Source organism: Ischnura elegans, chromosome 7, assembly GCF_921293095.1.
Source record: "Ischnura elegans chromosome 7, ioIscEleg1.1, whole genome shotgun sequence".
In the NCBI taxonomy this organism is placed as follows: domain Eukaryota; kingdom Metazoa; phylum Arthropoda; class Insecta; order Odonata; family Coenagrionidae; genus Ischnura; species Ischnura elegans.
Window position 1 is genome coordinate 108,879,872 of NC_060252.1, and position 1,153,433 is coordinate 110,033,304.

A 1,153,433-nucleotide genomic window follows, 5' to 3' on the forward strand; every position below is an offset into this window, starting at 1 on the left:
TATTCCTCCTTGCTTTTCCAACAGCATAAACCAAACGATCATTTTTATGAATGCATGGGATTTCATTTTTTCATTATTCATGGAACAGAATAATTTGTGCTCTATCCTTGGGGAACAGCAAAATAGATACTTCAAGTAATGATTTTGCCTCCAATAAAATGCATATTTTCGTCTACTCATGAAAAGGCGTGGTCGGAGACCTAGCCGCGATTGACAAAGGATTCGCTCAAATAGTAGACACAACAAAGCGTTTCAAATTATGCATCCGTTTTCTCTCATAAAACCATTTTCATCCATAAAAGGCGTTTTTGGGGCGTTGCCGCTGTTTTTATGAATACTTTGGTGGATGCACTCGTTGTGTCCATTTAAAATTTTGTTTCCTCTAGTTTCAACTAGTCCATTTTAAGAATATATATATAATTTGGCAGAAAAAATATCTTAGCTCGCGTTTCTCCTAACAAAAAATACCAGTGTCTTCTATTCGTGCAATATAAGCATGTTTCCAGTCGAGACCAAAATTATGGAAGCAAGTGAAATCGATGCGTGAATTACTAAATAATACTGTAAATGGTCATGAGAGGTAAATTAAAAAGGAAACACTAGCATGACAATGGAGCAACTTGATCATTTCAACGATGAGTTTACTATGCAATTCCTGAAGGATTTCGTTGTGCATGCAGTTCGCGAAGGAGGAAGGACGCCATATATTGATTAGAAAATGACTTCATTGAGTAATTTATGTGGAGATAGTGTGTGAAAAGTGCAGGTGTTGGGCAATTTTCATTTGAAACTGAGATTAAGTCGGCATGTACCGTAAAAAACCCAATTTAGCATCTAAAATAGGAAAGAACATGGTTGATTATCAGAGACTTTTTATGCCGATTCATCAAAAATATGCTAAAAAATATACAAAATTCAATATCTCTAGGAAAAAAGGCTTATAAATTTGGCAGTATAAAAATTTCAGCTCTTTCCAGACTCGTTGACCAATTTAGATTTATTTATTTATTTTTAGTAATAACGAAGTACTGGCATTTTTCCGGATTAAACAAGTTATTGGAGGTGCAAAATGGAAAAATTTGAAGCTCTATTATTTGAAAGGCTGCCTCATTTTTCCGTATTTCTTCTAAGCGTATAGCAGTTGTGAATCGAAAAAATGCCTTTGATAAAGCACACCAAAATATTTTATTAAGACTCAATTCTCATAAAATCGACATTTTTTGAAATTTCAGGGAAATACTATAAAAACTTTGATTATTATTGTTTTTCCTTTACGGTTATGCTCTGAGCCACAGAGTTCGTCCATAGGGAGGCAAATGGTGAGTCAGCCTCTAGATATATAGATCAGCTGTGGTATAAGATAGTAACTTGTTACATAAGCAGCTTTGGACAAAAAGTGTCGGCATTCCGCGGTGGCATGAGTCTATCCCTGGGTAAGATGGGTCATCAATATTATACATTAAGCCTGTGAAGATGCCATGACTTGACGATATAGGAAGCCGCCAACAATAGGGTGGTTTCCTATTATTTTGTATTGCCTAAATCACAAGATTAATACTCCTGGAGAACGTATTTCACGCTTTTAGATTTTTTAATGACGATATCTATTTTCACGATTAAATGAAAAGTGAAAATTTTCAAGTGCGCGAAAACGCGACGGCTAAGTATGAATGCTGGGAAAAGCCCGAGTAACGTAATTCTGGTTCCCGCTGTCGCCGTGTGAGGTGACCTTGGGGCGAGGCTTTGAGCGCTGATACGATGCAGGCTGCTAGCAGGTAGCAGAGTGCTCTGGTAGCAGGTAGCGCTTGGCCTAAATAAGGATTATTAATACCCTATCAAACGAAGAAAACTTTCCGACCTGAGGTATTTTTAATGTGTGATTATGAAGACATGTTTCCCTGAGCTCTGTGCCTCGTGCATGCGTTGGTAATCTCAGACGATGTAAAACTCCTATCTACTCGTATAGAAACTAGGTCCCTGTGCCGTCACGTAGAGTGGTATCGCATGGGCTTCAATCTGGCCTTTTTCAAATGCGCTTAAAATTGACCATTGACATGCGTCTAAACCGGGATTTCTCAAAACAAATAATTTGTATATTGTGAATACACTACTGGTGGGTAAGGAATCGCAATCAATGCCTTTCATTTTCTTTGATGAAGGAAACTACCCTATTAAGCTTCCCATCGCCCGGGGGAGAGGGTAGCAGGTCTTCTTCATATTTGCCAGGTTGGAGTGCACATTGTTCAGTACACCAACACTCATTTCGCTGCAGTCGTGGTAACAATGACTTTAGCGGCAGTAGTACTGCGATATGGAAGGCAAGGGTTTACAACTTTATTATACCAAGTAGTCGTAGCTACTCCAATTTTATACATGAGACATGATGGAACCCTTCAGGAAAAATATTACGGAGGTAAACTAGTTCTCCATTGTCTGGGCCGGGACTACCCGAGAGGGTACATCGGTCAACTGTGATAAAATTATGAGCACTGGGACAAGGAACGTGAAACCGCTTATGACTCCACGGTAAGCTAGAAAATCTTAATGCGGAAATGCAAAGATTGAACCCCGACATGCCAGGAATCAGTGTAACGAAGTGGCCTGAAGAGGGAGTCTTTTGGAGTGGAATGCCACCTGAAGTTCAAGAAAATATAGAAATCAGTAAAAAAAACTCCTAGCAGTCAGAGTAACAGAAGGAGCCAAAAAATCATCATGCATATCAAGTAGTAGTATATATTAAGATCTAAGACTGAGAGAACAGTGGAGAATATCTGGACAGATATCAAAAGTGGGCTTCAGGAGGTGGCTGCCAGAGAAATTTTAGAAGGAAGAAAATTTAATAAGAAAGAGCCAAGGATCGCGTATGAAGTCCTTGAACTCATTAAAAAACAGAGAGAGTAAAAAAATGTGAATCAATGAATGTAAAATGAATGAATGTAAAATGAATGAATGAATCTAAAAACTGAGATAGGGCATGGTTGCTACAACATGATAGAGAGCAAGATTTTTTTCAAAGCGAGGAAAACTAGAGAAGCGTAGAACAACATATGCGAGGATGCGCAAAAACAACTCGTACAAGGAAAAAGCGTACAGAATAGTGAGGAGCAATTTCAAGCAAGGAACGGAGTAAAAGATGCAATACCGTAAGGGACAAGTATGGAAATGTTTGGATTGAAAACGAAGACAAAGTGAGGTGATAAGGAGGTCCCCCGAAAAGTTTTACGACGGAATAAAACTAAGCGCAAAACTTTGAGAAGAACATAATCATTGCAATTAAAAGTGGAGGGCAGAAAAAAAAAGATTTTAAGACTATAAGCCTGACGGCACTGGCGTCAAAGATTCTGAAGAGATTCATGAGAGAGAAAGACCATGCAATCAGTCAATCAGTCAAAACACCATCAGTCAATTTGGAGTTCACATGGAACGAAATGCAATGCTTTTTTAAATAAATTGGAGTGTTTTATAATGGTCGTAGAACTATGCAGAGTTGAATTGAAAACCAAGTAGCTGTGATTAAGTTTGTACCCAAAAATGCAGATTCAAGATATAAAAAGGAGTGAGTCAAGTTTTTTACCTGTTGTCGTATTTTTTTCTATGGTTGTAATTTTAATAGATTTGGCGAAACAGATCATTATCTGAAGATGACTTGGAAAAATATGGATATTTTTATGGCCAGATATCAGTTGAATGTAAGTCACGTTATAAAGCATTATGGCCTGATGAAAACAATCTTAGAAGAAGACAGGTGGAAGGGTAGAAGGGCAAAGGAAAGCAACGAATGAGTTACACAGGACAGATTACAAAAGGTGCGTCACTATCAATATGTTAGAAGATAGGAAAGCGGAATGGAGATATGCGTCAAACCAGTTTTAGGATAGTTGACTAATGTTGATGATATTCGGATATTGTGTCCATAAAACTGGAAAATGAGTGATAATTTATACTCACTATTGGAAGTTTTGCTCAATATGCTTTTTATGAAGCCATCTTACTCCTACTATCATTAATTTGTACAAATAACTACCATTCAACATGCTATTTTCGTAATGTATAACTTTTCAAATATTTGGCTGTTATTAAGAAACATTAAGGGTGAAATGACAGTTCCCTGAACAACCTTTTCCATTTCTTTGTAAAGGAAAATTCCGCTCTCGAATTTACAAGGAGATAATTTTTGTTAATTCAAGATACCGTGAGTGCACGTGAACTACAATTAATTTTTTAGCATTTTTCACAGTTTTACTTAGCATTTATGATGAAAGTGTAGGCTTTAAAAAGGGTATGTGTTCTGAATGTGTCAAGGTTGTCACATGCTTCAAAGGAAAAATGCGTCACTAGCAAAGATATTCATCATGGTCAGATCGCAACGTCAGACACTCATTCGCCTTTTTCTCTGAAGTCTTTTGCTTTTCCTCACGGTATGCACCTTAAAAAATGCACCTCCGACCGCGAAAATAAAGGAATTAGTTTTGATCGATTTTCATAATTTTCAGCACCTAATTTATGCCCCACGAGATAAATCGATGCAGATAAAAGTTCGCCTTACATTTCGTAACAATTTAGAATTTACGATTTAGATTCTCTCACGATAATTAACGCGCCGATTGAACGTTTAAAATTAGCTGTAACGGTGAGCAAAACACCCCAACTAGTCACATAACAAAGACATTTCAAAATTGCCACGTATTTTTTTCGTTTTCAGTCTAATGCGATGTTTGTGTGAAAAAGGAAACTTAAAAATTAATATTTAAAAAAAATAAATGACATGAAATGATTGCAGAAATTGCAAAATAATGAATAGATCAAAATAGAATTGGGTAATTTTAATGATTTGGCAATAAAATTTGGATTTTGTTTCATTTTTGTTTGGTTTTCGTAATAATTTGAATCGCAGAATTTTTTGACGGACTCGATGGCGGCGGAGTTGCCAATCCAGAAGTCGCAGATTTGAGTCCCACCTGGGTATTTTTCCCCTGTCCAGAGCATGGTTTTTCATTAACGTTTGCTTGATAAATTTTTAAATATGTATATATCCCGATATAAAGTGGCCAATATGAGCTGTATTCGGTGGTTTGAGAATAAAATGTTTTAAAATTTTATTCTCAAACCACCGAATACACAAAAAATGTCCTTTTTTGTGAATTAGTCGTAAAAAAAGTTTTTAAATGCTGCATAGTAATGCTATTGATGTATAAATATATAATACAAGCGAGGTGCGCCCGCTCCCAGCGGACTTCCCCCGCTCTTTTCAATGCAGGTCCACAGAGGGATAGGCGCGTTTCTAATTTTAAAATGTAGAAAAAAAGGCAGGGTCTTATGTACAAATTTCATTGGAATGTTCATGCACAAATTGAGGTCAGAGGACCTCTTTAAACACAACATTGGAAGTAATTACACTATCCTCTGTTAATACTTGTTTAGCGTTTTCCTTAATATTAACAAAAATATTTTGAAAAGATCTTACCCTAGAGAATGCTACATAAAGTTGGCCATGAAAGAAAACAGGGTCAGGCAGGAATAAGCCAGCTCTTTGCAAAGTCTGACCCTGAGCCTTGTTTATAGTCATCGCATAGGAAACCTTAATGGGAAATTGTCTGCGAGTCAAATTAAAAGGCATGGTGGGATACGACGGCGTTAACTGCATTCTTGGGATGAGGACAATCTTGCCGGAATCGATTATTATTTTTTTTTAATCGATTATTTTTTTAACCAATTTTAGGAAACAATAGCAATATTTAGGAAGTTAGATATGCCGTTGCATGTTCTCTGATAAATTCTGTGCATTTTGGTACCTCATTTGTAGAGTTTGGTTGCGTATAAGTTGAGAAAAAGGTTTCTTTACAGTAGAAATAATATAGAGGATGATTACGCATGATAGGATGAAGGTCAGGCGTCATAATGGCTGCATCACAGCAGTGCACAGAGCCGTTTTCAATCGTGATTTTTCAAGTGACCTCCCGGGGCGCATCTCGTGATTTATCCGTCCTCGAACTTGGCCCGCTAAGCTTTCATTCGACCTTCGCAACCCTTCCGGCGATCCCTCACGCAGCTCCCCTCCACCCACGCTCCGAGTCTGCGCCCTCATGACTCTCCCCTCCGTGCCCTCCGACGGGCAAGGCCGCCTCCGCCGTGCCGCGAAATCTCACCAGTCCGCGAAGTCCGACGCTCCGCTCCGCTCGCAACGCCACCTGCACGCGCTCCTCACCGAGGAACGACACAAGACGTCGCCGGACTCCGCCGCCAGACTTCAACTACCCGTCTTTACTTCCGTGTGTGTGTGTGTGTGTTATCCCCTACAGCACAACCTTACATGCGCACATTTTCGAGGGTACGTTCCGTCACCGGTTCTCGTGGTGTTTGTGTAAACCAATGTAAACTATTTGGTCTACTTATTCACAACAACTAGGAGAAAAAACAGCATTGAACACAATTAAAGTGCATGCATGCGTTTGATAAATTATAATGTTTGGAAACAGTATTTTTCGCCGAAAAACGAGGAGTGATGACGAAAGAAGAATGGTTAGCGAGGCTTTAATCTTGTGCCATGGCAAGTTTGGAAGTGTCAATCGTTTAAAAACTTGTGTATAGTGCATCGCTTGGGATTGTTTCCCAAATTCGCCAACAGCTACATATTATCTGCAAGAATATCCACAAATGAATGATATATGCGAAAAAAGGCCGTTCCATTAAAAGTTATGAAAAAACCCTCCAAAGTTATGGAATGAAATAATTTTAAAGTGGTAGACTTCGTCCATTTTAGACAAACGTAAAATATTGAAAAATCATAGCCTTTTTCAACATATTATGAAGAAATTGAAGTTCTATATCTTTAACATTCAATCAAAATGATACAAGAAGGAAATCAAAAACTTAAAGTACGAGTCACTTAGTAAGGAGAAGGATTATCTTGCACGGAGCAGAAAATAATTACATCAGATCGCTGGATGCTCAATGGAGCTAATAGCCACGAATAATTAAAAAATATTATTCAACATTGGGGAAGACAATTGACCACGTTAACTCCGTCATCATTCGAATATACTGTAGAAAACTTTCACACCAAGAACGGGAAGCAGTATATTACAACGACACAGCTTATACTTGAAACGCGAACGAAAGGGCAGTAAATTGTGTTAGTGTTGCTCCGCATGACAATGCAATACTCATATTCAAATAATGTCACATCCAAAATACTGCCAATTATTAAAAAAAAGCTCTATTTAAACTAATCTTTCCTTAAAACGTGGAAATAGTAGGTTCTTCAACCGTTAAGTGAGATCGTTACACCTCCGTGAATTCCATGTGGCTGCTATGTGTACGTAATACGAGCGTTTAAAGTATTCTTATTGATGTTTTCAAGCATTGAAAGTTTATTTTAATATTATATTCCAATTACGGCATTATAATGGTTTAGTATCCCACAGATTTTCTAAAAATTAATTTCTTTCGACAACGTTCGAAATATCTGCGCGTTTACCAGAGAGACTTAAAACGCACATAGATGCCCTGCATGAATATAGTTGCAACATTGGATTTACGTAAAGTTAAACTTTTTAGCATCAACATGGAGCTTAAAAACAGGCATTATCAGCATTTCGTTACCAAAATATTTCTTGCAATGCTCTGAGGCGCATAGCAACGCTACAATTTTCAAGGCAAGGCAGAGTTACGTTAATTTTAACACTACCTCATCTCAAGTAAATTTAATCAACAAAAATTATTTAGACGAGGGTGTCATTCACTTCGATTCATGATAAATTTAAACATAATAGTAAGCACAAAAATGAAATTTTAATAATGAGCATGTGGTTACTGTGGTAGTCTGCTTAAGGAAAATGGCGCCCAAGGATGAAAGGAAGTGATTGTATGTGATCATGGGACCTGATATCCAAAATGTTTCACAGACGCAATCCCCCTTATTGTGAAAATATATGTAATGGGGATTTAAGGATTAATTTACCTTAAAGTGCTACCAAGGTTTTAAAATTATTTATTGATCAATACTCGAAAGTCATCAGCATATATGACAGAGATCTTTCGACGAACAACGACTTAAAAAATATATTGAAAATATTTTTTAAAAATACGAAAGCTCAAGTAGTGCGAAGAAAGTTTTTCATGAAGAATAAAAAACCCATTTGAAAAAATTAATTTCACAGAAAAACTGAGGAAAATAACAGAAACTAGCATAAAGCTAATAAAATATATTTCGAAATCACTTAAAGATTTACGTAAGATATGCGAATAAGGCACCTCAGCCAATTTAAAATTAAATGAACTAATTTAATAAATTGTATCCCATGTAATATATTGAATTCTTCTTGTGCTCCTCCGAGATGAGAGCGTTAATGAACCTCATGCACAAAGTAATGACCGAACAATAGAGATAAAAGTGACGTTGGAGCATAAGTTTCGCTTTTTCATCAAAGAATTTTCCAAAGAAAGTGAAGGAATCAAAATGAGCATCGTTAGTCACGATTCCGTGAAACTGGAGAACAGGACTTCCGATCTCAACAGGTTGTTCAGAAAAATCGGCAAGGAATCACAGACCAAGTGGGCGATGACAAAAGGCTTTCAAGGACGAAGAGAAGACGTAAACGAGGAGAGAGATAAAGCAACCGATCACGAAATCAACTCGACATCGTGGTCGTCCCCGTACAACCCAGCGATCGACCAGGGAGATGACCTGATCGAAATAGGAACGCGGATCGAAGATTCCAAATTCCCTTTCCTTCAGTACACGGCAGAGGTGACCTACAACGATAGCCTAGGGGTCACGGACTCCCCCTTCCCCTTCTCCACCAGCGCCTTTGACCTCAACCACACGGTGCCCACCCTACTAAACGCGACCGTGACCCCTGCCGTGGTCCAGGCCCCCGCTTCCGGCTACGACATCCTCCGCTGGGTGCACATCCCGGCTTACGCCGTCATCCTATGCCTGGCGGTGGTGGGCAATGTGCTGGTCATCGGAACGCTGGCGCCCCGGCTTCTCCCCCGCTTCCCCGCCAGACTCATGTGGAAGGCGTCTAGGGGCATGGACGGCCCGTCGTCAGGGGTGTCGGTCGCCGGGTCCTGGAGGGTGAGGTCCCTCACCAACGTCTTCCTGCTCAACCTGGCCGTGGCAGATCTTCTCCTTGGACTGCTGTGCGTGCCGTTCACGCTGGTGGGAGCCATTCTGAGGGACTTCGTCTTCGGGGGCGCCATGTGCAAGCTGATCCCCTACTTGCAAGGTAGGACACAATGAAAATCTTTTTCTTTTTCCTTGGACGCCTCTTCTGAGATGCTTTGATGTCCGTTCCTCACCACATTGTGCCGTTTTGTAACATGTGGTAGTGATTCAGATAGTTATAAAACGGAGAAAAAAAATAAAAAAAAAACGTTCCACAGATCTCAAGTGATGCCGACCTAGGCTAGACAATACTCTTCCAAGATAAGGTTCTCGATCATGAATGAAGTTCAGTGGACAGCTGAGGCTTTACCATATTAACATACCATCTAAGTTGAGCGCTAATAAAATTATTGATATATCTTTAACCCTTCTCGGAGATGCATTTTTCATCGACAATATATTAGCGTCATATCATTAATTCAGGAATCACTCTTAACAGTTGGCATTAGCATTAACTCTAGTTATAAGAGTCTTTTTATCCCTCCCACTATTTTGGTTGCATAAATAGGCATCTCAGCGAGTCAGTAGGTGACTCAAATGTGACCAAGCTTTAGCACATTGTATAGCAATGGTTTCCATGCGGTAAGCAGTCAAACATCCCTAAGCCTTGCATTTCGATTATTATTTTCGTCATAAATGTGTGTCCCTGTCGACGCATAATGATGAATTGTAAAGCCAACCATTTATTGCCAACACAAGCCATCTACAAAAGTAGTTTGGAGACATATCGTACTTCCATGACTTCCAAGAATTTTAAAGAAGATTATTTTAATAATTTTTGCACACTAATGCATTCATAAGTACTAAAATTACTCGGTCAGATATTTGCATATTGACTACCTTTTTAAGTAATAGATTTAATATTTGGCACATCTGTTTTATTGTGATAGAGACAGAAAGTAGAGCATAACAGGGTTTATTATAAATTCAACCACAGCATATACTTAATGTCTCCAGGTATCTAGAAACAGATCCGAGCCGCTGCAATCGGAAAACTGTCGATATCTCAAGAGTGTGAAGTGCTCACTGAGTATTTTAATTTTTTTCACATTAGTAGATATTTACGTATTTTAGATTCTTAGATGCAATTTTATTCACTTTTTATATAATTTGGGTAAAAGAGATATGGCTTCAACTTTCAGGTAAAAATGGGGAAATTTGCAGGAGCGAAAGATGATTTCGAAGTATCCAACGTTATATTTTCACGCTAAAACGAAGGTCACCTTTCACACAATGTGAAACATGGCGCCCAAGGCATCTATTGAGATTGCTAGATGATACCTTTAATAAATAATTTATGTATAGTATTGGAGCTATCTTTCAAGGCTGTCAGCTCCTATAGGTTCTAATGGAATTACAAAAATGGTAGGAAAACCTGCCTAAAAAGGTTGACATTGAAATTTGGAGGTGACACCTTCATTATTTATGCACGGATCCAATGCTCGCCCATCAAATCATTTAAGTTTTTCAGATATGTCACTTAAGCTGGACCTATGATATGGAAAGGTCTATGTGAATGGCGACGATGAAGCCAGATTCGACATTGACACGCTCAAATGAAGTAACGGTGATGAAGATGGACAGCAAGAAATGTAGAATATTGTATGACGTTCGAAAACTTCATATCTACAGTTTCATTGATTGTATCCTTCCATGCATCGCCCATCATATGCTTGTCTGTTATTTTATACTTCATCAATACCGCTGGCGATAAAAATGATATAAAATTGCTGAAAACAAATATTTGATAGTAAATATCACATAAAATTTTGTGATCCACCATTCTTATGAGAATATCCGGTCAAGGGTAAGTCTCAAAGACGATATAACTTGTGTATATTTAGAATTTAATTATTGGCAAACAGAAGAAGCTTCCTCTTTGCTCCTATTTTCATTGATGATGCAATAAAGTCAAAAAAGAAGCAAATAGATAACAATTACAACTGATTTCCAAGTAGTATATCAAAGGCCACTTCCACATGTCATTTTGGCAAACATTTCTTCCCTGGTTCCTCTAAGTACTTCCCTGCTCGTTTAAGAAAAGATAGAAAATTGCGATGCAATCTGCAAAACGCACGACTGATTTTTTTATGTGCATATTTTGCTAACATTGGGATTGTCATGATCATAATGTAAATAAGAGGTACTGAGGAGTAACTCAAGAAGAGCTACAGTGACCGTATGCTAGGATGTTGTAGGCTTGCCCCTCCTTGGAATACGGGGGCTGTATACGCTTATCGATTAATGCAATTCTACCCCATGGGGCTGAAGCCAAATACTGCCAATTTTTCTTTGGCAGTATTTTTACAATAAGTCATGAATATGTTGGCAAGGAAAGATTCCACTTTGTTGTTCCGAAATCCTGCTTGTAGTATATTCCTTGGTATGTGAAATAATTCTGACCCATGACCAAATGTGTTAACTTGACGTATTCATGACATTTTTCATCCACTCTTTCTTCGCGGTCGTAAATGCCTCATTGCAGGAAGCATGATTTCAACTCTTCCTACCTCAGCTCGTATAATATGGCTGGGACAGAGAGGGACTTGGGAGATTTGTACGATATATGATTAATTAAGTTAACCACAATGACAGTTTTTAAAAACCCAAATGCCACATACTCGAATTTGTCGCATTTCCTAATACTATATATATTTATGAATAGTAGCCGGACACGCTTGAAGATGGAGGATTCCGAGTCAAGAAATATTGAACCCTGGCCGTCAAGAAAAATTGACCCTCCACCGAGCAAACCTTTTATTTTTGAGTCCCTTCCGTACGAGTGGGTCCTCCGCTTCCCTAAAATAAAGATTAAAAAAAAAAAGGTAGAAAATAGCGATTCATGGTGAAAAACGGACGACTGATTTTTTATGTGCATACTTTGCTCACATTGGGATTGTCATTATCATTATTTAGGTAAGAGATACTGAGGAGTGACTCATTAACAGCTACAGTGACCGTATGCTAGGATGTTGTAGGCATGCACCTGCTTGGATTACGGGCTCTATGTACATGCTTAATGGTTAATACAATTCTGCCCCATGGGACTGAAGCCAAAACGGGTCGTATAATGAAAGTAATCCTATGGGATTCCAGCGATTTCATAGGTAACGGTGGTGACATATTGGCTTAAATGTGATTAATATCACCTGACTGAGAGTGAGACGCAAGAAAGAGAATGTTAAATGCTATCGACGATAATGTATTGATTGGATGGTTAACCTCTGATATGCGATATATATTATCACTGCTAAAACCGGAAGTTGTAGACTGTGGAAGACATAAACCACGTTAGATGGTGTTGATCGCAGTAATTGCAGAGTTCATAGTAACATGAATAGGAAACAAAAATTCTACCTCGGAAATGAGTGGGTACATAGCTGGAAAAGAAAATGACCGGGGCTAATCGGAAAATTTTTAATTTTTACGAAGAAAGCTCTTGGTTTTTGCGAAAATAAGTGCATAAAAGTTATTACTAGAGTTTAGAGGCAGAACGTTAAGCAGAAGGATCCATGTGCATGTAGAATCCATGTCTTCAAATATTGTTTCAAATATTCTACAAAATTTCTTCAAATCATAAAAACATAGGTTCCTTTAGACTTTCTTGTTCTTCGGTTAAAGGACTGTGTACATCCTGAGTAATCTATATATTTGAAAATGTGTTGTTTGTAAATTTAATAGAATAAGTTTATGCAAGAGCGCCCTTAGTCGCTTACTCAGCGTGAATTATATATAATTGAGTCATCATGTTGAGCATATTTCATCAAACACCGGGAAAAGAGACAGGAAAATTGTGGGGATTATTTATGATATTATTATCATCTGATAGTGCATCGAAAGAGCTATTTTTTGAGCTACATGTCGTTAGTAAAGTAATATCTTGCACAAAGTAAAGGTATGTACATTATCGGTAAACACATCGATTAATTAGGAAAGCGTATATTTTGGTATTTGAATAATGCATAAATTGGACTGAACAACGCCAAATGAAAAGCAGTTCCATCATAGACTTAACAGGATTGGATAGAAGTAAATAATTTTAGCCTTAGTGAATTTACTCACGGATGACATTCGGTATGAGAAATCATTTGGTTTGGCCGTGATACGAATCCGGATCCCGATTGTGGGTCAGATATTCCACCAGTGACACCACCAAGCAATCTTCTTCCAAGACAAATGTTTTGTTGAAATTTTGAGTGTCGAATGTCATCCTCCTCCTTGGTGTAATTTTTCACCTGTGCGCTTGACTGCGTACAAAGTCACTTATTCTAGGTAAGGAATTACTACCTACAGGCCTCTATACCGATTAAACTCTTTCGAATACTTATGGTAACACGTAGTTTGGAATTATTAAATCACCGTGAAGAAAAAACAGAATTCGATGCAATAGGTGGAAGCATCACTTATGCATCGATGACTTTGATTTCAATTACAAGAATAAATCCTGGATTCAAAATCTTTGCCGCCGGTTCCATAAAACCGCGAACTAATGATTGTTTGCTGGGATTACGACATAAGCCTCCGCAGTCCACTGAGATTTCCCTACCTCGAAATCCATTCCCAAAGCTCCGTTAATCCTCTAGATCCCTTTGCCTTCCTTAAAGACCTTCGTTTTCGGAATCGAGGCGCGAATGCTCCCACGGTATCAACGCTAAAAGCTGCTCAAGACGAAAGCTCGCTCACACTGGAGACATCCTTGTCAACATCTGCTCGATTTCTACACCATTATCCTTCTCAAACATCTGGATGTCTCAGAAACCTTTTCGCGGGAAGGTAGAGTTCGACACAGGATTTTTTCATACCATGGATGCAGTAGGCATGGCCTATTTTGTGTCAAGATACCGGGTTCTATCACATTTTTCTAGGAAAACATTTCAATACAAGGCCACTTGCTAGCTCAATTTCTAGTGATGAATTTTTTAAATCGAAAATCTTACATACATAAAATATATCTTCTACCAGAATGTTGCCCTTAACGTACGGTATTTCGAGTGCGACATAAACAGTTTTGTATTTTTACAGCCAGAGTGTCAAATTTTTTAGGGGAACTGGGGCCACATTTGCAATGCATATAGAAGTAAAAACTCAATGAGTAAGTTCTAGGCCTATTTTCAATCGATTTATTAGCATATCAATCTGCCCTGCAAAGTTATCATAAAATTTGTTAGTCCTCAGCACCTCTCAACACATACACACATTCTTCCCTATTGTAGTTTGAATAACTCAACAAAAGCCGTTTTCAATTCGACAAGGCTCACTTTGACTTTTTCTCAATTTAGAATAAGCATGCTCGGCGATAATAAACCTTCATATTAATGCGATTATTATATTGGTGTATGCTTATGAAGGGACCCATTGATGAGAAGGAAGCTGACAATATTGTCTTTTCATCTCCTTCCAGGGAACTTCCAATCAAAGCAATTACAATTATTACCCTCGATTTTTCACGGGGCATATTTCTTTGTTGACTATAACAGAATTGTTCAATAAGAAAGCAGGTGCGAAAGCTTTTGGTGGCCAACATTGTAAATTATATGTAAATTCAAAAAAAGGTACTGATGATAAATTAGAGACCGAAAATTCTCTGACGATACTTTTAGGTAGGTTTCAGAACTGAATGAGTACTTTTGTAATGATTAATGATTATTGTCTGTATAAAAGCGAAAGGATTGCTGACAATTGATTTTCTGGCGTTGGCTATGCAGGAGTTCACTGACGTTACATTGTTTTTCAATGAATGAGTCCTCCCTTGTAATACTCTTTTAAAACTCACCTTATGCTCAAAATATCCCAGTTGTAATTCCATGCAATTTGAAGAATGTGCAACGCAGGCATTCGTCTTACCTGTAAAGAGCAAAAAAAAAACGAAGAATTAATAACTGCTTTCAGTTTGCATCGAATATGATTTTTATCTGAAATGCAAAACATTGTAATGAATATAGTGCTAAATACTTAGTAGAAATACTGCCATTTTGAAAATATACATCTTTCACTTCATTGTCTTACTTAATTTTATTAGCAATATTAAATAATTTGTTAACTTTTATTTCACAGATGCATATTGCGTTGTGCAAAGTGCTAGTTCTCTTTTGAGAAACTGTAAACGATGTTTAATGTCGTAAGTTCTAAGCCAACGTTGAAACAAAAGCCAATTCTCTTACCTGAATAGGGTAGTTTCCTTCATGATGAAAACGAAAGGCATTGATTGCGATTCGTTACCCACCATTAGTGTATTCATAATATACAAATTATTTGGTTTTAGAAATCCCAGTTTAGACGAATCTTAATGGTCAATTTTATCCTCATTTGAAAAAGGCAAGATTGACGCCAATGAGATGCCACTCCGAGTGACGTCACAGGGACCTAGTTTCTATACGAGTAGATAGGAGTTTTACATCGTCTGAGATTACGAATGCATGCATGAGGCACAGAGCTCAGGGAAACATCTCTTAATAATCACTTATTAAAACTGGCTAAGGTAGGAAAGTTTTCTTCGTTTGATAAGGTATTAATAATCCTTATTTTAGATAAACACTACCAGCTAGCAGGGTATTCTGCTACCTGCTAGAATCCTGCGTTGTATCAGCACTCAAAGCCTTGCCCCAAGGTCACCTCACTTGCGGTATCGGGAACAAGAATGACGTCACCCGGGGTTTACCCAGCATTTATACTTAGCCGTCGTGTTTTCGCACGCTTGAAAATTTTCACTTTTAATTTAATCGTGAAAAATAGATAGGTATCGTCATTTAAAAATCTGAAAGCGTAAAATACGTACTCCAGGATTAATAATCTTACGATTTAGGCAATAAAAAATAATAGAAAACAACTCGACTTCAATACTTCCCATTCAGAATTTGTCACTGTTTGGGACAAACACTGTTACTGAGATAAAAATCCTAAGGAGTCAACGATACTGCACAAACTGAGGTAATCTTGCTTCCACTGTTGGGCACTCTATGCAAACCCTTTGGGTACAGAAGAACTACAGTAAATACCTAAAAATGCACAACAGCAGCTTATTCAGGCGGACACTACTCTTATTTTAAGGTTGAATTTAATCCTTTTGTCGTTAGAAAAAGAGAAAAGCAAAGGATTACTGTTTATCGGTGGGGAAAATTTAACCTCATCATCCTTTCCTGCATTCTCGAGTAAATATTGACCGCAGTGCAGTTTTCACACCATATGCATTACATATGGTGTGTAAACGTCACAGCAAAACATCGTGACATTATTTAACTTAACAACCCATAAATATAAGATGAATAGCTATGGCAATAGAATTGATTTTGTAGCACTTAAGTCAAGCGTGAATTGCAGCATTGAGTCAAAACTCTTAGCCATGTTCCACTTTCTCCCATATTTTTCTAAACGTGTATTCTTCTTCTAACACGTAATCCCCTGCCATCCCTATAGATATAGCATCTCCAAATAACATTAACCCTTAACTAGTGACGTGCAATTCTTGTTACACTATCCGTGACGTGCGGTCTGGGAGACCGCAGTAAAACAAAAATTCATAAAACGTAGCAAAGTCATTTTTAATGCTTAGTTTAGTGTTTCTTTGACTTCTCAGCTATTGTAAAACTTATATTTAATATTATGCATTCCAAATACGAACCAACTTTTTCAGTAAAAATTGTTATTTGAAAGAGGATCAAAAAACTGATATCAAAAACACTTATTATTATTATTTTATTATTATTTATTATGGTACTTTTTTAATTAAGTAATTAATTATCCACGTTATGCAACAAAAATGCGTCCTTATAGATTATTTATTATTTTTAATGTTATTCTTGAAAAATTACCAGAAATTGTTTTTAACAACTTTTTGATTCATTTCCACCAGCATTACGTCCATTGATTTTTCCAATTTGGTGACGTGTGGTCTCACAGACGGCTACTAAAATTCAGTTTCAAATTTTCAGAAATAAATAATAAGAACGTTAGATTTTAAGTGTGCTATATCCTTCTTATAAAAAATTAAGAAGCTCACGAATATTATAGATATTTCGAAATTGCAATTTTGAAAATATTCACAATTTTATAAACGCAGCGGTCTCTCAGACCGCACATCACCGGTTAAGGGTTAAAACCGATTCGAGGGTACTTCCTGTAACTTCCTTATAACTTTAGCATAAGACACAATATTTTGATGTGACTGTTACATCTCTTATGTTTTACAGGGTCTGCGCATTAGATGAGATAGATGGATACCTCATTTCGGAACGCTTATTTTCGCACGGCGTCTCACAGATACCATTTAGCAATGGTTAAAGAAAATTCATGCAAAAGGAAATGCATAGTTTTAAGTATACCGGGACTAGCCACGGTGATAAATTACCCGGGAGTCACCTGCAATGCACAATCTTGCGAAAGATCCACAGAGAAAAAATCATCGTCCTTGACCGGTATTTGGAATTCGAATTCGAATGGAATCCTTCGATTCGAATCCTGGTCAAGGCGGATGATTTTTTCTCTGTGGATCTTTCCCACGGTTGTGCATTGCGGCTGACTCCCGTATAATTTATCACCGTGGCTAGTCCCGGTATACTTTAAACTTGCGTCTACTTATTTAACCCGAAAGTTGGTTTGGATAGGCAAGGGTAGATCTAACCACGGACTAAGACATGGACACAGTGAACATCAAATATTCAGGGTAGGGGGTGGTTCCTTTCCCTATGCCACTTCTTACTTTACCCAGATAAATTGACCAGGAATCCTAAGACAACGCATTGCGCCCGATAGTGTTTTGTCTCCTCTCAAATTACGTGTTTTTTCGAGACCAACTTCTAACTTAAAACTTGCGTTTACTTGCGAAAGATCCATAGAGAAAAAAATCATCCGCCTTGACCGGGATTCGAACCTGGATCCCCCAATTTTCAGTCAAGTGCTTTAGCCAGTTAAGCAACCGATGCGTCATTCTTCCCTGTGGATATTTTTGGACACTACCGAACAAGGTTTTGCTGGACTGCTGAGCATATGATGCCACAAACAGTCCAAATCGTGCGCACAGCGCCATAGCCGGAGAGCAGGCCCGGACATAGAACACATATAGGCGTTCGCTCTTGACTAGTTTAAAGTATACCGGGACCAGCTACGGTGATGACTTATGCGGGAGTCGCCCGCAATGCACAATCGTGCAAAAGATCCGGTCCTCGTCCGGTAGTGTCTAACAATTGGCCTACTTCATGGAACCCCGTGAGCTCCAATGATACATACCGGATAAAGGATTTATTTCTTTTTTTAAATTACAGCTAACGCACGCAACGTAATACTTAGCAAACAACAATGATGGTGAAATACTACATCAAACTTTTTTCGCCAGTTTCTTTGAGTATTTTGGTTCCTTTAGTATCATTCATCATTTACTCTTCAAGGATGACGTTTGAAGGTAACATTACAATATTCTGAAGAAAATACAAGAAATATTAAGTTACAATTAGGTTTAAAGAAAAAATACACGGTGTAGAAGATCTTCAAATTGATGTTGAAAATATGAAGACTGATTGATGTGTGACCCATTCTTCATAAGACTGGTCGCAAGCGACTAGCTAGGCGATGAAAATATGCATGTCTTAGAGAACGCACTGGATCTAAAAATTTTCAAATTCAAATGTAAAGATCCCCTGGGGATAAAAGTTCAGAAGTGAAGCAGAGTAATCGTTTTATATACAAATCCGATCCTCTTTGTTGGGTACATAGTCATTAAAAACAATTTTCGATGGGTCATCGTTTTGAAAATTGATCCATCGAAATTTTGAAGAAATAAGCAATAAATAAGACAGGCCAACCAAAGAATTTTGCATGAAAACTTTCTTTATTTTAATAGCTGATCTTAATAGATTTTTATGTGCCGAATCCAAACCTGGCCTTCAATATGTATTAATAAGCAATATGTATTTTAATATTTAGTCTAATACCCCTATAAGGTATATAGGGAAATAAATGAAACACTGTGTAACATCATAAAATTGTTTGTATTTACTGTTAAATAACTTACAATAATAACGTAGCGTGGTAATACAGGGTTCACTTGTCAACTGGAATAGGTTTACATTTTCTTTCCCTATTTCCCTTGAAGCTTCTTGTGTAGCTTTTTCAGCGATGAATCGCTTGCTGAACTTCTCGGTGAAGTACCAACAGTAATCCCCCATTATCTTCGTTCATTAGTCCTACTATTTCAATTTTATTTTAACTATATTAAAGCTGTTAAATTCTAAATATATTGCTTGATTTCATAAATTTAACTGTGAAATGTGAATAAATGGTAGATGATACAACTTTTTAAGCATCACATTTGGAATCAGAAACTTAAAAAACATACGAATAAGGTATTTTCAGTAAAAAAGTTTTTTCATCGTTGGCCTGTGTTATCCATCATGGGAAATGGATAGCACACGAAAAAGGTTTTAAAAATGGGTGATCTTAGAATAGAGTCGAATTCACTGAAATAAAAAAAGAAATATATGGACATGATCTATAAATCGGGGTGGGGATGAATTATTTTAATTCATAACAGGATTGATGAATACTGTTGAGCATTCGTAGAGTGCTCTAAAATTTCCTAAAGACCTGAAAAATGCATCATTTCGCTGATTCGCTTTTTATGTCACTATATATAAAGAATGAATAATCTGCAAACAAGTTTTATGAAACTATTTTTTGATGTGGTGAAAAAATACTCGCTCACTGTGATTTATATTCTTAGAATGCCTCTCCTTTTTTTCTCGATTATAAATTGCAGTGGGACATCCAAAGTAGAAACGTATTCCACCAGTGGGAGCCCAAAATCAACTAAAGCAGCCTCTTTGGTCAAAGTACCTTCTGTTACGAAAGAAATTGTATCTTGAAAGTATGGCATATATATTCAGAGTATTTAGTTCTAAAGGTGTTGGTTAAAGATCATAAATGTCCTTATTTACATTTAATAAAAAGATAATTAATCAACAACAATTCTCGGAATTTTGTTTCCCTTAGCGCAGGAAAAGTGCATAAAAATTTGTTGAGGTATTTTATAATTATTTTAATGCAATAGGCGCAGTAATAAGACTGTCAAATACCTTCAATTATCCCCAGTTAAATCCTGAGTACACCATAAACCTTATTTACACTGTGACCGCCAAAGCAGGAGTCTTAGAAATCAAGCGAGTACCCTTGCTGTTCCAAGAACCATACCGGTAATATATGAATCCGTCCCTATTGCCTGAATCACAGGAAAAATGGGCAACTTTGATTTGGTTTGTTGCTATGTTACCATTAAAAAAACTTTGCTTTTTGCAGTGCATTTCACAAAAGTCTGTGCAAACATATAAATATCACAATACAAAAGCTATGATGGTAAAATTGATTGTTCGACCACTACCGGGTCCCAATGGGAGTATGGATGAAAGTAGGACTGCGCCACAGAGCAGAACAAGTATTCCGCCTCAGATGTTAGCGATGGTGCGGGATTTCCAACATGCTAGACAGGCTTGCGGGCGTGCAAGTTCCGTTAGATCCAGACTTATACGAAAACCACGAGAAGCCAAGGAACCGCTTTAAATGAAGAAAGCATCCGCCGAACAAAGTGACTGTCCCTTACAAATATTTTTCAACTTTTCCTTCTTTCAAACTTATAGTTTTGTGTTCCCCGTGGATTTTTTTTGAGCATTTTTGGCTTTCTTATATAACGGACACTTCTATTTTCGCATATGATATTTCTTTCTAAGTTACTAGCCAGTTAGCAGGTCCAATTGAAGTCAACATTCGTCATAAAAACGAAATTAGCACTACCAACTCGAAAACCATGCACTATTATCGAAATTAGCACTACCAAAAAAAACATGGATTATTACAGTAAAAATTAACTTTGATGATGTCAAATGATAAGCAAGGAAGATAATTTCTTTTCAGAAACAGGAATTCAGGTAACGTTGCCGCAAAGTATTTATTTTGCACATCGTATGCGCGGCGGTCTATGCCATTTCTTCAAGGAATTTTGCAGTCCTGCGGCCCAGACTCAAGACTATTGAAATCTGTCAAGGTTTTCCTTCATTTTTAGACTTAAGTAAATGTCGACCACTACCTTTCATGCTCTGTAACTCTTCCCGCGAGTCCTGCATCCACAATCACCTTTCGCCGACGCACTAGCTTACTCCATCAATACGAACACATTCGTTTACGTGAAGCGATCGATGTTTGCCTGTAAGCCGGTATTTGCAGATAAACATCGCCCAATAAACCGAATCCAAGCCTTTGTCTCACGGATCATAGGTGTTTTCCTTGATGAACGGTGTGATTCCATCACGGCCTCCTCCCATGCAGAAATCATACGTTGCTCCAAACACGTTCCTTTCACTAATCCGGATTAGATATCACACTCACTCTCCTGATCCCGTATCGAAGCTCGGGCGCGGCTATCATCCCAGTAGAGTATATTCCGAATAACGGCCGCCAGCATTTGACTGATGAATTGCTCCCCCTAAAGTGCGGCCTGTGCAAGAAGGGTAGAGGTGGTGAAAGTAACGTCAGCGAGTTTGTTCAATCACGGATGAGCAACACTGCCCTTGGCGGTGGAAATCACTGAGTAGACGAAATCTTTTGGTACCTGCAGAGTTAGCATTTTGCTGAGTGGTCTCTGAATATATTCCTCTCTTTGCTGCAATTACTTGTCATGTACATGGCGCATAAACCCTAATGCAAGTTTTGATTGGTTGACAGTTGAGAATATAGCTCACCCCGGTCAGTGGCGGCTTTACCATAAGGACTCTCGGACGCCGCCCCTCCCAAAGATTTGAAAAAGGAAAAAGTTAATAAATACACATTCAAGTGTAATTATACATCTATTAACGAAGGTGTTTTTTTTCAATCGCATGCATCGAAAATGTAGGAAAAACACGAAAAAATAGTGCGAGAAGTTCGCATTTGTAGCCGCGGGGCGCTGGCCAGAACGTCCCAATCCATCGCCATGCAGTTATATGAAGAGTGGTAGTGGTGGGGGCTGCTGGTGCTATGACGCCTCTAAGCTTGTGCCTTATGGAAGTCTTGGGACGCCGCCCGAGCATGCGCAGAGCGACGTATCTAACGAGTTGACATCGCCGCGCCGGCTGGCGGCCATATAATCTTGGTGTTGCAGTGATACAGAAAACCTCATTTTCATGACCTGAAATTTTGAAGAAATAAGCAATAAATAAGACAGGCCAACCAAAGAATTTTGCATGAAAACTTTCTTTATTTTAATAGCTGATCTTAATAGATTTTTATGTGCCGAATCCAAACCTGGCCTTCAATATGTATTAATAAGCAATATGTATTTTAATATTTAGTCTAATACCCCTATAAGGTATATAGGGAAATAAATGAAACACTGTGTAACATCATAAAATTGTTTGCAGTTATATGAAGAGTGGTAGTGGTGGGGGCTGCTGGTGCTATGACGCCTCTAAGCTTGTGCCTTATGGAAGTCTTGGGACGCCGCCCGAGCATGCGCAGAGCGACGTATCTAACGAGTTGACATCGCCGCGCCGGCTGGCGGCCATATAATCTTGGTGTTGCAGTGATACAGAAAACCTCATTTTCATGACCTGTTGACTGACCTGAGATGTGTAAATTGTTTTAATGTAAATAGGCCTAGTTGTAGTTGTGTCAAACGAGTTAGTTATTGTTAGTGATTGTTTTGTGTATTAGTGGTCTATAGATTGCCTGAAAAACTCACTAAAATACACAAAATATTCAAACATTTTGACCCCCCGGTGGAGTGTGCCCCTCCCAGCATTTGACTCACCAGCCGCCACTGACCCCGGTATAAGTCAAAGTCGAGTTGAATTCCCACGTTCACGGCGAGGGGTACCACCTTTCCTCAATCTACCACATGTAGAGAGGATATTTTAGATGGCGTTAGCTTTGGCCAGGATTTTTCAAGGAACCCTTAGGTTATCAGACGAACAATATCCACGTGGCTAATATGCTATCCCGCAATTCATAGTATAATTAACAGTAGATAAGTCAGTATTTATCTGCGAAGGCATGAAAAAAATTTAAAAATACTGCAATACATGTTTTTTCCTCTACTCTCAAGTATTTTGCAAACTGCATCATATCAAGCAGGTAAACATGAATTTTAAAGTGGAATGTACAGAATCTTTTAGCTGAGGCCACTGAGCCGATTTGAGAGCATTGGATTCACTTTATGCTAACCATTAAAGCCTTATAAATATATCGATTCTTTTCAAGCACCGCTTGATTCTTTTCTTTTCAAGTTCCTACAATGAATGGAGAGATAGCTATTGCAATGATCCATGATGAGCCTTGTAGCAAAACTCATTTCCATTATGTAAGCTTTTCTTCAAATAAAACATGAACACAGTCAACAAAATGTAGTATACATTGAGAACCTGTTGATTTTACGTGGTAAATAATGTTTAAGCTATTTAATATTGACATATTTGTGTAAATGTCACTATATCGACGGGATGAATAGAACTTAAAAAAAATTACCATTTCACGTTTGTTTCAATAGAAAAATTGAAGAAGGAATTCCTATACAATTATTTATAAATAAAGCCTAGGATTCAAAACTCATTATCGTGAATTCTGTAGGGTATTACCTTAAAATCTTAACCCTTAACCAGTGACGTGAAATATTTGTTGCGCTACCAGTGGCGTGCGGTCTGGGAGACCGCTATATATCAAATATTCATGAAATGTTGCGATGGAATTTTTATTGCTTAGCTTTATGCTTATTTATCACTTAAACTATTCCAAACTTTATCTTTTATGCATTGCCAAAACGAATAAAATTTTCGGTTAAAATAAGGTAATTTTAACCAGGATCCAAAAACTGATGTAAAAAACACCTAAGTTATCATTATCATTTTTAAGTGTCAATATCTCGCCATAATTAAAAATAAGACCTTAAATGTTAAAGAAAGATGGCTAAATAATAGGAAACATTCTTTAATACACTCTTCAATATTTCTCGTTTTTTTCCTTTTCTTGATGCATTCTGCAGGAGTGACGTCAGATCTCTCAGAACGCTAATCGAATTAATTTGTAAATTTACTGAATTTAATAATAAAAACGTTTGATTGTAATAGTCTTATATCCTTATTATACAAAAATTTGAAGCTAACGATGATTTAATATATTTAAAAACAGACAATTTAAAAATATTCATAATTTTAAAAACGCAGAGGTTTCTCAGACCGCACGTCACCGGTTAAGGGTTAATAAATGTTTGCTTCAAATCTATAATGTAAGGTTTCATTTCCCACCAAGAAAGAAAAACTTACGTAAATAAACTTACAAGCAAAGGATCGATCGTCATGCAAAGCTCACATGACGTATTTACTTACAATCAGTAAACGCTGTTTACAATAGAATGGTAGAGAAACTTGTAGAAGTAAAAACTTATTTGTTAAAATATTTCTTGGAGTGTTAAAATATTTCGTGGAGTGCACCTTAACTTTGTACATATTTATTGATATTATGTTACTAAGGATACTCCAAGAAATATTTTAACATATATTAAACGAGGTGAAGGTAAGGAGAAAAAAATAATTATTTTAATCTTATTGGGCCATTGCAGTGCATTTGATTAAAAAAGAGCCATTGACTCTTTGAAATTGCCACCATCCTATACACCCACTTCTTTCTTATTTGATCTAGCAGCAGACAGTGGGAAAACGCATCGTCGAACAGGGGCGTCCTCTCACTTCGTCCAAATACCCCTTGAGCCCTCTCTCTGACCACAGCCATCCCCTGACCCTCTTCCTCGAAGATACCACCCCACCTATAATCCACCCCTTCAACTGCTCCCCGTTCTCTCGTCCGTCCGTCCTATCTGAGCCTGTCCATCTCTTCTCAATTTCCCCGCTCGGTCTCCTCGGGGTCGTCCCCGAGAACAGTTAATGCGAAAACACTTCGGCGCGGCTACCGTCGAGGAAATCATCCAATATAAGGGAAAATATTCCCATCTGGAAGTTTTACCTCCGGATCGACCGCAGCAACACGTCCTTCCCTCGCCAACTCTCAAGACGTTTCACCCCGAAGGGAATAAGTTTCGAAGCCCCACTCAGCTGCTTTTATGTGACCCATGTTCCCTCTATCCAAGTGGCCTTTAAAGTGTTTCAGCGGATACAAAGAGATGATGAGAATGTGGCACCTACTCAGTTGCTTTTCTCTTCTCATTGCGGTCGTGAGAGAATTGAAAGCTAAATTAAACAAACAACAGATACCTTAAACTAATTTCCATCACACGAGTGTCACAACAACAGCTTATTAAAACCACTTGTCTGTTTCCAAAGACTTTTGTTTTCACCGACTATGGTTTCGGCAACTTGTGCCAATATCAAGGCCTTGATAATCGCACAAGTTGCCGAAACCATGGCCGGTGTAAATAAAAGTGTGTGGAAACAGACAAGTGGTTTTAGTAAGCTGAATATCAAATATTTCCACCGTTTCACGCCGGACACTGTATCTTTTAGTCACAACAACATGCAAGAATGGATAATGGTTTATAATAACGTTATAAAAGCCCTTTCTCGCGTCATTTACGAGTGAAGAGAAACGTGATTCCATTTTCCATTATCTTATGCACAGGAAAGGCGTAAAATTAGCGCGTTGAACGCATTAATCGGCAAAGATTTCTTGTTTTGCGATTAGTAATAGAAAAAAGTCCAAATAATTACTCGTTCTAAGAACAATAATAAAAGATGATTTTCTTTGACTTTTCACTCGAATTTTCATCAGACCATCCGAAGTGCTCGGCGAAGGCGAACTATCATAATGGTTTTGGCGAACACTTTGGGTGTCGGCATGGAAACCACGTCAATTTTCTTCAGCATTCCCAGAAATAGCATTCAGATTGAGCCGTATCACTCCACTATAGTGTATGTTCTCATTGTGTGCAATCGCATCAAAGTCTTGCCACGTGACTCAAACTCACTCTTACTTTCGCTCGGGAGCCAGCGAAGTTGAATTTTTAAGTCGTGAATCAACCGAGTCTGCCGGTAATTGACCGCCAACTCGCCCTGACTCATTCATCTGGAATGAGCTATCGGAAAACAATTTGAGGGCCCGCCATGTCTAGTTATAGTCACTAACCGCACCAAGCTCCTAGCGCTTCCATTGTTTTTAGTTTTTTTTTTTAAGCTGGACGTCAGATGGGAGCAATCCAATGCCACTGTGATTGTTGTATTGCATGTCGGCTTATTGAAGATATTTCTAGTTGGCAGATGAATCTAGTAATATCTTTGTGATAATGAGTAAAAGGTCTTTTTTGTCCCTGGATGCTCTACGGGCAATGGCGCAGTAAAGAAATAGCACCATCTTTCCGGATTGAAGGGTTTACGTTTGTTCGAGGCTAATGCAAGTGCGGTGTGTTATTCCTCGCTAACCCCATGGTAACACATTATCTTTTTCGGTAAACTGCTTATGCATAAATTGTTTAAATTACATAAATCGAGACGTAATTTTGCAGTTACTATCTATATGACGTGTATGTCAGTGATTTTAACCAGTTAATGTGAGTATGGCGCATTTTAACTCTCGCAAGATTAACATTATTGTCCATCTGAAAACACCATTATTTATATCTTTGCTGGCCGTATTTATCACATGTTGAAACTCCGCTATTTCAAATATTGAACAGCCTCAAATGGGCTGGTGCCGCCGCTTCAAGATGAATTCTGAGGGCAGTCATCCTTTAATTTTTTTGTATTCATGGTGGAGACTCATTTCGCGTACCTTCTGCACAACTCTACGGAGTTCTTTGGCATCACTTCATACATGAGGCAGGTTAAGCCTCACCCTGTTCTTCAACTTAAAGAGACATGTTCATGGCACCACAATCTAAATCAAACTCTTCACCCGTTTGTCGTTCAAAAATCTTATGACTTCGTAAACGGAGTCCGTCCATCGTAAAAAACAAAGAAATGGGTAACAAAATGTGAGTAATTGAATCCTCACATTTTTATGTAACCACTTTATGAAGATCTACGAACCGAGTGCATCACCCTTTTCATGAAACGAACGTGGTTTGACTTAAAAATACAGCGTTCATTCTTCCTACCTCAGAACGATAAAAATTTAGCAAAACACTTAGCGTATACTCAACAACCACTTCTCAACACACAGATACGTACCTATATAATAAGTTTTCCACAGATAATAAGTTTTCCAGAGTCTAAAGGAAATAATGTTAAATTCAAAGAAAAGCCTACGTTTCGGCCTCATTATTTGCCTTCATCCAGGGCTTGCAATTGATAAAATAATGAAGTTCCCGTTAATAAGCAAATATAAAATAAAACAAAAATAACAATTTAAGAAATTAAATAATTTCATATTCATCCTTTACCGTGAACGAAGAATTAATTTCTTGAGCGAAATTGCAGAAAGACTTAATAGTTTATAAGTATTCTCAGGATTATTTCGAAGAATAATTCACGATATTAACATTAAAGGAATGCGCATAATGAAAACATAAATTCAGCGTTTATTTTTTCGGAAACAGTTTAGGTTAATGATAAATTCAATTCCCCTACCGTTTGGAGAAATTATCATTCTTTTGTGTTACGATCCATTCAGTTTCTCCGCATACAGTTGAGGAACTCATCAACTTTTCTAAGCTGCCTTCATCATTGAGGCCCCAAGGAACTTATTTCCCTGATATCTTTTTCTTTTTATCTCAATGGCGTAACAGCTTCAGTTTCCAATTCGAAACCTATTCGCAATGAAAATACAGAAGAGGAAAATACACTCAATTTTGCAGTGAAGTGAATCGCTGACAAAGCCTCACGGACCGTTTCCATTTACGGCCTCAAGAATTCCAGTCGGCCCCTTCCCCATTGGCAATTGCCTTCGCTGAGTCTTCAAATGGAAACTTTAAAAGTGAATGGAGGAGAATGATGAGTGGTATTCATCACCACTGGACCGTATTCTACGGCCTGAGGAACTTCCTACACTATGGATCAAACTATACCCCTCCTATGAGGAAATATAGGCAGAAATATTTTTCGGATCCAATTAGTGTGTTTCCTCACGGTCAAATAGTAATGTTGTGTCATTTAGAAAGAATAAATGATTGACTGTGAGATCAATTCAGAAGGCAAAGCACAATTATGCTTCAATTTTTCAAATATTTGTTCTTGGCTTGGGGAAACACGTAACGGATGCAAATGACAATGTATTTAATAATTCGTATTCTTAAATCCCAAAAAAAAAATCAAATATGTTTTTCAAAAATCTACTGATATTGCTGAGATGATATACAAAGGATATTTTAATCAATCACTTTCCCTAATTGCGAGAACTCAAAGAATACTAAGCGAGTACCAAATACTTAAGGAGTATTCTGGCAGTTTCCCTTCACTTCATGGACCTCCTCGTTCCAATTAAAAATAAGGCCTACCCCCTTTCATTCTATCTCTCACTTTCTCATGTTTTCATTCTTGAAGTTTATTACGCTACGCATTTTAATTGTAACTTTTGAAATAAATGATTAATACTTCGACGGACCATTGATTACAAATGAACTTCTTCTTGGGCTGACGCCACCTCACTAGAAGAAGGAACCATGGGAAACACATCACACTTCTTAGATTCTTTTTTCAGGGATTTAGAGGCTCCACGAAGAATTTATACGGAAGCTTCTTCGCTTAGGAGCAAAACCAACTTGAATACCACGATCTCTTTATAGGATATATAAGATAAAATGGTCAGAGAAAGTGAAACACCTTTCTTACAAATAATGCATTATCTATTTGAATTCAGCCCTAAAAGTATTTAAAATTAGTTAAGTGAAATAAGGGCCTCTTTCCTGTGTATAGTTAGGGAAGAGAAGTGGATACGTGTATTTCTACAGCATTGAGTTTTTGTGAAGGATAAAAAAAGAGTTTATATTAGGGCTAATAAGAAAAATAAAAGGCAACGAGCGAAATATCATCGATTATCCAAAATGAAGACTATTTATACTTCTTGTGATAAATGTGCCGAGGCATACGAACGTTTAGGTTTGTGCTCGGAAAAATTATGGGAATATATTTAGAATATCAAACTAATTGAATTTGTATCCGTAGAGTAAGGGAAATCATTAAAAAGTGGCTGCCCTAGCCCTCCTTCTTCATTTTATGATTAAATTTCAGCAAAGGTATTGAAGTTGCATATATTAATAATAAATTTTGAAATTGGGAAAACCTTGTAATAAGTCATTACCAACTATTCAGTTATGTAAATGTGTTTTCTAGCAAGATAAATTTGTGTATCCATAAAATATTCGAAATATAAAAAACCGTATTACTTAGTACCGTTTCCATTAAATTTCCATTTCAAAACCATATGGGCGATATATTTTAAGTGAAAGACATTAATTACCCCATTCGATCATATTCAATCATCTCACCCCTTACTCACGTAGTTGAAGCGTAATTCAAATTAGCGATAAACCTTATGGCAATTTTATTTCCTTTAAGTGTGCTATTCCATAAAATTATTTGAGAAAATAAAAGATGTAGAGCGGTGTTCAAGAGTTGCAGCAAAATCTCGGTTTTTATTGGATGGGATGGCATCTAATGGGATGGCATTAATATTCTATTCCTAGCTTAAATATTTAAAAAATAGAAGTGTTAGTTATAGAAACGACCATATCCACGGAATATTCATTAGCTAATTTCTCAATCACAAGAAACTTAACAATTTATTCGTTAATTCTTGATTTGAGGCAAAACACTTGATTCAAACATTGTTTTTACCAAAAAAAAAGAGTAGAAGTGAAACCTCAATGTGGATCCTTGCAGTGCTAGCAGCGTATGGCATCAGTCTCTAGGTGAAATTGAGTACAGAGATGAGTTTCCGCAGGTCGCACGGGGTTTAATTACAGTGCTGAGTGACTGAGTGTTAATCTGATTGGTAACTCACCGAAACCCAAACCGCAGCCAGATAAATCAAGGCCAAAACCTAGCCCCAAGCGGTCTACATCAGACGCTATCCGATTACCCCTTGCACCAGAGAACCTTGGAGAAGCCTTGGCCAGAGAATAGGTATTATCTTGGAGCGCCTATTCGAGAACGGAACATCATTGAAAAGTAGTCCCCACAGAGTTGTTCCGCTTAGGTATATCACCTTTCGGTCTAGTAATGTACATTAAAGTAAATTTAAAGTAGCGCCAATCTAAGTATAGTTATAAAAGAAAGTCGAAAATCGTGGTAGTTAGAACTCTTATAACTCAAACGGCTTATTCAATTTCAATGATATTAGAATCTGTGGATTCCTCTCAGCCCGGATAACATATAGAACATTAAAAAATAGGAAAAGTTTACAAAAAATCATCTTTTTTTAGGGATACATTTTTAAGAGTTGGTAACACTACAACAATTGATAAGTCGGTCAAAACTCAAATTAAATTATTTGTTTTGTTTTTACCAATTTAATGACGGAACGTCGTGACAATATAACATTTTAACGGCTAAATATACTCAAAATATTGATATTTTATTTAAAAAATTTAATTCAACCTAACTGTAAGCCCAGCTCGAGTTGACACATCAATACCGTGTCTGTAAACAAATCTCCAAGCAATTGTTGACAATCGGTAATGCCCTTGTTCCTGTCAACGAATCGAGAAGTTTGATTTCACTTTCCCGGAATGTTTTCAAGGTAGTTTCATCGGAAGGTGAGCTCATCAAAAAAGTGTTCCCGAATATGATTGATCACCACAAAAATCACGGATGGTTGATTGCGTGAGCAATTTTGACGACCTGGAACGAAGATGTTGATAACTCAAACTAGGTAAATCAGGATCAAATAGTTGGTACTCAGCATGAATTCAAATCTTTCAACTATGTAACAAACGAAGACAAAGTCACCAACTATCTGTCTGAATATTTAAAGTCCTTGGACGTACCTGGATGTACCACAGCACGATTTACAGCTAAAAATAGGCTCTGTGTTCATGATCTTTCGAAACCTAAACCAACCAATACTATCCAACGGAACGCGTTTGTTGGTTAAAAAAACTTATAATGAAAGTGATTCACGCGATTATACTCAAAGGAAAATCCAGAGATGAGGAAGTTCTCATTCCGAAGATTCCGTGATCCCAACTTATATGCCCTTTTGACCTTAAACGAATTCCAGTTCCTGTTGCATTCGTGATGATGATTAACAAATCAAAAGTTCTATCTTTCAGTGTTTTTGCTCGTATGCTCATGAAAACCCCAAGATTTCATATGTAGTAAATTCACGAGACAGGTAAACCATCCACTTAATCTCTTTCTTCGCTTCACTACATTTATTTCTATTCATCAACTTTATCTTGCGCCTGATAAAAAAAAAAAACCTGTCATATACCATAAGGTGCTTAGCTCAAGAGATTAAACCCGAATGTGTGGGTGCCGTGGTATGTTTACGCAGTGCACTACCCCGAACCGAGTTATAAGTAACGCGCCACGAGTATATGATGTATTAATGCTGCTCCTTAGGGGCTGTATTCACGAGAATTTGAGCGCAGGTCAATTATCGGTCTATCGTGGCGTAAACTTGCCCCAAGAATGGGTTTTACTTTATTCATTGCTTTATAAGACCACAGTGCATCAAATTTCCTGAGTTAAAACATGAAAATTAGAAAATCCATTGAAAAAATCCGCATGTTAATGCCTTGGTCTACTTCTCCGGTGTAGTTTGAATAAAGAAAATATATTTCTAAATAGCCATTTTGATGCTTATTTATGTTTTTTTTTTAATTTTAATTATTTTATTACCGTAAGCTAAATATTATTAAAATCAGTACAGCCGCTCTTTATAAATAAATGGTGCAACGAAACTACTCAGTGATTAACAGGCGGTACGAAGTTCACCGGGTCAGCTAGTAGATTAATAACTAAAATTCAACGGTAAAATAAATAAATGTTTACTTCCACAACATTTGCGTTGAAGAGTCTTGATAAAAACTTATACCATTAAAATAGTACTTAAAAAATGTAGGTCAAATCACGCTTCCAAATACTAAATCATCCATCGAGAATAATAATTATGATTTGTGTCTATAATTTATCTCTGACATAATTTTTCTGTTCAAGGGAATCATGAAACATAAGTTCTGTAATAAATTGTTTGAGAAAACCTGTCCTACAACTGCCGTTCAAGTTCCTCCTTGAATTACCATACAAATTAGGGTCGCCTCACAGCAGGAAAAGATTTCATGTTTGACAGGGTAGCACTTCTTTACAATCTCACGGTATCAAGGGCTAAGTCTTCTGGGAACAATGCCTGATAGTGGGCAATTCCCTTGGTAAATATAAAGCCTGGAGATAACTTACAATCGAACCTTAAGTGCAAAACTGTGGACAAAAATTATATCTAAAAAATAAAATGTTCATGTAGAAATCCGCTAACAGCTTTATTGCCTCGTTATAGTATAAAGGGTTTTTGCCATTTTGATGATCGCTTATCTTCGATACAGGTGATTTCTACGAGGTGGCTCGCACGGGGTTTTCCACAAATGCTTCTTCCCAATTGATTGAAAAACATTCCATTCACGATTTTACCGAACAAATTAGTCAACTTTTACTATTAAGTGTCAAAGGATCTCAGTGCTTGTGCTACGGAAGCGAGGAAGCAAGGTCTATTTTCCCTAGAGCGTGAGATTTCAGCATTGAGGACGAACCACCACTACTGGAGGATATCTCGCAACGATAAAAAGGTTCCTATGTTTTCCAAGATAAATATCTCTCAGATTTCGTGTGTTCTATTATGCAGGGTATTAAACTCTAATTTCGATTCTCATCTTTGATGATTCAGATTGTTGATATTTCGGATAAGAAAAATTGAGCGAATGAAAGTAACACGAAAAGAAATACATTACGTTATTGTTAATGGAAGTGAAAATTCGTTGTCCTCAAAACGTAAATTTGCCGTTCAATATCTTCTCAATACGTTTAACTGGGAGCAGGAAGTGAAGACGAAGGAAGTAATGCAGAATGTCATGAACAAATACTTTTTCAATACGTATTTCCAGAAATGGGACGAATGCAAGAGAACCAGCGACAGGTTTGAAAAGAACGTCGATGTTGGTTAGAGAAGGGCATAACCACCTGACATGCATAATAATCTCCTTAAGACTCCTTGCACAGTTTGTAACCTATTATTGTTTAACGTATTCGTATTGGCTTTACTTCTCTCCTAGGCGATTTAATATCACTATTTCTATCTAAGTCCTGGTTTTTCTGGGTAAAGCAGCAAAGAATGGCCTAAAAAAGACTTAAAGAGGTCGAGTGATAGGTCTAACAATAACAGCAAAAAAGTGACTGGTTTGAGAAAGCAACAGTAGCTGAGCTATCGCCAGCCACATCTGTGACACTGCGCTCGCAAGGGAATGATGCGGCAGCGAAGATAACCACGGAAATGACCACGACCACCCCCACCCGAGGGAAACGGATATTACAGAAACGGAGGAAAATACCTAGAACTCAAAAGGAACTGACGCCAGAAGAAGCTATTTCGCTGATTGTTGATGGCAATTTAACAAAATTTCTTTCCAAAATTATTCATAAGACTGCCAAGATCTGTGGCTATCAGCTTTATCCTAATAGCTATGAAACGGCTAGACGAAAAAAAATCTTCATACCCGGAGAGGACATCAGTGGAAGAAAAAAAATTAAAGTGGACCTACAAGGGCTTCTGAACCACACAGCCTCGCGCATCATAGCATCAATGCCAAGATTCAGTGATGATCGTGGGGTCAATTTTTCCCTTAAAAGAAAACTAGTTGTGGAGCTGGTGATCTTATTCTTGATGTTTTCTTATAATTTGAATAATTTTGTTAATTTATGATGGTTCATATATAATTTCATGTTTTCCATTGCATTTTCAAAACATAAAATGCTTGCGAGGTGATTTCTGATGAGTGTTATATCAGAAAAAATGATGACACAAAGTTCAACTATTAATTAAGTACTACTTTTGCCTTGAAATGCAGGTTTTGGTTCTCCCACAGAATTTTTTTCATTATGTGCTGTTTTATCGCATCTTTTCATCGGTGTTAATAAAAAAATATTTCTAGCTGAAACTTAAGTAACCATTGCTTTTCGCATCCAAGTGTGATTTTCAAGCAAGCTAGCTGACATATATTGTTACATTTTATTAATAATTAATTATGTTAGCTGAATATATTTCACGTAAGTATATATCAAATGAGAAACCCCTCCATTTATCGTTTGCCACCCGTTTTTCCCTTCCGTTTCGAAAACTGCGAGCGATGATATCTTCATTACGTAAAAAGACTACATTCCGTTAAAATAACATCATAAACCACAATTCAATGCTGAAATTTTAATTTTTTCTAAATTTTGTTTTATTCCCAAACCACCGAATACAGCTCTGATTAAGCCATTTCATATTTAGTATTCATAAAATTTGACAATTTATTGCACGAACAACCAAGCCTTAAATAGGGGAAACCTACTCAGGCGGGACTCGAACCCGCGATTTCTTGTATGGCAGGCGAGGACATTACCCAGGCGCCACCGAGGTCGGCGGCGTTATATTGACGAAATGCCTGTTTACATAATGAAGATATCATCGCCAACAATTTCGGAAAAGGTGTAAACTCATAAGGGCCTTCGCATTCACAGGCCTATCTTTTCAGCGCATGAGAGAGGAATCAGAAGTTGGCTTCTACTATTTTTAATTGGCTCGCCGCCATTTAGGTGTCACATATCAACTCCTACTGCGACCCCTGTTCCAGCGACCCGTATCAAATTTATCCCGAGTATCAAATTTCTCCTCGGAGTCGTCGCGGGTGAAGTTGGGAGGAGAGTTGCCTTCCCCCCCCCCTTCTCTCCCTCGCGGCGCTTCGGCTTCCGTCTCCATATCCCGGCGCTGCGGCTAGAGGCCTTCGTGAGCCATTCAATTGGTAGATTCAAACGCTAGGGCGCCCCCTTAAGAATGGGTGATATTGCTGAATAAAATATGGGTCACAAAGATCTTATGATGACATCGAATTAATAGGAATGACAGATGTGGTTCCAAAACCCTACAAGCCAGTGGAAAAATGTGCAAACCAGTCAAATTGAGAAAATGGTATATATTTTGAAACATTGAAAGCTGCTGCAAAAATGCAATCAGAAATTTACAAAAAAAAACAAAACAGGAGCTATATTTATTCCCAAAATAATGAATTGAATTGATAAAAATTCACTATTGAATAATCTAAATAGGTATTTCATCATTCATTCGAATAATTTTTAAGAAGAATATGCTACCAGGAATAATAAGGAGCTCATTAACTATCGACCAAGGTCAAAATGATGATCTATTTGTGTTTCGGCAAATAAAACTATGGGTAAGTAAAACTATTTCACGTTTTTTACTTTAAACGGATTATAATTATAGCTGTGCATTATAGTCATCAAAAGTTATTATTTTTCATAATATATCATGTCTAGAGCAAATAATGGCTTTCGCCAGGCCTTTTAAATAATTCACGTCTTAACTTTTCGTCTACACTTGGGAGAAATGGGATTTAATTTGCTAGAGTATTGAGAATATATATTTAATTGTTTTATGAACCTTAACAAGAAGCGTGGTTAAAATTACACTGAAAATAAAATTGAACATTTAGTCAGTGTAGGTAACTATTTCAGAAAACTAAAATTGAACTTCTCAATGTATTTTCACTGATAAGTTTTTTTTTTAGCAGAAGACTTAGGTAATTGCGACCGGTTTTTCACCAACAGCCTCATTCCCCAATTAATTCATTTCATGAATTTTATTCGTATTCACATCAGATAAGCAAACTAGATTATTTTTTATGAGGCACTTGATATTCAAGTATTGAGTCCAGAATTTGGCGGTAGGGAAACACCCATATTAAAACTGATGTTATATAATAACAATACATACTAAGACCCTATACCACCCCGAATCAATACTTGAAAACAGCACATTTAAATTATACTACGATTTGCTTATCCAAACAGATAAAACTATAGTTTATAATAGACCAGATATAATGTTGATTGACTAGAAATATAGAACTTGTTACGTAGCTGATATTGCTGTGCCACTGTCGCATAACATCGAAAAGACAATAGCCGGAAAAATAAATAAGTACCAAGAATTGGAAATAGAAATAAAAATAATATTAAACAGGTTTATATATAGCTCCAATTGTCATCTTAGCTACCGGTATCATCCCAAAACATATGCAAAAAAGTTTCAAAATACTCAACCCTTATCTAAATACATACATATAATTTCAAAAGGCTGTAATAATTTCAACGTGTCACATCACGAGAAAATTTCTCAACGCAATTCAACTGTTCAGAGTTACCTTGATGAGAACCCGTGGTCTTTACACTAAAACAAACTCAGTGATAACTGAAGAAATTTTAAAGGAAAAAATAAATAACAACAATAACAATACTAGTAATAATAATGACAATGGTGTTCATCTATTTATCGAGTGTTAAAATAGTGCGAAAAATTAAAACGATATTTGAAATATTTTATGTAATTGACAAATGAAGTGTAGAACGTAGGTTTCCACGGCGATTGCTTGATCTCTGCATTTCTTCAGGATTTTCTTTCGCAACAGATTCGCAGGCTATCCTGCCAGCGTCTTCAGGTCGAAGACTTCGGTTGTTGGCGTATAGAGAGTGAGGTTGTTGGCCATAGAGAGAGCCAAACAGAGGGAAGCTCCCAGTCAGACAGCCGATCACAGTGCCGCTCCCATCCAGCCTTAGGTATATAAGCGAGTTAGAAACCAACAGCCGACACCTTCGACATGAAGACGCTGGCAGGATAGCCAGCGAAACTGTTGTCTGCAAACAAGCTGACGCGGAAGAAAACTCTGAAAAAATGCCGAAACCATATAAAGTGTATTTTGAAATGATATGATAAATGTAAATGCCAGAAAAAAACACATTAAAAACTGAATGGCATTGACACATATATGCATTACTTTGCTGTATCGTGGAGGTTAACACCAGCAGCTGTTGGAGGAGAAGGGATAAGTGTTTACATGTGTTTATGCATGCATGTTAAGTTTTGAATTGAATGCATTATGACGTGACTCCCATTCGATAGTATCCTGTTCAATACGCGGCTTTGCGAAACTGGAATTGCGAGAGCTGTCTGCATTCCCCTGAAATAGCCACGTTGACACATCCCCGCGGGATATTCGATTATGAATCTGCAAACAGGGTGGGGGAATGTCACACTCCAACGCGCATGACTCCACTCTGAAGCATCTGGGGCCATCACTACACACGATGATCCACACGGCATTCCAAGCATACTTTTATAAAAAAAAAATCATCGCTGCCGTAAACAGCCCTTCACATTCCTTACAAGCGACCAAATGTGTCGTTCACACCCGCGTCATATAAATACCCCCATCTTTTTATCATTCCATTACTCGGTACCAATTAATAGGCTAAACCATAAATTGATACACAAACTGCAATGAATAGAGCAGCTCATTCTCAGCAACGATGGAAACATGGAAATAGACCGACATTACGCACGCATGAAATAATTTTAATACGATTAATATTTATTTATTGCTTTGATACAACCTTTGGCCTATGAACTTAGCAATATCGTATCCTAAATGATGACAGATAACCACAGAAAACCATACTCTTCAAGTGGAAAAAAAATACTCGGTGCTTGTCGGTATTCACCATCATATTGGAGGAGGACGTGTACATTTATAGATAAGTTATTATCGTTCAAGCTACAGAAACAGAAAAAAAGTTGAATTGAATTAGTAGACACATTATCAAAAAATATATACGTTGAGGACCGATAGTCTCTCAGCGTATGTCTTCTCAAAATCAATTGCCTCTTGAAAATCGAAAAATGCAAGAACTCCAAAACCATGACTCCAACCCTGAACTAACTTTAACTCATCATGATGATCAAAATGTCAACAATCTGGAGTAGAAACCAATTTTGTCGATGACAGACTGAAACTAAAGCCACAAAAAAATTTAATGCAGGAAAAATTGCCGAAATTATAAGCCCATTGACGTGAAAATGGTTCCCACCACCTACATTTTAATTTCATCATACCAATGGAACTACTTTCGTTAAAAAAAATATTGTGTGCGTGCATTTTCATTTTGTGGAGTCCAAAACTGAAGGGTCCACTGATGTACCTCCTGTTATAAAGATGCACTTTCACTAAAGAAATCATTCTAAAAGATGAAAAACCAAACTTAAAATAAATATTAACACCATGGAAATGGCTCTCGTGATATCTACGCCCGGTTCATTCATTTCCATCGAATCTGATGTTAAAATTACAAGAGTTATCTACGATAGAACTCACAGATTTGGATGTATAGGAAAAAAATTACTTACAAACAATTCACTACACCTTTAACACTAGAACCGCGGACGGGACTTTTTTGTCCCATCGCCCTTTGCAAATGTTTGCCATTCATGTATGTACTAGTGGTTTGATCCCTTTGAAATTAACTGACTTTTACTCATTTTTTATGCTTTTTCGAATGGACATATTGAAAATATTGTACGATGTTTGCTTCGCAAGAAAAACGACGATTTACCTAGAACCGCGGGATGGGACTTTTTTTCCCACATGGGGAAAACATACAATATCAGTTTTTTTTGTACACTTATTTTGTATTTAGCATAGTAACAGTTTATTACGAAGGAGATAGATGCACAGATACCGTTATTCTGCCAGTTAGAAGCGCAGAAGGGAATAATCTGTGCACTGCGCCGGCCGCGTCACCTCTGCCCGACACGTCTGCAGGTCTGAGCTTGTTCTTGTTATAAGTTTTCTGTATTCCTAGCTATACTTAATGAAACGTTTTAAACATTACCTAAACACGTGTTTTGTTCACACAAACTAAAAATAACCGTCAATTATACTTAAACATGACAGGATCAACGTATTTTGTCAATGGGACAAAAAGGTCCCATGCCGCGGTTTTGGTGGGGTTGGAAAGTTCAGCGGTTCTAGTGTTAAAAAGTTTGCTGATTCCAATTGGCAGAAACGAGGAGAAAGCTTAGTTCCGAGTTAGGAAATGGGTCATTCAAAATATTTCTTTTTAATTTGGAACTGAGGCACCAGATGTGTCATAAGAAATGAGTTCTGGAGTCAAAATACATTCTGAAAGAATCCAATCCAAAAGAAAGAAATATTAATATCATCGCTCCGAGGATTGAAGTGAACACTCAGGAAAAGGTGGGCTTTTTCTTAGAAAAAAAATGTTCCAAGCGCTTTTAAAAGAGAAAAAAGCGATAAAAATAGCTTTAGAGGGAGGAAAACTTCCAAGAAATTGAAAAATGTTTTAATTCTATCCAACAATATCCTGTTTCCACCCTCACCAGTCTTTCTAATAAATTGGTGGTTATGCCGTCACCTAGAAGAAGATAGATCACCAATCTATAGGAAGGTTAACAGTATCCAATAACAATATGGTGTCCAATATGCATAATAAAATTCTTTCTGGGATTCTCTGATTCTGTTTCAATTAAACACGATTCACTTTTATTTCGCAAAAAGAAGAAGCATCGGTGAAAATTCAAAAATTTGTACGTATTTTCTTCTTTTAGTATTATAAAATATGTAGAGATACGTGAAAATCGCACTTTCATTTTTATTTTATCGCACTTTCAATAACAGTTTATCGCATTTTGTAGCGTCTACTTTTTATTTCCATAATGAGGTAGATGACGATAAAATGTAGTGAAACACAGTGATATGATAAAATACAGAATATTTTAAATAATTATGTTGTAGAAGAATTGTAAATTAAGCAATAAGACATATAGTGGCGGAGGTGTAGCTTTCCCGTGCCCACTTGTAGTTCGCGGCCACGTAGAGTCCCACCCAACTAGCAACTGGCCAGTCGCTCACATGCTTTAAGCGGTGAGTGTCGGCGGAGCATTTAAACTGCGCTAGGCACAAAATGTACGAATTTTGCCGTCGAAAAGACAAATTCGCGTAAAAATATCATAAAAGTCCAGTCATCGCATCTATGACGCATTTATTTACGCACATCGCATCTATATCGCTTTTGCGATTTTCACGCATCTCTAACAATTAGGCATTTTCCCATTTAGCTTTTTGCAATTCCTATGCGGCTGTTTGTGTATTCAAATAGTTGTGTCTCAATTTTATTTATGTTCCAAATTTAGATACACAAGAAATTACAAATATTTTATGAAACCTAAAGCATTTGACATACCTACCGACTGAGTAATGCAGGTTGCGCAGAGAAATAATGTATTTAATTTCTACAATGACAATGATGATGGGAAATCTAATCCACCATGGTCGCTATGTCAAATATGGTGCAGTTATACGTTTGGGATAATTGTTTATTGAATATGCAGTGTTATTCTGGCCTTGAATTGACCCACAACATTTTTCCATAAATTGCTTCTCATTGCATGTGGTGAGTAAACTATAAACTGACAGATGTATGAGTGACCACACAGCATCACGTACTTCCTTTGGGAAAATAGCTTCGTTCTTATTAAATTAGTACATACACTGCGACGTTAGTTTATGTGATACTTTTAGCCAAAAGAAGTGGAAATAGAAAAGAACGATCATAAGTTGATAAAACTAGCAGTACCTACGACACGAGACTTTTCATTCGATGGAAAATGATGGACCGCATACTCATACAAGGTCGTTTTTCACAAGTCCAAACCATTACTTTTTTTCAAAGGTAGTTATTTACTCTTTTATCTTACACACTACGTGTGGAATTTCCAGTGCTCGCTTCTGCAATAGAGAACTTTTCCAAGGAGGCAGCTTGAATAATGTCCCACACACTCGCCCAATGCACGACGAACTCTTGCGGTTTTTGGTTCTATTTTATAGCTTTTTTATAATGCCCTAGATTCGGTGGAAATTCAGATATCACGTACAAGAGGAAAACCCGAGTTGGGGGACATACAAACACATCATTCACGGAAATAACCGCTCAGCGACGCGCGGCACGGCTCCATAAAGTAGGGAAAAGAGAGAGATAAGGCAAAGGAAGATCTTTACCGCCCCACAATGGTCTCAGCAACCACTTTTAAATAAGATTACGTGATATCCAACATCATCTATCCATTAATTCACCGTTCCGGATCGATAAAAATTATTTGTTCACGATCATTACATTCCGATCATAAAATGCAACATCAAATATGGTTAGGTATGGCTCGATATTGGCCGTGAATGAAAATTCTTGGAAATAAAAACTATAGATATTTACTTAAATATTACAGAAAGATCATTAAGGAAGCAACTTCCCAATTTATAATAATTTATTTGAACTCGTTACAACTATGGATACTAATACTCGAAAATGAACGTAAATCTAGATTTTAAGTCCGTTTTTTTAAGAAAATTTTCATTTATATTACAAGATATAAATTAAGATCCAAAAACAAAGTTCAAAAAACTCTAATGTAGCAGCATTTTCAGGTTAATATTGGTAAATTAGTAGCCATAACTCCAAATAATTGGAAGCCCATTATGTAATTTTTTGAAAAAGAAAAACTTTTTAATGCATCCTCAAAGCTATCACATCAATGTTTTCAATTTTATTTCATCGATTTTATAAGATATCCCAAGAAATATACATTTGTTGGAAAATGTAAGCCTCGGATCTAATAACCTCAAAGATTTATATAGAAATATTTTACCCAAAATTTCTGCTAAGATTGCCCTATGCCATGGAACCGTTGATTTTTGCAATGAATTGAAATGAATATTTCATACTTAAAGATCAAATTTCACAAGACAATGTAGCTATGCATAAAAAGAAACATAATAAAAGAAACAAATAATATAGCAAAGAGTATCATAGGAGATATATCCTATCCATAATACTCGAACCTTCAAAAATTAACATAAACCTAAAATGCTCATTGAAAACAATTTCTTTGGACGCGATGTTTCTCATGATTCTGAATTCCTTCCAGAGAAAAGCTGCGAATCAACCGGATGGGAGAATTTGGAACGAAATGGAATGAGTTTACGATAGAAAAAGGGAAATTTTAGCCCGATAAGCGTTCGCTCATGAGCAGGCACTCAACGACACATCCACGACATTTTACAAACAGCTCAAATCCGGAGCTCACGAGACAAAATATATATATATATGGAGTACCTGCAAACTTGTCGGTCCAAAAAAAAGTTTGTTCAAGCGTTAGTGACACGGCAAACGGAGAGAGGGCAAAGCGCCGCAGTACAAAAGATGCAAAATGAATAGTTCCACGGTAAAAATCAGTGCCGGGAGTGGAACCAGTGGTTTTTCACACGAGTTGAGCTCTCGGTGCCTTGAAAGGCATTCCGCTCATTCATCGCGAGCAGAGAAGTGGAAGTTACGCAAAGCGTTTTTCCCATTCATCTCCTCTTCAAAAGCGATATGGTCCACGCTGAATACAAGACGAAATGATTGAAAAACAGGTGGGGACTGATATTCTCTGAGTCTCCAAAACTTTCCACTTCTAGGTCCAAACACATGGAGAAGACACAATTATTAAATTATATCATAATTTATTTTGTGAACAAAATGCTGCAATAATAACCAAACCATCCTATAAAACCAAACAGGGCACATGCCATAATTGTAGCCTAGAAATGCATCGCATGACTTATCCACTTTTAAACAAATATACCACATAAAATTTCAATGCGAACTGTCATATGAATGAATTTTGATTAAATAATTTAAAAATCATAAAATTTAAATGTAATTTAAATAATTTTAAGGACCAAAGACATTAATTAATCATGCTAGATGTGAGCTGCAGTATATTACTTACAATTATTACCATGGTGCCTTTAGACATGCACACTGGAGCGTAGGCTATCAGATATTTCTAGGCTTGCACGATCTCAGAACCCTTTATAACGTTCGTGTATATTATGAAATAAATGAAAGTAATCATTATTATAAACCTATAATTTCCAAAATATGTTTTTCTCGCCAAACAATAGGGGACTATCGTAAAAATGAAAGTTTGCCAGATGTTACAAAACGGTATCCAAAAGTTTCTTTTCCTGTTGCCGGAGAGGGGTCATTAGGAAACGAAGGAAAACTTTCTGCCTGGATGTTTTTGGGGAAGTTTTCGGGTCGCCTCAAATAATGAATGAACTTATCTCCATTTCACCGATTGCACACTTGTATCAATTAAATGACGAGATATTTTTTAATGAATCACAAAACAAAAAACAAAGCAATTACTAAAATATACCTCAAAAGCACAGTTGAATGAAGGATTTTCGATAAATTGCCTTCCTTATATCAATTTTAAATTGACAGTAACTTTTGAAATAAAATGACAGTTTTGTAGTTACCCTCGGAGACGGATATACACACTAAACTTAAAGACCTCCCACAGCCAATATAAAAAACGTAAACAATAATTTCAGTAAAAAATTATATCAGAATAATTTTAGTTATATTACTTGGTGTTTAGATAGTTACGCTTGCGGTTATAATTTTTCTATACGAAAAATGCTCTCATATATGCCAGAGAAAAGAAGCGAGTTGATAATCAGATGTCTGACTTAATTTCATCAATATTGATATCCTTAAATTCTGCAGGCTTATTAACCCATTTACGGCCAAAGGTGCGAAAACGCACCATTTTTTAATTAGTTCGTGAAAAAATATTTACACCGTTATTTAATAGTTTTTCCATGGTAAATTATGCTTTAGATGGTAAACTTATTTTGAAAAAACCATTTTCTTTAATAATTTTGACGTGATTATTTAGTTATAATTTTTCAAGTGTACTAAATTTCTAGCTCATCGAGGGCTATCTACTTAATATTTTTTTACGAGTGCACTAGGAATATTTATGAATCCTAATACTAGTATTATAAGTGTACTAATAATGCTTAATTACTCAGATTTTTTAAAACCAAACAATATATTTAGAGATGTACAATTTTGACACTTGTATATAATGGTGCGTTTTCGCACCTTTGGCGTTTGGGGGTATGGCGGATTAGGACTGAGGCACCGTACCGAGAGACAAATGTAGCAAACCTTGGTCACTAATATTGTACGCCGCCCTGTAATTATTCGGTGAATCAATTTGATCCCTGTTGGGTTGTAAATATCATAAAAATGTACTTTCTTATCTTATTGGTCCCACAGCTGTCGTCTTCTAAAATGTGGCTTCTTTTAGCCATTGTGTACTAATGAGCAGCTCGATTCCCCGCCACAAGACCTATCGATTTTCAACTGTGTGTAAAGTACTGTTTCTCAAACAGCGCTGGTCATCAAAAACGGATCACTGCTATGCATAGTTCAATGGATCTTACCTTCAAAAACTAGAAGAAAGCTTCAAGAAGTTAGTCTCATTGGTCTATTCGCATTCGTTAGGTATGACGGGTGTAAATGGGTGATTCTACATCTTCAATATCAACGTTTCAGGCGACGTAGGAGTGAAAAAAATTATCTTTTTCGTTTCATCAAATTTTCCGAGACTACTGTAGGTGGATAATTAAAGAAGGTGTATGTCCACCCAATATATCTTGACCACTTTAGAGGAAACCCTGGATTCCGTGAATGACGCCACGGATGTTGTCTAAATACCGCCAGACGTTAAGAACTTGACTGATGAAGAAGACGTCGATGATAACATTTGAACTGCGAAGCCGATTAACAATGACATCGCGGTAACATTGCAAATGCATCGAGGCGATGGCATAGTGGAGCACCGGCTGAGTGCGCAAGAAGAAGAAGGAAAGCCATCAGAGTACCAAAAAAGATATCCAGTCGTCTGATAAAAGGCACTAATTTTCCAAAATGGAAAAAGGATATTGATGCTAAGTTTTGTGTCGTCCAATATCAAAAGAGAAGGAATATGACGAAAAAATAAGACGTGACTTTGGAGGTATGTCTCCATCTGACATTTTCCTCCGATGTCTTGATGACGAGGTTTGGGAGGGAATGGTATATTTTTCAAAAAAAGTAATATATGTTACTTATAGCAGTAGGTATCAGCTACAATTAGTATTGTAGACTTGAGAAGTGTCTTGATATTTTGATTCTCTCTAGGTATCATGTGCTCCTGCAGCAGGACTTGTCTAAAGATATTATGAAGATAAATGGGTTGAATTAGTTCGTCAAACTATGGGTAGAAAGAGATAAAGGAAAATATCCACCTTTTCTCTCGACAAAACGGACAAATGTGCAAAGCTGAGACCAATATTTACTATGCTGAATGCTAATTTTTTGCAGTTTGGAATTTTTTCTCATAACCCTCCTATGGATGAGCAAATGGTTCCGTATTTTGGACGCCACTCAGCGAAAATGCTGATACAAAATAAACCGGTTTGATTAGGGTTCAAATTATGGTGCCTTTGCTCTTTACCTCATCCAATTTGTCTTCGTATGCAGGGGCTAAATCAATATAACTCTAATGGAGTGAAGGTAGGATTAGGAGCTATCGTTGTTTTACATCTCTTGAAAATAATTCCCGATATTACTCAGCATCGGTTGTAACCGATGCTGAGTAATAATAATTATTTATTGAAAACTTCTCTTATACATGTTCCTTGTTCAAACACTGAAGGAAAGGCGATCCTTTGCAACTTGAACCACTCGGGTAACTGGAAAGTGCCCTCTTGAAGACTCTAAAGCTTTTGGAAAAAACCTCTGAAAATTGATCATGCTTTTGACGAGGAATCTGAATTGTTCGCGGTCAAATGGAATGAATCCTCTGTTGCAATTGTGGCCAGCAACAAATAGCCAATTTACCATTTGAAAGAAAAGGCATAACTATTCCCCAGCTTCTGCCATTCCAATAATCCCACTGGTGGATTATACATCACGATAATGCAAACGCGAATTATAGAATCAAAATCAGAGGGAAAAAGTGGTGGTGGACATTGTTTACCAATTTACTGGAAAGTGTGTTAACCAATTCATTAAAATTCTATAGGAGGGCCAGTTGGCTTAAAATGTCTCCAATTGATTTCTCAAAGGTCATATGACGCGCTAACGTCAATCAAAGGTGACCGATTCAGTTATGGCAATCACTAAGAAATACATGCAGAAGGACCATCAAATCCGAAAAAAGACAAACCTGCTCGTAATTCCTTACTAGCAGACACTAAAGAAGTTAATGCAGGTCATATTATCGAGAAAAAGGTAACAAGGAAAGGTGTACGTAATGTTATAGGCACAATGTATATTTTTGGGTAAATGTAATGTGCCCTTAAATTCAAATAATTTTCATTAATAAAAGGGATTTGTTAGAGTATGAACGGTTACTTAATGAATTTAAATACTAAATTATGCGTTTATATGTGTTTATAAATTAAAAAGGTGGAAAAGAAAAAGATTTTAGTATTTTTAAGGTATGTTAACCGAAGTACCCACATTCCGCCAAAGGTGCGAAAACGCACCATTATTTTTTAGTTATAAATAAATTTTTTAGAGCCTCAAATTTTTCAAAATTTCTTTTCTAGTATCTATTAAGACTAAATATGATGATAAATTCAAATATTTCTACCGAATATTAGCCTTGGCCGTTAATGGGTTAACGTGGCCATCTTGACTTTCCTTTTAAATTGTGAGAATGTACCACGGGAGATAAAACACCGTCAAATAAGCAAAATTACTCAAGTTCAGCCAAGATTGTAAATGATTAAGTAAATAATTGGACACCAGAAGGGAAAATGTCATACAAATTTATAAGACCGTTCGTTATCATTTATTCGTTAGATTTTACACCGGTTTAATCAAGAGTTAAAATGACTACATTGAATATCTATAGCAATGATGAAAAGTGAGCAAAATCAGTGACGTAAAATACTTTGATTTACACGAAAAACATAACTAAGTATATAAAATTGCATATTTTGTGAACATGCACAAGTAAAAATCTACCCAATCTGCTTCGTAATCAAATTTGTCATTCACGTTCTATAGATAGGTATTTACAAGTTTAAAAAAACTTGAAAGTGATTTACAAAAATACTCACAGAAATAAATAAGCAAATAGAGAGTTCTTGAACTGTCTATCGTAAAAACTTATCATTCAAAATCATGCTGATTCATAGATTAACTTGACAAAACACCAATAATGCTCTACTCATGAATTTAATGAATTTCTTTTCCATTTTGGATATAAGCCGTAAGAATCCGCAAAATACGTTTCCCAATTTCCCTAAAACTGAAAATCCAAGCCTAACATAAAAGTGGATACCAGACATCACGTGGAAGAAGAGATTCTATAATTTGAGTCTTTACTTCATCGATTTCATGCATCTTAAACCAAGTAAGCGTTCGGTGAGAAGACACTGATTTCTAATAAGAGAGTAAACATAATGCTGCTCATATAAAAAACAGTCATTGCAACAAGTTCAACAACGAAGTTTTTCATTAATTAATGCCTTTCAATATTCAATAATCATTAATCAATCATTCTTTTCCAAATTTTCACCATTGCGTTTCATATTTCTGGGATGCATGCTATTCGTACAACATTCAACTTTTGTACATTTTCGGAGAAAAACTTGAGACAAACAAAATGCTGCTGAATAACACAGGCCAACAAAAAAATTTTGTTTGAAAACTTTTTTTATTTTAATAGCTGATCTTTATAGATTTTTATGTGCCGAATCCAAACCTGGCCTTAGTTTTTTTGTATCACCCATAGTTTCCAAGCAATATATATTTAATATTTAGTCTAAGTCCCCTATACGGTGTATAGGGAAATCAATGAAACACTGTTGTACATCATAAAATTGTTTGCATTTACTGTTCACTACATCGTGATAAAATTGTTTATATTTACTACAGCGTGATAATACAGGGTTCACTTGTCAACTGGAATTGGTCTACATTTTCTTTCCTTTTTTTCCTTGAAGCCTCTTGTGTAGCTTTTTCTGCGACGAATCGCTTGCTGAACTTCTCGGTGAAGTACCAACAGTAATCCCCCATATCTTCGTTCATTAGACCTACTTTTTCAATTTATTATCACAATAAAAAAAGCTGTTAAATTATAAAAATATTGCTTGATTTCATATATTTAACTGTAAAATGGTGGGTGATACAACTTTAAAACCATCATATTTGGATTCAGCAACTTTAAAAACATAAGAATAAGGTATTTTCAGTAAAAGAGTTTTTTCATTGCTGGCCTGTGTAATTTAAGGTAATTTCATTATTTAACTTTGCTCTCAATGAATATTGAAGCCTCGCAAAAAATGGGAAACTATAAGAAAAAAAAAGGTTGGAGAGGCAGTCTTTTGGGTCCATTCCATCGATCCCACCTTCCCAAAGCCTAGAGTTTAAGTTAAGAGCAGACTGTCTCCCCTTCTTGACACCCCGTCATCCTCGATGGGATTTTTTCTTGAGTCCCTGGGCCTCGCTCACATTTCCCTACGAGATTGGCCCGAACGGCAACTGATTAAATTTCATCGTTTATCCCACGAAACAGTATAGAAGATCGCTCACGATATTCAACCGACGATTTTGTGGCCCACCCATGGTTGCCTTTTGCCCTGCCAGATCCATGAAACGATAGGGAAATTCCCCCAAGCCATCACTCATAACCACAATAGGCAAACGGTATTTGCGCGTGCGATATTAAATATTTGCATAAAATAACACTGTATAAAGATTATTATTCGATGATCATCAGTGGTAAATAATAGCTGTTTATATCTGATGAATACCGTATCTACGATTAGTTATCCAAGGATATTTTTGCTAAAGACTTGGGTCAGGCTAAGTACTGCAAGCATAGCACAAATGCAGAAGGGTGATTACTCACTAAGATATTGGTGGACCCGAAAATATTTTATCGTGTCTACTAAATTTTTAGGCTACATTGAAATAAAAAATTAAAGGTAAATGTTGTGGCTTCAATGAATACTTCATCCAGGAGTTATAGTATACACACGATGCCACGCACTTCGTTTTGAACATTTTCAAAAGCAATATTATTATATCGTGACTTTTTTCGTAAAATAAAAAAACATTGCATGCATAGAGGTGTTATGCTTAGCGGGCAAATAATTTTAGCTTACATGCTGATTATATTACACGCATTTTCATTATTCTTTTGATGGAAGATAGGATATAAAATAGTGCCGCCACGGGAGTCATAAATTCTTGGCCATAAATATATAATAATCACAATATTGAATTTAGTGTTCCTCTCATATGCAATAATTAATCAGTGATTTACTCAAGCGCCCTGATGAAATTATGCATTTCCCAAAGGAAATTCAAAAAGTTTATCAACTACGAATCGGGGGTGCACATTATATATAAAACATCGCAATTACGATTGGTGATAAAATACTAAAAACGTAATGCTGGTGGAAATGAATCAAAAAGTTGTCAAAAACAATTCCTAGTGATTTTTCAAGAATAATAATTACTATATTATAAATTTGTAAGGGAACATTTTTAGTTGCATAACGTGGATAATTAAGTAGTTAATTAAAAAAAAGTATCATAGTAAAAATAATGACTCAAGTATTTTTGATATCAGTTTTTCGATAGTTTCAAATAACAATTTTTACTGAAAAAGGTGGTTCGTATTTTGAATGCATAATGTTGAAAGAAGTTTTATAATATTTGAGAAGTCTAAGAAACATTAAACTAAGCAATTAAAATGACTCTAGAACGTTTTATGAATTTTTGCTTTATTGCGGTCTCCCAGAGCGCACATCACTGGTAGTGTAACAAGAATTGCACGTCACTGGTTAAGGGTCAATAATTAGACCTGAATTTGCAATTTAACCAACCCCTCATTAAGCTATGAGCAAGCCGATGCGAAAAATTGACGGTGTGACAAGAAAAATAGAGTAATTACGAAAGAAATTTTTCATCGTGTACTTTCCTGGGTTATGGAGAGCCTGAATATGGCGGTAGATATAGCCTGAAAAACTGACAGCGACAGACGTGTAACCGAAAAACAACAGAATCACTGGGAAGCACGTCACTCTTGCCCTAATTACAGATATAAGATATTCTAGATAACATCGTGAGACTACTTATAATGATAAGTAGTCTCACGATGGGTGCACCTGAGGTAACTAAAAGCTCCGGTTAAGCCCCACCAAGTTTCACTATAATTTCTGCCCTTATCTCAAATGCAGCCTAACAGAACAAGTACACAGCAGGAATTTTTATTTTTTCGGAAAAGTTTCCAAAACTTCCGTTTATATAGCAATTTACCCCGACATTATATGAGAGTGATTTTTACGACCTTAAACGCTCACATTTTCTTCCACTCCGAATCCCGCACCGAGCAATGCCTAACAAGAACTTAGTACTTGGCCACGGCGGATAACATTCTTTTGCCAGCTAATAGCTCCAATCTTACACTTCGGCACAGTTATGATTATGGCATTGGATTTATTCCATTGCCGTGCAATTCCTAAAATATCTTTTTTCTTTCATAATGTTCATATAACCCGGTATTTACAAAATAGCACACAATACATGTACTGAACACTATTTGAACAGGAATTAAAAGGCGTCACATGGCAGACACCATCTCTTGCTTGAAAATAAAAGAGTCAAGTATGATGGAATCAAATAATTATTGTTTTGAAGGGGGCCAGTAGTTTTGTAACATGGATATATTCTATCAAGCTATCTTGCTACTACCAGAATAACTTTATCAATATATGCTGATGACAGATGGCAGGTAAGTGTATTTTTTTTAAACTTACATTTGACGGATTTGTTACCCACCAAGAAATAAAAATTGCTAAATTAATTTTATTCCAGTACTGTGCTAAAAAAGAAAACCATATGTTTTCCTCCAAATATTGAAAGTTATGCACTTGCAACTTTGAAAAGTACTGAATTTACTGAGTATAATGTCAAGAGCATCTGAAAGACATAGCAAAATAAATTAAGTGATCCTAATACCAAGCAATACTAAAAGCAAAGTCAGCCACAGTTTATACTTTTCATCGTAGAGTCGTTTGAAAAAGAAATAATTACGTAGTATCAATGAAGCGTGCAAACGAACTGATTCCACAACTGCCAACTGAGATTGAAACTCGGTATCAATCTAGCAATTTAAGGTGCAAATCACAAGTCGTTTCAGACCGCAAAAGCATAGGTCGTGTTAATAAGGACGTTTCTGAGTGTTGAGTCTGCACTGAAGAAGCGAAAACACGGCTAGTTATAATGGGGCTTAGTGGATAGGTGTAGCAATAAACATGTTCATGGAAAAACCTTCAAAGCTGATGATGTTTTCATCAAAACTTGTCTTGGCAAGAGTCACTCTGTACAACTATGAAAAGTGGCACATAATACGTAATATTATAGATTATAATATTATGATATTATATGTAAGTATGTTTAAGTCTCCTACCTAACCCTGAGGAAGGTGGTAATGTGTCATTGAAAATTTAGTACTGTGAGTGTTTTTTATCTTTTTTTGTGTCCTGTGATTCTGCTCAACCTGGGGTATTTTTATGTTATAATATTATATGTAACATACATAGAGTTTCATATACACATATTAATACAGATTCTATCAACCACTAAATATAAATATTCTCTAAGCACATTACTGACATTGAAGTTAATGTAAAAAATGCGAAAATAGTCGTAGCATAAGGCTTATTAACCAGACAAATAAAAGAAATCAAAACTAGAAGAAACTTTCTTGTTGCAAATAAAGCCTTATTCTATTCGTGGAATGAAATGTAAGCGAATTTCCCAGGTATTGAAATAAGTGTTGGTATGCAAAGGCATAAGAATACATAGACTAAGCTTTACATAGGCAAAAAATGTCATTTCATCGTGGAAAAAATATGAAAGCAAACGGTTCGCCGAAATAGGGAAACATTCCATAGCCAATTTCGTGCTTTCTGGATACAATTTCTCCACGGTGGCTTAGTTTCCCTCCATAAAAAATATTACGATAAGTAGGGATTAATTACAAATTATTAAAAGTTCGTCCGAAACAGGAAAACATTTCACAGCGTTCCACAATTTTTTTAGAGAGCTGAGGAGGAAAAAGCTTACATTTCTTGTGAACAACGACAGGGGAGAATTCGGCTTGACTTTTTGTTCGGCAGCAGCGTCAGCTGGATGCGCGCAAGAAACCGTGATTGTTTAGCGGAATAGCATCGCGTTCTCGCGTCCCCCTTTGATGACGCCATACACGTGAAAATTCCTGCGCGCTACCCGCAATGGCAAAGCCAGCAGCGGCGGAAACAATTGACGTACTCATTCCGCTGGCTTCCGTCGCTACATACAGTACGCCAGACTCGCGTGTACTCGTTAGCGGGCGGAGAAAGTTGAGGGCTACAGAGCTCATCATCGAGTTAATAGCTAATCCATTGCCGACATATTTGCTCCAAACCTCCAGGAAATCCACCTTCTCCTCTCCAGTTCCCCATATACTCATCCGGCAAAACACACTGGCAGACAAAAACATCTCCCTGCACAAGGAAGTTGGATGGATGGATTTTTATTCAGGATAGGACCGAGGTTTCTAGAACAGCCGATACCATTACGGCGATTTTTTTCTTATGCATATTTGCCTTTAGATGGCGGTATTATTCTCCACGTTCTACTGAAAGAAGATGCGTATGGAAAATGTGTCGATACTTTTACATTCGTAAAAAAAGTACAAAAACATTGCATGTGCAATCTCTAGGTATTTTAATTGAGAAGTAAGAATTGCACATTTCATAACATTATTTCTTGTCCATCGTCCGTTCCTGCAACATTTCTGTCCTTGTATGCATAAAATGAGATTGATTTGAGGTGTTTTATATACCACTGTAGAAGGGAACAGCCGTAATAGTGACGCCATGAGCAATATAAAATATTTATTGCACCCAGTTTAGCCTTAATTAAAAAAAATTACGTCACCAAATGAGCTCAATGTACTACCGTATATGAAGAATAAAACTTCTAAACTACCTATTGATCTTATGTTTAAAAATGACTAGGAATACATGAACCACCTATTATAAGAATGTTTTTAAAATATGGATTAAATCTTTTGACGTTTCTGAGATGTAGGAGGTGTACAATATATTCTTGATGTTTTCGTGTGAATTTAACCATTGAGTAAAATAGTAGGGTGCCTCATTTTGCCACTTTTTTTTAGGAGCGAATCATTATATATACCTGGCAAAAGTTGCGTACTTGGATCGATATTAAAAATACAAATTTTTTTCCCAATCGCTTGATAAATGTTACGCCTTAAACTTTAGATGTTTTAAATGAAAAATGTTTAAATAATTCAAATTAAGTTTTAGCAAGCTCTCATTTTGGACTGTAATTGATATTTTAAACCCAATACGTCAGCAATATTTCTTTTAATTATCTATGACCTTTTATAGTGCCCCCGAAAGCATTTTCTGTAGAGCAGGCAACCCGGAAGACGCTAAATTATTTTACGCTATGCATGCGATAAATGACGCAAAATAGATATTTTTCAGCCTAAAACGCGGGCATCATGTATGAAAATATCAAGGATAGTCACTTACTATTAGCAAAAAAAGCATGATAAAGTAGTTTTTTTTCAAATAGAAGTATCCATATTTTGTGCATAAAAAGAAGTTCCCCATCTTTGAGCGCTTGGTATTCCCGTTATTTTCATTCCAATAGCTTGGAATTTTGATATAAGAAATTCAAATCTATTATTGACAATTTTCTGAAAGCGAATTGTTTCTACCACAAAAATTGATGGATTTGTTGCAAGCAACGCAATTCTTTGCTAACTTCGAAATCAATGGATGAATTGAAAATTGATTGGCACCGATGTGTTCAGGAAGTACTATGGGGCGGAAATTTTTTTGAAGTAGATGATCCGATGCAGAAATAAATTCTCTTTCGTGAGATTTTTGTTTCATTGAAAATTATTACCTCGTTTAGACGATGGAGCTCCTCAAACTCGGTTGTCTTGTTTTTTTTTTTACAGACAGTAGATGGAAGCACGCTCATTTATGTCTTAGACGACTTTCTTGACTTTATTTTCGTATAAGAAGATATCACTGATATTCCTTTCAAGGTATGTGCCACTTGGAAAAAAAGCGTATGCTCCACCTATTTGGCAGACCAGAGTAATTCAACTCATCTCATGCTGCATGATGAATACGAAAGGGCAAAGAAAATCCCGGAGATTGAAATGGTAGTTCAGAAAACATAGGATACCTTGTTGAAGTTTTTTACTGAGGAGGCAACGAGACTAGATCATATAACATTCTGCAAATGTGCTAGCTTTCCCGAATATGTCTGCTCCAAGAAAAAAATGTTCCTGTTATGGAACACCAGTTTTAAGTGGATCGGAGAGTTCCAAGAATTGGCCGAATCGTAACTGTTGACATCCGTAGGTCAAAAAAAATGCAAAAAAGGGCTGAACGTAATCTAAATATCATAAATGATAAGAGGGCTAAACTAAAATCATCTGAATCATAAGTCTCCCCATTTTCGTTTTTGAATGGCAGTCAAGACTTTAAGGATAACCAAGGTAATGAGGATAATTATAACGAGTGTTGCGCTAAATATGTGGCATTCACCAAACCAAGAGGAAGAACGTCTAAAGTCAAATTAGTCTTCACTAAGTATGCCATAATTTCCCAGAGATATATCGTAGGTGAGAGTGCTGCTTCACACATTACATCCACTGTGATGCACGCATCTTTAAAAGATGAAATCATATCTCTAGAGCAATCTTGTAATACAACGTCTGCATTGGCTATAGACAAGAGAAAAATTCGGTGAGCCAATTTTAAAAGTGTAGTTTCAAATGTAGATCATAACATTTAAAAAGTAATTGGCATTTTTTGAATAGAAACTACTTTTGAAAAAAGTTCTTGAGCCCTAATGAATGCTCTTTGGTAAGGCCATGACAATGTAATCTATATATATAAAAGAAAGTCAAAAATCGTGTTAGTTAGAACACTTATAACTCGAGAACGGCTGCACCGATTTCAATGAGATTTGGTTCTTTGGATTCGTCTCAGGCGGGGTTAACATATAGGCTATTAAAAAAAGGATAATTTCACAAAAAAAATTCATCTCTTTCCTATGGACATGCTTTTAGGAGTTATAGTAACACAACAATTGATAAGTCGGTCAAAACTACAAATTAAATAATTTGTTTTGTTTTTACCACTTTAATAACTGAATTTAGTAACAATATAACATTTTAATTTCTAAATATATTCAAAATATTAATTAAATTGAAATTGCATTTAAAAAATTTTATTCGAGCTAATTGTAAGCCCAGCCGTGGCCCAGCTCGAGTTGACACTTCACTACCGTGTTTGTAAACAAATCTCCAAGCAATTGTTGACAAACGGTAATGTCCGTGTTCCTGTCGAGGAATCGAGTAGTTTTAACTCTATTCCTTGGAATGATCCAGAAGAGTTCCAGAATATGATTGATCACCAAAAGAATCAAAGATAGTTGATTTAGCGAGCAAGAACGAAGATGTGGGTGACTAAAACGAGGTAAATTCAAAAGTTCGTACTCTGCATGAATTCGAATCTTTTAAATGTGTAACAAACGAAGACGAAATCACCAACTATCTATCTGAATACTTGAACGTACCTGGCTTACCAAGGCACGATTTACAGAAAAATGTAGTTTCTGTGTTCATGATCTTTCGAAGCCTAAACCAACCATAACTATCCAACGGAACGTGCTTGGTGATTAAAATAATTGGTAATGACTATGATTCACGCAACTTTACTCAAAGGAAAATTCAAAGGTTAGGAAGTCCTTATTCCGTAGATTCCATGATCTCAACTCATGTGTCCTTTTGAGCTTAAAGGTATTCAATTTCCAATTCGTGTTGCATTCGTGATAACGATTAAAAAATCGTATGGTCAGTCTTTCAGTTTTTGTGTTGTTTGTGCTGATGTGCTAATGAAAACCCATGATTTTCTCATGGTCAATTTAACGTGCTATGTTCACAAGTCGATAAACCATCCTCTGTATTTCTTCCTTCACTTCAAGTGCGTAGCTAGGATAGGGGGTTTTGGGCGCAGCTAATAGCACGGGTCTGTAGGGTATAGAAAACTCGCTAAGGTGAGCGGGAAGTGTGGGGGCACTTCCACCAGACATTTTTTAAGATAAATGGTTCAAAATAGTGGGTTGTGCGGCTGTGTGAATAGATAAATATGTTTTGTTTGTTAGTCATCCGTCCCCCCAATATTAATAACAAAATCTTTCATAAAAAAATTCTCTAAGCTCTTGGGGGGGGGGGTTTATCCCCCAAAACCTCCCCTCGCTGCGTCACTGCTTTGCTTCACTATATTTATTTAGCTTCATCCGCTTCATCTTGCGCCTGATAACAAAACAAAAACTGTTGTTTATCAGAAGGTGCTTGACGCAAGACATTAAACCCGAATGAGTAGGGCTCACCGTGGTGCGTTTACGCATGCAGTACGTTTACGCAGTGCATTTTTTCCAAACAGAGATACTAAAACTGGCGCGCCCTAAGTCATTTAATGCGAATGCTGCCTCATAGGGGCTTTTCTTGCACGATTTTGAGCATCAGTCAAGCGTCGGTCTGGGGTTGTGTCAACCTCCCCCCTGAATGGACCAAGTGTATGCAACAGACCCAAAACATTTTTTTACAGCTAATAACGCAAATAGCCAATGAGTATAATGAATGCGTATAATTTTTATTTCATGAACTGCTTTATTAAACCACAATGCCCAAAATTTCTTAAGCTAAAACGTAAGAAAATTTGTTGAAAAAAATCCGCGTAAACGTGCTCCGATCCACCTTATGTAGATTCAATAAAGAAAATGTCTTTCTGACAAGCAATTTTGGTACTCATTTACGTAGTTTATTGAATTTGTATCCTTATTTTATTATAACAAATTAAACATGATTAAAAACGATACAGCCGCTCTTGATTAATAAATGGTGGAAGTAAACTGTAAGGTCATTGATTGTTAGGCGGTACGAAGTTCGCCGGGTCAGCTAGTTAACAATATTTGCTAGTCACCTCATGTAACTTACAAATTATATGCCGGCCTTAGGTGGCTTAGGGGTAAAGTCCTCGCCTGCCTAACAGGTGATCGCGGGTTTGAGACCCGCCTGAGTAGTAAGTTACCCCTGGCTGGTAAGTTACCCCTATCCAGGGAATGGTTGTTTGTATGTTAATAACATGTTAATAACCCCGATTTAAAAGGCCGTATATACCCGTTTTCTTTGGTATGAAAATAAATAAATAATCTAGAAAAATTTATTGAATTACGGTTGCGAGCAATGCATAGGAATCTTTTGAATCCCCTTAGTCTGGCAAAGATTATGTATATAAGAGAAGCACAGTGACTAATAAACGATGCCTAGAGTCGATGTATTCATTTTATATAAACAATGACCGATGATAAATGCTCTAATTTAAAAGTTAATATATAATAAAATATAATACATTTAAAGTTTTCCTCACAATTCGTAACGGTTATGCTAAAATACGGAGGATAAGAGAAGTCCATTGAATGTAAATATAAAAAGTCAATTTTCTTAAATTTAATTTCCCTATTAGAAGAGAAAATGTCAGGCAACAATGGAGGACGGAAAATTTGAAAATTATAACATACAACACACAGCTATGAATAAACACGATTTGCATTCATAAAAACGCCGATTATTAGAAAATTACCACGGATACGCGTTCAGGTTGCATTACAATCACATAGTCTGGTGGGTTTGCTTTGACTGATTATTTGCGGGAAAATTATTCCATTGAACTCTGAATAAGGCCATATAATTTTGGGGTTAAATATCAAAAGCATCTCGAAGGCACCAATTAAGGAAAAGGTAGGATGATCATTGAAAAATGCACGATCTATGAGTAATTTCCGCGAGATATTAACCTATTGCGGTAATGCGAGAAAACATTAATTTATTTTTCATGAAAAACCGTCTCGAGATAGCCACCTGGTGAGACTAATGAAGTGAGACGTTTCTGCGAGAAACTCTCAGAACGCCATATGTACTGAGAAATCCCACATGATAATGATGGAGATCCTCACACGGTTGAATACCCGAAAATATCGGATATTAAGATTTAAGTAATAAAATAAAGACTTTGGTGAAACATGATTTAAAATTTCACATCTCTTCGCAACAATATTTTACTTACAATTTGTGAATTGGACTCCATTAAACTACACAGCTAACCTCTCGGAGTCACAAAAAAGTTAAGTAATTTTACATATTTACTTAGCAATTATCATAATTATTGAGTTATAAACTTTCATTTAAAATAAAAATATGACAGAGCTTCAATTCGCGATGACATAAGAAATTTATCATTAATAGGTTCCAATGGAAAAAGTATTTTTCTTGGGGTAAAAATAACAATTGCATGCCAAATACACAAAATAAAAACCCTTTTAGAATAATCGGCATTTGCCAAAATGGAATTGTAAAAAAAAACAATTTCTTGAGCAGAGTTTCAGAAGTCTTTTGTGTAAGATGAAAGGAAAATCCAATTAAGCATTAAGTATCCTTAGCGTACCCCAAATGATACCATCCTCCAATATCTTGGAGCGAAACAGTAGGAACAAAGAAATTGCCTGGCCTCAAATGACACTTTTTGAAGTACATTAAAAAAAACGGGAAGAAAAGACTATCTTTCAAATCCAGTCCATTTTGGTTGTGGATTGACAGCCCGTACACCCAGGAATGATTCTTTTTAGGATTTTGTTGTGAATGTCGGAACTAAATTGACGTAGTAGGAGAGTGGTTGCGAACGTCGCCTTTACATCGTAGACAAGAATTCAGTTTTCTGAGAGCATTCATGAAAAAAGCAAATGGGAGAAAGCTCTAACCATATTTTTACAAGGTACTATGGATAGCTAGTCGTAGTGATGGAGAGAAATGAAACAAGGAAGTTAAACGATTAAAACATAGAATAATGCAAACTATTATGAATATTTTAAAAATAAAGGTTAAAAGAAATTCTAAAACTCTTTTTTGATTAATTAATAACTTCAAAACATTCGCGAAAACGTCATAAAATATACACTTTATTAAACGTGTATCCCAATACACAAACGAATATCGATGGCTATTTCGAATTAGCTGACAAATAGAAACCAATATAGACAAAGAATATAAATGGGAAATAAAATTTCTGAATGAAACGCATTGGCACATATATATCCATATACAATATATACACATATAATTTCTTCTTGCATTTATCTCCCCTTGGTAGTCAATGACACCAAATATTTCATAACGCACTAAAAATAATTCACTAACTCTTGTTTTACTTTGTTGTATTCCATTACAAGTTTTCCTGGATATCAGACACTTACTTATATCACGTATTTTTCATATCAGAGCACGACCTGGGTTTCAATGAATTATCATGAAATTATGATCTACGCCTGAAGATGATGATAATTCGTTGAAACCCTGGTCGCGCTCTGATATAACAAATACAGGCTATAAGTAATTGTCTGGTATCCTGGAAAACCTAAAAATAATTGACAAAACAATGGTAAGTCTAAGACCTTTGACTTCACAAGGCTCGATTTTAAATTTATAATTATGAGATACCTCTGAGGCGAAGAGAGAAAGGAAAGAGAATGAATTCCAAATCTTAATTATGAGAAATGGTGAAGAATATAAGGAGTGAAAGCGTCTTAATGAATCAAATGAGGAAGACAATGTCAACGTAGAGTCAGGGCAAATGAATGGAAACGAAGACGAGTCCCACTAATAGCTAATGTTGCAAAAGTAAATTAGAAATCCGAGGTCAAAATAAAATAAAAATATTTTGAACAGGAAGCAATCCTCATTAATGGTTGGGATCATTGGTTTAAAATTAACTTATAGGGTCTTTTCTTCGAATATGCCACTCATTTATAAATAGTGAAAGTTCTCAAAAATTGCATCTTTCAGATCACAACACACGGAGAAAGTAAATTGAAGGAGAATTTTGCGTCTTAATTCCTTGAAAAAACAAGAACAAACAAGAAAGAAGAAGAAGAGCAAGCATTTCTTTCATAGAAACGGTAGGAAAGACAGTGAATGGATTTTCTTTCAGGGTAATCTAACGGGCTGTGTTCTCATAATGGACGTTCTTGCAAATCTAAATATTATTATTATCAATATTTTCCTTTTTTTTGCTCTGTCCATTAAAGGAATAAAATGCGTGAGAGCGCTCAAAGAACCAACTTACTCCAAGTCAGGTCGCGGGATCCTTGCTCACAAGATACGACTTTCAGTTATTTTTCATTAAAATAAGGAAGTGCGACTCTTACATTAGCATTCATTCAGTTAACCCGTAAACGCCTAGCGGTACCATATGGTACCAGCTGGTGGTGCAATATTAAACGAACCTTTTTTGTTATTTATTGTAATTCGTTCGGGATTTTGAGTTTTAAACTGATAATCATATTTATAATCAAAACGTTTTTCAGAAAAGCTAACTTTTTTAAGCAAGATTTGACATTTTTCAGTAATGTTGGATGAAGATGAATCTTTATTTTTGCGAAAAATAGAAAATATTTATCATTTTTGGCATTAAAATGTAAAATTCGAAATATTTCATTTCGATTTTTGGACCCCTTAGGGGGCCTAGTGGTACCACACGGTGCCAGTCTATATCTTCAAGACAATATTTGTGCTAATTGACTTTAACCCGTCAGCGACCAAAGTTTTTTTTTTAACCACACATCTTTCACTTTTATAAAATATGATACATACAAACTCAACGCAATGAGCACAATTCAAACTGACTGAATAATAGAGGAAACCTTCTACTAAGTATGCGCACCAAAATGTACGCTAAAATTCACATGTTGTATGCATTGCAGGAGTATTGGCTCGGCACTGTGTGAAGCTTTATCTTGGTTAACTGTAATTCTACATGCTAAAGTTCAGGCTACTCTATGAGGTCATTCAGTGACAAATATTAGGCTGATATTTGACTGTGAGCTTTTTCTAAACGTTACCTTTGTCGGAAGGAAGATATTAGTTCTTGATAACTTCAAGGCTGTTAATCGGCCAATCGATGTTCAACCCCATGTTGTGCGTGGAGACCTCGCGACGCATAATTACTCCTTGCATTTCACTTTTCTCAACTTTCAATTGAATATTACGAAAAATATCGAATTAAATTTTTTATTCAGGCGTTACCCGGTTAATATAGTTGTAAAGACGGATTGGAGAACCGACTTCAGCCAATCGCAGCCCATCCGTCAACACCTTTCAACCAATGAGAAGAGAAAAAACTACTTTCCACAAATGTTGTGCACTAGCCATGCAGCTCACGTAGAAGAATGCGCGTAATGCACGTTAAGGGCTTGTCTTAAGAGTTCCCTCGGCGTGGGAGAGGAAGAGACGGAGGAATAGGAGAGGAGATAAGTGAAATGCGACAGTGGACGGAATCGCGACTCCCTCCGCCTCTAATGACTTGAGACGGCTTTAAGGAGCGGCGCGAGAGAGTGGGATCTTCAGCAGACCCAACGGCGCTTTTCCTCGAAATTAATGGCAACGGGAGGGAGGGGCGAATCTTCTCGCTTCCGAGACCCCATCTCTTTCCAGAAGATTTACCAAAGATCCTCCTCCTCATCCCACACGAAAGTACGCCTAAGGCGTTCCAACTTCACCCCGCGGTTGACAGAGAAACATGGACGAATGGGAAGTTATTGATACTCTGTCGAATAGACACCTCCGCCAAATTTCATCACATTCGAGCATATAACTTTAGGATTATTCTCACCAGGTCGCATTTTTACCCTCTGATTTCTGGCTTTTTTCCGTCTACCACAGCACCTTTGTTGTCCTCGCCCTTTTCCTATTACATGTTCCTATCCCTTTCCTTCCTTACCTTTGAATTTATTTGTATGTTTTCGCTTAAGGCGCCGTGTGAATGCGTGAAGTAGTATATATATACTTCGAAATGTTCCTCGACGAGGTAAATAACATAAGAATACCCCAGGTTGGGCAGAAGCACAGGACACAAAAAGATAAAAAAAACACTCACAGAACTAAATTTTCGGTGGTATACATCCACCTTCCTCAGAGTTAGACTCATATATATTCTCATTCAACAGGCTGATGCAATTTGCGTCATAAAATTCGTTTTAGCAATCGGATAAATGGAGAGAAAACCTAAGATTTTCACTTTTATTACTGATAATGCTAAAAAGCATCTCATTATCTTAATTAACATCCCCAATTAATATCCAAAAACTGTACTTTTAACTTTCTACAAAAGAATCTGGCCTCCTACGTACCTTAAGTTTAGGCGGTAGCGATGAAATTTTCTGACATAAAAGCTACGGTAACATCGAGACTGTTACGTCCCTCGAAAAAAATTAACGACAGAACCGCTTATTTTTCCCTTGTTGGAAATATTTTAAGGCCCATGCTAGAACTCGCAAAGTCCAACGATTCGTCACAATGCCATGCCCTGCTCTACAAATATTTCCGGCATGGGAGACTCACCAGCCCCAGTCCTTAAACCAAAAACCGAAATTAAAAACTACGTAACAACGTTATGGAAAAACGCATTAAAAAAATTTTGTTTCCTCTTAGAAAAAAATAGGACTCTGCGTTCAAATAAGGTATTTTATTCTTATTTTTTATTTAAAAACTACACATTATGGATAGATATTCATTTAATTGATGAAAGATAGGTCAAATGAGTGACTAATAAAACGAACTGAGTGAACAACTGAGGCAAAAACACGTTGGATGAATTAAAATAAATAAGTTTTTACAAATTATCACGATACCCACAAAACAGCAGTTGTAGTACCCATAGATTCACACATTTCTATTTAATTTAAATTGAATTTCAAACCTAATGGGATCGTAAATGATTCATCATTACGCCAGCCAAGTTTTTAAAGGGTCATTAAATAGTGAATATAAATTCTCGCTAATTACATGGAAAGAGATACTTCAATTACGTGGATTCCCTCGCTGTACATGATCAATGCTCAAAATTGCACCTCGATAAAATGATCCAATGGAATGACACGTTAGCTACACAGGAGGCTACTCTTTTTCAGACTGCTGTTAATCACTATCGTACACTGAAAGAAAAAATTGGTTGTTGTATCCAATAGTTGGATCCCACATCCAATGTAAATGGTTGCTATGGCCCCATCCAGTTAGTTGGTTGAGGGAGCCATTTTAAATGGCTGGGTGAGAAATGGTTGTGACAACCAACTCGTTGGATACCACAGCCAGCGTCGTTGGGTCTTACGTCCATCTATATTGGATGCCACAACCTTGCGAAATTATTGCCGTAGCGTTTAATGAATGGGTAATATTTCAACGGATATTATTATTGATAGTGTCACCATTTGAAAGTAACATTATAATATCCTTTCGTCGTACTATTTCCACCACTTACGACGGACATTAGAGTTAGAAAATGCATTTTTTTAATAAAATGTTTATTTACCGTAAATTTTGGGGTTCATCATTTTCACTGCAACTTGTTACCTTGAAGACTTACTCACCTCGGATCACTATCATGTGGAATTGGATGCCATAAATAATGCAAATAGGTTAAATGATATCAGAAAGTAGTAATCTTTTATAAAACTTATTAAAATTATTATTAAAAAATGAAGCAACTTTTTAAAAAGAAACAAACTTTCAGTTGAAAAATTTTGTTACACAATGTCTGAAGGCTGCATACAATTTTGCTGCTATAGTCCGGCATTCTCACTAAATTACAGGCTGAAAAGATATTAAGTTTTCAACATTGATGTAGTTTACTATGCTGGTTTCAAGAACTTCGTAATCATCAAAAATTTGTCGAAATCCAATGTTTACTGAGCTTTGTAGACGAAACACTCAGTCATTTTCGTTGGAAATTATTCTGTCCACTTTTCCAAATTCAGGAAGGCTGAAATCGTCGAAACCAACTGCAACACATTTTCCACTTCGGTAACGAGTGAACTTCCTCTTCACCCAAGGCACCTCAAGGCAAGCTGACACGAACTCACGGGGAATTTTCCTATAAGTTCACAGTGTCCATCAACACCTCACAATCTTCCACTAAGGAACTGGAATAAATATATAAAAAATATACATAATTAAACTTGCCTTTATGATTATTCGTTATACTCTTTTGCAATTAGTTACCAACGTTTTGCATGAAAAGGAAGCTACTTCCTACTCATAACTTAAGCTATTTATACAGTACATAAATCAGCCGTAACTTCTTGTCATGTAAACATCAAGAATAGCTAGATCAGGAGAAAAATGATTTTTTAAATTCTGTGGTATGTTACACCTTGCAATATGGATACCATAGTATATAGGTCTATATATCCTCGATTTGAGTTATAAATTTCGTGATACACAGCTCTATATTGCAGTTCATACGCATTGTAACGTTTGATATAATGTTTATGTTTTGATTTCTATTATTTATTTGATGTTTATGTTTGTATTGTTGCCAATGAGTTGTTGAAAAGAGAGAGGGAATTGTTGAGAGGGAAGCCATTTAAATAGGAGCTGGAAGGAAGGAGAGGAGAAAAAGAGATTGTGATATGAAATGAATAAAGAGGTCTCTGGAAGAAGCTAGTGTCTGATACTACACTTTTATATTATATAAATTCAGGGTAGAGTCCTTCGCATAATTAGTGCATAAGTGTCTGTATTTCTACTTGTACAGTGGAACTCAGGTTATCCGGTGTGCAGAAATTGCAATCCAATCCAATTGTAATTGAAATCTAATGGAAAACTACTTGAAACTTTTCATCAATGGATTAAATGAGAATACAAACATTTCATTCAGTAAAAGTGATATTGTAATACACATGTATTAAGTTAAAATGCATTTATCTATTTAGTAACGAAATGTATAATTCATATGGTAGTCGTCAAAATTGACCGGAAGTACTTTCGAGAAAACGTATGGGTTGAAAAATACAATATCCAACCTAGGGATAATATCAATACACAAGAGTTATGAATAATAACGAAACACAATAGGCAAGCTTACCGGTAAATTTTTCCTCGAGAAGGTTCAGGCCCAAAGCATCAAGAAAATCCTTAGCCCGGTCATCTTCTCGTATTAAAGTGCTCTAAGAGATAAAAAAAGTATTAAAATTGGCATTTGAATGGCAATATTTTCTCACTAGCAAGAGCAAACTTAAAAGCTATTTACTTACCACAAAGCACGCCAAACATGCTCACTTACGAGTTGTTTATTATAAGAACTGTTTGGGAGTCCGTCGCTATAGTGATGACTGACGCAGAAGCGATAATAGTCGCCTTATCCATCGAGTTGGCTGTGGGATCCAACTATTGGATGAGGGATATGTTCGAGATTGGTGTGGGGACCAACACTTGGACACTACAACCAAGTTACGATTGTCCAATTTAATTAGATATGCCACCAAAACGCGTTGGTTGCCGTGTCTGTTACAGTGGATACTGCATCCAACTTTCACTTATCCAATTAAAACTGGATGTCTCATCCAATCCTTTTTTTAGCAACGCCATTAGTATAATTGTAAGATCTGAAAGCGTTCAAATTATGGTGTAGCTATCGTGCGCATGGATTGTAATCTTCCTCTCAGAAAATACAAAACATTCACTTCAAGCCCGTGTTAATTACCTCCATCATGGTAATTAGTAGAGTGCAACAGATTCATAAACCAATGATCAATAATTTTCACGATGATTAAAATTTGCGGCCAGAAATAATACGTTCAATATGGTGACCAAAACATTGTTTATACTAATTATTTAGAATTTCTAAATGTTATTGTTTCATAAAAAAATTATTTTTCCTTGTAGTCTTGAATCTCATCGGTTGTATAAATTCATGGATTCGTTCAAATATTCCGTGTTTATAAACCCCTACACATAAAAAAAAAAACTAAAAAAGGAAAAAGAGGAGCGATCATTCTGAAGTAATAGAAATTTAGAGTATCAGGTGACCAAATTAGTAGATATTCTTTCAACAGAACTCCAAAACATTTGGTAGACAAGACGTTAATGAATTGAGCAATTCATGGGTCTAACAAATATTCTGATTACCATTACAATACAAATGATTTCAAAGTTTGACATTGAAAAATTTAAAATGTTCAATATTATTTAATAAATTCTCATTTGAATTAAATAAACACTTATAAATGCGCATTGATAACATATCTTGATCGAAGAATTTTGTCAATTTTTTAAATACTCAAAAAGACATTGAAATTGTGTCTTAGATATTAAATAAAACCAAACTTTAACTCATGAGCTCTATAAAATTTAACATTTATTCGATGGCTTAAGCTTATACTTACCTAATTATATGAAGCTGTTTTCAGTTTAAAGAGCCATTTTGTAAACATAAATTGAGGACATCTGTCAATTTCATTAGGATGGGAGCAAGGCTGGATTGAAAACATTTAGCCGCATTGTCAAGCTAGTCGTTGGAAGTCAATGACGCGCTTGGAAACAGGTTATACAGCATTTAATGATGGAATTTCATGACAACTATCTTCTCCTATTCGTGATACACATTACCTAACGTACCGCTTTAACTTCAAGAATATACAGAGCTAAAAAATATAATATCAAGAATAGCGTAAATATAACTTCAAGAATATAGCTAAAATTCTGTAAAAAAGCACGTAATAGCATAGCCTTAACAGATTAAAAATGATTCAACTACGCTATAGAAACTGAGAATACATTATTACAAACAGCCACATTCTATAAACTTAATAATTCATCAAAATTTCATAGTTGTGAAAAATTAGGTTAACGATGATAGGTATAAAAGGCTACCTCAACTACTGTCAGGTTGGTCAGCTTTCGCAGAACCGCTTTCGAATAAATATTCATGTAAAAACTAAATAATTAGCCAAAAAAGGTAGGTAGGTACTAATTAGAATTCCCTCGTATGATGTTCAGAGCCCATGTCCAACGCATTTGATTTTAAAGGAATATATATATATATGAAAGGTAAGCATAATCAAATGATATTTATGAAAACCTAGCCTTATTATGTACGAATTTTTTATGCCTATGGAATCCAAAACATTTCCTAGCAGGAACTATGCAGACATGCAGGTTGTTGCGTTGACGTTAAGTTGAAGTTAAAATAAGGTTCCCACAATTCGGGTGTACCGCATCCGAAGTGAAAATAACTTTTCGGTATATTTTGCAACGAAAACGTAAGATATATATGACTACAAAGTAGGAACGTACGGAAAATAAGAAAGATTAAGACTTCACATCATTCCTTTTCCATGATGCAGCATAAAAATATACCAGTAAATGAGATTCGGGTATGCTATGCAGCGGTGTGGTATTCTCCCGTAAGTTTCACCTTTTTTATTTTTTGACAGCATTTTTCCGACTTTTCTTTCCCGCAAAAATATATCTTCACTTGAGAGTTTTCGCGGAATGATGTACGGCGTAAAACAGAAAGAACTCGTTCCGCGCAAAACGCGCCACAGTTTGAACGATGCTTACGTGACAGAGGAGGAGGACACGATGACAAGGCGGGCAAATACATGGGTGAGGGTCTTGAGATGCAGTGCTTTTGAAAGGATATAAAACATGCAGAGGAGAGAGCGAAGAGCCATGGCCATATTACGGCTTTATCTTCAGTGCGTCGCGTGGTGTAAAAATGTATCGATACACGATAATCTAATATAATTTTTTAACAATTTTATATATTTAAACTTTTGCATGTCAAATAAATTGGTCAACATTTAATTTATAAATATTGTGGCTAAGCACTGTTTTTTTTCAAGTTCTTTTCTTAATAATTCTATCGAAAAATTGTAAATTTTTGCCAAAAGATATGAAAAATAAAGCGGTTTTTACATGAAATTAGCACTTTCAACTGCCAGAACCCTAAGAGGCAAACGCCACAGAGAAAAACATCACATTGGCATTAAAATTCATATCTGATGCAGAGTGTTCTTTGAATCAAGTGGACAAATATCTAATAACACAAGTAAAAATTTTATTTTCTCCAATGTCATGATTGCTAAAAATATTACTGCAGAAAAATATGTTTAAATAATAGCGTTATTTCTAATAATATCTATTCAAAAGCTCGTTAGCCCCTCATTATATAAACCCCTGAACCAATTAAGATAAGTTGATTCTCTACGTTAATTTTTTCATGACAACTTAATAAACTAACTATAAAATATAAAAAATGGGAGTCTGTCCTTTCACCCAACTACATAATCGCTAAAACGTCTGCGGACTGAGTCTTTGGCCACAAATAGCTGAGGCAGCTTGAACATGTGTAACCACAATCAATACCTTTTACAGAAGCAATTGGTAACACGCTGGTTGCACTTTTAAAACAATTTGACGGTTTAAAAATATGTTTTAAACGCTGCTAGAGTTACATTTCTTTTTATATGAGATCCACGTAGCAAGCGAGACTTTGCTCCACTTTATTTAAATAAGAGATTAAATCTGATTGGATTCCCTCAATCAACGATTTCATTAATCACCTTGTTAAAAACTTTAAATCCAGGCTCGGGGCTACTAAAAATACACTCCTTACAGACATTTGGAATTACGATCCAGAAATTCCCACCACATTTATACTGCCTCTGCAAATTACTCTTCTATGAGTCTGTCTTTGGTCTTTCCTTCTTCAAGAATTAGTTGTTCATTTCTTTATTATAATTCAAATGTAATTGTGTCCATCAATATTGTTTAATGGAAAAAATATTCTGAAAAAAATAATAAAAAAATAACGAAAAAAGGGAAAACAAAACAATGCAAAAATAAATAATAATAAATTGAAAAAAATTAATACTAAAAAAATAATAAAATATTATCAAAATAATTTTTAGAAATATATCTATATATATTTTCAATGGAAAAAATTTAGGTTGTTTTCTGTGGACATTTTCTAAATATTCAAAAACTGTTTCGTATGTAAGTTTCTGCTAACACAAACACCACACTACCCAAAGCAACACAAAGAAATGCGCAAAGGTAAATTGTTATGTAAGCTGGCTGGTTGTGGTAAACATGGTTTACCGGTACGGCGTAAACGCGCCTTCGGCGCGACATTCAATGCGAGTCCGATTCCGAGAATATTGTTTATAATATTATCAGCTTGCATGCCAAGGAAATTTCATTGTAAGTAAAACTACTGGCTTTAAGGGGTCCCTTTACTCATCGATATCACTAGTACCTACATCTTAGTCACGATACACGTCATCGCAATCCCTTGCGCCTCCCACTCGTATCGATGTCAAATCTTTCGCCCGCCCACAGGGGGATTGTGGTCTGGACGAAGCGTCTTGGAGTGGAGCAAAAAATATGTACTTTCGAAGAGGAGACACCCCTTGAGGATATTCGTTGAGCCTTCCGTGAAAGGATTCATCCTTGGTCTTTCCCGCAGACGGTTCTGCTCTAAATAAGAGGAACAACAAGAGAGGAAGACCCAGGCCAGAGAGGGAAGGACTTTCACTTGTGGATGTCCTTGCTTTTGGGGTAGACCCCGAAACACTTGAAAGGGAACGACGGAGATGAAGGCGAAGGTGGCGCCGCGGTGGGAGGGCGTTGCAGACGGGAAAGATGAAGACGCGCAATGTTATGCCTTGAGAGAGGATACAATTGAGGGCGTAGTGGGAGGTGTCTCCAAAAAACAAGGGAGAAGGAGAACCCCTTCGCTTCACCTGCAATTTAAATGTAAATGAACCCGCGGTGTAACGATGCGAAAACCGCAATATATTTCCCTCGAAGGGTGCGAAATCCATAGGAGAGCATGATTTCCGCTCCAGGGACCGTGAAATCAGGGACAAAGAAGAACCGCGTTCCATGCTCAGCCAAAATTGAAGATAAGCTACAATATTATTCTCAATCGCTTTTTGCAGAGTCGGCGGAAAAACTGAATAAACTGCAGTGTTAAAACTACATTTTATTTTGCGAAAGATCCACAGAGAAAAAAATCATCTGCCTTGACCGGGATTCGAACCCGGATCCCCCGATTTCCGGTGGAGTGCTTTAGCCAGTTAAGCTACCGAGGCGCCATTCTTTCATGTCGATATTTTTTATCCACAGGTAATAATGACGCCTCATTTCTTATCAGTGGATCTTTCGCACGACTGAATTGTGGGTGACTCCCGTGTAAGTTATCACCGTGGCTAGTCCCGGTATACTGTAAACTGCATTTTATTTCTTTAGTATCGAGAGGTAGCTGTTGAAATTCAAAGGACAATGAATGAGTAAGCTGTCCCTGTAGAATGATTATTGCTCTGGTCCAGTGTTTTCAGAAGTGTATTCATAAGAAGAATTATCCCACCATTTGTATTCTACCTACATTGATTGCATGACTAAATTCCTCACATTATTTATCAAGGAATGTGTGCTGACTAACTTACTCAAACATATTAATTCTCTTCGCTTCCTTCTATCTCATATAACCTCTCTAATAGCATGAATTTTGTAAATCCCTAACTCTTGATGCCACTGCAATAATCTTCTCTATCAGATAATTCTTCCATTACAAGCCGTTACTTGAACTTCGCCTTTCAGATTTTTCTCCATTTACCCTAATTACATCATAAGTGTTATTTGCACACTCGGAATAAATAGTTTTATTTAAGATTTTGCTGCAGACTATTTCGCTTGGAATGCTTCTCTAAAATTTTAGTGCAAAAAATGCATATAAGATCAGTTAATTACATGAGATCTAAGATTCAGTAATTAGCAACGCCTTCAACATCGTACGAGCGCCTTTCTAAGTGTCCTATGACGGACTGAGAAGTCTTGCACTGACGCTCATTGCGGTTGTCTAGAAAATATGCAGAGAGATTATCAGTAAAAATACAATGACGGCAGAAGGCTTTAAAAGCTACATTAGTCAAATCCGATTATGAGCAACACAGTTTATTATGTTTATTAATAACCTAATCATGAATAATCATCCGCAGAAAAGTAACAGAAGTTTTCTACAACCACTTTCTGATTACGGCCTCCAACTTCACACTTCTTCACTGGCACACTTCTTACATAAATTATTCACGAAACTGATAAAAGATTAAACAAACGAACCGATGAAATCATGAACAGTTTTAATAATGGGTATCGGATAGTTCAGTATCCATAAAATAATATTCTATTGTTAGCATCGCAACAAAAAGGAACATTATTTGCACATTTTGACTTCTTTAAGTGTTAAGTGATTTTTCCGTTACCTATTTCATAATGAAGAATTCATTAAAAATCTTCATGAGCTGCATGCAGCTAAGCTAGATTGTTCTCCATTTTTTCATGGAAATCTAGCGTTGTATTTTTATTGAAATTGATTTTTCCCACAGAATATGTCATTACCATTAAACTAAATGCCTAAAAGTTTTTAAAGACATTTCCATGTTGTTCGTTTAAATTCTACGGTAAAATCTTCCCTAAATTCCGCAAAATGAATATTCGGCTCTAACATCGAATTTCTCTGACTTTATCAGTTCATTCCGCAAACTTTAAAAATATGAATTAAAATACTATTCTTCACGTTTATTTATTTTAGCCTCCAAGTATGCACTGTGTACAATCATTTTCCTTTTGTTCGCTTAAAAGCGCCTTTCTGAAAGCTAAGGCAAAGAAAACGAGAGGCATTTCATTCTTACAGTGGTTCGAACACGAATAGACCTGATTCATTTAATTTTTTCTCATATAAATTAAATATGAATAGCATAGATATTTTTATATATATTTCAACTTGGTTCAAGTGGTTTAAAAAAGGAAGCAATTTACTGAATAATAACATCCATTCATCGCTGAATAACCTTTAAATAAAATATCTTTCGCTTTTGTTTCGTTTGCAGTTTTTATACAAATTATTTTCCATGAATGAAGCAATAGAGGGCGCTAAATGCGTACCTGCACGTTCCACGAGAAGTGAAGAGACAGACTTGAGCGTCTCTTAAACCTCTCTCTCCCTCTCTCTGGCTGCCACAAAGGAAGTGAGAGAGACATGCACACGCGAAAGATCAGAGGGAAATTTGCCCAATTAGCACTCACTCAAAAGGCATATTTCATCTATGCAAAAAGGGTAGCCGAGCCACCTCATTTAAAGCCATGCTTTTGTTCGTCACTTCAAAAATTTAAAACTCTGAACGAATCGCACGTTGCGCTTACTTTATTTCTTGCAACTCCGAGGAAAATACTTGTCACACTTCCTCTCAAAAACAAAACGATGCCACTAAATTAATTGATAAAGAAAGAATAAAAAACTGCCGCAGAGCAACTAAGTTATCTCCCTTATCCCTTCCGTATGGTCCATGTGAAAACACATGAATCCGACCGGTTCGCCGTTTCATTCAATGGCTTTGTGCGCGAGTGCTCAGAAGGCAAAGGGGCTCTGATTTATGCGCGTGGAGAGTCAAAGGATATTCCACGCGAACACTTGGACTTTTTTGTACTTCATTCGATCCTGAATCAAAAGGAAAGCGAGTGGAAAAGACCCAAACGAGACGCATGACACATGCATCACAGAACTCATGGCTTCAATAGACACGTAAAGAAAGCTATGAAACTTTTTACACTTTCTCTGATTTTTTCATAACAATAAAACACCCTTTCTTCCTCCACATTCTACTCTCACACCCACTCACTTTAATGTGCAATACATTTCTTTCCACATCAAAGCCTTTCCTTTGCCATCTCTATGTCCATTTACATAGGCAGATAAGGAAAAGCCACACATTTCTTCCCCCTTCCTATAGGTTTGGAGTGAACCGACACCCATTTTGAACATGGGAACTGTCGCTTGACCCTGGATCAAGAGACATTTTTAACTTGGAAATCGCTTAACTTTTCTCTTCTTTTCTACGTGTTTCCTATAAATAGATGAAAGTATAGGAGCAGAGACGAGTATGCCTAAATTAAACATATTAAAAACTATTTTGAAAACGGATGCATAGTACATAGTGACCTGTGATTTGGCTGCATTGTTATTGTTTGAAATGAATGCAATGCATTTACAGGAAATTATCCCATTCTTTGACCAAAATGTCAGACTGTTGACAGAAGAAGAGAGTAGCCATCTCCTCCAATTTTATAAGTTAAGATATATATAATTTATGCCATCTTTTTCAGAGAAGAAAATATTTCCTCATTTCATTAAAATACAAAAAAATCCCCTAATTGTGTGGCCAGCCAAACTCTAACCACTTTAGGAAATGAGAAATGCCATAATAAATTGCGTTTATGCGAATGCATTCTACCTCATTCTTCCTAGATTAGTTCAAAAAGTTCTGGAGTACCTGGAGCTCTATTTATTATTAGGAAGTGTGGAGCTTACAGCAGTATTCACATTTTCCCTGTGACTATTTTATGTTATCCTGTAAAACTATACACCTGATAATATTCTGACGGTCTTTTAGATCTTCTTCGTGTGATTTTTATGCTCCATTTAAAAGGGTACGCGAAAACCGCATCAAGAGTAAGAGAAGCTTTTCCGCAGACGCCATGAAACAGCAAAAGGAGAGCATGGAAAAGTACGCATGGTGAAAATAGAGTCAGGCAGCAAAAAAAAGGCGAATAAATTGGTTGTCCTAATTCGTAATTGTGAAATAACTATGCTTTCGTTATTTTGATACAGTCCTGGATTCAGTATTTCTAATTTTTACCACATGTGCTTTGATTCTTCTCCTTTCGCCCGGGTCTTCCCTTCGCCAAGAATACTCTAAGCGAAGCGAAAATTTTCTCCGCGATTATTCTCGTTATTTTCGCCCCGCCTATCGCTTCAGTTAGAGTAACTTCGTTCTCTTGGTGAAAGGTTCTGACGTAAGCAACGATGGATTACCCATAACTCAATGGGCATAAGATAGTTTCAGCATTCAACACACTACCTCGCCCTCTGAAACAATGGAACAGCGCGAGGCACTTTGGTAAGTTCAAATCATATTTCTAAAATATATTATGCCGTGTTTTGCTTATTGCGTGAGACCATCAAATTACTACATTAAGCATTGTTGTACAATATTGCTATTTCTTTAGCCGTTTTCCATAGTTGAACATAAACCGTTCTCTTTGTTTTTCATCTTTTTTTTTGTAGAATTTGAGAATTAGAAGTTAGGTCCAAAAGTCACTCCCATTAAACGGAACAAAATTTTTCCTGTAAATATAAAATACCATGATAACTTCAAGAGACTTGCTAGTGAAGACGAAAAACATAGTATGCCAACCTTTTTCTTGTGGTGGTGAGAAAAAAAATGTTGCCATGGGAGGAATCGACCTTACGACATTATGATTAACAGAAACCTACGCTATGCAAGTACACTACGTCAAGTACCAAACAAAACGCTTTTATATGGCTAAAGTCCCGTCAATCTCTTTCTAATTTTATCCGCTGAAACGTTCACGAGCATACGAAACTAAACAACATGATTAATCAATTAATCCAACACATTTACATGCTCAGAACTCCCACGATTGCACAATATGCTTATCAAACAAAAGCTTCGCGGTTCATTGAAATGCAAACTCACTTTTTATCCCATTTATTTAATTAAGTAGGACGAAATGACGAGTAAACAACACACAGGTTTTATGCCAAACATCTTAATCATCTTGAACTCATTGAGATCAAAAGTGCAAAATAATAATGATATAAAGCGGTAGTAAAATCACGAGCCTGTCTTTCGTCAATTCTGTCGCTAAGCCGCTAGAGCGATTTCTTTGTTGTCGGTTACAAAATTCCCTCTTGGGAAATGTTTACGTTCGCTATTTGACCGCCAGACTGAACGAGAATAACTTTTTCGCTGCCAGAGGGGCGAAGCGAAGCATTTCCGGCGAAAGATCTAGCGAATGAAAATGACAATACGAATGCATACACCGTTCGCCAATCCTTTCGATAAATCGCCCTGGCTTTAGCCAGAAAGAACCAGAATCAGGCCTGTGGTCATGTATTTAATTCCTCTACCTCCTAATATTTTCTACTTTACCTATATTCCATGCAAAGACTTTGTTAGCCTAGCATTATTTATGCTGACAATATTTTCACATTTAAATCATATGAAAAAGTGACGATGAAAATACAGTAACGGACACAAAAATCATGCCACCGAGTAGCAAGAAGTCCCGAATAGATTGGGTTCCTATTATTTTTTATAGCCTAAATCGAAAGATTATTACTCCTGGAGTATGTATTTCACGCTCTTACATTTTTGAATGACAATACTTATTTTTCGCGATTAAACGAAAAATGAAAATTTTCAAGCGCGCGAAAACGGGACGGCTATGTAGGAATGCCGGGAAAAGTCCGTGTGGCGTATTTCTGGTTCCAGCTGCCGCCGTGTGAGATGACATTGGGGCGAGGCTTTGAGCGCTGATACGATGCAGGTTGCTAGCAGGTAGCAGAGTACCCTGATAGGAGGTAGCACTTTGCTAACATAAGGATTATTATTACCCTATCAAACGAAGGAAACTTTCCGACCATAGGCAGTTTTAATAGGTGATTATGAAGACACGTTTCCCTGAGCTCTGTGCCTCATGCATGCATTGGTAATCTCAGACGATATAAAACTGCTATCTACTCGTATAGATACTAGGTCCCTGTGACGTCACGTGGAGTACAATTGCATGGTCGCCAATCTGGCCTTTTTCAAATGAGGTTAATATTGACCATTGCCATTCGTCTAAAGCGGTATTTCTAAAACCAAATAATTAGCATATTATGAATACACTAATGGTGGGTAAGGAATCGCAATCAATGTCTTTCGTTTTCTTTGATGAAGGAAACTACCCTATTGGCAATGCCGCTGAAGCACGGCGCGCCACCACTATACTATGGACAAGAAACCCGCTGAGTTGGGACCATAGGCCTCTCTTCGGCGAGGTCGGAAAGGAGTATGTACCAATCGAGGAAAGGGATATAACCAGCAAAGAGAGTTTTATGACTGGGTGCGGACGAGCCTTGTCTTTCAAGCGATCGTGAATTTTTTCGCGGAGTTTAGTTACGAAGTGTTATGTAGCCGTCACTTACATAGCAGAAATCTTAGTGCGTATTTATGCGTTAGACATGTAAGAATTCAATGAAACTTCATTTTGTGGCAACCATTATACATGTAGTATTAAATACCAGAAGAATAATATTAAATACTAGAATATACCAATGTTATGCCCCACTGGAAAAAACGAGTGCTTGCTAAAATCATATTAAAATTATTTAAATTGTTAACGTTTTTCGTTAAAAGTTTCCAAATTTTAAGACAAAATGGCGAACAGACGAAATTAACCGATTTTGAAAAAAAGTCTTATCTGTAATACCAACCCGGGTACGCAATTTTTGCCGGGTATTACGATTCGCTCCTAAATAAAAGAGGCAAAAACGAGGCACCGTAGGTACCCTCGGTATGACAACCCGAAGCGTGTTGCTCCGGAGATAGGTTCTCTCCTCCGCCACGGGCGTCGCCTGCGTCACACATCGTCCTCTACGTCTCTCCGCTGTTTGCTTCCGGCGTCCCTCGACCGGAAAATCCCCCGATTTCCTTTTCTCGCAAACTGCGCCCTCTCCCGCCGAACTGACTGACCCCATCGCCCACTCGTTTCGTCCTATTCTCATTGCGCACCTCCCATCTCAGCCCGGAATCAAGTATCGTAGATTGGAGAGGGAGGCCTTGAGGGAAAGGACCCCTTGGCAGTTGGAACGCCAAGGATAATTCACTCAAGGGTGATCCTCCGTTTGCAATCCAAGATAAGAAAAGCGCTGAGACAAGGCCTCTCCCATTCACTGCGATACTATCCGTAGAAAAATGAAACTTCGTTTGCCGTTTCCGATGTAACTGCCGTGAAATAATGCCTTAGTAAGCTAAGCAAAAACTAAAGAGCTCTCGAGTCTACGAAGTTCTTCATTGAGCGTTGGCCTTCGCGATGTAAAATTTTGCTTAAATTATAAACTTGTTATTTTGTCAATTTATTATTAAATTTTTAGGGGGCTTAAGGATCAATTATTTTGCTTATTTTTCTCTCGATCTGTAACATCGGGTAAAACATGTACTTTTAATTGGTTAAATTTATTATTTCATTCATAGGGAATCCCAAAAATGAAGTGATAATTATAAATTTAAATCGCAACAAGCCATTTACATTTCACACAAAATAGGAAAATATAATGGATTATAGTAACGAGTAAATATTAAAATTAAACTCCGCAACGAACGATTTTCACACATATTTTATCATTCTCGTGCAACGGTATAATTACATAAATTTTCGAATAAAATCAACTGATTTGGGCGTTACTTGATGGAACGATAAAATGTTCATGGTGAAACAAAACCCAGTACTCTTCCACAAACTTTTTATTATTAGCTGTCAACTAGTTTCGACGTTTATACCGTCATTATCAAGACTAACTTAGGTTAGACGGTACCTAGTTAGTTAGATAATGACGGTATAGTCGTCAAAACTAGTTGACATCTAATAATAAAAATTTTTTGGAACAGAGCTGGGTTTTGTTTCACCATGTACATATATTTGAGGAGCCAAGAATAAAATTAATTTTCAGTTGTTAAATACAATGTTCAGCCCGGGGGGTCCGGACCCCCTCGAAATATAAAAATACCATCATTTTTCCTCATAAAAGAAAACAAGATATTGAAAAATCATGACTTTAAAAATATTTCTATAACAAATGAAGTTTTTTCGATTATGAATAGTATTAAAATTAGTTTAAAACCCATTTCTTAGTACCCTGTTTTTCAAAAATTTCCCCCCCTGGTTTTGGACCCCCACTTGAACGAAATTCCTGGCTGCGCCACTTAATGTAGACGTCGGTTTTCAAAATCTATACAGGTCGTACACGGATGTGTCACAATATCACAGCTGTAAGACTAAGTCTTTCCTTTCTCTTGGACTATCACTACTTACACAGAATATGAACATTTCTAACCTCTATAAGAATAAATCTGGTACATTCTCTCGCGGAACTGTAAGATATCTATAAAACATTAAGAGAAACGTGATCTATTTGTTCTACTCTTTAGGATACATGTCGTTGGAACATATTCAGTACTAAAGACAGTGGACTATCAATCATCCTCAAAGGAACCATTATTTGAAGGATTTGGAAGAAAATATAAAGGATGATGATCTCACAGATAAAGTGAAATAGATGGCTATAAGAGAAGAAAACTCTACAAAAGCCCGATAAGCCCAAAAGGAAACAGGGGAAAGGATCCTATTTTACGACTCATATTCACTCATGTGTAATGATCCAGATATTTTTTTCCTAATAAATCCGCTCATATTGAATAAAAGCAATGAATATAAAAGGTAAAGACTACACATTGGAGTAAATGTTTTAAAAGAGAAAGAGAAAAAATGAAAATCATTGAGTTGATGTTCGCCGATCACAGTCGTCCAGTTAGTGATAAATGAATAATAAAAAAACTGGCAAGTATGTGAAGAAATAACGAAGGCATCATAATGGTCAAATGCATAAAATCTAATGAAAGACATTAATAATACTACGAAGAAACCTCTTTTACCCACATTGGGTTAGGTAAAAAATACAAAGTGTGTTTATAAGTGGCATATTTGGCAAGTACGATTAAAAACCACTCAATCAAAAATAATTTAAACAAAATATAAATATTGAGGTAAGTTGATTGCTACCCAGACAAATATAATAATAAATTTTCATTACAATAAATGATCACATTATTCCGATTTGAACTAACGATAAAAATAAAATTACCGAGCTCCACGCTGCTGAGTGAGATGAAGAAGAGAGATTATGGTTAAAAACTAATTTCTATTTTTCAGTGTGTTAATGAAGGGGTGACGCCAGTTATTTGCCTGTACTGGACTGAAACATAATGAAAACTACATTCATGTAACCAGTGACCTGTATGAACACAATGTGTGAGGCCCTCAGCGTAAAATTTGGACTTTCAAACGGCCAAGCAGTTTTAAATTTTAAGCCAATAATTTCTGCAAGGAAATCGTAGATGTGATCGTGAATACTCGAGATAAGCTATAGAGCGCAATAAGTTGAAGAATCTAGGACGTCATCCTGGAGTTGAATAATCGTTTCAAAAATTGAAAAATGCATTTCAGATTGCGAATAAAGAATAAATTTAACATTTAACATCAGCAGGAGGGTTATATTTAAAAGAATTTATTTTCGTATGGAAACTGAGAAAGTCATGAGAGATAAGGGTGAAAGGAAGGACTTTTTGCAATTAATTTGAAAAAGTCTGAGTCGCTTCCAGGGGATTCTGCTTAGGAAGTCCAACAATGACACGCTTAAACCAAGGGGAAAGAGGCAAGAATACCCCACCGGGAAAGAATCTGGGTCATTTAAAGCGAAGAACTCAAATCAAGATAAAAGTAATCCTTAAAAAAACGCTCACCTTTGTTTCATTCTAGGAAAGGTTTTCAAAGAATACCACCGATTGTGAAAAGGGTACGTAGTCATTTTACCTCTTCCCTTAGCTCAAGATTTGTTGAACAGTATTGAATAATCTTACTGACGAAAAATGAACGGCAAGAAAATACGTATTTTATGGCACTTTTTTTAGACTTGGTGGGCTAATATGTTTTTCATTTATTTCCCAGCGCTTCTAATGGCATCGGAACTCCATTACTGCTCTATTTCTATGGTAACGTCGAAAGAGACAAAAAACGTTGTGCATTTTTAGATTCGTTCTCTCAAGAGATAAAGGAACTTATATGCCTCATAACAGCATAAGGAACCTTTTTACATGATTGACTTACGTAGCAAAATATTGTTTCTAGCGCAAGTGAAAATATATGAATAGTTATTAAATCGTACGAATTCACTGTATAAAACAGATTAAAACTGCTGAAACATATTAGAATTTTGTAGGTGTTTTATAAAAGTTATAGATATTTACTTAATTTTTGTCATGAATACAGACTAGCTTAAATCCTTTTGATCAACATCTTTACTAGACTCGTAGTGCCTTGACTGCTGAAGCACCAAATAAATTGAATAAAATTAAATATGCCATAAAAATAAATATTTTTGAACTATTACTTCACCATTGCATCGAACAGCTTACAGTGGTGTGGGATTGAAGAACTTTCTTAACCCTTAACCAGTGACGTGCGATTCTTGTTACACTACCAGTGACGTGCGGTCTGGGAAACCGCAATAAAACAAAAATTCGTAAAACGTTGAAAAGTCATTTTTATTGTTTAGTTTACAGTTTCTTTGACTTCTCAACTATTATAAAACTTATATTTAATATTATGCATTCCCAATACGAACCAACTTTTTCAGTAAAAATTATTATTTGAGACAGGATAAAAAAACTGATATCAAAAACACTTATCATTATCGTACTTTTTTAAATTATGTACTTAATTATCCACGATATGCAAATAAAAATGCTCCCTTACAAATTATTAATTATTATTATTCTTGAAAAATCACTAGCAATTGTTTTTAACACCTCTTTGAGTTATTTCCACCTGCATTACGTTTATTAGTTTTTCCAATTTTGTGATGTGAGGTCTCACAGACCGCCACTAAAATTCATTTTCTAATTTTAAGAAATAAATAATAAGAACGTTGAATTTTAAGAGTACTGTGTCCTTAATATAGAAAATTAAGACGCTCTCGAGGATTATAGATATTTTGAAATAGCAATTTTGAAAATATTCATAAATTTGAAATCGCAGCGGTCTCTCAGACCGCACGTCACTGGTTGAGGGTTAAAATAACTATGGATATGAAAGGAACGGAGGTATGAAAGGTATTCAAATGGAGGAAAACGGAGGGTTTGGGACGCTAAGACATTTGAAGCCGAAGAGAGGGGGAGGATTAAAGACACATGAAACTTGGTTCGCCCAAGTGACGCTCAAAGGGTTCGTTTCGCATGGCACCGCTTCTCCTTCTCTTGCTTTTTAAGCGCGTCCTTGTTGAAGACACCGCTACGGGCGGGAAAATTTCTTTTTTTTTAGTCCTCCAGAGGCATTGCGCAATGGACAGGTACTCTCATCCTTCACTCTTCAGATGCAAGGGGCGGTGGTGTCATATCCAGCCGGCCCTTGAGAGCAAACCCTCTCCTCTATAGGCACCAAACACTTCTCAACGTCGCGTCCCTTTTTGGGACCAGGATAGTCGTCGGGACGACCCTTTCATTCGCGAGCTGTGCGCCGAGCTCGCTTCTTGAGGCCACAAGCCATTGAAGGTGACATTGCGGATGTAGGGCCTACGCTGCTGGCCTCTTCTCCTCGAGACAGAAACTAGGGAGACGAAGAAATGACAGATCTGAGGCGGCATTGTGACCTATGTACCTTGAATATGCAGTGAGCGCATGGGATCCGGTACAGAAACAATTAATCCGCGGACTGAATAAAATACAAAGGAAGGCTGCGCGTTTCGTCAAAAACTGCTACGGGCGTACAGACAGCGCAACGCAGGTGTTAAGTGAATTAGGCTGGGAGCCGCTGGAGACTGGGAGGCTGAGCGCTAGGCTTAGATTGCTTGAACAATTGAGAAAGGATGTCTTTAAGAACGACACGGAGAACATAATATTAAAGCCACACTATATTTCCAGGTACGAAAGAAGCGATAAATTAAGAGATATATTTTGCCGAACGGATAGATATGGGAATTCGTTTTCCCCCCGAACCATAAAGGACTTTAATAAATGGTAGTCCCAACTTCGTAGAGCACTTCATTTTTTATGCGTAGACGGCTGGTGTCCTAACACCCCCTGCCACACGCCTTTTAGGCGGCTTTCTGGGAATTAGGTAAATGTAATAACTCCTTTGATCCATTCCACTGCAAGGAACACTCTAACAAACGTCATTTGAGTGAGGAAAGTTTTTATCTTTCAAAAATATTCACAGAAATCACAGAAACAAGCCGGGTAGGATTATAGCCCACAAAATTTAGCTCTATTAACAATTGAGATTAGATTGCTATGGTTTATCTCACAAACACGTCGATCACAGCCTTTGAATTAAGGAGTGTTTTGAAATTGCTGGAGCTCCATAACGGGTCTATTCCGTTGAAAAAAACGTATACCCAATAATATGCTGACGTCTTCCATCAAAATTTATGGGTTATAATTTTCGTAGAGGTTGAAATGGGTTAGGATCCAATGCCTGCGCTAAGTAAATACGTTGGTCATCGTTTGAATTTTAAGATTTCGAGAACGAGCCTTATCTCACAAGAAAAATTGTCAACACTTCTGCGTGGAAGGTCTAAAGGGCATAAATACTTGTAATAAATAAGGAAATGTTGGTAAAATTTTGTTTGCTAATTGGATAATCTGCGTAAGTACGTATGTCCATGACCTCAATATCCACCCCACACAAGTAATTAGCATGAAAAATATTTTGCTAAGTGAGGAGATTAAGAGTGGTTGATTCGAGTACAAAAAGTAACCCACAGCGTAGCAGTCTTTATAAAATTACCTTAATTTATTACAAAGGGAGATCATGTACATATATGGCATGAGTTTACATAACCAATATTGTCTGGAGCAAACCAATTCAGAGAGAGGATATTAATTCACTCATTCAATCACCAACATGAGGTAAATAGATGAAAGAAAGTGCCAAGAATAGATGAAGATGATTTATTCTAATTTCCATGAGGTGAAGTGATTACATGAATTTTATTTTAGTACACCCATTGCACGTATGGTCAAAGGCTCTATTTTAGCTCGCAACGCTGGCTTGAATGAAGAATTCCATGAACTTGGAAAAAAATAATGTAATTCTAAACATCTATTTTCATGAGTCAAAGAGAAAATTCCAACGACGACAAGCGACGCGAACCATTTAGTACCTCGAGTAATATAGCGGCCATCTCATACGAATGACGAGCTTGAAAGCGGTGTACAGGGGCATTCCGTGGAAAAGCGGCAAAGTGCGTGGTTCTCAAAGTTGCCTCGCCGTTCACATCTCGTTTCCCGCTAATTGCATGGCAACGAAATCATCTCACAACACTCATTGCGACAAAGAACCACAGTAAAAGACCATTTACTATGTAAAATTCTGTGCATTATCTATGCAGAAATGCAATGAGTTTAATTTTTTTAAGTCTAAAATAAACACTTATTAACCGATTGTACACAAAGAACGGATTTAAAGGAAAAGACAAATAGCAACAAAAAAATCCTTGCAATGAAAAAAATTGGCAATAATTGTAGCTTCAGCTCCATTTTCGGAGTATTGATTTTGTTACATATATTTTTTGTATATTTTAAATTTACTATTAAAATAATGCTGGTCAAAATTTGAATAGCAGCTCAGTACCGTTTTGTGAGAATTGAAAACCTGTATAATTTGACGGATACTGGTACCAACTTATTTGCCACGAGAATGGTTAAATGTTATAACAATACTATGTTACTAAGGAAAAAACGTATTCCGAGGAACGAAATTTCATCACCATATAAAGGCGAAATTCAAGGGTTACTTCTCCTTTTTTGATGCAAAAATAATACCATCTCCCACACATAATAACTAGCAACCTATGTTTGAAAATTGTGAACTCTGTTCCTCCTGGATACCTTTAGAGAGAATTCTAAGTATATTAAAAAAAAACTTGAATTGATGTTAATGAGTTTCAATAGGATATTGTTAATAATGAGTTTTGGACCGCTGAAATTAGTTTATTTGACGAGAATGTAGAATCAAGGGCTGTGAAATCTCTGCTTCTCTCCTTGCCTCTCAACTCGAGTTGAAAGGAGATCAAAGAGTTTGTGTGGAATCAAAAAATTAAAATAAAGCAAATATTTTATCTCCGAAAGCACAAAGGTAAACACCAGCACAACAATTGAAAGAACAAATATGATGGCATTAATAACAGGTGCAATAGTAAAAGGCTACATTAACCATGATTTAAGCATAACATTGCTCATATTTAATTTCTCAAACAATTACTATTTTCCATGAAAGAGACTTATAATAGGACATAAAAATAGAGAGAAATATGTAGTTAAACAGTGATTTTTTCATGCGAATAATTTTTTCTTCCATTACAAACGCCAGACCCTCTTCTCTCAAACGTATGACTTGGAAATTTCTCACACGACGCCTGATCCTCCATGATTTATTTTCGCTAGGGATTCATATCCTTCTCAACCTTCGAACTCCGTTCATCAGTCCCCTCTCCTGTCCCACCCGACCAACCACGTCGTTTGTCTTCTGTTACACACTCCTGCCATCTATCTCCAGATTCCATATTTCCAAAGGCGTCTGTGAATAATCCGGGAACCTTCTCAACTGGGTCCATCAGCCCACAGTCTTCCCTTTGCATTTTACATGACTTTACCCTTAGCTATCTCTTCCATCGGTGGATATTTTAGTCACGCGATTTTTTCCATAGAGCAGAAAGTAATCTACTGGACCAAATAAATCCGTTGAATCCACTCTTGAATGAGTATCACGTTTTAAATAGAATCTTGTAATAACCGAACTCGGTGAACCAGAGCATAAAATTTCAATCCATTACGGCCTCAGCTCTCAAAGGAACTGTACCTCCAATCCTAAAACATGTTCTTAATTTACTGGTCCCGATACATACGAATTTTTTTTTTTAAATAATCATCTCTTTCCGGATAGGGAGAAGTAAAAGGTGTGATCTCCTTCAATGAGACTAATTTTGAGTACTCGCAAAACATCTGTTAATAAATCATATATATTTTTAGACAAGACTCATTTGATTCTTCCTCGCTTATACTGACAAACCTGAATATTTTAAGGATACTTTTATTCTAGTCGTGATTATGTATTTCTACAATATTATGTACCTATTTTAGTGGTGTGGAACCAAATATGTATGGCAGAAACGAGTGTTCACCACGAAATAAGTTAATCAAAGAAATTATCCATCATTTATTACACTCCTTAATATTTTTTATTGCAAGCTCCTTTCACATATTTAATGTCTTAAAAAGCTCTTGTACACCAAACTGAATTCATAAATAAGTGTTAATTATAGATTGTAATTATATTATGAAGAGGAATTATATTGTGAGTATTGACCAACAACAAAGAACTTTTGCTATCATTTTTCAGAAAATAACTCACACAACTTCCTTTCTGCAGGGTAAATTGTTCATATTTCATCCATTTTTAAATCGTTTTCATTGTTCACCTCTTATGAAGTTTTTAGTGCATAATTTCTCATCCACCATCTTGTATGATGTTGGGCACGATAGAATGGAAGTTCTTAATATCATTAAAATAAGACATTGCAATATTTCCACTTAGTTTTATTAATACACAACGCGTTTCGTCGTTACAAACAACATTATCAAGTGTAAAAAAAAGTCTTAGAGAGTTTCTCCTAACATATATATCATGGTGCTTGTATACCAAGATATATATGTAAGAAAGAACTCTTTAAGACTTTTTCACACTTGATAATGTTGTTTGTAACGACGAAACGCGTTGTGTAATAATAAACCTAAGTGGAAATATTGCAATGTCTTATTTTAATAATCTCATTCACCAATTTTCATTTTTTTCGGTTGCTACTAATGTAGGCAAACGTTCTCTCTGATCGAATATATGAATTGGACCTCTAATAACGTCACCAACTCATGGCAAGTGGGGATAAATGTCACGTGTTCTTCATTTGAATTGACAATAGAATGGTCTCTTTCACTTCCATCGACAGCATTCGTTCAGAGGATTACAATCTCGGGCCAGAGTGAAGGACCTCCTTTCGACGACAAAACCTCTTCAAATACATTTCGATAATGACGCGCCGTCCCGACATCTGAAAAAAAGTAGTTTGCTTAACCGATTTCGGAGATTCCATTTTTTTAAACAGGTATTCGACACACGTTTTGCCGTAGTAATTAATATGTTAATGCTGGTATATTCAGTAACAAAAATTAAAAAAAATTGCTGTTAGTTTAAAAATGAATACGTGCATTTTAGAGCAGCTGACGTCATAAAGGAATGTGTTAATAAAAAAAATGCTCCACAAGACTGAATGCGGAAAGACAGGGAGAAAGAAGTAATGCAGGAGTACGGAACCGATTCAAAGACTAGACCACACGTTATAAGTGTGTTTTTCAGCAATCCTGATTAATAAAATCCCGAATGCTTGCATTAATGAATGGCGAGTTTCCAATCACTCGTTGAGAAACATTTTATTTCTCACGAAATGAACGAATTTATATGCACAAATATATATATATTCATAAAATCAGATCCATTATACCAATCGCTCTGCTTTACAAATATAAATATTTAAAAACTCAGTAATCTTCGCAAATCATGGCTTCTGCCGTTGACTATCAGTCCAGAATGTGAAAGAGTACATAAAGTAAAACGGAAGCAGTGAAAGGAGATGGACAAGGAGATTAGGGACTGGGTGAACTTTCTCTGCGTGGAAAAAATGAAATAAGAAGGAAAACAGGGCTCAATGAAGGACCGGAAAAAGAGGGGAAAGTGCCATAGAGAGTGAGCTGTATGGGCCGAGAGATTTTTCCTGGAGGAGCCCTGGACCTCAACAAAAAGGATTATTGGGAAGACTTCCCGGAGAACGTCAAAATCGTATCCCACGCTATTCAACTGGAAACCCCAAAAGGCCGCTTTCATAGAATTCTGCCTCAGCGTTGCCTTCGCTTACATGATTTTCCTCGACCAAAAATAATAGTAATAATAAGGGCACATCTTCCTTCTTAATGGGAATGCTAAAAGAACATTGTGTAATAATAATATTTGACTCACGGCATTTAATACAAAAACTGAATAGCATGGCTCTTTATAAAATCAGGAAATACTTACTTTTCGATAATGTTACTGTAAATAAAATCATAACTTAGTAGTTTCTATTAAAAAAATCCCCTCATTAATTTAATACGAGATAAAATAAATGTTTTGCGTTTCATTTAATGTGTTTTTGTGTTCAAATAATTTTTAAGTCACGGAACTGCGCTTAATTAGACCAAAGTTATATTTTTTTAAATGAAAATTCAAATACCTTGTTTCATCTAACGTATTTATGAAAAGGTTAAAAGGTATACGTTATACACAGGTGAGACAAGTTCCAGCTATGCTCATTCATGCTAATACTGATGCATTTCACATTTATATGTAAAAAGTCTTTTATTCGATATGTAATATAATTAAAAATTATTTCACGTTCATCAAAACTGTAGATGACTGTTTATTATACGAAATCAGCAAAATAGATGAATTTTCTAAAAAATATATTGCTTTGATAATGTCGGACTCTATCTCCGCATGTTTCGATTTTCAAAATGATTGCCTAATTAATTTTTGATAATATGTAAGTAAATAAATATCATGTAAAATAATGACACCTCAACTAGCGTTGACATTCAAATTCCGAGCCTCAGTATTTTTTCGCCTGTAAGTTTGTATTTCTGAGGTTTTTAGGTTTTATTATTTGGGAAAATCGAAGAGGCTGTACAATTCTAATTGATTATTGTGTTTTTAGCGTTTTTTGTTTCACCAATTTTTTAATATTTTCAACAGTATAAAATAATTTTTCCCATAGCTTTAAAACTTTATGAATTATTAAAACATGTCTCCAATAAGTAAAAAAACAAATGGAAACCCCAAATGTTGTAGGTACTTATCTCACTTGAGCTTCACTACTTCGCTACTTAGCTTACTTGAGCTAATGAGAGCTTATCTCACTTTATGCCTCTGGTTAAATTTGAAATTGTATAAATTAAAAACAAATTACTCAGAATATTTGCGAATACATTTGCGAGATTCGAATTGGATAGAGAGCAGTTTTAATCCCTTCTTTTTACCAATCAATTTGGAATCGAAGTTAATAAAAAGCAATCATTTTGACTCCGTAATTGAGATAAGCTGTAGTCATTAATTAGGACGCATTAAGGAATGAGTTCAAATTATCCGTGCCTGATTTATCCGTAGGTAGATCGTGTGAGTTCGGTAAATTCAAATTCTCCGTTCAAAATCGAGAGAAATGGTTTCTAGCAGGTGAAGCTGAAAGGATGAGATAAGGGTGGATTTGATTCCCCCCAGGTATCACGTTTTTTTCTTGGACGTAAATTAATTTGCAGACCTCTCCTCATAATTAGAGCCCTGTAATCAGGTGAACTCCCAATCAAATGTGATTACGAGTAGGAGCGTGTAAATACAGATCTTATGGGCTATACAATAAGTAAAAATAAACAAAAACTTGGCGCTCGCATTTTTAACATGAATGGCCATAAACTTCAAAATGTTTTTGTTTGAATGAGAGAGAAATATGTCGTCTAATAAAGGTTCAATGCTAAAAAATAATTCAAAATTTTAAAATAGTGCTGATCTGAGTCCTCCTATCAGGTAAATATGTATCAGACATGCCCATTCTATTATGAATATTGGCCATTTTATCTTGCGATCCAAAAAACTTGTTTGATATCTAACTTCACGAAGTAATAATAATAGTTTCCTTTATTTTCGCGAGCACTGAGGCCCATGAGGAATAAATGTACAAGTTTTTTATATTTTCAGCTTTGGTACATTCATAGAAGAAAATAAATAAATAAGTAAATAAATAGAATTTCAGACAAATGCATCCTGTGCAGATTGCCAATAGCATGAGAGCATTTCAGAAAAACAAAATGTTCGGTGAAAGAAAAAATCAAACTTTGATATAACAGACTAATTACAAAATCTAAGGTGATTATTCATCATGACAGTAGTGTCAAACAAACAAATTTTTTTCCAAAAGGATAAAAAAAACATTAAGATAACACAGGGATTTAACACAATTCTAAACTCATTTACTTAGCCATTTATTCACATGTGTATCAATAAAATTAATAATAATAATTAGGCTATACATGAACGCAAACAAGAGGAATTTAAATTGAAATTAATGAGGCATTTTTCAGAAACCCATAAGTGCTATGTTTAAATGTATTGATGTTTGTTATACCTCTTAATTGGGCTGGAAGAGAGTCACGTCACAGGGACCTAGTTTCTATACGAGTAGATAGGAGTTTTACATTGTCTGAGATTACTAATGCATGCATGAGGCACAGAGATCAGGTTAACATCTCATAATAATCACCTATTAAAACTGCCTATGGTCGAAAGGTTTCCTTCGTTTGATAAAGTATTAATAATCCTTATTTAAGCGAAGCGCTACCTGCTAGCAGGGTACTCAGCTATCTGCTAGCAGCCTGCATCGTAGCTGCGCTCATAGCCTCGCACCAGGGTGGCCTCACACGGCGGCAGCCGGAACCAGAACGACGTCACGCGGACTTTTCTCAGCAGTTCTACTTTGCCGTCGCATTTTCGCGCACTTAAAAATTTTCACTTTTCGTTTAATAGCGAAAAATAGATATCGTCATTGGAAAATATAAAAGTGTGAGATGCATACTCCAGGATTAATAATCTTTCGATTTAGGCAATAAAAATAATAGGAAACCACCCTATTACTAATTGATTTAACAATAGTGTCATTTGATGAAGTTTTAAATGAAGACTATTACAGAAGCAAGTGAACGGTGTATGGAATGAATGCACTCAAATAAACAAAAAAAATGTTTGATCCTCTGCAGAGTAAGGGAGTTAGAGTCATTCAGTTAAAAAAATCAAAGGGTCATTTTACAAGCAGATAAAGGTGAAAGATAAAGCAGTATAGCCATGCTGTGTCCTAGATTCTGGGCGCAGATGATCGTACCACAGGGGATTTCTAAATGGATTTGGAGTTGCCCATGAGCTCTAAAATTATGCGAAAAGCAACGTTTTAAAATTACCGCGAGGCCATTTCAGGTAAATATGTTCCTTAATAAATCGTCGTTTCTTCGAAATAGCCGTGAAGGCACATCTTTGTAAAATATATCGTCTCTTCATTAGGGCATCATTTACAGTGCACCATGATTTCTTTCGGGTGAATCATTATATTGCCTGCATTATCCAGCCCCGTATCCGAAACATTTTGACTGGGTCATGAAATATCATATAAATTTGGAAATGTAGAAAATTAGAGTTTAGCTTCAAAACTTCTTGCTGAGAAAATATTTATGCTGTATAGAGACTGAAGTAAACCGAATGCCTCCCGATTTTAAATTTTTCTGATCTATTTTTCTGATCTTAAGTTCAACCGTTATTTGAACTCATGGCACATTCCAAAGTTATATCACAATTAATATATTTAATTGGCAGGAATAGGTAAAATAATGATGGAGCTCGTGAAAATTTTTTTTTCAGCATCCGTGTCCCATTCTTTTACTTGTGATGATATGCTATAACTATACATGGAAATGATTATTGGTTGAAAATTATTATTGTTTCTAAAATGCAAAATACATGAAGTGAAAAAAATCGACTTCATTAGGTTTCCGATGATATATTAAAATTATAAAAGATAAGGGAGATCATGTGAACTAACTGCATTCTATCGCTCTTACTAGGTCAATGATGATGTCATAAATAGTATTCTTTGTCATCGATCACTGAATTCATTTTATAGCAATGCATAACAATAATTCGTCAACAGTTATTCCTTTTTACAAATCCGACGCATTGCTCAGATTCAAATTTTGGTTTGCCCTAAACTTTTCACATTATTTCACAGAGTTTTGGCTTTTTTTGTAGCTTCATTAAGCGTCTACTTTAGCCTGTAAAACGATTTCCGTAAATTTTCCGAGAAAATAAAAAATGAATCAATGCCAGTCTCCGATAGGAAAATTCAAGACTAAACGTAAAGTAAAAAGAATTTGGCTTTCCTGTCAATAATTACGGGTGACATATCCTATTGTGACTTGGAATATCGAATTAGTACGGATAGTTTTAACCAACTTTTAATTTTTAATGAGTCAAATTTTACGGCTATGGATCGCAATGTTAAACTGGCAAATATAATTTTTGCCAACCTGACTCCAACTGTCCAAGCTAAAATATTAAATATATGCGCTCCTAAATTCATATCCAAATTAGAAACAATAACAGGGTTTTGTTCGAATCAAATTGTTTGTCCACACCAACCCATCGGTCAAAATTTTGCTCCTGATAATAATTCATAATGATACTTAAACTTGTAAAAAAAGGCAACATTAACTGGGGAATGAAACACTCCAATGGCCGTAACAGGGCGTAACACGTTTTTCCCCTGTTACGGCCACTGGAGATTCCCCAGTTGACCTTGAGGCCGTAGAGCTCACCTTTTTATCTGAGACAACATTAATATCAGCTTAAGGTTGTCATATCATTTCATGTCAAGTAATTAATCCTAGATTTATGATACTTCTTATCGGATGAAATCAGATGCGGGATTCGGAATCAATTATCATATACCGCTCACGTTGAAAAATGTGATTATTTGACGTAGAAATGAGGCAAAAGAAAAATTACCACCAAAACAATCAATTTATACGGGGGAGGGAGATTGCAATTTTTACAGTTTTTGTCGTGATGTTTCATTGGTGGATCACCTTCTATTAGCTCTTTTTCGTTGGACATGAATGAGGAGTGTATGCATCTTTGTAAAACGTTTTAATAAAATGTTTCACAAAAAGCACCCACATGCCTAATTTCTCGGTATTCGTCAGTCTACCACCTAGTTCTTACATTGCTTTAAAAAAAATTGCAATGCATCCCGCGTGGCAATTCAACCAAAACTATCTCGGAATTGTTTAACCCTTAACCAGTGACGTGAAATATTTGTTACACTACCAGTGGCCTGCGGTCTGGGTCACCGCAATAAATCAAATATTCAATGTTGCGACGGCATTTTTATTGCTTAGGCTAGTGTTTCTTTATCTGCTAAACCATTCTAAACGCTTTATTTTATGCGTTACCAATACGCGTCAATTTTTCGTTAAAAAAGTAATTTAAAACAGGATCCAATAACTGCGTCAAAATATTTGAGTTATTACTATCGATTTTAAGTGACCATTCCGCCATATCAAAAAAGGTCTTAAATGTTTTAAAGTGGGATGTCTAAATAATTAGAAACATTTGAATTTATCTCGTTTATTCCTTTTCTTGATGAATCCTGCAGGCGTTATGTGAGGTCTTTTAGACCACTAATCGAATAAATTTGTAAATTTACAGAATTAGGTAATAATAATTTCATTTAGTGGTATATCCTTATTTTACAAAAATATGAAGCTAACGATGGTTATAGGTATTTAAAAACTGTCATTTTTAAAATCTTCATAATTTCAAAAACGCAGCGGTCTCTCAGACCGACATCATCGGTTAACGGTTAAACAGAGAGTAGTTTACTCAGAGGTAGGTGAGCCAATTGAAGCCATTTCTCAATTCTCTCAAGACAGCCTTATTTCGAAAGGAGCTTAAGTCATTGTGTTAACACGAGGCAAATGTAAGCGCTGGGATCAGTTCGGTCACCAGGAAGTTACGTGAATACGCATCTACAACCGGCGAGTTTCATGAAAATCGGCTCTACATTCCACCTTCGCATTAAATCATAGCTTTGCTTTAGGGTTAAGCAAATACGCGTGTATCAGGAAACATTTAATGATATGTTGTAAGGAAAACTATCAAATACTTTCAATGGTATCCGGCTCAACTCCGTGTAATTTGAGGTTCACAAATGACAAAACGACTTTTCGTTTTCTTCCACGGATATGTTTTTGGTACAACATGTTTCAGTCTATAGAGGTACATAAAAATAACAATAATATTTATTCTGGTGAGGTTGAGACTAAGAAGTCCCCTCTTCCACCTAACCCCTCGATAGCTTCAATGCAAACATATTAAAAATGGTAGATAAACCTTTAAAATACAAAAGATATACAATACACACAATTTGTGAAATTTCAAAAAAGATAAACAAGTATGTGTGAAAAATTTTGTGCAAAAAAGATTACTGTTTGTGGGAAAAAAAGATGAGGATAAGGGTGCAATATCCTTCAGCGAAAAAAAACACTGCAGGAAAACGCCCACACAAGAAACATGGGGGGCATGAAAAACCTGCGAAAACCTACTGCTAGTTTTTCTACCTAGATAAGCTACCTAGTGCAAGAGAATTACTTGAAAATGACCTCTTGAGGTTGAAATACGCTTTACCAAATATATATATATCAGTGGAAGATAAAAAAGTCGTTTCATCATTTGTGAAAACTACCAAATTAAATTGAAGCCCACGGAGCACAAAATAATAGTGGCAGTTCTTATCCATGATCATCGATCGCCGGAAAATAGTGAGGCGATGAAACTGCAAAACGAAAGGATATGTTTAACAAAAATAACTAAACGAGAATCTCTGGTGACCCAATCATTAGAGCATCTTCAACTTGAGCTCTTTTCCTTATAGTTCTCATATAACAGCGTACCACGAACAAAAGTTCAAGTTGCCAATGCGTGCTCATATTGCAGAAGATATTTTCACGGAATACTCTAGGGCAGTGGCTGCCTGTAAGTGGATCGCCAGTTACGAGCGAAATTACTTTAAAAAAAAAAGATCGGTAGAATGTTGGGAAAGATAATTTTGACAAAAACACTCTTCGTCACTGAGACATTCTCTCGTAAGCTTAAAGTTCAAGGAATGTGATAAGTGCGAAATTTCCATGAGTTGGGCGCAAGAGTTTCGTTCCATTAACACGTCTGGGAGGACCACAAACAGAGAGAGAGAAATGCTCGCAGTTGTGTAAATAACCACGAACTACGTCAGACAGGTGTACGAAAGGGAAGGAGAGCGAAGAAACAGTGGCCTACTTGGCTTGAGTTCAAGACGTCATTAACTTTTCTCCAAAAGACTTACGGCCGTCCATTTTCAACCGCAAATTTTGTCGAAGAATAGAAAAGGATTCAGAAACGGTAAAATATATCTCTCTTTCTGTTTAATAATCTATCATTATCCATATTTTCATAAATTGGAGAATCAGAAATAATTACGGCGGAGCCCGCGAATAATCAACTGAGCAGACAAAGCTTCCGGCCGTGTAAATGTCTTAATGAAACATAATAAGCAACTGAGGAGAGTAAAAATTCACTATTGGGATAAATGTGTCTGTGATTCAAAACCCCATAGCTCAAAAAACAAAATATCCCAAGAGGGTAGAAATTCATTTCCTTGAATAGTTGCAGAAAAACTGCTTATAAATGGAGAATGGAATCATTTTATAAGGGTATCTCAGTGAGAAAGAGGTTATGATGGAGATATTAACGAGTTCTGGGGAGAGAATGATGAGGGGTAAAGTCCCAAAGGGAAAATGTGTGGTTTGATATCAGAAATGAAACGTATAAAAACTTGAACGTAAGTTGAAAGAGGACATTTGGGAGGAAAAACATGAATTGAGGAGAATAGCATTAACAGAAAAAACTTTCAGTTCTCTTAATTTTCTTTTCAGTTTCTTATTACCAGCCATAGAATATATCTGACTATAGACTTTAATATCTCCACTAATGCACAAAAAGGGACATGACATGATGATACGGTGGTTTTCGCCGAGGAAACAGAGTTATTGCAGATATTGGTAACACTGCTGGAGGAAGGAATGGAAACATATGGAATGAAAATAAACGTTAAGAAGACTAAAGTGATAAAAGTGAGAAATGTAGATGGTATGAGGGTGAAGACAAAAGAAGGTGAAACACGGAATGTGAGAAGCTACAGCTACTTGGGAACTTTGTTAACTGAAGACTGGAAAAGTATAGGAGAAATATAAAGAAGTATGAAGTGTGTTTATGCATGCATGTGAGACTTGGACGATGAGGAAGATGGAATGGTTCGATGGTTCTTCATGATTCATTGGCTAATTATTGGTGAGTACTTCTACCCACCAGCTCGTTGAGAGCACTGCATTTAATTCGTTAGAAAAGTGAAAAAGAGTAAGGACATCAATTATTTTAAAAGCGTTTAATCATTATTAGAGATGCGTGAAAATCGCAAATGTGATTAATGCGACACAGATGCGATGTGCGCAAATAAATGCGACATAGTTGCAATGACTGGACTTTTATGATATTTTTACGCAAATTTGCCTTTTCGTCGGAAAAATTCGTACATTTTGTTTCGAGCACAGTTCAAATGCTCCCCCGACACTCACCGCTTAAAGCATGTGAGCTACTGGCCAGCTGCTAGTTGGCTGGGACTCTACGTGGCCGCGAACTACAAGTGGGCGCGGGCAAGCTACACCTCCGCCACTATATGTCTTATTCCTTAATTTATTATTTTTCTACAGCATAATTATTAAAAATATTCTGTATCTTGTCATATAACTGTGTTTCACTACGTTTTATCTACCTCATTATGAAAATAAAAAAATAGACGCTAAAAATGCGGTGAACTGTTATTGAAAATGCGATAGAATAAAAATGAAAGTGCGATTTTCACGTATCTCTAATCATTGTTGTCGCATATATTACTGATTAACTCTGAAAATTAAGAATTTTAAATACGTCTCCTTGAAATAAGGTGCTTCTCATTCCTAATCTTCTCTTTGCCCTAGGAGCGCAAGCAGAAAATTAAATTACTTTCACGTTTCATTCTCCTCAAAGACCATAAATGTAACAGTTTAACTTAAACGTCCTCTGACCTTTGACATTCTTCAGGTCCAGAATCTCCAATTATTCTCCTCTTGTATAACCCGAGGCCATTTTTTCCAATGCTCGACTTCTTTACGCAATGCAAAACTTCAAAAGTTTCCGCTAATATAATGCACGAGAGGCTACGTCCATGTATCTTTAAAAGAAGCTAATAACCGAAGCGCGAATGCAAAACTTGATTCTTCACGTTTCAAGAAGGTTGCAGTTATTGCTGTTTCACATAGAATTTGTAAGATCCGCTTACGTAAACCACGTAATGGAAGTTAGTTTTTTGAAAAGAGACGAAATCTATACACCAAAAGAAAGTTATAATCAATGAGTATAAAAAAATGAGTACCACAATAAATGAATTTATTTTAAATTGAAAAGGCTTCTGTATTTTGCACCCTTTTTATTTCATAATAAATACGCCTAAATAAATATCAAGCTCTACAAAAGTTTGTAAGTATAGACTGTGAGTACATTTTAATGGATATTGACTTTGAATTCATGCACATTCTAATTAGCTATTGCATTAACGCCTTATCTTGTACACCATACAAATAAGCGAAAATGTAAAAAATTTAATTTAGAAACTTAAGAATGGGAGATTAAAAATGGTATCTCTCACTCCATTAATGCATTTAAATTACGACTAACAACTTAGCTCATTAAGTATCTCATCGCAATTTCCAATCACCTAGCCATATTTTTTTGATCAAGTTCTTAAAGTTTGTGTTAAAATAGAATAAAAAACACTTGAAATCGAATCCCACCGACGACGTTAGCCAAAGCACGAGGTTCATCAAAACACGATAATGTGTTTCTTGTATGCGTGAATGGCATTTCTAGAGTAGCAAAGCCAAAAACAAGGTAAAAAATAGGTGAAGTGAAACTATATTTTTACAATTTCTTGTAAAACCTAATGAGAACCGCAAAAGCATATTTTCCGCCCAATATAAAATTGATTTTATGACAAGAAAGCGTGGAGCAGGGGTGGTCCAAAGCCATAAAGGAAAATAAAATAAGGATGAACAGCAAAGTTTCACGATTCTGTTTAGAAGCTTCCACTGCGAACGCGAAAAGTTGAAAGTTTCATTATTAGACCGAACGTAACAAAAAAAAAACTATGGCGAGGCGCAAATACGATTTAAAATGAAAAAATATCTCTCTCCGTAGTCTGCGGTCTTTATGCCCATCTCATTCTCATATTAAGCGAGCCAAACGCTTTCAGCACAAACTTCCTTTTTCGTTATCATTGGAATTGGGGTTATGACTCTTTCTCACCTGAAATGAAAGTGACATAAAGTTCAAGATATTAAAAAAGAATACTTAATATTAAATCAAATTTCGTCTTTAAATGTATCCATAGCATTTCCAAATTTTCCGCTTTTTATGGTGCTCGCGTTTTGTTCCAAGACCTATAGAGCGTGAGTTTGCCTTCAGGCTCTGTTTCCATGAAACGTTAAGGTTCAACACAATGGCAATAAGAAAATCTACTTTATTTATCGGTATACCATATATGCAGGAAACAATATTTATATCTTGTCATTCATAGTCATTGAGAACCATAATATCGCATGGCAGTTTTTCCTATTCCCCATCATGCATAATATGACGGAAATTCTTTTACTATTGGTAGAGAAACAAAAATAACTTTTAATTTCAGAATTGGCAATGCAATATTAAATGCATAAAAGGGCCTTCAATAACGGCAAGTTTGCGTAACTTTTGCTTTTAATATGATCTTATTTACGGTGGGAAAAGTAAGGATTTTGGAGCACTCGTAAAAACTATTGCCACTCTCTTCATTTAATCAACTTTGCGTACATGGACGAGTCATAGAAAGTTAACATATTTCTATCGACGGCGTGATAAAATGAATATAATCGCCTCTTCCCAGTTAGGTTGTTGCTTGCTGACTATCCCGTGCAAAAACAATTTAAGCAGTCTACTTAGAAAAAGAAATAACAAGGTAAATTGAATATTAAAAGAAAAGAAAGATTTTGACCGCAGGGAATTCCAATTATTTCTTTCCAAACTTTTTCTCTGACTGTTCGCAGATTGAATTGAAAGTATGGAAGAAAAATGAAGATGCTGGAAATGGACCAGGAAGCCCTGAGATTGAAGACGTAAAGCATCCGGGTGAGAATTCACCAGCGAGAAAAAGGATTTAAAGGAGACGTATGCATTGGAGAGAGCTTTTAATAAGAACCCCTATGAAACGAGACCAGCGTGAGCAAATGCGGCGATGTAAATTATATAATTACGAAAAATATCGTTTTCTAGGGGTTGGATTAAGTATTTATAACATTATAATGAATTGAAAAACACAAGAAATTGCATAAGTTAAATCTTCACTGTTTCTTAAATCGATACTTAAAACTTGGAGTTCATCAATTCTATGCCTGATAAGGTCAGAAATATGAAATACTTCCACTATCGTTGAACTAACTGTAGATTTCCTTAACATAAGCCACTCTGAATTCATTCAGTAGTTTATTCTCCCACGGTATTCGCCAGACTTACCCACATTCCAAAAAAGCTGTAGCGAGACAGGAATTATTTTAACAATTATTTCTTAGAAATAACTTTTATTTCTTCCTGTTTACCCTGCATGAATTTATGCTGTTCATCTTTTTTTAGGCCCGTGATACATATGAAGTACATTCTATATCCCAGAAGAAGACCATATATGTTCCGCAATACGGTTACCGATTAACAATCTACCTCCGCATATGGAAGAAAACCTGAATTCGCACATAAAACTGGTTAAAAGATATATCTAAAGTTCCCATGCTGCAAGACAATCTTTTGTTACTGATATAAATAGGAATACAAATTTTACGCAAACAGAGATATGTACCTTCCTTTTCATCTTATCAAATAGCGAGAAAAGTATGATGGTATCATTTGTCCGTGCGTCGGGTCCAAGATACAAGATAGGGGGCCTTGCAGGCGAGCCTCGACGGCATAAACTTTTCTTCAAGTATGAAGTCGTAATAGCGTGGTTTCCTATTATTTTTTTATTGCCTAAATCGAAAGATTATTACTCCTGGAGTACGCATTTCACGCTTTTAGATTTTTAACTGATGTTATCTATTTTTTGCGATTTAATGAAAAGGAAAACTTTCAAGCGCGCGAAAATGCGACGGCTATGTATGAATGCTGGTAAAACTCCGTGTGACGTCGTTTTGGTTCCCGCTGACGCAAGTGAGGTGATGCACTTCGCACGTTCCTTGTCTCGAGTTTTTTCTAGTTCATAATGAGCGGGCACGGCATTAGACAAGCGGCCTTACTCTCAACTACACTACGGTTTCGCATATCATTTGTGCCACGTGAACGACGGCATAAAACGGGCCCGGCTCAACACGTCGGGGGATGTGTTGGTGGAAGGTGCAAGGAGGCAGGCAGTCCCATAAACGCCGTAGCCTGGCAAGAGAATGTCAGCAGCGCACCGGGGAGCGAGAGGGGGAGAAAAGAGGTCAAAGGTGCAGTGTCTAGTCGTGTAACGCCAATAGGGCAGTTTCCTTCATCAAAGAAAACGAAAGGCATTGATTGCGATTCGTTACCCACCATTAGTGTATCCATAATGTACAAATTATTTGGTTTTAGAAATATCATTTTAGACGAATGGCAATGGTCAATTTTATCCTCATTTGAAAAAGGTCTGATTGGCGCCCATGCGATGCCACTCCACGTGACGTCACGGGACCTAGTTTCTATACGAGTATATAGGAGTTTTACATCGCCTGAGATTACCAATACATGAATGAGGCACAGAGCTCAGGGAAACGTCTCTTAATAATCACCTATTAAAACTGGCTAAGGTCGGAAATATTTCTTCGTTTGATGAGGTATTAATAACCGTTATTTAAGCCACGCGCTACCAGCTAGCAGAGTACTCTCTTACCTGCTAGCATCCTGCGTCGTATCAGCGCTCAAAGCCTCGCCCCAAGGTCACCTCACTTGCGGCAGCGGGAACCAGAACGACGTCACACGGAGTTTTCCCGGCATTCATACTTAGACGTCGAGTTTTCGCGCGCTTGAAAATGTTCACTTTTCATTTAATCACGAAAAATAGATATCGTCATTTAAAAATCTAAAAGCGTGAAATACGTACTCCAGGAGTAATAATCTTACGATTTCGGCAATAAAAAAATAATAGGAAACCACCCTATACGCCGATCATCCCGTAAAACTCAGACAACCAAAAGCCTGTGGATTGATGACGCGCCCAGCAGTGATTTCGACGTGGAGCCACATCTCGAAACATAAATACTCCACAAATCCCCTACTCCCTGGATAGTGAACTATCCACTCTTCCTTGCTCCAACAAGCATTTCTTCTTCTCTATATATGTAACTACTTCATTCAATCACTCAGTGCCTTAAGTGCAAACATACAAATAAATTCAGAGGTAAGGAAAGAAAGGCTTAGGAACATATAATGGAATATGGACGAGGACAACGGCTCTGTGATAGATGGAAAAAGCCAAAAATCAGAGGGAAAAAATGCGGCCTGACTGGGACTCGAACCCAAAACCTCCTGGTTGCCGGTGAGGTGCTCTACCAGTTGCGCTACCAGGACACTTAGCCTTACCACGATTTCGGGTTTATGCACAGAAAATTCACATTGGTTTGGCCCACAAGAGTAACCAATAGATGGCACTGGGGCAGCTCACCACCGCCTACGAACAGAAGAAATGGACGAGGACACAAGAATGAAATGAAAGATACACACTCACATGATAGCAAGAAAAAGACATCGTCCTTTTTCCATTATATGTTCCTTTGCCTTTCTTTCCTTACCTCTGAATTTATTATACATAGAAGGCTTAACATTAATGCAGATGAGAAAGCGACAGAAAATCATTTAAAATTAACGAATATAAAAAGAATAATACAGTACGATGCATAAGTCCTAAGATATTGATAGATATTATAGCAAAGTAGTGATGTAAAAGTTTTAACCCTTAACCGGTGACATGCGGTCTGAGAGACCGCTGCGTTTCTAAAATTATGAAACTTTTCAAAATTAATAATTCAAAATATCTTTAATCCTAGGGAGCGTCTTAATTTGTATATTAAAGACATAGTACTTTTAAAATTTAATGTACTTATTATTTATTTCTGAAAATTATTTATTTCTGTATTAGTAGTAGTAGCGGTCTGTGAGGCCTTACGCCACTAAATTGGAAAAACCGATAAACATAATGCTGGTGGAAAATATTCAAAAAGTTATTAAAACAATTCCTAGTGATTTTTCAAGAACAATAATAATGATTAATGATTTATAAGGAAGCATTTCTAGTTGCATAACGTGGATAATTAAGTAGGAACTTAATTTTAAAAAGTACAGTAATAAAAATAGTAACTCAAGTATTTTGATATCAGTTTTTGACCCTGTTTCAAGTTACAATTTTTACTGAAAAAATTGGCTCGTAATGGGAATGCATAATATTAAATATAATTTATATAATAGTTGAGAAGTCAAAGAAACATTAAAATAAGCAATAAAAATTACTTTGCACCGTTTCACGAATTTTTGTTTTATTGCGGTCTCCCAGACCGCGCGTCACTGGTAGTGTAACAAGAATTGCACGTCACTGGTTGAGGGCTAAAATAAAACAATATCATGGAAAAAGAATCATTTTTAAATGACCATAAAGGCGGAAAATAAGGGACAAGAGACGAGAATTTTCGTAAGACGCGATTTTTTCGGGCGCAACACGTGATCACTTGACAAACAAAGTATTCTCCTTTCTATAGCCCCTCCATTTTATAGCATCCATACGCCATTCATAATTTATCTGCCGTACCTAAAGATGGATGCGAAGACGCCGATCAGGAGAGGCGCACTTTCAGGTGTCGTAAAAAGTTTCCCAACACTTCTCTCCGGTGGAGGAAGAAAGAGGACCGTATTTTTAATGTTTTTTATATTATTTTCACGAAGATGGGAACCGGAACGAAGGAAAAAAAGATCAATGCGAAGGCATAGGAAGTTTGTGGTGAGGAAAATTGAAAGTGCCACGAAAGATGTTCCACCTGGGCGAGAATGTCTCCTGGGGCTGGCTGTGGGAGGAACACGGCTCCACAGGCGAGGAAGGGGGAGGCTGCCATTATGTAGGATTAGGCATTTTCACGAGACATGAGCCAGCCATGTCATGATACAGAACCGGAGATAGTTGCACACTAGTGACGAGACGAGCTGATGGCTGTCTGAAGTAAAATAATTCTACTTTCTTGCAATTCGTGAGAGGGTTATCGTTGAACCTCTTACGCCGCCTCTCGAATGGATAACTATTGCGTTCATGGTAATACCTAAGAAGATCCTCAGATTTTTATTGCCATATTAAATCAGTCTTTATCATGCTCTTTTGAGTTCCAGAAATTTCTTTGTTTTTATTCTTATATAAATATCACTAACCCTATTAGTCATGGTAGGTATATAATTACTTTCATATAATTATGCGGAACACGTTCTCTTATCCTATGCAATTTTGACAAAAATTTTAAAGTTTAAACTGCTGCACCTCAATCACAGGTGAAAGCTTGGAACAATATCAAAAGTTTTGAAAAAAAATCAATGAATGCCACTCAGCTTCAAAGATAGCTCTTGCATAAAACGTACAGTTTGCGGCGCAATTTGGCGGAAGTATTTGATGTCTAATATAATGCAAGTCCTCTTCTATTTCCTCACTTATTTTTATTACTTTCGACCGGATATCATCTCTTTCTCCAAGTCATGCACATAATGCCCTTGAAAACGGAATTTTATGCCGAAACCTGGGTCGATTTAAATAAGTGGGTCGGAAGTAAATAAGTTTGGTAATAGACAAGGGCTTTCATGATGTTATAAAACTCTTATATCTTAAAATTTCGGATAAGTTGGGACCCTTACCGAACACACATGTATAAGGTATACATATGCACCTGGACTGGAAGTGTAAACGAAGCGCATTTGATCACTACCCGAAAATGAGTTCCATTAAACCAAACCTCAGATATATTGATTTTAATACTTGTTCATTCTATAATTAACTGCCTTACCAGACTGATTTATTTATAAAATATAATTCAACGGGGTGACCATGGCCAGTAAGTAACTTTGTTACATCCTCAAATATGCTTCGATAACATGCATAATAATAATGCCTCCCAAACATTTTATGCCATTCTAAACGATTAAGCTTGCTGTTAATACCGTTGCTCATTAACTGGCCATCCGTTAAACCTCTACACGCGGTGGAACTGTAAAACAAACAAACCATTAGGCTTTTTAATTAATACTTCTTCAGTTACAATCATTTTCACCAGAAAATGGATTGAGCTTGGGGAAAATGATTATTTCTAAAACAAATACGTTTGTGAGCACCTTGTTAATATAAGTATAGAAATTTCACCTAAAGGCATACAGAAGCCTTGTCGAAGTGATCACTTCGACCTGAAGACGCCTGGTGAAATTCTGGCGAAATCGTCGTCACCTCTGGCAACATAAACGCGTCGAAAACCCGGGAAATGGAGAGATCCACGAATCATTATAATACGTTTTTGTCCATGTGATCTCCTCATATCATTTAACCTTACGAATTCGTATACATCATTTCACTGCACATTTTTCCAGATACGAGCAAACTTTTTAACTATTTTACCTTTGTTCAGCATTATTATACCACCGATTTCCATATTTCATTTAAACAAACACAAGTGAAACATCTAATTCCCTTGATCCGCTTGTTGCGGCAAAAATAATTCCCTTGTTTTAGTTCGGGATTTGTGAGCCGCAGTTATGAAAAAAAATCCTCCCTTTTGAAATTGAATTCCGAAATGTTAACTCCGTTTCGTCAAAATGTATGCAGTGTCCTACGCGCCCTCATGCGATTGATTATACATTCATTGAAACGTGGTATGCGTTGTAACTCTAAAACAAATTGATTTGACATAAGCATTAATTATTTCCTGGAATGAAATATTTGTAAACATAACATGGCGTGCATTCCACTTATTTGTTAAATATAGTTTTATTGGGATATGCAAGGAGTGCTTTTTTATCTCGAGTCGAGTATCGAGTCGATTATAGAGCAAATAATCGAGTCGAGTATCGAATCGAGTATGGAGTAGAGTATTAAGTCGAGTATCGAGTCGAGTATCGGGTCGAGTATCGAGTCGAGTATATAGCCGATTATCGAGTCGAGTATCGAGTTGAGTTGAAAACTACTCGCGAGTGTCGAGTCGAGTTTGGTACTTTCTTGATCTGGCAATATGACAATGTATGCATCAACTTATCCCCCTTTTTCCTATCCCCTTGCGAGTTTTCTATTCTGAATGCTTAGCCTAATTTAAAAAGGAAAAGGTAATGGTAATTTTGATGGTAATTGTGTCAGAATAGGGTAGTTTCCTATATCAAAGAAAACGAAAGGCACTGATTGCGATTCGTTACCCAAAATTAGTGTAGTCATAATATACAAATTATTTGGTTTTAGAAATACCGGTTTAGACGAATGGCAACGGTCAATTTAAACCTCATTTGAAAAAGGCCAGATTGGAGCCCATGTGATTCCACTCCGTGTGACGTCACAGGGACCTAGTTTCTATACGAGTAGAAAGGAGTTTTACATCGTCTGAGATTACCAATGCATGCATGAGGGACAGAGCTCAGGGAAACGTCTCTTAATAATCACCTATTAAAATTACCTAAGTTCCGAAAGTTTCCTTCGTTTGATAGGGGAAAAATAATCCTTATTTAAGCTAAGCGCTACCAGCTAGTGGGGTACTCAGCTACCTGCTAGCAGCCTGCGTCGTATCAGCGCTCAAGCCTCGCCTCAAGGTCACCTCTCAGGGCGGCACCGGGAACCAGAAATACGTCACACGGACTTTTCCCATCATTCCTACTAGCCGTCGCCTTTTCCCGCGCTTGAAATTTTTCACTTTTCCTTTAATAGAGAAAAATAGATATCGTCGTTTAAAAATCTAAGAGCGTGAAATGCGTACTCCAGAAGTAATTATCTTTCGATTTAGGCAATAAAAAATTTTCTTAAATTCTCACTTAGTTTACCTTAGCAACTCTTGTTTTGTTTGTTCAAGAAGGAATCAAAACGCAGTAAAGGAATGTATAAAAATTAACATCAGACGTAAGTAAAATTCAAAAAGACAAAAGGATGGTACCTATACGTGACGTCAAACAGGGAAAAATCGGCATTGTCCGCTAAAGCCAAAAAGTTAAATGTTTATTCCTATAAATTAGGGATGGTTGGATCAGATACCTTGGATCAAAATATCCTTGGATATTACCCTTCATCGGATCCAAAGTCGCGGAAGACAACGGATCTGGATCCGAAATTTTAAATAATAGCTTCAGTGAATTACACCCTTTAGTAAAAAATTTAGTAATTTAGTGAAAACTAAGGAAATACGCCCGAAAAGTATCGGACGTCTTTTCTTAGTTTCATAGTTAGTTCCCATTACGCCACCAGAGTGAAAAATTGCAGCTGCGTCATCATACGTCATGTCAGAGAACTTGACAGCAGAATCACCCCCACCACTTATGGAGGGTCGACTGAGAAACGCATGTAGGGGCATTTTGTTGTGTAGGGACGGATATGTAGGGTCGACTAAGAATACGACCTTAAGTCTTTCTGCACCGGATCCCATACGCTCACTGCATATTCAAGGTGCAGACGGACGAAATAGCACCTTTCTTTTAATTTCACAGTCAGAGTGATCACTAATGTCATGATAGATGACAGCGTTATCAGAAAAATAAACGTAATTTATTGCTAATTCGGGAGTGGAAAGAGGTAATTGATATTTTACATAAAGGAATTGAAATACGAAACAAGTAGTTGATGGTTTCAGACGTTACTTTATGGAAGTTGCTCATGTACAACAAAGTACAATTTTCATTCATCACTAAACAAGTAAACCAACAACATACTTATCTAGCTCATCATGTGTTTTTATGACGAAGTGGGTCATTTTAAAACTGTATATTAATAATACATTTGCATTGCATTGATGTAATTAAATAACGTGCATTACTACTAAATTCTTGATTCATGAAAAATGTTTACTAATATGTTTTATATATTCTGTGCGTTACAATATTATCGTAGCTGTCTGCATGCGATTATTCATCTGCACAATATTATTTTATTTATACCAAATAACTTTATTGCATTTGAGTCATTCATTGCAAAAAAAAGAACATAGGCAAAATTATGGAGGTAAATGCGTTATCTCAAGTATTTTAAAAATAATAATGGAGATAATATCGTGAAAATGAGACTGACGTATGAGAATTAAGTACTCGTTAAAATATGGATTTATATATTAAAACAAATGCACTCTTTGATATTCTCAACTCTAAAGTCGTTTGAAACGTTTCATAAAATATCTAGTATATTTTATTTATTTATGTTCCGAAAATATTTTCTGAATCTCGGTCTACATCCTGAGAACCATTTTCGCGTCAAAAATCGTCGTCTTGCTTGAGTGCATTGAGTTGGGGCGATTTTCTTCTGTTTGGTTTATTTTAAGTAAGAGGAGCAATAAAACATTTCCTTACATGAAAAGTTAAGAAATATTTTTTACAGATAGATTATGCAACGGCGGATATTCATTTTTTACCCATCCCTCGGAAATTGAAATCTGCCTTTCGGCCATTTAAAAAAAATCAAGGAATGGGTGAAAATTAAAAATTTTAGAATTTTAAAAAGCCTTTTGTGATTTGAAGATGTCGTTCTATCTACAAAAAATACAATCGAGTTCACCAATCAAATATTTTTCCCGTTACGAGATGAAGAAGACGATCGCTTCACCGTTTTCATAGTTTTTCGTGTGATTTCCTTCACTCTTTCGACCGTAGAAACTAAACGTTTACGTGTAAACAATATTCAATGATTTATTGTCATAGTTGAATAAACAATGATTAAAGCGATATATGGCATGACCCTATGGAGCTTCGGCAGTATTTTGTACAAACCCTTAAGTTCAGCGTTAGTCTACCTTTTTTGAGCCGATAGTAGGCAATTGAATCTCAGTTGTTTTTAAGTGGTTCTTTCCTTGAGCCACAACGCGCACTTAGTGGATTCTTAGTTGCAAGGGCTCAAAGAGTTTAGCTAGGATTGGAGCTATGGATTCTCCGGGCAGTAGCCTGGAACTCTACCCTCTAAGCTCATCCATTTTCTGTGAGAATAGGGTGGTTTCCTATTATTTTTTTATTGCCTAAATCGAAAGATTATTACTCCTGGAGTACGTGTTTCACGCTTTTAGATTTTTAAATGACGTTATCTATTTTTCGTGATTAAATGAAAAGTGAAAATTTTCAAGCGCGCGAAAACGCGATGGCTAAGTATGAATGCTGGGAAAACTCCGTGTGACGTCGTTCTGGTTCCCGCTGCCGCAAGTGAGGTGAACTTGGGGCGGGGCTTTGAGCGCTGATACGACGCTGGCTGTTAGCAGGTAGCGCTTGGCTTAAATATGGATTATTACTACCTTATCAAGCGAAGGAAACTTTCCGACCTTGGACAATTTTAATAAGTGATTATTAAGAGATGTTTCCCTGAGCTCTGTGACTCATGCATGCATTAGTAATCTCAGGCGATGTAAAACTTTTATCCTCTCGTGTAGAAACTAGGTCCCTGTGTCGTTACGTGGAGTGGAATCGCATGGGCGCCTATCTGGCCCTTTTCAAATGCGGTTAAAATTGACCATTGCCATTCGTCTAAACTGGGATTTCTAAAACCAAATAATTTGTATATTATGAATATACTAATAGCGGGTAACGAATCGCAATCAATGCCTTCCGTTTTCTTTGATGAAGGAAACTACCCTATTACTACACCACGCTTACAAAAAATAGGGAGTGTAATTAAAAAAGCGCTGAAGTCGGCTTGCAATTCTTCTATGAAAAGGAACATTCATTCCAATTTACGAGATGGCCTTGCAGAATAATATGCATTGATGTTATAGGAGAACAAGGGGCCTACAGTAGAAGTGTATAACGTAAAATTTAAAACGAGCACCCGTTTTGTATCACGTTGCAATTGTGGATCCTGCACTAAACACTGGGAATAGGAGGAAGTTCGTGGGGATGCGCTAAATGAAAAGGCAGCAGCAGCACAAGAGGCAGCACATACACAAGATTAACGGCACCAAATTAAATCCAAAGGGCCCACTCTGCGTTAAAGCGATCGTAATTCACGGCAACGTTGAGTTACGACCAGCACCAAAAATAAACGCACGCAGCAGCCAGGTTCAGGGGCATCCGAGAGATAGAATGAAAGAGCAAAGGGAATGTCACTTTGAAATCATTCACCATTAGACGTGGGACGGTAGCAGAAAAACAGAAGGAAGGATGCCTGGAAAATGGGGGTCTAATATTCGCCAAAGCCAGCAAGATATTTTTACAACAGCATCATATGCAAGTTACTTTCAACAGTTTAAGTGACCGAATTACCTATTCTGAGGAAATCCATGTTAGAAAACATTCATTCCTTACCTTCTTGCGGAATTTATTCTCAAGGTACCCGTATTTTCAAATGCGAACGTGGTTCTAATTAATTGACCAATGATACTGCAAAATCATTTTTTTCCACGAATCTGGCCTTTTTCAAATGAGTTTAAAATTGACCATTGCCATTCGTCTAAACTGGGATTTATAAAACAAAATAATTTGTATATTATGAATAAACTACTGGTGGGTAACGAATCGCAATCATTGCCTCCCGTTTTCTTTTATGAAGGAAACTACCCTATTATTACACCACGCTCACCAAAATCAGGGAGTGTAATTAAAAAATCGCTGAATTCGGCTTGCAATTTTTCTATAAAAAGGAACATAAATTAAAGGCATTAATTATGAGAATTTCTCCGACGGGAAACATAATTAGCTAATCAACAGCAAAGGCATATTCTAGGTAGATTTATTACGTGAGATATTAATGCAGTTTTAATAAACAATTGGAATTCAAATAAAGAGTCCATAACTTTATAGAACCAGAACCTTATAGAATTTAGCAGAGAGTACATAGTTTGATCATCACCAAGTTGTGAAGCGTAGTTTCTCTTCGCTCTGTGAAAATATTTATCCATTTGTTTACGGAATGAGAAATGAATAGACTATTCGGCCAAATGATTATATATTCCTTTCCATAAATAAGTATCTCGCATAGAGAAAATGTTTAGCTCTATAACGTACCTTAAACACACATAATGTATTGAAATTTTACTAGCTGGTCCAAAACTATCGGACTAGGCATGACTGCTATTGAATGCTCAGTTTTTGGCTCTCCTGCGTTCCTTTTATGCATTACTTTTGTTGTAATTTGCTATTCATCCCCCTTATATTTTCTGAATGTAAATAAACATTTTTCATACTCCATGCAGATGGAGAAGAGGAATCATGGAGAAATGCGAAAACAGCGTTACATACTAACATAAATACAACACCAGAAATGAGAAGAAGCATATCCCGAAGTCTATGAGTTTCATCTTCAATGAAATTTGGTATCTAAATTTTCAGATATAACTGAGTTAGTAAAAGAGTGATACTGCACTTAAAATATTCTTCAGAAATTTCTCAAAAACAACACGAGAAACTTATATTATGCAATTTATTTAACATGCTCTTTATGAATGAAGCTAAAACATACGATTTATTATATAGATATTTTATATTCTACGTTTTTTCCTCATTTAAAATGCATAAATAAAATGGTTGACTGAAAATACAGCGGTAAAGGATTAGTTAAGGAATTATCATCTAACCTTTATATCCCATCACTCATTCAGGAAATTTATTCTCTTATTATTTTATTCTCGTGCATCGCGTTTAATAATAACGAATATGTACGAATGTTTAAAGCTTTAATACGCCCAGAGTCTTCACTGTATGTATCAATGCATGAAAATTGGCTCACGTATTATGCATAAAGAGCTTTAATATCAGTTACCCTTTTATAAAAATATATTTCACATTAGCCGAATAAATATTCAAAACAACTGGTGCATATATATATGATTTTACACTTTCCCGGCGAACGACTTTAGAAAACTCTTCCCGGGATAGTTCAGTAGCCGTGAGAATGGGTAGCGAGTCGGTACCCGAAACGTCGGCGCTCTTAAATAATCTAACCCGCGCGGTATCCCGAGAAGATTTTTCTAATGGTGCATATATCTTTCTACAAATCATCTTTATACATTTGAAAATTTAAAATTTGGAAGTTGAAAATCAACCAATCAATCCGATCATTAAAAAATGATTGTTTGCATCGCAATCGTGCCTATCAAGCAATCAAGTACGTCTTTGAACGGTGTTTGTGCGATGAAAAATGACGATGTTATTACCTTTGCTAAAAACGTGTCTGCGGACCACCGGAAAATGGCCTTTTTAGCAAAGTTAACAAAATAGTTATTTCTCATGGTAAGCTCCAGAAAACAATGAAGTAAAATGATTTCCGATGGCACCCTCAGAAAGAATGAAGTACTTTTCTAGTGTTAATCAATTAATCATTTATTATGGATGCGTATAAGAATTATAACTAAGATAATTACTCGAGTCAATTGTAACCGTGGTTGTTATTTAATACAGACAGTAGAGATCTACAAAGTATATCTTATATTTGCGTCGTTCCGGAATAGTGTTTGTTTGCCACTTGTCCACCTTGTGATTGAAAACAGGTTCCTTAAGCCTCCTGAAGTTGGCAAAGGATAGAGAGACTCATCCCGTCTCATCAATTATTACTGGAATATCTTAAATTCTTGGGCGAGGGCTGTCATCCCTAGGCAATGTAGGGATTCACCCTTTTAGTAGAAAGATTGACGGCTAAGTTTCCAAATTAGCACTTTCTCGGGCACCGCTTCTCCTAATCCCAAAATTCCTTGACGACCAGAGGGTCTTCTTTTCTTAAAAGGAATATCGCCGAGTTTGAGAGTCAGAAAAAATATCCGTCACTCAAACCTCTCGATGGACTCCGGCTGTTTATTTGATTCCATCCTTCGGGACTGATCTGCCTGTCTCATTTCTCTCGTAATGGACGCCTTGAAAAGACGGTTGATACGGAGTGCGAACTGAAGGTGCAGTGGTGGGAAGAGGGGGAAAGGCAGGGGTGTGTCGGAGGATTTTAGGGTGAAAGGGTTGGCGAAGGACGTGCGGGTAAATTAATGAGATACTCCCCCATGCGACGACTAAGTGACACGGAGCAGGAGGATCTAATTGAAACCCAGAGACGGGGAGAACCATTCTCTTTCTTTGCTCTTCAGTGCAGCATTGAAATTTCAGCCATGGCACAAACAAAGCCCACTTGAAGAACTACAGCCTTTTTTTTAACCTTGAGAGAAACTATTTTTGGACGAGATAAGATGAGCGAGGAAAAAATAAGTTGGTACTTCATGAATATTCTCTGGTAACTTAATTATTTAAGGAAAACATTTAGCTAAATGCTGATGGAAATGAAAAAGTACAGAATCTGACGAAATCATAAAATTATGCGTCCGGAAACTAAACAATAGTTACTTTTTTCATTTCGTAATCACATGCGGGGTTTAGTTTTTCAGGGAAATCTTGTAAATTTTGTAGAATTCATATTACACTGTGGCACTTACATGCCCCACTTGGAAGCACACAGGTTTTGCTGAACTTTCGGGGTGAGATATTCAAACAGATAAGGGTAAAAAGTTGGCCTTGACAAAGTTTCATGATTACCCTCGTAATTATATTGAGAACAGTTTGATTGAAAAAAAAATTGGGGAAATACTTTTGTGGTTACAAATGATACCAAATGGAGAAGAGCTCTTTCATCGATTTCGTAGAGAGAGATATTATCACTCAAGTATGAATTGGTCTCGGCATTTCAGGGGGACATGAGCGCTAGACAAACTAAAATTAAAAATGTTTAAGTAGATACAAGCCACACATTTCTCTGCCTTATTTTATGCAGCAGATTTTTAAAATCAGCCTTGACGTTTAGAAAAATTTACAATCCACTTGTATGATGCATGTTCTTTTATAGCAACAAGACTTTTATAGCGACAAGTTGTGAGACCCAGTTACTAGGGTTATCGCAAGACATTGCTGAAGTCCTGGATCAAGGCATTGAAATTGATGCAGTGGTCATTGATTTCAAAAAAGCTTTTGATACAGAGCCACACGTTCTATTGATAGAGAAAATACGTAAGCTACAGATATATGATAGGATTAAAGTATGGATCAGGGAACTTTTGAAAGGTAGGTCTCAGACGGTAAGAGTAGGTGAAGGAAATTCTAAGGATATAGCGGTAACATCAGGGGTCCCGCAAGGAAGCGTATTAGGTCTGCTATTGTTTTTAATATATATTTATGACATCCATGTGGGAGTTGACTCCAAAAAACGCCTTTTCGCGAATGATTGCATAATCTACCGAAGGATCGAAAGCAGTGAAGACCGGTGTATCCTTCAAAATGACTTGAATAAATTACCTTCATGGATAATATCCAACAAAGTGGATGTGAATACGGGAAAATGCAAGCAAATTACATTCACGAGAAGGAGAAACAAGGGCAATCGGTCATAAAGCTTGCTCTGGGAAAATATTTCCAAAGTTAGCGACTTAAAATACTTGGGGGTAAATTTCACATCTAATCTTGATTGGGGATTGCATATTGTTCAGGTGGTAGGGAAGTGATTTAAAACTCCGCATTTGGTCATGCGAAATATAAAAGAGAGCAAAGAGGAAACCAAAGAAATAGCCTACATGACCATGGTTCGAACTGTACTTGAATATGCAACTTCGGTGTGGGACCCCTACAGCAAAAATGAATCTTCAAATATTAAAAGAGGTCAGTGAAAGGCAGCCAAGTATACTCTAGGGAAACATAGAAAGGGGGAAAGTGTATAGCTATGCTAGGCAGCTTAGGATGGAAACCCCTAAAAGTGAGAAGAACCATAAATAGGCTATGCGGGGTGTACAAAGCCTTTGCAAATGAGTGGGGTTGGAAAGAAATAGGCCTGAAGCTGGACTCACCCTGCTACATGGGAAGGAAAGATCATGAATTCAAAATTTAGTTAAAAAATAGAGAACAGACATTTTGAAAAAAATCCTTCCTACGTAGAGGAATAAAAGAGTGGAACCTACATGAAGTTATTTTTAAGATCTTCCCTGCAGATGCGAACATTTTTAGGAAGAAGTGCTCATCATTCATTGGTTAATTGGATAGTGGTTTAAAAGCGAGAGTGTGAAATTGGGTTAATTGGGTCAATTTTCATTTGTTAGTTGCATTATATTAGAATTAATGTATTTAATGGATTGTTTGAAATTGGTTTATTGGGACAATGTTAAATTCTTAGTAGTATGACATTAGAATTAGTGTATTATTTTTTACCATAGGTGTCTTTTCTGTTTCTAAACTTTGTAGTAGATAGGTGCATTTGTTATTCATATGTATACATCAAATGCTGCCACCAGGCAATAGTCTACTTATAGCAATGTGTAAAATACATAAATAAAACATAATTGGAGAACGGACTTGTCTTATATCAAATGTTTGGCGTTCTACTATGGAAACAGTATATAAAGGGAAAATGTTATCCGAGAGTTTCTAGTTGTCCCCACAACTCGACTATTGGTAAAAGCCAATGACAGCTCCCCCCCACCTATACCGCTCGTCGCTCAGTAGGTGTTATAGCAGACACCTTAGTCTCCGTGTGATATATTATTTGTGTGTTCGTTTGTGTATATTACGTGCTGTGGCATTTGAATCGATATAGTTGACTTTCGACATCCTGAGTCAGTGGAGATATTGTTCAAGATGAGTTCATCAAACGCACGCATAACGATGACTGCATTAAATGAGGGATTATTTACTTTGTAAGACGATGTTGAACAACACTAGTGTGATATTTACTGCGAAGTGTCAAGCAATGACGAAATGACGATGGTCATGAAAGATATTCGGCAAGCAAACATAACTCTTTTTGCGAAAAATCCACAGAGGAAAAATCATTCGCCTTGATGGGGATTCGAACCCGGATCCCTTGATTTCCGGCCGAGTGCTTTAGCCAGTTAAGCTGCCGAGGCGTCATTCTACCCTGTGGAAATTTGCGGCCGGAAATCGAGGGATCCGGGTTCGAATCCCGGTCAAGGCGAATGATTTTTCCTCCTTGGATTTTTCGCACAATTTGTGCATTGCGGGTGACTCCGTAAAAGTTATCACCGTGGCTAGTCCCGGAATACTTAAATAACTATTTTTGCGTAAAATTAAACGTTACATACTGCTTAAGAATATACTAGCGAGAATATTAGTTTCAACTAGTTTCAATTAGTTTCAACTGAGACATGAAAATATCTTCTCTTTCGATGCACAGCATATGAGTCTAAATGCATCAGGATGAGATTTTTCTTTGTGCTTGAATATCTTGAATTTGACCCTGATGTCACAGAATCCCAAAAAAACTGGAGGTTCAGCTTCCGACCTTTGGAATAGGATTGGTCCAATGGGAGAGAAAACTCAGGGAGAAAGTTCTTCCCCAGAATTGGTTTAAATTCTTAACCTCACCTAAAAATTTAAGTCAACACGAGACAGTGGTGAGAGCCGTTTTCTGTCCCCTCGGAAGAGGCAAGACTGTTTGCGGGGCCATATTGTCTCACTCTACTGGTATGCTGGCTGCGTGGCGCATAATGAAATCAACAACAACCACGTCCCCCATGAACATGCAAAAAAAACTCTGTAAATATAAGATTCAACTCTGTTTTTAGAACTCGGTGTCGCAAAAAAATAAAACCGTTCGTTTCCATAAATTAGAAATGGAAAGAGTCTGTGCCTGAATAGAAGGCCTCATTTACGGTGTTCTGAAGGAATTAAGGTCCGGCTGCCCACAGTCTCTTAGTAAATGTCTGCGTGAAGAGTAAAATTTCATTCAGTTTACGAATGATTTTAACTGCTCGGAATTTTAATCGCTGCAGCAGTTGATACTTATATCGCATGTAGTTTGTTTCACATCCTTTGATGTTAATAATTAACTTTTTTAATGCAACTCTCGCAAGACATAACCTTGGTCAGTCATTTAAATTACATACATTATTGCTAGTGCATATTGTCTTCATTGAAAATGCCAGTCATTCTGTTTTTAACACGCAATCGGGACGGAATTAAGGTAAAATTTAACGCTTACATAGCAACTTCTCTCAGTACTTTAATAACAATCGATTTAACGATATCGCACACCGTATACGATACGCTTGCTGCTTGAATGACTCACCTCTATTATTTGATTATTTTGTGTACATTTTGAATAGGAGCAGCATTTAAAAACTTTTCTGGTGCAAAATACGCGAATAATATCAGACCCTTACTTATAATTACTAAGATAAGCTGCACAAGCCAAATTATACCACACTAAGCTTTTATTTACTCTAAACGTCCGATAAACAGTATTTTCTGCCTTAATGAATGAATGAATGAATGAATGCTTTATTGATGCTCTGGGAAACCCATAAGAGCAAAAAACCTAAATACAATTAAACATTCTGCTCAAAAATACAATAATTATGAAATATCACAACATAAGCAACATAAGCAAAATTAATCAACACAATGATTTGTACAACTCAAAACAATACATTTACTGTTTTAAATATTCATACAGTTTACTCTTGAAAGATTCCGGGGTGGAGGAGCGTTTTATTAGGGGGGGTAATGAGTTCCAAAACTTAGAAGCAGTGATCCGGAAGGAATTTAGGTATAGGTTGGTACGGGCTTGGGGTATATGGAGAAGGTTAAGGTCTGACCGGGTTCTTCGGAGGGAAACACTAGTCCTGTAAGTAAATAAGTTATACAGGTATTCAGGCGTTTGAGTACGAAATAGGGAGAACAGAAGAGACCCCAGGAAGTACTTCCTTCGGGAGCCAGTAGGCAGCCATTTCAAGGCAGCAAAGTGCTCAGAAACATGATCGTCTCTGCGAAGGTCGAATATAAATCTAATGCAGCTATTAATTAGTCGCTGGACACGTATTTCAAGAACATTTGTTAAATCACAATACACTAGTATACGATAATCCATAATTGGAAAAATCAAAGAGGTTACAAGTGCTATTCTCGTGTGGACAGGTAAATTTTTCTTTTGAAGTTTCAATACATAGAGAATTTTATTTCCCTTATTGCACATTTCCAATACATGCTGATCCCAATTTAAAGTAGTGGAAAGAGTGATTCCAAGGTATCGAACAGTTTTTTTGAATTTAACAATGCTCGTGTGAACACGAATAGGTGGAAGACTATCATGATGGATGCTATTTAAAAGTCTTGAATTTCCGAAAATGATTGCTTGAGTTTTTAAGGGGTTTAATTGTAGGCAGTTGGTATTGGCCCAAGAGATGATGGAGCTAATATCACTGTTAATAGTTTCGATAAAAACGGAAGTTCGTCACGAGAGCAGTGAATATAGATTTGCAGATCATCAGCATAGAGCATATAGTTGGCGTGACTAATGGACTTAGCCAGGTCCAGGGTGTACAAAGTAAAGAGGAGAGGTCCAAGGACGGATCCTTGAGGTACGCCGCATGAAATCTGGAGCCATGGGGATAACTCGTCACCTGAGCCCTTGACAGCTTGACTTCTGCCCGTCAAGTAGGAGTTAAACCAGTTTAGGGCAGAGCTGGAAAAATCGAGGGACTTTAATTTGCGTAAGAGAACTACGTGATTGACTCGATCAAAGGCCTTACTAAAATCGAATAGAACCATAATGGTTACCAATTTCTTGTCGGTGGCGAGACGAATATCGTTAGTGACTTTAAGCAGGGCAGTCTGTGTGCTAAAACCCTTGCGGAAGCCAGATTGGTAAGGGTCTAGTTTACCAGATGATGTTAGAAATTCCATGACTTGAGAGTGCACAATCCTCTCCAGTGTTTTAGAGAGGGCACAAAGAATAGAAATGGGCCTGAAATCAGATGGGTTTTCGGGCTTGTTGACCTTTCTGACGGGCGTGATAAGTCCTTTTTTCCAGGCAGCTGGAAATCGTGCGTAGGATAAGGAATAATTAAAGATTTCAAGGATAAATGGAAGTAGGAACTGTGTGGCTTTATGAACAAACATAATAGAAATATTATCATGACCTGGGGAATTAGATTTCGTCTTCTTTAGGTGCTTCAGGGCAACATCCGGAGTGATGTGTTGAAAAAAGAAATTATTGGCATCAAACGGAACATGAAGGTCGTCAATGGTCGGTGCATCTGTTGCAGTGTCGCTGGTACTACTCGACAGAGAGGTAAAAAATTGATTTATTTGATCAATGTCAATATGACCTGGCAGGGCATTGGAACGCTGACGTACTAATCCGAGGTTCCTCAATTCACGCCATATGGACTTTTGGTCACCGAGTTTCGAGAGTTTTGATGTATAGTAATGGTGTTTGACTTCCGTTATGCGGGCTTTGACCATATTGCGATAATCCTTAAATGATTGGAAGTCTGCAGGCTTTCTGGTGCGAATATATGTTCTACGAAGATGATTACGTTCGCTTATTAGATTACGGATTTCTTCATTAAACCACGGAGCGTGAACGCGCTTAGGATAGCACGTCACTAGAGGTGCCAGAGCATTGATACATTTCAGTAAATGAGAATTAAAGCAATCGACCTTAAGGTCAATACAGTCGGACTTAAAGATATCGCTCCAATCCAAAGCCGCAAGTTCATTCTGGAAAATACATTCGTCAAAGTTTTTAAGTTTACGGAATTTAAAAGGCTTTGGGGGTGTGGTATAGAGTTTAAATCGATAGGAAATGTGAATGAGATCATGAGCTGACAAAAAGGGGACAGGCATTTGAGAGTATGAGATCACCTTATCAGGGTCATCAACAATAAACAGATCGAGTAAAGTATGACTGGTTGCTGTATGATGAGTAGCAGTAAACGGAACTAAATGAAGATTGTTACACAAGGTAAAATTCCTAATATACTGACTATCAGATTTGACTTGGAGGAGATCAGAGTTAAAATCTCCAGTTATCACAACGTTGTTGTAGGTGGGAAGAAAACGAAGAAGGTCGTTTTCGAAAACACTCATGAACCCAATTTTGGGAGGACGATAAACAACACATAATAATAGCTTTAAAGTATTTGGGCTGATGATGTCGACAAAAAGATACTCCGGTCGGGAACAGTAAGTTGAGGGAGAAGAGGCAACGACTGAGACCTGAAGATCCTGGCGAATAAATAGTCCAACACCACCTCCCACTTTACCAAGACGATCATGCCTCAGAAGATTGAAGTTGGGCAAAGACACTAGGACATCAGGGATGTCGGGTTTAAGCCAAGTTTCAGTGAGGCATATGATATCAAAAGAACATTGGGAAAAGTAAAGTCTGAATTCGTCAATATGGGCGTGCAAAGATTGGCAATTAACACAACATATCTTAATGCAGTTAGATTGAAAAACTCTTTGAACCAGATGGCAGCCCTTGGGTTGACAAGTTGGTTGCTAATCCACCAATGAAGAAAGTTTATCAGTATCCTCCGTCGAAGAAATGGTGAGGCGCTCGGAACCGTCTTCTTTGCGAACGTAAATCCTTCCATTGCGCACCCAAACATACTTGATTTTGCCATTTTTCTTCAAGTCGCGAACCACTGAGTACAGTTTACGATTGAAAGGCGTAAGGGATTCATTTACGTACACTGGGGCCGCAGGAGAGAGGCTGAAGCCTATATCTTTGGTAGTGAAATTTCTCTTCCCACTACGGGCGGCGACAACCTTAGAGGCGAGTGAATGCCGAAGAAAACGGACTATCACTGGGTTAGGTGAATCAGACCCTTTGCCATGCAATTTAAGGCGATAGCAATAATCAAGGTCAGACACACTGATGTCCACACCAAGCGCTTGCCCTACGTTACAGACGATAGAGTCAAGGGTTTCACCATCGACGAAGGGAACACCACGAAATTCAACAACATTTCGTAGCCACTCTTGCTCAGCCCTATTGAACTGAACTTGAAGACTCGAAACACGATTTGAAATTTGGATGTTGTCTTCAGATAGGTTGTCAAGGCGTTGGTTAAGGCTAGTGAGAGAAGCCGAAATACCTTTGAGGGCATCCGCATGATCAGTGATGCACTTTTGGATGTCGGAGAGAGACGATTTTATGTCCGAGTAACCCTCTTGAAGTTGCTTTACTCTATCAAGTAGCTCCTTAACCAGGTCAGCAAGAGGCTCTTCGGAAGACTTCCCTATGCCAGGTTTTAAGGGCGTGGAGTCAGAGCGAGAAGCACGTTGCCGAGATGTACAGGAATCACACACCCAGGTTTTCTGCAGGTCATCCAGAACTTGCAGGTCCCCATCGGACATAGCTACACAAAAGACGGATGGAAAAATGACTTGCACTCGCCACAGTTTAGGCCCTTTTGACCACGTCGAGAGCCTTGATTACACACACTACAGGTAGGCATAGCGAAAGCAAAGCAGGAGCTCTGAGGAGACAACCTTTCAGCTCGAGAGCAGAACTGGAACTGACCCTGACTGTTCGCCGTGAACAGATATTTTGAACTGTTCTTTTTACTGAACAGGTTCAAAGTGAACTGTTCATCAACGTAAACAGTTTAACATAAGGTCCTTAAAATATACTTTAAGAACATTGAGTTTAACCCACCTCTATATATCAGGCGTAGATGAGTCCCAAACAATAGCAACAATAAGATATTTCGAGGGGCGTCAGGGCCGTTTGGACCATGTGAATTCAGTTTCCACGGCAACAGCGTACCAAAGAGATTTTTTTTGGCAGTTTGAGGTAATATTGAGAAAGAAAAACATGATTGAGGAGGATTCAACCGCTATTTTTGGATTTCAAACGATCTCAATGAGCGAAATTCTTTCCTAATGCAGTTTTTATTGCTCAAAATTACGTATAGGTGCTGAATTGTTTCCCTAAAGCTCGTAAACAGGCAGCAACAGATAGGAGCGCCGCGGGAAAAAGATTTCCCACAACATTTAGAAGGATCGGCAGAAACTCAAGTAAACAGCATTGTGTTGTTTAAACTGGCGTCTTTGAAAGGTGGACTAAATCAAAGTTTTGCTATTCGTGCCTTGGAGATGCATTATGCGAAATATAACACCGTTTTTATTCCGAGTCCGCTTTTCTGTTCCTTCTCCGATCCCCAACGGCGACAACGTAACGTAAACAACGACCGTATTGCATGGGGATTTAGTACATCAGAGGGCGCCCTAAGCATGTTCTCAAATCAAGCATTCAATAAGGATATGTGTTTGATCAAGTGACATTGCTCTCATTCTATTCAACGTTTCGCTATGATTTATTCCTCTCGGGTTTGGCACCGAGTAAGGCTGTATAAATAGGGTGGTTTCCTATTATTTTTTATTGCTTAAATCGAAATATTATTACTCCTGGAGTACACATTTCACGCTTTTATATTTTTAAATGATGATATCTATTTTTCGCGATTAAATGAAAAGTGAAAATTTTCAAGCACGCGAAAACGTGACGGCTAGGTATGAATGCCGGGAAAACTCCGTGTGCCGTCGTTCTGGTTCCCGCTGCCGTAAGTGAGGTGACCTTGGGGCGAGGCTTTGAGCGCTGATACAACGCAGGATTGTAGCAGGTAGCAGAATACCCTGCTAGCTGGTAGTGTTTATCTAAAATAAGGATTATTAATACCTTATCAAACGAAGAAAACTTTCCTACCTTAGCCAGTTTTAATAAGTGATTATTAAGAGATGTTTCCCTGAGCTCTGTGCCTCATGCATGCATTCGTAATCTCAGACGATGTAAAACTCCTATCTACTCGTATAGAAACTAGGTCCCTGTGACGTCACGTGGAGTGGCATCGCATGGGCGCCAATCAGGCCTTTTTCAAATGCGGGTAAAATTGACCATTGCCTTTCGTCTGAACTGTGATTTCTAAAACCAAACAATTTGTGTATTGTGAATACGCTAATGGTGGGTAACGAGTCGAAATCAATGCCTTTCGCTTTCTTTGATGAAGGAGACTAACGTATTGATGCGGTTACTTCGGGGCGCGTGCTCCTAAGACTGGATAATTTCGAGAATATAAGTGGGAATCCATACCCTTTTTGGTTAACGGGCACATTTACAATCATTCAGATATAAATACTTTCATATGAAAATTCAAAATTTTAAGATACTTTGATTAGATCTCCGGATTAACTAAGAAGGTACTATAAGACATACTACGTGACAAAGCATCGCATTTATTTTTGAACTTTACATTATATATTTCATTAAATACTTCAAAAATAAGCGTTGAAGTCTATTTTGCCAGCAAAATAGCCTAAATTTTTAAGCGAATCAATTTGGATCGTCTGCAAATTCTAAGTTCAAATATTTAAAAAAATAAAAATATAAACATAATTTTGATGAATAATAAACAATATTATTTTTACTATAAAACGTGTCTCACTATATCCGTCGAGCACACCTAAATCTCAGAAAGAAGATGAATTAACGCTGGGCACCTGAAATGAACTGAGAAATTTCCAAGTCCATGTATTCCGCAAAAGTACGACCTTTCTCGTTATCATTGCGCAGAGGATGTGAGGACCAGAAAGGAACACATGATAACATTTTAGCATTGCTTTCTGGTAAAAATATTCAAAATCGACGACGAAAAAAGTTAAAAGACAAAGAACAGAGACCCCAGCACGTAGTTCACAATGCTGCCAAAGCTTCGGAGTTCCCACAAAGATTTAATGTGGACCTCTAACCACCCCTGATTTGGCCACGCGGTTCATGCACGAGCGCTTATCTCCAAACATTAGCCTGTTTCGACGGCAAAGAGGAGAATTCACGTATAAACCCTTCGTTGGACCTATCTTGGCAGAGTTTGTGATCCTCATCTATCTGAAAGGGGAAATCAAACAGCGGAAAAATTTCAGCGCTGAGCTGCAATATTTGTAATCAGAAATTTTAAAAGGAAGACCCCAGCCCGTAGCTCACAATGCTGCCAAAGCTTCATAGTTACCATAAAGATTAAATGTGGACCTCTAACCACCCCTGGGAGGTTAAAATACTGGGAGGTAGAAGTACCAGAGAGGTTAAAATTAGAGTCGAGGAGGAGAAAAGCATGAATTAAGGGTATCAGTTAAGCGAAATTTGGCGAGAATGGATCATAATTGTAAGATTAAAGCCTCCGAGGTAGATCTCAAAGACGTTAACATATTCCCTCCTAAATGTGGGGATAGAGAATTGGAATGGTTTACCCGTTGTAATATTGGAATTTCGGATACAGTGAAACCTCGGTTAGCGAACGCCTCTAATAACGAACAATTCGGATAAGGACAAAAAATTTCGCTAAAAATTTCGTTTAGCGAACAGATGTGTAGCGGCCATTTTTGTGTTCGGTGCTGTGCGATCCCAAATGGATACAAAGTAATACAATGTCTACAATAAAAAGTATACAAGTAATACAATGTAAAGGAATACCTATATAGTCTGTAACTTTCACATAATGGCGAGTCAATAGGAGCTAGGAACCAATAATTCCTATTTCCTTTATATCTACATCTACATAATACCCCGCGAGCCGCCTAAAAGGCGTGTGGCAGGGGGTGTTAGGACACCAGCCGTTTACACCTAAAAAAATGAAGTGCTCTAACGAAGTTGGGACTAGTGTTTATTAAAGCCCTTTATGGTTCGGGGGAAAAACGAATTCCCATATCTATCCGTTCGGCAAAACATCTCTCTTAATTTATCGCTTCTACCGGACCTGGAAATATAGTGTGGCTCTAATACTATATTCTCAGTGTCGCAGTTTTTGACGAAAAGCGCAGCCTTCCTTTGTATTTTATTCAGTTCGCGGATTAAGTCTTTCTGCACCGGATCCCATACGCTCGCTGCATATTCAAGGTGCGGCCGGACGAGTGCGAAATAGCACCTTTCGTTTACTTTCTCATTCGAAAATCTTCCCTCAATACGCTTGACGAATCATAATTTCTTCAAGGCTATGCCGCAAATATTCTTTTTATGTGTTCACCACGTGAAGTTCGAGTTTATCATAACTCCCAGGTACTTCACTTCGTCTGTTGCCTTTATGTTAATACCATCCACTGCATAAACATGGTTATAGTTGGACGAATTCCGCAAGAAATGTACCGCCATGCATTTGCTTAGATTAAGTTCGAGTCCCTACTCTTGGCTCCACAAATGAACGCTGATACGAACACAAATAAACATCTTATGGGGAAATTGTTGCGGATAGCGACCATTTCGGATAACGACCAGCTTTCTGGAACGGGTTGTGGTCGTTAACTGAGTTTTTACTGTATTGAAACATTTCGGGTAGGCGTCCCTCTGGCTGTACCACGCTGTCAGCTCTCTCCGCGTCCGTGTCTTCCTCGCCCATTTCACCTATTCCAATGCTGCGAACAATCTCGATTTCTTAGTTATTTTTACGTAATTTGTAAAAAAAGTTTAGTTTAAAGAAACTCTAATTAAAAAGAATAATTAGCTCCACTTTTCGGAACTGCAGAGAAAGTCTTAAAAAGAGGCTATAATTCCATGCACACATTCCGAATAAATAAAAGTAAAAGTAACTGGTTCCAATCTATATAAATGCTGCTCCTGATTTTGACAATTTCATATTGTAATTTTGAATGACCGGACGGTCGAAACGCGCTCTACGTTTTTAAAATAATTTTGAGGAATAAATGCCATCTCTCTTTTTCGCTAAATGGGGATATCATTCCACCTACATCTCGCCTGCTTCAGTTACTTTTGTGAAAACATTTATTCTGTAGGCCTATTTGATATTTATATTTAGCCTTTTGTATTTTGGGCTTTACACATTTTTGTGCTTTCTTATCAAACCCCACCAAAGGTTCGATTTGTACATTGCCGAGATGTTTAATTAAAAATAATAATAATAATATTAATAAATTCGGTCATTCGGTCCCAAATGACAGGGAAAAACATGCTCCATAAAAACTCGAATACAGAGAGGAGCACGTTGCCCAGAAAATTTTGTGGAAGGGGACATCAAGAATCAGCACAACTCACAACTTTCTCAGTTACGGAAATATTTTTTCAGCAAGAAATCTACCTCGGATCTCCTGAGAACTATCTGTGACGCAGACAATAAATAGGTACACACCATTAAACCTATCTGATGAAAGTGTGCAAATTAGTGAAACCACTGTTACTATAGACAGTAAAATGTCAATGTGGAAAGCTAAATCCCTTCACGGAAGACACCCTTATGCCCTGGAGGCCCCTGTAATCGATTAAGATGCATCACACACATGGCTCAGGTATGGGCGACTCTTCCCAGAAACAGAAGGATTTATGATCGCAATGCAAGACCAGGTGGTGAAAAAAATGAAAAATATACATTTAAAAACCAATATTTATTGGATGACAGATGCAGAAAATGTGATAATGCCTCTGAGACAATACAGCACATTACAAGTGGATGGACTAACTTATCCCAAAAAGACTCTCTGCCACCCGAAATTAGCTCTAAAGTATAGAAACTCATAGAAAATGGAGTTGCTTATTATAAGTACACACCTAAAACTATCCTTGAAAACGATCACTGTAAGATTTATTAAGACCGATCAATTATTACCGATAAAAATATACATAGCAATAGACCTGATCTAGTAGTGCAAGATAAATCTTACAATGAAACGTACTTGATAGACATTGCCGTACCTAATTTGCATAATATAACTACAGCCTACACCAACAAAATGGAAAAGTATGTAGAACTTAAAAATAAAATTAAGAGATTTTGGAAATCAGATACAGTACATATAATACCAATCATTATCTCTGCCACAGGAGTAGTGCCTCATTCAATCCATCAAGGACTAAAAACTATTGGACTGCCGAAAAACTTGTTTATTACAATACAAAAAGCAGCAATTTTAAATACTTGCCGGATTGTCAGAAAATTTTTCAACACAGAGTAAAAAGACGAGAGTACTTGGTGATACCCTTACCTCGCCTACAACCAGCAAAAATGCTGTGAAAATATATTTTTTTAAATATATATTTATTATTATTATTTCTCATCTTGACCTCGTTTAATTCATGTTAAAATAGTTCTTGGAGTGTATGTCAACGTATGTTATGCAAAAATGTTATAGCCAACGTTTCTGTTTATTTTAAACTATCATCAGGGCTATGAAATGCACAAAACATTTTTACATAGCTAAACAACTTTGTACATATATATTGATATTATGTTACTAAAGTATTACCACACCTAGATACCATTAGTTTTGATTGATTAAATAAAAATAAATTTTACTGAGGTTTTCAATGCCTGTTTTTTTATTACAACTGTTTTTTGTTTTTCATATGTAAACCATTTCTTTGAAAAGTCTTTTTTTCAAAATAACCTCATGATCTAAAATTTCGGCGTTGTCAAAATCATAAACATGGCCATTGCTTATGCTGTGGCTAGCAAGAGCACACAGTGTTATATACGCACGTTGACCTGCACTCCAAGAACTATTTTAACATAAATAATAATAATAATAATATCATCGCTCTCACCCGCGCTGATTTCGCCACTTCTCTGGCTGTTTTAAATGCATCGGATGCATAAATATTTGATGAGCGAATTTGCGGTTGGAGCGGGAGTGAGACCTCCCACACCGAAAGAGCAGATCGGCCGAGGGTGGAACGTGACTGTGGGCGGACTGCATTAGTTGCTACAGTAGGCGGGGAAAATACTACGCCCACCGGGATGATGGCTCTTACTATTTGCTATGAAAAGAAAAAAAAGAGGATGTTGGACGATCTTGTAGAGTTTTTCGATATTTATCGAAAGCCCAAGGGCTCAAATGCAATTAAATCCTTTTGGTACCCACAATATTTACCATATTCATCAATGACGTGTCGCAATAAATCCGTATTCTCAAATGAATTCGTGAAATTTAGTGAAAAATATAGTTTTTTAATTGCTTGCATATAAGAGCCTTTTCTCTCCATTTACTGTCACACTCAGTCTTTTGAACAGAAAGTCATCATGATGAGTCATCGTCATGAGAGAAAGTCATCATGTTGGTCAAAGCTCGGATTAAATTACCGAATAGGCTTAGGACATTCAGATCGAGTGATAGTTTTGCTAGAAATGTTAGCATTAAAACGGTTTTTCCTGAGGGTCCAACTACACAAAAGAATTTCATTTTATTTGATTCCAAAACTCTTTGAAAAGTAGCCAAACATTATTTGCAAATGGTCTCAATACTAGTTTTTTTCCAAATTAAATGTAAATCATTTGAACTATAAATAGGTACTTAAATCCCATAAGTTTGAGTTTACGCCTGAAACAGGGATCGAACGACCCTTTCATATCCGAGGCTCACATTTGCTAAATGATATACATCTGCAGGCCGTACCTTTCGAATTGACCAATGTATATGGGCGAAAAATGTAAGTATCATTTGTTGACCCATAAGTTAAATTCTTTCTTTTTCTTCGGCGAAAGTAAAATTTACATCTTGCTCGGTAAGCTTATTTGCCATTGTTTTTCTTACATTTAATTTGGAACGAAAAAACATTGCTCAAGTATTCTACGAAATCTCCTTACAATGAAATCATTCACCGTTTACTATGAAAAATATATAATTATTCAAATAAACTTATACACTATAATACGTGATTTTTATATAAATATATATAAGTTTCGTAAAAACATAGCCTCTTTGGAAATAGGAATTCATCTTTCTATGCATAGAAATTTCTCTTTTTACACAAACAACATGATATAAAATGAGGGACTGGATATTTGAGTTCTGCGCCTGGCGGTAGAAATCTGAACTACACGCCGCTGCATTCGGCGTGGGCGCCGCGCAGTTTTCACAGCTCAGTCGCGTCGGAAAGTGACTGTCATTATTCTTTCATATGACAGCGGGAGCCACCGATTTTTGGCTTCGTTCCATGACATTCTATCTGAATAATGTGCAACACGGTTCAATAAAAGATACGGAATGAATAATCAAACGCTCAAATCCGAATCAACATAAAAATATCATGAGTCTCTTCTCCAAAACACCGCCTACTTTGTTTACCCTTAAATACTTAACGAAAATAAAAAAACACTAGAAACATTTAAATAACGACATGAGACAATGTTTTCATTGCTTTTATTATTCCTTTTCAATGTCATAAAGCACATAAGAGATTTATTAAACTTAAGGCATGTAAAATTTAATAAAATAAATGCTTTCATTTACTAGATCCAACTCGAGACCTTATTTATTATAATTAATAGATTTTAAATGAATCTGAATTTATGGGTTGTAATTGGACTGTTTAATAGGGCAAATGACGTCTCATGTAGCAGGATCTTAACTTCAATTCACGGGAGGAAAAGAACACGGCCTTATTCTCGTTAATGGGGAAGTTTTTTACTCTAAAAATCTGAAGATTCAAGCGCGATGGAGAGGAATTCTTCCACATAGAAATAAATACTTGCAATTTTCCACGATTATAGCGATTCCTGTCATGGAAAATTGCAAGCGTTTACATCCCTACATTTAACTTTTTTGGGACGTTCAGTTTGAATATTTTAAATGAGTGGCTAGAATTAATGTGATCGCATCAAATATTATTTTGCAAAGTTAATTACACCAAAGGATGAACAAATATTTGACTTACAATTAGCCGGGATTCGAGCCCGGATCACCCGATTACCGGTCAGGCGTGTTAACCAGTTCCACCACCAAGACATTTTCTTAGAGCGAACTTCCGGATGGGTTTTACCGAACAAGATGTTGACGTCACAAGTCCACACTGTGGCACATGTGGCGAGGGTCGTGCTTACTAATATAAAATCAAGCAAATATTCAAAAGCAAGAAAAAAATATTTTTTCATGGAGAACTTCATCCTTTGGTGTACAATCTTTATTTTTTATCAATCTTAATTTCTTTAACTTTGCACCCGTGCGCGTGACTGCGTACAAAGTCATTCCCGCAGTGATTTTTATTATTCTGCAACCTCACAGACTAAAAACCAAAGTAAATACTAAAAGGCAATCAGCAACTCTCGCATTTCATACTCAGATACACTGCGCAGCAATAGTATCAATCATGTTAAATTCCACAACCATCGAGGAAAAGTTACGAATAGCTCCGAGGGGTCTATTACCACACAGTGAGATACCTTGTGTCCCATGCAAGTCGCCGGTCTTTTGTTTACTTTTTATTACATTTAGGATCCCATTGCACTCCATCGCTATTTCACAACGATTGTCCTTCCCAGAGGTTTGTATTGCTCTCCAATTTGGTCCATGTCAGCCCCGACTAACCTAAAATCCCTTGATTGCATCCCCCAACTCTTTGCCAAAATAGTTAGTCATAGAGTCCCTCATTTGCGCAATATGTCCTCTGATGCTGTATTGTCTTCTCTTTCCTTGACTAATCTGCAGAATCTCAAACTTAAAACGGACTTCAACTTTCTACATAATATCTTAAACTCGACTTTTGACTGCCCTGAACTCCTCTCCCTCCTGAATTTTAGAATACCGACTCGTTCCACCCGCTCGCTCTCTCCCTACTCCACCTTCCTATTCCCAGAATCTCCCTGACCAAGCGCTCACCGTTATATCACCTATCCTCCCTTCTAAATTCACTCCCTCCTTCCATAGATCCTCTACCTGTCAGGCAAAAAATTCACCGCACAAGCTCTGACCCATATGGCTGCCAATTGAATGTTATAATTTCCCAACTGGTTAATTCTTTGTGTGTTTTTATGTTGTTTTGTATTGTGTCTAATTCATGTCATTGTTAAAAATTTTACTGTAAATTGGCGTCACGGCTGTATGCGAAAATTTCTTAAATAAATAATCATAGCTAGAATATCAACGGAAGCACTGGTCCGGTCAATTTTTCTAGGGTCGAGGTTGTTTTACAAACGGATAAAAGGCACCAGGTGTATTTTTGCCGCCGCAAGAATCCCGGGCGTCCGATTGCTCGATCAGTTGGCCTAAGATATTAATGGAGAAAATTAATTGCAAGCTCAGAGGCACGCTCAGCCGTACTCTCACGCAGCTGTTTAATTTTTCACTTCACCCGATATAAAGAAAATTATTAATCTTCCAATGGTCGCTGCTGAAGAATTCCATTAAATGCACTTCCTTCATCAATAATGCGAGAAATCATTTCAAGGAAAGGAGGGAAGTAAACATGATCAAAATAAGTTGTCTCATTTCTTAGGAGGTAATAGCCATGTTGCCTCATCAATAATGTAACCAGATTGTAATGCGCACGGAGATTTCTTCAAATAATGTGATAAAGGTTGAGCACCTGTTATGATAATACGGCAGCCATAGGCTCTATTGTTTTGAACTATAAATATTTTATGAAGTAGCTATCGGTGCGTCACACAGTACACTTATTACCACATCAATAATAAAACCAGGTTGTAATACATTGTACCAATCTATATTATTACACAAAAATTGAGTATTGCCTGCTTATCTGTCACTAAATCATTCAAACATTAAACCGATCCAAACGGATTTTAAAGAGAAGATGCTTGGTATGTCTAGTTTACATATAGGATACTTAAAAACGGCCCGTAAGGCCCAGTAGGGACCTTAAGAGGGCCCTATCACTGCAAACACAAGATGGTCCGAGAAGTGAATGCGGGGTCTAGCGGAGGTTCCTTTATTCCATATTTTAATTGCTTAAAATTGATATTCAGGGTTATAATATTCACTGTCCGATTTTACATGTGTACATACATCGCACAATTTTCCCTTTACCTCCCTGAATCATTATTCATTCATTTAAAATTCTACATAGCGTCCAAAAAGTATATAAAATGCATACACCCAATCTCATTTCCAACCTGTTTGAAAAAAATAATGCATGCATAAAAAAAATATTTCCATCCTTATTTAAATTAATGATTATTTATTTTACTGATTATTCATTCCAGAGCTACCGTTCATGCTAATCAAAAAACAATTAAGCTACCAAAGCTCAATTTTTTTGGAATTTTTTTTGGAAGCATTTTGGAATATATGAAGAAAATAAAGCTTGTAATTATTTCACCACTCATATATCTGCCACTTAAATCATAGTCTCATGATTTATGGATTTCAATTTAAGGATTTTAATAACGAGTACATTTTATCACAAACTATATTTAACTGAGTATTTTACTATTATAAAATCTATATTTATCTCAGTCCTAACGATTAAAATAAGAATATTCATTAATGATGATTTTTGTTCTCCAAGAAAAAAATATTTTACCCGCCATGCAATTCCATTTTTTATGCTTTTTTAATTGGAAAATATCTGTTAGGAATTTAATTTAAAATATCGAAAATCACCTTGGAGGTACTTCCCCACTGCCGTTTATTATACTACGGAAGGATTTCAATGCAAGGGTGGCTATCTTGCTGAAAGAGTGCTCGCAAATTTCAAGAAGTGACTCTGCGTTCATTGAATATTCACATGAGATACGCACACGGAAGCTCTTCACGGCCGAATTCCATTTTTTGTGCATTCATACGGGGAAAACTTCTCGTCCTGAAATAAAAATATAACTTTACCTCACTACTCGAGGCAGGCACGAGCCATTTATTTTCCTCAGCTTTTTTAGAATAAGGTTTTTAATCAAAAATTAATTAAAGATATACGACCTTATTCCTTAATTAGGAGATAATTTAAAAGCAAGGTAAGTAGGAATTTCATGGCATAGAATTCTTGCCATAGATCACAAGCTCAGTTATTAGATAAAGGGCATGGAAAAAACATTTCCTAGCCTTAGAATAAAAAAAATCAAAGAAAATATTTACGTATCTTCTCAAATATTCCCGCGTGATCGCGACCAGAAATTCTTAAAAGGTTGCGTCTACCGGGGAATGGCTCCATTTCTAACGTTTCAGTAGCTTCTTCTGCCTATTGTCTTCGGTAGAGAGTATTTCTACATCCCCGGGGACAATTGCAGAGTGAGTTGCCGAAACGTCGGAAACGGAGACATTCATCCGCTGGACAACCTGAGAAGAATTTCTAAAATACCATTTTCCAGGAAGCACGTCATTGATTTTATCTGTTTTTTTTATATTTTTATCTGTTTATTCATTCATCGTGGGTATATGTGTATTGAGCATTTTAAATGGACATCTATCACGTCTTGAGGTACGTGTAGGTAAATATTACAGTTTTTAGCTAGATTTGCTCTAGCAAGAGCAGTCTATCGGAAAAGTCTACAATGCGAACATCTCTGAGAGCACTTTAGCTAGTGCGACTCGTAGTTGTGGAGCTGCTCTCACGCTATAGTGCCATTATAAACAGGAAGGTAGAGTTTCTTGCTAGACTGCTCTATCAAGGTTGGCAGGCAGAGTATTTTCTCTCTCAAAAGGAAATCAATTTCTCTGATTCAATTCAAGTTTGATAGGTATGCAGGGGAATAATCTGGTACTTTCCGGGCGTCTCAGTAGAACGAGACGCTCTCAAATCGCTTTCACCACGTGAGTTGCCTAATTACTGTAGACGTTTCGACCAGCGACTCGTTGGTCGTCATCAGGAATACTGCCAGTCGCTCGTCGAAACGTCTATAGCAGGGGTCTCCAATTTACTAGGCCACGAGGGCCAAATTTCAAGTTCCGAATCGCCTTGGAGGCCGGATAGCAAATTTGCTGATGACTCAAGTATTCGATACTAACGTCTACTGAAGTATCCGGTGGCGTATTTCTTATTTACGAACAGTTGAAGGCGACTTTGACGTGCCATAGATCTTGAATACAGTACAGCGCTGCAATGCTCCTAGCGGCGTCTCACAGAGTTAAACGAGCGAGAATCGCGCGCTACTTGAAACGAGTGCGCAGGCCGGATCCGGCCCGCGGGCGTATTTTGGAGACCCCTGCTCTATAGTGTAAAAGAAACTCACCCGGTGGAAGATCCGAGCGCATTTCATTCGGTTACCCAGAACCGTGCGATACCGCGAGTAAGTAAGTTCGGAATAGGCACAAAAAAGCGAAATAATTTGAAGGGGATGGAATAAAATTTGAAAATGGAGGATAGAGGAGGACGTCGATAGCACTCTCGCGAGAGTAAATTTCGTGCGTGTGTGTGTACAGTCTCTAGACTAATGGCTCGTTTACATTACGATTGTCCGAGCGATCGTCCAAACGATAGTTGGCCGAAATAGCCGTGTGAATGCATGTCCTGACAATAGTTGACGTAGTTCCGTACGTTGCCACTTTACACGTTGAACACAGTAATATGTTGTCCCTGCATACCTCAACAGCTTTGTAAATCGTCAATTTCCCGTTCACTTTAGATGTCACCACTCGAGGGCAGCACAGGTTTTCACAATCGTCGTGTCAATGTACGATAGTTCCGACAATCGCTGGAACAATCGTAATGTGAATGAGGCACAAGTCTCGCTAGAGCTTCCCTACAACCCCTCGAGAGTGTTTTGGTTTTAAGTTTTCCGAAGCGGTTAGATGCACTATTATATTTTATTTCTCGGGTGTATGTCTGCGTGCTTAATATTCAACTCGTCGTTTCGTTCCTCCTGCTCGGAACGTGAGGTCGAGTTAAATATTAAGTACGCAGACGTACACCCGAAAAATAGAATGCAATAGTCCCTCGAGAGAGTCTCGCTGGAGTAAAATCTCTCACTACCGTGTACAGACTCAAGATTAAGTCTTGCTAGAGCAGTCGAACTCTAGAGAGATTTTTCTCTACAGTGTATACGTACCTTTACTCATCTGTGAGAGAAGCTGTATCACACTAGCGACTGCGACCGCCGCAGCGACCGCGATTTCGGCTGCGGCTGCGACTGCACCCCATCACACATTGCGGCCGACACCACGATCGCGCATGTGCACGTATGAACGTTTCTGCTTGTGGCATGTTTGTTTACGAAAGCCCAAAGAATAGATAGAAAGCAGCAATTGTTGAAAATGTTCCTAAAATATGTTAAAACGTACTTCATTTTCATTCACCTGTGTACTCGGGTGCAATATCCAATATACTGGGCTTCCATCTTCACTTTAAATATCCGAAATTATCTCAGCGTTATCTTATAACCTTCTTGAATTTCCCTCGCTACGGTAACCAAAACAAACAAACACGTCTGCCGCAAGCGCGCGAGATTGAAATGGAGCTCTCTGATTGGCTGCGACTGCGACTCAGAAGAAGAGCCGGTCGGCTATTCTTCGGAGTCGCAGTCGCAGCGTCGACTGCCTCGCTCTGATTGGTCGACGGGCCAGTCGCAGTCGCGGTCGCAGCCGCAGCGCCGACCGCAGTCGCTAGTGTGATACGGCCTTTACTCTTCAAAATTTTTACCGTAAACGTATTGCTATTTAGGCAATTGTGTCTTCGGAGAAACTGAATCAACAGTTATTGACTTAAAAACAAAATTCACTAACTCTTGATTTACTTTGTGGTATTCCATTTTAAGTTTCCTGTACATCAAACAATTACTTATACCACTTATTTTTTATCAGAGCACGACCGGGGTTTCAATGAATTATCATCATCTTCAGGCGCAAATTAGAATTGGGGGAAAAATCTTGCGTCCGTTTTAAAATTCATCAAGTGACTAGGTCACAATAATAAGATAAACAAATCATGCGCCTGAAGATGATGATAATTCATTGAAACCCGGGTCGTGCTCTGATAAAAAATAAGTGGTATAAGTAATTGTGTATATCCAGGAAAACTTAGTTATTGACTTAACCTAAGAGCATGACTGTTGTTAATTCAGCAAGGGTTCTCTTTAGATTCTGGATGAAGCTGTGAGCACAACATTTTGCATAGAAAACGGATGCAAGTCATCAGTTATTGATGGGGAAACGCCGTTTGCGCTGTAGTTTAAAATAAAAGAACAGTTGGATGATGAGTTGTGTCGTGAGGAGGCTTTTGGCAGCGATGCAAGGGCTTGCTAAGAGAATACCAAGGCAGACAATTGAAAGAAAATGAATTCCCCAAGGCCGTACTCTTTGGTGGGCAAAGTGGGAGGTGAGAACTTACAAGGCTGACAGGGGGTGTAATACACGGAAAACAAGCTAAAACACTATGAAACAAAACAATCGCGCAGCTCACTCACGCACCTCGTGGATTTGCTTTAAGGAAAAAATGTCCGCGTGGGACACACGCACCCACTCACACAGATTTGTGAAGCTCTCGCATACGACAGTGACCCACTCACACACAAGAAATAGACAAAATTATAAAATGAAGAAGGTAGGTGCATGAGTGAGCTGCGCGATTGTTTTGCTTCATATTGTGTCAGCTTGTTTTCCGTGTATTACACCCCCTCTCAGCCTTGTAAGTTCTCACCCCCCACTTTGCCCACCAAAGAGTACGGCCTTGGGGAATTCATTTTCTTTCAACTGATCAACGGCCATAGTTCGTTGAATCACATATAACAAGACAGACAAATTTGAGCGAAGGCTAAAGGATAGTATCATGCTGGGGCATCTAGAAGCTAGGTGAGAGTAAGTAATGTGGTTAAGAAAAACAAGTTTGTTGTTTCATCTAGGAACATCACATTTGAGGGAAATCTATTTCCAAAGGAAGACGAAAATAAGAATAAAATTGGTGAAATCGTATAAAATAGTGCCCAAATTTGTAACTGTGAGTAGTGTTACCAGTGATAATCTTTCAGGAAATGACGGGGAGGACAGTGATTTCAGTTTAGATAATGGAGTTGTAGAGCAAGTATATGTTTTAGCTTAATGCCGCAGATCTGGTATAAAAAAGAATATAAACGAAGTGTTTTTGGAGTGATTAGCTATAGCTTATGTTTGCTCAGGTTTGGATGTTCCAAAAATACCAAAGACGCATTTTCAGGAATTAATGGTGAAAATTCGAAAAATGCACTGTTAAATTATTCCATTGTACAATTTGTGAATGGATATTAGGAGGAAATAAAATTAGAACTAGATAGGTTTTTATAATTAAGGAAGTATTTATTAATGACTGCCTTCATATATTTTGTTGACTTGGTTAGTTCCTAAGCGCAGATTATGATGAAACGAATACTACTGTGATCAAGAGAAAAACAAGAAGTGTCTTCCATGCTATCGTGCATTAAACAATATAAGGTAAACGCTGCACATTGAAAGAGTCCCAGAGAGGAAAAGGTTTATGGTTCACCTTTAAGCAAGGCAAAAATGTTAATATTTGCGGTGAAAGCAGTAAAGTTGTTTTTTTTTCTGTTTTACTGTTAAACAAACTGTAGTTTATAAACGGTTGTAGAAACATTAAAACGGTTGTTAAAACACAAATTTATTTTATTAGATAAATGGTTTTTCTTATTTATGATATCTCTTAATTTTGTATTTCATTTTTTTAAGATTTAGGGTCAGTCTAGTTTTCTGTGGTTCAGCAAATTTGAAACAGTAAATCCCCATTTAACTGAATATTTTTGTTCGTATAAGTACAAAGCTAAACCTAATGTTTATAAAAAATCTTTCTCAACATGATCCTGTTTGGTTCTGAATTGTGTGTTAGCCTTTCTAACTTTCACCTTTCCGTGGAAAATTCAGTTCATTATATAAATTGGTTTTTCTGACTTTTAAGAATTTTCTAAATACAATTCCATATGACCTGCCCTCGAGATGAATAAAAAAGTGATTTCCTCTCCTTTATTTGGTGAATCAGCCTCAGATACACTGGTGAATGTTTTTCATGATTAAAAAATGAGGATACATATTTTTTAATGCTACAGGGAAGAGATTGCAATTTTGAAACAAATAGTACAATGTATAAATTAATGGAAAAAATTAAAAACAAAAAACATTGTGAGTTTTCTTGCGGAAAAATGAATGAAACTTATTTTGGTAAACAGATGTATCGCAATATTTCGGTACTATGATCTACTCTAACCTATGAAACTCATAAATGTAATCAAAACGTTCATTCTACTAAAAAAACGTTCACTACAAAACGTTCATTCGGCACTAAAAAAATTGTGCCGAAATTAAAATAAAAATGATTTTCATCATAGTTTGGGCGCTTAATCAAAACATGGATTCAGTTTTTTTTTCGCTTAGATCAAATTTTGTAGACATAGCAGCAGTAGAAATAGCAACATCATCTCTCATTAATTTTCATTCTGTAGACATTTATGGATTGACCGCGTAGATTAGATGCCCACTCGCATACTATAATCACATTTTTTATGAATGGTTCCCTGCTTACTATACTTTTGAATCTAGTAAATTTTAGCCAGATAAACATTGAACGGTGAGTGATATTTTTATAATCCAAATTTAAATAAGTGCACCAAGTATTAAGTTTTCATGTATGGCCTGCCAGCATTACCTACTTCATGCATGTTCTATATCTGTTGACTGCACCGCTGCGCATTACTTAGGAACGAATAGTCTGAGTCTTTTTATTTATTTAATCCAAAAACAGCACGAGGCCAATTACAGAGGACTACAATAACAGGAGAAACAATTTCATAATATTAGGCAACGTAACCAACAATAACAAAAAATATCCAACAGTATTTACAAATAAATAACAAAGAATAGTCGTCGAGTGGTGCGAGGAATAGGGGGAAAATTACGATAGTGATGGTGCAAGATGGATGAGGGATGAAAAAAGGATAAAAATTTGGAACACATTTGGCATAGGAGTTAATGGAAGAAGGAAGTCTGAATAGAAAAGAACGTTTAGAAACAGAAAGGCGGGGGGTGTAACAATGAAATAGGTCACTCGACCTCGTCGTGCGCGAAGGAACACGAAGTGGAAAAAAAGAAAGAATTTCCTGTATTTACAGATGTCCCTGAAAGATGATCTGTATTTACAAATAATGATATTTAAGAAGAGTCTCCGGTCATTGAGGATACGGCGATCAGCATAAGTAGCAATGCCAAGAGAGGATCTAATCTTATTGAGGGAGAAGTTACGAAAATGTCTATAGTTCAAACCAGGTAAGTTAATCTTCCACATTTTGCGATGCCGTGCTTTGCGTAATTTCTTCGATCGTGGGACCAAGACTCGTGGAAGCAGCCATCAACGCGTGGTTCGACGCTACGGAATGAGAGTGGAATTAAATTGTTGCCCCAACTTTCTCACTATAATGATTTTCCAGATACACGAATTGAAAATACTTTGCATGTTTTATACTTTGTATAAACCTCGATAAATTTACATGTATTATTGTGGAGTAGAGTCTAGAACAGTGGTTCCCAAAGTGGGCGCTACCGCCCTCTGGGGGGCGTTGCTGTAGTCTATGGGGGCGAAAAGTGCCAAGGGGGCGGCAGGGGGGCGCCGGAGGGTCCTGACAATGTGACAAATGCGAAGGTTCCGTAACATTCCTTTTGTCTTCCTTCTTAAGCTTCGCTTCTAAAGTTTACTTTGTTTCCCGCATCTGGAAGATGATGCTGAAAAGCGAAACCGTTAGTAATAATGAATTTAAAAATTGCCGAAATTGCTCCTGCTTTTTCATTTCCATTATCTGGGAGTATTTTAAACCATGTCTTTTCTTACATTTTAAAGTAAGAACTGTTGACAAATATTTCCAAGCCTTTCTTGCACAAGAAAAACGCTTGAAGGGGTTTAGTTTCATTTGGTCTATCGTTGGTACAACTTCGCGACACAGAGAGCTTCATTATTTATTAGTCATGTTATTAATTTCATTATTACAATATTCCTCATTTGGTTAATTAGTATATTATTCTGATTATTATTTTAAAGATACCGACTAGGGGGGCGTTGAGTATAGGTTTATGGATCCAAGCTCGAAATGGTGGCTCAAAAAATTTGGGAAACACTGGTCTAGAAGGTACTTAAATACAGCTCTTTCTGGATGTATCGCGGGAATTTCTTCTGTAACCTATTTACAGACCTTCGGGCCAAAATAAAGAATTTTCACTGAACATATTGCACGCCACACGATATTAAGTTATTTTTTCAGAGGCTTGCAGCACACGGCTGGAGTCCCACGGTGTCAACTGCTTCGCTCAACACAATGGGATACAGATGTGGTGTATGTATGGGGATTGAGAGAGGTTTTATAGCACCACGGCGTCCTTGTCTCCGTAAATTTCCGTTTCATTTGAGATAATGCTTACTATTCTCTAAACAAATGCTGAATCATTCCGTCTCGTTTCTGTAGTACCGAAAATGATTTTCTTTTCATTTGTGCTTATGCCAGAATTGGGTCTACCTCAACCGTCGGCATGCTCACTAGACCGCAGAATCTTTCGGAGCGTTTGAATAGACCAGGAAATACAAAAAAAAATATCATAACGTTTTGAATAGTTTTTTTCAGCCCCTAAAGACACTGCATATGACAATGTTTAAACAATTAAATTATAACTCCAATTTTTATATCCTTAAAGCCCATACGAAAAAACTCAAGGAATCATTTTGCGTTTTAGTTACGCCAATGGAAAACTTGATAGATTGAATACTTGCCGGAAGTAAACATTGCTAAAATATCGGCCCATGAGTGGTTCTCGTACATGCGAAATCGAAGCTAAATTCCCTCCAGATTCGGAAACAGCTTTACCATAAAATTGGATCCGAGGGGGCGATTCGATTTTCAAACGTATTGTTGACGGAGAGGACTCTAAAATTGGCTGAATGATTATACGATGGAAAATCGGAGTTAGCCAAAGGGATTTTACATTGGATTAGGAAGGGGGACGAAGATATCGGCGAAGTCTTATTACGGCCCACTGATTGCATCAAGACGGAAGTGAATTCAAAGGCACTTCCAACACGAGAAAGTTGATTAATTAAGCAGCAAATCGAGTTAGCTCAGATTTAATTATGGATCGAGAGTTGGGCTACCACTTTCACCATTAATTTCGACGGAAAAACTAAAGGCAAATCTTTAGAGGGATTTCAGGAGGATCCGTTTGAATCCAATAAGAAACCATTGAAAGTAGGTAGGATGGAGTAATCAATTTATAGAACAAGCTTATAAAAAAGATGGAATTTAATAATTTTGTAGTACTTGATACCTTTTAATATATTTTGAATGGTATCTAAGTTTCATCAATTCTTTTAAAGCAAAAGCATTTTAGATCCATGATAAGATAAAGTAAGTTTAACCAGCGTGAGAGGGTTCAAAATGCATCAGAATTATTTGGTAGCGGTGGCGAAAGCTCAATGAATTCAATGACTGAATTCAATGACGGATAAGTTTTAAATGACAATGAATGAATTAATTTGACAAAAAACTGTAATGTGTTTTAGAAATACATTTGTGCTTAACTAATATAATAGATGAGCGAGCCCCTTAGGTGGGTGATAATAAGACTGAAAAGAGTTTCTTCTTACGAACATGGTTCATTGATTTAGCTAACTATCTGCTCCCGCTATCTCCTCGTTGATACCGCCTTTATGACGCCACGGTGAGTACGAGAACCGACAGTCCAATTTTCATCTACCTTCCACTCTTGCCGTGCAATCTGATGGAATTGGAAGACACCGAAATTGCTCGCTAAGTGGTATCCGAGAGGAAATTAGCTAATCAAATTGAATAAATTTTATGGGGCATGCCTATGAACGCTGGGTTCTGAAAATAGCTAAGAAAATTAATATAACAAAAGCAACGTAGGTAATGCTTACGATGGTCTTCAATGGTAAACATTCATATTTCCGCTCCATGTTTTCTGTGCGCATTAGGCCTGCATAATTTCAATAGCAAATAAAGATATACATATTAAGAAATACATATTATCTTCACATGCACATTAATACATATCACTCTTTTACCGCAAATTTCATAAAATTATCAGCTTTGTTGGGTAATAGGAGGAATGCATTCCATAATTATTTTCACTCACGATACTTGGTAATCAATTTCAACGAAGAAGATTGGCAATCAGACAACATTGGCGCATCAAAGAACCACCACCGAAAACGACGGAAAGTACAAAAGACGGCAAAAAACTTCAGTATACATTTTCAGGCCTGAATAGGCGTGCTGACAGGCTAGCAAAACTCCCCATAATATTTGGCCAACGCGGAGAAAACCACAACCAATAGTCTGTTAATCTTAAACAGAATAAAAAACAGATACACAAAAATAAAACATTCTGAATGGATAAGAAAATAATTTTCAGAATTTGGTTACAATAATCAGGCTGCGAAAGTGATAAAAATGCTTGATAACCTAGAGCTCACTAATCGTTCGAAGAAAATTAGAGCTATAGTCAGTTATGCAGTCCAAAGAACCTCACATTTTTTCCCAAAATTATCCTTCGTATCCCAACTAAAGGTTTGGGTATATTTATTTGCATGAAAGGTAGCAGTGAAAATTAGAGCACATGAAAAAAAGATGCGCAGTCCGTACATAAGGATAATGAGAGAAATATGCGTGGCAAAACGGCCGACGTCCATTCATTCTATTCGAGCGTCAGGTACTTCGTATTTGGCCCTAGATGATATGCCTCTTTCCTAACGTAGGTACTATGACTGAGTTTTACTCCCTTTCTTCGCCCCTGGAACTAGGCTCTCGGATTCCAGAGCAGTGTATGGATTCGAGGAAAATTGAGCTGGAATTTTGAGGCCGGATTTCAACCTGTTCTTATGCCGAGGCACCGAAGATTCCGAGAGCCGTCGCTTGTATATAGGATTTCCTTCCGAGTTTCCATAAAATTTTATGCTTAAATTACCCTTTGGATATGATTAATGCATTCCATTCGCATCGGTACGGAACTAGTAGGTTGGTAATTATCGGCTCAATGGAAGTTATTTTTTACTTAAGGAGAAATGATATCTTCAATAGGGGTCTCCTTCAAAATTTCACAATTCATCAAATGTCTCTTTTTTATTAGCTGACCAAGCAAAATTTTTGCCATCAAAATTGCAGTGCAGAAATATCTTGTACATTTTTCATAAAGAATGTGGATTTAATGAAACTGTGGCTGACAAAGATATCGCCAACATTTTGGTAGTATCGTATTTCGAAGGATATCACAAAAAGCGATATATGTCACCATACATTAATTCATACAAATATTGCATCCGAAACAAGTAATAGTGTATTCGAACGCAGCATATTTGGTTGATGAAACATTTCCAATGATGCAATATGTTCACTATTAATTATGAAGACATTAATTAGCCATTCAAATTAACATTAATTAGCCATTTGTTAGATTAGATGAATAGCCAGCCTAAAGTCATACTAAATTTTATGTATTCTTAAATTTCCATTTGTATTACATGAATAACTATCAAAGGATTCCAAAATTTAAATAAATCAAAATCTATCACATCGCCAAGTTGTAAGAACAATATTTGAAACTCGCTTTATACTTGGTTTGTCGCGTATGGAAACAGTGGCGATTTTTAATTCTAATCTGGAATTCTCCAGTATTCGTTCACGTATACTTTTAACTCTGATTTGATCAATCCTTCCTTCCATACAGCAGCTCAAATATCGTGAATTACTAGGCTTCAATTGCTTGAGTAATTAAGGATAGATTTCTGATACTGTATCGTATGGCATTTGCTGAAGGCGACCGAGAACTTAGTTAGCTTGCGACGTCAAGGAAAAGTAGGAGCGAAGGGTTGAGAGGAGCCCGGCTTACGTGTTTTATACTGAAACTGATTATTATATTTGAGATAGAAACACTTATTAAATACTATTTTATAAATACCTTTCCTAGGGATACGCAAATCATATGCAGATGACTGGAAACTTGCTGGCAAAAGATAAAGCACTCTTTTCTATGACCGTGTCTCTGTAGTTCATCTAAGGAAAGGTTTAAACACGTCTGAGTCCTTCTCAATTTGCGTTAAAAGGAGACTGCGTGGGTGACGTGACAGAAAGAAGCTCGCTGGCCTGGAATAAAAGTATATGGACGCGCGGGGATGAGAATGGAAGAAGGAAGCCCTTCGAGGAAGACCTCGCCTTTAATCCCCTTCTTAACCCATTTCAGTCCACGGGACACCCTCCAGGGGATTTCCTCAGAGGGCACGGTGGGGAAGAGGGGTGAGAGCACACGACACACACACTGGGTTTATCGAAAGGGGGAAGCCGCACGTAGGAAGCTCTAACTGGCGGAGAGAAAGAGCTCATCGAAGGGACGTCGCGTCGCAATAGCGGCGGAGACCCCGACTGGCAGTTGATTTCCTAGTCGCGGCCAAGTAGGGCGTACATTCCCGTCACGTTTCAGTTTCTTAGCTGGCTGAGTGTGTGAGAACCGATAGAAATCGCAGAGTATCCAGTTCCTGCACTCTTCGGGCAAGACGGCTAAGACGGTGGTGCATGATATGAAGAAGAAGACGGCAAATATCAAGCCCAGACCGAAGCCAGGCGGGGACACTAAAGACGACGGAGCGGACACAGAGGATGAGGGCATCGTGGGATGGATGAAGACGTCCTCGGGGATGGAGTACATGACTATGTTCGTCATCCTCAACTCGCTCGTCGTCTTCCTCACGATGAGCTGGCCTCAGATGAAGCAGGCTTGGGGAACGATTGAGAACTACTTCTCTAACTCGGAATCTCCCGCTCCCACTCCATAGAAAGGAAACAAAACTGACTCGATTCGCAAGGACTCTGATATCTTCCCACTGACGCCGACAGAGAAGGACGTATCAAGATTGTGTATCCCCGTTTTCAACTACCCAGCAGAGCGTGGCACTTTGATTTCCCATAATATCCATTTCGCTTTCACTAAAATTAAAAACGCGTGTCCTTATTAATGCTTTTGAAGCTGGAAAACGCAGATTTTCCTTCCATTTCACTGATATCCTCAACCGTTCAAATCCTCACTGTATTACCACACCTTTCAAAGCTTCATTTATTCCGAAGTTTATTTTCCTTCCATTTCACTGATATCCTCAACCGTTCAAATCCTCACTGTATTACCACACCTTTCAAAGCTTCATTTATTCCGAAGTTTCATAGAAAGTAACTTGAACCGACCAACATTTATTTCCCAAAATTGGAAAAGGGAGAGAGAAAGATAACTGTTAATCAATTAAATCCAGAAAGATGATCGGTGTGGGGCTTTTACGGGGAGTTTTCCTTGGGGGAATTATGATGTGGTATTCGTTGTCCGTTTGGAAGACGGTGGATCAATATTTCCGCGATCAGTTCCAGGAATACCTGGTGAAGGAGTACGAGGAGAATTCAGCGATGAAACAAGACGTTCTGATCGAGAAAGAGAAATTGGCAACGCGCAAGATGCTGTTGGATAGGCTGAAAAGGATGGAGGCCAGGGAGAAAGCAGGGTTAGGCCCGGAGATCGGCGCTTACGAGGACATAGGTGCGAGAATGGATCATGACGGATTGCGGGAGGCTGGGATGGAGACCAACCCAGGAGAGGGAGAATGGCCGGGCTACGAGGAACACGGAGTGTATTCTGCGGAGGAAGTATACAGTGGACAGGGTCCGGATGGTGATGAGGAAAGTGCGATGGGGTTGGATAGTTATCAAGTGATCGAAGAAGAGGTGACGCCAGACGAAGATGGGGGAATGGGGGAGTGTTTGGTGGAAGACTGTGGTGCTCATGACGACCAAGTGTCCACCAAGTGGAGAAATGTGTTCGATGAAGACGGTGAAGTCTGCCGCTTTGACGAGCACCTCAGTGCCGAGAGTTCTTGCTCACAGCCGGGAGAGGCGTGGGAGACAAGCGAAGTGTTTGATGAAAACAAGTGAAGTTCCAAATCGAGGATCAATCATTATTTTTGAAAAGTTTCAAAGTACACAGTAGTAAAAAATTGATACAGCCTTATTCTTAATCACTTAACTAGTCATTACTTGGCATATTATGGATCGCAAAAATGGTTGAAGTAATCCAAAATAAGATAATAAGGCAGAGATTTTAAAATTTAATTAACCAAGAGAACCTTTTGATTCCTCGCTTACTATTGGCTAAAAATTCAGTGAAAGACAAACTCAGAGAATATCTAGGACTGGGTGAGTAATTCCACTCAAAGTAATAATTAACTCGTAAGCGGTGTCTCAAGTTCTTTATCACAAAGAAATGCCAAGTTACTTCGAGTAAATTAATTTTGGATAAGGTTGAAGTTTTCATTTTAAGGTTAAAATTATTTTATATTATAGAAGAAAAATAGTGACATTAGTGAAAGATTGTCGATGCTGATTGTTCTTGGTAATATTAAGTTCAGTAACAACTAGCTTAACTATGAGTCTAAAGTATAGGATTGCAAGCAATATTTTGAAAATAATGTTTTAAAAATGAGAACTTTTTCAATGTTCAATATTCTTATAACTGGTGAGTGACAGTGACAATAAAAACATAGGAAATTGTGTACACACTTAATCATTTTATTTGCTCGTCATAATCCTTTGAAGGTAAGGTAAGCAAGACATTTTTCTCGAAAATGATCGTTCTCTTAACTTCCGTCACATTTACTGTCCCCATAAGGTGAAATGTATGAGTGCTTAGTTTTTAAAAATATATCCAAGCTAAGGGACTTATGCCTTAAGTTAACGCATACTATAAAAATTATTACTGCATGACTTCCCCGCTACTCTAAGGAGATCTTAATTTTATTGATACATGGTACTACCTAAGAGTTAATAGTAGATTCATTTGGAAAATTATGCGCCACAAAATAAGATGAATTTCATCTATCCAAAATCGCCGCTTCATACTGCGTGCACTGAAAAATGAGTGCATTTAGATAACGACGTATATCTCCTCCAGAGCAGAAGTTTATGGATAAGTCATTCTCCAAAAAAATATAATTTTATCGACTCATAACCGTGAATTCAATTAGTTAAATTATTAACTGAGCGCTACGATCTAGAATCAAGTTAGTGTAAATAATCATATTATTCAATGAGATTAACATAAACAACGAAGGGCTCACTATAGTTCGAAGCGAAAATATTCTGATTGAAAAATTGAGTTATGACTACAATAGTATCGTATTTAGTGGTTAAGAATATTGTAAACTTGATTTTTGCAGGATCCATAACAAATTATCTTCATGTACCTTCACTGATCATTCCATGTATCAGCGAAGGATTGTGTAAAACTCGGTGACAGTTCATTGATTCTATTTGAAGGGTTTACGGAAATGCAAAACACTACATAGTTTGAAATATCCACCAAATTTCGCACCTGTGCCAACATTTCCTGCACGCGAGCGTTGTCTAGCTCTATTTAGAAAGTCCTTTGAAAACTTCTTTTCATTATTAAACTGGACTCACCAAAGGCTCATCGCATGAACTCCCGATGATGCACTCTCCAGATGAATCCATAGCAAAGAAGACATTTTCTGAAAAAGGAAAAAGAAAGAGGGGATTAAAATAAAAACTTGAGCTGATAAGTTACGTTTTCTTTCCAGTAAACAAAATTAAATTGTTTTTTAACACAAAGTATTAAGAATTATGAATGCATCTTCTAGCGTGAATAAATTATTTTAAATTTTGGGTCCGCATTCTTAGTCTGCTGTTGCTACTGTTGTTAAAAACTATATTAATGCATAAAAATAGGAAAGAGACGATTATGAGCATTTAATATAATGATTAACAATGCTTATTTGATTTAAAAGCACTACTTAAGACTTAATTTTCAATCACCTGTTCTGGTTTGCTTGAAATTCGAAAAGTACAATGAAATTACGTAGATCAATTATATTAAGATAATTGAATATGTTCAAGAGCAGGGTACGAAGGAAGGAATAACGAAGGAAGTAAAGTATCTTTTCAAATTTGAAATAAAGCAGTAATGCTTGTCACTTTCGAAACGCACTAAATAAGAGTGAGGAAGGTATGTTTTTTCAGGTATGCAGGAGATTCAGTCACTTGGGGTTTCTCTCCTCAGATCAATAACTTACGTAACCTTCGTCGAAGCCCGTAGAAGTAGCTTTCAATTTGATTAACTGTAAGTGTATAGTATTATGCACAAGAGGCATAAGGTTTCATAGGAAAAATGACGGCTTACTAAGAAAAAACGGCTCTCAAAGTTGCATGTTATATTTCTCATGGGAGTATCCACGCTAGTATCAAAGGCAGAACTAAATTGAACAATATAACTACATTAGCGAGTGCACCAAAATATAGTTTTGCAAATTCCGTGTTAATTAACAAAATATGAATTTTTCTGAGTGTTTAGTTAAAAAAAGAAGAGCCATCTTTTATGCTAGAAAAGAATCAAGATTTTGCGCAGCATCGCACTCACAGAAAATGCATTGAAATGAAGCAACCCCTCAGAACACAAAATATAAGATTCAATGCAGAATTAATATATAAATTTTTAACATGTATAATTATTTAGCTCAGAATCCACTGTGTTTTAGAAAATCTCTGTTAATAATATCAATAAAGCACACAGAGACTGAATTTCAGACGCAAAGGGCCCATGGGCATTAACAAAAACATTCCCTTTCAAATAACGCAGCTTCATTGATTGCTAAGTCACGGCATGGCGGCAATGTGTGTTCCATATATTGGAAGGTAAAAATACTTCCTTAGAAAATAGTATTTTCAATATGACACAGATGTTACTTGTCGTAAACAGTTATTGGTTTTCCATTCGGGTAAGATCCTCCATTTTCATTCAAAGGTGAAAGGCCATTCACTGGGAGAAAGTTAAATCATTCACAGATATTTATTATTCTTTTAACTGATAAGCCTCCCTCTCCCACTGCCAAGAAAACGATGAGTGTAATATTTCAAACCCTGCCTCGTGAATATTCATGAACTGCTACGGGAATAAATTCCCCTGGAACGGGAATCGAACCACGGGCCTTTGGATTTCCGGGCCAATGCGTAGAACAATACGCTATCCAGATTCCCTAATTCGGATTGATCAATCAATTAAGTTCGATTTCCGGCCCAGCAGATTTGTTCCCAAGGCAATTCATGAATATTTCACCGCCGTTCACGCGGCAGGATTTGAAATATCACACATACCGTTTTGCGCGGCTTTAGTGCAGGCTTGAAGCTCTCAACCGGTTGTGGCTTCATGGAAGTCCTTTCTCCCTCGTGTTGTCATCCTTGATGGACCACGAGGGCCCAATATCTAGTACCATGAACCTCAGTACAATTGCCATGGGAATTAAAGGACCTGGATAGCATAGTGGTCTGCGTAAAACAAAGACTGCCTGCGTGAGTCGCAGAGCCCTGTTGGTTAACCCTTAACCCTGTTGGTTGGTTGGTTGGTCTATTTCTTGTTACACTACAAGTGACGTGCGGTCTGGGAGGCCGCAATAATACAAAAATTCTTAAAACGTTGCAGAGTCATTTTTATTGCTATGTTTAATGTTTCTTAGACTTCTCAACTATTATAAAACTTCTTTCAACATTATGCACTCCAAATACGGACCAACCTTTTCAGTATTGAATTGTTATTTGAAACAGTATCAAAAAACTGATATAAAAATCGCTTGAGTTGTTATTATGAACGTAGTTTTTTTAATTAAGTCCTTAATTATCCACGTTATACAACTAAAATACTTCATTACAAATTATTAATTATTATTATTATTATACTTGGAAATAACTTGGAATTGTTTTTAACAATTTTTTGAATTATTTCCACCTGCATTACGTTTATTGGTTTTTCCAATTTAGTTACGGGTGCCGGGATTAAGGTCTCAATTCCTAAAAATACTCTACGGCTACTAAAATTCATTTGCAAATTAGACCGCTAAATTTTAAGAGTGCTATGTCCTTATTATGCAAAATAATGACGCTCACGAAATTTTTGATAATTTGAAATAGCAATTTTGAAAATATTCATAATTTAAGAAACCCAGTGGTTTCTCAGACTGTGTGTCACCGGCTATGGGTGGAGTTAACACTTCAACAGGGCAACCAATATCTTCCATGAGACAGTTTCAAAAACAACCAGCAGGTGTGTTCACCTCAAGGTGTGAAATTGCGCAGAAGGGCGAGGGAACGTCGTGGATGGAAGGGAAAAGGAAACGTTAAAGGAGAGCGCTACTTCAGAAAGGTCGCCCGATATCGCTGATATTGGAGAGAGGTGATGAGTTTTCGGCCACGGATCAGTTACTCTGCGGCAGGATTCCCATGGATAGTCAAGAACCTCGTCGACGATCTGATAAATGCATGATGAAGAAGAGAATGGGAGTGGAAATGGATTTCAACGGAGGAACGCATGAAAAAAATATAATTTTACACACGAAGGCTATTCATGATTTGTTAGTTGACGAGAGAGTATATCAAAATCATTGACTTTCCCTTTTTTACACCAGAAATAAATAACCACAAAGGAGGAAATGGGATTAAAAGTGGTTTCAAAAATATATTAAGTATGTTCAACCGATTTTAGGAGGTAATATCATAGAGTAAGTACCTACCCTCTTACTAAATACTTACTCTAAGGTAATATGTAAGATTGAAATTGGATTTGATTTTTGAATCCTGACAGCTTTTACGAAACTGCACCTTAAGTCCTTCAGGTAAACATTGTGCCATAACAATCCTCGATACTCTTCATGTAGTTTATGAACATTGTGTAAATTGCAATATAAAATATAATTATATTAGGTTTGATTAATTATAATTATAAAAGGTTTTGATACTCAGAATTAAAACAAAATAAGTTCTAATGCAGAAATTGTAGTTTTTAGAAAAAGCATTTAAAACATTTGAAACCTCGGGAGTGTACAGCGTCCCGTGTGAGTGCGGTCACGTTTACATTAGGGAAACTGGCCGCTCAATCGAATAACGTGTGACGGAGAATGAAAGATGCATACGCCTGTTTTATCCGCTAAAGACGGCAGTAGCGGAGCATTGCTTGGACGTCAGTCATAGGATGGACTTCAAAAATACGAAGATTTTACGCCGCACTAATAACGATAGAATTGTAAAGGAGGCAATTGCTCTTAGCCTTGAGGAGAAGAACTTAAACAAAGATAAAGGCTTCCAACTGAGCAGTGCCTGGAATGCCATAATTAATCGATACATCCGAACACAACAATAACGGCAACCAGGGATATGAATAAATAAATAAATAAGTACCGTAAAAAGTACCATTAAGAGTAAACCCCTGAAGACGATGGCAGACTCAGCCATTGAAACGGGAGAATTAACCCAATACCACACCCTAAAATTTTACAAAATTACCCAAGTTACACGCGTAGTGTAAACATAAAAGTAAACTCTAGGAAATCGTTCACCCAAGCATGAGTAGAGGACCCACCAGCGAAGCAAACCGTAATTCTGAAAAATTTTCGATTGAGTTTTGAAAAAAATCACTTCATACATTTAGAGGGTGGATATCAGCCGAGAATTACACAATAAGTTTATGTCTCTACCGATATAAACGGTGAGTTCACTAGCAATATTTATGTTCGCTGTTTTAGACTTCTGGCGCTTGAGCTAAAATAAATTAGAACAAAGGATTCAAAAATGCAGTAGGACTTCACCAAGCTATATACAGGGTGTCCCATTCATCTTGACCACCCAAAATAACTTTTGTCCAGATGTAAATTCAAAAATGTGTCAAGCAAATGTCCATTAGCCGTCAGGGGGAAATTAATTAGCACGATTTCCTTGTAGCTTTGTTATTTACAAAGATATGAGCAGCGGTATTTCTTTTTTAAATGGCACTATTTATTTTTTGTTCGGCAATTCATTTCCTCCATTTAAAAAAGACATACCGCTGTTCATATCTTTGTAAATAACAAAGCTACAAGGAAGCCAGTCGTGCTGATTAATGTTCCCCTGACGACTAATGAACATTTTCTTGACACAAATTTTTGAATTTGCATCTGGACATAAAGTTACTTCGGGTGGTCAAGATAAATGGGACACCCTGTATTTGCCATCAACTGCGGCATACCACTACGAAACTTTCGCCAAACTGCGAACTGCGTCTAATTCAGCTTATGATCTTTATGATAAATGACAAATAGTACTTCCTAGTTTTTCTTAGAGAATTTTATTTCCTGTACAAACTTCTGAATGGAACCATATGATTTTTAGAAAAATTTTAAGTTACTACACATGCTGAATAAACTTTTATCTGTTCATGAGGTTACATTCTGATGCTTAAAATAAAATGGTACAAATTGAATTAAAAATGATATCTTCCACAATTTATAAATTGATAGTAGGGGGTTACCTACTCTGCTAGGCCGGTCATAATAACGGATCAATTTCAGGAGCTACCAACCAACCAACCAGCTGCTTTTGAACTTTGAACTACATTTCAAACTATGTCTCGAGTAAACAACGATTGGGCCGTATCTTGATTGATCCAAAAAGTTAAATATGCATTTATCCGCTCACTATTCACTTATTTACCATCCATAAAGTGTTCTATTATCACTGTGACTCAATTTAATCAACGTCCTTGTAACAATAAATGAGAGAATACCTGAAACAAATACATCATAATGAATTTCCATGATTCCATCCGGCGACTAGTGTTGATCTGTTATTCATGGAGATCCCTAACGTTTCTGAGCAGGAGATAGCTCGATTTACATTTGAAGTGAAAAGGTCCCTTAGGAAACGGTGTGGTTGGAATGTCTCCTGACGAGAAAAATGCAATATTCTGCTGGCTTATGCAATGTCATTTCTCAAAATGACAGTTACGTGGGTATAACATCATCACATCTGCTAAGCATTGCGTAAATATGAGGATTAATTGGATGACGTATAGAGCATCGTTTGATAAGAAAAGTATTCCTCGATACCTTCCGCAAGAAATGGCATTGCGAAAATTTTATGAAGGAAACTGACGCGGAAATGCAATTTCTGATAAAAGGCACATTCCCTTGATTTGAAATTAATTGACACCCAAAAGTATCTTGAAAAATGTAAGTAAATGAAGAAATAATATTCTATGAATCGTAAAAATAATATTCCATGAATCGTAAATTAGAACGGCTTCACGTATCCATGAAGAAAATAATGTTTCTTCATAGCTATTTAGTAACTGCTGCCGATTGAATAGACGCATCGGGTAACGATTTAGAAAAAATAACTGAAAATAGCACCAGGGAGGATTATAACTATTTTAATCAGATTCAGGAAAGAATTTTATGCAGAGATTTCCTGTTTTCTGTTCAAACGATTTCATAATTTGCCAAACATGGTCAATGTCGTGGTCATGGTGATCCGAGAGACTAACACCTGATCGAGTTTGGTTGGAATGACCCGTATATTACCCAACGAATTTCAAACGATTTTTTTGTTTTGTTTCAAGCAGGTTCAGATTCATCATACGAAGTATCCACGACAATTTTTCTTGCTGGCCCTGAGGCTCTGGGGACGAATACATCTTTCCGTTAGGTTGTTTCAACATTTACCTTATTTATTTAGAACCTTATATTTGGAATTCTAGGGAAGAGGTTAAAGAGAAACATGGTTGTTGGGGTAAGTAATATCAACACAGCTTGTTTTGTTTGCTTAAAATTCTCTCGCATACATCCCCAGGGTCGCTTTCATAAGGCCGCTTTCTTCTCTCGCTCTTGTTACCAAGCAACCCCGGGCCCAGCGACAATCCAATCCCCGATCCCCTTTTCTTGAGGATCATCTGCAAGATCATCTCGCGTGCCCGTCCTTCGGTAAAACTGGTGCCAAGAGTACGTGCTCGGATGCTGACGTTTTGGCAGTGAAAACGCTGAAAACATTATTCATAAAGTATATGAAAGTGATATCATCCGAGCGTGAAAGGTGATGTTATCGATAATCAATGATTCGGTCGGCGACTCTTTCTGCAGGATTCACCGAGCAGGCCAAACTCCCAATTTATATGAGGAGGAGAGGGAGAGGAGGAATATATTTAAGAGTCTTGCTTCAATCTCCGCCTTGAATTGAAAGCTGGAATTGTTTTCTTTTCCCGGTGAATCAGAAATCTTTCCCTTTATTTTTCTTGATCCCAACCAAACATCTGCATTCATAATTTACAGGTTCCAAAAAATATAGTCCAGATATACAAATTCCTGCATCAAAAAAGCAAAAAAACGTTTTCTCTTCTATTTAGAAGTATTTTCAGTAACTTCTTTCGCAAAATGCAATTTTATGGTAAATAAGGTTATGTAGTGTGGCAATGAGGTAATAAGTTTTTTATGTCAAATTCGGTTAAGAAAAGCGATTATAAACCTTTATCTTCAAATAGATGTATTTTGTCACGCAGCTATAATTTGATGAAAATTCGGAAAGTAAGAAAGCTTAGAAACGTATGGTGCTTACGTATTGTTTGATTATGTATGGGTATATTATAGCATGTCATAAAATTATTATGTTAAATAGACTTGCGTATTCAATATCCAATTAGAAATTATTTCACATTACACACATCACGCCTCGCCGTGTTAAACTTGACACATTTGAAATCCTTTCAATGAAATTTTTAAAAACAAACTGAACCGTCAAAGATAAAACAAAGCTTGACTGATTGGAAAATTTGAAAAAAATTACAAGTGATCATAGGTTTGCTTGAAAAAAAAGCATTCTATGGAACTTAACTCAAATAAGTTAGAAATAAGGTAGTTTCCTTCATCAAAGAAAACGAAAGGCATTGATGTCAATTCGTTACCCACCATAAGTGTATTCATAATATACAAATTATTTAGTTTTAGAAATACCGGTTTAAACGAATGGGAATGGTCAATTTTAATTTCATTTGAAAAAGGCCAGATTGGCGCCCATGCAATGCCACTCCACGTAACGTCACAGGGACCTAGTTTCCACATGAGTAGATAGAAGTTTTACATCGTCTGAGATTACCAATACATGCATGAGGCACAGACTTCAGGAAAAAATCTCTTAATAATCACCTATTAAAACTGCATATGATCGGAAAGTTTCTTTCGTTTGATAAGGTATTAATAATCCTTATTTAAGCCAAGCGCAACCTTCTAGCAGGGTACTCAGCTTCCTGCTAGCAGTCAGCATCCCAGCGGCGCACAATATCCTCGCCCCAAGGTCACCTCACACGGTGAAAACGGAATCCAGAATGTCGTCACACGGGCCTTTCCCAGCATTCATACTTAACCGTCGCGTTTTCGCGCGCTTGAAAATCTTCACTTTTCAATTAAATGCGAAAAATAGATATCGTCATTTAAAAATCTAAAAGCGTGAAATGTGTACTCCACGAGCAATAATCTTTCGATTTAGACAGTAAAAAAATAATAGGAAACCACCCTATTCAGCTGAAATGAACGCTTTGTTCTGTTGCGGACACAAACGGAGAGGAAACGACGGAAACCCGTGGATGTTTCTATTTAAGAACCATTGAATCACAAACAGCCCTATACGGCCCTCGTCAATGGATCCTGGGAAAATAGAAACTAAAAATAGACGCCAGTGGATGGGATTGATAAAAACAAAAAAAAGTAAAATAAGTATGGCGCATAGATATCTCCTCTTACATCGCACACTCAAACTTTTTCCTTCTCAGTACTTCGACTACTACAAGTCGAAGTCTGTACACCCAAGAGCGGTCATGGAGCAGGCATATATGTATGGGTATGTTTAATCTGTAATAAACTAATTATGTTAAATAGGCATGCGTATTCAATGTGAAATTAGATGTTTTTCATATCACACACATCCAGTGGCGCAGCGAGGGGGCTTTGGGGGATAAAACCCCCCCAGAGCTCAGATAAGTTTTAAGTTAAATCTATTTTACATAATTGGATTAATATTGCTTGTAGCATTGTGCGAGTTTTAACAAAATATCCCTCAGAAGGCCGTAACACTCAACATTTTGAACCATTTATCTTAACTTTTTTCTTGCGGAGGGCCCCCGCACCTACCGCTTACCCGGGAGGGTATACCACACCTCAGGCACCCCAGTATTACTTGCGCCTTAAACCCCCCCTAGCCTTAAATCCTAGCTGCGCCCCAGCACACATCACGCATCGCTATGATAAGCTGGAAATATCTGAAAGCCTTCCTATGAAAGTTTAAAAACTAACTGAACCGTTAAAGAAAATGTTTGACTGACTAACACACTTGAAAAATATGACATGTAATTATAAGTTTGCTTGAAAAAAACATTTAATGGAACTTTTCTCAAATAAGTCAGAAATCCAACTAAATTTCTCACTTCGTTCTAATGCGGACACAAGTGGAAAGGAAACGAGGGGAAGCCGTGGGTGTTTCTATTAAAAAAAAACCCTTGAATGATGAACAGTCCTGTCTCACGGCTACAGTCCAGCCCTATCCTCGTCAACGGATCCTGAGGTAATAAAAACTAAAAATTGATGCCAGTGGATACGATGGAACAAAAAAAAATAAAAATAAAATATGGCGCATTGATTTCTCCTCGTACTGCGCATATTCAAACTTTATCCATTTCAATACTTTGACATACTACTACAAGTCTAAGTCTGTACACCCGAGTGTGGTCATGTAGCCGAGTTTAACACCCATCACTTGTTTTAAACAACCTTTTGAGGATTCTTCATTCAACTCGCGGGTTTCGTGACTCAAAAACTCAATAAATTCCTACATTAGTCTCAGCGAGTGAGATGGGAGTAACACCGTTTGAAATTTTGCATGTCAGAGGCCTGAGATCAAAGCCCAAGAGGATTCAATCAAATAAGCTATTTCGTGAAAATGGTGAAGGTAGTTTTTAGAAGGTAAGTTTCGGTGACTGATCAAGGCATCTGATGACTTGAGATACATTATCGTTGATTTAACGGGTAATCCTTTTAACTTTGCAGTGAAAGATCTATCCTCCGACCCAACTCATTACAAATTTTATCAAATGCCGGTATTTTCCCTCCAAATATAATTCACAAAAGTCACTTCCTACATTCAATTAAACACAAATTAGAAAAACGGGTGGGTGAAATGTAAATTAGTTTTTATAATTCACCGTTTAAGTACCTCCGCACAATACCAAACATGAAGGAAAAGGCATAAACTGAAAAAGGATGATCTATGAGGATGAGCATCTAGAAAGGATTTATAAAAGAAGTTGGAGAAAATTACCGAAGGATAGCAAAATTACAATAGTTAATAACTTACTTTTGTTGACTAATTATACTAGAGAAGAGTTCAAATGTTCAACACAGACTTTGAGTTTCAAACAAGGCTTGGCGAAATAGAAATTGTGACAAAATGACATAAACAGTAGTCGCGTATGGATTAATATCTTTTGCTTCTCCGAGTAATAGCATATCTGACGGTATGAGGACAAGGCGATGCATGCATGCACTTAGATAACCTGATTCTGAGGCTCACGTCCTGAGGGCAATGGACGACTTGGCCATCGAAGCGACGGATTCAACGTACCCGTGAACACGGCGGAAGGCAGGTGTGGGCGGTGCCTCTATTTAGGGTCTAGTTTCGCTGCGGACCTCCTATAATATAAGGCCAGATCGGCGGTAATTTCATTTATGACTAAACCCTCAAAAAGAAGCAATTATGTTAGGTAATACATGATTGCTGCAAACAAAGAATGATTACGAGAGTATTTGGAAATTTTATTTTTTAGATAAATTATTATTTTTTATTTTAAATTATTTGAATTTATTTTTTATCAATTTTTTCCGTTTCGAATACCGATGAAATCTTTTGATCCATTCTTTCTCAGTTGCATAATTTTACTTTAAATTGCATGCAAAAATAAGTGACGTCAACTTCCTTTCCTTCAATCACTCATATCGAACGACTGTGCAGTCGTTCGAGACGCTATTCTCACGTAGTTAGGACTTCTCTTAAGGAGGATGTTTAAAGAGACCAAAAAAGTACGCTATTTAAACAAAATTTAAGGTATTTTTTTGTACCTCACCCATTGAAACCTACAGAAAAATAGCCTCTCCACACTATTTTCTGGAAATGGCATTTGAGAATTATTGATCTAATGCAAAAATGGAGAAAAACACCAGAGTTATGACTTTGGGAAAAATATTGATACAATGCTGGTTTAGCCACGTAGACCATGTAATCGGACTACTTTTTCAATAAAAAGTCAATTTTTACTTAAGTTGAACATCAGTCACGTCAGTGATATGAAAATAGCACTCTGGTAGTCTCAAATAGCTATAAACTTTAAACTTATTCTTAACTATTCTGCATGTCCATATGTTTCTTTATGACCTCAGACGCCATACAAATTGTGGCAAGTGTTTTTTAATAATAAGACCAAATGTATTTAATTTGAATCGCACAGACATTTTTCTTTAGCAAAAGGAATTTATTTTTAGCAACTAGCTAGAAAACAACTTACTCCACGCAGACATGCACACACATATATATTATCCCGATCCCAAGAGAGTTCACTGAAAGCTTTCTATCCTCGACTCAATCACGAATTGTTCGCAACAGCAAAAAAGGGTAAATGAACAGCGGAGCGAAGATGCGGGCTCAGGTTGAAGTTAATGGCGGCAGGGCGGAAGGAGGAAAGGAGAGTGAATGTCACTGTGAGTGGTGAAAGCCGGGAGCAGACGAAGAACAGCACAAGGCAGAGAGAGAGAGAGCGGAGTAATTAATTGGCGAAACAGAAAATGAAAAGAAGAAGAGAAAGAACGGTTTCGGTTTAGAAGATAAGGGGAGACTTAAAAGCTCCGCGGTAAGAGGTAAGTTAAGAGGGACACGAGATACGCAGATTGCAAGGGAAGGGATTTTCCTTGATGTTTTCGACGCCGGGAGTAATGACTCGAGGGGTTAAAAGCGATATGAACACGGAATAGTCTGCTTTATGTTGAATTATAGTTGTTCCTTCGTTGAGGAACACCCCTAGGTGAGAAAAAGTGAAAAAGTGTGCATTAGCTAAGCATGAGCTCAATTATTAATTTTTTATTTTATACTGTTATGATAATTTTGGATACATTTAAAACTTATCGCATTTAAAACTGTCAAGCTTTCGTTAAGCAGTCAATTCAAAAACTGAAGCTATTTTTTTGCCAAATAGCAGTACAAGCAATATCGTTTCAATAAACCTGTATTTCCGCTGTAAAATTTTGGCTCATTAGTATTGGTATGTAACGAGAGTGTAAAATTTTTCCTGATGCGCAATTACTGGTTAGCAAATTGTATTTCCCTAAATAGGGAAGATACATTTTCATTGATTTCAAATAGTTAACTATATTTGTCACTATCCCTCTCAGGTATGCTTAACAAAACAAGAAACTTGCACTGGTCGGTTTTTCATTCTGACATGATAACAATAATTTTAAAACCTTTCAATGTATGAAAAAAAGAGTACTGCTTACGGTAATTCCGAATGTATTCCTCAAAACAGCATATATATCGGTCAAATCTGGTGGAAATAGCTGTGTGGATTTGCTTTAGGCACTAGAGCATTACAATCCAGATATCAGCCTATATACCCAGAAATATGATGGCAAGAATTACTGCAAAACCCATATAAAATGATGAACATGAAAGACTGCTGACAAAGCAAGCTTTATCAGTTTATTTCTTCATAAATGTCATATTTTCCAGCTGGCAGCGACTGCCATTAACTCTCATGTTTTGATGCCATTCTTCGCCCAAATTTTGCATCTTGCGAGCCGTTAAATCACTCCAGTATGTCTCAAGTGATCACAAAAATCTCAAAGGATTCCTCTTCAGTGCCCCAGAGAAGGTGCTTGAGCAAGGAGGATGGAATTAGTGTAAGAAAGGAAGTGAGGAAGAGTGAAAAGTTTCTCAGCGACAAAGGACGGCTTAAGGAAAATGAGTCTGAAAATGAGATCGGATCCTCTCCCAGCGATAATGACATGGGAAATGGAAGAAGATGTATTCAAATGGGATTGAATGGGCGGAAAGAGGAGGAGGAGTGGAGGACGAAACGATTATATGCCGAACGCAGATTGACAAGAGAGGACAGCGAAGAACTCGTGGAAACGTACTATGAAGGAATTTATGCGAAAAATGGCATCGGTAGTTACAAAAAGTAACTGAAGGAAACCGCATCTCCTTATATATTTCTACTGTACAGATACCTTTTTCTCAACTTATACGCAACCAAACTCTACAAATGAGGTACCAAAATGCACAGAATTTATTAGAGAACATGCGACGGCATATCTTACTTCCTAAATATTGCTATTGTTTCCTAAAATTGGTTTTAAAAAATGGCCCTTGATATTTCTCTTAGGGGATGAGGCGATCTGCCATTTTGACGTCACGCACTTGCTCCATAGTGCAGAGCAAACCTTTATTTCAGGATATTTAATTGATACCAATTTAGTATACATATTATTATATTTTTTGCAATATAACGCGCTTTCAACATACAAGTATTAACAGAGAATAGTATAATTACTTCCAATTTTGTGTTTGAAGAGGTCCTCTGACCTCAATTTGTACATGAAAATTCCAATTAAATTTGTGCATAAGACCCTGCCATTTTTTCTACATTTTAAAATTATAAAAGCGCCTATCCCTCTGTGGACCTGCATTGAAAAGAGCGGGGGAAGCCCGCTGGGAGCGGGCGTATCACGCTCGTTACCTATTTAATAAGAAAAGCCTTTTCCAAAAAGACAGACTGGTACCATCTCTGTGGACAAATTTTTGATTCAAGAGTGAGCAGTATTGAACGACAATAATAGCTGAAATTGGCACAGGACAAGGCATAGATTTTGAGAAATATATTTCAGAGAAATTTATTCGAAGTGATACGGCTTGACAGTTTGTCAAAAATTACTGAGGAAATCAATATTAATGAGAAAATTCCTCACAAAGGATGTAAAAAGTAAGTAGTATGTCGCATAAGAGGTATTTGAATCAAATTAACTTCCCGCATTATTTTTTCCCTTGTGAAAAGGTAGTTGGGGTGAAAGGTGAGATAATTCTCAAACAAGTCGTATCATTATAATAATTTTTCCTGGAAAAGAAAAATTACAAAATTACTATGCTTTGTATTCAGATTTAAATAATGGAAAAGTCCCACCACAAGACCTATCCGAGATGCCTGCCGCATGAATATTGCCAACCCATCTACCAGTTTTAAAATAGAGCTATTGTACTGCATGGAACAAGATCCGTCACCATTAATGGATAATACGCTAGTTCAGTGAAAAAATTAAGGTGACAAACCAAAGAAAATGAAAAATCTAGCCAATTTATACTAATACTTGGATTTGAGAATAAAGAGTCATATGTGACCCACCTCATGGAGTCAGAGAAATTGGTAAAGATTTTTCGTATTTGTTAAATGAATATGTATTCCCTTCGCCGCCGAACAGTGGGATGAAATCGAAAAAAGCCGGACAAAACGTCAGTAACGTGGTTAAGAGTTCTCGGGATCGCCACCGGGTCAGGAACTCCATATCTGCCAACGTTTCGATGTCCGACTCGGTCATCGTCCTCAGGGCTGCGGTCATTCACAGCCCTGAGGACGATGACCGAGTCGGACATCGAAACGTTGGCAGATATGGAGTTCCTGACGCGGTGGCGATCCCGAGAACTCTTTACCAAGTCCATTCGCCGGGAAAGCACGAAATCTTTCTTCACGTCAGTAACGGCTTTTTCGAGTGCAGTATTCGAAACTTTGCACAGTTACTGTCAACACAATAGTAGGTATAATGAGCCAAACCGTTTCTCATAGGTTTTTAAAGAATTACATGGCCTCAAAGTTAAACAAATTTCGCAGGAATTACCCATTGATTTTTTTTCAAAACTTAGCATGTTCACATTCGTTCCACACCCTTTGTAGTAATTCATTATCAAAAAATATAAAAATATTATTAAATGGTTTATTATTGTTAATTTTCATTAATTTTTAAAACTTAATATTGTATTTGTGGCCGATACGATTCGAAACAGCGGGCCCTATTTTTCGTCGAAACTTTGTGTTCATGTACGATTAAAGAATCAACGAGTTACTATGTGATATTTACATCAGATAAACAACATAGCCTGTAGAGGGTGATACTTAAAGGAGAATTGCGACTACCCGCGACGCCAAATTGAGATCGACTTTTCGAACGTGCGGCACAGTCTGGAGCTTGCTGCTTGCCACGAGGAATACCGTGTTCAATGGGCGTTCGAAAGTGGATCATTTAAAGCAAGTGAACCCTATATTAGCTATAATACATTAGTGGACACTATTTTTTTGCTTCCCTAGTTTAATGTTAGTCTTGACAAAACTGATAGAGCAAAAACTGATAGAGGTGGATGAATTCTGTTATTAGGGAAGCAAGATAACTAGTGACGGGAGAAGTAAGAAAGAAATTATCAGCAGAATAGCCCAGGCGAAGAGAGCATTCCACCAAAAGAGAGACCTGCTTACAGCGGGAAACTTAAATATGGAAGTAAAGAAACAATTTATAAGAACCTACATTTGGAGTATGCTCCGATACGGAAGTGAGGCATGGACAATGACCGCAGCGGAGAAAGCAAGGATAGAGGCCTTCGAAATGTGGTGATACAGAAGAATGATGAAAATCAAATGGATCGACCGAGTTAGTAACGATGAAGTCCTAGGAAGAGTAGGAGAGAAGAGAAGCCTCATGAAAACCTTAACAAGAAGACGGAACAACCTTAAAGACCACATCTTGAGGCATTATTGTCTGATGAAGACAGTCGTCGAGGGACAAGTGGAAGGCAAGAACGGAAAAGGAAGACCTCGAGCAAAATATAAGGAACAAGTAAAGAAAGATGTGAAAGAGAAGAAATACGTAGGTGTGAAAAGATTAGCTGATAGGAGAGCTGAGTGGAGAGCTGCGTCAAACCAATCCTATGATTGTTGACCGGTGATGATGATGATGATGATGATAGCCTAATTTATTCACCGTCCTGCGTCATTTATCGTAGATGCAACACAAATTGGTGGACTCCGTTTTTCGTCGAAATTTTGTATTTATGTGAGATTATAATAAAAGGATCACCCAGTTACCTCGAGATATTTACATTTAAATTACATCAAACGTTTTTGAGTGTCCATCCAAAGGAATAAATCACGATCATTAGCATCAAGCGCAATGAAATCGATGTCTTTACATCGCCGTGAAATCCGCGGCTACTCCTTGAGGATATAATTTGCCGTGACGCGACTTTAGTTACAATTTGCAATGGTTAGCCGTGTAGTCTTTTTTGCGTATATATCTTTATTCTTATTGTTTACTTAATGGCATACACGTATTTTTGCCTTTATTCTCACTCTCTCCATTTCACTGAAGGATTCACACTAGATATCTGTAGGACATACCACACACTCCATAGCTCCACTACAAGACCCGATACGGTAGACGTACTGCCCAAGTTCAACAAATCCAGTCTTCAGTTGGTGGAAAGGAAGGAAGACATATTTAAGTAGTAAAAGTTCGAAGCACTTTTTCACAAAATACCGGGTATTCATAACTGAATATCGGGGTTTTAACGCTTTATAATATTTATTACATTACACTTACAGTTATACATTATATGGCAAATGAAAGAGCAACTCAAACAGTTTTGTTTTTTAGCAAAAATGTACAATATTCATGTGCGTGAAATGTTTCCGCCGCGATCCGCTAGGAAGCGGTAGTAGCAATGATGGCGACTAGCGAGCAGAAAGCATTAAATTCAGTGGTGAACCTCCAAGTGACAATAACATCTGTAGATGGTATCATCAGTTTGAAGATACAGGCTGTCTTTGTAAAGGGAAGATCACGGGACGACCAAGAGTCAGATCTTATTACAGGCTCTAAAGTCTACCATTCACGGATCACCTGCCAACTTCACCATGCAAATGTTGTTTCATGACGATGATGATTTATTGGATCATGTTGTTTTCAGTGATGAATCGACCTTCACCTCAGTGGACATGTAAACACTCATAATGTGCGTATCTTTAGTTACTGTGCAACACACGTTTGCTACTACCGCTTTCTAGCGGATCGCGGCTTTTATCATTTAGAAAAAGAAGTACTGTCCGTTTCACATCCATGCTGCAGAATTTCCAGCAAATCTTACGATAAGAAGAGTTCATTCATCAATCCAATCGTCTTGCCTCGGGATTTGTTTGTATTTAACGATGCGGTGTTAGACAGTAATGGATCCTACGTTAATAGGAGCCGGCGAAATAGGTCCTCATTGGTTGATAATCTCGAGTGCTTTCTCCTGAAGCTTCCCATTTCATTTGCAACCGAATCAAAAAATAGGAGATATAACTGATACCCTCGGTATCTTAAATTTTACTTTGAGCGCGAAATGTTTCGTCGGATAAATCATTAAATAATCCTATCTTTAGGCAAATGATTATTATTCGGATTCAACTATTTTTCATAATGCATTGGGCGGGAAACCTCAAGGAAAGGCACTGTAAAGATTTCTCCAAATCCTTTTTTTTCATATCAACTCTGGTTCCATTCCAGGTGAACAAGTAACCAAAAACACGAAATACACGTGCAAATTGAAGATAGGGTTAAATTTCAGAGGCGTCCATGTACTTAAAAAAAAAGAAGTTTACAAGCTACACCCTTGTATAAAAAGAAAAATATTAAGAACTCCAAATTAAATTCTCTTACCAGGTTGGGCGATATATATCTGGTGAATGACTGATTCCACAAAGGCAGCTAAAGTAGAAAACCGATCCGATTCCCGGGAGTTCTGAATAACAAAAGGCGCGTATCCGGGTACAAAAAAATCACCTTAGCAAACCTTACCTCTTTTACTGAATGTTCGAAATTAAATTCAAACATGCATTTGTTTTGGAAGCGAAATTTTTTTAAACAGTTTAAAGGGACCGCGTGGTCATGAAAAGCACCATCTCGCGACAACCGTAGCTGGGTGCACGGGCAAATACCCACTAGAAGTAGACTGTCCAGCAAGTTGTAAAAGCGATTGCACATTTGAGGTTAAAAGTAGCCTAAAAAGAAATGTTACCCATACCAAAGGGTAAAATGTGTACACGGAATTTTCATCTTTTCATTTAAAGTAGTTTACATGCGGGAAATGATGGAAAAATGGCTACAAGTCCGTAACTATGGGATGAGAAGGACATTCATTACCGTATAGAAACATCAATCTCATTTGAAATAAAATGGTCACGGATAATTCAGGATAAAGATATAAGCTACAAAAAGACTATAAGATAATGCATAGCAACTAGTAATGCCAGCCGCCTCACAGCATTTCTTATGGAGCTCAGGGATCAGACGTGGACTTCGCGACGCGGTAAAAATATAGTTTTTATTGTCGGTGTGAGATAACTTCCAGGTAAACAGCTGAAACTTGTTTTAATCCGTTTGAAAGCCTCCGATTCTTAAACTTAGCCATTTTACTCATGGTGATAATGAGCAGATAGGAAAATTAAATTAAACGCTCTTGATGAATGCCCTTAATGACATGTTTCCTGCTGCTTCTTTGGAGTGTAATCAGTAATATCGAAAATTTTCTTGTATATTTAAGTCTCTACATTTTTTGCGAGAAATTCTTTGTTTCATGACATTAAATTCATTTTTCCATTGAATACGTTCATGCCTTGTCGTCATCGAAGATCTTGGGCTCTTGGGCTGGGTTGTGTTTCTTAAGTTCCTATTCAGTATGCATAGGGAGTGGACCCTAATTTCATTTTTATTTCTTTTTCCTTTTTTTTCAATACAATCCCGTTTCTTAATTACACATTTATAGATTTATTACTAGGTATTATGAAATTTTGGAGTTCATACTGACTAACAACAGGGTGGTTTCCTATTATTTTTTTAATGCCAAAATCGAAAGATAATTACTTTTGGAGTACGTATTTCACGCTTTTAGATTTTTAAATTACCATATCTATTTTTCGCGATTAAATTAAAAGTGAAAATTTTCAAGCGCGTGAAAACGCCACGGCTAAGTATGAATGCTGGGAAAACCCCGCATGACGTCATTTCGGTTCCCGCTGCAGCTAAGTGAGGTGACCTTGGGGCAAGGATGTGTGCGCTGATACGATGCAGGCTGCTAGCAGGTAGCAGAGTACCCTGCTAACAGGGAGCGCTTGGCTTAAATAAGGATTATTAATACCTTATCAAACGAGGGAACTTTCCGACTTTAGGCAGTTTTAAGAGGTTTTTTAGTTTTTATATTAAGACATGTTTCCCTGAGCTCTGTGCCTCATGCATGCATTGACTTTCTCAGACGCTGTAAAACTCCTATCTACTCGTCTAGAAACTAGGTCCTTGTGACGTCACGTGGAGTGGCATGGCATCGGCGCCAATCTGGCCTTTTTCAAATGCAGTTAAAATTGACTATTAGCATTCTTCTCAACTGGGATTTCTAAAACCGAATAATTTGTATATTATGAATACACTAATAGTGGGTAACGAATCGCAATCAATGCCTTTCATTTTCTTTGATGAAGGAAACTACCCTATTGGCGTTACACTACTTGACGGATCTCCTTGACACTGCACCTTTGACCTCTATTCTCCCCCTCTCGCTCCCCGTCCCGCTGCTGACCTTCTCTTGCCAGGCTACGGCGTTTATGGGACTGCCTCCTTGCACCTTCCACCAACACATCCCCCCGACGGCTTTTTCAAATGTGGTTACAATTGATCATTAACATTCGTCTAGACTGGGATTTGTATATTATGAATACACTAATGGTGGGTAACGAATCGCAATCAACGTCTTTCGTTTTCTTTAATGAAGTAAACTACCCTATTGCGGAAAAATACTAGACACATACTACTTAGATAGGAGGGAAAAAAGAACCAGGCCATTTCTCCATTAAGCCAAGATCACGGGGGAGTAAAAATAGACGTAGAGAATTCAGTATGCATAGGAATATAAGTCCAACGGGGGGAACTCCATTACAAAGATTAAGGGTAACCCTCTTATAGCAGGAGGACACCATAACTCACGGCGGCGAAGGACGTGCTTGTAGCTACCAAATAGAACGAGCTGGACATTGACTAGGGGTAGGATGAATCTAAGAAAATGGAGAGGACTGTTCTATTGCTAGATAGGGATGTTCTATACTTAATATGCGTCTTCAAATCGACTTGTCCAAGGGTGGTAACTTTAATGAAATGAAAAGCGCGTAAAGATACTTAGTGGACTTCATTAACTACTAGAAATGGTTCACATTACAGAATAGATGCTTCTCGGCTGATGTCACGCCGAACACTGCCCCTTGCCTCTGTCTCTGAGCGTGCAGCCCTCGCACTAAGTCATGTCACCCCAGGGCCTCCACCCCCGACCCCACCGAAGGCCCCTAACCCATTCCTTCACTCATAGATCCATCATTGCCACCTCCACTCACCCCAACCCTAAGGTCCGAACAAGGGAGTCATTTTTTCATTCTAGATCAGTGTTTCCCAAACTTTTTCGAGCCACCGCCCCATAATCTTGGATCCATAAACCTATACTCAACGCCCCCCCAAATCGGTATCTTTAAAATAATAATCAGAATCATATACTAATCAACCAAATGAGGAACATTGTAATAATTAAATTAAAAACAATGACTAATTAAATGACTGATAAATAATTAAGTTCTCTGTGTCGTGAAGTTGTACCAACGATAGACCAAATGAAATTAAACACCTGAACAGTTCTTACTTTAAAATGTAAGAAAACATATGGTTTAAATTACTTCCATAAGCGGGAAACAAAGTTAACTTTAGAAGCGAAGCTAGAAAACGAAGATAAAAGGAAGATTACGGAACCTTCGCCTTTTTCACATTGTCAGGACCCTTCGGCGCCCCCCTGCCGCCCCCCTGGCACTTTTCGCCCCCATAGACTACAGCAACACCCCCAAATAGGGCGGTAGCGCCCACTGTTCTAGATCCTTTCTCTCTTTTGAACTCATACTGTGGCCAGAACACTCCCATTCAAATAAGGTGGCTAAAATAACTCTAGAGCTGATCGCACTTAAAGGCGGAATCTTCACATCTTTTCGTGACAGGTAGTCGCTCAGTCACCTACACTAAGCATCGAACACTGGTCGGCCAATGGGATCTAGTCCCGCCCCTGCGGACTATCTCTTGCCATTTCGGGCGAGGAACGGATTCCCAAGCAAAGAGTCATCAGCTGCATTAATAACAGCTATACCAGACTTTTTAAAGCAAGTTATCGTTCAATTGATTTAGTTGGAAGTTGCTCGACTATCCACATTATTTATTGGCGTTTCGTCGCACTCTGAGATATTAGCAAAAGCCTTGTAGTTCGCTACGAAACGCGTCTTCCGCCATTAAAATAAATTGAACTTTTTTTCTTTCTCTCACTAAATAAATTTCATGAATTACTACCACATTGATACACCACTCATGTATACTACTCGGCAGTTTATATAAATTTTTGTACAGATAACACCACTTACTTCATTAAAGCTATATTTATCGATACCTTAAAGCATAAAGAGCAAATAAATTGATCTATACTATCGAAAATTCTTCCAATAGTAAATGCTAATGTGACTAAAACGCAATTGCATAAAAAACTCTAAAATAACTTCCGAAGTAAAAATTTAAATTTCATTAGTACCAGCTATAACATGAACATCCTTGCAAAGCCAAAGAAAGTTAAAGTAAATTTAAGACGTGAGCGTAAGATATATTTGAAGATTGACTGGAGAAACAAAAAACGTGACCTAAGATGTTTGTTCACAGAATAGAAACGAATATATTTCGCTCGGCACCACCTGGACTTTAGGTAGGTACCTAAAGACATGCCCAGACCACCAAGAGTGGGGGTGGGCGGGGTGCTGTTGTGTGGCTCCGTTGCCAGGCAACAGCGCGGCGTCAGCAGGCCGCAACAGCTCGTAGCCACCGGCCACTTAAATGAAGTGATTAATGAATGCGAAGGAAATTACGTCATTTTCACTCTCAACCGGTGAGAATTAAAGCCAATGATTAAATTCGCAGTTTTCGCTGTTGCATGCGACTACACTCCCTGCTGTCTTCTCTTCATTGCCTGTACGGCTATGCAGAGAGTACGTTCAGGTGAGTAATTAGAGGATTATCCTAGTTTGTCATTAACACGCAAAAGTAACTTTTATACACTACAGTAGCATTTAATTCAGAAAACATATATCAATCATTATAAGTAAATATGTAGTATATGAGTCACAAAGGTACATGGTATAGAGGAAAGGCACACTATAGGGAATGATTACATGAATAATCTGGATTATAAGAATTTATGGCTTTCTCATAACTTAAAAAGTCACATACTTGCTCTAATCTTTGCTAAAATCGATGAACATAGCAAATTCGTAACTTAAAAACTACCTCAACAGGGTATTAAGACGACAGTTGATAATACTAATCAGCTGAAATTGAACTTCAAAACTAATCTTCAATAACGTCTCAATGCCACAGTCCAATGTAATAAAATTTCAATCATTCTTTATGATTAGATCTCTGTTTTATATATAAAGGAGTTGCTTGAGCATGGAAAAATAATTTTGCGTATTTAAGAACACTTCGGAGGTTTTTGTCACTCAGTAAAATAAATGAAGAGACGATGATGGCAGATGAATGTAGCACATTATATATCCATTTTGTTTTCAACCAATCTGTCCAGAATTCATTTGAACCTATAGATTTTTCTCAAATTATGGAACAATTCAATGTGTTTCCAGCATTCATTAAACAGAAAACGAGTTATACTCCTTTGATCCCAAGCTTTTCCACAAATATTAATTATAGAAAGTTCAACCGTGAAAATAACCAATAATATTGTTCTTATTGAAACTAGAAATTTAAAACCCATTATTCAAACAAATACATAAATATATAATATGTTTTCATTTCATTGGTATCGTTCTGACGAATGTAAGGGATAATTCATGCATTCTAATTCAGCCGTTTGATTTCTCAATGAATAAATGCCACGCCGTTAGACAGCAGCTGCAATAGCAATTTCCACAGTTGGTAGTCGTAATTATTCTAAACAAAAGTCTCTAATAAGTGGAGTAAAAATTATTTAATCAAATGAAGCCTGTAGATTTGACAAACATATTAGATTTTATTAACCCTGGATAATTAAATCTAGAAATACGAATATTAAATTGCTGTTCTCTGTTTCAAAATGAATGAGAATGCGGTTATAATGCTTGTTTTTTTCAATAGAATTTTACGTTAACATGCCTAAATAAAAATAAAATAGTTTCAATCGACCGTGATGTTCTTAAAAGTTTAAAAAATCTCAATATTGGCTTGGATATTTAATTTTAGGGAAATGGTTTAATTTGTCAATGTAAAGGCGCTTGAGAGCTATCCAAAAGAGTTACTCAACAGCGCTAATTATTTCTCCAGTCACTTTCCTACCAAAAAGGCACATCATTGGACCATCATGAACTATTAACAACTCTTATTTTCAATTCTGTTCTGATTAATTTTCAAGAGAAAATATTTGGAAGCTTAACCATCCCGTAATAAAAAATTCGATTATATTTTGTTGGCTTCGGCGGTCCTCGTCAACCAAGAAAGAAGTCGTGCGTTCACGTCCCACCTGGGCAGATTCCACTATCCAGAGCATGGTTGTTCGTGTTCGTATAATTGTTAAATTTGTTGAATACCCCGGTATAAAATAGCTAATATGAGCTGTAATCGGTGGTTTAGGAATAAAATTAATAATAAAATAAATGCGTGAAAAGTTATTATTTAATTCTCTTAGTAGAAGATATTTCAATTCCTGAGATATATTTTTAAAGTTTTGAGATCACAATTATGGATAGAAAAAGAATGATTATGACGCCAGTGTATAAAATTATTCGCTTTGGACATTATGAGAGTGAAAATGATAAAAACTGAGTCATTTGAAAATTTTCATGGTTCAAAAAAGAAGACATATAAATACGTGTGGGCCACGCGATGACATGCCATACCGGAGATGAGGGGAACAAGGAATGCGATGTCGGAAGAATTATGACGACACAAGACACGATGGCACACGGAGCCACTTTGATGAGGCTTGAGTGGGAGAAAGGTCGTTTTTTCCCCGAGGAAAAACAGCGGTGGTGCTTTGATAAAGGGGTGCTGGTATTTGCAAGCTGATTAAGTGGAATAGACACGATGCTGACAGTGTTAAGAGGGTGCCTTATCGCTGTGGTTACTGGATGTCTTTCCTTGGTCAACGGCTCCAAAAAGTTCAGAAAATAGATAAGGATGAAATGACACTTCAAGGGCATTGAGAGAGGTTTTTTGTTATTTTAGTATGCGTTCGTAGAAGCTACGTCTGCAGCAAATATCATTGAAGATTTATTCGTTAAAACAGAAAATTAACTCATTCATCATCATTAGTCAACAATCCTAAGATTGGTTTGACGCAGCTCTCCATTTCCCTCTCCTATCCGCTAATCTCTTTATAGCTACATATTTATTCATTAAGATACAAAAAACCCATATTTACGTCCTCCGAAGCAATGCGAAGCATTATTGCTCTCTCATTTCCGAGAATCAAGTCTCAGTGCTGATGAATGTTTAGATTGTCATGAATTCATAATCCTCTAGCTGGGATTAAGCTCTTAATACCGTCATATTTTACCGTAAACATCACAGGGATCACCAGTAAAAAATAATGCATTAAACCTTAGTCATCTTTTCCAAAAAAAAGTCTGTTTAGTATTTTCTGCATTGTACACTTAATAACTAAAATATAAATTCGGTAACCGCATTAACGCGGTGAGTAAATAAATTTTCTCACCGCGTTAATGCTATTATCTTTCATTTTGTTTTCACATTGGGAATCGACATTTTCCGCGTAAATTTCATGTGGTAAAATTCTTATTTTCAATTTCACGAGCTTGACCGTGTGTTGCAGCATGGAAATATAACTGATTCACGAATATTATTAATGATCGGAGTCAGTAAATATCTACTGATGTTTCTCTTTCAGCAGAATATTAGAAAATAGGTGAAACAAGATATTTCCATGGTTTAGAAAAAGACAGGTCTCCTATTTCTCTATCAAATCAATAAAAGTACAAATAAGAATAATAAATACCCCAGTACACTGCAGCACACACTAACAAAATTTCAACATGTTAGCATGAATACTTTATTGCCATGTGGGAGAAAGGTCGTTTTTTTTCCGAGGAAAAACAGCGGCGGTGCTTTGATAAAGGGGTGCTGGCATTTTCAAGCTTAATGATTGAAATAGACAAGATGCTGACAGTGCTAAGAGGATGCCTTATCGGTGTGGTTACTGCATCTCTTTCCTTGGTCAACGGCTCCAAAAAGCTCAGAAAATAGATAAGGATGAAATGACACTTCAAGGGCATTGAGAGAGCATTACTTGACGGACTGCTTGAGCATGGTAAACCCAGAGAGGTATCGATAAATAAAGTGCAACTACTATTTTGTTTCTAAGGTTGTAGCGACGGGAGAGACCACGATTCATGTCAGTGATAACTGGAAAATCTTAAATTTTTAAATCCATTTTCAAGTTCGCAATCAATTTCTCCGTGCCTCATTTAAATATAGATATTTACTTACCAATTAATGCACGGTCGTTCAATCAAACTGCAAACATAAAATAATAGCTCTCTCAATGCTATCACTGCCAGAAAAATTTGAGTTAGATCTTTCTATCTTGAACGCAGGTATATAAAATGTACCCAATATTTTAAATATTGCTCTTTCAATATTGATGTTACCATGCAGAGATAGCAATTATTATATTCTCAACTACTAATATTCAAAGTCCACTCAATCCATGCATAGCATGCAGAATATTTAATTGAGTATTTTAATAATTTTTCACCATTAGGGCATTTGGAGTCATCCAACATGTTCATTATGAATACGCTATTATTTTTCAATGACTCGAACGTAAATATTATTTTTTACTTTAACACGATTCACATTGCGAAACATTTAATAACTTTTTTCGGAAAAGAATACTTAAACCGCGTATTAATATCAATTTTTCCATCAAAATTTATGAATCCCCGTGAGACCGCGTAAAACATTTCGGACTCTCATGCATAATAAACCGTTAACATAGAGCAAATAAGAAAATAAGAAAGAATTAGATATTATTTTTCCTCTTATTTTGACCTCCTATATTTAATCATAAAATTATTCTTGGAGTATAGGTCATACATAAAATGCAAAAATGTTGTTACCCAGCGTTTCAGTTTATTAGAAACCTTCATAAGGGCTATGAATGAAAAATGGGAATACAATAAAATACAATAATATACAATATTATATAAAAAAATGTTACAAAAGTTTTTTTGCAATAACATAATTTTAAAAAATTAAGAAGAGAATACAAAAAAATGGACACACCTTAGTTTTGCCCAAGTTACGAAGTTATTCAATAAAGTAAATTATAAAATTGCACACAAAAATCATAACACACTAAACAAGCTTCTATAGACAAAAAAATCAGACACCCCTTAAAATCTGAAAAGTAATATAATATATAAAATTTCATGCCTCGATTGTAACACTTGCTATAAAAGACAAACATCACAATGTTTAAAAAATAGGATTTAACAACAAAAGTCATCAGTAAAACGTGATATAGCACTACGTGCTCTTGCTAGCCATAGCATAAACAATGGCCATGTTTTTAATTTTGACAACGCCGTAATTTTAGATCACGAGGTTAATTTGAGAAAAAGACTTTTCAAAGAAATTGTCCACATATCTAAATCAATTAATAGCTATAATTTAAAAAAACTGCCATTGAAAACCTTTGCCAAAATAATTTTTATTTAATTAATAAAAAAAATGGTAACTAGGTTTGCTAATGTATGTCAAAATTTTTGTGTGTTTTCTTCTTATTATTTGAAATTATATTATTATAAAGAAAACCCTTTGCAACATATATTTATGTAACAATATTGCATATCATTTTATTTTATTGTGTTCTCATGTTTTCATTCATTCATTCCTGATAAAGGTTTTAAATAAACTGACACATTGGCTAACAACTTTTTTGCATTATACATATGACCTATTCTCCAGGAATCATTTTATCAAAAATTAGGAACTATGCAATGTGAGATAGTGCCCTTAAAATGGATTACACATCGCTCTGGGGAGGTGTCTTCAAAACTATACCTAGATCCACCCTCATCATGAGAATGATTGACCATAAAAAATGACTTCTAACTTTCAAAAACGAATGCCAATTAGTGATTCTTCGCAGTCATTCGCAGAGGTCCAGGATAAGGAGATTCTAGCTAAGTTTGCGGCTTGCATTCTTGACCCCGGAGTCACTTCTGCTTGAAGAAATAATGGTTTCCAGGAAGTGGCCGCAGAGCAGACGTCTTGTAGGTTTCGGGTCATTTGCAACGGTGGGGAAGCAGCCCTAATGGGAAGACGGATGGCGCGATCGGGAGAGGAATGAGAAAATACTGGGAAAATGGTCGAGGGAGAGAATGGAGTCACTGTGTAAACGGCGTCATGGAGTCGGGTTTAATGGAGGATTCTGCGACAAGAAAAAGCATCGTCACAGAATAAGGTATCACGAGCGTGATGCGCCCGCTCCCAGCGGGCTTCCCCCGCTTTTTTCAATGTAGGTTCATAGAGGAATAGGCGCGTTTCTAATTTTAAAATGCAGAAAAAAAGGCAGGGTCTTATGTACAAATTTAATTGGAATGTTCATGTAAAAACTGAGGTCATAGGACCTCTTTAAACACAACATTGGAAGTAATTACACTATCCTCTGTTAAACGCACATGATGACTCATACTTACCTATCAACAGGAGACTTGAATGTGGAATCAGCCGCATTTTGACAAAAGTTTTTTGAAGAATGCGAGATATTGTTGCAAATGAACAAATGTATCAGTTTGTGCGCTATTAAGGTCAGGAATATTTACCGTTTTTTTATTATTTAAAAAACAATTTTAGGAAAAAATAGCAATATTTTGGGATTAAGATATGCCGTCACATGTTTTCTGATAAATTCTGTGCATTTTGGTACCTCATTTGTAGAGTTTGGTTGCGTATAAGTCGAGAAAAAGGTATCTAAACAGTAGAAATAATGTAGAAGATTGACGGGTAAATTGAGCTAGTGAAACGGACGTAACAAAATATTCAGCCTACGTTTTTATACGCCTAAAAACTACATAGATCGCTGAACATTAAAAATATCTTTGTTGCATGCACCCCCACATGGCCCTGCTTCTGGTCGTGCCTGCCTTTGGCGGTGGGTTCTGTTATCAACATCATGATGAAGAGCAGAGCCTTTTGGCCTTTTGGGGGGCAAGTCGAGAGTGGGGGGAGGTGCGATTGGGACACAATCTACGCAAGAGGAGGATGTGTCGCCAGTTCTCTCCAGAGAGAGGAAGCGGCCGGGCTGGATCTCTCCGGCGTCTCGACGAGCTGGAGTAATTAGAGGGGACTTGTATTTTCTCTCAATAAATACCCTCACTAGTATCCAGCGGGAATTTTATTCATTTTCCCCGATTCTCGACCACACCCGCGAGTCAGGAGGCAGCCACTCGACTCTTGCGACTCGCGATTGTCGTTACGTCCCGGCGAAGGCGTCGGGAGTTTTAATGTCGCATCCCGACGCCTTCGCCAGGACGTAATGACAATCGCGAGTCGCAAGAGTCGAGTGGCTGCCTCCTGACTCGCGGGTGTGGTTGAGAATCGGGGAAAATGAATAAAATTCCCGCTGGATACTAGTGAGGTTATTTATTGAAAGTAAAATACAAGTCCCCTCTAATTAGTCCAGCTCGTCGAGACGCCGGAAAACCCAGCCCAGCCGCTTCCTCTCTCTGGAGAGGACTGGCGACACATCCTCCTCTTGCGTAGATTGTGTCCCAATCGCACCTCCCCCCACTCTCGACTTGCCCCCCAAAAGGCCAAAAGGCTCTGCTCTTCATCATGATGTTGATAACAGAACCCACCGCCAAAGGCAGGCACGACCAGAAGCAGGGCCATGTGGGGGTGCATGCAACACCTCCCCCCTTTACCAGAGAGAATCTTCCACACGATTCTCTCGACAAACTGCACACATGCCAAGCAGATATACATACATGTTACACACAAAAAAAACATGAATGCTGGAGTCACTGATACAAAAGTGAAAAAAAATACACACAGTTAAAGCACTAACGTTTTCCCGATTGTGGCGTATTGCTACCGCCCGTTCTCGATACTAATTGCTGGCTTGAACCCGGAAGGGGTACCAGCGGTAGATTTACCGTATCAGATGGTGGACTTTGATGCATTTGTTCTGTAGATGTATGCACCTTACTAACAATTTTTGGCTTAAAAATTATACATAAATCTTTACATTCACGGCGTCCCCTGTCATCTGAATACGGGATCAACCTTTTTAAACAACATTTACAACAACAACAATAAATCATTACAAGTAATATGAGAATCAAAGATACATAAGTAAATGTAGAAAGTTTCTTGTGCTCATAGATATGAGCTTGGTCCCAACTCTCTTTTTCAATTAATTGCTCCACCTCCGAGACCTTTACACTAGCATATTTTAAGTCATCCAAATGCCGAATCAAAGGCGAAAACGGCAAGTTTAATTTTAATCTCGCAAAAGATACTAAATCCTCCTCCGATAAACAGCAATCAAAGGTCAATGAAAGAGGAGGTATTACATCATCCTTGGAATTATTATATTTAGGGTTTATATCACCCTGGAGAATAGCACCAGTGCTATAACCTTTGCAATAGTCATTAAACATTAATTTTCCTGTGCCACTTATGGTAACGTCGTAAGGGTCATCACTCTTACATAGCACGGTGACCTTTTCAGGTCCTGGAGATACAAATAACCACTCCCTCGATCCTAAACGAGTCCAGAATGTTTTTTCTAACGACACAATTCTTCGATCACAATTTAATGGTATTGAGGAAGCTGATAGAAGCAACTGAGTTTCACAATCATCAAGCACGTGCACAAGTCTTAGTGGGCATGTTTGCTTACACAATCGTGCATTTGCACTCACCAATTTACAATCAGCAAAATCTTCTCTGGAAAGTTTTGTTACATATCTCCCACTTTTATCTAGCAGCAGATACTCTCTCTCTGGCTGGATAAAAATAAACTTCATTGACGTGCCGTTAATCTTAATAGGTAATGGTATTACATGGTACACATTAAATCTTACTAAGTTACTCAAAGGAATTGAAATAACATATCCCAATACGTGATTAGATAGAAATACATCCAGCTCTAGCATTTTGAGAAGTTTACTTCGGTAAGCCACGCTTTGAGGGAAAGGTAGGGTTAGGTCTTTAGGAATGTCTGCCTTGTGCTTGTCAAACATAGTCATTATTTCTTCTGGGCTAATAATTTGTGGCTGCAGCACTCCCTTTTGCGCGTTTATTAGTGAGTCTATCACAGCATTATACTGATAGGAGAGTTCTCCGATGGCTTGACTTAACTGTTGGACATGTTCGTTCCCTGATAAGACCAAAATAATATACTTTGTATGATCAATCAGCTCTCCCGTTGTTTTATCAATATAATTTTCTAACCTTCTCAATCCTTCAGAAAGTATTTTCTCATTTCCCTCGACGTCTATTAATGACTGATTGACAGCTGAAATAGTGGATTTCATGAGAGTTACTTGTTTCTTCACAATAGTTAGAAGGTCCTTATTTTCAGCTTCCAGGTTACCTATTTGCCCTGTATAGTACAATGCATCTGCGTCATCCAGGGTCCCAAAAAGAACTTTGCTTACTTCCCCTATAAAATTAAAAAGGCCTCTTCTTCGCCCATCAGGAGATCTCGAACGGGAAGTTAACTGCTCCATTATGTCCTTTAGTTTATAAATTCTATTCAAATCATTTCTCAGTCCATGAAACGTAGTTCGGCACCCAGTCAGATGAATCCACGAAGCATTCTGATATTTCCTGCAGAAGTCTTCAGTTAACGAAGCATAAGTATTTACTACGGCCAAGTTTCCTTCCAGTTGAGTGACATTTACGTAGGTGACTAATTTCCATTCACTACTATACATGTCCGCCTCTCCTTATGAATCGTAATACAGCCCAGGGGGGTTACCATGTAAATTCGAGACCGTCTTCGGATTCGCCTTCGGCACGGAATTCGACTTCGAGTCCGCTTCCGAAGGCTTGCCGAAGACGAAACCGAAGGTGCTTCGGCGCGACCACGTAACAACCTTCGACTCGTCGGCTTCGAATTCGAAAAGCTTTTCGAAGAGACCAGCCCCATGACACTTCCTATCCCACTCCATTGGGAAACCATGGTCTTTTATTGAAGTCGTTTCCTCAACCTGCCGCACGTTTGCCGGGGCGGCGCCACGTATTCTGGAGGGCAAGAATTAGCGGGTAAGTTAATTTCCGTATTGTTGAGCGCATACTACAGGTGAGTGGAAATAGTCATTTTTGTAATTAATTAAGATTTAGTTTTCATTTATTTTCGAATTTTAGTCTTCTGCATTATTTCCTTATTGTTCTACATTAATATTTCGTGGATATATATCGCGGATTTACTGAAAAAAGGAAAATGCCGTGGACGTGTGTGGTACCGCGTTGCACCACTGGTTATGGCCACAAGACTTCGGGGATTTCGCTTTTTAGAGTCCCCAAGGACCCTGAGAAGCGATGAAATAGCTGTACGATTCCTTTTCTTGGTGTGCTAAAGCTCCAAAATTTATACATATTTTAAATTACAGGTTCTGCTGTTCCAGTGGTCAATGTCATTCACAGTGGAGGAATGAAGTAACACTGAGAAAATGCAAGATGTGCGACGGCTTTCATCAACTATTTATCATTCTCTCCGACTAAATTGAATCACTTAGAATGATTAGTAATTAGAAATAGAAATTAGTAATAGAAAGAATTAATAGAAATGTTAAATTGTGAGTACTCAAAATTTATTTTTCATGACATTACCTTGCATTGATTGTATAAATAATCTCAGTTTCAATAGCATTGTGTAATCATTCTGGAAATGTAGATTTGATGTGTGTGTACATTATATAAGTTGGAAAAATGTGAATCGTTTTCATTCTTAATACCTCTTTCAATGATTTCTTTTAATGCAGCTGTTATCGATGGTGCGTGCAACTCTCATGAAAAGTACATTTACCGCGTATTAGCAGTATTAGCCTGTGGTTTTGTCGTACTAATCATCTTATTTTTGGGCGAGGGATAATATTTCAGATTTGCCAGCACCTGAAAGTGATCAGACATCCGCAAATCCCTCGGATTATATCCATTGCACTGTTTTCGTGGAAGTTTATTCGGAAATTATTTGCAAAATCCCTTTCGTTCTTATCTTTCATATGGTATTTTACTTCCTTAAATCTCAAATTATTCCTTTGGTGAGTAGGCAAGCATCGTTATAAAATTGCCTTTAACGGTAATAATGGTACTTCCAGAAATTATTCACCCTGTTCAACGATTAAATATGCCTATTCTATACCCGCAAAACGTCCCTAGGATAGAATCATTTTTTTAGGTTTGCTCTGCCCTGCCATTATTATTATCACTTGATCGAGACTCAGGAGATTAAAAACATTAACATACGTCACTTCATAAGAAGTATTTCACTTCGGCCTTGGTAAGAAGCCGTTTGCGTTTCTGATATTATTTTAGTTATTACTGTTTGAAAGCAAGGAATAACATCTACATTCTTATAAGGCCGTGGAAACATGCCGATGAGCTCAGAGGCAATGGTGCGTACGTAGCTTCTATGACAACTTATATTAACGTTTACCACAAGATAGCTATAAATAATTATTTCCTTAAAAATACCTTTCCTCACTACATAAGGTTTTAACTGCTAACAATCTTTCGTTATGGCTGTAACTGATTTTACAAAGGTATGGAAGCAGACGAAGCTGAAATCCAACGCCTTCCATTTGATTAATACTCACGTATGAGAACGATTTCTACGTATTTTTCGCTATAAGATGTTAAGTGCATATGAACTTGTTAACTAGTAACCACTGTCGATGTGTTTATATTCATTTTTGCCATAAATTAGTTCATAATTACTGAAGTATCGTATACAGATACGTAGGAAACTTGCCCTTCAGGATAGGTGGCGCCCCTACCGGCCTCAACGGGAAACGGCTTCATTAAATGACCATGCCTGAACGGAGAGTGTCCAGACCTTCTCATATTCTAAGACCGTGGAAGAGACGCAATAACTGACGGATGAAACAATGACGTAATCATTTGCAGCCAATGAAGAACGTGTGCCGCATTGGGTGTGTCTGCTTCCGTCTGCTTCACAAACACAGAATAAGAGGTAAGTATTTCCATATGAGGTAAGTAACTCGGATAATTGCTCGTATTGTAAATATCCTTCATTACTTTCAAGGTGCAAGAAGTTGTTTTTATTGTATAAACTTATTTACTTCGATTACGGTAAATAATGAAATGCTGATGATTGATAATGAATAAACAAGTCAACGAAATCGAGGCCAACGATGTCGGAATGCCAAACAGCAGCTGTTTCAACATTCTGAGGCTTTTATTTTCGTCCCAACAATAGATAAACAACCTATTAAATTGTCAAACAAAGTATTTATCCCATAATACGTGATGCGTATTTCAACAAAGCAAACGTTACATGCCGCCTAATTCGTTCGTTCATCCACTGTTGGGACTCCTGAATTTAATCAATGTGAAATCAAGCGACAATTAAATTAAGGTATCAAGAAATAACTCAATAGCCGAATATATCACCTGACCATAGCATTGATTCTTTAATATTCATTCATTCATCAGACACCGTTGCGGCTTCATCTATTCACCAGTTTTGGTTGCAATTCTCTCTGCACAAATTATACTAATACTGGTATTTTATTTTAGATTTTGCATTTAGAAAGTGAAGAAGACTGGAGCCATGGAAGGACAACATCATAAAGGTGAACGACGATGTTTGTTAAGCTACTCCTTTTGAGGTAACACATACTTGATCATTTTTCAATTTCTGTAACAACTGTGAGCATACCCTGAATACTGACGGGATAACCGAGAAGGCAAGTGGTATAAACCTAAAGGTATGACATAATCATTTGGCGCATTTTATGATTTAAGTGCTCTATATCACTGACATGGTATGTTTCGCAATCACTGCATGTCTTCCTTTACCAACGAAATGGAAGTCTTATCCCGGAGAGGTAATTTGTTTGTTTATTTATTGTGTATACGGTGGTGGGAATATTTATTTATATGATGGGAATGTGAGGAAATATAATAAGCTGTAAATGAATTTGCATTATGTTTTTGTGCATACGAAAGGCGTGCTTGATACCATGAGGAAGGTATTTACCAGAAAATTAATATTTAATGGATGATAGTTACTTTGGCTGTAATGATACTTGCATTGAATTGAAATAGTTGGTAAAAATGCCTCTAATTCTGTAGTAAAAGCATAGACAGTGACACAAATGGTTGCAATCCTCCTGAAAGATGAATTATGTACATCTTTAGTTTGAGTGTTAGTGTCATTGATGCCATTCCATGATTAGATGGCATGATTCCTGTGAGGCTCTTTTTTACTGTGTTACCCAACCTGGGTTATATTTGTGGTAAATACCTCATCGTGGAATATCAAGAAGTATATATATTAATTGAATGCCTTTCTACTTAGTTTATAAAGTATGCTGTATTTTAATTAGATCATAAAGCTACTGTCAGTACATGCAGATGTTCCGCAGTAACAAATGTCATATATTTTTACAATAATGGAAGTTATATTTGTATGCCTGAGAGGTAAGATGTTTTTGCAGTATGTAATCATGTTATTTCTATTGCTTTATTATGTTTTCTACTCAATGCTTATGTTTCTTTACCAGCAAAGATTACATGCTGTTGTTTGTTACATGAATGGAAGGCGTGCTCATACTCAAAAGGAAAAATTGAAACCTTAAAATGCTTTTTAAAAACAGTTTTACCTAACAAATACATCTTTAAGATAATATTTTTTCCCTCAGCATTCATAAGTCGTCTAATCTATTATGATATTTCTAAACGATACCTTTATTGATTATATTTTGTTTACAAATTGTTTTGGCTAGTTAAATGAATGTGAATTATTATAATTGAAGGAGATAATTGTTTTATTGTGATTGATTATTCACAATTCATCTTTGCAGAGTACTTCAATTTACAATTTCAGAACATGATGCAGGCAAAGGAGCCAATTTCAGGGTCTCTGTAGAGCAGCGAGCCATAATGCTGCAATTTATGGAGGAGCACCCTGCATTTGCTCGTGACCAATTATGTTGCCCAAAAGGAGCTGCCTCCTGCCTCATCTCATGTACCTTCTACTTCACATGACCCCTCCCCAGTTCCACACCCAAACCAGCAGAGCGATGAAGGCTCTCAGGGAAAGGGGACAAAGGAAGAGGGAAAAAAGTGGTGAGTTTTCTGGCTATCTAGGGATAAATGAATGTCAATTACTGTGCTAGAAATGAAGTGATCTCTCGAAACATAGTGATTGAAAGTATGGCTCAATAAATACGAAATGCATAAGTAAGGGATGTTCAAATAGTGATATGTTTTCTCATAATAATATTCTATTCTTCACTCTTTTAATTTATTTTGTTAAAAAGTATAGATATATCCGGAGTGTATTTGGGTTACCTTTGTCTCCAATCCAGCCAGCACTAAAATACCATTAATACGGATGACATCCGTAGAAGCTTTTTTCCCAAATAGCAATATGTTTATGGTTGTTAAAAACTTTTATCTTTGAATGGAATGAGATTAATACTAAACATTATTTGTAACGAAGCCTCAATTAAGATCATTCATGTGTAATTTCCTCTGTCATAACAAACATTTTGATGTTCATGACTTAGTGAGTATCTAGTTCAATTAGATTCAGCCAGTTCATTCCTTTGAGAATCTTAGAGAAATTCTCACCTTAATTTGGATAGCCAATACATTTTCAGTATTCCATTGCAGTGTTGCTATGTCAGGGTATTTATATCTGAGCCGTAATTTTCTATATTAATATTTGTTTCACAAAAATACATTAATTTAAATTTTTTGAGAAGTCTAATGCGTTGTGAATAAATTTATTTCAGACGATAACTCCACATTGCTCGATGAACGCATGGTCAAGGCAGCTGATGTGAGAAGAACTGCTGTGGCCCAAATGGCGGAGACCTTCCAGGCTGTTGCGAATGAGTAAGTTAAATTGGAGAAAGGGAAAGGTATCCATACATCTTTCAACATTTCGAGAGATTAGAGATGTCTCCAAGTTAAAAAAATGCTTTATTATTTCATGCTAACATTTTCCACTGGCCACTGCCTACATTGGCATAACATTGAATTAAGTCTGCAAAAAGTCAAATTTCCAAATTTCACAATCTAAGAACATACAAACATTATATAGAGATAATTGAAATTTCATTAGTCGTTCTTAGAAATAATTCAGTCCTAACGGTGAACTATTTTTTGAATTGGATTTATTTGAAAAATACCATGTCAGTAGATTTCCACTAACTATCATAACATTGATGGGATGAAATGATTTTCTATTTAAAAATAAGTTTTCCTGCTCTTTTGGTGCTTTGATGACTAAATAAGTTCCATCAACATAGCCTATTGTGCCAGGTATTTGTGTGACTAGGTAATTCCTGGGTGAAAAGAAAGTATATGTTATTATTATTAATTCTTGATTTCTCTCTTTTATAGATTCATCGAGTACCTGAGAAGGCATTAACTTTGAAATTTTTAATGGTAGTATTTCATGTAAACCAAATTGATTTTTTTATTAAAAGTAAATTTATATTTTAATTTATTAAATGTATTGATAACTTTGTAATGTTATGGATAAATAAATCAAGAATTAAAATATAATGTATCCATGCTTGCGAATGACCCTGCTCATTTCCTCTCTCCTCAATGGTAAGTGGATCTATTTAGCAAGGATTTCGTTTGAGTTGAGAGCTTCTGTTAATTCCTCAATGGAATTGGACACGCTACTTTGGCAGAGTCAGAGATTACTATCGGTTCCGGTGCTTTTTTGGTAGCTTCCCTGACCATAAAAGTGAAGTGCATAGAGGACCTACGTAAGTAATTGGAATAAGTCAGTAGCGTATAAGTCACATGCAGAGATCATTTTCTTAGCCTTGATTTATTTTAACTAACTTTTGACTTAATGGGTATGGCCATGCTCCTCCGTGCTACTGCCATGTGTGGTCTCAAACCTGCCACAAGTTCACGCACCATATCTTTTGTCAGGCGGTAGAGCCCCTTGAAGACGAGATCGTCCACAGCAAAAGGGTCTGAGGAATCTGATTCCACGCAACCTAGTGCGATTGTGTGCAACATTTTTGAGCTCTCTCTCTCCCCCTTTGCCTTCTTCTCAAAAAATTGAGTCCCCATATCTCATCCATAGCTTTAGTTCAGAGTTTCATCATGCATCACAGATCAATCAAAGATAAGATTTTTATGTTAAAAGAAATAACATGGAGATTAAAATATCAAAATTATTCTAAATGGCAATGTCCACAAATCCTTTTCACCATTCGAATTGTAGCTCCCATTATGTTATATTAGCCTAAAATATGAAAGTTCGCGAATCATCACTACTGCCACAGCCAAAATTGCAATATTTCGGAAATTAATTAATGAATTCATCGAAAATGTTTAGTGTCATCATGTTTTCGTGACAGTAATATTCCAACCTAACTTCATCAATGTGAATTGATTGTCCATATTGGACTTTTATTGAGATAATTGATTGGATATGGCATTATGGAAACGTTATTAATGACGATGATTACTTACCGATGCAGCTTAAAAACTCCATATTTAATTAATCGTGAAGATTCCGGCCCAAACAAAGCGAATGTATTAGTTGCATTCCAACTTTCATGAAGTAAATTCGAACGATAACATAACTTGGGCATTTTAATTTGAAAACTTGACTATTTCATTACTTCAAAGGAAGCTTCAGGATATTAGATATATTCAATTTCTTACTCATACCTCAACGTAACTGTAATCAACATAATACGATAAACGGAGTCATCATCTTGGCCAAAACACACAACCGGGAATTGATTCAAATATCTACAATTCGAAGCCTGTAAATGGATTATGTTATCGTGCCATGTTTAAAATTGATTAAATTAAATAGTAGCATCATATAAGCAGCGTGGTTAACCTCAGAGGACACAAAAATTACGATATACGAAAGCTCGTCAAACCTTGAACCGAGAATCCGTGTTCGGCACTGAGTATTCGAAGCCTCAAACCCCTTCGAATTCGCATGCCGAAGTTCGATTCGAAGGTCGTGCCGAAATTCGGAATGAAATGCTTACGTGGTCGCAACAATCGGGAACCGCTTCGAGTGTGACGTAACTTCGGCTCAGCTTGCCGAAGTCGAAGTCGAAAGTTCGAATTCGGCGTTTACGTGGTAACCCCCCAGGTGATTGTTTGTACTCTTCTATTCTGTGGTCTTCCCCCTTTCCGATGGTCGCGAGACTCAAACAAAGGAAGATGCAGGCTCCCATCTCCATTTTTTTTAGGATCCTGCGGAAGATTAGAAGAATATCTTTAGCCGGTTGGCATGGACTTTCACCTCCGACCCCCTTCTCCTCCTTATCGTAACATTAACTCCGTCCACCCCTGTGACATCATACGGACCGATCCACTGAGAAGATAATTTCTTTGAACGCCCCCTTCTAACGGCTTCGTCATGCAACAGGACCCTATCGCCCACTTTAAATATCTCCAAGTGAGTAGTCCTGTCGTAAATTTCCTTACTTCTTTGTTTTGCTTTTAGTAAGACTTCTCGGGCCCTCATGTGACTACTTTGCATCCTATCCCGCAATTCCTTCACGTAGTCGTCATACGTGTACGAGGGAACTGAGGGGTCCTTTTGCAATATTCCTGGGAGGTTAGCCTTTCTCCCGAACATCAACTCATGCGGAGAGAATCCCGTTGCGCAATGCGGTGTAGTGTTATACACAAAAATGGCGTACTTCACCCACTCTGTCCAATTTGTCTGGTCATCCGAGATGAAATGACGTAAAAACTCTATCAGAGTTCTGTGACTTCGCTCTAGGGCTCCGTTCGATTCTGGATGATACGCTGAGGTCTTCAACTTTTTTATTCCTAGTAATCGGCATGTATTACTGAATATTTCACTTAGAAAATTAGTGCCTTGGTCAGTTAAAATTGTTTGAGGAACACCGTACTTCAAGATGATATTATCCACAAACGCTCTTGCCACTGTGGTTGCATCCTGTTCTTTTACTGGGATTGCTTCCGTAAACTTTGACAGCTCGTCTTGAAAAGTGAGCAAATACCTACTTCCGTCATCTGTAACGGGTAGGGGTCCCACGATGTCGAGGCTACATTTTTCAAACACGCATTCAGGCGTAGTGGTTATCTCCAACGGCATCTTAGTTTTCCTCCTAGTGATTTTATTTTTTTGGCAACTCTCGCATCTTTGAATGTATTCTTCTATGTCCTTTTTCATTCCTTTCCAAGCATGATACTGCTTGATTCGTTTGTACGTCTTATTCATTCCTGTGTGTCCCCCAAGAGGTGAGTCATGATATTGCTTCAATATTTCTCTTTTTCTTTCCTCGCATGGATTGGCAACACCATCCGTCTTCTCTTCAGCATCCAAAGAGTAAATTCTACTTAACGCGTCAGCATTAGCATTCTCCGATCCCTTCTTGTATACCACATCGAAATCGTATTCCGCCAATTTGATTCTCCATTTCATCAACCGAGAGCTCGGGTCCTTTACATTGAATACCCAAGTCAGCGGCTTATGATCTGTGACTACGGTGAATCTTTTGCCGTAAAGATAAGGACGGAAGTACTTAACTCCCCATACGATGGCTAGCATTTCCTTCTCCGTCGCGGAGTAATTTACCTCAGCTTTACCGAGCGTACGGCTTGCATAAGCCACGGGCGGATCCTGCCCAATGATGCCTTGAGATAATATCGCCCCCAACGCGTAATTGCTCGCGTCGGTCGTGAGAATGAATGGGCGTGAAAAATCTGGGTATTGAAGAACTGGCTCCGTAATCAAAAGATTTTTCAGTTTTTTAAAAGCATCTTCTTGCTCGTCCTTCCATTCATACTCTGCATCCTTTTTCAATAAATCATGTAGAGGTTTAGCTATCAGTCCAAACCCCGGTATGAAGCGGCGATAATACCCCGCCAATCCGAGAAATTCCTTCAGCCTTTTTACTTTATCCGGCCTGGGGAAATTTTTCACCTTCTCCACAGTCGAGGGATTTGGTTTGACCCCCGTCTCTGAAATCACATGCCCCAAGTAGTTCACTTCCTTGCGAAGAAATTCACATTTTTCCGGCTGCAATTTCAAGTTGTGTTCCCTTAGCCTTTGGAACACTTCTCTCAAGCGCTGATTGTGCGTAACTAGGCTATCTCCATGCACAACTATATCATCAAGGTAAACATAACAGTGTAACCCTTGTAAACCACTCAATACCGTATTCATAAGGCGCTGAAAAGTAGAAGGAGCTCCTTTAAGACCCATCGGCACTCTTTGAAACTCATAGTGAGCTCCTAAGGCACTAAACGCCGTTTTAAATTGGTCCTTCCGATCCAACGGGATTTGGTAGAACCCACTTGCCAAATCTAATGTGCTAAAATATCGTGCCTTTCCCAATTGATCCAAAATGTCTGTAATATTTGGCAATGGATAGGCATCGCCCACCGATTCTTCATTTAATTTTCTGAAATCCACCACTATTCTCCACTTTTTATCTCCCGTAACGTCAGCTTTCTTCGGTATAACGAGTATTGGGGAGTTCCATGCACTTTTACTGGGAACAATTATCCCCTCTTCTAGCATTTTCTCCATCTGCCTTTTTACCTCTTCCTTTTGAGATTCAGGGAGTCGGTAGGGTCGAGTATTAATGGCTCCTCTTAAATTGGGAGTGGGAATCTCGTGACTCAGCGTCTTAGTGTGCGATAACTTGTCTCCAGGCAAATAAAACAATTCTGCGAATTCTTCGCACAATTCAGTGATCACTCTCTTTTCTAGATCACACAGATGCTCTTGCCTTAAGCAACTCCGTAAAACTTCTTTCCTTGACAAATTATTTTCAACATTGCATTGAATTTCTTTCATATCAGTATCCACAGATTCCAACTCATCAGGAACATTGCATTGAATTTCTTTCATATCAGTATCCACAGATTCCAACTCAACAGGGGAAATCTCTACCTCTTGTTCCTCATCGCTGATATTCAAAATGCTTCCAATGCACTCTCCCATCTTCCCCTCCGTCAAAGCTGATGCTAAGAAGACACCCTCTTTTATCTCTTTCTTGTTTATCACTCCCACCCCCGTGGATGCAGTAGGAATTTTTACTCGCACTTCACTTCGGGAGGGTATAGATATTTTTCTAATCTCCTTAGTTACGTCTTCCATGGATTCTTTTGAGTCAAAGTCCATGAGTAGGCCTCTCATGTAGACCCTTTTTTGTGTACAATAAATCACTGCGCCAAGATCATTCAGGAAGTCCCTACCGAGAATTCCATCTACTTCAAGACGAACATCGGCTCCCTCTATCAAATGAAAACCATGTTGCATCTCCTTCCCTTTCGCCTCCAATAATATAGCCGCTTTCCCTTTTGTCTTGATGGGCTTATCAGTAATGCCTCTTAATAGCAAGTAGTCCTCCGGCCAACACCTGGTTTCCCCCTTCAAGGACTCCATTTTAATAATACTCACATCTGCTCCGGTATCAATTAGAAGACGCAAGATGCCTCGTTTGCTCTCTCGACTCTGGAAGGTTATCGTATCGGCTACGTCACAGCGACTCGGCCCTTTCGACAATTTTCTTACTTCCGACAGACGAAAGCTCTTATCTCCTTTCCCATTCAGCGACCGCGAGTTATCATCCATAATTTGACGCGGCTGTGGCGATCCATTTTCGGAGGATTTGGCTCTTGGTCTGCGACAGTCTCTTGAAAAATGGCCTAATCGCCCGCAGTTAAAACATTTCACACTTTCTACCTTTTTTATCTCCTTCTCTTTCATGTTTACCTTCCCTTTAAGGTAGCATTTTTGCGCTGAATGCCCAGGCTTGCCGCAATTTTCACATTTAAAATATCCTTTCATATTCCCTCTTTCTTTCAGTGACAATATGGCACTCTCCTCTTCTAGGGCGACTTCTACCGCAGCAGGCAATAGTATAACTTCTCCCTTACTCCTCACAATTGTTTGTATGCGCTCATTAGCCAGCCCTTAAACAAAGCAAGCTTTCGCGAGATGGTTAACTAAGGCTAAAGCGCCGGCGATCTCTTCCTCTTGAGATACTCGTCTGGCCGCTTCCCTCAATTCCGTTTGCATAGAATCTATGCGATTACCCCAACTTGCAATGCTCTCCGTCGGACCTTGCTTGGAGTTAAACATTGCGCATGCGTTATAGTCTAGGGTACGTCTTGTAGCATAGTTTTCTTCTAAAATAGCTCTCACTTGGGGCCACGTGTGAGCGTGATCTCTGACGAGAATTTTTGAACGAGCATCCCCCGTTATCCGAGCCTTCACGAACTTTAATAATTTGTCATGATCGATCGGATTTACTAACTCGAACACAACGTCCACGTTTTCTAAAAACTCCCGGAGTTCTTTCTTGTTCCCGTCGAATGGCTTATTAACAATCTTTATGGCTTCCGAAATACTGCAGAACGTTCCGCGGCTATCAAGGCCTTCTGAGCTAGTCATCGTTGTGACGGACATTATGACAATTAGCAGACAAACTTAGTAAGGGCGATACAAAGGGCAGAGGAAAGGAATCAGGGTGGCTTACTTACAGTAAAGCCGACTTCTCCTTTGTACTCTCTCTCAGCGCAGCTTCCTCTCTAGACGAACCGCTGCGATGAGGTGATGCCGAAATCTCAGGGGTGGCGGCGACTAGTCGGTAGAGCCTCCCCTCTCAGCGCCTGATGTCCTCTGCTTCTCAGTGAGGCTCTTCGGTGGCCTTCTCAGGTCTCCCTCAGCGCCTGATGTCCTCTGCTTCTCAGTGAGGCTCTTCGGTGGCCTTCTCAGGTCTCCACACTGCGGCCACGACGACGATTCTCGAAATACCCCACACACCTAACACCAGTTTTAATGTCGCATCCCGACGCCTTCGCCAGGACGTAATGACAATCGCGAGTCGCAAGAGTCGAGTGGCTGCCTCCTGACTCGCGGGTGTGGTTGAGAATCGGGGAAAATGAATAAAATTCCCGCTGGATACTAGTGAGGTTATTTATTGAAAGTAAAATACAAGTCCCCTCTAATTAGTCCAGCTCGTCGAGACGCCGGAAAACTCAGCCCAGCCGCTTCCTCTCTCTGGAGAGGACTGGCGACACATCCTCCTCTTGCGTAGATTGTGTCCCAATCGCACCTCCCCCCACTCTCGACTTGCCCCCCAAAAGGCCAAAAGGCTCTGCTCTTCATCATGATGTTGATAACAGAACCCACCGCCAAAGGCAGGCACGACCAGAAGCAGGGCCATGTGGGGGTGCATGCAACATCTTATTATTCCCAAACCACGTTAAGTTTCATTTCCATATGAATAAGGCTTACGTTCACTTGATACACATAATGCAACAGTTACGGACTGTGGGAAAGTGTCAGAAAAGAAATTGAGTGTTTCGTGCCAGCCCTATTCGCGATTCCAATCAATGTCACCCGAGGTGAACTATAAAATGGCTTTCTACATTTAGAAAACCTTATTTTAAATGGAAAACAAATTTTAGAAAGTTTTCATTGAAATTACCGAGCACTAACCTGCACGGTAATAGCAAATAATTATTTAGGAAAATAATGGTGGTGGTCAGGTAATCCGAAATTTACTAAAAGAGCAGAAGAGAGATGCTGATATCAAATAAGTAAGCCTTGCGTATGTTTCCGTGAACGAGAAAATCCATAATACAAGAAGTGTCAAACACGACACCATAAACTATACCGATGGACTATAACGAGTATTCAAAAGGTTCGAATAGCACAATGAGACTTAGGTTGGCAATTCATTACCGAGAAAGGAGGCAATTTGCTTCTTCCCGAGTCAAGACGTATTTCCACGGAATGACTTGGTTTAGATGCGATGGTGCTGCCTTCCCGTAACAACAACAAGAGTCAAGTCGCGCCGGAAGGCCGGTCGAGGATGCCAGGAAGGGACAATGAATGGACAAATGATCAGGGAAATTCGGATTAGAGCAAGGGGTTTTAGTGAGGGCGTGTGACGGGAATTGGGGAAGACAGGAGGCGGAATCAGGCAAGAGACTAATGGATTGTCTAGATCTCGTCTCCGGCCGACCAGGCTCTTCCAAACAGGGCAGTGGGAAATTTAGCACATGAGGAAGGAATGAGCAAACTACGGCTGTATACAACGCAGAATTGTGTAAGCATCAAGCAACTACAATACGACTCCGTTAGAAATAAAATAACGCTTGAGTATGAATTGGAGATGTTATATATTTATAAATAAAATATCATGCCCCTTATACGTACCATTTTTCGATTATGCAGTAATAAAGTTTAGTATTGTGTTTCATTTGATTTAGGTGTGCCTGTCAATTGGCTTGTGATAAATATTAAATAGAAAGGAATAATTGAGCAAGTTAATTCAAATAGGAATTACGCAATTCAGCACTGGACCTTTACTTTTATCTGCAGTGGCAAAATGTACGAATTCTCTCTTAAATACTGGAAATAATTCGCAAAAATGTATCAGGAGATTTTATTTCCAATTTTAATTGAGAATTCGATTATAGTTTAAAAATATTTTTCCTTCCCTATTAAGTAATTCAAAGTACAACAAAGGTAATTGTTTTTCAATACTCTGGCATCAGCTTTTAAAATATATATTTTTAAATATCTACTATATTTTAATATCTAGGATTACCATATGAGATAACTAAAAATAACCTCCCTAAAAGATAGTCTTTTTTTCAATTTTCATTTGATTTACATACATGAATAACAAATGTACTAATCTAGTAACTAAGTAAGAAACAGAAAAGATCTAGGTATTGTAAAAGGATAATGCATTAATTCTTATCATACAACTAAAAATTGAACTATGACCCCAAATAACCCAATTCTAAACACTCCATGTTTTATAATTTATTTCTATTATCGTACAACTAACAAATGAACATTGACCCAATTAACCCCATTTCACATCCTCCCTGATAAACCACTATGTAATTTACCAATAAGTGATGAACGCTTATTCCTAAAAAATTTTTCATTTGCGGGGAAGATCTTAAAAATAGCTTCAGGTAGGTACTTTATTCCTCTATGTAGGAAGGATTTTTTTTTAAATATCTGTTTCCTGTTTTTTTAAACTTATTTTTGAAATTATTATCTTTCCTTCCTTTGTATTAGGGCGAGTCCAACTTTGGACCGATTTCTTTCCAACCCCATTCTTTAGTAAAGGCTTTGTACACCTCGCATAACCTAGTCATAGTTCTCCTAACTTTTAGAGGTTTCCATCTTTAAACACCTCAGCATAGATTTTACACTTTCCCTACTTCTATGTTTCCCTAGAGTGTACCTAGCTGCTTTTCACTGAACTTTTTCAAGCTTTAACCTTTAATGAGTGACGCGAAATATTTAATATACTACCAGTGACGTGCGGTCTGGGTGACCGCAATAAAACAAAAATGTGTAAAACGTTGCAAAGTCATTGCTTAGTTTACTGTTTCTTTGACTTCACAACTATTATATAACTTATTTTTAATAGGACCTATTATGCATTCCAAATACGAACCAACTTTTTCAGTAAAAATTGATATTTGAAACAGGATTAAAAACTGATATCAAAACACTAGAGTTATTATTTTTATTATAGGACATTTTTTTTAAATAAGTACCTACTTAATTATCCACGTTATGCAACTATAAATGCTTCCTTATAAATTATTAATTATTATTATTATTATTGAAAAATCACTAGGAATTGTTTTTAACAACTTTTTGATTCATTTCCACCAGCATTACGTTTATTGGATTTCCAATTTAGTGGCGCGAGGTCTCAAAGACCGCTACTAAAATTCAGTTACGAATTTTCAGAAATAAATAATAAGAACGTTAAATTTTAAGAGTGCTATGACCTTATTATACGAAATTATGACGCTCACGAGGATTATAGATACTTTGAAATACCAATTTTGAAAATGTTCATAATTTTATAAACGCAGCGGTCTCTCAGACGTCTCACACGTCACCGGTTAAGGGTAAAAGATTCATTTTTGCAATGGGGATATATATCAGGCAACCCGCACTGCACACTTTAACACTGGATGAACTGCCGTGGGGTCGCCTTGGTTACGACCGCCTCCCGACTCTTAGCAACTATAGGGGCACTCTACTGGCCTTTACTGAGGTGAAAACGGCCTTAAAGCAGCTCTTTTGATTTAAAAAGAGAACCTTATTGATGGGTGTTTATCCGAAAGCCAAAAAGTTATCACACACTTAGAAATTACGGCGATTCTATCATGTTTTTTATGTGTTCTAAGAACTCGGCTGTAATGCCAACAGTTTTAATAAGGTCACGCTTCACTCCAAGGAAGTTATTTATGTTAACATTTTTATATTCTTACTTTTTTTACTTAACTTAACCAACCATAAACATCAATTTCTGATCTAAATGTTAATACTTAAACTTAAGTTTTTTTTGGCAAAGTACGAGTGCATAATTATGAATCTGGTGAATACATTACAACTTGAAAGAGATCATTACCGTTTACGCGTAGTATTCGAATGGATAGTGCTTGGTTATAGTGCTTCTGATCTTGGAGTCCTGGCTTCAAATCCTGAGTGAGACCTTGGGCCACTCCAATGTCAACAGGTAACAGGAGACATCACGTGGTTTTATTTTCCGTTAAGGACATTACAACGACAAAGTACAAATGAAACCATTCATAAAACTTCACGAAGGTAAACCACGGGAGTGTAAAACTCACACATTCCGTGTATGGACGCCCGCTATATAGTTAGGCATGCTGTTAGTTGGAACGTAATCCATGCAGCCTTGTTACCCAGCAAATATGTTTGATTACAATATAAATTATGCCTATTACTCTGGTCCATACAACCCATCTGATTTAAATACTGTACGGCATGTATAAATAAAAGGCACACAAAAAATACGTTTCTGACGTCACATTATATTTACTTTGTATAATCCATTCGAGATTTAATTTACGACCCTAATATAGAATCCATAATCTCTGTTGAAAATTGGAAATTGAGAAATTGAAATTGAAAGGCAAACAAGATTAGAACGACTTCAGGTGACGGAAGAAATTCTGAGAGAAGGAGAGCTAAGGATTTTAACTGTTAAGGACAAATGAAGGGCAAAAGATGATGTGAAAGAATAATGAGGGTGGATACTAGGGTGCCTCGTTTTGCCACTTTTTTTTAGGAGCGAATCGCAATACCCGGCAAACATTGGGTACCCAGTTGGGTATTACGGATATGATTTTTTTTCAAAATCGGTTAATACCTTCTTTTCGCTATTTTGTCTCGAAATTTTTTACGAAAAACGTTAAAAATGTAAATAATATAAATTTGGTTTTAGCAGGCACTGATGTTTTCCAATGATGTATAACATTAGTATTTTCTTGATATTTTAGACCAAATAGGTCAGCTCTATTCCTTTTTATTATCGATATCGATGACCTTCTATCGTGTCCCCATAAAGCAGTTTTTGTGGGTAGGCAACCTGCAACACACACTCTCATTTTACGCCATGCATGCGATAAATGACGCGAAATAGAAATGTTTTTCTGTCAAAGACGTGTAAGTCATGTCTGAAGTTATCAAGAGTAGTCACTAAGATGAGCGTATGCTCTTTTATGCCATCGCCGAATATATTGGCCATATTTTCGCGGAAGAAGATATCACTGAAGTTACTGTCGAGGTATGTGCCGTTTCGAAAAAAAGCGCCTACTTTAGTAGTTACGTAAACCAGAGTACTTCAACTCATCTCACGCTACATGATGAAAACAATATGGCAAATTAAATAGTATAGTGTAAAACGGTATTTCAGAAAACATAAGATGACTTATTAAAGTCTTTTAATAAGTATATTTAATGTATCCTATTGGCGTATTTTTTATTCCTTTTATTAGCTCTGACGTAATTAGGCATTCCGTTAAAACATATTTTCTCATTTTACCACTAGATGTTAGTCTACTTAGCCTGATAGTATGCATTAAGTAAATTAATGGATTAATGAAACACTTGGTCTTCGTGCACAATTTATAGAGCGGGATGGTAATAAATCAATAAATCCAAATCGTTGCCATTATGAGAAATAAGTTTGAAATCGAAATAACAAGGATACTGCTTAAAGGAGTCCCTACTCTGTCCCATAGAAGACTGATTTTTGTGTCCACTCCAGTCAGTCGCATTTAATCGGCTTCCACAAACGTGCGTGGCGTGGTGATGATTGCAATGCGATCCACTTTTAATCAATATTTTGCAATATTATGCTTGTATTTGTGAGGAATAGCATGAAAGAGTTATTAAATTGAAGAATCTAAAAATTTTGAAAGTATACAGTGGAACTTGGATATAACAGCATCGGCTGTAACGTCAACTCGGATTTAACGTCACATTTTATACAGACCAGCCAAAATTGAACATTTTATGTTGTACGCAAACCCGTTTATATCGTCAACAAATATTGCAACGCTCGGGTAAAGCGTCAAACATTTTGCGATTCATGAGATGCAAAAGTGATAGTGTGATAGTATTACGTCTCAAAGTTCATAGAAACCATGTGTAGAAACATCAAAAGCAAAAACAGGTCACAAGCTGGACGTTGAGCTGGTGACGGGATGCAACTCTTTTAATTGGTGTTTGGACGGAGCGGGGGCTGTCCCGCATACCTGGGTCTTATCCCTTCCCACCCCTCACTGACACAGGTACACTGTATTGTATTGTATTCACTCAGATTTAAGGCTGCTTTTTTATAACGTCACTCGGACATAACGTTAAAAATCTTCTGGTCCCTTTGAGGACGTTATAATCAAGTTCCACTGTATATTGGTTGACAGCCCTATTTATACCTTATTTTCCACTGATATTCGGATGACTTTGTCTGTTAGTGACGCGAGTGGCGACTTCTGTAAATCCCATTAAAATATGCGGTGGTTGAGGACACATTTAGAGACCGACTGGAAATTTCCCTTTCAGTAAAATTCGCGGGAAATGACTTCCGTAGGGATGACGAGAAGTGCTTACGCGTTAGTACAATTCCATTTTCGTGGACTTCATCGATTTTCGATATAATCAAGGACGGGTATGAGAATCACATGAGCGTAGGTATATTCTACCTCCGTGGTTTCTGCTACAGCGAGAAAGGACGCAATCAATGATATAACGTCAGCATAATTTATACTCTGGCTATTTTATTTCCCGAAAAAGACAAATGAAGCTGAAAGGGAAGTCGTAAACCTGCTGCGGGACATGAAAGAAAACCATGGCCAGACAGCCTCCACTCAGGCACCAAAAGCTAACCTCCAGCTACCGATGTCGAGGGAGCAATAAGTAACGCGACCTCAGAGAAAGAGAAGGTTAGAAGGGTACCTAGTCATGTGGAATGTTGAGGAAGGATATAAGGTTGAAAGCAACTCCAAATCCGTTTTACATAACTCCTTTCGAAGGCATAGAACGAAAGTAAATGCGATCACCATGGAACCTATGAGCAAACATTATCCATCTCCGTAATATCCTACATTCATCAATGAAAGTATTCAACTTTATCCAGCAGTCTAATCTTTCTAGTTGAGAAGCTCAACACGTATTGGTGAAGAATGGGTTAGCAATGGGAACTTCAACTTAAAATACAGGATATGAGATCATTAATAACAGTGATAGGGTGGTTTCCTATTATTTTTTCATTGCCTAAATCGAAAAATAATTACGCCTGAAGTGCGTGTTTCACGCTTTCAGATTTTTTAATGACGATATCTATAGGGAAGTGCACTAATTTTTTTTATTGCTGAATTTGAAAGTTTAGCCTAAAAAAGAAACATTAGTATAGTCACTTTTATTTTCTGCATCTGGGGTATGCACTTTAAAACGTTTTGAAAGTCGGAAAATTTCATGTTGCGCTGAAACACAGTGCCTCCATCTTGATTGAGATGTGACGTCACAAGGCAGTAGTCACCAGTGGAGTATCGCTGAATTCCGTCGCCTTCTTTAGCGCGGCGAGAGTTTCCGGGAATCGGTGGAGTTTGCTTCCTAAAAATGTCGTCTAGTACCGAAAACATGAATTCAAAATAGAATTATAAATGATTTTTTGTTCCAAATTTCATCTCGACGTCGAAACAAAAGCCTGGAGAAGATATTCATTCCCGTGCCTTAAGCACAGGCTATACGGAATAAATGGTTGAAGGCTGCTCCTGACTCTTACCTATCGATGATATTCTGTTTTGAAGATCATTTGAAGGTATTATAAGATCAAATTGATATTTATATTATAATAATTTACTTAATAGGTACCTCAGTCACATCAGAAAGTCTGTTGAGTCAAAATATAGCATCTTCCGCGTAGACCTACGTAATTTATAAACTGAAAGTAGTTTGGTTAAAGAATTATGGCGCGACTGTTTTTTTACACGACCGGGCAAAATGCGTACTTTGCCCATGATATGTGCATATATGATAACAAACTATTTTTGTTAAAGTTAATCTTTATTTGTTGAAATTAGTACATTTATAGGTGATACAGATATAAAGGTAGACGGCAGGTCGCGCGGCGTAATTTGTACTCCACTGGTGACGGGTTCATCTTGCTGATCCAAAAAATTAGCTACAATACCTCGAACTTTGAAAACTCGCAATATAGGCAGTCAAAGTACATTGTAAGAATACACGAGACCATTATAGCCCAGAATGTACGTACAATGTCGAAATCCTTGTTTTTCAAAGATTGACGTATTTTATACGCCAGCGCGCCCGGTCCAGGGTTATCAACTTTTATTTCATCCTATTTGTTAGTTGAAATTATATTTCAGAATGGTTCTTTTAGCACTGCTACTGAGGTAAACTGGTAGGTACTGAGGTATGTACTGAGTAAGTAAACTCCCTTTGGAGTAATGTGAATTACAAGTGTTCGAGATATATGGCATTTTATATTCGCTTTGTGTTCTTATTAATTATGCCTGTACGCATATTGTTGCTTGCCGCGAGCCTGCTCTTGCAAGAGTGGTTTTCATTTTTAATGTGGAAGTTGGTCAGTATAAGCAAAGAAAAAATTTACATTTTAGCGCACACCAACCCTTGTAGTCATCGTATCTCTGCCTTTGTAATGACACTGCTAAAATACCTAAACGCCATAATGATGATAAAAAAATTGTCTCATGTCAATGATTGCTGCAATTATAATTAATGATAAACTTGATGCCGTATGATCACAATGAAGACAACAAAAAATTATGCCATGACGCAGACTTGAACCACGATCCTTCGGGTGAGATCAATCTTTTGAATCGTGCACGCTACCACTACCCCAACCGACCAATTAGGAAGTAATGGACATTTTGGATTTATATATATAACTTGTAAAAAGTAACGCATGAAAATTAATTAATTACAGCCTAACTAACGCCCTAATTGAAAAAGATGCAGCAAGGTACGCGGTCTCCCCTTGTTAGCCTTAACGTCTCGCATTTCTATGGAGCGTTGAACCTGTCCTCCTTATTCAGTAACCATAAATACATCAAAGTTTGGTATACCATTTATAATTCGTTGGAATTTTCCTTCTCCCAACCAAGATTATCTTTTCTTGAACCCATCCTGGACAGCGAACCATTGCAACAACCAGCCAGCTCGGAAATAAGGCTAACATCCCATGATTCTAGTTGCGAAGGGCGAACGTTCCGGCCGGCGTGAATACATACGCAACGAATAAGTCTTGCAGCAAACGTCTGAAATAGGTTTATTAGTTTGACTCGGTTCTTACAAAAAAAGTTTTGGCATGATAAACGTCATTGTGCCAAAATATACCCAGCGAAAAATAAATGCCATCATGCATTTATTAAAGATTCAATGTGCTATTCGTACTACTCTTTCCAAACTTGAAGTTGACACGTAAATGAATATTAATATATTACGCAATGATAAAGTCGTTTACTCAAAAGAGAAGCAGCCACATATATATTCTGAAGATATTTTATGACAGCCAAAAACGGATACCCTCAAATTCTGTAATTTTTCTATGCAATAGACAATGCATTGTGGTAGAATTAAACGGTGTAGAAGCTGCCTTCTGCTACTGCCTTGTGACGTCACGGCCAATATTCAACATGGACACCCGTTTTCGCGGCCTTTGAATTTTTCCATATTTCAGACGGTCATCTCGAATAAAGTATTCACTTTTAGGATTTAAACTGTGGTTTTACGACATTATGTTATTCTGAAATCTAATTTAAAAAATGTGTTTGGTGCATTTGAAACACTAGTGCACTTCCCTATTTTTCGCGATTAATTGAAAAGTGAAAATTTTCAAGCGCGCGAAAACGCGACGGCTAAGTATGAATGCTGTAAAAACTCCGTGTGACGTCATTCTCGTTCCCGCTGCCGCGCCGCCAAGTGAGGTGGCCTTGGGGCGAGGCTTAGAGCGCTGATACGATGCAGGCTGCTAGCAGGTAGCAGAGTACCCTACTAGCAAGTAGCTTAGTACCCTGCTAGCAGGTAGCTCTTGGCTTAAATAAGGATTATTAATACCTTATCAAACGAAGGAAACTTTCCGACCTTAGGCAGTTTTGATAGGTGATTATTAAGACCTGTTTCCCTGAGCTCAATGCCTCATGCATGCATTGGTAATCTCAGACGATGTAAAATTCCTATCTACTCGCATAGAAACTAGGTCCCTGTGACGTCACGTGGAGTGGCATCGCATGGGCGTCAATCTGGACTTTTTCAAATGCGGTTAAAATTGACCATTGCCATTCGTTTAAACTTGGGTTTCTAAAACCAAATAATTTGTATATAATGAATGCTCTAATGGTGGTTAACGAATCGTAATCAATGCCTTTCGTTTTCTTTGATGAAGGATACTACCCTATTCCCTGCACATATGCAAAATCGGATTTTATGGAAAAACTGCATCGCACGTACCTTATAACCTTAGCTTGGATGTTTATTTAGTTCAATTAAGTCGAATAATTATCTATTACCTCAACGGAAATAATTTGAACTATAGAAAAAGCCTTAATATTTTGAATCCGGCCAAAATTTGCAAAAAGATTCCAGCTATTAAAACAATAATGATAGTTGAAGCAGCAGTATTATTTTTCCACGCTTTTTTAATCTTCTTCGACCGGTTTCAATGCTTAGGCATAATTATCAAGAGCTGTCTCTTGATAATGATGCGTAAGCATTGAAGTCGGTCGAGAAATAAAAAAAAATGGAAAAATATTACTGCTGTTTCAATTATGACTATCCATGGACTTACAAAAAGTGAAATCGTCAAAAATCAGTTTTATTTAAACAATTTGCGATGCATAGAACATATACTTACAACAGCATAAACTTACCATAAGACAAATAAAACTTAATTTGGCATTAAGTCTAAATTTGGCGAAGACAATGATGGAGTAAATTGCCAAAATCTTTTATTCTTTTAAACGTCGAAAATGTTCCGAAGTCATCGCACTGCGTGACTTGAAGAGTAGATGGCGATATTTCGTGAAACCTGGTGATAGATTACACGGTCGTAGGAAAGCAGAGAAATTTGCCAATTTTTTTTCAATTTGAGGCACAATAAAAAAAGTTATATTGAAAGGAATGAAGTTAAGAATCCCAAGTTCAATAAATTATGGTTTTATGGGGTAAACAAAGCCGTCTCCTCCTGAGGTTAAAGACAAAAACGTTTTTTTTTCGGAAGAGACTCAAGAAAACTCAACAAATATGAAAGTTAAGGACATTTTGAGTGAAATTAGGTACCAAAGTGGTAATTAAACACTATATTAAATTAAATGGATATTATGGTTCCAACTAAATTTCTACACTGCTTACCACTGTTCTACAATATCAAAAATATTGCCAAATATATGGCAAGCATATTGTAAAAATAGACATTGCGTACCCGATTCCTAATTTATTTTGGTTACATTGGATCAGTCGAGTTACCATTCATTAAAACTGTTATCATGTGTAATTACTTGTCATGTATTCGTCCGTTCCTAGTGCGTTTTTTAATTAAGAGGCCACTTTACCACTGTTAACATTTTGAACACAAATTCAATGTCCTCTGTCCTTTAAATAAAAATTGTAATGGCGTTCCTACCAATCCGATTGAAATCAAATCGAGCATATTTACACTTGGGATATTATTGTTATACAATCAAGGTTCCATAGGTTTCACTTATCTACCGCTAATTCACCTCTCGTGGGGAACACATATAAGGAATATCTGTGGCATGGCCCTGAAGAAATTAGGATTCGTCAAGCGTATTGTGGGAAGATTTTCGGATGAGAAAGTAAAGGTTTTCCGGCCGAGTGCTTTAGCCAGTTAAGCTACCGAGGCGTCATTATACACTGTGGAAATTTGTGGACTGTTCCGGACAAGGTGATATGGACTGCTGAGCATATTATGCGACTAGCAGTCCAGGTCGTGCGCATGGCGCCACAGCCGGAGAGCAAAGCCCGAACGTTGAACACGAGAGGTGTTCGCTCTAGACTTATTTAAGTATACCGGGACTAGCCACGGTGATAACTTTTACGGAGTCACCCGCAATGAACAAATTGTGCGAAAAATAAACAGAGGAAAAATCATTCGCCTCATCCCGGTCAAGGCGAATGATTTTTCCTCTGTGGATTTTTCGCACAATTTGTTCATTGCGGGTGACTCCGTAAAATTTATCACTGTGGCTAGTCCCGGCATACTTAAATATGAAAGAAAGGTCCCTCACTTCGCCCTCGTCCGTCCGCAACTTGGATATGCAGCGAGCGTATGGGATGCGGTGCAGAAATACTTAATCCGCGAACTGAAATTAAAATACAAAAGGCTGCGCGTTTCGTTAAAAACTGCTACGGGCGTACAGACTGCGTTACCTAAATAGGCTAGAACTAGGCTGGGAGCCGCTTGAGACTCGGAGGCTGCGTACTAGGCTTAGATTGCTTGAACAATTGAGAATGGATATCTTTAAGAGCGACACAGAGAACATAATATTAGAGCTACACTATATTTCCAGGTCCGATAGAAGCGATACATTAAGAGAGATGTTTTTCCGACCGAATAGATATGGGAATTCGTTTTCCCCCCGAACCATAAAGGACTTTAATATATACTAGTCCCAAATTAGTAGAGCACTTCATTTTTTATGCGTAGACGGCTACACCCCCTGCCACACGTCTTTTAGGTGGCTTTCGGGGTATTATGTGGATTTAGATGTAGATGAAATAAAAAAGTGCTCAACAAAGTCCCAACTTTGTTGAGCACTTCATTTTTTATGCTTAGACGGCTGGTGTCCTAACACCCCCCTACCACGCGCCTTTTAGGCTGCTTGCGGGATATTATGTAGGTGTAGATGTAGATGTAATTGTAAATCAAGTAATTATAAGGAGCACGCAAAGGAAATGATACCGTAATAAAAAGAATAAGTACTTATTTTTCGTGGTCATTTAACTAGCCACAGTCTTCTAAAAGTGTATGAAATACAATTAACAACTGAAGAAGACATACTGCGAGACCTTCCGTCAACCTCAGAGAAAGAACTGTGCAAAATATGTTATTTAAATAAGACATTGCAATATTTCCTCTGAGTTTTATTATTACACAACGCGTTTCGCCGTTACAAACAACATTATCAAGTGTGACGATGCTATAATATTGTTTGACGAAACGCGTTGTGTAATAATAAAACTCAGTGGAAATATTGCAATGTCTTATTTAAATAATATTAAGAACTTCCACCATATCGTGCCCAACATCATACAAGATACGTGCAAAATATATGCTGTGTGGAGGACTAGAGGAGAAACGCTTGAAATGGAAGAGAGACTAGGAATGGGAAATGGATTGACTTGGACCCTTTTCGATTGCCTCGACAGATATGGGATCTCTTTTCTATCGGCAGGCGCATCGGTTTCCGAACGGATATGGCTTTCCCTTCGGAGAACTATTCCTCTCCAAACGCACATCTATTTCTTTTTTATCTCATACGCAGTGACGCTTGCGTTCCTCTCGGAACTGTCACTTTCCGTCGAGGGCAAAATTCAAGCACTGGGAATGGCTGGGAATAGCCACAATGCTCCATCAAAAGGACGGGCCGAATTCAAAGGAAAATGTGGAAACTTATCGAGGCTGCTCCTATCTCTTTGACTGATGAAAATCAGATGCATGATGTTCCATGAAAGTGAAATATTACGGGGAGCAATTTAAGTCAAATATCAGCCTTCGTGATTGACAATAGATATCCTTTTACGAGTAACCGCACTTTTAGGAATCCATAAGATAATATCTACGGCGAGGTAATATTCAGTAATTGCATAGCGTAGAAATTGAAAACGATAGGAAATTCGGAAAAATCTGCATTAAGAAAAGAAAGCATACATTTTTCCTAAGTGCCGAATGTCAAAGTGACCTATGATGACGAAAATAGGGGCAGTAAAAAAAATTCTGGTCTTACCGAGTGATCACGTAGATGAAATTTGCAGTTTTCTGCGTATAAAATAACAATCATTAATATTAATACAATAATAAACACTAAGAAACGCCTTGCTTCAATTTAAATATCCATCGATAAAGTTCACTTCACTCCGACGCTAAACTGAAAAACGCGAAACCATCGAGCAACTTCGGGGAAAGAATAAGCGATAAGAGGATAATATCATTAATTCTTTGCGCTCAGGATATAGTTTTTATTGTGAACAACTTAAATGAAAAACTCGTTCAATTTTAGAAAGAGTCTCAGCTTGAAATAAAAAAATACCCACGAATAACCTACCTTTATTCTTTTATGACTAGAACCTTATCGTCACCACGACAGGGAAAACCTTCCCATAAAATAACATTGGCTTAACAGAATATGGGCAACCGAGTTGAAATATTCTCATTAATTTTTCCAAATGGCCGATGAGCGCTTCCCCCTATTACACCTTTTAAATGATAAAAAAAAACCCGCGTCGGGTCTGCCGCTACATAAATCAGGCACCTAAGTGACGGGTTATCCTTTGGGAAAGGGAACTACAGGAGCAGATGAGGAGAAGGGACCCTTTACACGTCAACCTTCATTAAGCCACGCGGCGAGCGAAGAGGTAATCCACCAGGCTCCTTGCGCGAGAGACGGAATTCCCATTCCACAACGAGTGAACGCGTTTGGTGGAGTCACACCGCAGAAAAAGAATGGGGGCAAATGGTGTCGCTTTTGATCTAAATTCAAAATTCTCTAAAATTCTCCTCTTGAGTTGCCTTTTTACTGAAATTTAAATCTATTCAATGGATAAAAAAGCTCATGATCTACACAGGGTGTCCCATTTATCTTGACCACCCGAGATAACTTTAGTGGAGATGCAAATTCAAAAATGTGTCAAGTAAATGTTCATTAGCCGTCAGGGGAACATTAATCAGCATTATTGCCTCTTCAGTCAATTTATATCTGAGCATCACGCAAATACCAGCCTTAATTCCTACTTTCGAACGCCTAATTTACAGAATCGAAATGGATCGTAAAATAAAGTAGAAAATTGAGAAAATATCTTTGAAATGAGGTGAGCTGGTTATTTATTCACTCAAATATTAAATGCTAATTTCCCTATTAGATTGCAATTTCCAGTAGCAAACTCCTACTAAAATTGACACCTAATGCTTTTTGAATTAACACTTTTTTATCAAAATTAAAAATCAGAACTCCATGAATCCGTTACTCAATTACTCGTAACGCGGACGAGGAAGAATTTCTTTTCAATTAACCGAAAACAAATTGGTTTGAGTGGGGAATTTACCCAGGAAACATGGAAACATTAAAAAAGACGAATATGGAGGTATAGCGAGTGATCAGACTGAACTTAAGAATATCGCAATACAGACGCCTCAATACCACAATAGCGTGTACCGTCATCGTGTACGAAATACATTGTTCATATTATCTGCCAATGCCGTGAAATTGACAACACCAGGTGAGTTTTCAAAGTAGATATACAAAGGGCTATGTCTTTCATCCCCATTCATCTACATCTACATCTCAAATTACATAATGCCCTGCGAGCCACCTCTAGGGTGTTTGGCAGGGGGTGATAAATCACCAACATGCAGCATGCAAGAGAACCGCCACATGCACACCTCAAGGTCATAGAAATATTATTATTATTATTATTAGAGTATTCTACCGATTAAGGTAGGTTTCCATTGAGTACTAAAGAAGTGATCTGGGAGCCTCCGTTTCCTTCCAGCGCTACCTTTTTCAATTCACTGAAAGGCCTACTCCCTTTCAATCTATCTTAAAATCCTATTCTTTTCCTTCTTCTCCCTCGTTTCCCTAGCATTCTACCTTCTAAAACTATTTTCAACATCCCCTCCCCGCTAAGCACTAACTCCATCCATACATTCTGTCTCCTCCGTACCTCATCTAAAAGCTGCCTCTCCTCGCCACCCACCATATCCAGCACTTCGTCGTTCCTTTTCCTTTCCGTCCATTTCACCTTCTCCATTCTTCTCTATACCCACATCTCGAATGCCTCCAACCTTCTCTCGTCTTCTTTCCTCAATATACACTGTACATTGTACAGGTTTCCGCACCGTAGATGTAGAAATATTACGCACACTAGAAAAATATACATGCTCATTCACAAAAAAATTTCTAATGGTTAGCAATTAGTAATTACATTGACCGAGATCATTTCCGACGACTAGTTTGTCACTCTCTGCTTACATTGATTAACATTCAGCCAGCACCGAGAAATCGGACATATCGGCAACCATGAGCAATTGGAGCTATAACACTATTTCAATTCTTAACGGCCTCGTTTCCCTCGATACAAGGTCCATCATGAGACTTGCGATGTTAAGCAGATTATTAATTAAAACCCATACCACCTGTCACGTTTCCATCGCTACGTCTGCGCCCAGCTGATCGAAAATTTTAGTTCCTCATCGGGAAATTAGTTTCCCTTTTCAAAAATGTTTATTATTTTGATGATGTTTAAAAAAAGTTAGAAAAATTAAATCGTATAAAATCTCAAAGCATGCATTCATACTGATAGGATATGAACCTACCAAAAAAAAGGAAAAGCAATCAAAATCATTCTTTCACCTTCGTTCACAAAACAGATGTGTAACCTATTTTTAAAATACATAGCTGTTAATAGATTATTACGTGAAAAAAATCGAAAAAAATATCAAAAATGTTCAAGCAGGTAAATGATATATTATTCTTTGATATATTTTATATTTGCTCGTGTCAATGTCTATCACTTGAATTCGCATACGTCATGAGTTTAACCTGGAACGTTTCATCGGCTTCAGTTACAATATAGGACATTAATAAGGTGTTTTATCATTTTACGCCATGTATTTTTTCACCGGCAGTATTCTAAAAAAAGTTAGAAAAATTAAATCGTATAATATATTAAAGCATGCATTCATACCGATATAAAAGGTACCCAAATAAAGGTAAAATACATAGCTGTTAATAGAAAACGTGAACACACTATGATATGACATGAGTTTATCCTGGTACTTTTCAACGGCTTCAGTTAAAAAATGGAGCATTAATAAGGCATTTTATCATTTCACGCCATGCATTTTTTTTACCGGCTGTATTCTAAGGTGCTTCCACATACGAGCGGACGACCGCGCGCTGCTATCAAGTCTCGGAGTGTTAAGCTCTCCGCAGCGGAATGTGCTCCTTTAACCGAACGGCGACTTATGGAGCGTGTAGAGAGAGTGGCGAGCCCGCGAAGTGGCTCGAAGCCACAGCTGCCGCATTTTGGTGCCAGTCGAATGGGTCTGCGTGTCCTTGGTTAAATGCAGCGCAGGCATACGCGGCGGAATTGTCTAGACGTCGCGCCGCTCGCAGCGATCCTCCCGTAATTTTCCACGATAAGTGTGCAGTAAACATTATCCTCGGTTAGGCTCTATTCAATAAAGGCCATCCCTACATTTCGAACACCATAGATGCATCCACCAAGTAGTATTTTATATGTATTTTATTGGAAACCGTATTATTACTGCTTGTATCGCGAGACATGCCAAGACATGAATAGTGAATTTAAGTATACCTCTCATTGGAAAATGTAGAATAAACCTTTGGAAGATTCACTGATATATTTAAAAATCACCACCCGCGTTTCATAACATGATTATCTCTTCAGGTGACCATGGCATACTTTTTTAAAATTTGTTGTTTAACCTTACAGATTTTATTCTTTCATTTTTCACAATGGAAAATTTTCACAAAGTAAAGCCTGAAATCATCAGTTATATCTGCCTTTAATTGGAATTCCCAAAATATCACTTTAAGGAATTAGGTAATTAAAAAAAAAAATTATCCGAAAGAAGCCTGTCACACGGCTATCACTCAATCAAAATCTCAAAAAAAAAAATTTCAAAAATGTTCAAGCAGGTAAATGATGTATTTTTTTTAACAGATGAGAATAGTCATTCATAATCACTGCATTATACATAGCTAGTGATACGTGAAAATCGCATACGCAATAAATGCGATATTGATGCGATACACTTGAGTAAATGCGACGTAGGCGCGATGACTGGACTTTTATGATATTTAAACACCATATTTACTTTTTCGATGGCAAATTTCCTAAATTTAGTGCCGAGTCCGACCCTCGCTACGCCCCTGGACGATGGGCCTTACTGCTTCGTGAATGGTCACATGTATTTTCATCGCCAGGTACTAGAGAGGTTGAGTGAGAACCCTGGTAGCTTCTGCGATGTTAAGAAAATGTATCGTGCCATCTGCCTAGAAAAAAATGAGTTTGGTAATGCTGCACTCCACAAAATCTGGGCACCAGCTCGTAGCGAGGATGGAGAGAGGTTTTCAGCCAGTACAATCTAGTTGTGACTGACAGACGCAACTAGTTGAAGGAAGAAAAAGTGTTGAAACTTGTTCAATGTTGATTTTCAACTAGCATAAACGATATTCAGGCTAATAACATTATTTTTAATTGTTTACTTCAAATCATAATCCTTTATTTATTAGTGCTATACCCCATAATCATTTAACTGTTCCTTATTTTTTTCAAATAACTGTGTTTCATCGCACTTTGTCGTCACTACTAGTGATACATTATGAAAAAAATGCTGCAAAATGCTGTAAACTGTAATTGAAAGTGCGATGAAATTAAAATTAAAGTGCTATTTCTACGCACCTCTATACATAGCATACCATTTTTAGTATTTTACTGCGCCTTCTTACGTAGAAAACAAAATTTTGCTCTTGTCTTTATCTATCCCTTAATTTCGCATCAATGCGGTTGAAATATCATCTGGGCACTCCAGTGATTCTGCATTACAAATACCTATCTCTCGACTGCTCTTTTTTATGACCAATTACTCTCTTCAAACTGAAACTATCATGTTTAAATTCCGGAGCACGCACAAAATATCACTTTTAATATTTTCCTACGCCTAAAAATTTGGAAAAATACACCTCAGTACTCTCTTAGATGATACATTTATTTTTGAGAAAATGGCAAATAATGGCAAAGGTCTACTGTAACTTTTCCTTGATATCAGACAGTCACTTTTACCACTTATTTTTTATCAGAGGGCGACCCGGGTTTCAATGAATTATCATCATCTTCAGGCGCAAATTATGATTTATTTATCTTATTATTGTTACCTAGTTACTTGATGAATTTTAAAACGGACGCCAGAATAGGGTAAGAGGATGGGTAGAGATATTCATTTATAAGAGTACTGTCCTGAGTTTCAATAATTTTTAAAAATTTCTGCTGCTCCTGCTCCCAAGAGTCCAGTTAACATATTACGATGAAGATGAGGAAGTAATTGTCTGATATCCAGGAAAACTTATAATGGAATACCATAAAGTAAATCAAGAGTTAGTGAAAGGTCTACTGTGTATTTTTCGTAAGTTTTAGAATGATAGTGCAAGTTTTGAAGGTGCAACTAGTCTCCCGCATGACTCGTAGGTCCGCTGAAAGGTTAAACAATAAGATACACGTTATTACATGAGTTGTAAAGTATGTAGTTAAACAAATTTATGGCCTCAGTCCATGAAACTGACTGGTTTAACGATGTTGATTTTTGCGATGATTATAGAGACCCCAGAACATGCATGCATCACTACTGGAAGGATATTGAATGGTATGCGTGGTGCGTATACCATATGATGCATCAATATTACAGACATGCATAAACAGGAGTGTCCGTCGTCAAAGGCCCTCACGCTGTTTGACATCCGCGGATCGTGGAGGACGGCGGCGTCGGAGGTCGGAGAAGGGCTGACCGAGTTTATTTGAGCGACCGAGTCGCACTGTTTGTCAGCTCGACCGATCCTCCACGAGACATTCCTCTGCCAAGGAATACGAAGCGTGGTGTAGCATGAATTCAAAAATACACAACCTTGGTAACTTTTCACTGAAAAATTATTTATGAAAAGTTACCAAGGTTGAGTATTTTCAATTCAACATGGATTTTCACGAAGTAAAAGCCGAATCAATTGAATATAAAATTCGAGGAATCAAGCGAGATGGAGTGGAATGGATTCACAATTAGAGATGACTTGCAATTTTCCACAAAAATAAATTTAATCCGTCCCGAGTATCGATGTTACTATATCATTTTCAAGGTACAAATGGTGGTAAGTGCAGTTAATTTATGCATATTTAGGAGGCGGGAGTGGGAGAACTGAGGGAAGAGAGAGGAGAAATGGAATGGAAAATCCTCAAGGAGGTGGCTACAATGGGTAGAAGTGGAAAGCGTGGGGGGGGGGGGGGGAGGGGAGAGGTGTTGCTTGGAAAAACCGGAGGAGGTAAAAAGGGTGGAAATTAAAGGTTTTTTTTCGAATCCGAAATTAAAGGGTTTTTTCCGAATAAATTGAATTCGTGTTGTAGTAAATGGAACGCGAAGTAGCATATTGAAGCCCAAATAAAGACCCCTGCTTACTGTACGCCCCACAGTTCCGCACAGCTACAGTTCAGAAATCATTTGCTGTTGTTGCCTCAAAGCCGTGGAACGATTTGCCGAAACAGGTAAAACCCAGTGCATCACAGGAAATATTAAAAAAAAGACTGCCACCCACCTACTTTCTTGTTACCCATGAACACTGATCATGTAATTTAATAATCATTTATCTCCTCATTGATGTGATTAATACCCATTGTTATGTTAGAAGTAGTAATCTAGTTCTTTTTTCATTTGTTAAGCTAAATTTATTTTTTTAAGGTTGTGTTACTTATTTCTTGGTATGTTTAATGTTCGTTTTTCTGTTAGAAAAAGAAATTATTCTTTTCCAATTTTACTCTGTTAATTCCAATTCACTATGTTACTTGTACTGGTTTTGGGGTTTTCCACAAATGCTTCTTCTCAATTGATTGAAAAACATTCCTTTCACGATTTTACCGAGCAAATTAGTCAACTTTTACTGGTAAGTGTCAAAGGATCTCAGTGCTTGTGCTACGGAAGCGAGGAACCAAGGTCTATTTTCCCTAGTGCGTGAGATTTCAGTATTGAGGACGAACTACCAATACCGGCGGATATCTCGCAACGATAAAAAGGTTCCTATGTTTTCCAAGAAAAATATCTCTTTTATTTCGTGTGTTATATTATGCAGGGTATTATACTCTAATTTCGATTTTCATCTTTGATGATTCAGATTGTTGATATTTCGGATAAGAAAAATTGAGCGAATGAAAGTAAAACAAAATGAAATACATGACGTTATTGTTAATGGAAGTGGAAATTCGTTGTACTGAAAACGTAAATTTGCCGTTCAATATCTTCTCAATAAGTTTAACTGGAAGCAGGAAGTGAAGACGAAGGAGGTAACGCAGAATGTCATGAACAAATACTTTTTCAATACGTATTTCCAGAAATGGGACGAATGCAAGAGAACCAGCGACAGGTTTGAAAAAAAACGCCAATGCTGGTTAGAGAAGGGCATAACCACCTGACATGCATAATAATCTCCTTGAGACTCCTTGCACAGTTTGTAACCTATTATTGTTTAACTTATTCGTATTGGCTTTACTTTCCTCCCAGGCGATTTTGTATCACTATTTCTATCTAATTCCTGTTTTTTTTCTGGGTAAAGCAGCAAAGAAAGGCATAAGAAAGACTTCAAGAGGTCTAGTGATACGTCTAACAATACGAGCAGAAAAGTGACTGGTTTGAGAAAGCAACAGCAGCTGAGCTATCGCTAGCCACATCTGTGACACTGCGCTCGCAAGGGAATGATGCGGCAGTGAAGATAATCACGGAAATGACCACGACCACCCCCACCCGAGGGAAACGGATATTACAGAAATGGAGGAAAATACCTAGAACTCAAAAGGAACTGACGCCAGAAGAAGCTATTTCACTGAATGTTGATGGCAATTTAACAAAATTTCTATCCAAAATTATTCGTAAGACTGCCAAGATCTGTGGCTATCAGCTTTATCCTAGTTATGGAAGGGCTAGACGAAAAAAAAATCTTCATACCCGGAGGGGACATCAGTGGAAGGATAAAATTTAAAGCGGACCTTCAAGGGCTTCTGAACCACACAGCCTCGCGCATCATAGCATCAATGCCAAGATTCAGTGATGATCACGGGGACAACTTTTCCCTTGAATGCAAATGAAAACTAGTTGTCGAGCTGGTGAATTTATTCTCTATGTTTTCTTATGATTTAAATAATTTTGTTAATTTATAATGGTTCATATATAATTTAATGTTTTCCATTGCATTTTCAAAATATAAAATTCCTGCGAGGTGATTTCTGATGAGTGTTATAACAGAAAAAAATGATGACACGAAGTTCAAAGAATATATTTCACGTAAGTATATATCAAATGAGAAACCACTCTCCATTTTTCGTTTGCCACCCGTTTTTCCCTTCCGTTTCGAAAACTGCGAGCGTTGATATACTCATTAAGTACGTAAAAAATCTCTGCATTCCGTTAAAATATCATCATTAACCACAATTCAATGCTGAAATTTTATTTTTTTTATTTTGTTTTATTCCCAAACCACCGAATACAGCTCAAATTGAGCCATTTTATATTGAGTATTCCAAAAGTTTAACAATTATTTACACGAACAACCAAGCCCTGGATAGTGGAAACCTACTCAGGCGGGACTCGAACCCGCGATTTCTTGCATAGCAGGCGAGGACATTACCCAGCCGCCTCCGAGGTCGGCGGCGTGACGTTGACGAAATGCCTGTTTACATATTTAAGATATCATCGCCAAGAATTTCGAAAAAGGCGTTAACTCAAAAGGACCTTTGCATTCACAGGCCTATTTTTTCAGGGCATGAGGGAGGAACCAGAAGTTGGCTTTAATACTATTATAAAAATAGTAATACTTTTAATTGGCTCGCCGCCATTTAGGTGTCACATATCACCTCCGACTGCGACCCCTGTTCCAGCGAGCCGTATCAAATTTATCCTGAGTATCAAATTTCTCCTCGGAGTCGTCGCGGGTGAAGTTGGGAGGGAAGTTGCCTTCCTCCCCCCCTTTCTCTCCCTCGCGGCGCTTCGGCCTCCGTCTCCATATCCCGGTGCTGCGGCTAGAGCGATACATCCACTGCAAAAACGCTCATCAGCAACCGCCAACCGAATCAAATCCGCTCATATAGTAGCCCAACAATACGAATCCACTCAGCTGGCAGTGTCCAGAGCATAAACGCTCATCTCCTTTTCTCCAAGTTTGGAGGTGAGCGTTTACGCTCCGGACACTGCCAGATGAGTTGATTCGTATTGTTGGGCTACTATATGAGCGGATTTGATTCGGTGGGCGATGGTTGAGCGTTTTCGCAGTGGAGGTATCGAGAGGCCTTCGTGAGCCGTTGAATTGGGAAATTCAAACGCTAAGATGTCCCCTTAAATAAAGACTGGATATTTATACCTGGGTCACCAATCATTTTACTTTTTCCGATAGCTTTTTTTTTAAGTTTTAAAAAATCCATCATCATCACGTTTGTAGCATCCAATATTCCACTCCACGCCATGCATTGACGTCTATAGCCAATTAAATAATCTGGTAAAGCGATAAAAAAATAGATTAAAAAATTAAATTCCTCCGATATTGGCTACCACATGCCCAAACATCAAAAAAATATTAAAAGTTTATGAACCCTATGTTTATGAATGCCACTTAAATCATTCCGCGACGAAGTCTTATGTTAATCAAGAAATCATGAAGTAGTAAATTATGCGTCATTCATCACGCTCTGCGTCTCAAGGGTAAAAAGACAGAGTGGAAGAAACTCTCTCTGAGGAAACTTAATTACTTATAGCATGATGAAAAAGGCATGCAGTTTAAACAACGCCATTAAAGTTTCTCTCTGTAACAGATGAATTCAATGGTCAACATAGGTATGCCTATGTATAACTATCCGGTCTTTATTTAATAATAATAATTATAATAATATTAGCTAACTCATTTATTGCTCCAGGAGTTTTAACTCCTTTGGAACATAGAAATTCTTAAAGTTGTGAGCAGTACAATTAACTATCAAATATCTTTGTATTTTATATTTTTATTATGTTTTTTCTTTCATAGCCCTGATGATGGTTTTAAATAAACAGAAACGTTGGCTATAACTTGTTTGCATAACATACGTTGACCTAAATTCCAGGAAATATTTTAACATGTGAAAATATTAAATACAACTGTTGGTGTTACATAGCAATTAATATGAAAATTCGGCGCCACATAATATCATCGAAACGATCACAGACATTTTAAATCGTACAAGAAAATACAATTATTCCCTAAATTTAATAACACGACTAAACGAAAACCATAACTGATGCGCGGCATTACAACAAAGACATTATATCAGTACGGAGTAACTCAGTCAAGAAAAATCAAGAGAAAATACAAATCGCAATGTACTGTTAAAGTGCCGGCGATGTGCAAGTGAAACCATGGTTTAGCCAGGAGCGATTTCAAAATAAGTGAAAATATATCCAAATCATATTTTTTCATAAAGTTGCTTCAATTTGTAATGTTGCACGGCTACCAAAACAGGATGCAGTCACTGTGCACAAATTTATAAATGAAATGATTGAAGGGAGAGAGAAGTTTAGAATTATGAAAATATGTACATAAATAGTGGTTCGGAGAAGTAGAATTTCTCAAAGACATCCCTGATTAACATAGGCTTTTATCGATCGGATTACAGAATTTGGATGAATACAAAATTGAAAATGATTTATAAGGATTTTCGCCCGTCATGAATCACTACCAAAAGGGTGGTTTCCCATTATTTTTTTATTTCCGAAATCGAAAGATTATTATTCCTGTATTATAAATTTTACACATTTAGATTTTCAAATGACTATATCTATTTTTCACGATTAAACGAAAAGTGAAATTTTTCAAGCGCGCGAAAACGCGATGGCTGAGTATAAATGATGGGCAAAGCCCGTATGACGTCATTCTGGTTCCCGCTGCCTCAAAGTGACTTGACCTTAGGGAGAGGATGGGTGCGCTGATACGACGCAGGATTATAGCAGGAAGCAGAGTACCCTGCTAACAGGTAGCGCTTGGCTTAAATAAGGATTGTTATTACCCTACCAAACGAAGGAAACTTTCCGAACTTAGGTATTTTTAATGTGTGATTATTAAGAGATGTTTCCCTGAGCTCTGTGCCTCATGCATGCATTGGTAATCTCAGAAAATGTAAAACTCTTATCTACTCGTATAGAAACTAGGTCCCTGTGACGTCACGTGGAGTGGCATCGCATGGGCGCCAATCTGGCCTTTTTCAAATGAGGTTAAAATTGACCATTGGCATTCGTCTAAACCGGTATTTCTAAAACCAAATAATTTGTATATTTTGAATACACTATTGGTGGGTAACGAATCGCAATCAATGCCTTTCGTTTTCTTTGATGAAGGAAACCACCCTATTGGGTCCGCAAATAAGGAAGGACTCTATCCTACTACCAATATCAATGATTAAATTCTATTCCTTAAGAATAGATTCATTATTGCTCGTGTGTCATGTATAAAACCTGACATGTGTTTAAAATCTCCCAAACCTCGAGATGCCATTATGGGCATTATTTGAGCGTGTAATTTCAATCGGAGCGAAAAAGGACAAGATGCGAAAATAAGGCGTGAATTCATTTTTATTGGCATTTAATCGAGGCGCCTCATTTTAAATTTCTAAATATTGCAGGAAAAATTTTAAGAGGGGACATGTACACAAGCTGTTATGTTTAATTAGTAGCTTCTCGGAAAACCATTATTTTTATTGCTTTCATAGTAGCTAGCAAGATGAAAAATTTGGTATTGTAATAAGTGTTGAACCTCTCTCCAAAGCAAGGACCTGGCTTGCTCTCTCCCATTCTTGCAAAGAGGCGCTATTATTCACTACTGTAGGATAGAGGCAATGAAATGAGCACACTGAATATTTCAATTTTAATACATTTTATACCGCATTCTCAAGATTCTCCTAATTGATTATTGTTCCAATATCCAACTCAAACGGTGTTACAAACTTTAATTAATTTTAGGCGCTGCTTCAAGTATTAGTGTCACCGTAATAAACAAGAAATTACATTATCAACCGAAAAACTGTTGACCTCGATTATTTAACTAAAGGGAAACTAGTCATATCGTTAAATAATGTTTTAACAAAAGATTTTCCGAGCTTTATAAAAAATAGGAGTTATTAAATGAATAAAAATAGAATTTTCTACATTTTTGAGTTATACGAGCATCCCTTTGAAGTCCTCATCACATACGATAAGGGGATTCTTTCGCAAAGATTCGCAAGTGAGTCATAATTAAAATCCGAACTAAAGAAAAAATAAGCTAAGAGGATCATGAATAAGTTAATAAGTCTCAAACATCGTGAGCAAAGTATTTTGTTTCTTTCGAGTGCTTCATCGCGACGCACTCTGGCCTTTGATTTAAGGGTCGCCAAAATCCAACGCCAGACTCAGCTTACGACGAAATCCAGAGAGAAGAATGCTTTCCGTTTCTCATCTTTGCTTTCCCTTTCAGTTCACTCCACCCGAAGGAAAAAAAAGAAAGCCTGGCGTCGACGAAATCCAGGGGCAGCTGCCCAGCAGCAGACTAATATCTTCCGAAGTGAATGTCGTATTTTCTCCCTCTAAAGCCTGTAGCCAGCCATCTCTCTTCCGCACTGTGTTCTCTCATCGTTCAAGGACGCTTTTGCAGACATCAAGTAGGAAACAAGGGAAGGAGTGATACTGTGGACAACTCACTTCACACGAAAAATACGCATGCTCCCTCCTGTATGTCGTCACTCTCCAACAAATATCCTCACATAAGTTTTGATGGCTGATGCAACAATTCGATTCGGCTTAAATTTTCCCAAAGAGAGAAAAATTCCCTAATATATTCATTGAAAATAGCTAATGGCATAAACCCAAGTGTCACAATCATCATGCTGGTATGTAATTCGCAAAAATGAGGAAATATTTCAGCAAATATTTCGTGGGCAACGGTAGTCTACCTAGTACCCAAGTTATGCAAGCACATACATAGGAATAGTATTTTATTTCTCACTTACATCTTGCCTTAATGAAAACGTTCTTTTCCGCAGTACTCAAAGTACGTTTGAGCAATACTTTCGTCTTGCGCGGATATTCCTTAAATGAGATGCATTCCATAGACATTTACACCGCAAAGAACACAGAGGACATACTAAGCCGTACACGAGCTCATTTGAAACGGCGCAATACTTGGCAGAGACTCCTACACTAACCCTTTCACTGCTGTGAGCTTTTTCTTCCTCCCTGACATGCACTTTCGCCGAAGCACTTCGAAGGGTTCCTAATCCGGGACCCTTTCCTCGGCGAGTTCACCCTCGCTGGCCCCTCTCTTCGACCCTCCAAGCGGGGGGCCGCCCTCCCCAAAAGTTACCGCTCTGACTGCATTTTGAAAATCTATCAATCAATGCGATCATCAAAAAATGATTATTTGCATCGCACTCCTGCCAATAAAGAAATCAAGTACGTCTTTGAACCGTGTTCCTCCGATGAGAAATAACAATTTTTTTAACTTTGCTGAAATGGCCAATTTCCGATGGTCCGCAGCCACGTTTTTAGCAAAGTTAATAAAATCGCTATTTTTTATCGCAGAAACATGGTTCGAAAACTTACTTGATTGCTCGATTGGCAGGAGTACGGTGAAAACAATCAGTTTTTGATGATCGGATTGATTGATTGATAGTTTTTCAAAATGCAGTCAGTGCGGTCACTTTTGGGAAGGGAGCCCCCCCGCTTGGAGGGCCGAAGAGAGGGGCCAGCGAGGGTGAGCTCGTCGAGGAAAGGGTCCCGGGTTAGCGGCCCCACGGAGGGTGTACCACGCTCATCCTAGAAGTACCTGTTCCATGGCCCAATGAAACGCATTTTTACCTTTTCGCCGCATGTGAGGAGAAGGTTTTCGGAGAGTAAACAGCAGTGAAAGGGCTAAACAACTAATATACTTAACTAATCTCAAACACTTTTGCAGAAAGTGAGGTTGAACGAAGAGATGAATTAAGATTTGAAAAAATCATCTCGCTTATTAAGAAGAGTAGTGGGGTGTCTGTCTTAGAGACCTTCCTCGTGAACCCGTGGCAGAAGAAGAGAAGGCACACGTGTTACTTAAGAATATAAAGGATAATTCAACCTCGGGTAATCTCTTAGGCTAGAGAAAATGAGTGGCATCACTGAAACAGCTGTCAAGGATGTGTGTTCTTACCTGTCTCATCATATCACTCACTCCGCCGTCTTTTATCATGCAAGAGAATTAAAACCTGCAAAAAGTACGAATCTTGCCGTACTCAAAATCTTTCGCCAAAGTGGCATCACGCGAAAATGAATGCAGAGTAATGTGCGAAATTTTGCACTTAACTGTGCTGCACTCATTCCAGAATAGAGAAGGAACAGCTTTGGACTTCAAGTTTGCTTCTTATAGCAACATTTATCTTCTGCATTATTTTTTCCTATTATTTTTACGCTACTCTTATCTCTCCTGTTTATGTTCTCATTGAGCTATCCTTCGGAAACATTTAAACATTATATGATAAAATATTTCTAACCGTGCGGCAACGGTACCTACACAATTATGTTTTCTGTTGATTAAGGTAAAAATGGGTTGATTATATATCGTTAGGTGCTACTGCCAATCACACTATTGGTTTGGTCACTAGACCACCACCTGATATATTTTTTCGATATGTGAGGGTGGAGCTAGACCCCACCTGAATTCTCGCTTGGATGTTCACTGTGCATATTATACAGTAAGGGTTGGGAATATCCATCACAGGAACGCTTAGTTTTTCCACCAAATATGATTATTTTCAGCATCAAAGGCCTTCATCCGTATTTGATCTTGGTGATGGCATAGCCGTGCTAGGTACACTAGAAATCCAATATTTGAAATTGATTGATTGTTGCCGAGTTCACATTGCGCAAATTTATTTTAATAAGATACCAATGGCTCTAGTAATTTTCGACTCTATGTTAAATACTGAGCAAATTAACTACAGCTATTTGCATGATAAACCAATGTTTCATCAAAAAGTCTAAAGAGAACGAGGGGTGAATTCCACATTTACAGAGGAAATAATCCTTTCATAATTATTTTGCTATTCTACAAGACATTTTCAAGCAAATAAATTTCCCTTTTCATCACCTAGTTCTTTGGAGTTCGACCTTATTAGCTATATAGGTTTTGCATGAATAGGAACCGCGTAAAGTCCACATAAACCGTGTTTATGAGCGTGGAATGGTCGGAAAAGGATTAGGGAGAACATAGTTCACCAACATTAAATCGAAAAAAATACTCAGCATTCCTGGTGCGCGGGCTTTGAATCCCAAAAATATTGGAAGATTTGATCGCACGCAAAAGAAATGAACAGTGTGAGGCCAAATGTGATGTAAAATGAATTACGCAAAGAATTTAGTATTCGTCCACCTTAATGTTCACTCGTACAACTAGTTTCGACGCATTCATGCGTCATTTTCGGGGGTACAGAATTGTGATTTCTCGGAAATATAAGGAGATATTTTGAGAAATTAAACCGTTAGAAAAACTATCAGCGAAAAGGCAAATACACGGAGATATCGTAATCACGACGAAGTTTATGAGGCTATTGAGGCACAAGGCGATGGAAATGATGTATGTAAAATATTATAGTGTCACAATTATACGCATGGAAACAAAGCTGAAGTAAACAACTTGACTAAAAAAGGAAATATTGACGTATGAGAAAACACGAAAAATGGTACCCATGAGAATGCAAAAATTCAAAGAGTCGAGGAATTTCGTAGAATTGATTTTGATTCAATGAAAAGGCGACATTAAAAAGATGCGATATGAAAGATAAAACACGGATAAACGTTCTTACGATGTTTTATTCCCTCTCTCCCAAACTTGCAGAATAGAATGTAAAAGGACAGCCCAAAGACTATTTCGGAAGTAATAATTGCTGGATCCCTTTTCATTTTTTAATGGCACAACTAATCGAAAGCAATAATAACTTTTAAGAAACGCAAATTATGTCTTAAAAACTTAATACCAAAAGTAAATTTTATTTATCGGCTCAAATATCATTAAAGATGCTGATTAAGAGAGAAGTATACAAAGAGGAATGAACCATTAAAATGAACGAGATATGTAAGTTTTTGTGGTATTATTTTGTAGAATTGCCTTATTTTTTTTAAAGAATACTGAACTTCTTACATACTGAACCATGTCGAAAATCTTGGCGGAAAATAGCATTGGATGAATAGAGTAAAAGCCCGGCTTCCAAGTCCATTTGCGCTAATCTGAATTAACGCAGGAGTATCTTCCCTAATTCTCTCGGGTCCTCTCCGCTAGAATTAGCCCCATACGTTGATATGCTTGCAATAGTGCGACATTATTAGCATAAAGTACCTCCAACTACCTCTCTAATTTCGAGATGCTGATCATTTCCTTCTATCTCCGCTTGAATTTTTACCAAAGCACAACTTTTTCCTATTACAGCTTCTACTCTCCTCTTTATTCTCCATACAGCGCATTTCCTTGATGGTAAAAATATCATTTTAAGATAGCTATGGATTCTCTCTCCCCCCCGAAGGTAGTGAAAGAATTCTAAAGAGCAGAATGCGTCCCATTTTTGCGGAGAGAGATGCCTACGTTTTGCACTCGTTTCAAAAAAAGATAAGGGAATGGTGTTTCTGGTATTACGCATTTTTAAAAAATGAACTCGAAATTGTACTTTAGACTACTTTATTTCCAGCAGTAACAGCAGTTAGACATTTAATTAGGAGAATATTCTATAATTACTACTTGCCTAGTATCTTTAAATAGACATGCTACTTCCACGCGGAAAGAATTGCATTCGAAAAAAAGATCACATTTGTAATTGAATAATAATTTAGGTGACTGGTAAAGGAACCTTTGCGGAAAATGGGGGCAGCTAAGAGATTTATTCCAATTACCTAATTCCACCGAGAAGGCAGCTCATTTAAAAGCTGCTGAAGCCAAAGGCAGCCGGCAAAACCCCTTCCGCATGGCCTCATCAAAATTCTCTCTTATGTCAAAAATTCATCGAAAGGCTTGTTCAAGGGTACAAAAAGATATTTCTTAATAATCTCATTTCGCTAAATACAATTTATTAGGGAATGAAATTCACAAATGTACTAGCTCTGTGAAGACACTCAACGTATTAAAGAAGATTTATTCAATTCTGAAATACATCTATTCGCATTTCTTTGAACAAATAAGAGTTCTGAACTTAAGTGGTCCAATTATTGATTGCCGACAGCGAGGGAAACAACAAAGGAAATGGAATCACATCAGTAAAATATATTCAATTAATTCTGTATTAATAATTACATTATGGAAAAATTATTTTCACTATTTGACTATTCATTAATCCATAAAATTAGTAAAGATTAGAAATAAATATTTTGTAATGATGTTACCTAAGTAGATAAAATCAAGTCAGACAAGATTCCCTTAAAATAAATGCTATGTTTAAAAAAATTAAAATTATTTATTATGAATAATTCGCAATACGAAGGAAATGGTTTACTTTTTCCACTAAAAAAAATATCGTATACGTAGCCTCAATATCTAAGTCAACATTGGTGGTTAACATTTCTTAATTCACTGTGCGAATTCCGGTATAAGGCGCTATGAAAATGCCTTTTTCTCTACCATCTAAACCAAATGTAGGAATGTGCGATTTCATAGATTCAATCAGTTTTAATATTTAATTCTGTAAGTAATGACATGAAATTTGAAAAACTACAAATCATAATTGAATTGGAAATAAAATATATCTTCATGCAATAATTTTAATCGATAATATTTTTACACAGCCTTGGAAAACTCTGAGAACAAGATCTTGCTGAGCAGACAGATAAAGTTGAATTTTCGGCATTTTGAGGTTTTACTTAAAAGACGGCTTATTTATTCTAATGGAATCCAAAATTACATCCAAATCATAGCTTGTGAAAGTCTCTGTTTCCTCTTCTTTTGAGAGGCAGGTTAATAAGAAATTGCTTGAGAATTGATGAAAATCATCTGGTCTATGACAAATTTTGAATTCAAAGATATTTGCATTAAGCACATTTAATAAATCATCGATCGTTTTAGTACAGTGATTTCCCTCCATTCCTCGACGAATATATTGCCAAGTAAAAAATAATTGTTTTTATAATATTTAGAGCAGTTTCACCAAATGCCACAAACATGGTTAAGGATGAAAGTAGTTCAAAAGACAATTAGAAGGGAATCGAAAGAATAAATACTAATTTTGCACATTACTGAGAACATATCCAGGAGACGATTTCAATAGTTCAATTCCTCAAATAATCATAAATTCAAGGTATTTGCTTAACACATTCACTGCTGGGCTAAATTTCTTTAGCCTCCCCGATGGCTGAAATGTTTTATTTCTTAAATATTCTCTTTTTGACATAGAGAAACTATATCTAAATACTTTTTTGCATTTTGTACATTGTTTATAAAATAAAACGACTTGCGACACAGTGTCGACTGCCGCCGTGCAAAAGCCCCTAGAATAGGGTGTGCTTATGCAGTCCCGCAATACACGGGAATTCCTGCTTGTTGACATTCGCTATGACATACTGTATTTGTGGCAGGTTTTGTATTTATCCAGTTTCCTAAGAATTTGTATACGGGCTCAATAATTATAGATTATTTTAGTGCTAGTCATTTTTATGCTTGCGCAACCATTCGAGAGTGGCGAACGATTATGTGTGCGTAGATCACCGCCAAAAGCGCGTAGATTTTTGGGCACATGCAAAATATATCTCATATAACAACAGGAATACACCAGTGTATCGCTTTAAAATAGTTAATCTAGGTTACTCGCACACACACAACCAAATAAAAATTTGCACTTGAAATATAAATTATTGAAAAAGCGTAAAATGTAAAAAACCCATTTCCTCGGTTGGATTTTCCAAATAATGTTACTTTGTCAGATTCTCTCTTTATTCATGTCAGATCAAAAAGTTATGTTTATTGTAAACTAAAGATATATAGTTAAGATCCAAATCAATTTTACAGTAACATTACACATTTTTACCATCCATTACTTTTGGACATTGAAACCAAGTATACTTTCCCGAAACATAAATATTTATTTCACCATCCTTATGAACACATTCTTACAAGAGACAAATGTATAATTATAAATTTCAAATCGGTAAGATGTTTTTTACAAAGAGGAATATGTTAAAATATCAGTACAGTCAAATAGCCATGAAATCGTGCAAAACAGCTTTCAAGACATAATCCTGGTTTGCCTGGACATAGATCGCAGTAATAGCTCGACTCTATCCGCATATTTACATTTTTACAGATGATACATCTTTCTTATTTTTCTTTTTTTTCATTCCGGGGAACTTCTTTCGACATATGGATGTTTTTTGACTTGGGATCTTCTGCCCATGATTCTGGAGGTGGACGATGTTGATAAATCAGTGATTGAATCACACTATCCCGAAATTGCAAGAGAGTCAGTTTTTCATTATTGCTGAAAATATTATACAGTATAAAGGCATTGTTAAGTATAACATGGAATATGTGAACGCCAACTTTGGCATACCAGCGAAGAGTTTTTCTTTCACAGGGGTAGTATGCTAGTAATTGGTCACATCTGTCGACCCCTCCCATACACTCGTTATATTTTAGGACAGCCTCAGGTTTTTGAGTAACCTTACCAGAGCGGGATTTGTGTTCAGACATACGGGCGCCAACCTATGAGGACACAATTAGAACGTCACATTTGTCTCGCCATTTGAGAACACAGATGCCATTATTAGAGTAAGCTGCTTTTACATTACCAGGCTTCAACTTTTTTTTGCACTAAATCTGATGGGTTACCTTTCCGGTTTGCCTTCAAAGTTCCTGTTGCGTATGTTTTACGATAAAGACAGTAAGCTGTTAAACCAACCCCAAAATAATAGTTATCCATATATATTGCATGGCCTACATCTATGTGATCTTTTATAAGGTGTTTCACGACCTTTTCAACACGGCCCGATCCACCTACTACCTTATCAGCCGAACCACAATATATTCTAAATTTCAATAAGAGACCATTAGGCTGTGTCAACATGTATAGTTTGATGCCATATTTGTGCCTCTTATTCCGGATATACTGCCTGAAGAAAAGGCATACCCGCCATAACAATATTGACTCATCTATGCTCAACTCTGTAGAGGGGTAATAAAGGTCTGACATTCTTTGATGAAATAACTCTACCAATGGGTTGATTTTGAAAAGTGGGTCTGACGGTTTAGGCTCACCTTGCTGAGGATTTCTCGCAAAGTGAAGAGTTCTAAGAATAAGTAAAAATTTGTCGCGCTCCATGGCATTTCGGAAAATAGGAAAGTTATATACCGAATTTTTCATCCAATAATGTGCAAAACTGGGTACATGAATATGATCAGAAAGATAAAGCAAACCCAGGAAAACCTCAAAATCATAACGGCTGATGTCTTTCTATCCATTTATCTTGTGCTATAGGTGAAACATTCTTAGATGGCAAATTTTTTGCCTGCAAATTTGTCTGCTGCAATATTAAATCGAATATTTGATCAGAAAATAACAAATAAAAATAATCTAGAGGTTTATTTCCTTGAGGAATTATTTTCAACCCAGAATTTCCTGAAAAACGAATTTGTGCGGAAGGATGCGCGTTTTGACACCAAGTGGATATTAAGGGTTGCCCTGCTGCAGCTGGTGGTACATTTACAACAGCTGCACCGTGATTTTGGGACACTTGACTCCTAGGAGATGGTATGGCTGGTGGGCTAGCTGACATCACGGTTGTTACGGTAATAGGTGGAGTTGCATTTGGAAAAAAATCAACATCACCTGCCTCTTCTTCATGATCATCATCATCCTCATCTTCATCGGTGTATTCCACTGGGCTGGATTCCGAATCAGAATTGAGATCCTCCTCCCTGTCAGAATTCTGCAACGCATCGAGTAGCTTCTCGTCTGTCCACTGCTTTTTGACCAGCCCAAGGGATTTTTTTTCTTGGGTGAAGGTAGATCAGAACAGTGGGCCACTTGATGAGGGTCCAGGCGACGTCAGTGCAGAGGAAGTGCCACGAACAACGGGAGATGGATCGTCATAAAAGTTCAAGGAATTAAATAAATGCCGTTTGACGCCATTTTTTGGTTGATCCATGTCTAAAAAAATCATTGAAAAATAATCCAATGTAATGAATCCTTAATTCAATGAGTTCAAATATACAGAATAATACTTCATTATTACTCGTTGCAAAAAGATATCATGTTATCCTATATAAGTTTATCAAATCACACCAAATATTTATAAGAAAAGAAGGAGAACTTACCGTTGAAAAAGTGGACTGAGCAGGAAAGAAAAAAAACAAGACGACTACCGCCGGTAATATCCTTTGGTCTTGACGGGATCAGAGCAAACACTGAACTTAATTTTTCTCCTTGGCAAAAAAGGTCGGGCCTTTTAAGGTCGGGTACACCACATTGACACATTTTGTATCGATGTCCAAAAAACACCTCCACGAAAAATATTGTAAACATTAAGCGCAAAGACGTTATAAGATACGAAAATGATACACGATACGGGCAAAAAGGATGAAATTAAATACAAATTAATGTCCACCAAGTGAAATGTATCTAAATAGAATATATGCGGTAATAAAATCCGAAAAAAAATTCAGGAGCCAATTAACCCACCTTACAAAATGAGTATCTTGGCCGGCAACAAAAAACTCTAAACTCACAACGGAAACCACCGGGACTATCTGTCGACCTTTCTGAGGGCTGAGAATGCATCGGAAATAAATTCGCTGCAAGCGAAACCAATACGGGCACTAAAAAAGTAAAGCAGTCAACAGCGACGCACTGTCGACGCCCGCCGGGAGAAACAAACTTGCCACGCGACACTGTGTCGCACGCCGCAGTGAACGTGTTAATCAAAGGTGATGAAAAGAAGAAAGGGTAGCTACCATGTCCCACGCTTGGATATCAAAGTGCAAAGAGGAGGAATAATTTCAATGCGTAGGTAGAGGAAATATTGTGGGCGTATCAAAAATTCATTAACCATGCCTGGCTTTGAATCCTTTTGACCTGCATTTTTGCTTTTGTGATTGCCCTAATAGATCAAAACAATGCAAGCAGGGGCCCAAAAGCTGGTGAGTATCTGTACAATAGACTTCTTATTTAGTGGAAATAATTGTTGGCTATGGATGAAAATTCCCTCCATGTTTTCACGATGTAAATAGCATCAGAAGTGAAGCTACGCGACCTCTATTGGTAGCCCACCCTTTCATTGCCATTCACCAACATTCCACACCAACATCCGAAGATTGTGCACATATTCCAATGGCATTGAGGCGCAGAACAACATTTCTGAAAAATTTTCATGCATAAAAAATATTATTCAGTACTTGTCCGTGTCCACAACAAATTATGTCAAAGAAGACATTTTATATACATGACAAATGCTTGAGATTCTCTTGAATTTAAATCAAGAGACCCGCTGAATAGTGACCTTTTGCATTTCCTGATTTTCTGGAAGGCTACCTCACGCATTTAAGCTGAGGACACAATAAGGAGGTGTACATAAAGTTAGATTCATATATAAATTTAAATTCAAGCTAAAATAAATATAGACCTCTTAATTCAATATCTTATCTATAATTATTATTATTTAAACAAAGTTACCTATTCTTGGGACCGAAAATTTACTGTGAGTTACCAAAATACATAACTGACGGCATGATTGTATACAGATATTGCAAAAGGGTAAAGATTTGGTTGTTTGCTCATAATGATGTTTCACATTTGCTTAGGTGTAAGAGGTATTGTGATGAATGGAATGAGATTCTATTATTGTTTTATGTTAGTTAGTGGTTTCTTATTCTATATGTCTATGTATATATATCATGGTTGCATATTATATGTATATGTTTCACATGCTAGGGAGCTTATTATTTCTCAATACGAATGATCCAGCAAGGTAACATTTTTTGTGTAATATGTACAAAAGCACTCTAACTGAAGAACGAGTCGCTATGTTCCTGTAGCCATGTATTTCTTAAAATTTATATTTGTGTGGAACAATAAACCTTAATATTATTACTATAGTTAAGTTACTTAAAAATCTTAAATACAAGTTATTTGCTCCACTAAAAGTGGCGAAAAAGAAGGAAGGGTAACCCTCATGTCGCAAGCCTTGATGTCACAGTTTGCGGAGGAATAGGAAAGCGCTGTAGGCGACCGGAAAGTTCATTAACGAAGCCCTGCTTTGAATCGTTTCGACCCAATGTCTCCACACATTGAAAGTCACAAAAATATTCTCAACTTCATACTGGATTACGATAGTAACGAACGGTGATAAAGCATACAGATCTATGAACTGAAAAACCGACTTTGGCACCTTTTGAAGAGTATGGTTTGACACGCTGGTTGTCATGATGGCCCGACATTTAACTCTATGAGCTTTGACCCCCATTGTGACCCTCGGAGGTGAATTAGTGAATAATAAGGTTATTTGGAGAATACCAATGACTTGGGCACCCTATAAATCCCATGGATCGACACCTTTGCTGATATCCTATTCTTTTGGCCACCCTTATGACCTTAATGGTGACCTTACAGGGTCAACGGTTGAATTTTCGTAAATAAAAGTATTTTTTCGGGTTTCTCGTGTCCGAAAACCTAAGAATTGACATCTTGGTCAATGAAATTCAGTCTTTTTTCTATCTCGATTTTTTTTAACGTTGAAACACCATAAGGCAAATTCAAATTTTTCGTTTAAACCCACATTGTGAGTTCAAACGGTCAAAATTGTGAATTTAGCTTGCACTAAAAAAATTAGGAGCTTTCCCCATAAGTGTGCCAAATTTCATGAACATTGCTCCATGGAAAGTTACTAAAATTACAGGTCAAAAATGACACACGACCCTTGGGACAATGGGACAGTCTGTATATTGCCAGAAAGTACACACTAAAAGAAAAGAATGGTTCCTTAGAATGCGCTTGTATTTATGAATCTACTTATTTCTACTTAATCATCGATTTCTCGTTAAACCGAGCGTCATTTAGTCGCGAAGATACAAAGAGATAGGATGGAACGTCTTCCTAATCTGGACCAAACACTTATTTAACACTGTATTTCAAAGAAAAATTTGATACAGCGGGCAAAACTGTTACATAAAGTGCGAAAATTCAATTGTAGGAAAGTCATTTTCTCTTACGAGCATTCGAAGCCGGACCTATCGGATTTTGGAACTGGAGACGTCTTGATTCTAATGCTGAGCGAGAATATTTACAATTCATAATATAAAATAGTAATTTAAAGCTACAATTTGGGAAGAGAATGAAAGGAATTCACGAAGAGAAATAAGTTTCACAAAAGGGATTTCAATATGAGGATAAAAATAAATAAATGCTTAAGGACATCAAATTGCAATCTGTAAGATGAAAGCAACCATCATTTGATCAATTTAGACAATAAATTAAGTGTCAATCTCAATGGGGTTGTTGATACAGGCCCAATTTTGGAGTGCAACACTCAAGGTGAAACTTGCTATGAAAAATATTTTGTCTTTGCCGGGTTTCGAAACCAGATCTCCCGATTAAATTCATTGAGGGGTAAAAGCAAGTGGAGACTGCAAATTAAAATAAAACCATTAAGGAAAACATCAAAGTTGCACCCACCACAGATTTTTTGGTGAAGTCACAAAAGATCAGCCTAATTTTCATAAATTCACTGAGGGAAGTAATCACGGCCTATGCATAAAGCCAAGCAGTGGCGAAGAAACACGTTTGGCATAAAGTCGTGACGAAATCAACTTATCTGCAAATGTCTCAAGGTCGTCAACCGTAAATCTCGAATAGCTTGAAAGGTGGGTCAAGGATATAAAAACGTATAAATACCTTTTGTTTTTAACTCAATCATATTCCACAGAAAAATGAATTTGGTGGATAAGCCCATAATTGATTGTATGGGAGAAACAAATTTTTTATGCTACAATCTAAGTGTCATTGTTACTATGTAATGCTAAAGGTGATATCATTGAATTGGAACCTATGTCGTAGTAAATTTTATGACCGTGGAAAATATATTTATTTAGAAAGTATTTCTAGGGTGAAAGTATTTCTTGGAAAAATTTCACCCCATTACGCCTGAATCTTCGGATTTTTCACTCATTTTTGATTGCGGTGAACGTTTACTGTAACAGCATGCTGGCCAATTATTTGGTAAAGATCGAGTCTGGCGGTTCATTAATACTCTAGAAGCGTTGGATTCTACGCGTTAGGGAAATAGATCTTTAGGCAAAGGGGTCATCAACCCCCAAAAGACACGCCCCCTTCGCCGGCAACCCCAGACCGCAAAACCGCCGCCGATGTTGTGGAGATGGGCGAAAGGGAACGAGTGAATTGAGGAGGTGGGGGTCGTTGTTGGGGGCAACATGGCGCCCTCCAAGGCCGGCGATAAGGAAGGTGCACGGATAAGTTTGAGCCTGAGTTAAGCCGCGCTCAAACTAATCCGGAGCATACGGAGGCGGCGAGATTCACTCCACCGATTTATACGCAGTTAGAATTCCTACGATACATACTAGAGTCAGAGTTGACTAGATTGAAATCTTAATTGAATTTTAATTTCTTATTATTCTCATACGGGGATTGACTTCAATCACGTTTCATAAAATATATCATAAAACCCATTGATTCCAATTTAATGATAACTTCGACCTAACTTATCATCATTTTCTTTCCTTTTCTTCAAAAAAATATCTTTGACGTAATTCAACTACTATGAAATATATTTTTAGAGTTAGATGTAGCACATTATAATTCTTCTTCAAAATATATTTATTAGTATGTAAGTAAGCACTATATGGAATACAATGTTTTGCATTTCAGATAAAATCATATTCGATGCAAACTGAAAGCAGTTATTAATTCTTCGTTTTTTTCAATTTACAGGTAAGACGAATGCCTGCGTTGCACATTCTTCAAATTCCATGAAATAACAAGTGGGATATTTTGAGCATAAGGTGAGTTTTAAAGGAGTGTTACATGGAATAACTCATTCATTAAAAAACGATGTAACCTCAGTGAACTCCTGCATAGGCAACGCCAGAAAATCAATTGCCAGCAATCCTCTAGCTTTTATACAGAAAATAATCATGTATTCGTCACAAAAGTACTCATTCACTTCTGAAACTTACCTAAAAATATCGTCAGAGAATTTTCAGTCTTTAATTTATCATCAGCACCTTTTTTGAATCTACATATAATTTACAATGTTGGCCACCAAAAGCTTTCGTACCTGCTTTCTAATTGAACAATTCTGTTATTGTCAACAAAGAAATATGCCCCGCGAAAATCGAGAGTAATAATTGTAATTGCTTTGATTGGAAGTTCCCGGGAAGGATATGAAAAGACAATATCGTCAACTTCCTTCTCATCAATGCGTCCCTTCATAAGCATACACCAATAGCTAATGAAGCATCGATCAAAACGATGTCTCACTGAAATTTCACCAATAAGCGGTGTATAAAGTTTAGCCCAAGCGCTAAGCTTTCGGTATGACCTCTACCAGTATCTACCTCCAATAAAATCTCCGCAAATATGAACTGCCAACCATTCGCCTCAGATAATTTCTCATTCTGTAATCTTTGGATGGTGCTAAGCGCTGACATTTCTCTTATTCAAGCAATTATAACGCGTCATCCTTCGGAATTTTAGCGAAGGCAACCAACCGGTTTTAGCTTATTGAGTAATTTTTGAAATGGAGGAATTTTTCTAACTCATTTCTTGAGTTTATACTAATTTCATTACATAATTGAAGGCGTGAGAAGGCAGCGAGTACAAGTGATTTTTTCAACAGAGTAAGGTGCAGAAAGTGATAAATTCACAAAAACTCGGTGGACAAGGGATGCGAGTGAGTCTTCGTCAGGCGCTGATATCGAGTGGAAAATCAAATGCATTACTAATTATCTAGTGGATAACTTTGCTTTATTCACCTAGTTTCTGTACCTGACTCTGTTTAGAAAAGAAAATCACCTCCACGCCTTGGCTTCTCAACCCCTCATATAACAGTAGTAAATTTTAAATTACCACCCTTAGTAAAAAGTTGGATTCTTATATACATTTCACCGAGTGCCCTTAAAACTCCTGCCGACTCGTTTTTAACACTTTAGGTACCATGGGCGTATAATTACGTCTTGCTAATCCTTGTGAGGATTGCCATGGACGTAATGTTACGTCTATCTATTTTATTGACTTCGTTTGCGTGAAGCTGTAATATTTCACCCATGGTACTTTTCCAGTCCACTGCTTAGTGGTTCTGTTATTTCAAAATTCAACTGCTCGATGGAAAAAGAGTTCTTTTAATGTCTTGAGGACAAAAAGTCCTCCGTAGCTACCGGCACCCTTATCTCAGCCTACTTTGTGCGAAAATTCTTCGGAGGAAAGAACCGTTCGCTGAAGGGGCAGTGACCCTTTTTGTCATCCAGGATTTTGAATGATTTGCTTGGAACCATGCTTTGTATGATTTCAATGGTTTAAATAGTTCAAACTGAGCGTAATAAAAAAAATTATGCATTTTATGTCGGTACATCATTCGTTGCAACTTTTTTATTTAAAAAACAATGTTTTCATTACTAAAATATATATTTAAATGTTAGCAATAAATGTTTTTCAACTCATTCGTAAAGAAGAGCGAAGTCCATTTTTATTTTAATATGCATCGATATAAATATATTTTTGATGCTAATGTTTTAAAAAATTTGCGAATTTAGTGAAAATGGCTGAATTTTTCAGTAGGGCTTTAAAAGTAGCGGGCGGCACTCAAAGTGTTAATTCACTCATTTTTCAATGATCAACAAATGAATTCCATCCATCAATATTAGAAATCCTTATCGCATTTCTTCGGATTGGAAATTCCTCAGGAAAAGAAGGAATGGCTTTAATATTAGTAGCTTAGTTCTCAAAGAGAGAGAGGTTTACTGCGAGGATTAAAGCGATCACTGGCAAGGGATGGACCGAAATGCGTTCGACATGATTAGGGCGTTGGGATGATGAGAAAGCAGAGGGTGGAGAATGCCTCCCCGTCGAAGTTTCCAGGATATAGGATCGAGATTGGGTTAGTTTACAGGCCGAAGGGAGTGAGGCTAGAAGCGTCCATGCGTGTGATATGCTCCAAGCCAATCGGATTGCATTATCCACAGCCTATGCGGAGTCTTCAAAAACTGTTCTTTTCACTTTACTTTATTAAAAAAATCCTTTAAAGACTAAACGTTTTAGTTGCACTTAGTATATCAAACCAGACCGAAATTTTTATAATATTTTTTATGACTTAAAACACTAAGAGACATATCGGTTACTAAAAACATTCGCTACTGGACTATGTATCGAGTTTAGTTACATTAATGGAACTTATTTTACGACTCTAGCTTTGATATAAAAAGTTTTTTGTTCGGAAAATAAAAATAACTAAATTAAATTATAAATATCCTTCCCGACGTTACTGTTGATATTTTAGTACATCATCATATATATATTAAAGGGAATGTCATGAATGAAAGCTCATTTTGAAATTTGATTTATGAAAAGTAAGTAGATATCATTGACGGTAAGTGGCTGAATAAATCTCTCCGATATTATTCAGTTTCAATACCAATACAGATTATATTTATCTCTGAAGCTCCCTTAACTTTTCTGATATGGGATAAATTAAAGAAATAACGCAGTCTTGGTTATATACGAAAGGGAAATAAAGTCATGACTACAGAAATATTTTGCAAAAAGAATCCTCAAAATATTGACATCCATCTTTCATGATGAATGAAAGGGAAGATTCGCTCGATGATTCAACTACCTATATGTACTGACTCGTGTTGTAAATGAATGAATATTTCTTATCATTTCAATTATTATGTTTATTACTCAAATAGTTAAATGGAAGAAATTCGCTTCTATCTAAGATTTCATCAATGATGTAACTCACTTTTGAACATGAACACACGATGTACTAGTACATAGAGAAGGAAAGCAATACAAAAGCATCATATTTAAACATTGACGAAATAGGCCGTTGTCGCTGAATTTCCGTAACGAGTTTTCTTGGTTTGAGTTGAAATAAATCTTTCTAAATATTTAAACATGTTTCCTTTCACCACAGATTAAACTTAAGTTACGCGAACAAGAATGCTGAATATTTCCCATCCATGTGAAAAAGTTAACTGACAAAAATGTTTACATCTAAATCCGCTATTGTCTTTCGTGCGTCTGACAATTTAGAATTCTTCAACGAACGAGCAGAATGTCATCCAATAACACGAGAAATTACCTATAAAAGACGTTTCTTTAAAATAACACTATTGCGTTAAAAAATTTATATTCATTATCATTTTTGGGCATGGGTAACATATTGATGCGTTTACTATTCACGTAAAATTTTGGGGAAACAAAGGCAAAGAATACCTCCAAAGCAAGAGTAGGCAAGGAAGAGAAATACGAAGGATCTAAAGTACGGTTCGATTTCCTCCGGAAAGTAGATAGTGAGCGTGGGTGGAATATATTTCACCGCTGACGGAGAGAACGGCGGGGGATAAACTTGGGGTACGTCGCTGGCAGGCATCAGCCGGCAGTGGATTGTAAGCATATGAGGCGATACGACTCCACTGGGTTGGAAGCAAAGGTGAATGGAATGCTTTATATCTTCGAAAATGTAGAGAATATATAAGGCTTGGGTTCATTTATACGACTGCACTGGTCAAATCGGGAATGAACATGAGGTTTATGGAACGTTCTAAATTTCATACCTACAATGAGAGCTACTGCCTATGATTTTGTAATGCTTTCCTTCTCTATCCCTTAGCACATCGTGTATTAATGTGCAAAAGTGAGTTACATCATTGATGAAATTTTAGATGGAAGCGAATTTCTTCCATTTAACTATTTGAATAATAAATATAAATAATAATTAAAATAATAACAAATATTCATTCATTTACCACTCGAGTCAGTACATATTGGTAATTGAATCATCGAGCGAATCTTCCCTTTCATTTAACATGAAATATAGATGTCAATATTTCGAGGATTCTTTTTGCAAAATATTTCTGTAATCATAACTTTATTTCCCTTACGTATATAACCAAGACTGCGTTGTTTCTTTAATTTATCCCATATCAGAAAATTTAAGGGAGCTTCAGAGATTAATTTAATCGGTATTAGTATTGAACATTATTAATATCAGAGAGATTTGTTCATCCACTTACCGTCAATGATATCTACTTACTATTTATAAATCAAATTTCAAAAGGTGCTTAGATTAATGATATTCCGTATAATACTACAATATCAACAGTGACGTCGTGAAGGATATTTATGAGTTAATTGAGTTATTTTTAATTTCCGAACAAAATAATCTTTATATCAAAGCTAGAGTCTTAAAATACGCTCCATTAATGCAATTCAACTTGATACATAGTCCAGTAGCGAATTTTTTTAGTAACCGATAAGTCTCTTAGTGTTTTTAGTCATGAGAAAGATTTATAAAAATTTCGGTCTGGTTTCATATACTTAGTGAAACTAAAGCGTTAAGTCTTTAAAGGATATTTTTAATGGAGTAAAGTGAAAAGTACAGTTTTTGAAGTCAGCCGAATTAAGAAATTCCAGGCAAATAATCAATTATTTCCAGTACTGAAACCAGGTTACTGGTTTACCTAATTAGATATACTGATACAAAGGTGATACGAAGTTCACCGGGTCATCTAGTGCATAATAAAATCAGGATGTAAGATATGACCAATAAAATAAATACTATTTCATTACGCATTAAGCATGAAGTCTTTTATTCAATCTTCGAACAATAGGACCCTGAAATTGCTCGATATGCCTTTAATACTATGCTGGTGACCAGGTATGTTCGTTCTATTCTTCATTAATTCAAATGGAGAGGAGGAGTAACACAAACATCACTGTTGTATTGAATAATTCGACAAAATAAAGAAGCAAATTCCGTACGACCTAAAACATTCACTTTATTTCAATCCCAGAGTAACAAGGGAATGAGCATCTTCCACGACATGGAATCATTTAATGTAACCATGGAAAACTTTGTCATCAGCTATTCTGATGGAGACAGGTTTCTAACGAATTATTAGTACCTAACTCTTAGGCTAAATGACGATTGTAATTCTTCAGGATCAAGATTAGTAAAATTCAAACCTAATTCTATGGGTTTCATTGATATTCGTAGCTCGTTTACCTTACGACCGAGAAAAAACTTTGAAACACACCATTCAATTCTGATACACACGGGTTCTTTCTTGAAGAATTACGGCATTACCAAGGGAAACACGCTACATTTCGTACGCTCCATTGTATCAAGTGGTCAAGTTTACTCTGACGATGATCTGATGCTGTGGTCTTAAGGCCGTATCACACTAGCGACTGCGGCCGGCGCTGCGGCTGCGACCGCGACTGCGACTGGCCCGTCGACCAATCAGAGCGAGGCAGTCGACGCTGCGACTGCGACTCCGAAGAATAGCCGACCGGCTATTCTTCAGAGTCGCAGTCGCAGTCGCAGCCAATCAGAGAGCTCCATTTCAATCTCGCGCGCTGGCGGCAGACGTGTTTGTTTGTTTTGGTTACCGTAGCGAGGGAAGTTCAAGAAGGTTATAAGATAACGCTGAGATAATTTCGGATTTTTAAAGTGAAGATGGAAGCTCAGTATATTGGATATTGCACCCGAGTACACAGGTGAATGAAAATCAAGTACGTTTTAACATATTTTAGGAACATTTTCAACAATTGCTGCTCTCTATCTATTCTTTGGGCTTTCGTAAACAAACAAGCCACAAGCAGAAACGTTCATACGTGCGCATGCGCGATCGTGGCGTCGGCCGCAATGTGTGATGGGGTGCAGTCGCAGCCGCAGCCGCAGTCGCGGTCGCAGCGGCGGTCGCAGTCGCTAGTGTGATACGGCCTTTACACAGTTCCCAAGTGATTTTCAGTCTCGCGCACAAGTAGCCTCCACTTCTGCCATCTCCGGATCCGCTCCTAATGGTCCTCCTTATATCCCTCTTCACAAGGTCACTCCATCCGAGCCTTTGGCCGTTTTCCAATCCACGTAGTATGCACTCATTCCCTTCTTCCCTATCTCCCTTGCACCCTACTCCCTTACAAATGCTCTACTGGCGCCATAAAGTGTGAACGGAAATAATGCGAACTATTGACAGGAACGACATGTAAAAGGAAGGGTAGTGTTAGGACATCTGGTGGTTGGTTAAAGAATCAATTTCACTTGTGGAAGGTTACATGGGATTTCCACCGGGTCAGGTTCTCCAACTTCATCTCGGCCGGTGGACCTCCCGGTGAACCGGTGAATCTGACTCGGTGGTAATCCCGTGTAACCTTCCACAATTCTATGCGTCGGGAAAGCCTACGGTCAATCAATTTCACCTTTATACTTATATTTTTGCAGGTGAAGAGCAAGAATTCACAATGCCGGTATAATATAGCGTAAAAGAGCTCACATAATAAACAAAAAATTACTTAAAACTTCAGTTCAAGATTTCTGAGTTTTCCATTGCCGCCATTTTCACGTCCACTTCATACGAGGGCACGTTAACGAGGGAGCATCCGCGTTCCCTTGATCAATTAATTACCCTTCGTTCCCTTGCGCCCTCGCCAATTGGATCCACCCTTGCTGTCGTCACATCCTTAAGTTGACGATTGAAAAGTGCACGAAGGGTGGATAATTGCGAATTGGAAAACGGCCTTTGTCTTTCCCGTCGTCTCCTCCCTGCTGGTTATCCCGTCAACACTTTCTTCACAAACTGGCCCTTACCTCTCTTTTGCACTTGTCCCAGTCATATCAATCTTTAGCTTTCAACCAGTGCTACTATGCCAGGATCGAAATATAGCGCCTTAAATTTCCCATTCTTCGTTTTTCCTCACTCATCGTTTTCTCCAGCTGGTTTGAGCACCCTACGTAATAGCTCACTACGTTGAAAAGTCATTTTATTGCTTAGTTTACTTTTTCTTTGATTTCTCAACTATTATAAAACTTGCATTTAATATTATGCATTCCCAATACGAACCGACTTTTTCAGTAAAAATTGTTATTTGAAGCAGGATAAAAAAAACTGATATAAAAAACACTTGAGTTGTTATAATTATCGTACTTTTTTAAATTGAGTACTTAATTATCCACCTTATGCAACTAAAAATGCTTCCTTACAAATAATAAATTTGTATTTTTCTTTAAAAATCACTAACATTTGTTTTTAACAACTTTTTGAATTATTTCTACCGGCATTACGTTTATTGGTTTTTCCACTTTAGTGGCGTGAGGTCTTACAGACCGCTACCAAATTTTATTTGCGAATTTTCAGAAATAAATAAAAGAACGTTGAATTTTAAGAGTGCTATGCCCTTAATATACAAAATTAAGATGCTCCCGAGGATTATAGATATTTTGAAATAGCAATTTTGAAAATATTCATAATTTTAGAAACGCAGCGGTTTCTCAGACGTCTCGCAGGTCACCGGTTAAGGGTTAAGGAAGATTATACACAGTGTGTATGCGTCAAACAAGAGAAAGTTGCAAAAATAATCAATTACGAAACGACGTGGATACATGTTTCTGATCGTATCACTCTGAATGTGACATTGAGACAAAGAGCATACAAAATGCTTCAAGCCAATCCATAAAAATTTCTCACTAATTGGTAATAAGTATCGCCTACGACTTTTTCATAACTCCATACATATTGAATCTCCCAAAGTTATAAAGTAAATAAGACAATTGCTGATACGTTGAAATAAATTATCCATAGCATTGAAAATTATCGACTGGGTCCAAGGGACCCAGTCCGTCTACTATGCAACCTTGTATTATAATAAAAATTGTAATTAGCCCATTCTCGTTTTTTCTTGATATGTTAAAGAGGACATACATATAGGAAAAGTTATGGCGTCAAAATCAATTTCGTGCCTTTTTGACATAATTATTAACTTTCAAAACTACCAACCGGGTCCATTGGACCCAATCCCTCGTTCTAGGGTTAAGGAAGTTTAAATGATTTCACTTATAAATCTGTTTAACGATACTCCTTCTTCGAAATTAATTTTTCCTGACGTAAAATAAGGGACATGGAAGAGTGCAATTGGTCCATAATGTGCATTAATTTATTGAAATCTTATTTGAGAATCCTCTTAAGTTTCTGTTTTCTCCATGCCTTGCTACAAATGGTAATAGACTGATGACAATTTATTTTCAAAATAAATTTGAGCCACAAATTAAAAAAAAATACTTTTCTTCTATTTATGAACTACAGTTTAAAGGTGGAGGCGTAAGTTTAAAATGTGAAAAGTGGCATGAAATCAGGCTGCTTATGAGGAAATGAGATGAAACTCAAAGAAGCCATTGCGAACATAATTCACCCAGAAAATTCAAACTCGTTCTGCTTTTTTAAACCGTTGTCAAGAACTAACAGTAAGACGAGTATTTATTCCAATGCACGCTTATTTACTATGATTTACATGATCCTTCAAAGTAAAAAAAACTATTCCACATTTCATCCTCGAGAAATTATTTCTTGAAATTCGTATGGTACATACATGCCTTTGTATCAACTAGATCAGAATACTTCAAGAGCAGAAACGGTGACCTTTTATTACGCAAGCTTTTGCGGAAATTACACGACGCATCATCCGGCTATTAATTACGCTTCGTGGCATTCCGTGACAAAAGGTCAGGAGAAAAACTCCTCCGCACAGTTAGTTCCCAGAAGATCTTAATCAGATTTCCCTCTCCGCAAGAACTACTGGCTGCCTTTTCCTGGATATAGACGAAAAGTCTCATTTCCTCGCTTTTAAAGTTTTAGCCTATTTAGGCAACAATTGTGAATTTGACAACGCCATACACCAGGGAGCGCTTTATCATTTTTTAATCATTGGTATCTCGATTGTTTTGATTTTCAAATGACATAAACTTATGAAGAAGGTTTGCGGAGGTTACAGAAACAAAAATTGAGATAGGCCGAGTTAAATTGACTACCATGCTGTCACATAAGCAGAAAAGTACTTGATAACCATTTTTTTCAAATGGAAATATTATGTCATCATTAAATTGTCATATCAAATATTAAGTACCAGATTTTATTAACAAGGGTACACTGCATATAACGTGAATTTTTAAAGTTATTATCGAGAGCTTTAAGGATGTTGAATTCTGGGAAGCAAATAGTCGATACACAAAGTCGAGGCGGATCGAGTTGATGTGGTGCATTGAGTGCTGCCTTCCCACCCTGCGGGTCCGGGTTCAAATCGCGGCGGTGACAGATTTTTCCCATACCGCCCCGATTCCCGCTTGAATACATAGCGGAAGGTACTTGAAGTACGGCACCGCGCCAGTCGGATGGGAAGTAGAGCTGCGATTACCTTTCGCTAAGAGCAGGCTTATGCCGACACCAGATTTCTCATCACCTTTCCTTCTCTAATGACGCAATAGGGTGGTTTCGTATTATTTTTTTATTACCTAAATCGAAAGATTATTACTCTTGGAGTACGTATTTCACGCTATTAGATTTTTAAATGACGATATCTATTTTTCGCGACTAAACGAAAAGTGAAAACTTGCAAGCGCGCGAAAACGCGACAGCTAAGTAGGAATGATGAGAAAAGTCCGTGTGACGTATTTCTGGTTCCAGCTGTCGGAGTGTGAGGTGACCTTGGGGCGAGGCTTGAGCGCCGATACGTCGCAGGCTGCTAGCAGGTAGCAAAGTACCCTGCTAGCTGGTAGCGCTTGGCTTAAATAAGGATTATTACTACCTTATCAAACGAAGGAAACTTTCCGACCTTAGACAATTTTAACAGGTGATTATTAAGACATGTTACATCTGCATAATACCCTGCGAGCTACCTCTAGGGTGTTTGGCAGGGGGAAACCCTGAGCTCTGTGCCTCATGCATGCATTGGTAACCTCGGACGATGTAAAACTCGTATCTACTCGTATAGAAACTAGGTCCCTGTGACATCACGTGGAGTGGCATCGTATGGGCGCCAATCTGTCCTTTTTCAAATGAGGATAAAATTTACCATTGCCATTCGTCTTAACCGGTATTTCTAAAACCAAATAATTTGTCTATTATGAATACACTAATGGTGGGGAACGAATCGCAATCAATACCTTTCGTTTTCTTTGACGAAGGAAACTACCCTAATGTCCTCGGCTGCTAGTCGCCACCTCCAAACGCCACACCCAAAAACGGTGGGTTTTTCCAGTCCTAGTAAACGCGGTGGCATATCTACAATCGGAAAGCTTGTCAGGGCAGTGTCATGGGACATCGAAAGGAGAGGGGGCCCCAAGTTACTAAAATATGAAATTAAAAGAGTGTTTTCCACTTGATTAAACAGTGAAGATCCATAAGGTGTTTCGGTGCACACTCAAAATGCTAGGATTCAAAAAGGTTGGTTCATATGCGAAGAGAGGGCGCCATTTTCAATCTGCCACGTCGCCCCCGGTTGTCAAGTTTCTAGCCGTCTGAGAGCCCGAGGTGCATAGCGGCAGAAGTTGTCAAGAATTTAATCTCTTTGAGAACATTTTTCACACTTTTGGAGCAAAGAGATTAGAGCAACAACGGGTAAGAATTTAATTACCTCATGATTGCGACTGAAAATCTCAACTGCATATAAGTTTAATCCACCCCTATAAGAGATTTTATCAATAGCACAAACTTATTCTTTTCAAACCAGAAAATGTATTGAAAGAATTAAGAAGCAATTTTTTTAACAACTAAAATACTAACTTATTAACATGAAGTTTGTTCACGAAAACTATAACCAGGGTAAAAATCATCAAGAGCAGGCTGTATGAAGGAAATTTGGCATCCCTACACATTCTATGAATTCTGATAATATTTCATGAACTTAATTTAGTTTAATCAAGAAAAACATGCGTCTCCTGGCATTTTAAAGCACTGCATTGCTTCACATCTAATTCTGAATGGGGATTGCATATTGATCAGGTTGTAGGGAAATCATTTAAAACTCTGCAATGGGTCATGCGAAAAATAAAAGAGAGCAAAAAAGAAACCAAAAAAATGGCCTACATGAGCATGGTTCGACCTGTACTTAAATATGCAACTTCGGTGTGGGATCCATACTGTAAAAATGAATCTTCAAAGATTGAAAAAGGTCAGCAAAAGGCAGCCAAGTATACTCTAGGGAAACATAGAAGGGGGGAAGTCATTTTTAAGATCGTCCCTGCAAATTCGAACATTTTTAGGAAGATGTGCTCATCACTAATTTGTTAATTACATAGTGGTGTAAAAGGGAGAGTGTGAAATTGGGTTAGTTGGGGCAATGTTCATTTGTAAGTTGCATTATATTAGAATTAATGTATTTAATGGAATGTTTGAAATTGGTTTATTGGGCAAATGTTAAATTCTTAGTAGCATGACATTAGAATGAATGTATTATTTTTTACCATGGGTGTCTTTTCTGTTTCTAAACTTAGTATTAGATAGGTAAATTTGTTATTCATGTGTATACATCAAATACTGCCACCAGGCAATAGTCTACTTGCAGCAATGTGTAATAATAATAATAATAATATATTTGAAAATATGAGGATGTTTGAAATACTTAAAACTCTCCAAACGCGGTCACTGCGGATGCTCTGGTAATATCGATGAGGAAGTAGATGCATGAGCATGTCGTTCGAATGGGCACGTGCAAATGAGCAAGAGAAATACTGAGGATATCTGAGGTATTGCCTTTTCTGCACGATTAATTTAAGCCGGCCTAGATTCGCAACGCGCAGCCCATGTGTTGACGGAGGAATACATCCGATATTTGAACAAAGAAAGGCCTAGTTCGCTCGCCGTGCTGGAGCTCACTGCTCTTGAGGGAGACAAATTCCCTCCTAGCCGCGGCGTTTGGGAACCCCGGAGCCGAGACGGCAGACCCAACTTGTTGAAATTTTCAAGCCTAGAGATAGCAATGATTTCATAGCATGAATCCTTGAAACCAAGGTCATAATGCATTCATGTTGTCTTAAAATACTACCGTTCACACAAGGCAATCAATTGTATACCTCGGAAATCCGCTGATGCGATTTTTTCGTTTCAGTTTAATTTACTCTCTACTATTGACCAGGGGCGGATCCAGGATTTCTTTCAGGGGGGGGCACAAGCAAGGCCGCATCCAGGATTTTGTTCTGGTGGGGGCACAAGGATACCTCGTAATACAAAATGAACGCAATGATAATGGGACCGTATTAAAAATCTTGCATATTTTTTAAGGGCCTGGGAGTCGCGCGAATACTCTTTTGAGAAATAGGCAAATAAGTCCAAGACTTATGTTTTCCAACCTCAGGTGACCCCTTATTTAAAAAGAGAAATTCCTGAAAAAATAACTAATTTCAAATATTTCAATGGAGATTCCGCGCCTAAATTTATTCATCATCATCATCACTGGTCAACAATCCTAGGATTGGTTTGACGCAACTCTCCACTCAGTTCTCCTATCAGCTAATCTTTTCACACCTACGTATTTCTTCTCTTTCGCATCCTTCTTTACTTTTTCCATATATTTTGTTTGGGGTCTTCCTTTTCCATTCTTGCCTTCCACTTGTCCTTCGACGATTGTTTTCATCAGGCCACCATGTCTCAAGATGTGGCCTATAAAGTTGTTCCGTCTTCTTATTAAGGTTTTCATGAGGCTTCTCTTCTCTCCTACCCTTCTTAGGACTTCCTCGTTACTAACTCGGTCGATCCATTTGATTTTCATCATTCTTCTGTAGCACCACATTTCAAAGGCCTCTATCCTTGCTTTCTCCGCTGCGGTCATTGTCCATGCCTCACTTCCGTATAGGAGCACACTCCAAATGTAGGTTCTAAAAAATTGTTTCTTTACTTCCATATTTAAGTTTCCCGCTGCAAGCAGGTCTCTCTTTTGGTGGAATGCTCTCTTCGCCTGGGCTATTCTGCTGATAATTTCTTTCTTGCTTCTCGCGTCACTAGTTATCTTGCTTCCCAAATAACAGAATTCATCCACCTCTATCAGTTTTTGCCTCCCTATTTTAATGTTGGTCTTGACTTCTTCTCTTCTGCTGAATACTAACATCTTGGTTTTCTTCGTGCTTATTTTCAGTTGATATCTACTACCCTACCCATATTAACCAGAATATTTTTCAAATCCTTCTCTGTTTCTGCTATATCGGCTATGTCATCGGCAAATCTTAGCATGCTAATTTTTTCTCCATGGATATTCACTCCCAATTCCTTTTCTTTGATTTCATTAATAATGGCTTTTTCAATGTAAACGTTGAAAATTACGGGTGACGATGTACAGCCTTGTCGCACTCCTTTCTTAATTCTTGCTTCTTCACAGCTGGGCCCTGATTTTATCACGGCTACTTTGTTTTTTTATAAACTGTGGATGATTCTTCTGTCATTATAAAGAACCCCAATTTCCTTTAGAATTCCAAGCATTGTGCTCCAATACACGTTGTCAAATGCTTTCTCTAAGTCCACAAACGCAACAAATGTTGGCTTGTTCTTTTCCATTCTCTTCTCTATGAGCAGTCTTAGGGCCAATATTGCTTCTCTTGTGCCTTTGTTTTTTCTGAATCCAAATTGGTCCTCATCCAAGTACTCCTCTGCTTTTCGTTCTATTCTTCTATAGATGATCCTTGTCAGTATCATTGATGCATGTGTAGTAAGGCTTATGGTCCTAAAATCTTCGCACTTCTCCGCTCTTTTCTTCTTAGGAATAGGGATTATAATGTTCCTCTCGAAATCCTTTGGTATCTCACCTGTCGTATACATTTCACTAATGATTTTGTATAGCTGGTTCAACGTCTTCTCTCCTGAATTTTTAATTAGTTCTGCAGGAATGTCATCAATGCCAGACGCTTTATTTATCCTGAGGTCTCTTACAGCCGCATCAAATTCCGATCTTAAAATTGGGGCTCCCATGTCATCGGCATCCACTTCCCTTTCGTTTGTGATAGCATTCGTTCTGAGGCGACTTCCTTTGTACAAATCTTCCAGATATTCCTTCCATCTCTTCCCTTTTTCTTCGTTTTCAATCAATAGTTATTACTTCAGATAAATAATGAGACTGAATTATCTAACATGTATTTTACCTAAACATTATATCTACAATCATGATTTTCCACTGCGAATTTAATAGATATCTTCATTGAAAAATCTAAAATCGTGACTGCAATTCGTTACCCATCATTAGTGTATTCATAATATACAAATTATTTGGTTTTATAAATCCCAGTTTAGACGAATGGCTATGGTCAATTTTAACCTCAATTGAAAAAGGCCAGATTGGTGCCCATGCGATGCCACTCCACGTGACGTCACAGGGGCCTAGATGCAATACGAGTAGATAGGAGTTTTACATGGTCAGAGATTACCAATGTATGCATTAGGCACAGAGCTCAGGGAAACATCTCTTAAGAATCACCTATTAAATCGAGAGAATCTAAAATCGTGAAATACGTACTCCAGGAGTAATAATCCTTCTACTTAGGCAATAAAAAATAAAAGAAGACCACGCTTTTGCTAATCATTTACGTGAAGTTTATGGGAAAATAGGAACATTTTTAATCAAATATTTATAATGCTGAAAAAATCTATTAAAAAGTTTTCTAATACTTGAATCTACTGCTGGTTTCTGTCACGTAATCTCCAAAGCAATGAAAAGCAGTTTAAGTGAACTTCGAAGCATCTCAATTCATACGCTCGAGCTGGACTGCATTTCGTCATAACGTGCTGAGGAAAAAGAGTGAAATACTTCGCGAATGAGTTCCGGCGTAAGCTAAGAAGGGTCTGTCTTATTCTAAGGGTGCAACCCACCCTAGCATAGCAACAACAGAAGTCACGGGTAGAAGAGAACAAGGAAATCACCGCTCACGTTTCACACCCAGATATCTAAGATGCAGTTCCACCAAATACTATAGTGCCATTTTTAAGTGTATTTCAATAGGGTAGATTTCTTCATCAAAGAAAACGAAATGCATTGATTGCGATTCCTTACCCACCATTAGTGTATTCATAATATACAAATTATTTGGTTTTAGAAATCCCAGTTTAGTCGAATAGCAACGGTCAATTTTAACCTCATTTGAAAAAGGCCAGATTGGCGCCCATGCAATTACACTCCACGTGACGTCACAGGGACCTAGTTTAGATACCTGACCTGACGAGTAGATAGGAGTTTTACCTCCTATGAGATTACCAATGCATGCGTGAGGCACAGAGCTCAGGGAAACATCTCTTAATAATCACCCATTATAATTACCTAAGTTCGGAAAGTTTCCTTCGTTTGATAGGGGGAATAATAATCCTTATTTAAGCCAAGCGCTGCCAGTTAGCAGGGTACTCTGCTACCTTCTAATATCCTGCCTCATATCAGTGATCAAAGCCTTGCCCCAAGGTCACCTCACTTGCGGCAGCGGGAACCAAAACGACGTTGCACGGGGTTTTCCCAGCATTTATACTTAGCCGTCGCGTTTTCGCGCGCTTGAAAATTTTCACTTTTCATTGAATCGCGAAAAATAGATATCGTCGTTTAAAAATCGAAAAGCCTGAAATACGTACTTCAGGAGTAAAAAATCTTTCAATTTAGGCAATAAAAAATAATAGGAAACCACCCTATTAAAACACGAAGACAAATATTAACACTGCAGCCTTGAATTAGATCTAAACTAATCACTGAAGAGTTGAAGTGAATTTTATGCGACAGGAGCGAAAGTTTGTGGTGGTCAGAATGGGAGCAGTAAATGGTCTAGGTCGGCGTTGAGACTGGCGTCGAGGGACAAGGGATGTTGGTACGTGGGAAGTGAAGGCGGTGAACGGGGGGCGGGGGAATAGAGGAGGCCGGAAATTAGCCAAGGAAGAGAGAGACTGAGGACCGTTGAAAAGATCGAGGATGGCTGGGAATGCCGACCTCCAACGAGGTGGAAAGAAATGATGGGAGGGGAAGGTGGACTAGGGTGGGCGAACAAGGATAATTAAATGGAAGAAATGAAAAAGAGAGCCTCGTGAGATAAAAATGTGTGGTATTAATAATTTCAACATCTATGTACGGAGATGATAAGTTTATGATTTAATTAATATATTTACTAATGCTGATAATGAAACAAGGGTACTCTCAAAATTGATAGAGGTAATTGCGAAAAAAAAATTGATCAAAATCTGAGCAATACTGGGGTAATTTCATTATGACCAAGGTTTTATCAGAATGCAAAATTTAAAGAACTAAAGCTGATTACGAGTTACATCACAAAACCTGGCATTAATTCCATCCCTGGAGAAGTATTTCACAAATAACAATTTTACCAACAATATTATAAATATTTTATCAAAAAATTCCCATGGTCACCGGCGGGCGACTCAGGTAGACGACGGGAGCAAAATGGATGAAACAAGAACAGCGTTAATGGTCCATAAAAAGGTGTACATTTTGCAATTATTTTATTCCTTTTCAATGTACACAATTGAACATTCGTCTCTAAAGTTTTCAATTTATCAAAACGAAAATATAATCCATAGCGAAAGAATTAAATTGGCAGTAAGCTGACATTTTTTCTGAAATAAAATGTATAAACAAAGCATACCAGGCCGGCAATCGGTGATTGTGGGTTCTAATTCATCCAAATGATATTTTCATGGTGAATTTTATCCTTGTTGCATTTAATTTCCAAATACTTTCACCAATTATAACCGACTTTATCCTTGCATTATCAGTACTATGGAGCTTAATTTGCGCAAGTGTAAATACGAAGTATTCTTAGTTAACTTTTGAGAAGTGACTAATAAATCAATACGTAGAGGTTTATCAAAAATAAACGGCAATTATTTGTTGTCGCGGATGAAAACAAATGATGGACTACTATCCCGCTCACCGTACAACTTCTTTTTAGAAATCATTCCATGTTGTAGGATCCAATCTCTGGAATAAGCTACCAGATTAAGTAAAACGTATTCGGTTTCGAAATCGTTTAAGGCAAAAATTTTTAGCTTATTACTGGCTCCCTCATTATAACTAACTCGTGAGCTAAAGAAAAAAGTACATCTTCTATATTTTATGTTTGTTGTATGTTTGGTAGCTTGTTGATTTCATCATGTAGCTTAATGCTGTTACTGAAAAACATCTTCATCATCGGTTCTGCTCTCTGTTATTCATTGTTGGGTAATTAATGGGCTGTAATGTTAAAAGTAATTACAATAATGGGACCTTTTTTTCTTCTTTCCTTGAGCAATTATCATATGATGACCTTAGATTCTTGGAGTTTACGCCAAATAATTCAAAAGTGATTTGCGTACATTTCGGTTTATTTCAGACCATCCTCAGGGATTTAAATGAAAAAATGATTTTGCAATATTGATACATAAATAGAAGGTTACAAGTAATATAAAGTTTACGATAATATAATAAAAAATAAAAAGAGAGAGAAGAGACAAGAATTTTGACATACCTTATTTTCACAGGATATATTACTTTTAGTAACTAACTTATTCCGTAACTTAGTTACCATCAATTTCCATTCATTAAAAAGAAATACATTTTACTTAAATTCTCGATGACTCATCTTTTATTTACTTTACAGCTGTTATTGAATTTACATATATGAACCATTTGTTTGAATAATCTTCTATTCAAATTAATTTCATAATCTAAAATTTTGGTGTTGTCAAAATAGAAAGTGTGGCTATTGTTGATGCTATGGTTAGCAAGCGCACATGATGTTAAACTATTTTTTATTGATGATATATTTTGGGAAATCCTGTTTTTTTTAATACTGTGAGTTTTTTTTCAAGTTCTACAATCGAGGCAAGAAATGTTATATATTATATTACCATTCAGATTTCTAGGGGTTTCTGATTCTACTTTTGTGTATAGAAGCTTGTTTTGAGCGTTATGATGTGTAAAATCTTATAATTTATTTTATTAAATACCTTCGTAATTTGCTCAGATAATTTATAATTATAGATTATCCCACGGTATGGGGATGTTGTTGCATTTGATGAATCAATTTCACTTAGTGAATTTTGAGTATGTGAATACATAGCGTTGTTTGTGTGAAGCATTGAATGTTTTATGGAAATTGATTTTTTTCAGAAAATCCTCAATTAATTTAAGGTTTTTGTCGTGAAAAAAATTATCGACAGAAACGTGGGCAAATCAGTTTTTAGTTATTTGGTCTAAACTCCGAGAATTTCAGATCATTATAATGGCACTAATTATAATCTTCTGGAACATTTTGCATGGTATGGTTTTCTTTTTTTAACTTTGTATGATGGAGCTCTTTTATTGTATTGTCCTGCTGGTTTATCGCTTACAATGAGTAAGTGAGTTGATTTCATGAAAATATGTTTCAATTTATTCTACTTTCATATTTAGCCTATGCCTTTTGAACTGTAAATTGTTTTTGTTATTAGAGGAAATATATCCCAGAGCAAAACATATCTTTCTTAATCTAAAAATTTATAAATATATCAGTTCAGCTAATCCCTCCTCACCAACTCTTTAATTACACTCTTAGCTCATCACAATTTAAGTGAAATAATGTCAACAGCTAAGAAGGTAAGAGTATGAAATAGGGATTGCTTGGTAGTGAGATATAGAAACGTTTTCTATTTCTAAAGGATCAGGAGTGCATTAAATATTTTTTTAAATCATTATTTTCACAATATTGAGGTGGGATTACGGCCAAATGGTGTTTAGAGTTTTCCCCGCGAGGTAGACGGTGGCTCTGAGAATAATGGCGGAGGCGTAAAATTGGAAGGCGAGTCCCTCCTTCATCACGGTTGGCGGGAGCGTCGAAAGATACGAGCTGAGATGGATGATAAGGGGATAAATAAGTTACGAGGCAAAACGGATAAGAAATCCGCAGGGGCATTGAGAGGCGCCGACGACCAACACGCCTTGGCAGCCGAGGGCCAAATAAAGAGAAGGTGTATTCTCTCGAAAGGCCCTCTCGTCAATGGAGGATTCCACGGAGATACGATCTCCTCGGGATTGCTGTCAGATTACTCTGGAAGCACAAAATCCGGAATTATTTAAAGAACTGAAACATATAAGATTTCCCATCACCATCACTATTGTCCATAAAATTGGATTCACACACATTGTTTCGGCGAGTACAACAAAGGTTACACAACAGGCGTTCTTTCGTGCTGGTCCCCAAACGCCTCAGCGTAAAATTTTCCATGGCATTAAAACTGTCGGTTATGATCCCATTATAGGAAAATCTCAACGAGTTAAGCGAAAGTCATTACTTAAAAAAAGGCAGTGTTTTTTCAAGATCGGTGACATTTCGGATTGCTGTAGAGATGAAAAAAAGTCCAATAAGAACAGAATTTAAAAAAAGAATAAAGAGTTTTATTCACTTTATCTCGAATCCAATGAAATTTTTCCGTACGAGTTTCGGGAAAGTGATATGTGTTCCGCGACGTGAATTTACTGCCAGTTGTAAAACAACATACCTCCTCAAAAATCCTTTCAAATAAAAGCAAATGAGCTATACCTTTCCCTAGTTTTATCCGCATAAATAAACGTTTCTTCTTTTCTTTTTCAATAGACTACCTGTAGGAAATTTGAGTTTTTTTCATTTAATTACTGACAGTAGCACCAATTTTATGATAGAATTATTTTTGCAGTTTACTTATGAATAAAATCCGAACAACATATGAATGGGGAGGTTTCTATGAATCATTCCAATTTTTAAAGCCATTTAGAATACCAAATTTAAAAAGTCAGCTGTGAACTGGGATATAATTTGTTCTACTAGTTGAAAAACTGGACAGACATCCAATTTATGCTCTACAGTAATGGTAATAGTGAATCTTGAATGTTTCATTTCTTCAAATAATTCACTTGCTTTTCCTTCGGAATAATCTGATATTAATCCTGTAAAAAACGTTTCTCCGCAGAATCATACATTGACAAGAGGTTCTTGCAAGAAAGAGGGTATTTCGATAAATTAAAGGAATTGGTGAACTGATATTAAATGTAATTTTCTGCAATTGAGGAGTTTTAACAGGATTTTTAGCTATAAGGGATTCATTCCTTGCAATCCGTAACTGCTCAGAAATATTTTTTCAGTATTGCTTATTATTAAAATGCAAACTCAATTTGGCTTATTTTTATCTCTGAACCTAGATCAAAATTCAATGAATCGATAGAAATACATAATTTTTCATTGTTAAATGTAGCGGTAGTTAGGTACGATGCACATATTATAAGTACGATGTACCTACGTGCCCAGGAAAACCAAAAATTTCCTTTGCTCCAGTTCTACCTCTGGTCTCTCTGAAACACTCGTGAATGTTTCATAACATTTACTTTAAATGCAATTCAAGTCCTCTAAATGTTACAAAAAACGAAAATATTTTTCAAAAACCTTTTATTTGACCCTTTTTTCACCAAGGAGTGGTCAACATCATTTGCTATTAAAACGTTAAGCACATAGGTGACATGTTATGTGTGAACATTATTACCGTTGAAGTTCAAAGAATGGCTAAGGCAGAGAATAGTATCATGAAAACCATAAAAGCAAGTAATATAGAGGTTCATAACTATGAATTTTATCCTAAGTTGTCGCACAGGACGTCATATTCATTTGCCATTTACTTGATAAATAAGGGATCTTCTGAGGGGTCGCAAAGCATGTAACAACTTCCGCCCAGAATCCATCTTCGCAAACATGGGAGCAATTTCCGTGCAGGTCGTACTCATAGAGCGCAAAGAGACTTCATTTATTGATGACGGCCTGTTTACAAAGCGGAGGCGAGTCTGTCTGGCCTTTGCAGGGAGAGAGATAAACGTGCAGTGCCTAGGTATGAGCGCGTGACACTCCGTGAAAAGGGCGGATTCCGGCAGATTTACGGATAACGAAGTACCAATATGAAAGACCGTTATGGTCAAGCAGCGATTCATCCATTATGGCTCATAAGCAGCTTAAGAAAGAGCCTGAGACGCGATGAATGCCTCCCGTAAAAATAAAAATACCGAAGGAGAACGTGGAGACCATATCTTACGGTTACTTGGAAACCTGTCGTTATAAACATTCTCAGGCAAGAATTTTAAAGGGTCAGGAATATATTAATTTCAACCTCCATATTTTTCACGATGAATTCCTCCTGCAAAAATAAAAATACGTATTCATAGAATCGTCACGCGTCTCAGTGACACGTTCAATTTTTACTAACACAAGAAATGCATAAAAAAGCGTGGGGGCAAAGAAAAATAACGTGGTACATGAGAGATTATGTTCATCATTCTTTTCCATTTTATTCCAGCACGCCCTTGACAATCAACGTTGACTTTTATTCCTATCGTCTTTACTGTCTCGTTAATTCGTGAGAGGGCTGATAATAATAACAGAATAAATTCTTATAAAATCAAAATGTTTTAGCATAAGTAGCCCTATACATAAAAGTATACTAAATTTTAATTTGGAAACATGCCACTAATATAAAAACCATGTAGCAATCATTCTTAACCTCACTTTTAGAAAGAATTTGAATATTTTTATATAGGCACGGAAATTGCATAAAAATCATTCAAATTTTTGTCAAAAATTCTTACAACTGAGAGTGACGCCTTAAGTACATTATCACCTCTTACTAAATAACTACTTTAATATAATTCCCAAAATTATAATTTTTTGGTAATTTAAACTTTTCCTTGAAACGGTAATGAACTGAAACGAGAAACTCTAGTCGGAAATTATAATGGAGATTTACTCAAATCAACGTAAACCAATTCGTTTTTGCATGCATCCTAAGAGATGCATCGATAGCAACCACTGATCGCTCTGACCTGGACTCGAACCAAGCACCTCCGAATTCCAGTCCAATAGAGGGTCACTTCATCCAAACGGCTGCGGTCGTCTCTTAAGGAAAATTAGGATAGTGTATCACTATTATTTTCCAATATTTTCAAATTTATCTCCACCGCTAAAACATACATTACAAAAGCATTTTTTTCCATTATAACACCTGTAAATATTTCCTTGATCGTAAATTTGAATTAATATTCAAGCAGCATTTCATTCTCGATTATTTAGCTAATCCTGAGTTTTCAAAATCAATATACAGCAGCACTCCGTTTTTCTTTGAACTCCACTTAAAATGGGTACAAAGAATGGCATGATCTAATGTAGCGCGCGATCACAAGAATTTTTCTATTTCTCCGATTTGGTTTCAACTCGAACCCTAAGTTTCCTATAATGTATTCTAATAATACGCGGCTCAATTTATACGCAGCATTTTTTAACTGTACCCATTTTTAACATAGGCAAATTTAAACTTAGTTATATTCCTTAAACTGACTCCTCAGTCGGATATAATGCCGATTTAACCTACGATGCAATTCACTTTACGATGCGTCCAAAGGAACGGAATAATATCGTAAAGCAAAGGCTTTCTATCTAACGATGTGGAAAAAATTATTTAATTTATTTTTAACCAATGCACCAAAGTGCTAGAAAAATAAATGCTTTTTTAGAGCAATACATTTATTCAGTGATAAAAATGACCAAATTTCAGCTTCAAATGCAAGCGGAGAATTGACATTTCGGCGTTCCTAAAACTCTCCCTTTAAAATGGTCCAATGGGACAGTGGGCGTTCATCCACCTTGAAGCCGTGCGTGTTTCCTTGGCGCTGCACTCTGTGGATCCCCTTGGAAACGCACTGTCAGCGGCGCTGAACATGGGAACGACAGGTGAGAGTCAATTATTCATTTGGCGCTAATGGATGAAACACCGTGAAGCTCATGATGGGTCTAAAAGTGATGGACCCACGACCCTGTCATTGACATCGCGACATTATCTGCACTTGATTTTTGCATTCAATCCACCTTTCAATCGGTATCGTCTCTTCAACGGCTCACTATCTACAGGTTGAAAAAGTAAGCTTTGCTAAGAAAGCTACACCCGTTATAACTATTTATTCTCCTTCGGCACTTAAGCCAGTTAGTAGTAGAATGGGGTTGGATCGTAAAGCATTAACTACGATTATAATCTGATGAAGCAACTAACGTTCAAACTTGAATACTTTTCACGGATAAATCAGGAGTACCTACATACTAAATTACCATCAGCGGTTTCTGAAGTGATTCTATGTGTCCCGTGATGAAGTTTATCATGTATTATGAGCCACGCTGGCGCTGTTTCGGATAAATAAATAATATGTGAATAATAAAATTACCGTTGGCAATTATGTCAAACCCGCCCGGTCACCCAAGATATCGTGCCTAAGACTTCGCAGTTTCTCAAAACGTTCCCACTAGTTGAATACTTTGCTCGTTCTTCTTGATACCCTAGGTTGTATTTTTCCTCGCCAACTAACTCTCTCCAATTTTTCCGATTTTTTGTATCCTCCTCGCTTCTGATAACATTCTACTCATATAACCTCATCCTTTTATATTTTCTTTGGTCGTCGCGGAGGTCGTCTTCCACCAGGGCCTTCTCTCCTCACTTGTTTTAGAAAGCCTCTTGTTCTCGTCTCATGTTATTCTCGGCGGATATAAAAGAGATCAACTTTAGTCAAAGCGTGAGCTGTGTCGGTACACAACTGTACACTCCAATATCAATTTCGAGCAAAATACATCTTCTGGAGTATGGCATGCATAAATACAGGTAATACCCTACATCCCTACTGTCACATTTCTAGATCTCACGTTTGGTGAAACATACGGTTATGAACATTAGTTAATACGTAAATAAAGTCAATCATTTAATTTCTTCAAGCAGTAATGCGTATATTTATCAACAAAGTCACTGATGAAATATTTTTATGACAACAGCAACATTGTTGAACCCAAACGTCCCTCACAATGTGTATTAACTACGCAGCAAAAATTACGTAGCGTAAATTCACTCATAGTAATTTAAAATCTTGCTCACAGTCATGTCACCTTCGGGATTAAAGAAAAACTTAAGAAATAATAAGGACGAAATGCACTTCTTGAGAATTATAAATCAATAAACACTTTCTTTAATGTGACCATAGCAGAAAGGACAGGGGTTGTGCAGGTATAAAAAATATCGCGAAAGTTTTTTGCTCAAATTTATTTTTTAGACACAAAAATTAAAATCGGTATCCAAAAAATTTTATAGTTCAGAAAAATATCAGGTATCTTTCCATGAAAATTTGAAGCATATTAACTGAGCGAATAGATTGCAATTAACGGTACATTAATCGCACAATGAATTGAGGTATTAACAAATTTTTTCAACAAGGATATAACAACATACGTTCTATTTGATGAAATCTTCTCCGGTCTGGCTCAGGGTAAGGCTGTTAAAGGCGTCAGACAACCCTACCCGAGAAAATTTCATCGATAGTATTCACCGGGAAATGTTACGCTCTTTCATACGTTCTATTTGATCCCATAGGTAGGCCATCAGCATAGGAAACAGCAGTAAGTAGCAGCAGATAAGCAGTAAATTTCGTTGCCGTGCTAATACAGATACATATATTTCAAACTTATAAGTTAGGAAACGTAAGGGAAAAATCACAAGCGTGGTTCACCAATGTTAAATATTTATACATTTTAACACTAGTATGCCTGACCATTACTTACACCCTATTATGCCCGAGTGGGTCAATTTGATCCAATGTGACAAGGTTTGCATATTTTACTTAAAATACTTCATTTATTCCCAGTCTTTTATTAATATTGTTTATAAAGAGTTTAGGAAGGCTGCAGAAAATTTAATTAGACGAAAAAAAAATAAATTTTTAGTTGTTCGACAATTTCTATGGTGCTATGGGAAACTAGTTCCCACAAATTTGTGAATACATATCGCTTTTCCTCTAATGGTTTTGGGAGGTACAATGAATTTCAATAGTAGCAGGTTCAAAAAAATTACAATAACTTTTTGACAAAATATTCAGTATAAATCACACCGTTACATTCAATACAAAGGCACAGTAGAAAGGCTTCAAATGGATTTAATGCTCTGGGTCAAAATGACGGGCATGGCAGGGGTAAGTGATGAGAAAAAAATTGAAAATATAATAATATAAGGCCTAACTTTTGCACAGTGGTGAACAAAACTAAATAATTAAAATTCAAGAAATAGGGGGCTAAAATTTTTCTTCGTTTCAAAATAATCAACACGAACAATCTCTATCGGTCAATTTGACACAGCCGGGCATTCTAGTGTTAACAGTTCTTAAACTCATGATTTCTTTAATAAATCAAAAATACAACTTCATGCAGTTCCACCTGGAGAGAATTCATAGTGTTGCCAAATGAACAAGCGCATGGCACAACTCCATGCGTTTCATGAAATGAAAACAAAAAAAAAGCCAGTTCAGCGCATCCCCAGAACTGTGAGATCGTCGCTACTCCCAATTACGCCGTGCTCATTTTTCACGCGGAGTTCCAAGAAACGATTTTTCCTGCCGTGCAACGCAACTCGAGGAAGTAGGAGTCATTTTTCCCCAATGCTCGTTATAGTAAAAAAGAAATTTCTCACGCCGGAATGCATTCGCGAAATGTTTCACTCTTTTTCCTCAGCACGTTATGACGAAATGCAGTCCAGCACGATCGTATCAAATGAGATGCATTGAAGTTCAGTTTAACTACTGTCCATTGTTTCGGAGATTACGTGACAGAAACCAGCAGTAAATTCAAGCATTAGGAAACTTTTTAAAAGACAATTTCAGCATTATAAATACTTGATAAAAAAATGTACCGACGTGCCCATAAACTCCACGCGAATGATTAGCAATAGGGTGGTTTACATTTATTTTTTTATTGCCTAAATCGAAGGATTATTACTCCTGAAGTACGTAATTCACGATTTTAAATTTTTCGATTGAGATATCAATTTTCGCGATTAAATGAAAAGTGAAAATTTTCAAGCGCGCGAAAACGCGACGGCTAAGTATTAATGCTGGGAAAAGCCCGTGTGACGTCTGGCTGCTGTTGTGTGAGGCCACCTTGGTGCGAGGCTATGAAGGCCAATACGTTGCAGGCTGCATGCTGCCGAGCATGACGGTAGCGTAGAGTACCCTGCTAGCTGGTAGCGCTTGGCATATATAAGGATTACTAATACCGTATCAATCGAAGGAAGCTTTCCGACCATAGTCAGTTTTAATAGGTGATTATTAAGACATGTTTCCCTGAGCTCTGTGCCTCATGCATGCATTGGTAATCTCAGACGATGTGAAACTCCTATCTACTCCTATAGAAACTAGGTCCCTGTGACGTCACGTGGAGGGGCATCGCATGGGCTCCAATCTGGCCTTTTTCAAATGAGGTTAAAATTGACCATTGCCATTCGTCTGAACTGGGATTTATAAAACCAAATAATTTGTATATTATGAATACACTAATGGTGGGTAACGAATTGCAGTCACTGCCTATCGTTTTCTTTGATGAAGGAAACTACCCTATTGTCACATTAAGTGGAATTCCTAAGGCCAGAATTATAATTCCTCTTTATAGCTCATTGTGCGAAGAGAAATTATAACTATAATGCCAAATGGTAACTTATTAATTCAAAGTTTATGTTTATAGACACATAAAGGCATTTGAAAACAGAATGGTGACTAGGTGAAAATAACATTTCAAATAGGACATTTGGGACTTGCTTTGTCCTTTAAACGAATATTCCGAAATATTAACCATCCGAACAATAGTAAATTCGGCCTTTAACTGCTCCAGCAAGCATTGAAGAAGTTACGCATGGGTTGAAAATAGTCTAGAATATATGGTAGAGCAATTTGAATCCCAAGGCTGTGGAACTAGAATACGCAATCTATTTTTCTCAAACATTAAAAGGCACATTCTAGCATCGTCGCTAAATTTTCGGATTGGTGGCTGTGAGCGTCGAAACCGCAGAGAGAAAGGATTTCGTTCGTATCTCCAATATAAACACGTGTTTCATTTGTGTAGGACCATTAATTCTGTGTTTGGACATTATGTTTAAGAAAGTGATTAAAATATCTGTAGCAGGTACGGTAAAGTTGTTCAAACAGTTTTAATGCCTCAATACACTGGTTTGCATAGGCACCATTCGTTGATCTTTGTTGATAATCGTAGGATTTTTATTTGGAATGTGAAACGATAAAAATGCATCCCATTTTCTATGTGTTATATTCGGTGCTGCAGAAGAAGAATAAGTGTTAGTGAGAATTATTCGAGCGCATCAGAAAGTGTATCGGCAAGCGCAAAGCACTAAGCCTTACATCGCTCAAGGGAGGCGCGATTCCTCGAAGTGAGTTCAGTTGGGGGTTCGAATAGCAAGGGTGGATAGAGTTAGAGACGTGAATTTGCTGCAGTTCAGGCGAAGCGGACGAGTGAATCAACGAGGCGCGCTTGGGAGGTCCGTGGCAGCGGGCAGCACCCTGAAGCCGACCTGCGTATCCCAGGCACACTGAAAGCCGCTTCGCTCTATTTGCCACGACTGCAGGGGTGGCGAAGGAGCAAGTGGCACTTGATGGCATAAGGCGCTAGGGCCGGGCGGCGCGTGACTTCGGTAGTAGGGTAAAAAAAGCTAGACTCCCAGTCCAGTTACGCCCCAAATCCAACGGGAGAAAGAGTGCATTTGCCACTTAAACTTCATTAATGGCTTCACGTTAGAGTGATGGTGAAAAGAGATATTACTCATTTTGAAAGCAAGCAGGTATAATACGTACCTATGCATACCGTGATGCTGTGATTCCAAAAAAAACTGGAGGCACCACGATTTCGCGAATACGATGACAAGATGATGCAGTGAAGAGAATAGGGTGGTTTCCTATTATTTTTTTATTGCCTAAATTGAAAGATTATTACTCTTGGAGTAGGAATTTCACGCATATAGATTATATTAAGTGGCGTTATCTATCTTTTGCAATTAAATGAAAAGTGAAAATTTTCAAGCGCGCGAAAACGCGACGGCTAAGTAGGAATGCTGGGAAAACTACGTGTGACGTCGTTCTGATTCCCGCTGCCGCAAGTGAGGTGACCTTGGGGCGAGGCTTTGAGCGCTGATACTTTTTGGTGGATCCGAGTAACTTGTAACATGGTGACAGAAAAACGTTATTAAATGGTCCACAGATTTTCTTTCATTTTACCGTCTTATGACAAAATATGTCATTTTCAAGGTAAACCTCTTTCGCATTGAAAATTACATTGTTTGAAACCTGGGTTTAAATTAAAGTCTGTGAAGCATAAAAACTTTTTTATCTATTGTGTTACTGGGTTCAGTACTTAGGATTGATGACTATTTATAAGAAGACCTATTATGGAACCAGACCGGAGCTGCAAAGATCGGAACAATTAGGTCACCCCCGGTGGGACACCCGAACAGCTGATTTTAAGTCCTTTCCCTGAAGGAGGGACTCGAATTGAGTGCTGAAACGTATAAACTATAAGATCATTACGCTAGCGTGAGGTCCGATAGACTTCTATGACCTCGTGCAGAGATCGTGTGTGTCACAGATACCCTTACCTGAATGATCGGATTTTCTTTTCAATCGCAAATCCGATCCTATTTCTGCCTATCGATTTTTTCTGCCTTCATACAGCGGATGGATGGGTAGAAAGATATAAGGGCGCCTGACACGCTATCAGGCGCCACTGAGGCGCCTCTTTCAATGGAACTTGGCGCCCAGAAATAATGACATCTCCGACACGAATGGTCTAGCGGAGGAAGGGAGTAGATGGGAAAAAGAGTCCTGGCGTGTGAAAGAGATGGAGGGTGTGGACTTTACTGCTTGCAGGGAGTCTTGAATAAGGGTTATATCTGAAAAAGGAGGAGGAAAAAGTATGGCTCACGAAACGGGGACTTAGACGTCCAGATGGTCTGGGAAAGTCTACGACTCACGGCCGGAGAAATTTGCGACACGGCAGTCGTTTCCAGCATACGGGCTCAGCACTTCGGGTTCACGGCCCCTTTCAGTTAGATTCTACGCCTAGAAGTTGTTCTGCGTTTTATAATGGATAGTCGCGAGAACTACCCTCCATTGGATGTAGGAAAAAACTCTAAACTTTGAAGAAGTAGTCTTCTTCCGAGCACTTGGTTACTTCAAATTCGCAGGCATTCCTTCTGTAGCATAATTATAAATTTTGGTTTTCACTGATAAAATTAACAAGAAAAAAAAGCAATTTGTAATGAATAGTCGCGAGAACTACCCGTCATTGGATGTAGGAAAAAACTCTAAAGTTTGAAGAAATACACTTTTTCCGAGCACTTGGTTCCTTCAAATTCGCAAATGCAGAGGAATTACTTCTGTAGCAAGGTTGTAAATTTTGTTTTTCGCTGATAAGATTCACAAGAAAAAAAGCAATTGTGCAGTTTAAATTAAAATGCAAAGGGCAAAAATTTGTTATTACGAATAATTTTATAGGGAAATATATGGATCTATAATTTTAAAATTAATTTCTATATTGACCTGTGATATGTGTTATTAACTTTTGGCACCTTGCACCTATTTGAAATCATGGCCATTTAACCGCGAGATATTTAGTATAGACAATATATGAGAACCTTGGTCATTCTTTTAAATACTTAGTGATGGATCGACGAGTTACATTATTGGCATGAATCGCGTAAGTTATTTTGATCTGTTTTATGGCCAAAACTAGTGCCAAATCGTTAATTGTAGGAGTAATACGTAGCTTTTAATTATAGCCAAATTGTGTCGAGCAATTTATCGGCTAATTTTTTTTACTATACATTTTATGCCGGTGCGAAAAATCTGATAATATAATAATGTGGTCATTTAAGAAATTAAAAACAGAAATACGATGGTTTTCACAACAATTTTAAGGAACTGACTACCGAAAAAATTTCATGGCCAGTATAAAATAAAAAAGGAAACTTAATAAAATCACAAAATAACGAATTAGGTCTCATTTCGTATATTTATAATTTAAAGGTGAAATCCATTTTTTCTTACGTCGCTAAGATACCAATTGATATTTGTATTAGGAATTAATTGCAAGATGTGCAAAACTTTGAAAATTATTTCATAACTGTTCCAGTGAGACATTAAATGTACGAGTAAATCCATTACTAATGAGATGCGTACTTACCTGTAACGAGGACTAATGCACGTGTAGCTAAAGTCGGCAAGAAGCAGAATGACAGTGATATTGAAGAAAGAGGCAGAATGACAGTGATATTGAAAGAAAACGAGCAGTGCACAGTCAGGCAACCGGAGATGATAAGGCCTCGTGGAATTCGTGGAACAGAAATACGAGACATTCTGGCGGAAGGAGTGCAAAGTGGGTCCCAAACGAGAAAGAGGAAGAGGGCGAGAATGTCTTCATATTTTCGCGGAAGTCAAGGTCTCTGAAAATATTTTCTAAAGAAAAGGGAAAATGGGTCCAGACGTTATATCACGCGCAGAGATTTTTCGTACGCCGCACCCCGAGGAATAGCGTAGAGACGGGAACAATGGAAGTCAAGTGACTGTGACGCAAATTGAACTCGAGTTGCGAAGTGAGTCGGAATGAGAAGTCGGAATGGTCTCAACTGGTAGCTGTTGAAATGATTCTCAACTCTGCCGACGCCGACGCTAATTTTTAGTTCTGCTCAGCGTTGTGGCAACATGCTCTGACATTGACTCGACTTCCCTCAGCGTAAACTGTGTCACACGATGCATTTCTCTGCACGCGAATCAGGTTCGCTTCCGTGAACTTGTGTGTGGACTTACGTCTGACGTTTGCGCCGGTAGTTTTAAGAAAGAAAAAAGGGTTTGCAAGTTATTACGCGTAAAATTTTTATCAAAACATTGCTTAATGTTTGGAAATTGTCACACGATGCATTTGCCTGCATACAATTCAGGTTCGCTTCCGTGAACTTGTGTGTGGACTTACGTCTGACGTTTGCGACGGTAGTTTTACGAAAGAAAAAAGGGTTTGCAAGTTATTACGCGTAAAATTTGTATCAAAGCATCAGTGTTTGCTTAATGTTTGGAAATTTCAGCAAAAGCAAGCACTTTGCAGGCTTTTGAGCAAATCTCCACCGTGTTTGCTTAAAATTTCATCAACATCTAGCTTTAAACTAGTATTTTTATTTGCCCGTGACACATGAAACGATTATAAGTAGAGAACAGTGGGCTTAGTATTGCTTTCTCTTGCAGCAAAGAAAAATGAGGGTTGATTGCAGCAATTCCTAACCTATTAACGAGATAAAGGTTAGTTTCAATGTTATTTTTACTCTTCTCGGTAAATTTCAGAATACGATGGGTAAAATGAACATTCCACTCAATTGGATGTATTAGAGCGTATTTTATGCACAACGAATTAGTAGCGAGAAATGTAAGCTATTTATTCCTCCCAATATGAGAAACGTTAACTCCTTCCTCCTCAGTGTTAAAATGAAATACCAAGCCCTAAATTCAAAGATGCCCGAACAGAAATTAGGGGTGTCTCAAATGGTATCAAATGTTAAATATTATAATTATTGTTACTGTGTAGAAGTAAGGAAACAATTCATCAGATGCTACATATGGAGTATGTTTATCTATGGAAGCGAGGCTTGGACGTTGACAGCAGCAGAGAAGTCAAGAGTGGAAGCATTCGAAATGTGGTGCTACCGAAGAATGATGAAGATAAAATGGATTGACCGTGTGAGTAACGAGGAAGTGCTAAGAAGAGTGGGAGAAAAGAGAAACCTCCTAAAAACCTTATGCAGAAGAAGGGACAACTTAGTTGGCCACATTTTGAGGCACGATGGTCTGATGAAGACAATCGTTGAAGGACTAGTGGAAGGGAAAAAGGGCAAGGGACGGCCCCGAATGAGTTATATAGGACAGGTTATAAAGGATGTAAAAGAGAAGAAATATGTAGCTATGAAAAGATTAGCGGATAGGAGAGAGAAATGGAGAGCTGCGTCAAACCAATCTTAGGATTGTTGACTAATGATGATGATTGTTACTGAAGTATAAATTTTGCCACGGCAATAGAAAATAAAAATAATTGTAACTGATAACTTCAGGCTTGACTTTATGCACTTGCACTTTGAATTGCGCGATACGAATACTGGAATTTATATTTTATTTAAAGATACATGGAGTTAAATGCCTCACACTTTCATAAGGCCTCAATAAATTAATTTTTCCATGAATGAAGCGTCCCTGGCAGGTTCCACGTCAAATTTTCATTCGCAATAAGACGTGTAGACACGACGCGAGGTCATACCCTTGAAAATGGAGCGATGATCGGAACGCTTGGTGTCTATATAATGATTTCAAGTTTAAACTGCAAAGCATATGCCGTTCCTGATTTAACAGTCCAACTACATAAAGCCTGAAACAACCAGTATAAATTAATAAATGTGTTTATGCGGTTTTGTAAAGCATCACGAACGAGGAATGTGAGACTCAAGATTAAGGTGGGTGGTGAAAAACTTGAGCAGGTTGAGCAGTGCAACTATTTTGGCAGTACGTTAGAGGAAAACGGATACAGTAGTAAGGACATCAGGAAGAGAATTGCATTAGCGAAGGAGGCGTTCATGAACAGGAAGGAGCTTCTGAGAGGATCGCTATGTAAGAGTTTAAAGAAAAGGTTAGTGAAGAGTTTGATCTGGAGTGTAGCTCTCTGCGGTGCGGAAACGTGGACACCGAGGAAAGAAGACGAGAGAAGATTGGAGGCATTCGAGATGTGGGTATGGAGAAGAATGGAGAGGGTGAAATGGACGGAGAGGAAAAGGAACGACGAAGTGCTGGATATGGTTGGCGAGGATAGGCAGCTTTTAGATAAGATACGGAGGAGACAGAATGTATGGATGGAGCGAATACTTAGCGGGGAAGGAATGTTGAAAATGGTGTTAGAGGGTAGAATGTTAGGGAAACGAGGGAGGGGAAGGAAAAGAATAGGATTTTAGATAGATTGAAAGGGATTAGGCTTTACAGTGAATTAAAGAAGGCAGTGCTGGAAGGAAAGGGAGGCTCCCGGATCACTTCTTTAGTACTCCATGGAAACCTACCTTAATCGGTGGAATACTGTAATAATAATATGTTCCGAAGAGTTATAGCCGTCGGTATAGAACTTCCTCCTCAAAAATCGGAACTCTGCTCCTAACTTGGGGCGCTTTCTGTTTTGCGAAGCAGGATGCGAGAGGGGACGCATCTTTCCGAGTGGAAACAGGGGGAGGGCGTAGTGCAGCGCGCGGTTTACGGCCGGAATTGGACGCGAGGAAGGGTTTGAAGTTGGAAAAGAGATTGGAGGCGAGAGAATGATTGTTCCGCTGCTGAGATCGGAGGCGTGTGGAACGCGCTAAGGAGGGTTTACCCGGATGACGGGCTGCTGACGCGCGAACGAACGGGGAAATATGAATGGGGCGAATGAGCTTAAAGAGGAACACGCAGACTCTTAACCCTTTTGCGATGGGGCATAGCTGAGCTATAATGAAACATTTAACCTTGATCACTTCCGAACGCGAACTTTTTATGCTTTAAGCGGATTGTTATGATTTCGAACTATAATATAGGGTGGTTTCCTATTATTTTTTTATTGCCTTAATCGAAATATTATTACTCCTGGTGTACGTATTTCACGCTTTTCGAATTTTAGCGCGCGAAAACGCGACGGCTAAGTATGAATGCCGGGAAAACTCCGTGTGACGTCGTTCTGGTTCCCGCTGCCGCAGGTGAGGTGACCTTGGGGCAAAGCTTTGAGCGCTGATACGACGCAGGATGCTAGCAGGTAGCAGAGTACCGTGCTAGCTGGTAGCAGTGGGCTTAAATAAGGATTATTAATACCTTATCAAACGAAGAAAACTTTCCGACCATTGGCAGTTTTAATAGTTGATTACACTTGCAAAAAAATAGTTCAAAAAATGCTTGGCTACAATTTAGGGTGTTTCTTGCTAATTTTGGGTCGCTGAATCAGAAAATGACCTCTGTTTTTTTTTCTATCACTCTCCATTTTTACGAGCAGCCCCTAAATTGGGGAAAACAACCCCTTATCTAAACTTATCGCTTTTCAAGGGACTTTTACTTATGTTATCTGCTTCTGATTGAAAAAAACTGACGTTTTAAGGCTAACAGGGTGAAGAGAGAGACAATCTTCACTGGGGTGGAAAAGATTTAGGGGGTGAAAATAGAAAACAATACTTAAAAAAACATTAAAATAACTATTTTTCTTCGTTTTTTATGACATATGAAATGGTAACTAATGAAAAAGTTTTTAAGGGATGAATACACTGTTCACTCCCCTATTTTGTAAAGGATCAATATAACATAAAATATAAAAGGTGAAGGGGGGCAGCTTTCATAACTAACACCGGCAATTGGAGTAAAAGTGTTCATAATATCAAGACTTGTTTTACATTACAAATGGTCTTCTAATATCGGAAATACTGCGTTGTGTATCTTTGTAACACAGTAGTTATGAGAATTCATTCATCATGAATTGTCCATTTTATATTTCACGCATTGTTTCCACGTGGCCGAGTGGAGTCTTTTAGAGCGCAGGAGTTTAAAATAAAATAAAATAATTATGTTAAGTTAGAGAGTTGTCCCCGATTCCTATTGCGCAAAAGGAAATCTAAGAGGACATAATTCGTGCTCGTACTGGATTATTTTATTTAATAGCACATTGCAAATTGGCCAATGTCCAGGTGGCAAGTAATTAGCAGCTAAAATGACTATAATTAGATTGCTAGGTGAACAAAAAGGAAAACAAAATGAATAATAGACCCAGCGAGATGCGCAACTTAATCGAGATATAACTACTAATTTTTTATTTAGGTGTACAACCGCATCATGCCCACTGCAGTTCAAAGTAAACGAGTTTTCTTGTGTGGAATTTTCGCGTTCTCCGGAATTTATGTATCTTTTGGCCGATAGACCATATTTTTTTCGCGACGCACTTATGAAATTGCAGTCATATCGACGTGATCAGAATATTCTTTCCGTTCCCGGGTGCGATTGCTCTGCAATTTATCTTTTCTTCTCACCACAAGGTCCCCCGGGTCCCATTCCCTACACTTCCCACGTGCTGCGTCAAATGCCTCTTCCCCCCCAATCTCCCTTTGACTTGCCCGCATTCTACATTCCCGTCACACCCACACACTCAAACTCCCCAACGCACCAAGGCGCCATTTCTCATGCATTCCCCCTCGAAGCCACAAAGCGGACCCATCTAACCCATCCACGGTGCCCTATCGGCTATAATAAGTCCCGAAACTTTTCCCGGTTTTTCGGAGAGAATATCCAATTTTTCCTGGGGTAGTCACCTAGGCAACACATTTTGCAACATTATCCTCTGAGTGAATTATATTATTCCACCAATTTGTATTTATTTTTGATTATGTGATTTTATTTATTTTATTTCTACCTTTAAGTCTTTCTGCAACTCCCATTGAAAACATTTGTTTCTTAAAATGATTTCCTGCTTGGATGGCAATTAGCAAATTGAAAAGCGGTTATTTAATTCCAAAATCAATAATTTTGAAAGTACCGAATAATGATTAACATAAAACGAATCAAGTTTGAGATATAATTTGCTGATGGAAAAAGAAATTTTATAATATGTATACCTAAATTAAAATTCCAAAACACGTATTCTCCGTACATTTAATTAATTAAGGGGTGAATTTTCGAAATCGATCGATGTCTTCTGTAAGAACTTTTTGGCTCCTGGGCTCAACATGATAACTGTATACTCAGTCTCATAGAGTATACAGATTGCCCCACAAGGACATGATTTGAATGAGGTCCTCGTAACGCTCATTCCGACATTTTCTCTTTATGCAGTAAATTATGCTTCCAAGAAAGTTTTTCATTTCAAGGTCGTAAATTTTACGGCAAAAATCGTGGATATTATTTCAATTACATATTATTAAACTTAGCATCTCATATTCGCCCGCAAAGACACAATAAATGAAATATTTACAGGTGAAAGCAAATGATTTATTCATTGTAGAATTTTTGTACTTTCAGAAATTTTTCATTTCCTTTGTGGCCAGTATATTTTCTTGCCAAACACTAAGGTAATAAAAACCATATCATCATGAAATTATTCTTTCTATTAGCCAGATGAAGCCTTGGGTCACCATCAAACCAAAATCCTAAGAAAAAGGAGGTGGTCCAGGGAAAGAAACTAGTCCCCATATCCTGAATATGCGGTATTCACACGCATAAGTCTTTGTCTGGGATGAGCTCTAGCCTTATCTATTCAAAAAACAAAGTTTTGAGTTGAGTCACTAAATTATTCTCTAATTCCACGTTAGTTCCCTGTTATGCCTAAATTCCGAATTTTAGGAAAGACCTCACTTAAGGGGGAGACGAGTTGCGAAAGTCCATCCTACAGATGGCAGCACAATTTCCAATCATACTGTCCGGCAAAAATGCACGATGCCATGAGTACACCCTGAAATTCAACTGCAATGCATGCTGCTGCAAATTTGGATGATAGTGCCAACCAGAATTATATTGTCGCTCTAGCCATTTTGAACTGGCCGTATTGTGATGCTAGTAATATTTAGGTATAACCTATGTCTCTAATCATTTTAGTCAGTGTAATTTCTGGGCGACTCTACAGCAGTGTGCATGGCGGGCAGCACAACTTTAGGGTAAGCAGTAGGGTATATAGAATATACGACTACCTAGTTTTAAGGACAGGGTTAATGTATAAGAATATCTAAGAATTTCTCGGTACACAACACGAAGAAATTGCCGAATTTTACCCATAATTCCCGATTATGGATTCTTCATGGTAAGCGTCAGGTTTTTCCCCTTATTGCAACGGCATTCAAGCTCAGGGGCCGCACAATACGCTATCTCATTGTTTAATGGCACCTAAATCTGGGAAATGGGGTAGATTTTCTTCATCAAGGAAAACGAAATGCATTGCTTGCGATTCGTTACCCACCATTAGTGTATTCATAATATACAAATTATATGGTTTTAGAAATACCGGTTTAGACGAATGGCAGTGGTCAATTTTATCCTCATTTGAAAAATGCCAGATTGGCGCCCATGCGATGCCACAGGAACCTAGTTTCTATACGAGTAGATAGGAGTTTTACATCATCTGAGATTACCAATGCATGCATGAGGCACAGAGCTCAGGGAAACATCTCTAAATAATCACCCCATTAAAATTACCTAAGTTCGTAGAGTTTCCTTCGTTTGATAGGGGGAATAATAATCCTTATTTAAGCCAAGCGCTACCAGTTAGCAGGGTACTCTGCTACCTTCTGGTAACCTGCCTCATATCATTGATCAAAGCCTCGCCCCAAGGTCACCTCACTTGCGGCAGCGGGAACCAAAACGACGTTACACGGGGTTTTCCCAGTATTCCTACTTACCCGTCGCGTTTTCGAGCGCTTGAAAACTTTCACTTTTCGTTTGATCATGAAAAATAGATATCGTCATTTGAAAATCTACGAGCGTGAAATGCGTACTCCAGTAGTAATAATCTTTCGATTTAGGTAATTAAAAATAATAGGAAACCACCCTATTCCCGAAATTATCCTGATTTCCAGATGGCCTGATGTTTGAAGTCTGTGCTTGGATGTAGTACACATTTTGATGTACCTACAAGATCTAACTATTAGCATGTAAACAGGGTTCCTACTCAGCCGTGGAAACCTTAAAACCGTGAATAAGCCGTGAATTTCGTATACCGTGAAAAAAAACCTGGAAATAGCCGTGAAATTCGTCGTTAAACCTTAAAAACCTCTCAAACTTGATTTTAGAGTCTACGATTGACGGATCAAAAGAAAAATAGGTCGGTCACTCGTAGATACCAACTGTCCACGCATTCATCTGCACACGTATATTCGAAGCGCAAATATTGGTCCGTGTGTCACGGCGACACACAGACCTTAAGACTGTGATTCGACGACCTTTCACCAAAGTGGGCATTAACCCCGGCGAGAAATCAGACTCCTCTTCACTTCCCTGTCACCCTCCATTTTCTCACTCAAACCTTTAGCCGGCCCTAAATTTTGCTAAGGGTAGGCGACGTCATAAGAGCACTTTTATTGCTGCGTTTTGCATTCCCGGCGTTTATCGCGTTTGCTATATTTTTAGTTAACGTGCGGCCAGTGATTTTTATGTGACCAATATTTCTCCTTAAAATGGCATATCAACAGACCGTGAATTTGACGAAATTTAGACCGGGAAAACCTGGAAAAAACCGTGAATTTTATAATTTAGCTAGAGTGGGAACCCTGATTATGGAAGTTCAACATTACCAAACTTAAGGATATTTCAGTTACTAACCAAGAGTTTCCGAGTAGGCCATAAGGTTGGTAGCTCTTCTTCTATCCACTGCCGCTTGGACTTTTTCATTTTTGCTGCGTCTCCCATCTCCATCATTCTCCGCCCCCCCTGATCGCGCCCCCCTTCCATCTTTCCCGAAATATCAACCCCATAAGTTTCCCTTCAAATCGTTTTCGAGCGACTTCCCATGCGACCCGTTAAAGGCCCGAGAAATACGCCGGAGGAAAGGGTGAATGCCGAGGAAGGGCGCGCGGAGGCAAAATGGAAATGAATCGGGCCCAGCACGGAGCTGTGAGGCACTCCCGCAGGGCCGGGGGCGAAAAGTCTCTCCTCGTGGTACATGCGTGCACAGAAGGATCAGGGTCAGATTGAATTGGTGCACGGGGTCGCCGTGTGGGAAGCCTTGCGCAGAACGCCGAGCTCTTGCCAGAGGGGAAAAACTGGGGCTCGAAATAATTTGCGGAAGTATTGCACGTGAAATGCTTGCAAACGGCATGAATCCAAAATTGTATTCAAACGTTGCGACTTTGAGCGATTTATTCCGGGAGTTTTCCGGAATGAAAACCAACATTTTCCGCTTGTGAGATTGAGTTTGGACCTAAAAGAATGCATTTTTTAGTCATACACTCTCTAAACTGTTCCATGGCTCTCCAGCTCAGAAGTGAATGCATTTTCAGAGATGCCTAGACGAGAGCAAACGGAAGAAGCAGGAACGCTGAAGGCTCATTAGGCATCCTCATTACACCTCCACGTCCATCGAGAGAGTGGCTAGTTTCATATCTCAGGTATTTAGCATTCACAACGCCAACTGAGAGAAAATGTATCTTGCTTCAGGGCAATTAAGGGCAGACTTCTGCTTTTCTAAGAAAAGCTTTCAATCAGATTCATTTACCAAATTTTAGGAAGTAGTTATATCATGCCCATATCGACTTTCTGTGCAGAAAATTAAATATTTAACTTCCAAGGCAATTAAAGATCCCAATTAGCAAACCCCTAATCAGTGAATGCTACAACATGCGACTGATTCATTAATGAGTCATTCATTCATGGAATATTTCTGAATAATGAATTAGCATCAAAGAAAATTATATAAAATTTATCATTAATATAGTTTTAACTGAAGCTAAACGCAGTTAAAAATGAGAATAAAAAAATACAGTTTTGGAAAAATCTTTTCCACCGATCTAATATGTGTCCAAAAAACCATTATAACTTTTCAGATATTGCATTTACACTCTAATGTGCAGGGTGATCAATTTTTATTTCACTATATATAAACAATTTGCAGTTAGTGTTATATTCTATGCGCCAAATATGATGAAAGTTTTTTTTCCAAGGTAATATTTATCAATTGTATTATAGCACTTCGCGTGCTATGTAAGATACCTATTTAAAATCAAAACTTAGGTACCATTAAAATAACAAAAAAATTATCTAGTTTGATAAGAATTTCTGGAAAATACCTTGTTAAAGTGCTACAAAAAATATTAACTGAACGAATTGCAGTCATTCAATATTGGTTAAATAAGTGATATATTATTTGTATTACTTTTCCACCAATAAGGACGTTACCAAATATTGATGCACAATGCTATTTTTCGACATAATTTCCTATCGTATTTTCCATCATTAAATTTTCATATTCCAATTGATATTTAAATGATAACATTTTATTAACACCTAAGTGGAGTCATCTTAAAATTTATTATATTGATAACGTAAAACCGATATGTTTTTTGTTTAAAAATGGGATGTGATGCTGCTTTTAATATTACGCTTCATTTTATATTCTAGCCAGAATCATCGGAATGACTTTGGGGGTAAACTTGACTCATAGATCTCTGCAAATTATTCGGGGTATCTACTGCTCTGAAAACAATCTTTGAACTAGGAAATGTGAATTTGCCAGCCAATTAAATTTTCGACACACGCTGCAACGTAATAATTCATGTATTTTACGAGGCTTGCCTCAAGAGCAAATTCGCATGAAACGTCCGTTTAACGGACTCATTGCCTTCGATTTAATTCTATCGTGAAATAAAACCCGCGATGAGTTTTCTCACTTCCTTGCATTTAAAAGACCTTCCCGAATTTCCCTTGTCCTCATATTCCTCTCTATTCTCTCTCTTACACTTGAGTAGCCGAGTCAAACGTTCAAATAACCTGCTTGATGGATCCAAGTTACGAACTTCCTCGATGAATTTTTTTTCATACTTTCCGTCTTTAAGATATATATCTATATAGCTGTCTATAGCCTACAATCAATCTTTATAAGTCTCAGTAATTACTCAACCAAACATTTTAATTGAATTATATGAAAGCTTGTATTCACCTGAGCTTTATACATTTCTCCAGTCTTATAATTTGTGCAAAATTACCCCATTTTCAGTTTTGGGAGAGAGATTAATTACGAAGGGCAAAACCTTCAAAAACTAATTGGCTAAATATTAAATTATTGGAAATCCATCAAAATAATGTTCTCTTTCATTTAATAAAATACATATTCCATTAAATACGCTCAGTACATGTAACTCATCCATCAATATGGATGATAAATATAAATTTAGATATAAATGGTGGATCTATCGAGCTATAAAATACATTTTTCATATTAAGATCCTATACTTAAGCAATCATTGAAGTAGAGAATACTTCAGTATCCAAAAACCTGTATAAAATGTTTAGAGTAGTCACTAAAACTATTCCTTTAGTCATCACTGCGAAGAATTAGTGATGAAAGCTATATACTTACGGTTTGGAGTTCCCTCAAGGGAAGACATCAGGTGAAAATGTAGATCATCGTGGGATAAGTGTATGACAAGAACTGAAAGGAAGACCTCGAACAAAATATATGGAACATATAAAGAAATATGTGAAAGAGAAGAAATACGCAGGTGTGAAAAGATTAGCTGAGAGAACAATTGAGTGGAGAGAAAAGTCAAACCAATCTTAGGATTGTTATGGACCAGTGATGATGATAATGGATCAAATACTACGTATGATATGAAATTATTAACACTATCGGCCGTATTCATAGTTTCCTTAGTAAGCTACTAACGCCCAAGTAGCGTTCTAAGTAGTAGCATACTAGCAAAATGGTATTCATAGATCGTTAGTAAGGGCTACTAAGCTTAGTATGCTACTATCTTAGTAGCCGGTTCTTAGTCGCCCTCCGGCCTTGTTTAAGGGAGCTACTAAATATGGCGGACCGTTGTGGATGATCGAACTCCGGTTTTATTTGTATACTGTTATAGAGTTTTTATGCATTTGTGCCAAAATGGATTACGAGAATCCATTCTTCAAGTAAGGCAGGCAACGTATGTAGTGTAATTGTTGACAGGAATTGAAAGTTTTTCGTAGCTGCGAGGAAGCTACGACTTGCAGTGAACTTGTGCCTCTAGTGTAAGTGAACACAATATGTACATTCAATGCGCCCCTAAGTGAATTGATTGCATATAGACGATGAAGTAAAGAGTGAAGCGACAAGTGAAGTGATTTGTGAGTTTATGATCTTCGACAAAATTATTTATTTCTTTCATACTGGTTTAACCATTTCGATCAAAGGTATCTACTAGCTGTTGCGAAGGGGATATGTTCCATATTTGAAGCAGTTGTTCTTTAGGGATACAGCAAACGCTTATAAATTTTCATTCGTTTGTACGCTTATAATTTGTGTTTGATTATATTACTTATTCTAGTCACTTTATCGTGAGCTTTCGGCAGTGTTTACATTTCGCGTATTTCGTTGCGCTGTTGTTTTTGTTTTGGTTACGGTACGAGTGATAGTGGAGAGTGAGATTGGAAGTTAGTTGATGTTACAATTTCTGGTTTAAAAATTTCTTTCAGCCTATTTATTTCATTGTCTACGTAATGGTAATGTGAAATAACATCAACTGATTCTAAATCATTAGTGATGAGTGGAAAGTGAGATGTGAAGAATTCTTTCGAACGTCAACGAGTTCAAATTCTTTTGGTGTGTGCAGAGTGATTGGAAAACTGATTATCATTGTTTACTAGAGTTACGTTATAGTGTTTTAAATTAAGTGTGAGTCAAGCTTTTCATTGAACCAGTTGATTCAGAATGTACGGATTATAAGTGTCATAAAGACAGCTCGTGAAATGTGAAGTGAAATGTTGTGTGCGTTGTAGTGCTATTTGTGATATGATCAGCAATAAATAAGTAAAAGAAGTTACGTTAATTATGCTTTGTTTTTTACATTAACCACCTCTAGTAAAGTATATGCCGTATATTTCCGCACGCTGTCAATATTTGAAATATTTAAATGTAGCGAAGCAGATTGTTGTTTCCTTGACTAACATTTTAGGAGTTGCAAACATATGTTACTAATTGCTCGCACGTAGGTGTTTGTAACGTAATAAATGTGTATCATTCACACATTTATCTCAACGTTATTTTCTTAACGTTTCATTTCTGCATTGCAAAAGTTTTCGTTTCTACTCCGACATTGAGGTGTATTTCTGCTTTCCGAATAATACTACGTGTATAATACTGACGTTGCTAGTTATGTTTTTCCATACTAATCACGCATACACTAATGGAAACAAATATCGGAAGTGCCGACAATACGCAATGTATATGATCAATAAATATACGGCCGTTTGTAAAGCAATAACTGCATCTCAAACATACAAATGCTTCGGTATTACTCATAAATCTACCCTTTCCCAAAGGTATTGCATAATTTTTGTGTACAGCAATCAAAAAATCTGTCTGAGATGCGATATCACATCGAATTATCCATTATGAAGAAAAAATTTCAATGCATTTTGCTGATTCAATTTCTTTTGTTTGATAGTGTTACGAATTTTCCGCGCCGCGGAGGAGTCAGATGCAGTGTTGTCAAGCGTAGCCTAGCGGGTTGAACCCAAATCGCTACCGAGTATCGGCTGCCGAGCTGGCTAGTAGCATACTAAGTTAGTAGCTCTTAGTAGCTCACGTAATACAATCCATGAATACCATATCTTAGTAGGCGACTAAAAGGTCTTAGTAGCCGACTAAGTTAGTCACCCTACTAGCGTGTTTTAGCGGAAATCTATGAATACGGCCGTATGAGTTTACTTGAGAATGACAATTGACTTGTCGAAACCTAGGCCTGTTTAATAAAGGCAATACATTTTTTTAGACAACTTGTATGAGTTTTTTTACCATAGAATTTTTGTGTTGCATTCAACATGCTACATTTCCTCAAATTATTGCCGGCCATATTAAAAACTGCGGAAGGAAAAAATGAAAAATAGCTTGTTATCTTTTTTAACCCACTCGTCAGATCAATCTATTCTCTTTCAATCTCGCCGATGTCGGAAAAGTGCGTACCGTGTATTTAGCGACGAGCGGCTAAATTTTATCTCTCCCACTTCCCACCACCCTTATGCATCACTCCTCACACGACAAACGCAATTGCAATGCAAAGCACATTTCCCAATAAAAGAGCAGTCCGTAATCCAGCTGGAGTTCCCCAACAAATAGGTTAATCCTTCAATACCGCATTACTTCCATTATCATGCCACACAAATGATTGCAAACTGGGTCAATGAACAAATATGATTGCACCAGCCTCCCGACCGACACCAAATAATCCTGGAATTGAATTATTTTTTTTCAATGAGATCAGAGAAGGAGTGCATAAAATCAGGAGAACTGGAAAATTAACGTTCTGCGTTTGGCTATTGCTCGCATCTGAAGTAAACTGAGAAATGTTTCAGCGTAAGTACGAAAAGGTATTGGAATAAGTCATACCCTTATCTTACTTAATGGAAAAAAAGATTGATATATGATTCCTAAATACACGCAGAAGAGCACTAAGGTGCAAAATAAAATTGATACAAAACCGTGACTTTTGATCCACGGATAGAATCCAGAGAACTGCTATTCGAAGATAAGAACTGCAGGTAATAAGCATGGGCCAATACCCCATTGTAGCCTGTTCAGCACTGTATTTACTTTGAAAATGATGATTTTTAAGGCATATGCAACTCTACCCTTTTTGTACCCGCATCGCTTTTCAATTAAAATTCGATGTAGGCTAAGTCATTCAAATCAAAACCTACTAAGTTAATTTTGTCAAAGAATATTAAGAGGTGCTTTTATTGGCATCAAGGCGAAAAATTAAATGGAACGCTCCATATCATAAAAATGTTCCTTGTGGTTAAAATTTTAGATTTTCCTTGCGCTTTATTATTACGAGCTACTGGATAAATTATCTGAGTGATATTTGGTAGAGGGTCCCCCCCTGGTATGGTAATTTATCACTTGAAAGACTCAACGGAAGTATTTCAATCTCAAAGAAACTATATCAAACTATTTTGATACTAAAATCTGACAAGGCAAATAGCTGAAAATAAGCCTGTCTCTGGTACCATTTGAGTACACTTTCATACTGAATAAAATAAAACGATATTCGCCTAGAATGAGCGGTTAAGAACCGAGTTTACTTTTAAAAATTAAGTTTGTTCCTCGCCTGATAAAATCAGCTATGCACAGCAGCCTTCAGCTTTTTTTTGCTCTTATACTCCGGGAAAAATAGGAGACCACCTTTTTATTCCTCGCTCATTAATGTATGTAAAGTAAAACATGACTATTGCCCATTTATTTGTTCATCTGTTTTCACGCACAAGTAATCTCAATCTATTTAAGAGGATTATAGGGCTACTACCATTTCACATACTGCTCCTTCCCATTTTTCCATACTAGTAATTCAAAATAAAACATCGCTGTCTAATTGCATAACCATACTGGCTCACGGTAGCTGTGGAGCTAAAACTGTTTATTGTGAAAAAGATTAATTTATTCTTATTACAATTTCTATTTCATCTGCGAAAAGAATTGTTCAAAATATTTAGATCGCATATGAGTTTTTAGAGGATGAGTTATGTATTTAAAATAAAATTTCTGAAGCCTTCCACGTGAGATATCTAATATTCCCTAACCGTAGTCGAGGAAATACGAATGGAGGCACATATTTAGAAATTTAAGCGAGAACGACGGTTTCTTTGTCACTCAGTGGAAATTTGTGTTTTTATTTAAAGCTTTAAGCGGATATGTGTCCCAGATGATTAACTTTTGCACCTTCTCTTTAAACTACTGCTCAGGATGTCACGTGCAGAATATGGCCCAAGGGGCCTTATATTCAACAGACGCCGCTCATAAATCCGGGCTTTATGACATTTCTATACTCATTCATGTCTTCATTTCCCACAGGCAATAATCAAGCGTTAAAAAGACAGCAACGATGCAGACATTTAGCGAATGTATGGTAAACAATGCTTCATTTCTACGTCATTGTATGGTGTATGCAATCCATATTCATGGTGCAAACTCTATTCCATAGGACTCTCGTAATGATTAAGCCCAGAAGCCTTGGCCTGTACACGTGCTTGAAATAATTTCCATGAGAAAAAAATGAAGCATCCAATCAAATTTATGCATTTTGGCCGCATGTCGTCGTTCGAACTTGAAAGAAAAAAAATCTCGCGCAATGAATCGTCCTCTCGCGTAAACATCGCATTGAGAGCGGAAGTAGTCTGTCTTTTCATAAATAACGAACCCCAACTTTACAACCAACACACACGAGAGAAACTAGACGCGCATCACATTTCAAATACGCGGAATATGGTCTAATGCAAGCTTTCATTGGGCGGGAATTTTCGAAAACCTTTCTGGATGATGATTTGCAGGTTGGATTTCGTCATAATCCTACGCAGAGATGATCGAAAATATATGCACGGCGTTTGATTGCGTAGCAGCTGATGCTTTGCCTGTGAAAAAGGAGAGGCCTTTAATCATGATTGAACCAAATTCTAATGACTCCTGTTTTGAACGTATTTTCCATCATGTTAAATATAGGAGTTGACGATTAAATGGTGATTACTCATATCATGAGAATCTTGCTAAGAACTGTGAAGAAAAATATGGGAATACTTCAGTCAGTTTATTCAGGAAAATTCTGAAGATTTGCTTTTCCCTCAATAACCTTTTTTAAGGAGACTGATCGTGGTACCTAATGCACCACCACTAGTGATAGAAAATAGGACTAAAAATTAGAGTAAATCTTGGTGGTAAACTGTATCAGGCAAATGTCTACTTAAATAATAATTCGAGTAAGAAATACCTAAGCATGAGTTTTAACGTAATTGAAAATACCCCAAGATTTCGGCATAAATATTTTTCAATGACCACTTCATGAGAATTTCTCCATTGATTCCCTGTATTCCAACCATAAAATTATCAAATCAATATATTTTTCTCTGTTGACTGAATTTCTATCTGCCTGAAAATATTAATATATACCGAACGCCACTTAAAAAAACAGCTATCACTTAGTATCTCACATTTTGCAAAGACCCTAGAATTCAATTGAGAAAAAGCCAATTGCATTAAACAAGATAGATACCAAACTTTCCCGATTCGCAACAAGAATCACGATGGAGCGACCTTGGTTCAAATCGAAGTAAATCATTATTTAATTGCAATAACTACTCGTAGTAACCAGTAAAAGCGGGGTTTATAAGCAGTCTAATGTTATAAGGTGAATTAAGATGCGTTGTAATTTGTATTTGCCATTAAGTATACTGATTTTAGTGAAAAGAAGTTAGTTGTTCACACGTGACTATGTACTTTTGTTACCATGGTGCCACTTCATGAGGTAGGGGGTCCATGGAACGGGAGGTGACAAAAGTACATAGTCCACGGTAACAAAACTACATAGTCACGAAAGTTTAACGCTGTTCATGATGAAATTTCTCTGCCTACTGGTTCCATGGACCCCCTTCCTCATGAAGTGGCACCGCGGACATTTGGAGCTGTTTATTAGATTCATATAATAATTATTCGAACATAAAATTGACTGCAACGGCGTCAAATAGTTACAGGAAAAATGCGAAATGCATATCATAATTTTGCCTAGTATCAACATTCCTCCTTACACATTGCTGGTTCAAGTATACTAAAATTGTTTAAGCAGCAAAGTGAATAAAAACTGAAATACATAAATTCCACTGACAAACTGCTAAATGATGTATAAAAAGGAATTTCTAGATATTGGCTCACCCAAAGAGTAGAAAAGGAATATTTTAAGCTGAACACTGACCTATATATTTTCCAATACTTTCAATGACAGGCATTAAAAAGGTCATATAATCAATATAGAAGGCATTACAAGGGCATTTCAATTTCGTGACAACACAAAAGAAACTAGATGAAAGTAACGTTTACAGAATGGAAAATTAAGTGAAATTCTGAATTATGGATCCAAAGCTAACTTAGGAGGTCTGTCAGTCAGCGACAAACCGTCGACAGCTCTCTCAAAGGAGCCAGACTTCGACGTCAAAGCGGAAGCAGTGTAAAAGGGAATACTTATACTAGGGTACGTGACAGGAGAGAAGGTTAAAGGCAAGATGGAACACTCCTCTCAAATACTATTTAATGCAAGCGCTCCACTTTCTAGTAAAAAAAAAGAATCTTCGCCCAGCGACACTCAACGCGCCATCAGAAAGTGAGTTGATTCACTGCATCAAAGCGACAGAATGCAATGTAGCTCACGGAGTTCGCCATTTTACTTTAAACGCGAATTTCAGGAACGGTTTAGACAAAAATGCGAGATATCGCAGGAAAAAATACTTCTCGACACAAATCCGCTTTTCTATTTATACCGCGCTCCAACATCAGAGAAACTAGTAGATTCGGTCGCAAAAAAATGAAGGCATCCGATTTTTTCCCAACAGTGAGCCATCTGTGTATTTTATAACATTCACCGTGAAATTTCGCCTTTCCCTATTCTCTCTGGGAAACGTACCGACGGCTTTGACATGAAGTATTGCATCGATCAAGCCAGAGCTCGAACAACACGTTCACCATGTCACCCACAAATAAGAAATATACAGTACGAAATGAGAGCATTGGATTGTCTATGATGTCTTGTGTCTAGGATAGCGAAATAAAATGGAGAGGTTCTTTTTTACTGCTGCGGGTGTAATCAGTTGGGAAGAATTTACTCAATTTCAAAGTGGGCATGAAAAATGAACGCTGAAGTCTATGGATAGGCAGCGTCTTTGAATCTGTGAAACGTAATTGATCGACTTTTTTCTGTGGAAAACGGCTACAAATTAATTGTAACATGATATGGTAGGGGCACTCAACGTTCACAAGTTATGATAGTACACGAAAAAAAACTTAAGTTAGAACTATCGATTTCTGATGAAATTTATCAAACTTTTGGGTTCATATGGCACATTGAAAAATTCAGTAATAATTACCAAACCAGTTTCATAAATTCTATCAAACTGATTTGGTAATTGCTACCGAAATGGCCACAGCAGTTCCATAAAAACTATCAAAATCGAAAGGATAATAAAACCGATATAGCGTGCACGTGTGATAGATTTTCAACCCAGAAAATACTATTCTGATTGAAAATCATAATATAAGGAGTTTTACTTAAATTTCCGCAAAAGAAATACAAAAAAAGTGGAAAAATAGTAAGCCTGCATGAAGCATTGAACGTGGGTCCCCCGCGTGGTAGCAACGGACGCTAAAAACTAGTCTAAATTGGTTGCCATAATAATTATCCACTCAAATGGCTTAATATATTATTAAAGTAAGTAATAAACCTTTGTTTTGAAATGTGAATAAGGTATGACGACAGCTTCCTTTTATAAGCTTAAGAGGAATACTTGATGCACACAATTGCATTACGTAGTTACTCCATATGAATATGTAGTGCAGATGCGCAAGTAAACTTTATTTGCAGGCTTTTTACATCGACAAAGAGATGAATTTAACATGCTGGGTGGCATGGGTTGGGTCTAGTATGTCGACTTTTATCACATGTTATTAAACATGATCGCGAATGATTATACCTCAGAAATACCCCTAATTAAAGTTTTAATATGTCGAAATACACAAACATTTCCTTGCAGCTCTAATATCCATGATAATACGCAATTCAATCATTGTCTTTGATGCACCAGCTTACGGACAAAATTGCAATTTAAAGCAGGAACAAACAGAAAAATGAACGTAAACAAAATTAAAACGTTAACGCCATCACAAATAATGAAAACAAAATCATTTCTACCAACCTAACTTTTATGTAAGACCTGTTTAAGAATCTTTCAACTGCAAATGTGCATTGGTATAAACAAAAGAGGAACTACAGACCGTTTGATAGATTACGAAAAGCTTAGTAAATTCTATGAAACCAAATTTGCATAACAATGTAGAGTTTGATAATTTTTACCAAAAAAGCTATCACCTTCGTAAAATTAATCATAACTTCGATGAAAGTTAGTAAACTCAGAATCGTATTACATTAATTTAGTTATTTTTAACAAAGTCTTTCGTACAATTGACCAAATTATGTAATATAAAAATGTTTGATGAAATATATAAAGACCGTTTGGTAAAATAATCAAGTGCTTAGAAATTTACATCAAATTTTAAGTATATTTAACGAAAATACTCCCTATCACACCAGTTTCATAGTTTCAATCAAATCTTTTTTTTCCGTGTAGGCTGAGCGCAGTCCGAGAATTTCCATATCCATAGTTATAACCATATGAACGAACAAAGTACCTATATTTTGCATTAATTCCACAGACTTTAAGGTATGTAGATATTTTTTGACGTTCTACATAGTCTGTCGTGTGACATTTTTAAAATATCTTTTTAAAATTATGCAAAGTAAAAAAGTTAATTGAAAAATGTACTTAAACTTGAGTGCTCTTCATCGCGACTGCCAAAATTTGGCACATCCTATTACAGATGTTCATTGTCTCATCTTGAGAGCAATTTTGAAAATTATTAGTCCTCTGTGAGACTGATAACTTCAACTTAAATCCTCACAAATTAAGGCGGTTAAGGGAAAAGAACCGACAAGCTCTATCCTGAATGAGTGACATAGGAACGCCTCTGCCTCAGTCCTAAGTGGGCTTCGGGTCGAATCAATGTGTCAGTCATAATAAATGGCTCCGTAATCCCAGAATGTCTACACTTCACGCAACAACAGCTAAGATCCACCCTTCTATACTATTTAACTAATCTTCGGATGATTAGAGACCAATTAATTACTCCATAAATCACGTTAAACCAGCTAAAATAAAATATTCACCACCCCATAGCTAAGCGCCTTTGCTGCCACTCAGCCCTTTATTAGGGTCAGCCATAAAAGGGTGGAAAACGGATACAGGAAAACGGATACAGTAGCAAGGACATCAGGAAGAGAATTGCATTAGCAAAGGAGGCGTTCATGAACAGGAAGAGCTTCTGAGAGGATCGTTACGTAGGAGTTCAAAGAAAAGGTTAGTGAAGAGTCTGATTTGGAGTGTAGCTCTCTACGGTGCGGAAACGTGGACACTGAGGAAAGAAGACGAGAGAAGATTGGAGGCATTCGAGATGTGGGTATGGAGAAGAATGAAGAGGGTGAAATGGACGGACAGGAATAGGAACGACGAAGTGCTGGATATGGTTGGCGAGGAGAGGCAGCTTTTAGATAAGGTACGGAGGAGACAGAAGGCATGGATGGAGCGAGTACTTAGCGGGGAGGGGATGTTGAAAATGGCGTTAGAGGGTAGAATGTTAGGGAAACAATTTAGGGGAAGGAAAAGAATAGGAATTTTAGATAGATTGAAAGAGAGTAAGCCTAACAGTGAATTAAAGAAGGCAGTGCTGGAAGGAAAGGGAGGCTCCCAGATTACTTCTTTAATACTCCATGGAAACCTACCTTGATTGGTAGAATACTATAATAATAATATGGGGGTGGAGGGGGCAATGATACAATGAATACTTGAGTCTGGCATCACTTACCTAGCGATTCACCGTTTGCCGCCATCGTATGCGTGTGTAAACGCACCCTTTGATAACAGATAATTAGCAATGACGCGAGATACACGCGCATTCATCAAGCGCATTGCATTTCACAAACTTTTGTCTAGCACTCAGTGCAACTCTTTCTCTCTAAAGTAGCGCGTAGATGACGCATAGGCTGGCTGAAAAGGTAAGTTGGCTCTTGAAAATAACGTTTCTCCCATTGAGATATCTAGCAGTCTTTGGACCTGAAAATAAACAAGTCTCATAGCGAAGTTCTCCAAGATTCTATATCATTTTCTGTATTTTTGGTAGCACCTCGATCGCGATTCATAATTTTACCCGATGAATTCAGATGGCCTTCAAATTGAAATCCATTCCTTAATAGTCGAAACAGCAAATAGCAGCGATCTATTTAATCAAGACCTCAAAGTAATCACAAAATGAGTGGGCCCGAATTCCTTTATAATAATAATTATTATAAAACGTCTTTATTGGGCGAGATTGGGACTGGAGAGTCCCATCTTCCATCTAGCCCTGAACAATTCAAAGGCAAAAATCATGTCTTCATTAATTTTTTTTACATTCATGAATGAATTCATGAATCTCTTCGTTCATGTGTAAAATAGGTTTATAATTAAAGATGAGGTGTCTATGTTTCGCAGTACATAATCAGACTAGGTTGGATAAATCTTAGTAACCGAAGGAAATATTTACTTGGAGCTCTTCTCTCTCAGATATTCATAAAGATTATTTTACATTTCCTCCATGAAATTTTCAATAATAGGTCAGAAATCACTTAGACAACATCTCATCCAAAGGACTATTATTTACGTTACACAATTCCATGAACAATAATAATGTCTCGTTACGGCGAATAAATTTTGGAATTCTCTCCCTGAAAGCTTAAAACAGAGGGGCTCTATTTGTGCATTCATAAATTAATTCTACATGGCTCTACCCAATACACAGCAAAATTAAAATTACTGTGATAAATAAATTACAGCTGGCGTACAAAGTACAGATTTTTTTCATTTAAATCCAATTTTTATGATGTTATTATTTATGTACTATACAGCTATACTCATATCTATTTCGTCACTGCTATGTCTATTTTTTGTATAAGATTCTATTTCTGTTTCATTTTTCATATATCTAATGAGCTTTTGGGTGATCCGATTGTTGTTAATTGTGTTTTGCTCCAAGGGTGATATGGAGAACATTATAAACATGTATTCTATTCCATGAAACTTCCATCTTCATTCTGGCTCCTGGCTTAACTCCTTAAAAAGAGTAATATGCTCTCCAGCAAATACCTCCTGTCATCAAAATTAATCTGAGAATCGGCTTCAAAAGTATTTCGAATGTACATTAGCATTTAAAATCGAGTGTACCGCTAAAAATGTCATTCTTTGAGGTGAATGCCGCTGGCCTTTCATTTGATATCAGAGTTTTTCGTGCGATTTGAGGACATTAATTTGGCAAAACTACGATAAATATTTCTATTCAAATCAAGAATGGAGTTAAGCTTTCTAATCAGCAAATTTTTAGTATCAAGGGTCACTCGGAAAAAAAAGATATTGAAAAAAATCATCAATGGTGTATAAATCGCTATCAAAATCCAAATTAAAGCCAATTTCAAATCGGAATGGGGTATAACAAAACACATAAGCTGGCGAAACGGATAAAAATATGAAGAGAAGTAATTCAAACTCTAGAATTTCCTATTTTCTGCACAAGAGAGCGGGTATTTAACGGTTAGTTCGTGACATATTATGACTGATACCCAATGACAAATACCCAAATATCATTCATTCCTGAAAAGTAGCATTCAAGTGTTACATACGGAATTGATTCCAATGCAAACTTCAATTGAAATATGCCATGGACTGCATGAAAAGTAGTAATATCATTCTGCATCTATGAAAAAGAATTAGCATTATGACGGGCGGAAATAAAAAAAATAGGCATTTATGTCCTTCAATAAAACAATTCGTTCGATAATTGATACTTCAAGCACTTCATTGATAAGATAATCAATTACGAAGTCATCATTTAAATTCACGTTCGGCAAGATTTCAGAGCACATCCCATTGGAAATAAAAGGGGATTATCCATCAATTCTTTTATTGAACACCTGATTAGATGTCTTTTGAATTTTTTGCAACGAAATATGAAATTACGTAATTTATATTAATCACTGTTACTTTTTGTTATCAGTGAAAATTATCAATGTGAGTAGTAACTGCTTTCTTCGTCACACAAAGATTCCTCAAGAACTCGGGCCAACTAGCAAGTTCATCCAATTGAAACATAGAACGGAGGAAAATTATAATTTTCACGTCAATCCTGCCCAATAGCTCATTCATCACACTAACAACCAAACATTTTTGAAAAAAAAAGAGCATCATGAGGTCAGCTACGGAGAAAATTAACATGTAAAAACCCCACGGGATGATGTTTGGGAATCTGAGTGATGTTTAACAGAGCTGTGTCAAGAACTGGGAAAGGAACGAACAATCACGTGTTTATCCCTCTCCTTACTGCTGAGAATATGCCTTTCTTCTCGGAATTTCCGGAGAAGACTTTTGATGAGCATGCATTCTAAGCCTGAGGTTACATCGTAGTTACAGGAAAAAAAAGCAACTGAAGTTACTTTGCTCGCAAATGCTCTACACTCGATTAAGAAAAACGCTAGAATGCTTCTGACTGTGAAAGGTTAAAGCCACAGTGCTATGTTGATGTTGAATATTTTACAGTGTAGTTTAACACAAAAAACTACATTTATACCGCAAACGGGAGCAGCTGTATCTACAATAAGACGAAAATAGGCTTGCAAGGAGATTCATGGATTGGATCATGCTTTCTTAGTTTCAAATTTGCTGAACATTATTAAGAAACCTAAGATTAATTAGCATGAAAGCATGGGTGTTTTTTTTACTTTTTGAATATGCAAATTCGAAACAAAATTTAAATCTTTTTAACTCACTGGCACACAACGAACGGGTCATAAAATATTTTTAAATGAACTTTCGCATTCCCCATGTGGTAAATGATTTTTACGTTAAAAAAATAACGATAAGTGCATTGATAAGAGAGCTATGACAAAATTTCACGGTACGCCGAAGTAGCGATTGACTGACATCTTTGGAATGATTTGGACTCAATGCAGAGCAAAATGAAACTCATTGCGCTTAGTAATTCACGGCCGCCCTACAAACTAGGAATGCTGTAGAATGTACATCCTTGTTTTTTGTCATCCTGTATTATTTTTGTCTCACACAGCAAAATGTATTCCATTACTGATGTGTCTTTTTCTTGTAACAATAGCTAGTCCTGTTATATAGGTGCACCTAATGAGCTTTTTCGTGAGGCAATTATTGCTCATTGTGTTTTGCTCCAGAACAATACAGAGAACACTACCTGTATCAATATACAGGGTGTCCCATTTATCTTGACCACTCGAAATAACTTTTTGTCCAGATGCAAATTCAAAAATGTGTCAAGCAAATGTCTATTAGCCGTCAGGGGGACATTAATTAGCATGATTGCCTTCCTTGTAACTTTGTCATTTACAAAGATATGAACAGCGGTATGTCCTTTTTTTAATGGCACCGCAGACGTGGACGCGGTTGTGGCCCCAGGCTCAAAGTGAATTCTGCGTTATGTTTTGACTTGCTTGTCATTTGTTTACCGCTAACTCCAGTAATTGGACGAGTTTCTTATGTTTTCACAACGTTCTGTTTATGTTAATGATCCACTGTGCAACATTTTTGAATAAGGAGAGGAAATGAATTTCCGAATAAAAAATATAGGGTGCCATTTAAAAAAGACACACCGCTGTTCATATCTTTGTAAATAACAAAGCTAGAAGGAAGGCAATCATGCTGATTAATGTCCCCCTGATGGCTAATGGGCATTTGCTTGACACATTTTTGAATTTGCATCTGGACAAAAAGTTATTTCGAGAGGTCAAGATAAATGGGACACCCTGTATATTCAATTGTATGAAGCTTTCTTCGTTATCCTGGCTTTACTCCTCTCAAATTTATTTGACTATACCCTGATAATGGTATAATATCGAATGCAGAGGAGGCGATGGAGGTCTTTGTGCCATGAGAGGAAGGTAGGGAAGTGAGTAATTAGAGAGACCCGGCTTCCGTATTAGCCTGCTCAAAACAAAATGTGGCTAGGGAAACACGGCTTTACGTCCCATTCGACGGACGTAGGGATGTACTTTGAATTCCCTCAAAAATGCACTCAATCGGGGATAGGGTAGCCTCCAAAACGGCCAGCTCCAGGATTCGAACCCGAGGCCAAAGGGTGTGACGTCAACAATGTAACCAGAATAGTACCAATCATGTGGTAAGGTTTTCGACCATGCCAGGCTGATGATAATTTGCACTAGACCATATTCCGCGCATTGGGAACGCCATTCGTGTCTAATTTCTCTCATGTTTAGGTACTTGAAGTACAGTTGTGAGTTTCGGGAATTATGAGAGGGTAGACAACTTCCCCTCTCCAATGTGTTGCGGTTAATCCAGAGGTTTGCTTCATATTAGCCTTACCCACTATTCCTACTGATCAGTGGATATTGAAAGAGCTTCATTTAAATCTACATAATACACAATACCATAATACTAAATAATAGTTTTATTTTACAACACAGCGTAGTTCAGTTGTAACTCTTTGTAAACTGGAAATCTCTATGCAATAATGTAACTGAGTTTGAAACTAGTAATTTGTCTCGAAATAAGGCACGGTGTGACCGGTCTAAATGGGATGGTGCGCCTTCTTCATTTTACATGTATATGAATTTTTAAGTACTTCACTTCTAAAATATGATTTATGGAAAAATGCTAATCTAGCAATGAATATTCTTTGGAATGCGTTCGATTTATAAAAGGCTATTCATTGTTCTTTCATACGATGCCCGGTTTATATGTGCTATCGATACATAATTATCAACAATTCAAAAATGAACTAACTCGAAGAAGGTTCAATAACTTTATCGGCATCCTTTACGTATGCATACCATTTTCTTTGAAAAATAGACTAATTTTTAGATAACCCATTTTTAGATCAACCCTCGATTACGTATTTCCATCAACTTTGATCTCGCTGCTTGATTTTCGACTATTCCCAGGAATATAGGCTGCCATAAATTCCTTTTTCTGAAATAAAATATTTCGTATTTATTTCACTTATTCTACGACGACAATGTAATTCAATAATCCTGAGACGAGAAAATACTCACGATAAGAATACATCCAAAATTGTGGCGGATATTTGGATTCAGCTGAGTGTACCTACTAGCTACCACGACAAACACAGGAGTCTTCGGTCCCCCTGTTCCAAGTATCGAAGAAAAATATCAGGGAATTACCTACTTGAGTAGTCGGAACTATCTGTGAGTGTTGGGGGACCTTCTTTGAAAACTCAAACACCAACCAAACTCAAACCCACTTCCTGTGATCGGATACATTTGACACGCTGCTACTCCACTATTTCCTCTCTTATTATGAGGTCAGCTACAGAGAAAATTAACATGGGAAAATCCCACGGGATGATTTTTGGGAATCTGAGTGATGTTTAACAGAGCTGTGTCAAGAATTGGGGAAGGAACGAACAATCACGTGTTTATCCCTCTCCTTATTGCTGAGAATATGCCTTTCTTCTCGGAATTCCCGGAGAAGACTTTTGATGAGCATGCATTCTAAGCCTGAGGTTACATCGCAATTACAGGGGAAAACAGCAACTGAAGTTAATTTGCTCGCAAATGCTCTATACTCGATTAAGAAAAACGCTAGAGTGCTTCAGACTGTGAAATGTTAAAGTCACAGTGCTATGTTGATGTTGAATATTTTACAGTGTAGTTTAACACAAAAAACTACATTTATACCGCAAACGGGAGCAGCTGTATCTACAATAAGACGAAAATAGGCTTGCAAGGAGATTCATGGATTGGATTATGCTTTCTTAGTTTCAAATTTGCTGAACATTATTAAGAAACCTTAGATTAATTAGAATGAAAGCATGGGTGTTTTTTTTTACTTTTTGAATATGCAAATTTGAAACAAAATCGAAATCCCTTTAATTATTTTATTATTGAAAAAAAGAAAGCTAAAAGTCGACCATTTGGTCGGCTGGTAACATAGATTGGTTTGTGAAAATGATAAAAACATATGCATTATGAAACACATACAATATTAACCGTAAACATACAAAAATGATAAATATCCTTATAATCAAACATTATTAAACCTTCTAATGAATGTCTTTAGGGAATGCGGGAACATTCCAAAAACAATTTCTTGACTGTTTCTATCCCCCGATGAAGGAAAGAATATTTCACAGAATTGGAAAGCTGTTTCGGAGGGTCCATTTTATGCTTGTAATCTTTTCTTGACGTATATTGCGGATCTTAAAAATCAAAACTATGTAAACAAGTGGATGGATAATTTATTTTGTTTAGAATTTGTCAAATAGTGAAGGTCTGCAGCGCCATGCGCCTTTCAGTAACTATTCATGCTCTATCGGGTGTGGTTTATCCATACTTTTTCTCATATTTTTGTGTTTTGATGCTTAAATGTTATAATAGGAGAGGAATCTATGTATTACCTCACCTACGCATGAAACTCACTCAATTGTATAAATTTGCCGTCGCATTCAATGTTAGAATTCACGGTTTAGAAACAGCTTCAGATCAGAATTGACCTGAAGACGCCAGAAGAATGGCTGAAGAAACTGTCGTCGCCTTTAGGCAACACTACGCGGAGGAATCTCCGAAAGCCGTTACTAATGTGGAGAAACGCCGCAAAAACCTCCGAGCCATTTAGAGTCAATGATATTGAAACTTCAATTTAAGAAAAAAGTTTACGGAAGTTACACTGAAAAACTATCTCGGTGTCATATTTAATACATAAATGACTCATTCGCTAGTTTTCGCAGAGACTACTACTGACGCTAATTACATTCACCAGTTGGTTTTATGGATAACACATTTTCGCATCCAGTAAAGTCTTGAGCAGTAGTTAGAATTTAAGTTATTTTTCTACAAAAGGGCCTCAGAAGAACAAGATGCCAAATAAAATGAAGCAAGTAAATGAAAATATTTTTGAAACTTTTCCAAATGTCCTTCCACGTGAACTATGGAGAGTATATTATCAGAGGAATGCAAAAGCGAAAAGGGAGTTTTAACTAAAAATTCAAAATTAATCTTCTTTTCTCTAAATTACAAGCCATGCATAAAATATTAACAAAATTCATAAAAAATATCCCTTAAAAAGAGACACCGGTGGGTCTGAATTGTATTTTAATAACATTGAAGGGAGGAAAAAAATTTAAATGAAATTCCCAAATTGACGTTCTAGGCTACTTATGGAATATTATACGAAAGAATACCATGATGAAAGGTAGTATTACAGCGTGTATCACGATATTCATATTCATGTCTTCAACTGTATCACAGATTTATATCCGGTGAGAATTAAGCAGCATGAGTACAGGATTTGTTATCACAAAGCAATCCGAAATAGCGACAGACAAAACAACTAAGTTAGTGTAAGCATTGATTCATTGGCCGGTGACCACAGTATTGTGCCCATCGCGATTATTAGCAATTTTCCATCGGCGCACTTGGTCACCATCGACTCAAAAGTAATCATCCAAATTGCGCAAATGAACGGCACTCGATTATTTGGTCGGCCCAATGAATTGGCTCTCAGCTCAACCGCGCTCTCATTCACAACTGCTTTCGAGGGATAAAGGACGCTTGAGCGAAAGACAATAAAGCAATCGACGAAGGAAAATTGGATGGATTTGTGTGACCTACTTTTTAAAAGCTTCAATGGACAGAAAGAAGGAAAACGAAACGGTGCAACGTAATTGGGACCCTCTGTAAGAGTTAAAGTCCTGCGGAAAAATGAAAGGAAAACATAGACACACTGAAATAGAGAAACGAGCTTTTCTATTCGTGTTTTTTGGACCGCCGATCCAAAACTGTGGTCTTGATCACTCATCTATCGCATACTTTATCTCGTAAAAACTACGCACATTCTCAATTTCTTCTAAATATTACATCCTGCGGAAAAATGAAAATTGAAACGAAAAGATGAATGCCATTTGGACCAGAAATTACGCGTTCCAAACTTATATTTACTCCAGAGCGTGATGAACCGTAAGTAAAATCAAAATTATTGCATTTAATAAAGCCAAAATACACGCTTTCCAATAAAATTGACGACACACAAGGATGAAATAAACTGATAAAGTGTAGCCATTAATTGATGATTCATGAGTAAAATAATGCACTACTTAGTGGTATATTTCATTACCAAATCTAGACATGTCACTTAGGAATTCATATTTATGATGCACCTTTCAAGAATGCATAAAATAAATATTCGAAAAGTGATGACAGGGACGCATATTTTTATTAGCCTTCCAATGACGCAAGGGCCTCTTGAAGGCTTTAATGGGGTGGAAGATGGGCAAAGGGCTCTTGTTGGTAAGCGACAGAGAAATGTGGCGCGCGGGGGAAAAATCGAAAGGGAAATATTGATAGCGGAAAAGGGAGGGTGAGAGAGGATAAGGAGTGCGGTCAGGCGAGAATCGAAAGTTCTGAAAGAGGCGAGAGAGGGAGGTGGGACTAAAAATACGAATCTGGTCTGCAGCAGCGCAGGTGAGGCGAGGAGTTCTCAAAGGAAGAGCTCTTTCCTTGGCCGCATTTCCATCACTTCCATATTTTTGCATCGAATACTGAGTGGAGTGGGAGGGGGGTATAAGAGGGGAGGTGGGCTACTTCCCCCCTTCACCGCAATTGCTCTCCGAAGCCCGCCCATTTATTCCTCGGTGGGAGAGGGGGAGGAGGAAGTTTTCAGGAGTGCCCTTCAGATCCGCTTCCCTCCTTCTTAGATGACCCTGTCTTCTCCTCCCCTCCCTCCTTTGGTTCTCCCCTTATGGTTGGCATAAAAACAGATCCCGGGCATTTCCAGGGTTCGCGCATAAATTTTCTTCCCAAGGCGGTTGTAAAATATCCTGGAGCTCTGCTCAACGCATGTGTGCCCTGGCGAAGCAGCAGGGAAGATCGAAATGACGGCATTGTCGACGTGAACAAAGGAAAATAAATACCAAATATTGTATTTCAGAAAAAGGATTTGTGCCAGCCTATAATTCTGAGAATAGTCGAAAATCAAGCAGCGAGATCAAAGTTGATGGAAATACGTAATCGAGGGTTGATCTAAAAATGCGGTCGCTTAAACTTAGTTTATTTTTCAAAGAAAATGGTATGCATACGTAAAGGATGCCGATAAAGTTATTGAACCTTCTTCGAGTTACTTCATTTTTGAATTTTTGATAATAGGGTGGTTTCCTATTATTTTTTATTGCTTTAATCGAAAGATTATTACTCCTGGAGTACGTATTAAATGACAACATCTATTTTTCGCGATTAAATGAAAAGTGAAAATTTTCAAGCGCGCGAAAACGCGACGCTTAAGTATGAATGCCGGGAAATATCTCCGTACGTCGTATTTGTGGTTCCCCCTCCCGCCCGGTGAGGTGACCTTGAGGCGAGGCTTAGCGCTGATACGTCGCAGGATGCTAGCGGATAGCTGAGTACCTTGCTGGATGGTAGCGCTTGGCTTAAAAAAGGTTTATTAATACCTTATCAAACGAAGAAAACTTTCCGAACTTAGCCAGTTTTAATAGGTGATTATTAAGACATGTTTCCCTGAGCTCTGTGCCTCATGCATGCATTGGTAACCTCAGACGATGTATAACTCCTATCCTCTCGTGTAGAAACTAGGTCCCTGTGACGTCATGCGGAGTGGAACCGCATGGGCGCCAATCTGGCCTTTTTCAAATGAGGATAAAATTTGACCCTTGCCATTCGTCTAAACCGGTATTTCAAAAGCCAAATAATTTGTGTATTATGAATACACTAATGGTGGGTAACGAATCGCAATCAATGCCTATCGTTTTCTTTGATGAAGGATACTACTCTATTATGTATCGATAGCACATATAAACCAGACATCGTATGAAAGAACAATGAATAGCCTTTTATAAAGCGAACGCATTCCAAAGTATATGCATTGCTATATAGATTAGCATTTTTCCATAAATCATATTTGAAATGTGAGGTATTGAAAAATACATATGCATGTAAAATGAAGAAGGCGCACCATCCTATTTAGACCGGTCGCAATGTGCCTTATTTCGAGGCGAATTACAAGCTTAAAACTCAGTTACATTATCGCATAGAGATTTCCAGTTTACAAAGAGTAACAATATGTCTACATTTCTCCTAAGTTGTCCTTTGAGGAATTACTGACCATAAGGGAAATGTTTCAAATTAAGATGCAAGCAAATATTGAAAAGGCACTACTGAATACACTGCAATTTTCTTGATCATAGTGGTACTTTAATCAACAAGCAATTTGTCACAAGAAAATAATGTCTTCGTTGGAGGGTTACATCGTCTTATTAAAAAAACTAATAGTTTAACGTTCATATTTATGATGAAGGAGACGCTGGTTTTTCCCCCAACTCTTCCTTACACGCTCTCTTCAATTGATCTGATTACCTTGAATGTCAAAATACTCTTCCGAATAAAAATTCTAACTCGACTGGACATCGAAAAAGCGGGAGTCTACCGCTTACATTAATTTCGATTTCCCCTTTACTCAAAACACACATCCTATCTGGATGGAAATTTAAGCTCCCCCTAAGAGGATCGAAAGTGTGGAAGTGTGATGCCTAGTTGAGACGCAACCAAGAGCGCCTTTCAGTATGTCTTCTTCCGAATAAGATTGAATTATTAAAGACAAGCCTATAAGCACACACTGACCCCAAGCTATTCAGATCACCCAAAAAAGAATTTCAATAGCTCCATCACGAAAACATTTCGAAATGGTAAAATCATTATATACATCGGAGCAATTTCGGTGAATAAGTAATAGTCAAGCGTTTTACATAAGAAGAGACTGGTTGCCTATTAATTTTTTATTGCCTAAATCGAAAAATTATTACTCCTGGAGTATGTATTTCACGCTCTTAGATTTTTGAATGACGATATCTATTTTTCGCGATTAAATGAAAAGTGAAAATTTTCAAGCGCGCGAAAACGCGACGGCTAAGTATGAATGCTGGGAAAACCCCATGTGAAGTCATTCTGGTTCCCGATGTCGCCGTGTGAGGTGACCTTGGAATGTGAGGATGTGTACGCTGATACGACACAGGATGCTAGCAAGTATAAGAGTGCCCTGCTAGCAGGTAGCGCTTGGCGTAAATAAGGATTATTAATACCCTATCAAACGAAGGAAACTTTCCGAACTAAGGTAATTTTAATGGGTGATTATTAAGAGATGTTTCCCTGAGCTCTGTTCCTCATGCAAGCATTGGTAATCTCAGAAGATGTAAAACTCCTATCTACTCATACAGAATCTAGGTCCCTGTGACGTCACGTGGAGTGACATCGCATGGGCGCCAATTTGGCCTTTTTCAAATCCGGTAAAAACTGACCATAAACAAGCGTCTAAACTGGGATTTCTAAAACCAAATAATTTTTATATTATGAATACACTAATGTGGGTAAGGAATCGCAATCAATGCCTTTCGTTTTCTTTGATGAAGGAAAATACCCTATTGGTCAAAAATTGGTCAAAATCTGCAGTTTGCATCTGAAGTTTCATAACCATAAATAAATATTATACCAATGTTCACTGTATTTGTAAGAGGGTAAAAGACGAATTCTGCCGTTACATGATATCTATCTTTTTGTTCTCCAGAAAGGTCATAAATTGTGAAAAAATATATAAAAATTGTTTTCCGCATGTTTTCCCAAGTATCAGCACAACGACAACCAATGGCTCAAAATTACACTATGGATACGTCCATTTATAATAAAACAGAAAGAATTAGGAGTATCCAAGAGACGTCAGCATTGGCGAAGAGGTTTTGTAATGGTTGGCGGCGACGCTCTCCACAAAAGAAGCGACACTTCCGCTTCAGGGCGGATCTCTCCCGCTCTTCTGACCAAAATCTCTTCACTCGTCACGTATTACTGACTTACGGCTACACCTCTCTGGCTGAAGCTTCCATAACCTAATGGAATAGGCCTTAGTCCTATTTTGCCTCTATCTCAAATATCTAGCACGTGAGAAAAACTCGCATATAATTTTCAAATTTATACTGAACGGAAATCATGAAAAGATACCACAGCATGTGCTCTGAAAATTTAAAGATTAAAGCCAAAAAGCTTAAATCGAACAATATGTCGCTAACATCAGGAAGACTCGTCGAGCGGGAATGAGACTTCTTCTTAATGGTGATAGATGCATGTGACCTTATTGTCATGATTAAATGAATTGAATATTTTTATTACGCTCTAGGTAAAACCTATGAGAGCAAAAAATAGAAAATACAGAAAATGTTCTACTCTTGATAAAAGGCGTTTTGACAAAAATAAGGCACTATGGAGATTATTGCTAGGCTAACAAGTAGTAGATATTTATACAAAAAATGTAAAATATTCAATACTAATAACACAAAAATATAAGTTTTAACTTAGACAGTAATGAACACACACATACATATACACATTTATGAAGAGAGTTTTGATAACATCACAACTTTAAGATGATAACTCAAATGAGTTGAGGAGACTGAATTAAGAACCAGACTTCAAATAGGAGTACTGCCTTCTTTTAAACGGCTGAAGTGATTGTGACGTCTTTGATGATGCCCTCGTCACTAAAATTGATGATGTAGTAGATCTCCCCGTAAATGTTCTATCAAAAGCTTCGCTGCCTTTCCACTTCCACTCGCTATTCTTCCAAACGAAATGCATTTCAGATGAGAGGTTTGAAAGCCCTCTACTTCCTGCTTTTCCCCTTTTGTCCACCCCACTTCCTCCCTTAGTTCCCGCATAGCACTCTCTCGTGCTGTCGGCAAGAAGCGACCTCAATTCCCTCGGTCCCTTTTGTCGCATGCGATGCAGACTGAACGCCGCCTCCGGCGATACTAGACACCTAACCGTGAGTGTTCGTTCAGAGCCTCGCGCACGGCAATCTCGACACTAGCGCGTGCTCGCTTGCGAAAGGAATACTTGAGAGGGAGGGATCTTTCCTTTTGCTAGTTCATTCATTCATTTCCAACGGGTAACACAATTTTAACATATTGATCAATTAATGAAAGCATCAAGACGACTAAAACAATAAACAAAAACTAATTATAGAAGCATAAAAAAAGGGGCACTCATAAAATATTTTTCACAGACGTTTCGGAGGGGTGATCCACCAAGCTCAATGAGTGCGAAAGGACTGACACTCCTGGTGAGAACCGGTGAACTTCGTATCACCGTCGAACTAATCGAAATCAAATCACACAATATTATGGCCGCACTTATCTGTAAATAGTGTGTCAAACTACATAAAGAAATGTCTGTCTTAACATAAACAATAAACGGTTAATAACGAAATTAGCCTAATATTAGTGAAAAATATCTAAAGTGTGAATAGATAATGACATATGAACTTTTAAACGGCTATCAAAAAAGATTTATTCTGTGAATAAACTTAGAAAGAGATGCCAAACTGCATTAACAATACTGACGGTCGTCGAGAGGATGGTAGCCGAAAACGCTAAAATTTCAGCATTTTTATGAATGCTTTGTCAAATTTCACTTTAAATCACGTGTACAACGGAAATAGATTGCAAGGATAAGAATAAATATTTATTTTTCTTCCCAGTGATATATGTTTCAACCATATGTGACCATTATCATTAATTTAAATGTGCAAAAGAAAGAAGGTCTGCAGGCATCAATAATGTAATTTACATGTATTTCTTATGCAAATGAGTCAGGGCCCATTCCAGGGCCTCGTGAGCCCTGCGGAATAATATTGTCACCGTTTTAACCTTTCCAGAACTTTCACAAATATTTTGAAACCAAAATTAGCCAAATCGGTTAAGCCGTTCTCGAGTTTTAGCGAAACTAAGGCAGAGCAATTCATTTTTATAGCACAGAAAATATATAAGTACAACATACCGTTGCATACATATACAATTTCGTCTTCGATTCATAATAAGGCCTACTCCCCTTGATTCTAATAGATAGCTCGAGATAAAAAACATTTTGCTTCCCGTGTTCACTCTGTCATGTGTACCCAAAAAGTTAGCCGTAAAATAAAGTCATAAGACGGAGGAAAAAAGTGAAGTTATAACCATCACATTTATCCCGGTCGAAACCCTCCTGGGTAGAATTACGTGAATCATGATTAAAATTACCAGAATCCTCGTTAGTCTAACGACACCCAGTTATGATAATTATGAACCAGAATTTGGGTTACGGCTGACTGGCTAAATTTTGTAGGCAACCACTAAAGGGCCATCCGAGCACTACCTAAAGCTAAAGCCCAAAAGTCGATGTTTCCGTAAATTCGTTCCCTAAAAAATCATTTGCCAGATAGTGCAGTCGATCTTACCAGTTAGCTTTCAACTACACGTATGGTATTCGGAGGAGACGACCGACAGCTGAGGTCATTTGCACCATGAGAGAAGGGTAGGTAAGGAAGGGTGGAAGGAAACCTGGCGTCGCCATTAGCCTGCTCATAGCGAAAGGCACCAAGGGGACCACGGCTTAACGTCCCATCCTACGGACGGAGTGTTGCGCTTGAAATGTCCTCCACATAGCACTCAAGCAGGGATCGGGCAGTCTATGAAAATTCTTCGCCACCGCCGGGATTTGAACCTGGGCCTACCGGGTGGGAAGCCAACAATCTAGCCACCACACCAACCCGATCCCCTTGAACTACACGATGTAATAATTGTAGCAATGAATCTAGTTGGTACTTATTTTAATAAAGTCTAGCATAATAAATAGTTGCAAACTACACTGTGTTGTAAAATAAAACTATTATTTAGTATTATGGTATTGTGTCTTATGTAGATGTAAATGAAGTTCTTTCAATGTCCACTGATCAGTAGGAATAGTGGGTAAGGTAACAATGTAAGGGCGGACAGCACGCTGAAATAATGGTATCGAACAGTCGTACCACCTAAATCAGCCAAGTAATGCATGCGACTCGTGAACAAGTTCAAATGCAAGGGTACCAAAGGGGCCTAAGTGTTCGCGATGGAAGTTTTCACTCGCCCTGAAAGCATGCAATCACACATCTATGGCTTAAACTTGGTTGAGCTCTTTCATTGCTTATCCTAAACGGCCTTTTTGCGGAAAGCAACTGCTCCCTCCGTGATATTACGGGCCTGTGGCTTACGTGGTCATCTTGAGCGAACCCTACCCTCACCTACACAAACCAATCCTCGGATGGAATCACAGAGGAATACAAAGCGGATCTCATATCGATCCAATTCACTGCAAATGTTAACAAATTAGTATTTTACACTCGCGAAGAATACCAATAAAAAGTAATAAGTTTGATATAATATTAATGTTGGCTAATAGCTCTAACCATCGGTAATTTACCAATAATATTCGGATAGCTCTACCTTCAGCAAAGCGTGTGGCGACTTTTGTTAACCCACATTATTGCGCGACTCATCTTCAGAAGATACCTCTTTTGTAAGATCAGGAGCAGGAGCAGGGAATTGAGCAGGAGATCTCGCTGATCTCCTGCTCAATTCCCAAGGGACACTCACGAGTGAATTCTCGTCAAGCCACGAATTCCAAAACATTTCTTTGAAATTTCATTACCAATCAATAATCGAATGATATTATAATCACATTCACAGTATTGGAAATAATTTTTTAAATATCTGGGGCTCGCATCACATTTTTTTTAAAGCTCCATTCCCATTTTTTTTTAATAATTAACTACACGCTCTTTCGATATTGACTCCCTTTGTGCGAAAGAAATATTGCTCACTCCTACACTATAAAATTGCTTTAACAAGAACATTTATGAGCCAAAATAAATAAAATCTATCACTTGAAGCCATTACTTAAAGAGTCACGATAAAAATAAAATGTTGAAAATCATACCCAGAAATTTGACTGCTCCTGTCACCAATCGCATCACTTTCATTCTGTTAATATGCGAGCTTAAAATACTATTCAATGGCAGAATTATTGCATTACGAATGATAACGTAACGATTTGCCATTCCGCGAAATTAGAAGTGTGAGTTAATACTTAGTTTTCCTATTATGTAGGTTAAGTTTATTATGGGAAACGCAGTTTCTAGCATAAAGTATAAATAAAAATAAAATATATAATTAAATGTGGTATAAAAAGGAATATGAAGGAAAATATCATGATTACTGAGCATTTGAGAGATGCAGAAGTATCTGGACAAAGCTTTTATGAAAATGCCCAAAAACTCAAATCCTCATAAGAGGCCGTTGCGTTTGTGGACACTAAGGTTCAGTCATTCTGTTGCATTCTATTCTTGTTAAACAGATTAATTTGCTGATTCCACTAATTTTGCGTCAGTAAAATTTATTCCAATTTTCGCTAACCTACCTTTCTCAATCTTACTGAAATATCAATATTTACATCCAAATTTCAAATGAAATGTTCTTTTTTATAAGGAAAATTGTAATTTAAATTGAAGATTTCTGTGTAAAAGGGGAAGTTTGGAATTAAATTATTTGGAATTCGTTGCTCTTTCGTGTGATCTAACCTTGTGAATGCTACAAGTGGCACATGTATTATTTACTCAACTGTAATAAGAGTTTGCATTAATTTCACCAGCTCACGATATACTGGATGAAATGAACAAATCCTGAAAACGAACCTTGCAACTTTCTACAAATTTATTACAAGTACAGACTTCCGAATATCTTGTTTCATACGTAAACGATAAAGATTAAATTGCCAAAAGAAATCTAGGGGAGAGACCACGGATTTCAATTGTGATTGTTTTGGTCAAATTAGCTTTGTCAATAGGGTAGTTTCCTTCATCAAAGAAAACGATAGGCATCGATTGCGATTCGTTACCCGACATTAGTGTATTCATAATATACAAACAATTTTTTTAGTAATCCCAGTTTAGACGAATGTTAATGTTCAATTTTAACCTCATTTGAAAAAGGCACCACATTGGCGCCCATGCGATTCCACACGACGTGGCGTCACAGGGGCCTAGTTTCTATACGAGTAGATAGGAGTTTTACATCGACTGAGATTATCAATGCATGCATGAGGCACAGAGTTCAGGGAAACATGTCTTAATAATCACCCACTAAAATTGCCTATTGTTGGAAAGTTTCTATCGTTTGATAGGGTATTAATAATCCTTATTTAAGCCAAGCGCTACCTGCTAGCAGGGTACTCAGCTACCTACTAGCAGCCTGCGTCGTATCAGCGCTCAAAGCCTCGCCCCAAGGTCACCTCACTTACGGCAGCGGGAACCAGAACGACGTCATACGGGATTTTCCCAGCATACTTACTTAGCCCTAGCGTTTTCGCGCGCTTGAAAATTTTCACTTTTCATTTAATCGCGAAAAATAGATATCGTCATATAAAAATCTAAAAGCGTGAAATACGTCCTCCAGGAGTAATAATCTTTCGATTTATGCGATTAAAAATAATAGGAAACCTCCCTATTCCTAAATATCACCCAAAAAAACAATCATCTGACAAATTATATCGATTCCTATTAAATTATTGAATACTAAAAATTAGAAAGTTACATCTATGGATTTCATTCAGTAAAGAGCGACTCATAGGATCTATTTATGCTTTATCTCAAAACTGGTAAGTGTTTTTCACCTGAAAAAGCTAATAACTGAGGTGCATGTACTAGCTCATAAAGGTAGCAGATCTCTAATCTCACATCCTAAACTAGACTCTGCCCACTTTCTGAAAATTTGAAATTAGCTACACAAAATAATGGTAAATATTTCTTGTATTAATGATACGTACAAGTACATTTCTCAAGGTTATGATAATTCTTAAGGCATCCTTGCATTTAAATTCCGAACATAAGTTCAAATTAAATCAAATTCCAATTTAACATATTATGGGAAATGATACTTCAATCTCTTTGTGATTACATCAAAAGCAATCGGAATGCAAAAAAACTCATCGCTTTAGTCCATCCCTAAATATGCAATAGAAATTGAGATAAAAATAAAGACTTATTCCACTTTTTAAGGAATAAACATCCCTTGAAAAGGGCAATTTATTATACAAAAGGGGATAACATCCTTGAAATTGATACCAGTTACCTATTTCCAGGTGAAGCTTAGATGTGTATTTAAATTATGATTACATTAGAGAAAAAGAAGGAGATATTTTTCCTTTGTGCAGGCCCGGCTTCGTTTCTGGCCAACTCAGGTAGCTACTCATCAGCTCAACGAGAATAAAAGAGGGCAAGAGGCCCTTAGGAAGTTTACGACATCAAAGAAATTCCTTCGCCTGGCGATCTTTTGCCCCGGGAAAATAATAAATGATAAAATCCTTTTCCGCTCATTCGAGTCTTTTCGAGGATATATCAAGCCTTAGCCCTTCCTTCACGAATAGCTTAAAATAAAAGAATAACAATGAGCGCTTCTTTTCTAAGTTTCCAGCCCTACGGAAAACTGGTCCCCAATTAAAGCAGTGCCTCCAAGTTCCTTCGGACTTAGTGCGTACACTTCCGGAAAGAAGAAAGAGTTGGTTTCGATTTAAGGGCAAAACAAGAGGAAAGGAGAAGAAGAAAAAGGATGCAGCTGCGATAGCAGAGTCATCTGTTGGTCGTCGGAGGAAAATCGTCGCTGAGGATACGAAAAGAAAAGTCTGCCCAAACTCAACGGTGGGGAAAATGAAAATTAAATGGTGGATGGAGAGGGGGAAAAAAAAACTTTTGCAATTTCACCCTTGGAGTTTTTACAGAATGGCATTAGCCCTTTAATACGGAAATGTAAGAGAATTCTTAATTGTACCCTCTACGGTCAGATCAGAAGTTGAGAGAGCTGCAATCATTTCCAAACTCGAATTACTTCCGAACATTGTTTTCGTTTAAAATAAAGTTTGTCCAAGAACCTTGCATATTTCCAGATAATGTTTGAGGGAAAACTGAATACTTGCGCAGTGTCGTACCAAACGAAGTATCGCTGGACGAAAACTATACCGATATAATGCGTCCTCGATGTGATAAATCGAAAAAAAATTCCCTGGACCGAAAAATCGCGAAACATTGGCGTTCTGGAAATCTACTCCAGTTCCTTGACTATAACATCAACTTAACATTAAACAAAGGTCTTAGGTCCAGTTCCCTGTGTGGGGGAAATTTTTCCCGTGGCAAGCATCACACATGCCATTGCCGTCCGAGCCACAGGAGTAAAATACGCTAAAAAGTAATCGTCCTTCTATTTTAAGTTAGTGTTACCGTTTATAAATATTATTCTCATAGTGAAAACGACTTGAAATCATTGGTTGAATCATATGAGAAGCATTGCGAAATTCAACGTTAAGATTTCACGTATAGGCTTTAAAATGATGGGACCTCCGCAATTTCAAGATAACAAAAGTCCTCGAATATTTTCCTATTCTATTGGGATAAGTCTCATCTCATAAAGAATAGAGACCTTTTCATGTGGAAAGATTCAAGGGCGCGTGCGTCTCCTACTCTTCCATAGAGCGAGGATACAAAATCCCTTTTGAAATGCAGGCATTGAGGAAGTCAAAAACAGCCGTCGGGAAAGTACCTCAGGGAAAAATAATGAGAATGAGGTGAGCCACCCTCTCTTAAGGAGAGATGGGAAAAAATAGTGGATTGAACTCATAATGTAGGGGTTGCAAAAGACCCTAACGTAAAAAAAAATTATGCTTTTCACAAGTAAAACAATTTACTGTGCTTTAATTGTTTCAATAAATAAACTTGATAAATTAACATACTCCGTACGAGTATTTGCTGAAACAAGTGTTTCCTCAAGTATGATTGATGGGCTGGCCACTATATTGTGAAAATTGGATAAATACGCAACATCACCAAAGGTTCAAACTCTGCAAATAATAATTTACTTTCCTCAGTTCATTGAAAATCTTACTGGTAAAATTTACATCATGAATGTAGAAGGAGCATTGCTTGGATTTAAAATAGGAAAACGTATTTTCAACTACTCATGGTTTTCATGCAAGATGATACGTGGCCAAGGATTCATACTCAGTATACACAGATGAAGTATAAACAATAAGGATTTGCAAACACACTAAAGTTGCGAAATTAGCGAATTTTAATGCGAAAATTTTATTGCAACCTCAATTTTGTGGAGGCAAGAGGAATTATCCTCCCTATATTTACGTATTCACTGCCATATATTTATGATACGTCGAAATAAAACTGTAAAATAAACAACCAGTTTGGAAGACAAGGATACGGGTGAGAAGTTCAACTGAAAATTCCCATATGGTGAATAGTAAAGTAAATACGCAAAATTAATACATGCCTAAATATAAATTCAAGATAATTTTGCACTGACGCCGCTTCCTCAGGAAAGTTTAATGGAAATAAATAAAGAAGTAATACCACAAATTTTTAAAATTATCTATCTCATTAAATTGACTCTTGAAAGCAGTATATACGGAGTGAGTATGGTAAGCTTCTTGTTAGAACTGATATAACCTAACATACCGGAGTACATAAGATGCATTTAATTGGAATTAATTTTTATCAAACTACCATAAAGGTAATCCATTTTTACGTCTTATTCAATCTTTATTATGGAGCAAAACGTAACGTGAGTTGGCATTAGAAAACATTAATTCGAGCAACACCGAGTAATTATTAACTATCAGAAAAAGCAAAGCTGAACTGCATTTCCATTCTATTTATTGGGAAAATGCTACAATTATTTTCATGAAACAACATGTAATAATATAGAGATTTAATCTACTTTATGCTGACTATAAAGGAAATGTACCCCAGTACATGAGAACGAATAAGAATGTGTTGCATACGAATAAATCTATGAGAAACATTTTCAGGGCAATCCAAGGTACAATTTCTAGAAACGACACCATACAATGAGGGAAAACATTGATCGCAAATAAACGCACAACTTTTCTCTTTTGCACGGCAATTTCATCAAAGGACGCAAAGCCATGAAACAGGCATCAAAAGAAAGTTTGAGGATCGTGAACCGTTTTCAATGCAATATGCAAGGTAATTAAGAGAGCATTGCATTGAAGCCTATGTGGGCATCCAATTCGTTCCGGGAAATGGCAACGTAAAGAATTAGACAAGCTAATGAGATTCCACAGTACCGACTGAAAAAAATGTTGCAGAGTCTTTAAAGAAGAATTCACTTTATAGCGGGGATTTTGATTGAAAAAATATCTCATGGAATATTTTTACGGGATGAAATTCCAAAAATTACGAAATCTCTGACTCAGTATATCTATCTTCCTTGTGCAAAACTTCGTTACACATGTTCAACACTTCATTCTATAGAATACTCTATCTGATTAACATTTATGAAATTTATTATAATCATTATTATTATTATTTTTACTATGTTTACACTCCTTTAATCTCCTTCCACCGTCGTATGCATGTACGATATAACAAAGCTACCGAAAAAACGTTTACATTTCAAACGTTTCAACATTTACATTGAGAAAGCCATCAATGAAATCAAAGAAAAGGCATTGGGAGAGAATATCCATGTAGAAAAAATTAGCATGCTAAGATTTTCCGATTACATAGCCGTTATGGCAGAAACAGAGAAGGATTTGAAAAATATTCTGTTTAATATGGGTAGGGTAATGGGTAAATATCAATTAAAAATAAGCATGAAGAAAACTAAGATATAAGTATGCAGCAGAAGAGAAAAAGTCAAGACTAGCATAAAAATGGGGAAGCAAAAACTGATGGAGGTGGATGAATTCGGTTATTTGAGAAGAAAGATAACTTGTGACGGGAGAAGCAAGAAAGAAATTATCAGCAGAATAGCCCAAGCGAAGAGAGCATTCCACAAAAAGAAAGACCTGCTCACAGAGGGAAACTTAAGTATGGAAGTAAAGAAAAAAATTATAAGAAACTACATTTGAAGTGTGCTCCTTTACGAGAGGGAGGCATCGACAATGACCGCAGTGGAGAAAGCAAGAATAGAGGCCTTCGAAATGTGGTGCTACAGAAGAATGAGGAAGTTCAAATGGATCGACCGAGTTAGTAACGAGAAAGTGCTAAGAAGAGTAGGAGAGAAGAGAAGCCTCATGAAAACCCCTTAACCAGAAGATCGAACAACCTTAGAGGCCACATCTTGAGAAATGATGGCCTGATGAAGACAATCGTCGAAGGACAAGTGGAAGGCAAGAATGGAAAAGGAAGACCTCGAACAAAATATATGGAACAAGTGAAGAAGGATGTGAAAGAGAAGAAATACGTAGGTGTGAAAAGATTAGCTGATAGGAGAATAGAGTGGAGAGCTGCGTCAAACCAATCCTAGGATTGTTGACCAGTGATGATGAAAAAGGAATTGCTAGTATGTTGCATTACACAAGGCATATTAAATAATATGCTCCTTTATTCCAAAAATTATGTGTTGCTTGAATGCAAATGGAATGCTTTTAAGCTTATTCAATCCCAATGCATATGGGGAATGATTGAAAACGTTAATACCCAAACCTTAATACCAAAAATTTATAAGCCTAAAGGTTATAGAGAAAAATTCCCTCCCTTAAAAGCATTAGTTAAAAAATAAATGGGATCGTAAATTAATGTCAAACGAACAGGGTGGCGTGAAACATACATATTCCTAAAAGCGAGCTTAATGCTTCAAATCTCAAGATAGCAGGCAAGGGAGGATGAAAATTATGGCATAAATTTTACACCTCCACTCCGTTAATGCACTGGATATTGCCTTTTCATTACGTCCCCTCATTCCTGAATTGTCTTTACAGGGATCAGAGTGTTCATACGCCAAGCGTACCAAGGCAAAAAATGTTGACGCACTAACTATGTATCAAAATATTTAGATTTTAAGCATCAAATTAGCATAGGTATGAATAGCATAGCATAGAATAGCATAGCATATGAGGTAGCATAGCATGAAAAAATAAGGAGTAATCGATTTCAATATATTTATTTCCCTTGAATTGTAATTCTTAGGAAAGTATCAAAAATTAAAGCATACTTTGAAATAGCACTGAAAATAGTCTTCGGTATGTTATCGCTTTTGCGTGATTATACTCGAGAAAAGGCGTTCATTATGAGCCCAGGTTAACAAAATAATCTAAAGAAATTTAAAATCTCAACTTTTATTGAATAATGAGTCGCAGATCTTAAAACAAACAAAATAGTATTCACTCTTCGCACGAAATTATGCAGGCATGGATATTACTCGAGGCGTCGTTCCAGGTATTCTTTAAAGAAACACTCGAAAATTATGTAGATTAGCTCAGAAAATCAGTCATAAATGCATATTATTTTCCGACATCAGTGACATTTTATTGCCTCGAAAATTTAAAGGGCGTTCACTGTACCCATAGCTCATTTTTGGGTTAGTCAAGAACAGATATTTAACTTAAAGAAAAATTACATTATGCAAACTCTTGTTGTCCTTGGAATTATCTCGGTTATTTTTAGCAGGCTTCGGCAAGATAACTGTTTTTTTTCTCATTTGGAATTTTATAGTTTCAGCCTCCATAAAATTTGGGTATAATGCGAAAAAATACATTATACAGATTGTGAAGGACGAAAAATTAAGTAAGAGGATTATAAAATGTATATCTCTCTAAAACAATACTGTTACACTCTGATACAACACGATTTAATAACAAGCTTAACAATGGCGTCGTTTATCATGTAATTTCATCTTCGGGTTAAAGTTCCTCATTGAACGCGACTATTATGCAAATGAAATTACGTCTTCGACGCAGGAGTTTAACGGTAATGTATTTGGCGTGTTAAAAGGGGAAGATGAAACACATTAATCACAGCAATTTGTATGAGTTGAACCTCCTGAAACTCTGATTTGAAAATATTTTGTTTAAGACTAGCGACTGTACACTTTGGAATTCTCAAGACAGAGAAAGAAAAACGGAGCACGTTTAAAAAATCGCTTGCAATTTGCTGCTAAACAGTGAACTGTCAACGATTTAATTGATCACAACTCAAATATCTTTCGTGTATCGTTATGTACGCATGGTAGGAAATACTTAATGACTTGATCAATTGATTTAAATGCCATTCTTAATTAAGTTGACTTAATTTCGAATAGCACTTAATTTTTCCAAGGAGCAAAATTGGTATCAATAATAAGTTAACGCTAAAAGCACGAAAAACATTTTCCTGACATTTTTACGGCCATCTCAAATGGTTCTTAGCAATACCTAAAAAAAACACAGGGAGAAAACTATCATAATCCCTCTTTTTATCTATTCTAACTATTTAATTTTCGCAGTAAATATTTTATTGAAGCCAATCAAAAATTACAAATGAGAAACTATTGTAGTTATCAAATTAAACCTTATTTCAATTTTTGGTCAAATAAACTCCGATATGCCCTTTAAACTACCTAATATCTATATTTTTCTTTAAAATCCACATCGTCACTATAATGGTCTAGTTTCCTTCTATAACTGGTAATAATCGATTGTAAAACGGTTACATAAAATTGTATTCAATTGAAAAAATTTCCTGACAGCATTCGGTATTTCTAACAGTTGTCAATAATTCAAAAAATGAAATCAAAATATGCAAACGAAAGATGACTCGAATGAATTATTAAATATACAAATTTGGTGCTTTGATAAAACGAGATTTATGGATGACGATTGATTGTATTATGAAATATCCAAAATTTTGTTAAATTAATTCATCAGTGTCTTGCTAGCATATGCCGATAAAAATTATCCGACATTTGGACGCTAAATAAATTGGAGAAATCCTAAAAAAAGTATGGACAGGCGTAGTCTCTTTTCTTTCCCCTGAAAGATTTGTCGTTATAGTTACCTAAATATGCTAGCAATTATTCTCTTACTCTTCCTCACTATCAAGTGCCGTCCATCGATAATTTACATCAAACAACTTCAATTATTATTTTAAGAGTCGCCTCGAGGACTACAAACAATGTTTCTAATTCAAGTCAAGCAAGATTAACCAACAAATAAACTAAGTAATCGACATTGTCCAATAGTTTTCACTCTACAATAGTGGTCAAACAAAATTAGGATTGCACATACATGTTTATCCGATTACTTAACTTCCAAGGGATATCCGATGGCGAACATCTCTCCTCCAATAAAATCTGCCATGCTTTTCCACAATACCTCCTCTGATTAACCACTCTGATTTAATTTGCTTACGGCGTGGGTACTATCTACCCTAATTCATCTTTCCTCATGTACGATTTTCATTTGCGTGCAGTAATGTGGTCATTTTGTGGTAATTCCATAACTTTACGAACCCACTATTGCATATCCTGTTTTCCGCCTCACGCGGAAAATTCATTTCGCAATTCAGTGCTCGTGATGCCAATAATTGTATTTTCATGCATTAGCTCCATTGTCTTCTATTGCGACCATCAAATAATCACTGTCTTTTTTTTTTGCTTTGTGTAAATCGGTACAATTAGTCCAAGTTAGGAATTTTACATTACAGATTTATTTATGATTCACAAAATATATCATGTGACATGTATTCCAATGATTTCAAAACCATTAGCACATTTTTTCGCCGATAGGGACGCAAAGTCGGACTAACTACCAATTTAACACTTCGTTTTTATTTTTAGAAAGGATAACTGTGCACACAATACGAATCAATCGTTTTCTATGTATCTTATACAAAACGGCAGTGAACATCATCGTACATATATGTATCTACTTCAACAGCCTCGGAATTTAATTCATAAGTTTAATCATCACTTGACATGCACAGGCTTAAATGCTTCTGAATCAAACGGTTACTATTAAGAGTAGAATGTTGAAAAAAGAAAAAAAATAGTGAATGTGACACACTAAACCATATTAATCATAAAATAATCATAGTGTAAGCAAAGAATAAAAAACTTCGTTTCAACGTAGACTTTACCATGAAAATTACAGCCATGAATCTCAATATTAAATGATTTCAAAAAGGGAATAAAGACCCCTTTGCAATTTGAGTGCATTGGAAACAGACAAATGCATACAGACCCTTCAATTTCTATTTGTAGATATGATATTTTAGCACGCTATGCGGCCTCAGGTAAAAAAAATCCAACGGTGCATAACATAAAATATATATATTTTATTCCTAGCTAATCGATGCAATTAACGTACACGTAATTCCTCGAATTTCCATTTATTTACATTCCCTTCTAATTCTAAAAGAAAACAGCCCTAAATGTTCTTACGACTATATCCTTGTAGAAACATTGCTTTCAACTATGTGAATGATTAAAGCCATTAATGAGTAAAAACAAGGAAACGGATTGACTGCAACAAAATAAAGCTTTATTCATCCGTTGCTAAGAACATTTATAAACGCTTACCGATAAAATGTCTCTATTAAAATCTCTTGATAAATTAACTTTTGGAAGAAACGCCAGGGAACGTATCAATTTGGACTAATTGGGACAAATATTTGGCAAACACACTTTGGTTTCAGACGCTTTGAGAATATATATGTATCTTGAATGGGAATTTCCAATCCAAATATTGAGCTGAAATCGACTTTTTCTTGAGTCAGCGATTCACGTGAACGAAAAGTAGGTCTATTAAAACCTCTAGAGCTGGCTTTTCAAATCTCAAGCACCAATATCCTTCACCCCTGCCTTGTTGACCTCTCTCTCTGCATTGGATATGCTATTCCAGCATTCACATTGGTCCTCTCCGAGGAATTCAAGGGTATTTCATCCACACACGCCTAGTATCATACCTACACACGATTCAGTACCTTACTCTTTATGCTTCACCGAACCCTACCGACTCCTGCTAAAAATGATTTACAATGTGGTCCAACGCTAAGTGAACTGAAATTCAAATTTTGAGGTACTAACCAACACTGATAGGTAGGTGCTATTAGATGAAATTCTCGGGTATTTTGAGGGCATAAATCTCCCTAACGCTTCAGGCATAAAAATAAAATCCATGTTGGAATATTGTTGAGCAAAGCAAATTGGAATGCCTATCTGCGACTGGCGGTTTTGACGTATCGCGCATTGATAACAAATTTTGCTTGAATTTGTATCAGTACTCAGGATACGTGAAGAAACGTTTGCTAAGAAATGGATAATATTGATATACACCACACTTTATGAGAATACAAATGCCTTTTTTTCTTTCATAATTTTCCCAAGGAATTTCGAAAAATGAAACCTTATCTTCTGTAACCCCACCAAGAGTATGAATAAAAAAAGAAGTATATCTTGTATGATGTTGGGCACGATATGGTGGAAGTCCTTAATATTATTAAGATGAGACATTGCAGTGTTTTCACTGAGTTTCCACTGAATTGAACTGAGTTGAAAAGGTTGCAATGTCTCATCTGAATAATAAAAAAGCAGCATCGCCTAGCGCCGTCAAACAATTCGATGTGCTGAAGAATTCTATTAAATCTGGATGACCAATGAAAATGAGTAAATCGTTCACTTTAATACGAAACTCTAAAGGTCATCCTCCAAACTTGCTGATACATATAAATAAAATAACTGAAATTGAAGGCGCGCGACGATGCCTTCAGGGAAAGGATGGGAATGTAAGGAGGGGGCTGGGAAAAACCTTCGCCGCCATGATGACGACGAGGTCCACTTCTAGCGAAACCATGACTTAATTTGCCAACGAAATTCGGTATTTCTAACAGCTGTCAATAATTAAAAAAATGAAATCAAAATATGCAAACCAAAGATGACTCGTATGAATAATTAAATATACAAATTTGGTGCTCTTATAAAACGAAATTTATGGATGGCGATTGATTGTATCACAAAATATCCAATATTTTGTGAAATTAATTCATCAGTGCCTTGCTTGCATATGCCGGTAAAAACTATCAGACATTTGAACGCTAAATAAATTGGAGAAATTCTAAAAAAAAAAGCAAAGGGATTTATGTACAGGCATAGTCACCTTTCTTTCCCCTTAAAGATCTGTGGTTGTAGTTTAAAATTAAAAAATAAAACATTATTAGAGTTTTTCGTCCGTCTTTACATTACTGAATTAATACTAATGATGAGTTGGGACCAAGAGATACATAAACGTAAATTTTCGCTGCAATTTTCATTCCTACAAAAATTGGCTGGTGTCAACGCCCGGCTCTGCGTGGGACGCAACTGATTCGACGTTCGGGATTTTCCTCCCCGGTTCACTTCGGGAGTGGTGTAAGGGCATGGACACCTACCACTACAATCACGGCCTCGCTCTTTCCGCTCGACAAATCCGGACCCCTTTCACCCCCCCCCCCCCCCCCCCCCCGTTAGGATCCCAAAGTCGTGTAACCATCCATCCCTCCCACCTTTCGAATTCTCAAAAAGCGAAGTTTGTTGCAAGGGAACGAGATGGAACGGATGTCCTCGGGCCTTGTCGTCGTCAAGAGGGAAGAGAGAGAGTCTCCAAAGAAATTGGTTCGCGGCGGAAGGGGGGGGGGGTCGAAGGAGTGGTGGTCGCGGTGAATGAGAAGAACCGTTCGGAAGGAGGGTAGCAACCATTAGGGTCCAACAGGAAGGGACGCACAAAGTCACTGCTGCTGAAGAAAAGGGGGCCGGACAGAAATTCGGCAGACGGGGATGTTACTCACAGATATCCCACACTCTGAAGTGGTTCGAGGATTCTGAGCGGAAAGATTCCCTGGTCCATTCTCCAGCCGAAAAACTCTCAGCTAAGAAGTTTATGGTGGAGCGACACGGCATTCTAGTACTCTGATATCGGCGAGTGGCAAAAGAGTCTATTCAAAGTAAAGATTTGATTTGAAGTTTCTTTGCCAATGTCAATTTAATTTAATACGGGATGAATTTGTACTAATGACATTTAACCATTAATGTTTTTTTCGAACAAGTTCTATCCACATAGAAGTTAGACTTCAATTCTTAATATTGGAATACTTAAAAGTCCAACCAATAAAAATTTATCAAGGGAACCACAATTGCAAACGTAATTATTGTATGAAGATTTAGTCCTTCCTGTATTTCAAATTGAGCGGATATTATATTTGACTCTAAGAACTTCTCCCATTTGTTATAAAAAAACAGTCGAGAAAGTGGTGAATAACAACGAAGTTTCATTATTCGGTTCTTTGAATAATATATTTCTTTTTTTAATGATTGATATATATTTTTTTATTATATATTTTTTGGGTTGATTTAATTTTTTTGTCATTATTTCTTTTTTTCACTTATTTTAAGTATTTTTTTCCATGTTTTCCTTTCATTTTAAAAATTTTTCTTTTTCATCATTTTTTTTACAATAATATTAGGAAATAAACATTTGTAATACCTTCTTACATTGAGATATTTATAATACCTTTTAGTGATTATGACTATAACCTCAAGAAAGAAAGACATAGGATAGACTCATAGACGAGTGATTTGCTGAGGCAGTTTGTATTTGGTGGGGGTTGTTGAATCGTAATCCTATATGTCTGTAAGTAGTGTGTTTTGGGTTACCCCGAGCCTGGACTTGAAGTTGTGTTGGAACCGAGATATATATAATGCGAGTAAAAATTAAATATTCAAAATAAAGCCTTCATTACTTTATTCCAAAAGAGCCTTAGCACGAAATATAATGAAAAGTGATTCTCCCGAAACAATGTGAGAGAGAGATAATACAGGTACATGATGTTGACGTGGCATACACCCTGATTAACCTCCGACATTTGGACACAGGTGATTGCATTATTACGATAAAAGTTAATGCGGTCATTTGTACAATCCGGAAGGCTTACTACCTAGAATTTAGGACCGAATAACAAGCGAAAGGAGGAAAAAGGACAGCGACAAACAAACGCAGATGGAAAAGCAGCATTAAATTGGAACCCGCAAATATTTCATGCCGTTAATAACAATTTAATTACATTACCAACGCAATTATGAGTCCCCCCGAATATTTTTCTAATAGTATGTAATATAATTTGATTCAGAAACAATAATATGAACGAACCATTACAATCAGGAACATAGATTAGAATAACTTATTTTGTTGATATTCTAATATTTTATTTTTCAATAAGCGTTTATATATATATAAGCTTTTGCATTTTTTTAATCGTGCAAGTTGAAATCGTGCTTTTCACTCGAATGAGAAGTCATCTGGAAAAAATTTCACCATTTTTACAATAAGAATGATGCATTATTTTATAGCGCACAATCAGAGCGTGTATGGCGTGAAAAACCACCATTTACTTGTCAAAAAGAAGAAATTTCGACGCTGCGTCGTCGAAACGAGTCATACCTTAAGTTGAAGGAACACAACAAAGTTTTTCATTTCATTAAGGCTCATTTGTTAATTCAAAATTAATTAAACCCCAAAATTTCATAACCAAAAAAATTTTGTTGCCCATTGATGGAAAGTACATTTGCATAGTTCAGCTTAGTTAAAGAAAAATTTTATAAAATAACTGTAAAACATAGGAAGTCATTAGATAGGCAGAGGCTGGGGACAGACCAACTTTCATTAAGTATTTTTAGTTTCTTCAGATTTTAGGACTAATTTTAATACAATCAAACAGGCTCCTCGTCACTTCAGATTATTTAAAAAATTCTCTGCAATAAGTTTTGCGGAATTCATAAGATACCGCCTTTAATGGGTAATTTTTTGTGGGAATAGAGAGAAGGTGAAAACATTACTGAATGGCGTATCTTACGTTTGAAATTAAGATGTAGTTCTTGAAAACTAGTTATATGATTGACTATTTGGGATATTATCAATAACATCCTTTATAACAGATGGTTATTGACTCTACTGCTTGTCATAACTGATGTCTTAACCTATCCATCGTAAGCATATGGTCGGTCTTTCCGAAGTAAAAATATGACCGTAATGCCACATGCCTAGATATCCAATATTTTAGGCATAAATTACGATAGAAAGTCTTTCAAAAAAATGATGTCACATCAGTATGATTGATGTGGATAGTACTGAACTTTTTCTGGGTTACACAATGCGCTACGGTAAAAAATGAAAAAGTATGGCGCCATACCGTCCATCCTTTTCTTAAGAAAATGACGCCCAAAAAGCGCTCGCAGTTCGTGAAATTTGCATGTTCCATGGGAGTGGAAAAAGTGACGATCAAAACGCGTCTGCTTCTCTTCTCGGCCCGGTATTGGGTGAAGTAATTTTTTTTCTCTCCACTGCACAAATGGATGTATCGCACCTGTCTAAATGACACATCGTGCATCAGTGACTCAGCATGGAGCGAGGGCACGAGGGATATCGCAAAGAGCGAGACAAAAAGCACGGGGAAATAATGGATGCATAAGCAATCGGGCGGACAGCGAGTGGGCTGCTTCGAATGCAAAGTGCTCGCAGACAGGGCACACGAAACAGACACTCCTCCAATGCCTTATTTTCTAGAATTCGCTCTGACAATCATCCAGGAGAGGCCGAAATTGCTTTGGGTGGATGGTGTGACGAGCAAAATGTTCTTGATGACCAAGATATATAACATTGTACCTGGACCAAAAGATCGTATCCCGCAGGCACTATGCGAAGGCGTGTACACAGTGCCATGCCCCTGCGGAAAATCATATGTTGGTAAAACATGCCGAGGAATGGCGACAAGGATGAAGGAGCATGTGAGAGCCACTAATAAAAAACAACTGCACTTGTCAGCCATTGCAGAGCATGTTTGGAGTGAGGCGGGCCATAAAATTGATTTCGAAAAAGGAAGATAGTGGCAAAAGAGAGTCGCTACTACCCAAGGCAAATCAGGGAAGCAATTGAAATTCACAAAACACAAAATATCAACAGGGACAACGGCTACCCAATCAGCAACGTGTGGAAGAGAGTTCTGACCAATCAGCGCACAGGGGGAGATCGGCTAGTGCTCTATAAGACGGCAAAAAAATCAAAACTTCTTCTTCAAAAACAAAAATTCAAAAATCACCTTCGACCTGAAGACGAAAGCAGGATGGCTTTCGAAACTGTTGTCAACCATAAACGACAGACGCGGCTGGAGAACCCGAAAATTAGCAGTCATCGTGAGCAACGCCGCGGAAACCTACGCACGAACATGTTCTTGATTTGAAGCATCTATCGCTAGTCATTCCCATGTTTAATGGGTTTCCCAAAGAAATAATGGACACCTAAATACGTAAAAAAAACGATAAGTGAAGGAAAATAATGAATTTCATGAAAGCATTCTACCGATTAAGGTAGGCTTCCATAAAGTATTCTTGCACTCTCCCCTCACTTCATGGACTTCCCTCGTTAATTTACAATTATAATAATAATTAATAATTAACTCATTTATTGCTCTAGGAATTTTAACTCCTTTGGTACATAGAAATTGTTAAAGTGGTGAGCAGTACAATTAACATAGTAAACTGGAATTAACATAGTAAAACTGGAAAAGAATAATTTCTTTTTCTAACAGAAAAAGGAACATTAAACATACCAAGAAATAAATAGCACAACCTTAAAAAAGGAAATTTAGCGTAACAAATGAAACAAGAACTAGATTACTACTTCTAACACAACAATAGTTATTAATCACATCAATGAGGAGATAAATGATTATTAAATTACATGATCAGTGTTCATGGGTAGCAAGAAAGTAGGTGGGGGACAATACTTTTCTTAAATATTTCCTGTGATGCACTGTCTTTTACATGTTTTGGCAAATCCCTTAGATATTATGTAAGGCCTAGTCCCTTACATAATATCTACAAAATTCTATTCCCTTCCTTCATCTCCCTTCTTTACCTAACAATCTACCATCTAACATTGCCTTCAACATCCCCTTCCCGCTAAGTACTTGCTCTATCCATACTTACAGTCTCCTCCGTATCTCGTCCAGAAGCTGCGTCTCCTCACCCACCATTTTCAGCACTTCGTCGTTCTAAAGCATGAATATTAATCGAATTTTAGCTACACAAACAAGATATTTATCAAGAATAAAAATTTAAAAGAAACGATTTTCTTTTAAAGAAAGCTATGATTATTTAAGGGGCCTTAAATAAATTGTGGTACACTAAAAGTTAGATGATAAATTCATTTAAATTCAATCTGCAATATCAATTTATATCTTTAATTTTTACGAACCTGTAACAATATGTTTTCTCAAATGAATAAAATGCTTCATGATACAGTAAGTACGATTCCGGCCCGTAAGTAGAAAAGTAGCGAGTAGATAATCCCCTCAGGAACCCATACAAGATGATACAGAACACATCTCGTCTTCTCCATTCCCTCTGGTATTAGGGCTAGCGATGGCCGATTTTATCCATTACTTTGTAATACAGATGTCTCACATTACATTGATGCCTTTACTGCGGAACTAGATATTGCGGGATATAATTCTACAACATTTGTTTACAATACGTAATATATTGCTGATAAATGCCCTAAAAATTTCTGCGAAAATTCTTCAATGCCAAAAAATGCCAAAATCACTTCTTTATGCCTACATTTTAGCCTATCATTTTTTAGAAAATCGATTCATAAACGTTAACCTATAAATGATTACAATACCTACAGCCTAGCAATCCAATATTTAGATACGGCTGATACCAGTATTAAAAATTCGCCAATCCAGCATGTGATTCATTATACGTGGGAAGTAATTTTCGCTAAATAATTCTCCTTCAAATTCATTGCCCAAGGAATCGCCAACTGCATGGATCTTAAACCAGAATTTGCTAAATATTTCCGTAGCTTCTATAAACATGAGTGCATATAACATTTATATTCACAAAAGATAAGGAGAATTTTCAGTTGATGGAATCTTCATTTCTCGAGGATAGGAGGCTGATGAATGGCAACGGAAAATTGAAAATAATTCTTCGTCAGAAACTGGGACGGTATAAATAACAGCAGCTTTCCTAATTTGAATCGAAATGCAGAATGCCATTCCATTCATTCGCATTAAGAATGGAATCCTTGCGTTTACATTTCTGGGGCACCTTAGTGTGAAGATAGGTAGGTAATAGAGTGGTTTCCTATCATTTTTTTACAGCCTAAATCGTAAGATTATTACTCCTGGAGTACGTATTTCACGCTTTTAGATTTTTAAATGACGATATCTATAATACAGAGCAGTTTAACTATTTGGGCAGCACATTAGAGGAAAACGGATACAGTAGCAAGGACATTAGGAAGAGAATTGCATTAGCAAAGGAGGCGTCCATGAGCAGGAAGGAGCTTCTGAGAGGATCATTATGTAAGAGTTTTAAGAAAAGGTTAGTGAAGAGTTTGATTTGGAGTGTAGCTCCCTACGGTGCGGAAACGTGGATACTGAGGAAAAAAGACGAGATAAGATTGGAGGGATTCGAAATGTGGGCATGGAGAAGAATGGAGAGGGTGAAATGGACGGAGAGGAAAAGGAACGACGAAGTTCTGGACATGGTGGGTGAGGAGAGGCAGCTTTTAGATGAGATACGGAGGAGACAGAAGGTATGGATGGAGTTAGTGCTTAGCGGGGAGGGGATGTTGAAAATGGTGTTAGAGAGTAGAATGTTAGGGAAACGAGGGAGGGGAAGGAAAAGAATAGGATTCTTAGATAGATTGAAAGAGAGTAGGCCTTACAGTGAATTAAAGAAGGCAGTGCTGGAAGGAAAGGGAGGCATGGAAACCTACCTTAATCGGTAGAATACTATAGTAATAATCTATAATACCTCCTCTTGCACAAGCGACGCGTCGAGAGAAAAGGCAGAATGCGAACCTTGGAGCAGGAATCATAAGAGAAGACCCGCGTGGTGAGGGTCTCTCACAATCATTGTTTGTTTGTGCTGGCGACATCCCTCGTCTTCGCTCCCTCAGACTCGAATGTATTCGGCGGAGCACCTGCTGTGCGGGTGCCAATCCGAAGAAATGGGATTCCCTCGTCTCGCAGGACGGACGGCAGGAGGCTTTGGGGCCGAAGCAGACATGCGCCCGCAGGGGGAGTAGCCGAGGCCAAGCAGCAGGAGGACGTTGGAGTAAGGAGCCGTGTTTGACCGAGAGAACGGGGTCTCTTGCCACGACAACACGCTACCATCCACCCTCCTTTCCCGTGTCACTTTAACTTATCAGACCCTCATTTCCTCCTGTGCCTTTTCGTACTCTCTGGCTTTTGCATCGGTTCTACTTCCTCCTCTGTTGGAAAAACTCTCTAGCCTCTTTCGCATCAGCATAGCTTGGTGTAACTATGGACTCAACAGGAGCTTCAGCGGTTTTACAGCAACTGAATTAGGGTTGCCATGAGTGGAGAAAATATCATATTTCTCTTGGAATCCGCCAGTAGCCAGGATGATATTTTTTTCTATGGAGAAACATAAACAGTATCGTTATACCTCTGAAATCGATTTCAGGATTGATACGTGGTTTGCGCTGTGATTGAAGGAATATTTAATGTGATTTTTTTGGTCAAGTTACGCCTCGTTAAGTCGTTGTGAACGAGCCACCACCTCTCAGGATGGGTTACGATTCGAAGATGAAGGAACTCACGAAGGCAGGAATTACGTTAACTTTTCGTCTTTGTGTCAGAAACTCATCAATGCAAAAGGAAAACGAAAAATAGGGCTGGTTTATAGTTTGTTACCATTGAATATGAACAGTATGGCGAAACTTTCCTCATTTACTGAAAAAGAGATACCCCAGGCGAAACGGAAGTGTTGAGGAAGTGTTGGGGAAGCGTCGGACGGAGTGTTCGGGAAGTGGCGGGCAAGTGTTGGGGTAGCGTTGAGGAGGTGTCGCGGAAGTGTTCGGGAAGCAGATTATGGCCCACTTGGAACGCTTCCGCGGAAGTGTTTCGGAAGCGTTCGGGGAGTGTCGACAACGGTCGCGGTCGAGTGTCGGGGAAACGTCCAGCGAGCGTCGAGGAAGTGTTTCCCACGCTTCGGAAGCGTTCCGGGAGTGTCGGAGAAACGTCCGGGAAGTGTTTCAACCACGAAGTGGCGAGGAAGTGTTCGGCAAGCGAAGGGTCGACAGTCAGGTAGTGTTGAGGAAGTGTTCGGGAAGCTGCCGGGAAGCGTTCACGTACCGTTAAACGCTTCCTGAACACTCCCGCAACACTACCCGGACACTTCCCCGAACGCTTCCTTTTCGACAGGGACGGCAAGGATGAATTTATGAAAAGGGGTCTTTCCGGGCATGAGTTTTTTGTAAACACATTAGTTACTTATTGTGTTAGTATTTTTGGAATTTGAATGATATTGACAGCAGAGATTTTTCATAGAAAAACGTTCATTGATAATGAAATCCTAGAGAAGCCCCAAGCGAGTATTGCATTGCTGTGAGGAACGTATTTAAGAAATTAAGTCATGAAATGTGTGTTATTTTGTAAAATTAGTTGAAAACAATTATTATCTCAGCAAATGCATTTCAATGCAGGAACTGTGTTTGCCGAGGGCGTACCTACGTGGAATCAAAGCGCATTTCATCATCACATAGTCATGCATTCCAATCGGAATGTTACCTTGTTGTTTTATTTTTCCTTTAATACGATTAAATTTAATAATTACTAATTAATTATAATAAGAACGGTATTAATAATAACAAGGCCATAATTTGGTATATTGCACTTGTCTAATTGATATAAGTTTTAATTGTTTAGTTATCTAAACAAGAAATTGCAACACTTTCTTTGTTTTATTTTGTAAAAACAATATTGTTTATAATAATTTTGTCACCAGGGCAATGAGGTTTATGTGACTAAAGCTGACATTTTTTATGACTCTTTTGACTCATTCAAGCGAAATATCTTAACATATTGGCTGTCAATACACTACCTATCGACTTAATGTAACTTTTGTATGATATGCTACTTTTATTGCACTATAATTGTAACTGTAAATGTATTAATTTTCTTGTAATCTCCCTTACAGGCAATACTTGTAAATTGGGTTCACTCCCGTAAAATAAATATTATTATTATTATTAGTAATAGCTGAAAACGCTCAGATAAGCACACTGAATGCATTAAAGAGTCAAAAATTTCTTATTATTCAATAGATTCAAAGTTAGTGAAACAAGTGTTTTCACAAAATATATTGATCACGCGACCATTCAAATGGGAATGGCTTGTGCTTTGGAAAGGCTGAGCTAAAGGTACTACGGAGTCACGTGGTCCCCGGGAAAAGGGGTGAAAAAGGTTGGGATAAGGAAGAGCGCATTAAAAAATTAAATATTGTTTGAAAATGTTTCCGATTGTTCTACCCAAAGTTCGTGTTCGTTTGGACCCCGATTAATGTTCAAGTTACCAACGATTCTTGCCTCACCCTCGGACCCAGGGTAAATGCACATCTACATCGACATAATATCCTGCGAGCCACCTCTGGGGTGTTTGGCAGGGGGTTACAAATCACCAACTTGCAGCATGCAAGAGGACCGCAACATGCACACCGCACGGTCATAGAAATATTACGCATGCTAGCAAAATATACATGCTAATTCATAAAAAAATTGGTAATGCTTAGTAATTCCTACAGCAAATACATGCAAGGTTAGAACTATGAAAAAACATGCAATGAGCGATCCTAGCGAGCGACGCCATTAATCCTATCAATTGAGACAACGTTGCTATCCTTAATAGTACGAGGTAAGAATGACATTTTAAATCTCTCTGTTTTGCGGTCTATTTCTTTTATTTTATTCTCATGATCACGTCTTATATAGTACGGTGGTAAACGAAGGATATAATTCACGTCATCTGAGAAAATATCTTCTTCGAATTTCCTAACTGTTAGGCCTACACTTCGATCTACGCTCCTGTAAAGATTCCCATCCTAAATCATGTAAATGTAGAGGCCATTAACAGGAAATCCGTACGAACGATATTTGTCCCGTCAAATTTCGTATATTGACAGACGATACAACTGCATGAAGAATTGATTTGGCCTCTTGCACTGGTAAAAGTCCCTCAGTCCAAAATTTGATCCTCTTGAATAGGGTAGTTTCCTTCATCAAAGAAAACGAAAGGCATTGGTTGCGATTCGTTACCCACAATTAGTGTATTCATAATATACAAATTGTTTGGTTGTAGAAATACCACAACAGAAACATGACTTAATAATCACCTATTAAAATTGTCTAAGGTCGGAAAGTTTTCTTCGCTTGATAGGGTATTAATAATCATTATCTAAGCCAAGCGCTACTTGCTAGCAGGGTACTCTGCCACCTGCTAGCAGCCTGCGTCGTATCAGCGCTCAAAGCCTCGCCCCAAGGTCACCTCACAATGCGGCAGCGGGAACCAGTATGACGTCAAACGGCGTTTTCCCAGCATTCATACTTAGCCGTCGTGTTTTCGTGCGCTTGAAAATTTTCACTTTTCATTTAATCGCCGTCCAAAGTTTACCTCCACATGCGGACGGATGACGGATTCATACGTCGTTTGACCCCGTCATCTTGAAACCAATTGAGGTACACATATTTTGTTAGCAGGGGAAGGGTTAAGCATGTTCCAAAGAGGAAATATGACTAATAAATAGAAGCTAGAAACTCATTGACAGTTGAAATAAAAGGCGAGCCGAAAGTACCTGATGTCGTATATGCGTGACTCATATCCTTCGTTATCATATCTTTCGATATTCGTGAATCATATCCTTCGTTTACCATCGTACTATAGGAAACGCGATCATGAGAATATAATAAAAGAAATAGACTGCAAAACAGAGAGATTTAAAATGTCATTCTTCCCTCGTAATATTAAGGATAGCAACGTTGTCTCAATTGGTAGCATTAAAGGCGTCGAATGCTAGGATCACTCATTGCATGTTTTTTCATAGTTCAAACCTTGCATGTATTTGCTCTAGGAATTACTAACCATTAGAATTTTTTTTAATGAATAAGCATGTATATTTTGCTAGTGTGCGTAATATTTCTATGACCGTGCGGTGTGCATGTGGCGGTCCTCTTGCATGCTGCATGTTGGTGATTTGTCACCCCCTGCCAAACACCCTAAAGGTGGCTCGCTGGGTATCATGTAGATGTAGATGTATGCTATCCCATTTACGCAAGAATAAGGAATCTAACAGCATCCTTTATTCGTCCAAGGTAAAGGGATATTGCTTTCATATCGTCGTGGGTAATCAACGAACTAAATAATTCATAAAGAGAAATAGGCCGGAGATTCTTCGAGTTGGGAACCAAATTCTGCAAAACTCTTTCGTGGATACACACAAATTTCTCCTTGCTCCAAACATACATTCAGGCCATTAGGTAAGGTTAATTTCCTGTGCTCACTTCGGGCAGTCGTATTTCCTTGAACGCTGTTTCTCAGAACGAGTACTTGAATTTACGCTGTTTTTAACTCGATACCTTACTATACTCGGCATAATACTAACTTACGGTTCCTCCGGGAGACATTCTGCGAATTTGGGTGAAGGAGCATAAGTGGATGAAGAACATCGCAGCTACTGCTTCCTCTAACGTACTGATTACGGTAATATCGCGGCGAATCGTAACAACCGATTTCAGGGGAAAACGACAATTTTCTTGAAAATCTAGTGCCGTTTGCGAAGTAGCATGTTGTAGTGAAATCGAACCATCGATCAAAAATCGAAGCAAAATATTAAATGAATTGCGTGGCTCAGAGCATGAGTTCTACAAATAAGCGATGAAAAATGGATTAAAAGTTTATTATAATGAACTATGTATACTACCTGTGGTTAAAACTGATGATTTTTTTCATAACATGTACCTCGTGAAAAATAATTACACGAGTAAAAATGGCCGTTTTCAAGTTCTCTAAAATAGCAATGAGCCAATATTCGACAATTTTTTGAGAAACAATAATATTCACCCCCACTCTCTTCAGATTTTTCCATCACTCACCTGTGACAAAGAAATTATAGATTTTACCAATATTGAATATTTAATCATCAGAATACAGCTATTGATTAGGTAAATTTGCTGTTGCGCAGTAAAGCAACATTATTACGTTTTCCGTAGGCTTTTTGGGAATTTTAAAGAATCCGAAACAACGCAATGAAATGAAAATAATTTTCATATACATTACTGAATAAATAAGATTTGATCATCAATGTATAAAGCAGCTAATATCTCAAGCTCGTTTCGCTCACTAGTCGACAGGGATGTTGGTGATTTGTCACCCCCTGCCAAACACCCCAAAGGTGGCTCGTAAGGTATTATGTAGATGTAGAGTCTGGAGAGAGAAGAATGAAATGAACTTTAAGTACATAAAATTGTTATTTCGAGCAAAAGAAAAAATATGAATATTAGTCGACGCTATTGTCTCGTCGCTTTGAAGAACGCCGAAAACTTTAGAAAGTATAATCCAGGGCTCGTGGTAGTAAGCCTTTTATGAAAAACATGGTGTTTACTATGCTCCAAATGAAATGCCACCGACCTAATATCGCATCCAGTTTGATACGCGACCCGTAAACATAAATGAACTCTCTTCTCTCCAACGTATTTTACTACTCACTTCGAAGGGAAAAGAATAAAGATCCATCTCCTGTATCTCGTAATCACCGCTGAACGAATGGCAAAGGGAAATGCAAGGATATCCTCCCCTCAAAAGGGGTCTGCCCTCTTGAACACACAACATTGGCACAACACCAAACAGAGCCCCCAAACAAATCTTTCCCCAAGGCCATGCAGGCAAGTTGGAGGGGAGGGAGGGGAAAAGGAGGAGAGGGGAAGTAAAGGTCGGACCAGCGCCAGATCTCCTTCTCTGCTACGTAACCCCAAATACTAATGCCTCGTTCGCATTACGATTGTCCGAGCCAAGGGGACTGCACAGAGGATGGCCAATTCCACCCCATTGAGGGCTGATTCCTGTTGCCACTTTGGTCGCATTTAAATCGGCTTTCAGAAATTATGGCTTACGGAAGAGTTTATAATGTATGACCTATACTCCAGGAATTATTTTATCAAAAAGTTTTCAAGAGAAACACATCCATTCATGGTATTTTATGCTTGAAGAAAATTGAAAGAAGTAAAATACGATGGTTCCTGGATATTGTTCAGAATTGCTACGATAGCCCTAACCGTATTTCTGGGGGTGACCGTACTCCTTGAGAACCCTTTACATAAGGAACACAACCAATAAGCAGTTTTTATCAACGAAAATTAAGGTGAATGAAACGTGAGACGAATTCTGCGCTGCAAGCGGAAAAGTCTTTCACATGCGTCTCAAAAAAAAAGGTCACAAGATTTTTTTCAGAGACGCATGAAGTTCAAATTCAAGCACGATTAATAGGCAATTTCTTTCATTTACATAATCATACTTACTAGAGAAATCATTACCATCACAGCTCCTTTGTCAAAATACCAATACCCTAAAGAGCTTACGAACGTATCAAAAAAGGGATATGAAGTTCACATCTCGCTTGGTGACATACTAATGGCTGCTCAGTTTGAAGCTCAGATGCTAATCACTAGGACGCAATGAATGACAGGGTGAGGGGAAACTAGGGAGTGGTAATGGAGTCGGGAAGTCTATCACGGTATTCGGAAGCGACTCTGGAATCGCACAGCAAATCCCGATTATCTATAATCCAACAATATTGAAGCCCCGGCTGTAAACAGGAGGCACATTTGAAAAAATAAAATAGATTTGGGTAGTTTAAAGTAGACTATAAAGGGTACACTCTAGTTACTTCCAAATTCGTGGCTAACCCTGCAACATTTTTTAAAATTCAAAAGCTGCATCGCGCCATTGGTACAGCTGGATTTGTATCGGAATCAGCGCGCGTTCATTTTTAGTATTACGAGTCGATATTTCTAAAATATGAAATTCAGGAGGATGATGTAATCCGATTAGGAAAAACCCGTATTTAGAATGGCATCGTAAAATATGGACGAATACATTGTAACAAGAAAAATAAAATAAATTATTATTCTAGCTGGATGCAATGTGAACGAATAATAACTAAAAAAAACGGCTGATGGGAGACTCTCCGGTCCACGTATCAACGTATATGGTGCTTCCAAGGGAGCTTCTTTTCTCTCTCTCTCTCGGAGTTAGCTTTATTCCCTGGAAAACTAAGCCAATACGTGCTACCTGGTTTCCAAATGAGACATTTGATCTTTTCTAACAAATAAATAAGTAAAATTTCTCCTACTATCCTACCCAAAGTATCAAAACTCGATAAAACACCAAGTCAAAAATTTTAAACGTTTTCATCCCACTTTTATTTTAGACAGAGGAGCAGAAGATAGAAAGACATCGAGAATAATGACATTCGCTATTGGCACTCGATGTGTCAGTTGCATGTCCTAATTTAATTAACTTCAATTCTCTATAGAGAAATTTTTGCAAAAGATTATTCAATTTTCTGGATTACTAATTTCAATTCGCTCACAAAAACTGAGGAATTGTAGTCTCACAAATCAATACTTTGAGCAGGTAAGCATATTCAAGGGACTAAACTGTAATTTTAATGGCTAACAAGGTGTAAGTACCTACATCATCACTAAAAATCCGTTATCAATTTATTTCCAGCCAGGGACTTTTCCAGTCTAATTCCTTCACTTTAAATTTAGAAATTATTGGAGCTAAAAATGTGGGACATGACATAGTGCAAATATTTGTCAATGATAGTAGGGTATTTCAAAATTACCTATTTTTTAACGTAGTTTTTTAATGAATGTGTGCCAAATTTATGCTTGTGTCGCCGTCAATTTTTTTATTAATAGCAATAAGTGGAAAGATTATATTTTGCTGGTAAACACACCGCCCACTCAGTTAAGTTTGCAGAATTGAATGCGAGGAATTCTTTGCCAAGAGGAGTGTAATCGCAATCGGACGTGCGTCTTAGGATTTTATAGGAAATTCGGAAAGCAGACTTCTCTCGCGGGCGTCAATACGGTATAAGCACACGAAGGAACTCAGGCGTGGGAGTAAACGGCATTTTGAAGGGTAAATAAGGGGCACGGATCTCATAAAAGAATGTCTCTATCGGAATTTTTTCTCCAGGTATGGGACACTTCCAGGCTCAATTCAATTCCGTCCACTTTTTATTTGCAAATAGTTTTATGAGAACTTCACGGCAGTGTAAGAAACTCTGTAGACTTGTCGTTTCGTGGCCCATTTAACGGCGCCATGAAAAAAATATGCACATTTTTCCGAGTGCTTCTGGTTGAATTCTGCATGAGCAGCTGAATCAGCAGGAGCAGGTCTATGAAATGACGCACGCCGTATTACTAGGTATCGATCCAACTCTTGCTGGAAGAGATGAGTTTTGCGAAAACAGCTGTTCAATGCTGACGCACATGATGCCTTATTTTCAAGGTACAAACCCGTTGAGTGAATGAATTCCTATAATGGTGAGAGGATTTTGCCTGAAGCAATAGAGCTGAGACTTCCCCGCATGTCCATTACAATCCAATCGAGACCTCTTACGTTAACTGAATGGCACTCTAACTTATTGGCTCAGCCACTATCTTTGATCACTAATTTCATAATTAGTTAAGATAAATTTACTACTGCAATTAGACGGAATTCATACACCTTCTCTTCAAAATTTTCTCAAATTCCTTGTATATTCTATTATTTTCTACTAAACGATTTGGCGACCAGAAAATTTTCGCGGAAAAAAATTCTTTTGCAAATCGCATTTTTTCATTTAATTTATCCATGTCAACGCATTTTTTTTTTTAAGAAAACTTACCGCAACACTTGGTTGTATTCACCAACAATAGGAGAATAATATATCACCAGGCATTGAATTGGGACCATCTCAATAGTTAAAAACAATGATGTTTGCTGACGATCAGGTTATAATACAAGATAACGAGGACAAACTCCAAATGGCAGTACACAGACTACACCAGTTGGGCAAACTATATAACCTGAGAATTTCAAGAATCAAAACAAAGACTATGGCATTTTTAGGAAGCAACCAGATACGAACAAAAATTGTTATTGAGGATCAAGTCCTGGAGCAAGTGTCGAACTTCCAGTTCTTAGGATGCGATATAGCATTTGACGAGGAAAAGGATATTATAAATAAGGTCAACACTTTCCAGAGAATGTGGCACAATCAGATGAACTCTAAAAAACAAAACAAGAAAAGAAACACAAATAAAAGTTTACAAAATGATGGCAGTCCCTACTGTACTCCACGGATCAGAATGTTGGGTACCAAAAAAGAATGAATTAAGGCAGATAGAATCATCGGAAATGAAATTATTAAGATCAGTAAAAGGCTGCACAAGATTGGATAAAATAAGAAACACTCAAATAAGAGATGAACTTGGTGTCCAGGCAGTCACTGACAAACTACAAGACCACAAACATAGATGGAAGGAACATTTACTTCGAATTCCAAATGAAAGAATTTCAAAACAAGCAACGGGATGTCAACCATTTGGCAAGAGAAGTATTGGAATACCTCTAAAAAGATGGTGATTTGGAGCCGGAACAGGCTTAGTAGCCTAATCCTGGAAGGAAGAAGAAGACGATTTCATCAAATTTTCTGAGACTACTTTTAAATACATAATAAAAGAAGGTGTATAATAATCTTGGCTAATTTAGAGGAAACCCTTAATTCTGTGCATGAAGCCACAGATGTTGTCTATATACCACCAGACATTAACAACTTTACTGATGAAGAGGACTTCGATGATAACATTTGAACTGTGAGGCCAATTAGCAATAACATTGCGGGAACATTTGAAACGCATTGAGGCGATGTAATAGTGGAGCACCGGCTGAGAGCGCAAGAAGAAGAAAGGAAACATCAGTGAACCTAAAAAAGGTATCTAATCATTTGATAAAAGGGAAAAATTTTCCAAAATGGAAAAAATATATTGATGCTAATTTCTTATGTCGTCCAATATTTACAGGAGAGGAATGTTACGGTAAAATAAAACGTGAATTTGGAGGTATGTCTCCATTTTATATTTTCCTCCTGTTTCTTAATGATGACATTTTGAAAGAAATAGTTCATTTTTTTTCAAAAAAGTATGTTACTAAAGGTAGTAAGCATGAGTTAAAAATTAGTATTGCACACTTGAAAAGTTTCTTGAGATTTTATATCTTGAGAGAGTATCTTGTGCTCCCACAGTAAGATAGGTATGTACTTGTCTAAAGATGAGGATAAATAGGTTGAATTAGTTGGTCAAACTGTGAGTAGAAAGAGATATAGGAGCATAAAGGAAAAATACCTACATTTTTTATCCACAAAACGGACAATTTTCAAAGCTAAGACCAATTTATACTGTGTTCAATGGTAAGTTTTTGCAATTTGGAATTTTTTCTTATAACTTATATATCTATCTATGGATGAGCAAATGATTCCGTATTTTGGATGGTACACAGTTAAAATGTTTAAAAAAAAATAAACCGGTTCGATTTGGTTTCAAATTATGGTGCCCTTGCTCTTAAAATGATTACCTCATCTATTTTTTTCCAAATGGAGGGGCTTAATCAAGCAAATCCCCAAGGAGTGAAGGTAGGATTAGCTGCTTTTGTTGTTTCAGATTTCCTGAAAATATTTCCCAATACTACTCAGCATCCTTAATTTTTTACAGCTTCTTTTCTTCCTGTTCCTTGTTCCAAACACTAAAAGAAAGGCGATCCTTTGCAACTGGAATTACTCCGGAAAAGAGAACTGGATAATGCGCGCTTAAAGACCTTCAAGAAATTCTTTACCAGCAGACATTAAAAAAGATAATGAAATTCATATTTCCGAGAAAAAGGTATCGAGGAAAAGGTGCAGACGACGTATTAGGCACACAGGTATATTTTTGTGTTAAAATGTAATGAGCCCTTATATTTTTAAAAAATTATAATTTCCATAAAAAAAATTTTATTATTGTATGAATGGTTATTTAATGACTTTAACTACTAATTAATGCGTTTATATGTGGTTATAAATGAAACAGTGGGAAAGAAAAAGATTTTAGTTTTTCACAGTATGTTAACCGAAGTACCCACGTTACGCCAAAGGCGTGAAAACGCACCATTATTTTTCTGGTAAAAATAAATTTTTAGGGCTTCGAATTTTCCGAAATTTCTTTTCCAGTACCTATTAAGACAAAATATGATTAAAATTTTAATTTAGCGTTGGCCGTTAATGGGAGACAAGCAAATTGTTAATACCAGGCATTGACTGTTCCCAGTAGAGGAAAAATATGGTAATAACAGTGCGCTTAAGAAAGTAAGACAATCCTTTTAAAGTTTCAAGACGCTAAGCAATATAAAGCTAAAAACCTTACGAAATGAAACGGAGAACACAACTTTCTCAGGTAACCCACCGCATCACTTGTTCCAACCTATCATTAAAATAAGTCCGATCAAACAAGAGTGAAACAGCCGAGTAAGGTACGTACTTTCCACTATTCACTCATGTGTTGCTCGAGGTAATGATTGGAATGACAACATTCATCAATGTAAAATCGTAACAATCGAATACGCGCACGTCTGTGTTACTAAGCCAATTTATGCTCTTATCAGCATTAAAAAGTTGCAAATAATCCCAATTTGCTCTCCATATTGACAAAGATTAAAACAGGTAGCCATCACCGACTGTTTTTCTGCCCACTGGTAGGCCCAGCACACCAATGCTGTCTCTATCTCCTACTGTCCTTTGTCTACTCCTTGGTTTTCTTATACCTTCTACTAATCTTCATTTCGTCTGTCATCTTCACCCTTTTTCTCTTTTCTGTTTCCAATGTTCCCTAGATTGCTGTATTTAAAATACCCTCCGCTCTTAAAATATGGCCGATCCAATTCCCCTTTCTCTTCATAATACTTCTCAATGCTATTTCAATAATGTTTTTTTCATGTTGAAAGTTTTTCAGTTGGAAGTAAAGAAGGAAACGCTTGCATATTTAAATTTAACCTTAAGCATGATCCACCGCGGAAAAAACTCTTTTCAATATGTCCAAACCAATTTCCCTTTCTCTTTAGAATACTTCTCAATGCTATTTCAATAATGTTCTTTTCTTGTTGAATGTTATTCAGTTGGAAGTAATAGAAGGAAACGCTTGCATATTTAAATGTAACCTATAGCATGATCCACCGCGGAAAAAATTCTTATCAAACAAGTAACATTGGAGCACAATCAGAATATCCACGGAATGGAGTTCAATAGGCTTTGCGTGTGTACCTCCTCAGAAGAAAGAACTTGCGAAAGGAAAAGATCCGCCGCAAACTTTCTCGAGTCAGCCGAGGAGAAGAGACGGGATGGGTGGAACGAGGTAGCCGGGGAAGGTGTTCCGAAGAGGGCGCTGTTAGACGCGGGGCCGGTCGATGCGTGGAGTGGAGTGGGGTTTGGGAGAGGATGGCGGTAGACGTGGAAACCATCGGATTGTTAAGCGGTTCATCGCGATGGATAGACTGTTAGAGCAAAAGGGAGCTGGTATTTTTAGACCGCCCGTCCGCAAAATATCGCTCTCACAAAATCGATAGCCACATTTTTCCACGTTAAAGAAGCCATTAAAAGGGACATTAGGAACGTGGGATCCACGTGATTAATCATGCAAAAGATAAAAATCTTGTGGGTTGAATAATTCCAATTCCATGAGGTTCATCTGCCATTAATTCTAATTTGTCGATACCAGGAATGTAATAGTGATCGCAATAAAAATAAATTGCAAAAAATTAAAAAGTCTAAAATGTTAGATTTTTCATCGGGACAGTCTAAATGAATTGTCTGCAGCTAAGTTTTAAATCCGAATCATTGCAAACACAAGGTTATATTGACGACGTTTAAAGATTATCTAAAGAATTTCATGCTCTTACGACGAGTGAGAATGATCAACAAAAATTGAGAATATGCATTCCGCGTGCCGCCCAAAGTGTCCGACTGGGGTGGCGCGCGCTCACTCTCTATGCGATATCTCGGGAGCCGAAGGCCAAAAATGAAAGAAATTTGAGGTGATACTCTGCAAATGTCTAACATGTCGTCTTAAAAGACAAAAAAGTGATAGAATAGTCCGAGAGTGACATAATCTTCACTTATGTCCGAAAAATACCCAAAAATATAAAACATTCAAAACTTTAAGTGCGATGCGGCACGTTTTCCCGGTATCCGATTGCAATAATATTTCTCATAATTTATTTTCCCACCAAATGGAACAAAACTGGGGGTAGTCCTAAAAGTAATTCGAAAACTTTAAAAATAAGGACCACCATAATGTACCACGCATTATGCTTTCGTTTCGTGGTCAATATTATCTGCGGAAACCGTTTAATAGGATTTACTATAAGTGCAAAAAGTATTCCGACCGTATTTGTTTCCAGCCTTTATTACTATTTTGACTTTCACACGTTCTTCTGATTCGACATGAATGTAGTATTATCATTTACTCCTCCGTTAAGTGTTACATATTGAAAGAACGAGAATTTGATACTACTTTGCTAATAATTGAGTCCAATTGACGAGTATGAAAAAGTATAAAGTAATCGGACCCCCGGTGTACGTCCATCTACACGCGTTTTTCGGAGTCCACCGGTGTCATTGCTGCACAGCTGTGGGTGCGTATACTTCCCCTTGGCTTTGGCGAGTTGAAACGAACCTTTGACCGAACAGCGACCTGAAGTGCTAACAGGCATGGGACGAAAGGCAACTGAGACGACTGAAGCTGAGCAAAAGCTCATTTATAGACACTATAAACAATGTAAGTCACTGAATCAAATTTCTGATCTTGTCGGACGACCTAGGTCAACAGTCAGTGGCACCGACTCCATGGGGCCTGAGGGGGCCCGAGCCCCCTCAAAAATTCGTTATGGGTGTGAGGAAAAAAAATGTCAGGCTTGTCGATTTTCTCCGAAGTGTCCAGATATCGAGATTCGAGTTATCAGGTTTCTAATGTTGATCATATGACTCTTCTAAAATGCTTAAAAAACTTAAAGTTCATTACTTATAAAATTTCCCGGGGCAAGATCCCCGGTTTGGGCCCCCCCAATATTTTTTGTAAGTCTGCATCCTTGTCAACAGTGTAAGACATAGTAAATCGGTTCGGGAAGACCAAGACTGTTCTGAACGATCATCTTGTACCTTCAATGATCCTTTGCTCAGCATCATCTACTATCAATTTTAATAATGTGTAGTCATGCACCTGTTCCGTTTTGGGAATAGGACAGGCCGATAAAAAATTGGAAATAGGGAAGCAAAGGTTGATGGAAGTGGATGAATTCGGTTATTTGGGAAGCAATATAACTAGTGACGAGAGAAGTAAGAAAGAAATTATCAGCAAAATAGCCCAGGCGAAGAGAGCATTCCACCAAAAGAGAGACCTGCTTACAGCGGGAAACTTAAATATGGAAGTAAAGAAACAATTTATAAGAACCTACATCTGGAGTATGCTCCTATACGGAAGTGAGGCATGGACAATGACCGCAGCGGAGAAAGCAAGGATAGAGGCCTTCGAAATGTGGTGCCACAGAAGAAGGAAGAAGATCAAATGGATCGATAGTAACGAGGAAGTCCTAAGAAGAGTAGGTGAGAAGAGAAGCCTCATGAAAACCTTAGCAAGAAGACGTAACAACCTTATAGGCCACATCTAGAGACATTATGGCCTGATGAGACAATCGTGGAGGGACAGGTGGAAGGCAAGTACGGAAAAGGAAGACCTCGAACAAAATATATGGAACAAGTAAAGGAGGATGTGAAAGAGAAGAAATACATAGGTGTGAAGATATTAGCTGATAGGAGAACTGAGTGGAGAGCTGCGTCAAACAAATCCTAGGATTGTTGACCAGTGATGATGATGAGGCACACGGGGCAAGCTACGTCCTTTGCTTTCACGCCACCAAGAACTGACCTGGGGGAGGGAGGATACGACCAAACCAGCGAAATGGGAGTCAAACTCCTGCGGGGGGCAAATGCCCTCAAGGTTTTAATGCATCGAGGGAACTCACGTCCGCGCACACGTTGGGCCGTTGGATTGTTTTCTTTCGAGCTCTGGGGTGAGATTTTTCTTCCCTTTAGTTTAGAAGTGGGAATTTCGGTTCATTTGGTGGATTCGGTTCATAAAATTGTTGTTCATAATATACATTAATGATCTCTGCTCCCGCATTAGTAGTAAAATACGTTTATTTGCTGACGACGCTGTCATCTATCGCGAAATTAGTGATCACTCTATGAAATTCTATTATTGGACTCAAACAACGTTCATTTGTAGAGCCAAGAGTGGGGACTCGAACAGAATCTGATCAAATGCATAACAATACATTTCTTCTGGAGTTCGTCCAACTCTAACCATGTTTATGCAGTGGGTGGTATTAACATTAAGGCAACAAAAGAAGTGAAGTAGCTGGGAGTTACCTCGAACCTCACGTGGGGAACACATATAAAGAATATTTGCGGCATAGCCCTGAAGAAATTAGGATTCGTCAAGCGTATTGTGGGAAGATTCTTGGATGAGAAAGTAAAAGAAAGTTGCTATTTCGCACTCGTCCGACCACACCTTGAATATGCAGCGAGCGTATGGGATCCGGTGCAGAAGAACTTAAGCCGCGAACTGAATAAAATACAATGGAAGGCTGCGCGTTTCGTCAAAAACCGCTACGGGCGTATATACAGTGTTACCCAGATGTTAAGCGAATTAGGCAGAGAGCCGCTGGAGACTCGGAGGCTGCGCGCTAGGCTTAGATTGTTAGAACAATTGAGAATGGATATCTTTAAGAGCGACACTGAGAACATAATATTAGAGCCACACTATATTTCCAGGTCCAATAGCAGCGATAAATTAAGAGAGATGTTTTGCCGAACGGATAGATATGGGAATTCGTTTTTCCCCCGAACCATTAAGGACTTTAATAAATGCTACTCCCAACTTCGTTAGAGCACTTCATTTTTTTAGCTGTAAACGGCTGGTGTCCTAACACCTCCTGCCACAAGCCTTTTAGGTGGCTTGGGGGGTATTACGTAGATGTAGACGTAGAAGATTTGATTCGTGGCAATGATTTGGTTCTTTAAATCGTTCATATTGAACTGAATGTACCGCGGGAATATCGATTCCATCTGAATCTCGAATCTGTGTGAATTTTGAATCCAGGGAAAATAAATTATGCGTGCGTAATCAGAAGCGGATATTTTTTGAAGGGGGTAAAAATTACTTTGGTAATTTTCTATTTATTTTGATATGAAAGCTATAAAAATAAAACCAAATGATCGAGTCTCCGTAATACACAAAATAAAACGAAGGTAATGATAACCGTCTTAAATATCTTGTCTATTTTTTAAGCGTTTTGGGAGGGGCACTAGTGGCAGTGATAACTAGTGCAACAATTGACACAGTAGCCACTAGAGCTAAATTTAATAATTAAAGTTGAAAGGCCCTTCCGAAATTTATGGGTGAGATATGATTTTATAGGACTCATTCCTTAGGGAGGGAAATGACGTATGCAATGAAACGTGACAATGAGGGATTTGACGGTAATCTTTGTGCCATTTCATGACGCTTGTAGCTTTAATTTCTTATTTAAGAGCGATTACATGCTTTAATCTCACTGATATAGGATCCCAGTGTATTATGCATAGGCATTACAACTGTAGTAATTCTTTCAGTACCGAACTAATTATTGCCCAGCTAATTTTATTTACCACAGTTCAATAATATATTTTTTTCATTTCATGAACGCATTTCAAAATATCGGGTCTCTTCTTGCATGAAACTCGTACATCGACGAAATCCATGTCCTGCGCAATGACAACGTCGTCCCAGGAAGGATACGATTCCAAGTTTCCTGGATATCAGACAATTACTTATACCACTTATTTTTTATCAGAGCGCGACCCGGGATACAATGAATTACCATCATCTTCAGGCGCTAATTATGATTTGTATATCTTATTATTGTTACCTAGTTACTTGATGAATTTTAAAACGGACGCCAGAATAGGGGAAACATATTAATAGGGAATGAAATATAAAATATAGGGACCATAATTCTTTTTTCTTCCTATTCTGGCGTCCATTTTAAAATTCATCAAGTAACTAGGTTACAATAATAAGATAAACAAATCATAATTTACGGCTGAAGGTGATGATAATTCATTGAGACCCGGGTCGCGCTGTGACAAAAATAAGTGGTTTAAGTAATTGCCTGATAACCAGGAAACTTATAATAAAATACCACAAAGTGAAACAAAAGCTAGTTAATTTTGGATACGATTCCACCTGCAAAGGAGAGTATTTTGGTTGCAAGGAGAGGATACTATCGTTGACAAGACCAAAAATAGGAATACCTTCGAAACGATTCGATCCCGAGGAACACCCTTGGCATTCCACAGAGCTACCATTCACGATAACTCAAATTAGAATAAGTGGAGGTAAGGATAGCGAAACAAACTTCAAATGCAAAAGCAAGTAGTAGCTATACACGAGAGAGGGAGTAGTTACGAAATACACGCTGACTGTGTGCATAAAAGGATTCTCGCTGGCTAGGAGGTAATGTAACGGGGAAACTTGAATGAAGATTTATGCCCATTTACTCATTAGAACTTTGTCTTGGGTCTAACGGGTTCAAGGTGAGGGTGTCAGCAAGAGAGCAGACCGGTAGAATGGAACAGAGAGAAGTGGGTTCGATGGCGAACAGAGTGAAGCCAAGGGTCATCGGATGACGAGCCTCACGTGACGGTTGCTCAGAGAGTTTCACGGGCGTCGTCTAATGATGTTTAACCCTTAACCGGTGACGTGCGGTCTGAGAGACCGCGGCGTTTCTAAAATCATGAATATTTTCAAAATTGTTATTTCAAAATATCTATAATCCTCGTGAGCGTCTTAATTTTGTATATTGTGGACATAGCACTCCTAAAATTAAACGTTCTTATTATTTATTTCTGAAGATTTTCAACTGAATTTGAGTAGCGGTCTGTGAGACATCACGTCACTAAATAGGGAAATCCAATAAACGTAATTCTGGTGGAAATAATTCAAAAAGTTGTTAAAAAGTTGTGTTCCTAGTGATTTTTCAAGAATTATAATAATTAATACTTTGTAAGGAAGCATTTTTAGTTGCTTAGCGGGGATAATAAAGTACTTAATTTAAAAAGCACGATAATAATAACAACTCAAGTGTTTTTGATATCGGTTTTTTATCCTGTTTCAAATAAAATTTTTACTGAAAAAGTTGGTTCGTATTGGGAATGCATAATATTAAATATAAGTTTTATAATATTTGAGAAGTCAATGAAACATTAAAGTAAGCAATAAAAATGATTTTGCAACGTTTTATGTATTTTTGTTTAATTGCGGTCTCCCAGACCGCGCGTCCATGGTAGTGTAACAAGAATTGCAGGTCACTGGTTAAAGGTTAAAACGGAAAGCGAAGGATAATGAATTTTCTTAAAAACATCAATACCTAGATGTCCTGTTTGAATTTGAACTGAAACAACTTTTACGGATTGCAATCGACTACCGAACAAAAAATTTATGCCGGCTAGGCTTCATTTCTTTTAAAATTAAATTACCGCTGACGAATGTCTGAAGACTCGTACATATATCGTCTCTAACTTTAAGAGGCCTAATAATGCAAATATATTGTTAATATCAGAATAACTTTGGTGGTACCTTCGTACCATAGATGGCACCAAGAATTCTCTCACCCCCTACCTCCTTGGTTGTTGGTTATTTGATAACGCAGTATTTTAAATGAACGATTCGCTTTTCGTCTTTTGATACGAATAAAAACTAAACTTACTTTTATAACACTTGAGAATTTGTAACCATGATGTTTTTCCTAGCATTATGCCTTAAAATCGAATTAATACGACGTCCAAACTTAGTATTATTCAAAATAATTCATCACAACATTTATTTAATATCGCACTGATACGAGTTAACATGTTCTTATCCCGTTTACACGCTGCCAAATACACGGAAATATTTCTGGAATTGAATTTTCATGGAAGCTACTGATGTGGAGAGCATCAAAATCAAAGTAAAAGGATATCATTTTTGCCTGAACTTATATTGACACCCTTAGCATAATGAAGTGTTGGTAAAACCAAAAAAAAATGGTGTTCGAGGGTATTTCAATAAATAACTGGCATGAAAGATACAGTTTCCGGTGTAATTAGGAGGAAATCTTTTAGGGCTTTCCAAATTAGGGTAGGTTGGAGTAATAAGTGTGGTAATAGGCAAGTACTTTCAGCATGTTCAATAACTCGCAGTTGCAATTGCAGATATATCACTCTAATGTCTGGGTACACTCACCACTCTTAGCTCCCAGCTAATTAAATCTCATTAGAAAATAACTCCAGGGGCCCACATTTTGATAAAAGTGAGACCTCGTATGAGAGTCGTATTCTTAAAAGACCTTTACTTCCAGCCATCAAGGATTCCTAAAGAGATTTTTCCCGTGTATGAATTTACCGAAAGAGTGAAGAAAAGTGAATTGAATATCATGAGGTGACATCAATTACCATCCTCTAACCACTTTAACCATCATGGTCTAGGTACTTTACAAACATGCGTCGGTACTGAATGAATTACGACAGTTTTAATGCCTATGCATTGCATAATACACTGGAATCCTATATCAGTGAGATTGAAGCATGTAATCGCTCTTAATTAAGAAATTAAAGCTACCAGCGTCATGAAATGGCACAAAGATTACCGTCAAATCCCTCATTGTCACGTTTCATTGCATACGTCATTTCCCTCCCTAAGGAATGAGTCCTATAAAATCATATCTCACCCATAAATTTCGGAAGGGCCTTTCAAGTTTAATGTCTCAGCGTTACAGCTCAGTTTTCATGGTATCATTTACGAAAATGACAAAAATAGACGTGCGTGCCACACAGATGCCCTCACTACGATAAAATGTAGAGGATATTATCAATATAAAAGACTCATGAAAGACGAATGTCCATTAAAGGTGATGATTAACGCTTAACGCATAAGGAATGACTGAAAAAAAATAAATGGAATAATTCCAGGTGTCAGCCGAAAATACGTGTGAACAACACTGTAATATGATAAAAATTATTGGTAATGAGAACAACGTGTTATCCTCCACTAATTTAAACAATTCTTAAGTTACATAAAGATCGAGATAAAAAATTTATTAGTTGCCGATATTTGCCCCGGACATATTAATAACATTTAAAGATACTACAGAGGTCATGAAATAGAAATCGTGCTAAGATAAAGAAGAATTCTCCCTGAAAATAAAAACGGTATGAAAAATATGGTTAAATTATATACTTTTTACCCGTCCTGAGGGGAAACAATTCTTTGTTTTCTATAATAATTCATTATATTTCCATAGATAATATTCAAATCTGTTAGTTGCTCCGTACGAACCCAGTGATGATGTCAAACCTATTAATTTAAATAAAGAAATAATCCTTTGAAAAGTAAGAAGTTCTCCCATTAAGTCGCATAACTCACCGATTCAGCAGGGTTGCAAGCCAAAAGCATCCGTGAAGCACGCATTCGGGAAAGCATCACACGTAGTATCCGAATCAAAAGCCAGCGCGCAGAAGTGCAATGGTCTGGAACAGGGAGCATCAATGTAATCCGAAACGAGACACTGCGGGCACTTTCAATGTGCGTATGTGCGTTAGGCGCTCGTGAACTCTCCAATGAAATGTCAAAATACTGGCTCAGCACCCGAAAACTCCAGCAGAGAATTTTTGTAAACTGATTGCAAAAAAAATTAGCTATTTGGCTCTCTGGTTCACAGAACGTTATGGATTTTACCACGTAATTATTTGCAGCACACATCGCTTTTGAAGATAAATGCACAGCCTTCAGTGGATTTCTCTTGGGTTTAATACAGCGCATGCTCTTGTGTCTGGAGTTCTGGGACACGCGGTTTCGTACCACCATAGAAAGATTCGGAAGTACGCGGATAAGGATAAATCTAGCGTATGTTTAAATACGGCTGAATCGAGTACTACGTCAAGAATCAAAAATAAATATTTCATGGCTAAAAGTTCGACGAAAAAGAAATGCAAAACATTTGTCACACCCGCAAGGTCTCCAAGTTCCGTCACATTGCTCAACGAAACTGGAGTTCAATTTCAGGAGATGACCACTGCAGAGCCATCAGTTAACGTATTAACTTAGAGTTCGGTATCAATGTAAAGTTGTTGAACGTAGCACACCAAAAAAATCACAATAACGATGAACACATATGGGCACCGAGTTCGCAAAAATTATCCCAGCGAAGGCACAGAAAAACCACATAGATGAAAACAACACCGCTTTTCGACGAACACAATCCAAGTATTTTAATATTTTTAACACAATCCCACGACGGCTGAATCGAAACTTTCCACTCATCCACACGCAAATATACTTCGAAAACGTAACAGGCAGATTTACAAGCATAATACGCTACGCTTAGCAAGAAGACACCCTGCCCTTTCAGTGGGACAGACATTCTCGCAAGCCTGCCTGCCCAGCACTGACAGACAGCACGAACCGTCATCGACGCCGCGCTCACCTGACGCTATTTTGGAGGAGTGTTGCGCCGTGACCTTGCAAGTCCACCCGAAAACAATGAACGTCTTCCAAGTCCCGCGGCAACCCAACGCAAGGAGGAAGACGACCGAAATTGAGTGGATGCGTCGTAAACAAAACCGAACGCACATCCGTGGCGGGGCGTGCATTAGAACAGTTGTTCAAAGTGGCAGGGCGGACCCGGAGCGCAGCTAGTAATTTAGGCTGGGGGGGGGGGGGGTTAAGGTGCAACTAATACCGGGGCGTGTGGGGGTATGGAATACCCAACAGGATAAGCGGTAGGTGCGAGATTATAAAATTGCGGAATTTTAAGATAAATGGCGCAAATGGTCAGTTTTACGGCTTTCTGAGGGATATTTTATCAATCCTTACACTATTCTATTAGGAATATCAATCCAATTGAGTACATGGATTAAACTAAAAAATTTCTCTGAGCTCTGGGAGGGGGGGGGTTTATCCCCCAAACCCCTCCCCTCGCTGCGCCACTGGGGCTGACTATAACACCCCTACTACAAGGTAGCGAGCGTCGAAAGATCGGGTGGGCTGGAAGCGAGACATTTAAACGGACTTGGAGATGGACAAGTACATCTACATCTACATATACATAATACTCTGCGAGCCACCTCTAGGGTGTTTGGCAGGGGGTGACCAATCACCAACATGCAGCATGCAAGACGACCGCCACATGCACACCGCACGGTCATAGAAATATTAAGCACGCTAAAAAAATATACATGCTTATTCATAAAAAAATTGCTAATGGTTAGTAATTCCTAGAGCAAATACATGCAAGGTTAGAATTATGAAAAAACAAGCAATGAGTGATCCTAGCAAGCGACGCCATTAATCCTATCAATTGAGACAACGTTGCTATCCTTAAAAGTGCGAGGGAAGAATGACATTTTAAATGTTTCTGTTTTGCTGTCTATTTCTTTTATTTTATTCTCATGATCGCGTCTACTATAGTACGATGGTAAACGAAGGAAATGATTCACGTGGTCTGAGAAAATATCTTCTTCGAATTTCCCAAGTAAGTTAAGCCTATACTTCGATCTACGCTCCTGTAAAGATTCCCATCCTAACTCGTGTAACATACTGGAAACGCCGCACTTTTGTCGTAACAACTCTTCACAATACTGGCCGCCCTGCGCTGTAGTCGATTGATTTAATCTATTAGTCCTACCTCGTAAGGGTCCCACACGCTAGCAGCATAAATAGTATAGTGGAGCAGCATAGCTAGTAAAGTGGAGACGTCTCACGATCAGATCGCGAGCCACCCATTTCTTTTTCCAAACATACCTTCTCGTGAGGATCGGGTTGGTGTGGTGGCTAGAGTGTTGGATTCCCACCCCGTGGGCTCGGGTTCAAATCCCGCCGGTGGCAGAGAATATTCGGAGACTGCCCGATCCCTGCTTGAATGTTATGTGGAGAACATTTTAAGCGCAACACTCCGTCCGTCGGATGGGACATTCAGCCGTGGTCCCCTTGGCGCCTTTCGTTAAGAGCAGGGTAATTCCGACGCCGGGTTTCTCTCCACCCTTCCTTACCTACCGTTCCCCCATGGCGCAAATGACCTCTGCTGTAGGTCGCCTCCTCCATATACCTTATCAAACCTTACCATATTACGGAGATGGATAATGGTTGCTCATAGGTTCCAAGGTGATCGCATTTACTTTCGTTCTATGCCTTCGAAAGGAGTTATGTTGAACGGATTTAGTTTTGCTTCCAACCTCATATTCTTCCTCAAAATTCCACATGACTATCCTTCTAACCTTCTCTTTCTCTGAGGTCGCGTTACTTATTGCTCCCTCGACATCGGTTGCTGCTGTTCAATCTCCGAAAACCTACTCCTCACATGCGGCGAAAAGGTTAAAATGTATTTCGTGGGCCCATGGAGCAGGTATTTCCAAGATGGTTGTGGTACACCCTCCGAAGGGTCGCTAATCCGCGACTCTATCCTCGACGAGCTCATCTACGCAGCTCGAGCTCATCTCCTCGACCCTACCAACAGGGGGCCTCCCTCCCAAAAAGTGACCGCTCCTACTGCAATTTGAAAATCAATCAATCAATCCGATCATCAAAAAATGATTGTTTTCATCGCACTCCTGCAAATCAAGCAATCAAGTACGTTTTTGATCCGTGTTTTTGCGATGAAAAATAACGATTTAGTTAACTTTGCTAAAAACGTGGCTGCGGACAACCGGAAAATGGCCATTTTAGCAAAGTTAAATACATTGTTATAAATCGTGTGAAATTTTTCCCATCTCGCGTGAAAATTTCTCAAAAATGCAGTTACCGGAAAAAGTGACATAGGGTGTAAAGTTAATTACTTCTTTATTGGACCTCTTATTAATTAGAGCTCTGGTGCACCATGGTTTTCGGGTCCGCTGCGTCGAAGTTTTTACTTCGACTTAAGAATACAGTGGGAACCTCGGATAACGACCACAATCCGTTCAAGAAAGCTGGTCGCTATCCGAAACAATTTTCCACATAAGAAATAAAGGAAATAGGAATAATGTGTTCCTAGCTCTTACTGACTCGCTATTATATGAAATTTACAGGCTATATAGGTATTGTATCACCTGTAGACTTACTATTGCAGACATTGTGGCACTTTGTATCCATTTGGGATCGCACAGCACCGAACACAAACATATCTGCTACACATCTGTTCGCTAACCAAAATTTTGCTCGCTATCCGTGCCAAATATTTAGCGAAAATTTTGGTCGTTATCCGAATTGTTCGTTATCAGAGGCGTTCGCTAACCGGGGCTACACTGTATCTGTGAAATATATGCTTGAGTCTTTCGCAGCGCTGAGTAGTAGATCATTCCTAGGTTTTCGGGTTAACTGCTTCAAAAGTTTTCACTTCGACAACAACAACAACGTATAACCCTATAAGCATGGAATGAATTACAATCCAATGTTGCGAAAGTCTCTAGCACATAATTATTTAATAATATCATACTTTTAGGTAAAAGAGGATATTTTATCTAGGTCAATTTGAAGGGTACACAGGTCTTCAAAAGTAGCGAAGACCTGTGTACCCTTCCAATTGATATAGATAAAGTATCCTCATCGATAATAACCAATAAAATGTATGTTTTTACGAGAAGATGAAAACAAATTACTTCCACGAGAATGAGAAACGAGGATATGAATGCGCTTCAGCGACCCTGCATTAAGGAAACGGATGGCATTGCGATCAAAGACATCTCACTACTTGTTTTTCTTAAAGTACATTTACGAAAAAGGCTATTCGGGCTTCCAACCGGGTAGCCTCTTTCCGAAACGTCGGCAGAGAGGAGAGAGGCCACCCGGTTGAAAGCCCGAATAGTCTTTTTCGAATGCATTTGCCGGGAAAGTATCAGATCTTGTATTGTAATGTAAATGGTGGTGTAAATGTGTAAGATTTCTAACCCTGCCGCGTGAACGGCGGTGAAATATACAAGAATAACCATGAGAAAAAAATTCCGCTGGACCGGGAATCGAACCACGGACCTTTAGCTTTCGGGGCCAATGCGGAGACCACCACACTAACCTAGTTATTACATTCTCATGGCAATTATACCTAGGCTCATGGTACTAGGTGTTAGGCCCTCTCGGTCCATCAAGGATGGCAACGCGAAGGAGAAAGGACTTCCAAGAAGCCACTACCGGTGGAGAGCCTCACACCTGCACTAAAGTCGTGCAAAGCGGTATGTGTAATATTTCTAACCCCTAATACCATCAGCCTTGGTGTAATTGACAAGAAAATTAAAGGACCTGGATATCGTTGTGGTCTGCGCATCGGCTGGGAAAGCCAAAAGTCCGTGGTTCGAATCCCGGTCCAGAGGAATTTTTTTCTCATGGCAATTCTTGTATATCAGATCTTACTTAACATTTACGAGGCTTCACGTTTTTATCTTAAAAATTTAATCAGATAAATGTTTGACTTTTTTCGATTTCAGCCCACTAGAAGCCGGTAAAATGTAGTATCTCGATCAGTTGAAATTTCAAAATACTCTATTTAAAAAAATAAGGTTAAAAGCATGGGAAATTCTTGATTTGATGGTCGTATGGTTTCGAATTAATGGAGCTCAGCTTCATGCTGATGCAAGAAAATGTTGAATAACATAGTTTGCTGGAAAACTAGTTTCTGTGCGAACGATACGAGAAAAAAGAAATACTTATTGGTTGATTAAGTATACTGGGACTAGCCACGGTGATAACTTTCACGGAATCATCTGCAATGTGGAATCGTGCTAAAAATCCACGGAAGAAAAATCATTCGCCTTGACCGAGATTTAAAGTAGAACTCCCTAGTGAGCTAGAAATTGATTTTTAACCTAGAACTATATCAAATTACGCCATATAAAGCAAAATTCGACGGGAATGCAAGTGAAGTAGGCTCCACCGTGAAATGTATATGTATATCCAGGACAAGGCGAATGATTTTTCCTCTGTGATTTTTCGCACACTTATTGATTGAATGGGCTTGGTTCATTTGTCAGATAAAAGTTTGCAAAATGTTCTGCGCTTAAATTCCCACCCTTTTTGCGCCCTGTCCTGGCTCTATCTTTCATCCGACATTATCTGGAAAAATGATGAAATATATCACGCTGATTACGAGACAAGACTGCCTATTAATGATGGCAGGAGAATTAGGACTAATAGTAACGTTTTAAACGTAATAAATGAGGTGATGTTATCAAGATGAGTGTTTAAAATTGAAGAAGAACTCCCTAGTAGGCAAGAAATTGATTTTTTACCTAGAACTATATCGAATTACGCCATACCAAGCGAAAAATCAACGTGAATTCATGAGAAGTAGGCTCCACGGTGAAATATATATATTGCCAGCAACGTTCTCGGAGTGAGAAATCCACCATGGAATTTTGCTTTGCGCCTCAATGACAAGTCTCTAAGGTCAGGAATTCAATATCCAGCATTTAAATATTTTTCCCATTCGTATCGTCAATGGTAATAGGTACTGGGTATTCGCTTGTAGTGAGCGGATCGAATAGATTTGAATAGCTCCACTATTACACTCCATTGATCGCTATTGAATGTCCCCAAGTCCAAATGCCTATCTCAAGTGCTCCCAAATGTAAGATATCGGAGCGGAAAGCTTAGTGGAATACTTCTGCATCGAAAATGATGTCAGAGACGGCGAAAAAATCGAGGGTACACAACCTTGGCATTTAAATATCCTCGGCAATGACCAGTCTCCATCCACTACTTCGCTAACCTTCTATTCTAACTCTCTAATATGAAGTAAACCGTATATAAAGCAAAAAAAAAGTTTCTTTAGAGAGAAGAATTAACATATACCTGTAAGCGCACACTTTAAAGTACACTGAAGTATATAATATTGAAAATTTTTGATAGTGCCGTGAAATAGAAAGAATAACAGAAAAATATTAGAATAAATAAAAATAATAATTTAGTAACCTACGTTTTTATTTAAACTATAGAAAATAAAATATGCCACCACCCTGTCTTGGATCCACATTTGAATTTTACAGGGAAAATACAAAATACTAACAACGAAAATCGTGGTTCACATCAATTTCATCACCTCGAATCAAATTATTTCTCCATAAACGTTCTGCGTCGTCTGCGGCAACGTCCTTCGCCTAGTACTGAGCCACTTTAATGCTTTGAAAATGCCCAGCGAATGAGCGACCTTCAAGGTGCAGTGCCCATCCATTCAACAGTCCTCTCTACTGGCCTTGAGCTCTTGAAATAAGACCATTGGGTCCTCGTGAATGAGCCATTTAATGAGTTGAGCAGCACCACACCACTGCCATTGCCTCCCCACTGATTCAGCACTTTCCCGAGGATGGAATACTCCCCGAAATACCTCATTTTAGTTGACCTGAAGTCAAACCCGAGTGTCGTAATATCTTGGCTCGATACATCTATCAAAGGCAAGTTCAGACATCGCAAGTCCTAAATCTTTCTCTGCTGGCTTAAATAATTTGAACAGGTATCCCAAATTTGGTTTAAATAAGTTTGTGTTGCGTAGGTCTTCACATGAAGTTGACACAGGGCTTTGATTCAGTAGCGATGAGTGAAATTTTAATTTATTCGAAGTTTAAATCATGCCATTTGGGCTGTGATTTTACTTTCCAAGTTGTAATTAACCAGTAATAACATTGTAGAATGACTTTGTATTTCATAATAGATATATAGCAAAGCAACCTAAAAATAAAAAGACCTGGGCCATGGAGTTATTCTAATTATTACAAAATTATAAGTAAATTCTCTGACGTCCTACCCGTGGTAATAGAACAAGTAGCAATGATCTTAGCGCAAGGAATTATATTGAAAATCGTTTACATGATGAACGTTTTTACATTCCATATGAATGTAGTTTAGATACGAACATTTCGGTTAAATTTCACTCCGTATAGTACTTCTTTCCATACGAACAAAGATTTGTTTACATCAAAGCGTATTCAAACGAAAAGATAAGAAGTTTAAGATATGAAATTACTTATTATTTGGATAAGTTATATTCTGTAAGCATATATTTCGGTGATATCGAAATCGCAAGTGTGGCTGTTATTAATTCCATAGTTAAAAAGTGCACATAATGCCACTTTTTAAAGATGATTCGTGCAGTTAGCTGTAGTTTCTGTCTTGCTGCCGATACACGATTGCAGTAGAAATATTTCTAAACAAACCTTCCAAAAAAGATAGGTAGGTAAAAATGATTTTATTTTCATTGTTTGTGATGGCGAGAACGTTTTATTTTTGTTTACGTTCTTTTTTCCCTTAATATCCGTTTTAATGTGCAATGTTATCCGTAAGCTGGTGCATCAAAGGCAGTGAATAATAGAATATAGAGTATAAGTCCATTTATAGTATTTCTTATTCAATTATTTGTCTTACGAAAATCAAGTTTCATTGAGTGATTGAGTTATTAAACTGTTAACATTATCGAAATCATGACATTTATAAAGTATTTTTCATCAAACGTTGTCATCTGCTATTCACCAGATGATTTTATTGCGCATTAATAAAGCTACTATGAGATATTTTTGTATCCCAACTCATTAAAGCTCCAATGAGAGTTATTTCTGATGTGGTATCATTCGCGATCATGATAAATAACCTTTCGATAAAATTCGTCACACCATCCCCAATTCATGCGAAGGATCTCCACTTTTCGCATTTGCACTAGGTATTGATATTCAGTTTTTACGTAATTCTATTGTGCGTATCATACCTACGCTCTCAAGCTTACGAAGGGAAACTGCTGTCACACCTTATTCATGGGGGCCCGTGTTTAATACCCTATTCAGGAACAATTCTTCTCCAATTTTTTTGTATTTATTTTGAGGAAACCTACATTGAACTCCCAATTTTACGATTTTCAATCAGACCAATGGTTATGTGGGGGGAATATTCCATCGGCTCACGCTACGTCGGGTTTATTTTGCGTTTGATCTTAGTTCTTTTATCGAACTAATGGGTGCCATGTTGACAGTATTTATCGACCTACTTTTCTTAAACCTGTTTGGTAGAAGTAACAGAAATATTCATTGTTCCATATGAGTCCAAATTGCGATGCGTTAGATCAGAAACTGGTATTTATAACAATACTTTTTGCAGTGTTTACTTGATTTATGTAATGCTTTATCAATTAAAATGTAATTAACTTTAGTTCATAGTATTTCGTAATGTCGTTATCTTATGATATGAAGTATGTATTGAGTGTTACAAGGGAATATTCTCTCAACGTATTTTGTATTTGAACTGAACAATTTAGCGATTGCCAGACTCGTAGAAATTTATTTAAATTTTTTAGTCGCTCAGAAAAACGTTTCTCTTCTAAAAAAAAATTATTTTCATATAGTAACCTACGTACCATTGGCTCGGTCTACTTGAAATTGGAAATACTTCTAATATCAAATCTAGCCAACTGAAAAGTAAACGATCCTTAAGTAACAAATGGCAGACAAAAAGTGTAAGACATTCCATGCTGGTCATAATGGGCCGCAGGCTTTTTCCAGGGCAGAGCCAACCCCCTAAGCGGGCCTAAGAAAGTTAATATAATCTAAGCCTCATGTTTGATAAGTCCTTGATATTTTACTAATGTCTCGTGAATTCTGAATCACTCACTTTGAGAGTAACTTGAAGGTTAATCTAAAAAGTGAAAGTTTTGATGTAAAAGCAAATTGAAATTAACCCTTAATCGGTGACGTGCTGTCTGAGAGACCGCTGTGTTTCTAAAATTATGAATATTTTCAAAATTGCTATTTCAAAATATCTATAATAATCTCGACAGTCATAATTTTGCGTAATAAGGTCATGGCACTCATACAATTTAATGTATTACTTATTTCTGATAAGTTGAAATTGAATTTGAGTAGCGGTCTGTGAGGCCTCACGTCACTAAATTGGAAAAACCTATAAACGTAATGCTGGTGGAGATAATACAAAAAGTTGTTAAAAAAATTCCCAGTGATTTTTCAAGAATAATTATTACTTATATTATAAATTTGTGAGGAAACATTTTTAGTTGTTTCCCGTGGATAATTAAGTAGTTAATTAAAAAAAGTACCATACTAAAAATAATGACTCAAGTGTTTTTGATATCAGTTTTTTGATCCTGTTTCAAATGACAATTTTTACTGAAAATGTTGGCTCGTATTTGGAATGCATAATATTGAATATAAGTTTTACAATAGTTGAGAAGTCAAAGAAACATTAAACTAAGCAATAAAGATGACTGCAACGTTTTATGAATTTTTGTTTTATTGCGGTCACCCAGACCGCACGCCACTGGCAGTGTAACAAGAATTGCACGTCACTGGTTAAGGGTTAAAAGTAAGGGTGAAAAAATATTCATCTCAAGTTTAACGTTTGAAGAATCGGTCCTCGGCGCCATATATACAGCTATATAATATCATATACCTTCTCAAACGCTTTGGAAGGACCTCTTCTTATGCGGGGATACGAATAACTTTCTACAAATAATATTACGGCTTTGTAAAATGCTGAGGAAGCCACATCGGGGCACCAACCCTTTTTTTCCTTATCCGTCCACGCAAACTTAGGCAAACCTTTAAACTGAGGGGGTCTAACGGCTTTCACCCGCAAGCACTTACCTTTTTCACTCGCCAAGGCTACGTCTAGACTTGAAACCCTTGACTCATCAGTTAAGGCTGGAATTTGATAAGTTCTCGAGCAAGAGATTTCCTTCCTTTAATATCGCTCGCCCCTTCTCGTGCAATTGGCGTATCGATATACAGACACTGGCTCCGTTGAATCGAGAAGCATGTCAGGCACAAAAAATTAGTCTTAGGTACAGGTGTTATGTTTGGTAAAAATAGAGTAAATACTAGTTATCAGCGTCTTCACAAGTCACCAAAATTGAAATGGCAAACGACGACATAACCTTGAAACTTACATAGAATGTCGAAACCATCGTTGGGGGTGAAGTTATATGTTAAAGTATGAGAATTACCAATTATAATTTTTACTTAATCGTAGATGTATCGCATTTCCACCAGGTGAAGCCGGAAACAATTTTATAAGAAGACACTACTGTTGGCTATCATGAACACTACTATCTCCACTACAATAGGGTAGTTTCCCTCATCAAAGAGAACGAAAGTCATTGATTGCGATTCGCTACCCACCATAAATGTATTCATAATATACAAATTATTTGGTTTTGGAAATCCCAGTTTAGACGAATGGCAATGGTCAATTATAACCGTATTTGAAAAAGGCCAGATTGGCGTCCATGCGATGCCACTCCACGTGACGTCACAGGGACCTAGTTTCTATACTAGTAGATAGGAGTTTTACATCGTCTGAGATTATCAATGCATGCATGAGGCACAGAGCTCAGGGAAACATCTCTTAATAATTACCCAATAAAACTACCTATGGTCGAAAAGTTTCTTCCGAATGATAAGGCATTTATAATCCTTATTTAAGCCAAGCGCTACCTGCTAGCAGGGTACTCTGCTTACTGCTAGCAGCCTGCATCGTATCAGCGCTCAAAGCCTCGCCCCAAGGTCACCTCACACGGCGACAGCTGGAACCAGAATGACGTCATATGGGGTCTTCCCAGCATTCATACTTAGCCGTCGCGTTTTCGCGCGCTTGAAATTTTTCACTTTTCCTTTTATCGCGAAAAATAGATATCGTCGTTTAAAAATCTAAAAGCGTAAAATTCGTACTCTAGTGGTAATAATCTTTCAATTTAATAAATAATAAAATAATAGGGGACCACCCTATTACCTTCTACTAATTTTCGTACTCTAGCTCCACAATCTATTCTTCCGCCTGAGTTCTAAAACTACTTACAATTTAGGATAATATGCACGCGCAGATAATAAAGTCCAACAGAGAAAGCAATTAATAAGAGCAAAAATGTATTAATAATACGAATATTGGTTTATTAATAAGGCTCCCGTATGGAAATGGAAGCAGGGTGTGCAGAAACATTGTAAAATACTCATAAAAATTGGATTTCATGGAGACATCCCACGCGTCAGCCTATCCGCCGACCAACGTTAGCGCGTTGTATCGTTAAATTTAAACAAAATCTGAACTCAGAGTAGCTGATGGTAACGAAAACTTTCTTAGCTGATGTTTTATCCCCCAATACTATATATTACGTTTATTATCTAGGGATGGACGGATTCAGGATTTTTTTTCGGATCCGGATACGGATCTGATCCTTCATTTTCGGAGCCGGATCTTTCGGATCGGATCTTTTCGGAATCAAATGCATTTTCAAATTCCTGACGCTGAGATTCCCCGGATGATTGTTCGATCTCTTTGGAGGTGTCACACTACGTGCCAGTTGTATTTTGCCTTTTTTATTTCACATAGCTGAAATTCTCCTACGTAACCTCTGCGAGAGCTTTCAAACAAAACAGTTCATGAGTAGGACAAGAATCGCATGCAACGGAGCATTCGAAGAGAGAATCGAAACTCTTTCCACCCTTATGGTGTTGCATACACTGAAGCTATTATTAAAAATTTTGGATCCAGATCCGATGTCTTCCGCGACTTTGGATCCGATGTATCCGATGAGGGGCAATATCCGCGGATATTTGGATCCGAGGTATCCGATCCGACCATCACTATTAACGCCTATCATCCGACATATTATTAACGCAAAAGACACCCTGGCGACAGGGGTGCTTTAAACGATGTTCTGCGTTTTGTTTGAAATATCCGATAAGAAACGATAAAAGTTAATAAAAAACAATTAAGGAAATAAATAATATTCTGTCTGAATGAAAAAATTGCCAAGCTATGGTAATTTTTATATTTGATTGGAAGCATATTTTTTAACCTTTAACATATAATTTCCAAAATTTGCCTTCCTTACAGATGATGTTTTTTTTTAAATTGACCGATGCTACGCGGCTATTTTTTTTCAGAGAAGGTCTATCAGCCGGAGTCATGTCACTCGGTTTAACCTAAAAACCAACTCATTAGCGCACTTTATAAACCATATCCTGTAGAATCCCATTGTACCAATCGAAAATTCCTTTCGTAAAGTCTAAAAAATGACTTTGGACCAGTTTTTTTTATTTGGAATCGCTGCGTGTCGCGAAATTCACAAAATCACTCTTTAGTGTAACGTCTCCATTTTCATGCCTTTAGATTTTTTCAAGACAACATGCAAGTAGCCATATTTATTTATCCTCCCATAGCGTCTGGATAACTTTTAAGAGTTGCCTCAGCAAACTCCGCCGAGGAAATGTAAATGCTTTGAAAGGTAGCCGATAGAAGATGAGGTGAAGGTCAGTTTTTGGAAGTTTAAAGAAGTTGACATAAACTTAAAATTAGTTTCACGGAGGATATTGAATGGAATCCCTTCGGCTACGGAGATGAACGTCGCTAAAAGTTGAATTTTTCTATGATTCAACATTCCAGCCTATCTAGCCAACTGGCGTGCAACAATACAAAATAAAGAGAAAAGTGAAGATTTGAATACCTTTCATTTATCGCCCCGAAGCAGACAAAACCACTGAATTTGGCAGTAGTTTATCGACCTACTTGGAGGAGAAAAAACTTTTCAGCGGAATATCTAGGGAGGAGAATGGTCCGGAGTTATAATTGGCCAACTTCAAATTAAAACGCCAATTATCTTGCGGATAGAATCGCTGCTTAGGTGTTCGCAGGAAAAGCCGTTGCCAGAGTGCCCAATTACGGAACGGATAGTGATGATGGAACGCTGCACCAGGAAATGAATCCGTGCCAAGCCATTATGGAAATGCTCGCTAATCACTGCGATGATCCCCCATATCCTAAATATGCTCACACAGCATCCAACGATATTTGTCAATAATTGTACCCTTCCATGAGATTTATTTTTATCATTTTCTCTGTAAAATTTAGCTCTACTCATCCAATGATATTTGTCCAAATGCGTTTGTTTTATGTACGTCATAAAAAATTTGAATAATTCATAGCCATTAAAAGTGTAATAAAAAGCTAAATCTTGCTTCATTTTTCAAACGAATTGGGCTTTCCCATTTAAGCATCAAAACATTAAAAAGAAAAAGGTTCTTCCCCACTTCGCCCAACGTTAATCCACCCCTGAATCGCATGAATAAGTCATGCAGATTCGAAGTATTCGTTTTCTTAATTAAAATCTATTGGTAATCCAGGAGCATTTAACGGCTTTTTTAATTTGTTTATCACTTCAGTACAATCGATTGAATTGGACATTGAGAAGTATTTCCCTTTACCAGTTTCCGATTAATGACTTATACCACCCAAAATATTTCAACAGTTACACCATTCACGAAAGTGCGGCAATTGTCTGACATAGACTGAAACCGCAAATTAGTGATTTAGACCACAGATAATTCCGAATGCTGTAATAATGGGCTGATTCAACAACATACCAATGATTTACATTTTTTCTGTGTGGAACAACCTATATTAGTTTTTTTCTCACCAGAAAATATAGCGAGCGATATAAATAAAGCAGTTTCCACAACTCGTAGTACAATATAAGAAAATAATTCGTTTTGGATCGTGAAATAGTAATGGTTTGCCTCTTTAAGGTAAGATAAAGAATGTATATGCAGTTGCTCAAATAAATTTTCCCCATCATAAGTGACAAACTAAATTAGTTTTAACGCAAAGAACTTTTAATGTGATATAACTCTTAAAAAAACCTCACATCGTCAGGGTAATATTCGAAGAACGACAACGGTTGCTCCGAAACTTTTCGAGATTGGTAATTAACTCATATTGTGAGCACGTTCAACCTCAAGAACAAGAAACTAATCACAAGAGCCATACGTAGCAGTTTCCCATGCCACAAACACCCGCTAGCAGCGTCTTTGAGGGTAAAAGGCAGGAGGTGGCTCCCCCCTTTGCCTTGCGTGGCTTCATTTGCGGTTTCAGGTTTCCGAATCGCTCCGTCACTCTCTCCCGGCATGCAATGGCCTCGCCCCCATGAAAATCGTACTTGGCTTTCAGCGCCTGCAAAGCAAAATGGCTGATGCTGTGGCCGAAGCCATGACGCTCTAGCGCAGCCCGGATCTCTGTCTCATTCAGTGGCGCGGCGAGAACAAAAATATTATAATTTGAATATTATATGATTTTTAATGGAATTCTATTTAGTAACAGAAGATTCCATGTGTCAATATTAAAAATAATATTTCGGATATGTATATTCATGAATGCTGAGACGGTGCAGTCTCCAACGAGGTTAGAGTCACTTCTGGCGTCCCTCAGGGTAGTGTCATTGACCCACTCCTATTCCCTCTTTATATAAACGACATTGACCGACGCTTCCAGCCCATCCGATTTTTCGACGCTCGCTGCCTTGTGGTAGGGGTGATAGTCAGCCCCAGTGGCTCTGCGAGGGGGGGGTTTGAGGGTTAAACCCACCCCCCCCAGAGCTCTGCGGAATATTTAAGTTTAATTCATTTTACTTAATTTTGATATCACTAATTAGGATTAGTGTAAGGATTAATAAAACATCACTCAGAAAGCCGTAAAACTCACCATTTTGGACCGTTTATCATAAAATTCCGCAATTTAATAATCTCGCACCTACCGCTTATCCTGGTGGGTATTCCATACCCCCACACACCCCGGTAGTAGTTGCACCTAAACCCCCCCCCCCCCCCCCAGCCTTAATACCTGGCTGCGCCCCTGGTCTCATTATACGTAGAAATTCTCAGAGTAGGGGTGAGACTAATACGGTATTACTTTGAGGCAACAGCGCACATGTCCCAATGTAATCGTTAAATGGTCCCGCATGCGTTACATAGGTTTTCTGTGAATTGCAGGAGTAGGCACACCGGAAAAAAAATGAACTCTAATTCAAGGAAATAACCGCAATAACAGCAGGACAGTTTGGTTCCCAACCCGCAGGGTTCGTTACGAGCGCATGTTTTGTGTGAACATTTCGCCGGGGAAAAACCAATCACCTTGAACGGGGTTCGAAAAGAAACTGAGCAGATGTGGAAAATACTAGGGAAGCATAAACGGAGAAATTTGGTAGATGCATGTTCGAATCCCCGTCAAGTGAAATTATCTCACTCTTCAGTACGCGAAAAGGGAGAACAATCCACGGAGTAATTAATCATTTGCGAAGGCCGAGTCTAATATGAAAATTCAACAGTGGAAGAAAATGGAAGTGTGAAAAAGTTTCCACCCATTCAGGTGGATTCAGGCTCAAATTCGTGTGGAGAAAAATGATCATTCGAAATAAAATTCACTAATTCTTGATTTACTTTGAGGTATTCCATTATAAGTTTTCCTGGATATCAGGCAATTACTTATACCACTTATTTTTTATCAGAGCGCGACCCGGGTTTCAATGAATTATCATCATCTCCAGGCGCAAATTCAATTGTTTATCTTTTTATTGTCATGTTTTTCTGGCGTCCTTTTTAAAATTCATCAAGTAAGTAGGTAACAATTAAAAGATAAACAAATCATAATTAACGCCTGTAGATGATGATAATTCATTGAAACCCGAGTCGCGCTCTGATGTAAATAATAAGTGGCATAAGTAATTGTCTGATATCCAGGAAAAATCTTAATGCAATTTTCTACGAAAACCTATAAAAGTCAATTTAGAACAGAAACTCGGGGACAGTTGATAAAAAGTCTTGGGCGTCAAAATGATGAATACATTCACTTTTCACTGCATTTTAGTAAATAATTCAACCCAAGTTTTCTTAACATAAATTATGGTGGAGCTCACCCCAGACTAAACCAATGGCGTGTGAAAACACTTTTACACTTGTCAATGCTCGAAGGTTTCCCAGGGATATGGCACCCTTTGTTTAGCAAGCAAGCACTCTACCCTACGCTGCCACGCTCGCTTCCATCACATATGAATAATTTGAGGAAATAATCGAAAATAAAACGAACAATACGCACTGATAAATTGATCAGTTTATGGCACGAACCAAATGAAATTGACCGACGCTAAAGGATACCAAGAAATTCAACCGAGGAATCATTAATTTCGTGATTCCTCTCAAACATTGTACATAGGTTTTGAAACGTGAACAAAAATACTATAATTTGAATATCACATCATTTTTTATTAAATTCAGTTTAATAATAGGACGTTCCAGGTGTTAATATTAACATATTATTTCGGGTACTTATATAGCGCGACTGGAGGTCACATTTTAGTGTCAGCTTTTCTAACAATCGATGTCTGCGTAAGTCTACCCTGTTTAGTCAAAAAAAAACTGACTAAGAAAAATATCATGAATGTATGGCATTAGGGTATAAAATTCCCTAAAAAAATTACCCAACATAAAAAAATTTGAGGATACACGATATAAACAATATATTTAATAAATCCTCCTCACTCATGCCTTCATTTTTGCAAATGAGCAACGACAGCAACGAGAATGACTTTTTTGACTGATGAAAGAAAACCTTTGAAAGACGCATGAGAATCTTTTCCTTCAAAGGATTCCTACTCTCTGACCTAACAGAGAAAGATGTACACGTATTGATAAAAGAAAATATTTCCGCCCGTCCACTCCACACCTCAACAAAGCGACCTCTACACAGGACGCGTTCACCGCATTCCATTATGAAGATTTCCTATAATATCACAAAAAATAATTCTTTTTTTCCTTATCTAGACCTATTTAATTCATGTTAAAATAGTTCTTGGAGTGTAGGTCAATGCATGATATGCAAAAAAGTTTTAGCCAACGTTTATGTTTATTTTAAACCATCATCAGGTCCATGAAATAAAACATAAGAACAATATAAAATACAAGAATAACAATACAAAGATATACAATATTTTTACATAAATAAATGTTACGATAGCGTTTTTTTACAATAAATTACACAAAAAATATTGTTGAAGAGAAAAAGATGTACGAGTATTGTTAAACTTAAAGCGTAAAAAACTTTGTGTATTCTGTTCTAATATATACATTTTTAATTATATTATTGTAAAAAACCCTATCGGAACATTTATTTATGTAAAATATTGCATATAATTGTATTTTATATTGCTCTCATGTTTTCTTTCGTAGCCCTGACGATGGTTTAAAATAAACAGAAACGTTGGATAAAACGTTTTTGCATAACATACATTGACCTACACTCCAAGAACTATTTCAACATCACAACAAAATGAAAATGTTTGATAGTTCTAATTAAAATACTTTTCTCCATCTGACCTAGAAGTAGTTCCGGTTATCTAATGAATTTTTTTCCCAGCGTCGTTCCGTGTTTCTCATTGGGAAAAATGTTCTATCGTGGTTGTGGAACGGTAAAATGTGGGTTCTTCTCTAACGTGTATTCATGAGGTGCCCATTGCTCACCCTTTTCAAGGTTCACTGTTATTTAACTATGGGCAAGATCCGGGTTTCGTGACTTGGTTACATCGTCATTGGTTACATACGAAGTAACCAAGTTGCGAAACCCGGGTCGTGCCCATAATTAAATAACAGTGAACCTTACAAAGTTTTTATTTCTTTATTTCCAATGTGGAGAGGTTTTACAAAGTAAAGCCTGAAGTTACCAGTTACATCACCCTTTCCATTGCTTCTCTCATGTCGATATAGATCGTATGTTTCGATATCCTTACGAATTTACCGATTCTCCAATGCATTGATTACGCCCGCCATTTCTCAGCTTTATAGGTTCGTGTCCTCGAGCGATTGCGTATTTTATGTCTTCATCTATTCAAAGGTTTTCGCATCGTCAAGGAAACAAGGAGGAGTTAGTACATCCCTCAAAGCAGTCCCACGCACGTGTAAATACCCAGCCTCCAGCGCATTTGGACGAGGTTAACGGGAACATTCATATGCTCCTTAGCGTGTCCTCCGAGCGTAATCCGCGGGAAAACTAATATTTTGGCGCGCGAGCTTTAACAGGGAGTGGTGGGAATGAAGAGTTTCCTGGAAACAGACCCAGTGCCAATGCATTGGAATTACGCACTGTCACTTTCAAAAGTCGGTCCACATACCCGGCGCAGCCGTCTCTGATATTCTCCGAAGTCGACCTTCGCGTATTCCTTACGCGTTCGGATATCACTGGGGATCGCTTTGACGTGATCGGGTTGTGCAAACGGTGTAGCTTGACTACTTTAACCCTCACGAAGAGTCCCAAGCACGATTTCAGAGGTTGTAATGCCCCGTGAACCTTACTTCCCCCCCAAGGACAAACAAATCCTCCATCTGAGAGCCTTAAAATGGTAAGAATAGGCAAACAAGTCATGTCATTAATGATTCCGATGGTTTTTCACCATCGATATTATATTTATGATAAGTATTAAGACATTAGAACTTTCGATGAACATGAAGATGAGTGTTAATTACTTGCTGATGTCTGGAATATATTAAGTATTATTTAAATATTTGCTCAAGTAAACGTTGGTAACAACTGGAATAAGCACCATACCGAAGAAAACAATAATTTAGAGCACATAAATATTTTTTATTTCTAGTGTGATGAGACACGATAAAACTGTGGAAAGATATTTTATGCAATAAGGATAATTTTTTCATAGATGTTATTTGAAAAAGTAGCAATTATTTTCAATTATTGGTAGCCAACATTTCTAAGCCTAAATTTCCAAAATATATCTCAAGAATATGCTTAGGAATAATACATGCGCCTGTCTGAGTGTTTAAAATACTTAAAATAGAGCAATATGCATTGATGGTGTTTGGTAATAATGTGTTAAAGGCATATTCTAGAAGGTTATTTTGTTGGAAACTTTTAGAATATTCACCCAAACTTTAATTCCGATTTTCGTTTTTTCCTAATATTTGCATTACGACGCAGATACGTCTCGGTATTTTTGAGTCCAAGCCTGACTACTCGGACCAACTATCTCAGAATACTATATCAGGTTAAGTATCGCGTGATTGAGAACTTATATTTCGCCGTGTGTTCTGGCACCAGGAGTCGGGGAAGTCGCGAAGAATTCCGGAATTGTGAAGAATGCCTTGGTAGGACTTAGGGTGCCTTCATAGCTCGGCGTTGCGTACTTGGGGGCGGAACTAACTCATCGCAGCAAGTTGGAGCCCTTCACAGCTCTGCGTTGCGAAAACAAATGAAAAGCGTCGGCTCCTAAAACTCGGCCTATGAGCATATCAACTTATGATTTCGAACTAAACGCACAATACATACGTTGTTTTCTGCATGTTAACACAATTTCATTTCTTAAAATATTCTTCTTAACTATAAATAGCATTTGAAGTTAATATGGCGACCAAAATATCGATAGTCATGCATGCAGTGATGGCCCTTGCCAATGCATTATTATGACCTTTAAATTTTATTTCCTTACTCGGAATATTAGAAAAATAGCTAATTACATACACTCAATGTACATGAGTAACGTGGAATGTTATTAGGAATATTTATTAATGATAACTGTTGTTCAAACAGATTGTCCTAGTCATGTTATCTAAATAGTTCCAACTGAGCAGATCATGAGGGCACAATTATTAGATATCAATTGGAATTTAAACGACCGTAGTCACCAAAAAGAAGCTCTCACGCTGTAATTAGCTTGTAATACCGTTGACGGGTATGTGTTATATGTGTTATGCTAATATATGCTAATAGTGATTGGAATCTAATTTAGGGTTAACAATAATCGTATTCTTACGAAATATCTATGCTTAACACTTCAAAATAATAGTAATTAGTGAAATATGAAGACGGGTTCTGATTGGCTCGCTAGCCGCGGCGTCAACGCAACGCCGAACTGAGAAGGCACCCTAAGCCAAACTGGTCCTCTCAAGGTAAAAAAGGCATAGACAATAATACCCGAAAATCGAGCTCGACGGAACACGTGGTTGCTCTCGCTGACCGTGGGGATCGACTTTTAAAAGTATCCCTGCATGTTTTATGATTTCCATAAAACATTTAATGTAATCCTCATGGACGTGACGAAAAATTCCCTTATTATTTATCTCTTCTAACTGGTTTATACATTACTGTCTTTTCTTTTAAATTGCGCCATTAATTGCAATTAAAAGTCTAAGAAATTGATTTGGCTCTCTCACCGGTAATTGTCCGTGCGGAGAAAGAAATGTAGGCTACCAATAACTGAAAATATTTTTTACTTTTTCAAGTAAAATCTAGGAAAAAATATATTTATTCCATAAAAAATAAAGGTAAAAATAAAGGACATACAATTCTCCAGTTTATTGCAAATGAATCATCTGAATATTATACAGCCCAACTTTACTTTTACGAATCTAAAATATCCATATCTTTTTCATTATTTTGAATGCAATATTTCATACAAGTTATAAATAAGAGTGTTTTGAAGCAGGCGGACAGGACTCTTCTACATAAATGTACAATATAAGAATACAACTAAAAAAGGCATAAAAATTCAATTCACTGTTACACATCAAATGGTATCTAAATTACACCCCATCAAGATAGACATCCATGAGACAAAAATTTCGAATGGACGCCAACTTTTTCAAGCATTACGGCACTGCCTCACGTTAACGTCTAACCAGATGGGTCGGAAATAAAGACATCTGCGACACCAGTTTATTGGGTTTTCTCGTGTTTTTCCAGTTTTTTTCGCGAGACAAATTCACCAAATCTACGGCCAAATAAAACAATTATTCCCAGGTGAATTTTGCCGGGCGTTTTTTTCTGGTATTGCGGATACATTTTGTCAGGGGGCAAAGAAAATTTCTCGTGCCACCCGTTGAAAGAATATCAAAGAATGTTAGGAGATTACCTCTCCGTATGAGAAATTCCTATCACTCTACTTGTACCGTCCGGAATTTGAAATCGAGTAAAGAGGGGGCCGAGGTGGAATATTAAAATGTCAATAAAAGATTTAGTTTTCATGACAGTCATACGAAAATTACCAACTCGCATTATCCTTTCAAATATTTGGCGAATATAATTTAAGATTGATTTCAAAATCACTGTTTATGAGACGATTCAAACATTAAATGAGTAGATATCATTTAGAAGAATTTTTTTTCTAGAATATTACCCATTTCATTGCGTCACATCTGATACTTTCTTCTCTATATCATCCCTTAGCCTCCGTCAATTCACAGCAGTAGGGAACCGCACTGGCACAAAAGGCGGGGACCAGTTTAATTAAGCCCCATATTTGTATTCCGTAAGTAAATGGATTGGGAATGCGAGTGAGGGGAATGAAATAAAATAATAGTGTAATAGATAAAATTAGTCATTTTCCACTGATATTATTTTTTGCACAAATAGTTCAATGAAATCAGCTGTTTTCATTCTTTATTCACGTCTCTTACTCGATTTGATCGAGTGATTTGTGAAATTATTACAAGTTGGCCGCATTAAACATTGTTTTCGCATTTACCGGCCTCAATGTCAATGTATTCATCTGTTTTGGACATATTTCTAAAGCTGAACGTGCATTATTACCTCCTTTCAGTGACTACGATACCTAATTGTGGCAACATAGTAATTAAAATCAAGAACTACATGTCTTACTGATGTAAATACTCAATGTACACTTTGAATGACCAAGCTGAGTTCCTTCCAAATAACTTCATTCCATGCCGTGTAATGGGATTGGCAAACTTTTACCTCTCATTGGCAAACTTTTACGAACGTCACCACAGAATGGTGAGCGGCATGAAATAAAAACTTGCGGTAAATAAAAAAGTAGTTCATTCAACAAGTGTGAGAACAGTGTTTTAAATTATAACAATATTGCTTATTCGGAATATAAATTTCACCTTACTGGTCACGTTTTTAGCACGGCGTGACAAATATGCATAAAAATTAATAAGACACGTAAAAAGAGCAGGCAATTTTGAAAATTAAATAACTAACTCATATTAAAATCATCACCCTTGGAGCTGTAATTTTCCACCGAATTCCATCACATGAATTCGCAAAGTTTCATTAAATTCACCCCTGCAGTTGAGATGACATTTCAATCCACATCCAGTAGGTACTTCAAATGGATGGATCGTGCGAATAACGCAGAGATTCGGATAAGGATAGGAGAGGAGTCAATTGAAAATCTTAGGGAAAAGATGGGACATTTTAATCGACCACATCACGAAACGCGATTGTGAAACACGATGGTCTAAAGGAAGTTATCGCTGAAGGACAGAAGGAAGAAAAGAACAGCAGATGTAAGCTATGGATGCTATACTTTGAGCAGGTGATAAAATATACATGTGTTAAAAGATTAACCGATAAGAAAATTGAGTGGAGAGCTACGTCAAAATAATCTTAGAATAAATGATTGTTGATGATAATGATGAGAGTAGACCATTACATTCAATCCTTCAATTTAATCTTTAATCTTAATTATGCCTCAGTATATTTTCGGGAAACTTTTCCATACTAGAGATACCGGAAAATTTTTGCATTAATTTACTCTGCAAGCCCTAAAAATTTCAAGCAGATAGAGTATTTTTTAAACCAGTAATATATCACTAATAATTGCAAGCAGGAGTGATAGTTCCACATTATATACAGTGAGCCTTATTTCAGTGAATTTTGGGAACTACTTTCATTAAGTTCCATGGAATAAGGCACTCATGCGACCTTTCCGAATTAAGCATTCGATCGTAATCACAGTGTGTAGTAAAGCAGCCTCACGGCGTGTTATCTGCCCCTAAGCAAATACGTCGGCATGAAAAGGACCATTCAGCGTCGCTTGTGCCAACGCAGTAATTCCACCTTCACAAAAGGGGATGGGCTTCCTCAAGGCAAACGGGCTCAGGGGGGCGAATGAAAATTCCTTCATTTTCGCACGGATAACCATCCATTAGCCAGGAAAATAGACCAGCCTACGTCGGGGCTTGATGACACAGCACGCCTAGCAAACAAAAGGGCTCACAGAATGGTTTCTAACACTCACTAGAAGAGCTACAAAGCGGTGCTGGTCGGAGAGCTTACGCTATGCCACGAATTTGCTTGGAATTACTGATGGTACATCATTTCTCTCCTTAGTTATTTGTACGAGCTTAATATATACCTGTTTTATAATATATGTATGTAACCGATCGAAAAGAACGGACAAAAATTGAATATTGAAAAACACAGAAACGCATAAAAAAGGGACACTCACGAAAACTAGCAGACGTTTCAACGGGATGACCCGCTATCTTCGGTGCCGAAGGTGAGCTGTATCTTAATATGTATCTATACTGGTATATATAGGTAACTGTATCTTATAGGTAACTATAATAGGCATCTGAAATAATATTCAAGTTAGCATTAAGAGAATGATCCGGAATTCAAATTTGATAAAAGCAGACATTTTAGATTGATATTGAAAGTAGTTTGCATAGGTATCATTAATACCTTTTAATTAATACACAAATATGGATGTAAAAATCCTCTAATGGCAAAAGTGGACCCTCTGATACGATTCAAAAAGTAATCGTCCACAACTTTACTTGTAAACCTCACCGATATTGTTTTTTTTTTAAATCAGTTCCCTTTGAGACCAATTAATGAATTTACGCCCAGTGAAAATGGCCCACACTCATTGAAAAATAAAAATAGAGTATTCCATGGAATGTTTTAATGGGAAATACAACGTTTAGTTTTAATTAGCTCCCTTCCAGTTTTCCACGACGACTATTTGAACTTTCCATTCGGCCTGCGTAAGACAGCTCCCTCTTTGTATTTTTTCCATCTTAAGAATGCAGATTTATTTTGCCTTAGAGCGGTTGTCCTTCGTAAATGAATTAAAGTTCGTTGAAATGGAGTTAATTGTTAGTTACAATTGAGACTGTAACTCAAAATGATTGCATATTTATCTTTTAAGATGCAAGAATGTTTTCTCAATATGCTTAACTTCTGGAACAATTACGTTGTCTATATTTTACATCGCATTTACTACATATGAATTCATCATCATCATTATCAATAATCCTAAGATTGGTTTGACGCAGCTCTCCGCTCCTCTCTCCTACACGTTCACCTTTTCATAGCGACGTATTTCTTCACTATCACATACTTAATAACCTGTCCTATGTAACTCATTCGGGGCCATCCATTACCCTTCTTCCCTTCCTCCTGTCCTTTTACGATTGTTTTCATCAGGCCATCATACCAAGTAAGATGGCCAAATAAGATGGCCAAATAAGCTGTCCTGTCTTTTCACAATGTTCTAAATTTTTTTATACACCAAAAAGTATGCAGGCTAAATGAGTGTTACTACCTGTTAAAAATGTTGTATTATTGGCCAACCCAATATTTTTCTTTCTTCATCATAATTTCAGGTCAGTAGATTTCCACGGCTTTAGAGCGACTGAAACAACAAGTACTATCGCCAAATATTTTACTTTTCCTCTAAACACCGAGTGAAGCTACGACGACGCCTCTTTCCACTATGTTTCTGTATACGCTTCCATCTCATTAAATGGCAGTGAAATAGTACACTCACATCTCGTATTCGCCAAAGTAATATTCGCTGGCGCAATTCCCTCTATCATCATTACTAGAGATACGTGAAAATCGTGCTTTAATTTTTATTTTATCGCACTTTCAATAACAGTTTATCGCATTTTGTAGCGTCTATTTTTTTATTTTCATAATGAGGTAGATGACGATAAAATGTAGTGAAACACAGTTATATGACAAAATACAGAATATTTTAAATGATTTTGTTGTAGAACAATAATAAAGTAAGGAATAAGACATGTAGTGGCGGAGGTGTAGCTTGCCCACGCCCACTTGTAGTACGCGGCCAACTAGCAGCTGGCCAGTCGCCCACGTGCTTTAAGCGGTGAGTGTCGGCGGAGCATTTAAACTGCGCTCGGCACAAAAGGTACGAATTTTGCCGTCGAAAAGACAAATTTGCGTAAAAATTCGCTAAAGCGCGTTCATTGCGCATGGATCGCTGGTGGTACACTTTAGTATTCTATTTCTGTACTTTTCCCTCTACCAAGAACATATGTTTGTGTCAATGTGACGACCAACTATTGCGTTAGAATCTTAAAAAGTAAGAACGACGTAACTTCGGGTAATTTGCCGCTAGATGGCGCTCACACGATACTATGGAACCTCTGATAATCTTTCGTTACCGTGGAAACTTGGAAGCATAATTCTTTTTCAAATTATATTTTAATATTTTTTCGTGTATGTTATATCATTTGTAAGCCGTTAATGCTGGAATTACCATTGGGTTGGACTGGATGAGTTTTGCGTAGTTTTATTTAACCTGGTTGAATATTAGGTAATTGCGATCATATAAACTCAAGTTACATTCGTAATTTTTCATCGCCGCCGAAGAGGTGGTATATATACACACCGGAGGCTGGACGGACTTCGGGTATAAATGCCCGCCAATTATTGAGGATCGTCGTCGTCGTCGTCGTCGTAATTTTGAATGTAAGCTTACGTAATCAAAAAAGTTAAATGAAAGAGAAGATATTATTTAGCATTTTGTTATTTATATTGGATTACTGTTCTTAATATGTTATGGCGGAGCTCTCTCCGAAAGCGTCAAGTTCACTAATCACCCCACCGTGGCAGACGCTTTCAAAATTTCAGGATAAAGAGGCTAGTTCCTTCCAGGGGCGCAGGTAAGAATTAAGGTTTGGGGGGGTTTTAGGCGCAACTATTACTTTTGGGTATGGGGGTATTGCATACCCGCCAGGGTAAGTGGGTGTTGCGGGGGCCCTCCTCCAGAAAATTTTAATATTAATGGTTCAAAATTACTAGTTTTACCGATTTATGAGAGATATTTGATTAATTCTAACACTTTTCTGTAAGTAATACTAATCCATAAAGTAAAATGGATTAAACTTGAAAACTTCTCTGAGCTCTGGGGGGTTTTATCCCCTAACACTCCCCCCCTCGCTGTGCCACTGGTCAGTCCTAATCGTTATATGGATATAAAATTTACTTTATGCACTCCACACTGAATATTTATTGGCACAGATCGCGGTTATAATATTTATGTCTGTATCAACATCTCGATAATGGCATAAGTAACGTTGATGATTATCCTTATGAAGGCTTCCACGGGTTGATTTCGTCAGTTCCGCCCGCGTCTCTGTTTGCTTCGTCAGGGCGAAACTGTCGTCCGCAAGATAAATGGAGGGGCGCGGTGCCAATCCCGGAAGATTTAAACATTCATGATATAAGTATCAACTGCTAAGAATTCTGAATCCATGACACACGTATCGAAGCCATTGATATCCTCGTCTGTAAATGTCCTGGAGACACAGGGAAGCCGGAAACCTTATAATATAAACGAAATAGTTTCCTAATCGGCAATTTTGAGAATCGTTTATCCCAAATATGATACCATCATGCACTCGGACCCAGGGGTGCAGCTAGGAATTAAGGCTGGGAGGGGTTTTAGGCGCAACCAATACTGGAGTGTCTGGGGGTAAGGATAACCGCTGGGGTAATCGATGCTGCGGGGCCCTCCCCAGACAAAAATTAGGATAAATAGTGAGTTTAGCAGCTTTCTGAGGGATATTTTATAAATCCTTAGAATATTCTATAAGTAATATTAATGCAATTAAGTATAATGGAATTAACTTAAAAATGTCTCTGAGCTCTGGGGGGGGGTTTATCCTCCAACCCCCCCCCCCCTCGCTGCACCTCTGGTTCCTTCCCCCGATCACTTAGCACCACGACCTCTTTAGCGTGGGTGGGTTTGGGGGATGGCGGCATGCAGATGACGACGAAAAACTTCGTCCGGGATGTTAATCCGGGAACATTCGCTAGCAGACCCACTTGGCAGGATTGCGGGATGTTATCAACTTATCGGTGAAAGATTTTCCATTTTTCGCTCGAGGTGTCGGTGAAGAATAGAACATGGGGCCATTACAGGCAGTCAGTTCATTTTTAAACTCTATTGTAATCCAGGGGCGCAGCTAGGAATTAAGGCTGGGAGGGGGGGGGGGTTTAGGTACAACTTATACCGGGGTGTGTGGGGGTATTGCATACCCGCCAGGATAAGCGATAAGCCAGTAGGTGCGAGCCTGATAAATTGCGGAATTTTAAGATAAATGGTTTAAAACGGTGAGTTTTACAGCATACTGAGGGATATTATATTAATCCTCACATTACTCTGTTATTAATATCAATCCAATTAAGTAAAATGTATTAAACTTAAAAATTTCTCTGAGCTCTGGGGGGGGGTTTGTCCCCCAAAACCCCCCCTCGCTGCGCCACTGTTGTCATCAGCTATTAAACAAATGGTGAAATAGTTCATGATGTGTACACAAAGAAAGAATTTCAAGAGAGGAGTTAAGGCCTGTTAACACGATACATTCATACGCACGAGTTAATGTCGGATTGCATGAACACTTTTTATGGACCAGAACGGAGCACAGAAGAATACAGGAGCAAAATAAGAACATGTTCTTATTTCTTTACATGCATCAGCACAAGTTTGGTGTTTACATAGTGCATTTTGGCGTTACTACATTTATTCATAACCATATACGAGCGAAGATGTAGCAGTTCGAAGTTAAATCCACCTAAAGGGAAGAATAAATATAAGCAGCATGGTATTGAAAAGGAATAATAAACGGCAGTATACCGTTGGCTGGGAAATCGACAACCCGAATTTGGACTGGTGCCAAAGTTCCACACTGCTGATTCTGGGTGCGGTCCGTTGGACGCTACCAGTGTTTCGGAGCGCCCAAGGTCGGTAAAAGCCAGGTCGTGACACGCTCCCATCTTGGTTCCCGCCTGTCTGTTGTTTACATGGTGTTAGCATAGGGCATGTGAATTAATTTCAAAAAATTGTGTGTTGCATTGCTCCGCATTGCTCCAATTCCACGAAAAACGGAGTAAGAATATTTCGTTTTCCTTCTGATCCAGGGGCGCCGACTTATAAAAAATATTGGGGGGGCCCATATCGGAAGTCTTGCCCCAGGAAGAGGTTAAATTGAAAGTGTGTCGCAGCACAGAAACACTACCATGATTCACAACACTTGATTCAGTTAACCTGCTTAACCTTATAATTATTTTTTTCAACACTCATTGTTTAATTTATTTTAAAAGGTAAGTATCGTCAGGGGTGCCGACTTATAAAAAATATTGGGGGGGGGGGGGGCAATCCGGGGGCCTTTCCCGGGAAAATTTATAAAGAGTGAGTTTTAAAGTTTTTTAAAGCATTTTAGATTCCATCTGATCAACATTAGAAACCTGAAAAGTCGATTCTCGATAACTTGACACTCAGAAGATAATCGAAAAGCCATACACATTTTTGCTTCACCCCCATAACGAATTTTTGGGGGGACTCGGGCCCTCTCAAGCCCCATGGAGTCGGCGCCACTGACTATCGTCAAGCATGAGAAATAAAAATCGCCAATATATTTTTGTGATTTCACAAGGCATAATATAACTTAATTATTTTCTTGAATTATTGAGGGGGCTCCGCCCCCCCTAACGAATCTTTGAGGGGGCTCAGGCCCCCTCAGGCCCCATGGAGTCGGCGCCACTGTTCTGATCCTAAAAGAATGGCTCTGTGGTCGATAGATTGCAGAAGAAACAAATGGAAATGTACAATAACATCGCGCTTTTTGCTTCAGTTATTTACATCCATGATTGTCTTGTCATTGTTAATTGTCTGAGTCTAATTGCTCAATTTGGAATGCATTTCCTTCGTGCAGCATTTGCTGCCTCAATATCAGTGATTGAGTTTGGAATCCATCCTATTCTAATTAATGCTCTGATGTGTATTCATTTATTGCAGTTATTTGTAAAATCTTAAATGTACCTAAAGGCTCACCTGAGTGCACACTGACATTACTGTGTCACATTATTTGCCATGATTCTTGGAATATTTGCATGCGGATTATTCTAGTATTACATTTATTATTGGGATTGGCAATATTTACAATTTCTAACTAATCAACATAGGCCTCAACTTAAGACAATTAATAAGCATTCAATGAGAGTACATTATTATCATATGGAGAAATCATATTATTTTGAGTTTAAAAAATGTACAGGGACCTTGTATTACGAACTAAGAAATAATATTACAGTAGAGTTATCAGTCTGGCGAAAAACCTGACCAAAATATCATGGTAAGTAATAAAAACCGATCCCATGCAAATGGCAGTGTTTGCCAATCAGTACCTCGCCAATGTGCCCCTATGCATGCAGAATTCAATAATATGTTGGGACAGCTTTAATACTGACCCCTGTCAACATATAAGGTCCTCAATGGCCCTCTTTCCGGTAACAGAAAATGAGGTATTGAAGCACATACATAGCCTAACGTTGCCTTCTACGTATATATATTCATATACCTACCCAGGTCTGTAATGCCCTGCCTTCATGCTTAAAAAATGCTCCTACGAGGGAAAATTTCAACTACAATCTGAAACTCTTCCTTGTTAACAAAAGCTATTTTAGCACAAATAAGCTTCAAATGTGTATGTATTTTTTGTATTGACTTGTACTATATTTAACAATGTAAAGTCATGGGACCAATAAGAATAATAGGGTGGTTTCCTATTATTTTTTTATTGCCTTAATCGAAAGATTATTACTCCTGGAGTACGTATTTCACGCTTTTAGATTTTTAAATGACAATATCTATTTTTCGCGATTAAATGAAAAGTGAAAATTTTCAAGCGCGCGAAAACGCGACGCTCAAGTATGAATGCCGGGAAATATCTCCGTACGTCGTATTTCTGGTTCCCCCTCCCGCCCGGTGAGGTGATCTTGAGGCGAGGCTTAGCGCTGATACGTCGCAGGCTGCCAGCGGGTAGCTGAGTGCCTTGCTGAATGGTAGCGCTTGGCTTAAAAAAGGTTTATTAAAACCTTATCAAGCGAAGAAAACTTTCCGACCTTAGCTAGTTTTAGTAGGTGATTATTAAGACATGTTTCCCTGAGCTCTGTGCCTCATGCATGCATTGGTAACCTCAGACGATGTATAACTCCTATCTTCTTGTATAGAAACTAGGTCCCTGTGACGTCACGTGGAGTGGCATCGCATGGGCGCCAATCTGGCCTTTTTCAAATGAGGATAAAATTTGACCCTTGCCATTCGTCTAAACCGGTATTTCAAAAACCAAATAATTTGTGTATTATGAATACACTAATGGTGGGTAACGAATCGCAATCAATGCCTTTCGTTTTCTTTGATGAAGGAAACTACCCTATTATTATTATATCTATGCTGAAACCCTAATATATTAGTAATCAATCCGGAAAAAGAAAGTAATTAGTGAATCCTAGAACCTATGCGGTAGAGCAAAGTGTATAATTGCCTATGGCCATGAAAAATTCCATGCACCTTACTTTCAAAATAAAGTAGAAAAATCTAGATACATAAGAAACTATTCACACAGAGCACTATGATGGGAATGTTTTGTCGCGTGAGTTGGACATTTTTTCAGGGTTGAAACAAGGCCCTGAGTCTAAACAACCGCCCAGATTATGAAGTATACTATAATTCCATACGACCATGTAAAAATTTCATGCACTGGAGTTCCTAAATATGGAAATGAGACATGGTTCCTTATACCTATGCACCCGGTGCGCTGTAGGGCGAAATTTTTTTTTCGCGTGGGTTGGGGATTTTTTCAGAGTCGAACCGAGGTCCTCAGGGTCAAAAACCGCCCGTATTATGAAGTATACTATAATTCCCTACGACCGTGTAAAATGTCATGCACCTGACTTCCTAATTAAGGAAGTTAGACATGGTTCCTTGTACCTATACACACGGAGCGCTGTAGAACGAATTTTTTTTTCGCTTGATTTGGGCATTTTTAAAAAATCAAATCAAGGTTCTCAGACTAAAAATCTGCCCGTATTATCAAGTATACTATAATTTACTATCACTTTGGAATATTTCATGAATCTAACTTCATAAATAAGGGAATAAAACATGGTTCCTTGAACCTATTCACCCGGAGCGCTGAAGTAAGAAAATGTTTGTCGCGTGGGTTGGAAATTTTTTCAGAGTCGAACCGAGGTCTTTAGGGTAAAATGCCGCCCACATTATCAAGTATACTATAATTTCCTATCTTTTTGGAAGATTTCATGAATTTAACTTGATAAATAAGGGAATAAAACATGGTTCCTTGTACCTATGCACTCGGAACGCTGAAGTAAGAAAAATTTTGTCGCGTGGGTTGGGAATTTTCCAGAGTCGAATCGAGGTCTTCAGGGTCAAAAGCCGCCCCTATTATCAAGTATACTATAATTTCCTATGACCATGGAAAATATCATGCACATGACTTCCTAATTAAGGAAGTGAGACATGGTTCCTTGTACCTATACACACGGAGCGCTGTAGAGCGTATTTTATTTCGCTTGGCTTGTAAATTTTTCCAGAGTCAAATCGAGATCGTCAGACTAAAAAACCGGCCGTATTATTAAGTAAACTATAATTTTCTATAATTTTGGATGATTTTATGAATCTAACTTCATAAATAAAGGAATAAAACATTGTTCCTTGTACCTATGCACCCGGAGCGCTGAAGTAAGACATTTTTGTCGCGTGGGTTGACAATTTTTCCAGAGTCGAACCGAGGTCTTCAGTGTCAAAAACTGCCCGTGTTCGCAAGAATATTATAATTTTCTATAACCATAGAAAATTTCATGTACCAGACTTCCTAAATAAGGAAGTAAGACATGGTGCCTTACAACCCATGCATCCAGAGCGCTGAAGTGCGAAATTTATTTTTCCCGTGAGTTGACAATTTTTCCAGAGTCGAACCGTGGACCATAGACTCAAAATACAGACGTATCATAAATTTTCATTTTATTAACTATCTATAACAAAACTTTCACTTCCCTGCATTGATTACGTTGTGAGAAAACCGTGTTTCCTTTTACCTATGTCTCCCGTTTAAATGCACGTAAAATTTGGATTCCCGCCGCGCTAGAGACTCAAGATGGCGGATTACATTGGTCAAGTGCGTGACACGACCTGGCTTTTACCGACCTTGGGAGCGCCACCGACGAGCTCCCAAGCGGTCCGTTATTCGCTACGAAGCGCTACAGGTTAAGGTGTGACGTCACGGCAAACGTCATACACCAGCTCCATCGAACATCTACAGCTACATCGCTCGAGACGCTCCTGTGAAAACTAGAGTCAGCGGAGGAGCGGGTCATTTTTTGGCGGAATTTCGAAGGGAATGCACTGAGGCAATGGAGAGTTTACTCACGTTGCAGTTGTTGGACGCTGAATGTCCTTTCCTATAAAGGAGACTACGAAGTAGGCGCATATAGTACATAAATGTAAATTTAATTGTGATTTTAATAAATATATAGCAACCACTATCTCTCCGTAGGCATTATCGTATTTCCCCCAAAATGAACTCAAATGTCTCTGGAAGCAGCCTTTACTTTCAAAAGGCAACAAAAAAATTATTAAAAGGGGCATGTAGTATAAGAAAGGATTATTAGAACACATATCGACACATCAACTCATGCCATGAACTAAAATCTGAAGAAAAGTAGGATACACATGGAATGAATGAATGTTTTACAACAGTCGTTAGCCATTATAAGTTACAATGTTTCAAGTGAGAAAACGGTAGAGTACCTACTTTTTCCTATACAAGGGTAATGAGTTTTATTTAGAAGGGATGGGCGAGGGTAGGTGTGAGAAATACGGTCCAAAGTTTCTTGCTTTACTTTGTAGAACCTCGATAAATAAAATTCATTTTAATGATATTCGAACATATTTATTATTACTCAATGACCATAATCGCCTCTATTTGCAATTAAAACCATCTCTTCGATTTCATAATCCCAGTTTGCCCGCCCTCGTTCATTTCCGCCATCTTGACTTCGCTCCTGACCGGTCCGAAAAGAAATTCTCGTAGCGAACGTAGCACCTATGGACCGGTGCTCCGGGTCACTTTCGTCTGTAGCGTCTGGTAGCGAAAGTAGCATTCATTGGACCGCACCCTCTGTGGTTTGCAATGTGGAGTAAAAGAATGAGAAGGGATCAATGCAACGGAAACACCCAATCTGAATGGGGTGAGGATTATCGCCCGAGTACTGGCTTATCCTCAGCGCAGAGTAGAACTCCACTTTTTGGCGTAGGTAATCTCGAATAATGCACTGAACACGAGTGAAATGGTGGTGCTAGTAAGCGGTAAGCTTAAAATAAATTTAGCAAGTTTATTAACACACAAAATCGCCCAAAATATGGGAACCGAGGTGCAAAGGAAAGAAGGAATAGGATTAGGGAAGGAAAGCGGAGTAGGCTGGTCACCTATTATTTTTTTATTGCCTACATTGAAAGATTATCACTCCTGGAGTACGCATTTCACGCTTTTCGATTTTTAAATTAAGATATATCTTTTTCGCGATTAAATGAAAAGTGAAAATTTTCAAGCGCGCGAAAACGCGACGGCTATGTAGGAATGATGGGAAAAGCCCGTGTGATGTCATTCTGTTTCCCGCTGCCGCAAAAAAGAGGTTACCTTGGGGCGAGGACATGTGTGCCGCTAGGCGCAGGCTGCTAGCATGTAGCGCTAGCCTTAAATAAAGATTATAAATACCTTATCAAACGAAGGAAACTTTCCGACCATAGTCAGTTTTAATTGGTGATTCTTAAGAGATGTTTCCCTGAGCTTTGTGCCTCGTGCATGCATTGGTACATCTACATCTACAAATTACCCTGCGAGCCACCTCTAGGGTGTTTGGCAGGGGGTGATCAATCACCAGCATGCAGCATGCATTTGGACTCCCACATGCACACCACACCGTCCAAGAAACGTCCCGTATAATAACAAACTATACTACTATATGCTGTTAGAAATAGAATATAGAATAGAAATTCAGAAACATGCAGTAAGTTTTACATAGGTTAGTAGGCTACACTACAAGTCATGCAATCTATTTACGCGTTCTTTTGCTGCCGTTATAATCTCTTATTGATCGTGGAAAATATGACATTCGGAATCTGTCTGTTCTGCAATCTATCTCTCTTATTTTATTTATATGATCTGATCTTCCGTAGTACGTTGGCGTCCGCAAGATATGGTTAACTTCGTCAGAAAAGACACTGCTCTTGAATTTATCTAAAAGGTTTAGTCTATTTTTCAATCTACGGTCCGACAGAGATTCCCATCCGAGTTTATGTAAGAGGTCAGTTACACTAACAAGACTATCGTAACGACCTTTCACATACCTGGCAGCTCTTCTTTGCACGCGTTCTAACTCTGTTATTAAGCCTTTTTCATGAGGGTCCCAAACACTGGCAGCGTATTCCAAATGTGGTCTAACGAGGGAAAAGTAGCTAATTTCTCTCACTTTGTCGTCGCACTTTCCTAATATTCTTTTAACAAAACCCATTTTACGATTAGCTTGACCGGTTATTTCTCGAATATGTTTATTCCACGATAGATCATTAATGAGTCTAACCCCTAGATATTTCACAGATTCAACTGCCTTTAACTGCGTGCCCCGAATGACATAGTTACGCTGTAGGGAGTTATTCTTCTTCCAGAAATTCATTACGACGCATTTTTCCAAATTTAATTCTAACTGCCAAGCATCGCACCAAGCTTGGATAGCAGCAAGGTCATTCGTTAGTTCATCTATATCTTTGCTGGAACGAATTTCTCTGTAAACTACAGCGTCGTCTGCAAATAATCGTAACTTACTCTGCACTACTTCGCCAATGTCGTTTATATAAAGAAGGAATAGGAGTGGGCCAATGACACTACCCTGAGGAACGCCAGACGTCACTCTAACCTCATTGGAGACTGCACCGTCTAATACTACTCTTTGGACGCGGTCGCTCAAAAATTCTCTAATCCAGGAAATGACATCTTCGTCTAGAACATAAGATTTCAGTTTTATTATTAACTTTCCGTGGGGTACTTTATCAAATGCCTTTTTGAAATCAAGAAAAATCGCGTCTACTGGAATGTTGTCTTCCCCGGAGACTAAAATATCGTGGGCGAAAAGCGCTAACTGAGTTTCGCACGATCTGCTTTTCCTGAATCCATGTTGATTTCCCATTAATAAGTTTTGCGCATCTAGGTGTTTCATTACCGAGCTGACTACGATGTGTTCAAGGACTTTGCAAGAGATGGACGTTAAAGATATCGGCCTGTAATTAGATGGCTGTTCCTTGTCTCCACTTTTAAATATTGGCGTTACATTAGCGATTTTCCAGTCATTAGGTACTTCGTGTTGCTTGATGGATTTACTGAATATTAACTGCAAGTAGGGGGCAAGTTCTGAGGCTAGTTCTTTATATACGCGAGAAGGGATTTCGTCTGGACCAGGTGATTTATTTGGACTAAGCGATTTCAATATATTTTCTATTCCGAGCGTACTAATGTCAATAGCTGGCATCTTATGTAGACAGGGATTGTCATCGGTCTCGGGTGAGTTTTCGGAAGGCTCCGTGAACACGCTCTTAAAGTAGGAATTTAATAAATTGGCTTTATCGTAACTGCTTGTCAACACATCTCCATTGTCGTTTCTCAGCGAACATACGGTAGACATACGGCGAACATACGGCCATGGTATTCTCAGACGATGTAAAACTCCTATCTACTCGCATAGAAACTAGGTCCCTGTGTCGTCACGTGGAGTGGCATCGCATGGGTGCCAATCAGGCGTTTTTCAAATGCGGTTAAAATTGAACATTGCCATTCGTCTAAACCTTTCCCTTGGGCTACAACCTTGTCGCGGTGGAAAGGCTTGCGCGTTCCTATGACCCCTAGAGCTGCACTGGCGGGATTAATTCTAAATTTTTCCCGGTAGGGCCACCCATGCCAGATAGGTCGAAGGGTAGGAGCTAGACGAAAGGTAGTCCACGTGATGGTGTCACGTGAAAAACACTGTTGGAATGGAAGTGGGAAACCCTACCAACTATCTCTTCCCTGAACACATGGAGTACAACCAAATGAGCCTCGGAATCTCATCGCCCGGGACCCGTCCGCAAAGGGCGGGTGTCGGGCACGGCAGCGAGGTCGGCAAGGTCCTCGGGGTCGTCAACATGCGAAATCCTTGCAGAGACTTATCATCATCACCATCAGCAGCAGCAGCAATGAAGAAAGAAGAAAAGAAGACCAAGAAGATGGAGAAGAAGAAGTCGGCTGTAAATGTAGGGACGTGGAATGTGAGGACTATGATGAGGGCGGGGAAATTAGAAAATATCAAAAGGGAAATGGATAAAGGGAGGATAGACATCTTAGGATTATGCGAGGTGAGGTGGAGGGATGGGGGGCACTATTGGAGTGATGGGTATAGGGTTATATATAGTGGAGGGGAAGAAAGCCAGCGAGGGGTAGCATTAGTAATAAACGGGAAGATGGGTAAGCGTGTGGTAGGTATGGACCAGGTAAGCGATAGGATTCTGGTGGTAGAAATTGAGGCGCGGCCCGCCAACCTTGTGGTGGTCCAAGTTTACATGCCCACTAGCAATCATAGGGAGGAAGAAGTAGATGAGGTGTATGAACAGCTCGAGGAAATAATTAGAGACACACCGGGTAAGAAAAATCTGGTAGTGATGGGGGACTGGAACGCGTCAGTCGGGGAAGGCAGGGATGGAAACGAAATAGGAGAATTTGGATTAGGAATTCGAAACGACAGGGGCGAGAAAGTAGCAGAATTTTCCAAGAGAAACAAGTTATTCATCACAAACACGTGGTTCAAACATCATAAAGGGCGAAGGTACACATGGAAAAGTCCAGGGGATGTTGGGAGATATCAAATAGACTACATTATGGTAAGACAGAGGTTTAGGAATAGTGTGAAAAACTCGCGCAGCTTCCCAGCAGCAGATGCGGATTCAGACCACAATTTAGTACTTATGAAATGCAATTTAAGATTCAAAAGGCTCATGAAAGGCAGGAGGGTGAGGAAATGGAATGTAGAAGCACTGAAGGGAAGTATGAGGAGAGAATATCAGGAACTAGTGGACACTAGTATACGGGAGATTGAAAGTACCAAGACGGTAGAGGAAAGATGGGATAATATAAAAACGGGAATAGTCAAAGCGGCGGAGAAGTCAATTGGTTACGTTGACAGTAGAAGGATAAAGAAGCCGTGGATAACGGAGGCAATGGTAAATGAAATGGAGGAGAGGAGGAAGTGGAAGAACGTGGACACAGAACAGGGCAAAAGAATGTATAGGAAATTGAATAATCGATTACGACGTGAAACTAAGAGGACAAGGGAGGCTTGGTGGAAAAGACAGTGTGAGGAAATGGAAAAGTTCCAGAAGGATGGAGAAGTAGGCGCGTTGTACGCCAAAGTTAAGTCGCTATCGGGCGGTAAAAGAGGACAACCCATGTCTAAAATTAAGGCTAATGATGGAAGGATGCTAACTGAGCGAGAAGAGGTACAGAGTAGATGGAAGGAATACGTGGAGGACCTGTATGACGGAATAAACAGACCAGAGAGACTGACTCTAGAGGAGGAAAGTGCAGTGGAGGAGGATAATCTTGGGCCGGAGATATTAGATTCGGAAATAGAGAGAGCACTTCGTGATATGAAGGCTAGGAAAGCAGTCGGCGTGGACAATATCCCGTGTGAGCTTCTGAAGAATCTAGGGAGGGAAGGCAAGAAAAGGTTTTTCGAACTAGTGCGCAGGATCTATGAGGAGGGATATTGGCCGGAAGATTTCGTGAAGACTGTTTTAATTCCGCTTCCGAAAAAGAAGAAAGCTGTGGAATGCGGAGATTATAGGACTATCAGCTTAATATCGCATGCGGCGAAAGTGGTGCTGAGGATATTGAACAGACGAATGGAGGCGAGGGCAAACGAATATTTGGGCGAAGATCAATTTGGTTTCAGAAAAGGGAAGTCAACTCGTGATGCAATAGCAATAATGAGGTCCCTCGTCGAGAGGAACGTAGAATATGACCAGGACGTATATGCGTGTTTCGTGGATTTTGAGAAAGCGTATGATAGGGTGAACTGGGTAAAAATAATGGATATTCTGAAGAGAATAGGTGTAGATTGGAGGGATAGACGACTGATTCGTAATCTGTATATGGCCCAGACTGCACAAGTGAGGGTAGCGGACGGAGAATCTGGGTGGGCAAGCATTGGCCGAGGTGTGAGGCAAGGCTGTCCTCTATCGCCGCTGCTCTTTAACGTGTACGCTGAGGAGATGGTAAGGGAAGCGTGGGATGAGTTAGAAGCTGGAATAAAAGTGGGAGGAATGATGTTCAAATCAGTGAGATTCGCGGATGATCAGGCGCTGATTAGCCAGTCAGCGAGGGGGCTTCAGGCTCTAGTGCATGCGTTATACGAGCGCTGCGTGGAGTATGGGATGAGGATTAATCACAAGAAAACTAAGGTTATGCGGTTTTGTAAAGCATCACGAGCGAGGAATGTGAGATTCAAGATAAAGGTGGGTGATGAAAAACTTGAGCAGGTTGAACAATTCAACTATTTAGGCAGTACGTTAGAGGAAAACGGATACAGTAGTAAGGACATCAGGAAGAGAATTGCATTAGCGAAGGAGGCGTTCATGAACAGGAAGGAGCTTCTAAGAGGATCGTTATGTAAGAGTTTAAAGAAAAGGTTAGTGAAGAGTTTGATCTGGAGTGTAGCTCTCTACGGTGCGGAAACGTGGACACTGAGGAAGGAAGACGAGAGAAGATTGGAGGCATTCGAGATGTGGGTATGGAGAAGAATGGAGAGGGTGAAATGGACGGAGAGGAAAAGGAATGACGAAGTGCTGGATATGGTTGGCGAGGAGAGACAGCTTTTAGATGAGATACGGAGGAGACAGAAGGTATGGATGGAGTTAGTGCTTAGCGGTGAGGGGATGTTGAAAATGGTGTTAGAGGGTAGAATGTTAGGGAAACGAGGGAGGGGAAGGAAAAGAATAGGGTTTCTAGATAGAATGAAAGAGAGTAGGCCTTACTGTGAGTTAAAGAAGGCAGTGCTGGAAGGAAAGGGAGGCTCCCATATCACTTCTTGCGTACTCTATGGAAACCTACCTTAATCGGTAGAATACTATAATAATAATAATTCGTCTAAACTGGGATTTCTATAACCAATTAATTTGTATATTATGAATGCACTAATGGTGGGTAACGAATCGCACCAATGCCTTTCGTTTTCTTTGATGAGGGAAACTACCCTATAGGACAGAAGGAACACACTAGTTGTTTCCGGTGGTGAAGCGAACAAGTAGTGGCGTGGTGGTGAAGGTAGTGGCAACATCACTCGAAGAGAGACACCTAGCACTAAATATCTAAAAGGCCCACAAAATATGCAGATTGGAGAAAAATCATGCCGCGAAATTTTAACCTTGGATAACTGATGCTAGTATGAATCAAAATTACCAGGATGATGCTTAGGATTTAAAAATACAGAAACTTTGAAGCAAGCGCTCTGATTGACTGCGAGTTTACACTGTTGCCGAATGGACAAAGGCAATTGCAGGGAAAGCCAGTGGCGGCTGCCCGTACTGTAGCACGCCGCCCCTCCCAAAGATTTGAGAAAGGAAAAAAAATTAAATATCCATTCGATTATAATAATACATCCAATCAACAAAAGTGTTTTTTCAATCGCATGCATCGAAAATGTAGGAAAAACACGCAAAAATAGCGCGAGAAGATCGTATTTGTATCCGCGGGACGCTGGCCAGGACGTCCCAATCCATCACCATGGAGTTGCATGAAGATTGAAGAGTGGTAGTGGTGGGGGCTGCTGGTGCTATGACGCGTCTAAGGTTATGCCTTATGGAAGTCTTGGGATGCCGTCCGAGAATGCGCAGAACGACGTATCTAGTGGGTTGACACCGCCGCGCCGCCCGGCCGCCGTATAGTCTTGGTGTTGCAGATTACCTCGTTAATTAGCAGTAAAATAAATAGGATGTGCAAAAAATAATAAAAATCAGTTGGTAATTTAGTTCAGTCTTCAAAAGGTTAAATTAATTTTGACACTTATCATAATCGATAAAAACTTCATTTTAAGAAGAAATCTTTTAATTCATGATATTTCAATATTTTGTTTTCTTAAATGAAGCAAAGTAATTGTGTTGAAATATTTCCGGGGAGGGGGTCCAGACACCCCCACCGCTACGCCACTGAGTTAAATGTTATCCCTGTATAGAATTCCGAGTCATGGAATAATAATGAAAAAACTCGTTTGGGTGAAATGCTCGAGATACGTACTGGTAAGCCTAACGTAAATTTGAGTTTGCAAAGATAAGGTGCCCAAGGGATTTCTGAAAGATGGTAAGCGAGCTACCTTAATCGTCTTAGGCCTGAGTCAGAGCTAACGAATCGGTTCAATATTAGACGTCGATATTTTCTTGCATTGGAGAGTACCAGTCACCGAATAAATGGAAACGGTAAAAATTCAAAACAAAAGTATATGCGTTTCCTTAATTATTAATAGCGTAATTTATGCTTCGCAGAAGCTCAAACTTCATATGTTTGCACACAATATAAATATTTGTTGTTGCAAAAAATGCACACACGTATTATGAGCTGTCGTAAACGATCCTTCTTTTTTTACAGCCACCTATAAGTTGTATGGATTAGTATATTACAAGATATTGCACACAGTGTGTTTCTTACATCTCGTGCACGGGCCTAAACCGTGAAACAGATTTGTGTCTACCGCTGCAACGAACTTTCATACCATATTTGAACTTAACGGCTGTTAGTGAAATTGGGAAAATACATAAGAGCTTACGCTCTATGGAAATATACCATCGCTTGCAGCGCCTAAAATGTAGGCGAGGGAAAGGTTTCATTTATTGACTCTGACTTCAGCCCAAGTTACTCAGGGATCAAGAACTGGCAAAAAAATTCCACGGTTGTCAAATACTGGTGAGAAAGGAAATAAATTGAACCTTAGGCATACCAGGGGAATAGACACCCTTGGGCATCCCAGCATCAGGCACGGAGCCAGGAATAGGGTGGTTTCCTATTATTTTTTTATTGCCTAATTCGAAAGATTATTATTACTCCTGGAGTACGAATTTCACGCTTTCAGATTTTTAATTGACGATATGTATTTTTCGCGATTAATTGAAAAGTGAAAATTTCCAAGCGCGCGAAAACGCGACGGCTAAGTAGGAATGATGGAAAAAGTCCGTGTGACGTATTTCTGGTTCCCGCTGCCGCCCTGTGAGGCGAGGCTTGAGCGCTGATACGACGCAGGCTGCTAGCAAGTAGCGCTTGGCTTAAATATGGATTATTACTACCTTATCAAACGAAGAAAACTTTCCCACTATAGGCAGTTTTAATAGGTGATTATTAAGACATGTTTCCCTGAGCTCTGCGCCTCATGCATGCATTGGTAATCTCAGACGATGTAAAACTCCTATCTACTCGTATAGAAACTAGGTCCCTGTGACGTCACGTGGATTGGAATCGCATGGGCGCCAATTTAATTTGTATATTATGAATGCACTAATGTTGGGTGACGAATCGCAATCAATGCCTTTCGTTTTCTTTGATGAAGGAAACTACCCTATTGTTTTCAAGCCGAGCTAAGTGTATTTGCAGGATTATAAATATCAGCTTTCTGCTACTAAGCCGACAGTGAGCAAATGAAACTGGCACACACAGCTTTTTATCGCGTCCACCACTCGAAAGCATTGCACAAAATCATTTCTAAATATTTACACGATCTATTTATTAATCTGGTTGGGTTTACTTCCTCCGACTTCATTCAACGCAATAGCCTCATCATCAGGTGTATATACGTATTTCCTAAAATAAGAAGTCCTTACGTGTATTGAAAGAAGAAAGTTAATTGTACCACCAATAATTGAAGCTTGTACCTAGTGAGGAAATCGGTAGATTCAAGGGTGAAAATTTGGCACTTAAAAATGCAAACTTACTTTTCATTGTATTTTCACGTATTATGGTGGAAATGTTAGAAAATACTCGTTATAAATAAAAAATATTTTAATAAAAATGATTTGCTAAATAAAAATAGTGTTCAGTCTGAATGAATATAAGAAAAAACACTATAAATGGAAATTCTGAAAATGAAGGATGAATGTTTTCCACTTTGAATGTCTCTATGCTAACACGTGTTGAATAATTCCTTTCAGAAAGAAAAAAATATTGTGGGCCATAGAATTCCAATTATCCTCGGTGAGGTCGGCTTAACGACAGCTAAATCGAAGTTTGCAAATTATATGCCTGATGAAGAGTACATGTGAAGTGCGAATCGCACGGACTGACAGTCCATTACCCTGTGCGAAAGACGAGGATAGAGGAAACTCGAGGGATACCAAAAGTCAATATTCATTTTAATATACTCTTCTTAAATATCATTAATGGCAAATACAGATCACCTGACCTTCTTCCTTTTTTCCTGCTTCGTGTTCCTTCGCACACGACGAGGTCGAGTGACCTATTTTATTGTTTTACCCCCCGCCTTTCTGTCTCTAAACGTTATTTTCCATTCGGACCTCCTTCTTCCATTAACTCCTATGCCAAATGAGTTCCGAATTTTGATCCTTTTTTTTAATCCCTCATCCATCTTGCACCATTACTATCGTAATTTTCCCCCTATTCCTCGCAACACCCGATGAAATTTACTATTCTTTGCTATTTATTTGTAAATACTGTTGAATATGTTTTTTGCATCATTAGTTACGTTGCTTAGTATTATTAAATTGTTTTTCCCGTTATTGTGAGTCATCTGTAATTAGCATCGTGCTGTTTTTGGACTGGATTAAATAAATAAATAAATTTTTTGCCAAGCAGTCTACATTACAATTCACAGTGAACGCAAGAAGCCCCAGAGACCAAGACGTAACTCCCAATCCGATGTGGTGAGAATAGTACTTGGAACATTTCTCTATGGACCACTGTAAAGGATTGATTTTGAAGGAAAAACCCGGTCCCCCAAATGGACCTTGCGTGGAGACTCGGAGCTCCTATCACCTTGCTGACCCTATTCTCATTATATTGCGAGTTATATAACGGCCTCAGGACTTGGCCTGTAATGGTAATGCTCTGCACGTGAAATTCTAGCCGGACTCAACTATGTCCATGTCAAATTTTTTTCTTCTTATCTTGACCTCGTTTAATTAATAGTAAAATAGTTCTTGAAGTGTAGGTCAAATGTATATGATGCAAAAAAGTTGCAAGCCTACGTTTCAGTTTATTTAGAGCTATCATCAGGGCTATGCATGTGAACATGAGAACAATATAAAATACAATGATATACAATATTTTTACATAAATAAATGCTACGAATGAGTTTTTTACAATAATATAATTAAAAGAATATATGAGAAGAGAATACATAAAATATTTTGACATATCTTAGCTTTGCCCATATTTATTGACACGTTACTAAGCTATAATCAAACCTAGTTACCAATAAATTTGATTAATTAAATAAAAATAAATTTTGCTAACATTTTCGATGTCTGTTTTTTAATACAACTGTTAATTGATTTAGATATGTGAACCATTTCTTTGGAAAGTCTTTTTCTCAAATTAACCTCTTGATCTAAAATTTCGGCGTTGTCAAAATAAAAAACATGGCCATTGCTTATGTCCATATCCACACCGTGAAACTGATTTAAAAAAAAGACGTGGAGAAGAAAATATGCTTTTAAAAACCTTCCAGGATGGCTCGAGTTCCTCTAGGTGTGGTCATCAACCGTTACCCATATCAGGTCATACCAATATCTTAATGCTTTCTTCAATATTCCAAACGGTTTGCCCTCAAAAACACTCACGTGATCAACTTTTTTTACCCCCTGCCGTGGCCTGGCCCATAATTACCTTGTGTATCACGCACATGGCTTCAATGAAACCCGGATCGAATGCAAATCTTTTAACATGGAGCAATAGAGTCAATTCTCTTACTTTTTCATTAACCGTGATTAAGGAATTCTGTATTGATTTCCTTTCAATTTGGTATCTTGAGAAAATGCTTTGGTTGAGAGTATTATCGATGCAATACTGATCGCAGGTTACGTGCAAACTACCTATTATTCACACAAAAGAGTCACCAAAAATATTAATAAAATAAAACATTATTAGGAATGAATGATGAGTACAATTTTTCACCTCAGCACAATTCAAAATTCAAACATTATTCTTTAAAAGGTATTTACAGTAGTTAACTTGACTAGTTCCAACACTGCTACGAACCTTTGCAAACTGAACTGTAGACGACAAACCTTGACAAGACTTTCACAATCTAATTGGTAAATCCGAAATAAATAAATTAATTCATAGAAAAAAGAAGAGTAAGGCGTATTGAAAAGCCAGGAAGCTAAATATATTTGTGCACAAATATCTTTCTTATTTTGCCATGAACTTACACTTTCCCGCACATATCACTTTGGTTTGTCACACAATTTTGTGTCTAATGTGTGCCGTCTCAAGAACATCTAGTCAAGAACAGCTCCGCTAGCTCGAAGAAACCGTATTCCTCCATAGAGAACTTTCTATTTCTTTTTTATTTCTATTTCTCTTTCTTTATTTCCTTAAAATATCATCTTAAATTGTCCTAATCTTAACCTAATCTAACCTAAGTATCTCAAGAATGGCTTAAAAATAGTATGCTTGGTTCATGTTGTGATTCATATTTTCATCTGGCAGCAACGACTTGCAAATACCAGCTATTCTAATATCAATATCATGCGGAAATAAACATGAAGTAACACACAAGTCATTAAGAATAAAATAACCCACTTACATTATAAGTTTTGCCCAAAATGCACATTGCTGCGAAAAAATGAACAATGCAGACACAATAATTAATAACCTTGGAGATGATTCTGAATTCATCAAAAACATACTTTTTTTCGATCAATATGGAATCATTTGGAATGATTGGGAATTCCTCTCTTCCCACACTCGAATCTACATTTCTCATCACCAAAAAAATAAATAAATAAATAAATAAAACCCGGCCTCAAATCTATTTGATGAGCGAGAAATCGATGCATTCCCATTTCCTTGAATATTTGAGCGGAATTAAGAAAAATAAATTCTATCTCAGGAAAAATCCGTTCCATTTCGGCGAGGCAGCATTGGTATTCTCCACCAATAAATGTTCTTCTTGGGGTGGCTTTTTTTCAACCTCAATACGTCTTATACAACGGTTGATTCGGCAGTTTTCCGCAAATATCGAAAACCGAAGTGTTGTACTTCTTCTGTGTTAAACCTATGTTATTGAAATTCATATTGATTATCACGGCATTTCTAGTGAAATTTACCTAAATGTCAAAAGGATTTTGTGGAGTCACTTTGCAGGCACATGTTTCGGTAAATTGTATGGAACTACTCCATATTTCTGTTCAACCATCTATAGTTTCTCTCATTTGGCCATAAAGTCCCAAAACTATAACTCTAACTGATATTAAAACATACAGAAAATTCGTACGTAGCTTAAATAATTCTATTGAACGATATAAAGTATTCTAGCATACTTTTCAAAGTACTACCTTATTTTTCACTTCTGAGAGAGTTTTAATTTAAAAGTGAATTTAATGACAACTCGGTAAATATTAAAATTAATGCACATTGATAGATTGATATTGTCCACACCACACTTTTAGACTTATATCTTTCACAAATTGCTCAATATATAATATATATCCCCTTGAAAAAACTTAAAAAGGGGTTTGAAATTACATATACATACATTAGGGCGATAAAACACCAGTGGACATGATAGCGTACGCTTACGAGTATCTCAGACCAAACTTCTTGAGCTCATTGATGGCGTAAAAAATCCAAAGCTATTAAAGAAATGCAAAGATCCCAGTAACGCCAAATCAGAGTACCTCGTCCAAAAACAGCGGAATCAAATATTCGTTGCTTCTTTGTATACGGTCGCTTGGCAGGTCAGGATAGCTTGACCCCTGATCGTCTAGCCACGAGGCCGCTGATCGGGGAAGGTGTATCCCTAGGGATCTGTATCATCTTCATACTGTGTTCACTAGAGCATGTGGCTGAAAACTCGGAATCTCAATTTAAATTCCTCTTCCCTTTGAATCTCAAAAGAATCTCACATTGAACGATTCCAAATATTCTCGGAGCGTAGCAGAACCTTTGTATCATCCCTTATGATCCGAAAATCACGACTAATACTATATTCGAACAGATTGACTTTCTGAATTTGCCTCAATGATGACTAACGAGTTGTTTCTCTAAAAATGGAATGCTAGAAAATTTAAAATCTAAGCCCACAGCCAAAATTGTTTGATCCATCAGAAGAAATGTAAAATTATAGTCATATTAAGAATATGTCATCCACTGCTGGGAGAAATTGTTCATTGAAATCTCACAGTAGACTGAAGTAATGCCCTACTAAAAAAAGTGTGGCGACTTCAATTTTATCATCAAACAATTTTAACAAAATATATCAATGTGAAAGGCAGTTATTAATACTGGTGAGTAAGTCACGTTACGATTGTATGCTGTACTAATGACAAATTGGCAACCCATATTGAAGGTGTGACTATATTTTGATATTTACTCTTCAGTAATTAAACCAAACCAGCAATGAAAGGTAAATATTGAAACATCGTTGCACAAAATTGCCGCGAGAGTAGGAAATGCATAGAGAGAGATTATTTTCCCATTCATAAGGAAGTTCTGTATTATATTACGAATAGAAATAACTCAGACTTAAATTTTTAAGCAAATGCTTTGGAAAACTTTGTTTAATTGACATATCGAAGCAAGTAAAGAAGAAGAAAACTAAGGACGTAGCAGAATAATTATATCCTAGCGGGAAAAAGTTTTAATATACCTAATTATCCAAATAAAAACGTAATAGTATTTTCCGAAGCTTTTCAAAAGGCGAAATGCCACTGGGACAATATTTTACGCTTATGATTGCCGACTGACCTAGAATAGCATACGGGAACATATTCCGAATTGCGTGGTCTGATGAACGAGAGGAAAGGAGCCATATTACAACTGTGAGCCTGCTCATTAACTCACGTCACGTATAACGCGTATTTCAATGATAACGAGGAAAAAAATGGAGTTCGACCGGAGGCACTCAAGAAAACTGGGTCAATTAAATTCCTCTACGACAGAAATATTTCAATTGTAGTTATGCCTAGTAAAGCTGACCACAATAGATAGCAGCACTTTCCGAATGACGCACCATGTATACCTTAATTTTTATGAGTGAACGCATTTGGCTTGGTGATAGACGCAATATGTAGTTGTAATAGAAACAAAACAAGACACTGGAAGACAGCTTATTTCATCATCATTAGTCAACAATCCTAAGATTGGTTTGACGCAGCTCTCCATTTCTCTCTCCTATCCCCTAATCTCTTCATAGCTACATATTTCTGATCTTTTAAATCCTTTATAACCCTTTGTCCTACGCAACTCATTCGGGGCCGTCTCTTGCCCTTTTTCCCTTCCACTTGTCCTTCAACGATTGTCTTCATCAGACCATCGTGCCTCAAAATGTGGCCAACTAAGTTGTCCCTTTTTCTGCTTAATGTTTTTAGCAGGCTTCTCTCTGGAAGACAGCTCATTTACCATCACCAAACTCCATAAATATCACTTCGTAAACGACAACTGAACTTTTAATTAGTTTCTCAGTGTTTTAATATATAACAATAAGAGAGCATCTCTTCAACTGTTAATTTTGATTTATATATGTTTCATTGATCATTTCCGTTACTTTATTTTTATTCTGTCATACTCCTAAAAATTATTACACTTGCCACTCTTCACATCCTAAATGTTGATAGCAATATCCATGACGAATGGAAAATTTTGTCTTCATGCATGATAATTTTGTAAGACAATGATTTAAAAAATACTTTAATGAAGGAAGTTATAATGAACTATAGTAAAATATTTCAATTAGTAAATGAGTTTAAGCAACCCTAGAGTAAAATAGCTACACAGTAAGATCCAATTAAAAGAAGGTATTCCCTACTGAGGAATTAGGATAGTAACCAAAGCTGTCGCATGATAAATGTACAACAAGAAGCGCTGGATAAAAATGCCAAAATAATATTTTAGAGAGTGAATGTGACCGAAAATAATGACATTAAAATTCCCATTTATCTACTTTTCACGGAAATTTAATTAACATATTAATAAAAACCACAAACGCGCCATTATGAGCAAAGATTAACGCAGACCAGCAGAACCGATTATAATTTGACAGGGATAGATAACCCGATATGAAGTCGAATACAAATTTCCACGTAAAAGGTGAATTTAAGTGATCCTTGTTGTAATAGTTCGCTACTTAATGAGTGTTAGTAACTGAAAATACCAAGGTGATTGTTGGCTTAGTTTTTCGATTCAAATATTGAGTAATGAAATGGAGTCAATGGACATAGTACTTACGATTAAGATTTGTTTTTCGGAATGGCCTGAGACAGATTATAAAAAAAATGATTCGCGTCACGAGAAAAAGTCTGACATTTATAAAAAATTTATATTTTAGTGTTGATGGCAGGATTAATGGAAATATGTACACATAAATTTCGGTTTAAGATAGGAAATTACCTTAGCGCAGTGTTCTCCAGATAATTTCAGAGAAGGCGCAAAATCGCTGATTTCATAAATGATAACCCTTCCTTTCTATTCGCCCGTCATGTCCTACAAAAGAATTTCATCTCCAGAGCATGATTTGTAGTAGTTATTTTTAAAAAATCATTACTTTCTCGTAAGGAGAGATCGAAATAAGAATTTACTATCAACTGAATTACCTATTTGTAAGATGGGTGGAGTCGTGAAAAATATAAAAATATTTAATTCATAACAGCTTCTTTGGAAGTAATCCCTTGAAAACAGCATAGACGATATTGTCTTATCTGCAGTCATTTCGAATATAATTAAGCACAGAAAAAGGACCATTATCAATTGTCAATTGAAGCGCAAAATTTATCATGAAGTATCACATAGAAATGGAACGAATAAAAGGTAGTAAATTGTATTGCGTAAATGCATAAAGGCTTTGAAAGTAGCTTTCGTGTCATAAAAACTGTAACATAATGAAATTACGGACTTGAATTTTCATCTGTCTATACTCTCGATTCAGCACCTAATCTATCGTTCTATTTCTGTGTGTGCCAGAATTTTAACGAATTTAAGGTTAAATATCTCATGCGGATCAATGAAAATAATTTTAACTCTCACATAATTTGAACATTCTCACGGTTTTTAAAGTATTCAAGCATGCAAATTTAAAATCAGTGAAACGAGGAAGGTAACTTCTGCCATAGACAAAGTTTTTATATTTCACCGCGGTGTTTTTCGTACCAGCTAAACTATAATGTTTAAACGTTATATTTTATACAGGAGTAAAATTATTCATTTGAAAGCACCTTATTGAAGTGCATTCCTAAACTTGCCAACATATTATAAACGGACACTTGCTGTGCATGTGTTACATCGCGAACCATAACAATCCCCCCGCACAAATGAACGATGGCCTTCTTTATTTTTCGGCTCAATGCACGCGAGCTCAGCAGCGATAGAAATGGCATTTCGAGCATTCGACTGGCTCGGTCAGGGCGCAGGATAATGAGCGAAGCGACGCCCCACGCCCTTGAACCAAATGAGCATATCCGAGGGCTTGTTATCCCGTATGCTCGGTGTTGCACGTGTCCAATTCTCGAATGAGTACTAGGAAGTGCCTTGAAAAGTTTTACGAAGCTTACGAAATGTGATTTCAGTGCAACTGCACCCTAGTGTCTTACTCCCACGCACACATATTTCTTAAGCTTCCAGATTCAACAATATACTTAGGCCGTGTAACGCTAATGCGATTCATAACTAATACGTATTAGATGAATATCCTATGAATAAACTTTGAACCTTCTCACAGATTGAAAAATAGACTAAACCTTTTAGATAAATTCAAGAGCAGTGTCTTTTCTAACGAAGTCAACCATATCTTACGGACGCCAACATACTACGGAAGATCAGATCATATAAATAAAATAAGAGAGATAGATTGTAGAACAGACAGGTATAGAATGTAATTTTTTCCACGATCAATAAGATATTATAACGGCAGCGATTGAATTCATAAATAGATTGCATGACTTGTAGTGTAACCAACTAATCTATGTAAAACTTAATGCATGTTTCTTAATTTTATTATTATTTCTAACAGCATATAGTAGTATAATTTGTTAGTATACAACTGGAGATTATTCCATGCCATACGACGCTATAGGTTATCTGTGAATATATATAGACTGCTGTCTGTAGGCAGAGAGACAGCAGAGGAGTACGATTGCATTAACTTCCTCAACCAGCACAGCGCTTGATCTTTCAGTAAGCCATTGATCCTGCAAACCATTCTGCATCTTAAAAATGATAGACGATTCTACTTATGTGTCGTGAAAAAATCACTGCCTTAGGCATTCCTTAAATATAATCCATATCCAGTTTCTTCTTGGTAAATTTTTAAAGGCCATTGAGCCGCTTTTTCTGCTCATTTTTTCCAATTGAGATACAGGTAAGTATAGCACTTTGCAAACGTGAAATGCCGTTTCATAATGTTTGGTTAGAATAGCCAGGATCCTGGTATAGTATTTTACAACAGAGTGAAGTAAAATATAAGCCAAATAAATTCATAGTTACACCGTGTGCGAGGAGTAATTTGGTAAAATCTACCACACTTTCTGGCAATTGATTTCTTCATGATTAATTTACAGAAAATTGCGTAATGCTTGAATATTCCTTAAGCCGTCATCTGGTCAAATTTACTCGGCAGCCACTACCCAAAACTGGACTTGGTCTGGCAACATGAACTAGGATTCCAATGATTTTATCTATGTTTCACATTATCCCACACAAATGGGTTTTAACCAGGTTGAGTTAGTGCATTCTTTTCTCCATGTTGAAGGAGGAAAAAATTACAAATACGTGACGTTCCAATAGCAGGTAATCTTTTCTCATTGAATGGCATTCACTGAAATATTAGTGTTTTTATGCTATCTTCGCAGCTGAAAAAATAATGACGTTTATAACGAGTGGATCGTATCCAAAATTTCAATAAAAAATCTTAAAACTATCTTCGTAAAATTTGTTCTCGTTGTTCTGCATGACATATTCCTTTCATCATGTTTTATACGGAAGAGCTTACGGTCTTACGATACACGACCCAGCCTTCTTCGAAACGCCATAGAAGGCCCTCATACCTCACGGACAGCTGCTCCAATTATTTTCAACCAAAATCTCTCAAACATCCGTGTCCTAGAAGATATTTCCCACATAAGCCAAAGTTGAACGAGGTTCTTCTCAGATTGGCAGTCGGGAGCCCTTCCTCGTTACCACAAAGGTGAGCCTAGCATACGCACCCGGCGTATGACGATATACCCCGGAGGAGGCAATTGATTATCAATCTGCAGAATTTTCGCGCAACGATCTGCATTTGCATATGACCGCGTAAACACGTTGTTTTATTTTCTGAAGAAAAGCCATACACGCCTTTGGAGTGGTCGTATTTTGACGTCTTTGATAGCAAATTACTCACTCAAAAATAACCGTACAGTCCAGAAATGTTCAAAGTACAAAGTTGATTCTTTTCTCAGCATCTTCATATTTTTCGAATATGAAAAATAAAATGCCTCTGAAACTTTTCTGAGTAAAAATTGTCAAATTTGAACTACGGGCAATTGATGTCCAGGGTCTGCTTTATGTACCCAGAGTACTAATGGTAAGATGACGAATTATGTTTTCCGGCAGTAATCCGCCACCTGCGGTCACCCGGATGGTTCTTGAATAAAAATATGCGCTACCAAAGTGAGAATAGGTTTTGCATGACGCTTCGATAGGGACAAAGAGAGCCAAAGGTTACCTACCTGCATGTGATTGTTAAAAGAATATTAGGAAAGCGCAACTACAAAGTGAGAGAAATTAGCTACTTTTCCCTCGTTACACCACATTTAGAATACGCTGCCAGTGTTTGGGGCCCTCATGAAAAAGCCTTAAAAACAGAGTAAGAACGCATGCAAAGAAGAGCTGCCAGGTATGTGAAAGGTCGTTACGATAGTCTTGTTAGTTTAACTGGCCAATCAGATAAACTCGGAATCTCTGTTGGACCGTAGATTGAAAAGTAGACTAAATCATTTAGAAAAAATTAAGAGCAGTGTCTTTTCTAACGAAGTCAACCGTATCTTACGGGCGCCAACATACTACGGAAGATCAGATCATATAAATAAAATAAGAGAGATAGATTGTAGAACAGACAGGCTCAGAATGTCTTTTTTTCCATGATTAATAAGAGATTATAACGGCAGCGATAGAACTCATAAATAGATTGCATGACTTGTAATTTAGCCTACTAACCTACATAATTCTTAATGAATGTTTCTTAATTTTATAATTATATCTAACAGCATAAGGTAGTATGATTTGTTAGTATACTTGACGTTTTTTGGACCGTGTGGTGTGCATGTGGGAGTCCAATTGCATGCTGCATGCCGGTGATTGATCACCCCCTGCCAAACACCCTAGAGGTGGCTCGCAGGGAATTATGTAGATGTAGATGAGAGCCTTTTGGACGGATGAGTGACAGAAGTGCAGGCGAGCAATGGCAAAAAGACGTCTACAAAAGTATATATATATACCGTATAAAACCCATGGATAGACACCTTTGTTGGTATTGTATTCCTTTTGCCACCCTTATGACCTTGACGGCGACCTTACTGGGTCAACGGTTCAATTTTCGTGAATAAAAGTGTTATTTTCGGGTTTCTTGTGTCCGAAAACCCAAGAATTGGCATCTTAGTCAATGAAATCCAGACTTTTTTCTATCTCGATTTTTTCAACATTGAAGACGAATTCAAAATTTTTGGTTTGGACCCACATTTTGAGGTCAAAAGGTCAAAATTTTAAAATTTTACTTATGCGCAGCAGAACTTAGGACCTTTCCCCATAAGTGTGCCAATTTTCATGCATATTGCTCGATGCAAAATTACTAAAATTACGGGTCAAAAATGACACACGACCCTTGGGAGAGTCTGTAGAAGTCTGCGTTGGAGGATGAGGTGTGGAGTCGCTGTTGTTCAGTTCGCAACTCGATAGTGGTTGTATGGGAGCACGCGCGGTCGCTTGGAGTCCCTCGACAGCTGTCTGTGCGGCCCGCGCAGATTGGAAGAACACAATGTTTGGGGAGGAGGGCAGGCGGGCAGGGGCGTGAGACGACGACGGTAAATAGCAGCCGAGTGTCCAGGTAAAGCGAGGAAGAAACTTGCCTTCCCTTCGGGGGGTTCAAAGTTAAGGGACACCATCAAGGAATAAAATCAGCGAGAAGTGGACATCGCGTCCAAGCAACTATCACTCGAGCAATCACCTCTGGAAAACTTCTCAGTTCAAACGCCTTTAGCTAAACATGATCTCCTATCCTCCCTAGAGTTAGTATTTTACTAAATAAGATAAACATCAAGTCCACTATCAGTAAAAAGTATAACACAAGGTTGATTGAATGAAATGTTGTTTGGTTAGTAAAATATATTATGGAAGAGAAATTTCAATACTACACTGTTTGAGAATGACGATTAATCAACATACATAATTAATTTTTATTTAAGTGTAGACGCATGTACATTGTACAGTGGCGGGAAAAATTAACGCACAGCTCATTGACGTCTGAAAGCGGCCAGTTCTGGAACTACTTGTCTTCCAAAATTTTGCCGTCATCATTAATAGAATAATTTTTCCCGCCACTGTATATGGAATATATGATCCATTTGAAAAGTAAGAGGAAGTAGGGATATCGTGTGTGATACATTTCCACAGACGGATACCTAATTTCAATTTTAAAACCATGAAGATCCGATTATTTTTTGAACTAATAAAAAAAAGCAGTAAGTGGCAATGACGGAATAAATCACATCGGTGAATTGCGTACCCGGAAAATGGGACAACTCAATGCCACACAGAATGTATATTCTACGATTTGGAAGCTATTGGATTCAATTATCTGAAAAAAAAAGTAGTTCATCAATTCCCGTAAAAATTGAAGAGTGTATACTTTTCAACGTGACAAGGAAATGCCGATATAATGCAAAATTGATGACGCGTAACTCAATCTACCGCATCACAATTGAACCTGATTGTTCTCCGTGTCACTCGATTGATTATTCTATCCATTGTTGTCCTGAAACGCATCCCAAAAATAATTTGTACATCCGTTTTTTATTATGGTCCTAAAACCATTGTGAAGCCATTGTGTATATACGTTAAGGTTTTGTCAAATATTTTTCGTATTTGTTGAATGTCCAAATTTAACTTAAGGGTACGAATAAAATTTCCCACTTTATGTGAAATGCCCCTTTTGCAGAAATAGCATAATTATAAAGTATATGGTATGTAACGCTTAATATGTAAACGCTGGATATTGAATGAACACTGTTATTAAATGATCTTTGGGGGTTGTTGATGGAAGGAGACGGGATTGTTGAGGAGATATGAAAAGGAAAAGTTGTTCGAAGGAGTGAGTGAGAGAAAACTGTTATTTGTTGGAAAAAACAAACGTCTGACGTTACAGGAAGCATAGGGCACTATGGCATACCCCTACTGTCCTATACAATAGCTTCAACTTTCCAATAGCAAAGATGATGAAGCCTGAGATTGATATTCATGTATATTAATTGATTGAAAACTCTATATTGATGAGCTTTTCATCAAAGCTATTCACACTCAGATACATTAAGAACTCCGACAAACGAGGAAACAACTTCACAAATTGATGAAATTCTGTATTTTTTGCCATTAAGTTTAGAATCCGGAAAAGTGCCGAATCCAATATTTAAAGATCGATAATGGCTTTAAAGTGAATTTTATGACTGAAATGAAACCGATGATAGTTTCACCCAGGAATAAATTATCACCGCAATATTAAGACCTGCGAACAGAGGCCGGCGAAACCATTTCCCTTACTTCCCAGGAGCAACTAAAAACTGCCTGTCTATGACTTTGTAAAATTGCTCATCCATCACAAAAATTGATACACGAAAGCATACCTGGATTTCTAAATGACTGTTCAAGAAAGTTATATTATCTAAAAATTTTAGAATTCCCTCAGGAGTCGTTGGCAGTGTCACGTAACTATAAATACTCACTCCTTCCAGTACTTTTTAGAAAGACGAAATTTGAAAGAGGAAATGAATTATAGTAATAATGTTTATACTCTGCAACTAAGAACGAGGAAAATGAAGAACTTCATTAAACTAATTACCTATGGGCTATATCAGCGTTCAGCCACGTGGATACCTCAAAGACCCCTCTTCAGGTGGTGCAATTTACTTCTATGAGGCAATTAATCCATAAATTGGGCCTCCTGACTCGTTATTTGCGTTTCCTCTCCATTCTCTCTAGAATTAATACTTTCCTGGAAATCTCTAAAGGAAACAGAAGCGCTAAGTGTTGTAACTACCACCATATTTAAGAAAACAGATCAAATTTTGAGACTTTGGAGGATTTGATGAAGGAAAGCTCACTCCAGCTAAAACTTTCTTCGAATATATCCTAAAGTTGAGGGAAAATTGTAACCCTTGAATGCCAACACACTTGCTCGCGTGGCTTTGATTTATCCAGCTTTGGAAGCATAATATTATATTCCTTATGATTACTTGGTATGGTTTCAAAAGTTTTCAATGACTTTGAACAATAAACCTTTGATACTAGATTTATCGTAGCGAGAATAGCGGTCTTTCTTCATTGTGCCAATGGATTGAGCACTGACACTAAAACAAACACGGCTTTCTGCCCACATTACATGTCAAATGAGAGCTAAGACGCTCAATTTTATATCATAGCATAGTTTGTAAATCATTCAGTTCGTGAATTCAATCCCCGCCGTTGTATGGAATGTGGAAACACGAATCTAATGCATGACCACTCATATTCCATTGAAATAGCGTCTGATTCCTTATTAAGATAGTATATGGACGATATTTCTGCATCTTCTTAGAAAGTTTGGATGCTTATAGGCTTAAGCATAAAAAAATTTATATTTTCACGCCAGCAATGTCTACGACATCATCACTTGACTTCACTCAAGCCATAGTGAGTACACCGAATGGAAGTACGGGTGCTGAATCTGTCCATTAGGGTCAATGCCATTTTATTTGAAAAGTTTTTCCAATCAAATTAGCTCTCACTTTATTTTTAAATACCAAATTTTTACTTTATAACCGCGAAATATTTTTGCCTAAATTGTAATAAAATAGGACCTACTCTCGATGGTACTGGCGCTTATGCGCTATTGATTTTGGCTAAACAAGTCGAATAAATATTGGTTCCATTGTATGATTTGAGCATTTTCTCTGATAGTAAAATAGTAATCGCAATACTTGAAGAGGTATATTAGACACGAATATGTCGTAGGGTGGAATAGGGTGGTTTCCTATTATTTTTTTATTGCCTAAATCGAAAGATTATTATTACTCCTGGAGTACGCATTCCACTCTCTTATATTTATGAATTGACCAAATATATTTTTCGCGATTAAATGAAAAGTGAAAATTTTCAAGCGCGCGAAAACGCGACGGCTAGTAGGAATGATGGGAAAAGTCCGTGTGACGTATTTCTGGTTCCCGCTGCCGCCGTGCGAGGTGACCTTGAGGCGAGGCTTGAGCGGTGATATGGCAAAGGCTGCCAGCAGGTAGCAGAGTAACCTGCTAGGAAGTATGGCTTGGCTGAAATAAGGATTATTGTTGCCCTATCAAACGAAGGAAACATTTCGAACTTAGGTAATTTCAATAGGTGATTATTAAGACATGATTCCCTGAGCTCTATGCCTCATGCATGCATTGGTAATCTCAGACGGTGTAAAACTCCTATCTACTCGTATAGAAACTAGGTCCCTGTGACGTCACGTGGAGTGGAATCGCATGGGCACCAATCTGGCCTTTTTCAAATGAGGTTAAAATTGACCATTGCCATTCGTCTAAACTGGGATTTCTAAGGCCAAATAATTTGTATATTATGAATACACTAATGGTGGGCAAGGAATCGCAATCAATGCATTTAGTTTTCTTTGATGAAGGAAACTACCCTATTCTAGAAGCGCAATAATAATTGTACCCAGTATGTAGTTAGTAAGTGATATTTTATCAATTTAACAAGTGCAAACTTAACAATGCGTATTATTCGACGTATTGAAATATAAAAACTAGTTCTCGAATATTGGTCTGTCAAAATTTTGCTTTATTCGCAAACCTTCGAGAACGAGGACATACTTTTTCTTTTCGGCTTTGATAATAACTGTTAAAATCTGCTCATATTTTATTAAATTTATGTTAAACATAACGTTTGGTTGAAACAACGGTAATTCAGTACCTACCTAATAAAAGGAATGCCTTGATGTATTTTATTTGCCGTGAAGCCCTTGACCTTATTCTGTCATTCGCATTCCAACTGGAGAGCAGAGAGAATTGCATTGAGTAAAGATACTTGGAACTGTCTTCTTAAAGGACAGGCAAGTCATTGACCATGTTGACCAATTTACTCAACTACAGCGGCAAAGGAGATAAGGTTGAACAAATGTCAGAATCGTTGACTTAAGCACGATAAAATTGAACTCGAGATAACTTATTAATTCAATATGACAACTTGACTTAAATTTTTCATATTTAAACTGAATTTCCAACATCTCAGTTAATTAATTGAAATATAGAAATCATTAATTTATGAATGCTCCAAACAGTTTGGTATGGGACCATGTATCACTTGAACACATAAAGAAGGGAATAGTTGGAAATTGCGAGGCCTTATCGGCGTAAAATACGTGCCCTTAATTAGGATAAGAAGAAAAGAACCTACACGGGCATATTGTATGATCATCGCAGTCCTTCGCGGGAAAGCTTATAATGCAGGCTGCCTTTGTTTCCCGAGATTCATAAAACGAACATCTCGAGCTGTATGCTGGGAAATCTCTGTTGCTAATGGGTAGAAGACCCACTACTGAGTCAATTTATCTCTTATTATGCAAATGAGGAGCCGCTCCAAAAGACAGAATTTCTGAAGCAAAGCTTTTCACGCCAAAAAATTTCATATAAAATTTATCATTTGTCGTATTGTAACTGGCTCCAAAATTTTGTAGTGGAGCTTATTGTAGGCTATTCCACAATTTTATTCAGGCGTCTGTTGTTTTCCATATTAAAAAATCCCAACTAGTAACAAAATTATAGTTTCAGATTTATGTTTATTTGCGACGTTTTTTTTACTTCTCATTATCTGAGTTAATTTTAAGTTTATACACAAAAAAATAAGTTTTGCTGGGACATAATTTCGATAAAAAGATTTTTTTCCTTAAAACCATTCCATATTCAATTAATATCAGTCGACTAAGGGGTGGGTCGTTGTTGAAGAGTGAATAGAAAAGTCGAATGAAGAGTTTGAACTGGGGTGTAGTGATTAACGGTGAGGAAACAGGAACGCTGAGGGAAGAGGATTGGTTGGAGTTTGGAGCAGGATGGAGAAGGTGAAGTGAACGGAGGCGAAAAGGAAGAATGGAAGGCATTGCTATTGTGGCCGATGAAGAACTTTATGGTGTGTAGTTTAGGGAAGAGACAGAAGGTCTGGATAGAGCGAGTGCTCAGCGGGAAAAGGGCGTTGAAAGCCGAGTTACAAGGCTCTTTTACATGAGGCAAGTAATTTCACAATTAAAAACTACATTATTTATCTCGATCTGCCGTGACATTTGCGAATAGATGGCCAAAATTAGAATACAAGCTATTTTTCCATGTCGGGTCGATGCATTTTCGCAAGCACTGTTGCAGTTCACCGCTTTTACACGACTCAATTTGAAATACGTTCCTCGGATTGCGTAAGCATATGCCCCCTGTAAAATAGGCTAATAATTGTCCGCTGTGCATATTATAGTTCCAATTGAGTGGTTTCACCGAGGAACGAAGGAAACCTCACTTCAATGAAATTTGAAAACATCGATTTGTTCATGCGTAGTTTTCCGCGGCGTTGTCTAGATAATGTGTCCATGCTTCTGGATTTCACCGCGTCGATTTGCTTTGTGACGACAATTTCTCCGGTAGGTATTCCAACCGACGTCTTCAGAATGCACTACATAAGTCACCAAAAATTGAATCCCGACATCGACCTGATGACACCGGTTGGAATACCGGAGAAATTGTCTTCGCAAAGAAAATCCACGCGGTGAAACCCAGAAGCATGGAGACATCATCGATTTGTTCCTTGAGAACTGCCATTTTTAATTTTGGTAAAAATTGCTCATATCATGAATATCAAATTTAAAATAGAAATTTGTCAAAAGTTCAAATGGCGCGGTTTTATGGATAGAAATTGCTCTGATTACAACAATAATGAGAGAGACAAGAACTGATGTAAAATTCCATACGCAATTACAAAATCAAACCTTAAAAAGTAATCGGGTGCACAAAACCAAGATACCTATGTCTTTTGATATTAATAATAGTTAAAAACGGTTAGGATATGTTCGGTAGGCGACTAACTTTCCCGAATGATTCTAGTTCTTTTTTTCAAGTTATTCTGATAAGGGAGGGCTTCTTCGCTCATATATTTCGCCGCATGTGCACATGACCTAAAAACTGTCTTCGAACATCGCGGCAAGGTTTAGAGGTTTCACGCATTCCACGACGGACCTGCGGACAAAAGTACACCGGCCAAACCGGATAGCCAGTAGAAACAAGCCTGATAGAAAACGAAAAAACAATTCGATTCGGACGAATTCCGCGGTTGCTTAACACATGAGCGGCTGGACCACTCAATCGATATGCAAAGAACAGTCCTCGTCGATACGAAGTAAGAGCATAATCTCGGATATATGAGGAGGCATTCGCAGTCGGGTCCAGTGGCGCAGCGAGGGGGGGCTTTGGGGGCTAACCACTCCCCCCCCCCCAGAGCTCAGAGAAATTTTTAAGTTTATTTTATTTTACTTGATTGTATTAATATTGCTAAGAGAATGGAGTGAGGATTAACAAAATATCCCGCAGAAGACCGTAAAACTCTGCATTTTGAACCATTTATCTTAATTTTTTCTGGCGGAGAGCCCCCGCACCTACCGCTTACCCTGGCGGATATACCACACCCCCAGGCACCCCAAGTTGCGCCTGAAACCCCCCCTAGCCTTAATTCCTAGACGCGCCCCTGGTCGGGTCTATCAAGAGTTGTAACACCACGAATCATGTAGTATTTCCCCGGCCTGACCAAGGATCTTAATCCCTCGTCCTCTAATTTTACGACACCTCCAACTACAGCCAAGTCCACCCCGGTTCCTTACCCACCCACAATGCCGTTAGTTAAATTGTAATCAACCCAGACTGCCTAAACTGCTCCATTTAGATGCTTTTAACAGTTAACCGATATTTTTTTTAAATAGGTATACGGCACTTAGAATAATGGACTGCAGAACTTTTGTACAAGAGATCTCTTTAGTGCACTGCTACGTGACCTTCATACAGTGCCCGATCTCAAGAGGGAAAAGTTTATTATATATATTGACAGACACCTTTGGAAACCTTGAAGAAGCGATCTTCCATATAAATTGAATTTTTATTTAATTTTTAAATAATAATTTATTTTTTCCGTTTACCCTACCTTTTCTAGACATGTTTATTCTAAATTTAAATAATTATATTTGTTGGGATGATTCATCCTGGGACTCGTCAAATTTCAAAAGGAAGACGAAAATAATTTTAAGCGGGAGCACCGGCCTCAACACGCTTAGGCCTATCATGGCAAACAGAAATCATAAGAAACAACATTCAACTCACCAACTTCTACCTTGCTCCACCATACGATATAAAAATGATGATCATCATCACTGGGCAACAATCCATAGATTGGTTTGACGCAGCTCTCCACTCAAGTATCCGATCAGCTAATCTCTTCACACAATTTCTTTATTTCACATCATTCTTTAACTGAACCATAAAATTTATTCGCGGCCTTCCTTTTCCATAATTGCAGTCCCACGACGTGCAGTACTAGTCCTACGACGATTGCCTTCATCGGGCCATCGTATAAACACGAGTCAAGAAGCCCTACCTCACCACATTCCCTTGAAAAAGCAACCAACATCGATCGGGAAACTTTTGGGCCACCCAAGAAGCGACCCGGAGAAATGTCCCACAATTTTTTGAAAATAATTACAAGTCCACATGATATTTTCAATGAATGATTAGAAAGTGATAAAAATGATAATTCGAAATATAAAATGGATAGACCGTGTAAGAAACGAGGAAGAGCTAAGAAGAGTGGGAGAAAAGAGAAGCCTCCTAAAAACTTTGAGCAGAAGACGGGACAACTTAGTTGGCCACATTTTGAGGCACGACGGCCTGATGAAGATAATCTTTGAAGGACAAGTGAAAGTGGAAAAGGGCAAGGGACGGCCCCGAATGAGTTACGTAGGACAAAGGGTTATAAAGGATTTAAAATAGCAGAAATGTGTAGCTATGAAAAGGTTAGTGGATAGGAAAGAGGAATGGTGAGCGTTGTCAAGCCAATCTTAGGATAGCTGACCAATGAAGATGACTTAGAAAGTAATTGATGCTATGGAACGTTAAATTAAACAAACGAACAGTTAACTCAGATTAGACGCATTAAGTGGTGCTAAAACTTGAGTAAATGTGGGCACTGAAGATCTCAATTCTGACATTTTGCCTCACTTTGCATTTTAACACCAGTAGAGACAGTCCATGAAGGCCAAGCTTTTTTGAAAAAGTAAGTCAGCGAAGAAGAATAAGTGAATATGTTAGGAGTAGTGCTACTGCGATGGGATCTCCTGCCAAATCCACTTCTCCCCTCGAGCACTCTACCGTGTTGGGTGAACGTGGTGCAAGCACTTACCAACTTCTCCTGCGTTTATTCATCAACGTCACTCAGTTTGCTTCAGGCCACCTGCAAAAAAATAACTTTTGTAAATTCGCTTTACCAAAATTATTTTTGATGAGTAATTCCACGCATCAAATTAGAAGAAGTAAATTGCATGAAAATGGCACAAACATAGGCTCATAAATCTTGAAAAAGCATTGAAATGAAAATGTAAATATTAAATACTCCATCGTCCATACATATTAATATTAAACTTTTAAGAATTATTATTGTTTACTCATGAAGGCAAATTATTTTAAATACAATATGCAATCTGCATCAGCATCAAGAAATTTACTGAAAATAAACTGGTAAAGTACACATTGAACTTTAAAAATTGCAAATACATTGGTCTGCTACCGGATTAATTTTTCAGTAATTCGCGAATAAGTCGTAGATTTGATTTTTTTTAAATCACGTAATACCATACATATAACTTGCACTTTGGTCGGTGGAAAATTCATTCAGAGGTTCAATCCGAAATTTGGTTCGGATAGGTAATGGTGATTATAATTAGAGCTCTAAAAGCATCAACTCACACGTCTGTGCATTGGTGCGAAGTGGGTGGAACTCATTCTGGGTGGAAGGGTCAGCTATTTCCATTGGCCTCTTTGTTTTCCAAGGCTTATTCAACACTTATTACGAGGTTCAATTCGAAGGTCAATTTTAACAGGCTCCATCCGAGGTTTCGAGGAATCCTATGGTTACCAGCCAAGTGCCCTAGCATCCACCACCCTTTCGATTTCTAAAAAATCGAAATAGTATGTGATTTGAAACATTAAGATTGACCTTTTCACATTACATGTGCCCTAATGTAGTTATTAACATTTAAAATCACTTTCAACAAAATATGAGAAAATAAATCATTATTGTTTTCCGATGTTTTTTTATATTTTTTTATTCACTTACCACAAAACACATCTTCCTACTCTCTTTTACTCCCTGGTTTTCAACAAGTTAGCAAATGTAACGTACACTTACAACCATGCCCTGAATAGGTGCAACCTACCCCGGCGGGACAAGAACCTAGAGTCTAAATCTAATAGACTAAACCTTTTAGATAAATTCTAGAGCAATGTCTTTTCTAACGAAGTTAGCCATATCTTACGGACGCCAATATACTACGGAAGATCAGATCATATAAATAAAATAAGAGAGATAGATTGTAGAACAGACAGATTCAGAATGTCTTTTTTTCCACGATCAATAAGAGATTATAACGACAGCGATAAAACTCATATATACATTAGATGACTTGAAGTGTAGCTTCTAACCTATTTAAAACTTAATGCACGTTCCTTAATTTTATTATTATTTCTAACAGTATATGGTAGCAGGGGCGCAGCCAGGAATTGAAGCTAGGGGGTGTTATAGGCGCACTAATACTTACGTGTGTGAGGGTATTGCATACCCACCAGGGTAAGTGGGAGTTGCGGGGGCCCTCCTCCAGAAAATTTTAATATTAATGGTTCAAAATGACTAGTTTTACTGATTTATGAGAGATATTTGATTAATCCTAACACTACTCTATATGTAATGCTAATCCATTGAGTAAAATGGATTAATTTCTCTGAGCTCTGGGGGGGGGGGGGTTTATCTCCCAAAACCCCCCCTCGCTACGTCACTGTATGGTAGTATAATTTGTTAGTATTGCGTGACGGTTTTTGTACTGTGTGGTGTGTGTGTCCGATTACATGCTGCATGTTGGTGATTGTGGGAGTCCAATTGCATGCTGCATGTTGGTGATTGATCCCCCCTGCCATACATCCTAGAGGTGGCTCGCAGGGTATTATGTAGACGTAGATGTAGAGACTTCTTGTTTGGCAGGCGAGGGCTTACCCCGACGCCATCGATATGGAAGCTCCTTCCACATCCGCTTAAGACCCGCAGGCTCTGGATTGCGCTATTATCTCGGTTCCAGGACAGCCCGCGCCGCCCCGCTTCGCCCTCTCGAGTGGTTACTCATGCGAGCCCGTCGACGCCACTCTCTCAGACAGTTTGCCAGTGAACTGCGAGGGGCCCGCCGCACGCTGGTTTGAGCTAACCTCGGTGAATAAGCCAGCTCATGCTGACACACCAACCGACGCACCACCGACTCGGTTAGCCCTCTCTCGCCGCCGATGAGCAGCACTCGAACACTATCCCGTTACGCTTACGGTACCAAATGGTACCAGCTGGTAGTGTAGTACTAAACGTAAATTTTTGTCTTGTATGTTAGTGTTAAATTGACAAGAATATTTTTAGCAATATTTTTCCGAAAATTTTGCTATTTTAAAGCTATAATTAACACAATTAGAGCCGTTTGAAATTTGAGAATTATCAACTAGCCCAAAAAACGGAATTTTTAGAGCAAGCATCTTGATTTTCTTTACTTACTCATTATGTACTGTTTAAACAAAGGTTTATTAAATATTAATATGATTACTATAAAATGTATACTTATCGCATATAAAGTATGTTAATGTGATGTGAGCCTAATATTTAGGATGTTATAATGCAAAATATTTTGGTGGTAGCATATGATACCGCTAGGCGTAACTATTAGTGGTAAAAGATTAAATTTTGCACCTAATAAATCAGAATTTCATTGAAATTTAGCTACATGATTACCACAAAAATTGTAGAAACTGTTTAATTCAGGCGTTACCGGGTTGATTTGTCTTCGAGGACGTTCCATCGCAACTCAACCCATCAGATTATGCATTCAGCATATTTTGTTAAAGGAAACCCTTTAATTTCATACACGAGAGAGACGTGTAAATAGTTAATCATGTTCAATTATGATCGAAATATGGAAAATTTCACACTTGTTTACGTAAAATGAAACTTTTAAGGCTTTAAGATCTGAAAGTAGTAGCATTTTTATGCAAAAACAACGCGATTTTTCAACAGTTATGACATAAAAATTTTATTACATATTTCAAAATGCAACAACATCTACACAATACCCCGCAAACCGCCTAAAAGGGGTGCGGCAGGGGTTGTTAGGACACCAGCCGTTTACACATAAAAATGAAGTGCTCTAACGAAGTTAGGACCTGCATTTATTAAAGTCCTTTATAGTTCGGGGGAAAAATGAATTACCTTAGCTATCCGTTCGGCAAAAATCTCTCTTAATTTATCACTTCTATCGGACCCAGAAATATAGTGCGGCCTTAATATTATGTTCTCCGTGTCACTCTTGAAGACATACATTCTCAATTATTCAAGCTCTCTCAGCCTAGCGCGCAGCCTCCGAGTCTCCAGTGGCTACCAGCTTAATTCGCTTAATATCTAGGTAACGTTTTCTGTACGCCAGTAGCAGTTTTTGACGAAACGCGCAGCCTTTCTTTGTATTTTATTCAGTTCGCGGATTAAGTCTTTCTGCACCGGATCCCATACACTCGCTGCATATTCAAGGTGCGGTCGGACGAGAGCGAAATAGCACCTTTCTTTTACTTTCTCATCCGAAAATCTTCCCACAATACGCTTGACGAATCCTAATTTCTTCAGGGCTATGCCGCAAATATTCTTTATATGTGTTCCCCACGTGAGGTTCGAGAGTATCGTAACTCCCAGGTACTTCACTTCGTGTGTTACCTCTATGATCACACCATCCACAACATAGACATGTTTATAGTTGGACAAATTCCGCAAGAAATGTACCGACATGCATGCATTTGCTCAGATTAAGTTGGAGGAGCAATGATGACGCAACATAATATTAGAAATGGTGGTATCTAACTGCCGAATCTGGTAGATGGTTATTTGCATTCTTCGAAGAATCCCTTGTCTAATAGAAACAACCAAGGTAAGTTACTAAAGGAGAACCTTTTTTTAAATATAAAATTAAACAGTATAGTTTAAGGTATGCTGATCCATTATCACTACCATTCTTCCCTTATAAAATAATTGGAGGCCATTCTAACTTTCTCAGATGAACTGAAAACGGCTAAATTACGGAAATATATATATTACTGTGAGACAAGTAAAAGCGACGGGATTTTGTCTGCAGCGCCTTTCAAATTACAGACCATTAAACAGTAGTAGCAATCTCATGAGATAGGAAACTTCTTCACGCGTGCCGCGGGGAATCGCAAAATGAAGAGCTTTTATCTCGAAGGAGAGCTGAATAAGATTCTGAGGAGATGTTTACAAACACTCCCTCTTTCCTTTTATCGCCTTTCTTGATCTTTCCCTCCGCCGCTCTTGTTTGAATTCCGCTCCTCTCCACAGCCGAAACCCCGAAAGAGTCCTTGTTTTCTTAACCCGACCCCTTTCTTTCCCCGCCATGTCCCATTTCTCCTTGCATCCCTGTACCACGGAAAAAGACGGATTAACGAAATAATTGCCCTGAACCTTATTCTCAAGATTGGCGAAAAGAAAATACGTGCGTCCCAAACATTTGGTGAAAAATCCGTCTGTTCTCGACTTCATTGAGAGAGATCTTGCTTTCCAACAACAGCTCATCTATCTGAAAAACCCCGCGGTGGGTAAATAATCTGTGTTTTCATTCCACAGAAATACAGCCAAGTAATGAAAGGCATGAGAGCATCGAAGTTAATCACAACTTCAGTCTCCAAGATCATGGCGATTCCTTCTTAGTTCCCGCAAACAATTCCAGCCCCTGTGGGGAATCCTTGCTCTCTAAGCCAAAGCTCTTTGGTTCGTGTCCCATCTGGAATTTGAAACCACAATGATCATGATTGTCCTAAAAGTTCGTTGAAGGAAGGAGAAACCCATATCAAAATATGCTTGATGATATAAAGGTGAAACATTTCTTGCACCTAAATATTTCAAAAATAACTATTTATTTTATTATGTTCCGACTTATTTAGCCAATTAAATTCTCACACTCTTTTTGATGCGAGTCTATTGTTTTGGCCTATTCCATTTCCGATCTAAGCATAATCTTTGTTTGGTGCCTGGCTATTGTTCATACCGACCCATTGTCTTATTCGCATTTTTTGGATAAGGCGGAACTTTCTGGAACTTTCCACTACCCCCGAACTGTGCTGATTTTGATGACAGTGGGGAATACATTTTTGATAGTCGGTGCGTGTGCGCTTTTCAGAAAAGTATGTCACTATGCCAGCGCTGTGATGATTTTGCTGATAGTTGGGAATGCATTTTTGCAAATAAGTGCGTGTGCGCTTTTCAGAAAAGAATGGCTCACCAGTGGAAAGTTCTAGAACGCCCAGAGGGGGGCGGTCCGACGCCGCGATGCCTTAAAAACTGCACGCGTCATTCACTCGATCGACAGTTGTACGAGTATATTTGTCAACCACAATGACGAATTGCGCTAGTGACGCCAAGGATTATTCAGCAATAAATACCATCACAATAAATACTGAGTACACAAACTTTTCTTTATTAACGTCAAGAGGTGTATAACTTTCACTTTCAATTCAACAAATAAAATGAACACACTTTTCCAGGAAAAGTACTCACGAAGAAAATCGAGAGCAACGACACGCACTATCCCTTCACAAATCTAATTAAAACTAATGACAAATACTATTGTCCAGGAAAAAAAACAAACAAAGAAAACCAGGAGCGACAACACGTACTGAGACTTCACAAATCAAAATACACCCTCGTTGTGAACACAATAATAAGTGATTTGAGCGAAACATCGGTAGCGACGACGCGTGCATTTTTATAATGGCACTATTTTTGATACAGTACTCCCTCATAATTATTTCGCGTCGTCAATAATAATTGTAACAGGTTGCAAAATATGGTATTACAAAATAATTTTCAATTAATGCGCTAAAATATTTTTCCCATTTACTTCACATATAATTGCTTTTCTGATTATGTATTACATTTAAGACATTTAGAAACCTATATTTACTAAATAATCAGCCCCCGTCTTAAAATGCCAAAATCTTACTCAAATATCAAGTATTATTATCCTTCCTGTTTTCGTGAATGATTTTTTTTCGTTTTCGAGCACTACCGTCTTTTTTTATCCAGTACATTTTATTTATTTTCTTTCTTCGCGGAAACTGCAAGTATCATGCTATTCCTTTGATCATTCGCCTCTTCATATTCCTCTCCTTAAAAGGTTTTCCATTCCATTTCCTTGTCACTTCAAGAGTATATGCTCTACTGCCTTCGTCTCTCCACTTCAAATACGCTGAGACTTCTCGTTTATCTTCAAAGAATTCCTCTGCAACCATTTTGATGAGCGCTTCTCATTTTTTCCTCCTTCCGCCCTTCGCTTTCGAGCTTTTCGCCATGCTGGGTTCACTTCCTCTGCCATTTCCGTGTTGGTAGCTTAAGCGTTGTTACAAAGCGTACTTTCTTATTCTCCATTCTAATCTATTTCGTTTTTGATAATAATAGGCTGGACCAAAACATTACCCGACCGTAAGCGGAGCAACTTGAGTTTGCGGGACGTGAGACATCGATGGTCTAATGGTATTCTGATCCCCATTCATAGGCACTTACGAGAAGTGTCTGCGTGGGAATCGATGCTGCCATCAGCACCTTACAGGAAGCTGATGGCCACGTGGGGAAAAGGACGGCGGATGACGCCGTGGGCAGAGGGCAGTCGGCGGAAGGTACTCACGTGTGTAAGCCGGAAGGCGGGCGTGCGCGCGCGACGCAATGTGCAGTGTAATCAATAAATTCCTTCACTGAATGACTCGTTTCGCTAATTCCTCTGGAGTGCCATCCCAACGGAAACCCCGCGCTAACACCGACACAATTTTCAAAAATTTCATAATTTGATTTATTGTCTTACAATCTTTACTCACTTTCGAAGTTCTCTTTATTTACACTGATACATTAGTTAAAACGTTTCTCCACTACGCAAAACACCTTTGGTACTCGTCGTTTCCGATGCCTTGCAGCGCCGCCTTCGATTTTCTTTTCACTTCCGTACGATGACCAAAAATTACCCTTCCCTGATCTTCATAGTTCATCCAAAAATTAATAAACTTCTCATGGGTTTGCTCGCGGGTGAGAAAAATTTATTCACAAATTTGTAAATTTATGTAAGGGTGTCGCTTGCCGTCTCTTGTCAACTCGGTTCCGCTCTCGGGGTAACGGAAGAATTAGACGCAGAGTCACGTTCAAGTGATGGGTCGAGTATGTGAAACTCCTGAACATCTTGCAACCTCTCTCATGGGATCAGTCTCCGCGTATTTAACTTTTAATAAATAAATGTCTGGATATTAATCGAGTAATCGGCAAAAAAATTAAATAAAGTTACGCAATAATTTAATATAGTTTTAAAAAAGTTAGAACATATTTCAACAAATATACAAGAATAAAATGCAGTGAAACACATTTATACAGGGTGTCCCATTTATCTTGACCACCCAAAATAACTTTGTCCAGATTCAAATTCAAAAATGTGTCAAGCAAATGTTCATTAGCCGTCAGGGGGACATAAATCAGCATGATTGCCTTCCTTGTGGCTTTGCTATTTACAAAGATATGAACAGCGGTATGTCTTTTTTAAATGGCACCCTATATTTTTATTCGGCAATTCATTTCATCTCCTAAAGACTTATTCAAAAATCTAGCTCAGTGGACCATTAACATAAACACAACGTTATGAAAACATAAGAAACTCGTTCACTTACCGGAGTTAGCAGTAAACAAAAGACAAGCAAGTCAATACATAACACAAAAGTCACTTTGTGCCCGGGACCACAACCGCGTCCACTTACTGGAGTTATCAGTAAACAAATGACAGCCAAGTCAAAAAATGGTCCACTGTGCTACATTTTTGAATAAGTCTTTAGGAGATGAAATGAATTGCCGAATAAGAAATTCACATTCTTTTTCCCACTCAGCTTCAAACCTAACCAAATGATTCCATGAAAAATATGATCCCTGCGCGGTATAAAAAACAATCTTTCTGGGCCAAATAGCACCTATTGTGACAGTATACATACCGACTCCCACTTCCAAATCTCATTGCCATAACTGCCTCGTTCATGCTCTTTTTATCGTAGACTTTATTTCTCAAGAGACTTTATCGCAGGAAATCGTACTAGCGATAGTAAAACCATGCATGGATATTATACGCCCAGCTTTATCATAGGAGAATCACAATAAAATAGATTTAAAAAAAACAAATATAAAAACACCTTTTCACTGAATACCTTGTTGTAGGGCAGAATGGCTGCAGAAAAATATCATTCTGAATGTCGTTTATTTCATCTAATAGCATATTAACAATTGTTAAGAAAAGCTGATACGATTTTCGAACCGTAAACACCAACTGTTAATTGGTTCGTCAATTAATATCCGTAAGGGAGTATAAATTTTACCAAACGGTATATTTATAGCAAGGGTTTTATTTACACTCTGCATCGTGAAATACATCGCTAAATCTCTACTCGTCTTACATGAAAGACAATGGTGTCGTGTTTAAGTATACCGGGACTATCCACGGTGATAAAATTTACGGAGTTACCCGCAAAGCACAAATTGTGCGAAAAATCCACAGAGGAAAATTCATTCGCCTTGACCGGGATTCGGACCCGGATCCCTCGATTTCCGGCCGAGTGCTATAGCCAGTTACAAGATGACTGCACACGCAGTGAAGATTTCCCGGGTCTCACAGCGGGTAAGGTCCTCCATGTCTCGAATCCCTGAGGATGATGGGCAATAGGGTAGTTTCCTTCAGCAAAGAAAACGATAGGCATTGATTGCGATTCGTTACCCACCATTAGTGTATTCATAATATGCAAATTATTTGGTTTTAGAAATCCCAGTTTTGGCGAATGGAAATTATCAATTTAACCGCATTTGAAAAAGGCCAGATTGGCGCCCATGCGATGCCACTCCACGTGGCGTCACAGGGGCCTAGTTTCTATACGAGTAGATAGGAGTTTTACATCGCCTGAGATTACCAATGCATGCATGAGTCATAAAGCCCAGGGAAATATGTCTTAATAATAATCTATTAAAACTGGCTGTGGTCGGAAAGTTTCCTTCGTTTAATAAGGTATTAATAATCCATAATAAAGCCAAGCGCTACCAGCTAGTAGTGTACTCTGCTACCTACTTGCAGGCAGCATCAGCAGTCTGCGCCTAGCGGCGAATATGTCCTCGCCCCAAGGTCACCTCACTTTGCAGCAGCGGGAACCAGAATGACGTCACACTGCCTTTTCCCGGCATTCAAAGTTACCCATCGCGTTTTCGCGCGCTTGAAAATTTTCACTTTTTATTCAATCGCGAAAAATAGATATCGTCATTTAAAAATCTAAAATTGTGAAATGCGTACTCCAGGAGTAATAATCTTTCGATTTAGGCAGTAAAAAAATTAATGGAAACCACCCTATTACTCATTGAAACTTTGGAAGTGTATATGAACCCGTGTCCTTTATTGGGAAAGAATCAATCGGCAGAGTGAGAATGTAAACGAAGGGATTTCCTCTCTCTCTCTCTCTGTCGCCATGGATCGGAAGTTTCCCTTCTCTCTGCCTCTTTCTTCCTCCGTCTCCCTATCGACCAGCCACGTCGCCCACGCCACCCTCCCACAAATCCTTTTTACTTGCCGTTCGCACTCGCAAAGAGGCTTGCAGAGTTAAAGAGCTCCTCCCGTCCAACTCCTCCCCTCGTCGCTGCCGCTGCTTGTCTGGTCAAGGCCCTCCCCAAAAGCCCACGCTCCCATTACTTCCCTTTCCAACGCTCTCACTCAACTCCACTCTCCTCTCCAACTTCGCCCAACTGCTACCCTCATCTTTATAATAGCCTGGAGGCCACCGGAAGAGTGCTTGACTAGGAGCGAGGTTCCTTTTTAACAACGTAGGGCACGTGTGGGGAGCTACGCACTTCATTTGGGTACTCATTTTGAGGAAAAATTATTTTTTTTCATCATTAATCTTCAATTTGCCAAAAAAGAGGGAGAACCCAAAAGTATACATCACAAGAACCATGCATGCATTTCTTGCCGTCAATATAATTTGGGTTACTCTGTTCGATTACGTCCAAGTCAAGTCACTGCGTGCACCTCCTTTCCCCTCATCTCTTTCCATTTCCGTTCGTACATGCTATCTTTCCTTTATTGTTGACCAACGTAATAGTTTCTCTTCTGTCTCCCAACCCCTTACACCATTCCATCAATTCCTTCCTCCAATGTGCATTCCCTTCTCAAGCGCTGGCCGATTGTTCAACACCCTTTGATAGCTTACATCAGTGGCGCAGCGAGGGGGGGGGGGGGTGTGGGGGATAAACCCCCCAGAGCTCAGAGAAACTTTTAACTTTAATCCACTTTACTTTGTTTTTATTAATATGCTTATAGACAAGTGTAAGGATTAACACTTTGCGTGCCATGGACGTAATATTACGTCCTGCTAATCCTTCTGAAGAATGGCATGGACGTAATATTACGTCTTTCTATTTTATTGGCTTTGTGTGCGTGAAGCTATAATATTTCTTCCTTGGAACTTTTCTAGTTTACTGCTTAGTGGTTCTGTTTCTTCAAAAATCAACTGCTCGATGGAAAAAGAGTTCACTTTAAGTCTTGAGGACGAAAAGTCCTCTGTAGCTACCGGCATCCTTATCTTAGACCACGTTGTGTGAAAATTCTTTAGGCCAATGAACCGTTCGTTGAGAGTGCAGTGACCCTTTTTGTCATCCAGTATTTATAATGCTTTGTTTGGAACAAAAAATGATATTGCATGTTATGGCGGTACATCATGTGTGGCAACATTTTTATTTTTCAAAAACAGTGGGTTTTCATTGTTAAATTATATATTTTTAAATTAGCAATAAATGTGATTCAACTCATTCATAAAGAAGAGCAAAGTCCATTTTCATTTAAATAATCATCGACATAAATATATTTTTGATACTAATTTTTAAAAATGTCCGAATATAGTAAAAATGGCGGGATTTTTCAGTCGGGCTTTAAAAGTAGCAGCCGGCACTCAAAGTGTTAATAAAATATCCCTCAGAAAGCCATAAAACTCACCATTTTGTACCATTTATCTTAAAATATTTCTGCGGGAAGGCCCTCCCGCTTATCCTGGTGGGTGTACCACAAACCCCAGGTCTTGTTGCGCCTAAACCCCCCCCCCGCCCCCACTAGCCTTAATTCCTAGCTGCGCCCCTGCCTTACATCATGGCCTGCTCTTCTCCAGCTCTTTTCGCAATTTCATCACCATATATCCTATTTTCTCTGTTAAAATTTTCTGTACTCGTAGGTACATATAAAAAATCTCTAGGCCTCTAATCTTATTTCATCCACCATTCTCGACGTCTAACTCTTTGAACCAAAGAGTTAGACGCTCCGTACGTAACTCTTGCTTTGCGTGCCAATGATCACTCTTCATGTCCGAACACCTTCGTCTACGAAGAATTGAAAAATTAGCAAAATCCGAATGAGGCTTGAGACGTCAATGATACATACCATTTTTCTCAACAGCTTTCGACGTGGCGACCAATATTTCGTCCTTGCCCAACGTGTATTATATTTGCATGGTCAAATTTGACATTGGGCGGAAGCTGTATAGGCTAAAGGTCTAAGGTTTTACTGCATATGGCTAGCACATGTAGTTCACAGACCTATTTTATATGATGATGAAATAATAGAACTACATTCGTAAAACGTTCAGCATGGTAAAATGTTCAGAAGTTATTCTTTTTGGCGAAGAACAGAAGTCTCAGCCTGTGTACGATGTGGGCATGAAAGAGCAGACTAACGGCTCAATGATAGCCGTGCCCATATCGTGAACGTCCATAATTTCGGCCTTTAAGCATTAAGCACAAGAAAAGTGCACGGACGTATCACTGGCTCTGTGGGAGATTGACAAAGTTGTTGGCACGAGGAGGGGAGCAGTGGGGGAATAGAGAAGTGGGCGGGCGATAACGTTCAATGGTTCCTTTTGACGTCCGATGGCTTCGAGCAAAACTGCTGGGGGATGGTCTCTTTGGACGAGAGAAGGGAGGCGGCGATAAAAAGAGAGATTATTGACAGTGGCTTTGCCCCAGGATAGGGGTTCTCAGTGGCCGTAGATAGAAGAATATGGTTTGCAGGTCCAAATAAGATCCGAGGGCGTGCTTTTCCACGAAACAGTCGAGAACCGTAAACTGCGATACGGCCCACCGTTACGAACCAGTGGCACTCTCTAAGGGCAGACTAAAGGGACTTTCGTCTCACACTGACCAAGGTTTAAAATGAAATACTGATTTTAAACATAAACGAAACTTATAATTAGACTTATGAATGCTGAGTTTGGAAGCTTCATTTTCTCGAGAAATATTCTCAAAATCAGGCCTTAATTGAGGTCGATAGTAGAGGAAATTAGTTAATATTACTAGATAAAAGCAAGCAATAATATCACTTATATAAAAACGATTTTTTATTCTCATTATTTTTTGTACGTTCGTAGAAACTAGATGCACACACATTTGGATCAGAACTATTTCTAAAGGGAATGAATAATGCTTGCCTGGCAAGAGCTAAGCTATCTGTATGCAGAGAAGTGTGCAATGGACACTGTCCATTATGTGAATTACTCCTTTATATTTCATGTCTTGGCTCAAAACAACGCCAAAAATCCAATCATACCCTATGTCTCCGACAGAGGGAGAAAAAATTTCATGGTATTTAAATGTTCCGTTGATTGCAGCCTTTAACATTTTTTCTAAAGCCGCTGAGGAGTTCGAGAATTTCTCGTTTGTTATTTCTTTGTGAGCTTTCAATAAATACACTCCTTGGGTGTTTGTTGTATCATCACATTGATATCAAAATAATTCATATCAGTACGCACTGAATTGTCATTTAAAATTTTTGATATGCATGCAAATAAAGAGCCCGCCGAAAATCTCGAGAGCGCCGGGTGACCATAGATAGCTTACCTCTGGGCACCGACTTTAAGGGTGCGGTCCAACGAGTGCTGCTTTCACTACGGACGGAAGTGCTCCGGAGCACCGGTCCATAGGCGATACGTTCGCTACGAGAATTTCTTTTCGGACCGGTCAGGAGCGAAGTCAAAATGGCGGAAATGAACGAGGGCGAGCAAACTGGGATTATGAAATCGGAGAGATTGCGAATTGAGGCGATTATGGTCATTGAATATTAATAAATATGTTCGAATATCATTATAATGAATTTTATTTATCGAATTTCCACAAAGCAAAGCAAGAAACTTTGGACCGTATTTCTCACACCTACCCTCGCCCATCCATTCTAAATAAAACTCATTACCCTAGTAAAGGAAAAAGTAGGTACTCTACCGTTTTCTCACTTGGCACATTGTAACTTATTATGGATAACGACTGTTTTAAAACATTAATCCATTCCATGTATATCCTGTTTTTCTTCAGATTTTAATTTAAGGCATTAAGTAGTTGATGTCTCGATATATGTTCTTACAATCCTTTCTTATACTACATCATCATCATCATCACTGGTCAACAATCCTAGGATTGGTTTGACGCAGCTCTCCACTCAGTTCTCCTATCAGCTAATCTTTTCACACCTACGTATTTCTTCTCTTTCACATCTCTCTTTACTTGTTCCATATATTTTGTTCGGGGTCTTCCTTTTCCATTCTTGCCTTCCACTTGTCTTTCGACGATTGTCTTCATCAGGCCATCATGTCTCAAGATGTGGCCTATAAGGTTGTTCCGTCTTCTTGTTAAGGTTTTCATGAGGTTTCTCTTCTCTCCTACTCTTCTTAGGACTTCCTCGTTGCTAACTCGGTCGATCCATTTGATCTTCATCATTCCTCTGTAGCACCACATTACGAAGGCCTCTATCCTTGCTTTCTCCGCTGCGGTCATTGTCCATGCCTCACTTCTGTATAGGAGCACACTCCAAATGTAGGTTCTTATAAATTGTTTCTTTACTTCCATATTTAAGTTTCCCGCTGTAAGCAGGTCTCTCTTTTGGTGGAATGCTCTCTTCGCCTGGGCTATTCTGCTGATAATTTCTTTCTTGCATCTCCCGTCACTAGTTATCTTGCTTCCCAAATAACAGAATTCATCCACCTCTATCAGTTTTTGCCTCCCTATTTTAATGTTGGTCTTGACGTCTTCTCTTCTGCAGCATACTAAGATCTTATACTCCATGTCTATACTACATATCTATACTACATGCCCCTTTTAATAATTTTTTGTTGCCTTTTGAATGTAAAGGCTGCTTCCAGAGACAATTGAGTTCATTTTGGGGGAGATACGAAAATGTCTACCGAGAGATAGCGCTTACTATATATTTATTAAAATCACAATTAAATTTACATTTATTTAATATGCGCGCCTACTCCGTTACATCGTAGTCACCTTTGTAGAAAAAAGGCGTCCATATTCAGCGTCCAACAACTGCAACGTGAGTAAACTCTCCATTGCCTCAGTGCATTCCCTTCGAATTTCCGCCAAAAACGACTCGCTCCTTCGCTGACCCTAGTTTTCACAGGAGCGTCTGGAGCGAGGCGGGAAACGGGTGTATGACGTTTGCCGTGACGTCACACCTTAACCTGTAGCGCTCCGTAGCGAATAACGGACCGCTTGGGAGCTCGTCTTTGGCGCTACGAAGCAATGGTAGCGTTCAACGGACCGCACCCCTATTGAGGTGAGGAGGCGTGAGGAGAGTTGAAGGAAAGGACCAAAATGGAAGGAAACTCAAGAAAAGGGGAAAGTGAGATATATAAGCCACTGGAGTTTTCCTTTTTCCCTTGAAGGTGTAAACAGCCAAAACTTCGAGTTTCCCCCCGAAAGACGACTTCCAAGGCAGCAAGGAAGCATTGCGCTCATTTATGTCCTGTATTTGATAGAGAGAGGTCGGAAGATTTGAGGCTGTGATCCTTCGGGCCGCCGCTAAAAAAATGAGGCAATGATATTTTGACTTGTGAAAGACACTTGCGACCGCCAGGTTGTCAATGGAGCAAATATTTTTAAATCACTCAATGACATTTTTAAGAAAGATGCCTCCCCCATAAGTTCTCGCAAAAGAAGCATTTAAGGCGAAGGGTGAGAATTAATGGAAATACGCGACGCGCGCTTGCCGCACCTGTTCCTTTTTTGGCGTTGCCACCATTTACTCCTCTCAATTTCAACAAAAGGAATCTGCAGGCATTTTGCAGCCTCTTGATATCCTATCGAGCACTAAATTAGGTTTCAAGCACTCACAAAAAATGGTTTAGTTATTGCTTTTGGCGAAAAATAAAATCATGAATAAAATGGTATATGAATGATCTAATGAGAGTTCAGAGGAACGATGGAAATGGATGAATTAAGTAATACATTATAATAATGTAGTAGTTGGCGTCCGGAAACTGAGGACATGGAAGAATGTTGGCTGAAAACAGTCAGTTGGAGAGAAAGCGATGGGGTTGAAATAACTTTCTTATGTAATAGTGCAACTTGATATTTTCTCCCGAAGATAATGATTTTTTGTCTTAGTAACATAAACCTTGCGCGACATATGATCTGGGGTGTCTGGGGCACTTTGAATGGTCTCGTTGGAGAGGAGTAATGGTGCCTTCATAGCTCGGCGTTGCGTACTTGGGGGCGGAGCTAACTCATCGCAGCAAGTTGGAGCCCTTCACAGCTCTGCGTTGCGAAAACAAATGAAAGTCAAAAAGCGTTGGCTCCTAAAAATTGGCCTGGGAGCATATCACTTTATGATTTCGAGCCTGACGCTCAATATATTAGTTGTTTAGTGCATTTTTACGCAATTTCATTTCTTAAAATATTCTTCTAAACTATAACTAGCATTTGAAGATAATTTGGCGACCATAATGTCGATAATCAAACACGTAATGGCGACCCTTGCCTATGCATTATTATGATCTTTAAATTTTATTTCCTAACTCGGAATATTCGAAAAATAGCTAAATACATGCACTCTGTGAACATGAGTAACGTGGAATGTTATCATGAATATTTATTAATGATAACTGTTGTTCCAACAGATTGTCCTAGTCATGTTATCTAAATAGCTCCAACTGAGTAGATCATGAGGGCACAATTATTAGATATCAATTGGAATTTAAACGACCGTAGTCACCAACAAGGAGCTCTCACGCTGTATTTAGCTTGTAAAACCATTGACGGGTATGCGTTATGCTAATCTATGCTCCTCAGTGATTGTAATCTAATTTAGGGATATCATTTATCTTATGTTTATGCAAGATACGAAATATATATGCTTAACACTTCAAAATAATAGTAAATATTGAAATAATTAGCATTTCTCACTCCCATTAGAGCTAATATTGCATATTTGTATACCTAAGCTTCCCATTAACCAACACCAATTTGAAATCTTCGGCGTGCTGCCGCCTTCACGCAGAGAAAATCCGACAGGTTCAGTTTTTCTGCGACGACGTAGTGAGCTGGTGACGTGACGTCATCAATTCTCAAAGACTCGCTATTCGAGACTCAAATGACCGATGGCGGCGCTGCTGTCAGTGACGTCAATTTCCAATATGGCCGCCAGAGTGATGGTAAAATCAAAACAATCATAAAGCTTTGGCGTACGGAGAGAACATAAACCATAATATCAAGAGCTAATAAGATAGAAATATTCTTTTAAAACCTTCGTAAGGTGTATTTCTCGGCTTCTTTCGTCCGTAAGAAGATCTAGAACTGAAGAAAACTGCTCGACGATGTAACTAAAGGTGTTTATAATGTACCTAGTCATTACGAGTCAGGTTTCATTCTCGACTCTATTCGACTCGTATCGCGTTACTTCCTAACCATTTCTATGGAATACACCACAAAAGAACTTAATAGTATTTCATACACAATCTGCCGCTTCAATACATGGAACCATAATCCATTTCAGGCAGTTTTCGTGTTGTATTTGGGTGCCACAGCCGTCTGCTTCAGTGATGTGGATTGCTGTGTTCACCTATATTATTATCATATTTCCGGATAAGAAATGAACTAAATAGTTATGTGATGTGATATACCATTGGGAAATGAAATTGTTTGGTATGATTTAGAAATTTAAGGACGACATAAGGATCTTTACTGTTGATTCCCTGTTCTTGGTAAAATCATGGAGACGATAGTTCTTCATTCTTTATCCCCATGTTGGAGTATTTACATACGAGTTACTGAACGGCAAGGTTTCAGATAAATAATGTCTTCTTCTACTAATTTAGCTATATTTTATAATTATTTAATAATTCCTCAGATGAAAATATACAAGTTGGTGTAATTAATAGGTTGTAATTAATAATTTGCAAAAGGCTCGTATGTATGTTAGGTTCTATAAATCGTGTGCTTTGAGTAACAAAAACTCATTCATTTGCTCAAAGTATTGCATTCAGAACTGGTATACCCTATTCTCGAATTTAACAGAGTTATATGGCATCCTTATTATAAAGTGTAAATGATTACAACTGAAAGGGTACAAAGCAAATTTTAAACTACTATGGTGGATTCAATACTAAACATACCCCATACAGAGAAACAATGCATATTTTGGATATCCAACCGCTGATGGTTAAAAGGAAACTGAATGACCTGATATTTTTACATGAATTATGTCATAGTATGATATGTTGTGCTTGTCTTAATAATATTAGTTTTAATCGTTCGGCTACCTCAGAAAGGAATTGCAATATTATCTTTGTAATATTCTGTAGAAACAATATTACTTATAGCAATCTTATTAACACCGGTTTATGGTTATTCGACAGAGCATCACATGAAATTGGCTGGGTTTTGAATTTAAATTGGGTGTCACAGTTAAATAATAATCGATTGAATGAGTTATTGTAACTGTCTACGGGGAAAGGAATTTGGGGACTAAGTTTCTTTCCCACTATTACATTTCAAAGTCGAAATGAAACTTGGCATAGCCTTGAATAGGTGAAAGTCGTCCATTTCTTGTCTGAAAGCAGTATGTTCTGTGACTATGTATGACTTCGAATTGACACCTGGAATCAATCTAAATAAGCTAACAATGTTTACCATAATGCATATATTACTAATTTACATCGTGAGACGCTGTTAAAAATCGAACGTTCAATGATACAGTAGGTTCATCCTCCTTGCTATTGAAACTTAACGTAAATCTTGAGTTACTATACTCAGCAACTTTAGGTAAATTGTTCAATAGCACATCGCACACAGAAGAAAAAAACACATTTATCAGACTAACACGGGCAAATACCATCCCACTCATAATAATGGCGATGTAAATATTGAGTATGTTATATTGAAAATCTAGAAAACAGCGATCACGGATATCGGATACTTTGATGCATTGGATATACGCTGTTTTTCTACTTTTTTCTGCGTAACCTGACACATGAATGATTTTCAATTGAAATAACACTATATTAATAGCTATAACATGTAAAACCAACGTATCGCCATTCAAATCGTCCTAAGCAAGAGCTTTCTGCTCCTACCTACGTGCGGGAACAACAGCCGTCGCCTCGCTTTGAAACAATTCCACTTGTGCTGCAGTTATTACAGGGTCGTAGAATTACAGAATATTTAACCTCAAGTAACGGTAATAATTGCTTTGAAACCAAAAAGTAGGTATCACCCCGTAACTAGTCAATAAAACAGTGTAAAGGTCTCACATACACTATTCCTCATAGCAATACCGCGTCTTGACCATCGTTCCTCTGTTTCGAGCGTTCTCCGCCAGGTGGTGTCTCCCTTGGCTGGAATCGCGAATATAACCGCGGCGTCAACGCAACTCCGAACTGTGAGGGCACCCTAAAGCGTCACAGGGGTGGGCCGAGGGCTGATGGGAGGGGGGTCACGGATTTGAGGAAAAGAGCTGGGGCGATATGGCCGGGTGGCTGGTCGGCAATCTCCGAGGGCCCCGAGCTCCGGGGGCCCCCACAACACTCGCGTCTATCGTGAAGCTTAAATGAAAGGTTGAATAAAAGATACTCGTTACAAATTTTTTGCAACAATAGAATTCTGAGTTTTCATTAGTTGCTTTATTTAAAATATACTCAGTGAAAAAAATATTACATAAACTAAATAAAGTAAAGGTTTCATAAGTTAAAGCTTTCATGGAAGGATTACGTGAAAATGTTATCTTAAAGGTTTTTCAGATTTCAGAGCAGTTCAAGGAACAAACTCACTGAATAGATAATAAACCATTATGCAAGAAACTAAAAAGGAGACTCCGTTGATTTCCACTGACTTATTTCGTCTGTACGACATGTTTCGAACCATAGGGGTCCTTATGAAGCACAAAATATTTGAATGGTAAGCAAACATATATATTCCTTTAAGGGGATGTTTGCTTAGCGTTCAAAATTATTGTAGGTACTTCATAATGACCTCTATAGTTCGAAACATATCGTACGGACGAAATAAATCAGTGGAAATCAGCGAAGCCTTCTTTTCATTCTCGTGTATTAACTTCCACATAGTTGAGCCTAATACCATTGAACGAAACCATTATGCATTATACAATTTCATAAACTTTGAAAAGTTCAGTGTTCATCGCACTTTTTCTTACTCAATTGCTCCTTATTATTAACCTTTGTGTACTTTTAAAGGGCTAGAATAGCGTCAAAATCCATTTCCGGTCATGCAATTTCCTAAAATTTCCTGAAGGGGAGCCCCAAAGCCCCCGGTATGGAGGGCCTCATCATGAGCCCCAGTCGAGGGCCTCTAACCACCCCAGACCGCCCCTGGAAATTAGCGACGGATCCTACGGTGCTGAGATCTTCTTAGGACAGATCCACACGTAGTACCTGCCGTATTTAGCATTAAATTACTCCAGTTTACTGTAATTTGATTCATTTGCTATTGAGCTAAAAAATGCGTGGAAGCAAAAAACATATTTAATAACACAACTTGAAATTATCTGTCAAAGCTAGTGATAAGGAAATAATTCAATCATCGACAGCATTACACAATATAAATGGGACTATCCTTTAGTGGTAAATAAATTAGGACCAATAAGATGCTTGGAATGTACTTTGATTCATATGTTATTGAGCTAACAAACTTCGTGGAAGCAAAAAACATATTATCTAATACAACTTCATATTATCTTTCAAAGCTAATGATAAGGATATAATCAGTGGCGGCTCGTGAGTCAAATGCTGGGAGGGGCACACTCCACCGGGGGGTCAAAATGTTTTGAATATTTTGTTTAATTTAGTGAGTTTTTCAGGCAATCTAGAGACCAATTATACAGAAAACAATCACTAGCACTACAACACTAACATTTCCTAACTGGATTAACTCGACTACAATTAGGCCTATTTCCATGATAACAATTTACACATAATAAGTCAACTGGTCACCAAAACAAGGTATTCTGCAACACTACAACACCAAGATTATTCGGCCGCCGGGATGTCAACTCACTAGATACGTCGCTCTGCGCATGCTCGAACGGCGTCCCAAGGCAAAAGCTTAGACGCGTCATAGCACCAGCAGCCCCCACCACTAACGCTCTTCATACGTATAACTGCATGGTGATACATTCGGACGTTCTGGCCAGCGCCCCGCGGCTACAAATGCGAACTTCTCACGCCATTTTTGCGTGTTTTTCCTAAATATTTGATTCATGCGATTGAAAAAAAACCTAGGGTAATAGATGTATAATTACAATTGAATGGGTATTTAATTATTTTTCCTTTTTCAAATCTTTGAGAGGGGCGGCGTCCGAGAGTCCTTATGGGCAAGCCGCCACTGGATATAATTCAATGATCGATAGCAAAACACAATAAAAATGGGGATATCCTTTAATGGTAGATAAATTAGGACCAATAGGATGTTTGGATAACACATTGACGTATAGATGATTTTTATAAATGAATTAGATTAGGGGTTGGTACCCCCATATAATAATGATAAAAGCAGCAATGAAGGGGATCGAGTTGGTGTGGTGGCTTGAGTGTTGGCTTCCCACCCGGTGGCCTTGGGTTCAAATCCCGGCGGTGGCAGAGAATTTTCAGAGACTGCCCGATCCCTGCTTGAATGCTATGTGGAGAACATTTCAAGCGCAACACTCCGTCCGTCGGATGGGACGTTAATCCGTGGTCCCCTTTGGCGCTTTTCGTAAAGAGCAGGCTAACGCCGACGCCGGGTTTCTCTCTCCACCCTTCCTTACCTACCCTTTCCCTCATGGCGCAAATGACCTCAGCTGTCGGTCGCCTCCTCCAAATACCATACCATACCAGCAGCTGGTGGAAAAGCCGGTAATGAGATTTATTCTGTGGGAGACTTGCAGAAAAATGCAGAAAAAGGTTCCACTGGATGGCCACCGTTATTTCGCTTAGCTACTGTAATTCCGTTTACGTCGACCGTCAGTCATCACACATTGGGCCGCAAGCCAAGAGTGAAATGAGTTACGCTTTCGTTCTATGGTCTTTCTCGTAAAGAACCGCTGCACTTGTGCGGCAGGAGGAAAAGTCGTAAAAATTCACCAACGGACGGTTCAACCTACTCGTCCATCAAAATAGCTGGAACACGGCCAAAAAAAGGAGAACACCACAGAAGTAAAAAATCAAAATCATTCATGTCCCTAATATAATGGATAAGCAAGTGATAAACACAGCTCGAAACCATATTTAGATTGAAAAATCATGGGAAAATTATGCGAGAAGAATTTTATCCGTGAACATAAATTCCAGTGGATTATAGGTAATACAAACATAAATTAAAGATGAAATTTTTTTCACAGTGGCTTCCTTGTCGTGGACAAACGAGACAACTGCAAAACGAAATTCGTCGGAGACAGTGTAAGGGAATGTTTAAGTGCAGGTAATGTTTTGAGCGACAATGTTTTTCTAATTTTAGTAATACAGGATATGATGAACAAGGATGTGAATTTTTTAAATCGGTAACGTTGTAAAAATTAGATTTAGAAAATACGTACAATTTCTAGTGTAAACAATGTAGCCTGAAGCAAAAGGACGTCGGGAAAAAATATTACTACAGATTGGTAGAATATACCCCACTGGAAAATATTTCCAACTACCAGAGAATTGTAGCCCTTTTACTGAGGAATATTTAGTAATTAAAAAATAATTCCTAAGGAAGGATGTGCAGCAAAAACACAATAAAAAACTCTAAAACGGACGAAAGATGCGTGAGAAAAAAATTTAACGAATGTTTACGTGAGGATATTTCTGATTATTTAACGTGAGTTTCTGAATTCGTATGTAGTGACTACCTCATGAATGTACATAAAACAGTTTCGCAAGAGCTTAAACACAGATATGCCCAAAGCATTATAAGGGACACAAATAAAAATATAATTCCTTGGATTCTGCGGCTTTACGGAAGTTGTTCAGTAGAGCTCCCTTAGTTCAGAAAACAAACAAATTCGGTTCCTATTCAGACGGCAGGTAGATATATCGGATGAACGAGGTCAACATTTTCGTACAGGGATTGAAGTGTCGTGAACATGTTTCACCAAGGCATTATCTCTGCTTCCATATGTAATCTATGAGCGCACAGCAAAAAAGTTACGAATAATGGGTACCTTGACGTGAACAAAATGTTAGCCTCTCAAGTTTGGCCTTGGCAAACTCATGCTCAAAAGTTGGGCATTGTCTCATTGGCATTCTGAAAAATATGATCCCTAGCAGGTGTACCAGAATTCGATGCATATACCTACTGTGTACCCCAGAATAATTTAATTTTGCAAGACTTGAAATAAATGTAACTGCAATTACTAATGGGGTAATAATAATTCATTTCTCTTTCAATGCTAACGATTTTTGCTATACGGAAGGATCAATCATACTTCCAAATCATTTCATTCAACCGATTGACTGTGTAGTAAAGGTGACTAAGCCACATCGGTCAATCGTATTTTTTAATTTCACATGCTTAAAAATACGATTCAGACGCAGAATTCAAAATATTTTCTGGAAATTCATTTGATTTCCAAAATTCATTGAAAATTTGAGGGTTTTGTTAAACATTGATTTAGTATATCATGGATTTGCAATCGAATAACGAGCCAGGAAGACAACTGCAGATAAAATTCATAATTTTGGCTCCCTTCGGAAAAAAATCATGAAAAATCAATTTACGCATTTGTCGCAGTTATGTTTTGCATCAACGTTGAGCTGAGTATACTGAGCACATAGGTACTTCGAACAAAATCTACGGCCACAAGAGTCAAGAATTTGTTGGGTGGAGGTGGAATGACCAATATAAAATATAATAAAAATCGAGATTTAAATTGATTTGACGATATTGTAAGCATGACGTTACTCATCTACTTGTGAGAATTTGTGCATAGAGAAGGAAACAGTGTTTAGGTATCTTAGACTTTGTGTTAAATTCTTTGATGTTCCGCTCAGAGCAGGGGCGCAGCTAGGAATTAAGGCTAGGGGGGGGTTTAAGCGCAACTAACACTAACGGGTGTGGTGGTATTGCATACCTATCAGGGTAAGCAGGAGGTGCGGGGGCCCTCCTCCAGAAAAATTTGAAGAATAATGGTTAAAAATGGCGAGCTTTACGGATTTCTGAGGGATATGTGATAAGTCCTATCTTTATTCTATAAGTCTGATCCAGATAAGTAAAATGGATTAAACGTTAAAATTTCTCTGAGCTCTGGGGTAGGGGGGTTTATCCCCAAAACCCTCCCCCTCGCTGCGCCACTGGCTCAGAGGACGGCTTCATCGGAGGCGATCCTCTTGAAATTCTCCTCCAACGCCTCTCCTCACTCTGCGTTCGCCCTCGCAAACACAGCTTCCTTCCTTTTTTGCTCTTCGTAAAGCCCCGCATTCAAATAGAGCTAGGGAAAACATATGCAGGGCATGAATGGACGCCTCCGGGACAGCGAGGGGACGGGAACTGGAATCTTGTAAATCTGCGGACTTAACCTTCGTGACACTTCCAGTGCATGTGATCGCGTAGAAATGATTTATGGTAGGTCTGTAATATATGAGAATGAATGTTCATTGCAAATGAATTGAAGGAATATCGGGATACAATTGTATTGATTTTCCCTAGCTTGCATGAAAAAATCCATTCTTTACCCAAGGTGAACAGGGAATTGATTTCATTCAACTTCAATGTTAAATTCAGTGAAATTCATAGAGTTCAAAATCGTCTTCGATTCGCCGCTACAAAAATACTATTCTTTTCTGACCAACAATTTGGCGGATTCAGTTAACATTATTTCTAGATTAAATAACAATAGAACCAGCACATGAATTCGAAAAAATCAACAAATAAAAAAAGATACAGTGTCCGGCGTGATACGGTGGAAATCTTTGATGTTCAGCTTAGTAAAACCACCTTGTCTGTTTCCACTTGTTTCTATTGGCCAGACTTGGAGGAGTTTTAAAACGAGAATAAGAGAACGTAGACGATGTTTTTTAAATAACGACGACTCATTAGGAATTGCAAGACATTTGAATGTGAACACAACTGGTGCAATTTTTATGCAAAAATTTTACATGTACATGAAAAGGGGCGGAAACTGGATTTCTTATAACAGATTGAAATTGTTAATTGCCCCGCTAATTTTAAGTTATGTAACGACCATATTTTCCCAATCTAATGAACATTACCCTACTGAACATTACCCTACCTCCCACCCATCGCCCATTGACATCATCATTGACCTTGGAATGAACACACCCCAATAACAATTAAATAAAAGGGTGTGGAAACAGACAAGTGGTTTTACTAAGCTGAATCAACAAATACATGTACTTTTGGAGATTGATTTGAAAAAATAACATCCCATGTGAATATTTCTCGCGATATATGAGGCATTGTATGCTAAAAAAAACTAACAAATCCAACTGCAAACATTTTGTTTTCATAACAGTGCATTTTTGCAGTTTAACCTTCCATCGCATCGGGCGCAATGGATCTGACCAGCACAGAGCGAGTGTTATTTTTTCATTGCTCCGAGCCACAATGCAGCGTAGACCCTTGGCGCTTATAGTAGCCATTTGTTTTGACATTCTCCATGCAGCCTTTTGCTTTCCGCATTTATGCCGACAGATCAGTGGCGGATTATTTAGCATAGTCAAACAAAATAACGGCACAAAAAAAATGAAAGCATTATTGGCTAAAAAGTAACCAAAATAAAATACACTGATCTTATAGTATAAACATGCTAAAATAAATTACAAACAATAACACAGTGGATTCCGGTTAATTGGAACATATCGGGACTTATGCACTTTGCCCCAATTAAGCGGCTGCCCCAATTAGGCGAACTATCTTGTATATGAGCTTAAACAAACGTTGAAAGGATAGAAAGAAGACTAAAGAATGTTTGTAATGCAACATAAGTTTATTAAACTATTAATTTGATTAATAAATCAGCCAGTTTAGTTAATTTATTATCATTTTAAAGATTTATAACAATTTACAATTAGTTAAAAATATTTTTCACAGCCTCGGGCGAGGCTGAATGAATGTATTTTACAAAGTCCTATCCTCTTGCGGATAGTATAACAACAAGAGCTTTCGAAATCGGGTAAGAATAGGAACACTTGTGAAAAATAAGAGTAGATCAAAGGAGGAAAATATAAAAAAATAGTATTCTGAAAACAAAAAAATTAATTTCGACGCGAGTATAGAGTCTATGTCGCCGACTCATGGCCCAATAAAGCGGCATGCTGGCCCAATTAAGCGGAGAATACTCTGGGATATTCCTCCATTGGGTTCTGTTCTTCAAGATCTGCCAGCCCAGCGGCTGCTCCAAGTAACCGGTGGACCTACTTAATAGCCTGAAGAGCACGTTGAAATGCACCTTGCTAGATCGGTCCGGGGCTGTATGGCGTTGTGTAAAGGGGTATATACATAGCAAATAAGGCATAGTTTTATTCTTCGTTTACACTAATAATAGTGCTTAAAACTTTTAAGGTGCACAACTGAGCCATGCTGATAGTTAATAATGTTTACTCACATCCGTGCCTGTCAGCCACATAGCGCCTGCACTCAGAAATTCCAATATTGTGCCTGACGAAAGGTTAAATAAACTTTCTGCTTTAAATAAAAATTTCGTTTATACGACAAAGGTTCAATCAATTAGTGACCACAATAAGATTGATCTATATTCATGTGGCGACAATGCTTCAAACACGATGAAATCCAGAGATTTTGGCCAAAATATTGGAGCACGATGGCTTCATGCTAATATGCCATGTGTAGAACGCGAAAATACGTGTACGCTATGAGCATATGGTGACAGTTTGAACGCAATATTTCAACGTTCAACAGTTTCCAGATATGGAGTGACTTAAACTGCAAATTAACACGGGAGGCTTCATCGGTCCGCTTCGGTTCCATCGACGGGTAAACAGCACGCTTCGGACACTGAATGAACGAGCAATTTCATGATTTGATGTTCTGCGTGATCGGCGGCTGCAATCACCTCGAAAATTGTCTATTTTCCTCTCGTCTTTCCGATCTTTTAATTGACCCGATCCAAAGCACATAACGATGCCTACACTTTGTAATCACAAAGGTTCTCTTTTAGATGGATCGGTAATGGGTGTTACAGTTTAGCCCACGGACTCCAGGCTTAACAGCTGAATAGATTTCATCGTGAAGTGCGATGTAGAAATAAATTCAAAGTTTTATGCATCACTTAACGTTTTTAACCCTTTCCTTTAACCCAGAGCTGTTCCTGGGGGAAATCAAATTTCAAGATTTTTCATTTTTCATTTTGAAAATTTTACACTCAATGATAGTTATCCTGGCAGCTAAAAATTTCGTCCTTAAAATTTACACTACAAAATAATATTTAGTTTAGATATCCCCTAAATAGAGCAGAAAGTTTAAGCATTTGTGATGTTGCTCAGAAGCAACATTGGGTTATAAAGGGTTAAGGTCATATTGAGCTTATATCGTGAGTTGGATCAGCTCGGGCCGTGCGCCATTCATTTCATGGAAGTGAGTAATCGGTATGCCATATCAATCAATAAAATAAACCGGAAGTGTGTCAACAGATTGACTCGATTTAAGCCCCTTATCTCTCTCCCTATCAAAAAAAGATCAAATCTTTCGTCGCAACTATTGAAAGCAAGATATTCGAACGAAAAAATACATAACTTTATTCGCAAGGAAGCAAAGGAGGCCCTTGGGCTAGAGAGAAAAACTTAAAATAATCATGTAAACTAACCACTATAACGATTTTGACGGGACTTGTATTCCTCAAATCGGAAGCTGATATTGAAGTCAATTCGTGCTTAAAAGCTGCCGTGCCGAGAAATTCAGCACTAGGTACTTGAAATTTTGGATATTTTAAAACTCTGGCCTACAAAAACCTTTGAAGTCCGGAATTCTACGAATAAAAATCTTTGTCTATGTCGTGAACCAAAACCAAGATGATAATTATTCGCGTCATGTGCTCAAATTGAGTTATTAATCATCCATCAGTGAGAGCACACGATAATCTCGGTCAAAACATTTTCTAAGCATATGGAGTTTGGTCATGCATTCTTTCGGACGATATTTCATATGCTGTATTTTTTATGTTACCCTAGGCCGTGCACTAAAATATCGAAATATTTTGCTACTAAGAGATTGTTATTTACCAAATGGCAGTTCTGCAATTCAGCGAAAAGAAATTGTAGTGAAATTACCGCTAAATTATTTTTCTCGAGGTGATCGGTAACTATATTCTCCAACTGAAAAGTAAACGAATGCATCAGTTCCCATGTTACATTGATTCATTCACATGGCCTTAGAATAATATAATGCATTAGTGAAGGTCGCATTTCACCCGGCATAAGTGGCGTCACTCGAATCTCAAATCGTTACCCCGAATACCCCCGAAAAACCCCGAATACTATAGGTGATTTGCTGAATTACTTAATATTACTTAAAAAAGTCCTTAAATGTGTAAGACTTGAAACCTTGAAATCCTTACATGTTTTAAAAGTAATTGCTAATTTATATCATTAAAATATTAGAATTTATAAACTTTGAAAAAATGAAGTCCAAAAAATAAGTGCCTGGAGTGAGTTGTCTCCTTTGTTAACTTCTCCAGCAGTCATGCCAACATAATTTTTGAAATTTTCATGGTCATTGGATACTATGGGTGTAATCTACGAAATTTGATTGCTTATGATTCGTATCCTTGTCGGAGACATCCCTGTGCAGAGAGTAATCGCCCTCCTAACCCATAGACAATTACAAACATAGACAAACTCTATTTCTCTTTCCTTTACATCTTGCTCATGCATGATGCTAGTTTTAACATAGCATGCCCGACCAATTCTAACACCCTTTTATGCCCGAGTGGGTCATTTTGACCCAATATGACCATGTTTGCATATTTTACTCAAAATACTAAACTCCTTCCCAGTTTATTTATTTATGTTGTTTATAAATCATTTGGGAGGGTATGAGAAAATTTAATTAGACTAGAATTAATTCTATGGTGGTATGGGAAACTAGCTTCCAAAAATTTGTGAATACCTATCACTTTTCATCTGATGGGTTTGGGAGGTAAAATGAATTGCAATGGTATCAGGTATAAAAAAATACTGTAACGCTTTGGCAAAAAATCATAAAAAAGCACACCGTTACATTAAATACAAATCAACAGTAGAAAGGCTTCAATTGAATTTGAGAGGCTGGATCAAGATGACCCATCCTGGTGTGGCAAGTATTAGTTATGAGAAAAAAATAGAAAAATAACAATAGTAATATCAGGCCTAAATTTTGCACAGTGATAAACCAAACTAAATAATTACAAGTAATGAAATGTGAGTGTAAAGTTCTTCTTCCTTTCAAAGTAATCAACATAAATATTCTCTTATAATAATAATAATAATATCGTTTATTTTCGTAGGCACTGGGGCCCATGAGAAAATATAAGTACATCTTTCTACATTTCACATTGAGATAGATAAATAAAAGAAAAAGTAAATAAATATATATACATATACAGTCAAATGTGAACAGTGCATATCGCCTAGTACATGAAAGAAGCAATACAATATTTTCGACAAAAAAAATAATAATAAATAATCGCACTTCGATATAACACACTAATTACAAAATTTAAGGTGACAAACAAAAGAAATATGAACAAGAGATATGAACATAAGAAAGTGAATATAAACAAGAAATATGAACATAAGAAAGTGAATATAAACAAGAAATATGAGCATAAGAAAGTGAATATAAACAAGAAATATGAACATAAGAAAGTGAATATAAACAAGAAATATGAACATAAGAAAGTGAATATAAACAAAAGAAATTTAACTTGGGGATAAGGAGGCATTCTTCAGAAACCCATATGTGCTGTGTTTGAACCTATTGATATTTGTACTGCTTCTTATTTGGGCTGGGAGAGAGTTCCATATTTGTGAGGCGGTTACTATGAATGATTTGTTCATATGAGGCGTGTGATGTTTTGGAATATGGAGGTCAATGTTATGATTTCGGGTAGGTATATCATGAACCTCAGATTTTCTAATGAATTTCTCATACAAGTATGGCGGGTAACCGGTCGTTAAGATACTAAAGGCTAGAGTTATTATGTGAAGGGTGCGACGCTCTTTATACTTAAGCCAGTTGAGGTGATTGTAATAGTTACTGATATGGTCCCATTTTTTTAAATCGTAAATAAACCTTACAGCTGAATTCATGGCCAATTGGAGTTTATTATTGATTGCGTCGTCTTGGTTAGTGAACAAGGCTGTGCAATAATCCAAGTGAGGGAAGACTAGTGTTTTAACTAAAGAAATTCGTATGTCGGGTGTAAGTATTTCTCTGGCTCTGACAAGTTGATGTAGTGATCCCAAAATTTTACACCTCGCATAGTTTGTTTGAGGCTTCCAGCTAAGGGTTCGATCGAATATGACTCCTAGGTTTTTTACTGTTTCCTCATAAGGTATATTGTGGCTACCGAGTCTTATTTTAGGTAGATTTTCATGGTCTAATTGGGAAAAGAAATAATTGCTCCCTATAATTATTGCTGTTGTTTTCTAGTCATTGAGAACCAAATGATTAGCCTGCGCCCAACTGTTAATTCTCTCGATGTCCTCATTGATAAGTGCGATTGAATTAATAATATTGGACGGCGATGAATGACGATAAATTTGAAAATCGTCGGCGTAAAGGTGGTAGTCACAATGCATGAGGACATCAGGGAGGTCGTTTATAAAGAGAGAAAAAAGAAGTGGGCTAAGAACTGAGCCTTGTACCATCCCCCATCTTATGGGTCAAATTGACCCAGCTGGGCATTCTAGTGTTAACTGCTATAATTCTCTGATTATTTTCAGAGATAATTAAGTTGTAATCGTGGAAAAAGAAACGTATTCATTAAAATAAAACAATTTTTCTTTTGTGATTCCTTCACCTTGCTTTCACAGTGCACAAAAAACGGCCGTATTTTGACCGTATGCTCACATTGGGTAGTTTTGTACCGCGTTTTTGAGGGAGAACAGTTTGACCTGCCTTCTCCCTGGGGTCATCAATTCCCAAATGAAACGGGGTCATTTCCGAGTACTGAGGAATTTTTCAGGCGCGCACTAATTGGACGGACGGGAATTGGAACTCGATTGTTGGAAGGGCCGTTTAAACTATAAAGCTAACGAATAGATAGTTAAGCGCGTGCGTGACAAATACAGTGTAAGGAAATTATATGAATTTCGTTCAGGACCTGACGATATCAGCTAGAAGGCAGGCGAGACTGTTGTCTCTCAAAAATGTTAAAACGCTGCAAAGTGGACTCGAAGAGAAAACGATCATAAAATAACCGCATAAGTGTCCATACGAACGGAAACACTTATCCAAAACATAACACGAAAAAAGTTCTGAATTCTTCCTCTTTAGAATGGTCTACCACACGAGAGAATTAATTAATTCAATATCTTTTCGTGATCAATTTGTCATTCACCTTCGGAATTTGTTTCCAGACAAAACTCTGCTCAGGCAATGATGGAACCAAGGGCTTTGATTCGCTTTGGTTTGATTCCCTGACGCAGTGGATCATTTCTCGACGTAAGTGATATGGTTGCACAAGAATGATGAAGATGAAATGGATCGAACGAGTTAGTAACGAGGAAGTCCTGAGAAGAGTAGGAGAGAAGAGAAACCTCATGAAAACCTTAACAAGAAGACGGGACAACCTTATGGGCCACATCTTGAGACATGATGGCCTGATGAAGACAATTGTTGAGGGACAAGTTGAAGGCAAGAACGGAAAAGGAAGACCTCGAACAAAATATATGGAACAAGTAAAGAAGGATGTGAAAGAGAAGAAATACGTAGGTGTGAAAAGATTAGCTGATAGGAGAACTGAGTGGAGAGCTGCGTCAAACCAATCCTAGGATTGTTGACCAGCGATGATGATGAATTGATGTGGTGAAATGCAATGCTCATTTTGTAACAGATTTAAAATTAGCAAATTAATTTGAATTCATAAAATTCAAAGTCATACAGAATCAGTAATCCGCCCGAAAAGTACATGGTAAATGTGAAGTTATCCAATAGTAGATTATCCCAGAAAGCTAAAAGTCTCAATGTGATGCACAACTTCTCACGATGAAAATAATTCCTCATTTTCTTAGCACGGCATATGGGTGCATATGATTCGCCTTTTTAGCGATGAAATACTCAATGGTTTCATTTCTGCTTTTAATTCAGCCTCTATATTTAAACTTAGCGACCGAAACTGACCTTGAAAGAGGTCAATGATGCTTAAAGCATTAAAATAAATAGGAGGTTGTTTCGAAATAAAGTGTGGCGATAGGGAAGAGCGCACTGTTTAATAAAAAAAAATGTCTTATCACGAGTGAGCCAGTTGAGAGATATGAGGGCCATTCCAGAATGAGTGGGGCTTGTGGTGCAATACACTGCTGTACGCTGGATGTGATACGGGGATCACATTTCCCGTGGAGATATACAGGGTGTCCCATTTATCTTGACCACCCGAAATAACTTTTTGTCCAGATGCAAATTCAAAAATTTGTCAAGCAAATGTTCATTAGCCGTGAAGGGGACATTAATCAGCATGATTTCCTTCCTTTTAGCTTTGTTATTTACAAAGATATGAAGAGCGGCATGTCTTTTACTTTCGGCATTTCTTAACTTTATGAAAACAGAAGAAACTCAACCACTTACCGGAGTTAGCAGTAAACTACGTTTTGTTTATGTTAATGGTCCACTGTGCTACATTTTTGAATAAGTCTTTAGGGGATGAAAGGAATTGCCGAATAAAAAATATAGGGTGCCATTTAAAAAAGATATACCGCTATTCATATCTTTGTAAATAACAATGCTACAAGGAAGGCAATCATGCTGATTAATGTCCCCCTGTCGGATAATGAACATTTGCTTGACACATTTTTGAATTTGCATCTGGAAATTTTTTTTTAAGATGGTCAAGATAAATGGAACATCCTGTATACCCATAGGGCTACAGGATGTACACGTACAGGGTTGATTTCCCGGAAATGTTTGCGCACACCTCCGTGATTGTTGACCATCTTATGACCTCAGGAGGTAAACAAGTTAACAAAATGGATACTATGTGCACTACGCACCTCATTTGGTCACCCTTTGGTTGGAGACATTAGTTTCCTTGATGTATCAAATCATTCCTTTATTATCTTTGACCTCCATTATGACCTTCGCAGGTCAAAAAATCAACAATACTGATATATGAACTGCAAAACTGACTTGACCACCCTTTAAAATCTATGGTTCGACATGTTGATTGTCACGATGGCCTAACGTTTACCTCTATGATCTTTGACCTCAGTATTAGGCTTGAAGGTCAAAAAGTGGATAGGACGAGTAGTTGGACAACACCAATGACTTGGGCACCTTTTAAAACCCATGGATCGACACCTTTGTTGGTATGCTGTTCTTTTTGCCACCCTTATGATCTTGACTGTGGCCTTACTGGGTCAACGGTTAAATTTCTCTGTTTCCTCGTGTCCGAAAACCTAAGAATTGACATCTTGGTCAATGAAATTCAGGCCTTTTTCTCTCTCGAATTTTTTATCATTGAAACCCCATAAGGCAAATTCAAAATTTTGGTTCGGGCCCACATTGTGAGTTCAAAAGGTCAAAATTGTTAAATTTTGCTTACAATCAACAAAACTTAGGACCTTTCCCAATAAGCATGCCAATTTTTAAGAATATTGCTCGAGAAAAAGTTAATAAAATAAGAGGTAAAAAGGACACACGACCCTTCGGGCAGTCTGTATAAGCACATGGTCATGCGATTGCGATGCGTTATCGAGTATCACATGCGATATGCAAACCTTACTCGCGTTCTTCCATATCAATCATTAATGCCTCTCACTTCATACGGCTCATCAAACATTAAAGACGGGCTTGAGCTCGATTCAAAGCTATTTCATACGATTTTCAACTTATTCTACACGTATTCAGGTAGAAATATTCAGGTTGATACGACTTGAATTCTCAATATCTGTAATAACCATTCACCAGGTCCATTACAAAAACATTGATTTTCATGAATAGATTAACCTTTGATGCACAATCAGCAAGCATTTTACTAGCATATCTCCTGAAAATTAATTATTAACGAAGAAATAATCGCTAGGAAACTTAGAAAAAAGCATGCCCTAACTTTTTGCCGCGTACAATTTTCGTTATTTGCAGTTTGAACGTCGTAAAATTATTTTTATTTAATTTAAATAAATTATTGGCGCAGCTAAAAGGATGCGCGCTGTGGGGGTGAGGGTAGAGCTCACCACGGACTGAGCAGCAGGCGTGAGGGTTTCACTCATTCATGTGGTCGGGTGGAGGGGTCTGTTCCCATGGATACAATTCACACTTCGTGGGGCTATGGAGTGTCTTAAGACTTCGCCCAAGGTCTGCACACTGAGTCCTTCGGGTGCAAGCCAAGTGCATAACCCATCGAGTACATCGCCTCCTCGCTTTCTACTCATTAAACTAGAAAAAACGTTACTTCTAGAAATATAAGCATTTTGTGAAAACTGTATAAATAAGCATTTTTTTCTGGTTGCGTATGAAGGCATGCTTTACTTATTTGAGTTATTCAATGAAATGTATACTGAAATTTTTATATCCCTTTGGATGGAAGTATAAATGATGTTATTCCTAAATATAGGCCAAATAGATAATTTAATAGGCTAATTCTTCATAAAGAAAACTATGGATGGAGTTAAGCTGTGAATATCACCGACACATTCACCAGTTCGATCCAACTAGATGGTCCTCCGGATGAACGGATTAGTATCGCATATCGGGAGTATTCTGTACATCTCCTTTCCTTCAATTTTCTTTGCTTGGCATTTAAATTCATACCACCCACTGCTATCTCTTTCCATTTGTTGGTTTTTTAGTACTTAACCGCTTGGTTGACAACCGAAATGCTTGATTTTCCTGGCCCACGAAAAAACGTTCATCGCTGGTTAGGCTAGTTTTAGTTAAGCATTAAAGTGATTCAGAGGCCGACATTAACTAAGTAAGCCCATTACATCGAAAACTGAACGGAATGTCAGAGGATAAGGGCCCTCAAGCTACTGGTCTCCTCAGCGAAGTGTTGGGGGAAGGCGGGAAATATTTGGGGGCGGGACGAAATCCGCAAAACCCAAAATTCGATAATGAAGTGCTTACTGAATTTTTTTATCCCTTTGGATGGAAATATAAAGGGTATAAAAATAAGCACGAAGAAAACCAAGATATAGTATGCAGTAGAAGAGAAGAAGTTAAAAATTAACTTTAAAATAGGGAAGCAAAGATTGATAGAAGTGGATGAATTTGGTTAAGTGGGAAGCAAGACAACTAGTGACGGGAGAAGTAAGAAAGAAATTATCAGCAGAATAGCCCAGGCGAAGAGAGCATTCCACCAAAAGAGAGACCTGCTTATAGCGGGTAATTTAAATATGGAAGTAAAGAAACAATTTATAAGAACCTAAATTTGGAGTGTGCTCCTATACAGAAGTGAGGCATGGACAATGACCGCAGCGGAGAAAGCAAGGATAGAGGCCTTCGAAATGTGGTGCTACAGAGGAATGATGAAGATCAAATGGATCGACCGAGTTAGCAACGAGGAAGTCCTAAGAAGAGTAGGAGAGGAGAGAAACCTCATGAAAACCTTAACAAGAAGACGGAACAACCTTATAGGCCACATCTTGAGACATTGTGGCCTGATGAAGACAATCGTTGAGGGACAGGTGGAAGGCAAGAACGGAAAAGGAAGAATTCGAACAAAATATATAGAACAAATAAAGATGGATGTGAAAGAAAAGAAATACGTTGGTGTGAAGAGATGAGCTGATAGGAGAACTGAGTGGAGAGCTGTGTCAAACCAATCCTAGGATGGTTGACCCGTGATGATGATTATTCCTAGGCAGTGGCTCAGCGAGGGGGATAAAACCCTCCCCAGAGCTCATAGAAATTTTTAAGTCAAATCTATTTTACTTAATTGGATTAATATTGTTTAAATAATAGTGTGAGGATTAATAAAATATCCCTCAGAAGGCCGTAAAAATCACCATTATGAACCATTTATCTTAATTTTTTCCGGCGGAAGGCCTCCGCACCTCCGTTTACCCTGGCGGTTATGCAATACCCCAAGCCACCCAGTATTAGTTGCTCCTGAAACCCCCCTTGCCTTAATTCCTAGCTGCACCCCTGTTCCTAAGTGCAGAGCTAAATAGTAACCCATGTTCTTCACAGAGAAGCTATGGATGGAGTTAGTTTACCTGAATAACTTAGGTATGCCAATTTGGAAGAGGGTATAGATATATGAGTGATAAGCGGTGAATATCAGTGAAGCATTCACCAGTTCGATTGGCGTATCCAGCGCGCTGGGGGACTGCATGATGCTGGAGATGGAAAAAATATGAACATGAATAATAATCTACTGAATGGAAAGGCGAGAACGTTGTGGCGACGAAGTGAAAGGGAGGGTTTGGAGAGAGGCAAAACGAATCAAGAGACGTGGGGTTTATCCGTGGTATCACCAATGGAAACCGCACCCGAGAAAAATATTCGGGAAAGGATAATGAAGCATTCGAGACGGGAGAGGATTTGGAAATGGAAACGGAGGGCGATGCGATAGAGTGACGCACGGATTTAAAAAAAATACCTACAGAACAAATTCAATGCAAAAAACCAACGGTTAAACTTCATTTACTAAGAAATTTAGCATTCGACTTTTAAACATTAAACCATAATAACCTCCTGAGCAGCATTAAAAATGTATACATTTTCTGCTCTATTTAGGAAATAACCAGTCAGCGCCCAAAGTTTTTTTAAATTCACACATATTTCACTTTAAAAGAAATATGATACATACGAGCTTAACACAATGAACATAATTCAAACTGACCGAGTAATAGAGGATACCTTCTACTAAGTATGTGAACCGAAATGTACGCTAAAATTCACATATTAAATGCATTGCAGGAGTATTGGCTCATCACTGCACTGGGTGCAATATGGCACCCGTGGGCGTTGACGGGACTATGCATGATATTTTGGTGTAAATTGTAATGAGGAAATATTTAGCTGCAAAGATAATGTGTGAGATAATGAGTGAATAATTGAGTGAAAAATTTTCCAGTTTTCAAAATGAAAATTCTTGAAATTTGATTTCTCCCTGAAGCAGCTCTAGGTTAGTAAGGTTAGTTTAACGTGACTACAATACGGAGGATAGCACGCATGTCTCAAGCTAAAATTTTGGAATGTATTCGATTCGTTTTAAATTGTAATCAATACGCTTTTGTTAAATTAACACATTACTTTACTTTAGCATCAACAACTGCACACACTTAGCAATTAGCTGTAATACTTTCACGTTGATTTACCTCAATACATGGAAAATAAATTTTGCCTTAAGCATTAAAAATTCAGCCAGTGACAAAAAAAATGATTATGATTCATTCTGGCGTTTTGGAGGTAGAAGTGTTTTTTTACGACATTTGTGACTTTGTGATGCATATTTCCGTTACAGGATCACAAAACCGAAAAAAAAGCCTCCGTGTTGAATCGCAAATGAGACGCAAATTATGGAGTTTTGGAATACACCACACCACAGAATTCCACTATTTCTCTATTGTAGAATTTTTCCCCGACCTAGCTTCCGTTGCAACTACATCATATCATGATGTTACAAAATGTTTATGTACCTTACTAGTCATTATTTACTCATATCATGATGTCAAAAAATGAATATCTACCTTACTAGTCATTATTTACCTCGAAGATGATGTAGTAGCATCCGCAACTAGGTCGGGAATAAAGTTTTTAACCGTGAAAAATTGCCAGTGTTTATTTTAGCAATCTAAGAGTCCACTGCATCACGCTTGGATCTTCGTATTTTATTCTGCATTATTTAACCCTCAAAGTAAAATAAGATTCAAAGGTGCTCAATTATTACTGGCGATCCTAATTACTCTTGAGTTGCGTCCACGATTCCGCGCGACCGTTAACTACTTTAACTCAACTGGCTGGTGTGAACATCGTGACACGAGCGAGGAGATTCATTTATTTTGTTCTCTCCCCTGGCGGAGCGTCATCGCACTCCGCTCCGTTTTCACGGTCCTTTAAACTCTTCCACCCGTGGCGTCACGGCCGAGCTGAGAACGTCGACTGACCTGACCCCTTTCAAAGCGTTTGTGAATTGAAGCCTGGTCGGTAATTAGGCGGAAAATATCCCACGCGGTTTATAGAGTCCAAGTAGCTAGCATTCGGAGGATATCTACGGCGACTATTTTGTTTTATTCACATTATTTTATTCTATCCATGCGGGAGACTTAGGTCATCCTTGCATATCCGTATTATGCTAAATCGGTCGCCCTAAGTTCATGGTCATACTTAACTGGGCTCTTCCATCCAGTGCGTTAAGTAGCTCTCTAGTTTTATCCAGGCAATTTGCTCCGGAGCTTATTTTACACGATGCCATCCAGTGCCTTCAATGTGTCGTCTAGCAACCATTTGAAAACGGATTTGCCTGCCTCTCAATGAAAACTTCGAGGGAGAATTTATGTAATGATGGAATAAAGAATAGGGTTAAGAAAAATTTCGTGCTTTCCCGGCGAATAGACTTAGTAAAGAGTTCTCGGGATCGCCACCGGGTCAGGAACTGCATAGCTGCCGACGTTTCGATGACCGAGCTGAACAGCCGTACAATGATCAAATTTGGCTATCTTAGGTTGTAATCCATAAGTTGTCTTCGTATTTTCCACCAAAACTTCATTGTAGAATCACTGCCAATACCTTTAATCAAACATAAATGAATATAAAAAACAAGGTGTTAATGTAGAGCAAGTGTTTCCATATCTAAAACTAAGTATATCTACGCCAGAAATAAAAAATAATTGAGGAACCTTAAATTGTATGCAACGTTTTTCGTTCACTAAATAACCAAAGTGAAAATGTTGGAAGAAAAAGGAGACGATGTCATAAACCTTCCAAAATATTTAACTGCAATAAATATATCCCGTTATCGAGTTATTAGATTGTATTTTTTTCTTGCCTGACCTATTATACCATTAATTCATAATGTTTACCTTAAAAGTTTTGAAAATTTGATGCGCTTCATTGATAGGTTCTACAGTAATCATTTTTAATATATATCCCATTTTACCACAAAGTAATATTTTTGCACGGTGACCACATTGACTAATATTTTTATCATGTTCTCTATGCCTTGTCAGGTAAGCTTATTAATAAGGATATTAGACAACTGACGTCATACTATTTCCAATAGTATTCATAAATATTACATTATTAAATATAGTTTCTTATGTGGAAGCTTGGAATTTTAAATCAAACTATTCAATGATAGTAATCACGGAAAATTAAGTAATTCTATTTTTTAGACAGTTTCTTACGCATGAATTATAGCGTCAAATTCTCATATGATATCAAAACGACGTATTTGAGATATCTAAAGCAGTTGTACAAGGATCAAATGTGGCTATTCTTAGGTTGTAATCCATAAAGTTATCTTCATACTTTCCACCAAAACTTCATTGTAGAATCACTGCCAGTACCTTTACTCAAACAAAAATAAGCATAAAAACAAGGTGCTTATGTAGAGGTAAAGTGTTTCCATTTGAAAACTGGTTGTGAAATGTGCTGAATTTTATTCACTTTAAGAACGCGAGATAAAAGCTGCCGAGGTCCTAATTAAATAATTACTTACGATCTGAGACGATAAAATCGAGCATATGCAAACCAGAGGTCGCTTTCAAAAATCATAGAAATAGCAATAATATTAAGAAAATTGTACAATTAAAATGGTATTTATAAAATGATAATATAATTTAAAAAGTATCTGGTGGCCGTAACCTCCTATACTTACCTTATGTGGGCTAATAAACCTCATTTTTCACTGTCACCGATAAACTGTGTATTCCCTCCTCTGGTATCATATATTATTACTAACGAAAGTTACATAGCTGAAAATATTTTATGCAACGTAAATTTGCTGTTGTATCACAATTATATCAATTTCCATCAATTCGTGTAATGAGCATAAGATTTTCCTACCCTTTAACAGCTTTAAAAACACGTCAGAAAAAATAGCGATGCTCTACAATATTTTTATAAGCATATAAAGAATTGTTTTTGCAAAAGATAAATACCGCACAATTTTAAAATATTTAAACCTGTTTATATTTTTTATAATTTTTAAAAACCAATTTCACGCGCATGTGCAGTACTTTCTTATCTCAGAGATGGATTTCTGAAAAAAAACCCATTCCGAATACTCTGCTATTCTTTTTTCGGATGGTGAACAATTTTCGGCATGCTTATCAAAGATTTTCAGATGATATTGAATTATATATACATGACGTTCAACTACGTCTAAATGTGTATGAGGGGAAACTAGCTTGGCATTCACTTTTCTGATTGTGCATGGAAAACTTTAATATCTGGGAGCAATCGTCCGACAAAAGGAAGTCCCCCATCCAAGATCAGCGGAGCGAGAAGGAGAGATATAAGTGCGGTGATAGGGGGTGGAGCCAAGGTAAGGGGTTGAACCAGAAGGGTTGCGAAATTGCGGGGTCGAGGAAGAGAAGATAGGGGGAGGCCGGAATGAAATCTCTCCAGGAATATGGGGGGATCTTCATGAACACTCGTTTTTGCCCTTAAGTAATCGCACGCGGCATTAGAGTTTTTGGCCAAAATCTATGAATGCATACTTTGTGAAATAAGTAACTAACCTTTGCCATCGCCTGTAACAGGTACTATGGAAAAAAAGTATCCCAACAAAGTTTGTGCCGCCACCATCGCTTCGCAGGAGAATGGATTCCCTTTCTAACGGTATATAATCCTTGGAATGAGACAAGGAAAATTCAAATACGGTCTTTTTTCAGCCACCAAGGTCGTGACGGTGAAATTACCAGCCTCAAACCGTGGCTCGAACGTATTTCGTACTCCTCTCTAGAATGTTGGCGCATTCGATATCCTTCGGAATTGGGCCTTACTTTTTACCGCTATCTCCCTCTAACCCTCCTTCCCACCTACTCTGGAACTAGTAATAAAATTCACTTAAAGCCCATCTCCACTTCCTCTTTTTCTCCTCTCTGGAAATTTACGGAATAAATATTCACCAGACGTAATCTGCAAGGCAGCAATGGCGATTTTGAGCATCAAGAATTACTATGAATACACCGGACAACAAAAAAACTTTTTCTGTCTTAGAGATATTGTTGGAAGATCCAAGAGGTACTTTTCGTCCTGATTCCAAATCTGGGCTTAGATGTTTTCTATCACGTCTAGTTTCTTTAGGACAACCGAATTAAATAAGGCTTCAGGGATATTTAAGAAAATAAATCGCGATTTTAAAAAAATGTGAAAAATAGGTACTTTTATAGGATTTTTTCGTATATTTAGTATCCGGTAGGTCCCTATTCAGTGTCCATCAGCAATCTGCTAACATGTTGCTGAAATTCATTCAACACGTAGTGCATCTCTTGCGGAATAGTACATATGTTTACCTGTATCCTACCGACTGGGACGCCTCTATTTATTGCGACTGGTGGGAATCAATGGAACTATGGGAGTGGAGAATCCTGTGTTGAGTATTTATGGCAACTACTCTGGCACTCGTTCTAAAATTCACTTAAGGCCCATCTCCACTTCCTTATTTTCTAGTTTCTGAAATTTGACGGCATAAATATTCGCCAGACCTAATCTGCAAGACAGCAATGTCTAGGAGCGATTGTGAGCACCAGGAATCACTCTTATACCTAAACAATCATCAATTTAAAATGTTTTATTATGACAATTGCGACTAAAAATATTTCCTCAATGCATATACATACGATTGCTACAAATTTAAATGACGACACACAATTTTGCGAGGTAAATACCCATAAATCGTAAAAATATTAACATTTTATGCAGTTTGATGGAGTTTCTTTTCAATTGCTTAGAAAACCAATTTTGTGAAGTTAAAACAATTCATGATATTTATTGCTGTCAAATTTCTTTTGTCAAGATTTAGGGGTAAAACAAAATATCTTGATTAACGTGGACAAAAAAATTAAGGCACGAAAAACATTCCAATGAATTCACTCTTCACTTTGGACAATATCTTTAGTTTTATTAAATTCGAGATCTCAGCAGCACATCGATGTATTATTTATCAGTATCAACATCTCCGGCTCTACACCTAGGTCTCCCTCCTCTCCGATTTTTTAATGCCTCATTATCCTCCCGGTTGAATTTCTCCCAGTAGTACTCGATACTTCTATTTTTATTCATCCTTCGCTATGTTTCCGGTACTGGAAAGCCTTCCTCCAACTTCCCGACTATTTTACCCCCTCTCACCTGTTTCAATGGAAACTCATACCAAGATAGGAGCACATCCTTCTTGATCCAAAGAAAAACGCGTTCTTGCCAAGTGCTCGTCAGTCCTTCTAGAATAGCTAAAACTTCTTCAAAGTCACCTGTATTCAAATACGTGGCCCATTGAATCTGCTCGTTGACTGTCTTGTTTACCTCAAGAGAAAGCTATCAAGAGAACGGCTACACGGAGAGCAATTTCTACCAATGGCAACTTATAAACAGAGCTTGAGCTATTATTTACCCGAAAATCAATTCGAGAAACACTCCACCAAACGCAGCTCAGATCGAACATACGTATTACATATGAATGAAAAACTATATATTTCGACAGGGTTCAGAAAAATGCTGACATTTGGCTATATTCATTAATATTTCCCATATGAGAAAGAGAATTCGTTGTTATGGTGGAAAACTTGTTGAACCGAGTCGAAATATTCCGATTTAAATTTAAAAAGTCAGCATTAATTCATTCCGAGATTAAATGACAAATAAACTACATTATCTGGATAACATGGCATATGAATAGAAAAGAACAAGTCATCACATTAGAAGAAGTACACGCGTCGAGTAAAAAGTCTTGAATTGTATGGAACGTTTAATGGAAACCATTGTTAAGCAAAAGGGCGCATACAGAAAATGAATCCTGAAAGTTTTTGTAGAGAGGGTAACTTTTGGAGGAATTCTTTTGGAAGTCTTTCCTAAATATATCGAGGAGAACCTGAGCAAATTTGGCTCGCGGCGACTCTGAATAAAGATAACATCATGTTGAGATCATACATTAATCTAAATGAATAAGAATCTAAATACTTGAAAACCAAATAACAATTTGTTGAGTGGGCTTGATAATTCATATGCGCCCTCTACAATTTTTAGAGCTAAAAAAGCTAAATTGAGTTATTGATGAAACTATTGCGCTTTTGTATATTAGGGGGTAAAATGCCAAGGGGTGTAAGTAATGCAGAGCCAAACAGAGTAATGCAGAGAAATTAGATAAAGAAAACAAGCGCGATGAACTATATGTTTAGAAGTGAATTTGATGCATTACTCGATGTCAGCACACCAAGTGTTGTATACTTATTCTATCGCTTTCTGTACCTAGCTCCGTTAACCCTGCCTGAATGCCTGAATTAAAAAGTTTTTTTTTGGATTTTTGTGGTGATCAATTACATAAATGTCAATGAAATTCCGAGTCATTAGGTGTAAAATTTACTCTTTCACTACTAATAGTTACGCCTAGCAGTACTATGTGGTACCACCAAATTTTTTTGCATCATAACATCCCAAATAACCATACTTTAAATTAGATGTACATGTTATAAAAAACATAGTTTCACAATAAAACCTTTGTATTAACAGTACATAAGGCGTAAGTAAAGAAAATCGAAATGCTTGGTCTAAAAATTCCGTTTTTTTGGGCTAGTTGATAATTCACAAATTTCAAACGGCTCTGAATGCGTTAATTACGGCTTTAAAATAGCAAATTTATCGGATAAATGCTATTAAAAATATTCTTATGAATTTAAAACTCTCAAAAACCCTAATAAATTGCGATAAATGACGAAAAGGTTACGTTTACCACTGTACTACCAGCTGGTACCATTTGGTACCGCTGGGCGTAAACGGGTTATCAAAAAAATAACTTGACCCCTTCGCTTTTCACCCCCTCATATGTCACTAACATCCAGGATAACAGCCTTCCTAAAAATAAGGATTCTAATGCTTATAATTAAGGTGATAATATTAAGGATAAAAACTTTTGAACAAAACATTGCTAGTCTGGTGTATTAATATTGTATATTTCCACCGGATTACGCTGGTGAACAAACTCCATGCTCTAAGTAAAGATTACGTTCTCAAGTTAAGACAAGTTTTGTGAAGTTAATTTGCAGTGAATTCGAGGATTAAGAAAGGTGGGAGAGGAACTCTTTGCACACGGAAAACAGCGAGAGAAAGATGCGGAAGCAAGGGGTTTTAGGGATGCGGCCCTCGGCGCCTCCGCACCCGCTTACGCCTGCTCCCTTTTATCTTCCGACACCTCTCTCCTCCCGCACCCCGAAAGGAACTCACGCCCTCTATCTGCTTTATCTCCCTCTCCCTCTTTTGCATATTCCCCGCTCCACAGACGCATATCCCACGAAAGGGAAACACAAGTGGATCTTTTCTCAAACCTCGCATCTCTTCCGCATAACAGGGTTTTCCGGAATGCAATTATGTTTCCCCCGCTCACGGAAACCCCATAGCATACAGCCATTATAGTCGTTCATTAAATGGTATGGCTCAACAAAGAGTAAAAGGAAGCGATTCGGCGTGCTACACAAATGCTACGCTAAACAATGCTATTTTGCAATCAGGATACCAGATTAGGTACGGCCCATTACCCTATTTTCCGGGATCAAATGATTATCCCATACATTCTGCAATATACATAATTCTATAATATTAATAATATAATTTTATTACAAAATTAATTATATAACATTAATGCATACCCTAGAATATGGAATATTCTAGAAAAAAAAACAAGTAATTAGTTATGTAAATGGTCTAGCAAATATTATCACGAACAATACGTGATAAAATTACTTAGGGCTCTAAGAAAGCGGTCAGAAGTTACGGAAAAATAAAAAATACAGAATGTTTTGAATTTATGAGTTTGGAATGACATTTTATATTCCTAACTTCTTTCTTGCAAATTGCATAATGCGTACCATAATCAACGTTACAATCCATGATTATTGAATTAAATTTTAAAATATACGCTGTTAAAACGGCCATTCATATCAGCTCAAGGGTCAGTAAGCATAATATTCTTCATGGGCATGGATAGAGCAGATATTTTTTCCCAAAATGTTGTGATTTACGAAACATATTATAATTTTATCATCGGCAATTACATTAATTAAAATAAATACATAAGCCGTAAAGGAAACACGGAATATTAACTCCATTATACTCCATACTCCACTCCATATTAAGTCCATCAGTCCTTATTAAATTTAATATAGTAGGTAGTGATAAATTGATTCAAAATAATCTTAATTATTGATTACTTGCCATACAGGCCATGAGATTAAAATCTTTCTGCTACGCAGGAGTGCTTAGTAGAATTGAAGCCCAAAGGGCAAGCTGACGCTAATAAAATCTGGACGCCATTCAATTCATTATTTTAAATGTCATTGCAGGTAGGCGGAGATGTATGATGGAAAGTTTATAAATCCACTTTGAATTATTAGATAATTAAATAATTAAGTGCTGCGACAAAGCGCTTTCAGTCCCATTTGATTGAAATAACCGTTGGGAATTTCGCCGCAGTTTATCATTGGCCTGGGGCAGACAAGCACAAATGCTTATATAAGGTACATGCTTAATTTAATTCAATATGCAGATTTCGTAAAATTAATCACTTATTAGCCGTTTGGAAAGAATTTTTCTTTTTGTTGCAAGATCTGCCTATGTAATTTGCTAATAATTATTTTGGTGATAATATTGAAATTATGTGAGTATAATCTTTGCCAAGATGAACAGGATGAAATGGAATGAAACTAGTTGAAATGTAACTCCAATATAGAATATCTATCGGTTAATGCCGACTAAAGGGGCCATCAAGTTGGATGGGTCCAGGTAGTCTACTACGGAACTAGCATACGGAACAACATACTACGGAAGATCTGATCATAAAAATGAAATAAGAGAGATAGACTGTAGAATAGGCAGATTCATGATACTTTTTTTCCACGGTCAATAAGGGATTATAACGGCAGCGATAAAACTCGTGAATAGATTAGAGGACTTGTAGTGTAGCCTTCTAACCTATGTAAGACTTAATGCATGTTTCTTAATTTTATTCTTATTTCTAACAGCTCCAGCAACAATATACCGCATCGCAACGGGAAAATATGATATTTCTAAAGACAATTATTTTTTTAGCGGCGTAGTTACAATATGGGTATTATGTTGACTATCTAATAGGGTAGCTTCTACGCAGAACTTTGCCATCGATAAACATTACTTTAAGAAGGGAAAAAGGAAACCTTAATCTTTTTCAGGGGGGTGTTTCAGAGTCTCCCTTTCCGAGCGGATCGGGAGACTTGACGCGGATTCTACGTCACTTACTATCGGCCAGGCAATCCGTGCGTTTCGGCTTCTTATCGACTCAAGGCCGGCTTTCCTATCGGATAGAAGTCGAGTGGGCTAGAGGTGCCGGAAACTCAATCCCGTGGCGAGTGGAGATATGTTATATTGCTGTTTTTTATTAAGTATTTGGCTATAATAATATCATACCACTTTATTTTATGAGTGCTGATATATGTGGATATTCTGATAGAGTAATATAAGTGCAAGTGACTATAATTCTCGTGTAAATTAGGCGATAAATAGGCAGAATGTATCTCTGACGATACAAGTTCGTTTGCGTTGTTATTTGGACGAGTAATTTGGCAAAAAGAACGTGAAACAAGTTGGAATGCATGGCGTAATGACTTACAAATATGCAGGCAGCATAATGCATTGAATACGTGTCCGTGGGTTAGGAAGTATAACAATTTGTATAGTTTGAAATGATTGTGTGTGTGACTTGGCATCGTAGTCACGTCGAAATTAGACGTGGTTATATACCTAATTCAGTTGATTCCATGGTGTACATTCTAAATATTCATTTTAATATGAAGTAGTAGTTCAAGCATAACGGGAATAGCCACAGTAACAACTATACCGAAGCTCCCTCATACCATTCTTTTATATATAGTTTACAAATTTCATCGTTGATTTAACAATTGACGGTGGCGCAACGGGTTAAGGCATTATGTAGCGAGGTAAAGATTGTAGGTTCGATTCCCTTTTGCAGCGAATATTTTTTTCTTTGTGGAATTATAGCTCACTGAAATATAATTTAGAAGATGTATTTAAAGGTGCATCGATAGCAACAATTTGTCATTTTCGTACCAAATAAAATGGTGTTATAGAAATAACCGAGAACGTGCAAAACAGATAACAAACTAACAAAATTATTTTGCGTTATTTTAACGTACATAACTCGAGCCATTACTATTAATGGACACCATTCAACCTAATGTAATCGCTGTATTTTCTTCCAGCGTACCTCCACTTTCACGGAAAATTTGTAAGACGTTTACGGCATATCATGAAGGCCATAACATAATTTATGATGGTCAATATTCATATTTAATTAAGATACTGAATGAAAATATGACAATTTGGTTAAACAATTGAGTAAGTAAACCATATGTTGTTGGAAAAAATGATGGATTTCGCGACTGCCTGTAGTTAAGTTCTTAAGAACAATCAACTATGCTCTCACGAAAATGACAGAACAAACTCGTTCAAAATTTTGCTTCATTCCCGTAATTTGCTCAAAACGACAGGGTATTACGTTAAAAAAACTACATACGAACAATTCTTAAATAATTTTACCCGGCAACAGCGTCAATTATGTGACACTGTATCAATTAGCACTTATTTATGCCCGTATATACCTTTCGCCTCCCTTGTGAAGTATCAAATCTTGCGGGAGGTTATTTTCGCTGCTCGCTTGTCTCTTGAAAATGGTGACGTTTTCTCGTTTCCCGGAGGAGGATGACTGTTGACGTCATACCAAAAGCGGAACGCTTTCCGATAGTATGTGTGAAACGCACGGAAGACGATCATAGGATAGGTTCCCGATCGACTCGGAATGAATCCGTTTCCGACGCCGCCAATCCTACGAGACTCTGAAACACCCCCCAGAAAGAAAAGCTAAATTTCTTTATAGTATAATTTGTTAGCAAGCGTGACGTATTTTGTACTGTGTGGTGTGTATGGTCTAATTGCATGCTGAATGCTGGTGATTGATCACCCCCTGCCAAACACCCTAGAGGTTGCTCGCAGGGTATTATGTAGATGTAGTCCGAAGCAGACCCCTCCATTCATTAGCCGTCTTGCTAACGAGCGTCTCAATCCACTCCCTTCGATAGTGAAACGTTCCGTGATGACCAATTCTAGCCCTCCATGCACAAAATAAGTGGATTGTTAATAAAAGTAATCGCCGGAAGGAAAGTGTTATTTCGTTCCCACACAACTATTACTCGCAATTTATGGTTCGTATAGCGCGGTTAGCATGAAGTGTGTGAAATGGCCAATCCATTTGAAGGATACATTACAAACTCTGTCAAGCATCGGTAATTTGGAATTCTATTCCAGCCGTTTGTTAAAATTTATGTTAAGTGCTAATAGCAATGGAGATTTTTATTAGGTTTTTTCAAGAATGATTTCATTTTCATCAAATTTGTTACGTACTAACAGCTTTGTACGCCATTTAGGGGGATAAAATTTTAATATTAGTCAGTGTTTGGGGAAAAGTACATGTAGTTAACAAGTCAAGATGGTGCATATTCGAAAATATACCGCATAACAATGTGAAAAAATGACAGTTCTAAAGACAATTATTTTTTAAGCTTCGTAGTTTCAATATGGGTATTATGTTGATTATCTAATTGTCAGTTTCTACGCAGAATTTTGCCATCGACAAACATTAATTTAAAAAGGGAAAAAGGAAACCTTAATCTTTTTCAGAAAGAAAAGCAAAATTTCTTTATAACTGTAAAATGTCTATAATTTTACTCTTTCCTTCGGATTAAATGAATCAGAGACGAATATCTAGGTAGTGACTAAGTGGTTCCAAAACATCCTTTTATGAAATAAAAATTAAAAGTAATTAGAACAGTAAAAAAAACTCCACTATCGTCTTCTTGAGTGTATGACGTGAGTGTCAAATCTATATCCATGAACATGAAAATTGATTTATCACTTACCCCATTTCGCCACAAATTGCAGACCCCTCGACGGGGATTTCAACGTTCTTGCTGTTGGCAGGCATCATTCACTCACTTCACACCTCCAAATACGAGAGATTCATTTCATTGCGGTGAGCATAAGCGGAAATGATAAGCGCAAACGAAGCTCCCATCGGCCGGCTGAGGGAACTGATTATTGAATTAGTCCGGCAAATGGGGAGCATTCATTGAATTCAATGCACTGGATGGGAAGTTATCACTATCGCCTTGGCTTCAAACGAGGGAATATTGTATCACTTTGCGGCAGGAAATGGCCCATTCACGGCTACCGTTTAGCGCCACGAGTCAGCATTGAATTCAGCCGAAATGCACCAATCGGATAAAAAGCTTAGTCTATTGTCGCACTGATAATTCACCGATGTGTTTCAAATATTCTTTGGAGCCAGAAATCGATAAAATTAATCGTTAACCGGTGACGTGCGTTCTGAGAGACAGCTGCGTTTCTAAAATTATGAATATTTTCAAAATTACTATTTCAAAATATCTATAATCCTCGGGAGCGTCTTAATTTTGTATATAAAGGACATAGCACTCATAAAAATCAACGTTCTTATTATTTATTTCTGAAAATTCGTAACTCACTTTTGGTAGCGGTCTGTGAGACCTCACGTCACTAAATTGGAAAAACCAATAAACGTAATACCGGTGGAAATAATTCAAAAAGTTGTTAAAAACAAATTCTAGTGATTTTTCAAGAATAATAATAATTAATTCATTTGTAAGGGAGCATTTATATCTGCATATCGTGGGTAATTAAGTAGTTAATTTAAAAAAGTACGATAATAATAACAACTCAAGTGTTTTTGATATCAGTTTTTTGATCCTGTTTCAAATAACAATTTTTACTGAAAAAGTTGGGTCGTATTGGAGATGCATAATATTAAATATAAGTTTTATAATAGCTGCGAAGTCAAAGAAACAGTAAACTAAGCAATAAAAATGACTTTTCAACGTTTTACGAATTTTTGTTTTATTGCGGTCTCCCAGACCGCACGTCACTGGCAGTGTAACGAGAATTGCACGTCACTGGTTAAGGGTTGAAGAAAAATTTGACATTCCAGTAAAATACACAAAGGAATGTTATATTCTACAATTAGATAATATATTTTCAATATCTCATAAAATTCTTTTTGTGAATATGTATGCATTTTCGGCAATCACCTTCCTCTACTCATTCTTTAAAAAAAAATACTTCAAAACATATTAAAAATGACGCACTTGGAACCAATTAAATTTGCAAGCAAATAAAATTTCGATCGAAATTGTACTTGGACTATGTGTTATGCTTGAGGATCATGATTTCGACGTCTTTGGTAGTACATCTCCAAATGGAAGAAAGAATTTACCACTTCAGAGTGAATGCATTTCAAAATAAATGCGATGGTGGTTGGCGTAACATGGTGGAACTCCTTCATGATGCACAAAGGTTAAGAAAAGACTTCGCTGTTTCACAAAATATAATCATGATACGCTGTATCGAAACCGGTCGCAAATATATTTTATTTTGTGAAACAGCGAAGTCTTTTCTTAACCTTTGTGCATCATGAATGCATTTCCTTCGCTCAGTTTACGGAATCATCAGTTCCAATTTGGAAATTTTTATTCATAAAATCTGTTTAGGTTTGTTTTTTTTTCGCCAAAAATTAAAGAGAAGCATCTTACAAAACGTGATACTGCAATCGTTATATTTTTCTCCTTTGCCCCAGAATGACCATTAAACTATATTTCCGGCTACTGAACGGATTCATTCTATTCTTATGATTAGCTGAGAAACATAAGTTCCCCGGCGGGCCAAATTTGAGCAATGAGGAGGAAAAAGGTGATAGTTCCATTTCCGCGTATATACCCTTTAATGGCGCTGTTAACAAATTCAATTATCAAAACCAAATTAGCGACTCCTGTTGTTCACACGAACAAATATAAAACACACAAGCACCGCACTCAAATAATGGAATATTTTAAATTCTATAAAAATTAGGCTCGAAATTGAAAGGGCTTTAAATTAACCAATTATGTACCATTGCTGCAAAGAGTGTCACATAATATTTGTAAACTATGCCACCGATACTAATTTTTCAATTTGGAATAGTTTTTAAAAATACATACCACAGTTGAAAATCGAGATAATAGGTGGCGCGAGAGTTTTATAAACCACGGGCACGATTCCAATTTAATTTCATAATAGGCAACCATGAAAAACGGCAAAATAATTCAAAGCTGAGTTTTTAAAAACAATTATTCAAATTTTTGGACTCGACGATCGCTATGAGAGATCAAACGTTCATAAATTATTCAATATATGTTAATGTGCCAAATTATTTGTAGTTTTAAGTGATGACCTTTCCAAGAGTAGCCTTTTACAATGAAGCTTTGAGATCGGTATAAGATTGAGATGAAATAAGCAGCCATTAATAGATTAAAATGAAAGAAAATATTTATTTTTGTAATAAAAGTGTAAATAAATATGACTAATGAGATATGGGGAATTCAAAGGAAGAATAAGGTAAATTTATCAGTGATTAGACATGAGTAAGACTGCTTTGTCAAAGGAATATGCATTTTAAAATGTAGAGGACGAAACAGCAATTTGGAGATGATGCTATTTTTTCATTTATTATCCCAAATTTAGAGATACTTCAAAGGTTTTTGGAAATTTAATCACATTGGGATCCGAAAATTATAACTACAAATACATGCGTAATTCAAAACTAATGAAATGCAAGTGTACAGTTATCTTGTTATATCTCAAGATATATCCACTCGCAGATATTTTTTTTTGGTTTCTTTGATTTACGCGATAGAAGTTCGTATCGTCCCTATAATTTAAAAGAATATAAACACTCAGATACATTATGCCAAGGATGCGCAGTTATTAGGCTAATTTTCTCGGATCTCGTTAGCATCCTCAAATCAACATGATCGATTCAAATTAAATACCGCCCACTAGTCTATTTTCCAATTATGCAGTCAGCTGTAGTCCAAAGAAAAAACATTTACCTTCGCTAATAAAAATTAAAAAAAAAGTATAAGTTTGTTTTTGGCTGCAAAAAAAATTGAAAATAAAGTAAACAATCGACCGGCTTCAATGACGTATCATCCATGACCGAATTTCTCAGGATTGAGGTGTGGTCATCTCAAATCATTCGCGTCTACGTGACCTCTTATTTTAGCCATAAATATTCATTCGGCCAAATCTCCAAGAGCCTCAGTGGCCGTTTCACGATCCCATCATTCATTACAATTTGCTGTTATAGTCGTTAGGTACTCCAGCGATACTTTTATACACCCTTGGGACGTGAGACTCGACCTTGACCTCAAATTCGACGAGATACTTGGACTTGGCACGAAAAGAATGAAATCTTTATTCCTTTAGATGCATGAGATTAATATTCCCTTTGTCACTTTTCCTAAGTCCAAGATCTATGAAAAGAATCACTGAATATTTATGCGCAAAAATAATCTTCAAAAGAGCTTGCCAAACTTGATCAAAAACAGAATGGATAATTGTAATTCATGATAAAATAACAAAGCACTGCACGATACGGGATCCTAACTTAGCCAAACTAATGTAATACATGATAAAATACAAATTGTAATACATGATAAAATAACAAAGCACTGCACGATACGGGATCCTGACTTAGCCAATCTTCTCATGACGAATTTCATCCTTGGTCAAATATTGAAGATAATACGGAGAAATATCATTATTCATCGACATAAATTACATCAGCGTCATTAAAACTGCAGCATTAACGTATTTACGCATAAACGATTGTTCTGTAATTTTGCATGCTCATGTGACATCAGAAATTGTGTAAATTTTTAAATAGTATAAATATGGTTAGACATTTTAAAAATTCAAATATATTCAAGAATTTAGATTATTCATAAAAATTACAGTACTTTAACAGAAACACGTTTATTTTCACTCGGTGTACCCAAGGTTTTTTGCCAATTACAGTGCAAGGAACAATATAACACAAAAAGTAACTCTATTACACAGTACATCTCCCGATACTTTTACACCAAAATATGCTTATTTGTGTTCCCTCCTGCCACATTCGTAATGTACCGTTAGTAAAACATTACATTTCCCGTTTTTCCCCCGCCCCGGGTGATCAAAACGTAATCCATACCAGTGTTTGTGCTGCTACTTTCATCGCATCCCCAAATCCCATTAATCAATTATTCCTCTCACCACATGACGCGCAAAACATTTCCATCTCCGTAATGTCTCTGGGCTGGGCGCAGCAACGCCGCATGACGATCTTTGTGCGGCTCAGATGAGATTCGTTTTCTAATTTTTATTCACAAGCCGCTTTCCGCAAGTTCCATCTCGTCCCGACTGCGTCATTTCCTTCGCCCTCTGACGAATTTTCCGATCGCCGCCGCAATATCGAATGTTATCTCGGGAGGAGGATTGATCGGGTGAAACTGTGTTGGGGTGGGTGCAATTGGTGAATGGGGGTGGGGGAAAGGGAAGATCCGATCGCAGATGGCGCTTAAATCAATTTCCACTCTCCGCGTTTCCTTCATCCTCGCAAATCAACGCCATCGATATCGATAATTTCGGGAGGGAACCCCTGGCAAAATGGATTTGGAGATCATTATATCATTCATTTTCGTATGAAGATTTTCTCAGCTTATTAAAAACACTTGTCTGTTTCCACACTCTTTTCTTTTCACCGACCATGGTTTGTGCCATTATCAAGGTTATTTATCTAGGTGCCATTATCTTTCATTTTCACAGCGTCTTTTATCAATGTTGGTGGTTGTTTTCGGGAATTGCTGCGTAGGCAACATTTTCTTACTCAACGTTTCTTACCCAATCTAATGACCAACGGCCATCGCCTTCCGTGAAAATTCAAAATCGGATCAACAATGGGTCAACGAAACATATATAAGCTCGGGACGAGAACAGTTTCCCTCCCATTTCCTTGAAAACCCTCCCAGTAGGAGGAGTGAAACGTCGAGTAATAAAATGTTACCTACGCTGTTACCCGAAAATAACCACCAATATCATTATATCATACCTCCTAATATTTGCAGAGTGTAGTTTTCAAAAACCACCCTAATACTGGAAAAAGTAACTACCTTTGGTAAGCACAAGAAACAAAACTATCCGACCTTAGGCTGTTTTAATAGGTGATTATTAAGACATGTTTCACTGAGCTCTGTGCCTCATGAATGCATTGGTAATCTCAGACGATGTAAAACTCCTATCTTCTCGTATAAGTAGAAAATAGGTCCCTGTGACGTCACGTGGAGTAGCATCGCATGGGCGCCAATCTGGTCTTTTTCAAATGAGGATAAAAATTGACCATTGCCATTTGTCTGAACTGGGATTTCTAAAACCAAATAATTTGTATATTATGAAAACCCTAATGGTGGGCAACGAATCGCAATCAATGCCTTTCGTTTTCTCTGATGAAGGAAACTACCCAATTCATGTTACTGGGATGAAGGATCCGTAGCTCTAATTCTTCTTTGGTTATACCGCCTTAATCACCTTTGGTCCTTCCGAGTTTGGTGGTTTCTTCCCAATGGACGTCGTGATTTTCTGGAACACGGAACTCCGCCACGGCCGATTTCTCAGACCGAGTCGGAGGTGGTGTCGATGCCCATTCCCCCTGGTCTCTATGGTCGTATCAGTCTCTTCGATACATGAATTCATTTCGCTACATGCGTGTGGAATATGGTACATTCCTGGTGTTTTGAATTGGAATTGGATCCTTGAAGATCTAATAAGTCTCATGATAAAAATTCTTCGTAACACTTACCTCTATTACAATTGATTGTAGCACGAGATCACATTTTTAAAAATCGTGTTGATCCTAAGGTGATTTCTCTTTTCACGTTTCCTACTTTTGAAGTGGCTGATCGCTGTTATTGGGAAAAGAATCATGCAAGGTTCACAACACCACTTCGTACCATGCAAACAAACATTTTTTATCGATAAATTGCAACCCACGCCAAAACCGAGGATATCATCAACTGCACCGTGCAATTCGCAATTAACCTACACCCTTCAAACTCCATTTCTCCACTTTATTTTAAGATTAGACTAATTTATATATGACATTAACACAAATTCCGTTTCCCATTGTACAAGTAATCAACAGAGGTGAAGGGGTAGCTTGAATATCACGTAGCCACTCTGCCGGCCTCGGTGGCGCTGGGGTAAAGTCCCCGACTGCTAACCTAGAGGTTGCGGGTTCGATTCCCGCCTGGGTGGATTGATCACCATCCAGGGCATGGATGTATGTGAAAGTCAATCAAGTTAATTGTAAGGGAGGATAATGCTGTCCTAAATTCGCTTGAAAAATAAAAACAAAGAAAAAACTAAAATGCATAATCGTGACACCTTCTTCTAAAATGACTGAAACAGCACCTTAGAATACACGCAAGCATTTACAGATATGACTTTAGAAACGCATCATCGACAATTTTACAACGGAGTAATCATTTTATAGAGACATAATTAGGATAAAAAAGTGAACGATAGCCCAGGCTAACAATGTGAACAATTTGGATGAGGACTTTTATTTTGAAGTGATTAATTGTTTCAAGATTTGATGTAATATCAAAGATGTTAAAGAATATGTGCTGGATGCAATGCAATCCAAATGGAGCATCTGTAATGCTGCGGTTAATGTTGAATCAACTATAACCCAGTGAATCATTTTGACACATTAAACGTGCCAGCCATTCGGTAGTGAGTAGAAAATAAAAATACAATTGATATTAATTCACGCAAGGACTTTTGTTAACTAATTACCGATCACATTAATTCTAATATAACGCACCATATGTATTGAGGTAGCTATGGTTGCTGATGGCTGGAAAAATATTATTTCATTCGTTAAAATCAAAGAATAAATACACGTGGTCGATACAAACAGGCCAAAGGAATATGAGAATACAAAATCAAGCTTCATCTCCATCCCGGGCACTTTCAGTCTCATGAATTAATCATGAGGAGCATTCAATAGCTTGAAAGCTTATCAGTCGGAATGCGGCTTTTGGTGGAAAAAGGTCAAATTTCAATAAACCTCTTCAAAATACACAAATGATTTATTGCATCAATTTACTTCGAAAAACTTGGATCTTGATTTAAATGGATCTGTAAAGCCAATTTCACACATCCAATTTTACTGCTGCTGCTTTAGCTATATCTAAACCAGTGTCTCTCCACTATTATAACCACAGAAGTTTCAAAAATGGGCAACAATTCTTAGTGACGGCGAAAGAAGAGAAACAAAAGAAATTACAGTGGCGTTAAAAAAATATTTCTAACTCCACTTCTTTTTCGAGAAAATTAAATTGAAAGATGGATTACTCTTGATCCGTAATCAGTAATAAATTAACAATAAAAACTATATTCAGCTATGTACTTCGCATCCGTCGTTAAATAAATGTAAAAACCCACGCTATCATTTACGTAGGGCCAAACGAATGGTTATGCAGACGAAATAAAATTAATCCATTGAAGGTAGACCAACAAATGCAGGCACAGATTTTGATAAATTAAACGAAGAGGTCGCCAAAAAAAACTCACCACGGAAACGGAAACAGGTTTCTCCTTTTACGACTTAAAGGGTTAGCCAAGAAGCATAAATCTAAGGCAATCGATCCCTAAGTCATCAATTTATTGCTACAAATGTCACGAGAAATGGAAAGCCATGATACTTTCTCGTTAAGAATGGAATTCTTACGACTCAAAGTATGTAAGAATAAAAATAACAGCGAATTCGATTTGATGGCTCTCATGCCATACTTCTGTCACTTGTTGAACGTTCCTTATCGACTCGCATGAAATTTGGCCCCAAATATCTCTTGCCGCCCTTTCGACAGAGCTGCACGGGAAACGTTGGACGGAGCTGCCATCCGACGCCGAGGTCTCGCACTATCTCTTCTCGTGAGGAGTCGCGCCTCTCGTCCAAATCGAGAGCGGGATATAATTTCAAGACAATTTATTTTATCTTGAAACAACTGGACTAGCTACGAAAATATGATCATATACCTTGGTTAAATAGCAAACAAAAAAAAGAAGAAGGAGGATTCTCATTGCAGAGTGTAATGTTTAAAAGTAAACACATACATCTACATCTACGTAATATCCTGCGAGCCATCTCTAGGGTGTTTGGCAGGGCGTGATCAATCACCAGCATGCAGCATGTATTGGACTTCCACATGCCCATCACTTGGTCCAAAAAACGTCACGTATGCTATCAAATTATTCTAACATATGCTGGTAGATATAAAAATAAAATTAAGAAACTTGCATTAAGTTTTGCATCTACATCTACACAATACCCTGAGAGCCACCTCTATGGTGTATGGCAGGGGGTAATAAATCACAAACATGCAGCATGCAACAGGACTTCCGCATGCACACCGCACGGTCATAGAAATATTACGCTGACTAGTAAAATATATATGCTTATTAAAAAAAAATTACCAATGGTTAGTAATTCTTAGAGCAAATACATGCAGGGTTGGAACTATGAAAAAACATGCAATGAGTGATCCTAGCGAGCGACGCCATTTTTCCTATCAATTGAAACAACGTTGCTATCCTACATAGGTTAGTAGGCTAGACTACAAGCCATCTACCTAATTATGAGTTTTATCGCTGCCGTTTTAATTTCTCATCGATAGTGGAAAAAAAAGACATTATGAACCTGTTTTGCAGTCTAACTCTCTTATTTTATTTATATGATCTAATATTCCGTACCGTTTTGGTGTCCGTAAGATATGGCTAGCTTTGTTAGAAAAGACGCTTCTCCTGAATTTATCTAAAAGGTCCCTGCCCTGATTTTGAGCTGAAATCATGATGCCACATGAGGCAAATGTAAATTGAATTAATGGACATAATGGCAGGATTTTGTGGGTGTTAAAGCGGTAAGTGGAGCACATTGTGTGAATCTCCTAGTCCGATACAAAGCCAGGACAAATCATTTTTTGATAAGGAAAAAATTGCTCACCTAAGTATGTTTAAATTCTTGAGATATCTTTCTCGATGATTGTACTTTATAATATTCATTCACCAACAAAATTCTTCAAAGCGGGGTAAGTTTTGATTAGCGAGAAAAGATCCCTCACGTCTAAGCCACAGCCATTACTATGTGAATAGGGTAGTTTCCTTCATCAAAGAAAACGAAAGGCTTTGATTGCGATTCGTTACCCACCATCAGTGTTTTCATAATATACTAAATATTTGGTTTTAGAAATCCCAGTTTAGACGATTGGCAATGATCAATTTTAACCACATTTGAAAAGGCCAGATTGGCGCCCATGCGATTCCAATCCACGTGACGTCACAGGGACCTAGTTTCTGTACGAGTAGATAGGAGTTTTGCATCGTCTGAGACTACCAATGCATCCATGAGGCACAGAGCTCAGGGAAACATGTCTTAATAATGACCTATTAAATCTGCCTACGGTCGGAAAGTTTCCTTCGTTTGATAAGGTATTAATTATCCTCATTTAAGCCAAGCGCTACCTGCTAGCAGGGTACTCAGCTCCCTGCTGCATCGCTGCGGCGCACATATCCTCGCTCCAAGGTCACCTCATGCGGTGGTAGCGGGAACCAGTATGACGTTACACGGGATTTTCCCAGCATTCATACTTAGCCGTCGCGTTTTCGCGCGCTTGAAAATTTTCACTTTTCATTAAATCGCGAAAAATACATATCGTCATTTAAAAATCTAGAAGCGTGAAATGCGTACTCCAGGAGTAATAATCTTTCGATTTAGGCAGTAAAAAAATAATAGTAAACCATCCTATTGTAAAAATTCACCCTCAACACCACACAATGGAAACATTATTTTTTAAAGGTATCTAAAAGGTTAGTGAATAACCTTTCCGAAAAAATAAAATAATATATATCAATTGGAGCACCATCGTCCCTCGGGTCATATGCCTCGATAAATTGATTTAAAAAGTTTCCAAATGCATCCGCGCGGCTTTGCAGAAAAATCGTCATAATATCTTGCTTTATTTTTTCAGGGCACAGTCGAGTCAAATTTGGTATTTCCGGACGGCAAGTTATTTTTTAATTCAAAAGGCTTGGAAATTAGGTTATTTATTTATATCGTACTTTAATTCGAGTTTTTCAGGTAATGCCGTCGTAGGAAAAAAGTTTCTGTTGGAATATTCTAAAACCAATTCAGCGGCCTATTGACGGAGAATCACCCGGATAATCATAATCTAAATATACTCAACGTTTACACATTGAATTAATGAACGTTTACACATCGAATTAATGAAAGGAAATACGACCGTATTCAATAATGTATAATATCTGAACTGTAAAATGAATGCGTTATATTATTTATTAATCACGTAAAAGAAGCTGACATGCACGCAATAATACGAAAAAACTAATGCCTGCTTCATGCTCTACGTACTAAAATGTACTTCCACTGATGGAAACATCCCTGATATTAATTTTTGAATACGTAATTCATAATATTTATCTGTTCTTTTCGGATAAGTTGAAACGCAATTTATTCATGGAAACTCATTGACCCAAAAGCCGAAACACGCAACGAAAAGCCGTATCTTCCGCATTCACGAAGTTTTACGAGGAATATTCCCCGCTGCTCAAAGTAATAGGATTCCATAGAAGAGGGCGTAGGCAGGGTTGTGCATTACTCTCAATAATAGCATCCCGTCTCACTCAATGCAATCAGCGATTATAAAGACTAAGATGTGTGTTGAGGTCACGTGTATACTTTTCTTGAAAGTTGCTCTAACGGGGATGGCTCAAAGTTTTATTCCACCGCTTTGTGTCCGGAACAAAACAATCGAAAAGCCGCCATAGATTCCAAATGCCATCTAGTGAGAAACGAACTAAAAAACATCGTACTTGACCTAAATTAGCGTTTTTCTTTCTCCGCGGAAACTCTTCATAAGCGGGTCAGGAATTTCTACCACTCGCATTACGCCTCATCTGGTCCAAACTTTGGACTTCATTCCGATATAAATGTCTTTCCTAATTAAAAAAAAGACAGAAAAGAAATATCTCGATGAAAATAATTCTAGTATAACCACTGACTTTTGACGATATCGGTAATGAGAGCGAGGCTTTGCAGTCCAATCAAAGGGACATTTCAAAATGAGCTTCATTAGTCAAACTCAATAGCCTCGCGGCGAAGGCGTGATGAATAAGTTTTTTCGCGCAGGAATAAGTGGCTGCAGATCGATAAGGACTGTGGGTTTGGTCACGAGAAGTTAAATGTATGACGCAAAAGTATATAATGCAGACTGAACTGACGGATTATAGTTTTAAGGAAAAAGCAACTTTTAGTGGGAAGCCATTTCTGATTATAATTCATTACAGTTTTGAATCAGAAATGAATGTACAATCGAAAATTATTAACTCATAATATTCAATTATTAGAACTATTCAAATTCAACCTTTTCTCTTCGTAATGGCTATATTTGCCGACAGTGATGCCGGAAATTTATTCACTTTTGATCAACAAACTAAGCACGGAATAATTTATAAAATTTTGACGGTTACTTTTCGACAACTTGATTATTTTAAAACATCAAAACGCTTACAATGACTAAAATGCAGGATACTAAGTGCAAATAACATACATAATAGACAATTTCATTGTTACATAAAGTTTATCTATTTGTAATTAATAAAGTATGTAGATAGAAGCATGCTATTGCCGAAATCTTAGATAAAAAAGAGATCTCGGAAAAAATGCTCAAATAAATAATGATTTTATGCTAGGCAAATATTACAGTCGTTTCAGAAATATTTATTTATTTACCACTTCTATCATTTTACTTGCATAGGTTTTCTAAGGAAGACTAAACACACAAGCCTCATAAACTAAACAATACCTTTTCATTGAACCTTCTCTCTTGTGAAGACTTTCAATGTTCAAAATGTTTAGTATGGCTCCTAAATCACAGAAGATTCTTTTTCCTGAAATAAAATATGTTGTTACGAGTACAATATTTATTATCGAGTCTGCTTCAAATCGACTTCGGATAAAACCTGCGGGTTTTAAGCCTATATGATGCTAAATTTTATTTTCGGGTGGAATTGTAATTTTTTAGTATTATTAGACTCTAAATTTCTCCATAACTGTAGCCATTGAGTACACAAAAATTACCTTACCACGAAGTTCAACAATTCTTAAATGTGAATTAAAATAACGTGTGGCGATAGTTGGCGATAAATGATAGACAGCTTCGTTGATGATGCAGATTTTAAAGCATTGTAATTGAGTCAGAGCCGAGTTATCCTTGACCACGTGGGATATTCTATATTTGTAGTAATGATGCCTCTACGTTTCTGGGTTTCACCGCGTGGATTTTCTTTGTGACGACAGTTTCTCCGGTATTCCAACCGGCGTCTTCAGGTCGACCAGGAAACATTTTGAACATTGAAAGTCATCACAAGAGAAAAGGTTCAATGAAAAGGTATTGTTTAGTTTATGAGGCAGGTCATTGAAATGCTGTATTGAATCAGTGTTTTTAAGAAACTATAATGGACACGGATAGACGCACAGATAAATATGAAAATAAAGTAAAATAGGAGGTCACTACACCACTCTGGGTGCAGTCTTGTGGAGCGAAAATTGCAATTATTCATCCAATTCTTGATTAATTTCATCCATCGGGAGAAAAAAATTAAAATAGTTCAATTCGACACTGTAGAATTTTGCGCCTTAAGCCGTTGAGCCTTGAGCCTTTAAGCCGTTTTGTACAAACCCATAAGGGTAGGCTCTCACATTAGGCACTCTATGATGTGGTTACTGGCGAAGACTTGTACACGTCTATTCCATCCGTCGGCTTTTCAGTCCACCCAAGCAATTAAAATGGAATATCAAGAAGCGCATATCCTAATGGATTTTTTTCAACAACCTTTAGCCCGAAAAAGAAATTTCGGGATGTGCCCACTGAAGTTCGCCGCCCCCAAAATTGAGTCAATACGCAACCCTTTCCTTTTATCCTCACTAATGGCTCCCAACGGCTCAGACCACTCCTCAACCTCCCTTCCTTTCCCTCTAGCTTTTCGAGGAAGAAAGAAGAAAAAATTCCGACCACTTTCCTCGCACTTTTTCCCCATCACTTTCGTTTGACTTAAGGACGGAACGGGCCAGGGCTTCAGCCAGTGAGCTGAAGAGGCAGCCGTCTCACGGCGCAACTCTTAAAGGGTTGGCTCCAGCGAATTATTTCTTTACATTATAATAAATATCAAATTTGCACATTTATTTTGGTGATATATTTTAGCGAAAGTAATTGAGATTAATTCGGAGTCATCTACTTTTCATAATGTCAATGCTAGTCCAGGCGGAAAATTAACGTATAGATAGTATCCAGGTCTGTTAAATGCAATGCCTTAATGCCTTAATCTGCGAACTGAATAAAATGCAAAGGAAGTATGCACGTTTCGTCAAAAACTGCTACGGGCGTACAGACAGTGTTACCCAGATGTTAAGCGAATTAGGCTGGGAGCCGCTGGAGACTCGGAGGCTGCGCGCTAGGTTTAGATTGTTTGAACAATTGAGATAGATATCTTTAAGAGCGACACAGAGAACATAATATTAGAGCCACACTATATTTCCAGGTCCGATAGACGCGATAAATTAAGAGAGATGTTTTGCCGAACGGATAGATATGGGAATTCGTTTTTCCCCCGAACTACAAAGAACTTTAATAAATGCTAGTCCCAACTTCGTTAGAGCACTTTATTTTTTTTTTTAGCTGTAAAAGGCTGGTGTCCTAACACCCCATGTCACACGTATTTTAGGCGGCTTGCGGGGTGTTATGTTGATGTAGATGAATGTCGTTGGTTCAAGGAAAAGAGACACAACAATAATGGACGAACAAGTACCCGTCGAAGAACGGGTTTTAAATGGAAAATTTAATGCAATAAATATGAGTTATGAGAGTAATTTTTGGCATATGAAACAATTGTTCAATAATTATAAAGTCATCAATGTCATATAAAGAATAAGCATTCCTGATCAGTGCTAGATGGAATGGAATCTGGGCCGGACGACGACGAAATTATGATCGGGTTACATACCCGTAAATGGTCCAGCTGCCACGCTCAGATCGTGGGTTTATATACAGTCAGGGTCAGCTGAGGCCGGATCTGATTGAAGGAGCCAGAGTTGGTTTTCCCGGCTATTTTAATGATGGGATTCCAGGTGTTGCACATAGCTCTTGCCCTGCTATATTGAAGTTGCTTTTGTCTAATAATATTTCCATCGTTTATGATAGGTACCAAATATTACCATCCTCAGGTACAAAATGATATTACCATCCTCAGGTACCAAATAAAAATATATAGTTCAGTTTCTATTAGTACCTGAGAATGATTGTATAACAATCGAAACACTCGTAGTTTTCGGTTAATACATTTTGAAAAATACGATATCTTCGTTTATGAATATCATTCGTTATGTTTCACGAATCTCTCCCAATAAAGTTGACTGTATTTCCATCGCCTGCTCTTAGAATATATCTTAGAATCCTTTGGAGTGGTAGAGCCAGTGGCGCAGCGAGGGGGGGGGGGGGGTTTTGGGGTATAAAACACCCCCCAGAGCTCAGAGAAATTTTTAAGTTAAACCCATTTTACTTAATTTGATTGATTTTACTAATAGAATAGTGGACGGATTTATAAAATATCCCTCAGAAAGCCGTAAAATTCACCATTTTGAACCATTTATCTATAAAATTCTGCAATTTATTAATCTCGCACCTACCGCTTATCCTGGTGGGTATTCCATACCCTCACACACCCCGGTATTAGTTGCACCTAAATCCCCCCAGCCTTAATTCCTAACTGCGCCCCTGGGCAGAGAAGTTTTCTCTCGTCCCATCTCATGGCATTACCGAGGTCTATGGAAAGTTTAAAATGAAAATTAATAAATCAAATCCTTCTTCAACTCGATGACGCCAAAGATTGTCAAACACTTGTTCTTATAATAAAATTTTGAGGACCACAATTGCGTCTACCTGTGATTCTGTTTCCAATTATATTTCCTTTTCAGTGCAGTAAGCACTAGATATTTTCTTAAACACCCTGGTAACATGCGCTCGTTTTTCTCCACAGCCGTCTCAGTGAGTGTTTCCGCGTGGACGCTGGTCGCCATCTCGGTGGAGCGCTACTTCGCCATCTGCCACCCGCTGCGGTCCAGACGCTGGCAGACTCTCTCTCACGCCTACAAGCTCATCACGCTCATCTGGTTCGGATCGCTCATCGCCATGGCTCCCGTGGCAGCGCTCAGCGAACTGCAACCCACGTCGCAAGGTAAACACCACTCCATTCAAAAGATTAACCGTCCGAATTCACTCTGACCCGGAATTGCAACTCGCAAATTGCAATTCAATAGGGTAGTTTCCTTCATCAAAGAAAACGATAGGCATTGATTGCGATTCCTTACCAACAATTAGTGTATTCATAAAATACAAATTATTTTGTTTTAGAAATCCCAGTTTAGACGATTGTTAATGGTCAATTTTAACTGCACTTGAAAAAGGCCAGATTGGCGCCCATGTGATTCCGATCCACGTGACGTCACAGGGGCCTAGTTTCTATACGGGTAGAGCTCAGGGAAATATATCTCAATAATCACCTATTGAAACTGCCTATGGTGGGAAAGTTTTCTTCGCTTCATAGGGTATTAATAATCCTTATTTAAGCCAAGCGCTACCTGCTAGCAGGGTACTCTGCTACCTGCTAGCAGCCTGCATCGTATCAGCGCTAAAAGCCTCGCCCCAAGGTCACCTCACAAGGTGACAGCGGGAACCAGAATGACGTCATACGAGTTTTCCCGGCATTCATACTTAGCCGTCGCGTTTTCGCGCACTTGAAAATTTTCATTTTTCATTTAATTGCGAAAAATAGATATCGTGATTTAAAAATCTAAAAGCGTGAAATACGTACTCCAGGAGAAATAATTTTTCGATTTAGGCAATAAAAAAAAATAGGAAACCACCACTTAGCCATTCTCCCTGATGAGAAAAATTACACAAATGAAAGTTGGCGACCAATTTATATGAATTCTGGGTGAAGTATTCATGTCTAAGGCAATTTTTGCTGATAAAAACTAGACCTATAATGAAGAAAAAAAAGAAAATTTCTTATTTACGGAAGAAATCGAAGAAGAGGCAAACGAATTGCGGGGTAATCACTTCTTACCTCAAGTAAATATTTCGTAGTAAATGGTTTTGTGTCATATAATTTATGATGACAAATTTTACAGGCATATTTTGGTTTCAATATTCACCATAAATAAGCATTTTAAGTCCAAACATATGGCCTGACCCAATAGAGTAATAATATTTACATTTGTACACGCTTGACGCAAAGATTTAGAGCAAATATAGGAGAAGGAAGGAATCGCTCAAGGGTGCAATGAACCACGAGAGACCCAATGAACAAGGACGTGTAGTAGCTGAGAAGTCGTGATCCGCTCGGCATCAGTCCTTGAGATAATGGACTTTTACGCAAAACGGTTTAAGCCGCTGATTTTTCACCTCGAATAGTTCGAGAACCAGACGTCACCATGGATGTAAAAAAGGGAAGAATAGGGGTCACTTCACTATGCTAGCTAGCTAGCTATTTAATATCAGCAATAAAACGAAACTTCTGAACAAGCCCACTTAAATACATAATCGTAATGGAAAGAGGGCTCAAAATGTCAACGACTGATCCTTAATACGGTGGCTTTTGTTGATTTTCCTTATTTCTCAGAGTGATTTGAAATTATTGACTCAAGTTTTCAACCCGTATTATAATAATGAAGATTTAATTTTCTTTCCAAATGTTTGAATTTATCCCGCCTAAGTTCATGCCTCAAATATTTTAAAAAATAAATGTTATTAATTTTTAGGGTAAGACCATATCTCTGGATTTAGAAGGACTATTGATGATGAATATTGGTATTAAAGCCTACATATGCCAGTTTAATTATACTGGTTATCATTTATACGTATCAACCTGTAGTAAGCAGTGATCAATCCGCAACTCGTTAGCCTCTTTTTCGATTTCTTCCGTAGAGAACATATTGAAGGATTTTTTCATTACAGAGCGTGTTTTTTTTTACATTTTCTCATAATTGGCAGCTTCCGCTGGATAGAAACTAAAATTATCTCCAAGAAAAATGTGGCAAGATGAGGGATTACATTTCATAAACCTTACTCTATTTTATCAATCTTCAAGGTTCTCCATTTTTTGCCTTCATTATTTTGAAGCCATTTGTGAAACCAATTATTCTTTGGTGGAAAGGAAGAGAATGACCATCGAAAAATAAAAGCAAAATAATTTGATAGGCTAGAATTCGATCATCATTTCCTACGGAAGCATTGACATCCACGATCCAGGCATGAGCAGCATATCCGTGGCGCTTTGATTTCCCTCATAGGCCTCAAAAGACTCAGATTGTACATATATAAACCCGCGACCTGAGCACCCTACATCAACCAGTCCTAAGTGTCCATGAAAAAGTATTTCATCGAGGCAAATATTCCCATGGAGCTCAATGGATATAACGTCACTGGACCCCTTAAAAAATTACATCTCTCTCCATAAACACTACCCTAATTTGGAATTGATGCCAGTTTTAGTGTCAAAAATGGAATTAGCTGGTCAAAATACCTGTTTTTCCCATAAAGTATTTAAGTTTTAACTGAGAATAAAAGCATATAATGTATGCGCTTATATTTTCTCACATATATATTTTTTATTTTAATAAAAACATTTTAATTTTCTTAAATAATGGCAACGAATTCATTTTGCGTAATTTAATAGGTACATTCATTTGGTTTTACTCCACTGTTTTAAGGGAAGAGATAGTTGGTAGGGTTTCCCACTTCCATTCCAACAGTGTTTTTCACGTGACACCATCACGTGGACTACCTTTCGTCTGGCTCCTACCCTTCGACCTATCTGGCATGGGTGGCCCTACCGGGAATAATTTGGAACTAATCCCGCCAGTGCAGCTCTAGGGGTCATAGGAACGCGCCAACCTTTCCACCGCGACAAGGTTGTAGCCCAAGGGAAAGGAAAAATGGTGGAAAGGGTGAAATGGACGGAGAGGAAAAGGAACGACGAAGTGCTGGATATGGTTGGCGAGAAGAGGAAGCTTTTAAATGAGATACGGAGGAGACAGAATATATGGATGGAGCGAGTACTTATCGGGGAGGGGATGCTAAAAAGGGTATTAAAGGGTAGAATATTCGGGAAACGGGGGAGGGGAAGGATAAGAATAGGATTTTTTAGATAAATCGAATGGGAGTAGGCCTTACAGTGAACTGAAGAAGGCAGTGCTGGAAGGAAAGGGAGGCTCCCAGATCACTTCTATAGTACTCCATGGAAACTTACCTTAATCGGAAGAATACAATAATAATAATGAATAGGTAATTCATTAAGACATTGAAATGTTTCCACTGAATTACGAATACTAATAACCTCCACCATATCGTGCCACACATCATACAAGATATTGGTAACTGCTTCTGTGCTCCTCATCTACAGTCATATGCATGTGTGTTTTGGGACTCCACCCGCATAGCATCGCTTTTCATGTATTGACCTAGGAAGAATCAACCCCTCCATTCATATGTTGACTTTTTTTCTTCACTTTTTGCCTGATCTGTTCAAATACACGCCGTGGCCTTAATACTATTAAGTTGTAAAGAAGTAAACTATTTTTAACTTTACTTGCATCTTTGATTTGAATAATTTCCCTACGAGAAAATACAGAGGCAAATAAGTAACACTTGATAAGAGATATGTATGGAAAAAATTCGAACGCTATGCTAAAATAAAAAATTTCAAAATTATTTACGCTATCAAATAATAAGTAGGATCAAGGGGGAATGCTATTATTGATGGTTACTCTTCTCTTATCGGATTTTATCGAGGCCATCCATACGTACAGGGTGTCCCATTTATCTTGAGCACCCAAAATAACTTTGTCCAGATTCAAATTCAAAAATGTGTCAAGCAAATGTTCATTATCCGACAGGGGGACATTAATCAGCATGATTGCCTTCCTTGTAGCTTTGTTATTTACAAAGATATGAACAGCGGTATGTCTTTTTTAAATGGCACCCTATATTTTTTATTCGGCAATTCCTTTCATCTCTTAACGACTAATTCTAAAATGTAGCAAAGTGGACCATTAGCATAAACAAAACGTTGTTTACTGCTAAATCCGGTAAGTAGACGAGTTTTTTTATGTTTTCATAACGCTTTTATATATTAATGGTCCACTTTGCTACATTTTTGAATAAGTATTTAGGAGATGAAATGAATTGCCGAATAAAAATTATAGGGAGCCATTTAAAAAAGACATACCGCTGTTCATACCTTTGTAAATAACAAAGCTACAAGGAAGGCAATCATGCTGATTAATGTCCCCCTGACGGCTAATGAACATTTGCTTGATACATTTTTGAATTTGCATCTGGACAAAAAGTTATTTCGGGTGGTCAAGATAAATGGGACACCCTGTATACAGAGCAGTAAAAGTATTGTTTTAACCTAAGATACGAATAGCACGAAAACCAAACGAGAGCTTCAAATGCCGTTTGTAGTTGCACACTGTTTGATCCATTTGGAAACAGAAAGCAAAAACGGTCGTGGAAGAAAAAAGAAAGATTGATGAGATGCTTCTTCATTTGGAGCAGAGAACAGAAGGAAGACTCGCCAGCCTTGAGTGACTTTGGAGGAGATAAGAGATGTCTCATTAAGCTTAAGACTCCCGAAAACGTTTCTCACAAACCTCTTTGATTGCGAAAACCCTTGTATCTTTCCCACGCTGGACCAAAGGAATCACTAAAAAATCGATGAGTGCTGTTTAGACTTGAGGCTTCTGCCGAATTTAAGCTTTCGCTCTCTCGCCTGTGAATTCGCAAGAAAGTAAAATTCGATGACGATGGTTTCCATAGCGATTTGTAATAAAAATTGTTTTGGGAAAATTCAATGAATTATTCATGTATTCAGCATATAGAAATAGTCTTTACTGAGAATGGTGGGGAGGTTTCCGTTTCCAGTTCATTGGAAGAAAACTATTTTTTTTATCTTTTCTATTATTATTCTCTATGAGATTAGTCTGGAAGTTGTGGCAACTCTATATGTGTAGTAGGAAAAGCTAAAGCTGCAGAAACGACTCGTCACGTAGGAAACCTGAATGAATTACAAATATGCAACAAACGAAGGAAAAAACGCGATGCATAGGAAAAGATTACGCATATTTTTTACAAGCGCTCACAAAATAAATGTTTAGCACCACCTGAGGAACAAATATGGACTTATTGTCATTACTCAGCAATATAGCATTCATCCTACGATGAGGAATCATTTTTGCAGTAATAGAAACCAGTGAGACACGGTAGAACGAAAAAATTGTGAGAAATACACCCGAGCCGTTAGAGGTGAGAAAAGTTTCACTCTAAAAATATAGGTAATTCCTGTCAGTCGACGTCAATTTTCTAATTCAACTATACGGGAACTTAAGTTTTTCCTCACTTTATAGATTTTTGAGATGCATTTATTAATTTTTATTTTTTTAAATACTCCTTGCCTATTTTTTGTGTAAGGACAAAGCCAATCTGAGTGTTTACAAACTCCGTCTTTCACCAGGCCGTAATAGGGTAGTTTCCTATTATTTTTTTAATGCCTAAATAAAAAGAGTATTACTCCTGGAGTACGCATTTCACGCTCTTAGATTTTCGAATGACGATATCTATTTTTCGCGATTAAACGAAAAGTGAAAATTTTCAACCGCGCGAAAACGCGGCGGCTAAGTATGAATGCTGGGAAAAGCCCATGTACGTCATTCTGGTTCCCGCTACCGCCGCATGAGGTGATCTTGGAGCGAGGCTTGAGCGCTGATACGACGCATGCTGCTAGCAGGTAGTGCTTGGTTTAAATGAGGATTATTAATACCTTATCATACGATGGAAACTTTCCGACCGTAGGCAGATTTAATAGGTGATTCTTAAGACATGTTTCCCTGAGCTCTGTGCTTCATGGATGCATTGGTAATCTCAGACGATGTAAAACTCCTATCCTCTCGTGTAGAAACTAGGTCCCTGTGACATCACGTAGAGTGGCATCGCACGGGCGCCAATCAGGCCTTTTTCAAATGCAGTTAAAATTGACGAATGCCATTCGTCTAAACTGGGATTTCTAAAACCAAATAATTTGTATATTATGAAAACCCTAATTGTGGGTAAGGAATCGCAATCAAAGCCTTTCGTTTTCTTTAATGAAGGAAATTACCCTATTCCATTATTGTTTCAGGTATGGCAGGATCACTACCCTCGCAAAGCTTTCACCGGAGCAATCAAATACAAAAACGAATGTGCCGCAGTGACCAGAGATTTCCTTCAATGCAATTTTGTAAGCCTTTTCCTGTCCGTTATGGGTACTTTCAAGACAAATGAAAAATATAAGGGATGTGAGGTTTCCTACTGCTTGCAAGAAGACTGATACTGCCGGTTTTTCCTGCGATAATTATTTTTTTGCAAGTACTTAGTATATGCAGTTAAATAAATAGTTCTGTTATTAAGGCAAAATATTTAATTAACAATAAACTCATAGAGAAATTATTGTTACATTTACTTAGGTAGACCTTCAAGCTACGACAAATGACAGTAACTGTCCATTTCAAGTTAAAAGAATATATACGAAATATTAAGTAGCGCGGAAAACTAAGAATTCATCCGACTACAATTCGGTTTTCAACTTCAAATCTCTTATTATTTATTGGAAGTGGCATATATATGTATATTCACTGGGATGAGAAAAAAAAATTTTTCTCGGCGCTCCACGCGATTTTGAAATTTGCGCCCTCCTTACGCCGAAATCAATATTATCATTACATATTATAAGCCGTGTTATATCACTCTTTCGTAAATGAGAAACCAAAATTGTAATTGTCGACCTTTTCTTTTACACGAGTTAATATCAAACAGCCGATTGAATTAGAAACAACTTCCGTAGGCATGCTTTCCATACATAAGATTCTCCACTATCTCCATGCTTCTCCCGTCTCCCTTGTTGCTAAGAACAATCGGTGTGTTGTCTTACCCCCCCACCCCCCCCCCCCCCCCCCCCCCGTCGTTTTTATATCGGGCCAAAACTCCCTTTGTGTCTGAGGCGCACGCCACGACGACGACTCCCTCCTCCAAATGACTTTCACCTCTTTCCTTTCCGCTCTGCTAGCCTTTTGTCGCACCACCGCTGCCTTCTCCTTATCCTCAAGAAGCATTTCCTCCCAATACTCATTCACGACTTCCCGCACACCTTCCACTTCGCCTCCCTCCCTCGCCATGGTCCATATTCCGCAGATACTATTGAACGTGCTCAACCACGCCTCATGCATTTCCTTTGTTACACAACGTGCTATCCTGATTCTCAGCTAAGGGCAGAATAGAAAGTGAAACATCGCATTCAGACAACGGAACAAGAGAATACGTTTCTCCGGTTATATGCTCGCGACAACAAGACTCATTGTACTAACATCCTTATGCAAAGTTCAAAATGGAATCTCTCGTAATTTGGAGCTGCTTTCTCAAATAATACCAATATTTTGTGGTATTTAAGGAATATACTGTTCATTTGTACTGTAAATATATTGTACTGCATTTGAACGTACTGTACATTTAGTTCTGACGAAATCATGACAGAGTTCCACATAAGAAGACAATTTCACGCTAGCAATGCCAGAAAACAAAATATTATTTCAATTAAGTACATAAGTATTCACAGCATTACATAGCTTATATTAAATTTTGAATTTGAATAACGTGTGAAAGAGACTATAATGCGTGCTAAGTTGAAAATAAATACACAACTTTCACATGAAGAGATCACGTTGAGTTATGGACGGTGTGAGGTGATTGGGCTCGATCGGCTGTGGCTCACGGTGATCAGATCCGAAATTGTCGGAAATGGCATGCTCGGAAATGGATTTTGACGCTATTCTTTAAAATTAGCTAAAAGTTAATGAAAAAATGGCAATAACGTGAGAAAAAGCTATGAAAATTAAAAATGTCACAGCTCATAAATTGTAATAATGTTTCATTGCTCTTTTAATTAATTAATTTAGTGAATTTTGCTTTATGCTGCATAAAAAAACCTAAAATAACCTTTAGAATATCTTCAAAGAGTCATCATGTTCGTTTTCTTTTGTTTTCTAAAACCTTTACTGTATTTCTTTTTTAATTTAATCGTTTTGCACAGAATATTTTGTCAATAAAGTAACTAATGAATATGTTGAATTTTATTATTGCAAAGAAACTGGTTCAAGTAATCCGAGTCTTTTGTTATTAAAAGTAAAGGTGTAAAATAATACCAAAGCACATTTTGGGGTAAGGTAAAGGGATGCTTTCCCAATATAATTATTGTCAAATTATAATTAAGGCTTAATTATGTCTAATTAATTGGTGCATGAAATATAAATATAATCATAAGCATGTAGTTTTTGTCCACACTCGTTGGTTATTGCTTAAAAGTGTAGAAAAAAACTTATGCAAAAATTGAGGTTATAATTCTAACGGAAATTTAAGCCTGAATTCAGAAACATATCACAAACTATTTTCCAAGCATCATTTTTGACATGTTTTGGTCCACATAAATCATCAGCTCAATTAAAAAAGTTTTTTAGAGAAAAAAATACCTTAAAATTTTTTGGATACGGTTTGAAGCATTTAGTTTATCATGATTTTGAGCTAGATATTACAGAAGCTGAAGTAAAAAAAATATTTTTATCAGTAACTGTCGAATGATAATGGTCCTCATCAATAATTCACTTATTTTTTGTGCCGTTCCTCAATGTGATTTTGTGTTCAGGGATTCGAAAATATTACTTAAAGTATAAATACTCTCGACTTGAATAAAACTCGATGTTTTGTTTTTATTCTAACTTTATATTCTTCTATACATTCACTAAGTATGAATCATTGTTGAAATGATATTTTGACTAGATAATTAAGCAAATATATGTCTTGAATTAATATGTAGGTACAACAAATGCTTTATAATTTTTCGGAGTATTTTCAAAAAAGATTAGTGAAAATCGGTCGAGGTAAACGGAAGTTTTTAATTAAATATATTTCTCTCGTGTTTCCATCGAAAAGACCCTATTCAGTCGTTTTCTACGACATTGAGTACGCGTGAATACAAGCCTCTGACTTTTATCAATAACCCTTACCACGTGACTGAAAAATTATCAAGCTTCTCCAAAACGCTGAAACATATAAAAATGTTTTTTTATACCTTAAATTTTAATTTTGGCTTTAGATTTTTATAGATTAAGTTTAAAAACATTAAAATTTCCGATATTGGAATAAAATTGGCCTGCTATGGGATGAGCATTAAAAAGAAAACATTTTTGGCAAATTGGTTTATTCTTTAAACCTTTAAACATTTTTAGTGGCGCATTATGCAAAAACGATTATCGATAAATAAATTTATCAGAAGGACATTTACATAACAATTTTCTGTCTTTTTCCTTATTTTAGGTTTAATAACAAGATTCTGAGTGTAGTATTAGGCGTATCACTGCAGGTTTTGCAATGGCAGATTGTTTTTGTTTCTTCGCGTTTGGCGATATATTTGGAAAATATAAACAAAACGCACAAAAAACTAAAAGTTGCGTGGAGAAAGAATCGCACGGCAAGTGGACTCGAAACACGTCTCTAAACGGCATTTTTTAAACACTTTTAAAATGAAAATACTAATTTTCCCGCTCTCCAGAATTTTGTTTAAATCTAAACTCTCATTCATCAGTGAATTCGATTGCGTTCGGTACGGTAACCACTGTTCTTGCTCAGCCAAGCACTCAAGTTTTTAGAGTAGGTATTTTTTCTTATTCTCATTTCTTTTCTGCGCACCGCATTTATGCATTAGGCTGGTGCGAAAAAACTCAAGTTACAAATTTCGTGTCGTAATAGCGCGGAAAAGTTGCGATACGTTAGTACAAGAAAAACAAAAAAAGAATTATTAAAATCCCGCAAAGCACCTGAAAAAATGACGAAAATGAAAAAAAATGTTTTTTTTTTTCGTTGTAAAAAAATGAAATAAAATTAATATCTTTCAACGCCACAGCAAAAAATGGTTACAAATCGCATAGGTTATTATTAATATATGCATATTTATGGTTTTAAACTGTTATTACCGATCGCACCAGATCATTAAAAATGTATAAATTTTGCAATTTTGCCGGTTTTTCAGAGTTGTGTAATAATTACTTAAGGTAATATTTTAGGCTAAAATACATGTTTGATTATGCAGCTCTTCCTTTGTTTATATATATATGATTTAATTATATTTAAACAATCCAGAACTCACCGCGGAGAGGTGGCTGCACTTTGAGTTCTACCCACACCCTCCATCCATCCAACTAATGAGGGTTACTGCTATTTAAAATATTAAAATTTTTTGTCCTTCTTTTAAATTTTAGCTTGTGAAAACTACTTTGTACTGCGATTTTGTGGTGAAGTCGGGCATAATGGACCTTGATTTGAATATAGCCCTAATAAATCCATTTCTGGATCGATAGCCACAAAGCTTAAGGGATGCCTCTGTTATCAATTTCACACACGGCTCCATTGCTTGCCTGTGATGTAGGAAGTTATAATATCCCAATCCTGTTTATCACCAGATTCAATGAAGGAAGCTATTTCTTCATTAGCAATTATTCTCATAAGAAGAAGTGGAGTAGATAGTTTGACTACATTGGGTGCTTTTCATTCATGTGACTCACGAGTCGACTTGTGTCGACTCACGGAAACTGTTTAAAACTCTCCTATTCCTGTGCGTTACCGTTTGTTGACTTGTGTCACAACAGTCGGCGACACACACAGAATGGAACACGAAAACCGCGACCCAAGTCGACTTGTGTCAATGAATGGAAAGCACCTATTCCAGGCAATCAATTCTATACAGTCATTTATTTCGAAGTTCATGGCAGGAGTAATGAAGTTTACGATAGGTTTGCTTTTATTTAAGTCTGTCTGGCCTTAAATACTCTTTTTAGCCCTAGCTCTCTAATTTGCCTTCTGTAATCAAAAACCATCGCCATCAATACGTTCCCTGCGTGGTCAAATTTAGAGTTCCATTCAATAACAGGGAAAACTACTTTCTTTTAATATTCAGGTATGTATCGAGAGGTTTCTATTGCTCTGTCCACACGAGTCATCGAGCATGTAAAATTGGTCCAGGATCATGGTTTGGTAAGTCATTTGGAAATTCAGCACTTGTGATTGCTTGTCTAATGTCAATAAGGTATCTTTTGTCCTTGCTCAAAATTTATCTATCAACTTGTAGAATTTCACATTGAATTGCTTGGAAATGCAGAATTGGAAGCTTTCTATTACCATTCAGATTAGTCCAATTGGCCCACTAAATGATTTTTGGCCACTTGTTTCACCATCTAAATACTGAAAAATATAACAAAAGTAATTCAATGAAATGAAGTAAACCAACTGCCCACTGCAGCGAAGGTCCAATGTTTCCTACGAGCTTTCTAATAGTGCACCTTTCCATCTAATGTTGATGTTCGTGCCATCACAGCAAACTAACCCTAAGTACTCTAATGATACTCCTTGATCAGAGAGATAAGATAATATGGAGACCACTATATCTTTAGCAGACCCAGAGCTTGGAGAAACATGACTCAAATACACAAAATCCGGTTCTTTTATTAGAGACTGGTGATCCGCTTTAATTGTCCGGCAGTACTCTTTCAATTCAATCATTTCTATTACTATGGTATTGTATATCCTTCCGTCAAAGTATAGCCCGTGTAGCTCACCTAGATCAAGATGGATTTGCTGTATATCGCTAATAATATTTCTCTTTTCCCTTCTAATTCTACATCAGTCAATGAACTTAGAAGTATATTCTTCAGTTATAACACCATTGTCTACAAATACACTTGATGCTATAGCAGCAGCTGCACGGTGAGATACCCCGTATTGATCACAATGAAAAGCTGTAGTTTATAAATTTACCCTAATTTGCCATGGTGATTCATATTTTTTTGGGTGTACTAGGCATGTGATCTTCCTGGTCAACAAATTTCTCCTTGATTGTTGAACTTTGCGTTGCGTCATTTAAAACCTCAACATCTTCACTTTCGGTTTCAATAGGGTTGACATGCTGCCTTTTTAAGGTGCAATTTTGCCTTTCAATTCTAGTGGCCAGTTTTATTGTCATTTTGATCTAAAGGACTATTTAAAACTTCGCAAAAATTATCCTCAAGTAATTATTACAAAACTCTGAAAAACCGGCAAAATTGCAAAATTTATACATTTTTAATGATCTGGTGTGATCGGTAATAACAGTTTAAAACCATAATTATGCATATATTAATAATAAACTATGCTATTTGTAACCATTTTTTGCTATTGCGTTAAAATATATTAATTTTATTTCGTTTTTTTACAACGAAAAAAAAAACAATTTCTTTCATTTTTGTCATTTTTTCAGGTGCTTTGCGGGATCGGAAGATGACGTCCGATTTTAATAATTCTTTTTTTGTCTTTCTTGTACTAACGTATCGCAACTTTTCCGCGCTATTACGACACGAAATTTGTAACTTGAGTTTTTTCGCACCACCCTATTATGCATACGTTTCATATTAAAACGTATAAGAGCATGAAACTCTCCCACTAACCTAACCAACTACCACTAAACTGTGAGGGATTAAGCGATCTGTGTGATGAAATATACAGAATAGTTGCGCCGTGCGCGCATATCTTCCCCCTCCACCACTGCTTCCTCCCATGCACAGTATTCCACTGTGTTTTGAAACATGGGCGTACCCAGCGAGAGACAGGGGGGACAGATTCCCCCTCCCCCCCCCAGAAGCAAAAATCGCAAAAGTCTTTGGGCAAAATAAGTACTGAATTGAAACGAAAGTATTCAACAAATTTTCTTTAAACCCACGAAAAATGATATGTACTAGTGTAAGACGGCCTAATATTAGTATTATTAGTATAAGTCTCCAAAATACGGCCCGCGGGCCGAATCCAGCCCGCGAAGGGCTCTCATCCGGCCCCCGCACTCGTTTCAAGTAGCACGCGATTCTCGCTTGTTTAATGAACTCTGTAAGACGCCGCTAGGAGCATTGCAGCGCTGTACTGCACGTCAAAGTCGCCTTCAACTGTTCGTAAATAAGAAATACGCCACCGGATACTTCAGTAGACGTTGGTATCGAATACTTCAGTCATCGGCAAATTTGCTGTGGCCTGGTAAATTGGAGACCGCTGGTTTAATCGTAGCCTACGTTATATACAAGGCCGTCCAACGTCGGGAAAAGGCTGGGACAGCGCACGTTGTTGAGTCTTCGGCCGGTAGAGGCGCTCTTTTGAGAACATGAATTACATGAGATCTTACGGGAAATAGCAACGGAACTGATGAAATTACGTTATTTTTATCTTAAGAGAGGCTCTAAATTCTTTCTAATACTTGTAAATCTACATAATACCTAGCAAGCCACCTTTAGGGTGTTTGGCAGGGGAAAATAATGAAGAATGAGAAAAAGCGAGGATATTTATTTTAAGGAGGTCTCGAGAAAATTAGTCCTAAGGCGATTGATTTTGGACCCTATTGCAAAATATTTTTCGATGGAAATGATTACTCACTAACCAAAACTTACCAAATATACAAGAATTGCCATGAGAAAAAAATCTCCTGAACCGGGAATCGAACTGCGGTCATACCGCCATGCGCGTCTTTAGGGCAGGGTTGAGACTCTTAACCGGTCGTGAAGGGGCCATAACTAGGACTTTTGTCAGGGGGTGCAACGATCAGTTTGCCACTATCCCTCCCGTGATCCCCTTCTCTCTTCCACCCCTAAAATATAATACCTCTGTAATCCATTTTTTTATTGTGCGTTAGTTGAAATTACTCGCCGTATGTATGCTGTGAAGAACTTTAATTAATATTAGTTTAAAATGATTTTTAATTATTTTGGCTAACTAATTTAATTATGAAAGTTAAATAACTTTTCTAATAAATGTTTCAAAATTTTCTGCTCCCCTCTCTGAAATCTTCGCCAGAGGCACACGCCACCCTGCAACGCCCTAGCTCCAGTCTTGGGTTGCGGCTTCATTGAAGTCCTTTTTTCCCGCGTTGACATCCTTGACGAACCACAAGGGTTTAAAATCTAGCAGTGACGGATATAGATCTGCACCAACTAGGTGGGGGGCCTATCTTCGTGAATTACTACACAACCAGGGGAATTTCCCCCTAGCCGAAGGGGGGTTCGGGGATTTTGAAAGTTAGGATTTTCCAGACTCAAAAACGGCTATTTTAGACTAATTCATTGATAAAAAAGACACTATATTATGCAGGCGTAGTAGATCGTTTTACCAATGCCAAAGCGTTAAAATAGGCCCTATAAGGTTAAAAATAATTTGTATTTTGACTCGTTATAGTTGGTAAATTTGCCGGAAAATTTTGCTATCTGCTTTACGTCAAAGTAGTGACATATGAAAATTTCAATTTTTATCTATAGCGTATGTTACGACTCCTAAGCATCTCCCCTCCCCATGGATCCGCCACTCTCATCTTGTACCATGAGCCTCGGAACAATTGCCATGGGAATCAAAGAAAGTCTGCTCAGTGGCCTGGAAATCCAAGATCACAGCCTCGATTCCCGGTTCAGGGGAATATTTTCTGATGGGAATTTCATGGATATATCACCGCCGTTCACGCAGCAGGTTGATTGCGTGAATCGTTCAGGGGCAAGCTTGCCTGATTCACGCAATCTCACGTGGAGGGGAGGGGGGTCCTGGCAAGTATCACGTCATTTTTTCCGCAAGAAACAGCGTACCTAGACCTAGGGGGTCGAACCGATTCTCACCCAATCTCACGTGGAGGGGAGGGGGGTCCTGGCAAGTATCACGTCATTTTTTCCGCAAGAAACAGCGTAAAATTGTAAGAAAACTGGGTGGAATTGAGCAAAACGTGTTCCTCTATTAAACTAGTTAAATTATATTTTTTGTGGGAATTTTCACAGATGGCCAACGTTCATTCAGAAGACTATACCATTGCGCGCCTTGTGACCCCATTTCGGCCTCTATTCCTTAGCTACGATTCTAGTCACACCCTTGAGAACATGAGAAATCAGTTTCTTGACCGTAGACTGACATCTGACGGAGTAAACGTTTCCAGTGACTTCGTCAAGTTACTCTACCGACAGCAGGAAAACAGTGAAAACATGTCAAGAACTTGAATTTCAGAACTTTCTACCTCTCTGCGATAGAGTAAATGACTCTGAAGATTGCAAATCACTGTTGCTTACCAGGAAACTCAATGAGATTTCTAAGGGCCATGAAACTCCTGCAACGCAACCGGAAGATCTTCTCGAGATATTAAGTAGACCTATTCCAGGTAAGGTTACTGAAAAAGTGTTTGTCGACTGATTAATTATTTGATAGTTAATTAATTATTATTAACAAATTTCCCCAAGTGACCATCGCTTATATATTTGAAATACGATATATATGAGAGAAGCTGCAGTAGCTTTCGTGGCGGGTTACCTAGTCCGAATCGCAGAGGAGAGAACTGAATGTATAGGGTGTCTGGAAACTCTCGCCGCATGTCAAAAAAGTGCTCCCTCACTGTTATTAGTGAATCATTTGAATACATCATAGATAGATTGTTATCCTAGCAAAAACTTTACATATTTCTCAGTGTAAGCAGTGCGCAAACTTGACAGCAAAATTTTATATTCGGGCAGTACTCTTTCTGCAACGCCAGCTACTTGAAGAGCAATTACTGACATTCATTTTACCAAGATTTCTGAAGGAATTTGCTTGTAAGCAATGCACAAACCCGGTATTGCTTCGTGTAATATTACAAAAAATTTTTGGCCACTTCTGGACAATTATGCTAAAATGAAACGGACACTGTAACATGGAAGAAGTAACAGCACCTGCGTTTAGGAAAATATCACTTTGTCGGAAATTCCTATAATTTTGAAAACATTATTCCGTGAAAAATACCAAAAAATAAAGGCCAAAATTAAATAAATATGGTAAATGTTAGCATAATCACGAAAAGAGAACTAATTTTGACAAAAATCGCGTCTGTTTCAAATGTTCGCCATTCATTCCCATACGAATTTTGTTCTCAAAACAGCGCCAGCGGCGACAACTGGAACTAACTCCAGACATGCTCATTCTGCCCGTTTACAGCTCACGTTGGACGGCCTTATGAATAACGTAGGCTACGGTTTAATATATGAAACTAAAATTAAACTATTTTGTCAAGGAATGAATCTCATATACTAATAAAGCGGTGTTATAATTTTCTTAAAATGTTGAGTTCATTCACCATTTCCATACTAAAATGTCGCAACTTGGCTTGCCCCCCTAGTTATGACCGTGGGTAAGTTCTTGTATTGAGAAAAACGGACATGTGAGATGTGTAACAGTCTCCAAAAAATATAATCCGATATATTTTTCTCGGGGAACTAGTTTGAGTCTCAAAGGTCTCAGCTACCCAGAAAAACAGGTGCGGGGATATCGGGTTTCGCGAGAGAACTGGGAACTAGGGGAAGAGAGGAGGAGGCGAAGAAATGGCATGTAACATGCTCCGAAGTGGTTCCCTAAATATACTGAGGAGGTCGCGCTTGCGTTCGCGACCGTGGTGCCATCTCACGAGGAATATTTTGACCAACTCGTCGCAATATTTGGCGTTGGTCATACGAGAGGTCACACACATGTTTCAAAGGTATTTCCAAACCTGAATAAATTACTTAAATGCAGAGGGTATTTACTTCTTTTCATTTTGAACCACACCTTTAATAAGATAGATATAATGAATTTATTTTTAGTAAAACTCTCTTCCATTGCCTAATCTGAGAAATTTGTTCTGCGCATCTGTTGTGACAAATATTTAGTTTATGACTCGCGTCATTTACGTAAACATCACTTACTGTGATGAGAATCTGTTCGCTAATGCCGCAGATAATTTCCAGTATTTATTCCATTGCTTCAAGGCGTACTTAGCAGCTACAAGTTTGTAGCCTTTGGGAACGACATACCGGCATATAATTCGCAATATTAATGTACAGAGTGTTAGAATCCCTGCGTAAGCTCTTACAGTTCACATGAAAGAGTGGTTATTGAATTTAAAATAATAAGATTTGGCCTTATTTCTCTGGAATCCAACATATTCTCCACAGATTTTTCCTTAATTTGCACGGGTTTCAATGCCATAACGACGTCTGGTTTAGTACAGGTGCAGCCACTTAGTTCCCACTTTCACCGCGGCCTCAAAAACAAACCACTTTTTCTTCGGGAGTAACATCGGCTTGGGAGAGGTGTAAGAGAGAGAATGATCGCGACAGGCTCATGCTGGCCGTTATGCAATAGAAGCGAGCGTTGTGGGCGACCTCTGAACTCGGGGTTCTCGGCAAACTTCGACCTAGCAAGACCGCCCCCGCATTTTGGGATCTTTACAATAAGCAAGAGATTTTCAATACAATACGTGAGATGAAAAAACCATTATTTTTCGGATCCCGCCGACTCCAACCGTTCCGATACCTATCCGTTATGCGGTTGACTGATTTATTACCACGCAACTGCCCGGAATATGATTTTTTGTTTTAAATCGCTCGACACCACAAAAGTTTGAGTATCCGATGCTGTGGTTGCCCTTGACAACAGAGCACATTGAGGTATAAAATATACCTTCCTCAGTAAGACAAATACTACCTTGGTTAACGGAGCCAACAGGCTACAGTAGTACTCGCAGAAGGGTGCAGCCAATCGTGATTGTTATTGCGCATTAAGGGAATCAAACGTTACATTGAAGGTGAAAGTACGTCAAATATTGTGGGAAAGGGTATAAAAGTTAATTTCGGATACCTATTCCTTGCATTTACGCCGTAGTTGCGTTTTCATTGATAGCCACCGTTATCCGCAAATGGATACTTTTCTCGCAGTGCACTATTGAGATATTGGCCGCTACAAAATACGGTTATGCTATTTCTGCCGCACTCCATCCAATAAAACGTAACGATCCAACGAGGAAGCGTGCGGGGAGAGGATTTTTGCGATCGCAGCTGACGAACGGACGCCGATCGACCGTAATGGCGTCACGCCACGACGCGACGCGACGTCCCCACGCTCAAATGACTCGTGCGCCCCATTATTTTTCGAATCCCGCCGATACCAACGGTGCGTTACACTGATTTATCACCACGCAACTGCCCGGAATAGGATTTTTTTGTTTTAAATCGCTCGGCACCACAAAAGTTTGAGTATCCGATGCTGTGGATGCCCTTGACAACAAAAAAGTTTGAATAGAAAATCGCATTTGCTGAAGGTACTATTCCTTTAACCATCAACGCCGTGCACGTGTACGTGATAAATGAATATGACGTAGGGCAAAGAAACACTGCTCGGGGATGACGAATGGGGTACCCTATCGTTTGAGTGTATTTGCATTAAAAAATAAAATCAATGTCACACAACCGAAAACAGCACTATTTGGCCTTAAAATCAGGGTTTTCTTAACATTTAACAATAAGGTAGTTTCCTTCATCAAAGAAAACGAAATGCATTGACTGCGATTCCTTACCCACCATTAGTGTATTCATAATATACAATTTATTTGGTTTTAGAAATCCCAGCTTAGACGAATGGCAATGGTCAATTTTAACCTCATTTGAAAAAGGCCCGATTGGCGCCCATGCAATTCCACTCCACGTGACGGTACAGGGACCTAGTTTCTATACGACTAGATAGGAGTTTTACATCGTCTGAGACTACCAATGCATGCATGAGGCACAGAGCTCAGGGAAACATGTCTTAATGATAACATATTAAAACTGGCTAAGGTCGGAAAGTTTTCTTCGTTTGATAAGGTATTAATAATCATTATTTAAGCCAAGTGCTACCAGCTAGCAGGGTACTCTGCTACCTGCTAGCATCCTGCGTCGTATCAGCGCTCAAAACCTCGCCCCAAGGTCACCTCACTTGCGGCAGCGGGAACCAGAACGACGTCACACGGAGTTTTCCTATCATTCATACTTAGCCGTCGCGTTTTCGCGCGCTTGAAAATTTTCACTTTTCATGTAAACGCGAAAAATAAATATCGTCATTTAAAAATCTAAAAGTATAATACGAAATCCATGAGTAATAGTCATTCGATTTAGGCAATTAAAAAATAATAGGAAACCACCCTATTGAAAGAAAACGAACATCCATGCCCTAGGTAGGGGAAACCTATCCAGGTGGAAATCGAACCCGCGGCCTTCGGTTCTCCGGTGAAGACATCCATTTTCTGTATTTTTTACATTACCATTTTTTTCAGAACCATACACCTATTAGTTGAGGAGTATCAAATGCAGGTATTGCAGTATTTTGTAGAGACTACAGGAATAATTTAGGAATAAAGGAAGGAATATAACTTCCAAAACCTGTTTAAGAGAACTGTTAAAGATGGGCCATGATTTTTAAGTTAGAATAAATAAGCATATGTAAGCAAAGTGGAATACAGCTTTCACAAGTTTCTTTTCAAGATGAACATTTTAAAATAGCTGCGTTTTACACATCCATTGTCAAAAGAAATTCAATAGTATAGATGAGTATTTATGATCGTTTTTATACGCTATTATTCCTTATTCCACAATTAGTTATCAATGAAATGGTCTTATTAATCGCTACGTATGCACTCAATATTCTATTGAAATGATTCCTGCAATTTTTGTATTTACGCAGGGAACTCCTCGATTTTTTTACTCGCGTCCGCGTCCATTAAGGCCATCAAGTTCAATAGAGCTGGCAAATATGCAAACCCTTAATTGCGGAACTTTGAAAATTTGCGGCATCAAATGACAGCCGAATGGTTTAATGAAATATCGAGCACAAGACCTCTCCAGTACAACCAGGGGCGGTCTGCGGTGATGCGAGACCCTTGGCAGGGGCTTATGATGGAGCCAATATTACGATTGTCCGATCCCGAAAATATTTACGGAATAGAATAGTTTCCTTGATCAAAGAACACGAAAGATATTGATTGCGATTCGTTATCCACCATAAGTGTATTCATAATATACAAATTATTTGGTTTTACAAATCCCAGTTTAGACGAATGTTTATGTTCAATTAAACCTCATTTGAAAAATGCCAGATTGGCGCCCATACGATGCCACTCCACGTGACGTCACAGGGACCTAGTTTCTATACGATTAAATAGGAGTTTTACATCGTCTGAGATTACCAATGCATGCATGAGGCACAGAGTTCAGGGAAAAATCTCTTGATAATTACCTATTAAAACTGCCTGAGGTCGGAAAGATTCCTTCGTTTGATATGGTTTTAATAATTGCCAAGCGCTACCAGCTAGCAGGGTACTCGGCTACCTGCTAGCAGCCTGCATCTCAGCGGCGCACACATCTTCGCTCCAAGGTCACCTCACTTTGCGACAGCGGGAACCAGAATGACGTCACACGGAATTTACTCAGCATTCACCCTTAGCCGTCGCGTTTTCGCGCGCTTGAAAAGTTTCACTTTTCATTTAATCCCAAAAAATTGATATCGTCATTTAAAAATCTAAAAGTGTGAAATTAGTACTCCAGGAGTTACAATCTTTCGATTTAGGCAAAAACAATTATAGGACACCACCCTATTGCAAGCTCTGAAAATAGATTTTGACGCTATTCTGGATCTTAAAAATTGTATAAAGGTTAATAAAAATAGCAATTTCGTTAGAAAAGAGATACTGTGAAAAGGGAGAAATTCACATGTTATATAATTTAATAATTTATTATGGCTCTTTACAGCGGCGTAACTAGGAATATGCTTTGAGGGGGATGGGGGTGGCGAACCCCCCCAGGCAACGGGAAAAGTTTTGAAAAATGACTTGCCTGGAAATACATACGACATCATTTTGGCACTTAAAATTTGGCTGTAAGAAGATGCAGTTATTATATTTCAAATCTAGACAACAATTTTAAATAATTTATAATTTCGCCGAAACTTTTAGTGGGGGGGGGGGGATCTATCCTCTAATCCCCCCATAGTTACGCCACTGGTTCTTTATACAGTGAAACTTTCCCTGAAACTGCTCCGAAATATAAGAAACGTTTATAGGAACCGTTTCAAGTATCCTTTTCTAGTAAGCATCAGGATCTCCTAATATTTCTGACACCCATATTTTATTTATCTTTTACGTAATCTTTTTACATAGAGTATTTTGTACATATATTTTGGCAACAAATAAAAACGCAGAATTTAAAAATGGCAGGCAAACTTTCGTTCAAGTAGTTTTAACCTTTTTTATTACACCTTTTATATATATGCTTCGCGATAGACGTGAGAATTGTGGTGGCCCCCTAAAGAATCAGTTCAGACGCTCCCCAGTGTACATTGAAAAACCCACAAAAAAGTTTCTTCTATCAATTTGCACCGTTCAAAAGTCTAGAAAGCGAAAAATTTGACATCCTATGCAAGATTATTTCAATCCACATTCTCAATTTATTTTACAATTATATCAAGAACAGTTTCGAATCTTCAGATACTCTCTACTCTACCCAATGGTCAATTAAGCCTTTTCACTACAATAATACAGCACACCACAATAATTATATGGTCTCAAAATGTCTGCTCCGTTACATCAAAACAAAAGATTAGAGTATAGAGTAGCTCACTACTTTACTTTGCACCACAATAATATATTTTCATATTTATACCCTCAACCTCCTACACAATTGCCTTTCCAATCTATTTCTTTGGAACAAAATCCTCGAGGAAACTATTTAGAGTTTCCTCATCTTTTCTGGTTTGGCTTCTTTTCATGATAAGATCAAGGGAAAGTGCGGCTTACGGACGAAAGGATATAGCGTGCAAGGTAAGTCGGAGGGGAAATGAGCTGATCATTTCTTCCTGTAAACCTATTATCTGCACCCTACTCTCCCTTTTCTCCTATCTTCCTATGTCCTTAATTGTCTCTTTTTTGCGAGCTTCTTTCCCCAAAGGCAGCTGGAGATTGTGGGCACGGGGAACGGAGATTGTTTACCACTCCGAAAGCGATCAAAAACTTTTCAAGAGGGAAACAGTCCCTTCCTGAAACCTCTTCTCCTTCCTTCCTCCACCCAGAGTACCGTTTTTTCTTCCTTATTTTATTAGCCCTTCGATCTCCAACATTTTTTACACCGACTACCTCACTCAAATGAAGAACGGAGGAAAGATGAGAAAGGAAAGGATAGAAGCCTCTTCTTCAGCCAATGCGAGCGGTTCCAGACGGTTAACAAAGAAATCCATAGGGAATTGTATTTTCTGCGAGTTGATAAAATGAGGGGATAAGACCTTTCAAGCCATGAAAGCCGTTAGGATAGATACAAAAAAAGTGGATTTTAGGGACTATAACGCTTTTAATCAAGCAGTTTACTTTATTGCTAGGACAACAAAACGATTATTGAAAGATTTTATTGAGCAACAAACACCTTGAGACTAGCCTAGTTAAGTTAGAAACCAAATATTAACTTCAAAATATCAAAAGGGATACACAATTCCAAGTAATTTAATAACTGTCATGTACACAAAGGATGCGTTACATAGGCACACAACATTCAGACATAGAACATTTCTCAATGTGATTCACTATCATAAACATTCAATAGTTTTCGGTAGTAAATTTGCATCGAAAAAGTTTTAATCGTGAACTAAATAGAATAAAAGGAATTTCCTAAGAGCATGATAGATTCAGTGAATAAATTGATTCATATGCAATGGAAAAATCTGGACATATGTTCCACTACAAAATCCAATTTACACCTAACATCATTTAAGATATAATTAACTGTAGTTAATTCAATTCCGTCGTTTCATTAAGTTATGATGCAAAATAAATTGAGAATTATAGTGGAACATGTATCAAACTTTTTTCTTTGCATATGCACCAATTTATTTAGAGACTATCAGGCTCAGAAAATTCATTTTTTTGAAATTAATGTAATTCATTAATTTTTTAATCCACAAGAGAAAAGTCGTTTTTTATAAAAATATCTTTATTTTTTAATATTATTTTTTTAGATTGTATAAAACCTTTTGATCGAGCGATTTCTTATATTAAAAACCACAATGTACAATCCAATAATCTAATCAATCTAATCTTTCGATGATTACAGCAACAATTTCTAGATGACGAATTATTTGAAACAATTTCAAATGGTTTTCTGATTTATTTCACCAAATTCAAAGTACAATTTTATTTTTCTGTATGATTAAATAAATTTAATGGGAATACTTAATCATATATTGCTCTTCCACGCTGGTTTCCAACGGAATACCCGGCACGCCACGGGAAGGTGGGGTTGGCATATGAGAAACTGAGGCTAAGTCTAGTTACGCTGTTGATGTGGGTGTTAAATTCCACTTTCATCAATAATGAGTATAGAGTATGACCCAACACAAAAATAAATGGATCAAGAATATTTTCCATACATCTCTTAATTAGAAGTGTTTGAAACAGACTGAAATTATCAGGGAAAAAGTAGTGACGCAGGAATCAATTCAATGAGTAAATCAATGTTCAAACATTTAAGGCTAATCACGACAGTCAAATAGTGTCAAGAGATGGAACTACCACCGGGAGAACCTCAGCGCCGTAGAACAGTACCTACGTCCCTCATTTCCAACAATCCACTATCCCCCACCCATCAGTCTTCAGTCCACTCCTTTTAACGTTTCCCTTCCCTCGTTAGCCCCCCAAAACAACAAGCCTCTGGCACCCAAAGTCATTGCTCCCTCAGGTTTTACGTAATGAAGATGATAAACCCTTCGAAATAAAATATCAAGTTACACGAGAACAATAGGAACGTGTTTCACCCTTTCTCGCCAACTGACCTTTTTCAGCCAACCTTTTTCAAAGCCCCAAGTTTCGAGAGGCCAAAAAAAGAAAAGGTACCTATAGGGCCCAAAAATGTCTAACCATGACTTTCGGCAAATGATGACGTATCGTGATTGGATTGAAACATTCGTATTTTGCACAAAATTAAAAAGAAAGTGACAACAAACACGGTTTATTTACGACATTTTTTAAGCATGGAAGTAGTTTCCACGTTAAAAATTAAAAATGGAAGCGAAATAGGGAGTAGGAATGGATTGAGCCCGGAGTTCTATAGCAGGAAAAAATTCCAATGATGTCGAGTAAAAGTTTCAAGTTTCCTGAGAACAATGGGAAGTGGTTTCTTTCGAATAGCTTCGGTCACCTCCACTCTTTTCACGTGACCTGCCTTCCCGGTCCGCAATTTTTGAAACACCCTTATAGCATGAGTCACGTATGTACCGTGCTCTTCTGTGACAACCAAAAACTTTCCGCGATTAAAGTGTTTTACCTGAGTATAATTTCAAGAATAGGAATGCGAACCAAATATAAAAAGAACGAGTCCAAATAGGACGCTTTTCCGACACAATTTAACTATGCTAATTATGGTTCCGTCACTTTTATTTACCGATTTATCAACGAATATGAGTTCCTATATGAGACCGCATCCAAAAAGCGATGAAAAGCTTTTTTTTTCTAAAACGACATAATTTTGCTTTAATTAGCATAATAGTAGATATTAATATAATTTCCACTGATATATCCAATGATGAAAGTAATAAGGATTACACGCATTAATTAGAAAAGAAGGTACGTGCACATTGCGTTTTATTTTACTCTTTGGTATACATGTGAATTTGAAACTTATATTTTCAATCTTCTTCCATATATGACAGTTTAGAATTTGACAGATTATTGCTATTAAAGTATTCTACCGATTAAGGTAGGTTTCAATTCACAATAAGACCTTTCATTCCATCTAAAAATCCTGTTATTTCCCTTCCTCTCCCTCGTTTACCTAACATTCTACTCTCTAACACTGTTTTCAGCATCCCCTTCCCGCTAAGTACTCCTCCCATCCAGACCTTCTGTCTCCCTCTTATCTCATCTAATAGCTGCCTCTCCTCACCCACCATGCCCAGTACTTCATCGTTCCTCCTCCTCTCCGTCCACTATACCTTCTCCATTCTTCACCACACCCACATCTCGAATACCTCGAGTCTTCTCTCGTCCTCCTTCCTAAGTGTCTACATTTCTTTACCGTAAAGCGCTACTCTTCAGATCAGAGAATTCATTTACCTTTTCTTTGAATGCTTACATAGCGAACCTCTCAGAAGCTCCTTCCTGATCATGAACGCCTCCTTTGCTAATGCAATTCTCTTCTTAATGTCTTTCCTACTGTATCCGTTTTCCTCTAATGTACTGCCTAAAAAGTTGAACTGCTCAACCTGCTCAAGTTTTTCACCACCACCTTTATCTTGAGTCTCACATTCCTCGCTCGTGATGCTTCACAAAACCGCATAACCTTAGTCTTCTTGTAATTAATCCTCATCCCATATTCCTCGCGACGCTCGCATAACGCATCCACTAGAGCCTGAAGCCCCCTCGCTGACTGGATAATCAACGCCTGATCATCCGCGAATCTCACTGATTTGAACATCATTCCTAGCTCCTAGAAGACAAATAACTATTTATTTGAAATGTACAACGGAGGAAATCATTTTCCGTCGGTGTTGAAGAGTCGGTGTCGTTGTTGGATAAATGATAGACACAAGTCACCTAAACGGTACCGGGACTTGGCAAGGTCTGCAATAGAAATACCACGAAGGAGAATATGTGGGCGAGTCCGTCTCCAGAAATACGTTAAACAAGGATGGAGTTTGAAGGATATTCAACTGCTCAGCATGATGGGAAAATTATTATGATTTTTTGAAGTTTTCGCTTTTGGCTTTCTAACGAATAGTAATTTCGACAAGAAGTCATTTGGCCGACAAGGTAATTGCGGCTTACGCGTTCTTCCGATCACCATCATTCCCACCCAGATATCCTTATTAATGCACCCAGAGGACAGCCTAGAATGGGTAACAATCATTTCACGTCCTCGGTTAGCCATTTAATAACCATAAAGGCCAACCACACCTGCCCTCTAGCTTTACTGCCAAGAGAAAGCGACGGAGCGAATGTGGATATGGAAGGAGGAAAAAGGGAATATGTACTTAGGATCGAATGCGTTGGCAGCATTACGACCACACCTCCCCTCTCGGATATATAATCTCTGCCCCGTTTTTTTCAGTGCCTTTCCGCATTGGCACCACTCCCGCGCTGAAAAAAGACATATATATATATATATATTTCCCGCTTTCTCCTTCGTTCGCGACTTGCATCCCTTAAAAAAGTTTTCCACCCTCTTCTCCATTCTCATCTCGACCCTCAGCGGTCGGGCCATGTAGAAATAGCAGTGGGTGATCCTTTTTTTTATACTTTCCTCACGAGGGGGCGTTGGAATATACGACGAGGGAGCGTGCATGGGAAGGGTAGCGGCTGGGAGATGACTGCGACGGGAGTTAGAGGAACGAGGGGCACGGAGCCGGTGAAGAATGGAATAAGAAGTTTCACACCCCTCACTCCGTCAGCTGTGACTGGAATACTTAATATTGCTGCTTCGTGGAGATGGGGAATGATGCCAGACCCAGGAAAATGACTCCAAAGAAGTGAGAAAGGTCTTAAGAATAAGAGCAAATATTTATTTCGGAAACATTTAGAAGGGAAAAGGATGAATGCACCGCCATGAACGAACCATGTTCTTTTTGATTTACGTAAATTATGAACTTTACATTAAATCTAAGAGAAAGCTAGGATTTTTCGTGTTTTCCGATTACTATTGCCGCCACCATTATTATTATCATTAAGTTGTCACAAGCAGGCAATTGGCTTGGTGTTTATATGAACATATGAACGATGAAAACACGGGGGGGTCGCGACCCCCAGTTTGGGAACCGCTGATCCAACTAATAGGTACTTGATGTTTCAGCATAGTCTGTGGAGGAACAATGACGAAGGAATAACTCAATTATCTGTTTTCCAGTCTTTTCTGTATTTCTTAAGTTAGTGTCGTTCCTCGTCTTTCGCTGCTGTCAAGGTAGCATGGGTAGCATGTATCTGGACTTTCGGAACACCACTGTACTTTGTAATCGACCCATCGATTTATTTATGCAAGCCTGAGATAGACACACAGGATAGAACAGGAGCTTCGTGTCACTAATGATGATATTTAAAAAACTTTTCCTGCATTAAAAGTTGCACGATTACCACGTTTGGATTTCATCTTTCCCGAATATTTCGACCGCATGGGTTATACAAGGAATATTTAACTTCAAAGCTAAACGTTGCTCAAACAATTTTTGAATTTCCACTGCGGAGAGGTCAGATTTTGAGAATGAAAAATTTGAACGGCTTCTAAGGCCTGAATATAAAAGAAAAAAAAACTACAGAGTGAATAACAAAAGGTCATTCTCCTTTAAAATAATTTCGTCTCTGAGATGTTAGGGTTAAGCGGATGTTCTGATACTACGTATCTGGACTTTCGGAACACCACAGTACCTTATAATAGACCCATCGATTTATTTATGCGAGCCTGAGATAGATACACAGGATAGAACAGGAGCTTCGTGTTGATGATATTAAAAAAATCTTTTCCTGCATTAAAAGTTGCACAATTATAACGTTTGGATTTCATACCTGCAATTCTAGCAAAGTCCACCACTTAATGAATAACAGTGACTGAAAAATGAACCATTAGAAAAGCCGAATAGAGTAGAAGAGAATGAAGCCTTCGAGAAGAGGTGCTGATGGCGGAATCGGAAGATAACTTTTAAGTGTAAGGAAAGGGTGAAGAACAAAAAAGTGAACCGAAGAAAAGGGAAAGGAATTGGATCGTTGAGCACCATTCGGCAGATGAGGGCAAATAGTTGAATAGGCCATGTCATAAGACAGAGGAATTACGGGAGAATAAATAATTGAGAAAAATATAGAAAGAAAAGTACCCAGAGTAAGCCCCCGAGATAACATTGGAGACGTGAAGGATAGAGGTTGGGAAAGGGATACATGGAGGGCCAATGATATTCTAATATAGGGATTGTATTAATATGAATTAGTCACTTGGAATGAAGTAATAAAGATTCCCCTTACAAGTACATTAATTCACCATTCACCACACAATCCATTGTAGTAATTAGTTCACAATAAAAAAGTTTTTGGCTGACAAAAATTTATGACTGTCGGTAACCACCTATATCGACAGCTTGAGGGTAATTTTTTTACACGGTATCGTCAATTGAAGGTAAATATTTCATTCAAAATTAAAAATTAAAACCTGTGTATACAAACGAATATGGAAATAAAAACATGCAAAATACATAGTAAACGGAAACACAAAAGTAAAAGTTATTTCAAATAATAATTCAGAGCAGGATTGTATGAATTTAACTAATTTTTAACTCTGTGGTATGTTCTATAAGCATGTCGCTTCCAAATATATTCCATTGAGAAGTTGTAATAAAAATAATGGAGAAATATTGAGATGGGTTTCAGTTTTATGAAGAAAACTACAGGATAAAGTGTATGTCAAGGTGAAATTCCTGCTACATGAGCATCGAGAAGATAGAAAATACCTTTCATCCACGAAATGAGCGATACAAGGAAGGGATGTCCTGCTGTTCCGGATGTATTTTTACGCGACTCTCGGGAAAAAAAGATTTTTACCTCCGGATGACTTGAAATTAAAATATACGTAATGAAAACGCTTAAATCTTATGAGATTCTCAGGGCAAGTTTCAAGGGAATAATATCGACCGGCACAGTCGAGATACATTTTAATTTAAAAACATTCTTAATTACACTATTCTCCCGAGCAATAATTGGATATCAATTTAAGTTTCTGGTGATTAAAGTACAATATAAAATTCATAATTACACTTGTAAACATATTTAATAAACTATTCAGGCAAACAAGAAGTAGCATTATAATTTTTTGCAAACAATTATGGTTAATTTAGGAAATAATATATCAAAAACTGAAAAACGTATTGCACCGAGGACCTGAGTAATACCGTTTCCATTTTTATCGAGTAGTAGCTCCACGGTTAGCAACAATTATTCTCTATATTATCTACAGGTGAAAGTATGTTTATATACAGAATTTTCCGAATCACCTTAACCAGCCTGCCAGTAAATATTAAACTTCATCAGTTTTAGCGAGTATTAAATTTCGTTATTTCACAATAGACGCTTTTTCCTTTCATTCTATTTACGAATCCTACTATCTTCTCCCCATTCCTGACTTGTGACCAGTCTTCCATCACTGTTTTTAACGCCTCCTCTCCCATTTGTGCTGAAGTCCATCATCGGTCCCCCAAAATTCGCCACTGGAAAACAGCTCAAATAATATTAGCAAAATATCCGTGAGTGACGAATTATTACGTGACTGTATTTAGCAATGTGGATGAAAATCGTTTGCCATAACATTGAGCATTTCCTCTCATCCCTGCGTTTTCCTGAACCTCATCAGAGCTTAGAGAATGCTTGAAGTGATTTTAGCGTCGCTTTAAGCTATCAACAGAGCATCTGGGTCAAAATTTAAGCATGATTTTCTATCTTTCCCTCTTCTCACCGTTTCAATTTTGTTTAAACGAATTCTGTTTTAATTATGTGGCCATATATATGTACACTAAAATGCAATTTTTATTAGCAAGCGCTCCGGTAAACCTCAAACTCCATTCATTTTGTGTCACGACATTCACCTATTTTACTGGTCACTGACCACACCCCATTAACCAATGATAAACATAGTTATCGCACAGCCCACTACATTTGTTTAATAGCTCACAACATGTGTTTCGATTGTATTGCATTCATCATCAGTTGCTCCTTCACCAATTATTAATTGAAGTCAAATTATACCAGCTTGATGAAATGCAGTTCCTGCGATAATGTATCCTGGATAAGCGATGGATACACAACAAATACAAGCGCTGCATATCGTAACTTCATCTTTCAGAGAATAAACAGACATCCTTAAAATAATGAGTTTAGTATAGCAATGGAAGAAATAGATGCGGTACCTTATAAATGCCCTAACTTTAAGTATGCCCAGAAATAGCGATGTAAGTATGAGGACAAGGTCGCTAAAAATTTCAGAAGACAGCTGTCTCGACTACATGAAACTTTCTCGGTTATTAAAATAAAAATAGGAGATCAAAAAGACTATCGTTTTCTTTATATTTTGAGATGCAATGCAGAGAAGTAGGGGGAAAGCCATTTGGAAATCGCCCTAATAAGTCGGAATGAAAAGAGGTCATATTTCAAGCTGCATAAGAAGAAGAAGAGAAATGAAACGCGAGACTTGAGTTGGTGTGAGAGAGTTGACTGAGTGAGCGGAGAAATGAAGAAGAGAATTCTAACAATAAAATGCATGGCGAGGGAAGCGACTGCCTTCTTTAGAAAAGGAAGACAAGAAAACAACCCCAAGCTAAGTTGACATCAGCGACTTGACTGAGAGGAATGGAAAACCATTCAATAAAATCAAGAGCTCCGCGAGTTATTATCTGAAAAGAGTCAATGCCAAGATATTCACGCCTAATTAGGAAATTTTAAGAATAAAAGTAACCATTGAATACTAACAAGGAGGTTTTCTAATATAAGCGGAAAAACTTTTATGATAGAAGCCAAGTTTCACGTGAAACAATTAATCACACAATAAATAGAATTTTTTTCTTATCTTGACTCGCTTAATTCATGTTAAAATAGTTCTTGGAGTGTAGGTCAACGTATGTTATGCAAAAAAGTTTTAGCCAAAGTCTCTGTTTATTTTAAACTATCATCAGAGCTTAATTTTGTACATATTTATTGATAACTAAACTAACTATTAAAACCAAGAACTATTTTAACATGAATGAATAGAATTAAATCCTAGGTGAAAGATATAAAGCAATGTGATTGCTGAAATCAATGTTGGTGGTTGTTTTCAGGAATTGCTGCGTAGGTAATATTACAACTCCAGCCCTGGGCATAAAATAACGTTTAACACTACACGGGTATTGGCTAAAACGGAAGAATATCATCCGCGTCTTATACGTGAAGTTGATGCCGTAGCCGTTTGCCGTTTCTATGTCTCACAATAATTAAATATTAATTTTAGATTAATGTTAGAGAGTAAAACATCAAATAATTGAAGAGAGGAGGGAGCAATACGTGGACGTGTGGATTAAGACACGAATCAACCAAAGTTAATATTGGTTGTGCAACTCTTGTAAACATCAGAATTTTCAAGATAAGCATGCTTGACACTTGCCATGAATGAAGGAAAATGATTCCTTAATAGAGAAATAATACAGTCGTTGGTGGGGTAAATTTTCTGAAATTCATCTCAAACGAATAATACACCAATATTGCACTTTCCAAACTTTCAATCTCGACGGCTTTTAACACTCCAAATTGTATTTTCATGATTTGAGGTGGGACAGAGTGACGGAGTAATGTATTCTGTAGTGATTTGAGGCGTGTATGATGGAAGGGATGATTAGATACAATGGGATACGGGGGCGGGTGACGGTTATGAAATGGAGACGAGACGAAAAACACTTGTATTTATGCACATATTTCCGCTCCTATGTAGTTTATGTCCTTGTATTTTTTGTATGAATTGTGAGTGGAAGTTTAATTGTTTATAATATGTCTCTTACATATTTCAGCAATGTTTACTTCATCTGCGGTTATCTATGAATTACACAATGTGGAGAAAATATATGCAACGAAATTTTAACCCAGGACAGCTGATCCATGTTGTAACGTAAATAACTAATGAGGTTTAGGTCGAAGACTAACCATTTTTAAAATATAGAAACTTTGAGCAGAGCGATACGATTGTCTTCAAATTTTCTCTTCTATCTAATGCTCTGGACAACACTTCTAATACTTTGAATGCTTCACCTGCATTTGCCTCTGTCTATGTCCGGAGCATCCGGCAAGCAGGGCGGGCAAGCAGTGCTCCGCTCAAAGTTTCTGGTACTTTTGGTGTTAGGGTGGTTTCCTTTTATTTTTTTATTGCCTAAATCGAAAGATAATTAATCCTGGAGTACGCATTTTATGATCTTAGATTTTAGAATGACGATATCTATTTTTCGCGATTGAACGAAAAGCGAAAAATTACAAGCGCGCGAAAACGCGACGGCTAAGTAGGAATGATGCGAAAACCCCGTGTGACGTATTTCTGGTTCCCGCTGTCGCCCTGTGAGGTGACCTTGAGGTGAGCCTTGAGCGCTGGTACGACGTACGATTCTAGCAGGTAGCGCTTGGCTCAAATATGGGTTATTAATACCTTATCAAACGAAGGAAACTTTCCGACCACAGACAATTTTAATAGGTGATTATTAAGAGATGCTTCCCTGAGCTCTGTGCCTCATGCATGCATTGGTAATCTCAGACTGTAAAAATCCTGAAACTAGGTCCGTGTGACGTCAAGTGGAGTGGATTCACATGGGCGCCAATCTGGGCTTTTTCAAACGCAGTTAAAATTGACCATTGCCATTCGTTTAAATTGGGATTTCTAAAACCAAATAACTTATATATTATAAAAACCCTAGTGTTGGGTAGCGAAACGCAATCAATGCTTTTCGTTTTCTTTGAAGAAGGAAACTACCCCATTGGTAATTTTTGTTCCTACTGGTATGGACTCTCCAGGATTAAGTTTCCGTGACGTAATGTACCTTCGCCTTGTATATGTGAAACGAGTAAATGAAGAGATACATCGATGGTATCTCGGGGATCCGCGTCTCACTAACAACCTTGCCATTTATATCACTGAAAGGCTTTAATATGTGTGTTAAACTTTTTCATCAATACGAATTAGCGGAGCGGTGACATAAATAAATAAATAATAACTTACTTACTCCCACATTTTGTTTTTACATCTGAATACAAAAGAAAAACAAGAGAAGGAACTTTAGGTGATCTCCGAGGTCATAGGACCAGAATTGAGCCACCATCAAATAACAAAATGTATGCTAATAAAAATAATAATAACGCAGTAACTGACACAAGAGAGTTTCAAATAAATAACATCAAAATAAATTTTCAACTATTTCTTGCGATAAAAGTCAGTCTTTGGCAAGTCTCAACATTAAATTTGAGGATTTATTTTTTTTATTGTAGCGGGCAGAAAATGAAATAACTTTGGCCCCATGTAAAGAAAATAGCGTTTATGTAATGTTAACTTAGGTCTGTTTGCTTCTATAAATGACTCACTCCTTAAATTATATTTATATTTGTCACATCCACTCTGCATATTTCCACTTCTGGCAAAAAACAATTTAAGCACTTTGAATAAATGCAAATGCCTTAGTGGCAACAAATTTAGGGCCACAAAAAACGGAAATGAGTGCTCATAATAATTTTTAGACAATATTACCCTAATTATTTTTTTTTGCAAAACGAGTGCACACTTAAATGTGCTCATGTATGCACTGCCGCAGCAGATTATACCATGAGAAATGTTATAATGAACAAGAGCATGATAAATATAATGAGCATTATAAACATGGGTTTTATAGAGGGAATATATGATAGGTTGGTGGCATACGAGTGTGGGATTGAGTAGTTGGAAAGAAATGGAATGCCAGGGAGAAGAAAGAACAAAGATTTTCTAAACATGGTAAGAAAGAAAAGCGAATTGCTGGAGAAGATTAGGAGGAGACGGGGGCCGTGGACGGAATGAGTTCTGTGGAAAGAAAAGATTCTGACTCAACTATAAATGGGACCATGGGCGAGCGTAGAGGGGGGAAGCGAATAGAGTTCATGGAGAGGAGGGGTATAATTGGCCGGAGATGAAAGTGGTGGCGGAGAAGAAGGGTAATAAGATAAAGAGAGAGTCTCGTTGTTGAAATTCAATTTTGGCCACGGTCAATTTGGCTTACAAAAAAACTGCATTGCGGGAAAATTGATACAGAAAAGCAAAACGCGAGTACAAAGGTCTCAATGAAAGATGCACGACGATGATCTAAACCAATACATTAAATATTCACCGCTTTCGTCACTTCCTCGCACGGAAAAAAATCCCATATTGAGCTAAAAAATAAAGTCATTCGAACGTTAAGGGCTAGCGATTCCTCGCGATATAATTGGCATGCATAAAATGTTCCCTCATTTTTTTTAATGGGATACATTCCGACGCCGCGCCGGTTACGAACTGTCAGCCACGAGACCAACGCCTCTGTGCACGCGCATTATACTTTTTTATCAAAATTACCCCGCCAACGCACGAAATAAATTCAAGTCCAAATATAATTCCGTACCCGATTGCAGCGATATTTGCCATGAGTAACAGTAAATTTTTATTTTTTTACACTTCTCATTCCTTATTTCCACTTCGATGAAATTTCGGGCAGTTGTTTACTTTCAAGCATACAACGACTACTACGTATTTAATTAGTACTATATTGCTAGGAAAAGTAGTGCCTCGTGTTACTAGAAATTCCGTTCTTTCGTGGCTAGGAAGATTCAGTCAACGATACAAACCCGGAAAAATGGAGAGCCGTTGAATTAAGAAAAATTTATTCAGATACTAGAAAAAGGATTTTATGTACCTCAAAACATGTGTTAATCCATCGATGGTACAGGAAAAAATCCGCATCTTACTCTCAATACCGCTTTTAGCCTTCCCACTGGAATTTACCAAAATTACCTCATGGTGCCTGATTTCATCTAGAGCATTGTAATAATTTTTCCACGCCATGGGTCCATACCAATTTCCCTGATTTAAGGAGAACTTCGTCTCTTCTGACATTTTTTTTCGTTGCATTACATTTAATTATTCTACATTATACTACTAGAATAAAACGGGATTTTTTATCGTGCCACGACATTTGGGACTCTTTCTCAATTCTCAATTTTAATCAGCTATCTTCCCCCCTCTCGCCTCAACAAGTCGCATCAAAAAGGGTAGTTTCCTATTATTTTTTATTGCCTAAATCGAAATTTACTCCTGGAGTTTTACGCTTTTAAATTTTTTAATGACGATATCTATTTTTCGCGATTAAATGAAAAGTGAAAATTTCCAAGCGCGCGAAAACGGCTGCAACGTATGAATGATGGGAAACCCCGTGTGAGACCCCCGTCCGATGGGAAACCCCCGTCACTCTGGTTCCCGCTGTCGCCGTGTGAGGTGACCTAGGGACAAGGTTTGAGCTCTGATACATTGCAGGCGGCTAGCAGGTAGCAGAGTACCCTACTATCAGGTAGCGCTCGGCTTAAATAAGGATTAGTATTATCCTATGAAACGATGGAAACATTCCGAACTTAGGCAATTTTAATGAGCAATTATTAAGAAATGTTTCCCTGAGGTCTGTGCCTCATGCATGCATTGGTAATCTCAGACGATTTAAAAGTCCTATCTACTCGTATAGAAACTAGGTCCCTGTGACGTCACATGGAGTGGCATCGCATGGGCGCCAATCTGGCCTTTTTCAAATGCGGTTAAAATTGACCATTGCCATTAGTCTGAACTTTGATTTCTAAAACCAAATAATTTGTATGTTATGAATACACTAATGGTGGGTAAGGAATCGCAATCAATGCCTTTCATTTTTTTTAATGAAGGAAACCACCTCATTTTACTCTCTCAATCAGTGACGGTGCTGAGGCATGGACAATGACCGCAGCGGAGAAAGCAAGGATAGAGGCCTTCGAAATGTGGTGCTACAGGAGAATGATGAATATCAAATGGATCGATCGAGTAAGCCACAAGAAAGTGCTAAGAAAAGTGGGAGAAAAGAGAAGTCTTCTAAACACTTTAAGCAGAGGACGGGACAACTATGTTAGCCACATTATGAGACATGATGGCCTGATTGAAAAAATCGTAGGGCAGGTGGAAGGGGAAAAGGGGACATCCCCTAATGAGTTACATAGAACAGTTTATTAAGGGTATACACGCGAAGAAAAATGTCACTATGAAATGGCTAGCGGATAGGAGAGAGGATTGGAGAACTGCGTCAAACCAATCTTAGGATTGTTGACCAATGATGATGATGACTCCATTAGTGAAAGTAAACTCCACTCTCTCAAGTAAAGAGACAAACAACTTGGGTAGTGAGGCTTCTTAGGCAGGCGGCTACATCTTCTAAGTGTAAATATTCCCTTGTAACACCTTGATTTTAATCCTATTAATTGGACGTAGCCATTCATTAACTGAAAAACACGAAGTCTTTGTGTCGTTGGCATAACGAGATTTTCAGGGATTTTTTTCATTTCACTGCCATCATCATGAGCAATTCTAAGAATGGTTGGACGAAGGTCTTCTCTCAATTCTCCTATCAGTTAATCTTTTCAATTGATGTCTCCATGCTTCTGGGTTTCACCGCGTGGATATTCTTTGCGACGACAGTTTCTCTGGTATTCCAACCGGTGTCTTCAGGTCGATGTCGGGATTCAATTTTTGGTGACTTATATAGTGCATGCACTATATAAGTAACCAAAAATTGAATCCCGACATCGACCTGAAGACACCGGTTGGAATACCAGAGAAACTGTCGTCGCAAAGAATATCCACGCGGTGAAACCCAGAAGCATGAAGACATCATCTAGACAACGCCGCAGAAAACTATGCATCAATCTTCTCAATTCTACGTATTTCTTCTCTTTTGCATCCTTCTTTACCTGTCCCATTCAATTCATTGGAGATCTTTCTTTTCCGTCCTTGCCATGAACTTGTCCCTTGACGATTGTATTGATAAGGAGATGACGTGTCTCAAGATATGATCGATTAGGTTTCTCCGTCTTATTCTGTAGCAATATAAATTCTCCGTCTTTTCCGCCTATAAATTTTGAGTGGCTGAATGAATATCATTGACAGGTACATAAAATTCGTCTCCACTTGCTTCTAGTTATAGTTCTTTCCCGAAGGAGGTACACATGGAAGTTTTTATCTTGCGTTCAATACTTCATTTTTCAAGTTTCACTGGTACTCCATTGTACTTAATGGGTGGCTAAGAAGATTCATGCCACTTTGGTGAACCCTGAATTGTGCCTCATGCACGTAGGATTTATGGGTCGTTTATCCCTACGTACACGTGACCCAGAAACTTTAACGTAAATCGAAGATTCACGGCTGCCTACGAGCTCAGAAGACATTTATTAGGATAATAAACAATCTTTGGATAACAGGCTCAGGTGCCCTTCTCTGAAGTTGGTTTGCTTGTCCTTTTATACGGTGGTTCATAATACGTAAGATTTATTTACAGCTTATTTTCCTCACATATCCTCCAGTAGTGACTAGGTAAACATATACATATATTGTAGTTAAGAGTCATGCGGTTCGCTCTTAGAGCAATACTTCACTGATTCCAAATATCTATAGCTCTCAACATTCCGTTTTTATCACGGCAACGTAATGAGATGACATTTAACAAAATAACTTTGAATACAATGAAAAGGTGATCAGTGAGAAAGGGTGGAGATAAATTCAAATTAGGTATACGAAAGCAGACTAAACAAATAAATGAATACAAAATGGTGTATCGATCATTTTATTAGAAGCAGGGGCGACTGATTACCAAACCGCAAATATTTTACCATAATTATAATTTGACTTACGTCGTTAATTTTCATTCCTGAGATAACTCATGATCTTAGAATATATTCCTATTGGCAATTTTAGCAAACGGGGGCACAAATTTCATTGGTATGATAAAAACGCGCTCCTCCGATATTTGAGATTCTTCCTAGCTTACCGTATGTAATCTTTAGGCAACGGAAGTACTGTTTTCCTTTTACTGGAAAAATTTGTTTAACTCTACGAATGATGACTGAATTATAACACGGAAAATGAAATATGGAAAGTGTATTTGATTAATGTGACGGGTTTAAAGGCATAAAGTCGCTACGGTGTCCATCTTAAGTTGGACTTAGCGTTACAGGAGAGTACGGGTTAAGTTATAAAAAAAATACCAGTAATAAGTATATATTTGGATTAACGAAAAATTGGCTTCTTTGCTTCTGGGCATTAATAGAAAAGATTGGCGTGAACTTGAGGTCATCTATTATTCTTCTTCAGAGCAATAATAGCAAACTGATGATGCAAACGCATGATGCATTGGAATTGATTTGAACAGTACCTTAGTCGCACACAGTAAAAAAAAGGTGCTATTTCACTCTCGTCCGACCGCACCTTGAATATGCAGCGAGCGTATGGGATCCGGTGCAGAAATACTTAATCCGCGAACTGAATAAAACACAAAGGAAGGCTGCACATTTCGTCAAAAACTGCTACGGGCGTACAGACAGTGTTACCCAGATGTTAAGCGAATTAAGCTGGGAGCCGCTGGAGACTCGGAGGCTGCGCGCTAGGCTTAGATTGCTTGAACAATTGAGAATGGATATCTTTAAGAGCGACATGGAGAACATAATATTAGGGCCTCACTATATTTCCAGGTCCGATAGAAGCGATAAATTAAGAGAGATGCTTTGCCGAACGGATAGATAGGGGAATTCGTTTTTCCCCCGAGTCATAAAGGACTTTGATAAACGCTAGTCCCAACTTCGTTAGAGCACTTCATTTTTTTTAACTGTAAACGGCTGGTGTCCTAACACCCCCTGCCTCACGCCTTTTAGGCGGCTTGCGGGGTATTAAGTAGATGTAGAAGTACATTTCCTCTCCAGAATTCACTTGTCATTTCCACACTATATGCCCGTTATCTTTCATTTCGAGGTGCCTTCATCCAAGGTTCACGGTTAGAGCAAAAATACATGGACGCATAGGGCATGAAAAAATATTTTACATGACTCGACACATTTAATAATTTCACGCTAATTTTTTCGTCAATTCAATATAGATGAAATAATTGTGGAAAATTTCTATTTTTTATTTCAAATTAAAATAGACCACATCCAACTAAGCCAATTTTCGCACTAATCTTTTCTGCAAACGCCACCATTGACGTATGGCTACTTGGTTACTTATCTCGCTAATTGCTCCGTTCGGATAATTTATGGATAATATTTCATATAAATCGGCCTCCAGCTTTATTAAATATCGTCAGTATTACTATGGTAAAAAATGAGAACCAGTCCTCCCATTGAATATCATTCTATATAATGCGGGGTACCCAATTAGAGACTTTTGAATTCGAGAAATATCTAGGAGTTAGACTCATTAATGATCTATCGTGGAATAAATATATTCGAGAAATAACCGGTCAAGCTAATCGTAAAATGGGTTTTGTTAAGAGAATATTAGGAAAGTGCGACAACAAAGTGAGAGAAATTTGCTACTTTTCCCTCGTTAGACCACATTTAGAATACGCTGCCAGTGTTTGGGGCCCTCATAAAAAAAACTTAACAACAGACTTAGAACGCGTGCAATGAAGAGCTGCCAGGTATGTGAAAGGTCGTTACGATAGTCTTGTTAGTGTAACTGACCTCTTAGGTAAACTCGGATGGGAATCTCTGTCGGACCATAGACTGGAAAGTAGACTAAACCTTTTAGATAAATTCAAGAGTAGTGTCTTTTCTAACGAAGTTAACCATATCTTGCGGACGCCAACATACTACGGAAGATGAGATCATATAAATAAAATAAGAGAGATAGATTATTGAACAGACAGTTTCAGAATGTCTTTTTTTCCACGGTCAATAGCGATAGAACTCATAAATACATAGCATGACTTGTTGTGTAGCCTACTAACTATGTAAAACTTAATGCATGTTTCTTAATTTTATTGTTATTTTTAACGGCATATGGTAGCATTATTTGTTAGTATACGTGACGCTTTTTGGACCGTGTGGTGTGCATGTGGGAGTCCAATTGCACAATACATGCTCGTGATTGATCACCCCCTGCTAGACACCCTAGAGGTGGCTCACATGGTATTATGTAGACGTAGATGTAAATATTGAGATGTACCCGTACGAAAAGGTCACGGCAAGCAATGGATATCTATCAGTGCCTGTGCAATTAAGTAGCATGACATGTGTACATAAAGGTTGCGTTCCGAAAGTAATTTAATAATTTTTTTAGAGAAATTTATTGAAAAATTTGCACAATCACTTAAAATTAATCAAAGCTCTACCCTTGGGATTCTACATATTTTTTCCTCCGACGCAGACATGACCGGTGTGCTCCCAGGAGGGCTTATTCGAGGACCTCTCGAAAGGTCCACTGATTGTGTCTCTCCCAAGGACGAAAAATCAATCCATTTAAGTGCTGCCTTAATTTGAGGTAACAGATAGAAGTCTGGTGGGACAGCTTCAGAATAGGGTAGTTTCCTTCATCAAAGAAAACGAAATACATTGATTGCGATTCATAACCCACCATTAGTGTATTCATAATATACTAAATATTTGGTTTTAGAAATCCCAGTTTAGACGATTGGCAATGATCAATTTTAACCACATTTGAAAATGCCAGATTGGCGCCCATGCGATTCCACTCCACGTGACGTCACAGGGACCTAGTTTCTGTACGAGTAGATAGGAGTTTTGCATCGTCTGAGATTACCAATGCATCCATGAGGCACAGAGCTCAGGGAAACATGTATTAATAATCACTTATTAAAACTGCCTATTGTCGGAAAGTTTTCTTCGTTTGATAAGGTATAAATAATCCTTATTTAAGCCAAGCGCTACCAGCTAGCAGGGTACTCAGCTACCTGCTAGCAGCCTGCGTCGTATCAGCGCTCAAAGCCTCGCCTCAAGGTCACCTCACAGGGCGGCAGCGGGAACCATAAATACGTCACACGGACTTTTCCCATCATTCCTACTTAGCTGTCGCGTTTTCGCGCGCTTGAAAATTTTCACCTTTCGTTTAGTCGCGAAAAAAAGATATCGTCATTCAAAAGTCTTAAGATCGTGAAATACGTACTCCAGGAGTAATAATCTTTCGATTTAGGCAATAAAGAATAATAGGACACCATCCTATTTGATCGTTCTTGCCATTTTGGGATTTATATCTTCCCTGGCCTTCTTCAAGGCCTTAAAACACCTCAAAAATCGTGAATAAGACATAGAAGAAAGCCTCCAGAAGCATTTTTTTGTCTTTTGAGATGTTTGCTGTTTTGCAGAAAACTTTTGTCAATTCGATTTTTTCGTGACACAGGTTACGTGCAAATGCATAAAATAACTGACGTTCCGTCGCTTCCATGGCTTAGAGAGTACTGAAATCGGTTTAGCTGTGAAGATTATCGTAACCCCACCTACTCGAAGTAATCTCAATCCATTCAACAGGAGCGACGCAGAAAATTAAACTGCATTGCTTTCGGAACGCACCATGCATCTCACTGATCCTCTCAAAGCTAAAATCTCTTTAAGTAAGAATTATTACCTTGTTTCCTCATAAATGAATATTAATATAACAATTGGTTTTGAGTTTGGTAGCAAAAGCCACAGCTGAGAAAACCACCAAAATGGGATAACGTCGAAAAAAAAATAAAAATGAATGGTTTGTAATTTCAAACGCAAATTGTTGAAAATATTTCAAAGTAGAGACAAAGAGGATGAAAGCATATGACCTTTATTTAAATCATCGTTCTCCCGTTAAAAATTTAAACTTAATTCCGTCGATAAAAATAAATTATTTCACCCTCATTGAAAACCTCAGCTTCTTAATAAATATTTTTGCCAATGGAATTGTTGCTTAAAATTCATGGAGTTAAATCGACCAATTATAGTTGAATGTAATGCAAGTAAGTTGTCTTCCTCCCAAATTTGGGATCATAAAACAAGAATAGAAAACCTCACGGGTTAGAGAGGATACCGGTTGAAATAGAGGTGGACGTTTTGTGTAGTCGTGGTAACAGCGTGCGCTGTTTGTTGAGGGATAATCTCATTAAAAAGCGGATACATACGAGGGTAGACTTTTGGCCGACCGAGCCGGCCGTAAGTGTCGGGAATAGAACGTTCCCTATCACCTAGCAACTATAAATTGTGTTTATAAACACCTTTTTGAGTTGGTTAATGCGCATGCAAAGTTTCATTTAGATCGGCCTAATTGTTTAAAAATGGTGGCGTGTCAAAGTTCCCAAGTCGCTGTACGAGATGGAATTAAGTCATGAACAGTACCGCACCATAATTTTCTATAACTCTTTCTACAACTTTCGACGAAGCCTCACCCAGCAAAAATGCGTTACTCAACGTTTTTTTTTGTATTTTGCGAAGAAACGCTATCAAAGACAACCGTTTATCGTTGGTATGCTGAGTTTCAGGACGCTCTAGCCACAGTGACGAACCGTGTGAAGGGTGACCAAAAACTGCTGTCACTCAAGAAAACGTGAATGCTGTACGTAACATGATTGTGGAAGATCGTCATATCATGTTACATACCGTGGGGTTTAGGCTTCATTGGACATCTCAGGGGCCTTAGTTTAAAAGATCTTACACAAAGAGTTAGGTGTTAAAAAATTGGTTTCCCGCTGGATACCGCACCTCCTCAGAGAACAACAGAAAGCAGCTAGAGTCAAATAATATCGAAATACTCTACAACGATTCGTCTTAGGGGCATCAAAGAACGTTCACAACATCGTAAGTGTAGATGAATCATAGATCTATAGCTACGAGCCTGAATCAAAACGCCAATCCTCAGTATGGTTCTTCCAAAGTGAGTTCAAACGACAAAAGTTGTTCGCTCTCGCAGCGTTTCCAAGAAAATGGTCATATCGCTAGTAGCCAAGAGGGCATGTAGCAACGATTGTTCTTCAAAAACCAAAGAACAGTCTATGATCAATGGTATACGATCATTTACTTGCCGGAAGTGATCGCCGAGCTTCGGAAAGATAAAGCAAATCGACGCATTACGCTCCATCATGACAATGCAAGCTCACACAACGCTCGAGTCATAAAATCGTTGTTGGAACAGCAAAACGTGGAAATTCTTGATCATCCCCCACACAGCCCGGACTTAAGCCCCAATGATTTTTTCACATTCCCCAGAAACAAGAATATGGTACGAGGAAAGCGCTTCCAGACAAAAGAGCATTTTGACTACCCTTACTTCGGATTGAAATAATGTTATAACGACTGGTTCCATGGAATTCAAAAGTGCTTTGAATATTGTGGATAGTGGTTTGAGAAACAAAAAGATTTGCTTTATTGTACCTCTAGCAGGTTTCTCCATTCCAGACACTTAAAAGGCTACCCTCGCAGTAGCCATTGCTGCAGTTGATAAGCGTCTCACTTCATACAATAGAGTGGTTTTCTATTATTTAATTAATTGCCTAAATCGGAAGATTATTACTCCTGGAGTACATATTTCACGCTTTTATATTTTAAATTGACTATATCTAATTTTCGCGATTGAATGAAAAGAAATTTTAAGCGCGAGAAAACGCAACGGCTAAGTATGAATGCTGGGAAATCCCCGTGTGATGTCATTCTTATTCCCGCTGTCGCCGTGTGAGGTGACCTTGGAGCGAGGATGTATGTACTCCACTGCGATGCAGGCTGCTAGCAGGTAGCAGAGTACCCTGCTAGCAGATAGCGCTTGGCTTAAATAAAGAAAATTAGCATCTTATCAAACGAAGGAAACTTTCCGACCATAGGCAGTTTTAATTGGTGATTATTAAGACATGTTTCCCCGAGCTCTGTGCCTCATGCATGCATTGGTAATCTCAGACGATGTAAAACTCCTATCCTCTCGTGTAGACTCTAGGTCCCCGTGACGTCACGTGGAGTGGAATCGCATGGACGCCAATCTGACCTTTTTCAAATGAGGTTAAAATTTACCATTGACATTCGTCTAAACTGAGATTTGTAAAACGAAATAATTTGTACATTATGAATACACTAATGGTGGGTAATGAATCACGATTAATGCCTATCGTTTTCTTTGATGAAGGAAACTACCCTATTACAATCACTATTATCTACTCAAATGGAAAACAGTAAATATTATATCATGATCATCAACGGTCATCAATCCGTAGATTGTCTTGACACTACCGCTCCATTACGCTCTTCTAACAGCTTATCTTTTCGACTCGATATGATTCGCCCGCTCCACTTCCTCCATCAACACCTCGATGTATCACACCTATGGCCTATACACGCCATTCTTCCCTTTCATTCTGAGCTTAAATTCAAATCCTTATTTACATATCGCCGCGATATCTGTTAATCCATTAGTGCATTAAGTTATTTTTGTTGAATTTCATTTAGAAAGTAATTATTCTGGTTAACAAGGTTCATTTTAACTTATTTCTGCGATTTTAATTTTTTTTACAATCCACAGTTCAAATAATACAGCCCGTATTATGTATCGAACGGTCAGTTTTCGGTGTTGATTACAGATTCAAAACAGTTCAGAAAAACATGATAATGAAGAAAATAAAAAAGATCATCCTTTAGAAGGAAAATGAGATAAAAGTTATAAACACGAGCAAAATACTACAATAAAAAATAATTTACTTACCCCGTGCGGGTGACTGAAAATTCTTTCAATGCCATGTCTCACACAAATGCTTCTCAAGTTGATAAATTCAATGAGTCAACTAAAATATTAGAAGGGCGGTGAAGATAGATATCCGTTTGACCTTAATATAGTATCAAAATGTAGCACAAATCAACTTTAGCCCAGAAAAAAAATTGAATACTTGCGTACGATATATCGGATGCTGTTCACTAATGCGTTAAGGTATAGGAACCATCTCTAAGCTAGTGAATTAATTGAGAAACATGTTTCGTTTATCCAGGACTTTGAACGAAGGCTTTGGACGACCCAGAACGACCTTTGATGAAATTACTTGAGGGGAAGTTCTAAGTGTAAACTGTACCATCAAATATAGGGATGTTTTAAAATACATTGACGATATTATACGGCAGCCTTGAGACTAGAATGCTTGGCTTCTCATCGGCGAGTCCCGGGGTCATATCTTAGGTGATGCCTCCAGACAGCCCATACAAAACTTCTCGATTTGTTTAGAGGGTTAAGGGGAGTGATTTGACTCCCCAAACTTGAATTTATGAATTTCAACCTCGCGTGACTTAATCAGAGGTGATCATCAAACTCATCCGTCCAAACCAAACTTCTGATGGATTGAGTTTGCGATTATTCAGCAGGATAATTTTCTTCAAGCGAAATCTTCGCCAAAAAGCGGTGCAAAGTTACAAACTCTGCAGAGAGAGAAAGTACATAAACATTTAATGATTCAACTCGACTTTTATTTTCACAAAAGCATCACCGAAAGCATGGAATTTGACGCGCAAGGATTAGTTTGTAGTGATCTCTACCCTCAACGATCTCAACCACCCTTCAGATTATATCACAAAGCAGCAAATAAATTAAAACAACTTTATTTAAATTAAGGGAAAATTACTGCCATTAAAGATTATATTACAACCAGTTTACTTTAGATAGAATAGAGAGTGTTTTAAAAAATCTTACAATAGTAGCTCTCTTTTCAAAAAGAATTTCATGCATCAAGAGTCTCTTCACCATGTTTAATTCATTCTGTGGAATTCCAAGCTCCCAAGTAAGCTAACTCCATGCAGCCCTTCTCTCTCTCACACATTCCTCGCCACATTACTTTCCCCATCCAAACACATCGCCACAGGTGATACACAACCCACGCAGTCTAGTCACTGTATCTCACACCCCCTACCAACCCCTGGGTTTCCCTTCTTTTCCATCCCCCTCTAAAGCTATGCGCTCTAGAGGCTAAATCCTCTCCCAAGAATAGGGTTGATCAAATGAAAAGTGAAAATTTTCAAGCGCGCGTAAACGCGACGGCTAACAATGAATTCTGGGAAAAGCCCGTGTGACGTTATTCTGGTTCCCGCTGTCGCCGTGTGAGGTGACCTTGGAGCGAGGATGAATGCGCCGCTGCGATGCAGGCTTCCAGCAGGTAGCAGAGTATCCTGCTAGCAGGTAGCGCTTGGCTTAAATAAGGATAATTAATACCTTACCATACGAAGGAAACTTTCCGACCATAGACATTTTTAATAGGTGATTATTAAGAGATCTTTCCCTGAGCTCAGTGCCTCATGCATGCATTGGTAATATCAGACGATGTAAAAATCCTATCGACTTGTATAGAAACTAGGTCCCCATGACGTCACGAGGAGTGGCATCGCATTGGCGCCAATGTGGTCTTTTTCAAACGCGGTTAAAATTGACCATTGCCATTCGTCTAAACTGGGATTTCTATAACCAAATAAAATGTATATTATGAATACACAAATGTTGGTTAGGAATCGCAATCAATGCCTTTCGTTTTCTTTGATGAAGGAAACTACCCTATTACATGGAAAGACGTTGCGTTCAGTATACAGTAAATGCTAAAATACCAAATTTGAGAAAAAGCGAGCTGCTTATTTCAGCATATCCATTTTTAAGAGAGCGTTAAATTCAATCGCAATGTTATGCTGCAATTTCATCACTTTTGAAGACACCAATCTCACAGCCATTGGTGCCAACATCATTGGTTTTATACATTGTAATTAAAAGTCAAGATTTAAACAAACTGTATTTTGATCCAACATTCTCATAAGTGAGTATTAGGATGAGTGCTTGGGTAAGTAAGAGCATTTAGTAGACGGTGATTAGGTGAGGCGAAGCTAATATATGTCTAAATTAATAATTGTATCAAGATAGCAAGATATTAAACCTACTGGAGTATATTGCCGCAAGTAAAAATATTCTCAATATACCTTGAAACATTGAGGCATTCGTCAAGGCAAGTACGAAATCTGCAAAAATCGATAAGTGTAAAAAGTCACACGTGCAATCATGAGTCTGGGTAGGCCTTACAACGTACAGTAGCGGAAAAAATTAACGCAAAGCTCGTTGGCGTCTGAGAGCGGCCAGTTCAGGAACTATTTGTCTTCCAAAATGTTGCCCTCATAATGCTCTCATACAACCGGGAGTTTTAAAAGCAATATATCCCTTATACCGGGGAAATAATCATACCCGTCGCATTATGACAAGGAGCATAAGATCCAGCTACAAATTCTTCGCCATATTCTCCGAAGTATGCTTCACCCTCGACTCACCTACAATGGAATATACTCTCGTCGGGACATAGTGGACACATCCGACATATTGGGCATTGAGACTGCCTTGAAAACCCAATCGTTCCGGTGGTGTAGTGGGTTAAGTATCGTGCTGCGAATAAGAGGTTCCACGGATCAAATCCCAGTGACGGATGACTTGATGCTGCACACACACACTTTAAACATTTTTCTCATCTTAAAACTTAGCAATACCTATCAATAGGTCCATAGGATGTAGCATGGCTATTGAATTCTTACGCGCTTATTTATTTGTTGAAATTCAGCCACCATATTGCATAGCCATTTGGGCAGTTGACTGTGGAGTGAATTTTGACTACCATTTCCGCGTCGTCCAGCACCTCTTCAAGGCCCCTAACCATTAGCTGCATGTGCGATGTGTCACGGCCTACGCTTCTTCTCCCCTTCAAGGGAAACTCCTATAGAGTTCATCACTGCAGAATGAAAGCAGCACTTTTTTAAGCCACCTCCGAGAAATCAGTTGTTTGCTTTCAGTTCAGTATTGCAATGCTTTGTTCAATATTCTACGCCCAATAATAGTTTCCCGAGGATTATATTGGAACATCTTGTAACATACTGCAATTGAAAAATAATGCGAAGCCGAATTGATTTAGGTAACGGAATATGTTATGGCAATTTTAAGGTTCAATAATTTCTTTCGTGTAGTTATCCGAAGAAATGGATTAATTTGGTCAGTAAACGATTTCTTTCATAGTGAAATGAGAGTAGTAAATAGAGGTTTTTAAACTTCATAATTTCTTTAAAACTTGATTTTTAATCACAAAGATGATCCATATGAACGCATATTTGATTAACAACATCAATTAAAAATTAGATATTTATTAAAATAGATGTATCTGAACTAAGCGTTAAATGTTTTTCAATTTTATAAACTGACATAAAATGAGAATCAGAAATATATTATAATTTTCACTTATTGAAAAGTTATTTAGGAAACTGGAAAGATTACGGAAATTTGAATGGGTGGAAAGGAAGTTCATGGAACTCGACTCTATTTTTGAGTTAATAGAAGGGAATGAATTTTATCTAGAATTTGTTTCCGTGGTAATCGAATTATTATTAATATTTCTTTGCTACAAGTTGATACATCTCATGGACTGATATATTTTTCCTTGTGAATTTCTCGTTCAGGCATAATCAATCAATTGATTCTCGAATTTATTTCTTCTAATTCTAGTGAATATTTATATTGTTCAAGTCCGATCTTTGATGCTAGCTTTCTTTATCAATTCCTGCATAATTTTCCTCTTCTTTGAAACACACATGCTGTACCTTGCAGTCATTTACCTGTCTACTCCGTTTTTGTGTCCGAATCGTTTTCCGCAAAATATTTCATGTCCACAATTAAACTAATTTACTTTTCTTTTGCTACGTAGACTGTTTCAGAAGTCCATCTTTGATGCACATTTTAATTATGCAACAATCATAGGAGTAAATCCTTCGTAAGAAAGTGAAAAGTAAATGTCTGCTGCACATGAGGTAAATTTTTTGTAAGCATTACTATTACCAATATTTCTATGACTTCGAAATAACATTAGTTCCATGATAAGGATGAAATATTTTAATAATGTATGCGTAATTCTCATTTTGTTGGAAAATTTAAGGGTAAGTCTTACCTCTGTTAACTTAATCATTTGCTCAATGTTTCTTATGAAATACATACGCAGACGCTCAAAATTTTCTGATTGATAAATACTACGTTTGGGCGGCTCGATGTTCTGCCTTTACTCAACTCTGCGGAACTTCCGAGGAATTTTCCCTTGAAATGTGGGAGGAGTAGTAGGCCGTGACACATTGCACATACAGCTAATGTTAGGGGCCTTGAAGCGGTGCTGGACGACGCGGAAATGGTAGTCAAAATTCACTCCACAGTCAACTGCCCAAATGGTTATTCAATATAGTAGTTGAATTTCAACAAATAAATAAGCGCGTAAGAATTCTATCGCCATGCAACATCATATGGACCTTGTGATAGGCATTGCGAAGTTTTAAGATCAGAAAAATGTTGAAAGTGTGTGTGTGTGTGTGCTGTATCCTGTCATCCGTCACTGAGACTTGATCCGTGGAACCTCTGATTCGTAACACGATTATTTACCCACTGCACCACCGGAGCAATTGGGTACCGAGGCAGTCTCAATGCTTAATATGTCGGCTGTGTCCACTGATGTCCCGACGAGAGTAGATTCCATTGTAGGTGAGTCGAGGGCGAAGCATACTTCGGAGAATATGGCGAAGAATTCGTAGCTGGATCTTTTGCGCCTTGTCATAATGCGACGGGCATGATTATTTCCCCGGTATAAGGATATATTGCTTTTAAAACTCCCGGTTGTATGAGAGCATTACGAGGGCAAAATTTTGGAAGCCAAGTGGTTCCTGAACTGGCCGCTCTCAGACGCCAACGAGCTTTGCGTTAATTTTTTCCGCCACTGTACATCGTAGGAAAATGCCAACTAGTTTGCTCTTTCGCGAATCGGTGGAATAGGTGTTCGACGATTGAAATAAATCATATCCTATGTAGATGCATGATAGGAATGAGTAAAAATCAAGCTAGTGATAGTAAATCTACTGACAAAACCCGAGTATCCAGCAAATGATATCTACGGATAAGAACATAGGTATCTATTATCAAATATCTGCTTAAATGTAAATTACTGGTGACCTTCTCAATGTTAACAACCTAATTCTTTTACTTGGCTCTCCCTTTGTAATTGTGGCAGTATTTTTTCCATTAATATGCATTGATGATTCGTGACATTTAATTTGGTCGACCGCATCTGTATTCCTGTGACGTTCTTTGCCGTGTAGAGAGCCAGATATAACCGACATAATCAACCGAGGAGAGGCGCAGCTAAGAATAAAGGCCAAGGGATGTTTTAGGCGCAACTACTACTTAGGAGTGTGGGGGTATTGCATACCCGTCAGGGTAAGCGGGAGTTGCGGGGGCCATCGTCCAGAATATTTTAAGATCAATGGTTCAAAATGGCGATTTTTTCGGCTTTCTGAGGAGTATTTGATTCATCCTAACACTATTCTATAAGTAACACTAATCTAATTAAGTTAATTGGATTAAACTCAAATATTTCTCTGAGCTCTGGGGGGGGGGGGTTAAGATTTATCCCCCAAAACCCCCCTCGCTGCGCCACTGTTTGAAAACAAGATTCCAGGAAATATAAGTAGCAATGTCTTTCGTAAGCAATCCTCTAGATTCCCTTTCCTGCACAAAGGTTTCTCTGGAGGCTAGCGCAGCAATGAAGACGAACACGATCGACTACTCTCTATAGCCCTCACTGCCTGTGAAAGTGTGCTCCCTATAGAATGATCCGTGTGCCACCTTCTCCTCGTCTCTTGAACCGAATAGGGTAGTTTTCTTCATTAAAGAAAACGAAAGGCATTGATTGCGATTCGTTACCCACCATTATTGTATTCATAAAATACAAATTATTTGGTTTTAGAAATACCGGTTTAGACGAATGGCAATGGTCAATTTTATCCTCATTTGAAAAAGGCCAGATTGGCGTCCATGCGATGCCACTCCACGTGACGTCACAGGGACCTAGTTTCTATACGAGTAGATAGGAGTTTTACATTGTCTGAGATTACCAATGTATGCATGAGGCACAGAGCTCAGGGAAACATGTATTAATATTAACCTAATAATAATGCCTATGGTCAGAAAGTTTCCTTCGTTTGATAGGGTATTAATAATCCTTATTTAAGCCAAGCACTACCTGCTAGAAGGATTATCTGCTACCTGCTAGCAGCCTCCATCGCCGCGACGCACACATCCTCGTCCCAAGTTCACTTCACAATGCAGCAGCAGGAACCAGACTGTTGTCACACGGGGTTTCTCAGCATTCATACGTTGCAGCCGTTTTCGCGCGCTTGAAAATTTTCACTTTTCATTTAATCGCGAAAAATAGATATCGTCATTTAAAAATCTAAAAGCGTGAAATACGTACTCCAGGAGTAATAATCTTTCGATTTAGGCAAAAAAAATAATAGCAAACCACTCTATTGAAATATCCATCCGAAGCTATCTAACCCTACAAAGGATGTAGTTGTGATTTTTCTGAATAAGTCTGCCAAAATTCATTACTAAAATTTTAGAATTTTTGCATGATAGTAATTTCCAATTGTTCAGAGTAATATATTTTAAACATAATGAAGTCGGTGTTAATAAACGTTATGCTTAAGGGGACGCCCTAGCACGGTGGCGGAAGGCGATGCAGACCCTTTCCATTAACCAGGTTGTGCTTCGCTCGTCATAGGTAGGTACAAAGCAGTTTCTTGACTCAGAATAGTAACAAAGACTCAATCTGTGCCTTGAGACAAAGACGGGTCTTTTATCAGGTTTCCTACAGGAGATATTCGTCGCTTATTTTCACGAATTTCGATTTTTTTCAATGACCATCACCACGGCGCTTTGAGCTGGTGAAGTTATTCTTTGTTTTCTTACGATTAAAATACTTTTGTTGATTTATGATGGTTCATATATAATTTCATGTTTTCAATGCATTTTTCAAAATATAAAATGCTTGCAAGGTGATTTCTGATGAGTTTTATATAAAAAAATGATGACACTAAGTTCAACTATTAATTAACTAAGTATTACTTTTGTCTTGAAACGCACGTTTCGGCTCTCCCACAGAATTTTTTTCATCGTGTTCTGTTTTATTGCTTCTTTTCATCGGTGTTACTAAAAAAAATATTTCTAGCTGTAACTTAAGTAATCATTGTTTTTCGCATCCAAGTGTGATTTTCAAGCAAGCTAGCTGACATAAATATATCGTTGCATTTAATTAGTTATTAATTATATTAGTTGAATATATTTCGCGTACTTAAGTATATATCAAATGAGAAACCTGTCCATTTCTCGTTTGCCACCCGTTTATCCGTTCCTTTTCGAAAACTGCGAGCGATGATATCTTCATTCCGTAAAAAGACTACATTCCGTTAAAATAACGTCATATACCACAATTCAATGCTGAGCCATTGAGCCATTTAATATTGATTATTCCAAAAAATTAACAATTAATTACACGAGCAACCAAGCCCTGGATAGGGGAAACATACCCAGTTGGGACTCGAACCCGCGATTTCTTATTTGACAGGTGAGGACATTACCCATCCGCCACCGAGGTCGGCGGCATGATGTAGACGAAATGCCTGTTTACATAATGAAGATAGCATCGTCAACAACTTCGGAAGGTGTAAACTCAAAAATATCTTTGCATTCGCAAGGCCTATTTTTTTCAGTGCATGAGAGAGGAACACGGTCCACAGAAGTTGCCTTCTACTATTTTTAATTGGCTGGCTGCCATTTAGGTGTCACATATCAACTCCTACTGCGACCCCTGTTCCAGCGACCCCTATCAAATTTATCATGAGTATCAAATTTCTCCTCGGAGTCGCCGCGGGTGAAGTTGGGAGGGGAGTTGCCTTCCCCCCCCCCCCTTTCTCTCCCTCGCGGCGATTCGGCTTCCGTCTCCATGTTCCGGCGCTGCAGCGAGAGGGCTTCGTGAGTCCTTAAATTGGGAAATTCAAACATTAGGGTGCCCCCTTAAAAAGCCTGTTCAAATGGTAAGTTATTGCACTGCCCGCAACATTTTATTTCATAGCTCTACTCATGGCCCATATACATAGGGTGCCCCATTTTTCTTGACCACCCGAAATAACTTTTAATCCAGATGCAAATTCAAAAATGTGTCAAGCAAATGTTCATTATCCGTCAGGGGGATATTAATCATCATGATTACCTTCCTTGTAGCTTTGTTATTTACAAAGATGTGAACAGGAGGAGTTATAGGAGAGGAAATGATTTGCCGAATAAAAAACATAGGGTGCCATTTAAAAAAGACATACCGCTGTTCATATCTTTGTAAATAACAAAGCTACAAGGAAGGCAATCATGCTGATTAATGTCCCCCAGACGGTTAATGAACATTTGCTTGAAACATTTTTGAATTTGCATCTGGACAAAAAGTTATTTCGGGTGCTCAAGATAAATGGGACATCCTGTATACTAAGGACCATGGCTCTACCACTCGTTTTTAGATTGACATGTTATCAGCATCATGTGGGATAGGGGGACGATGATGATTGCAACCAAATCGAAATATACGTAGTAGAGATGAGAAATAAAATTAAGTGGGGAGTAGGTTTTATCTTATTTATCTTAGTTATCTCCGTGTTCTCATGATGATATGCTGTTCCACGAAATCTATCATGATGAATGCTACATAGATATTTGGATGAGTGAGAATAGACCTCATGCAATGGTCGCACTACGCACGTAGGCTGGGAGGTACTTATGGAGGCTTCAGCCCCTAACCCCGTGAATTCCTTTCCTCTCAGCGAATACCCGTCATGCATTTCTTTCGATGGCTTTGAGCTCAGTCGCGAGTTTCGGGTACTACAATTCCTGTTTTTTTTAAAGAATTACGGAGGATCACATTACGCCCTTATACTCAATTTTGCCGTCCTACCCTGTAAGCAATGAGCTTAACAAAGAGCTTTAAATAATACTTAGCTTCCTTTTCTCCAATGATGGATTAATTATTGAATTTATTAATGATGGATTTCTTATCGCCTCTGTGTGTTTTCCCCCTCATCTCTTGTTGCTCCATCCTCTCTCTCCCTCAAACGTTATCTGGCGTTCATTTCATGCTATACTTAACTACCTTGTGTGTACCATGTTCTACATTCTACGAGTTACCCATTTCAGGTTCAGGCGCCTGTTTAGATTTTGGATAATTATTCCGACTAAACGTGTTCAACGTCAAATTATATTTCGATGATTGAATCGCTTTTTAATATTTTCATAGAGTTTTAGTTTAGAAGATAAGCCTTCTCTTGTCGCAATACCATGAGAAGTAAAATTCCACGCTGCAGTTGCTGTGTACTGGGTTGATTATGTCGGTAATATCTGACACTCTTTACAGCAAAGAACGTTACAAGAATACAAATGCGATCGATCGAATTGAATGTCACGAATCATAATGCTGCCACAATTACAAAGGGAGAGCGAAGTAAAAGATTTAGGTTGTATACATTGCGAAGGTCACCAGTAACTTACATTTAAGCGGATCTTTGATAATAGATACATGTGTTGGTATATTTAGAAAATCAACGCAAAATAATGAATTGCTGGATACTTGGGTTTTATCAGTAGATTTACTATAACTAGCTTCATTTTTACCATGCCGCCAGATTGGATCATGCATTTACATAGGATATGATTGATTTCAATCGTCGAACACATATTTCACCGATTTGCGAAAGAGAAAACTAGTTGGCATTTTCCTCAGATGTACGTTGTAAGGTCTACCCAGACTCAGACTGAAGATGGGAAAACGAGTGTCCAAACACAAATTATTTTAAGCACACGTCTTTTACTAGCACGCGTGTTGAAGTCACACATACCCTGGCCTGATCAAGCTACGATCCGAGCCAACCTACCATCATTATTTTCAAAATACAAGTGCACCAGGATTGTACTGGATTGCATGGAAATTCCTATAGAAAAATGCAAGTGTCTCAAATGTAGAATTTTAACGTATTCCCAGTACAAGAGAGGTCACACTGCGAAGGTCAATCTTGGCATTGCCCCATCTGGACTAATAACTGAGATAAGTTCTTTATATGGTGGATGAGCCTCGGACAAGTTTATTGTCACTGATAGCTGCGAGTTGGATAGATTATACTTCCAAGATGGAGTGATGTTGGACAAAGAATACAGAATTGAAAATGAGTGTCGCCCGGTAAGATATTTTTGAATTTATTTTCTTGAAGTAATGTAATTTTGCAGGTGCATAAGTAAGATTGTACTCTCTTGCAGAGAAATTTAAGACTCATCCGCCCTCAATTTCTTCAGAAGAAAGTCAGTTATCTAAGGATGATGCTGACATTGCCAGAGCTAGAGGTCATGTTGAGAGAGCGATTCAACGCCTGCGGGCATATGAAATGATACTGGGTCCAATATAATGGACGCTACTCCCATACGCTGATGAAATTCTTTTTATTGTGTGTTGATTAACTAATTTTGGACCTCCAATCATGAAAATTGACAAGTTCATGTAATGCTATTACACACAAGTATTGTGTTTGTGACTAGAGAGACTGAACTGTGAATAAGAACTGAGAGCTTTTTATCTGAGAACTGTTCATCAACATTTGTCTTTTCTCCTTGTTTTGTGTTATATTAACTTGCATATGGAATTGTCAACCACGTACTTCTCCATATACACTGCTTTTGAGAGAGAAAAATATAAATGAAGCAGTTGCAAAAGAAATCCTAGCATATTTTCTGATTAGATACATAAACTAAAGTTACTTTGGCATTACGGATCAAAAATTGGTAAAATGCAAAATATTATAGTAAAACATTGAAAATAAAACTTCACATTGGTAACTTAATACTGGCACATCAAAATACATAGACTATAACATCACAGTTGAGCAAGAGAAAAAAAAACTAGGTGAAGACAATATTTCTGGACAAATCAAATAGTTCAAGAATACAAAAAAACGCAATGGCAAACACTAAAACTGAAAAACAAACATGTAAACATAAGTTGACTCAGTTTGCATTTAAAAAATCAGTTCTATGACAAATGTCAGGAGAAAAAAATGAAGGAAAAAGCACCTCAAGAGAGGCTTAAGAGTTAGCATAATGATCCTCCATCATTAGAGGAAGAAAATGATCAAAATGAACATAACACAATCTACTTAAGAGATTGAACACATAATCGGAAAGAAAAGGAACACGTACTTTAAGATAATCATTACCAGCCTGAGAATACACAATGTAATCACATTCTGGGATGCCACTCACAGCCATACCTATTTGAACTTGGGCAAAATAGTCAGTATTCTTCTTCAAATTAACATTGTTGTCCAAGGTCTTCACTGCTCTTTGATCCAAAAACTCAGCTGCCGTCAAAGTCTCACCATCCTTAAATGTCTTAATTTCAACATTTCTTACTAACCTGCCATCAACCAAAGCTGTTCCATCCAAACTTGCTCTCACCCAAGGAATTTCTGGACGGACTAGAAGTCCTGATTCCACCACCTGACAACCCTCAAGCTCCTCATACCTCTTTCTCGCTACAGTTTCAAGTTTGTAGCCTCTGTCTGTGTACTTGTTACCAGTAAAATTGCTGTAGTAAAAATCTGCTTAACGTTTTTTCCAGTTAGCTTTAGGATTTACCGCATAAGTGGACTGGTTGTATGCCTTAGATGCTGGGATAGACATATTTCTGCCTTTGAACCAAGCATCAGTCCTCTGCGGGGTTGCCAAGAGCGAAGCTACTTGGTCTTAGGACACAGTAACATTTTGCTCATAAAATTCCAGCAGAACTGCATCCACACTTTGGAGTTTTATCGGGGTGAGTGCTTCCACGTTCGAAATCACCTCGAAGAGACTCTCAAACAAGCTGAAGAGACTGCTAATGATATGGAAGTCCTGAGACGCAGAGGAGGAGGACCGGGAAGTACAGAACGAAAGTCCTTCACCCACTCTAATTCCCAAGTAAAACAGATATTTCACTACCAGGGGCACCTGAAGTGTATAAAGGAGGTTAATGATGCGCCAGTACTAAAAAGTTACACAACAATACGGCCACACTCTAAACTCTGATCCCTCGATAACCGATCGCCGTAATTCTTAGATAAATCAATCCACAAATCCACGGAATACGGATGCTCAGAAGTCAGGCCCGAGGTGCGAAGGACCAAAGCCTGCACATAAACCACCGACTCTTTTTCCTCACCGAAATCACAAAGCCAGCATTTAAAACTTCTTCTCCCTCACGCATGGGCCTCACATACCCTGAGGTTGCTTTCATTGGCGTCCACAACCGATAACATCTTCAAGAAATTACCGTCTTCTAACGCTTTTCACGTTGAAACACATGTAGTAAATACGATAAAGGATGGAGTGTGTCTGAGTTAGAGTGGTTCCAGGCGCGGCCGCTAGGGGCGCTGCGGTAATCTTTGCATCGCCAATTACTATAGAGCAAATATACTAAAAAGCTATTGATACTTAGCACTTGTCTCACTAGTTGAGTTATTCAGCATTACACCAGCAACATTTTCTGCATTCTTATAGTTAAGATGTCAATTCATGGCTTAAATTTTTATCATATTTAAACGGCTGAGGATCTAACGTACTTCCGCTAAGTTTTTGAATTTAGAGAGGCGACTAATCCATTTGAGCAAAGTCAAATCAATAATCTAATATGAAAACAGTGGTTCAGAATCTCCCGGTGAAATAGGTAGCATGGATCAATAACGAAACCCAAAACGGCTAAATCTTAGGCACATCAGAACTAGGCTTTGGCATATTATGGCTAAGATTGAAATTTCTTTTTCATAAGATTTTGCTAAAGAATCAAGCCATTTTTTTTAGTTTTTAGGACAATTTTTAACCATTTTTTAAAACCTCATTTTAAAAGTGATTCGTTAGAGCATAAAAGTAGCTTTCTCCTTAAGCTATTTCAAACCCACTGAAAGTTTGCAATTGGAGAGCAAGGGTCATAAACGGCAGCAAAACGATCAATATTTAGTCATGCTCCGTGTAAAGTAGCTCCAACTCAGACTCCGCATAACTCAACCGCCAATTGGCGGCTTTCATGCCTAGATAACTTCTGAACCACCTCCAGCAACATTTCTCAGGCTCCATCTCCGTTATGGAGGCCCGAGACTAGGAGAGGTCGGATAGGTGTACGTGGAGGCGAGACCTTTGATAAGAGGGGTGGAGGTCGGAGTGAGAAGGAGGAGGGAATGGCATACTTTCTGAAATGACGACTACCCACCAGTGCCGAAGTGAAGGGCGCCCTAATGTCTTGTCTAAAGTGTGGGAGACGACTTAATCAGAATCGATCCCTCGATATTCCTCGGCAACGAAATCCATCCCACTTCGGTAGCGCATGGGTAACGAAATAGGCTGCGGGTTTTGTTCCCGCGTACGTAAATAGGGTAGTTTCCTTCATCAAAGAAAACGAAAGCGAAAACGAAAAATGATTGCGATTCGTTATCCAGCATTAGTGTATTCATAATATACAAATTATTTGGTTTTAGAAATCCCAGTTCAGACGAATGGCAATGGCAAATTTTAACCTCATTTTAAAAAGGCCAGATTCGCGCCCATGCGATACCACTCCACGTGACGTCACAGGGACCTAGTTTCTGTACGAGTAGATAGGAGTTTTGCATCGTCTGAGATTACCAATGCATGCATGAGGCACAGAACTCAGGGAAACATGTCTTAATAATTACCTATTAAAACTGCCTAAGGTCGGAAAGTTCGTTCGTTTGATAGGTTATTAATAATCCTTATTTAAGCCATGCGCTACCTGCTAGCAGGGTACTCTGCTACCTGCAAGTAGACTACTTCGTATCATGGCTCAAAGCCTCGCCCCTAGGTCACCTCACACGGCGACAGCGGGAACCAGAATGACGCCACACGGGGTTTTCCCAGCGTTCATACGTTTTCGCGCACTTGAAAATTTTCACTTTTCATTTAATCGCTAAAAATAGATATCGTCATTTAAAAATCTGAAAGCGTGAATGCGTTCTCCACGGGTAATAATCTTTCGATTTAGGCTATAAAAAATGATAGGAAACCACCCTATTGCCCATATCAGTGGATATTAGAGTGGTCGCAAAAAAATGAATTTGATTGCAATCAATTATTAACATTTGCAAGCACCGGAATTAAAAAAAAACGCATAAACTACTAATATTTCAAAAAAATATCGAATTTAAAACTATTTTCAAGCTCAATTTGATAAGACATGGTAGTCGTATGATCTAAAGGAAAAAATATTCTTTTCACTGTCTAAAAATCTATCGGTTTTATCAAAATGTTGCTGCTATTCATAGTTACCTTTCCGAAAGGATTTTTAAGTTTTCTGAATCAAGGTCTAACGTCAACTTTTTTCTATCACATCAAATCATTACTGAAATGGCACGACTAATTCTTAACGCATTTTTAAATAATCTTTACAAACATAACCACGCCCATACAATTATTTTTTTCGTCTTATTTAGAGTTTTATTTATGCAACAAATGTGAAAATATATGATTATTATTATTGAAATAATATCGAAATACTTATTATTAGCATGCGCGCAACACTTCTTTTCACAGATATCTACCATAATTAATAGACGTACGTCATAAGTTAAGCGATTCTCACTCTACACACTTAATATCATTAATTCTGGTGGCCGTGAGCGGCCCTCGTGTGGCCGGCGCCAGTGCAGGAGTAATACTAACAAACATAAAGAAAGGTAATGTAAATACAGAGGTGTGCCGCTGGAACTTTCTTCAATACATTTTCCAGTTACAATACAGTTCCCACCCATTCAGGCGGTTTTTCACCATGAAGTGTATGTACTCAATCTATGGAAAGAGCAAAGATGTAGCAAAAATTTATTTTTTAAGGCGAAATTGCCAATTTTATGATCTGTAGTTAATTCATTGCTAACATCCCATCATTAAAGACTTCCTTCCACAACTATAGATTCCGGTTTTGATGCTTTTACCACAGTTAACCGAATTATTCGAAGAAAAGAGCCGCTATGCTTTAAGGCATGGGAATTAGTTCACTAAATGCAGTTCAATTATGTTCTACTAAATAAATAGAACAAGTACTCCGTCTCTGCTCCCAAATACCTCTGTGGTTTTTGTAAATGACGGCTAAAATGAAACGATAATAACGGGCAAAAACTAATTACGGATGCTCAAAGCCTGTGTACGTACTAAGTAAACGAGGTTTCGATGCGGATGTATGACAGTGAGAATGGACGCAAATATATTACTTGTAATTGCCCAACTCCTACGACTCCAACTACACCGAGAAAGAGTAATTGCATACGTTCCTATCACGTTTTATGCTTCCTTGCGTTTAAAACCGCTCTTGCAAATTAGAATTGGGGCGTGCAGGGTGTTCTTCTCTTGTGCGATAATGTAAAAAATATTTAAAAAACAAATCAGAAAATGACCAAAGTTTTACCCTATCAGGCACCCATAATTGCACCAATACAACTGATATTTCCCATGTAAGGGTAGGCAGTGAGAAATTTTTTCTTTCCGTTCAAATATATTAAAATGTAAAATTGTTTATCAGTGGTAAACAGGGAAGTTATGCACAACTCACTCTAACGATTTTTTTACCCATCTTTCTCTTCTGCCTAGGCCTCCACGGAAAGCCACTTTCTCTCCCTGGGCTCTGATGCCACATAAAGAATGCTTGTCTGAAATTGTAACAAAATCAGCTAAAACCCCTTGATGAATGATTTTGCTTTGAATCTATCGTCTAGTGTTGAAAATAAGTTATTCATTACATGAAAATTACGCAAAGTAAATACAAAGTATTTATTAATAAAGTAACTTTTAATCCTTACAGCATCACCTGTCATTTAGAAAATATTATTGGCATCTGATTGTATTGGGGTATTTCCATAAATTCAAAAGAGAAGTAATGAGCGATGGCGAGGGGTGTGGTTGGAAAGTACTAGCTTCCCATTCGTTCTCTTTTTACGGAGGGAGAAGAGACTTCAACAAAATATTTTGTTTTGGCGGTTTCAGACTCACGAATAAATAGTACCTATTTGTCGTGCCTGTACCACTAACATTCATTAAGAATGGTCTAATGATATTTAATATGCATTCCCTTCCCTCTAGGTCCTCTTAATATTCTCCTTTCACCTTTCTCCGAGCTTTCATAAGTTTCCAGAAGTACTTCTCCTAGAAACTGATATATGGCAACCAAAAAATCGGAGAAAAATTACTGGCAGCTAAGAAAAAAATGTTTTAGGCATCACGCAGCCGACCACTCCATACAATCACTTGTGCCTTTGGTGCCTTCGAGAGCAGAAATGTGTAACATTAGAGAACGACCAAAGTAAATTACGAACTTTACTCATTCGAACTCTTTAACATTATCCCGTATTTATCGCGAGAGAATTATTTTTCGCCAATTTTTCCATTTTTTTCACCTTTGTTTCAATTTTTATGCACTTTATCGAGTGCATGCATATAATATATGTCCACGAGTGAAAGTGAAAGGAACACATCAAAAGAGGCAAGCAAATTGTAAATCAGACGCTTTTCTTTCCACCTTACGCGCATAAATTACAATTACATGAGATTCTACCTAGACTACTTCATCTTCGCCATTATTTTAAGGAAACTTTTATGCTTTAGTTTTATTTCTGATAATAGATGTGTTTGTGCAGAATCTAAAAACCAAGAAATAGTACCTTCTTAAAATATAAGGTAATCGATTAAAAGTAAAATTCGAGAGAAAATCAGCTACCAAAAATCTAACCTTCATCAAACATAATAGATGCATAAACACATAAAATACTCATTTTATTTCATATTTACAAATTTCTATGCATTACGCCTGTAATTTATTCGTTCTGTTCACATTTAAAGGACAATCAAATATAGTCACCTTTAGCAGGACGAAAAATCAGAGACGTTTCTTGATTCAATAGTAGTATCGCCTTTGTCACATAGTTAAATTGGATACTTCAACTTAGTCATTTAATTATGCTCTAGGGAACTGAAATTCTTTTCCACACGTAAGAGAAATAGAATAGTATTTCCTTTCTACTGAATTTTTAGGATTTTCTTAGTTTGACTGAGAAAGCGTTATTATAAAAAAATATGCTGAAAAGGACATGCAAATGAGACTTTCAATACCGGAAAATATAGACAAATAAAAATAACACATGGTTCGACGTAAAACTTTTTACCCGCCTCATTCAGTGAGGGTTATTTCCTAACTTTCATCTTCACAGACATCTAGTTGAGGTAGGGAGGGAAGTAACACCACCATTTTCTATCTAGCGCAAAAAATCTCCACGCCATCTCGTCTCCGTTAACACGTTTCCACTCGTTCTCCAATCGATGGCGAATCACTTTCTGAGGCTCATCTTCCCCCCGACACGCGCGATTAAGATGGCAGGGGAAGGAAATTGGAGGGGATGATGTGGGGAGGGGATGGCTCGAGCTCCAATCCTCTGCCTTCCCAATCGCATTTGATCGCAGCCAACGGACAGGGGAGGGGGGAGGAAGCGCCACGGCGTAATCGCGGCAACCAAGGGGACCAATTATGACGGAAAATCAATAGAAAACCAAAGACTGATGGAATTTTGAAGATCGCCCTTTTTTCTCATTGCTAATCCATGCAATCGTTCGGTTTATGGCTTCAGCACTCAAGGAAACTTAATCTGATTGCGGTATGTCTCAATTTAAATTGCGGTCTATATAAATTCACTATCGTTCTGTTTATTATTTTTATTTGTAGTATACGGCGCAAATAGAATAATTTTTAAAATGTTTACTCATACCAATTGCTTATTTACACACGATCCAAGTTTCGATGATGGTTCGTATTACTATCAATGCGAAATAAATAAAGACATAAACCAGCATCGAAAACAGGATTTTGGGTAAATAAGGGTTGTTGCATCAGTAAAATTAATATCTTCACCATTGTCCAGGAGAGAGACAATGAAGAGTTCCGAGGAATAAATTATTTAGGAATCTTCAGCGCAGACCACAAAATAGAATAATTGTGTGGATATTGAATGTCATGAGATACACTGATTGCGTGGGAATGACAGAGGAGGGAGAAACTGAAAGGAAAACTTCCCAGGATTAGGAAGAAGTAGTTTCTACGTGCAGTTCATGAAGGACAAAAGGAAAGGAAAACCTCAGGGAACTATCGGAATTACCTTCGGGGAAATGGAGGTCTGCGCCGTAGAAACTCGTATATTCAATCCTGCAATAAACCATTGAAAATTGTAAAGTAATAGATAATCTACCAGTTACGGTATACTTGAATAGGGTGGTTTCCTATTATTTTTTTATTTCCTAAATAGAAAGATTATTACTCCTGGAGTAGGAATTTCACGCTTTTAGATTTTTTAAATGACGATATCGATTTTTAGCGATTAAATGAAAAGTGAAAATTATCAAGCGCGCGAAAACGCGACGGCTAAGTATGAACGCTGGGACAAACCCACCTGACGTCATTCTGGTTCCCGCTGTCGGCGTGTGAGGTGACCGAGGCTTTGAGCGCTGATACGATGCAAGCTGCTAGCAGGTATCACTTGGCTTAAATAAGGATTATTATTACCCTATCAAACGAAGGAAACTTTCCGACCTTAGGCAGTTTTAATAGGTGATTATTAAGACATTTCCCTGAGCTCTGTGCCTCATGCATGCATTGGTAATGTCAGACGATGTAAAACTCCTATTTACTCGTATAGAAACTAGGTCCCTGTGACGTCACGTGGAGTGGAATCTCATTGGCGCCAATCTGGCCTTTTTCATATGTGGTTAAAATTGACCGTTGCCATTCGCCTAAACTGGAATTTCTAAAACCAAATAATTTGTATATTATGAATATACTAATGGTGGGTTATGAATCGCAATCAATGTATTTCGTTTTCTTTGATGAAGGAAACTACCCTATTGAAAATGATGCATCAAGTCTTAGGGACGATACAGATCGACCGCATTGATTTTTTTTTGTGATCATAAAATGGATAAAAGACATTCAAGTATTCACTCATTCACTCTGTGATTCAACCCGAAGTTTGGTTTTGTTATGGGAGGGTAAAGCTCACCCCTGAGTACGTTACGAGCGAGTGAACTTTAATCATTCAGGATAGGACTGCTAGTGCCTTTCCATGGGCCACCTCGCACTTCGAGGTTTTTTAATCTGGGGTGTCCAATGGCTTCACCCGGAAATCGCAAGTATTCCATTGAAAAATCCACAGAGAAAAAAATCATTCGCCTTGACCAAGATTCGAACCCGGATCCCCCAATTTTCGGTCGGGTACTATAGCTAATTAAGCTACCAAGTCATACTTCCCTATAGAAATTTTAGGACTATCTATCTCATCTAAATATACACACTACCCCGCAAGCCGCATAAAAGGCGCCAGGCAGCGGGTATTAGGAAAAAAGAATTTTGCACGTAAAAGGGAAATGCTCTTACGAAATGACGACTGGCATTTAAGTCCTTTATGTTTCGGGGGAAAAAGGACTTCGCATATCTATCCATTTGGCAAAATATTTCTCTTGATTTATCGCTTTTGTTGGACCTGGAAATATTGTGTGGTTCTAATATTATGTTCTCCGTGTCGCTCTTAAAGATATCCGTTCTCAATTGTTCAAGTAAGCTAAGCCTAGCACGCAGCCTCCGAGTCTCTAGCGACTCCCAGCCTAGACCTTTTAATTTCAACATATCAGTATTTGAAAATAAAGAAATAAAAACTTTTTAAGGCCTGACGATGTAACCAAGTTACGAAACCCGGGTCGTGCCCATAATTAATTAACAGTGAACCTTACAAAGTTTTATTTCCAATAAGGAGAGGTTTCACAAAGTAAAGCCTGAAGTTATTAGTTATATATCAGTATTTATTGAAAAAATTAATTATTAACCTTAACTTTAAATCTCTGTCGAATTACGCAAGAGTTAAAAGAGCTGTGTCCAACATATCCTCGGATTTATGAATGCTGATAAAAATAATGACACTACTTGAGTGATAATAATACGCATAATAATAAATTGACACATTCATAATAATTTCACACCACATCTGTCCCCACACGCCAAAAGATATTATCAATATATGCCAATACTTACAGCCTAACACATTCTAAACCTGAGCTCCTCCCTGCCAAATGATAAAATCCAAATGGGACTCTTCATTATCCTTATCATCAAAGTTAATTTTATGGTAGTTGAAAAAATTATTCTATCCTTTCTCCCAAAAGATTCTGTGTACATACTTCAAAGAGCATTTTCAGAAAAAGAATTACAGTTCTCAAATATTTATTATAAGCATTAATGAGAAAAATTTGAATTCCTATACCCTTGCGTGTTTACTTTCGTAAGTATACGTTAATGCCCAATAAGTGAGTAAAACAATGAAATAGAAAGAAAACGGCAGATATCTATATAATACCACCGAATTCAGCCTATCAAGCATGTTTTTACGGAATAAAGATAAATGCGAAACGTAAATAACCCCCTGCATGATTGTAGGTATTGTGCTTTCCTGGTAATGATTTATTTGAAAGGGAATGATCACAAGCAAATTTTTGAGCTTGCATTTTTTTCCGCCAAAATCTTTACGACTTATTCAAACGGAATACCAAGTATGAAATAAAAAGAAGATAATTTACATCAAAATATCTGCCGATAATGTGTGTTCCTGATTCCACTACGGATATGATGTGACGCCGCACATGCAAACATTCACGTAATGGGGATGCATTTTTGAGTTTTTAAGTCTCAGCAATCAAAATACTCTTCTCCACAAAAAAAAAAAAAAAATTGGGATGCCGTCACTTCATTAACAGGTCAATGCGAGGGGATTAGTTTTTGAATAGAAAGCAAAACCCAGTATTACCATGCATTTCAAACGCTAATCATCTCGAGCTATTCAAAATGAAATCATTCATGCATATGCAATTGGAAGCATGGGTCATGACAAGAGAACAGGATAAATCAATCAGACTTTTTCAAATGAATCTAAAATGGAAAAATCGCAGAAAAAAAATGTTTCATTGCGTTCAAATCCCATTCTACCTATCAGGCTCAAATCATACCGTATCAAATCAAATTTTAACAAAACACTCTATCACCAAGGTATTAGATACACCCAATGGCTTAACTGTTCCCGTAAGTTCTACAGCCATCCAAGCCAAAAAATATCTGATCCCGAATCAATAATAATATAATTTTAACACTAGAACCGCTGAACTTTCCAACCCCACCAAAACCGCGGCATGGGACTTTTTTGTCCCATTGACAAACTTGGTTAATCCTGTCATGTTTAAGTATAATTGACGGTTTTTTTGTGGTTTGTGTGAACAAAACACGCGTTTAGGTAATGTTTAAAACGTTTCATTAAGTATAACTAGGAATACAGTAAACTTATTTTTACAGCAAAAGTGCAGTTTGTCAAGAATAACCAGGTAACGTCGGCCGGTGCTACGTGAGTGGGCGGCCGGCGCAGTGCACAGATTATTCCTTTCTGCGACTCTAACTGGCAGAATAACGGTATCTGTGCATCGATCCCCTTCTTAATAAACTGTTATTATGCTGAATACAAAATAAGTGTACAAAAAAACTGAAATTGTACCTATGTTTTCCCCATATGGGACAAAAAAAGTCCCATCCCGCGGTTCTAGGTAAATCGTCGCTTTTCTCGCGAACCAAACATCGTACAATATTTAAATATGACTATTCGAAATAGCATAAAAAATGAGTTAAAGTCAGTGAATTTCAAAGGGATCAAACCACTAGAACATGAATGGCAAACATTTGCAAAGGGCGATGGGACAAAAAAGTCCCGTCCGCGGTTCTAGTGTTAAAAAAAACGATATATTTAATGTTTGCTCGGATAATCTCTGCAAAAATTGATTAAATAACGTAAATATATCATACTGATAACTAAAAGACATTTAAAAAGCCAGGAATTCACTCGAGATCATATGGAGAACACTCGCTATTGTTCCAACACATCTGAGATTTGAACGAGCTTTGTGGATTAGCTCCCATTCACCATTTCCGCCGACAAGAGATATTGCGTTGTTTCAAAACAATAAGAGGATCAAACGATAGCATTTCAAGCAAGAGCACAACTCAGCCCTAAACATCCCCAAAGGAATGGGAAACATGATATCCCTCTTATCATGATATCTCACATTAAACTCAAGTCAACTCTGATACAAAAGAAGAAAGTCTAGAGTGAGTGAGACGTAACTCATGCTCTGGCAACTGAAAGACAAGATATTGTATCGTCAATAATGAGCCCATTTGCAACCTGAGAACGTCTCAAGAGATAAGGGCTGTTACCATGTTGACTGCGTCTTCGAAGCAAGGCCATAGCAAGTGAAAGGTTACGGGACTTCTCACTCGAAATTGGAAGAAAGTCTTCAGTAGTTCATTAGCATCGAATGGGCTGTGAAAGTTCATTTTTAAAACTAGCTTGAAGCAGTAAACATTAGAGGGAAGGCGAAAAGACCAATTACATATTTTTATATCCGTTGAAATGGAAAAAATGAAAAATTTTTAAATAGGTACTAAATAATAAATTACAAATCCACACGCACACAAAAGTCACATATTCACAATAATAAATATTTAAATATAATTATTAAAGGTTTTCATTCTACATAAATGTGTCCCTGCTGCATTCTCATCCCGTTTATAATGTCTACTTTAATTGCAATATTATCCTCCTTGTTGTTGCTACATAAATTAAAAAAACGCATTTCCATCTGTATATAGGCTGGGAGAAAGAAGCATAATTAAATGATCTACTCAGAGAACCACAGGTTAGTTTGGAATATGTGTAGCTATCATTCAATATTATAGCTTTATTAACTTAAAAGCACTAGAGCAATAAATATTTTTGTCAACAAACTTTTTTTAAATTACAATATTCATATAGCAATATAGTTAACATAAAATATTTTTTTACTAAGAGACGGAGGGAATTTTATTTTGACAGTGTAACTCAGTATCTTCCGTGTACTTTGGATCGCGGCGGAGAGAGGGGAATTATAATGCACAGACCTTGCTCGCTACGGCGGCGTGGTAATGAAAGATTCATATTTATAGAATGCTTCGGAAAAGTGGGGTGGACACTGGACACCCACTAAACTGGCCCAAAGTTTACCAGTACAGATGTGTCCCAATTTAGCAGAATGTACTGCACTTCATTTACTAACCATATTCCATATCCAAAAGTGATACTCAAGCTCCAACCTTGACCTCGGATTGTGGTTACTGCGCAGCCACTTCGGAGAGCCACTCTTGTACTCCGAGATTATATATCACCAATATTACAGTTGAAGATGCTCCATTCGGCCACTACACAGACTGGAGAAAATTTGGGTCACGCACTTTTAACTCTTGATAGCTGATGCCAGTAGGGAAAAAAAACCTGAGTGAGCTCGTGACTACTAGTAACGTAGTATTAGTAATAGTAGTAGTAGCACTACTAATCGGAGCCAAGCGCTCCGATTGGCCGCGAGTTAGCCCTGTTGGCGGTTGCTCTGGACAACTCAATGCTTTGAATTCTTTATCTGCCGGAGATCGACATTTATCCAGCAAATCCTGCAAAAGAGCAAACTCGCAGCCATTCGCATCGCTTTGATCAAAGTTTCCGTAGAATAAAAATAGACTCTCCTTCCCCTCGCCGGTTGATCGGGCATATAAGCCACTGGCTTGGTTCCCGGCCCCGGTACGTTGTATCCTCGAAGGGTCCGCCATGAACTCCCATACTCTTGGCATCAGCTATCATATAGCGATTTGACCGTGGGATTATTCTTCTTCATAGAATAATCCTCTAAAATCGCTGGCACAGCAATGGTTTTCCTGGTTTTGCTAGTGGGAGGACCCGCCCGCCTTCGTGACGGTACGGAATTCCTCGGCCCAATATCCCTTCCTTCCCTATCCCGTCCAAGGAAGCGTCGTCGGGCTCCTACCGCGGCGGCGCCTACTTCCTTTTTCCTTCGTGTCCTCCTCCTTCCGTAGTGTAGAGGTGAAAAGCGAATAGCTTACAGACTCTACCCTGGGAATGTAACCCCGCGAGCCCGTCCTATGGTTTCGAATCCAATGGCATCAGCTATCCGGGGTTAAAATTTCGTAACGTAATTTTTCTCCACCCTATATCGTCGGTTGGCCACGCAACAAGCGCAAATGTGCCAGCAACTCTTATTTCATCGAAGTCATAAGTAAGTTCAACAGATTTAGGCTTCAATTGGTGGAAGTTAAACATATTTAAATGCATAAAAGATCGTAGCACTTTTCCACAAGAATTTTTAATGCGTACAACGCGTTTCGGCTCACTGAGCCATCATCTGGTACAAGACAGTCTAGTAGTCTGGTAGGCTAGGTACAGGACAGTCTGGTCTGGTCTGTCTTGTACCAGATGATGCCTCAGTGAGCCAAGAAGCGTTTTACGCATTAAAAATTCTTGTGGAAAAGTGCAAAGATCTTCTATTTATTTAAATGAAATCATAACTCTTCAATATTATTCGTCGCTAAAGTGCAAAAATTTGTAGGAAACGAAGAGAATAAATGTATCGCCGCGTTATGGAAATTTTTGAGGACCGATGAAAAACCGACCGCAGTGACAGAGGAAATCGAAATTCTGTGGGACAATTCTCTTCATATGTGGTGCCATTGCTATACAGGGTGTTCCATTTATCTTGACCACCTGAAACAACTCTTAGTCCAGATGCAAATTCAAAAATGTGTCAAGCAAATGTTCATTAGCCATCAGCGGGACATTAATCAGCATGATTGCCTTCACATTTTTGCTTGACACATTTTTGAATTTGCATCTGGACAAAAAGTTATTTCAGGTGGTCAAGATAAATGGAACACCCTGTATGCGCAGTGTGCTTAGATATTCTATCCGTCTCCTTCATCGCAGGTCACCACAAGTGTCGTGAGCGTTGGCCCTCCCTGGACATCGAGCGCGCTTACAATGTTCTGCTGGACGTGGTGCTGCTGGTGCTGCCCCTGGCCATCTTGACGGCCACCTACTCGCTCATCACATGCACGCTGCGCAGGGGCATGCGGTTGGAGAGGGCGCAGCGCAAGAGGGCGCGGAAGGCCTCGCGCAAGGGGTCGTCGCGCAGGGGACGGGCATGGAAGGCGACCAGGGTCCCCGGCCAGGGAGCGGAGAACTCGACCCCACCGACGGCCGCCGCCGCCGCAGCGAGGCTCCCGCAAGGAACGGACGGTGAGTTGCTCTGAGATCGTTTCACCACTCTCCTATTCTTATTCTACACTAGTACCTTAAGTTGGCTCTCTAGTTAAGGTGGTAGTGTAGGTGTCACCAGCTTTCTTTATGTACACCTCTGCTTAAGTCACTTAGAACCCATACTTAAATTGCTTGGGCAACTGTTTCCGCACGGTTGAAGCTCTTCAAGTGTTGTAAATGACACACGATAACATGGGAGCAGCTAGGAATTAAGGCTGGGAGGGGTTTTAGGCGCAACTAATACTGGGGTGTTCGGGTTATGACATACCCGCCAGGGTGATTGGGAGATGCGGGGGCCCTCCCCAGAATAATTTCACGATAAATAGTGAGTTTTACGGCTTTCTGAGGGATATTTTATAAATCCTTCCTCTATTCTCTAAGTAATATCAATGCAATTAAGTAAAATGGATTTAACTTAAAAATTTCTCCGACCTCTGGGGGGGTTTTATCACGCAAACCCCCCCCTCGCTGCGCCACTGCATGATAATACCATGTTGATTATGGTTAAGTTTTGCTGTATCCATGATGTGGTTATTGAGCGTTCTATTTCGTTGGTTAACTTTCTAGTTTTGGGGTAATTAAATCGACGAATTTATTTCCTGGAGTTTCTGATATTATTGATTTTGCCTTGCTATGCCTGTTGATATTATGATATTATTTTGAATTGCTATGCCTGTTGCTCACGGTGAAACCCGTTTTATAAAACTTAGAAACGATTTAAGGAATTTTAAGACTGAGACGACGGCAGAGGACCCGGTGAAACAGTTAAGTTTCCATGGTGTCATAATCGAAAATAACGTAAACGATTGCACTTAGTAAAATCCCATGCACTGCTACTTAAACCATTGCATAGGGCTTCAATTTTAGTCCTGGGGATGCCGAGGGGAAAAGATATGGCGATTTAATTGGACGTGGGAGGAATTAAAGGTTAAAATTTAACATCGATGGTTTTAATAAAGGAGTGGAATTTAACTAAGTGTTTTTGTTTACATTATGAATATGTCATTTCAGGAAGTAAAGCTTATTAATTCCAAATTCCTCTGCCTCCATCCTCTCTCACCAAGTAGCGTTTGTTCAGGGACTTAAATCGGTCTTTTCTTTTAACCTTCTAAATCCAAAATGGTTAATTCACGGAGTTTGGAAGTTTATTTCGAATATCCGTGGGTTAGGATCTCAGAACACTAATTGCTCTCCAAGATCTTCATCTATCAACATAACTGTTTCCCGATATGGACAATCACGGCGCTGAAGTTGACTTAAGGCTCAAGTGTAGCTACCGCACCATACTTAAGATTATACTTAAGTGAAGTCACTTAAGTTAAGTCTGTAGTGTAGACAACGCATTATGCCTGTGAACACACGCTCGGATTAGCTCATCCGGCTTAGCTTAGCCAAATCGCTCAGCGCGAACCCATTCTTAAGCCTCGTTCAGATTACGGTTGTCCGAGCGATCGTCCTAACGATAGTTGGCTGAACTAGCCTTGTGAATGCATGTCCTGACAATAGTTCACGTAGTTCCGAACGTTGCCACTCTACGATGGTTCGGCGCTGGGAGACCGGAAAAGGATGCGACAAGAGAAAGACGAAAAGTTCGTGAAGCTCTCTTCGCTCGATTTTTTTCATGGATTTGTCCTCGGAAGGAAGAATATGGGCGGAAGAAAAATTATTCGGTAAATACATGATGAACACAGTAGGTAATATCTTGTCCCTGCATACCTCAACAGCGATTGTTCCGGCAATCGCTGGAACAATCGTAATGTGAATGAGGCATTAACGAGAGGCTTAGGTCGACCCCTCCCTATCTGATGGCAAGAACCGTAGGACTAAGAACACTTGAGAATCGGCGAGCGCTGAAGCATTTTATGGGAAAAGTTCTAGCAAAGCAGATAATTACCGGATTTATTTTGGCAGACCAGTGAATTCCCGAGTTGATATCTCGTCATCACTGGTCAATAATCCTAGGATTGGTTTGACGCAGCTCTCCACTCAGTTCTCCTATCAGCTAATCTTTTCACTCCTACGTATTTCTTCTCTTTCACATCTCTCTTTACTTGTTCCATATATTTTGTTCGAGGTCTTCTGTTTCCATTCTTGCCTTCCACCTGTCCTTCGATGATTGTCTTCATCAGGCCATCATGTCTCAAGATGTGGCTTATAAGGTTGTTCCGTCTTCTTATTAAGGTTTTCATGAGGATTCTCTTCTCTCCTACCCTTCTTAGGACTTCCTCGTTCAATCGAAATCAAATGGATCGACTAACTTAGTCGATCCATTTGATTTTCATCATTCTTCTGTAGCACCACATTTCAAAGGCCTCTATCCTTGCTTTCTCCGCTGCGGTCATTGTCCATGCCTCACATCCGTATAGGAGCATACTCCAGATGTAGGTTCTTATAAATTGTTTCTTTACTTCTATATTTAAGTTTCCCGCTGTAAGCAGGTCTCTCTTTTGGTGGAATGCTCTCTTTGCCTGGGCTATTCTGCTGATAATTTCTTTCTTGCTTCTCCCGTCACTAGTTATCTTGCTTCCCAAATAACAGAATACACCCACCTATCAGTTTTTGCCTCCCTATTTTAATGTTGGTCTTGACTTCTTCTCTTCTGCTGCACACCAAGATCTTGGTTTTCTTTGTGCTTATTTTCAGTTGATATCTACTCATTATCCTACCAATATTAACCAGAATATTTTTCAAATCCTTCTCTGTTTCTGCTATAACGGCTATGTCATCGGCAAATCATAGCATGCTAATTTTTTCTCCATGGATATTCACTCCCAATTCCTTTTCTTTGATTTCATTAATGGCTTTTTCAATGTAAACGTTGAAAATTACGGGTGACAATGTACAGCCTTTTCGCACTCCTTTCTTAATTCTTGCTTCTTCACAGCTGGGCCCTGATTTTATCACGGCTACTTGGTTTTTGTATAAACTGTGGATGATTCTTCTGTCATTATAAAGAACCCCAATTTCCTTTAGGATTCCAAGCATTGTGCTCCAATCCACGTTGTCAAATGCTTTCTTTAAGTCCACAAACGCAACGAATGTTGGCTTGTCCTTTTCCATTCTCTTTTCTATGAGCAGTCTTAGGGCCAATATTGTTTCCCTTGTGCCTTTGTTATTTCTGAATCCAAATTGGTCCTCATCCAAGTACTCTTCCGCTTTTCGTTCTATTCTTCTATAGATGATCCTTGTCAGTATCTCTGATGCATGTGTAGTCAGGCTTATGGTCCTAAAATCTTCGCACTTCTCCGCTCTTTTCTTCTTAGGAATAGGGATTATAATGTTCCTCTCGAAATCCTTTGTTATCTCACCTGTCGTATACATTTCACTAATGATTTTGTATAGCTGGTTCAACGTCTTCTCTCCTGAATTTTTGATTAGTTCTGCAGGAATGTCATCAATGCCAGACGCTTTATTTATCCTGAGGTCTCTTACAGCCGCATCAAATTCCGATCTTAAAATTGGGGCTCCCATGTCATCGGCATCCACTTCCCTCTCGTTTTCGATAGCATTCGTTCTGAATCGACTTCCTTTGTACAAATCTTCCAGATATTCCTTCCATCTCTTCCCTTTTTCTTCGTTTTCAATCAATAGTTCTCCGTTTTTGTCCCTAAGGGTATTACATCTTACGCCCCTTTCCTTAAAGTGGTTCCTTACTATCCTATAAGCGGCCTCTACTTTTAGTCCAGGAAATGAAGCTCATAAAAGTGAAAAACCTTGCAATTTTTTCAAACTGAATCGATTTGCACCAAAATTTGGGATTAGACTAATTATACCCCCTACTTCAAAATCTATTTCATGCCGAAGGGCGCTTTTTATTTTTTAGGGGTGAAAACTACCCCTAAAAGCTGGAACTTAAAAACTTATTTTTTAAAGCTAAATACGTGTCAAATTTAGTTTAAATTATATGTATAATTATTTTTTTATGTTTGGAAAATAATTTTAAGGTGTTTCAACCCATAATAATCAACCCTTATTGGGGGTTAATGTAAAAAAGAATTTTCAAACTGAATCGATTTGCATAACAACTTGTGTTTATACTGATCATACCTCCTATAAAAATGTTTTTCAAACCGAATCGATTTGCATACATAGTTGGGATTAGACTAATCATACCCCCTTCTTCAAAATCTATATTATGCCGAAAGGCGCCTTTTATTTTTTAGGGGTAAAAACTACCCCTAAAAGCTGAAACTTAAAATATTATATTTTAAAGCTAAATACGGGTAAAATTTAGTTTAAATTATTTGTATAATTATTTTTTTTGTTTGGAAAATTATTTTAAGGCGTTTCAACCCATAATAATCAACCCTTATTGGGGGTTAATGTAAAAAAAATATTTACCCTAAAAATAAAAATTATTTATCACATTGTATCTTCTTATTCACTTTCTAACTCCTTTTATTATGTATTCACTTTTTTCTCTCATGATTTTAATCACAGCACAGAAAAGATATAACAATAGGATAAACAGAACAAACTTCGTCATGGTAACATAAACAAATAAATGTACATTTATGTAGACATTACATGAAACACAATCAAACGGAGACTGTATGGCTTCCAGTCTTCCCACCACATGCATGCTCACAGGTCACTGTAAGCGAGAGCACACATACTCACATATGTGTATGTATATATTCATCTTATGGGTATGTGTGTTTATTTTGTAGCAAATTTGAGTGTATCGTTAGCTTCTAACGTAAAGTACACAAAGTATATGCTGATTATGAGGAATATTATGAATTTAGCGAGAGACATTTCATTTTACTTTATTTTACATTTATGTAAGGACAGTGGAACAAAATAGTTCAACTTTAATATTCGGTAAATAAAAAAAATAGATTAAATAATACGATGACAAAGTGGTATTTCCGCCGATGTAAATTCAACGCATGTATTCATTGTAATGCATCAATATATGTGCTTGCGTATTTTCCTTTCCTGTAACGATTGCGAATTCATTACGTATTTATTTCTACCATGCAGGAATTTCATCAAAATTCAATGAAGCGCTCTAACCGAACAAACACACTACCTACGCGAATTATCTTGGTTCAAATATATTCCGCCGGGACGGCGAACGATTTTCTGTTCCAATTAAATGTTAGCAAGTGCAGAGCTTGGCGCATACATGGATTTTATTTTTACGCTCATCTAATTAAAATTGCAGTTACACCCGCGGATTTTGCGTAGTTTTTATGTCGTGAGTGCCCACATACATATTTTCCAAACAACATACGGCTGACACAAGGAGAAAAGGTTATTTCGTGAAATTTCCTTACAGCAACAGATTTCTTGCACGCTCTCTTTCGAATATAAGTTTAAAGCATGTCATATTAGGTATGAATGAGACTTTTTCACAAATGTTTGCACGGCTCTATTCTTTCCTACCAGAATAGTTCACGTGAGATGTCAGAGTTTTAACTATTTACATGTGAACTATAGTTGAAATAAAAGCTAGAGTTGCTGCGAACTCCAAATTCGATATTTTTACTCCCGCAAAGGACGTCTAGATAATTTATCAAAATCGATTATTCATATTGTTTTATTATTATCTTCTCAAATTTTGATTCCTAAGAAAGCACATGCAAATCAAATGGATTCATTGGGCACAGAGTCTATTATAAAACGTTTGCAGCTGTTGGGTTTTTCGAATAATTTTAGTACTCTTAACGTATTTGAGAAGATATTGTTACAATTAGCTATACAATTTTTTCAGTGAAGAAGCTAATTAAGTGGGATTAAGATTAAATAAAAGAACGATTTAAGTTCTTCCTGATGAATACTTCTGACAAATATTTCTCGGGTTTGCATCCAAGTTAAAGCTTTTATGAAAGCCGACGTTTCGGAAGACGACTTGCATAAAAGCTTTAACCTGGATGCAAACCCGAGAAATATTTGTCATAAATAAAAGAAAACAAAAAAATTGGGCAGACAACAGAAAATATGAAATGTTGATTGCTGTGAAAAATAAATAGAACTAAATGAATAGAACTGGAACCATATCAGGAGAGTCTTTTGAAAAATAATGCAATCACTCAAACGTGGGCACTCAGCAAAGGGTAAATCAGGTCAGAGGGGTGGTTTGAATCCTCGTCGTCAGACCCGGAATACTCTAAACTTTGATTGCTGATGTCTATGTAACATTGAAAAAAAGACCATTTCAAAATAAAAATAGGTATAACATAAATATAAATATATGGTATTATCTGGAAAATACAAAAAAACGTCTTAAATAAAAACATGATGCAAAAATATAATTTTCTATTTCCTAAGCCTAATCTTTCCTTATTTAAAAGATCGTTTCTTTATTTGGGGCCCAAGATTTTTAATAAATTACCTTGTTCGATCAAAGAGTAAAAAAGAGTATGAATAAATTTTGTAAAAAGGCTAAATATTGTTTGCTATCCCATGATAATAAATGTTCTTTTTTTATGTTTGTGAATACATACACATTATTATACATTGTTTTACATATTATTTTTTATATTTTTGTGAAAGGAGAAAAAAGAAATTTATTTTATTTTGTCCTTATATTATGCCTTGTTCTTGTTTATTGTAAGTAATTGTCTCTTATAAGATTAATATTTATAATATTTCAAAAGATTATATATACTTTCTTTTGTTTTCTGGCCTGCCTTGAATTTAATTTGTAAGATGGCAGCTTCCATGCTGTTTTTTTTCTTTTAACCATTGAAGCTACCTAAAGCTCCATTAATTTTGTTATGTTAAAAAAGTGTACATTTAAGGTTAAAGTAATAAATTCATTCATCCATTCATATGACATGATTCGTCAATATACTGAAATAGTCCAACTAAAGTTGGGTGCAGAGGCACGACATGGAATTTTTTAGGTGACTTGAACAAGAACGGAAGAGAGTAAATGAAGGAGTAAGTCATAAATGCATAAGAAAGATATGGGTCATGGTTAATTTTAAGATGCTGTGTACATTGAAAACCTTAAATTTTAATTGCAGCCCTACTCTCATATAACAGTACAGAACAAGCAGCTTTCATAGCATCTTTTGAGTTCTAAATGAGTTATTATTTACAAATAATATGGTTGGTATAATATAATATGGTAAACAATTGGTTCGTTCTTTGGAGGAGCCAACCAACAGCTGAGGTCATTTGCGCCATGAGGGAGGGAACAGAAGGAAGGGTGGAGAAAAACCCGGTGTTGGCATTCGCCTGCTCTCAACGAACGAGAGGCGTCAAGGGGTCAACGGGTTAACGTCCCATCCGACGGACGGAGTGTTGCGCTTGAAATGCCCTCCACACCACATTCAAGAAGGCATCGCGCAGTCTCTTAAAATTATTACTGCCGGGATTTGAACCAAAGCCCACGGGGTGGGATGCCAACACTTTAGCCACCACACCAACCCGATCTCCAATTTATTCTTAAAACGCATAAACAAGATACAATGAAACGAAAAAAGTTCTTACCTTCATAAATCCTGAACGAAATTCTGGGTAGGGACAAGGGGTGCGCCCTGGGCGGGGCTTGGGTGCCCTCCTCTCCCGTATTTATTCGATAACTGAACAAAAATACCATTTATCTAGTGTAAATTGGATTCCCAAGGACTGTATCCCTCCTAGTCCCTCTCTGGATCCGCCGCCTATTTATATTTCACTGCCTTAGTTTTTTTTAGCCATTTTGTAAACCAATATTAAGTTAATTTTCAACTATTGCAGCATGTGAGATCAGCTAATCTAAAACATATCCTCACATTTTGTCTTTGGAAAACTGCTTTCGCTTGGATGAGGCTTTGATGGCCCCTCATCAAGTGCTATCTTCGGTGTCGCCCAAACTATCTATAGACAATCTATCTGTATCTAATTCTGTAAATAGGATTATTCGCTGAGACCCTAATTCACGATTCTAAAAAAGATGCGGCGTATGGAATGGAAAGATTATTTTACGACAAAAAAGAAGCCTTTCTCATTCAGCCACTCTTTTACAACATGTAAATGAGTCACATGCGAGAGCAAAGATCTCCCTTAAGTGAAGGAGATCAATGCTCATAGGCGGATCTAGGGGGGGGGGGGGGGGCAGGGGGCACGTGCTCCCCCCAGACCCTTAAAAATTATGCAAGATTGTTAATGAGATCCCATTATCTTTGCATTTGTTCTTTATTACGAGGTATCCTTGTGCCCCCCCCCCCCAGAATAAAATTCTGGATACTGCCTTGATTGCACTCCCCCAAAAAGAAATCCTGGATCCGCCCCTGCCAATGCTTGAGATAAAAACGCTTTTCTTGTTTCCCACCTCCCCAGGTGCTGGACTCCGTCACCTGGACGCTGTTGTCCCTGGTGATCCGTTGGCCGGCGGAGGCGTGTCCGAGGTCTATCTGGAGCGGAACGGGTCGACGGCCACGCGATGCTGCCGGAAACGACCCGAGGACGCGGAGACTCCGCGCGACAGGCGCTACTTCCGACGCGCGCGCTTCGGTGGCGCTGCCCAGTCGGCAGAGGACGAAGACAGCGACGAATCGGACGGCGAGGAGGAAGATGGCGGCGGCGGGGGAGAGCTTCGCCGGAGCGACGCCGAGAGGTCTCTGAGGAGCAAGCGCAGGGTCATCCGCATGCTGTTCGTGCTGGTGCTCGAGTTCTTCGTCTGCTGGACCCCTCTGCACGCCCTCAACACGGCCGCCTCCTTCTTCGGGGCGCACGCAGTGTACTCTGGGATCGGCGGATACCCCGCCGTGGCCGCCTGCCATTTGCTGGCCTACTGTTCCTCCTGTTGCAATCCCATCACCTACGGCTTCATGAACGCCAGGTTTCGCCAGGCCTTCCTGGGAGCCTTCGGCTGTCACAGGAGGGGCAAGAGGACCGCAGGGAACCAGGTCGTGGAGGCCAAGGGGGCAACCAAGGCCTCTTCCAAAGGGGTTACCAACTCGGCATCCTGCCCCGGGGGCAAACTCGAAGACAGGGCCTCGGTGGCTTTCGCGCTGTCCTACACGAGAGGGGATTCGGCGGCCCTGAGAGACGGAAACGACGACTGCACGGACTCGCTCTCGGAGTTTCTGCCGCCCCTGATCGAGTCCACGTGCATGAACGATCCGAGGAAGGCCTCGAAAAAAGGGCCGAGCACGAACAATCGATAACATTTGAGGGTGGTGTTCTGCACCAGTGTAGACAGCGGTAAAAGCGAGTGAAGTGAAGAAGTTTAATTTTTAAAGAGCTAATTTTGTGATTTTTGGGCTCAGTTTTGGTGAAAGAACACCATAAACTTAGGATCAATGAATTACTGCATATGATTTTGCGAAATCCTCTCATCATCGCATGGAAGCAGAAACATCGGTTAAATCCTTAACCGCTATTTCTTCACTAGCCAAAAATCTGCTGGGACTTTCAACAAAGGATAAGACTCGAAGTATGGAACTTAGAGGAGGTTCCGCTTTTCAATGGACAACATAATTGCTACCAGACTTTATTCACGTGGATGAAGCACTAAGCTCAACAAGCAAAAACAAATTCTTCAACAAGGGCTGTCATCGAGCGGCGAAGGAGAGAAGTATTACTATCGCAGCTAACACAATGGAATGATGTCTGCGAAGAGTCAGCGCTATCTCACCACATATTTCCGTGGTATAAGAAAGGTTAAGTAACAATGAGGGAACAGCCATCTGTCCAAGGCACATTGAAGTACTAAATAATATCATCAAACAGGGTGCCATAGTGTTATATTGTTGCTTTTTTTAATTAGCCACTCGCTGCATGTGTTTGAAAGACTAGGAATTTTTACAACCCACATGTACACACTGCTCTCTGCCTCTTGCAATTCACTTGCGCAGGATAGCGAGATAATACATGTAGTTTCTCCTTTAAGACTGTCTCAGGGAAATTTATTGCTGCATATGGAACTAAACCGATGCATCCAAAATCACATTATACATATGAAACCTTAATTTTATATTGAGAGGATTAAAATACTATCAATTTGGGGATTTAACGCTTAGAAAATCATCAATTTCTATGTATGAAAAGTAATTTTTCTTCCAGATACTAAAAGCAAGCTTCGCTTAACTTTTTCAATAGCAAGCTTGTGTAGATGGTTTCCTTAATGTGAGTGTGTTTGACTTGTTCACATGTTTCACATTCCCTTCAAATAAATGTAAGTTTTACAAATATTTTATTTGTGAGAACAAAAAATGTAGCCGATTGAAAAATCAGTACAAAAAGGAGGACCCATTCCACTCTACAGCTATGCATTTTTCACTCACCGGCATCAGGTCCACAGACGTCCTTGTCAGCCAGCTAACTTCAGTTCCAGTTTCCATGTTAAAGACATCATTTTTAACTGTAAAATATGTGACATTAATTAAATACTTACAACGATTCAATAAAACGAATATTCATTAACTAAAATATAAATATCAATGTAATTTTTCCTGTTAATGTAAACAAGTAACATGTTACTGGTGTAGAAACCAAACGAATAATTTAACTGAATGTGACATTGTACACCATTTCTAAAACTGCTTTGTTCGCCTTTTAGATCTTATTTATACGAGAATCACAAGTGAATTTCCAATCTGCCCATATATTTTACACCTTTCAGACAAAAGAAAGGTTGATGCCTTTCAAAGCAAATTATGATTTTGGCTTTTTTTTTATAGATACATTTAGTAACTTATGGTGTTTATTACCAAATTGTATTAAAGAAAAAAAACCTCCTCACATGAAAATCGAAAAACTATATAAAATAATAAACTGTGTTTTCGCAAAGAGCTTAACACTTGTATATGTGTCAAAATAAATTTTCCTGAATTATTTTAACAAATTCTGTATAAAATTTACTACAGATGTCCTTCCTTGAAATTCTCTCCGGACTAACATGATTTGTGTTCAAGATAACAGTCACCCTTTGTGTCAACGGAGGCACACAGATGTATCGATTGTGAGAATAAATTATAATGTCACTGAAATCATCGTAAGTGACACGATTACCTTTGTTTTTAAAGATAAAGGAAATAACTATTTCTTTCACACACAAAGAATATATTTTTATAATATCACCTGACACACTACAACTTTTAACTGAGTAAATAACTTAGTACTCGATTTCGAGCAAAATTAACACAAAGGACGTAAAAGTAAAAAATGCAACAAAAATTTCTTTATAAGTGAGTACTCCGGTAATTCAGAGACTGCTTTACTTGTGAAAATTTCTATTTTGAAGACATTTTATTTCTGAGGAAATATAAAATTTAATTCTATACCTCTGCTGATATTTTGCTTCCAAATGAAGTTAATTTTTGAACTTTACCCAATTTTGATTCTAAATTCAGTTAACCTTATGCAATTTCCTACCATTTTATTTTCCCTAATTCGAATATTAATTATTTTTACATTGGTACTGCGGAAAAAGAAGAAAGCTACATGAAATTGTGAGTGGGCCTACTCAAAAATGTTATCCCATGCACCAAGACATAAACAAGTGAAATTTTAATCTATATTGGACAACAATTTTAGACAAACGTCTACTCTATGCACCAAAACAATTTATTATTTTCATACTGGATGTTTGAAAATGTGATCCTCCCATCCTGAGTTAAAAATTTGCTGAAAAAATTTTCCAAAAGTTGAAAAAGGGTGTAAAATAATACTGTAAGGTTAGATTATTTCACTTTATATGTATTTATGATTTTTCATCAGTTATTATTACACAGAACACACAATATTCGGACGTGGAGATGAAAGCCGATGTCGAAATCGGTGACAAAAAATCTCATTCGCTCGATTCCATTTCGATACAAAATATAAATGATTCACAGCAGACAAAGATCAATATTAAGAGGATTGTAAATTCCGATTGGTATCACGAATGCATTCGGCCAGTTCAAGTTCCTCTTGAGCAAAGAAGCATCCAGCCTTGGAGCACCTCACAAAACCACCAGATTTATTGTGCGTCGTGAGATCGACATAATGCATTGGGATAATTGGAGCAATATTCCATCACAGCCCAAAATCAATCCACCGACAGAAACGGGAGCTACAAGCACTTCTCCCCGAGATTCGCCCTACTTTCTTGCAGACACATGAATTTCCAAACATGCCATTTGCCACGGCAAAATAGATCACCATTGAATGTACACACGACAATTGATGAAAACACAGCGAAGGACTAGGTACAATGAAAAGAATCACAGATCGCCACTTATTACATAAAAACATGCACAAGCACATAGGATTGGTCTGATGAGGCCTTGTTTGATTTGTAATCAGTCAGTCAGGAATGAATCCGTTGTAACTCAATTAACTGCTTGCACCTCCTCACTTTCCAACAGATTAACAGAACATTTTAATAAACACTCATTTCTAACACGTGCGCTATTATAGTTTTGTACCTCGGTGCCACCCACGTCTTCAATGTATAAAGTTCATAATTCGGAATTTTAAATATTTTCTCGATACATTCATTTTTTTTGCTCTTTCAGTAACCCAATGAATCGCCGCAAATTAAACAGGCATTTCTAAGAATAAATACAGATCATTCTTATGATTGGTATTTCATAAGACGCTCCTAAATATGAGGTTAAATCACAACCATTTATTTATCTCTCACAGGTACACGGTCCTTTTTCTAAGATGAAGGTGAGAAAATTCTTCCATCACAGCGTATTAAGCAAATACCTATAATTTTCATGTTCTCCAGAAGGTACTCAATACTATTCTTCTATTTTGAGCATTTCAAGTTGAGCAAAGGTGAAGAATGTCTCAACCTTGATCCAAACCATTGTTCCGCACATATAATTGCCCATGACAAGGGCAATAAGGCAAAATGATGAAAATGAAATAACGTAACTCCGTTATCAATAGAGAAACTGCAGTGGTGCATTGTGCGCTGCCCTAGGCTTTTCCATGGTGTAAAGAATTTATATATCCCAAGTATGACCAATTAGTACCGACTTTAGCATCAATATTTTCATAAAGAAACATCATTCTTGGATAATGAAATAATTTATGAAGAAGAATACAAAATTCATTGAAGCACACATTATCGTTTCATGCATACATACATTCAAAGGGCAAAAATTTGATTTTTTACATTTAGAAACATTAAAAACTTTTTAGTTCTAACGTTATTACGGATAAATACTCAAAATTTGAGCGAGTTTCGTCCGTATTAGGAGAAATCACTGCTATGAAGAGGTAGAAGGTCTCAAATCTGAGGCGAGGTTGGTCCTTTTGGGGGAAAATTTTAAGAGCTGCTTTTGTGGCGAAGCTTTCTAATACAAATATAGCAGCAAGGGAGAAATCTTCGTTATTTAAAATGGTTAAGAAAGTACTAACAAAGGTCTGATCGGGTGACCAATTCCCAAATATTTAACGTGGTAAAGAAATAGGAAAAATGTACTATGACTTTTACAAGATACCCAGAATAAATTTCGACAACACACTCGCCATGTAAGTATTTGACTAAAATCATAAAAATATCATCCGTATATTGCTCAAAATACTTTAAGCATACATTTATGTGCACATCCATTATGATAGCCGAAGAGGCAATAGCATTTTGATTCGGGGAACCCCCCAAAAAGTTTCAATCATATTTAGAACGTAAAACTAATTTTCCTCTCAGACCTGTTTGTTTCAACGCCATTCTGGAGGATATGATTTTAAGTACCTTCATTAGTTTATAAAAAAATACGTGTCACCAAATATTTTCACAAATTCAGCCACCACCCATTCGATTATGACATAATACCAAGCGTTCTTTATTCCGTTTTAATTCGATTTAAAACATCAACAAAGACAACTTTTTCAGTCGTTACCCGTAAGCTTTTCATGCGGACATTTTAAAACTAATCCGTTTTTATGACTTCGTTTGTAGTTTGGCACTCCTATAAATACATTAATTTACGAATGGCTAGAGGAGAATACGAGATGAGATGTGTCAAATGCATTTAGTCATTGCTACTGGGATATCCAAATGAAAACCACATCCTCGAATGAATACTTGCTTTTACAAGTAAAAACCTGAGAACTCGAATAAATACTTAAGTATTCAGCGTAATGACCTAGCGAATCGTGACCGAACACACACCTTCACCAGCCACACCCCCTCATTGTTAATTTTTCCATGCCTAGCTAATTTTAATCACTAATTTACTCCTTTCGAAGGAATTTATTTCATCTGGGTTTCCCTTGTCTCCACAAAACCTCATTATTCCATTAATCAACCAAGTATTCTCACGACATATATCATGTATCAACTCGATCACACAGAATAATTTTTAGCACTCATCCTTTCATTTGGAAACTCCACGGTTATTATGGTAAATAAATACAATGAATAATTTTCCGATATGAAAACACTAAATTGAAGCCTCCATAAAATGCTATGACTATCTACTTAGACACTTTTTACTACACTATGACATGTCAGTTACGACAGGAATGCGAATGGCCGTGTTACAATTGAAACCTTCTGGAAAATACACGGCTCGGTGTTTTTAACATGGTTGCTCTACTTTTCCTGCACTTCAGATATGTTAAAATCACTTGAAACGAATAAATACTTTTGGCACACAATTCGATTTGACATTGCGATTTTAAAGGAGCCCTCCGAAGATAAGTAGCCAATAATTACACCATTTTAATTCCAAAATAAATTTCCTAATCTGGTCCTGGGTCCTCCGGTACATTATGTAGCTTTCAAATTGCCGATTGCGGTTGCGCACTTAAACGCTTGGGCAATCCATCTCGTTATCAGAAGCTTTTCATTCATATATGTTGAAGTACAAACTATTTTAATGGGTAGATTCAAGAGAAACCGGTGGAGTTTACGTTTTTTGGTACAAAAACAGCAAGACAGCTCGTTAGAACACAAATGAACGTGAATTTGAAGAATAACTTCTTCAACATCTACATTATAATGGAAAACTTATGCAGTGGCGGCTTGCCCATAAAAACTGTCGGACGCCGCCCCTCCCAAAGATTTGAAAAAGGAAAAAAAATTGAATAAAAATTCAAATACAAAAATGCATCTAATTAACCAAAGCGTTTTTTACAATCGCATACATCGAAAATGTACGAAAAACACGGAAAAATGGCGCGAAGAGTTTGCATTTGTAGCCGCGGGGCGCTGGCCAGAACGTCCCAATCCATCACCATGCAGTTATATTAAGAGTGGTAGTGCTGGGGGCTGCTGGTGCTATGACGCTTGTAAGCTTGTGCCTTATGGAAGACTTGGGACGCCGCCCGAGCATGCGCAGAACGAGTGTGTTGACATCGCCGCGCCGACCGGCGGCCGTATAATCTTGGTGTTGCAGTGTTGCAGAATACCTTGTTTTGGTGACCAGTTGACTAATTTTGTGTAAATTGTTTTAATGTAAATAGGCCTAGTTGTAGTTGAGTTAATCGAGTTAGTGATTGTTAGTGTTTTAGTGCTAGCGATTGTTATGTGTATTAGTGAATCATAATGATTTCTAGATTGCCTTCAAAACTTACTAAAATACACAAAATATTCAAAAATTTTGACACCCCCGGTAGGGTGTGCCCCTCCCAGCATTTGGCTCACGAGCCGCCACTGACTAATGCTTATGCTAGAGCACAGAAATATCTTTCCCTTGTATTCCTTTAAAAAAATACATGAGCACAGGCGCCAACATCAACGACGCAATCCATGTCGTCACTCTCGTTATTACCTTTTATTACTCGTTTAAAAATTATGCCATCATCTTGAAATTGTTGGATGAGGTAGAGTAAATCCTCGTCATCATTTTTCTGTATCCATTAATTAAAATTTTTAACTCTGCATTACAACTCACATAAAAATATTTAAAAACTGTGAGACCGGTGAATGTTGACTTCTCGATGCATCCTTAGAATTTCAAGGCGATAGCGGAAGTTAAAATGAAGCGACTCAAAACGAAAAAAGGCAAAAGACTATCGATAGGTTAGCGTGATGTGAGAGAAACAACAAAATACGAGAAAAATTCTTTTTTTACGGGTACACTTTTGTATTGTCCATCGTTTTGACTAATCTACCCAGGCAATTGCCAATAATATCACTACCAAGGTCATATATGGCATAGTTGGTCGAAAGCTATAAATCTGTGTCCCGCGCAGAAGTGTATCTGTGATAATGTGCCAAGTGCCAAACTGATGCACAAAACATCGCCTCTACTCTTAGGTTGAGAAATAATTTTTTTTTAATTTGCTCATCTCATAGTAATTTCCGACGGAAGATAAGATAAACTCAGCTGTAACTATTAAATTTTCTGTAAATTGACAAAAATACGACCTATATGCGGAAGAACCCATCCCCGTGATTAAGTCACCGAGGAAGTAAAATTGTTCAATTGTTTACTGTTGATATCCTCGCACAAAATCGATATCTTCCTACAATATTAACTACAGAAGCACCCAGTCCAAAGTTAGTCGGTGGGTTAGTCTGTTATCTCGACATTCAAGAGCACACCGTTACCTTCACTGCTTCACATTCTGCCACTGCAAGTTCAAGTGAAGGAGCTCCATCTATTTCCACATGGTTTTTTTGTCTTTTTAAATTCGTCCATCCCTTGCTAAGCAACCACACGCACTGGGACGCGGCGTGCACTGCAATGGCGATGACCTTACGAGTAGAGGTCGCACGAAGACACGGACGGGGAGGACGCGAGGCCCGTGGAGGCTCTGCTCCGCCATCGGATGCGGAATCGGAAAGAGGCGTCCTCGGGGCCTTCCTCGACGATGAGGGGCTGCTGTCGGCCGGGTGCGGCGGACGGGTGCGGCAGCGGGTGGTGCGGCAGGCCCGAGTCGCTGAGGCTGCTACTCCACCACACGGCGCCCCCGGCACCGTTTCCAGCGCTTGCGACGACGGAGGAGCTGACGCCGCCGCATAAGCCGTTGCTAAACACGATCCTCTTCCTCCAGCACAACCACCTCTGCAATCACAGAGAGAGAGGAGACAAATATAAAGGCCGTTTTACACGGTGCGCGGAATTGCGCAGGTTAGAGCTGCATTAATTTCTAAAATGGCGAGGTATTGCGCGAATGTACTTATGAACGAAATTAGAACAGGGTGTGGCAGTGAAGTTTTATCGGGTTTCGCACCGGGTCAGGTGAAAACGTTGGAAGGAGAAATGAAGGACCTGACCCGGTGCGAAACCCGAGAAAACTTCATTGCATTTGTTCGCCGGGAAAAAACCAAAAATTATAGAACAGGGGGTATTTTGCCGTCTCGCATCCACGCATGTGTTCTAGCAATTCACCGCTTTATACGATGCAATTTTGATAATGCGCCTTCACACGCACGTCAGATTGCGCATTCCGTGTACCGTGTAAAACGGCCTTAAGACACGGTCTCAGACGTTACTTTGTTGAACTGCTTCATCATAGAATAAAATAAATTACTTTGTTCTATTCCACACTTTATTTTAAATAGTACGACACGGGTTTCTGCATCTTATGCCATCATTAGGTACAATTTGTTGGGTTGCTTGCAATTAAATAGGTAACCGTGGGTGGAGGGGGGGATATGAAAAAAGAGGGGTGGGAAGGAACGTGGATGAAGAGTAAAGCAGTTTTTGAAAGAGGTGGGGGAAGGCCTTGGGTTGGCTTGCACAGGCGAAACGATGAAGGGAAAAAGGAAAAAGGGGGGGGGGGTTCTCAAAAGGTTTAAAAACATGAGGAAATCAAGGTTGAGGGTCTTTGGGGGATGGTAGTGTGACGTAAAATAATGGTGACTGGGAAGGGAACATATGCTCATTACAGAGATTAGTGGGGCAATTCACAATCTCAAACTGCTCTAAGAAGTCCATTTTTTTCCCCTGGTCAATACAATTTTTAAGAGAAGACAAAGTTTCACACTGTGCACCGTTTATCGATAGGCCTTGCATTCTCTTTAAAAACCATAGAAAGTAGCAAAAGTTCTCTCTAAATACCTATTCAGGTTACTCTACGGGACAAGAATCAGAACCATCACACTTATCTCCTTTGTTAACGCCTGTTTACACGGTTTATTAACACGTAGTAGTAGTAGTGTTTTGTTTTTAGAGTGCCTTGACAACAAAGGTCATTTGCACCACTGACAATCTATAGAATCAAAATTTTAAAAGATTCATTAAAAAGGCATTTAAACATTCGTAAAAATTTTGAAATAAAAGGGGTAGTCAGATTATAAAAAATTGGAATTTAACCACTGTTAATTAGCCCGGTCTCTATTAAAAACTTTATGACTCGGCTGATACTATCAGGGTCGTCTCCTAGGATGTACCCAAGGTCTCCCCCGATGTTCAGCCGATGGCGCACAGAACGGTATTTCGCACACTCTGTCAGGAGATGTCTCATAGTAATGGGAGAGTCGCAGTCATCACAAAGGGGTGGAATTCTCTCTTCGGTGAAGAGGTACGAGTGGGTCAGAGCGCAGTGCCCAATTCTCAGTCGCGCGATTGCGACCTCCTCCCTGCGATTCCTCCTGACAGACGTGGGCCACGCTGAGATTACCGGCTTGATTGCGTATTGTTTATTCCCGGTCAGAGAGCGCCAAGTGTCTTTCCACTTTTCTAAGGCTATCTTTTTCATGATCGCCTTCAAATCCTCGTATGGCACCAGCACAGAGGCAGCAACGTCGTCCTCGATGGCTCCCTTCGCGGCCGAGTCGGCCCTCTCATTTCAAGAAATACCCACATATTAACACGTTCGAGTTTATGCCTAAACGTATGAACACGTGAACGAACACGAAAATGCACCGTGTAACCACCCAACTTGAGTGAATCCAAGGAGGTTCCAACGGTATCCCTAACGGCCTATGATAACGTCATCCGTCCGAGGTGAAAAAATTTTCTCTAAGGGCGGTAAAATTGGAAAGTACGCCCTCGATTATCAAGAAAACATCGTCATCGGTTGAACTTTCTTAACAATTTGAGTGCCGCCCGCTAATTTCAAAGCCCTACTGAAAAATCCATCCATTTTTACTAAATTCGCAATTTTTTTTTAATATAAGCACCAAAAATATATTTATATTGATGTGTATTTCAATAAAAATGGACTTTGCTCTTCTTTATGAATGAGTTGAATAACATTTATTGCTAACTTTTAAATATATATTTTAATAATGAAAACCTACTGATTTTGAAAAATAAAAAAGTTGCAACAAATGATGTACCACCATAAAATGCATAATATTTTTTATTACGCTCAATTTGAACTATTTAAAGCATGGAAATCTTACAAAAGCATTGTTCCAAGAAAATTATTCAAAATCCTGGATAACAAAAAAGGTCACTGCACCCTCAACAAACAGTTCTTTCATCCAAAGAATTTTCACACAAAGTAGGCTGAGAAAATGGTGCCGTTAGCTACAGAGGACTTTTCGTCCTCAAGAAATTAAAAGAACTCTTTTTCCATCGAGCAGTTGATTTTTGAAATAACAGAACTACTAAGCAGTAAACTGGAAAAGTACCATGGGCGATATATTACAGCTTCACGCAAACTAAGTCAATAAAATAGAAAGACGTAACATTACGTCCACGGAATTCTTCAGAAAGATTAATAGGACGATATTACGCCCATGGCACGCAAAGTGTTAAAAATTTTAGTGAAGTCAAGTTGTTCCAAGTGGTGATCCAAAAATTTAACTGCGATCCGTTTGTAGATTTTAACTACAAATAATTCACGCACGTATTCTTAGTAGATTTTTGAAGAGTTTTTCCTCTGCATCTTAAATGTGTGATTGGAGTTTTTTTGGAACTCATAATAGACATGCTTTGGAACAAGCTGCATATTTTTAAAGATTTCTCCGATCAATTGATCTTTCGGTCCAAATTTAAATTTTTGTCGGAAATTCTAACTTTTCCTTTCGGTTAAAAATCGATTTTGAACGACAATATCCCATCACTACACTGCATACGGTTGTGATTTCCTAATCTGTTTCAAACCGGTTATTTTTACTATTACAGTAGATTCCGGATAGTTTGGACATATCGGTACTTGCGCACTTTGCCCCAATTAAGCGGCTGTCCCATTTAGGCGAACTATCCTGTATATGGGCATAAAAAAACGTTGAAATGATAGAAAGAAGATTAAAGAATGCTTATAATGCAACATAGGCTTATTAAACTATTAATTTGATTAATAAATCAGCGCGTTTAGTTAATTAATTATCATATTAAAGAATTATAACATTTTTGTTAAAAATATATTTCACAGCCTCGGGCGATGCTGAATGAATGTGTTTCACGAAGTCCTATTAAAGAAAAGTCCTATCCTCTTTCGGATAGTATAACAACATGAACTTTCAAAATAGGGTAAGAACAGGAACATTTGTGAAAAATAAGAGTAAATCAAAGGAGGGAAATATAAAAAAATGGTATTCTGAAAACAAAAAATTTTAATTTCGTCGCGAGTATAGTCTATGTCGCCGACTCATGGCCCAATGAAGCGACATGCTGTCCCAATTAAGCGGGGAATACTCTGGGATATTCCTCGATTGGGTTCTGTTCTCCAAGATCTGTCCCAATTAAGCGTCTGTTCCAAGTAACCGGTGGATCCATTCAACGGAATCTACTGTATTTCGGCTAATCTGAACAGCTTAAATTTATTTATTTATTTATTCATACCACCGAAAACAGCTCTGTACGGACTTTTACACGGAATATAATAACATGTTAACAATTTTACGTGTACAAACAGATTGCCCTGTAATTTACCCAGGCGGGACTCGAACCCGCGACCTCCCCCATGTCAGGCGAGGACTTTTCCCCGCCGCCACCGAGGCGGCAATAAATTATACAAACAAGGTTTGCTCCCAATAAGTTCAGGATTGCGGGATTCCAGTGTACTTTGAATGACTACCTAACGAAGTAAGTTTATCCTACACAGAATAGAACCTGTTCTAATTTGATTTATGCATCCGTACATGTTCCGTTCCGGTCCTCGATAATCGTTCATTTTTCAGGAAATCGTTCATTAAGCAGAAATTAACTCGTGCGTGTTAAAGTTTTGTGTTAACAGGCCGTGAGATGAAATCCCTTTCCACCCCAGTTGCGATCAATTTGATCTCTCAGCGAGAAACATTATGTGACGATAGGGGACGAATCGCAATAGTTTTCACAGTGGAATTGATTTTGTAATATCTTAATCTTCAAGCATTTCTGCAGCCATTTTTTGCAGGTCAGTCGATTTCCATTTTACAAGTCATTCATACCCCTTCAATTAGACGAATCTGTCACAAACAACGCGTGAATTTTAACGAGGCCGTTATATGCAGCGAAGAATAACAAAAATCGATCACGGGATATTGGATAGTGGTGAATTCTCTACAGATTATTCAGTGAGAGATTCAAGATTATACACTTGAGAAGGCAGTGATTCCGTGTCTAGTGGATCAGGGATAGAAATGGAATTTCCCGAGATCCAAGGAATACCGAGCTAATAATAGTATTTCCGACAGTGAACTATCTGTCTCTATCTCATTACCTACATTACGTACACGTAATTGTGATTGCAGAATGTAAAGAGTATGTTTTATGGCCCCTTAACTGAAAAGAAATATGAAATTAACCATTAATAAAATCTTATGGACAGAGATAGCAACATTTTAGAGGCCCATGGAGAATATTTTAAAAGTTTAAAGTCGGGGTGCATTTTACGGGAGTTTTAGAGCTAAATGACCCAAATGTGCGACTGAGTCAAATTAGCTCCATTGTGCAATAATTGTCTCTGACGAATCGCGTTTGAAAATGATCTCAATATTTTTTCGAAGATAGCCAGGTTTGCAGGGCCGACCCGAGGGTAGTTCTGGTCTCTACCGAAGGCATCGTAGTTAATTGTGGAAAAAACAAACTTCGGGGGATAAATTCATCTTTCCGACAAAATCTCGATTTTGAATGGTTAAAATAATATCTATGAATAAAAATAGCATTTTTATAAAAAACATATGTTACTAAAAAGGAAAAAATAATGGCCATTGCCACCATAAATTATTGAAAACTTAAAATGTGATTGATGAGAAAGTTAAAATTAGTTTTAGAAGAGCATTTCAGGCATCAAAAACGAAAAACGCGGTGCGCATGTAAGATTATATTTTCTTTTGCTAAGAGAAAAGTCTGATATGCTTTGACCAGTAAGTATCAAATTTGTAATTACAATATAATAATTGCAAGTATTAAAACGTAATATTATGCAGTTCTTCACTTTCTCTTTACTTTCTTTCACTTCACTTTCTTTTTTGCACTTCAAATATTTTACCTTTATATTTCTTCACATTGAAATTAACAACATTTTTAAAATTTCAATTTTTTTCAATCGATAAGAGATCTCAAGAACTAATGCAACAGTTTTATCAAGAACCGTCAAGAGTTTCGTAATGTATTCTAATTAAACTGTGTATCTTGCCAACCTACCTTGTCTTGATAGCCTGAAATTGATGTCTTAATACGCTTTTGTTGTTCCCACTTTCTCTTTTCTTTATAATCTTTTCATCTATAAATTCGATTGCTTTAACTTCTTCCTTCGATGTGAAATCGTTTTGTGGCAAACGCTATTTATTTCTATTGTTGAATGGTAAATAGAGACGACAGAAGTTGCGTGCGAAGTTGAAAATTCCATGTAGCAATACGCAATTTTCAGAGAAAGCCATAAAAGGAAAGGTAAATCGAAGAATTTTTCTAAAACGAACAGCAAAAACAAATAACATATTACGCTTTACAAACAGATATTATACTTTGCCTACTATGATTGCAGTAACTACATCGTATTTTAGTGGCCATATTTTAAACTCCATATTTAAGTTTTATTTCTGAACGTTAATCGAGATACTGTTGCGTTCGCGTTAAAAGTATAAGAACATAGATTTGTTATCCAGTTCTGAGCTATCACGAAAATTTCAGCGTTCTAGGTAATGGGGAAGTCCTTGAAATCAGAGTTTCATGATTTTTTCCGGGAGGACAAACAAAAAAGCGAGTATAATAAAACGTGGTAAAAATAGACCTTCTTAATATAGTAGGTGATGAGTTACTGTGATGAAATTAATGTGGACTCCCTCCTTGAACGGTTTTTTGTAAATTAAAATTCTATTTAAAAAAGTCCAAATGATAACTTTTTCCCTTGTCATGTAGATATTTTGAATAAAATATACTAGGTATTTATAACTTTCTTTTACTACTCTGATGCTGCATGTTACTGTGGCTGTATACTGTGACGCCATGGATGATGATATTAAAATAATTCTATTACTAAAATCGTTCAATGATGTACAATTATCATTAGTCAGTACGGTTATCCAGCTACTGAAATAAGCAACGCAAACATGATTCCGAGATAAATTCTCTCGAATTCCCTCATTTATCTCACGACTTCACGTTGAAAACTAGAGCATCTTCGCAAAGTTCCCTGGAGTAGCCAAAACCATGACGTACCGTGAATACGTTGTGGCCGAAGTGAAACACCAAGGAGCAAAGTTTACTGCAATTCTAAGCAGTCCGCCTTCGCTGTAAGCACACCTCCAAGATGCAACCGCATCATGGGATACTTGAAGGAGACAGTTGTCTAACTCTGAAGGCAAATATTACTCTTAAATTTATTGCACAATATACACAGGCCATCGTCAGCTTAGCAAGTCAATTTACCCATTACACTGCCTGGCTCACGCAAACTACGATTAAACCCTTTCATGAAATAGCCATCACGACTCTATTAAGAAGAGTTGAACTACATGTCAGTTGGACTGACTATTGCAGATTCAGAAATCTCTTACTAAAGTTCGAGTAAACCTGGGAAATTACTGCAACTTTGCATACCCTAAGTTTCACGAAGAAGCAAAATACATACAGTAAAGTTCCTCGCACCAATCAATTGCCTAAAAAGATATACGAACAATTAGCAAACCAAGTGGATTATGAATTATTAAGCAAGTTAGTGGTAGAGTGCATTCTCTATGAATAAGTCTGAGAAATGAACAAAGATAAAAGAGCATGCATAAATGCCCATCCCTAAGGAAATGACGACTCTGAAATGATTTCAAAATTGTAACTACCGTTTTTACTGAAAATATTAAATGAAATATAAAACAATAAAAGATAATGTATTGAGTCTCGAACTCAGTAAAAAAATACAAAATTATAGAGAAATTTAGGGGCTAGGTAGTTACGTTTGGCTGAGAATTTTTACGCATATCGTAAAATTAATTAACATCGCCTGTAAAGGCCTTTATCTCCCAGGTTTTCCTAAGAAAAAAGTATATATGAGAGGTATTAGCAAGTAAATGAAATGAAGCATGTTCTCATTATCAAAGGTAAAATGAAAAATTCAGAATAATAATTACAAACAAGTGCACAGGTTAGATAACGCCCACACGAACGTAATTAGTCCAAAAAAACTAAGCCTTAATATTAGAAACATTCAATTGAATCATAAGGGAATTCACAGCGGGAGGAGAAGAGACCCTACTATTTAACCATTCTGAGCAAGAAAAGTTCTTTAGGTTAGCAGTGTCTGGTTATTTTTTTCCAAGTAGTGAACTCGTACAAAAAAATTATAGCATGTTTAAATATTTCTTGGAGTGCAGGTCAACGTATGTTATGCAAAAAAGTTATAGCCAACGTTTCTGTTTATTTTAAACTATTATCAGGGCTAAACATTGTACATAAGCAAGTAAGCATAATGTTTTTTTTCCTTTTTTTACTTTGTTAAGCCCTGATGATGGTTTAAAATAGACAGAAACGTTGGCTATAACTTTTTTGCATAACATACGTTGACCTACACTACAAGAAATATTTTAACATGAATTATACGAGGTCAAGATAAGGAAAAAAAGTTATAGCGTTACATCGCGCAGAAAAGAGTACTTAAAAATAGAATGGAGACAGTAACCTTAATTTATTTTAGATTTGAGTACCAAATGGAGGAATGGATGCCCAATGGACAGAGTGAGATGGGTCAGGCATCGGGGAAAAAGAGAAGGATAACCCGTTGCTAGGGAAGAGGGTGCAGTAGGGAGAATGATGTTGGCAGTGGTGTCGAGGATCAGGGAAGGCTCTCCCGTCCGCGTGTCCACAGAAGTGTGTCGCCGGAGTACTGGAATGGGGAGAGTAGGTTATATGGTAGACAAGAGACTAATGAACGGGAAGAACGGATGAAGTCCTCAGTGCAGCGAAAATTCTAGTTAAAGGGAAACAGCAGTGGCACCCAATGTATTACGGGTGACACATTCCTATGTGCGGTTAGATCTTCAATTGTAATTTATCCCAGAGTATATTTCTGTGTTTCCACATCAAATGCGGCCAAAGCTTGGATTTATTAGGGTTAATTTCACCTATTTTTATTAAATTATTTTGAAAAAATGACTCAGAAAATGTCGCAGAAGCAATATTAGTGTTTTGAGAAAAATCTCAAATGTCATTGGAAAGGAGTAACAACAATGCTTATTAGCGACAGGGGAACCTACAATAATCAAAGAAAATACATAAGTTAATAAAAATTTAAGGGATACTGAATAGCATAAGGTACTTTAAAATAGCAAAAGGTCATTTAAAATTACCGAGAAGTTCATGGTTATGTTACGAAAAAGGGGTGTAATATCCTATAGACACGATAACCCTTCGATGATCATAGGTTTACAAAGCCAATACGTAGTTCAATTTTACTATCAATCACCCCTTCATAATATATTATCAGAGATTAAATAAAAAAGAGCATTGAGAAATTTAGCAAAATTATATACACTATCACAATATTTGCTTGTCACATTCAAAGCAAAAGCAATGAGAGAGCAGATCCAACAGCCAAGATCAACATTAAAGGGATAATTTCTAGAGAGGAAGAGAATAAAGAAACCTCTAGTTCAATACGATCAGCAAGTAACTAATATTGTCATAATGTATGTAAGGGTAACAAGAATGTTAAACATGCTGGATATTTCCTCGCCCTCACATTTTTAAATTTCTGAGACAACAGTTTCGTCTGTATTAATTAAATCAAAAGTTATCTCCGCTGAACATGCAGCGCAAACATGATTTTGAAATGAAAATTTGCTCCACTCTTATTTTAAATTAAAAATAAAGAGATATATTAGGGGCTTCCTCATTTTCTCACTTCGGACAAATTCGCTTACAAAACGACATCTCACTTTGCTCGTAAGGCTTCGATTGGGAGAGGTCACAAATTTTCTATAATTTAGGAATTAAAGATTGGAAACGGTAAGGAAACATACTTAAACGCATCCAAGAGGATATGAGAAAAGCGGAATCTTCAAAGGAGTAAAAACAATACAAGATTGTGGGGACAGGCAGAATTATTTGATGCACCAATTTAAACAATTAAAAGAAATTCACAATTTAAATGATGGTTAGGCATTGTTACTAATTAATGTTAAATATACGATTTGTGTTTCAGCTTCAGAAAACCGTAAATATATCATGGAAAAAGTTAATGCGAGAAAAGCGATGTACAATTCGATTAAGAGGATATGTAAAGTAATTTCACCTATGAGGTCTACCAAGGTACAGTACATTCAATGCTCCTTTTGGTTTCCTAATTTCTCAGATATAACTCACTTACGTTAATTAAAACGCGTCGTTGCAGCATCAGGTTAGTGCATTTAAATGAATTAAGATAAGCATGCTACCAGCACAAACACATACCTAACGATGCGTTTATTCTGTGACATCCGGGTGAGGAAGCAGTTAACGAGGAAAAAATACTTGTGCAACTAATTGTTCAACCGAGTGCCAAATAAATATTGAAAAAATACGTCCATTATATCAATAAATAATACATGAGATGAAAAAAGTTACAAAAATATAACTGTAGAAAGAGTAAATGACGAGAAAAATGGACTTAGTGTAACATGCTTGGTAGTCGTACTAGCAATTTACTTTTTACACCTTAGCTATCGGATCAGATCATCTGGGAATATAAACATGCAAGCAATAAGAAGTGTTGATTCATGATCCCCTTGGGTTTACCCTGAGTGGGATGAGAAGCTAGAAGCAGATGTTCATTATTAATAAAATCCATTGTTTTTCATATTATTTATGACAACCTGTGTTCTAAAGAAACAATAACTCGTTTTAATTTTAAGCTGTTTAGTGAAAAAAATATTCGTTTCTGCACCGTATTGAAAGCAAATAACGCTCGATATAAGATTAGGGACGAAGTCCAAGCGATATTTTATGATCATCCGCAAGTGATTATTTGGAAGAGCTTTTTTACACAAATTTCATAGTTTACCTGAATTCTACACGGAAATTAAATTCTTAGTTTAATAGTGCACATCTCGTGAGGTATAACTCTAATTCATCCCCACCCAGTTTCTTTGACCTTTGCAGTCGTTATCTCCCGGATTGAAAGGATAAAAGTTTCGCTAGAAATTGTTTTGCAGAAGTAGTAAGCGTAAGTAGATTAATAATTTAATGGTCTTATAACACATAATTTCAAGCACATTATTGATTGCTGGTTCCCTTATTTTGAACAAAAATAACGTTGAAAATCTGTGGCGATATCTCAATAATGCTACCTTACTGCCCTATCGTCCCTCATGATTGACGAAGGGATAGCTTCGGCTTCCGTTTTTATAACGGAAGGAATCTGTTTTTTCCAGTTAATTTTCCTGCAAGTTAGTGTAGCACAAAACGTTTTAATTCAAATTGTAGGCACTAGGCAAGGTTCTTGGGCGCTAGGGATGTGCTTCATTTAATAGTAAGGCAAATCTGGTCTTATCTCCATTGACAGCAGAACGATTTCAATGAGAAAAAATTCCATCTCCGTAAGAAACGGTTACTTGCCAACCGACGGATTTGATACCATTCGTTAGATGTAGGTACCTAGCATTGGCGTATCTCGTAGCTATAGCAAAATTCATATCATATTTCATCATGTAACTATGAATTTAATGTGGAATTAATTTTTAATTTTATTTTTGCATTTATCTTTTGTGGTGAAAACTTCTTATGGCGCGTTGAGCACTTTTGTAGATGGGTAAAAGACATTGGACTTGCGTCACCGTCACCGCTATTACATGTGCGTATAGTTATGTATATCCTGTGTATACACAGTATACTCGCTATATTTACAGTACTTGCTGAGGGGTACAAACCATTGGACTCACGTCACCGCCACCGCTACTACATATATGTATAATTGTGTGTATTCTACATATACACAGTATCCTCGCTATATACACTGTGCTTGTGGAGGGGTACAAACCATTAGACTCGCATCACCGTCACAAGTCCATACTTGTGCAGGAGAGTGCACTCGATACAAGAATAGTGAAGGTACAATATAACTCATTTTCTTTTTATACGTTCAATTTAAGTAGCCTATTCGAATGTTGCGCCATAAAATTAATTTATAAATGTGAAGTGTTTACAATTATATATTGTAGAAATATAAAAAAGGAAACACGCGGAGAAAAACTTTTGAAGCGAAAACTTATGGCGCACTTTTTTCAGATTGGTAAAAAACTCTGAACTCGCGTGACTGTCACCTCAAAATCGTCATCGCCTCACTGTTAACGAAGGAGAGGGAAATAAAGAGAGAATGAGTTTTGAATTTGCTCGTTCCTCATGTATGAAAATATATTCTGAAGCAGAAAGGATCGCTACGTTTAGTGTTGACAATAGTTAGTCGATTTTGTTCATAGCAATATTTATAAAAAATATTTTCTTGAATATCGGCTAGTAGCTTTGCTTTTCCGAGTTTAAGTTCCTAATCCAGTTAGTAGCATAGGTTTCTTGTGCATTTGTTAACATCAATCAACGTCCAACATTTTTAAAATAAAAAGTTGTCATTTCCAACGGCAGTCCCACGACTACCATTTTTTTTCATACCACCGTAAAAAAACTCGTGTTGGCCTTTACATCGGCGATCTTCAACAACTTTTAATAAATAAACGTTCACGAACGACTATGCCCTGGTTAGGGGTAACCAACCCAGGTGAGACTCAAACCCGTGACCTCTTGTTTGGCAGTCGAGGACTTTACCTCGCCGCCACCGAGGCTGACGTAGTTTTTTAAAAGAAATCAATTTTCCAATGCATTACACTACAGTCTCCTAAAATGGACCGGACCCATTTAAGCAACATTCAGTGATCAAACTTAGGCAACACGTTACCGCAGCTATTCAACCTCAAATTTTCCACTCTTATGTGCGTAATACCGATATTGGCAAACAAAGTATGGTTAAAAGCGTGCCATAGAAATATTAACTTGATTTTCTTAACCTGAGACAGCATCTTACCTACACTCTAAATATAGCAGACACAAAATCACACGAATGAGATTCCTATTACTCCAACTCTCCGACCATCTAGTGGCGTTCTCTTGATGGCGTTACTACTTTGTATTGCCGACTGAAATACTTGGTATACTCGTGGGGTAATAATTTGGGATCTGGTCCAATTAAGGAACCATCCCCTATCACTTTTAATGATAAACATTCCACTGGAAAGGTGAGTGCAATAATAGGAGAACATAAAGACGAAAATCCGAGTGCAAGGAATATTCACGCTTGGGCAGTATTGGTTATTAGCAAGAGATTTACTGGAGTAGATTAAGTGAATAATTTGCGTCATAAAATCGCTAGAGTAAATAGAATTCCCAATCAAAATGCCAGTGTGTTTGCAGCATATGTGAATCGGAATGTGAACGAAGAGCAGGTGCTTGGAAATATGATTTCTTCTGCAATTTGATGCACGTATAAAAATTGTTGACGAAATCTTCAATATCAATAAATCGATGAAATTCAGCTTAGTAAAACCTTTTGTCTGTTTCCACACACTTTTATTTAAAACGACCATGGTTTCGGCAACTCGTGCCATTATCAAGGTGGAAACAGACAAATGCTTTTATTAAGCTGAATATCAGAGATTTCCACCGTATCTCGCCAAACACGGTATCAATGAAAACTAATCCATACTGATCCAATCACCTGATGCAAACAAAATCTGCCACATCCGCCTCGTAAGGGATCCTTCCAGTACCTCAGTAATATATTTGTAATCTAATTAAACCCGATGAACTATATTTTCAGCCAGTAATTCCATCAGAGAAAGGACAAGGGGGTTAAGACTTAGGACTGAGCAGACTTTGCAGGGCGAAGGCCTTGATTTTCCGATTAAAGGGATAGCTCAGAGAAATGTAATGAATAGGAAGTCCCTTTTTGACCCCTCTTAGCCGGAGGCAGTGTTCTCATGAGGCGTGTGAATCCAAAGGCCGAATCGTCTCCTACACTCTCACCGCAACACCTCACGCTCTGAGGAGATGGAGAGTGGTGGACCCAAGGCGTAAAGTGCTTCTCTCCGTCCTTCGCAACCGGCTCATTTACTCCTGATGGGCACAGCTTGCTTGAGGGTATCAACGAAGCTCTAAAGATATTGCGGACAAATATGTTCGCTGATTTATCTGTTGATAGTTCTCAGAATACTATCTGAGGAAATTAGTAACAGTAGTATTTAAATTTAGGGTGCGTCGACGGCTAGGTCATTTCGCACCACTACCGTGTTATTTATTTCCAAAACTTATGTAGAAAGAGAGCCACTGCATATGGTGTTCTCGTACAAAGAGTGAGCATAATTAGAGTTTATTTAAAATATTTATATCTTTGAGGAACTGAAATGTATAATTTAGGTTGGTAGGGTGGTCTCCTAAAAGGGCTTCTGGGTCTCCCCCTAGATTAACCCGTATTCGCGCGTCGCGGTACTTAACACAATCTATCAGGATATGTCTAATATTAAACGAGTACCTACAATCATCACATTGGGGAGGTTCTTTCTCTTCAGTAAAGAAATAGGCATGGGTCAATGGGCTGGCCCTATCCTCAACCGTGTGAGTACTGCCTCCTCTCTCCGATTGCTACGCGAAGAGGAGGGCCACGCTGCTATTACGTCCTTGATGCCACGGAGGTAGTTATTGTTCAGACTCCTCCACGACTACCACCATTGTACTCTGAGGAAACTCCACTTATAAAATAATCTGTCTGAGCTAATATAATTTCTGTTAAAATAGTTCTTGGAGTGTAGTTCAATGTGTGTTATGCAAAAAAGTTTTAGCCAACGTCTCTGCTTATTTTAAACTATCACCCGCATCACGAAAATGTGTAGCGTGTTTGTTTATCCATGTCGTTCCCACAATTGTCAAATGCTGCGCTGCAATCAAACCATACGGTCATGCGTTCTGATTGGCTGATATGGGGTTTTAGGGGCGGTTTTAGCGACAGAAAAAGCGACCGGACGAGTGATGAAAAATAGCGATGGGATTCGTCATCGCGATCGCGATCGTGAAAAACAATTGCCGGCGACGATCATTTTGCGAGTGATCACTTTCGCAACGAAAAAAATGATCGTGTGATTCAGGCTTAACACTGGACGAATAACGTGACGTTAAATCTAAAAATGTTGCTTAGGTAACCAACCTGTGTGCTAAATCCATCGTCGGTAAAGCCATATAAATAATTTCCCGAAAGCTTTTCGTGGTCAATTTATCGTATGGTATATGGTTCCTGATGGAAACATGGTATAAAAGTAGATATAGCGCAATCTATTGATGACATGGTCGTAAGTTCACATCGCGTGTGGCGCCAATAAGCATTCCAATGCAAAAAAAACGCGAGGCGTCTCAGGGAAAGAAACTCGACCCTAGTCGTGCGCCTCTGGTTTAGTCTGGGGTGAGGTCTATCCTCACATACTTATTAACCTTTAACCAGTGACGTGCAATTCTCGTTACACTACCAGTGGCGTGCGGTCTGGGAGACCGCAATAAAACAAAAATTCGTAAAACGTAGAAAAGTCATTTTTATTGCTTAGCACTAGAACCGCGGAGGGGGTCAAATTGACCCCTTACGATTTTCAACATGTATATTTCACACTTAATTTTTTTTTCACCAACCTGACATTTTCTGACTTTTAATGAATTGTAGAAAGGCGTATTCGTGCGAAATTCCGACGCTCTAGGACTATTTTTGTGAACACTAGACAACAATATACCTAGAACCACGGTAGGGGTCATTTTGACCCCTGCTCTGTTGTCGTTCCCGAACTTTATATTTTCGCAGCAGAAATTCACCGCAAGCGTTATTTTCGAAGGTCGAATGTATAGGAATGGCATGGATTACCTCTGTCGTTTCTTATTAGGCCGCAGATAAAGGCAACCTGCTCAGCGGACGCCTGAAAGAATGTGAGAGTCGAGCCGCGTAGAAATGGATCTACGCGAAAATTTCCGGGCACCCCCGTTTCCTCGGCTACCCCCACTCAAGGCTCCTTCCTTCTCCTACCGTGCCTCCCCTACCAGTGTGGCGTCATTGTAGTCGCCAGCTCAATTACATGAATTACAATGTAATACTTCGCAATTCACCCGAATTCATCAGTTTGCGCGGTAGTTCGTCTCGCCCGTTCGATTGTTGCGCTGCATCGCTCAGCGCTGAACGAAGGGCAATACCGTTTCAAGGGTGATACTCCATTCAACGCCCAGCGATGCGTCGGTCAAAGGGATACACCGCAGACCAGGTCGTTCGTATTCTCGAGCAACTTCAGGATGTGCCTGAGGATTGCTGGCGGAGGATGATCCTGTTGTAGTGTATGACGGCGGCGCTGACGCCGAGGAAGACAGTGAAGAGTCCTTGACTGAAGATTCAAGCGAAGACACTGGTAAGTTTCCTATTTTTATTTTACTCGCATTCTTTGATAATTGTTACAAATCTATTTCATAAAGCATTTATTTTGTTTGGTACAGGTAATGAAGGTTAGGAGTACGTTCCCTATCAGCCGCCAACCACCCGCACTCTACGACGTGGACGTGGTCCCCAAATACAGCCTCCCGTGGACCAAGTCGCGTCCACAGTTCCTGCTCGAGGGACGGGGTCGCCCTGGAACTGCCCAGGGCCTCTGCCGTGGTGCTCGGGGCCATCGAGGACGTGGGGGTGGCGATGCTGTAGTCGCACCTGCTGAAGACGACGAGCCGCTTGAGTCTGCTGCTGCCGCTCCTCGTGGCCAGGTACGAGGACGAGGTGGTTCTCGCCGGGGGCGTGCTAGTCTTCAATCTTCTTCTTCACTGAGGGTGATGTTCGCTCAGCATGGGATTTGGTGATAACTCCAACTATGCTGAAGCACATGAAGATGTGCACGGAAAATCGGGCTCGTGAAGAAAGTGGGGAGAAGGACTGGTCGGTATCTATGGATGAACCGGAAGCATTCATTGCAGTTTTGTATGCACGTACGGAGCAAGGAACTTGGAGCTTGACTAGACATTCTTCATTACTGTATGCTTCTCTGCACCAATAAAAGTGTTTCTTTTTTCTTAAATAAATTTACATTTTTCCCCCATCCTCAGCCGAACATATAGTAAAAATGTGAAAAACGCATTATTTGTGCAAGGCGGGTAGCCTATCTAGCGCTTATACCGCTCACATATCATTCAAATTTCATTGTAAATCTCAGATAATTCATTTCACATAGTGCAGTATCCAAAAGAAACCCAAAATACTAAAAATATGGCAAGAAAAGACGAGGGGTCAAAATGACCCCCTCCGCGGTTCTAGGTATACGAAAAAGTCCGCGGTTCTAGTGTTAGTTTACTGTTTCTTTGATATCTCAACTATTATGAAACTTATATTTAATATTATCCACTCCCAATACGAACCAACTTTTTCAGTAAAATTTTTATTTGAAACAGGGTAAAAAAAACTGATATTACAAACAATTGAGTTGTTATTATTATCGTACTTTTTTAAATTAAGTACTTAATTATCCACGTTATACAATTAAAAATGATCCCTTACAAATTATTAATTATTATTATTCTTGAAAAATCACTAGCAATTATTTTTTTTACAACTTTTTGAATTATTTCCACCAGCATTAGGTTTATTGGTTTTTCCAATTTAGTGGCGTGAGGTCTCACAGACGCAATTCAGTTGCGAATTTTCAGAAATAAAAAATAAGAACGTTAAATTTTAAGAGTGCTATGTCCTTAATATACAACATTAAGACGCTCCCGAGAATTATAGATGATTTGAAATGGCAATTTTGAAAAATGTTCATAATTTTAGATACGCAGCGGTCTCTCAGACCGCACTTCACCGGTTAAGGGTTAAAACTTCAGAGTTGAATCTATGAGCAAGTGAATCGATAAAATTTACCGTATTAACCTATAAAATAGGAGCATTCACAATAATATTTTACTTCTCCGGAAAATCACTCCTGCGCATTTTCATTAAAATTTTTCCGATAGATTGTGGCCTCAATGCGCTTCCTCATCTCTTACCTGCTCCACGGTTTGCCCTTAAAAATGAATGCCCAGGATTTCTAGTCTATATTTCACATTACTTATACCTATACTGTCCCTCATTAGTACATATCTGACATCCCTTCCGTATTACGGATATCTGCGAAGGATTTGTGTCGTGCGGAGTGAAAGAAAGGCACCTTTAATCAACGAAATGGATTCACCTTTTTCTTTAATTCTTCAGAAACCTTGGCTTTTCTCGGTCAAGGGAACTCCTCTTGGAAGAGGGAAAAACGTGCTGCTAGATTTATCGCGAATCAAAAAAAAAATCATGAAAATTTTCTCACTCCTCGTACACTTCCTTCATTTGCAAGGTTGTTCACCAACAATATTTCACCTAGAGAAAAATCGAGGAAAATTCCCTAAGTTTGTTATGACTAATGAAATTGCAGGTTGCTTGAATATATAAACAAGATAATTCCCCACCTTAGTTTTCGTTAAGGTTTCTGCTTAAGTTGTTAATATTTCTCAAGGGTTGCGAACTTTCTGCGTTGTATGATATTAAAAATTGTGTATATCCACAGCACATATATTATCTAATTTCAGACAGAACGGAATAGGCAAGTGAATTTTGATGCAGATATCACCGGGAATAACTAGAGGAAAATGTACATAGAGGTGACCAGAAATACATTGCAAAACGAATAGCTCGCAGGTGATAATTCATTCGCGGTACTCATGAATAGGCTTAGTAACAGTTTCCCTATCACAGCTTCTATAGCTGTATATGTATCACTAAGTTCGACACTTCTGAGGGTTATGAGTGGACGTGGCTTTGTGTTTCTGCAATATGTGATGGAACTAAAACTGGAGGCATCAATTGTAATAAAAGTTTTTGTTCTTTCTTGACATATGTCGTAATATATTAAATCGATAAAATGGTATAAGAAAGTAATCTTTTAGATTAATTGTGTCATTATATTTGGATCAACTCTGATTTATATCCGTATTTATCTGAGGTAAGATACAAAAACGACAAACAGGGAGAGGGGAGATGGAAGGGTCGATATGGCAACGAAGCGGAGTCGAGGAGAACCAGGTGAGGGGAAGTTGCATGGTGAAGGGGTTAGCGGTGGGCCATGGATCGGAAAATTGGCAGAGAGCCCGGAGACAGTCACTTACCTTACTACCAAGTAAAATATCACGCTCTTTAGCTAGATAAGCATAAGAATTTTGGCAATTCTGCTGCTAATATTTCATATATCGTTCAAATATAAATAAAAAATCCAAGTCAATAGAATTATATCTATTTCCTATTTATTGCGTTCATCACGCTAATGTTAAAGTTAAATCTCACTCTCTTTAGCTAGATAAGCATGCGATTTAGGAAATTCTGCAGGTAATGTTTCATATATCCTAGAAAATTTGGAAAAACAAAAAAATATAAAAAAGACTGAAGCTTTCATTCTAGCTCTTGATAAAAAATGATAAATGGAAGATGGAGATATTTAACCTTTTTAGATACCTCTGAAAATCTGAACATCAATAAATAAAAAATCCAAAGCAACAGAATTATATCTATTTCCTATTTATTGCGTTCATCACGCTGTTCTTCAATCAGGGCACCTATGGTATTAAAGTAAGTATAATGTGGATGAAACAGTAAAGTTGACAATTACAAAAAGCTGAGATTGACGCTTTAATTTGTGAGAAACAAACTTTATCTTCAGAACAAAGCGATGGCTTCACTTTCTCCTGTGGGACTCATATAAGGCGTCAAATTTAATGACTAAGGTAAGTTAAATGGAGAAGAAATTTCTTTCTTACGCATCAAGGACGGCATGGCATCAAATAGGATGGCATCAAGGACGAACAACGTGGTGATACACCAAAAATTTGCGTGCTAAAATACTTGTTAAAAGTATCACCAGGAAATTATAAATATTTCGATCCTACCAATTATATTCACCAATTGCGGGCAGTTTTTCTAATTGAATACCGATAATGATTCATGAATAATGAACTTTTGGCATCGTATGCATAGTATTTCAATTTAATAAAATATTTCATTTTAAAAATGCTCTGAATAAATGGTTTTAAAATAAAAGCCTCATTGTCACCTCAAGGTATTGAATTTTTATTAGGCAAAGGTAAACTCCAAAAACCATGTTTTATAATGACAGCTCTCATATTATAGCACTGTGTTAAAATGACATCAAATTCTAATTATTACATTAAATTACAATTTAATTACATTTTTTATATTTTATTCACATTATAACGGTGCAGTAATTTGAATGGCGAATATTTTGCAAATCTTTTATTTTGTAATGAAATAATGATCATTTGCAAATTTGGGTTCAGATTAGTCACCGAAGGGTAGTTTGAATGAGTAAAAATATAGCTGAATCCAAATATTACGGGTTATTTCTATACGCATTTTGCTGCGAACAGCGCATGTGGCATTTTATACGGACACCAGATACGGAATATGCAACAAAATTCTCTCTTTCATCAAATATCTCCTCTTCTCGATATAATCTGACACTCTTCAACGGAGACATTTGATGAATTGATGGGTAATTCACTTCCTACATGCTCTGATCTCAAGCTAAAATCTATGTACATTAAAGAGAAAGAATGTTTGTCTTTCCGCTATACGTTGCCATACCATTGCACGAATTGCAACCAAAGTTAGTACAGTGGCGGAAAAAAATAACGCAAAGCTCGTTGGCGTCTGAAAGTGGTTAGTTCAGGAACTACTTGTCTTCAAAAATTTTTTCCTCGTAATGTTCTCATGCAACCGCGAATTTGAAAAGCTTGTCCCTTGTGCTATGTCCCTTATACCGCGCAAATAATCATATACGTCACATTATGATAGCGCGCAAAAGACTCAGCCACGAATTCCTCCTCATATTCTCCGAAGAATGGTTCACTATGAAGTTTTAACCCTTAACCAGTGACGTGCAATTCTTGTTACACTACCAGTGACGTGCGGTTTGGGAGACCGCAATAAAACAAAAATTCATAAAACGGTTCAAAATCATTTCTTAGTATAATGTTTCTTTGGCTGTTTGACTATTCTAAAACTGACATTTAATTCTATGCATTCCGAATACGAACCAATTTTTCAATAAAAATTGTTATTTGAAACAGGATCAAAAAACTGATATAAAAACACTTTAGTTGTTATTATTACTCTACTTTTTTAAGTTAAGTACTTAATTATTCACGTTATGCAACTAAAAATGCTTCCTTACAAATTATTAATTATCATTACCATTCTTGAAAAACCACTACAATATGTTTTTAACAACTTTTTGAATTATTTCCACCAGCATTACGTTTGTTGGTTTTTCCAATTTTGTGGCGTGAGGTCTCACAGACCGCTACCAAAAGTGAGTTACGAATTTTCAGAAATAAATAATAAGAACGTTGAATTTTAAGAGGGCTATGTCCTTATTATACAAAATTAAGACGCTCAGGTAGAATTATAGATATTTTAAAATAGCAATTTTGAAAATATTCATAATTTTGAAACATTTGAAACAATTTTAAAAACTGATATTACAAACAATTGAGTTATTATTATCGTACTTTTTTAAATCAAGTACTTAATTATCCACGCTTTGCAATTAAAAATGTTTAATTACAAATTAATAATAATTATTATTCTTGATGAATCACTATGAATTGTTTTTTACAACTTTTTGAATCGTTTCCACCAGCATTACGTCTATCGGTTTCTTCAATTTAGTGACGTGAGGTCTTACAGACCGCTAATCAAATTCAGTTGCAAATTTTCAGTAATTAATAACAAGAACGTTAACTTTTAAGAATGCTTTGTCATTATTGTACAAAATTATGACGCTCATAGGGATTATAGATATTTTGAAGTATTAATTTTGAAAATATTCATAACTTTATAACCGCAGCGGTCTCTCAGACCGCACGCCACCGATTAAGGGTTAAGATGAGAAAAATGTCCACAGCGTGTGGGGGCAGCATCACGCATCCGTCACTGAGACTTGATCCGCAGAATCTATGTGTCGCTGCACGATACTTTACCCACCACACCACCGGAGCGATTGTGATTGTGCACTGAGGCAGTCTCTATCCCGAATTAGTCGGCTGTGTCCACGTATGTCCCGACAAGAGTAAACTCCATTCTAGGTGAGTCGTGGGCGAAGAATACTTCGGAGAATATTGGGAAGAATTCGTAGCTAGATCTTTCGCATTAATTTTTTCCGCCACCATAGATTGTTGCGTCCCATGCTATCAAACCACGTAGTGCCACTTTCGGATGCGACAAACGCGTACTTGGCGTCGTTTTCTCGTCACCATTTGCTACGCCACGCCGTGTCATGCATCTTCTGCCATTGAACATCCTTCCGGGAAGGCATAAATCTCGATACTCTCTGAGGGAAAGCAATTCAAATGAAAGACACTTACTCTATTATTCCTGCCAGTGAAAATCTAATTCCCGGGTTGTGCGTTCACACGACATTTTTGATCTGCCCACGCACAACGATCAATGTTGTGGAGCGGGGTATAAGCTGATCTCACGCGGGGTATGAGGAAATCGATATCTATGTAGCGTCACCATACCTGCTTTATTTCTATACCTGAAAATCATGCCTTGCGACCACGAATTCCGAATTTCCCAATAGGGTAGTTTTATATTACTTTTTTATTTCCTAAATCGAAAGATTATTACTCCTGGAGTATTTATTTCACGCTTTCAGATTTTTGTATGACGATATCTGTTTTTAGCGGTTAAATGAAAAATTTCAAGCGCGCTAAAACGCGACCGTTAAGTATGAATGCTGGGAAAAGCCCGTGTGACGTCATTCTGGTTCCCGCTGTCGCCGTGTGAGGTGACCAAGGGGCAAGGCTTTGAGCGCTGATACGATGCAGGCTGCTACCAGATAGCAGAGTACCCTGCTAGCAGGTAGCGCTTGGCTTGAATAAGGATTATTATTACCCTATCAAACTAAGGAAACTTTTCGACCATAGGCAGTTTTAATAGGTGATTATTAAGACATGTTTCCCGGAGCTCTGTGCCTCATGCATGCATTGGTAACCTCAGACAATGTAAAACTCCTATCTACTCGCATAGAAACTAGGTCCCTGTGACGTCACGTCGAGAAGCATCGCATGGGCGCCAATCTGGCCTTTTTCAAATGAGGATAAAATTGCCCGTTGCCATTCGTTTAAAATGGGCTTTGTAAAACCAAATAACTTGTATATTATGACTACACTAATGGTGGGTAACGAATCTCTATCAATGCCTTTCGTTTTCTTTGACGAAGGAAACCATCCTATTCTATGGGTAATATCCTCCCCGAGCAGCGCTCGCGCCGGGAGGCTGATAGTAGAAAGTATAACAACACAATCGAAGCCCTTTTGACAATCCATACTCTTACGCATCTGGTTTACTACATTTTATTCTATTATAATCAAAACTTAGTCAAATGCATAATCACCATTAGCAGTGAATGAAAGGGGCAAAAGGCTTCCGTTCAATATAATTGTCGCAATAGATTGATAAAATAATCGAAGATATCCACTAGCAAATTTTTTATTCAAATTAGAATGATATAAACGAGTTGATATACCTAAGCGCAATCTGGAAACATGCTTGGTGAGTCATTCGAGCATTGCTTCAAGGAACGGTGGTTCATTTCCCTCGGCTGACATCGACACGAGAGGTCAACTTTAATGTCACTGAAGGGTTGCGTTCTTTGCCGGTCTCTAGAAGGGAATATCCTACGGGAAGCACTAAAAACGGCCGTAACTTTCGCCCTAATGGGCAGACCAGAGTTCGGACTTCGCATCAAATTATAACCGGGCAATAAAGCACGTCCACTTTTTTCGAGCTTATCAGAAAAACCATGGATCGAGAAAAAAAATTCCACCGAGCAAACCGCCGACCTTCCAGATTCTTTTTCCTCCCTCAAGGAAATCTTTGAAAGCAACCCTCTGTCCACAGCTACTGTGTGGAACAAGTAAGATAAAGATATCGAACTTGAGAAAAACTTATATAATATTCTAGCGCATTGCTGATAAGGCAATACTTTTACAAATGACTTATAAATTAGTTTAACTACAATATTTTCTTCTCTTTGATACAAATATAATACTAAGTGTTGGAAAATATTCATTCATGTCACATTGAGTTTCGTATTTGGAAGAAAGGAAGGAATAAAACCAAAGTAATTACGGTGTAAGTACTAGTATGATTCTCTTCCACATAACGTATGAATCTTCCATATAGTGAGATTATAGAAAAAAACTGCTCTTGTTCAAATATGCAATCGTACCTAGTATCGTATTAAAACCACAACCTCACCGAAGGCCCTCAACAACAGGAAACTAGGTTTTTCCTCTCACATTGCAAAATTATTATGGCATTTAAGTAAATGAGCATGCGACTTTTAAAACAGCTAGTAGCATGGGTTCGAAAAATATGTAACTAAAAAAAATAGGATATTTTTCGCAAAATAACTTACGAATGTTGCACTTGCTATAGATAAACATCATGATGGAATTTGATATATCTCGGTTGTATGGAATATGGTTTCTCGGTTTCCATTTGAAGAACAGATGAAAATCCTGCGTTTATTGATTGTCCCGTAACTAAACTCATAAAGTGGGAGATCCTTAGCAAAACTGTCAGAAAAAGCGATGAAATATTTCGCGGTAAGATGTCTCTGAAGATACAAAATATAAGAAATTAAAAGTCACTGAGATAAGTGGAGTGAGATAGAGTGGGTCGATATTGCTCGGCCATAGGTCCATCGAGATAACCTCTGTTAATGGCAGAAAGCTGATAAGCCTCACAAGCTGGAAGGGGACTTTGAAGGCCGTAGGGACACCATATGACACAGGGGACTTGGAAGGACACTCAAGTGATCATTCTGTAAATTCCAATGTCGCCCGGGTGTACAAGAGGTCTAATGGGTGTTGTTGAGAGACTTTGGCTCAATCGGATGGCCTGATTTCACGAACAGCTGTAAGAGGAGAACAATGGCACATGCGGGAAATAGCATCTGCATTGAAAAACAAGAGAAAACCATTGCTAACATCAAGAATGCTACAATAGAGAATTCTCTGTTTAGTTTATATATGCGCTGTAACCCAGTACGCATATGAATATGTTCGCAAAAGTTGTATATTGAGAAGCTAAAGGCTGAGGTATCCGAATTTTACTATAAAAAATACTAATTTTAAGGTAGTAATGCGAGAGGGTATTTAAAGGTTTTAATCGATCAATCGAATCCATTACTTCCAATGATATTGCTCACACGTGCAAACACTCAATTGCATGCTGCTTGCCAATGAAGTTGGCTCGCACCACTTTACTCACTCATTTGGTCTTTCATCCCTAAAAGCGTACCTGCTAGGATAAAAATCGGTATTGAACTCATGGCTGATGGTTATTACCTACGTTGTGCATAATTACATATAAGAGCAGTTCATAGCATAAATTTCCGGAAAATATGCCTTGCATCAACTTCCACTGTATCAATTCAAGAAAACGCTAACATTGAGATATTGGGAGCATATAAAAAAATGCGGGACACAATTACGTGCTGCTAGACACAATTATACACATGAGCATAGCTTCTTCCGGAAAACTCAAACCAAGCTGGGTTCTAAAGGAAAATTAAGCCATTTTCGGATCGAGGGCGTTTTTTTTTTGTGAACAAAATACACATTAGTTACGGCATGAAAGGGTGGAGAGTTCGTGAAAGTTCAGTCGAGCTAAAGCAATCTACGGCGAAAGACCAAAAATGAAGGACAATGAAGCAATCGGGAGGATTAATATAACTCGCAGCGCCGCCACTGGAATATATCCCACGTCAGTTCCTAATATCCGCTGATCTTGCTCCCCTAAGGTATATTACTTTCTCATTTTGTTAGAGAGGAAACCTTTTTAGGATAAAAACCAACAAAGAGCACGAGAACGAATTAAAGGCATAGTTTAAGGGTCGAAGGCCTTTCAACTCCCCTCATCAAGCAATCAAAGGAAGTTTATCATCCGCCTGAAGTTTCCTCTGGAAATAAAACACCAAACACAAAGCCATGGTTACCATGTTCTTATAAGATCATAGTATCTCCCGTGGAATAGGCGGTGCTTTATATTATGATCCGCTGATGTAGACTTAAAAGCATCAAATACAAATTTAGACAACATAAAATGATTTTGGTAATTTGAAGAAGTAGACATAAATTCCTACTCTTCCACAAGTTGGAATTGAAATTTTTAAAAGAATAATGTAGTAATTCACAGTAATGTAGATAAAATGATTTCATGGTCAGATTTCTAAAGGAATTTCTCATCAACTGCTAAAAATTAATGCGCCACTGATCAGCACCATCAATAAAAACTGTACGATGTACAGTCGGATTCAAAAGTATTGCAACAAATGGAGCGGCGCCACTTTCGCCGCAGTTTGGAAATCGAGTTTCGGCATTTTCTACTGTACCAGTGGGAGGGAAATTTGAACAGCATTCCCACCTCCCGTAATATTTTTATAACAACATCGTTAAAGGGAAATGTATGCGGGATATGTGCAATGTTTAATACCAAATAATTTATGCAGCATCTGCTAGATAATACATCTACGTTCAGAACGTCAATTTACCTTCTCTCGTAAGTTGGCCGATCCGTCGAAGTATATTGTTCTACAATTAACGCTGAAGCTATTCGATCAGCGATAGCGAATATAACATACATATAAAATATCCGGCGCAATAACACAGTAAATATTGCCAGTGAGTGTTTAAAATCAGCTTGATTTAGTGACACTAGAAGACCGGTTCATTCCTTGCCTGACAAAGCTCGCAATGAATCCACAATGAAGGCAACGTGTGAGATGGACTAGTGGTTAAGGCGAAGACTTACCACGGCAGCAATCCCAAGTCGGCAGTTCGAACCTCTGCGGATCAATTTTTTTCAGTTACATAGTATAGCAGTAAAATTTTTCTCCACTTTAACTCATATTAACTTAATTAAAAACTGCTGCCGTATTAAAATTTTGAATAGAGAAAATTCTCTTTTTGCTTTCCGCGGATATAACATACGTTTTTACCGAAATATCAGTGCACCAATAATATGGAAAATATTTCAATCAGGTAAACCGCTCCATCAAGTCCTTTTTCGTATTACCCGAATATTCTATCGTTTTCAATAATATGTAGACACTCACGAGACCCGCTTAATTGTGGGGCCGGGTCGGAGTAAACTTGGAAGGTGGGCACATGAAGCAACCTGCATTCGTTGCCTTCGCGGCGAGTCGGCGAGGACGGACACGGACGCGACTGAGCAACTGAACCTGGAGTCAAACTCCAGGAGCAAGTGCCCAATCGAAATTAAGATTAGCGGATGGAATGTATTGAGGTAATTCGCGTCCCCACAGACGTTGGGCTGTCTGTGTGTTTTCTTTCGGTCTCCGTGGCGAGGTTTTTCCTATCTTTGGATTCATATTCGGACTCACCGTTTACCTCTCATCACTACGTGACTCCGTGGTGGAGTGGGTCTATACTGAGTGCTGTAATTTCGTTAATATTCTTGCGAAGGATCGAGTCGGACGTAATCATACTTTTTTTCACGTTTTAAAATAAGTAGTCTTAATATCAACATAATCTATGCAGGTGACTCGATTAAAATTCAGTGGTGAATTTTTAGACGAATAAAGGTATTAAATTAATGACTCTAATTTTATATTAGTGACAGGTAGAAAAAAAATTAGTATCATAACTCTTTCACTTAAATATCCTACGTCTATAAGTACTTTTCATATAATACCGAATGAATATTATCCATTTTTCCAACTTTTAAATAAATTTTAAGTTATCATACCGAAATATAGATATTTATTGGGAAATCTATTGCCCTTGCCTTCGGATTTCATTCCTGGCAACTTAAGAGAAACACCACGGCCGGCTCATTTCTCTCACCTAAATGCATCAAATCTAATCACGGGTGAGCATTATTAATAAGTTTGAAGATATGGATGAATCAATTTTGGCCATTAGCGTATTATATTAACAGTACATCTTCATCATTTTAATACACCTCCTATTATTGCTATTAATACCCATCAAGCCGCCTTAATAGGCGAAAGGCGGGAAGTATTGGAACACCAGCCGCTTACATATAAAAATGCCTTTACCGCGCGGGTGAAAAACGAATTCCCACACCTATCCGTTCGGCAAAATACCTATCTTAATTTGTTGTTTCTGTCGGAACCGGAAATGTAGTGGTGTTCTTATATCATGTCCTCCGTGTCACTGTTAAAGATATCCATTCTCATTTGCTCAAGCAATATAAGCTTCGCTCTTAGTCTCCGGGTCTCGTGCAGCTGCTAACCTAATGCGCTAAACATATACGTAAAGCTTCCTGAACACCCGTGGTAGTTTTTGACTAATCTTACGGCTTGTCTTTGTGTATTATTAAGTTAAACAATTAAGTCTTCCTACACCGCATCCCATATCCTCGTTGCATATTTAAGATATGGTCGGACGATTGCGTAATAGAACCTCTCTTTTCATTTATCGTCCGAAAATCTTCTCTTATTACGCTTGACGAATGCTAACTTCTTCAGGGCTCTTAAAAAATATTTTTTTTTGTGTGTTCCCAGCAATAGGTTCGAAGAAATCGTAACTCTTAGATACTTCACTTCATTTGTTGCCTTTTCGTTTACCCCAAAAAATGCCCGAAATTAAATATTCCGTTTTGGTTTTACAGATGACTCTATTCCAATTTTTAAGGCTAAAAATTTTACCCTGTGATCACATGTACCGTCTATGAAATCGATCTGTTTTATCAACTTAGGACGGCGTGCTGATTAATGATCTAATTTTTATTTCCTTTAGCAAGCTTATCAACTACTTGTGCAAGTGAGTGATTTATTAGTGCGTTTACTAAGATTTCGAATATTTATATATTCCTTGATTTAGGGTTTAGAGTGTAAAAATCCAAAATTAGAGACGTTGGATTGAAAAAGTAAATGCAGATACTTGATTTCCTAATTGGGAAATAATATTATTTCGTTGATTAATTGAGCACCAAAAACTATCTAATTTAATATAAGTTAAGGCGCTGTGTATTTTAACTGCTAGAAAATTCCACCACCTATTCCATCGCGTCGATCGCAATTGTAGATGTTATATACTGGAGGTAAAACTTCACTGTCGCTTATATCCTTCGTAAGTTAATTCTCTGTTCCTATGACCATGTCTACGTCCTGAAATATTTACTCCATTTTAGCACTCTTGTTTATAACGCTATGACAATAAATTGCGACAAAGTTAATGTCATATTTTTTTGCCTTTCGGTTGGTTCTTTTGTTCGCTAATGTGTATAAATGAGTTTATCACTCTGAATGTTCTAATCAATTTAGATATAATCGCTTTCTGTGGATAAGGCCCTTTGGAATTATCGTTATTTACTGGGAATTACTTCTCCTAAGTTTACTTCATGTGATGTAAGGATTTTCGCAATGTGGACTACTTCGGAGGCTACATTTAGTTAGATGGCTTTAATCGTTTAAAAAATTCACCACTGAATTTTAATCGAGTCACCTGCATAGATTATGTTGATATTAAGACTACTTATTTTAAAACGTGAAAAAAAGTATGATTACGTCCGACTCGATCCTTCGCAAGAATATTAACGAAATTACAGCACTCAGTATAGACCCACTCCACCACGGAGTCACGTAGTGATGAGAGGTAAACGGTGAGTCCGAATATGAATCCAAAGATAGGAAAAACCTCGCCACGGAGACCGAAAGAAAACACACAGACAGCCCAACGTCTGTGGGGACGCGAATTACCTCAATACATTCCATCCGCTAATCTTAATTTCGATTGGGCACTTGCTCCTGGAGTTTGACTCCAGGTTCAGTTGCTCAGTCGCGTCCGTGTCCGTCCTCGCCGACTCGCCGCGAAGGCAACGAATGCAGGTTGCTTCATGTGCCCACCTTCCAAGTTTACTCCGACCCGGCCCCACAATTAAGCGGGTCTCGTGAGTGTCTACATATTATTGAAAACGATAGAATATTCGGGTAATACGAAAAAGGACTTGATGGAGCGGTTTACCTGATTGAAATATTTTCCATATTATTGGTGCACTGATATTTCGGTAAAAACGTATGTTATATCCGCGGAAAGCAAAAAGAGAATTTTCTCTATTCAAAATTTTAATACGGCAGCAGTTTTTAATTAAGTTAATATGAGTTAAAGTGGAGAAAAATTTTACTGCTATACTATGTAACTGAAAAAAATTGATCCGCAGAGGTTCGAACTGCCGACTTGGGATTGCTGCCGTGGTAAGTCTTCGCCTTAACCACTAGTCCATCTCACACGTTGCCTTCATTGTGGATTCATTGCGAGCTTTGTCAGGCAAGGAATGAACCGGTCTTCTAGTGTCACTAAATCAAGCTGATTTTAAACACTCACTGGCAATATTTACTGTGTTATTGCGCCGGATATTTTATATGTATGTTATATTCGCTATCGCTGATCGAATAGCTTCAGCGTTAATTGTAGAACAATATACTTCGACGGATCGGCCAACTTACGAGAGAAGGTAAATTGACGTTCTGAACGTAGATGTATTATCTAGCAGATGCTGCATAAATTATTTGGTATTAAACATTGCACATATCCCGCATACATTTCCCTTTAACGATGTTGTTATAAAAATATTACGGGAGGTGGGAATGCTGTTCAAATTTCCCTCCCACTGGTACAGTAGAAAATGCCGAAACTCGATTTCCAAACTGCGGCGAAAGTGGCGCCGCTCCATTTGTTGCAATACTTTTGAATCCGACTGTACATGTACTGAAAGCTTCATCAAATAATGCATCTCTCGCCAATAAAGGGTCTTTTTTTCAAACGCACGAAGCAGCGGAAATTTAAATTATCCTCTTCAAAATTTTAGGATATCAAGTATCGACCATCTTTAGTATTCCCTAGCCCCTCAAAAAGAAAATTTTAGCCCATTAGCAAAACGAAGGTAAAAAATGAATATTTGAAATACAAGTTAATGTTCACAACGTATCTAAACTACAGGTACCCCGGAAATTTTTAACGACCAGATTGCTACTATATAAATTTCAAATGAAAGTTAAATTATTCATTCGTAAATTAAATATCAGTTAACATAACATTTCTGTGGGCATTTGACAGAATATTTATCAAACATTAGGGTTGGCACTTTGTATCCGTAGAAGGTGAACGGCCGTCTCGAAGAATAAAAACTAGTCCTAAAATGCATGAAGTTAGATATTAGTTACTCATTCAGTGCGTCGACAAATATTTATTGGATAAAAAAAATTGAGCAAGAGCTGAAGAATCACATGATTCAGCCTCCAGGCTGGCTTTGTTTTAATGCTTCGTAGGATTGGGAAATTGATTTTTTTAGCCGATGAATGCTGGAGTCCGATTAAATAAAAAATATGGACTTTGTGAGTTAAGAGTTAGAAGTTGACGTAATTTTGAGGGATATTTAACCTCTTCAATCGTTTCCTTGTGCGTATTTGTACTTCGATGTAGATGTAATTCCTTTTCACATACGTTACCACCCTTAAATACCTTTAAATTATAAGTTCAACAGATACAGTCGTTACGTGGAGGAAGTTTGACGTATTTCAACAAAAGATGGTGGCAGTTTTCCATTATATTAGTGCCACCATCTTTTATTTAAATACGGTGAAATTTTAACAATTGAGTGATAATTAATGAAAATGATTGACTATTATATTTAAAATTATACTAGAATTCAAAGTGATAAATAATACATCAATAAGATATTATTGCGTACTTGCAGGAGCTCTCGCTATGCTATGATTAACATTGAAATTGATTTTTATACGAGGATAAAATTAAGATTGTTTTCTTTATGATCGAATATGGATACATTATTTATGTTGAATGCGCATCATAATTCCTAAAAAGCGACCCATTATGAATTCCACTGGAGAATTTTTTGAAAATTCCTCCCAAATATTTAGGGCGTGCAGCTGACGCAAACGAGATGAGGATGGATATTTGAAATAAACAAAAACAATTTTTAAGCCAACGAAAGATTGGACGCTAAGAAAGATGAAAGGTTGAGCAGGATATGAGAAATGACTTTTCTGAAGGAAACGGAGAATGAAAAATCCTATAGATGAAAGGTCTCCCAAGATATCTTCGAGGAAGGAAACAAAATGCTCGATTGTGAGCAATACCATCAATCACATAAGACAGGTGGCATAGGACAGCTTATCCAAAAATCAGATTGTAAAGTTTCCCCTAAGTTAAAACGGTGAAAAAAGAAGAAAAATGGCGTACTTGCTATTCTTTCAATTTGAAACAATGCCTTTAAGCGAGTTTTCATGCTTCAATTCGTAAAATATGCATCGATATGCAGCAGAGAGAGAGAGCAAAAATTAAGCAAAAATGAAATATTCAGCTACGTACGGTGTGCTTTATGATGCAAAAAGGGAAAGAAAATGCTCCAAGATATTTCACGCTCTTTTCCATACGTTCTGAATTGAATTAAATTTATTAGTATCATTTTAAAAGGAGTTATTTGATAAAACAACTATGTATGACCTAAATTTCCATTAAATGTCAGAACGATTCGCATTTCGTCTTCCAGAACTATGCATCAAGACAAGGTCGTGTACGCATGTTGGGAAAAGGTAGGTAAAATTATAAATGATCAGACATACTAAATAAGCGAAAGCCGAAAAACAATTTCTGTGCAGAAATATATATCGTTAGGCGACAGAATTGAAGTAACTGGTAATGAATGTTAAAAGGATTAAATTGAACTCTAATCAATTAAATTATGTAAAATAGTACCTACTATAAAATTATGATTGAATTGGAAAATGAGACACACAGTGATTTCAATTAGAGTTGAAAAAGGGCTAAGGGAAATTTGAGGGAATTAATAGAATAAAGTTACTTATCTCTCATAATGACATCAATTTGTAAGCAAATGTTCCAATAATGGCCGACATTATTGCAGCCACCATGAATAAAAATTCCAGTTAAAGGGTTTAACGCAAAGATAAAAAAAATGATGGCGCCTGAGACGCCAAAAAAATCCTTACGCAAATCTCTTACTAAACCGTAGAAGAGCCTTAATTCCCTTAATGAGTCTTTGGGATGGGCGTTAATGTGGCGCCTAAATGGGACATCGTAAGGATTTAAAAAATGGGCCTCAATTAAAAAGGAGATGAGAATATTTACACTTACATATAATTCAGCAACTATGTAACACGATATACGCAGTTGAACCATGATACGAGAAAAAAGTGATTGTTCACTGATAATAAGCTTTGTAAGTAACACAACTGCTATTTCTACCACAAAAAGACTAAACCTTAATTTTAATTGTTACTTATTAGGTGAGCTATACCTAAGAACCCGTTTTACCTCCCGAAGATAAATTCATGCCGTACACTTCGTATCAAGTGTTCAAATACGGACCAGGAATATCTGATACAAAACATGTGGAAACAAGATTGAACTCACTCAATCTGATTGAAAGCGTCGGACATACTTATACTTTCTACTCGCAGACTGGAGATAGTTTTAGCCAACTTCCACTTACGATGCAAACATTTATAGTAATCATATCTTATGGCATGGCATATCAAATTGTAATAAAAGATATCCGTTGATACTGGAACATAATCATCATTGCCAACATTAACAATGCGAAAAACTAGCATAAATCCTGCTCAAGGCGAATGATATTTTCCAAATTACTCTGTATACAATACGCACCCTATTTAACCTTTTCTGAGCAAATGACATTTCGTACACTAGTGTATATATTCCGGAAACGCATTGATTCAAATTTATCATGTATTAACAGGGAATTTCATGTTTCTACAAATAATTTATCAAATTCTCCTGCCTGCGAATCTTTAACAAACACTTACTTTAATCGAATATAGAACTAATGAAAGCCTTTATGCCTTGGAAATTTCCCCAACAGGCTGGTTTATCGATGACTCTCTTGATTTCAAAGCAGTGGAGAGTGACCACACATTCAGTTATACTTTTTTCCCCTCTGCCTTTCGTAACGCAAGTTGTAACTAAATAAGGTCACATGCACTTCCAACATTCCACATAAAAATATTAAATATGTTTTTTATGATTACATTTACTCAATTTATTCAGCGATTTTCAGAAACAATTTTTTAATCGAAGTCTTCGCTGCGTCCGGAATCGTGCACCCCCACTGAAACAGATCTTATAGTATATTCATAGTAATGAATGCATTACTACTTCTTTCCGTTCTTTCGTAAAAATTGTGATCGCGAAAATGGTAAGGCCAACGCAGTAACGGAAATTAGGAAGACTATGTTCATGAGCATTAATTACTAGCTGCGCGAAGTGGCCTAACTAAGGTGGTTCCCCCCTCAAAGCCAAAATAAAAAAATATTTAAAACTACCGTTTGCTTTTTTAGGAATTTTCATGATATTTCCATCATTTACAATGCCATAAATGGTAAGTTCCGATCCTCAGAAATACTGCCTTTCTTTTCACTCCAAATTCCCACCCGCTCCTTCCGTAATAACCGCCTACTACACCAAATATTAAATATATTCACTCACTTTTTTACAGACTCCCTACCTCCTTCAATACCATTTCGAGTACTCACCCTTCCCTGGATCCTTCAATGCCCATCAGAGCATTCAAGAGGCAGCTGCGAATAGCCGTCTTCTCAATCCCTTTTTTTTCTTTTTTTTTTATATCCTTTTCATTGTTTTTTTATAGCTTATATTTATTAAAGCTGTAGATTTTAATTTTTCTATTCAATTTAAGGCCGCTTTGGCTGTTTTGAATGATTTAATAAATAAATAAGTATAATGATTGCGTCTTATTAAAGTTAAAGATCATTTATTGATATCATGTCGGTGAGACAAGTCAGTGAATACCGACCGGTGACTAACCCCGGCCTCCGCGTTGCCTGGGGTGGTGGTCCCCCCCCCCCCAAATCATATCTCTAGTTAGGCCACTGGCTGCACCAGTTCATGTTGCAGACTAATGAATGCAGATTGAAGAGTCAGAAAAAATTGAAAGTTCTTTCTGTTCTTTCAATTACTGTCTTCTGTAGACGGACGATGTGATGGTTGCTATAAAACTGTGTTAACTGAGTTCATCAATTTGTTTTCAGGTTTTACCTGGGGAAACTGTCATTTTGTGAAGTGAAATTTACTTTCTAAGAGCATAAGGTTAAATAGGTTCAAATTCTTCCTCTATTCGTTAAAATGTTGAAAACTTTGCTAAATGACAAACAAAATTGAAAAAAATCTATCATCGTTTTTGTTTGGAATGCAGACACAAAAGAAAATCTGAGCCGCCTTTACCCTGGTCCAATTTATCAGCTGCACACCCTCTGAAAATTTCACCCCGATTTCGCAGAGGGATTTAAAATCACGCGAGGGTTCCCCGTTTTTCCATTATTTCCCAGACTAGTAACCTTAACCAGCCAAAACTAAATGAATCAAACTAAAATGGAAACAAATGGAAAATGGAACCATGAATCAAACTAATATGGAAACAAATCAAATCACCCAAAACCTGCTTTTCGATTTACATTAAAAATTACACAGCTCAACAAAGAAATTTTGTTGGAAAACTTTTTTTTATTTTAATAGCTGATCTTGATAGATTTTTTTGTGCCAAATCCAAACCTGGCCTTAGTTTTTTTGTATCACCCATAGTTTCCAAGCAATATTTATTTTAATATTTAGTCTAATACCCCAATACGGTATGCAGGGAAATCAATGAAACACTGTGTTACATCATAAAATTGTTTGTATTTACTGTTCACTACATCGTGATAAAATTGGTTGTATTTACTACAGCGTGATAATACAGGGTTCACTTGTCAACTGCAATTGTCTAAGTTTTCTTTCCCGTTTTTCCTTGAAGCTTCTTGTGTAGCTTTTTCTGCGATGAATCGCTTGCTAAACTTCTCCGTGAACCAACAGTAATCCCCCATTATCTTCATTTATTAGACCTACTTTTTCAATTTTAATAAACTATAAAAAAGCTGCTAAATTCTAAAAATATTGCTTGATTTCATAAATTTAACTGTAAAATGTGAATAAATGGTGTGTGATATAACTTTAAAACCGTCATATTTGGATGCAGCAACTTTAAAAATATAAGAATAAGGTGTTTTCAGTAAAAGAGTTTCTTTCATTGTTGGCCTGTGTTATCAACTGGAAGAAGAGCAGATATTTAACCACTAACAAAGGAAAAGTAACTCCACCCACAAAGAGTCATTGGTGGGTTATCATCTTTTCTCCATAGCTTATCTCTCCCGAATTTAGCTAAGTTAGTTCCTATTTCCCTTGGATTCCCTTGGATTAATAACATTCCCTCTGCTTATTTCAAGTATTTACTAAGGCGTATTTCCGAGCCTGAAATGGCAAACCAATCCAAAACCTGGTAGCTGACATATTTGTTTCGGAAATTCATTGAAATTTTAAATTTTCCTGCGTCCCGAATTTTTCCACTTTAGCTAATAGGGTGGTTTGCTATTATTTTTAATTGCGTAAAACGAAAGATTATTACTCCTGGAGTATTTATTTCACGCTTTTAGATTTTTGTATGACGATATCTGTTTTTAGCGGTTAAATGAAAAGTGAAAATTTTCAAGCGCGCGAAAACGCGGCGGCTAAGTAGGAATGCTGGGAAAAGTCCGTGTGACGTCATTCTGGTTCCTACTGTCGCCATGTGAGACTACCTTGGGGCATGCTTTGAGCGCTGATACGACGCAGGCTGCTAGCAGGTAGCAGATTACCCTGCCAGCAGGTAGCGCTTGACTTAAATACGGATTATTATTACCCTATCAAACGAAGGAAACTTTCCGAACTTAGGTAATTTTAATGGGTGATTATTAAGAGATGTTTCCCTGAGCTCTGTGCCTCATGCATGCATTGGTAATCTCAGACGATGTAAAACTCCTATCTACTCGTATAAAAACTAGGTCCCTGTGACGTCACGTGGAGTGGCATCGCATGGGCGCCAATCTAGCCTTTTTCAAATTACGATAAAATTGAACGTTTGCCATTCGTCTAAACCGGTATTTCTAAAACCAAATAATTTGTATTGTATGAATACAGTTATGGTGGGTAACGAATCGCAATCAATGCCTTTCGTTTTCTTTGATGTAGGAAACTATCATATTAACAGATACACTTATGTTCAAAAGGAATGAATGGAGCCAATATAGTTTACTTTCCATCAATTGTAGTTGGGATAGTTGCGACATATTGCCTAGTATTGCATCACAGATTTCCACGTATTACTTCAGATTGCAACTACCTACAGGGACTAGGGTGTACACCTCGAGTCTCCACACTTTAAGGACGATCGAAGCCCCAAGGAGAATGAAGGTCGCTTCACTGTAAGACGATTGGTGGCCGCAGCAAACCCCCGCCAACCCAAATTTCACGCTGCCGGCGACGCTGTTCATTACCTAGGAATGGAAGCAGATGCTCAGAAGCGAGAATCAGTGAATTTCACTCGGGTTCATTCACGAGGGTAGGGCTAATGGAAATACCCTCCATCTCTAACAGACACTGTTTGGAATGTAGCGCTTGGCAGTGCGGAAACGTGGAGGTTGAAAAAGGAGGATGAAAAGGGCTTAGAGGCGTTCGAAATGTTTGTGTGAAGAAGAATGGAAAAGGTGAAGTGGACGGATAGGAGTGGTAATGGTGAATCATAAGCAGAGATGCGTGAAAATCGCAAATGCGGTAAATGCGATGTGCACTAATAAATTCGACATAAATGCGATGACTGGACTTTTGTGATATTTTTATGCAAATTTGCCTTTTCGAAGTTAAATTCGTACATTTTGTGTGCCGAGAGCAGTTTAAATGCTCCGCCGACACTCACCGCTTGAAGCATGTGAGCGACTGGCCAGCTGCTAGTTGGCTGGGACTCTATGTGGCCGCGAACCACAAGTGGGCGCGGGCAAGCTACACCTCCGCCACTATATGTCTTATTCCTTAATTTATTATTGTTCTGCAACATAAATTATTTAAAATATTCTGTATTTTGTCACATAACTGTGCTTCACTACATTTTATCATCATATACCTTACTATGAACATTAAAAATAGACGCTACAAAATGCGATAAACTGTTATTGAATGTGCGATTTTCACGTATCTCTAATCATTAGGCAAGGTGCGCGAGGACAGAAATATTTCAGATAAGATGGGGGAAAAACAGATGATTTGGATGGAAAGAGAAGTGAGGTTGTAGGGTATGTTAAAAACCTTTCTTGAATGAAGAATGCTTGTTGGACGGGGAAGGGGTGAGAAGAGAATAGGAATTATGTACAGGATGAAAGGGAGCAGGTGATTTGAAGAGGAGAGTCCAATATGTAAGAAGGACATTCCGGAGTAGTACTCAAATGCTCATTGCAAACCTACCCTAACCGTTAGAATACTTTAATAGTATAAAATATATTTTCCTTACAAAATTGGAAATTTTGGATTCATTCCATGACTAAGACGATAATTTTTCTGGAACACGAAAGATATATACCAATGCCATAATATGCAAACTGATTAGATAATTAACTGTCATAATGTAAATTATACTTAATAATTTGAATAAATATGACACTGATCACCTAACTACTTACTTTTTGATAAATTTAGGAAATAAATGCCGTAATAAATGTTGCTAAAATAAGATGCATATTTGTAAGGTTAAGAGATTTGGGATTTACTTATTAATTAATATGCCATAGTACCCCGTCCATGAAGACAAAATTGGATATGATGACGTATATTGCACTATGAGTGGAAGTGATACCCTGCAAGATATTTCAAAAACTCCTGATAGAAATTGAGCTTTCTTTGCCATTAACTACGATTGCAGTATGTCATACGTACACTTTCGTAAACGTCTGCACCAAACAGTGAAATGTTGTGATTGCGTCTGGATTTATACGTATATATCGTCTAGCACTCTCATCACACACGTACTAAACGATATGGAAACTAAAGGGGTATGCAACTAATATTCGCAAGATCTGGTCAGAAAAAAATAATGGAGGCACTATGATCTCACGTGTGCGGGACATCTCTGGCTTTAGGGATGCATGCATTTTTGAGGAAAAAAAGAGCGAAGTCCGAGGAGGAAACGTTTTCTTCCTTCATTCCTACTGAGGAACACCTTAGCCAATGCAGACTCATAGCTCAGGAATCGCAGCTCATTCTTCCTGTTTTCGTAGTCAGCGTGGGTGTTCATGAGGGACTCGGCTACCGCTATGCGTGGTGAAACAAAAGATAAATGGTTACAACTCCAGTATAACGAGCAGAGGACTTGAAGTTGTTCACATACCGAGACTCCCTCCCAAGACTCCGGGAAGGAAGACGCTAAGACGACGCGGGCAGGAAACGGGTACGCAACCGGTAGACTTGAAAATACTCCACTCCGAAGTAGGCTTTGCTGAACACGCGAATGTCTTTTGTCCGGACACCCAGCTACCTAACCCACTCCCTTCACTCCCATTCACCCAACCATACCACACTGAGCTTCGCTTTCTAGTTGTCTCACTTTTTTTAGGAATAAAACATGAAAAAGCTGGAAAAAAAAGATACATCCTTGAATACAAATCAGCAAAAGATTGATTGGCAAGCAGGGGAGGGGAGGAAGAAGAAAGGTGAAAAGAGAAAATGCGAGAAAGGTTCCTGGGGCGGGGAAAAGCATGGATCAAGGGTGGATGATGTGGAGGAGGGGAAGAGGGAATGGATGGTGGAAAGGGGGAAATGCTGGAAGTGGAAGACTAAGGCAGGGAAAAAGGAAGCCAAGACTATGCATGTACATTGGGAATGAGATGAAGAGAAGCTGAAGGAAAATGTGGAAAGTGCGGAAAGGAGCGTAGCTTTATTTTGACGAGAAAACGTTCTAAGGAAGAGACAGAGATGAAAAAGAATAAATAATGATAAAGTTTTATCAAAAAGAAGAAAATAACGGTATGCGGCATCTTAAATTATGGAAAATTTTAAGTGTGATTGATGAGAAAGTTAAATAAGTCTTAGAAGAGCATTTCAGATATTAAAAACGAAAAACGCTGTGTGCATGTAACGTTATATCCGCTTTCTCCGGGAGACAAGTCTGATATATATTGAATGTCAATTTTTAATTTTATTATCTCAAGGGCGTACCACGTTTTTTGTTTTTTATATCCGAAAAGCTCTTCTAAAACTTATTTTAACTTTCTCATCAATCACATTTGAAATTTTCAATAATTTAAGATGCCGTAGGTCGATATTTTCTTCTTTTTGATAAAATGTGTTTAAAAAAATGATATTTTTATACTTTAATATTATTTAAGAATGTTTAGTTTTGATAGAAAGGAATTTAGCAATATATTGAGATTTTAAGTTAACCACCATGTGGTTGTCTCAAATATTCTGTCTTTTATACCCGGCTTTCAGCGATAATGTTTATTAAAATTTCAAGCTATAAGAAAATCAAAATCTATTTAAAAAAGATTGCCAGATCTCTCTTGGGTGGCAAAACAGAATAATCTTTAAATAACATAGCCACTTTTTATGAAGTAGGATAATTATTATTATCATAATGATTCAATTTACTTACATTCACTTCACATTTTGAATTAAGTGAAAAAACATATATTTCCATTTACTTCCAAAATGGATTTTCATTCACCATTTATGTGATTGTAGAATTGAAAGCTTCTTTTTGAAAATTTTCAATATTTTTAATTGACAAAAAACTTTCTAGAACTAACGCAACAGTTAATCAAAAATCCGTAAGACTATTTCAAACTTATTTAGACTTAAAAACTCCTTTATTTGTAAAATCGATTTCACTTATATTTACTGAGCATTTAATAACATGTTGAAACCGTCGTTCGTGTAACGTATACCCACCAATATAAATATCAAACGTAATTGTTGAAAACGGTATCGGATTGGACGCTGTTTGTATGTGAAATTACTGCTGTTTTTTTAGCATACCTTTGAACTTGATGTAATTAAATAATGCCAGAGATGACCTAAGTAATAAAAGCCTAGTTACAGGATTATTTTTACTCAACCGGCTATCTTAGCTATTGCAGGCTGGTTATTCTATAGCATATATTTTTTCATATAGGTATTACTTTGATTGATGTTGCTGACCCAAGTAGTCCCAAATGAAGTGTTTAACGGTATTAATTACGGGAAAATACGGAGAATTAAATATTTCCTTATAATTTCATCTAGCAGCGATAAAAAATATATCATTGCTATAAAAATAATCAATATTTTTTCTCTTAAAGCAAGCTAATAATGGCAATGACCACTGCTCCAAGCGATAGTATTCATTAAGTATAGAATAAAATTGATTCAGTTTGAAAAGATTGTTTGAAATGCTATCAGTAAAGTAAGAATGAAGAATTAAATTCTTTAATCCCAACCCACGTCCATCCATTTACCCCATGCTAAAGGTCCTCTTGGCCGGATGGCATTTGAGGTTCATCACAGTTCAATGAAACTAGGAGACTAATGGATTTCTATTTGGAGGTAGTGGCCAAAAAATAAAGTCATTTGCGCCTGCTGTGAAGATAATAATATTTCATTTCAGGCTTGGAAAATAAAATTTCACCGCCTATTTCACCGCTTAAGGCTATTATTCCGCCATTAATTCGGATAAATACGCAAGTTGAATAAATTTTGGATCATTAAATGCAATGCACAGGCAATCTAAGGCACCCGGATCGGATGCGGCTCGCATTAAAGTTTTATGGGCCCAGTTGAACCCTAAGATATTTTCATTCATTCATTTGCATAGAATAAAATGGTGAACCAAATGAGAAACATATACTCATAATACATGAATGAATTAATTTCCTTCGGAAATTAAAAAAAAGTAATGATATATATGCAATAACAATTTCAAAAAGTTTGAATGAAAACACTTGAGTAGTTGAAGGAAAAGTTTTCTCTCCTGGTTATTGATTCCTTAATTTTGGAATGATATTTTTGTAGACCTTCAGAGAATTTTAGTTTTATGGCAGGTAAATCATTATTGGTCGTTTTTAGTTCCATTCCAACAGTAAGAGTTGATAATCACAATCGCCATGGGACCTTATTAAAAAAAAAAAAAAACGATTAACAAACTCCCTGCCAACCCCACCCGATGAATTGTCTGGACACCCTGATTGGTGAGATCTTAAAAGTTAATACAACTCGTGTATTTATTAAAAATCCAGGAAACATATCAAAGGCAACTAATCAAGTACGTCAAGAATTGTGAAACGCACCCGGCGTGTACACATAGGTTCCTAATCAGCGAAACATGGGATACACTCTGTCTTAAAAAGATTCAATTATTTCATGGATAAGGGATTGAGAATGAATGGCCCAGATCAGAAAGGATAGGTTTATGGAAGTTAAAGGGATGATGTAGCGATGAAAGATATTCAACCATTTCGGATGTGTTCCCGTCTTCATGACCTATTAACCAGCACATTCGCTGGCGTTAAAGAGCCCGCGGGGAACGCGAGGAATTGAAATTAAGCGGGTTGAAGCCTCGGGGGAAGGGGGCGAAACTTGGCTGTCGAGGAGCGGCGATCCGTATTGTGTGTACGTGTTCTGCACGTGAGATTTAGAAGGAAGTTCCGGATGAAATGCTTAAGCGGAACATGAAAGCAATCCCTGTTCGTGACAGCGCTAAAAAAATCTAGGCAAGACCCCGGGGCTGGGGTTCTCTCCTACCCAGGATATTAATCAGAAATTCAGTACGCGGCGCGCGGCTTTTTTTTACTTTTAACCAGCTGAAGATTAGAGGTGATCCTTAACGAAACCATTAGAGGCTAGGGGAAGGTCTGGAGGAGAGAAACCGTGAGAATGCTTGGGAAGTACTAGGCGAGCAAGGAACGTAAATAGGAGTTCTCAGCGCCGTTAGGAGTGAAGGCCGCCGGATATCGGAAGAAGAGGATGACGTCGGGAAGGAGAGCGACAGCAGCGCATCCACGATGAGGTGCGGTGAGCCGCGTGATTTCTCATCGTCCCTCGGGAGAGTTCCCCCAAGAATCTGGATTTCACGGATAATATCATTGAAATGCCAATTCTAAGTGATAAAAATTAAAATCAATGCGCCTGAATACTCTCCGTTGGATGCGTGAAAAGATAATTTCGCTATACTTACTGAAAGACAAACCACAGAAAATTTCATTAAAAAAATTCACAAATACATATGTATATTTTTTAATCTAAAAATATAGTAATTAATTCGGAAATGGAAAGGAGACTTCGTTGATTTCCACTAATTTATTTTGTCCGTACGACATGTTTCGAATCATAGAGGTCATTATCCTAGATATTATCCATTAGGATAATGACCTCTATTGTACGAAACATGTCGTACGGACAACATAAATTAGTGTAAATCGACGAAGTCTCCTTTTCATTTTCGAGTATTAACTTCCACATAGTTGAGCCTAATACCATTGAACGAATAGCAATTAATTACTGCTATAAAACTTATTCAAACCAGAGTAAAGTTTTCAAAAAAATTATATGAGATGGCATAAGGATTTTACTACGTACTGCGATCGTGTTTCCTCCCATACAAAGGATAGTCTCCAAGGAAGGAGTCGAGATCATAAGAAACCACGTTGTTTGTAAGAAATAAAAGTTATTCCCTATGGCCTAAAATGACGAGCTAACAACGCAAAATTGTCAAAAGAACAAACGCAAGATATTGCTACTAAGGTTAAATATTCGGAAAAATGAAACAATATTGTAACAAAGAGAATGAGACAATAATGGCTGTATTTTAAAATTTATTTCATGCAATAGCTTAAGTTTGACTCAAAGTGAAACCATGACAGCGGACTGAAAACATTTGTCGGAAAAAAATATATTTACTCAAAATTGTCCAAGAATCTAGATTTTTAATATTGATTGTTTGGAGCGGTATTTATAGTTTTGGCATAAAGGAGTTTCATGAAACAACGCGCCAAGTGGTTATCTGAAGGGAGAACTAATCGCAATGTAATATCTATTTATGGTAATGCAATGGTGATGTGATGCAGATCGAGCATAGTGGATGATATCTAACACAGGAATTATTTGTTTCGGGAAGACACTGCATGGGCAGGAAAATAGTTTCTTACAGTTGAAGGTCAGAATTGTCGCAGAGAAATGAAATGGAAGTAAAAGAAATTCACTGCCATTAATCAATATCCAAAAAAATAATTTCCTGCAGCTAAAAATATAATCAGAATAGATTTTTATTTTTTTAAACCAAGTGATTGGGTGAAGGGAGAACTATAAGCAATTACATATGTTTTAATGGAGAGACAATGGTAATGAAATGTAGATTGAATGTAATGGACGATACCCATGAACAGGTGGTTTTAAAGCATTTCAATAACGTTTATTTTTTATCATAGACTGAATTTATAATAGGCGCATATCATTATATGCTATGTATAATTACTCCAAATATGACCTCATTTTGAAAATTAAGAAAGATATAAGCATAATTATTTTACTGAGGTGCATGCGCAGCAATATTAATTTATAGAGAAAAATCAAACGAATTAAGAGCAATTATACCGGTTAATTAAGTATATTAGGGATTAATTTTAAATGGAATGCGGCTAGGGGTAATAAATGATAAAATGCGGGAAATAACATTTTGAGAATTGTTTTGGGCCATTATAGAATTTCGAATGCATTCACGTTATAATAAGAATAAAACCCGTTCATATTATGAAATTTTCATAGATTCTGTGAATAATACGCTTATAAAGAAATAATAAAGCTTAATTTCCGGAAAAGTACGCAGTGAAAAATACAAAACTTTAAATATTTAAATGAATGTGAGTCAAAATATGTTTACTTTCCAGTATAAATTATGTGAAATGGAATGAAATGAAATTATGTGGATGATATGTATAACTAAAATGGATACAAGTTCTTCGATGCATAGCATAAAATATCTTCTAAATTGACTGTACGCTTTGATGTGCATTATTGATTATAAAAAATCATTTTAAATGCAATCACTATTTTATGAGATGAAATTCTATGCTTAAAAACTACAAGCAATAGGTTCAGCGCAATTTAAAAGTGAAATTAGGAATCGAGGGGAAATTAAATTGAAAATAGCTGCGGTAATGAGTTTGTGGTTTAGAATGCATGCAAAACAGTAAAATGTTATAATCTCGCAGTATATGCTGAAGATAACTTAAAAATATTTTGAAAATACGCATATGCTAGTGACTGTCACATCATCATTCTTTTGCCTCCTGCTTTTCATAAATCCACTAGCTAATAGCTTCATTATAATTCTCTCTTCGTGTTTTGGCCTAATTTGTAATAAGCGTAATAATAATTATGATAAAAAATATGGTGTATTTTAATCAATGAGCATGACTGAGTCCAATAATGACCGGCGTCATGAAATAAATTAGCCACGGGGGCAAGAATTACTCTCCGACCCAGCACGGTTTTCCTTGTTTCGTTCATGTCTGTTCAAGATGACCGTATGACATGCATGTCACGTCCCTCTAAGCTCATGTATCCGGCTAAAAGCATGCTGATGCCTGAGCCAGCCACGACGTGTACCCGGAAAACATGCAAGCCCTTTCAAAAGAGCAGTATTCCTAATTCGTATCCGCTTTTGAGAATCAGTAGCTGCTTCTCACCAGACTGATTGCACGCTGGGTACCCTTTTTCATGCTAACCACGGTAGATTTGGCCAGGCCATATTCATGAAGACATTTTAGGACACTTCATATAAAACACGCTACATCAATAAATCGATTTTTATGAAAAGGGGAGAAAACAAAGCCTCTGTTCTCTTAGCTGGTATTCCGAACTTCGGGGGCCAACTTGCCTCCTGAACTCCACTATTAACTACAGCTATAAATCAACAAAAAAAAAGAACACCCAAAATGCGAAAATACAGTATGTAGGTCCAGAAATTAGCAACTGTTCTAACTACGAGAATTATGTAAACACGAAATTACCTTTTCATTTTTTAAAACACTAATTACCATCCCGTCAAATCCTCAATTATACAACTAAGAGGTCATATTTCAAATTATAAAAATATTCATGTTAAATGTTTTTAAACATTAGGAATTCATAAAAACTATTATCATGTCCTACGCCACAGATATAATCGCCAATACACACGTATTCTTCTTATTTTACGGGTTTTTTAATTTCATTTATCAAGCTGCCGATTACAATAAATAATTTTCTATAAAAAAACTTAGACGAATCGGCAGCAACTTATTCCATTTTCCTAAAATATACCTCACAGCAATTACAGGCCCACAAAAAATGTTTCATCGCAGCTGAAGGATCCGTGTCGACACAATTACAACTTGCTGATAGCTACTGAATTTTTATCGCAATAGGTACGTATAAACACCATTAATTAGCATTCTAATAATGCGCATAAACAATAGAACTTACATCAGCGCATTGAAAATAATTATTACTGCAGCAGAGTTTACAAATATGAGAATAAATAATTTTTAAACGTAATATCACCTCTTTCCATAATGCTTTGTCGATGCAAGTTGAAACATCGGCCTTAATGTAGAACAACACTGAATTTTCATCCATTTATCTTAGATTTACTTCATTGTGATCACAAAAAATGAGCAAAATGCTACATGTCGAGATGAAGAGTTGGAGCGTAGATATCACTAACGAGTACATTTACAACACAATTGTGTTCGAAACTAGTTTCTGTCATCCTTATTGTACGGCTTATATTCATTTCTTCATTTCAGGAATATGTTCTACTTTTCATTAATTGTCCTTTATTTATTTTGTTTGCTTCGAGTCTAGCTGAAAAAAATATCATTAAATATTTGAATCGCCATAATTCTAACCATGTAAAACGGCAGTGTAAGGATTAATTAGATTCTTAAACAGAATATTATCAAATTTCAGTATCTGCGCCAAAAAATTATATTAAACAAAAGCATCGTAAACATTCTGTTCAACTGCGTTCCTATCCCGACGATTCCATAAAGATTATTTGATCAAAATATGAAGTAAAGCCAAAAATGTAAGCTAAATACACCTTAGATAGATAGATTATACCATATCCTTGGATAGTCATATACTGCGAGACATCATGGCACCCTCAAAGTGGGAGGAGGTGGAGCGAACTTCCATTTCAAATCGTCAACAATACTCACGCGAAGAAGAGGCATTCCATTGTTTTTTCCCACCTTCTCTTCGCTTGCACGGTCTCTGTGCATTTAGCGGAAGGAAGCTGCGCCTGCGGAACTAAGACTTTCTCCCCTTTTTAGAAAATTTCCAAGGCCACGAGGCACAAGAGAGGTTTGGCCGTGAGATACAAGGGAGGTTCAGCCACGCAAAGGAATGGAACACACTTTCCATTCATTCCAGGTCTCGCCAACATCAAGTTCGAGACAGCAAACGCACGCTTACAATGAATATTGGGGTGATATGCTTCCCAACATTAAACTTTTGATAGGAAAGATGAAGACAAGTATCGTATTACCTGACGTCTACCTCAGTAGTATATCGATAATAATACGGTAATTTACCGTTAGCCACAATAAGAGGGTTTTTCATGAAAAAGAAGGTGACAAAATTTAATTTCAATATATCTGGAAAATCGGAGTCACTGATCTGGGGCGCTGATAGAATTATTAAAAAGACACAGGACGCCATCTACACCATGTGTGATGAGTAACATCGCACAGCAACGCTTTATAATAAATACTGGCTTAAATAGTTTCTTCAAATTCTTGAAATGTTGTCCGAGGTTGGCAATAGACTTTATTTCTCGCTCAAATTCTAGTAATAATTGCAGGACATCTTCTTCTCAAATCTAACAGTAGGAATGTCAACATTACTGAATTATTATGCCAAATAAGTTGACTTCGGAATTTAAAATTTATTAAAAATTGACCGAGACACCAAATTATACGATAAATTACCCGACTCGAAAACGAATGTGTTTTCACTGCTAATGTGAAAAATGATCTTCGAGGACCGAAATTTTACGCTTGATGTCCGCGTTAGTTTAATTATAAATTATATTTTCTTAAAACCAGCCTTTGACTTTGTCCTGTTCCTAACAAAGCTTGGTACGCAACCTGAACTGAACGTTTTAGTGTGCAATGAAATGACATTTAGAGCTGAAACATGATCTGAATCGATGGTTACACACGTCTTTAAAAAACTGCTACTCTTAGGCATTGGCACTGTATCAGCTTTAATATTTTAAAGAAGAGCACTCATGATATCTATCAATCACTTTGTAATGAATTCGATGGCATTGCAGCTGAGGGCTTTAATAATCGCTGGCACACGAATACATCTTAATGCACCGTAATGGGGACAATAGCGAAGCATAAAATGTATGTTTTGTTATTTATCCTAAGCATATCAGTGTTCATTGCCAATTTTTAAAAACAAACAGATCTCTTAAGAGAACATTGTGGCACTTTTCCAACAATAAAATCAATTCAAAAAAAGCCTACCTATGCATGGTTATTCATCAGTTAGTCGAATCTCATCTGGTAATCAGCATAAAGTTTAAACGCCTAAAAAAATTCATTAAACGGAGGAGATGAAATTAAAAATAAATAATCAAGCACTCACTGTGGATTTTACCACCCTCATTCAACTTCTAACAAATGAAAATAGTTTGAAAGAGAACATTTAAGAATAATAAATGCCCCCGTAAAAGTTTTTATCTCTTTGCGTTCTTTATTAATTTTTTGTACATAAGCATTTAAATAAATGCACAACGAAAATTTATGAGAATTCAAACAATTTTCATCGAATATAGTTAAAATGAAAATTCTTCACTCAGAAAATGCATACGGAAAAATGAGGTAAATCATATTGTATACTCTCATGGTAAGACCTTTAAATGCTTTATAACCATTTTATTTGTGTACTGGTACGTTTAGGTACAACAGAAAACTCTTTACCCCATGTCAGAAATACATATTACTTTTGTGTCCCTCGACCATGGCACTGAGGGGTCCAGGCACTGAGGCGAACTTCGAGAGGCGACCTTTGCATTGATTGCGCTCACTTGAGCAACCAAGCAAGGCTGCTCAGCCCTTAGCCCCAGAAGAAACTCGACGAATAGCATACCCTCTTGGGTAGAGGCCAGCAAACCCCTGTCTCAAGCTGCAAAGATGGAAGGCAAAAGGGACTTAAACGCCCATAGCCCCACAAAAAGTCTAGCCGTGAGAACCAATTTGGCTAAGATGTCAAAGATGATACCTTACAAGGCAGGAATGAGAACAAAAGGAGCCTTGCAGCTTCACGCGTTTTAGTGATTGATACTTTTTAGAAGGCGAAATCAACTTAATAATTTACTATAATATTATTATAACGATTTGTGTTATATTGAATCACTGACTGCAGTCTTTCCTCACTTAATTATTATTTTGCATCTTTAAACATGGTCATCAAAAATTATTCATCTTCATAAAATTTTTTGTAGAAACCACGTTCTATTCAAAGGGAGGTAATAATGGCCTAGGCCCGCTTAACTTGTATAATAATTCAAGTATGATTGATGAGAAAGGTGAAATAAGTTTTAGAAGAACATTTCAAGTACTAATATCAAAAAACGCAGTGCACTTGTAAGATCATATTCGCTTTCTCTAGAAGACAAGTTTAATATATATTGACCGGAAAGTTTTAATTTTATAATCTTGTTTCATGTGCTGGTGCGACAAGAGCGGCACTTTTAGTAAACTACTTTTTTATCTTTGAAAATGATGGCGCTGAATTTCTATAGTACTTATGAAGTATTTACTTGATTTCAATGACAGTCTTTATGCGCAGAAAGTAATGTTTACTTAGTGCACGAAATTCAACGTTTTCCATTATCGTTAAAATTCACAAGGTTGTCTGGTTTAAATGGCTGTCAAACGTCAAATAATCGCCTAGGCCAGCTCAAAATTACAAATATGTTTTATAATAGATAGCAACTAATGGGAGCATAGTAACATTTTATACGAGTTACTACGTGAAATTAGTACTACATTTTATTAGTAGTTACTACGTGAAAAATGAAAAAAGTTACGGACTTATGAAAAACTCTCGTAGTCCAGGAAATGAAGCACTTTGGAATGCATTTTTTTTCAAACTGCATCGATTTACTTGAAATTTTTAACACTAGGAGGACGGGAGTTTCGCGCTACCTAGAAGGACGGCTAGGGGTCATTTGACCCCTAAAATGTATTTTGGAATAAAACGCCTGATTTTCAACCAATATTCAGTTTAATCGTATTGATTGTTTAATCAGTTCATTAAAAACACTATTGAACATTATTAAATATTATTTCCATCGTCAAAAGTTAATAACAATTATTTTAAAGAATCATGAATTAAACCGTATGTAGTAGTCGATTGCAAATCAAATAATGAAAATACATACACTCAATACAAAAGTTGTGTTAAATGTTTAAACAATAGGGGTACTTGGTTTACAAAATTTGCATTAAAAGTTTTAAACTTATTACTTTGTTGTAAATCTCAGACAGACAGTATTTTTTTAGCGCTGTTTCCACAAAATATTTTTTTGCGCTGAATGCGTTCATTGGACGATTTATTCATCTACATCTAAATCAACAAACTAACCCGCAAGCCGCTCAAAAGCGTGTGGCAGGGGGTATTAGGACACCAGCCATTTGCACATGAAAAGGAATTTGGAAAATGGAAAGGAAATTGGTGCAATGATACAATTTGATGGTATTTGGCACCTTTTTCTTTTTTGTACCCGTGGAGATATGGCTGTTGGATTTGGAGACGTGTAAATAAATTGATACATACTATCCATCATATCTACTCCCGCCTTGTTTTTATTATGAAATAGGATGGTCTCTGGTATTCTTTTATTCGTTTCGGAAATAGTGTCGTCTGAGATCATGCTGCTGAGTGAAAGCACATTATTGTTCTAGTTTGCCTGATTCTACGTAAGAGTATGGCCTAAGGTATTTTTAAACACTCGCGTTGAATAGATTACATGCCTATTTTAGGGGTCATGGATATTTGTGCGTCACGCCTTTTTTTTCAGATCGTCCATGCAAGAGAAGTTTTCCACTTTTTTATGACTTCCTGCCAGCTGGATGGATGTAAAATAATTGTTACAAGTTACATTTATTCCTGAATTCTTGTATGTTACGGCCACTTTAGTAACTATTTATTTCCCCAACGCTTGATTTGATGGCCAATCATCATCTTTGCCACAATATGGAAATTAATTTAGGCTGTATTTTCATTTCACATCTGTCAAAACCCAGTACTCGATTCCAAATTTGTCTGGTTTATTTGGAATTTACCTCATAAAAGAACAGCTGCATTTTGTTGGATAGAGCTGTGCATTTGCCATCACGCCAAAGTCGCCATCGGATTCACTATCTTAGGTTTCGTCGCTTCCATCACACGCAGATGTTGATGGATTGGTCAGAATGTCCTTGAACTGATGTTTACGATTCACTTCCAGACTGATCGTCAATATTCCCTACAGCTATTTGAATCGCGACGATTCTCTTCTCTTGATATAGTTCTCGACTTCTTACTTTCTTCCTCAACTCGCTACTGATATGCATGCAAAAAAATCTATAAACGAAAGCGTATAGTGGTAGAATCTTCTCTAGTTGCATTGGGGGTATAGAGAGCTGGAGAGCATTAGAAATTCATACAAAAGGGCAAATTTTTCAGAAGTAACGCTAATTGCCGTACGAAAGGCAGGGACTCAACCGCCAACCGTATCCTGATTCGTATCTTCCTGGAACTTGCAGTAGTGCTTCTTCTCCAACCTACGTGCGGATTCTAAGGGTAGGATTTACAGTAGAATTTTACAGTCCACCCAATTCCTCCGCTCTCTCAAAAAGAGACAGGATTTTTCCCCAGGACGCAGCGTGCAGTCAACCCGCCCCAAACCCCAACGGGGTCAGATGGCACTAATCCTGGACACACGGCAAAGGGGCTAGGTCAAGTGACAGTGCCGTCAGGCCAGAAAAATGAAAGTTATTCGTAAACCTGATGAGTCGATATTGAAAATAATGTCTCTAAGAGCCCTGAATCTTGGACGACGGAAAACAAATCTTGGGATACGTGACGATTTTTCGGTGTAGGTAATACAATAATCATTGAACAATAAATAAAAAAAATTAAAATATCATGATTACATGAATTTACGCAAATCAAGGAAGGAAAAGGTTTTATTTCCCTTTGCTGCCCAAAAAATATCGAAAGATTGTGCACAACCAGTATGCCAAGCTATGCCTAGGTTTTTGAATACAGATAGGAGCCCTTGGGACGAAACTGGCATTGAACCGGGTACTTCCAGATTCAAAACGAAGCAAATCATCTACCACACTAGCCTCTTGCTGATTATATGATACACATTGCACTAAAGTGCCCACGGGCAAGAAAATAGCGCGAAAACCAGCTGTGGGTCAAATGACCCCTAGCCGTCCTTCTAGGTATAACACGTCATAAAAATTTAAAACAAAACATTATTGCTGAATTTTCACTAATTTATCAAAATATAGACCTAAATCAACAAAGTCAAAAAGTTTCAAATTTAAAAAAAAATTTTTAATACGAGAAAAATAAATTTGAATTCTGAAAATGGGTCAAATGACCCCTGCCGTCCTTCTAGTGTTAAAGTCAGCAGATAATAGACTGAGGATGAAAATCTATATCATTCCGATGGGCGCTCTTACCCTATCTCGGGAGTGGAATTAAAAAAACAATATATTTACCATAGGAATTGACGGAAAAACCAATTTTAAGCAAAAAATGTTTCTTAAATTTTTTGTAAAATTAATATTATTCGATTTATTTGCTATTAAAACGTTCAGTTTTGTGACGAAAAAATGAACCTTTTTATCGCTCGTTTTCAAATTACTTGAAAAATATTCATTGATAAAAAGTAGGGATGAGTCGATTCCACTTTTTTTACGATTCCGATTCCAATTTCGATTCCTTCAAATCGATTCCCGATTCTCGATTCCGATTCCATCGATTCTTACTCCTTCTAACTGGTGGGATTTTGATTAATCTGTAGCATTGCTGTCATTAAAATTTAAGAATTGAATGGAATAAAATAACTAGGGATGGACGGATCCAGGATTTTTGGAGCCAGATCTTTCGAATCGGATATTTTCGAATCCAAATGCATTTTCAAATTCCTACCATTAAACAAAGTCATTATTCAAGTTTCTTCTGGGAATGATTTTTAGATTGTCATGCATATTTTAATATTTTTATAAATTAAAAATTATTTTATAGGCTTTCAAGTTGTTTTTTAAAAACAACTTTACATACTCAGGGCCTAAACTGTTACGCTTGGGTTTGGAAATGAAAATAGGAAAATTCTTAGGATGACCAGTGGCGTTGCGTGAGGACCCCCCAAAATATAAAAACTCAATTAAGTACTTTCCTTCATAAAAGGAAACAAAATATTTAAAAATCATGAATTTACAAATGAAAAAAATGAATCTTTGAAAAATGAAGTATTTTCTATTATGAAGGGCGTTAACACTAGGAGGACGGGAGTTTCGCGCTACCTAGAAGGACGGCTAGGGGTCATTTGACCCCTAAAATGTATTTTGGAATAAAACGCCTAATTTTCAACCAATATTCAGTTTAATCGTATTAATTGTTGAATCAGTTCATTAAAAACACTATTTAACATTATTAAATATTATTTCCATCGTCAAAAGTTAATAACAATTATTTTAAAGAATCATGAATTAAACCGTAATCTAGTAGTCGATTGCAAATCTAATAATGAAAATATATACACTCAATACAAAAGTTGTGTTACATGATTGAACAATAGGGGTACTGGGTTTACAAAATTTGCATAAAAATTTTTAAAACTTATTACTTTGTTGTAAATCTCAGTATTTTTTCAACGCTGTTTCCACAAAATATTTTTTTGCGCTGAATGCGTTCATTGGACGATTTATAAATCCACACACTAACCCACAAGCCGCTTAAAAGCGTGTGGCAGAGGGTTTTACCACACCAGGCATTTGCACTTGAAAAGGAATTTGGAAAATGGAAAGGAAATTGGTGCAATGATTCAATTTGATGGTATTTGGCACCTTTTTCTTTTTTGTGCCCGTGGAGATGTGGCTGTTGGATTTGGAGACGTGTAAATAAATTGATACATGCTATCCATCATATCTACTCCCGCTTTGTTTTTATTATGAAATAGGATGGTCTCTGGTATTCTTTTATTCGTTTCGGAAATAGTGTCGTCTAAGATCATGCTGCTGAGTGAAAGTGCATTATTGTTCTAGTTTGCCTGATTCTACCTAAGAGTATGGCCTAAGGTAATATTGAACACTCGTGTTGAATGGATTACATGGCTATTTTAGGGGTCATGGATATTTTCGCATCACGGCTGTTTTTTTTCAGATCGTCCATGCAAGAGAAGTTTTCCTTTTTTTTATGACTTTCTGCCTGCTGGATGGATGGAAAATAATTGTTACAAGTTACATTTATTCCTGAATTCTTGTATGTTACGGTCACTTTAGTAGCTATTTATTTCCCCAACGCTTGATTTGATGGCCAATCATCATCTTTGTCACAATATGGAAATTCATTTAGGGTGTATTTTCATTTCACATCTGTCAAAACCTAGTACTCGATTCCAAATCTGTCTGGTTTATTCGGAATTTACCTCATAAAAGGACAGCTGCATTTTGTTGGATAGAGCTGTGCATTTGCTATCATGCCAAAGTCGCCATCGGATTCACTATCTTGGACTTCGTCGCTTACATCACACGCAGATGTTGAAGGATTGGTCAGAATGTCCTTGAACTGATGTTTACAATTCACTTCCAGACTGATCTTCAATATTCCCTACAGCTATTTGAATCGCGACGATTCTCTTCTCTTGATATATTTATCGACTTCTTACTTTCTTCCTCAACTCACTACTGATATGCATGCAAAAAAATCTACAAACGGAAGCGCATTATGGTAGAATCTTCTCCAGTTGCATTGGAGGTATAGAGAGCTGGAGAGCATTAGAAATTCATACAAAAGGACAAAATTTTCAGAAGTAACGCTAATTGCCATTCGAAAGGCAGGGACTCAACCGCCAACCGTTTCCTGATTCGTATCTTCCAGGAAATTGCAGTAATGCTTCTTTTTCGACCTACGTGCGGATTGCAAGGGTAGAATTTACAGTAGAATTTTAGTCCACCCAATTCCTCCGCTCTCTCAGAAAGAGACAGGATTTTTCCCCAAGACACAGCGTGCGGTCGACCCGCCCCAAACTCCGACGGGGTCAGGCGGCACTAATGCTGGACACACGGCAAAGGGGCTAGGTCAAGTGACAGTGCCGTCAGGCCAGAAAAATGAAAGTTATGCGTAAACCTGATGAGTCGATATTGAAAATAATGTCTCTAAGAGCTCTGAATCTTGGACGACGGAAAAAAAATTCTTGGGATACGTGACGATTTTCCAGTGTGGGTAATACAATAATCATTGAACAATAAATAAAACAAAATTAAAATATCATAATTACATGAATTTATGCAAATCAAGGATTGAAAAGGTTTTATTTCCCTTTGATGCCCAAAAAATATCGGAAGATTGTGCACAACAAGTCGCTATGCCTAGGTTTTCGAATACAGATAGGAGCCCTCGGGACGAAACTGGCATTGAACCGGGTACTTCCATATTCAAAATGAAGTAAATCATCTACCACACTAGCCTCTTGCTGATTATATTATATACATGGCACTAAAGTGCCCACGGTCAAGAAAATAGCGCGAAAACCAGTTGTGGGTCAAATGACCCCTAGCCGTCCTTCTAGGTATAACACGTCATAAAAATTTAAAACAGAACATTATTGTTGAATTTTCACTAATTTATCAAAATATAGACCAAAATGAACAAAGTCAAGAAGTTTCAAAATTTAAAAAAATATTTTAATAAGAGAAAAATAAATTTGAATTCTGAAAATGGGTCAAATGACCCCTGCCGTCCTTCTAGTGTTAAAATTAGTTTGAAACCCTCTCCTTTGTACCCTGTTGTTTAAAAATTTTCCCCCCTAGTTTTGGACCCACCCTTAACAAAATTCTTGGCTACCCCCCTGCCATCGACTGAATTCAAATTTTCCTCACGCACGTTTCCCACGAATTTTACTTTCTCATCGCATACGGACTTGTGTTTCATCCGAAAATGCTTCAGTATTGTGAGGTGGATTTAGCACATCCTCGCGATAATTTACGCCACAGTGCGTAATTTAAAAAAAAAAACCGGGCACTAAATAATGGGTTTTAAACTAATTTTAACACTTTCTATAATCGAAAAACTTAATTTATTAAAGAAAATTTTTGTAAATTACTGAATTTTCAATGTTTTGTTTTCTTTTGCGAAGGACAATAACTGTGTTTTTATTTTTGGGGGGATGGGGTCCGGGTTGGTCTCATTCTTTTTTAAATTTTGTGCATATTATCTAATTGTCGAAGCTATCAAGATATCTTCGGGCCCAGAAAGTCACTCTCCTAGCATTTGTCGTCTAGAAACGGAGAATTGAAGCAGGAAGGCCAAAAAAGGTCAGTTGGTGAGACGAGTTAGGGATGAAACACGCTTCAATTGTTTTCATGTGATTTGATATTCTCCTTAGAAGACAATGATTTTTGGTCCGTGTGATTTCGGATACGAAAAAAAAAACAACAGGGGCACGGGCTGATGGACGGCCGAGGGTGGTTTTCTGAAACCTGCGACGTAGTTACTTTTGACGTGGTTATTATCCTACGGCGCTGAGATTCCTCCCATGATTGTTCAATCTCTTGGGAAGAGTCACACTATGTGCCAGTCGTATTTTGCCTTTTTTTATTTTCTGGCTGAAAATCCTGGCCACGGCTGAAATTCTACTCGCAACCCCTGCGAGAGCTTTCAAACAAAACGGTTCATGAGTAGGACAAGAATCGCATGCGACGACGCATTCAAAGAGAGAATCGGAACTCTTTCCACCCTGATGGGGCGTTGCATTCACTGAAGCTATTCAAAATTTCGGATCCAGATCCGATGCCTTCCGCGACTTTGGATCCGATGTATCCGATGAAGGGCAATATCCGCGGTTATTTGGATCCGAGGTATCCGATCCGACCATCCATAAAAATAACAATAGCCGCGGTGGCTACCTTCTCGTTTGGCCGCGGTGGCTAAACAAATAATGTAGCGTTCATTGCGTCCATAGATACTAGAGCAGCCTGGCGGGTGCGCGGTGGCGGCCGAATGCAACCTGTCGAGTCCGCCCGGAGGCCGCGGCGGCTTATGCCAAGCAAGTATCAACTTCCTCAAGGGTTGCATTGATGAAACTGGGCTATACAAACGCAAATGTGTCTATTTTTTTTATTATTGACGCAGACGCGTGTTAGTCTAAAAAAGTTACGTATATAAAAAAAGCTAAAACGCTATCAGCGCGTATTTATAAGAAACCTTTTTCACAGGAAAACTCGCTCTCTGCACGTTTTTATTATCATCAGACTTCAAATATCATTCGAAAATAAAAAAATATATTTCGATCTATTATACTTTAAAATTGGTGGTCCAAATGAATTCTTCGAATGTGATTCATAATCACAGTAATTTGATTTGCCGTGACCAGCGGTTAATAAAAGAACGGAAAACGCATGCATTGCTTCCCGATCTCGAGGTTTCCAATTTTTTTTAATCTGAGAGTTGCTTCAGGGTTCGTCGGTTTGTCGCTCTTGCCGACATTTTCATGTTTCCGAGGCCGCTTAGGTATGTTCGTCGCAACACCCGCGAGCCGGGCGTATCCTCCGCGCGGGCAAGGCTGACACCGCGGCCGCTTAGGTGTGTAGCGGCCTTTATGCCCCAAACTTATAGTCTATGCTCAAAACATTTATCTTCCTGGAATCGATGGAATCGGAATCGACTTTAGGCGATCGATTCTCGATTCCGATTCCGTGCCCGAGAATCGGTGGAATCGAGAATCGACATTTGGAATCGACTCATCCCTAATAAAAACAACTGTAGATTATAAAATTGTAGCTTATAAGTTAACGGAAAAGAATATTTTTTTTATGTTCCCTTGACAGCCAATATGAACCGTATTACGGCTTATTAATGGGTAACTTTTGTTTTTGCATCGCAAAATGTTAGAGACTCAGTGTTATAAAGCAGAAAAATTATGCATTTTTCGAGAAAAACTGAGTTTCATAATTAAGTTGTTGTAAAAACCTCTCTTAATAAACATAGAAACTGTCATTAGTATGAGAACTGAACAAGTTATGATAAAAATAAAGTCAGTCCATACTTTTTTCTACGAAAAAATCAGTGAAAACCAAAACTGAATTACTACCTTTTTCTTTTACACCACTCGTTTTCCTTTAAGAGTTAACGCCTGCACGTGAGAGACTTCTTAAAATGATTTTTATAATCCCAAAATAGGGTGCGTCGTTTCATGTGGCAGGAGAAAAGTGGAATTTTAATGCAATTCGATTTGTTCTGGGTGCTCTGGCTGGGATTTTCCAGTAAAAGAAGAAGGTAAGGATGACGTTTGCGATGACGATGGTAATATAATTGAAGACGATCAAAACATTTTTTTAAATCTGAATTTCTATCAGTTTTATTTTTCTCTACATACATAAATATTTAGAATATTTTTCTGCAAGTAAACTTCTATGTGTAAATTTACTTTTTCCTATTTATACCTATTTGAGTAGTTGTGTAAGCATTTCAATGTTATATGAGGTGGTTTGTAAGGGATGAAAAGTTCCAAAATGAAATAAGTACATTTTTTAAGCATCAGCATTCTTAAATTAGAACGATGTGACCAATCGTATATATCTTATGCTAAATAATTTTTTACGCAATAACGATTTATTCTTAAGGTTTAAATATTCTGATATATTGTTCCAAAGTATAAAAATCATTGCTGAAATAATGCAAGCTAAATTTTACCCAAATAAAGTTTTAACTTTTGGAATTTAGCCGTAGTTTTCACCCCTAAAAAATAAAAAGCGCCAATAGGCTTAGTATTGATTTTGAATTAGAGGAAAAGATTAGCCAAAAATCCCAAATTTAAATGCAAATCGATGCAGATTGAATTGAAAACTGAAAAAAAAAATTTCGATAGTTTTGGCAAAAAAGGTTTTGCACTTTTTGGAGCTTCATCTCTTTTTTTTTTTTTTTGGAGCAAAATTTTAAAATTTACTATCTCACCACAATACCAAATTTAAGGAAAATTTCCATGGTTATGATGGTGATAAACCCCGAATAACGCTAGCATTGGCAAACGAACATCAATACTAAAAGGCCGTCTATGAAACGCGTGAGAAGTATCATCTTTCAAGAAACATTAAGTTGAGTAATCTTCAGCATTACTGCTCCCTTCTTGATCCTCCAAAATGGATGCATAATGGCAAGCACAAGGATATTTATTAATTAGTCTCCATCAACCAATTTGTTTCAAGTCTACCCTTCCGAGCACAGTTTAATTAAGACTTCGTGCCGGGTGGTAGAGATGTAAAATAGTTGGTAGAAAATTAAGGGGAAAAGCCTTGGATTTAAGGGCAACCCATCATCGCTCAATTTACCCTTTTTTCAACGAGGGCTTTCACGTTTTTCCTCGATCCCCCCTCCCCTCGCTGGTCTCATTCACCGTATTAGGCCTCCCGTCGCCGAAGATTTTGGCACATTTGCATGATTATATTTGAAAATCTCGAGATGAAAGGAAAGCAAAAGCAACGCTTTTTCTCTCCTCCAGTCTTTTATTTAAATTCATTAAATATAATCACCTATATCAAAGAATATGGCTCCAAACCAAACAAAAGTTTTAGAGAAACGCAATTCACCCAGTATAATGTTAACATAAAAGGAATTACCTAACACTTTTAAATAATAAGTATGAGTCATAATTGAAGAGTAAATTAGCAAATCACATCACCATGTACGTGTAAAAAATATAAAAAAAATATGAAGTCCCTTGACAACCGAGAGAATGAGAGTGAAAAATTCTTACGAAAGTTCTTCAACAAGTAGAATGTTATTTCATTATTTAAGATTTTGCATAATAGAATGTTCTAACTTAAAATGATACTTAATATTGTGCAGATTAATGTTGAAAGGACAACCGGCGCCTACTCGCTAGAGATTTTAAGTCATGCACTTTCTATAGAAATATTCAATATGTAAAAACAACTACGTTTTATTTTTACAGCCATATTTGTATATATTAAAGCCATTTTTGGTAAATTGCTATTATTTCAAAAAAAGGGAAGTGTTACACTATCTTGATTCTTTGTAGAAATAATTATTTAATTTCTTATCCAAACAATTACATTTAAAATAACACATTGTTCACACGCTGACATAGCCTTTTCTATTGAGCCTAAATGCTAAGAAAAATAACTAGCTTTTATTGTTTAAAGGAAGAAGAATTTGTTCAGTGAAAATCAAGTTTATTATCATATTTGTGACACTGTTGTTTCCTTCAAGTACTTTTGGAGAACAATTAGTATTAATTTTCACAGCGGTTTTGTTAATGGCCACAAAGACGTGTAACGACTTATTTAAACTTTTCAGGGCAAATTATGGCCAACTGTCTTTGCAAATATACATAAATTGTGATAAAATCTGAGACCGTAAGCGTCATTTGTATTTTTAATCTAAGGGATCAAATTCTTCACGCTAAAGTAATCCTTTTTGTACAAATAAGATCCTAATAACTCCTATTTATGTTAAAAAAATACTTTATGATAATAATATTCCAACGCCAGACTGTATCTTCATGTCCTCACCTTCAAAGAGGCGATTTTCGGGCAGGTTCCTTAATAAGAGGGTATAAATACGCAAAATTTATATCGTGGGTAAAAAAGTGAAAGCTGTAATATTTTCGGTTAAAAATATTGTTATTCCCAACTATCCCCCGACCTTATGACCTAAATATTCAGGAATAGGTTAGGCAACACCCATTGCTATTATGCTGGAAGGATTGCATATCATGTCAGGATTGAACTGTCTATTAGCTTTGGGAAATTTATAAAATATAAATTTCTGCCTTCATTTCATTACCTACGGGACTGCACACAACCTAGACATAATTAGAGGGCTTGCATAGATGATTCGTCTGCCTGCCCAATCAACCTTGCCACTTGCACTTTTAGCTCCTGTTAATTCTGAACCCCTCTTGATATCAGCCGCGATCTTGTGTTACGAGTCGTATCAAACGGTTTTTGGTGTAAAATCAGTTCTCATTGATCGTTTAACGGTTATATAACCTATCAACTGCAAACGATGGAAGATATTCTACCATCTGTTAAACAGAAATAATTCATTTCTAAAATATAGAGATGAAGACCTTATGGTAAAATGTTTTGGCAATTTATCAATAATTGCAATTAACTTCCAACTCACAATTCAGATGGTATTATTTTGTTTGCTACCTTTTTTAGAGGAAATCGGTTGCCAGTAAAATTAACCATTAAAATTTATTTTTTACAACAATTATATTAATTCAAATACCTTTGCGATTTATTAAAACGGATCGTACATTTTTTTATAATTAGCTTAAATGGATATTAAAATGCATTTGGAATAGGAGTGGGAAACTGCTTAATCGATCAATTCAATATCATAAGATTTGAATTCAATAAACTTAATTATTCCAATTAAAATGCCATCAGGTTCATCAATAATTCTTAACGACTCATGCGTACCTCCATCCCAAACCGAAATTCCATCTTTAGTCATTGGAAGGACTATTGCCTCTCATTTTATCCATAAAACAAATTAATTGCCTCCCCGTTACCCGTTTACTTAACTTAACCCTTTGAGGGCCGACCGATTTCCTACGTACCGTGCCAAAAGTGCCGAGCCATTTTTGCTGATTTTGCAATAGGTTAGGGAAACAAATTAGGTCTAAAAAACAAGTAAAGGTTCAAAAACTTTAGAAAATCTTTATTATATATGGTTTCGCCTTTTCATTATATTATTTGACGAATTCTTGGTAACATGAGTTAATTTTTATAATTTGAATAAAATAGCTGATGATAAAATAAAATGAATATTGGCAATTGTATGATTAGTTAATTATCAGCATCTAAGAGTGACGTCGCATGAGGAAGGCAATAGCGCTCCTGGCACTTTTCGCGAGAGACAGGAGGAGTGCGATAGCGCTCCCCGGCACTCTAGGGGTTAAACTTAATTCCCTCAAACACGCTATTGAGCTTACACACCCGGTAACACCTCCTTTCATCCAAACAGATATTCTTATCCCGATGAAATTTTCTCTCTTTATTATCACCGTGGACAGAATCCCACTAACGCGCATTTCCTTTCACAGCACTCTCAATTCATCTGCTTTCGGCCACACCTTCATTTCAAGTGTCTTTATACTACTTCTCCTCATCACCCACACATCAAAACCCCAAAATACCACTTCCCACATCGAAGTGACGATCCACAATTTAGCTTTTCTATTATTCACTTTGACTCTTTTGTTATATCCATGTTTTATTTATTTATTATACTCTAAGTTTCGTTTATTGTAAAAATTGATACATTAAATCCTCATTCATCTGCCAATCGCTTTTTATTTCTATTTTATTTTAATAAAGACGTACACATGCATCAAGACTTATTACAACTAATATTAAATAATTAAATAATAATTATTTATTACAAATTTAAATAGAATAAAAAAGAAAACAACAAACATTTATCCGGCTATCTAGTCATTTATGCGATAAATATGTTAATGCCCGAAGAGTAAAATTTTTAAGTGTGAGAGCAAACGGATCAATATCACGGGGAAGAGAATTTATTAGAAAAGAAAGTCTATGGAAAAGTGAGCGCTTAATTACAGATAGCCTGGGTGTAGGAATGTGGAGTAAAGAAGTAGATCGGGTGTGGCGGGTAGGTACTCTAATGTTGAGGAAGGAAACAATGTCCGGTCTGTCGAAGTGGGAGTGGGCATTGTAAATGAACTTGATGTCTGAAGGCCTGGTTACACGGTACATGAGAATGTACAAGAAAATGTGAGAATGTCTGAATCTCAGAATGAACGCGAAAATGCACCGTGTAACCACGCAAAATGTAAGAATGTATGAATTTCTGAACGCCTGCTCTAATTTCGTTCAGACAATCATACAATTTGAACTCAGAGTCACCTGGTGGCAGACTACGAAAACGACACATTCATTTCATCTGGCTTGTATAGGCAACTTCTTTGTTTACGTACGGCCCCGATAGTTATTTCGATTTGATATGATCTTGCTTGACTTGGATATCTCACTGATTGGATATGAGTAGCGAAAGAATCGAACACAAGAAAAGGGGATGGGTAAAAGGAAGGATCAGATGGAAAGGCGCTGAATGTATGAACCGCGAGAATTGTCCAAGATTGAGATCCAAATGATCGTTAAAAGGTCATAAAAAAGCATGTGATAGGCAAAGAAATAATATTCAAGTACTATTTACGCTGTATTTACTCAAGTTCCTGTTTTTGAATCGAGACCGACTGCAAAACGAGTCGAAATTTTAGGTGTTGCGTTGACATGCAGCGAACGTTATGGGCATCGCAGTAATAAATATTTAATTTACCTTGCCAAAAGTCTCATATTTCTCGTATATTCCTGTAGCGTGCGCCGATTCACAGGAGAAGGATGAAGAGAAATCACGACACACTAGCTTTCAAGTCTAGAATTCAACTGCCTTTATTATGTCCTGTTTATTATATCACAAGGCTTAAGGGCACGAGAAATTTTGAAAATGTGCTTTTATTATGGAACACTACTATCCAACAAAATTTTAACGATATCGGCGAAAGACACTTCGTGAATATTCCTTGTTAGGGGCTCCTTATGACGAGAGGCCGGCCGCCCATTACATTCCTTATTTTTCGTAATCAGTATTTATTCTCGTAAACAGCCACTTTCCTTATAATTTGATCCTACAATGGGTAGAATAATAGGTACATTTATAGAGTTGTTTACAAAGTGAAATAAGTAACTTGATAAAATCCTGCGGTAACCCTGATTTAAGAGTGTACTTACGTTGAGGATATCCCGTTGACAATATAGATAATGTATTTGACTCCATTCTGTGTATCATCAACCACTTATTCCTCTTATTTTTGTCCCTTCGAACACAAGCAAAAAACTTCTCCGGCGAGTAAATAGAGGTACTAGACGTCGGGGCACTTTATATGGTTTTATGGGATACACGATTTATATGGTTTTCACACGTTTTTCTATTGAAGGTCCATGCTGCAATATACTTACTGCATTAAGCAAATGATGTAGGTGTGTAACGTAGATCACAATCTGCAATCAACTTATTTTAATTTAATCTTTCCAAAGCCCCCCAAACAATCGCCTTTATTTATTTCAACAACGCCTTGGCAACCCAATATATTCACAATCCGAAGTTTGACGTTAAAGCAGCAATTATATTCGCCAAATTTGCGTTTGAGTCCCTACATAGACAGTTTTTCTATCCACTTCCTCAGTCTGTCATCAGTGGATTCCAGGCCGTGATGTAACGCGCGCACGCTCCGTCACGTGTTTTCAAACAGCCGATGAAGATTATTTTTAAAGACTCATATCTCAGCTATAAAACATTATTCATCCGCGAAATTTTCGGAAAGTACATTTGAGGTAAGGATCTTATTATTCTCGTACTTTTAAAAAAGTTTGCATGTTCCCCATTGGTTTATATTTGAAGTTAAAATAATTTGTTGCGCATTAAAAAATGTACGAAAAAATGTCCGAAAAAATGTACCGTGTAACCACCTACTCGTGGATCTTGTCCATGAGAATGTACAAGAATCTGTTCAGAAAACCATTCAGAAAAATGTACAGATTCTTGTACATTCTAATGTACCGTGTAACCAGGCCTTGAGTGAAGTCGGAGAAGGGAGAGACCACTAATTGCATTATAACCGAACACTTAGTTAGCTAGCCTTCTCACGAAACCGTATCATCTCTAACATACTACTCTCTACTTCATATACTATCCCATTTTAAAAACAAATTCATAAATAGTTTGATCGCCTTTCACATGCATTGAAACGATGAAACAGTAAAAATAAGTTTGGTAAAAAATGATTATGAATGATATTTATAATCCGTTACAGGATTACTCTTTTTTTGGATTTATATCCAATTTCTCAAGGCCGTTTACACGGGACACGTCATTGCGCGGGTTATCACTGAAAACATTTGTTGAAATTGTGAGAATACAAGCTCGGAATTAGATCAGGGGCTACATTGCCAGCTAGCATGCATATATTCTTGCATGGGTTGCAGCAATTCACCGCTTAGCTAAAAAAAGGTTATGAATGATTTTTCAATCCGTTCCACCATACCCCTTCTTTTGGACGGATTATCTAACTTCTAAAGGGCGTTTTACACGGGGCACGTTATTGCGCGGTTTACACGACGCAATGTTGACTGCAAACCTTCGTACAAACGTGAAATTGCGCATTGATGTGCCCCGTGTAAAACGTCCTTAACTCGGTAACGCCTGAATTAAAAAACTTCTGCGATTTTTGCGGTAATCATGCATCTTAATGCCTAGCGGTACCACCGGTGGTACCACCAATATTTTTTGCAGCATAACATCCCAAATATTAAGCTCAAACAAATTAACCATACTTTATTAGATAAAAAATGTTATAACCATGATATTTAAATAATAAAACTTTAGTATTAATAGTACATAAGGCGTAAGTAAAGAAAATCGAAATGCTTGCTCCAAAAATCCCGTTATTTTTGGCTAGTTGATAATTCTCAATATACAAACGGCTCTAAATACGTTAACTACAAATTTAAAATAGCAAAATTTAGGGAAAAATATTATTGAAATCATTGTTATTAATTTGAAGCTCTCAAAAATCCTAATAAATTACGATAAATGACCAAAAAAAGTTACGTTTAGCACTGCACTACCAGCTGGTACTATTTGTTACCGCTAGGCAATTAGCGAGTTAAGTGAGCACTTACCGGATTTACTACACCCGCTGTGCCTGCAGAGCCCTCCGTGCTCCAGCACGCTCTCGGCCCCCGAGACGTCCTCCGAGGCGACCGCCAGCTCCGAACCCAGGCCTCCTGTGCTGAAGTCGGCGCCTCGCCCTCCCAGAGGGCCGCCGGCGCTGTGCCACCTCCAGAGGGTGCGGCCCCTCTGCCTGCCGCGCCTCCGCCTCCGTCCCCTCCGCCTCCGCACCACCGTCACTCCGGTCGTGCCGCCCGCACCCGTACCCTCGGAGCCGGCGACGCCCGCACCCAGCCCGCCCGCGGCACGACGGGTGCAGCACTCGAAAGCGCGGCGGAAGGCGGCGCGGAAGCGGCGGTTCATGAAGCAGTAGGTGATTGGGTTGGTGCACGAGGCGGCGTAAGCCAACAGCTGCACGAGGGAGACTCCGGTGGCGCCGACTGCGGAGTACACTGCCTCCGGGTTGAACAGGTACACGGTGTTGAGGACGTGGAGCGGCGTCCAGCACACGAAAAACTCCAATACGACGACGAACAGCATCCGAATCACCTGCGAAAACGACAAAGGGAACAATGAAGCAGTTGTGGCACCTATTTAACTCTAGAATGCCGGGAAATTGGTATACCCCAAGAATGCCGGGAGAGTGTCATTTTGATACCCATGTTCTTATAGCCGTGTTATGTTGCAGATAATTTTTTCTTAGTCGGTAATGTTAAAGCTTCATCTTCATTGTAGTATTTGTTTTTTTACCTTAACATTTAAAAAAAAAATATTGTTTATTAAGAAATTTCAACTTAAGTAAAAAAATAATGCTAAAAATCTGTTCTCTTAGACTGCGGCATCATTTTTAGCGTCTGGTTTTTTCGTCTTCATGTTTGAAAATTTGCTTTGAACAATGAAAATTTGAAAACAATAAATAAATTACGACTCTTTAACTACAAAATTGTATTGAAGAAAACACAAAGACTAGAAGAAGACGGAAAATAATTGTCGTCGTGGTAAAATTTTGCTGGTTTCAAGGCAAATCATTCACGAATAGATTGGAATATACTTACCTCAAAAGCTAATAAATTTTCGAAAAAATGATAAACAGCTGTTATTTATTGAAATTATGTAAAACATAAACAATCATGAAGGTAATGTACTATTCTAAAATATTAATTTGGCTAGTAGTAATCAAGCCGCATCCCACGAAACACCAAAACCCAACGAAGAAACGATCAAATACTAGGTGTCAAAGTGACACCTTGCGGCATTCAAGGTAAATTTGAATATTTATGACGGAAAAAAGAGAGAGGGGTATCCCAAACACTGTCGTCATATTAAGCCCTAAAAACGATTAAAAGTCACAAAATATTTTTTTCTACAACACTCTTTAAAGGCCAGCATTGAAAAAAATGTTCGCATAGGGTGTCAAAATGATACCCGTCGGCATTCAAGTGTTAAGAGCCACGTTATCATGAAATTTATGTACTCCTTATATATTTTTCATTTATTCATATATTCCAGTATCAATGAAACAATATACAGAATACTCTTCCTCTTTCCACTCCCAACTTAAAGTTCCCTCCTCGATTTACAAGAAGAACTATTCCCTTTCGTTACATCCTAAAAAAAAACTTTTCCTTCCCCTCCCCTACTCACCTAAAGTTCTTCCCTTTAGCAATTTTCTTTAGGTCCCCTTTTTTTATTTTCACTTCATGTAAACTTGCTGTTCTCACTGTATTTCATCTCGGACGCTATGGTAACTAAGAATATACTATAATGTGAGCTAATCCCACGTCAGCGGCTTATTTTGAGGCGAGCTCCACCCTAACCTATCCAATCAACATTCTGTTTGAATCATTGAGTAAGTGAACCAACAAACGCAAGTAAAAAGATTGAAGGCTCTTCGTGTTTACACACAGACTGCGGACGATTATCCACACTCGAATTTGCAATTTCTTGAAATAATTTGAAGGATGTAGATATGAAAGGACGACAAAATAACATTCTTCATTCAGGTATTCCCCCATGGCCAAAAAATAAAATGAAACGAAATCAATGAATTGTATTTTGCCAAGGTCCAGTGTTTCTACTCCTATGTTTTTTGCATGGCATTGTCCTAAATGAAAATAGAAAATATATACATTAAATTCCTGCAGGGATAAGTGCAGATTTAAATCCTTAAGAGGTACATTTTTATCTAGATGATATTGCTCACCTTAAACGCTTGCAATATCCAACGATTAATTGTTTTACAACGAAATCTAATAAGGTATCTGAATCACTTATGACTACATTTTCCAGGCAAGAATGGAAGAATAAAGTAAACGATTGCGCAGCAATAGCATTAAGAATCAAAATAGTGAAAGATACTGAGCTTAAAGACGCATTCAACAGTTTGCTTCACTAAAATTCTATAATGCCTTAAAATACTATCTAAAAGCCCACAGGATCGCAAAGATTATCCAAAGGTGAGGGTAATCCTCATGAGACTAAAAGGTTCAAATTTTATTTCTTTCAAGTTTTTTTTTCGATTACGTGGAACTCACCAACGTACGCGCTCTTGCCGGCGTCGTACGAGAGCGAAATGCGTTGGCAATTTCTCTGCGCAAACATCCGTGAAATGAATGGCCATCCCTCTCGCGAATCGCTGAGAAAAACCCATCCCTCATTAAATGCAGACAAAATCGGGCCCTGTCGCGAAATAACAACACGAAAGTCAATCCGGAGACCCTTCACCGCAAATTAATGCCTTGTTTCTTTCCCATTTTTTCCCTTTACCTTCCAATTTCTCGCTACCAATCCCTTAACTGCCGCTTTTTCCCACACTCCGGCAGCTAATCCCCATGGATTCTCCCCTCCTTTAGTGACGTGTATTTACTAGAATCTTCAAAACTTCCTCGCAATGAACACCGGGCTGGATTTTTCGCTAGGGATATATTGCTTATCCTTCAGCCGATTACCCATAGACAAATTACCGTACAGTTTTGCCTGATAAAAGAATATGTTTTTTACAAAAATACAACCTACGTAATACTAATAGCCCTTGTATCTGCTGTTAAACGATTGCATAAAATAAATCTGAGCTACCACGTAAATATACCCCAATTTTGATTCGTGAAATTCCTGATTAATTCAATCCATCCCATGGTTAAGAAAGAAATATTTTTAAAGCTTGCATAAAACATTGAAAACATTTGAATTAGGTATTAATAGTTTGACGGTTAAAAAATCGGGTATTGTTATAATACTCCTTCCTTATTTGCATCCTTTGCAAAGTTAATTTTACCAGAGTGATCGTTAACAAAAGTCAACATAGATCTAAGCCTCTAATTGCGGGCGTTCAATTCTCACATGCTTTGATGATATGAGTAGCGGATTATTAAGGGTAAGTTTTTATGTCTCTCACAATGAATTTCCTTATCTAGGTATAATCATCCTTGTCATAGTTTGATATTTTAAATCTGAACACCACTAGGCATTGATAGTTAGGTAAAACGTAGCTCGCCTTATCATGAAAATATTTTGGAAATTATAAACCCCCTAAATAATCAAATTATTAAAAAAATAGCGAAAAAATCTTGGAATCTTAGAAATATATTATACTGATTTGTGAATGAAAAACTTTGCTGTTTCTACAATTTGGAACTTTATTTTCCTGACTAGTTTCCATAAACTGTATTCGATGCACTACTATTCAGTGTTTCGATACACTACTATTCAGTGCATCAATATATTATACGCATATGTAAAACTATTTAAGGAGCATTGCATGTTTACATTTTCAACATATGAATGAGAGCATATCATAAAAAAATACGAGAAATTAGTGATTCTAGAGATAAAATTCAGTGTTACATATTTAGTTTAGTAATGGTTGATTCGTTTATTGCGATTCTCAAAAAGGTCCAAATCATGAAAAAATGCATCCGAAAGCACCTTTCGGCAACTCATTTACTCCCAGATTAAATGACTGGTTTAAGTTTTTTATGATAACTGATCAATCAGTCATCCGCAATAATTTAGCTCAACGTGATGATGACTGTGGCTTTAAATTTTATATATACAGCGTGAATTTTTGACGAACGTCCCAAATGTTTATTTCATACTGACAGTGATAAATTGGCATTTTCAAGGGTGCTTAAGGCATCATGTATGGCGGTTAATAAATCATCAGCTATGAATTGAAAAATAGCGGTTAACGGACGATCACTTTCATATAAGCATCTGAGGCTTCACTTATAATCTACATTGATGCATTTTTGATTGCAAATTAATTTGGATTTCACAAGTATAAATGGGGATATATTTTCGAGGCACTCATTAAAATTTTATAAAATTTTCAAGCCAGAATGTTTCTGTGACTGCATTGTGCTGATGCTCACGTCGTTTTTAGGGATTGATGACTAAGACACAGTATCTTGTTGCTATAGTCTCGACTTAGGTTATTACTGCATAATGAATTAAAACTCCATTTTGTATCATTATTAAACTCTGTGATTATTGTTAACTTATAGCCCTTACCTCTCTTCCATAAATATTTAGACTAAGTTATCGAAATAATTAGGAGATAGTGAATACTCGTCGCATTAAAAAAAAACAAATTTGACCCGATGGCAAGAGAGCCATGTTGTTAGTACCGGAAAATTGCAATAGACGATATGAAAGCATGGCAATATAAGCTGACAGGTACTTCAACTGTTTGGGCGTAAAAAATTATTACATATAACCTTAGGTATCCTTCCCCTGAGTGATGAATGTTCCCAATTTGAGTACGTGCCCAGACAACACAACAATTATGGACACAATGTGGCCACACTATGGCCATACTGTGGCAAGGCATTATGGCCATAGTGGGTTGCCATTATGGCGCCATAATGGTTTTGACCCCCGGCCACACTGTGGCCAAAGTGTGGCTAGCCATAATGTGGCTTTAGTGTGGATAGCCACACTATGGCCACATTTTGGCTAGCCACAATGCTCCACTACTAATATATTAATATTTATACATATAATAATTCCTTTTTACTAGTATTATTATGCCTCCTTCAATCCTAGCTATGCCCATCAATGCAAAAATAATAATTTTTTGGAAAATTAGATGCGAACCAAAAATTTTAATTTACCATCAATTTAAATAATAAATACGTTAAAATGCCCTCTGGTTGGCACCCCATACCCCAAATAGCACTTTGCGATATAGAGTATCAGAAAGGTAAATGCAAATAAAAGTTCCTACTTAGTAAATGATGTTTGTAAGTACTTTATTATTGCAGTAAATTCACCATATATAACATAATATAACCATTAATGATCGCCTAGGTTAGCCACTAAAAAAACATAACAACATTGCAGATAAGCTAGTATTACAATATTGCCTTGGATTTGAGACAGTAACATGTTACACATCCACCTCAAGTTATTTTCGCTAGGCTTATGGACCAATCTGTAACAGGTAAAATCACATATTTAGTCATTACAACATTTACGGTAGGGTATCTAATCTTCCCCACATTTCAACATCACAGTACTCACGGAAAGACGCCGAAATAGATTAAATCAATAAATAATGTGGAAGCCTTTAATACATATTATTCTTTCTTTAACACACTTTCTTTATATCAATGAAATCAACTAACTCTCATTTTGATAACTCATCAACAAGTCTGCATCTATAGCAACCGTAAACAAACTTTATCATCTGTGGCAGCTGTGGCTTTCCAAAGTGTGGCCATAGTTGCATATGTGTTTGGCAAGCCACACTATGGCTTGCCACATGGCAACCACAGTCTGGCCATAGTATGGCAAGCTGTGGCTAGCCATAGCCATAGTTGCCACAGGTAAACCACAGTTCGGCCACACTGTGGCCATAATTGTTGTGTTGACTGGGTAGCAATCAGCGGTGGTGCAATCAGTCCTGACAAGAATAGCGAAGAAAATGATTTCTAATTGGTTTGCACTTCACCCATGCATACGGATTGGAATGGTATTATTTGAAAACCATTCTAATCGCCCTTATAAACTGTCACACAATACTAAAATTAATTTTGTTCCAGAGTTTTTCCTGTAATTACAGAAAAGTGCCTGGAATGTGAGGGATAATTTGGCATTTATTCCCAATGGGAAGAACAGTAAAATGTGGATATAATGGAATAATCCAACTTATAAAAGAATGCTTTAGTTTTAACAGCTGTGTACGCAAATCATGCTTACTATGATTTTTCTCAAGGATTTTTATATCACTAATGATAGCGTTTCTACTTAATTACGAAATTATAAGATCCTAATACATTAGTAAGTATTCATCAACGACCCATTGACTACACTAATGATCAGCAGTATTCGAATTAAAAAAGAAAAGATCAAATAGGGGTAACAAAATATATAAATCAATGGAATACACCACTTCCATTTGTGGTGACTATATTTTGGCCTAGGTTTTTGTAGAGCTCTCGAATTTCCCCATGACTTGGGCACTATTCAAAATGCAAAATTTGGTTAGTGACCACATGTTTGAGATTGTATCCAACCAGAAATGTTCCAGCAAGGAGGAAAACTGTGCATACTTACTCAGGAAATGTTGAGGGTCTCCGCAAAATGGGAAATTTTAATCATGCCCCCACGAACGTGAACAAAAGAGTCGTTGGGGAAGCGGTGGCTCTTTGAATAGACGCACCCGAAGGCACTGAGCGAGCGGTCGACCGTTCCGTTTGCTCTTCCCCGCCCTCAACGTTTGCCCTGTCCTCGAAAAAAGCAAGACTCAGGACGGCCTCCAATCAACTTTGGTGTGTTCTCGCGAGGCGCACTTGAATTTCCCTAGTTCCCTGAATTAATGTCACGTTTGGGGATCACAAGGGTGAAAGTTATGATCGAAGGGATGTCGAGTGCAGTCTTTGGTAAGGCTTAAACTGGGAAATGCGGAGAACCAAGAGGGCGACATTGAATAGGGTAGTTTCCTTCATAAAAAAAACGTAATGCATTGATTGCGATTCGTTACCCACCATTAGTGTATTCATAATATACAAATTATTTGGTTTTAGAAATCCCAGTTTAGGTGAATGGCAATGGTCAATTTTAACCTCATTTGAAAAGGACCAGATTGGTGCCCATGCGATTCCACTCCACGTGACGTCACAGGGACCTAGTTTCTATACGAGTAGATAAGAATTTTACATTGTCTGAGAATACGAATGCATGCAAGAGGCACAGAGCTTGGGGAAACATCTGTTAATAATCACCTATTAACACTGCCTAAAGTCAGAAAATTTCCTTCGTTTTATAAGGTATTAATAATCCTTATTTAAATCAAGCGCTACCTGCTAGCAGGATACTCTGCTACCTGCTAGCAGGGTAATCTGCTACCTGCTAGCAGCCTGCGTCGTATCAGCGCTCAAAGCCTCGCCTCAAGGTCACCTCACAGGGCGGCAGTGGGAATCAGAAATACGTCACACGGACTTTTCCCAGCATTCCTGCTTAGCCGTCGTGTTTTCGTGCGCTTGAAAATTTTCACTTTTTGTTTAGTCGCAAAAAATAGGTATCTTCATTCAAAAATCTAAGAGCGTGAAATGCGTACTCCAGGAGTAATAATCTTTCGATTAAGGCAATAAAAAATAATAGGAAACCACCCTTTTGAAACTAAGAAGGGGAACAATGCTCGCCCTGTATAGGATAACTAGCAAATGATGTAAACCCTCAGTTGCCCAAGGGGTATTTCAACTACTCCAGGCCGTGTTTTTAGAATGCTATCTAGCTCAGTGAGGGATGATACCTATGTGATCGTTAGTAATTACCCTTTACGCTCATTCAAATACATGAAAAATGTAATTTAGAAATGATATCACTTTGAATCATAGAAAAAAAGTAAACATAGAGCTTGAGGAGCAACAAGGTTACTGCATTATAGAATATGTAAATGCAAATTCTTGCACCAAATGCTCTGTTTACAATCTAATAAATTACGGTGTAAATTGCATCAATTTTATCTATTAAATATGTATTTAGTTTATAAGCCTAATTTAGGTAGTCTAACATAAATAGGTCAACACGTAAAATTTCAGCCTTGCCGCGTAAACGGCGGTAAAATTCCCAGACATTGTCCGTCCGTGGGTACGTGCTTCGATTCGCGGGAAATTTTTTTCGTCGCCATCATTTTGAACTTCTCAAGAAAAGTCAAAAATGTATTGTATTAAGAGAAAGAGATTCTTCCCCTTGCAATCTCTATGGAGATGATATCATTATTTCTTTTACTCGCAACAAATACTTACATTTTAAACGAAATTTCAAATGAAACAATACACATTGATTGCATGACTTATGAATAGTTATAATATGCGCAAGAGATATTCATTTAATAATTATATATTTATCAACTCATTTTTGAAAACTATATTTTGTCCTTACTGTAGTGCTGACCAGGTCACTTCATCATTTATTTTCAAAAGACAAATTATTCACGGAAATTAAATGAGCCGATCATAATAACATTCGCTAAGTAAGGCCCGATAAAGGTGAATAAATTAACTGACACAATTCTGAAGTAAAACATTTCCTTGGCTAACGCTAATATTCACCTGAAATACCGATTACAATCAGGAAGTAACTAGTGCGTGACGCATACGTTTAGCGGACATCCTGTAACTGCTGACACGCCCATCTAGCGATTTTATCGATGGATTTTCCTCATGTATAGGAAAATTCTCCAAAATCGTTGGTACATTAATGGCTTTGCCTGGTTTTGCTAATAGTAGGGTCCTCTTCGCTTGTATAGCGTTGAGGAGTCTTTCCCTCGTCCCGCCCCTTCCACACCTTTCCTTTCCCAGAGGCGTCGACGGGCTCCTATCGCGGCGGCGCCTCTTTCCTTTTCTCATCCTCTCCAGCCCCTCCCCACGTGATCGGGCGTATAAGCCACGGGCTTGGTTCCCGGCCCCGGTGTGTTGTATCCTTCGAAGGGTTCACCTAGAACCCTCATACTCTCTGCTGAGACACCCCCTAGGAGTCTAGGGAATGTGTAAAATTCCTTGGGCAAGTGAGGGCCGTTGTAAACTTGCGAGTTGTACTGGACGACTATTTTCTCCTGGGAAATTCAGCCATCCGTAATAAAGAAAGATTGCTAGACGATATTTTGACCATTAGAAACAGACACGAACATTACAGCAACTCCACATTAAATGATACCGTAAAGGACGTAGTCTACAGTGTCACACTATGCGGAGAAAGAGGGAAACACTTAATTACACCTTTTGTATCAGTGATTCAATCTGGCGACTTAATTCGTGGATTTGTTGAAAACGTTGACCATAAAACTCTAATAAATTAGTATATTCTTAACCCATCGCTCATTATGACGAGAAAAGTTCTTTAGTGTTGCTTTCAAAAATGAAACGGAATGTAATAAAATGTAATTTAAGGCATTTTTGAGGCGGTAAATCACTAGTAGAAATTATGGTTAAATTTGTAATAACAGTAAAATACACTCTCCGGACTATGCTAAAATTACCAACGCCCACGAAGGTAACGAGCACCAGGAAGTACGTTTAAACGTTTCCGCAAGTTGCCTACTGGGTGCAAGTTGCCTGCTCGTCTGCGTTGAACGCGAATATTTTGGATTAATTTTATATCTAAGAGGTATAAATACTCATATACCTGCGCATCTTTCTCCCGTAGGCCAACTAAACCACTCATTGATCAAGTTATTTTTTAGCCGTTGTACTGTATGTTTTGTTTTAACTTTTGACGATTTTGTTATTTATGATCGGAGCAGTTCTTGTTTTATATCATTCTTCTCAGCTTTTTTAGTGCTTTACAAATAAGCTATTTAGATTGAGATATAATGAGAAAGTAAAAGAAGTTAGTAATTCTATTGGAGGTGCTAGTTGCCTTCGTCGGGGGGAGGAAAGGGACGGGCGAACGGACCCGCCGGCTACCTGTGTCGGTCCCATATAGTTTTTATTGTCGGTCCTTTCCTCCCCTCCTTTGCTCGCGGCTCACGTACTTCGCGGGCCCGTGCGCCAACTTACGGTATACACACTATAAAGGCCGTTTTACACGGGGCACGGAATTGCGCAGGTTAGAACTGCATTTCTAAACTGGCGTGGAATTGCGCGAATTCATGAACGAAATTAGAACATGGGCTATTTTGCCATCTCACGTATACGCATTCTCGCATGTGTTCTAGCAATTGACCGCTTTACACGACGCAATTTTGACTGCGCATTCGTACACACGTCAGATTGTGCAAGTAAGTGCCCCGTGTAAAACGGCCTTAAGTCATGGACGACCTCCCGGTTAACCCTTCCACTGCTGTGAACGTACCTGGTACGTTCGCACTACAGGCTGCCGTGAACGTACTTTTTCTTCCTCCCTGACATGCACTTTCACCGAAGCACTTCAAAGGGCCCCTAATCCGAGACCCTTTCCTCGACGAGCTCACCCTCGCTGGCCCCTCTCTTGGACCTTATGAGCGGGGGACCTCCTTCCCCAAAAGTGACCGCTCTGACTGCATTTTGAAAATCTATCAATCAATGCGATCATAAAAAAATGATTATTTGCATCGCACTCCTGCCAATCAGGCATTAAATTACGTCTTTGAACTGTGATTCTGCGATGAGAGAGAACGATTTTGTTAACTTTGCAAAAATTGCCAATTTCCGGTGGTCCGTTGGCACGTTTTTAGCAAAGTTAATAAAATTGTTATTTTTCATCGCAGAAACACGGTTCAAAGACGTACTTGATTGCTCGATTGGCAGGAGTGCGATGCAAACAATCATTTTTTGATGATCTGATAGATTGGTTGATTTTCAAACTGCAGTCAGAGCGGTCACTTTTCGGGAGGGGGGCCCCGCGCTCGGAAGGTCCAAGAAACCGGCGAGCGAGGGTGAGCTCGTCCCAGATTAAGGACCCTACGAGGGTGTACCAGGCCTATCCTGGAAGTACCTCCTCCATGGCCCAACGAAACGTATTTTAACGTTTTCGCCGCATTTGAGGAGAAGGTTTTCGGAGATTGAACAGCAACGAAAGGGTTAAGAAAAAATTACGCAATGCGCTAAATTAGGGGCCCTGGTTCACTCACCTTCCTTTTGGACTCGACGCTCTTGTCCACGTAAGTGGACCGCACGGCTGCGTGGCGGTTGAAAGGACTCGGACCTCCACTGCAAGCGTCGCCACAGTCGCCATTTTTGCCGCCTCCGCCGCCGCCATCTTGGTTGGCGACGGCAGCGCCGCCCTGCCGGCTCGGCGACTGCGTGAGGGTCGCCGGCTGCTGCTGTTGCTGCTGAACGGGGATGACCAAGTCCGGAGGCGCAGTCTGCTGCTGTTGGTGCGACGGTTGAGACTTCCAACACCTCGAGATCCTCGCGATGAAGAGCCTGAGCTGAATGGCAGCCGAGTGCGTCCTCGTGCACCTCTCGGCGGCCATCGTGAACTGGTGCTGCAGGGTGGCCGGGATCGGGGGCCTTAGAGGGGTTCCCGTGAAGCACCTCCCGTTCAATCCCCCTGAAGCACAAAGAAAGATCTCATTCAGCGTAAATTTCACCCGAAACTGCCATAAGACGTCCTTATAGCCTAATCCAGGGGTCTCCAGTTTACTAGGCCACGAGGGCCACATTCCCAGTTCCAAATCGCCCCGCGGGCCGGATAGCAAATTTTCCGATGACTGAAGTATTCGATACCAACGTCAACTGAAGAATGTGGTGGCGTATTTCGTATTTACGAACAGTTGAAGGCGACTTTGACGTGCTGTACAGCGCTGCAATGCTCCTAGCGGCGTCTCAAAGAGTTAAACGAGCGAGAATCGCGCGCTACTTGAAACGAGTGCGCGGGCCGGATGGAAGCCCTCCGCCGGCCTTATTTTGGAGACACCTGGCCTAATCCATAACCAGACACATTGCCATCGGGACACATCAAGAGATGAAAATGACCCTGGAACACGTGATGCATTACATAACACCTTAACAACGTGAGAAATGAAATGGAGGGAGAACTTGAAGGAAATCAAGCAGAGAAAGACCAAGAATATGTATCATACCTTACCTAAGGTAACAAAAAAGAACCTCCTTAGGACTTCTTTCATGTGGATTTCCGTCCCCAACCAATTTTTTTTCCTTGTAGCGACTGCCCGCCATAATAATGAATTATTGTTCATGAAAGTTGTCTATTAGGAACATATTGTGGTTATATCATATAAAACAGCCCATAATACACAGATTAGAAAAATTACAATTTGAAAATTAAGGCATTTGCAGACACATTACAGTGAAAAATAAGAATATAAACGAGAAGAAGTATCAAGAGAAGTTATACATTTTCGCGGGTTTATGTGTAGTGAAAAACTATTTGCTAGAAAATAGACAGAGGGACAGAATCTTCCGCATCCTTTGGGTCACTGTTGCATAATCGTGCTCCCACAGCAGAGAAAGATTTTACATCCAGTTCCTTCGGAGACAACTACCCCGGCTACTTATCCTCCAAATATCCTTTGAATATTAAAAGTAGTGGAATTAAAGTTGGATCTCAGATCTGAAATTTTCTCAAAATCGGATAATATTAACAAACACCATCAGTGGTCTGAATTTTAAAAGTTTTCCAGAAAATGGGCAGAATTCCGAAAAAGGCCTAATGAAGCTAAGCCATAAAAACTACTGTCGTTTCGGCAAAAAAACTTTGGATAAAAAAATTTAGTACTAAGCAAACGAAATTCATAGATAAGGAACCAAATTTATGAATATCCGATGCGTGGAAGTGGACAAGAAGTTACCTCTCCAGGAACAGTGAACACCTCTTAGAGGCAAATATCCAGCTACATACATTAGTAAAACAGGATTCAGGAAATCAAGGCCACAACTCTGCCCCTAAACATTAAAATGCAGACAAGAGCACTCTGTATATACTTACGTGAATTTGGGGCGCTCAGAGGGTCGAAAAAAGGAGGATCGGAAATGCTGGCCAGAAAGCATTTGAAGCCAACGTTTTCTGAGATCAAATTAAATGATTGAATAAGGAAAAACTAATCGAACTTACATTATAAGAGAAGAAAAGGACTCTGGAACACCTGATTCGTCACAAGAAAGAGTAAAAACGCGAGAAATATAATGGAGGAAAAAAATGAAGGAACTTCAACAGAGAAAGACGAAGAGATAATTAGGTACCTCGAGTGAAACAAAGAGGAGACGCCTTAGGGAAGGAAAATAAAATAAATCCCCTGTGTTAAGGAGAAATGAAGGCCTACAACAAGTCCACCTTATTAATGCAATATTATCTACGTAGCGTACCCCAAAGGACTCACAGTCTTACATCAATTGATTAAAAAAGTAGACTTTGACTGGTTGGGATCGGCATAATAAAAGTGTTTTTCATGATATACCTACCAGCCAAAAAAACTCGACCTAGCTATCATAAATTAATAATATTTCTAGCGCAATAATAGAGAGTAAAGACACAAGTAAACAAGGCCTTTGTGAGCAAAACAAATATTTTTCCGTCTCTTACGACAAACTTACCCCTTAACCGGTGACGTGCGGTCTGAGAGACCGTTGCGTCCCTAAAACTATGAATATTTTCAAAATTGCTATTTCAAAATATCTATAATAATCGTTAGTGTCATAATTTTGCATCATAAGATCATGGCACTCTTAAAATTTAACGTTCCTATTACTTATTTCTGAAAAGTTGAAACTGAATTTGAGTAGCGGTCTGTGAGACCTCACGTCACTAAATTGTAAATCCAATAAACGTAATTCTGGTGGAATTGAATCAAAAAATTGTCAAAAACAATTCCTAGTGATTTTAATAGAATAATAATTATATTATAAATTTGTAACGAAACATTTTTAGTTGCAAAACGTGGATACATAAGTAGTTAATTAAAAAAGTACCATAGTAAAAATAATGACTCAAGTGTTTTTGATATCAGTTTTTTGATCCTGTTTCAAATAACAATTTTTCTGAAAAAGTTGGCTCGTATTTGGAATGCATGATATTAAATATAAGTTTCATAATAGTTGAGAAGTCAGAGAAACATTAAAAGAAGCAATAAAAATGACTTCGCAACGTTTTATGAATTTTTGTTTTATTGCGGTCTCACGGACAGTACGTCACTGGTAGTGTAACAAGAATTGCACGTCACTGGTTAAGGGTTACAGGTTGTTTTGGATCATAAGAGGGTTCGTAATCAAGAGTAGCTTCATTTCTATGGCTCCCAACATCTTCTTCCATATCCAAAACGCCCCTTTTACTATCTATGAAAGCGTAACTCAACCAATAAGGGGCCAGATCTAAAAGCGCTAAATTGTTTCGCGTTCGGTTTTCAGAGTTGTGGGAGCTGGGAATGTGCGGTATTAAGCATATACTGATCGCTCGGAACGCCAAATAAAAATAAAAAGATTCTCCAAAAGAGTTTTGAAAAAATACACTGATATCTCAATGAAGTGGTAAAATTAATATTATACCATAATATTATAATATTATTTTTAAATGGAATCATCCATTCAAATTTACGCATCATACTTCTTTTTTTTTTTAATTGAATAGGTAGCTCTTAAAGTCAAAATATAGTGTGTCCGGCGTGATGCGGTGGAAATCTTTGATATTCAGCTTATTAAAAACACTTGTCTGTTTCCACACACTTTTATTTTCACCGACCATGGTTTCGGCAACTTATGCCATTATCAAGGTACGAGTTGCCGAGGCCTTGATAGTGGCACAAGTTGCCGAAACCATGGTCGGTGAAAATATAGGAGTGTGGAAACACAAGTTTTTTTAATAAGCTGAAGCTTTTAAAGTATATGAATTCACAGTGGAATATTGTTATTCATGAAAGGTTTTTGAAGAAACGAGCGCCAAAAGGTAATTTAAAAAAAACTTCTGAACATTATATATAACCCATAACTCAGATATGACACCAAAAATAGATCTATCTAAATCTGTAAATGGAATGAATTTTCAAAGGAAATTAGCGTCGCGTCTAAACAGCGCTATTTTATAGCAAAGAACATTTGAGTTCGTACTCGTAGAGCAATGACAGAGAAAAGAAGGGACATTCAAGTTAGCATCTAGATAGCGATCGGATCAAAGAAAACTCCTGATGGCTCGTTCACATATATGACGCTCCGTTTCAATTTTTTTAATTACTAGCCGCTAAAGAGCTATCTCCCTTTGTGTGGAAGTTTCGCCGTCCATCAGCCACCCTAAAACCCTCGTGGGTCTTCCACTTCTGCTGGGAATGACATTCGACAATAGGCTGAACAGATCGATCATCGCCCTACGGACACTTTCATCTTGACAAAAGGGCAAGGGCAACGCTTGTCTCATTTTATCTCTCTTCATGACAAATATATTAACCCTATTTAAGGATCGGGGTCATGTGGCTATCTAAAAGTACAATTACCCATCATTTCAAGGGGTACTAGTTATTTTAAACATATTTTCACTTATGTTAAAATTAATTGATAACTTCATCAAGTATAACCTTTTTCCTTATTCATCAACACAACTGAGTATTTTTTAGCATTCATTTTGCAAAGAAAACTTTTAAATGAACAGTGGTCACGTCGCTCTTTCTTTCCCTATCATGGCATACTACAAACCACTCTTGGCAAGGTAGATATGCTGCTAATTTCCATTCAAAATGTCATAAAGAATGTCAAAGCATAAATGTGCTGTGTAGCTAAAACATCAAAATGGCCAGAGGCAATGCAGAGTAGTGACTTCCTGAATAAAATACGCTTTACCGTTACGTATTAAAAAGAAACGCATTACCCGTCATTTTCACGAGTGTTGAGTGTTTCAAGATGGACAAGTAGTTAAAATAATGAAATCATATTTTAATAGAATACGTATCATAAAAAAAGCAGAAAAAATTAATACGACGTAAGCAACTGCGGGAAATTTGATTAAGCGCATAATCATAAAGGGTAAAGTCAACAAAGATCACGGAATGGGAGGCATAATGGCCAAGATTTGCTGAAAAAAATTTTAAACACCGTTTCTGAAAATTTAAAAAAACCATATATCAGACCGAAATTTCATAAATTTCCATTGATAAATCTACAAGCAGAATGTTCTTTGTATTTTAAATTTGTATTACAAATGATTTTTATCACAAGGGTCACATTAAAGACTGATTTTTAACAGATTACTCAATCATACATGAAAATGAATTCGCAATGGCAGCTTTATGCTTGCGTTGCCTAAAAAATATTTCTCTGCGTGTCTGTGAAACAATAGTTGATATAGGGCTATAGAAGCTATTTGTATGAAAACCAAAGTAAACACTACGTACTTTGGAACATTTGTCCAAATTCTACACTGATCTAAATTGGTTACCTCTTCACAGCCGAAGGGATTATACCCTGGATACTTTTCTGTTCTCCTTATTCCAAAAACAGACTCCTGCATACCTGTACGAATTATTCATCCCCCGCAAAAAAGTTACTGGAATTTCCACCCGCCGTGTTTCTGACCTTCAAATTCCTCAATCCCGCACCAATATATATTTCAAATCTTTTCATCCAACTGCGTCTAGATTCTGGAACTCTCTTCCGCCAAATATAAAGACGTCACAATCACTTCAGTCGTTAAAAATAGGGCTGTACTCCTATTGGAAGTCTGGGGCTTAATTCAGTCTCCTCAACTCATTAAAGTTATCATCTTAAAGTTGTGATGTTATCAAAACTCTCTACATAAATTTGTATATGTATGCGTGTGTTCATTACTAAGTTAAAACTTATATTTTTGGGTTATTATTGACTATTTTACATTTTTTGTATAAATATCTACTACTTGTTAGCCTAACAATAAACTCCATAATGACTTGTTTTTGTCAAAATGCCTTTTATTAAGAGTTGAACAATTCCTGTATTTTCTATTTTTTGCTCTCATAGGTTTTACGTAAAGCATAATAAAAATATCCTATTCTCTTCAACTTTCCAGCATATTGAAACGACATCATCTGATTTCTCTTTCACTTCCTCTAATATCTTTTGCCATTGTTCATAACTTAATCGTCGACATACCTACCATGCCTCAACAGCCATTTATTAGATCGGCAGACACAATTTTGACTGGGGAATTTCGGGAACTTGAGTTCCCGGAATGTGGATATAAAATATAACTAAAGTTTTGCGGATCATCGAGCCACAAACGAAATTCCATGGCCAGCGGCAGTTTATTTATGACAAGGAAGGAAGCAGCAGCAGCAGCAGGGTAATAGCGGCGTTTTTCCAAACATTTTTGATTTGTGACTGGCACTTCGATTGAGAGGAAAATAAAATTTATCACCGCATCGCAGTGTCATTTGCAGTTGGCATGTCGCTTTATATTATCCTTTCTTTCGGATGAATTCTAGGGGGGGTTAACTGGAAAAAGAGGCATGTTAGCAACTCGGAATACAATTTATGAGCATTTGAGCTGATTGTGATTAAAAGTAAGTGGCAAGAATTCCGTGGTGTCGTAAGAATAGAAGACATTAGGGGGGAGAAGCTTATATTGTACCGGCCCCTAATTCGTACCACCCCAGTAAAACCGAAGGACGTGGAATCTTGATACATCTATCGTGTGCAGCTTCAACTAGGTCGTCAAGGATGCCAAAATACCAGTCGCCAGCTTAGGAGTTCATTTACAGTTCATACTAGTTCAATATCGGTCTGTGTGTGAGAGAATAAAATACTTTGTAGTTTTAAATCAATTTTTTCTTCATTTGGCTAAGGAAATAACAATAATAAGGTAAATGGGAATAAATTGTAATGATTAGTAGCTGAACATGCATAGATAAATATATATACATATTACCTTGGTTATCATTAAATTTGATTCTGTAATTTTTATGGTTAGTTTGGAAAAAAGTAACGAAGACAAAATAGTGGAGTTGCCAATAATTTACCACTAGCAGTTTCCTATATCGTACCGGTACAGTTTAGGACACCGTATTGCTATGAAATGATGATGTAGCTGTTTTTTATATGCAAACATTTTTTATTTAACGTGCCGTATTGTTAAAGCTTTCCATTGTTAATGTGCAATTTATCGTAACTCTTATTACTGCATGGGTTCCAAAAGAAAATAATGTAAGAAGAGTGTAAATGAACTCCATTTAGCCGTAGCAGTGTATCTAAGTGGGGAAATATTCAATTCCCAAAGTAAAAGCATGAGTAGCTTCTACTAGAGCCATAAGGCCTGAAAAGGAAGCCAGTGGGTTGACGAGTAGTATATATTCGGAAAACCTCAGATTAGCGAAGGAGAAGGTGACACCAGCGAAATTACTCATAAAAAGGAAATGATTTGGTGACACTGCAGTGAAATCAAGAAAGAAACCAAGAGATGGAGCTGCGGTAGAATAGTATTATGAACTGTGTGAGGAATATAAATGGAAGATATGATAAGGTGTATGTAATGCAGTGCATGGATCCATGCTAAAATAGCGTAGGTGGGAAAAAGAGTGAAAAGTTATTCTATAATGTCTATAAATAGATGCATTGAGTAGCCAAGGTACAGAAAAATGCTTATATTAATAAAATTGATCTAAAATGCGATAGAAGCATTACCTTAGCTTCGGCCAAATAATTGGCAAGAGTAAATGTGTGGTCCAGTTCAGGAAACCACTGGTACAAATGAGGAGACCAGTTTCCTCATTTTTACCACTTGCAGATATTTATAAATTCAGAAATATTTCGTATTTAATGGCGTGACTTTGAAAATTTTACAATCGAAGTCTATGCATTACATCACACTGAAAAAGATAAAATATTATCAATCACTGTGTAACTTGTAATGTAAATAGTGGTACAATGCAGGCCACTCTCCCCTACACTCACCGAGATGGCTGGTGCAAATGGGGAATCTATGTCTTTTGTCTAAATTTCGGTACTGTCGCAAATGTCATCACTTAGCTGTGAGGAAAAATAACCATTATTAATCATGACCACAGGAAGTCATCCAATTTGAATTCGTCACAGCTATTGAATGTGGCAATCCAAAACATCATGAGGTTTTTTTTGGGTGCTTTAGTAACTTGGAAATATAGGAACTTACGCACCATGCATATGTACTTTCCTAAATCTTAAAGTGCGTATAATATCAACAATAAGTTTCAAATTACTACTTCCAGAAAAAAAATAAAATATTATTGCTCTTTACAGAACTGCAGCAATGGAAATCTTTACTTCCCAGCAGCAATATGATGCAACTTGCATTTTAGTTGCTTAAGGGTAATCAAACTCACTAATGCATTATGTAAACCATATTAAAGAGTATAGTGGTATAAAACGAGTGTCAAAGTAATTCATATTCATTGAATGAGGACAAATTCGCCTTTCGAATATGATTGCAAGCATAAATAAGACCATTAAAAGGTTTTCCAATCATTGTGAACAATAAATGATTTTCAAATTTTTGAAAACATTCCCTGCAGTCACCATCCGCTGCCTAAAAGACGCACACAGATAAAGTTTTCTCAAGTGCACAGTGTCACCCATTGATATAACAATCTGGAATTTTTATATAGTAAAAACTAAAAATTGGACGAATGATTTATTTTTGACCGTCGACGGATTTTTTTAGTAAAACAACACACTAGGCAGATAGGCCATTTTGATGCATTTTTTGGTAAGAGTAAAAAAAATAATAATACTGCTGGAATACTTGAAGATCAAAGTGGATAAAAACAGTCCCTACTTATTGCATGAAAAGGAAAACCATGAGGGGCACGCTTCTTTGGCCCTGGGAGCGGAAGTTATGATGCCGGGCAAAAACAGGGAGGTCTTTATTTTTCTTAAGATAAAGAGAAAAAAAGAGATGAAATATGCGCCAAATCTCCATTTTGCGTTAGCAAATCATCTCTATTGTCTCCAACCGCTTGCTCCTGCAGAATTCCAACATGATTTCCCCTGGAATGCAAAGCGGTTGGCTTGGAGGGTGAAAGAAGGAAGGTTTGAGCTATTCACTACAGGAGAAAGGAGTCACCATAGCAGGCCATCGAAACGTCGAAAAAATACCCATCTCTGTGCTCTTAACTATTTTTTCCATTGAAAACACTCGCAAGGAGACAGGAGAGGGAAAGTCAGCAGGAATCTGTTCTAATGCCACCCTTTTTCCTCCATTAGATTAGAAGGATAGATTTGGGTCTTTTTACCACTTTCAATTTCCGTGTTTAGCAATTCCTACAATTCATCTACATCTACATACTAACCCGCAAGGCGCGTCAATGGGTATGAAATTTTGTGGTAGTTTTATAATAGAATCTACTTTATTACTACACAAATAAATAGAGAAGCGGTTTGTATTATATTTTTTTCATTATTATTATTATAGCATTCTACCGATTAAGGTAGGTTTCAATGGAGTGTTCAAGAAGTGATCTGGAAGCTACCCTTTCCTTCCAGCACTGCATTCTTTAATTCACTGTAAGGCCTACTCCCTTTCAATCTATCTAAAAAATCTTATTCTTTTCCTTCCCTACCCTCGTTTCCCTAACATTCTACCCTCCAACACCATTTTCAACATCCCCTCACCGCTAAGTATTCGCTACTCCCATACATTCTGTCTCCTCCGTACCTCATCTAAAATCTGCCTCTCTTCGCCAGCCATATCCAGCACTTCGTCGTTCCTTTTCCTTTCCGTCCATTTCACCTTCTCCATTCTTCTCCATACCCACATCTCGAACGCCTCCAATCTTCTCTCGTCTTCCTTCCTCAATGTCCACGTTTCCGCACCGTAGATCTCTACACTCCAGATCAAACTCTTCACTAACCTTTTCTTTAAACTCTTACATAACGATCCTCTCAGAAGCTTCTTCCTATTCATGAACGTCTCCTTTGCTAATGCAATTCTCTTCCTAATGTCCTTACTACTGTATCCGTTTTCCACTAACTTACTGCCTAAATAGTTGAGCTGCTCAACCTGTTCAAGTTTTTCACCACCCACCTTTATCTTACATGTCTCACATTCCTCGCTCGTGATGCTTTACAAAACCGCATAACCTTAGTTTTCTTGTGATTAATCCTCATCCCATGCTCCTCGCAACGCATCCACTACAGCTTGAAGCCCCGTTGCTGACTGGCTAATCAACGCCTGATCATCCGCGAATCTCACTGATTTGAACATCATTCCTTTCACTTTTATTCCAGCTTCTAACTCATCCCACGCTTCCCTTACCACGTCTTCAGTGTACACGTTAAAGAGCAGCGGCGATAGAGGACTGCCTTGCCTCACTCCTCGGCCCATTCTTGCACACCCAGATTCTCCGTCCGCTACTCTCATTTGCGCAGTCTGGGCCATATACAGATTACGAATCAGTAGCCTATCCCTCCAATCTATACCTATTTTCTCGAGAATATCCATTAATATCCATTTTTTCATTAATAGACAAAATTTCTCTACAATCTGCTACTTTCTATGTTTGCATAAGTCAACTTTTAACGCCTTAAGGGGCGTCAAAATGATTGTGATTGGGTTTTTTCATGCTGGGATTAGTCTCAATAATAGATTATATAGAGGCTCAAAATAAATGTGCTTCTTCATCATAGTCCGCCAATCGCCTCAATAGGTGTCGAGCAGGGGGATGTCAGGACACCAGCCGTTTACACACAAAAAGGAAATGCTCTAACGAAATTAAACCTAACAATTATTAAAATCCATTATCGTTCAGTGGAAAGACGTATTGCCATACCTATCCGTTCGAAAATATCTCTCTCAGTTTATTGATTCTGACGGACTTGGAAATGTATCATTTATCATCAGCTCCAATAAAGTAACGTCTCCTAATTTTTTTATAATCTTTGATCGTACCTTTAGTTCCACATTGCATATTCGCATAGGGAACGTTAACGTAATGCGTAACCACTGATTGGGGATGGAGGTATAGGATGTTATCAGTTTCTAGGCTCGGAAAATGCTTATGTGTCTTACACCAGAGGAGCGGTCAAAAATGGCCAAAAATGTTTTTACTTAATACTTGAACACTCCATATACTGGGGTACCATATCTGAACTATTTCTAATTCGAAATGAAAAATAACACAGAAACAAAGGTCCATAGATCCATATTTGATTCTGTAATTTTTTTTTGCTTAAAGGGTTTAGAGTTAAGGGCTCATAGTTTTCTCTTGAAATTTTAGGCTGGTATGATGGATGAAAAAATGGAGATTTAAAATTAAATGAATGGGATGCTTGTGAACCATCCTTTCGAGAAATAAATACGCAGGTGGTAAATGGATGACAAGTAATCATCCGTTTTTAGACTAAAAAAAGTTTTTTTCTACAAGGTAAATAGTACAGGTAAATATTATTTTTTTTAAGTTAATTATTCTCAACGCAGTATTCCCCGAAAGGAACTAACAATATAGATTTTAAAAACTTAACTATAACTACCCCTAATGAAATATGAGTTATTTGTCTTTGTTGGTAAATATTCAACCCTTTTTGAGTGTCGGGAGTGAAAGTGCCGGGAATCGCTATCGCGCTCCTCCTATATCTCGCGAAAAGTACCAGGAGCGCTATTGAGTTCCTCATACATTGTCACTCTTACATGCTGATAATAAACTACTCATACAATTGTCAATATTCATTTCATTTTATTTTGACATTAACTATTTTCTTCAAATTATAAAAATTAACTCATGTTACCAAAAATTCGTCAAATAATATAGTAAAAAGGTGAAACCACATATAATAAAGATTTCGTAAATTTTTTGAACGTATACCTTTATACCTGTTTTTGAGACCTAATTTCTTTCCCTAACCTGCTGAAAAATCAGCAAAAATGCCTCGGCACTTTTGGCATAGTGCCTAGAACATCGGTTGGCACTCAAAGGGTTAAGCAACACTTTTTGGTAACTAAAATAAATCAATAATATTAACACTTTCCGTGCGGGAGACTTCTGAAGCAGTGATACCACCTCCCAGCCCATGGCGAATGACTGCTTATAAGGTCATGGGGCTCATGACGGATATTTCGATTCCCCCACCGTGTTGCCACTAGGAAGGGTATTTTTTTCGGCCCGTCGTCATTAATTGAACCCCTAGCGTTCAGGTAGCGGTCGTTCTTGGGTCCATCACTTTTTTTTGTTACAAGCTTTAACCCCTCAAGCGCGGCGGGCATTTAATTAAATCCCATCTCAGCGGCCGGATGAGATTTAAATGACTTCGCCTTTTTGGCATACTATCATTCAATAATTTATATCTTTCATAATATACGGTCAGTATCCTTCAAAAATTTTGTAAACTTGCGTAATATAATGCGCTACTATATAATAATTTTTCGAGCGATTTGAAAAAATATTTATTGTTTTATGTATATCCTTTTATGAACTAATGAATAAATTTTCAATTTTGAAAGATTTTTATTTGGTTTCGAATAAGCTACGAGATCTCTAACCTTCTATGCATTTAAAAAATACAATTACATGATGTAATTTAGTTATTTGGGGTTGAAAATTTCATAACAGATAGGATAATTTCGATAGGATTACCCGTTCCGCCTACTTGAAAATTTACTACTCCGCCCACTTCTCTGACTTTGTTCCATTGTTACCGTATCATTTCATATAGGTAATCACATGCTAATGTTTCAAACGTCAATATGCAAATATTCAAATGATTTACCTTAGAAAATCTGCTTTGTGTGACATGATTTGAAGCAATCCAAACATAATCCCGCTGCACATTTTTCACACCAGTACACGCAAACTCTTCATTTCCCATTTTACGCACAAACTGTACACCTCCTTTGAGACTTTGATTCCTTCACAGCTGCAGGAATTGTCTATAGGAAATGTATTTCTGTGAGTCTTGGTACTAAATTGTGTATTGAGTGATGGCCATGTCCAAACAGTTCGTATGACGTTGGATATTTCCAAAATATTACCTCGACCAATGGCACGCGAAATGATAAGTCAAATTTTTAGACGTGTTTTTCCTATAATCAACATATGAATTTAGGACTGCCGCATTCAATAGTCTCCTAAATAACTTCATACACCACTTGTAATGGCGTTTTCTTTCCACTAGGTACGAATGCAATAACAGGTCCTTGAAATTCACCCCAGCAATGAATTTACTATAACCTAACACACAAACAGACTTCCGAATCTCTTTTTTACCTTTCAATACTATTTCCATTTCGTAGGATTCCCAATTATGAAAAAAAATACCACACACAGGAAGTACACCCGATGAGAATTTCAACACACTGCCTGAAAGCACACCACGCAGCATGAATGACTCTAGTGGACTGAAGCTCGTGGTTTAGAAGCTCCCTCAAGAGACGAGGAAATATCTCGAAGGGGCCCTGGTATACGCTGTTTAGATGGAATCTTATCTTCGTTGATTACTGTCCATAAAAAAAATAAATGCAGAGCGAAGCACATGGCCCCTTCGCTTAGGACGCTAAGGACTAACGAGGCGGACCAAACACACTTGGGGGCTTGGGGCTCGACGTGACGACAAACAAGGAGGAGACGGAGAGAAGGCATTAAGCTTAGAAGATACCGTATCTCAAGCTAAAGTAGCTGACCCTTGTTGACGTCTCTCAAGTAGAATAGGCGGAAGTTTTCATGATAGAACAGTTGAAGGAAGGCGTTGAGTTTTTGGACCGACGTCGTCAACGCACTGGTTTAAAACGAAATTTTATCGAAGCATTTTAAAAAAATCTGGAAGGCATAAAGCCGCTATGAATATTTTATTGGAGAGGAAAAACATTTCTTCAAAAGATAGAGCAATTAGTTTTAATTTAACATACAATATCTGGCGGATAAAAAATATTATATACAGTAGGTCAGGAAGCGTACTGGGTACGCATGACGGCGGCATACGAAATTTAAAGGGCGCGTACTGGGTACGCATGACGGCGTTGAGGGGTTAAAAAGAAACATTACAATTTTCACTGGGCTCCTAAAACTCCGTTTTTCAATTTTAAATTTATGAGTATTTTTTAATTGCAAATTTATATACTATTAACATAAGCTCGTTATTAAATCTGAAATAGTCATTTTTAAACATACTGAAAACATTGTACATTATAGTCCATTGTAATTGCCCTAAAAATCTTTATTGGTTTCTCTAAAATACTTTTATGAGATCGAAATCAATAATATTTCCCGAAAAATAACTTTAGAGCAAGATTTCTAACGGAAAAACTATTTGTGCTGCGGGTTGCCTAGGTAACCTTATAAGCTATGGCGAATGACTGCTTAAGAAGTCAAGTAATTTTTTTTAGAAAGATTTTTTTCGCAGAAATATGACATGAGTTTACGGTAATCATTCTTGTAAACATGAAATAAGCGAAATGAAATATTCGCCATTGAATATGAACTCCAAATTTACACCCACAATGAAAGTGTAATAATTAACAAGTGGGATCCTTTATGCCCGTGCATAGTTCTTATGGGATGTGAAACAAGATCTGTCCTTGCATTGCTAATAGTTCCATCATGATATAATAAAATCTTCATTAATTTCGCCGTTGATGGCCTAAGCTTATAATTTGTTGTTCATTGATTTCATGAAATATAAAATATTCTCATGTACTGAATCGACTTTCCACTGGGTTATTTAGGTTTGTCAGGCTACTTATTCTGAAAAGTTCTCTTAAATATCTGCATCTTAAAAAAACGCTTCTCTTGGCATTGTTAGTCTAAGGATGGACAAACTGCTTCAACCAGAATAAAAATTTCCTACTACTAGAATATAAAAGCCAAGCCAATACGAAAACATTGATGAAGTTTTTGTAAGCCATTCGATAAGAATTAGTATTTTATATTATTATTTTATTACAGTATTCTACCGATGAAGGTAGGTTTCCATGGAGTACTAAAGAAGTGATCTGGGAGCCTCCCTTTCTTTTCTGCGCTGCCTTCTTCAATTCACTGTAAGGCCTACTCCCTTTCAATTTATGTAAACATCCTATTCTTTTCCTTCCTCCCCCTCGTTTCCCTAACATTCTACCCTCTAGCACCATGTTCAACATCCCCTCCCCGCTAAGCACTATATTACCATCCATACATTCTGTCTCCTCCGTATCTCATCCAAAAGCTGCCTCTCCTCACCCACCATATCCAGCACTTCGTCGTTCCTTTTCCTCTCCGTCCATTTCACCCTCTCCATTCTTCTCCATACCCTAATCTCGAATGCCTCCAATCTTCTCTCGTCTTCTTTCCTCAGTGTCCATGTTTCGGCACCATAGAGAGCTACACTCCAAATCAAACTCTTCACTAACCTTTTCTTTAAACTTTTACATAACGATCCTCTAAGAAGCTCTTTCCTGTTCATGAACGCCTCCTTTGCTAATGCAATTCGCTTCCTGATGTCTTTGCTACTGTGTCCGTTTTCCTCTAATGTGCTGCCCAAATAGTTAAACTGCTCTACCTGTTAGTAAATAGTTAATCTCCTCCGTACCTCATCTATTAGATAAGAATTATTAGAGTAATAAAATTCATCCACGCCGTCGTACTGCTCATTGAATGATTGGCGAATGTATCGCCTCAAATCACGTTTTTAAATAAATATGGCTCATCGTTTTCCTCAAAGCATATGAAAAAAATATAATCAATTAACGGACACACAATAAACATTATTTGTACCAAATATTGTTTGTTGAGCCCGATTAATATCTTGTGTGATAGAAACTTTCAAACTTGTTTCCAGCTCTGAAATGTGCCAAATTGTGTTTGATGACAAACGCTACCAAGTAATTTAATTGTAATTTAAGAATCGTTAAAAACGTATCAAGGCAGAAACAGCCCGTCGAAAAATTGAGAAGATACCTTGTAATTATTTTTATTACATATTGCTGAAAGAAGGCTATTGCCTGGTGGCAATATTAGATTTGCACACATGAATAACACACCTACCTATGTAATATCAAAGTAAGGCGCAGAAAGGGCACCTTCAGAAAAGAAACTTTGGAGTCATCTCCCGTCCCGGCTTTAAGATGAAATTTCCTAAAGTTGCCGACAGCTCGCCATCACGTATATCCAGTGAAACCAACTCTCTCTCCGAATTTTCTCGCATAAAATCCTCCATTAATTCCACGCCCTTATTCACAGCCCGCTCGACCACTCAAGGCTACTCAACTGAGACGCATAGCCGACACCTCCAGCCAACCAACGTCTTTAAAAATATGCATGCATTCATTAATTACGGAATATCTCCTCTAAATCATCCACGTCAGATCTCTCGAGCAACTTTGAATCAGAGTATCCGCGAAGAAGAAATGGACGTCATATACATTTTGAATCCAAAACATGAAATGAAGTTGATACTATGGTATTTTAATTAATGTAGTATTTTAGCACCCATTATATTCTTTACCATAAGATTTCTTTCTTTCATGAGCTCATGTGAGGCAAATTGGAAGTATTTCGTGAGATAGCACTAACTCACTCAATGATTGCGATTTTGAAGTATAAAATGAGCAGTATTCATGATATGGAGATTTATTAGTCAATATCCTGTGCTCAAAGAGTTCCAACAAACATGATCGGTAATGACTTTAAAACATTGGTGGACTAAACTATCTAGGATATCTTCATGTGAGGAGGAAAGTCAGAAATGTTTAATCGACCGATTAACGTCTCTTAAGTCACTATGAATTGGTAAAAGCGTAGCCTTCAACTCCTAAATTTTTTGACAAAATAATTTTAAAGTAATTTTAATCTTATTTATGTTGCGACAACTACTAACATAGCAAATGCATACATACACATAGTTTTCCTCTTTTTGACAGGAATCTACTCAGCATCGATGCACTCAAATGGAGCTAAAGAAGGTAATAATGGCATACACCTAATGAAGTGTTTACTCTATGTCAATTTCAACTCTCTTATTTTGAGCAAAAATAATTGTAAAATATTTGTCAGCAGTGAATATTGGAATTTGGGCGATGCATAGAGTACTACCTTTTATTAATATGCATCCATCGCATTTCATTGAGCAGGTTGAGCAGATCAACTATTTTGGCAGTACGTTAGAGGAAAACGGATACAGTAGTAAGGACATTAGGAAGAGAATTGCATTAGCAAAGGAGACGTTCATGGACAGGAAGGAGCTTCTGAGAGGATCGTTATGTAAGAGTTTAAAGAAAAGTTTAGTGAAGAGTTTGAACTGGAGTGTAGAGATCTACGGTGCAGAAACGTGGACACTGAGGAAAGAAGACGAGAGAAGATTGAAGGCATTCGAGATGTGGGTATGGAGAAGAATGGAGAGGGTGAAATGGACGGAGAGGAAAAGGAACGACGAAGTGCTGGACATGGTGGGTGAGGAGAGGCAGCTTTTAGGTGAGATACGGAGGAGACAGAAGATATGGATGGAGTTAGTGCTTAGCGGGGAGGAGATGTTGAAAATGGCGTTAGGGGGTAGAACGTTAGGGAAACGAGGGAGGGAAAGGAAAAGAAAAGGATGTTTAGATAGATTGAAAGGGATTAGGCCTTACAGTGAATTAAAGAAGGCAATGCTGGAAGGAAAAGGAGGCTCTTAGATTACTTTTTGAATACTCCATGGAAACCTACCTTAATCGGTAGAATACTACTATAATAATCACATTCAATGCCTTACACGTGGACTTCTGAATAAAATTAAATTAATTATTAAGCTTCTATAAAGATTTTGCTACATCGGCTTTGGTTTATAACGCACATTCTTTATAAAAGTATAAGATGAGGGAAATTCACCACCTTGAGATTGGTTGCTGAGTCGTAAAATCTGCTGGAATATCAACGCTCAAATTTTCAGTCGCATATGCATGAAGTCGGCTCAATAATTTACATGCATGCCGTGTGATTGCGGTATTTCAATTTGGTATGAGGTATGAATAATGAAAATATTCTGGTCTTCCACTCAAACCTTTAAGCTCCACTCGTAATCAAAACACGTTTTTTAGGTGTTAAATTATTCATCTGACCATGCAACGCTTCCTAAAAAAAGTAAATATGCCAGCCTGAGGTGAACTGAGGTTTTGCATTTCAGTTTCAACACATTTGCGGTGAGGACGAAGAGTGATTAAGGACGATTATGCAATAACAGAGAGTCACAATTTACCTTTTCATGAACACGAATCTATCAGTTTTTTCCCGAAAGGTAGCAAATATAAAGCAATGATTCAAATTTCATTTATCATGGCATCTGAGGGATGTTTTTAGCTATAAAATGTAACATAGCGGAGGGTTATTGCACTTATGCTGGATCCAAACACAGACAGTAAGACCGATTTCAATTTAATTTGAAACACATATTTGTTGCTGGCAGACAATATACCCTTACGGATTAAAACAAATGCTTTTTTTCTATATTTTTGGGATGAAAACAATAGTTAGTGAGCCTCTTTTCTCTACCCAGCCAATATTTAACATTTTCCATTCAAATATTTTATCAATGAATAGTTTAAATACAAATCAATCCCTTCGTTTTTCTATTGTTGGACGAATATGTGTCCAAATTATCTTATTTCTGCAACGAAATTAGGCTTTTCCATACATAGCTTTACTAAAGGCATCACTTTTGACAAAACTGAAAGTAGTTTTCGTTTTTATTTCTCTTGAATATATCGAATGGGGCAGATTGTATCTAGTTCATATCTATTTTGCTCAAGGATAAGCTCAAGCATTAAAAAATGCATGAATATGTTACTTCAATAACTTTTTCCAGGCAACGCAACATCGGAGAGTTTAGCTCGTTAAAAAATAAAGTGAATGCAAGATTTTGGTATTACTTACGTAATTTTCAAACACTTCCATTGCCATCCTTTTCCCAATCCCAAAATTGTTCAAATTTAGAGCTATTGGTTCTTTTAGGGCTCTCTCGAACTATTCAATATTGCGCAGTTTGACGAGGTCATCTCCGATGAACGGGGCTCCACGGTAATCAGACTTCCGAAAGTCAAGATTTTTTTCCTTCTGAATAATATGAAAAAATTTTGTAGCAAACAACAAAGGAAAGCATAATTAAAAATATACATACATCGATAGCTAAGTTCTAGCAACATGTATCATAAAATAAGCAACTTTTCAGGAGAGGAAAGGAAACAATTTTTTATTTTTAATTGTGCCCTGAAATTCAATACCAAAATTTCATTAAACTGAAAAAGAAGCATATACTTGCAAACAAAGAGTTGTTTTTTGCTTGAATTTTATTTTTTTTAATGTCATTACACTTTTATTAAAATACCGTCTCAAACCGGCCTAATTTTGAGACACGTGTTGTTAGAACTTTTCCATCGATATTCTTCCTTCAGAATTTTTCCAGAGATTTTTTGTGCGTTTTTAAAGAGTTGATGATGCAGTTGAAAAAACGTTGCATGCGACTTTTTTTGGAATCGTAATGTTATTTATTTAGGGACACTGTCAAATGCCTTATAATTGAAGGTACCCTGGTCCTATATTGTTTGTAGGCAATCTGGTTACCCCACTTAGAAATGCAATAATTTTTGGGATTTCTAAACTATAAGGCGATATATTTTCTTTTATGTCTCAATTTCATCCATCTTTAGTTACCTTAATCTAAAAATGCCTACTAAATCACTCAGTTGAAATTGAGAAGGTTGTTTTTCCCCAAACCGAGATCATGATTATCTCCATTACCTTGCAGGAATACCATACTACTACAACTCCTTTGATCAAAGGTAATTTGTAAAACTCAACTACCTAAATTTAACTCAATAATAAGCCAAGAGGAAATAAAATCTTAGAAACAATAAGCTGTTTAATAAAGTGCTTCTATCCACGACACACACCTTAATCTGCTGAGTAGAAAATACAAGTTGACGCTTTATTTCTAGATTTTATAAAAGTTTTCGGCACGGTTCCTCAGAACTAATCTTTATACATATTATAGACACACGTTTTGAACTGAAGTAGCATCAAACTGGACTCGCGACTTTTTGAGTGGCCATAAGCAAAAAGTATTCCTTGACGAAAATAGTTCTGATGTTGTTTAAGTGACATCCAGCGTCCTTTTAAGGAAGAGTAATTGGCCCTCTTTAGTACATACGACATATAAATGACCTCGGATACCAAACAAGTAGCAAAATACATTTATTTTCTGACGACGCTGAGATAAGCGAAATTAGTGATCACACTAATGTACGGTGGTACATTTCTTGCGTAGATCGTCCAACAATCCCTATGCCTAAGTTGTGAATTGTGTTAACATAAAAGCAACAGATAAAGTAAACAATCTGGGAGTTATGACAACTTCTAACCAGTGGCGTATCGAGGGGGGAGTTCCGGGGGGCCCAAACCCCCACCTCCTACCATAATATAAAAACACCATTACTTTCCTTCATAAAAGAAAACAAAGTATTGAAAAACCATGACTTTACATAAGATTTCTCAGACTAATAAAGTTTGCGATTATGAAAAGTGTTAAAAGTAGTTTACGACCCTCTACTTAGTTACCTGTTTTTCAAACATTTTACCCCTGGTTTTGGACCTCACGAACGATATTCGTGTCTACCCTACTGCTTCGAACCAATAGTGGAGAAAACACTTTGAGATATATCTAAGGCAGAGCCCTGAAGGAGCTAAGAATGGTCAAGGGTGTGGTGGGAAGACTTTCGGATACAAACATTGAAGAGAGGTGCTATTTCGCACTCATATGGCCACAACTTGAGTATGCAGGAAGTATATGAGACCCGGTTCTGGAAGACATTAGGAACGGAGTATATTACAAAGGTCGCGGTTCGTCAAAACTGCTACGGGCGTAAAGACAATGTTACCCAGATGTTAAGCGAATTAGGCTGGGAGCCGCTGGAGACTCGGAGGTTACGCGCTAGGCTTAGATTGCTTGAGAAATTGAGAATGGATATCTTTCAGGACGACTCGGGGAAAATCATCTTTGAGCCCCTTTATATTTCCAGGTGCGACAGAGACGATAAATTAAGAGAGATATTTTGCCGAACGGATAGATATGCAAAATCTATTTTCTCCCGTACCATGAAGGACTTAAATTAATGCTAATCGTAATTTTGTTTGAGCATTTGTTTTTATAAGTAGATGGCTGATGTCCTACTCGCCCCTGCCACAAGCCTGTTGAGGCGGCAATCCGAGTACTACACCTCTCTGGTAGTATTTAGAGGTAGATATTGACGTCATATGTGCCAGATGGATGCCGATCGAGAAAATAGACTAAAGAGCTAGGAAGTAAGCTAAAGTGATTACATTAAGGATGAAAATTACTATGGTAAAGTACTTGAAATTAAAGCAAATTATGCTTAGTTTCTCTTCTGGGCTAAAATCGTGCATAATATATGATAGCATACGGTGTGTAAAATAAGTTTTATTTGGTGCGGAAAATTTTTGAACTGATTTTTGGCACACTTGTACTGAGATATGAGCAGGCATGCCTTGAAAGGTAGCAAGTACTAAGCATGCCTAGATAATTTATGTTAAAAGATAAATTTAAAAATAATAATGACTACGAAGCCTGCCCAACTGTCTTACCCGGGAAAACAGATAACCTCGAGCACTGAAGTTGGGAGTAGCTGCAATCAGGGGCGCAGCTAGGAATTAAGGCTAGGGGGGGTTTTAGGCTCAACTAATACTGGGTTGTCTGGGGGTGTGGAATACCCGCCAGGGTAAGCGGAGGTGCGGGGGCACTCCTTCAGAAATTTTTCGAGATAAATGGTTCAAAATAGTGGGTTTTACGGCTTTTGGAGGGATATTTTATTAATATTTACACAATTATGTAAGTAATATTAATCCCATTAAGTAAAATGGATTAGACTATAAAAAAATCTGAGCTCTGGGGGGGGGGGGGGTTTTGGGGGATATTGTGCCATATTCTGTGCCATATTCTCTTTCACCACTTGTTCACCACGCGAAAGAAACCATTCCCTCTCCTCTCTCGTCCAATGGAAGTTCGCGTTTACGCTCGACAGAGAGCGCTCGGGTTGAGTGCCCACTAATCCCACGCCACCTGAGACTCCCCTCGCCTCAAAAGCGATCCGGAAAAAAAAGAAAACGGATAAAAAAGGAGATGGAGGAGCGAGCGATCAACGCGAGAATGCCTTCGTCGATACTCACTCCTTCAATATCAGGGATGCCACCAAGTTATAGGGATGGAAGTCTCAAATTACCCTTGCTTTTAGTTCATTTTCATAATAGTGTGGTTTCCTATTATTTTTTTATTGCCTAAATCGAAATATTACTACTCCTTGAGTACGTATTTCACGCTTTTAGATTTTTAAATGACTATATCTATTTCTTGCGATTAAATGAAAAGTGAAAAATTTCAAGCGCGCGAAAACGCGACGGCTAAGTAGGAATACTGGGAAAACTCCATGTGACGTCGTTCTGGTCCCCGCTGCCGCAAGTGAGGTGACCTTGGGGCTAAGCTCTGAGCGCTGATACGACGCAGGTTGCTAGCAGGTAGCCGAGTACCCTGCTAGCTGGTAGCGCTTAGCTTAAATAAGTATTATTAATACCTTTCAAACGAAGAAAACTTTCCGACCTTAGCCAGTTTTAATAGGTGATTATTAAGACATGTTTCCCTGAGCTCTGTGCCTCATGTATGCATTGGTATTCTCAGACGATGTAAAACTCCTATTTACTCGTATAGAAACTAGGTCCCTCTAACATCACGTGGAGTGGCATCGCATGGGCGCCAATCTGGCCTTTTTTAAATGAGGATAAAATTGACCATTGCCATTCGTCTTAAACGGTATTTCTAAAACCAAATACTTTGTATATTATGAATATACTAATGGTGGGTAACGAATCGCAATCAATGCCTTTCGTTATCTCTGATGAAGGATACCACCCTATTTCCGATCATTTTGATATTATTTTCAAGCGTATTATACGCCACATTGAAACTCTGAATTTGCTACAAAATTGTTAGGAAAATTCGAAAAGGAGGAGGAATTGTTGTGAAATTGAATTCATGGGATAGCTGATTTAGGAGTATAAAAAGGTCATCAATCAGTGAAATTATAGTCAGTAGCGGTATAACCTGCAACTTTGCGCTTTAAAGAATACTGTTTCCTTGTAGCATGAGTGAGGAAAAATGTTATGAGTCTATTTGGTTGCCAACTAGTTTCACAGATCACTTCGCGGGGCATTGATCCATCTAATTATAAAAAATGGGAACGTTAGTGACATTGATAGGGTTGAATCATGAAGTTCGAAAAATAGTCATTTATGTTTACCTGCTTTTTATGGTCACCACAGCATAGAAAACTGCAATTTTGTTTTTTCCCAGAGTTAGGAAACTTTAAGGGAAGTATTCCGACTTAATTTATCAATCAGTATATATTCGAGACTCAAATCACCGATGGCAGCGCTGAAAGCAGTGACGTAATTTTCCAACATGGCTGACGCATCGAGGATATTGTTGCGATGATAACATAGGTGCAATAGGATGAACGTCGAGCCACTGCGATTATTGAAATAGAAAATATCTAAGAATGTTTTCTTGGCTTTGAGGAGGCATTTAAACTCCCACGGGCAACGACAAATAGCCGTTAAGATTAAGGAATTTATAAATTTTAGCTGATATATCCTCTACTGTATTACGAACATTACTCAAAGGGTTCCTAATGACCATAAATGAGTGATTGCGATAAAAATAGCATTATTCTCAGCCGGCTAGAAAAGAAAAACTTCAATGCATCGGTTACCCTAAGTGCATTTAACAAACAAACCACCGTCCCAGTAAATGATGAATTGTAGCAAAAAATGGCAACTGAAAAGGCATTTTACATGAATATGAATGCTTAAAGTATATTACTTGCGACGTTATGATGGCTTAATACCAAAAATTACTTAGAAAAATCAGTAAATTCCCAGAAATACCAATAATTTGTCAACGTGGTTTCCTGCGGTATCCTCGGCGCTCTACTAGTTGGCGTATTAACTTAAGGCTGGAAGGCGATACTTGGTGGAACTTGGTGACAGGAAACATAATGAAGACACACTTTTGTATGTTCCACAGGAGTTTTAATTACCGACCCAGGTTTCGACAGTACACTATGTCATTATCTAGGTACCAATGTACTGTCGAAACCTGGGTCGGTAAATAAAACTCCTGTGGAACATACAAAAGTTCATTATGTTTCCAGTTGGCGTATTGCTTGTCTGGATTCTCGAATAGTCCAGTATTGGGTCATTAGAGTTTAGAATGCTGATCAAAAAGTACCGGACTTTTGTTAGTTAAAATTACATATATTGGACTAGAGCTACAAACTTTTAATCCCCTTCAAAGCAGTCTCCTTGGTGAGGCACACTCTTCTCCCAGCGCTTATGCCACTGTTAAAAACATTTCTGGAAGGCATCTTTTGGAATGCTGCGCAGCTCGGCCGTCGTATTCTGTTTAATGTCTTCTCTTTCTTGAATTCTAGTTCCTTTCAGGGGTATTTTTAGCTGAGGAAATAGTCAGAAGTCACAGATAGCCATGTAGGGGGAGTATGGAGCTTGGCGAACCAGGGGAGTGTTATACGATTTTAATTTTTCCTGGTGAATGCTTGTGACGAATATTTCTCGGGTTTTCAGCCAGGTTAATGCTCTAATGTAAGCCGACGTTTCGGGAGACGACTTGCCTCCCATCCTCAAGGCTGTGTTACTTTATGGAAGTCCAATTTCACATCCGAAACGTCGGCTTACAATTTCTACCGAAACGTCGGCTTACATAAAAGCATTAACCTGGCTGAAAACCCGAGAAATATTCGTCAGACGAGTGTTGTTTATAGCAAGGAAACTCTAATCTAGATGTGCAGAGTGGGCCGGAGCATTGTCGTGATGGAGCTGCTAAGTTTTTCTGTCATTTTTATAACCCGATGTAAACCACCGAGCACAACAGAGAGGTCTACACTACTAGGCTGACCGCCGGCGACTGAAGCTTTATCATGACGCGAAACTGTGCATATCACTCCCCTCCACATACCCACTAAGCTTGTCCGCCGGCGCTTCATTCGTTTACGTGGGAGGACAGAAGGCCCGATAGTGTTTGTACAGCCCTCGTAAAATAATCGACGAAAATAGCCAAACTGTCCTAATTTTTTCGGCCTATTATCATTGTTCTTTGATTGACTGGACGCAATCATGATAAATATTATTTGCATTCTTTCCCGTCATTTAAGGAGACCCACATGCCAAATTTAAAGGAAAGATATTGGAGGATTTATAGATGAAGCCATCGCTGATTCGCCAATTTTTGTTAAACAGGGTGGTAGAGAAGCGAGAGAATTTCTTCGTTGTTACACTCTTGGATTCGACTTCTCTTCTCCCGGATTGACGCGAAACAAGTTTTCACTCCTATCTTCCGTTTCCCAGATTCTCGCCCTCACTTTCGTTTTCCCATCAAGAATTTCTCTCCATTCGCGAGGAAAGAGTGGATATCGCATCAACACTGGGGACCTTAGCCTGACTCGATCATTCGGAATAAATAATGCAAGCGGAGAAGTTTTCGCCATTTCGACCAGGACGACTCCCAATCCCTGCTTCTCATTCTCAGGGAAGACGCCACACTTTTATTTCTTCCTCAACCAATCACCCTCCGCGAGTGTAAATTGATTCGCGATTTATTTAGAATATTGCGCGGGGATTCGGGGTTTGCGTGCCTTGAAACGTGAGCGCTCTTCAATCCGATTGAGAAATTCCTTCCCTCACTTTACGGCAAATCCTTCAGGTCTCAACTAGAGCGTTGGGTCCGGAGGTTGAAGATATACCTATCTATACCTCTGCTTTGCAATGCACTCACATTGTTGGTCCAACTACTTTTCCCAAGCCACCACGTAAAATCAGTAAAAATGTTTATACGATAGGATGTTTTTATGGCATTGCGTAGCATCTATTTGATAATAAAAACGCCAGCATACTACGGAAGATTAGATCATATAAATAAAGTAAGAGAGATAGATCGTAGCACTGACAGATTCAGAATGTCTTTTTTTCCACGATCAAAAAGAGATTATAACGGCAGCGATAGAACTCATAAATATATTAGATGACTTGTAGTGTAGCCTACTAACCTATGTAATACTTAATGCATGTTTCTTAATTTTATTATTATTTCTAACAGCATATGGTAGTATAATTTGTTAGTATGCGTGACGTATTTTGTACTGTGTAGTGTGCATGTTCTAATTGCATGCTGCATGCTGGTGATTGATCACCCCCCTGCCAAACACCCTAGAGGTGGCTCCCAGGGTATTATGAGATGTAGATGTAAATTTCGCGACGATGAAAGGCATACAAAAGAATGAAAGTTTTTGCTCGCGGAACTAAAGTCAGCTGAACCAGAAATATTGCAACTCATACCTCATCATCGTAAAAGCCCTTTTCATCTTTGAGATCGTCAAGTGAGGCGAACAAAATGATTGGGATTCCATTTTATTCCTTTTGTTTTATTTGCGAACACGTATTGAAAGGATGAAATAGTTGCATAATTTGAAGGCGATAGCATTGTCGTGCAGCAGTATTTGCTTATGGATTAATATTTGTTTTAATTTTCTCCGATTTAATCATAATAAACGAATTACCGCTAAATTCTTTTAAGTTGATCTGTCTCTTTAAGCGTATTTTTCTCTGTTTTTAACAGATCAATGATTTTTGGGGAAGTGCAAATAACGTTAAAATGTGAAAAAAAAGAGTTGTTACGATGTGATGCATCCAGCTTATTCAATCTTCCAGATGAACTTCACAGAGCACATAATTTGAATTTTGACTTTTAGATAATATGGGCCCTTTTAGACATATTTTAATAGCTGCGAGGCTATGCGCCGTCAAAATTAGATGAAAAAATTGCCTTGTAACAAGTTTCAAGGTAGAAATCACAGTCTAAATTTTCAGATATTGAGGTACGGTGAAGGAGCAACGCTTCAAGGCAGAAAATAATTAGATTAGTAGTACAAGATGCACGTCTAAAGTTGATGATGGAAGGTTGGCCTTTCGCAAAGATCAAATAAGGAGGGCAGCATGAACTTTGCAGAAAAATGCCGATTATGTGGCAACTACTTTGAAGTTTGAACGTATGACCTCGTAAGGACGTAGGCATCAAATTTTGTAGTCTCCTCACAGCGCTATCTCACAAGAGCGACGCCCACCTCCAGCGATTCAAAAAACGTGGCCCACCTGGCACCTATCCCTCGATTATTTTCTCAATGTATAATAAAATCACTGATAATTTTAGGAAATGATGCCCATTCAGAGGGCACTGGCTTCCTTTATTCCCTGCGTGAGAAATGGAGGCTGTCCATATGACTGAAGGATAACTTTAGACACAGTTGAGTGCAAATTAACTGGAAACCGAGCATAAAAAATTAACCATGCTCAAAGTGAAATTATTTATTATTATGGTATTCTACCGATTAAGATAAGTTTCCATGGAGTATTCAAGAAAACATCTGGATGCCTCCCTTTCCTTCCAGCACTGCCATCTTTAATTCACTGTAAGGCCTACTCCCTTTCAATCTATCTAAAATTCCTATTCCTTTCCTTCCCCTCCCTCGTTTCCCTAACATTCTACCCTCTAACACCATTTTCAACATCACCTCCTCGCTAAGTACTCGCTCCATCCATACCTTCTGTCTCCTCCGTATCTCATCTAAAAGCTGTCTCTCCTTACCCACCATATCCAGTACTTCGCCGTTCCCCTTCCTCTCCGTCCATTTCACCCTCTCCATTCTTCTCCATACCCATATCTAGAATACCTCCAATCTTCTCTCGTTTTCTTTCCTTAGTGTCCACGTTTCCGCACCGTAGAGAGCTACACTCCAGATCAAACTCTTCACTAACCTTTTCCTTAAACTCTTACATAACGATCCTCTCAGAAGCTCCTTCCTGTTCATGAACGCCTCCTTTGCTAGTGCAATTCGCTTCCTGATGTCCTTGCTACTGTGTCCGTTTTCCTCTAATGTGCTGCTAAAATAGTTAAACTGGTCTTCCTGTTCAAGTTTTTCCCCACCTACTTTTATCTTGAGTCTCACATTCCTCGCTCGCGATACTTTACAAAACCGCATTACCTTAGTCTTCTTGTGATTAATCCTCATCCCATACTCCTCGCACCGCTCGTCTAACGCATCCACTTGAGCCTGCAGTCTGGCTAATCAGCGCCTGATCATCCGCGAACCTTACCGACTTCAACAACATTCCTCTCACTTTCACTCCAGCTTCCAACTCGTCCTACGCTTCTCTTACCATCTCCTCAGCGTATACGTTAAAAAGCAGTGGCGATAGAGGACAGCAAAGTGAAATAATTTCCCAATAAAACTGGTGGATGAAACTAGCAGGGTATAATAAGTTCGTGAACGAGTAAATCAAATTGTGTCAAAGAAAACCTGCCCCAATGGGATTTATAACCGTTTATAAAATTCAAACCACAGGAACTTAACTCTCACACATTTTAACTGAAAGACTGGTCCGTGTAGGTGAGGGTAGAGCTAACCATGACTAAAGCATGTGCATTTCGCACTCTCGGAGAGGCTACTCCAATACCTTTCCCTATTCTATCTTCCACCATAACGACGACTGTTGTTTTTTTTCTCGGGGGTGTCCAGATAAGCTTTGTACAAGGTTTGAACCCAAGATATTATCCCATAGCTCAATCCATTATGCAGCCACGAGATAAGAAAAAAGGAAAAAAAGAAGAGTAGTGCGTGTCTTGCTTTGAATGAACGAAATTTACATATCACATCCGCGACGAGAAACGATGCGAAAAAAACAAGGTCTGGGGTTTTTCAGCAGCGTTAAGTGCTAGATTATTGCGTTTTGTATAGAAAAAATTAAAATTGAGATTGTTAACCCACTTCTTTAACCATAAAAAAGGACAAGTGTTATGCATGTTAAAGTATTATTAATGTTTTTGGATTTTACAATTTAGATAGTGTATCAACGAAGGCACATACACAGTGAATTCGTTTTGGAATGGTATTCCAAATGGGAGTGGTGTATGTTATGTAGGACAAGGAAAGAAAATCAATATCAGAATGGCAATATTTTTATTGCTTAGGTAAAAAAATTCCGGAAATTTAGTGGAAATGCCGGCTACGGCTGAAGTAGTGGATGATTCACTGGTAATGAAACAAAATATTTCGGCGCCATTATTCTCTATGCAAGGCGCAGGAATGTGGTAAAGTTATTATTTTGCGTAGCTTTGAGGATTTTCGTGCGCGGCAGTACATTGCTTTACGCGGGACCCTTCGAAAAGAGGCGTTTCATGTAAATTTAACGAAATTCATCTAAAGTGTACAAAATATTAAATTTTACATATGAACTCTTTGCGTTTAGGTTTTGTATAAAAATATAATTTTCCCAAGTTTTGGAAATTTATTTTCCATTTATAAAGCATATTATATGATAATATGACAATATGTACCAGAGCGATAAAGTATTAAATACCAATTTTCCAGTGAAAATCATATCCAATGAAACACTTAAATAGAAAGACATAAATTTTAAAAACAAATTCAGATAATTGATGTAACATACCTATTATGAATTTCTTTAGTATGTTTTTTAGTTGCTATGTTATAAATTATTTATTTATATTTACGAAAAAAAATTCATTCCTCAAATTCTTAAATTGTAAAAGCAAAATATATGACGGAAAACGTAAATTTGGGTGAAAAGTGTGAAAGTCGAAGCTTCCATATATGTGTGAAATTTTCCCAACGACTGGGAATTCAACAGTACAACAAATTTCCAATCAACAGGGAAAACATAAGTCATAACCGCCTCTCCTTTATTATCACACATGTTATTATCTTCGGCACAAGTTATTGCCTCACAAAATACGAGATACTTGCGTCCATTGCAAGCATACGAAACATACTTTTGTTGTCAACGGCTTTCGGGAGCAGCTGCGTATTGGGCTTTGTAACGCGAGCCTTCGCAGCAATAGGGTAGTTTCCTTCATCAAAGAAAACGAAAGGCATTCATTGCGATTCCTTACCCACTATTAGTGTATTCATAATATACAAATTATTTGGTTTTGGAAATCCCAGTTTAGACGAATGGCAATGGTCAATTGTAACCGCATTTGAAAAAGGCCAGATTGGCGCCCATGCTTGCCACTCCACGTGACGTCACAGGGACCTAGTTTCTATAGGAGTAAATAGGAGTTTTACATCGTCTGAAATCACCAATGCATGCATGAGGCAGAGGTCTCAGGGAAACGTCTCTTAATAACCACCTATTAAAACTGCCTATGGTCGGAAAGTTTCCTTCGTTTGATAAGGTATTAATAATCCTTATTTAAGCTAAGCGCTAACTTCTAACAGGATACTCGGCAACCTGATAGCATCCTGCGTCGTATCAGCGCTCAAAGCCTCACCCCAAGGTCACCTCACTTGGCGGTAGCGGGATCTAGAACAACGTTACACGGAGTTTTTCCAGCATAGTTAGCCATCGCGCTTTCGTGCGCTTGAAAATTTTCACTTGTCATTTAATCGCGAAAAATAGTTTACGTCATTTAAAAATCTAAAAGCGTGAAATACGTACCCCATGAGTAATAATCTTTCAATTTAGGCAATAAAAAATAATAGGAAACCACCCTATTGCAGGTCGTATCATCAGGCGATGAATGAAGAATCGGAAAAAGGTTAGCAATTAATATAGTCGTCAACTCTCCTCACTCCAGCGGTTAGCCCTATGCCTTTTTTAGACGTAGTGGTGCAAAGAGGCGCCAACGGATCCCTGAGACACGCTGTCTACGGTTGCGCTCAGAGGAAAAAAGTGGATCGCGTTATGGAAACTTTCAGACAGGCCCAGGCACTAAAAAGGACCGTAGAACCTGCTCTTGGAGATACGGGAAAACCTACGGCTTTCGCCTTCCTACCGTACGTTGGAGGGACGAGTCTAAATATAGCCCGTGTGCTCTCAAAGCATGGCATAGTGACAAGGTTCACCTGTCCTGCAAAAACCTCCAGCTTCCTGAGCAAGGCCAAGGATAAAGTCCCCGCAGAAAACCATTGTGGGGTGTACCGAGTCAATTGCACCTGTGGCAGAGCATATATCGAACAAACTTGCAGACCCCCTCAAGGTGCGGCTCCAAGAACAGCAAAGAGCCACGAGGAACCAACAACTGCGCCTCTCGGCCATAGCTGAGCACACATGGAGTGGGCCAAATCACAATCCCGACTATGACAATGCAAAAGTCATTGCCAATGAAAAGAGATACTTCCCTCGGATCATTAGGGAAGCTATAGAAATAATGAAGACAACGAACAACCTCAAAAGGGAGGACGGATACCAGCACATCCCTAACACATGGAGAAGAGTCCTCAAGAGTAAACCCGCAGAGACAGGACAGAGCCGGGAGATGCGGACCAATGAAAGCCACCCGAGCCTCCTGAACCAGCCAATGAGAAGACACTGGCCTCCGACGAGGTGTATAAGAAACGGGCGATACCACGGATCTCCACTTATTTGACCTGAAGAAGCCTGCTGCAATGCCGGCGAAACTGTCGTCTGCAGAGATGAATCTACGCGGTAGTAACCCCGAAAACCAGTCTGCTGAACTTTCAGACGGAATGGACATTCGGAAGCTTTCATCCATCGCCACTCAAAAATTCCGAAAAACAGAAACCCAAGACTAGGCGAGGTGAGGGAAAAACAACAAGCCAGTGGCCTATACAACTATGTATTCCAAACGTCGCGGGAACTTCGGAGAGAATTTCTCGCGTGCCGAAGAAAGCAGGCATCGTGACGCCCATGCGATTCCACTCCACGCGACGTCACAGGGACCTAGTTTCTATACGGGTGGATAGGAGTTTTACATCCTCTGAGATTACCAATGCATGCATGAGACACAAAGCTCAGGGAAACATCTATTAATAATCAGCCATTAAAACTACCCATGGTAGGAAAGTTTCCTTCGTTTGATAAGGTATTTATAATCCTTACTTAAGCCAAGCTCTACCCGCTAGCAGGGTACTCTGCTACCTGCTAGCATCCTGCGTCGTATCAGCGCTCAAAGCCTCACCCCAAGGTCACCTCACACGGCGAAAGCGGGAACCAGAATGATGTCACGCGGAGCTTTCCCAGCATTCATACTTAGCCATCGCGTTTTCGCGCGCTTGAAAATTTTCACTTTTCATTTAATCGCGAAATATAGATATCGTCATTTAAAAATTTAAAAGCGTGAAATGCGTACTACAGGAGTAATAATCTTTCTATTTAGGCAATAAAAAAATAATAGCAAACCACCCTATTAAAGTGCGTGCTGTCAGCAGGTTAAAGAAAATATACCGGTGTGATTCTTTACTCTGAGTCCTAGAAATTTTGCATGGGTAGACGTAAGTGCATTGTGTAAAGTTAAAAAAAAATGTCGTTCCGCTAAGCCGCGCGGGAATACTTTCCTCTTGGGCAATTGGGGCGAGGTGTCGCTGTCGGACCAGATGCCCTTCTATTCCCCCTGGGGACCAAGCGATATATCTCGAACAATTTCGCCCTGGACGAACGAGGCCTCGCGTGACTCTCCCGCGGCGGCGCGGGGTTATCGTAAACTCGAGTGGGATGGAGGTTGGCTGGTGATCAAATATTCGTTTTGCATCCGCCACGGAAGCGATACGGAAGGAGGAGCAAAGAATTTCAGGGCCTCCTAGCCTCTTTATTCCCTTCATTTATATTTCATACCAGCGGAAGACTAGAATCTCTGTATCATCTCTCTTTTCTGCAATATCTTCAAAGAGATTGAAATTTTCTGAAAATAATTTACAAGATATGCGAATAATTTCTACCTTATTTGAAAGTAATATGTGTAATCAAAATTTATATGATATACTTTCTGGGTTTCAGAAAGTAAAGCATTCTGGAAGAGTTCTAAGAATACCATTTTTATGGCCGACATGCCCTGGCAGGGAAAATTTCAAAAATATTTTTCATCATATGCTTTAATATGCTATCCCCGAAAATCTGCTCCTCTGTAGTGTAGTATAATTTATTTTAGCGTACTCTGTAAGAAAACTTTTTTTCCCATTTAAATTTCGTCATGTCGTTTTACTTTATGATACGCGTTCGTTCATGCCCGTAAATCTTACATGCTGTCACAAACGTTTCTTTTCTTATTCATATATTACAACAGTTTGAAAATAGTGTACTATTTCATTGCTTTAAATAAGATAGAAAGGCAAAATACAAGCCTTCACGCGACTTGGATAGGTTATCGTAAACTCCAACGGAGGATTAGCAGTGGATGGGTGATTTTAGTACTGACGGATGAACATACATTAATTATGTTTCCCGAGGGAGTGATACGATAGGAACAGAGAATTTCGAGTCACATAGCCTTTGCACCCCATCTACGTATTTATTATTTCCCAAGCGGAAGTCTAGGCTCTCCAATTCGCCTATTCCGCGTTATTTACGAAAGGATGCAAACTTTAGGAGAAATCATAAGATTTTGCGAATGATTTTAAGACCTAGTCCAAAAATATGTTTGGAACGTAGGCTTTCACCGCGAGATGCATTGTTGTCAACGGCTTTCGGGAACAGCTGCGCATTGCTCTTTGTCACGCGAGCTTTCGCGGCCTGTACAGGTCACATCATCAGGCGATGAATGAAAAATCGGAAAAAGGTTGTCAATTAATATACTCGTCAACCCTCCCCACTCCACCGGAGTAGTGGGGGAGGAGGTCGACGCTGACGTCAGAAGAACTCTCAGCCCTGTCCTTCAGCGGCGAGCGGACTCTTTCCCACTGTGGTGCGGTGGACCAGTGAATCATAGCTGAAAACATGCTGGACACACTGTCGCCGCTGTTTCTTCCGGATGATATTCTTCCACGTCTGGCTGAGTTTAACGCCGTCAGCTCGGTTGAAATTCTGGGGGTATTTCTCAATTTCCATTGCCTCCCGAATTATATTCTATTCACTTATGTCTGCGGGCGAGCTTTCGTGAGAGCCCGGAGAAGAATATATAAAAAAATAATAGGAAACCACCCTATTGAGCCCGAGTGTAGCAGTCTACGGTGCGGAAATGTGGGCACTAAAGAGGAAGGACGAGAGAAGATTGGGGACGATCGAGGTGCGGGTGTGGAGAAGAATGGAGAAGGTGAAGTAAAGAGAGAGAGGAGGAGGAATGATGAAATGCTGTGGAGATGGGTGGCGAGGAGAGGCAGCTTTTAGGTGAGCTACGGAGGAGACAGAAAGTATGGATGGAGTGGTGAGTGGGGTATGGGTATTGAAAACAGTATTAGAGTGTAGCGTGTTGGGTAAACGAGGGAGAGGAAGAGAATCGGATTTTTAGATGGAAAAAAGGGAGTGAGAATTATTGACAATTGAAGAGGGAAGTCTAAGACTATGTAATATACACTCCACTCTTACTACAATTTGGGCCCCAAATATAGACCACCGAAAGCATTTTATTGTAAGTTGAGGGTATATTTACTGAACACATTACTCTTTGAATTATAAAATGTCAACAGAAACTAAAAGGTCAACAGAACTTTTAAAGACTTTGCAGTAGTAAATACAGAAATACTTATGGAAAATTAGTTGAAACTAGATCATTAATAAAAAACACTATGCTAAATGGTTTTAAGTTATTAAACGGCATGAATGCTTTGTGAAATACACAGAACCAGTAGTTATATTCACGAAGTTGTCAAGGAGGAAGTGGAAATTGTTCCTCGTCTATATTTTGTTGATAATCTTTCCCCGTTAATAATGTGATGCGTAGATAAAAATACAGATGAATAGTACCTATCTATAACGATCTTTCTTCCTTAATGTGGTGTTTTTTACAACTATTCCGCAAAATGTATGGGCAAAATCGATACGTTTTACCCTGACGTCACATGTTAATGGGCTTAAATCAATAAAAAGACAAATACCTTACTATGAGGATGAAAATGAGGAGAATAGAGAAAAAGAGGAGGGGAGTCTGCCAGAAGACTTTTTACGAACCCCATGGCAGGCTACCTTAACCGGTCGCACGCTATAATAATGGAAAGTTTTTTTTTTAACCTTTGCACTGATAAATCGCAAAATTAGTTATTAAGGTATGAATTGGATGAATAAATTGAGCAACGGAACGTCAAAATCGGATGATTCAAGAGAACAACCCCGAAGTGTTTGGTAAAGCAGAGCACGTTTATGGAGTGCACTTTTTCCGAACCGAGTTATAACTGGCGCGCCACTAGTCCTGACTTAATTACCTATTAATGCTCCGTAGGGCCCATCCTCACAATACATCAATCGTCAGTTAATCATCGCGCGTCTAGCGTCAAGTAAACTTGCCCTGAGAGCGGGGCAAGTTTACGCAACAGACTTGGATCCAAAAAAAAATTTTAACGGTGTAAATCTCAAATAAGTGCATTAAATGTTTACTGTATTAGTTGCTTTTTAAGACCACAATGTCCAAAATTAAAAAGAAACACTTCAACATAAAAATTCTTAAAAATTTAGGTATCAGAGCTTTTAAAATTCAGAAAAGTTTACCATAAACATATGCATTGCACTATAAACGCGTTGAAAATGCATCGTTTGTCCTTGAAGACGGCATGTTACGACTCTCTCGTTAATAATTTCAAAATGGTGCATTTGGACATAGAAAAGGATACAGTAGGACAAATAGTATCTCTACGACTGGGGGGGGGGGGGGGGTACGATTGTTACGAGCGAGCAGTCGAGCAGCAAAGCATGCATACACAGTAGAGTGAAAAAAGACTTCCAGCAGAGGAAATCTAAGATCCGGTGTCTTTACAGGCATATGCACGCGAGTTACCTTCTCATAAGGCGCGGTCCAATCTCGCAAAAAATTTATCCCGTGGAATAAAGTTTCCGGGCTTGTCGCCTTTGCTTTGAGACACATATACGTCTGAGGAAATTCCATTTGCACTCACTCCCCAAAGCTATCCGCTCGTAGGTATATCGGCAAAAGGTCTGAAACTTTCTTCTCCCAAACTAGGATATCGCTTTCAAGGCACGGAAAATCTCTTATAGGAGTTGATGAAGGAGAAAGCCGCCTTTCTGAGATTCTATTCGCGCCAACCTCCATATTGCTTGCCTTCTTTCCCGCTTCAAACTCTATCTGACGTTTAGGATCGCTTCCTGTCTGCACCCATGTCTCTCTCTCTACACCTGTTCTGTCCCAAACTCATAGCCTTATTCTCCCCAATCTTAGAGAAAACCATATCTCAACGCCACCTGCCTAGCAAAATGGAATACTCAACGGTCTCCTAGTCTCGGTATAACCAGTAAGCAAATTGATTTTTTGTGCATGCCGGGTAAGTCAACCACCTGCACCTGGTGTGAGAAACAAGGTTGTGGGTGTTGAAGAAAAAGCAATTTGTCGTCTTTAAAATTGATACGGATAACCTTTTAAGGCACTCCATAAGGATTTTTAACAAATGCTTAAAACAATCTCAATTCATGCTATTTTTTATACGCAACAAATAAATTTTCTTCCATTGACTAAGCAATAAAATCGCAGTTCTCAAATAAAGTTTTAATGATTGTAATTAATAAAAATATTTGGGGTTAATACGCTTATTAAATTAACTTAAACAACATTACCAGACTTATTTACTCTTCAGATTCGTTAGAAAGAACCTACCTTTGGCAAGTTTGACGTGGAAAATGTTTGATTTCTTCTGAAATTAGTCATTCCTTTGACGCTAAACCCTCGCTATCTCAGTATTATCCAAAATATACTGATGCGGAATCATTGGAGATCCTAAAAAATCCCTCAGTTAAAAAATGAGATAGAAGAAAGGATTTTGTCTTCAAAAATATTCCCTGATAATTATACATATTTAATTTTTCTCTAAGCCATGATTTATTTAAGCAATTAGGTTTCTTTCAAAACCATAATCTAGGAACCCCAGGCAGAATATGAAGTAATAACTAGCAATTTTCTTGAACTCCAGGAATCGGCCTTTCACAGCCTCCAACGTCTTACAATGTTATCACGTGAATTCGCAGCTATGCCAACACATATCCTTCAGGCACAGAGTAGGGATATACAGAGAGGACAAAACGGCTGAAGGCGGTAATCAGCTCATTGCGCATTTCACCATGTTCTAAATAAGTAAACGTGGCTTGAGTTGCTATTTGATTGCTATCGTTGCTATCCTGCACTTGGCGTGGAGTGTTGTCGCGCACATTTTTTTAAATTCCTTTACTCTTCAATGCTTTCACGTAGTGTGCTAGTGTTTTAAAGTAACGTGGAAAATGAAGGGAGTGGAAAGTAAGACGAGAAGAAAAGGTTTGGTTAGGTATTCAGCCATTAACTGAAAAACAATGCGGGCATGGCGGAAGCAAAGTTGAGTTCCTTCAGTTTCTCTAAAGACCCTGTGAGGTAAGTAATTTCATATTTTTTCTGAGTTACATTGCTGATCGAAGAAACTAAACTTATATTCGAGTATTATTTTGCATGCGAAATGAAATTGTCAAAAAAGTTTAATAAGAACTTGCAGTGTTGGCGCAGGTCCAAGGAATGGGTGATACGATGTCGTCGGTCGGATTTAGAAAAGAAGACTGTCAGTTATTTACATAATAACTGCCGGATTTGTGCGTGCGATTTGGCGTTCCTTGCTCTACCTTCATTAGTAAAGAAATAATTAGGCTACTTTGAATTTAAAACCATATTTTTTTCGGTTACTTATTCTGCAGCTGCCTCACCTCCCATTAGCACCTCCAACCCACCCTTCCTATCCCACCATATCCCTCAGCGTCGTAACCCTAGGTTATATGCTGGACGCTCAGATAGGCAATTCGATCTTTTTGATAAAGAAGACGAAGTATATTACGCTGCAGTACACACTCCTTATTACCAACCAATTTCAAATTATTTCTTCTTTGTATGAACTTAAATTTCACTTCGCGCAGCATTTGCACTCATTGAGACACTTTTTTTCCCTTCAAATCGAGAGTCAATACCCTTGTCTTTAATTTATCTTTCCCCGATAATATTGTGATGCTTAGATAAAAATATACATGAATAGTATCTCGAAAGATCATTCTTTCTTAATGTGGTGGTTTTTTCAACTATTCCGTAAAAGTATTGGCAAAATCGATACATTTTACCTTGATGTCACATGTTATTAGGCTTAAATAAATTAAAAGACATATATACCTTACTCTGGCGATGAAAATGAGGAGAATAGTTTTCTATAATCTTAACAAAATAATATTTGGGATCATAATATTTTAGACCATTTAAGGATATTGCTTTTATAAGGTAAAAATAGTGCATAATCTTATGATGACGATTCAAGATACCTAAGTCACCACCGTGCCACTGTTGTCACTTCTGCCCAGATCAGCAAACTCCCCTGTTCCACAACCACAACCTTTTCCCATAATCGCACATTCTTATTTTGACCATCATGAAATAGAAAGGTGATGAAGTTCAAACTCACAGTACCTGATGATGCCCCATCGGATGAAACCGGACCTCCCAATTTTTAAATCTTGCAAAACGGTAAATTTTTATTTTAAACTAAGTTAATAACTTGTTTTAATTTTATCGCGAAGAAGAAAATTCGTTAAAGTATTCCTGGGAATACTGTTTGCATAATGATGTCTCTTCAAGATGTGGACGTGCAAAAATTTACTTTGTGCGACTCGCGGGTAAATCTTATTCCATAGAGAGGCGCTATATTGAAAAGAAGGAAAAAATGCATTAATAAAACACATCACCTCTCGACAGCAGTCCCACAAATAGCTGATAATGCCTTCATCAAGAGTTTTTAGCGAAGGTATGGAAATGAAACGTAAAAAGAAAGCTGTGCAGTTCCTGCGGCTGAGTACCAAACTTTTGAATGAGAGCAACTATAGTCTATTCACTTTATGCCTGCGGGTGAGCTTTCGTGAGAGTCCGGACACTCTCGGATGGCTTCGCTAATGAAAGAGGGGTAGTACCGAGAGGGAGAGAGGAGGAACGAACATAACATTGCCAAATATACATAGTGCCTTACTTTTTCACTGAAAACGTGTGAGTCATAGGTGGCCACAGGTGTTTTGGCCCCGGCGCCGAGGCAATATACCTGCTCATTTGGAAGTCATTGGGGATAATCCTTTCACAGAAGCTCATGACATTGTCAGCTACCGCGCTGAATGAGGCATTGTTGGTAGAAGGCATACTTAGTTACATGCAAGTAGAACGCGTGAGGTTTGGCAACACTGCTCCACGAGCAGATTCACGATGTTCACTCGGCGGAGGTATTAGAGCGACTCACTGAGGCCACGCCTACTGTTTGCTGATTGGCTAAGGCAAAGTCACGTGTCGAGAAACCTTCCCTCCCCTCATTTACACTTGCTTTGGCCACATCAGCTCAACCACAGAGATAAAATGAACAGATTGTAGCAAAAACTTAAAAACAGTTTAGCTCAGGAAACAAGGTCATGAGAGCATGTAGTACTTTATCCGCTAGAGCTGGGTTTCTTACAAAACCAAATCATTTTCTAGGAGGAAGAATTAAATACAAAATATTATTCCCTTTTTTTAAGACTTCTGAAAGTAGACAAGCACTAATTCACAGTAAAATGTTCCTCTGGAGACGTATAAGGATAGAGATAATCAAAAGGACTTTAAGGTGTAAGTCAGCGGATTACGACATTAACATTCACTTCATCACTTTTCAAAACTAGTTTCGAGATACAAAACATCACTGGCGTAGTTACTAAATGGACTGAAACTATAAACTCAAAGGCCAAAGTTAATTTAAGTGGATTTACCGAGAAATTCTTCCAATTTGGAATATAAGTAACATTGGAACCATTGCAGAATTACGCAATTTAAGTGTAGTCGTGATGGAATTAGATTTTCCGCGTACATGAAGAGATAGCTCCCAGAATTCAAATGCAAGATTATTTATAAGACGACTGCATGCCTGTAGCCCTTCGTAGAAGTATCAATGCAAAAGCAGAGTAAGTTCTCCATTCTGGTGCATTCAAGGGTCTTATCATAATAACCACCACCCCAATATTCCTTGAAATTTAAACCAGGAAAGAATACTTACAGTGCCTGAAAGATGGAGTCTATTCTAAGAACCCTTCTCCACGGCCAGTGGAGTAGGGTTCTTAGAATTACTTAATGAGATTATGTGCATGATGAATCCAGGACATTGAACAAGCTATTTTTGAGGAATTTATGCGATGGTACCTACACTTAAAACCGTCCTTATAAATGACTGATTAGACCCATAATAACGATTTCAGAAGCAGAACTAGACATAAATATGCTATTTATTCAAAAATAACACACTAATTCCTTACAAATGTGTATCAACGGGCAGGTAGAAGGGAAGACGGCCCCAAATGAGTTGCATAAGACAGGTTATAAATTATGTATAAATAAAGAAATACGTTGCTATGAAAAAGCTAGGAGAAAGAAATAGAGAGCTGCGTTAAATAAATCTCACGATTGTTGACCTATGATGATGATGTATAAACGCAAATTAAAATAATTCATTTTTAAGTTTTCAGTCTTACAAATAAAACTATTATGGGAAACAAAAATCTAAAATAACCATCATGTACCTTCATCGGAAGAGAAAATATTATATTGAATAGCATATTGGCATATTACTCATAATCTATTATGAAAATGTCGAAAAAAAAACAATAATAATTGACAGAATAAATACCATGAATAAAGAGTGCTGTATTTCCTAGTAACAAGTGTATATGTAGGTGAGAAATAGTTGCTACGGAAACATTTTGCATACTAAACGAGGTAGAAGGTAATCAATTTTCAACAAGTTCTGAGTTAATGTTTGATTATTAGGCTTCTCCGAGGTTTAGCTAGTGAGCTTGGATTGACACGATTACATTCTCATTCGTAGATTAAATAAAAAAATCGATCGAAGCAAATACGTTAGGTAGAGGTGGAGGCACGACCACCATCCCAAAAATAGGGCAGAAAACGGCAACTTCACCTCCGATCAAACAGACCCAGAAAAAAAGAAAAGTTACTCGGTGAATGCATCGGAAACCTATAAACACGAACAGAGATGACGTCTTGGTGATACGTCACAAGAAATACTATGACGTTTAACGTGAAAAGCTTCCTCCGGGAATACTGCGCGTGGTATTGGAATGGAAATTCTATGTCTATCCTACTTGAAATGGTGGCAGACGGATCTTTTGGAAAAGGTTCTGTGAAATTCACTCATCAAATGGTTTACCTCTACATAAAATGTTTTTTATTATGGGCAATGAACCGTTAGGCCATTAGTAATTTTCCAGGAACATAGGCTAAAAAATTTACTCCCAATGCAATCATCCAATATTGGCAGATTAAATTCAATATTTGTCCCACTATTTTTGTTTTTTCCTAGATAGATGAGGTCTTGGTGAAATGAGACTTGGGATATCCTCGGGGAATGCCATACATGGCTTCAGGTATTGAAATTGAAGTACTCGGAGTCTCTTGCATAAAACGGAGGCAAACAGATTTTCGGAATTTTTACTTGCCATGAAATGTACGCGTCAGAGGGTTTACTTTTCATGATGCGGTTTAGATTGGGATAAAAAAAGCATCGCTGGTTCAAAATTTCCGAGAAATATAGCCTAAAAATTTATCCACGTTCACACCCTCCAATATCAGCATGTTTTATTGAATCGGCATCGTAAAATTCTCGTCCTCGTCACCAGCGGAGGTGACGTCTTCGTGAAATCCCACATGAAAGATATAAGTGCAGAACTTCAAACGGGAAGATTGTTCGTAGCTGAGGGTATTGGAATGGAATTGCTAAGCCCGGCTAAAGTCTTTGCGTCCCACAGAGATTCACCCACCCTTCCCGTCTTTTCTTCTTCGATCTCCGAATTATCTCGCCTCCCGTCAAATATCACAGTCAAGGTCCGCGTCCCGACCTTGAATTCCGTCGAGTGCTCAGTCGCGACGTGTACGATGGCAGAGACATCTGGGCGGCCGCGATAGATTCCCTCTTGTCTCGACGCAGGCGGTATGAAGTGGAAACGGGGTCAGTAAGGTGGCGGGTAGGTCAGAAAGGGTGCACGTCACGTCGCCAAGGGAACCATCCCTTCTCCTTCTTCCGTTCCGCTGTGTGAGAGGGATAAAGCCTTCGCACTAGTCAGCTCAAATTTGGGGAAGGCCGCCTGAGAAATTCAGGTGACGCTGTACCTTTTGACAAAGCTCTAATGCGAACAGAAAGGGACGTTATTTTCTCTTAACTTTCATCTCGTGTTCTTCTCGTTATGCTATACCGCCGATGTAAAACAATGGGGAATATGCACAATTTTTTAACGCTTTTCAGTTCCGGCTGCTAATTTTAAAGCCCTACTGAAAAATCCAGCCATTTATACTAAAGTCGTACATTTTTTAAAACATTAGCATCAAAAATATATTTATCTCGATGTGTATTTCACGCTCAATTTGAACAATTTAAACCATGGAAATCATACAAAAGCATTGTTCCAAGAAAAGCATTATCAATCCTGGATGACAAAAAGTGTCACTGCACCCTCAACGAACGGTTCTTTCCGCAAAAGGATTTTCACACAAAGTGGCCCAAGATAAGGATGCCGGTAGCTACAGAGGACTTCTCGTGCTCAAGACATAAAGTGAACTCTTTTTCCATCAAGCAGTCGATTTTTGAAATAACAGAACCACTAAGCAGTAAACTGTAAAAGTACCACGGGCGAAATATTAAGGCTTCACGCATACAAAGCCAATTTAATAGAAAGACGAAATATTACGTCCATGGCATCTTCAGAAAGATTAACAGGGCGTAATATTACGTCCATGGCACGGCAAGTGATAAAAGTAATTTAATAAGAATCTACCTCAAATCTACTCGCCCAAAATTTCGCAGATGAATAATGTTTTTAGCCGAGTTATGAGTCTTTAAAAATTAATCTTCAGCGGCTGCTTGAAAACACGACGTCACCGGAGCGTGACGTCACGACATGGTATCCACCAGTCATCGGAAGGTCCCAAAATTCCCTCTCCCATTTACCTCCTGTTCTCCCTTTTCACATCCCATCCAGGTGCTTCGGGCGCAGGTGGACATAAAGTCCAAACCAAAAAGTCGAAATCTATTTGATCCAAAAATATTTTTAGAAAATCTACTATTTTTAGAACTATGTAAACTATTTAAAAATATCCCTAGCAACGCTATAATATTTTCGCAACCTACTTCATTGTTTATAATTATCTCTACCATCAAATTTTTTAAATGGCTTTACCAGTACTCGTAATTATTCGTAAAGGCAAAAAAACTTACGGGCATTACAATGGTTTTCTGTATTTTACCTTGTCCGTCAATGGCGATGTAAAATATTGGAAGTGCCGAAGGAAAAGTGAGTGCACTGCGCGATTGACAACAGGAAATACGGGCCGCAATTTACTCATACGTAAAGGAGGTGGACATGCTTCTCACAATCATGCACCAAATCCTGAAGAAGTGGAAGCTTTACGCATACTTGTTGCTATTAAAACGGAAGTTAACGAACATCCTGACCGTCCACCAGCGGCAGTGATAAGGGTCGCAGTCAATGCAAGTGCAAGCGCATTTACCAGACAAACATAACTTAAGAAAAGTTGTTCAGCGGAAATGTACAAAGGAGTTACCGGCGAATCCTACTTCTATTGAAGAGAGCGTCCTGACAGGTTTACAATGAGTTTTAGTCTTTGGACATTTTTGGTTTGGACATTTTGGGTTTGACTTTATGTGGTACAATCCCCGAAGCAACAATCTCCTGTGCGTCCCGCGCCTCACCCTATTAGCCTAACCACCTCCAACCCTCCCACTTCTCCCCTTAAAAGTGCACACCCTCGCCTCACCCACCCCACCTCTCGGCTCGGTTATCGGCCAACATGGAGAAGTGGGGGAGAGAGCGAGGTTGCAATATTTATGCATGAATAAAGTATTTAAAATTCACTAGATTTTTATTGTTATTTTGGAAAAAATCACCTCGAATTTATTTCATTATTTCATAATGAACGATGAGTATAAATCTTCATATTAAGTACTTCACGAAATAAGTAACTCTGTATGCATTCACGCGCGAAGGTACGACGTCATATTAACCAAGGATGAATTACGCCTTGAAAAATATTTTATTACCCAGGATTCGAACCCGCATCTCCCGATTACCGATAAAGTATGCAACCAGTAACACAACTAATCCAAGGCGTTTCTGAGACTGGGTTTTGCCGAACAATGCGTTGACGCTCCGAGGCCATAATGTGCCAAAGGAGACGGGTCGAGCTTACAAATCCACGGTCGGAGAAAAAAAAAACTCACTTCGCCGCTATTAGTTCACCGAACAAACCTTGTTCGGTGTAACCCAGCCTCAGAGACGTTTCGGAAGCATATGGCTTGGTGGTAAAACTAATGGCATACCTAACCGGAGTCGGGAGTTCGAATTTTTACAATGCTAATATTTGTATTGGCGAATTTTATCCTGGTGCATTAATTTTCTGATGAAATAATTTTACCATCCCATATTATTTCACGGTCGCAAATTTGTAGTTCGTTCACTGTATATAAAACGGTCCATTCTTGTTCTGAGCGGTTTCTGCATTCAACTTCGTTGCCTTAAATTAGGGTTTTCTGGATTCGTCTCTGCTTCCTCTATCGTAAACTTTCGCGTTTAAGGAGGCTCCTTTCACTCGAAGCTGAACTCTGCGAACGCCAGATGCTACATGTCACATTTTTGTGAACGGTAAACAAGATTGTCTCCAACTCAAATAATATCAGCGAACTTGGTAAATAAATTCCACATGTGATAATAACATAATAAGATCTTCTGGTCAAGCCAATATGTTAGGACTACAATAACTTACCAACCTCTGGCAATCGGCTAGAAAAATAGTTTCAGCGCAAAATATTTTCAGCGTTCACTCGCATAATTTAACTCATAAACTCCGTGAAAAACCTGTGAAAAAATATCAAATGTCACGAAATTTCTTCATTCTAAGCCAAAATATTTTTCCGCCGACGCTTATTAATCGTAATTATAAGTAAGCGATGCCTACATTAATGAATTACGTTAATCGCGAATTCGAAGAAGATATTACAGTTCATTATATTGGATTTATATCATAGTTATAACTTGTATTGTGGTATGTGAATCATCAGTAAAAGTGTCTTGAATACTCTGTTGAAATGTAAGGGATGATAACGACCTACTGCCAAGTGAAATGCCGGATTTTCCATCACTCAAGTAACACTCGTAATAATATAAAGGTCCTCCATTTGCTCAATTGGGATTTCCACGCAACAATGAAACCTAACAGAGGAATTACACTGAAAAATTAAAGGGGCACCCTAATGTTTGAATTTCCCAATTTAAGGCCTCACGAAGCACTCGCAGGCCGCAGCGCCAGGATATGGAGAACGAAGCCGAAGCGCCGCGGCGCGCCGCGAGGGAGAGAAAGGGGGGGGAAGGAGACTCCCCTCCCTACATCGCCCGCGGCGACTCCGAGGAGAAATTTGATACTCATAATATATTTGATACGGGTCGCTGGAACATGGGGTCGCAGTCGGAGTTCATATGTGACACCTAAATGGTGGCGAGCCAATTAAAAATAGTAGAAGCCAACTTCTGTGGGCCGTGTTCCTCTCTCAAGCGCAAAAAAAGGCCTTTGAATGCGAAGGTCCTTATTGAGTTCACACGTTTCCGATATTGTTGGCGATGTCATCTTCATTATGTAAACTGGCATTTCGTCAACATCATGCCGCCGACCTAGGTGGTGGCTGGGTAATGTCCTCGCCTGCTATACAATAAATCACGGGCTCGAATCCCGCCTGGCTTGGTTTCCCTTATCCACAGGTTGATTGTTCGTGTAATTAATTGTTAAATGTTTTGAATACCCAATATAAAATGGTTCAATATGATGAAGTGTATTCGGTGGTTTGGGAATAAAAAAAATTTAAAAATAAAATTCAAACATTAAACTGTGGTTTATGATATTATTTTGACGGAATGTATAGTCTTTTTACGTAATGATTGTTTGCAGTTTTCGAAACGGAAGGGAAAAACGGGTTGCAAACGAAAAAATGGAGACGTCTCTCATTTGGTATACACTTACGCGAAATATATTCAACTAACATAATAAAATGTAACAATATGTGTCAGCTAACATATTTGAAAGTCACACTTGGATGCGAAAAACAATGGTTACTAAAGTTAAATCTAGAAATATTTTTTTATTAACACCGATGAAAAGAAGCAATAAAACAGAACACGATGAAAAGTTCTGTGGGAGAGCCGAAACCTGCATTTCAAGACATTAGTAGATGTTAATTAATGATTGAACTTTGTGTCATCATTTTTTCTGATATAACACTCATCAGAAATCACCTCGCAAGCATTTTATATTCTGAAAAAAAAAAATGCGATTGAAAACATGAAATTATACTGAACCTTTATAATTTAACATAAATACTTAAATCATAAGAAGAATAAAGAATACATTCACCAGCTCTACAACTAGTTTTCATTTGCATTCAAGAGAAAAGTTGACCCCGTGATAATCACTGAATCTTGGTCTTGATGCTATGTTGCGCGAGGCTGTGTGGTTCAGAAGCCCTTGAAGGTCCGCTTTAAATTTTATTCTTCCACTGATTTCCCCTCCGGGTTTGAAGATTTTTTTTTCGTCTAGTCCTTTCATAACTAGGATAAAGCTGGTGGCCACAGATCTTGGCCGTCTTACGAATAATTTTGTATAGCAATTTTGTTAAATTGCAATCAACAATCAGCGAAATAGCTTCTTCTGGCGTCAGTTCATTTTAAGTTGTAGGTATTTTCCTCCATTTCTGCAATATCCGTTTCCCTCGGGTAGGGTTGATCCATGCTCGGTTTGTCTTCTGATAAAAGGAGCATTTAATTAATTGGTCCAGTTATCAATAAGTCACGTTATATTTTTTGTGAGCCAAGAGGACGCAAAAATGTCGATCAGCCGGTCGTAATTCCTCCTTCACAAAGACTCACTCCATCCTCATGAAATATTCGGGATGAATGGAGTGGTCATTTGTCAACATTACTCGTGACTAAAATACGTAAATTTAACTTTTGAGAAGATAAGATGAGTTTTCATATTATAGAGAAGACCAGATGCTACCTACACTGGTAATTTTTAGAAGATAGCTTGAGTTGGAAGACCTACGGAGACACGAGTAAAAGACTGATCCAGCGAGAGTGATGCATTTTGGCCAGTAATGAAGTGAAGGTGAGTAATGGCACTACGGCAGAAGTGCTCAGGTCCTTATTAAGGTAGTTCATGCTATTAAATTACGGTACCTTGCTTACTTATTTCGTTTCTTTGATCCTCGCGGCGACAAAGAGCAGGATTAACTGCACAAGGAATATGGCGCGATGCTGAGATGAAGGTTGAGATTCCTAAATAGTAAGCATTTTTATTTTCCCTTGAATATTGGAGCCATGAGGTTCGACAAATTCGGTTTTATATGCCTACAATAATAATTTCAATTGCGGTTAAAACTCCCAAATATTCTACATCATGAGCATACTTTTTATTCTTGAAAGGTTAAACCGAAAAAAAAAACTATTTCAGGAAATTGCTACATCTATTTTTCTGACGAGAGAGGGAAGTCGCTATTTATAAAATGGAATATCATCTCAGACACTTTTAGTTTAGTTTCTTTTTTTGAGAAATAAATACATAATTGAATGAAAATTTTAAAACCATCACATTCGAAATTTATTGTACAAATTTCAACCGCAATATTTTTATATCAGTCAAACATAATTTAATAGTTATCTAATACACTTCCATTTGCAACAAGTCTAGTTGTTGTAAACATACGAGTAACCAAAGAGTTATGTGATGCTATATATGTTATATTATGCACCTTATGAATTTTTGCCCGAAGTAAGATGGATTTATATCATTACAAGTAGTACATAATACGTTTAATAAAAATGTACAAAGGAAAATCCAAGTTTCATTTTATAAAAATCCAATATCATTAAAGGAGGTAGAGAAATTACACTATGCGCATATAACTGCTAATATTTCTTGCTAATGCTTGACTTCCGCCCATTCATTGTCCAGGAACAATCACTCGCAAATATTAAATAAAAATGTGCTAATAACACATCCCACACCATTGGAACCCTCACTCGGGGATTTAGACGGAGGCAAAAATTTTAAGTACAACGATACCATTCTATTTCCAAAAACGGAAAAAATATAATAAAAAAATACATAGCCTCTTGCTTAGCTTTTTTTTTGACGAGATTTTCCGCTGTTCTCAACAGGAGCGCTTAACGAAATGGCAATAACTTCAAGAATAATCACGCACTTGTCCGCAGCAAGTCAAGAGCAAAAGGAATAAGAATTCTGTCATTTTTTAATATTTTTCAACCTTTTTTCATCCCCCAAGTCACGTTTTAGATGAGATATTAAATATTTCATATTTGCTGTAAATGTATTTTATTTCAGAAATGTCACAGAAAATACTATGGATAGAAAATACGACCAAAAGATAAGGAAAATATGCGTAAAGTCTTTAAGACTATAGACTAAAAAAGGATGGAAACCTGGACTTGAATGTATCTCACTAAAATAGATAAAGTACGAATTATGATTTTCGAGAGATATTAATGGAATACATTTTAATTTATTTACATTCATATCAATGTAGAGGATAAGTGATTTAGAGGATGATATTCATGGTAGACAGGAAATAGCATATAAACTCATGAAACATCTCAACGAAGCAGAGAAAGTAACTGATCAATTAAATGTTATACTGAAGGAAGATGGATAGAACACTATAAGATATTCTGTTATGATCCGACATTAGATGATACGATCAGCACTCTAGAGGAAAAAATAGGAGTAGACCCTATTGACTTGAAAGAACTCGAATGTGCTCTAAATGAGACAAAGAATAGGAAAGCTGCAGGCATAGATGGAATTTAATGAGAGGTAATAAAATGGAGGTACATCCCCACAATGAATAATCCTGCATTTACACAACATGTGCTGGACAAAACTTGAAATCCCCAAAGGATTGGAGTGTGTCTAAGGTTGTTTCATTGTTTAAAAAGGGAAAGAAAAATAACCCAGAAATTACAGAGGTCTGCTATATACTGCATATGAAATACATAATATAATAGAATATAGAAAAATCAACACTAGGCTACAAGCTATCTCTGATAACATTTTATTAGAAGAGTGAGCTGGCTTTAGGATGGGAAGATCTTGTATTGACAATGCTTTTACTTTAAAACAAATCATTCAAAAATGAATACAGTTCAATCTAAAGACGCATCTTGCATTCATAGATTTTTAAAAGGCATTCAATTGGGTGATAAGAGCAATTTTATCGGTATTTATGAAGAAAAGATGGTTTCCTAAGCATCGGATAAAAGTTTCCCTGAGTGTATACAGAGACACCAGAATTGTAACTAACACTAGGAAACAGATCTCTCAAGAAATTGTCATTAACCAAGGAGTTAGACAGGGTTGCAGCCTATCCCCAACCTTGTTTAATCTATACATAGATGACATTCTGAGAATATGGAAGGAGAATAATGTAGCACCAGGCATTGGATGGTGACCATCTCATTACTTAAATACAATGCTGTTTGCTGACGACCAGGTAATATACAAGATAAAGAGGAAAAACTTCAGATGGCAGTACACAGACTGCACCAGTTGAGTAAACTATAATCAAGTGGTCATTCTCGCCTCTACTGAGAATACTGAGAATTTCAGAAACCAAAGACTAAAGACTGTGGCATTTTTAGGAAGCAATCCGATACGAACAAAAATTGTTATTGAAGATCAAGTCCTAGAGCAAGTGTCGCATTTCCAATACTTAGAATGCCATATGACGTGTGACGAGGACAAAGATATTAAATATAAATTAATACTTTCCAGAGAATATCTGGAACAATTAGAAGAACTCTAAAATATGAAATGAGAAAAGAAACACGAACAAAATTTTATAAAATAAATAACAATCCCTTCTGTGCTCTACGGATCAGAATGTTGGGTACCAAAAAAGAATAAATTAAATCCAGCAGATAATTTGAACAGATAGAATCGTCGGAAATGCAATCTTTAAGATCAGTGAAAGGCTGCACAAGATTCGAAAAATCAAGAAATACTAAAATAAGAGATGAGAGTAAATCTTCCTCAGCACTGTCTAAACGTTATAAGCTAGAGCAGGAATTTATCAGTAATGTATCATAATATTCATTCCTATTTTAATGATTACGGGAATACTTACGCAACGCGATTGCGCATCGTGTGGTATTCACCATTGATCACGTGTTTGTAGAACGGAAATAGACCAGGAAATAATTTCACATCAATTGATTGTCTGCCGACGCGACGTGAGTACGGTGAAACCAAGGCTCAATGTGTTAAGGATAATTGCCTTACTACAATTTCCTGCACGATCAAGCACGTCCAGCGCCACAATTGCATTAGTTGTGAAACATGAAATAGTCAAGGGGTCATTCTCGCCTCATAGCTAAAACCAAAACAAAGCGGCATGGCATCTGGCTAACGCTATGGGCACTTTGTGGAAAGACTTTATGATGAATTTGGAGTGCTCAGATCACCATTTCCTAAATTATCCTTTTATTCAATTTCTGAGTTAATACTCAACACCAATCAAGAGTCATTTTCACCTTGTAATTTGTGGATGAAGTCACACCGAAAATAACCTTTCACTACACGATATCTCATTCTATCTGAACAATCGGTAACATTCCCGGATTCAAATTAATAGACCCTCTTAAGCATTGCCAAATTCCGATATTTACTTCATTGTTGCTTCACATCATATGTAGTAATTTTATTAATACTGAGAGAGAAAAAAATTCACAAACTTTCTTTTTTTTTGTTCCAAAAGAAGCACGATAGACTACTGACAGAACTGCATACAATCCTTATTTCATTTCTGTCTCTTTAAGGAGCAGAACTCGAAATACTAGGCATTCCAAAATGTCCTTAAAAAATGAAATTAGAACGGTTTAACTGCTGACGCTCCGCACACTGACAGCTTCGATGCGTGAATTCGCAATCGCAATCGATGAACCGCACTTGAGGAAACAGCAATGATGTCACATCGATTGAGCAGGGAGCTCTACCGTTGCAGATGAGTCTTTTCGGGAGAGTTGTTTGCCGTTGCTTGGAGATTAGAGATTCCCGCGCCGGGAGACCAGAGAAAGTAAACACATAAACAAGAAAAGCGAAAATTGGATTTTTACGGCTCCCCAGTCACTGGGGCGACGGGGCTCCGCTTCCATTATTTAGCGCCGTTGGCATGGAATCGGAAACTGCAGAGGAGCCCTCCGCTGCGAGCAAAGGCATCGAGGGGCTTGCCAAATATGAATTGTGTACGCCTTGGGAAACTAAGTTACCTTTTGAAATTCACAATATACAATATACAGCGTTCCCTTAAACGCACGGAATGGTATTTTTTTAGAATGCCACAATTTTTTCCCTGACATGAGCTGTAGTATAATTTTCGTCCCATTCTTTAATATACCGTGAAAGTAATGGGCACGTAATAGAGTAGTAATTGATAAAACGATTAGAACTTTAATCAATTAATCAACTGAATCATATAATAAATACATTTAACGTCGAATATTAAATCTAAGTATTCAATTGTTATTAATTCGCTGTCGATCACGGCTAAGAAATTAAGCGGAATATTTTTATTACCCGTTTTAATGTTATAATGAGGTAAATAACTCATATGTGAGCAAGATCTGGGTCTAGTCGTAAGAGTCACTGAATTCAACTTAACACGGGACAGCACTGACGATGTTCTTAATACAAATCACGAATCACAAAGATTAGGGAGTGATTGCAAAACGTTTATCCGATGAAAAGTGGATTGCGCAACAGAGTATTAATGATAAACCTCGATTGAAAAGATAAGAAATATGGAGATAAGATTGCCTCCCTCTGAAAATATGGGAAAGAAAACTTGCATCTCACACCCATGCCATAAATACATGACCTGTACGATAAAAAATTCTTATTCTCCTGGGATACCTGAGCAGAAACTGTTTTTAACGATTTTAAAAAGAATTTTATCACTCAGAAAAGCTTCCAGATTCTAACGTAATTCATAAGATTATTGTTATTTTTTCTATTTAAAGACATTGTATCAGGAAAAACTAAAAATGGATCATACTAAGTAATAGGGAAACATAATTTGTCGTTGCTGCTGCATCTACAGTCAAGTACCATTTCTATGGAATGTGGAAACCTTGGATACAATATACGATAAAACTAGTATTAATGAAATAAACAAAGAGAGTCGTTTGCAGTAATTAAATGCGTTATTGGAGTACGTACTTAAAGCTATATGTGCTATTTGAGAGCAGTACCAAATAAAAGATACATATTTGAATAATCACTAATATGTCTGGCTCTGCTGATACATATTATCTCCATTTTTATTAACCCTCTTCAAGCAACATTTACTTAAGACTTGGATTGGTGATTTTAAGAAAAAATACACTTTTATTACAAATATGTAGGCATATTACCATAGATTATAGACCTACAAGTACAACAGCAGCTAAAATTCAAAGCAAATGTGAGGAGATCAATTGCAGCAAATATACTTTTTTCTTTGATTTTGTCATAGTCTACTCCAAATTAAGGAAAATGAAATATATAAGATTCGTAAAATATGCGGTAAATCTATCATTTGATGCAATTATAACCTTTGCAAAAATAGTTCCACAAATCGTCCATATCACTTGTAATCACGACAAAATTTCAATAATTTTGTACAAAAAATATACCAAAAGCCTTAATTTTCTTTATAAGATATATTAAACATTTTGAAGCGGAAATAACATGATTCAATAAAATACACCGCATTATTCCATATTAATTACATCTGCGCTCCATTCCATGTCATGCATTTCATATAGAAGGCAAAATAAAAAAATTCAATTCATTGAAGCGTACCAGCGTTAATCAAATTATTAAAGCAATCAATCAAAGGCAAATATAAATTTTATCAATACAAATATTCCAGTAAAAACGTTACAAGGTGCACGGGAATCACGTAAATCACGTCCCAAATTTGATTGACTTCTACATAAAGTCATCATGTTTACGTCGAATTATTATTACGCTTTAAAACTTTCCAAATGAATTTTAACTAGCAGTCTAGTGTTTCAATCGCTTACTGAGGAAACAATAAACTTTTAAAAAGTAAACAAAGACCTGGGTCCTCTGAAAGCTCTCTCGTCAATTTCACGTCACAAGTCAGATTTCACCAAGAGCGATTAAAGAGTTTCGATTTTAAATAGGAAAACCGCGCATAACTGCCTCGGCAAACGATTTCCTAAAATAAAATTTTCTAACCAATACAGAACTAAAGTTGACATTGACTTTAAGCACTAAAATGCACTAACGTTGCAGTGTATTCCTTTATTTTAAATAATTCCTTTATTTAAATGTAAATCTAAGGCTTTAAGTGCAGCATCAGTAAGTCTCTAAAAGTAACCTAAAGGTTCCAACACTGAAGTAACAGATTCTCATAAATTTCTCGGATATACCAGCAATTCATTTCCAATCACAATCAGCTATTTAATGCTCTCCAGTGCTAAAAATGATATATATCCCATTATTACACTTTTAAAGTTTCAGTTGTCTAAGTTCAGTTTTTCGAGATCAAAATTCGGTCGCCGTCATCATTTACAATCTTCAAAGCTGTCACTAATTCTTTTCTCAAAATCTGTGAAGTTGTAAATGGAAAGTTGTATTTTGAAGGCAAAGCTTGAAGTTTTTTAAACCAATTTAATGCTATGGATTTATTTTTTCACACGTCTCCTTAGTAGCATATATTGCTTCGGAATTAATAAAAATAATTATCTACAGCTTGAATAGACTAGAAACATACGCGAGTTTGGCATCCAATCATAGGAATTGTGGCCTTTAATTCTACGAGGAGTATATCACACGACAAGTTTTAGATGACTTTATTTCATCGTCTATTTGATTGTGATCAGAAAACGTTCAGTCAGAAATAAAGACTAAAGTCATTAGTTGACAAAAAAGTCGATTGCGTATCAAATGGAGTTTGCTACCGGCGACGCAGTGTACACTGAGCAAACGATTGGAAATTTCAATCGTAGTTTGTACGGACAGAGAAAGTGCTTTTCAAATATAAACTCTTAATCTTTTTTCAGCCAAAACTATGAGCCTGAGAGACAATGCCAGACAATGCCGCTTCCATTTGAAGAACCCAGAGTGAAGAAAAGGTGCTGATATAATGGCCTAAAATGGTAGCACAAGTTTAAAGGGACTACCTACGTTTCCAAAATACAGCTAGGAGCAAGGGCAAACAATGCATCGCAAGAGGAAAGTTTTCGACGGCAACACCATGTTGAATAGGTACACCGGTTTTCGTTAGATCATCGAAATTGAGCTTCGCCTGGCCCAAATAGTACTTGGATGGGTGACCGCCTGGGAACTGCTGGTATAGAACTCGCAAAAGATCGCGCAGTGAGCAATCTTGGGGTTTGGGTCACGGGCCTCTAAAAATGCTTGTGAACGGGAGAGGAAGGCTGTTTTGTGAGAAACAGCAAACCATTCGTGTTTCCCACAAACACTAACGTTACAAGTAAGGGCTGACTCACCTTCTAGCTCCGTCTTATCGCACGGCAACGGCTGAAATTCCTCCCTAGTTTTACGGGTAGGTCTCGGTAATGGCTGATTTTATCAACTTGCATGTGTGTGCTTCGTGCCTGTGTCTTGTGATTTTCGGTGTGTCCTTGGGTCCATTTGTATTTCACTCACAGCAGTCATCACGTAATTACAAGTTTTTTCATGAGTACTTCGGTTCCTCCGCCATTCCCTCACTCTCTCTCTCTCGCGTATTTCCCCCCTCCATTCGTCCTTTCCGCTCACCCCTACCACGGCTCCACCACCTTTTCCACCATCCTTTACGCGCCGGACTGCGCCAGGTTCTTTTGATAGGGCAATGCTGTAGATTCGACATTTCTTTAGCCGGTGGAATCTAGTCCCGCCTGGGAAAACCATCCCTATCGAAAACATGGGTGTTTTTCATGATCTTAAGTTGAAATATCTTTTGATTTCTCCGCTTTGAAGGCCTTAACCGTGCCGGAGAGCGCTATCACGCTTCTCCTATCTCTCGCGAAAAGTGCCAGGAGCGCGATAGCGCTCCTCCTGCTATGTCTCTCTCTTAGATGCTGATAGTTCACTAATAATTCAATTGTCAGTATTCATTTCATTTTAACATTAACTATTTCCTTTTCATTATAAAAAATTAACTCATATTACCAAAAATTCGTCAAATAATACATCCAAAGGTGAAACCACACATAATAAAAATTTCTTCAAGTTTTTGAATACATACCTCTAGTTGTTTTTTAGACCTATTTTTTTTCCTAACCTACTGCAAAATCAGCAAAAATGCCTCGGCACCTTTGGCATAGTACCTGGAAAACCGGTTGGCACTCAAAGTATTAAACGCGGTGTTTTCAAGCCGGTGAAGATAAGTAAAATGATGGAGCTGTTGATTACGAATGTGTGCGTTCGCCCAGATGCAGAGGAGTAGTCTTACCTCCTCCTCGACGGTTGCATTGTTTTTTTGGAGACGTATCTCTCATCGTTAACTTCGCTATTATTCAATTTACAGTGAAAGTAGGAAAGAAATGTCACATCATTCGCCTGCATCTAGATATTGGTCGAAATTGAGCGACTAAAATGCGCAATTGATATCTTTTGTATATTCTCTTGATGAATGGATTCATTCCGACGAACGACACTATGTTTTTGACCGTTATGCCTCGTTCAGATTACCATTGTCCGAGCAATCGTCCTGACGATAGTTGGCCGAACTAGCCGTGTGAATGCATGTCCTGACAATAGTTGACGTAGTTCCGATCATTGCCACTTTACATTTGTTAGGCGCTGGGAGACTGGAAACGGAAGCGACAAGAGGAAGACAAAAAGTTCGTGAAACTCTCTTCGCTCTATTTTTTTCATGGATTTGTCCTAGGAAGGAAGAATATGAGCAGAAGAAAAATTATTCGTTAAATACACTTGAAGTAAGTAATATATTGTCCCTGCAGACTTCAACAGCATTGCTAACCGTCAATTTCCCGTTCACTTTAGATGTCAGCACTAGAGGGCGGCACAGGTTTTAACACCCATCGTCGTGTGAATGCATGATATTTCCGACAATCGCTGGACCAATCGTAATGTGAACGAGGCATTAGCGACTAATGCCATCCGTCGATCATTCGCGGTCGAAGTCGGTGTCAGTCGTTCGTGATCGAGAAAATGCTTTCAGTTAGTTAGCTTTAGTCAAAGTTTTTGCTCGCAAATTTTTGGTCCATACAGAAAAAAACATAGGAGCCAATTTACTTAAATGGTACTAGTCAAATTCACTATCATATACATTTTCGAAATATCTATATGTTTCGTATGCTCCTCAAAGTTCATTAATATCAACTGAGAAAATACAAGGGTAAGTTTGAGGTAGCCACAGGCATATATTGCCCGGGGTCAATTTTATACAACCTGAAATTTTTAAGACGATGGCAAAAGCTTGTTCTTTGTAAATTCTCTTAATTTAATTTCAGCCAGAATGTCTCCAGAAGTGCCATTAGGGTTACACTTTTCCTATTTTTCTCCTGGACCAACCTGCCATTGCCCTTTTCAAGTCGGTCCAAAACCCCCTTTGTACCTTCTTCCCCCCACGGCATTGGTACGAGATCGAGGTTACTTGTCGCAATGGAACTATATATCGGTCTGAAGTTCACCTTACGTTGATGACATACGTAAAAAATCGTCATTTTAGAAACCTTTGGCATTAAAAAGAGGTGGAAAATACAATATAAAATTTTTATTCGTCGACTCAATAAGTTTTCCACTACAACTCACTTAAAACTATCGAAAATATCAGTTTACGGAATTTTGTTACAGGAATTGACAGTAAGGAGAAGATTATTCAGCCGTGGAATAAATTGGGACATACATTTAATAAGGAAAAGCTGGAGAACGTGGGAATTGTGTGAATGAGGATGATTTGCTAGTTGTATAGGAACTCTCGGGGTTAGAAGTACCCCGCATTATTTCAAGCATCAAATGTTGTAGATTGCTTCCAACTAGGATTAAAATGGTGAATTATCGAGGAGTATAACTATTGAAAGTACAATGCACAGGGTACGTATGCATTTTTTACCCTCTCAGAGTATCCGTAGCCACGAGCGAGGGTAAAGATTTTTTATTACTGATGGGATTTCATCATAACGTGACTGTCTGGCAAATAATTTTGGAACATTTCATAAAAAAATACATAAAATAAATAATTACGTATCTGAATAGGTATACCGATGGTAAAATTATAGCAGGGTTACACTTTATTTTAAGACTTGAGTATATACTACAATGAACTTCAAAATAAAATTAATTTACCTATTCATTTATGCAGGGAAATGGAAATCATGGAATTTTAAATATCACTCAAAGTTCTAAGGAATATTCTTCACGTAACACGAAAAAACTTACTTCCTACTCCATATTTATGCCGAAAAAGATTCTTCCGCGGCACGAAGCCAATAAAAATCACCTTGAAAACTTTATTCCGGGCAATTTCTGGTCCTTTAGGGGTTCTGACCTTGAAACAAATGGGGTAGAAAAGCTTTGAAAGCAAAATCCATGGATTCTTTTTGGGAATTCAGGGAGCGATGAAAATAACAAACGCCCTACTTTTGAGACACTCACTTCCCTCGCCCATTGATGGGAGCAGAATTTATTCCACTCGGACCTCGATCTGGAGTTTGACGCCGTGCCACAATGGAAATACAGAAACTCGATTCAAGGAGCCTTGAGGTCTAATGACGGGGGAATGACGCGGTCCTCTCCACCCCAGGAGCCGATCCGCAATTACAGGCGAGAGGCAGAATATAAAATAAAATGCATTTCCACTCCGAAATTGAGAACGGATGAAGGGTATTACTATTCTGACCACCACGTTCGTCTCATATATTAAGACGGTAGAAGGCGGGCATTCAAGTGAGAAGGAGCAGAAGACGCCTATATTGAGGGGCTCGTGAAATTTCTAATATGCCCGTGGTAAAACACATCCATTAGGCAATTTTTGTGGAACATGACCGAATGATCAGCTGAGAGAAAATTAACGGACCAACGGATTGAGAAAGTTCCATTGTTACTCTAACAACAATGGCAACACTTTCCGCAAATAATGTTTAAAAAATTGTCTGCTTAGATGTCATTCAAAGGTGTAAAACGGTTAAGTTAGAGAACGGAATGCCACGAAATCAACGAGCGCTATTATTTTAAATCTGGAGATTGAAATCAAGTTTTAAGAGCATATTTTGCATTTTTTCTTTGAAATTCCATTGAAATCACACTTTATTGAAGGTAAATAGGTAGCGATGCTTATGATACTATGGATATTTTGATAGTATTGCAAACTTTGTGTTTATCTTTTCATGTCAAAATTGCTCTTCAGGCGTGACCCTTATATTTCTATTGCTTTTACCTGGATTTTATCAAGTTTTTTTTGCAAAATTTCTGATCTCAAGTGCAATTCCAAGGACGTAGAGAGTGATTATCTCGATTTGCTTTGTCAGATAATGAAGAACCTACTAAGAGAAAAGCATGTTTTAAAATTTATGAGTAAATTTTATTTCTATCGTTTCTTGGAGGATGTACTTTAACGATATTTCACTGAAATTCATTAAAATAACATTGAATTATTCATTTCAAGAAATTTTAACCTTTTTTATACATACCATAAATAAACTTACGAAATAACTCATTTCGTGGACGTTGAACCATTGTGATATACTTACATTTGCCCAAAATTAACCAACTTGACAAGTTAGTTCCGAATGCATTGATTCAGCACTTCTGATCATGTTGCAAGCTTTGAGGTCAAAATTAGCTTTAGTAAATTCGTCGGACTGGTGAAATTTAATAATTCAGGTTTGAATAATTATTCACTATATTTCACAGATTCTTTCCTCCCACATAGTAGCTTCAAACCTGAATTATTAAATTTCACCAGTCCGACGAATTTACTAAAGCTAAATTTGACCTCAAAGGTTGCAACATGATCAGAAGTGCTGAATCAATGCATACCGAACCAACTTGTCACGTTGGTTAATTTTGGGCAAACGTAACTACATCATTTTTCCAGTTACAGAATATATCACTCAAGGTTAAAGATATATTTAAGCCCCAACGGCCACCTCTGGAAAAGAAGAAGGCTGTTCTCATTCTTTGACTCTGATAACAGGTGAATTTTACGGTATTGGTAAAAGTACCCATTCATGCTTACTCTGGCTAACATACAAATACGTTTTCATGCATTAATTCAGTTTCGCGCAGAACATATATCAGCCGCTTTTCGGAAAGTCTTCAGGGCTGCATTGTAAGCAGTTTTACGGGGACAACTCATAATATAAGCACAGGGTTTCAATCGATAACGCTCAAGCAGGGAAAAGGGCTCGCTCCATCGATTTCTTCCTTGGCTCCAGTCAACGTTCCATAATGAGCCCCGGATGAAGCGATTAAGAGCCCTGTCATTATTCTCCACCTGGGCGAAAATGGACCCAGTAGCTGAGGGATAAGAATGATAATTACTTTAGAAAAAGAGGCTTTCATTAAAGGATGAAAACTAACGACGAAGGTATAAGGGAGAGAATATAGGGAAATGTCGCTAACAAGCTTCCCATAGTGCGAAAAGCAGAATGGCAGAGTAATGATGTCACTACACGAGGAACCTTTTCAAGTTGGATAGAAAATTATTATTCCTAACCGGGTACATCCAATTTTATCCACTATTTTGTCTAAAAGGGGAAAATAAATGTCGCAGGTTAGCCGAGTGAGTCCGGCTCAATCCACAACTAAAGAGGAGATGGTCGCATCATCGGAATTGAATGTATATTATTTCAAAAAGGAATAATGAATCTTGATTTTTAATGGATTATCAAGCATGAAATATAGTAATTACTTGGTCTAGCAATACACAGATAGTCGAAAAGATACAATTATTAACTATCCATTATTTCCACTCAAATACAAATTACAATTGTATCTGTATAATTTATAAACTAAAATTTTTTAAGAACACATATAATATCTAAATAACTAAACATAGATTTAAAGTATGTATTGTGAGTAAGTTATACCAAAATAACTATCATTCCTACGAAGATCAAGATAAAAATGGCCAGTAAAAGTCGCAGATGCTAATCAAATCTCACAAGCTGATTAATTCAATCTCGACTTGCAAAAGCGTCATGTCGCATGTATGCAATTTCTTCTTGGATTTTATTCTGCTACTTTACATTGGATACTTATTTGAAAGGATGGCACTGTTTCCCACCTTCTCTTTTGAGATTTATTCTTTCTTGCTACTAAATACGAACCCTTTCTCTGAAATCAGCACGGCGAAAGATCTAAGACGACGATATCAAAATAAATTCTCAGAAAAAGCTCAGCGGCTATTTTAAGCACGGGAAAGATGCCTTGAGATAAATGTATGCCAAACGGTCATCAAATTTGGATAAGCCAATCCAACCTCCAGCCAAGCCAAATGAAAAGATTGTAAAAGCTTTACTTACCATAAATTAAATATATTTTTGTTCCCTACACCATTATCCCCTCCTTAGCGATTCCTTTGGATCTGCTTATTCTTTTTTCCAAAATGCAAATGACTTCTATAAGGCTCTTGATCAAATTTTCCATTGGTTTTGAAACGGTCTCATTGATCCTACAGTCAAGAGGCACCTCTCCACCAGAATATTCAGGAATATATCACTTCAATATTTTACCAGGAATTATTTTCATAGATAATACCTCCAAACGTTGAATAAGTATGCAAATATCACATCTACTCATAAGCAAACATCATATTTTTGCACTTTCGCGAGCGCTTGTGGGCGACGTAAAGATACGGCCGCCGCCGAGTGAATAAAAAAAAAGTGGTCATGCAGTGCTTCAACTCATTTCTTGAACATAGATCTTTTCGGATGAGAAAGTAAAAGAAAGGTGCTATTTCCCGAACCTTGAATATGCAGTGAGCGTATGGGATCCGGTGCAGAAAGACTTAATCCGCGAACTGAATAAAATACAAAGGAAAGCCGTGCGATTTGTCAAGAACTGTTACCGACGTACAGACAGCGTTACCCAGATGTTAATCAAATTAGGCTGGGAGCCGCTAGAGACTCGGAGGCTGCGCGCTACCCTTAGATTGCTTGAACAATTGAAAATAGATATCTTTAAGAGCAACAAGGATAAGATAATATTGGAGCCCCACTATATTTCCCGGTCCGACAGAAGCGATAAATTAAGAGAGATGTTTTTCCGAACCGATAGATATGGGAATTCGTTTTTCCCCCGTACCATAAAGGGCTTTAAGTAAATGATAGTCCTAATTTCCTTAGAGCACTTCCTTTTTATTTGTAAACGGCTGTTGTCCCAACACCCCCTGCCATACGTCTTTTAGGCGGCTTGCGGGGTATTATGTAGATGTAGGTGTAGATGAACATAGTGTCAACATATTTCGTTCAAGCCACATAAACCGTGCAATCGACATACAGTCACAGTATGAGCATTCTTCTTCTATCAATGAAAAAGGACAATAGAAGCCTAAGCCTAGAGTCCAAGCAAAAGTCAGTGAGGTTGCGCAGTTGACAGTTTTGAAATAAGAAAATGAATTCTATTGAGGGAAGTGTTAGATTATAGTTTCGTGGCGAACCTTGATATTTTTCTCATGCATTCAATGACAATGAATGCTCCCTCAGTTACGTGCCAAAGTGTTCTACGGCCTTCCATGACGCAGCTAACGCAAGAGCCGTCCGAATCCAAAACAACTTCCAATATTATTCACTGATGCTCGAAATTTGATTTCTGTGCTGAGACTCTGTGCTCCTTCTTCTGTGTGTTGTGTGCTTCTGTGCTCCGTTGGCCATTTCTCTTGCCCATGCCATTAAATTCACCTCCATGCATCTAATGCCCACGTATCAATCAGTAAATGCATTTCAAGAATATTTTACGATGAAATGGGACATGATAGTTCCTCAACATCACTGCACACCCGAAATTATTCAGATAAAATACACATTTCGTGTTGCCATGTGCAACGAAACTTTAAATATGATCATTTTTGAACTTAAGAGCTGTAATAATGAATTAAAATTTGGCAAAATGCGAAGTGAGCCGTAACTGATAAAAAGTTTACTCCTCAATGATTATTCATCATATAATCCTTCCAAAATTAGACGCTGCGAACACTCACGAGCCAAATCGGTAATGAATAACATCCAACCTGGAGATCAATTAGCATTAATGAATTTTCCGCCACAATTTCCGAGGAAAATTATTTGAATAGCAAATACTTATGCACCGTCATGCCTAAACTTCTAAAATATTTTCCCCATGGACTTAATTCTGCGCATTTATAAATGACGGGAAGCATGATCAAAGCTATTTCCAAAAGCATCGCTCACGGGAAAACATTCAAAGAGGTGGGAATAAATAAATGTTACGCGATCACGATGCACGAACCCCTCAAATATGCTAAAGCAAAAAAAGGAGTTCGAATCTTAGCTCAATAAGTTATATAATATTCCTCGAAGCTTCGATATTACTTAAAATACCAACCCTTTAGTCGAAAGAAAATTAATTCCCCAGGGCCGTACTCTTTGGTGGGCAGAGGGGGGTGAGAAGTTATAATGCTGTGTGAAAGAGTGAGTGCTTGTGTCCTACGCGGGCATTTGTTCCTTGGAGTAAATCCGCGAGGCGCGTGAGTGAGAGCGTGTTTTTCTTAATTTTATAATTTTGCCTATTTCTGTAGTGTGAGTGGATCACTGTCGTAAGCGAGAGCTTCACAAACTGTGTGAGTGAGTGCGAGTGTCCTACGCGGACATTTGGTCCTTGGAGCAAATCCGCGAGGTGCGTGAGTGAGAGCGTGTTTGTTTAGTCTCATAGTGTTTTATCTTGTTTTCGTTTATTACTCCCCTTGTAAACATTATAACTTCTTAGCCCCCTCACTCATTTACCCAAAAAAATTTGATATTTCCTATTTGATGAACTCCAGCCGAGCTCAAAGGCTTCTTCTAACTGAATGAGCCATTAAAAGTTAACTGACCTTGTTTTCAGGAGCAGATGATAAACCCATTTACATGCGGTTAAGATTTATTCTTCTTCTCCAATTTGAAACGCATTGATAACTCGAAGTTTACTAATGTTTGTGTTTGAACCTCCGGAACTGAAATATGGCCAATTCTTAAATAAGTATTTTACTCACTTCTTTTATCCAAGCCTATAATAAAATAGTGTTAGTAAAGATTACTAGGTTTAGCTATTGGTTTCAATAGTCATAAAAGTCAATCAGGACTAATACATGTTAAATCTGATTACGTTAGCCTCATTTTGAAACACATTTGTCTCAAAAAACGAATTGAACTTAGATTATCGCACTCAAAAAAGCAGTCGAAGAAAAAAAATTATGCTCGATTTGCCCAAAAATATCCCATAAAGCATAGCCATCCCATAACACAGTTGGTGTTGATAAATCGTTACATTTATTTTTTCAGCACTTTCTCAGCCTCTTTGTTTGAATCATCACCGTTGTTCTCTCCATCCTCTCACTTTAACACTGGAGTGCCCTGCTGGGTCAATTTGACCCAAAAAAGAATATTAGTGTTGATTATTTTGAAAGGAAGAAAAATTTTAGACTCATATTTCATGACTTTTAACTATTTAGTTTGGTTTACCACTGTGCAAAAAGTTAGGAATGATATTATTATTTTTTTCTCATCACTTATACCTGCCATGCCCTGATGGCTCATTTTGACCCAGACTATGAAATCCATGTGAAGCCTTTCTACTTTTCCATTGTATTCAATGCGACGGTGTTATTTATTGTCATAATTGTTATCGCAATTTTTTTTAACCTGATTCCATTGAAATTCATTGTACCTCCAAAACCCATCATCATAGGAAAAGTGATAAGTATTCACAAATTTGTGGAAGCTAGTGTCTCAAAACAACATTGAAATTGTTGAACAACTACAATTTTTATATTTTTCCTCTTATTAAATTTTCTAATACCCTCCCAAATGCTTTATAAACTTATTAATAAATAAACCGTGAAGGATTGGAGTATTTTGAGTAAAACATGGAAACAGTCATATTGAGCCAAAATGACCCACTCCGGCGTAATAGGGTGTTAGGAATGGTCGGGCATGCTAGTGTTAAAACTTGTGTGCAATGTTGAGTTTAGCTTCTCAAGCTAAAAAAAAAAGAGAAAATCAAATGAGTGTGTTGGAAGGTGGTCGTGGGTGGGCAGGGGGGAGATGCTTCCACACACTTTGCGGGGACTCGCTCCTTCTCGTCTCGAGCTAAGGCGTCGCTTGACACGTGACCACCATGGCATGCTATTGTATTGAAAGGAATATTGAGTACATAAAATGTTGCCTGCGGTTAAACGAGAGCAGCCTTCATTAGGTGTAAAGCTCACAAAATAAATAATCGTGAGTTTGTGAAATTTGATTCCCAAAGGGAAGAAAGTATGAGTTACATATTTACTTTTGTTAGTCGAAAAACAGAATGGAACAGTTCACATATTTTTAATCATAAAATATATGCTATGCACGACCAAATACAGGAAAAAGGCAGCAAGAAGTAACAAGGTACGTTTTATTGTAATCTAGAGGATACGTCCTGGTACCTGATTTTCCACTAATTGTAAGTGTACTTAAAGAAGGCATTCTAAATTCACATGCAACGTAAATAGGTGCTCTTAATTGTTTTGAGTAGTTTTGCAAAGATTTATTTTCGAAGAAATTTATTCTTTTGATCATAGAATCATTTCTTTGATGGTATGGCATTGACTAATTGATGCGGAAAGCACCACCCATCGTTAGTTTCAAGCCCATGGTGATTCCGTAATCATGACCGCTGTCCGTAACTTGGGATACATTTTTGGAGCATATCAATTGGATATTTCATGCAATGCAGAGAGATTGTAACGGTGGCATCAGGCACTTGATTAAATATATACTATAAGAAGTGTGACCTCCCGAAATTTCATCACGTGATTTGAACCCTGAATTTATTACGGGAGATAATTCTTCGATCAAAAACAGTGCGCCAAGATAAGCGGGAACCTCTTAAAAGTATCCAATCAGAATCTTTCTCTCCGTTATTCTTCCAGTAGGATCTGAGATATGGGCACTGAGAAATGCAGAATTTTAGTAGCAATTACCCTTTTTTATTATTGGTATAAATAAGGCTTATATGCACTCTATTTTTCTTTGTACTAATATGAAAATTGAATAAATTACATAATAATTTTTGCCACTCAGGTGTAGAGGTCAGAAGAACATTTCCACCGTGAGAGGGTAGTAGCTCAAGAAAAAGGAAAGTTTGATCAACTTTAATTTAAAAAAAGTTTACTCTATTTGGGAGATATTTTTGGTATGAGAGTTTTTATTCATTTTTAGAAAATTATTTGACGCAATGGCTTTGCGTCAGAGAAAAAATATTGACACACATTTGAGTATGGACCCTTACTGGCTGCTTTCCTGCCTAATTTGACAGCTAATGCCGCAACATTTATTTCTTTTAGGATAAAGGCATAGGTAGGTAAATTAACTGCACCACGTTTCGATTTATTGGGAAAAAATTCAGGAACTGTTGTGAAAGCACGTAGTTGAAATAAAATAACACTGTACTTATCTCATATAGCTGGGAAAAAATATGATTCAAACATTCTTTCTTAAGTCAGCCTTTTTGCTTGCTGCCTTTGAAGTATCTGATTAAATATTATTTTCCTAAAAGTTTGGAGCAAAATGCTGAGATTTAGTATATTTTGAATATTGGCGGTGGAATCTCCAGACGCAAAATAAATCCACATTCAAATTTGCGAACATTCTATGGCATTCTGAGTATCCGACTCTGGCTTCTTTTAACAACCTAGCAGAGACACTCGACTCAAAAAAATCATCCTTTGGCCCAGTATTCCACCCACATTATACGCACTCCTATCAAACCTTCGTAAAAGCAGTTTATACCCATGAATTCCTTTTCAAAAATCTTTTCTCAAGCACAGAGCGTACCTACGCAGGCATCCTCAATCCGCCATTCAAGAGGTAAGAAAGCGACCGACTTCCTTCCATTCCACCAAGTGAATGAACTCCTTCCACCCACGGCAAGAAATCAGGGGAATAAACACGCCTCCTTGCGGGGAATATATAAAAAAGGAATCTCAGAGCTCCACCGAAGAGATTGTGAGAGCTCTTCCCTTGGGAATAATACTGGAATATAAACCGCATCCATACTACTAGGGACGGAGTTGTGCAAGTTCATGCTTCGAGGTAACCATGTAACCATGGAAACGATTCGTCTCGGGAAAGATCGCATTGGCAATAAGAAAAGTATTCTCGGGCAGTGAACCGAAGCATTTATGAAGATGAGATAGCAATAAGAGGCGACATGAAAGATTTATATAACTCAGGTTATGCAAATCGCGATGATGGAACGCAAGAAATTGCGAAATCAATGAAAATGTGAGAGTATCAGAGCACGGAGGCATGATATAGAAAAGGAGGATAAAGCGGAAGCTAGTTTATTTGACGCCAAGGATGATATCCTTATAAAAAACTGGATTGCTCTACGTATACATTGCCCACTTTTTAAAGGAAAACGAACTGTAAAATGACCATGTTTCTTTAACCATCATAAGGAATATCAAAAGATGTTTTCATATACGAGTAACTCTGAGGTTTACACAAAAAATTAACCGTTAAAATAGTTCTTGGAGTGTAGGTCAATGTATGTTATGCAAAATAGTTTTAGCCAACGTCTCTGTTCATTTAAACTATCATCAGGGCTTAGCTTTGAACATATTTATTGGTATATATATCAATAAATATGTGCAAAACTAAGCCCTGATGAAGGTTTCAAAATAAACAGAAACGTTGGCTAAAACTATTTTTAATAACATACATTGACCTACACTCCAAGAACTATTTTAACATGAATTAAACAAGGTCAAGATAAGGAAAAAAATATCAAAAAATTAACATGAATACGGGTAGTCGTATTTTATATTCAAGGTAGACTATGATTAAGCGACATAGGAAATGCTATAAATGATAGAGAAATTATTTCATGCAACGCATTTGTAACTCAAAAGCTTATTCATAAATTATTACGCCTGGTCTTGTGCCATCTAATAAATTAAATAGATTACGTGGGTAGAGGGATAACTCTATAGCATTTACAAAACCAGAGATATCGTGGACATGGATAGGACCAAATATCAATTTGGGTGTTGTGCGAGCATTCACTAAAACCCTAAGTTCGTTCAACTTGTGCACAGGACAGGCAATGAAGCAATTTGCAGCGACAAATAAGAACGGATTGAAATAGGATGAAAACCTTTACACTACCACTCACACACGATAAAGTACTTTTAGCAATTATAACTATTAGCAATTCAATACAATGTATGAAATGAACGATAATTATTACAAATCAGGATGCAACGCATGTCAGGGTATAACACAAACTAGAAGAATATTAAAATAAAGAAATGCGCACAAATGGACGGTGGGAAGGCATAATATATTTGGATGAGGAATTTCTTGAAATTCGCGGAACGAAAAAAAAATTAAATTCCATAAGTTATACCATAACATTTTCCGATCCTAGAGTCAGCTTTCGCCTTACTAAAGCCGACTCTAAAAATATCGACATAATCACTTAATATCAGTACCAGATGTTTTAGATTCAGAGCACAGAGCTTGATGTGGATGATTAGTAATAAAAAATGAATTAATTATCCCTAAGTTATTCATGTGGCTATTAAAATATGCACATAGTTTCCGTTTCGGTTGAAAATATGCGGAAGAAAGTATTTCCAATGAAGCTCGTAATGACTGCGTCCACAGGAAACTCGAACACACTATTGCTAACTCAAGGGATTTGTATTAAAATACTGGTTGGTATTATAATAGAAAATATTGAATGTAGACCAATGTGCATGAGGGCAAACGATTATTTGGGTGACGAGCAGTATGGTTTCCGGAAAATAAAAACTTAGAATTGAAAAGAAAGTTCAAGCTATAAGGAGGACCGATACCCTGGGGTATTTCGCCAAATCCACCATTTAAAACTACCCTCACTGGTTAAAAAGTTAAAAAAAGAAAGAAGAAATGATATGTGGAGAATAAATATTATCATTGGCGGATCTTAAACTTTCTTTGTTAGCAAATGAAAAATTTTAGAAAATACTCTTTCGTGAGTTTTATGCTCTTTCATCGTAATTGGTAGTAAATTCACTGTGGTTTGTTGTAAATCGCAGCCTCGTTCTGTTCCGAAGTTTCAAAATTCATTATCCAAGCGATAAAGCTGATTTTGAAAATAAAAAACAATATTCCATGGCTAATAAATACATTTTCAAGCAAATTTTCCCCTCATACAACGGTGCGCGGTATGCCAAAGTTCGGGGTTCCCGGTTGGTACAAACGTTTTCAACGTGCACGAAAACCCAGAAGAAGTTTTTATCCATATTATGAGTGCTACAAAAATCGGAAAATTATTTTGTTAGCCGTAGTCATCACATAACGGTACGATAATCTTTCTAAGATTGCTATTTAAAAACTTATTTAATCACCCACAGTCAGAATTTTGGACGTAAAAAACTACACTCCATAAGGTCGTTTTTTTAAGAATTATGTAATATTGAAGCCACCAGAACTACAGCATAAGTGCAATGCAAACCGGCTGAAGGTGCTTCGTTTTGCTGGCGTGGACATCTCCCTAAGTGACCCAAGTTCGATGGCATTAGCTGTGGAAAATTCTGTTTTCGTTAAATACAAAGAAGAATTTAGGAGCTCATCAGATCATTAGTGCAAATCGTAACTCCGTGTGAGTAACAGCAAAGTTATATGATCCAGTCTACAATGAAAATTTTCTGGTATTATGCACTGCTCCTCTAGTTTACATCACATATGAAGGTAATAGATTTTATAATAAAACTAGCAAAAAGGGCCATTAAAGAAAATTTTATTGTGAGGCATTTATTCAGACTGTGAAGATTAGACTCATATGAAATGAATGGATACGCCAAAAGGAGCAAAATTATGTATCCCAAGGAGTTCAAAGTGAAATGGAGCTGTATGTGAATGCGCGAAAGTAGGTAGGGGTTGGTCACGTTATAGAGAGAATTCTTTGATGAAATTGTCTTAAGAGCCATTTTCCATTGCTTTAAAGCAGTAATTAATAACCTTTTACAGTTTCCAAGACAAGAAAACACGCCTTAATGGGTCTAGAAGCAAGTTACCCTCATTAAATTTACCTGGAGTTCCATCAATATGAAATCTTGTTTCTTGCATAAGAGAGACAATGCACTCGAGAGGGTCCACACTGCCTCGCATTCTCGGCTACAATGTCGGGAGCGAGTTTTCTTCCGTTTCTTGCACTAAGCCTGGCACACTCATGACCTACACTATTGATTTTAATCTCAGCTCTAAAGAACAATTTTTACTGACGTATTTTGCGACAAAATATCATTTCAATTCAATTATCAAAGGGTACTAAAGTCATAAAAATAAAATAGTATAGTAAATTTGGGTAAAGGTCATTAAAGTCATGAGGAATACGTAAATGAAAAAAAATAACGATTAGTAGAAGTATGTACAAATAATTTGTTTTAAATATCCTTGTTTATATTTATTGGAACGAAACCAAATAACCAGGGGCCCCCGTGTTAGCAGATTAAAGTTCTCTCCGGTCACGCCGAATGTCGCTTGTATTAAAATGGCATAATATTGAAAATAATTTGCTTCATATTAAAAATATGACCAAAATATGCTACAGAAATTCCTATTTTCTGGAAATGTTCAGCGATTACCAAAATTAATTACATATTTCACTAAAGACATGTAATCAATTACATTTCATTCGTTTTTCTATCCCTCCTGTTTGACGACTCCTTAAGTCCTGAGAAGAGTGGACGAAAAGAAAGATTTTCTCCAAAAGATAAAGAAGAATACAAGAGACCACTTATAGGCCGTAATTTGTGACATGGAGGGCTGATAAAGACGACCATCGAAGGCAAAGTTGAAGGGAAGAGCGGTACACAGAAGATCTTCGTATTAAATACATGATACCGGAGATAGAGAATGTAAAAGAAAGCTAGCAGCAGGTTTGTGCATAACATCCGCGTATAGGATAAATTATGGGCGAGCTGTGTTGCAACAACCGCGGATAGTTATTTCTGATAATAATGGTGGAGATATTACAATGAGATTTACCAAATATAATGCAAATCAGAATAAAAGGGGTCCTACAATTAGTGAGTTCCCAGCTGGGCGTGTGGCATAAATTACCGCAAACTTATGTTCACTATATTATTAACAGTTTCTACTTAGTTGGAACACCTTGCCACTTAATGAGCTACAACTTTATATCAATGTACTTAGCTAATTAAATGAAATAAGAAAATGAAGAAGAGAGCCTTAAAATGGCATGGTATCACTTTCATTCCGAAATCATATTCACACAGCACTGACAGCTAACATGAAAAAAAATTCTACACAGAAATGTAATAAGATTTTAATTCCAACTAATGCAAGTTCAAAAGCATAGCACAATAAATCAATGGGGAGTTTATTAACCAACAAGGTGTGAAGGAGAATTTTAAGATTTTCTTTCAGAATGACGAGCATGCCTTTGCTTTCGCGTTAAATATGAGTGGAGTATCTCCCTCTCTCGTTCCCAGTTGCAATCCCTATCCGTTGTCCATTCTCAGCATACGTTTCCAACACGCAAACATCTTGCAGAATTTTAATGCCCTTCGTGGAATGAAACATCGGCTTGTGACGACGCAACAACAGATTTCGCATTTTTTTCGAAAGGTGGGCGACACCACATTCGCTTCCTGCATCCAAAATATTGGCCCAGTTCCAGAATTCCTGCAGTGTTGCATCATTGTGGTTGCTTGGGACACCGCATGCATGCACGCCCCTTGCAAATCCACCTCACCATGATGCGCCTCTCTGAGTGCCCTTGACGAATTATCTTTTTGTAAAAATGTATTCAATACGTTTTTTTTTGAAGGGTGCTCTCATTTCGCTTTCTCCCACCTTGAATAGTTTATTCAAGCGGGCCATTCGAGGGAATAATACGTTTCAATTATACAGTTCTCGAGAAGTTTTGGTCGCATAATTTAAGCTCCAACTCTTGCAAGATGAATGGAAATGAAACTTTTTTGAAATAGTATACACGAATCATGATAATATTGTAATCTGAGCAAGACTCATTGAAAAATTGCGAGATATCAAATATTTTCCTTGCAGTTATGTACATATGTATTCTTCTAAAATAAATATACATAGGATTTATTCCTGTTCAATTACAGATGAAACGGCAGTGCGACATTGCTTCCAATTAATTTTTATTAACTCTAAGAGACTACATCTATTTCATTAAATAAATAAATCCTAATTAATTGCAACTAAGCAATTGCAATTTTTAGTACATAACAAATTATTTTCATAAACTATTGATTGAATCAAAAACAATTCCCCTCTTTTTTTTGGTCATCGATATGAAAATATCAAGCAGGACTAAAACCATTGTATTTCATCGATAATTTCATATTCAATACACCACTGTCTCCCCTAGTGTATTTCAAGCATAAAATAGAATTTATCACGAGATTTTAAACCAATTATTGGTCTATCGTGGTGCAAACTTGCCCCAAGAACGGGTTTGACTTTATTAATTGCTTTATAAGACCTGTGTCTTAAATTTCTTAAGTTAAAACGTAGAATAAGAAAATTCAATGAAAAATTCCGCATGTACATGCCTTGGTCTACCTCCCCGGTATAGTTTGAATAAAGAAGGCATATTTATAAAAAGCCATTGCTATGCTTATTTATGTTTTTTTATTATTTTATGACCGTAAGGTAATTATTATTAAAATTAGTAGGTACAGCCGCTCTTGATTAATAAATGGTGTAACGAAACTGTTCAGTGAATAATTGGCGGATAGTGACATGGCTAGGGTTCCGGTAAAATACATTCTGAGCAAATGTTAATATAGGTCATTATACATGAAAACTAAATAGGTATTTTAAAACTAGATAAAGAATCAATATCATTGGGAATCGTTAAAAACTACTGCCAGCAAACACAATGTCATTCAACGCTGAAAAAAGGGATTAGGTCTGATGCCGCTACATTTCCAGGCTAAGCTGTTGACTTAACTTAGGAATTTTCTTTCAAAATGTATTTCTAAAGTAATAAAATCGCAAATTTAATTATAGAGCCACAATATATTCCAAGTAAGGAAGACACATCGTTAAAGAGAATTCAAGAGCACGCAGCTTATCTGACGCGACTCTCAGAGTAGTGTGAAGGTTCATAGCTGATATTAATATGCATTCCACCGCAAGGTATGCCAATATTATATAAATCCAATAGCTATTTAAGGAAAAATATACGTAATTGCCAAATGGCATTTTTTCCCTAATCCTTTACAGCGAGGTCATTCTTTTCCAAATATTGCTCGGCGTGAAGAAAAGGAGCCACGCTCTTCTTTAATCTTGATCTCGATGCGCTGTTGGAAAACCTATGTATTCCAAGGTCGCGTCTGTTTTGGACATTTTTGTCGGAACTACGCAAGGAAATTGATTCAAGGAACCACGTGTGATTCATTGGGGGCTGGTAAGGTTCCAGGAATGTCAATATTTAATCGTAGTGTCCAAAAGGATTTTTGTATGAGTTCATCGTTATAGCATCATTCCAGAGGAGAGCACAGGACTGCGTCGTACTTGCAGAGAATTTTTGCAAAAGAGTGTTCCTGCCAGTTTTTTCCTCTATTTAGCCAACATTCTCCAAAAATGTTCATTAGAATTCCAGCCAGCTGTTTCTTACTAATATAACTACTATAAGATGCATAATTTCACTAAAATAACAAATTACCCTCCTATTTTTAAAGGAAAATACGTGACCTCAATATTCACTGCAGTCAAGGATAAAGATATATTTTCACTATCAACTGATATGCTTAGTCGGCCTCGCAAAGTTGCACAAAGATGAAAAAAAATTTGAATTAATACCATAAAACGCAGATAAAGATTACAAAACCTTGATGTAACATATATATAATACTATTAATTTTGATAAGTTACTAAAATGCTACAATGCCATGCAAAAGAGATAATAAAAGCTACAAAACAAGAAAATGATTTTTTATGATGATATTTTAACTGAAAGAGCAAATGAGTTGAAAAAACAGGTTAAAACAACCGAATAAAAAGATGGAAAAGTTTACAAATACTTCACTGTTATAATCCAGCTAGGCGAGAAATGATAAAGAAAAAAATGTAAGCGTTTCAAATTTCTCGAATAACCGACAACAGAACCGAAAGAAGTAACATGGGACAGTGAAAGTTCGAGGGCTATGGTATAATGAAAGTTTTAGGATTGCAAAGCCATAAAATACTTGCATATTATAGATCATTATTAAAATTAAAATCTGGGTTTTGAACAAAATATATTATATTGTAATTAAAATATTTAAAAATAGAAAATAAAAATGCAATTTGAGAATGTATATGTGACAGAAGAAAAACTTGAATAGATAAATGTAAAAGTAAACTTTTTTGTATTCAACACAATATTTATTAAAAGACAACCGGTTTCGAACTTTTGAGGTCATTTTCAAGAGGTGAAGCCACCATCTCTTTCTCCTCTCACGGTTAAATTATAGATAGTGACCTGAAAAGGTCAAAACAGGTTGAGTCTCCTATTAAATATTGTGTTTAATATAACCGAGTACAGTATTCAGTCTATCATGTCACGATCCCACAAAGTAACCTCGCAAAATAATTATTTCATAAATATGTAAGACTTACAAAAACAGCTAGTAGGATAAACGAGTGGCCGGAGACCGCTTCAAAGCAATACTCGGTTCGATGGCCACAATAGGGTAGTTTCCTTCATCAAAGAAAACGAAAGGCATTGATTGCGATTCGTTACCCACCATTAGCTTATTCAAAATATACAAATTATTTGGTTTTAGAAATACCGGTTTAGACGAATGGGAATGGTCAATTTTAACCTCATTTGAAAAAGGCCAGATTGGCGCCCATGCGATGCCACTCCACGATAGGAGTTTTACATTGTCTGACATTACCAATGCATGCATGAGGCACAGAGCTCAGGGAAATATCTCTTAATAATCACCTATTAAAATTGCCGAAGGTCGGAAAGTTTCCTTCGTTTGATACGGTATTTATAAAACTTATTAAAGCCAAGTGCTACCTGCTAGCAGGGTACTCTGCAACCTGCTAGCAGCCTGCATCGCAGCGGCGCACGCATACTCGCCCCAAGGTCACCTCACACGGCGACAGCGGGAACCAGAATGACGTCACACGGGCTTTTCCCAGCATTGATACTTAGCCGTCGCGTTTTCGCGCGCTTGAAAATTTTCACTTTTCATTTAATCGCAAAAAATAGATATCGTCATTTAAAAATCTAAAAATACGTATCCCAGGAGTAATAATCTTTCGATTTAGGCAATAAAAATAATAACAGGAAACCACCCTATTGATGATGCATTGTACCTAATGTCTGCCATTCACTCACCCTGTCCGATGGAGGACGAGGCGTCGCCGAGCGTGGAGGTCGCGGTCGCCGGCGACTCGTCCCCCGGCGCCGCTGCCGAAGAGGAGGCGCCCAGCCGTGTCACGGCGGTGGTGCCCTCGGGCCGCGGGGTCGCGAGGCGGCACCCTGGGGCCCTCGCTGCGCAGTTGTGGTGCGCGCTGGTGCACGGGCCCCCTCGCCTGTGCACCAGCTCCCGCCTCAGGCCCTTCCACAGCTTGGAGACGATGAGGGAGTAGGCGAGGGCCATGACGATCAGAGGAACCACGAGAAGCGCAGCGTCCACGAAGATGTTGAAGCCTCGCTCGGACGCTGGGCTCGGCCACTCCTCACGACACTTGTGGCGACCGCCTGCGACGGAAAAATATAACATCGTTATCATATAGACAATCATTCAACACGCAATTTTTTATGAATAAAATATTTACTCCCCATGGATAAATCATGCATTTTTTATTTATTTAATAATAATTTAAGAATAATAATTGCCTTTATTTGTATATACAAACTTGGTCCTTCTAAGCCATATGGCTCGTCACAAGGTTCCAGTTATTCAATACAACATGTGGCACATTGAGAGCATAGCATTTATATTACAAGTTTCAACTTCAACTTTAGGGAATTTTAAACAAAACTATGATAATTTAATATATTTTGTACATATCAGATTAAAATAAAGAAATTACAAGTTTACAATATCACTTATTAACCAATCTTTCACTTTTCTTTTAATGTCGGCCAAAGATTTGAGATTACATAAAGCCTTTGCCATACAATTAAAGGTATGAGGTACAACACACTTCAACAACCTTTTACCGTACATGTTATTATAAAGATAAAGTTTCAACAAAGGACAGTTGCGTTTGTCCATAGAATGTGCATTATTATCTACATTTTTCCTAAAGTTTATAGAAGGCTTCTTTTCAATTAGATTTGCGTTAATTTATACAATGAAATATCTATAGTTGGTTTTAAAAAATCTATTAATGTCCTCTCATTGGCATTATTTATATTAATAGTGATCCTCAAGTCTTCCCCTGTGGTAACTGAGTATATTCGCGATTCGGTGCAAAATTTGATAACGTACTTCGTAGGTTGTAGATATTATCTTTTCAAGTTAAGCATAAAGAGGAAATGCCATCTTTTTCGTATGATTAGGGGAGTGGCAATGGTTCATCCCAGAAAATGCTGTTATTTCAATGGAGAAATTGATGTAACATGCATGGAGAAATGGCCAACATGTATCTTTAGGTTTGGTTAATTGACTAGTTGCAAAGCTAAAGTGGGCTGAAGATCTAGTGGACTGGTCCGTTACAGTCAACATCCTTAGGTTTTTCTCACGTTTGAAATCCTTATGTAGGCTTTCGCACCGTGGTGAGCATTCAGCAGATTGGTTTTCGGGGTTACTACCGCGTAGATTCATCTCGAATTCATCTAATTCAAATATTTGGATGATTCGAAGTTTTTACTGGTCCTTTGATGTTCAAATTGTCCAAGTTGCACTGTCAATCGTTCATTACATTGCTCTTGCAACTGAATGAATTATTATCAATGCAGCCAATTAGATATAGCTCTAATTAAAAATCAATTTTTAATACATTACCAGCAAATAGTTTTTACCTTTCGTTTTGTTATTCACTTTTATTATTTTTATTGTAGGTACTTTGGTGACAATGCGGAAATTGTGGTCCATTTTTTTCCAATATCAGTATTTGAACAATGTGATAAGATGGAAAAAGCTCATTGATAATTTACACCTGAATATTTTAAGCATAAAACGTTGTTGCCTAAGTAGAAATTCAGCCCAAAAATGATGAAAAACGCTTAATTGGACGGGTGTGGTGCGTTCTCCTAATTCTAGAGCAAGGACATAAAAATGCTCCAACCAAGCATGAAACATGTGGTTGGTGGGGATGACACATCATAAACCCCTAACGTGTGTTTTTAGTCATGTTAAGGAGCCCATATTTTAAATACGAGGATTTTCTATTGAGTGAGCCCGTAGGATTTACCCGGGTACAGAAAACAAGATCCTCCGGTGTGAACATGGGCGGTTTCAGCATCACATATAGCGAGAGAATGTCATGACCTGGGACCGGGGAGTAAGGAATAACCCCTGGGAGAAAGGGGTGTTTTTACAATGGGGAGTACTACGCTCTAAGATAAATACAACTCAAACTTTCCTCACGTTTGGGACATGCATTAGCATATACATTCCCGTCAACCCTTACAAGGATGCAAAAACTAATAAAAATTAAAAATCTTTGATACAATTGTGTGGAGTGGTCATGATCCCTGTTACCCCTCTATATCCGCCCCTTGCTAAGAATCCTAGCCTCACTATAAAAAGTACACCATTTAAATTCGAATGCTGATTCACCTGATGCATTTGGTCAATCTTCCTTCTTCACTTCCATACCAATAATCACGAAGCCCGATGGGTAATCCAGCATTATCGAAAACTATAATTAACTCCTAAATGGAAAATAAGCTTCATTATTTAAATTTTATTCCGCACCTCAAGAAAATGAAATCCAAGACCATGTCAGTCGTGGGAGTTCTTTATCGACTCATCACTGTTACCGACCCAATCGCCATGGGAGCTATTTTCACCGGTTGCGTTCTCCCAATTCTCGAGTACTGCTCCGTTATTTACTCTACTGCCAGTCCCTCCAACCTTAAAATTCTTGAACGCCCAGTTAATTTCTTTATTTCAGTAGTCCGACACCGTGATCCTCACCTCCATAATTCTTCTCGCTCTGAAGTAATATCTGCCCTATCATTGGTCCCACTATCCTCCCGTAGGAATTTACATGATATTTCCTTCATTTAAAATGCCTTAAATGGCAAGTTCCGATCCTCAGATATGCTGCCGTTCTTTTCACTCCACATTCCCACCCGCTTCTTCCGTAATAACCACCTACTACACCAACCTATATTCCGTCTTTCTCTCTCTCAGAGATCCCTTTTTTACAGACTCCCTACCTCTTTCAATACCATTTCGACTACTCACCCTTCCCTGGATCTTTCAATGCACATCAGATCATTCAAGAGGCAGCTTCGAAAAGCCATCTCATGAATCCCTTTTTTTTCTTTTTTATATCCTTTTTATAGTTTTTTATAGTTTATATTTGTTAAAGCTGCAGATTTTGTTTTGTATTCAATATAAATGCCATTTTGACTGTGTTTGAATAATTTAATAAATAAATAAAGAAATAAATAAATAAATTTCCTCCTAAAGTTTCAGCTTTAAGCACTTCAAATCCTTTAAAACTCATTTGTGACCATACAATATCCAGAGGACCTCAAGACCATTCTTTTCACTTCCACCCGCAAGACAAGGCAGGAAAATTAAGGGACCCTCATTAAATTCCTTTTGAATGCCCACAGTGCTGCATGAGACTGCATGTCTGTGACGGGTGTTTTACTTCCTCAGTGCAAGCGCATCTCGAATTTCCGGGAGAAATAAAATGTCAAAGTGAAAAGGCGTTGATGTCGGAAGCGTAGCTCTGCTCCACACAGGAAGATGCAATCAGGATGCTAAGGACGTCTAGACTTTCTAGATGCGTCGATGCACGTCTATTTAACAAGTTGGCTTTACTACGAAGGTAGATAGAATGCAGTTTAAATTTAGTGCTCATTAGTGAAGGTGCCTTGAAGGAAATCAGCGAGAAAATGCTCGTGAAATAAAGGAAGTATTTCTCATTGCTAGTAAACCCATTGCCTGATGAACTAAAGCTGCGAGCTAGCATGAATTTCCGCTGATTTCATTTAACCCTTAACCAGTGATGTGAAATATTCGATACACTATCAGTGACGTGCGGTCTGGGAGACTGCAATAAAACAAAAATTCGTAAAACCTTGTAAAGTCATTTTCATTGCTTAGTTTACTGTTTCTTTAACTTCTCAACTATAATAAAACTTATATTTCATATTATGCATTCCAAATACGAAACAACTTTTTCAATAAAAATTGTTATTTCAAACAGGATCAAAAAACTGACATAAAAAACACTTGAGTTATTATTTTTGCTATGGTATTTTTTTAAATTAAGTACTTAATTACCCACGTTATGCAACTAGAAATGCTTCCTTATAAAATGTTAATTGTTATTATTATAATTAAAAATCACTAGGAATTGTTTTAAAAACTTTTTGAATCATTTCCACCAGCATAACGTTTATTGGATTTCCAATTTAGTGACGTAAGGTTTCACAGACCGCTACTCAAATTCAGTTTCAACTTTTCAGAAATTAGTAATAAGAACGTTAAATTTTAAGAGTGCTATGTCCATATTAAACAAAATTATGACGCCCACGAGGATTATAGATATTTTGAAATAGCAATTTTTAAAATATTCATAATTTTATAAACGCTGCGGTCTCTCAGACCGCACTTTACCGGCTACGGGTTAAGATATTCTGCAGTGTAGAACTCATCCCGAATCGAGCCACGTGTGTGAATTTTTTGGACATTCACGGTAAGGTAGCTATACTCTGTTCATTTTATCTTTGCGGGTGAGCTGGCGTGAGTTTCATTGGAAACACTGACACTAGTGTTTCACTGGAAACACTAAAACATAGATTAATACTCCCTTGAACTTTTTCCTCAAGAGTGTGGCCTTCATAGTAAATTTTTTACAGCTAATTGTAATTTGTGACCATTTTATCCCGTCTAGATGTATATCAGTGCATCGCATGGGGAAGAAATATTGCAACACGCGCGTCAGGTTGATACCTATCAAGTTTGAACACATGATCCCATGTTTTACAATGCATAAATCCCAGCTCAAGTTCACTTGCGTCATAGTAGCTAAACTCTGTTGATTTTATCTCTGCGGGTGAGCTGGTGTGGCCAATGCAAGAGGAGATGAGGGGAGGGAAAGTTTCTCAACATGTGATTTTGCCTTTGCCAATTGGCAAACAGTAGGCGTGGCCTCAGTGAGTCGCTCTCAGACCTCCGCCGAGTGAACATCGTGAATATGCTCGTGGAGCAGTGTTGCTAAACCTCACACGTTCTCCTTGTATGCCTTCCACCAACGGTACCTCATTCAGCGCGGTAGCGCTTCTGTGAAAGGATTATCCCCAATGTCTTCCAAATGAGTAGGTATATTGTCTCGGCGCCGGGGCCAAAATACCTGTGGCCACCTATGACTCACACGTTTCCAGTGACAAAGTAGGGCAGCTATGTACATTTGGCAACGTTATGTTCGTTCCTCCTCTCTCTCTCGGCACTACCCCTCCCCTATCAGCGAAGCCATCCGAGAGTGTCCGGGCTCTCACGAAAGCTCACCCGCAGACATAAAGTGAATAGACTATAGTTCCTAACCCTGGCCCATCTCTCAGTTCGAGAGCTTTATTTGTGGGTGTTGCGTGCTTCGTTCGGAATTAGAACCAGGGTCCACTTATCAGCAGCGATGCGCTCTACCCAAGAGGCTGCTGGTGAACATGAAGGAAATTGCTCACCCCCATCCTGAAAGGTGAAATTCACACGTTAATTTCGCTTTCATTAATTTTTTTTCGGAAACACAATTTCTCTTGCACTACGTAGGTTATGAAGACCTTGGTGTAATAAAATGGCACGACTTAGGAAAAACTGGGATTACGATGAGTATAAATTAATCCAAACAGTATTGGATTCGATTAACTCATTAGGCGCACTAATGGTTTCACAGGAGAATATTTACTTTAACGTAAGTGATGTTCATTTTGTTACTTATTATATAAGTTTATCAACCATATTTCTATTGTTCATTTCCATTGGAATGGGTTTAACATTAATTGAGAACCGCTCCAAATAAAATAAATAAGAAACAGGTAGATTTGCAATTATATAGCCAAAATATTTCGATAGTTTATAGTTGCTCACCAAGTATGCTGAATTCTGGATGATGTAAATAAATGGATTGATCGACTATGCCATCTATTCTTTATGGATGCAATGATCTCGAGTAATTCGTCCATGAAAATTTTGCTTACTACGCAAAACCAACTGTAACAGTTTCGTAAAAAACAAACATACCTCTACAATTGTATTTTTTGTTTTACGCAAAATGTAACGTCAATATGATCCATAGCATACACATATTAATAACATGACACAATGAGTTAATGCATTTTTCAGCAGAAAAAAATCCCCAGGCAATACCCTGCAGCACATAGCAGGGCAAAAAGCTAACACTGTGGTGACTAGACATGGACAGCAAAATTAAGAAATTGGAAATAGATACAATAAGAGAAAAGCAGTAAAAAAGGTTAGATATTTAATGACATACGGCATTTCATATGACACTGGGTCTTTTAATATCAGAGCTCGTATAATATTTTACAGAGCCGCTTTCAAAAGGATATTCTTTCTTGTGGATCCATAACATAGGACAGCAATTGCTATCTCTATAACATTTTGAATGTTTTTTTTTCCTGGCCAAAAATATTCAACTGCATCCACGGTAGGCTCCGTTGGAATTAATAACAACAATGCATCCCATTTTAGTTAGACTTATTAATGACTTTATTGCCATGAAATTTTAAATTAACAAATTGAGGAATGAGAAAAACAGAAAAGGTATATTCATTGACAATGTCACCATGCATGTATCATAAATTTTCCATTGAAATAACAGCCTTTTCTAGTATGAACCATTGCCACTCCCCTAATCTTACGAAAAATTGGTATTTCCTCTTTATACTTAACTTGAAAAGATAACATCTACAACCTACGAAGCACATTATCAATTTTTGCCTCGAATCGCGAATTAACTCAGTTACCACAGGGGAATAGTTAAGGATCACTATATTCCATATTATTTCTACTGTAAAGATACATTTTTCTCAACTTATATGCAACTAAACTCTACAAATGAGGTACCAAAATGACCAGATTTCGTCAGCGAACGCGCGACGGCATATCTTACCTCCTAAATATTACTATTGTTTCTTAAAATAGGTTTTTAAATAATTAAAAAAACCGGTAAATATTCCTGACGTTAACGGCGCACAAACTGATACATTTTTTTCATTTGCAACAATATCTCACATTCTTTAAATAACTTTTATCAAAATGCGGCTGATTCCACATTCAAGTCTCCTGTTGATACGTAAGTATGAGTCACCATGTGCGTTTAACAGAGGATAGTGTAATTAATTCCAATGTTGTTGTTTAAAGAGGTCCTCTGACCTCAATTTGTGCATGAACATTCCAATTAAATTTTTACATAAGACCCTGCCTTTTTTTCTACAGTTTAAAATTAGAAACGCGCCTATCCCTCTGTGGACCTGCATTGAAAAGAGCGGAGGAAGCCAGCTGGGAGCGGGCGCAGCACGCTCGTTTATATAAATGATGCCAATGAGCGGACATTAATAGATTTTTTAAACCAACTATAGATATTTCATTGCATAAATTAACAAAAATCTAATTGAAAAGAAGCCTTCTATTAACTTTAGAAAAAAATACATGATACATCCATGTGGAGTAGATATTTTATTCATAAAAAATCATAACTTTATTTTAATATATTATTAGATTGATAAGTTTACAGCCAGACTTCTCCATATAAATCCACTTTTCCAATGATTTGATTGATTATTTATCGTATGTTGGACAATTACACGCAAAATATTCTTAATCCACGCACATTATGCCCTTCCACAAAATACAGTTTGAATGAGAAGCTACCTTGACCTAAAATAGATGCCATATTTCACCTACAACAATGATAGCTGATCATTAATACTGCATTAACTTAGGATTTATAGAAAAGTGTTTTTATGGACCTAAAAATGCACTTAGCGGAATTAGCCATAAATTTCAAGCCAACATCTATAGTAGAGCTAAAATGGATAGTGTGATGAATCATTCCATAATAACCAGCCGAAATCATTTTCTAAATTTTAATGGTAGTTTATAATCAAAGAAAAAAATTGAAAAAGGGAAATATTTTAATGGTAACCGTTAAACAATGCAGTAGGCCTATCGTCTCAAGCTCCTCTTAAATCAACAATCGTTGCCGTCCCAGCTGCCATGAAAAAATGATAATAAGTACATAACATCTTCATCAAAAGTGTTATGACGGCTTAAAAAATAATGTGATCAAATTATTCCACACGTATTCAAGCATAAGAGGCATGATTATTTGGAAGTACCTACCTAATATACAGCATTACATTTCACCCTAAATACAGATATTTTCATGGAATATATTCCTCAAAACTTGTCGATAAAAGCAATAAAGAAAAAAATGTGAATCATATTAACCAACCAGCAATAAAGGTTACCGAATTAGTAAAGTTTAAATTAATCAGTTATCACATAAAAATTTGTATACCTATTAACTCAATCTCAATGATGGGCTTTTAATGCTATCTTCCAAAAATATCTTTCAGGAGGAAAATAATTGCCGTATTTTACGAGGATCACGTGATGAGCAAAGAAATGACAACAGTTTTCAAATATCTCAAGTTCATAAATTAAATGTTATTTCAAATGAGTTGGTAAAACTCATTTTGATGAGCTCCAGCCTCCACAGTAATTCTAGGGAAATCTCTCATGATAAGCAATTACATTCGCTAGGAGGCGTCATATACAACGCAAAAAGCTAGGCATCAAAATAATATCTCGTCAGTGAAAGCAAAACCATCGAAGAATACGCAAAAAAGTTAGTGTAAAGAAAATTGGGTCTCAATAACGCAGCAACGTGAGGAAACTGCAACGGTAAAAACCCATTCAAACCATTTCCTGATGACTTCATGCCGATGTAATTATGGAGGTGGTGATCAAATGGGATTAATTTCGAATGTTAGCCGATAGCCAATGATTCAAACTTCAACTGGTCTCTATTCACAACATGTAACTCGCTTCAACGTTACGGTATCATCTTGAAGTTTCCTGGGTTTCATGCACCTTAAAAAACGTGAAGTTTATGAACTTTAAAGATCAGTAGGAGAGTATGGAAAGAGGTTTGCCTCTAAATTTTAGTATTTTTGTAAAGGTTTTATAATGATGTTGAAGAAGTAATGTTAGCGATAAAACTCATTTGAAACTATAATGTTACGTAAGTAATTTGAACTTCTTTCATTCGAAATATTGTTTAATTCGAATATTTCTCGTGATCCCTAGCATTTTGTATTCAAACAATGCTAAAAACTCGTGGATAATTCGACTTTTTGGTGTTCGATGTCAAATTAAGGCATAAATTGTAACCTGCGACTCTAAATGGTTGTGAATCTATCGGAAAATATGCTTTACCAACGCTATTGCCAGGTTTATTATATAAGGTTTGTTTTAGACAAAATACTTAACAGCTTAGAGTCTGATGACTAGAGATACGTGAAAATCGCACCTTCATTTTTATTATATCGCACTTTCAATAACACGTTATAGCATTTTGTAGAGTCTATTTTTTATTCCCATGATGAGGTAGATGGCGATAAATGTAGTGAAGCACAATTGTATGACAAAATACAGAATTTTTTAAATAATTTTGTCGTAGAACAATGATAAATTAAGGAATAAGACATGAAGTGGCGGAGGTGTAGCTTTCCCGCGCCCACTTGTAGTTCGCGGCCACGTAGAGTCCCAGCCAACTAGCAGCTGGCCAGTAGCTCACTTGCTGTAGGTGGTGAGTGTCGGCGGAGCATTTAAACTGCGCTCGGCACAAAAAGTACGAATTTTGCCGTCGAAAAGGCAAATTTGCGTAAAAATATCACAAAATTCCAATCGTCACATCTATGTCGCATTTATTTGCGCACATAGCATCTATATCGCATTTGCGATTTTCACGCATCTCTATAGATGACTCACCCTTCCCCTCCCGCCCGCCGCGCCGACAGTTCCAACCCTGTGCAGCAACAAAACAAAGCCGACACATCTCCTAGTTCATTGATATTTGCCATCCTCCTGCCAAGCTGTCATGTCAATTCCAGTGACAGTGACGAGTTACGCGTAAACGCATCACAGTGCTATCGGTCACTCAGTCAACTGCGTAGTTCACTTCGGTTTGTGCATCGTCTGGTTTGTTAACCTACTCTAGTTTTAAAGTCGTCCTTTATGTTGTAGAGTGGAAAGTGATTATATTTAGTTTTCGCGTACTTTAACGTTTAGTATCCCATCATGATACGATTTTCTTCTAGCCACAGTGTACTCCTAGACAACAGAGGAATGCAAAAGCCGGGAATTAAAGCATCACTCACTCGGAGATTCAGTCATGTTTTTTAAAGTCGTGTTGTAGTGTGGAAAGTGATTACGTGTAGTTTTCGTGTACTTTAACGTTTATTGAGTGTAGCGATCATGGCATCAACGTCGTCGACAAAAACCCGGCCTCATATAACTTTGACTTTAGCTGAAAAAGTAGTGACGATTAAAGAATTGGAAACAGGCGTTGAAATAAATATTCCTTTTTTAAGGTTAATTTAATATTTTTAATCGGAGTTCATCAAAGTATTTATACTTCAGGAGTGTCAATTTCATAACGATTTTGTTTTGAAATATGAATTTCATTGTTTTGAATCTATTTATTAAGGACGATTTTTATTCGATTTTTTTGGATAATTCGAAGTTTTTCGCTGGTCCCTTGATGTTCAATTTGTCCAATTTGCACTGTATATCGTTCATAACATTGCTCTTGCAACTGATTGAATTATTATTTATGCAGCCAATTAAAAATTACTCTAATTAAAAATCAATTTTTAATGCATTGCAAGAAAATAGTTTTTACCTTTCGTTTTGTTATTCACTTTTATTGTTTCCAGTGTACTTTGATGAAAATGCGGAAAAAGTGGTCAACTTTTTTCAATATCAGTATTTGAACAATGTCATAAAATGGAAAAAGCTCATTGGTTATTTACACCTGAATATTTTAAGAATAAAACGTTGTGTACTAATTAGCGATTCATCCCAAAAATTATGAAACACGCTTGAATGGGTATGATGGGTTCTCTTAACACTCACCGTGCTGACCTTATTTCTGTATCCCTGTAGCCCTGATCTGTAGCCCTGTGCTGGCCATTTTCTATATCTTTGTGGTTTTTCTTACCAACTACCCTTTTGATACGACGAATAGGTACGTAAAAGATCTATTCAGGCTTCACTTGGCGGAAGTTTGATATATACGTACGTACGTATATTCGTACATGATAAAAAACTATAAATGGTAATTCCTACACATTACTGCAGACTCAACTACCGACCATGGTTTCAACGTAAAATGTACTCTTAGATGAAACCTTGAAAATGACATAGAATGTTGAAACTGTGGTCGGTAGTTGATTTTGTATGGAAGAGTGGAAAAAACCATCTGTAATTTTTATCATCGAGGAGTAGGTGTTTGGTATCATTTTAAAGACTGAATTTAGCTTCTGTTTTTTTCATTTGTTTATTTAGAGGTAAGTACCATTTTGTTAATATATGGCAAACTACGATTTATCAACAGACGGCTGGCGTATAGTACGCCCGTATCAAAAATCGAAGGATTTCACGTAGCGTAATATTACGCCCATAACACGCAAAGTAAAGCAAGCAAGGACATAAAATTTCTCCAACCAAGCATTAAACATTTAGACAAGCATACGAAGGGATTTCAAGCAGCTACCCAACACCCATTAAGGTAACTCAAAAAACTAACCATATTCTAGATTATTCCGCTCAGGTATGTTTTTCGGTGAAATGAGGGCATAATTTTAGTTCAAAGTTGCTTTTTTGGCGGACAAGACAGAATAAAGGAGATACACTGCCGAATCTTGGGCCACTAAATTGCCTCTTTCCTTGTGAGATATTTCTGCCTGCAGCAGAAAAAAAAACTTACGTCATGAGACAGCACGATAAATGGTTTCAAATGAAACGATTCGTGAGGGTAACTCGGGGATTCAAATAAGGAGCCAAGCCATTGCATTGTTTCTTGGAGGAAATTATTATAGTGGAATTAAAAAGTACACAGGAATGATCAGGGGTAGGTTAAGAAAGAAAAAATATTTTTGTGCGACCAGTGGAGATACATTAATTTTTATTCGATTAGCAAATAAGTGAGCCAGAAAATATCAACGAACGCTTTTGGAAGTCAAATGTCCATATACAAAATAGGCCCTGAAAGTGCGATGGCTTTATATGTTCAATTGGCTACTATTCCACAAATCATTCTGGCAAAATGAAAAATCACAGAAAAATAAAGACTTGCTAAAAACTGGACTTTGATGACCGATTTGAAATTGTGAATATCCCCACTAAAGTTTATAATGACCCTTTCATTCACCTCTCCTTTCACTTACGCACCCAAATTCTCTATTAAACATTAATCATCTGGACCTGAATGTTAACCCTTAGAAGGCTAACATTCCGAAGGCCAAGAAACTTCCCCCCAAGCTACCAGGTTTGTAACTCATCGATTTTACAGCTTTCTATCTTTTCCCCCGGGAGACCCGGCCAAGAAGTAGTATTTGATGAATCATACTGAGTTGAGACCTAAATGGATAGCTTTAAAATCATTAAGGGCCTATGTAACCTACATCTATCTAATTTTCATAGCGGTTGTCTACATCAACACATAATTGAGGCGTCCAAAAATATGTATGAAATGAATTGTGGTAAATTAGACATTGTGTATTTTCACTCCAATGGTATCGATTTCTGACAATAGGTGGATAATAGGACACCCAGAGACTATTAACATGATCTTTAAACTGAAGTAAATATATCTATTATAGGTCAGATCACGCCTCGAGTATTATCACCTCCTTAACTCTCATATGTATTCCTTCCTTACATCCTCAACCCTTCTCTATGGTCCGTCTAACTTTCTCATTTCTCCTCGTTTCGTCCAAAACTACATGGATTCAATGAGAGAATACATACGTAGGTGTATTGTTTGAATTCAATTTTACATTCTAATAAAATTTGGTGGAATACAGATTATGCTTAATTAGTGTCCTTATTCAACTTAAGGGAGTAAATATTAAGCCCAATCTACGTAATGATACACAATCAGTAGAGAGAGTTATTTGCAAAATGGAAGGATTAATATAAGCCCGAAGATGGTCCCAAAGGTTTTAAAGTTAGTATAGTTTAAAATTACTGAAAAGTAATTAATTAAACTAGTAAAATCAATTGAGGAAGGTTTCCAGAGACTTTCTTGAAATTAAGAGCCATTAGTTTTATGGAAACGTTCATTTTCCGGTTTTCAGCTAGACTTCTTTCGGTCATTAATTAGTGAAAAAATTTGTAACAATAAACTTCGAATCCTCCATTCTTTGTAAACGGTGTACTAATTAGATTAGATGTTCATTACATTAAAAATAACTCTACCACATTTTTTATTATCCTTTATGGTAATGAGGCATGCCGTAACCTACTAGTGCCCGTGGGCGATATGAAAAAATATTTCACTTTCTCTTCCCATTTTTCAACACTATGTTGTTTGTAAAGCATGTATAAAAAGTGACTAATTAATCTCTAATTGAATAGTAGAATTCTCATTCTTTATCATGGGATGTGTTTCGTTATTTACGATTACGTGAGTCAGTTTGCGAACATTATTATTGTTCTTATTATTATTATTGATATATTAACGATACAACCCCAATATAGACATTTTATTTAAATTAAATCGTCCCTGAACGACTAAAATTTAATGCAACATTTGCAAAAAAGCGTAAAAAATAAATTGTCATTGCTACAAGAATGAAATTGCGTCCGCCAATGGCCTTCCCTTGACTTTGCGGTAAATATTTATTACGCAGACGAGATGAAGGCATAAGATATTTAATTGCACTATAAGTCCCTAAAGACTAACCGAAGACATTATTTTAGCAGTTTCTTCTTCGTTCACATTAGATTTCATGGCAGCATGGCATGGCATAAACTCTCACAAGGGGAGTGTCACTAAAGTGAGTCTCAGATCAGATGTCCGCGAATCATCCCCCGTATGGGGTTATATAGCAAATAGTATAAACGAAAAACACAGTAAAACATATACAAGTTAAATATATTACCTTAGAATTACAACAATATCAACAATCGAGCGGTTACCCAGTGGCTGCGATATTTAACTCATACCCGGAGGTCCAAGGTTCGATTCTTGGTCTCGAAGTTTTGTTTCTTCCGTATATTATACAAAAACCTGCTGTTCATCATTACTTCTAACATTTTCAATGAAAATTTTATTTTTTTATTGAAACCAGGCTTCCTTGTGAAAAACTGAGAAAAAATCTGCCACTGCCACCTTGCAGAAAAATATCTCCACGGAAAAAAATAAAATTTTTCATTGAAAATCATGGAAGTAATGATGAACAGCAGTCTTTTTTAAAATGATAGGTAGAAACAAACCATGAAAAAAAGGTGCTGAGACCAAAAATCGAACCTAGGACATCCGAGTAGGAGTCAAATACCACATATTTGAAACGAGCAAAGTATGCTAAACACATGATGAATCTTACTCAAACTAAGAGACAGAAGAAACTGATTTTTAATCGAGCAAACAAAATAGCGTATTGGTAGAGTGAGATTAACACTAAAACCACCGATGGGGTCATTTTGAATCCTTGAGATTTTCATTTCTCTGCTTTGACTAATATTTTACGAATTCTGGCCTGGCACTCAGTGGCTTTTATTAATTTTTGACATATAATAAGGCCTTACGACAAAACATAGCTTTAGAAAAAAAAATACACATTTTTAAAAATCTACCGTTGACTACCAAAGAGAGGAGATACCAACTGTAGTAAAAATATTTTTTATTTTATTAAATTATTTCCCCACTTTCTATGTGGTCTACGTAATATTTTTTATTATATAAAAATGATAATAAAATATGGTGAAAAGTTTATGTTTACTGTTGTATCCAATTCGTCAGTGATAATCCCATTAAAACAATATAACATGCAAGAAAAAAATTTCAGTGCAATACCTTCGAACATCGTATTTTTTTAATATCATTTAATGTTAAAACCACGACTGAAATATTGAAATTATAAACAAAAATTATAAATCAAAGCAACTTATCGACAAATTCAGATATGAACTGCAAAAAATAATCAATTGTAAGGTAGGAGTCAAAATGACTCCATACGTAGTTCCAGGAGTGGTGTCAAGACCGGTATTCCTAGTGTAAATAAACACACTTAAGGCCTAACTCTCATTTTCCATTTTCTTATCCTAAACCCTGACATTTTTGCCGCAGACCCTTGGGGTGAATAAAAGGGTATGATAAAGATTTACTTGGAATAATATTACGCGACAAATCTCCAGTAAAATCCGGAATCAGCGTCATTTAGTGGAATTGTCCATTATGAAATGAATAATTGCAATTCTCTACGATTATAAAATTTTTTTACGACCTTTGTTTCGATGGTACTGAAGATAATGTAGTAACATTGAAACCTCGGTCGTAACAAACTTTATTGTAGTGGAGCATTGCAAATGAGTATTTAAATACCAAAGAAAAAGCTTATTCTTAAATTATCAAGTTTGTCTACATTCGGTATTTACTTTCTACATTTGGAGAATGAAAAAAAAAGAGTAGAACAGTCATGTTTGTTGCAACAATTTGCGGTCTGAAACCGAAAAAAGACTGGCAAAAATTGCAAGATATTGTTTTAGTTGCATTAATAAAAACAATCTCAGCTAAATATGCTAAAAATATAACACTGAGGCTATTTTCAGCACTATTATTCAAATATCTTTGCAACGTCACACTAATTTAGAATGGAAAATATGTGGATGTGGATATAAAATGGATGTGCATGTCTCAAGGTTTCGTAAAGCATCTCGCTCAAATTTATGAGGTTTTCATTTGATTCCCGATATGGTTCTGTGCCAAATTTAACATCACAGAAGGCACAAAAGATATGCGTAATTACATATGCTCTGGAATAGGAATTATTATAAATTTTAATTGGAGGTGGGAAATTTTTTAAAAATTTTATGGAATTTTCAGACTATCCGTCATTTTTAATAGAATATAATACATATATAAAAGCAATTTTTGATCGCTTTATAATATTTGATTTCCTTTTAATTCAATACATGACGGCAAATCATCAATTTTGTGCACACCTCACACGTACGCATATTATCTTTGGCTCATGTCATGAAAAGCATCACCAGATAATTTTTTTACGCGATTGTACACATTTTCTTTGCGAAAGATACTTTCTTTTTGTATTCAACTTTTCCTGAATTTGCTTTATAACATGAAAATATATAGTTTGTGAGTGAAATTCTTTCTTTAGCTTTGCCGCAATTCCGGTGCAACGGCTAAGTTGATGTCTCATAGTGTGGGCAGTGGATGATTCAGATATTATGGTGTTAAGGTTAAATCGCGGAAGGTTAAATCACTTTATGCAGTGGCGCAGCGAGGGGGGATTTCGGGGGATAAAACTCCCCCAGAGCTCAGATTAATTTTAAGTTTAATCAATTTTGCTTGATTGGATACATATTACTAATAGAATAGTGTAAGGATTAATAAAATATGCCTCAGAAAGCCGTAAAATTCACCATTTTCAACAATTTTTTCTTAAAATTCCGCAATTTATCAACCTCGCATCTACCGCTTATCCTGGTGGGTATTCCATTCCCCGACACACTCCGGTATTACTTGCACCTAAACCCCCCTCCTCCCAGCCTTAATTCCTAGCTGCGTCCCTCACTTTATGCGGCTTTGGTGCGAATATGAGGTTCTCCACAGGTAGTGTCGTCTTTGAAGCCCATAATCCCTATCCTTGCCTCCCTTGATGAATGGAAAGGTCCAAACACTTAGCGCAATGAGACTCGTTGCATCGCCGCAGGAATAAAGGAACGTAGTGAAACACAGGAATCAGTTGAACATAGCTTAGTGATCCGCGAGTTTTGTCCTGATAGCTCAAAGGTCCGTGATCCGATTCCCGGGACGGGAATTTTCCTTGTAGTAAATATTGTGAATTTTCAGATGATAATTTTAACTGAGGCGATAAGTGAATCTTAAGTTTTCCACTGCTCACAAATTTCTCCAAAAGAAACTACATACAAGTGTTAAAGAACCTGAATTTGTTTTCCACTTCATAAAACTGTGAATATAGCAGATCAACTGCGTTTCAGAGGGTTATAACCTTGAAAAAAGATCGGATGCTATCCCGGCGTATGCTGGTAGTGAAGGCTATTCGAGTTCTCCACCGGGTAATCTCTTTCATGGCTGCCGACGTTTCGGGGTACGAATCGTACTCCATCTTCGGGGCTGAGTGTCATGTCTCGGAAGGTGTTCGCCTTATATAGCGTGCCGGGATGTTAGGTTCCCTCTGGTTAGGTCCTTGGTATTAGCCAATCGGATTTTATTCAATACGGGTTTCCATACGTTACTGAGGGAGTAACCGCCATCTCTATTGAAGGTATAACCTTGCTTTGCACAAGCAAATTTATACCTCTCTCAGATACGCCGCAATACGTGAAGGCCTTTCTTTATTTCCACTCAACTATCCCGAAAAAAGCACATAACGGACCTTGCATCGCAGTCAACCAACTAACAATATAACACCTAAGAGTGAGAATATACTTACTCTATGAATACGCGTGCACAAATACCCATGCCGGGTGGGACTTGAACAAATTTCGTGTTGGCAAGCAAAAACTTGACCCTGCCATGACCGAGGCTGATACGCTACGATATTTCAAGCTACATCTACATCTGCATAATACCCTGCGAGCCACATCTAGAGTGTTTGGCAGGGGGAGACAAATCACTAACATGCAGCATGCAAGAGGACCGCCACATGCACACCGCAAGGTCACAGAAATATTACGCACTCAAGCAAAATATACATGCATATTCATAAAAAAATTGCTAATGGTTAGTAATTGCTAGAGCAAATACATGCAAGATTAGAACTATGAAAAAACATGCAATGAGTGAACCTAGCGAGCGACGCCATTAATCCTATGAATTGAGACAACGTTACTATCCTGAATAGTACGAGGGAAGAATGACATTTTAAATCTCTCTCTTTTGCAGTCTATTTCTTTTATTTTATTCTCATGATCACGTCTACTGTAGTACGATGGTAAACGAAGGATATGATTCACGTCGTCTGAGAAAATATCTTCTTCGAATTTCCTAAGTTAATCCTATACTTCGATCTACACTCCTGTAAAGATTCTTATCCTAACTCGTGTAACATACTGGAAACGCTGTTTTTTTTGTCGTACGAACTCATTACAAATCTGGCCGCCCTGCGCTATACTCGATTGATTTCAGCAATTAGTCCTACCTCGCAAGGGTCCCACACGCTAGCAGCATATTCCAAGTGAGACCTCACTAGAGTCAGGTATCTTATTTCTTTCACCTTTTTTGGGCAATTACCGAGAATTCTTTCTACAAGCTAAGATGTCATCAGCCAGTCAGCTGGATAAGTGCAGGCGATAGTAAATGGGTGCGGGCACGAAAGGGTGGACATGCGTTACGAGGAATATGGCTCGAGGATTAGCCAAAGTTATAATGTACACTCAAAAATAATTAAGTGGTTCTGTTAGGCATCGTAAACTAAGACTATGGAGGTCAAGACCATAAGGCAAAGTAGGGACCTAAAACTTGATAAGGCACAGCAATTCAACTATTATAGGAAAACTGATACAGTAGTGAGGACATAAGGAAGAGCATTAGGAAAGGAGGTGTTCATGAACAGGAAAGAGGTTCTGAGAGGATCGTTATGTAAGAGTTTAAAGAAAAGGTTAGTGAAGAGTTCGATCTGGAGTGTAGTACTTTACAGTGCGAAATATGGACACTTAAGAGAAGGATGAGAGCAGATTGGAGGCGTTCGATACAAGAGAATAAGAACAAGAGTTTCCTTCATCAAAGAAAACGAAAGGCATTGATTGCGATTCCTTAACCACCATTAGTGTATTCATAGTATACAAATTATTTGGTTTTAGAAATACCAGTTTAAACGAATGGCAATGGTCAATTTTAACCTCATTTGAAAAAGGCCAGATTGGCGCCCATGCGATGCCACTTCACGTGATATCACAGAAACCTAGTTTCTACACGAGAGGATAGGGGTTTTACATCGTCTGAGATTACCAATGCATGCATGAGGCACAGAGCTCAGGGAAACATGTGTTAAAAATCACTTATTAAAACTGGCTAAGGTCGGAAAGTTTTCTTCGTTTGATTAGGTATTATTAATCCTTATTTAAGCCAAGCGCTACCTGCTAGCAGGGTACTCAGCTACCTGCTAGCAGCCTGCGTCGTATCAGCGCTCAAGCCTCGCCTCAAGGCCACCTCACAGGCCGGCAGAAATACGTCACACGGACTTTTCCCATCATTCATACTTAGCCGTCGCGTTTTCGCGCGCTTGAAAATTTTCACTTTTCGTTTAATCGCGAAAATAGATGTCGTCATTTAAAAATCTAAAAGCGTAAAATACGTTCTCCAGGAGTAATGATCTTTCGATTTAGGCAATATAAAAATAATAGGAAACCACCCTATTTGTAGAATACCAAATGATAATAATAAGCCTTTGAGACCAGGCTCTAGTTGTTAGTCGCCCCAAAAAGTATCTCTATGAAATAAACATTTTTGAGTCTCTTCTGTTAACATTGGTTGACCGGGCTTGACCTGTCGTGGGAAGAGGAGGGAGAAGATTGTGGAGTACTCACCGAGGTTTCCCTTGAGCGCCTTGAGCCTGGAGACGACGAGTATGGGCACACTCCACAGGAGGGATGAGAGCCAGACGGCGGCGATCATCTTGTATGCGTGGAATCGCGTCTGCCAGCGGCGGGACCTCAGCGGCCGACAGATGGCGAAGTAGCGCTCCAGCGAGATGGCCACGAGCGTCCACACGCTCACGGACACAGAGACGGCTGCAACCGACAAGACGCGGAGACATAGGTATTAACACTAGAACGCCCGGCTGGGTCAATAGGACCCAAAATAGAATATTCACGTCGATTATTTTGGAAGGAGGAAAAATTTTAGACTTATATTTCATGACTTTTAATTATTTAGTTTGATTTACCACAGTGCACGACTAAGGCCTGATACATTTATTGTTTTTTCATATTTTCTCATCACTTATACCTGCCATGTCCGGATGGCTCATTTTGACCCAGACTATCAAATCCATTTGAAGCCTGTATGATCTTAGGTTTTCCCGGCGTATCAGTTGCAGAAAAGTTTCTCGGGTTTTCCACCGGTTGATGTCGTCCATGTCCCCCGACGTTTCGATCAGCGACTTGATGATCATACTCAGGGGATCTTCCGAATGAGGGAGACATGGACGACATCAACCGGTGGAAGACCCGAGAAACGTTTCTGCATTTGAAGCCTTTTTACTTTCCATTGTAGTCGATGTAACAGTATGATTTATACTGATTTTTTGTGAAAATGTTATAGTACTTTTTGCTAACCTGATACCAATGAAATTCATGGTACCGCTCAAACCCATCAGAGGAAAAGTGACAACTATTCACTAAGTTGTGGAACCTCTTTTCCCATAACGTCTTATAAATTGATGAACAACGACAATTTTAATATTTTTCGTCTAATTAAATTTTCTACTGTCCTCCCAAATGCTTTATAAACAATGTTAATAAATAAAATGGGAAGCAATTAAGTATTTTGAGTAAAATATGCAAACATGGTCACATTGGGTCAAATTGACCCACTATGGCGTAATAGGGTGCAGGGATTGGTCGGGCATGCTAGTATTAAGAGGACGCACTCACCATGATTTTATGTGCATAGAGAGTTGTTTCAGTTGTTACAATCTGGTGTAGTTCTAACATATCAGTAAATTAAATCTTAATGTCAATATTCCACAAATATTTGAATAATGCGTCACGACTGCTAACAAAATACTTTAAGTTATTGCAGAGACAATATAAAATGTATTGAAACCGGTAGAGGATAAATATTGAAATTTAAAGTGAAATAAAAGCCAGTGACTCTGGAATTACTAACCGTTTTATGTCGTCTTATTTCGTGACGTGTCACTATTTACATTTTATTTATTTGTAGGTTACACTGTCATCTTGAAAATTCCCAGGGCAGAGAAGACCTTTGTCAAGAATTAGCTGAAACATTAATTTCAAATTTTTGCATCCGAGCAGATGCTTAGGTAATATTTTAAAAGGGTCCACGGTGTATATCCTGACATGTTTAAAGTTGATAAGTTTTAAATGACCAACACGCCACGAAAAAAGACCTACCAAACAGGAGTGATGCTGATGTGAATTGTGGAGCAGTAGCGTGAAACACCACACACGAATGCCGAAATGATTGCATCATCAGGGCCCCTAATAGGGTAATTTCCTTCATCAAAGAAAACGAAAGGCATTGATTGCGATTCCTTAACCACCATTAGTGTTTTCATAGTATACAAATTATTTGGTTTTAGAAATTCCAGTTTAGACGAATGATAATAGTCAATTTTAACCTTATTTGAAAAAGACAATATTGGCACCCATGCGATTCCACTCCACGTGACGTCACAGGGACCTAATTTCTACACGAGAGGATAGGGGTTTTACATCGTCTGAGATTACCAATGCATGCGTGAGGCGCAGAGCTCAGGGAAACATCTTTTAATAATAAGCCGTAAAAATTGCCTAAGGTCGGCAAGTTTCCTTCGCTTGATATGGTAATAATAATCCTTATTTAAGCTAAGCGCTACCTGCTAGCAGGAAACTCTGCTATCTGGTAGCAGCCTGCATCGTATCAGCGCTCAATGCCTCGCCCCAAGGTCACCTAACACGGCGGCACAGGAACCATAAATACGTTACTTGGGCTTTCCCCAGCATTCCTAATTAGCCCTCGCGTTTTCGCGCACTTGAAAATTTTCACTTTTCGTTTAATCGGGAAAAATAGATATCCTCATTCAAAAATCTAGGAGCGTGATATGCGTACTCTAGGAGTAATAATCTTTCGATTCAGGCAATAAAAAAATTATAGTAAACCACCCTATTATAACATTTTAGATTACGAGAGATATATTGAGGTTTAAATTTAACGCATTATTTTTTCCTTTCAATAAATATGTAGCTCACATAAAGGTAATTCCATACGCATAGCATGGAAAATGATTACCTATACAGCCATCGGGCATAAAAGGTTGTCAAGTCCTTGTGCAAAACTTATTTAGATTTCAGTGGAAAAATGGGTAGACATATTTATCACCAGGATTGCTTAATAAACGAATCAAATCATTATTGATCGGTTGAGATTGAGATTGAGAGTGCCTAAAGACTGTTAACGTCTTATGGAAGTAATTTCACGAACGCCTTTGTTCACAGCAGTTTAATGCATGCCACTAAGTACCAATTAAATGCATCAAAAATAAACATTTGATTACAATATAAAGAATGAATAGTGATGAAATTAGAAGCATATATCAAACGTTTACAGATTAGACTTCCTTATTGTTTAGGGGTTGTCAATACAATAACGTTCCCAAGAAGCTGCAGTCACGAAGAGCGTCCCGATCCAGCGATATCTTTTGTTATACCATTTCATTTCTTTCAAAATATTTAATTAATTATTCCCTAAGGCTTTCGAAGTTTTTAGTTCTAAAATGAAATATTTTATAATATTTAATTTTAGACCTTAACACTTCGAAAGCCATTTTATAATATTTCATTTTAGAACTTAAAACTTTGAAAGCCCTACGGAATAATAAATAAAAACATTTACTGGTAAAACAAATGATGTAGTACCTCTTTTTCTTTGTTTTTCTCATTCTCTGGGTAAAATATATCCAAAAAACGCAGTGAAATAAAGGCAATAGGATGAATCAACTATCAAAGAAAGCCATTATACGCTTCATTCGTAATGCAAAAGAATACTTTTGACAGAGAGAACATATAGTAACAGTAACTCTGTTACAAAAGAAATGTTACATCGTTAGCCATTACTTTCTTCCAAACCTTTGAAATTTCAATAAAAGGAGGAAAATGTGAATGACACTAGGTTGGATGAAGCACAATATATTGAAAAAAAATGCATTCGCTTAAAAGTTTCCTTCTTGTATCAATATTGCCTTTAAAAGATAGGAACAAAGTTAAAGAAAGTGAAGCTTTTGGCTAGACCTGGCGCATGTTTCATAAACAGCCATCTCTTTCTCACGGCCGATGCAGAGATACACCCAAGGGACTCGCAAGTTCATCTAACCATATAAACGTGGGCGAAGCGCACACGGCATCGGATAAGGGCACAATCCGGCAGGAAACCAACGCCGCCGCAGCCAAGTGAAAAGCCGCATGTTGCTCCACACACAAGCTCTATCAGACTGTGAATTATTCAGGTGTTTGGGCATCCATTTCAAAATTGGAAACAATGACAGCTTTTCGATTTAAGTATATTTTGATAAAAACGCAATTGCGGGGGTAAATTAGGTTAAAATTGAGCCCCGTGTAGGAAAAAATGGACGGGAGAAAGTGAAATGCTCCATTTTATGAACAAAAGCATGCACGGTGTCGGCTCCAGGAGGTAGATACATAGAAGAAAATGAAAAGAATGGCGGGGAGTTGTTAGAAATAGAGAGTGCTGATCAGTCAATTCGGTGCAGACAATGATCATATTGACTGCCATAGGGGAAGAATCTGGGAAATACAGAAAATTGACAATAGAACAAGGTACAGAGAACGTTATGATGTGTAAGATATTTAATGTCCTTGAGGAAAACTTCTAATGCTTTCAACTTTTGAAATTGACGAAGCCCCAAGGGGCAGATAAAGATTTTTTAAATTATAACCTCATTTCTAAAAGTTAAGAATAGAAAAATATAAAATAAAATGCGTTACATTCCGTAATATTCAGTTCCGGGGAAAATCTTTAGGACTCCAATCAGACGGTATTAAAAGTCGCAAGATGCTTGAAGAAGAAACATTGGAAATGGCTACGGCTGAAAATCAGGTGTCAATGAATGCTGGCAATGAATGATTCCATCTGTTATTGCATATGAGGAGTCAACGGTAAAAAAAATCAGTTTAATTAAGAATTTTTCCGTCCTTTAAGAAATGGGTAATGGATTTAAGGTACCATATGAAGATTTCATAAACCAATGCGATACAATTTATGGTACAAAAATTCATTCATTACTAATTGCAATGCAAGACATATCCCCGCGAATACTAGTGGTTACATATTATTTTTAACTACAAAGTAGATAATTTTGATAGGTGCAAAAGTAAAACCACATTTTAATGCTCGAAAACATGAATTAATGAACAAATGGGTAACTCAGAGGAATCCCAATTGTTTTTACTTACTGAAATTCCACAATTTAGCCCTTAACCGGTGACGTGCGCTCTGAGAGACCGCTGCGTTTCTAAAATTATGAATATTTTCAAAATTGCTAATTCAAAATATCTGTAATCCTCGTGAGCGTCATAATTTTGTATAATAAGGACATAGCATAATTAAAATTTAACGTTCTTATTATTTATTTCCGAAAACTTGCAACTGAATTTGAATAGAGGTCTGTGAGACCTCACGTCACTAAATTGGAAAAACCGATGAACGTAATGCTGGTGGAAATGATTCAAAAAGTTTTTAAAACAATTCCTAGTGATTTTTAATTATAATAATAACAATTAACATTTTATAAGGAAGCATTTCTAGTTGTATTACGCGGATAGTTAAGTAATGAATTGAAAAAAGTACCATAGTAAAAATAATAACTCAAGTGTTTTTTATATCAGTTTTTTTAACCTGTTTCAAATAACAATTTTTTCTGAAAAAGTTGGTTCGTATTTGTAATTCATAATATAAAATATAAGTTTTATCATAATTGAGAAGTCAAAGAAACAGTAAACTAAGTAAAGAAAATGACTTTGCAACGTTTTACGAATTTTTGTTTTATTGCAGTCTCGCAGACCGCACGTCACTGGTAGTGTATCGAATATTTCACGTCACTGATTAAGGGTTAAGACTAATTACGATGTATTACACGAGTCTACAACTCATTCTAAATCTCGTCGCGTATTATATTCCCACGAGCTCCAAAAATTAGTGATCACGATAAAAATATTAGGCTTTGAATCGCGGAAGTACTATTAAAATCTTTTCCTCGATTTTAAGTATTTCAACACGACGGTGAGTTGATTTTCGCGTGATTCCCCCATGAAGGCGGTGAAACGAGTTGTCCTGACGAAATTTATTAAGGAAGAACACGTAATATTATTTTAAAGAGGATATACATAGGAGGAACGGAACCATAGATTTATTCAGAAGGAAGCTAAATATAAAGCTACTGATTAAATCTCTGATATTTTTCTACATTTAATTTTTTGTTATCATCCACTCTCGCAAATCACGCAAAGAGGAGGAGGCCACAGAGCCCCAGTGGTACTTTCGGCGCGCTTAAAAACAATTTGATGCCCCTTACTGCATCGCTGGCTAGTAATTCAATTTATCATTTCACGCAGGAGTGAAATATCGGCGATTTAAAATTCACGGGTCACGGGCGACACCACATAGTTCCCCACTGGGATTCGTTCGGATTTTGTTTTTCTTTTTTTTTCTTCTCTGCTTCCTCGCGCGGGCGTTCACATTCAGTAAGCGCGATGGAATGGGACGGATCATATCGAGCCGTTGGCCGCCTGTTGACGTGGATAATGAACATTTGCACCACTCATCCCCCCCCCAAATATACGAGAGGTACAGGAGAAAGAGGCGCCATGCAGACTGCATAATTGAATGGTACTGGATTCGGGCCTTTCGCCTCGCATCGCAGCCAAAAATTCACTCAACGCTCCAACTGTCCACACGCTCACTGAGAGGAAACGAATAAATATGGAAAGCTAGGAGGAAAAACGTGTGAAGCTGAAAGATCGCAGCATCATCATCCATTAGAGAGACAAAATAAGAATGAGGCAGGTGATTAAAGAGGCAAACGTTTTTGCTCTTACGCATGGAATAAGAAAAAAAAAAAAGAGGTTCATCATTTGTTTTACCTGCAATTTTTTTATTTATTATTCAGTAGGACTTTCGAAGTTTTAAGTTCTAAAATATATATATATATATATTTCGGTTCAACGGGACGGTTCAAAAAATACTTTGGAGAGGAGGAAATGTGGGAAAACATTGGTACCCTATGAGCACGAATGTGCAATCCCTTGAAAAATCAGGGCCCGGGAAAAGGAAATCAGATACAATAAGAGAAAACGCAAACACATGAGATTGAATGATCGTCGGGATTTTGGAAATCGCCCCGAACGTGTTCATAAAAATCTCTGCATTTTACGCCTTCATCGAGCACGCGATCTAAAATGCCTTCCCCTAAAATTGGAATGGAATTCATGGCTATAAAATAGGTTGAATCTTATCATCTAAAGTGCTAGTAAGAGGAGCATTTGAAGCGATATTTACGAGGTAGTCCTGTTTCCTCTCACACATCTGAGCTAAGGCTGCGGTTCTCAGTTGACTCAGTTAACCGTGGTTGCATGGCTACGTAGAACAGTCATTCAGTGGGGTAGTAATTTCTTCGCTTATGTTTAAACTAACTGATTTGCCTCAAATATCACCTTTTCCTTTATTTATGTACATGTACTGTAATGTTTTACAATAAAATATTTAAAATGAACAGCGGTCTCTTCGCTCTTGCTTCCCCAGCCTTGAACAAACCACACGCCACTCGACTCGGCAGATATGCCTCTTATTTCCGTTCAAAAACGTAATATGGAATGTTAAATGCATAAATGTACCAACTAAAACATCACAATGGCTATATGAATTGGATGGACGAGGCAGATACTTTGTGAAGATCCATTATGAGATATGAAGTGAAACACTGTGCACTTTCCACATAAAAATTTATTAAACTACAGTCGACATGTTTCGCTGCACTGCAGCATTATCAAGACTAATGCTGCAGTGCAGCGAAGCATGTTGACTGTAGTTTAATAAATTTTTATGTGGAAAATGCAAAGTGTTTCACTTCATATCTCACAATGGCTATTGTTATTAAATTGTAGTGATTACCTGTATTAAACATGCGTCACCATTACAAGTAAAATACAAACGATTAACCCGCCATTTTGAGATGTTTTCATCCTTTTAGGTACGCAGATGATGTAACTCCATTTTTATGTGAAAAAAATGATAAAAATTTTTATAAAAAAGAAACCATAAAAAATGAATTAAATTCCGAAAATATTTCGATGGCCCGCTAAATCGACGGGCTTTAGCGGGCGGCACGGCGATCGTCCTCCCTCCATGATAGAGATTGCGTCCCTTTTGTTTGATTTTGCTGTAGGGGTAGCCAAACATTCACTCAACGCTCCACAACAGGTGCTCTGATCGAAAGCAAACGCATAAAGGCAAACCACGGAATTACAATATTAATCAGGACTGGGCACTTACAAGTGAATCTGTCACCGCTGTTGTTGCTGACGAGAAATTAGCCGCGTAGGTGGCAGCACCGTAACTAGCCCGAACAGCTTCTGAGTTTAATGGTGATCGTACGGGAGTAATCTTTTTTCAGCGTACTTTAGAATATAGACGCTACTTGAGAACGATAAACTTTCTTCAGATAATAAGAGCATTGTTTAAGGATGCCAGGAGATCGATGCATTACTCAGGGATACACGTATGATGGTATGGTTACGATCAGTTACGATAGTAACCTGGATATGGTGAGTTTATTATATATATTAATTAGTATCCAGGGACCTGGTTGTGTTGAATAAATGGGCTGATGCCCTTCCCAAAAAAAATATTTTCACATCTACCCGGGATAAAAGGTTTTCCAGAAGCGTTTTTTGTCGCCATTCCTTTCGCCACAATTAATACAACAGCTATGACTTTGTAATTATTTCCAGTATATGGTTCATTTTCATAGCATCGTATACATATCCCTGAAACGGAATCATCTGTTTCTCTCTCAGGAAAATGAATTCCACTGATAAACTGTTGAGATAAATATTAAGTGTTGTCCCATTTCATTCATAGGCATTTTTTATTGACTTAATGAAATCCTAGCAAACGATATTTAATGGTAGATTGAATTCAAGGTTCGGGAGCTCACTCTTATGTTTTTTTTAAGTGCCTGTTGCAGAGGAGAATTATCGTGTTTTAAAAATGGTATTCAGTGCTTGACTCGATATTCAAAGGATTTAACTTTTTGACAACCTCTTTTATTACCTAGATTTGATGAAATACAGTCACCTCTAGTTTGGCGCTGTTTCATAGTGTCATTTACCTCCCCAAATCGGAATTACTTGCTCACAACTCAGGAAGCTGAATTCCACTGATAAGCTGTTCAGATTAGTTTTAACAATCATCCCATTCTTTAGAGTTTTGTCACCGATAGTCGCCGTTGATTGATCTGTTTGAACTAGCAGGCGGGAAGGAATGAGGCAGAACATGTAAAGTTAACGCATAACACAATCCCAAAAACTGGTTTATAATCTTACAAATACGTTTCAGTTATACAGCCAGTATTTAAAAGATATATATTCATATTAAGGACATTTTATTAGCGTACTAGCCATGTAAATTAGTAGGAGTACCTGGGCTAGCGTTAGTGCTGCCACCTATGATGAACACCATCGCAGGGCGACAGTAATGACGACATCGCTTAGCGTTACGACGGCTGCGGAGTTTGCACTACCTAGAGAGCGTAGGGTATTAATGGGAAAACCACTATAGACCGGTCAAAATAGACATTGGCCCTTGCATATATTGCCAACAAGCTGAAAATTTGCATGAACGTTAAGGAAACCACTCTTATGAAATACTGATAAGTCCCCATCGATTCCGCGTGTGCAAAAATTTTTATTCAAGATCAAAGGTCACAAAAATGTTTTTTTTTTTTGCATTTTTTGGCCGAACGGTTATTTTTATGATAAAAATTTCTCAAAGAAAAATTGTCGACCGTGGAGTAGACCTACTGGGGAAACTACGCTTAAATATACGCGCATCGTATTCTACCACATAAGGTGGTGAGGAAGCGTGTGTATGTTATGGAGAATATTAAACCCTCTGTCCCGATTGTTGGCGGATGGGCAGGGAGAGCTAGTAACCAATATGCGTGTTACGCGTCCAATAATGTTCGGAGAGCGCAACAATATAGTCATGCATATTACGGAGAATACAGCTCCAGCTAACTTTCGAATGGCTTTTTCTCAGAAACGGTAAATCTAAGAGAAGAAAGTAAGGTGACAATTTCGTAGATAATTTTGTGATATACAATTATGGTCAAAACAATTTTTATCATAAAACTAACGGTTCGGCCAAAAAATGCAAAAAACTCATTTTTGTGACCTTTGACCTTGAATAAAAAGTTTTGCACACACGGGATCGATGAGGACTTTTCAGTATTTCGTTTAAGTAGTATCCTTAACATTCATGCAAATTTTCAGCTTGTTGGCAATTTATGCAAGGCTACCCCTATTCTTTGGGCTAATTTGACCGGGCTACTACGTTCGCGTCACAGGGAGTCCCATAACTATAGTCGCCACTCGCTCGGTTAATTATATGTTATGTGCCCGTGTGGGCGAGAGTGTAATTGTTTTAATGCTATTGTTTCCGTGGTTGTTGGCCGTGAACGTTGGAGTTGTGAATGTGTGGTCGTGTTGGCCGACGCTGCCCTTTCGGAAGCCATCGACGGGAGGCCGACATTCAGGTGAGAGGTGATTTGCATCGTGTGTGACTCCAGGCGCATGTACAGACACACTTTCCCCATTGTTCAAGCTGTACCGGTGAGTCAATAACTCAGCCAGTTGACAAAAGTAATTTCAAAATGTCGCACGTGTATCGTTGTCAGTATTAAATGTTGTTTGTGAGGAATAAGAAACTTAAGTCTAATGAATTTGAAACAGGAAATACAATTTTGATGAATGTTGAAGCACTAGTTATAGCTAATAACTTAATCCTGGTTTACAAGAGTCGAAAACATGCCTAACTTTGACATGCCTTAAAACTAAAAGGATATAAATACTACTTTTTTATTTTTTTCGTTGATAGCAGATCATTTAAACTACCCACTGAGAAATTTTAAAGAAACTAAAAGGTAGCCTTTTTTAGCAATAAATTTTTAAATAATGGCTAATTTTTATTGTTTGAACAAATCCTATTTGTTTATTATTGCTTCAAATGACATGAAAGTTATGTCAGAATGTGCATAAATGCATTTTCTTCAAAATGAAACAATAACCGCTGATTTATGGGCCATGGTACCTTAGTAATCAGCATTTATTTCATTTTTCATTTTTTTTCTCTTTGGCCTGACTCAGTAATGTTCAAATTATAGTAACTATATAACGGTTCAGTTCTGAGCTGAGATAAATGATCATTATTCATCATAAGGATACTGCTATCACATGTATAACTTTTATAGAAATCGGTGATGGTCACCTGACATGATTTTGCACTATCTGCCTGATTTGAGATGAGAAGGCCAAGCGATAGAATTTTTTCACGGCCTTACGGCGTGCCGGCACCTCAGTGAGGTCGTCCAGGCTGTTACAATTGGCATGCGCACTTAATGACTGGCTGGAGGGGGAGGCGCATATACAAAATGCAGTTCGCTATACTGCCGTATCGCGCTTACATAGTAGGAGGAAAGAATTTCTGAAATAAGATGATCGGAAAAACAAATGACGGGGCGTTTTGAGTGAGAAACGTAAACATGCAAAACTAAAATCCATCTCATGTATTACGAAGCATAGCGAACGGATTTGAGGGAAGAAGGCACTCAAAGCGATTCAATCATACATTTTCTCTCCACAGCTCGCATTCTACCTCAGTATAGTGATATCAGGAAAGGAAATTACAAGTACACCATTAGGGTGTCGTACAGATATTTGGTATGAATACGGGAAGCACTTTACATCCGGAATTTGAATGAGCGTGCAGCTCTTCGCAATTTCCTGGATAATGGAACACCAGGTCTTCCTTGAGTCATATACACGAACGGAAATATGAGAGTAGAGCAAGGACGATAACCCAGAAACTGCGCAACTCCGGAATAATGTCTTCCCTAAGCCCACAGTCGACTTCTGTGAAAAGCATAGCCTCAAACATCTCTATACTGTTCCTCTTATGTGACAGTTTAAACAGCATTTGAAAAGATGTCTACAGCGCAGTTTCGCTCATATTTGCTCAGTTATGCATTTCCTTTCCACTGACTTGTTGTTGGCTCTCTTGCCTTACGGAGGAAGATCCTGGGAGGCGGTCTATTGACTCGGTAACCGTCCAACCCCTACGCGGGGACATTATATATTCCCCCTCTCGCTCCTTCACTAGTAGCGGCCAAGAATTCAGTGTGCGCGTCCGAGTTTGCACGTCAACGAGATTAAATTTTAAAAAAATTAAGAGGAAACAAATAACGAAAGAGGAACACCGCAGCACGATCCACTGCAGAATGTCGAAATATTTGGCGCTCGATGAGTAAAAAAAAAACAATATTTTTCCAAAATACAACTTTTGAGCGAGAACTCGAACTACAGCTTTTTTTTCCACAAATACAAATGTATTACACGGCCTGAGGTTCACCTCAATGAAGCGTCATCATTTTAAATATATATTATCATCAAGGGCTTCACTAAATGGTCACATTGAAATTGTTTTGCGATGAAATTCATAATTGGGTCCCCATGTACCTACCTCCACAGACAATAGTTGCGGATGAAGAAACAGATGGATTATCATCTCTAGACCTATTCGTTATATCGTCCTGCACTACAGAGAATCATGAAAAATGGATTCAAATTCAAAAACGCTTATTATTGGTCACATTGTTTCCTACGGAGATATACAACGATGACTATAATCACAGTATTCACGGCTAAGACCGTGTCGACTCCTAATTTCAATTGAGGATTCAGAATTTAAATAGTTTAGGAACGACATTATAGAGAAATATATGCTGGACGGATGGCAAATTTGTAATCTTTTCATCAAACAGAAGATCGTTTACAAAATATTTCACAATACCCCCTCATCCCTCTCTTCGCTTCCCTTCACCAGACTCTCGTTCGTGATCCAATGCATGAGCTTTACTCAATTCTTCTACTGAGCTCTTCCGTCTAGGCTCGTGGATATATTTATTTTAGCTTAAACATTTCTCATATGTAAGTCCAAGGGATCTTAAGTGGATGCTCTAATTTTAACACTCATGACTAGAGATGCGTGACAATTGCAAATGAGATAAATGCGATATAGATGCGATGTGCGCAAATAAATGCGACAGAGAAGCGATGACTGGACTTTTATGATATTTTAACGCAAATTTGCCTTTTCGACGGCAAAATTCGTACTTTTTGTGCCGAGCGCAGTTTAAATGCTCTGCCGACACTCACCGCTTAAAGCATGTGAGCGACTGGCCAGCTGCTAGTTGGCTGGGACTCTACGTGGCCGCGAACTTCAAGTGGGCGCGGGCAAGCTACACCTCCGCCACTATATGTCTTATTCCTTAATTTATTATTGTTCTAAAACAAAATTATTTAAAATATTCCGTATTTTGTCATATGACTGCGTTTTACTAAATTTTATCCTCATCTACCTCTATAAGAAAATAAAAGAATAGGCTCTACACAGTACAGATGTTATCTTTTTCTTGTTACATTAACCCTTTTAGCGGAGTAAATAACTATTTTATTTTAATCCCATTAGTTATTACTCATTTCTTGACATTTTAAATTAACGAATCACTCCCGCTACACTGGTATTTAATGGCGACAAGTCGCTCACTATAGTGCACTAATTGATCTCCTTGTAATCTTTAGAGCACATAGACTTTAGCATCATACTTTGACATTTTCCTTTATCCCATGCAATTAAGTAGAGCCTTGCCTCATAATTTCCTCTAAGGTAATTTTTATCATACCTTACATGAAGTAAAATGTAGAAATAGGTTTACTCTCTATACTCTGAAAATTTCATGATGATATCGTATTATGAAACAATAAATACGAGACAAAAATAGGAAAAATGCGCTCTTGAATGTTATATCACACATTTTTGATTCATTGCACTTATGAAGTACATGATTAACAGAACATCACTTTTATTATTCAAAGCATAGACGGTGGTAATAGAATGCAAGGGAATAGTGCATCAAAAACCATAAATAGCCTAATCTTGCTCATCAGAACTTTGTGGTTAACCAACCACTTCATAAATCCGGCGGAGCGGCTAATTCAGAGCAGAATAAATGACAAAAGTTCCCTCTTCTCCGCTGGGAAAACACACTGAAAAACTTTTCCGATTTTTCAAATCTTAGAATTACGGCAAAAAAATTCATTAAAATGCTGTGCGAAGTGAAAAACTCTTTCAGTGAAGGAATAATCATGGGTCAGGTGTTACTAAGCCATAGTACCTATTCTACTGCGCAGTGGCGCAGCGAGGGAGGGGTTTTGGGGGGTAACCCCCCCCCCCCCCCAGAGCTCAGAGAAATTTTTAAGTTTAATCAATTTTACTTAATTGGATTGATATTACTAATAGAATATTGTAAGGATTAATAAAATATCCCTCAGAAAGCCGTAAAACTCACCATTTTGAAACATTTATCTTAAAATTCCGCAATTTATTAAGCTCGCATCTACCGCTTATCCTGGAGGATATTCTATACCCCACACACCTCGGTATTAGTTGCATTTAAACCCCCCCCCCCTCCCCAGCCTTAATTCGTAGCTGCACCCCTGCTACTGCGGACCTGGTCCTGAACGCAACATCTCTTTCGTTGATGGTTATAATGGACATAAGCGGCCAATCTAAATTTGGATGATGTATTTCATCGCAGTAAATGATTTCACTTTCCCTGATGTCACTTCAATTACTTTTGACGGAGAAATCCCAGCTTTAAGCTTACTTTCAATGAATTCAAACGGATAAAGGGGCACATCAGTAAAGGTGATCACAAAAATGCCTCCTCTGAAGATTTGGTGATTCAAACTATAGAAAAAGTACATCGCAATAATTTACGCATGAGTAGTTGGGAGTTATAATTTTTTTTCAATTCAAGTATAAATAAAATAGAATTATGAAAAAGCATAAAGTGAGGGATACGTTGTCACACATATCCTGCACGATATAAAATTCAAAATCTTTTCCCCGGCGCATAATGAGATATTAAATTTTAGATTGTGAGTAGACACGCAAGAAACAATATATTGGTAACAAATTGGAAAATATACATTTTTTTATAATCTCTGCTTTTACGTTTTGACAACAAAATCATCGACTAGGTTATCTTAATTTACAATTACTTCCAAGTTTTCGATATGAACTTTCATTTATTAATGTACAATTACAGCTTTTATGTACGCTGCAAAGTAGCAAGGCAGAGGGTGAGATTAATTGCTAGGTAAGCTCGGGTAAATATTATAGCATTAAATACTAATTTTTTGGGCTAAATGTCTGTTGAGCCTATTTCATGCACAAGGCGTAATGAACGAGTAAGAGAAGGTATACTTTTTAAAAAATCAGTATTTGTGGAAACAACTAACTTCAAACCTCCCGTTGTCCTCGCCGTTGGAAGAGATAGCTCAAACTTTATACCCTCGGATCCCTTGCGTAAGATATCCATTCTTGGAAGCAAAATCAATTATTTACTGGGTTAATGCTGGAACAAGGAGAGGTTTTATTTGACGAGGACGCATAAAAATGTATCTCCCGCTGATGTGAAGGAGGAAAGCGACGATATGCCAACCTGCGTAGCTCTTCGGTGGAAGCAATAGGGTGGATTCCTATTATTTTTTTATTGCCTAAATCGAAAGATTTTTACTCCTGGAGTACGTATATCACGCATTTAGACATTTAAATGACGATATCTATTTTTCGCGATTAAATGAAAAGTGAAAAATTTCAAGCGCGCGAAAACGCGAGGGCTAAGTAGGAATGCTGGGAAAAACCCCAGTGACGTATTTCTGGTTCCAGCTGTTGCCGTGTTAGGTGACCTTAAGGCGATGCTTTGAGCGCTGATACGATGCAGGCTGCTACCAGGTAGCAGAGTACTCCGCTAGCAGGTAGCGCTTGGCTTAAATGAGGAGTACGAGGTGTGTTCAAAAAATATCGCGACTTTTGTGTTTTTTCAAAAATTATTTATTTATTCATGAATATCTATTTTGTCCCCTTCAAAGTAATCCCCATGAGATATTATACACTTGTGCCAACGGTTTTTCCAATCTTCGAAGCACTTCAAAAAATCATTTTTTTTATCCTGTTCAGCTCCTCCTTCGATGCCGTCTTTATCTCGTCAATCGTAGCGTAACGTCGTCCTTTCATGGGTCTCTTCAGTTTAGGGAACAAGAAAAAGTCACAGGGGGCCAGATCTGGGGAATACGGTGGCTGCGGCATCATTAGTGTGTTGTTTTTGGCCAAAAAGTCGCGCACAAGCAACGATGTGTGAGCAGGGGCGTTATCGTGGTGCAAAAGCCAATTTTTGTTCTTCCACAAATCCGGGCGTTTCTGGCGGATTGCTTCGCGCAAATTGCGCATAACTTGCAGGTAATATTCCTTATTGACCGTTCTACCCTGTGGCAAGAACTCATGATGCACCACGCCCCTGCAATCGAAGAAAACTGTCAGCAAAACTTTCACATTCGACCGAACTTGGCGCGCTTTTTTCGGTCTTGGTTCGTGCGGCAGCTTCCATTGAGATGATTGAGCTTTGGTTTCCACGTCATAACCATAAACCCACGATTCGTCACCAGTTATGACCCTCTGCAGCAAATTTGGGTCGTCGCGGACCCAAACCCAACCCAACCCCACCCGTCTAATGCCCAAATCATTGATAAAAATCGAATGGCACGAGCCAATCGATATGTTTAGGTCCTCAGCAACTTCTCTAACGGTGATTCGACGATTGACCAATACCATTTACTCCACTTCATTAATTTTTTCGTCTGTTGTTGAAGTGCTCGGGCGTCCGGCACGCTCTTCGTCGTTCACATCTTCTCGGCCTTCTGAGAACATTTTGTACCACCGATAAACGTTGCTTCGGTCCAAGGTAGCTTCTCCGTATGCCACAGTCAACATTCGGAATGCATCCGCTCACTTAATTTCGTTTTTCACACAAAATTTGATACAGGTTCTTTGATCCATGGTAAAAATCGAAGACGATCCAAAACACGTGCAAGCAAAGCAGCTGTCAACAATTAAGTAAACATTCAAAATGGCCGAGCTTGTCGGTATAAGTGACAGACATGAGTACCAACATAACGCCACAAAAAAATCGAAATTCGATTATACGTAACCCGCGAAAAATACAAAATGCGCGATACTTTTTGAACACACCTCGTATTATTACCATATCAAACGAAGGAAACTTACCGACCTTAGGCAATTTTAACGGCTGATTATTAAAAGATGTTTCCCTGAGCTCTGTGCCTCATGCATGCATTGGTAATCTCAGACGATGTAAAACTCCTATCCTCTCGTATAGATACGTCCCTGTGACGTCACGTGGAGCGGAATCGCATTGGCGCCAATCTGGCCTTTTTCAAATGAGGATAAAATTGACCATTGCCATTCGTCTAAACCGGTATTTCTAAGACCAAATAATTTGTATATTAGGAATACACTAATGGCGGATAACGAATCGCAATCAATGCCTTTCGTTTTCTTTAATGGAGGAAACTACCCTATTCTGTCGGAAATACCTGCAGGCCCCGGAAGCGTCCGTTGACCCATGGTCTAGGTCGAATATAGCTTTTTAAAGGGGCAGAAGACAACTGCCGAGCGCAACGCGGCGTCCAATCGGAGAAGGGCGAAATCGACCCAGGGGGGCGCTTTTGTTTTTCCATCCAATAAATTCCTGCGCATCCCGTTTCTCCTCTGCTTCAGGAACAGACACCGCAGCCGTCCTGTCGTTTTCGCCCATCGTCTGATTTATCTCCGGCCAGTTGACACCGCGGTTAGAGGTCGCTGACTCGAAATACTCCCCTGGCCCAGCATAAAAAGGGGATAGTACCCGTCCTCCCCATCCGGGTGAGCATACAAAAGCCACAACAGCGGGAAGCGCAGCTTAAAAATCGCTTCACCAAGCATCCATTCCTCTCCTTCACCCGTCGAGTGAACAAGCTTAACAATCCAAGAGATATCGCAGCATGCCGGGAGTGTAGCAATCAGGGAATGATAAGCCACGTTGGGGTTCATCTACATCTACATCTACAAATTACCCTGCGAGCCACCTCTAGGGTGTTTGGCAGGGGGTGATCAATCACCAGCATGCAGCATGCATTTGGACTCGCACATGCACACCACACCGTCCAAGAAACGTCCCGTATAATAACAAACTATACTACTATATGCTGTTAGAAATAGAATATAGAATAGAAATTCAGAAACATGCAGTAAGTTTTACATAGGTTAGTAGGCTACACTACAAGTCATGCAATCTATTTACGCGTTCTATTGCTGCCGTTATGATCTCTTATTGATCGTGGAAAAAATGACATTCGGAATCTGTCTGTTCTGCAATCTATCTCTCTTATTTTATTTATATGATCTGATCTTCCGTAGTACGTTGGCGTCCGCAAGATATGGTTAACTTCGTCAGAAAAGACACTGCTCTTGAATTTATCTAAAAGGTTTAGTCTATTTTTCAATCTACGGTCCGACAGAGATTCCCATCCGAGTTTATGTAAGAGGTCAGTTACACTAACAAGACTATCGTAACGACCTTTCACATACCTGGTAGCTCTTCTTTGCACGCGTTCTAACTCTGTTATTAAGCCTTTTTCATGAGGGTCCCAAACACTGGCAGCGTATTCCAAATGTGGTCTAACGAGGGAAAAGTAGCTAATTTCTCTCACTTTGTCGTCGCACTTTCCTAATATTCTTTTAACAAAACCCATTTTACGATTAGCTTGACCGGTTATTTCTCGAATATGTTTATTCCACGATAGATCATTATTGAGTCTAACCCCTAGATATTTCACAGATTCAACTGCCTTTAACTGCGCGCCCCGAATGACATAGTTACGCTGTAGGGAGTTATTCTTCTTCCAGAAATTCATTACGACGCATTTTTCCAAATTTAATTCTAACTGCCAAGCATCGCACCAAGCTTGGATAGCAGCAAGGTCATTCGTTAGTTCATCTATATCTTTGCTGGAACGAATTTCTCTGTAAACTACAGCGTCGTCTGCAAATAATCGTAACTTACTCTGCACTACTTCGCCAATGTCGTTTATATAAAGAAGGAATAGGAGTGGGCCAATGACACTACCCTGAGGAACGCCAGAAGTCACTCTAACCTCATTGGAGACTGCACCGTCTAATACTACTCTTTGGACGCGGTCGCTCAAAAATTCTCTAATCCAGGAAATGACATCTTCGTCTAGACCATAAGATTTCAGTTTTAATATTAACTTTCCGTGGGGTACTTTATCAAATGCCTTTTTGAAATCAAGAAAAATCGCGTCTACTGGAATGTTGTCTTCCCCGGAGACTAAAATATCGTGGGCGAAAAGCGCTAACTGAGTTTCGCACGATCTGCTTTTCCTGAATCCATGTTGATTTCCCATTAATAAGTTTTGCGCGTCTAGGTGTTTCATTACCGAGCTGACCACGATGTGTTCAAGGACTTTGCAAGAGATGGACGTTAAAGATATCGGCCTGTAATTAGATGGCTGTTCCTTGTCTCCACTTTTAAATATTGGCGTTACATTAGCGATTTTCCAGTCGTTAGGTACTTCGTGTTGCTTGATGGATTTACTGAATATTAACTGCAAGTAGGGGGCAAGTTCTGAGGCTAGTTCTTTATATACGCGAGAAGGGATTTCGTCTGGACCAGGTGATTTATTTGGACTAAGCGATTTCAATATATTTTCTATTCCGAGCGTACTAATGTCAATAGCTGGCATCTTATGAATACAGGGATTGTCATCGGTCTCGGGTGAGTTTTCGGAAGGCTCCGTGAACACGCTCTTAAAGTAGGAATTTAATAAATTGGCTTTATCGTAACTGCTTGTCAACACATCTCCATTGTCGTTTCTCAGCGAACATACGGTAGATCGTTTACCTTGAACTTCCCTAACATATGACCAAAATGCTTTTGGGTTATCCTGTAACTGCTCTACTAGTGTTTTTCTTTTAAAATTCGTGAACGCATTCCTGAACGCTTCCTTCGTGGCGGCTTTAGTCATCCTATATTTTTTAATTATTAGCTCGCGTTCATTAGCGGATAAATCCGTGCTGACTTTTTTCATTTTAGCATGACACGCTCTCTGTCGCCTCAATGATTTTCTCACTTCCGCGTCGTACCATCTCGGTTCGCTGCCTTCTTTTACTATTTTACTAGGGATGTAGCTATTTATTCCCGAAGTTACGAGCGAAAGAAAAGCTTTCCAAGTATTCTCTACATTTAACTTTAATACTGATTCTTGAAACTCGGGGAAAGCATTTTTCATATGACTCTTAAACCCATCAAAATTAGCTCTTTTAAAAGTGAAAACTTTACGCTCTTTTTTAAAGTTTACAGCGGTATTTAGAGAAAACTTTGCAGTTACTACCCTATGGTCACTTATTCCTTCGACAGTGCCAACGTTTATTACCTGATGTGGTATATTTGTCGCTAATAAATCAAGAATATTTTCTCCTCTGTTCGGTGCGGATGCTATTTGAAACAATGAATTAGATGTGAAAGTGTGTAATAAAGCCTCGCAGATCACTTTATCCCTCCCACCAGGATTGAAGCTATAAGTCTCCCAATCTATAGAAGGTACGTTGAAATCTCCACCCACAATCAAGTTTCTTTCAGGATACTTGGATGCTACGCTGTTTATTTGATTTTGAAAATCCAACATTGACGTTATATCTGAGTTAGGTGGTCTGTAATACGAACATAATAAAATATTTTTGAATTTTGGACATTTAATTAAACACCACACAGATTCAACGCTGGTCTCAGTTACGGTTATCGCTTGGCTGACGATTGAATTCTTTACAGCTATAAAAACTCCGCCCCCAACTCGATTAATTCTATCTTTCCGATAAACAGTGAACGATTTTGGGAAGATCTCATTGTCTGAATCATCATCTGTTAGCCAACTTTCTGTTCCAAAAATGACGTTACACTTCGTACTATGAATTAAATGGTGGAATTCGGGAATCTTATTTCTTAAACTACGGCAATTAACCACAGCCACGATTAAAACTTCGGAACTAGTATTATTGCGATTCGGGAATAATTCTGATTTGCTTTTGTCGAATAGACTATTCACAGGCTCTATACCGCTGATAAATGGAAATGCATGTCTTATTGACACACTATCAAAATGACTTGAGCCTTGACTGCCTTTGAACGTGTTGCTCGACTGACGCTTCTCGTGCTTAAATGTAATACCTGAAACGCTGATTTTTCTCTCTACTTCTCTATTCTCATTTCTGGAAGAATCTTTGTCTGTGAAAAGTTTTGAACTTACCCCTTTATTTTTCAACCCACTAATATATCTACACTCTGCCCTACTCTCTACTCTAAAAAAGACCTACAGTGCTCAAATATGCTACTCGCTACACGACTAGCCGACTCGGCCGTGTAATGGACTCCCGAACGGTTCAGAGGGATCCTACACGATCGGATTGCCGGCCTAAGGTCCACGAAGGAGGCTCCGATGTCCGTGCAGAAACGACGCAGCCTCTGGTTTATGCCTTCCACTCGGCTCCAAACCAGAGAACCACGATCGATCCTCGGGACAAGACTACAAATCGAAAGCTCAATGCCGACTCCAATGGTCCCACCCACCCGCTTCACTTCGGAATTCAGATCCCGGAGGGAATCTAGAATTTCCTCAGATCCACGGAAGGTGGCATCATTGACGCCGACATGAGCCACGACCCGCAGTCTGGAGCACTTCGTGCCCCGTACCGCCGCACCAACCGCCTGCGTCACCTGAGGAACACCGCCACCAGGGATGCACCATGACGTTACACGGTCGCTTACACCCTCGCGGTCTGCCCTCTCCCGTAAAGGGACCATCACACGACGGACATTGCTACTCCCTAACACTATGATCCCCCCCTTCCCACTCTGACGCCCCTTCCTAGGTGCCGGTTTCGGGGTAGGAGTAGGCACGTCAGGCACCTCGGAGTTTCCATCCGACAGCAACTGGTACCTGTTCGAGACGGGGACGGGATTTGCCTCAGCATCCCCCAAACCCCGTCTTAGAGTGACACTACCACCGTCCCTCCGAGACACGACCCTCCAAAACTCAGATTTACGGGGTGACGTGACCCCGTCATCGAGAGATGGACCTCGAGGAAGGCTCTCGATCGACCAGCCGCTATTTGCAATCGGGCGAACCCGTGCAGCCCCTGTGGCACGGCGACCTTTCGAAGAACCACCCCTCGGACCATTCCCCTCAGCGGTATCAGCCACCCTTTCAAACTGGGCCCGAAGTTCCCGCACCATCGTCTCCAACGCGGTAATGCGGTCTCCGAGAGCCTCGCATTCACCGGCGTTTTCAACTCCGGCAACGGGTGACCTATTCGAAGGCATCCTATCACTATCGCAACTTTGGATTTCAGAAAAGCTTACCTGACGGGAGATACGCTTAATAGATATTTGAGAGAGTAAAACAAACCGATAAACTTACTAGCTTGTCTCTTTTTAATAGATATTTACGCTTAATAGATATTTGAGAGAGAGTAAAACAAACCGATAAACTTACTAACTTGTCTCTTTTTAAACGTAAATAAGGGAATGTAGTTACCTGGATATGGATTAAGTCGATTAATGGGTTTAAAACTAGAAAACTATATAGTTCCAAAGAAGACTAATTAACGAAATTAAGATATAACTTAACGTGGGACAAATAGATTAACGATAATAATCAACAAGAGAGCAAAGACGAAACTAACTAGCTAAAATATAAATTCCCCGCAATATGATCCCCACGAAAGAGCAAAGCTATAAAAAGGGTGATAGACTAACAAAAATTTATAAATAAGGGTAAATAAGTAATAAAAGTACTAACAACAATATATAAATACGCGTAAATAGTCTTTAAATAAATAAGTATAAATAGACTTTGGATAAATAAGTAAAAAAGAGTATATGAGTCCTTGAGATAAAAGTGTGATCAGTTGCAATGCGTTTGGTGAAAATATATCCTAACACATGAAAAACGCTAACAAGGCAAAAATATCAAAACCGCACTCGAAAATGCAATGGAAAATAACTGAAGAAGAAAAAGGTCAACCTCCTACCCTCTAAATAGTCACTCGAGTTAACCGAAAGTGGAAGAAACGGATTAGCAAAAGGGATTGATAGCAGGGGGGGAGGTGTGCCTAGCTCTTCAAGGACGCAGGTGTTGTTTTGAGAGGGCTAGAAGTGAAGGGGTGAGTCAATGACTAACAACAAGAGGGACGGAAGAAACTACCTGTGTTTCAAGGGGAGATATGTGCTAAAATGACCACTACTGGAGAACGGAACGAGAGTTTTCAAGATCACAATGAGAGTGCTGCGCTACGAAAATTACAATAAAAATCCTAACAGTCAAAATAGACCTCAAAACAACGGTAAAACAAATAATATATGAAGAGCTTTATAACAGAAAAAAAATATATTAAAACAATATGTATATATATCGTTAGCCTATAATAAGAATTAAGAGTTAGGATTACACACCTGATGTAAAAGAAAGAGGGCAACTATCACAAAATTACTTAAATAATATTAAGACACTATTCCGATAGAAAAATTAAATCTAAAGCAGCCAAATATATATTCTACTTAACGACCGTAACACTAGATTAGTAAAGGCGCAGCGACACAAATAAAGATAACGTGCAAATAACTATGCAATAAATAATACTAAAGGGAAGAGAAAAATTTGAGATATACGTAAGTTTTCTACTTATCACTACTAGCAGATACTCGATAATCACACGTCGCAGGAACCGGGATCAAACAAAATCAGGATATTCACTCACTCGCACACACCACACACAAAACCCACACCAACTAACAATTAATATTGCACCCCTATATTAAAACTAAGACTAATTTAAATATCCTACGCTAATAAACAAATAAGCTACGACAATATATGTCACTGCACTATTATGCACAAGCAGCAAGACCCAAGCAAGCAGCAGCAAGCGCAGGTAGCAAGAGCAGGTAGTCAGGTGGCCCTGGGGAGCGCGCAAGGGATGCGTCCGTTCCGGTCAGGAGCTGGAGGCAGAATGATTTTTTGATGATGGGTTTGGGAGATGCGCGTTTAGAAACCGATACAATTCGCATTAGTTATAAAAAAAAGTTTTTTCCATCAAGTATGCAATCCATAAAGATTAAAAAGCAAATAGAGGGTGCAGAGAAACATAACGAAGACAGTGTCGATAATGTCGAGAAAGTGGAAAATAGTCATATTCTTGTAAAATTTTTAGGAGAGAGCGATTTTTTTAAATTTAATAACGATGTTTTCCTAATATTTCGCCTTCTACTGCACAAGTACAACAAAAACTATGTGGTAATTATTTTTTCATCACTGAAAACAGTCTTTCACTCAGATCCAAATCCATACTTCATTTAAATAATCCGGTAGATGGATGGGAGAGATAATTTACAACGAATTCTTATTCTTCCTAAATCAGCCATCTCCTCATATTAGTCCAAATTAAGAATACCCCCGCTATTCATGAGTCGGTGACGTCATTACAGTTATGGTTCATTTACCCAAATAGGAAGGGCATTCCAGTTAGGAGAGAAACAGTCCACAAGAGCTTGAATTAACGACTCAAGTCCGATGCAAGATGGGAAAAAGTAGCTGAGAAGCGGTGACTCTCACAGCATGAGCTCATGACGCCATGAACGTATCTGTGAAAGGAATAAGGGCTATGTTTGCATCGCGACGGAGGTCGAATGATGGGCGTCGTGTCGGATTTAAAAACGGGAAAATATGGATCCCCAAATGTTTTACACCATCTCGATCAACGATAAAATAGGTATGACAGCCCACCGTTACACCATACCCGCATTACTGTCGTAATTCGATTTCAAAATAGCATTCACTAGCTTTGTATGAGAACGTTTTTTTTATCAAAATGACAATCATACTAAGAATTCGTTTATATTTACCATGGTAATAAAAAATAAATAGTAAAGGAAATTAAATAACGATGAAAAAATCACATTAGTCCATGTAAGAAGTTTGATTTCGTAATACAATTCGCAAATGACATAGCATGGAAAGCCTATAAGCTATAGAGCCGATGAGTCACGATTAGAAGTGAATATTATTAAAATGACATTAAAACTTAGTCCCAACCTACTTAGTGACGGAGCCACGTGACGCTTAGTGAAGCCAAGAAGGCTTCTAAGTCGAAATGGCAATGAAGGCTTCTAAAATGTATTTAATATTTCCATAATTGGCGTAATAATTACGAGAAAAGACGATATGAATAAATTATAACTCAAAATTCATGTATCACAAAAATAATATGTTAGTTGAATAAAAGCATAGAGCTTTTTTCTATCAAATTATCTTCTCGCAAATTAATTCAGTAGCATACGATAAATTTTGTAACTCGTTGTTAATGCATAGTTAATCGTACTCGATAGAGAGAATACTAATAAATTGAACTTTTTCTCGTATTCAAGGGTAATATAAATTTCATGACACCATGACTTTAAATAAGCAAGGGACTATCTCGTTTTGTGCAAGAAGACAAACTTGAATGTCCCGATACGATTGTAAAATATCGTATAATGCAATGTATTTACAGTAGGGAAGAGTAGGTTTTCTAGAAACAACTATTGAATATGTGGAAAAGGAAGTTAGTTCCGCGTGGAACCTCCTTCCGTTTTCACAAGGGACGCTCGTAGACAGAATGGACCAAGTTTCCTTTTCGACTTTTGGCTGAATACATTGCCGTCGATATTAGCATGACAACTCCGGAGTGAATTCCCAAGTTCTCTTTTGAGTTCTTTTCTCGCCAGTGAGCGTGAACAAGAACGCCCGAGGGGATTGAAGGGCAGATGTTTCCGATGTCGTGCGATCCTGGAAAACTCATGATCTCACGCGATTGGGGGTGAAACAAAACGACCACAACATAATGTCTTAGACCTTCCCTTCTTTGTTTAGAAGACAGCTTTGGCTAACTTGCTCAAAGATTTCTCACTTCCTTCACCTAGCAATGACAACGCTGATGTTATTTTGATTTTGTAAAGATTTTTGCATTGAAAACTTGTGCGAAAAATCCACAGAGGAAAAATCATTCGCCTTGACCGGGATTTGAACCCCGATCCCTCGATTTCCGGCCTATTGCTTTAGCCGGTTAAACTACCGAGGCGTCATTCTCCCCTGTGGAAATTCGCTAGGCAGTCCGTACCACCTTGTCCGGTATAGTCCACTAATTTCCGGCTTTGGTAGCTTCACTGTCCAGAAGCTTAGTCCGACGCCTCGGTAGCTTAACTGTCTTAAGCACTCGGCCGAAAATCGAGGGAATCGGGTTCAAATCCCGGTCAAGGCGAATGATTTTTCCTCTGTGGATTTTTCGCACAAATTGCGCATTGCGGGTGACTCCGTAAAAGTTATACCGCGGCTGGTCCCGGTATACTTAAACAATGAAAATTTGTTTCGTCGAAAATCATATTGGATGTGTGAGCAAAATTAATGCCTAAGGTTAAGGCAATAATATTTTCGATTGCATAAAACAACGTCCTCTGATCATCTTGAAGTGTAAAAAAGAATTGACAGAGAAATAAAGCTACTGATTTGTATGTCCGAATTTAACACCGTAGATTTTTATAGCGCATTACATAAATGATTATAGATACATGTCATATTCAATTGGAGCTATTAGCGTCTCATTCAATTACGATAATCCGAACATTAAGCGAGCCAATAGTTATATTCTATGGTTTAAAATTGAAGATATTCGTCGCTATTGGGTTTATCCAATGTTGATTCCATCCTTACTCAACGGAAACTCACCCTTTTCCTTCCTGAATTGCACAATCTACTACGGCCACATGACTATATCTTCTCATTTGCTTATCAGTTTCGAATTATTTAATGACTTGATTACTACGAATCATAAATATATAACTGTACTAAAATTTGATCAACTTTTATCTGTTACGAATCTGGTTTCAATGCGATATTTGCATAAATTAGGACCAAGTTAATAAACGTTTGCATTTAATTTTAAATGGGAACGATCGAAATTTAAGGGAAAATTTAAAATATGAAAATAAAAAAATAGTATGCCGGGACTACTATAGCAACTGTGATAACTTGACGAAGTCATCCGCAATACACAAATTTTTCAAAAATTCCGCAGAGAAAAAAATCATTCACCTGACGCCTCCTGTGTGGAGCAAAACGACTCCTTGGTAGCTTAACCGTCTAAAAAAACTCGACCGGATCCGGGATACCGGGTTCGAATCCCGGTCAAGGCGAACGTTTCATTTCCCTGTGGAATTTCCGGCAAAAATCAATATTAGATCCTCGCACTAGATCTACATTTACATCTACATAATACCCTGCGGGCCACCTCTAGGGTGTTTGGCAGGGGGTGATCAATCACCAGCATGCAGCATGCAATTGGACTCCCACATGCACACCACACCGTCCAAAAAACGTCGCGTATACTAACAAATTATACTACCCTATGCTGTTAGAAATAATAATAAAATTAAGAAACATGCATTATGTTTTACATAGGTTAGTAGGCTACACTACAAGTCATGCAATCCATTTATCAGTTCTATCGCTGCCGTTATAATCTCTTATTGATCGTGGAAAAAAGACATTCTGAATCTGTCTGTTCTACAGTCTATCTCTCTAATTTTATTTATATTATCTGATCTTCCGTATTAAGTTGGAGTCCGTAAGATATAGTTAACTTCGTTAGAAAAGACACTACTCTTGAATTTATCTAAAAGGTTTCGTCTATTTTTCAATCTACGGTCCGACAGAGATTCCCATCCGAGTTTATCTAAGACGTCGGTTACACTGCTCATACAGATGCTCATAAACTCGCAAGACATTTGTGCCATTGACAGAGGTGAATATAATTTCTATCTAACCCCCTTTAATAGAGTTTAATTTTATCAACGGTCTTTGTTTCTCCCCGGATTTCTGGCCTTCTTTTAACAAACACTACTTCCTTTCCGTCAGAATACATTTTATTAGGCGTTGCACGTCCATAAGATTGCCTTGAGAGGGTTGTAAATTTTTCCCTTCGGTGAAGGTCTTCCAACTCTTTCGAACTTGATTTCCGCAGTTTATTTTTAATCCCCCTCGTTGGCTTCACTCCTTCCAATCAACCTCAATTCAAAAGCAATTTTATCGGGACATCAGTGAGAACAAAATCCATGATTTCATTCTTCCACAAGTCCATTGTGGAAGAAGAATCAAAGTTGCAGTTTTATTCGAATATCACCAAATAATAAATTAGTAAAGTCTATCAAATATTTACAATTTTAACCGCAATATACTTCATATCATCAGTGGTCAACAATCCTAGGATTGGTTTGACGAAGCTTTAATGAAATGTTTGAATGGCCAACACTTTATTCAAAGAATATATCAGGGGCGGATCCAGGATTTCTTTCTGGGGGTGGGGGGCACAAGGATACCTCGTAATACAAAAGGAACGCAATGATAATGGGATTGTATTAAAAATCTTGCATAATTTTTAAGGGTCTGGGAGGGGCACGTGCCCCCGTCCCCCCCCCCCGTCCCCCCCAGATCCGCCTATGGAATATATTACCCGTTAATTTAAGTAAGTATTGAATGATAGAAATAAATTATTGCCATATAATTTACAGAATGGAGATCGTTTAAATTTACTTTAAAAGATTAAATACATGCCTAAAATACATGCTCAAAATTTTATTGAAACTTTTTATTGAGATATCTAGCCACTCAGCCTTAAATTATGATTAAAAAAGGGACATTTTTTCAGACAAAGCTCACGTATTTTTTAATCTTTTATGTTTTAAAAAGTTTCTACCACCGTTGAAAAATATTTTTATGAATATTTAGACATTTTCATCTTTGCATCTGATCTGTGGATATTGAAATGTTACCTAACCATCCACTATGCCATCCATGAAGACTTGCTCAAGAAAGATACCGTGAGAATCCCAATTTCTCTCGTCCTCATTTGATAAGTACCAATCATAAGAGCAAATAAAGACAAATTCCATGCAAGCACGAGTCCATTCAATCATGCTTTGACTTTTAGTTATCTTTTACGGATAGGAAATAATAACTTTTCAGTCATAGAAAGGAGCAGCAGATTATATAGCAACCTGAAAGGTGAAAAAAAGTTATCCTCAAATCCTACCAAGAAAACTCCTGTCATTTTTTAAATTATGCCTTCATATGTTAGAACATTTATAACATAACGCGATGATATAGCTCAATTTTTTTTATTTGACATTTATTTCCCTGTGCGAAAAATCTTTGTTCCCTCGTGTATCGATGGAACTTCTTTAAGAAATATAATGAAGTTTAAAACCTCAGTTGCGTTGAGAAGGGAATCTTGGATTCCGAAACCGGTACGCTTCTGCAGTACAGGTGGCAGTTCCATCGCTCGTTTTCGAGAAAATTCTCCCTGAGTATAACCCACGGAGTAAGTGTTGTGTGTGTGTGTGTGATTGATTGTATTTGTATGATTCCTTAACTGAAGCATATTAGGGCCCCCCAAAACATTCGCGAAGGTTCCTTCGAAGTTAAGCGAGTGATTGGGAGTGAGTTTATTCAACGAAAGCAGCCTTAGTGAGGTCCCCCAAAACCCTTGCGAAGGTTTCTTCACGGTTGAACGAGTGTTAGTGAAGGGTTTCCGATTAAGAGGCTGGGTTGGTCACTGCTGCGAATCTTCCCGTTCCAGCATACCACACAGTGTTTTGTTTACACCTATGACGAGGTCCCCTGTTACGGCCATTGGAGTGTTTCATTCCCCTGCTGACCTTGAGGCCGTAGAGCTCACCTTATTATCTAGAATATATTGACCCCTATTTCCCTCGAATCTTGTTTATCTTCCCATTACAGTTTCCCATGCGAGTCAGTTTCGCGGTAAAAGGTCAATTTGAACAAATGTTTAAAATGAGGGACCAGCCTCCCTGCGGAATAGCTCTGGCATCACTCCGAGAGCCAACAGCGGAGAGAATTTAGAGCAAAGGTCGAGAATCCCCCATTGCGACCCCGCAGTCTGTGAAACGAACCCTGCACCAGTCCCATTGGATACGTGAACAAGAGAGCGCTGCACGCGCGCACTGTGAACGAGGCGAGAGTGCACGTTTAAGATCCCAGAAGACGCGCTCGGGAGGGTGGGTTTACTTCATGCGACCGCAAGATTCCACGGCGCGTGGAGTCACGAACGTAAACTCCTATTCCCGCGGCATTAACCCAAAGAGAAGGCAGGATACTTGAAAGCTCAGTAGCGAAGCGTAACATCGGAGGGACTCGACGGAGGCAGCCACCGATATTTGCTAGGGCAGGGGTTTGCATTGGCATTATAAGAATTTGTGCTACGCTGGTACTTGAACTAATATCAAAATTCCGCGAAACGAGCCATTAAGCCACTATCACAGTTATAAATAGCTCTTATAGTGTGTTTAGCTTATGTATGCCACAAAATGTTTTTCTTTTATCTGGCTAATCCTTTTAGAGTTACAAAAATTATTTCAGTCAGTAAAGATACTAACTCGGACTTTTGATACATTTGATAAACTCGGATGAGGAAATTTGGAAGAACTAACTTTTGATAAAGTCGGATGGGAATCTCTGTCGGACTGTAGATTGAAAAATAGACTAAACCTTCCAGATAAAATCAAGAGCAGTGTATTTTCTAACGAATTTAACTATATCTTGCGGACGCCAACATACTACGGAAGATCAGATCGTATAAATAAAATAAGAGAGATAGACTGTAGAACAGACAGCTTCAGAATGTCTTTTTTCCACGATCAATAAGAGATTATAACGGCCGCGATAGAACTCATAAATAGATTGCACGACTTGTAGTGTAGCCTACTAACCTATGTAAAACTTAATGCATGTTTCTTAATTTTATCATTATTTCTAACAGCATGTAGTAGTATAATTTGTTAGTATACGTGACGTTTTTTGGACGGTGTGGTGTGCATGCGGGAGTTCAATTGCATGCTGCATGCTGGTGATTGATCATACCCTGCCAAACACCCTAGAGGTGCCTCGCTGGGTATTATGGAGATGTAGATGATTCAATTTATATTTCATGCTAGGTGGAAAGAATGGCGTATAGGAGTATTCAAGATTGTTTTCTGCTGATTTCCGAGAATGAGGGATCAGCTTAAGTGCAGATTATTCATCGGTAAAAAGAATAATTTCAACAAATTCACCACTTTTCACCATAATTACATTACATTAGCAAAAGAGAGTGAGATGCCTTTGGAAACGTGGGAAACCATGGAGCCTGTCAACCGGTTTGGATTCTGAGAATCCTTTTGTTCAGATTTAAAAGCACTTTACTCAACTTTCCTGCCAAGTTTGTGGACGGTAGAGTGACTGATTCCACTAACACGGGTTAGATAATACGACAGAGTGATAATATGAAATACTAACTTAATCGACCTCACTTCATCCAAACATAGACGTTGCCAAGTTTTGGCAAAATCTGATGCTAAAATGCAAATATGTTCTGATATCTTTGAGCATATTTTCAATACATGTCTATGTCACCGTAACATGTTTCAAGATGCAGTAATTAGGTGGTTTCCTGATATTTTTATTGCCTTAATCGAAAGATCAATATTCCTGGAGTACGTATTTCAAGCTTTTTGATTTTTTAATGACGATATCTATTTTTCGTGAATAAATGTAAAATGAAAATTTTCAAGGGCGCGAAAACGTGACGGCTAAGTATGAATGATGGGAAAATACCGTGTGATGTTGTTCTGGTTCCCGCTGCCGCAAGTAGGGTGACCTTGCGGCGAGGCTGTGAGCGCTGATACGACGCGGGATGCTAGCAGGTAGCTGAGTGCCCTGCTAGCTGGTAGCGCTTGGCTTAAATAAGGATTATTAATACCTTATCAAACGATAGAAACTTTCCGACCATAGGAAATTTTAGTGGGTGATTATGACATGTTTCCCTGAGCTCTGTGCCTCATGTGTGCATTGGTAATCTCAGACGATGTAAAACTCCTATCTACTCGTATAGAAACTAGGTCCCTCTGTCGTTACGTGGAGTGGCATCGCATGGGCGCCAATCTGACATTTTCCAAATGCGGTTTAAATTGACCATTGCCATTCGTCTGAACTGGGATTTCTAAAACCAAATAATTTGTATATTATGAATACACTAATGGTGGGTAAGGAATCGCAATCAATGCTTTTCGTTTTCTTTCATGAAGGAAACTACCCTATTGACATCAAAATGGATCGTCTACGAAAATTCAAAATAACGAGTCACAGAAAGGATTCTGGGATTGGAAGGGAAATATAACTTCATCCTCTCGTAAATTTAAAACCGATTCGACTTCTCGACTTGTTACCGCACACTTATCATGAGATGATGGCGTCATTAGAGTTGTGGTATAAATACTCTTTCAGGAATGACCTAAAATTAAGGGAAGGAATCACTCCGCGAACTGAAACGAACCTCTTAAGGACCAATCAATCATCAGTGGTCAACAATCCTAGGATTGGTTTGACGCAGCTCTCCACTCTATTCTCCTATCAGCTAATCTTCTCACACTTAAGTATTTATTCTCAATTCACATCCTTCTTTATTTGTTCCATATATTTTGTTCGAGGTCTTCCTTTTCCGTTCTTGCCTTCCACTTGTCCCTCGACGATTGTCTTCATCAGGCCATCATGTTTCAAGATATGGCCGATAAGGTTGTTCCGTCTTCTTGTTAAGATTTCATGAGGCTTCTATTCTCTCCTACTCTTCTTAGGACTTCCTCATTACTATCTCGGTCGATCCATTTGATCTTCATCATTCTTTTGTAGCACCACATTTCGAAGGCCTTTTTCCTGCTTTCTCCGCTGCGATCGTTGTCCATGCCTCACTTCTGTATAGGATCACACTCCTAATGTAGGTCCTTATAAATTGTTTCTTTACCTCCATATTTATTCACCTGAGCTATTCTGCTGATAATTTCTGTCTTACTTCTCTCGTTACTAATCATCTTGCTTCTCAAATAACCGAATTTATCCACCTCTATCAGTTTTTGCTTCCCTATTTTAATGTTAGTCTTCATTTTTCTCTTTAGATGCATACTAATATCTTGGTTTTCTTCGAGCTTATTTTCAGTGAGCAATCAATTATGTGGAAAAACCAGTGGAGTGGTAAACCACTTTTCATTATAACTCCTTCTTTTATTCAAGTTTTCTACAAAAATGTTAACCTTCATCAGGCGCAATATTGGAATTGCTGAGTTTAGGCGCAATGCGCCTAACAGGCACGGATATAAAATAACATAATTAACTCTCAGCACGGCTCAGTGGTGCACCCGTATATCATTATGGTACACCTTTAAAATTTAAAGCGCCATTATTAATGTAGTCTACCACATAAATTATTTCTTACTCGCTACCCTTATACACACCGTCATCCTGCCTCGGACCACTCCAGGAAGGTGCGATTTAATCTGCTCTTTAGGCTATTAAGTATTATTGTATGCTATGTATTTTAGCATGTGAATTCTATATGATTAGGATTTTTTTTATTTTGCTATATTTTATATAGAATAATGCTTTTATTTGGCTTTATTTTACCATTATTTTGCTTAACTATGCCAAATAATCTGCCACTGGCTTGTCGGCATAAATGCGAAAAGCAAAAGGCTGCATAAGGCGTGTCAAAACAAACAGCTACAATGAGTATAAAGGGTCTATGACACCTATTGGCACGTGGAAGTGAAAAAACAGTTGCGCTGAGTCAGTCAGATCCATTGCGCCCGACGGAATGCGTCGATTCTTTGGCGTTAATGACGGGAGAAGGAGGCGTCGCAACGCACAGTGGGCTAGAATAGAAAAAAGCTAGTAAGTTAATAAACACTCCGTTTCCCTACTTTAACACTTTGTGTGCCATGGGCGTATAATTACGTCCTGCTAATCCTTATGAGGATTGCCATGGACGTAATATTACGTCTATCTACTTTATTGAATTTGTTTGCGTAAAGCTGTAATATTTCGCCCATAGTACTTTCCCAGTTTACTGCTTAGTGGTTCTGTTATTTCAAAAATCAACTGCTTGATGGAAAAAGAGTTCCTTTAATGTCTTAAGGACGAAAAGTCCTCTGTAGCCACTGGTACCCTTTTCTAAGCCTACTTTGTGTGAAAATTGTTTGGAGGAGAGAACCGTTCGTTGAGGGTGCAGTGACCCTTTTTGTCATCCAGGATTTTGAATGATTTGCACAGAACAATGCTTTTGTATGATTTCCATGGTTTAAATAGTTCAAATTGAGCGTAATAAAAACATTATGCATTTTATGTCGGTACATCATTTGTTGAAACTTTTTTATTTTTCAATAACAGTAGGTTTTGTTATTAAAATATATATTTAAAAGTTAGCAATAAATGTTATTCAACTCATTCATAAGGAAGAGCAAAGTCCATTTTTATTGAAATACACATCGATATAAATATATTTTTGATGCTAATGTTAAAAAAAATTGCGAATTTAGTAAAAATGGCTGGATTTTTCAGTAGGGCTTTAAAATTAGCGGCCGGAACTTAAAGTGTTGAACATACGATTTAAGTCCATTCCTCGTAGTAGTATATGGAATGCACGCGAAGAAAGAAGCCTTGCAGTGCCCACCGGTTGCAAAAAAAAGAGCCATTTGTAGTATTATTTCTTAATTTTATTTTCTGGTGAATATTTTCTATCAATATTATATGTATTATCCAGATATAAAAGTTAATGTTGCCATATCACTTCCACACGCTTGCCGCGTCGCCGTACTCTCCGCCGCCGCCGGCCGGAACCGGAGTCGACCGCACGCTTGAATAAACGATTTAAAATTCGGGGTTGCAAGTTGGTGCAAGATTTACTTTAGATCCACAATGCAGAAGCTTCATAAAACGACGTGGTATCAGTCACTTAGCGGAAGTCCGTGGCAATATCTACTTTTTCTCTAGGTTATGTAAAAAAGGGCTGTAAACAGGCTCCGTCATTTTGTTACATATCTATGGTTATTGATGAAACAAAATCTTTAAATCCCTTCAAATGAAAGAAAAAGAAAGTGTCAATTAAGATGGTATAACATTTTTGTCGATAAAACTATTCATGAAACCACTGGTTGAGGATAAAGATGGCTATTTTCAGAATAAGTCGAGGGTGGTCGTTTTTCGCTAAATTTGTTCAACTTTGACCTCACATGTAATGTTAACGTGAAAACACAGGAAATAAATAATCTAAAAGTTATGCACAAATTAATTGGAATTATTTATGCGAAATTTCAACTTCCTAGCTAAATAAAAATCGTTTTTGAGGCTTTGGCCAGCTTTTTCCGATTCTAGCCCACTGTGCGACGGGTCGATTATAGGAAAGATACGCCTCTCTTTACTTTTAAATACTCTATCACAAATTGGCAATAATAAAAACATTGGTGAAGGATTTCAGGGTAAACGTACTCAGACGTATGGGCTTTTTTCCAAGCGGTCCCACATGAATCTTGACACTCGCAAAAGAATGCGCAAAACCTTCTGCGATAATTATATTAGGTGCGCAACCAAGTTCCCGCTGTTTGTTAACAGATGGCTATAGCAGTGATTACTGGTAGATTTTGACGCATCGGAAGCGTCACGAATCAAGCTTAGACATTTGATAAACAAACCGCTCGACAAAAATGACGAGTTTTTTTTATCGTCATACCCTTATTGCTGCGTGAAAATGTCCGAGTTTGTGCCAGGTAACGTCATTTGCGGGGAGTGTTTATTTTCTTCTTTCATTCGAAGAAAACAGAGGCTGAAGTGCATCGAGAGCTCCAAAAAGTTTACCGAGATGCTGCTCTAACTAAGTGAAACAGCGTGCCGTGATTGCTTCCGTCGTTTCAAAGACGGTCATTCCAATGCTGACGTGAAGGAAGACCAAAAACGCTCGAAGACGCTGAATTGGAGGCATTGCTCCATGAATATCAGTACCAAACTCAAGAAAAGCTTGCTTATGCGTAAGGAGTTACCCGCCAATCCATTTCCTAGCGATTGGATGCGTTGGGATTTATGCAAAAGCAAGGAACTTGGATTCCTTATGATTCTTAGTGATTCTACACCATGACAACGCTCGACCCCACGTTGCAAAACCCGTTAAAACGTACCTGGGAAGTGGGAAGTCCTGACCCCCCCCTCCCGCAATATTCCCTAGATATTACGCCGTCCGATTATTACTTGTTCTGTTGTATGGCTCATGGTCTGGCTGATCTGTAGTTGCGCTCATACGAAGACACCAACAAATGGCATGATTCGAGGGTGGCCTAAAAAAATGAACATTTTCACCTTTATAACCATTTCTTCATGATAAAGTTGTATTTTCGTTCAAAAAACAGGGGGAACTTAGTTTTGCACCTAATAGGAAAATATATATTCCCAACTTTGAAAATTGAATGTAGAGAACCATTCGTTGGGAATACATAGGGAATTTTTAAAAAACAGAGGGAGTATTTGCACTTGAATAATTACCTTTATCAACTAACAAAGGCCAAAGTGACAATGCTGTGTCCAATAAACGCACAGAAAAACTATATGGAGAGGAATGGTTTTCTATTATGAATTAATTGCCAAGCAGGAAAATGGAGAAGTAGGCAATTCAAGTGAGACTGACGAACGTTAAGGAAAAAAGCGGGCTGAAAAATTATCACTGTAGGGTCTGAGAGAGTTCTCGTCGAGAAATAATTGTATGTGACTGGGAGAATTGCCTGTGAACATAAAACTAGGTTGAGCAACGTGGGGTGATGGACCTGTGAATGATATAATTAAAATCTCTTTAACTACGTTGCGAAGATGTTGCTGAGATGTTTAGCCGCGTATACCATTGAGCAGTTTTTTTCCATAAATATAAAGAGAAATTACTTCCTGTATTTAAATGTATGAAATAGGAAAAATAATTTTTTTCATAAATTTTAATATCATAAAAATGAGTAATAATGGAGTACCCAGATTCTTTCAATGAGGCATACCATGTATGGATTCATTTACAGTGAAGATATTTCTATTTCCACACATGCGATCACATTTTAATTTAAAAACGGCAGTGGAATTCAACCGATGTAGTAGCGATACATCAAAAGAATAGCAGCACGTAAGATCTTGTTATTGTTATCATTTGAATAAACTATAATTAATAATAGTAAACATACTTCATAGAAGCATGCCTGTGGTGATACTTCCTTTCGAATCCATGCAGTGTTTTTTCCCAAAAGCTAAATTCATAAAACATTCAACACGATCACGGAAAATCACTCTTTTTGGATGAATTCCGCCGTGTTTGGAGAGAAATGGTAGAATAGAATACCAAAGAAAATTAGGGATTTTTAAAAATATTGTGCTGTTCACGATTTATTTATTTCTCTGATATGCGTGTGTCAAAGCTTTCGTTTTATCATCTGGGCCTGTGAAATGCTGAATTTCTGACAGATTACCGAAATTTAGAGACCTAAAGATGATTTTGCGAAAGATTTGAGACTCCTTTTGTCCATAAATTTATGAACTCTGTACAGTGCAAAATTAATTCAATTTAATAAATTCTATTCACTCTTTCCGGAGTTTCTTTTTTTTCAATTTTGTTTCCAAAGGGTAAAATACCAAGTCTTGTAGAAGAAAAAAATACTGATTTTTTAAGAACTTTTCGCTGACTCGGCGATATCTCCAGCCTTTGCGAACACTTCAAAAAGATTCCGGCTTCAAAGAAAATATTCGAATTTTTTTCCGCATGAGAAACGTAAATATTTCCCAACATCCGAGGCCATTTGCATTCTCAATCAAACTCTTACCCTCGAAAAATTTGAGGAAGAGCAGATATAATTCCCTCCACCGATATGGAATATTAATTCAGAATTTGATTAAGCGTAAAGAGAACATCTACCTCATCGACTGGGGAAACTATTTGGGAGATATCTTTCTCTTTTCATGTGGAAACAAAGGATCCGTCAATAGACCTCCAAAACCAGCCGCAGAGGGCTGCCGTAGAGGTCAGGACATTTGAAAGGGAAATGATCGGAAGGGCATTGACACACAGGTCCCTGCTGACCGTTAGGCTCACGTCATGCCGAGGTTTGTTTACTTGGGCCACCGTGCTGCCATTGATTCTTTTCGCTGATTGGTTATTTGGAGAGGAAACACACAAGGGACGTCACTTCCGCTTACACAAACATACCAAAGAGTGGACCATTAAGCAAAAACAATACAATTTGCGGCGCTTAATTATTTATCACTGAACACACGCATAGCCTAAAATACATTGTTACGAGGGTAGCCTTTTAAGTGTCTGGAATAGAACGTTTCCTATCACCTAGCAACTATAAATGGTGCTTATAAAAAATTTTTCGAGCTGGTTAATATCCATGCAAAGTTTCATTAAGATCGGCCTGTTAGTTTTAAAACGGTAGCGGGTCAAATTTCCCATGTCGCTGTACGAGATGGAATTATGTCATGAATAGTGCCGAACCATATTTTTCTATAGCTTTCGACGACACCTCACCCAGCAAGAATGCGTTACTGAACTTTTTTTGTTTTTGGCGAAAAAGCACCATCAAAGACAACTGTTTATCGCTGGTATGCAGAGTTTCAGCGAGGACGCTCTAACCTCAGTGAAGGGCGACCAAAAACCACCGTCACTCAAGAAAACGTGGATGCTGTACGTAACATGATTATGGAAGATCGTCATGTTGCATACCGTGAGATTCAGGCATCATTGCGCATCTCAGGTACCTCAGTTCAAAAGATCTTACAAGAAGAGTTAGGTGTTAAAAAATTGGTTTCCCGCTGGATACCGCACCTCCTCACAGAAGAACAGAAAGCAGCTCGAGTCGAATAGTGTCGAAATACTCTACAACGATTCAACTCATTGTCAGCATCTAATTCGAAGGATAGGATTTTCAATGAAGCACTAATACATAACATTCCGGTTCACATTTGGACCGCTGAACTTTACCTCGGTCATGCTGCTATAGGAAAACATGTCTTAATAATCACCTATTAAAACTGCCAAAGGTCGGAAATTTTCCTTCGTTTGATAGGGTATTAATAATCCTTATTTTAGCCAAGCGCTACCTGCTAGCAGGGTAATCTGCTTCCTGCTAGCAGCCTGCATCGTATCAGCGCTCAAAGTCTTACCACAGACGCCACACAGGGTTTCCCCAGCATTCATACTTAGCCGTAGCGTTTTCGCGCGCTTGAAATTTTTCTTTTTTAATTTAATCGCGAAAAATTGACATCGTCATTAAAAAATCTAGCGTGAAAGCGTGAAATACGTACTCCAGGAGTAATAATCTTTCGATTTAGGCAGTAATAAAATGATAGGAAACCACCCTATTGCTTTAAACTCAAATTGAGCTCAACCTCAAGCAACGAACTCTCTTCTCCTCGATTTATCATTCACCATTCGTTTATTTCACCAAGAACCACCAGTTGGAAGCCACACCCTAAAACCACATGAAAATGACAAATGATCCGGAGTACAATCACAACTGCAATTTACAGGCCAATTACAAAGCATGTCGGATGCAGGAATTACGCAGATATGGAAAGGAATGGACAGAGACGTAAATAACAGAAGGTGGTCAGCAATCGAGCCACTGCGAGCCAATCTTCCAATTGATCGCCGGATGATGAGTACCGTTTGAGCCCACCGTTAACTAAGGCCTGATAATAAAAATCCAATTCGCGCAAATTTCAGTGAGATAAAAATCACGACCGAATTTCTGCTCATGAACGAAATGAAACACTGTAGATCAAAGCCACATGACCACATACGAAAGCATTATTGCTCCAAAAAATAATTTTTTCTACATCAGACAAGAAAGAGCATTCCGAGGAAATACGAAATTTTATCGCTATTCCACCAGATTTAAAAAAAAAGATGAAATGATAAATAAAGTTTGCAGCGACAGTTTGTCAACTTAACCAAATAATCTGGATTTTCCAGATGAAGACCCTAAATAATAATTTAAATACCAATAATATAACCCAGCGTGCACGAAACTCACTATTTAGCAATAATTTATCATGCTTTGCTCTACAGTGCGAAATACATTCGTATTTACAAAAAAAATGAGTCTATAGCAAACTTAAGTCAGAAATTTTATCGGGGTCAAACTAGGAGCTAATAGAACGTACTATACGAACATTGGAAAATTGTATCCATTAAGCACATAATTTCCATTCAGCATGTGCATTCACATTTCCATATCTTCTCTGACCCTCTTCTTTTCGCTTCTCTGCCAAAATTTATGCCTTTATCCTCAACTGGTAACTTGAGAGAGTTATTTTACAACCCAAGAAGAGGATAAAACAGGATCCACACAAATTAAAGTCGTAAAAAGGCGTGTAAACCCATTTTTAATGTTATCGAGGAAAGTATCACTTATCCTCGAGCACTTAAAAAAACCCACGTGGAGACGTGATACGGATGACGGAAATGCCCGGATTAGCTTGCCCTGACTATTGGGACTCCAGGGTCATGGAGCCCTGCCCGGAAGCCTTGGATCTATGCATAACAATGAGGTGAGCAGCAAGGGGCGGCGATGGAAGGGTGTCCGATAAGGGTAGGGTCAGGGGAGCTCTCGCAGAGAGAGGGCTGAAATAGAATCCTCTCCCTCCACCCCAGTGGTCTCCCCCAGTTGACTGCACGTTCTCCCGGAAGGTTAGCGCCCCGGGCGGATGGCAAGAACAACAACAGCAACAGGAAGGACCCCGTTTACGCTTAGCGAGGGATATCGCGTGACTCATTGCGAAATAATGAATAGCTAAACACGGCACGCTCCTCGAGATATTCCACTGTTATCCGTGATGTTATACATATCACCACTTTAAAAAACGATAAATACTTGGGCAGTTGAAACCTGAAGGGAATGGTTAAACAATTAGACTTATGTAAGTTTCGGTAAAACTTTTATAACATTTCTTCACAAAGTTGCACGACCGCAATGCAACCTTATCGAATTAATTTTTCCACATTTGCTATAAGTAACCATTATACCGAGAGACGTAATTCCTAATTTCCATAGAGTAGTTGATTGCACTAAAGGTATTAAATTGTTTTTGCTGGTGAAAATTTTTAAAGACTCTGTAGTCTAGAGAAATACTTGTAAAACTTGATACAGTTAACATATTATGCAGTCAGAAGTCAGAATTATAAGTCAGAAGCATATACACTGAGTAGTTTACACTGATTATGGACTACGACCTTTCTCTGCGACCGTTGACTCAAGTACACAAATCAAACAAATTTAGCAAAGTATTTTACTGGATGAAAACGACTACACATCAAGCGTAGATTTCATGCGTAAAATAAACATTTCAACCACCTACAGCAAACTTAATGCTGAAGTGTACTATAAGCAGTTTTATATACTTGAAAAACTAACCTCAGAGTGAAGAAACGACCCATATACGTCAAAAATCAATAAATGTAACACATTAACTGAAAATGAGTGCCCTCTTTGAGTAGTGCCGCATAGTGGGCTGAAATCGAAAAAAGCTGGCCAAAAATTATTATTTTCACTTTTAAATTAGGATAAAACCGATTATATTTTCAAATTATAGAATAATAAGTGACCAAAATACTGAAATAATTATTTTCCAAGCAATTTTTTAAAGAGGGAGACATCCCTCAATTTAGTACAGAATGATTTTAAAAAAGTTTCCCATTTTTTAAAAATCGAATGAAGTTTTTTGCTAATTGGAAAGAAAGAAATAAAAATTTGTAAGGTTCACTATTACTTAATTATGGGCACAAACCTGGTTTCGTAAGTGCAACTAAGTTACGAAACCCGGGTCATGCCCATAATTAAATAATAGTGAACCTTACAAATTTATACACAATTACATATACCACTTATTTTTTATCAGAATGCGACCCGGGTTTCAATGAATTATCATCATTTTCAGGCGCAAGATGATGATACTTCATTGAAACCCGGGTCGCGTTCTGATAAAAAATAAGTGGTATAAGTAATTGTCTGATATCCAGGAAACTTATAATGGAATACCACAAAGTAAATCAAGAGTTAGTGAATTTTGAACCTTACAAAATTTTATTTTTTATTGCCAATATGGAGAGGTTTCACAAATTCAAGCCTGAAGTTATCAGCTACATTTTTTGCTAATGCTACGTCATGTTTTGCATTGCTAAATGTAAATCTTTTCACTATATAAATAAACATTTTAAGAATCCATTGTAGAGAAATTTTAATTATAATGATAATTTGGACTATTTTTAGTTAAACAATTAATATGTCATGTTTTCACGCGTTTTTAACATAGTGTAGAGGAAAAAGTTTTATTTTTCATTTCGCTTCACAAAGTGCTTTTTACCACATTATAATAAAAAGTATCCACTATAATTCTCAAATGAAAAATCCTGCCCCAATCTGACACCCCGCCTCCCCTAACAAGTTATGTGCGCATGAAGATCCAAACACCCGACGAGGTAGTTAGATGCAAACATTTGTTCAGACTTGGTTTTAGTCAAGGACTATTTGCTAAAAGTGAGTAGAAATTCCAGCTTTCTACACTTGCATACATTTAACATTCCAAATTAGTCTTATTGTTCCAATTTTTCAATGGGCACATACGATTTCCATCACAAGACAGAAGAGAACTCAACGATTGCGCCGGAAAGTCGGAAGCTTGTCTCGGGAAGCGGGCCGCAGCAGAGAAATGCATTCAAATTCTTTAAAAAAAAACAAGTTTAACCACTATTCTCTCGCTCATTCTCACTCTCCTAGGCCTTATACAGCTCCCATCAGCCCAAAAATTTAAGGCCAACACGAGTAGCTGAGCGGAGCGTAGATTTTTCATTTTATTGCGTATATGAAAATGCCTCAAGAAAATGAAATTGCTGTGACGAAAACTAAATTTTTTGATTGATTTTTCGGTGTGGCTGTCTTGGCCATATTTTGATTGTAATTATTTTTAATGATTCTTTGAATATTTCCAATGCTTTTCTTATGGGCCCATCTTAGGGTTTTTTTTTTAACAATTTGCAGTAATCGTAGGACAAATTCCTTTAATCTTGGGATACTAGATTTATAAGATATAGAGATATAGATTTATAGCGAGCGCGCGCAGCGCGGCGAGTCTTTTTTATACAGACGGTTTTGCTAATGTTCAAACTCTCCCCTGTATATTCCGAGGGTCTTCATACTGTCGTTGTATCGGGTGTGAAACAGCAATCCCTCACATAGCGGTAGGTTCGTTGCCTGGGGGATGTGGAAATAGTGTCAACATTATGCACAACACTAAACACAATAAGGGAAATGAAATGACAGGTACACACCTTCCAAATGAGGCCCATTAGAAATTCCAATGCGATTTACGATTCACGATGGGGTGTTCTTCTGAAAATGGATGATTATGTGATGAAAAAATATCCTTCATGCTTAAAATAATAGTGAAAGCAGTTCATCTCTAACCTGCGTATTTTTCGTAAAATTCCTCTTTGAAAATTGTAAAGTAATCTTGCGACCCAAACGACCCATCGCCATGTTGGCTGAACATGACGTCAGAGCCCAGTAAACAATACGTGAACGTGGTGACAGTGCACTGTTAGTCCCAGTTTTAGAAAACCTTACGTACCTCTCAGTAAAATTAATTTTTTTCATAGCATTATATGTTTATTTTATCATCAGTCGTGTAAAATATTTATCCTGAATAATTGACAGGTTTATAGAATGTATGGATTCTGGAAGATGCAGCAGTCTTGAGAAAGAGAGCTTAATACTTTTTCATTCTCCTCGTATACGGCGATTTCCACAGTTTAAGGTTATTATTCTCACTTTACGTTCCGGTGTTACCTTAGCCCCAACAGTGCAAACGCTAAAATTTATAAACCTTGAACCTATCAAACTACTCCGACTCACCTAAGTCTCACAAACTCATCTCACCGACTTCGACTAAGTCTTTCTTCCAGACCACAAGAATGCTTAGTAAATCACCGTCAAATACGTTCCGTTTTATTCCTCCAAAACGTTAGATTCACACTTTAGAAAATTGCGCAAAGTGCACATTAAAAGTAAAGAGTAAATGACAGTAAGTAGTTAAATGAGATACAAACCAAGCTTCGTATTACTAGTGAACGAGATTTTTGATTTTATTTATGTCACATTTCAATCTTGCGGCTTCTATACTCCGCGCCGAGAAATCTTCATCACTGGAGAAGACATAATCGACTATGGATTAATCTCCATTCAGATTGTTCCCAGTCTTTGCGAATTCGGAGACAGCCTTTACGCAATACGCGCACCGGAAAAACTTTTAAAGTGTTCACAGCTGTTTTTACACACCCTTCAAGTTATGAATCAGCATCGTCGTAGATGCTTGTAATTATTGCCATGGAGCGAATCTGCTTACTCGCATTCTGACGTCACAGGGCGTTCTTGTGGCGCGAAAGAATTTAGTAATTTTCGCGAACTTTGAGGCATTGTAGCAACAAGAATATTGAGAATAATGAAGTCATATTTTGCATGCGTTAATAACTTTAACTTATATATCTAGGCATGTAAAGAAATTGCCCTTTTAATTTTATGAGAGCACCCCATTTTCCTCAACCACCAAAGAATTTACAACGGCATTGATTTTCTGATAGATGAGCTACGTTACTGTTTCATGCCCGTTCCAGGTGCAGATTCAGGCAATGAAATCGCACAAATCATAACCTTTCTACACAAAAACCAAAATGTGAGCTTATTTGCCGACCATGTTATACGCATGATTGACCACACAGATTTCAGAAATGTTTGACTTGTCCTCTCGTTACTCTAGTCATGTGAAAAGTAGCTCGATTGCCATTGAACTTTCCTTGAAGAACTCCGCAAATTATTGTATTTTCTTTTTCAGTGAAATTCCGCAGAGAATTAGCGTAAATAATTATTGCAGTGGAATGAGTATTTTTTTGTACTTTCCATCTTCCAAGACCGCAGTTGATTCCAAAGAAGAGGTTAAGGATGTTTTAAAGATGATGGGGAAAAGGCAGGGAAAAAGGTGTCTTCCCAGACATTTAGACATGGAGTGAAAGAAGTCATAAATTCCCGACCCCGCCTTCATTTTTCACGACCGCCGAGAGAGGGAGGTCTCGTCGCCGGAGGTGAAATTCGCTCCCGAGCCAACATTACCTCTATACACACCGCTCCCTCCCTTTCTAGCTATCTTCCTCACCTCTTACAGGCTCTTTATATATTTCCCCGGGTCATTTTGGGTCCCAACCGGAAACAACCCTTTCAACCCTTCTTTGGAACCAGGAACCGGATTGCTTAGGATGAGATTTAGGGACCTAAGCGTATTTTTGTGTCTCCCTTCCCCTGAAATTTTCATCCCCTTAATGTGATATCGCAAAAGCCACATCGCTTAATTAAACTTATCTCTAACATTAAATTTCTATCCTTAATCTTCTCATGGTCTAGCTGAGAGGGTTTTTACCAACACTATTTTCCCAAGCATTCTTAACACTCGTTAAAATTGTAATTTACGTCTTTCGCCATTAAATTGTCGGCGATAATAACCCTATTTGTGGGGTTCATTGTTCATCGTAGTTTGCAAATATAGGGTTATCATATAAGACTGGTGCGATTTTTAACATGGATTAATTTGAATCAGAATTACTTTTCGCTTATGCTTTAATTTTCCGAATCGGTCGTCTATACCAGTTTTCTTTACATAATTAAGAAATTTAAATACGCGCGTCGCTTGACGAGAAGGAAACCTTGCGCCAATGTTAGGTTATTTGCACACAGAACGATTATGGACGGTCGGTAAAAACCGGCCGATATTATACTGGTGAAGCGGTGCTTATATATACGCCGAATTTTAAACTGTCAAGCGATCACTTGCTTGGTTTTCGTTATCTACCGGCTATTTATCGCGACCGGATCTACATTGGCCAATGTGCAAGCTCTCATGCCCTCAAAAGGCTGGAATGTGCACCGTAGATATTTCACCTGCCGCCCACAATAGGCGCGTAGTCAAGGCCATTTGCCAACTCCGGACGAAAGGTGCCAAGGGGCCCAGGCTTAGGCCCGTATTCTTAGTCGACCCTGTAGGGCCAACCGACCCTGGATACGTCATCAGCCCCTACATAAACCGATCTCGCCCTACATACGCCACGTCAAGCCCTAAATATGGTCGTTTTTGGAACTAAACGGGCCCTACTTGATGTAGGATACCCGAACCAGCCCTGCACCCTACAAAAACATGGCGGCCAAATATCGTCTGATGATCACTTACGTTACAATGGATATTAAGGGAGACGAGGTCACACAAACCATTTTAAAATGTACAGTAACACAGAGGAAAGGTAATAATACTACCACTTTATAGCCACCAAGTTCAATAAATTACAAAATTGACTGATTCTAATGAGGGCAATATAGCGGTATACATGCATCTTGTTTCTACAAATATATAATAATATTTTTCGCGTTTGGTACTTGGTACACTTTTGGGAAACTAATACTTCATTTACGTATCACCATAGAAAACGTATGTTTATTCCACTATTTTCCACATAATAAACTTAACTACAGAGGGTGAAATCAAATGACGAACCTTGATGATGCAACGTAAGTTCCCACGTCCATGATCATATATGCTCTGCACTTATTACAATCTTATACAGACCGCTTTTGAAGTAATTTAAAGACAATAAGGTTCTACTTTTGGCTCGATTTGAGAGTAATTGTAGCAATAATTAGGGTACCGACACGACCTGGTGGACGACACCGATTTTTTATTTACCTTGAGTCGTTGCCCTAACAATACGCACGAAAATTATCGGAGGTCTTTCCTTAGTTTCATAGTTAGTTCCCATTACGCCACCAGAGTGGAAAATTGGCGCTGCGCCATCATCTACGTCATTTCAGAGAACTTGACGACGGAATCACCCCCCACCACTTATGTAGGGTCGACTAAGAATACGGGCCGTAATGTCCCTTTCGACATACGGAGCGCTGTGCTTGAAAATCTCTCCTCAAGGCACTCAAGCATGGATCGAGCAGCCTTGGAAAAAGTCTCTGCCACCCTATCTCTTATACCTTCCTAAGAAATACTGAAACCACGCCATAACTTTTGATAACTGTGAATTTTCAAAGATATTTCTGTACTGAAGTTCGAAGAAGATATTTTCTCTGACGACGTGAATCATATCCTTCGTTTACCATCGTACTATAGTTGACGCGATCATGAGAATAAAATAAAAGAAATAGACTGCAAAACTGAGAGATTTTGGCTAAGATCACTCATTACATGTTTTTTCATAGTTCTAATCTTGCATGTATTTGCTCTCGGAATTACTAGCCATTAGCAATTTTTTTTAAATAAGCATTTATATTTTGCTAGTATGCGTAATATTTCTATGACTGTGCGGTTTGCATGTGGCGGTCCTCTTGCATGCTGCATGTTGGTGATTTGTCACCCCCTGCCAAACACCCCAGAGGTGGCTCGCAGGGTATTGAGTAGATGTAGATGATTTAATTTAACCCTTAACCAGTGACGTGCAATTCTTGTTACACTACCAGTGACGTGGGGTCTGGGAGACCGCAATAAATCCAAAATTTATAAAATGTTGCGACGCCATTTTTATTGTTATATTAAATTTTTCTTTAAATAATTTACTATTCTAAAAGTGATGCTAAAATTTATAAATTCCCAATACGAACCAAATTGTCAGTAAAAATTGTTGTTTGAAACGGGATCAACAAACTGATGCCCAAAACACTTGAGTTATAATTATTATATTTAGGTATCAATATTTTGCCAGATTTAAAAATAAGGCCTTAAATGTTAAAGTTGGAAGGCTAAGTAGTAAGTAGCCATGACATTTATCCCGCTTATTCTTTTTCTTGATACATTCTGCAGGCGATCAAAACTACAATTTTTCACAAAAGCACAGAGAGGCTTTTTGCATTGGAAAAATAAGAAAGAGGTTTTCCGTGTTTTTGTACGGGGGGAAAAGTCTACATATTGTATGCATCTCAAAACTTTCAACTTCTTCAGCATCTTCCTACGGTAGATGGAGAATTTGCGCAGCAATTTATCCTACCTTCCTCGGGAGTCTTACATTTGACATTCTCCTTCCCATATGGAGTCTAACGAGATCTCCACCACTGATTTAGTACAATCAAATCGTATCATATCTCTCTTATCTTTCTCAGACTCTTGAAGCTCAAAAGAGCTGACAAAGGAAATACATAATATCCTGAAAAATACTTCCATTAGCAACCTCCCGGATGCGTATCTACAGTACACTTTGTCTAATGTATCTATGCTACCTTCAGTTGCGTTGTGAAATGCAATTACCACTGATTTCCCTGACTCAATATCATCACTCACCCTGTAGTGCAATAATGAAACTAAGCAAACAGCCTTATATATTTTGGGGACATTGTGTATTACAGTCTTGTTTGAAGAGAATCCGTAAAATGAAGAGCCCATTATGCCTCCTTTGGATGACGCAAAATCATTAGGCCATTCTATTTTTTTGATCGTACAAACGTATTCAATTGCAAAATTCGCTCATGAAAAATCTGAGACTAAGAATCAAGAGGCTCACTATCCCTACCTAGTGATCTACCGATTTGATCGATAGATTTTTCTTCCTCATAGGAAAATCTACTAAAATTGGTAGCATATTAATTGCGTAAGCTTGGTTTCGCTAATAGTAGGGCCCGCCCGCCTTGTGACGGTGCGGGACTCCTCGTCCCTTCCCTTCCTTCCCTATCCACTCCCCGGAGGCGTCGTCGGGCTCTCATCGCGGCGGCGCCTCCTTCCTTGTTCCTTCCCGTCCTTCCCCTTCTGGGTGAAGAGGAGAAAAGCTCGCGCTTACAGTTCCTGCCCCAGGAGTGTTTCCCCGCGAGCCCGCCCTAGGGTTTCGTTCCCACTATCCCTACCTGGTGATTTAATGTAACCCTTCAAACCAGGTTTCTGAGTAACGGTATTATTGAAGGGTATAGGAAATTTTCCTCTTTGGCTCATTTGACGACCACTTATAGCGATTTCTCCTGTTAAAAATTTTTCTTGCCTGGAGAGAGCTTTTACTACATCACTTCTGTCATCATCTGTGCTCCCTCCTTCACTATCCTTCTCTCCTCCTTCAGTTGTATTTGCCGTCATTTGTCGACAGATTTTCGCACTACTTCAGAAACTACGCATTCGAGGGTTTTCTGGTTGCTTGAAAAAATAGGGCCAAAAAAGGCTTCGGACGTAAGTAGACGTAACGTCACTTGCATTTTAACGTTTTACTATCGGTGTCTCCTAAGCTTTCATTCGTTCTTCTTGTGGTAAAACTAGATGATAAGATGTTCTGTCCCCATATAGTTAGGAGGAGACCGACTACTGAAAGATCGTAAATAAATGTTGCGCTCCAGCCGTGGGCGCGCGAAATTTCGGGGTTCAATTGGTTCCAATTTACAAAGTATATTATGTGTACTGCCTGTTAGGGGTACGAGAAATTAACCACTATCTTATTCTAATTATTAATAACATGTATAAAAATGTTAGCATTCAAAGAACAAAATGAGTGATATTTCCAATAAAAACTGGATTTCATTTGTTTTGCGTTCGCCTTCAGAAACTACTTGAATGGCTATTTATTCGAACGCAATGAATTTTAGAAAAATTAAGCGCTTAAATATCCACTTTTTACTTCTAAAGATGCTTCCTAACAAAATATTAATTATTCTTGTGCTTGATAAATCACTACGAATTGTTTTTAACAGCTTTTTGATTCATTTACACTAGCATTACCTTTATTTATTTTTCTAATTTAGTGACGTGCGGTCTCAAAGACCGCTAATCGACTTCAATTGCAAATTCACAAAATTTAATAAAAGGAACGTTAAATTTTAAGAGTACAGTGTCCTTGTTATGCAAAAATGTGAAGCTAACGAGAATTATAGATATTTTGAAACATTAATTTTGAAAATATTAATATTTTTAGAAACGCAGCGGTCTCTCAGACCGCACGTCACCGGTTAAGGGTTATAGCTCAATCCCCATTGGAATTTCAGTCTAGAAGAAAAATAGATGGTTTTAGATGGAGACGTACATCGACCTAGTGGATATGATTCATTGCATTATAGTGTCATAAGGACAAGCCAGCAATATTTGTGCATACATTAATGTTTCACACTTACGCTCTCGTCTTGCATGGCCGGCAAAGATACAATTGCTGATTAAATTAAAGCAATCAGTATGTTTGATTTTGTGAGCAGCTTCATGATACGAAAAGAATAAATAATACAATATTTTCGGAAATTATCAGTTAAAATCGCGAAATGAGAAACAAAATTCCGGATTCAGGTTCCATTCATGCAAAAGAGCAGGAAAAGATGGCGTTTATTTGAATTAAATTAATACTAATTAAACTAAGATTAATAGTAATTACAGTAATTAAACTAAAATTAATAGTAATTGAACTAAGATTGATGCGCCCCAATACAGCAAGCAAATGTGGAACTAGGTACTTTACACAGCCATGCCTGACCAAGTACATGTTTGGTACATGAGAAGTTGTGAAGGTGTTTCAAAAAAGAGCAAATGCATGAGTAATTGACTCATTACACAAGAGAAGAACGAAATCCTCCATTGCTTTCAATAAGATACTGTAATTTTTAGCGGTTCTTTGGGGAACTAAAGATACTTTACCACAAAGACGTCATTAAATACAAAAGAATACAGTCTTTAACTACAGTATTTTCATCAAAAACCGATGACCAAAAAATCATTCTTCAGCATCTCGCCCTCCATCCTTTGCTCGAAAAATTGTAAAAAGTGTGAACGATATGCTCTTTTTCATTTTTTTTGAGCTCTTAGAAATTCGTAAACGCAACCTCTTCTTCCATTTTGAGAACTATTCTTCCCATTTATCCATTTTTCAACATGCAAAGAGAATATATGGTTCTTCTGGATGATAATGAGTTCTTGTAATTTAATACCTATCAACTAAATCCAAAAGAGAATTCAAAATTTAACTTTCCTACCATTATAATCTAAATTAGACAACAAGCTGTAACATTTTTAGACTACTCATTACTGAATTAGTCATTCTGCACAGTGGCGCAGCGAGGTGGGGGGTATTGGAGGATAAACCCCCCCCCCCCAGAGCTCAGAAAAATATTTTAGTTTAATCCATTTCACTTATTTGTATCAGTATTACTTAAAGAATAGTGTTAGCATTAATCAAATATCCCCCAGAAAGCCGTAAACCTCGCCAATTTGGAACCATTATTCTATAGGAGGGCCCCCGCAACTCGTGCTTACCGTGGTGGGTATGCAATACCCCCACACCCGTAATTATTAGTTGCGCCTAAAACCCCCCTAGCCTTAATTCTTAGCTGCGCCCCTGATTCTGCATGCAATCCAACCAAAGAAATCGTTTGGTATTCTGGCAATATAATGACTAATTCATGATTAATAACACAGAATAATGAACTTCTAAAATCTTTCATTGGTTAAAAATAGGAATCTAACAATTTTATTTCTTAAATTATGGAAGAAGGGTATGCGCGTAAGCTCCAAGAAAATTAGAATTTCCACTCATACCCAAATATCCTAGAGCGTCAATTAGATCCAAATGAAATTCGTTCGGTTGCAACGAGAGCAAGGTTATGTCTTCAATTCATTCCATTAGCTCTACCGGGAGTTATTTCACTTCCTGGAAAAGCATGCGGCGGTAACAGCACTCCACACACGATGAAGTAGGTAAAAATAGACAAATATACGGCAAGAGATGCGAATCATCTGAGCATATTACCTTAATTAGATTTCTTCCCTGATGATGGTTTTAAATAAACTTAAACATTGGTCAACAACATTTTTGCATCATATACATTTGACCTATACTCCAAGAATTATTTCATCATTATTATATTAGTCTTTATGAATCATTCTGCAGCAACATAACCATCCATTGGTCGACCAAATAATTTCCCAAAGTGTCAAATCAATGCCTATCGTGAGATGAGATATTACAGACCAGCATTACTCACTAATTACGGAAGATAGATAAGTTTTGGAGTAAAATCCTAGGTTGAGCAGACGATATCAATGAGAAATACCAGTTCATTTGCCGGAACACTTCTTAAAGATTCAGAAAGTCTTTTTTTCCACGATCAATAAGAGATTATAACGGCAGCAATAGAACTCATAAATAATAGATTGCATGACTTGTAGTGTAGCCTACTATCCAATGTAAAACTTAATGCATGTTTCTAAATTTTATTTTTATTTCTATGAGCACATTATAGCATAATTTGTTAGTATACGTGACGTTATTTGGACCGTGTGGTGTGCATGTGGGAGTCCAATTGCATGCTGCATGCTGGTAATTGATCACCCTCTGCCAAACACCCTAGAGGTGGCTCGCAAGGTATTATGTAGATGTATATGTAGATTTTTAAGCTAACATCGTGTTAAAATGGTATTACAAGTGCTTCGACTCAAACGAAGGAAATCATAGTTGCTATCATGTACGGACGTAATAGACCGAAAGTGCAACCTCCCTCATACCCTTAGGACAATCCCGGCGGCTTAGATGCTAGAAGTATGGACGAGCGTTCCTCCCGCGACGCACAGTGGTCCCAAATCGAAAAAAGCTGGCCAAAATTAATAACTTCGTAATTTTGCCAAAAATAGCAAAAAAGTGGAAGTTCCTGACTGATTTTGATTGCCTGAATCTGATTTTGGAATTATTTTTACTATATCTCTTCATTTTAGCATTTTTTGAGCTGTTATTATTTTAAAAAGTTTATAAAATCTTCATATAGATGTCATTGCGATTGGCGACAACTTGGTGTTCATAGAGAGTTTAAATAATATAATTTTAAGGTAAAAGATTCATAAATTGTATTTAAAACCCATAATAGAATTTACGACATGAAATTGGTGAGATTCGAACCCGCGACCATCAGCATAGTCGGTGAGATACCGAAATCGGAAAAAATACTCACACTCACTCATTTTTTACTTCCATGTATTTGATAAGTCACGTTAGATGGAATAAAATGACTGATATTGAGAACATTGAGGAAAATAATGTTCAAATTGCAATAAAATCGCTTTCATGTATCACAAAAAACGAATTTTAAAAGAATCGTCGTCAGATGTCACCCCATCGTACTCATTGTAGCTCTGCAAATCACTTAAAATTAGCAAATTTTCACCTCACCTGATAGACTGACCTCGTTTTTTTGTAACTCCTGATGTAATTAAAATGTCTAAAGGAGTCTTCAAAAGATACCTTCATAATTTAACATTGTTGAGGATTTTCTTGTACGCTGCTCTCGGAATTTCCTCATGTCTATGTTCCTGGCCTCCAATGCTTCCTCCGATAAAACTTCAAGTTGAGTTACCCTAAAATCGACCATTTCTACGCCTCGGGCGTTTTACGCTAATCATGCCCATGTTTGACGGGTTACACAGGTCAACATAATAATAATCACAAAGATCTATCAGGTACGAAATACTGTAGGCCATATCCTGTAGAATCTGAATGCATAATTCAAAACTTCCTCGTAAAAAGTCGAAAAGATGACTTCTGGCCAGCTTTTTTCGATTTGGGACCACTGTTTGAAGTTGAAATATTCTACTTGCATCGTTCTAAACGTTTTTACCGTTATAGAGGCAAAGGCAGTGCTCTCATTACCCCTTGAAATACTTCATATATGAGCCTCTTAAATTCCAATAGTTCCTTTGGCAGTTGGTTAGGGAAATCTCGTGTCTAACAATTCGAATTTTATGCACACGTATATATAACGATGTAAAATAGATGGTATGATTATTCATAGATGCCCTGGACTGATACAGTACGAGACCTGTAAATTTAACCCAATCTAGTGGTTTAAATTTTATCTGCCATTAAGTATGGAGCAGAATGGAGAGGGTGAAATGGACGGAGAGGAAAAGGAACGACGAAGTGCTGGACATGGTGGGTGAGGAGAGGCAGCTTTTAGATGAGGTACAGAGGAGACAGATAATACTTAGCGGGGAGGGGATGTTGAAAACGGTGTTAGAGGGTAGAATGTTAGGGAAAAGAGGGAGGGGAAGGAAAAGAATAGGATTTTTAGATAGATTGAAAGGGATTAGGCCTTACAATGCATTAAAGAAGACAGTGCTGGAAGGAAAGGGAGTCTTCCAGATCACCTCTTGAACCCTCCATAGAAACCTACCTTAATCGGTAGAATACTATAATAATAATTAATGTTTCATTAGCTTAAGTACAGCATCAAGAATCACCGGTGATACAAAGCGAATTTTTTACTTCATTTAAGCAAGTCATATCAGATTTAATGCACACGTGATGGATTAAAAAAAAATGTAGAGCCACGTCGCGTTGCGCTGCACGGTGGTAGAATATAGCTACCTGCAAACCAAACTTTTGCCATATTCCTTCACGGGCCTACCTCGAGAAAAGGTAACGTAAGTTTCTAATGTGACGAAACATAAGCCAAATTCCCATATTCATATTTACCCCACGAGCCATTTCACGGGACTAGCAGAGAGTGTGTTTTTCAGGCCGCAACTGACTTTCATGCAAAGTGTAAAAGTAGAGCTGTAGGTTATGTCAGCAAATTATTATTCGCACGAGAGGCATTGGCTTCATGCAAATTTACAATTTCTATCTCTCATAGGACTGGCAATTAAATCAATCCGAACTGGGAATTCTGCCGAAACGGAGGAATGAATTGCGGCGAATAAATATCGACCACGCGACTTCCCGACTGTCTTTCCCGAGGGAAACATTCCCTTTTGCAGCCTCGCTGATGAGTGTGAAGAGGAGAGATAGAGCTGTGGGACAACCCTCTCCGGAATAACCCATTGCCGCCAACTCCAACCTGTGGTACTCCCAATTAAACTGAATCCGTTCCAACCCGACTCCCTATTCAGGTAGTGACCCTTTCTCCATCCATGAGTTATCCTGAGACCATTCCCCCGGGTGTAATCGCAGCTTGACCATCTCCAAGGGGTCCTTTAGGCAATGGCAGTGAAATTCCTTCCCTTTTAGAAGGATATGCCGCGAATTTTCAGTTAAAAAATCTCTTGTCTAACTTTTAGCGCAGAGGCTTGATAAACGTATCTACTGCAATAGTTGTTCAAATAAGGATACCAACAACAAGCAAAATGTAATCGATCCATATTTAAAATAACCCTTCCGTACTATGTAGGAAGACTACAGTAAATTTAAATTTAAAAAGACTAATTTTTCCTGAACTACAGCCCTAATTTGCTCAGGAGCCTGAAAAGGAGTAGGTACATTAACGCCTGTATTTCTTAAGAAGCTCGGTCCCAGACACATTTGGAAAATAAAATTTAAAAAATAGTTTAGATGATATTTTCTGAATAATTATGCTTCTTTCCGAATTCTTAAGTCATTATCGCAACTTCAGCTTCTCCACGAAGTCCTCTTGGCAAGGACTGCAAAATTCCACCGCAATTATCCAGCAATAAAATTTGACTGAAATATTCTCAACAGATATTCGATTGTTATGTATGTTTCTTTCGGGCATGGGAAAGTATGAGATAAAAAGTCTTAAATAATTTAATGAATACTTTTGACTTTTTTGCAATTTTCCACAAATTAATGTCATAATTCTCAAGCACATTGTACTTGAGAATGACCTGACGGTAGAAACGCGCTTTACATCTTTAAATAAATTCGTAGAAAATTTCCATCTTTCTTTTTCATTAAATCAGTATGTTATTCCGTTACATCCACATGCCTTAATAACTTTTAATTAAACAGAATCAATTTCCTCAAATCACTACAAGTGGGATTTGCCATGACCCATCCATGACATGAAAGAACATATCAGAGAAAACGAAAGGTATTGTTTGTGATTCGTTACCTACCATTAGTGTATTTGTAATATACAAATTATTTTGTTTTAGAAATCCCGGTTTAGGTGAATGGCAATGGTCAATTTTAACCGCATTTGAAAAAGGCCAGATTGGCGCCCATGCGATGCCACTCCAAGTCGCGTCACAGGGACCTAGTTTCTATTCGAGTAGATAGGAGTTTTACATCGTCTGAGAATACCAATGCATGCACGAGGCATAGAGCTCAGAGAAACATCTCTTAATAACCACCTATTAAAACTTCCTATAGTCGGAAAGTTTCCTTCTTTTGATAGGGTAATAATAATCCTTATTTAAGTCAAGCGCTACTTGCTAGCAGGATACTCTGCTACCTGCTAGCAGCCTGCATCTCAGCGGCACACACATCCTCGCCCGAAGGTCACCTCACACGGCGGTGGAGGGATCTAAAATGACGTCAAACGGGCTTTTCCTAGCATTCATACTTAGCTTTACTTTTCAATTAATCGCGAAAAATAAATATCGTCATTAAAAAATCTAAAGGCGTGAAATGCGTGCTCCAGGAGTAATAATCTTTCGCTTAAGGCAATATAAAATATTAGGAAACCACCCTATTATACCTAAAAAGATTACGTACCACAAAAAATATAATTCAGCAAAAATGAAAGCGACAGAAAAATTTCTAGGCAATATTATGAAGTAAGTTGAGGTTACAAGTTAAAATAATGGGGCTGGACCTTGTGGTGGTAAGCACCATTGGGGTGTATTCACAAGACGCAAGTCTACCTCTGAACTACAAATCGCCTTCAGCTCATAGGTATATTCTGGCGTGATGTCGTGGGCCAGAACTGGCAAATCCGTGGTTAATGGAGCCAAAATGCTCGTTATCATGCTGAGGTTACGCCAACGGGAAACCTTCGAACCGAAACCACCCCTCGACTTTTCCAGGTTTCGAGGCTACAATACACACTGTCAACACGTCTTTCGAGTAAAATGTGATTAAAATTTAATGAATTATGAAGTTACGACTTTAATGTTGATTCATAAAAAATAAATGCCTTGAGAGAATTTCGTATTATGACGGCACAGAATTTCGGGATGGAATGATCCAAGAACTTTCCGCCTCAGGAATATCACAATTCCCAAACTAGTCCTGGCCGAAACAGTCCCAAACACAGTCATGCTTTCAAAATATATTTTTTTCTCCAACAAAAGCAAACTCTCTCAATTCAACAAAGTTTGATAAATCGGAGCTGGAGATTTGATTTCCTGAGAGAACTCCGGCTGCCCTGTTGAAACTTTCCCGCTAGATGGCAGGGAGAGCGTTTCCGGAAAATGGTCACACTCGAATGCTAATCAGGCAATGAGATAAGCGCGCAACGCACCGCGATTCGATAAACCTTCCCTTGTTTGCTAATGCAATTCCACGGGAAGGGCCCTCAAAACGTACCGCAACGTAAAGTCCCTTCCGCATTATTCCGCTGATATCACAAGGACAACCCCGACAGAGATAATGAATAAAGTTATAGAGAAAGAGTAGTAGAAAGCTGAGCGGCATTCTTTTTTTTGCTTGACCCAAGCAGCGACTGAAAATATTTTCCCCACTGTTAAACGTATAAAGATTATTTTTTATTTTTTTCTCCTTGCCATGAACGCAGGCGACCTTGAAGAAAGCTTTTTTCAGTAAGCAGGTTATCAGCCGAAATGTAATGTAATAGTCAGTAGAATTATACACCGAAATATTTCATATCGTATATAATATCGTATTCATACGTAGTAATCCATCCAGCAGAATTATTAGCATTCCTTTGGATTCAACTGAATCAGACGAGATGTGGTGGAATATGGAATAAAGGAAAGATTTTGCAACGTGCATTTTCAGCAACTGAAAATATTTTTCCCACTGGTAAACGTACAAAGTTTATTTTTTATTTTTTTCTCCTTGCCGTGAACGCAGGCGACCTTGGAGAAAGTTTTTTTCAGTAATCAGGTTATCAGCCGAAATGATGGCTTGAGTGTAATAGTCAATTAAAATTACAAAATTATACATCGCACAATCGTATTCATACGTAGTAATCCATCCAGCAGTATTATTAACATTCCTTTGAATTCAACTGAATAAGACGAGATGTTGTGAAATATGGAATAAAGGAAAGATTTTGCAACGTGCATTTTGAATATTAAAGCAAAATCTTTACATTCCTTCAGTTAATAAAGGTCATCTATGAAATATGTCATCCTATCTCCGGACTTTCTATTTACGAGTACATCTTACCCAAAGAATATGACCAACACCATGAAATATCAATATCAAAGACACGCGAAAATGAGATGTAGTGATATAAAAAGGTTGAATAAAGATTATCTGTAATTACAAGAGCAGTCTATTTTTCTCGACTGGAGGTATAGGAAATATTTTCCCCAAGCAGTATTCAAAGTATAGGCCGTATTACATGGAGCACGTCATTGGGCAGGTTAGCAATGAAAAAAGAAGTCGAAATTGCGAAAATACGAGCTCGGAATTGGAGCAGGGGTAAATTTTTCCATCTCGCATCCATTCATTCTCGCATGCGTCCTAGCAATTTATACGACCGCTTTACACAACCTAGTTGTGACTACGCCTCCGTACACGCGTCGGATTGCGCAATTTCGTGCCCTATGTAAAACAGCCCTAAGAATTTTACGGAATTAGACACCCCTTTCAGTTGACGCACCTGATCTCAAGGTGTAAATCATACTTTAACCACCATAACCGATTGATATTTTAGGGTTATGTCTATCAATTCCTTGTAAATATCTGCGTGGCCAAATATTTATGTTTAAAATGAAGTGCTATTTTGAAGGGAAATGTTAGCAAATTATATCAAAGAGAGAACATTAATTCCACAGAAAATAAGTAAACAATTTCCCTAGATTTTACTTATATTCCTATTATTAATCTTTCAAATAATTGTATTAACATTCCTAATTAAAATAAAACTTGGCTATTTTTTGCAGGTTATGACTACTCGTTCGTGTTTACCATTTATATGTATCTCCAATATTCCGTTATGCGTATAACATATGGCTGACGCTAGCAAACCCCATTTCATAGGAGATGTATCGTAATAATCGGTTGCACCCAAAAAGTACGTCAGCCCTGGGCTCTGACACGAATCAGTTCAGTGCTTAAACATGAGTGAGAGTCGCCTTTTGGTTAAGTAACAACGCGTTTGGTTAAGTAAACTGCAGAGCATGTTTGAAGGCAGGTGACAATGAAAGCAAAAAAATCACATTCTTTTAAATATGTGTGAAATCCCATTTCGACAAGTAGTAATCACAATTCAATTTATAATACTTTATTTGGTTCTCATCTGAAACAATACCAGACAGGAGTGCTTGAATTCTCTGATCGCCTTTTTAGTCCAGGAAATGAAGCTCATAAAAGTGAAAAACCTTGCAATTTTTTCAAACTGAATCGATTTGCACCATAATTTGGGATTAGTCTAATTATACCCCCTACTTCAAAATCTATATAATGCCGAAGGGCGCTTTTTATTTTTTTTGGGTGAAAACTACCCCTAAAACCTGGAACTTAAAAAAATATTTTTTAAAGCTAAATACGTGTAAAATTTAGTTTAAATTATTTTTTTATGAATGGAAAATAATTTTAAGGTGTTTTAACCTATAATAATCATCCCTTATTGGGGGTTAATGTAAAAAAGAATTTTCAAACTGAATCGATTTGCATAAAAATTTGTGTTTATACTAATCATACCTCCTTTAAAAACTTTTTTCAAACCGAATCGATTTGCATAAATATTTGGGATTAGACTAATCATACCCCCTTCTTCAAAATCTATAGTATGCCGAAGGGCGCTTTTTGTTTTTTAGGGGTGAAAACTACCCCTAAAAGCTGAAACTTAAAAAATTATATTTCAAAGCTAAGTACGGGTAAAATTTAGTTTAAATTATTTGTATAATTATTTTTTTTGTTTGGAAAATAATTTTAAGGCGTTTCAACCCATAATAATCAACCCTTATTGGGGGTTAATGTAATAAAAATTATTTACCCTAAAAATAAAAATTATTTATCACATTGTAAAATCTTATACACCTTCTTGCTTCTTTTATTAAGTATTCACTTTTTTCTCTCATGATTTTAATCACAGCACAGAAAAAATATAACAATAGGATAAACAGAACAAACTTCGTCATGGTAACATAAACGAATAAATGAACATTTATGTAGACATTACATGAAACACAATCAAACGGAGACTGTATGGCCTCCAGTCTTCCCACCACATGCATGCTCACAGGTCACTGTGAACGAGAGCACACATACTCACATATGCGTATGTGTATATACATCTTATGGGTATGTGTGTTTATTTTGTAGCAAATTTGAGAGTATCGTTAGCTTCTAACGTAAAGTATACAAAGTATATGCTAATAATGAGGAATATTATGCTCTGAATTGTGGATTTCGAAAATAAATTTGATTGGTATTTCAAACATAGCTCCTCTATTTTTTATGATAGAAAGTTTATTTAAATAGTATTTTGTAGGGTTTTTACTGACTACAAGGTCATGTGAATTATATTTTTTTCGAGTCATTAATTTTGAAAGGGGAGGGATTTAAGGGTTTAAATAAGGTGGAGATCCCTTGGAAATAGAGGTTTTCATTATCAATATCTCACTAAATATTTATTGTATAGAAAATTAAAACACACCAAAATATTTGAAAATAAAGAAGCTACAATTTATTACTCTAGCATTTTTTTCATATCTCCAGTTTTTTTGGAGTTATTTTGAAAAAAGTGCATTTTTAACGAAATTGTAGAAAATGACTTTTCACTTTTTCCTCCATTTTTTTCAAAATTTAGAGTTGTAAATTAAAAAAACTTCTAGGATCAATTAAAAATACTTAAATAAAGAGAAATACTGAAGGGCATTGATCAATTTTGTCTAGTGTGGTAATAAGGAGCTGTTTTCACTGATATTTTCGTACAAAAAAGTAGGGACTGATCTTATTTTTAATCATAACTCGCTCAAATTTCATGATAAAAAATATTTTATCTCTTCATAAGAAAGTTTTTTATAAACACTTTTAGACAGATTACATAATTGTTCCTCGAAAATTACATTTTTCCCGCTATTTGGTATTGAATCTTTCAAATTTAGCGTATGACAAACAATTGATAACCATCAACAAGTAGTAGCTCGGTCCGAATTGGTCATAAAGGAAATATAAAATAAGATTTTCATTTAATTTTTTACAAGCTACAGTTTTGTAATTCACAATTCCCTAATAAAATTAATGCTTTTCAAGTTATTTGCCTGTAAACGATTAAAATCGTTGATTTTTTCGTCAAAAAACTGTTACTTTCAATCGCAAATAACTCGAATAATATTAATTTAACGCAAAAAATGGATAGAACATTATATTCTTAGAATCTAATTTTCTATCGATTCCTGTGGTCAAAATACAATTAAAGTTTTCCACCCCCGAGATGGGGTGGAAACCACCCCCAGGGTAAAAGCGCCCGTCGGCATGATATACATTTTGATTCTTGGTATATTCCCTACTTGTTGTGAAAATTTCAAGAAAATCGATTCAGTTTGAAAAAATTGTAAGCCAAAATGCTCCATTTCCTGGACTATTTATTAAAAAAAAATAATTTATCATGGAAACGCAGTAGAGAAGCCGATGCCGAAACATCCGCTGGGAAATTTGCTTGACACTATGAAGTAATATGCCTGAAGTATCACAAATTCGAAACATTAAAAAAATATTCCTCACACTTGCTGTTATCATTTTCTTCATGCAAGAATTCTCTTAATGAACGAAATTTCAGAAAGGCAATCATTTTTGCAGATATTGTGGGTAAAATGCGTAACTTGAAAGGGGTACTGTGTATCACAAAAATTGCCTCTCAGGAAACCTCAAAATAAAGCAAAAATAATGCAAAATTTCTCGTTCGGATAAACCATATGGGATTGAAGAATGATCGTAGGCTTTCCCGGCGTATCGAATCGTGGATGGTTATTCGGGCATTCCACCGGGTCAGGTTCTCCAACTCCATCTCGGCCGACGTTTCGATGGACAACTCGTTCATTGGAGTTGCAGAACATGACCCGGTGGAATGCCCGAATAGCCTCCCACACATGGGATTGCATTGCACGGATAATAATGGCGCTTACCTTGGAAGTAAGGGATGAGTTTGCACATTACAGGTCCGAAGATGAAATTCCGTAGAAGCTGGCCGACAAGCGTGAAAGGCATGCAGAAAACACCGAGGAGAAGATCAGACACCGCCTGAAACAAACGAAAGGGTGTCATTGAACTTCGTTGTTGGAGCTGAGCAGGATCGATTAATGGCATAGGGACAGACGTATATTAGACGGTTAGGTAGTAAACGAAAAATAAGGTAAAACTCAATTGAACTCAAACATGAATTAGATTGAACATTAAAAAGGCAATATCATATAAATCACCTTCCCGCTGTCCAAGATAAATTATTAGAGAATTATAACACAGAAATATCAGTATAAGACCAAGTCCTCAACGCATCAATTGCACGGACTATGGAGTGTCCTAACAATTACGTCAACAGTCATTTAAATTGTGGAAAGATACATTTCCTCGGATACAAGATCTCTCAAAATGACGACATGCCATACATTTGAATGTTTTGGTTGACAGTGGAAAACCAAATTTGAGAACATTTTTTGCATTGTAAATAAGCTTTTCCATTTTATTTCCTCTGTGTACATTTTACGGAGTTAAGGACCATAAAACATGCATATTTGTTATTGATCCATGTTTTACCATAATCAATATTGCCACAAATAAGATTAGTATGATGATTCAAACAAATAATTCTCAACGCACAGTTGATATTGGCCGCAGGAATGGTAGGTAATAATCATTTGAGCATGCGACGGCTCAGGATAAAAATATTAATTCTCCCTCGAATTGAAATTCTGAATTCACAAACACTATTGCTAGTTGTCACAAAAAAAACAGCCTAAGGATACTGAAAATTACTGTGGATTTATGCACACAAAGTAGTCACGTACTCCAAATTAAAATAATTTTGTTTAAATTTGAAACATTGGCAGAAAAGATATTCTTCCCAACCAACTAATTCATTATTGGTAATGAGTTCGGCATTTTCTGATGTGTCAAGGATCATCATGCAATGTTTTTTTTAAAGGCATAAATTAATTAGAAATCGAAGAAATGGATTGGAAATAATAAAACATAGATCATTACTCCCTTGACTCTTTTTCTCTAGAGTGTGGCCTTAATAGTCAATTTTTACAGCTAAATGTAATTTGTGACCATTTTCTCCCGTCTTGATGTATATCAGTGCATCTTATGGCGAAGAAATATTGCAACACGCGCGACAGGCTGATACCTATCCAGTTTGAACACATGATACCATGTTTTACAACACGCAAATCCCAGCTCAAGTTCACTTGTGTAACATTTAACACTGACGCAATCAGGTTACAGCCATAATTTTCATAGTGTGTGAAGAAGAGGGTGAGCAGAGAAAGATATAGACGGAGAGGAACCGTTGGGACCAAATTAATAACGCTGAAAAGAGATTTTCACGACAGCTAAACAAATAACTTTGAAATTAAATCATAAATCGCGTCAATCTTAATTCAAAAAAAGTAATTTACTCACAAAAATACATTAAACTCGAAAATAAATCAATTTATACTCATAATTGTCACATCTCAACAACTACGCTTTCACTGATGATACAAGTTTTCAATTTCCTCTTCTTCAGATATCCAGTACATTTATTCACAACCAATTATCTCAACATAAAACGTATATAATGCGGATATAGCAAAAGGATTCTATTGAATGATTAGTAACTACACTGAGAAGTCTCCCCTTCCGTAGTTGTTTACGAGGAACTACTAAAAAAATCAAGCTATTTATGAATGTGGTCAGTAGGCTTGAAAATTGCTGTTTCCAATTACCAGTGGATATTCCCTACTTCAAGTTTTTTTGTTGACAAATTATTGCCATTGAATACATTTACGTCGAGAATTAAAATATTTGCTATTGAAATTGGCATGTTGGAATGTAAAAATATGAAATATTATCACAGTTCTTGGTGTGTAATGCAAAAAAAGTTTTATCCAACGTTTCTGTTTATTTTAAACTATCATCAGGGCTTAACTTTGAACATATACTACATATATTGATATATATATATATTGATACATCAATAAATATAATCAATCAATAGTAATCATAAATATATTAATAAATTTAATGTCAATGAATATGTACAAAGCTAAGCCCTGATGATAGTTTAAAATAAACAGAAACGTCGGCTAAAACTTTTTTGCATAACATACGTTGAACTACACTCCAAAAAAGATTTTAATATAAATTAAACGGGGTCAAGATAAGGAAAATAAAGAAAAAATTAAAATATGAAATATTTCTAATATATTCTTGCTCATTTAAATCGAAATGGTCAAGAGGGAGTGTAAATAGGAGAAAAAACTTCACCACAAAAACAAAATATTATTTCACAATGCTGAGATTGTACAATATTGTTTTTCCCTAGATGTATCCCATTCCGATCACAGCGGTCTTTCTGGAATGCCAAGTATGATTTTATCCGATGCCTTCTCTGACGGAGCTCCCTTTGGTAACTTTCTATCGCGCCGAGGCTGCTCTACTGGCTGCTGTCATTTCCTTTCAACGCGTAGGGTCAATGGGAAACCTAAGCCACAACGCTTAAAGGAGAGAAATCACTTCACGCCCAACACGACAAAGATGGAGGAAATCGATTGGTGGATGAAAGCTCGACTTGATTATTTCTCCCTCTTTATTTTTTGATCCTCGCGGGAAATACGTGATAGGAATGGAAGGGGTTCTCAGCACACAAGATGAGGCAACTTTCCCAATTTCACAGAAAGAGAGACACTTTATAGTTTCAAATCGATTCAGCACGAGAAACATATATTTTCTTCATTCTCCGAATGTACTGTCCAGTTCTCAGTTCTCGTCGGAAGCCCTTGTCTCGCAATCGACCTTCCAAGCGCCCGAGCAATGAAAGAAGATTTTGGAAGTGCACTGAAGAATGGAACAAAATGAGGTGCGATAGAGTTATTTAATATGATAAAATTATGTTTGGGTGATGAGACAAAACCGTTTTAAGAATAAACATTCATGTATGGCGCATAATGACTAATTTGTATTGACAATGGATTTCCACAAATTTCGTTAACGATTGGTTCATTGAAAGCAAGTGCATACCAAAGTCAAACTAAACTGCATGGATTTTTGTGTGCAGCATGTGCATGTGCAGTTTTAGTGTGATTACAACTAATTAAATTATGCCACGTAGCAAATCACAAAATGTCTACATCATGATAAAAAATTAAATAAATAAAGAAAATAAAAATGTATAACTCTTAATGTCGGTTCGCAAAATTTCTGTACTTATGATAGTATTAGTATTGATGATTTTTTGTACACCCCAAGCGCAATAATTAATAAGATTTAGTTAGCCACTGGAAAGGTACGAAGGCACTAGTTATCTTCATGAGGTGGGAACAGTGGAATCGTTATGGCACGAGGAGAACGCCAAAAAAATACAGTTTTGTAAAGTAACTCAAGTAAGGACAAAGAGACTTTAGATGAGAAATAATATAATAAAATGAGAAAAAATTAAACGGCGGACAAGGAATTTTTCTCCCATTTGATAATTCAGTGTTCCCTCTTTTAATATTTTTTTACAAGACAATGGTTAACTTAACTCATTAGTGCATAGCGTCCGATATACCGGACGCGCGTATTTTATTTTTTTCTGGGCTCCAGTTGACATGTGCTACATTTTGATACTATATTAAGTTCAAATGGATGTCTATCTTCACCGCCCCGCTAATATTTTAGTTGTATACTTGAATGTATCGACTTGAGAAGCATTTATGTGAGACATGGCATTGAAAGAATTTTCAGTCACCCGCACGGGGTAGGTAAATTATTTTTTACTTTAGAATTTTCTCAATATGTTGATAACTTTTTCTAATTTTTCTTCTTGGTTGATCTTTTTATTTTCTAAATTATCAATTTTTTCTGTACTATTATTAATCTGTAATCAACACTGAAAACCGATATATCGGACGGGCTGTATCATTCAAAATATTTATTGTAAAAATTTAAAATTGCAGAACTCAAGTAAAAATGAGCCTTGTTAGCCAGAATAATTACTTTCTAAATGAATTTCTGACAAAATTAACTTAATGCACTGATGGGTTAATGCTTGAGTCCTCTATTTTTAGAAAGAATTAAGACTAATGAGTCATTACTTAACACAAAAATAATATATGGGTACATATAAAACCACGGGGAAATTTTATGCTCCATATAGCGTTTGTTTATCAGATATAAATATAATTGTTTATACTAGCATATTTCTCATGGAAAATTGATATCTTGGTTTTTTTTAGACTTTCTCGCCAAGTAAAGTACCTATTTCTTTCAATATTTTCCGAATGCTACTCAGTAAAAATTTAGGTACTGCGAATAGATTTGATATTACATATTGAATGCTGATAATTCAATTTTGAACTAGCTCTTACGCTGTAAATATATAAGAATTAAGGAAAGAATGAATATTTATTTGTAAAAATAAGCTCACTAGGTGGAGCGCAAGACTTTTATGGTAAAAAATGGGAACTGATACGGCATAAAGTAAGGTTTAAAGTGCAAATATTGTAAATTGTGAACAACATATTAAATTTCTGGCCATTAGAATTAGGGGGCAGAGGAAAACCACTGTTTTCTAAAAACCTCTCATTGCTCCCTAAAAATCGCGTTCAACCAGTTGAGGATTATAATAAAAAAATAATTTTAGTGCCTTAAAATGTCGCGTTATTCCGGAATTCAATGAAATTTATGTGTTTTGGGTTACTCAAAATCAAATTATTAGTGGCATAGTAAAACGCAAGAAAAACTTTAAATTATCCATTAGGTATTTTTGTCCCATCGGACATGTTATGTGCAGAGGCTATGGTTATCACTTTGCGTGCCATGGACGTAATATTATGTCTTTCTATTTTATTGACTTTGTATGCGTGAAGCCATAATGTTTCTTCCTTGGAACTTTTCCAGTTTACTGCTTAGTGGTTCTGTTTCTTCAAAAATCAACTGTTCCATGGAAAAAGAGTTCACTTTATGTCTTGAGGATGAAAATTCCTCTGTAGCTACCAGCACCCTTATCATAGGCCACTTTGTGTGAAAATTCTTTGGGCCAATGAACCGTTCGTTGAGAGTGCAGTGACCCTTTGTGTCATCCAGGATTTATAATGCTTTGCTTGGGACAGTAAATGATATCGCATGTTATGGCGGTACATCATGCGTTGCAACTTTTTTATTTTTCAAAAACGGTAGGTTTTCATTGATAAATTATATTTAAAAAAATTAGCAATAAATGTTATTTGACTCATTCATAAAGAAGAGCAAAGTCCATTTTCATTGAAACACACATCGATATAAATATATTTTCGATGCTAATTTTTAAAAAAATGTACGAATTTAGTCAAAATGGCTGGATCTTTCAGTAGGGCTTTAAAAGTAGCAGCCGGAACTGAAAGTGTTAAACTTGGATGGGCATACCCTTGAACGGGTGGGAGAATTTCACCATTTCGACAGCATATTGGGAGAAAATGGGAATTGCAGCCAAAATATCAGGAAGAGAATGGAGTTGGCTATGAATGTGCTTAAGAACAGGAGACAACAAGCGAAAGGTCGATGGTGGAAAAAAGTAAAAAAAAAGTCGGGTGAAAACTTAGATATGGCGCAGGCAATAGGACGTTGTGAAGACGCTAAGAGAACGATAGAAAAGGCTGGAGAACTTTGCGTCGCCTGTATCGAGGGAAATGGATAAATTGGGAAAGGAAAAACAATGTGGAAGTGGTAGATACAATAGGCCAGGAGAGTAAACTTTCAGAGGAGATAGGAGCAGACTAAGGGTGTGAATGGAGCTGGTACTAAGCGAAGAGAAGGTAATGAACCCCATGTTTGAGCCTCAAATTTTAAGGGAAGAATATTGGGAATAGGGAAGGAAATAACTTGATAAATGCGTAAAATAAAAGTCATAGTACGAACACACTGTTGTAGAACACAATTAACTAATATGGAGGAAATTTTAGTGAGGAAGAGAGAAGAAGCGGGTACAATTCTTTATGCTTTTACCATAATTAACAAATAAAGGGAAAAATAAATACAAGTGTTGAAAGAGAGACAAAGCAGGTTGTTTCACCGAATTTTTCGCTCAATTCTACCTTAACCGGTAAAAAACCTTCAGAAAACAGCAATTTGAATTGAAAAAATATCCTCGAATAGAGAAATAGAAACAATCGTGGGATGTAATTTTGGCAGACACGGAAGTTGTCCACTTGAGCCACCAAAGTTCGTCCAAGTATCCTCATCCCCTTAAGATGTCGTTCAATCCCCGGTCGATGGCCTCTCTCACAAGATACATACAAGGCACACCATCTCATCGTCTCGCCATCCCCTGTACGTGAACTGCCCCCCCCCCTGAATTGCCTATAGAGGGAGGTCAAACTAGAGGACCACGGACTGTGGGGACGTCTTCTTTATTTAAAAGGCCTTAGCTCATTCGGGAGAGGGTTCAGCGAAGGTTTTCCCCGAGAAAAGAGACGGATGGGATGCTGGGAATTTTGGTTTGAGGGCGGCAGAAGGAAAGGATCAGCGACGACAGTGTAAGCCAGAAGCCCGGGGAAGCGTCGAAGGAAACCTCCCGGCTGCAAAAGCCACCAATCTCTAAACCTCAAGACCCCAAGGAATTAAAATGTGATGGGAAAGCTTTCATGGTCTGCCCATTTTAGAAACCTTTTAGACGAACCTAGCACACCTGCTACTTTTTTCGGTACCTTATAGGTTTAATGAAGTATAGCCACAGAAAATGCTATTAGGCTATTTTGAAAAGCCTATTCCACTCTGTACTAAAGATAAGGGTTGGAAAAATGGTTCCTCACTTACGCAAAGTATTTTTAAACATAAACAGGAGATAATCACAAGACTACATAAATATATTACAGACATTGAAATAATTACGAAAACTTCCTTCGCATGAATATATCGAAATTGTGAAATGAATTTTCAATATATTTTTCAATATCAGTAAAACTATTTTAACCACGAAACATAGCGAAAATAACTTAAAAACTCTCAAATTATGATTGTATGCATCCTGTATAGTTAGAATCCAAATAAAGGATGGAAATATTTGAAATTGGCAGAAAAAAATACATGTAACGTGTCGCGTCTCATATATACTCATTTAACTACAAATTTAACTTCCTTATAAGTGAAATTTAACACTGATAATTAATATTGCAATTGCAAATGCATATCCTGATTTTTTAAATTATCGCTAACTCTATCATATTTAAGTGGTCAGACATATAGTTTCGTTTGTAAATTATGGTGACTTCAGATGAAAATTGGACCTCAAGTGAAATTTTTCATGTAAGTATGACTGAATATTTGGTAGATGATTGGGTTTTAGGATACAGAGACTAATGTAAAACGAAGGCATTCAAATCATAAAAAAAACGATGTACATTCCATTATCAACTTTATATCAAATCATTAAAATTACTTTGTAAGATTATAGCGCAATTTTCACAGAAAACTAAATATTTAATTGTAATTAAATGAATAGCATCATGGTTTGCGTGCATTATGATAAAGGACTTGTTGATTCTTCATTTGTCAACCGCAGCAGGTACACGTATCAAGCAGTTTTTAGCATGCGGGGAGCACAATTTGTGAAGAAAGGTCAAAGTGGGATATTACCAGTCGAAGATATACCAACAGATCAATCAAGAAACATACCGAGAATAAATATAAGAACTCTAAAATTGATCCACATCACTTTGCAGCATTCTCGGGGTTAGTCATTAAAATATATACTTTACAGAGAAAACTAAAAATTGTCACCGCTTTTAACTATTTTAATCATTTTTAATACCATTAAGAGTACTGAAGTAAACCGGAGATGAAAACCTAAATTCAAACATCTGACGTCGAAATTGAATTTTCTACAGAATTTTGAAATCAATTTCAGTAGTTAAGGTTAAATTTAGGGATGGGTCGAATAGTAGATTTCTCGAATTCAAATATCGAATTCGAATATCTAATCTTTGCTCGAATATTCGAATACCTCGAATTTCGAATACCTCGAATACTAAACGATGAATGTGAGAATGTTTGACTAGGTCGCCTATGCAGCAGGAAACCCAAGATTTTGGCGAGTAATTGTGATTGCCTTTAAAGGATTCAAACAGGAATTTAGCTGATTAATGGAATATTTTAATTTTATGCAAACAATAGGGTAGTTTCCTTCATTAAAGAAAACAAAAGGCATTAATTGTGATTCTTTACCTACCATTAATGTATTAATAATATACAAATTATTTGGTTCAAGAAATACCGGTTTAGACCAATGGAAACGGTCAATTTTATCCTCATTTGAAAAAGGTCAGATTGGCGCTCATGCGATGCCACTCCACGTGACGTCACAGGAACCTAATTTCTACAAGAGAGGATGGGAGTTTTACATCGTCTGAGGTTACCAATGCATGCATGAGTCACAGAGCTCAGGGAAACATGTCTTAATAATCACTTATTAAAACTGGCTAAGGTCGGAAAGTTATCTTCGTTTGATAAGGTATTAATAATCCTTATTTAAGCCAAGCGCTAACAGCTAGCATGGGCCAGTAGCGCCGACTCCATGGGGCCTGAGGGGGCCCCAGCCCCCCCAAAAATTCGTTACAGAAGTGTCAAGATATCGAGATTCGAGTCAACAGGGTTCTAATGTTGATCATATGACTCTTCAAAAATGCTTTAAAAACTTTAAACTCACTACTCATAAAATTTACCGAGGCAGGGTCCCCGGTTCGGCCCCCCCCCAATATTTTTCGTAAGTCGGCACCCCTATACTCGGCTACCTGCTACCATTCTGCGTCGTATTAGCGCTCAGAGCCTTGCCCCAAGGTCACCTCAGTCGCGGCAGCGAGAAGCAAAACGAAGTCATGCGGAGTTTTTCCCGGCATTCATACTTACCCGTCGCGTTTTCGCGCGCTTGATAATATTCACTTTTAATTTAATCGCGAAAAATAGATATCGTCTTATAAAAATCTAAAAGCGTTAAATACGTACTCCAGGAGTATTAATATTTCGATTCAGGCAATAAAAAAATAATAGGGAAGCACCCTATTTGAGCATTAGGCCAAAATGCTAAGCCTCCGTCGTATTTCCTCGTCTTTCCGGTATATTTTCCTGCGTAAAATGCTTAAATAAAGTCATAAATATGTCTTGTTTGGTCTTATTCTTTCTTAAATTACGCGCATATTACTAATATTTCAATCCAATAAAAGTGTAATATCAATAGCCGAAAGTCATTGTTAGACAAATTTTGGGCTAGCAGATGACTCATGCAGCAGTTGACCTCCAGAAATGGGGAACTTCGAAGCAGGTAAGCAGAAGGCCAGTGAGTAGAGGGGGGGGGGGGGCGTGAGACACGTTTTTATTGTTCTCGTGTAACTTGATATTTTTTTCGAAGCTAAGGTCTTCGTAATACGATCCCTGCGCGAGCTGGGATCTATTGTTTGATTTCGGAGAAGAGGAAATCGTCAGAGTGGTTGAGGCGAATGCTGAATGGGGATAGCAGATCGTGGGAAATGCGTCAATGTCACTATCCCAAGGCACTGAGTTCCTCCCTATGGTAGTTTCATCTCCTGGGGAAGATTAAAAATAAGTGCCTGTCGTTATTAGCCAAGAAGGACACATGGTAAACAACTCGTTTTATTTTTATCAAAAGATGGACGCGGGAAAATGGTCTGTGGGGGAGAAAGAGTGAAGGGTGAAACGCGATTTTATTATTTTCCGGTAAATTGATATTTTTTCGAAAGCTAAGGTCTTCGTAACACGATCCCTGCACGAGCTGTGGCCTTTTGTTTGATTTGGGAGAAAAGGAAATCGTGAGATGGGGTGGGGTGAATGCTGAATTAAGGGGATAGCGGATCGTGGGAAATGCGCCAATGTTGCTATCCCACGGCACTGAGGTACTCCTGGGGACACCTGAGATTTTCGGATTTTTTCATCCGATCAATTTCGGTTCCCCATGTCGAACTCTTTTCACCGCTCGAACCCGCGAATTTGATGTAGTTCGTCAGCTTGCCTAAAACGGCGCTGCATGCACTAAACGACTAGAGTTCTCATTTTTCCGAGTCAACTACCAATGACGTGCGAGCGACAGAGTATGACACGAAATTCAAAGTATTCGAGACGGTACATTTGGCATAACTATTCGAGATCTCGAATATCGAATACTTTCTATTATTCGAGGTACTCGAGTATTCGCGGATACTATTCGCACATCTCTAGTTAAATTTCATTTACAATTATTAAAACGACGCATAAGTAATTAAATAATTCTCTGAAATAATTAAATAATCATTTATATTTCATTAATGAAACAAAATTAAAAAATTCAGAGATCAGTGAAAATCTGAATCATTTAACTAACGTTGAAATCCATATCATACAAATGGGTCAAATGTTGTATCTAAACGGAAGCTAGAGGAACTTTATATAAGAAAAAATAATAGTACGTACATTGCATATTCTCAACCCGCACGGCTAAATATTCGCTCGAGTATTTTTGTAAATTCATACGCCTTAAATCGCTGAGAAAACTATTTTTCAGATAAGCATTACAAAAATTTGATTACACAAACTCAAAATTTAACAAATGTAAGATCTTGCGTTCCGACATGAATCACAGCGGAAGTCTTTTTCCTTGTATATCTTCGCTCTGATATTCGTTCGGCAAGCATTCATTCCAGGATCTATAGATATGTTAGCTATTGGTATGCATAACTTGCTAGTAGTCTCTCGTCATCCCAAGCATGTGGAATACATTCGGCTGGCAGAAGAACGAGCTACCTACGTAGTTAGGCACAAGTGTAAAAAATACTCATGCAAAACATTGAAAGAAAATTGCTTTAGCAATATTTACGCTAGTTGGATATTCATGCTGGATCAAAAAAACTCGGTACAGTTCCACAAAATCTACGCTGCTGTCGACAACGTTCGACGAATATAGCGTCATTCTTAAGACAAACATTATGATGCCAAATCCATCAAAAGCAGTCGACGGCTTCACACATTTGGTGATGTGTACGGTGTATTTTGTTCTACCATGAATATCTCCTCGTTCCAATAAGTCACGCCAAAATCAGTCGATTTCAATATTCGGATATATTTATGAATAAAAATAAAAATTCTGTGAAAAAGAATATTCATTGCGAAATGAAAAATGCAGCTATATTTTCGTTTTTTTCCCACTAGTTTCCAATTTCAAACTAGCTTCGTTGATGTCCAGTTAAAATAAAATGCTGACGAGATGTTCGAATCCAGAGTCACATCACGAATTCGTTTAATACCCCTCTCGCAAAATTCATTCATTCAAGTCACACAACATTTTTATTAAATGTGCTCATCGTGCAAACGTGAGGCAAACAAATGGCAAGCAAATATTATGTGCTCAATGCTGAATTCAGATTTCGGATCTATGCTGCATGAGCTTGGTGAGAGCAATTCGAATTCTATGAAATATTTCATTTCGTGCAGCGTATCCGCGTGGTGATTACATATAATGATGAGTTTTTCCACGAGTAAAAATGAATTACGTGCGCGCGACCGTTAAACAAAACCATCCACACATGCGCTTCTGGAATCAAATCTGCTGTGGAAATATTTACAAATTCTATTATCCTATGGGATAAGCAATCAAAATGCCATAAATGCTTTGATTATTCTGCTTTAGAGAGCCGAAAAAAAAGAATTGTGTGAATTTTTTTTTAATTTCAACATTAAGGTTTCCATAACTATTCCGTTAATTTTGCCATTCACATTAATTAACACTAGGAATACCGGACTTGACACCCCTCCTAGAACTACCAAATGGAGTCATTTTGACTCCTACCTTATAATTGTTTATTTATCCAGTGTATCTCTGTTTTTATTCATACATTGCTTTAGTGTATCGTTTTTGTTTATTATTGCAATATTTCAGACGTGGTTTTAACAAAAAATTATATTTTTTTTTAAATTCGAGATTCAACAGTATTGCTTTGAAATTCTTTTTTCCTACATTTTATGTTGTTTTAATAGGATTTTCACTGAGGAATTGGATTAAATAGCAAACATAGACATTTCAACACATTATAATCATGTTTGAATGATTAAAAATATTACCTAGGCTACATGGAAGCTGGGAAGATAATTAAATACAGCAAAAATTGCATTTGATAAGCCGCGCATTTGGCTAAGATGCTTTACAGTTCAAGAATTGTTGTTCATTTTAATTGCTCACACAAAGATGTTTGACAGGTCATACAATTCCCAACAGATCGACTCTTTTTGATCCTTGGTTTTGCCTGGAAATATTTTTTTTTGCAGAGTCCCGTCACAAGAATATGCAGCATTGGACACGCCACGCTTTTGTCGAGATCTAATATGAGTATCAGCCAACTCTGTATCGAGCTTTTTCAAAAGCGTCTTGCGCGAAATGTTTTTGGTACCTAGTCTCCTTGTACACTATCCATGAATACCTACTAAGTCGGAAGTATTTTCCAACGAGTGGATAGGCCATCGCTGAGTATATGCTCTTGTGGTATATTTGTGATTTCATTTCTTTTGGTACTTCTCTTCTATTTATTCACCTTTCCCACAATACTAGTACCCTAGCTTTTTTGCTGCTCAGCGAGTTTGACTAAGGTAATGTAATTATCTACAGTAATATTTCGCCCTTTTTCAGAAACGGTTGCATTATTTTCAGTATTACTAAACGACAATCTGCATGAAGTGAATTATCTTTTCCATAATAAGGGAAGGCATTTCCAAGAAATTTGCTATCCTTGTCAACAGCTAGCCAATATTTATGGCCGTATTTGTCCGGCTTAGACGGAATGTACTGAGTGAAATACACCTGATTTTACTGGGTAAAATTTGTTCAACAACCGTGATGTACGGATCAGGTTTGTAACAATCAATGTAATTATCTGTGAATCTATCCTACACTATTGAAAAGACGGCAAACTTGACAGCTTTCAGCTGCTGGAATCGATTTGATTTCTCATCAAATCTTAGATAGTGCAAAATTTTTACAAACCGGTTCCCAGGCGTTCGTTTTAGAAAATCGTATTCCCCAGTCATTTGACCAAATACTTGCAATAGAGAGATCATTTGTACTTGATATTCCGCGGGCATAAAATATGGCTATACATACATCTAGCTCCCCATCGGAAAGAGAAAAATCTTCATAATTTTGCCTGCGTGCTTCCACAATTTTACATCGCTTTATATGAGTCAGTATAAACGAATCAATAAATAATCGTAGATAATATCTTTGTTTTGTAACTCCTTATGAAAGGGAAAGTAAATGTTAACTACTGCATATCCTTCGCACGTGTTTTGTCTTCAGACTAGCTAGAAACTTTTTGAGGGATAAAATCTTCGACTTCGTCAGAGACGAAATGATCTTCCTTTTCGCATTCCGATTCACCTTCCAGTATATAATGCAACATAGAAAGGACTTCTTCACGCTTTAGCCTACTTCTTCTGGTCATACTGCCAGTCAGAAAAAATGGAAGCCTTACTTCACAAGAGTTCTGCTGTCCACTCGAGAGTTCACTGGATTCACTAATGCAAAATTCAGCGCACGGCTTTCCTGTACGTCGCGCGACAGCCAGCGCTGTCAGAGCCGACAGTAACTTTGCTTCATTCTACTGATTTATTTTCCTGGTTCATCATTATATCAATGGAAGGATACAAAGGTACTTCTTCAGGTTTGAAAATCAACTTCCACGTAGTCAAGGCTGAAATAAAAGCACTGCAGCGCAATACGGTGCATACAGTATTGTGCTGTGCGAGTCTTACAGTTGGGGAGAAGGGAGAGGTAAGGGAGGATGGGCAGACATGACGGCTTCTAAACCCATGAATTTGAAAATACTCAACATGAATGGCATATTCACCACTTTATCGCAAGATAAAATGATATGAGGACATTCATATGGTTTGTAGTTCCAAAGACGGACCTCTAAAATTAGAAATGCCTTCAAAGTCTCGCAAATATTGGCCTAAAAGCGAAATAATTATATATTTTGAAGCCATCGATAGATTTGAATTAATTATTTACATAAGAAGAAATAAGCTCTTGAACAAATATTACTATTTGGCGAAAAGACAAGCAAAATACATTAGGGAGTCAAAATGACTCCCTTTGGTAGTCAAAGGTAAATTTTGAAAAATGTGTACTATTTTACTTTCTAAAACCATTTTGATCGCAAAGTCTTATTTTGTGTCAAAAATGAATAAAAGTCACGGAATTGCAGGCCGGAATTCGGAAAATTATAGTCAGGGGAGAGAAATAAAAATCGCGAGGAGTCAAAATGACTCCATCGGTAGTTCTAGTGTTAATGCATTCATGTAATGTGAAACTGGGATTGAATTTTACGATTGGCCTTGCAATATTTGATATAAGAAATTAAAGTTCAAAATTGAATATCATTTTAATTGAATTTAACATTTTTTCTACCTCAGATTAATTAAAATACTGGTTAATTAATAGTTGATCGTTATCATTAAAATGTACGCTAAATTGTGTTCCCATGCAATTACATAAAACGTGAGTTCATTAAAATCACGGCGTAAAGAAGGCAATCAAAATGTCGGCGGAAAAATTTAGTAGTCGTTACATGTCTTCGCCTATGAATAAACAATTAATTCTGATTCTTCCATACAAGGCCCCTGCGATTTTAGCATTTGGCAAAAGGTTTGAAAAATTAAAGTTTGATGAGAAAATTTTATGATTGCCAGGGAACAAAGATATTATGGTATTTCGTTCACTGAGTCCTCTCAAGCTAAATGTTTTTTTTGAATGGATGAGAGTAAAACTCACCCCAATTTCAGTCACAGAAGTTTGAGCTCCCCATATTGACGCTTTTAAACCGAGCGTACTCCATAGATGACGCACTGGACTCCCCAAACTCCCCAAAGACATTCTTAGCTTAGTTTGCTTAGCGGTCTCCGATCTTCACTAACGTCCTAGTACCTTCTCAGACATCTACAAGTACACTTCTGTGTCAACCCCTACCGTTGATTTTGCTCCTTCTTAAAGTTCACACCCTTTTTTACAAGGTATATTTCACTAAAGTTTGTTATTGTTTTTGTAGATGTTTTCCACATTCCCTATTTCTCGATATTTCGTCTTTTTACCCTGCTTATGTACTTGTAATTTAGAATGGATCTTTTTAAAAACTCAATTATAAGATTTTCTCGGAATCATATGCAATTTAAAAATAGTGACATTTTAATTTTAGAATGAAGCGCTTCACCTGTCGTGACAATCTCTCTAATGTAAGTGACTTGATTTCATGATTCTAGGTTTCAATTTATTCTAACGTTATACTTACTCAATGATATTTGTACAGAAACATTTTTGATCGTTAAGGACTGAAGTCCTACGTGGAAATCCATCACCCTGGTCAAGGCTTCATATGTCTCACTAATTTTCTTTCGCATTACAATACGCACACATATTTACCGTAGGCAACATAAAAGACTGAACTTTTTGGGGTATTACCGCGTGGTTCAGGTTTTATCCCGGAGTTTCGCGACCCCTGCTGGTTGCTTCTTCAGAGGTGATTGGGCTGCTCTCGGCATGGGTTGAAATATATATCTATGGTATATATCGTGGGTTGATTAATGATCTATCGTGGAATAAACTTATTTGGGAAATAACCGGTTAAGCTAATCGTAAATTGGGCTTCGTTAAAAGAATAGTAGGAAAGTGCGACGACAAAGTGAGAGAAATTAGCTACTTTTCCCTCGTTACACCCCATTAAGAATACGCTGCCAGTGTTTGGGACCCTCATGAAAAAGGTTTAATGACATAAAACGCGAGCAAAAAAGAACTGCCAGGTACGTGAAAGGTCGTTACGATAGTCTTGTTAGTGTAACTGACCTCTTAGATAAACTCGGATGGGAATCTCTGTCGGATCGTAGATTGAAAAATAGAGTAAACCTTTCAGATAAATTCAAGAGCAGTGTCTTTTCTAACGAAGTTAGCCATATTTTACGGACGCCAACATACTACGGAAGGTCAGATCATATATAATCAGACTAAATTAAATAAGAGAGATAGGCTGTGGAACAGACAGATTCAGAATGTCTTTTTTTCCGCGATCAATAAGAGATTACAACGGCAGCGATAAAAGTCATAAATAGATTAGATGACTTGTAGTTTAGCCTACTAACCTATGTAAAACTAAATGCATGTCTCTTAATTTTATTATTATTTCTAACAGCATATGGGAGTATAATTTGTTAGCATGCGTGACCCACTGCGTGATATATTACTGCGTGACCAAATGCGTGATATATTTCAACCCACACCGAGAGCAGCTCAGTTACCTCTGATGAAGCGATCAGCAGAGGTGGCGAAACGTCTGAATAAAATCTAAATCACGCGGTTAATACCCGTAAAAGTTCATTATTTTCTTCAACAATCGACCGCGAAAGCCTCAATGAAGAACATATAAAACGTATCTATCCCACTAGAGTTGGGTTCAAGAAGGATGGCTGAAAATAAATCTGGCAAGACCGCCAAACGATCACATCCTTTTCGGCGACAGAACTTTCCTCTCCAGTTCAGTAACTGAAGAATTGTGGGGTCGTCGAATCCAGAATTCATGAAGGTCTCCTCAGGAACGGAAGATAAAGAGACTTTTCGTGTGAAGAATGGTCTTTATCCTGCCCCGATAACCTATTTCTGGATTCCACGGTACACTTAAACCGAAATCCCAGCGAGAGCCCAGAGAAGATCATAAATTTTCACCAAGGCACATACGAATGGCCCATCATTTAAAATCGATGAAACGACGCAAACCTCCATTCGTCTCACCCTATCGCCAGAGGGAGACGGGAACTTTACGCATTAACCATTTCAAAGTCATTTTTTTCAATTTTACAGTTTACCAGTCATTAACTCAAAAAACTTCGATTTTTTTAATAATAGTATTCTACCGATTGAGGTAGGTTTCTATGGAGTGTTCAAGAAGTGATCTGGAAGACTTCCTTTCCTTCCAGCACTGCCTTATTTAATTCACTGTAAGGCCTAATCCCCTTCAATCTATCTAAAAATCCTATTCTTATCCTTCCCCTCCCTCTTTTCCCTAACATTTTACCCTCTAACACCATTTTCAACATCCCCTCCCCGATGAGCACTGACTCCATCCATACCTACTGTCTCCTCCGTATCTCATCTAAAAGCTGCCTCTCCTCACCCACCATATGCAGCACTTCGTCGTTCGTTGTCCTCTCGGTCCATTTCACCCTCTCCATTCTTCTCCATACCCACATCTCGAAGGCCTCCAATCTTCTCTCGTCTTCTTTCCTCAGCGTCCAAGTTTCCTCACCATAGAGAGCTACACTCCAGATCAAACTCTTCACTAACCTTTTCTTTACACTTTTACATAACGATCCTCTCAGAAGCTCCTTCGATAGGAGCACTTTAATGGGCTCAACCGAAAGCATGATCTTCGGAAAACAGGCTTTCCAGTAAGTGGCTATTGAAAATGTTTTCCATAACGTTGAAATTCATCGTGAAGTAATCATTTAGTCTCCTGCTGTTTAAGTCTTGACATCCCCATTGCTGCTCAGGTCGCGAGATTCAATTTCGCAGCAGCATTCAGGACATCTGCATAAAACACGACGAAGATCATGCTCGCGTTCGACAATCAAAGGAGGCCCTACTCCATTCCGTAGATGCTTAAATGGGGTAGTTTCTTTCATTAAAGAAAACGAAAGGCATTGATTGCGATTCGTTACCCACCATTAGTGTATTCATAATATACAAATCATTTGGTTTTATAAATCCCGGTTTAGACGAATGGCAATGGTCAATTTTAACTGTATTTGAAAAAGGACAGATTGGCGCCCATGCGATGCCACTCCACGTGACGTCATCAGGACATAGTTTCTATAAGAGTATATATGAGTTTTACATCGTCTGAGATTACCAATGAATGCATGAGGTACAGAGCTCAGGGAAACATCTCTTAATAATCACCTATTAAAACGGGCTAAGGTCGGAAAGTTTTCTTCGTTTGATAAGGTATTAATAATCCTTATTTAAGCCAAGCGCTACCTGATAGCAGGGTACTCTACCACCTGCCAGCAGCCTGCATCGCAGACAAGCACAATAAACTCGCCCCAAGGTCACCTCACACGGCGTCAGCGGGTACCAGAATGACGTCAAACGGGATTTTCCCATGATTCACACTTTTTCCCATGTTTCACTTTTCAATTAATCTCGAAAAATAAATATCGTCATTGTAAAACCTAAGTGGTAATAATCTTTCGATTTAGGCAATTAAAAAAAGGAAACCACCCTATTATGTTGTCTCTTAGCTCGCTTTTAATCGGTTTTCAAAATTGTTCGTAGCAAAGCAGTAAGCGTAGAGTGACCCATATCCTGATGCCTGCAATGTGGTATTTGTAGTCGAAAGGACTGGAATTAAATGCCAAATAATTCAATATGCAGTGTGTCCCATTTATCTTGACCACCCGAAATATCTTTTTGTCCATATGCAAATTCAAAAATGTGTCAATCAAATGTTCATTAACTGTCAAGGGGACATTAATCAGCATGTTTTCCTTCTTTTTAGCTTTGTTATTTACAAAGATATGGACATCGGTTTGTTTTATTAAATGGCACCCTATATTTTTTATTCGGTAATTAATTACCTCTCCTAAAGTATTATTCAAAAAAGTATCACAGTGGACCATTAACATAGACATAGGTGTTAGGAAAAATGACTGACTCTCTAGCGCTTAGTGCAGGTACTCGGGTATTGGAACTACTCCACTTGCTGAGGTTGACGGTGAACAAATGAAAACATAGTAAAATGCACACCAGTTATAAGAAACTCGTCCTGTAAGTGGACGATTTTGTTATGTTTTCATAACGTTGTGTTTATGTTAATGGTCCACTGTGCTACATTTTTAAATAATTCTATATGAGAGGTAATGAATTGCCGAATAAAAAATATAGGGTGCCCTTTAAAAAAGACATACCGATGTTCATATCTTTGTAAATAACAAAGCTATAAGGAAGGCAACCATGCTGATTAATGCACACCTGACGGGTAATAAACATTTGCTTGACACATTTTTGAATTTGCATCTGGAGAAAAAGTTATTTTGGGTGGTCAAGATAAATGGGACGCCCTGTATTTTGGTATCTGAAATTTGAATTTCGGATGATTACGCTAATTATGGTTTATTTGCCATTTGAACCACAAAGAATCTTTATCCAACATTATTTCATTAAAAAGCACATGTGCGCGTGACTACGTAAAAAAGTTTCCTTTTAAATGGAGAAAATTGCAGGCTCTTAAAATGATTTCCAGGCATTTAAATGAGTCAAAATTCATGTTTCTTGGAATAAAACGCTTAGACGTTTATCATTCTATTTTGAACATAAAATTGTCATCGATATAAACATTAATCCTTCTCATTTTGCGCTCTCTGTTACGTACTAGCTTATTTTGAACCAATTAAAAAAATTAACCTACATTTTTTTAACTATGATTTTGTGTAACACCTACGTACATGGAAGTACAATCTCCGCAAAATTAATTGGCTGGTGACCTTGGAGTACAAAGAGAATATTTTCCCGAATTCGAATCATTTCAATTTATTTCAGTACATTACCGCAAAAACCAAACGATACCTTGCCACTTGGAGTGCCACTGCTAACTAATGTTGCACATAAATGGGGGAGAAGTTGACCAAATTGAAATAATTGGAGGGAAGTCTGACACTGATGAAAGGCAACACTGATTGATGAAGAGAGAGATGGGCTGGGCAACCTTGACACACACACGTGTTGGCTCACGGCTTTCAAGGGCTGAGCGGTAGATGAGTGGAGTGTTAAAGCGACGCAACCGAGGCTGGATGAAATTACTTCCTGGATGAAATTATGGATGAGAAGACATTTACGAGAAAATAGACCACACGAGACACCCACTGGGTGTTATATTAAAGGGTTATTCGTAATTAAAGAGATAACACGAAGGTACCACTTGGTGAAGGCTAATAACTTCCTTATATTTATACCTGTTTTCAATATCATGTCAAGAAAAGGCAGAATTTTTTCCAGAAGGTTCATTTTTCTCTGATCATTGGTCTTACTTAACCCATTATGACTCAACGTTGCTTCTAAGCAACATCAAAAGTGTATTTAATATCTGCCTTATTTAGGAAATATTTTAACTACGCATTATTTTGTGGTGTGAATTGTAATTACAAAATATTTAGCAGCCATGATAATTATGATTGAGCGCAAAATTTTCAAGTTTTCGAAATGAAAATCCCTGAAATTTTAATTCCTCCCAGAAGTAGCTCTGGGTTAGGAAGGGTTAATAAGAAAAGCGTTTGTATCGTTTTTAACTTATGAAAAATTTATTTGCTTTTAGCACAAAGAGTCCTACGAAACAAACAAATTTTTCCTTCATATAAATGCTTCACATTCTGTAGAATGTAAATGCGCATATCAATTGTTATGAATAGTTCATTAACCATAAAAAATCTAATCTAAGTACACGAGTTTCGTGACAGCCCACGTGAGGTTCTATTTCCCAATGTGCACCAACCAAACACCTGACGTCTAGACTGGGATAGTGAAGCTATTAATCAATCCTTAAGGTGCATCGGCCAACCATTTACAGGGAATCTAATATCACCAAATAGTGAGCCAACTTTTATAAATGAGTATGATTTATTAGCGTTGATTTGAGGGAAAAACTACAATTTTTACGCGTTCCGCTGATTCCGAATTAATTTATCAATAAATGGATGTTCATTCCTTAAAGAAAACTAACGATATATGAAGTAAGATTTCCAATTTCTTACTTTGACAGTAATAAATTTCCATGAAGAAGTAACGGTAGGTATTTATTAATTTTCAACTTCCTCGTAAACAGCACTTTATGGCCAATCTTAGCAATGCACATAACAAACACCTATACCCTGCATAGGGACCACCTACCCAGGTGGGACTTACGGTTTGGCAAACAGGTTCTTTACTCTATTGCCACGGAGGCCGACAAAAAGTTTGTCTCTTGAAGAAGGCTATTTTTTGTCAAAGATTACACAGGCCAACAGTGGATTCGGGGGTGCCAGGGCGGGCCCCGCCAGGATACCTCTCGAGGACCGGGAACCAAGTCTGAGACTTATACGCCCGTGCCTCTCGAGAGGGGGAGGACAGAGGAAGGAAAAAGGAATGGAGGCATCGCCGCGATGAGAGCCCGACGATACCTCCAGGGGAAGGATAGGAAAGGAAGGGAGGGGACGAGGAGTCCCGCACCGTCACAAAGGCGGGCGGGCCCTACTAACAGCGAAACCAAGCTTACGCAATTAATATGCTACCAATCCTAGTAGATTTTCCTATGAGGAAGAAAAATCTATCGATCGAATCGGTAGATACACAGGCCAACAATGAAAAAACCTTTTTACTGAAAATACCTTATTATTATGGATGAAAAGTTCTCGGGCTTTCCACCGGGTAATAAAATCCTTCTCCGCCGACGTTTCGATGTCCATCAGGGGCATCATCCTCAGGGCAACTGAGTGATTGTGACATCGAAACGTCGGCGGAGAAGGATTTTATTACCCGGTGGAAAGCCCGAGAACTTTTCATCCAACACCTACGCCGGGAAAACACCCGATTATATTTCACCTTATTATTATGTTTTTAAAGTTGCTGAATCCAAATGTGATGGTTTTAAAGTTGTATTCTCCACCATTTATTCATATTTTACAGTTAAATTTATGAAATCAAGCAATATTTTTATAATTAAACAGCTTTTTATAGCTAAAATAAAATTGAAAAAGTAGGTCTAAAAAACGAAGATAATGGGGATTACTGTTGGTACTTCACCGAGAAGTTCAGCATTCAATTCATCGCAGAAAAAGCTACGCAAGAAGCTTCAAGGAAAAAAGGGAAAGAAAATGTAGACCAATTCCAATTTACAAGTGAATCCTGTATTATCACGCTGTAGTAAATACAAAAAAATTTATCACGATGTAGTGAACAGTAAATACAAACAATTTTATGATGTAACACAGTGTTTCATCGATTTCCCTGTATACCGTATAGGGGTATTAGAGTAAATATTAAATAGATATTGCCTGGAAACTATGGGTGATACAAAAAAACTAAGGCCAGGTTTAGATTCGGTACATCAAAATCTATAAAGATCAGCTATTAAAATAAAAAAAGTTTTCAAACAAAATTTTTTTGTTGGCCTGTGTTGTCAGTGAAAATTAAGCGTGTCATAAGACATCCGAAAACTATATTTTCCTGGAAACTTTACTTTATAATGCATAAGATACAGATGAATTTGTGACAGTCTTCAATCAAAAAAAAGTCTACCGGTGTATGGCGTTATATTATCAGTCCGAAAGGGTATATGGGAACCGGCTGCGAGGAGAAAAGAGGTTGGAAATGCGATAAATACGACGTCACCGAGCGCTTTTTTTACGGAAAAAGAATGGAGTGGAAGGCACAGGGGGAGTTGATAACGGAAGCGAAGACCTACCTGCTGCGAAAGTGACTGTTCCAGTTTTAATTATTCAGCAGACGAACAGGCGGAATCGAAGGCAGGGGAAGAAGAGAGGGAGAGAGACAGAGCTGAGTGGGCATATATCCGAACTGGTAACCATGAGATGCGAACCACCCACGCCACCGGATCTCTTCAATGTCCAACGGCTCATTCGAGACTGTCCGACAAGCCGTGGACGCAAGAGAAAACGGAAAGGCCAGCCATGCCCTCGGGAAAAGCAGGACTGAGCCGAAAATCAGAAGCGACAGGAAAAAAAACTAGTGAAATGTTTCAAATTACCGAAGATTTTTTCGATTCCGAGATGTGCAACCTTATCCCTTAACCGGTGACAAAAAGAATCTTTTAGTAATAGGATGAGAGAATTTGCTTTCTTCTAAGTTCAGCCCAATTTCGTTTTGCCTCAAAAATTATTTCCGTAACTGTACTTCTTCTAAGTAATCAACCCTTTGGTTGGTTTGCGGCAGTCATCCATCTCTGTCTGTCCTCCGCCAGCCTCTTCAGCTCCAGGTAACTGTTGCAGCCCATGTCCTTCATTACTTGGGTAATGTAGCTCAACCTCGGCCTTCCTCTGCCGCTCTTCCCCTCCACAGTGCCCTCTAAAACTGTTTTTACCAATCCATTATGTCTCAGTAAATGTCCAACCCATTTACTTCTCCTTGCAGTTAGAATATTCCACAGGTCTGCTTACACTCCCAGTCTTTCCAGTATCTCCTCATTCGTTACCCGGTCTACCCATGAAACTTTTAACATTCTACGGTAGCACCATAGTTCAAAAGCATCAATTCTTTTTTTAATGTTTGGACGGAAATTTCTTAGCTTTTCTACAAAAACACATACTTTATTGCCTACTAGTTTCGGTTACACTGTACCATTTTCAATAACCGAAACTAGTCGGCAATAAAGTATGTGTTTTTGTAGAAAAGCTAAGAAATTTCCTTCCAAACATTAAATATGGAATTCTACAAAGTAAAGGCCTCAACAATTCAGTGCAATTCTTTTTTTATCTGCTGCTCCTATCGTCCAAGTTTCACTACCATAAAGCATTATGCTCCATACAAAAGTTTTGAGTAGATTCATCCTAATCTTGATAATCATGTTTTTTGAAACGTATATCTTTCTCTTCTTGTTGAAAGCTATTTTTGCCTGTTGTATTCTACTGCTTATTTCCCTTTTGCTTCTGGCATCCGTGGTGATCTTGCTTCCTAAATACGTGAATTCTTCTACATTGTTCAGCTGTGTATTACCCAAGGTTATATGTGCTGGTATTCCTGTTTTGCTTACAACGAGTGTCTTGGTTTTGGTCCTGCTTAACTTTAGATTGTATCTAGCCAGCGTGACTTCCATCTCCCTAAGCACTTCTTGTAGGTTGTCTTCACTTTCTGCCAAGACTGCTAAGTCGTCCGCAAAACATAGCTTATATATCCTCTGCCCATGGACCTTAATTCCTGCTTCCGGTAAGTTGCTCTCTGCCTCGTCCAGTGCTCTTTGTAGGTATAAGTTAAACAGCGCAGGTGACAATGAACATCCCTGTCTCACTCCTTTTCTAATTTTGGCCTGCTGTTCATATTGTCCAAATCTCAGCACTGCAATTTATTCTCTATAGAGACCCTAGATAATTCTTCTATCTTTGTAATTTATCTTTCCTTCTTTCATTATGGTAAAGAGCTGCTTCCAATCAACACTATCAAAAGCTTTTTCAAGATCAACAAAAGCTATGTAGGTGTTCTTTTCTTTACTCGATCTTTTTTCTAGTGTGATTCTAATGGCAAGTACTGCATCTCTGGTTCCTCGTACTTTTCTAAATCCAAATTGGTCTTCGCTGAGGAGAGTTTCAACCTTATCTTCAATCCGGCTTAGTACAATGATAGAAAGTATTTTAGAGGCATGTGTGACAAGGCTCAATGTGCGGTATTGTTCACATCTGTTGGCTGATGTTTTCTTTGGGATTGGTATCATTATACACTTTTGGTAGTCTGAGGGAATGTCACCTGTTTCGTAAATCTCACACACTAGTTGATATAGTGCATTATGTATTTCTTCTCCAGTCATCTTCAATAATTCTGCTGGTATGTCATCTATGCCAGGTGCTTTATTATTCTTGAGTTTTGGTAGTGCTTTGTCAAATTCTCCCCTCAGTATGCTGACTGTACTTAGGAAATTAATTAATAAAATATTTACTTTTTAATGAAATTACTCAATAAACTTAAACTAAATGATAGCCCTTAACAAATGCTGAGCAATTCCAGGGGAATTTCACCAGATAAAACTAGAAAATTTACTGATACTCTATCGTATGGCATTTGCTGAAGGCTACAGAGAGCTTAGTTAGCTTGCAACGTTTAGGAAGAGTAGGAGCGAAGGGCGGGGAGGAACCCTACGTCCGTATTTTATACTGTAACTGATTATTTTATTTAAGATAGAAATACTTATTAAATACTATTTTATCCCTTAACTGGTGATGTGCGGTCGGAGAGACCGCTGCGTTTCTAAAATTATGAATATTTTCAAAATTGCCAGTTCAAAATATCAATAATAATCGTGATCGTCATAATTTTGCATAATAATGACATAGCACTCTTAAAATCTAACGTTCTTATTACTTACTTCTGAAAAGTTGAAACTGAATTTGAGTAGCGGTCTGTGAGACCTCGCGTCACTAAATTGGAAAACCAATAGACGTAATGCTGGTGGAATTGAAGTTGTGAAAAAAAATTCCTACTGATTTTTCAAGAATAATAATTATATTATAAATTTGTAAGGAAACATTTTTAGTTGTACAACGTGGATAATTAAGTAGTTCATTAAAAAAAGTACCATAGTAAAAATGATGACTCAAGTATTTTTGATATCTGTTTTTGGATCCTGTTTCAAATAACAATTTTTACTGAAAAGTTGGTTCGTATTTGGATTGCATAATATTATATATAAGTCTTATAATAGTTGAGAAGTCAAAGAAACATTAAACTAAGCAATAAAAATGACTTTGCAACGTTTTATGAATTTTTGTTTTATTGCGGTCTCCCAGATCGCACGTCACTGGTAGTGTAACAATAATTGCACGTCACTGGTTAAGGGTTAAGCAAGGCTCCAGTGACATCTCTGTTTGTAGCACATATTTGTAGCATATATAGAAAGCATCTTAAATTTGAATATGAATGTAATTGGAAGTAAATGGAGAATATTCCGCAATTTAAAAGAAACAAAAGAAACACGCATGCATATCCGGCTTCATCACAACATACCAAACGTCATTACTTTACTAAGCACACACCTCCCGGGTAACTTCAGTACATTTTGTAAGAAAACGGCGTAAAATATCCTTTTCTTTAATGATTTCTATTTATGGAGATAACATAGATAACACTCTATGGTCCGTAATAATATGAGGTCACTTAGGCATAATACCTCGTTCGGTGAAACCCCAAAGAAACTAGCCACAAAGAATGAAGGAGGATTTGGTTGTTCAGCTACCGGCAATTTTGAGATAGAGGTGACATTCCCAAACAGGCTCCATACATACCGTTACTATAATATATCGTATGTAATTTTTACATATCGAAATAAAATTTTTTAACGAAATTGGAATTAGAATTCAATCGAAGCAAAAGATATCAAGCTGCGTAACCAAAAAGAAAAAAAAAGAACTCAAGCTTACATATTTCGCTTTATCAAAACATAAGTATGAAAAGATTAAGTATCATATTTCTCAGCATCTTCAGTAACTTTTTAATAATGCATTATCTTTTCTTTTAAAATTGAATATGGAATATAGTTCAAAAAATGGCCACCAATCGCTTTAAACTCAAAACGACGCGTCGTTTTTCTATGGAGCTAAAAATAAATAAAAAATTTATAGGAGTCTGACAGAGTCATTTAAGTATTTTTTTACACATATTATGTATTATTGGTCACGTATAAACAATTAATTTATACGTACAACCAATAAAAATATAAGTTTCTGTGGTTTATTGTATTTCATAGTTCTATTTTGATATGACATTCAGTATAAATTGAGTTTTATAATGTCGGGTGTTATAGTAGAAGATTCGCCCAACGTTTTTCGTTGAATACAAAGCTGATCATTTCACCAATCCGTCAGGATAATAGAAAATTTATTTTGTTTAATTTTCTGTGGTCCTTTAGAAAACATTTGTTCTTTTAAGTATTTTTTTATGTTGTAACAAATATAATACACGCTCCTTGTAACAGTGAAAGTGGATCCATTTCTTATTTCTACTCTAGCTATTCGGAAAAAATCCAAAAATGGATACGGCGAGCGAAAGCGAGCTAATTAAACAGAGATGTAGGACAGTAAGCCATTTCTTAGTTACAATACTTTAGGAAAATTCATAGTGACTAAGAATTTTGACGTGGTACCGTGAATGAGTAAAGCTGATTGCAAAATAGTTGGCAAAGATATGAAAATGCACATTGGAACAACGGGAAATACACCATAGGATTTACATTTGTGGAAGGGAATCGCTCCTCTGATCTGAGAGGGATGGTGGGGGGTTGCAGAGGTGGCGCATTGGAAGGGGTTATATTTTTTGCGCCCGCTTCTCGGTCCTCCCTTCCGCGTAATGATCCGGAACGGAGCGAGAGATTCTCACTTCTATCGCGTCCCACGCATATAAGGCCCTCATCAAACATTCCCGATTGTTCGCCAGATATTCTACTTCCTCGCACTGCGCTGAAGTCCGAAATAAAAAACATTCGAACGAACGGAATGCTTTCTCACCTCTCTCCGTCATCTCATTAATTCACGAATCCCACCTCACCTCAATTAACCATATTTCATGACTCCTACTTCCTACCTTCACTCTTCACTTTCCCCCATTTGAACGCCACAGAAACCAAACCCTCTCCAGCAATTTCTTTAAACCTTTCACCGGTTTAAAATTTCACCACGGATAATATCTATTTTCACACCGTTAGATTGAAATTGAGTTGCAAAATTTATTGTAAGGCATGAAATCGGAATTTATCACCGTCTAAAATGGCAATTAGTCACGCTAAAAATTAAAAATTAAAGATTTTTCTATTCATATCTCATCTTTTTTTGTCGTCTGTATCCCCACAAAGTTAAACTCTTAAAGTCTTGCAAACCAAAAAAATGTCCCATTCAATAAGAGATCAATACACATTTATCTAAATAAACTGTAAGGTTCAGTAGCTACAAATTTATGCAGGAGAAACTGTTAGAGGGCCAGACATATAGGCAAAAAAATAGCATTTCAATAAGTTTTAACATCAGTAAAAACGCAAATGCTTAGGTAAGTAAACGCAGAATTTACTGAAAATAATACACCTAGCATTACCAGGAATTGAACTTTTCTCATGATTGCATGTGTAAATTTTAATTCTCGTCTCTCCTCTAAATTGTCTCTTAGCTCGGCATAATGACAATAAAACTTGCTACTGAGAGGATAGTTAATACTATTAAAAATTACTGACCACACACCGACCTCCGAACGACTTCAAACTTGAAAAAGTTAATTTATAGCCCGATAAAAAGGATTCTTTCTACAATATAAGGAGATAAAGCATCACTATCAGGAAAAGTGAAAAACTTTTGAATTGGGAAGAAACCTACTCATTCACATTCGTCTGAAACTTTTTCTCAGAATAGCAATATTAGAGCACCCAATTGCGCAAAAATTGAACGCAAGGAATGAGATAATGAGTCGGCCTGACCTATTCACCTCGATGCTTCAGGGCTTTCATCCGGTTTTCAAAATGTCGCACACCGGACTGAAATAAACAAAAATGCTATCTACATCTACATAATACCCTGCGAGCCACCTCCAGAGTGTTTGGCAGGGGGTGACAAATCACCATCATGCAGCATGCAAGAGGACGGCTACATGCACACCGCACGGTCATAGAAAGATTACGCATACTAGCAAAATATACATGCATATTCATTAAAAAAATTGCTAATGGTTAGTAATTCCTAGAGAAAATACATGCAAGGTTATAACTATGAAAAAAAAACATGCAATGAGCGATCCAAGCGAGCGACGCCATTAATCCTATAAATTGAGACAACGTTGCTATCCTTAATAGTACGAGGGAAGAATGGCATTTTCAATCTTTCTGTTTTGCAGTCTATTTCTTTTATTTTATTCTCATGATCACGTCTACTATAGTTCGATGGTAAACGAAGGATATGATTCACGTCGTTTGAGAGAATATCCTCTTCGAATTTCCTAAATAAGTTAAGCCTATACTTCGATCTACGCTCCTGTAAAGATTCCCATCCTAACTCGTGTAACATACTGGAAACGCTGCACTTTTTTCGTAACAACTTATCATAAATCTGGCCGCTCTGCGGTGTACTCGATTGATTTCAGCTACTAAATTTATTTTATTAAATTTTCTAATAAAACATGAATAACCAGCCGATATTTTCTTACGCTCGCATGTGAACTAAATATATTAGGTGAAAATAGACGTGATGTCAGCCATTTCGTCTTCGGTCCACATGAAAACCCGAATGGCCTTTCACGACGGTATGCTGCCGGGAGAGGATACTTCTCTCTTTACTCTCACATCACTGCTCTGCAGGTTCCGACAGCAGCACCAAAGGAACGGTAACCTGAGGAGTTATGTGAATACGACGAGTGAAACATGCAAGTTAGGAGGGAGGAATAAAAGCGGTAGCTTAAGTGGCTAAAGCACTCTAACGGAAATCGGCGGAACCGGGTTTGAATCCCGATCGAGGCGAATGATTCTTTCCTCTGTAGATTTTTCGCACAGTGATAGAGGACTTACATATTCATTATTAATTTATACGCACAACCGTCTCAATGCAACATACCACAAAGCCACCAAAATCTGATCGGATTATAGAGTGGAAATTTCGTCCAGGTATCTTTCGAAAGAGAGCGAAGGGATACCATGGATTGTTGTTGCGTTGGAGAGTAGGGGTGGATGTCTCCACACCAACAAACGTGGTGCCCAAAAGATGTCGGGTTTCTCTAGAACCAAAAAAAAGGAACCTTGTCTCGATGGAGCGAGGCCATCAGAATATAGAAGAGACGCACTCCTTTATAAATATTCCTGAGAATTCGTCCCTTGGGAAGAAACAAGAAAGAGGAGTCGAAATGATTTTTGATGAAATGGATCCCACGGCTTTGCAATCTGTATTTCTGGATGGCGAGAAGCGAGGGAAGGACACGGTTTCTCCAGTTTCAGAAATAATCATGTCCACAAAGAGAAAAGAAGGTGACACATGAGCTCCAGACCTCAGATCTTGAATTTTTCTAAACAAGAAAGTGATTTCTGATTTTCGCGCATAGGCGTTCGGTGAAAGAGTGTGACCACGTCCTCAGTGATGAAATAACGACGGTTTTCTACGGGACTTACGTATAGCAGCTTAAAATTCATGGAGTGATTCAAATACTTTTCAATTTGGAATATACTCTTTTTGCTATTTAGTAAATTTTTGGTCCACATCTTATCGTTCCTTTTTTAATACTTTAGGGTCACCTTTAACTATATCTCCGCCGCTGGGCCCTACTGAAAGTATTTTTTTGAAAAAGGACCCAACTTGCTACAGAGCTGCTTACATTCAGTAGACGGGGCTAATGGATAGCCTTTGATCATACAATTCCCGTGGTCCTGAATGGTGGTTGATCATGAACTTAAAAAATACTTCAGCACCACCATCATTATTCAGCACCACTTAAATTGCGTTTTTTCAGGCGAAACTTCGAGAAATTTACTAATGGTAATGAAAATGTAATACTAAGTAATAGCTTTGAAGTAATTTCTGATGATTTCCCAGCGAACCCCCAGCGATTCCCAGTAACAGTGAAGATCTCTACACACCGATCTTTCACACCGATTAAAGTATTTCATCCCTTCGTTCCTTCAACGTTACGACGAGTGAGACAATCATCGTCTTTAACCCATAATCAGTGCCGTGAAATATTTGATACACTACCAGTGACGTGCGGTCTGGGAGACCGCAATAAAACAAAAGTTCGTAAAACGTTGCGAAGTCATTTTTATTGCTTAGTTTAATGTTCCTTTGACTTCTCAACTATTATAAAACTTATATTCAACATTATGCACTCCAAATACGAACCAACTTTTTCAGTAAAAATTGTTATTTGAAGCAGGATTAAAATATTCCTAGGCTAACTGATAGCAAAACACTTGAGTTATTATTTTTAGTATGGTACTTTTTTAAATTAAGTACCTACTTAAATATACACGTTATACAACTAGAAATTCTTCATTATAAATAACTAATTATTATTATTATTGAAAAATTACAGGGAATTGTTTTAATATTGAACAATTTCCATACGTTTATTGGATTTCCAATTTAGTGACGTGAGGTCTCACAGACCGCTACTCAAATTCAGTTGCAAATTTTCAGAAATAAATAACAACAACGTTGAATTTTAAGAGTGCTATGTCCTTATTATACAAAGTTATGACACTCACGAGGATTATAGGTATTTTGAAATAGTAATTTTGAAAATATTCATAATTTTAGAAACGCAGCGGTCTCTCAGACCGCACGTCACCGGTTAAGTGTACATACAACCCAGCAAGCCACTTTAACAGGCGTATTCAGGCGTAGGTGAGGAAATTGCCGCTCTATATACATATTTTCCCGGCTATGATCGGAATGTTGTTTTCAGCGACTTTTGAATGATCAGCCGTCAACTCCGACTTTCAGAAGTTCTAACGTTATATTTGCACTGTAGTCAGTATCTCTGGTCATAGCTTTTCCTAGTAGCCGAATTCGGAGAGGTTCTTTACTATTACAGCATTTATATGGTTTATGGAATATCGAATGAATCTGGTACTGAAAAAAATATGAAGCTTCGAACGATTAAAGGCAATAATCGATAAAGCAAAGTAACCAATCAGGATAATTTGGCATCTGTAACAAATATTTTATTTAAAATATTCCCTGGTATAAGAATACTAATGAATAATAAGACTCTTACCGTAAAAGAGATGCAATGAGTGCCATTAATATTGAAAATGGGGGAAACATTCATAAGACTATGAGTAGAATATTTCATCGGAGAAGACTTCTAATACAGTTCTCCTAAATGGATAAAATTTGAATATCATTATCATATTATCTTAAACCTAAAGATTCTTCGCCCAAAAGAAGTTCTGAAGTCCTCTTAGCCACCTAGGCTAATGAATATATTAGGATTCCTCCGTAGCAGCCGCTCATCTAGGGAACGATATAATAATTCTTATAAAACTAAAGATAGAAAACTTCTAGAACCTATGAAGGTCAAGAAAAAATTTATTCTAGCGTCGAACTAACTTCACCAAGTTAGTTAGTAATTCTTAGAATACGTTTGAACTCGTAACTGATGGACTCAGGGCTGTTATTTAAATTAGATTAAGTTCGAATAAGCACATCTTGCATGATGTTGGGCACGATATGGTGAAGGTCCTTAATATTATTAAAATAAGACATTGCAATATTTCCACTGAGTTGTATTATTACACGACGCGTTTTGCCGTTACAAAAAAAAAAAACTTGATAATGTTGGTGATGGTTTTCCGGGTTTACACCGCGTCGGTTCATGTTTTGCGGACGACAGTTTCGGGCGCGTTCCAGCTCCCGTCTTCGGGTCCAAATGATTTGCAGATCTGTCATCCTTATTCATTTATAGCTAGTCAGGCGGATGTTGATTTTTAATTCCATTGTTGGAAAAGCCGTTTGAAAGATGAGGAAAAAGGATAGCCGTCTTCCCTATTGAAGTTCTTAGGGTGACTCGCTATTTCAATCGCCTCCCTTATCAGCCTAGGGAAATATTTATTTTCCCTGGCGATAATTTTCGATTCTTTGAAAAATATGACGTGCCCAGGTTCTGACCATGCATGCTCTGCAACCGCAGAAAGACGAAAATTTTTCTTTTCGGTTGCCTTAAGATGTTCATTTATTCTGCATTTGAGGGATCTAGATGTTTGCCCGATGTATGATAAACCACAGGAACACGTTACTTCATACACTCCTTCATAGATATCTGATGGATGACGATATTTTTCACTCCGGAGGAGGTCAGACGACTTCTTCAAACTTATAAATCGCGTCAGAACGTCATGTTTGGCGAGAACTCTAGCAATTCTTTCCGACGTTCCAATCAAAACCATCACCAATCAACTAACCGCGGAAGCCTCCGTAATAATTTACTTGATAATGTTGTTTGTAACGACGAAACGCGTCATGCAATAATAAAACTCAGTGGTAATATTGCAATGTCTTATTTTAATAATATCGAATATGCAAGTTTACATCCTTAGGTAGCAAAAAAAATAAGGTTTCACTATCACTAAAATTTACTAACAGAAAATGTTTTCCAGCGTATTACTATCCAAAAATTTACAATTTTTAAATAATGTAGAGAAAATAGTAAAACTAAAAATTAAGGTGCAGGGTCGTTTAACTTTCCCTGAACCTAATCAAATGTAAATAAGAGGGTAAAACTAAAGTAATTACTTTCAAGATAGTTTAACTTCTCCATAGCTTAATTAAATGTGAATTAGATAAAATAAGGCCCTTAAAATTGCAAATAAACGCAAAAGAGAAAACTAATGCTCGTAAATTTTACGGCTCCAAATTTTGTAAAGATATAAAAAAATCATGACCAGTATTAGATGGAAAGGCGAAATTTAACGTGCCTAAAAAGGCTTTTCTTCGAATAACAAGACCTTTAGAAGATACTACTTTCTTTAAATTTAAAGCCTTGAATCGCCGAAGGAGAAAAAGTTGCCATCGAATGAAGTCGCAGGTTGACTTCCAGATGGTATTGAAAACAAAATTCTCAAATTCATATAAAATTCCTGAAGGGAATCCTATCCACTTGCGTCGGGATTTCAATGACTCCGCGCCATTGTTTCTCCGTTCCGTGAAAGTGAACAAAGAGGAAGTAATCAACAAAGCAGGGCAGCATCTCGTGGGAAAAGGCGAGCAGGCCAGCGAAGAGAAGGAATGCGGCGAGGTCGACGGGGTTAACCAACCCCGTTGGGAGTTCCGCCCCGAGGGAATGGATTTTCGGGGGGGGGGGGGTCGAGGAAATGGGTTTCCGCGAGTAAGGAGGCGAAAGAAAAAGGCTGGTGGCGAACAGCCTCATTCCCTTCCTGTTTTCCATATCAGAGCAGAGCACGCCCAAGATATACGTCTACCTCGTTTCCCCTTGGGAGGGAATTGAAAACTGAGAAACGTGCATTTATTTTCCGACGGAAACACGAAATGTTTAAACATTAGCAAGTGCTAGCCTAGAAGTCTTTTTCATTAAGAGTGAGTTATGATTAATGTTACAGCTGCATTTGAAAAAGATAAAGCATACACTAGAAGAGTCACTCATAGTTGAAAGTAGAGGTCACTTCGGAATAAGTGTAAGGCACGTGAATTAATGTTAATTATTTTCATAGATTACAATTAAACTGTATGCATTACTCCAAGGTAGCCTGAACCCTGCCCAAACCTTTCCAGGGGAAAGAATGATTACATTTCTGAAATTTCTCAATTTTTTCCATTAATTGTTTTTAACCAATGTACTTGATCCATGTTGACGATATTTGGAATTTCACCATTTAGAGGAACGCTTTACAATTCAATATGCTGTGATAAATGTTTAAAATGCATATGTTACCGGCAAAGCAACAGTACTGGAAAATTGACTTTAAAAATTTGAATATCTTGCATGAATATTTATTAATAATAATAATGTTTTTAGAGTTATTACTTGGTATTCGGGTGAAATGGACACTCATACCATGGACAAAACTCCTATTTTATTCAATGAACGAAACTAAAACCTGCCCCTTCTGATACTACGCTTTGTGATCATTTTTATACAGATAATTTATATTATCTATTCACATATGCTAAACCAGAGAAAGCATTTTACTGTGCTCCTTTTAATGCACTCCAAAATATTCAACACTTGCCCGTGGCTCTCCCACGCTACTTCTTTTTAATACCGCTACGTTTTCTTTCATATTTCGCATCTCGAGGGATTGTGAAGGTGATAGGTGAACGAGTTCTTTTACTCTATTTCTTGCCTCTCAAATGACGAGAGCAATCAGATTTTCTCCTCCTCTCACTAGAAAATTCGTCTTCGGCTTATTTTTGTTCATGTTGTACTCCTGGAGAACTTAATCTATTGCTTTTGTGACCCTTAAAAGTCATCCCGATTTCTGCTACGACAGCGATATCGCATGCGAAGCGGAGCAATGCTTATTTCTTCCCTGATCTCATTTCCATCAAGTCTAATCTCTTGCGCTTCTCTTATTGCCTCTTCCATGCATTGGCAGCACAGTGCTGTAGAGGTTATATTCTTTGTCAACTAATTTGCTGTTGTTTCTATTTTTCTTCCGTCTTTCATTTGCGTTGTAACTGTTTCTTATATAGCCGGTAGATAATCTTCTGTCTTTTATATTGCCGAAGTCTTTCTGTAAGTCCAAAAACGCTCACTGGCTAATTCACATGAATTGTTTTCTTGACTTTGAATCTCAAGTAGAGTAGGTATTGCTTCCCTGGTTCCTCTATTCTTTCTGTCCAAACTGGTTTCCCGAGAGGTTTTCTTCAAATTCCCTTTCCAACCTTAGACTTGATATACATGTAAGTATTTTTTATGTAAGTGCCTTGATGTATGACATGATTTTCGCGTCGCTTTGTAGATATGATATATTCATAAATTTTAGACTGTGCGATTACAAACTAATAATTCTTTACAATTACAAACACAATAATTCTTCAGCGAAAGTCATTTTTAATAAAACGCTACTACTACGATTACATTGTGCAACAATTTAGGATTAATAAACTCGTATAAATCAGATAAAATGACGGGAATATATTGAAGTCACTGTTCAGGGAAAGGGCTTACATTGAAACAAGGGCGACCATCTTTGTTGGAAAATTAGAAAGACAAGAAAATTACATATGGTCGGACGCTTCTGAGCTCGAGGTCCCATACTTTAATCATCAATTATAAATCCTACCAAGCTCATAAATGAATGATAGATTACCGTATAAATGGGGTTTCTCTTTTACATGTAGCGAAAAAATGTTGGAATGCGTCATTTCCTCTTCTAATTATTTATGTGCAATTGCAGGTACTTCTACCTCACTTTTCCATCTTCATGATGAATCAAATCAAATTCATTTAAACGACTAAAACATGTATTACAAGCCGCAGTGCCGCATTGATCATTGTAGCTACCAATATACAAATGAATGTTATGCTAGCTACAACAGATCGAACCACCAATTATATCCTTCAAAGTATTTGAGTACGGATCTAAAATAGCCCATGGCTGAGTTTCCCACCGAATGACTGGTTTTATATCCTCCGTGGGGATCGTTAATAGGGACGGCTGCGGCCAAGCTGTTGCAAAATTAGTAAGACACGGGTTGGCGTTGTTGACCTACTTTTTCGAGAAACCGCTCATGATAAAGGGAAGAAGAAAATATGGGTATGCACCGACTGTTAACGGGTAAAGCACAGACTAGGGGTGTATAAAGAGCCACTGTGTGTTCCTTGATTACCATGAAAACATTAACCATGTGAGCTTTAATTTATCCTTTGATAATATTAATTATTCCTTTAGATCAAATTATGGAATATTAAACAGGACAACAAAAAGATGGCCACCTTTTGTACACGAATGATACACACATATGAAACAAATGAATGTCAATACGTATGTGTTCCTAAAATTTCAATGAAGATACACGCTTGACTAACCTTCAATAAATCCTCAGGCCTTAAATAAAATATCTAACTGGAATACGAATTCATAGAGATATAACATTTATGTTTCAATTCCATAAAGAAAATATTAATTCTCCCTAAATTAAAATACCGAAAAACCGCGAGAATTATCTCTTCTTTCGAAAATGTAATCCCCGGAGTCATGTTTTGATGTTTTTTTATAGTATTCTACCCATTAAGATAGGTTAGATTAAGGTAGGAGTATTAAAGAAGTGATCTGGAAGCCTCCCTTTCCTTCCAGCTCTGACTTAGTAACCCCCTGAGGCACAATGGATTCCTGAAGAAAATAATAGAAAATAACCTAAAGGGAAAAGCCCCAAGAGGGATTCCCTGGGACAAATACGTACATGGGGCAAATGAAGGAGAAAGCAATAAGGAAGAGATATGACGAAATAAACCAACTAGCATTACTATAGTGTGAGATGGATGGTTGCAGTCAACCAATCTCAGGATTTTAAGAGAAATTTAAAAGAACGAACTTATTAATGACGTGCAGTGACGTAATAATTAAGCTTTAACAGTGGCATGACAATTACAATTAGAGATGTTGGTGGCAAATGTTACAAAGTTGTTTCGAGATGCGAAATATGAATAAAAAAGTTTTGAAAATATACAGTCAATGTCAGTTCCTGAACAAGGACCAAAATGCGTGACATTATTAAAAAAATATATATAAATATATATATTTTTTTTACTTAGCATGGCCACTTGCCAAAACTGTGGGACTTGAATGAGTAAAATTCCATTGTATAAAAAAAGCATCCCATGCGAGTACTATATATCGATGGCTAAATTCTAAGAACACGTATCACAAAAATAGCAACTTTTCAGGAGAGCAAGAAAATGATATTTTTTATTGTATACAAAATTAAATGAAATTAAAAACCAAAAATACATAAAACTGAAAAAGAAGCATACTTTTGCAAACAAGGGGTCGTAGTTGGCTTGAATTTCATTTTTCATTAACACTATTAGCTCAGACCGGCCAAATTTTGGGATAGGTACGTGTTGTTAGAACTTATGTTAAAATGTGGGAATTCAGTTATGATTTCACCCTGTTAACATTTCAGATTCTAAATTTGTGCATCCATCAGAGCAGTTTTGCCAAGAGATGAACATCAGTAGGTATGATTTCCATTACATTTTACGACCGACCAAACAAAATAAAATTCACTAACTCATTGCTAACTTTGTGGTACTCCATTATAAGTTTTCTTGGATTTAACACTATTAGATACTTATACCGCTTCTTTTATAAAAAGTAAATTCCGGTAATCAAGGAACACTCAAGTGGCTCTTTACACACTCCTAGTCTCTGCTTTACCCGTTTACAGTCGGTGCATACCCATATTTTCTTCTTCCCTTTATCATGAACGGTTTCTCGAAAAAGTAGGTCAACAGCGCCAATAAATAAAATTGAAAATTAATTAATATTATAATAATAAAATAAAGTAATTTAATAAAAGAAGAAAATCTAAAATCTAAAAAAAAGTTACAAAAGAAGTGGCATTAGTAATAGTGGAAGCTTCAAGAAATCTCAAATAAAATAATTCAATTTTCACGCAAGTACACCTTTTATTTTTTTTCTTCTTATCTTGACCTCGTTCAATTAATGGTAAAATAGTTGTTCAAATGTATATGATGCAAAAAAGTTATTCGCCAACGTTTCAGTTTATTTTAAAATATCATCAGGGCTTAGCTTTGCACATATTTATTTATACATTGATTTGTACTAATTATAAAGGAAAAGTCAGGGCCGGTGTTTTCATATATGGAAAGAATTCTACAATGTAGACGCAAGCGGATGACATGACTACAGACGCAATTATGTGAGACTAACGATATCCGAGATTTAATGGAAAGGAATCGATTAGTCGAAGGATGGAAAAGCAAGAGACAGCAACTCGGAACAACAGTATAAAACAAGGAACGACCAACCATTAAGTCTGTCTGCACCCAAAACTTAAATTCTCCCATTCTAATACCCACATCACAGGGTGTAACGATGTATAGGACTTGCAACACCACATCACAGGGTGTATAGCACTTGTGAACCATATACCTAAATGGGCAAACTTCATCCTCAAAAATATTCCGACCCTCCGGTATCTAAAGGCTCTCTACCGAAAAAAAAACTTATATCGTCTATAAAAACATGGATCAGGCTATCACCTGTTCCACCAAATAAATAATCCACGAACCTAGTGGCGCAGCGATGGGGGGGTTTTGGGTGATAAAATCCCCCCCAGAGCTTAGAGAAATTTTTGAGTTTAATCCATTTTACTTATTTGGATCAGTATCACTTATAGAAAAGTGTTAGGATTAATCAAATATCCCTCAGGAAGCCGTAAAACTCGCCATTTTCAACCATTATTCTTAAAAATTTTCTCGAGGAGGGCCCCCGCAACTCCTGCTTACCCTGGTGGGTATGCAATACCCCCACACCCGTAAGTATTAGTGGCGCCTAAAACCCCCCTAGCCTTAATTCCTGGATGGGCCCCTGCACGAACTTACCTATATTTGATGCAATTTATGACAGATGTACAGTCATGAATGCTAGAAAAAGGATATGAATACGCGGTTTGATAAAATAAAAACGCGTGAATACTTTTCATTGGACTGTACACAAACACTTCCATCACTTGACGTGAAATAGTGTTACCGAAACGTAAAAATTTCCCAAACGCTGCGCAGATATTTGGTTCCCGGGCGTGGAATAACACGCGCGGAATACACCGAAAGTTCAAATTGGAAATGTAGATTAGGCAGACGACATTTACAGGCTGATTTTAGTGTTGCAATGACGGCGATGTACGTGCCTTACACAGTATTACGCTTTTACAGCCCTTGTATAACAACTGCCACTAACCATTCACTGGATACCTCAACATAAAACGCTCCATATACCCATGAACGTAGGTTTAGTACTATGAGTTAATTTAAAATACTGCGTAAAATGTTGTGTAATCCTTCTGAGCTATAAAGGGGTGTAGTAAACTGTTTAAGGCTTTCATCTATGGAACAAAGCTTATAATTTGTTTTTTGAAAGATCACATTGATGGCAATTTTTGTTCCCGTTTGTTCTGTAGGCAGCTATCCATGTCAGCTCTTTGAGTGGGGGAAATAAACCCTCTTTTCCAGATTATACCAGCTGTGAATTATAATAAAATTTTGAATTACTCCAAACTATTCCATATTCCATCAATGCATAAAAATTCGCTGCATAAGAACTAATTCTAGTTTTCCGCTCCCAGGGAAAACTCTTCAGGAGCAACCACCTCTATCGGCGGTATTCATAGATTTCCGCTAAAACACGCTAGTAGGGCGACAAACTTAGTCGGTTAATAAGACCTTTAAGTCACCAACTAATGATATGGTATTCATGGATTTTATTAACAGTGCTAATAAAAGAGCTTCTAACTTAGTATGCTACTAGCCAGCTCGGCAGCCGATACTCGGTAGAGATTAGTCCGAGATACCCGTTAGCAACACTGCATCCGACTCATCTGCGGCGCGGAAAATTCTAAAAACTATGAAACAAAAGAAATTGATGCAGCAAAATGCATCGAGATTTTTACTTGGTAATGGATAAATCGACGTATCTCCATCTGAGATATATTTATTGAGTATTGTACACTAGGGTGTCCCAAAAAAATCGAAGTCGTTTTTTTGGAACGCATACCCTCTTAATTTATTTATACGACGTCAAAACAATTGTAAATAAAATTTTATATACGTAGGACCTCGGAAACCCGTGCCTACTTGTGTTGAAACATGTCAGTATTTGCGAAGGAAGGCGCCGCGGAATACCTTCCATATGATAACCCTATGGTGACTGATGCAGCAGTTTTACCTGAATATAATTTTTTTTAAGTAATGGAAAACTAATATATGATGTTTGAACTTGGTCTGGTGACTGGTATGATGGCTGGTTTTTTTTTTATAACCAAGAAATACAAAGTATGCCGCACGGGCGGCGCGCCCAACGAAGGGTCACACCGCAAGAAACGCACCAAAACCCAACACCTCAAGTTTGAACGCCCGAATGGAACTGACAATGAGATGTTAAGCACACAATTACTGCCACAATGTGCACTAATTAGACGAAGTACAAATGGCTAGACTCACAGGTAGCGCACCCTACAGTTTTTTTGATAACCATGAAATACAAAGTATGTCGCACGGAGTGCGGCGGCGCGCCCACCGGTTAATGCGAATTTAGCGAAAAATGCACCAAATTTTACAATTGTACATTGTGCAAGGTGTGTAAATTAAGTAATTAGACTGATAGCTTAGTGTTAGATCGGGCAATACTGGTGACGCGGGACTTGGAGGGGAGGCAGGTGAACATGTGATACGCTGTCAGTGCGAGCTGGAACTCGCTAGAGTCACGTAGGTTGTCCGTAGTGATTGTTTAGTGAAGCAGGTTTTGCTTGTGCGTTGTGAAAGCGTGTTAACGCGTCGATGTGTTTGTGATCACTTGATATTTTGTAAGTAAAAGTATTGTTTTCAATCAGTGAACAATGAACAATGTCAGTGGAATTACGTAGTTCTAAAAAGGATATATTTTTAATAGGGTGCGTAAAGCATCAAATAAAAGGTTCTGGCAGTTTTATTTTATAATATCCGTGAAGTGAATTTAACTGTCAATGAAAGTGCAAATCTCACTATTCGCGAATGTATTATCTTTTGGGAAAATGCACGTATACCTACCAAATTTTTCCCTAATTGTGTGAAGAAACTAGTGAACCTATATCAATTTTGGAGGGAGTTACAAAAAAATGCACAAAAAATCCAAAGCGTATTTAAGCAGCGCCAACAAGAGTTTGTCAACAACTTAGATAATTTGTTTGACATTGCATACGCCGATGCGCTTCAATTAATAAAAATAGATGAATACAGAATCTTCTTACAGCGACAGAGAGAGCCAGGTCGGCCTGGTCACTTAGCTGGAGTGGACAAAAAACTGGCTTATAAAGAGGAAAGGGCGCGCCTCAGAACTATTGAAGAAGAAAAGCGACGTGCTGCATATTTTTCCACCTCAACTCCTTCAACATCATCTTAAGAACCGTTACAAAACGACTCATCTTCTGATTCTAATGAAAATGACATGCATTTAAAGAAGATTTTCCAACTCTGATCCAGAACACACAACCCGGAACTAGGAAAACAACTATGCGGAAAAAAATCATTACTCCAAAATTAGTAGCAGCGCTAGATATGTGTCAATTAAGCATGAGAGATTCAGTGTTTATTCTTGAAGCTACGATTGAGGTACTTGGATATAATGCTGATGAATTTCCTATAAGTAAGTCCTCGATTCAAAGAATTCGCACGGAAAAACGGACAGAGCGTGCGGAAGCCATAAAAGTTCGTTTTCAAAACGAGGTACCAGATGTTGTGAATGTTCACCGGGATGGCAAACTGTTGCCTGCTTTAGATGCTCGAAAATCAAAAGAAGAACGTCTTCCAATAGTTATTTCATATGCAAATAAAGAACAACTTATTAATGTGCCAAGGTTGGAAAGCTCTTCAGGAAGCGGACAAGCGCAGGCTGTTTGGAACGCGATTGTAGACTGGAATCTCGAAGATAAAGTGCAAATTCTTTGTTGTGATACTACAGCTTCAAATACGGGTCAATGGTGCCTGTGCGCTTCTTGAACAAAAACTTAATAGAGATATGCTTATTTTTGCTTGCCGCCATCACGTGTATGAATTGTGTTAAAAAGCGTGTTCGAAGTGAAAATCAGTCAAGTGACAGCAAATCCCGACATTCCACTCTTCAAAAAGTTCCGAGATAACTGGAATGGTGTCGATCCAGATAAAGTACAGTGCTATAAAGAAAAGCTCGCATTGCACCTGACTGTTTCCGAAATTGACAATCTCCTTGAGTTTTACCGAACTGAACTGACCAAATAAATAGTCACAGATGACTATATCGAGAGTTGATAGAGCTTTCTGTGATATTTTTAGGCGGAGATACACAGAGAAAATTTAAAATTCGACCTCCAGGTGCCATGCACCAAGCTCGATGGATGGCGAGAGCAATTTATTCCCTACAAATATCATTTCTAAGTGATCAATTAAAAATAACGATCAAGGATAAGACAGCGCTGTTAGACGTTTGCCTGTTCATAGTGACATCCTATGTCAAGCTATGGCTCCAATGTATTTTGGCAGTAAAAGCACCTTACCAAGATTTTTTTTGCTTTTTGAAGTCAATGAAGGCTTACGAAAAAAATGATAAAAGCATCTCAAAAGCAGCTTTACAGAAGATAATCCAGCATTTATGGTGCTTGACTGATGAAATTTCTGTCTTGTCACTGTTTGACGATGATGTGGATCAAGAAACTAAATGCAAAATGGTTGAAACTTTAACCAAAGAGAATTTATCAACTCATGGCAGACGTTACATCCCATCTAAGGAAGAACTTTGCGGTCCATTGTATGGTAAGTTAAATAAGTAAATATAGAAGTTGTTTCTTTAGTTTTCTGATCACAATTTTGTGAACTAACTTTCTCTTGTTATATTTCAGAGAAAAACATCTACGACTTCATTTCAGCCAGAAGCAAGTCATTGTTCGATCGCCTCAAAATTGATGACAGTTTTCTCCACGAATGTCCTGCTACGTGGTCAAGTAATGCTTCGTTTCAAGAAGCCAGAAAGAAGGTTTCAACGCTGAGGGCAGTCAACAATGCAGCTGAAAGAGCGGTCAAGTTGATCCAAGACTTTCACGGTGTAATCACGCTGGAGGAGGAACAAAAGCTATTTTTTTACGTTGCGTACTAGAACACCGGCAGATTTATCCTGACTGCAAATAGCAAACTTTAAAAATAAAATTTAAAGAGTAATTTTATTTACTTGTCAAACAGTAAACACGATTTGGGCATATTGTTGTTTTATTTAATAAATAAGCATTAATTTCTGGAACCCTTCCATACTAACCCAGGACAAATTTTCATTTCTCATGTTTGGGATCAAGTCGGCACGTGTTATCATAATTCAATCGCAATAATATTTATTATGTAAGTTTCTTAGGCCAAACAGAAAAAAACAGAGGGTATGCGTATTTGATTTCACGAAAAAAAAAATTTCCATTATGTCTTGGGACACCTATTGTACACTATCAATTATGTTATATCGTTTAGAAAGGAGAGATTTATGCATACTACCGAAGCATTTAATGTTTGAGATGCAGTAATTCTTGTACAAACGGCCGCGTATTCATTGATGATATGTATTGCATATTTTATGCACTTAGGATTTTTACTTTCATAGGTGCATCGGTGTATGCGTGATGAGTATGAAAAACATAATTAGCAACGTCAGTGTTATACACATTTATACTCGAAAAACAGAAATACACCTCAATGTCGGAGTATAAACGAAAAGTTATAAAAATTTTACAATGTAGAAAAGAATTGTAAAGAATATGACGTTAAGGTACGTTCGAATGATACATTTATTACGTTACAAATACCTACGAGCGAGGAATTAGCAACATATGTTTGCAACTCCTAAAATGTTATAATTAAGGAAACACAACAATATGCCTCGCCACATTAAAACTTTTCTAAGATTGACAGCGTACAAGTGCGGAAACATAGGGTATATAGTTAACTAAAGGTGGTTAATATTAATAAAAACAAAATATAATCAAGCTAACTTGTTGTACTTCCTTATTACTGATCGTAACACAAATAGCACTACAACGCACACAACATTTCACTGTACATTTTACGAGCTCTCTTTATGATATTTGTAATCAGTACATTCCGAATCAGCTGACTTAATGAAAAACTTTTACTCCTTTTAATTTAAAAAAAACTATAACGTAACAGTAATAAAGCATTTTAATCAGTTTTCCAATCACTCCGCACACAAAAAGCATTCCTTGAATTTCGAAAAGATTCTTCGCATCTCACTTCCCACTCGTCACTTACGATTTAGAATCACTTCATGTTATTTCACATTACCATTACGTAGGCAATGAAATGAATAAGTTGAAACGAATTGCTAAACTAGTTACTGTAGCATCAACAAACTTCCAATCATCACTCCTACCGTAACCAAAACAAAAACAACAGCGAAACCAAATGCGTGAAATGTAAACACTGTTGATAGCTCACGATGAAGTAGCCATAATAAATAATAAAATTAATCAGGACTTGTATGCGTACAAACGAATGAAAATTAATGCGGGTTCTCTGTATTCCTAAAGAACAACTACTTCAAATATGAAACATATCCCCTTCGTAACAGTTAGATACTTTGGATGGAAATGTATACGGTTGATTAAACTAGTATGGAATTAATAGATAATTTTGCCAAAGCTCATACACTCACAAATCACTTCACTTGTCGCTTCACTCTGTACTTCATCGCATATGCAATCAATTCACTTAGGGGCGCACTGAATGTACAAATTGTGTTCACTTACAATAGCGGCACAAGTTCACTGCACGTCAAACTTTCATTGCAGCTTTAATAAAAAAAACTTTCAATTCCTGTCAACAATCACACTACATACGTTGCCCGCCTTACTTGAAGAATGAATTTTCGTGCTCCATTTTGCCACAAATTCGTAAAAAAATCTCTAATAGTATACAAATAAAACCGGTGTTCAATCATCCACAACGGTCCGCCATATTTAGCAGCTCCCTTAGACAAGGCAGGTGGGCGACTACGAGCCGGCTACTAAGATTGTAGCATACTAAGCTTAGTAGCCCTTACTTAAGATATATGAATACCATTGTGCTAGTATGCTACCACTTATAACGCTATTTAGGCGTTAGTAACTTACTAAGGAAACTATGAATACGGCCATTAATGTTTAAAGTTCGGGCTGTGCTCTACGGCCATGGCGCTGTTCGCACGGTTTTGCCTGCTTGACGCACCATATGATCATCCACGAATACTACAAAAGAGGATCCTCAACTTTATCTTTCAACGTGATATCATCCGAGGTCCATTTGAATGAGTGTACAAAAGTCGCCACTCGCGTCGCTGACGGACAAAGTTTCACTGGGGAAAAAAGGAATGATTAAGGTTGTTAACCGATATTTATGATAATATATATAATGATTCTGCCATTTATAATTCACAATGATTGATATATTCCTCGCAATGACGCCTGGGTAGCTTAACGGGATAAAGCACTCGACCGGAAATCGGGGGATACGGGTTCGATTCCCGATCAAGACGAATTTTTTTTCTATATGGTTTTCGCACAATTCGCTCATTGCTGGTGACTCCGTATTTTCATCACCGAAGCCATTCCTGGTATTCTTAAATTACCTCACAAGATGACTACCCTAATTTCACGTTCAAAGTACCCAGAAAAGGTAAGTTACCCCGTGCTTAAAAAGGCTTAATATTACAGTCGTCAAAAAGAGGCGTATATCGCGGTACTACAACTTTCTAAATCGGCTTCTAGCCTTGCAATTCCCTTGTAGGAGTGATTCCGTCACGTCAACAGTCAAGGATGGAGAGTGTACTGGATTTTTAAAAAATCGTTAGATTTCCCAAACGCTTCAGAAATTGCTTCAGAATGACAGAATTTGGCTGTGAGTTGTGAATTCCTGGAGAAATACAATTTAGTACTTCGTTACATCTGCCCAAAAAAAAACAGGCCAATTTTTCAATATTTTTTCCAACACACTTTCCCTGAATACTTGGTCGAAGCCATGTTGTAAAAAATCAAGAAATTTGACACCAAAATGAAATAAATTCCGGGTAATTAGAGCCATTGAGGTCCTGCTATCTAATCAGTTACTTCGTTTATTGATTAACATGTCCATGTTAATTGCCAGCGGGTAAATTCAATGCTTTCATTCAATACGGCTGGCTATAATTGCAGAGGAATCTATTGAGTGGCATTGCAAATCAACAACTAATGAAACTGGACATTATTCAACCAGATTTAATTTGATACACCAAAATCAGTGCATCCAATTTGATTGGAATGCAACGATCGTAAAGGGACGGTATTCAAAATCGGTCATTAACTGGCTTCAGTAATTGATATAGAGCTAATATAAACGTGACCGTGATATTAAATCTTAACGTTATAATAAAAAATAGCGTAAAATTATAAATTCAGCTCATTATTTCCTGTATTCAATTATATTTTGAATGAGGAAAACTATCAATTTCTCTTTCAGTGTTTCACCTTGAAATTACATTGGAGGGATGAGATTAGAAGGTACTCTAGACTTTGCCTCGGGAAAATATCATGCATCCATTCAGAGTAGAAAAGCAGTCCTTTCTTTGGGATATCTTACACCGTTGTCGCTTGGTTGATAGGTGCTCTATGGCTTCACATTAATTTTTAGTCTCCATTCTTCGATTCCTATTCCAATTATCGGTAATGTTAGGAAGCAGTGGTACGTCTAAATCATTGTTTAACCCTCGGTTAAATTCCATTCCCTTCACGAAAATTGTTTGGCAAATTTTCATTCCTTAGTCATCTACGAAAATTCTTCTTCATTAAAACATTTCCATTCCTATTTCCTGCCACAGTTTAATATCAATTTTGTTGCTATCAACATTTTTAATGAGCAAAAATGTTAGCCCTATTTCATTTGTGGTAAAAAAAGATTTTATTGCTCGATTCCTTTCAAATATTTCAAACTTTAGCAGGATGATCGAGGTAGCGCAGCATTCATATTACACTTTCCGGACTTTTTAGGCCCAAAATGTGGCTAAGTATTGCTTTAATTTGTCGTCGTCCAGCTATTTGCAGCCTTTAGGGGACGCCAATAAACAAACTATATTTCCGAAAAAACAAATGTGTCTCAGAATATGAATTACTGGTTAAAGTTCACTAAATTATCGATGAAAAAAAGTATTGTACGATATTTATCATTTAATTGCTAAGGAGATGGTTTGTCTGGGATAGTCATTCGTGTATTGTATAAAAATAAAGTGAGTGATGTAACGACAGGATATTTTCATGAAAATACTTTAGTTTGGTTGCAATTTACGCGAAATGTTAACAAGTGATTCAGAAGAGACTTTCACCCACTGAAGTAAAACTGTCCTGGGATATGTAGAAGATCACGACTCGTTCCTCTGATTGGTGTGTGATGTCAACAGGAGAGTCTTCCTTTTCGGTCCCCTTCGAACCCTTCTCGGATGACCGAAAATCCCCGAACCTTATCCCTTCTCTTTTCAAACACAGGATGACCCTTTCCAGGAATACAAGCATCTCATTCCGAGCAGGAGAGAAGAGCAGGAGTGGGAAGGATATGCCATCCAAGATGAGAAAACCCACGGGAGTGGAAGAAGCAAAGCTGGAAGAGGTATCCGAGGGTGACGGAGTCGTGAATAAGGGACGCAGGAGAAAGAAGCCAGGCAGCACAAAAGACAGCGAATATGTACGATGGGGGCAGGTGAGGGCAGTGGCGCAGCGAGGGGGGGTTTTGGGGGATAAAACCCCCTTCCAGAGCTCAGAGAAATGTTTAAGTTGAATCCATTTGACTTAATTAGATTGCTATTACTAATAGAATAGTGTAAGGATTAATGAAATATCCCTCAGCCGTAAAACTCACCATTTTGAACCGTTTATCTCAAAATGCCGCAATTTATTTATCTCGCACCTACCGCTTATCCTGGTGGGTATTCCATACCCACCAAGTACACCTCGGTATTTGTTGCACCTAACCCCCCCCCCCCCCCAGCCTTAATTCCTAGCTGCGCCCCTGGGCGATGGAGTTCCGATACTTGTAATGGCCTTCATGGGAACATGCATATCGATGGCTAAGTTCTAACAACATGTTTCTCAAATTCGGACTGTTTGAGACAGGTATCTTAAAATGAGTGCGGTAACATTAAAAAATGAAATAGAAGCAAAAAACAACTCTTAGTTTGCAAATGAATGCTTCTTTTTCAGTTTTAAAAACTTTTTGTTTCCATTTTGAGTGTACAAGTAAAAAAAAATAATCTCTTTTTTTCTCTCCTGAAAAGTTGCTTTTTTGAGATACGTGTTGTTAGAACTTAGTCATCGATATGTACCATAGTTTAAAAAATTCCTGCAATTTGAGAGGCGCTAAATACTATCCATAAATGAAATCGAAGTATCGTATTGGATTTATCAATGATATTATTCTCCAAATTTTAACTAGCCGTGTAAGGTATATAATATAGCTTGAATTATTGTAAAAATGAAAACATATATTGTGTCACTGTTTACAAACTGGCATGACAACACCAGCAATATCATGTATTCATTTACGGAAGATAGCCCCAATTTAGGTGATAATACCTTTGAGGCCACCTAAAACTACAAATTATTTGTACTTAAATGTAAACAGTTATGGATTATAATTATTATTTTGGAAAAGACTTGTCTTTCTCAATTGGTAAAGTTGTTTTTATCGGCCGTTCACTTGAACTTCAAATAATTCTTAATTTCCACCTCCTAGGATGTGGCGACACCTTTGGAAGAGTTTTTTTGAAGAATTTATAAAAAAGGTAAGGAGAACGATCAAGTTTAAATAGCGTTTTTCCATAACTTTTGGGCGAAAAAGCACGGTGTTTGAAAAAGCATTATCATTTCCAATATAATGTTTTCAGATTGAAAACAGAGCTGAGTCCTCAAGTTTACTTGTTTCATGAGCGTGTTTCTATAATTTAACATACCACAATAGAGAAAGTTAAATACCGCTCAGCAGTATAACTGCAATAACATTACATCCAAGAGAGAACATGCAAGAGCCACAAAAAAGAAGCAGCTCCACCTGTCGGCCATTGCAGAACACGCGTGGAGTGAGGCAGGTCACAGTATAGACTTCGAAGGAACGAAGATGGTGGCCAAGGAGAATCGCTACTATCCAAGGCTGATCAGGGAAGCCTTGGAAATACACAAAAACAATAATTTCAACCGAGACCAAGGCTACCCAATCAGCAACGTATGGAAGAGGGTGTTGACCAATAAGCATCCGGCAGGCAGCGGGACAGAGCCATATAAGGCGGCCAAAAACGTTCTCACCTTCGACCTGATGACGGGGGATGGCTCCCGAAACTGTTGTCATCCAAAAACAACCAACGCGGCTGAGGAACCCGAAAATCAGCACTGACCATTACATCCATTTGTTGTGAAACTTTTTGCACCCATTACACCTGACATAATTGGATTCTGAATTTCATTCCTTCCTGATTTATAAATTAACAATGAAGTATAGGGATAGTGGCAGGACACTCCTTTGAGCCATTCAATTATAAAACTATAATTTTTAGCTGCGGGGTAAAGTCCTCGCCTTTCAATCTAAAGGTCTCAAAGTCGAATCCTGCACTGGAAAGTTAGGTACTCTACATCCGAATCTGAGTTCAAATTTAGATGGCATCACAGATGTTTCCAAATTAGGGCATGGCTTTGAAGTTTAATAAGTGACCGCCTGCGGCGCACGAGTAACGGCTCACTTCCACGGGAATGGTTCATTTCCATACTGTCATCGTTGTTACCTCAATTAATGATTCAATATCCCCATTTCTCGTCACCCAAACCCCATCTTCCACCATACTCCCTCCCTTCCAGCACCAAGATATACGGATAATATGTACGGAGGAGCTCTTAAGACTTGTTAAGACCGTTTTACACAGGGCACGGAATTGCGCAGGTTAGAGCTGCATTAATTTCTAAAATGGCGTGGAATTGCGCGAATGCATGGACGAAATAAGAACAGGGGCTATTTTTCCGTCTTGCATCCACGCATTCTCGCATGTGTTCTAGCAACTCAACCTTAACACGACGCAATTTTAATTGCGCCTTCGCACGTACGTCAGATTGCGCAATTCCGCGAACCGTGCAAAACGGCCTTTACACTTGATAATGTTGTTTGTAACGATGAAACGCGTTGTTTCATAATAAAAATTAGGGGAAATATTGCAATGTCTAATTTTATTAATTTTAAGAACTTCCACCATATCGTGCCCAACATCATACAAGAAAATGAATAATAATAATAATAATAATAATAATAATAATAATAATAATAATAAAAAATACAGCCCGCCACATAAGCAGCACCCCAACACCTACACAGGCTGCGACAGCTGAAAGTGCTTCCCAGAATCCACTTTTTCCTGAGACCACTGAAGCTGGCCGTAAACGTATGCGCATGAAATGGAACCATGAAATAAACTGCTCTATCATGCGTATGTATTTTTTCGTAACAAATAATGAAACTGACATGACGGCATATCGAGGAAAGCTGCATGAAAAATTCAAAGAAATGTACCCCAACTGTAATGTAACACCTCAAAGATTATCCGACCAAATTAGAACAATATTCAGAAATAACCTCATCTCAAAGCCCATGCTAAGTAAAATAAAACAAGAAGTCTACGACTCCCTAGCTACGGATAATAGTTCACATGACATAAGCACAGGAATGGGAAATCACCTTGAATGCGAGACAACAGGCGCGGCCGTCGGGGAGACCAACATCAGCGGCGAACAACAGGATAATATCGACACGGTTGTCATAGAACACCAAGCTTCAATTTGTGAAGAGGCACTGTACAAACGTGTGGAAGATGAGTTCAATACGTGCCTTATCAAGTATAGAGGACTAGACCCCACAGGCAAACCAGGAATACCCAAACAACAATCGTCTGTCAAGCTTGCAAAAATTATTAGTATAATAAATGAAAAACTATTACCGGTATATTTAAGTGATGAAAAAACATTTCAAGACCTACACGATTTTATATACTGCGGAGCAGCCACAGCTGTTTTGTGCAATGGTGGCAGGATTGTCCCGAATAGCAGTAATGGCAACAATGGGGAGGAGCCAAGACCGCCGATGGTCAAGGGAGAACGCATTTGGCGCAAACCAAAATGGAAACTCCGATTAGAACGGAAAGTGGATGCCTTAAGACAAGACCTTGCACGTTTAATCCAGTTTTCGACTGGTAATCCAAGTACATCATTAAAAAAAAAAGTTGAGAAGGCATTCATAAAATACCGTTCCCACACTCAATACGACAAGCCCAATGAAAATATAAAAGAAATTATTGACACCCTCAAGCAAAAACTTGCAGCCACAAAAATGAGACTCAACAGATATAATAAATGCACAAGAAGAAAACAACAGAATTCCCAATTTGAAAATAATCAACGAAATTTTTACAGAACATTGGGCAATAACAAACAGAAGAAATCTATTTCTTGTGAAAATAAAAACCTAAGTAATTCTAACTCTCAGGAAGTGGAGAAATTTTGGTCAAATATTTGGTCGAATGATACATCCCATAATGGAAATGCGCCTTGGATGAGAAATGAAAGAACAGCAGCGGAAAACATAGAAACTATGCTTCCCCCCATTATTACAATGGAAATTCTGGAAAAAATTCTTAGCCGAATCCATAACTGGAAAAGTCCAGGAAGTGATAATATACACAACTTTTGGTACAAAAAATTCACCAGCTGCCATAAGCATCTACTGAAATATATAAACGAATTTTTGAAGTTTCCAGAAAATATTCCAGTTTTTTTAATGGAAGGTAAAACATATTTATTGCCAAAAGAAGTCGCATGTAACGATCCATCAAAATATAGACCGATAACTTGTCTACAAACATTTTATAAAATTTTCACCTCTTGCATAACAGAAGTCATCAACAACCATATAGATGAGAACCACATTTTTACGGAAGAGCAAAAGGGGTGTCGCAGAGGAAGCAAAGGTTGCAAGGAACAGTTGATAATTGATTCAATTATTCTTAAACAAATACAAGAAAAGAATAGGAACCTACACAGTTGCTACATAGATTACAAAAAAGCTTTTGACTCTGTTCCCCATTCCTGGCTTATTGAAGTACTAAACATCTATAAAATTCACCCAGAAGTTATTAAATGTCTCCATACTGTGATGAAAAAATGGAGCACCATCTTGCACATAAAAACTGACGAGGGTCTTTTGCAGACGAATAATATCAAAATCAAAAGGGGAATATTTCAAGGTGACTCCTTGAGTGCGTTATGGTTCTGCCTTGCGCTAAACCCTCTATCAAACCTCCTGAATAATACTCAATATGGAGTCAAAATAAAAGGAAAAGAACCAAGATGCCACACTCTATCGCATCTCTTCTATATGGACGATCTCAAGCTATATGCAGGATCTAATAATAATCTAAATCAATTAGTCCGTTTAACTGAAATATTTTCTAAGGATATAAACATGGAATTTGGAATAGATAAATGTAGAACTATCACAATATTCCGAGGTAAAGTACAAAGGAATGATATTCCACTACTGGATGGGCAAATAATAGAGGCCATGGATGAGGGAGATACCTATAAATACCTAGGATTCCAACAAGCAAGACGACTAGACCACTCTACGATAAAGCAAAAACTTTCGACTGAATTCCAAAATAGAATCAAGAAACTTGTTCGCACGGAATTGAACAGCAGAAACCTCACTAATTCAATTAATACCTTTGCCATCCCTCTCCTGACATACTCCTTTGGTATAATAAAATGGTCACAAACAGATCTAGACGACCTACAAAGAAAAATTCGATCCCAAATGACGGAGAAAAATATGCTCCATAAAAGCTCAAATATAGAGAGGAGCACGTTGCCCAGAAAATTTGGTGGAAGGGGTATCGTAGACATCAAGAATCAGCACAACTCACAACTTTCTCAGTTACGGAAATATTTTTTCAGCAAGAAATCTACCTCGGATCTCCTGAGAACTATCTGTGACGCAGACAATAAATACACACCGTTAAACCTATCTGACGAAAGTATGCAAGTTAGTGAAACCACTGTTACTATAGACAGTAAAATGTCAATATGGAAAGCTAAATCCCTTCACGGAAGACACCCTCATGCCCTGGAGGCCCCTGAAATCGATAAAGATGCATCGCACGCATGGCTCAGGCATGGGCAACTCTTCCCAGAAACAGAAGGATTCATGATCGCAATACAAGACCAGGTGGTGAAAACAAAAAATTATGAAAAATATATAATTAAAAACCCAAATTTATTGGATGACAGATGCAGAAAATGTGATAATGCCTCTGAGACGATACAGCACATCACAAGTGGATGCACTAACTTATCTCAAAAAGACTACCTACACCGTCACAATCAAATATGCAACATCATACACCAGAAATTAGCTCTGAAGTATAAACTCATAGAAAATGGAGTTCCTTATTATAAGTACACACCTAAAACCATCCTTGAAAACGACCACTGTAAGATTTATTATGACCGTTCAATTATTACCGATAAAACAGTCCATAGCAATAGACCTGATCTAGTAGTACAAGATAAAACTCACAATGAAACGTACTTGATAGACATTACCGTACCTAATTCGCATAATATCACTACAGCCTACACCAGCAAAATGGAAAAGTATGAAGAACTTAAAAATGAAATCAAGAGATTGTGGAAATCAGATAAAGTACACATAATACCCATAATTATCTCCGCCACAGGAGTAGTGCCTCATTCACTCCATCAAGGTCTTCAAACTATTGGACTGCCGAAAAACTTGTTTATTACCATACAAAAAGCAGCAATTTTAAATACTTGCCGGATTGTCAGAAAATTTTTCAAAACAGAGTAAAGAGACGAGAGTACTTGGTGATACCCGTACCTCGCCTACAACCAGCAAAAATGCTGTGAAAACATAAAAAAATATATAATAATAATAATAACCCGTGTGGGGTTTTCCGTCCCCCATCGGGCGCGTCCCCAGGTGGCGGATCGGGGAATGCTCGGCAGATATGCAGGGTAGGTGGGAAATAAAATACCACCCGCGGACCAAAACGGAAACCGAAATCCAGGCGCGTCTGATCCCATATTGGGCGGCGTCCTGGTCAGCGTTTGTCCCCATGTTAGGGGCGGCTGTCTCTGTACCTGGCCGTAGGTATAAAAGGCAATACCCATTCTTAATGATGGAGACTAAATCGGAAGCCTCGGATGGCCTGCCGCTGCCTGGGGATCGCCAGGGTGCCTCTGGAGCCGTCGCTGGAGGTAACAGTATGCGAACCGACGGTGGTCATGCACTGAGGAGGCGGGTGCTGACCGGGAGACCCGAAGAAAATACAGCCCGCCACATAAGCAGCACCCCAACACCTACACAGGCTGCGACAGCTGAAAGTGCTTCCCAGAATCCACTTTTTCCTGAGACCACTGAAGCTGGCCGTAAACGTATGCGCATGAAATGGAACCATGAAATAAACTGCTCTATCATGCGTATGTATTTTTTCGTAACAAATAATGAAACTGACATGACGGCATATCGAGGAAAGCTGCATGAAAAATTCAAAGAAATGTACCCCAACTGTAATGTAACACCTCAAAGATTATCCGACCAAATTAGAACAATATTCAGAAATAACCTCATCTCAAAGCCCATGCTAAGTAAAATAAAACAAGAAGTCTACGACTCCCTAGCTACGGATAATAGTTCACATGACATAAGCACAGGAATGGGAAATCACCTTGAATGCGAGACAACAGGCGCGGCCGTCGGGGAGACCAACATCAGCGGCGAACAACAGGATAATATCGACACGGTTGTCATAGAACACCAAGCTTCAATTTGTGAAGAGGCACTGTACAAACGTGTGGAAGATGAGTTCAATACGTGCCTTATCAAGTATAGAGGACTAGACCCCACAGGCAAACCAGGAATACCCAAACAACAATCGTCTGTCAAGCTTGCAAAAATTATTAGTATAATAAATGAAAAACTATTACCGGTATATTTAAGTGATGAAAAAACATTTCAAGACCTACACGATTTTATATACTGCGGAGCAGCCACAGCTGTTTTGTGCAATGGTGGCAGGATTGTCCCGAATAGCAGTAATGGCAACAATGGGGAGGAGCCAAGACCGCCGATGGTCAAGGGAGAACGCATTTGGCGCAAACCAAAATGGAAACTCCGATTAGAACGGAAAGTGGATGCCTTAAGACAAGACCTTGCACGTTTAATCCAGTTTTCGACTGGTAATCCAAGTACATCATTAAAAAAAAAAGTTGAGAAGGCATTCATAAAATACCGTTCCCACACTCAATACGACAAGCCCAATGAAAATATAAAAGAAATTATTGACACCCTCAAGCAAAAACTTGCAGCCACAAAAATGAGACTCAACAGATATAATAAATGCACAAGAAGAAAACAACAGAATTCCCAATTTGAAAATAATCAACGAAATTTTTACAGAACATTGGGCAATAACAAACAGAAGAAATCTATTTCTTGTGAAAATAAAAACCTAAGTAATTCTAACTCTCAGGAAGTGGAGAAATTTTGGTCAAATATTTGGTCGAATGATACATCCCATAATGGAAATGCGCCTTGGATGAGAAATGAAAGAACAGCAGCGGAAAACATAGAAACTATGCTTCCCCCCATTATTACAATGGAAATTCTGGAAAAAATTCTTAGCCGAATCCATAACTGGAAAAGTCCAGGAAGTGATAATATACACAACTTTTGGTACAAAAAATTCACCAGCTGCCATAAGCATCTACTGAAATATATAAACGAATTTTTGAAGTTTCCAGAAAATATTCCAGTTTTTTTAATGGAAGGTAAAACATATTTATTGCCAAAAGAAGTCGCATGTAACGATCCATCAAAATATAGACCGATAACTTGTCTACAAACATTTTATAAAATTTTCACCTCTTGCATAACAGAAGTCATCAACAACCATATAGATGAGAACCACATTTTTACGGAAGAGCAAAAGGGGTGTCGCAGAGGAAGCAAAGGTTGCAAGGAACAGTTGATAATTGATTCAATTATTCTTAAACAAATACAAGAAAAGAATAGGAACCTACACAGTTGCTACATAGATTACAAAAAAGCTTTTGACTCTGTTCCCCATTCCTGGCTTATTGAAGTACTAAACATCTATAAAATTCACCCAGAAGTTATTAAATGTCTCCATACTGTGATGAAAAAATGGAGCACCATCTTGCACATAAAAACTGACGAGGGTCTTTTGCAGACGAATAATATCAAAATCAAAAGGGGAATATTTCAAGGTGACTCCTTGAGTGCGTTATGGTTCTGCCTTGCGCTAAACCCTCTATCAAACCTCCTGAATAATACTCAATATGGAGTCAAAATAAAAGGAAAAGAACCAAGATGCCACACTCTATCGCATCTCTTCTATATGGACGATCTCAAGCTATATGCAGGATCTAATAATAATCTAAATCAATTAGTCCGTTTAACTGAAATATTTTCTAAGGATATAAACATGGAATTTGGAATAGATAAATGTAGAACTATCACAATATTCCGAGGTAAAGTACAAAGGAATGATATTCCACTACTGGATGGGCAAATAATAGAGGCCATGGATGAGGGAGATACCTATAAATACCTAGGATTCCAACAAGCAAGACGACTAGACCACTCTACGATAAAGCAAAAACTTTCGACTGAATTCCAAAATAGAATCAAGAAACTTGTTCGCACGGAATTGAACAGCAGAAACCTCACTAATTCAATTAATACCTTTGCCATCCCTCTCCTGACATACTCCTTTGGTATAATAAAATGGTCACAAACAGATCTAGACGACCTACAAAGAAAAATTCGATCCCAAATGACGGAGAAAAATATGCTCCATAAAAGCTCAAATATAGAGAGGAGCACGTTGCCCAGAAAATTTGGTGGAAGGGGTATCGTAGACATCAAGAATCAGCACAACTCACAACTTTCTCAGTTACGGAAATATTTTTTCAGCAAGAAATCTACCTCGGATCTCCTGAGAACTATCTGTGACGCAGACAATAAATACACACCGTTAAACCTATCTGACGAAAGTATGCAAGTTAGTGAAACCACTGTTACTATAGACAGTAAAATGTCAATATGGAAAGCTAAATCCCTTCACGGAAGACACCCTCATGCCCTGGAGGCCCCTGAAATCGATAAAGATGCATCGCACGCATGGCTCAGGCATGGGCAACTCTTCCCAGAAACAGAAGGATTCATGATCGCAATACAAGACCAGGTGGTGAAAACAAAAAATTATGAAAAATATATAATTAAAAACCCAAATTTATTGGATGACAGATGCAGAAAATGTGATAATGCCTCTGAGACGATACAGCACATCACAAGTGGATGCACTAACTTATCTCAAAAAGACTACCTACACCGTCACAATCAAATATGCAACATCATACACCAGAAATTAGCTCTGAAGTATAAACTCATAGAAAATGGAGTTCCTTATTATAAGTACACACCTAAAACCATCCTTGAAAACGACCACTGTAAGATTTATTATGACCGTTCAATTATTACCGATAAAACAGTCCATAGCAATAGACCTGATCTAGTAGTACAAGATAAAACTCACAATGAAACGTACTTGATAGACATTACCGTACCTAATTCGCATAATATCACTACAGCCTACACCAGCAAAATGGAAAAGTATGAAGAACTTAAAAATGAAATCAAGAGATTGTGGAAATCAGATAAAGTACACATAATACCCATAATTATCTCCGCCACAGGAGTAGTGCCTCATTCACTCCATCAAGGTCTTCAAACTATTGGACTGCCGAAAAACTTGTTTATTACCATACAAAAAGCAGCAATTTTAAATACTTGCCGGATTGTCAGAAAATTTTTCAAAACAGAGTAAAGAGACGAGAGTACTTGGTGATACCCGTACCTCGCCTACAACCAGCAAAAATGCTGTGAAAACATAAAAAAATATATAATAATAATAATAATAGAAGTCTACGACTCCCTAGCTACGGATAATAGTTCACATGACATAAGCACAGGAATGGGAAATCACCTTGAATGCGAGACAACAGGCGCGGCCGTCGGGGAGACCAACATCAGCGGCGAACAACAGGATAATATCGACACGGTTGTCATAGAACACCAAGCTTCAATTTGTGAAGAGGCACTGTACAAACGTGTGGAAGATGAGTTCAATACGTGCCTTATCAAGTATAGAGGACTAGACCCCACAGGCAAACCAGGAATACCCAAACAACAATCGTCTGTCAAGCTTGCAAAAATTATTAGTATAATAAATGAAAAACTATTACCGGTATATTTAAGTGATGAAAAAACATTTCAAGACCTACACGATTTTATATACTGCGGAGCAGCCACAGCTGTTTTGTGCAATGGTGGCAGGATTGTCCCGAATAGCAGTAATGGCAACAATGGGGAGGAGCCAAGACCGCCGATGGTCAAGGGAGAACGCATTTGGCGCAAACCAAAATGGAAACTCCGATTAGAACGGAAAGTGGATGCCTTAAGACAAGACCTTGCACGTTTAATCCAGTTTTCGACTGGTAATCCAAGTACATCATTAAAAAAAAAAGTTGAGAAGGCATTCATAAAATACCGTTCCCACACTCAATACGACAAGCCCAATGAAAATATAAAAGAAATTATTGACACCCTCAAGCAAAAACTTGCAGCCACAAAAATGAGACTCAACAGATATAATAAATGCACAAGAAGAAAACAACAGAATTCCCAATTTGAAAATAATCAACGAAATTTTTACAGAACATTGGGCAATAACAAACAGAAGAAATCTATTTCTTGTGAAAATAAAAACCTAAGTAATTCTAACTCTCAGGAAGTGGAGAAATTTTGGTCAAATATTTGGTCGAATGATACATCCCATAATGGAAATGCGCCTTGGATGAGAAATGAAAGAACAGCAGCGGAAAACATAGAAACTATGCTTCCCCCCATTATTACAATGGAAATTCTGGAAAAAATTCTTAGCCGAATCCATAACTGGAAAAGTCCAGGAAGTGATAATATACACAACTTTTGGTACAAAAAATTCACCAGCTGCCATAAGCATCTACTGAAATATATAAACGAATTTTTGAAGTTTCCAGAAAATATTCCAGTTTTTTTAATGGAAGGTAAAACATATTTATTGCCAAAAGAAGTCGCATGTAACGATCCATCAAAATATAGACCGATAACTTGTCTACAAACATTTTATAAAATTTTCACCTCTTGCATAACAGAAGTCATCAACAACCATATAGATGAGAACCACATTTTTACGGAAGAGCAAAAGGGGTGTCGCAGAGGAAGCAAAGGCTGCAAGGAACAGTTGATAATTGATTCAATTATTCTTAAACAAATACAAGAAAAGAATAGGAACCTACACAGTTGCTACATAGATTACAAAAAAGCTTTTGACTCTGTTCCCCATTCCTGGCTTATTGAAGTACTAAACATCTATAAAATTCACCCAGAAGTTATTAAATGTCTCCATACTGTGATGAAAAAATGGAGCACCATCTTGCACATAAAAACTGACGAGGGTCTTTTGCAGACGAATAATATCAAAATCAAAAGGGGAATATTTCAAGGTGACTCCTTGAGTGCGTTATGGTTCTGCCTTGCGCTAAACCCTCTATCAAACCTCCTGAATAATACTCAATATGGAGTCAAAATAAAAGGAAAAGAACCAAGATGCCACACTCTATCGCATCTCTTCTATATGGACGATCTCAAGCTATATGCAGGATCTAATAATAATCTAAATCAATTAGTCCGTTTAACTGAAATATTTTCTAAGGATATAAACATGGAATTTGGAATAGATAAATGTAGAACTATCACAATATTCCGAGGTAAAGTACAAAGGAATGATATTCCACTACTGGATGGGCAAATAATAGAGGCCATGGATGAGGGAGATACCTATAAATACCTAGGATTCCAACAAGCAAGACGACTAGACCACTCTACGATAAAGCAAAAACTTTCGACTGAATTCCAAAATAGAATCAAGAAACTTGTTCGCACGGAATTGAACAGCAGAAACCTCACTAATTCAATTAATACCTTTGCCATCCCTCTCCTGACATACTCCTTTGGTATAATAAAATGGTCACAAACAGATCTAGACGACCTACAAAGAAAAATTCGATCCCAAATGACGGAGAAAAATATGCTCCATAAAAGCTCAAATATAGAGAGGAGCACGTTGCCCAGAAAATTTGGTGGAAGGGGTATCGTAGACATCAAGAATCAGCACAACTCACAACTTTCTCAGTTACGGAAATATTTTTTCAGCAAGAAATCTACCTCGGATCTCCTGAGAACTATCTGTGACGCAGACAATAAATACACACCGTTAAACCTATCTGACGAAAGTATGCAAGTTAGTGAAACCACTGTTACTATAGACAGTAAAATGTCAATATGGAAAGCTAAATCCCTTCACGGAAGACACCCTCATGCCCTGGAGGCCCCTGAAATCGATAAAGATGCATCGCACGCATGGCTCAGGCATGGGCAACTCTTCCCAGAAACAGAAGGATTCATGATCGCAATACAAGACCAGGTGGTGAAAACAAAAAATTATGAAAAATATATAATTAAAAACCCAAATTTATTGGATGACAGATGCAGAAAATGTGATAATGCCTCTGAGACGATACAGCACATCACAAGTGGATGCACTAACTTATCTCAAAAAGACTACCTACACCGTCACAATCAAATATGCAACATCATACACCAGAAATTAGCTCTGAAGTATAAACTCATAGAAAATGGAGTTCCTTATTATAAGTACACACCTAAAACCATCCTTGAAAACGACCACTGTAAGATTTATTATGACCGTTCAATTATTACCGATAAAACAGTCCATAGCAATAGACCTGATCTAGTAGTACAAGATAAAACTCACAATGAAACGTACTTGATAGACATTACCGTACCTAATTCGCATAATATCACTACAGCCTACACCAGCAAAATGGAAAAGTATGAAGAACTTAAAAATGAAATCAAGAGATTGTGGAAATCAGATAAAGTACACATAATACCCATAATTATCTCCGCCACAGGAGTAGTGCCTCATTCACTCCATCAAGGTCTTCAAACTATTGGACTGCCGAAAAACTTGTTTATTACCATACAAAAAGCAGCAATTTTAAATACTTGCCGGATTGTCAGAAAATTTTTCAAAACAGAGTAAAGAGACGAGAGTACTTGGTGATACCCGTACCTCGCCTACAACCAGCAAAAATGCTGTGAAAACATAAAAAAATATATAATAATAATAATAATAATGGATATCAAATATGCAACATCATACACCAGAAATTAGCTCTGAAGTATAAACTCATAGAAAATGGAGTTCCTTATTATAAGTACACACCTAAAACCATCCTTGAAAACGACCACTGTAAGATTTATTATGACCGTTCAATTATTACCGATAAAACAGTCCATAGCAATAGACCTGATCTAGTAGTACAAGATAAAACTCACAATGAAACGTACTTGATAGACATTACCGTACCTAATTCGCATAATATCACTGCAGCCTACACCAGCAAAATGGAAAAGTATGAAGAACTTAAAAATGAAATCAAGAGATTGTGGAAATCAGATAAAGTACACATAATACCCATCATTATCTCCGCCACAGGAGTAGTGCCTCATTCACTCCATCAAGGTCTTCAAACTATTGGACTGCCGAAAAACTTGTTTATTACCATACAAAAAGCAGCAATTTTAAATACTTGCCGGATTGTCAGAAAATTTTTCAAAATAGAGTAAAGAGACGAGAGTACTTGGTGATACCCGTACCTCGCCTACAACCAGCAAAAATGCTGTGAAAACATAAAAAAAATATAAAATAATAATAATAATCCCGTGGGGGGTTTTCCGTCCCCCATCGGGCGCGTCCCCAGGTGGCGGATAGGGGAATGCTCGGCAGATATGCAGGGTAGGTGGGAAATAAAATACCACCCGCGGACCAAAACGGAACCCAAAATCCAGGCGCGTCTGTTCCCAAATTGGGCGGCATCCTGGTCAGTGTCTGTTCCCATGTTAGGGGCGGCTGTTAAAACACCTGGCAGTAGGTATAAAATGCAACACCCATTTTATGGAGATGAGTAGACGGCATAAAGCCTCGGATGAAAGGTCGCTGCCTGGGGTTCGCCAGGGCACTTCTGGAGCCACTGCTGGAAGTGACAGCACACGAGCCAGTGGTGATAGTGGGCTGAACAGGCAGGCCCCTATCGGGTCACCCGAACAACCGATAGCCGAAAACAGAAGTGGCAACCAAGAACTCGTAGCCACAACTGCCTACTGTGCTTCCCAAGGTAACAGTCTTGGGACCACGCAAGCAGGACGACCCAGAGTACGCCGAAAATGGACTGTAGAAATTAACACGTTTATCATGCGTACATATTATCAGGTAACGTCATTGGAAACAGATCTAACTGGTTATCGCAGTAGCCTCAGGAATAACTTTGTTAATCAATTCCCGCATTGGGCAAACGTCTCGGAACAAAGACTTTCTGATCAGGTTAGAGCTATAATCAGACGAAACCTTATCCCAGAAACAGTATTAAACCAAATAAAAGAGGATATCCAGAGGGAGGCTGATAGTGGTAATGAGAATGATAATGGAATGGGAATGTCAGCCGAAGCCATGACCTTGGACATCAATGCTATAGACCAATCTGTACGTAATGCTCCTGCAAATGACACGGACATCACTGTTAATGAACCATACGTCTGTAATGCTTTTGAGGGGGAAAACGAAAACAGGAACCTGAAAGCTGAAAATGAAGTTGAAAAGGCGATTATAGAATTCTTTGGTCTTCATCCAACAGCAAGGCCCCGGTTACCAAAGCTAAAGACTAGCAAACAAACAGGAGAAATACTAAAATCCGTAAATTCCCTTATATCTAAGAAAGTTAGGCATAATGCATGCCTAGAAGAAATACATTCGATGATTTACTGTGCAGCTATTGCAGTGCTGCGTCTGCATTGCCAAAAAATTGACTCACCGGGAAGGAATAAAAAACATTGCGAGGAACGAATACCCCCGTGGCAGAAACGCTTACAATATAAGATTGCATGCTTAAGAGAAGAAATAGGAAGGTTAACAAAATATCATCAAGGAGTAAGAACAAGAAAACTCCTTAATAGATTGAATGGTGTATTCCAAAAATTGGACACAAAGGATAAAGAAAAAGATCATCAGGAAAAAATCGCCAAGTACTTAGATAAACAAAAACAGCAGCTCATGGTCACCAGCTCTAGACTAAAGAGATACTTACAGAGCTACAAAAGAAGATCAGATAATAGCTCATTTCATAACAATGAGAAAATTTTTTATCAGAAATTAATTAAAGCAAATGAAAAAATTTTGGAGCACCCAAACATTGCTGACCTAGAATCCCATTGGGCGAGTATATGGGCTGACGATGCTGATCTAAGGATAGAAGGGGCAAGTTGGATTAAAGAAGAGAGGAATAGGATGAGAGAAGTTGAAGAAATGGGTGCAATACAAATTACAGAAAATGATGTATCGGAGAGTGTAAGAAACACACAAAGTTGGAAAGCACCAGGGGCAGATAAAATCCAGAATTATTGGTATAAAAAATTCACATCCATCCACAAAAGTCTAGCGTTTGGTCTAAACGAGATCCTTAAAAACCCAGAATCCTCACCAAACTTCCTCACACAAGGAATAACATACCTAAAACCGAAATCCGATAATACAATGGACCCAAATAAATATAGACCAATTACATGTCTACCCACAATCTATAAAATACTATCATCAATTTTGGCAAAAAAGATTTACAAGCATATCGAGACACATGACATCTTGTCGGAGGAACAAAAGGGATGTAGAAAGAAATCACAAGGCTGTAAAGAGCAATTGATAATCGACAGTGTAATTATGAACACTGCGAAAAAGGCCAAGAGAAATCTATTGATAGCATACATAGACTACCAAAAGGCATACGATTCGGTTCCACATTATTGGCTAAAAGAAATCTTAAAAATTTACAAAATAGATATTTCAATTGTGGAGTTTCTAAACGCAGTAATGAGCAAGTGGCAAACTCAGTTGGTATTGAATACCTCTCAAGGTCAAATTCAAAGTAGTATTATCCGAATAAAAAAAGGAATATTTCAAGGGGATTCACTGAGCCCATTATGGTTCTGCCTAGCTGTCAACCCATTATCAAATATATTAAATTCAACAAAATATGGATTCAAATTAAAAATTGATAGAAATCAGACACATATGATTAATCATCTGTTCTACATGGATGATCTAAAGCTATATGCCCATAATCAGAAGGAGTTAAATTATATGTTGAAATTAACGGAGAGCTTTAGTAATGACATATGTATGAAGTTTGGAATAGATAAATGCAGAAAATTAGAAATTAATAAAGGGAGATACGTTAAAGGGCAAGATATTCTTTTAGATAGCGGAAAAATCGAAAACATGGAAGAACATGAAAAATATAAATATCTTGGCATACTGCAGAACACTCAAATCCCACAGAAAGAAATTAAGGAAAAAGTCACAAGAGAATATAAAAATAGGCTTCAACTTATACTTAAAACGCAGTTAAATAGCAGGAATACAACAAAAGCCATAAATACATTTGCTGTTCCAACTTTAACGTATACATTTGGTGTAATTCATTGGACTAATACGGATTTAGAAGACCTAGATAGATTGACAAGGAAAGCATTAACAAATTACAAATCACATCATCCAAATGCTGCTGTCGAAAGGTTATACATTAAAAGGAAAAATGGTGGTAGAGGTTTAATACGCATTAAGAGCCTACATTACAGAATTATAGATAAATTTCGAAATTACTTTTTCCAGAAAGGCGAGACGACTAACCTCTATAAGTCAGTCGTAAAAAATGATGATAAAGCAACACCACTCCAGCTTAATGTCAGAGACAATTCAATAGATGAAGAAAAAATAGAGGAGCTAGAAGACACATGGAGAAGCAAGCAAGTACATGGCATACATCACAAATTTCTTCATCAGGAATGCGTAGACACCTCACTATCAAATGCCTGGTTACAAAGAGGTGAGCTATATAAGGAAACGGAGGGGACAATGGTAGCCATTCAGGACAGAGTAATTGGTACGAAGAATTATAGGAAATATATAATCAAAGACGGAAGCGTATTAAATGACTTATGTCGCAAATGTAATGCAAAGAGTGAGACGATAGAACACATAATTAGCGAATGTACGAATCTAGTAGGTAATGAATACACCAAAAGACACAATAATGTATGCAAAATTATTTATTTAGAAATAGCGTATGTTACCGGATTAAAAGTGGATCATGAACCATATTACCTTTTCACCCCTGTTACAGTGCTAGAAAATGAAAATTACAAATTATACTGGGACAACACAATTTACACAGACAAACCTGTCCAGCATAACAGACCGGACATAATCTGGATAAAAAAAAAAGAAAAGCAGACCTTTATAATTGAAATAGCAGTTCCGGCTGACCACAACCTTAAGAAGAAATACGAGGAAAAGAAACAAAAATATCAAGACCTCGCAAGGCAAATAAAAACTATCTGGAAACAGGACGTGGTCACCATCATCCCCATAGTAATATCATCAACAGGAATAATACATTCATCACTCAATTTTGGAATTGAAAAATTAAAAATTAAAAGAAACACAATATATAACATTCAAAAATCTGTAGTACTGGATACATGTAGAACAGTTAGATTGTTTTTAAATGAATTGTAACTTGAGGCAGCGTCTTGGCAAGGCCCGACGCTGGCAGACCTCCAAGTAAATCTTGTGGAATAAAGAGTAATAATAATAATTAGCAAAACCCATTAGCAAAACACTAAACTGGAAATCACCTGGCCCGGACAAACTTCAGAACTACTAGATTAAAAAATTCACTGCTTTGCATGCCACCATAGCAAGAATATTTTGCCATATATTACAGAAACCAATAGATACTCCTGAGTTTTTGGTTAGAGGATGCACTTTTCTCCTTCCCAAAAACGATGCAAATACAGATCCTGCAAACTACCGACCAATAACCTGCCTACCAACCATGCACAAACTACTTACTTCAATACTCACCAATAAAATCCAAGCTCACCTCGATGCGCAAAAAATAATGACAGAAGAGCAAAAAGGCTGCTACAAATTTTCAAAAGGATGCAAAGACCAATTAATAATAGACTCCATAGTAACGCAACAGGCCCTGAAGAAACAGCGAAACTTAAGCATAACTTACATAGATTATAAAAAAGCTTTTGACTCGATACCTCACTCTTACTTACTGGAGGTACTTAAAATATATAAAATTGCCCCAAATATATTAGCCTTCCTTGAACTGATAATGCAAAAATGGTCAACAACAATTAAATTGAACACAACAAATGGAACGCAGCAGTCTAGAACAATATACTTCCGCAAAGGGATATTCCAAGGCGACTCCCTCAGTGCTCTATGGTTTTGTATGTGTCTAAACCCTCTAAGTAAAACACTGAACCATACAGGTTATGGGTTTAAGATAGCCAAAAGCCCGAAAAACAACAACTACACCCTAAATCATCTGTTATACATGGATGACTTGAAGCTGTACGGGAACACGCCCATGCAGTTACAAAAACTGCTAACCATAACTAACAATTTTACTAAAGGCGTCAGAATGGAATTCGGTATAGACAAATGCAAATCCATTCATCTACAGAGGGGAAAACTAACAGCCACAGATGGTTATACCCTCGATGAAAATACTTTAATAGAAAACCTTAAAGAAACCGAAAGTTACCGATATCTAGGCATTGCCCAACTAATGGGCATACCCCATACACAGTTAAAAGACAACATAAAGAAAGAACTTAGCAGCAGAATAGAAAATATCCTGAAAACGGAACTTCACGGGCGGAATAAAGTAAAAGCCATCAATACTTTTGCAATACCAATCCTTCTCTATACCTTTGGAATTATCAAATGGACCTTGACCGATCTTAATGAAATAAACAGAATTGTGAGAACCCTTCTTACAAAACACCGTTTACACCACCCAAAGAGCTCCACAGAAAGAGTAATACTTCCCACACATGAAGGAGGACTTGGTATTCTTGATGCTGTACAGCTTCACTATAAGCAAATTGCTGATCTAAGACAATACTTCTATGGCAAAGGAGTCAAATGCAAACTTTTCGAAATAGTATGTAAAACAGACACTCACTACACACCACTACATCTAAGCAACCGTGAACTAGACATCCCGAATCAAACTACAGAACAACTAATCAATCAATGGAAAAGTAAAGAGCTTCATGGGCACCATCCTCATCAGTTAAACATGCCACACATAGATAAAGAGGCTTCAAATATATGGTTGAAACAAGGGAATATATATGGGGAAACAATCGGATTTATGAGGGCCATTCAAGATCGCATAATATTGACGAGGAACTACAGAAAGTTCATATTAAAAGAAAACATAAACAGCGATCAGTGCAGAAGATGCAAGAACCAATCTGAGACAATAGAGCATATTATGGGAAGTTGCACGGCTCTAGCAGCAAATGAATATACCAGTAGACATGACAATGTAGCTAAAATCATGCACCAAGAACTGGCAAGAAAAAATAGAATCCTGGACACCAATGAACCATACTACAAATACCATCCACCTGATGTTTTGGAAAACAATGAGTGCAAACTATACAGGAATGCAGAAATAAAAACTGACCGAGCAATTAAAAACAATAGACCGGACATAGTTATAATAGACAAAATAAAACGGCACACTAACCTCATAGACGTGACAATTCCCTTAAACCATAATGTACAGAAAGCACAATCCACCAAAATTAACAAATATGCAGAACTTGCAGCAGAGATCAAAGTCTTGTGGAAGATGCAGTCAGTAGATATATGCCCAATAGTGATAACAACAACAGGAATCACACCGTGCGAAGTTCTACACCAGCTAAAAAAGCTAAACTTGGAGAAAACTCTACCAAAAATACAAAAGTCAGTCATCCTGGACACCTGTCATATTGTCCGACGGTTCCTTTCAATAGAATAATTACGGAAGTAATAACAAAACACAGCTGAACTTGACTTGGTCCGTTCACTGTGAAAAATCCTTGTAAGATAGCAAGAGGGAAAAATGAAAATAATAATAATAATAATAATAATAATAATAATAAAATGCCTTTATTCGGGCGAGGTTGAGACTGGAAAGTCCTCTTCCACCTAACCCCTCGATAACGTCAATGCAAGCATACTATAAAATATTAGACAAACGTTTACAGTACCAAGAATATACAACATACACTGTTTGTGAAATGTCAAATGAATGGACTCATTGAACGATTCACTTGAAGATCTAACAGCTCCCCTAATTAAGCAATATGAATTCGTATATACAGAATAATGCCGTAAGTAAAATGTCGTAGTCGGGTCGTGGATGTCTTTCATTTCCTTAGCAATCTGCTTCTTGCACGTAAGAGGTCCACCGAGGCCGTATTCAGGAGCATAAAAATGAACAAATTCGCCGTAGTTTTCCCTCCGTCACATTTATTTGCAGCTCGTAATGCTTTTCACCGATTTTCTAAAACATAAATTTAGATGTATAGGGATTGACATTTCCATTGGTCTCGCTCATAATCCGCGTAAAATAGAACACATCAATTGACTAAAAAAAGACAATTTTTCATACATCATAAATAAAATAATATTATCGAAACTAATCGGTTGAAACAAAATTACACGGACATTTATGTACAAAAAATGAACCGGTAAAATTTTAACCTCATGCATTGGAAAAATATCCTTTTTGCATTTCCGCAGATAATTCATTGGAATAAGCCTTCATTTCATGATTTTCCATAAATATATTCCGCTTTCCAATTCTTTCATTAGAAGTTGACGTTTTTACAAGTTGAGCCGGTAAAATTGAGATATATTCATGTACCGGAGGAAAAATGCATAAATTCAACGGTACAGAGAGGATATAAAAGAGATTACACTGGATTACGCAAGGGAAAAATTTTAATGCTGCTACAATGGCCTCTATTGGAACACTCGTATTTAATCGTGCTCTAGGCGTAATTGAAAACTCCCGAGAATGGAGTGAAGTTTTAATGGTATCGCTGGTCACTAGGCTGAGTTGCATCCCATTGAAATAATATCCTGTTTCTTTAATTAGTTTAAATTTTAATTATTCTCGCGGAATGGATTTCACCTCGTCGATAAGCCATCTAGTAAACATTTTGTCATGCAAACACTAAGTCGCAGTTTTTTTTTGTATTCTCACTCGGAAGCTGAATGTAGCTTAACACAGGTCTCAACTTAATAAATAATAATTAACATCAATATCCTACATTTATTTGGGAATCGAGAAAGTATTATTTAAGTATACCAGGACTAACAGCGTAGATAACTTTTACGGAGTCACCCTCAATCACACCAGTGCAACTTCCTATGCCCGCCGTTCAGTTTTGGTGGTACGTTTTTGAGGCTAAGGAATTTTAACGAACTACGAGCGCCACTTGTAGTCCACCCATGCTTTGTATGTGGTTCGGTTAGTTCACGTGTGTTGAAGCGAGTTATTTGCACTCGAAAAACTATTTAATTTAGTTCTTCAGCGTTTTTTTTTTGTAATTCTAAACGCTAAAGTAATTCACTCTGTGGATTTCACGGGTGAGGCAGGAGCTCGTTCGCTTAATTTTCGGCGATATTTGAAATGCCACGAAGCTGTGTCGCACCAGGGTGTACTGAGGGGTATGGCTCTAAAAAGTCTACCCTCTCATTTTTCTCTGCGCCCAAAGATCCTGTTAAGAGGAGTAAATGGCAAGCTGCGATACCGAGGGTAAACTTTGAGTTGAAGGCAGGGCAGGTACTGTGTGAAAGGTAGTTCATGCCCGATGACATCGTCAGGAAGAAGCTGATGAGAGATGGCGATGGCAAAGTCGTCCAAGAGATACGTAAAGATACAGCTTAAATAACATAATTTCGTAAGTATCAACGAATATATTTAATGCGTTATTTCGCGATTTCTTTTTAGGTGGAATTTAGATGTCCTAAATTGACTGATGACGCTATTCCTGTGCTCTTTCCGGGTTGTCCAGCTTACATAAGTAAGCCAAAAGCAAGGCCTAGGGCGAAAACCCCCAGGAAGGGATGTCAGAGTGTGAAACGCTTAGATTTACAGGAGGATCACAGCGTTTCACTGGCCACCGAGGAAGAGACCGCCAGATTGGAAGATTTTTATGTCGTGAATTGGAAACTTAGCCATAATGAATGTGCAGACAATCTTTTAAGGGACGAGGTCATCGCAATACATACATACTTAACCCTTTTTATGGAGTTTACCACTTCCCAGTATTGAGAAGGTCATATTGTTCTTTTTATTTGTTCAATCTATATCTACACATGTTTCAAAGGTATTTCCAAACCTGAATAAATTACTAAAATGCAGAGGGTATTTACTTCTTTTCATTTTGAACCAAACCTTTAATAAGAGAGATATAATGAATTTATTTTTAGTATAACTCTCTTCCTTTACCAAATCTGAGAAATTTGTATTGTGCATCTTTGTGATAAATATTTAGTTTATGTATCGCGTCATTTACGTAAACATCACCTTACTGTGATGAGAATCCGTTCGCTAATGTCGTAGATAATCTCCAGTATTTATTCCATTGCTTCAAGGCGTACTTAGCAGTTACAAGTTCGTAGCACAAGGGAAAGACATACCGGCATATTAATTCGCAATATTAATGTACAGGAGTGTTAGAATCCCTGCGTAAGCTCATACAGTACACATGAAAGAATGGTTATTGAATTTAAAATAATAAGATTTGGCCTTATATCTCTGGAATCAAACATATTCTCCACAAATTTTTCCTTAATTTACACGGGTTTCAATGCCATAACGACGTCTGCCAGGGTTGAGGACAGGTGCTGCCACTTAGTTCCGACTTTCACCGCGGCCTCAAAAACATGCCACTTTTTTCTCGGGAGTAACGGCGGCCTGCCCTCAATGCACAAATTGTGCGAAAATCCGCAGAGGAAAAATCATTCACCTTGACCGGGATTCGAACCCAGATCCCTCGATTTCCGGCCGAGTGCTTAAGCTACCGAGGCGTCACTCTCCCCTGTGGAAATTTGTGGACTATACCGGACAAGGTGGTATGGACTGGCGAGCATATTATGCGACTAGCAGTCCTGGTCGTGCGCATGGCGCCACAGCCGGAGAGCAAAGCCCGAACTTTGAACACGAAGAGGTGTTCGCTCTGGACTTATTTAAGTATATCGGGACAAGTCGCGGTGATAACTTTTACGAAGCCACTCGCAATGCACAAATTTTACGAAAAATCCGCGGAGGATCGAGGGATCCGGGGTCGAATCCCGGTCAAGGCGAATGATTTTTCCTCTGCGGATTTTTCGCACATCGAGAAAGTAATTTGACAAGCCAATAATTTTACGTTAGATAGTTAGTTGAGCTAAAAATATTAGACCATTTAATGGGGGAGAACCCATCCAAAACTATTCAACTTGGCCGTCATCGTCACTTTATTTAACATAAACGATGTTTTCGCTAAAATTTCAATTCCAAACCATCAGATTAGTTCGTCCGGCATATAAGTACTATCATTTCAATTTAACTACAGTAAATTTTCCCTCCAATTTTCGTGCGTCACTGATACCGCTATTAGGCTTGCACGAGACCCTTATCGAATATTCTGTAACTAATTACAAATACTGAGTACTATGTACACTAATTACAAATTCATAAAATTACAGCACACGGTTTTATATAATTTCCTAGAATATCTTAGAATTAAATAATCAATGAACTGGATGTAATATCGAATTTATCATTTAGATCCCCAATCTTGGACACGGTTAACACCGTAATCGAAAATCTCAATCGTAGCATTATGCATATATTTGCATTATGAAGCAGATAAGCTTATATTAAGTTAACATTTGACCAATTTTATACAATGGCTTTCATTAAAGTGAAGACTGTAATTAAATAACTCTGCATAACCTTTATTGACGACCAATATTTAGAGTGATTAATTAATCCTAAATTGAATACCTGTTGATGAATTCATTCTTCGAATCCGAGGATGTAAAATAAATTTATGACGATTGCCTTACACTCTGCTTCAATTTAACAATATTAGTATAGAATAGTCTTCTAATTATCGCATAAACGCCGATGAACTTCACGTCTTTTGTCGTAAGAAACAGTTCTCCTAGAATGGGTAGACTCCTTATGAACGTCGGATATATAGGCTTCCAGGGCCACTGCGAAGAAAACTACCCAATCGAAGCTCCTTATCTGCTATTGCAAATTTTCGTTTTTGCAATGAGGTGCAAGGTGTTTGGACATAACGGATGGAAACGCAATGAAGTACGGTCATACAGGAAACAGTGATTACAACAAGTAAACCCAATACCAGCGCAAAAGCCTCAATGGGAGACTGGTGTTTATCCTACATGATGACTGATCGACACCTAAGTTGGCAACATTCATCCTGTAATAAAATATTCCAATGCGTACAGAAACAGATGATATACTCCAAACACAGACCTTTTAGTCTATTGTAACCTCACTTAATAGGGTAGCTTCCTTCATCAAAGAAAACGAAAGGCGTTGATTGCGATTCGTTACCGATCATTAGTGCATTCATCATATGAAAATTATTTTGTTTTAGAAATCACAGTTTAGACGAATGTTAACGCTCAATTTTAACCTCATTTGAAAAAGGCCAGATTGGCGCCCATGCGATGCCATTCCAAGTGACGTCACAGGGGCCTAGTTTCCATACGAGTAGATAGGAGTTTTGCATCATCTGAGATTACCAATGCATGCATGTGGCACAGAGCTCAGGGAAACATCTCTTAATAATCACGTATTAAAACTGCCTATGGTCGGAAAGTTTCCTTCGTTTGATAAGGTATTAATAATCCTTATTTAAGCCAAGCTCTACCTACTAGCAGCCTGCATCACAGCGGCACACATATCGTCGCCCGAAGGTCACCTCACACGACGGCAGCGGGAACCAGACTGACGTCTCACGGGGTTTTTCCCAGCATTCATGCTTAGCCGTCGCGTTTTCGCGCGCTTGAAAATTTTCACTTTTCATTCAATTGCGAAAAATAGATATCGTCATTTAAAAATCTAAAAGCGTGAAATGCGCACTCCAGGAGTAATAATCTTTCTATTTAGGCAATAAAAAAGTAATAGGAAACCACCTATCGTATTAGATGAGAGCGGCAGCATCGAAGGCATTTACTTGATTATTTGTGTCCATAGCGGAGACGGGAGGGCTGATTTAAGGCGAGGGTGACACGGAACACCAAGATTCGATTAAAAGGGGGTTTCCCTCCCTATTTCTCTTCCTTCGCTAATGACATTAGGTAATTTGCCACTTTGCTAAACTTCTAGACGAGCTGAAAAAGCGGAAACCGTCTCCCTGATTGTTCATTTCTGTCACGACATTTTACGAAAGCCGTATAGAGCAAGGAAGATTTTCATTCCCGGCTCTCTGAGGCACTTTAACCGTATTGGAGTAGTAGTAGTAGTAGTATTTTGTTTTTAGGGTGCCTCGACAACTAAGGTCATTTGCACCACTAGCAATCTATAAAATCAAACTTTTATAAGATACATTAAAAAGGCATTTAAACATTCATAAAAGTTTTGAAATAAAAGGGGTAGTCAGATTATAAAAAGGTTGGAATTAAAACAATGTTAATTAGCTCGGTTTCTATTAAAAACTTTATGACTCGGCTGATACTAACAGGGTCGTCTCCAAGGATGTTCCCTACGTCTCCTCTGATGTTCAGCCGATGACGCACAGAACCGTATTTCTCACACTCAGTCAGGAGATGTCTCACAGTAATGAGAGAGTCGCAATCATCACAAAGGGGTGGAATTCTCTCTTCAGTGAAGAGGTACGAGTGGGTGAGAGCGCAGTGCCCAATTCTCAATCGTGCGATTGCGACCTCCTCCCTGCAATTCCTCCTGACAGACGTGGGCCACGCTGAGATTACCGGATTGATTGCGCCTAGTTTATTCCCGGTCAAAGAGCGCCAGGTCTCTTTTTCTTTTCTTTCTTTTTCATGGTCGCCATCAAATCCTCGTGCGGTACCAGCACAGAGGCAGCAACGTCGTCCTCGATGGCTCCCTTCGCGGCCGAGTCGGCCCTCTCATTTCCAGCAATATCCACATGTCAAGGAACCCACATAAAACGGATTCTCACTCCTTTCCGATCAAGGGGCAGTAGTTTGTTTTGAATTTCCTGGGCGATTGGGTGACAAGGAGAAAATATGGATTTGGATGGAATCAGTAGTCAATAATGTGAACCTCAATTGAACTATGAAATGCATTGATCCAAAAGAAACCGAGATGAGTAAAAACGTAAAAGAGATAAAACTGACCAAATTTTCTGCGAAAGCATTTCAATAGACAATATCAATCATAAAATCAATGATTACTACAAATGGTAATCTTCCTGGCACACTTCTGGCCTCAGTTTATTCTAAGAAAAGGGAACAATAATTTGAAAAGGAAAATATAAGACGAAGGAGAAGGTTAAAAATGAAAGACGAAGGGATGCTGAACAGATATTACGAGGAAATCATGGAGGTGACCCGGAGCAGGAGGAGATAGACACCATTGCTGTTTAGGACCTGCCGCGCCGCGGCGTGAGATTGCCGTCAAAAATAGGTGGCACTATGAACACGGCCACACCAGGAGGCTTAATACATGATGACGACCACCTTCGAAGGACAGGTGAAACGGGAAGAACGCCAAAGGAAGATTTCGAATTAGGATGAAGTTAAAATAATTCGACAAATTATCGAGAGAGGATATAAAAAGGAAAACAAGCGCAAATGAGAAATAGCTGAAAGGAAAGTCGAGCGGTTCTCTGCGTCAAACCAATCATAGTATCGTTGTCCCCCTTTAATCGTAGGATTGCCATAGTGATGATGCTGATCGTGACTGATGAAATATACTTTAAACCACGGGTCTCCAATTTACTAGCCCACGAGGACCACATTTCAACTTCCGAATCGCCCCGCGGGCCGGGTAGCAAATTTGCCGATGACTTAAGTGCTCGATACCAACGTCTACTGAAGTATCCCGTGGCGTATTTCTTATTTACGAACAGTTAAAGGCGACTTTGACGTGTAGTACAGCGCTGCAATGCTCCTAGCAGCGTCTCAGAGTTAAACGGGCGAGAATCGCGCGCTACTTGAAACGAGTGCGCGGGCCGGATGAAAGCCCTGCGCGGGCCGGATCCGGCCCGCGGGCCGTATTTCGGAGACCCCTGCTTTAAACGATTAATTTTAGCCATACATTTTTAATCATTTTTTTCGAGAATGATGCGTACGAAAATTTGGTATTCCCTCTCCATTCCTCTTCTCTCCTCTGCCGTAGTTTTCACTTTCAAATAATATCCCACTTCACTTCTTTGTCTCCCGATCCAAAATCCGATGGACTTGCCACTGCGAACAAGTAGTGTAGTCTACAGCGGGCCCCAGCTGGGACCACAAAAATATCGAACAATCCTAAAGATAGAAATGAAAAATAAACAATTCAACACGCTCGTCGTTCATCGATCCCGACTGAAAACAGAGAGAAAATGGTCACTTCTCTCACATGCGGTCGGAATTTTATTGAAGATAGGCATTCCAGTCTTCCGCGCTTTTACCGCACGATATGGCAAGTTACCAGAACGGACGTGTACCACTCAAACAAGAAATTGAATAGCAGAAAATTTACATAAGTCAATGGAGTGTAGTGACATGTTGACCAACGTGTGACGCCCAAAATGTGCCGAATCAAAAAAACTAATGCACACTCCGCACATTCACTGAATACGGGCAAGGTAGTATGTCCTCTGACACTTAGTATCTAGGTCATGTGAAACTATTCCCTGATTTATTCTTCACATTTATTGACGATGAAACCATAATAAGCTAAGAGGAATTGAAATAAACGTGTTTACATCCCCGCGAATAAAATTACTATGAATTAGCGGATTACCACTATTACAATTTCCCAACCCGATCGTGGGCCATCCACTGATAGTGGTATTTGCAACAAAGAAAATAAGTAAATCAAAGTCAGTGAATTTATTCATTGTATCCTCAGAAAAATTTTAACTTGGAAATAACAAAAAATAGGCATTTATTTTTTTCAATTCCTACTACGTTATGATTAGATACTTGTATTTTTTCTTTCGTGTCCTTTTCACGTCTATCTTAAAATACTCGCACAATAGATGAGCCTTTTTGAAAATAATTACGTTTCCCAAGGTTAAAATCTTACTTTAGGACGCTTTCCACTGATAAGGACTCTCTACGGGTCATTTTCCGTCGCTTACCGATTTCTCATTTTACACTCACGCCATTACTTCGACATTTTATAGCACATCTTGAAGCTTCTTACTTGAATTTCCGTATCTTAAATTTGAAAAATCGCTAGACCATTAAAACTTTCACGGGTGGTATCCACAAGTGCAGTCCCGTGCACAAAAACTTACTACCCAAGACCCGAAAATCCAGTCTATATTTTACGCCGGATGGCATCCCGATGAAACGATTCAATTTTGGGAATCTTTTTTATTAATATCGTTATTACTAACTTTTATGAAGTCGAATAATCTAAATTTGTATCAATTAATTATTATTATTATTATTTATTTATTTATTAAGTAAGTATATAATTAATCACAACGTTATTGTAGTGATCCAAATGATAATGAGCTATTGTCTAATAATATGTTTGATAAAACTATCTCATTAACAAGAAAAAGCATCAATAATTTACAATATATTCGCAAAATCAATTATAATTATATAAATTTTATCGATTCCCCAATACTTTCAATTAATTATTCCATTCTATTTTACATAAAACTCTGGAGGATGATAATAATTGACTTGCATTTTCCCTTCCCTCATCAATGGTGGTCCATAGCAATTCTTTATTTCTTGGTCGAGTCTCCCTTTTCTCCATATCCCGCGCTACAAAGTTAAACATCTCTTAACTGTGCAATTTCAGTGATGGATTAATGAGATCCGTTTCGTCAAATTGAAACTAATTTTAATTTCCTTGATCATGAAAAATTGAAAGAGTAAGTGTATATCTATCGCGAGCTTCACCAATCAATAGGGTTTAGAGGGCCTCCCTCCTTGGTTCTCAATATATTTCACATTTAGAGGTTTGATAAGGATAAAAAAAATCCAACCATCATGGACATTGATTGACTATCTAAATAATCTGACTCCTACCTCTCCAATGTATGTTTTTGCTGATTGTAGATGATGATTTCGGCTATTATTGTTGCATTACTTAAGATAATCTTTTTTGTTTACGATTGCAATATTTAAACCGTGATTTTAACAAAAAATGATAAATTTTTTAAACGCAAGATTCGAAAGTATCGCTGTATGCGAAATTCGAAAGTATATCAGGCGATCGAGTATATCGCGCTGAGTCAAAATGACTCCATGGGTAGTTCTAGTGTTAAGAGACTAAGTTACAATGACGTGCGGTGCTTTCAGCTGAGAATACACGCATTTACCCAGCACTCTAAATATTTTATTCAACATACTCTTGATATCGATCCGCTATTCTTTCAATGATTCACAAAATATATCACTGAAGTTAGGCAAGACCTTCCAAGATTATGATTTTTATTTAGCAAGCAAAATGAGTTACATTTTCGGCGTGAGGCGATTCGGTTAATTTTCCCCGGATATTGATTTAGAAAGGGAAACCTCCCTTAGTGGCTTGTGTGTTAATGAGGTTCTGGTTCATTGTGAAAAGAATTGTGACCCGGATGTTGTGGAAGGAGACTGGATGGGGAAGGAAGCTATCAAAGGATCTCTGAGGGGATGACAATTAGCGAAGGTGGGACCCAGTCCGATGGATAAAAATTGAATCTGTTTGCGATGAGAGTGTTTAGAAAAATAATGCATTACTCTCTACAACTATTTGTATATTATCAAAGATAAATAATGTTCTTTCTACGAAAAACTCAGCGCCAAGTTAATCACGGAATGTAAGGACTGTCCCTCGGCCTTTGTCCCCAACCCCCTTCTTTTCTCTTCAGTGAAAGACAAAGTAGTCGAAAAGTCTACATAACGCCGATCGCGAGGGGATTTCAAAGTATTTAACACGATATTTCTATTGGTTTTTCAATTCTATTCTGACAATTCAACATCAATTCGGGACAGTTTCGGCTCCTGGGTGGTATGATTTTTTCAATCGGTACATACCTACTGTACAACCAAATTATCATTATTTTCTCCGGTAAAACTTTTGTTTATTCTGAAATAGGCAAATATTCAAAATGATCCAGTTTCTATTCCCTGAAAATCCACACACACAACCAGGGGTGGATCCAGGATTTCTTTCTGGGGGGGGGGGGGGGGGGCACAAGGATACCTCGTAATGCAAAACGAACGCAATGATAATGGGAGTGTATTCAAAATCTTGCATAATTTTTAAGGGTCTGGGGGGACACGTGCCCTCGTGCCCCTCCCCTAGATACGCCTATGCACATAACTGCAAGAATAATAACATGTGTGTGCAGGGTGTTCCGCAATCCTTTGCCAACCAATAGGAGGGCGAGCAAGATTAATAGAAGTATGTTCCTTCAGAAGAAATCAGCACTAGATCCCACCCCAACTGGTGTACCTGTTGGCGAATCCTTTTACTCCTCTCAAGATTACTACAGACGTGCTCATTTAATAATAATAATAATAATGTTTAAGGTTGCACACAAATATAAATTTTAAGAATTACATAGCTACAGGTGCATAGGTACCCCTTTGGATTTAATACTCCACTTTGTGGTTACCGACTCGTTCTTCAGTTAGAGTGCTTTTGTACATATTACACTAAAAGTGTTACCTTGCTGGATCATTCGTATTGAGAAATAATAAGCTCCCTAGCGTATGAAACATATATAAATGTAAACATAATATATATATATATATATAAAAATATAGATTATGAAACCACAAACTAACAAAAAAATCATAGAATCTCATTCCATTCATCATAATGCCTCATTCACCTGAGTAAATGTGAAACCTCATCATGAGCAAACAACCACATCTTTACCCTTTTGCAATATCTGTATACATTCATTTCGTCAGTTATGTATTTTGGTAACTCAGAGTAAATTTTCGGTCCCAAGAATAGGTAACTTTGTTTAAATAATTCTGTTCTTGGTATGGGTATGTGAAAAGTATTACAATGTCGGAGATTATAAAAGGAGATTTGTCTAAGTTGTTAAAAGTTACAGTGCTGAAATCACTGTTACACAAATGAAAGGTGTTGAGTGGCTTTAAAGCCTTTCTGATTGACTTCCCATGGGGGTCAATGTGACTTCTGGAGTTCGTCGGTGGTATCAGAGGAAGAGTTTGACTTATGACTGGTCTACAGGGCCACACTGGCTGCATTAATATGCATTGTAAGCTAAAAAAAACTACATCACTATTCTGGCATCCAACAGTGACCACAAAAATATTTCCGCGGATGAAATGACGACTGCAGAATACTTCGTAACTCCGTGTGAAATTCCTGATCTCAGAGAGGCCAAGGTTCGTGAGCACCGCATCGTAAAAATTGCTATGCTGGCCAAAGCCCCTTCCGCGATCAGCTATTCACTCCTTTTCGACCGTACCGAAGAAAAAAGTCTCCTTTCCAACTGATGAAGGTTTGTTATTCCTTGGTGCGGGGGCGCGGTTCAGCGGCATTGCCAATTCAGCACCAGTGCGGGACTTAAACAGTATCGGCTTCTGGGTGGCATGATTTTTTATTCGGCTCTGTACAACCAAATTATCCTTATTTTCTCCGGTAAAAATTTCGTGTATTGTGAAAGAGGCAAATATTCAAAATGGCCTAGTTTCTATTCCCCGAAAATCCACACGCACAGCTACAACAATGATAACAACATTCCTTTTCCCAGTGTGATGGAAAACATAGTAATACGAGGTAAAATTTTAGGTTTTCCCGGCGTATAGATAGATGAAAAATGTCTCGGGATTCCCACCGGGTGTGGTATTGGGTCAATTCTCCCAACGTTTCAATGGTTATCAGGGGTTAACTCTTAATGGTTAAGAGTTAACCCCTGAAGACGATGGCAGACTCAGCCATTGAAACGTTGGGAGAATTAACCCAATACCACACCCGGTGGGAATCCCGAGAAATTTTTCATCAATGGTATTACGAGTTTTATTAGAGCAATCAAGAGGGTCTGATACGTCCTCACAATTACGCATCTTCTTGGTTTGTCTACAAGTGAGGAGTTTAATAGCATTACCTGATAATAATCCTTAAGTCGCGAACAATCACGCAAGAGAGGAAGGAGGCAAGTAATGAAGAATTTATGCAAAGATGGCACGAAAAAATTTGAAAAGAGACATACTTGAAAGGGGCAGAAAGCGGAAGAAGGAGGAAGTGGAAATTTGAGTCGTGGAATGGATTGCAGTGGCCTAGAATTGGAGAGGAACGGTAGGGAGGTGTGTAACAGTAGATATCGAGCGGCTTAAAGGCCCTTGGCGAAATCGGCTTACCTCCTCACTCATGCCTTATGAATTGCTTCGCTGAGCCAGAGCCACTCTATACGGGATCTACCGGAGTCCCTCCTCCACACTTGATTCCAAGTTACAAGGTATTTCGCGACTTGTACGATTCATTGCATTGAAATTGAAATTTTCGGATGAAAAATAAAACATCGCAACTACGTAATCAGCACGGTAAATAACAAAACGAGCTCTCTTTAACACTTGAAGGACGGGAGTTCCGCGCTACCTAGAAGGACGGCTAGGGGCCATTTGACTAATGTTTTGTATTTTGGAATGTATTTCGTGAATGCCTAAAATGTATTTTGGAATAAAACGCCTCATTTTCATCCAATGTTCAGTTTAATCATATTAACTGTTGAATTAGTTCTTCGAGAAAACTATTTAACATTATTAAATATTATTTCCATTGTCAATAGTTAATAACAATTATTTCATGAACTGAACAATATTTAGTAATCGATTGCAAATTTAATTATTAAAATACATGCACTTAATACAAAATGTGTGTTTTATATTTAAACAATAGGCACACTGGGTTTGCAAAATTTGCATTAAGGGAATTTCATGAGGCTTTGATACAGATACAATTAATTAACGCAGTAATCCACGTGGTTATTATGTTTCTTATTCAAAATCCGGCTTCCAATATATCTGTGGTGCTCAGACTCCACATTTCATGATTAAACTCTTCACCTAAATTACAATCCTAACTCGTCCGTTGCACTCCAAAATCGCACTATACGCCACTACCGGCCTCGATTTCATCTATACAACATCTCCTCCCAACATATACTCCTCTCTTTCCAATAGATGCATCACTCATCTAGCAAAGTCCGCAACAATCGTCAATTCTCCCATCCTCCCACACTTTTAAGTTGTTCTCTTGCCTACAGGCGTAATTGACGCGGGCTTGCTCCAACGGTTTCGATTGAAAATAACGCGGAACTTTTGAAATTGAATTGTATTCTGAAATGAAAGCGTGTGCAGAGCACGAAATTATTCTAAAGAGGTTTAATTTATTCCAAATGACGACTACAGCCCCACCTCTTCCACTGGCGATAAATAGTTTCATGCGAAAAATAGGATTAATAGTAATTTCTGTGAAAATTTGAGAGATAGGTATTCTTCTGATAGTGACGTCGGTCAGCTTTCGCTCTGTGCAATATCCACGCTATATTTTTCAATATTGCCACTACGGAATACGTAAATACCAATTGACTCAAATGGTGATGCTTGCTCCAGCGAAAAAAGTCCGGTTGTTACGCTTCTTTATGTAAGTAAAAACATTAAATAGCATGACGCCATTATATACCGAACATCTATTTTAACTTCAATCTGGGCGTCATGCTGCTCCGCTGAGAAAAACGGGAGATTGACAATGGAAAACGGAGGCATTAGACCTTGGGCGTCTCGTGCGCGTAATTAAGCGACCAATTTTACATCACTTCCTTTTCCTTCCACCCCCAAGGGCAATCGGACCAAACATTCAAAATTACTCTTCCCTTCACTTGATAAGCTTATTCATCACAATACCACTCCCTCTTCCTCTTTGCCGATTCCGTTCACTGATGACACGTGTCGCTTTTCACTTACACCGCCCTTCAAATTCACATAAAAAAATCAATCTTTGGACATTCCCATCACAAATTAGTCTTGTGCGATGAACAAAACGCTAGACCCTTAACCGGGTAATACATTGGAAGTGCAATATAAATATTTAACCCTTAGATTGCCGGGGAACGCTGTCGCTCTCCTCCCATCTCTCGCGAAAAGTGCCAGGCGCAAGATAGCGCTCCTCATTCAATGTCACTCTTAGATGCTGATAATTAACTAATCATACAATTGTCAATATTAATTTTATTTTAAAATTAACTATTTTATTTAAATTATAAAAATTAACCCATATTACCAAAAATATATACATCGTCATATAACATAATAAAAAGGTGAGACCACATATAATAAAGATTTCATAAAGTTTTTGAACATTTACCTTTACTTGTTTTTGTGACCTAATTTTTTTCCTAACCTACTGCAAAATCAGGAAAAAAATGCCTAGGCACTTTTGGCATAGTACTTAGAAAATCGGTTGGCACTCGAAGAGTTAACAAAGGTTTCCACTTTACGAAAAGCATCATCGAGACTAATAAACGCCATCTCATGAATCGCTGCGGTTCAAGATGATCAGCGGCGCTGCCGATGCCGTGAATGAGTTAAAGCAATTTCTCACCCATACAAGCCGTTTCCATCCCTATGATCTTTAGATTTAATTATCTAAGAGAATATGCAAAATCAGAGAACTAAGATATGGTATAAATAACTGGATGTATCAAAAGAGATTAAACATATCTGAGAATAGGTTATTATCGTTTTTTTAGTAATTTTTAACGAATCGTTTCATCAGAGTGGACTATGGTTCCGTCGTGGTTTACGTATTTCGAATCCGTACGCTGAAACTACGAGGGTTGTTTCAAAAATACGGTTCCCAAATTTTTTTCAGACGCAAAGAAATTTTAATTCGAAAAAACGATAACACCATTGGAAACGATGATTTTTTTTAATGAGTCGCCATTTTTTTCTATGCATTTTTTTGTCGAAATATCCACTTTTGCATTCCCGCCTCAAAGAAGTCGGCCGCCAACCCATTGAAAATCTTAAAAACTCCCTACACCATTTGCGGACATGCTGAATTCTCATGCACGTTTCCCCATACACTTCAATTACTTGTCGATGAATCTCCATAGGCGTTAACTTTCTTGCGTGCAAAAATCGGATAATCGCAAGAATTTCGCATCTGGCGGTGACGGAGATGACGGACGCCATCGCGTTTGGCTGTCAGGCCGGTAATGAGCGTCGCAGAGCCACGCTGGTTGTTTGAATCGGTGGTAGATGATCCGACAAAAACGGCAGTGTAGCCAGATTTTGCCTATCACCACGTGCGGCAAAGTTACAAAGTTGGAAACCTTATTTTTGAAACAACCCTCGTAGGCACGTACATACTGTTAAGATTGTTCTCTTTAACATTGGAAATCTCCAAGCAACTCACGGAATAGAGTACACTTAATGCGGATAATGACAATTTCACGCCGAAGAACGAGGAAATACGCATGGGTACATGTAATCACTTCGACGGACCACAGTTGCTCAGCTCTTGAAAACTTTCCCCATCATCCCCAACTTTAAAGAGACCTGTAAATATACAAGGCAATCTGTACATAATTTCTCCCTCTCTTGACGTGCTTTTGATGAGAATCGCAGAAAAACTGCGAACATTAGGTATTTGCTTTATTTTATAAATTCTTATCACGTAATCTTAAGTTGCCTTCTACACTGGTATAATATTGACCGTATAATATATGCATTAATTAATTGTTAATCGCACGTCTATCTGATAATTTGAACCCAGATTATGGTGAATCGTCCAAATAATGCCCACACAATTATTTTGAAATGAAAATTGTATTTCGATAGATATAGAAAGTGTTAAAATCTAAATGTATATTTGTCAAACATAAGTATTGTAATATTGCAAAAAAAATGCAAAAGTGTTACCTATATCTCTCCGGCTGGCACATTTGATTTATTTTCCTTTTTCATTAATATTTAGGGCGTATAAAGTGTTAATAATGCGCCCAGAAGACTCATTTCCATGAACTGACATGTCATCTTTTCGTCAGGAATCGATATCCAGATACGTCTGGGAGGACACGTCTTAGTCTCCGAGTGATCGCTGGCGCAGAGGGGATTTGGAGGCATGGGAATTGAGTCGTTTTCTCTAATTCATCCGCTTCATCACACTAACTGTAAGCACTGGGAGTCGAATAGAGATGTTTAAACTGAGAGCGTACACCGGGAAGTTCCTTAAACGCTAAGACGGGCGAGGAATTCCACCTCAACAGCTTTCAGTACAAGAACACGGCTTAAACAGTCATCATTTGAGGACTTAGCTCAAATTCGGGCAAGATTCTGCTCTTGAGAACGAAGTGTAGCTGCTAGGCCCACCAGCGGCAAAGGGGATGATTAAAAGTGCCAGCCACGACATCGAGGAAAATGATTGGGTTTAGGGTGGAATCGGATATTTTGAGGAGTTTGACAAAAATACCAGTAAACGGAATACCTAGGTCACAAATTTTCCATTTTTTTCCGCACACAGAAATTGGGATACGAATAGGAATAGGTTAGGATAGGAGAAAAATGTTCAAAGTTAATTCAGGTCTTCCTGTGTTCCATCATAATTCGGGGGTTGGCACCCCTGGGCCTCCTCGTCCTCGATCAAAGTAGACGGTCGAATCTAAGGTATCTAATGGAAGCAATATTGCAGGGAATTTGACTGATGGTAGGTTTATATGTTTATAGAGAAATAGTACGTAACGATCGTGGCAAATAAATAGTAGTGACAGAACTTCCTAACGCGAACTTCAGAGCAATAAGTCGAAAAATGATAAACCGTCAAAATACTTAGTATCATTCTGATCTTGATCAAAAACTGCCGTCTTTTTAATATTGCAATTACGATACGAAACGACGTGCGTAAACAATTTTGGTGATCTGGAACATGTACGCAGGCATGAAGGAATTACATCAGGTTCCATCCTCCGGATAAAAAAGTGGACGGAAGAACCAAAGAGCCAAAAAACACTTTTTGGAACACGCACGTATCGAGCGAGCAGCTCTTAGCACGACTTGCAAAACTTAAAACAGAAATAGAGTCACAACGTCTCACTTTCCACCAGATTATATGAAGTAAATAATATGAGAGTATGCAATAGGGTAGTTTCCTTCATCTAAGAAAACGAAAGGCATTGATTGCGATTCGTTGCCCACCATTAGTGTATTCATAATATACAAATCATTTGGTTTAAGATATCCCAGTTTAGACGAATGGCAACGATCAATTTTAACCTCATTTGAAAAAGGCCAGGTTGGCGCCCATGCGATTTCACTCCACGTGGCGTCACAGGGACCTAGTTTCTAAACGAGTAGATAGGAGTTTTACATCGTCTGAGATTACCAATGCATGCATGAGGCACAGAGTTCAGGAAAACATATCTTAATAACCACCCATTAAACTTGCTTAAGTTCGGAAATTTACTTCATTTGATAGGGTAATAATAATCCTTATTTGAGCCAAGCGCTACCTGATAGCAGCCTGCGTCGTATCAGCGCTCAAATCTTCACCCCAAGGTCACCTCACTTTGCGGCAGCGGGAACCAGAAATACGTCACACGGGCTTTTCCCATCATTCCTACTTAGCCGTCGCATTTTCGCGCGCTTGAAATTTTTCACTTTCCGTTTAATCGCGAAAAATAGATATCTTCATTTAAAAATCTGAAAGCCTGAAATGCGTATTCCAGGAGTAATGATCTTTCGATTTAGGCAAAAAAAAATAATAGGAAACCACCCTATTGAACATGTCCCCCAACTCAGCACTCACCAGATTGAGGAGGAAGACGTTGGTGACGGTGCGCATCCTCTTGTTCTGCGCCAGAGTGACCAACACGAGGCTGTTCCCGCCCACCGACAGCACGAAGATCAACACGTAGAGCAGTGGAACTATGAGGCCCATCCCGACGCCACCGACGCCAAGACCAACGCCCCCGGGGGACGCCGGAGCCTCTCCAGGCGCTGTTCCGTTTTTGTTTTCGGGCGTCGAGACGTTAAACCACTTTGTCACTTGCACTTCACCACTATCCGTTTTCGGAGCTGCAGAGAAGGCTTCTATTACGAGAATGCCACCATCCTCCGTTGGAACCACTGGCCGGTGCAAACGGCTACCCGCGAATGGAGACCCGATCGCCCGGGAGGCAGTTGAAGTCTCCGTGGGCGGAGCAGCATTTGGGATCCCGTTTGACCAAACCCGCGAGGAAGCGTACCTCGCTTCGGGAAGGTAATATGAGGGGAGGAAAGGGGGGATTAGGGCTGTCGTCTCGGGCGATCGACGTTCGATGCTACCCCAAGCCAATGACGCACAGATAAGCAGTGCGGGGTGGATCACTAGATAGATGAAACTCGAACGGGCCATGGCCTTCAGAAGGTGATAAGAAATCGGTGAAAAGAGTAGAAGGGTATTAGTAAGCACCGATTACGCGAAGGAACAAGCACAGAGATATGAGGCCTTTTTTTAAGATGAACGTCTAAATCTTTCGGATTGCCGAAGATTTCTTCGAAAGTGACGACACGAGGACTTCAAAACTGCACACGATCTTACTGCTTCTACACTAACAGCGGCCAAAGATCGTTGTGACATTGAACGAGCGAAGTCATGAAGTCAGCTTTGGAACTACCTAGGCTAAAAATTCATTGCTAAACGCAGAATCAATGCTAATAGGTCGATTTTCCTGTCAGCTTGCCATTCATATCCTGAAAAATTATTGAAAATTAATATGCTATCAATGGATTTTTGCCTTATATACTTATGGGCATATTGGTAGCAATCTTGAAATAAGAGAAAGATTCTCATATCTTTATCTAATTAAACGCAATTACTACATATTCCGTAGATCAAAAGTAATAAAAATCATGCGGATGAAATCATCGTATGAAGTAAAGTGGTAAGTAGCATTTGCCGAGAGTAATTTTCTTGGTGCATAGCAAACATTTTAACGAAAAAAAATATCAGCTGCAAGGAACATGATGGCTTTGGCTCTTTGCATAATGGTGACTTATGCAAAACTTTGGTCATTCCCAGTCGAGTAATAGAAGTCAAATGCTCAGAAAATTAAGAGCACTAACTCTTTTTTTAGAAATAATATTCGCATTTGTGGAATTCACTAGATTTTTATTGGCATGATAAAAATTTTGAGGACAACAATTTATCAACCTTTATAACGCGCATTATAACAAAATACAATGCGCTGCTGGAAACTACGATAATTTCCACTCTTTAAGTTTCGGCTGGTGAAGAGATAGTATAAAATTCAATGCTTTTGTTTACTAAATAAAATCATTCCCCCGAGAAATACACTAATCATAGTAATTTTTACCTAGCTCAGCAAAAAAGATACCGCATACGTTCCCAGTGAAACACGCAAAGATGGTATTCGAAGTGGCTATTTGATTGCGTGAAAGTGCCCTATTGCTGATGAACTATGAAGATGTATCCTCGTTTATCCTCTACACCAACAATCACAGGAGAACAGAAACAAGTTTATTTATTCAGGGGATGAAGCGTCAAAACACGATTGAATGCGGATAAAAGAATTTCTTCCCAGGTAGAGCTTCGGTATTCACTCGCATCAGGAGGGGGATGGCCAAAGCTTTCATCGTTGAGACGACATTTTAACACTCAGAGAATGTTCACATGACTCATATTCTGCTTCCGAAAGTATGATAAGTGGGTGATAGATGACTAAATTCCTATTCGCTTTCTGCAAAAGGATTCGATTGGTTCAAAATGACCCCAAAGCCGTGAAGTACCTACATAGTCAACAGGACCTTGCACATAGGAGTCTATAAAATTTAAATTTCGACTTCCTGCGAAACCATCCAAGTTTATCCAAATAAAATAACCAATATAAGCAGCATATTTACGTAAATATCACCACCACTGTGTACTGGGATTTATGGGACAACGATTTTTTTCCATAATTCCTCTGATGTTATAAGTTTTACTTGGGAATATTATTCATCTAAAAGCACAGAAATTTTCTTGTACCCCAGCACTCGCGAACACTATAATCACACTTGAAAACCAATGATGATGATATGGCTCGGAAGTATTTCTGTGAACATCAATATTCCAACGTAGCATGCATTGGCGATTTAATCCCTTGACGATAAGTAAACTTTAATTTCAACATGTTAAGTACGTCCTGCCAACGCATGGTTTGCGCTTCGTAGTCTTTAGGAAATAATTGTGCCTAGTCCAACACTCCCACAAAACTCGATCACAAGCGTCTAGAGTAAAATGCAAATATTTCGCAACTGCACGAAGATTAATGAAAAAGCAAATACTTCTGTCTAACCTCATCTCTCAAATTGTCATCCATTATATTCCATTTTCTAAATAATGGCACCAGGAAATACGAGACCAAAGATTTCCTTAACAACTACAATGTTTTCCTTACAGCACTGCTATTGAGTCCAAATTAAAATCCGTAAAACAAAAAATCAATGAATCCTTCACGGAGTGAGTAAAAAAGGGTGCAGTGGTAGCACTTTTTCCCCGAACACGGGACGCAGGAGATATATTACGGGCGTAATGAATATAGTTGAGAACACCTATTGAGGGATGACCCCAGCAAGCACTAAATCCAGAGAGGTTAGGGTTGAAAAGAAACAGAGTCACCACCCATCCCAATCGCACGAACTCATAACTCGATTGAGAACGGTAAACTTCGCGACGTATCGTTCGAGCGAGCCTCAGTAGCCACTTGCAGTCGTACGTAGCAGCGCGTGTGATAGGCATCGAGAAACTGGAGTAGGAGTAAAGGGCGGCGAGGATCTGGGGGAAGCAAACTTCATCCCCTCCACTCACTCAACGTATTTCGTCACCGCGCACGCGCACTGTCGAATGCGCCGAAATTCGCTCGATCGCCCCTTGCCTTCCATTCATGAAATACTTCATCCGGCATCTCGCTTCAAGCTATCTCTTAATTAAATCCTTTTTCTCCAGCAAAACTTCCCTCGGAGTTCTGTCAACATACCGAGGCCGATAATTATTTGATACCCAAAGTTGAAATAAGATTTATCGCTCATGACTTGACTGAAATAGATGAATACAAATGAGAAACATATTAATCTTAAATTTTTTCGAAGATTTGTGCCTGGAAGTGGTTACTTAACTTTAAAATGATTTCCCTTTGGTGACCTAAAATACGAATTTAGAAATATATACTTTTATGTAGCCTCTTTAGATTAATATGGGATTATTCACTGCTTTTTTTCGCCGCGATCATCGCCGCGCCGTGGAAATTTTTGAAAACCGATTAAAATACGACCGAAGTGGAAACGGAAATCAGTCTTCCAAGGGATGAAATAGTTAATAGGGCTTCCTCTATGCAGTCCCTTAGGCTTTAAGCCTCACAGGAAAATACTCCATTGACATATATTGTTTTTTATATTTTCTTTAAATCGGTATCTGTCAACATTTTATAATTCCAGAAGTATATGCAAAAGACAAATTAACTTTTTGGTTTCTATTGAAATATTTCCACTAAAATTACCGAGATTTTGAAGATTATTTAACTTCAATTTAAGTTTATTTATTGATTAGATGCTTGAAAATCACAATAGTCAGCGAGAACACATCGAAACATTCTACATACTATAAATAAAACTACATTTTACAAATATTTCGTCATTATAAATTGTTTGCAGCAATAAAAGGAAATAGCTTTCTCAGCATCCTGAGATATGATGGCCTGATGAAAACAATGAAAACAAAGGAGAAATACGTCACAATGACTAGCGGATAAGCGTCGCTATGGCTAGCGGATAAGATAGAGGAATGGGGAGTTGGGTCAAACCTATCTCCCGATTTTTAACTTATGGTGATGATAAGTAGAGATGCGTGAAAATCGCAAATGCGATGAATGCGATATAGATGCGATGTGCGCAAATAAATACGACATAGATTCGATGACTAAACTTTTATGATATTTTTACGCAAATTTGCCTTTGCGACGGCAAAATTCGTACATTTTGTGCCGAGCGCAGTTTAAATGCCCCGCCGACAGTAACCGCTTAAAGCATGTGAGCGACTGGCCAGCTGCTAGTTGGCTGGGATTCTACGTGGCCGCGAACTTCAAATGGGCGCGGGCAAGCTACACCTCTGCCACTATATGTCTTATTCCTTAATATCATTGTTCTACAATATAATTGGGCATTGGGCAGGAAAATTGAGTAGCAATTCTAAAAAAATCCTCTTTGTTGAAATAAAATCAATCACTATTTATTCCATTCTATGACGCATATAATAACCTCCTTTCAATATAACGCCTCTTCAATTTGAAATGTCCTATTCAATTTATATTACTTACAGATCGTGGGCGTAACTGCGAAATTATTATCATTTTGTGATTGATTATTTATTTTACTTCTTTGTTACGATCTTAAAATATCAATTTTCCATAAAAAACAATTTTAGTGTCGGACAGTCTGGAAGTTTGTTAATGTAGTATGGAAATTCTGGATAAGTCAATGAATTTCATCCTGACAATGGTTCTCCGCCCGATAGAAGCATAAATTGATCACCCTCGAATCTTTCTCCATTATTCTAATTAAGTTTCAAGAACCTCGTTTGTGAAGCTATGCCATTAAGTCAAGCTACGAAGGACACTTGATCGTTAACAACGATTATAATGGATACGTTCGCGTACGCAGCGATGACGCAATGGCTACGGAAAGAGAATAAATTGATGGAGGTCGTGGTCAACCTTAATGCGTTTATTAGCGTAGCTGTTGCAGTTCCAATCGGAACGCAGTAGAGATCGACGGCAATGGGTATAAAGGCAACTTTATTTTAACTAAAGAGGAAAATAATTCATCAACAGCTTGCATTAAAAAATATTACCTATGAGTCAGAAATCGTGATCCAAGAATTAATTCTTTTTTCTTACAAAAAAGATTGAAATGCAATCATTGCTCTTTCGCCAACATAATTGGTTTTATTTCTCCATTACTCCCACCCAAAACCTTCTAGAACTCTAGAGAGACTGCTGTGTTCAAAATAGCAGTTAGGTATAGTTTTTTTAGCTACTACCAAAGCGGTCAATTTCGACGTGTGACCCATGAGTCGGTATTACTACTCACATTGCCTTAAAAGGTGGCAAAATAGGACGAATAGCATGTTAATGGTGAAAAAGAATGGAGATTCGTAGGTCAGGATTGAATTTTTTTCGAATGGAGTGAATTTGGGAGGATTTTGGTGAAGCTGATTAAATTAGAACAGGTCAAAATATACTTGCTTCCAGGGATGCCGACTAACAAAAAATATTGGGGTGTCCAAACCGGGGATCTTGCCCCGGGAAATTTTATAAATAGTGTGTTTAAGTTTTTTAAGCATTTTAGAAGACTCATATGATCAACATTAGAGCCATGATAACTCGAATCTCAATATCTGGACACTCCGGGGAAAATCGACAAGCCTGACAAATTTTTCCTCACACCCATAGCAAATTTTTGAGGGGGCTCGGGCCCCCTCAGGCCCCTTGGAGTCGGCACCACTGCTTGCTTCTCTTCGACGCGACACGGCGTGGCATGGTGATCAGAAGTTACCATTCACTTATAGGCAAGTACGCGCTGCTTATTTTTGATCGTGATATAAAAATGCGTAACAGTCGAGAATAAGTCCACCGATTTCGGCAGTTAACCACGGAAGTTTAGATTGAAGGCGTTTAAGATTTTTGCGGATATGTTATCACCAACGGCACTTGTCATGATCTAATGAGTTGCATTTAAATAAGAGAAGACAATCCCCATCCACGCACTTTCTCTTTTGTCTAAAAATTTCTATGGCTATAGCAGCAAAGTGTATTTTTAGTGCTTTCCCGGCGGGTAGACTTACTTGTTAGTGAAGAGTTCTCGGGATCGCCACTGGGTCAGGAACTGCATAACTGCCGACGCACAGTGGGCGGAAATCGGAAAAAGCCGGACAAAATTGCAAAATGGCTTTTTTTGAGTTATAAACTTGACACTTTGCAATTATACTCAAAAATGATTGATATTTATGGATATTTACTTCATTTGGCATAGATCCCACCCGTTACTGAGATACAGAGGCTCAAACTTGAGCAAATTTCCATAAAAACGCCCGTCTTCAATTTTCTCTGAAAATCTTTCAAAGTATGTAGATGGTGAAGTTATGGGTGTATTCTTGCGGAATAAAAAAACACAAAATCTGTTAGCATAGGGTGTTTTGTTTAATTTTCCGTAATCGTTAAGAAGATCATCGACAAATTGTTTCCGTGCAGTTACAAAATGGCGAACACTGTTTTTCGGCAAAGTTTTACATTTAGGTAGAGTTTCAATTGGGTTTTCGGCAAAGTCACGGAAAGTAACTTGTATGAGAGCATTCTTTGAAGATGTCTTGAGGTGCTTATGCAGTTATCTTTGAAATAAGTTTGCGTCGCCGGAAATTACATCGATTTTTCGAACGCGCGGCAGGGTTCGTCTCCGCGCGTCGGGAGTTGGATTAGCCGCGACGCGGTAAGGTTATTGAAGTTGTATGGGTTTTAACGCTCAGCATTCACCGTTTTTATGTTTTGCTTCAAGACACCGATTCTCAAATAGTCTATGGTGAAGACGTTGGAGGTTTTTAGCCGAGGTAAGTGCACGTTCCATTGAATTTCATTTCGTTTTCTTTGGATACGATAGAAGACCACGCTTCTATTAAAAGCGTTCAAATCTCGAAAAAGTGAGTTGTTTTCCTGGGACTCATACAAAAAGACCTACCGGAAAGACGCCAGCTTTCTTTACTCTGCGATCCCTGACTCCCAGGATTCTAATGCGAAAACGGTCGTTTTATGTCACCGCGGAGCGGGGCCTTTGACCGTCTGAATTTTGTCCAGCTTTTTCCGATTTCCGCCCACTGTGCGACGTTTTGATGTCCGACTTGGTCCTCGTCATCACAGCCCTGAGGGCCATGACCGATTCGGACATCGAAACATCGGCAGTTATGCAGATCCTGACCCAGAGGCGACCCGGTGGCCTGTTTACATCTGCGGATGTAAGCAAGCCAAATTTAATTTTAACTCGAACGAACACGTCAGAAATATTAATTCACTTAATGGATCAAGATAACAATGCGCACCAAGTTTTAGATTCACTAATACTTTGCTGGACGTGTGTTCTCTGATTCGTGAAATTTGCGACACTCCGCGCGGCGTACATAAATATCAACAAATAGATTACCCGGTTGAAATGTTTTGACTGCGGCCTTCCTCACTGAAGAGAATATTCCGTCTCCGAATTTATTTACTCGATCCATGTGTCCAATAAAGGCTTCATCGCCAATATTTCAGTGTTCTCTCGTCGTAGTTTCAATCGTTTCCAATAATATTTAGACACCCACAAGCCCCACTTAACTGATGTGGTCTGGCCGGAAAAAAACTTTGATGTTTGGCAAATGAGGTAATCTGCATCCCTCAACTGCACGCCACCGAGGGCTGGCGAGGACTGACGCGGGGCGAACGGGCAAGCGGGACAGGAGTCAAACTCCAGGCGCATATGCCCAAGCGAATGGAACGGAACGAGGAAACTAACGCACACGTTTTGTTCGCTGGAGTGTTTTCATTCGGGCTCCTTAGTGAGGTCGTTCCTCTCTTTAGTCTCTATCCATGCCTGACTTTCTAGACACCGAGATTCCCAAAATATTCATATTTGCATTACCTACTGTCCAAACGAATATGGTCGCTCGCTTTCTATATTGGGTATGTTGTAATATTTACCTAAGGTAACCTGCACTCAACACATGGCACGGAGCTAATGTTAGATTGCCTTAAATGGGATTGCGATTGACACTAAGCATAATAGGGTTGCTTCCTTCATCAAAGAAAACGAAATACATTGATTGCGATTCTATACCCACCATTAGTGTATTCATAATATACAAATTATTTTGTTTTAGAAACCCCAGTTTAGACGAAAGGCAATGGTAATTTTAACCTCATTTGAAAAAGGCCAGATTGGCGCCCATGCGATTCCACTCCACGTGACGTCACAGGGACCTAGTTTCTATACGAGTAGATAGGAGTTTTACATCGTCTGAGATTACCAATGCATGCATGAGTCACAGAGCTCAGGGAAACATCTCTTAATAATCACATATTAAAACTGCCTATCGTCGGAAAGTTTCCTTCGTTTGATAAGGTATTAATAATCCTTATTTAAGCCAAGCACTAAAAGCTAGCAGGGTACTCTGCTACCTGCTAGCATCCTGCGTCGTATCAGCGCCAAGGTCACCTCACATACCGACAGCTGGAACCAGAAATACGTCACACGAAATTTTCCCATCATTCCTACTTGTCCGTCGTGTTTTCGCGCGCTTGAAAATTTTCACTTTTCTTTTAATCGCGAAAAATAGATATCGTCATTAAAAATTCTAAAAGCGTGAAATACGTACTCCAGGAGTAATAATCTTACGATTTGGTGATAAAAAAATAATAGGAAACCACCCTATTGTAGACACATCAGTTAAAGTTAAATCAAAGTAAAATCATCATCATAAATTAAATCAAATCTTTGAGTCAAGCCCTTGAGATCACATTCACAAACATAACGTCTATCGCTCCTCTCTTAGAATCTCCTTGTAGAAGTAAATGCCTTTAAAACAGCTGCGTCTCACAATGGTGAACCTATTCATTAACCTTCATCCAAGATATCCGGATTATATTTTTATGTAAGCTGTAGCGTGTTTACACTTCCGGTAATTAATTAACTGAGATTCATTCGAATTTCTGATCGAGATAATTAATTCATCTTTCCCCTTGAAGAGCTTGAGGCTATTTCTTTCATATTTAAGCGAAAAGGTGTAATTTAGTTACCTCTTGAAGCTTGAATTTCCTCACTGACTTTTGACTTTCGGACGCACCGCTGGCATTTCTCTCTGCTCAAACGTAGACTTTCTTCTGTTTCAGCTTCGAAGACTATAAAAGCAAGGTTAATATTCCAAGCAGATGAAAGGAACCCTACAGGCGTCATATTTATAGCACCATTAGTGTTTAATGAGTGGTTTCAATGGCGCCATTCCGACGACAATTATTCATCGATTCATTTCAACTGCCGGGCCTCGGCTAAGCAAAAATATATTCCAATGTCAATATTTCAGTTTATTCATTGAATATAATTTAATAAAATTATAATTTCATCATTTAGCTGTGAAATCGAAAAAACAGCGAGATTTGAACAAACTTGTTATGACATTTTCATTATTATAACAATTAACTTTTCCTTTTTTCTCGACCACTAGGTTTAAATCTCTGCTTTTTTATCATTTCCAAAGCCTTGACAGTGAATATGAAATTTGTTAAGCACTTCCTAGAATGATCAATATTATATGAGACAGCAACCAAGGAGGAACAATTGGGCAATATGATTGACAGAAAAAGGCGTATGAAAGAAGATTTTTGCAACAAAAGCAGAAAAATTATAAGTTCAAGAGCCACATTTGAATGTAACTAAATAAAAACTATATAACTGTAGAACGTAGTTGCCTAATAGTTGGTGAGATTTTAATTGAAGGGTCCTGGCCTCAAATGGTGGGTAAAGTTGCCGTGGACTAAGGCTCAAAAATCTTGGAAGTGATGAATTCTGAATTTGTGAATATTACCTCCATAAAATACTCTAACTCTTGCTTTAATTTGTGGTATTCCATTATAAGTTTCCTGGATATCAGACAATCACTTATACCTCTTATTTTTTATCGGAGCGCGACCCGGGTTTCAATGAATTATCATCATCTTTAGGCGCAAATTATGATTTGTTTATCTTATTAAAAAATAAGAAATAAAAATTCCATTCATAAATTGTTTTTTAAATGATTTTTAAAAATTTTGCAATGACCGCCGTGAACTGGACACTAGGGACCAGTTACAAATTTTAAAAATTATCGAAAATCAGGACAGTACTCTTATAAATGAATATCTCTACCCATCCTTTTCCCCTATTCTGGCATCCGTTTTAAAATTCATCAAGTAACTAGGTAACAATAATGAGATAAACAAAATAATAACTTGCGCCTGAAGATGATGATAATTCATTGAAACCCGGGTCGCGCTCTGATAAAAAATAAGAGGTATAAGTAATTGTCTGACATCCAGGAAACTTACTACCTCCATGTCTTATTGTTAGTTGGCAGTCAGCACCACCCTCACCTACCGAAAGCAACCTTCAGATTAGATCCCTGACCGAGTAAGCAAGCCAAAACTGGAAAGGAGGTTACTTTAACAGCTACAGAAAAAGAATAAATACTTGATCGCACTGTAAACGATTTACCTGTGCGATATCTTCCCAAAATTTTCAAGAATTAATGGAAAGAACTTGCGCGGCGTAAAATTTAATCTTACGTCGTCGAGTCAACCCACGCCGGAGATCAATCCCAGCGAAAATGAAGGTAAGGCAACGCCACCTACTACACGGTGAATGTGAGATGCGCTCAGCAGATCCTCAAATCAATTCCCGGACATTTGAGCCACGAAAGACCTTGGAATCGGGTTTGACGCGAAAAGATGGGAGACGTGCCTTTAGTGACGACGCATTCCAGACTTCTCATAATGCTCAGCTTAATAAGAGGCTCAACTCACACGTAAAAGCCACGCAAGAGGAAAATGGTGCAGAGAAATCAGAAGAAGATCTATGAAGGAAAATCGGCTAAAACATATTGCTCCGCATTGGCTGTATGATGACGCCCTATGTGACTTTTGGAAGTGTCAGAGAAATTGGTTACATGAATGCGCCGTGGAGGTGGCACTGAACTGAAGGCTATTCGCTGGTCTGATAAAATATGCATTACCCGGGCTAGAAACAAATGTTTACATTTACAACAATACACATCTGCTGTTTCATATTGAAATTTGAAGCTTATTTCCACATATTCCGAAATTCAAATACGAATAGTTTGTTCCTTAGCCTATCCGTAATGAATTATTTGGTCAAAAAGTAAATTCATGTAAAGTGAGGCATGGAAAAAATGAAAGGTTTTATCTCTTTCTAGGTTGCGTATCTATTTTTAAATTTTCAATGTTTTTATGATTGGTTGATTCCTGCCCTACTTGAGTCAAAATTCGAATGCATCTTTAATAATTTCTTCACTCCTTTTTGTATACTTGCTTCATATATAGAAAAATGTTAATGCAAAATATATCATTTGGAAAAAAACTGCTGAATATATATTTAAATAATACTTGGGAAAAGCACAAAACCTTTTCATCTGCCTTTAGTCGTTGTGCAACACGCAATTAAAATTGAAGAGGCCATGAAATAATTACTGATTATCATTTCAAAAACTTGTGATCCTGAAGGGAGCATAATGAGGTATTAATAAACACACCAAAATAATTCAAATTTTAGCGGTGAATAAAAATTTGGAGCTTATAATAAATATAATAAGTGCTCTATACAATCGATTGCATTATAACGCGCAGTTATTAATGCACAATATTTTCCGCTACCATTCCGGGGGGTGAACGATCAAGATAAAGTGCTGAGAGTATTTTCTCAATTCAAGACGGGTTAGCGCTAGAATGGTAGTCCCAAGTCATTACCATGATAAGAAACTTGGATTGTGGTTATTCTATTGCAGTGTCTCTCATATTCTCGAGTTATGAACACCTCTTGAGAGATAAGTAAATTAATTTAGGTTTCCGAGCACTATGTCAAACCTCGATTGGTCACACCCCGAAACTTACGTAGTTGGTCGCGTCGGGACATTGTGACCCGAGTTGTGTTTATTGCGATTTACAAATAATGTTACAAAAATATACGTGTCATTTTATTGCTACTAACTAAGTCAGTTGTGCGAATAATGTTAATACATTTATGCTGCTAAATTTCCTGTTAGATACACCACAAACACAACATAAACTATGGCCGATGCATAGAAAAGGGCATCAATATTTATGCAGAGAACTTTTGTATAGAAACAAGAATTTTATAAAAAGAGGGAAATGTGTTGAGCTTTACAACATTTGAAGAAATTAGCCTGGTATATCAAAGAGACTAATATAAGAGTAATTGTAGGACAGAATAAAGCGTCTGTTCAAAGGCGGAAAAAATCTAATACGCTCACGGTCGCATCGGGACAAAACTTAGGTTGCAACGAAACTAATCAATGGTTTGATAATCTAACTTTACTCATCGGTAGAATTAGAAGAAATAAAAGATTATAAAAAAATGCAATTTCAAACGGCATTGCTTTATTTAAAAAATCATATACTAAAGTCCAGTCGGGTCTATATGACCCGACGAAACCAATTAAGGGATAAAGACAGCTATTTTCAGGCCACAGACGATACATGGCATCAGCTCTGCGTGCACAGGTTACGAAAGTGGACAAATATATATTCTGTAAAATTCACGGGAGTTTTCCCAGCATTCTCACTTAGCCGTCGCGTTTTCGCGCGCTTAAAAATTTTCACTTTTCATTAAATCGCGAAAAATAGATATCGTCATTTAAAAATCTAAAATACGTACTCCAGGAGTAAAGTCTTTTCTAAATAATCTTTCGATTTGGCAATAAAAAAATAATAGGAAACAACCCTATTCAACATCAATTCGGGATTTAAACAGTTTCGGCTCCTGGGTGGTATGATTTTTTTATTCGGTACTGTAAAACCAAATTATCCTTATTTACTCCGGTAAAACTTTCGTTTATTGTGAAATAGGCAAGTATTCAAAATGATCTAGTTTCCAATCCCTGAAAATCCACACACGCAACCAGAACAATAATAACAACATTACTTTTCGTAGTATGATAGAAAACATGGTAATTCGAGGTAAAATTTTAGGTTTTCCCGGCGTATAGATTATTGTGTGCGGATGTAGCGATTAATTATGGCATTCCAGGCACTGCTCAGTTGGAAGCCTTTATCTTTGTTTAAGTTCTTCTCCTCAAGACTAATAGCAATTGCCTCCTTTACAATTCTGTCCCAATGGTTTTTAGTGCGTCACAAAATGTTCGTATTTCGTACAATAATAACGGCAACCAGGGATATGAATAAATAAATAAGTACCGTAAAAAAGTGCCATTAAGAGTTAACCCCTGAAGACGATGGCAGACTCACCCATTGAAGCATGGGGAGAATTAACCCAATACCACACCCTGTGGGAATCCTGAGAAATTTTTCAACAAAAATGTATTCAATCACGACTTAGATGTAACCGTCAAGGATATTTCTCAGTTCATAAACCTTACGATGCATGCATTGTAGTCTTTCGTAGGCCATCCAATTTGTATCAATAAATTATTATTTCCAAATATTCGATTAAGTTCCACACCCGGTACTCATATTCGTGCGTTCCACCCTCGTCCAATCTGCACCGCATTCGCCAATTTTCCTAAAGTATTCGCATACCCCTTTCTCTCCCGTTTCAATGACTTCGGAACCCTTTCTGCTCGCCAAGGGAGATCGGAGGCAGGCAAGCATAGGGTCATGCGAGGCAGCTCGGGCTACTAAATCATCCGAGACAATCGCTTAGAAAGCTGAACTTTCCCTTTAGACTCACGATTAATTGCAGAAATTTCGGATATCTCGGCTCCTTGATTGCGATCGATAAATTCAAAACTGAGCGTTTATTTCATGTAAGGCGATTGAAAAGTTTTCTGCAGTCATGAGCTATCTCAGGCCTCCTTGGATCTTCATTGATGATTTTTTCCATTGGTTCTTCGTTTTATTTTCATCAAAGTAAGGAAGATGGAATGAATTGAAAATAAATTTAAAAAATTTAACATTGGTATGGCGAAAGAAAACAAATAATGATAATACGATGATTAAAGCAAATAAATACAGACACGTGCTTCATTGAACATGATGAACTTTACATAACGAATATAGTTATTTGCTATACCCTTATATTGACGGATTCCTAACACATTAAAAAGTTAAAGTTTACCATTTTAGTTAAATTTCTGTCAATTTTGTTTACAAAGACATCAATTTCACTTTAAGATAGGTTTCAATACAAAACGGAGCGAGTTTTAAAATAAGTAACTTTAGATGAATTTAATTAGATTTTAATTTACTAGTTGACATTATGAGTTATATTTACAATAAATCAGGCAGATAGGAGGGCATGGAAGCATTTGTGGAGGATGTCGGAGATTGCGGTGATATACTTTGGTTGGCGGGAAATCAAGAAATAAACAATGCATAGAGCTTGTGTCCAGCACATTTTTACAAAACAAGATTCAATTTAGATGCTTCAATAACGATGTCAATACATATTAGTTTTAAAAATGGGTTTTGAGATGTTTGAGCAAGGTCACATCAGGAAAAAGATTAGTTCATAAGCCTCAGTTTATTATTTGAGTTATATTTGTTCGACCAAAGTTCGATGAGTATTCATCATCTTCAGGCGTAAATTATTATGTATGTTTCTTATCATTGTTACTTAGTTACCTAACGGAGGAAAAGATGAATTTTAAAACAGACGCCAGAATCGGGTAAAAGGAAGGGTTAAGATATTCGTTTATCGGAGTGCTGTCCTGACTTTCAATAATTATTTTAATTCTAATTAGTTTTTACTCTAGAGAGCAGCTGGAATTTTTAATATCCATGCTCTACAATTCGAAGAAAAACAAGAAAAAAATCAGATTTGTAAAGGGCATAGTGGCACACATCGCCTGAGGTTTATTCTTCTGTTATATATGAATTGAAGGAAGGCTGACCTTTTTTTAAAATTTTTAAATCCTCATTAACTTGTCAACTGTGCGGATAACGTTCAGGAATACATACGGGTACGTGACACATCTGTGAGAATTTATTTGCGTTTTGTATTATAAATCGCTCAGTCATTCATAATTTCGGACGAAGATTTTCAAAAAATAAAAGCATTTTGACCTTCAATTGACCCCTTACAAGTCACGTGACCGCGTAGAGCGTCATTAATTGGTGGAAAGGCAATTATTTCTTAGCTGCTCTTCATGGTGGCACGGGTTTAGTTTCAAATTACTCCGAAGGCCGAATTCACCATCTCATCCTGGTGGGACCTCTATCGAGGACGTAAAATGTGTGTTTTAGGGGGCGCAATTTGGTATGAACCTGGAAGGAGGCTGCAGGATGGTTTTTCTAGCAGGCGGCGTCATTTGCTCGCGTAATCATGGTTTCCGAGGCCAAATGTGGATGCTGGGAAGACATTCCGTCTGAGAAGACGCACAATTGCATAATGTTGCGCAGGTGGCAAGGTGCTATTGGAAGGGAACGAAGATGAGGTAGGTAGAGACGGATCGATAATTCTCGTTTCGAATCTCGTGTGTTGGCGCAGTGGACCAGATTTCGGAGTGAGGTTTGAACAGAAGTCTGCCAAAGTTTCTCCGAAGCGTAAACCATACCTCAGCAACTACAAGGACCCAATGATGTGGCTGTCTGTATAATTGCTCGGAGTAAAGGCTTCAAAGAGCTTATGGGTCCCGTATGGGTATTCAGATGATCACTAATGGAATCCGGAGCGTTGGGTAAACATGGTAGATAAGTTTTAGTACTCTGTCTACTCTCTTCAGCAGTGTATAAAACTATACAAAATGTTCATATAATTGGATTGGATAAAAGTATCTTCGTCGCTTTTATCCTTACATTTCAAAGAAGTCTTTCACAATTCTGCATTCCATGAGGCTATTCACAAATCAGGAAAGGGAGAAGCATTGACGGTATCATTAGGTTAATGTAATTGAAAGCGAAATCAATTTAGAAACGAATGAAAATTCTCTCCATACTTGATAAAAAATTATAAGGATATAATATTACAGTCACACTGTAAATTAATGTAATTAATCTCTATTTGGATAAAACCACGATGTTCGGCGAGTTGAAAATTATCAGAAATCATAGTAAACTGGAAAATTGGATAGGAGTTTTAAAATGGAGCGATGGAGGGGAATTTACATTTCTCGTCAACTTAAAGAAAGATCAGAAGTTCCGTAAAGCATTATCACTGGTAACACCGAATTTGGAAGCCACTCTCCAAGTATATGGAAATGAGATCCAACCAACAACGCAATGATACGCTCGTGACAGAAAATATACTGAAAGAAGCACGATATAGCGATAATATGGTGGATCTGTTGCAATACACATTTCGGAAGAGGTGAATCGCAATGAAATGCATGTACGGCATCCATGGAGGACACTATCAACGATATTAACTGTATCCTTTGGTAGCATAGGTAGGAGAGGACAGTCCACGATCATGCACATTGTTCATTTCTCAATAGCACATGCTTCACGGCTGCGTTAGGATGCGTATGGCTTCCCAAATTGCGTGGGTATCTTTATTTTTCTCAAAATAAATAACTAAAACGCGGTGACCACTTATGTAATTCCAAAAATGCTGTTTTGGCCCCTAAGTAATGATACAGGGGGCATGACTCAATCAAAATTGGTGTACCTTTCACGTAGAGAATGGACCCTAGGTATAAAGAGCAAAGTAACACACTTTGTAATGTGAAAGGATAACATTTAGGAATGCATTCGGCTACGTCACACTTTTATGAGAATTTATTTTCGTATTATTTTATAACGAGACATGCGGGTATGTAGATAACTGGTTCCACCAAGTGAAGTCTGCACACTTAATACATGAACCCTAAATGTTACCCAGTCTAATAACTCCCCTCATACTACGAAACTCTTCGTGTACTCGAAACCAATAACGAGCGGGGGAGGCAGGGGATCCAACCCCCTCCCCCACAAATATTTGAGGGAGGAAGATTTCGAAACCCTCAAAATGATTTCCCCAAATGGTACCCCACTCTTACTCCCCTGAAGATATTTTTCCCCTGTTCTAGCAAACTGTTCAAAACTACCGCTCCTCCCTACATTCTTGCCTTCTTCGCGAATGCCATCCGGGGGTGAATGACATGTACCCTTCCTCTCTCTCTTCCATTCTCGAGAGCGCTACCTCTTCCTTTGGCGTTGGGTTATGAGTGTCCGAGCACATGGTCCGAATGGCTCAATTCCGGAGACGAGAGGAGAATGAACGGAGTTCGGTGGCCGACCGTATGTCCCGCCCACTCTGCCTGGGTGGTTGTAGTCTTTGAGAGGCCCTTGAGTGCGATATTGATCTACCGGCATCGACGGAAAAGGCCCCTGCAACCACCCCTGGATATTTCCCCCACGGGAGGAGCCGTAGGTTTGAGCAGTAGCAGTTGAATAATTACATTTTCTAATATTCCAGTTTATATTAGAACCATTTCTCGAAGGTAAATATTCGCAGGGGAATATTTTATTTCATTTGAACGAAAGGCAAACTCAAGTGTCTCAATTTTTATTATGGTCAGACGCACGCCACCAATTTTTTTAGTTACATTTAGGGATGGTCGGATAGGATAGCTCTCGTAGGAGTTATGCAACAGAATTTCAGCCGCGAAACTTTTTACGACAAAATACGACTGGCATATACAGTGTGACTCTCGCAAAGAGATTGAACAACCATCGGGAGAATCTCAACTCCGTAGGATAACAACCACGTCAAAAGTGAAACTATCGCGAGGAAGTGGAAAATCCACCTCATCCCAAGTGAAGCATTAGCGGGTGAAACAGGAGTCAGTATACGATGAAAAAGCGATAAAATTCAGGGGATACTTATGTAAGGAATGTCAAATATCAGTCAATGGTTTTTCCCAAGGTTGAAACCTATTTTCGTTTCCAAACGCAAGCGCAACAGTTTACAGCCTGAGCGTGCAAAGATTTTATCGTTTAAAAAAAATTAATTTGAAAGCTTATAATAACGATTTTTGATCAGTAAAAATGTTTAGACGTGTATGTAAGTATAAATACCATTCCTTTGATTGTATTTACCCAGAAGAAACGTGTGTAATTACTTCGTTTCATAGCAGACAATTGAAATTGCCTTAGGATCCAAAAATATCCGAAGATCCGGCTCCAAAAATTAAGGATCTGATCCGGATCCAGGTCCGAAAAAAATGCCGGATCCGTTCATCCCTAGTTATATTCATACTTATTCCACCAAAAACAGGTCATATTGGCCTTTGCATCGAGGTTATTCCACAATTTATCAATAACACGTGCACGAACAACCGTGCCCTAAATAAGGGCAACCTCCCCAGGCGTGACTACAACCCACTACCTCTTGTTCGGCATTTACTCCTTCGCCACCGAGGACTGTGATTGAAAGATCCGTTCTCCTTCCGCCCTGGTCTTCGATTCGCCATGGCAACTCGAAGCGAAGCGAAAATTTTCTCCGCGATTATTTTCGTTCTTTTCGCCCCGCCTATCGCTTCAGTTCAGGTAACTTCGTTCTCTTGGTGAAAGATTCTGACGTAAGCAACGACGGATTACCCATAACTCAATGGGCATAAGATAGTTTCAGCGATAAACGCACTGACTCCGTAGTCCGAAACAATTGAAGAGCGTTGGTAAGTTCAAATAATTTTTCTAAAATATATTATGCCATGTTTTGTTTATTGCCTTAGACTACCAAATCGCTACATTAAGTATTGTTGTGCAATATTGCTAATTCATGAGCTGTTTTCCATAGTTGAACATAAACCGTTCTCTTTGTTTTTCATATTTTTTTGTAGAATTAAACGAAGAGTCCAAAAGTCACTCCGGTGAAACATATGGGTTAACATTTTCAATTTCAACCTAACCCAGTTGGCTTAAAATAAGAGAATTATCTGTTTTTTATGGCTTCACTACGGAAGAAAATGATAAGCAGATTATCTTACGCTAAGGAACTTACGTAAAGCAAGGGTGAGATTTTAGGAGAGAATATGCTCGGCATTCAGAAAAAATTCAAATATTAACATAATTGGCTGATGTTGGATAAACACCAAAGGTGGCATAACAGCGTACTACACATCCAATGCTGCCTAGAGCTTCCTTTGCCGGACATAAATGTAAGGCACAATAGTGAAATTCAGTGATATTTATAAAAACTGATGAACTGATAAGAGATTTTCCTGCGCATAGAAAATATTTTGACAACTTCAAGTGACTTGTACCTGAAGATGAAAATCATAATATGTGAAACTTTTTCTTGTGGTGGAGATAAAAAAGTGACTATGGCGGGAATCGACAATGCAATCTTAAGATTGGTAGTCAGCCATGCTATTCACTACCCCACTCCTTTAATTACTAAGTATATGACATGCTCTTAATTGACAAAACTCCGGTCAGCTTCTTTCTTATTCCTTCCGATGAAACGATAACACAATACTCTTATCAAAGAGAAGCTTCGCGGTTCATTCAAGTATAAACCACTTTTAAACCTATTTATTTAATTACGTAGAACAACAAGACGAGTAAATCAGCAAACAGGTTGTATGCCAAGCATCTTAATAACAATTACACTCATTGGAATCAAAAATACAACGTAATAATGATATAAAGGTAAAGTCACGAGTCTATCCCTCGTAAATTCTTTCGCCAAGCCGCTAGAGCGATCTCATTGCCGTCGCTAGTGAAATTCGCACTTGGCAAATGTTTACGTTCGCATTACGCTCGCCAGTCAGAATGAGAATAACTTTTTCGACGCCAGAGACACGAAGCGAAGCTTTTCTGGCTAGCGAATGAAAATGAGAATACGAATGCATAAAGCGTTCGCCAATCTTTTCGCGTAGGCTATAGTCCAAAAGAATCAGAATAAGGCCCCACGGTATTTCCGGAGTAAGTCTCGAATTCAGATGACGTCACATATTTCGGGCATTATTTGGAAGTTCAATGAGTTTCCGCCACCTGCGCGCAGGATGCGGTTCACTTTAAGGCTTTAAGATTTCACGTGAAAAGTTCATTTCTGTCGAGCCCTTGCTGTCACCTCGAGCAATGAATGACTCATTGAAAGATTAATTTCACATCCGATAGATCTCCAGACGTTATCGAATCATTCAGGAATACAGAATGACCCTCCCTGGTTGCGAAAACTGGATAATTTTATCCAATCGCATTTTTAACGTCGGCTAAAACTTACAACTGGAAAAGCGATTTAGGCTTCTTCTTCTACTTTATTTTTTTTAAATCCATGACTAGGGTTCATATAAACTGGATAAAGCAAACTTCAGACAGGTTCCATGATTAAAGAAATTACATTTATCTTTCGGTGCTCCAAAAGAGCGATTCAAATGGAATAGACAAGAATCTGTAGTTTCAAATATAGCTGGCTGACAAATTCCTTGAGGTTTACCTCTATAAATAATGTATTTCATTTCTCAATTCTTTGGAGCATTAAATGAGGAAAATGGGCTTGCTTAGGGCTTAAATACGTTATTGTGACACAGAGAAAAATGCGGACAGGTGGTGGGAGCGATATAACAAAAATATAATTTCATAACTACAATAAACAGAATTAAATAAAAAAACTGCATCTACTTACCTTGATTGAAATATAGTTATTATTATTAATTTTCTATTTCTATTTTGCATTGTTACGGTCACAGATTAATACTTCGATATACAAACATGTATGAGTATATATCTGTGTTTACGATTAGCTTTGGTGAATTGGATTTTTACAAAGTTAAATTTAATCCATTGCATCAATTATTTCATTGCAGCCATTTCTTTTTTAATATAAAACATGCGTTTAGTTAAAGTATTATCTGTAGTTAGAATTTTTGCATTTTCAATTGAAGGTTGGATCTTTGTCGATAGCATGACTTGTTAATTACACAGGCCAACAATGAAAAAACTTTTTTACTGAAAATACCTTATTCTTATCTTTTTAAAGTTGCTGAATCCAAATGTGACGCTTTAAAAGTTGTATCACCCACCATTTATTCACATTTTACAGTTAAATTCATGAAATCAAGCAATATTTTTAGAATTTAACAGCATTTTTATAGTTATAATAAAATTGAAAAAGCAGGTCTAATGAACGAAGATAATGGGGAATTACTGTTGGTACTTCACCGAAAAGTTCAGCAGGCGATTCATCGCAGAAAAAGCTGCTCAAGAAGCTTCAATAAAAAAGGGAAAGAAAATGTAGACCAATTCCAGTTGACAAGTGAACCCTGTATTATCACGCTGTAGTAGATACAAACAATTTTATCAGGATGTAGTGAACAGTAAATGCAAACAATTTTATGATGTAACACAGTATTACATTGATTTCCCTGTATACCGTATAGGGGTATTAGACTATATATTAATTACATATTGCTTGGAAACTATGGGTGATACAAAAAAACTAAGGCCAGGTTTGGATTCGGCACATCAAAATCTATAAAGATCAGCAATTAAAATAAAAAAGTTTTCAAACCAAATTTTTTGTTGGCTTGTGTTGTTGATCATTCTATGTTTCAAAGTATTTTGGCAGTCACTGCAGTGTGGTTGTATTTCTTTGGGCCAGTCTGCTTGGCTCCAGGAATTTCGATTCGAAAATAAAATGCCACCTATCCCTCATGCGATTACGCTCCTATGCTTGGATTAGTTTGCTCGTATGTGATATCTATTTCAATATTTAGACCTAGATAGATCAACTGTGGAGTCTAAAATTCTATTTAACCCACTTTTCGACTCGAAGTTCCAACAAAAAACCACGATCATTCCTAATAACAAACGATGTCACTACCGGATGAAATTTTTAGGGCATATGTTGACGTATGACAAAATTCAGTATTTGACTGTAACTCAACGTTCACCCTAGAATTTTCACAGAGGCGATTTTATTTTTACTTAAAATACAGGCAAATGTTGAAAAAAAAGTTCTGCTCAAAAGTTCTCAATAGTTTTAATCGAGCATTACATTGGGAAAAATATAGGAAAATACGACCTTCCGGGTAACGTAAGTCGAACACCGAGTTATCGTGATATATTTCATAAAAACACAATACCATCACGATTCTGACTTTATACGACTGTTATTTAGCTAAAAATTTTAAACACCGATGAAAAACAAGCAACTTGTTCAAAAAGCACGGCGTTTCCTGCTTACCTCCGTGCACAGCGAGCAGGTCATTCCTCCCACCTGCATCCTCAACGAAATGCCTCCTTATTCATCCTCTTGCCATAAAGCACTTTGATGGGTCAAGGGGCAATGGCTATTTCGAGTCGCCTCCAATAAAGTCGACCTTTTCCGCTTGACCCCACCGAGTCATAAAAATAGCCTCGCCGCTCGTTCCCCCCCCCCCCCCCCCCCCCCAACTTCACTTTCGATCCTGCTGATTGATGACGCCGAGAGGAAGGAAGACTCGCTGACGCTTCCGTGTGGACGCAAATAAATGATGAGAACGAGAAAGAGAGACACCTGTGCAGCAAGGACAATGAAGGGGCACTGGTCCTCCTCTCCAACACTCAACTCAATCATTTCCTCTCGCTTAATCTTTGCGCTCTGCGTTAAAACTATCTTCACACAACGGAACTTTGGAAATGAAAAGTGCTGTGCGAAGGACATTTCAAGCGCAACACTCCGTCCGTCGGATGGGACGTTAAGCCGTGGTCCCCTTGGCGCCTTTAGTTAAGAGCAGTCTAATGCCGACGCCGGGTTTCTCTCCACCCTTTCTTCATACCATTCCCTCATGGCGCAAATGACCTCAGCTGTCGTCGCCTCCTCCAAATACCATACCTTTGTGGTCGTCAAGTGAGGTAACCGAAATGATTGGGATACCATTTTATTCCTATTGTTTTATTTGCGAACACTTATTGAAAGGATGCACGTTGTGAAGCAGTATTGCTTATGGATTAATATTTGTTTTAATTTTCTCCAATTTAATCATAATAAAGGAATTATCGCTAAATTCTTTTTCGTTCATCTGTCTCTTAAACACTAGAGTGCCCGGCTGGGTCCATTCGGCTCAAAAGATAATATTTATGTTGATTATTTTGAAATGAAGAAATATTTTACACTCATATTTCATTACTTGTAATTATTGATTTTGGTTTATCACTGTGCAAAAGTTGAGACTGATATTACTATTATTATTTTTCTTTATTTTTTCTCATCACTTATACTTGCCATACCAGGATGGGTCATTTTGATCCAGACTATCCAATTCAATTGAAGACTTTCTACCGTTCATTTGTATTTAATGTAACGGCGTGTTTTATACTGATTTTTGTCAAAATGTTACAGTATTTTTTTTAACCTGATACCATTGCAATTCCTTTTACCTCCCAAACCCATCAGAGGAAAAGTGATAACTATTCACAATTTTGTGGAAGCTAGTTTCCCATAACGCCATAGAAATTGTTGAACAACTACAATTTAATATTTTTCGTCTGATTAAATTTATCTCATACCCTCCGAAATGATTTATAAACAACATTAATAAATAAACTGGGAAGGAATTAAGTATTTTGAGTAACCCACTATGGCATAAAGGGGTGTTAGAATTGGTCAGGCATGCTAATGTTAAAACTACCATCATGCAACGGAACTCTTGAACTATGGAAATTCAAAACTGACGAGCGTATTTCATTAAGATGAGTAACGTCGGTTTCCCTAAAAATAATATAAAATCCCTTGAAATATAAAATTGGCACTGCCCCTCTTTGCTAAACGTTTTCCCTCCCCAAATTTCTTTCTAACTATTCCCTTCTTTTTATCGAAAACACATGGCAACGCTTTTAAAACAAAAAATAAACAATCTAAAGGCCGTATCACACTAGCGACTGCGACTACCGCTGCGACCGCGATTGCGGCTGCGACTGTACCCCATCACACATTGCGGCCGACGCCACGATCGTGCATGCGTGCGTATGGACGTGACCGACGCGGCGGTTATATATTGGCCGACACTCTACTTCGTATATTAAACGGATATCTTGCGCCGAGGAGAATTTCGCTCGTGCTTTTAATTGATGCAGGGCTTCCATTTTCAGTTTAAATATCCGAAATTATCACAACTTTATTCACCTGCTTTCCCCACTACATCCAACCGAAAGAAATATGCCTGCTGCAAGCGCGCGAGATTCAAATGGAGCCCTGTGATTGGCTACGACTGCGACTCAGAAGAATAGCCGGTCGGCTATTCTTCGCAGTCGCAGCGTCGACTGCATCGCTGTGACTGGTCGACAGGCCAGCCGTAGTCGCAGTCGCAGCCGCAGCGCCGGCCGCAGTCGCTAGTGTGATACGGCCTTAAAACATCAGCACAGCTAAGTATATTATAAAATTTGAATTAATATTACCGAAAACAAAAAAAAGAATGAAATTACATAAATATATCTAAATAAAATAATAAAAAGTGAAGTTGGCCAGAACACGATATTACAGGTGCGGTGAGGTATCGAGAGTCTTCGCATTAAGTTCGTTTGCTGGTGTTCTCTCTGCAGTCGTGCACTAAGTAATAGTAACTGTAATAAATAACGTCTTTATTGGGCCTAGAAAGTCCCATCTTCCATCTAACCGCTCGTCAAATATGAAATATATGCAGTTAAATACATTTTCAAGTTGCTCATGAAATTAAATGCAGAGAAATTTCATAAAAAGTGTTGGGACACGGGATTGTATGTTAAATAATTATAACTCAAACCCGATGTAAGTTAATATATTGGATAGTCCTGGATACAACTGCGGGGTATGCTGGCTACCGGATGAGTGAACGTGAGCACGTATCCCAGAAACAGTTGTGCACTCCAAGCCACCTAGTGACAGACCCGTGAACTAGTATCCCGGGTACGGCGCTCATTATGAACCTAACAAAAAGAAATAGAAGTTCTATTTTCAATCAACAGATAAAATTTTAAGTTAGCAAAGTTTCCATTAACCAAGTGTAAAAAGATGTTAGTGAACGCGGGAAAAACCTAAGGATATTGATTGTTGTCCTTATTGTAAGACACCCACTGCAGGAAAACGCCCACACAAGAAGGGGGCGTGAAAACCCCGCGAAAACCTACTGAGAGAGCTAATTTAAACCTGAAGTATATAGCTAGTGAAGGTTAAAGGAAAGTGTTAAATGGCGATTCATATCCAGAATAGTGTTTTTTTATCGCAACGAATAACATTTTAAAAATATTATGCTATAATCCTGTAATTTTTAGGCCATGTATATGGACTCCATTTAATATTTGACTCTAAGTCAATTTTCACCGCAGAATTTTCTCAAATGCGATCTTATTTCCTTTCAGATACAGGGAAATATCAACAAAAGTCTATTCTATAAAATCCGAAAATTCAAGGTGATTGTGTGGGTTCAAAAACTAGTGGGTAGAAATACAGAAAAAATATGACTGGAAGAATTCTAAAAGTGATAAAAATAGCTAACGTATTCCATAGCACAAGTTAAAAACACAAATCCACCAAAATTTGCGTAGCATACCCAGTCATTAATAAGGAGTGTAAATCACAGGTATCGGCAAACGGTCCATGCGCACGTTTTATTAATTGGTAAATTGAAAAAACAAATACCAAAATAATTTTCAATGTTTGCAGAAATGTCCCGAACAAAGTCAAGTTTTGCAACACCCTTAAATGATCATTTAGATGTATATTTATCACCCTTTAACTTTTAAAAATGCGGATTTTTTCCTACGTCGTTCACGGCGTTTCACCTCACCCTTGTTTTCCCACTTTTTGCATGTTTTGCAATATGTTCTGCTCTCTTTACGAATAGTTACCTTTTTTTAAGCCTAAAATTGATTTCACAATCAACATATGGTAGAGTATGAAATCGTAAATACATAGATAATAGAAATTATTTAGTTTTTCCTATATGACTTCTCTCCATGGCTACTCAAATGACCATTTAAATCAATAGCGGCTGTAGTGAATTTAAATTTTTTTTTACTTATTTTAATAAAATAAGAAAACAAATTAATAAACCACAAACACAAGAGTTACAATTGATTTTTAGAAAGACAATTTCTTATTCAATCCACGTGGGGTACATGGGGGACGTATTGGAAGGTAGAGAATTCGTTCGTGGATCCGAAATTGTTCTTTTTCAGCCTTTGGTCGATCCGAAAAATATTATTTTGCCACCTCTTCTACACATCAAATAAGGAAGTTTTGAAATTTTGTGAAATCCATGGATAAATATGGTGCTGGTTCTACTAATTTCAAACATAAATTGCCTAAGTCAGTGTGGCAAAGATCAAAGGATGAATTTGCATTGGGCCATAGATTTGGGTTCTGCTGAAATATTTGAAATTTCAACAGCAATTGAGCTCAATGGAATAAAGCGCGTGAAATTCATTCAAAAATGTATTTGAAGATTTTCTAGGAAATGTCATGGCTGAAAATGATCGCGATATAGCGGCTAATCTATTTAAATCGTACGAAAGAAGGGGCCGCAATATGAATTTAGAAATTCACTTTCTCGACTCACACCTTGACTTTTTTCCACCAAACCTCGGCGCTGTTAGCGATGAACGCAGTGAGCGTTTCCACCGGGAAAAATGGAGAATGGCACCGAGGAAAACAGGTCAGCAACAGATCAGATTACTCAGCAGATGAGACGCTGAATAGGTACTTGCCAGATGTTAAATATGCGATAAAACCCTATAAGAGTACCCATTTTTTTCACATTTTTGATAATCATGATTTATTTGCTGAGACGTCCTTGAGCACTTACTTAATCTGCTTGTCCTAAGAAAACTAGACGCGATGGAAAAAAATCTGAGCCCAGATTCGCAATCAACACGAAAAATATCTTTAGGTTCACACAACAACATGTCTAGGACAGAAAAAAAAGTTCACTTTGTTGACCAGTGTTTTTATTCCGTTACCCGGCGCTGAAGCTAATCCAAAACATTCAAATCGGTTCAGCCATTCTTGAGTTAAAAATGGTGCATCAAACACGATTTATGACACGAATTATTTAGGAAGCATTTTTACCCTCTAAATTCTGGATTTTTCCATCTACCACAGCACCGTTGTCCTTGGTGAGAGGTGAGCTGCCCCACTGCCATCTATTGGTTACTCTTGTGGGCCTAAGCGAAGGGAGTTTTCTGTGCATAAATCCCGCCGAAATCATGGTAAATCTAAGCGTCGCGTCGCGGTAAATCAACTGGTGGAGCACCTGGCTGGCAACTGGGAGGCTCTGGGTTCGTGTCCCAGTCAGGTAGCATTTTTTCCCCTCTGATTTCTGGCTTTTTCCATCTACCACAGCACCGTTGTCCTCATCCTTTTTCTATTATATGTTCCTATCCCTTTCTTATGCCCTTGAAACTCCGAAAAAATTCGTACATAGATGGCAGTCTTGTCTACCGTATTATCGAATACCACTTAATTTATCACGACCGCATATTTGAACAGTGCACTGATGGGAAAATTTTGTGAATGATATCCTATCTAAACATTGTTACGGCTTATTTCTGAAAGTTAGCAGCTACCACGATTCCTTTACATAAGTTAAGGGTCAATGACTTCGGAGAAATCCAATGAATAGATGGAAGGAAACTTTTGTGATAGTTTTGTGAGTAGTAGGGCAGTACTACCGACCGATACATTCAAAAGGAGCACGGCACATGCGCGATAACGAAACACGTCACGATAGGGCGCCAGGAGAGCCTCCTTCCTCATTTCGCGTCACAGTTTTACGAAACCTCTTCCCCCACGCGCCAACACCACTTGTAGATAGGCACGTATGACACAGAGAGCCAAGAGAGCATATCGTTTGACCCGCGGAAAAGCTCCTCCGTCTCGTTTGAGCTTGGTGCTTGTCCGAGCGTAAAGAGTGGAAACCTTTCCTCATTTCCCTCGCTTTTACCTTCCCATGGATCTCGCGCACATCCCACCATTTACGAGATTAACTTTTGTACTACCGCCCACGCACGGAACTTGGGCGGGACGTGTCCCGGGCGGCAGATTTCAAGGGACGGCAACATTTGAATAGTTTATTTTTTTTAAAAGAATATTTAACCCTTAGTGTGCCGGGGAGCGCTATCGCGCTTCTCATGAAATGTCACTCTTAGATGCTGTTATTTAACTAACCATACAATTGTCAATATGCATTTTATTTTAACATTAACTATTTTCTTGAAATTATAAAAATTAACTCATGTTACCAAGAATTCTTCAAATAATATAATAAAAAGGTGAAACCACATATAATAAAGATTTTCTAAAGTTTTTGAACATACACCTTTACTTGTTTTTGAGACCTAATTTTTTTCCCTAACCTACTGCAAAATCAGCAAAAATACCTCGGAACTTTTTGCATAGTATGTACCTGGAAAATCGGTTGGCACTCAAAGGGTTCATTTATCTAATTAAATTATTTAAGAATATTTATAAAATTATAAATTAGCATGTAATGGTATTTATAAAACTTCTTAATAGCAAGCATTTAGTGTGTAATTTCAACTACTGCATCTCAAAAAATAGTTTACGAATGTATTATATTTAAAAGGTGGAGGATTGATCGTGGGGGATCATGGGAGGAGGCGGCCAACTGATCTTCGTCCCCACTGACGAAACTCCTAGTTCCGGCCCTGCTACCGCCAATTGTGGCCGTATTTTTTCGAGGAGGAAAACATACACTAACAAACTCTTTCTAATTGCATGTATTTCTTCGGCAAAACATTGACGAGGCCTATCAAATTATAAGTATAGCATTGGAGGAAGAGTTCCTGGGTTTCCAGCCGGGTCCAAGGCTATTTTAGCACCGACGCGACGTTTCGAGGGCGAAGTCTGCCATCGTCTTCAGGGTGAATGGATTAAGCCAACATTTGTCCGTCCTATATACCGTCGCATTTGGAGTCAGGTTTTAGGACGGACACATTTAGGCTTAATCCATTCACCCTGATGACGATGGCAGCCTTCGCCCTCGAAACGTCGGTGCTGAAAATCCCTTGGACCCGGCTGGAAACCCAAGCACCCTTCCTCCAGTCTATCCGCCGGGAAAACCTTAGATCCTTCAAGTACAGCATTCTCTTCCTTTTCTTTTCTCTGCACAAGCCAGGGTCTGAAAATCTGACGCGATTGGAATTGGCGGTGGTGACATGAAAAGAGGTGTATTGGGTCTTCTTTTCGCTGGAGAGCTTTGAAAGGCTCAATTTAAATCTGTTTCCCAAACATACCTCAATTACATCCTCTTCCACTCTTCATACATTCGGCACCAACTCTTGCTAACGGACGATGATAAGTATAGTCTCCGCTTTCTGCGATGAAAAGGGAAAGACAACGCAAAGTGTTTGAATCCCTCCCGTCCTCATTTGGCATTAGATGAACATGCCATCAGAATATTGGTATCCTTTGTCGTCATACTTTTTGTCCCATAGTGCTTTTGACTAATTTCTGCATACAACCACGTCCGATCTGAAAACTTCTGGCAAGAAAAATCCCAATTCCAATTAAACCTTGAAAAAATAAACATCTTCGAAAGTGGATATTTTATTCAACCTACAATTATGTACGGGGAGAAGAATAGATGTAAATCCCCTTAAGGACTAACAAGATGAGTAGGCACATATTTGTGATCGGCATTGTTTCCTTGCACGCATAGGTTCCAAAAATTTAAAATTTGTGTGTATGGGAGAAAAAGCATCGCTACAAAGTTTGCGCCGACACCATTGATCCGCGGGAATATTTGCGATGCACAGAATATTATAGTAACTTTTAACCAAGCCAAAAAGAAGTAAATCAAAAATAAGTATAAGATAAAATATTTCAGACGATGCTTGCTTATTACCTCAATTTCTCGCTACATTTTACAGGTCCCAAAACTCAATAACAAATGAAAAAATTAGCACCCACATTTGCTTCTTAAATTTTGAAAAATACCAATTTTAATAAAATTAAGAACGCTCCAAAGATTTCTTTATTAGTTTACAAGTGTAATAGTAAATATCAGACATAAAGTTGATGCGTAGTTTTCCGCGGCGTTGTCTAAATGATGTCTCCATGCTTCTGGGTTTCACCGCGTGGATTTTCTTTGCGACGACAGTTTCTCCGGTATTCCAACCGGCGACTTCACTTCGATGTCGGGATTTAATTTTTGCTAACTTATATAGTGCATTATTGGCGCCAATTTTTCATGCTGGATGCTGATTGGTCCACCTCCTTTTTTCTCGTATGACCCACTTCCGCGAGTCACCAAAATCATAAGTCACCAAAAACTGAATCCCGACAACCCACGCGGTGAAACCCAGAAGCATGGAGACATTATCACACATAAAGTCATCGCGCCCCAAATCCGAATCTGTCACCTTTTTATGGAATCTGTAACCATGTACGACTTACGCTTCATTGGAAAAAATTTCCATGACTCCCGAATACTATTGGGCATGGGGGAGTTGAAAGCATTGAATGCATATTTTTGAACAGCTGAGCAAACCTAATGTGTGACACCAGTGACCCAGTTCGCGAAATGAATGGAATCACCTAGATGTGAGATGATGCCCTAATTCATTTTGAAAACTCGTCTGTGCGTGGAATTGACCCGCTTATCGCTGCTCAAGTTCAGCCGATATGTCACTTCATTCACCTAATTGATTTAAATCAATCCGCCCGTTTAACCAATTGCCCTTCTGTCCAGATACTTCTCTGCGGTGAGCACCTTGCTCACAATGAGTCGTGAAAAGATTAACGCTCTGTGTCTCTCTCAAATGAATTTCCAATTGTGCCAACAAAGGGTCCATTTCCCTTTGCATTTCAGTATCTCCGACAGCGAACGCATAGAACATGTTTTCACGTATGATAAAGAAAATGAATAATCCTTTGACAAAAAACTATCCCTTATAACGTGGGTCACAATACGAATCGCATCATATCAGCGTAATTTGAAAAGCGCTAGATTACACTGCGTTTTTTTTTCCTTATTAAAACATTAATGAAAGAATATGAGCCGTAAATTGAGATAGTTGTTTCAGCAACATTGCTTAAATTGGACGATAAAGGTAAAAGCAAACAATATCCGTTATTGGGTCCTTTACATGTGACCTGTATTCTAATCGTAAATTAACAGATAGCGGGATACTTCATGGACCCATTTGACTGTTTGGACGATCGCTTTCTAACTTGCTGTTTTCTTTCAAGCGAAAAATTTTGTTCAGAAATTTAATCAACACTCGCGAAGAATATGAAGTATCAAAATTTAATAAAATCTAGGATGAAGTTTGCAGTATTTTTTTAAATTTTCCATAGATATCATAATCTTTTGGTGTTCTGCCCGTCGGCAAGTCCCCCGCGCCAATGCTGTCTCCATTCCCTCCTGTCTCCGGCCATCTCCTTCAAGTCTCCTTATCTTCATATTTTTACGTTGTCGATAAACTTCAGCCTTCTCCTTCCCCTTCTTCAGATCCCTTCCTCCGTTCCCTCCGAAGCTACTTTCAAAATTCCATTCCCACTCATCAAATGTCCCAGCCAGTTACCCTTCATTTGATTTATTTTGTCCATCAACGTTCTTTTCTCATCTATCCTATATAACACTTGCTCATTCCTAACCCGATCCCTCCATCTTCCTCCAAACCCACATCTCAAACGCCCCAATCCTGTCCCTGTCTCTCTTCCCCATCGCCCAAGTGTCACATCCATACATAAGCACACTCCACACATAGCATTTCACCAATCTCTTCCTCAATTTTAATTCCAGTGCCTTGTTACTCAAGGCTCTTTTCTTCTTCTTGAAAACTTCTTTCGCCATTCCTATCCTTCTTTTTATTTCTCCTATAATTTTCCAGTCTTCAGTTGTCAAAGTTCCCAAGTAGCTGTAGGTTCTCACATTAGGTATTTCACCTTCTTTTGTCTTCACCCTCATACCATCTACATTTCTCACTTTCATCACTTTAGTCTTCTTAACGTTTATTTTCATTCCATATTTGTCCATTCCTTCCTTCAACCCTTTTACCAATATCTGCAATGACACTGTGTCCTCGGCGAAAACCACCATATCATCAGCAAGTTTAATGCATCTTATTTTTACTCCACCGATACTTATTCCCTTTTCTCTTTCATCCAATGTCATGTCTTCAAGATACATATTAAACAGAGTTGGTGACAAACAACATCCTTGCCTAACCCCTCTACCTAGCTCCACCCATTCAGTCATATTTTCATTCACTTTCACTGCTGCCTTTTGTCCCAAATATAATTCACTTATTAGTCTCCTTTCCTTCCAGTCTACTTTCTTCATCTTCATAATTTCCATCAGTTTCTTCCAATATACCCTATTGAAAGCCTTTTCCAAGTCTATAAAACACAGACTTATTCCTATCCCTTTCTCCATATAACTCTCACCAACCATCCTCAGTAGTCCTATGGCATCTCTCGGTCCTCTTCCTTGCCTGACACCAAACTGTTCCTTATAGTCATAGTACTCATTTTCCATACTAATGGGACTGAATAATTTGAATAAAAAAAGTTTCCCCAGCATCTCAACAGGTGAGTTTTTCCTTTGACGCCGACGTCTAGACAGACGGTGTGTTTACAACATCCTGAGCGGGTTCTCACTGCAGTGAAAGATTCCACAATTTGTTTTGAAAAATATTTAAGTAGGTAATGAAGGGTGTCAACACTGTCCTGTTTGGGATACTTCGAAGCCATCTTCATTGCTCTGGTTGTTTCAACTCTGGGGTATGACCTCGCAGCTGGAAAGAGTAATTTAAAAAATATCTTCACCCACTTACTCCCATTGAATGCAGCCACATTTTCCTTACAAAAAAATCGAAAACCCTCATAAAAGTTAAGTTGAAGAAATTTTACGGTAGGATGCAACGGAATATTAGTTTCAAATGGACAATAACTGCACAATCTCTTAAACTGCCTTAGGCAAACGGTCATAGGTGTGATTTTGAATTTTCATTTAATTCCGCAAGTTTAGAAAGAGAACATGTCCATAATGTAATCATCAAAGGGAAATCACAACGGGAATCCATTTATAATCGAATAACAGCCCTTTGTCTCCGTTGGCTTCGTCTCGTCGGAATATTTTGGAAAGAGATAATCAAATAATTGGCTTCGCAGCCGCGATTTCCATCTTGTGGGGGGGTTGGTAGCAAAATTACCAAGAGGCATGTCCGTCTCTCTCTAGGAAATCCTCTCTATCTCTGTGTAGATAGACTATATCAGGTAAGAGGTTATAAGAGTCCATATGTATATTTTATCTGACTCGTTAGTGTTAATCACGCATCAACTAGACAATCTCCTGAAAATGTGTTCAAAGTCATTATTATTATAAATGTATTTATTTATTTATTTATTATGTTTAATGTTCGCCCAACATGTACATAATTAAAGGGCGAACAATACATGATTATAACTACAAAAAATAGAAAATAAATTGGTCACAGCCACAAAAAAGTAACAATCATGATAACAAATGGTAAAAATATTAACTAAATACTATCACAGTCGCGAAACATATTCTTAACATCTTTTAAAAAGCAGTTTTTCTTTTGATACAGGTCTAAATCATTGAAGTTTTTGTTATATAGTACACAGATCCTTCGTATTGGCGTATTGGAACAATAATTTGTTTTAACCTCAGATATGTAAAATGTTCTTTTGAACCGGCTATTAACATTTGGTACAATTATTTTTATTTCCTTAAGCAATTCATAACATAGGCCCTTATTAATGACATCATGCAGAAATAGCAGGTCGTTTATGGTTCTTCTATTTTGCAGGGTATGGAGACCAAACACTCTTAACAAATCACTATAACAAACATAATTCTCGAAAAACACATGATATAATACAAAATATAGAAATCTTAAAAATCTCTTTTGAACTTGCTCTAGCAGTACAATATGTTTCTTTAAATAGGGATTCCAAATAACTGACCCATATTCCAACTTACTTCTTACATAAGAGTAATACAATGTCTTAAGTACCATCTCAGAGTCAAAATATTTTGACATACGGTGTATAAAGCCCAAAAGTTTACATGCAGTTATGCTAATATTCAATATATGTGTGGTGAAATACATTTTGCTATCAAAGGTGACCCCTAGATCCTTCCATTCATTAGTCCTATTCAATTTGGATTCTTCCATATGGTAATTGCATTTGATTACATTTTTTCTCCGTGAAAAAGATAAAACAAAACACTTATCAACATTAAAAAATAAACCATTTTCATGGGACCAGGTGACCAGACTGTTTAAATCTGACTGTATCTGGAGACAATGTTGTGAGTTGTTCACCTTTCTATATATTTTAACATCATCTGCAAACATTAGACATCTTAATTACGTACTTATAGAATAGTGTATGGATTTATGAACTATCTCTCAGAAAGCCGTAAAACTCACCATTTTGAACCATTTATCCTAAACTGCATAAAACTTTTCTGGGGAGGGCCCCGGACCTCCAGCTTATCCTGGCGGGTAATCCATGCCCCCAGGCACCCCAGTATTAATTGCGCTTAAAACCCCTCCTAGTCTTACGTCCTAGCTGCGTCCCTGAAGGAAACAAATCAAACATTCCACTAAAATAGAAAATTTTTGGGGAGCCTATCCCACGGTGTACTCCAGCTTGTCGTCCCTGTTTATTCGGACGTCATTGCGTCACTTTTCAGCTCTCCTATTCCAGAAATCGGTCGCCTCTATCGCTTCCTCTCTCCGTCTTCCTCGCCGTGGCCGGCTCTCTCTTCTTCCTGCGATTCATGTGAATGATAAGAGTCTTATGTCCCATAAAAAAAGAAGTCGGCCCCGTTTGAATAGGGAAAGGATTTGGTTCGGGGATAATATTTCTTTCCCAGGAGAGAGGAAGCCGAGAAAGGTCTACACATCTGGACCTCGACCGATAGCATGAATGGCAAGTCATGACCTTTCGCATAGCTCTGGGGTCCAACAGGATATCGCTGGGAAGTCTCGTTTCCATATTATTCCTGAATAAAGCCATGTCAGACCAGCGGACTCAGGAGTAAAGATCTGAGCGGGTCTTTTATCATTGAGTGTAAAATTTTCAAAATGAAAAATCTTGAAAATGACTTCCCCCAGAAACAGTTCTGTGATAGAAAGGGTTAAACAAGTGAAATTTGCGTCATTTATTATTTCCAGGCATAATAATTCATGCAAGCAACGCAAATACTGAGGGTAATACTTTTACTCCATACCTAAATATCATAACGAGTACTCGGAAAAATATAATATTCACAAGAATATTTTTTTTAATTACACAAATACCATGAATCTAAAGAAAAAAATACAGCATAAAATACCGGGTATAAATTACTTATATAATAATAACTGATATGAAGAATATTTGAAATTACTGAGGGTATCAATAATTATCCTTATTATCAGGGCAAGTCATCCGTCGACAGAAAAAATCTATTGATAACATCATAATCATATATTGCACCCTATTCATCAGCCCTTTATAACCCAATGTTGCTGCTAAGCAACATAAAAAATGTTTAAACTTTCAGCTCTATTTAGGAGATATCTAAACTAAATATTATTTTGTAGTGTATATTTTAATGACGAAATATTTAGCTGCCAGGATAAATATCATTGAGTTAAAAATTTTCAAAATGAAAAATCTTGAAACTTGATTTCTCCCTGAAACAGCTCTGGGTTAGAAGGGGTTAAACAAGGTAGGTTTGCGTCATTTATTACTTCCAATCATATTGTTAGAAGTATGGAAAACGACAAGCCATTTTCACGAAGGAGAGAAATGATCGTGAATAAAACTGTCTAATTAAAATAAACTGAACCGTGATGATTGAGTGATGGACTTGGCACGAAAATATGCTAAAACTAAATATTGACTTTAAAGTAAAACCGACGACCGAGAGAAGTCATTCAGCCAACGGAGACGTAAGACGGCAATCGGAAGCTTCTCATTACGTATGGGAAGGAAGCCAATTCATCACTACGGGGATAGTTGAGAAGGCAGTATGAAAGGAATGACCATTGAATGGAAGGGATATCAATAGGATTGCGCATTTTTCAATTCACGCGTCAGTATAGTCAAAAATTCGATACTATTTTGGTAGCAAATATGCAAATTGGCATACCTTCATCATTATTTATGTTAGACCAATGAAATTTGGCGAAAAGGTTTATCACAGCATTGTTCATTCTGCACTATGGAAATATGCTTGCTGGCTAGGCTCCTATTCGATACATATCAAATCTGCGTTTTTGTAAAAAATATCTATAGAATGACGTTCCCGTCAAATGGAATCCTACTAAAAATTAAAAATGTTTTTGACGGTGCACATTAAAGTTTCTTTTACTTTCAAAGAAACACTGGGGACAGTTTCAAGAATTAAAACCACTTATGTGCACGAGACTCGAAAGCACATGACACGACAATATTCCCACCTCCCTCCCCAACCCGCTTGAAGAATTCAAGCGCCAATATACTCGTCACTCTTTACATCAGGAGTGAATTAAGAGAACCGGATTCACTTCCTCGTCGTCCGTGCAACATGCGGAAAGAATATGTGACAGGCTGGAATAAGACTGTCACAGAAATTCTTTCATGGCAAAAAAAAACTGTGCCAGAAGTAAGAAAAGCAGGAGAAATACATTTGAAACTGTGGGAGGGGGTGAAATGACACCTCATCATCACACTTGATGCCTAACAAAAATATTCAAAACAACATATCTGCTTCCCTTGACTGATGCCTTGACTGACTCTCAGAATATAAATATATGATTATTTCGACTATCGACAGTTCTTATTTGAATTTTTATGTTTTTTTTCCTTCCTCATGACTACGTCCCACTTTGTTCCTTATTTTGCTAGGAGAGTCCTAAAATTTTGTGATGTCAGAATTATCGCGTCGAGGTATCACTTAAATATGCACAGGTAGGTGGCATGTGATATTCCTGAAAAAATATAAACTAGTCATCGGCAATGCATTGACTCTAATATTTCAGTTGAAATGGCAGACACGATTGTGGTAAAAAGCCAATACGAACAATATCATATCTTATGATATCAGCAAGTGTACCCACGAGTTCCTTTGCATACAGCTCAGTTATATTAGGGTCTACGAATATAATATTTGTTTGTAAAATGGCGGAAAGTGAATGCATGGGGGTAGTTTATATTTGGAAAGGAGTAAATCGCAGAATAGATAATTATTGCTCTCAAGTTTTCAACACCAAAACTTGCAAAATGTAACTATCTTATGATAAAGTTTCATTTTTGAAAACGCCTCGCGGCTATTGCAATTTTTTCGAAAGTCAATGCGTCAATGAAAGATTTTTTATGGCTAGAATCTATGTTTCAACTTTTGAGATTTACTCCTTTAGCTGCGAGTGTTAGATCTGATGCGACTAAAATTTATTCCAAGACGATTCATGGTTAAATAAATGACGAGAAAAGATCTCTGAGCATCGAATATTAGGATCATTAACTGATATTCAATAATTATAGATGGTGACAGATTTTTAAAAATACAAAGACCCTTATTTTTCCGTTTCCCTATCCGTTGCATACTACTTGATGTAGCGAGCGCGAAAAATCGATAACATTCACCTATTCGCAGATATGCTGATGACGTCACGGCCTCCTAGCTCTCCCCTGCTAATCTTTACTAGTTTTTTCTCTCCTGTCCTTACCCTTCCTATCTCCTCGTAGCCTATCATTCTTCATTCCGAGTGGCACTTGTTTTCCCCGAGTGCATGTTGTGGCTCGCCACCAGGACAACTGCGATGCAGATTGGGGAGGGCTGACGCCGCGGGCATTGTACGGAACAGCTTAGGATCAATTGTAGCTGCGTCTCCATCACCGACAAAAATCAATGAATTGAATGAACTGCAGTGGAGGAAAAGAATCACGATTACTGGGATACAAATAAATCACAACTTAAACGCCATACGCGTCGCGGCAGCGCGAAGTAAAAGTCTGACCTTGAAAAATTTTCCTTTCTTTGCAGTCAGTATATGTAACTCTTAATTTTGAGTTGGATGTTGGTATGACGATTGATTGGAGAATGACAATGAAGCGGGCAATAATGAGCAGTAGAGGAATGGAGCAATTGTTGTTGACGGCGCTGGAGGGAGAGTATAGGGGTTGGATGGTAATAGTTGCGGCGTGCGAGTGTGTCTTTGCTCCCGAGTTTTTCGCTGAGAGGTAAGTTACCTTTAACTTATAAAAAAGTGTTTATAAAGTGCATGAACCATATTTGTGAAGTTTTCCAGAAAAAAAATAAAAACTTTACATATAATTACATAATAAGCATGCAATGAAAAAATTGTATATTATCAGTTATTTATATTTATTCTTATTCTTGACAGTTGCGCGGTTATATTTTAATTTTGCTGCAAAACAGAGATTTAAAATGATGGCAACCCTTTCAGCTGAAACTCGCTCCAGTATTCCCTTTTCCAGTTGTAGGATTTTATAGAGCAACGAACAGACATAGTTTGAATAGAAAAGTCAATGACTTTCGGTGGGACAAAAATGTGATAAAAGAACTCTAACATACTGTGTGACTCAACCCGACGGGGTGGACGGATAGGTGAAGGTTGAGCTCACCTCAGAGTAACAGGCTTCTGGCGATCGATTTTCACGCATTCAGGTAAAGTGGGGTATATTTCCCATGAGATACCTTGCATTTTGAGAATTTTCATTGGGGTTTTACGATGGCTTATTCCAGGACTTGAACCCAGGACCCATTGATTACGACCTCTGCTCTGTAACTTACCACGCGCCCTTAATTGAATTCCAGGCCTTTTAAATATAGCGAAGGCATGTTTCAGTGATCTCTCCTCATGTTACCCAAGCATATAAAACTGCTCAAGCATCTTTAACATTGTTGTACTCAGAAGCTGAGCACGTTGCTAAATTTGTTGAGCAGCAAAAGAGATATGGATGGAAAAAGTTGCGTGTTTAGGTGCGTGGTGGCATTTTTCTCTTTGAATTTAAAGGTCAGCAAGTCTTCGTGCAGTTTCCGTGCCAATAGGGTAGTTTCCTGCATCAAAGAAAACAAAAGGCATTGATTGCGATTCGTTACCACCATTCGTGTATTAGTGATATAATAATTATTTGATTTTAGAAACACCGGTTTAGACGAATGGCAAGGGTCAATTTTATCCTCATTTGAAAAAGGCCAGATTGGCGCCCATGCGATGCCACTCCACGTGACGTCACAGGGACCTAGTTTCTATACGAGTAGATAGGAGTCTGTGATTACCAATGCATGCATGAGGCACAGAGCTCAGAGAAACATGTCTTAATAATCACTTATTAAAACTGGCTGAGGTCGGAAAGTTTTCTTCGTTTGATAAGGTATTAATAATCCAAGCGCTACCAGCTAGCAGGGTACTCTGCTACCTGCTAGCATCCTGCGTCGTATCAACGCCCAAACTCTCGCCCCAAGGTCACCTCACTTGCGGCAGCGGGAACCAGAGTGACGTCACACGGAGTTTTCCCGGCATTCATACTTAGCCGTCGCGTTTTCGCGCGCTTGAAATTTTTGACTTTTCATTTAATCGCGAAAAATAGATATCTTCATTTAAAGATCTAAAAGCGTGAAATACGTGCTCCAGGAGTAATAATCTTTCGATTTATGCACACAAAAAATAATAGGAAACCACCCTATAGTGCAGCCCCTCCTAAAAAAACAGGAAACATAGTAACTCCGAACCCTGCGAGGAAGATACGGCGAGATAAATACGGCGAACGAAAAGACTGGGAGTCTAGCTGCGCACACAGAATTGGTGATGAGAAATCGCCAGCGAGTTGTGAGGAAAAATAAGCACTCGACGCATTCGGAAGTCAAAAGGCAGTTGATGAGATTCTCAGTTTGCGTTTGAATTGAAGCGACCGCGACGCGGACTGCATTGGAGTTAGCGGGTCGAATCTTCAAGGGCCCTAAAAGTGGGCTCTTTGCCATTTCGACCCAAAAAAAACGTGAGTGAATGCATTCCGTGAAACCCTTTGCACGTGCAAAGAGACAGAAACGCTACTCCACAAAGTCATCGTCTTAATTAAACGCAAGCAATTCGAAAGCATCATCTAACTGGTGCTATAAGTTCCTCCCTCGCTGTTTTTCTCATCAAGAATGACGTAAAGTTCCAATTTCCTTTTTAAAGCAGAAACTTGACGAGAACTAAAGCGTTGCCGATACCTTTCGTCGTTTTTAATGCATCCAAGAGCGAGAGAGAGCGAGGAACAACCGCTAATTCAAAGTCAGTCTGCGAAAGCCTACTATTTAGTATCATAAAGCGTTTCCAATTCACCTAATTTCCATGCATTTCTAAGTGATAGCCAATAATATTCTCGAGAATATCAACCGTTGGGGTGCTCTCGTAAAATTAAAAAGGTAATTTTTTTTACAAGTTTAGATAAGTTAAAGTTATTAACGTATGCAAAATATGACTTAATAATTCTCAATATTCTTGTTGCTAGAGAGCTTCAAAGTTCGCAAAATTACTATATTCTTTCGCGCTACAAAAACGCCCTGTGAAGTCAGAATGCGAGTAAGCAGACTCGCTCCGTGGCAATAACAAAACATTAACGACGACAACAAACATCTACGACGATACTGATTCATAACGTGAAGGGGGTGTGAAAAACATGTGTGAATAGTTTAAAAGTTTTTACGGTACTTGTATTGCGCAATGGTTGACTCCAACTTCGTAAAGACGCATTCTGGGAACATTCAGAAGGTAGAGCAATTCATGGCCGCTTATTTCTTCTCCAATAATGAAGATTTATCGACGCGGAGTTGAGAAGCCGCGAAATTGAAATGTAAAAAAAATAAATAAACATTCTCGTTCGCTATTAATCTAAAGCTTGGTTTGTATTCTATTTTACTATTATCATTTACTCATTGCTTTTAATGTGTTCTTGGTGCAATATTGGAATATGTGAAGTTAACGTTTTCGAGAAATACAACGTATCATATTTTACGCCGATTTACTTGGCATTCCTAAGGTCTGAAAGAGAGACATCCGGTGTTTCAGCCGTTTGTTAGGTTCAATTGTTAATAAATTTGAGCGTTTGCACTGTTGGGGCTAAGGTGGCACCAGAGCATTAAGTGAGAACAATAATCTCACACTGTGGAAATCGCCGTGGATGAGGAGGATGAAAAAGTATTAAAAGCTATTATCAAGATTGTGATGGATCTTCCAGTATGCATACAGTCTTTAAACCTGTCAATTATTCAGGATAAATATTTCACATGACTAATGATGGTATAGAGAGATACATAGGTTTTTCTAAAACTGGGACAAATAGTCTACTGTAACCACGTAAACCTAATGTTTACTGGACTCTGACGTCACGCTCAACCAACATGGCGATGTGCCGTTTTGAGCGCAAGATTAATATACAATTTTAAAATTGGAATTTTACGAATAATACGCAGGCTAGAGAAGAACTGCTTTCACTGTAATTTTCAGCGCGAATGATATTTTTTTAATCGCATAATCATCCATTTTCATTGGTATTATCCATTGTATAAATATAATGTACCCCTGGGTACCATTTACTTTTGTTTAATCAAAAAAATGCTGGCTTGACCGCAGTTTTCAACGTCAAGGCGGAGGCTCGGTCTGCAGAGGCGTGAAGTAGAGTGGTACGCACTTGTTTTCTTCTATTCATCCGTTCTCCAATCATTTCACCTGCCTCGGAAGATAATAACGTCCTATTTCCGCGAAGAGCCCAAAGCTGCATTGACCACAACTGTCCGTTTTTCGCACATTTCTCCTATTCCAACTATCCTCACCTCAAGCGTCCATATTTTTGCTTTTCCAACGTTAATGAGTCGCCTAATGGAGGCGAGGGCAGGCGAGTGTTTGGGCGATTATCAGCTTGGTTTTAGAAAAGGGAAGTAAACTTGTGACGCAATAGCGATAATGAAGTTCCTGTTGGAGAGGAACTTAGACTATGACTAGGAAGTTTATGCTTGCTTTGTGGATTTTGAGAAAGCATTTGATAGAGTGAACAGGGTAGAGTTAATGGATATTCTCAAGAAAATAGGTGTAGATTTGAGAGATAGGCGACTGATTCTTAATCTTTATATGGCACGGACTGTAGCGGACGGAGTGAGGGTAGCGGACGGAGAATCTGGGTGGGCAAGAATGGGCCGCGGAGTGAGGCAAGGCTGTCCTCTATCGCCGCTGCTCTTTAACGTGTACGCTGAAGAGATTGTAAGGAAAGCGTGGGATGAGTTAGAAGCTGGAGTATAAGTGGGAGGAATTATGTTCAAATCAGTGAGATTCGCGGATGATCAGGCGTTGAGTAGCCAGTCAACGAGGGGGCTTCAGCCTCTAGTGGATGCGTTATACATCTACATCTACATAATACCCTGCGAGCCACCTCTAGGGTGTTTGGCAGGGGGTGATCAATCACCAGCATGCAGCATGCATTTGGACTCCCACATGCACACCACACCGTCCAAAAAACGTCCCGTATAATAACAAACTATACTACTATATGCTGTTAGAAGTAGAATATAGAATAGAAATTCAGAAACATGCATTAAGTTTTACATAGGTTAGTAGGCTACACTACAAGTCATGCAATCTATTTACGAGTTCTATTGCTGCCGTTATAATCTCTTATTGATCGTGGAAAAAATGACATTCGGAATCTGTCTGTTCTGCAATCTATCTCTCTTATTTTATTTATATGATCTGATCTTCCGTAGTACGTTGGCGTCCGCAAGATATGGTTAACTTATACGAGCGTTGCGAGGAGTATGGGATGAGGATTAATCACATGAAAACTAAGGCTATGCGGTTTTGTAAAGCATCACGAGCGAGGAATGTTAGACTTAAGATAAAGGTGGGTGGTGAAAAACTTGAGCAGGTTTAGCAGTTCAACTATTTAGGCAGTACGTTAGAGGAAAACGGATACAGTAGTAAGGACATTAGGAAGAGAATTGCATTAGCAAGGGATGCGTTCACGAACAGGAAGGAGCTTCTGGGAGGTTCGCTATGTAAGAATGTAAAGAAAATGTTAGTGAAGAGTCTGACCTGGAGTGTAGCGCTCTACGGTGCAAAACGTGGACACTGAGAAAGGAGGACGAGAGAAGACTCGAGGCATTCGAGATGTGGGTGTGGCGAAGAATGAAGAAGGTGAAGTGGACGGAGAGGAGGAGGAACGACGAAGTGCTGGACATGGTGGGTGAGCAGAGGCAGCTTTTAGAAGAGATACGGAGGAGACAGAAGGTATGGATTGAGCGAGTACTTAGCGGGGAAAGGATGTTGAAAAGGTTGTTAGAGGGTAGAATGGTAGGGAAAAGAGGGAGGGGAAGGAAAAGAATAGGGTTTTTAGATACAATGAAAGGTAGTATGTATTATGGGGCATTGAAGAGGGAAGTGCATGATGTAAGAGGAGCCTCCCGGATTTCCTCTTAAGGACTCCATGCAAACCTACCTTAATCGACAGAATACTTTAATAATAATGGGTCGTCTCAAGAATGAATGAAGATATACGTTCAAACTTTTAAAATTTTCACAGATTTTTTTTCTGCGCGCATCGACGATACGAAATCTCACGATTTTCTCACGAAGTTGGCTATACATGCGTTGAAGGACTGCAAATTCGTCAAGGAGCATACTAATTTAGCAGTTGGCCTCCTGAAATAGTGTAAACGAAAGAAGGTAGGCTGAAGAAGGTCATTTGGCGAGAGAGGGGGAGGAGTGAAACACTCCATTGTTCCCGCTTAACTTGACATTTCCTTTCGAAGCTTATGATTCATAGCGTTCGTTACATCAAACCTACGCCAGACATGTTCTGAGGTGTCTGAGGCCTATTGGAGTGTCCGGAGAGGAGGAAAGCGCCTGAAGGGTGAGACGAGGGCTGACGGGAGTGGGATAGCGGATTTTGGGAGATGCGTGACGCAGTGACTACATAACGATGCTTCTCCCGAAGTTGCTTCCATCTCTTGGGAAAAGATTAACACTATGTGCCTAATGTATTAGGATTAATTAAATATTGTCAACCGTGTTTCGATTCATTTGTTATTGAAATAAGAAACGGTATGGAAGCAAACTTTTTTCTAACGAAACTTGATATTTTATTTCAAAGCTAATGGCACATTGTCTTCGTATCATGATCCTTGCGTGAAACATGATACGGAGCCTGTAGAAGATGAGGAAATCTTTGGAGGGGTTGGCTGATGGCTGATGAATGAGGAATAGCGGATTTTGGGAAAAATGTCTAACGTAGTTACTACCCTACCATCCTACGGGGTTGAACATCCCATGATAGCTCCATGTCTTAGGAAAGATTCATAAGTGCCTTCCACATTTAGCCATAGTGTTAGGTAATAACTTAAATAATTTCATGAAATGGTCTTAAGAAATCATAGATTACAGTTCAAAATGCCTATTTATGGATGTACCGCGAGGGCCTAACGTCTAGCACCATGAAAGTGGATAAATTGGAGGGCGAGTCTTTGAACCAGGACGGCGTAAGGGCCATGGTCCGATTCCAGATTCAGGGGGAAAACATATATGGGAATTATGAATTTGCATTATTGTGAATTTAACCAATGTTTCGCGAAAAGCTTGCAATATGTCACAAACCGTTATAACTCTCTACCTAAATTCTTTTTCCATTTATCAGAGTAAATGTATGTCAACACCATCGCGACCTCGGGAAGGCGTATACTCAAAACGTTGGACCTTTATTGGTAAATAAGAATAGCACATTTCCTTATTCGTTGTTTAAGCCCCGAAATACTTAGAGAGGGGGAAGTTTAAAAATTAATAAGCAAAAATAATGAAAAAAAAAGTAATCAAATATCTGATACACGACTAAAGTTTTGAAGTTCATAACAAAAATATTCACTTACTATTGACTTAAACACTTAGTTTATGCAAACCGTTAATTTTTAAATCATTTCAAACACCAAATGAGAAAACTAGGCATCAATCAGTAAGATTCAGTGGCTATAAACGTTCTCTCGAAGCCTTGGGAGCTGTCGGCGAGATCTGCAGAAGACATATCATTAAAATTCAACCCAGTGTTGCGGTGCACCCGATTTCGCAGCTTTTATGTGCTCTAGCAAGGCCCACGTTATCGTTTCTGCAACCTCAACTTTAGATCTTAAAAACTTATTTTTCACGCGTAGATATGTGCTGCTGGTTGCCCATGAAAATTGTCGGGACCCCTTATTGCGATGAAGTGTGCTTTTAAAGTTATTAATGCTTCGGTTTTCTTACGTGGATTGTATCTCACGCTCATTGTATTTTCGAAATTTTCATTTCATTCTAATATGCGGCGAAGCGAGGTAAAAAAAATTACCATTCCTCATGCAGATATATTTCACATCATTCATAAATACATAGTACTGTAGGCTTTTAATGCAAATTAAATATTAATGGCTTTAAAATGAAATGAAATTCATGAATGCTTTCACCACTGAAGCGCGTTTTACTTCTTTTAGTTCGAGCCTTGTTTATGTAAACCTGGCGATAAGAATTTCAACTATAGCCCGTTGGATAATTTACTTCCAACTAGTCCATCGGTAGTGAAGGCATTCGAGTTCTTCACCGGGTAATCTCCTCCATGGCTGCCGACGTTTCGGGGTACGAGTCGTACTCCATTTCACGTGTGTGATGAGGACCCATCGTGACGGTTGGGAAAGGAGGAATTTTATGTTACCTTCACACTGTCACCGTGTAACTCTCAGAATGTCTGAATGGCGAGTTACATTCACTTCCCAGCCCTAGAAATGACAAATTATAGTACAATCTTTGTCACGCAGTTGATATTGGAAGGCGGAGTCGCCTCATTTATTTCCTCTGGACCGAAATAAAAAATTCTCGTCGCCAAGGTGATTCTCTCGCCCTTTGTCCCCAATTGGAGAAAGACCTGCCCGCGTTGAGGCCGACGATAATGAACCAACCTCGACTTTTGAAGGGGTTTATCCTTCAATGCGCCATTGTTATCGGAAATAACCGCCGTTCCATCGAGTTGGCCAAATCAATTCAATTTATCGAAGATTTTTGGAATCCTTTGACGACGATGATGCCATTCAAGAAGAACGACTTCTGAAAATCAATAAGAGAAGCAAATCCCATTTATCACACACGGGGATAATTGGTATTATCTTTTTGAGGCATTGCCATTGAAGCATTTAACTTTTGGCCTTAAATCACCTCTCCATAGCCTATCAATGGAAATATCTAGTACTTAGAAAAAACATCAATCCCATGATAATATTTAGTCCTTCTGGTGATTCTGCTGATGACTCCTCATAAAATCGACGATATTTACGGGTACCAACTAATAGACTACTTAGAAATTCCAATAATGAACGGAATATAAAATTGGAACACGAAGACTATCTTTTATGCGTTGAATTATTTTCAATCCCAACAATCAGCCAAGCAAGAGGATAAAAAGCGGGACCTTGGGCCAAAATAGGGTGATTATTGGTTAATGTTCTTTTTAGTTCAAATAGAAGCGTGGGTTTTCAAATTAATGTTTTAAGTTGTTAGAATATTTTATTTCCTTTGGTATAAATAAAATCGTTGTTCTTTTATTCATCGTGATAACCTATAGTAATACCTATTACTTTCTAACTTTTATTTTATAGATGAGAGACCTACAAGGCTACCAAAACTTCTGCATAAAAGTTGAAAAATGGAATAGCCAATTTGTATGAAAGACGCACAGAGCCATTGCTAAAAAAAAGAAAAGGAAAAAGTAACAACTCTGCTAGCATTGAGTCCGGGTAAGATACGTTGTCCACTGCGACAGGGGGCCACAACATTAAAATTTATGCTGCAAATGTGCAAGCAATAAATATGCTGTTTGTCAAAAATAGCGGCTCCTATAGCCTCGGAAAAAGTATAAATAGTGCATCAACAGTAATCTTCTTCTGATTTTTACTGTAAATGTTAAGTCAGCAGCAAATCGGGAAGTGAGTGGAATTAGAGTTGCGATATTTTTCGCATAAGGACAAACAAAAAGATAAGAGAGCGAATTTATTAAAAAAGAGACAATAAAATGAGTGATTAAAGCACAAATGGTAATATCCACAATATTTTTTTGTATTTATCACTTAACTCAATGATTAGTCATGATAACAAAGGGCTTAAATTAGATTTTATGGAAAAATTTGAAATTGCCAACAGCCCGGATTGACTTTGTAATGATGTTTATTTTGTACAGACTCACCTTTGTTAAAGTTAAGCTTCCCCATGACGTCAAAACCCTGACCTTCACGCTTCTCTTGTTGTATGTCTTCTGGTTTCGGCCTTCACTCATTTGTTCATCTAAACTGTTTCCCCCTCCCACTCGCCTCACTCCAATTCCATATGCCCCCCCACCTCCTACCTTGGCCTGGGTATATATACCGAGAGAGTTTTTTGTTGGATTACCTTGAAAATGGCAACAAGTCTCTAAACCATGGTCGGTTAAGTGATAAATAAAATAGTGTGGAAATTACCATTTGTGCTTCAATCATGGATATAGCATTATTCCACAAAATTAAGCCTGAAACGATTTTATACGGAAATGAAATGAGCGCTCATTATTTTTTATCTCTGTCATAATCGATAAGTAAAGGAAATGCTGAACAAGCGCAGTGGGATCTCAAACTTCAGGAATTATTCTCGGGCTCTACACCAAGTCAATTCAGTCGTATTGGCTGACGTTTCAGAAAACGACTTATCTTCCATTCTTAAGGCTGCTTTTAATGTCTGAATGTAATGATAGTAATAAAAAATATGAATATTAAAAATCCTGCATGATATTATTTTGTGGCTAAAGTTTCACATACGAATAGTACCATTAAAGCCGTTTGATCATACTAAAAAAAAAATTAAAAGGATTTTCTTATCTTTCATTGAACTATATTGACCACCAATATTTAGGCGGGCGGATTTATCTGTGACAGAGCCCTCTTGCGTAGTTCAAGGGGTTGTTGGACTTAAAGGGGTGGAAAGTCATAAAAGTTCTGATAGGATACACTATCAGCTCTCAGAGTAAAAGCGAGGAAATAAATTCCAGGAGTTCGGATAAACAAGAGAGGGTTTAAGACATCCTTCCTAAGCTTTATGAGGTCGGCCACTTCTGCAAGGAGTTGGGGAAGAGACTGGATTAAGTTGCCATTGAGTAGGACCACGTACCTACCTACTATTGAGTGTGCCATCAAAATTTGCAGACACGAAATTCTGGAAGCTCGTCACTCCTCAAGGGCAGACCGATTCGTAACTCGATTTGATGTCAAGGGTCCATGTCGGAAGACCCTTTTCGGCGATACGAGCTGACGGAAGGGGTCCAGTTTAGACGCCACTGGCGTTACAATAACGCCGTGAGACTGCAATGAAAACAGCCAGGACGAGAAAAGGACATGCGTGCTATGCGTATCTTGCTTTAATGTTTTTTTTTGCAGAACGGTACTCGTCAAAAGATCCAAGCTCGATCTTAGAGATACTGTTTTTCCACAGTGGCTATGTCCCATACTAGAATTTTTGCATCCATATTTGCGTAGATAGATTAAAAACACTTGCTTTTTTTTGCTTTCACTCCGTATTGGCTAACGAAAAATTATCAAATGCATATAGATGACGAAAGAAGTCTGAATAGAAGTTCAGTGTCATTATTTTATCCCATTCGCACATTTGATCAAATATTCGGATTAAAAAGGTCATCCAATAAAAGTGCTCAATTTCTGCGTCCCTCTGCAACCACATATACTCGATTCATGTTTCCACAACTGAAATCAAACAACCAACAACGTCTACAGACCATAAAAACCATTTCATAGAGAATGTATAGACATTTTTGTGATAAATATCGCTTTAATAAACCATGCATATTCGCTACTTTCGAAAAGTGGGATGCCTTGGCTACCTCATACGGATATTGGACCCTTGTGCGAATTCTTTATGATTGATAGCTCATTATAACTTCTAATATTTAGGTTACAGAAAACTCTCTTGGCACATATTTTCTTCTAATTATTCCACATTTCGAAGTTCCATATTAGAAAAATTTCTCCAACCTCTTTCAACGTAACCTTTCCCTTCTCACGCCAAACAATATCCTATTTGTCACCTACTTCGAAAACACCCTTTTTCCCTTTTATCTTCATTGAGATACCCACTGTAATTATTAACACATTACTCTGGCCTTCACGGCTCTTATTTTGTATGGCAATAGAGTGTACAGACAATATTTGCACTCATTGTCAGTCTTGAGCACCCTGGATCTATCAAAATAATTTTTAAAAATAATGCTAATAAGTGACTTAGTAAAAAATCATGTGAAATAAATCTAAAAAATTATCGTGATATCATGTGTTTGGTCCACTGTTTGGTAAATAATCATCATAGAATACCACTCATTAAAATTTAAATCCGTTAAATAAAATATGTAAAGACAGCTATTTCTGCTTTTCACGAATTCAATTAAACTGCCATAAATATTCACTTGTTGATTTCAATATCACCTCCGTTCCATTGCTTTAAAGTTAATCAAAATAACAATTATCAAGCAACCTTGTCTATGGAGAAAAAAGATAAGTCCGCTACGTCAGAACTCCAGAAACTAGGGCAAGTATTGGATACGTGACTCACATTCTAGCGCTTAGAAATTGCTATACGAATATCAAATTTTTACTTCACCGGCACGAGCTATAAAATGCATAGCTTCTTCCACTATGCCATACCTTTAGTGAATGGAATGTCAACACAGGCCCATGGGAACTGCCACCAAAGATCTCATAACAAATAAAGAATAAACAAGGAATTCAGTTATTTCAACGCAGCTGTCATCTCTGTGGATTAATATTTCAATTATGAGGCTATATTTTTCAATCCAAATGCAATCTACCAAAATACACACCGCATACTAAACAATTCAATTAAATCATGAACATTTGGTAGACAAAATTCATTACACCAAATGCTAGGCAGCGTAAATATAAAATATTCCTCGGTTTCATTTTTTCTCCATCAAATTTACTTCTGCATAAAATGATAAACAAATCATACGCCACATCTATTATTAAGAAACCTGGAGCTGGACGTGGACTCGGAAGATCAAATTTACGGATGGAGTGAGAATTGGTGTGGCATCAGAAGGAACAGGAGAAGAAAGGGTGAAGTGTATCGCAATAATTCATGAAAAGACAGTGTGAATACTAAAGCACTCAGCGATAATTTGAGAAATGTAATGAAGGGAAATATTTTTTGAACAATCCCATGTTAATCTCCGAGTTGATAAACTGAGGGAGATAAAGAAAGACATAAAGAAGATGAGCATTAAGAATCAGCAGGGACTGGGCATTGGCGATAAGGAAAATCAGCGCGCTACAGCATAACCAATCAAAGAATTTCCAACTACTTTGGACAGAATTGATAAGCATATGGAACTTAAGAATAATAATCCTTTAGCAAGGAGCATGACGTGATCATTCTTACATCATCCTATCAAAGCACGCTTTCCATTTCACAAAATCCATTTAAAAATTGATGACTATAAATTTTCCACGTTATGTTCGTTAGGACTGCGATCTTATCGCAACTGCTAGATGAACTCATTTTGAGAATCATAAAACTGTAAAAACTAACTCTAGCATTGCAAATGAATATTAAGCTATAAGCTTGTTGAAATTATACCATTTGCACCTCCTGAATCGAATAAATAAAAACATAGAAGAGGTATCCGAGGGCATTAAAACCGCTGAAGAGGAAATCGCAGCAAAGAAAGCCCGATTACATGCAAAATTGAAGACTAATACTGACATTAAGAATAGAATCATCACCAAAAACAGATTTATGGTGTTTTTAGCTCTATGGTTCAACAATCACTTTGAGCAATGGACTAAGATCATTTGTTTAATAAAACATGGAAGAGCGAGTGAAGTACCACTTCGATGATAAGTGTCGAGATATTCATCAACAAATATTTTCAAGTACACTTCATAAGTTTCAGGAAAAAGAAAACCATTGTCAGTTAGATCCTCCCTTTACGATATTAATCCGTTCCAAAGGACCGATCGTAAAACCAACTACGTCGTTTGTTAAATCGGCACTGTCTCCAGACAAGAGATCAATAAAAGAAAATGAGCGCATACATTAGTAATTAAATGTAATTTTGTAGCTAAATATAAGGTGTAGAATCACACAGGTAATGAATATATCGTGCGAGTGAAAACAAAAAAGCGGAATTTTGAAATTTAAAAAAGCGCGCGCAAAATCACTTTGTGTCGTATGTCGAATCCATTGGAAGCAAAACCCATCACAAAGGGTGGATGTCTTGTACTTGATAAAGGAGAGCTATGTTTAAGAAAGAGCTGTTTCGTAATGCCCAATATTTAAGATACTGCTACCTACTTGAGCTTAGTCACCTACATCAGCGGACAAATCTTACCTTCCTCACTTTGCGGAACTCTGAGAGTGTCCATTCGCAATATTCGTCACTTACCTGGAAAGGAAAGAAACAATTACTCACTATAAAATCTTACTTTTGGACAGGAATATCATAGTTTTATAACATTCACTTAACTTTTAAAATAAATCTTCGGTGTGCAAAATTTAATGCAGGGGTGCAGCTAAGAATTAAGGCTAGGAGGGGTATCAGGCGCAACTAATACTTGTATTGACGGTATTGCATACCCGCCAGGGTAAGCGGGAGGTGCGGCCTTCTGAGGGATATTTTATTAATCCTAACACTATTCTATAAGCATTATCAATCAAATGAAGTAGAATAGAGCTCTTGGGGGGGGGATTATCCCCTAAAACCCCCTCCTCCTTGCGCCACTGACGTATGTATCTCGCACCTCCACAGTTTCCAACGAACTAAAATTGCAACAGTAGCACATATTTTATTTCAATACTCTAGCTTCATTTCACCAAAGATTTATTATTAAACTATTTAACGTCAATATATAAATCAAAACACATGCAGGAATATAACAGTAAGCCTAAAGATTGTATTTATGTTATTAAAAATAAACCATACGTCGGAATTAGCTAAAAATTTAATTTATTTGCGGATAAACAACAATTTTTCATATTTTCATTGTTATTTTTTCCATTATTGATCATTTTTCCATTGCTCTTCAAGAAGTTTTTTTTTAATATTCCCCAGGATTAAAATCTTAATATTGTTCCCTCCAACTCGACTAAACATAAACTTTGTGTAGCCTCAAAGTACGAACGATTTAATATAATTTCAGAATTGAATAGTAAAATTGAAAGACATTACCAAAATTAGGTAATTGGTCCTGCAAATACGCCGAGTCGTTCACCACTAGCAAATTAGTTAAACTAAAATGCAGAGCCACGCATATTGGAGATTTAGCATGTAAATCATATATGCAGGGAGTTTTAATTATATTCACTGTACCTACTTATTAACACTGCGATGGGAACATACATTAAATTGTAATTAACACCCATTATAGTTCGATAGTATATTACTTTAAATGTTATAATAGATTCTTGTCCATGAATGACCCGTGTATTAACCTAATTTTTTGGTTAATATTTAATCATTAATTTGCAAGGCTGTATTTCAACCTTAGCTCATGTGATAACATTGAGATCTGGTACATAGGTGTACAAAATAAATTCGGTTCTTATCGCTCTATTTGCATTTTTTTATAACTTTCAATGGCCAATATGAAGTCGAATCATGTTTTCAAGTTGCAAAACATTTCTGATGTAATCCTGCCATAACTTAAGGTGCTCAAAGGATGTTATATTCTACTTATACGTCCTTCCATACAACGCGATTCTATATTATTATGCATTTTGTGTTAACATGGGGCCTCGTTAACAAGAAATAAGCGTTCAAACAAGCTTAAGTTACGCAAACCGCAGCAATATCCTGGTTTCTTTATGGAGGGTATTCCCTCGTTGATGGAAGTGCTTATATACTTCCCTGCGTTTTAAAAGCGTCGCCGAGTCAAGAGTCCGGAGCCCACCCTCGTCAGGGGCCGGCGTGCAGTTGATCAACCCCTCACCTTCAAAGGGACGGGACACTTGTGTTGCTAGGGCTGCATATCGATCTCGCAAGGCCAAAATCTTCGCCCTGTTTTCATTACAGAGGAACGACAGAACTTTCAGATCTCCTCGAATGTGACTAAACTCCTCTGAAAAAGTTGCCTACATTACGTGAACGTACCATTCAAAGAGAAATATAGAACACCATAAAAAGAACCGAACCACATTTTAGAGGCAAAAGAAACGATAAAATAAGAGGTAATATTTCTTAAACAGTGAGGCTTAGGAATTCATTTTCCCCCACCTTTTTCGACAATCCTAAGATTATTATGACAAAGCTCTCCGCTCCATTCTCCTATCAGCTAGTATTTTAACTCATATGTATTTCTTCTCTTTCACATCTCTCTTTTCTTGTTCCATATATTTTGTTCGAGGTATTCCTTTTCCGTTCTTGCCTTCCACTTGTCCTTCGACGATTGTCTTCATCTGGCCATCATGTCTCAAGATGTGGCTTATAAGGTTGTTCCGTCTTCTTATTAAGGTTTTCATGAGGCTTCTCTTCTCCCCTACTCTTCTTAGGACTTCTTCGTTGGTAACTCGGTCGATCCATTTGATTTTCATCATTCTTCTGTAGCACCACATTTCGAAGGCCTCTATCCTTGCTTTCTCCGCTCCTGTCATTGTCCATGCCTCACTTCCGTATAGGAGCATACTCCAAATGATGTTCTGATAATATTTTTCCTTAATTATTAACTCTAATTTTCCACTGTAAATATGGCTTACTCTTGGTGGAATGCTATTTTGCCTGAGATATTCTGTAAATGATTTCTTTCTTGCTTCCTCCATCGCTAGGTATTCTGCCAACCAAATAAAAGAAATCATTCACCTCTTCCAGCTTTTTTCCCGATTTTTAAGTTTGCCTTCACTTTTTCTCTTATAGTGCAAGCAATTAAATCTCTCACGACGCGTACATTATTTTTTTTATTACTATCTAACATATTTAGTCCTATCACCTCCCGCCACGCGCCCATTAACGCAGTTAGTTTGTGAATACCTGTGTATATTTACAGAATCCCAAACCTTGAGAACTAATAGATGTGTGTGCCAAAGAGAAAGGGAATGCAAAAATATTTAATTCGCTAGAAAATAATGCTTACGCTCGAGAAAGGACCACGACCTGCCCAGAATTAATTTAAAGAGGCAGCTCAGTAAAGGAACATAAAGGAACAGAGATACCTATGTAAATATGGAGAGTTGGAAATGGAAATTTCAAAAAGTAGACAGTAGGTTTACATAACAACGAGATCTCTGGATGCGTGATTATTTTATGACCTCATAGATGGCGGAGGAGACCTAAACAAAGGTGGTAAAGTTTATGAAGTTGCTTTGAAAGCCAAAGATAATACTGCGCTCCAGAGTAACCGAGAAGTTTGTACACGAAATCTAGCATTAAATTATTTTCCACAAGAATTCTTCCTGCGTTAGAGCAGAAAATTAAGAAGTATATTCTGTTTTTTATTGCGATGTTAAAAAGGCTCTAACGGAAATGATAGATTAATAAATTATAACATGATCAACGCAATCGGTAGTGAGTTCATTACCGCTCAATATTAGTGAAAACAAATATTGCCCTTTCCGTTTGCAGGGACTCACTGTTGGTTGCGGAAGGTACAACTTAGGGGATTTTTGTCAATTTTAAAGAAGAATTTTTTAATACATTTCTACCTTGGTTCATTCAACATTTCTATCTCATCATACTTTGATGTCATAATTAATATAAGTTCTACAGTGTTAGAGGTGTTTACGAATGTGATGCTACTAGCATGCGTATGCACTAAATTTGAAGCACATATTTGTCAAAAAAGGTGGCAAAGTGGCAACAATTCTGAAATTTTGAAACCTAATCTCATGCTAAAACAGTATTTTTATGAAAAAGATTTCCTGAATCCCCCTATCGTTATTTTTAAATGATTTGTGTTATTTTTATTATGCTCCCAGTTCTCCAGAATGATTATTCCTGATTTTTTAATAGCTGTAACTTATTGGGAATAACATAACTTAAAAACTGAAGAGTAGTTACTCCAAAGAAATTTAAAGTTTTAATCATTTATGGCGCTTAACCAAATACTTTTGTCAAAAATGTCCACGAAAAAGACTCGGGACTATTCATATTGGCCTTTGTGAATCTCAATGGATTGTTCATTTCACGAAAAGGAAAAAAAACACCTGCATAAATATTTAGACAATTTGAATTGCGAATGATCAACAATCGATAAGGAATTCTTAACTGTAACGAGGGACTTAAATCTTGATTATTAGCTATTGGAGCTGAAATCCTAAAACGGCCGTTGTCTGCAGTACTTGTGCATGTATCTACTAAAGAGATCAAGTAACCAACATATATGTTAGAATATGCTTTTAAGTGTGAGAAAAAACATAATGTAAGTTGACGAAATCTTCTTTTCTCAAGATAGCGATTTTGAGTGAGTTCGCGAAAGTGTAGATGAGACTAGTCAACGTACATAAGTCTCGCGCAGTGCCCCACCCCACATCTTCCAGCCAGCATTCAAGACTTTCACAGATTGGCTAACCGTTTAGATAGGTAGGTACCAAGTTCCAGTTAATTGCGGTTTAAAGCCAGGCACAGCTTTTTCCAGTTACTTTTAATTGAAGTAATGTTTCTCTTTACACCTTCGCTCTCACATATTGAAGACGATATCCTATTCCTATTTATCTTAAAAATAAATCCCATTCTAATCTCATCCTGTCTCTTACGTACATTCCTGCATTTGATCCCCAAAAGCAAATAACTCATTTTTACTTAAACATGGCTACATAAATTCAAATTCCATTCAGTAAAGCAATATGTGAAATTAAAGCTCCAAATGAAAGACTAGACTCCTGATTTGATCCATTTGAGCGATGTTTACCGTATTGTCTTCTTTTCTCAAGCTCCACTTCAGCAAGTCGTAGTCATGTCATAATTTATTGCCGGGGACAGTTTAGAAAGGCAAAGACGTTCCCGAAAATTTTATCGTAGGAAACATACCTACGGAGGCAAGGGACTGCATTTCCCATAATAGCAACATACCTGCTCGAGCAAAACGCCGACTCCGCCAAAGCGATTTTAATTTCAATGCCATTTAATGGCACATTCCTTGAGTTTCTCCACATTAACGCACAGACCCAAAAATTGATCCACCATTTCCATTGTCGCGAGGACATGGTTGCCGCGTCGGCGTCACCCAACCCGCTTTGCCGTCTGACGGCGGCTTAGGATAAAAGGGACATACACTGTTGCGAGGGACATACTATGTTGCATCGGCAACGGCCGACCCACCGTCTGGAGGGGTGACCGGCGACGACTATCAGGGTATATAAACTCCGTGAGTCCCTCCTCCACAAACTCAAATTTTCATGTTTGCCGATGATACCGCAATAGCGGCTCAATCCTGGAGCGGCATTTACGCTTTGCGTAAAATCCAAACCCATCTTTCTCTTCTTGAAAAGTGGACTGTTTCGTCGAAGACGAAAATCAACGCTGCCAAAAGCAGTCTTGTCGTCTTTCAACGACGAAAAAAACCTATTACCAACTCCCTTACCTTCAATTCCTGTAAAGTACCAATGGTTTCCAAACAAATTCTTAGGGTTACACTTCGATCACAAATTACTCTGGTCCGAGCACGTAAAGCAAGCCATAAAATCAGCTGTAGCATCTAAAATAGCTCTAAGCTGCATGCTTAACTCGCGATCTAGGATCGCAAGGAAGGACAAGGTGACTCTTTTTAAGTCCTACTTCGACCTCGGCTGCTTTACGGGTGCGAAGTGTTCGGCAGCACTTCCCTTACGAATATCAAACGCTTAGAAACATTCCGAAATCGTACTGTGCGCTACATCACAAACCAACGAAGACTCATACCATGACTGAAATAAGACGCGCTCACAATAAACCCAAAATACACGAGTTCATCAAGTCACCAGCTGTGAGACTAAAGAACTCTCTTTCACGCAACCCTCTTACAAAGACACTATGGGATTACCCTGTACATTTCAAACGCTTCAAAAGCTACAGACTTCCAAAAGAAATATTAATTCGCTGATAACGAATTCTTTCCTATGTCTTTTCTTTAAAATAATTATTATTATTGTTTTTGTCAATCTTGTTGTGGTTAGAAAAAAGAAAAAATTGAAAATACTTAAAAAAAAAATATTTTAAAAATTGTTCAAAATCAAGAAAAAAAATGACAAAACTTGATTAAAAATGTACAAAAAAAAATAAAATGAGTAAAATGCATTGTTACGCACAAAAAAAATGAAATCACTTGGAAAAATAAAAAAATAAGTGTTAAATTTGAAGTGTCATGTTTTGGGCCAATCAGGGCCGTTCTCGGCTTCCGACGTCGATTAGATTTTAGTCTTCTTAATTTTAGAGAGCATTTGCACGTGCTCACTAGAAGCCTGTCTTTCTATTTTCTCCTTCACCAACACTGGAAAGGTTACACTGGTCCCTATACACTTCTTTTGTCAATTTTCCCCTTCCCGCACTTAGCGTAAATTCATCGCCGCCAAAGAGGTGGTATATATACTCACCGGAGGCTGGACGAATCAAGGGTATAAAAGCCAGTCAAATTTGAGGATCGTCGTCGTCGTCCTCATCCCGGATCGGCTCGCCTTTGTCACCGCTAACCAGCGCAGACCGACGGCCGACTCGACCTGACAGACCCAGCCCTCTGAGCTAGCAATGAGAGTGTACCGCAATACTATATACTTATTATTCTGGTGATTTCTCTGTACTTGTGATTATTGTCATATTAAATCTACCCAAAGTAATACCAACTGCTTCCTGCTCATTGAACTCTCCTATGTCCCGTGCGACGCCATTGATATGTCTTATTTGCTGTACCATTAACTATTCCTAAAATAAAAGCTTTATCTAGGTAGTATTTGTTCCGCAACAAAATGAATAACTGTTTCTTATCATAATATTCTTCAACAAAGTGAAAATTAATCGGCATGGCTAACCGCGAACGACACTGCAAATTGAAGACCTCTAAACGGAGAAAAGCTCATTGAAACCCGAAATTCAAAGCTTCGTGGTCGTCAAATCGTCAGGAGCATTTGAAAAGCACAAAGGCGCTCCTGAAAAAGTAATCTCCTTCAATCGATCCTCGAATCTTCGCCATCGTTTCGAGCGGAACAACGCCCTTTACCGGATGTAATCACAGAGGATACAAGGCGCGCCGAATTCCAGACGCATCGGAGTGAGAAATGAAAAGTGTTAATGACGATCCTCGCCGTTAGGGGGGCTGCCGAAGTGAAAGCTTTTCCTGTCCCGAAGGGGAATTAGACAGGGTGGAATAAAGAGGACTCTTTTGAAGGCAGAATCACTTTGGATAATGGCAGTGGCTGTCAACCGAGAAACGGTCACTTCACTTCAACGGCCTATAATACACCTGCGACTATGTCGACCGTGGGCCACTTCCGAAACAACGCAACGTGTTGTGGCTTTACTTAACGCGTGAGTGAATCAACCTAATCTCGGATGAGATGTCCCTCCTTCATGCTTCCATTGGCCGTTCAAGGAAAATAAATGCGAGTGACTCGATTTCCGGTTATTTAGCCAACTGCCTGGAGAACCGACCAGGAAAACTGACTTCATGGTCAACTTGCCATTCTCAATAAATGTCACCCAAAATATGTTCTACCGATTAAAAATCCAAATTTAAAATTCAAACATATCGAAGGAAAGACCTTATGACTCTACTCTTTAAAATATTTAGGATAAATTTACCAGAAAAGTTTGCTTGAAAATGTTCTTCTATAAACAGATTGTAAACTTGCTTCCCTATCGAATTCGTGAAGACACGTCACGATAATATTTTGCTGTATGAGATATCGATATTTGATAAATTTCATAGGACAATCATACGAAAAGGGGTGACATATTTAAAACTATGAAAATATATACCTTTCCAATTATGTAGTTTTATGTTATCATTACTTAAAATGATTTGCCAACTATATACGGTCATAGGCAATGCAGAGACATACCTAATTGTAGAATAATCTGGCAATAATGGAAACGGAAATGGCCAGGTAGCAGATAAAATTCAGTGAAGAGAAAAACATGATACTAGTATATAGCAGAAGAGAATAAGTCAAGACTAACATTAAAGGCCATTTTACACGCTGGGTGAATGATTCCTTGATCGACCGTATGAAACGAGCGCGCTGCGTCCATCTTGTGAACCGCCACCACCTCACAATTTTAGTACCACAAAATATCATTTTGGAAGCACGTTGACACCAATGATGGTTCCAATTGTCATCAGGTCTTTTCAGAGAAGGCTAACTCACACACAGCCACTCTACGGGGTGACTCAAAAGCACAAGGGATTTATAATTGATGAAAACATCGTATTTCTACAAGTTTGCATCGGTATCTTGTATAATTTGCAATCATTCATCATCATCAACGCAATTAAATATGATAAAAACGCAAAATTTAACGGTGAAAATCCGTTTTAATGAAAAAACCTCTGTTTAATCGCAGAGAAAATTTCGACGAAAACGTGCTATACAGTCATGTTAGCCCAGCATTATCACTGCAATATTGCCTAACTTCCTTAATAAAGGGGAAAACCTGCGAATCTAGCTCATGATTGTCACAATCTATATTCTTCTCTTGTATCAGTAATCATCTTTTTTTAGCCTCTTTTCCGCCTGCGGTGTGTGATTCATCGGCATTGACTCTTGGGCAACAATGCTACATGGTTAAAAAATTTCGTCTCCCGGTCAATATAATTTTTATGTGCGAGACACTTCTAGTGAAGAGACCGGGTAGATAGAATTTTTCCGCGCAGTTATTCCCCAAATTATGTTTTTATTTTCTTTTTGATTTACTGAATGGAGCATGATGGGGCTTCGGACAACCAATTCAAGAGCGGGTTTCCTTCGGAACACTTTCTATACGGCACGATCCTGAAGCCATAATCATGTTTGCACTGCAGGGGAAACAACTACTTCCTGACGGAATTGCAAAATACAAGATAACGTGCTTGAGTTGGTTTCCTAAAATCCCTTACGTACAACTTGAATCTCTCTCAGAACTTAGTATGTTATGCCCCACTATATTGGTCAAAGCAATATAAAATTTTATTCAATCTAACATTAAAAAGAATCACTTCGTAATCTGCAACTTTCAAAACAACTGACTTTGATCGGAAATATCGATGGTATCAATATATACTATCGACAGTCCTGTGCATTGTTTCTTCGCCGAGAATCCCCTGAATCTATTTTCCGTGTAAAGCAAACGTTTCTAGCGATCATGTGAATGAATTCCATTCCCTAACAGGGAAGTAACAACTCAAGATGGAGAAAGAAGTTGCCCCCTGTGAAAATAGTAATCGGCGATAGGCGGAGCAAGAAAGAAATCGCTTGTAGGATAACATATGTGACAAGAGTATTCCTCATGAAGAAGAATCTGAAAATAGCTGAGAATAGAAGTATAGAGGTGAGGAAACAATTCATCGAAAGTTTCATCTGCAGCATGTTTCTTTGATTCTGTGCATTCTCCCTTTCCAATAAACTAATCTTCAGCACTTATGCACTCTCATCCTTTCATTCTACTATTCAAGTTATAAAAACACGTTACCATGCGCAGATGTTAAGAGAAATACATATTTTTTTCAATCGACGCTTAGAAATTTATTTGACTTTGAGAATTTTATATTATTGCAATTTAAGCAATAAAAACCCGATCAAAATGCATTGTAATCGTCAAATAATCATCAACTTAACATGTTAGCGTCCACGTAGGTATTCATAATCTACATCGGATAAATGAGGCTGTCACTCATTTGTGGGAACTGTAAAAAACGTTTAGCTGATGACTTTGCCTCCTCCTTTACTGCCCATTCCTGTCCTCAATATACTTATCCATCCGGTGACGAGGGAAAGATCTTCCCTTTGAGTGTGCCACTGAGATGTAAAAACGTTCGTGGGAAATACTATCTCTCCTAAGCCACCTTGAGTATAGCAATGGGTGCATGCAACAAAGATACAACGAGGCACTTACCACGGAAGCGCTAGTCATGAAAAAGAAACATAAGGCTGATGCGAGGCGATCACAAAAATCCTTTGACTGGTGCGAATAAAACTTTATAGTCACGGTAGTCACGTTCGGGTCATAAATGAAGTCATATCAATGATATTACAGGGTGAAAACTTTAAGGAGAAGCAGTTGAAGCATATTTACACCAAAGGATAAAAGTCTAAGGAAATATGCCTTACTTATTCCGAGATTCTGAACAGGATCTTGCGATATCACGTTAAGAATACGACTAAACATATTATCATCATTCTCCGAGGCAATTTAGCGTATATGAGCGTAAACACATAGGCATACATTTTTTTAAGCATGGACGCAATAACGCATAAAGTAATACCTTTTCCAAAATGATGCTTCAAGTATGTAGTAATTGCATTTTACAAGAGATGAGTATTCGTTTGACCTTAAGAGGAGATGTAAAACTATTTACTCCTCACTAATCTTGCTCGACAGTTCAGAAGTGTAACTCAATAGACCAATTATAATAATTACATTATAATCAAAACCTCAGGGAAATGTTTGTTATTCTGTGGGTTGAAAGGCACAAGTCCCTGAACGAAAGCTTTGCACGAGATATCTTTTTCAAAAGACAGGTCGACCGAAAAGTATTTGTGATAATAATGTGAACGTATTTATTAGTTAACATACAAAAATTAATAAAAGCAGACGTAATCATGACGATCCCCACATTCAGACATGCATACGGGACATATATGTCATTACACTGCAAAGAAAATGTATGATAGATGCTTAATACGAAAACTTGGCCAAGCAGTTACAAGAGGTCCCACTCCCACCATAAGAGTTTTCATTGTGATTTATTACTTTGCTTTTTTGTAACCCTCGCTAATACTGCAATAGGCATTTGCTTTACTGAATATAAAAGGATGAATAGTTTAGAAGGGTTTTCTTCATAGTAAATGCACTTAGTGATTCCAAGTTGACACCAATATCAGAATATATATTTTAAAAATATTTTCACGATTTCAAAAAATAAATTAGCCATGAAAATTGAGCATAATAGGGTAGTTTCCTTCATCAAAGAAAACGAAAGGCATTGATTGCGATTCGTTACCCACCAATAGTGTATTTATAATATACAAATTATTTGATTTTAGAAATACCGATTTAGACGAATGGCAATGGTCAATTTTAACCGCATTTGAAAACGGCCAGATTGGCGACCAAGCGATGCCACTCCACGTGACGTCACAAGGACCTAGTTTCTATTCGTGATTCCAGCCAACTACACGCCAACTACCGGGCGAAAGTAGAATCACTGGTCCGGGTATACTTTTGCGCACGGCTCATTCAGAAAAGGTTCTTCTGAGGAGAAGTAGTGTCGTTTGCTTGCGATGGAGAATATTCCGATGACTTTTTTCCAAGAAAAGGGAAATCTAACAAGAATTGCTGTGTGCCACAGTGTTCTTTAAGGCCTGTAGGGACACCGTAGTTCGATTTCACGAATTTCCAAAGCAAGGCGATGTTTTCTATCGCAGGAATGATTGGTGTGAGATGGAGAAGGTCGATCGACGGAATTTGTGGATCCACCGGCTGAAAATCGGGAAAAAGGTGACGAAGAGCATGCTGGTGTGTTCTTTGCACTTCATAAAGAACGATTATATATTACCGGGTACGTATACATTTTTCTATTTCACTTTTTTTCTCTTAATTTGTTTCAACGTGGCTGAGATCACGTTGTGAAGTCGATGCGAATGTTAACCTCCTTGTAGTTATCTATGTTTTAACGTGTTCTTTCTCAATAGATTTTCCAGCAAGACATCGATTTTTGAAGAGATGTGCTGTCCCGTCTATGAATTTACCAATATCGTCGATAGAAAAATCTCCAGTTTGAGTACACAGACGGCATGGACGACGAGGAGAGCCAATTAAGGTAGGTATTTCAAAGGAATGTATTATTTAATCTTGTAGTTTTCAGCCGTATATTAAAAATCAAAATTCATTGATTAGCAACCATAGTTAAGGCTAACTGAGTAGTAACAAGGAAGTGGTTATTAGCTGTTTTGGTTATAGAGTGCTGAACTTGCTATCTTTCTCGTATTTAGTGGTTGTGGTAGTATATTGGGACACTACATAAGTTGTGATTTTTTCGAATGAATTGTGGCTTGGAAGTGCAGCCCTATTTTTTATAGATGTTTAAAAACGTTGCCGAAAAATAAAAGTGCATACATCATGCAAAAGCTTGCATTATATCAGCGTGATGTGATGCAGCTATTGAAAAAAATTTATATGGATTTGAAATCTTGCAGTCCACCACCATATTTAGATATTTTAGGTTTTCAACTAGAGGCATGTAATTTAGATAAATATGGGAACAGTCAATCTTGAGTAATTGCGTGAGTAACACTAGAGAAATTGTTAGAAAAATAAGAAATTATGGTATTTATGGTTATTCAAAAATAAAGTTTCCACTAAGGCCATACACTTGGTTGTTTACCTATTGGCCAAATTTCTATGGCATCAACTTATCGGATTGAAAAAATGTTTTCATATATTATATTATCGTTTTATCTCTTATAATTTGGATAAAGATCAGTTTACATATTTATTGTAGAGTCGTTATTTATTTATTTATTATATATATATAAATATATATTTATTTATATATTTATTTATTGTAGTTATCAGTTTACATATTTATTTACTGTAGAGAACTAAATCTTCAGTCGTTTCTTTGGTCCATCTTAGCTAAGTATTACCAAATTCAGCACTGAAAGATGGTTATCATTTCATGTGTCTCACAGTAACAAACTCAGTTTTACTTACAAATGATGATCATTGAAAGCTTTTATTAATTTTATGGAATTTATACTTAAAAGTCCCTAATGCGTCATTTACCTTAAACAATGAGGAAGGGGAACAGGAAATTTTTCGTTTTGGCCTCATATTTTTAGTTGTCTCAATTGCCCGAATTCATAGAGATTTGGAAAGAGTTTCACTGAGGACATTTGTCATTTACCATTCTTCTGTGAGGGATCTTTTCCGTGTTATTGTTTTTTACCAATGCAAAGTACTGTTTTGAATCATTGTAATCTGGTTATTTTTTATTTAGATCCAAAGTGGAGGGTTTGTGGAGGCAGTTGCTGAGTGTGATGAGGCCGATATCCACCAGATTATTGCAAACCCCATTGATGAGCCCACTAAAGATTTTTCGATGTAAACTCAAGAGGTTGCAGCTGCTTAGGCCCTGATATCCATTGGAAATGGAGATGTTAGGGGTGTACAATGTAGTATTGGCACTCAATGTGTGAATGAGACAAGGGATTTTGGGTGCCAGGTAACTAGTGGTGACTTTCACTCGACGGTGGCTGACATGATCGTCAGTGAGAGGAACCTATACACGATGACTGGCCTCGATTCCTTTCTGCAATTGGCCAGTTTAGTTACTTTGTTTTCGGAACTTCAGCCTGACAACATGAGGTACTTCTTAAACAACAAGTGCAAAATAATTTTATCGCTCACGAAAATGAAGCTAAACTTATCCTTTGCCATGCTGGCACATATTTTACACATTGTGTGGCAGTATATAATAAGTTTTTTCATTCCATGGCTTCATCATGTACTTGTATCACATTCTTCCATATCAAGTGTAATTTTATTTGTTTTTGCATTGTTTTGCCTTCCTTAAAAAGGGGGATGAATGACATTAGTTCCATGGTGTAACTCGGCTGTTATTGAAGTCTAAATCTAGTTTGAACATTGTAAATCAGCCCAGATATTACCATCGTATAATTATGGGGAGTTACACCACTTGGACATATTTTACTTATTGTATTGCACTGTATTATATATTTTGTCATTCTGCCTTCATTAATGTACCACAAACTTCCATATCAAGTGTATTTTTTTGCAGTGTTTTGCCTTCCTTATAAAGAAGGATAAATATCATTAATTCCATTTTGCAAACTGGCTGTTATTAAAATCTAAATCTAGTTTGAACATTGTAAATCATCCAAGATATGACTATAACTGTTGGATATTACACCACTTGGGCATATTTTACTTATTGTATTGCTTTGTGCTATATTTTTTTTATTCCATGGTTTCATAATGTACTTAAACCACGTACTTCCGCATCAAGTGTACCATGAATGATAATGTTGTCAATGCTAATCATGTCATTTGTGTATTATCTTTGTATACATCTCCCATTTGATATCTCCGACTTCTTTGGAAAACATATATCGACTGATATAAATTTTGTTATCTTGTTTCATTTAACTCCTTCAAGACCCCAGTTGCTTGCTGTCCATGTCACCAAGGTTACCTCTTTTGCATGTTAGAATGTATTTCTTATGTTCTCTATGTAGCTTACTGTGAATGACATCTTTTCACTCCATACTCCTTTTGAGGGAAGAAGGTACGTATTCCATGCAGGGACAATGGGCGTACATAAAATACATGAATTTATTTTTATCTGCGCATATTTTCTGAGAAACAGATGCCATTATGGAAAAGCATTGGTCTAACCTTTGGGGGTATAATTGGTCTTAGCTAAAGGGGCTGCTGGTATCTCATGGGTCTGGGGAGGGAGGGGATAAATCCGCCTATGAGTCAGTATGTGGTTGTATTGCTGTCATCTATGATGAATTGGTGATTTCATACAGGTAGGTTAGTTCTGTACATTTTTCAGAGGGCCCAATTTTAATCCTTAATCTGAGTATTTACATGTATAATTGCAGTCATATACGACCAGTGAATTGTTTAGGTAATACCTAACTAACTAATTATCTTTCGGCTTGATTATAGTTTTTGATCGAAGCTGTAACTTTATTTATTTTTTTTTATTCGAGGCATAGGATAGAGAATTGAAGGATATGTACCAGAGAAAGAGGTCAGTGTAGCCCAAAGTGGTCGTGGTCTATGGTTAAAACAGCTCCTCTTTAAGGTACCTGGCACAAAAGTTTTCTCCATTCAGTTATATCCCAACAAAAACAATTTTAATGTAAATTTAATTTATTTTGAAATTAGTAAGAAGCCTGAAATTTTTCCTTTATGACTGCTTACTTGTTAAATTTCTTTCCTTCATATTAGCTTTCTTCTGCCATAATTGTATGGTACTCTTACCACTGACTTGATGGACACTGCAACATCCACAAACTAGTAATAAATGATTGGCATTTTTTGCATTATTATTCATGAATACTAAAGGTTAAATTAATGTAGCATAAAATTATTAACCATTAATAGCTACTAATGTAACTGGGTTGTCTACGAATGGTTTCTACCTATTTCTAAACAATTCCCGCTTTGCGAGAACAATCAAACTTCCGGATCTCGATTTTTTCATCAATTGTTAGGCTAATGAGACCGTTTATTTGAAGCGGTTCCTTGGTAAGGCCACTTGTTTGAAGAACAAGAGCCATTATTTTTAATTCACAGCCATTTCCTTGGTGAAGCCCCACAGTGATCATCAAACCCGCGTTTAAAACGCTCTCCCCTTCAAAGATATTTCGTTGGCTGCAATTTCCACCCAAATATCACACAATTTCTTAATAGGTCACAAAAACTTTGCTACTCATGTTCCTTAGAATACAATTTAGTCCGAAAACGAAGAACGGTGCCGATATGCGCCATCGAATCCACAGCAATAAGGAGAATCACGGAGATTGCAATTGAAATGTGTTGTTATTCACGAGAAGTATACCCGGACTGACGGCCATTTTGGATTATGACGTCAGCGACGACAGCGCCGCTAGTGGTGATTTGGTTTCCGAATACGAGTAGATAGCAGTTTTACACCGTTTGAGATTACCAATGCATGCATGAGGCAAAGATCTCAGGGAAACATCTCTTAATAATCACCTATTAAAACTGTCAATGGCCGGAAAGTTTCCTTTGTTTGATAGGGTAGTAATAATCCTTATTTAAGCCAAGCGCTACCCTCCAGCAGGGTACTCTGCTACCTGCTAGAAGCCTGCATCTCAGCGCCGCACATATCCTCGCCCCAACGTCACCTCACACGGTGACAGCGGGAACCAGAATGACGTCACACGGGGTTTTCCCAACATTCATACTTAGCCGTCGCGTTTTCGCGCGCTTAAAAATTTTGACTTTTCATTTAATAGCAAAAACTAGATATCGTCATTAAAAAATCTAAAAGCGTGAAATGCGTACTCCAGGAGTTATAATCTTCCGATTTAAGCAATGATAGGATACCACCCTATTGCTGCATGGAAATCATTCAAATTTACTCTTTTTACCTTAATGAATGTTAATTTTGGAGGGATAGTTAGCATAATAGTGCGACCTCCGAAAGTTTGAAGATGATTGCTAACGCTAAAAACAATTTCGGTAACAGGCAGAAAAAAGATGAAATATGAGCGATTAAGCGAGAATTGAAGGGCGCATAACTACAGATCGTATTTTTTCTTTTGTTCATAATGAATAATTTGTTTGAAACTTAAGGTATCAGGTGCGAATTTTATGGAATATAAACTACAACCTGCCCAATGGATTCGGTCACGTGGTCAATTTAACCTGCGACAAATGGGAACCCCTGGTTCATTAGCCCCTTTCACTGAGGCAGAGTGAGATGGGTAGCTCCTGAGAGATTTTCACTTTATAGATAATCGATATTTTTTCATATTTTTTTTGTTGTGTAATCGAAAAATACACATGTTAATAATTTTTTTCTATAAGCTGTGTAGCAAAAAAGAAATTCGTTTCTGCAACGTATCGAAAAACAAATGACGCTTGATGCGTGAATATGGACGATGTTCGTCGGAAATTTTATGATCAGCTCCAAGTAAAAAAATGAGGAAACCTTTTTTATGCAATGGATAACCTGAATCGTTAACTAATACTCATAATCTCACTGAAATAGAGTACATCTCGTGAATTATTTCTCAAATTCATCAACCACACCGTTTTATCATTCTTCGCTGTCATCGCCAACTAAATTGGGAAGTTAAAATCGACGTCCAACATCGCTTTACAAAATTCACGTATAAGCAGTGGCGGATCTATTGGGGGGGGGGGGGCGGATCTATGGGGGGAATAAGGGGGCTATAGCTCCGTTAGATCGAAACACACACTAGATAAAACCGAAGTCTTCGTGGGTTACCACTTGTACAAAAGTATTTAGATATATTTTCCTAAATATTTACCTACTTTAAAGAATTGAAATACAGATTAGTTCTAAACTTATGGCCTATTTTACACGCTTTTGTCAAGTGAAATCCATTGGCAGATCCAGAGAGTAGCTAAGAGGGAGGCTATAGTACCCCCTTGGGTTTCTAATTTTCACTAGATACAGTCGTATTCTTACCCCCCCCCCCCCTTGTCCCTATCCTGGATCCGCCACTGCGTATAAGTATCACTATAGTGATCACTTTACGCTCTTTAAATATTGAATATATCATTTAAGGGATGATATTAACTAACGTCGTCAAAAAAATCTCAAGTTCTGCTATGTGCGGCCCCGAAAATATGGACCTGATGTTGTCCATGGAAAAAATATAACTGCTAACTAAAGCACAACCGTCAAAATAAATTATGCCTACATTAAGATAGTTAACACAGAAAAAAGCATGCTTTGCAACGTGCGAAGAACGCAGTTATCACCTTTAAATAATGCCTTACACTGCTGTCGAAACTTATGGATCCTAACGAGTGATTATATACCATGGAGGGTATTGTTACTCATCCTTAAAAATGAAATTTACTCAGAACTACAATGAAATGGAAATTTTCTTAAAGATAATGAATCAATTAACTATGTTATTCATGTTATTTAAAACTGAAATCACCTCCAAAAGCACAATTTGCCTTTTCTTACGATACATTTCGCGTGCTTTGTCGCACTGGTTTCACAATGACGCTAGTTAGGTATTACAAATGGATTTTGTGCATCTCAATTTTTAGGATGTCGACATAAACCGTTGGAGACTTAATATTAATCCTAGAGAGTACTTATTATGACATGCATTCCACTGAAAGTAAGAGAGTTAATACCTATCGTACTTACGACAAAATGAAGGAGAAAATCCGTGTATAAGGGATATTCACCCTAAACCAATGGATATGAATTTAAATAGGAGAGCAACCACCGTAAACAAACCGAAAATAAATATGCTCAATAACGGTTGAAACGAGATATCACTTTTCAGAGGCCGTTGTCTGCAGTTAACGTTTATCAAAATGTAAAAGCAGTTACGTAACGGTTGCAGAAGTATGCAAAGTTAATTTTCTATGTATTTAATGAATGGGTATTAACAAAATATAACCGGATTTTCTTCTCGCATTCTCAAAACTAATCGCTGTTGATCCAATTACCTAATGTTGACCAAGGCTACCATATTTGTTTCAAATATAGTCCCTCCAGTACCTTATTATAAAACTGATTCAATTACACACACACATACACAGAAAATATATGTAACTAGGCTTATTATGTTTACATTACGAGTCCCTCTGAAATATGAGGCTCATCAATTCTCTATACTTTTTCCTATTTTGTATTAATGTATACAAAATCAATTGAAAAAATGTATGCATAGAAAATTAATATACATGAAAAAATAAACAGGTAAATAAACTGCTCAATGAACAAGTTAACAAACCTCACCCTATTTTATCCAACCGGCTTGTAATACTTTCATCGATTGGCTGCCTTTTTTATGGACAATATATATATAATCCATTGGTGCGACGACAGGATCATTTTTAAATTTGCCTGCATCTCAAGTATTTTATTAATATATTTTGCATCTGACGAGAGACGCAAAGTGCTCGAAATCGAGATGCAAACATTTGCATTGTTTGCAAGCAGAAGTTTGCATTGACCCATCTCATACGCCGTGAAAAGTTAAAGAGAAAAGGATGAGTGTTTATGGGGCAATCGGTCACGAAAAAAATTGTTTTGAAGAAGACAGGTCCAGTGAAAATCTTAACCCTTAAAACTCCGGGAAGTGCTATCGCGAGGCTCCTGCAATGTCACTCATAGATGCTGATAGTTCACTAATCATTAAATAGTCTATATTAATTTTATTTTAACATTAACAATTTTATGTAAACAATTAAAATTCACTCATATTACCAAAAATTCGTCATTGAATACGTTAAAAAGGTGAAACCACATATAATAAAGATTTCCTTAAGTTTTAGAATATATACCTTTAGTTGTTTGTGAGACCTGTTTTTTTCCAAACCTATTACAAAATCAACAAAAATGCGTCGGCACTTTTAGCATCATCATCATCATCATCATTGGTCAACAATCCTATGCTTGGTTTGACGCAGCTCTCCATTCCTCTCTCCTATCCGATAAGCTTTTCATAGCGACGTATTTCTTCTCTTTTACATCCTTTATTACCTGTCCTGTGTAACTCATCGGGGGCCGTCCCTTGCCCTTCTTCCATTCCATTTGTCCTTCAGCGATTGTCTTCACCAGACCATGATACCTCAAAATATGGTCAAATAGGTTGTCCCGTCTTCTGCCTAAGGTTTTTAATTTTAGCATAGTGCCTTCAGGCTTCAGGCTCTAGTGGATGCGTTATACGAGCGTTGCGAGGAGTATGGGTTGAGGATTAATCACAAGAAGACTAAGGTTATACGGTTTTGTAATGCGAGGAATGTGAGACTTAAGATAAAAGTGGGTGGTGAGAAACTTGAGCAGGTTGAGCAGTTCAAGTATTTAGGCAGTACGTTAGATGAAAACGGATACAGTAGTAAGGACATAAGGAAGAGAATCGCATCAGCAAAGGAGGCGTTTATGAACAGGAAGGAGCTTCTGAGAGGATCGTTATGTAAGAGTTTAAAGGAAAGGTGATGTTGAAAATGGCGTTAGAGGGTAGAAGGTTAGGGAAACGAGGGATGGGAAGGAAAAGAATAGGATCTTTAGATAGATTGAAAGGGAGTAGGCCTTACAGTGAATTGAAGAAGGTAGCGCCGGAAGGAAAGGAAGGCTCCCAGATCATTTCTTTAGTACTCCATGGAAACCTACCTTTATCGGTAGAATACTGTAATAATAATAATAATAATAGTGCCTAGAAAATCGGTTGGCACTGAAAGGGTGAAGGACTGACGTCTCCCTTCAACCTCTCATGAACTATGGCTCACTTCTCACTTTCAAGAATAAACCTTTTCCCCAGCAGTCAAATGACTCGATTCCTCAGCGCCGCTCAATTCTCGGCACGTACCTCGTACAGGACGAGCGAATCGTCGCGGCGCGGACATGTGCTGTGGGAACACTGCTGCCATCTATCTACGAGTCAAGGCGACGTTTTTGCCACCGCGCTTGGCTGGCTTCAACTGTCACGGCATGCAAAGCAATTTCAAGGACATCGGTGGGAACGTAACGCCTCCTTTGAACGTGACGCAAATGGCACTGTCTCCGCTCGGAAGAAGTTGAATGCAGGCGGTGGATTCAAAAGGCGCGGGAATCATCTCGCTGAGAGGGAAAATGCAAACATGTCAAGGACTCCTCATGTGAAATCCCATCAAAGCCAGTTCTAGTATGGGAGTCCCCGTCATACTTCTGCTGCACCCGCGTCTTTACGAGGGGAAATTCCTTCCACGCTGTCATAAGGCTAAGTACACTCGTGAAATTGCGAGACCGTTTTTACCACTTGAACTGGTTTCCTATTTTTTCTTTTACTCCTACAAGGTGCTCAAATGAGAAGCAGATATCAAGGTAAAGCTCTGAAGTGTATGAAGGACTACAAAAGATAACAGCGCCAATTTCAGCTGATAATGATACGCTACTTTTATTATAAATTCGCATTTTTTTGTCAGGGACTGCAAAGAGAGCTTTTAGAAGTACGGTTTTCGGTTACTTTGAAAGAATTTACACCGAAGTTGACACGACGGCTTCCTGTGATAAGAGAAAGCAATTTCTGAATGTAATTCCAGTTTATCTTGTGCAGAAAATGAGGGAATATCAGAGGCACCAAGTTAAAAATATACGTATTTTACATTAATTCCTTCAGGACTGCTCATGTTTTTCGGATGATAATAGAGTATTAAGTGTTAATGCTTTGTAACATATGCTGAAACTCAACGAAGGTGACTCATTTCTACGGCATTGATTATTTTAAACGTTTTAGATTTCGATCTTCACACATAATTTCAAGGTGGGCTCACAAACAATATCACCCTTGCCGTGCTGTAAACGCTCGAAGCCATAACAACAGAAGTGCACTCAAAACAAATTGTCTCTCGATGTTCAAAGTACATTTTGGGGTTTAATGAAATGCGATAAGTATTTAATATCGGCATTTTATCTCCCATTTTATCCAAATATCTCATTGAATGCATGTTTATTAGCTATGTGACCTACAAATTTTGTATGCAAACAAATTATGATAAATAAAGAGACTTCCTTCACAAATTGGAAATTCCTATAGCTTTTTAAATGGTTAACATAAAAGAGGAATTAGCAAAAGCTAGTGTTATAGCAGTAATAAAAGGAGGTACTATTCCGTTTCGTACAAGCGCAATTCTTGAGGCCAGTCAGAGGGAATTCTGTTTCAAAACTGCCAGCTGCGCGGCGTTCAGTGAAATGTGATCCATTTACTCTCAGTATTTGAAATGAAATAATCCCGCTCACAATGAATAGTATACAATGATATAATTATGATAATATTAGATTGGGAACTTAGTTTACTTTTATTTTTTTAATGTTTATTTTTCATTGATTAACCAATAGTGTATTCTTCGTAGATGTTTGCAGCTTTTTTTTCCAACGATCAACAAGGTTTATAATACTTCGTAGGTAGAAATCATCTGGAGTAGAATCGATCTTCATCGAACTGAACTGGACGGCCAGAACGAGGTGGGTCTTTGAGGAAAAAATTCCCTCAAAGACCCACCGCGGATGTTGCGTGAAGCTCTGCAGTCTTAGTGACTTGATTGAAAACAAAAAGGTCGGGTTGGCAATGTACATTTTTTTAAACTTGATGCTTCCTTTTTACGTGCTGAAAAGTAAATGAAATTTATCTTAAAAAGCAATAAAACTAATATACTAATGGACATATTTTAAGGCACGATGGTCTGATGAAGACAATCGTTGAAGGACCAGTGGAAGGGAAAAAGGGCAAGGGACGGCCCCGAATGAGTTATATAGGACAGGTTATAAAGGATGTAAAAGAGAAGAAATATTTAGCTATGAAAAGATTAGCGGATAGGAGAGAGAAATGGAGAGCTGCGTCACACCAATCTTAGGATTGTTGACTAATGATGATGATGAAAACTAATATCCCGATAGAAAGATATATTTTCTTCCGAATGACTCTAAACATTGAGACAAAAACATTTCATTATTATAGTATTCACCGATTAAGGTAGGTTTCCATAGAGTGTTCAAGACGTGATCTGGAAGCCTTCCTTTCCTTCCAGCACTGCCTTCTATAATTCACTGTAAGGCCTACTCCCTTTCAATTTATCTAAAAATCCGATTCTTTTCCTTCCCCTCCCTCGTTTCCCTAACATTCTACCCTTTAACACCATTTTCAACATCCCCTCCCCGCTAAGCACTAGCTCCATCCAAACCTTCTATCTCCTCCGTATCTCATCTAAAAGCTGCCTCTCCTCACCCACCATGTCCAGCACTTCGTCGTTCCTTTTCTTCTCCGTCCATTTCACCCCCTCCATTCTTCTCCATACCCACATCTCGAATGCCTCCAATCTTCTCTCGCCTTCTTTCCTAAAACATTTAATAACATTCGGAATTTTTTAAAGTACAAAAATGGCGGGAACTGATAGTTGCCAACCCAATAATTTAATAAGTGCATTATTAATTCTATAAACCATGTCATCAAGGATAATAATTATGCTATGCAGACATAAATACTATGATTAATAGAAATTCGGATAGCTCTGCTGTCGGCGACGCGGGTGACGACTTTTGCAAATACCTACATTGAAATGCATTACAATTAGAGGCCAGGAAATGGAAAAGCCTTGATTGGTATAATCGTGGAAGCATAAGAGACAGGTTAGCTTCATGTCGCCAAAACTTTGTTCTTTAAGGAATAATTATTACGAGAGTGCTGCGCCCGCTCCCAGCGGGCTTTCCCCGCTCTTTCCAATGCAGGTCCACAAAGGGATAGGCGCGTTTCTAATTCTAAAATGTAGAAAAAAGGCAGGGTCTTATGTACAAATTTAATTGGAATGTCCATGTACAAATTGAGGTCAGAGGACCTCTTTAAACACAACATTGGAAGTAACTATCAGAACACTATCAACAGAACACTATCCTCTGTTAAACGCACATGACGACTCATACGTATTAACAGGAAACTTTAATGTGGAATCGGCCACATTTTGATAAAATTTATTTAAAGAATGCGAGATATTGTTGCACATGAACAAATGTATCAGTATGTGCGCCGTTAACGTCAGGAATATTTACCGGTTTTTTTTTTTTTATTATTTAAAAACCAATTTTTGGAAACAATAGCAATCTTTAGGAAGCAAGATATGCCTTCGCATGTTCTCTGATAAATTTTGTGCATTTTGATACCACATTTGTAGAGTTTGGTTGCGCAAAGCTGAGAAAAAGGTATCTATACAGTAGAAATAATATAGAAGATGAGCCTGGAAGTGAATTCAATTCTTTCCGCATTCGACTAAGTTTACATTTCATTTCGGCCGTCAGCAATGAGAACCAGATGAAGGGGAAAATGCGATTCCGTCTTCTTTTCATGAGAATAAGGAAGAGGTCAATTAAAAGTGTAAGTGCAAAGCGCACTAAAAGAATAAGCAAGCAAGTTGAACCTTCGTACGAATGAAGACTGCTGGATGTCAACTCGAATTCAAGTTACCTATTTGCTTAGCAAACATAAGAGGCTAACCTTAAGTAATCTTGTTTCCTCTGCTCAACAAATACACATTCCCAGGTACGACAAAAATAAAATCTGCGGAAATTTACAGTCCAGTCCAGGATAGACGTGAATTCTAACTAGAAAAACCCACTTATGCAAATTTTAGAGCACACTTTCCTTTGCTTAAAAAAATTGCATGTACTACCGCAACGAGCTGTTGGATTTAAAGCAATCGTTCAGATCTGAAAATGATATAATATTCAGTTACTTTACGCATTAAAAATATTATGAATTTCCCTTCGGATTCCAAGTATTTATGTCGACACGATCTACCTACACAAAGTACGATTTAATTCCTTACTTTGGGATGAGTTGAGAGAGACAAGACACTAGCGCGTAAAGTTCATAGGTTCACAGCGCCTGTGTGAGGAGCCTCGTATTCCCACTTAGGAGGGATGGCACTAAGCAGGAAAGAAGTTAACCCGCATTTAAATAGCAGGCAGGTAAAAAGTTTTAAAAGAAAAACAGAGTTTTCAATAGCTTTTTTTCTTTCTAATGACCGTATTGTACAGAAATAATGCATTAACCATGCTATTTTATTGCCAATTTAACCTCGGTATAAAATTTTCGAAATCAAGAGAAGCAGTGATAAATCCAAAGCTTACTTTGTTATGCAGGAGTTATTTTCATCAGGAAAAGAGAAAATTGAAATATTGGAGAGTAAATGTTGGTTACTCACTATAAATATGTCATGGGTATATCACAGATTTAAAGGTATGTTAATTGACTTTATTTGTCATGAGTAAGTCCCATTTACTAAAAACTATTGTCACTCCGACCAAAAAATGACAATTAATCTATTATAATAGAAATATCAGAAAAAATGAAGAAAAAATAGCAATAACATTTTGACGAGATATTATCCGATCCGATCCCGGTGAAGGCGAATGATTTTTCCTCGGTGGATTTTTCGCATAATTTGTACATTGCGGGTGACTCCGTAAAAGTTGTCACCTTGGCTAGTCCCAGTATACTTAAATAAGATACAAAATATTCACACGGTTTTTGGTGACACTACCACTTCCCATGGAGTTAGGAATTAGAATCCTGTGCTCTATTCTTGTTCCTAACTCCAAGGAAGGTGGTAGTGCCACCGAAAATCTTTTTAGTCTTTTATGTCTATTGTGCTCTATAATGTATCTACCCAACCTTGGTTATATATGTATTTGTGTTACATACATAGATAGATAGATAAACTAGTAACATTCTACCCACTCGCCACCTACGCCGTTTTATAACTAACGAAGCCTGATACTGCTCATTTCGAAGGAAGGTCTGCACCGGCAATCCCCGATGGCACCTTTTAAGGGATAAAACCTCCATGACTTAACTTTATATTATTACTTATATTAAAATGCACGCACGCAGCTCTTAAAGTTGATGAGACAGATATTATGTTCCCGAAATAAAAAAGGTTACAGAATCTTTTTACAAGATTAAACCGATATTTTTTGGTAGGATGGGTGACGGTTAACATTACCATTCACTAACCTTCAGGTAAAGAAAATATACTATTCATACATTTGTGCTTCAACCACTAGTCCATGCTTCTATCTTTTCATCATATATCAATTATTCATATTATTAATATTCATATATTGCATTCAATAGCTCAGAAACTAGACAAAGTTATTTGATATAATAACAATGCAATTAGGAAAAGAGGTTCATTAAATTCCAATAACGACGTTGAAAAGTGGGTGGTAATTCGAAAATGTTTCTTTTTATTAGAATTCCGGACTTTACAAAAGGTTTCATTAAAATTAAGATGAGTATCGTCAAACTTACATCCAATTTAAAAAGACATAGGAGAGACTAGAGAGGACAATAAATGACCACTTTTTGTCGGCCATTGTAAATCAGATTCAATCATATATCATCATTCATTATTTATAACAATTTTACCGTACATCTTATTTTCAGCGCATTATATCCATTATCTAGTCATAACTTATAGACCACTTCTTTCCAGATTAGGTAGAGCAAAAAGTTTGGATAATTTACAATCGATTAAGAGTAAGCATTTCATAAAGGAGTGACACATTAAAATTTGGATATTTTTCGCTAGCGTTGGAACTATCATAGCAAAAAAAATAAATCTCAGCTTTCGCATCTCGAATAAAATCTCAGCAAGCAACTCCTGAGATATTTGCTCCAAGAGTCAACTTTTAGCAAGGCATTATCTAGGAGAAGGCTGCAACTATTTAGTGTTTAAATAGTCAAGCAATTTTGGGAAATGAGTCCTCCGGTAGGAAACGAGTAAAAATAGGTATACGGATACTTGCTTGTGAAGTTTAAAACATTCCAAAACAAAATGTGTCACCATAAATGATATCCTACTTTAAACAATGCAGCACTCCGCTTTCATTCGATTAGCAAAACTAAACTATGTTTGAATTCTTTCAGCTACGTTTAATTTATCTTTTATCCTTCAGGAAATTCTTTCCAACTGCGAAATTTGGAGAAAAATTAACTGGGGTCAGAACTCAAACTAAAGTTTCTGCGGAGTCGGAAGTGCGTATTCTCAGCGGTTCGTTTAAGAAAGCGAAGAAGGTGTCGTCATGAATATTAATAAGCGCCTAAAATTCATAACTTGCCGAGGCTAAAAAAGGGGACCCACTAGAGAATGAAAGAAAAGCACGAGAAGAAGGCAATCGGACTAATTGAACGTGAGCCTGCTTCAACACCACTCCGCCGATGAAAGTTTCCCCCAGCCCTGACCCTCACACTACTGGAGACAGAGAGGGAAATCCACAGTTTCATTGTACTCTTTGAATGTTTTCCCTTCTCGATATAATCTGCTTCGTTCGGTCCTGTCTGTACGTACATACAAATATAGAATATCCTCCCTAAAACACTCAAAGAATCTTAATCCTTGCAAATATTCCGAAATAAACTATACTTAGTATTAACCAGCTCATCTTCATTGACTACTTATACTATACATAAACATGTTTGTATGTCCTGCATTGTTGTTTGTATACTTTTCTTCCGTTGTATTTGATTAACTTGAAAATTTTGTAAATCTTCATTTCTGTTAATTGGTTCAAATTATTTTCTTCTGTTGCATTTGACTATCTTGAAAATGTTTTTATGCTCATTTTTGTCAATTGGTTCAAATTATTATCATATTTGTTAAACTGATTACTGAGCTATAAACTGTTTACATAAAAATGTACCATCGGATGTAAAAATATATATATATACGTATCTACTATCGTTAAAAAATGCTTCCTTAGGCATGCATCAAACACCGAGGTTATGAAATAATTAGCGCACTACTTTTGCTCTCAATCGAATATTGAGAGGTAGACGTAAAAAAAATTAGAAGAATTGGAATCATTATGTTCATTATCAAATTACATCCATTACCATTTAACGATGTTAAATAACGGAATTTCTACCTTAATCAGGGGAAGCTGTTCACTTTTTCCTTACATTCACCCAATTCCTATTGTGATTGCAGCTTTCTAAAAATACAATATCCTTAAGCTGGGCCGAATCATCGAGAAAAATTGAATGCCTTTTACCATTGAGATCCATTTTATACCTACTGACGCTTTTGAATAATATAATAAGTATTAAATGAAATAGCTTTGTAAATTACACGTATACAATTCTATAAGACCGGTTTTGCCGCAGTGCGGGATCATTTGATGTAGAAATATCAACTCTTAAATACCCTAGGTTTGTGGAGACTGAACGATAACGACAGAAAATAGGGGAATATTATGGGAAGGGAAGGGACATTCAAAGTGCATCATTAAAGATTAGGAAAGGCTACATATTGACATTGTAAGATAGTAGGATACAGTTCTTGGTAGATAATTCTAGTAAGATTAAGAAAAATTTGTCCCACAGATAAATTCAAGCCAGCCAATTAAAAGATGTACTTAATGGAACATTTTATCAGCAAAGCCAAGGATAGGATTGGTCCCCTAAGAAGGGGTGGGGAATAAAATATGAAGCGTGACATGAGCGGAAAAACATTATGTTGGTAAAACAGGAAAAAATTTCAAAACACGATGAAAGAGCACGCTAAGAGTTGATATGTTCTGAAAACAATAATTCCTCATCGATATTTAACAAACATTTGTTCGAGCATCATTTCAGAACCTGAAGGAGGAAACAAAGGTGCAATGGGTTGAATGCAACGGAGTCATTAGAAATTCTCAACACAATAAATAATTCCCTAAGAATTTTACCCATTGAATTCCTATCCCTTTACCACTCCTATCTTAGTTACCTAGCACATTTAAGAGTTGATAGTTCCTGTATCTACTCCGGATGATACCGCACCGCAATAAAACTGGTCGTGTGAAATTTAAAAAGTAATTTTAATAAATTTAAAGCAATTTCACCAATTCACGGCTAAAAACTATTCATTATCAAAAGTATTCCAATGACAAATATTGTAACAACAAATCTCCTTTCATTTTCATCAATTTGTCACCTCTGTTCGGTTGCACAATCTAAATCTGGTTGATGCCATTTTCTTCTATTCATTCGTCATAAAATCCACGGATTGTTTTTATTACTAGTCCATTAAGTTGCAAATATCATGATAAAGCATAAAATAATGCTTCAAAAAGAAAATGTTATCTAGAATAAGGCTGATAAAATTGTAAAACAACAAAACCCATACGGTTTTTACACTACTTGTTGTACATAGAAGCGTTATTATAGCAAAATATGGGACATTAAACATTTAGTACAGTTGAATGTTCAGCTTAGATGTAAGTAAATGAATTTTCGACCTAGAGGATTTTGTTATGAAGAGAAAGAAGAGAATAAGTTTAATAAAATGAATGAGCAAAAGTAAAAATGATGTAACCTATAAAGGTCAAAATTTTCAAATTATCCCCATTATCGCCAATTTTTTTTCAATGACGTGCGTTATGAAAACAAGATCCAATGGAGAGTAAAATACTCGTGTTGACAGTTTCTGTTACTTGATTGGATCTTTCTTCGAATAGTGTCACACCCTAAACCGTTGATGCCTCATTCATCCGGGATTCGTCTCTAATCTCTTGGATACATCCGATGACCAGGAAAGGACGCAAGGACAAAAAGGGGCCGCAGACGGATTGACGCCGGATAGAGCCCTCAAGAAAAACAGAGACAGGGTCGGACCCAAGGGCATACTCCAAAGCAGTGGCGCCGACATCATGGGACCTGAGGGGGCCCGAGCCCCCCCCAAAAATTCGTTACAGATGTGAGGAAAAAATTTGTCAGCCTTGTCGATTTTCCCCGGAGTGTCCAGATATCGAGATTCGAGTGATCAGGGTTCTAATGTTGATCATACGACTCCTCTAAAATGCTTAAAAACTTAAAATTCACTAATTATAAAATTTACCGGGGCAAGGTCCCCGGTTTTGGCCCCCCCAATATTTTTTATAAGTCGGCACCCCTGCTCCAAAGGGAATAAATCTGTTTACAGACACCGTACACAGCAGAAAAAAATCAATCGACGAACGCATTGGTAAGTGAAATGGATTTATCACTCCTGAAACAATTAAAGTAAAAAAGATGGTAACAACGCAAGAGCGACCTTTTAGTGCCACAGCTTTTCTCCCAATAGGCACGTGAAAGGTAAATGCAAGTAAATATTTGATGCGGTACCTGTCAGCACACCCGTGCACAGCTAAGGTAACTAATAAAAAAATAACTCGGGTTTTATTTTGAGAAAATTTTCAATCACGATGCTTGAGGAAAATACCAATTTGGTTATTTCGCACACTTCCGCCAAACGTTGACCGACCAGGGTTTCCACGAGTAAACGTCACTCTCAATTCCAAACCTTGAGGATGACGTTTACCCATTCATAACACGGGTCGGTGAACGTTTGATTAAAGTGCGGCTTACGATTAAAGTAAATTACTAAAGAGGTGTTTTCTTCCGTCATGATAGCAAGTTTTAGATAAGGAAACTACATGATATCTAATTTTAAAATATCGTATACACAGGGTGGAGAAAATCTGTGTCACGAAATTAAAACCCTGGAAAGCTGATGCCAGTAGGAACTTACTTACTTACTAAAACTACTTATTCTCAAAACTGATAACTTGGAATGGTTTGCCTATTGGAGATCGCGATGTATCCAAGGCAACCGGCAATAGAGCAAACTCGTGTCCAATCGAAGCGCTTATTAGCTCAAAGTTTCTGCAATTTGGCCGCTAATTTTTTGGCACTGTAAGAAATGTGTGACTAGTCGGAACTCAAAATATTGGCTGATACTAATTCAACAACCCTGTGATCCGTGAAAATTTTGTTCATATCCAGTTATTATGCAAGATAAATAAATCTAATAAAACTATATTTATTGCTCGTAGAAAATGGGTAGCATATTATTTTAATCACTACCTTAACTCTAATTTATTTTATTATTTTAATGCGGTTTCGACCCAAATGTCCATGCAACCATTCTCTCGCGCATTTTTCGTTGAGCTAATTGAGTTTATAATACAAAAATTAAAGCTTGAGTATTGTTCTTTCATTTTTCTAATTTTGAAGGGATTTTTACTGGACCCCAAGGAAGGCCCTTATATTCTCCGCTGGTTCACGCGTCACGGGAGTCGAAAATTAAAAAAATGGAGCGTTGACGATGACTGTTGTTTACGACGACGACGATTGTTGTATTATACTTTTGATTGATGAGATTGTACTTCTATTATTTTTTATACATATAAAGGAGGATGTCTGTTTGCACACCAAAGTTAGTTCGCACGTGCATCTCATGCTCCTAAATCACGTAGTGCTACTTTTGGTTTTGTCCGACGCGTCCTTTGCGCCCTTATTCCATAACCATTAGTTACGTCACGTCAAGCTACTTATGTCGTTGCTAATCCTGCTGGGTAGACAAAACCCTTGACACGCTGAGGTAAAACATAACTAAAGGGATTCTACTCTTACCTATCAATACTCTCTGTGAAAAACGTTTTTCCGGGGTATGCGTAAGTTCATTCCGTGAGCGATATAAATAAATGATTGTTTCCATTGTTTACAGTTATATTTGTATATCATCATTAGACCTGCTTTGTTCCTTTTCCTAAAAATCATGCCATGTGACCATGAATTCCCAGTTCCAACTTTCCCACTTCTCTGGGTAATATACTTCCCGAGCAAAACTGGGTGGCCTGCTAGTAATCAATCTGACATCTCTATCACAAATTATGACTATTTTACTAATTTTGATGGGGCTTGACTGGGCCCCATGGAAGGCCCTTATATTCTCCACTGGTTCACACGTAACGGGAATCGAACGTTAAAAAATGGAGCGTTGACGATGAGTGCACGGGCGGCTGGCTTCATATTCATTACCGCGGGAGGTCAGCATATGCGTCACCTTGGCAACACGAAATACGCTCCGAGATAACAAGTGGCTGTCCGCGACCTAAGCCTCACGCAGGCGACATTTAATGCTCTAATTTCCCTCTTTGAAGACGAGACCGTGCGATAACCGCCGTCAAAGAGGACGCTTACTTTTTACCCATGGGCATACACGCTCAGGGGTTCTCGGTTTTCGAGGGAAGACTTGACCATTCGCATTGAAGGACACCGAGTGCGACACTGAAAAGACGAGCTGGTGCAACATCAAGGACACATTTTAATTGCCAATGTTGCAATTTCAAGTCCTTTGAGTGTATATCATAATACTTTTTGTACCATAGGATGTATTTTTTTTCATTTCTAGTCGATAAGCACGGTGGTGATTACATTAGTTAAAAAATAAATACCTGTCTTCAGGGCATAAATTTTGATTAAAATATATTTTTTCTTTGATTTTGTAGTAGCGATTATTTTGAATCCACAAAATTCAAGCATTCGTTAGAATGCATACCTTATGCTGATGATAAATATTCCATTGTTAGAAAGTAGTTTTCAACGAAGCAATCAATTGTGACTTTATGTGAGAAGGAACCAAATTAAATGACATACATTCCTACAACATCCTAAGAAGTGCTGGGCCATTTTGGCAGAAGGAGATGAATATTCCCTTGACATTATCTTAATTAAGCATTTTTTTACGAAAACATTAATAATCAAAATAGGCTGTAAATGGACAACTGCCGTTTTTTCTTGACGAAATATTATCTGCCATCGGTCGAACGCCAAATTGAGTGGGATTGGTATTTTTTTAGGGAAGACATCTCGGTTGAGCATATTCATTTGGAGAAATTTCCGCTAAAAAAAGAGGAATGCATGGATTCCTTAAAGAAACCACATCACGCTACACAAGAAAATGCAATGGACTCCTCACTAGGAGAAGAAGTGTGGATATTGGAGAGAGCCAGTAAGGAGATTGAAAGGCGACCTCTCAATTGAAAATGTTATGTCCACAGAAACACTTACTGAATTTCCACAGTAATTTTACTGCTCCAAACTATATCCCATCAATCATTAGATTTTTCATCTTCCCCGAGTGATTAATGAAGTATTATTATGTAAGTATTACCTTAATCTTGTATGTTAATGCATATGAAAGAAATTTTCACGGGCTTGCCACAAGGTAAAAGAATTACTGCCAGCCGACGTTTCGGCTTTCGACTGGTCACACAATTCCTACAGTCTCAAAATATAAGCGACTAGTTGGAACCCGTAAGTTCGGTTGCCTTAAGTTTTATTCCCCGGTGGCTAGTGGCAGCCATTAAATTATTCTACCGATTATGGCAGGTTTTAATGAAGTATTCAAGAAGAATTCACGGAAAAATTAATTCGTGAAATTTTAACCCTGGATAGCTGATGCCAGTCGGAGCTAAAATCATCAATGACTTTTTGGTTTTTAAAGATAGCATTTTTAAGCTACAGAAATTTCAAAGCCCTCCGATTGACCGTCAGCTTGCTCTGTTGCCGGATGACCTGAAGAATTCATGACTTCGAATACTTTGCCTGCCGGAGATCGCAATGTATCCAATGCATCAGGCAACAGGAAAAGCTCACGGCAAATTGGAAAAAATAAGCACTTGCCTTAAAGCTCTTTTTTTTTAATGCTGCGTATTCAACCAAAAATAATCAATAGCAATATTAGTTTCCGGTGGTGACGCGTATCAAGGGTAAAAGTTTCGTGAAATTATTTTTCTTCGCCCCGTATATAGTGTATACGTGCACATAAAAATAACAAATTCAAGCAGATATCCGAGTAATCTTTATCAGAAAGAGAAATCAGCGACCATGAATTAATCTGCCTTCAAAATGTTCCCAGAATGCACCTTGACGAACTCGACGTCAGTCATTGCGCAATACGCGCACCGTAAAATCGTTAAAACTATTCACAAATGTTTTTCGCACACCCTTCAAGTTATGAATTAGTATCGTTGCAACTGTTTGTTACCGTCGTCGGTGTTCGTTATTGCCATGGAGCGAATCTGCTTACTCGCATTCTGACGTCATGGGGCGTCCTTGTAGCGCGAAAGAATGTAGTAATTTTCGCGGACTTTGAAGCTCTGTAGCAACAAGAATGCTGAGAATTATGAAGTCATATTTTGCAGACGTAAATAACTTTAACTTAATTATCTATATATCTAAAAAAAATGCTATTTTAATTTTATGAGAGCACCCCTTGGATTGGCATTCGTAATGACAAGGCTCAAGGCCAATTGATATTTTTAATGAAAGTTTTCAGAGCCCACTCTTCCCAGCAGCCCCTCCATCCCCTCATGCCAACCCGTCGAGGCTTCCACCGCAAACCCTTTTCCTTTTCTCTCTCTCTCACTATGAGACGTCGATAGCATCCCCTCGCCTCGATCTCCTCGGACCACTCCGCATCCAACTCCCTCAAGACATCCCCCACCCCCTTATCTCTCTCTCCACAGTTCCATCTGTAGGCTTTCTCCTATCACATGGAAGCCACACCGCAAAGCTCCAGGGAAAAAGAGTCTCGTCTGAATTTTCCAGCGAAGGCATCGCAACATCGTAGTGCGTCCCCACTATCTACAAGGCATGACCTCACTGCATAACATGATGGCGACAAACTAACTGCGTGACACGATGGCGAAGGATGTTTGTGCTCCAAATGCTCAGGACCCATAAAAATTGTCGAGTACATAACTCGAGTGGTTAAGGTAAGACATAACGCAGAACAAGGGCCCTTGTGGGATTGACACTCAAGCGGTCGGAAGAATACAATGACACTTTACTATTTAACCGCCCTCTTGCAAGTAACAGTACATTGATTACAGTTTCCACATTGATTAGAGTTCCGGAATAGCCTCCGGCCGTTATGTCCACCAAATGAGGTTTTTTTCCAAACACAACATACGACATGAAAAATTTCTCGGGATTCCCACCGGGTGTGTTATTGGGTTAATTTTCCCAACGTTTCAATGGCTAACAGAGAGAGAGAGTTAACCCCTGAAGACGATGGCAGACTTAGCCATTGAAACGTTGGGAGAGTTAACCCAATACCACACCCGGTGGGAATCCCGAGAAATTTTTCTTCAATCTATACGCCGGGAAAACCTAAAATTTTACAACATACGGCAGTTTGAAAAGGTGTGCAAAGGGTTTGAGTGACGCTCACTCGTCGATTGGAATTTCTCTTGGTTAAATGTCAGAGAGTTTTGTTGAAGGTGCATGCTTTGGCTTCAATGACAGTTTCAAAAGCCATTCTGCTTTCGTATTCAGGACGAAGGTGAAAAACCTGGATTGTTTTCCGCCTTAGTTGGTGCAAGCCTTCCTTCCGCTGAGCTCTGATTGGTTAGCACTCTCTCCAACTCGTTGATGATTGGGTAGCCATGGCATCTGTTTGTGTTATTGGTATTGTGGATTTCCAAGGCTTCCCTGGTCTGCCCAGCAGCGGCTGTATTTAGAGACCTTGCTATTTTAGAAATCTAAATATTTTCATCTAAATTTTTTACCAGCCTCATTCCATTCGTGTTCTGCAGAGACTGACAAATGGAAAGGTTTTGTTTTGCGGCTCTTCGATGCTCCTTCATCCTTGTCACCATTCCATGTCACTGGGCATATGGAGAACTCAGAATCTTGCGTTCACAATGATGACTACCGCCGTATCCTCAGTGACCGGAGACTCTTCTAAAATATCATTAATGCCAAACACAGATCATCTGACCTTCTTTCTTTTTTTTCCGCTTCGTGTTTCTTCGCGCACGACGAGGTCGAGTGACCTATTTCATTGTTTCACCCCCCGCCTTTCTGTCTCTAAACGTTCTTTTCTATTCAGACTTCCTTCTTCCATTAGCTCTTATGCCAAATTTGTTACAAATTTTGATCCTTTTATTCATCCATTATCCATCTTGCACCACCACATCGTAATTTCCCCCCTATTCCTCACACCACCCGATGAAAGTTACTATTCCTTATTATTTATTTGTAAATTCTTTGAATATTTTTTGTTAATTATTGGTTGCGCTAAATTTTTACTCCTGTTATTGTGAGTCCACTGTAATTGGCCTCGTGCTGTTTTGGGACTAGAATCAATAAATAAATAAATTCATCGTAATCAAGGCACGGTCGTATCGGTGACATTTGAGGGGCGGTAGAAGAGCATTACCACAAGGTGCATCGCCCCGAACTCCCATGTCTCTCACAATGTCAGAAAGTCTCCCCTTTCTTTATTACATGGACTTTCTCATGGCGACTTCGGCGCGTTGGCCTCGTCACCTGCATCTTAGGGTGATGGGGAAAAGCGAAAAAATGGGAAAAAAGTGTCTCGCACGACTCTCTTAGAAGAGTCACAATTCTGATTGGATATAATAGAATATTCTTCACATAGCTCTTTCATTCCAAAAAAAAGTATAAGTTTATGAGTAGAAAATAATTTCACTTACATTCCGAAAATCAAAGAAATTTTATTAAAATTGAATTAAAACTTAGTGAACTTCATCTATTACAAAGATGCTAACAATGAAATGCCAAAACTTGAGTTCGCGTGAGATTCATCTGCTGTACCTTGCGGGAAAACGGATGCTAATTAAGTTGTTAACAGTAAAATAATGTTCCTATCACCTATTCAGTAATAATTTCAAATCGATTTTGCATAAATTGAAACTAAAAGGAAACAGGATAGCAGGATGATAGTTCACAATGAATAGCGGAAAGCCTTATTTCAGGCCTTTTTAGGGACTTTGAGGCCTCTTTAGGGACTGTTCATATTTCCGATGCCTGCATCACTCTGACTTCATTACACACCATTGAAAGACTTACGTATTACTTAATTGTACCACGGCGATCATTCGTTGAATCTCAACTCCCCCGGTTCATACATTCCACACCTATTTTCCGGATAGACACTTCTTCTTTCTCGCTGCACACCTCCAGCTTGAAAAAGCCGTGAAGACTTAACAACGCATCTGGGTCGGCCCAAGATTTCCATTCGCAACCCCACGCTCAGCTCCCACAGTCCTTAAATAGATTTCTTCCGACGTCCACTCAATTCCCAGTGAATCCAATGAGCACTCATTCCACCCCTGTGGGGCAGCGTTTGGGAAGAAATAGGGAGAGAAGAGAAGAAAGACAAGAACCGAAAGTAGGGAGGAACGCTTGACACATCTTCGGTCAACTAGGTGAACACTAGAGGTCTATAAATAAAACCTACTTCTCTCTGTCAAGTTGCCCATTACCACTAGAATGCCCGGCTGTGTCAAATTGACCCAATAGAGAATATTCATGTTGATTATTTGGAAACGAAAAAACATTTTAGACTCCTATTTCTTGAATTTTAATTATTTAGTTTGTTTTACCACTGTGCAAAAGTTAGGCCTGATATTATTATTTTTTCTATTTTTTCTCATCACTTACACCTGCCATGCCCGAATGGGTCATTTTGACCCAGGCCATTAAATTTATTTGATGCATTTCTACTGTACCTTTGTATTCACTGTAATGTGTGTTTTATGCTGCATGTTTTGTCAGAATATTATTGTAAATTTTTTTTTAACCTGATACCATTGAAATTCATTGTACCTCCCAAAATCATTACAGGAAAAGCGATAGAAATTCACAAATTTGTGGAAGCTAATTTTCCATTGCACCATAGAAATTGTTAAACAATTAAAATTTAAATTTTTTTAGTCTAATTAAATTTTCTACTGCCTTCCCAAATTCTTTATAAACAATATTAATAAAAACACTGGGAAGAAATGAAGTATTTCAAATAAATATGTAAACCTTTTCACACAGGGGAAAATTGACCCACTCGGGCATAATAGGATGTAAGTATTGGTCGAAGCACGCTAGTGTTAAAATGATAGATATGAATGTGTCTTCAGTGCCTATTGGAGGTTAAAATTAGCAGTTAAATGCTGAAAATTTTAAATGAAAACGTATTCTGGTGGTAATGGGTAATCCTTTATCAAACGAAAAACGATTAACCCACAAAGAATATCAATGAAATTTCTAAAATAAAAAAACTTTAGGTCGCTTAAAATAAAATAGAGATAATTAATGAGTCATGAAAAACAGTGTAAACAGTATTAATGTATAAAAGATTTAGCTTTCACGCATGAAATATGCCTGTACTTATAATACCTGTTTATATTTAAAGATAAGTTGAAAATATAATGAAATATGAATTTGTAAGAAGCAGGATTACTATTATTTATTTCCGAAATAACCAAACTACCTCATCAAGTTCATTTTTCAATAAAACCCTTGCCATTTTCTTGGTCCACGCCTTTAAGTTATTTATTTTCATTGAATTTTCCCTAATTAAAGTAAATTATTCCTATTCACTCAAGCTTGTTGAAGCCAATGACTTTGTCTCTATCATACCATGCAAAAATTATTTTCCTAGAGCAACGCAGACCGCTTGTTCGTTGGCTAACTCCATCCTTTTTCGTACCTATTTCGAAATTCTGAGCCTATTCTCTGCATATCTCTCTACAGCTACATTTTTCATCTTTTTAGGAGATTGAAGCTCAACATTAGGCTTACTCGTACCCCCATAATGTGCCGTAATATTATATTTGCTTCATAACGCTTCACCTATTTAAGTACAAGATGTGCAAGATAGTTGATAACACATGACAAATATTTATCATATTCATCACAAATATTGATGCTTAGTCGGAGCAGTTAACTTATCAGCTTTCTTTTCAAAAAATAATTTAAACATGTTCACGGGAAACTCAGGCTTTTCAGAGATTTCAGAGGAAGCGTACTCGTCGCAGCACTAAAATATTTCAGTCCCTACCTTGTCCCTTTACCCTGCGTAAAATAAGTGTGCCCTTACCACAACCAAATTTGACTTTGTTGAAAAGATGATTTTTGTACGTACGACCAAAGGCTTTTAATTTGTTACCCCAGTCATGCTTTATTTCAAAGTCTTTAAAAAAGATTTTGCAAAATGCACATTCTTGGCTTTTCACTAAAGAAAGTGCAGAACAAATATTGTTATAAAACATTGATGTAAAAGAATTATAAATACTACATTAGCTGTTTTTTCATGTACGCACTTAAGCTTCGTTAGTATAGATTATCAAGGTAACACAAAATGAGCTACACTATATGTAGAGCATAACGTATTATTATTTTGGATGGTAGCCTCAAACAGGTTATCCTTCGCGGCTATCTAAAATTACTCAATTTTGATATTGTCATGTAATTTGTGTTTGAAGTAAAAAAATTATTATTATTATTACTATTACTAATATAATGATTACGGATGCGGTGTGTAAAAAGAGAAAACTTTATTGATTATTTCAGTACTTCTTATTTTAACCTTCAAGAATTTAAACCTGTTTGAATTAATCTCTGTTGTCCTCCAAATTTACCCTCTTTCATTCGAAAGCCATTTGTAGAGAAAGGCAATTAACCCGCCATTCAAAGCATAAACTTTGCTGAGTTATTTCATTGGCACAAGCTAAACCCAATCGTTTGCGACGGCTCAACTGTACCTTGCATGCAATTATCTACTGCATTGATTTTTTCTCAAATGAAGAATTCTAGAGCAAAACGCAGTTTTCCATAGAAAAATTAAGGCTAGGAAATATATCATCTTTTACTTTGTGACATAGGTGTTTCTCGAATAAATTTCAGTGAACTAATATTGAAATAATTAACTCAAGTCCAAAAATATATTATCCACATTTTTTATAGTTAGGATCTCAACCTTGCACATATAACATCTGGAGAGAAAATAATAAGACAAAAAGTACTCAAAATTTAAAAAAAAATTAATCTCGTACTTATGAGGCACCATGATGTCTATGGAAAATTGTCAGTATTATTTCATTCATTAATATGCTACAATTTCACCAGATTTTATCTGGAACAGCTCTCAGAATTTATTTTTATTCTGCCAAAACATTATAATTTCTTTGAAATCGGACTGTTTGATCCACAGTAAGTAAAAATAAATTAATAAGAAGAGTAGTAAAATATTGAATGCAAAAGCATGGATCAAAGGTTGATAATTGCTTACTTTATAAAACGCGGCCGAGAAATTCTTTGATTACTTCGTTGAGGACATAAATGAAGTTAATAGTACCTTTGGGGAGAAGAAACCTCCGCAAGACTACTCCAGGAAGATGAAAAGATGCGCACAAAATGTGAACTCACCAAAGGCTGCAATTCGAAGAACAACGCAACTCAATATGAGTTTATTGACATTTTACCTCTTTAAAATTATTCCCCGACATTGCGTCGCATTCATCAAAGGAAGGAAGAGCACGTCGAAGTGATATTTCATTTAAGGCACACGGATTTAAGTCTAAAATATAGCATAGCCTCTTGGCCGTACACACACTCATTAAACTGCAAACCTTTATTTTTATTTACGCTCTACTTTCCGGGGATAAAGGCAAAAAATACTCCGCAGTCTGCAATTCCAAGGCCGTGAACCATAGTCGATAAAAAGCAAGATGTTATTACAACCATGATAAAATATAAACAACTAATGGGAATTTATACACTTTAATACATAACTCCACCGAACATGGTTTTGACACTCACACACATTTTCAAGGTAATTAAAATCGCATTGAATGGCATGGTGTGAAAATCTCGTTACATATATATTTATTTACATATTAAAATGAAAGAGTTATGAATATAAGTATTGACATCATCATATGTTAATCATATTTTATTATGGATGCATCGCATATCCATCACGTCAAGCATGAAACGATTTAATTCGATTATAATACAAGCCGCGATTTTTTTCTCCGGACTATAATACAGACAAGTCGGGATTTTATCTCGGGACTCGAAGAAATACTCCTCAACTCCAAATTTGAATTTCGCCATGTTTTTCACTGCTTCTGTTAGATTTGAGCTCCCGTGGTACGCAATTGGTATCATTTTTTTATTTTACCACAGATATTACGGCTATTGCTCATCGCATGAAGGAAAAGGACTTTCATCTACCTCGACCATAAGCAGAACGTCCAAGAGCGCTCACAGTTATCATTGGCACGAATCGCAAAAGTTTAGTAGAGATCTATATGATCTAAACAAGTAAAAATGAATTCAATGCTGAACTGAATAACTCTTCAAACAGCTTGAAGGCAGAACCTCACAACTTCCGTTTCTATTTTTAAAATCATTACCACATAGAGGCAAGGTTAACTTGCAAAAAGTGTTTTTAATCTTTGCTTGCATGCCCAAATATTATTAATCAATTAGTAATAAATAAGGAAAGTAAAATGTCCTACAAAATCCATACACACTCTCCAATAACCATTAATAACGCCTTCAAAACGTAGCGAGGGAACATTTTCAGTTATGTATGTCTCTGCTAAGTTATGACACGTTTGAAATACGCCGATATCCATAGACTGGATTTCCAACGGCACAATCTTAATTGCTCTTTCACTTAAAAGTAAAGGTTACACTGCTTCCTAGACACATGCTGTGAAATTAGTCCCTAAGCGCGTTAAAGCGCATGGTTTAGCACGCTGAATAGATAGTCTAGTTATTCACCGGCAGCTGGCCCTATTACTGGATATGCGTATAATCCGAACCAAAATTGAGAGCGTCCTCGTCTCCACATAATATTAGTTCTATGGTAGTTCATATATGAAATTTCGCAACAAGAATTTCGGTGGTTTAGGTATTTACTCAAACCAATCACATTTACACGAACATTTAATCGCACTTGTAAGTAAGAAAAATGCTCAATAACAGAGTTAGAACGCGTGCAAAGAAGAGCTGCCAGGTTCGTGAAAGGTCGTTACGATAGTCATTTTAGTGTGACTGACCTCTTAGATAAATTCGGGGGGAATGTCTGTAAGACCTTAGATTGAAAATAGACTAAACCGTTTAGATAAATTCAAGAGCAGTGCCTTTTCGAACGAAGTAAGCCATATCATATAAATAAAATAAGAGAGATAGATTGTAGAGCAGACAGATTCAGAAAGTCATTTTTTCCACGATCAATATGAGATTATAACGGCAGCGATAGAACTCATAAATAGATTGCATGACTTGTAGTCTAGCCAACTAATCTATGTAAAACTTATTGCATGTTTCTTTATTTTATTATTATGCCTAACAGCATATGGTAGTGTAATTTCTTAGTATACGTGACGTTATTTGTACTGTGTGATGTGCATCTGGGAATCCAATTTCATGCTGCATGCTGGTGATTGATCACCCCCTGACAAACACCCTAGAGGTGGCTCGCAGGGTATTATATAGATGCTGTAGATATAGATGTACCTTAACTACAAACGATTTTCCTTTCAACTAAAAAAATGGACTTAAAATTTACAGGGAGGACAGACTCATGAAAATGTATTATATCAGAAGAATTAATCTGTAGGAAATATAATAGGCAAGCTATAAAAACGGAGAGAAATTGAAGAATTACGCCAAGTTGTGGAATTTAATTAAATATATTACGCACGTGTAAATCAGAGGACTCGAGGAAGATCACTTTTTTTACATTTTAAATGAACAGAATAATTGAATTCGAAAGGCATTTCTAAAATGAAAGGAAAAAGAAAATAAATTTCTCGTAGTGTAGCGGGTTATTGACTCCTGGCAGACTTAACATTTAAATGGCGAAGTTAATAACGAAAAATATGAATAAATAATTTAAATTTGGATGTTCATCCTCAATAGAGTAGTTAATTGTAGGGACTTTTAATGAGACATCAAAAACAAAAGCTTCATCAAATCCAAAGGAGAATTGTGGGTAGAATGAAAAACAAATCGTGAAAAATATGAAAAATATCAAATAATATCAATTCATCATCGTTAAGTGAGACCTGTTCGGAACAAAAAAATATTGAAAAAGAATAGCAGTGAGTTTCCTTTGTTATTTGCTTTTTACCAGCAGACAATTACTTCGCTGGAATACTTTGAGTATTTTTGTAAAACCTCACTTGTATTTCCCGAGGTATGATATTTTATTTTTCAAGTTTTTTATCTAGAAGTTTTTATGGGCCATTTTTGCGAATCACCACGCCAGCCCTCTCTTCCAAACTGGCCTTCTTTTTTCAGTTCACAACGAGGCCTATTAACTTCCACCTTATAAATCCTGATCTCTTCCTTTCCATGTCTCGCTTTCATAACGTTCTTTCCTCTTGCACTGTTTAAAGCATTCCCTCCCCACTGAGTACCTGCTTTACGCAAATGATTTCAGACAGTCTTTTGGATGGAAATAACTCTTTGATTTCATATTTCCTAATCGATTGAAGATAGGTGGAAACAAAAATAAATAAATAAATGTTTAAATTTGCAACGAAACAACACGAGCTGTGCAATTTCTCAAGTAAATAATATCTATGATCCGCTTAAAAAATTTACGGGATTTAGTTCGTGATTAGAAAATGATACCTGCATAACATAATACAATCGATACTTCACCTTCCCACTGGTAGTTGCCCTCATATTTATAAAACCGCATTGTGTGATACGCAATAAGGAATTCTGAGCCGCGCTTGCGAAAAAAATATCTTAAAAGTGTTTATGAAATTCTTCTCGGGATCTGTTATTGCTTTGTTTTCGCCGATATTTCGGAAAGTGGCTAATTTTCTTGTCTCTTTCAAGGCGTTTTAATTTCTCGCGGTGAAAATGGATGGCAAGTCGCTTTCCGAAACTTTGACGGAAACGAAGGTAATAACTAGGTACAGAGCTTGGGAAGATTTCCAAGGTATTATTCAATGGAAAAAGCATAAAACGTATTCCGACCAAAAATAAACTCAAAATGACATTGTACCTGGACCAAAAGATCGTATCCCGCAGGCACTATGCGAAGGCGTGTACACAGTGCCATGCTCCTGCGGAAAATCATATGTTGGCGAAACATACCGAGGAATGGCGACAAGGATGAAGGAGCATGTGAGAGCCACTAATAAACAACAGCTGCACTTGTCAGCCATTGTAGAGCATGTTTGGAGTGAGGCGGGCCATAAAATTGATTTCGAAAAAGCGAAGATAGTGGCAAAAGAGAGTCGCTACTACCCCAGGCAAATCAGGGAAGCAATTGAAATCCACAAAACACAAAATATTAACAGGGACAACGGCTACCCAATCAGCAACGTTTGGAAGATAGTTCTGACGAATCAGCCCACAGGGGGAGATCGACTAGTATAAGATGGCAAAAAATGAAAACTTCTCACCTTCGACCTGAAGACAAAAGCAGGACGGCTTTCGAAACTGTTCTCAACTATAAACGACAGACGCGGCTGGAGAACCCGAAAATTAGCAGTCAACGCACGAATGACAAGCTCAATTTTAAGTATCATTTTGACTTTTTGCAAGGGAAGATTAAATCAGTCTTTGTCAATGTTAAGCGCTACTTACACGGCTTATACCGATGAGAAAGTCTTTCGTCCGGTGGCTCCAAAAATAGTCCTCACACGCCTCGAATTGTATTTTGAAGGCTGCATCCCTTCTCAATGGCAGTTTGCTTCGGCCCGATGAAGATATAAAGAAAATATGAGGCACATGAGCATAACATTACGTTCGTATTTTGACACCATCTATTCAGCGAGACCCATAACGCATACTGGAAAATCTGGACTGAAATTTCGGCACCAGGCATTCGATAATATCTCTAATAATATCCCCACATATGCTCACAAGGGAGCCTTCTGTTTGTGAAATGAAGTCTCACCTCATAAATAAAATACATTTTCCAACTGAAAATAACTATTAAGTAGATGTGGTATAGCAACTTCACCATATTTTAAGTGATTTATATACCGTCGAGCAATAATCTTTAACAATGCCACAAATATAAAGTACTTAAAATACCAGTCCTCACATTTTCCAAGCAATTTCGGAATGAAATATGGTGTATATATTAGTACTTTCAAGTACGCTAATTGTCATGTTGGGATATTTTTTTTAAAGCTTGAGCAAGTAAGGAACACTCGACTTGAATTCTTTCACAATCCGCTAGACGCATTCATAAACGCTATTTCCTCATCATAAACATCGAAATTGGAGATGAAATAAAATACATAACCCTACCTTTTCATTCATTCCCCATCTGAAGTAAGTAGATAGAACCTGGAAATATGACCTATGCACGGGAAGTCGGCTGAAATTAACTTGAAATAATTGAACATGCCTCTTACCCAGCTCTTTCGAGTGACTCATTGCATCGACAATTCGTGCACTCTGTACACTGCACAGCTTTTCATAGCCATTTTATTAGCCTAGTCTGTCCCTTGAAATCTACCGACTTTAGCCTTAAAAATGAAATTTATGAATAGTGAGACGATTTTTATATGCATGCATTGAGATATTAAGCGTTCCGCTTGAAATTATTAATCATCTCCTCTTCTCCGTTCGCTCTTTGCGTTTAGAAATTCCTTATTTCACTATACTTTTCAGCCACCAATGCCTTCCTCTGACGAAGAGAAGACCGCAAGCTCTTCGGAGCTCAAGAAAGCAATTATACAGCCCAGCATCTTCTTTCAGAAGTCTCATCGACCAATCTTCCCCTCAAAAACCTCCTTCTTTGCTGAAAGATTTGAATATTCTCCTCTAAAGCCATTTTTCCCTCGATTCCCTCGGTTAAGTAGATAAAGGGATTTATGGTAATAGCACAGAAGGGAACAAGAAGATGAGATAGTTAATAACCAGATAGTTACGGTAGTCATATCATTTCTATTGAGTTGAGCCGCTTAAAATCCGTGGAGGGGCCCATCTGTATGGCCTCCAAGAAAAGAAAGTTGGACAAAATGAAATAACAGCGTTTGATGATCGCATCAAATTTTGACACGGAAAGAGTGAATTTCACTATAAAGATTTTAAAGAGAAAAAATATAAATGAAGAAGACCAGGAAAAAAAATTCTATCAATGCAACAAAATCTCTAAGATTCAATTACAGGATATAGTTTGAGGGCCAATACTTATCCCAAAAGGCGTTCAACTTTGGATAAGGGAGATCAATTTCAAAACTGCTATGTAGATTATACGCCATCCAAGATATAAATTGGTCTACCAAGCGCCGAAATAATTCTGATTTTTTCCATGATACCTATAAAACAGGTCATAAAAGACTTGGAAAAGATAATTGATAAACATGCGACTTTTTCAGCGCCAATTAGTATGCAGGCAGCGCGGTTGCTGTAAACTTTTTCTAGCTCAAAGACATTTATCTTCGCATGCATAGGCTCTTCTTTCAGCCCCCAGGAGAGATTAAAAAAATCATTATGTTACCATCGTTTAGTGCTATTCATGCAAATTAGTCATGGGCGTCGGCTACCAGGGTATGACCCTCAGATACCCTAATGCTGTTTTAATTAACACAGAATCTAAATTTAAGTAATTTGACTCTTAGGAGCTAAAAAGGATTTCAAAACTGTTCAGATACGAGGACCATCTCGACCCGTCACCGTGAGAAAAAATTGCAAAAATTTCGATTGTGGGGTTTTTTTATGGACCCAGCTCCGTAGCCAGAGGGTGAAAATAAAGCAACCTGAGAACGGCTCTTGAAAGCAGATAAGACAAGGCGACGAGTGCGTAATTGTGCTTCCTTACATCTCACCAAAAACTATGCGTCACTTTCATCTACATCTGCATCTACACCAGCCGTTTATATATATAAAGAGGAGGGGGATCGGGTTTGTATGGTGACTAGAGTGCTGGCTTCCCACCCGGCGGGCCCGGTTTCAAATCCCGGCAGCGGCAGAGAATTTTCAGAGACTGCCCGATCCCTGCATGAATACTGTGTGGAGAACATTTCAAGCGTCCGTCGGATGGGACGTTAAGCCGTGTTCCCCTTGGCGCCTTTCATTAAGAGCAGGCTAATGCCGACGCCGGTTTTCTCTCCACCCTTCCTTACCTATCCTTCCATCATGTTGCAAATGACCTCAGCTGTCGGTCGCCTTCTCCAAATACCATAGCATACCGGGTCTCACTTCTTGGCCACACTTACCAACAGGGCTCTTTCCCATCTGATTAGAAATTCTTAAGGTTATTATCATTACATTTGATTTGTCATTCATTTCAATTTATCATTTATGAACGTATTTTTATTTCTATTACATTGTGCCATCGTAAAGTGGTAAATAATCTGCATGTAGATAATTTACTGAATACATTAATTCTATACCCTTCCTTCCCCCATGGCGCAAATGACCTCGGCTGTTGGTCGCCTCCTCCAAATGCCATACCATGCCAATAAAAAGGAAGTGCTCTAAGGAAATTACAACTAGCATTCATTAAAATCCTTTATGGCTTACACGTTGTAACTGCCCGTCTAATACATTGGTCTCAATCATCAATACACCGTATAGTGAAAAGCATGACACCTAAACGTATGGACCGGATTTTAGCATTTGGTCATAGAGGCAAGAAAGCATGTATCACTGTGAATTTCAGAGTATAATTGAAGCCCACAATTTCACTGGATCAATCACACGTCATTTATCGCATGCACAAAGTAATAATGAGACTGTGTGTTGCGGGTGGCCTACCCACAAAACTGCTTTCGGGGACGTACGATAAAAGGTCATTTTCTCGATAATTTAAAGGAAAAGAGTGAGGAATTTGGTCTAAATATATAAAGTGAACACATTATCTGTCGCGCCGAAGGCGCGTTATATGCTGTACCGGTAAACCATGTTTACCACAACCAGCCAGTTTACAATTCAATGAGATTTTTGCGCATATGTTTATGTTGTTTGGGGTAGTGTGGGTTAGCGTTATCAGAAGCTTACATACTAAACAGTTGATTATACACAATTGAAATAAGACTTGTAAAGTATACATTTTATTTCATTATTATTGGAGATTTTTATTATTTTTTTTTAGGTAATTTATAATTACTTGTTTTTACATTTTTAATCGTTTTGTAATTATTATATATATTTTTTTTTGGATCTTTTCAATTTTTTTAATGTTCTCTCTTTTTTTTAAAAAACATTTTATCTCTTTTTTTTCCTCCAAAAACACGTTGATTGTTACAATTTATTTCAAAGAAGTTATAAACATAGCTATTCTAGAAGAGGGAAAGACATAGAATAGACTCATAGAAGAGTAATTTGCAAAGGCAGTGTGTATGTGGTGGGAACGTTTGGATTGTAGTTCCAAATGTCTGTAAGCAGTGTATTATTAGTCTCCCCGAGCCTGGATTTTAAATTTTTAACTAAATAATTAATAAAATCGTTGATCGATGGTATTCTTAGAGCACAGCGAACGTCTTTCATATTGGTTAATTTTGAAAGGTTCAGTAGGAGGCGAAGAAATTTATTTTGAAAAAATTCTAGTTTGCTTCTGATGGTTTTATTTCGTGCAAAAATTTCACAACCATAGAGAAGGGAAGGGTGGACAATTGAGACATATAATCTGGCCCTTGATTTATGTGGTAACGGCGACGAATCGGAACATAGGGAATATATTGCCTGTCTTGCAATAGTGGCTCTTTGTAAGCAATATTGCAAGTGTGGTAGAAAAGTTAATTTTTTGTCTAAATTCACTCCGAGAAATTTGTGCGAGTTTGCTCTTGGTATTCGTAAGTTGTTAATGTGTGTATATGTTTGTGGGTGGAATTTTTGTCTCCTTGAAAAATGAATGTGTGTACTTTTTGAAGCGTTAATGCTAATTTTCCATGTTTGTGTCCATTGGTGAATCAATTTTAGATGAGTATTTAGTTTGTTTATGTTTGTGTCTCCCTTCCGTGATGTAGCAGCAATTGCAGTGTCATCTGCATACATGTGTAATGATGTGTTTTTTGTAGATGGCATGTCATTTACGTAGATTATGAATAGTAATGGGCTTAGTATTGAGCCCTGTGGAACGCCTGCTTCCATCGGTCTAAGGGAGGATAAAGTTTTTGCTTCGGCGACGCAGAATTGACGGTGGCTTAAATATTCTTTGATAAATAAGATGTCTGAGGGAGGGAATTGGAGGAGTTGAAGTTTGTACAATAGGCCGTGATGCCAGACTCTATCAAACGCCCTGGCAACGTCTAAAAAAACTGCATCCGTGGAGTAACGGAGGTTGAAACCGTGACTGATTTTCTCTACAAGGCGGAGGATTTGGTGTGGAGCAGACATTTTGCGGCGAAAACCGAGCTGATCGGGACGGATAATATTATTTTTTGAAGAATGGGATTCAAGGCGGTGAAGAATAATAATTTCTAAGATTTTTGATAGGTTAGAAAGTAGAGAGATAGGACGACAGTTCCCAGGAATTTTGGGATCTTTGCCTGGTTTTGGGAGGAGAATAGCTTTAGCTTGCTTCCAGGCAGCGGGAATGAATGGGAAAGAATAGCAGTGATTGAATAGATCAGAAATTAAGAAGAGGAATTTTGGAGAACGGCTGGCAAATTTTAATTGGGCGTTGAAGATTTTATTGAGTCCGGGGGCTTTTTTAATTGACAGAGATTTTAGTATATTTCGGACATCGGAAGGATTAGTAATTTCAGCGTAAGTAGAAGAAGAGGGAAGATTTTTGAGAAAAGATTTAACATTTGGTTCAATCGGAGAAGAGGAGGGATCAAGAGACATTGTTTTTTGTAGATGATCAGCTTGGATCTCCGCTTTTTTTACAGGATCAAAAATAAGTTCTGAATTAACTGTAATCGGATGAAATAGATTTTTTTCTGATCTTTTTAAAGCTCTGATGGTACGCCAAATAGGTTTGGCATGGCTATTTTGAGTTTCAGTGGGATTTTCTAAAGTTAAATTTTCGATATGTTTTTCCCACATAATGGTACTAAATTTTTGAACTTCTTTTTTAACAGCGTTAGCTAGTTTGTTGTATTTAATTTTATCATCAGAGATTCTGAAACGTTGCCATACCCTGCGGGCAGCATTGCGGCGTTTAATTAATAAGACTAGGAACTGAGGGAAATTTTAAAATTGTCAATAGTAACTTTGAGTCCTGTGACATAGTTGGTTTGCGTTAATTGAGCGGCATATATGGAAGCCTCTGCAATAACGTGTACAACGTGAGTGGCGTATTTTGGTACTGAGTCTACGCCTTGCTCACGCTGTCTGGCTGAAGGCCGAGTTGAAAAAATTCTTTTACAGGAAATAATGGGAAAACCCAACCGCAGTAGATCATTTGTGATATGTTCTTCGCCAACCGAAGGAAGTATTCCACGTATTGCAAATTCTCGGCGTCGATTTTCTGCTAGACAGTACGTATTGAACGGGATTTCAAGATCTTTTAGAGTTTTTTTTGGCAATATTGAAGTCAGAAACACTTGAACACTTGATGACAGCAGATGAATTTGATGTGGCATGTGAGATAGGTGGAGATGAACAAGATTTTGAGAGTTTTGCATGCAGGGCGGGCCATTTTGACGTGTCTGAGACGATAATAGGGGGAATTCTAGTTTTAGGTGCGGGGGGAGTAACTTCTGAACCTTCGCGAGACGTGCTGGCTGCGCTAACTAAATATATAAAGGAAAGACCAATGTTATACACCATTAGAAAAAATGAGTGCTTGATAAAACCAAATTTAAATTATGAACATTTTTAACGTTTTTTGTTAAAATTTCGAAATTTCAAGACAAAATGGCGAACAGAAGATATAAACCGATTTTGATAAAAAATCATATCTGTAATGCCCAACCGGGTACGCAACTTTTGCCGGTTATTGCGATTTGCTCCTAAATAAAAGTGGCAAAACGAGGCACCCTAGTGCACAACCTTATCGCACCCATTAACTGCTTAGCGCTAAACTCCTTTCTATGTGCTCCGTACATATTCTTAAATCTTTCCACGGCCAGGAACTCCGCAAATGGACCACGCAGAATAAGAGAGAGGGGGCGAGAGAGAGCCACTTACCCACTCGAGTGCCTCCCATTCTTTATCCCACGGCCACTTTCGCACTAAAAGCGACGGAATCCCTCAAATCCATCCCTGACAACTCCTCGGCTCGGCCTGCTCACAAATCCGCCAGTGAAGACAGTGGCGCCGCCACCGGATCCTTGCGGAACTTCGCACGCGATATGCTCTAAGATTCAAGAAGCAACATCATCCACCACGAATATCTTGTTCCGCATGCAAATCAAGAGCTGGTATGCCCCTCTAGGTCCGCATTCCGGGGTAATGTAGGGACATTTCATGGATTTTGGAGAGATATTCCAGTTTTTCACAGTCAGATACGTGCGTGCTAAACAAAAAATTCTTTGAAAAAGTTGTAAAATGTGTAAAACTATGGTAGTTCCACTTATTCCTGAGTGTAAAAGGGTTACATACATTAAAGTTTTGCCCAGTAACTCTACTCATGAAGCCTATGAATGCTACCATCACGTAAGCATTTAAAAAGAGACGAATATACCCTCACCTCACGCATCACATAGAGAATTCATATTCATGCTGCAGCGAAATTGAAGGAATTGTTAATTTTTACAGACACATGAAAATAAAGAAATATTCACACCATTTACAAATTTACACTCTTTTTGCGCGTTTACAGCTGCCCACATATGTATCAAAAGGCTATAACGATAAATGAGCCATAACAAACAAGGTCTACACGGTGCACACGCAAAATATAGGTATTCCTGAGTTAGTGGCCGCAGGCGGTTGGGGGTAGGAATTTTTAATTTTGGATGGAATTCGCCATCAAAATTGGACGTGTGGTGATCCCATGAACTTCCGGTTCTCCATGCCCGTTTCATTAAACAGTGTTCTATGAATAACTGTAGAGTTTCCTGTAGAACAACTTCAATCTTCTATATTATTTCTACCTTATAGTTACCTTTTTCTCAACTTATACGCAACCAAATTCTACAAATGAGTTACCAAAATGCACAGAATTTATCAGAGAACATTGACGGCATATATTACTTCCTAAATATTGCTATTGTTTCCTAAAATTGGTTTTTAAATAATAAAAAAACGGTAAAAATAAAAGTATGATCACAATAAATGGAGCTTGTAATTTTCAATGGTTACTGAAACGTTTTCTCTATTCAGATAAATGTTTTCCAAATGAGACACGCAAACCCTGTCTACCGTTTGAGAATGTGATGGTTTGATTATTTTCCCAACGGTAGTAATGTCACGAAATAAGCCAGAGGAAACCACATGAGCGTCAATAAACAGCCCCAGAGCGAGGCACGCGTGAATGCACATTAAGCTGTAGTAAAAGCTTTTTTTAAGGGCTTTTTAAGTGTAATTTTCTCAAGGATTAGCTAGATTACTCCACAATCCGCTCGAAAGGTGCTTTGCCGTGCCTCCGATTTGTTTTTTTTTTCGCCGAATGTCCGCATGATGACGTTGTTTTTCATGATTATGATCGAAAGAGGTTTCAACTTTAAATATTTACAATTACGAATCTAATACGATGACCATAATTAGATATAAGTCTTCTTAAGTAATCATATGGTACCTGCAATCCATCATTTTTTTAATCATGCCCGATGTTTGAGAAGAAGAGATTTCGAGTACCGGGAAAAATTGTAATAAATGTCATATTTTAAATATTTCATTTCTATACACATAAGTTATCGGTTATGTACATGGTGGGTGAGGATAGGCAGCTTATAGAGGAGATTCAGTGGAGACAGACGGTTTTTATGAAACGAAAAATAAGATGAGTATGGGTGCAAAAACTGTGTTAGAGAGAAGAGTATGAGATAAGCGTGGGACGGGCAGGAAAAGTATTTATAAATATAATGAAAGCTTAAAGGTTTTACTGTTCGTCTACTGGGAATTTGAATGTATAATTGGGGACAGGACAGTGTGATTCACAAAATGCTACCAGTTAATCCACATTCACCAGTTGAGCATCTTTAATAGCTTTGAAGTATTTGATATCACCAGTATCTTAAGTAATTAACAACATGGCTGATGGAAAAAGAGAAAGTCAATCCATTCATGAGTTCAACTGATGTCTGTATTTGCTGCACTTTGCAATTTTTTAGCGTGCAATAATGCCACATGTTTTTATTGTCCTAAACAATGGAGCTTAATTCCTCATTCAGACATTAAGGGAATGGCTACTACATAAAGAAAGTGCCTTTTTATTTCGAGAGGTACACGTTTCTTTGTTTTACGGTAAAATTGTTTTTAAATTCATGCATGATAAAATTGAAAGGGCCACCCTTTCTGATACCAAATACATCTCTTTATGTTAGCATGTGATAAAATGTTTTCTTATTCTACTATAATTGCGTGGTTAAAATTTTCCAATGCTAATAATTACACAGCCCAACAATGAAAATACTTTTTTACTGAAAATACCTTATTCTTATGTTTTTAAAGTTGCTGAATCCAAACATGATGGTTTTAAAGTTGTATCACCCACCATTTATTCACATTTTACAGTTAAATTAATGAAATCAAGCAATATTTTTAGAATTTAACAGCTTTTTTTATAGTTATAATAAAATTGAAAATGTAGGTCTGATGAACGAAGATAATGGGGGATTATTGTTGGTACTTCACCAAATAGTTCAGCAAGCGATTCGTTGCAGAAAAAGCTGCACAAGAAGCTTCAAGGAAAAAAGGGAAAGAAAATGTAGACCAATTCCAGTTGACAAGTGAACCCTGTATTATCACGCTGTAGTAAATACAAACAATTTTATCACGATGCAGTGAACAGTTAATACAAACAATTTTCTGATGTAACATAGTGTTTCATTGATTTCCCTATATACCGTATAGGGCAGGGGTGTCAAACACGTGGCCCGCTCCCTTACAATCTGCGGCCCGCGGCACCATGACTTGTACAATCGCAATGGACACTTCCTTTGCTCCTTTAAGATTTACAGCTCTTGCAGTTGGAAGATCAAAACTTACTGGCACTTCATCCATATTATCCTCATGCATTCCTTCTACTCCGAAAATGCTCTCTTACACAAATTTTCTACATTTTATCATCTTGACCTCCTAATCTAGCGGTATTTTCTGGCCAATACTTTTCGAGGCACGACAACTTAAACTATTCCTGTATTTTATATAATTCTTCTGTTATTAATCCTGAAATGCATATGCGGCCCTCGAGCTGTATGAGTTGGATAATGTGGCCCGCCAAGGTGAATGAGTTTGACACCCCTGGTATAGGGGTATTAGACTAAATATTAAAATACATATTGCTAGGAAACTATGGGTGATACAAAAAATCTAAGGCCAGATTTGGATTGAGAACATAAAAATCTATAAAGATCAGCTATTAAAAAAAAAAGTTTTCAAACAAAATTTTTTTGTAGGCCTGTGTTATCAGCATGTAGTGCAAAATTCACGTACCCTCAAAGTACTCGCTGTGCCTGTGCTACGTCCAAAGAGCTCCGCTTTCGTATTTTGGTATTCCTAAGTCCCTTTACACTCTACATTCTCACTCGGACAGGAATCTATTCATCTCTTTTGGCTTCATTTAAAAGTCCTGCTCGGAGCAGAAGCGTCGGTACCCTCTTCCACACGGAGAAAAAGCATATAAAATGTGAAAATGATGCATTCCGCCATCAAATCTGCCTCCAAAGCACTCCTCATACGACTTATCATCTCTCCTACCCCTACGCCTGCGAAATCCGCTTCCATTTACCAAGATAGTACGTATAGTAGCCAACCCTTCTCCTACGTGTCGTTGACAACAGGTCCGGGTTCAGACAGAGTGAACAAGTGAGGCCGACAACTTAGTACAGCATAAACGCAAAAAAGATCGATTGAGAGCAATTTGACATTACAATAGTACACTTTCCTGCTTAAGAAACTGAGAATATACGGTGTTCCACTGTGAAGACAATATTAAAGAGCAAAGCATTCTCCTCATTTGGACATAACTCCTAGGCGCAGGGATGATAAAATCAAAACCATGGAGCTAAAGAACGGAGCCACAATAATGGAGACATCTATCATCAAAAACAGTAAAAAATAATAATTCATGTAGAGTGGAGGAAAATATTCATGCTAAAATCTCATGAACAGATACGTTTTCCACGTGAATGTTTTCCATTATCTAATGCTTCTTACATAAATCTCCTCTAATTCAAGCGGAATATTTTCTAGATGAAACCCAATCTTTGCTGCCAGCTTTCGTGTTAAAACCCGGCATAATTCCCTTTCTTTTCTTAATCACATATGCTTCACCATATCCTATTACATACCTGTCTCCTCCTTTTTTGTATCCAAACCGTTTGCAGGAAATCATTTTCTATCCACAAATCAGCTCATATACTGTTAGTCTACAGCTAGTCTGCTCCACCGCGATTTTTTTAATGTACATTACAACTAAGCACTTTTCATGTAACTAAATTCATCAAAAGGGAGTGAATGAGAAATATTCTGCTATACATGCCGCAAATGTTTTAGTAACGGTACATTTGGTCGCTTACTGGAAAGATTTTTCTTAAAGACAATGATAAGATTCGGCCAAAAACTCTTCCTGAGCTGGTCAAGAAACTCTTTATTACCTCTTCATTGGGTAGGGAACATCGGAAATTCAGCTAAAATATAGAGAAATGGTCGCAATGAAAGCTCATTCATCGAATCTCAAGAAATTTTTCTCTCCACTGCCACGTTAAATGAATGAGTTACTCATTTTTACTTGCAAAATTTTGGCTCGTACGAATAATAGTGTCGTTATGCATACATACGTATCTACGGTCAAATAAAATACGGCAAGGCATCGCTCGGATGGAGTGGTGCATAGACCAATTTAACTGATCATCGAGGAAGAAACAGTTTTCACATAAATAAAAACAATTTTACCACAGCTTAGCCAGCATTCATTCGTGTCTAGCTCCAGCGCTGTTATTTGCTAGCGTATCATGACCGAATTGTTATCGACTCTTGGCTGCGATTGTTGCATAATTTTCTCACGGCTTCGTAATGTCAGCCGTCGGTAGTCCTAATGGAAATAAGAGCAGGAGTAAGCACCCTAATTTCAAATAATGCAAGATATTTGTATTCCGGTATGGTATTTGGAGGAGGCGACCGACAGCTGAGGTCATTTGCGCCATGAGGGAATGGTATGGAAGAAAGGGTGGAGAGAAACCCGGCGTCGAGATTAGCCTGCTCTTAACGAAAAGCGCCAAGGGGACCACGGCTTAACGTCCCATCCGACGGACGGAGTGTTGCGCTTGAAATGTCCTCCACACAACATTCAAGCAGGGATCGGGCAGTCTCTGAAAATTCTCTGCCATTGCCGGGATTTCAACCCGATCCCACGGGGTGGGAGGCCAACACTCTAGCCACCACACCAACCCGATCCCCATTTGTATTTTTCACGACAAATTTTCACAGAAGTTCGTTCGCCCGATAAAGCTCAATGTACCCACTAAGGTGTGAGTCCCCATACATAAATGGCGGATCGACTGCACTCTTGCTTCGCACGGAGATTAGATTACCTGCCTCGCACCCAAGCCGCTCACATTTGGTGCTAGGATAGACAACCAGGGAAGCACCAAGCACCGTGCAAGAACAGAACGTTAATATTGAGATGTTTCTTGTTCACCATGAAGAAAATTTGAGTGAACATGTTTGGTTTATATGTCCACTGCAGAGTGATCATAAGGAGGCGTCAGTACATCAAGCGAGTTTCCTCAGATGTACATTTGAGATAAGTACAGGTGAATTAAGGCGAGGGTATACTCTTAGCATACTGAAATTTTCATCATAACAGCTTAAGAGTACCCCTCTTCTCGATTGATCGTATTTCATCTACTTTTGACTTGTGATGAGTTAAAAAATTTTCATCGCTAGGAGACTTTCAAGGAGTGGAGAGATGACATTTCCCCGCCCCAAAAAATAATTTTACACGCCGAAAATAGTGAAGTGAAGTTTTCAAATTTAACTGTACAGTCAAATGATGATCAGGGTTTGACCATATATTGCAAAGATGGGAATTTTGAGACGACAGCCGAAGTTTTAAACGAGCGAAATGCAAAGAATAAAGAACGGTCGAAAAGGAGCTATTTTGTCCAAAAAGTTTTTTTGTCCGTACAAAAGGAATAGGTACACGAGTCCGAATGCCTATAGAAACTATACTCTTTTAGATATTTCCATGACATTGGAACCATTACTTTTCTTGGTATATTTCGCGTTGATTTGCATGGTTGAAAAAAATTCACCCTTAGTTAAATTGGTGACAAAGAAAATTAAAGCTCTTCCTCCTCACCGAGGGAAAGATAGTGGGTGCAACAAGAACTATTGCTACCGGCTGTTTTTATCGATTGGCGCCCATAACCTAGCGTAAAAAATAAAAAATAGTTATAAAATCAATGCATATTTGTGAACAATTGGTGACGTACTTACAAAGATACGGAAGACTAGCCACTGACAACGGTGTAAAAATTCACCTCGCGAGGGTAACCGTTGCTTAGAAAATATGGCTTCATAAAAACTACAATGCCAGTTGTTTTAAATGTAAGAGACGTATGAAACTTTAGATTAATGCCAAAATAGCCTTACTTACGGCATATATAGAGTTGGTAAAGTTACTAGAGCGCGCTTAACGCTGGGAAATGTTTAAATTTGAGGTTTATTTAGAAAGGCTAAAAAAAATCGGTACTTTTTTAAATTTATGCACTGATATATTTTTTTTTATAATAGGGTAAAAGGTTTCAACCAAATTAATCAACGCGCAATATAATAAGAAAAGTAATGTCACCGATACTATATGAAATATCTCAAAGGTACAATTTTTATAAGCATTCAAACTCGGGTCCCTGTAATTTTGGTGCATCACGAAATAAAGAGCCGCTTGAGACGGCACGAGCGTGATGCGCCCGCTCCCAGAGGGCTTCCCCCGCTCTTTTCAATGCAGGTCCACAGAGGGATAGGCGCATTTCTAATTTAAAATTATAGAAAAAAAGGCAGGGTCTTATGTACAAATTTAATTGGAATGTTCATGTACAAATTGAGGTCAGAGGACCTCTTTAAACACAACATTGGAAGTAATTACACTATCCTCTGTTAATACTTGTTTAGCGTTTTTCTTAATATTTACAAAAACATTTTGAAAAGATCTTACCCTAGAGAACGCTACATAAAGTTGGCCATGAGAGAATACAGGGTCAGGCAGGAATAAGCCAGCTCTTTGCAAAGTCTGACCCTGAGCCTTGTTAATAGTCATCGCATAGGAAACCTTAATGGAAAATTGTCTGCGAGTCAAATTAAAAGGCATGGTGGGATCCGACGGCGTTAACTGTATTTTTGGGATGAGGACAATCTTGCCGGAATCGATTTTTTTTATTCGATTTTTTTTTTTTATTTTTGAAAACCAATTTTAGGAAACAATAGCAATATTTAGGGAGTAAGATATGCCGTCGCATGTTCTCTGATAAATTCTGTGCATTTTGGTTTCTCATTTGTAGAGTTTGGTGGCGTATAAGTTGAGAAAAAGGTATCTATACAGTAGAAATAATATAGAGGATATCTCATGTCTTTAGGGAGAGGTGCTCCTTCTATGATATCTTTTTCAAAACGAGGATCTCTACAAGACGACAGTGGTCTAATATATCCTTCTACAAGGGGAATAAGAGCGTTGAAGACCATTTCATCTCTCACCGACGCGTGGTCATGAAATGTACTACCACAATAGCGACCCTCTGGTCAGTGCCGTCACGCATCGATGGGTGAGTACACGGCTGGACGTCACTGGTTTCTCACCGGAATTCGATTACCTCCGACCCACTTGTCCCGTCAGCATCAGAACGGAGCAAATTGCAGCAATATGAGCAAGGGCAGACCGTGACAGTGAACACGTTCTTGACGCAAACCAGAGAGCGCGGACGTACCTACGATACGCAAACTAGCAAGCGACTTTCTGCATTAATACACCTTTCAAATTAGTTGCTCAAGTTTTTTTTTACCTAAACGTAGCTGAATATTACTCAATTTATTTTAAAGTAACAATTTTTTTACGTTACAAGCTCTTACTTGTTATTGGAAAAATCAAGCCGTCACCAGTAATTAGCCCTCAAAAAAGGTAATTAATACATACGTAGGAAAGAGCATTAATCAGACTTTTTAGATTCATATAAAAAATAAATAATCGAAATTTTTGAAGTAAAATGGAAAATAATTTGGCACTTAATTTACACCGTAAAAAAGTTTCAGAGGCGGCTAAAATATGCAACATATTAAAACGATAAATTATTTTTTCATAGCGAAAACGTGCGGGTTGCGTATATGCACATGAAAACCAAGTCAAGAAAAATTGTCAAATTGAAGTCTTTAAAGGTTTCCAACGAGGTGCGAACGGTTAATAAATAATTATCGAAAACCAATAAATTCTGAGCCCCGGAACGTAAACTTCACAGATTTTCATGAATTTTTTAGGGCGAAAGTTTTCATGGTTTGAAACATAGCTATCAAAAAAACCGTGTTCATGAATGCAATACCAAAATTAACACATTGACCTCGATAAGGGCACTCAGTAAGCGTCAGAATCGTCGTAGACAGCTAATTGGTGACAGCTAAAAGTCACGATAGCTGTCATGATGAGGATTGCAAAGGATTTCAGCTAAGTAAAAAAGACATTTCCTCAGTATATAAAAGCACAGTGCATAAGGATGATGTAATAAAAGGACATCGCAGCTGGTAAATTGGTTATCTAGGGGGGTCTCCTAGGGACACCTCATTATTGTTTTTATCTACGAAGGTCTATTGAGAGGGACTTTCCGCTAGACCCATGAAAAAAATCTTGGAAAGGTAAATGACCGATGAGTATCCCAAAGGCGTACAGTAGAAAGGAGAAAATTGGACCCGCCCGTTAATCATAGGGAGGGAGACAATTTGTGAGAACTCTGAGACCAATGACTGTGAGGTTAAAAGTCGTGTCCAATTCAAAGGTTCAAAAGGGCTCTCCCACAAAGATACCCTCATTGCAGCTTCCGTCAACAGAGAACGATAAAATAAAAGAGTTGCCCATTGGCCGAACCCGTCGTTAATCAGAGAAATGAAAAAATGAAACATCGACTCCCAACCAAGGGTGTGACGTCGGAAGTTTCCGCGCGTCCTAGGGAATAGGATTCTTAGATAGAATGAAAGTAAGCAGGCCTTGCTATGAATTTATGAGGGAAGTACATGGAGGAAGGAATTCTTCTGAAGAAATCCATGGAAACCTACTTTAACACTAGAACCGCTGAACTTTTCAACCCCACCAAAACAGCGGCTTTGGACTTTTTTGTCCCATTGACAAAATACGTTGATCCTGTCATGTTTACGTATAATTGACGGTTTTTTAGTGGTTGTTGTGAACAAAACACGTGCTTTAGTAATACTTAAAACGTTTCATTAAGTATAACTAGGAATACAGTAAACTTATTTTGACAGCAAAAGTGTTGTTTGTCAAGAATAACCTGGTAACGTCAAGGGCAGTCGACAGAGGACGTGAGTAGGCGGTCGGCGCAGTGCCCAGATTATTCCCTTCTGCGCTTCTAACTGGCAGAATAATGGTATCTTTGCATCGATCCCCTTCGTAATAAACTGTTATTATCCTAAATACAAAATAAGTGTACAAAAAAACTGAAATTGTATGTTTTCCCCATATGGGATAAAAAAGTCCCATCCCGCGGTTCTAGGTCAATCGTCGTTTTTCTCGCGAACCAAACATTGTACAATATTTTCGATATAACCATTCGGAAGAGCATACAAAATGAGTTAAAGTCAGTAAATTTAAAAGGGACCAAACCACTAGTACATGAATGGCAACCATTTGCAAAGGGCAATGGGACAAAAAAGTCCCGTGCGCGGTTCTAGTGTAAATCGGTGCAATGCTGGAATAATGATCCCCTGAAGACTTTCGATTTACCTTCAAGACTATAGCGTAGTCTAATTGTAAATTTTGTGGAAAAGATGTTGACACCACCTCAATGAATGCACGGAGTCTCATAAATTCCTAAATGTCTGTGAAATAATTATTTTTTTCAGGAAATATAAGTGTTCATCAAAGTATTCTGCGAGCAAACAAGTATATTTGTTGATGTGTGGGTAGCACTTATTTTCCCGTAAGAGATGATGTGGAAAGTAGAGACCTGATAGAACAAAGGCATCTAAAATTACCCCAGGTGAAACCTAAGGAGGGATATCCTGATGGAGCCACAATCGATGCCATATAAATCGCATTTCGGGGGCGGCAGTGGTTGGCTGATTCTCACATAACAAGAGTGTTTGCAATCCAAACTCGCCTGGTAAGTACACTCGCTATCACCTCACTATATTACTCCTAGAACTCATTAACCGTTACTGCATGTAAGGAATGGAACAATCTTAACCTTTCAACTAGGAACTCATCATCATTGGCATCTTTTAAGAGGAGGCTACACAAAGAACTTTTCACTCCACAACTATATGGTAAATATACATGACACTGAGCGGCGCCTACGACAAAGTGATATGTATCACTGAATGCTTGTATATACATGTTATATTTTACATCTTAATTGCATGTGTAACATTTGTGTATACTCTGTACCTCATACTATGTTTTATTTTACAAATAACACGACTTTAGCTTTCACTCAGTTGGTTTTCGCAGGTTTTTCACGCCCCCCTTCTTGTGTGGGCGTTTTCCTGCAGTGTGTTTTTTCGCTGAAGTATTCTACACCCTTATCCTCATGTTTTTTCCCACAAACAGAAATCTTTTTTACACAAAGTTTTCATATATAGTTGTTTATATTTTTGACATTTCACAAATAGTGTATATCGTATATCCTATGTTTTGAAAAGGTTTGTCTAACAATTTTTAATATGTTTACATTGACGCTATCGAGGGCTTAGGTGGAAGAGGGGACTTAGTCTCAACCTCGCCCGAATAAAGGCATTTTATTAGTATTATTATTAGAATGGATCGCTAGGTTGCATTTGTTTCCCACATACATTCATGCCACAACTTACTGGAGCCGGAGACTGGAAAGATGATGGAGACGTAATCGGCTTCTATCTCTCCACCACGGCAATGCAATGATATCCTATTTCTACGGTGGGTTTAGCGCCGAGCTTACTCCGTTAACGGATTGAAGCCAATAAAATGAAATCCAATGAAAAAAGATAAAATTGGATGTAAACAGACTTGAAACAAGTCAAATATGTTCAATCTCAGCAAAGAAGTTAGAGAGCTAGGAAAAAGGGAATCTTGTACTACTTAGAGTTTTTTTATGGCCAGCCAGCAACTTCCGATGTCGTCATAAACTGGTAAACGAACATCAAATCGCCAAATTTCATTTCTTTGTTAATTTTGAAATAACAGAAACAGATCATTTCTGGTAATTCACTTGCAATAGAAAATTAGAATGACTGAACGGAGAAGTAATTCGGCTGTTTTTTTTTGCTTCCACGTTAATCAGTAATGTTTGAATATTTTTATTTAAAAATTATTTTTTTGTTAATTGCTTTGTTTTAGGGTGAAAAATCAATTCAGATTCTTATTTAGTACCACAGCGGCCGAAAAAAGGAGATCTAGAAGGTAAATCATTCAGCAGGAATCAAAGTCTGTCCCATAGCAAAAAGTAAAATTTATAGAGCCACTTAGAATCAAGTCTTTCCGTTCATTATGTCCAACGATATTTAAGTGGGAGTACATGCGTCACATTTTTATTTACATGCACAAATAGTCTCCTCTACGATGCTGTTGTCTATCTCTCATATGACCTTGTATAGTTGGTGGTGCTTACATGTTTAAACTCTGAGGAGGTTTTACAGCCACTTCTCATGTATGGTTACCCTGCCTTATAGTTATAGCAAACACTCATTTACACAAGCTCATAGTCTTATATAACAAAACACTAAGGACAATCACGGGCGCCACCTGGTTCGTCCGCAACACGTACATTCACGAAAACTTAAAAATAAAAACAATGACACAATACCTTAACGATATTGCAAAATCATTCCAACATTCACTCAACAAAACCCAAAACACTCAACTAACACCACTATGGAGCTACACAGACAACCCACACTTTAAATACTCGAGATGAAAAACTGCAATTACACGCCCAAAACAGTAAAACAAAAATATAGCCATATAAAACAATATCGCGGCACACACAATAAAAAGCCAAAATATCGATTACCAGCAACGGCTGAAAATTGAAAACATGACTGATAGCAGTTACCATATTTAGCGTAGCGTAGTGTTTTACCCGATATAATATCTCTGGACAAAATTCACGCGCTTCTTTTTCAATAAACTACGAGGTAGAGATGGGCGAAATTCCGCCATAATCGATTAATCGTATCAAATGAACATCGGTTCCCTAGCACCGATTCAGTGTAAAAATCGGGATGGCATAATCGATTATTTTGAATCGGTAGAATCATATGATTTTTTAGTAGGCATCGAATCATATGATTCTACCAATTATGTGCAGGAAACGAATCATGATTTTCCAGTAGGCATTGATTCATATAATTTTTCAGTAGGCATCGAATCATATGATTCTACCGATTATGTGCAGGCAACAAATCATACGATTATACCGATTCTATGTTGGATAATGGCGAGGATATCATACGATTTTTCGATACGAATATTCCCTATCACCAGCAATTCAAAAATACTGCGATTAATTGCTATATAAAAATGTAACCAGCGGTACTTGATTATCACGCGATTTGAGATATATTAAAACAACAACTAGTGCCACCGATTTTTTCAAGTGAAGATCAAGCTTAAATAATCGATTCAACGATTAAATCGACACCCCATGATCGATCTAATAATCGAAAAACTCGAAACACAATAATCGATTATCATCGAAAATCGATTATTTTCACCCATCTCTACTACGAGGTACCAACACCCCACCAACCACTGGCTAGCTCAAGAGCTTTCAAAATCCGCAAGAGGCGCTTACTCCAGGCAATGGTGCATTACTTTGACTCAGTAGGTGATAAAACACGTTTCTACGTAGGCGATACAACACGAAAATATTTTTATTACATTATATATCTTTGGCCTCGGGTCGGGAGTAAAACTGATGACGCAGTGGACAACTGCTTGACCCAGAGCGAACGGGTATTTTATTCCGGCGATCTATTCGAGCGCTCTGAAGCAGCGTCCCACTTCATGGTAAGTGTATTACAACAATTAATATTTCTTAACGCTTCGTATTTCATGAAAAGCAACTCCTTCGATAGCACTCTGCTGCGGCTTATCCTTCCTGCTCTCCAGCAGCATACTCAAGGACGAGTGATTTATTTTTTGACCGCAAACGTGTATTAAAGTAGAATAATTCAAGCAGGTATACCTAGCCTAGTGAATATCGATAACACCAGGTGACAGCACTCGAGCACAAATATACGCGTGATCGAGGACTCAAATAGTGGGCATACCTCCCAATCTACCTGATTTGTCAATTATCACACAGCTAGTTTCAAATTTCAGCCATCATCTTTCAATTTTCATGGCATATAAAGTAGAATTTGATCAAAATTTTCCTGTAAGTACCTAAAATCCAAAACTTTGCGTAAGAATGGTGACAACTATTTAATGGACTTATGAAACAATGAATCTTAGCGGAGACCTTAATATTTAACCACCACTTCCTCCTGATCTCGTCTCCACTGGAAATAAACTTCTCGGAGCATCTGAAATTCACCACACACCATATTAGAACCGTGTTGCTAAACGTCTTACAAGTTAAATTGCAGAAGTACTTGCTAAGTCAACTGACCCGCTGTAATTGGGAACGTCGAAGTTCGCTTTCCGATCCGAACAGAACGAAGAGGATGCGTGGCCCTCATTCAAGGGGATGCGGTTTACCACGTCAACTTACAGCGACTAAAATTAACCCTTTTAACAACTAATTTCATTAGGCGAGGAACTTCACGAAAACAGCAGCGGCTCTTTTCGTGCTAATTTCCTAAGAAAAAAGTTTGAAATGCCTATTTTTAAGCTGAAAAAAATCAACGATGGTCACAACAAATGACAGAATATTAGTTAAATTTTCCTAAGCTCCATTAATCAATCATTTACAGTGTATTTTCAGCCATTAAACAATTAGAACCACTGCTCTTATTACAATGGTATGAGCATGCTCGTCATGTTAATATGATTAACAGGATTTTATCACAGTTAAATTACTGTAGTCGGCGGAAAAAGTTGAAAAAACCAAACTCATAAAAATGTTTGTTATTATTATTTCCTTGGCACTGATTTATGACTGTCCACATAATGCTGTAAAGTGTAATTTGCAGCTGATTGAATTTGTGAGCCTAGATATTGTATCTGCCATGATCTATTTATTTCCTCGGAACAGCCATAAAAGTATCATAATAAAAATAATACGGGAGCATTGATGTTCTAGTGCAGATAATGAGAGATTTACGGCTTTTCTGAAAGCTATCGAATAAAATCTTGCCATTTCACTTTCATCTCGACAGGAATTTTCGAGGGGAAATAAATGATGCCTGGAGCATTTCAGTTTATCATGGACTGTGCCCTATGACGGATCGGAAAAATGGATTTTTTTCAAATCCATCTGGCCCAATGAAAAAACGTTCTTGGATCTAAAAATATTTCATCACTTCTATAAAAATTGGTAACAACGATTTGTTTAACGCCGACGAGGCACCAAATAAGGGACAAGTCGTCTCACTACCCTTCCTTTATTACCTTCTACCATCTTCCGATTTATATTATCAAAGATAAACGACCTCCTAGCAGCATGCGCGGGATGAATTTTGCTGTACTGGAGGCGTGGGAGGGGGGAAGCGAGCGTGGAGGGGAAGGGATCGGCCTACGGCTCTTGTATCCGCGACGCTGCGTGGGCGTTGGAATATTTTCTTCGCGGACGTGGACTCATATTAGGCATTTTATAGCTAAACGGCGGCAGATTCGTCAAAATCCACGAAATTCTTGTTCTAAAAGGGCAGTAACACGGCAAAATCTATAAGGAATGACCATAAAATATTATATTTTTCGAATTTTGACCCTCCCCTCCTACACTGCATTTGAGCGAGGGTCAGGGGTTCACGTAGAGGTCTCAAATTTTTCAGGCTTTATTTTTGATCGGTCCCTCAACTTTTTTTCATCGTGCCAGATGGATTTGAAAAAAATCGATTTTTCCGATCCGCCCTATTGTGCACCCAGACATTTTCCCGGAGTAGGTACTGTATCTAATAAGTAAATTTGTACGCATTCACACGCAGTGGAGCAAAGTTGTTTTATGTCAACAATAAATTTTCACCGTGAATAATAGTTATTCCTCATGATGGTCTCGCCGGGATTCAAATTCGGATGTCGCAATATCCGGTCAGGTGAGAATACTTACACCATAAACCAATATCCTTCTAAGTTGAATTTCTTATTAGGTTTTCCAAACAGTAAATTTTCGTCTCAAGTTCTCGTTGTGGTACAGTAGTTGGTATTCCTACTTACCAGGAGAAGAATACCTTACTCTGTCACCACTGGACCACAGACGTATTCAGAAGTTAATCATAGAGCAAGTAGATCTTCACTCAGCCACGCACATCGCTGGGAAGTTACCCACACCAATGGTAAAATTCCGAATGAAAAAATCTTTTGTCCGAGTTGGCATTCGAACCTCGAATTGCCGACCAGCTATGTGACCATATCGATTAACTGGCACCTGACATACATCTGACCGGCAATTCGGAATGCCAACTACTATACATAATTTTCTCCAAGTGAATTTCAGTATTGGTGAGAATATTTATTCACATAGGACGTCACCTGGGTCGAAAAACGTTAAATGAACAAATATCATTAGAATAAATTACCGAAGAGAAATTAAGTGATCACAAAGATACAGCCGCTTCAGGTATCTCTACCTAGCAACGCACTTTCAAGGTGAGAGTCTCGCTGGGTGAACCGAACAAGACGATTAGAAAGTAACATACGTGTGCGGGAGCTAAATGAGCAAACGAAAGCTAATGAATATTCATCAGTGACAACAAGAGTATTTTTAAGAACATTCAACGCGGAACCCAACTGGATGACGCCGTGATGTTCAGCCACAGCCGGGGATGCCAAGTGGAACGAAACGAAAGTGTTTCGTCTCGACCCGGAGGGAAACGGAAATACGAGGCCCAGGTTTACTGTCGTTCTCGTACGAAATTAAAATCACCAAAGAGTTAAGTTTCGGCCCGGGACGAAACTTGACTCCCAGGAACGAAACTAAATTAATCGAAAATCCTTTGCTCATAGTTAAGTTTCGATCCCAGAAATTGAGTTGAGGGGGATAAGAAAGAATAGTTTCGACCCATTACGTTTGAAATTCATGTTGAGAGATTATAACATAGAGCTTTAAAGTCAAATGGCCTGTTTACGTTCACCGTTCTCCGGTTTGTGGTAGAAATATGAGTGCCCCATGCATCTAATGGCGGTAGGCCCAACTTCTACATCATTTAATCATACTTCGTACTCGGTGCGCGGATCGAAACTGTTCGAAGGTGAAGAACGTGATTCCTACGGTGCGAAACATTATCTGCGTCTCGTTTTATCCCAGAGTCTTAGTTAAACTTCGGCCTGAAGTAGTTTTGACTCCGATTTTGTTTTGACCCTGAGTTTTTTTGCGAAAAAAAGTTTTGCCAATACAAAGATGCAAAATATGCGCATTATGTTCTTTCATCAGATACCTAACCTATTATAACCTACATCTATTGAACCACTTCCCGCAGTAGAGACAAGTATTTGAATTTTTTTCAGTGGGAAGGAATGTATACCCATACATTCCCTCCTATTGGAGGCCATATCTCCGCTCCAGCATCTACCGCTGACTAAAAGAGACCAAGCATAGAGCGTCAGGAATGAGTACATGATATTTATCCTCTTTTTCCGCCCGAAATCGATGTAGAAAAAAGGATGAGGAGTACTTCTGACCTTCCTCTACTCAAATGAGGCACATATTTTTTACATAATTCACGTTTTCTCCCTCTACCACGACGCCATTTACACTGGAATTGGGGCAGTATGTCTCGACTCGGCCCTCCGTCTTTCAGCCATATTGCTCCATTCCCTCAACGACACAGACAAATTCCCTGCACTTCCTCCACATTACATTGGAGCTAAAAGGTCTAAAAGAAAGTGGCTTTGTTCCCTTCACTCTTCGCTGAATTTAGAAAAAAATTAAAACACATATTTGATAGTAAGACGGGTATGATTTTAGTGTAAGTTGTCACGTAAACCGCACCAAAGATATGATTTTTTCACCGTTGAGAACTCTGAATACTTCTCAATTCAGTTGCCTTAACCTCTAAGTATTCTTGATGGTGTAACGATGGGAAGCGCAAAGGATATCGCGTCTGGCTATTGCTAAGAAAATTCCAGGTTTGAACCGTGGTAGAATCGTTGTGTTTCCTTATATTTCTCCTATTCTTTAGTAACTGAAAATATTCTTTATTCTTTGAAAATATTGTAAGTAACCGAATCAAACCGATTGTAATTTAAATACAGCATGAAAAACAAGTGCAAAAGTTGAAAATGTAAAAACCGAATTCAGTGACACACAAGTAATATGTTAACACCTTGCACAAGAGAAAAGATGTAATCTTATAGAGCGTGCATACGCGTTGCAAGGTTAGCAAATTCAAGGCGACTCTGGCCGGGGAATGCTGAATAATATACTTAAATACGTGAAAAAAATCACCCATAGGACATATGTCATTAAAAAAATTACACAGGTTGGTACTTCATTCTTACCGTTTATGAATGCATATAGAAAAAATTTTTAGTTGCGTTCATCACAGGTTGAAACATGAGGCCAAAACACATAGATATTTGTTACCTATATATATAAATTTGACAACATTTTAAAAGCATAATCATTTTACTCTACATATTTATTGGTAGGCGACGACTTCACCCCGCTGCCACCGAGGCCGGAAAACTTATTGCTATATCTACGCAGTATGAACTCACACTGCATAAATATAGCGAAAGGTTCATGCGACATGTAATATGGAGGATATTATTCCCTCAAATCTCGCCTACCCCGGCCAGTTATCATAGAAAATGTATGCCAACCATGGTGATTATGATAGATTATGGCAATGTAAGAATTCAGAATTGCACCATTCCAATTCCAAGAAATAGCCCCTAAGATATGAAGTGAAACACTTTGCACTTTCCCCATAAAAAATTATTAAACTACAGTCGACATATTTCGCTGCACTGCAGCATTATCAAGACTAAACCAAGAAATTAACCGTACCTATATAAATACAAAAATTCACACTCGCAAACACTTGAGAAATTGGGGATGGAAGGTGGGGTGGAAAGGAGGGTTGGGAATTTTAAACTGACCGTTGGTCTGGGGAGAGGTGGGGGAGGGGGGGATGTTAACCACACTATTAAAATTGATAAATTTTTATGTGGAAAGTGCAAAGTGTTCCACTTCATATCTCATAATGGATCTCCACAAAGTATCTGCCTCATTCATCAAATTAGCCAGCATAGCTGTACCGGCAAAGTTATACAAGAAGTTTACCGTAAAATACAGGATCGCAATGATAAACATCCATTTAAATTGTGTTGTCAACATCCCCCCCTCCCCCGCCTCACCCAACACCAACGGTCAGTTTAAAATTCCCAACCCTCCTTTCCACCCCACCTTCCATCCCCAATTTCTCAAATGTTTGCGAATGTGAATTTTTGTATTTATGTAGGTACGGTTAATTTCTTGGTTTAGTCTTGATAATGCTGCAGTGAAGCGAAATATGTTGACTGTAGTTTAATAAATTTTTATGGGGAAAGTGCAAAAGATAGCCTGTTCTAATATCATACGTGCATCCAGCCGCGGCCCTGTAGCATTGGTAACGCCAGTATAACAAATTTTTTATTTACTAATGCAACAACGTAGTTCATTGGTAAAATTATATACTTCGTGAAATGTACGAAAGAAAGTGTAATTATGCCCAAATATTTAAAGGGATTGTAGGTGAATTGGTTATTTATTATAGATTACGATAATAAGGCTTAAATATCCTGCGCAAAGGAGAGAAAATCTTAAACGGAAATTTGAAAAGAAAACAGTAGCACCATTCTTGAAAGCCATTTCACCCTATTCTAAAAAGAGTTAGTAACAATAAGTAGTAGTATTTGTGTCGTTTTCTCGGTCTCTTACAGTTTGGCCTGATTTTAAGCCAGCGTTAAAAATATTTGATCCATTTTTTACACTCTCCACCCCACCTCACTCTTTTTATCTTCCTATCTCCGTTGAACTCATTTCCTTAAATCTCACCCAATTTCCGTTCCCAACTTCCAATCTTCATTTCCTCGGCGGCTGTCCCAAATTCCTCCCGAAAATAATCGAAAAAATTATCCTCAATATCGTTCCGGAAAACAGGCATGCATAGCAAAACACCAACTGACAATAAGACAATGGCTACCTGAATCGAGTAACCACAGTCATCATCTTCTCCGGCTCTAGTATTAGATAAAGATGGGAGAAAATTTGATAACCAACAGCAATTGGTACAGGAATTTTATGATTAATGCAACAAAGCGGTGCGTAAAAGCATTTTGAGAAAAAAAGGGGAAAGTAAGACTGGAGCTGGACTTATTTCCTCACTTAAAGAATATTGGAACATCACCGAAGGTAACAATTGGGTCATCTAAAGGATATCTGCTGGAACGAAGGGTATACAAAAGGTAAAAATTTCAGTTTCACGAATATGAAACTAGTATACGTATTGAGGATGTAATAAGGGGAAAGGAGAAAAACAAAATCTCAAATAGGTTACGGAAATATAACACTGAGATAATTAAATATCGCAAGATCAAATCGAGAGCCAATAGCTAATAACGAAACACTAATATAAATTAAAACCAATTAATCATCGGTCGGAAATAGAAGAACCAAAGGCGAATCTAACAAATGCCATAAGCAAAATTATATCTTTTTCATCGCGTCTTATTTGAACGGCTGATATTGCCATCTAATTTTGCAGACGAAATATCATAAGCGTAACCTTGATTCCACATCTACAACGGACACCATCACGTTTAATGGCAAGTCTGAAAGAGTATACAATACAATAGACAGAATAGATAGAGAAAGACAATATAATAGATGCTATGAATTATAACTTATTACGCATCTGTCCGATGAGAAAGTAATTTTGAAGGATTTTGAAGCATACTTGAAGCCAATTTAAGGCATTTCAAATGAAATCTCATTTATATAGCTCACTTTAACATTTGCATTTCTTAAACGAAAAAATACAACCGTAATATTTATTTTACATCATGCTAAAAATCTCATTAAGCTATCAGGTCCCGAGGAAATAGTTATAAAAAGTATTATTTAATAAAGAATTGGATCCGTTTCCAGTTCAGGAGCTTGAATAAATACCTAAAATTTATGCGGGATCTAGATTACTTTCCGTAGCCTCTAAATCAATTTCAAGTTAACGAGTATGTTCAAGAAATTTGAAATACGGCACAATAAGGGGAGATGTTCAGATAAATACACAGAAAAGCCGCTTAGTCGAGCGCTATATCATCTGAATATTGGCATGCACATGAAAAATGACACCTTACTTCCTTAGTCTAAATGTATCAGCGCCTAGTAACAATCGAGAATGTTAAGCTCCACTGGTATAAACTGAGACAATGCACTTGCTTTCTAGTAAAAATTTCATTTACCCAGCCCGAGTAATTTCATTACTGAAATAGAGCATTCTGAGCTTTTTCATTTTAAATCATAATTTCCCGTCAGGCAGAAAATACTGCTGATCTGCTTAGAAAAATACGCAGTTGGCCGAATTGTTTGGCCGAAAATTTAATAGAAATATATGTAATAACGGAATAAGTGTCTTGATCAAATTACTCAGAGCTGGTGGTAACATAGAAGTGTGTTCTCTTCAAATAAAATACTATCGTGAAAATTACAAACTGAGTGTTTTCTTTCCTTAAAATCAACAAAAATAATGTAGTATAAGCAATGGCTTATACTAAATTGTAAAAACAGAACGATATCATTTGACTATTTGGCATTTTTGGCATTCTTATCAAAATTCCATTGTAACTAGTTTTTCATAAAGCGAAAAAGAACAGGAAAAGATATAATAAATGGGACAAAAGAATAAAAACTTCAGTACACGCAGAGTTGTCAAGGAAATTTGTCATTGCATTACCTTCCCCTTTGTAATTGTTGGATTTTGTCAGCTCTCCGTCCGCTATTGGCCGCAAAATTTCATGCCTAACAGGTAATAAGTTGCAAACACTAGGGTGACCAGCGTCCGACCAGGCATCGCGATGATTCAGAATTCTGTAGCGGACGGTGAGAGGTGAATTATTGCCATGGGGACACAGATCTCTCCAGGTGGTGATTTATATTCAAGACAGCGCCTGAAGGCTAATTTGCCAAGGGAGGCACAGAGTCGCAATCCACGCGAGTTTTCACCCTCAGGTACGCAGAACACAGAGAGCAATATGTATATTACCCGTTGGAACATAATACCACCCAAATTTGAGTTATTAAATTTTCCTTTATTGACAAGATTATGAAAGAGGGTAATAAAATATAAATAAATATACACATAAATATAATACAAGACCTTAGGTAAAAACAATTTGAAGTTCAATTCGATAAATTAATCCATTTTGTTGACACAGAGTCGTGAATGCGTTAAAGCGGTGCGGTAACCAGAAATATGCCGTCACATTCCTTTTCAGAGCGCATAACGAAATTATTAATAGCAATAAAGTACTTTGTCTTCCATGCCAAGGATTAGTAAATGCGTTTGCCATACTCATTTTCCATCCCAGAAAATATTATCTCCCAAACTCGTGAACGTGGCTAGCTCACAGTCTCCTAACGATAAAATATTGTAAGGACGTGTTTTTGCACCTTCTACTTCATTGTAAGCGTCCTAATTACTTAATGGATTTTTTCATAAAAGACGATATAAAAAATAACTTAAAAATCAGAACAAAAAACGTGAACACTGAGCGCTTTCTTGAAACCAATTATTATGAACAATCTTTTGTTGTAAATTCTATACGTTATATTATCTGTATATTTGTCATAAAATAAAGTTGTTAGAATAATATTCCACGTAATAACCAAAAGTTTGAGTGCAAAGCTTCTATAATTACCTATTAAATAATTTTTTTATCATATTGTCATATTATAAAATGGATGACTTAATAAGAGATTGCATTTATTATCATATACAAACTTGGTCCTTCTAAGCCTTGTCAGAAAGTTCCATTTATCCTACGCAGTGGTAACATAGAAAGCATAGCATTTATATTACATTACAAGTTACAACTTCATGCACAAAAAAACAATAACATGGCACAAAAAGTTTTAGGATCTTTGAAACAAGAATATTAGAATTTAATATAAGTTGTACATTTCATATTAAATTAAGGAAATTACAAGTTTAAAGTTTCCCTTATTAACCATTCTTTCACTTTTATTTTAATGTCGGCCAAAGAATTTAGATTACATAGAGCTTTTGGCATTCATTTGAAGGTATGAGGTAAGTACAACATACTTCCGCAGCCAGAGCAATGGCAATGCTAATTGAGCAGTGGTAATCAAAAGAGCAATGGTAATTCCTCTGGCTGCTGAAGCCACCAGTAATACCTAAGCAATTTTAAGGCTTCATTTGATTTATGCTTTTTTCATTATTATAATGTTGCATTTTTTATTTAAATTTATTAATTTATTTTGTACGACAATCCTTTTAAGCAAGTGTATTTGTTTGACACATTGTTCTCAAGTGGTTTGTCATAGAAAATATAATCATTATACTATCAACATTAACAAATAACGCAGGTGAAAATAACTTCCATACGGAGTAGTTTATTATGAAATCGAATGAAATGTCTTTCAGCTTTTGGGTGCATGGCAAGGGTAGTGAGGACGAACACAACAGATGTGGAATATCCCCCTGACTGCGAGCGCTACGTAGCACATCTGCGTGAGCCCTCATTCATTTGTCGGAGCAATATTTTCGGAACCTACTTGCCTGAACACTAGTCGTTGATTGGCGGAAGATCAAATATTAGCTCTAGGTAGTCAATGGTATGTTGCCAGACGATTCAAAAGCCCTTCCGCAGCGCCCAATCCACTATTTCCATTCAGGAAGGCTGGGACTATGCTGCTAATGCCTCATTGAGATTACGATTGTTCCAGCGATTGTCGGAACTATCGTGCATTCACGCGACGATGGTTAAAACCTGTGCTGCCCTCTAGTGCTGACATCTAAAGTGAACGGGAGATTGACGGATAGCAAAGCTGTTGAGGCAGGGACGTGTGTTCAACGTGTATTTACCGAATAATTTTTCTTCCGCCCATATTCTTCCTTCCTAAGATAAATCCATGCAAATAAGTAAACTATCGTTAGGACGATAGCTCGGACAATCTTAATTTGAACGAGGCATGAGCAGTCCCACCTGGCGCTGGCTCACTTGCTTTGAGTGCGCCGCTCATTGCCCATCAAACTGGGATGACAATGACAAAATTCAGAAACGGATAGTAGGAGGGCTAAGAGTTTTTAGATGGAGAGGAAAGTAAACGTATGGCGCGTAGAAAGGTCAACGAAGTATGTACATCTACATAACACCCTGCGAGCCACCTCTTGGGTGTTTGGCAGGGGGTGATCAATCACCAGCATGCAGCATGCAATTAGAACATGCACACTACACAGTGCAAAAAAACTTCACGCATACTAACAAATTATGCTACCATATGCTGTTAGAAATAAAAATGAAATTAAGAAACATGCATTAAGTTTTACATTGGTTAGTAGGCTACACCACAAGTCATGCAATTTGTTTATGAATTCTATCGCTGCCGTTATAATCTGTCATTGATTGTGGAAAAAAAGACATTCTGAATCTGTCTGTTCTACAATCTTTCTCTCTTATTTTATTTATATGATCTGATCTTCCGTAGTATGTTGGCGTCCGTAAGATATGGTTAACTTAATTATAAAAGACAGTTCGTTAGAAAAGACATAGAAGTATCTCTGAGTAATGACGACATTTCGAGCTGTATAAGGAAACTGGTCTCATCACGAAACACAGATTATGCTGGCTCTCAAGGAAAAAAAAGAAGACAAGACCTCGTCCATACCTCGCAGGGGGAAAATACTGAAGACATTCAAATGCTATGAAGCACTAAGAATTTCATACTCGATAGCTAAAATCATAAATGTTAGCACGCCAGTGTCACATTTAGAGTAGATACAATAAACAAGTGCGCCCATTGTGGGAGTATAGCAGCATAGCTGACGGTAGCATACAAACTTTCAAATTTGATATAAACCTTCAAATTTAAGAATTAGGGGAAATAGAAAAGGTTGGTAAATAAAATACTCATTAGATCAATTTTATTCATACCCTGAGATTTTCTTTCGAAAGGAAAATTTGTCATAAAAATTTCGAATCGAAACAAACAAGATGTAAAAAAAACGCTATCGTCCGAATAAACCAAATTAAACTATTATACTTATTACGTGATCTCGGATTTTTCCATTTGCATCGTGGCTACGTTCGCAGGGGAAGAATCTCTCTTGATTATATCGTTACTCGGAACTGCGACCTTTCCACTCATAACATCCGGTTTCCGGTGAAATACCTTGCAGTCCGAAAAATGTCTACTGCTCAAGCTTAAACCCGTTAACGCCTAGCGGTACCAAATGGTACCAGCTGGTAGTGCAGTGCTAAACGTAACTTTCTCGTCATTTATCGTAATTTATTAGGGATTTTAAGAGTTTTAAATTGATAAGAATATTTTTATTAACATTTATCCGATAAATTTGCTATTTTAAAGCCGTAATTAACGCATTTAGAGCCGTTTGAAATTTGTGAATTATCAAATATCCCAAAAAACGGAATTTTTAGACCAAGCATTTCGATTTTCTTTACTTACGCCTTATGTACTATTAATACAAAGGTTTTATTATGAAATTATGATTGTTATAACATGCCTCTCTCATATAAAGTATGGTTATTCAATGTGAGCCTAATATTTGGGCAGTTATGATGCAAAAAATTCTGGTGGTACCGCATAGTACCGCTAGGCGTAACTATTGGTGGTACAAGAATAAAATGTGCACCTTATGACTCGGAATTTCATTGAAAATTAAGTACATGATCAGCACAAAAATAAAAAATAAAACTTTTTAATTCAGGCGTTACCGGGTTAAGCTTCCGCTTCATTTTCAAGCTCCATCATCAAAAAAGTGAAAATAGATGAACATTACATGAAAAGTAGATGGATCTAAAGACCGTTAAGTAGAGTCATAAAAACATTACCTGGAGTAGTTCTTAATGAAATTTTGATGACGCATTCAAATATTTTACGATGTGAGATACCACCCTCCTCCCATAATATTCTTTAAAAATTAAAATGGTAGGTACCGTATTTGAATTTTTATGACCTTTTTTCACCTTTCATAAGAGTCTCCAGCCATCATAAAATTCAATCGCTCTCATCTCGGCGTAGTACTCGGGAGGAAATTGGCAGTTTCCGAGCAACTCCCAAGGGATAAGTGCCTTTGATGCACGCCGGTCATGTCCACGACGTAAACGGAGTGATAACGGTCTGCTTAACGCGTGATCCTAGTGCATGTGTCATTACCCACGCATCATGGGACACGCTGATTAACAGGGGGGAGAACTAGCAGGCTTCCTGCTATTGGCTGTCTCATCTGTACACATCCATTTCATTATATGCATGTTTTTCTGTGCTACCGGTGATGATTGGGTAATATGAAAAATATATAAATGATGATATGGCTATGGATAAAGCCTTGGGTGATGCGCGGAAATATATTTTCACCCCACTCACTTTGAACTACAATAAGGCAAGTTACTTTTCGTCAAACCCATAAACGGGCAGGTGAAATTCGATTTCTAACATATTTATAAAATTTCATAACATTTATATATTTATATAATTCCAAACCGTAATTTAATAGTCTATTCATATTTTATTTCAAAAACCCCAAGGTAAAAATCTAAATAAACCTTTCCCGGCAGTTGTATACGAAGGATTGAGGCATTATTGTCATTGCACATAGAAATGCAGCGTTGGCATCACACTGATCGTAATCAAAAATTAAAACTATTAGTACAGCTATTTTAAATATCAAAATTGTCAGTTCAAATGTATAAATTAGGATGCGTTGAAACCGCAACCATCGTCCCATTTCGCATAATACCTACCACTTGTAGGAAATGTCTAAAGGGTCAGTTCCAAGATAAGCATAAAAAATCATTTTAAAAATTAAACTAAAAATATTTCAAGAAGGCGGCGGCAAATAACACACAAGCTACATTTCGAAGGGGCTTTCATATCACATTTTTACTTTGCTCGATTGCTTTCGGTTGTAAGAGGTATTTCTGAACTCGGTCCCATCCAATACTAGATAGGCAAAAAATTGCTTTCACAATCCAGCGGTTTTAGTGCATTAAGAAATTTGCATACTCATATTATATAAACTAAAGTTAGGATTACAGTTATTTAAAAAAATGCTCCACGCCCAATGACTTATCTCTCGGTCTGACACTACGTCTTGCATTTCCAATGTCAATTCATGCAAAACAACACATTATAAGAAAATGCTGTTTTTCAAACATTTTCTATTTTCGATGTATTATGATTCCTTTGGGAAAAAGAATTTTTTTGTATAGTAACTGACGAAGTTTTTGTAAAAACATTCAAAAATTTCATGTCGGTGAAGTTAACACGAAATTTCTCTTCGGCCGACCAATTGCACTTTTTATTCTTTTTTTAGTCATTTTTTATTTTCTTTTTTTTAGTCATTAACTTTCTATTCGTTTTTTAGTCATCAACTTTGATTTCCATTTTGTAAAATCATATGAGTCTCATGCAAAGCCCTAATATTTTATCCTTCATTATCATGGCCGTAGTTAGCAGTCGTATTTTTTTCTTATGAGAAGAAATGATATTATTATATACTAGCATAATAAACCGACTGTTTTTAAATAAATTGAGTCAGCTCTATTTTAAAATTTGAAACGATTCCTGAGGAAGGATCAGAGGAAGAGGTCGTACGATTTTTTGAGTGTCATGGTGTTTTCCGTGATAAAATTGTACAACGGGATTAGGTCAGAAGCCAACAATATAACATAGATGATAAAAAAAACTGAGAAGCACGTACATGAGAAGAAATTGTGTGACATGCTGGGTAAATAGCAGTGGGAAAAGGATGAAAAAATACAGACGCGAAGAAATGTTTTCGTTTCCAGCCCATCAGGATAGTTCGAGACAGCTCTGGGGACTGACAGCACAAGGGATTCTCGTAAAAGAAAGCAAAGAATGGCGTAGGAATGCTGATGAAGTGTGATGTTCAAGTGGACAGCAAAACGCTGCAAGGGACAGTTGTGAAACGCAACATGCTCAAAGCGGGATAAAATCGTCACTGGAGAAAACAACGGCTCAGAATTATTTTAATATTAATATAAAATCTATCGCATGAGGAGGACGCGTAGAGGGCAATAGTAGATTTTGTAGCATTGGCTGCAGAAACACATTTTGGGTGTGGTATGATTAATTGCCAGAGAAAGGGATCTCAAAAAATAGGTAAAAAAATATGTAAATATGAATGTGACTGTAAAAATGAATACGGATACGCAGAAATTTAGAGATAAATTGCTATTTTTAATTTATTGCATCTGTAATTAGTGTTTTTTAACGCGTGCTGAAGGTGTTTGCTATTAAATCTGCTTTAAGGATACACGCTGGAATTTATTTCTCAAATTTAATCAAGCTCCCTCGATTTCCAACAAAATAAAGGTTAAAGGATAATAAGATAATTCAATTGCTTTAAACAATCGCATTGCATAAAATATTCCTTAGAGCTATTCCCTTCCACGATAGCCCTATCATTGGTCCCACTATCCTCCCGTTGGAATTTTCATAATATTTCCTTCATTTACAACGCCTTTAATGGCAAGCTCCGATCCTCAGCCTTTCTTTTCACTACACATTCCCACCCGCTCCTTCCGTAATAACCACCTACTACACCAACCTAAATTCCGTCTTTCTCTCTCTCAGAGAACACTTTTTTACAGACTCCCTACATCTTTCGATACCATTTCGACTTCTCACCCTTCCCTGGATCTTTCAAAGCCCATCAAATTATTCAAGAGGCATCTTCGAAAAGCCATCTTCTGAATCCTTTTTTTATATATCCTTTTTATAGTTTTGTATAGTTTATTTTTGTTAAAGCTGCAGATTTTAAGTTGTCTATTCAATATAAAGGCCGTTTAGGCTGCTTTTGAATGTTTCAATAAATAAATAGTGGAGATCACTGGTATAATCAGTGAATTCTGAACAAGGGCAACTTTAAAATGCTGGCAGCGTTTGCGATGCGGCAGCAGTCACGCCGATGAGGAGATTCCGCGTCGGCAGCGCTATTGCCCTGATTGGGAGCGTGATATGGCGACGCACAAGTCTAATTCAGAAGGATTCCAAACTTTATACGACTCCTTAAACGTGTTGCATGACGAAATAGAATTTTACAATATAGGATTTTTGTGTAGTCCATTAAGTACGCTCTTGACAACCACGCCTTTTCAATGGTTTGACAAATGTCACCCATCGTGACGCTGCTGGAAGTAGAGATATAGTCACTCATTTTTTCAACGAATAAATGAGGCATAATCAAAGGCGAATCTAGAGGGGGCTAGGAGGCCCGTCTCCCCCCTACAGACCTTAAAAAATATGCAATATTTTTAATACGGTCCCGTTATCATTGCGTTCGTTTTGTATTACGAGGTATCCTTGTGCCCCCCCCCCCAGAACAAAATCCTGGATACGGCCTTGCTTGTGTCCCCTCCAGAACAAAATCTTGGATACGGCCTTGCTTGTGCCCCCCCCCCTCTCAGAACGAAATCCTGGATCCGCCCCTGGGTATAATTATGGCTTTTAACTATATTTTTGTCCGTAATGATACTATATGTTCAATTCGCAGCAATTCCATTATATTCCACTCGAGCGCAGACACCTAATAGATGTAAATATAACGCTCTGTACTCGTAGCCACGCTGCAGAGCTTTCTGGAAAACGATTAAAAGGCGTCAAAAGTCAAATCAATCTTCTACGGGACGGTCTGACGTCACTTTTCCGTGTTCCTATTTCTTCCAAGGAAATTGATACCAATCATCTCGAAGACATAGGCAAATAGAAATAGAACATGGCTAAAAATGTTTGCTAATGAATGGCACTTCCAGACTTGCTTGCGTTTGATGGAGAGGGGGTCACTGTAGAGAACCCATGGCGCAATCCCAAATACTCCGCATATCGTCCTCATTATGGGAAATGTAGACTATATCTCGTTATGAGAGGGAACACGGAGCCACCATCGTAATCTTACGTAGTTACGCGGGGGTGAGTACTACGCTCGTGGTAGGCACGCAAAGTGGACAGTGAACCAGACGACGGCATTCCACGGGTACTTAATATGATAAAGAATCCTCTTAACGACTACCGCCGCGGCGCGCCATTGGCCTGGATTGCTGGAGTCCTCCCAATGCTGCGTGAACGCAACACTTCGTTTATTCTTACGTAATTTGAAAACCACAATGTCGAATTCGCCCAATTTGTTGCAATGGCTTAGAATACAAATGCATCATTGCATTTACAGAGAGATATAATCATAGAGTTCCTCAGGCTTTACATAATATGTAAGCTCAGATGATACCCTAAAATAACGACTTACCAATAAATTAAAAGCTCATTGTAAAAACAAAACTTATTAAATTTATTCAATAGAAAAATTCGTAGTATTATGAAAAGCATTGCACTACCTATGTTAAAATTTAAACTACGCATCAATGACAAATCACGAGAAAAAAAATCGCAAAGTTTGCGTTGCGTTCACGCAACATTGGGAAGAAATGGGTTAAGAGACCACCTCTAACGATCACTTACACTTTCTCCTTTAACTATACGCTTAACTTTGATTTTCAACGGTGAACCGTGCCCGCGGCTGCTTCTGTCAAAATGCTGAGCCGTGGTGGGGAGGATGAACCCCAGAACTCTTGGTCCATCCTTGCCCTTTAATCGGCCTCGTTACATTGTGGGTGAGTGTTAAAAGGGCCTGCCCGATCTCCTGTAAGTATTAACACTTTGCGTGCCATGGATGTAATATTACGTCATTCTATTTAATTGCCTTTGTAAGCGTGAAGCCGTAATATTTCGCCCGTGGAACTTTACCAGTTTACTACTAAGTGGTTCTGTTTTTTCAAAAATCAACTACTCGATGGAAAAAGAGTTCTCTTTATGTCTTGAGGACGAAAAGTCCTCTGTAGTTACCGGTATCCTCATCTTAGGCCACTTTGTGGGAAAATTCTTTTGCGGAAAGAATCGTTCGTTGAGGGTGCAGTGACACTTTTTGTCATCCAGGATTTATAATGCTTTTCTTGGAACAATGCTTTTGTATGATTTCCATGCTTTAAATTGTTCAAATTGAGCGTAATAAAAAATTATTATGCATGTTATGGCGGTACATCATGTGCTGCATCTTTTTTTTATTTTTCAAAAACAGTATGTTTTCATTGTAAAATTATGTATTTAAAAATTAGCAATGAATGTTATTCAACTCATTCATAAAGAAGAGCCATTTTTTCTTAAATACACATCAAATATAAATATATTTTTGATGCTTATGTTTTTAAAAATGTAAGAATTTAGTAAAAATGGCTGGATATTTTCAGTAGGGCTTTAAAATTAGCAGTCGGCACTTTAATTGTTAAGAGGAGGCGTGCTTCGGCACGGGGGCTGATTCTCTTAATTTTTGTTTTCAGGAGTGGACTTCCCGGACTCGCTGGAACCCAACGACGCCGTGTCGTGTCCTAGTCACCATCCGCCGCCCAGCCCAAGAGAAGCCATCAACCAAACGATCTTTCCTTCCACCTACCCCCATCCCTAACCTCACAACCGTTGGGAAGCGCATCCAACGCCAGGGCGTGGCCAATTTATTTCTTCGCATTAGACTTTGCAAGGGGACTGCAGACAGGAGGCCCAATTCCGTCCCGCAAAAGACGGATTTCTGTTCTCGCTACTTCGGTCTCAGTTTAATCGGTTTCCAAAAATGTCCACGGTGCGGTGATGAGTGCAATGCGATCGACTTTTTTCCAATATTTTGCAGTATAATGTTTATGGTAAAACAGTTCTTGGAGTATAGGTCTTGGGTATGTGATGCAAAAAAGTCTTAGCCAACGTTTCAGTTTATTTTAAAGCATCATCAGGGCTATGAATGAAAAATGAGAGCAATATAAATTATAATGATATACAATATTTTTACATACAACATTTTCAAATAAATGATACGATAGTTTGTTTTACAATAATAATATTTTTTTAATATATATAAGAACAGAATACAGAAACTTTTTTGACACACCTTAGCCTTGCACATACTAATTGATATTACGTCACTAAGCTATTACCAAAGCGTAGGCTAAAACTTCTTTGCATCACATGGGGTATCAAATTTTCTTTAGATAAGGCCAAAGTTATTTCATTTACTACCCGCTAGAGTTAAAAAAATAAATCCTCAAATTAAATGTTAAGACTTGCTAAAGACTGGCTTTTCTCGCAAGAAATAGTGGAAAATTTATTTTGATGTTATTTATTTAAAACACTCTTGTATCATTTACTGCATTATTATGTGTTTATTGGCATATATTTTGTTATTTTATGGTGGCTAATTTCTGGTCCTATGACCTTGGGGACCACCTAAAGCTCCTTCTCTTGTTTTTTTTGTATTCAGATGTAAAAACAAAATTTAGGAGTAAATAAATTATTATTATGATTATTACTATTGTTATTATTATCATCTTGATTATCCAAACTCCTACTTCATAAATAGATCTAAATATATTCCTTGGCTATTTTTTTGAGAGGTTTTGAGCTTTATTTCTGAAGAACTTCCTAGTTACCAAGCTTCGCTGACGTAGTGTAATGTATGTTATAGTATAGCCATAGAGATTCTGATTTTGGATTGCATATAAAGCAATTAGACATTTGTTGGTGGTTGTTTTCGGGAATTGCTGCGTAGGTAACATTTTCTTACTCATAAACAACAGTGGAACTCATTTTTTTAGGCAACATTTTATTTGAGAAAAAAAATTGTTATCTACGCATACATTCCCAAAAACAACCACCGACATTGATAAAAGAAGCTGTGAAAATCTTCATACGATAATTAGAGATTTATGATAAACTAACTTATCAACTTAAATTTGAATGGCATGTTATCTTAAAAAGTAGAGAGGTCAACTGCCGATCCAGGAGTCAAGCTTTCCCACATCGGGTGAAGCATTCGGAAAACCATTACAAAAATCTCCGAAATACGAGCTGGCCCTGGGAAAGTGGCTGCCACCCCTTCCCTGAATATTTGGCTTTCACACCAATGTGGATAAGTCTAAATTCTAAGAGCTCTATCTTCTCCTATCCAAACAAAAATTCGGCTCAAATCACTATGCGATATCTAGGCCTTTATAGGGTTTTACGGTTTTCTGGCTTCTAATAGATAAGGCGAGGGAAGTATTAATTTTCTTTTGCTAATATTTTGGCGTCTTCAAAGAGTATGTTGTGTCCAGGTTCATTCCAAGCATGCTCAGATGTGGGTGAGAGTTGGTGCTGTTTGTTTTTAGTAGCCCTTCGATGTTCCTGCAATCGGATATTCATCGATATGCAAGTCTCACCGATGTAATATTTTTTTAATGTCATGGAATCGTACCAGCTGAGCAGAGAACTGTGTTCTCTCTAAACCTCATGGCTGAGATGATTGGCAAATTGGACACGGACTCTCAAGTAACGGACTTGATAGGCATTGGTCGTTTTCACGGATAGATGGGACGCCGATTACGAGCTGCCCATGGGCCTCACGATCGAGAAGGACGGCAAACAGAGCAAGGAACGGGAAAGCACACCACGAGGGAAAACCATTAGTGGAGAGAGAGAGCTCTCGATCCCGGTCACCAGACTGCAACATACACGCCTCGATGAAATGTCATTTGCAGCGACAGCAAAACTGGATGGGTGTGCGATGATCGGAAATTTAACTCACGGTGCCAAGAGTGACAGAAGTAGCTAACAAGAATAGGAAATGATCAATCTGTTAACACAGACCAACAATGAAAAAACTTATTTGCTGAAAATACCTTATTCTTATGTTTTTAAAGTTGCTGAATCCAAATATGATGGTTTTAAAGTTGTATCACCCACCATTTATTCACATTTTACAGTTAAATTTATGAAATCAAGCAATATTTTTAGAATTTAACAGCTTTTTTATAGTTAAAATAAAATTGCAAAAGTAGGTCTAATGACCGAAGATAATTGGGGATTACAATTGGTACTTCACCGAGAAGTTCAGCAAGCGATTCATCGCAGAAAAAATTACACAAGAAGCTTCAAGGAACAAAGGGAAAGAAAATGTAGACCAATTCCAGTTGACAAGTGAACCCTGTATTATCACCATGTAATAAATACATACAATTTTATCACGATGTAGTGAGCAGTAAATATAAACAATTTTATGATGTAATGGTGTTTCATTGATTTCCCTGTATACCGTATAGGGGTATTAGACTATATACTAAAATACATATTGCTTGGAAACTATGTGTGATACAAAAATTAGGGCCAGCTTTGGATTTGGCACATAAAAATCGATAAAGATCAGCTATTAATTTAAAAAAGTTTTCAAACAAATTTTATTTGTTTGCCTGTGTAATTTACGACGAAGGTAATCAAGTGATAAGATTAATCAATGTGAAATCAAAGTCGTGCGGCTCCGTAAATCCTTGAAATGAAAGATATTTGAGCTAGATTATAAAAAACAGATGATCATCAACTGGTATAACACGAGCAAATAAACTATTTGGGCGGAAAATTAGGTTAAAATGACCATACAGGTAAGAAAGCAAATTCGGCGTTTCGTTGATGAAATATCACTCATGTTAAAGACTCGGGCATTCTCTCTAGACTCTATATTAAACACAATTCTAGCAATTATAGAAAATGATATAGAATCCGAAATTCATAGATTATATTCGTTTTCGCTAAGAGAAAAGGATGAAATGTGATGTCCATCAAGTATTGATTTCATAAAATTACCTACTAGTGCACCACGTTTTTCATGTTTGAAATATTCTCCTGAAGCTTACTCTAAATTTCTCATCATCATCATTAGTCTACAATCCTAAGATTGGTTTGACGCAGCTCTCCATTTCTCTCTCCTATCCGCTAATCTTTTCATAGCTACATATTTCTTCTCTTTTACATCCTTTATAACCTGCCCTATTTAACTCATTCGGGGCCGTCCCTTGCCCGTTTTCCCTTCCACTAGTCCTTTAACGATTGTCTTCATCAGACCATCGTGCCTCAAAATGTGGCCAACTAAGTTGTCCCTTCTATTAATATACATTTGAAAATGTCAATAGTTTAAGGGACCTCTGCCTTCATTTTCTTCTTTAAAAATAAATGACTTTTTTATACAAATAATAAATATTTTTTATCATGCAATATTATTTTAGAATTTTAAATTTTATTAGAGTTTAAAAACGGATGCACAAGAGCCTCGATCTGGATTCTCTCAACTCAAGAGTCGCCCACTGCAACAACTGATCTGCGGCGGATGTTCATGCGACATTGCGCTGAAGAGAATTCATTACGTCAGTGAAGTTCGCAGCGCCTAGATTTATTTTTCGTGGCCATTTCAGAAACTAATCTATATTTAAATCCAATATATACTTTAATTTTATATACATATTTAATTTTTATTTATGAAAATTACTTGACATGCTGTAAGAGTAAATTGTGCAAGAGTAAGTACATCGCATTGTCATCCGGTTAGTTGTCATCCGAGTTATCCTGAAATTTCAGTCATCTCAATAATCAGGAAGCGGCCAACACTTGAATTGCATTTTTTATCCCGGAACAAACGAGAAAGCAAGTATGATAAAACGTGGTAAAAAAGAATGAAAAAAGAGAACTGAAGAAATAATGAGGAGCTAAGTCCTCAGTAACAGAAATTCTCAAAGGCAAATTATTTGAGAGTTAGTGGCTGAATAACAGTGAATTAAATATTAGATTAAATTAAAGGATGGTAGAAACCTGAGATTATATTTTTCAAGGGTTCGATAACTGCCGTCTCTCGGTTGACCATTGCTTGCGCGGTTAGCTGTATTTTAAACACCTGAGGTAGAATTTTTACTGCCAATATGAGGTCTATTATTCGCCACTAACATTGATAACTTGTTTCCCAATGTATGATATTAAATGATAGCTAATAAGTTTTTTTCTCGTTTTACCTTCACCACCCATAAGTAGTAAAAATCATATTAGCCAATTTTTCACCATATGATATGTCTAAGAACCGATGTGTCTTTTAGAGCGGTACGTGTAAAACAGGATTCGTCTAGACATGAATTTGGTACAGCAATTGTTAAACAAATATCAAGTAAGGTTTTCAGGAACATGAATAAGATGAAGTCAGTTGAGGAACGGAATTGGCGCAAGAGCTCTGTTCACCGCTGGAAGAGTTTGCATTCAGATCCGAAGAATAGAAATTGATAAAGTACAATGGAGGATTCATCTTGACCGAGTTTCAAGGTTTCTCCGCGAAACAAAGGACTTTCCTTGACTGCACAGCGCTCCAATGACATCTCATAATGAAGTCGTTCGTATAATCTGAGCCGCGTTTAAATATGCAAAGATTCTAAGGATCCGTGTTCTTAGGAATAATGCGAACAAGGAGCCTTATCGAATCTTAACGAAGACTACATTTTCTACTGTCATGGTGAAGACATGATGGATGGAGTGCATATGTAAGTGGAAGAGCTTGCAGGCGACTGCATTTGGTATTGCAAATGAGGAAGAATACTACTTACTATGTCAACAAATTCGAGGAAATTAAACTGACTGCAACCTACATTAATGCATTCTCTCATAGCATTCCTTCCGTCATTCCGTCATCTCATCGCATTGCACAAGTAGGTATGTCTTGAATTCCTATGATGACCTATAAGACACTACATCCGAGTGTAGGGAGAAACTAGCCATGAGATTCGATACTACAGCCTACACAAAGAACAAGTATGATTTTCCATTAACTAAAATATGTAACACTTTTTTTACACTATATAGATGGCTATTTGATTGCATGTGACATTACAGTATTACAGTATGGCGAAAAAAGAAAATCTGATCTTGGAAGGAAAATGAATAGCAAAATATACCTCAAATTATTTTTTTATAACCAGAACAAGGAAATGACAATAATCTCCCTGATTTTAGAGCCTTTTTAGAATAAAAACCTCTCTGCATTTAAATGGATTTGTGATGCAGATAAAAATTTGTCGCAACCCGTGCACCAACAATAATGTAGAATGCATGACCGCGAAGCAAAGTGCTCCCGGATCAGCAACCACGCATTCTCACGTGTCCGTCGGGCAGTTTCTCCGATAGAACAGAATCGCAATCAATAGATCTCACTTGACACCTTCAGGACGAAGCACGTCGTCCACGCTTACAGGCGTGTGTCCTTGCCGCTGATGTCGTTCATCTCCCTCGCGTCCTTTTTTCCCTAAATATGGCCTGCTCACGGGCAAGGGGCCGAAATTACCGAATTGGCTAACGACTCACGAGGAACCCATAAATCGAGGAGATGAAAGCCATCAACCGGCCGATGCCTCCCTTGGTCGACATTATGGATGACACAACAGCTAGAATGTGACTGGGGTCACTTCACGCTGCGTCGGACAACGGTTGACCCTTGACCTCTCAGATATTGAAGAAAAATGGCACAAAATTGAAAGATTATCAAAGAAAAAATTGAGAATTCGCTTATTTGAAGGAGTATTCCTCGTATATTTTGGCATTGTACGAAAACATTAAAGAAAGTTGAGAAAGTTGTCTTATTATAACTGGAGGAAAAAAACCTCCCAAACCCTCCATAGCACAAATAATCATGAGCAAAAAAATATAAATCTCATAAGCACTAAACATATAATTATTCCTATTGCTTAAAATGAGATTCAAAAATGCTAAGTATTAAAACCATAATTTGGAAATTTCCTGAGAATTAGGTGTTTAAAAGTCATCAAAAACTGTTGTCATTGACGGTAAATGTGGCATAAAATATTTCGTGTTCGCGATAAAATAAGGTTTAGGACATATTATGCTGGTTTTTCAGATTTTTTCAGATTGCAAAACGCTGAAAATGATTTTTTCAATTGGGAAAGCAAAATGTATAGCAATTTTTATCAAGATCTGAGATGGCAAGGGTAAACTGCAGTCCTGAGAGGTGTAAACTGCAGAATCCATTCGGGTTTATTGTTGAGTACTAATTTTAATTATGGGAAACACCAGCAGTGTCGCAACTACTAAAGCCGCTGGAGACTCGAAGAAAAACTCTAAAACTGACACAATGTGTTGAAACAATCGTCGGTTGTTCAGTGTTGAATTAAAGTAGTGTGGAAATACCATTTTTGTTCTTCATAATGAAGCCAAGTACAACCTAAAAATTAACCAATGGAACATAGCTTTTAGAAAGGAAAATTTCAGCTTTAAGTTCGCTTTAAAATAAATTGTATCCAAAGAGGTTCTGCTTAGCATAATATGCATCTTTGACTTAATGCTCTATTTTATCAAATGTTTCTCAACATTTTAATTATAAAGTCTGAAAGCTTAAACGGAAGATCATCCCTGAAGAAGGCTCTTCAATTATCTTCTCTCGGCGTGGGGTCTTTCAGTGGATGCTGTCATGAGGGAGGCCTTAGCGTTTTTGTTTATCTCCAGCAAACTGAGAAGATACCGAAAGGTGGTATTCGGGGTACTTAAGGTGAAATAAAAGAAATGCCGTTTTCGAAATACCGTGCTGCTTCAATCTCATTCAAACAGCTAAAAGACAATGCGCAGAACAATTAACGTGCCGACCTTTTCGAAAACGTCTGTTTTCTCTTCGTTTGTTAAGAAAGACGAGTTTCCTGAATCAACGAGTCTGAGATTCGCCAAAATTCAACGAATGGAACCAATTGAATTCCTGTCAAAGAGCATTTGATCGATTAAATTTCCAAAAAGTAACAATTTCCGTAAACTAGTAGCCATGTTATTATAAATGATTTTCTAACTAAAATTTTCAATCCTTGATCGTATGTTAGACCGTCATGAGCAAGAACTGGTATAAATTTCCATCACTACATAATGTAAGATAGCATTCGAAAGAATGGGGATTTATAAAAACAGATGAAAAGTTAGGAGTTCAATACAGAAATTTACAACACGTAACCATTTATACGCATCTGTTTGTCAATGTAACAAGTTGTTACCCTTACTGATAAGATCACAAACAATCGAAAACTAGGCCAAAGGACTCTCAAACATGCAGCTCACCAGATAAATTTTCAGTCCGAAAAGAAATGTCTGCGTCAGAAATGAACAAAGAGTGACAGCGAATCGTACAAAAAGCAAGAAAGAAAGAATTTTAAGAAAAACACTTGAAAGATACGACAATCAGCCTTCGAAGGTCAAATAAGTAATTATAATAACATAAATTCCATAAATCAATAGAAGAGGAAATTAATATGTCAGGTCAGGAAATAAAATTTTTATCTACGTAGCTGACACCATAATTAATCAAATCAGAGAAAGGCTGTGGCTTTCCTCAGAAGTTATCTGTTAAACCATTTAATTAAACAGTGCGGGAGTCAGCGGGTATTTTGACGCTTACCAGCGCAATCATCTTTTTTTCTCGATTGCTATCCACAATGCTAATCAAGTTTTTTTGCCTAAGAATATATATCAAACTCCTATTCAAATAATGTTCTCAATTACTTCAGCACAGAGGCATTTCAATATAGGCATCTTCAAAAATCAGGTGATGATCCACTGATGCAAGAAATACATTGGCTTAACAAACCCTTTCACATATATTTCGTTTTACCGGCACCTTTTTCAACCCTAACAATTCATGAAAAGATTTTTAAAATTTATTCATGATTTATTTATGAAACATCAAAAGGATGCCTTTATCTATATTTTAAGAATCGGAAGCAAAGATGTTTAGATCGTTGAGTACCCATCTCCGTATGTCCCATCACGACAAGACGCGTGGCAGCAATAGCTTTAATAATCGCTGGTATAATGAGACACAAAGTCTAAAAAAAGAGATAACTCTGCAGCTCATCGGTTTACTCTCTTTCTCATATCCTCATCGCCTCTAAGTACACTTTAAGAGCTCCATTTATGACATATGCATCCGTGTTTTCCTCCCATACCTAATTTAAACATAATTTTTGCCAGTTTGTGGACCTGATTACAATGGGAGATAAATGTAAATATTTGGATAACATAGTTTTTACAAATTGACCACGAGTAATTGGCCTTGAATTGAAATTTATGATCCCTAATAGTTCGAGTAATTTAAATTAAAATCAGGAATGTAATGCTAAGAATACATTCCCCTATTACAACAATTTTGTACACAAAATTAGAGTTTATTGACATAATGCCAGATGTTTTTAGGAGATAAGTACTAATATGCATAGAAAATTATTTGAAAAGGTCTGCCGTCGAGTTGAACGTAGTGTGTTCAATTAGCCCTTTAAGTTTGTTAGATGGATCAGGAAAACTCGGTGGGAAAATTGAAATTATTTGTTCATCGAATAAATGAGCAGTAAGGATTCTCATTAAGAACGCTCAAAGAAAGGAGGTAGTTTTCGGTTATCAGGAGAGAAGTCGTCGCACATCCGGGGCCAGAGGCATTTCCCTGAATGGCGTTATTAACGGCCTCTCCAAGTTAACCGGAAAATGCCACTAATGAATGAGTCGAAGGAGAGTGCGGTGAGAGTTTTCCACTCGGCTGCGGAGTTCGCACACGAAGTGTATCCAAGTTTGCGAAAGAGAGAGAGAGAGAGAGAGAGGAAAGGAGAAAAAGGGAAGATGGGATGGAGACAATGCATCTGCGTTTCCTCTCTTCAGCTCAAGACCACAATCGCAAACTCGTCCACTTGCGTCAAACATTCGTTTCTTTACGCCTCCATTCAGCCGAACTCTGAGATCAAAAAGCCAGCACCAACCTCACGCCCACCTACCATTCCATGCATCCCTTAAATTATTCTCATCGTGATGTAAACGTAACGAATAAATGATTAATAATGAAAGATGATTTGCAATTTTCACAAAAATAAATTTAATCCGACCCGATTTTTTCAAAGTGAAAATGATGTAGTAACCTTGAAAATGATGTAGTAACATCGAAGCTCGGGTCGGATTAAATTATATTTTTGTGGAATATTGCAAATCATCTTTCATTATTAATCAATTCCACTCCATCTCACTTAATTCCTCGAATTTTTTAGAAACAAATTGTTATAATCATATCGAAGCACTAAAAGTTATAAATGTTTCCATGCATATGAGTATTTTGATGGTATGGCGCAACATTTTGACGTATGTAAGTATGCTATTAATGGAATAGAAAACCCTCAATAACTTCAAGTATAAAAGTTATCATGGAAAAAAACAATAATGGGTTGTTGTTGATTTTGAAGAAAGAGGGAGAACACGGAAGTTTTCATAATTTTTGCGCGTCAAAAGATTAAGAGGAAGAATAAAGAATGTGAATAAAACTGTGAGTAGTGATAAGAAAATTAATTCTATCCCTGCATTACGCTAATTTTTATTACCTACTAATTGTCCACTTTTTAAAGTTTTTTAGTTCTCATGACTAGTATCTATACGCTCAACCACAGTTTGATACCCTTGTCGTAAATCAGACTTGAAAACTATGCTGTCTTTAAAAATTAATCATCCTTCATAAAGTGTTCATAAAAAGGAGGAAGTTGCCATTTATTCCTACAATAGAAGTATCTCCATGGTTCTATAATGCAAAGAGTGACGCGATAGAAATGAAGACTGAGAAATTCAGCGGCCGTAGTTTGGAAACTAAACGAAATCAAAATTGCCGACAAAGGTATTTCCCCGAAATTATAAGTGCAAATCTGTAGATTCCGCTAAATTACGAATATTCAAAACGCATTCAGGCCCTCAAAATATACTATATATATATATATATGTATATATATATAATCATAATAACACATAATAGAAATTGAAAGAAAGAGATAGAAACATAAATGCAGGACGATGACACACTGTGGCGTGGAGATGGAATGAAGGCCGAAATCACATGGAAAAAAGTTCACCTGAACCGGGAATCGAACCACGGACCTTCTGCTTTCCGGGCAGATGCTCAGACCACCGAGCTATCCAGGCTAATCTAATCTCCAGTGTTTTCGGCGGGGGTTTATACACCAAATCCCCCGAGGTCTAGCCCTATCATTTGGCCAAGAGATGGCTCTGGGCGTAGGTCCCGCCACGAACGAAGAATTCAACGCGGACAGAAGAAGAAATGGAATTAAAGATGGTCACAATCACACACACAGCAGGATAGATATAGAACATGCGTTTCGGGGAACGCTGATCCCAAGAAGAGGAAACGAACCATATAGGTCATATACATTTCAAATTCACATTCACACAGGTCGCCACAGGCGAATATACAATCATAATAACACATAATAGAAATTGAAAGAAAGAGATAGAAACATAAATGCAGGACGATGACACACTGTGGCGTGGAGATGGAATGAAGGCCGAAAACACATGGAAAAAAGTTCACCTGAACCCGGGAATCGAACCACGGACCTTCTGCTTTCCGGGCTGATGCTCAGACCACCGAGCTATCCAGGCTAATCTAATCTCCAGTGTTTTCGGCGGGGGTTTATACACCAAATTTTGGTTCGATTCCCGGTTCAGGTGAACTTTTTTCCATGTGTTTTCGGCCTTCATTACATCTCCACGCCACAGTGTGTCATCGTCCTGCATTTATGTTTCTATCTCTTTCTTTCAATTTCTATTATGTGTTATTATGATTGTATATTCGCCTGTGGCGACCTGTGTGAATGTGAATTTGAAATGTATATATATATATATATATATAAATACACAATGTATTGAAAAATCCAAAATGCACGTGGCACGTAATATAAATAGTTTAAGTTAATGTCGATACACACAGAGACACAAAAAAGAAACACTCACATTGAATAAATAAACTTGTGAAGCTATCGAAGCACTTCAGGCTTCTTCGTCAGCTGAAGAATGAATGGTGAGGAAAGGAGAGGGTTGGAAAAGGGAAAAGAGGGGTAAGGGGAGAGGTGTATGGGGAGGGGGAGTTAGGAATAGGGGTTAGGATGCAACGTTCAGACCCGGAAAGCTATTGGCTTGAAAGTGCCAAATGCACGCCAATTCGAGGGTGTGGAGGTTGAGGGCGGAGTCGGTGGGAGGGAGGGAGGCAATAATGGATACTTTGTAGCAATGATTGAAAATGTAATCATGTGAAAGACAATGTGTAGGAACTGGTAGAGAGGAGTGGGGGGAAGATGGACAACAGGAGTTTATTTATTCAATGTGAGTGTTTCTTTTTTGTGTCTCTGTGTGTATCGACATTAACTTAAACTATTTATATATATAAATACATGTACACCAATCGTGTATGCATGTTTATTCGGAGAGAATGTTTTTTTTTTGCTTTCAGTGTTTTTTAAACTTTTAAAGCCAATGATGAAATTCAGAAGAAGTATTCGATCAAAGCGAGTAATATTGCTCAATGTAGTGAAACGAAGACACGGAAGGATCATAATAATATGCATAAAATACGGAGGATTTCTTTCTAAAAAAATAGAAAAGGATAGAAACATAAAAAACAAATTAAGGAAATAGCTTCCTTCAATGGAAAAAAATCGAAAATTGAATTGAATAGAAAAAACAGACAAATTAATTGAGACTCTATTATAAATTACTTTTTCTATGCATCAAATGTTACCACTTACAGGGCTATTCTGTATCTTGGGGGCGCTTTATTGCGCCGCGGCTATTTCCCTCTTTCAAATGGCATCGATTTTGATTCAGCAAATAGCATCGCGTTATATTACGCTGATTTTGGGGGCGTAATATATCGCCCCCGTGAAATCTGTAGTCGGTATGAAAATTAGTGTAGGGCAAATAATACAATTGTTGAAATGACACATTGCAATATTTCCACTTATAGATTTATTTTACACTACGCGTTTCGTCGTTACAGCGACATTTTCAAGTGTGAAAAAAGTCTTAAAGATTTCCTTTATATATCATGGTGCTTGAGGGGAGGGTGGGAGTAGGATGGAGAATGGGGTTTGGGTGACGAGAAGTGAGCATATTGAAGGCTGTGGGGGGGGGGGGGGTTGGAGGGTCGTTTTAGGGTCTCGAACTGAGGCAGGGTGAGGGGGAGGAAAGAAAGGTTCTAGGATGGGTGAGGGTACCCCGCACTCATTCACTGTCTTCTTTCGGGTTGTGGTTGTCCGGATGGAGTCCTCGCACAGATGATCCTCTCCTCCTGGGTAGTTGACCTCGTGTCCTTCTTCTATTGTTCTTCTGGGGTGTGGAAGTGGGGGTGTAGTGTGGAAAGGGTTTGTACAAAAATTTTTTAAAAAACCTTTGGATATAGTAACGTATTTTTTCGGGGTCAACTGTGACGGTTGGGAATCTAGGGTCCAGGCATGTGTCAAGAAAAAAGGGGGGGGGGGCGGCTGGGAATGACTTTTGGCATTTCATGGGAGATCTGTATTTTGTATGTGTCTGTGTTTTTGATATTGTATCGCCAGTAACGGCGAGGGGTAATGAAAAAGATTTTCGTTCATCAATGGAATCTTCAACTGTTTTAACTTTTGGATTTCTAAGATTTCCAGGGAGTCTAATTTTTTCCCTTTTATTTCCGTGTGGAGTATTTCTAAGTCAAAGTTGCAATAATGATCTGTTTCCAGGAGATGTTTTGCCACCATCGATCGGTCCCTCGCCGTTACTGGCGATACAATATCAAAAACACAGACACATACAAAATACAGATCTCCCATGAAATGCCAAAAGTCATTCCCAGCCGCCCCCCCCCCCCCCCCTTTTTTCTTGACACATGCCTGGACCCTAGATTCCCAACCGTCACAGTTGACCCCGAAAAAATACGTTACTATATCCAAAGGTTTTTTAAAAAATTTTTGTACAAACCCTTTCCACACTACACCCCCACTTCCACACCCCAGAAGAACAATAGAAGAAGGACACGAGGTCAACTACCCAGGAGGAGAGGATCATCTGTGCGAGGACTCCATCCGGACAACCACAACCCGAAAGAAGACAGTGAATGAGTGCGGGGTACCCTCACCCATCCTAGAACCTTTCTTTCCTCCCCCTCACCCTGCCTCAGTTCGAGACCCTAAAACGACCCTCCAACCCCCCCCCCCCCCCCACAGCCTTCAATATGCTCACTTCTCGTCACCCAAACCCCATTCTCCATCCTACTCCCACCCTCCCCTCAAGCACCATGATATATAAAGGAAATCTTTAAGACTTTTTTCACACTTGAAAATGTCGCTGTAACGACGAAACGCGTAGTGTAAAATAAATCTATAAGTGGAAATATTGCAATGTGTCATTTCAACAATATTACGAACTTCCACCACATCGTGCCTAACATCATACAAATAATACAAGTCGAGTAACTCATTAAGTTATTTATAAATATCTTATTATTAGACATAATAATGATTAAAATATCTTTTTTAAATTATTCCATCGTTATCTAGCGGTCAGCGAAAGCCAATTATAGGTTTTATGATATTACCTACAAATCCAAGATCTCAGAGCTCCGAGAGCAAGATACAAATGACGGTCGAAAACAGTTTCGCGCATTGCAGACGACGAAAATTTCTTACAGTACTTATCGTACTTATGATCAAGCTCATCAGCAGAGAATGGGATTTAACACGAAAATATCCCTCCTACCTTCATAAATGCCCTTGCGAGCATTCTATCGCACAGCACAGACAGCACCGCTGCAATTAACAATGCATACTAATATATACTAATAAGTACGTACCGTGATTTCCAACGGAAGAAAGGGGCAAATAAACAGAATGATTGCTCGAAACAAGGAAACATATAATGAATTATTCATCATAAAACTGCATACATTTCATTTCAACATCATTCCTCCGGCGGCATATCACAAATTTACACTGTACCGCAGTATATTTAGTCCGAGTCATATCAACGCTAAGTTGTTTGAAGTAACATGCAATTGGTATCAAAATGCAAACATGATAACACTTCCATAATCATTGCTCGAGAAATTGGTATTAGAAACCTTTAAGTATGTCACACGAGTTCACAATCACAACACTCGCGATGATTCCTTCCATGACACACGCGTAATCTAGAAAACAGCTGTTTTCCTCAACGAACGTATTTAAAATGGCCTAAAATGTGATTTCAAGCGACAAAAATGTTTTATAATTAAATAATTACCCTTGTGGACAACTGTGTATTAACTGTGGACATCGTAGAATTACGGCGAGCAATGAGGCAAACGATGTAAACAAGCCGTGGCTGAAAATGAACGTACTAGTAAAAATAATTTCGTCACCACTAATCATAAGAGTATAATCATTATAGGCGTAGGTGAACGAATAGTGCGTAGCGGACGAAGTCCTCTTCAAGACAATTATACTTGTAAATTCCGATATATTAAGCTTAAAAATTGGCGATATTCTTCCGTCGACGGCTGTTGAACCCTTGAATATAGACGCTTATATTTACTTAGGCTAGAAAATATCCGATAGAAAAAGAGCAAAATCTCCAAACACAAGCCACATCGTATTTTTAACTTCTTCCCGGGCTGCCGAGTATCCTGCTGCGTTTTCGGAGTGTCTCATTTATTTATTGCAAAGAATCGAGAAATATGATTGGACGTGTACAAAACTCCGCCCCTGGTAGGGGCCGCTATCCGAATAACGCGAGCCAAATGCTGGCGTTATTGTCGATGCTATAAAGCGACCCCAAATTCCTCTTAGGGGCCGCTATTCTGAGATAGTGAATCGGGAGGGCGTAATATTGCGCCAGAAATAGCATCTTCGCCGTGATAGCGGAGCCGCTATCTGTTACAGAATAGGCCTGTTAGTATTTAAATTCCTTCTATCACAAAAAAACACACGGCCCATACAAAACAAACAGATAAGCACAAAAATTATTTTATTGTTGTGGGGCTGATTGTGGTTTCCTAGTGCAGTGGTAACACGCCTGAGGTGCGACAATTAATGTGTTTCTCTTCTAGCCGCACTATCTTCCACATCGATTCGTATAAATTTTGAAGCAAAGCATTAATCTTCAAATTATTCATGGAGAGTTGTTTCAAAATATGTATTTATTACTGAAATCCGACTGCCGGTGACGCTCACTTCTAAAACAATAAAAGAAGCTTCAAAATCCATTATCAATTAGGACATACTATTACTAATTGACGGTAATATGTGGAGCAATTGTGGAGTGGATACGAATTCATAATGGTTGGTATGACTTGAGCACCAGTGTCGGTAGAGAGGTAATAGGTTTTCCCAAGGTTACCAAGTGGTAACCTTGGTTTTTGGAAAACCTCAAGAGCAGCACCTGCGCAGAGTAAAACGGCGCCTTCCAGAGCAGCAACACGGGCTTATTTGAACATGCCAAAGAAAAAAATTAGGATCAAAAACGTTTTTGCATTAAAATCTGACGAACAGAAAAAACTCAGAGCACAAGCTCTTCATCGAACCTTATGGCCGGTTTTTGATGAATTATGCCGCAAATTTCGTATTTCAAAAAGTTTTCAATGTTGCTTTCAATATTCCAAAGAAATTAACGACAGCCAATCCTTCTTTGTGTGTTACTCTGCAATCGTAAATTGAATGATTGGAAAACGCCATGCAAGGAAAATAGTAGCAAATCCGGTAAGACAAATATGCGATTATACCATCACTTTAACCCCTATGGTGAAAACAGAAACGTACAAAATACCATTAACGGAGATAGCGAAGTACCGCAGAAGGGAAATCGGAATTTTGGAGCTTAGTGAAGACGAGGAGGAAGTCGACAACCCATTTCCGAACGAAACAAGTTCCGGATCCGATTCACCGCTGGAAAGGAAGAGTTCACGGTGCGGCTAACTGGGGAAAAGTGACCTCCATTAAACTAAACTGGGCGATTCCGATTGACCTGCATTCGGGCACGTGAGATTACTCCTGAACAGAAACCACGGTAGATCAAGTCCATCCCATCTCCAATTCACTACCACCGAACCAGAGGTAAAGAGGCCAAAGAGTTTTCATTCACTCGGAAGATCATGCACGTGAAAATCGACAATTCAGGGTCTTCTTCCTGGATGCGAGAACGTTATTTTCACGTATTCATCATTTCCTGCTGCGTTTATAAGTGGTTATTAGTCTTAAACCTTTCCAAATCGTGGAAAAAAATCATAAGCTATCGAAACTAAGTCGTATAAAAACTACGAACAGATTTTGATCGTAAAAATTCGCTTTCGTTAAAATCAAGGAGAATAGTTATCAATAAATTCCAAAATAACAGAATTTTAATAACCTAAGCCTTGAGATGGACCAAAATTATCTGTACATCTGTAAAGCGACCAAATCCGTCAATCCAACTTTTCCAGATGAAAATACATTTTAGTTTATGCATCATCTATTTACAAAAAAAATATTCCATGCAACAGCTACTGTCGTTCGTTTAAATTACCCCCCAGCAGACATGACCCGTTTGCGAAATCATACCTTCAATTGCTTGAAGTAGAATGCCTGCATACTGGCCTTAACTATTTCCTTTTTCATGATTACTTTTGAAAACTCCAGTTAAATCGTAGTGATGGCGGAATTATTTCAATAAATTGGAATTTAAAAACGAAAAAACTTTTCATATCTCGTCTTCAGACATGAATAAACCAGTGAGATAAAAATAGCCCTCCATTTTTTATAGTAGACAAAAGAAAATTGTTGAAGCAAAGACTCTCATGAGGTGAAGGCAATTTGGAACAAATCTAATAAATAATATAGGCAGAGGTCACAGTAACCCACACAACAGCTCCCGTAATTCAAAGGGACCTAAGGGCATCCGAAGATGATTTGGTCAGCCAGCATTATCTCGTCAAGTGAATATTGCTCACCTCGATAAACGGGGGACGCCAGCGAAGAGGAAATTAACGGCAGATGATCCCACTGCAAGCGGCTAACGAAGGGAGACAATGGCGGAAATAAAGGGGGATCATGGGAAGACCACGGTGGCCGAGGATTACAGTCATGAGTATCATCAGGAAACAACGTGTAAAGCGCAGGTATATCTACGGGGGCTATTATGACGTTTCCCGTACACATCAGGTGGGCATCTCAAACATCTGCTCCGTAATTTCTCCTCCTCGTAGCTATTATAGGCGAACACTTTTCCCCCCTTCAGATTGGCAACAACAATCACCTCTCCCGTTTCTAGGAGCAGCCCTAGGTCCTCTAGGCATATTAATTTTCTCTTGCCTCTCTCACAAAAATCATCCCGTTAAAAATACAAAAGCCTCATGTAATAAACTGAATAGCTGAATAAACCTTAAGTGCGGAAATTGAAAGATTCCGGACATGAATCAGTATTACAGGGATGATTTCAAACATTAAATTATTAAGCTGTTAGAACAAGAGCTTCCACCCCAGTTTTCCTTTATTTTTTAAGTTCACAATTTTCAATTGTAGTGTTTGAAGTAGGGGAGTTGTTAAGTGACTTTGAAGGGTCTCGGTTGATTAAAACGCTCAATGAAATAAATTTGATATATTATGCTATGTGCCGTGTGTTGACTATAAAACACAGAGAAAAGGATATCTGAGTTAAATAGCTAACCAGCCATTCCTTATGTACCGGATGTGACATTTATAATCTTCCTACCCATTTTTATACTTGAATGGTATTGATATTTTCAGAAATTTTGTTGGAATATGGTTGGGTTAACTTCCTCCAATTACAATCATAGTTCGAGAAACTAAGTATACATGAGGTAACTTGGGCGTAACATTTTCGAACCGGAGATTAATAAAGTTCGCTTGGTAGAGAAAAAGAACTCTTTCCGCCTGTCGGTGACACAAATGAAGATAAACTCCACAATAGACAAACAAATCCAATTTTTCCTTGATGGTATGAATGCATGGTGGTAATAGAAAATTTGTCTCGGTAATATATTTCCAAACAGTTTAATAATGAAAAGTGCCAACCAACATTCAAAAATGACGACCCTTAGGGTTTTTTAGCTCGGCGTTGCGTACTTGGGGGCGGAGCTAACTCATTGCAGCAAGTTGGAGCCCTTCACAGCTCTACATTGCGAAAACAATTGAAAGGCAAAAGGCGTTGGAATATGGTTGGGTTAACTTCCTCCAATTACAATCATAGTTCGAGAAACTAAGTATACATGAGGTAACTTGGGCGTAACATTTTCGGGAGCAAAAATCGGCCTGGGAGCATATCATCTTATGATTTCGAGCCAAACGCACAATACGTACCTATGTTGTTTTGTGCATTTTTTCGTAATTTCATAACTTAAAATATTCTTTTTAAGTATAATAGCATTTGAAGTCAATATGGCGACCATGATGTCGATAATCATGCATGTAATGGCGATTGTATATCTTTGTATTTTATATTGTTCTCATGTTTTCATTCATAGCCCTGATGTTAGTTAAAAATAAACTGAAACGTAGGCTATAACTTTTTTGCATCATATAGATTGGACCTTTACTCCAAAAACTAATTAACCATTAATTAAAGAAGGTCAAGATATAAGAAGAAATAAAAATTTTTATAACAATGTTCTGTTGGTCATTTAATTGGCGGTTCTCGTGTAACTGCCAAACAACAACATATGTAAATCTAGAAAAATAATACAATAATAAATCTGAGAAGATCGCACAGTTTTGACTTTATTTTTTACTACTCTTCTGATTTTATAGCAATGAATATACTGAAATATTTATCTCACACGATACTAGTTTGCACGAAATGGCGGAAACAGAAATTATGTTACATTCATAATTTACGCAAAACGCGAAAAGAGTGAAACGTAGATATTTAATATTTTTTTATAAATAGAAAATAAATGTAAAGTCAATGAATAGAGTGATCATGGAAAATTATTACCATGTTTCATAAAAAATTTAAATACACAGAAGTCAAAAAATGTATTGCTTATTGCTTAAAAGTGAACCCAAACCGTTGGGCCAGGTTCTTGCACTAGATAATCGCCAGTAGATTATCTCCAATGAAAGTCCCGATAAAGTCATAAGTCAATGAGTACTTTCTCAAACAAACTCTTGGCGGCATCAAAGGGAAATGTGCTCTATCTTCCCGGCAGGGAACTTTATCGAGAACCAGATAGAAGAGTTGAGAGAGAAGAGATAGGCGTTTCTGCAAGAAGTTGTTCACTTCGAAAGGATCCTCTGGTAAGCTGTTCCACCCAATGGGTTGGGTGTGGGTGCGATAAACAAAGGCGAGGAGCGGATAGAAGACCGCACACAGCTAAGCAAAGGTTCCTGCTCCAAACTCACGCATCACTTACCGAACACTTTCCTCCATCATACGATTCACTTCACAGCCTCCTCAAGCGGATTAGAGCGAAATTAAAAAAAAACCAACCGTCTCCTCTTGACGTCGAAGAAAGTGAAAAATTCTCTGGCATGCGTGAAAACATTATGAACTTCCAAGGGCCTCACTTAAACTGAATGAGCAATAATCCGAAAACAACGTAGCAGTAGCGGTTCTCAATATTTTCATGAAAGCCGATTATATTCATTATAAATATACAGCCTAAGTCCACAGTACTCGTATTCCGACTTTTGTTACTGCAGCTTTTATAGCATTGGCGAAAATACTTGGAACTTGAATTCGTATATGTAGCTTTATTTTCATCTTTATACTATAAAACCCACTTACAACCATTCACTGACTAACTCACTCATTCATACAAGTGTTTGGGGTGAACGAGACGAGATACGACAAAAAGTCCTATGATGACCCCTCTAAAATTATCTGAAACCCAAGGAAAAATTGTGACAATACCAAATTTCCCATTATAATCTGTCCATTAATTTAAAAATTAGTAGGGGATTAGTTCAAAATATGGCCACCAAAATCCAATGGCGGCGCGGCGATCATAGGAAGAAAGATACAAGCAAATAACAATAACAAAGGTATTGGTTTAAGCAAACAAAAGAGCAAAATTGGAAAATATGATAAAGGAATAAGAGAGAAAAGATAGATACAGGAATTAAAACAAAAATATGATGAAAATAAGGTAGGAAATTTACAAATAAATATTTGAAAAGTCAATTTCTTAATGGCTTCTTTCGATATGAACAAAGATTTATTTACATCAAAGATTTTTATTTATACAAAAATAGGAGAAATATAAGGTAGGAAATTACTCATTGTTATTTTATAAATTACATTCTGTATGTGAAATTTCGGTGTTATCAAAATCGAAAGTGTGGTTGTGAATAATGCCATAGTCAACAAGTGCACGTAATGCCAATTCTAATAGATGTTTCGTGCTGTTTACGGCAGTTCCTGTCTTGTTGCCGATAAACGATTGCGGTTGAAATATTTCTAAGCAAACCTTCCATAAAAGAGAGGTAGATAAAAGTGATTATTTTTTTAATGATTGCGATAGTGATCATGTTTCATTATTTTACTTTATTTTTTCCGTTGACATCCTTTTTAATGTGCAATGTTATCTTATCATCTTCTACTCACCAGAAGATTTTATTCCGCATTGTATTGGATATAAAAGCTGTTTGGAGATGTTTGTGTATCCCGACTCATTAAAACTTAAAAAAAAAGAGGTATTCGTGATGTGGTATCTTTCGCGATCATGATAAGCAATCTTTCGATAAAATTCGTCATACTAGCCCCAATTCATGCGAAGGATCTCCACTTTGCACATTTGCACTAGATATTGATATTCAGTTTTTACGTAATTCTATCATGTGTACCATCCTCTATTAAGCTTACGAAGGGAAACCGCAGTCACACCTTATTCATATTTCAAGAAATTGGTTGAGTAATGTGAAAAATAATTAAGAATCGTTTTTTATTATTTATCATAGCAACCGATTAGCCTGGTCAATAGAGTCTGTTATTACGCGTGGGGGGCCCGTGTTATATAACCTATGCAAACACATTTCTTCTCCGATTATTTTGCATTTAATTTGAGGAAACCTACATTTAACTCCTAATTTTATGATTTTCATTCAGAAAAATGGTTTTTAGGGTGGAAAATCTTTCACCGGCTCACGCTACATCGGGTTTATTATGCCTCTGATCTTAGTTGATTTATCAAACTAATGGGTGCCATATCGATACTATTTATCGAACTACATTTATCAGACTTGTTTGGCTAAAGTAATAGAAATATTCAATTTTCCATAACAACTCAAATTGCGATGAGATTGATCAGAAACTAGTATTTTCAACTATACTTTTTGCAGTATTTACCACCTTTATGTTATGATTTATGAGTAGCTCAGGAATGAGCCAACTGATCCGTATTTTCCTTAGAATGAAATGAAAACAATATGATAAAAACGGTGCCAACAATAAGTCAGGAAAAAAGCGATGGTCTGCCAAAAACCTTTCCGCCGAAGTAATCTTCTTACTAAAAAGGATGTTTGAAGCACAGGTTATATGAAAGGTTTGTAATAGAAGCAGAAATGACAGAATTTTCTAGTATTCTCCTGAAATTAGGAATAATAAATAAAATATTGTGTACTTAGAACATAAGCTGTTTTACCGTTTCGCTTTAAATTTAGATCAAGATTTCTCATTCCTTAGTAAAAATTGATGTGTGCTCCTATTCTACGAATCATTTACGCCAAAACTACGTGACTGACGATCGTAAGATTAACATTATATTCTATTTAAACTGATTCTCCAAGCAGCTAGTCTTTTAATACCAGCATAATATTGCCTTTTACATCCATCATTATCCGCTTTTTATGCTTCGCCCCATCCCTTCCTCCCATCCAACAGTCCTTCAACGATTGACTTCATCAAGCCAAAGTGTCTCATGGAGCGGCCGATTGAATTGACTCTTCTTCTTCCCGCGGTTGCAATAAGACCTCAAAGAATAAAATTCAGTATTTTTTCATAGCGAACTTTGTAGTGCTAAACTTCCACATAACTTACACGATAAATGCATTTCATTTTCATAATTTTTCGGTGGCACCACATTTCGTTAGATCCCAACCTTGATGGGGTAGCTTCCTAAAGGCGGTAAATCTCTTTTGATATCGGTATAGAAGGCATCATTGATACACACTGAAATTCTTGTGATACCGGATCGTATGCCGTCACTGGCGCAGACGTCGTCCCGAGAAAAATAATAATAAATTCCTTTCAACGTTTGGAAAATTGCTAAAGCTATTTGCATCATATTATAATGAATTTTCATTTACTGAAATCGTCAGCAATTGATCTGATTTTTCCTAACAAAGCTATTGAAAATTGTCATCTTTATACTTTAGCGTAATTTTTTCTGTCAAGTTAACAATAATTAATTAATACCCCTTGACCTCTTATCTGCGGCTTATTTTCCGAGCCTTGGGTGGGGCGAATTTAGTAATCTAAGACAGCGTTTCCTTGGCGATAATCGCAGATAAGCCCCCAGTTCAAGAAAAGATCATTCACTCATGTGTGTGAAACAAGCCCACTGAAGTTTTCGCAAGCAGCACCGCGGAGCCCTCCTCTTATCGAAGCCAACCTGACGGAGGAAGATTCCACCTGGGGTAGATTTTGGAGGGCGCTTAGGGATTATTCGCCATCTTCCGTCGCGGCGTCTAATTACTCTCGCTTGAGCTGACAACAACCCTTATCGAATTTAATTTTCCCTTGGCCAAAACCAAAGTTTCAACCAAAGCTCGAAATGAGTGTAACCGTAATAAAGGTAAATGGAGATAAAGTATGCATTTAAAAATGGAATTTAATTGTTGAAAAAATAAAAATGAAGAGTTTCAGATGAAAAAGAGAATGCTGAAAGCGAGAAGGAAGCCAGGAAAAAAGACGTTCAGCAAAGACCATACGACGCAATGAAGTAATTTCAGGTTCAATTTTATGTTATTTCTATTGGAATATTTTTTTATTGGAGTGATAAAAATATTTATATTAATTTTCCATAATTTCAATCAATTAATTTACCCCTTTCTAGGTCAATTGAATAAAAAAACACATTTAAAAAGTTGTCCACACGGAGTTATATCTTCTGTACATATAAAAGAGGATGTCTGGTTGTCTTTTCGCAATGCGTTTCCATATGGCTGCTCGGATTGCGACTTAAGTCAGTACATAAGTGTTTCTCATGCTCCCAAACCCGTTTCCGTAAACATTTCCGAGTAGTATTTTCGGTTGAGTCTGACGCGTCCTTCGAATCGTTTTCTCATTACCGAACCACGCAAATGCGCTCAGCGCCACCTAACACCCATTCCCTAATCTCTGCTCACTCTCCCACCTTTTGATAACATCCGCATTCACTCTGACACGTTTGTGTGTGGTAGGTGGAGGCATATTCTAGTTCCAATACTGCCTTTTCTCGCAACTTCACCGTTCAAAGGTTAATGGCCCACGAGTAACTTTGCTGCCCTTTTAACCGTGCATTGCGAAAAATGGCGTTTCTTCTCGTGATCTTTCGTATTTTCCGATTGAGAGGTCAATTTAGCCATGAATTCCAAGTTTTAAGTTCCCATAGAATAAAATAAAATCACTTTGTTCTATTCCACAATTTATTTAAATAATACGATCCGGGTTTCTGCATCTCAGGAAGCATCACCTAATGATAGCATGAGGTTTATTTATTTCATCACCAAAAACCACACAAAGGCTTTATCATTGGCTATTCCTTAAATTAATAATACCTAAAAGATAACAAACAATAGCACCATAAATAAAAACTAACAGAAAACAAAATTTTTAAACAAGATGGGGCACTAACAGATGCAGAAACCCGGGTCATACTATTTAAATAAAATGTGGAATAGAACAAAGTAATTTTATTTTATGATAAAGCAGTTCCACAAAGTAGGTAACGCCTGAGACCGTGTCTTATATTTAAGTTCCCCTTTTACTGGGTTCTATCTTTACCGAGCAGCTCCTGGTTGTCTTCTAGCAGACATTAAAATGGTTGAGGTAGTAAGGATATCAAAAGATTTTATAGACGGCTACTCAGAAATGAGGAAGGTTCATGTTTAATTTTCTGATTAAAAGTTACATTTTTTTAAAATGGTATCATCCTATTTAAAAAAAAAGGTAAATTCACCGCGTCTCACATAATCTAATTCCGTCAAAAGTTATCTTTTGCGTCAATTTGGTTATTTTTTTCAAAGGCCAGCAGTAATTTCCCAACTTTAAACGGTAGCAGTAGTAATAATATCTCAATTCAAATCATTTACACTGTTTACCACCCTTAGTAATCTGTCCTATATGACTCACTCGGGGCCGTCCCTTGCCCTTCTTCCCTTCAACCTGTCCTTCTACGATCGTTTCATTCAGGCAATCTTTCCTCGTAATGTGACCGACTAAGTTATTTCGCCTTCTCCTTAAGATTTTTAAAACTTATACTTCTACTTTCTCCCGCTCCTCTCAGCTTTTTCTCATTACTTACTCGGTCGATTTATTTTGTCTTCATCATTCTTCGGAAACACTACATTTCAAATGCTTCCACCCTTTACTCCTCTGCTGCTGTCAACGCCCAAGCCTCGTTTCCATAAAGAAACATACTCCATATGTAACATCTAATGCAATGTTTCCTTACTATTGCAAGTATTTTCGGCTGTAAGTACATTCATCAATATCCTCTATACGTAATAGCCTTTATTTTCCCTTTAATCACAAAAAGCTCCGAAGAATGGTGAACGGTATTCAGATGATAATAACAGTTATTTTTTAGCACAATTTCAATGTAATTAGTTCTATAATTTTCTAAAATATTTTCGATCATTTTCCGCGCAGTATTGTTTAATTTTCTCATAGGACTGCATTCCAAGTGCCGAAAAAGTGAAGTACTGACATTGAAAAAAAAAATCAAATTTTATACTCACTTGTTGAGAACTAATGTCATTGAAATGTGGGTATCGCAATTATTTTACCCTTGAAAGTGAATCAGAGGTAGATAAAAGTTCACGGGGAAATAAATAGAATGTGTTAACGCAATTTCAATTATCATCTTAAAAATTTTAAAATGTTCCGGTGAATTTAGCAAAATCTCGTCCAAATTTGCCTCCAGCAGCTGAAACGCTGATTTACTCAACACACTCCTAAACTTTAAGTACGATAATTTGATATTTTTATCAGTATTTCGTCAAGAAAATAACAGTCGAACATGAGTGACGTCTCTTAAACAAAGGAACTGTGATACACCTATGTATCACAGAACTCATTTGAGCTTTCACGAACTTTAGACTCCATGATTCATCCGAGCAATTCTATAATGGTTTCTTCTGATGTTTCTAACCTTTTTACATGTGTTCCCGTTAACAAAACTCTCACAGAGGCGGAAAAATTCCTAGATAATTCGGAAGCCGCCACCGAACTCTTAAGATTAATGCAACTCTACACAAGCCAAAATTATTTTTCATTTGACCACAAATTATATCGAATGAATGAAGGATTTGCCATGGGCTGTCCGCTTTCACCTCTCCTTGCTGATATATTTATTGACAGCTGGGAAAGAAAACTTTTTAACTCTAAGGACGTTTTACTTAAGAATGTTTTTTATTGACATAGATATGTTGATGATAAAATTTGTTTGTGGACGGGCAGCAAGCGACAACTTGACCAATATTCATCCCTAATAAATGGTCTCCACCAGAAAATTACACTAACCACAGAAGTTGGTGGACAAACTTTAAATTTTCTAGATTTGACCATCTCCATTGAGAATAATAGGCACAGGTTTTCCATTTACAGAAAACCCACCCATACCGATACCATATTACCCAACAGTTCCTGCCATCCTCACTCCCATAAACACGCATCCTTTCACGCCATGGTTCATCGCCTTCTTAACACATCCCTTCGGGAAACTGATTTCAAAGAGGAATTAAATACCATACGACAAATTGCTCATAATAATGGATATGAGCAATCTTTGATAACAAGAATTTTAAACAGGAAATTCAAACATATTGCTCACACCAAGTCAAGTTCCGTGCTACCCGTCGAACTCAGAACTTCAACAAAATGGTGTAAAATACCTTCGATAGGCCTTTTGTCTAATGCTGTATCCCAAGCTATCCCCAAAAACAAATACTAAGTTGCTTTTTATAATAACACCTTGGGTAGACTGTTAAATAATGCTAAAGATATTATTGAACCAAAATTAAAATCTGGCATTTATAAATTAAAATGTAATGATTGTGATTCATGCTACATCGGCCAAACGGGACGAGACTTCAACACCAGGGTAAAGGAAAACAGGGCATGTTGGAAAAACAAGTATGATACGTCAGCTTTCGCCCGGCACATCCTGGAAATGGGGCACGGAAGTAATTTCGACCCCGAAATTCTCCATTTTACCAGTAAAGGAAGAAGGATGGACGCCTTGGAAATTCGAGAAATAGTCACAAATGAAAACCTTGTTAACGACATAACCTTTCCCAACCCATCCCCCTTATTACTCATCACCCTCCCAAATCCCCCACCCCAACAAACCAGCTGACAAACTGTGTCCCCCCCTATTCTTTCCCACGAATTACTAATCCCAGCTTGAATCCAAACCTTTTCCCCCCACCCCCACATCAACAACCACTATATATACATACCTGCCCCCACCATTTATTGTATTTATTTGAAAATGGTGTAATAGCCGAAACCGGTAATACATAGAAACTCTGTGAATTTTGTGGAAGTAACAAAGTGTATATCCTTAATAATAAATCCAATAATAAAGTAATAATAACATACAATAATAAAAAGTAATATGTACCTACAGAGGAATAACTCATGTTTCCCAAAGATGAAACAATTTTCTAGACACTACACTCGCCACGAATTGGCGTTTATCGATTTCGAGTCAACATTTCAGTTCCCTTCGGGACGGATTATCGTCAATCTCCATCTCCGAGTTGAAGATTAGGCGGCGAGTAGCATGTCGCGCAGAAATCGATGGTAGATTAATCTAACTGGAAGGTTTGAAGAAGTCGAACTCAGTTCCGGCACTTGTCATTCGATCCAATGACAGAGGGTGATATTATTATTCCCGTTTCGATTCACAGAAGCATAATTCAAGGTGAGAAGGTATCGATGTAAACATGTCCTCAACAGACTACTATTCACAACAATCACGAACCACTTATAAAACCAATCGGATACGTACATTTTTGAGACCGTTTAGTCATTTCCACTATTGCTAGTACAGTAATTTGGTTGAGGTAATAGTAATTTGTTTTTACTGTCTGCAAAAAAATCGTAATATAGGTGGGTAGGTACTTCAAAGTGGTAATAAGGTAGTTTCCTTCATCAAAGAAAACGCAAAGCATTGGTTGCGATACGTTACCCACCATTAGTGTATTCATAATATACAAATACTTGGTTTTAGAAATCCCAGTTTAGACGAATGGCAATGGTCAACTTAACTGCATTAGAAAAGGGTCATATTGGCGCCAATCCGATGCCACTCCACGTGACGTCAGTGGAGTGGATAGGAGTTTTACATCGTCTGAGATTACCAATGCATGCATGAAGCACAGAGCTCAGAGAAACATGTATTAATAATCACCTGTCAAAACTGGCTTAGGTCGGAAAGTTATCTTCTTTTGATAAGGTATTAACCCATTTCTTCCCAACGTTGCGTGAACGCAACGCAAACTTTGCGATTTTTTTTCTCCGTATTTTTTATTGACAAGTAGTTAATATTTGTAACATAGGTAGTTCCATGCTTTCTTAAATGTTATGAATTTTTTCACGGAAGAAATTTAATAACTTTTGTTTTTACAATGGCCTTTTCATTTATATGTAAGTCGTTATTTTATGTTATCTTCCAAGTTTACATATTATGTTAAATCTGAGGCACTCGATGACTATATCTCTCTGCAAATACAATGATGCATTTGTATTCTAGGCCATTGCAACAAATTGGGTGATTTTGACTAAGTGGTTTTCAAATTATTTAAGAATAAAGTAAGTGTTGCGTTCACGCAACGTTGGGAGGACCCCGGTAATCTAGGGAAACGGCGCGCCGCGGCGGTAGTCTACATCTACATCTATCTACATCTACATCTACAATTTACCCTGCGAGCCACCTCTAGGGTGTTTGGCAGGGGGTGATCAATCACCAGCATGCAGCATGCATTTGGACTCCCACATGCACACCACACCATCCAAGAAACGTCCCGTATAATAACAAACTATACTACTATATGCTGTTAGAAATAGAATATAGAATAGAAATTCAGAAACATGCAGTAAGTTTTACATAGGTTAGTAGGCTACACTACAAGTCATGCAATCTATTTACGAGTTCTATTACTGCCGTTATAATCTCTTATTGATCGTGGAAAAAATGACATTCGGAATCTGTCTGTTCTGCAATCTATCTCTCTTATTTTATTTATATGATCTGATCTTCCGTAGTACGTTGGCGTCCGCAAGATATGGTTAACTTCGTCAGAAAAGACACTGCTCTTGAATTTATCTAAAAGGTTTAGTCTATTTTTCAATCTACGGTCCGACAGAGATTCCCATCCGAGTTTATGTAAGAGGTCAGTTACACTAACAAGACTATCGTAACGACCTTTCACATACCTGGCAGCTCTTCTTTGCACGTGTTCTAACTCTGTTATTAAGCCTTTTTCATGAGGGTCCCAAACACTGGCAGCGTATTCCAAATGTGGTCTAACGAAGGAAAAGTAGCTAATTTCTCTCACTTTGTCGTCGCACTTTCCTAATATTCTTTTAACAAAACCCATTTTACGATTAGCTTGACCGGTTATTTCTCGAATATGTTTATTCCACGATAGATCATTATTGAGTCTAACCCCTAGATATTTCACAGATTCAACTGCCTTTAACTGCGCACCCCGAATGACATAGTTACGCTGCAGGGAGTTATTCTTCTTCCAGAAATTCATTACGACGCATTTTTCCAAATTTAATTCTAACTGCCAAGCATCGCACCAAGCTTGGATAGCAGCAAGGTCATTCGTTAGTTCATCTATATCTTTGCTGGAACGAATTTCTCTGTAAACTACAGCGTCGTCTGCAAATAATCGTAACTTACTCTGCACTACTTCGCCAATGTCGTTTATATAAAGAAGGAATAGGAGTGGGCCAATGACACTACCCTGAGGAACGCCAGAAGTCACTCTAACCTCATTGGAGACATCACCGTCTAATACTACTCTTTGGACGCGGTCGCTCGAAAATTCTCTAATCCAGGAAATGACATCTTCGTCTAGACCATAAGATTTCAGTTTTAATATTAACTTTCCGTGGGGTACTTTATCAAATGCCTTTTTGAAATCAAGAAAAATCGCGTCTACTGGAATGTTGTCTTCCCCGGAGACTAAAATATCGTGGGCGAAAAGCGCTAACTGAGTTTCGCACGATCTGCTTTTCCTGAATCCATGTTGATTTCCCATTAATAAGTTTTGCGCGTCTAGGTGTTTCATTACCGAGCTGACTACGATGTGTTCAAGGACTTTGCAAGAGATGGACGTTAAAGATATCGGCCTGTAATTAGATGGCTGTTCCTTGTCTCCACTTTTAAATATAGGCGTTACATTAGCGATTTTCCAGTCATTAGGTACTTCGTGTTGCTTGATGGATTTACTGAATATCAACTGCAAGTAGGGGGCAAGTTCTGAGGCTAGTTCTTTATATACGCGAGAAGGGATTTCGTCTGGACCAGGTGATTTATTTGGACTAAGCGATTTCAATATATTTTCTATTCCGAGCGTACTAATGTCAATAGCTGGCATCTTATGAATACAGGGATTGTCATTGGTCTCGGGTGAGTTTTCGGAAGGCTCCGTGAACACGCTCTTAAAGTAGGAATTTAATAAATTGGCTTTATCAAGTCGTGTAGAGCGTTTCTTTTTGGACTGAAAAATGAAAAGCTTATCAAGAATATGTTACCTTTTTATGGTGAAACTTTAGTTTCAGGCAATTGTACAGTATTTTAGTCCTAAATGTACATCTACATTAAGTGTTGAAGGGTCTTTACTAGGATGTTTGGCAGGCGGTGAGTTTTCACCGAGTTGTGACTGTTTGATATTTTTAACTTCACGTATCGAGCAAGATTAAATCAGCGTTTGCTTGTGCTATAGTGGAAATTTACTGTGACCTAAACAAAGGATGCATAAAAACTTTGCCATAGAGTTGTCCAGAAAATATAATGATTTCTGTAGGCGTCTGCAATTTCAAGATACACTGGCATCCTAAGATAAGAACGATCTGATTACCACAGTTGACAAGTATGCAAAAAGCAAGTATGTGAGGGTTAGAAAATAGATCGTAAATTCATATTTACGTGGTGTTGTTGACTTGGATCCAAAGGGAAGGTTGTGGGAGGGTAAAAAGCAGTTAGGCTGGGCGGGGATCTCCCGGCACCAATGGGTCTCCGTGCACAGCGGGGGTTGGCAAGTGAGCAAAATGAATGGAGAGATAAGAGGGATCACATTATCGCAGTATTTTCTGAGAAATTCATGCCCACTGGCCGCTGACGATAATGAGCTGGTAAGGCTCCTAATGAGGGTGCAGGTCATTTCGAAAGAAATTTTTGAGAACTATGTCTGACTATGAATGCACAGGGATTCCAAGAAAAATATTTCTTGGTATATTGACTCAGGTAAAGGGCTTTCTGGGTATTACGGTATATAGAAGGGGCGATGTTCCGTTCCATCTTCTTTTACTATATCTGTGGTTATCTGTTGAACAATCGTTCCCTCCAAATAACCTGAACTCACATTTGCAGCCTAAGTTGTTCACTATCGCCAGTGATCATAGTGCGTGAAATTCTCAGAAAATATTACAATAGCGTGGTATATCTTCCGTTCTGATGTTTAGTGGTTATTACACCTTAGCAAAAAATATTACTGGAGTAAGGACGCGTTCCTAATGTGCGTCAAACGATGTCCCGGAAGCGTTTTGTTGAACCTAAAATGTTCTTACGCCTTACTGGTTACAGAATTTTGGACCAGGGGGATAAGTTTTCTAAGATACGTCCATACTTTGCGACCTCAACCAAATATTTCTACGGTTTGATGCAATTTCTCATAAATTTGTGGAGAATGATATCTTCCTTGGGAAAATTTTCTGTCTATGGATGAGCATCGGAAAAAAACTGATACGTCTTTGAGTTTAGTGGAAAGGGTTGTAGTTGGCCTGGCAAAAGTTATTGAAGATGCAAGGTATCACTTATTGTATTTTGAAAATAATTTCAAGTTATTTTTTAGTGATACTTTTGTCTCAAATGGGATTTTTCCCAATTATGACTAAAGAATCCCTTGTAGTGTGAGAGAAAACAGAGTCGCAAGTTGCCTTCCTCGCACTCAAAAGGAACTGTCCAAGGGAAAGTAAGGCTGTTTTGATTGTATGATCGGTAAAAAGAATGCGTTATTCTTTGAGTTGGCTTGATATGTAACTAAATGTATTACCAAATTTCGGTATATTGGATCCATTTGTAAATTTGATGTTGTAATTGGATCAACCATCAGTCAGACATATTTTTGTTCAGAAATAGTGTTATGTTTCCTCAAGAAAAAATGAAACAGTGAAGGAGAAATTACTCATTTTCAATAGCAGACACTTTGTTACTTTCGCGATATAAAAATTCCTATTATTTGACCGGTTGCTTTATATTTTCTGTACTTCATAATGGTGTAACAGCCGAAACCGGTCCAGTACTATACTTTTTTGTAAATACTTTGTGGGTGATATAAATTGTCTGTTATTGATAATATTGATCATTCCACCACGTACAAGCTTCAAGTTTCGATTTAGGCAACTAAAATTATAACTAAAATAAAACTACCCTTATAGTAACTAAAATTGCCATAATATAGGACATCATCATCACTGGTCAACAATCCTAGGATTGGTTTGACGCAGCTCTCCACTCAGTTCTCCTATCAGCTAATCTTTTCACACCTACGTATTTCTTCTCTTTCACATCTCTCTTTACTTGTTCCATATATTTTGTGTGTAATATAGAACATAACGGAATACATAGTTTGCGAAATACAGTAAGGAAAGACAAGGTTGGCCACAATATTGTTCGTGACGGAAAAATTCACAATGAAGATGCCGAGTTTGTAGCAGCCAGAAAATTAGTGATTACCAAAAGTGCAATATTCATCTACATACTGATTGCTCTTCTAAATTTCATGAACAATACAAAGTTTAATCAATATTTTCGGTTAATAATATGTTTTGGTTATAATAAAAAAGAATTGTTTGCTAAAAGAAAAGAGCTCCGAAAAAAGGCAAAACGGCTCATTTGACCAGGGGAACTCCCAACGTTGCGTATACGCAACGTTCCACCAACGGCAAACTAAAAACAATAAAAATATAAAAATAGATAATTTGCCTTATTTGAGTCTGTTTTATTGCTAATTCATCAAAATATTTGGAATTTTTAAGTTATTAACATGCTTGGGATTTAATGGGTTAATGAACCTTATTTAAGCCAAGCGCTTCCTGTTAGCAGGGTTCTCTGCTGCCTGCTAGCAGCCTGCATCGCAGCGAAGCACATACCCACGCCCCAAGGTCACCTTACACGGCGACAGCGGGAACCAGAAGGACGTCACGCAAGGTTTTCCAAGGATTAATGCTTAGCCGTCGCATTTTCGCGCGCTTGAAAATTTTCACTTTTCATTTAATCGCAAAAAATAGATATCGTCTTTTAAAATCTAAAAGCGTGAAATGCGTACTGCAGGAGTAACAATATTTTAATTTAGGCAATAAAAAGTGATAGGAAACCAACCTATTGCTTTTACTGGTACTTTTCTAAAAATATTGTATAGTGTCTATTTAAACCCCTATTTCTGAAGATTTAAAAATGGATTTGCGATTTAATTTGATCAAGCTCATACCACTTAGAACACTATTAGCCTTGATACAGAATGGCATAAAATCCTATGCATTCATAATTCAATACTGCTTTAACAGCACTAGCGAACAGCCTGTTGTTAGCTATGTTAGCCTGTTGGCCGCTAAAACGAAAATCGCCCCGTTAAAGCTTGTTAGTGTGCCTCACCTTGAATTGTGTGCAGCTGTACTTTTAACTCGCTTCCTGGTGAAAATAGTGGAGGGCCTTCAGTTCGTGTCTGTGCCAGTATTCTGCTGGACAGATTCAGCAGTTTCTTTGGCCTGGATCCGTGGCCACCACTCAAGGTGGAAGACCTTCGTGGCTCATCGCGTCGCGGAGATCCAGACGTCGCTTCCGGGGACCCAGTGGAGCTACGTCAACACCAAGCTCAACCCAGCTGATGCCGCAACCCGTGGGATCAGCCCTGACGAACTGATGGACTCCTTTCTCTGGTGGAGTGGACCATCATGGCTTGCCGGCCGGGAAGAGGGGTGGAGCTGTGGGAAACCCGAATCATCAGGTGCTGAGGATTCGGAGATGCGGATGGCCGTAAACCACTCTGCAACTTCCATTCATAACTCAGGTGATGTATTACAAAGATTTTCATCATACCTGCGCCTGCTAAACGTCATGTCTCTGTGCCTAAGATGGCTACACAATTTCAGGGATAAAAGCCAGAAACGCTCGGGGTTTGTCTCCCCCGAGGAGCGTGCCCAAGCTCTGACTGCGGTAATCAGGAGCATGCAGTCCACAGCATTCCGAGACGAACTTGCAGCCTTGTCGTCTGGGAAATCCCTGAAAAGGTCCTCACCCCTGCTACCTCTTCGACCGTTTTGCGATGCGGATGGACTACTTCGCGTGGGTGGTCGGCTAAGAAATGCAGTGCTGGACTATGATGAGAAACATCCCATAATCATTCCAAAGGATCACCATTTCACTGTGCTGCTGGTGCGCCACGCACACGCAGTCACCCTTCATGGCGGACTGCAAGCTACAGCAGCGTACCTATCGCAACGGTACTGGATCATCCGCAGCCGCGTTGTGGTAAAGCGAGAAATCCGGACCTGTGTGACCTGCGCCCGGTTTCGTGGAGCGACTCTGGTGCAACGCATGGGTGATCTTCCAGAAGAAAGGGTTAAACCCCAAAGACCATTCTTATCTACTGGACTGGACTATGCTGGTCCATTCCTCCTGAGGGCTACTAAGGGTCGGGGTCACAAAGCATATAAAGGATATATTTGCCTTTTTATCTGTATGGTAACGAAGGCCGTTCACCTTGAATGTGTATCTGATCTTACCACTAACACTTTTCTCCTTGCTTTTCGCAGATTTGTTTCGCGAAGAGGTGCTTGTTATTTTCTCTACAGCGACAACGCCTCAACCTTCCGAGGAGCTGTGCAAGAATTGAAGACAATGTTCCAGCAATCCTCATCCTTCTATAAAGAAGTCGGCTGTCAGCTGAGCAACACGGGGACGCAGTGGACCTTTATCCCACCGTACGCGCCGCACTTCGGAGGCTTATGGGAGGCAGCGATAAAATCGACTAAATTTCATTTAAATTAAAAAAAACTAAATATTTATTGTTAAATTACTTGTTTCGGTGGTAAGCCATATTCATTTTTGTATGTTTTCTTTGATTCTGTAAGTTGGCTGCCCCGATATTTTTGTCACGGCGGGCGGCTATAAATGTTAAGGTAATTATTTCCACTTTGCCGAGGCGGGCGGTATGTTTAGGCTTTTTGAATTCCCTCCAGGTGGCGATGGAGGGGGAGGGAGAGGTCTAGTGCGCATGCGCTGGGCCGACCAGGAGTTTCGTCTCGCCCGGCATTTTCGCTCACTCTTACGCCGAACCGTGCCTTGTGAAGTTGGCCTGCACTCTGTACCCACCATTAAAGAAGTTCAGCTGAATAACAGATTTCACTTTATTTCAACATCTAGTAATAAGCACTTTTGATCGATATACCAAGTACTATAACCTAGTTTTAGAAATCAGTATTAACACATTATTACATTTTGTAGTCAACGATCTAATAAAAGAAATTTAAGCTCAGTCATGTTCCTACACGAGCTAAATGGTATTTCTTGTGCCTTATCATATAATAGCAAGTAATGAAAAATCACCGATTCACCAAAGACTACCAGCAGAAACTAACTTTGATGATATCACAAGTAGCAATCAAAATAAAAGTAAGCTAACAAGCGAGAAGCAGTGTGGTAGGAGAAGTTGCTCACTAGGAAAATGTTGAGAAAAGTCTTTTAAAAAATGGTTTTGGTCCAAAAATTTAACAAGCATGTCGTTCAAAAATAAATATTTATTTGCGTGGAGTTTTACATCTATGTAACACCCAGTAATCCTGACGTGTGGCGGGGTTATCATGAAACCAGCCGAAAACATACAAAAAGGAAATGCTCTAGCAAAGGTCCATCTAGCTTAACTGAATTTTATTGTACGGACGAAAACAAAATTCCCATGTGAATCGGTTCGGCAAAATCTCTCTCTTAATGTTTCGTTTCTGTCGGACATTGAAACGCAGTGGGGTTCCAATATGATGTTCTCCGTGTCGTTCTGAACAGGGGCGCAGCCAGGAACTAAGGATGGGGGGGAGGAGGTTAAGGTGCAACTAATACTGGGGTGTGTGGGGGTATGGAATACCCACCAGGATAAGCAGTAGGTACGAGATTAGTAAATTGCGGAATTTTAAAGATAAATGGTTCAAAATGGTGAGTTTTACGGCTTTCTGAGAGATATTTTATTAATCCTTGCACTATTCTATTAGTAATATCAATACAATAAGTAAAACGGATTAAACTTAGCAATTTCTCTGAGCTCTTGGGGGGGGGGTTTATCCCCCAAACCCCCCAGCCTCGCTCTACGCCACTTGCTCTGAATAACATCAATTCTCAATTGATCAAGTAACATAATCCAAACGCGCATCCTCTAGCAGCTCCCTGTCAAATTCACTTAACATGTGTGTAAATCTATCTGTACGCCAGCAGAAATTTATGCGAAACCGCGCTGCTTTTCTCCGTCTTTCATTAAGTTCACGGATTAAGTCTTCCTGCGTCGGATCCCGCATGCTCGCTGCATATTCAAGGTGTGGCCGCACGAATTCGAAACAGCACCACTCTTTTAATTTTTCATCCAAAACTCTTCCCACAGTACGCTTCACGAATCCTACCTTCTCCAGGGCTCTGCTACAAATATTTTCTATATATTTTCTCGGCGATAGTTTCGAAGTCATAGTAACTCCTTGATACTTCACATCAATGTTACCTTTATGCTGACACCATCCAAAACGCATACGAGGGCCGTTTTTTTCAACGTCCAATGGGCCATGAACAGAAGACGAAATGATTGATTAAAAATTATTTCAAAGGTAAATATGTAGCACAATTATAGTGACCTTTCGGCATAATCGCCTCTGCGATTGAGGAATTAGTCTTGCGTGTGGACATGCTTTACTATGCCTTCTTCATAGTATGTTGCCTCCAATGACTTGCTACGAATTTTGCCTTTGCCTTGAAGCTCATCGCCCGTTTGAAAACGCTTCCCTCCAAACGACATCTTAAATTCAGCGTAAAGATGAAAGTCACACGGCGCTATGTCGTCATTGCACGGCGGGGCATCGAAAATGTCCCATTGAAAATGCTCAAGGAGCAGTTGGGCTGCATCAGTTGAGATGCGTCCTTGAGACGACGGGCGTTGTCATGGATCGGAGCCCTTACAGTAGTCGGCAGTCTGTCTCTTCTTTTGTATCGAATGGGAATGAACGTAATTTTTCACACTCTTCCTCACTCTAGGCACGATGCATTGAAAAAATTCTCTTTTATCGGCATAAAGGTCAAGACATGCCAATGCTTTATCAGTGACCCAGAGATCCCCTACCTACCGGCTACCTCTTACCTACAATTCCATCGAAGCTCTTTCCGTTGATATAACATCATCAATTTCATCATTTACGACCGCCATCAGGAAACTTCCTCCTTAAATCCCTCTTTCTTTCTCCGCACTTCCCAAATAACAAATGAGTGGATGAGGCGTTCATAGAAGTGAAGTATTACGTGATATATGAGTGAATTTAATCATGTTTTTTGTCGTTGTTACACTTTATTATTTAACCATTTGTTTAAAAATCCAATGTAAAAGGTCTCGTGTACTGTTTTAGGTTTCATTGTAAATAAATAAAAATAAATAAATGCTGAAGCCATTCGACGAGTTTTCTGTCCGGCGCTCCGCAGTGCGCACTTGGCGGGAGAATCAATTGAGACAGTGTTGTAAATTAGATTGCTACTAACCTTAAACCAACAACTTGCGATCAGTGATGACTTGAACGTGTGTCACGGAGGATGCGCATTTGTCCTACCTGTCGCTTGTATGGTGTTTTTGCTGAGCTATCGGAGGTTGCAATAAAACGGTCCTCGTCGATGGGGATAGTGGGACGACCTGCGCAGGAAATGTGCAGCCGTGCATCTGCTCAGATTAATACTTTGAGTGCCGGCCGCTAATTTTAAAGCCCTACTGAAAAATGCAGCCATTTTTACTAAACTCGCAAATTTTTTTAAAACAATAGCATCAAAAATATATTTATATCCATGTGTATTTCAATAAAAATGGACTTTGCTCTTCTTTATGAATGAGTTCAATAACATTTATTGCTAATTAAAAAAATATATATTTAAAAAATGAAAACCTACTGTTTTGAAAAATAACAAAAAAGTTGCAACACATGATGTACCGCCATAACATGCATGATAATTTTTATTACGCTCGACTTGACCTATTAAAACCATGGAAATCATACAAAAGCATTGTTCCAAGCAAATCATTCAAAATCCTAGATGATAAAAAGGGTCACTGCACCCTCTACGAACGGTTCTTTCCTCCAAAGAATTTTCACACAAAGTGGCCTAAGATAAGGATGCCGGTAGCTACAGAGGACTTTTCGTCCTCAAGACATTGAAAGAACTCTTTTTTCATCGAGAAGTTGATTTTTGAAATAACAGAATCAGTAAGCAGTAAAGTGTAAAAGTATCATGGGCGAAATATTACAGCTTCACGCAAACAAAGTCAATAAAATAGATAGACGTAATATTACGTCCATGGCAATGCTCAGAAGGATTAGCAGGACGTAATTATACGCCCATGGCACGCAAAGTGCTACGTTCTGAATCAAGTTCTTACTGTTGGCTCCACAAATGAACGGTTGCTTCTCCCAGTGGGTAGGTTTACTTTATTCTCTGTTTAGCAAGAGGGAAGGTATTTCGCCGAAATGCATAAAGGAACCCCTGACAAAATTCCCTCTGGCAATTCTCTCTGGGCAGCTATCCCTCAGAATGCACATCGTGGACGAACCTCTTTAAAACTTAATTTCGAGAGACTTCCAAATATTTTCATCCCTCTTCATATTTTTAACGTCCCGCTTTTAATCTCGCCCGCTCATCAGTTCTCTCTTTTCATTTCGCTTTCCCTCGCCACATTCTTCGCCCTGCACAAAGAAAACCGCACTCGAGCTCAGAAAATTAATTACATAGCCTGCCATCTTCTGTCAAAAAGTGAAACTCCTACCGACCAGTCTTCCCTGGAAGAGTGGTCCATCCCTACACATTATTAACAAGGACAAATGGTGATATCCACACTATTTCATTTATCACTTAACCGACCATGGTTTCGACACTTTGTGTCATTTTCTAGGTAATCCAACGAGTGAGGAGAGTGGGAGGGGGAAGCAGTTTAGATATTTGTAATGATGTTTTATTTTGTACGGACTCACTTTTGTTAAAGTTAAGCTTCCCCATGACGTCAAAACCCTGACCTTCACTTACGCTCCTCTTGTTGTATGTCTTCTGGTTTCGGCCTTCACTCATTTTTTCACCTCTACTGTTTCCCCCTCCCACTCCCCTCATTCCAATTGCATACGCCCCCACCCCCTACCTTGGCCTGGGTATATATACTGAGAGAGTTTTTCGTTGGATTACCTTGAAAATGACACAAAGTGTCGAAACAATGGCCAGTTGAGTGTTAAATAAAATTGTGTGGAAATTACCAGTTGTGTTTCATTTATGGATATAGCATTACTCCACAAAATTAAGCCTGAAATGTTTTTATTATTAACAAATTTTAAAGTCAACTCGTCCAACATCATCTTTTTTTCCAAATCTAATGTATTTCTCACATTTAAACGACCCAAATATTTTCGATTAATGATCCATTGCTTGCCTTCTGAGCAATCGATGGCGACCACTAAGATTGCTCCTTGCACGCATTTTACGCTCTTAGATTTTCGAATGACGATATCTACTTAAACGCGAGTAAAGGAAAAGTGAAAATTTTCAAGCGCGCGAAAACGCGACGGCTAAGTAGGAATTATGGGAAAAGTCCGTGTGACGTATTTCTGGTTCCCGCTGCCGCCCTGTGAGGTGACCTTGAGGCGAGGCTTGAGCGCTGATACGACGCAGGCTGCTAGCAGTTAGCAGAGTACCCTGCTAGCAGGTAGCGCTTGGCTTAAATATGGATTATTACCACCTTATCAAGCGAAGGAAACTTTCCGACCTCAGACAATTTTAATAAGTGATTATTAAGAGATCTTTCCCTGAGCTCTGTGACTCATGATTGCATTGGTAATCTCAGACGATGTAAAACTCCTATCCTCTCGTATAGAAACTAGGTCCCTGTGACGTCACGTGGAGTGGAATCGCGTGGGCGGCAATCTGGCCTTTTTCAAATGAGGATAAAATTAACCATTGCCATTCGTCTGAACTGGGATTTCTAAAACCAAATAATTTGTATATTATGAAAACCCTGATGGTGGGTAACGATTAGCAATCAATGTATTTCGTTTTCTTTGATGAAGGAAACTACTCTATTACTCTCCCGATATGAGGAGGGAATACGGTGTGTTAAAATGAAATATTGGAAACTTTTTTTTATGCGGTTCCTTCAAGCCATTTCGTTACTTAATTATGTTGCTTTGGATCACCTGTAATGCTATTGTGCTAAGGATACTGTTCAACCAACCACGCCTAGTTTTACGTGTAGGGTGGACGGCATTGATTTACGTTCACTTTCAAAACCCTTGCCCATTTCCTAACTTTTAATGGACTCATCACCATTTAAAAAGTAGATGGTAAAAAAATCTGTAAACTACGAGAATAGAACGAATGTACGAGCAAAACAAAATTACCAGTCAAGTACCCCGTTTCGGGGACTCAATGCAGCAACCAGAACCTCCACAGGAACACATGTTCTCCACTAGACCACCTCATTGCATCTCCACTTGCATTATTTTAGTTTTATGATGCATAAAAGACTAACTATCAGTGATTACTAGGTCAATTACAAAGTAAATGCACACTAAATTCTCATTAAAGTGAACATAAACGGAAACAGTGTGATAAATTTGCCGCAATGAATTAAATTCTCTACATGAATACGTAAATAGTCACGCAAAAACGAAATATGCGCGATTTATGGCCAATAAAAACGGGACAAGTAAGGGAAATAGGCAGGAGAGGCGCCAAAAACCTTGTCCTAAACATTTTCAAAGAGGCTGTGTCTAAGGCACTTTTATAGTATTCAACATCTGTTCAAGCGGGCTTGATCTATGAAAATACGCTTTTCACAAATTTTATTTCAGCATTTAAGTAAAAATATAGGTCAACTAGCACTTTTTCTGTTTTACATTATGCTTAATTGTGATAACGAAACGCATTTGCAATATTTTCAGCTGTGCCATTCCGATATTGGACCACCGTAAGCTGTTAAAGAATTGATTCTGAGCAATAAATAATGAGAAAATATTAATCATATTAGAAATCTTATAAAATATTTAATGTAGCATTGACTGGTACTAGTATAAAGTTAAAATTGCAATAAGTAATTTTATTAACCCTAACACAAAGCTCTATATAGTATTTCTGTGGCTAAAACGCCACAACGGTAAATAAACAATCTCTCGTGGAAAAAATGACCCTACAGTGAAAATAGGGTGGCTTGAAACGTGAATTGCGAGCTGACTTTTGGTTTCAACAATGCGTTAAAATGCAAATATAATAACAAGTGCAGATATAATTAAATAAAGTTCCGATAGTAATATTTCAGTTTGCTTCATTGCTAATAATTCCGTGGGGGTGATGAGATGAAGTATTGCAAGAAAATAAAATATTAATTCAAAAACCCATTTTTTATGCGAACTAATTATTATATAGAAGAAAATAAACCAGCAAATTTCCCATGGTAAAAATTTACCGATGAAAGGCTACATTCTCAAAGCCAAAAAAATGGTTGGCATCAATTCCATCTTTATGTTACACTCCTGATAGGTGGTTGAATGTTTCCTCAGATGCGTACGGAAGGAATTGAGTTGTCCAGTTGGTCTCTCAAAATACTTTGGATCGCATTCCATATGACATGCCGACAACCATGATAGCCATCATGATCATCTACTTTCTCTATAGTTGTGGTATTCTAATGATTACATTTAAATGAAGATTTTGATCTAAGTTGCTGACATTGATAGTGCACCACTTTTTTTATTTCTAGTCTTTTATCAGTAGCATTCAAGTGTAGGACCAAAGGCCAAGATAAGGTTTTTAAATTGAAATTAAAAAAAAAATCTTTCACGGAGCAATCGGCGTAGTTTAAAATGCGTCAGTATTTTTAAAATTGTGAGCTAATGAGTTTATGATTATGCTTTGCGGTAAATAAAATCATTTTTATATTATATCCACGTCCTGATCGAGCCGAAAGCGCGATTTCATGCTGTACCGGTGAGTCTTTGCTCACCCCAACCAGCCAGTTAACAATGAATTAATTAAGAAATGCACACGTGTACTGCTATGGGTGTATTGTGTAGTCTGCGTGAAAAAGAACCTTATAACTAATATTTACAACAGGAAAATTGGCTTCTGATGGCCTACATATTGGTAATAATCAATGTTATAAATTATAAATATTAATTTTTTATTAATATTTTGGTTATTTATTAATATGTATTTATTATTTTTTTTATTAATTTCTTCACAAAATTTTTTTTATTTTTTTTGCCAATTCTTTTTGTATTTTTTATTTTTTTCTCTTTGATACATAGCATTAGCAAAGAGATTTTCATTTGTTTTTAATTAAATATTTTATTCAAACATTTATATACCTTTGAAAATTGAATTCATGAATATTGAAACCTATGATTTGAAGGAGGTCAAGACAGTCAAGACTCATAGAAGAGTTACTTGATGAGGCAGTGCATGTGTCGTTGGAATGTGAGGATCATAATTCATGTCTGTACGTAATGTATTTTTGGTGCTCTTCAGCCAGGACTTAAAATTATTGACTAAATGGGAAATAAAATCGTTAATGGTGGGGAGTTTGTGCAAAGTTAGGATGTCTGAGATTTTTACAAGACGGCTGCTTTGAAGAAGATGGCGAATTGACTTGTTCTGAAAGATTTCTAATTTTATGTGGATTGAATTATACTATGTACAGCTTACTTCATAGTGGAGAGCTATAAAAGAGCGATAACGCAGTGGTGGATAGCGACTGATCAATTCTGGGTACTTTTGATCATGGGATATTGGTCGCAGGGAGATTGATTTTCTTCTTCTTATTTTTGCATAAAAACTTGGATTTTAAAATGTATTTTTTAAATTTATTGCATTTTTCCTTTCTTCATTTTTAAATAATAACGCGGTTTTTCGATTAAGTATTTAATTTTCTGTAGTATTAATGGTTAATGTCGCTCTCGTGGGGACCACCGACGGTCAGCCGCGCTAATGAGGGTCCAACCTCGACTTCGAGCCTAATCCGACCCTTTTCGGGGACCCGAGCTCGCGAGGGATGGACCCAAAACACCGGGAGGGCCCCCACCCATCTGAACCACGTGTAGTACATTTTGCATTTTACAATTCTTTTAGTGCTATCTACAATTTATTGGCTTTATCGTCTTCTTGATCACACCAGGAATACGGGCGTTTTTTGATCGTCTTTCTACGATGATTTTTAAGAATTTTATCCAATCAGCGATAAAAGTCCCCTTCTGACTTGGCAACGCTGCATCCAGCAACTTGGGGGTGGGGTAGGAAAGGCCTCTCGCTCCACGCTGAACAATGGCATTCTCAATTCTGGGAAGTTCTGCGAGCCATTTCTAGGGTGTTTGGCAGGGGTGATCAATAACCAGCATGCATTTGGACTCCAACATGCAACAAATTATACTACTATATGCTGTTAGAAATAATCCGTAGTATGTTGGCGACCGTAAGATATGGTTAACTTCGTCAGAAAAGACACTGCTTTTGAATTTGTCTAAAAGATTTAGCCTATTTTCCAATCATGAGGGTCCCAAACACTGGCAGCGTATTCCAAATGTGGTCTAACGAGGGAAAAGTAGCTAATTTCTCTCACTTTGTCGTCGCACTGTCCTAATATTCCTTTAATAAAACCCATTTTACGATTACCTTGACCGGTTATTTCTCGAATATGTTTATTCCACGATAGATCATTATTGAGTCTAACTGCTAGATATTTCAGGGATTCAACAGTCTCTACTTGGCTCCCCCAATAATATAGCTGCGTTGTAGGACGTTATTCTTCTTCAAGAAATTCATTACGACGCATTTTTTCCAAATTTAATTCTACATCTACATTTACATTATACCCTGCGAGCCACCTCTAGGGTGTTTGGCAGGGGGTGATCAATCACCAGCATGCAGCATGCATTTGGACTCCCACATGCACACCACACCGTCCAAAAAACGTCCCGTATGATAACAAACTATACTACTATATGCTGTTAGAAATAGAATATAGAATAGAAATTCAGAAACATGCATTAAGTTTTACATAGGTTAGTAGGCTACACTACAAGTCATGCAATCTATTTACGAGTTCTATTGCTGCCGTTATAATCTCTTATTGATCGTGGAAAAAATGACATTCGGAATCTGTCTGTTCTACAATCTATCTCTCTTATTTCATTTATATGATCTGATTTTCCGTAGTACGTTGGCGTCCGCAAGATATGGTTAACTTCGTCAGAAAAGACACTGCTCTTGAATTTATCTAAAAGGTTTATTCTATTTTTCAATCTACGGTCCGACAGGGATTCCCATCCGAGTTTATCTAAGAGGTCAGTTACACTAACAAGACTATCGTAACGACCTTTCACATACCTAACTTACACCATACTTCTAACTGCCAAGCATCGCACCACGCTTGGATAGCAGCAAGGTCATTCGTTAGTTCATCTATATATATATCTCTGCTGGGACGGATGATTTGTTACACGTCGTCTGAGGAAACATTTCCTCCAAATTTACTAATAAATTTATGCATATACTTCGATCTTCGCTCCCGTAAAGAATGAGTAACCCTGTTAAGCCTTGAGATTTTGCAGCTATAGGCAGCGATGAAGCACGGAGGAATTGCACTTCATTGCATGAAAAACAAAAGCATTCCATAGAACCTTCACCCTCATACGACGAAAAAATGCACAGAATAACACTTTCTAAGGGGTGCTAATATTACCCTAATGAGAGAAAAACCAGGAATAGTAAAGGACACAAATTAATGGGAAAAGGAATTAGAAAACATTGATTCATCACCAGCGCTGGATTGGCCATAACTTTGTGGAATTCCGTATTTTTTCCAATCCACATCTACATTGACATAATACCCTACGAGCCACCTCTAGGGTGTTTGGCAGGGGGTGATCAATCACCAGCATGCATTTGTACTCCCACATGCACACCACACCGTCCAAAAAACGTCCCGTATAATAACAAACTATACAACTATATGCTGTTAGAAATAATAATTGAATTAAGAAACATGCATTAAGTTTTACATAGGTTAGTAGGCTACACTACAAGTCATGCAATCTATTTACGAGTTCTATTACTGCCGTTATAATCTCTTATTGATCGTGGAAAAAAAGACATTCGGAATCTGTCTGTTCTGCAATCTATCTCTCTTATCTTATTTATATGATCTGATCTTCCGTAGTATGTTGGCGTCCGTTAGATATGGTTAACTTCGTCAGAAAAGACACTGCTTTTGAATTTGTCTAAAAGATTTAGCCTATTTTCCAATCATGAGGGTCCCAAACACTGGCAGCGTATTCCAAATGTGGTCTAACGAGGGAAAGTAGCTAATTTCTCTCACTTTGTCGTCGCACTGTCCTAATATTCCTTTAATAAAACCCATTTTACGATTACCTTGACCGGTTATTTCTCGAATATGTTTATTCCACGATAGATCATTATTGAGTCTAACTGCTAGATATTTCAGGGATTCAACAGTCTCTACTTGGCTCCCCCAATAATATAGCTGCGTTGTAGGACGTTATTCTTCTTCAAGAAATTCATTACGACGCATTTTTTCCAAATTTAATTCTACATCTACATTTACATTATACCCTGCGAGCCACCTCTAGGGTGTTTGGCAGGGGGTGATCAATCACCAGCATGCAGCATGCATTTGGACTCCCACATGCACACCACACCGTCCAAAAAACGTCCCGTATGATAACAAACTATACTACTATATGCTGTTAGAAATAGAATATAGAATAGAAATTCAGAAACATGCATTAAGTTTTACATAGGTTAGTAGGCTACACTACAAGTCATGCAATCTATTTACGAGTTCTATTGCTGCCGTTATAATCTCTTATTGATCGTGGAAAAAATGACATTCGGAATCTGTCTGTTCTACAATCTATCTCTCTTATTTCATTTATATGATCTGATTTTCCGTATTACGTTGGCGTCCGCAAGATATGGTTAACTTCGTCAGAAAAGACACTGCTCTTGAATTTATCTAAAAGGTTTATTCTATTTTTCAATCTACGGTCCGACAGGGATTCCCATCCGAGTTTATCTAAGAGGTCAGTTACACTAACAAGACTATCGTAACGACCTTTCACATACCTAACTTACACCATACTTCTAACTGCCAAGCATCGCACCACGCTTGGATAGCAGCAAGGTCATTCGTTAGTTCATCTATATATATATCTCTGCTGGGACGGATGATTTGTTACACGTCGTCTGAGGAAACATTTCCTCCAAATTTACTAATAAATTTATGCATATACTTCGATCTTCGCTCCCGTAAAGAATGAGTAACCCTGTTAAGCCTTGAGATTTTGCAGCTATAGGCAGCGATGAAGCACGGAGGAATTGCACTTCATTGCATGAAAAACAAAAGCATTCCATAGAACCTTCACCCTCATACGACGAAAAAATGCACAGAATAACACTTTCTAAGGGGTGCTAATATTACCCTAATGAGAGAAAAACCAGGAATAGTAAAGGACACAAATTAATGGGAAAAGGAATTAGAAAACATTGATTCATCACCAGCGCTGGATTGGCCATAACTTTGTGGAATTCCGTATTTTTTCCAATCCACATCTACATTGACATAATACCCTACGAGCCACCTCTAGGGTGTTTGGCAGGGGGTGATCAATCACCAGCATGCATTTGTACTCCCACATGCACACCACACCGTCCAAAAAACGTCCCGTATAATAACAAACTATACAACTATATGCTGTTAGAAATAATAATTGAATTAAGAAACATGCATTAAGTTTTACATAGGTTAGTAGGCTACACTACAAGTCATGCAATCTATTTACGAGTTCTATTACTGCCGTTATAATCTCTTATTGATCGTGGAAAAAAAGACATTCGGAATCTGTCTGTTCTGCAATCTATCTCTCTTATCTTATTTATATGATCTGATCTTCCGTAGTATGTTGGCGTCCGTTAGATATGGTTAACTTCGTCAGAAAAGACACTGCTTTTGAATTTGTCTAAAAGATTTAGCCTATTTTCCAATCATGAGGGTCCCAAACACTGGCAGCGTATTCCAAATGTGGTCTAACGAGGGAAAAGTAGCTAATTTCTCTCACTTTGTCGTCGCACTTTCCTAATATTCCTTTAACATAACCCATTTTACGATTACCTTGACCGGTTATTTCTCGAATATGTTTATTCCTCGATAGATCATTATTGAGTCTAACCCCTAGATATTTCACGGATTCAACTGCCTTTAATTGGGTACCCCGAATTATATAGCTACGTTGTAGGAAGTTATTCTTCTTCCAGAAATTCATTACCGTAAACCGGGACAACTTTGCCACTTTTTTTTTCTTTTTCAACCGCATTCTTGTAAGTTCATGTACGGAAATGGTTTAAAACCATTTTAAGCCATTATTCTTGGTCTCTACTTTCAAAATTTGTGCAAAAATGACAACTTAAGTAAAAGTTTATATGTTAAAAAAATTGAAAATGTAGTTAGCAAAGATTCTATGGATCTGGGGCAACTTTGCCAACGGAGTTATATCCAGCGGAAACCTCAATAAAACAACGGAAAAATAATGTTTATTTAGAAAACTCTTAAATATAGAATGGTACTCCAAGATACCCAATGCATTGAACGTGGAATGCTATTGTCATTCCCCTAATTTTTCTCCTTTTGGCAAGTCCCTCCAACAAGATTTTGTGTGGAGGTGCTTGGAAGTGACCAGGTGTGATTTGTCCATGGTTTCTCCAGGGGCCACATTAATTTTCCGTCTTCTTCTCTATGGCGAACTTTTGTTTGATTGTGACGACAGGATTGAAGACAGTTCAAAAATGAATCACTTACTCTTGTAGGAGTGTCATTACGATCAGTTTTCTATGCATCCGGAATTCAAGACCAAACTTCTCCGGGATTGTGTGGCACGATGTCACATTTCTCGAACCCTGATATCATGTTTGAGTTCATTTTACTTTCTTCAACCAAAGCACTGAGAATTTTTGCCAAAAGTGTTGGAAATACATTCTTTTCGATGGTTTTATAACTATTAAAGTTCCACAATTATGGTCTGTCAGTATGGCTCTCCATTTGTTTTTTACAAGGAGCGAAGACCGAAAAATCAAAGGGTTTGACATAAATGATTGGACGATGGCGTAAGAACACAAAACGAATCAATCGTCAACCAATGGCATTAAAAGGCATTCCCCAGTCAGCACAAACTAGCACATGTTCGAGTATCTCTTCTTCCTTACCCTTGCTCAATGCCGTATGGCGCCCTGGATTCTTTGTATGGTGACACTTCACCTTACTTTCAATTGTCCTATGCGGAATATTGTACTTTTGGGCTGCTTTTCCACTGCTCAATTCATTACAAATCACTGCGGAGACAGCAAGTGGCAGCGTACTGTCATCATAATTTCGATACCTTCGGCCTCCCAACTTGGTATTAAAGCGTCTTGGCATTTGAAAGGCCTATAAAACGAATATGAAAAACGCACCCTTAGGAAAAAGTGTACTGGTAGTGGAGAAATAACAATATTGTCGGTTGGCAAAGTTGTCCCATTTCCACCAAGTTTCCTGGTGCAACATTGCCAAGTTAAATTATTAAATCTAAATACAACAAATATTTTACCATTAAAAGCGATTCTGAAAGTAAATTATATGCTCTATTGAACGATACCAGAAGTTTTTACTTACATTTGAGTAAATGGGAAGGGCGAGACACTTAAATAGACTACCAAAAATATTCAGTTTGGCCCTACAAAAACAAAACACTAATAAAGACCTGAAAACAACTTGTAAGACTACAAGTGTGTGGAAAGGCTATCACTCAATATCTTGTCTGAGTGATGAAAACATAGGCCCTCTCTCGGATAATTAGGAAACTTAGTAGGGCACCAAACATAATATTTTTCAAAACCTGGCAAAGTTGCCCCACTTGGCAAAGCTGTCCCTGTTTACGGTACGACGCATTTTTTTCAAATGTAATTCTAACTGCCAAGCATCGCACAACACTTGGATAGCAGCAAGGTCATTCGTTAGTTCATCTATATCTCTGCTGGAACGGATGATTTGTTACACGTCGTCTGAGGAAACATTTCCTCCAAATTTACTAATAAAATTATGCATATACTTCGATCTACGCTCCCGTAAAGAATGAGCAACCCTGTTAAGCCTTGAGATTTTGCAGCTATAGGCAGCGATGAAGCACGGAGGAATTGTACTTCCTTGAATGAAAAACAAGATCATTCCATAGAACCTTAACCCTCATACGACGAAAAAATGAACAGTATAACACTTTCTAAGGAGTGCTAATATTACTCTAATGAGAGAAAAATCAGGAATAGTAAAGGACACAAATTAATGGGAAAAGGAATTAGAAAACATTGATTCATCATCAGCTTTAAAAAAAATAAGTGCTCTAACGAAGTGTGGACTAGCGTACATTAAAGTCCTTAATGGTTTGGGTGAAAAACGAATTCCCATATCTATCCGTTCGGCAAAACATCTCTCTTAATTTATCGCTTCTGTCGGACCTGGAAATATAGTGTGGCTCCAATATTATGTTCTCTGTGTCGCTCTTAAAGACATCCATTCTCAATTTCTCAAGCAATCTAAGCCTAGCGCGCAGCCTACTAGTGGGAGGGATAAAGTGGAGGGAGGGAAAATTGCTTATGTAAGGCAAATAGTAAAATTGGAGGCAAGGAACAGCCATCTAATCACAGACGCTTGACTTCTTTTGAAATTATGATTCAACTGACGTTTTATGCTTATAGTTACTAGCTGTGTTGATTCTGATTTGCTTTTGTCGAATAGGCTATTCACAGGCATTTGTTAAAAGAATACTAGGGAAGTGCGACGACAAAGTTAGAGAAATTAGCTACTTTCCCTCGTTAGACCACATTTGGAATACGCTGCCAGTGTTTGGGACCCTCATGATTGGAAAATAGGCTAAATCTTTTAGACAAATTCAAAAGCAGTGTCTTTTCTGACGAAGTTAACCATATCTAACGGACGCCAACATACTACGGAAGATCAGATCATATAAATAAGATAAGAGAGATAGATTGCAGAACAGACAGATTCCGAATGTCTTTTTTTCCACGATCAATAAGAGATTATAACGGCAGTAATAGAACTCGTAAATAGATTGCATGACTTGTAGTGTAGCCTACTAACCTATGTAAAACTTAATGCATGTTTCTTAATTCAATTATTATTTCTAACAGCATATAGTTGTATAGTTTGTTATTATACGGGACGTTTTTTGGACGGTGTGGTGTGCATGTGGGAGTACAAATGCATGCTGGTGATTGATGACCCCCTGCCAAACACCCTAGAGGTGGCTCGTAGGGTATTATGTCAATGTAGATGTGGATTGGAAAAAATACGGAATTCCACAAAGTTATGGCCAATCCAGCGCTGGTGATGAATCAATGTTTTCTAATTCCTTTTCCCATTAATTTGTGTCCTTTACTATTCCTGGTTTTTCTCTCATTAGGGTAATATTAGCACCCCTTAGAAAGTGTTATTCTGTGCATTTTTTCGTCGTATGAGGGTGAAGGTTCTATGGAATGCTTTTGTTTTTCATGCAATGAAGTGCAATTCCTCCGTGCTTCATCGCTGCCTATAGCTGCAAAATCTCAAGGCTTAACAGGGTTACTCATTCTTTACGGGAGCGAAGATCGAAGTATATGCATAAATTTATTAGTAAATTTGGAGGAAATGTTTCCTCAGACGACGTGTAACAAATCATCCGTCCCAGCAGAGATATATATATAGATGAACTAACGAATGACCTTGCTGCTATCCAAGCGTGGTGCGATGCTTGGCAGTTAGAAGTATGGTGTAAGTTAGGTATGTGAAAGGTCGTTACGATAGTCTTGTTAGTGTAACTGACCTCTTAGATAAACTCGGATGGGAATCCCTGTCGGACCGTAGATTGAAAAATAGAATAAACCTTTTAGATAAATTCAAGAGCAGTGTCTTTTCTGACGAAGTTAACCATATCTTGCGGACGCCAACGTACTACGGAAAATCAGATCATATAAATGAAATAAGAGAGATAGATTGTAGAACAGACAGATTCCGAATGTCATTTTTTCCACGATCAATAAGAGATTATAACGGCAGCAATAGAACTCGTAAATAGATTGCATGACTTGTAGTGTAGCCTACTAACCTATGTAAAACTTAATGCATGTTTCTGAATTTCTATTCTATATTCTATTTCTAACAGCATATAGTAGTATAGTTTGTTATCATACGGGACGTTTTTTGGACGGTGTGGTGTGCATGTGGGAGTCCAAATGCATGCTGCATGCTGGTGATTGATCACCCCCTGCCAAACACCCTAGAGGTGGCTCGCAGGGTATAATGTAAATGTAGATGTAGAATTAAATTTGGAAAAAATGCGTCGTAATGAATTTCTTGAAGAAGAATAACGTCCTACAACGCAGCTATATTATTGGGGGAGCCAAGTAGAGACTGTTGAATCCCTGAAATATCTAGCAGTTAGACTCAATAATGATCTATCGTGGAATAAACATATTCGAGAAATAACCGGTCAAGGTAATCGTAAAATGGGTTTTATTAAAGGAATATTAGGACAGTGCGACGACAAAGTGAGAGAAATTAGCTACTTTCCCTCGTTAGACCACATTTGGAATACGCTGCCAGTGTTTGGGACCCTCATGATTGGAAAATAGGCTAAATCTTTTAGACAAATTCAAAAGCAGTGTCTTTTCTGACGAAGTTAACCATATCTAACGGACGCCAACATACTACGGAAGATCAGATCATATAAATAAGATAAGAGAGATAGATTGCAGAACAGACAGATTCCGAATGTCTTTTTTTCCACGATCAATAAGAGATTATAACGGCAGTAATAGAACTCGTAAATAGATTGCATGACTTGTAGTGTAGCCTACTAACCTATGTAAAACTTAATGCATGTTTCTTAATTCAATTATTATTTCTAACAGCATATAGTTGTATAGTTTGTTATTATACGGGACGTTTTTTGGACGGTGTGGTGTGCATGTGGGAGTACAAATGCATGCTGGTGATTGATCACCCCCTGCCAAACACCCTAGAGGTGGCTCGTAGGGTATTATGTCAATGTAGATGTGGATTGGAAAAAATACGGAATTCCACAAAGTTATGGCCAATCCAGCGCTGGTGATGAATCAATGTTTTCTAATTCCTTTTCCCATTAATTTGTGTCCTTTACTATTCCTGGTTTTTCTCTCATTAGGGTAATATTAGCACCCCTTAGAAAGTGTTATTCTGTGCATTTTTTCGTCGTATGAGGGTGAAGGTTCTATGGAATGCTTTTGTTTTTCATGCAATGAAGTGCAATTCCTCCGTGCTTCATCGCTGCCTATAGCTGCAAAATCTCAAGGCTTAACAGGGTTACTCATTCTTTACGGGAGCGAAGATCGAAGTATATGCATAAATTTATTAGTAAATTTGGAGGAAATGTTTCCTCAGACGACGTGTAACAAATCATCCGTCCCAGCAGAGATATATATATAGATGAACTAACGAATGACCTTGCTGCTATCCAAGCGTGGTGCGATGCTTGGCAGTTAGAAGTATGGTGTAAGTTAGGTATGTGAAAGGTCGTTACGATAGTCTTGTTAGTGTAACTGACCTCTTAGATAAACTCGGATGGGAATCCCTGTCGGACCGTAGATTGAAAAATAGAATAAACCTTTTAGATAAATTCAAGAGCAGTGTCTTTTCTGACGAAGTTAACCATATCTTGCGGACGCCAACGTACTACGGAAAATCAGATCATATAAATGAAATAAGAGAGATAGATTGTAGAACAGACAGATTCCGAATGTCATTTTTTCCACGATCAATAAGAGATTATAACGGCAGCAATAGAACTCGTAAATAGATTGCATGACTTGTAGTGTAGCCTACTAACCTATGTAAAACTTAATGCATGTTTCTGAATTTCTATTCTATATTCTATTTCTAACAGCATATAGTAGTATAGTTTGTTATCATACGGGACGTTTTTTGGACGGTGTGGTGTGCATGTGGGAGTCCAAATGCATGCTGCATGCTGGTGATTGATCACCCCCTGCCAAACACCCTAGAGGTGGCTCGCAGGGTATAATGTAAATGTAGATGTAGAATTAAATTTGGAAAAAATGCGTCGTAATGAATTTCTTGAAGAAGAATAACGTCCTACAACGCAGCTATATTATTGGGGGAGCCAAGTAGAGACTGTTGAATCCCTGAAATATCTAGCAGTTAGACTCAATAATGATCTATCGTGGAATAAACATATTCGAGAAATAACCGGTCAAGGTAATCGTAAAATGGGTTTTATTAAAGGAATATTAGGACAGTGCGACGACAAAGTGAGAGAAATTAGCTACTTTCCCTCGTTAGACCACATTTGGAATACGCTGCCAGTGTTTGGGACCCTCATGATTGGAAAATAGGCTAAATCTTTTAGACAAATTCAAAAGCAGTGTCTTTTCTGACGAAGTTAACTATATCTTACGGTCGCCAACATACTACGGATTATTTCTAACAGCATATAGTAGTATAATTTGTTGCATGTTGGAGTCCAAATGCATGCTGGTTATTGATCACCCCTGCCAAACACCCTAGAAATGGCTCGCAGAACTTCCCAGAATTGAGAATGCCATTGTTCAGCGTGGAGCGAGAGGCCTTTCCTACCCCACCCCCAAGTTGCTGGATGCAGCGTTGCCAAGTCAGAAGGGGACTTTTATCGCTGATTGGATAAAATTCTTAAAAATCATCGTAGAAAGACGATCAAAAAACGCCCGTATTCCTGGTGTGATCAAGAAGACGATAAAGCCAATAAATTGTAGATAGCACTAAAAGAATTGTAAAATGCAAAATGTACTACACGTGGTTCAGATGGGTGGGGGCCCTCCCGGTGTTTTGGGTCCATCCCTCGCGAGCTCGGGTCCCCGAAAAGGGTCGGATTAGGCTCGAAGTCGAGGTTGGACCCTCATTAGCGCGGCTGACCGTCGGTGGTCCCCACGAGAGCGACATTAACCGTATTAATTAATTATTTCGTAAAATAAATATTCTTATTCACATTATCTCGTTATTTTCTAATGTCATTGGTTGATTTGGTTTGGACTATCAGAATTGGGTTAAATATTGCTACATAAATTTTACGCGACGCGTTCCATAACGCAGATTTACAATGTTAAAAGTGAAGAGACTAAAATTGCACTTCCTCAAAATTGATTTTTGTCCAATTTATTGGTTTTCATAAATTTTTCCCAAAGTCTTAGCATTTTGCAATTTTTACTTAGCCTCGATTGTTTGAACTCACTCAGGGCTGAATAGCCGGAAAAACCTTGAATCATCTCAAATCATAAAATTTATACTACGGCTGAGCTTATTACAAAGGTTAACTGTCAAAAATGGCGTCTCATACTATTTCCGAAGAACTAGAAATAATGAAAGTATGGCTTACCACCTTATTCTTAGCTTTATTGAAAACTTTAGTCCTCAGCTAATCAGGAAGTGGGTGAAGTTTGAATTACAAGATTTTGCCCGGAATGACTAACAAACGATGAAACTGACAAGAAAGTGATAGAACAATGTGGTAAAATTTCTTCAATTTCACTCATTGCTATGAGCAAGGTGACTATACAGTTCCCATTCCATCGCGTATAAGCTTTATTTATGCCGTCACTATTTTCCCATTTATTCCACGATTTATGATTTCATGAATAGATATTTGACGAATTATACCTTTTCGTGGCGAGCTACATTCTTGGGGTATATGAATTTGCACTCGAGCGCATGACTAACTACGAAGTCACTTGTTTCAAGCGGTGATTTGAAATTCGTCATCATCGAACAGAGACAAAATAGGGTTTCTTACTCCGAAGTGGCATATCAAGCACGACCATCCACACTTGTGCCACAGAGTAGACCTGTTACTTCAACACCTTGCTCCGTTATACCCGATCCCTCCCTGAGAAGATGGCTTGATGGTGTAATAGTATAACACGACTGACCGACAATCGAGAAGAACGGATTCGAATCCCGACTAATCGTAATATTTTCACAGCAAACGTCATCCTTGGTGACTGCTAATTTTCGGGTTCTCCACCCGCGTCTATCGTTTGTGGTTGACAACAGTTTCGAAAGCCATCCTGCTTTCGTCTTCAGGTCGAAGGTCCCCGCTTTCGTCTTCAGGTCTTTCTCACCTTCGACCTGAAGACAGAAGCAGAATGGCTTTCGAAACTGTTGTCAACCACAAACGCGGCTGGAGAACCCGAAAATTAGCAGTCATCGTGAACAACGCCGCATAAACCTACGCAAGTCATCCTTGGTGTATACATATTTGTATGAAATTGATCTTTTTTTTTAATTCATTTAAAAATATAGTATTTGCATCTCGAGGAATGCTAGTAATACATACGTAGGTATATCATATCAAAAAATATATGTAGGTATATCATATCACCTAAAATGTAAATTTTGGTCTTATTTTTCGTCCACCAGCGAGCAAAAGCGAGTCTTTGTATTATAAAGCCCATTAACGACCACTCACTCACTCATAAAAATATTTATTTTTCACCGAAAATATGGTAACCCATTTCAAGACACAAATCATAGTAGCCGACTGGAAAAATCCACCTTAGAACTTATGACGACACAAAATCTCCGGTGGGAATCAAAGTCACGGTTACAAGCAAAGCAGCATTTTTATAAGTTTTTGTTTAATCGTTGCCAAGCCACTTCCCCATCCATTTGAAAGGAACAGCATTGCTGGACCGTTGGGGGAACACAAAGCACGCAAGTTATCTGTCGAGTGCTGGTCACTTGGATGAAGGTCAAACCGAATATCAGAGTGCGGCGACCACGATGGCGTGTTACATCGCATTCAATTCAAGTTCGATTGAAGAGGAGACCTCAAGTACAAAGGGAACAGAGATAGTGTTTCTCCCCCCAAGCGAGTCTCCCCTTTCAGCCATCTATCTCTCTTGAGCTCTCCTCCCTCAAGGTGTGGCTCCAAACAGATGGCACGACGGGCGGCTTAAGAAATGCTTATGAGCCGGAACAAGAGACGGCCAAAGTAGCTAAAAGAATGCAGCTTCTCACCAAAGTTCTATTCTATCTCTAATAATTTCAACAGATTCAGGCTTCAATTGGTGGGAGTTAGACATGTTTAAATAAATAAAAGATCGTAGCACTTTTCCAGAAGGCTTTTTAATGCGTACAAGGCGTTTCTGGAGTCATATGGTGTCTTGTTCCAGATGATGGGTCAGTGAGCCGAAACGCGACGTACGCATTAAAAAATTTTGTGAAAAAAAGCTACGATCTTTCATTTATTTAAATACTCTATCTCTGCAATTAATACGATATCAACGTGTTCATTTTCTCCGTTTTGAAAGGATCAAAAATCAGGAATTTTGAAAATTTTCGGCAATTTTCGATGGAAACCATAAATATAAAGATCATGAACCTAAGAATACTGACGTTCTGTGTCTCTATCCACACTTTACTATGCGTGGAGTGCATGAAAATGTTCGCTGAGAAATTTAAATGATTTACAAGGCAATATTGCATCAACATAACTCTCTGCACTATCGATGCAAAAAAAAATTATGTGCTCACTAAACATATCACTGGTTTGATAAAGTTATCGTTAAACTTTCGCCGGTGCTCGTCATGTTAGATAAAAAACTATCGGGTGTTTTCAAGGGAATCTGACACTGGAATGTTTAGATTTCCTCGAAACAGTGACCAGCATCGGTCGGGAAACGTTGAGGCTACTCGAAAATTGACGCGGCGACATAGCCTAATAGTTTTTTTTTTGGTAGGGATATGCGAGTATTCAAAAATTCGATTCGAGTCGAGTAGTTGGTACTCGACTCGAGTGTTTCGAGTAGTATTACGAATGTTGAGTCGAGTATTTTCGGTTACAAAATTGTTGAGGCCTGAATGTTCAGAAATCTGCTGACAGGAGGTCATTAAACTCATGTAGTAATATCGATTTCAAAGACGATAAGTCGTTCTAATGTTTTGGCCTAGGATATTCAGCTTGTTTTGTACGTAGCAGTCAATCACTATAGTAGTCGACGTGGGCGCCGAATACCTTTACGTCATCCACGGCGGCCGACCGTCTTCCGATCCGGAGTAATCGGAGTGGGCCACTCTATTGCTCAGACTTTCTTATGTGATACGCATATACCTAACCAAATTTTCTTGACTCAAGCGTCGAAAAAATACGTAAAAAATGTTGAAAAATGCAAATTTTAGGTTTTAGCTGACAAGGCTGTTCCACAATGTAGAAGCTTCATAGAACGACGTGGTATCAGTTACTTGGCGGAAGTCCGGGTTAATGTCTACTTTTTCTCTACGTATATGTAATAAAAGGGCTGAAAACAGGCTCCGCCATTTTGTTATATATCTATGGCTATTGATGAAACAAATTCTTTAAAACCCTGCAAATGAAAGAAAAAGAAGTGTCAATTAAGGTGGTAAACAGTTTTGTCGATAAAACTATTCATGAAACCACTGCACGAGCATAAAGTCGGCAATTTTCAGAAAAAAATTGAGGGTGGTCGTTTTTCGCTAAATTTGTTCAACGTTGACCTCACACATATTGTTAACGTGAAATCACAGGAAATAAATAATCTGAAAAGTTATGCAAAATTTATTTGAGAGTGTGAATGCGAAATTTCAACTTCCTAGTTCAAAAAAATCGATTTTGAGGTTTTGGCCAGCTTTTTTCGATTCTAGCCCACTGTGCGTCGCTTCAAAATTATTCCCTTCTCCACGCACGTCCTCGTCTCCTTATGTCGAGAAAGGGCGTTCTCAACAATTTTGATCGGCAATATGACAATGTAAAATAGTCAAAGGCCGAATCACGAAGAGCCGTGAAGAAGACTGGGTACTCGTAGCAATGACTACCCATAACGGTGAGGCATAAATATTCGCCATGGAAATCGGACATAAAAAATCCGCCATAAGACTTACGCGCTCAAGCATCATACAGGGCGTCCCATTTATCTTTACCACCCAAAATAACTTTTTATCCAGATGTAAATTCAAAAATGTTCATTATCCGTCACGGGGACATTAATCAGCATGATTGCCTTCCTTGTAGCTTTGTTATTTACTAAGATATGAACAGCCGTATTTCTTTTCTGAATGGCAATCTATATTTTTTATTCGGCAATTCATTTCCTTCATTTAAAAAAAGACATACCGCTGTTCATATCTTTGCAAATAACAAAGCTACCAGGAAGGAAGTCATGCTCATTAATGTCCCCTTGACGGCTAATGAACATTTGCTTGACAACCTTTTTGAATTTGCATCTGGAAATTAAGTTACAAAGGTGGTCAAGATAAATGGGACACCCTGTATTGACCCCCATGGAGGGGAAGATATCAGGGGGGGAGGGAGAGATAACGGGGAAGACGTTTCAGCCTCCGGATCGGGGCTCATCCTCAGTGCTGCTGACTATCAATTTATTTGTTTATGGCTGCTAAGCCTCATTGTTAAATTTAATCTGGTTTATTAAACTATATAAAAATATCCTAGTAATAATAATTATTGTTAATGTAGGAGCAGTCATAATTCCGAAGATTGGTATGCATTGCCTAGTTCAAGAATTGCCCAACTCGACTCGACTCGATACTCGTGAGTAGTTTTCAACTCGACTCGAAACACGGCTCGAGATCAAAAAGTGCTACTCGAAAATCCCTTGTTTTTTGTCTAACATGGTTTGATGAAGTCAATCATCGAAAGAAGAACGGGACAAGAACAAAGGAAGACCTTGCACGGAAATTTTGGAACATAACGAGGAAGTAAAATTGAAGAATAGCGTAATCGATCTTGAGGTCTCTCTTTACACTTAATTAAAGAATGTGTCGTACATGCTGACGAGAGAGTCGATTACATAGCGGTGTCAAATCATTGCCAGGATTGAAGAAATTTGACCATCATGAACATCGATGGTTGCCATACCTGAGATCATAACTTTTCTGGGATAAATATGTTAGTGTTTTAATTTTAAAATGCCCTGTCGCGGCAAAGCACCCTTGAAAAGACGCATCAATCCAGTCCAATCTTTTTTTTTGCAACGAATTACTCGATTTAAAATAATTTCATAATGATTGAATTTCAGGGATATTTATAGAGTTCCCCTGTCAACATAAATATTAAGTGTGAAATTTTTGGTTCGGAAAATATTCCGAGGTGAAATTCCCACACATCACAAAGGTACTTACAAAAATTTTGCTATGGGTCATTACAAGTATCCTGCATAGGTGAATGTGATAGGGCAGAAATTTCATAGACGTGATTGAAGAATAAAAAGCGTTTGAGCTAGAGTGAGGCTTCCCTTTAGCTCAGCGCAAAAGCAAACGTCACGTTCGATTCTCCATCATCAATAGGACTCACTCAGTCGAACAGATAGAGATGCCTCGGATGCTGCAGCGACAAAATAGGTCTTCCGCACTAGCACTAGTAGCCATAGCCTCGATAGGTGGATGGATGTGCCTTCGCGGGTGAGACCTATTGAATCTGCACAGTTGACCATGGGAGGACGTTCCCTCGACCGTATTATCTCATTCTATGTTTGCCTTTGATAATTGTTTCACTGTTATTCAAGAGCAGCAGCGACGGTGCCTCTTTGAATCCGCGCAAGCGTGGGCTGCCGAGTCCACTAGCGACTCATAAACAGACGCTGCGAAAACACAGTTAATTGGCTTACAAATCGGGAAACCTGAGCAATCGACCTTCAATTGAAGAAGTTCTTAATCGCGAAAACATAATACTTCGGAGCTAAACATCTAAAATATGATAATTTAATTTTTCAATTATTTAAAAAGATATTAGTTTGTAATAGCCTTATTTGATGTAAATAAATTCATTTAGTGCCAGGTGAAACATGATGGAATATCTTCATGATTGTACAGAAGGGAAAGGCAAATGACATATCCCACAATTATTTTTTGATGCGACTGGTTTTCATCTATATAATATAAAGCCCCTTAACGACCACTCCCTCACTCACTCATACAAATTTTTGGGGTGAACGAGACGGGATACGGCAAAAAGACCTATGAAGACCCCAATTAAAATTGTCGGAAACCCATGGAAAAATTATGAAAACACTAAATTTCTATTTATGCATATGCCTATTCATATAATATTGAGTATGAGAATTAGTTAAAAAATTGTCACCAAAATCCAATGGCGGCGCGTCAATCGTACAAACAAACATAGCAACATATTTGTTTATGCCAGCAAGAAAAGCTAAATTGGAAAATAAGGAATAAAAACGAAAAAATGATAAAGATGAGGTAGAAATTTTAGAAATTAATTTTTGAAAAGTCGATTTCATTTATCCATAGAAACAAAAATTTGTTTACATCAGAGATTACTCGGAAAAATATAAGGTAGGAAATTACTCATTGTTTTTTTTTATAAATTACATTCTGTATGTGAAATTTCGGTGTTATCAAAATCGAAAGTGTGGTTGTGATTAATGCCATAGTTAACACGTGCACATAATGTCATTTTTCAAAGATGATTCGTGCTGTTGACTGTAGTTTCTGTCTTGTTGCCGATACACGATAGCAGTCAAAAGATTTCTAAACAAACCTTCCATAAAAGAGAGGTAGATAAAAGTGATTATTTTTTCAATGATTGCGATAGCGATCAAGTTTCATTATTTTACTGTATTTTTCCGTTAACATCCTTTTTAATGTGCAATGTTATCTTATCATCTTCTACTCACCAGAAGATTTTATTCCGCATTGTATTGGATATTAAAGCTGTTTGGAGATGTTTGAGTATCCCGACTCATTAAAACTTTAAAGAGAGGTATTCCTGAAGTGGTATCGTTCGCGATCATGATAAGTAATCTTTCGATAAAATTCGTCATACCATCCCAACTCATGCGAAGGATCTCCACTTTGCACATTTGCACTAGATATTGATATTCCGTTTTTCCTTAATTCTATTGTGTGTATAATCCTCTCTTAAGAAACGTGCGTGATTTTTTTAAGTTAGAAAGGTTACGATAACTATGCTATTTAAGTTCCCTTAAGTTTTTTATTGACGTGATTTGTTTTGTTTTACCCAGATGCTAAAATTACAGTGACCTTTATTTTCTATTTCTTTGTCTCAATGACATTATATTCTAGTTGTAATGGTAATGTTTCTGATATACTCCATCTCGTTGGCCTTAGAACCAATTCAACTCAGACATATCTTCATTTTATACATTTCCTTAAGTAGATGGGGGAAAATAGAAAATAATAGGATTCGAAAACAATCCCCAAAAAATCCCGGTCACAACAATACATCTTAAATACTCCATGGAACACTTTACCAAAATCGGTGGAATACTTAAAAATAACACAAATAATAATAATAAGGGTTCTCCTGAACATAATAAATCTTTGTATGAAGAACTCGGTATACTAAAGGTTACTGACCTGTACATTTATGTGTTAGTAATTAATAATTATTTCAAAAATACATTAAAGATCCATAAATTACAACCACTCCATGGAAATGAGAAATCTTACTCATTACTATGTACCGAAATATAATAACAACTATGGTAAAGGTGTAATGAATACTAAAATCCCAATGGCAATAAACGAGTTACCAGATAACTTGAAGAGAATAAAATCTATTAGGGAATTAAAAAGTAAACTAAAAAAGCACCTACTGAAGAGATCGTAAAACTGATGTCTTATAATTTTCTTAGATATGTTTTTGAGTGTCATAATGTAATACTACTATGTGGCTTGGGAATTTAGGAATACTTTAGTGCTCATATATATGATGGGGTATATGTATATTGTCTGTGTGTAAAAACTCAATAAATGTTTTGTAAGAGTAAAGATAATAATGGAACCTGCTGATAAGCTTAATGCTTAGCAGGACCATTAAAATGCAAAAATAATGTAGTCTTCATTCAAATGTAAATATTTAGAGAACTTTAATGTTTTATTGGAAGATATACTTAACTGAATTGAATTATATAATGACAATATCATATTTTTCAGATAATATTTTATATTTTGTAACATTTTTAAAAAAGTTTGTAATATGCTATGCAATGTGACTACTTATTTGAATGGATGTTAATGAATGTTTAATATTTTATAGGTATGGAACTATTGTTTGAAAAACTTTTTAACTATCAAATGTATTATTTAAACAATTTTTATCATTGTAATAAATAAATTATATTATTAAAGAAATAATAATAATAATACTTCCTAGTTAATAGTTTTTATCACTTGCGACCTATTCTTGGAATCAGCAGCCCTGACCCTCAAACCACTGAAGACCCTGCGAAGTGGAAGAGACTGATGAGGGGCGAAGCGGAATGAGAGCACACAAGATACCTGCCCACACGAGGGGTAACAAGGAGCGGCCATTTAGTCTGACGCCTGGCGCCACAAAGCGTAAAGCGAGAGACATTTCTCCCTTTCTCTCTCTCCACGCACCGCGAGCGCCGGACTATCCCTCGCTCTGTTCCCTCGCTACTATCTTCCAGACTATCCCTCGTCTCCCGCCCAACGCTATCCTCGCTTTTGAAGGTCTTGCAATTAGCACCCGAGTGTGATGCACTCCATCCCCGTCATTCTAACACCTTGGCCAAAAGGACGTTACTCCTACAAAAAAAAGTCCTATGTGACATCTGGACACATTGTTCACCGTACAATTCTCCAAGTAGCTACTACTAAAGGTATCCCACCAGATTAAGGTGGTTCTGTCTCTCCCTCGACCACTCAAGATAAATAATTATAAGGTGTCTGAGGCTGTCTCCGAGAGCCAACATTAACAAAATAATATACTGGTAATTGTAAAATGAAACAAAATGCCTTCATAAATAGAATTCACACCTAGCGTCATTGTACAGGTGGCAATGATAACTTCTTCTAGGCAATGGAAAACTTTCAATTTCGGGGAAATAGATCGAGAAGTCATTCCATACGTTTTTGGCACTAAAAAGCATTATTGAGACGAACGAAAAATTGTATTACATTTCCTCAACATTCAATAATAAACAATAAAACTGATCATTAGGTTTTACCACGGTTTTATCACGCATAAAAAAAATTCGGCGAATGTGAACAATTCTGAAGGTGCGCGATTGATCGTATCATGGGTCTTGGAGGAAACAAGGGAAAGTATAACGTGATTGAGTCAAAGAAGGTGGAATTTTGGATAAAGCTGTGGACGGACGAATCCTTTCATACTGATGATAAAATGGCATAAAATTTACTTTTTCAAATGTTTTAATATTTTAAAATTACAATATCCTTAGCTGAATTCTAAAAAATAATGAATGAACTCCATTTCTTCAGTTTTCGAAATAAATATAAATGTGAAATACAAATATATTACGGAGTATCATTAGACAATATCATGGAGAAGTTTAATAATAGTATCGTCAGACGATTTTAGTGGAAAATTCTAATGAGATATGGAAGGATATATAGGCATATTGATCATTCAAGGTAAAGGATGAACGTAAAATAAGATATAATATAGTTTTGTATACTTCTATTGAGGGTTAAAACCTTGTCAAACACGATAAAGCACGTGGAATGGAGAGACTAGGCAATAGAAACGGAACTGAAGAATAAGTTCAACCTTTCGAGAAGCAAAAAATGCCTAGACTTGGATGGATGATGCTACTGCTGACTTGCAGCTAGTGAACACCGAGAAGTTGGAGGTAATGAGCAAAAAAGATAAGGAAGAATGGATAAAGACAAATTTTGGAGGAGGAAGAAAGCCCACAAAGGGATTTTGTTTGGAGATTGGTAAGAGATCTTGTGTGCATGGGAGAGTCTGATCAATTTAGCGAATCAATGTTATATCAACGCTCACGTCCAATTCTTAGACACTCGTGACAACTGCAGTCACCAAATAAGCAGTTTGACCCCTCCAGGGACAAAAAATGCTAAATTTCGACGAATGGGCAGACTTCTGCTTTCACTGCTTTGGACATTTTTAGAAATCTCGATCCAATTTTCCTAAATAATAACAATAACAATGTAGCAATAATATTTTATCGCTCCATATTTTTTACGACAAAAAAGATAGAAGCACTGATTGTAGCTTTAGGTGATCCTAGAGGGTTTTTTTCTGTTGGTGGGGTGACAATCATAAAAAAATCGTAATACTGCAAAAGATATTGAATGAAAAAAATTCTTCTAGTTGAACTTTTGTTACGTGAGAAATGTAAAACTATTGTACAGAGACAATAGAACATAAGGCTGGGACATTTGATGAGAGGGAATGGAATGTTGAAAGTATCTTTGGAGGGAACGTTGGAAGGGATCAGAAGAAGGGGAAGGAGTAGGCTGAAGTTCATTGACAACGTAAAAATTGGAAGATATGGAGACTTCAAGGGAATGGCCGGAAACAGGAGGGAATGGAGACAGCATTGGCGCAGGGGACATGCCGACGGGCAGAACACCACAAGATGATGATGTGCAGAGAAAAAAAGAATAGAAACATAATTTATAAAATTGAAAGAAAACAAAAATAATAAAAATGAGTCCTTCGCTTCATCAGTGACACTGACATGCAGGTTGGCGTTGGGCGAGAAGGTTCACTTAAAGGTTAAACTACTTAATGGAAACACCACGTTACAAGTGCAAGAGCATTGCTCTAAGTATCTAATTGGCTCTATATACACATTACATCTGAATACGTAACGGCGCAATATCCATATATATTTCCATCCACTTAGCTCTCATCTGCCCCACTAGGTGAATTCCCTATCGTTTTTTAATTCTATTCCGCTCCTTTGACCACACTAACGTTCCTCTGAATATGAAGTTCACATAATTATCCAAATTTCCAATGCATGTTCTACTACGAAGTGCCATTTCCATGATCTCACAAATGTGGCCCAGCCGTATTTGTGCGCATCTATGAGCGAGTATGGACAAAAAGAGAAATGTGATATACACTGGCGTGTAATTCAATAATTCCTCGAGAAAATTAGTGCTAAAAAGATAACTCCATTGGACTTTTATACCTACATCAATATTATTTTGGAGTACCCTGCCATTCTCCTAAATATGTTATCACAAAAGGGTTATGTAATGCAATGATTCATTAGAGTTAGAGAATATTTAGCAGATTTCATTGCTTCAATACTCTCACTTGAACTGAATTCCGTGTTTTTTGTGATCTCGATTGATTTTCACGCTGCATACAGCAGTTAAATGTAACATTATGTCTAGTTGTCTAGTCTATGAGTAGTTTAAAAATATTCTCAGGTTCTCTTTCATGTACTTAGCATTATGCGGGTGACACAACCAACTGATGATTGGAATTTGGATACTGCATCCTTCGAGTTTCATGAGAAGACGGTGTCCAGGAAATAAATTGAACATTAATATCCATGGTTCCCTGAAGGGATTAAGATAATGACTAATTTCATTCCATTTGGAGCAAAAATTCACGAGCGCAAGGCGATCTTCTCTTGTTTCTACGACCCACTTTGTTTCCTTTCCGACTCATGTTCACGGGTGTGCCCCACCTAAGTACCAATCATTTCTCACAGATGGACTAGAGATCCGCTGTACCATTCTTTAACCACTACGGCCATTAAGGAATATGATGGTCATATTTTTCACAATTAGGCATTTTTCATCGCCTACATAACAGGAAGTAGTGGAGTGAAGAGTGCTTCCTAAAATTCATCACGACTAATGTTCCCGCTTCTGTCATTTAAAAGGCATTCATCATCCTATAGCCATGAGATATTTACGTTGAATAAGATTTGATTATGCATAAATACATGCGATGATACTTTGGCCGGTTGATAGATTGTTATTTCCAGGTTTTCCTAGCAACTACATACTTGAATTTGTTTCTGTCATTAAGAGGCTATTGGGAAAGTATAAATTCCTATTTCGTCTGCTTCAAAAGGCGGTGTTGGAATAGATTCCCGAAAACCCGCAAATAAATAATGTGACCTTTCTCTCTCTCTATAGTATTTACGGCCAATCAGTGAGACTGGGATTTATCTATCTCCATGAAATCGATGGATAATTATTATACCCATGATTAACTAAATATTAATTAAAATTATTTTTCCGATTTTAATGAGTGAACACATGTTAATATTGACAAGGTTCAGATAGAATCTGGTGTGTACCTACTTATAACAATGTCATATAGTTATCAGGTAAAAGTATATATTTATTTATAGTCACTATTTTAAATCCACATCGTCCACAAAAAATATTTACTTTATCGGTGCTTCCTGTGCATCATAAAATGATTGAATTTTTTATTAATGTATCACTGCGTTCGTTGCCATAAAATTTATTAACAAATCATCATTCCCCCGAGAAAAAATACCTATGAGTCATGCGCTTGTAAATTGAAATACGATCACACGCTGTTGGTAGTAAATTAAATAATTAAACAAAATTACACAATTCGCTATTTATTCCCTATTTATTAGTTAGCATTTGTACTGGTAAATTTTTTAGCACTTATAGAAGTACGAATTCTGATGAAAAATCCGCATTGCTGAACAGACTAATATGAACATGCTTGACAGTTTTAGAAATAAAACTTCACCATGCTTTTTGTCGATTTCTCACTAAAGGTATGCTTGAACTCAGGTTACAACACGTTCAGCCTATCAATAGTGTAGTACTTAATTTGCTTGAATCGAAAATTCACTTCCTTGAATAATTTCCATCGTGAGTAGCCTTGCTTCACTTTCAAATACGAAGGCAGTGTTTCTTCAAGTTGCACGTAAGAGAAGATTAAAACATATTTCTTAGTATCTGGTTGTCTCGTTAGACTCTTCTTAACACTATGCATCTACCAACCTTTACACCTGCAAGGTTTGACGTTCCTCGATGCAGTGGTAGTAATAAGATATTTTGGGCGTGAAAAGTACCTCATAGTAGTCTACAAATCCGTAGCCCAAAGGGAAGTGATATTGTTCACATCATATAATACTAGCGAGAAGTAAAAGTCCCACGTATTTTTAGGACTTATAATGTGTGGTAGTATTCAGCATCGCAAAAGAAAAAGTCCAAAACCCAATGCGGCCATATGTACTTTTGTTGCTGAAAAGTTAATGCAAATATATATTTAGAAGAATAATAAAAATATCCCCGTTTGGAATCCAATAATATAAATTTATTAATGGCAACATGATTATTTTCTCTATTAAATTATATTTATGTATTTTTTGGGCTAAATATCGACATATTTCTTTTGCATACATGAAATCTGAAAATGTGACATCTTGAAGGTTTTGGTCGTTTAACATTTATACACATGTGTGCATAGCATAGTTTAACTATAAAAACTACAGAAAACCTTTGGGAATGGGATATAAATATCCATAACGTCGACATAAATGATATTTACTAATATAAAAAGGCCAAAACTTCAAATTTTCGAACTTTTAAAAATAAAATAAAAGCATTAAAAACAATAAAGTTTCTGAAAATTAAGGCGTTCAAATAATTTTCGTATACGACTTATAGAGCTATCTACTATTATTAATGCCTGGGTAGGACTTCATGCTATTCCATTTTCATAACAAATTTTCATTGCGTACACTTCATTACTCTCTTGTGATGATTCAAATTAACAGAGAGAACTTTTCGTATTGAACCATGACTACCTACGTACGCTTGGTATATAGGTACGTATAATATCTCATAAACACCATATTATTATTTGCGTTGGGGAGTATTTTACACTCAAGTCTGTTACGTTCTATTGTGATGCACGTGTTGTTCTGGCTGTATTAGCACTGAAGGAGCGATCATCTTATCTTCTGCTGAAGGCATCCCACGCTAGTGATGCATCCCACTTTAATTTTGCCTTTGTGCGATCCACTGTAATTTTGTGATGAAGATTGTGACCTACCTCCACGGAACAAGTATCGCTTGAACTCTTGCCCTTTTAACCCCTTAACGTCCAAGGGACATATATGTCCCAAATTTTTGAAATTCTCTCAAATCCAATTGATACGGTCTATTATTGTATGGATTGGAATTATTGAAGAATAGGATCTTGGCTTCAAGTTTTATATTATTCTTTTGAGATCCTTTAGATATTGCACTTTTCACATTGTTATAAACTTTCACTTGAAATGCTGTTTACGAAACGGAAATTTGATATTTTATAAAAAATTAATGATGAGATGAATTGGAAAAGGACTTTCGGTTTATCCTTTATATGTATCTGGTCTGTGGAACTATAGCCAAAAACTTCGCATTTGTGCTTTTGTTTTGACAAAATTAGTGTTTTTATGCAATGGGACATATATGTCCCTATGGACCATAAGGGAGCCCCTATGGATTATAAGGGAGCGAGACTTGGTATTCTTTCATGAAAACTAGTATATAGTAACTGAATGGCTAACGATGTTAGCACCCCCTGAACGGTAACTGAGGTTGAACACAATGCTCCACATATGGAGAAGGGTTTTAATTTTCGATTTTTTACTGTTCTGGATATGGAAACTTGTTTGCTGTGTCCCAAATAAGAAGTATTGTTTTCAAGTATTTCGACTGTCGCTGGTATGTATTATTATAAACTCCTCTCGGCATCATATTCGCTGGCAGAAGGAAAATGCCTTGTATTATATATATATTTCCATGTTTTATTTCATGGCGTAGATAGTATTACTATCAATAAAAGTCTAGACGTTGCCCCTTAGAAAAATAGATGTATGCTATACTGACTTGCCAGCGCTGACCCCAACTGTCCTCCGTGGTGCAGAACTTCTGCGCCATTCCAACGGGGGTAAAGACCCTCGAGGTTGTGGCTGTGTTCGCCTTCTAGAAGGCATACAGTGAATCTCGTGTTTTTTCTTACTTTGTAAGCGCTATGACGTAGTTTGGGAAAGACACATTCGACCAAATAATGCATTAGGCCTGGTATAAGGAGCGAGAAATAGAGGGAGGGTAAAAAAAGTACATTGTAACAGGGGCTTGGGGTTCCTCTGAAGAAAAGGTACACCATACCGCTTTGCTGGTGCCAAATCCCCCCTTTCTACTGTGTCAATAGTTATCCTCCCACTCTAGTGGGACGGTCAAGGTTCTCGACTTTTAGTCTGCCCCCTGCTGTGTTTTGATGCAGTTCTGTGCATAGAATACCTTCCTACGACGCAACAGCATCTGCTGGTTGAGTGATTCTCTTCGTGTTGCTGTGGCCTGATACTGAGAGTAACAAGGTGAGTAAATATACTTTAAGTATTTATCCCCTTTTGCGAATGTAGTTCATACATTTTACAATAATTGCGGTGCTAATACGCTTGTGGACTGCTTCGTTGCAGTGGTTAGCCAACTGAATAGAATGCCGATAATTGATCGCTTATTCGCCATATCTGACAATGCTATCGAGCATATTCTGCTTGCTGATGAGAGCGATGATGAAGACAATCTTCCGCTTGACGAAGAAGATTTAGGCTTCCTTCTCTACGCCGCAACCATTCTCATCTGTGAAATCAAAATTGATACCGACTTCTGTCCCACCTGCTATCATTTCAACTTTGCCATCACCTGACGACCCACCTGAAGCAAAACGAAGCAAACGCCATTCAAAAATAATCCCAAGCAAAGACATTAAATTCACCTGGAAGCCCCGTAAATCACATTTCCAAATGAAAAAAATTGATTACGAATATGGAGCGGTAAACCTAGATATAGACTTGAGTTTAGAACCCAGTGCTTATGATGTATTTAGGAAAGCTTGCGGTTTTGACGAACTGGTTGCTCAGATCGTTCAACAAAGTGAACTTTATATGAAACAAAAGGGGGTATCTTTCCATACCACTGCCGAAGAGATTAGCGCGTTTTTGGGGATGAATTTCGTGATGGGGTATCATGTGGTTCCGAGTTTTAGGGACTACTGGTCCTCTGATCCTGACATGCAAGTGCCGTACATTGCCAATATAATGTCCAGGAAGCGTTTTGAAGTCATTAGGAATGCTTTGCATTTAGCAAATAATGAGGATATGCTTCCCAGAAATCACCCCAATTATGATCGAGCTTTCAAAGTTCGGCCTCTGATTAAACATTTCAATCAATGCTTCCAGAACGCGCGGAAACCATCTAAACAGCAGTCTATAGATGAGCATATGATACGCTTCTAAGGTCACAACATCATGAAGCAGTATATTAAAAGTAAACCTATAAAGTGGGGTTTTAAGATGTGGTGCAGATGTGATTCAAATTCTGGCTATTTGTATCAATTTCACTCGTATACAGGAAAAAAAACTGACCCAGAGTATGGTCTTGGAGAGGGAGTTGTAACGTTGCTGAGTAAATCCCTTGAGTACTTGTGCTGCGAAATATATATTGACAATTTCTTCAACTCACCATTGCTTCAGTTGAGATTACTAGAAAAAAATATATACCTATGTGGCACGGCTCGAAGTGACAGAAAACATATGCCAAAAAACCTCAAGCCAGATAAAGAATTTAAACGTGGAGAAAGCCACATGTTATCAGCAAATGGTGTCACTTGCGTGAAATGGATGGACAACAGATCAGTAATAATGTTGTCAAGTTTCATTAATTCAAATAAGTCGAGCACTGTCTCCAGGAGACAACAAAAAATTGCAGAAAAGATACAAATTCCTTGCCCGGAGATAATAATAGCATATAACAAGTTCATGGGTGGGGTCGATCTAATGGATCAAAAAAAAATTACGTATGAAATTGACAGGAAAGCAAAAATTAAGTTCTACTTGAGAATATTTTTCGATCTATTGGACATTGCAGTGAATAACGCACATTGTTTATACACGCAACTTAATGAGGGCGCAAATCCTGATTATAAGGCAATTTCGCCTCTTCAATACAGACAAATCATTGCGAGGTTCCTCATAGGAAACTATTCTAATAGAAAGAGAGGTGTCCCGGCTGGCCCTGTCCGTAGTAGTAGGAACAGTATGCCTGCACCACAGCCTGAACATAAATTGGTGAAAATGCCTAGCCGGAAAAGGTGCGCAGAATGCGCAAAAAATAAAATTGAAAATCGAACAGCAAATATGTGTGGAATATGCCATGTTTATTTGTGTTATACAACAGATAGAAATTGTTTTATCAGTTACCACTGTGTGTAGGGGGACACAGTCGCAAAAATGATGCATTATGTTTTTTTGTATTTTTGACAAGTTTATCTATCAACAAAATTATGTATAAAACAAATTTCTTAATCTCATTAATAAGAACAATATAATGGAAATTTTAATATGTTGGATGTTGATTGATGCCCTGAAAAGCTTCTGAATTCTCATTTATTCTGTTTTTCTTTTTGTTTATTTGTTATTTTTAATAATTTTTGGACGAAATTTATGTTGCAATAAGTATAAAATGTTAAGAATTAGAATAAGACTTTATTTAAAATACAGGATAGCATAATTCACTCGCCAAAATTATGAAAATAAACCATTTCCTAATCAACACACATGATTTTTTCATTTTGAACGAATTTTACCCTTACCGTCCATAGGGACATATATGTCCCAGACGATATCTCATAAACTATTAGAGATATCACTTTTAAATTGATATTTTTGGAATGTACGCACCAATATTAGCCTAAAAACGCAATTTTTGTTTTAATATTATGGCTACATTTCTTATGGACCTTAAAGGGTTAAGAGAGCACCTACATTTCCGCACAAATTCACGTTAACTAATGTTTATTTTTTTCCGGCAAAGAAATGCCGCGGGGAGCTATAAGTACCATCCAGAGGTTGAGAGGATCCATTAAAACTCGTTCGAAGAAAACGATGAAGAGTTTCTTTGACAATCGGAGAGCCTCCCTGATCTCTTCTGCAAATTAGGATAGTCGAGGAATTTACCTTTAATCTCCATTCTATTCTACGGGCAATATTTGCTCGCAATGCCCAATTTCCTCTTTTTTGAAATGGAAGGGAAGCCTTCAAATATTTTATCCGCTCTCTTCTGTAATTTCATCAGTTTAACAATGGTCAAATATTTTCTCAGCCGTTGCTTCCGAGTGAAGGCACTGAAGGTTTAAGATTATTGACCCGTTTTAACTTTACTTTCGTGTCCTCCTTGAACTCAATCAACTTATACTTAATACTTCTTTTTGAACCACCTTTAAAGTATCTCAATGACAAGTGTAGTATTTTATGATTTAATATTTTCTGAGGGTGAAAAAATGGCAACGAAATGCTATCAACAGAAACAGTAATTATACTAAGAGTCATCATAAATTTTGGGTTTTTAATGTGTAAAACTTATGCAATGCTTCTTCTCAACATTAATTTATTTTATATTACTACAAAAAATAAGTGTTCTCGATTGATTTATAACACTTGTTTTAGCTTATATCGTGTACTGAGATTTAACTCTCTTTTGGAGTGTTATGATATTTTTTCTGAATCGCAGAAGAATTTTTCAGGGGTGGTGTTAATATTTTAGGCAGAATTATTGTTGTCAGTAGTCGCTTGTTTGGTTAGATATCAAATAAAGGGGATGACCAGGAAAGAACGGAGAATTTTTTTGAAGGCGTCTCATCCTCCTTAAAGAATGGAAAATTTAACATTACTATCAAATTTGTCCGTTTGCCAGCATATATAGCTTAATCGACCCTCTAAACGTGGAGGTCACTCAAAGTTTCCGGCGCTATTTATTTTACGGAAAAAATATACATTCATTCACGTCAGTTCACGTGAATTTGCGCGGAAATTCTATCTAATGAAAGGGCAAGAGTTCAGCAAAGTACCTTGTTGAGGTAGGTCAGGATCTCCATCACAAAATTGCAGTGGATCGCAAAAAGGCAAAATTAAAAGTGGGATGCATCACTATCGTGGGATCCCTTCAGCAGAAGATAACATTGCTACTCTTCGAGTACCACTACATCCAGAACAACAAGTCCATCAAAATAAATCGTAGCAGACTTGAGTGTAAAACACTCTCCAACGCATAATAATATGATGTTAATTACATTTTATTCGGAAGTTTAGAAAATAAATGGCCTCATTAGCATGTAACTATGAGCCTCCAAGAATTAGATTTATAAACAAATAAGAAAGAATTGAAACTTCTCTCCTAAAAATATCTCTTTTTTAAAAGCTGCTCTTTTTGAGGTGTAAGACATCTTCATTGGAATCCATTAATTATTTTTCTTTTCCTGAAAAAATCTCTGGATATGATACCCATTTAATTTGAATTATTTTGGCGAAAATATGTTTATGGAATAAAATCAGTGACTTCATTGGATTAATTAGCGTACAAAAGTAATTTTTCGCACTTCCGAAACTGCGATGCAAATTATAATGAAGATGAAAATAGTAAAAAATTTTATGATGATATGTGAAACGTTATCACCCAGGGAGCACAATCTGAGAATTTTATGGAATATGTACATGTACTACATAATAGTCTAAGAACTGCTTGTCATCAAAAACCTTAAATTAGCACACGTTACCAAGATGAATGGGCAGGGGGATTACGCCAGATCGACGAGAGTAAAGGCTATTCAAATAACACCCAAACTCTCCATCGCCATAGTAAGAATTGGGATGCTGATTCCCTTTGATCATAAATCCCTTCAAGCCTCAGATTCCAATGTCCTCCTTACAACTGAACTGGAACATTTTATCATTAGAGGCAACATAGAGTTCTTCCTCTCGTTAACTCGAATTCACAAAGAATTAGGTGCGACGCCCTTTCAAAATAAGGTCGAAATTCCATTGAATGGAATTCCTCGGCCTAATTCCGCATCCGTATCGAGTAAGAAAACATTCTCGTATTTCTATTCGGCCGTCTCCATCGGTGGACAATTACGAAAATAGAGGGATCAGACTTCTTTTGTCACACTAAACTGAATGGAATTTTTCCGAGCATCAGACAACACTTATTCGTCTTCGTCCCACGCCAATGCTGCGCTTTCCATTCATCCATTTTCCCATATATCCGTTGACAATGGACAAGACCAGATGAATATCGTCATCCTTTCCCTTTCACGATGAGAATTTGGCATCCGCCGAAACGCATTCCCAATAAAACCGAAGGAAAGATTGGAGGAGTTTGAAAGACCTGCCAGGTTCATTAGAGCAATTGAACCCAAACTTTGCGTTAATTCCATTTTCCCTGCACCGTCGAAACTTCCTGAACAAACTCAAGTTTCATCGCTGAATAGGCGATTATGCTTTCTCGTAATTCCATGATTAAAGATACGTGAAAATCGCACTTTCATTTTTATTTTATCGCACTTTCAATAACAGTTTATCGCATTTTGTAGCGTCTTTTTTATTTTCATAATGAGGTAGATGAAGATAAAATGTAGTGACACACAGCTATATGACAAAATACATAATAATTTGAATAATTTTGTTGTAGAACAATAATAAATTAAGGAATAAGACATATAGTGGCGGAGGTGTAGCTTGCCCGCGCCCACTTGTAGTTCGCGGCCACGTAGAGTCCCAGCCAACTAGCAGCTGGCCAGTCGCTCACATGCTTTAAGCGGTGAGTGTCGGCGGAGCATTTAAACTGCGCTTGGCACAAAATGTACGAATTTTGCCGTCGAAAAGGCACATTTGCGTAAAATTTTCATTAAAGTCCAGTCATCGCATCTATGTCGCATTTATTTGCGCACATAGCATATATATCACGGTTACCGCATTTGCGAATTTCACGCATCTCTAGACATAATAGTAAAATATTGATAGAATCAAAACAAAGTGAAAATGTTTACGTAGATTTGGACACCAATTTTTCAAAATTTATACAATTTGTAGGACTCGTATATTTTTTTCTATGGTCGCGATCTCACAAATACTTGCAGTTTTTTAATATGCTATTAACGTCTTAGCACAAACGCCAAAATCGAGGAAGAATGAAAATAAGGCCGCAAGTACTAATATTTGTGTAAAAAAGGCAAAAAATATGAATTCACAATCATTTCATTTCGCGGAATTCATGGAACACTACCGATTTGCCAAAGCGATTTCAATGTGATATTGCGTAATATCGTTACGGAGAGATTTTATACCACCTTGGAATCATGGTAAAACTTCGTAGCTACATGAAGGTCACTTCTACAACCAAATCAGTGGAATGTATTTGCCAAATACCTCTCACCTGGTACGCCGAAGAAACCCCAATGAAGCTTATATAATCCTGCAAATATTGAAAATCAGACTTTCACAAAAATATTTTCTAACTATTTTGAAGTAAACAAGAATATTGTTTTGCTAATTTAATCCAAAAGAACTTCGCATTATTTGTCTCATCCATCTTGCATTCAATGCATTACGATTCTAATCCCTACAGTTTGTTTTCTCTTACCGATAAACACTTGTAGATCTGGGCATACTCTTGTTATCACACTTCAACCAAAGACATTTAATCTGAAGTTATCACGTTGCTCTCAATTCGAGAATAACTCAATAAAATGAAAGTTCGAGATTAGTTTGCCGTTTCCCTTGCGAAATGTGGTTAAAATAACTAAATTCATTTAACCCAGCCACCATCAAAATCTACCTCTTGCCAAAATCGCTTGCAGTGTTTACGCATTGTTGATTCGATTCACCCTCCAAAGCAGGAACGGTGATTTTGAATGCACAGTGGAAAGACATATTTGAGCCAGCGCGAGTATTCAAGCCTAGTGCATAAGATAAAACCAGAATCTAAACATAAAATCCTTTTGGTCCACTTAAGTGCCATCTCCCAGGACTTCACCCATCATTAAATTGCCGTAATGTACATCGGGAGTGTAAGTGGGGTGTATGCCGCCCGAAAATCAATAAATTAAGGAAAAATCCTGGGATAAACCAAAATACAGTACCAAGTCTGCTATAATGAATTTTACTATACATTAAGTACTTCATAAAAACCAAAGCACAGTAACATCGACGAATACACGAAACGAATTATAGATGTGCTGCTTTTTGCTAAAAGCTTACCTCGTGCAATTCTGTGGAAAACAACGTAAACGAAAAAAACGGCTCAGTCTGAAAATTATAGAAAAGTTCTTCCCTAACATAGAAAAAGGTCACATAGAGCGTGGGAGAAAACTTTCCACGGAAAAAATCCAATGGATATTAAAATGCTCACGTTCTAGCGCCTAAAGGACAACTGAAAAGCAAAAATAAATGATTCAATGAAAAAGTTTTTTTAACCGTAGGGAATTATTTATTTAGTTAAAAAATCAGTTATGAAGTTATTCATTCGTTTGGCTCTTTCTGACTTCAGATAGACTTCACTCGACACCATACAAATGTACCTACGGCACTAAATTAAATTAATAACATTTCTGTATTCCTAAGGATTTACTAACTAAAAAATGAAGGGATGAGAAAAATTAGTCAACGCTTAAATATAAAGCTAGGACAAGAAAAAATATCCCCAATTCACAAAAAAAATTCGGATTTAACGGACCAATTTAAAAAATAATAAAATATTTAAGAATTTACAATTAGAAATTTAATCTCCCTCTTTTATCATATATACTTCAGTTCGGGAAAAAAAGATTTTGCTTGCATGAAAAAGCTGCAACGATTACGGTAGATGTGATGGTTTACATCATGCGAGGAACGAGGCTTAGAAATCAGATTTGATTATTTCTAGAACAAAGCGAGATTCACTTCCAGATTTCAAGTGCTTCAAATCTTTTATCTATGACATCTCAAGCAGGCAAGTAGAAAGTTTACGGTGACAACGGCATAGAAATAGAAACGATTGAAATTCATGAGAATGTTAGACTTCGGTAATTTAAAACATGGTACAGTAATAGCCCCTTTAATTAACCCCTTTTAACCTTTACGTAAAAGCCAACTGCAATCTCGTGAAAATAATTGCGGACTTTCCCTCCGGGAATAGTTGCCATCTCTTGAAAAGCAGAGCTATAAAATGAAAATCCGACCGGAGAAGTTGTTATCTCATACACAATATGAATTTTTCAATTTTAAAATTTGACCTTTAACCCGAGAAATAACTTGAGCTCTCTGACCTGTGCTTTTGTCGCAAAATAATGCCGGGTCACTCAGCAATGAGAATTAAACATATGATCCCTGAGCGATGAGCTCAATTTTAGCTCACTGATTTGCTAGCCCTTCAGACTCCACAAAAAGGTCACGTGACTCTCGACCCGGAAGCTGGACAAGGCACAAAAAATATACAAAGGAAAAGGCAATCATTGCCAAAACTAGTATTGAAAATATTATGGAAACTAAATATTATGTAAGCAACTATGCATCGAGATCATATCGTATTATCGTATTCATACAATATTTATTGTATGAATAATGTTGAACGTCGTTATTAAAGTCATCTATCGATTATTTACGTTTAAATACAAGAGCATTTCACTAATTACTCCGACTTTCTCCTTTCCCAAATTATCATTAGGCAACTATAGGAAAAGGCAATCATTGCCAAAACTACTATTTAAACTATAATTGTAAATATTATGGAAAGTAAATAATATTGAGGCAACTATGCATCGAAATCGTATTAAGACCGTATTATTGTATTCATACAATATTTATTGAACTACCGATTATTTACTCGCGGGAAAAGAAGAGGGGTTGGATGGAGGGGGTACTGAGCGGGAAGGGGATGTTGAAAACGGTGTTGTAGAGGGAAGAATGCTGGGTAAACGAGGGAGAGGAAGGAAGAGGATGGGATTTTTGGGTTGAATGAATGGAAGCACATATTATTGTTTTTTCTCTCTTTCTTTCCCCTCTTCAACGCACAATAATATGTACCTCCATTCATTCAACCCAAAAATCCCATCCTCTTCCTTCCTCTCCCTCGTTTACCCAACATTCTTCACTGTATAACACCGTTTTCAACATCCCCTTCCCGCTCAGTACCCCCTCCATCCAACCCCTCTTCCTTTCCCGCATCTCATCTAGAAGCCTCCACATCCCATCGACCACTTCGTCTACTTCACCGTCCCTATCCTCCGAATTGCATAAAGATTGTGAAAACTAAGTCAACGGATGAGAAAGGCACATCGGGAATCAAATAAAATGAAAATTTAAGGAAAGGATCAAACGCAATCTTGCGAGCTCACTCACTTCAAGCGCGTATCCAGGATTTTTTTTCTGGGGGGCCAAAAAGGTGTGGCAGGCAAACAATCTTCTCGTATATGAGATTTAAAAAAAGTAAATAAGTTACTGTAGGAAATATTCTCTTCATTTTCATATTGAAATTATTAATATGATATTTAATTGTTGTGGATCCGTAATACGCTAAATAAAATAAACCCAATGACAACCGTATTAAAAATTATTTCTATTTTTTAAGCGTTTTGGGCATGTTACCCCTTGCCCTTTCCCCGTAAATCCGATTACCTTTTCCTCATTTACTCACTCAGCAGTTGGTGAGTGAGTGCGTGATGTCACATCACTCATGTCTTCCTTTTCTACCAATCCTTTTTTCACTCAATACATTAATTACTCCACATCAGACAACGGTCTTGAGCAATTCATTGTGTCCAAGCACACGATCATCAACTTGATTCTTTTTTATTAGTAAAATAAGTTATCGCACAATTTTCATAGATTTCCACAACGGCTAGTATTTTAGCATTGCCTGCCCACTAACTAAACTAAACTAAATGCCACACTCACCCACTCAGCATTTGGTGAGTGAGTGAGTGATGACACATCACTCATGTCTTCCTTTCTTACCAATCCTGTTTTCACTCCATTAATTGCTCCACTTCAGACAACGGTCTTGAGCAATTCATCGTGTTCAAGCACATCGATCATCAACCAGATTTTTTTTCATCGCACAATTTTCAACGATTTCCACAACGGCCCAATGAATAGTATTTTAGCATATGGGCGTACCCAGCGAGGGGCAGGGGGCAAAGCAAAAATCTCAAATGTCTTTATGCAAAATCAGAACTGGATTGAAACGAAAGTATTCAACAATTTTTTTTAACCCATCGGGTTTAAAGAAAATTTGTTATGATATGGTTATGATACGAAAAATGATTCATATTTGTGTAAGATATGTGACTTAAATGAAACCATTTTTTTAAGGAAATAATCTCATAAATCCCATGGCTTCTCCCCTCTCTAGATAATGACTTGCCCCCCCCCCCTTAGACCATGGCTTGCCCCTCCTAGTTATGATCCTGTGTACGCCCTTGTTTTAGCACTGCCTACCACACGCATCATTCGTTGCTAACGGGGAGCGCGGTCCCGAATTCGGACCTTCAAATAGGCCAACACAAAAATCTCGAAGTGTGATATGGCCAAGTGGAAGGCACCAGCCCCCTAATCAGATTGTGTGAAGTTTACACGACAATATTTTAGTCTTGGGAGAGCTCTACACTCACCTATTCAAACCAACTTTCGGATTGAACTACGGAGTAAGAGTGAGTGCGAAGTAATTTCTGAAACGTGGAAAACAACTACCAATCGCCTCGCCCATTATTTCCACGACACACTGTCATGGACAAAAGATGAAAGGTAGTGAAGGCAAGGGGCTCTCACCTCTGCAAACGAATATCGTTCACCTCGGTTTGAGGCCGGACTTAGTCAGAGCGGATATTGATGGGTGTGGGTCCGACGGCAAACGTCCACTAATGAGAGGGAAGACAAAGGGGACGCGAGACTCAGACAGCGTCAAACAGCGAGAGACAAAGGCAGCAGCATCACTGTCCCTTCCCTTCCTTTCCCACCCACGCACTCAGCGGTCATTGCATTCGCCCCCGCAGTGTGTGTGATCCATCTCTCTCACGACTCGAAAGGAACTCTTAGAACGACGACGAGGGAGAGGAAGTCCCTCTTGGGAGCCTCAAATCTCTTGAAATTGAACTTCAAACCGACTCCACACCTCAGAATCGACCATTGATGAATGAATGAATGACACAGGCCAACAAAGAAAAAACTATTTTACTGAAATTACCTTATTCTTATGTTTTTAAAGTTTCTGAATCCAAATGATGGTTTTAAAGTTTTATCACCCACCATTTATTCACATTTTACCGTTAAATTTATGAAATTAAGCAATATTTTTTTAATTTAACAGCTTTTTTATAGTTATAATAAAATCGAAAAGTAGGTCTAATGAACGATTATAATTGGGGATTACTGTTGGTACTTCGCTGAGAAGTTCAGCAAGCGATTCATTGCAGAAAAAGCTACACAAGAGGCTTCAAGGAAAAAACGTGAAAGAAAATGTAGACCAATTCCAGTTGACAAGTGAACCCTGTATTATCACGCTGTAGTAAATACAAACAATTTTATCACGATGTAGTGAACAGTAAATACAAACAATTTATTGATGTAACACAGTGTTTCATTGATTTACCTGTATACAGTAAAGGGGTATTAGACTAAATATTAAATACATATTGCTTGGAAACTATGGGTGATACAAAAAAACTAAGGCCAGGTTTGGATTCGGCACATAAAAATCTACAAAGATCAGCTATTAAAATAAAAAAAGTTTTCGAACAAAATTTTTTGTTGGCCTGTGTGATTCTTTCATTGATCGTATAAAATCGTTTCAGGTTTCATTTTATGGAATAATGCTATACCCACGATTAAAACACATCTGGTAATTTCCACGCTATTTTGTTTAACACTCAACTGACCATTGTTTCGACACTTTGTATCATTTTCAAGGTGATCCAGCAAAAACAATCTCGGTATAAATACCCAGGCCAAGGTAGGAGGTGGGGGGGCGTATGGAATTGGAGTGAGGGGAGTGGAAGGGGAAACAGTTTAGGTGAACAAATGAGTGGAGGCCGAAAGCAGAGGACATAAAACAAGAGGAGCGTGAGTGAAGGTCTGAGTTTTGACGTCATGGGGAAGCTTAACTTTAACAAAGGTGAGTCCGTACAAAATAAAACATCATTACAAAGTCCATCCGGGCTATTGGCAATTTCAAATTATTCCATAAAATCTAATTTATGTCCTTTGTCGATACAATGTAAAATATCTACGTCAAAATTGCTAGAATGGTTATTCAGGCATAAATGATTAGCAAAACAAGATTTTCCGTCATTATATATAAAACTTCTTCTGTCTTCCTTCACTCTGTCTTTAAACCTTTCTTTTAATCTTTTATTGATGCTTAGGTAAACACATATGAGCGAAAAACCTAAGCACTTATAACATTCTGCTCAAAATATTATGAATACAGAATAAGCATTGCATAAAAGCAAGAGTAATCGAGTACAAAGAATTGAACATAAATCAACTTAATCAACGCACAGATTCTTAAATTTCAAAACAATAGAGCTATGTAATTATTCTTTAAAAATTCCACGGGTACTCGTCATGCTATTTAAAAACTTTTGGGCTATGTCGCCGCGTCAATTTTTGGGTGGCATTAGCGTTTCCCGGCCGGTGTTTGTCGCTTCTCCAAGGGGATCAACTCAGATTCTGATACGTAACTTAACAGAGCTACTGTTTTAATGTTCGTACAGTTTCCTAATAAATGATTACGGAGTGGAGGAGTATTTTATTGAGGGGGGTAATAAATTCCAAAACTTGAATTCAATTATTGGGAAGGTATTAAGGTACTGGGTGTACCTACTGGTTCGGAACATTTGGATAAGGTTACAGACTGCCCGGGTTCTTCTGACGGAAACTGCATTCCTGAGGATGATTAGGTAGTAGAATTTATGGAACGCATGAAAACGAGGGAGTCGTTACCGGACAACTATGCTAAATTATGTGTTCTGTCAGCAATCGCCTTGAATTTTACAGTTGAAATAGATCACATTGCAAAAACTTGCCTTTATTTTAAGGCGAAACGCGGTTGTCCAGGTAATGGTTTCCCTAAATTAATTATGAGTATGAAACTATCGACGTGAAACCTAATGTATAAAAGCCGCTGCATAATTTATATCTATCTTATCCATATTGTTATAAATTGGAAATTGTGACTTACACACGTTGACATTAACGTAATCTATTGTATTTGGCAGACATTGGCAAGACGTGCAGAGTGATTGCTCTCATTTCCTTTTGAATTTCGTGCAGAATACGAATATTTCAATCCGGTCAAGATACCTTGCCATTACCCGAGAGTCATTGTTTGACACCTTTTGGCACAACACAAATTCATTTTTTTTTGTCCTCGAGAAACTGGGAACTTTGAAGCAAGCAGGATAAAAAATATCAGCTGACGAGAAAAGGGGAGGGCTGAAACATTATCCTCCAGTAACTTGATAACATATTTTATTTCGAAACTAAAGATCTATGGTCTTCGTAACATGATCCATGCACGAGGCATAATCTGGGGTGTCAGAGGCTTTTTGGGTGGTCACGGAGAGGAGGGATACGTTGGGGATTTGGATTGAGGACTAATGGATGTAGCGGATTTTGGGATATGTGGGAAATTGTGAATATTCTACGGCGCTAAGCTTCCCCCGACAGTAGTTTATCCCATGGCGAAGATTCACACCATGTGCCTGTCGTGCTTGACCTTAGCATTGAAAAATTTCCTCTGATTTTTCCCAGATTTTCACTCTTGCGATACAGGCAAACGTCGACAAAGGTTGTCATTTTTTCAGATTATCACCGCGTCGTTCTTGAGATGACGGCGTTTTCATGGATATCAGTAGCAGGGACAAAAATGTATCTCATGATCTTCACGAAGAAGCCTACACAGTGCCATATTCGCATAGAAAAAATAAATAGGAGATATTAGGAGTCATGAAAATCCGGCTCAAGGAACATTTAAGGACTACGAAGAGTATGCAGTGCCTAACATTTTCCCACGAGGTAATGTGCGGACGCGTTTAGTCAAAACCATGTCGATGGCTTACGACCAATCATTTTAAACAATGCGATAAAAACCATCGCCTCTGTATCTGTCTTCTCACTCCACTTGAACCTACCCCTTCAACCACAACAAATTACACGAAGCCTTGACTGAAGATGAGCTCGAGCACGGCTTTTAAGTCCGCATGGGCTTACTTCTGTTTGGAGTAGCAAATCTATGCATAAATATACTTATCACTAATGAATTTCAAGGGCTTACTACAAAAATTGGTTGCGGTCCATCATTATCCGCTTGTATTATTGCGAAAATGGCGTATGAATTCTGTCAGTACAAAATAGTCTTAATTTGCACACCATTCGTTTTGACAGTATTTACACAATGATTCTCTTCACGACAGGAACAAAATCATCGAATTCACAGCCCAAATATAGGGTTTTTTACTATTTGTAACCTTGTGATCAATTACTGTGAAACATAAATGTACGTTTTTACATTTTATTGAATGAATTACCTATGGGCACCAATGCCTTCAGATAAAAATTGTCGCCACAATGGCCGCCACCTTATTTTGGATCTCAAATTTTGGCTTGGTAGCAAGCGAATTCGTATTCAGTGGGGTCGAATTTGACAATTCAATTTTTTTAACACAATGGCTCCAGAACTGCCGTCAGCATCACATTTTCCTGTTATCACTCTCACACAAAAAGCAAGTCGGGTTATCCGCGTTGTCAAAACTTTGATCATTACTGACTTTTCAGAAAGCGAATCATTCTCCATCCTAATGGTATCACATGCATCAATGATGGAAACTACTTCAGCTTCAAAACGTCGATGACAATGTAATTTAACCCGTTGGAACACCCGAGAGCCCACCAAAGCCGCAATATGCCGGGAATTCATCCTTCGAAAAGGCTATGAGGGAGCAATTATTGTGTTGCGGGACGTATTTTAGCAGGTAAGTGGAAGAAAAATATGTTGTTTCAGGAAAAACTACAAACTGACAGACGGAGTCGCTAAAATTCTGTATCTTATTTGTTGATATTTATGCTTTATTCTTCACTCAAACCCAAATTTTTCCCTGACATCAATCCGATTACAGTAAATTTTTATACCTTCTTATGTATTAGATATTCCAAGAGGCTGCAAGAGCCAATTATTTCAGGTAAGTTCAACAGGTTAAGGCTTCCATTGGTGGAAGTTAGACATATTTAAATAAGTAAATAAAAGATCGTAGCACTTTTCCACAAATTTTTTTGTAAAAGTGCTACGATCTTTTATTTATTTAAACCAATTATTTTATTTTATCATCTTATAAATTATATAGTGGTCTCGAGCACCAGAAAGACGGATTCTAAAACGCCAGCGAATAAAAATATAATAAGCGCCACAGATGCAGTCCGATCCGGCCGCTAGGAGAGACGACCAAAGCCCTTGCTAGGCAGAAACAGCCCACTTCACCGTGAAAAGGCTTGCCATTCTCAAGCCCCTGCTAAGCATGGTATTCTGAGTATGCCCTCGAGTAACTGGGTCACTGAGATGTGGAAGATATTTGGGTATTAATCAACCCGAGAATCCAGCAAGACGATATCCACTGCAAAGGCAGATTCCCAGGGAAAATACGTTCATATCGCTGTGCAAGTTATGATTCAAGAGCAATAGCTTAATGTATCAAGCAAAAATTAGTTGGAATGGATATTTAGAGTTGCTACGGAACCAAGTCTTTGAATACATACATATTCAATCTTGAAGAAAACGCTGCTAGCGATGACACTTCAATAAATAAATAGATTTGAAACATAGAGAAACAGAATTGCGAGTGTCCCTTTTTCTGTGTCTCTATGTTTAAAATCTCGTTAGATGTTTATTTAAGTAAGTGTATGCATATTTGTATACATGAATATGTGAACCCTATATTACCTATGCCTGATGAGATAAACAATTTAAGTGATACATGAGATATTAAGAATACTTGGTGTTGTGTAATATCTTGGAGCTTTCCTCTAGCATTGTATAATTAAACTTTTCCAGCTTCCGACGGTGAAATTTTCTCCGTGGTTTCCGGTTTTACCGCGTCAAGTTTTTTTCCGTGGCCTTTGCTGACCACATATTGAGATCAGATTTGAGAGCCAACAGTGGAAATTACCTTCTATACATACTATATATCATCCTGAGAGTGTACCACCAGGATCGCGTCCAATCACTGTCGAAGACTCCGATTTCACTGCACTTTTTCATGTGAATCATTTCCAGCTGGTATTCAGTCTATGCCCATCATCTCTATCGAATTTGTCCACCACTTTAATTAATTTAAACTCCCCCCCCCGTATTATACGAGGGATGTAATGCTTTTCTTTATCGAGGTCTTTTGCTCTATCAATCATAAGCTGATGCTCGTGATTTGTGAACGCAAATTCTGTCACTGCTGATTACGTGCAATGCTTATTTTAGAGAGCACCGCTCAGTTCGTTCAGTTGGCTCACTTTGTTTGCCCGACGTATTTCTGCCAAAAGAGGCGAATCTTGTACACTCATTCGTATTATAAATGACATAATACTGGATCAATTAATTTCCACAGAAATTGCACTGGATCGATTCAGGCTACAGCAAATTATTTTCATTTACAAGTTGTTTATAACAATTATTTGATGGAAGTGAGGTGGCTCCAAGGAAATTGGTAGCCGGTAGAGTATACTTTTTGAGGCAATGTTCAAAGCTGTTCCATCGTAATCAAATAAATAGTTCTGTGCGAATATAATGTAAAGCTCTATCAAGTTGCATGATATCTTAATGAAAAAATTTACATGAGGAGTTGATACTACCAAGAAGGATAAAAACTTTATATTTGACATAAAGGATATGAATAAAGGAACTGAGCATTTTTTGATGTTTTGATCTGAAAGCTATTTAATGAAACAATAATACACGCAAAATGGAGGTTTTATTACCATTCAGTTATACCTAACCAGTTTTGGTTTAGTGAGCAAAAAATAATGTGATTTATAAAAAAAAAATCGTGTATTTTGAAATAGAGCTATCATAAATTAATCATTATAACCAATACAAACTGAAGCCATAAATCTAAATAGCAGCAACAAAGATACCCATTTTTGGGGAAATTCACAAATAAAGATGAAGTTACGGAAGGATTTTCAGATAATTTTTCCCAACTCTGTGGCGTTAACATTGCTGTTATACAAGAAATGTCTAAATGCTTATCATGAAATCAATTTCGCTTTGCCGCGTTCCCTGCAATTAGGGATAGGCTTCTATCCCGTCCAGGCTATAATCATCGAGTGTACCGTGCAATTCAATACAGCCCGCTTCAATCAATACGTTCCTCAGGTCACAATGCGGCAAATAAATAGCTTCCACCCCATCTAACCCTAATTTTTCATCGGAATTCACCCCAGAGAATCCACCCACTTCTGCATTTTTCCATAGGCTGACACAACGGCCTTTTCTTCCCCTCTGTTTGTCAAGGAAGAACCCACAATTCCCCTTTCCCCTCCGCACCGGAAGCTTCAAGAAGCACTCCTTCATATGTTAGCTAACAAGCGACATTCGTACCTAAAAGGAAACTGGTCTCTGCTGGGTATCACGCTCTGATGAGACGATGAGATGACACTAAGTGGTAATTTTAGTTCCTTCTCTTGTTTACCGGCGCGGCGGTTGCGGCAGCGCATTGCACCGTTCAACACAAAACCATCTTGAGGCCAAAGTCGCAAATAATCGTAAGATAGAGCATAAGATAGAGATAACATAGAGCGCGGAAAAAAGTCTTTCGACTTTTTGTAAAAGTGGGACTTTTGTGGTTTTAAATACAAATCTTCACCAATCTCATCAAATAAAACAGTTTTTTTGCTGTGGCGGGACTTTTTCGATTAAAAGCGACTTTTCTGGGACTTTTTATTGAAAATACCTGCCTAAGTTACTATTTGGCTGTTGTGACCACACTTGTTCAACTTTGTGTCGGACAAATCTTGTTTTTTATGCGGTGAATACTACACGCAGCAGATATTTACCGTAAAATGTAAGCTATTAACTATTGCTAATGCGGAATTTTATTAATAGGTCCGCCAAACTGCCATGAATTCTTTCGATTACTCCACCGTCCATGAAGTAAACCCATGCAGTGCTTCAACTCGAAGGTGGTTTGGATATGTGAGGGTAGAGCTCACCACGTACTTATCCAATTGTATGTTAAATTCACGTATTGTTTCTTTCCTTGGGCCACGTCACCCTTTTTTTTTGCTAAGGGTGTCCGAAGACTTCACAAAGGGACATTATGAATCAACTTGTTTGAACCCGGGTGGTCTGCTGACAAGGGGACAGCGCTACACTGTATGCTAGCACTCTGCTGTTTTGCAGGAGATTAGTGGAAAAATGATACAAATATATGAAAGGTTATCTAGAATAGGGTGGTTTCCTATTATTTTTTGATGCCTAAATCGAATGCCATGTGACGTATTTCTGGTTCCACCTGCCGCCTTGTGAGGTGACTTTGGGGCGAAGCTTGAGCGCTGATACGACGCAGGGTGATAGCAGGTAGCTGAATACCCTGCTAGCTGGTAGCGCTTGGCTTAAATAAGGATTATTATTATTTTCCTATCAAACGAAGGAAATTTCCGACCTTAGCCAATTTTAATAGGTGATTATTAAGACATGATTCCCTGAGCTCTGCGCCTCATGCATGCATCGGTAATCTCAGACGATGTAAAACTCCTATCTACTCGTATAGAAACTAGGTCCCTGTGACGTCACATGGAGTGGCATCGCATGGGCGCCAATCTGGCCTTTTTCAAGTGAGGATAAAAATTGACCATTGCCATTCGTCTAAACTGGGATTTCGAAAACCAATTAATTTGTATATTATGAATACACTAATGGTGGGTAAAGAATCGCAATCAATGCATTTCGTTTTCTTTGATGAAGGAAACTACCCTATTTCCGACGAAGTGAATGTCTCACGTTGAGTGTAGATGGTTAAGAAATGAGCCTACATTGTAGACAGGCAAACAATGCGCTCTTGGCACTCGGTCGAGGAGGAAAAATGAAGGCTCAACAAGGACTGGTGAATGATTACACATTGTATGAACACAATTCTATATATTCGAGTAAGCCACGTAAATTTTCAGTCATTTTCTGAAGTCCCCAAGCGTCGCAAGACCATCGTCCGCTCGTTTGTGCAGCCCAGCCCTAGAAAATGTACAAGGTGAAAGGACAGGCGTCTTCAGAAGCCAAGCTGACTGCGTATTCTTCACTATGCAAGTACCTGCAAGTACTGAGCAACAGTATTTACTGTAATGTTTGAGAAAAACCGTGAGTATCAATACAACTTTTGAATCTGAAGACTTTAATAATTATAATTATTATCTTAAGAATTTTTTGGCATTCCAGAATAAATCAAAATTGTGAGATAAATCTTTAACTGTACATTTTTTGTGTTTTTAATTATAATTATTTATAAAAATACAAGGACCTATTTTAAGGCCTTAGAGCTATGCTGAATAATTAACTTTAAAAGTAATTCTCATAATAAGTTATCTTTCCCATTATTTTTCAATATATCATCGGACAAAAAGTCACATGTGAAACAGCACATTGACAGCTCATCGCATCTGTCTCAAGTGAAATTAAAGGAGACCGTGACCTTGCAGAGTTCACGACAAGGCCAACTATCGTTTGCAGCCACCGGTGATGAGTTTTCTTTGGACTTGTGCGAGATATTTGTGGCATTGAACATTCCCACTCACAAATCAAAACACCCTCTATTCACATCGTTTATGAAAAAATATTTAAGAAGGACAGTGCATGCTCTTCACAGAGTATGCGAAGAAATTCGCATAAGATTTCCCACTGCAAATAAGTGGGGCTCTACCATTAAGAAGGTAGGTACTTGCCGTTAATAAAACTAAAAATAAATTTTCTAAAAAAATATATTACTGCAGAACTAATATTTAATATTTTTGTAGGTATTTTTGAAAGCACCATCGTGCGTGGAAATATACAATATATTTTTCTGTGATCTGCCATTGCCTCCGGATCCAGTCCTCACGAAATTTGGAACATGGCAGCTTGGAAGCTTGCGTGTTAAATGCACTACACTTTGAGAAAATTAAGAATGTAAGTAATCATTTGTAGTTATGATTGTGACTGATGAATCAATTTCATTATATGCAATAGATTTCCTGCAATTGGGCTCAGTTAAAATAACTACAACTGCACTTTCTAAATTAAAGAGGTAAACTGCATTTCAATTTTTACTTCAAGTTATACAGACTATTGACCCTGAAGACGATGCAGAATGTATAGAAATCGCTCGAGAACTCTTAGAAGATAGTACACTCCCACTGGAAATGATATGTATTTCAGCATCCTTTGGGTTTTTGGCAGAAAAAATCAAATATCTTGAATCTTCTATCCTGAGCCTCAGTGATTCGGTGTGACAATAATGGATGTGAAGAAGATACTTGAATGTGTAAAGGGTGAATAAGCAGTAATTACGGAGAGGCCAAGTGGCAGGCATTTAATTTTTTACAAAAACTCACCTTAAGTGAAGTGGCTACACTGCGATATGCTCCTATTACAACATGTGAAGTTGAGCAATCGTTTTCGACGTATAAACTTATGACCGAACATCGCACAGCATTAACCATGGAAAACATAGAAAAATACCTTATCTGTCACTACTTCATTAAATAATTTTTTGGCAATGCAACTCAAAGTGAATGAAAATACGTTTTTCTTCTTTATTTAATATCATGAAATTAATAAATAAAATCAGTTATCCATAACCTGTAATTTGACTTTAATTTCCCTATTTCAAAATAAAGATAGATATTGATCAGCTAAAAAAAATAAAGGGGTCAACTATGTTCTCGCTGATCATCAAAGAAAGAGTTATTCAGAATTTTAAAAAAATATTTTTAAATTATGGTGATCTACTGTCTTAAAAGTCCATAAAATAACTCGTTAACCCACGAATCCGCATCTCTACCCTCTTTTCTCAATCAATTCAGTTAAATTCAGCCACTTACTCATGGAAATAACTCAGACTTTTAAGGAGACTTTTTTCAAAAATATTGACGACTTTTTAGGCGACTTTTTTGAAAAATTAGAGACTTTTTTTCCGCGCTCTAATCATAAGGACATAGATTCTTAAAATTTAACGTTCCTACTGTTTTCGTCTGAAGATTTTCACAGCTTCTTTTATCTATGTTGATGGTGGTTCTCGGGTATTGCTGTGTAGAAAACATTGTTTATTTCTGAAAATTTGCAACTGAATTTTAGTGGCGGTCTGTGAGACCTCATGTCACTAAATTGGAAAAACCAATAAACGAAATGCTGGTGAAAATAATTAAAAAAAGTTGTTAAAAACAATTCCTAGTGATTTTTCAAGAATAATAATAACAATTAATATTTGTGAGGAAGCATTTTTAGTTGCATAGCGTGGATAATTAGGTGCTTAATTTAAAAAAATTGCTATAATGATAACAACTCAAGTGTTTCCGATATCTGTTTTTTGATCCTGTTTCAAATAACAATTTTTACTGATAAAGTTGGTTCGTACTGGGAATTCATAATATTATATATAAGTTTTATAATAGTTGGGAAGTCAAAGAAACATTAAACTTAGCAATAAAAATGACTTTGCAGCGTTTTACGAATGTTTGTTTTATTGCTGTCTCCCACACCGCACGTCATTGGTAGTGTAACAAGAATTGCACGTCACTGGTTAAGGGTTAATAAGATCGATATTGTAAGCCACCAATTGTTCCATCGAATGGCCTTCTCACTTCTGGAGCACCCCTCATTTGATCTCACTCCGAGCGGCTTAAGTGAGCCATCTCCAGCACTAAATAAACTAGGTCAGAAAGTGGCCGCTACAGTAATGGAATGGACGCGCACATCGTGTCCAAAACACACCTTCGTGTGCCTCAATGGTCGACTCGAAAGATGGCGCAACGGAGAACTTATCAACCGAAACTAAATTAAAAAATAAAGGAAATGTCCACGATTTGCCCAATAAATATTTTTTCGTTCGGACGACTATATAAGGTTGGAAAAATACGTACTGATGCACCTTTTGAAGTAAATATTTAAAGGGTATCTAAGTGCCATTATTTCAAATCCGAAAACAGCAAAATTTGTCAATGCATTTTCTCCTAGTATATTTGGCTACAGTGGAAGTATAATATAATAGGTTGGATAAGTCATTGAAAACTTTCCAGTTAATTTACTTTCAGATTTAAAAATGCTTTTGTAATGAAAAACTTACGCAAAAATAAATTAAATGGTAATTTTGCATATTTAGGTATGCTTTATTTAACTAATTCGTCATTTCAACTCGTGAGATTTTTTATTAATATTAAATATGAACAAAAAAATTAAACTAGTATGCTCTACAGAAAACATCAATTCAAAATAGAGAGGCAAAATCATAAGAACGGCTCTTCCAAATGACATTGACTATAACTGTGGCAATGAAAAAAAAAGAGTTCGAACTGTGTTTTGTGATCTGTAAAAGGCGATATTGGAGAAAATACTCACTGAAATATTTCAAGAGCTGAGGATATGGGACAAATGAGTGGAGAGATGCGTGAAACAAATTTTAGGATTGATCACTTTCGATGTTGAAATATATTGCGAGCATAAATATAACAGAAAAGTCGAATACGTACATCCTAAAGAAAGAAGAACGGCTTAAGAAGAACCGTTGAGACGATTGAGAATGCGAATATCAACTCTACCTAAGGTTCGCTAAAAAATTAAATCCTTGGCTTACTGTGCGTGAAAATTAAGGGACATCAAATTCCTCATACTTCAGTCTCAGCTCTTCCGCATTCCTTCTTCTGCATTCCGCAATCTAATTGACGCAGCCGGGCATTCTAGTGTTAATCTAAACCAGTATTTTAGCAAAGCCGAAATAAGTTCGAAAGTGACGATAATTGCATCTCTCACTCAGTGACTCAAATTGAAGGTTGGTGTGGAGAGATCAGGGATTCGAACCAGAGACCCATCAATCAGCATCCAATCGATCTACCCACTAATCTGCTACGCTCAAGCTATGCATGATATAAAAAACAACAAGCTCCCTTCACAATTATGTGAGAGAGAAAACACAAAATCATATCATGTGAACAGGGTTAAATCTGCAGGAAAATATCATAAAAAGCATCAAAAAATCAACTTGAATTTTTTCCATCACTCTGACCCATACGGATATTTTGAGGAAAAAGTATGTTCCTGAGGCATTCTTAATTTGTCGTCTCAATATGTTCTTCTGACCAGCAATATTTTCTATTGGGTATATGGGGCATGGAACATTATGACTTTCCTGACAATCAAATGTTTACTCTTTCTTTCAAACGTTAAAGAGTGTGTAATAGTGCTTTCCAAGATTAGGTAATCAATAAATTTACTCGAACATCCTAAACGCACTCGTTTCTGTAACCTCTGACAGACCTTAAAAGATAGCATTCACAACTGAAAATATTACTGCAGTATTATCATGTGAAACAACGGAATATTAATGAAAAATTTCTCGGGATTCCCACCGGGTGTGGTATTGGGTTAATTCTCCCAACGTTTCAATGGCTGATTCTGCCATCGTCTTCAGGGATTAACTGTTAATGGTACTTTTTTACGGTACTTATTTATTTAAAATTAATAAGTACCGTAAAAAATTACCATTAAAAATAATTAAGAACCTTAAAAAATTACCATTAACAGTAAGCCCCTGAAGACGATGGCAGACTCAGTCATTGAAACGTTGGGAGAATTAACCCAATACCACACCCGATGGGAATCCCGAGCAATTTTTCATCAATTTATACACCGGGAAAACCATAAATTTTACAACGGAATATTACATGATTTTATAGTGTGTAAATAGCTAAAAACATGCACGGAAACATTAAGGCACGGAAAGGTAGAAACGAATTATCTACTCAATTGGAATGTATGTACGTCTTTTCTTCGTCAAGCGGTATGCCTGAACTGTAGACAGTAAGCATTGGAGCTATCACGGATAGCCAGAATGGACTAAGCAAACATTCATGTGCAAAGGCTTGGATGCTCGATTGGGGGCGTGATTACAATCGAAGCAGACGTAAGGCGCTGAATTATAGCGACGTAGATTGATCTTGGCGGTGATTCAAATCATGCGTAGCATGCCAAAGGAAATAACCTCTCTCATCCGAATGCTCAAACACGGTGAAAGTCCTTGTGGATCAAGCTATTTAATTTCCTCAGGTCAAACCTTTGCAGAGACAGTTATTCAGCAGAGAAATACTCACCGAAAATGAAGACCTGATTGCGAAAGGTGACACTGCATTCAAAAATCTCATTTCAAAGCAGCCGGTCTCTTCAATGAACTTCCCTTGTTGTGCCTTACCAGTAAATCAAAACTTCTTATTTTGCTTAATTAATTTACTGAAATTACTTTAATTTTCCATATATTTACAAATTACAGGAAAATGATATACGTAACTGTTATTTTAAACCATGAGAATGTTCTTTCTCAAAATGGTATGTGATACACTCGAAGAAAATCATTGAAAATGAATTGACTTTGATCTTTTTTTAATTTATATTAAAAATTACACAACGCTTTAATAACAATTTGTAACATTTTAGTAACTTTTCTTTTCAAAATCGAACTGTTTTCAGCAGCTAAGTCTGTAAATAGTATGAAAAATTCCTGAAGATTTTATACTTGCTGCTCATAATGGCTATCACGCCAAATTTTAACGAAGGGACTGTACAAAGAATATTGAAATTCATGATAATACCAGCGAGGATTTCAGATTTTCCAATCCGGATGACTATCCACTTAAAGTTCCCTGGCCGTCTTCATCCCTCTCAATTAACTCACGTCACGTGGTCTCTCTCAGGAGCACCATGTATTACGGGCGAACCTTCCAACGCTCACCGCTGACCTTTGCCTAACTTCTGGCACAGATTTCCGCCGCAGATATCCCATAACTTCGGATCGAATTATATTAGGGATCACCTCTCTCTTGCCAAACATCTCCCAGACCCTGAAGATGGATCATCAAGTCATTAACATAAGGGCGCTTTCCAAGCACGCATTATCAATCTCGTATCAACAGAGGAAGAGATACCTGCGAGATTGGAGGGTGAGGAGATAATTATATAAATTGCTAATGTGATGGTAATTAATTTTTAATCCAATTTTGATGCATAAATTAATCAACAGTTGTAAAAATACATTTTTTAAATTTATCCATTCCTCACGCTATTTGGTAGGTCTCTACCGGATACGACACACTTGTGCAATTTTTCAGTAAATATTAAAGATTTAACCATGACCAAATTTAATAACGACTTTACATTTCACTCAGTAGGGTTTCGCAGGTTTTTCACGCCCCCTTCTTGTGTGGGTGTTTTCCAGAAGTGGGTTTTTTGGCTGAATGATACTACACCCTTACCCTCATGTTTATTTCCCACAAATAGAAATCTTTTTCACACAAAATTTTCACATATAGTTGCTTATATTTTTTACATTTCACAAATAGTGTATATTTTGTAACCTTTTCATTGCAAACGTTTGTCTACCATTTTTAATATGTTTGCATTGACTCTATGGAGGGGTTAGGTGGAAGAGGGGACTTCTTAGTCTCAACCTCACCCGAATAAAGGCATCTTATTATTATGATTATTGATTACGATATTCGTATTGATTTCACTTTCGTTCGAGGCAATTTTTTTAACTATTGCTATCTACTTCTAGGTATTTGTGGGTAATGTGGCATGTTAATTAATTATTTTCTTAATATTGCTTACCTAATCATTACATTTTTTAATATTGCTTAAATAATTTTGTACATTTCAAGTGAATAGTTCCATTTCGATATTTCAATTCTACGCTCAATTACCTACTAACTTTCTTGTTGCAAACTATTAATTAAATAAAATGATCCCTTTACTGCTATAGTCCGACGCTGCTATGGTCGATATTTGGATTTTTTTAAATCTCCGCCAATTTGTCTATAAAAACTCCCCGGATCATCTTTTCGGCAAAATGCCATTAGACTCTTGTTATACAGCCTACACTAAAATAGGGGAAAAGATTTCGTCGTGCTACGTACAAAATTATGGAAGATTAGATTTCTCACCAACCTTGTTTCGATTTCAGCCCATTGTGCAGCTTCCTTGCCTTCACTTGCCCCATTCTCTGATGAATCGCGCTCTTTCTCACTATCCTTTTGTCTCAACCTCGCCCGAATAAAGGTATTTTATTATCACTATTATTTAATTCCGCAAATTCAGCCTGCATACAATTAAATATATTACAAATAATGCTATTATACAATACGTTGGCAGGTACTTCATACCACCAACAAAAGGAGACGAAAACCACTACTCCCTATAAGATTTATTCTAAAAATTCTTCGCGCTAAAGATAAGGATGTCCATGACATGAACTAACTGTACTTTATAGGCTGTAATTCAACTCTCTGGCCGGAACTGAGGGCATTCATATAGATAAAGCATTAAACGACTATCTACAATTCCTTCCCCATGAAAGCATTTTTCATTAAAATGCATCTCAGCTCTTGAAAGTAAATAAAAGAACTTAAACAATTAACTTGAGTGCATCAGTGAAAATAAAATGTAAATAACCATTCCCAACCTCTACGGATAATTATATCGTGATCAGTGGTGTCATGGTACCGGAACGCCCCGGAACGCCTTTACGGCACTCGTTAGCAAAAGACATTAGAGTCAAATAACACTTTTTCAAATTTGCTACTTCAAATTTTCCAATGTATGCATCCATAACAAAACAAGAAAATTGCAATAAAATTTAAATAATAAACTCTATTATAAACCCAAAGAGTAATATTTCACATCTAAAAAAGGTTAATAAAACTACGTTCCTACACTTCTAATTTTGCCATGAAGTCACTGATCGTTATGAAATAGAACTGCCAATGACAGATTCTGCGCCTCTTCATACATTTGAACGCAGAGAATTTCACATTATTGAATTTCTAATACAACTTCGGTCTGTGAGAGAATGTGGCCAACTTTGATAGGACATCAAGCAAAAATATTAAAATACTAACTACCTTTTTATAGTTTTATTTATTGTGCTACCATAAATAGCTAATAATAATATTTAACGAAAATAATAGGTGGTCTTTATTACACATAAATTTTAAAATAGTTGCTAATTTTTATTGTGTAAATCCATTATGTTGGTTTACAACCTCTTGAAATTACTTGATAATTTTTCATGCGTATTTTCATTAAAATAAAATAAGTATCACTGCTTTTTGTGCTTTCTTTACATAATTTTAGTATTTTATGCGACACCCCATTTTCAGTTCCGAGACTTTCCGCAGTTTTATTCAAAATTTAATTACTTTCTATGATTTAAGTTCGGAGGTGAAATTAACCAATCATAATTCGTCATGACGATGGTACTACTTTCACAAACATAACTTTAAGGGAAATAAGTGATAAATACGTGACACCTCTCTGTAGAATTTGATGTGAAATCCCCCTGTATTTAATTTTATTACGTGAGACACCAGAAGTACTTTCATTTCATTTTACGCATTGAAACAACCGTTCAAATTCCGCTGAGAAAGGGTATAAAAAGATAATTGCGACGAAGAAAGGCCGCTCTTAATTAATGGAGCGTGATCAATGGTGTACGCCATTCAAAGGCCTTGCCAGGAATTATGCTGCTAGAAAGGGAAGATCCGAAAGTATCAATTTCGCAATAAATCAATTACCTCACTCAATTCGTTCACTTAGTCATGAATGTGTCTCCGAGCCTCGTCAAGACTTATTTTCCTAAGAGTAGGGAAAAATTGTGCTTTCTTGGTGTCAAAGTGATCGAGTGAAGTTTAAATCTCATGGTACTATCAGGTCACTTGAGATTAAAGGGAACACACTCCAGAAGAGCTTAAAATTGAACGCATTACGGCGAGAAAAGCAAAGCACTCATGAAAAACTTGGAAGACCGGATTTCCGTCTGATTTGACCCATTTCACGCTTTCACGACACATCGTCCCCTGCAATGGTATTCACCCCTAGCTTAAAATTAGTTTAATTCTTTCTAAATTATTTAAGGTTAATCAAGTATGCACTACTTTATTTTTCTTCCCTATTATCTTGGAATAAAAATAATCATTTGAGAAAAATCCCTAACTGTGATAAATATGGAACTGCCAACAAGACATTCATGGAATGGATCTGCATTACAAAAATTACAATGGGAATTACAAAAATAAGCATCGATTAAAATATTGCTGAGCCAACAGTGCTCAGAGGGTAAGATTTTCCAGTCTAAATATAACGAAAGAGAAACCCTTAAGAAATTAATTAGCCTCGTTTAAATTTGCTGATTGTGGCAGAGAACAATTCCACCCAAAACTGCTTACAATGCATCAATGTGCGTAAACTTCTTCTTTTGAATGGTATTACATTGAGATTTTACGGCATTCAGCTTCTTAAACGTCTCATGGAAATTTTCAGATTTGGTAATTAAAATATAATCGACGGCATTACTATTCCGCCCGACCCATATTGTCGGATTTAAGTAAATGGATTCAGCCGAGGGGAAATAACACGCAGGGCGAGACGCATCATTATTCCTGTTGGTAATACATAATATACATAATCTTTCTGGATTACCTGACACCAACTAAACATAACGAGCTCACCCGAGCAACCATCTCTTTTAATCATTTTATTTATCTACCCTCTACGCTGCCGGAAATAGGACCCAGGACCCGCTGGTGGGAATCTAAGGCTCTATCCACTCATCCAACCGACCTCACAAGATCGCTTTATTCCCTTTATATCCCCTACTCCCATATGCGGTTGGGCATCGAAATGGCACCCCTGGTTGGATTCTAACGCTACATCCAATGCGCTAACCGACGTCACACGAATTAAGCTTATGCAATTACATTACAACGGTCGTATCGGGACCTTATAATAAAATTCCAAGAAAGATAAAGTTGAATTTTCAGCTAAAACTATTCTGTCGTTGCTTCCTTTCGGGGAAAACTCTTTGGCCCATAGTGTATACGAGGAAGACATTGACAATTTCCGGAAAGGAGGAGTCCCCATCTAATTAGGAATTATAAAGACAAAAAGAAATTTAGGGTGGAAAAGAGGACTTGTAGGCACTGAACTATCTCCCAATAGGAAATTTACGCAACCAATACAAATGAAACCCTCAGGTGACCACAAAAGAACGAAAGAGACTCAAAAAGGTCGCATGAAAGCTTAATTTTCAAAACATGCTGTCTTGTTACTGCATCTGGTTAACTCTCCACAATGACCTTCGATATTTTTGTGTATTTAAAAACAGAAAATAATTAGCGAAATGCATTATTATTCCAATTAAACTCTTATTCATCGTTCAAAGGAAAGGAACTTTTACCGTGATTAAAATAGTACTATCTATTTGCTCGTTAGTCAAAAACAGAACTAAAGAATAAACTGAAAAAATATCAATTAGTACGCTTGTGATACACGACACATACCTTAACCGAAACAATACCAATGCTTTGTGAACACAAGAGATATATAGGAGAGGATTCGGATGATAGAAGTTAATTGAATAGAACGACATGGGTATTAGGCTAACAGCGCTTTTACGATTAGAAAAGTTGAGCAAGGAGCGTTGGTGGATTAATTACCCATACACCTACGCTGGAATGTAGCGAGGAGCGATTCAAAATGAAAAATAAAAAGAGCGATAAAGGAGTCCATAACAATCGCAGAATGGTAATTATGAACAGAAAAAAACAGCCACTGTCATCATTACCGCAAACACACATTGTCAAAATATTAAATATTGAAATCAATTATTAATAGGCATTACCTAAATATTGTTAATTAAAATAACCAGGTAAATTAAACGCAACTTAAAACTCACACTGATGGAAAACTGCGAGATTATGACTTCCTCAAACCCCACTCTTCATCGCTTGACTCCTATTTCTCTCCTTGTTGCATCCTCAAAGCTTTAGCTTACATTCTTCTTACAGCCGACATTCCTAACAGATTAAATGGACCTTAGCTTCAATATAGAGCGGCTCTCGTAGTAACGTACGCCGTTGATTTATGATATGAATAAGGGTGTCCACTCCAGGCTCGGGGGCTCAACCCCCAAAATCTGACAACTTAATCATCCGAAACGCATAGTACACGTATCGGCTCACCCTAAAACTTTTTCCATACGGGCACACCTTATCAATGGTCCTCTTTTCCTATCGAGGCCACTACTAATGAATTTTATCTTTAATCTAATAATATCTATTTATTTTAATCATTTCCCCTACTTTATTTGTTCACACTTAGTTATTATATCACATGATATGTAAAAACCCCAGTAAATGTAGCCAAAAGGATCCCAACCGAAACATATTACATAGTATCCTTCCCTTACGGTTATATCAGGTATAAAAAATTCGCAGGATATAATAACCCCAGCTGAAATATTTCTGAACGCTTCTCGCTCATATATCTAAAGTAGAACATTTCCCTCGCGTGCCTGAGCGATCAGAGGGTGGAAGGCAGCTTGAATGATTTTTTGTTGATGGACACTGTCAATGGTTAGTCTTTCACTTGAGCTGACAGTTGGCGCTTTCATTGGCTATTTGAATTGTTTTCTCGAGAGTTTAGCATTTTTTTCCAACTCTGTGAACGAAATATTACCTTCTATCAACTAAAATTTTATTTGAAATAATAAATTATGAAACCAACATTACCGGTAGGATTATTTACGTCCTGAGATATCTTATCACAAATTATATTTGTCAACTCATTTTATTTCGTGAATGGCGGAAATTATTACATTGAATGCACTCGCATTTGTTAACCACTATCCGGCAACAAAATAAAGCGATTTGATTTCTTTACAAGGAGTTAAAACGTCACTAATGTAATCATAACGGGCTACGCAGTACAACCTTCCGGAAAGAGTAGAACGCCGATCACAAAGAATTTATCATGAATATTATTCAAAATGACGCCATTATGGAGGAAGACAAATTTGCTGAGGCGATTCATCTGGGTTCTCAAGGCTGATTAGACAGGCGAGAACATTACGGTTAATAATCCGAATTGAACAAAAAAACACAAAATGACCGAATTCCCAACGGAAGGAGGAAGTTTTTGAGGGGATTAGAGTCCGTGGATTTGAAGGTCAAAGAGCGATTGGGGAGATTAGCACTTTTGTGTTTGACTAGAAAAGGCCGCAGTGCGGAGTACAGCCTGGTGTGCTTGGCAAATCTTCCGGACCTCAGAGGCCACTGCGCGATCCAATAGAACGAAATCCCATTTCGGCATAAAACCCAAAGAGAGAGAGAGATTACTGAATCGCTTACTCCTTAATAGCGTGGTTTCCTATCATTTTTCATTGCCTAAATCGAAAGATTATTACTCCCGGAGTACACATTTCACGCTTTTAGATCTTTAAATGACGACATCTATTATTCGCGAATAAATGAAAAGTGAAAACTTTCAAGCGCGCGAAAACGCAACGGCTAAGTATGAATGCTGGGAAAACTCCGTGTGACTTCGTTCTGGTTCCCGCTGCCGTCCTGTGAGGTGACCTTGGGGCTAGGCTTTGAGCGCTGATACGACGCAGGATGCTAGTAGGTAGCGGAGTACTCTGCTAGCTGGTAGCGCTTGGCTTAAATAAGGATTATTAATACCCTATCAAACGAAGGAAACTTTCCGACCATAGGCAGTTTTAATAAGTGATTATTAAGACATGTTTCCCTGAGCTCTGCGCCTCATGCATGCATTGGTAATCTCAGACGATGTAAAACTCACATCTACTCGTATAGAAACTAGGTCCCTGTGGCGTTACGTGGAGTGGCATCGCATGGGCGCCAATCTGGCCTTTTTCAAATGAGGATAAAATTAACCATTGCCATTCGTCTAAACCGGTATTTCTAAAACCAAATAATTTGTTTATTATGAATATAGTAAAGGTGGGCGAGGAATCGCAATCAATGCCTTTCGTTTTCTTTGATGAAGGAAACTACCCTATTGAACGAAAAATAGCACACTGTACTCAGCGGCACTTAAATTTAAGGCATTCACATACTTGGTCAGTGCTATTTTCATTAGTATTCAGGTATATTTGCCTGACAAGTTATGAAAACCACACCGGCCTGTTCTTCTCCCCACCTTGACATCCTGTGTGAAGTGTAGAGAATGGCAAGCGATTCATCAACATTTTCCATGCGTCCTGTCCACATTCTCCTCTTTCCTTATTGATCCGAAAACATTCCGATATCCAGCATCCAAGCTTCCCAAAATACGCACTTCATTCAAAACTACTGCCTTTTCCGAATTAAATCCGAGAGATATCTTTCTACCTCTACAGGCATAGAACCTCCTTTACAGAAAAATGTACTAACGCTAATTACAAAATCCTTGAAGGTATTAGAACCATATTAACGAGCACAATAAACTCTACGAACAAATCGAGCGACTTATGCTATATAGATCGAATTACAACTTATTTAATTACAAGGACAGAAGGACTGATAAAAAATGAAGGAGGAATATAAATAAACGACTTGAGCTATACTGAAGTTAGTCGTTTCCTTTTTTACCATCCCTGACAACAAGTAAGTTTGTTGTAAAAATAGGAAGTCATTAAGTTGGAAATTCATTACGAAAAAATGAAAAATCTTGAGCTGGGCTGGAGCGCTTATCATTCAAACACTTGCCACGTCTACAATTTGTATTCTATTTGAACATATACCTTGGTAGTTTACCTGGAAGTTTACCCGATCGACAATAACAAAATCCAGACTCAAAGCCCTACCAAATCAAATGATATTTTTATGATGAATAGCAATTTGGTGCAGATATCAATATTCAATTCTTCAATGTGTAATTCAATCCAAGAATTGCAATTTAAATTTGTAAAATAACCATAAAATTACATTATTTGTTTCTAATTGGATAGAAAAAATGGCACTGTGAGTGATACAGCTATAGTTTTCTGATACGGAATATTAGATATTCATAATTTGTTTGATTAAACAGTTGTGATCTTTAATTCAAAGGAAGTCTTTGCTTTTTTTTTTCTAAAGGCTGGAAAATAAAATTTTATTTTCAAAAGCGAGTTAAAAAGACACAATTTGAGCACAGAATAATGGAGAATTAACCTCCTGTATTCCCATTCATCATCAATGTATTTCCATTAAGCAAACAAATATATATATATTCTGCAGGTACTCTTCCTGTTTGAGAAATGGTCCCGTCAATTCTGTACTGAAAGCTTAACCCAATAGCAATCATTGAAATGACATTTGAAAGCGCTTTTAGCAGAGGAAATTAATAAAGCAAAGATTGGAGGTTTTTTCTTTTTTGGAAACAGGAAGTGATCCCTATTTGAAAGGAAAATGTTCCCCAAAGCAGACAAAATAAAACAAAATGTCGGAAGAGAAAGCAACGCTGGGCAAAGGACACACCCAGCTGTTTGTTCTATAGAATCGTTCAATTTAGAGAACTACGGTAAAAGCCAGTGAAACTAACAGATTCCATTCTTTGACCGTCGTAGCAGCCACCAAATTGCTTTTAACTATAACATCTGAATGTGATTAACCTACGATGAATACTGTTTCGATCCAATCGCAAGTAAAAGATTGCTACTGCACCGAATTTCCCATTCTTGTTTTCAACTCCCTAGAACAGAATTGCTCATATCTAAACCTCTAACATAGTTCCATTCAACATCACCGGGAAGCGCTTTTCTGGAAGGGCCTTTTCCATTGATTCCTCATTCATTATCCGTCCAGGGCAAAGAGTAATCAGATGAGTCTTTGCGCAATTAAAACTTTAGTAAATCAGTATTGTCATGCTATCATTCCAAATGATGTGTTCAAGGTAAATAGATTGGATTAGGGAATACTACTGCACGCCAACTATTTCGTAACCATGAGATCCTTTTGGTCAACAATGCACTCTACAGAACAATAGTTAAAAACTCCCATTTTGATTAATATGATACTTTTTTGGGTGAATATTTATAAAAAAAACACCTTATGCAACAGTAACCTACTTTTATCAATGCTATCATAGCCCACATTGTATTCTCAAGCCTTTTGCATCACGATGTCACTTAAGAGATTCAACTTTTCAAAGATAAATAACTCTATCACATCAGACATTTCTGATAGCGAATATATAAAAATACAAATGTGGTTGCACGAGCATCATTGCGTTTATTAATAATTACACTCTATCAAACTACTATATAAAATTAATGGTTTTCTCCCGCAGGGTAATATGTGCTATAGTACCTCAATATCCTAAAAGAACTCTGATTCGCCATAAGCTTGGTAAGACTGGCGTTTAGTTTCTTCATCTACATGTACGTAATAACCCGCAAGCCGCCTAAAATGCGGGGTTGGAGGTGTTAGGACACCAGCTGTTTACAAGTAAAAAGGAAGCGCTCTAAGGATATGACGACTAGTATTTATTAAAGTTCTTTATGTTCGGCGGAAAAACAAATTCCCATTCCCAAACAATCCATTCGGCAAAGCGTCTCTCTTAAGTTATCGCTTTTGTCGGACCGGGAAATATAGTGGGGCTCCAACATTATCTCATACTTGTTGCTCTTAAAGATGTCTATTCTCAATTTTTCAAGCAATCTAAGCCTAACACGCAGCCTCCGAGTCTCCAGCGGCTCCCAGCATAATTCGCTTAACATCTGGGTAACACTGTTTGTACGCCCGATGCATTTTTTGACGAAACGCGCAGCCTTCCTTAGTATTTCATTCAGTTCGCGGATTAAGTATTTCTGAACCGGATCCCATACGCTCGCTGCATATTCAACGAGCAAACGAGGTCGGACGAGTGCAAAATAGCACCTTTCATTTACTTTCTCATCCGAAAATTTTCTCGCAATACGCTGGACTAATTCTAATTTCTTCAGAGTTATGCCGCAAATATTCTTTACATGTGTTCCCCACGAGCGGTCCGAGGTTATAGAGAAGTACATTTAAAAAATTTCACTGACACAAATATATTTCTACGTTTTTTTAGTAACTATTTTTTTATTTTTTGATACCACTTATTCCGCAGCGATCGTCATTTTCATTGAGAAATAAGAAGACCGTGAACAACTTCTTAACCACTCTTCACCAAACATTCATTTAAACAATCAAACGATACATGCTGTCTACGTTAACATCGAACCAGAAATGTTCATTTGGATACGAGGGCACAGACTCATATAAAGTAACCGAACCATATGTCAATAGAGCTCAAAAGTAGTGGATAGTGTACACGAAGTCCACGTGGCCAATAATCGAATAATATCATATGCTACAGTATACTAATCATGATGCTTTGATATAGCATTCAATAAACCCCTGCGCGAGGTATCCTATATCTAATATAACCCACATGCAACCGAAGCACGGAGCCAACTAAACATGCCGCTAATTGCATCTCGGTTTCCCTAGAATGGTAAGTACACGGAGTACACTAATTGGAACCCTATTCAGAATTCAATATTAGCTCAATTAGGGAATAATATAAAAACTAATACACCTATATCGGAAAATTATATCGGAAACCTGTTAACCCCAGGTTGGTTAAAAATCTTTCGAAAACTACACATGCTCTTAAAATTACTATCACGAGAGATAGTGGGTTGATTTTCATACATGGATTGTTACATCCACACACTGTTCCTCGCACATTAACCCATAACCGGTGACGTGCGATCTGAGAGACCGCTGCGTTTATAAAATTATGAATATTTTAAAAATTGTTATTTAAAATATCTATAATCCTCGTGAGCGTCTTAATTTTTATAATGAGGACATAGCACTCTTAAAATTTAACGTTCTTATTATTTATTTCTGAACATTTTCAACTGAAATTGAGTAGCGGTCTATGAGACCTCATGTCACTAAATTGGAAAAACCAATGACGCAATTCTTGTGGAAATAATTCAAAAAGTTGTTAAAAACAATTCCTAGTGATTTTTCAAGAATAATAATTATATTATAAATTTGTAACGAAACATTTTAGTGGCATTACGTGAATAATTAAGTACTTAATTTAAAAAAGTACGATATTAATAACCACTCAAGTGTTTTTTGATCCTGTTTGAAATAACAATTTTATTGAAAAATTGGTTCGTATTGGGAATGCATAATATTAAACATAAGTTTCAGAATAGTTAATCAGTCAAATAAATATTTAACTAAGCAATAAAAATGAATCTGCAACGTTTTATGGATTTCTGTTTTATTGCGGTTTCCCGGATCGCACGTCACTGGTAGTGTAACAAGAATTGCACGTCACTGGTTAACGGTTAAACCCTTAATCATCACTTGTCGAAAGTAATCATAGTGCACTTTTCTCTAATGTGAGTGGCCGTTAAACTTGGTGGGAAACCCGTGAAATATTCATCCACATCGTCCGCCAGGAAAGCACCAAGTCTTTCTAGCGGCCCCACATTGTACCGAGGACAAGAAAATAACAACATGATGAGTGAAATCGATAAAAAAGGGATACCACACACGACTTTAACTCTTTTCTCTAGCGATAACAATCAAATTGCACCCTGTTGATGACAAACTAATCTTCTCTCTTTTCCACATTTTCACATCTCGGTGCTTTCCATCCTTTTTGAACTCATTCGCTTCAACGCGAACTCATCTTTTTCCATCGCTTTCAATTTCCGTTCCTCTCCCTCTGCAGTATTTAGTTCCTCCGCAACAGTAGCAATTTTTTTCCGCAAAAATAAGGCAGCCTACCTCTAATATCCAATTCTGGAAACAACATCCCCTCTCACAAACAAGTAAATTCACAAGTACAACGCACAAGGTGGTTATAAGGCTAGTATCGTGCTTCACCCACAGAGAATTTCTTCTTCCTGGGCTCAACAATTCAGCAAAGAGAGGCGAAATTGGCAATAAACGTAGAAAAAAGAACGCCAACTCAAAAAAAGTCGAGTTAAAATTGGCAGGGAGACTTGAGGGGGGATACAATCGGGGTGAGTGATTTGCGAGGCAGGGGCAAAATGCATTGAATAAATGTATATCGATCTATGATTCAGGGGTATTGGGTTCTACCTTTTTTCAGCGATAAAGGACTTACAATAATGCTAGCCTCAGGTGCAATTGCACCACCAACTCATACCTTAGGTAGACAAAAAGGTGAGCTCTACGGCCTCAAGGTCAACTGGAAAATGAAAAACTCCAATGGCCGTAACAGGGGACCTCGTCACAGGTACAAAAAAACGCTGTGTTCGTATGCTGGAACGGGGAGATTTGCAGCAGTGACCAACCCCAGCCTCTCATACCGTATTTTTTCTAGAACGTACACAGGGAAATTGCAGGTTTCCTAACAGCATCCCCCACATGCCTACTAAGTATTACGTATTTGTACGTTCATTGAGCCCCGTTGAAATTAATTTACACAGATTCGTCTAAAATTACATTTAGTGACAGCTCAACAACGGACTCCAGCCGAAATAAGAGCGAAGAATGAGGAAGGAGCGAATGTAATCCCGTTAAAGGAATTAAAATAGGCATAGATAAAGAGATTTTATGTCTTAGTACACGGAGGAAGTCTGTATGATAGTGCAATTATTTCCATCCATAGGGATTTAACGAATTAATCTTAAGCATTCGTGGACAATGAAAGTTTTTTTTTTTTTAATTAATCATGTTTATTTCATACAGTTTAAAACATAAATTCAACTTCAAACCGACGGCCGTGCTATATTTAGGCCCATACTGAGATAAGTAAATGATAGGGCTACTTTATAATTTGCAATTGAAAAATTTATTTCATCGATCATAATGGAATAACCAGTACCAAAAGTATCTAGATTTGCCAGACAAGTTCAACCCTTTCTTATGTCCCTACATTTTATGCTCAAGAGGCGAATTTCATCATATTTTATCCCAATTTTTCCATTGGCCGCCAAAAATCCTATTCACTATCTTCGTTTGTTATCATTAACTTGGTTACTTCAGTCAAAACTATGTGACATAGCTGGAAGTATCGATAACTTCGTATGTACAGCGGAGATAAATGAGTAATGTGTTTAGCGCAGCCTTATAGCCTCATACCCAAAAGGTTACTACACTAACATTTTTTTTTTTACTTTTGCCTTCATAAAAATAATATTCAATCCCCAGGATATTTCCGACTTGTAGGCTCCAAGCATAGCTTAAGCATAGGGAAAAAAATCTATATTCTATAATAAAATAAAGCCTTATAGATGCTAGGGTTCGTCCAGCGTGTTGCGAGTAATAGGAGTATAAAACATGAGCCAAGTGAAAGAGAGGTGCTCATCGGCGCCCGTTGAGTCGCACAACGAATACACGGCTGGCACACGGGATCCAGCGCAGAATTATTCAATTCGCGAACTAAATTAAGCACGAAATGAAGTTGTGAAAAATTGCAACGAAATCTAAACATGGCTTTTACACGAAATAGGTAGTTTTCCGCAGTGAATTTACATGCTAGGCGCTAGAATTATATTGGATGAGAAAATGAGAATATAGATGTTTCGGGGTGACACGTAGAATATGCTAGAACCGAACCACATTTCCAGCTCCAACAGAAATCATATAATAAGAGATCATTTTCAAACAAATCAAACGCTTCACTTTTACTTTGAAAACTAAAGGGCATTAGAAAGATAAATAAAGAAAATTAGCGGAGTAAGTAGTAACTTAAACCAATTCAGGCGAGATATAATGGAGGTATGACATAATGAAATAAAATAAAATCACAATTTTTTACAATTATTTTAATGCATAGGATGCGTTTTGTCTCATGGAGCCATCATTTGGTAAAATACCGAAAATTACGCATTTAAACATTCACTAAAATGTAATGTAATATTTTATTTTAATATTCAATGAGTAAATGCTACTTCAACCCAAGAAAAAATATTTAATTCCTTTTTAATATCTGTAAATGGATGATACGCTTCCAGCCTCTTGAGTCAGCTTGCGGAGTAGGTAGTATGCCGATGAATATCAAACTAATGTCCATACACATTCACCTCTCCTCGTCCCAAAGAAAGCTACAGCGGCATCGTGGCCAAATGCTCTCAACATGTGGGTGGCCATTCACTCCGGGAAGTGGCTCAATTCGGTTGCACTTCCGACGATAAGACACGGCGCAGCAGGCGGCAGTCCTATTCCGGGATGTCATTTCACAGTCACTGCGCGAAGCACGTCGCACGGGATTACGAACGTGTTTCTCGCCACAGGAGACAGGCCGGCGGCGGCCGTATCAGTCAGCCAGAGAGAGTCAAACGCGTGCATGTCGGCGAAAGGAATGATAACTTCGAGGGCTGAAGTACAAGTGAGAAGGCCAATAGCGAGTGACTCCTAATCCCAAAAGCAGCATTCGAGAACGGCTCTCAGAACTCTCCAGCTATGCACCAGTGCATTTACGCTACCAAATCCTTTGAATATATTCACAGGTAAGGAATGCAATAGTACTTTTTTACCACGTCTTATAATGTATGATTACGTATTACCACGTATTATATATGTGTAAAATTCAAAGTATTGTTTATGTAGAAATGGATTCATTTAAATTATATGTGATTCTAAATGCCATGTCCATTAGCACAGAAAGTAGTGGTAATTTTCATATACTCTAATAAATATTAGAATAATACGATAATTATGGTGTGGATACATAATTAAACCAATGTAAATTCACAAACAACAGCAATAAGTAAGAAACTACAATAAAAAGTAAGAATATATTATATTCCATTCCATTATCACAGTATGTTACCATATGGCTGCTTTGGGAACATGGAGGCAAACACAACCACAATCGCCCAAAGTTGCCAAAAGGCAACGTGTGTTTACTTTTATTAATAATAATGATAAATAGTGCAAATTAAAATAAAATCATTCTTTAAGTATAAGTAAACGAAAAATATGAAAAAAAATTTGATGGATGAACTTGACAAAATTTGACACATGGAACTTGGGCTGGAAAGGGTTGTACTCGCTTTCTTGTTTGTCAGTCCGGGAAAATCTTGCAACTCAAATTTCGACCACTTTTCGATTACCTGGAGCGCTGATTTACAGGATAGGTCAGAACTTGATGACAATGCAATTTTCTTACTCTTTTACCACTATCTGAGGAGTTTTTCAAGTAATATTTTAGGATTAAAAATAAAATCTGGAGTTCCAAAAACGGACACCAAAAGGCAGGCGCTGCAATCATTATAGCTGTGGTTAACTGGCTTTAGAATGTAATATCAATAACTTACGCCGAAAGTCTGCTGTGCGGGGAAGTTCCGGATCGAGACACACAACAAGCATTTTTTTAATATCATAATTGTCATTTATCTTTTACAGAAGCCTGTGATTTGGTGTTCCTTTTCTGATTTGCCCTTAAAATTATTTTTTACTGCGTGGAATTTTTGTTGTTTATCTTTAATAGAATCCTGCTATTCACCATTCCTTTTTATGATTTGCCTTGAAAATTGTATTTCGATTCGTAGAATTTTCGTCTTCACACATAACTTCTGCCTTATCTACGTTCAAGTCAACAATTAAAAAAAATAAAACTATTGAAAATTCAAGGACTAAGTTAAAGAAATTTAATTAAGATATTAAAAGAGTGTTCAAACAAAAGTGGAAGTGAACAACTACGCAGTGGAACTACATAATAATACAGTATGCCAGGACATGACTTTCTGGGGATCAGAACAAGGTAGGTTGGCAAAAAGAAAAGTTTAGTCAGAATATTTGGCTCGATTAGCGCACTCGCGTCAATTTGGTTTAATTACTTTTACATTACAAATTATGCGTATGATGCATTTTTAAGGAAAATTCATAAGGACAATATTGACTGCTCATCGTGAAATTTTTGCATTACTTCTTGAAATCTCTTTCCCATTAAAAATATCATGAATTTTTAATAATGCTTTTTATTTTACAATCAGATAAATAGTGAATGGCAGTGAATGGAAATCCATTTCGAAAACAAATGGGAAATAGTAATGTGTGCTAGGAAGGCAAAATGATGAGTTTACTTACAATATTTTGTCAGTTTACCGCACTCGTGCTTATTTGTTATAATTAATTTTAAGATTAAAGAAATTCATGCGCATGAAAGGAGTGCATGATTAGTATTTCCAAAAAATCCTTCAGGATTTCCCTTGAAGGCTGTTTGAGAAACTGTTGCGTTAGTTATTGAAAGTTTTTGTCAATTAAAAACATTGGAAAATTTAAAATAGCTTTAACTTTTACAATCAGATGAATGGTGAATGAATATCCATTTTGGAACTAAATGGAAATAAATGTTCTTTCACCTAATTCAAAATATGAAGTGAATGTAAGTAAATAGAATCATGATGATAATAATAACTATCCTACTTGATAAAAATTGGTTGTGTTTTTTAAAGATTATAAAATTAAGAACTTAAGATTATAAAAGTAAAACTTACCCGTCAATATATATCAGACTTGTCTCCTAGAGAAAGCGGATAAAACCTTAGACGTGCTCCACGTTTTTCGTTTTTGTTATCTGAAATGCTCTTCTAAAACCTATTTTAACCTTCTCATCAATTACATTTGAAATTTTCAACAATTTAAGATGATTTATTTTCTTCTTATTAATAAAACGTGTTTTTTATAAAAATGATATTTCATACTACAATATTATTTTAAGTAACAACAATAACCACCTCATGGAATAAAATAAAATAAATTTGTTTTATTCCACACTTCATTTTAAATAGCACGACCCGGGTTTCAGCATCTAATGTTATCATCAGGTGATGAAAAAAGAATGAAAAATGAGATGATGATAGCATTGAAACATTGGAATAACACAAAGTTATTTTATTTTAATCTATAATGAAGCAATTCCACAAAATAACACCTGAGACCGTGTTTAATAATAACCACCTCAAAAACAAATTCTGTTCGTGTGCCAAAATATTCACGAACGGTCATTGAATTTTTGTAAGCCACGCCGCAACGTTATGTTATAAAATAGCAGCTTAACTTGAAAAAATGTAGTAACTCTTTCACTGCCATTGGGTAGATAAATCGGTCCTCATTGGATGTGAGAAAATTTTCCTCTTTACCGGTCCAAAATTTTACAACACTAACGACCATATTTAAACTTTAGCCTTGCTAACAATTAATTTATATCCCCATGAATTTTCCACGCTGTAGGCTCCAAACATAGCTTCAGCATTGGGATAAAAATAAGTTGCCATTAATAAAATGAAGAACAAGAACTGATAAATATCTGATTTCTTGCTATCTTCCGGATGGTCCTCTAGTAAATGGGTTGAATGGATCAAGTTTACAGTACTATTCGCCTTATATCACCATTTATTTATTGCACTTAATTAGTATTAATTAAAACTGAAATTAAAGTGAGATTTATCACATCAACACTTTATTCCTGATTATTCAAGTATTTCCTTTGAACTTTTTATAGTTAAATGAGGGAGTAATTGTTCAAAAATTGTATTTTCTAAGTGTCTAATCAGTAATTATATTCATAAAATTTTCTTCGCGGAAGTAAAAATTATAATATCTTATAAAATATTACTTTGATGAAGTGCAGGATGCGAAACAAAATGTTTGCGATTGACGTACTTTTCGTTTTATAAAAAGAACTCATAAATTCAACTGAAGAATATTTTTGGGATTTATTTCAAAAGAAAAACTTATGGCGGTATTTATATCTGGGTGGATGCGGCGGAATTCTAACGAGCTACATGGTATGAACATATAATTACTCATCACAATTTAATTTCACGACTGATAAAAATGTCACAATATTCTCATATTGCAGAAGTAGCATGCCCACGTAGCTATGAAAAAAATGTAACACATGAAATCACTGCAATATAACTGGTAGAAAAATGATCGCAATAGTTGTTGGAAAAACATCTAATTGAATTTATTTAATAAGGTCAAATTATAGGCAGAAATTATCCTCGATTAAAAATGAGAAAGTAACAGCAAGCATTTCTCTGTCGATGTGTACTAGTTACGCAGAATAATAATGCGGAAGCCACGTAGCCTCTTCCTGCTCTTCCTTCCTTTTAAAAACAGCAAATCCCTCACCACCAACGCGGCGAGGCTCTGCGAGGGTGAAGGATGTGGACAGCAAATATACGCGCTCAACCCTGGCAGATACGTGACCTGACTTTCATCAACTTACTAACATACTGCCGCGTGATTTGTAATGTATGCGGCCATTTGACATAAGGTAAGTACTCCCCCAACCACGCATCACATCGAGGACTCCTTGATTTTCGCTCATTGATCTGTTTCTACCTCCATATAGTTTTAATTTTTAACACGACACTTTGTATTCATGGCGTAATTTTCCTCGACTTTGGATAGTTTTTCAAACATACTGGCTCAGTCTGCAAATTCAACAAATAATGAGATCGCGAAAATTTGCATTCAAAATCAAAGAACCCGGATCATATATTAAGGGGGTGCATTACTTTTTCATATTTTTTCGCAAATTAGGTAGCATCCGTTAAATATAATATTTCACTAGCTGAAATTTTTAGGACGTGCATAATAAACCTTTTTCAATGTTTGGCTAAATATTAAACGTAAATAATTCACATTTGAAAGAATACTGGGGTCATTATCCCCAGTTAAGCGCAAGCGAATGTAAAATATATCTATGTACTTTAATAGCCTCATGATAATGCCGTGTATAGAAAAGGTAGGCAGTAATCTAGCAATGCCTCACGAAAAAAGATTGTCCGAAGGCGAGGGATGCTTCACCCTTAAGCTGACACCATTACTCCAAGGCTCCAATAGTCACAGTGAAGATTTGTGATCCATTATTTTTATGGAAATACTCCACGTTATTTAATCAGATAGATTCATACCGTAGAGATACAGAACGTAAATTTCGAGTGTTTTGTTTCACACTCACCGGGAAACTTTGGTAATAATAACATTCGTTCGTATAATTCGATGCTATGGCTTAAATTTTAAAACTGCAAAAGCGTTTATTGTGATCGCTGTATGATAAGGGATTTATATAAGCATACATTACGAGAAATGCATCTCTCTTGGGTATAAACCAAATAAAAGCATGTTAAAAAAAAACAACTACAACAATGAGGTCACTCCTGATCAGCAGGAAATATAAAGGCAATTTGTATTAAAAGGAGAAGTTCTACCACATTTTTTTCTTCCTAATATTTCATCCCAGCTTGCATCTTTGCATTCAATCACAGAAAAAAAATCCCTCCTCCTTCATCAACTTCTACTCCAATTTCCTTAAACAAATTAATAGGTAGTAATCCAGGCTGTTGGCACTTTTAACACATTTAATATACACAATTACACACGTAAAACTGCCCATCAATTTTCTTTTCTTTGAGTCTTTCGTATACCTTTTCATCCTTCAATCAAAGTTTTTAATGTCATTTATGTGGAACCTTTCAAGGTCAAATAACTTCCCATTATTTAATTTGTAAAAACCATATTAAAAAAAGAAAAAAATATATATTAAAAGATAACACGACATATTTGTCTGGTGTTCTTAAAGAAAAATTGAAAAAATATACATAAAATAATATTAAAAAAGAGAAATAGATAAAAAAAATTTCAATCATCTTTTCAAATGTATCGCAGTTCTGTTATGCAACCGAATGTTTTCTTATAGAGTTAAGTTTCCTATTTCACACGAACAACATAATACTCCGAAAACGATACACATGCGCCATTTTTGTATGCTTTTGTCAACCGGCTGGTTGGGATGAGATTGACTCACCGCTACAGCCCTAATAGTCGTGCCTCCGGCGCGGAGACTACGTTTACTTTTCGTTAAAATGGGATTCCACGCATTGCTAAGTTTAAAATCTATATCTTGACTAAAAGTGTTTTAATGAAGATTGATATCAAAGGCCTCTTTAGCAAGCCTGTCTCAGAATGGCCAGAACGGCTGATAAATTAGACGCTGTCGCACTTTATCTTATGGTCCCTATAGATGCTATGCTCAGCCACAGCAGACTTATCCGGCTGTTTAAAGTCTAAAACGCCTCCAGTGCTCCTCAAGTCCGGTGGCTAACGTTCGACCAGTTTCTCCCACGCATATTTGGCCAAATTCGCGCGAAATGTGGTAGACGCCGGGGATCATTAGGCCTTTGGTCTTCACTAGTTGGTCTCTCAGTTTACTAATTGTCTTATGTATGGAATACGGTGCATCTCTTGAGGATATAGGCCATCGTGGAGGTGGATAGTGTAGACATATGTAAACGTCGGTGAAGACGACGAATTAAAACGGTGGAAGAAGAGAAGATTACACGAAATGTTTATGGTATGCGGAGACGTTTTCAGTCTAAGTACTGGGTGATCTTAAGGCACAAAAGTGCGCAAAACAAAGGAACATTGTGGGTGCAGCAGATCGCCCTTAAAAAAGACGGGGAAAGAACGCGGCGACCACTCAGCGCAACGAACTTCCCCAATAAACCACGACAGACAGGGGGCGTAACCAACCGTACGTATAGAGATCTCCTTCCTTAATCCCCGCACCGCTTACACCTTTTTGCTTTCACATCTGAGCGAGGATGGGTTCTTTCCTCTCAATGGGCCACCTTGTACTATTAACGAGGGGATTCCTACCAAAGGGTCTCTGACGGTTACACCTGTCATTCGGTCCTTTCGATCAGCCGCCAAGCGATCTGTTCACTTGGCCACGGCGCTCCTTATCTTCCTCCAACCGATAAAAATCGTAAGCAGAAGGGTGCCTTCACAGTTCGGCGTTGCGTTGACGCCGCGGCTAGGGAGCCAATCAGAGCCCGTCTTTGAGAGTTGATGACGTCACATCTCCCGCTCGCTGCGTCGTCGCAGAAAAACTGATCCTATCGGATTTTCTCCGCGTGAAGGCGGCAGTCCGCCGGCGATTTCGAGTTGGTGTTTGTTTCTGGGTGTACAAATATGCAAGATTAGCTCTAATGGGAGTGGCAGATGCTATTCATTTCATTATTTACTATTATTTTGAAGTGTTCAGCTTAGATATTTCGTATCTTTCCTAATCAAAAGACGAATGTTAACCACAAATTAGATAACAATCACTGAGATGCATAGATTAGCACAGCACATACCCGTCAATGGTATCACAAGCTAAATACAGCGTGAGAGGTGGTTGTTGGTGACTACGGTCGTATAAATTTCAATTGATATCTAATAGTTGTGCCCTCATGATCTACTCAGTTAGAGCTATTTTAACGATAAAGTGAATAGGACAATCTGTTTGAACAACAGTTATCATTAATAAATATTCCTGATAACATTCCACGTTACTCATGTTCATTGAGTGTATGTAATTAGCTATTATTCAAATATTCCGAGTTAGGAAATAAAATTTAAAGGTCATAATAATGCATAGGTCCATCACTACAATCATGACTATCGACTTTATGGTCGCCAAATCAACTTCAAATGCTATTTATAGTTAAGAAGAACATTTTAAGAAATGAAATTGTGTAAACATCCATAAAACAACTTATGTATTGTGCGTTTGGTTCGAAATCATAAGATGGTATGCTCACAGGACGATTTTTAGGAGCCGACGGTTTTTGCCTTTCATTTGTTTTCGCAACGCAGAGCTGCGAAGGGCTCCAACTTGCAGCGATAAGTTAGCTCTGCCCCCACGTACGCAACGCCGAGCATGTAGGCACCCTAAGTCAGTGCCGCTGCCGAATCCCTCCGGCATATCACACACGAGGCTTTCAAGGCTACTGATTATATGAGACTTTTCACACTCTTTCCTTAACATTTGTTTCCGCACGACGTTGTCACTAGCGAAGCATGTCGTCTTTAGAATGAAACAAGCCAAGGGAGGAAAACATGTTTGCACCAAGAGTTATCCTAAATAAGTACATTTTGGCCTATTATTCCGCGATCACAGGCATCTTTATTTCATTCGGCTCGTGGAAATTCAAACCGCCGCGGTGGTTTAAGGGATGTAAATTTCCCGATCACCACATTTCGTAAACGAAATATAATGTCGACTTTATTTAAAATTTCAAGCGAAAAATGGGTACGCCATTTTGAGTTTTAATACCATGCAGATGTGAACCAAAATCTTCAAAAATCATGGAATATATGTCCAAAGCATCTGGTTAAAGGAATATTATGTTTTTTATTCCATAAAAATTATACAACTGCAACACATTCTGCTTAAGTTCAATGATTTTCGGAGAAAAACGAGATCACGCGCGTTTTTGAAAAATTGGTCATGTTTGAGCTGCTTTATCTCAGCAACGGATCAAATGTATGTAAAAATAGCAAACAAATCGATAATTAGCCATCGTTTATGGGTATTCATGCTAAGTTTTAAGTCTCTATTCCAAAAAAAAGCCATTTTGGACTTTTTCCGGCTTTTTCCGATTTCAGACCACTGTGCACCGCGGCCATAAGTCCCACTATTTCAGGTGAAGAATGAAAGTAGAAGATCTGCTCTCTTTCAGAGTCTCAGGGGAAGTCTATTCGTCAGGGGCCACTTCGAAATCTCTTCGAGGGCCATTTACTCTCTTTCTCTCTCTCCGAGCCGAATTTCTCAACCGCCGTTCCTTGAGTCGAGAGAGTCTGTCTCCATAACACAGGGTTTTAGTGCGTCCCCAATCTCTCAGATATTTTGCCCCACTCTTCAGACTTAAAAGAAAAATGTCGCGTATTCTCTAAGAGTCGCATCTCAGCCGCGCTTCAGTTTACGGCTAGAATGAGTCGTCGCGTTGCCCCTTCCAATGAAAATGGGAATAAAGTATACCTGAACTTCGTGCTTCACCGATGAGACATGAATTTATACTCTGTAACTTCACTCGCGTAATATTAAAAAGCGATTAGTACCTCACATAGGAGGTGCCTTCCCATCCTGGAACATGTATTTTCTACAAATCATAGAGATAGGAACTGGAATTTCTAATTCCCAGAACTGAATACCTCAAAAGTTCTAGGAGCGAAATTACTTTAGCGGCTGTCATAATAAAATTGCATCAGACTTCACCTTTCGTTGAATGTGGGAGAAAAAATATAATGGAAAATGCGTTGTATATAAAAGCCTTGACTGATCATCATGAACAAATATTTAAAACTGTTCTTTTTACTGAGCATGTTGAAAATGTACGGTTCGTCAAAATCACATTAAACCCACCCCTGCCCCTAGGCGTGGTTAATTTTATTGCCGACCCTTGCAACTCTGTTATTTATAGTGATAAATTGATGCTCTAAGGTGGTAAGTTCGAATAAATTTACGCAGTTTTAGTTGCAACGTAGAAAATTCCGGAAATATTTACATTTTCACATTTCTTTAGTTTCATATTATTTTCTGCGGAGTGAAATAGTTTTCACTCCACCAGTGATGATGTATAATTACTACGTACCACACTGCAGAGTAAACCACAAATATGTATGGGAATGTATTTGGCTTTGTTGACGAAGTTGAATAAAAAGTAGATTTCTACCATGCTCCGACAAATTTATCAGTCAATAGTTAAAAGAAATGTAAGGAAAGCCATCCGCAATATGCTTCAAAAGTAATTCTTACATTTATCATCCATATTTTACGGTCAGTAAAGTACGCAGGAGTATTATGCATGTATGATTTCACTGTAGTTGTTGCATAAGAAAATAATACCTATTCGTATTTTTAATTATCTGAAGGCGATTTATTAACCATTTAGACCTTTCACTGTCGTTCGTTGTGAAATTAATAGTTTCAGGTGTATCCTACTAATTTAAGACTGTTCTGTACACTAAAAAAGGGGCTTTTGAAGACTACGTTGCCGCGGCCAATTGTAAATGAATTATCAACCTTACAGATTAAGTTTTTCATATATTGTTGTAAAATAAATGCATGAAGGATGCGGCCTGAACAATTCCCTCGCTTGAATCCTGGTTGATTTGTAATATTAGTAGTAATTAGCCCTGAGGCAACGAAAAAGACCTAAATCATCTTCCAATTCCTGAAACGCAAAAGCAAACATAAAATAAATGCTGCGGTGACCTCAAATAAAAATCCTTCTTCTATACAACAGAACAAAATTCCAAGTTTATTTTTTTATTTATTTAATTCAATTTATTTTATTTATTTATTATTCCAAATTTAGCCCTTAACCGGTGAAGTGCGGTCTGAGAGACCGCTGCGTTTCTAAAATTATGAATATTATCATATTGCAATTTCAAATTATACGCTCTTAAAATTTAACGTTCTTATTATTTATTTCTGAAGATTTGCAACTGAATTTGAGTAGCGGTCTGTGAGACCTCACGTCACTAAATTGGAAAAACCAATAAACGCAATGCTGGTGGAAATAATAAAAAATGTAAAAAACCATTCCTAATATTTTTTCAAGAATAATAATAATAATTAATGATTTTGCGAGGATGCATTTTTAGTTTCATAACGTGTATAATTAAGTATTTAATTACAAAAAGTACGATAGTAAAAAGTACGAAAAGAACTCAACTGCTTTTTCAGTTTTTTTATCCTGTTTCAAATCACAATTTTTACTGAAAAAGTTGGTTCGTATTGCGAATGTAGGTATAATATTAAATATAAGTTTTATAATAGTTGCGAAGTCAAAGAAACAGTAAACTAAGCAATAAAAACGATTTTGCAACGTTTTATGAATTTTTGTTTTATTGCTGTCTCCCAGACCGCACGTCACTGGTAGTGTAACGAGAATTGCACGTCACTGGCTAAGTGTTAATGATAAACTCGCCACGGCCTTCGTCCCGGAGCTAGATTTTCGTCAATCTCACGCGTGATTAGAGTTGTACCTTCTTGCTCTGTAGGCGCTGCTCTCGTACGAAGGCCTCCCTCCCCTCCTTACTCCCTCCCTCTCTCTTCCCCTCTCCTTCTCTCATACACACCAGTGCTTCATGCTTTCCCCCTACCTCCAGACCTCCTCCTGCCGGGCATAGGTCGTTTTTTTACCTTCGCCTTTCGTATCGTGTTACGGCTTACGAACCGTCGCGTAGAGCCAAAACGCAGACTGAATGAGTGTTGAGGTGCTCGATTTCCTTCTTTTATGGTTTTTGCGGTTTGGGTGCGGAATCCGAATTTGAGATTTGCTTACAATTTCTTGCCAAAATGTGGCATACATGACTGCACACATTTATTTTTTGGTTCGTTTGATTCATTCTCCGAAGGTGTCAACTTTTCAAAAGAGAATTTTCTGCTAATAGTCAATGAGCAAAATTTCCTTCAATTTCCATTTTTTTAAGTTTTTTCCGGTTGTTTTGCAAAAGTTCCGGCCCTGGACTCATTTCAGAATTGATGTTTCCCGAAATGAAATATGGCTATCATTAGAGCTTCCGTCAAATCAGATATTTTGCATTAAAAAAAAAAAAAAAAAAAAAAAATACTTTAGTGCCACAACTAAAAATGTACAGAAAATGTGATTTCTCTTAATAATAATTTGAAGTTTTGATTCAGAAAAACAACATATTGCATGATTATTCATAATCACAACCAAAGTTCCAAATCTGACACCACTGACGTCATTGGTTAGTGAAAAAAGGGATGGTTATTAATGGATTTCCTCATTATCATATGTAGTCCTTCTGAAAGTCCATTGTCCTATAATTTTCCATCCTATGGGTTTTTGCGAAATAATAATGAAGAATTCCGTCATCACCAAAGTTGAATGTCATTGATTGTTGCCACTTTCACTTGTACTCTGCCCTTGCACTCTTATATTTGTCGGGTTTTCGGTATAAATTAGTGGCTACATGTTTAGAAGTACCATCAATTTAAAAGGAATATTTAATTAATACATAAAATTTGATTCCTTCTTTACACATAATTACATGAATGGATAATTCAACCTGGTCGTCACGGAATCATCTGTTGCTGAAAAGGAAGATTGGTAATGGGGAACATGCATGGAATTTGTTCATCATCCTAGTTAGTCTCATTGAATAGAAAATTTTCTCACGACTCCAAATATATACGCCAAAACTCTCCTGGTACTCCACAAACGTCAATAAATGCTAATTAAAAATGCTCGAATATCGCTTGAAGTCACGTGATCTGAAACGCCTTCTTACATCATCGCACGGAACACCATTCACTTCGCTAAGAGAGTAGAGTGTTAGAGGCTTGCATGCAAGATATTCAAAGTAAAAATTGCAATTACTATCGCCAAATTTGCATTTGAGCTCTCGTAGATCGATTTTCTATCCACTTCCTCAGTCTGTCATCAGTGGATGCCGTTCCGTGACGTCACGCTCCGATGACGTCGTGTTTTCAATCAGCCGATGAAGATCAATTTTTAAAGACTCATAACTCAGCTAAAAAGCATTATTCATACGCGAAATTTTCGACGAGTACATTTGAGGTAGAGGCCTTCTTATTCCAGTACTTTAAAAAAATTGTGCATGTTCCCCATTGTGGCTGTGTGAACACTTTAGGAAAACGAAGCATGAAAAAAAAATGTAATGGAATACATCACTTGGCTATTTAGTAACCAACAAATTTAAAAATAGGCGCTTTTAATATCCCTCATCGCACGATTCTTACGGTATTGAATGCCAAAAATGCTTCGACCTCTGGTCTCTTTTTCGTAAGGGGCGAGGAGGAATATGAAAACGGAAAAAAGGGAGAATTTCGTTTGTCCGGAGAGAACCGCTCAAGATTCTATGCAGAAACATGAGATCAGATAAGACACGTCGGCTTCTTATGTTAGATATCCTGAGGGAGGAAAGGATAGCGTGACGGGCATAATGCCTGAGTGTGGGGATTCGATGGCGGGCTGGCGGGATGGCTGGCGGGATGGCGGGCGGGAACAAAGAAGTTAACAGGACGGTTGAGCAAGTTTAGAGTATTGGGGCAGGCGGTAGACCAAACTGGTGAGCAGTATTCTAGTATGGGGTTCAAAGTGTGTCGCGTCGTGTAAGAGGCGAAAGTAAAATTGAGTATTTCAAGTATATGAATATATTTTGATTTATTCATGAAGTTAACCAAATCATGCCAAATAAACATGTTAAAGTACCCAAATATTTCCCATCATTACCAGAGGTTTGCCTCTGATATTCATTATTTATTTGAAACGGGAATCACTATGAATTAACAGAAGCCGCGGTCACAGTTGTCGCCTGTGATAGCGAGCCTTTGCGTGGAACATTTTGAGAAAAAAAGTCCTGAATACCTTTGACGAAAACCCATCTCTTTGGCTTCGCTAAGTGGAGGACACATTCATCATCTGGCCGCAAGGCAAAGGGAAACTCCAGAAATCTTAATTCTTATGAAGTCTCAAAACAAGGCCATACAGTTTATGTATTATGCCTATTTATTTATATTTTTCTATTTATTTATGTACTTTTTGTAGCAATTCGATGCTCGTTTCTTAATTTAATTATCTATCCACTTTATTTTTTTATTTTATAGATTTCTGTAATAAATATTTTGCCAGATTTACCGTTAAGTATTTTTACACCCTATACATCGTTATCAGATTTCCATTATTTATTCTATATATTTTTTTAACCTATTTTAATTATTTTATCATCCCAAAATTTTATCATTCTTTATCGATATTTCATACAAATTTGTTCAGTTATCAGTGTTTAATTTCTTTAAACCTCACATATTTCTTTTATTCATTGTTTTATCATGCCTTTTTAACCTGGTTTATGTTAACTTCTAATGGCTTAAATTCAATACATAATTTATTCCTACCATGTATCATATCCTGAGCGGTGAAAGCTACAGGAAGCCACTCAAAGTCTTGACCTGGTCAACAAGATGTCAGGAAGTAGAAATTCTATAAAATCTCGATGGACAACTAGACGAAAGAATGTATTAGTGCCAATTCCTGTATTTAAGTTCAATACCAAAACAAATACCATGTAATAGAGCCCAGGCCCTGGGGAAGAGGGGGCCGGATTGTGGCCTCACCGGAGACTGGTAAAACAGTCATTTCATTTGCATCATTAAAAAGCCATAAATGGTACACAGTCTGTTTATCATTAAATTATTATAACTGTATAATAGAGAAAACAATAATGGGAATGCATGGGAATTATGGCTACACTGCTGGCCGCCATTAATGGACGTGATGTCACAATGCTGCGATGAGACCTGTAGTCAAGGTGTTTTTGGCCATCCCTCGAAATGAAGAAAGGAATGCGTTTAAGCTGTCTACCATCCCCCGCTAAGAGATATCGAAGTATTTCCAATCCATCTATTATTACTACCGGACTTTCACAATTACATTCAAATTTCCCATTTACCATTCATAACAAAATATCATGGGGCCTCTTCTTAACCAATCATACACCAATGATACCAGGGATAGAACCCAAGGTGGATTTGGGGAGGGGGGGAACGAGTGAGTTGCCATTACCTCAAACCCCCCTCCTCACTGCAAGCAATTTCTGGGAAAATGAAAACATGGTTCTGCGTAAGATGGCTCTACAATGTAGGTTTTTTATGTCATAAAATTAACAATCAATAATTAAGTGTGAATAATGAATATCAAAACGCCACTTGTTTACGCATATCGGGAAGTTATGACCTATTTTCGAATGAGTGTACCCATATTCGGAGAGCTGTTTGATCGTCAAATGAATCGTTCAATATGCCATTCATCCTCAAGGCAATAGCTAAAATACAATGGAAATTATTCGTTCCCGAGATAGTGAGCCAGTTAATTGAGGCGTGTCTCGAGGGCCTTACGCGGTCACTCATTGAACTTCCCAACAATGCTCGTTTTTGGCTGAATCGGTAACGCCATGTTGGCATTCGAACGCAGAATTTGAAAAAGAGAATACCACCCCGGAAGCATTATCGCTGAGAGGTATTGCATACCAACAAGGCGCCACAGTAGACAATGATCCGCTGCACTCAAATCAACGGCCTTAATCCGCTCCGGAAGAGAGTGACTTCGTGTATACGCTACTGGTAGCTGCCAATGAGCATAAGGATTTACTACATACGTATCAAAAAATTTCTATAGGTATTTACACGGTCCACCACCGCTATAGGTATATTATAGAGTACATAGGTACAGATCATCAATTTGAGTATACACCATATTCATCTACATACATCTACATACTAACCCGCAAGCCGCATAAAAAGGCGTGTGGCAGGCGGTGTTAGGACACTAGCCGTCAATATATATTAAAAGCAAATGCTCAAACAATATTACGACTAGCATTAATTAAAGTACTTTATGATTCGGGGGAAAGCGAATTCCCATATCTATTCGTGAAAAACCCTTCCTTTCTTCCTTCGGTAAAATCTCTCTTAATAAATCGCTTCTTGCGGGCCTGAAATATAGTGGGGATCTAAATTTATATTCTTCGTGTCGCTCCAAAAGATATTAATTAAATCCGTATTGAGGTATTGAAATACACACAAGTATCTGCTGGGATTGCTAGTTAATAATGAAATTTATTTGTGGATTTTTTAAGTGAAACAAATTTTTTTACATTTGAAGTCTACTTGACTATCTATTTGAAGTTGGTGGATAGGGAAACACAGACTGTAAAAAAGAAAGCCATGTCTCTGTTTGGCCTTCTTTACCGCTTCACGGAAATTAAGGATCCCATTGCACTCCACTCATTTTTCTCAACGATTGTCCTTCCCAGAGTTTTGTATTGCTCTCCAATTTAGTTCATGTCAGCCCCGACTAACCTAATAACCCGCGACTGCATCCCCCACTTCTTTGCCAAAATAGTTAAGCATAGAGTCCCTCTCTTACGAAATATGTCCTCTGATGCTGTATTTTCTTCTATTTCCTTGTCTAATCTGCAGAATCTCAGACTTAAAACGGACTTCAACTTTCTACATAATATCTTAAGCTCGACTTTTGACTGCCCTGAACTCCTCTCTCTGTTGAATTTTAGAATACCGACTCGTTCCACCCGCTCTCCTTCCCTACTCCACCTGCCTGTTATTCCCAGAATCTCCCTGACCAAGCGTTCACCTTTATATTGCCTGTCCTCCCTTCTAAATTCGCTCCCTCCTTCCATAGATCCTTTATACCTGTCACGCAAAAAATTCACCGCAAAAGCTTTGTCTTATAATTCTGCCAATTGAATGTTATACCTTCCCTACTGGTTAATTCTTTCTTTGTTTTTATGTCGTTATTGTATTGTGTATAATTCATGCCATTGTTAAAAATTTCATAGCAAATTGGCGTCACGGCTGTGTGTGGAAATCACTTAAAGAAATAAATAAAATAAATAAATCACACAATCATTATTTTCATCATGTAAAACCTCTTCTCGGGATACCGCGCGGTAAATTAGAAATTTGAAATTTTAGAGGACTACTCCTGCAACAAATAGAGTTAAAGCTAGGAGAAGAATTTTTCATTCGGATGCAAACTGATACTTCGTAATCTCCTAAGCCACGCGAGTATGAATGGGCTCGTTCAAATGAATGAAACTTTATTAATGTGCGTACAAATAGCCTTGTCATAACATTGCTGAAACCATTAATCCTGTATGAATAATATTAGTAGAGGCCACTGGAAGGATAACAAACGTCATCCTTTCCTCCTTTCGTTTCTTTTGGACGGCTGACCTCTTTATATCGCTATTTGACTCTTAATGTTGCCCACAGAATACTGTTTACTAACAAATATTTCTCTCCTGGGTTTTACTCATACAACCCTCGGAAATGTGAATACACGCAATGCAAATATCAACAGCATCCAAGGGGGTTTTCTCTTCTTCCACATTCTCGCCTCTCTCTAAGTCCAGCCTCCATTTTTTTGGGGAGGATTCATTGTTTAAATTTCAAGGGATGATCCCCGAAAGAATAATTCTCTCCCAAGCCCGTCTTATGCTTTGTTGTGGTTCTGATTTATCAACAGCGCCAAAAATCTCTGCTTTCTCTGCGTTTGATTTCGTTCAGTAGTAAAGCCATTTTATGAACGCTATTAATTTTGAAGTCACAAAACTCGGTTCAAAAATATTTTCATGGATCACGTACACAATCTTTTCCTAAAAACCATGCATTGCTACATTTATCGAACTATATCGCTGGAATACGTCTAATTAATTACTGAAGTTAAGCAGAGCTGACGCAGGCAAAAACACCATGGAATGCAGAATTATTTTACCTATTTTAAAATAGCGATACAGATTTTGCCTAAAGACGAGGAGTTTACCGCTAAAAGGCAAATTTTAATAAAAGTTTTTAACATTTTACTTATTTTGCAAAAAGAGCTTTTAAAGACTTCATTCCTAGGAGAAGAATCTTTCATTCGGATGCAAATTAATACTTCATAATCTCCTAATCCACGCGGGAATGAATGGGATGGTTCAACCTGTTTTCTTTATTTTCGATCGTGATTAAATTTGGGAAATAAAGACACCCGAATTTTTCCGTTTTTCCGGTTTTCGCCCCCTTATCGAGCTATTCGTGGCAAATAATCGACGGCCAATGTGTCACACAGATACGTTGATGACGTCACGGACTCATGCCGAGTTGGTCTCGACTTCTCAGCCTTTCAAATGAGCCTCGTCTGGTGTGTTGCTCTCTACACTCTTGTGAGCTATTCCTTCCCTAAATGAAAGGTTTCCCCTGAGCGAGTACATGAACTAGAACTCTAAACACGTCATCAAGTCGTGAACCTTGGGCTGCAACTTTTTTGTTTTCTTATTTTAAACATACGAGAAAATGGATGTCACCCATTTTCTCGTGGCGAAGGGGGTGGGATTTCGTTTACGTCTCCACTTATACTTTTCTCACGATTTATTTCACAGAAATACGATTTCGGGTCAGAATGAACCAAGTGATCTGTCTATGTCAAGTGAGTCGGCTATGAAAACAGCTTCAGTCACGAGCATGCCTTTGGGTACTGGTACTTATGTAATGAAATACAAAAAATCAGTAGATTGCAAGAGAAAATACCCTATTTGATCAATAACAGAGGCAGTTACTAAATATAATTTCATCACCCACTAATTAAACCCAAATATTGGTTCGGACTGTTGAGAGAAGATCATAGTCGTTTGAATTCACATATTCATGGTGCGAGCAGTTCCCTTGGCCACCTCGCATTTTCAGGTTTTTATTTGGGGGGTAACCAAATGTTTCACCCGTGATTTGAACCAAAGACACTACGGTCAAAATGAAAGTGCTTTACCCACTAAGCTATTACGCTCCTCGACCGCCCTTATTTCCTTTGGCCGCAAGTAATTTCCATTAGCTCACACAATGACAAAAATTACTTGCTACCGCCCGCGCCGTGTCAGCCAATGTCTTTGAGTCTGAATTGAGTTCATTTAGTGTCTTAAAGCATGTTTCTAGGCAGGAAAAGTACTAATGCACGCGGGGCATGAAAATTGGATGATCCAATAGTTTTCGCTTGTTGAACAATAAATGTGTAAGAACATACCACCCGCCAAAAACCGAGCCACATGTTTTATTTCCTGAACAGGAATTTACTTAAATTCTCTTATTTTGTTAATATTTAAGGCAATAAAGGCATTAATCAAAGCGAATTTCGAGAAAATTCCGTTTCAGAGAGATTCTGAAATATGATGAGCGTGATTAACCAGCGATTTTGAGGGAATCCCTCCCGTTCCGCAAACTTGAAGGCATCAGCTGAAGAAATATTTGTCCACCATCTAGCTTGAGAGAAAATCCAGAAAAAGTTGAGAAGAATGGAAAGAGAATTTTCTCTTGTCAGAAAATGGAGAAAACTAGACGTCCTTAAATGCAAATTGCCCCTTTGATTAAGTCGTGCGGAAAAGAAAAAGAGGATTAAAACGATTTCAGATTTAAGTAGGCGAGTCGAACTTTTCGTGGGAAGATTAGAAACATTCGCCCATCAGTAAATCACTGCTTTCAGAGCGAGACTAACTTCGCATAATTCCGCATTTTCTGTTCTGAACAAACCCGGGTTTCCACGCAGTCGTGAAATAAGAAGTGAGGATTTCAACAAAGTTTCATTATGTATAAGAGCAGCTTCCACAAATTTAAAGCCTGAATTGATAGAATAAACGCTTCCATTGATTTTGGCTTCAACTGCGTCTTACTAGATCTCTTAAAAACGAGAATATTCGTGAAGAGGGGACCTGGTTAAAAAATTAGAACGAGTATTTAGAAGAAAAAATCATTCTGAAAACCTATTACTAACTCGATATCGTTCAACCTGGATCGCAACTAGTAGTTTTCGGTTGATACTACTTTAACTATATCATTGAATATTTAAGTTAGCTTTAGATATTAAGTAGGCCGATATTAAGTCGGTCCTGATGATGGTGGAAAAGGATTTCATCGAAACGTCCGTCGTCCATGCAGACCGAGAAAATTAGTTGGATTAAATCCCGAGAAGAATTTGCTTTTTACCAGAAGCTTGAAATGTGCCATTAAAAATTTTCGTTGACCTGATAATGCAACGAAGTTTATGCGCATTGCGTAGTAAGAATATTTTTTATCTATAAAGCTAAAAATTACCAGAGACCAGCGGCGTAAGTTCTAAATTAAACAACATCAACGAACCAAAGAATGTAATGTCATGAAATGTACAAAATACAAAAATAAAAAAGAGAAGGAGATGTAGGTGGTCTCCAAGGTCATTGGACCAGAATTGAGCCACCATGAAGTAACAAAATGTATGCCAATAAAAACATAATAATGCAGTAAATGATACATGAGTGTTTTAAATAAATAACATCGAAATAAATTTTCAAGTATTTCTTGCGAGAAAACCCAGTCTTTGGCAAGTCTTAACATTACATTTGAGGATTTATTTTTTTAATTCTAGCGTTGACGTTAAAGGATTTACGGCATATAAAAATGGAAGGCATTTGATTATCTTGTGATGATTACGACCCAGCGGAAATATGTTGTAATATAACAATACGAATGGGTAAATACGAATAAATTATTTTCACTAGCTTGTAATTCCACTGTTTAATAGGCTTTCAACTCTGATGTCAGCTGTAGTATCCAGAATCAAGTGTAGGCGGGGGGCAGATCTTTCACGGGTGTATTGACAATATGCACTATTATTCTGTGTGAAAACGGAGAAGAGGTATCGAAAAGCCAAGGAATGGGGAAGGTTCCATGAAAAATTCGATACACATACTTTTCATCATAATTTTCTTTTCATTTATTTTTTCATATTCGGAAAAATTAAATGAAAACTTTCCATGAGGCTACAAAGAAACACAATTTAAACCTTTCTTTTCTACTGCATTACTTTCCTTTTGTAGTATATTTACAGCCGCGGTGAATCATCTATTTCTATGAAACTAAACCCTTTCAATGCGCAATATCACCTAGCTCACTTTTGACCTTTAATGTCCGTACATTTACGGTGTTGTGATAACCTAAATTATGAGCTCACCATCAGAAAATGAATAACAGCATCAGTCTAGTTATGAAAATAAGACCAGCTAATCTTACGATATGACTGAGAGTAGGTCCATGCAAAACACCCGTGAGGAAAATTTTCATGGAAACACCAGTCGCTCCATATTCAGGCAGGAAATTTCGTAAAACTGATATCGCATAGAAAGCAAGCTATTGTTTTAAAATCCTTTCCAAATAATTTTTATCCTCAGCTACTGCCTGCAGCCAGATATGAACGATAGAGAGCCAATTTCTTTCCTAAGTTTTTGGAAACTGGAAAAAAATTGCACTCCGATTGAACTGATTTCCTTAAGGAAACAGAACATCACTGATCTGTGTCCTTATGTACATGCCTCCAGGGTGATCTCCTTAACGTTCTCTACTCGATTACTTGAAGTTCTGGTGATTTTTTGTAATTTTTAAATCCTATTATCCCAGCCATCTGTATGGACAATCCAGTAAACCACGGAAAACGACTTGTCTGAAATTGTGCGAAAAATCTACAGAGGAAAAATCATTTGCCTTGACCTTGATTTTTCCTCTGTGGATTTTTCGCACAATTTGTGCATTGCGGGTGACTCCGCAAAAGTTATCACCGCGGCTAGTCCCGGTGTACTTAAATAAACGACTTGTAAGGCAGGCTCGATAAGTAATCAATATTCCATCAACAGCGAAATCATGGAACACATAGTGATAAATTAGGTAAGGAAATGTGCTCCATAAACTCAAGTATATTAACTAATTACACATACAACAAATGAAGCACCACGTAAAAAACTAGAGTTTTTGATCATCCTTGACGATGTTAAAGTGGAAGATACTGACATTTTGGTCAGCATAAATAGGTGTCACCCTGATGACGATGGACGAGTCGTCCGTTAAACCTTTGGTCATATAAAACGAATTAAACCGGTGGAATGCCCGAAAAGATGCAAAATGCTTTACATCCCTACCTAGGAACTCAATGCTATCAACCGATTAAATGATGCAAAATCATGCTTTCTTGCCGTTTATTTAAGTCATAGATGTGCCCACTAACACTCATTTTTGGTAATGCATCATTAGATAAGTGGAGCTATCCGTAATCATATGTATCTATACTTCCTTTTTTCGGCACCTCGTTGAAAAACAGAGTACTCATTCACCACAGCAAGTACTGATGGAAAAAATCTTCATTTTTATCGTGCAAACGGCTGTGACAACATAGCAAGTACTTATCATTTGCAAATATAAATTATAGATAGATTAGGACTTAGAATTACCCGTTTGATACATATATTCCACTTAGTATGTATATGAAATGGATATTTAATAGACCTAAGTTGCATTAAAATGGATTAAATAAGGTATTAGAAGCATGAAATGTGTATTCAATGAGTATATGTAGTAAATGGTTATTAATAAATTATATTTATTTAACTTGAATTAATATCTATACGGGAACTATTATTAAGTAATGGGTAGGTACTATTGTATCACTCCACAGTAAATTTAAATCATCTAATACCTAAACAACCGTCCTTTCATTAGACCATATAAGATACGATCACGATTTTTAGACTTTGAAAGGGCGCAGACAACGTAAAAAAATCATTCAATGGACCGATTATATAAACTGGATCACAGTGCATAAAATAATCCCAAATGCATCCATTCTCAAAGGAGTTAAGATATACCAGATATATGCAAACGTTCACGTAAGTACAAAAATGATGGAGAGAACTCAATAAAACAATAGCAAAAGTGATTCTGCAGATATTGCCACTTTTTTTCAGGATTGTGCTTACAACACGCGTCTTCCGTTCCACAGACTCATGGTGAAAGCGGCATATTTCCTTCAAGTGAACATTTCTGTATTATCCCTGTGATACGCTCTTTCTTCACGACGTTCTAAAATCTGGTGAATCGAAAAGACAAGTTGACGCACTATTTTTATATTATAAGAAAGCTTTCGACACGGTACAACAACACAACAAACTTTTTTACAAATTGCAGTCATGCTAATTAAACGAAACAGTTGTAAACCGGATACGCGACTTTCTCAGTGATCGTAAACAAAAAGCAGTTCTTGACGGAATTAGCTCTGATATTAAAAAGTTACATCAGGTGTTCCACAAGGAAGCGTAATCGGCCCCCTGTTGTTCATTGTATACATTAATGATCTCTGCTCCCGCATTAACAGTAAAATATTTGCTGACGACGCTGTCATCTATCGCGAAATTATTGATCACTCTGACCATGAAATTCTATCATCTGACCTAGACAACGTTCATCTGTGGTGCCATGAGTGGGGACTCGAACTTAATCTGAGCAAATGCATGACGGTACATTTGTTGCGGAATTTGTCCAACTATAACCATGTTCATGCAGTGGATGGTATTAACATAAAGGCAACACACGAAGTGAAGTACCTGGGAGTTACGATAACCTCGAACCTCACGTGGGGAACACATATAAAGAATATTTGCGGCATAGCCCTGAAGAAATTAGGATTCGTCAAGCGTATTGTGGGAAGATTTTCGGATGAGAAAGTGAAAGAAAGGTGCTATTTCGCTCTCGTCCAACCGCACCTTGAATATGCAGCGAGCGTATGGGATCTGGTGCAGAAAGACTTAATCCGCGAACTGAATAAAATACAAAGGAAGGCTGCGCGTTTCGTCAAAAACGGATACGGGCGTACAGACAGCGTTACCCAGATGTTAAGCGAATTAGGCTGGGAGCCGTTGGAGACTCGGAGGCTGCGCGCTAGGCTTAGATTGCTTGAACAATTGAGAATGGATATCTTTAAGAGCGACACAGATAACATAATATTAGAGCCACACTATATTTCCAGGTCCGATAGAAGCGATAAATGAAGAGAGATGTTTTGCCGAACGGATAGATATGGGAATTCGTTTATCCCCGGAACCATAAAGGACTTTAATAAACGCTAGTCCCAACTTCGTTAGAGCACTTCATTTTTTATCTATCAACGGCTGGTGTCCTAACACCCCCAGCCACACGCCTTTTAGGCGGCTTGCGGGGTATTATGTAGATTTAGATGATATCAAGGCATAAAGAGGTGTGTTTCGCGTTAACATAAATGAGATGTAAATGTATTCATAACGGAAGCACACTACGAAACAGGGAGACCCGAGGGGAATATTGGCCGAGAAAGCAAATCTGATATCTTAGAAATGAAGACTGGACTGGGTGCAGTGGAGCATGTGATAATCAGATAGTGTGCGCATCACAGGGCACAAGTGTGGACTTGCGGATAGCCTGGCGCAGAAATATTTAATCCGTGAACCAAGTAAAATATAATGGAAAGTGGCGGGAATGGTCGAAATCTTCAACGAACGAACAATTTATGTTTCTCAGTTTTTCACTTATCAGGTCGGGAACCGCTATTCACTAGGCTATGTGCCAGGCTTAGAATGTTTGGGTAAATAAGAATAGACATAGTTCACAAGTCATTTTAGAAATGCGCTGTGATTCCAGGTCCGAGCGAAGCGATAGAATAAGAGAGATATTTTTCCGAAGGGATAGGTGTAGGATTTCGTTTTTCCCCAGAAAATTAAGGACTCAAATATACGTTAGGTAGAAATGGAGCACCCAAATTGCTCACAGCTTTGAAGTCATGCATTTGCATTCTTGTGCAGGTGACAACTGGAATCCTCACGCTAATCGAGGCGGTTGGCAGTGAAGCACATGCACGGATGAACATCGTGGGTACGATGCGTGATTTTTGACATCTCCATGGCAGCATCACATTCATGGAGAGAAATTAAATATTCCACCATGCACACAGCAGACGCTAAGGTAAAACGTTGGTGCCAACATGATTAGGGGTTCAAGTGATAATGAGTTTATAACCGACCACTCTTGTTACAGATTTACTTTAGAAAGTATCGTTACCATGAGCTGCACGAGGTTATGCTTGTAGCATGTAAATACAGTGAAGTCTGTCTTGTTGTTTGACGGCTTCCGAAGAAGCAAAATATAAGCGACGGCTCATGGTGATGACCACTGAATATTGATAATATTGGTGACAAAAAAATAGATTTTGCTGGACTGTCTTTGAATAATTATGGAAATTAGCTTTATACCCAAAACTGACATCACTATTAAATGCTATTACTATCATCCCAGAGAATTAAAATCTTAAGTTAATAGTTCATTGATATTGCGATGGGTATGATTGGAACAATACTGGTCATAACACACACGGAGGCTGTGTTCTCTTTCAAACCGAGCTCTCAAGAAAGCAAGAAAACCAGGAGCTGTTGATGAACCCCTCCCATGATGTTTTTCCAAAAAACTGATTTTCAAAAATATATGAGTGCAATTTCCGAACGATATTCCGAATAAACACTCATCTATACTAGAATGTTGCTTTTTCTCAACAGTGAAAATAATTTCCCATACGTTAAATTAAGTATTTTGCCGAATTGAAGGTCGGGAATAGGTCGCATCCGTACACCAAAATTAGTGACCGCTAAAAAGGATTAGAACGTTTGTTGTGTTTGAAAAAAAAAGTTCGCCTAGTGGGAATTATGACCGTGGAATATAGGTGGTCACTCGGACAGGTTTCATGTTTCATTTTATAAGGGATTTTCATAGCTGGTTAATGAAATTTTGAAAAAAATGTGTTGGGAATCAAGTGGAATAAATTGAATATAAATGATATATTCCGGAATTGAACAAGAAATGTTTGCTCAACAATGGCGCATCTATTACGTAAAAATACGCCACGATGCTAATATACATGTATTGTATGTCGTTAGAGTTTCGAGTTCATGCGGGATTAAAAAACATCAAAGGGAATATCGGGTACAATCGATTTCGAGGCTTTTAGATGCCCCCTTTACTTAATTCGCGCGTTCTCTGGAGGGACGCAAGGTTTTAACCCAGACTCTCTCCGAGTTTGGCGGACAGCCTTCACAAACACCGTAATAAAACCGAGGAACGATCCGCTAGTCTCTCTCAAAGACTGCCCAGTATCCACCAAAAAGACATTTCCCCTCCCTATGCAGAAACCATCTACAGCAATGCTTTGATAACCAACTGATTCGATTTTATCCACGAGGTGCCTATTGTTTACACTTCTTCTCGAAGGCTTAAATATATTAATGTTTAAAATATTATATATTTATTGATGATGTATTTCAATTCATGATTTTACTTTCGAAATTCAGGAGGATAAAGCATGGATGTACAAATAGTTTTCGAAGTGGCTGATGTGTGCCTAACCAATGGTCTAAGCAAAACACAATGCTAAACCTTCAAATGGCATGAATGCTTCAATTAAAGTATTCCTCGACCCCATTAACTCAGCAAGTAAACTCTATCCTCTTAAATTAAGCAAAAAATTCAAATCACGGATTTAGTTAGCTATGAAGTGGCATCAAATAATTTAAGAGACATGAAACAAAAAGGAGGAGGAAGATCCGTAAATGGCTGAGCAAAGAAATCGTCGAGGCAAAGCAAAGAAAAATAACGAGTCAACAAACGACACCATCTCCAACTTATTTCAATCTCCTCATCCCTCCTTTGAGGGAGAATATTTCAAATTGGTTTTGCCATAACTCACACCCCTTCGTCCTAATATTGTCAAGACCTCTTCAAAGGTTCCACCCTCATAAATGTATAAGTAGCTTTATATGATCATATTTCGATGATTGAATTATTTATTGACTAGCGAGAATGTTCTGAGTGACTATCTAGCAGCGTATAGCATCGTCAATATTTACGACGCATAACTAATTAAGAGTTCGCAGTTGAGAACAGAGATGATCGATTTCCCAATTATCTTCGTGGTACAAATTAACACGAATATAAAGTCGTCAGAGGGCCGCGAGGTATACCTAATATGATACCATATGAAACATCTAGAGGGTAAAAAATAGCACGGTACAGGCGGGCGGCATCAGAAAATTCTTCAAATTAATAAACACTTATTTATAAATATAATTTACCATGCTTTTAACATCAATAATTAGTTGTAATGGACAGTAGTTAATGGACTATTACATTCTTTATTTTTCAGTCATCATCATCACTGGTCAACAATCCTAGGATTGGTTTGACGCAGCTCTCGACTCAGTTCTCCTATCAGCTAATCTTTTCACTCCTACGTATTTGTTCTCTTTCGCATCTCTCTTTACTTGTTCCATATATTTTGTTCGAGGTCTTCCTTTTCCATTATTGCCTTCCACCTGTCCTTCGACGATTGTCTTCATCAGGCCATCATGTATCAAGATGTGGCCTATAAGGTTGTTCCGTCTTCTTATTAAGGTTTTCATGAGGCTTCTCTTCTCTCCTACCCTTCTTAGGACTTCCTCGTTACTAACTCGGTCGATCCATTTGATTTTCATCATTCTTCTGTAGCACCACATTTCAAAGGCCTCTATCCTTGCTTTCTCCGCTGTAAGTTTCCCGCTCTAAGCAGGTCTCTCTTTTGGTGGAATGCTCTCTTCGCCTGGGCTATTCTGCTGATAATTTCTTTCTTGCTTCTCCCGTCACTAGTTATCTTGCTTCCCAAATAACAGAATTCATCCACCTCGATCAGTTTTTGCCTCCCTATTTTAATGTTGGTCTTGACTTCTTCTCTTCTGCTGCATACTAAGATCTTGGTTTTCTTCGTGCTTATTTTCAGTTGATATCTACTCATTACTCTACCCATATTAGCCAGAATATTTTTCAAATACTTCTCTGTTTCTGCTATAACGGCTGTGTCATCGGCAAATCTTAGCATGCTAATTTTTTCTCCATGGATATTCACTCCCAATTCCTCTTCTTTGATTTCATTAATGGCTTTTTCAATGTAAACGTTGAAAATTACGGGTGACAATGTACAGCCTTGTCGCACTCCTTTCTTAATTCTTGCTTCTTCACAGCTGGGCCCTGATTTTATCACGGCTACTTGGTTTTTGTATAAACTGTGGATGATTCTTCTGTCATTATAAAGAACCCCAATTTCCTTTAGGATTCCAAGCATTGTGCTCCAATCAACGTTGTCAAATGCTTTCTTTAAGTCCACAAACGCACCGAATGTTGGCTTGTTCTTTTCCATTCTCTTTTCTATGAGCAGTCTTAGGCCCAATATTGCTTCCCTTGTGCCTTTGTTTTTTCTGAATCCAAATTGGTCCTCATTCAAGTACTCTTCTACTTTTCGTTCTATTCTTCTATAGATGATCCTTGTCAGTATCTTTGATGCATGTGTAGTAAGGCTTATGGTCCTAAAATCTTCGCACTTCTCCGCTCTTTTCTTCTTAGGAATAGGGATTATAATGTTTCTCTCGAAATCCTTTGGTATCTCACCTGTCGTATACATTTCACTAATGATTTTGTATAGCTGGTTCTACGTCTTCTCTCCTGAATTTTTGATTAGTTCTGCAGGAATTTCATCAATGTCAGACGCTTTATTTATCCTGAGGTCTCTTACAGCCGCATCAAATTCCGATCTTAAAATTTGGGCTCCCATGCCATCGGCATCCACTTCCCTCTCGTTTTCGATAGCATTCGTTCTGAGGCGACTTCCTTTGTACAAATCTTCCAGATATTCCTTCCATCTCTTCCCTTTTTCTTCGTTTTCAATCAATAGTTCTCCGTTTTTGTCCCTAAGGGTATTACATCTTACGCCCCTTTCCTTAAAGTGGTTCCTCACTATCCTATAAGCGGCCTCTACTTTTCCATGTTTAAGATTGTTTTGCACGTCTTCGCAAATGCTTTTCATCCATGATTCTCTAGCCTTCCGCGCTTTACGACATATTTCGTTCCTTATCCTCTTGTAACGATTCTGTCCTTCCTCTGTTTTCGCAGCCTTGTATTTTCTTCTTTCTTCAATGAGATCTAATACTTCCTGCGTGATCCATGGTTTTTTCATAACGACTCTTCTTTAACCAAGAACTTCCTCAGCTGCCGCCTGCAGACCACTTCTTATGGTTTTCCAAAGCATTTCCAAAAATATTTTTCAGTATTTAATCGAATAAATAAAATTTACCTGTTCTGTTGTTTGATACCAATCCGTCGCCGAAACAAATATCGTATAAATAAATCACCGTACTCGCCCATTACTCACTTTATAACTAACTATTGAAGTATATAAGCAAAATGGATATAATTTTCGTTATCTTACTACTTTTTTTACGGTAAATGCTATTGTATTCTTTGTCTTTGTGCAACTCTGTTAGTATGAAATAGTAAAAAGATATCATTCCAAGGTATGAGAGGCATGGTCTTAATTTACATTTGAACACCAATACGCTCAACAATAGGTTTACGTTCTCTGGGCCAATGCGCAGACCACTACGCTATCCAGGTTATTTAATGCCCATGGCAATTATGCCCGGTTCGAGTCCCGTACCAGGGGAATTTTTCTCATGGCACTTTTCGTATATTTCACCACCGTTCACGCGGCAGGGTTAGAAATATTACAAATATTACACAAATAGGTTTACGTGTTTTCCCATTGCGAGGAATATTACATTATCCACATATACCAGTATTAATACATAACTAGATAATTATTATGATTCCCTGGCACCATACCCATGAGCCAGTGCGTATGCTTTAAGTTTGGTGTTTAATACGGACATTAAAACATAAGTGAGCAATGTGACTACGTAGATTTCCGCGGTGTTCAGGTTCCAATTTCTCCATATTTCCGGTGCAACCGCGTCGGTTTGTTGGTGATGACAACAGTTTCGCTGGCACTGCTGCCAGCGTCTTCAGGTCGAAGATGATGCCGGTCCACGATTTTCGTCCTCCTTATATAGGGGGTCAGTCCCGCCAGTTGTGGCTGCCGCTCTCCTATTGGTCCGCCTAATGAGCCTCCTCCAATGGGCATCCAGATGGTAGCCGTCGTCTCTGTTAAAATTGTCCGTCCGGGCTATCTCAATGGATTCGCGGATGAGTCTGGGAAAATATCTGCCTTCTTTCACTATTATCTTGGCGTCGTCAAACTTAATGTCATGTCCAGGGGTCCAGGCGTGCTCCGATATGGCAGACAGCTGGAATTGCCTGTTTTTTCGTTGCCCTTCGGTGCTCTTGCATCCGTATCTTGAGTGAACGGCAAGTCTCACCGATGTATGCTTTTCCACACGAGCAAGGTACCTTGTAAACACCTTCATGAAGGTCGTGCTGTAGTCTGTCTTTGGCTGTGGGCAGCAAGTCACCAATTTTTGTCGTACAGTTAAACCTGGTGGTGATGTGAAAAAGAATGGCTACCCGGATTCGGCCCTGAAAAGGACCATTAAAAGAAAACCACTTTCAAGTGAAAAAACGGAAGACGAAAGAGCTTGGGCCGTCATTCCCTACGTCGCAGGAACCACCGAAAGGATTGCCAGGGCCCTGAAAAAGCACGGCATCACCACCAGGTTTAACTGTACGACAAAAATTGGTGACTTGCTGCCCACAGCCAAAGACAGACTACAGCACGACCTTCATGAAGGTGTTTACAAGGTACCTTGCTCGTGTGGAAAAGCATACATCGGTGAGACTTGCCGTTCACTCAAGATACGGATGCAAGAGCACCGAAGGGCAACGAAAAACAGGCAATTCCAGCTGTCTGCCATATCGGAGCACGCCTGGACCCCTGGACATGACATTAAGTTTGACGACGCCAAGATAATAGTGAAAGAAGGCAGATATTTTCCCAGACTCATCCGCGAATCCATTGAGATAGCCCGGACGGACAATTTTAACAGAGACGACGGCTACCATCTGGATGCCCATTGGAGGAGGCTCATTAGGCGGACCAATAGGAGAGCGGCAGCCACAACTGGCGGGACTGACCCCCTATATAAGGAGGACGAAAATCGTGGACCGGCATCATCTTCGACCTGAAGACGCTGGCAGCAGTGCCAGCGAAACTGTTGTCATCACCAACAAACCGACGCGGTTGCACCGGAAATATGGAGAAATAGGAATAAGTGAGCAATGCCTTTCAAAGTGCTTACATCCAGATGAGGTATCAAATAAGGCGGTTCATAATATCAGGTGACAGGTAATATGGATTGATATGATTTGCATAATGAAGAACGTGTGCAATCCTCACATTGCAACACATATTGGCCAATATAAATTCAATCGACTGTATAACAAAGCATGGACGTTATATTTTAATTCAAACAAGGCGCACCTTCCAATTTTACTCGGCAAATGATAATTCTTTGTGCAATATGGAAAATGTGTGCATTCTTTCCCCAGCAAATGCATCGATGGCTTGTCTCTGAACTTTGATTATTCATTTGGAAAGGGGAGTAATGGGCGCGTGGGAAATTATTGTCCACCAAACTAACAGCAAATGTAAAAAATTAACTTCGATACTTTCACCAACGAGCATTACAAGTTTTAAATGAAAGAGTACTCGCTTTTATTCTACCGATTGAATAAAAATGAGTTCATTTGCATTGCTAATTTGGCGTTATGATCCCACTTCACTGCAGAATGCATCACAATGCGGTTGGGATTCTTAAACTTTTAATCTACTTATTTTTTAAATAGTTTTATCGTATTTGGAATTGTTTTCCTCCCCATTTTGTGGAAAAATATCATTGCAATTGCAAGCACCTAAATTCCATCTTACGTTAAAATCGAATCATTTTTTTTATAACAATAATATCGATGAAATCGGCAGATATAAAAAAAGGAAATTTGCATTCCTTCATAATAAATTTAAAAGTTAGAAAGAGAGAGTAATATTACCTTCTTCCCATGGTAAATACAAGCCTTCTATCAGGTCTGCGCTTCCAATCTCGCACCCTTAGAGGATTACTAAGGAATTGGTATGCTTGTGCAGTATGCTGTTTATTATTTGCTTTTTCTCGGATTTTTTATTTCTGCCTCTTAAAATATCCTATGGTGTACAATGTACACGACTGTACATAATTGTGTACTATACACTGTACATAACGGATACCCTAAAAATTTGAGCTGACCGTGAATGCGGCCTGACATCAATCAGGTCGTCGTTAGGGGTGTGACGCGCAGCTGTAAATCACAGACAAGTGTTGTGCTCATAAAAACAGATGAGAAGACGCAAAAATGGAGCGAATTTTAGCCCTAAATAGCTGCAAAATTGTGCATTACTTCTAAAAAGAATGTCATTTCCAAAAATCTGGAAGATTGAATGTTATTGCATTATGATGTGTGATTGAATTATGGTCTTTGAGCGAACTCTAAGTGTTAAACAATCGGGCTGAAATTTTTATGACATACATAATAGCATATTTTAAGAGGTAGAAATAAAAAATCCGAGAAAAAAAATAAAAAATATGCGACACATTATTGTGGAGCCCACGGTAACTTCAAAGGCATATTTTTAACCTGAGCAGTTCCCTTAGAACGTTGACCGATTCCTGCAAAAATGTGACCCTGCTCAATTTATCTCCCTCACCAACTTCACAGATTACCCTGTGACACATATTGCATGCCCTTCCCCTTCATCTACAAAGGGTTCATTCATAATGTTTATATTCTCATTCATGGTTCGCCTCTTCTCAAAACACAAAGAGCACCACTTGGAAGTGGATTCTCCCACATCCGCAGTGCTCCAAATTTATACCCATCAACAATTTCACCGATCTCCATAGCCAATTGAACCGACTCGATGCAGGGAGGAACAACGCAAGCCAAGCCCTAACATCTTTGCACCTTGAAATTCTAACCTAGACTAGGTATTTGTTCAAAATATAAAGTGTTCAACTCCAGCGTAACTCCAGATTTTCAAGGCTAAACAGTTAAACATATCTCAGTTATTTATGGCAATTTTATGTCATGAATAAACGATATGTTTCGCAAGTTTTACACAGACAGTGGATAAATTTCCCTAGCCACCATAAACCTCAAAAAGTATGTAAGATGTCACGTGATGATTGTATTCACATGGTGGTTCAACATGTGGTTCTCCTATTAAAGCTATATTCAACGCACTTAATTTCGTAAAAAAACGGAAATTGCAATCCAAGACAGGAGTAAACATAGTATTTATCTTGAGTAATTCCTTAGCAATAAAAGACATTTGCTGAAATCGGCTGGGTGAGTGCAGCAGAATGATTTGGTAGTGGAAGCAGTGCTTAATTTTCCATTTAAAATTAAGCCAAAATGCTGAAATGGGTACTGGTATCTACCTCTGAATGAAATGCTATTTTCCACTTTTTATGCAACTGTTTAGTGACACGGCCGATTATTATACTCCACACAATGCCTACCCTGGAATCAATAGTTCTAAATTGAGATCCAGCATTATTCTTTCACACGCCAACTATGCAGCGTTAACGCAGTATCGCATTTATCCGGTTGCTTTCCATTTTTCCCGCTTTAACCGTATGTATACCACAGATTATAAATATAAAAATCAGTAGCAATGAAACAACCACCAATAAACTTTATAGACCAAGCATTTGGGATATTTCGTTAGGTTTTTCTTTTTCTGTTCAATTATCGAGATACAAGGGACTATTTCTTGAAGAGCATACGCAAATTCTCGAATGTTAAACAAAAGTTCCCACTGGACTCACAACTAAACCAAATAATTCAGCGGGTATATACGTACTCCTGGTAACGATTAGATTTTTAGATTAGGTAGGGATGAAAACATTGACAAAAGGCTCGTTAAACAATGGATAGAAACCAAAGTGACCGCGAGAGACCGTGGTTGAACACACATGTAGTTAGTCAAATGCTGCGGCCCAGTGGCAACTGTTCCGATTAGGACAACAAAATTGCAAGATACGCAAACCGCGGCCAACCAACTGCGAACACAATTCTCAACGAGCTTGGCGCTATCTGCGGTTACTAATCACTAAAGTCCACACGATAATTAACACACGTCGCCACGTTTCTCACCAACCAGGGACGTAAGCGTATTGGGAAAGGTATTCCAAAAAGCAACACTGAAATTGAGGAAGGAAAGAGCGAAAGGATGGATAATATATTGATACATTCCCTTTAAGGATATCATAGTTTGCGCACTTATTTCCGTCAGTACATTGCAGCTCCGTTTTTCATGATACCCTCAGCAGCATTATTATTTAGGACACTCATTTTCAGACAGATAATTGACCAAAATGCTATTTTTTCTAATGAGTGATGACTGAACGATTTTTCTATACATAGATGCTAAAATATATTCAGTAAATGACCTTTCAAGTGAAGTCGCTGGGTAAATTGATGAAACATTTTAATTCAAAACACCGTTACAACTAGGCAGAATGAAATTTAGTGAGTTGATTAAATAATAAAGCATAAATATTTTCATAACTATATCGACTGAATACGTTTCGCAATATTCTCTTCTAAAAGGGAATAAAATGAAGGTGAATTTACTTAACAGTCAAACACATACATCATTACAACCTAATCTATTATAAAAGTTAGGAATTACATTGAATATCCTAAATGTGCTATGGATAATCACTGAAAATTCACATCCACATACATAGAAAATTTACCGCCAGTTTGGAAGAAGAGCAAAATAAAAAACATGCACAACCAGCGGGTATAAAAAAATCTGATTAATTTTCAACTTTTTTTACCAAGAGACAAATTAGCATCCAAAATTATTTTTTTATTATTGAAGCGAATGATGCAATCAAATCATTTAAGGAAATTGGTAAATATTATAAAATATGAATGTTTATTTATATCCACGGATGTATGTTAACATCGAGTATGGATAGAGCTTTGTCAAGTGCTTCCTTGATTTTCGTGGTTAAAAATCTTATTGGTTTCCAATTTTTTTGATTTTCTACACAATATTTAGAATTTATTGGGTTATTTAAGGTTTTTCTCCAATTTTGGATGGTGAACGGACTGTATTACCACATTAATGTACCAGAAGTAATGACGAGATAGCTAAAATTCACATTCGCGAGAATCAAGGAGTCTTAAGCATTGACATACCGATGCTAAAAATCAGGCCCATCATTTTATTCAAGCAGAAAACTTATTCAAACATTTTGGAGTACCACACAGGTAAACAAGGGAAATTTTTCATTTTTATTGAACTCACTGATGATGCAAGTAACCACATTTAACAAATTAATAAAATTCATCTTTTTTAATTTTCCCTATCCTTCAAAGCTTGGTTGTGTGAGCACAGCGTATACGTCTTGCAGAGCGCTTCTTGAACACATTCACAATCGAAGAAGAACGAGGACAAATATATAGTTTTTATTGCGCAGAAACGAAATTCTGTTCGGCTCTTTGAACATCTAAAGCCAGCCAGCGTGATGGAGAGGTTCATTCCAAAATTCACCGAAAATCGAACGAGGATGTATTGAGAAGTGAATTACTTGAATGAGGATTTTGATACACACCCATATTTTAACGATTTTAAAGAGAACCTATAAGACGCGTTGATTATGCATCTATGCATTGGGAAGAACGAATCTTGCTGCGGTACTGGCAGATTGAAAATTTGAAAAATATATTTTCAGAGGAATCATATCTCATTTCGTTTAGTAGACTCATATTCCGGTTCTATGAATAGGACAAGTCATTGACGTTGGTAGCTGTAGCTTTTGAATCCAAAATAACTCGAGGAGGAGGGATACCAGAGCATAAACTTCCAATGGCTGCACGTTTTCATCTCACGTACTGAGTAAGTCGCGCCTCTCGTCATCAACATTGTTCATCATGTTTCAGGGCTACTTACGTCATTGTACGTCTCTGTATAAACATACGCAAGATTTCCTGTTTAGAGTGTAGTGAAGATTATTTCATTTCATTCATAGATTTTACTCTCATCTTGCAAATTTAAACTACAGTGTATATCGCAGCCTTAGAATCCACCGTAGTGCTTTTATTAGGCGTCCTTTTGACTATAGCCATCGACTTCTTTCCCAAGAAAGCCATTCATAAAGGAATGTATTAAGGTATGCACGACAGTCTAAGATAAAAGGAGGTCACCGCTCATATTCTGAGCTATTTTTGTCCAAATTCCCTTCCTGGGATATATATTCAGAAGAGAACCAATTGGATCGGCAACTGAGAAAAAAAATTGGTAACTCCGTCTCACTCCAGAAAACAGGTTTTAATTTCCAACTGCTTGACTAAATGAAGACATGTTAAAATAAAAACTAATTAGCTTTTAAAAACAGCACTTATTGTTGGCATTTTAATGGGTTCTCATAGTAAAATCACGCAACACAATGCCACGTTACTGTGAAATTGAGTCGCGATAATAGTTTTAGTTGAAATTTAATAACGATGACAATCGACAAACTTCATAGGCCTTAACACTAAGGAATTTGCATTGTGATAGTAGTTACATCGACTTCCAAGTAAAAAATTCTTTATTATCTACCTATGAAAGTAAAACAAAATCCATTAGTTTGCCTCGACAAATTATAATTTCACCCAAAAAAGTACTCAATTTCTATGATTTAAACTCAATGGGTTTTAATGAAAGTGCTAAGATTAATATTCAAGTTAGTGAATTAGAGATGTTAGGACTGTAGCTTTCCGCAATGGGTTGCCAGTGCCGTCAACGGGAAATTGCGTCTTCGACTCTGGCAAGGAAAGACGCGAGGACAACGGGGTCGCAGGACCAACCAGCTCACAATGGCTTCGCCCCCAGAGCAGCTGGCACAGCTCTTAGGACGAAGCGCGCACGCCGTCGGATTCCACATTAAATTGCGCTATATCTTGGAAATGGTCGCTTGGACGTAAAAATGGAGAGAATTTTGGTCATTAAACTCCAACTTTACGTTTAATCCCTTGAAAATATGCACAAATTTTATTTGGAAAAAAAATTATTTAATGCGAATTATTATGAGCAACCTTCAAACGGTATACTTTTTTTCATATTGATTTAACTCCCAATAGCGCGTATTAAGGGAGATCCGATGAAGTTTGAAAAAATAATTCAAACCCTACTGTACAGACTGCTTATCATTAATTTTCAAATTGCAATAACTCCGCTCCAAGGCAACGAGAGTATGTGGGATTTCAAACCGTCCATGTTAGAGTGTGCAATTTCTCACATGTGCAATAACAAAAGAAATACGATATCATTATGTTGATAGGTAATCAAGTCACGGTGATTTAATAAAATATGTAATATGCTGTTGATTGATTAAGTTCTTGCTTCGTGAACGTGACTGTACAACTTTATAAGAAAATACAATAATAAGAAGTACATAAATTACAACAGTTCAGTTTTCCGTCAATTATAGTACGACGTAAATCGGTGAGTAGTTCTTCGCGAAGGATTAGTAAGCGAACTATTCCTATCGTGGCAACAGATGAGCATCACCCCTAGTTTCTTCACGTGAAGCTGTTCCACGTCTACATTCCGACAGATGCAGTCGTGTCAAAAGCGACGACTGGTCCGTTGGAAGACCAATCTGAACACGAGGCTACAGAAATGGACTCAATGAAGGCTCACCTGGGTGTGAGAATGTAAACCTCAGTCGGACATCAGTAGGACAGCTTTCCCCGGGGAGAACCGATTCAACTTCCTCCCCTCTCGGACCACGCTATGCGTGCGTAGAAAGAGGCTAGGCCCGATGCGCAAGTGCAACACGTCAATAGATATGTATGTACTACCAGTGGCGTTTAGGGGATAAACCCCCCCCCCCCCAGAGCTCAGAGAAATTTTTAAATTTAATCCATTCCACTTAATGCATTAGTATTGCTTGTATAATTGCGTTAGGATTAATCAAATATCTCTCATAAAGCGGTAAATCTAGTCATTTTGAACCATTAATCTTAAAGTTTTCCGAAGGATAGACCCCTGCAACTCCCAATTACCCTGGCGGGTATGCAATACCCCCATACACCAAAGTATTAGTTGCGCCTACAACCCCCCCTAGCCTTAATTCTTAGCTGCGCCCCTGTGTACAGCTGCCTGCGATGACACGTGTCGGAAAAACTCGAAACTAAAACAGATATTTTTATTGCAATGGAATGAAAATCATTCCGCCGCGAGAGCCTGAAACGAAAAAAACGTTCTACTTCACACTTGTCAACCCTTTGATCGAATACGTGGCAAGCAAACGGGATTCGGCGCAGGAATGCTTACACGCAAAGTAAGCGGTACAAGGAGCGCTATTGGTAAAATAAAAGTGCTTCGAGCAAACTGAGAGCTTACTGATGCTTTTATAAGTTTTAATAAGGAATCTCCTGGAAACTCAGAGGCTTGTCACTACGATTTCATTGCTTGAGCAATTGAGAACAGATACCTTTCAGATAAGCGAGGATAAAATTCTCTTTTCAGAACGGCGAAATATTTCCAATATCGATAAAAAATTTAAGAGAGATACCATTCCTTCATTCCAGATAATCCATTATTTGACACTATGGGGCTTGCTTTCATATTTTTATTTTATTTTTTATAAGGTCTTTTGTTAATAGCTCTTCGCTTTTGTTTTAAATGTGCTGGTCTTTAAGTCAGAATTTATGTAAAAATTAAACTGTTATATTTTTTTTAATGTGAGAGTTTTGAGAGCTGCTGATACTCCTAAGTTCTCTGATATCTGTAAGCTGATATCTCTGCTATTTGTTTTCTGATTAATTGAAAGGTCGTTTATACTACTAGTTTACAACATGTGTATGCAAAGATAAGCGGGAGATAATTTGATATTCCTCATTTAGATTTGCTGTGTAGAAATTATTATTACCTCACTTCGAGCCATGTTCAAGCTGTCCGTCAGCGTTAAAACTTTCGCGGGTGTTTGTGAGATACACCTAAAAACTTCTGAGATATGTCTCCGCGTCACCGTTAAGGTGGACACAATTTATTCTTGGCCGATGATGTCTTTATATATTTTAATATGCCCTTAAAAAAGCAACCAGAATCACTAGCGCTACGTTGGGATCACCCAACCCAAATGGGGTATATGCCTACATATTTGAAGTATAACGAAGGGAGATGATTTTTTCGAACGGGAACGGCATTCATCATTTCATTCACACCGCTCTCCCTAGTCAGGCCACATCTCAAAAGCGAGCAATCAAACGGGATGCGAAGAGCAAACATTTGCTCCGCGTGCTCAAAAAAACACAGTGGGGAGAGGCACGTTCCGTCAAAAAGCACTACAAGCGAACAGAGAGCTTTTTCCATGCTTTTACACGGTTTAAGTTGGAAGCCGCTGGGGTAACAGAATTCTTGAAGAAGATATGAGAAAATGGAATTAGAAAAATATCACGCCCACAATATTAATGCGAGACGGCAAGTTCACCCGAACTTCTTAATACGCTCCGAAAAAAGTGGCAAAACGAAATACCGTCACGAGTTTCCACAGTTTCAGGTATTTCTCTCGACATTATTTACAAATGGTATGCAGAGTGATGCAGTTAGATTCTGGAAAAGGAGGAAATTAAGGAAAAAAAGGAATAATCGGTGGTTTAAGGGCAAGAACATACAGGTTCCAGGTTAAATTCATTTTGTCCTCGACGGCTTTACTTGTGTCCACTATGAAGACCAGATTCATCCATCTTTACAATTATTTCACCTCCCATCTGCCTAGTAAGTATCATCCTACACTGACATACCATTCTTTCATTTTAATGCACTTACTTGATCCTAGTCCCTTAATGGCACCTTAAAAATGCATTAAAAACCAGTCATTATATTAAAGTTGCTTGATTATATTACGCCATAAGCACATCTCTGACATGATAAGCACTGGTTTGCAAAAACGTAAACGATAAAAATTATGAAACCACACTGATTTGGAAATGAGTGGCATTTAATTTGCCATGAGAATGGAGTAATCATTCATTTTCGGCTACTTTAGAATTGAGCTTCGTTCTCTTGCTTATCTGTAATACCAATAACATACACTCGTCCTTAATAACGAGGACAGTTTTGCTTCCACCTATGGTAAAATGAGGCAAGAAAAAATCGTTTTTCTTTCCCGAAATTCGAACCCAGATTAGCAATATGTAGTCAGGTTTACAAATAGTTGCACCAAGACGAATTACATTATGGGTTTGTCGAACTATACTCTCTAATGGCCACTGATAATAACCATTATGAGTGTTACCACGAGAGCCATAAAATTCTAATGAGATCTATTCAGCTCCAGTTACACCAAGTAAATTAATGGCAAATGAAAATTATACTGCTGCAATTACTACGTTCAAAAATCATTTTCTTCGTACATATTCGTGGAATTTAGATTACGTTTGGAGATTATTCTTGAAAAATATAATTACATAAAAGAGCTTACTATACTGGATTTCTGAATTAAAATATACACCATCACATCTATTAATCAAGAACTAAAGCCGCGCCTCTCCCATATTTTTTAAAATATCATGAACTGGAGGCTAAAAAAATTATTTTCGCCTTGAAATATTCTTCCAGGTTTTTGAGGGAAAAATAAAAGCACAGAAATACTTTGCCTCAGAGCTAGTAATTTCGGAGAGACAATATTTGTATCTTATCGGTGAATTTTCAAGGCAACCCTGAAAATTTGTAGGAAAACTAGTTCACCCGGATCAACGCTATTCTATTTTTGACATGCACTCGAGGATATGAACTGGAGTTTAAGTTGTTATTAAAGTTGATAGCTTCCAAAGCCCGGTTCACGGTGGAAGGAAACTAGAAATTAAATAGCCTTGTGTAGAATGTCATGAAGCTACTCACCGATAATAATGTAGTCCAGCCGACACCGGTTAGCTTTCTGGAGCGCAGGTTGAAGAAGACAGGGTCAAATTGGCAATATTGAGGACGAATGCAAATAATTTCATTACACGTAGATGGAGTGGCTGGCACCCGGAGATCTATGACAAACGCCGAAGGAGTTGGTAATACTGATCACTTCCACCAAAAACTAAATTCAACTGCTGCAAAATTTATTCATAGCGTACATCCCGATATGTCTATACGTTGGTCGATATCGGCGCATGGCGTAATATGTATTCGGCAAACATGCGATCGTGAGTGGCACTTGAGTTAACTGTGGTGGAAAATTGGAATCTACAAGAGGTGGCCGGAGGAATGACTGGTAAAACGTCGATGTGCTACTGCAAATCCAATATTCCCACAAGGTACACACGGCTTCAGCTACTAGCGTGGAGCTGAACGACTATTCCAAGCATGTTCCAAGGCATACGATGTAATCCGGCATCATCCATTGCATAATTTTCAAAAGTACCGAGGTGAAAATATAAATATATATCAATTTCATTTCCTCTTAATCTTATGTCTATTTAAGCAAATAAAAATATATCCAGATTTTTTTTCATTAAAGCGGACATAATTTAGTCCTTCATAGATTACTTTCTTAATAACAGATTATTCCAGCATGGCATATTTTAGCATCCCACAAAAAATGAAAATTTTATTCTAAATATAATAATGGGCACATGTACAGTAATATCGACATAACATGTGAATATAATTCAAATGAGGCAATGAGAAATTAAGTGGGCAACACTTTGTCAAGTTTTACCGTTCATCTGCCAATCCACCCCTTCAATTAAGGGTAGGAAGTGGATAAGATCTAGCTGTCATTTCAAAGAAACCGCAGAGATTATACACATCACCCGCAAATATGGAAAAATTATAGTTTTTTACGCAACGAGGTACGACAGTGTATGCCGAGCGCAAGGGATAGACGACGGTGCTGCATGCCATATTGCCACAACCGAATAATTTACATAAAAATGACGCCCTATTCGCCGAAGTTGAATTTTGGAGAGATAGTATCTAAATGAATAATTTTATCACGTTACAGTGTGACTCATATTGACCGAAAGATCATGAAAGAGATGATGATAACCCAAAGTGGTTGAATTTTGACATAATTTCGTTTGAGTATCCTTTTGGGAGAAATCAGATCAGAACAGAAGCAAACCTAATGCTACATTTAGATGGTAACCTCATGCATATACGTAATGAAAAAAGACACCGTTTATATGTACGTTAAGACCCGAATTTAAAGTTCAAAGGAAAGAAATGATAATCATATGCTCAAATCCGACTGTCAAAATAATGCATTTAATACCCCATGCGAAATATTTTATTTTATTCGTTCATTGAAAGAGATTCCAAGTCATTTCTATCATAATTATCATCTCCCTCCTATCAGCTAGCTTTTTTATAGCTACGTATTTCTTCTCTTTTTTATTCTTTGTAACTTTTCCTATGTAACTCATTCGGAGCCGTCCCTTGCTCTTTTCCCTTCTACTAGTCCTTCAACGATAGTCTTTTTCAAGCCGTCGTGCATCAAAACGTGGCCAATTAAGGTGTCCCGTCTTCTGTACAAGGTCTTTATGAGGCTTCTCTTTTTTCCCACTCATTTTAGCAATTCACAATCACTTACTCGGTCGGCCCATTATTTCTTGATTTCAGATAGCATTTCATCATCACAAAATTGTGATCACTGCATATATCTACCCCCAGAAAGCTTTTTCCAGTCCATTATCTGATTCACTAAAATATGGCCCAGTTGGGATCTTTGTCTGTCTCCTGGCATTTTCTATGTACAAGTCACTTTCAAAAGTCGGTCCCGCACGAGGAACTACGTTTTCCGCTGAGTTCGAACTTCGGGTATTGCCTATGCCTTCTCTGCCTTGAGTGGGCCAGTTTGACTTACTCTCACCGTCCGCGAAAGTCCAACCAAGCATTCTTCACTACTCCTAAATTCTTTGCGACTTCCCCGACTCCTGGTGCCAGAACACGAGGCGAAGTATTAGTTCTCAATTACGTGATTCTCATCCTGACAGTATTCTGAGAAAGATGGTCTGAGTAGTTTGACTGTAATAAAAAATACCGAGACGTATCTGCATCGCAACGCACATATTAGGAATAAACAAATCAATCGGAATTTACGTCTGAATGAGTATTCTTAAAGTTGCCTTCAAAATAATCTTCTAGATTACGCCTTTGACTCATTTTTACCTAACATCATCAATGCATATTTTCTATTTTTCATTACTTTAGGTATTATGATAGGTGCATTCATTATCAATAAGTTCAACAGATTCAGGCTTCAATTGGTGGAAGTTAGACATATTTAAGTAAATAAAAGATCGTAGCACTTTTCAGGAACAGGGCTTGTACCAGATGATGGCTCAGTGAGCCAAAACGCGTTGTACGCATTTAAAAATTCTTGTGGAAAAGTGCTACGATCTTTTATTTACTTAAGCATTCATTATCCGTAATCATTTTCTTTGGATTTATATTATGCTAAAGTTTTCTGCATGAGTCAAATCAAATCGATCCTCATTGGACAAGGAACGCGTAATCAAAACGCGAAGGTCGACTTCGGAGAATAGACGGCTGCGTCGCGACTTTTGAAAGTGACTGTTCATCTCCTCCGCATGTTATTCTTAAACATTGTGTTGGCAAATACGAATGTGCGCTCTGTGCCCAGTTCCAGAATTCTATCATGGATAAATATGATGCATAAAAATGCAGTGGTATGCCCATAAAAAGCAATTATGCTCGCAATATGATTCTAAGGAAAACATCCCCCTGGATACGAGGGTATGAGGGAAGATTCGGAGTATCATTTTGAATTTTTAAAGCAATGCCTCCGTTTGATATCGATTCAACGGCTGCAAACCTGCCTTCCAATTCGAATCGCTCAATCCAAACAGAATCCTTTCCGCCTTCACCCCTTTCACCCCTGTCTCTCTTCCACAGTCTCTGTATAATGCGCGATTTGGAAGGCAACCACTACTCGTCTCGCAGAAGCCGACTTTTAAAGGATGCAGAGAGTTTCAAGCATGGAAATTTTAGTGTGAAAATGGGCATAGCTATTCTTTCTAGACGAGGCATATTTGTCAATAAAAATTGTTAAAAATACATTTAAGCACTCTGGTTTCTAAAAGTAATCAGTAAACTATATTAAGCCTTAACCGGTGACGTGCTGTCTGAGAGACCGCTGCGTCTCTAAAATTATGAATATTTTAGAAATTGCTATTTCAAAATATCTATAATAATCGTGAGCGTCATAATTTTGCATAATAAGGTCATGGCACTCTTAAAATTTAACGTTCTTATTACTTATTTCTGAAAATTTGTAACTCACCTTTGGTAGCGGTCTATGAGACCTCACGTCACTAAATTGGAAATCCAATAATAATGCTGGTGGAATTGTATCAAAAAGTTGTCAAAAACAATTACTATTGATTTTTAAAGAATAATAATTATATTATAAATCTGTAAGGAAACATTTTTAGTTGCATAAAGTGGATAATTTAGTAGTTAATTAAAACAATTACCATAGTAAATATAATTTCTCAAGTGTTTTTGATATCAGTTTTTGATCCTGTTTCAAATAACAATTTTTACTGAAAAATTTGGTTCGTATTTGGAACGCATGATATTGAATATAATTTATATAATAGTTGAGAAGTCAAAGAAGCATTAAACTAAGCAATAAAAATTACTCTGCAACGTTTTATGAATATTTGTTTTATTGCGGTCTCCCATACCGCACGTCACTGGTAGTGTAACAAGAATTGCACGTCACTGGTTAAGGGTTAATTCGTTCACGGAGGACCGATGGCGAAGTGAATTCCATTGTACGAGTATGTTACACACTCATTATCTCCACGCGAGGATCGGTTTAAAAATCATTAATGCATGTAAATCCTGCTGTGCTGTAAAATGCTTTACTAACAAATATGCCGTAGAGTAGAAAATATACGTAGAAAGAATGCGGAAAATACAACCTTAAGCTAGGTTTCTGAAAATAATTCTCCTCAAACGCCGCAGATGGGTGAAAGAGATGAGCCGCCTGACTCTAGTAAGGCCTCACTTGGAATATGCTGCTAGCGCGCGGGACTCGTGTGAAGTAGCACTGATAGTCGAAATCGATACAATACTGAGAAAAGCGGCCAGATTCGAGAGGAGATGAGTTACGATAAAAATGCAGTGTGTCCAATATGTTAGGGTAGTTGGAATGGGAATCTTTTAGGGAGAGTAGGGCAAAATTACAGGCTAAATTTAATAAGTAAATTCGTAAAAGTGCTTTTGTGAGACGACGTAAAAAATATCCTCCTTTTCTTGTCGTAATATTGTATACGTATCACGAGAAAAAATGAAATATACTGCAAATTATAGAGATTTAAATGCCATTCTTCCCTCTTACTATCAGGGATATCTTAATATCAACAACCTTTTCTCGATCAATAAAATCAATGGCATCACTCCTTAGGAAGACCCATGTTTATATATTTTGATTTTTATAACCTTTCATGGATTTTTTTACAGGAATTGCTAATCGTTGGCAATATTTGACTTTAAATAAATGTGCACGCATATTTTAATATTATGCTCATTATTTTTATGACCGAGTGGTGTGCATGTAGGGATTGTCTTGCATGCTGTATGCGGGTAATTGGTCATCCCCTGCCAACACCTTAGAGGTGGCTTAAAAGGAATTACGTTAATGTAGATAGAATAACTGATGACTGCCTGTATGAGTGAATGCAAAATTTTCGAAATTTGAAATTTTTAAAAGCGCTCACAAAATCATTCCAGATTATATGCCGAACCCATCGTAAGTCGAGGTCCTGGAAACTATTCACCTTTTTTTATTTTATTTTAATAACGCACCTCAACAACGACTTTACACCGTTCACTATTGCACTTTTAGGGACCGATGCGCTTAAAATACATTAAAAAAGAGCGAATGCAATGATAAATGTTTAAGTATGTAAAGCTAAGTGATTTTTTCCAAAGTATATTGAGAGATACTAATCTCTGCAGGGTACAACTCATTGCAAGATTTATCATAATTATTCATTCATGGATCTAAAAACATTTATTCTACGGTCACACAAGGTTATACAAATAGCCCAAAAACTGAATGAATAAAATTTTGACTTAATTAACTGTATTATGAGACCACAATATCTAAAATTCCCTAGTTTAAAACATAATAATTAGAAAATGCAAATAAAATCCGCGTATACTTGCCTATCCTATGTAGTTTTAATTAAGACAATGTCTTTTTAACAAGTCATTATGATTCTTATTTTTGTACTTTTATTGATTTTTTTCTTGTTTAATTACAATCATTTAAAAAAGATTCAAATCAGTACAGCCGTTCTTGATTTATAAATGGTGTAACTACAGAGGTCATTGATTGTTAGGCGGCACAAAGTCCGCCAGGTCAGCTAGTGTAAACAAAAATGCACCAAACCGAGAACGTAGTGTTCTCATCTTGGGCTGGGGGAGACCCTTTTTTGGGTCAACTTCTCATTCTCCGAGGAATTTCTCAGCGAGACAACGGTCGTATCATATTTTGGAGCGGGCTGAGGTCGGAAGGAGATATTTTAATGTATTAACAGCCTCACGGTAGCAGAAAATGCAGCAGCTGAAGAAAAAGCATCGTTTCGAAATAATTTAAATGTCCACGGTGTATTTCTAAGTGTATTGCATAAGCTACAAAACAGTTATATTATTTTCCTACGGTGGGAACCTATCAATTAAAACTGTTTACGGAAATAGCTCCACGTCATCTAATAGTTTCCCACAATGATAAACGAAGTTACCTCGATAAATCAGATTGAAGTAGCGACTAGAGGGGAATCAAGCGTCCATTAACAATATAAAAATCCATTTTCAATGTATTCACGACTCTTATTCCAAAAAATGAGGCACACAATTACGTAATTGTCATGTTATCAGCTGCCTTTGCGGATTTGTGATCACTGCTGACCATTTTAATGATGAAGAAATATGTATAAAACATAAAAAATTACGATAACGGGAATTGTTTGGGAATATGCTACAATAGAAGACATTACGCGTACTTCGGAATCTTAATTACGAAAGAAGAGAAATTACGAATGCCCCTAACACGTTAGTAAATAGGATAATTAAGTTATCGTCATTTAAGGAACAATTCACCCACAGCCCATCAACATCTTATCAATGTGGATCCGCCAAGCAATCTTCAGTGGACCACCGATACCTACATTTAGCAGGGGAATACTCTGACCTGTGAACGCAAGCATAAATCCATGCGTACAATCATAACACCTGTTTACGACTCCACGTGGACAACGGCGCTAGAAATCGGTCGTTGCTGCATCAGCCACCAGCTCACAGCCCAAAAGGCACTTTACGACGACTGGGATGAATGATCCAAATACGTACTAATAGCTATCCACGCTGAAGCATTAACATTTGCGGGAAGGTACCAATGGTTCAGTCAAGCGCTGGTGCGCTACTAGAATGCATTAAAACGGCTATGGAAGTCAATCGTAAACGTAAACAGATACGCTTCTTCAGAGAATTTACCATTGATGCCGTTGATCCCAGCATCCGCCCGGGCCACCAGCTGTTGGCCACATAGTTAAAGTAATAGCTTTGATACATTCTAAATTTACGTAAATAATCCTCTGAGGAGTTCATTAATGACAAGGTTTTAGGTTAAACATTTCGAGTTAAGCATGAGCAGAGCAACTCATAGCGCATAAGACGTTATTGGCCCAAGTGAAGCTCCCCGTGACTCCCACCGAAAAGGTCGTTATAACTTTGGGACCAATACATTGCCTTTTAGCAATGAATCTACTGTCTACACGATAACATCGGTAAACCGATGCAAAGAAAAACAATTCTTTCGAGCGAATTGAGGCCCTCAAATCCCCGCATTTAGTTTCAGCATACGCAGTCCATCCTATGAGAAACACGATGGGGAACATGCACAATTTGTTTAAAGCACTGAAATAAGAAGGACTCTACCTCAAATGTACTCGCCGAAAATTCCGCGTATAAATGATGCTTTTTAGCTGAGTTGTGAGTCTTTAAAAATTGATCTTCATCGGCTGCTTGAAAATACGACGTCATCGGAACGTGATGTCACGGCACGGTATCCACTGATGACAGACTGAGGAAGTGGATAGAAAAACGATCTACGAGGGCTCAAATGCAAATTTGGCGAAACTAATTGCTGTTTTAACGACAAAATGCAGACTGTGAATATTTTGGGTTGCCAAGGCGTTGTTGAAATAAATAAACAGGATTGGTGATGGTTTTCCGGGTTTACACCGCGTTGATACATATTTAAAATATCCTCCCCGTAGAGGTGGATTAAATTATTACGGAGGCTTCCGCGGTTAGTTGATTGGTGATGGTTTTCCGGGTTTACACCGCGTTGATACATATATCGATATCTTGCATTCAAGGCTCAACCACTCTGCTTTCTTAGCGAAGTGAATGATTTACCGTGCGATGACGTCAGAGGTGTTTCAGGTCACGTGACTTCAAGCGATATTCGAGCATTTTTAATTAGCATTTATTGGCGTTTGTGGAGTACTAGGAGAGTTTTGGTTTATATATTTGGACTCGTGAGAAAATTTTCTATTCAATGAGACTAACTAGCATGATGAACAAATTTCACGTATGTTCCCCATTGAGCCGTTGTCATAATTATGACATAGCTAGAGTAAGATGTCGCTTTTGCTAAAAAAAAACATTTCCTAAGAAGTCAGTGTCATTATCAGGAAAATGAAAATTTCACCAGCGTGGAATAAAATGGAAAAGCTTTTAAGGAAAACGAGAAAGGCAAAGTAAAATACTTACGGAGTTTCGTCATAAGAACGTCATTGGCAGCCTTCTGACCTATTTTATGCGTAGACTTTACAATGATAGTATACTTTATTTTCATAAACAATCCTGTATATGCAAGTACCGACCACTATGGAGCCATGCACTCAGGTACGATGCCGCTAAGTAATTAAAAGAATATATTTTGTGGAAGGAAAAGATGAATTGCAACGAGAAATAAATCTTCCCCCTCACTCATGAGTGCATAATGAGGACGCGCGAAGGTTGCCGGTTGCCTACTTTACATTAGTTGCTGACGTCATCAGAATTTATGTACCTTAACACGCTCTCACTCATGGAATGCGTATAGCAATAACGACTATAACACAAGCGAACAATGAAAAAAAAATTTTACTGAAAATACCTTATTCTTATGTATTTAAAGTTGCTGAATCCAAATATGATGGTTTTAATGTTGTATCACCACCATTTATTCACATTTTGCAGTTAAATTTATGAAATCAAGCAATATTTTTAGAATTTAACTGCTTTTTTATAGTTATAATAAAATTGAACCGTAGGTCCAATGAACGAAGATAATGCGGATTACTGTTGATACTTCACCGAGAAGTTCATCAAGCGATTCATCGCAGAAAAGGCTACAGAAGAAGCTTCAAGGAAAAAAGAGAAAAAATGTAGACCAATTCCAGTTGACAAGTGAACCCTGTATTATCACGCTTTAGTAAATACAAACAATTTTATCACGATGTAGTGAACAGTAAATACAAACAATTTTATGATGTAACACAGTGTTTCATTTACTATACCATATAGGGGTATTAGACTAAATATTAAATACACATTGCTTGGAAACCATGGGTGATACCAAAAAACTAAGGCCAGATTTGGATTCGGCACATCAAAATCTATAAATATCAGCTATTAAAATAAAAAAAGTTTTCAAACAAAATTCTTTTTGTTGACCTGTGTAATTTTTACGGAGGCTTCCGCGTTGAGTTGATTGGTGATTGTTTTTCGGGTTCATTCCGCGTTGGCTTATATTTTGCGGACGACAGTTTCAGGCGCGTTCCAGCTCCCGGAAAAAAAGTTTACCGTAAGAAAACGCATACTGATCGCCATTTGAATGACAAATCACACCATCATCCTAGGCAAAAAGCATCAGTAATTAAAATCCTATATCATAAGGCATATACCATCTCGGATGCAGATTCGCTCGCTAGAGAGAAACAACACTTCCATACCACACGCCAAGAGAATGGCTACGATCGAGAACTGATTCGGGAAATCGCGCGAAAGGAAATAGAGAAACGAGATGTGGCCTTGGACACTGCAAGGGAAGACCAGCAAAAGGCAAAGGCACATGCTTACATGCCATACGTTGCAGGAACTTCGGAGAGAATCGATAGAGTTCTCGCCAAACATGACGTTCTGACGAGATTTAAAAGTTTGAAGAAGACCTCTGACCTCCTCCGGAGTGAAAAAGATCGTCACCCATCCGATATATATGAAGGAGTATATGGAGTAGCGTGTTCCTGTGGTCTATCATACATCGGGTAAACATCTAGATCCCTCAAATGCAGAATAAATGAACATCTTAAGGCAACCGAAAAGAAAAAAAATATTCTTCTTTCTGCGGTTGCAAAGCATGCATGTTCGGAACGTGGGCACGTCATACTATTGAAAGAATCAAAAATTATCGCTAGGGAAAATAAATATTTCCCTAGGCTGATAAGGGATGCGATAGAAATAGCGAGGCATGAAATTAACTTCAATAGGGAGGACGGCTAACCTTTAGCATCATCATTCAAACGGCTCTTCCAACGATGGGATTCAAATCAACGGCCGCCTGACTAGCCTTATATATATATAAGGATCGCAGATCTGCAGATCATTTGGACCCGAAGACGGGATTTGCTGGAACGCGCCCGAAACTGTCGTCCGCAAAATATGAGTCAACGCGGAATGAACCCGAAAAACAATCACCAATAAACACTATAAACAACGACGAACCTCACAAGGAAACCGAGGAGTTGGTGAAATACGGTTATATGGGTCAAAGGGTGAAACGACGAGATAAGGGATGAGAAAGGGTGAATAATATCAATGCGCTAATTGAGAAAGCAAAAAATGAAATGAAAAAGAAAGTACTAGAAAATGAACGCTGAAAAAATTTGAATCTTATGTTCGCCGAACACATAGTAGTCATTGCAGAGACAGAGAAGAGCTGAAGAAAATCCTATTAACTTTGGAATACACAGTGACTAGATGAAACCTGAAAATCGACTCAAAGAAAACAAAGGTATGCAATAGAAGACAGTAGGCTAAGATCAACCTGAAAATAGGAAAGCATGAACTTAAGGAGGAAAAAAGTTCTGCCACTTGGGTAGGG

At 37.8% G+C, this 1,153,433-nt stretch overlaps 3 protein-coding genes across 3 annotated transcripts; 2 read left to right on the plus strand and 1 right to left on the minus strand.

Annotated features, from left to right (window-relative positions):
- Window positions 1-6,165: 6,165 nt before the first annotated feature.
- Window positions 6,166-538,018, plus strand: LOC124161853 (gastrin/cholecystokinin type B receptor-like). Its single transcript, XM_046538072.1, has 4 exons — window positions 6,166-9,230; window positions 458,966-459,163; window positions 528,269-528,580; window positions 536,879-538,018. The coding sequence occupies exons 1-4, from the start codon at window positions 8,459-8,461 to the stop codon at window positions 537,706-537,708; spliced, it is 2,112 nt and encodes a 703-aa protein (XP_046394028.1). The 5' UTR covers window positions 6,166-8,458; the 3' UTR covers window positions 537,709-538,018.
- Window positions 538,019-544,252: 6,234 nt separating this feature from the next.
- Window positions 544,253-864,166, minus strand: LOC124163065 (trissin receptor-like). The gene is made up of 7 exons (XM_046539851.1): window positions 863,579-864,166; window positions 777,367-777,481; window positions 715,933-716,136; window positions 696,309-696,674; window positions 621,863-622,284; window positions 610,821-611,358; window positions 544,253-545,496 (listed from the first exon to the last, which is right to left on the minus strand). The coding sequence occupies exons 1-7, from the start codon at window positions 864,164-864,166 to the stop codon at window positions 545,462-545,464; spliced, it is 2,268 nt and encodes a 755-aa protein (XP_046395807.1). The 3' UTR covers window positions 544,253-545,461.
- A 6,522-nt stretch (window positions 864,167-870,688) lies between these two features.
- Window positions 870,689-1,030,080, plus strand: LOC124163066. The gene is made up of 4 exons (XM_046539852.1): window positions 870,689-870,811; window positions 901,472-901,668; window positions 1,028,753-1,029,885; window positions 1,030,001-1,030,080. Exons 1-4 carry the CDS (start codon window positions 870,689-870,691, stop codon window positions 1,030,078-1,030,080), a joined length of 1,533 nt encoding a protein of 510 aa, XP_046395808.1.
- The last annotated feature ends 123,353 nt before the right edge of the window (window positions 1,030,081-1,153,433 follow it).

Bases quoted from the DNA above. Each gene is read 5' to 3' on its own strand.
- LOC124161853 (XM_046538072.1), top strand. From the start codon at position 8,459: ATGAGCATCGTTAGTCACGATTCCGTGAAACTGGAGAACAGGACTTCC. The intron at 9,231-458,965 runs GTAGGACACAAT...TTTTCTCCACAG, and splicing joins GCTGATCCCCTACTTGCAAG to CCGTCTCAGTGAGTGTTTCC. The intron at 459,164-528,268 runs GTAAACACCACT...CCTTCATCGCAG, and splicing joins ACTGCAACCCACGTCGCAAG to GTCACCACAAGTGTCGTGAG.
- LOC124163065 (XM_046539851.1), bottom strand. From the start codon at position 864,166: ATGGCCCGTTCGAGTTTCATCTATCTAGTGATCCACCCCGCACTGCTT. The intron at 777,482-863,578 runs GTGAGTGCTGAG...CGTTTGTTTCAG, and splicing joins ACGTCTTCCTCCTCAATCTG to GCGGTGTCTGATCTTCTCCT. The intron at 716,137-777,366 runs GTAAGCGCCATT...TGTCGGTTGCAG, and splicing joins ACTCATCCCTTACTTCCAAG to CCGTCTCTGTGTCCGTGAGC.
- LOC124163066 (XM_046539852.1), top strand. From the start codon at position 870,689: ATGTCCGACTTGGTCCTCGTCATCACAGCCCTGAGGGCCATGACCGAT. The intron at 901,669-1,028,752 runs GTAAGTTACCTT...CTGCTTTAACAG, and splicing joins CCCGAGTTTTTCGCTGAGAG to CACTAGCGAACAGCCTGTTG. The intron at 1,029,886-1,030,000 runs GTCACAAAGCAT...TGCTTTTCGCAG, and splicing joins GAGGGCTACTAAGGGTCGGG to ATTTGTTTCGCGAAGAGGTG.